The following is a 1,153,433-nucleotide window of genomic DNA, read 5'->3' as shown; positions in this document are numbered from 1 at the left end:
TGGTCAGAAATTCCCTCTCCCTGCACATGTCCTTGACTTCAGACATCAGTCAGCTGGGGCAACACAGCACAACAGGAGGCCTTGTCATTTTCTGGCTGTGTAACGACCAGAGGAATTCTCTTCTCCTTCTGCCTCAGCTTCCTCCAGTGGAAAAGGTAGATAAGATGACACAGTAACACTCTCCAGCTCCTTAGGTTATGGTGTTGTTCAGTTGCTAAGTTGTGTCCGACTCTCTGTGACCCCATGGACGGCAGCATGCCAGTCTTCCCTACCCTTCACAATCTCCTGGAGTTTCCTCAAACTCATGTCCATTGAGTCAGCGATGCCAGGTTATGATGAGTTTTGAGTTAAAATATATAGGGAACTTAGAACAGCCAGTAGCACATGATGAATATCAGATTTGGTAATTAAAAATATTCCTGTTACAGGACTTTGAATCCTGTGGAGTGATTCAGTGTTGTGAGATCCTTTGGATGACTCAGAATGGCACCTTCAGAGTAAAGACAATGTGGAAATTCTGAACGAAGGGCCTGTGGCAGGGTGGTGTCTGTGTCCATCCTCCTGCGGTTCCCGTCAGAGACAGGTTTCCTCCAGCTTTCCCTGCCATTCTCAGAACTACTAGGTATCTTCTGAAACTGATTCCTTTGCTGCTTAAGTTAAAATATTTCTGTTTTTGCAAATAAGTATCCTGACTTACCATAAGCACCGTGTTATGTGCTTCACAGTACATTTTACACACAATCTCAACTATAATCTCACATTTAAATTTTATTAGCTAGATTGTAAACTCTGTGAAATGAGAAGCTGCCATGAACTAGACTCCCTGTGGTCTTCCCAATATTTAACGGAGTGCCTGAGACATATTCCTTAGAAATACATATTGGAATACATGGGGGGAGGGTGGGAGAAAGAACAAATACAGACTTTGATGGACAAAATACTAAAGGGAAAATAATCTAGTGCTAGTTACTCCCAATATGAAATATTTAGTTAAAACGATTACCACCTACTATCATGGTAAGTGAGCGGAATTGTTGGGAGGCTTGTGCAAGATTTTCTGTTTTTAAAAGATTGTACAAGCATTTCAAAATGCTCACCAGCAAACGAAAAAGCCTGGAAGTACAAATGCAAATTAAATATCATTTAACCTTGTAGAAAGAATCTGAATATCTTATGTGAATTATGGGATCTACTTACAACTTCACTATTCTAAGAAGATAGCCTCTCATGTACATACATGAGGGGATACTAGCTGCAGCCAGAATGGACAGTTGAATATGGTGAACTGGGAGGTGAATGATTGGCACAAACACATAAAAAGTGAACATAATAATGCTACATGACCCATGGGATTTCTGTTGATTTCAGTTTGATTTCTTCAGAATTCAGAAACCCAATCTGAATACAATATCAGAAAGACAAGTCTGGCTGATAAGTTTGATCTCTGGAGATTCAGTTCTGCAGTCCTAAAGGATCTGTTTTGAAGAGGCCAATGCGCCTGAATTATTGGCTTCAACTCTGGTGGTAAAGAGAATGACTTTTTTTTTTCCTCCAGATCCTTTACCTTTCAAAGGAACCACTGCTGCTGCTACTGCTAAGTCGCTTCAGTCGTGTCCGACTCTGTGCGACCCCATAGACGGCAGCCCACCAGGCTCCGCCGTCCCTGGGATTCTCCAGGCAAGAACACTGGAGTGGGTTGCCATTTCCTTCTCCAATGCTTGAAAGTGAAAAGTGAAAGTGAAGTCGCTCAGTCATGTCCGACTCTTAGCGACCCCATGTACTGCAGCCTACCAGGCTCCTCCATCCACAGGATTTTCCAGGCAAGAGTATTGGAGTGGGTTGCCATTGCCTTCTCCAGAGGAACCACAAGATAAAGAAATTAATGGGTTTTTCCAAAAAGGCCAGGGTTTTAATACAGCTCCAAAATAACACATGCATTACAACTTCATTTTCAATCCATGGATAAAGTTGAATTTCCCATTCTTTTTTCTTATCCTTGTGGCCCAAGAAGGGGAAGGGGCTTATTTAGGAACTAATTACTGATTCCTCCTTTTTATCCCACTTGCCTAATTCTTTGTTTCTTCAAAGATGCCCTACTATTGATAAACCTTCAGTTTTCAGTCTCCTCCTCTTTATCCTTTTATATCCACAGATCTACTCTGATTTATTTCTTTTGCCACTTTGCCTTTATTTATTAGGCAGGATTTTTTTCATATTACCTTCACAAATATTTTGAATAAATGATCTTAGTCAAAAACATTTCTGCAAAACCTATAAAGTTATTACTATGATAATCAGAACCCTGAAACTATTATCTTTGACCATCTTTGATATCTTTGTTGTTCAGTCACAAAATCATGCCCAAGTCTTTGCAACCTCCATGGACTGAACCATGCCAGGCTCCTCTGTCCTTCACTATATGCTCAAATTTATATCCATTGAGTTGGTGATTCTATCTAACCATTTCATCTTCTGCTGCCCCCTTCTCCTATTGCCCTCAATCTTTCCCAGCATCACGGTCTTTTCCAATGAGTCAGCTCTTCATATCAGGTAGCCAAAGTAATGGAGCTTTAGTATCAGTCCTTCCAGTGAATATTCAGGGTTGATTTCTTTTAGGATTGACTAGTTTGATCTCCTTGCAGTCCAAGGACTCTCAAGAGTCTTCTCCAGTACCACAATGGCTTACTAAATGCTAAATCCAAAGATCATCATTCATGATTTCTCAGTAGCATTTACATTTTCATCCTAACCTTTCAAAGATATTCCCTCCAGTAGCAAACTGTAAACTATTTTTGAACTGGCTATCACTGAGGTTTTTTTTGTCTCATTATTACTTTTCTCCTTCTGCAGCATAAAATGTGATTCTCAATGAGTTAATCTTAAGAATCACATGAGAAACTTTTTCTGATTATATGTATTCTTAACTTAGATATCCTGAGATAACTGGCTTAAATTTCAAGGCTTCTGCATATACAGGTTAAAGTAATAATCACGGCTAGTGTCAGTTGATATTACTGATTAGAGTGTGCTATTCTCCTTATGTATATTAGGCAACTGAAAAAAAAAAAAGCCTGAGAATTATTGGAGAGTTAAAGAAACATGAGACAAGCATACTGAAAACCTCAGTTCACCAATGCATAAAGTCCTATCACTTTTCTTCATTTATTTCATCCAACTGTACTAAGTGAAATCTTCTATTTCCCCAGTTGCAGATATTTTATCATATCTTGGGAAGACTGTATAACTCTCATTTCAGTTATTAAATGTTCATCCACCTTAAAACCATAATGTTCTATCTAATTTAAAACATCTCTCTCCACTACTAATCATGCTGCTGCTGCTGCTGCTAAGTCGCTTCAGTCGTGTCTGACTCTGTGCGACCCCATAGACGGCAGCCCACCAGGCTCCGCTGTCCCCAGGATTCTCCAGGCAAGAATACTGGAGTGGGTTGCCATTTCCTTCTCCAGTGCATGAAAGGGAAAAGTGAAAGTGAAGTCGCTCAGTCGTGTCCGACTCCTAGCGACTCCATGGACTGTAGCCTACCAGGCTCCTCCGTCCATGGGATTTTCCGGGCAAGAGTACTGGAGTGGGGTGCCATTGCCTTCTCCGGCTAATCATGCTAGTGGGTCAAATATCCTCAAATACAAATAAACTAATTTCTTGCCTTATTAAAAAAAAAATCTGTTCTCTCACCTCTGGTATGTTGAAATGCTAAGAGTAAGAATGTGTGAATATGTGACACATTTTTAATTAACATTTGTATTTAGGTCTGAGTTGATTATCACTTTTCTCAGACTCACAATGTTGGTTGCTGGTTGCTCAGTCACTCAGTCGTGTCCGAATCTTTGCCACCCTATGGACTGTAGCCCTCCAGGCTCCTCTATGACATTTTCTAGGCAAGAATGCAGGAGTGGTTTGCCATTTCCTACTCCAGGGGATTTTCCCAACCCACGGATCAAACCTGTGTCTCCTTTGTCTTCCACATTGCAGATTTTTCACCCAGTGAACCATCAGGGAAGGTCTGACTCACAATAATAACCTCTTTGTAGCAGGTGTCCAAATGCTGGTGTTCTCACAAAGCACAGGTGTGAGCTCTCCCAAGTTCCCTGAGGGGCCAATTCACTACTGCAGAGTCCCTTAAATTATAATAACTAGCTTTGCTTCAAACTTTTTCAGTCACTTACATCTCATGTTCCATACGGGGTGCCCCAATCCAAAGTCATATATTAATCTATATTAAATATAAGTAGTAAGCCAAAAAGGTAGACAACATGGAATGATTTTTTAAACACTACTGAATAAATCAAAAGCATAGAGAAAGAGAAAAAACAAAAACAAACGAACAAAATTAAGTAGCAAAATGGTAAAATTTAACATCTTAATCTGGTTAAATACAGATGTTCTACAACACCCCAGTAGAAAGAAAATGCCATCTAGTGTATAATTATATAAACACAATAAGACATGAGTAGGTTAAGAAAAAAGAATGGAAAATATAGTGTCTAACTACTTAGTAGAAGAACAATGGAGTGACTAAAATACTAGACCAAATAGACTTCAGAACAAGGAATAGTACCAGAGATAAGAGGAACATTAACATTGTGAAAAGTTTGTCAATTTTTCACAAAGACATGCTAATCCAAATATGTGTATGTCTTACAACAGAATTTCAAAATACATAAAAAATGGTGATAAAACTAAAAGGATAGATAAACCCAAAATTATAGAGTTGTTCTTTAAACTTCTCTTATTAAGCAGTACAATGAGGTTAAAAATTCAGTAACAGTATGAAATATTTAGTAACACTATTAACCAACTTGAACTAATGGGTAATTATAGATTAAATAGAAAATTCTAGAATGTTCCACCCAAGATGAGCAGAATATATACTCTTTCCAAAGAGCATAAGGAATATTCACCAAAGTAGACTATGTCCTGGAAGTTTAAGCATATTTAAAAGAAGTTAAATTATATGAAGCATACAGTTGACCCTTGAACAAACAATATAGGAACTGGGATGCTGACTGTCTACAGAGTCAAAAATTCCCCTATAATATGTTGGTACTCTGTATACGTGGTTTCTCAGTATCTATTGTTACCCTCCTTATTTGTGGTTCTGTATCAGCAATTCGAGTAACTGTGAATGTATTACCACAGTCTTTACTACGGAAAAATACTCATGTATAAGTGGGCCTATGCAGTTCAAACACATGTTGTTCAAGGATCAACTGTATTTTATAATAATGATGGAATTAAAATAAAATTAACAAGAGAAAGATCCCACCAAAAACTTGCAAAAGAAATAATACATTAATAAATGAAGCCACTTGAAATATTACAAAAGGTTTTAAACTGAATTAATATGAAAATTCAACATATTAAAACTTGCAGGATGTACCTAAAGCATTGATTAATGCATAATTTATATATATTTAAAATAAGTACATAATGTCAGTGAAGAAGTGTCTCAAATGAAATATCTAGCTTCTAAAAACACTAAATAAAAGTAAATCAAAACAAAAAATAAGGAAGATAATAAAGATAAGAAAGGAAATCAGTAACATTAAAAGTATAAAAAGGAAGAGAATGGAGAAAATGAACAAAACCCTTTAGTTTTCTGAAAAGCTAAGAAAATTGATAAATTTCAGAGCAGACTGTTACAATTAAAAGCAGAGAACATACAAAGAAACATCAGAAATGAAATGGGGATATCACTATAGATGCTACTGACCTTACAATGATAATATGGACATATGAAAAAATTTATGCCAATATATTTCCCAACTAATAAATGGGGCAAATTTTTTGAAAGACACAAACTAAGAAAGGTATTCGAAGAAACAAATCGATAGTCTAAATAGTATTTATATAAAATACATTTCATTATGCAATATCTCAGTATATAGAAAACTCTGAGTGGGTAAACTGCTAAATTCTTCCAGACATTTAATGAAAAAATAATTTCAATTTTAGACAAACTCAGAAACTAGAAAAAGAAGGAATACTCTGAACTCATTATGAGGACAGTATTGACCTGACACCAAAATCAAAGTGTCACTGGATCTAAATATTAAAATATATTTTTATCATTCTGCCTTATAATTCTAGTATGAAGGATAAAAAGGAAATCAAATTTTAATAAATGAATACCTATCTCATGATAAAAGTAGTTCTTAGGCACCACCAGGGCAGAAGATACAATGATGTGCAAACAGAATCACTGTGATGATAATCACTACATATGGTACATCAGCCTCTGAAATGCCAAAATTTTGTCATCATTGTAACATTTTCAGGGACCCTAATATTTTTGTTGTTTACCACTATCACAATTTTTATATGACTTCCAATATACCAGTTCATGCAGATAACACATGTCCACTACTAGGACAAGAAAAACATTGTTTATAAACAAAAATCATTCTCAAAATGGCCCTTCTGGGAAAAGAATGACCATCCATCCCCTTTTAGAATCACTTCTAGATGTATTTAGAAAAAGAAAAGGAACATTTTGGCAGTTTTCATACATATTTCTAAGCAGTAATCTTTAAAAATAACTGTGTCAAAATTCAGTTTTATGCATGCATGCTTAGACGCTCAGTCGTGTCTGACTCTGAAGGATCTTCCCAGCCCAGGGATCGAGCCTACCTCTCCTGCATCTCCTGCACTGGCAGGTGGATTCTTTACCACTAGCACCACCTGGGAAGCCAAACTCAGGTTAAGAAATTCTTTGCAAACATAATTATTCTATCCTTAAATTTGTAGAATTGAAAAGTTTCATCCACTTGAAAGATTAATCATGGAAAATATTACTTTCTGATCAAAAGCAAAGAATTATTTCTTCAATGTATTTGATTTATATACCTGAGGAAGATGATTTATATAGACATAAACATCAGACATGACTGAGCAACTAAAAGACACACACACAAACATTTCCTAGATTTATGCTTTTCAATTAAAAGAGAATACATTGTGATTTCATATTTAATCAAAATAATTTTAATTGAAAAGAAAAAAAATTATATGCATATTCAAAATAGCTGTCCTTTTGTTCTCTGTACATTCCTTGTCCAACCAGCGCCTGCTTCAACTGCACCCTACTCAAATGATTGACCTTCCTATGTATTTGTCCTAGACCCCAACTAGTGATGGTTCTTGTCAAAAGGGTAGTGAGGGATGTGTCCCTCCACTGTTTCCCTGGTAACTAATGAGCCCACTTGACATCAATTCCCCCGTAATTGGTAACTGGTAATCTTCCATTCTCCTCAAATAAAGATTGCCACCATATTGTGGACTTAAAAAAAAAAAGCACAATGTGAGAGTTGCGACTTTAGTTTTCTTTGGGCCAAAATGAAGACTGCAGCCTGAGAGGCTGCACCTTGGATAGCTCTGAGAAACTGTTCTAAAGAATCAGAGGAGGAAGGTAAATATAAGTGACTTTGGTGAAGAGGGAGTTCAATGCAATCAAGCACTTATCCTACAAAAGGTTTTCTGCTACTCACAAGGAGCTAATGTCACCATGAATGGATTTAGTGCTTTTCTAGCTATAAGGAGATGCAAGGATTGGGCTCACAAAATCAGTTCCTAAAAATATTTAACTATCTAAAGACCTGTTCCACCAGTTTTCCTGGAATACAAGTGCCTCATTTCTGTTCTCTACCCTGAACTCCTTTCAGAGCATGACAAAAGTCAACAAATAGAGCAACACAGGATTTAGTCCAGCAGAGGCAGAATGTAAATGCCCTTGGCAAGCACCAATGTGTAGTTAACAATGCACTGCCTGTTGTGTGTTATACATTGTGGAGTGTCTATCCAGGAGCCTGCTTCAGACATGCAAACCCTGTCCCCCATCCATTAAACCACTGATGTCTCTGTCACTGACTTTGACTGTTTCTTTGACCTTGAAGCTGCAACCGCCATCTGCAATCAGCTTCACTGCAGATGGTGACTGCAGCCATGAAATTAAAAGACACTTACCCCTTGGAAGGAAAGTTATGATCAACCTAGACAGCATAGTAAAAAGCAGAGACATTACTTTGTCAACAAAGGCACATTTAATCGAGGCTATGGTGTTTCCAGTAGTCATGTATGGATGTGAGATTGGACTATAAAGAAAGCTGAGCATCGAAGAATTGATGCTTTTGAACTGTGGTGTTGGAGAAGACTCTTGAGAGTCCCTTGGACTACAAGGAGATCCAACCAGTCCATCCTAAAGGAAATCAGTCCTGGGTGTAGATTGGAAGGACTGATGTTAAAACTGAAACCTCAATACTTTGGCCACATGATGTGAAGAGCTGACTCATTGGAAAAGACCCTGATGCTGGGAAAGATTGAGGGCAGGAGGAGAAGCAGACGACAGAGAATGAGATGGCTGGATGGCATCACCAGCTCAATGGACATGAGTCTGGGTAAACTCTGGGAGTTGGTGATGGACAGGGAGGCCTGGTGTGCTGCAGTTCATGGAGTCACAAAGAGTTGGACACGACTGAGCAACTAAACTGAACTGAACTTGACCTTGAAGCTGGGCAAGTGCAGGTCTTACAGACCTGTGGGGTTCAGCCCAACAGTATATCGTGAGCTCCTATCTTCAAAATCTCTCTCCAAATGTAATAAGCTATTCTCTAAACAATGCAGTGTTCACAAAGGTTTAGGAGGTACATTTAGGGAAAGAAAAGACATAGAGAATATACTATACTTGTATTCTAATCACCCCTGGTTGAAGAGTTAGAAAATATCACAAAACACAAAATACTCAAACATTAGAATAGAGTTGTGAAGGGGCTACCTCAAGTTCTTATTAGGAGAACTTGAAATGTATAAATTCTAATTATGAACTGTAGGGGTTGAAAACCTATTATATAAATATTTCCCTCAGTTCAGTCGCTCAGTTATCACTGACTCTGAAATCCCATGGACTCCTGCATGCCAGACTTCCCTCTCCAGCATCAACTCCCAGAGCCTACTAAAACTCATGTCCATCGAGTTGGTGATGCCATCCAACCATCTCATCCTATGTCATCCCCTTCTCCTCCCACCTTCGATCTTTCCTACCATCAGGGTCTTTTCCAATGAGTCGGTTCTTTGTATCACATGGACAAAGTATGGGAGTTTCAGCTTCAGCATCAGTCCTCCCAATGAATATTCAGGACTGATCTCCTTTAGGATGGACTGGTTGAATCTCCTTGCAGTCCAGAGGACTCTCAAGAGCCTTCTCCAACACCACAGTTCAAAAGCATCAATTCTTCAGTGCTCAGCTTTCTTTATAGTCCAACACTCACATCCATACATGACCACTGGAAAAACCATAGCCTTGACTAGATGGACCTTTGTTGACAAAGTAATGTCTCTGCTTTTTAACATGCTATCTAGGTTGGTCATAACTTTCCTTCCAAGGAGTAAGCGTCTTTTAATTTCATGGCTGCAGTCACCATCTGTAGTGATTTTGAAGACCAAAAAATAAAGTCTCCTACTGTTTCCATTGTTTACCCATCTATTTGCCATAAAGTGATGGGACCGGATGCCTTGACCTTAATTATCTGAATGTTGAATTTTAAGCCAAGTTTTTCACTGTCCTCTTTCACTTTCATCTAGAGGCTCTTTAGTTCTTCACTTTCTACCATAAGGGTGGTGTCATCTGTGTATCTGAGGTTATTGATATTTCTCCTGGCTTTCTTGATTCCAGCTTGTGCTTCATCCAGCCTGGTATTTCGCATGCTGTACTCTGCAAATAAGTTAAATAAGCAGGGTGACAATATACTGCCTTGACATACTCCTTTCCCGATTTGGAACCAGTCTGTTGTTCCATGTTCATTTCTAACTGTTGACTCTTGACCTGCATACAGATTTCCCTGGTAAGTATTAAATATTATGTGCATACATGTATACACATACACATATTTTCATAGCATTCTATGAACAAAACAATTTAAAAGACATGCCATTCTTTAAAATTATATAAGCAAGTATTGTAAGTGCCTAAAAATAAGCTTTTTTGATTGTAATGTATGTGCCTGATGTTAAGCTTTAGATTGCTGAGAAATCCATTTCAAAGACATCCTTCTTTAACAAATATATTGCCAGCTGTATGGGTTTCCCTGGTGGTTCAGATGATAAAGAATCTGCCTGCAATGCAGGAGACCCAGGTTCAACCCCTTGGTTGGGAATGTTGGAGGAGTTTGTAATTTCCTCACTTTTGTCTTGCCACAGCAAAAATTTGAAGCAATGGATGGACCATTGTTACAGCTCCATGTTACAGCTCAGTTTTATTTGGCAAGCAAAGGGAAATACATCCTTGAGGCATGAGGGTGGCCTGACCCAAAAGACTGGAAGAGAAGAGAAGTCCCTGGCTCAATTTTGGCTCCTCTTTTTATATGCCATTTCTCCTCCCCCTGAGTCTGCCCTATGTAAATCTGGCTAGCCAGGAGGGCTGTTTGTTCTACCTGGGGTTCTCACTCCAGTCCTCCGACCTTCCTTTGTTCTGTTTTTGCAAGCTTTTCCCTTCTTTATCTTTTAGCCACTGCCATTTTGGACTCCTTTTTCCTATTCTAATTACCTAACAGGAAGATCCCCTGGAGAAGGGAATGGCAACTCACTCCGCTATTTTTGCCTGGAGAAGCCCATGGACAGAGGAGCCTGATGGGATACAGTCCATGGGGTTGCAAAGAGTCAAACACCATTGAGCAACTAACAACTTCAAGTCACAACTACTAACAAAACAACTAGATAAGGAACCAGGCTACCCCATGCATGAAGTTTCCTTTGTAGAAAACTCTCAGTGATGTAGATAACAAAAAGCTTTTCCCTTCCCTCATCTTAATTCCTACTCTTAAACTTTAAATTCAATAATAGTGAGCCCACAAAATCCTAGGCACCCCATCCTAGACCCCAGGAAGAGCAGAATTCCAGGTCCATATGCACACACACACTCTTGAAACCGAGCCGGGTCCTGTGGGCTTCTGGGTATGAAAGCCTTTCAGTTTCTTGTTTCTTGGCTCCAGCCTCCATGACCTTCCTTGAGCTCCAAAGGGCATACTCTAGGACAGTTGCTATCCTGGAAGGGATGGGATGCAGAGATAAGGGAAGTGTAGCCAGGAAACAAAGGTGCAGTCTTGGGGCAGGTCCTGGTTCCTCCTCAAGGGATACAGTATCTTTGAGCTCTTTAAGGTATTAGCATTCTCCAAACCAGAGAAAGACCACGTGAGGCTACATTAAAAGAACCAGAGGAACTCATCAAGATTGCTTGAGGGATTTCCCTGGCAGCCCAGTGGTTAAGAATTTGCCTTCCAATGTAGGGTGTGTGGGTTCAATTCCTAGCCAGGGAAATAAGATTCTTCATGCTGCCAGGCCAAAAAAACCAAAACCTAAAACAGAAGCAACGTTGTAACAAATTCAATAAAGACTTTAAAAATGGTACACATAAAAAAAATCTTTAAAAATTAGATGAAATTAAAGGAGTAATTCAAAAAACTAAGATCACAGCATCCAGTCCCATCACTTCATGGCAAATAGATGGGGAAAAGGTGGAAACATTCTCAGATTGTATTTTCTTGGGCTCCAAAATCACTGCTGACTGTAACTGCAGCCATGAAATTAAAAAACACTTGCTCCTTGGATTAAGGGCTATAAGAAACCTAGATAACATATTAAGAAGCATAGATATCACTTTGCCAACAAAGATTCATACAGTCAAATCTATGATTGTTTCCAGTAGCCTTGTACAGATGTGGGTGTTGAACGATAAAGAAGACTGAGCACTAAAGGCTGATGCTTTTGAAGTGTTGTGCTTGAGAAGACTCTTGAGAGTCTCTTGGACAACAAGGAGATCCAACCAGTCAATCATAAAGGAAATCAACCCTGAATACTCATTGGAAGGACTGATGCTGAAGCTGAAGCTCCAATACTTTGGCCACCTGATGCAAAGAGCTGACTTATTAGAGAAGACCTGATAGTGGGAAAGACTGAGAACAGGAGAAGGGAACGACAGATAATGGGATGGTTGGATGGCATCGATGACTCAATGGACATGAGTTTGAGCAAACTCCAGGAGATAGTGAAGGACAGAGAAGTCTGGCATGCTATAGTCCTTGGGATCGCAGAGTCAAACCCAACTTAGCAACTGAACAACAACAACAACAACAAAGGAATAATGGCCCTGAACACACCCTAATCTTATGAGTATCCCTGCTCTTGAAGAACCATTGTTATAAAATTCCTCATCAAATCCTCCTAGGTTGGGACACAGTTTGGGGGGCAAAAGCTTACTGTGTCCCCTTTGCCTAGCAAAGCAATAAATCTATTTTTTTTTTCTATTTCACTCAAAACTGTCTCCAAGATTTGATTTGGCACTGATAGGCAGAGGTGGCAGAGGTTAAAATGGTGAGATAGCATCACCAACTCAATGGACATGAGTTTGAGCAAACTCCAGGAGATAGATGTGGACTGGGCAGCCTGGTGTGCTGCTGTCCATGGGGTTGCAAAGAGTTGTAGACAACTTAACAACTGAACAACACAGAGGCCACAATTTTGGCATCTCTCTCTTTCTCTCCCACCCCTACAGGACCTCCCTATGTGTTCTCAGACCCACCATGTGGCCTCCAGGACCTGGGAGAATAAGCCTTGTTTTTTCAATTACCTTCTGGTTGTTACTGAGGTGCATCTTACAATATCTTGCACTAATACAAAGAACCACAAGCTTGGCTCCTACTGTCTGAATATCTGTGGGAGTTCTGTACAAGCAGTATGGCCCTGTGAGTGCCTCAGGCACTCCTAGCCAGTAGGATCACTACACATCGTCAGAGACCAACATGCAATGGAACATATCATTTGTAGTTAAATTTCTAAGTTGCATTCTGGGAAAAATTATCAATTGGAAATGGTAGAGAATGGATGTGACAGCAAAGGCTAATCACAACTATTCCCAGCCTGATGACATATTGCAGCACCAACACCATTCTGTTGTTTGAAGGGGAAAACATATTTACTTTCACAAACATATTTACTTTATCAACTGTATTTTAAATAGGGTTTCCTCTGTGGCTCAGTGGTAAAGAATCTGCCTGCAATGCAGGAGTCGCAGGAGACATAGGTTTGATCCCTGGGTCTGGAAGATCCCCTGGAGGAGGGCATGGCAACCCACCCCAGTATTCTTCCTTGGAGCTGGCAGTCTACAGTCTATAGGGTCGCAAAAAGTCAGACACAACTGAAGCAACTTAGTACACACGTATTTTAAATAACATCAGGATTAAGCCCCTGTATTTAACTTCCTCATATTCCTATCATCTATTTTCTGCATAGTTGACTCATCCTTATAAGTGGGTGTGTCAAGCAGTTATTGCCACAATACTATACACAAAGCATTAGAAAATAGCCTCATGTGTCTATGCATCATATGGTTGAAAGATTTTGAGTCAGACTGGGCTCAGCCTGGCTCTCTGCTTCAGTTTGGGTCTGGGTCTGTTCCATCTGTCTAACTCCTTGGAGGAATGGACTAGCTGGGGTAACTTCTCACTGCAGTGTCAGATGTGCAAGAGAGGCATCATGACCACACAAGTGTATCAACCCTCTGCTGCCATCATATCTACTCACTTCCTATTGGTTAAAGTAAGTCACATGGTTGGTAATATTAGGGCCCCATTCATCCTGCAGATTTGAACAAGTAAAAGCAGAATCCAAGTGTGTGACCAGCAAGTTAATCTACATTTTGATAGTATGAGCATTGTGTTTAGAGCTCAGTCGCTCAGTTTTGTCTGACCCTTTGTGACCCTATGGACTGTAGCCTGCCAGGCTCCTCTGTCCATTGGATTCTCCAGGCAAGAATACTGGAGTGGGTTGCCATTTCCTTCTCCTGTTACAGTGTAAAACCAGCAAAAATTTTTATGAAAATAATATAAAAGAATTATATATAAATATAATTTATTTATTTATGAGGTTTATTTTCTCTATTAGTAGAATATTACTAAAATTTTAAAATTTAATATTCTACTAATAGAAAGAAAAAATAAACCTTCATTTTGAGCCTGTTTGGCCTAAAGGGAAAGAAAATTTTCTAGAGTAGCATTTGGAAATATAAAATGCCAAGTTACGGACATAAATCTTAGAAGGAGAAATTGTAACATGGGTGGATTCTATCACTAGTATGGATTCAATACAGGTAGCTTGTGCTGTTTATAATTCTAATAGTATTGAAGACCTAATTGTGTAGGCTACTGTTCTAGGTACTAACATTTAGCATTATTAATAGTAAAAAAATATTATAACAAATTGTGCAAAAATGATGATATAATACCACATTCATTTGTTAGAAACTGTAACCATTAATATACAAGAGAAAATCCAGTGGCTTAAGAAAGATATAGAAAATTAAATTCAAGTAGCTTGTCCAGGATCTCACATACAGTAAATGGTAGAGTTAGATTTCAAACTCATATAGTCTGTCAACTAAACCCACATGCTGAACTACCTGATCATATTTCTCCTTCATATCTTCATATCTGGCATATCTTCATTACTGCTTCATATCTGGTATAGTCTTCATATCCCACCTAATTTATACGTCTCACCTTTGGATCCTCTTGGAAAAAACAGACAATAACTTTCAATATGTGTGTTAAGCCACTTCAGTAGTGTCTGACTCTTTGTGATTCTATGGACTGTAGCCCACCAGGCTCCTTTACCCATGGGATTCTCCAGGCAAGAATACTGGAGTGGGTTGCCATGCCCTCCTCCAAGGGATCTTCCCAATCCAGGGATCCAACCTGCGTCTCTTAGGTCTCATGCACTTGCAGGTGGGTTCTTTACCACTAGTGCCACCTGGGAAGCCCCACTTTCATATATCGTTTATGTCATTTTCAAGGCTGATTATCTTCTTTAGGTATTCAGAAGGCAAATTTAATATATACAAGATTCTTTTACAAAACTTAGATCCATTATTTTTAAAGTTAATATGATGCTGTTTCTATGTTTACAATTAAGTCCATCAGATAAGTAAATATTTAATATGATTAAAATTAATTAATTATAGTGAGCAATTCAATATTGTAGTTATTTTTAATTACAAAAATTAGTATTGCTCAAAAATCACTGTTTAACACAATCTACGTAGTTATATTTTTAGCTATCAAATAACAAGCAGTACCAAAATTGTCCCACAGTCCCTAAACATTCCACTAAAATGTAAAAATAACACAGAGGGAAAAGAAAGTATCTAAAACCAAACAGCAAGTGAATAAAGATATAGCTATGTCTCTTCACTCTGTTATGTTAAAACTAATTATTTATCCTTGATACAGTAAAGAGAAGCTGCTCTGACATTGTGATTCATTCTTAGTCTCTCCTTATAATGAAACTCAATCAAAAATAAGTGATGTACTTCTAATGAGTTAATCACATTTTAGAATGTTTTAATACATGTTAATTTTGATAATTTCTTTAAAATGATCATACTACAAATGTACATTTTAACATTTCAATAAAACATGTCTCAGACAGATACATTTTATTCATGGCAACACAGTAGCCAATATCCCTTTCTTTCATCTTTACATGGCATACATTAGAAACCATTACAACACGAAGCCTTGGAAAAAACATTATTACTGAATCAAAGACCCGGCACTGATTCACCTGCTGTGTGACTCTGAGAACATAGTATATAAAAGTGCTGAGTTGTGTTTTAATCTTAGAAAGTCAGAAAATATGATTAATGCATCTTTTAGCATTATTTAAGATTTAAACCTAGTAATACTTGTTAAAGTGTTTATAAACTCTTAATAACATGCAAACATAAAATTAAATTTCATTATGACCACAGCCTTAAAATCTAGGGTATTTGCAGATGCTTGAAGCGAAAAGTTTGGAATATTAGAAGAGGTAATTTATGGGTATGACTTAAATGTAATAACACAATCTAATAGAACCTATTCCCACAGTGAAAATAATTATATCAAAAGGAAAGCAAATATGTGCAAAAAATAATTAACCATGGCACATTACTTATCAATTGCTGCATGACAAACTGCCATGAAATTTAACAGCTTAAAATTGCAAACTATTTAATTTTTTTCAGGCTTCCCAGGTGGCACAGAGGTAAAGAATCTGTCTGCCAATCAAGGATATACAAGAGAAACAGGTTAAATCCCTAGGTTGAGAATATCCCCTGGAGGAGGAAATGGCAACCCACTCCAGTATTCCTGTCTGGAAAATCCCATGGACAGAGGAGCCTGGGGAGCTACAGACTATGTAGACACAAAGAGTTGAATTCAACTGAGTGTATATGCACACATTTTTATTTCTGGCCACACTGCATGGCTTGCAGCATCTTAGTTCCCTGACCAGGAAATGAATCCAGCCCTCAGCAATGAAAACGCAGAGTCTTCACCACAGGACCACCCAGGAATTCCCTAAAATTACAAACTTTCAATCTCAATTTTCTGTGGGTCAGAATTCTGGGAGTGGTTCTCCAGAAGCCTAAGCTGGGTGGTTCTCATCTGGAAGTCTCACCAGGATGCAGTTAGTGTACCGGCTGTGGCTGGGGCAGGCTGAAGACTTGAAGGTTTGAGGATCTTGTGCCAAGATGACTCATTCACATGGCTGTCGACTGGTGGCCTCAGATCCTCACCGTGGGAACCTTTCTAAAGTACTTCTTGAGTGTTCCTACAGTATGACAGCTGTCTTTCCCCAATGCCAGTGATTCAAGAAGATAGTAAGGAGGAGGCTGAGAGAATTTTAATGACTGAATCTGACAAGTTTAACACCATCAGTTTTATTGTATTCAACTTGTTAGAAGCAACTCACTAAATCCTTCAAGCTAGGCTTCAACAGTATGTGAACCGTGAACTTCCAGATGTATAAGCTGGATTTAGAAAAAGCAGAGGAACCAGAAATCAAATCGCCAACATCCGCTGGATCATAGAAAAAGCAAAGGAATTCCAGGAAATTATCTCCTTCTACTTCATTGATTATGCTTAAGACTTTAAATGTGTGGATCACAACAAACTGTGGAAAATTCTTAAATAGATGGGAATATGGATCACCTTACCTATCTCCTGATAAACCTACAAGCAGGTCAAGAAGCCACAATGAGAACCAGACATAGAACAACAGACTGGCTCAAAATTGGGAAAGGAGTACATCCAAGGCTGTATATTGTCACCCTGCTTATTAAATTTACATGCAGAGTACATCATGTGAAATTCCAGGATGAATGAAGCTCAAGCTGGAATCAAGATTGCCAGAGAAATATCAATAAACTCAGGTAGGCAGATGAGACCACCCAGATGGCAGAAAGTGAAAAGGAACTAAGGAACCTCTTGATGAAGGTGAAAAAAGAGAGTGATAAAGCTGACTTAAAACTCAACATTCAAAAAACAGAGAACATGCATCTAGTCCCATCACTTTATGGCAAATAGAAACAGAAAAATGGAAACAGTGACAGCCTCCAAAATCACTGCAGACAGTGACTGCGGCCATGAAATTAAAAGACGCTTGCTTCTTGGAAGAAAAGCTATGACAAACTTTCACAGAGAATTAAAAAGCAGAGACATCACTTTACCTACAAAGCTCTGTCTAGTCAAAGCTATGGTTTTTTCCAGTAGTCATGTATGGATGTGAGAAGGAGCCTGAATACAAAACAATTGATGCTTTTGAACTGTGGTTTTGGAAAGGATCCTTGAGAGTCTGTTGGACAGCAAGGAGATCCAACCAGTCAATCCTTTAGGAAATCAACTCTGAATATTCTTTGAAAGGACTGATGCTGAAGCTCCAATAGTTTAGCCACCTGATGTGAAGGGCTGACTCACTGGAAAAGACCTTGATAATGGGGACAATTGAAGGCAAAGGAGAATGGGGTGGCAGAGAATAAGACGATTAGGTAGCATCACCAACTCAGTGGACATGAGTTTGAGCAAACGCCAGGAGATAGTGAAGGACAGGGAAGCTTGGTGTGCTGCAGTCAATGGGGTTGCAAAGAGTTGGACATGACTGAGTGACTGACCACCACCACTACCACCAAATCCAGCCCACACTGAAAGGAAGGAGAATCAAGCTCTACTTCCTGAAAGGAGAGCTATCAAAAATTTTGTGCACATATCTTGTAAACACTTCAAATTTCAGTCTCACTATTATGATCCAATAATAAAGTGGGTCTCATTCAGTCTGCATCAAGTCATTTATTTTAATTATTGTGAAGTTCTTACTAATGCTACTATGCATGTATGTGCTTGCTCATGCTCAGTCATGTCCAACTCTCTGTGATCCCATAGACTGTAGCCCACCAGGCTTCCCCATCCATGGAATTTTCCAAGCAAGAATGCTGGAGTGGGTTGCCATTTCCTTCTCCAGGGGATCTTCCTGACCCAGAGATTAAACCTATATCTCCCAAGTCGTCTGCACTACAGGCAGTTTTTTTTTTTGTTTTACCGCTGCACCACCTGGGAAAGGATGCTGAAGCAGATGGTGGGGGTAGTGAAACTTATTTACCTTTTAATGTATAAATCATATATGCATAAAATATAGAAATACACAGTATACTGTGGTATAAAACTTCACATGAGAGTAATTAGAAAAATAATGTCTAAGAACTCCTGGTAGGGTTAATAATAGAATAAACAGGTTAAACAGAAATGATTTAATTTCTTTCTGCCTTAATAAGATAGTTAGAGATTTAATTTGTCTAATTATTGAAACATTTTTACATATGTCAGGTATAGTTCAGTTAAATACTTTAAGAAGCAATTATCTGATTATATGGTTAATTCAACCAAAATCTTTCACACAATCATAAAAAAAATATTGCATCAATTCACACAGACACAAACATACATTCGTGTAATTAAAATGGTATTTAGAGCACAAGTTTAATCAAGAGCATGAGTTTAATGCTTCTGTATGCATTATCACAATACATCATCAGAGTCAGTATGGGGAATTAGAAAAGACACAGAGTAAGTGTACTCCTGAGTTATTATCATTAACACTATAAATTTATAGCCAATAATTTTTTTAGTTATAAGCCTAGTAGTTGAGAAAAATTTTGAACTTAATGATATTGATAATGAATCATGCTCCTAACAAAATAGAGCCAAGGGAGAAATACAGGTTTCAAAGTTAACATTCATAGTTATATCTTTAAATGAGTTGATGACAACAACAGGAATAACTATATATAAATATAAATAATTTGCTTCATGTTGATCTGGCATTAAAGTTCCTGGTTTTCTTCTAGTAACAGAGGGTTCTGCCCCCAAAGCAATGCACTTTGCAAGCATCTTTTAAACTGTTATCTCTTTGGAATTCTATCTTAAGAACAGACTTTTCAACTTCTCTCCAAATTAAACACTGCAGAATAGTGGTGTAAGGTTTCGTTGTATAAACACGGAGTGTTAAAACCAGCACCATCCCTTTCCAGATGTGTGATTTTTATTCAAGACCATTATTAGTGAGTATCTACCATATGACAGGCACTGTTTTAGGAGAAGCAATACAACATCAAGTAAGATGCTGTTTATATACTCATGGAGTGTGAATGTTCTGAATTGCCTAATATTCATTTAGTTTTCCATCTCTCCATCTATAAAATGGGAAAAGTATTGTACTCTAGACATAATGCTGTCACTTAAATTAAATATGACAATTTCTATACTGAGCTTTGCATATGCTACAGCAGATAGTTTAGTCAATAAGTAATTGATATCCCTGTGATTTTAGGACCCATCTTAGTAATTCCCATAGAATTCTAGACAGAGTCTTTATTCTTTATTAAGACATTACTGTTTTCCTTTATTTCTGATTCTGAGACTGAATTTCACTCCTTTGACTCATAGACTACTAATGGTAATTTAATGGGAGAAGAAACATTCTTCTACAGAGTATTTGCTCAACATCAATGCCTATCCTTGAAACACAATGCTTAAAACAAATAACCACAAGTGTATGTTAAATCAGATAATTAGAGAATATGGAGAAACAAACATAGAGAATAGACTTACGGACATGGGGAGAGGCGAGGAGAGGGTGAGATGTATGGAGAGAGTAACATGGAAACTTACAATACCATATGTAAAATAGATAGCCAACGGGAATTTGCTGTATGGCTCAGGAAAGTCAAATAGGGGCTCTGTATCAATCTAGAGGGGTGGAATGGGGAGGGAGATGAGAGGGAGTTCCAAAAAGGAGGGGATATATGTATACCTATGGCTGATTCATGTTGAGGTTTGACAAAAAACAGCAAAATTCTGTAAAGCAATTATCCTTCAATTCAAAATAAATTAATTAAAAAAAAGAATAAGATGTTGAGTAAAACTGCAAACTATTGTGACTTTATTAACTGGATTTAGAGCTGTTTCCCTTTAATGGCAAAATATTCTTTCAGACTCCATTTAGGGCCCTATTTCAATACAGACCTACAGCTTTCTTGTTCAGCTGCTAAGTCCTATCTTACTCCTTGAGAACCCATGAACTGCAGCTCATCAGTCTTTCCTGTCCTTCCCTATCTCCTGGAGTTTGCTCAAACTCATATCCATTGAGTCAGTGATGACAGCTTTCTAGAGGGCATATAAAGTTATTAGTCAAGAATGTTCCTCTGGGGCAAGTTGAGTGGATTCAGTGGCCATCACAACCCAGAAGCCATGTGGCCTTGGTAAGCACTCTTACCCACCCCATATGTTTAAGTTCTCTCATCTAAACAAAGGAGATAATAGTTGTTCATTGTTGTTCAGTCACCAAATCATGTTTGACTCTTCATGAACTCATGGACTGCGGTATGCCAGGCATCCCTGTAACCCACCATCTCCCAGAGTTTCCCCAAGTTCATGTCCATTGCATCAGTGATACCATCCAGCCATCTCATCCTCTGTGGTCCTCTTCTCCTTCTGCCTTCAATCATTCCAGCATCAGCCTCTTTTTCAATGAGTCAGAAGCTTTCATCAGGTGGCCAGAGTATTAGAGTTAATAATACATACTTCATAGAGTTGTTGTGAAGGTCAAATGGAAGATTTAAATTAACTCATACAGGATTAATATAAATGAAATCTCAGAGAGAATTATTAATATTATCAGATGTTGAATATCAATGTGTGCAGACACCACAGTTGGCTTTATTATATAAGGCACATGAGTTAAGCAATACATTTGAAAGATACTAATAGAAGATCTAATGACTTAAGCAAAGTATAAAGGTTTATGTTGTTTCAGTTCAGTTTAGTCACTCAGTCATGTCCAACTCTTTGTGACCTCATGGACTGTAGTACGCCAGTCTTCCCTGTTCAGCACCAGCTCCTGGAGCTTGCTCAAACTCATGTCCATTGAGTCAGTGAGGCCATCCAACCATCTCATCCTCTGTGGTCCCCTTCTCCTCCTGCCTTTGCCAGCATCAGGGTCTTTTCCAGAGTCAGTTCTTCTCATCATGTGGCCAAAGTATGGGAACTTCAGCTTCAGCGTCAGTCCTTCCAGTGAATATTCAGGAATGATTTCCTTTAGGATTGATTGGTTTGATCTCCTTGCTGTTCAAGGGATTCTCAAGAGACTTCTCCAACAGCACATTTCAAAAGCATCAATTCTGCAGCGCTCAGCTTTCTTTGCATAACATGAAATCCAGAGGAAGATAGTACAGGGCTGTTATGGAGGGTCCAAAATGACAGAAGAAGCTTGGTCTTTTTTTTTTTTTTTAAACTTTCTCCCTGGCCATCCTTACCTCATGATGCCTATGCTCAAATTACTTCTTCATGGCCCAATATGGTCTCTGAAATGATTGGTCAACATCTACAGAAAGAATGTAAGAAGAAAAGAGAAACAAGCGTACATCACAGCTGAAACAGAACCTTTCATGGTTTCCCAGAAGACAGTTCAACTGACATCCTTTCATAGCACATAATAAAACCAAGGTGCAGTATTTTAAAGGGAGAATAGATATTGGATAGTCAAGTAGCAGATAGCTCCTATATGAGGTTTTCTCAAAAAAGGGGGGTTTAAAATTTTAAATGAGCTTAAATAGGCATTTGATTCAAATAAAACAAAATCTTGCATTAGGGTACCCACTTTCAAGTTAGACTTGCAGAGACAGCACACTGCAAAGCTCAAAGCTTAAATACACTGAGTATTCCAGCAGGAGTTTCACCTTTGTAAGTCAATTTTCACAGCACAAAACTATAATAGAAGGATGATTATTGTTTAAGTGGTAAAATCAGGTAGCCATTTAGCATGTACATTACAGCAACATGAAACAAAGAGAACTAAGACTTGCTATAAACCTTAGAGCAAGACGGCATTGCACAATCAGAATTTCAAAATAAGCATTACATTCTGTCATCATGATGATCAGGAAACTATACACCCTATCATTTCTGTCTAAAATGGCATGGCTTTTTCATTGAGGTGAAATTGTTAGATGAGAAACAGCTATTGTTACCATGGTAACAACATTAAAAATAAAAAGAAAATATGGGATGTTTTCAAATGGTAAGTTCAATTAAAATACTTACTAAAAAATCAAATAGATCTTGAAACTTAATACTACAAGATATGTTATGAGACCATAAATTATAAACATTCTAAAACATTAAGAAAAATTAATTTCATTAAAGGGTGTGTATTGAAAAGTATGGTTTTAATAACAGCAAAAAGAGTTCTAGTATACTAACTGTTGGACATCTTTTACTGAAAAGTTAAAGAATATCTCCAAGATATGAAAGCAATCATTATAAATAATAAGTTGTTTAAACAAACCAAAAATAATTAGCAAAGACTCATATGAACATATATAAAACTGCACTGCTTCTTTTCCATCGATGTGTATTTGTATGGGATGAGTGTAAATATAATTGCTATGGACAAGTCTGCATTGACAGTTTCAACAACAAACATAATGTGGATATCTCCAATTCCATTTTTCCCATCTTGTTATTGCCCTCCCCCAGACAAGTAGAGGCCAAACACTGAGTAACAGCCTGAATCATTCCTCAGCGAGTCTCTTCCACCAAAGTATGTCTTGATTTCCATCTGTCTGGTCTCTTTATTCTACCATTCTCATGTGAACTGGTAAGCATAGTTTTCTTCTTAGAGCAGCTAAATTAGTTCTGCATATGAATGTTTGCACTGTGGTCCACCTTGATCAGGAAGTTTTCCTCCCTTACAACTAGATCCTTCACTAGTTTACTTTTCAGTCCAAATTCCTTAGAAGGCTTCTCTGTCCTATTTTAAAAAAACACAACTTACTGTCATTTAGTTTATATCCCTTTCCTATTTTACTCTCATAATAATTCTTAATACTATCTGCTGCTGCTGCTGCTAAGTCGCAGCAGTCGTGTCCGACTCTGTGCGACCCCATAGATGGCAGCCTACCAGGCTCCCCTGTCCCTGGGATTCTCCAGGCAAGAACACTGGAGTGGGTTGCCATTTCCTTCTCCAATGCATGACAGTGAAAAGTGAAAGTGAAGTTGCTCAGTCATGTCCGACTCTCAGCGACCCCATGGACTGCAGCCTACCAGGCCCCTCCGTCCATGGGATTCTCCAGGCAAGAGTACTGGAGTGGGGTGCCATTGTCTTCTCCGAAATACTATCTACACTAGCCTTATTTAATTAATAATTAAATTAAATTACTTTGCCTGTGCTTACCTAAATATAAAGTTTTTGAAAATAGAGACCTTATTTGCCTTTTTACAACTATTTCACAATACCTGATCAGTGTCTGACATTCATTAAACAACTCAATATATATTTGGAATAGGTTTTAATGAAAATTTTACAAAAATAAATATAATAAATGAAAAAAGCACTTTGTATAAATGAAAGGATTTATGGTAAATATAATGTCTTCTAAAAATCATATTCATTGCAGAAATACACGTCTGTGGGCAGCATAAATCATTGTCATTGCTTTTCCTTACCAAATTATTAAAGGCAAGTTATGAATCCCCAAACTAAGTGAGAAGAATATAGAGAAGATGGAACAAAATATTAAAGTTATTAGGAAAAAGAATAATGATGAAAGGTGGAGTTAGAAGAAATTTGACATTTTTCAGACATCTTCTGAAAAGAGCTGTCAAAAAAAAAAAAAATTAAGGGCACTGTGTGCCAGTACTTAAAAGAAACAGAAATTAATGGGAGAGAAGAAATAATAGAAGAACAGTAAGGTAAAAGTTTCTTTACAATCTCTTGAAGTCATTACTAGCTACAAACAAATGGTTATTATATCTAACCCTAACTTCCCTCAATGAAGCTTTGAAGGCAAAAACATAAAAAAAGCATCATGTATTCTAAAGTCAACACTCAAAATTGAACAACAGTAAAATCTTCCAGATGTTCAAGCTGGTTTTAGAAAAGGCAGAGGAACCAGAGATCAAATTGCCAATATCCGCTGGATCATCGAAAAAGCAAGAGAGTTCCAGAAAAACATCTATTTCTGCTTTATTGACTATGCCAAAGCCTTTGACTGTGTGGATCACAATAAACTGGAAAATTCTGAAAGAGATGGGAATACCAGACCATCTGACCTGTCTCTTGAGAAACCTGTATGCAGGTCAGGAAGCAACAGTTAGAACTGGACATGGAACAACAGACTGGTTCCAAATAGGAAAAGGAGTACGTCAAGGCTGTATATTGTCACCCTGCTTATTTAACTTATATGCAGAGTACATCATGAGAAATGCTGGGCTGGAAGAAACACAAGCTGGAATCAAGATTGCCGGGAGAAATATCAATAACATCAGATATGCGGATGACACCACCCTTATGGCAGAAAGTGAAGAAGAACTGAAGAGCCTCTTGATGAAGGTGAAGGAGGAGAGTGAAAAAGTTGGCTTAAAGCTCAACGTTCAGAAAACTAAGATCATGGCATCTGGTCCCATCACTTCACGAGAAATAGATGGGGAAACAGTGGAAACAGTGTCAGACTTCATTTTTTGGGGCTCCAGAATTACTGCTGATGGTGACTGAAGCCATGAAATTAAAAGACGCTTACTCCTTGGAAGGAAGGTTATGGCCAACCTAGATAGCATATTTAAAAGCAGAGGCATTACTTTGCCAACAAAAGTCCGTCTGGTCAAGGCTATGGTTTTTCCAGTGGTCATGTATGGATGTGAGAGTTGGACAGTGAAGACAGCTGAGTGCCGCAGAATTGATGCTTTTGAACTGTAGTGTTGGAGAAGACTCTTGAGAGTCCCTTGGACTGCAAGGAGATCCAATCAATCCATCCTAAAAGAGATCAATCCTGGGTGTTCATTGGAAGGTCTGATGTTGAAGCTGAAACTCCAATACTTTGGCCACCTCATGCGAAGGGTTGACTCATTGGAAGAGACCCTAATGCTGGGTAGGATTGGGGGCGGGAGGAGAAGGGGACGACAGAGGATGAGATGGTTGGATGGCATCACCGATTCCATGGACATGGGTTGGGGTAGACTCTGGGAGTTGGTGATGGACAGAGAGGCCTGGAGTGCTGCAATTCATGGGGTCGCAAAGAGTCAGACACGACTGAGCGACTGAACTGAACTGAAAAATCTTCCAGAAATTTCAGCAGAATAAGTAGAGTATAAGAAAGTGCAGTTTCTGGAAGTACATTAGACTCCCAAAACAGGGTCTAATAGCATGAATTCATAATCCCCTCTTCTTTCTCATGATGCTGAAATCATGCAACTCAGGCTGGGACTTGAACCCATGGGTCAAGACTTGAACCCAGCCAAAATCTAGATTGGGACTTAAACTCGGTCTTTAACTGAGACACACCTGGTCTCAGGACTTAATGAAGCTCAGGTTCTTGATGTCTTGTCTCAGAAAGAATTCAGTTAGAGACAAAGTAATAGGTAAAAGTCTGTGAAAATGAAAGTGTTAGTCATTCAGTTGTGTCCAACTCTTTGTGACCCCATGGACTATAGCCCACAAGGCTCCTGTGTCCATGGAATTCCCCAGGCAAGAATACTGGAGTGGGTAGCCATTCCCTTCTCCAGAAGATCTTCCCAATCCAGGGACTGAACCCAGGTTTCCTGCATTGCAGGCAGATTCATTATCACCTGAGCCATCAGGGAAGCCCTGATGGCAAAGAGTGAATTTATTTAGAGAGAAACACTCCACAGAGTGTTGGCTGTTTCAGAAGGCAAGAGTGGTCTCAGGGTATGGTACTGTCAGTTTTTATAGGGGTGAGAAATTTCATAGGCTAATAAGTGGGAGGAATATTCTGGCTATTTTGGGGGAGGGGTCATGGCCCACACTTTAACCTTTCTGATGGGCCTTGGAACTGTCATGGCACCTGTGGGTGTCCTTTAGCTTGCCGATGTGTTCCAATGAGCATATACTGAGGCTCAGGTTCTAGTGGAAGTTGACTGTCTGCCATCTTCTTCCTATTTAATCTAATCAGTTTATGTCATGTCCTTGGGCTATATCCTTCTCTTAAAGGTTATGCCCTACCCACTTCTCTCCTGTTTCAATCATGTTTCAACGTTTCCTTTTTTAAATGTATTTTTTCCTTTTTCTTCATTCTTGATATTTTCCATCATTCTCCAAATTCATTTCCTAAATCAAAGCCTGGGTCAAAATCCAAGCTCTACATATTCTAACTGGATGGCACAGGACAGATTACTTGATTTACCTGAGAATTAATTATCTTGTGAATAGAAGAAAAGTGATAACTCTACCCATGTATGTTTTAGTTACATTGATTTCAGATGCACTTAGCAGTAAGTGGCAGCTTGCAGCAAATAGCAGCAAGCAGTAGCTGGAAACAAGGTCTTAGTTTCCCAGACCAGAAGTCCTAACCAATGGACCACAGAAGCCAGCTGTAATGGCTAAGGTCCCTAGTCTTGCCTGCCTAGTCACGAACAAATTCAGGCAAGAAGGCAAAAGGTAAAAAGTAAAGTAAAAAGTTTATTGAAAAAAACAGTACATGCGGAAAGGCACATGGGTGAGCTCAAAGAGCGAGTCGCGCCTTTGCGAAGTTTAAATCCTTCATACGGGGGCATTTCTCCAGGTTGAGTCTTTGTCTTCTCTCTGGCCAAGTACCTTGCTTTGTTCCCCCCACCCCGGTTGATTTGTCTTAGGACCCTCCTGGGGTGCATGTGCACACCTTAGCCAAGATGGATCTCAAAGTGAGCGTTTCTGGGAGGAGCAAGATTCATTATAGCCTGGATTATCCTCTGACTTCTGAGTCCAAGGAACCTTTCTGGGCATGTGGTGGTGTTGTTGTTCAGTCACTCAGTCATGTCCGACTCTTTGCAACACATGGACTGCAGCACTCCAGGCTTCTCTGTCCTTCACCATCTCCCAGATTGTGCTCAAACTCGTGTTCATTGAGTCGGTGATAACATCCAGCCATCTCATCCCCTGTCGTCTCCTTCTCCTCCTGCCTTCAATCCTTCCCAGCATCAGGGTCTTTTCTGAGTCAGCTCTTCGCATCAGGTGGTCAAAGTATTGGGGTTTCAACTTCAGTATCAGTGCTGGGCATGTGTAATATCTCCCTTACCTTTACTCAGGGTTTTTTCCTCCTCTGTCCTTGCCGTGATTATTCCCTTGAGATGTTCACAAGAGACTGGTGGTGGTGGTGGTTTAGTCACTAAGTTGTGTCTGACTCTTGCAATCCCATGGACTGTAGCAAGCCAGACTCCTCTGCCCATGGGATTCTCCAGGCAAGAATACTGGAGTGGGTTGCCTAAGACTGGCTATTTACCAGTCAACAGGGAGCTGATTGTAAATTCCTCAATTGAAGCCCACCAATCTTTTATCTCAGGAAAGGCAGAGAGGAGGCTGGCTGATTGTAATTGTCCAATCTGGAGCCTGTCTACCTCTACCTCAATATGTCTTAATTTGTATTTCTCAAATATTTTGGTTTTTAGATTTTTCACACAGTTAAAAATTATCAGGGCCCCCAAAATAGATTTTATGTCAGAAAAATTTTAATAGATGTACACTTGCCATCTTGGAAATTGGAACTGAGAAAAAAATTTAAAGGTGTATATATTAATTTACTTAAAATAATTGTGATAAACCTGCCACATATTAATATAAAGACATATTTTATAAAAATTAGTTGCATTTTTTAAACAACTATAAACCTAGTGAATTACATTTTTACAAGTTCCTTAATGTCTAGATTGATAGAAGAGAGCTGAATTCTTCTATCTGCTTCAGCTTTTAATATGTTGCTATACTTTGTTTTGTTTGAAGTTTATGAAGGAATTCATATCTTACAGTACTTTGATAGCATTATTTTAATAATCATTTCAGATGATCTTAGATCTTATTCTTAGATACTATACCAAAACTCATTAAGTGGTAGTTTCTTAAAGAAGAGAAGTGATAAACTGGACTCCATTAAAATTTTTAAAAATTCTGCTCTTTAAAAGATGCCATTGAGAAGATGAAAAGGCTAGACACAAAGACCAACAGAAAAGAATGAAAATCACAATCTGATAAAAGAACTGAATTTAGACTCTAGGAGCTCTTGAAACTCAGTAACAAACCAAACCACTGAATAAAAAATGACAGACAATTTGGGCAGATACTTCACTAAAGAAGATAAACAGATGACAAGATTGTAGACATATAGAAAATACAAACTAAACTACAGTGAAGCAAATCATTCACCATCAGGACATAGTCCTGCAGCTGGCCTGAAAGAGAGAAGAAGCGTTTGCTCTTGAGCATGGGAAACTTGAGCCTGATGGATTTGTTCATTATCTTGATTGAGGTGATGGTTTCACAGGTGTATACCTTAGTCAAAATATACCAAACTGCATGCCCTAAATATGTGAAATTTATGATATTCCAATTAAATCTCAGTAGACATATTAAAATTGACATATATTCAAGTGTGCAAATTTAATAACGTTCAAAGATATTCATTTTTATTAAGGAAATTTTATTAAGTGAAATTCGATTTTTTTTTCTTTTGTAGGGGGAGCAGTACATGCCAGTGAAGAACAGTGACTACTTCCATGTTTTGGTGTACTGCATTGACTTGCACTAAGGTACCATCAATTTTACAGTCTATGATTTCACACTATCAGAGTAAATGTTATCACATAGAGTTGTTCTAGGATAAATCAGGAAATTTGAAAGAATGTATTCCACACTGGATTATGTCAACACTCGTTGTTGTTGATGAGCATTATTTATACACACACAAACACACACACACATCTTCAGGAAAAATGTGGACTTAACTCTGGATGATACAAAAACATCAAGTCCAGGTATACTTCATTCATAAATTCATCCATAGATCAGCTATTAACCTACTGTTTGCAGTTAAACCTGAAATTTTAAAAGTTGCTCTCTTATTGGAAAGTGGCAGTGCCATCATTGGCTTTGCTGATTTGTCACCCAGCAAGCATTCAGTTGTGTCAACTGTGCAATGCATTGTTGGTCTCTCAGTCATTGTGTATTCTCTCCAGTCAATAAAATAAGATAACTTAATGGCAGACATTTCTCTGACTTCTGAATTTCTAACTTGAAACGAAATACAAACAATGGTTGGCTATTAAGAGATTATCACATCTACTTTTATACTCTCTGTTTCTCTCTTTTAAAAATAATTCTGAATCTTTGGACTTAGTATGGAATTGAAACTTAACTGGCAGCATATACTATTGAAATAAGTTCTACTGCATGAGATACAATTTGGTGAATTATTAATATACCCAAAGCCAAAAGAAATCTATAATTTCATAATTGTGCTTTTCACTGGCAATTTTTCATTCTTTCTCCCTTCCACTAACAAGAGAATATTTTGGTATGTCAGTTTATACATAATTTTTCTGTAGTTTTAGATGTAGGTAGTATAATCTTACAATAAGAAAGTGAGTTTTCTCATATGTTATTAAGTCAATGCTGCTGCTGCTAAGTCACTTCGGTCGTGTCTGACTCTGTGTGACCCCATAGACGGCAGCCCACCAGGCTCTGCTGTCCCTGGGATTCTCCAGGCAAGAACACTGGAGTGGGGTGCCATTTCCTTCTCCAATGCATGAAAGTGAAAAGTGAAAGTGAAGTCGCTCAGTCATGTCTGACCCTTTGCGACCCCATGGACTGCAGTCTACCAGACTCCTCCATCCATGGGATTTGCCAGGCAAGAGTACTGGAGTGGGTTGCCACCGCCTTCTCAGTTAAGTCAATGATCCACCTTTTAATATAAGTTACTCAGTTTAATGGAAGAAAATGAAAAAAATGTGGAAATGCTAAAAATAATAGTTAAAGGATGAGGGGAAACAGACCCATACAGGTTTAACATTCCATGGACCTATTTTAGTCAACTGACCTATTTTGAGGCCTACTTTTCCCCCAACCTTACTCCCACCCCTTCTTTCCTCCTGATTCTAAATTTGGAGACTGAGGTTTACTGTGTAGATTAGTTTTCTTTCCTCACTCCTGCTCCAGAGTGAGCAATTCTAGGCTTCGAGTTTCTTGGCTCTGTTTCATTCATCATCATCCTTTCCTCTCTTTCTTCTAGAAATGCGTTAAAATCTTTAACCATCCAAAGAATCCTTTTCAATGAATACAGTCATTTCCTTTTGTGTCTGTTTATTGTCATTACGTTGTCTCTTTAAAGAACAGAAAACAAAGATATATACTCAAGTCATCATCTTGATGGATAAGCTGCATCAATTTAGTTGTATTTCATTCGAACGCTTCTTTAATTCTTATAAATTACAAAAATTATAATTAAAAATTTTAGGGAGCAGTTCTCTCAGGGTCACTTGAGATGCTGCCTCTTGGGCTTGAGGTATTAAAAGTTTTCATCAACTAAAACATAACTTTCCATTTTGAGGTTGTCAAAATATTTTTTAGTCGACAATTATGACCAGCCAACAAAGGGACCAGAGCAGATTCCCTTACTTTTCTTGAACTCTACAAGGATCCGGAGCCTTGGTACCAGCAGAGGCCTCTTGTACCCATCCACTTCCATGGAGTTCAGATGAATTTCGGTGAATCTCTCCTGGCTCTAGGCTTTACTGTTATTGGTTGATGATACTGTTTTATTAAGTGAGGGAGTAGGTTATCCTTGAAACTTAGTTTCAAGAAGAGGTACCTGGGTTATCCTCAGTTGAAGGACCAGGTAAATTTTGCTCAATTTAGGCACTGAATGGGTTATCCTCAGTAAAAGGGAACTGGGAAATCTCAGTTTACATACTGAATGGTTGTGAGTTAGTCACTCAGTTGTGTCCTACTCTTTGCAACCCCTTGGACCAAGCTCCTCTGTGGGAATATGTAATGGGTTGTCATTTCCTTACCCAACTGAGTGTTTATCCTCAGTTTAAAGACTGGAAAGATTTTGCTCAGTTAAACACTGAGTAAGGTGGAACTGAATATCTAGGGGATAACACCAACCTGTGAGTTTCCCTTGAATTGGCTACCTTAATAGGGTTTGTTTTGAAACTAAAATCTTATGAGAGCGTTAAAGGAAAACATGGGGAGAACGCTCTGACAAATCACAGCAAGATTTTTTTGACCCACTTCCTAAAGTAATGAAAATAAAAATAAACAAATGGGACCTAATTAAACTCAAAAGCTTTTGCACAGCAAAGGAAATCATACACGAAATGAAAAGACAATCCTCAGAATGGGAAAAAAAATTTGTAAACGAAGTGTCTGACAAGGGATTAATCTCCAAAATACACACACACTTTATGCAGTTCAGTAATTTAAAAAAAAAAAAATCAACCAAAAAATGGGCAGAAGACCTAAATACGCATTTCTCTAAAGAAGATATACAGATGGCCATAAAGCACATGAAAAGATGCTCAATGTCACTAATTATTAGAAAAATGAAAATCAAAACTACAATGAGGTATCACCTCACACTGATGAGAGTGGCTATCAACAAAAAATCTCCAAATAATAAATGCTGGAGAGAGTGTGGAGAGAAGGGAACCCTAATACATTCTTGGTGGGAATGTAAATTGTTATAGCCTCTATGGAGAGCAGTATAGAAGTTTCTTAAAAAAACTAAAAACAGAGCTACCATATGATCCTGCAATTCCACTCCTGGGCATATATCTGGAGAAAACTATAATTCAAAAAGGTACCTGCACCCCAGTGTTCACTGTAGCACTATTTACAATAGCTAGGACTGGAAGCAGCATAAATGTCCATTGACAGAGGAATAGATAAAGAAGCTGTGGGACATACATACATACATACATACATATATATATATATATATAATGGAATATTAATCAGCCATAAAAAGAACAAAATAATGTGATTTGCAACAACATGGATGGACCTAGAGATTGCCATACTAAGTGAAGTTAAACAAAGACAAATATGATATTATATTATTTATATGTGGAATATTAAAAAGAATACAAATGAACTTGATCACAAAACAGAAACAGAGTGACAGATGTAGGAAACAAACATGACTATCAAGGGAGAAAGAGGGGATGGGAAAAATTGGGAGATCAGTGTTGATACATATACAGTACTATATATAAAATAGATTATCAACAAGGACCTACTGTATAGCAGAGGGAACCCTACTCAATACTCTGTAATGAGCTATGTGGAAAAAAAAAATCTATAGAAAAGTGAATACATGTTTATCTTAATCACTTTGCAATACAGCATAAAGTAACATAACAATGTAAGACAATTCTACTCCACTAAAGATTTTTTTAAAAAGAACTTTAAATGAACTCATCCCTAGGGAGATGATAGATGGATGTGCAGAAAATAGCACAAAACATAGACAGTGTCAATTATTCTCTGTGGAAAAATATGAAACTTCAAAAATGAGTATGGTCACAAATTAGGAAATAATATGCCTTTTCAAAAAGAATAGCTATTACAATTACAATATCATAGGCAATAATGTAATGGGCTTACCATAGCTGACAATAAAAATGGATAGGGCTTGAATATTTAAAGCATTTTTTCAATAATTATATATACTTAGCAGATTGGTACAAATATAAGCATTGGTTTCAAGAGATTTATTTTAAAGATGTATCATATGTAGGGCTTTGGATTTGAGCTGTGTTGGTTGAGGGGCAGGTAGAGCACAGACTGTTGACTATGGACTAAAATGTCTATGACCTCTGTAGAGTGGAGTATCAGGGCTCCAAGTAGAAGTATTTCTAGAAAAAGTGTTCTAGCTGGCACTGTGAAAGCTGCATAGTGAAGCTGTATCCTACACACTATTCAGTTTCCATATTGTTTATGGAACACCCCAGTCACCAATGGGAGCTGGATGACTTTCATGGTGTCATCCAGCTAAGTGGCTAAGACTCCCTACTCCCAATGCAGGGGGCCTAGGTTCAATCCCTGGTGGGGGAACTAGATTTCACATGTTGCAATTAAGAGTTCATGATACAGCTAAGTATTCTACCCGCCACAACTAAAAGATTCTACACACTACAACTAAGATCTGGCATAGACAAGTAAATAAATAAATACTTTAAAAAACAAAACAAACAAACAAAAACCAGTGGGAGCCAAGTCTGTCCTCAGCCTTCCGAGCAGAAACCAGATGTGTGACTTTAAAAAACCCTCCAGAAAGCAGGAATAGAAGGAACATATCTCAACATAATAAAAGCTATATATGACAAACCCACAGCAAACATTATCCTCAATGGTGAAAAATTGAAAGCATTTCCCCTAAAGTCAGGAACAAGGCAAGGATGCCCACTTTCACCACTACTATTCAACATAGTTTTGGAAGTTTTGGCCACAGCAATCAGAGCTGAAAAAGAAATAAAAGGAATACAGATAGGAAAAGAAGAAGTAAAACTCTCACTGTTTGCAGATGACATGATCCTCTACATAGAAAACCCTAAAGACTCTACTAGAAAATTACTAGAGTTGATCAATGAATATAGTAAAGTTGCAGGATATAAAATTAACACACAGAAATCCCTTGCATTCCTATACTCCAATATTGAGAAAACAGAAAGAGAAATTAAGGAAACAATACCATTCACCATTGCATCAAAAAGAATAAAATACTTAGGAATATATCTACCTAAAGAAACAAAAGACTTATATATAGAAAACTATAAAACACTGATGAAAGAAATCAAAGAGGACACAAACAGATGGAGAAATATACCGTGTTCATGGATTGGAAGAATTAATATAGTGAAAATGAGTATACTACCCAAAGCAATCTATAGATTCAATGCAATCCCTATCAAGCTACCAATGGTATTTTTCACAGAACTAGAACAAATCATCTCACAATTTGTATGGAAATATAAGAAACCTCGAATAGCCAAAGCAATCTTGAGGAAGAAGAATGGAACTGGAGGAATCAACCTGCCTGACTTCAGGCTCTACTACAAAGCCACAGTCATCAAGACAGTATGGTACTGGCACAAAGATAGAAATATAGATCAATGGAAAAAAATAGAAAGCCCAGAGATAAACCCACGCACATATGGACACCTTATCTTCGACGAAGGAGGCAAGAATATACAATGGAGAAAAGACAATCTCTTTAACAAGTGGTGCTGGGAAAACTGGTCAACCACTTGTAAAAGAATGAAACTAGAACACTTCCTAACACCGTACACAAAAATAAACTCAAAATGGATTAAAGATCTAAACGTAAGACCAGAAACAATAAAACTCCTAGAGGAAAACATAGGCAAAACACTCTCCGACATAAATCACAGCAGGATCCTCCATGACCCACCTCCCAGAATATTGGAAATAAAAGCAAAAATAAACAAATGGGACCTAATAAAAATTAAAAGCGTTTGCACAACAAAGGAAACTATAAACAAGGTGAAAAGACAGCCTTCAGAATGGGAGAAAATAATAGCAAATGAAGCAACAGACAAACAATTAATCTCAAAAATATACAAGCAACTTCTGCAGCTGAATTCCAGAAAAATAAACGACCCAATCAAAAAATGGGCCAAAGAACTAAACAGACATTTCTCCAAAGAAGACATACAGATGGCTAACAAACACATGAAAAGATGCTCAACATCACTCATTATTAGAGAAATGCAAATCAAAACCAGAATGAGGTATCATTTCACACCAGTCAGAATGGCTGCTATCCAAAAGTCTACAAGCAATAAATGCTGGAGAGGGTGTGGAGAAAAGCGAACCCTCTTACACTGTTGGTGGGAATGCAAACTAGTACAGCCACTATGGAGAACAGTGTGGAGATTCCTTAAAAAACTGGGAATAGAACTGCCATATGACCCAGCAATCCCACTGCTGGGCATATACACCGAGGAAACCAGAATTGAAAGAGACGCGTGTACCCCAATGTTCATCGCAGCACTGTTTACAATAGCCAGGACATGGAAGCAACCTAGATGTCCATCAGCAGACAAATGGATAAGGAAGCTGTGGTACATATACACAATGGAATATTTACTCAGCCATTAAAAAAAATACATTTGAATCGGTTCTACTGAGATGGATGGAACTGGAGCCCATTATACAGAGTGAAGTAAGCCAGAAAGAAAAACAACAATACAGTATACTAATGCATATATATAGAATTTGAAAGATGGTCGATAACCCTATATGCGAGACAGAATAAGAGACACAGATGCATGGAACAATTTTATGGACTCTGAGGGAGAAAGTGAGGGTGGGACGTTCTGGGAGAATAGCATTGAAATATGTATATTATCATATGTGAAACAGAACACCATTCCATGTTCGATGCATGTGACAAGGGCTCAGGGCCGGGGCAATGGGATGATCCAGAAGGATGGGATGGGGAGGGAGGTGGGTGGGGGGTCCAGGAAGGGGAACACATGTAAACCCATGGCTGATTCATGTCAATGTATGGCAAAAACTATTACAATATTGTAAAGTAATTAGCCCCCAACTAAAATAAATAAATTTATTAAAAAAAAAATAAATAAATAAATAAAATAAAAAGCCATCTTAGAATCAGATATTCCAGCTTCAAGTATTTTGGCCCCATCTATACAAGTCACCCTTAGCCATTCAGGCTATCCAGATGAGGTCCCAGATATTGTTGGCTAAGAAGGTTGGGCCCCACTGCCCCCTCTCTGGCTCACGGAGTTGATAGGAATAATAAAATCATTTAGGTCATTTGATTTGGGGGTGGCTTACAACACACAATATATACTGGGAACACCAGAAACCAGACAAATTGAGTGACACTGGCCAAATAATGTTGTATTATCCATCACAGAAAAATGTATACCACTTAAAATTGCATGTAGTCAAAATTTTTACCAATAAAACATTCTAACAAAATGGCAAAGGACATTGGAAGTACATTATTTGCCTATTTAGAGTAAAATAAAATCACCCCAAGCCTTCCCTTTCTTCTGTGTAATAGTATTGATTTTAAAATATTAAAATAATCCTTAAACCAACCACTTTTAGAAAGTGATAGGTCTATACAGCCACATAAAAAACTGTTCTATTTCACAGTTTACTTTTTAATCTTTTTTCTTTTTTTATTGATCTCCAAAAGCTTCCAGATGAGACACTTTGGATGTAAAATAAAGTATCTATTCTTTAGAAAATCTATTTTCTTTTCCCCACATAACAATTTGAAAGAGGATTACTGCTGTTATTTGATGTTACTTTGCACTTTTTCAGAAAAATATTTTAAGTAGATTATTTTGCTAAATTACATCATTATTAAAATGCGTACTTAAATAGATGATAGATTGATGGATACAAACAAATTTGATTTAGTAAATCAGTTACTTTATACATAAATTTTGTGAGTTCAACTTAAATTCAAGCTATTTCTCTATTGAATCAAATGCTTTCCTAATTAGAAGTTGAAAACAAAGGAATGGAAGTTGTGTGGCAATTATCTGATAATAGCTTACAAATAATATCATTCTGTTTAAATTTAATTTAGAGTATATAAAAAGGGACTTCCCTGGTGGTTCAGTGGTTAAAGTGCTGTGCTTCCAGTGCAGGGGGTGCAAGTTCAAACCCTGGTCAGGGAACTAAGATCCCACATGCAACAAACCAAAACACACACACACACACACACACACACAAGAATATTGAGAGCATATAGGTTTTTGGGAGTTTTAATTTCAGGATCATTGCTTATGAGAAAGAGAAATATTTTTCAAAGTCAATCCTTACAAATTCCAATCTATAAACTATTTCCAAAATCGCTTTCTATCTACGGTGAAAAGAAAATACAAACTCATTTTCTTTTTCCTCCTACTAAATCTTGACAACCTTGGGGATGTGGTTCCTTAAACCTAAAGCAAGGGTTTCTGTGGTGGCTCAAGAGTAAAGAACCCGCCTGCCAACACAGGAGATTCAAGAGACATGGATTCAATCCCTGGGTCTGGAAGATCCCCTGGAGGAGGAAATGGCAACCCACTCCAGTATTCTTGCCTGGGAAATTCCATGGACAGAGAAGCCTGGCAGACTGCAGTCCATGGGGTTGTAAAGGGTCAAAAAAGACTAAAGGATTAAATAACACAAGAAAAAACCTCAAGCAGGCACTGGCAAAAGGGGAAGGAAGACCTGGGCCTACCAATTTAATGCAGTCTTTCTTTAAAAAAAAAAAACAAAAAAAAAAACCTGTATATGTACATCTTATTAAACCAGTTAATCCTAAACGAAATCAACCCTGAATATTCATTGGAAGGACTGATGCTGAAGCTGAAGCTCCAGTACTTTGACTACCTAATGTGAAGAGCAGACTTGTTGGAAAAGACCCTGATGCTGGGAAAGATTGAAGGCAGGAGGAGAAGGGGATAACAGAGGATGAGATGGCTAGATGGCATCACTGACTCAACGGACATGAGTCTGAGCAAACTACAGGAGATGGTGAAGGACAGGGAAGCCTGGTGTGCTGCAGTCCATGGGGTTGCAAAGAGTCGGACATGACTTAGTGACTGAACAGCAACAAGGCCCATGTATGGCTTTTTTGAAGTACTAACAGGGTGAGAAATGAATATGTGTTCAAAGCACATAGCAGAGAACTATTACAAAGTACTTCATTTAAATAGTATTAAAGATATTAATGATACTTTAATGGCTAAAATTAAGATCTAGATCCTGGCACTTAAAATAATCTTGGCAAGGACATAGAAGTCGAAATCTTCATTTCATAAACTAACTGCAATATAAATATGTAAATATTGTTTACTTATTTTTTTATTGAAATCCCCATGAAAAAGACATGCAAGGTGGATAAATAAAGGAAGATGGTCCCCTAGAGCTGCACTGAAGTCATTTCTCTGCATATAAATTTCTTCTGGTGAGAGATTCTAGGTTCATATTAAAGAACATGGAACACGTACATTAAAGGTCTTTGCTTGGCTCACTCTTCTAGATGGTGGTCAAATTCACTGCTCCTCATCTGGAGTTATTTAGCTTTCCTCTGAGTAATATGTTTCATTTCTTAAATGAAAGATCAAGAGAAATTCAAGAAACTAATTATCAAACAGATCAAAACCAAAATACAGAAATGCTAAGTTGAAATCTAAACACAAATGAATTGTGTTTTTTTAAGCTGAATAGTTTTTATTTTTTGACACTTATTCCCTCAGTCTCTATTAACTGCTCACTCTTATCAATCTTTTCCTGAAATATTTTCCAAAACATTTCCCATTATTTTACTTTTATTTTTGCTTTCCTTTTTTACTATATTTCCCCCTTACAGTCAAGCATATTGTGTAATTTTCTGTGACACTCAGAAGGTTCATGACCACTAGAAGAGTATTTGATCAAATCCAAGTTAATAGCTAAAGTTTGTTGAAGGTCACAGGAAGAAATCTAAAGAGAAGAAAATATAGAAAGAAAAATATAATTGCAAGGCAAACTGGAATACTGTAGGATGGATATAAAGTGAAAATGGCCTTGGTTCAAAGCTGTGCAAACCCCAAAATACATGTTTTTTTATTATTTACTCCTATGACTGCCCCTCATCACAATAAATTTTGTTTTCAAATATAATTTATATCAAATAAAATACTTCAATTTTATTTTTAAATTTCCATGAGTTTGATAGATGTGTACACCTGCACTATACAATTAAGATTAATAAATTTTCATAATGCCAGAAAGTCCCCCTGTCAACTTTCACTATTTTGTACTTAAGTTGACTGTCTCTCTTCCTAAAGTGGATAAAAACTCTTTGACGGAAGGCAGTATATTTGTTAATGATTATTCCACATCACAAAGTGTAGTGTCTAAATCAAAGTAAGTGACAAATGCTCATATGCAAAATTAATGACTAATATGAAGGAGACTAAATAGATGATATGGAAGATGACAGGGTGGTGACTTTTATAGAAAGGATATCCATTGAGACTGAACATACTATATATATAAAAATACTACTTTTATTACATAGCACAAAGAAAGAATATCATTAATTTTTGGTTGTATGTGATTGTAATTGAATTTTTCTTTCAATAACCTAACTAAAAGAGTCAATGCCTTTATTAGGTTTTATATTAATCAGGGATTGCAAGTGACAGGAAAATATTCCTAAATAATTATCAAAATAAATAAATTATCAATAAATGTATCCAGGGAAAAAATGTAGTCACATTTTCACTTGACCAAAAAAATGATTCAAAAGTCACTAGGATTTTCTTTCTCTATTTTGTTTCCTCTCAAACGCTCATCCCCACCCAGTATTAAGGACATATAGCTTGTAGAATTCAGAGATCATGCTCTAATGCCAATAGCATCAAAAATAAAAGTGGTTTCTTTACTTTGAGTCAGTCTGAAATACACTGAGGCCATGAACTGATAGGATCGGTTTAAGTTAAAAGCATTCTTATTATTATGCCTCTAGCTCACAATAACTTTTTATTAAGAAATCATGACAGAAAGACAAAAGAATTCTTTCAAGACTTCTTCAAAATCATGTCTTCTTAAGTTAAATTAGAGTTAATATAAAATTAAGTTGTTTGGAAATCTTCTTTTTAAATTAGAATATGACTTATTTGAGAAAAAGAAATCATAGGCATTATTATAACTCAAAATATGCAGTATATCTCTTTTAGAGGAGAAGGTACTTTATACCTGAGGGTAATAGAACATATATTCTAGGTTTTAGATATATATATATATGATATCAAATATCAGGACATGGTGTGAGGAGAATGCTATGTGAAGAGAACAGAGTGCCTCTAGAAACTCAAGTGCAATCATTGAGACAACCACTTAACCTCATCAGTGCAGACTAATAGAACGGCAGGGAAAAAATCAGATCAGATCTAGTGGGACTAAGGAGAATAGTTTTGTAACAGAAGTGACCTCCATGAGAGCAACCAGATGGTCCAATGAACACTGAGAAATACATGTAGCAAACCCCACATGGTATCCAAAATTTTAAATAATAGTAACTTTGGGGGTGATAGAATTCTCAAGTCATGGGCATAACAGCACAGGATATTTCTATTTAAAGACTGAAAGTTATCTGAATAACGCCTCCCACTGGAGCTTCCTGAATCTGCTATATCTATGCCTTCTGTAGTCACCTCCATGTTGATTCTAGGTTTGGCTGTGTGACTTGCTGTGGCCAACAGGACAAAAAGAAATTTAACATAAGCATTGACATAAAAAACTCTTTTACATTGGAGCTTAAACTCTATTCACACTTCCTGCATGTGAAGAAGCCCAGGCTAATAAGCTACAGACATGAGTCTTAGAAGACAGGTAGCACTAACCACCTAGTGTGCAGAGAGGCCACATGGCCTCAAACGAGTGACTGAAGCCACATGATATCTCCCATTGAGAACAACCATGGCAACCTCCACTTGATTCCAGGCCAAATTTCTGAGCCACAGGATCATGAGAAAATGTTTATAATAATTTAAGAATAATTTTAAGCCAATAATTTTGGGGATGTGTGTGTGTATGCACTGTACTTGTTGTGCTTAGTCAGTCAGCCATGTCCAACTCTTTGTGACTCTGTCCATGGGGATTCTCCAGGCAAGAATAATGGAGTGGGTTGCCATGCCCACCTCCAGGGGATCTTCCCCAACCAGGGATCAAACCCAGGCAGATTCTTTACCTTCTGACCATCAGGGAAGCCCATGGATACTGGAGTGGCTAGCCTATCCGTTCGCCAGGGGATATTTCCGATCTAGGAATTGAACTGGGGTCTCCTGCATGGCAGGCAGATTCTTTACCAGCTGAGCTGTGCCTGTGTGCAATTACAGATAAATATTTGATTTGGGTTTCTCTGATGGCTTGGTGGTAAAGAATCTGCCTGCCAATTCAGGAGATGCAGTTTCAATCCCTGGGTCAGGAAGATCCCCTGGAGAAGGAAATGGCTACCCACTCCAGTATTCTTGCCTGGATAATTCCATGGACAGAGGAGGTTGGTGGGCTACTATCCATGAGCTCACAAAGAGTCGAACAAAACTGAGCAACTAAACAACAAGAACAACATAGAAACAGTACCTTGAAATGGAGCGCTGTCACAGCAAAAGCCTAAAATGATGTGGCATTGTCTTTGGGCAGCCAACAGGTAGAGAAGCTGGAAGGAAGATAAGGAGACTAACAATAGAGGAGAAAACCAGGAGGAGGCCTGAGTCAGGTTGGAGGAATTGCAAAGAAACTGCTACTATTTCTGTAAAAGTGGTGAAGAAAGGGCTGCTGGAGGGGTGTGGTGCGCTGAGGACCAATATATGCTGAGGTAGAATAATTAGCCGGCATGAAAGAGCCTTGAAAAGTCACTGTATCTAATGAATTGTTGGATCTGGCTAAGGACACATCCTGGCAGTTTTTGAAAGTATAATCTGGCCTCTTTCAGCTGAGTTTGCTAAGGTATGAGGACAAAGAGGAGAGACAAAAAGGAACCATTCATTTTGTAAGTGTTTTAGAGGAAAAATAGAAGTGACTTGCTGGTTTGGAAAATAAAGCATTTACAGTCTGTCTGGGAAAAATCCTTAAAGCAGTAAGTGGCCTCAAGGGAAAGATCAAAGCAAGGGTGTGGTAGAAGGCCTTTTCTTAAGATCTCAGAGTGGTTTAAGGCTATGCCTAAAGATTTGTTCAGCCTGACAAAGATGGGTTAAAATATCATATTAACATTGCTACACAGTAGCCTAACATCCAGAAGGAGACAGAGGTATATTATGAAATGAATGACTTCCGGCGGCACGAAGTAAGTTCTCCAAAACATCCCAGGAAAATCACAAAAGTCTTTAAATAAGTGTACTACTAAAAACCCTGACAGCTTGGATGGAGAAGCAGGAACTGAGAGGATTCAAAATTAAATGAGGCCTCTTGGCCCCACTTTTGTAACGCATTCTGAGAAGGAATGCTTTGCTAAAAACATGGACTATATCTTTTTTGTTTGTGTTTGTTTTTTAATGTTTTTTTAATTGCAGAATAGTTGATTTACAATATTAGTTTCAGATGTACAACATATTCATTCAATATTTTTGTACAGTCCTTTTATAGATATAAAATATTGGCTATATTCCCGTGCTGTAAAAATATATCCTTTTCACGTATTTCTTTTATGCACAGAAGTCTGTACCTGTTAATTCCCTACCCTAACTTTGCCCCTCCTCTCTTCCCTTTTCTAGGAGTACCTGCTGTTCTGCTCTCTTTTTTCTGTTTGTTTCTGTTTTGTTATATTTCTTCATTTGTTTTATTTTTGAAGGGAGGGTAATCTAAAGGGTGGAGCCAAGAACTACAGAGAAAATCAGCATAAGGAGCTGTGTCCAGGGAGGAAAACTGAAGTCTAGTCAGAGACCAGTCCTTGCCCCTAGAATAGGGTCTGGATTTCAAAAGTTCTCTGGACCAGTTATTATGCTATTTCTCTTACATTAAGTGGGCCTCTGTACTACTTTTCAATTGCTACACTGTACATTACCACTAACTCATTGCCTAAAATAATACAACTTATTGTCTCATTATATCTGTGGGTTAGGAATCTGGGTACCATTTGCTGAACCCTCTGCTGAGAGTCTCCTGAGGCTAAATTCAAGGTGTTAGCCAGGGCTGTGACCTCTTCTGTTACTTCTTCCAAAATCACTGTTGGCAGAATTCAGTTTTCCATGGCTGCAGGATGAAGGACCTCAGCTTCTAAAGAACACTCGTCATCCCGGGTTTCATGGTTCTCTTTACAAACTGGTAGTTTGTTTCCTCTGAGGTCAACAGGAGCAGAAATCTCTGATACTTCACCTCTTGTTAAAATGCTCACCTCGTTAGGTCAGATCCACTTAGTATAATTGCCTTTTTGAGTAACTAGAGATGAACGAATTGTTAATCTAATGGTAAGAAAAAGTGAAAAACCTGCTTAAAACTCACCATTAAAAAAACTTAGGTCATGGCATCCAGTCCCATCACTTTGTGGCAAATAGATGGGGAAAAAGTGGAAGCAGTGACAGATTTTCTCTTCTGCGGCTCCAAAATCACTGCAGATGGTGACTGCAGCCATGAAATTAGAAGACATTTACTTCCTGGAAGGAACGTTATGACAAATCTAGACAGCATATTAGAAAGCAAAAACATCACTTTGCCAACAAAGGTCTGTATAGGCAAAGCTATGGTCTTTCCAGTAGTCATTTACGGATGTGAGAGTTGAATCATAAAGAAGGCTGAGTGCCAAAGAATCGATGCTTTTGACCTGTGGTGTTGGAGAAGACTCTTGAGAGTCCCTTGGACTGCAAGGAGATCCAACCAGTCCATCCTAAAGGAAATCAAACCTTCATTGGATGAATATTCATTGGAAGGACTGATGCTGAAGCTGAAGTTCCAATACTTTAGCCACCTGATGTGAACAACTGACTCACTGGAAAAGATCCTGCTGCTGGGAAAGATTGAGGGCGGGAGGAGAAGGGGTAAACAGAGGTTAAGATGGTTGGATGGCATCACCAATTCAATGGACGTGAATTTGGGCCAACTCCAAGAGACAGTGAGGGACAGGGATGCCTGGCATGCTACAGTCCATGGGGGTTGCAAAGAGTCAGACATGACTTAGTGACTGAACAGAAATAACAGCAACAATTGTTAAGAAAGATATTCTATTAACTGTTCATCTACACTCAGGGAATATATTCGAGGAAGAGCGAATCTTGAGGGCATTTGAATTCTGCCTACCATATCAGCATTGTGGGCTGGATAACTTGTTTATTTTTAAAGTTTTTTTTTTTTTTGCCGACCATTTTTAAAGTTATTATTGAATTTGTTACAATAGTGCTTCTGTTTTATGGGTTTTTGGTTTTTTGTTTTGGTTTTTTTTTGTGGCGAGGCATATAGGATCTTAGCTCTCTGAGCTAAGATGGATTGAGCCTGCACTCTCCTGCAATGGAAGGTGAAGGCTTAACTGCTGGACCACCAGGGAAGTCCCCTGTTGCTGTTCAACTCAGAGGTCTCTGCATGAAGTTTGGGAACTCAGAAGAGCTTCATCTACTCACATCCAGGCGATGTGCTCACAAATTTTGGATTTTGAGCCTGATGCCATAATTAGATAAGATTCTGGAGATCTTGGCAGGAAGGTGTGCATGTTGGATGTGAAGGATTATGAATCACTGGGTCCAGTGGAACTCTGTGATGGACTGTTACAGTAACACTGCTCCACAGTACATCATACTTCTCTGTATACATGCAACTGTGAAATTTCTTTCTATTTGCATTGAATTTGCCTTGCTTTGGCCAACAAATCACCAGGAAATGTCACATACAGAGCTGGAAAGTTCTTGTTCTTCAAGCTAAAAATCAAACGACTGTAATCTCAATTTAGGCTAAATGCTTGCCAGCAGGTTCGCTTTCCACAGTGATATGGATTAGTGAATCTGAATTATGTACTTCATTTGTATTCTCAGATTAAGCACATAAGAAATTTTTATAAATAATGAGAAACAAATTTTTATAAATAATGTCTCACTGTTGGACAAGGGAATTTTATATATATATATATGTAGAGAGAGAGAGGGAGAGAGAGAGAGAGTACCTATATATATATATGAAATGCTAGAAGAAACTTGTGCTAATTGTATTGGAATTGGAGGATTTTAATATGTATCTAAGGTTTTGAATACATGCATACATATAGGTTGGTAGATAAATGGATGAATACATACATAGATAGAGACACAAATATAATAATAAACTGTCTACTGATGGTGTGTAGAAGTAATGAAACCCAGAAGCAATGAAAATACTAGTTCCCAGATCTTGGTTCTAATTACTATTCTCCCTTACAGGAAACAGAGAGTCTTATAGAGAATTTGTTACTCTCAGGAGTAGAACCAAGACAATGTAAAATTAGCCTGGAATATCTTGCTATTACAAAAAAAAAACTGCTCAAAGATTGATGGATACAGATCTAATGATAATAGTGTTGTAGCCACACATTCTGGGAAACAAACTCACTCAGAAGGACAATGCAGGTAGTGGAGTGCGGTTTATTACACCAGCGAGCCCAAGGCAGAGTCTTCTCTTAGCCAAGGACCCTGACCAGCATTTGTGAAAATCTTTTATACCCTATGTGTAGGTGTCTGAACTCACCACCCCAAATTCCTTGAGACTTCCATAAACAAAGGAAGGGTAAACACACTCACAATAATTCAATCATTCATGTGTTATGTGTTCAAACAGTTAAACAATTGGCCAATAATCAATAAGCCTGACAGAGAAGGCAATGGCACCCCACTCCAGTACTCTTGCCTGGGAAATCCCATGGATGGAGGAGCCTGGTAGGCTACAGTCCATGGGGTGGCTAAGAGTCGGACACCACTGAGCGACTTCACTTTCACTTTTCCCTTTCATGCACTGGAGAAGGAAATGGCAACCCACTCCAGTATTCTTGCCTGGAGAATCCCAGGGACAGGGGAGCCTGGTGGGCTGCTGTCTATGGGGTCGCACAGAGTCGGACACGACTGAAGCGACCTAGCAGTAGCAGCAATAAGCCTGATGTTACACTCCGATAGGTACAGAAAAATTTATGGCCTGTCCAGAGACAGGGGTGATCAGTGTATATTTTCTCTTAGGCGATGAGTAACCTGGATACTATCTTCAAGGTTCCCCGGTCTGGAGGGGGTCTTATCCTTCTATTGTCCTTTCCATAGGCACTAAGCTCAGAGTTTAGAGTCCATTGGAGAGGTGGCCGAGCATGATCAGCATGAACAGGCCTAAGATGGAGTCCAGGCCCTATGAATTCCCTCTTCAATAGGAGCCTGACTGAACTTCTCATTGTTAAAAAAAAAACAAAACTATTTATTTTCACTCTATGCTTAGGATGTCAATTCCAATAATAGAGAAAACACCTCATATAAAATACTAATTAGGAAAAGAAAAATAAAATCTCAACAATATGACTGATTCTTACTATTCAAAAAGGCAAATACTGAGATCCTGTGGTCAGGTGCAAAGGTTTGTTTCCAGCACCTTTTCAAAATGTTGAAATTTAATGTTAAAATAAATTGAAGAAAGTTTCTTCTAAATAAAATGAAATGAACATATTACCTATGCTCTTCAGAAACTATTCATTATTTGATCTAAATGATAATAACAGCTAAAACTTACATTGTACTGCTCAAAGCACCTCATGTACAGTAACTTCATTCCAACACTAATCCTTTTGTTTAATACCATTATTTTCTCAATTATTAAGATGAAGAAACTGAGACACTGTAAATTTTTCAAAAACCTGCAGCTAGTTAATCATAGAACTGGAATTTAAACCAAGGCAAACTCACCCATAATGTTAGACTCTTAACTACTACTCTGTTTAAATTTTAACTAACTGTAATTACCAAGTTAATAATTTAATTAGCATGATAACATCTTCCAAAATTACCCATTGTCAGTCATTTTTCTCCTGAAAGTTCTCAATACAGAAATCTCTGTACCTTTAAAAATGAAATGTGCCAGAATCCTTACTTATTATGATCCAAATTGCTTCTCTATTATGCATTTTGGGAATCCATTAAAGCTCCTCTTAAAAAAATGAATAAAGACCTCATAATAGGCAAAGGTTACTTCTGTTTTCATCCACTGAATAAATTATTATTTAACTGAACTTTTTAATGTCCCCAGTGTGATTCATCTGTTTTCATTAAATGGAGTCATTACTCTGGTAACAACATTTATAAACCAAAGTTTAAAATAAACTAAATTATATTTAGTTGCATGTTCTTCCATCAACTGTTGGAAACTTCTAAAGACATTTTAGTACAGAATACAGTTTAATTTTCTTCCAAATAAACAAAGGTAGTTTTAAAATAATAAAATTCTGCTGCTGCCTATTATATACATATTCCAAAGATATATTGCTTGATATTGATCTCTGCAACATTTGAACTGAGATAGTTATAATGTACATGTATATTGTGTATAAAATGCATACAATTTATATATACAAACATGTATGTATCAGTTCAGTTCAGTCACTCTGTCGTGTCCGACTCTTTGTGACCCCATGAACTGTGGCACGCCAGGCCTCCCTGTCCATCACCAACTCCCGGAGCTTACTCAAACTCATGTCCATTGAGTCAGTGATGTCATCCAATCATCTCATCCTCTGTCATCCCCTTCTCCTCCCACCTTCATTCTTTCCCAGCATCATGGTCCTTTCAAACAACTCAGTTCTTCGCATCAGGTGGCCAAAGTATTGGAGTTTCAGCTTCAGCATCAATCCTTCCAATGAATATTCAGGAATTATTTCCTTTAGGATGGACTGGTTGGATCTCCTTGCAGTCAAAGGGACTCTGAAGAGTCACCTCCAACACCACAGTTCAAAAGCATCAATTCTTCGGCACTCAACTTTCTTTTATAGTCCAACTCTCACAGCCATACATGACTACTGGAAAAACCATAGCTTTGACTAGATGGACCTTTTTTGGAAAGAAAATGGCGACTTTTCTAGAGACATTTGCATCATCCAGAGCCTATATAACTTTCAGTCACAATGTTTGTCTTTTAATTTAACAAATTGTCAAGCAAACTAAAGGAACCACACACACAAAGGTAACAACAAAAACTACCAAGGGAAATTCACCACATACTGATTCAATATGTGACCCACATATTCAAGTTGCCAAAGACTTTAAAAATGCTGTAATTAATAAGTTCAAAGAAATAAAATCTGTGATTGACAAACTAGGTACAAGTTTAGAGCCTTTCTCCAAAGAATTAGAATCCATAAAAAAGTCAAACAATATTTCTAAAACTAGAAAATACAAAAACAAAAATTAAGAATGAAGTAGATGGGTTTTAAGATTTCATCCTAAAATGTGAACATAACAGCCAATTCAGAAAGGCCTACTTATTCAAATATGTTTCAAAATGAAAGTGAAATAAAGACACTTTTGGATACAGAACAACTGAATGAGAATTTTCATTAAAGAAATACTATAGTAACAGGCTATAAAATATTAAAAAGCTTGAAATAAGATGTTTAATATTTCTATATCTAAAATTATTAAACTCAGTTGAAGTTAAAATGACATGAATGAAGGAATATGCCATCCAACAAATTAGAAGACTCAATACTATAAAGATGTCAATTTACCTCAAGCTCTTATGTGTCGGTTTATCATAATTCCTATCAAAAGTGCAGCAATTTTAAATCAAAATGCTGATTTCAAATTGCAATTGCAGTGTTAAGTAACCTAAAATGACAAGAACAATCTTAAAGAATCAAGTTGGAGGATTTATATATCAGATATCAAAACTAATTATAAAGTTACAGTGATTAAAATGTGATATTGGCATAAGAATAAAGAGAACACTGGGGAAAAAATAGACTGATAAAGACAGACTTGCAACTGAGTTATGAGAGATACCACTTCGTCATCACGGGGGGAAATGGTCTTTTTAATAAATGGTGCAATGTCACTTAGAGATATATATGGTGGGACTAGAAAAAAAGGGAAAAATCTTGATTATTAATATTTCCACACACCATACATAATATCAACTTTAGATGGATGATAAATCTACACGTAAACTTTAAGACAATAAAGCTTTTAAAAGAAAACAGAGATTATATGACCTTAAGAATAAATAAATATTTTAATTAAGATACTAATATTACCAACTTTTTGCTAAGGAAATGTCACCCCAACCCAGTATTCTAACCAGGAGAATTCCATGGACAGAGGAGCCTGGCAGGCTACAGTCCATGGGGTTAAAAAGAGTAAGAAATGACTGAGCAACTAACACACAAACACACATTACTAACTTTAAAAGAAATCAAATGATAAACTAGACCACATTAAAATAGATAATCACCATAAATCAGTTTAAAAGGTAAGTCACAGGGCTTAACATATTTTTTAAAAAGATATGTACAATATATATATCTAAAAAAGGAGACAGTATGTAAACATATATATCTTCCCCACATATTAACAAGAAAAAGACAACATAGTAGAAAAATAAGTAAAAGATTTGAACAAGCATTTCAAAGCAGAGGATATTCAAATAACAGATAAAAATATGGAAAGGTGTTCAACTTCATCAATCACTAAGTAAATATAAATAAAAACCATAGCAAAATATTGTTCAAATCACCAAAATGGATTAAAGGACAGAATATTTGTTGAAAATAAATAGCAACTAGAAATTGTGTGCACTGATGGTGAAATTTTAAACTAGTACAACATTCAGTTCAGTTCAGTTGCTCAGTCACGTTCAACCCTTTGCAACCCCATGGACTGCAGCATGACAGGCCTCCCTGTCCTTCACCAACTTGGAGTTTACTCAAACTCATGTCCATTGAGTTGGTGATGCCACGCAACCATCTCATCCTCTGTTGCCCCCTTTTCCTCCTGCCTTCGATCTTTCCCAGCATCAGGATCTTTTCCAAAGAGTCAGTTTGCATTAAAGCCAAAGCATTGGAGTTTCAGGTTCAACATCAGTCCTTCCAATGAATATTCAGGACTGATTTCCTTTAGGATGGACTGGTTGGATCTTCTTGCAATCCAAGAGCCTCTCAAGAATCTTCTCCAACACTACAGTTCAAAAGCATCAATTCTTTGGCACTCAGCTTTCTTTATAGTTCAACTCTCACATCCACACATGACCACTGGAAAAACCATAGCTTTGACTAGACAACATTACAATTATTTGGTGTGTTTACAATTATTTGGTGTGTTTACTGAAGCTAAGCAGATGACTCAGCTATTTCACTGTGGGCACACATGTAACAGAAATATATATATATGTCTTAACTTTTACTAACATCACAAAGAATTTGAATAACTATTGAATTTCAATAAATATGTGGATGTTTATTAATAGAAGATGAATACATAAATTATGACATTTAACACAGTAGATTACCACAGAATAAGCAATGAGAAAGAATGAACTGTAGGTCTACAATGACAGGGATTAATCTTACAAACACAGTACTGAGATAAGAAAAAAAAAAAAAAGGAAACCCTAGATATATGAATGTATAGTTTATTCCATTGTTTAAAAATTCAAAACTCTCTTGGTAGAGGTTAAGGATGGCAGTGTTACTTTGGGGAGAGAAAGGGACTGGAGTTTGTACAAGACCAGTTTCTTGGAGTAAGTATGTTTTACTAGATTAAATTTTAAAAATAATGTCTTATGCATATCTTGGAAGGAAGAAGTACTAAATAAAAAGTGATGGGGTTGTTTTTTGACAGGAAAAAAAGTTTATTTTTCTCTTTACATCACAACTACCTTCAGGGTATACTTGAGAAACATTAAAGAGATAGATGTAAAATAAATTTATTAAAAATGTATAGAGAAGAGAGATTAATTATAGACTGTCAGTATGTAACAGATTTTGTACAAATTTTTAAAATGGAACAACATAAATCACCAAGAAATGAAAGACTATGGAAAGTAGTGAATGTACACAAAATTATAAAATTTAAATAAATAAATAAAATTAGTATTTATATTAATAAATATATTTAACATTTAATGATAAAACCCTTAAAAGTATAAATGCTCAGAAAAACAATGAAAATGTGACCAAATATTTGGGCATAAATATACTTACAGTCATAGAAAGAAAATTCAATAGAAATCTCAAATATAAAGTGCAATACTTTTACCATTCAAATTAAGCATTTAAAGAATATTTTATGTATGGCACCACTACAATATTGTAAAGTAATTAGCCCCCAAATAAAACAAATAAATTTATTAAAAAAATAAATAAAAAAATAAAAAAAATATTTTATGGATAATGTTACAAAATAATTATTTTATTTCATCACAAAATAAATTTTTTAGCTTCTAAGTGTATTGGACACAGTAGTGGGAATTAGGTAGAAAGTGGTGAGCTAAAGAAACACATTTCTGTAACAATCTAGAAGCATGGGAAGGTGTGGAATGTGGAAGGAAGGTTCAAGAGGGACAGGACATATGTATACCTATAGCTCATTCATACTGATGTATGGCAGAAACCAACACAATATTGTAAAGCAATCATCCTTCAATTAAAAATAAATTTAAAAAACACACTCCCTACTGCCAAACTTTCTGCATTCTAATGCAGATGCTAATAATGTGAGCAGCTAAATAAATAAGTAATTAACATTGTGAAAAAAGGTGTGAAGGAAAAGGAAAAGTTATTTAGTGAAGAGTCAAGGATTTAATATTGGGAGCCTTGTGGCCTGCTCCTTTTCATCTTTCTGATGGTTTCTCCCTCCTTCCAGATCAACATTTTTACACATCACCGACTAGGGGATTTTTGCAGAATCTAATGCCTGTGGCTGTAGTATGTCTCTGGTCAATGACGTGTTAATATACAGTGTCTTCAGGCTTTGTCTTAGAAATTCTTTTCTTCACTGCTACACTGTGATTAGATTGGAATAAATAATAATTCTATTGCTAGGCTAATCCTATAATTTCCAAAGGCATAGATATAGTGATGATACCACAATTTTTTTCTAGTTCCAATATCCCCTCAAAATGTACATTTATATATTCTTCCATTAAATTTGTTCTTGTTATTTAGTCGCTAGTTTGTGTCTGACTCTTTTGTGGCCCTGTGGACTGTAGCCTGCCAGGCTCCTCTGTCCATGGGATTTACCAGGCAAGAATACTGGAATGGATTATCATTTCCTTCTCCAAGGTAATCTTCCTGACCAGGAATTAAACCGGAGTCTCCTGTGGGTCTCTTGCTTGGCAGGTGGATTCTTTACCACTGAGCCACCTGGGAAGCCTTCTTCCACTAAATATTCACATCTAAAATAGAAATTTTGATATCCCATACTCAACCCGTTCCACTCTCAAATTTTAATTTCATTATGTCAATCTTATTCATGTAGTTGTTCAAGCCAAAGACTTTGGAAGCATCATGACTCTTTCTTTTCATCCCAGATAAAAACAGAAGATGCTGCCAGATATTTTCAAATATATTTCCCAAATATAATCGTGTATCAACAATTCCAAGTTGTCTTAATCCAAGTCACCGTTGTCACTTATCTAACTAATCAATAGCCCCCATATTGGTATTCTTTATTATAATTTACAGTGGATTCCCCCTAAAATCTATTTTCCATACATCAATCTGAGTAATCACTGCAAAATACAGATCTGACTATTATCTCTTCACTGTTTACAATCATTCAGCCCTCACACATCACATAAAATCAGAAATCTTTACTATGCTTCAAAATACCCTACACAATCTGGCCACAGGATTCTTTTCAGCATGGCCATATTTCACCTACATGGGCACCTTGCTCTTGATACCAGGCAGATGCTACCTCCTAAGAAATCGACATTAATTCCTCTAGAGAAGGTCTGTATATCCATAGTTCCATAGCCAACAATACGTTCAAGAGGCATTTACCCCATGTCCAAGGCCAGGAGCTGTGGCCGAGATGAAGTAATCCATGTCAAAGGTCAGGAGTGGCGGCCGAGAGGAGATACCCAACATCTAAGGTAAGAGAAACCCAAGTAAGATGGTAGGCACTGAGAGAAGGCATCAGAGGGCAGATAGACCGAAACCACAATCACAGAAAACTAGGCAATCTGATCACATGGACCACAGCCTTGTCTAACTCAGTGAAACTAAGTCATGCCCTGTGGGGCCACCCAAGATGGAAGGGTAATGGTGGAGAGGTCTGACAGAATGTAGTCCACTGGAGAAGGGAACGGCAAACCACTACAGTATTCTTGCCTTGACAATCCCATAAACAGTATGAAATGGCAAAAAGATAGGACACTGAAAGATGAACTCCCAAGCTCGGTAGGTGCCCAATATGCTACTAGAGATCAGTGGAGAAATAACTCCAGAAGAATGAAGAGATGGAGCCAAAGCAAAAACAACACCCAGTTGTGGACGTGACTGGTGATGGAAGCAAGGTTCAATGCTGTAAAGAGCAATATTGCATAGGAACCTGGAATGTTAGGTCCATGAAACTAGACAAGTTGAAAGTGGTCAAACAGGAGATGGCAAGAGTGAAAGTCAACATTCTAGGAATCAGCAAACTAAAATAGACCGGAATGGGTGAATTTAACTCAGATGACCATTATATCTCTTACTGTGGGCAGGAACCCCTTAGAAGAAATGGAGTAGCCATCATACTCAACAAAAGAGTCTGAAATGTAGTACTTGGATACAATCTCAAAAACAACAAAATGATCTCTGTTCCCAAGGCAAGCCATTCAATATCAAGGTAATCCAAGTATATCCCCTGACTGGTAATGCTGAAGAAGCTGAAGTTGAATGTTTCTTTGAAGAACTACAAGACCTTTTAGAACTAACACCCAAAAAAGATGTCCTTTTCATTATAGGACACTGGAATGCAAAAGTAGGAAGTCAAGAAATACCTGGAGTAACAGGCAAATTTGGTCTTGGAGTACAGAATAAAGCAGGGCAAAGGCTAATAGAGTTCTGCCAAGAGAACACATTGGTCATAGCAAACACCCTTTTCCAACAACACAAGAAAGACTCTACACATGGACATCACCAGATGGCCAGCATCGAAATTAGATTGATTATATTCCTTGCAGCCAAAGATGGAGAAGCTCTATACAGTTAGCAAAAACAAGACTGGGAGCTGACGGTGGCTCAGATCATGAATTCCTTATTGCCAAATTAAGACTTAAATTGAAGAAAGTGGGGAAAACCACTAGACCATTCAGGTATGACCTAAATCAAATCCCTTATGATTATACTGTGGAAGTGAGAAACAGATTTACAGGAGTAGATCTGATAGACAGAGTGCCTGATGAACTACGGACAGAGGTTTGTGACATTGTACAGGAATCAGGGACCAAGACCATCCCCAAGAAAAAGAAATGCAAAAAAGCAAAATGGCTGTCTGAGGAGGCCTTACAAATAGCTGTGAAAACACAGGAAGCAAAAAGCAAAGGAGAAAAGGAAAGATATACTCATTTGAATGCAGAGTTCCAAAGAATAGCAAGGAGAGATAAGAAAGCCTTCCTCAGCGATCAATGCAAAGAAATAGAGGAAAACAATAGAATGGGAAAGACTAGAGATCTCTTCAAGAAAATTAGAGATACCAAGGGAACATTTCATGCAAAGATGGGCTGAATAAAGGACTGAAATGATATGGACCTAACAGAAGCAGAAGATACGGCAAGAATACACAGAAGAACTGTAGAAAAAAGATCTTTATGACCCAGATAATCATGATGGTGTGATCATTCACCTACAGCCAGACATCCTGGAATATGAAGTCAAATAGGCCTTAGGAAGCATCACTACAAACAAAGCTAGTGGAGGTGATGGAATTCCAGTTGAACTATATCAAATCCTAAAAGATGCTGCTGTGAAAGTGCTGCATTCAATATGTCAGCAAATTTGGAAAATTCCGCAGTGGCCACAGAACTGGAAAAGGCCAGTTTTCATTCCAATCCCAAAGAAAGGCAATGATAAAGAATGCTCAAACTACCTCACAATTGCACTCATCTCACACGTTAGTAAAGCAATGCTCAAAATTCTCCAAGCCAGGCTTCAGCAATACATGAACCATGAACTTCCAGATGTTCAAGCTGGTTTTAGAAAAGGCAGATGAATGAGAGATCAAATTGCCAACATCTGCTGGATCATTGAAAAAGCAAGAGATTTCCAGAAAAACATCTATTTCTGATTTATTGACTGTGCCAAAGCCTTTGACTGGGTAGATCACAGTAAACTGTGGAAAATTCTGAAAGATATGGGAATAAATACCAGACAACCTGACCTGCCTCTTGAGAAACCTGTATGCAGGTCAGGAAGCAATAGTTAGAACTGGACATGGAACAACAGACTGGTTCCAAATAGGAAAAGGAGTCCGTCAAGGCAGTATATTGTCACCCTGCTTATTTAATTTATACACAGAGTACATTATGAGAAATGCTGGGCTGGAAGAAGCACAAGCGGGAATCAAGATTGCCGGGAGAAATATCAATCACCTCAGATATGCAGATGACACCACCCTTATGGCAGAAAGTAAAGAAGATTAAAGAGCCTCTTGATGAAAGTGAAAGAGGAGACTGAAAAAGTTAGCTTAAAGCTCAATATTCAGAAAACTAAGATCATGGCATTCAGTCCCATCAGTTCATGGCAAATAGATGGGGAAACAGTGGAAGCAGTGACAGACTTTATTTTTGTAGGCTCCAAAATCACTGCAGATAGTGATTGCAACCATGAAATTAAAAGACACTTACTGCATGGAAGGAAAGCTATGACACACCTAGACAGTATATTAAAAAGCAGAGACATTACTTTGCCAACAAAGGTCCGTCTAGTCAAGGCTATGGTTTTTCCTGTGGTCATGTATGGATGTGAGAGTTGGACGGTGAAGAAAGGTAAGCACCGAAGAATTGATGCTTTTGAACTGTGATGTCGGAGAAGACTCTTGAGAGTCCCTTGGACTGCAAGGTGATCCAACCAATCCATCCTAAAGGAGATCAGTCCTGGGTGTTCATTGGAAGGACTGATGTTGAAGCTGAAACTCCAATACTTTGGCCACCTCATGTGAAGAGTTGACTCATTGGAAAAGACCCTGATGCTGGGAAAGTTGGGGGCAGGAGGAGAAGGGGACGATAGAGGATGAGACGGTTGGATGGCATCACGGACTCAATGGACATGAGTTTGAGTAAGCTCCAGGAGTTGGCAATGGACAGGGAGGCCTGGTGTGTGTGTGTGTGTGTGTGTGTGTGTGTGTGTGTGTGTGTGTGTGTGTGTGTGTGTGTGTGTGTAGGGCTTCCATGGTGGCACTAAAAAATCTGCATGTCAATGCAGGAGATATGGGTTTATTCCCTGGGTCAGGAAGATCCCCGGGAGAAGGAAATGACTACCCACACCAGTGTTCTTGTCTGGGAAATTCCATGGACAGAGGAGACTGACGGGCTACAGTCCTTGGGGTCACAAATAGTTGGACACGATTTAGAGACTAAACAACAGTAACAATGTATATGTACCTATCCTTTTCCATATTCTTTTCCAAGATTGTTTATCACAAGATACCGAACATAGTTCCCTGTGCTATATAGCAGGATCTTGCTGTTTTCTCACTCTATAATATAATATAATAGCTTGCATGTGCTAATCCCAAACCACCAACATCTATTATTGATGAAGCTGCATGACATATATCCTTTTAAGTCAGTGTCTCTGTTCATATAACATGAGATATAAAATTTTCTGTTTTTCCTTCTATAGTTAGAAATTATCATTTCTGAGAAAATAATTGACTCAGATCTCTTTATGACAGTTGATAATTTTCTCTAAAGTCCTATACATTCTTTCTTTAAACTATACCAGATACTAGAATCCTGTTATTAGGGAATGCTTCAGTTAAAAAAAAAATAGTTGAAAGAAATTGCTTTATGAGAATAATCATCTAAATTAATAATATGGGATGTTTATGTGTATTCAGAAAGGAAGAAAACAATCACATTTATGTCCATTTTATACTCTGTGCTTCGGAAAGGTAATCCAGTTGCTAAGAATTCAACAGCCCTTATAACATTAAAAGGAAATGTTCCTGCATTTACTGACTTTATAGCATTTAGTTTTTTCCTGAGGGGAAATCAATAAAGGGATAAAGGAAATATACTTTTAACTCTATTGGCTTTAATATGAACATTTTGTTTACGTTAATTGCTAATACTGTTTAAACATACATCTCTTTCATCTTAAAGCACTGTTATCCACATACTATTCTCGATCAAATAATAGATTGATTCCATGTAGTATTCTTCAGCAGGCTAATAAGTAAACAATAAATTATTACTATTTTTTTGATCTTCCTGTCTTCTCTCACATATGTCTTCTTCTGTGGCTATATATATATATATATATGTATGTATATATATATAATACTTTCTTTTACTGACAACATGTTTCAATATAAAGATTTATACCCATCATTCTCCTTGCTCCTAGGGTTGATTTCTCCCTGTTAATAGATGAAAGATTATTAGCTCTGCTCCATTTTTACCTCCATCACATGTGTTCCGAGGGGTGCATCTTCCACTTGCTGCCTAATCCATCCCTCTCTCTGAGCCAGTGAGATGTTATCTGATTCAAGCACATTGCACCTGCAAAAGAATGGGGATGAAAGTGGTTTGAAATCTCTTACCTGCCCATTTATCAGCCGTGTTTTCTTCCTAATATCCCTGGTAGTACCTTAGGATGCTGCTGTCTAAACATTCCATTTAAACAGAATGCTTTATCCTCAAAGAGCACCTTAAAAACAAAAAGCTGAGAGAAACAAAGGGTTTGCAGGCAATAAGGGAGGAGGAACAGAGCCAGGAAGAAAGTGTTGGCTTTGTTCTTATAGGTCCAATATTTTGTAACTTGCCCACACTCTGGTTTTATCTTACCCTTTCTTTTCATTTTGGAACAAAGTTACTAAAATATGTTGTTTAGTGTCTAACAAGTTGACTGGGTCACCTCAGGAACACTCAGGTTTGTCCTTCCTCTTTTAATCATTGGCTAGATCCAATTAACCTTGCCTCCTACCTCCCTAAATTTGACATCAACAGAATCTGAAGAGGAACCACATTTACTTGCTGTCACTCTGACCTTAGACTCTGATCACCAGGCTCTCCTCAGGAGTCTAAACTGAGACTCCATCTCCTCCACTTCCTGTCAGTATGTGGATACAGCTCCCATGCCCCATTTGGTTTGGATTTTCTATTTTCAGGCTAACATAGATTGGCACACTGTATCACAAATCCACTTTGTCAGCCATGGAGCTGAAGGTAAGACTCAGTTCTCAAGCCCAGCAAGTCCCCTATGCCAGCTTAAGAGCTCTGATTTGGGAGGACTAAGGCTCTGCAGTATGAGATTAATAAACTGCAGTAAAATGCACTTGAAAATATTGGAATCTCAGGTTTCCTTCACTCACAGGATTTTCAGAAGTGGCCCACTCCTCTGTCTTTCCAACAGCATGCTTCCATCCTGGCCATAAAATTCATAGCCAGGATTGCCACTACATAACCTGGTGAAGCAAAGGTTATATTCACTAAGGAAGAAACAACACTGTATTTTCAATGATCTGTGGGACTCGGTCCACATGTGCCTGCAGGGTGTGGGAGACAATGGATCTAACAAGAGCTGGAACAAAAAGGGCAGAACTTGAAGTTGGTAAATGTTATCAACATGGGAGCAATCTCCTATAATATGAATAAACACCCCAGTAAGGATGCAGAAGGCAATGCTATCATACTGATAGGAAAACTCTAGAAAGCTTGGTGAAAGTGATGGTCTACACTAAGTAAAGTAGAAATATCAGAATATTTGCTAAAAATTAGGTCAAGTTGAGGAAATGGTAAAAATACTGATAAAACTCAGCATGTATAATGGATATACATAAATATATAACATCAAGAAACTACCTGCCATGGAGAGGCTGAGCACTATGCCACAACAACTGAGCCTGTGTGAGCCTGGGAGCTGCAACGACTGAGCCCGTGTGCCACAACTACCGAAGCCTGTGTGCCCTAGAGGCTGTGCTCTGCAACAAAAGAAGCCACTGTAATGAGAAGCCTGTGCACTGCAACTAGAGAGTAGCCCCCACTTTCCACAACTAGAGAAAAGCCCACACATCAATGAAGATCCAGCAGTCAAAAATAAATAAATAAATAAAATTATATGTAAAAAAAGAACCTTATATATAAAAATCATATATAAAAAAATTGGCTATTATTCACAGAAGTGCCTTGAAGACACGTGGGTGATAGGAAAACTGGCATTCTTGAGATGATGCAATGTGGTGGGTGTTCTCTGTAGGTCAGAGGTGATGGTGGGAGACACGAGTACAGATCTGACTATCCAGATAGCAACATGCATGACATAAAAGAGGCAATAATGATGGTGCTTAACCATCAGAAGCAAAAATATGTCCTCAACTTTACTGTAAAGAATAGAATTATCTCAGTGGCAGACAGGTAAATACATTCTTAGAGCTCTCTGAGGATGGTTAAGACAACACAGATTCACTCGAGATAAGATAGATAACTAACTAGTAAAGCAATTGCTTAGTCCATACAAAATAAAAGAGGATTCACAATTAGTGTCCCATCCAGGTTCAAGTAACACAGCTTATGCCAATTCAGAGCTGAACCAGTTCTCATGCATTGAACTGACTGACTAAAGAAGTGGCCAGGTTCCAAGAGAGGAGGACCATTCAAAGTCATAGCAAAGATACACTCTAATGACTCCCTCAATTCTGTTCACAATGGCAATTTGCTAGAATGATTTTATGCTCAGAAAATGGTGATACCAAACATTTCAAGGATTTTTGGTTTTGCCAACATAAATTCTCTAGATCCCTGAGGAGTGATGCTTTCATAGAGTAACACAACAAATGTACAAATAATCATTAAAAACTAGAACTGTGTCCAAAGTCTGTTCTCTAGAGGGTGAGACGAATTGAGAGAGCAGCATTGAAATATATATATTATCATATGTAAAATAGATAGCTAATGGGAGTTTGTTGAATAACAGAGGGAGTTCAACCCAGGCTCTGTGACAACCTAGAAGGGTGGGATGGGGCGGGGGTGGAGGTGGGAGAAGGTTCAACAGGGAGGGAATCTATGCATACTTATGGCTGATTCACATTGTCTTATGGCAGAAACCAACAGAATATTGTTAAGCTATTATTCTCCAATTAAAAATAAATTAAAAACATAAAAATGGAATGGAAATTTTTAAAAAAAGAAAACAAAACAACAAACTAGGACTGCTGCCCAATTACTTTTGTCTGTTTATGCAAGGATTCACCAATCTGGTCCTCAGGAATCAATGCTTTAGTTACAGCAAGTGGGAAGGGTGTCAAGAACTGTGAAAGACCTGAGATTTTTCCATTGCGTACAAAATAAGTAACTATCCTAGTTTCATAGATGCTGGTGAGGGACATTAGAGACAAAAGGACTTCATCACTCATGTTGCAGTAGATACCATGAGCTTCACGTTCCTATCAGTTCCTTGTGGCTGACATGCCAACAAGGCAATAGGAGAAGGGCTAGATGCATGAGTGCTGTAGTTTTGCATTGCAGCTGAAAAACCTCAGGGTGCTTGCCTACCTGTTGCCGTTGAAGATACATCATCTAATAAAGGTGGCAGTGGGTGGTTTAGTCGTTAAGTCAGGTCCAACTCTTGCGACCCTATGGACTGTAGCCTGCCAGACCTATGTTCATGGGATTCTCCAGGCAAGAATACTGGAGTGGGTTGCCATTTCCTTCTCCAGGGGAGCTTCCCAACCCAGGGATCGAACCCAGGTCTCCTGCATTGCAGGCAGATTCTTTACCAACTGAGCTAGGTACTGCTCAGTAAATTCCTGTTCCCTCTGCCTGGAGAAAGATACTATATCTTCCAATGCTGCCTGTTGTACAAATATCCTTGAAAAGTTAGTCCAAGCAACACTACTTAACATACGTCATTCAGAAATGAATGAGACTCATGGAGAATTATCTCCCAACAATACTTAATCATAATTTTTAGACCACTTCACTACTGCTGAATTTTCTCATATGGGTATATGCCATCTGTCAGCCACTCTGATTCTGATTTGACTGATGGGCTGGAACTAAATGGGTTTGAAACATCTTATACAGCATTTAACTAAATGCTACTATCAACAAGACCCTAACAGCAAAATGACAACTTGTACTATTGACTTCAGCCTGGTATGTTGCATCCTCAGGTGAATAAACCCTACAAACTATCAGTGTCTGCCTCAGAAAGCCAGGTGGTATTTTCCCTAAGTGTCTGTACTGACTTTTCCACTTGGTCAATAGGACCAAGTTATAAATTCAAGTACAACAGGATGTATTCAAGATTGCCCAGATCCCACCTTGGACAATAGGTACAACAATTCAGCCTATTGTCCAGGCAATTGGTTGTCAATTCAGCTTACCCTGGATGCTTACCATGAGGTTGAACATTTGCTGGACTCATGATAAACCCTAAGGTACAAAGCACTATTTTTACAGGGACATGAAAGTTAACACCTGGTTTTCCATAGAAACACAATCCCAATGACATACAAGGTCTCCCAAAATGAAGAGGTTATTCACCATTGTCGGGAGCTCTCAGATGAGACTACCTCCAACCTCAGTAATTTCATAGGGTGGCAATGTCACCGAGCTGTTAGCATGGACAGAGGACAGACTAGAATGACTTCTCTCAGCCAGTTCCTCCAAAATCAGACAAGACTCAACAATCCCAACTGAACTAGAAACCATATGTCTACCAGCTAGTTAGATGAGGGATGCAAATTAGACAATGTCAACCAGTATTCCACAGGTCAAACTTGAGGAACCTCAATGAAAGCCTTTGGGTTTTGTTGTGGTTATCTTAATGTTCTCATTCCCATAGGAGAGTATAATATTTTTTATTTCTAGGATGAGAAAATGTTAATCTTTAGAAATTTGTGTTTCTTAAATATTACTGAAGTGCTAAACATACATTTTATGTCTCTGTCACATGTAGCAGAAATTGCAGACCACCAAAAATTCACATATGTATTGGTCTATTTATAAAGCAGTATTTTAAAATTGGCATAAATACTTATTTTTCTACATGTACTATGCAGTAATTAAAATGACAACTTGGGCAATATTAGAGCTCTGATTTAATTGAGGGATGTTTAGCTGATTACAAACAGTGTATTCATTTTTTAAAAAAAAATGAAATTCTAATTAGTGTTGGCTTCCTGTCAAAATCAGTAATTAAGAAAGTTGTCAAAGTCAATGCTATTATTCATCTTGATAATGAAATTATTTAAACATCAAACATGAATGCTCTATTAGCTTGAGGAGTATAATTGTTAACAGTGCTCACAGGGCTAAATAAACACATCACATCAGCTACATTATCTACCTAAATACCTGCACACAGATGCTGGTGATAAAGACGCTGAAGCTTTGTAAGTTTAAGTATGTGATTGAGATTACTTTACAAATAACATTTAACTTTGTTGAGGTAGTACACGTGATGCATATGGGAAACCACAGCTCCATATCCTTTTGAAGGTCAATTATTAATAAAATGCTTTTATAACCTGCAAAAATAAACTGCACTTAAAGTGTTCAACTTTATGACTTTTGGCATGTATATCCACGAAACAATGATGTTTCACTGTACATATCCATCACCCTTGAAAGTCTCCTCCTCTCTGAACAAACTTCAGCCCTTCCTCACCAATCCCCTGTGCCCAGGAAATCACTAATCTGTGGAGCTGTATTTTGCTATATATTTGCTTGAATTTTCTAGAATTCATATGAATATAATCATAGAGTATGATTTTGTATGGATTTTTCAGTCATGATAATTAAGATTCATTCATTTTGTATTACATATTAATAATTAATTTTTATTGCTAGGCAGTATTCCATTGTATTGCTATACCATAATTTCTTGATCTATTCATACTTTTACAACATTCCAGGTGTTTTCAGGTTTTAGCTATTACAAATAAAGATGCTATGAATATTCATACACACGTCTTTGAGTTGGGATATATGCTTTTATTTGCTTGGATAAATACATAGAAATACAAGGATAATGTTAGTTCTATATCTAACATTTAAAAACATATTTTTAAAAACTTCCAAAATTTTCTTCCAAGTGAAAAAACTTCTAAGATTTAATATTTGTACCCATATTATATGAGAGTTTCAATTCCTCCATATCATTGCAAAAACTTGGTATGATAAGGGTTTTTAGTTTAGTTTTTTTTTTTCAGTTGTTTGCTTGTTTTCACCATTTTAATGTATATGTAGTAATATAATACTGTAGTTTTAGTTTATATTTTCCTAATGACTCATGATTTTGGACACATTTCATGTACTTGTTTGCCTGCCATCTGTGTAGTTTTCTTTTCAGTGAAGAACCTGTTGAAATATATTTGCTTATTTTTATTGATATGTGTGCTTTTTTATTATCAGGTTTAAAAATTCTGTATATATTTTGATAGAAATCTTTTATTAGACATGTGATTTTTCAAATATTTTCCTTGCCTGATTTTTTAATGTTACTGATATTTTATGAAAAACAGATATTAAGTTCAATTTATTGTTTTTAAGAAATCATACTTTGACATGTGCAAAGGACAAATATTTTCTCAAATGTTTTTAGAATTTTAAAAATGTTAAGTTTATGTTCCAGTTGATAATACATTATGACTTTTTAAAAATATATCATTCACAATATGCATTTAAGTTTCTTCCATTCTTCCTTTCTATTTTTTGCATATTGATATACAAATGTTGTAGCACCTTTTATTTTTTTTTATAAATTTATTTATTTTAGTTGGGGGCTAATTACTTTACAATATTGTAATAGTTTTTGCCATACATTGACATGAATCAGCCATGGGTTTACATGTGTTCCCCTTCCTGGACCCCCCACCCACCTCCCTCCCCATCCCATCCTTCTGGATCATCCCATTGCCCCGGCCCTGAGCCCTTGTCACATGCATCGAACATGGAATGGTGTTCTGTTTCACATATGATAATATACATGTTTCAATGCTATTCTCCCAGAACGTCCCACCCTCATCTTCTCCCTCAGAGTCCATAAAATTGTTCCATGCATCTGTGTCTCTTATTCTGTCTCGCATATAGGGTTATCGTTACCATCTTTCAAATTCTATATATATGCATTAGTATACTGTATTGTTGTTTTTCTTTCTGGCTTACTTCACTCTGTATAATGGGCTCCAGTTTCATCCATCTCAGTAGAACCGATTCAAATGTATTTTTTTTAATGGCTGAGTAATATTCCATTGTGTATATGTACCACAGCTTCCTTATCCATTCGTCTGCTGATGGACATCTAGGTTGCTTCCATGTCCTGGCTATTGTAAACAGTGCTGCGATGAACATTGGGGTACACGCGTCTCTTTTAAAAGATTCTTCTACCATGTCTTCTTTCTCTAGACACTTTCCCTCCACTTTGTTGTTATTATCATATCACTAAGTCATGTCTGACTTTTTGTGACCCATGAACGGTAACCCACCAGGCTCCCCTGTTCTTCACAGTCTCCTGGAGTTTGCTCATATTTATGTCCACTGAGTTGGTGATGCTATTTAACCATCTCATCTTCTGCCTCCCCCTTCTCTGTTTTCCTTCAATCATTCCAGCCTTAGGGACTTTTCCAATGAGTCAATGCTTCACATCAGTTGGCCAAATTATTGGAGTTTCAGCATCAGTTCTCCCAAAAAATATTCAATGAATATTCAGGGTTGATTGCCTCATTTCCATATATTGCACACGCACACACATATATATAGCCACATAAATATCTCTGAATTGTTTAGTATATTCATTAATAAATCAATATATTTATCTATCTTTACCTAATATCACATTGACATGGAATACAGAACTTTATATTTACTGTGGGCAAGAATCCTTTAGAAATGGAGTAGCCTTCATATTCAACAAAAGAGACTGGAATCTAGTACTTGGGTGCAATCTCAAAAATGATAAAATGATCTTGATTCACTTCCAAGACAAACCATTCAACATGACAGTAATCTAAGTCTATGTCCCAACCACTAATGCTGAAGAAGCTGAAGCTGAATGGTTCTATGAAGACCTGCTGCTGCTAAATCGCTTCAGTTGGTCTGACTCTGTGCGACCCCAGAGACGGCAGCCCACCAGGCTCCCCTTTCCCTGGGATTCTCCAGGCAAGAACACTGGCTGCTGCTGCTGCTGCTGCTAAGTCGCTTCATCTGTGTCAGACTCTGTACGACCCCATAGACGGAAGCCCACCAGGCTCTGCCATCCCTGGGACTCTCCAGGTAAGAACCCTGGAGTGGGTTGCCATTTCCTTCTCCAATGCATGAAAGTGAAAAGTGAAAGTGAAGTCGCTCAGTCATGTCCGACTCTTCGCGACTGCCTGGACTGCAGCCTACCAGGCTCCTCCATCCATGGGGTTTTCCAGGCAAGAGTACTGGAGTGGGTTGCCATTGCCTTTTCCAAATATGAACACCTACAAGAACTTTTAGAACTAACACCAAAAAATATGTGCTTTTCAACATAAGGGACTGTAACACAAAAGGAGGAAGTAAAGAGATACCTGGAGTAACAGGCAAGTTTGGCCTTGAAGTACAAAATGAAGTAGGACAAAGGCTAACACAGTCTTGCCAAGAGAATACACTGGTCATAGCAAATACCCTTGTCCAACAACACAAGAGATGAGTCTACACATGCACATCACCAGATGGTCAATATCAAAATCAGGTTGTTTATATTCTTTGCAGTCAAAGATGGAGAAGCTCTATACAGTCAGCAAAAACAAGACCTGGCGCTGACAGTGACTCAAATCATTGACTCATTATTGCAAAATTCAGACTTAAATTGAAGAAAGTAGGGAATCACCACTAGGCAGTTCTATACACAGTAGAGGTGTTTTATCCCTTATATACAGTAGAGGTAATGAATATACTCAAGGAAATAGATCTGATAGACACAGTGCATGAAGAACTATGGACAGAGGGTCATAACACTGTACAAGAGGCAGTGACCAAAACCATCTCCCAAGAAAAAGAAATGTAAGAAGGCAAAGTGGTTGTCTGAGGCCTTACAAATAGCTGAGAAAAGAAGCAAAAAGCAAGGGATAAGTGGAAAAATATACCGAACTGAATGCAGAGTCCCAGAGAATAGCAAGGAGAGAAAAGAAAGCCTTCCTAAGTGAAAAATGCAAAGAAATAAAGGAAAACAATAGAGTGGGAAAGACAAGAAATCTCTTCAAGAAAACTGGAGACACCAAAGCAACACTTCATGCAAAGAGGGGCTCAATAAAGGACAGAAATGGCAAGGATCTAACAGAAGCAGAAGATATTAAGAAGAGGTGGCAAGAACACAGAACTATACAAAAAAAGTTTTAATGACCTAGTTAACCATGATGGTGTGGTCACTCACCTAGAGCCAAACATCCTAGAGTGTGAAGTCAAGTGGGCCTTAGGAAGCATTACTACAAATAAAGCTAGTGGAGGTGACGAATTTCCTGAGCTATTTAAAATCATAAAAGAAGATGCTGTGAAAGTGCTACACTCAATATGTCAGCACATTTGGAAAACTCAGCATTGGCCACAGGACTGGAAAAATGTCAGTTTTCATTCCAATCCCAATGAAAGACAATGCCAAAGAATATTAAAACTACTGTACAATTGTGTTCATTTCACATGCTAGCAGAGTAATGCTCAAAATCCTTCAAGTTAGGCTTCAGCAGTATCAGAACCAAGAAATTCCAGATGTTTAAGCTGGATTTAGAAAGACAGAGGAACCAGAGATCAAATTGCCAACACCTGTTGGATCATAGAGGAAGTAAAAGAATTCCAGAAAAACACCTACTTTTGCTTCAGGGACTATGCTAAAGCCTTTGACTGTGTGGATTACAACAAACTGGAAAATGCTTAATGAGATGGGAATACCAGACCAACTTACCTGTCTCCTGGGGCATCTTTATGCAGGGCTAGAAGCAACATTTAGAACCACAGAACAACAGACTGGTTCAAAACTGGGAAAGGAGTATTTCAAGCCTGAGTATTGTCACCCTGCTTATTTAACATATGCAGAGTACTTCATGTGAAATGCCAAGCTGGATGAATCACAAGTTAGAATCAAGACTGCCAGGAGAAATATCAACAACCTCAGATATGCAGATGATACCACTCTAATGGCAGAAAGCAAAGAGAAACTAAAGAGCCCCTTGATGATGGTGAAAGAAGAGAGTGAAAAAGCTGGCTTAAAACTCAAAATTCAAAAAACTAAGATCATGGTTTCTGGTCCCATCACTTAATGGCAAACAGATGGGGAAATAGTGGAAATGGTGACAGGTTTTATTTTCTTGGTCTCCAAAATCACTGTGGATGGTGACCTCAGCCATGAATTTAAAAGACACTTGTTACTTGGAAGGAAAGCTATGAGAAATCTGGATAGCATATTGAAAAGCAAAGACATCACTTTGCCAACAAAGGCTCATATAGTGAAATCTATGATTTTTCCCGTAGTCATGTATGGATGTGAGAGCTGGACCATAAAGAAGGCTGAGTGCCAAAGAATTGAGACTTTCAAACTGTGATGCTGCAGAAGACTCTTGAGAGTCCCTTGGACTGCAAGGAGATAAAACCAGTCAATCCTTAAGGAAGTTAACTCTGAATATTCATTGGAAAGACTGATGCTGAAGCTCCAATACTTTGACCACCTGATGCAAACAGCCAACTCATTGGGAAAGACCCCGATGCTGGGAAAGATTGAGGGCAGGGGGAACAGGGATTGACAGAGGATGAGATGACTGGAGGGCATCAGTGACTGAATGGACTTGAGTTTGAGCAAACTCTGGGAGATAGTGAAGGACAGGGAAGACTGGCGTACTGCCATGGGGCCGCAGAGTCGGACGCAACTTAGCAACTGTACAATAGAGTTTTATAAGTCATAAAGTCAGATACATATATATCTCAAGTTTTTTCTTTGTTTTCAAAGTTTTTTTTTTTTTGGCCTGTGTTATAATCTCTGACTTTTCAAGTAAAGTTTAAAATCAGCTTATTTTTTTGAATTAAGCTTTTTTAAATTAATTTATTTATTTTAATTGGAGGCTAATTATTTTACAATATTGTGATGGTTCTTGCTATACACCAACATGAATCAGCCATGTTTGTTCTATTGCATATTGCATATTTTACATTTTATTTTAAGGGTGATTACTGTTGTATTTAGGAATTGAATCTTTTAATTTTTTCCTATATCTAGAAACCTTACTTTTCCTTTCGTTCTACTAGCTTTTGCTGTAGATTTCTTAGGATTTTCTATTTGATAATGTATTCCATTAATAATGACTTTTACTTCTTTCTAGTTAGAGTGCTTTTGATTTTCATCTTTTCTCATTGCATTGGCTTGACTGATTCAATTTTGAATAGAAGTAATGAGGGTGCACATCCTTCCTTTATTCTAATCTTCAGGGTACTTAGTTGCTGTCATTACATATGATACTAGCAGTAAGTTATTCTCAGACCTTCTTTTCAAGTTGAGGAAGTTTACTGGTATTTATACATGCTGAGAGTTTTTCTTAGGAATGGCCTTTAGATTTGTCCGTTTTCTATATAGTCGTCCTTACTGTCATAAAATTTCTAATGATATATCAGCCTATATTAATATTGTCATCTCTGTAGAATCTGTAGTGATGCAGCCTTCTCAATTCCTGGTGTCTGTCATGTGTGTCTTCTTTCTTTTACTTCTAATCAGTTTGGCTAGAAATGTATCAATATTATTGATCTTTTAAAGGAACTAACTTTTACTTATTATGATTCTCCCTTTTCTTTTATTTTTACCCTTATTTTTATTGTTTTTTTTTCTCCTTTATTAGGCTTTCCTTTTCTCTTCATTTTCTGTTTTTTTAAAACAAAAGTTGTGCTTTAGTTTGAGACTTTTCTTCTTTTCTCATATAGGTGTTAGTGTGATAAGCCATCTCCTAAGTATTATTTTAGTATCATAGCACAACTTTGGGTATGTTGTGTTTTACTTTTACACAGTTACTCTATTTTTGATGTCTTTGAATTTAAAACTGCATTATTTGATATTAAAATATTTGGAAATTTTCAAAGTTAATTTCCAATTTGATATCATTATATTGAGTGCATACATTTTGTATGATATAATGCTCTTAAAAATGTATTAAATATGCTTTATTGTCCAGAATATGGGCAGAATATTCTGTCAAATGTTTGATGTGTCCTTAGAGATCTATCATTGTATGCTCCCTATTTTTGAAGCTCTGTTATTAAGAATATAATAATATTAGTGTTAGGACTGTTATGACCGCTTTACAAATTGTTGTTTGCAATTATAAAATAAACTTTAAAAAATCTGGCTTATTTATTGATCTGAAGTCTAATATATCTGATATTAAAATAGCCACATAAGCTTTCTTTTGATTAATATTAGTAAACTATATCTGATTCTATCTTTTTACTTTTAAATTGTGTGTGTGTTTGTATGTAAAATAATATCCTCAAGGAACATATTGTTGGTCCTTAGCTTTTTATGCAATCTGACCACCTTTACCTTTTAATTGCTATGCATTCTAGTACACTTTGTTAGCTACTTTCCATCTGTCTCTAAATGATATTATGCCACTTTACATATAGTAAAAGAAGCTTACCAGAGTTTCTGGGTATCTTTGGTTTGTTGTGGTGGTTTGTTTGCATTTTTGGTAGTGTGAACACTTGCCATGAGATTCACTCTCTTAACAAATTGTGAAGTGCACAATACCGTGTTAGTAACTCTAGGCCCTGTGCTGTAGGACAGATCTCTACAACAAATTCATCTGGCATAACTAAACAGTTATGTCCATTGAACAGTGAGGAACTGTTCAGTAGTTACCAGGTCTTGTTTTGAAGATTTCTTAGGCAGGTCTAGGGCAGCATCTAGTCTAGGTTTAAGTATCCTCCACTGCTGGACAAGCTCTTTTTGTGTGCTTTTCCCATTGCTCCATAATTTGGGCTAAAAACAGGCCCAGTTTTTGACTTTGTGGGAGTATAGAACACTGTTTCTTTTGATCCTTTCAAGTAGATCCTTCCCAGCTCTCAGGTAGTATGAGCTATATAAACTCATCATTGTTCTACTCAATACCCAGGGGTCCTCCTGCACTCTTCTGAAGCTCTCTCTCTGAATCCCTCTTCTTTCCACTTCTCTGCCCTGGGAATTTTATCTGCTGGGGCTTTTCTGACCTCAGTGACATCACTTCAACCCAGAGAGTCAGCCAAGCCCTGCCTGGGTGCTTGCTCCTCATACCACAGTCTGAAAAATCTCTCAAGGCAGTGAGCTGGGGAGTTGTTCACCTACCATGTTTGTTTATCCTGTGTTTAAGGATCACACTTCTATTGAGTTGGCCAAAAAGTTTGTTTGGGAACTGAAACAAACTTTATAACCAACCCGATAAAAACATTATGTCACATACTTACTTTTTAATTTTTTAAAAATGGTAAATCATTTTAAATATAAAGATTTATCAGAAGGAGAAACCTAGTCCCTATTTTTCTATCTTGGCTAGGAGTAGAATTCCTCAAAATGCTCTTTATTAGTGGTATTAAATGATTAGTTTTCAGCTCATAACCAGTCTTGCATATTTTCCATATGCAGGGAAGGAAAAACAGACCATGTTTTTATGCTGCTTTCTTCAAATGCTAAGAATCTTTCAGGAACTCAGTTCCTTCCAATAGATACTGTCTACAGTGTATAATGATGAATTGGTAGCCTGAAATAATTAGTGTACACAAGGTGATCTCTATGCTATTTTTACTGAACACCAGATGGCAGGAGTTCCTGAGTGTATATAGGTACATTTTATAACTGGCTTAAACTTGAACAGCAATTAACAAGAAAGACTCTTTAAAAGGAAGAAACATAAAAATACAGTCAAGAAAAATCATTCTCTGAGATAAGCAAATAACTTCCCCCTTTTACACCACAAGCTCACTAAGATACACAGATGTCCAGTGGTAGTTTGTATTGTTAAACACACACCAGAAAGTCCCTCTGGTAATTAAATTAGTCTTGCTACAGTCAAAAATGGGCATACTGCTGTCATAAGCAATAACACTAATACTATTAAAATTTACTACCCTAACAAAGTGTACGCTGGGCTTTATCTGCAGAATATGAATGAGTGTCATCCAATATTTTATTTTAAAATAAAGCACACAAGGAGACCTAATTACTTTATATATATTAAAGGAAGAAACACACAATTATGTGAGCTTTACTCATGAAAGAGGCTGTTTAAAGCCAAGAGAAGAGAGTGGTTATCAGGACTCAGTCCAATTAGAATTTCCGTCTTTGCTCTTCTTAAGCATAATTAAGTAAGTCACATACAATTTTTCTTCATTGTAAAATGAAGATATAATACATTGTGAGTGATAAGTGAGATGAGATTAACTAGACACCAAACACAGAATTCATATAAAGATATTGAGCAAATATTATATATTTTTAAATGATGGGCAGAGATCAACTGAAATTTCACAAGAATGAACTAGGAATAATAATCAAGTTTTTAATGATAATAATTAAAGGGGTCTGGTCTAGAAAGAATGATGTAGAATTTCTTTTTTTTTTTTCTCTACTCTATTCTGCTAATCACAATTATAAACTCAGGAAATTACAGAAGATTCTTAAAGGTTAAAGGAGAATTCTAAACAAGAAGAAAGCAAACTTCTTTAGAACCTCAGGGCTGAAGAACCACCAGTGACAGGGTAATGTGTTATCTCCTCAACAAACAAAGACCACTCAGACCTCCTAATCCCAACTCACCATCTAGTGACAAAACGTAGCTAGAAAACCTTATTTCTCTGTCAGCTTGAACAGAAATTTTTCTGAGCACCTCTGAAAAAGCCAGACCTACTGGGCAGAGAAAATCTGCTGGGAGCCCAACAGTAAGTGGCCGTTGGAATCATTCTCTTTAGCTGCTGGGCCTGGGACTTCCCGTTTAGAACAAGAGCACCTAAGGTGTGTAGGCAGCAGGCACAAGAGAGACCCAGATCCAGAAAACAACCCGATCAATAAGAGCGTCCTTACGGGCCAGGACTCTCCTTCCCACCAAGGGATACTGGAGAGGGTTCATGGGACAAGAAGCAGGGATCCAGTCACACACATGGCCTCACCCTAGAAGCCCATTTGTCCTACATGCTTAAGACATCCTGGCCTGTCCAGACATACCTGACGAGTGAGTCAAACAAACAGAAAGCTCCAAGTCGCAACAAACGGCATGATCCAGGTAGCCTCTCTGTTCTCAGAGACCTGAAGATCCCTTCATCTGCTCAGGGACATGGGGAAGCAGACAGGCACTGATAGGGTAACCTCTCCTTTACCTAGAGAGACCAAGCAACCTGGACAGGAGACGTGCTTTCTGCTCTGCATGAAAGTACCACCAAAGTCCCACGGAAGTAATAGCAGCACCAGAAAAACCAAGCAGAACAAAGGGCTGTGAAAATTAAACCGTCACTGGAAACACATCACCAAAGTAGGCCAGTGTGCTCAGTCGTTTAGTGGTGTCCAACTCTTTGTGACTCTGTGGACTGTAGCCTGCCAGACTCCTCTGTCCATGGAATTTTCCAAGCAAGGATAGTAGACTGGGTTGCCATTTCCTACTCCAAGGGATCTTCCCAACCCAGGGATCAAACCTGTGTCTCCTGCATTGGCAGATGGATTCTTTACCATTGTGCCACCTCGGAAGTAGGCCAATACCCACATGTTAACTCTAAACAGTGTGATCAACAGCTAAAATAATAGATTTTATTAGGACCCAGAGTCTCCTAACATAATAAAAAAAAAGTCCAGGAAACAGTAATGACCCAATCACACCAGTAATCAATAATATCACAACTAGAATGAGAAAAGAAAATCAACTAACACCAACCCCAAGTTGAATCAGAGGTTAAAATGATTTGACCACAATTTTGAAAGCAGCCCTCATAAAATCCTTTCAACATTCAATAGTACACTCTCCTATTCAAATGAAAAATTACAAATACTCAGCAAAGAAATAAACCTATAGAAAAGAACAAATGGAAATTACAGATATGAAAAATATAAAGCAAACATAAAAATCTCATGAAATTTTTATTAGAGTTATATTTATATTTATATTATATTTATAAAATAAGATAAAAATGAGTGAATTGGGGACAGAGGAATAGAGTTCACCTACTCTGAAAACAGAAAATAGACTGAAAAAGAGAAAACTGAACAGAGCCTCAGGGTCTAATGGAACAACAAAAGATCCATTTGTATAACAGAATTTCAAGAGGAGAAGAAAAAGAGAGGGACTGGAAGAATATTTAAGAAAGTAATAGCAGAAATCTTCCTAAGTTTGGCAAAAACAGAAACCTACAGGTGCAGGAAGACAAAAAACTGCAAATTTGATCAGCCCAAGAAATACACACCAAGATATGCTGTAATTATACTTTTAAAAATTAAAAAAAAAGAAAAAATCTTTACAATCAGACATACCACATTGCTGTTTAGTCGCTAAGTTGTCTTCTACTCTTTTGCGACCCCAAGGACTGAAGCCCACCAGGCTCCTCTGTCCATGGGATTTCCCAGGCAAGAATACTGGAGTGGGTTGCCATTTCCTTCTCTGGGGGATCTTTCTGACCAGGGATTGAACCCACATCTCCTGCTTTGGGAGGCAGATTCTTTACTACCGAGCCACAAGAGAAGGCCAAAGACCACATTACCCATAGAGAAATACCAATTGAAATGACAGAAAATTTCTCATCTGTAACCATGGAAGCCAGGAGAAAGTGGCACAGTATTTTTCAAGTGCTACACATTAGTAATGAATGGGGAATAAACATTCTCAAGTGAAGAAAAGCTAAAACAATTTATCACTAGCAGACCTATACTTGACAACTGGTTAAAGGGAGTTCTTTAAATTGAAAAGATATGATTTTAGAAAAAGAATTAACTTAGATCATCAAGAAAGAAAAACAATGAAAAAAATAAAATGACGAGTATATATAATAATCTATTCTTTTCTCATGAATTTTGTAATCATATTTGATAATTGAAATAAATATGTTTAACACTGATACTTAAGACAATGATATTTAAAAGTAGAAAAGTAAAAGGTACCTAAATGGACGTGAGGTTTCCACATTTCACTCCAAGTGGGTATTCTTGTTACCAACATTTGTTACAAGTATATGTAGAAAGAGAAACATCATATGATATTGCTTATATGTAGAATCTAAAAAAATGATACAAATGAATCCATAAATTTTGTGAATTCATGAATTCACAAAAAAGACCCAAAGACATAGAAAACTAACTCATGGTTACCAAAGCAGAAATGTGGGGTGATAAATCAGGAGCTTGGGATGAACATACACACACTACTGTATACAGGATATAGAACCAACAAAGATCTACCCTATAGCACAGGGAACTCTAATCAATACACTGTATGATTTATATGGGAAAAGAATCTTAAAAATAATGAAAATGTCTATATGTATAAACTGAACCACTTTGCTGTATACCTGAAACTGCTGCTGCTAAGTCACTTCAGTCATGTCTGACTCTTTGTAACCCTGTGAACGGTAGCCCACCAGGTTCCTCCTTCTGTGGGGATTCTCCAGGCAAAAATACTGGAATGGATTGCCATGCCCTGCTCCAGAGGATCTTCCCAAACTAAGGACAGAACCTGCATTATTGGCAGGCGGGTTCTTTACCACTAGTGCCACCTGGGAAGCCGACACCTGAAACTAGAATATTGTAAATCAACTATACTTCAATAAAAAGAAAGAAAGTAGTATATGTATTATGCTATACATGTATTGCAACACCCAAAGCAAATTTGATAACAAATATATAAAGAGACACATTTAATAATAACAAATAAATGTACAGGGACCCGTCCCCCCACTCAAATGTTCAAATAATCCCCTGGAAAGTGGAAAAGAGAAATGAAAATAAGAAGAACCAGATTCAACAATTCATGCTTAACCTTAGAAGGGATATCTCCACATGTCCTATACCACTGTATCTCTAGATGTTTTTCTAAAGAAAGAGAGCCTCTGCATTTTTGTCTTATATTCAGATGTCTCTACAGTATTTGCTAGTTATTGCTCACTAGGTCCCATCAGCATAATGTTACCAATGCAATGGGCAAGCAAGGTGCCAATGGAAGAGAAATGCAACCAAGTCTTCCATTTTCTAAATCATGATATATAGCTGGAAAGCTGATATACCCCAGAGGTGGGACAGTGAAGGCGTCTTACTGGCCTTACCAGCTAAAAGCAAACTGCTTCTGATTGTCATCTTATTTATTTGGTTTGGTTCTTCATTTATATTTTGTGCTTTCAGGTATATATAAGGTATTTTTCTACCCATGACACAATGATATCCTCCACATTGTCCATACTATTGGCAATTTCATAGATCACATTTAGATCTTATTTCACCTGGAGTTTACCTTTATATAAGGCATTCATTAGAAATCCAATCTTATTTTTCCCCTATGCCATACAACCCAAATGCATGTATATTCTAGTTGGTACCGCTAGTCTATACAAATCTTACTATACTCATACACTAACCTTGGGATTGGCAACAATGTCAGGCAAGATGGAGTCAAATCCCTGTAGCCTGTTTCTGCTGCTCATTAAAACTAGAAACTGAGGGCACAACACTAACAGCAACTGCTAGAAAACAAAGATCAGTTTATAATAGCAGGTCTCACAGAGGAGAGCACAGTCTAAACTTTAGGACCTGTACGTGGTTAAATTTCACAATTTTTTTTTTTTCACTTTTTTCTCCCCATGTCTGCAGAGGGTGGGGCTCAGTCATGGAACTGAACTGTGGGTCAACACAGAAAAAAAACTCTGAAAGATATCTTCCTCTTTCTAGTAAGAAGATTGTAAAGGGATCATGTGAAACAGAGGATGTGGGAGGAGTCACATTTTTTTTTCTTTTATTTCCTTTCCTTTTGCCCCCCGAGGTCACCCTCTTAGAACTTCACAGCAGTGCTCAGGCTTCTAATGCATTGTTCACAGGACCTTCTCTTTGTGTTTCCCATTTCATGGACTACCTACCTGCTTGATTCAAAATCACACCCAATGATCCTCAGAATCCAGATTATAGATCACTGGTTATGCCCTGATCACCATATCCCAAGCTCTGTCTCTAAGCATATTCTAATTAATGATATATACTAAGTTCTCATTGAGGGCAGGAGGAGAAGGGAGCAACAGAGGGTGAGATGGTTGGATGGCATCGTTGACTCAATGGACATGAGTTTGAGCAAACTCTGAGACATAGTGAAGAACAGGGAAGCCTGGTGTGTTGTAGTCCATGGGATCACAAAGAGTTGGACATGAATGGGCAACTGAACAATAACAAAAAAGTTCTCATGGTCTAACTTCATGTCTTAACCTATGTTCTATATCTTTAATCTACAATAGCCAATAAAACTGATCAAAACACAAAGATGACTCAGGTCCCTTTACACATACCATTAACTCTTCTTTATAAATCTATGTATCTCCATAAAGAAATTGGGAGTAGAATGAGTATAGGATTTAAAAAAATTAGTTCATAATTCTGAGGAAAACTCCCAAAAGAAGAATTGCTTTATAAAATATGATATTTTCAATGGAAATGGTCAGAGTCCTGCTTCAAAAGAGATGAAATGTTAAAGAGTTTTAATGGAAAATTAGTTCTAATTGGTGCCAGGCTATTTACAACTAATTTTCATGAATAAAAAATACCGTGTATGTCTCATGAAAGTGGTTCATACTAAACAACATTTGCTCTATGGATTTTTGGCATCTTCATTTCCACACCAGCTGTAATAACTACATAATAATAAAGCATTCCAAAATTAATGAACCTTCATATTTCTCTTGTAAAAATATCTCTAAGTGTATTTTTTCACTTTTAATACTACAGCACTTAAGACATCAATGAGATTTCCAATATGAGGACCTAGGACAATAGATAGGAGAAGTAGCTGTAAGAACAGTAAGCGAAGTGGCAGAGAAAAATTGAGTGTGAACTGATGAGGATGTTTATACATCTGTGAGGCTCTATATTAGCAATTCTCACTTTTTTATTCCATCCATATTGCATCACATGGTCACAACCAGGACTATTTTCTTCTTGGATTGAATGGATTTCCAAGGCTGATCATTACCATTCTCCTTACCCATCATTTAACAGAAAAATCACCTAGACCTGTTATGGAAGTAAACTATATCTCGAAACTGCAGCACAAGCAGTGGATAGTGAAAAACATAAAGATAAAACAAGACAGATACAAAAAAAAAAAAAAGAAGAAGAAAGCACCTATGTTAGATTTGGTGTTTGTAATTCATACAGAAAATATTCATGGAGTGTATTGTTATTGTTGTTCAGTTGCCCAGTTGTGTCTGACTCTTTGAGTCACCATGAACTGCAACACACCAGGCCTACCTGTCCCTTGCCATCTCCTGGAGCTTGCCCTGTTTATGTCCACTGCACCAGTGATGCCATCTCATTCTCCATTGCCCTCTTCTCCTTTTGCCTTCAATCTTTCCCAGCATCAGTGAAGTGTATTGGCATCAGTAAAAGGTAGTTAATAAAACAGCTATGAATAAGAGTTGTAAAATCTTAGGGTTTTTCACTTAGGCATGCTGTTTTGTCATATTACACAGAGATTGGTTTGTACCATTAGACATATTTTCTAGCTTTAAGACAGGTTTGGGGTTTAGGTTTGGTAGTCAATAGCCAGAGTCTCAATTTACAATGTCCAGAAGTTTACAGACCATCACCGTTCATTCAGTTCAAGAGCAAGAAAGAGTAGAATTATGAACAAATAGGTTAAATTGATCATAACAACAACACTAACACATATTTAGAGATCCAGAAATATAGGTAACCTCAAGCTTTATCCGTGCTAGAGACAGATTCAAAGCAAACACCAATTCCATGAACTCAGAGGGGGAAGTAGATCCCTAGGAAACAGTAGAGAAACCTACTGCTTAACACAGGGCCCAGGGGCTAAATTGTTACTTTTCTAGGAAGATGACTACATACCATGAAAATCCCAGGTGGTGCTAGTGGTAAAGAACCCGCCTGCCAGTGCAGGATACATAAGAGATGTAAGTTTGATCCCTGGGTAGGAAGATCCCCTGGAGGAGGAAATGGCAACCCATTCCAGTATTCTTGCCTGGAGAATCCCCATGAACAGAGGTGCCTGGAGGGCTACAGTCCACAGGGTCATAAAGAGTTGGACATGACTGGAGTGACTGATCATGCATGCACATGCCTACATACCAGAATTTCCCATTTTAAATTTCAAAAATTACTTGTTAAGTTATCAATAGATGTTATTAATAGATGCTATCCAAAATTTCCTAATTCTTTGCTGCTAATACATATTTAAAAAAATCCAACTGCAGCTATCTTATTTTCTGCTTCTTCAGCTCAGTAGGATCACCACACTCTGTGCAGATTCCACCTCTTTTTTGCAATTATTTCTGCTTAGGCAGAGAAGAGGAAATCGCCTCACCTTGTGAGCTTCTCCCCTCTGAGGGTTTGCAGTCCTGTGTTGCCTGAATATAAATTGCCTCATATATTTTTTCCAGTGTCTAATGCCAATAACTGTAGTATTATATGTCAATTCAATCATTTTCTCCCTTAATCCAAGACTACACAAGAACCTGTCTTGAATCATATGTCTAGAACGATGGCCAAAATTTCTACACAATGGTCACAATGAGGTATTTTTAAAGACATGAATAGTATTCATTATATACTATTTGTGTAGGTGACAGTAATGTATGTTTCAATAAACGTGTATGAAAAGATTCAGTAAATCAAGGATTATCTAAGGTTTTGTGTGTGTGTGTGCACATGCACTCAGTCATGTCCATCTCTTTGCGATCCCATGGACTATAGCCCATCAGTCTCCTCTGTCCATGGGATTTCCCAGGCAAGAATATTGGAGTCGGTTGCCTTTGCTACTCCAAGGGATCTTCCCAACTCAGAGATTGAACCCAAGTCTTTTGCATTTCCTGTATTGGCAGGCAGATTCTTTACTACTCATTCACCTAGGAAGCCCCATCTTTAAGTTGCCTGGTAACATTATCCATCTGAACATTTAACTATTTTTTTCAGCATTATTTTGTTCTTAAAGAAGTAGACCTCTCCTGCTTTGAATAATTAATCTGACAGATAAGCCATATAGCCATATTTCTATCAATTTTAAAATAACGCTAAGATTCTACAACTTAAAATGTGCACATATCTATAAAATGCCTTTAAAATTTTTTTTAAATCAGAATACAGTTGATTTACAACGTTGTGTTAGTTTCAGGAGTGCAGCAAATTAGTTATACATATACAAATATCTACTCATTTTTACATTCTTTTCCCTTATAGGTCATTACAGAGTATTTAGTAGAATTTGTCTTGTATTTAAAGTACTCTATGTTATGTTGTTGAATTGATGGACTGTTCAGATTTTCTTTCCCTAGTTTTTCAATTTTATAATTTTACTTCAAGTGGATATTTGCCATTGTATGAAATTGTTTGCGGACTCTAATTACATTCCTGAAATTATGAAGAATTTTTTCAGAAAACTAACACATGTCTCAGAAAAATCTTATTATATCAGAAGCATTTATTCTTACAGGAGTTGTGGAAATAATGCATGTACACAGAAAACACACTTAGCTTTTCATGTGCTACACTGTACTACAGTCATATCTGATTAGATGTAGCATTTGTCCACTTCAATATTGCCTCAGGAACTGCCAGTTATGAAATACAAGAATGACTAAAAATACACGAGCTACATATTAGCTGTTAGAAACTTTACGTTAAGCAGTTTTTCTAAGAGGAAACAGGAATTACATATAATATTTTGAAATTTTTGATAGGACATGTAATGACACTTCCTGTTTTTTTTCCCTGTTTTTGTCAACCACACATCTAAAATCAATTTTAAATCCTCTATCTCATTGCATTTTTGTGAAGGTGTGGGGCAGTAATTCCTTCTTTAAGTGACATTCAGATCTCACATATCAAGAAGAAAGAAAGTATACCTTCAAATTACCTAATATATAAATGCTCATGCTCAGTTGCTAAGTCGTGTCCAACTCTTTGAGACCTCATAGACCGTAGCCCACTAGCCTCTTCTGTCCATGGAATTCTCCAGGCAAGAATACTGGAGTAGATTGCCATTTTCTCTGCCAGGGGATCTTCCCAACCCAGGGATTGAACCTGTGTCTCCTGCATTTCTTGGATTGCACGTATCTCCTCCATTGGCTCAGGATTCCCACTGAGCCACCTGGGAAGTCCAATATATAAGTATCATTTTATATTTTAAAATTTGAATTATTTTCTAAATGATTCTTATTCACTGTATACTACTTTAATTCAAATCAGAAGGAGAAAAATATACAAAAATCTTGATATTTAAGAGTGACCAGTCCAGGTTTGATGCAAGATACAGGGTGCTCGGGGCTGGTACACTGGGATGACCCGGAGGGATGGGATGGGGAGGGAGGTGGGAGGGGGGTTCTGGAAGGGGAAAACATGTACACCCATGGTGGATTCATGTCAATGTATGGCAAAACAAATACAATATTGTAAAGTTAAAAAATAGACAAATAAACTAAGTTAAAATTAAAAAAAAGAGTGTACAGTTTCACAGTTTTCCGATGTTTTACAAAGGTGCTCTACTTTTGTAAAGATGTATGGATCATGAAAACCATTGCAACACTTACAGTTAAACCTTGTCTAAAAAGTCTCTCAGAATTGAAACTGCATGAAAAAAGTATGCTTTCTCTTGATACAAATTCTGTTTATTAATTGAAGACCTTTCTAATTAAAAGCATCAAACTCAATTATCCTCTTCCAAAACACAAAATTTCTGTCTTCAAGATGAGTAAGAATTACAGAAGTTGTTTTGATTGCTGAGTGTCCAAGGGCTTCATTCCTAAGTCATTTTTATTTAAGCATATAAAATAATAATCCACAGCTCTACCATGACAGAAATGCAAGCCTATGGGGAAAATGAAGATGGTCAATATGTACAAGTCCTAAGTCACTTCAGTTATGTCTGACTCTTTGTGACTCCATGGATTGCAGCCTGCCAGGCTCCTCTGTCCATAGGATTTTCCAGGCAAAAATACTGGAGTGGGTTGCCATGCACAATTCCAGGGGATCTTCCCAACCCAGGGATTTAACCCATATCTCTTATGTCTCCTGCATTGACAGGTGGGTTCTTTACCACTAGCTCTACCTGGGAAGCCAATATGTACAAGACTCCTCAGCAAAAAAGTGCTACCATCTGAGCTTGAGGGGCTGCCAATATACAGGGTTTGGCAAAGAGAGCCAATCACTCTTTCTGTTCCTCCTCCTCACCCCAGGTATCTAGACTTATGTCTCACAGTCCTACTCCATCATAAAAATCACACGTGGTGTCTGAAAAAGGAACACAAATTGTTGAGGTCATCCAGAATCAATAATGAGATTGTATACAGGGGAGCAGTCATGCCTTGGGATAAGGATGTTAGACAAGATCTATGGATTAATTCCTACATTCCTATAAATTTGAACAGAAATGATTTGTTCCATTGCTTCCAAGAGTGTGGTCCTTGGACCAGGAGCGTAAACATCACCCGAGAGGTTAGAACTGTGCAATTCTAGGGTCGAATCCTAAACCCACAGAATCAGAAACTCTAGGGGTAAGACACATAATTCTGTGTTTTAATTAGCCTTGTGAGCCATTCTAATGCACACTAAAACTTGAGAACCACTGATGCAGACCAATCTTAAAAATGAGGAACCACAGTGATGAACCCCTTGGTTTCCTGGTTACAGTACAAACTGTTTCTCTGGAAATATGTGTTGAATTAGTTGATAACTTTCATTGTTCTGCTCGTGACTTTCCTGTTCCTGACCTGTGTAGGGGCCATTCCCTCACTTTAGTCAGTCAACCTCACACAACTAACTTGATTTCTCTGTTTTACTTTTGTGGGTTCATGCTCAGTTGCTAAGTCATATCCAACTCTTTGCAGCACAATGGACCCTGCCAGGCTCCTCTGTCCATAGGATTTCCCAGGCAAGAATACTGGACTGGGTTGTCATTTTTATATAAATATTAATAGAGATACCAAGGGAATATTTTGTACAAAGATGGGCTCAATAAAGGACACATATGGTATGGACCTAAAAGAAGCAGAAGATATTAAGAAGAGGTGGCAAGAATACACAGAAGAACTATACAAAAAAGATCTTCATGACCCAGATAATCACGATGGTGTGATCACTCACCTATAGCCAGACATCCTGGAATGTGAAGTCAAGTGGGCCTTAGGAAGCATCATTACGAACAAAGCTAGTGGAGGTGATGGAATTCCAGTTGAGCTATTTCAAATCTTAAAAGATGATGCTGTGAAAGTGCTGAACTCAATATGCCAGCAAATTCGGAAAACTTAGCAGTGGCCACAGAACTGGAAAAGGCCAGTTTTCACTCCAGTCCCTAAGAAAGGCAATGCTAAAGAATGCTCAAACTACCACACAATTGCACTCGTCTCACACGCTAGTAAAGTAATGTTCAAAATTCTCCAAGCCAGGCTTCAACAATACATGAACTGTGAACTTCCAGATGTTCAAGCTGGATTTAGAAAAGGCAGAGGAATCGGAGGTCAAATTGCCAACATCCACTGGATCATTGAAAAAGCAAGACTTTCAGAAAAACACCTACTTCTGTTTTATTGACTATGCCAAAACCTTTGACTGTGTGGATCACGATAAACTGTGGAAAATTCTGAAAGAGATAGGAATACCAGACCACCTGAACTGCCTCTTGTGAAACCTGTATGCAGGTCAAGAAGCAACAGTTAGAACTGGACATGGAACAACAGACTGGTTCCAAATAGGAAAAGGAGTATGTCAAGGCTGTATGTTGTCGCCCAGCTTATTTAAATTCTATGCAGAGTACATCATGAGAAACCCTGGGCTGGATGAAGCACAAGCTGTAATCAAGATTGCCAGGAGAAATATCAATAACCTCAAATATGCAGATGACACCACCCTTATGGTAGAAAGTAAAGAAGAACTAAAGAGCCTCTTGATGAAAGTGAAAGAAGAGAATGAAAAAGTTGGCTTATAACTCAATATTTAGAAAACTAAGATCATGGCATCCCATCCCATCACTTCATGGCAAATAGATGGAGAAACAATGGAGACAGCATATTAAAAAGCAGAGATGTTACTTTGCCAACAAAGGTCCGTCTAGTCAAGGCTATGGTTTTTCCAGTAGTCATGTATGGATGTGAGAGTTGGACTATAAAGATAGCTGAGTGCTGAAGAATTGATGCTTTTGAACTGTGGTGTTGGAGAAGACTCTTGAGAGTCCCTTGGACTGCAAGGAGATCCAACAAGTCCATCCTAAAGGAGATCAGTCCTGAATGTTCATTGGAAGGACTGATGTTGAAGCTGAAACTCCAATACTTTGGCCACCTGATATGAAGAGCTGACTCATTGGAAAAGACCCTGATGTTGGGAAAGATGAAAGGCAGGAGGAGAAGGGGACGGCAGACTATGAGATGGTTGGATGGCATCACCGACTCAATGGACATGAGTCTGAGTAAACTCCGGGAGTAGGTGATGAACAGGGAGGCCTAGCATGCTGCAGTCCATGGTGTCATGAAGAGTCGGACACAACTGAGTGACTGAACTGACTGACTGACTGAATAGAGATAATAATCACTTTCCCTTTATGGAGCCAAGACATATCACAAAACAAATTCAGCTCAAGGATCTATGATATTTCTTCCAGCTCCCCAGGAGATTAACACTTATTAGTAGTACTTGTTAAATTTCTGCAACATGCATTCAATCATTTGTGGCACTGATGTCATCAGTAATAATTATTAGTTTTAAGTTAACTCATTGAAACATCACATGTGTATATGTGTGTGTGTATACACAATGCCACTAAACTGTTAATTTTATCATAATGAAAATACTGTTATCAATAGGCATATCCTATTAAAACAATCATTTTACAAATTCCCCTGACATATTTTCACTGCATATTCTGCAACTCTCTACTCAGAACCACCAAACATAAGGGATATCAAGCTCTGAAATCTTTATAACTTATACTTAGGGAGTGATATTGGAGGTTTGTGTAGGATGTGGTGCAAAGCTCTCTCTAGGGATTTGTTTATACAATTAGGGTTAAAGTCATGGTCAATATCAGGGATCCACGTGCAATGCAGAGTTCTTGCTTTTAGATTATCATCTTTTCTGATCTCACTTTTTCAAAGCAGCATTTTTTCAGTATGAGGAAATCTAATAGCACCAGGAGTGCTTGATCTCTAATTACAGGAATAGCTCATTTCTGAGAAGATCTAAGCACTGTTGAAACTGTGGCTGTTTACAGTCATGGAGATGCCAATACTTTTATTAAAGGACTGACCACAGTCTAACTTTTTATCAGGTCCAAAGGCCAAGAAGCACCTGTTAAGAGATAAACTGAGGAATGATAACTTTTAAGAGTTTATTTCAGCAAAATACAATTTGAATCAAGCAGTGCCAAACTGGAATTAGTGAAGAGCACACCACCAAACAGACCTGGGGACAGACATGGAGGAAGCAAATCCAGGGCACTGTTTGAAAGCTTAAGTGTTTTGGAAAAGGCTAGTTGTTTGTTTGTGATTGGTTGCCTGTAGGTTTTGAATTTTAACTTTGAGGCATTTACAGGTTTGGGGGTGCTTATGTACACAGCTAATGTATTAAGGTCACCTCAGTCTATCAGCGGAGAAGGCAATGGCACCCGACTCCAGTACTCTTGCCTGGAAAATCCCATGGACGGAGGAGCCTGGTAGGCTACAGTCCAGGGGGTCGCTGAGAGTCGGACACGACTGAGCGACTTCACTTTCACTTTTCCCATTCATGCACTGGAGAAGGAAATGGCAACCCACTCCAGTATTCTTGCCTGGAGAATACCAGGGATGGCGGAGGCTGGTGGGCTGCCGTCTATGGGGTCGCACAGAGTCGGACACGACTGAAGCGACTTAGCAGCAGCAGCAGCAGCAGTCTATCAGCCTTCTTGTTTAATCAAACCCACCTAAATGGCTCAGTGGTAAAGAATCCACCTGCCAATATAGGAAACACAAGAGATGTGGGTTCAACCCCTGGGTTGGCGAGATCCCCTGGAGTAGGAGATGGCAACCCATTCTAGTATTCTTGCCTGAGAAATCCCATGGACAGAGGAGTCTGGTGGGCTATAGTCCATGGGGTCACAAAGAGTCAGACATGAGTGAGCACACACACATGTAATGAAGGCTGTCTTGGCGCTTGTATGGCTGACTGCTGCTTCTGACAAACCAGGCCTTAGGAAGAGTGCCTCAAATTCTTCTACATGTGCAGCTTCAAGCAGCAGCAGTCTAAGTGTTTGTACCTTTTAGTTTCACTTTGAATCTCATTTAGTAGCTCACAATAAACAACGATGGGCATTAAGAATCCGACTGCCCACACAGGATACTCAGGTTTGATCCCTGACCCCGGGAGATCCCATATGCCACAGAGCAACTAAGCCCGTGGGTCACAACTCTGGAGCCTATATGCTGCAATTCCTGAAGCCTGCGCACCCTAGAGCCTGTGCTCTGCAACAAGAGAAGCCACAGCAATGAGAAGACCATGCGCCAAAACTGCAGAGTAGCCCTCTGCTTGCCACAAGTAGAGAAAAATCCACATAGTCAGAAATAAATAAATATGAAAAAGAAAAAGGTTTCAGAGAACTTGTGCTTTTTACATCTTTCTTAATTCTCAACCCGTTTCATTTTTTTTTCATTTTTTTAATATTTTTCTTCTTGCTAGCTAGGAAATAGGCATTAAGTTGATGATGAAGAATATCCTAGTTATATTACAAAATAAATTCAGGTGTTTAAATTTCTTCACCTAGCAAGAATGGTATTTGCTGATTCCTTGAACAATATGTAAGATATATGCTGCATAAAAAAGAAAAGCAATAATTTCCTTCTATCATAATAAAAGCAGGGTTGCTTTCTAGATAATGTTAATAAAGCATTGTATAATTATTTTCTCATGTTTTGCAATTTTAATATGTACTGTAATTATATCACAAGAAATTGAGTTGGTAAGTCATCCCTGTGATGATTCTTAACATTGAAGATACATATTAATTCAAATAAGGCATATTAATCACTTTCTGGTAAAAAAAAAAAAATCTATAGTTTGGTAGCTATGTCTAGGTACAATGTGGTTAGCTGTTCAGATAAAGTGCAAAATCATACATCCGACCTCTCTGATTCATCATGGATCAACTTAAATTTTTTACTTTATGATGACATGAAAGTTATATGCTTTGCATTTTGAATTTTCATCTTCCCCTGAGCTAGCATGATCCAGTAAGATACTCTCTCTAACGGTGGGTAGTGGCAGCCACAGCTCCCAGCCAGCCAGGTGACCACAAGAGTGACAAGCCAATATTTTTAAACTGCTCTCTACCCATACATGGACCCTGTTTTGCACATCAGTACAGTATTCTAGAAATGACATGAGATACTTAACATGCATGCGTGCTCAGTTGTTCCATCATGTCCGACTTTTTTGGGACCTCATGGACTGTAGCCCTCCAGGCTTCTCTGTCCATGGGATTATCCCAGCAACAATACTGAAGTGAGTTGCCATCTCCTGCTCCAAAGATACTCAACACTTCAGTATAAAATAGGCTTTGTGACAGATGATTTTACCCAACTGTAGGCTAACCTAAGTGTTCTGAGACTGTTTAAGATCAGCTAGGCTAAGTATGATGTTGCTAGTTTAAATGTATTAAATGCATTTCAGTCTTAATGATATTTTCACCTCCAGTGAGTTAATTGGGGTGTAACCCCATTATAAATGGAGGAAGAACTGTTGTGAAATAAACAAAGAAAACCTCAGGACTTCCCTGGTGGTCCAGTGGTTAAAACTCTGCCTTTCAATGCAGGGGGTGTGGGTTCGATACCTGATGCGGGGACTAAGGTCCCTCATGTTGCAGGGTGAGGCCAAAAACTTAAAAAAAAAAAAGAAAACCAAACCTCATTTAAGATGAAGTCAGGAGGCCCTGTGCATGGGAAAGGCTCTCACATGAACCACTCATGCAGCTGGCATAAAAAGGAAGAGGAGAAAGATGAGAACCATGTAGGCAAGGGAAACACTAATAACATGGGAATTTCACCTCCTGCTTTGAAGAAAAAGCAAGATCCTCCCTCTACCAGCAGCAATGTTCCTCTCTCCATGTACAACAAATGAGAAGCTGCCACAGCCTTGAATTCTTGTTCTTCTCCCATGAACTCTTGTTCATGGGACAAAAGTGAACAACATACTTTCCTCCCAATACCTAATAAAAGCAAGTCTTTCTCCTTTGTTCTCCAGATTTGCCTGTGAGTCACCATAGCTTGCCTGTCCTGAATTGCAATTCTCTGCTGTTCCTGGATAAACCTATAACCGGTAAAATAACCAGCTGTCTTATTTTTAATGTTGACATTACATAAATACATATTTTAACATTCTGTGTTGTTAGAATTATTCATGTAAATATTTCCTTAGCTATCCATCTTCTTTTACATGACATTATTCATCTTTCATCTCACAGCTGGGTTTCCTCCTACTGTCAGTTATCTTTCTGAGTAAAGATGCTAATTTTTACTTCCTCATGTCCTTCCTCTCTCTGTTCCATAAAATAACCTGGCATCCAGACCCCAATAAGATGGTTATTTTGAGACATCAGTCTACCATCTTCTCCATCTGTTAACTTTCAGAATATAGTTGCTCTTCCTTGCCTCAACACCTTATATCCAATTTATTGGCCTGTCGTGCGGCAAGCAGAGTGAACTTGGACTCAGTAAGAGAAGGTAGAGTTTTCAATTTCTTGTTTTGCTTTTGGGTCAGGTAATTTCAGTCTAGATTCCACATGTGGCTTTCCTGCATTCTGAACTGATATCTTAATCATAGAAATAGCTTATGGCCTGTAACTATATAGAAGACTTTTGTTCTTTTTTTTAATGTTGATAATTTTTCTTGCTATTTTTAAAGACTGATTCTTATATACCTAAAATTTATAAAGTGTCTTAGAAATGTACAGTTTTTCACCTTTATTAAGATGTATAGTATCTGTCAATTTAGAGGATGCATTTTATACTTATTGGCAAGTAAACTTGTACTCTTTTGAGTGACTTTACTGTCCTATTCTGATTTGTTGTTGTTCAGTCACTCAGTCATGTCCGATTCTTTGTGACCCCATGGACTGCAGCACTTCAGGCTTCGCTGTCCTTCACCATCTCCTGGAGCTTGCTCAAACTCATGTCCATTGAGTCGGTGATGTCATCCAACCATCTCGTCCTCTGTTGTTCCTTGGGTCTCTTTGTTTTTTTAAAACTCTTGCCTTCAATCACAAACCACTACACCTTAAAGGCTCTCATATCATTGTGACACTTTCCTTCTCTAACGTTAAATGTTAGCTTACAAATATTTGTTCAGCAGCTATTTTATTTCGTTTCTGCTGTATTAAAGGGTAGATTAGATTGACTGATGTCAGAGTCTGGTGTCGAATACAGTGTGATGACTGAATCTCTTTTGTTGCACTGACAGATAAAAGTGCCCTATGCTCAAAGATCATTTCACCCTGTATAAGATTTTTTTTTTCCATTGAAACATATGCTTGTGATATGAGAACTCATTTCTGTATGAGTCAAATCAATCTGGATCCACTGTCAATAGTATTCTGCATTATTAACAGACTTTACATGTTTGCTTCAACCAACAGATATCACAGAAGCATGGGCTACAGTACAAAAGACATATTTTCAAAATCTGAACTTTATTCATTTAGGAGTAAGGATACAGACCAAGGGTTCAAGATGATGGAGGAAGATTCTGAACTCAGCTCTTCCCATGGGCACAACAAATCTACAACTAGATATAGAATAATTTCTTCTGAAATTATGAAAAATAGAGGAAGAGTCTCCACAAAAAAAGGGATAAAACAACAGCATCAAGATGAGCAGGAGACACAGATATAATCTTATAAGGACAAACCCACACCCCAAAGCTGGTGACCCATAATTGGGAAGGATCACAAAGGTACAGTTATTTTTTCCTGAGGAGCAAGTGATTTGGGCTTCCTGTTCATGCACCATAGTTCTTAGACCCCAAAGAGGAGAGGCAACCCTCAAACACCTGGCTTACCTCAAGACACAAGAAAAAGCTCAATCACACAATCTAATCTTACATCTAAATAAACTAGAAAAAGAACAAAGTTCAAAATTAACAGAAGGAAATAAATACAATATTAGAGCAGAAACAAATGAAGTAGACAAAAAACAAAAAATCAATGAAATTATCCAACATGGGCAGACTTGCAAGGTAAGTGAAATGAGTCAAATGGAGAAAACTAAACACTGTACTAATTTAAACAAACAAATGAACAAAATGAACAAAGTAAAAACAAAGATAGACCAGAGGGGATGGTGTTCAGGTGAGACAAAATGCGAGGAAAGAGTCAACCTAATGGTTACAAGACACGTGGAGGTGATAACTGCAATGTTCAGAGATGTTGATCCATGATATTGTACATCTGAAATTTATATAATAATAATATACAAATGACAGAATTAGGAAATTGGAAGCAATAAGTGTAAAGAAGCAATTGAGAGGTACTGTTTTCCTTATCTAGAGTAGCTAAGATTTTTAAAAATTGATTTATCAAGAAATGTAGATTTGGGTATCATATTTAAAGTCTTAATGACAAGTAGTAAAAGGATTTGCATGAATTATTTGGTACTGAGATAAAGGGAGTTGAGATGTGAGAAAAATTTTCATTTTTCAGAGGAGACTCAGAAGAATCTGTCTAAAAATTGTAATATGGGAAGGATAAGCTTGATATTTCCTTTCATGGTAGTACAAGACCAACAAAAGAATGGATAAAAATAAATGTCTTGAGTTGAACTAGAGATTTAGGATAAGGAAATATATTTTTTAACTAAATATTTAAACTTTTATACAGTTTGTTTTTTTATACTTTGCATACATTAATTTCTTTTTAGTTTAGTCACTTAATAATGAAGTGTTAAATCAGGTTACTGGATCCAATTTCCAATGTGAAAGAATAGTTTCCCTGACACCAACAAAGGAGACTTGGAACCCTGACTCAATTCTGACTCTATCTATGTGGTAATAGTATCAGATTCCACAGGTTACAGATTCATTCCTTCAGAACTGCCCTACTCACATTTCAGATGCTGGTAATAAGCCTGAGCTGTTACCTGTACTTCTGACTGATCAGGCTGTTTATTAGAGGTTCCTACAGTCTCCTTTTTGGGTTTCATTAATTTGGATAGAGGAGAGTGAAAAAGTGAGCTTAAAATTCAACATTCAAAAAACTAAGATCATGGCATCCAGTCCCATCACTTTGTGGCAAATAGATGGGGATAAAAGGGAAACAGTGGCAGATTTTATATTATTGGGCTCCAAAATCACTGTGGATGGTTACTGCAGCCAGTAAATTAAAACACACTTGCTCCTTGGAAGAAAGGCTATGGAAATCCTGATGCTGAAACTGAAACTCCAATACTTTGGCCACCTGATGCAAAGAGCCTACTCACTGGAAAAGACCTTGATGTTGGGAAGATTGAAGGCAGGAAGAGAAGGGGGCGACAGAAGATGAGATGGTTGAATGACATCACTGACTCAATGGACATGAGTTTGAGCAAACTCTGGGAGTTGGTGATGGACAGGGAAGCCTGGCGTGCTGCAGTCCATAGGATCACAAAGAGTCAGACATGACTTAGCAACTGAACAACAACAATTTGCAACTGACAACTCAGAGATACATTTCACTTACTAAACACTCACTTATTACAAAAGGATATAACTCAGGAACAGTTGATGGAAAAAATGCACAGGGAATAAAGTATGGAAAGTGAAGAACATCCATGACATCCAGGTGGGCCACTCTTCCAACATCTCCACATGATCAACCAGGAAGCTCTCCAAACCCTGTCGTTTTGAGTTTTTAAGCAGATTTCATTACATAGGTATGATTGACGAACTCATTGGCCATTGGTAATTGATTCAACCTCCTGCCACCCTCCCCATCTCAGAATACAGGAGGTATGACTGAAAGCTAATTAATTAGTTAATTCATTAATTACTTAGTTGTTTCTGCTGGCAATCACCCTCCATCTTTAGGTGGGGTCCAAAAGTTACCTCATTAATATAACATCAGTTCAGTTCAGTCGCTCAGTAATGTCTGGCTCTTTGTGACCCCATGGACTGAAGCACACCAGGCTTCCCTGTCCATCACCAACTCCCAGAGCTAACTCAAACTCATGTCCATCGAGTTGGCGACGCCATCCAACCATCTCATCCTCTGTTGTCCCCTTCTCCTCCTGCCTTCAATTTTTCCCAGTATCAGAGTCTTTTCCAAGGAGTCAGTTCTTCATATCAGGTGGCCAAAGTATTGGAGTTTCAGCTTCAGCATCAGTCCTTCCAATGAATATTCAGGACTGATTTCCTTTAGGATGGACTGGTTGGATCTCCTTGCTGTCCAAGGGACTGTCAAGTATCTTCTCCAACACCACAGTTCAAAAGCATCAATTCTTCGGGACTCAGCTTTCTTTATAGTCCAACTCTCACATCCATACATGCCTATTGGAAAGACCATAGCTTTGACTAGATGGACCTTTGTTGGCAAAATAATGTCTCTGCTTTTTAATATGTTGTCTAGTTTGGTCATAGATTTTCTTCCAAGAAGCAAGCGTCTTTTAATTTCATGGCTGCAGTCACCATCTGCAGTGATTTTGGAGCCCCCAAAATTAAAGTCTGTCACTTTATTTAAAAATAAATTCTGTCACAATGGAAACAGTGACAGTAACATAACATAGAATTAACATAACAAAGGATACCTTTACTACTCTCAGCACTTAGGAAATTCCAAGGGTTAAGGAGCTCTGTGCCATAAACAGGGACAAGAAACAGGTATGCACTTCTTATTATAAATCACAATATTAAAAAGCCATGCTAAGAAAATAAATTAAAATATACTAGAAATTTTTTAAGCAAAAGTTCTTTAGCAACAATTGTATTACAAAATAGAATCTGGTGTCAGATATATTTCAGTTTTTACTGTGTTAATTTCAAACGAAATTTTTTCTGATGTTACCAAGTAAATGCAGGAAAGAAGGAATATACATATACATATATACATATACATACACACACATACACACACACACTTATACACATATGTGTGTATAAGTGTGTGTGTTAGTTTCTCAGTTGTGTCTGACTCTGCGACCCCATGGACTATAGCCCGCCATGCTCCTCTGTCCATAGAGCTCTCTAGGCAAGAATACTTGAGTAGGTAGCCATTCCCTTTTCCATGGGCTCATCCCAAACCAGGGAACGAATCCAGGTCTCCTGCATTGCAGGCAGATTTTTCACCAACTGAACAACGAGGAAAGCCCCATATATGTGTATATATATACACACATATATGTGTGTGTATACTTATATTTTTGCATATACCATACATTTCACTGAATGAAACTGAAATCTGTCATTTAGATTTCAGTTTAAATAATTATTATGTGTTTATAAAATAGGAGACATTGAAAAAATTATCTTATATTCTAAAATTAGTGACATAAGCTTAAAGACATACATGTGTAACTAAACAAATGTGCTTTTGAATAAGAATGTCTTCCTTTTCATATAAGAAATAGACTCTTAAACTACTCCAGATAGCAGATTATTTTTGCTTTCTTACACTTAATTTCTTTGTTGGTGTTCTCTGACACCTGTTCACTGAAATACAAAATAACTATCATTTATGAGGCTCCATAGTCAAGATGAAAGGTAGTTGTTTTGCTTTTCATTAGAAGTTTCCATAAAAGTGTCTCTTAAGACAATGAATTAATATGCTTTCTCAATGTGATTCTGTCAATTTAGGTTCAGAATTTATTTTTAATAGTTTTTTTTTAACTGTAATGTCTAATTTCTAAATAAACTATTTTATGAGCTTTCATTAAAACAGTAATAATCATCCTAAATAGAATAAAAATTTATAAAATTTGAGAGACATTAACTGTATAGAATGCCGAGCGTCCCTTCCCTTCTAGGTTTTTTGGCTGACCTAATAATTAAATTGACATAAAACAGATTAACAGGAAAAAAAAAACAAATTTAATTTTTCAGGAATAGGAGCTCATAAAATTTGAAACTCAAAGGAGTGACCAAAGCAGGCAGATTTTATTCCTCTTGCTAAGTCACTTCAGTCGTGTCTGACTTTTTGTGACCCCCATGGACTGTTGTCCACCAGGCTCCCCTGTCCCTGGGATTCTCCAGGCAAGAATACTGGAGTGGGCTGCCATTTCCTTCTCCATTTACACCTCTCAGACATGTAAAAAATACATTTGTAAAGAAATGACAAAATGGGATGCCCCCAGTGGTCCACCGGTTAAGAATCCACCTGCCAATGCTGGGGAGACAGGTTCAGTCCATAGTCCAGGAGATCCCAGATGCTGGGCAACTACACCCCGTGCCCCACAACGACCGGCCCTGCGCTCTAGAGCCTGTGCTGTGCACCAAGTGTAGCCACCCCGATAAGAAGCCCGCGCATCGCAACCAGAGGGCAGCCCCTGCTCGACCCAACTACAGAAAGCACATCCACAGCAACAAAGAACCCGTGCAGCTGAAAATATAAAAAAATAAAAAAGAGTTGACCAAAACAGGGGTTTGGATGTGGGATGACAGATTAGTGAAGAAGTAACAAGATGTGTCCATGCAGCTTCCTTGGCCCTGAGTTTCCTATTTCCATTCCTAGGAATGACAAGGAGGATGTCATTTATCCTCCTGGGGCAGGCAGGGTAGCTTCATGTGGGAGATTGATTTCCTGCTTTCAGGGAGACAAAGAAGGATCAGGGTGTCTTCATGTACTTGTTGTTACTTAAGTATCTTTAATTCAAAGTGATCAATACTTCAAGGTGGCATATTTTGGGGTGGTATATTTTGCTCTCCTTCAAAAAGGAAGACAGCATTTAGTGATTTTAGAAGCACAATAATTTACCCAAGCTGTCAGCCTTCACCTTTCACAAAGTGGTTCTAGACCGACAACCAGTAAACGAAACTGACAGCATAGACCTGAGTGACTCCTCTCCAAATGACACTCTGTGGTATCAAGAATTGCCATATTTCCACATTCTTTACTATTTATTTGGTAAAGGAACACTATCATCTTTGCAAGTTTTGTCTCATTGCTTCTGCACATTGAAGGTCACACTGAAATAGATAACTGCACATTATCTCAGTTCTTTAGGGAAAATACTAATGAATTCTAGTAATTCTTCAGGTTTTGCAGGCATACTGGGAAAAAGCTAAACTGTTATTTAATTAAAATAAAAAAAAATCTTGTTAAGGATTACATGGGCAATAAACAAAACTATTTATATAAAATAATAACTATTCTAACAACATTAAATAGTATCTTTATCTTTGACATCCTCCCATCCAACTTTTGCCCAATCTTTCTAACTCTTTCTAAACGCCATCTTTCTAGTTTGGTATTTTCTCTCCATCTACCTGTCCTGGTTTTTCCTTTCTTTATCCTCTGCTTTGTTCTCCCTATTTCAAATCACCTACCGTTCACCACAATCCAACTCTCTTTAATCCTGTGTAAAGAAGGAGAGTGCAAATCCTCTCTCCATGCTACAATTGGACTCATGTTTTAATTTATAAACTGAAAAACTTTTGCTGTGGAAAGTCACAGAATTATGAAAACTGATGCCAATAAAATACATTAACCCCTGCTTCAACTGTGCCTCAGTGTCACATGGCATTCCTTTTTTTTTTTAAAGCTATGATCATTTCATGACTTCAATATATTTTCCAATCCTTATCAGGTTAATGAAGTTTCCTACTCAATGACCATAACTCTTACTCCCAACAAATAACATTGCTCTTTATGTTTGTTACATTTAGAAAATTAAAAACATGTAATATACAATGTATCTATTTGTATTTCTATACCCAAGTTTGTCTTCTGAAGCATCCCTGGATTAGTTTTGCTTATACATTTATCCTTCATTCTACTGAGAGAAAACAAAATATGTCCTTGTGCCTCTGAAGGCAGGAAATAAATTGCCCATGTGAAGGGTATCTTCCTTGCACCTGGAGAGTAGAAGGCATCCTTATCACAAGAAACCAGGAATTTGGGACCATGAAAGCTGTATAAACAAACCAGGTTACTTCCTCACTAATTTACTACTCCCAGTCCAAATGTCTTTGTCTTGTCAATTCTTGACAACTTTATTATTTTGTTATCTAAAGGCATAAAAGCTGCCTTCTTTGGTCACTTCTTTGAGTCTCCTATTTTATGAGCTCCCACTTATACACAAGTAGATGTGTTTTTCTTCTCTTAATCTCTCCTATGTCAATTTACTTATTAGGGAAGGCAAAGAACCTAAAAAGGAAGGGAAAGTATTCTTCCCAAGAACTATCTTTTTTCTTCTCTTACAGATTCCTAGTCTATCAACTATCCTTTGTGTCTCATGGAATTTTAAACTTTGTGTTTGTTTCCCTGGTTTTTTCTTGCCCCTAGTGCCTGCAAGTATACAACCTTGTCTTTCTATATTAGAAATAAAGAAGCAGAAAAAACACAATGCAAACTTAAGATATGTTGATCTCATTTACTATGTTTCCTATAACACCCTCATTCAAACAGACATGGTATATAATTTCCCCTTCTTCTTGTCTAAAGTATCTTGCCACCATGATTCTGCTCCACTTGCCACTCTTGAACTCGGTGATGAATGCAATGAGTCTCCCTAAAATGCAAACTTTCTGCTGCATGTGACTGTGTTGTGAAATGTTTTGCTTGTTTTATCTTAACACTTATTATTCCTTTAGCTTTCCTGACCTAAGAGAGGAACACTGTCTGTACTTTTCTTTGGATTCTTTGGCTATTCTTGCCTCATTCCATGACCTCCATTCATCCCTTAAACATTTGCTGACCTCCAGGATTAATTTCTCTCTCCCCCTGATCTTACAGTGTTAAGCAATCTCTCTGCTTGATCTCAATCACGTTCATGCCTTAAGAAATGTTGGAGACATTTTCCACTGTAAATCTGATAAACTAGTTATAAATCAAATCAAAGGTTCTGTCAACTGTTTTACATTGAAGAAGAAGTTGCAGTGCTTTGGGGCCAAAACACCCATTTGAGAACAAAGAGGTTAATTGTGGCAGGCAGTACCTTTCTCCTAGAATAAACACCCTGTATAACCATGGTGAGTTTGGGTGGGACCTATAACTATGAGATATAATTCACATAATTATGTTTTATATGGGAAAAGGGAGATTATTCTGGGTGGGTCTGGCCTAATCAGGTGAGCCCTTGAAGGCTTCTCACAGAGAAAAAGTCAGATAAGCTACTCCTACTGCAAGGAGATCAAACCAGTCAATTCTAAAGGAAATCAGTCCTGAATAGTCATTGAAAGGAGTGATGCTGAAGCTGAAGCTCTAATACTTTGGCCACCTGATGTGAAGAGCCAACTTGTTAGAAAAGACCCTGGTGCTGGAAAAGATTGAAGGCAGGAGGATAAGGAGATGACAGGGGACAAGGTAGTTGGATGACATCACCAACTCGATGGACATGAGTTTGAGCAAGCTCCAGGAGATGGTGAAGGACAGGGAAGCCTCACGTGCTGATGTCCATGGGGTTGCAAAGAGTAGGACATGACTAAGCAACTGACCAACAATAAGAACTGCCTTGAAGAATGGAACAGCTATGCTGAAAACTGTCTATGAAAGCACAGGGCAAGTAACTACAGGTGCATTTGGAGGAGTCCTTGACTGGAAGCTGGGAAGAAACTGAGAGCCTCAGTCATATAACTGCAAGAAATTGAAGTTTTCCAACCACCTAAATTTGCCAGGTATAGGACCACAAACCCTAGATGAGAACACAGCTGGTTCAATGTCTTGATTGCAGTCTGAGACCTGAGGAGAGGTTCCAGCTAAGCCAGGCCCATATTCCTGGTTCCTGGAAACTGTAGGTTAATAAAATGTGTTTATCCAAGCTCCTACACTGCTAAAATGTTATTGTTGTTTAGTTGCTAAGTCACTCTGAACTCTTTGTTGACCCCATGAATTGTAGCCAACCAGGCTCCTGTGTCCATGGTTTTCCCAGGCAAGAATACAGAAGTGTGTAGCCATTTCCTTCTCCAGAGGATCTTCCTGAGCTAGGGATCGAACCCACACCTCTTGCATTGGCAGGTGGATTCTTTATCACTGAGCCACCAGGGAAACCATTACAAAGCAATAAAAAAAAAGAATACACCAATGAAATCGCTCTGGTCTCCTATTCCATTCAACCAGGACGTGTCTCCTTCTCTAGGCCAGTCTGTCCAGTAGAATTCTCTGTTGATGGAAATGTTCTACATGTGAGCCATCAGGTATAGCAGTAACCAAGCCACTCATGACTATTGAGCCTTTAACATGTAGCCAGTAAGATTAAGAAATTGAATTTTATCTGATTTTATTTTTTATCTAATTTTAATGAATTAAAATGTAAATAGCCACATATGGCTAATAGCTACTGGACAGAAGAGTTAAGGCATGGTGCTATTGTATTTATCCCTGTCCTTTCCCCACAGGGTGAAAATGTACAATTTTTCTGTCATCACTATTAATATCAAAGAAGGGAGATCCATCCTCAGAAATGTGGATGTCCAAAAACAGTTACCAGGGATGAGAGCAAGAAAGGAAGGTTGACATCCCATACCAACTTCTTACAGAACAGCTCAGCTCATCTTGTCAGCCCATTTGAGTGGAGAAAGTAAACAGGAGAAGAAACATGATGTTGTAACAGACACAGCGAGCACCAGTGAAGCACAGACGTTCCTACATTTTGGCCTACCAAGAAGTTGTCTCTGGCTCCACTGGAAGGCAACTGTAACTGAAGTGTATGTTTGAAACCTTACACAACAGGCTTTTTAGCAAAGATGCCAAAGAACACGAGGCTGCAGTGTGTACCACCAGCACACACATCATCTGACAGGAACACCATGGCTTTGCTCTAAATTGGATGATGGCATTCAGAGTGAACTGTTCTGGGATCGGTATCAGATGCTTTGAACCAGGAGGCAGAACCTATAGAGAGCACAGCAAGTGTTGGAATTGACAGCACAAAAGTGGGCATTCATGTTAGCCTGGAGAAGGCAACGTTTCCTCTTTTACGTGGTCTGGGTAGTGTTATTGCATTTATCTGTGCTCATGACCACATGAGGGGTCTTGTTTGGGCCTCACTCATCACAGTCACCGAATGGCCTTGTCTGATACTGCTGTTCAGCGAAATGATTTTGTTCTGTAGCACACTGTGTCCTAGCTGTTATCTCAAGGTCAACTCTCAGCTGACAACTGAGGGGCTATGTCTTTTCTTTGTCAAAGGCAATAATTAGAAAAAAATAAAGCCATTTTGCATTTGTACATCACTGATTTCAGATGGACCAATAAACAATGTTCTAATAGTACATATTTTAAATTTCTGGACAGGCCACTCACCCAAAATTCCTACTCATCCATACAGCTGTGTGCTTCAAACCTTCAGTCAGTCACCATACCGCCCTTTGAAATCAGCATGGCCAAAAATGTTCTCAAGATCCATGCCTCAAACCAGTTTCTTTTTCTGAATTAGTTATCTCTGCCACAGTTACCCGATTCACGTTAAGCAAGAATCTCAGGCTATCAATACATTCATAATAAAATATCCCTCAGCCAATCAAATCACTTACCAGGTTCAACCAACTCCATATCCTGTGGACTCTCTGGAATCTGTCATACCTCTTTAGGAGTACTCTTTATTCCATGTTTATGAATAAGAAGAACTAATATCATCAAGATATATCAGTTATTCCCAATTTGATCTACAGATTCAATGCAATTACAAACAAAATTCAAGCAAGTAACTCTGTGGATATCGAAAAACTGATTTTAAAGGCTATATGTAGAGGCAAAAGACCAAGAATAGCCAACATAATATTGAAAGAGAACAAAGAGGACTGATGCTACCCATCTTGAAGCTACCATCATCAAGGCAGTGTGGTGAAAGTATTGATGAAAGAACAGACATATAGTTCAATGGAATACAACTCAGTATGATACTCAAATGATGCAATTAAACTTACTTACAAAACAGAAAGAGACTTACAGACTTAGAGAATGAACTTACAGTTGCCAGTGGTGGGGAGGGAAAGTTAGGGAGTTTTGAGATGGACATATGCACACTGCCATATTTAAAACAGATAACAAGCAAGGACCTACTATATAGCCCATGGAACTCTGCTCAATGTTATATGGCAGCCTGGATGGGAGGAAAGTTTGAGGGAGAATAATTTCAGTTCACTTCAATCACTCAGTCATGTCTGACCCCTTGAGACCCCATGAACTCAGCACACCAGGCTTCCCTGTCTGTCACCAACTCCTGGAACTTGCTCAAACTCATGTCCATTGAGTCCATGATGCCATCCAACCATCTCATCCTCTGTCGTCCCCTTCTCCTCCTGCCTTCAATCTTCTCCAGCATCAGGGTCTTTTCCAATGACTCAGTTCTTCACATCAGGTGGCCAAATTATTGGAGTTTCAGCTTCAGCATCAATCCCTCCAATGAATATTCAGGGTTGATTTCCTTTAGGATGGACTGGTTTGATCTCCTTGCTTTCTAAGGGACTCTCAAGAGTCTTTTCCAACACTGCAGTTTTAAAGCATCAATTCTTTGGTGCTCAGCCTTCTTTATGGTCTAACTCTCACATCCGTACATGACTACTGGAAAAACCATAGCTTTGACTAGACAGACCTCTGTCGGCAAAGTGATGTCTGCTTTTTAATACACCATCTAGGTTGGTCATACTTTTTCTTCCAAGGAGCATGGGTCTTTTCATTTCATGGCTGCAGTCACTGTCTGCAGTGATTTTGGAGCCCCAGAAAATAAAGTCTGTCACTGTTTCCTTATTTGCCATGAAGTGATGGCATCAGATTCCATGATCTTAATTTTTTGAATGCTGAGTTTTAAGCCAGCTTTTTCACTCTCCTCTTTCACCTTCATCAAGAGGCTCTTTAGTTCCTCTTTGCTTTCTGCCATTAGGATGGTGTCATCTGCATATTTGATACCCCAATAAAAAAAAAATTCAAAAAATATAGTCAACTGATCATTGACAAAGGACCAAAGGCAATACTGTGGAGCAAAGGTAGTTTTGTCAATAAATTGTGATAAAACAACTGGACATCCACATGCAAAAAAAGAAAAGAATCTAGATCCTGATGTTACACTTTCAATTAACCAGAAACATATAGATGCTGCTGCTGCTGCTAAGTCGCGTCAGTCGTGTCCGACTCTGTGCGACCCCATAGATGGCATCCCACCAGGCTCTGCCGTCCCTGGGATTCTCCAGGCAAGAACACTGTGGAGTGGGTTGCCATTTCCTTCTCCACAAAGATATAGATACCTAACTGTAAAATTCAAACACTGGCTGACAGCCTTGGCATAACTATTTTAGAATCCAAAATGGCAACCCACTCCAGTGTTCTTGCCTGGAGAATCCCAGGGACAGGGGAGCCTGGTGGGCTGCCATCTGTGGGGTCTCACAGAGTCGGACACGACTGAAGCGACTTAGCAGCAGCAGCCATATAGATCACTCCCACCAACTCTTCAGATCCTTTGCTCTTCGCTCTAATAAGTTAGTCCTACATCAGTCTGAAGCCTTTCTCCTGTTTCTCTGGATGTCTTCCCATTTCTCTGCCATGGGCATTTTTCTTGGAAGGAAAAAACTTTGCACCTTTTTTCCCCTGTTGGTGTTGCTTTGCAAGAAAAGAAACGTGAAAGTGAAGTTGCTCATTTGTGTCCGACTCTTTGCAACCCCATAGACTGTAACCTACAGGCTTATCCATCCACGGGATTTTCCAGGCAAGAGTACCGGAGTGGGTTGACATTTCCTTCTCCAGGGGATCTTCCCGATCCAGGGATTGAACCCGAGCCTCCTGCATTTCAGGCAGACGCTTTACCCTCTGAGTCACCAGGGAAGCCCAATTAAAGTTATCCAGTCATGTCTGACCTTTGTGACCCCATGGATGGGAATTCTCTAGGTCCGAATACTTGAGTGGGTATCCAGCCCTTCCTTTCTCCAGGGGATCTTCCCAACCCAGGGATGGAACCCAGGTCTCCCACATCGCAGGCGGATTCTTACCAGCTGAGCCACAAAGGCACTTCCTTCTAGAATGTATAGACACACTAAAATGTAGGCATTAAGAATCACTGCAGTTGTAGTAACACTAACTTGCAGTTACTGTAGTAACAGTAACACTGTCTTGGCTGAAATCTATTTCTAGGACATTCCATCAAACTCCTTCTGTCTTTTAATAGCTTCCAGTGTGATCTTCTAAATGGCCAGTTTACCCATATAATGCAATGGTTTAGAATCCTTCCGCAATTTTCAGTTTCCATGTTGTATGAAATTGTGACACAGGATTTGGATTTTTGCCTGATATTTGGCATCAGAATAAAAAACAAGCTCTATCAGTGCATGGTATGTACAAGCCATGATTTTTAAGGTGCCATAAAATAAACCTTATTTTATAAGGTGGTCCCACATTCTGCAATTCTCTGATCAGCACCAAACTGCAGCTTTTCTCACCACATGCTTTTCCTAGACTCTGTAACGTTATGTAAGCGCTCTTCTTGTCAAATAAGTTCTACTCAGCCTCTTAAGCCACATTTTTTTCCAATTTTTCTCCATGAGGAAACTCTTCTTAATCATCAGTGCCCACCCCTGAGAAAAAACCATATCACATCTCATCTCCAGCATTGCATTCAGGGCTTTTTATTCTTTCCTTTTTGGTTATATATCTAGCTTTTTTTTTTTTTAACTAATTATCAAATCCTTTAGGTTAGATATTTATTGTAGTCATCATATATCTTTGCATCTTCCTTGCCGGCCAGGGAGTCTTGGCATAGAGTGTGGGAGCTTAATACATTCATGTTAAAGGAAAGAAGGAACTAATGAATAAATCTAAACTTAAGGCTTTTTCTGGTACGGTAAATAAAAGTTTCAGAATCCTTTGCCTTTTGCTTAAATGCCTATCTTAAGTAGAAAAGCACTTATTTTACATTTATACAATTTTATATAAATAGAAATTTTAAATGGTTTCAGTATATCAAAGCATAAATTATACAATTCTTATTTGAGATGAAACAAAATCAGAACACACCTCCTGCTTTTGAAAAAAACTTCCTACTTTCCCAATAAATAATGTTTCTTAGTAATCTAATATCATAGCATCTTTTGAGAATTTTGAAATTTTCATTTTATTCTTGATTGAACTCATCTTTTTCTACATGTCTTTCTACCTCTGAGTTTAATTTCTTTGCAAGAGTATGAATATATAACAAAGTACCACCAGAACAGGCCATATTTTTATAATGGCATTTTTCTTTTGGGTCTAGGGTTTTCATACCAAAGTTCACAGGATAGCATGTGTCTATTAAAACAAATAGCTCTCAGAATGAAGATATGTTGGCTCACACTGGGTTTACTTAGTCTTAATAGGAGTTACTGATAATCAAATATAACTATTTTTAATTCACATAAATATTTATTTCATTGTTAATATTTTCATAGGAACATTCTTAGAAGAGTTGCCAAATGAGATAAAAAATTAAGATGGATTCTGGTAAAATAAGACAATGTATCTGTACCATGTGACATCTAATTATATCCAGGAAATATGAAGATTATTAGGGGCTCTGATTAGTGTTCTTAATTAAAAGGCATCATTAGATCGCTAGAAGAAATAATATACCTCAATGTATGAATTTAAGAACATATATAATGCCAATAAAAATAGCTATATTATTTGTGAATATGCCTTATTTTCTAAGTATATAGTACTGCAGTGTTCTATCTTTGCTCTATCATTACTTTAGTTTCTATGAATGATATATTTGTACCAATACATTGGTATACATAGTCAGTTTATTTTCAGAGTAAAAGAACTTGGTTTGGAAGATATTATTGTTTAGAGGGAAAGAATGGCAGTCTGGACCACATATTAGAGAAAAAAATCATCCCTAAGGATCACAAGGGCTTCTCTGGTGGCTCAGACAGTAAAGAATCTGCCTGCAATGTGGGAGACCTGGGTTCAGTTCCTGGGTTGGGAAGATACCCTGGAGAAGAGAATAGCTACCCACTCCAGTATTCTGGCCTGGAGAATTCCACAGACAGAGGAAACTGGCAGGTAAGCTACATGGGATCACAAAGAATTTGACACGACTAAGACTTTCACTGAAGCATCAAAAATTTATCCTGTGTATGTTAGTTATTTCAAAAGCAAAAGGGAAAACTACCTGAGGCTACACAAACTACTTTTTGAGCTTTTTTAGATAGCCAATAATTATATATTTGTCTACAAAAGTACAGTAACCATGAGAATTCAAATATCAAAAATATTATTTGTATATTAATAAATTATAAAAAATGAATTTATTGCCTTTCTTTCCAATATGTTGTACCTAAAATTTAATTTTCATTGCAAAATTTCTAAATAGGAAAAAACTGTTTGCAGTTTACAGTGTTTTTGACAGTTTTACTAGGTTATTCTTTTTTCTCAAATTATAATTTTTGCACATAATAAACATTATTAACTATAAAACTTCTAATATAATGCATTACTTTTCTTTTAATGCCTTTTCAACTATCCAAAACTCTGATGTGTACAAAGAGTAGAGATTTCAAATAAGCTATTCTGTAAGAATATATTTTAAATGTTTGCATAACCTAACATTCAGGTAAATACTGAACAGTAAGCTTAGGGACTTTTCATTAAACCTACGATCAAAGTTATTTTGTAAGCATAAAATATGTATTTATAATTTGTTGTTATTTAGTTGCTAAGCTGTATTTGACTCATGCTATGCTAAACGCTAAGTGGCTTCAGTCGTGTCTGACTCTTTGCAACCCCATGGACTTTAGCCTGCCAAGCTCCTCTGTCCATGGGATTCTCCAGGCAAGAATACTAGAGTGGTTTGCCATGCCCTCTTTCAGGGGATCTTCCTGACCCAGGGATCCAACTCACATCTCTTAAGTCTCCTGCATTGACAGGAGGATTCTTTACCACTAGCACCACCTGGGAAGCCCTCATATATAATAGATAACATATATAAAGTATATATAATTACACACACACACACACACACACACACACACACACACACACATATATATATAACAATAAGATTTCAGTTCCTGGTGGCTCAGATGGTCAAGAATCTGCCTGCAATGCAGGAGACCCAGGTTCAATCCCTGGGTCGGGAAGATCCTCTGGAGAGGGAATGGCAACCCACTCCAGTATTCTTGCCTGGAGAATTCTATGGACAGAGGAGCCTGGCAGGCTATAGTCCATGGGGTCACAAAGAGTCAGACATGACTAAGCAAATAACACTTTTGTATAACAATATAGGTAGACCAATTTGGTTTTTTTGGGATTGACAGTCACATATAATTCAAATAAACTTCCTTTTGATAAAAAATTAGGATATAAACTAGCTGCCAGAAAGAGATAGCTGAAAAAGTAAGAATCAGACAAGAGATATGGAGAGGTTGATAGCCTTCTGAGACTAGGAGAGACAAAACTGTGGTTAACAGGCTGCCAGAAAATCTGTTGATGTCTTGGTAATCTTCCTACCTAGGCTTTGAATTTGGACTCCAACTAGCAGTACTATAACTATAGGTTAATCAAAATCAGACATATGCATAAAGGAAGTCAACCTAGCTTTGAATCATTTCAGTCTTTAGAGCTGGATTAATGTAATCCAACTTTATCAGAATGAAAATTAAATTCTCTTAGGGGAGATAACACCATCCCATGCCCCCATTTCTTTATAAAAGTTAAGAAGATAAGCATGTACATATGAAATGAGATAAATTATCAGACAAATACAAGAGGAAAAAACAGAAAAAAAATAGATCCATAGATAATCCAAATAATGAAGTGTTCAAATATTGATTTTAAATAGCTATACTCACCGTGAGTAAGTGTGTGTGTGCTAAGTTGCTTCAGTTATGTTCAACTTTGTGCAACCTTATGGACCATAGCCTGCCAGGCTCCTCTTTATGTGGGATTCTCCAGGCAAGAATACTTGAGTAGTTTGCCATGCCTCTTCCAGGGGACATTCCTCACCCAGGGATTGAACACATCTCCTGCATTGGGAGGAGGGTTCTTTACCACTAGTACAACCTGGGAAGTCCCATATTTACTATAAAAGGCAATGTTATAATTTTGGTCAAGAAATAAAAGCCAAACCAATGTGAAGCAAAAGATAAATGCAAATTATAGAAATGAAAAATACAACAAAATTAATGGCTCAGTAGGTGGGTTTAACAGCCAACTGGACTCATCTGAATAAAACTGTGAAACTGAAAATTAAGTGGAAGAGCATAATCATAGTAAAATACAGAGAGATAGACAAAGATATAAAAATATGAAAAAGAGAATAAGATATCTAAGGGATAGACTACAAACATCTTAGAAAGAGTTGTAGTGCCAGACAGAGAAGAATGAAGTGAACACAAGCAATATTTGAAAGATGTCTTGCAATTTTCCAAAACTGATATAAGTAATCAAGCAACAACATGAAACATTATTATTATTTTGTGAACCACTATCTTAACATTTACAGTCAATATCGACTAAACAACAACAACATATATTTGACTTCTGGGCCCTTCTTAATTAGACTCTGTTATGAAGCAAAAGTAATGCAAAACCCAGCCAGGGCTCATGGCATGACCTGTGGAGGGCTTTAGAATTGAACAACAAAACAGGCAAACATTGGTAGCCTATCAGGGTACCTATTTTACACATCTATTTTAATTTAATTTATTCCCTATTCTTATTTGTGAAAAGAACATGTAGCCCTTTCTCTTCCTTTTGAGCTTGCAAATTATCAGAACTAGCCTGTGGACTGAAGTGGCTCTGACTCTGACAGAACACCTCTTAATACAAAGGACATGTGAGCAGTCTGAGAGGACCTTCAACGAGAGAGACAGAGAAACACTCAGTACCTAGGTTCAATTTGACTGCTGGCTCAAGTTATAGCAGTTTTAAACAAAACACATTTATCTTCTAGGGTCAGCAGTCTACCCAGTTGAACTGTTCTGAGGGTCTCATGAGACTGACATCAAGGCGTCAGTCTGCTGCATCCTCACCTGAAACTGGGCAAAGATGTGTTTCTACGTCTAGTCAGGTTGTGAGCAGAATTCATTTCTGTGGTTGTAGGACTGAGGCTCTGCTGGCTTGGTCCAGAGATCCAAGTGCTGCTCTCAAGTCTGTGCCACGTGGCCCCCTTCCATCTCAGCAATGGAAAATGTCCTTGTGTCACAACCCTCTGACTCTTAAAATCTCTGACTTCCCTTCTTGGAACCAGCAGGAGAACCCCCTTTGCTTTTAAACAACTTGTTAAAACTAATTTAACCCAGCCCATAATATCTTCTGAAGTCAACTGTGGCATATAACATTATTAGATCACAGGAACAATATGCTGTCAACCTCCTTTTCAATCCCCAGGATGGTGTGGAACCTTGGGGAACATCTTAAAATTCCGCCTGCCACAGTGCAGAAATGATTTTACTAATACTATCCTTATAATTGAATTGAGAGATGTCTGTCCTAATATTCTTTTTTTATTTATTTATGTGTTTGGCTGTACCAGGTCTTAACTGCAGCATGTGAGCTGCAGCGTGTGGGTTCTACTTCTCTGCCCAGGGATCAAACCCAGGCCCTCTGTATTGAAGTACAGAGTCTTAGCCACTGGACCACCAAGTAAGTCCCTTGTCTGAACGTTCCTGATGGCACTGAAAAGAACATCTAAAACAGTGGTTTAATCTGTATTGTAGCACCACACAGGGGCCTCAATACTCACCATTTGGCCCAGAAAGCAAAGGCCTAAAGGCAAGACTATTTTTGAAATCCATCATATAGGAATTTTACCTTCTAGGTGATAGTCTAATTACTCTTTCTTAGATAACAAATGATAAATGGCAAAATCTAACCAAAGCAATGGCTTTTTTTCAACATATGCAAGTAGTCCTAGGTTCACTGAAAATACTGGGATAAAAGACATCTGAGAAAAGGATGGGTGCTCATGTCCTAATGATCTAAACAGAAATATAAAGCAATGCTGATTTAAATTCATAGGCTGTGGGGGAGGACACTAACATACCCGTGTGCGCACGTGCTAAGTCACTTCAGTAGTATCCAACTCTTTGCAACCCTGTGGACTGTAGCCTGCCAGGATCTTCTGTCCATGGAGTTTCCCAGGTAAGAATACTAGAGTGGTTGCCATGTCCTCCTCCAGGGGATCTTCCTGACCTGGGGTTGAACCCACATCTCTTATACCTCCTGCACTGGCAGGCAGGTTTTTCACTAGTGCCACCTGGGAAGTCCCCTCTAACCATGGCTACCACATGGAATTTTCATGGGATGGTGAACTAGTGTGACAGAGTACCTTTCTCTTTCCAAATACTGGTTGAGTTAAAGGGTAGAATTAAAAAAATATTATAATTAAAAAGACATTTTCTTCCGAAAACATTACATCAGAAGGCTTATAGCTGTGAGTCCCATGAAACTACATTTCAGACTTCTGTTTTTCTTTCTGACTTTAACCAATTTTATATTGTTGGGCATCTTTCTGAAGGGGAGGTATGGTATATACCTTGCAGACTAATGTTGCTTAAAGCCAATAATATTAAATTTTCTCTCTATATACAAATCATCACTGCTATTTATCTAAACTTATATCAAGTCCTATTATACTTTAAACACGTGCTTATAATTTTCACACTCAATCCTTATTGCACGAGTGCCTGGGTTGCTAAAAGTGTTGCCTTTGTACAATAATATTTATTTATTTGTTTATTTTTGACTTAGCACAGCAGTTTAATTATCATTATTATTATTTTTTAACTTTACAATATTGTATTTGTTTTGCCATACATTGACATGAATCCACCATGGGTGTACATGTTTTCCCCTTCCAGAACCCCCCTCCCACCTCCCTCCCCATCCCATCCAACTTCTCTTGAAAAATGAAAGCATGCTAGTCCATTTCCACCCACGAAGATATACAGTGGCTTGAGAATAAGATATACAAATTAATTCAAATGGTTAAGACAGATTAAAACAATTATTCTCCTACAATGGAAAAAGAAAAAAAACAACTTTTGTAACACCTCAAGCTCTCCAAGACTGGTTATCATTTTTCTGCAGTGTGGCATGTGGGCTAAGTTTTCATCTTATTTATTGTACATTGGGTCCAATAGACAATATACTGATAGTACTTGTCTCATCCTATCACACTAAACATTGCTCTGTACATAATCTACACATAAGAATATTTTATTATAATGACTAACTGAAATCTCAGTTTTAATAGAATCATAAGTGACACCTGGTATGTGTTGGTGGCATCAATTATAGTACTCTGAAGAAATGTGTTTTAGAAGTTTAGAGAAAAAAAGTTGTTAAATGACATGCAAGAAAATATTTCACCAATTTCCTAATTATTTAAACTGCAATCTTTGAAGCTAGATTTCAAACAGCATAATTGTCAGATGTTTTATGCATGGCTATTGAATGTTATGAGATACACTGGAATAGCTAATCATAAAAGTTTAAGATATTTTATCACAAATTCAGTACACATTAAGATATAGAAAATCACAAAATATTTTATGTATGTATTGTGAAAGCACCTCAGTAAATTATCACAAACATTTATGAGAAACCAAAAGACCTCTAAAGAGTGTCTCTTGTTGACAGGGAAGCAATAGCTGAATTTTGTTAAACAAATTCAAAAAAATAAAAAGTGAAACAATATATAAAAAGGATTTAATAACCAAAAAAGGGAAGAGTTCAATTGCTTGTTGATGCTTTTGTCTTTGGTATTCCTCAACAAAGCCAAGAGTTGCCTCAAGATAAAAAACATGATTAAAAAAAATGAACCCCAGGTCAAGGCTAACATTTTTTTAGAAAAGTTAAAAGATATGATAACACACAAAATTATATACTTGTGTCAGGAATATCTGAAAGATAAAACTGAAATGCCTATAAAATAATTATTTCTAAGCCTCCAGCTACCTTAAAAGTTTGTTCAACAGAATAAGATAGAATCCAACACTTACTGTAAAAGTATAAATATTTGCATAAACACAGTTTTCAATTTTTAAAGTTAATAGATTTAAGGTGTTAGGCATTCTTAAATCTTAACTGTTATATTTTTCTTTTTTTTAGTCTCTAAATTGGGTCTGACTCAGCCAGGCTTGTAAATCCGTGTGATTACCCATGCAAGAATACTGGAGTTGGCTGCCATTTCCTTCTCCAGGGGATTTTCTGGACCCAGGGATTGAATCCACATCTCCTGCTTGGCAGGCAGATTCTTTACAACAGAGTCACATGGGAAGCCCATGAGTTATATTCATATTAGTATACCTAGAAAATTTATTGGGCTAAATTTTTAAAGCAAAACAGACAATGCTGTCCATTTAGTTCTAAATTTCCATTAAAGTATTTTAAAAATGACCAGAACTTTTGAAATGGTACCTCCTAAATGGCCCCTTAGTCTAGTCAAAGTCAGACTCAATAGATATTACTGCTTTTTAACTGCCTAACTTGAGGATATCTATTCTACTGTGAACATAGGATAGCACAGGAATAACATGAAATTTGTAGCCAACCCAGTTCTCCAAGGAGGAGTGAAAAGTGAAAGTAGCTCAGTTGTGTCTAAGTCCTTGTGAGCCTATGAACTATATGTCCATGGAACTTTTCAGCCAGAATACTGAACTGGGTAGCCTTTCCCTTCTCCAGGGGATCTTCCCAACCCAGGGATCAAATTCAGGTCTCTCGCATTGCAGGAGGATTCTTAACCAACTGAGCCACAAGGGAAGCCCAATAATACTGGAGTAGGTAGGCTATCCCTTCTCCAGCAGATCTTCCCAATCCAGGAATCGAATCTGGATCTTCTGCATTGAAGGAGGCTAAGTCATATCAAAACTGTAAGTTCTAGGATAAAAAGTATTTTTAAAATTGTCATCCTCATGTATTTACAGTTTGAAAGACCATTCTGACATGCAGAATGACCTTAGCTGAAAGAAAGACATTTGTAGTCTAACATCATTATAGTTTAGAAGCTGCTCAGCATCCTGATTTGTGTGTGTGTGTGTGTGTATTTAAAATGATAACAGCCTAGAAATGCACTTTCCTGAAAGGGCCATAGATTTTTAAAGGACTCTAAACTTTCTGTCAGTCAATACTGACAACTCATGGTTAGCTAAGAGTATACACAAACCTAAAGTTGTTTAAAAAATGTTAAGAATTTAGTATGAAATCAATGACCTACATTGTACCCTTGATTATAAAGTCCTGACTTTTTTGATCATCCCCCTTCATAAAAGGGAAACTTTACTCACAATGTACTTCCACCTCAATCAGAGTGAAGAGAATAATTATCACCTAATAATCACACATTATTAATAAAGTCCTAAGAGTCTGGCAAATATTATATCACAATTCTGACACCTCCAGTTTCTTAGTTAAGCAGAGAGTCTATAAATATTTGTCAATATTTTCTTAAATCATTTAAAAACTGAAATAAATATATCCATATCATTCCAGGTTTACATTTTATGTAAAATTTTGATGAGTTAGAATGTATAGTGAGTACCTCTAATTGAAAAGAAGGCCATTTTACAAAATAATAATATGAATGACTCTCACTAGCAGATTTGAAGAGTAAGAAATTGTGGTATAAAACCAGAGCCCTCTTCACCCTTAGAATTAAATGGTGGTGTAATGTAATAATGTTCAGCTCTGGACTTGCTTTTATAAAGGTATTATCATAGAAAAGAAGTGCATCTTGTATTAGCAGTGACATTGGATATAGCAATTAGGTCCCGGTTGCAAACACATGGTGACAATACATCAGTATCTAATTGCATTGGAAGATCTCATCAGATCATGAGTTACGAGTTCTTTAAGGACTTCCCTGGTGGTCCAGTGGTTTAGAATCCACCTGCCAACTCAGGGGATACAAGTTTTATCCCTGGTCCAGGAAGATTCCCCATGCCATGGGGCAAGTGAGCCCAGAAGCTGCAACTACTGAAGCCCACACACCCTGGAGTCTGTAGAATGAGAAGCCACTGCAATAAGAAGCCCATGGACTTCAACTAGAGAGTAGCCCCTGCTCGCTACTACTAAAGAAAGCCTATGTGCAGCAGCAAAGACACAGTGTAACAAAAAATAAACAAATATTTTTTTTAAAAAAGAATTCTTTAAGCAAGGGACCTCAAGTCATTTTTCAGTAAACATTTGTTATGTTACCTTTGTTCCAGGCTCTTTTCTAAGCTCCTGATTCATTAGTTCATATTAGCAAACTTACACCAATTAAAATAAAGTGGAACACAAAAAGAAATGTTATACATGCACACACATTCGTATGTCGATACATCATCCAGAAGAAAAATGTCTAGAAAAATTACAAACTTACAAACAAGACAGACTATATATACATCATGAGAGACATCACTATTTTGCTTTAGGAAGGGATTAGAATTAATGTAAAATGAAAAGTACTGTATGTTAAAATGCTTTTATAAACCAATCATAAGATATCATAATACCAGTCTTAGTGTTATGATAGGTTTCCCCAGTGGCTCAGTGGTAAAGAATCCACCTTTAATGCTGGAGGCGCAAGAGATGTATTTCCAATCTGGGGTAGGAAGATCCTCTTGAGGAGGAAATGGCAACCCACTCTAGTATTCTTGTTAGGAAATCCCACGGACATGGAAGCCTGTCAGGCTACAGTCCACAGAGTCTCAGAGAGTCAGACACAGCTGAACTACTCAAAAATACAGTGTTATGATTATATCATTATTTGGAAGTGAGTGTTCAGTGATGGAAGAGTTCATCAGATTTTTCACTTTATGGATAAACATAATTTGGGGAGGAGAATGAGAAGAAACTGGGTCATTTTGGGGTGAGCAAAAGCAAAAATTACCAGGTTAGAGTATATTCAAGGAATAATGAGTAGGCCATTTAGGGAATACTTTCAATATATACAACGGTAGCTCAGACTGGAGAGGTGTGCTAGATTAGTGCATTATTTAATTGAATTTGAAAGCAAAGGAATATAGAACTAAAATTCAATAGATATAAATATAAGATCTTATTTACTGGAACTTATATAACCCATCTATTTATTCACTAAGCATTTATTGAGTGCCTACCATGTGTCAGAATCAGGCATGGATATGCAATATAAATATTCTATCAGATTTATGCGACATACGTAACTTAGATGTTGTAACCCTTATTTTAAAAAGAGAAAGGATGCTAATATGCACACTGGACTTAACACAAGAGAGTTCAAGACTATAGGTGGATAAGCATGGACTAGGATACCAGCAGGTGGGTGTCACAGTCCTTATCTGTAATCACTCTATGTATTATCTCCATGTGTGACTTCCCTATTGAAACTAATAACATCCCAGTATATTTAGATTAAAAGGAGTATTTCTTCATCTTAATTAAATTGTCCTTCCTCCTTGAACTTTATTCTATCATTTCTTGGGGCCCTCTGACTTGTGTATCATTTGCCTTTTTCCTGGCTGCAGAAGCATTTGCTAACTGCAGTGGGTAAAAAATTTATTTTCCTGATTTACTCAGTGTCTGTTTAGTATGATAAAAAAGACATATGAATCCTATTGTAATAAAAAGAGGTCCTCTTTCCTGATGCCTTATCTTTTGAATTATTTAATATGCTTAACTCTGCACTACCCATTTCAATCTGAACTGAATATTAAGCAGTTTTGTCATCCACTTTCTGTACGAAGTATACTGTTCACCTTCCAATATTCCTGCCTCAGTGCTATCTTCCAACATGACCCTGCAAGCTGATCCCTTGGCTGCTGAAATCAGAATTTATAATGTTCTGCTTCTGACTTCCTGCAGCTGTTTTCTCTCTTTCTGTGTTGGTTGTATAGGCCCAGATTTGGTAAGTAGAAAGATACTTTTATTCAGGTCAATTTTCCTGAAGAATGTTTTCATGTATTTACTCATCATTTGTAGCTTACTCAAGCACAGCTTATATAAAACATTGGCACTGATTTCAGCATTACAAGAAATCATCTGACATTGAGTAATAAAAAATATTTATAAACAGCATTAGGATGTTATATATATCCCTTTCTTTAAATGGTTAAAGAGTGGGCTGTGTGGGCCAAGCCGCTTCAGTTGTGTCTGACTTCATGACCCCACAGACAATAGTCTGCCAGGCTCCTCTGTCCATGGGATTCTCCAGGCAAGAATACTGGAGTGAGTTGACATTTCCTCCTCCAGGAGATCATCCTGACCCAGCTGTCAACCCCGTGGCTCTTACATCTTCTGGACCGAGGCATCGAACCCATGTCTTCTACATCTCTTGCATTGGCAGGCGGGTCTTTACCACTAGTGCCAATTGCGAATGGTCAGTAAAAGAGTGGCAGCTTCCAAAATTCAAATCAAGTGTTCAGAAAAGTCATCAAAGAAGTCATCATTAAATTGCAAGCCGTGTATTTTACCAGTTTAAATTGAAGGAGAGAAATCTAAAATTGAGAAAAATATTCTTTTTCTGTATCTCCTGTCTCCCTTGTTTCAAAGACTAAGAGCCGAAGAATTGATGCTTTCAAAATGTAGTACTGGAGAAGACTGTTGAGAGTCCCTTGGACAGCAAAGAGATCAAACAAGTCAATCCTAAAGAAAAGCAACTTTGAATATTCACTGGAAGGACTGATGCTGAAGCTGAAGCTCCAATACTTTGGCCACCTGATGTGAAGAACTGACTTATTAGAAAAGACCCTGATGCTGGGAAAGATTGAAGGCAGGAGGACAAGGGGACAACAGAAGATGAGATGGTTGGATGGCATCACTGACTTGATGGACATGAGTTTGAGTAAGCTCCAGAAGATGGTGAAGGACAGGGAAACCTGGTGTGCTTCAGTCCACGGGGTCTCAAAGAGTCAGACATGACAGAGGGACTGAACAACTCTCCCATTCAGCTCCCATATCAGAGTGGGTAGCTTTTCCCTTCTCCAGGAAATCTTCCCAACCCAGGGATTGAACCCAGGTCTCAGGTGGATTCTTTAACAGTTGAGCCACAAGGGAAGCCCTCCATTCAGCTAACAAGAGTCAATCTAGTATTTAGTCAAGCTTTATAAAACCTTTAAGTTAACACATAAAGTAACAAGACTTTATGTTAAAACAATCTCTTGAGTTTTCTGTTCATGCACTATATATTTAACTCTAGAAAGTAAAATAAGAAGTATAATAGGTGTGAAAAGTACAATAAGTATAAAAATCTTTAAAAACTTAGAAAAATTCCTAATTACTTTCAAAAATAGAAAAGAATGTTTACAACTTATTTACTCTGTGTTTTATGACTGGGTGAGCTGACTCTCTGGGGAAAACAAAAAACAAAAAAACCCTGATGCTGGGAAAGATGAAGGGCATGAGGAAAAGGGGAGTGGCAGAGGATAAGATGGTTGGATGGTATCACTGACTCAATGGACACAAGTTTGAGCAAACTCCCAGAGGTGCTGAAGGGCCGAAAAGCCTGGCATGCTACAGTCCATGGGGTCACAAAGAGTTGGACACAACTTAGCAACTGAACAACAACAACCTGTTTTTTTCATAGGCTTAGAACAAAAGTATCTTACTTTTCAAGGAATTATAAGGCATTTAATATTTTCAAAATCTGTTAAATTGAGGAAGCAGTTCTATCCATTTGGAACAAGAAGATTATACAATATTTATTCCACTTAAACTTCATCCTAGTACATGATGATTTATCTATGATTTGAAATCTTATGAAATGGAAATATTGCTTATAGAAACCAGCACTCTGCTAGATGTGAAACAAGGGTGAAGGGGGAGGAAAGACCTCTTGGAAAGCTGCTTTCAATCGGTGTTATCGAATGAAAGAATTTCCAGATGGAGGGAAAGAGTACAGCCGTAAAACTCCAATAATGTCATTCTCCATATCAGCAAATAATTTGTCTTTTCAAATCATAAAAGTATAATTAATCATGTTAGACACTAAGAAAGCAAATCTAAGACAGTTTTTGATGATTTATCCTTGTGTGTAAAAAAAGGTAATTGTTGTGTATTACCCAGTTGATTAATTTGTGTCCTAATTCATTGTGCATGTTGTGTTGCAGGCATGCAAAATTTCTTTGTCGGTTGACAGAATTCAAATAAAGGCCCTTAAATAAGAATGCTACCCTTGTTCAAAAATCATTGGTGACATTGACACAAACTTGCTTTAAATTTATGTTAAAAGCTAAAAGTAAATAATCTATTTCATTGTAATTTATATTAGGTCAGTTCATATCACTTTAATGTGGTCCATTTGACATATTTGTCCATCTGGTTGCAGGTAAGTGGTAACAAACTCCATCAAGTTCAGCCGCAGTATGGTACCTGAGTCCAGGGCCTAACATTTTTTGCAGTTAATGTACCATAAAGATACTATATACCTAAAGCTTAAGTACCATGATATTTCCTAAATGTAAGAAAATAAATCAGAAAAGCAAAGTACAATAGGAATAAAAATTTAATATTCACAAATTATTTTAAAAACATCAGATATCTTTGTTAGCTGCTTTATCATCAGTTCCTCTCATAAGACTCCTAACCAAACTGTGTTGGTTGTTCTTTCTTTGTAAGTGCATGATACTTGGAGTTCTGCTATCATAATCTTGAATCACACACCATTGTGTCTTTTCAATCAGATAATCAAAAACCCTGGCTGCTTTCTTTGCCCCAGTTAAGGCCTTGACTTCAATGGTCCTTCTTAGAGATTCCTTTCCCTGACTTCCTTAATAAGGATACACTGTTACTAAGAGAGGTCTCATCATTTTTAAAGTACATATTGCAATTAAATATTAATTTGTTTATTGTCTATCATTTTATGATTCAAGAGATCAGGATTGCATTTATGTGCCTCACTGCTTTATTCTCATTAGCAAGTATGGTCTCCAGAATAGTCAGTGCTCAAAACATTATCTGTGTCTTTAGTCATTATGTATTCAATAAATGCTAACTGAATGTATCATGACTTTCAAACTTTTTTTGCATGAAATCCTTTATTTCAATAAAATCATATGTAGGACCACAATTTATATTTAAAAAAACTAAATATATATATATATATATATATATATGAATAGCTACCCACTCCAGTATTCTTACCTGGAGAATCTGATAGACAGAGAAATCTGGCGGGTTATAGTCCATGGGGTCACAAAGAGTTAGACATGACTGAGAGATTAAGCATGCACATATGCATATTTACACATACACAGGTATGTACTGTGTACATATATTAAACTAATGAAAAGTCAGTAAAAAGACAAACAACTCAAAAATTACCTGAAGAGACATTTCACTAAGAATGTTTTTAAATGGTGAATAAGCACATAAACATAAAATATTCACTACCAGGGAAAAGCAGATGGAAAGTAAAATGAGGGAATGACTGGATAAAATAAAATAGGTTGGTCAAAAATAAACTGACTTACCATGTTAATAAATATTTGTGAAAACAGTCACTAGAATTGTCGTACAATGCTGGTAAAAGTTAAATTATACAGCAATTTTGGACAACTATTTAGAAGTTTCTAATTAAACATGTACATATTTTATGACTCAGTTATTTTGATTTTCTCTGTATATCCAAGATAATAAATGCATATAAAAATACATAAACTTCTTTCTTGTTTTGTCACTAAGTTGTGTCTGAATCTTTTGTGACCTCCATGGACTGTAGCCCTCCAGGCTCTTTTGTCCTTGGGATTTCCCAGCAAGAATACTGGAGTAGGTTGCCATTTCCTTCTCCAAAATAGACTTTTAAGAGATTGTTTTTAGGAGCATTTCTCAAAATATTGAAAAAGAAAAGAACCTTAATGTCTATTAACAAGAAAACTGATTAATAAACTGCAGTATAATCAGACAATGGAATACCACTCAGCAAAAAAAAAAAAAAAAATCAGATTCCTACTACACACAAAAATAGATGGATCTCAAAAACACTGTTTAATGAAAGAATGTAGACAAAAAACAATATATAAAAAAGTATAATAATACTTAAGTGAAGTTCAAAAACAGTCAAAACAAATCTGTGTTTTAGAAACCCAAATAGTGGTTAGCTCTATGGTTGGGAAGGGGTTTTACAGAGACTTGTACTGTGCATGAGAGACAATATGCATCATGCTAACATTCTACATCTTGGTCTGTTTGATAGTTAGCCTGAAGTACATGAATGTAGAAACTACTGATCCATATAGTTAACATTAATGCACTGTGAGAGTGCCCGCAGACATGAAATTAATAGACACTTGCTCATTGGAAGAAAAGCTATGACAAACCTAGACAACATATTAAAAAACAGAGACATTATTTTGCCGCCGAAGATCTGTGTAGTCAAAGCTATGGTCTTTCCAGTAGTCATGTATGGATGTGAGAGCTGGACCATAAAAAAGGCTGAGTGCAGAAGAACTGATGTTTTTGAATTGCGGTGCTTGAGAAGACTCTTAAGAGTCCCTGGGACAGCAAGGATATCAAACCAGTCAATTCTAAAGGAAATTAACCCTAAGCTTTCATTGGAAGGACTGACGCTGAAGCTGAAACTCCAATACTTTGGCCACCTGATGTGAAGAGCGGACTCATTGGAAAAGACCCTGATGCTGGGAAAGATTGAGGGCAAGAGGAGAAGGGGGCAACACAGGATGAGACAGTTGGATGGCATCACTAACTCAATGGACATGAGTTTGAGCAAACTCCAGGAGATAGTGAAGGACAGGGAAGCCTGGAGTGCTGCAGTCCATGGGGTCACAAAGTCAGAACATGACTGAGCGACTGAACAATAATAGTAATGCACTTTAATATGTATGTCTTATTCCTCCAAATAAAATAATGAAGAAAAACCTATGAAGAGTAAATTGATGAGATTTTCCCTGCTGGATATTAAGACTTATGTTAATAAGTGAGTTATTGGTACAAGAAAAGAAACAAACCAATGGAGCACTACAGAGAGTACAGAAATAAATGCATTCATGAATGGCTAACCTATAAAAGAGATGATTTCTCAGATCACTGAGCAAAGTATGTAATTTTCAAGTGATCCAATTATTTTCCATGGGAGGAAGGTAAGGCAGGAGGGAAGGAGGAAGGAAAAATGGATTCCTGCCTCTGAGCCTTCCTACCCCAAAATAAATATCAAGCCGATCATAAAGCTAAAATTAAAGAATAAAACTATAAAAGGATTTAGAATAAAATATGGAAGATAATATTCTTCATAGTATCTTTAAAATAATCATTTATACAGTGTTTACTTGTGCACTGCTAAGCACTTTCCGAGTGTATATTGATGTACTCATGCAGTCTTAATATTCAAGTCTATGAATGAGACACTCCTATTACCTAAATTTTAGAAACAAGGAAGCTTTCTGCTAATGAACCATCACAAAGCTTAAACTGAAAATAATACCAATTTCTTATTTCAAATTTTCTATGGGTCAGGAGCTGAGGTGGGTTGTCTGCTCCCAGGTTTCCAAGACAGAAATCAAGGTGGTGGTTGACTCCCTCTTCCTGTGGAGACAAAACTACGGAGAGATCCCCACACCAGGTTTCCTTGGTTGTAGGGAGAATTCATTTCCTTGGGTGTGTGCGACTGAGATCCCCACTGCCTTGCTAGCAAGTGACTTAGAACTGACTGCCTTCAGGTCCTTGGCACACAATCTTCTCTGAAGGCCCTCTAACACTTCATTCTGACTTCTCTCTACTAATGGAACCCTCCCCATAGGCATGAGCCCTGTCAGAATTCATTCCATCTAACCTCAGGGATGATCCAGTCCCTTTCAAAGCTGTGCCTGATTAGGTGGGCCCAATCCAAGTAATCCCCCTCATGATTAACCAAAAGGCAATTGATTAGTAAGCTATTATATCCAAACCTTTAGGAGAAGGGGATCATAGAGAGTATGCATGCTAAAGGGGCAGACATCTGGGGGCCCATTTTAGAATTCTGCTTACCACACAGGATTTAAACAACTTGCCTGAGGTTACTTAGCTAGCATAGAAGAGAGTGAGAATTCAAAGTTTGTTTGCCTGCCTTCGGGCCATGTTCTCAATCACTGCATTATTATATACATAGTGAAGGTTTTTTTTTTTTTTTTTAATGCAAAACACAAAACATGCAAAGTGTAATGGAAAAAAGTAACAAGTTCTACCATTTCAAAAAATTTAAAGTCTGCTTCACAAAAAGAAAAATATTACAGTGAAAAGACAATCTATAAGGTGGAAAGTCTGTCTGCAACCAATATAAATGAGAGGATTCAAGAGAGACAAAAACAGAGCATGCAAGGAAAAGGGAGGAGATAAACAGATATTAAAATAAAAGACACTTGCTCCTTGACCAACCTAGATGGCATATTAAAAAGCAGAGATATTACTTTACCAACAAAGGTCTGTCTAGCCAAAGCTTTGGTTTTTCCAGTAGTTATATATGGATGTGAGAGTGGGACTACAAAGAAAGCTGAGCACCAAAGAATTAATGCTTTTGAACTGTGGTGTTGGAAAAGACTCTTGAGAGTCCCTCAGACTGTAAGGAGATCCAACCAGTCCATCCTAAAGGAAATCAGTCCTGAATATTCATTGGAGGGACTGATGCTAAAGCTGAAATTCCAATACTTTGGCCACCTGATGTGAAGAACTGACTCATTTGAAAAGACCTTGATGCTGGGAATGATTGAAGGCAAGAGGAGAAGGGGACAACAGAAGATGACATGGTTGGATGGCATCACTAACTCAATGGACATGAGTTTGAGTAAGCTCTGGGAGTTGGTGATGGACAGGGAGGCCTGGCGTGCTACAGTCCATGGGGTCGCAAAGAGTTGGACATGACTGAACAACTGAACTTATAGAAAATTCATGAGAAAAACAAACATTGCAAAAACCACAAAAGTATGAACTAGCAAAATTCACAAAAGATAAATTACAATGGCAAATAAACATGTAAAAAGATGCTTAATTAATTTTTATTCAGAAAAATGCAAAATTAAAATTCCAATAAGAGACATTTATATCCTTATCAGACTTGGAAAAAACAAAACAAAATCCTAGATTGCTAAAGTTTGTGGGAACCCTCATTTACTGATGGTGGGGCTGTGGATGGGAAAGATTCTAATGATTTCCCAGCAAGCATGACAACTTCTTTCTCCAGTACTCTTGCCTGGAAAATCCCATGGACGGAGGAGCCTGGTAGGCTGCAGTCCATGGGGTCGCTAAGAGTCGGACATGACTGAGCGATTTCACTTTCACTTTTCACTTTCATGCATTGGAGAAGGAAACGGCAACCCACTCCATTGTTCTTGGCTGGAGAATCCCAGGGACGGGGGAGCCTGGTGGGCTGCAGTATATGGGGTCGCACAGAGTCACACACGACTGAAGCGATTTAGCAGCAGCATGACAACTTCTTTAGATACTAGATTCTATCAAGCTAAGAGCATTCCCTTCAATCTCTCTTGCTTTTGCTAAATTTTACAGATGCTTTCTTTCTGTCTATAAGATGCTTATGTTTCTTATCTGCCATGTTGGTGGGATGGTTTAGCCACCAGGTTGTATTCAATTCTGCAACCTCATTAACTATAGCCCGCCAGGCTCCTCTGTCCATGGGATTTCCCAGGCAAGAATACTGGAGTGTCTTGCCATTCCCTTCTCCTGGAGAGTCTTTCTGGCCCAGTGATCCAACACACATCTCTTTCATTACAGACAGATTCTTTACTGCTGAGCTACCAGGGAAGGCCCAATTAAATGCCATTAGTGAAAGTGAAAGTGTCAGTCACTCAGTTCTGTCTGATTCTTTGCAACCCTGTGGACTGTAGCCCACCAGGCTCCTCTGTCCATGGAATTCTCCAGGCAAGAATACTGGAGTGGGTTGCCATTTCCTTCTGCAGAGGATCTTCCCAACCCAGGGATTAAATCCAGGTCTCCTGAATTGTGGACAGATTCTTTAACCGTCTGAGCCACCAGGGAAGCCCATTAAATGCCATAAATTGTACTAATTAAATCTATTAATTTAGTGAGTCCAAATATGATCTAATCTTTTGCCATCCTTGTATCTACTTATTCCTAAAGCATTTTTACTAATTATTCTACTGAATCACCTTAAAAATTTTTGCATGATTTTGTCAAAGCAAAATTGGCCTATAGTTGCCTGTTCCACTATAATATTTGTGTTTTTATCAAAGTTATCTTACCCTTGTAAATGAGTTAGTTTTTTTCTCGTTTTGAGCCTGAATGTAACTGTTTCTTAAAATTTGTTTAATTTTACCCAGGTCCGAAAAAAGTTTTGTACTAGTCCTTTGCCAGGGTCCAAGGGACAGATATGAAGACATTTAACATATAATTTAAATTTTTCTGTATCTAATGGCTATTTCAAATGTTCTTCTTTAATTAATGTGTAATTTTTCCCCTAAAATATCTCCCTCTTATCTTCCTATTCACATTCATTTTGAAATACTTGGTCCTGAGAGTCACCTATAAATTTGTAAATCTCTATATCTAAAATTAGTTAATCACTTCAATGTGTATCTTTGTGGTTTATTAGCTGATTCTCTGTAATTTTCTTGATTCTATTTATCAAATGTTATCTATTTTCCTGAGTTGTAAAAGAACTAGCCTTCATTTTATTTATTAACTTTATCATGTACCTGCCTTATAATTTTGTGTTGTTGTTATCTTTAGCATATTCCCCTCCATTATTTTTATTTCTGTGTATTATTCTTTATTTTCTTTATATAACTTAATTCAAAATTGAACTATTTTTGTTGCTAAAAAATTCTGCTAACATTTAGTGCTAATTTGGTCTCATGTCCAAGGCTTTGAAGTCAGACACAACTTAGCGACAAAAACCACCACTACCACCACCACCGAGGTTTTGGTCCTCTTTTTTTACATTTTTCTTCTTACATCTAATATTTATAGTTCAAAAAAAATTCTATTATCAATAACAGGTTAAAGAAATTTACTTTCTTTATTGATTTTCAAATTTATTATGCTCTGGTCAGTGAGTTTATCCTGAATGACAACTTTTGGAATTTGCTAAAATTTCCAGTAGTCATGTATGGATGTGAGAGTTGGACGGTGAAGAAAGCTGAGCGCCAAAGAATTGATGCTTTTGAACTGTGGTGTTGGAGAAGACTCTTGAGAGTCCCTTGGACTGCAAGGAGATCCAAATAGTCCATCCTAAAGGAGATCAGTTCTGGGTGTTCATCGAAAGGACTGATGTTGAAGCTGAAACTCCAATACTTTGGCCACCTCATGCGAAGAGTTGACTTGTTGGAAAAGACCCTGATGCTGGGAAGGATTGGGGGCAGGAGGAGAAGGGGACGACAGAGGATGAGATGGCTGGATGGCATCATCAACTCGATGGACATGAGTTTGGATAAACTTCGGGAGTTGGTGATGGACAGGGAGGCCTGGCGTCCTGCAATTCATGGGGTCACAAAGAGTTGGACATGATTGAGCGACTGAACTGAATATTTATTTTCTTACTATGTGGCCATATATGAATATTTTATGGTTATACCTGGTGGCTCAGATGATAAAGAATCCACCTGCAATTCAGGAAACCTGGGTTTTATCCCTGGGTTGGTAAGATCCCCTGGAGGAGAGCATGGCAACCCATTCCAGTACTCTTGCCTTCAGAATCCCCATGGACAGAGGAGCCTGGCAGGTTACAATCCATGGCGTCGCAAAGAATCGGACACAGCTGACCGACTAAGCACAGCACATGTATTTCTAACAAAATCTTGTATTGTTTGACTCAACTTCCCTATATTCTTACTTTAATTGTTGATTTACTTATTCTTTTACCAATGTGAAGTTTATACTCTAATAAAGTGATACAGATAAGTATCACTTGTGAGTATCATTTGTGAGATTATTATATGTTGCAAAAAGTACAGCAAATCAGATTGAAGGAAAATATAGAGGAAATAGGCTTGGGGTACCCAATTTGCTGAGGATCCCTACACTGATTAGATTCAGGAAATGAGAAATGACCCTGGATTCTGGTTTGAATTATGGTAATTCATATAAATGGTGACAGTAGATGATGCAATTAGGCCTGAGGATTTTTTTAAGTTATATATTTGTGGTAAGGAAGATTTTAATATTATTACATTTACTTCTTAGACTACTTCTTACTAATAATGAAATATTTCCTCCATAATATTTCGGGGTTGATGATAGTATTTCTGTATTGATATCTATACATTCACTGTTCTTGGCTAGTATCTTCCTATTGTATTGTTTTCAATTACTATTTTACATAATATTTACTTTGTGAATATATATATTTCTCTTTAAAATAACATATTGCCTGAATTCAGTTTTTTTAAATCCACTTTGAGTTCTCTGTCTTTAGTAGGTAAGTACAGTGACAGATTTTGGGGGGTCCCTCCCCAAATCCATTACCTCCCTCATCTTATCCTATGGTACCCATATTTCATGTCTTTGATTTGGTTGGGGTTGACCTGTACGTCTGCCTCTAAAGATGAAATCAGACTGGACTATGTGATTGATTCAGGAATGACTCAGAATGAAAATGAAAACAATTAGGAAAAATAAGACATTGGTTTAAAAGAGCATAGTCTATGTAACAGAAATAAGTTCATAGACATACGAAATAAACTTACAGTCTATTGGGAAACAGGGTAGGGGAAAGAGATAAATTAGAGGTGTGGCATTAACATACGTTGTACTCAGTCATATCTGACACTTTGTGACCCCACAGACTGTAGCCTACAAGGCCCCTCTGTCAATGGGATTTTCCCAGCAAGAATACTGGAGTGGATTGCCATTCCCTCCTCCAGGGATCTTCCCAAACCAGGGGTCAAACCTGCGTCTCCTGAATCTCCTGGATTGCTGGTAGATTCTTTACAGCTGAGCTATTAACATATACATACTACTGTATATAAAATTGGATGTGAGAGTTGGACCATAATTAAGGCTGAGCACTGAAGAATTGATGCTTTTGAACTGTGGTGCTGGAGAAGACTCTTGAGAGTCCTTGGGACAGCAAGGAGATCAAACCAGTCAATCTTAAAGGAAATCAATCCTAAACATTCACTGGAAAGACTGACCCTGAAGCTCCAATACTTTGGCCACCTGATGTGAAGAGCCGACTCATTGGAAAAGACCCTGATGCTGGGAAAGATTGAAGGCAGGAGGAGAAAGTGGCAACATAGGATGAGATGGTTGGATGGCATCACTGACTGAATGGACATGAGTTTGCACAAACTCCGGGAGATAGTGAAGGACAGGTAAGCCTGGTGTGCTGCAGTGCATGGGGTTGCAAGGAGTCAAACAACTTAGCAACTGAACAACAACAACAAATATATGAAATAAATAACGAGGACATGCTGTATAGCATGGTACCATAGTCAATGTCTTATAGCAACATATAATGGAAAAGAATTGGAATCACTTTGCACCTGCAACTAGCACAACAATTTTAACTAACTATACTTCAATTCAAAAAGTGATTAATAAAAACACATCATGATTTTCCCTTTGTATGTGAAAAGAGACACAGAGATGATCTTAGGGTTATCCAAAGAAGGTTATAACTGAGACTGGAGCCAACAACAAAGAAAAAGAATGGGAAAATTAAAATAGCAAGGAGTGGGATCCTAAATAACATGTTGGCCTCACAGAAAGCCTATCTGAGTAGCAAGTGTACAGTTGGCATATTTACTACAAATATGTTATTTTAAAGAACACATTGTTTTAAAACAGCATTTTATTTGCATGACAGTTTGGAACAGCCTATTTGGAGAGAGATGTAGAAGACAAAAAATAAACAACAACAGCAAAAAACACTCCAACCAATATAGTTAGTGATCGTCATATAACATGAATTCAATTTGGAATTTGCAATTTTCCTGCTACTTTATTTTTTGTTTTGTTCTATTTATTTTAATTGCTTTATTTACCCTACTATCTTCTCCTGAATTCATTATATTCTTGCCGCAGTATACATGCTAACAATTATTTTTGTAGTTTCCATGGGTAGTGAAATTTGAGTCAGAGAATGACTGAAAATATCTTCAACTCACTTCAAATTTCTATGTCTTACATGGTGTGGACATACCACAGTTGAGAGTTGTTTTTCCTCAGCAAAGATATTCTATTGAATTATAGTATCTGAATTTGATAATTAGAGATATGACTCTTATTCTCACATCTCTTTTTTAGTTCTGGAAACCATCAACAGGGAGTTTGCTTGGTTGGCACTCAATGGACTCTAAATTTTTGGTATTCTGCTTTCTTAAGTTAAAATTTTCCTTTTTAGCATTTCTTAGAATTGTTTGTAACCATTCACTCTATTTCTTCTGCTAAAAATTCCATTATAAAGATGCTTAAATTTATCAGCTAATGATCTAAATTCTATAGCTTTTTATCCATATTTTCCACCTAACCACTTTTGTGCTGCATTATTATATCAGTAAACTAGTCATGTGGCTTTCCAACTTATTTGTTATCATTGTGCTTTATCTATTCAATCATTCAACCTTTACCAGTAAAGGTTTTTATTTTTTAGTAATATATATTTATAGTAATACACACATATATCTATAGTTATATAGTGGAGAAGGCAATGGGAACCCACTGCAGTATTCTTGCCTGGAGAATCCCATGGACAGAGGAGCCTGGCAAGCTACAGTCCATGGGGTTGAAAGACTCAGACATGACTTAGCAATTAAAGCACCACTAACCATAGTTATATACATATATATCTTATTCTTACATATTCTGTAAATTTCTATTTTATTTCCAAGCTTAAACATAAAACTTGCTGTTTTGCCTTTTTATCTTGAAAATACTTAAAGATTATATAAGAAACAAACTATATTAACTGATTGATAATATCTGTCAAAGAAAAATTATACTCACATTGAGAACATCTTATTTCATTTTGTAAAAATTGTGTACCGATGCCTAGTAGATGTAACCAGGAATTGTAGCTCATGCTAGCCAGGTGACTTCAGAAATATATTAGCCAAAACTTCACTGACTCAACCATCATCACCAATAGAGAAAACAGACTCTTCATAGACTAGGAATTAATTAAGTAATACATTATATTAGATTTTAGATATTTAATACCTTGACAAGAGAAGATTAATTTCTGAAATAAAATTTGTTTTATGCATTATTATTATTATTATTGCCTGAGTTACCCCAGGTCCAAGGAGCAGCGGCTGCATGGGCACAGGATGGCCGACAGGAGTTACTCCACATTCGAGGTCAGGAGGGGCTGGGGTGAGTAGATACCCCTTGTCCAAGGTAAGGAGCAACGGCTGCACTTTGCTGGAGCAGCCGGGAAGAGATACCCCACGTCCAAGGTAAGAGAAACACAAGTAAGACGGTAGGTGTTGCGAGAGGGCATCAGAGGGCAGACACACTGAAATTATAATTACAGAAAACCAGCCAATCTGATCACACGGACCAAAGCCTTGTCTATCTCGATGAAACTAAGCCATGCCATGTGGGTCCACCCAAAACGGATGGGTCAGGGTGGAGAGGTCGGACAGAATGTGGTCCACTGGAAAAGGGCATGGCAAACCACTTCAGTATTCTTGCCTTGAGAACCCCATGAACAGTATGAAAAGGCAAAAAGATAGGACACTGAAAGATGAACTCCCCAGGTCAGCAGGTGGCCAATATGCTACTGGAGATCAGTGGAGAAATAACTCCAGAGAGAAAGATGGGATGCAGCCAAAGCAAAAACAATACCCAGCTGTGGATGTGACTGGTGATAGAAGCAAAGTCCCATTCTGTAAAGAGCAATATTGCATAGCAACCTGGAATGTTAGGTCCATGAATCAAGGCAAATTGGAAGTGGTCAAACAGGTGATGGAAAGAGTGAACGTTGACATTCTAGGAATCAGCGAACTAAGATGGACTGGAATGGGTGAATTTAACTCAGATGACCATTATATCTACTACTGTCCCTTAGAAGAAATGGACTAGACATTATGGTCAACAAAAGAGTCCAAAATGCAGTACTTGGATGCAATCTCAAAAACGACAGAATGACTTCTGTTCATTTCCAAGGCAAATCATTCAATATCACGGTAATCCAAGTCTATGCCCCAACCAGTAACACTGAAGAAGCTGAACTTGAACGGTTCTATGAAGACCTACAAGATCTTTTAGAACTAACACCCAAAAAGATGTCCTTTTCATTATAGGGGACTGGAATGCAAAAGTAGGAAGTCAGGAAACACCTGGCATAACAGGCAAATTTGGCCTTGGAGTACAGAATGAAGCAGGGCAAAGGCTAATAGAGTTTTGCCAAGAGAATACACTGGTCATAGCAAACACCCACTTCCAACAACACAAGAGAAGACTCTACACATGGACATCACCAGATGGTCAACACCGAAATCAGATTGATTATATTCTTTGCAGCCAAAGATGGAGAAGCTCTATACAGTCAGCAAAAACAAGACCAGGAGCAGACTGTGGCTCAGATCATCAACTGCTTATTGCCAAATTCAGACTTAAATTGAAGAAAGTAGGGAAAACCACTAGACCATTCAGGTAGGACCTAAAGCAAATCCCTTATGATTATACAGTGGAAGTGACAAATAGATTTAAGGGACTAGATCTGATAGACAGAGTGTCTGATGAACTATGGACAGAGGTTCGTGACAATGTACAGGAGACAAGGATCAAGACCATCCCAGTGGAAAAGAAATGCAAAAAAGCAAAATGGCTGTCTGAGGAGGCCTTACAGATAGCTGGGAAAAAAAGAGAAGCGAAAAGCAAAGGAGAAAAGGAAAGATATTCCCATCTGAATGCAGAGTTCCAAAGAATAGCAAGGAGAGATAAGAAAGCCTTCCTCAGCGATCAATGCAAAGAAATAGAGGAAAACAACAGATTGGGAGAGACTAGAGATCTCTTCAAGAAAATTAGAGATACCAAGGGAACATTTCATGCAAAGATGGGCTTGATAAAGGACAGAAATCGTATGGACTTAACAGAAGCAGAAGATATTAAGAAGAGGTGGCAAGAATACACAGAACTGTATAAAAAAGATCTTCACGACGCAGATAATCACAATGGAGGGATCACTCACCTAGAGCCAAACATCCTGGAATGTGAAGTCAAGTGGGCCTTAGAAAGCATCACTACAAACAAAGCTAGTGGAGGTGATGGAATTCCAGTTGAGCTATTCAGGTATTGAAAGATGAGGCTGTGAAAGTGCTGCACTCAATATGCCAGCAAAACTGGAAAACTCAGCAGTGGCCACAGAACTGGAAAAGGTCAGTTTTCATTCCAATCCCAAAGAAAGGCAATGCCAAAGAATGCTCAACTACCGCACAATTGCACTCATCTCAAACACTAGTAAAGTAATGCTCAAAATTCTCTGGCCAGGCTTCAGCAATACGTGAACCGTGACATCCAGGTGTTCAAGCTGGTTTTAGAAAAGGCAGAGGAACGAGAGATCAAATTGCCAACATTCGCTGGATCATCGAAAGAGCAAGAGAGTTCCAGAAAAACATCTATTTCTGATTTATTGACTATGCCAAAGCCTTTGACTATGTGGATCACAATAAACTGTGGAAAATTCTGAAAGAGATGGGAATACCAGACCACCTGACCTGTCTCTTGAGAAACCTGTATGCAGGTCAGGAAGCAACAGGTAGAACTGGACATGGAACAACAGACTGGTTCCAAATAGGAAAAGGAGTACGTCAAGGCTGTACATTGTCACCCTGCTTGTTTAACTTATATGCAGAGTACATCATGAGAAACCCTGGGCTGGAAGAAACACAAGCTGGAATCAAGATTGCCGGGAGAAATATCAATAACCTCAGAAATGCAGATGACACCACCCTTATGGCAGAAAGCAAAGAAGAACTAAAGAACCTCTTGATGAAAGTGAAAGAGGAGAGTGAAAAAGTTAGCCTAAATCTCAACATTGAGAAAACTAAGATCATGGCATCTGGTCTCATCACTTCATGGGAAATAGATGGGGAAACAGTGGAAACCGTGTCAGATTTTATTTTTCTGGGCTCCAAAATCACTGCTGATGTTGATTGCAGCCATGAAATTAAAAGACGCTTACTCCTTGGAAGGTAGGTTATGACCAACCTAGATAGCATATTTAAAAGCAGAGACATTACTTTGCAAACAAAGGTCCCTCTAGTCAAGGCTATGGTTTTATCAGTGGTCATGTATGTATGTGAGTGTCGGACGGTGAAGAAAGCTGAGCGCCTAAGATTTGATGCTTTTGAACTGCGGTGTTGGAAGAAGACGCTTGAGAGTCCCTTGGACTGCAAGAAGATCCAACTAGTCCATCCTAAAGGAGATCATTCCTGGGTGTTCATTGGAAGGACTGATGTTGGAGCTGAAACTCCAATACTTGGGCCACCTCATCCGAAGGGTTGACTCATTTGAAAACACACTAATGCTGGGAAGGATTGGGGGCAGGAGGAAAAGGGGACGACAGAGAATGAGATGGTTGGATCGCATCACTGATTCGATGGACATTGGTTTGGGTAAACTCTGGGAGTTGGTGATGGACAGGGAGGCCTGGCGTTCTGCAGTTCATGGGGTTGCAAAGAGTCGGACACGACTGAGCAACTGAACTGAACTGAACTATGCATTATTATTTTAATAATTCATTCTCAGATGAGGAAAATATAATATTGCCTATCACAAAATTAAAGTGGTCTTGATAATTCTCTTTATTTCGTAAGTCTAGATCAAAATCTCCTCTTTTCAAATGATTACCCTGAGTCAGCATATGTTTTTGATGAAGATTTTACTCTTTCTCTTTCTCAGCTCTAATGTAATTGTTTTTGTTATAATGAAGCATTTACCACTAAATATGTATAAACTATGAATATCTTAGCAAAAATTTTAGCTCCCCTAGATCCCAACTTCCAAATGTTTTTCTGTCCTGATTGAATAAATATAGTTCATTGTTTCAGCAATGCCATTTGCAACATTTTCAATAATTATTTTTAACAGTCATAAACTATATATTTCTTTAAATTTCAAAATGATACTTTTCCACATTGTACATATGAGATACTGTAAGTAAAAAGGAAAAAGTATAAACTAAGGCAGCTAGTAGTGCTACATTTGGGGGGAAAATTACTTTATCAACCATCAAAGAAACATCTCCAGAAAATCTGGCAGGTACATTGAGTCAACATCAGTCAATTTAGTATTTAGTCAAGCTGTTGAAAACTTTTAACCTAACACAGAAAGTAATGAGACTTTATGTTAAAACAATCTCTTGAGTTTTCTGTTATTGAACTATATGCTTAACTCTAGAAAGTAAAATAAGAAATATATTAGGTGTAAGAAATATAATAAATGTAAGAATCTTTAAAAACTTAGAATAATTACTATTCACTTTCAAAAATAGAAAAAGAAAAGAATGTTTACAACTTATTTACTCTGTTTTATCACTGGGATGAGTTCTACTGCAAAACATAAGGAAATAAACTATCATAGGTGAGTGAGATTTGGGAAATAAATTGAAATAAAGTCACCTCATAGAACACATAGGACACATTCATTCAGAAGTTAAAGCTAAATATAAAGAAAAAGTAACAATAAAATGAAATAAACATAGAATTTTTACTCAAATAGCAAAGTCAATATACAGAAAGACATTCTCCTTGTGCACTTAACTCCCAACACCCACAGAAGAGTGAGTTTTTTAAATAATAGCATAAACTTATGACAGAATTCTCAGCTTTTTAGAACACAGAGAAAAGGAAAAGTTGGAAAATAAACTGAATAATAGAACAGAAAGAGAATATAACATACAGAACATGAAAAACAAACAAAAAGTGTTCAGTGACAAAATTTTTTCATGTGAAAAATAAAAAACAGAATACAAGGACTAGGGTATGAGTACAGCTATGAAGGTGATATGAGAAAAGACAAAATGTACTGTTTTTGAAACAGCAGTTAAACAAAATTCATACCAAGATAAGCACAGTTGTTCCAATTTAAAAGACTGTAAAACAAAATTGATTTAAACCAATTTAAATATAAAGAACAGATATGTATATAATCGTACATAAGAGAATATGCATACATTTTTATAAATATATTTGTCCAGTTGGTGTAATAGGCAATGAATGAGCACTAGTTACTACAATTTCCAGATGAGAATTCATGAAATAAAGTATGGTTTTGGAAATATATCTTTAATAACAAGTAGTTTTATTTGAAGAAAATATTTTGCTCTAATTGGGAAATTACTTATAACCTAGAACTAGATTCATATCTGAATTCTCAGGAATATTATCTATGTCTGAGTGTAGCTTCTGTGGCCAAATTCCCTGAGTAGAGTCCTGTCTCTCTTCCTAACTGGTTACCTAACTTAGTGTGTATACTTTAACATCTGTGTGCTCTAATTCCCTCACTTGTGAAATAAATATGACTAATAATACATTGTTGTGAACAGGGACATGGATTCTAAATTTTTAATTCCTTCAGTCTTTATATAATTCATTTAAATATAATAAAGATAAGAAATATAAAAAGATATACCTATTTTTGGAAGGAGTAGGTAACAGTCAAAGCTGCAGTTTTAACTTGTGTCACAGCTAGAAGAGATGGTAGAATCCATTTGAAAGAATGTAAAGAAAAGAAACATGTAAAGTAAGAGGATCAGATAATAGGATCTCAGAAAACACTAGAAAACAAACAAACAAAAAAACCCACACAAAAATAAACACACTTAGTAGGAGAAGCCCTGATGTACAAATTATTTACTTCTTATTTTCAATTAAATACATAGACATTGGAATTAATAGCTTAAGAATTAGTGAGGAGCTGGGGGGAATTAGGCTACAGCAAAAGCAAATAGGACAGGACAATTTTAATGACATAATCTCCATTGGATGCATTAGACAAGAAGAATCCTTCTGGGTTGCAAATGCCAGACAGCCTGGAAACATTTTCTGTCTAGAAGAAGCTTGGCCAATGATTGTTGATTCAGGAAAACACACACAGTCAAATATGAGTGATAAACATGACAATGATGCAGCATGCTCAGAAGGATAAGAAAAATGAAGACAAGATGAGAAAATTTAACATTGCTTTTTGAACACTTGCCAAAAGAACACTGCCAAAAAGAAAACGAATGTGGTTCATTAAAAATTTATAATAAACTTGAATATGATCTACAAATTAATTTTCTCTATAAAGATCACAAGGTAGTATGAGGAGAGCTCAGGGAAGAAATGGGTAAAAAGAAAAACAGAAGCAGATAAAATATGAGATGACAGAACTAATGTATGAAATACAGAAAAAAAAATAGTCACAGAAATAGGAAATTGAAAGGATAGGGAAGAATAATTATCACTGTTAAGTCACAGCAAGAGACAGAAAATGGAAAAGGAAGGAAAGAAAAGGAAGGAAGGCAGAGTGGGAAGGAGGGAGGGAGGAAGCTGAGGGGAAGATGATAGATAATATGGAATAGGTAGACAGAGAGAAGGGATGGTGGAGACAGAAAGAGTGAGACAGAGAGCAGGGGTAAAGATCGTAGGCAACACCAGAGAGATGAGTTTGTTTAGATTAGGTGGACAGATAGGTAATAGACAACTGATGGATGGATAGATAAATGGACAGACAGACAGTTATACAGAATGGACGGAGGGAGAGGAGGATGGAGGGAGAGAGACAGAGAAAGAGAAACACAGACAAAGGAGGAAAGGGAAGGAAAGGGACAGGAGAATGAGGACAGAAGAGAAAAAGAAAATGTTTAAAAGGAGTTAGAAGTGTTAGAGGCAAAATAGGTATAAAAAATACAGTAAGGAACGCCAACATATGACAGATTAGAGTCTCCAGTGGAAAAAAGTAAGCTAGAACTGAAAACATTTACCTAAAATAAAAGATAATTCAGTTCTAAATACTGAAAGAGAATACCATATAGTGTGGAACACTGAGGTATAACAGTTAACACAAGGATACCTTATCAAAGGTATTATTTTTCAAATGTAAAGTAAGAGTTCTTGAACATCCAACAAGGAAAACAAACCAAATTATAGAGAGAAAAATACTGGTCACAGGTTTCTCCATCTAACACTACAACATAGGCGAAGAACACTTGTAAAGCTCTTAGGGAAATAAACGAACCCAACTTCTAAGAACAAAGGCAACCAACACTAAAATATGAACATATTTAAGAAAATTTTCTTTTGCCTCCTTCCCTAGGAAATTACAAAATGAGGGTTTCACCCGATACAAGAAAATGAGGAAAATTATTCAAAAAGGATAATGAAATTAAATATATGTAACTAAAAGAAGCTTATATCAAGCATGGAACTTAGGATGGTCAATAGAGAATATAAATGTCATATGTCCTGTATGTGAGTGTGTGTTTGTGTAGTATGTAGAAACAACTAATAAAATTTAAGAGAAGGGTAAGATAGTAGTAAAAAATAGATTATTTATTATCTCTAAGAATTTACAGTAAAAATATAATTTAAAGCCAACAAAAGACACAATATTTTATGAAAATGTTAATAGTAAAAAGAATAAACTAAGACAAATTGAAAAGCAGAAATAAAATATTTTGAAAACATAAACTAATTTCACAACTACTTATGTAGGGAACAGCGAAGGAGAGAAAGAAAGAGGGAAAGACAGTTTGGAATGCAAAGTGAAGCCAGTGTCTGCTGTATATAAGATATTCATCTAAAACAAAATACTGGGAGTAAGTATGAAAATTTTAAAAATAGACAAAGGAGTAGTACACTGATATAAACGCACAGATCACAACACATTCTCATGTAAAATTAGCCACAATTCTTTATTCCTTCCTAGAGACACACCCTTGGCAGTGTAACTTTAAAGTTACTGCCATCGAACAGTGGAGTTTATTCCCCTCCTCTTGTATCTGAACTGGTCTTGAGACACGTCTGAGATGATAGGAAGTCACAGGAATGATGCAATGCTGGCTCCATCCTATGGAACACTTTCTACAGAGCTGCAAGAGTCTCACTGTTTGGGGAATAGGTTGACCTGGCCTATTGGAAGATGAGATACCTAGAAGCCAGTGACAAGACACCAGACATCCAGATGACCAGATGAGGCCCTCCAACCTGTGCCAGTCTCCAATCTGGTACCCTGGGATGGAAGCAAAGTGAAGCCATCTAAGACAGAAAATATCCCCTCCACAGCTAAAGCTAGCTCAAATTGCCATTGCACAGAACATTACAATAAATCAAGGGTAGGCATGGTTTAATGTGCAAGAATAGAAAACTAAGAAAATTATATCAAAATAGGTATAATTTGGGTAAAAACATAAAATAACACCAATAATAACATTATGTAATAATAAAAATATTAAAAATGAAGATACTAGCAAATGACATTCACGCAGGAGAAAGAAATAACTTGTTGGAAATGGCTAGCAAAGACTTTTAACCCATGAGTAATGAATACAACAAAAAATATATAGTAGTATTTAATATAATTAATTGGACATATATGATTGATATATATCATAATTTAGAACCTGAAAATAGAGCACATCTTTTCAGGTTTTCATTCAATATTTATAAAAATTGACTTAATGTTAACAAAGTTTATTCCAATAATTTCAAAAAAAAGAAATAGTACAAAAATTTCAGATCATTATAGTATAAAATTACAAATTAGAAAAGTCTCTTCAAACTATCATTTTTTAAAAAAGCAAAAGCAATCTTCATTTTGGGGGAAGTAAAGAAAAATAAATAAGCCACAACGAAAACACCACATATAAAGCTATGCTTTATAAATGTCATATGTAGAGATAAAAATCTAAACAGGCACATTTGCAAAGAACATTAAAAAATGTTCCCAAAAAACCATTACTCTCAAGTCCTAGGATCAGTAGCTACTATCAAAATGTTAAGGAAGATAGGAACTAGGTAGACAGAAGATGGAAATTAGAGGGGGAGATTTCTCCGTATACCTTTTTATATTTTTCACATTTTCTACCATAGCAGTGCATTGACCATATATATGTACACACACACACCACAATTTTTTGGTCGTTGGACCAACGACCAAAAAATTGTGGTGTGTGTGTGTACATATATATGGTCAATTCATTGGTCGTTGGACACAGGTTGTTTTCACATTTTGGCTATTATACATAATGTCGCAGTGACGTGGAGGTGCAAACACCTCTTCAGAATAGTGATTTAATCTTCCTTCAGATCTATATCTAAAGTAAAACTGCTGGATCTTATGGTAGCTCTATTGTTTTATTTTATTTTATTTTTTTTGAGGAACTCCCAAACCAATTACCAAATATGGCTGCATCAATTAACATTCACACCAACCCACCAACCGTGCATAACTTTTGTTTTCTCTGCACCCTCTGCAAACAGTGAATACACAGGAACAGAGAGTAGATTGGTGGCTGTTTGGAACAGGGATAGGTGGAGGAAATGCGTGAAGGTGATCAAAATGTGCAAGCTTCTAGAATATGCTAGAGAAGTTCTGGAAATGTAGGGTACAGTCGGGGACTGTAGTTAACACTACTTTTTTGTATATTTGCAAGCTACCAAAAGAGTAGATGCTAAAGCTTTTCAATAAAACTGTAAATATATGAAGCAAAGGATGTATTAACTAAATTTTTGTGATAATCATTTTTTAATTCAGACAGTAAAGAATCTGTCTTCAATGCAGGAGACCCAGGTTCAACCCCTGGGTTGGGAAGATTCCCTGGAGAAGGGAAAGACTATTTTGGGAAATCCCATGGACAGAGGAGCCTGGCAGGCTCAGTGCATGTGGTCACAAAAAGTTGGAGAAGTCTGAAATGCAGTACTTAGGTACAACTTCAAAAATGACTGAATGATCTCTGTTCATTTCCAAAGCAAATCATTCAATATTACAGTAATCCAAGTCTATGCCCCAACCACTAGTGCTGAATAAGCTGATGCTGAATGGTTTTATGAAGTCCTACAGGACTTTTAGATCTAACGGCAAAAATGATGTCCTCTTCATCACATGGGACAGCAATGCAAAAGTAGGAAGTCAAGAGATACCTGGAGTAACAGGCAACTTTGGCTGTGGAGTACAGAATGAAGCAGGGCAAAAGCTAACAGAGTTTTGCCAAGAGAATGCTCTGGTCATAACAAACACCCTCTTCCAGCATAAGAGGCAACTCTACACATGGACATCACCAGATGGTCAACACCGAAATCAGATTGATTATATTCTTTCCAGCTGAAGTTGGAGAAGATCTATAGAACCAGCAAAAACAAGACATGGGCTGACTCTGGCTTAGATCATAAGCTCCTTATTTCAAATTTCAGAATTAAATTGAGGAAAGTAGGGGAAACCGCTAGGCCATTCAGGTATGACCTAAGTCAAATCACTTATGATTATACAGTGGAAGTGACAAATAGATTCAAGGGATTAGATCCGATAGAGTGCCTGAAGAACTATGGATGGAGGTTCATAACACTGTACAGGAAGCAGTAATCAAAGTCATCCCCAAGAAACAGAAATGCAAAAAGGCAAAATGGCTATCTGAGGAAGCCTTACAAATAGCAGAGAAAAGAAGAGAAACAAGAGGCAAAGGAGAAAAGAAAAACATACACTTCTGAATGAAGAGTTCAAAGAATTGCAAGTAGAGATAAGAAAGCCTTCTTAAATGAACAATACAAAGAAATAGAGGAATAAAATAGAATGAGAAAGACAAGATTTCTTCAAGAGAATTAGAGATACCAAGGGAACATTTCATGAAAAGATGGGCACAATAAAGGACAGAAATGGTATGGACCTAACAGAAGCAGATGATATTAAGAAAAGTTGGGAAAAATACACAGAAAAACTGTACAAAAAAAAGGTCTTAATGACCCAGATAACCACGATGGTGTGACCACTCACCTAGAGCCAGACATCCTGGAGTGCAAAGTCAAGTGGGCCTTAGAAAACATAACTACAAAACTAGTGGAGTTGATGGAACTCCAGCTGACCCATTTCAAATCCTAAAAGATGTTGCTGTTAAAGTCAACTTGCCTGCAAATTTGGAAAACTCAGCAGTGGCCACAGGACTAGAAAAGGTCAGTTTTCATTCAAATCCCAAAGAAGGGTAATGCCAAAGAATGTTCAAACTACCACACAATTGCACTTGTTTCACATGCTAGCAAAGTAATGCTCAAAGTCCTTAAAACTAGGCTTCAACAGTATGTGAATCGAGAACTTCCAGATGTACAAATTGGATTTAGAAAAGGCAGAGGAAATAGAGATCAAATTGCCAACATCTGTTGCATCAAAGAAAATGCAAGGGAATTCAGGAAAAACATCTGCTTTATTGTCTGGGCTAAAGCCTTTGATTGTGTGGATCACAACAAATTGTGGAAAATTCTTCAAGAAATGGGGATACCAGACCAACTTACCTGCCACCTGAGAAACATGTATGCAGCGTATTAAAAAGCAGAGACATCATTTTGCCTACAAAGTTCCACCTAGTCAAAGCTATGGTTTTTCTAGTAGTCATGCTTGGATGTGAGAGTTGGACTCACAAAGAAGGCTGAGCACCAAAGAATTGATGCTTTCGAACTATGGTGCTGGAGAAGACTCTTGAGAATCCCTTGGACAGCAAGAAGATCAAACCTGTAAATCCTAAAGGAAAGCAACTCTGAATATTCATTGGAAGGACTGATGCTGAAGCTGAAGCTCCAATACTTTAGCTGCCTGATGCGAAGATTGACTCATTGGAAAAGACCCTGATGATAGGAAAGATTGAGGGCAAGAGAAGAAGGGGGCGACAGAGGATGAGATGGTTGGATGGCATCACTATCTCAGTGGACATGAGTTTGAGCAAACTCACGGAAATAGTGAAGGTCAGGGAAGCCTGTCATGCTTCAGTCCATAGGGTCACAAAGAGTTGGACATGACTGAGCAACTGGACAACAACAATACAATGATAAGGTATATACTAATAAGAGATTGATAAATAAGTTTTATATGCATCAATTATTAATGCCTTATATCGCTTGGAATTCATCCGAAAAACGAAAATTATTCAAAAGTATGGAATGTAAAATAGATTGATATAGTCAAAGAGTAGCCGACTTATCAGAGAATTTCCCCATGCAATCAAATCACAAAGAACATTCAGAAAATAGGGGAAAATACTTGGATATTAATTTAATTGATAAATGTTTTCCTAGCAAAGATTCACTGAAGGGTTTTATTTGCTTTTTGAAAAATCTACTTTAAAAAAACTGTCCTTCAGTTCAGTTGCTCAGACATATCCCACTCTTTGAGACCCCATGGACTGCAGCATGCCAGGCTTTCCGGTCCACCACCAACTCATGGAGTTTACTCAAATTCATTTCCATTGAGTCGGTGATGCCATCCAACCATCTCATTCTCTGTCGTCTCCTTTTCCTCTCACCTTCAACCTTTCCCAGCATCAGGATTTTTTTTTTTTCAATGAGTTTGTTCTTCGCATAAAGTAGCCAAAGAATTGGAGTTTCAACTTCAGCATCAGTCTTTCCAATGAATATTCAGGACTGATTTCCTTGAGGATGGACTGGATGGATCTCCTTGCAGTCCAAGGGATTCTCGAAAGTCTTCTCCAACACCACAGTTCAAAAGCATCAATTCTTTGGTGCTCAGCTTTCTTTATAGTCCAACTCTCACATCCATATATGACTACTGGAAAAACCAAAGCTTTGAATAGATGGACCTTTATTGGTAAAGTAATGTCTCTGCTTTTTAATGTTCTGTCTAGGCTGGTCACAGTTTTTCTTCCAAGGAGCAAGCATCTTTTAATTTCATGGCTGCAGTCACCATCTGCAGTGATTTTGGAGCCCCCCAAAATAAATTGTCTCAATGTTTTCATTGTTTCCCCATCTATTTGCCATGAAGTGCTGTTTCAAAAATGGATTTTGATGTCATCTTCAACTCTGATAATATTAGCTCTCTTACCACCATTACCCTCACAAAAGAAACTAACTTTCTATGTGAAAGCAATTTCAGATGCAGTCTAATCAAAGAGAAATTAATAATATATATATATGGGAGAAAATATGTACATTAGCAGATAATATTGGTATCTGTGTTCCTTGATCTATGACATGATCAAAGTTACTGCTCAGATTTAGCAGAGTACTTGTTATAAGTAGTCTCTCTGGGATAAGAACTGTCTTTGGGAAAAGACTGATTTTTCCTTGGAAGTCTTTGAATATGACAAATTTATGAAACATGTTGAATAATATTGGAATAATTAATAAAATTTAAAAAACTGTGTCTTCTAAATACTGGTTATTTTTAAAATACCTGTAGTCTAAGATCAATAGAAAATTCATCAACAGAAACAGTCTAAGATCAACAGAAAATCCATCAACAGACAATTGGGTTAAAGATCTACTGAGCATGGCCCGCCCATCAGAACAAGACCCAGTTTCCCCTCAGTCAGTCTCTCCCATTAGAAAGCTTCCATTAGCCTCCTATCCTTCTCCATTAGAGGGAAGACAGACTGAAAACCATAATCACAGAAAACTAACCAATCTGATCACATGGACCACTGTATTGTCTAACTCAATGAAACTATGAGCCATGCCTTGTAGGGCCACCCAAGACAGACGAGACATGGTGGAGAGTTCTGACAAAACATGGTCCACTGGAGAAGGGAATGGCAAACCACTTCACTATTGTTGCCTTGAGAACCCCATGAACAGTATGAAAAGGCAAAAAGATAGGACACTGAAAGATGAACTCCCCAGGTTGGTAGGTGCCCAATATGCTACCGGAGATCAGTGGAGAAATAACTTCAGAAAGAATGAAGAGACAGAGCCAAAGCAAAAAACAATGCCCAGTTGTGGATGTGACAGGTGATAGAAGCAAGGTCTGATGCTGTAAAGAGCAATAGTGCATAGGAACCAGAATGTTACGTCTATGAATCAAGGCAAATTGGAAGTGGCCAAACAGGATATGGCAAGAGTAAACATCGATATTTTAGGAATCAGCAAAGTAAAATGGACTGGAATGAGTGAACCAACTCAGATGACCATTATATCTACTACTGTGGGCAACGATCACTTAGAAGAAACGGAGTAACCATCATAGGCAACAAAAGAGTCTGAAATGCAGCACTTGAATGCAATCTCAAAAACTACTGAATGATCTCTGTTTGTTTCCAAGACAAACCATTCAATATCACAGCAATCCAAGTCTACACCCTGACCAGTAATGCTGAAGAAGTTGAAGTTGAACAGTTCTAGGAAAACCTACAAGAACTTCTGGAGCTAACACCCAAAAAACGATGTTATTTTCATTACAGGGGACTGGAATGCAAAAGCAGGATGTCAAGAAATACCTGGAGTAACAGGCAAATTGGGCCTTGGAGTACAGAATAGGGCAAAGGCTAATAGAGTTTTGCCAAGAGAATGCACTGGTCATAGCAAACACCATCTTCCAACAACACAAGAGAAGACTACACATGGACATCACCAGATGGTCAATAGCAAAATCAGATTGATTATATTCTTTGCAGCCAAAGATGGAGAAGCTCTAAACAGACAGCAGAAACAAGACCAGGAGCTGTCTGTGGCTCAGATCATGAACTCCTTATTGCCAAATTCAGACTTAAATTGCAGAAAGTAGGGAAAACCACTAGACCATTCGGGTATGACCTAAATCAAATCACTTATAATGATATAGTGGAAGTGACAAATAGATTCAGGGGATTATATCTGATAGACAGAGTGTCTGAAGAACTATGGACAGAGGTTTGTGACATTGTAGGGGAGGCAGTTATCAACATCATCCCAAAGAAAGAGAAATGCAAAAAGGCAAAATGGTTGTCTAAGGAGGCCTTACAAATAGCTGTGAAAAGCAGAGAGGTGAAAGGCAAAGGAGAAAAGGAAAGATATATCCAATTGAATGCAGAGTTTCAAAGAATAGCAAGGAGAGATAAGAAAGCCTTCCTCAGTGATCAATGCAAAGAAATAGAGGAAAACACAGAATGGAAAAGACTAGAAGGGAACATTTCATGCCAATATGGGCACAATAAAGGTCAAAAATGGTATGGACCTAATAGAAGCATAAGATATTTAGAAGAGGTGGCAAGAATATATAGAAGAATTATACAAAAAGGATCTTCACGACCCAGATAATCATGATGGTGTGATCACTCACCTAGAACCAGACATCCTGGAATGTGAAGTCAAGTGGACCTAAGGAAGTATCACTATGAACAAAACTAGTAGAGGCAATGGAATTCCAGTTGAGCTATTTCAAATCTTAAAAATGATGCTGTGAAAGTGCTGCACTCAATAGGCCAGCAAATTTGGAAACTCAACAGTGGCCACAGGACTAGAAAAGGTCAGTTTTCATTCCAATCCCAAAGAAAGGCAATGCCAAAGAATGCTCAAGCTATCACACAATTGCACTCATCTCATATGCTAACCCCACTCCAGTACTCTTGCCTGGAAAATCCCATGGATGGAGGAGCCTGGTAGGCTACAGTCCATGGGATCACTAAGAGTCGGACACGACTGAACGACTTCACTTTCACTTTTCACCTTCATGCATTGGAGAAGGAAATGGCAACCCACTCCAATGTTCTTGCCTGGAGAATCCCAGGGACGAGGGAGCCTGGTGGGCTGCTGTCTATGGGGTCGCACAGAGTCGGACACAACTGAAGCGACTTAGCCGCAGCAGCAGCAGCAACATATGCTAACAGAGTAATGCTCACAATTCTCCGAGCCAGACTTCAACAGTACGTGAATCATGAACTTCCAGATGTGCAAGCTGGATTTAGAAAAGGCAGAGTAACCGGAGATCAAATTGCCAACATCCAATGGCTCATCGAAAAAGTGAGAGAGTTCCAGAAAAACATCTATTTCTGCTTTATTGACTATGCCAAAGCCTTTGACTATGTGGATTACAACAAACTGTTAAAAATTCTGAAAGAGATGGGAATACCAGACCACCTGACCTGCCTCCTGAGAAATATATATGCAGATCATGAAGCAACTGTTAGAACTGGACATGGAACAACAGACTTGTTCCAAATCAGGAAAGGAGTATGTCAAGTCTGCATATTGTTACCCTTCTTATCTAACTTATTTGCAGAGTACATCATGAGAAATGCTGGACTGGATTAATCACAAGCTGGAATCAAGATTGTTGGGAGAAATATCAGTAACCTCAGATATTCAGATGGTACCACACTTATGGCAGAAAGTGAAGAGGAACTAAAGAACCTCTTGATGAAAGTGAAAAAGGAGAGTGAAAAAGTTGGCTTAAAACTCAACATTCAGAAAACTGAGATCATGGCATCTGGTCCCATCACTTCATGGCAAATAGATGGGGAAATGACGGAAACAGTGACAGACTTTAATTTTCTTTTCTTTTTTTTTTTGCTTAAAGTCACTGCTGATGTTGACTGCTGCCATGAAATTAAAAGATGCTTGCTCCTTGGAAGAAAAGCTATGAGCAACCTAGACAGCGTAGTAAAGCAGAGACATCATTTTGCCAACAAAGCTCTGTCTAGTCAAAGCTATGGGTTTTCTAGTAGTCATGTATGGATATGAGAGTTGGACTATAAAGAAAGCTGAGGGCTGAAGAATTGATGCTTTTGGACTGTGATGTTGAAGAAGACTCTTGAGTGTCCCTTGGACTGCAAGGAGATCCATCCAGTCCATCTTAGAGGAAATCAGTCTTGAATATCCACTGGGTGGACTGATGCTGAAGCTGAAACTCCAATACTTTGGCCACCTGATGCGAAGAACTGGCTCATTATTAAAGAGCCTGATGAAAGATTGAAGGTGGGAAGAAAAGGGGATGACAGAGGATGAGATGGTTGGATGGCATCACCAACTCAACGGACATGAGTTTGAGTATACTCCAGGAGATAGTGAAGGGAAGCCTGGCATACTGCAGTCCATGGGGTCACAAAGAGTCGGACATGACTGAACTGAACTGAACTGAACCGAACTGAACTGATAGTCTAAGACACTATTAAGTTTATTATCTCCTTTGTAAGTGTATAAATTGCAACCAATTTCAAGTGATAAAATATCTTTAGAAAAATAAGATATATTACATTTAAAGTCTATCCTAGTCTTCCATTCATAGCCATAGTTGCATTAAAGAGTTATATATTCATCTAAAAGACATTTATTTGGTTACAAATTCTAGTAGTTTTCTAAGAAAAAAATCCATGAAGCTGAATATCTGTCAGACATTTAAGTGAAGCAAAGTAGAGCCAAATTATTATGAATTATTGGTTAGACACTTTATTTCATATGCCTTAGCAGGGAGTTTCCAAATAAAATTATTATTTCTAAAGTACTGTGGATCTGAAGAAAATAGACTGCCAGATATTTCTCCAGCAAAAACAGGCTTATTTGGGATAAGCAGAGAATTGCAATTCAGGGTCTGCAACCATGGCAAGACACCTGCAAGTCCCCAGAAAGTGAAGGAAGAAGAAGGCCTTTATAGATGGAAAAGGATGTTGGGAGGGCTAAGGAAACAAGGAAGTCATAGCTTTTCATTGGCTGAGTCCCGAGTCTTTCCTCTTCTTACTGAGCTTTGAGGTGTCATTGGGTGTGAGAGTTCCCCTTTCTGATCTTTCAATTCTATTTGCTTGTTCATGAGTGCATGCTAAGTTGTCGCAATGTGTCTGACTCTTTGAGACCCTGTGGACCATACCTGCCAGGCTCTACTGTCCATGGGATTCTCTACACAAGACTACTGGAGTGGATTGCCGTTTCCTCCGCCAGGGTATCTTCCTGACTCAGGGATCAAATCCAAGTCTCTTGCATTGGCAGGCATGTTCTTTACCAATAGAAGCAAAGGAATCCCCTTTCCTTTATTAAAAATTTTACAGTTTTGCTACCTGATTTTCATTTTTCCACCTGGTGGCTCAGATGATAAAAAAAATCCATCAGCAATGCAGGAGACCTGGGTTTGATCCCTGGGTTGGGAAGATCCCGTGCAGAAGGGCCTGGCAACCCAGTATTCTTGCCCAGAGAATTTTCATGGACAGAGGAGCCTGGCGGTCTTCAGTCCATGGGGTCACAAAGAGTCAGACTGGACTATGCGACTAAGCACTTCTACCTCCCTCCATAATGGCAGATATACAGAATCTTCAAATTAAAGAACAAATAGTCCTAATAAATTTTAAGGAGAGGAAATGAAACATTTTAATGAATTTAAGACTAGTAAGTTTGTTTACTAAAATGTCTATATAGACTTCTCAGAACTACGTGCATACATTTCAGAACATGGGATAGTTTTACTCTGGTGATGAAGTTTAGCTCCCACTCAAATTCTTAGATCAAACTTTGGTTATAATCTGAATATTCAGTTTGGGCAGTGACAAGGAATTATGGCAGAAATCATTGTGAGGTAATGTGAACTGATGATTATTTGTCCTTATAATGTCAAATAGAGAAAAGTTTACTACATTATCACTATTATTTTCCTGAAGACGAATACTAAGATGACTAGATATGCATGGTTTATTTATGACCTGTAAACTACCATGATTGAGAAAAATAGTCAGGTAGCCATCATGATCAACAAGAGAGTCTGAAATGCAGTACTTGGATGCAATCTCAAAAATGACAGAATGATCTCTGTTCGTTTCCAAGGCAAACCATTTAATATCACGGTAATCCAAGTCTATGCCCCGACTAGTAATGCTGAAGAAGCTGAAGTTGAACAGTTCTATGAAGACCTACAAAACCTTTTAGAGCTAACACCCAAAAAAGATGTCCTTTTCATTATAGGGGACTGGAATGCAAAAGTAGGAAGTTAGGAAACACCTGGAGTAACAGGAAAATTTGGCCTTGGAGTAGAGAATGAAGCAGGGCAAAGGCTAATAGAGTTTTGCCAAAAGTGCACACTGGTCATAGCAAACACCGTCTTCCAACAACACAAGAGAAGACTCTACACGTGGACATCACCAGATGGTCAACACCAAAATCATATTGATTATATTCTTTGCGGCCAAAGATGGAGAGGCTCCATACAGTCAGCAAAAACAAGACTGGGAGCAGACCGTGGCTCAGATCATGAAATCCTTATTGCCAAATTTAGACTTAAATTGAAGCAAGTAGAGAAAACCACTAGACCATTCAGGTAGGACCTAAATCAAATCCCTTATGATTATACAGTGGAGTGACAAATAGATTTAAGGGACTAGATCTGATAGACAGAGTGCCTGAAGAACTATGGACGGAGGTTTGTGAGACAGAGACCAAGACCATCCCCAAGGAAAAGAAATGCAAAAAAGCAAAATGGCTGTCTGAGGATGTCTTACAAATAGCTGTGAAAAGAAGAGAAGCGAAAAGCAAAGGAGAAAAGGAAAGATATTCCCATTTGAATGCAGAGTTCCAGAGAATAGCAAGGAGAGATACGAAAGCCTTCCTCAGCGATCAATGCAAAGAAATAGAGGAAAACAACAGAATGGGAAAGACTAGAGACCTCTTCAAGAAAATCAGAGATACCAAGGGAACATTACATGCAAAGATGGGCTCGATAAAGAAAAGAAATCGTATGGACCTAACAGAAGCAGAAGATATTAAGAAGAGGTGGCAAGAATACACAGAAGAATTGTACAAAAGGATCTTCATGACCCAGATAATCACGATGGTGGGATCACTCACCTAGAGCCAGACATTCTGGAATGTGAAGTCAAGTGGGCCTTAGAAAGCATCACTATGAACAAAGCTAGTGAAGGTGATGGAATTCCAGTTGAGCTATTTCAAATCCTGAAAGATGATGCTGTGAAAGTGCTGCATTCAATATGCCAGCAAATCTGGAAAACTCAGCAGTGGCCTCAGAACTGGAAAAGGTCAGTTTTCATTCCAATCCCAAAGAAGGGCAATGCCAAAGAATGCTCAAACTACCACACAATTGCACTCATCTCACATGCTAGTAAAGTAACGCTTAAAATTCTCCAAGCCAGGCTTCAGCAATACATGAACCTTGAACTTCCAGACATTCAAGCTGGTTTTAGAAAAGGCAGAGGTACCAGAGATCAAACTGCCAACATCCGCTGGATCATCGAAAAAGCAAGAGAGTTTCAGAAAAACATCTATTTCTGCTTTATTGACTATGCCAAAGCCTTTGACTCTGTGGATCACAATAAACTGTGGAAAATTCTGAAAGAGATGGGAATACCAGACCACTGCACCTGCCTCTTGAGAAACCTGTATGCAGGTCAGGAAGCAACAGTTAGAACTGGACATAGAACAACAGACTGGTTCCAAATAGGAAAAAGAGCACATCAAGGCTGTATATGGTCACCCTGCTTATTTAACTTATATGCAGAGTTCATCATGAGAAATGCTGGGCTGGAAGAAGCGCAAGCTGGAATCAAGATTTCCAGGAGAAATATCAATAACCTCAGATATGCAGATGACACCACCCTTATGGCGGAAAAGTGAAGAGGAACTAAAAACTCCTGATGAAAGTAAAAGAGGAGAGTGAAAAAGTTGGCTTAAAGCTCAACATTCAGAAAACTAAGATCATGGCATCTGGTCCCATCACTTCATGGCAAATAGATGGGGAAACAGTAGAAACAGAGTCAGACTTTATTTTGGGGCTCCAAAATCACTGCAGATGGTGATAGCAGCCATGAAATTAAAAGACGCTTACTTCTTCACAGGAACCTTATGACCAACCCAGCAGCATATTAAAAAGCAGAGACATTACTTTGCCAACAAAGGTTCGTCTAGTCAAGGCTATGGTTTTTCCAGTAGTCATGTATGAATGAGAGAGTTGGACAGTGAAGAAAGCTGAGCACTGAAGAATTGATGCTTTTGAACTGTGCTGTTGGTTGAGACTCTTGAGAGTCCCTTGGACTGCAAGGAGATCCAACCAGTCCATCCTAAAGGAGATCAGTCCTGGTTGTTCATTGGAAGGACTGACACTGAAGTTGAAACTCCAATACTTTCGCCACCTCATGTGAAGAGCTGACTCATTGGAAAAGACCCTGATGCTGGGAAGGATTGGGGGCAGGAGGAGAAGGGGACGACAGAGGATGAGATGGCTGGATGGTACCATCAACTCGATGGACATGGGTTTGGGTGAACTCTGGGAGTTGTTGATGGACAGGGATGCCTGGCGTGCGGCGTTCATTGGATCGCAAAGATTCAGAGAAGATTAAGTGACTGAACTGACTGACACTCTAATGCATTCCAAGAGTCTGCTAAATATAACAGAAACAGAAAAGGTTACAGGGGCTGCTTTAAATTATTTTTGAGTCTCATTTAACAGAAACTCTTCTGAAAATTAGTTAGAATTATATGCTAATGAACAACTGTATGCTGGCTTCTCCTTGAAAACCATCTGGGGAGCCTTCTACTAGTACTGATTGGCAGGGCTCAGGCTTACTCTGTCTAAGGTAGAGCCAAGGCATGGGCTTAAACGGAAAAATTAAAGTGATTTCCTTGTGCAGTCATGGTCAAACCAAACCTCTTGTTTCTATTTCTGTTTTATGCCATATTTTCCATTTAAGCTACTTTTCTTAGCTTTGGTTTCCTTTCCTATTACAGCTAGAATTTAACCTACATTTCCATGAATCTGGGTATCATAATCACACAGGATTTTCCCTACTTTTTAAAAATTTATAATTTCTCACTGGAACTCAGAGAGTAAAATTCTTAATCTTACTAGTATCTAATATGGATACTAGACCTTCCCTGGTGGCTAAGCTGGTAAAGAATTCGCCTGCAATGCAGGAGACCTGGGTTTCATCCAAGGGTCAGGAAGATCCCCTGGAGAAGCGAATGGCAAACTGCTCCAGTATTCTTGCCTGGGGAATCCCATGGATGGAGGAGCCTGGTGAGCTATGGGGTCACAAAGATTTGGACACCACTGAGCGACCAACACTTTCACTTTCATGATTACTAGAAATTTGATTTTTAATAAGATTCAGTCCTGATGAAGAAAATACACGAACATATTAAGAAAACAGCAAAAAAAAAAATGCTGGTGTCATTAGGATTATAGGTTTTAAAATCACTCAGATGAGGATTAGCTCACTTGTTCTAAGGTTACTGTCATGAAAAACAAGTTAAATGTCTTAGAATCACTTCCAGGTCTTTTCTGGGGATTACATTTGTTGAACATAAACATTTAGCACAGTGACTGGCATGTATTTAAACATTCAATAAATATTAATATTTCCTTGCCATGTTATTACCTGGCAACATTATCGCCACATTCACCTGTTGGCCTCCGTTCAGTTATCATGATCTATCCATTCAGTTACCTCCTATATGTTGCTAAGAAAGTCAGAATCTGAGTTTTCTGTGAGGCCTCTGACCCCAGGGAGATTTTGGCTATTCCAAAGATAACCTTATTTTTTCAGTCATAACAATTTATACACATTTTGCAATTTTTAATGTAAATACACACAATTACTAAATCCAATCATGGTTACTATGAAAATACATTTATGTGGACAAGGAACAATTCTACACAAATTAGGGAGTTATTGTGGATGAACAGAAAATCCAAAGAGTTTCAAGTATAAGTCACCACGTCCTCTACCAAGAAAATACATAATAATACCTTCAGGAATCTTAGACCAAATACAGAATAAAGTACGAAAAGATGGCATAGATGTCATTTCATTACCCATCTGGACTTCTGAGTTTGAGATTTTCTGAGATTTATTATTTGTATCCCCAAAAACTTAAATACAAAGTTTACATACAAGGAAGGCAGCTTTCATGTCTGACTTTCTCCCCTCACTTACAAGTCACAGTTTCCCAAAGAGAAAGAGGCAGCATCCACACTGACTAATATATTGGGAAAGCATCATCTGTTCTGAGTTGCTGGATCCCACTCCCCCCACACTTGTTTTGTTTTTTTTTTTGCTGAGCCCATACATACTTATCATGATAGCTGTGTGAATCACTGACCTAATCATCTGTGGCCAGAGTAACATGCTTGGTTTTATTTTCAGAAAAGAATACAAGATGGGACAAATTGATCTACTCTGATCTTTGGGGTTAGGAGCAATTTGAGGTCTTAGCACTTCCATCTCTTGGGACACACTTTTCAAAGTGATCATGGAGGAGCCACAGACAGACAAAAAGAAAGCCACAATTTGTTGTACAGTGAAAAGATCACAGGCATAGTGAAATGTTTTACACTGTAACTGTAATTCAGTAAATGTTTGCTTTCAAAATTAAAAGACCTAGCTCCACTAACACTCTCTAAACAGGGGTCTTAAAACACATGCATTAATTAAAAAACAATTCTACTAATTTCTTATCTATTCTACCACAATTTTCCATTATTATTATTATTTTTTTTAATTTTCTTTAGGACTTGCCTTTTGCCTGAGGAAAACAGTAAATAAACATCCACCAGATTTAGTTCTGGGTAGTGTATTTCAGTTCCCCAGAGAGAAGAGACAAGGATTCTAAATAGTTTTCATCTCTAGGAAAACAAAGATATTAGGAAGTTGGATGCAGCCTAGCTTTTAATGGGTCTCATAAGCAATTAAGTCAGTGGACATTAATAGAGGGGAGATGAGGCATTACAAAAATTCATATCTTACTAATGTTGATAATATTTCTAAATAGGCATTAACATCTTAAAAGCAAAAGTAAAATGATATGACTCTATTAGTCATATTTTAAACTAACAAATCATTTAAATTGGACAGTTGAGCATTGTAAAATAATGTGCAAACTTGTAAATATATTGAATCAGTCTGTAGAGGAAAAAAAAAGCGATAAACTGTCCAAATGTCATAATAATTGAAGACTTTAAATGATATTATATTTTCTGTAATGAGCGATACTGCAAACTAAGTGCTCAAAAAATGCTTTTGAGTACATCATACCTAAAAGTGCTGGATAAAATAATAAGGAAAAAAATAAAGTGAACCAAGTCAGCAGCCCTCTCCCCATTCTTCCTAAACACCCTCCTCCCCAAAAAAAGAAGAATCCATAGATGCGGCTGCACACTAGAGCTACAGAGAAGGCAGGTACCCTGGCAGAGAAATGAGTCATCATAGAACTTGAGGTTAATAATTCCAAGAAGTACAACCCTTAGTGAGTCACTAGGGGGCGGGGGGCGGGGTAGCAAAAGAAAACAATCCCAAGCAAACAAACAAAAATCTGTCTCAGCAAGGGAGAAAATAAAGACATTGCCCTGTTTTGCCCTTGGCCGTAATTGCACAGGAAGAAAGAATAAACATTTGCCAGGAGAATTTGTAATCACAATTTGACACAAGCACAGATTTATAATATCCATTGGTCTTAGAAATCCCATACTGAAATATAGTCTAAACATAACAGAAAAGTGAAAAAGAGAAAATGAGGTCTCTCAGTCATGTCCGACTCTTTGGAACCCCATGGACTGTAGCCTACCAGGCTCCTCCTTCCATGGAACTTTCCAAGCAAGAGTAATGGAGTGAGTTGCCATTTCTTTCTCCAGAAGATCTTCCTGACCCAGTGATCAAACCCAGGTCTCCCGCATTGCAGGCAGACCCTTTAACCATCTGAGCCACCAGCCAACTCAACTGGAAGGACCAAATTCAAATATTCTCTAGAGAGACAATTTTTAAAACCAGGACTTAAAAAATCAGCAAAGATAAAATTTAATGGAATATGAACAAGCAATAACAAATCAGTAAATACACACACAAAAAACTATAGTTAAAAATATAAACTATAATATTAGTAATATTACTAACTAGCAAAATCAACAAATCATAGCCCCAGGTCTGTAAAAACTGTACATAGGTCATAAAAAGACTTTTAGGCATTTTGAAAGATATAAGAATATTTTGACTGTGTGAGTAAAAAATAGACTCTTTAAGTGGATAAGTGAGATCTGTGGAACAAAGAGAGTGTCTATAAATAAAATTTTAATAATTGAAATTAGAATGTCAGTGTCTAGGTGAAAGCGACATGTGCATGGCTAAATACTGAAAGGTAGATATGAAGACATATAAAATACTACATAAAATATAAGATGGAAAAGATGAAACATAAGTTAGAAAATATTGAAGAGTTCTAACAATTGCCTAATTAGCATTTCAAAAGGAAATAATGGTGAATATGACAGTATTTGAAAAAACTAGTGACTAAGGATTTAATTAGCTGGTGAAAAGATAATAATCCTAACGTTTAAGAATAGCTCCCCCAATTTTAAACAATATAAAAAAAAATCTATATTGAGACATATGAAGGAGAAAGGAATGTTAAAACATACAGAAAGAAAAGACATCTGATTTCCAATGGAAAAAATAATTACACTGATAGTTGACTCCTCTATAGCACTGATTCTCACACTGCGTCCAGCCCTGAAGGTCAAAACTCTTTTTGTAATGTTACTGCACTCATTCTCTCTGTTGAGATAACCTTGCTTTTGTATTTATGATATTATTGATTTTTGTTCTTTTCTTTTACTGTTTAGTCTGTCAGGTTATTTTAAGGATTTGTAAACTTTGTTGATCTCTTCAAAGAATTAGTTCTTGTCTTTTAACTTCTCTAACATGTATCTGCTTTTTTATTTCATTGATTTCTGCTCTTTATTATTTACTTCCTTCCAGTTACTTGGTTTCACTTTACTTTTCCTTCCTAGGCTTGGAAATGTAGATCCTTAGGTCCCTGAATTTAGAAGCACTAAAGATAGTAGACAGTCTTCCCCTCTATGAATTGCTTTGCCTATATCCCATGAGTACTGGTATTAGATGATGTCTGTCCATTCCCTTCAAAATACTTCTTATTATAACTTTTCATTTCATCTTTGGCCCATGAATTATTTAAAAACATGTTGGCTACTTTCCAGATATTAGGATGTTTCTAGATATATTATTGTTGATTTCTTTTTTTTTTTTTTTTTTTTTATAAATTTATTTATTTTAGTTGGGGGCTAATTACTTTACAATATTGTAATAGTTTTTGCCATACATTGACAAGAATCAGCCATGGGTTTACATGTGTTCCCCTTCCCGAACCCCCCACCCACCTCCCTCCCCCTCTCATCCTTCTGGATCATCCCATTGCCCCGGCCCTGAGCCCTTGTCACATGCATCGAACATGGAATGGTGCTCTGTTTCACATATGACAATACACATGTCTCAATGCCATACTAATTCAATTTTGTTATGATCAGAAGGCATTGCATATTTTCAGTTCTTTTAAGTTTATGGAGACCTATTTTATGGCAAAGCTTGTGCTCTATGGTCTACGTTGGTGAATACATAATGGGAACTCCAAAGAAAATGAGTATTCTCCAGTTAGTGAATATATTGTTCTAAAAATGTCAGCTAGATCAAGGATTTGCTGATCTTGTTCAAATCTTTCAGACTTATTTTTTGCAATTTTTATTAATCAGGTGCCAAAAATTCTATTCTATGTTTTGAGACTCATAGACATGTGTCTTGTATATAAGTTCCTTTTTTGATTGTGTAATACTGATTTTATCATTATTTTGATGTTTTATGTTATTAAAATAGGATTTCTTTACTTTGGTAGGCAAAATAGTGATGCCGTGTTCTCTTATCCTCTTTGAGGAACTGTGCTTATTAGCTGGAATATTTAGAATAATAAAATGTGAGTAACTGTTGATAAACTTGTTTTATGTGTCTGAGGTTTGTTTTCCTTTACCTCATGGTGCATACTTATAACAGCTGATCTAAAGCCTTTGTCTAATAGTTCCAACATTGAAACAGCTAAGTATTGGCATATGGTCACTGTTTATTCTCCCCTATTGCTTATATGTCAAATCATCTGCATTATATTCTGGATAATGTGAATTCTATACTAGATGCTGCTGCTGCTGCTAAGTCGCTTCAGTCGTGCCCGACTCTGTGTGACCCCATAGATGGCAGCCCGTCAGGCTAGTCATCTACTTTTGTTTCATCAGCACATATTCAAAGTCACATTCAGGCCGTAGTTCTGCTTCCCTTTGTGTGTGTGGTGGCTTAAGTCTTCATTTGGCTTTCAATGTATTTGCTCTGCTGGATTCTGTCTGCCATTTCCATGCATGCTTCCCAAAGCCTTTGCATATGTTCAATGTTATTAAATCTGCACTTTAATAAGTTTGGGCTTCTAGACATGAGGCTCTTAGACACCAAGGCTTGTAATGCAGGGAAATAGTATTGAACTCAAGAGCTTCAAGTCTTTCATTAATATATTATCATCTATAACAGTAAGAGTAATGACAGCTGTTGACTCAGATCACAGGAGTTTCATAGTTTCTGGCCCTGTGGTGTAGGATTTTCATCACAGTAATACAAGATGAAATTTTCTTGGAGAAGTGCAACCATTAGAAAATTCAAGCTTTGATTTTTTTTTTTTAATATTTAGACAGCTACTTCTTAATTTGTACAAGTCCAGTCCAGAGACACCCAACTCATGGCAGAACCTTTTGAATTCTTCTCAATGAAATGAAGTCTGTTTCCCCAGTGTACTCAAAGTATTTATTTGAATGAAAGAGAAAATAAATGAATGAGTTATTCTTATAGCAACATAAGCCCTTATAGAATGAAATAATTTGTTTTATTAAATTTTCATCAGTGTATTTGTTTTTCCTAAAGAGGTAGGAACTGAATAGAGAGAAACAAAACAAAAGTGGGTTGTTATATTCTTGGAAATTATCTAAATATTCAAAAGCAAGGGGATGATTAATAAATAAATCTCTAGTGCACATATTTCCTGATTTTGGATATTATGGTTGAATTGTTTCCACTGAGAAAAGATACTCTGGAGTCTAAACTCCTAGCACCACAGTATGTGATTTTATTGGAGATCATCAAGTTTAAATGAGATCAGTAGTGAGCATGCTAGTCCAATATGGCGGGTGTCCTTATAAGAAAAGGAAGTTTGGACAACACAGACACAGACACAGACACAGTGAGAATGCCATATAAAGATGAAGATTTTTCTTAGGCAGAACACTATCTACACCAAAGAATGACAATGATCATCAGGAAATCACCAGAAGCTAGGAGAGAGGCAAGTACAGATCACAAGAGGGACCAACCAAGCTGACACCTTGATCTCTGATGTCTAGTCTCCTCAAGTGTAAAGCAATGCACTTCTACTGTTTAAGAGATTCAACTGGTGGAACTTTGTTATAGCAGCCTGAGCAACCTCATACAGGAGCCCAGATATCTAGTTATTTTACCACATAAAAATAGTTTGCTCTTAATACTATTGTCCTTATGAAATAGTCAATACTGATACTTTTGAAAGCATAGAATTCATCAAAATGTCAAGTGTTAGAAACATCTCACTAATTCTCAATTTGCTTGTATATGTAATCATTAAACCTATTTGTGAAGTTTATTTTTCATTATCATAGAAAAAGATAATTTATTTCATCATTATATTCTAGGCAATTTATAAAATGGCAAATGCCATTTGATTCTAGCAAAACTTTTGTACATAATGTATTTGATTTATGACATCAACTTTAAGAAATTATAACAAAAAAAAGCTCTCAGAATGAGAAAAATAGAGAACCCAATTTGGTGTTATAATACTAAATTAAAATCAGTTACACTCCCATTTACCCAATACAAGGGATATAACACACAAATATAGAATTAATAAGAAAACTGTTACAGACTTGCAGGATATCTTCAGAGGACTAATAAAATAGAATTGTATCCTGTATTTATTGATTCCATGATTTTCTCCCCATCTCCATCTTGGGAATATACATGAATAATTCAATCAATAGTTAAGTTTTATTTCTGTGTGTTTTAAAACATTTTGCTGGTTCAAAATGTTTAACAACAGGGTCCAAATATAGGATACCAGACTGGTTACCCTCAGCAAGAAAACTAAAAAAAAAAATTTTAATCTAATCATTAATTTGGGTTTGACTATGGCAGTTATCACATAAAGATGAAGCACTCAACTAATAGATAACTATTATCTTTTGCCTCCACTTAGTAATAAATTACTAAAGCATAAAAGTGTGTACAATCTGGGTAAAATTATTATCCAGTTAAAACATAAGTTGCATATGAGTACCTGATAGTAGCAGCAATAGGATTTAATTTGTTTTTAAATGTTTAAGAGAAAACTTTATGTTGTTTAAATCTAGCAGCTTACTGAGACAGATGTGTTTGTTCAATTTTCAGAAGAGTTAACAGCTGCTTAAATTCAAAAATAATAGATATGGGTGATTTTAAATAGCAAAGGTGAAAGTTGATTTCCCAGTCTTACTTTCTTGCCAAGCAGCTGGGCAGCCATAAGGTACACTTACCTAATTGGTGCCAATTAACTACCAGGTTGGGTTCAGTTTAGTGCTGAATCCAGTACAGATTCAGAAGCCTATACCAGTCACTGACCCATCAGACACACCTTCAGAAATGCTACAAACATACTCCTTTTCAAAATGTGAGTGGCAACTCCTTCAATGTCTCACTGTCAAGGGAAATGCGTGCTTAATATCAATGTATACTCTGTGGGAGTTCCCATTCTGCCTATGAGATCTAGGCCCCTAACACCCATCTCTCTCACCAATCACAACAGTAAATATGGGTACATTAGAGAAGAAAACAAACAAATAACACGACTTGAGGACCCTGGAAGGTAAACAAGAGCAGAGGGGTGATGGGAATGAGTTAAGAGGTGGAGAAGCAACCTAGTTGCAGCTTGCATTTTTGTTTCTTCTTGCATGGTTATCACCAAGGGTAGACACCAATTGCACAAGGGTATGTAGCATGCACAGCTAAAACTTTGGCAGAAAATTCAGATATTTCTCGCAGGGAACAATGGAAGAAAGTCAGTTAGGTAGGCCAGAGCATGCAAGAAAATCCTAAAGGAGGGGAAGCTGGCATTTCTGTGGAGAAGTACATAAAACTCCCAGCCTAACGTGTGAGCCACATTTGCTCTGCACAAACCCATATCAGCATAGCAACAATTCTGAGCACTCAGCTGACATCTGAACCACCTGTAGAATCAGCCTAACCCCTGAACCTCACAGGTTCAAATGAGCATGCTTTACAGGCCAAAATATGCATGACCAACGTTTTGAGAAAACAACTGAGATTTGAACCATGGCAACAAAAGGTAAAACACAACAGGCATTCGAACAAAATAAACTCTATCACCTACAGAAACAAACCATCAACTTTCTCCACAGGATTAAAAGAAAACCCAAAGTCTACATAATTCACAACATCCAGGATGTGATAATAATAATGTTAATAATAATTCTTTACATGTATATGTATGGCTAAATCCCTTCGTTGTTCACCCAAAACTACCAAAACATTGTTAATCAGCTATATCCCAATATAAAATAAAATGTTAAAAAAAAAAATAATTCTTAACACACCAAAACTGAGGAAAATATGAATCATTCTCAGGGGAAAGGCAACCAAAAGCTACACGGACTCTGGGATGACTCAGATGATAAAATTATTTGATACAGATTTTAAAGCAGCTATTATGAAACTATGTTTTATGTGGTAAAGGAACACTAAGATACATTTAAAAAGGTAGAAATTTTAAGCAAAGAAATATAAAAGTTTATAAGAAAGGCAAAATGGAAATTTTACAAATAAAAAATCATTTAAATAAAAATCTTACTGGACACTCCATGAAAACATGCCATTTTGTCTTCAAACTGCAGCTTAAACAGCACTAGTTAACAGTTTCTGCTCAGAATAGGTTCATGAAAATATTTAATGAATAAAATCTTAAAAGGTCTGAAAAACCAAACATTATTTAAAATATTTTAAATATAGCATATAATTCACATAAACTGAAAAATTTATATGAAAGCACATATAAATTTCTAATGGAGAAACCTCAGTGCTTTATAAGGATAAACCACATGATCATCTTTATAATTTGAAATGTTAAATATCCCATACTACAGTAATCTATTAAATGTCTTAGATGTACAAAACAATTAAAATTTTCTCATGTATCTTCAATCTTCTTGTAAGGAAATTGGAAGTTGCAACTCTGTTCTAAACACGAGTAAAAGCCTGAACAAACTAAAAGATCAACAACTTTTTTAAAAGAAAAGGCCACAGAGCAAACAACTCGACCCAAAACTGGAGAGACAGAAAGGCACACAAAGAATCACAGCTTACCGGAGTAGAAAGTCATGAGCTGAAACTCCACCAGAACTCGTCCCAGAGTGAGAAGGCCCGACTGTAAGTAACTAAATGATGGAGGCTCAGAGTGGACAAGTCCAAGAATTAAAAAAACTCCAAGGGGCCCTTCATGAAACTGTTTCACCTCAGAAACTTGACCAAGTTTTCACAGTAAATACTGGAGAAAAAGATTCCAGAGCTTCAGGCAAGAGGAAAAGGCACTATTATGAAAAACACCTGAACTTAACTGTTCTTAAATAAGGCTGCCAGCAGGTGAAACTATTTAAGCATGGCCTTAACTGCTGGCTTTTGAACCTGACTTGCCCATCTGCAGATCATACTAGTTACACTGTCCCCCAAAAGGAAGAGAGAATGAGAAATATGGAAGCAATTCACAGTGCAGATATATAGTCTCATTAAAAGGCTGAGGCTGTGACTTCTCCACTGGTCCAGTGGCTAACATTCCAGGCTCCCAATGCGTAGACCTGGGTTAGATCCCTGGTGAGGAAACTGGATCCTGCTTGCTGCAACTAAAGATTCCAGGGGCCACAACTAAAACCCTGCACAGACAAACAAATAAGTATTTAAAAAAGTAATAAAGACTGAGACCTACTTACAGAACTATGAAAACTCCCCCTCCCCCACCCTCCACATCACTTTACTTAAGGCCCATTTACAGCCGCTGATTTTACCCAGGACATCAAGTCTACCATCAAGAGAAAAATTACAAGTCATATCAAAGACAGCAATTACAGCTTGAAGAGGCAGAAGAAATACCAAAATTAGACAAGGCAGGGATATTGGAATTAGTAGACTGAGAATTGGAAACAACTATGATTACTCTGCTAAGGGGTCTAACAGGTTAATAGACGACATTCAAGAACAGAAGGGCATTATAAGCAGAAAGTTGGGAATCTTAAGAAAGGGCCAAAAAAGAAAATCAAGAGATAAAACACACTACAACTGAAATGAAGAATGACTCTTATGGGTTCATTAGCAGACTGGACACAGCTGAAGTAAGAATCGCTGAGCTAGAGGATGTCAAAAGTTCATACATGTCTGAAATAAAATCAATAAATGATTGAAGCAGTAATAAGTAAAAGCTTATTGTACACACACCAAAAAGACAGTTCCTGAACCAAAGCACTCTAATCAATACATGGAATAAGGCTCAGGGTCCATTGTTATAAAGTGGTTTACATAGTGAGAAGTCAATGACTGTTTATAATATTAAAATTTCCTTAAATGATAGAGAATTACTCACTGGTTACCTCATACCAACTTTGGTAAAAATTTACATTTTGCTTATAATTTTGAGAGGCATACAAGAAATGGCCCTGGTCAACTTAGCCTAGTGGAATAAGCTGAATTAAACTTTGTTTGTATAAATAAACTGATTTTGTCTACACAGGGAATTTTCAAGGCTGGCCTCTTTTAATTTAACAAGAATACATCAATAGAATCCTTGAAAACTGAAAAGTGAAGAGAACAAAGTCTGGAAAAATCATAATATCTAGAGACAGTGAAAGTGAAAAGTGAAAACGAAAGTCACTCAGTCGTGTCCAACTCTTTGTGATCCCATGGACTATACAGCCCATGGAATTCTCTAGGCCAGGATACTGGAATGGGTAGCCCTTCTCTTCTCCAGGGGATCTTTGCAACCCAGGAATTGAACGCAGGTCTCCCGGATTGCAGGCGGATTTTTACTAGTTGAGCCACAAAGGAACAGGGGACAACTACAACAGGTATACCATACATGAATGAGCACACCAGAAGGTGAAAGTGAAAGGGGCTTCCCTTGTGGCTCAGCTGGTAAAGAATCTGCCTGCAATGCAGGAGACCTGGGTTCCATCCCTGGGTTGGAAAGATCCCCTGGAGAAGGGAAAGGATACCCACTCCAGTATTTCTGGCCAGAAAGAAAAAAAAAATAATAATAAGAAGAAGAAATATGTAACTAAAAATGACTTAGAATTTTCAATCAATGTTAGATATCAAACTATAGATCCAAGAAAACACTAGATCAAAATAAATGCCAAAAAACTACCCTTATGCATATCACGTTTAAGCTATAAAAATAATCAAAAATAAAGAAAAAATTCTGAAAGAGGCTTCTGGGAAAAAACACTTTACTTACAGAGGAATAAAAATAAGCATTACATCCAACTTCTCCAAAACCATTCAAGCAAGAACAGAAAGAAAGTGAAAGTGTTAGTCACTCAGTCAACTCCAATTCTTTGCTATCCTGTGGGCTGTAGCCCACAAGGCTCCTCTGTCCATAGAATTCTCTAGACAAGAATACTGGAGTGGGTAGCCATTCTCTTCTCCAGGGGATATTCCCAACCCAAGGATACAACCAGGGTCTCCTGCACTGCAGGCAGATACTTTACTGTCAGAGACACCTGGGAAGCTCATGAACAGAATGGAGTGAAATATTTAAAATGCTGAGAAAAAAACTACAATTAGGTAATCTGCTTCCCATGTGGCGCTAGTAGTAAAGGATCCTCCCGCCACTGCAGGAGACACAAAACGCCTCCCTCAGAAATGGACAGACCCAGCAAGCAGAAAATCAGAAATGACACAGTTGAACACAACAGCAAAATCAATCAACTGGATATAATTGACAGCTATAGGCTATTTCATTTCAACAACAGAACACATTCTTATCAAGTTCACATGGAACATTCACCAAAATAGGCCAAATATTGAGCAATAAAACACACCTTAACAATTTTAACATGTAGAAACCATATGATTTCTGCCCTCAGACAAAATGAAACTAAACTTGAAATAAATAAAACAAGAATAACTGGAAAATCCTAAAATATTGGGAGATTTAACAAGATGCATTTAAATAACACGTGAGTCAAAGAAGAAATCTCAAGAGAAAATTTTAAATATTCAAACCAAATTAAGAGACTCATGCTCTACTGACCAAGATAGCCAGGCAACTTGAACTGAATTAAAATGAAAGCACAACCTATTAAAATATGCAAGATGCATTGAAAACAGTGCTTAGAGGAAATTTTACAGTACTGAATGCATATTCTAGAAACATTGTAAAATCAATCATTTTAGCTTTCTTCTTAGAAAACTACAAAAAGAATGGCAAGTCAATTCTAAAGTAAGCAGAAAAAAAGAAATAATAACGATCAGAATTAAATCACTGAAATCGATGAAATCAGTGAAAATTGAACACAGGAAAATCATGTTTGGGTCAAGATAGTAGACTGAGATGACCATGAGCTAATTTCCTCCCACATACACACCAAAATTACAATTACATATAAAATAACTGTCACTGAGAATGACCTTAAGACTAATGGAATAGATTTTCTACAAGTAAGATTTGTATTTAAGGTTGGCTTAAAACTCAGCATTCAGAAAACTAAGGTCATGGCATCCAGTCCCATCACTTCATGGCAAATAGATGGGGAAACAGTGGCTGAATTTATTTTTGGGGGGCTCCAAAATCACTGCAGATAGTGACTGCAGCCATGAAATTAAAAGATGCTTGCTCCTTGGAAGAAAAGATATGACCAACCCAGACAGCATATTAAAAAACAGAGACATTACTTTGCTAACAAAGGTCTGTCTAGTTAAAGCTATGGTTTTTCCAGTAGTCGTGAATGGTTATGAGAGTTGGACTATAAAGAAATCTGATGGTCAAAGAATTGATGCTTTTGAACTGTGGTGTTGGAAAAGACTCTTGAGAATGCCTTGGACTGCAAGGAGATCAAACCAGTCAATCCTAAAGGAAATTAGTCCTGAATATTCATTGGAAGGACTGAAGCTGAAGTTGAAACTCCAATACTTTGGCTACTTGATGTGAAGAATTGACTCATCAGAAAAGACCCTGATGCCAGGCAAGCCTGAAGGCAGAAGAAGGGGATGACAGAGGATGAGATGGTTGGATGGCATCACCGATTTAATGGACATGTGTTTGAGCAAGCTCCGGGAGTTGGTGATGGACAGGGAAGCCTGGTGTGCTGCAGTCCATGGAGTCACAAAGAATCAGACATGACTGAGTGACTGAACTGAAGTTCTGTAAAGTCAAAGCCATGATTTTTCCAGTAGTCATGTACGGATGTGAGAGTTGGACCATAAAGAAGGCTGGATGCTTTTGAACTGTGGTGCTGGAGAAGACTCCTGAGAGTCCCTTGGACTGCAAGGAGATAAAACCAGTCAATCCTAATGGGACTCAACCCTGAATATTCATTGAATGCTGAAACTGAAGCTCTAGTACTTTGGCCACCTGATGCAAAGAGCTGACTCACTGGAGTAGTACCTGATGCTGGGAGAGATTGAAGGCAAAAGAAGAGGGCAGCAGAGGATGAAATGGTTAGAGAGCCTCACTCACTCAATGAACATGAGCAAACTCCAACAGACAGAGGAGGATAAAGGAGTCTGGAGTGCTGCAGTCTGTGGAGTCAGACACGACTTAATGACTGAACACAAATAAGTAAGGCTATAAAGAAAAGGACACACAGGGAGGGTAGGAGAGGAAGAGATGTGGTCTACTCTCAACCCATGGCCACAACATAGGGAATGGGAAGGATGTCACAACTATGAAGATTTCCCCTGCAGAGTAAGGTATACAAGCCCCACACCCTGCTCCTCAGCACAGAGGACCTGCACCATGAAGGCAAGCCCCGATAACATCTGACTTGAGAACCAGGTGGGCTTCCATTGGGAACAGCTGAAGAGCTAAGGGAAACCAACACCCTACTCCTGAAAGGCTCATGCACAAACTCACTTGTTTCAAGTCACCACGTGGAGAAGCAGTTGGAAAGTGCCTGGGTCATATAAAAGACGTGGATTCATTGATGCATTTTAGGGCATATGACAGAGGGGCAGAGATGTGGTGGAATTTTCTCCAGGGAAGGAAATACTGGTGGGTGCCAATTTTTTTTCTTCCTTGCATCTATTACTTCCTTCCATCCTGGCACTGGCAGGCCAGGTAAAACTGTATGGAGCTTGAAGGTCAATAAGAAGGGTGGCCTTTTGAAACAGACTCACAGCATGACCTCCATATAAAAGGACTTAGTATGAAGGAGGAGGTCCCTAGAATTATGGGGAGCCTACACGTCAGGATGTGAAAATTCAAGTGTAATTTATGAGAGTAACTAGAAAAATGGTACAGATGAAACTATTTGCAAGGCAGAAATAGAGACACAGATGTAGAAAACAAATGTATGGATACCAAGGAGAGTAAGGGGGGAGTGGGATGGATTAGGAGATTGGAATTGACATATATACACTACTATAATGTAGTGTATAATGTAGGTAAAATATAGGTAACTAACGAGAACCTACTGTATAGCACAGGGAACTTTACTCAGTGCTCTGTGGTGACCTACATGGGCAGGAAATCCAGAAAACATTACCATTGTTCAGTCACTCAGTCGTGTCCAACTCTTTGCAACCCCATGGACTGCAGCATGCCAGGCTTCCCTGTCCTTCGCTGACTCCTGGAGTTTGCTCAAACTCATGTCCATTGAGTCAGTGATGCCATCCAACCAGCCCATCCTCTGTTGCCCCCTTCTCCGCCTGCTTTCAATCTTTCGCATCATAAAAGTCTTTTCTAGTCAGTCAGCTCTTTGCATCAGGTTGGCCAAAGTATTGGAGCTTCAGCTTTTGCATCAGTCCTTTCAATGAATTTCTGGGTTGATTTCTTTTAGGATTGACTGGTTTGATTTCTGTATGTCTGAGTCACTTTGCTGTATAGCATAAACTAATATAACACCATAAATCCACTATAGAAATAAACAGATCAAAATACAGAATAATTTTTTAACAGTCCATACAAGTATGAGCTTGTTTGCTTTCCTGGGTGTGGGGGTCCCCTCTCAATTTTGCATTCATATTCTCAGCCATCAGCACTCCTGTGTGTCTGTCCCACAGGTTGCATTTCAGCTCTCCTGCCCCTCGCCCAGCCACCAACAGTCACCTCATCTTTCCGTGATGATCCCAAGTACACAGAGGATTTTTCTCATTTCCTCTGTCTGCCTGAAGAGTTAAGCAAAATCACGTGTGCCTCTAATTCAGAGTATTTTTGTCCACACTCCTGCCCTAGCCCGACAGTAGTGGCCTCTGCCATGCATTCCGTAACACACAAAGTTCAGAGGTTTTTCCCACAGAATTTTTTTTTTTTTCTCACTGCTGTCCTGCCCTCAGCTGGCAGGTGTGGACCTGAACCATAAGCAAGGTTGCTATGAGCTGTCCTGCTCTTATGCCAGTTCTCAGAAGCCACTGCCTGGAGAACCGGGGATCCCAGGACAGGGAGAGCTTCTTCCTGCCCTGTCCCCAGGATTCCTAGACCCCGTATGCCACTGAGCCTTGATGCAGTCCCATCAGAAACAGCTGGGGGTGGAGATTCTCTTGCGGCCTGTGCTCCCAGGGACTCTAAATCTTCTGCTAGCCCCCACTGAGCCATACAAATTCTCCAAAATTTCTTGTTTTTTTTCTTACCTCCTTTGGGGTTAAAAGAAGCTTTGTACCTCTCCCAGGGTGGCTTCTCAGTGGATTTTGTTCATATTTTTTTCTTTGTGTCCTCAACTTTCTGAAGAATTTTAAGAAATGTATTTTGGGGCGGCCAAGCTACATGGCTGGTGGGATCTTAGTTCCCCCAACAGAGAGCGAACCCAGGCCCTTGACTGTGAAAGTGCAGAGTCCTAACCAGTGGACAACCAGAGAATTCCCAAGAAACTGATCTTGTAAGTTACCTTGCTTTCCTGGTTGATATAAGGAGAGGAGAAGATACCTTCTTTTCTGGAAGCAGTGCAAGAGCATTCAGAGTGGGGGATAATTTTGTTTTTGGCCATGCTGCACAGTTTGTAGAATGTTAGTTTCCCAACCAGGGAATGAACCCCAGCCCCTGTGATGGAAGCACAGAGTTCTCACCACTGAACCACAGGGAATTCCCTGGAGGACAATTTTTAATACCAAGTTGATGATACATTCTAACTAAACATAGTAGGCCTGCTGAGGCTAAGAAAAGTATCACTGTACCCTCATAATGAGGAGGAGTTTTTCAAATAAGTTTGGTGATTTTAATTATTGAGGAAATCCAGGCCTGCATATGCCTAGATGAGCCTTTATAACTGTCAGTTTCCAGATTCTGCCCATTACTATGGAAGTTGGTAAAGTCTCTGAGCTGAAGATGTTTCATATTAGCTTTTGATAGCATTACATGCAACCCACTCCAGTATTCCTGCCGGGAGCATCCTCATGGACAGAAGAGCCTGGACGGCTACAGTCCACAGGGTCACAAAGAGTCAGACACAACTGAGCAACTAAGCACAGCACAGCTAGGCAGCATTACATGCATAGGAATATTTCACAAACTCCTCGAAGAACTCTGAGTAATGTATTCAAGAATAATTCTGGAGAACATGTATCACAGCTTACCAAAAATGCTTATGATTTTTCAATCTATTTTTGTATAAGCTGCTTCAAAAATAAGAGCTAAAATCACTTAGGAGCAGAATTTAAATTGGAACAATTATGCACTGACCTGGTGTTTCTACACAGGGAATTGGAATGTTAAATACTTCCAAGGTCAGAAATGAGAAAGAAAATGCTTAACTATATCTGATTTTGAAATTAGTATTACAGGAATTTACATTATCTGATATTTGTTATGGGTTCTTTCTGCTGGAGACTGGTTGAAGATAATAAAAGTCAAGCCTCATATAATGCCTCAATATGCAGGCACTACCTAATCACTCTACCTAATTTGGAATAATTTCTCATTTTACTGTGCCAAACAATCCTGTGAAGTGAGTACTGTTATTATTACCATTTTACAGATGAGGAAATTGAAGAACAAAATGCTAATTAATGGCCAACAACTACATGGAGGTCGAGTCAGTCAGCCTGGCTCTAGAGTCTATATTTCCCCATTATGTTTGATTATGAAATCAGACAGCAAAACTGTACACCAAACTACACTTATAAATTATGGATTGTGCATGCTCAGTTACTTCAGTCGTCTTCGACTCTTTGCAACCCTATGGACTGTAGCCAGCCAGGCTCCTCTGTCCATGGGATTCTCCAGGCAAGAATATTGGAGTGGGTTGCCATTTCCTACTCCAAAATTATGGATTAAACCAGTGTAATTTTATAAGATTTTTATTTTTATGTGTGAAATGCATGTTCTGTATCTATAAATTTAAGTGTATTTGAACCATAATCACTGATTTTCTTTAAAAGGAATTTATCTAATGTTCTATAGATATTCACTTTAGTTAGCATTTTTGTTCATAAAACATTTTCTATATATTTTTGTTGTATAGTTCCTAAATTTATTTGAAATAAAAATATTTTTATTTTCTTCTCAAAGCTGTGCTAAGGGTCCACTCAACACACAAACAGAAAAGTCAGTATAGAGCCACATATTTAATTAAAATAGTACATTTTTATCATCATTTTGGCAATAGCATTAGATTTGTTCTAAATAGCCCTACAAAAACATGTGACAGTTTCTTTATTTCTATATATGACTTAATCATCCCACTGTGGACATTTACCATTTAATGATATCTCAGCTCTTCTCAGCCTTAAAATACATTCTCATTTAAAGTCGCATAAAGATAAAGTGGAAGGGTAGGGATCAGGTCTGCCTGCCTCTACTCTTTCTTTCAACATGAGTCTCTGGTGGATTCTGACAGATTCTGCTGAGGCTCAGCTGGTCTGTTCTCAGTGAGAGTGCCCGCTGGTGTTCACTGAAGTGCTTAGTACTCTCTCATCTCTGGGAGCCCTACTGGTTTCTGCTCCTAACTATGAGCTGGGGAACCGACAGTCTGCTTTTGCTAATCCTGCTCTCAGTTCAGTTCAGTTCAGTCATTCAGTCATGTCTAATTCTTTGCAACCCCATGGACCCCAGCATGCCAGGCTTCCCTGTCCATCACCAACTTCCAGAGCTTACTCGAACTCATGTGCGTTGAGTCAGTGATGCCATCCAACCATCTCATCCTCTGTTGCCCCCTTCTCCTCCCACCTTCAATCTTTCCCAGAATCAGGGTCTTTTCAAATGAGTCAGTTCTTCACATCAAGTGGCCAAAGTATTGGAGTTTCAGCTTCAACATCAGTCCTTCCAATGAATATTCACGAATGATTTCCAGAACTCACACAGGACTGGGGAATAGACTCTTGGAACCTTGTGTGCACCAGGACCCAGCATTGGGTCTTTCTCAGCATTTCCTAATTCAGACCTACCTGGATTACCCCTGATCTAAAGATGATGCTCTGATATCTGGCTGTGACTTTGTAATCTAGGCAGCCTGCCCTGAAGTATCTGATCACAAGGCTACTGTGTGCCCCGTTGGCAGCACAGCTGGAAACCCTAGCCAGATTCTCAACAGTATTTGCTAAAACATCTCTGCTTCACAGTCAAATACTAGAAATGTCTCAGATCCTTCTATGTGATGAGGGGGTGATGAAAGTTAACCTGGATAATCATCTCCCTCACCTACAGATGTGTTTTTTCCAGGCTGTGTTTGTGCTGAATTAGCCTGGATGGTCAGAGAAGGCAATGGCAACCCACTCCAGTACTCTTGCTTGGAAAATCTCATGGACGGAGGACCTGGTAGGCTGCAGTCCATGGGGTTGCTAAGAGTCGGACATGACTGAAGCAACTTAGCAGCAGCAGCAGCAGCCTGGATGGTTATCTCCTCCTAAAGTTGAAATGAGGGAGTGTGGTAAAACACTTCCGCATTTAGCTTTCCCACCAACCTATCTGACAGATCCAATAATGAAGGATTCTAGTTCTAAAGGCAAAGAGAAGAATAACATGGATCATCTTGTAAGTCCGACTCATTTCTCTTTCCCATGACCTACAAACATTGAAGAGCTATTTAGTATTCTTTTGTAGCAGAGATATCCCATCCATTACGTCCACTTTTCTGAGCCATCATAAATAGTTTTCTAGATTATAATAAAATTAAATGTCCCTTGGGGAGTGGCTATGTATTTTTAAGAAAAAAATGTCATGTATAATTTTACCAAGGTCAAACTTTCAAGAGTTTGTCTATGCATATTTCAAGTTCTTAGTTAGTATTAGTCACTCAGTCATGCCTAACTCTTTACAACCCCTTGGACTGTAGCCCACCAGGCCCCCTGTCTATGGAATTCTCCAGGCAAGAGTACTGGAGTGGGTTGCCATGCCCTTCTCCAGAGAATTTTCCTGACCCAGGGATTGAAACCTGGTATACTACATTGTGGGCAGATTTTTTACTGTCTGAGCCACCAGGGAAGTCCAAGTTCTTAACTGGTTTTTACACCTCTCAAACTATTTAGTAACCATTCAGTAATTCCCTAGAGGAACATGGATGCCTCTAAAAGAAAAAACTATGGGTCTTTTATGCAAGAGGTAAAACAGCGAAATGATTTTAACTTCCAAATTATTATTTTGCTTCAGTTCAGCTCAGTTCAGTCACTCAGTTGTGTCCAACTCTTTGAGACCCCATGAATCAAAGCATGCAAGGCCTCCCTGTCCATCACCAACTCCCGGAGTTTACCCAAACCCATGTCCATCAAGTCAGTGATGCCATGCAACCATCTCATCCTCTGTCGTCCCCTTCTCCTCCTGCCCCCAATCCTTCCCAGCATTAGGGTTTTTTCCAATGAGTCAACTCTTCACATGAGGTGGCCAAAGTCTTGGAGTTTCAGCTTCAACATCAGTCCTTCCAATGAACACCCAGGACTGATCTCCTTTAGGATGGACTGGTTGGATCTTGCAATCCAAAGGACTCTCAAGAGTCTTCTCCAACACCACAGTTCAAAAGTATCAATTCTTCGGTGCTCAGCTTTCTTCACCATCCAACTCTTACATCCATACATGACCACTGGAAAAACCATAGCCTTGACTAGATGGACCTTTGTTGGCAAAGTAATGTCTCTGCTTTTAAATATGCTATCTAGGTTGGTCATAACCTTCCTTCCAAGGAGTAAGCGTCTTTTAATTTCATGGCTGCAATCACCATCAGCAGTGATTTTGGAGCCTCCAAAAAATAAAATATGACACTGTTTCCCCATCTATTTCCCATGAAGTGATGGGACTGGATGCCATGATCTTAGTTTTCTGAACATTGAGCTTTAAGCCAACTTTTTCACTCTCCTCTTTCACTTTCATCAACAGGCTCTTTAGTTCTTCACTTTCTGCCATAAGGGTGGTGTCATCTGCATATCTGAGGTTATTGATATTTCTCCCGGCAATCTTGATTCAAGCTTTGTTTCTTCCAGCCCAGGGTTTCTCATGATGTACTCTGCATATAAGTTAAATAAGCAGGGTGACAATATACAGCCTTGACGTACTCCTTTTCCGATTTGGAACCAGTCTGTTGTTCCATGTCCAGTTCTAACTGTTGCTTCCTGACCTGCATACAGGTTTCTCAAGAGACAGGTCAGATGGTCTGGTATGTCCATCTCTTTCAGAATTTTCCACAGTTTATTGTGATCCACACAGTCAAAGGTTTTGGCATAGTCAATAAAGCAGAAATAGATGTTTTTCTGGAACTCTCTTGCTTTTTCAGTGATCCAGCGGATATTGGCAATTTGATCTCTGGTTCCTCTGCCTTTTCTAAAACCAGCTTGAACATCTGGAAGTTCATGGTTCATGTATTGCTGAAGTCTGGCTTGGAGAATTTTGAGAATTACTTTACTAGCGTGTGAGATGAGTGCAATTGTGTGGTAGTTTGAGCATTCTTTGGCATTGCCTTTCTTATTTTGCTTACTCTCTTTTACAAAAATGCATTTTTGTTGAAAGATTGTTTTCTACTCCTATAGTCAATATTTTCTAAGACAAGACTGAAGAGTAACAGAAATGTTTAAGCAACTTCAATGACAAGCTTTCTAGAATGCCATGTTAAGGAAAAATATACCACAGCTGCCATCATCATGAAATCTCAACAGAAGTAACACTTTTTTTGATATTGTAGACTAAGAAGTCTTTTACCTAAAATAAATTAATATAAAAGTGTATATAAAAGATATTTATTATAAAATAAATTAATTGTACTTCAATTAGTAAGAAGATTCAAATTGATATCACATGGTGATTTAGTCACTAAGTTGTGTCTGACTCTTGTGACTCCATGGACCCTAGCCTGCTGGGCTCCTCTGTCCATGGAATTCTCCAGGCAAGAATACTGGAGTGGGTTGCCATTTCCTTCTCCAGGGGATCTTCCTGACCTAAGAATCAAACCCAAGTCTCCTGCATTGCAGGCAGATTCTTTACTAACTGAGCTATGAGAGAAGCCCTAATATCACATGAGACTAGCTATTTGTCAGCAGAAGCATTCTTGTTGATAGTCTTTAAATAGAGTAATATTAACATTATTACCCCTGGCAGTGATGGGTATATACTAAAGTCACTTCAAAGCTATCTAGAGCATCTGTGAAGTCTCTATGTTGATGGAATTAAAGTTACAGCTCTCTACAAGGATTCCCCTCTTCCTCCAACCACAGAAGGAGGCTTAGTCTCTTAACAGTTGGTATTGAACAATATGAGATGAGTATTGTCTCCAGAAACACTTTTGCTGAGAAAATATTTGGTAAAAGCCACCATCTGTTAGCTGTCTTTGTGGGACATATGAGATTGTCAGGTTTCAAGGCTTTAGAGAAGAAGCTAAACTATTTAACAGTAGCACAATGGATGACAAATAATGGCTTAGGAGATAAGAAGAGAGAGCTAGAATGATGGCAAAAGGTTGTGAATGATGTGGGATCTCTCATGACATTAAAATAGTTCAGTTACTAAGTATTGTATGAATATTCTATAAAAACTAAAAAAAAAAAAAATAGCGAAAAAACAAATCAGAGCTTTGAGCTCTTTTTCAAAAATACACTTCTCTGACCAGAATTACTCAAATTCTTCAAAACATTTACACACAGGCACACTTACACACTAGCTGTGGGGTTTTGTTGAATATGCTTTCTTTTAAATAAAAAGGCCACATTTTCCTACTGTTCTGAATTTACTAACAATGATATAATCTGTATATCAATATTGATACATATAACTTTTACATATTATTTTTAATACCACATAATAAATAGGCCATAGAATGATTATTCCATAATTTAACATTTCCTACATTAGGGAGTATTAAGGTTTTTGTAAAGTGGATCACTTACAGATTACAAAATCTATTCCAGGCCATTTAATGAGACGGATATTTAATTCTTTGAATTATACCCTTACAGTTTTTTAGAAGCTCTAAAATATTGTATTTATCTCAGTCTGTTTCTCTCTCATTAGTTTTGCTTTTCCTTGGTGGAATTTTCTGGTCAGAAAACACACATCTCTGGGAAATTTTCTCCTACTTCCCTCTTTTCTTTCTAGAATACAAGTTCATCATGATAAGGCTTCCCAGGTGGCGCTAGTGGTAAAGAATCTGAATACACCTGCCAGTACAGGAGATGGAGATACAGGTTCAAACCTTGGGTTGGGAAAATGCCCTAGCGTAGGAAATAGCAACCCATTCCAGTATTCTTGGCTGGAAAACCCCATGGACAGAGGAACCTAGCAGGCTACAATCCCTAGGGTAGGAAAGAGTTGGACAGGACTGAGTGACCAAGCATGTATGATAAGTATTAGAAATTCTGGTTTTAGTTTCTATTACTGTTTATGAATTTCTTTTATTGACATCTTTTTATGCTGCACTTAGCTGAATTTACATTCTCGTGAACCCAATGTAAACTTGTTTCTTTTCTAATGATCAAGAATCTATTAAATTATTTATTATTAATTTAGTGCTTATAATTTTAATTTTCTTGAATTCAGAATTTTTTCACAGTGCTCCATTCTTCTTTTATGGGTGTGATTTACTCATGACTCTCTTTAGGATATTTCACTGCACTTACTATGTTACTCTTTAGGACTGTGCCCAGGTAAACGTGGTAAGATCAGTTACACACTCCCTTTGAAGTGAAATGTGAGCAGGAGACTTGCTTTACCAATGAAATGAGAGCTGAATGGTATGTGTAGGATCTAAGTGGAAGCTTTAGGATACAGATGATAATTTGATACTTTCTTTTCCCATCAAAAATTGTGAGTAGCAATGTTCTAGATAGTAGCTGTTACATCAGCCTGGTTTCCAGAATGAGAAATATCAGAGGCTCAGGGATGAAACTGCACACCAGCACACATTGTTATTCTCATCACTGAAAATTCAGGGCTGCCCGGTAAGGAGGGATGGGTACATGTCACACTTTTTTCTTTACTGGGGTATAATTCCTTTACACGGTTGTGCTAGTTTCTGCTGTACAACAAAGCAAATCAGCTATATGTATACATATGTCCCCTGTCTCTTAGACCTCCCTCTCCCCAACCATTCCACCCCCCCAGCTCACCACGGAGCACCCAGATGAGCTCCATGAACTATAGAGCAGTTTCCCACTAGCTATCTGTTTCACATATGGCAGTGCACATACACCAATTCCAATTTCCCAATTCATCCCACCCCTTCTGTCCCTCCCTGTATCCACCCATCTGTTCTCTCCCTCTGTGTCTCTATCCCTGCCCAGAAAATAGGTTCACCTGAATCATTTTTCTAGATTCCACATTTATGTGTTAATATACGATACTTGTTCTTCTCTTTCTAACTTAACTTCACTCTGTAGGATGGACTCTAGGTCCCTCCAGTTCACTGCAAATGACCCAATATTGTTCCTTTTATGGTTGGGTGATATTCCATCATATATATTGTACCACATCTGTATCCATTCATCTGTTGATGGACATTTAGGCTGCTTCCACGTCCTGGCTGTTGTAAACGACTACAATGAACAGGTGTATGTGTCTTTTTGAATTATTGTTTTCTCAGAGTCTACAGCCAGTAGTGTGATTACTAGGTCATATAATACTCACCTCACAGAAGTCAGAATGGCCATCATCAAAAAAATCTACAAACAATAAATGCAGGAGAGGTTGTAGAGAAAAGGCGACTCTTTTGCACTGTTGGGAATGTAAATTGACACAACCCCCTAGAAGAACAATATGGAGGGGCCTTAAAAAACTAAAAATAGACTACCATATGTCATACTTTTTTTTTGAGTCTCATTTGCTAAATTTGGTGTCTTGATTTTTACAGTGTTGAATTTTTTCACATAAAATACTAGTGTTTTCTTTGCTGTCTTTTCTCAGTTTTATTGAGTATCTCTGATGAATGAGTGGTCCCCAAAGGATTGTAACAAAAGGGTTGCACTGTGATCTCAGCAGAACATGAGCTGGCCTGACTTCTGGATGCCATAACCCTACATCCTTCTTGGGGTTGTCATTTAGCCAGGAGCTCCATTCAAATGCTGAAGTCTTAGCCCTGAAAGCCACCACTCCACTGAGCAACAGCACACACTTTAGCTGGATGGCTAACCCCAGAATCAGAGGTCCCCTTTCCTCCTTCAGTCCTGTTATCTAGAGCTTCTTTAGGCTCTTTCCTGCTTCTTTCCAAATGCTGGTACTTACCTTCAGAGCCCTTCTCATAACAGCAGCTCACATTTTGAAAGCAGTTTCAAAATTTAACCTGTGTATCTAGAACAGCTGCTTACAGCTCCTGATAGGGTGGGTGCAGTACCCATTAGTCCTTAATGCAATCCTCATTAATTATTTTGACAATTGGCCCTGAACCTCCAGGTTCTTTTTTGTGTATGTTGTCTCTGAACTTGAATATTTTTGCAATTGCTTTTACCTCCATAGTAGTTGCTTGGTAACCTTGCTTTGACCTGTACTTTTCTCCGCTTTCTTCCCCCTCCAGCAATATGATTCCACTTGCTTTCTAGTCTCCAAGAATTTTTCAAAGTTTTCTTCTGCTGATGGCATAATTTTCTAAGTTTCCAGATCTACTACAAATTTATTCTGTTATTTTATGGCATTTCTGCAATTCTCAGAAATTCTTAGTGGAAAAGGTAGAAACATAGGACATTAATCTCTCTTGTTATTATTTCCAGTTTGCACTCCTATTTATAACTTATTCAAGTGATCATTCATGTTTTAAATGTTAGATTAAAACTGAGTAGCAAAGTATAATATTAACAAGGTCAGTTATAACTGCTGAGTACAGACTCACATCTGGTAGAAACCCTAAATTCTCTAGGCACCTAATAAGCAATTGTGGCTTCTTTCTCTTTAACTATTGAAATCTGATGATCAATTCATATCATTAAAATGTGGTAGAGAAACTAGTTCAAACTTCTTTTCACAAAAATAAACCATTAATCAGGAAGAAAAATTACTTGCATGAGTAATTTACTGAGATTTCCCAGGGTCAGGACCGCAATGTGGCATTCTTAGTCTTAGGCCACAGTTTACTTCTATTTTTAAACCACTATTACACTACGTTTTTGATTACTGGGTAGATAGGCTGCTATATGTGAGTACAGAAAATTAAGTTTGAAAGACAATGGATTTAAAAATTAAAAAAGAACTACAGATTTTACATGTATGTGCACAAAATATATATAGTTCTTATATAATATCAATAATAATGTATCGTACATTTTATATACTATATATTTTGTATCATGTACTTAAATGTATCCTTTTTTACAATAGTATATAATTAAATTCAGTGTTTTTTAACTGAGTGAACATAAAAATACAAACAATTGGCTAAAATTGGCTATTTTTCTATGCCTTTAGAATCTGTGTTTCAATTAATGGCTAATATTTAATTATTTATGATAAATGGCCTTGAAAATGAATAAATTCAATTAAAGGAACAAATGAATAAAGAATAAAGGGGGAAAAGTTCTTTCCCTACTTTTTTTTTTTCAAACATAAGAATCTTATTGTAGGTCAACATTGTTTTACATGATAAAGTAATAAAGCTTATGCAATATGTTAGTCAAGTGTGTATTGATTAGCCGTTTGTGCCCTACTTTTGCAATAGTTTTGGAAAGAGTGCTCTAAATATGTCATATTTCTCTAGTCTCTAGAGTAAAAATAAGTCCTTTGTGAATGTTGATTCTTCCACAGTCAGATCACTGCTTCAAGTCTGTATCTCTCAAATAGATCGCTTAAGTGATATTTCAAAATAACAAAAGAAGTTATCACAAAAACCAGCACACAAGTAAGTCATCATATATTAATTTTCAGAAATATCTCAGCTCAGGTGTTCATAGACAGAGGAGCCTAGCAGGCTACAGTCCATGGGGTCTCAACGAGTCAGACATGACTGAGCAACCAACACAAACACACACACACACACACACACACACACACACACATCAGATAAGAACACGTTATTCAAGGAAACAATTTTTAATTCATTGCTCTTAACAACACATTATGCACTCATTTATTTTACAGTCAGAAGTGTTTTAAATTTGTTTCATGTTATACCAGGCAAGAAAATAATCCTTGACCAAAGAAATAGGTGTATTTTCCCTAGTATCTATTGTATCCTTAGGGTCACATGTTAATGTTATTTTGGAGATTCTTTAGGTCACTCAGATATGAAATTATGCATTATTCATCTACTTACCCTTTACAGTGTACCTTTTCATCACTAATATTTTAACTAAATCCCATAAAGAATGTTAGCCAATGTTATAGTGAAAATTTAATCTTCCTTCAGGTCCCCTAAACTTAGAATAAAAAATATTTCTGATAGGAGAGAAACACTGTGATACTTTGGGATAATCAAATTTCAAAAGAGAAGAAGATTTTTATTAGAAGAGCAATTGATATTTATAGGAAAAAGAACTATTTGGGAGAAGAAATAAAGATAAATTTTCTCATAAATTTCTCCTAAGTTGTAAATAAACAATACAGAGAGCCTATAAATGTTGACAAAATCAAATTACAGACACTGAAATAGATATATTTCAATAAGAGTTAATATAAAAATGTTTCACAGGTGACATTAAATTTAAAGTTTACTTCCTCAAATGTAACTGAAACCAAGTCAGTGTATGTATAATGTTTGAACATATGAGGACATAATTATATTAGCACCTAAATTAGCCACTAATACAGAGATCTTAAGCCAATCACCTTGGGACTTTAAAACTTTTCAAGATTAGTAATCTGACTAGTGCAAAAATAAGATACTGCTCTATTTTATTAATCTGTTTGTTTTGTCTTGCATTTATAGTAGTTTAAACGAAAATTCTGCATTTTCTAAAAGAGTTTCAAATGCATCACACAAATTCTGAAAGAATGTTATACTTATCATGCTTCAATTAGAAGTAAATCTGAAAAGATTTATCTAATGCAAGTTAAATCATTATTTGAACTACTGTAAGTTCTTATTAATAATACAAAATTGTTCTTAATGCCCATCTGGAAGAATATAGTGTTACAGCGACCCACTTCTATTATTTCAAGGAAATGTAAATAAATTGGGTATCAACCCTTACTGTTACCATTGATTCATTTCTAATTAACACACTTGCCCCTTTAAAAAAAATCAAAGAAATGTTGTGGCTGAGTTCATCTTCTCATTAAGAGGATTATTGACTTCAAACTGAGTCAAGAGTTGTGTTCTTTAATCTCCAAAGGGGGAAAAATTTGCTATCAAAATGATTTAGTATGAAGGATTCAAATTGCAATTTGAAAATGAAAACTTTGAGCCTAGTGGACCTTCCATCAGTGAACCAAATAGAAAAGCATGATAATGAACTACAGGGACAGGAAGATTGATGAGGATTCTTGCCCATCTTTTAGGTTTAAAAATTGGTTGCAAAAAGGAATATAATATACCTTTTTTCTTTTGATATGAATTAAAGCTAAACCAGAAATAACCTTTGAAGAAAAATATCATTTATATTCAGTATATCAAAAATAAGGCACACAATGTATTCTGAAGGTGAATTATTTTAATTTAAATTTTAAAGATTAAAGGGATGAAAAATATTTGTGAAGTCATATGTCTATAGTCTCATTAATAATAGATTTTAGTAACTAAGTAAACTTTTTATTCCAATTTTAATATGATGTAGAAGCAGAGCACAGAGGATTTTTTAAACAGTGAAAGCACTCTGTGTGATACTGTAATGATACACACATGTCATTATATACTTTTCCAAAGACTATACAAGGGTGAAAGCTAAGGTAAACCATGGACTTTGAGTGAATATGATGTGTCAATGTAGGTTAATCAATCATGATAAATGTACCACTCTGGAGGGAGATTTTTAAAACAGTGAAAGCTATGTATGCATAGGGCAGGGAGTATATAGAAAATTTTGTATTTCCTTTTCAATTTTGCTATGAACCTAAACGACTCTTAAAAAAAAATAAAGTGTTAAGAAAATGGTGTGGAAAGTAGCCTGGATTACTCAGGTGAAAGTGTTAGTTGCTCAGTCATGTTTGACTCTTAGTGGCCCCAATGGACTGTAGCCTGCCAGTCTCCTCTGCCTATGGATTTTCCAAGCAAAAATACTGGAGTGGGTAGCTGTTCCCTTCTCCCAGGGACCTTCCCAACCCAGAGATTGAACCCAGATTTTGCATATTACAGGCAGATTCTTTACCATCTGACCACCAGGGAAGCCCACATGATGTGGACAGATATTTTATTTATAAGTGTAATAAAGGAAATCAAGTAGTTATACACATTTGAAGGCCCAATGTTAATATGTGTGTATGTATATGTTCATATGCACACACGCAATTCATATATCACAAGTTGCCAGTGGTAAATATGGCAAACATTTTCCCCTGGTGGCTCAGACACTAAAGAATCCACTTGCAATATGGGAGATCTGAATTCTATCCCTGGGTTGGGAAGATCCCCTGGAGGAGAGCATGGCAACCCACTCCAATATTCTGGCCTGGAGAATCCCCATAGACAGAGAAACCTGGTGGGCTACAGGCCATGGGGTTGCAGAGTCAGGCCATCTCTTTTAAAAGGATTTGAGAGCTAGGTGTGAGAGCTGGATAATAAAAAAGGCTGAGCACCAAAGAATTGATGCTTTGAACTTTGGTGCTGGAGAAGATTCTTGACAGTCCTTGGACAGCATGGAAATCAAACCAGTCAATCCTAAATGAAATCAACCCTGAATATTCATTAGAAGGGTTGATGCTGAAGCTGAAGCCCCAGTACTTTGGCCACCTGATATGAAGAGCCAACTCATTGGAAAAGGCTCTGCTGCTGGGAAGATTGAAGGCATGAGGACAAGGTGATGACAGAGGATGAGATGGTTGGATGGCATCACTGGCTCAATGGACATGAGTTTGAGTCAACTCTGGGAGATAGTGAAGGACAGGGAAGCCTGGCGTGCTGCAGTCCATAGGGTTGCAAAGAGTCAGACACGGCTGACTGAACAACAGCAAACAACAACAATGGTATTTTTCCTGGATTTTCATCTGTTCTGGCATTCTCAACCCCACCTAGGACACTCCAGCCCAATTAGATGGCTCAGCGGGTAATGAATCCTTCTGCAGTGCAGGAGACACAGGAGACATGGGTTCAATCCCTGGATCAGGAAGATCCCCTGGAGGAGGAAAATGGCAACCCTCTCCAGTATTTTTGCCTGAACAATTCCATGGACAGAGGAGCCATGTGGGCTACAGTCCAGAGGGTCGCAAAGAGTTGGATACGACTGATTGACTAAGCACACTGTGAGTCAAATCATTGGTTTTCTAAATATTTTTACTACCTGTAAAATATGATTTCAAAGACAAAAAAGCATAAAACATCTTTAAAATATTTTAATCTACTTTTAACATGGATAATAGTCTTTGACAATATGTTATTTCTTGATATAGTTTATTTCTTATGAGATTTAACTGTCTGCTAATACAGGTGAAAACAATTGAATTTTTATACATCTTGAAATAGGTTCTATATGGTTCACTGCAAAGAACTGAAAGGTTAATTGGAAAGACCTATATCAACAATCAAATATAGTCACTTCTTTATTGTAAGGAAGCTTTTGAGTTTTATAAATTTAGTGGAACCATTTTTTTCCTATGACAAGAGTCTCTGCTACACTGACTTGTCATTATTTTAAATGGAAGATTATCGGTAGAATTTTTTTAAGGTAAAGGAAGAAAGATATAATAATTACTAACATTAATCAAACACCTCCAGTACATTGAGAAAGTTTTATGGTTTCTCATTTTGCTAGTGGTTTAGAAAATAGATTTTGGAGGAAAAAAAAATATCAGATTCAGACATTATCTTTGCAGCTTCCTAACTCTTACTTTCAGCAAGTTACTTAATCTTACTAGTTCTCAGGTCTCTCATTGGTAAACTTAGGGCTAATGATAACTTCAGAGGATTGTTTTGATAGTTATTTAGAAGGCCCATGCTATACACATTGCTAAAACTCAATAGTTTTAGCTATTTTTATTGTGAACAGCCTTGAAAGTAGTGTGTTACTATTTATTCTCAATATAGATGAAAAGTTTTAAGGTCAGATACATTGTTACTTTAACAGTGGTACACAGCTACTAAATGATGGAGCTGAAATTTTAAATCCAAACACTTACACTCTGTGTAGCTGATAGCTGCCGTCACTTGCAAGAGTAGTTATTTTTTACCATATAACCTGAAAGGTGGAAACATATGTATAAGAATGGGAAGTGATTTTATTTATTTATTTTGAAATATGGTATGTGTGTATGTGTGTGTGTGTGTGTGTGTGTGTGTGTATATTTAACTGGAGTATAATTGCTTTACAATGTTGTGGAAGTTTCTGCAATATAATAAAGTGCATCAGCTATAAGTATATATATATATATCCCCTTGCTCTTGAGACCCTCTGCCTCTTGAGCTGCCCTCCACGTCATTCCCTCTCTACCCCATACCCTCAATCCACCAACCCCTCTGTCCCACTCAACCCTCCACCCCACCCCTCTAGGTCATCACAGAGCACTGAGCTGAGCTTCCTGTGCTATGCAGAAGCTTCCCACTAGCTAGCTACTTTACACATGGGAAGTGATTTTATATTTAACTACTCAGATTTCATATAGTAAATTCTTGGTGACCAATGAGTTCAAAACTGGTCTAACACTCATGTGCTGTGTGCTCTGTTTAGTCCTTCAGCCTCAGGCCAAACTACAAGGAGGGAACACAGCCCCACCCATCAGCAGAAAATTGGATTGAAAATTTACTGAGCATGGCCTAAGCCACCAGGAAAAGACCCAGATTTCCTCATAGCCAGTCCCTCCCATCAGGAAGCTTGCACAAGCCTCTTATCCTCATTCATCAGAAGGCAGACAGAATGAAAACCACAATCACAGAAAACTAACCAAACTGATCCCATAGACTACAACCTTGCCTAACTCAATGAAACTATGAGGCATGCCACGAAGTGCCACCCAAGACAGAAGGGTCATGGTGGAGAGTTTGGACAAAACATGGCCCACTATAGAAGGGAATGGCAAACCACTTCAGCATTATTGCCTTGAGAACCTCATGAACAGTATGAAAAGGCAAAAATATATGATACTGAAAGATGAACTCCCCAGGTTGGTAGGTGTCCAATATGCTAATGGAGAAGAACAGAGAAATAGCTCCAGAAGGAATGAAGAGGCTAAGTAAAAGTGCAATAAGCAACCAGTTGTGGATGTGTCTGGTGGTGAAAGAAAAGTTTGATGCTGTAAAGAACAACACTGCATAGTAACCTGGAATGTTAGGTCCATGAATCAAGGTAAATCGGAAGTGGCCAAACAGGAGATAGCAAGAGTGAACATTGACATTTTAGAAATCAATGAACTAAAATATACCAGAATGGGCAAATTTGATTCAAATGACCATTATATCTACTACTGTGGGCAGGAATCCCTTACAAGAAATGGAGCAGCCATCATAGTCAACAAAAGAGTCCTAAGTGTAATACTTGCATGTAATCTCAAAAAAAGACTGAATGATCTCAGTTTGTTTCCAAGGCAAACCATTCAATATCATAGTAATTCAAGTCTATGCTCCAACCAATAATACCGAAGACACTGACGCTGAATGGTTCTATGAAGACCTAAAAGACCTTCTAGAACTAACACCCAAAAAGATGTCCTTTTCATCATAGGGGATTGGAATGCAAAAGTAGAAAAAATACCATAAAGGAAAGACTTGCAGAAGATAGGTCTCAAAGCATATTAGCAAATTCCTCTCAAATTTCTGCCTGACTTCTGGTCTATATTGTGAAGGAGAGATTTCTAGTAAGCTAAGGTATGAACTAAAGCAAATGACCTAAAAAACTTGATTAGAGATTTCAGCAGTCGCCCAATAGTTAGAAAATAATATTTCAAGTTCAAGTTCTGCCAATATGGGACAGGCTCACTAATCATCTCAAATTTTCTACTGAAACTCCAGAAAGAGTATATCCAAGAAGTAAGGAAAAAAACTAAAACAGATCTGCCCCAATAAAGCCTAAAACCAAGTTTCCATTAAAGAAAGTAGACCACCATTAATATAACCACCTGCTACAATAAAGCCAGAGCAGGCACTTTTTAGAGATAGATAAAATAATTTGGCTTCTCTAAATTATAATAATGATCATATATTCAAATGTTAATAGACTTGAGAAGACAAGGGAAAATATAACCCATACTTAAAATAATCAATAAATAGAGTTGACACAAATGACCTCAAATAAAGGACTTTAAAATAATCCTATTAAATTATGTTAAAGAACCTGAAGAAAAATATAAGTTTAACTGTTAAAGTTGGGAAATGCAGGAGAGATATGAAAACTCTAAAAATTGTTATATGCAAATAAATGCTAGGGGTGAGAAATGTAATATGTGCAATCAAAAATATATTACATGGGATTAGTAATAGACTGGAAACTACAGAGGAATGGGTCACTGATCTTGTAGACAGGTCAATAGAATTTATCCATGTGGAAGTACCTAACAATAGAGATTTGAGTTTCTGGATGTGTGAAGCAAATGTCAGAAGTAAAGGGAAAAATACAAAAATTCTTAAACATATTTAATCACATGCAGAGAAATTTTTACACTCTATTCCTAGTAAGTAGTAAGCAAAAGGTTTTAGAAGGTTTGATTTTAGAAAATGTAAATAATATCAAGACTTAATCATCTTTTTTAGATTCTTAAATAAAACTGTTGCAGGATTCAACATTCAGTTCTCTGTAAATACACATGGAACATAAAACAGACTATAAGAAAGGCAATGGAATGTTATCAAAAACTGTCACAGAATGTAATCATACAGATCATGTTGCTTAAAAAATTAGATGTAATACAAAATGCATAACAATATAATTTTATATAATACATATTATAAAATATAAAATCTCCAAACATTCATGAATTAAACAGAATAATTTTAATAACTAATATACCTATATTTGGGCTTGCTATGTGGCGCTCATAGTAAAGAACCTGCTTACCAACGCAGGAGACTTAAGAGATGTGAGTTCGATCCCTGGGTCAGAAAGACACCCTGGAGAAGGGCATGGTAACATACTCCAGTATTCTTGCCTGGAGAATCCCATGGACAGAGGAGCCTTGTGGGCTACTGTCCTTGGGGTCGCAAAGAGGAGGACACGACTGAAGCAACTTGGCATGCATGCATAAACCTATATTTATGAATAAGACTCACTGTTAAGATACAAATGCTTTCCAGATTGTTACACAGATTCAATACAATTCCAATCAACAAATTTATGTTATAGAAATAGACAAGTTGATTATATAAATACTGTATATGAAAACGCAAAAGACTTAGAAGAGCCAAACATTTTTGAAAAGGAAAAAAAAAATTGAAAGTTTTACAACAGTTGATTTTAAAGGCTACCAAAAAGTTACAGCTATCATGACTGTGTTATTCACTTAAGGATAAACATTTAAATCAATGACTCAAAAGAAAAAGCATAGTAATCAATTCACACATATATATGGTCAATTGATTTTTGACAATGATATCAAAATAAGTCAGGGGAGAAATGATGATGTTTCCAATAAATCATGCTGAAAAACAGAAATCCATATGAAAAAAGATTTACTTCAGTTCCTACCTCACACTATCCACAGAAATCTGTTCAAAGTAGATTTATAGAGCTAAATGCAAATCCTAAAACTATACAGAATATAGGAAATGAGAAAGAAGAATATATTTACAAAACCTTGAGATAGATGAGGTTTCTTTAACAGACAAAAAGTTTAAGTTAAAAGGTAAAATAAATAACAATGGCAAAATGGGGACCACTGAAATTAAAATTGAGGAAGCAAAAATCAAGCCACAATGAAGAACATATATACATAAATAAATGAAATGTATGGGGCCCCCCTGGTGGCTCCGATGGTAGAGAATCTGTGCAATGCGGGAGACCCAGATTTGCTCACTGGGTCAGGAAGATAACCTACAGAAGGGATGGCAAACCACTCCAGTATTCTTGCCTGGAGAATTCCATGGACAGAGGAGCCTGATGTGTTACAGTCTATGGGTTTGCAAAGAGTCAGACACGACTGAATATATGGACAGGAAAGCCTGGCATACTGCAGTCCATGGGGTCGCAAAGAGTCGGACACAACTGAACGACTGAACTGATAATTATATAGACATATATAGATTTATAAATCAATAATAGAATAAATAAATCATTAAAAATGGTGGGGAGGATAAATTAGATTGGGATTGACATATACATAATACTACATACGAAATAGATAAAACTAATAAGGATTTGCTTATAGCACAGGGAATTCTGCTCAACACTCTGTAATGGCCTAAATGGAAAAAGAAGCTAAAAAAGAGTGGATATATGTCTATTATAACTGATTCAGTTCTACTGTACATCTGAAACTAACACAACACTGTAAATCAACTACACTTCACAATTTTTTTAAAAAGTAAAATAAAATTTTAAAATTTAAATGGTTAGAACACTTGAACAACACACTTAAAAATGAAGATATATGAATGGTGGACAAGCACAAGAAAAGCCACCCACTGTCATTTGTCATTAGAGTAATGAAAATTAAAACAAAAATGAGATGTCCCTAAATACTCAATTAAGAGACTAAGATGAAATAAACTATTGAAGAAAATATGCAATAACTTGCACTCCTTTGCTATTGCTTGTGAGGATGTAAAATGATACAACCATTTTGGAAGAATCTCAGAGAGTATAAATAAATTTTAAAAAAATAAATAAATTTCAATATAAAACCACTTTATACCCCAAGAATTCCTTATCTAGACAGTTACGCACTTGAATAAGAAAATATATGTACAGGCAAAAAGATCTGTATCAGAATATACATTGCACGTTTAATCATCATGGCTCAAAACAGGAAAACAAAGTTGCTATTCAATAGATGAATAAATAAATAAATTTTGGTATATTCATGCAATGGTATACTATACTTCAATAAAAAATAAAAAATGACTGAAATAGGGCATACCACAGATATACTTCAAAATATTAATTTGACCAAAGTAATCCAGATACAAATGTGTACACACTCTGTAATTCCGTTTAAATAAAGTTTAAACTTTATTAAGAAGAACAGATAGAATTGACCTATATAATAGAAATCATAGTAATGGTTACCTGTGAGAAGAGGATGACTGACTGAAAATAACCATCAGGAAAACTACTAGGGTGACAAAAATATTCTTGAATTTGACAAGGATGATAATTACATGGCGGTTACAAATGTTACTCAAGGATACTTAAAACTCATGCATTTTATTTTATGGAAATTGTAGTTCCCAGAATAATATGTAAAGCAAAGATGATGTAGGAAAAATACTGAAAGGAGATATTTTCATTTTGACACAAAATTCAGTGGTGAACTTTGCCTGAGTACTATATATAGTGTGGTCAGCATAAAAGGTAGAGTGTGGTAATTTAAGCAGTGAGTGGCAAGTTTTATTCATAAGCGAATTCACTCAACATTCATTTATCAAACACATATTTTTGCTGGACATTGTTCAGGCACTGAAGATGAAGTGATCAACAACAACAAAATTCTGCCATCATACGATTTATATTCTAGTAGAAAAACAATGAATGGATAAATCAACAATTGAGATAATATACTGTATTAGTTCCATAAAGTTAACTTTTATAAAAATGATATCACAGGAGAGAGAACAACATGGAAATAGCCAGCTGAAATTCAGGTAACCTTTCAGACAGCTCTCTATTTTTTTTTGTAAACCAACTAACTTCTGAAAACCACATTTCCTCATTTTTAAAATGAAAAGTCTAATCTAGAATACCTATAAATTCACTCTGTTGTACAATCCTGAGCTTCATTTCATAGTATTACATGATGCACCTTTCCCCATAAAGATTTTTGTCTCTTCTATTTTTCCCAGAGTATATTGTGAGTTGCTAAAAAGAAATCAATCAGATTTCTGTTATTATTTTAAAATAAATCTAATTATAAAGTATTTGTTTAAAAAGATCATGACATGAATATGTAGCAATATAGTCCTATTTCATTTTCCCATGCCAACACTTTAAAAAGCCCTAATTGTGTGTATATGTGTATATGTGTGTTTGTATACACAAATGCATGGTCATGTGAAGCATCATCGATTATTAGCAAGCAGCTCTCAGGAATGAAGGCTGAGTTCCAGGAGGACCTAATCATATTCTTGGCCCGTTTGAAGAAAATGATGAGTCCCTTTATTCACCAAAATTCTCACAATTAATGTTATCATTCCAAAAAATAATAGGAGATAAGATGGGTCACATTTATCAGGGATACATACATGGGAGGATTTTGTTTTTATTTTACTAAGTGACTAAAATATACACCCTTTCATGGGAATCTAAAAATCAACAAATTTGCTGTGATTTTCTTTGAAAATTGTGGTTGGGGGTTTTGAAAATAATAATCCATATAATTGTTGTTGAATTACAAACATAATTCTGCATATAGTGTTTCCCTATTCAAACAGAACGTTAATCACTGCAAGTTAGTTCATGATTACACAATAATGTAAAAGGAATTGGCCACAATAAAACAGTAATTTGATTTTTATTTAAATTCTTACGATCCTTTATTTTTCACAATGTGTTTTCTTTGTTTAACCGAGTTGTAGAGTCTCATTTGAGCTTGGAAATGAGTGAGCTCAGTAAAATCATTGCATATGTCTTAAGAAATAATGGATATTTTAATACAGATAGGCACACTGGATTTGTATGCCTCATCAGTTACACAAGATTGAACTGGACAGTCCCTATTGCTTACTAAGTAGTATTTAAACCAGAATTTTGTTATTGTCATGCTCTCAATGCCTGTATGGGCCCACTGTTAACAAAGTAACTTGCCAACAGCTTACAAAGAAGTGGCCAATTTGAACACTGTATTATGATACTGTGGTGCTGGAGAAGACTCATGAGAGTCCCTTGGACTGCAAGGAGATCCAACCAGTCCATCCTAAAGGAGATCAGTCCTGGGTGTTCACTGGAGAGTCTGATGTTGAAGCTGAAACTCCAATACTTTGGCCACCTGATGCAAAGAGCTGACTCATTTAAAGACCCTGATGCGGGAAAGATTGAGGGCAGGAGGAGAAGGGGACGACAGAGGATGAGATGGTTGGATGGCATCACTGACTCAATGGACATGAGTTTGGGTGGGCTCCAGGAGTTGGTGTTGGACAGGGAGGCCTGGGATGCTGCAGCTCATGGGGTCGCAAACAGACACGACTGAACAACTGAACTGAACTGAACTGAATTATGATACATTGAACAAGGTTACTTGAACTCATCTGAGCATTAATAAGTGATGACATTTTATCAAATAAAGATGATGTAAGAATTTATAAATAAGTTTGAATTTGCTGGTTATTTCATGACTGAAATAATTGCTATAGAACAAATATTAATAGCATCAATTCGCATTTCATGTATGAACACTGGTTCTGAGCATGGCATAATGTTTCACCTTTCTCTAATTAACTAGCAATAGTGCTTCTGAGAGCATATGGTAGCATAGTTAGTATGCCACTTTTTTGCTCACAAACTCGGGGCAATGGTAAGCAAAACATGTTTAATGGTTGAAGATAATTTTCTGACTGCAAAAATGGGCTAAAATACAATAAACATAATAGTAAAAATCAGGACTAGATGCATTAAAAATGGTTAGTATCAGTGGTATACCTTCTTTTTTTGATTGAAAGATAACCTTTATAGTCTCATTTTTTTTAAAAATAAGTTACCCTTACCCCATCTCATCTTCATTTTTCTCCTTCCCTCCCTACCTCTCCTCAGCAAAATGCAAATTGAAATAAAATATTTCCATTGAACTAGAAGTATATTTTCTACACAAGCTAAAATTTAAACCCAATCTTTACAAAGATCAAATCAGTGATTCCTAAAGGAAATCAACCCTGAATATTCATTGGAAGGACTGATGCTGAAACTCCAAACTTTGGCCACCTGATGAGAAGAGCCGACTCATTGAAAGAGACCCTGCTGCTGGGCAAGACTGAGGGCAGGAGGAGAAGAGGACAACAGAGGATGAGATGGTTGGATGACATCGCCGACTCAATGCACATGAGTTTGAGCACACTCTGGGAGATAGTGAAGGATAGGGAAGCCTGTTGTGCTGCAGTCTACAGGGTCGCAAAGTGTCAGACACGACTGAGACTGAGCAACGGAGCACAGAAAGTACGTAAATGCCCATCAGGAATAGAACAGACTTCTACACACACAATGAAATATCCTTTGACGGTGGACACGAACCACAACTGAGGTGCCAACAGGAAAGAATTTCGCAGAAGAATGAAAAGATGAAAGAACATAGACACAAAATACTCATTATTGACTAAAAATAGGCAAAACTAACCTTTGGTGTAGCCATTAGGAAAGGAATTCCCTCAGGAGAGACTTAGTCACGGCCAAGAGCACCAAGGGGGTTTCTTTGGTGCCAATAATGTCTCACTTCTTGATCTGGGTGCTATTAAGATACTAATGCAGCTTGTGAAAATTCAGCCTTCTCAGCACCTGTAATAGTTGCACTTTTCTACATGTATATAATGTTTCAATTAGAAATTTGTAATTTTTTAAAGTTGTCAGAATTAGATGTGCAAATACTTTAAAGAACGGCATTTTCAGACACAAAATGAAAAGAAATTGAAATGTGCTTAAAGAAATTAAGATAAAAGATTGAAAATATGGGCTAGGACAAAAATAGTAACAGGTAAACAAGCAGATTTTTAAAGTACCAAGTAAAATTGTTAGAATTTTTTTTAAATCTATAATATTATGAAGAAATATTAAACAAAAAAACTGAGATCATAAAATAAAACGAGGAAAAAAATTAACTGGATTCTTGACAGAAAGGAATTAAAAATACAGTGGAATAATAACTTTGGTAGCATTTAGAACAAGCAAAAATATGTTGTGGTTTCCACAAACACGTTTCATTAATGCTAATATTTAAGGTTACATTTGAGACAGAATAAATATGACTTCAGATAGAAAGTCTGAGATTTAAGAGGGAATGATAAAACTAAAACAGTGACTAAAATGAGTAAATTAAACATTCAAATTTAGAACTTGACAAGAAAAAAAAACTGTTTAATAAACCCCTCTCTTCCAAAATAAATAGTCATATGTTAAGGAAAACAATGATAAAGAAAAGAGTTTGAAAAGAATTATACAAAAAAGAGCACACAGATAGAAATTGGTCAAAAAAGTCAAAAGAAAGGAATATTACATAATATTCAGAATGAAATAGAGGCATTAATACAGAGGTGGAAGAGATTTTTAAGAAGATAAGAAGGTACTGCAAAAAAAAAACATGAAAATAAATTTGAAAACTTAGAACAAAATTTTGTCAAATGTAGCTCATGAAAGGAAGCAAAGTAAAATTAGAAAGCCTAGATATTCCTTTCACATTTAAAGAGTCAAATATCAGGCCAAAATGTTTTCTTTCTGGTGAGTATCTATCAAAATTTCAGGAAGACAGAATTTCAACCTTTCAAAAATACTTTGAGAATTGGAAAAGAGGGCACATTCCCAGAATTCACTTCATAGAGCCAATAAAACTTTAAAACAAGTATAAGTTAAGAAATTAAAATGATCAGTTTTTCACATTGACCATGGATAAAATGAAAAATAAAATAAAATCAGACTGAAGTCATTAATATTTATAATAACCAATTCATCAAAAGCAACTTAGGCTTATCCAAATTTATTAGGTAAGTACTTAGCGTAATCTACTCACAATAGTAGATTAACAAATTAAAGCAAAAAAATCACTTAGCATCCAATATTCATTCATAATTTAAATTTTTTTAACTAAAAGAAAAATTAGAAAAGAGAAATTCAGTAACTATATACATGTGTGTATGTATGCACATATGAATGTATATATGTATGCATGTACTGTATACATGATATATGCACACAAATAGACACATAGAATTTAATGATGAACATTGGAGATGCTTCTTTAAATTAAAACTTCTTCTAAATATTCTTAGTCAATGGTAGGGAAAATCATGACTAAAAGGATTGGAAAGAATGACTCAAACTGTCATTATTATGACATTATGTGATTGTGTATATAGAAAAGGAAAAGTATTCTATTAATAAAATAAATTACTAAAATTAATCAAGAAATTTAGTTAGTTTCAAAAATACATAATCAGCATACACAAATTCAATTGCATTTCTGTACATACTGCACCATAAAATAATATACACAAAAGACATCTTTGTAAATAATGACTATCAATATTTTAAAAATATCAACTCTTCCCAAAGGGACCTAGACATTCACTGCAATGGCAATTCATATATAATAGCTGTCTGTTTATTCATATATAATAGTTATCTGGTTTTTTATTTGATAGAACATGATATTCAATGGGAAAAACTGAAGGAGGGAGGAGAAGTGGACGACAGGATGAGATGGTTGGATGGCATCACATGAGTTTGAGTAAGCTCTGGGAGTTGGTGATGGACAGGGAAGCCTGGCGTGCTGCAGTCCACGGGGTTGCAAAGAGTTGGACACGACTGAGCCACTGAACTGAACTGAACTGATATTCAATAAAAATCTAAAAATAATATGATGTAATAAAGATTCAAGAACATCCAAGACCTAATAGGGAGAATATGCCTCATCAGAAATCAAGATTTATAATAAAGCTGGTATAAAAGTAGTACAATGATGATGTCAAAATATAAAATAAAAATTACTAGAAAAGAATTAAAAGGCTATATTCAAATTCACCCACTGATGGAAACTTGATATATGACTTAGCTTGCATTACTGTACTTTGATAACATGGATTTTTCAATAAATGATCTGAATGAAGCTACTGGTTATCCTTATGGGAAGAATGGAATTAGCCTCCTATCTCACATTCTTACAGAAATCACAGATAAATTAAGCCTTTAAAGGTGAAAGAAAAAACTTTACTTTTAGAATAAAATATAGGAACATATGGCATCAAGATAGAAACAGATTTATTAAAACAAGTAAAAAGAATTTCTTAGAACAAAGAAATGAATTAAAGAAAAGTTTGATAAATTTGGCTATTTTCAAAATTAAGGATTTATGTTGGCTGGATGATACCCTGGAGAAAATTAAAACAGAAGCTAAAGCTAGAATTATATATCTGGAGTATATATCAATTACATTGGATTGCTATCTTGAAAATATAAAGGATTACAGATCAGTATGAGAAGCCAAACAACCCCAGAAATATTAATAATGTGAACAAGTCACTGATAAGGAAAAATATATGTTAGCTAAAACACTAGGATTTTTTAATAACAACTTTGAGGAAAAAATAAGAGGTCATCAAATATCCATGAGGATATAGAACTGCAGGGATTTCTAAGAAATAGTGGTGCTGGCAACGACCCTCACCCCTCCATGAACAGAGAGATGAAGAAACAGAGATATAGATGTAGAGATATATAGATATATAGAGCTGCTACAGATAAAGAGTAAATGTTCCCAAGCACTGAAAACTGTTTATCATATCACAAAGCATATGACTTTTTAATATTTATATTTATTTAGCAAGAATCCCGTCACTACTTTGAAAATATCAACAGCCTTCAAGATTCCAACAGTGGATTTAATCTGAGCTGAGGGTTTCCCTGGTAACTCAGATTTAAACTAAAATATCTTTAAAATCATCAACATTCATCAAATTGTTGAAAAGTATATGACACAGGCTGTCACTATTTTCTAAATAAAGTTTGAAAGCAAATAATATATCTTCTATTTATTTCATAATTTCACTTCAGTTCTGTTGCTCAGTCATGTCTGACTCTTTGCAACTGCATGGATTGCAGCACACCAGGCTTCCCTGTCCTTCACCATCTCCTGGAGTTTGCTCAAACTTAAAGTCCATTGCGTCGGTGATGCCATCCAATTATCTCATTCTCTGTTGTCCCCTTCTCTTCCTGCCTTCAATCCTTCCCAACATCAGGGTCTTTTAAATGAGTTGGTTGCCATCAGGTGGCCAAAGTATTGGGAGCTTCAGCTTCAGCATCAGTCCTTCTAATGAATATTCAGGACTAATTTCCTTTAGGATAGATTGGTTTGATCTTCTTGCTGTCCAAGGGACTCTCAAGAGTCTTCTTCAGCACCAGTTCAAAAGCATCATTTCTTTGGTGCTCAGCCTTCTTTATGGCCCAACTCTCACATCCATATATGACTACTGGAAAAACCGCAGCAAAGTGATGCCTCTATTTTAATGTGTTTTCAAGGTTCGTGATAGCTTTTCTTCCAAGGAGCAAGTGTCTTTTAATTTCATGGTTGCAGTCACTGTCCACAGCAGTTTTGGAGCCCAAGAAAATAAAGTCTGTCACTGTTTCCATTTTTATCCCATATATTTGCCATGAAGTGATGGGACCAGATGCCATGATCTTCATTTTTTGAGTTTTAAGCTAGCTTTTTCACTATCCTCTTTCACCTTCATCAGGAGGTTCTTTAGTTCCTCTTCACTTTCTGCCATAAGGGTGCTCTCATCTGTATATCAGAGATTATTAATATTTCTCCTGGCAATCTTGATTCCAGCTTATGCTTCATCCAGCCCAGCATTTCACATGACATACTTTGCATACAAGTTAAATAAGCAAGGTGACAATAGACAGCCCTGACACACTCCTTTCCCAATCTTGAACCAGTCCATTGCTCCATGTCCAGTTCTAACTGCTGCTTCTTGACTTGCATGCAGGTTTCTCAGGAGGCAGGTAAGGTGGTCTGGTATTCCTATCTCTTTGGGAATTTAAGAATTCCATAACTTACTTCATAATAATAAAAATGAAAAGTTGTGATGTTGAAGTTTCTTTAATTCTACAGAAGCTGTGCTTCATTTTCTTCCTTTAATCTAGGCTCCAAGCAAGCTTGACCATTCCTAACACTGAGATTTTCCCAAAGTTCTGACTCTTAAGTGTTGCTTCCAACCACATCTGTATTGTGCTGAAATACATTCATGGTTTGATAAATTCCCTGTCTATCCAAATAGTTACATTCTCCAAAGTATTTAGTGTGGATTACTTCTTGTTTTGTTTTAATTTATCATTTTTTCACTCTTAATTTTATTTTTGCATTATGACTTCATTGGTAAGTATTTTTCCATACAAGATTTATGGTGGTTTCTATAACTCACCATGTTTAATGGTGAAAGTTAAATCTGATGATATAGACACATCACTGTTCTTCACAGACATTTTACAAACTGACCTTGGCCCAATATAACCACAATAAATATCACTAATAATATTTTACTTAATATTTACTCACATTTTACTTAATTCCTATCAATGTAAACATTTCTAGATATACTTTAGTTATATGACCATTTAATATAGTATATGAAGAAATAATGACTTAATATGTTTATACATATTTTTCAGATATTTTCTAAGTAGCAGAAATAAATGTAATCATCTTTTTGTGAATATGTTACATAAACTCACTGAATCCAATTTATTGATTGATTATTGTTTCCCTTGGATGCCAAGGACTTCATGGTCATAAATCCAAATCTATTCTGCCATGTGTGAATATGTCAAGTTAAAAAATTAAATATTAGAATAAAAATCTGGGTTCTACTTTTGAGGTTAATATTTTTTGAGCAGGATTACTTCCATGAATATAATACCATAACAACATAAAGCTAGTCTATTCTCACTGAATGCTTACTGTGTGTCAGACAGTTTTCCCAGCAATGTAAGAATTAACTCATTTAATCAAGAAAGCAATATATCCTCATTTTAGAGATTAAAAAACTAAAGCACAGAAAAAATTATGTGGTTCAGCTAAGTTATCACAATTTGTAAACAGCAGAACAGGGATGGGACTTTGAGAACCTTACCCCTGAGTGCAGACTCTTAAGTACTATTTGTACTTATCTCAAACTGAATTTAAAATTTTCAATAAATAAAGATTTTGACAAATACATTTTCATTAAAAAAAAATTTTCATTGCACAGCAAGGATCTAGATTTAGTTATCTTAAGTGCTGACATCTACTATTACACACATACACACAAATTAATGTACTTTGGTGATCAGGGTAAGCTGGGAAAACAGGAAAAATTTGCCTCGTGTGTGTGTGTTTGCACACTCACAGATGTGCGTGCATGTTCATGAGCATGATGGTAGACTGGCTGGAGTTAAACTCGCCCCTGATAATGTTGACCAGAAATCGGTTCACTCAGGCAAAAATGGCACATGTGGTTAGCCAGCAAAATAAGTACTCAGAATCAAAATCATCAGTTCAGAAAAACTGCCCTGCTCAGACAGTTTCAATCAAGCAACAGAAAATTGGGCAACCAAATTACCCAGTGGTTCAAGGTGGCAGGACCTCAGGTAGGGGATTTAGGATTCTGGGTAGGATGGCTCTCACTGAGCAACAGGGAAAGAAAAGTTGCAAGGTCAAGAGGAAAGACAGGAATGTGGAGCAAGTAATCAGGTGTCAAAAGTAAGGTACAACCCGGGGACAATCTCTCTGAACCTGATTACTAGGACAGCGATGAGAAGAATATGTCTGATTTAATATTCAGTCATCTGTGATTTAAACTAGAGCTTTTCCAAAGACATTTTCCTAAGTTCATAATTTTTCTAAGTCTGATGGTTTGGTTAACTGAATTTAAATGTGTAAGTAAATCATAATCATAATTATGAAACTGCCACATATTTATTATTTTCTGGCAAACGATGTAAGAAGTGCTTTACTTCTATCTCTGACTATATACCCAAAACAACTCTTTGTGGAAGTTATTATCATGCCAAAGATAACAGAGTATATAATTAAATTGTATTTCAGATCCAGAAACTTAGCTCTTCTTATCAAGAAGTTACAATGGGAAGATTTTTGGTGAAGAGCACCTTCTAACCAGAGAATCAGTGAATATTTCATTGAAATAGTGTTAAGTGTTTCCTGAATCATATTTAATGTAAATTTAATCCTAGCAATGATTCTATGGCATAAATATTGATATAACTTTTCCTACAATAAATCAGATAAACGTATTTTTCACATGAGGCATCAATATAATATTGACATGCTATTGTACGTGTGTGTGTGCTAAGTCACTTCACTTGTGTCCAACTCTTTGAAACCCTATGGACTATAGCCCACTGGGCTCCTCTGTCCATAGGATTCTCCAGGCAAGAATACTGTAGCGGGTTGCCATTTCCTACTCCAGGGGATCCTCGTGACCCAGGGATTGAACCCACGTGTCTTGTGTCTCATCCATTGGCAGGCAAGTTCTTTACCACTAGCACCGCCTAGGAAGCCCTGTGACATGTTATCTATCACCAACACACAAATATTACTGATTTAATACTGTTATCTACATGGAGATTGGAAAAACCAAAAGCTCTAGGTCTTCACAATGTCTTTACCAGAATATTAGACATTCAATTTAGTTCTCTCTGACACTAAAGTCTTTCTTTAAAAAAAATTGATTAAGTGTTTAAAAAAAGAAAACTCAGACATGAACTTTTTTGTTATCCCTTTCATAATAGGTAATTACTTCTGAGTCCCCATATAAGTATACTTTCATAAGCAATATTAATCCACTGTTACAACTAAAACAGTAAGTATCAGAACTTACTTTCCAAATAAAATGCAATTCTATTAAATTAAAAATGAGAATTTTTTAAAATTTCATAGTCATGTGCTTGGAGGACATACTTATTCTGGAATTTCATTTATAAATTACTCACCTTGGAATAGGAAATTACAAGATCTGGAAAGGTGGAAGTAAGAGAGAAATATCTGAACTTCCACATGATAAGAAGCTTTACTGGAAAGTTTTAATAAGGTAAAAAATGGTTGAGTCCACGCTTTCACCAGCGTACTTTGCTTGGATCGTCTCAAACATCCCAGAGTCTTTCTGCAGAGTCTTCAAGACTCCCAGACCCCTAATGTTTGTCTGCATCTGTGCTGTAACAAAATCAGCCCTGTATTACAGCAAGTGATGCACACCAAAGTGATCTGATTTGTGACTGCATTTTCTCTAAGACTGAAGAATACAGACAGATATAGGACTGCTTAGCATAATAGCTGGTACTTAACATGTGAAAATAAACTAAAATCTACCTGTCCACAAGACATCAAAGACTGTGTCATTTTTATGCAGAATTATGGTCATACAGTTAGCCTACCCATAGTTACCATTAAAATGGCATTTATATTTGAATTATCTTGTTTCAAATGCATCAACAATTAGTCAACTATTCTGAATTCAGTTCAAATTAATTTTAAAATATTTCACTCTTACTAAACAAAATATAATTGAAGTACTCTCTGATATTTAAGAAAACTCTCTGGAATTTTGCTTGGAAGAAGTAGCCTAAACTTTGCAGAGGGAATAAAGATCCAAATGTCAACAAATTTTCATCTCATCATCCAAAAATCATATGACATTTTCAACATAATACCACTGTAAACCTCACTAGCACATAGGAAATTGCCTTGAGTCTAAATGTAAGCCTAAGATTATATGAATAAATTAGTATTCAATAAACTAGTGTTATATACAGATATAAACAACTATTAATTTACTTTTACATATTATATAAGTTTGGGCTTCCCTCACGTGGTAAAGAATCCGCCTGCAATGCAGGAGACCTGGGTTGGATTCCTGGGTTGGGAAGATCCCCTGGAGGAGGGCATGGCAACCCACTCCAGTATTCTTTGCCTGGAGAACCCCATGGATAGAGGACTCCTGTAGCAGGCTATAGTCCATGGGTTGCAAAGAGTCAAACACAACTGAGCGATTAAGCACACATTATTTAAATTACACAGAGTAAACTAATAACAGCATTGGCTACCCAGGTGGTTCAGTTATATAGTATAGTTGTATAGTATCCACCTGCCAATGCAGGAGACGTATGACAAGTGGGTTCAATCTCTGAGACAGGAAGATCCTCTGGAGAAGGAAATGGCAATCTGCTCCAATATTCTTCCCTTGAAGATCTCATGGACAGTGGAGCCTGGCGGGCTACGGTCCATGAGATTGCACAGAGTCAGACATGACTGAGCACACACACACACACACACACACACACACACAATATCAGCACTAGTTTTGAATATATTTATATATACCAGTACTAAGTATCACATTTATATTTCTTTATTCTGTAGCCCTTTTAACTATCTCTTACATTTCAGGTAAGGAGCAGCGGCTGTGCTTTGCTGGAACAGCCGTGAAGAGATACCCCAGATCCAAAGTAAGACAAAACCAAGTAAGATGGCAGGCACTGAGAGAGGGCATCAGAGGGCAGACAGACTGGAACCACAATCACAGACAACTAGCTAATCTGATTACATGGACCACAGCCTTGTCTAACTCAATGAAACTAAGCCATGCCATGTGGGGCCACCCAAGATAGACAGGTCATGGTGGAGAGGTCTGACAGAATGTGGTCCACTGGAGAAGGGAATGGCAAACAACCTCACTATTCTTGCCTTGAGAATCGAATGAACAGTATGAAAGGCAAAATGATAGGACACTGATAGATGAACTCCCCAGGTTGGTAGGTGCCCAATATGCTACTGGAGATCAGTGGAGAAATAACTCCAGAAAAAATGAAGGGATGGACCCAAAAGAAAAACAACACCCAGTTGTGGATGACTGGTGATAGAAGCAAGGTTTGATGCTGTAAAGAGCAATACTGCAGAGGAACCTGGAATGTTAGGTCCATGAATCAAGGCAAATTGGAAGTGGTCAAACAGGAGATGACAAGAGTGAATGTCGCCATTCTAGGAATCAGCAAACTAAGATGAACTGGAATGGGTGAATTTAACTCAGATGACCGTTATATCTACTACTGTGGACAGGAATCCCTTAGAAGAAATGGAGTAGCCATCATGGTCAGCAAAAGAATCTGATATGCAGTACTTGGATGCAATCTCAAAAATGACAGAAAGATCTCTGTTCATTTCCAAGGCAAACCATTCAATATCTCAGCAATCCAAGTCTATCCCCCAACCAGTAATGTAGAAGAAGTTGAGGTTGAACGGTTCTATGAAGACCTACAAGACCTTCTAGTACTAACACCCAAAAAAGATGTCCTTTTCATTATAAGGAACTGGAATGCAAAAGTAGGAAGTCAAGAAATACCTGGAGTAACAAGCAAATTTGGCCTTGGAGTACAGAATAAAGCAGGGCAAAGGCTAATAGAGTTCTGCCAAGAGAACACACTGGTCATAGCAAACACCCTCTTCCAACAACATAAGAGAAGACTCTACACATGGACATCACCAGATGGTCAACACCGAAATCACATTGATTATATTCTTTGCAGCCAAAGATGGAGAAGCTCTATACAGTCAGCAAAAACAAGACTGGGAGCAGACTGTGGCTCAGATCATGAACTCCTTATTGCCAAATTCAGATTTAAATTGAAGAAAGTAGGGAAAACCACTAGACCATGCAGGTAGGACCTAAATCAAATCCCTTATGAGTATACAGTGGAAGTGAGAAATAGATTTAATGGACTAGATCTGACAGACAGAGTGCCTGATGAACCATGGACATTGTACAGGAGACAGGGATCAAGACCAACCCCATGGAAAAGAAATGCAAAAAAGCAAAATGGCGGTCTGAGGAGGCCTTTCAAATAGCTGTGAAAAGAAGAGAAGTGAAAAGCAAAGGAGAAAAGGAAGATATTCCCATTTGAACGCAGAGTTCCAAAGAAAAACAAGGAGAGATAAGAAAGCCTTCCTCAGCGATCAGTGAAAAGAAACAGAGGAAAACAACAGAATCAGAAAGACTAGAGGTCTCTTCAAGAAAATTAGAGATACCAAGGGAACATTTCATGCAAAGATAGGCTCGATAAAGGACAGAAATGGTATGGACCTAACAGAAGCAGAAGATATGAAGAAGAGGTGGCAAGAATACACAGAAGAACTGTACAAAAAAGATCTTCACAACCCAGATAACCACGATGGTGTGATCACTCACCTAGAGCCAGACATCCTGGAATGTGAAGTCAAGTGGGCCTTAGAAAGCATCACTACAAACAAAGCTAGTGAAGGTGATGGAATTCCAGTTGAGCTATTTCAAATCCTAAAAGATGATGCTGTGAAAGTGTTGCACTCGATATGCCAGCAAATTTGAAAAACTCAGCAGTGGCCACAGGACTGGAAAAGGTCAGTTTATATCCCAATCCCAAAGAAAGGAAATGCCAAAGAATGCTCAAACTACCGCACAATTGCACTCATCTCACAGGCTAGTAAAGTAATGCTTAAAATTCTCCAAGCCAGGCTTCAGCAATATGTGAACTGTGAACTTCCACATGTTCAAGCTAGTTTTAGAAGAGGCAGAGGAACCAGGGATCAAATTGATAACATCCGCTGGATCACTGTAAAAGCAAGAGAGTTCCAGAAAAACATCTATTTCTGCTTTATTGACTATGCCAAATCCTTTGATTGTGTGGATCACAATAAACTGTGGAAAATCGTGAAAGAGATGAGAATACCAGACCACCTGACCTACGTCTTGAGAAACCTGTATGCAGGTCAGGAAGCAACAGTTAGAACTGGACATGGAACAACAGACTGGTTCCAAATAGGAAAAGGAGTACATCAAGTCTGTATATTGTCACCCTGCTTATTTAACTTAGATGCAGAGTACATCATGAGAAAAGCTGGGCTGGAAGTAGCACAGGCTAGAATCAAGATTGTGGGGAAAAATATCAATAACCTCAGATATGCAGATGACACCACCTTTATGGCACAAAGTGAAGAGAAACTAAAAAGCCTCTTGTGAAAGTGAAAGAGGAGAGTGAAAAAGTTGGCTTAAAGTTCAACATTCAGAAAACTAAGATCATGGCACCTGGTCCCATCACTTCATGGGAAATAGCTGGGTAAACAGTGGATACAGTGTCAGACTTTATTTTTTTGGGCTCCAAAATCACTGCTGATGGTGATTGCAGCCATGAAATTAAAAGACGCTTACTCCTTGGAAGGAAAGTTATGACAAACCTAGATAACATATTAAAAAGCAGAGACATTAGTTTGCCAACAAAGGTCCGTCTAGTCAAGGCTATGGTTTTTCCAGTGGTCATGTATGGATGTGAGAGTTGGACTGTGAAGAAGGCTGAGCACCGAAGAATTGATGCTTTTGAACTGTGGTGTTGGAGAAGACTCTTGAGAGTCCCTTGGATTGCAAGGAGATCCAATCAATCCATCCTAAAAGAGATCAATCCTGGGTGTTCATTGGAAGGTCTGATGTTGAAGCTGAAACTCCAAGACTTTGGCCACCTCATGCGAAGGGTTGACTCATTGGAAAAGACCCTGATGCTGGGAAGGATTGGGGGCAGGAAGGGAAGGGGACGACAGAGGATGAGATGGCTGGATGACATCACCAACTCGATGGACATGATTTTGGGTAGACTCTGGGAGTTGGTGATGGACAGGGAGACCTGGCCTGCTGCGGTTCATGGGGTCGCAAAGAGTCAGACACGACTGAGTGATTGAACTGAACTGAATTGTACCTTAGAGTCTTCCCCATTAGTATTTCTCAATTTAGGAAGAAAGACAGTTTTGCTGCTGTGTGGCAGTGGCTATAGTTCAGCCATTCCTAGTATATTAACAGGACTACAGATCACAGACAGCTAAGTGCCCAGGGGATCAGGGAGTTTCACCCAAAAAGTAGTATTTGAGTTGTGTGAAGATTCTTCTAGCAGAATGGAAAGAAAATGGTATTGCTGGCAGAAGGAATGTAATGTGTATGCTCAGTGCCATCTTGAAAAAAGCTGTTAGATTTGACAATGTGGTTCCTTGATGAGTTAGACAATTCAGAGGACCTAGATGAAAAGAGCTGGGGGTGTCGGGATTCCACAAAGACATCCGTCAAGAAATGAAAAAAGAATAAAGAGATACATGAAAGTTTGTAAGTTAAAATAGGTTCAATCAAAGACTTAGTTAATGATTGGGAAGGAACATATTTGCAGGCAGAACTAGTGAAGTTTATGAGAGGCTATCTGAGTGTTTAATGTAAAATGATACTTCAGAAGCAGTACAAGGGTATATATAGTAAGTACTTTGGCTCAAAAGTGAAATGCACGAGAGCAGGTTCAGCCACATGGTAGCTGCATGAGTCTGCTTGTGTTCATGCTCAGTCACTCAGTCATATCAGACTCTTTGCAATCAATGGACTGTAGTCCACCAGGCTCCTCTGTCCATGGGATTTCCCATGCAAGAAATACTGGAGTGGGTCGCCATTTCCTCCTCCAGAGGATCTTTTCAAACTAGGGATCGAATCTGCATCTCCTGCGCCTCCTGCGTTGCAGGCAGATTATATACCACTGCATTGAGCCACCAGCGAAGCTCAGCCGCATGAGCTTGGGGAAGTATTTATTCTCTCCAAGTCTCACTTTCCTTGTTAATAAAACTGAAGTGCCGTATAATGTGATTGTGAAAATTTGATGACCTAATGCACATAAAGTTCTTAGCAAAGAACCTAGCCTGTGTGTGGGGTTCCTATACAATGCTTGGAGTCTTACTCAAAGATGAGAGAGACTGCCTCTGCCTTCAACGAACTTACATAAAGCAGGATTCATTAAGAGATACGTTTAATAAACAGGATAAATGCAAAATTAGACAGTGAAGGGAGATAGAGAAGGACAGGGAAGTCTGGCATGCTGCAATCCATGGGGTTGCGAAGAGTTAGACATGACTTAGCGACTGAACATAAAAGCAGGGCCTCAACTGAGCCTGTTCTACTCAGAGAAAAGGGTCAGGAGGAAAGGATTTGTGTTGAGTTTTAAAGTATAAGTAGTCAGTGGAGCAGAAAGGGAAGCATATCATGGAAAAAAGGTAGCATATGCAAACAAACAGCATTGGGAAAAAATGTCTAGATAACAGTCTCCTGGTACTAGGGTGGTAGGTGCATGATCCAGAGTAGGCACTAAAAATCCTGGAGAGAGAAAAGGTTACGAGATTTCAAACACATGTGCATATCCTGCTGAAAAGCCAGGGTTTTTTTGGCTAGGCAATGGGAAATTGCTGGATGCTATTAAAATCTGAAATGACTTGATTTCTTTTTTTTTTTTAATAAATTTATTTATTTTAGTTGGGGGCTAATTACTTTACAATATTGTAATAGTTTTTGCCATACATTGACATGAATCAGCCATGAGTTTACATGTGTTCCCCTTCCTGGACCCCCCACCCACCTCCCTCCCCATCCCATCCCTCTGGGTCATCCCATTGCCCCGGCCCTGAGCCTTTGTCTCATGCATCGAACATGGAATGGTGTTCTGTTTCACATATGATAATATACATGTTTCAATGCTATTCTCCCAGAATGTCCCACCCTCACCTTCTCCCTCAGAGTCCATAAAATTGTTCTATGCATCTGTGTCTCTTATTCTGTCTTGCATATAGGGTTATCGTTACCATCTTTCAAATTCCATATATATGCATTAGTATCGGTATTATGACTTGATTTCTATCTCTAAAAAGATTACAGTAGAGAAGATGTGGAGAATGCATTTGAGTGGAACAAGGCAGGAAGCAGGGAGAGAAGTTATAGATGTTTGATTGTTAATGGTTATGGTATGATTACATTTTCACTAATGTGGTATTTATATTGTACTTTAAAGACTTAGAACAGAATTATATTAATTCAATCTGAGATGCATTCTGAACAAGTTTGATTAATACAAAATTTCAGATAAAAAAATTGTGCATGACTTAAAAAGTACCTTCCATTAACTCAAGACCTTTGGAACAGTAATAGCAAGAGCATCTCTTAAGCATGAAGGGCATGTTCACATTCAGACACTGAGCTGAGAACTGGAGACAAATTAATCCATATAGAGAAGGCTACTCCTGCCTTCAAAAATAAGTCATTTTTTGTCCAAACCTCCAGCTTTCCAGGACGCTGTGCCACAGATCAACACTGCCCACGAGAAAGATCATCATTACTACTTTGGAGACGAGCAAACTGAGACACACACATAAGCCGGCATCATACATTCTTAAAGCTAGTTAGTGACAAGCCAAATCCAAATTGATATCTCTTGATTATGTCCAGTGCTGGTGCTTTCCCAAGTACATTCACACCAGTGGTGACTTGCAAGATCTAGTTTCTCAGACTGTGATCAATGGTATGAGGAGAGCAGGCTGCAGAGTTCCTCCAGATGAATGTTAATGATAGTTCTTGTGATATTCCTATGTAGAATGCAAAGCCTCACTATACTTTTTCTTTACTTGAATTACCTTGAATAAAAGTCTGCTTAGTGTGGCAGTTGTCATCCTATATGAGACACTAGTTGAGACTGAGTTTGACACAGTGACAAAGATATTAATGGACCCTTTCCTCATTTCTGTATTAAACAGAAAAGAAGAAATTAGGAGACTGCACTATAGGGCTTCCCTCATAGCTCAGTTGGTAAAGAATCTGCCTGCAATGCAGGAGACCCAGTTCGATTCCTGGGTCGGGAAGATCCGCTGGAGAAAGGATAGCCTACACACTCCAATATTCTGGCCTGGGGAATTCCAGGGACTATATAGCCCATGGGGTCGCAAAGAGTCGGACACGACTGAGCCACTTTCACTTTCACTATAGGTAGAGAAGGTATTTTTCATAGAGGTGACCGGCAGCAGTGAGTGATGAATTCAATGCTCCCTCCATTGAACTTTGGATGCTACATAATGACAAGGAGACCAAGGATAAAGGGCATGAGGGGGTCTTTTCCTGGGCTTATATAAAATACATGTGACCCCGCCCCCAGAGCCAGTTGCAGAAGCTGGAGGAAAGGACAAAGGTCCTGAAGCTATTCCAGTACCTACAAAATGTGTGTATTTTGTAAATGCAACTTCATTTGTATGCACATCATTTCATTCCTGCATCGTGAACAACAACAACAACAAACAGTTAATACTGTGGAGTTACACTAGACTGGCTTAAAAGTAGATCATGAATTCTCAGTTTCTGTCACTCTCAGTGATCCTTTTTTAAAATAACCAGAGTAAAAGATTCCGTCAGGAAAATGAAAAGACAGTGCACAGGCTGATGTGAATGACAGTGTAGAGTGTGAAAACATGATCACAGTGTTATTCCCTTCAAATGGTCCTTTGTTTGCCCTGCTGCTGCTGCTGCTGCTAAGTCACTTCAGTCGTGTCCGACTCTGTGTGACCCTATGGACAGCAGCCTACCAGGCTCCCGTCCATTGAATTCTCTAGGTAAGAATACTGGAACGGGTTGCCATTTCCTTCTCCATTTTTGCCCTAAAAGCACATAAAAAATCATGACTGGGATCTAGGAGGAGAAACCATGGTCTCTGTACAACATGGAGAGTAGGAAAGAGAAGATATAGAATAATGAAGTAATTGATGTTATTATATATTTTCAAATAAATTTCAAAGATCAAAAGGATGGGTGAGTGAAAGGATTCTATCAAGATAAGAAGCATGCAATGTTCTGGGTGTCCCAGAAACAGGTCAGAGGGATATAGGGTAGGGAGGGAGGTGGGAGGAGGGTTCAGGATGGAGGAGGACACATGTATACCTGTGGCCAATTCATGCTGATTTACAGCAAAACCTATCACAATATTGTACAGTAATTATCCTTCAATTAAAATAAATACATTTTTTAAAAGTATGCAATGGATACTATTATACATATTGATCAGAATAAGTGGTCTTATTTGGAATACTGCTGCTGCTAAGTCGCTTCAGTCGTGTCCAACTCTGTGCAACCCCATAGACGGCAGCCCACCAGGCTCCTCTGTCCCTGGGATTCTCCAGGCAAGAATACTGGAGTGGGTTGCCATTTCCTTCTCCAATGCATGCATGCATGCTAAGTCACTTCAGTCGTGTTTGACTCTATGTGACCCTATGGACAGCAGCCCACCAGGCTCCTCTAGCCACAGGATTCACTAGGCAAGAATACTGGAGTGGGTTGCCATTTCCTTCTCCAACTGGAATACTAAAGATACTAAATATGTATGTATACATGTACATGAATGAATGTCTCCATACACACAAATACGTATATACATCCAAACACATAAACTGAATGAAAGAAGGTGAGGAAAATAGCTAGTAAATTGGAAAGTTTGAATATTTAGGAGAATGCCTTAAAAACTGAATTTAAAAAGTAATAAATTCTTCTCACAGTATTTGACAAATTAATGGTCTGAAAATGCTGACTGAAAATGAAATTGCAATGAGATATCAGGAAGCAAACTCACATTACTTTGTGGAAGGGAGATTTTTTTTATAATTTGTACATATCAATTAGGTCTACTCATTACAAAATATGTGTGTTAGTTGCTCAGTTGTGTCCAACTCTCTGTCCATGGGATTCTCCAGGCAAGAATACTGCAGTGGGTTGCCATTTCCTTCTACACATTACAAAATAGTTGCATTCATCTGTAAGTCAGGTTTTTTAGAACTCAGAACATAACTTACTAATTATATTATATTACAATTCATAGCTGTAATTCCAGGTTGTTCCAAAAAACTCTGCATGACTTGAATATTTCAATTTCTTGCTCTCAGACCCTTTGTAGACCCTGCAATCTCAATCTGAGTGGTACTCATTCCTTAATATTTCCTTGGAGAGGGGAAAGCTCTGGCTTTGAATTGAAAGACCCATCCTACAATACATGAAAGACATGTGTAACTCAATAATAAAAAGAAAGGAATATCAATTTAAAAAATGGACAAATAATCTGAATAGATATACCTTCAAGGAAAATTTGCAAATAGCCAATGAGCACATGAAAATAGGCTTAACATCATTAGCCATCAGGTGAATGCAAAGCAAATCCACAATTATATGCTCACTAGGATGGCTTGATTTAAAAAAAAAAAAAAGAAAGTAACAAGTTTTGGTGAGAATGTGCAGAAATTTGAACTCTCATACATTGCTTTTGGAAATTAAAATGATGTAGCCACTTTGGAAAACAGCCCAGCAGTTGCTCAAATAGTTAAACAAAGAATTATCTTTGATTTATTATAGCAATTCCACTCCTGTGTATATATTCAAGGTAAATGAAAACATATATCCATACAAACTTCAACAAAAATGTTACAGCAGCATTATTAATAATAACTAAAAACTGGAAACAATACAAATACTTAAAGCGTCTGCCTGCAATGCGGGAGACCTGGGTTCCATCCCAGGGTCGGGAAGATCCCCTGCAGAAGGAAATGGCAACCCACTCCAGTATTCTTGTCTGGAGAATCCCATGGAGAGAGGAGCCTTGTAGGCTACAGTCCATGAGGTTGCAAAGAGTCGAATACGACTGAGCGACTTCACTCACTCACTCACACCCATACATTTAATACAAATAAACTTGTGAATAAGTACTGAATATGTAGTTACATGTTGTTCTTGCTTTTTCTGTTTTTGCAAAAGGTCCGTCTAGTCAAGACTATGGTTTTTCCAGTAGTCATGTATGGATGTGCGAGTTGGACTATAAAGAAAGCTGAGTGCCGAAGAATTGATGCTTTTGAACTGTGGTGCTGGGGAGAACTCTTGAGAGTCCCTGGAATGCAAGGAGATCCAACCAATCCATCCTAAAGGAAATAAGTCCTGAATATTCATTGGAAGGACTGATGTTGAAGCTGAAATTCCAATACTTTGGCCACGTGATGCAAAGAACTGACTCATTGGAAAAGACCCTGATGCTGGGAAAGATTGAAGGCAGGAGGAGAAGGAGACAACAGAAGATAAGGTGGTTGGATGGCATCACCAACTCAATGGACATGAGTTTGAGTAAATTCCGGAGTTGGTGACGGACAGGGACACCTGGGGTGCTGCAGTCCATGGCGTCACAAAGAGTCAGACACATCTGAGCAACTGAATGAAACTGAACTGAACATAGTTACATATTCATTCAATGTTGATATAACTGAATTCATTCAAAGGGATGTACTATAATAAGTGCTACAACATAGATAATCATCAAAAACATTCTACCAAGTGAAAGAAATTAAAAGATATTTGCTCCTTAAAAGAAAAGCTATGACAAACCTAGATAGGATATTAAAAAACAGAGACATCACTTTGCCAACAAAGGTCCATATAGTCAAAACTGTGGTTTTACCAGTAGTCATGTATAGATGTGAGAGTTGGACCATAAAGAAAGCTGAGTGCTGAAGAATTGATGCTTTCAAAATGTGGAGCTGGAGAAAACTTTTGAGAGTCCCTTGGATAGCAAGGAGATCAAACTAGTCAATCCTAAAGGAAATAAACCCTAAATATTCATTGGAAGGACTGATGTTGAAGCTGAAGCTGAAGCTGAAGCTCCAATACTTTGGCCACCTGTTGCAAACAGTCAGTTCATTGGAAAAGACCCTGATGCTGGGAAAGACTGAGGGCAGGAGGAGAAGGGGGTGACAGAGGATGAGATAGTTGGATGGTATGGACTCAATGGACATCAGTTTCAGCAAATTCTGGGAGACAGTAAAAGACAGGGAAGCCTGGAGTGCTGCAGTCCATGAGGTTGCAAAGAGGTCACAACTTAGCAACTGAACAACAACAATTAAAAAAAAGCAAGTCACATGAATTAAATATTCTGTGAATCTTTTTACATGAAGTGTATAGAAAAGGCAAATCCAAAGACTCTATATCTCAGTAAAGTTGCCTAAAAAAAACTTGTTCATAACTACTTTAGTTTCATATTTTTTTGTATCCTAGGTTAAGCAAAACCAATCTCCTCCCTAACCAGGGCAACTAAATGAAACAAAAGTATACAACCTAAGGAAGGAATTACAGAGGCTACACCTGCAAGGTGAAATGGGTCCTAGTCAGCAGTAATGGTAAATTCACCAAAAAATAGCATCATATATGTGGCTATTCCTCTATAATTATTTCTTTTATAATAACAATGTGATCACCATTTATTGAGCATTTACAATGTGTCAGGTATTTTGCTAAGCACACGAGGTATACTACTTATCTATTCAACAACCCCATAAGATGATATTATTTGAGGGAGACTCAAGAAGAATAGGTAACATTGTAAGATCATATTTAATTTAACATGTTAGGGCTTTCCAGATTGCGCTAGTGGTAAAGAATCTGCCTGCCAATACAGGATGCATAAGACATGGGTTCAATTCCTGGTCAGGAAGATCCCCTAGAGGAGGAAATGGCAACCTGCTCCAGTATTCTTGCCTGGAGAATCCCATGGACAGAGAATCTGAATTAAATCCAATGCACATGATGTAAATGCACTGTTTAAACCTATTTTGCATCCATCCTTCCTAACTGGGAATTCATGGCACCACTCCAGCACTATTCCCATGTAAATGGATAACCCAAAATTGTAACCAATAAAACTTTTATTTGTAGTATGAATTGGCTGTAGCTTGGAGACCTCATCAATGATTGGTGTTCTCCTTAGAGATATAAACTACTCAACCAAACTCTCAACTCTAAGAGAATTTTGTTACACATGAGTGTTTATATTGAAAAACCACACACATAGTATAAAGGAGATAAATGCTCTTACAAATTAAAATATACATCTTTAATTAACACCTTTAAGTTTCGTTTGTAAAGGCTAGAAGATATAAATTGAAACCTTGTTGTGTAATGATGGTGGTGGTGGTGTTTTTTTTTTAATCCTGAGTTTCTGCTATGCTAGGAACCCTATAGTGCCTTTAGAAAATGCTTTTAGAGTGGTCCATGATTGATTACAATACATACCTCTACTTAAAGAGAGTACATGGCCAGTGAGTCCTAAACACAAAATCAAAATCCTATTCATGTATGAGAAAGTCATGTAAACAATGCATACAGACTACCAATGAGGCTTTATTAATCTATATGAAAGATGTCACTATAGATGCTAAGGAAATTTCAAATTTAAAGAGTTCAAAAGATAGAGTAAGCCAATGTGAGATGCAGAATGTAATGCTGGGGTAGATGAAGTATGTTTGCTTTAATACATATAAGATCTGCCATGCCAAGTTAATAACAGCAACTGCAGCAATTTGATGAGAATTTAGGTTTCTTTCTACAGGGCCCTTTCTTTCTCAGCAGTTGGTCTCCAAGGTGCTGAGCAAAACTATGCTTGAAATAATGTATTCCCTGCAGATCCACAGAGAAAAGTTTCTCCAGTTTCTGTAGAACTTCTTGAAGGAAAGAAAATTGTGCTTTCACCCCATTTGATTCTCAGAGAGATGCTGAACATTTGGGGAGCTTAAATCTATATATATATATATATATACACACACATGGCAGGGAGATTGCCAGATTGATACATGGTTTAAACTACAGACATGTATGATTCTAATATTAATTAATTATTGTAACAAATCTGTTCATATCAAGTCATAAGAGGAGCTATTACGACTAGCACTTCATCATCAAGCATCCACAGTGCCTGTGCTCACCTAAGGACTCTCACTCATTCCTATATCAAACAGTTGTTCTTTCTACCAGGCTCTCTGCAGAGCCTCAAGGATGCAGATAGTTCTTTCCAATGAGGAGATAATAATCATAGTGGGAAAGAAATACATGGCAAATTTATGACCAAAGTCTTCACAGGGTGCTTTAAGAGCACACACACACACAAAACGAAACAGATAAAAATCAAAGTGTACCAGATAAAGAAAAAGAAATTATAGTTCCCAAGAGGGTAGGGAGGGAGATAAATTGGAAGACTGGGACTGACATATACACACTACTCTATATATTACTATACATACTATATAGAGCAGTCACGTACGGATGTGAGGGTTGGACCATAAAGAAGGCTGAGTGCCAAAGAATTGATGCTTTTGAATCGTGATGCTGGAGAAGACTCTTGAGAGTCCCTTGGACTGCAAGATCAAACCAGTCAAAGGAAACCATCCTGAGTATTTACTGGAAGGACTGATGCTGAGGCTGTTGCTCCAATACTTTGGACATGATGTGAAGAACCAGCTGATTGGAAAAGACCCTGATACTGGGAAAGGTTGAAGGCAAAAGAAGAAGGGGGAAACAGAGGATGAGATGGTTAGGTATCATCACCGATTCGATAGACATGAATTTGAGCAAACTCCAGGAGATAGTGGAGGACAGAGGAACTTTGCATGCTGTAGTCCATGGGGTCACAAAAAGTCAGACATGACTCAGGGGCTGAACAACAAATAAATAAAACAGATAACTAATAAGGACCTATTGTATAGTACAAGGAACTCTACTCAATACTCTGTAAAGATCTATATGGGAAAATAATCTAAAAAAGACTGGAGATATACATATGTACAACTGACTCACTTTTCTGTACAATATAGAGTAACACAACATTATAAATAAACTGTACTCCAATAAAAAGGTGTGGGGCTATTTCATAAAGGAGGTGGGGCTATTTTAACAAGTTCTGAAATATTAGTTACCCAGTAAAGGAAGGAGGAATAGAATAGCATGCTACAGTGAACAGAGGCCCCCTTTCCCTCTGTTCCCTCCTTTATGGACGTCCTATCTTTCCAGTTGCTCCAGACATATGTTCCTGTCTCAGGCTCTTCTCAGCACTCCTCCCCCTTTCTGAAACGATGCTTCCCCCCTCATATCTAGTTCACTGTTCCTCCTTATTTATGGTTTCCATCATAGACTCCATCAAGCATCCCTGTAATGGGCACTCTGTAATTCTTCTTTACACCAATGATCACACGTGTCATTGCTTGGATTCTTAATCTCTAATCTTTGTATTATATTCCAAAGAAACAGACTTTAACTGTTTTGTGCTCGGATGCATCCTCAGCTCCTAGTAAAACCCCTGGGTCATCATAGGTTCTCATTCAATGATTGCTGAGTGAGAAAAAAAATGAACATTTAACTTCTGAATAAAATAACAAATATATTATTGATAGGAACAAAAAAACTGTAGGCAGAGTAAAATCTGAGGATTTCAAGGAAGGTAGAGCACAGAAAGTGAAGATCTGAGACATACTTTAAAAGTTGATTTTATTAGTTAGATTTATTAATTAAAATTCAATTAGCTGTGTGATCATATTTATTTTTTAGAATGATCCCTTTGGCAGAAGCATAAAGGACAGAAGGGAAGCAAGGAAAACTAGAAACAAAGGGACATCATCGAGGTGGATGAGATAAGAAAGCACCAGCGGTGACAGAAACTATAATAAAGGAGTGATTGCCGGTGAGAAACCCTGGAATTTCCTGAGTGAATCTCAAACTGGCCTCAGAGATGGAAGACAAGGAGAGATGGAGGAACAACAGCTTTGGATAGCAGGTGGCAGGTATACTAAGCAAGGGAACTTACAAGGCTTGTCTTGGGCACCGCAAGTTAAGTAGATCTCCCCCGTGTGCCTGCCAGGAATGTAAAAGTTTAGACAGAGGCTTTAACTGGGTTCATCCAGATGGTCTGGAAAACACTGCTCTCTCCACATTGCATTCTGGAAAACAGCTTCCACTGCAGGGAGAGTGGGCAGTACTACATTCCAAGGGGAGGGTGAGGAGGCTTTGATTGCTGGAAGTCAGCTCTGGGATAAACTAGGGGTTGCATCTCTTCTAGGACCTCTTCTGCCAGTGATTTTGAATAATAGACTCTAAGGGAGAGGAAAGAAATGAAGGAAGTTTGTTTTGGGCTTGTGCACTAATAGAAATATTGGTTCTAAACACAAAAGGAAGATGTTTAGGACAAGAAGCATACTAGACAGGAAAGATGATAAATTCAACTTTATACACTAGAGTACAAAACATTAAGGATCAGCTTAGCAGGGGTGTCTGTGTTAAAGTTCGGGTTTAGAAGGTATGTATACATAGTGAGTGGTCAAGGCCAAGGGCTGGGATGACATCATCCAGGGAAAAGGCAGAGAAAGGAGTGACAAAGACAGGGCCTGGGGTAACCTCATGTTTTAAGAACTGAGCTCAGTGTTTGTAATTTACTAAAGTAAGCGGTTGTCCATAGAGATGGAATGAATGTTTTAAAAATTATGTCAAAGGAAACAAAGGACAGATATAAAGGTAATAAGGAAAAAGGTGTTAACTGCCAAAAGTAATCAAAATAAGGTGATACCAAAAGACCAGCATCCTTCAAATAATACTAGTGTCTTTTTCACATTCCCTAATTCGTTTTACTGTTGTTTATTCATTTATCCATTTATGTAATACAGATTTATTAGGCGCTTGCTATGAACAAGGCATTTCTGTGGGTAAAGAACATACATCAACTGAAAAAACAGAAGTTCCTGTCCTCACAGACTTTACATTCTCACACATGTCAGTATGATAAATGTTCCCACAGAACTTAATGTCTACCCTTCTCTCACCGTTTACCCATGATGTCTAATGAATAGAAATCTCTTTAAAACATCTACCATTATTACCCAAAATGATTCTTCAGGGTAGGACTGTACTCTAAACTGAGTCTGCTTTCCAACTTCCCTTCAAACCAATCACTCTCAAGATACCTCGCTGGGCGAACCATTCACTTACCTGCAGGATAAAAGTGCTGAGGCCAAGCTCTGAAACTTGATGGTCTTTACCATCAACCAGAGCCCTATGGGCATTGTTCCTCAACCTGCTTGACTTTAGCTAACCATGAAATTACTCAACCTGGAATATATATATATAAAATCACAAAGATAGCTTCTAATCCGTAATTTATTTCTAGTCTTTTTAAAAAATTGTCTATACTTGAGCCTTGTGAAAAAATTGGTCTATTTTTTTTTTAAAAGATTGTTTTCTACCTCAATATGTGACATTTAAATGACCACTAAATTTAATCTATTTTAGTGTCACTTTCCACAGTCATGTCCGAAATGGTATCTGATCTGTCCTAATCATATATAAGTAAAAGAAAAATAAAAGCCGCTCCACAAATTTGCTGGACAAACCAAACGGAAAGTGACTACCCAGAAGTCATGGTGCTGCAAAGAAAATATTTTCTTTTATATTTCTACATAGTTAGAGCTTTCTGAGAAAATTTTATTAAAACCTGGGACCTGGGCTAAAAGGACCGACACTATGAAGAGTGAATACTCCAGAGAGATATTCCTCCCAGGAGGTATGTGTTTGTATCTCAAGAGGGAGCAGACTTGGGAGCAAAAGGGCATCCCTTGCTTGGTTAAGTTGGAGACACCAGTCTTACTTTCTTCCGTGAGAAACTTGCTTACATTCCCAAGAGTGAAGAATCAATATCATCTCCATTATGTCTCCAAGGTGACAGGAGAGCACGGTGAGCCACCTCTCTTTCCTGTATAAACGCTGGGCTCATTTTGCAGCTCTTCACATACAGGCGCCCCCCCCCCCCCTCCAATGGAAGGGACTACATCTGCTACTCATATCACCACTCCAGGGGTAAGAATTTGGGCAAACGGAAGTTGAGGCACTTATTCATTTGCTTCAAGCAAATAGTAACATGGTCTGTTCCAGCAATTTAACATTGACATTCAGGATAATGCTAATACAGATAAATATTAAGCATAGAGCAGAAGAAAATAGCACACATTCATTTTAGAGAAAGTGACATTAAAATACATTAAATTTAGTGGTCATTTAAATGTCACATATTGAAGTAGAAAACAATCTTTTTTTAAAAGATAACAGATCATTTTTTTTTTCACAAGGCTCAAGCATAGACAATTTTTTAAAAGGACTAGAAATAAATTATAGATTAGAACCTGTCTATAAAGGTATGTATGTATGAAAAAAGTGAAAATGTTAGTCTCTCAGTTGCATCTGACTCTTTCATGGACTATAGTCATCCAGGCTCCTCTGTCCATGGGATTCTCCAGGCAAGAATACAGGAGTTGGTTGCAATTCCCTTCTCCAAGGGCTCTTCCCAACCCACAGTTCTAACTTGGGTCTCCTGCATTGGCAAGCGGATTCTTTACCACCTGACCCACCAAGGAAACCCCATATGTATGTATATATATGTGCGTGCATATGTTTCTGTTCCAGGTCCTGGCATGGAGCCTCTAAAACATTTGCAATTTCCTAACTGATAAGAGTATCTCTTATTCTAATATTTGGTCCTTCTCCGATTTCCTGATCCATGGCTCCCAAAACCTGTAAGTTCCTAACTGATAAGAGCATTAGGAGCTTTTTTATTCTAATGAGGCAATCCTGGTGGGCTCCTGCCAGGCTCCTGGATGAGGCTATTCAACAGAAAGAACAAGCCAGGATTAGAAGCTTGACATTTGCAGCTCCACCCTTCACCCCTCAGAGAGAGGAGAGGAGCTAGAAATAAGGTTCAGAGCTGATGACTGCAATGTGAGGAAGCATCCATAAAACATGAACTGTATAGGGTTTGGAGAGCATCCACACCAGGATGGTGACACAGCCCAACTTTACAGGGACAGCACTCCTGCAATGATGCTCCAGGACCCCCCAGATGAAGGATACTTACGAACAGCAAGATAGGTACTGGATCTCTTCACCTGGCTGTTCATCTGTACCCTTTATCGTATCCTTTAATAAACTGGCAAGGAAGAGAACATGTTTCCTGAGCTCTGTGAGCTGTTCTAGTGAAACAGTCAAACCCAAGGAAAGGATCTGAACCTCTGATTGCAGCCAAATTGGACCGAAGTTGTGGGTAACCTGGCAACAGAAGCAGGGTGGGAGCAGTCTCATGGGACAAAGCCCTGAATCTGTGGAATCTGACGCTATTTCTAGACAGACAGAGTCAGAACTGAGCTAAATTGTGAAACGCTCAGATGGTGTCACAGAGAATTGCTTTGGTGTGGCGGGGGACGGGGGCATGGATCCTCAAACTTGTGGTGACCAGAAGCATCCAAAATCAGGCATCCTGTGTGAGGAGTAAAGGACACACGTGACACAGTCTCAGGGGGAAACAACTGGGTTTCTTCCCACACAGGAAGAGAACTATAGATTTCCCTTTACCATATTTTGAAAATAGAACAAATCACATATCCTTATGTAGCTTTTAACAATGCTCCAACTCTTCCACCTGCTGTTTTATTTGAACAGAATTTTTTACTGAAGAGTTGACTTAAAGTTTCAAATGAGGCAGAAAAATTACTGTGGATTGACTTTGTACCACTGCACTTTCTTTCTGAAAGCAAGGATTTATTTTAAGAAAAAGTAAATTGTATTTAGCTCACCATGATTCTATTTCATTCTACTGACCGAAAGAGAAGTGAAGTGGCAAATGAAACAGTTTGATTTTATCATTTCATTTCAATAATGTGCTATGTGCTTGTAAAATACTATGGTCAAATTATTACTTATGAAGAAAAGACTAAGTTGACAAAACTTAAATGAGATGGTTGTGGCATTGTTCTGAAAAATCTGCAGTTTTGCACTTTGTGATAAAATCTAAGATATATCTTGGATCAAGATGCAGGTAGCTACATACAACCAAATTCTTTCCTTGCCTTGGCATATAGCTCCTTCAGAATTCTTACAGGAAATCTGAGCAGATGATGGTTGTGCTCTGTGCTGCATGAATTCTGAGCTACTCTATACAACTCTTACACTGCTAGAACTTAACCAGAGAAGAACTATGAAATGACTCTAAAATGAAACCGGAAAATAAAACTGCAGATTCCATTTAACTGGACATTCATTTCCATTACAGACTTGAGTATAAACAGAACAATGTTTGCAGCTTCTGTAGTATAGTGATTTCCCCCAAAACTAATCTTGAGGAAAGTGAAAGTTTTATCAGAAATAGAGTAGAACAAAGAACTATTTTTATATGGGATTCAGGGTATAACTCTCCTAATAAGTTAATCAGGAATATTTTATAAACTCTTAAATAATGCATACTTTGTGTAGTATGTGTGTGTGTGTAGAAGATGACAAATAAAATAAGAAAGCAATCACGTGGCTGACCATTGAAGAAACTGTGCCCATAGTTTCACTTTGCAGGATCAACTCTAAATTTATCTGAGAAGCTGGTCTATTTCTGCCAGAAGTACTCTCAAGATGATCAAATAAGTAATATCTATCCATCTATGACAAATAATGAAGGATACTCCTTGCATACATGCTAAGTCGCTTCAGTTGTGTCTGACTCTTTGTGACCCCACATAACCCTCTATGTTCCTCTGTGCATGAGATTCTCCAGGCAAGAATACTGGAGGGGTTTCCTCTGCCCTCCTCCAGGGGATCTTCCCAACCCAGGGATCAAACTTATGTCTCTTACATATCTCTCCTGCATTGACAAATGGATTCTTTACCACGAGTGGCATCTGGGAAGCCCTTACTACTAGGCAGTATATTCTGATGATGCATAATAAGTATTTTTCCTTGAACAAATGTAACCACTTAGTATCTTTGTGATAGTTCAAATAGAAAGGATAAATCATAGATGAACTTACCCTGAAAATTTATTCGCTGTTCACTGATATTCTACTATAACTAACTTTGTTCTGGCGGTAGGGCTATCACACTTTGGTCTATGTAGCTCATGGAATAAGAAAGCCTGTTAATAGATGTGGTTCAGGTACTATGTTACATTATTAACCTATATTAATAGAGCCTCTAAGAGAGAAATGTGTGGTTTTGACTTTGAAGTGTATCATCTCTGCCAAGAGCTCATTAAATATAAAATATATTGTGTAAATGAGAAAATAGGAAAAAGGAAACACTTCAGGAGGCAGTGAATGCAAATCCCTGATCCAGTCCCTGAGAGGCAAGCTGGCCTCTCTCTGAGTGTGATTTGCTAGATTGAGTCCTGAGATGCTCTGCCTTCACCTCCAGGCCGTGACTGACACTGATGTATTTCCAGGGCAGGAAGGAGGTCACATAACTGAAAGCCTCTGCTCTCCATGTAGTTTTTAGACCACGGTGCCAGGCAGGCTGGGCGTTTGGGCTGACAGCTCTCCCTAGATTCGCTGCCAAAGCTCCACGGATTAATTATCATGACGTTCTGGCCTTAGCATCCAGGGATCAAGTGGGATATTTTAAGATATGGTAGTTTCATTTTCAATATTTTGTTGAGTGGGTCTTAAATTTTAATATAAGGTCTACGTTAGAATTGAGATAAAAATATTAGAATTATAGCCATATTTTGTTAGCATAAACCAGGAAAAGATGAATTTTATCTAATCTTCAAGATGTGCTCATATGTCTGTTCTTGACTAATTAACTCAAAAGTGATGAGGGTCTAATGTAGTAACATCAGCATTATATCTTTTCTACAAATCTGTCATATAAAAGTACTTAGCCCAAGTAAGTACAGAAATATAGATAAGAAAGGGCACTGCAACATTTATTTCAAAATGAATACTTATACAGACAATTATATCTACAATGTATTGTTAAGTGAAAAGTAAAACTGAAAATTATCATCTGTTGTGTGATACCATTTTTTGTAAAATTAAATATTTAAACATATACTAATACACAGAGGCTTTCAGGATGTATATAAAATTGTTAACAGTGGATATAACATCTCTAGGGAAATGATTAATGCTTTAATTTATACTAAATTTTAATTAATATTATGAGGATAAATATAAAGGTTTATTTAACAGTATTGCTAAAATTCTAATTGTTAAATTGGTTGCTCATATGAGCATATAATGGACTTCCCTGGTGGTTCAGTGGTAAAGAATCCACCTGCAATGCAGTAGATGTGGGTTCGATCCCTGGGTTGGGAAGATCCCCTGGAGGAGAGCACGGTAACCCACTCCAGTATTCTTGCCTGGAGCATCCCAAGGACAGAGGAGCCTGGCAGGCTACAGTCCATAGGGTCCCAGAGTCGGACATAACTGAAGTGACTGAGCATGCATACATGTACATGAGCATATAATATTTATTTTATTGCGTGTATTATGCACTATGTATGGATATGAGAGTTGGACCATAAAGGAGGCTGAGTACCAAAGAACTGATGCTTTCAAACTGTGGTGCTGGAGAAGACTCTTGAAAGTCCCTTGGACAGCAATGAGGTCAAACCAGTCAATCCTAAAGGAAATCAACCCTGAATATTCATTGGAAAGATTGATGATGAAACTCCAATACTTTAGCTACCTGATATGAAGAGCTGACTCATTGGAAGAGACTCTGCTGCTGGGAAAGACTGAGGGCAGGAGGAGAAGAGGGCAACAGAGAATGAGATGGTTGGATGACATCACCGACTCAATGGACATGAGTTTGAGCAAGCTCTGGGAGACAGTGAAGGATGGAAGCCTGGCATGCCGCAGTCCATGGGGGTCACAAAAAGTCAGATACAGCTTAGCAACTGAATAACCATGCTCTAGGTAATAACTAATCTGAAAAAAAATAAAGTCCAAATTCATGTAGGATTCTGGGTAGCATTGTACTAGACTCAAAAAAAGGTTTGAGTTTTGATACAGTCAATTTTAACACTAGAATATCATTAACTACTTATTTGACTGAGTGACTCATATGCTGTAAAAGTCTCAATTTCTCAAATAATTGTGCTATAGTAGAAAAATACAAAGGTCTCTTTTCATTCTAGAATCAGCAACTCCAAATGTTCAACCAAACAATAGTAAATATCTTGCAATGTCAGTAACAAATAGAAACAATGAAAATAATCCTGGATAACTCTTGTTTCTCTTTCAGTTGCTAGCGTATTAACAGAAATTTAAAATACACACTGGAGAAGGAAATGGCAACCCACTCCAGTACTCTTGCCTGGAGAACTCCATTGACAGAGGAGCCAGGCAGGCTACAGTCCATGGGCTCACAAGAGTCAGACATGACTGTGTGACTTTCACTTTCACTTTCAAAATGCATACACTAGAATTTCTGAATATACTTTAAAAAAATGAAATACCTTTTTCAGTTTTCTCTATAGAAAAACCTGAGAACTTAGGCAGTGCAAAAAAAGCAAATCCTTTTGGTCATATTTATGGATTTTTGGAATTTTTCCTTTTCTTTTTAGTAAATAAGGAAATAAAAGCATGGGATGTGGAAAAAATGTTATATGGGATCTTCCTTGTGTGAGATTATCTTCCATTTAATAAATCAAATATATATTTTGATAAAACACTGCTGACTCTTTTTAAACACAGAAAAGAAAAATTTCCATTTCTAATGCCTGATTTGATGAGACTGTCACTTAATTTAGTAATTCTGTACATTTACTTGCCTCACAAAGAGGAATCAAATATTGAGATTTTCATCAATTTTGTTTTCTGCTTAATTTTATCCTCTCACACAGTGATCTGCAGTGTGCAACTTACTTTCATGACTCCTTTACTTTTCGTGCTAAACTCTACTAGGTATAAAGGATGGCACAAAGCCTACTGGACCAAATATGTCTGATATAGCTATAGATCGATGCAAAACTCAAAGACTATAGTCTATACAGCTTCACATATAATTAACCCCAACACTTATTCTATCCATGTTTTGTTTCACGGAGCAACATCATTCCTGCAATGAACAAAATGCATTACCCCCAGAGTAGGTCCTGAACTTCTTCTTTTAAGAGAGCTTTTAAAGGAGGCTTTGAAGACTTAGAACAAAAATTAGAAAGTTTACCTGACATGACGAGATCATTTCCCAGAGAGATTTCCAGGAGACAGCAAGGAGAGTCTACGGTATTGACGTCAGTAAGTACGTCTGGGGTTGTATTTTTATTTCAGACATCATGAAATAGTTTTTGTACATGCTCAGTCACTCACTCATGTCTGGCTATTTGTGGTGCCATGGACCGTAGCCCTCAGGCTCCTCTGCCCATGGGATTTCCCAGGCAAGAGTACTGGAGTGGGGTGCCATTTCCTACTGCAGAGGATTTTCACAACACAAGGATCAAACCCATATCTCTTACATCTCTTGCATTGGCAGGCAGGTTCTTTACCACTAGCACCACCTGGGAAGCCCTGTGATATAGTTTAATGAAAGACAAATACTTATCAGCTTTCATAATATAAAATTCTTTATTTTTACTATTAAGATCTGAGTTGTGTTTTTTTTTTTTTTCCTTCTTCTACCTACTATAACCTAGTATTAGAGACTGTACAAAGCAAGGCATAAAGTTCAAAAGCTAGGTCTTTTGAGTAAAAAAAAAAAAAAAAAAAGGTCTATTTCCTTGACATCACTAGTAAACTAAATAAAAACATTAGGCTATTTTCAAGTAAATGAATACAAGACACAAGCATGGAATGTAACATACTATTGTTGTGGATACATTTCAAACAGAAGACAAAAATGGAATTAACTGGAAATAGTTCAATTCATTTACACTTAGTCCTCTGAGACAAAAATGGACCCATTTGCAGCAACACAAGACAGCTTATGGGAAAATACAGGCAGATGCCAAATGAGAGCATTAACCCCCCTTGGCATAGTTAATGCAGACATGCCCTTAGGGATCCTTATAAGACCCATCTGTTCAGTCAAGCATTTGCTTAATTGTGTCAAATGCCTGGCAAATGCAGTGTCAGTTAATAGATAATAGATATGTAAATGATGTTTGCATTCTTGTACCTATGCCCAGGGGCTTTACAATAAACATATCACATTTTTAAAAATAATTTCCTGTTGGGGATAACATGATAGGCTGACTGGCGGCAGCAATTCTACCTATGACAGTCCAAACTATTGTAGCACTGAACAGCTTATAAAATAGTAATATTGTCATTTAGGACTTTTAATTGGGCTTTCCTGGTGTTTCAGCAGTAAAGAATCCACCTACAAAGCAGGAGACAGGGCAAGAGCTATGGATTCCATCACTGGGTCGGGAAGGTCCCTCGGAGAAGGAAATGGCAACTTACTCCAGTATTGCCTGGGAAATCCCATGGATAGAAGAGCCTGGCATGTTATATAGTCCATAGGGTTGTAAAAGAGTCGGACACAACTTAGTGACTAACACACACATACACACACATAGATTATATTACTAGGGATCTCCATTTTCTAATAACATTGATCACCATACTTGTTATTTACCTATTTTTATGAAGAGAGACAGAAAACTAACAGTCCCTCTTTTCACACGTTCCTGAACATGTGCTCAGCAACATGATTCAGTCAGAATGGCTTGACACTCTGGTATTTCCCAAGAGACACCCACAGCTATGGGACCTGCCTCATCCCTCTCTTATGAAACTGGAAGAGAATTAATTTGGCCCCATAGGGTTGTGCAGGATTTGAAATACAGAGACACTAAACAAGTCATAGATCTTCAATAAACACCTCTTCCTTTCTCCCCTTCTCACACTCCATCACTTTGCAAGATTTGGGATTACATGTTCAGAGGAATTAGACTACTTCTTGTTTTAAGCTGCTGATGACACTGCTGACAAGTGTCAAGAATTAAGTTCCTAATATCCCCTTTCCCTTCTGTGATGCAAAACTCTTATCAATGACACTTTTGACAGCTCTGAGGGAAGTGGCTGCCAACACGTTTTAGCAAAAGTTAGATTGACAGTTCAGAAACAGAATCATACTCTAGGTTTTATGACAGGAAATCCTTACATCATCTTTCGCACCTTTAAAAGATTCCCTAAGAACTTCTTTCTCTCACACTACAGACGCAGAAAATCTTGAGCCCACTTACAGCATAAAACGATTAAGTGGGCTCTGATTCTTTCTCTGGCATGGTGAAATAATGAATCAATTTTGATACTGACAGCCCAACTACCAGAAATAATTTTCTGCCACATTTTATTTTGTTATAGCTGACTATATTACTTCTCTTCTTTTAGAGGTAGAAGACATGTGTTGCTTGCTTTATTGTTGTTGTTCAATTGCTAAGTTGTGTCTGACTCTTTGCAACCCCATGAACTGAAGCACGCCAGGCTTCTCTGCCCTTCACTATCTCCCAGAGTTTGCTCAAACTAATGTCCACTGAGTCAGTGATGCCATAAAACCATCTCATCCTCTGTCACCCCCTTCTCCTCTTGCCCTCAGTCTTTCCCAGCATCAGGTTCTTTTCCAATCAGTCAGCTCATTGCATCAGATGGCCAAAGTAATGGAGCTTCAGCATCAGTCCTTCCAATGAATATTCAGTGTTGATTTCCTTTATGATTGACTGGTTTGATCCCCTTGCTGTCCAAGGGAGTCACAAGAGTCTTCCAGCATCACAGTTCCAAAGTGTCAATTCAAAAGCGTTGTTTTCTTAGGAAGAACAAATTTTCATATAAACCGGTGTACCACCGAGCAAAAAGGAAGACTGATTTTGTCCCTTTTGAGGTTCAATAATATTAGAATAATAATATTGGAAGGACTGATGTTGAAGCTGAAACTCCAATACTTTGGCCACCTCATGTGAAGAGTTGACTCATTGGAAAAGACCCTGATGCTGGGAAGGATTGGGGGTGGGAGAAGAAGGGGACGACAGAGGATGAGATGGCCGGATGGCGTCACTGATTTGATGGACATGGGTTGGGGTGGACTCCGGGAGTTGGTGATGGACAGGGAGGCCTGGCGTGCTGCGATTCATGGGGTCATAAAGAGTTGGACACGACTGAGCTACTGAACTGAACTGAACTGAACTGAATATTAGGTCACATGTGCCAGGCTGACATAGTGCAACCTATGTTAAGCAACAGAAGTAGATACTAAGAGCTTGTAAGCAGGGACTCATCACTTACAGAAATCCAGATGGGCTCAATGCTGGTTAGAGAGGACAGGTCTATGGAGCAGCTTCCTGCTGAGTCTAGATATTTCTGTAGCCTTAAGACACCTATAACTCCAGATCTGCCTCATAAACAGTAGTTGTGTTAGAGAGGGTAAACAAATAAGTCTGATATTCAGATTTTAAGAAGCGTGGCTCGGGGAAGGAACAATCCCTAAGTTAAACACCGGAGTGGGGGACCGCTGAGATTTCCCTTCTGGACCCCGAGAAACACTGCTAAACCGCAAATGTCATCATCACAGTCTGGTTAGGGCTGACGGGGAACAGCCTGCCTGTCTGTCTTCAGTAGAAATCATGGGTTTCGGTGCCTTGGCAGAGAGAGCAGAGAGACTGGCAGTGCTGAGCAGGGAGCGTTTCCAAGACAACCTGCCAGTTGTGTGTGGTTCCAAGTCTCACAAGGCTGTCATCCTGCAGCCGCCAAGCACAGGGCAAGGAGATCTTGATTCTGGGTGGGGATGAGAGATCCAGTGTGAGACAGGGGACCACATGTTTGGTTATCTCACAGCAGTGAGAATGATGGTGCTGGTAACTAAAGCTGGAAAATCTGAATGTACTGTTAAGAGCCAAAATATGCCTCTCCCGATATGAAGTAGTGTCTGTGTGTGCTTGGCTGCTTAGTCGTGTCTGACTCTTTGCAACACCATGGACTGTAGCCCACCAGGCTTCTCAGTCCATGGAATTTTTTAGGCAATAATGCTGGAGCAGATTGCCATTTCCTACTCCAGGAGATCTTCCTGACCCAGGGATCAAACCCAGGTCTCCTGCACTGCAGGTGGATTCTTTACCACGAGTGCCAACTAGCATGCTTCTATATCTCTAGCATCAGGTAGTGATTTTTCTTCTTCTTTCAGGAGGGCCGACGCCACCATGCTGAAAAAAAAATGATGATTATGAATCTCCCTCTCTCCAGAGGGGTTCATGCCACAGTGCTGAGGAAAAATGATGGGTGCTGACGTCATAAGTCCTTTGGAGAGTAAGACTGTCCCAGGAAGACTAGGCTTAAGAATAAAAGAAAAATGATTTGTTAGCTCTAAGATGGAGTTTCGGGGTCAGGTTAACTTTATTATGGGCTTCCCCAGTGGCTCAACTGAAAAAGAATCAGCCTGTAATGCCAGAAACACAAGAAACATGGGTTCAATCTCTGGGTTGGGAAAATCCCCTGGAGGAGGAAAATGGCAACCCACTCCAGTACTCTTCCCTGAAAAATCCCACACACAGAGAAGCCCAGTGGGTTACAGTTCAAAGGGTCACAAAGAGTCAGACGCGACTGAGTGACTAAGCTTACTTGTTCTATAAGATTATTGAACACACATACACAACTTTTTTTTTTTGTATTTAGAAAAAGGATAAACTGGCAAAATGAAGATAAACAATAATACCCCAAAGCAAAAGAAAGTTTAGCTAAATCCTTTCTATCTATATTCTATTCTACATGGAATACTACCATATCTTCTTATGTAATTCTAAACTCTTCCTAGTTGAATTTCTTCATCTGTCAATTTTAAGAGGAGAATACAAAATGCTTTGGTGTTGCATATTTTTGCTATGGTAGGCTGATCATGTGTGCAGCTGGTAAAGAATCCACCTGCAATGCAGGAGACCTGGGTTTGACCCCTGGGTTGGAAAAATCCCCTGGGAGAGTGCATAGCAACCCACTCCAGTATTCTTGCCTGGAGAATCCCCATGGACAAAGGAGCCTGGTGGGCTACAGTCCATGGGGTCCCACATAGTAGGACACGACTGAAGATACTAAGCAGCAGCAGCAGGAGCTGATCATGTAAGTTGTTCTTTAGCATTTTATAAACAAATAAACGAAGAGCCAACTCATTGAAAAAGACCCTGATGCTGGGAAAGATTGACTGCAAAAGGAGCAGGGGGCAGCAGAGGATGAGATGGTTAGACAGCTAGCTCATCACTAACTCAGTGGACATGAATTTGAGCAAACTTTGGGAGAAAGTGGAGGACAGAGGAGCTTGGCGTGCTGCAGCACATGGGGTCACAAAGCATTGGACATGACTTAGAGACTGAACAACAAAAAAACAAACAAAAAGGATAGTTGACTCACATTAAATCATACCCCTGGTTACAATTAATTGTGAAGAGTAGCTTGCATGAGTTCCCTGTAATTACATAACATATCACATAACAGAGAACTGCTGGAAATCTGAGTAGCTCTTCTGTTGGCATCACTTGGGATTACCCCTGTCACCTAGGATTGCATCTAACAGTTTAACTAGTGCTGGGGGGTTCAAAATGACCTCACAATTTTGGGGGAGCAGATGAGATTGTTTTGACAATAATCCTTATTTTTGTAATGCTTTGTAAAGCATTACAAAAGCTATGTCACTACATAGCTGACTGTGTATACTTGACACCATCTTACATCTTTTGTAAGTATTAGCAGGAGGTCTTCGAAATGCACCTTTGTTTCATGTGTAGCCCTAGATCTCATATTACTTTGATGATGGTTTACTGGCTGGAGAGACTAGGGGTGAGATGATTTTATTTCACAACATAAAAATATTGGTCCTTCTTATTTCATCAACTCTGTTTAAAATGCATAGTTCCATGTTTGTATCATCTTTCATCCTATATTTGACCGCATGATACTAAAAGAAGCCAATTAGCTTTTCAGCGTTCTCCCTGAAAGTGCCCGCAGGCAGATCCAACAGTTCACACTAGTTTCCAAATTACCACAGGCAACATTTAGGCCAATTTTCTACCACTAAATAACACAGGTTGCCTTTTCTCTGCCTCTGATTGTTTTCCCCAGGCCTTCGTCGTCTCTGGCAGCAGCCTCTTTGAAACTATTCTAGATTTTTTCCCATCCTCCAGTCCCAAAGTCAATGTCACATGTCTTAAGGTCTTTTATCAATTATTACTACAGCAATACAGCACTTATATATACTAATGCCTACAGCCTACATTTAAAAAAATCCCCAAAACTAATGGCTTAAAATAATAATGATGTACTTTTTGTCCCAAGGTTTGATAGTATGTTTCTTCTGTTGGTCTTGCCTGGGGTCACTCATGCGGTGCTAGTTACCTGGATGACTTGATGGGGGCTGGAGGGTACATAATGACCTCTCTCACAAGTCTGAGGCCAACCCTAGGATGGTTGGAATGGCTGTGATCTCTGGGCCTCTCTCTACTGATATGTCTTTTATCCCAGACATCTTCGCAGTGAGAAACAGAAGTTTTTGCTCCTGTGTAGCAGTTACCCTGTGAGTTTGCAGTGAAATCTCTGGTGGTTGGTCTGAGGGTCCTGTTTGTGGAAGGACTCAGCAGTCAGAAAAAGTACAGAAGAGTGTGAGGATAAGACATGAACCACTAGGCACCTGTGGTTTGTCCCTCATTCTATCTTAGGACCAGGAACCTCAGGGAGTGACCAACATTACCCTACTAATGCTTTCCAAGTCCCGGGCAAGTTTTCACTTGGCCAACTCTGATCTAGAAACATTCCAAGAAGGAGTCTCTTGAAAACAGAGATCTCAGTTTACCCAGGTTGAAACAATACAACAACCATACGTCTCTCTTTAAAAAAAAAAAAAAACAACTTCCTTTTTCTGGCTGAGTAATATTCCATTGTATATATGGATCACATCATCTTTATCATCCCTCTGCTGATGGACATCTAGGCTACTTTCATATCCTGGGCTATTGTAAATAGTGCTGCAGTGAACATGCAGGCACATGTGTCTTTTTGAGTTATGGTATACCACAGGGCGCTTAGCTTGGTGCTCTGTGATGGCCTAGAGGGTAGAATGGGAAGGGTTTGGGAGGGAGGCTTAAGAGGTATACATATACTATATATGTATACATGTAGCTGACTCACATTGTTGTACAGCAGAAACTAACACAATATTGTAAAGCAATTGTAGTCTAATAAAAGAAAAAAGCACTTTGTTTTTCTGTATCTCACTTCCCTCACCTACAAAATTGTAATATCATGCGGGGTCCCAGCAGAAAACAGGTGAAATTCTCAAAGGTAAGGGATTTAATGGAAGCACTAATTATTGAAGTGGGGTGGGATTCAGGGAGTCAAAAATGCCTCTGTAGCAGCTCATTGGTCCACAGGGGTGATTCACATTAGGGAACAAAAAGGACCATGAAGAACCCAGAGGTCAACAGATGTACACTACACCTATCCCAGGATCTGTAGGGAATGGTATTAGAGAAGGCCAGAGACGCACAAGCCATGGAACAAGGACTATCCTTCTTCTTTTCTTTTTAATTAATTTATTTTAATTGGAGGATAATTACATTATAATATTGTGGGTTTTGCCATACATTAACATGAATCAGCCACGGGTGTACATGTGTCCCTCATCCTGAACCCCCCTCCCACCTCCCTCCCCATCCCATCCCTCTGGGTTGTCCCAGTGCACCAGCTCTGAGCACCCTGTCTCATGCATCAAACTTGGACTGGTGATCTATTTCACATATGGTAATATACATGTTTCAATGCTGTTCTCTCAAATCATCCCACCCTCATCTTCTCCCACAGAGTCCAAAAGTCTGTTGTTTACATCTGTGTCTCTTTTGCTGTCTTGCATATAGGGTCATCATTACCATCTTTCTAAATTCCATATATATGCATTAATATACTGTATTGGTGTTTTTCTTTCTGACTTCACTCTGTATAATAGGCTCCAGTTTCATCCATCTCATTAGAACCGATTCAAAAGAGTTCTTTTTAATAGCTGAGTAATATACCACTGTGTATATGTACCAGAGCTTTCTTATCCATTTGTCTGCTGATAGACATCTAGGTTGCTTCTATGTCCTAGCTATCGTAAACAGTGCTTCAATGAACATTGGGGTACATGTGTCTCTTCCAATTTGTGTTTCCTCGGTGTGTATGCCCAGCAGTGGGATTGCTGAGTCGTATGCAAGTTCTATTTCCAGTTTTTTAAGGAATCTCCCCACTGTTCTCCATAGTGGCTCTACTAGTTTGCATTCTCTTTCTTTTTTAAGGCAGTTAAAATAAAAAATAATAATAATAAAAAAAAAACCTTTTAAAAGACACGTTTTAAATGAGAATGTAACACCACTCCCAGATCTACATCAGGCAAGGAAAAAAGAAGAGAAGGAATCCTTCTCTCCAACCTTCTGAATCATTTCTGGTCTATACACTGCCTGACTCTAAGAAGAAGCCAATGTGCAAAAAAGCTTGGATAATGTGGTCTCTGGAGGTCAGCTGCTTAGAGAAGACCGAAGGATGAATGTGGACAAGCAAATGGGGAAAAATGGGCACCATCCAAACTTTTCAGTAGATTTCAGTAGTAGAAAATTTAATAGAAATTTTCTATTAAATAGAAATGTAATAGAAATCTCTCCTGTGAAAGGAGAGCAGAATACCCTTTCTTTTTTCAGTCTAGGCTCTGCTGCTGCTGCTGCTAAGTCGCTTCAGTCGTGTCCGACTCTGTGCGACCACATAGACGACAGCCCACCAGGCTCCGCCATCCGTGGGATTCTCCAGGCAAGAATACTGGAGTGGGTTGCCATTTCCTTCTCCAGTGCATGAAAGGGAAAAGTGAAAGTGAAGTCGCTCAGTCGTGTCGACTCTTAGAGACCCCGTAGACTGTAGCCTACGAGGCTCCTCCGTCCATGGGATTTTCCAGGCAAGAGTACTGGAGTGAGGTGCCGTTGCCTTCTCCGCAGTCTAGGCTCTAGGTAGAGAGAAAAAATAGAAATAAAAGTCTCCCTGAGAATTTCTAAGAGGAACCCTCCATTCAAGGGGTTGTAACTAGAATTCATCTTACATATGTGACCTGTAAAATCTTGAGGCAAATATTTCATAAATTGGCTTTGGGTTGGTGTTGCTAATCAGGAGCCTGTGCTTAGTCACTTAGTTGTGTCCAACTGTTTGTGACCCCGTGGACTACATCCTGTAGTGTCAGGATCCTCTGTCCATGGGGATTCTCCAGGCAAGAATACTGGAGTGCGTTGCCATGACCTCCTCTAGGAGATCTTCCCAACCCAGGGATCAAACCCAAGTCTCTCGCATTACAGGCAGATTCTTGACCATCTGAGCCACCAGGCAAGAAAATAAGGAGCCTAGCAAAAGCAAATCCATATCCTTGCTGAATAAACTCACCCAAAATTGAAGACTCAAAGAATTCCACAAAACCAAGGTGCAATAAGCATGTGTTCACAATCCCACATTAATTGAGGAATGCAGATGTCATGAACAAGTTTCCATATGAAGGAGATCAGTGGATGGTTTATAGAGTCAAAACTGCAGTAACAAAATAAACTGAACAGGTTGCAAAAGAAAGCTTCTCTTTAAATTAATCAGGCTGATTTTTAAAATAATTACATGTGAAAAATTATAATTAAAAACATAAATTCAAATAAATGTTTAATCAGAAGATTAAGGCATAACTAAAGAGAGTGTTAGTGGGCTGGAAAATACAGGCAGTACTATAGAAAGATAGGGTACTAAGAGATAAGACACTGTCCTCTTGAGTTTGAGAGGTGGATATATTTCAAGGTTAGAGAGAAAAGATCTGTAATAAGCTTATCAGAATTCCAAAGGAGATGACAGAAATTATGAGAAAGAGGCAATAAAAGAAGATATAATAGCTTAAGTTTTTCTAAAAGATAATTTTAAATGTCATTCTCCTATTTAATAAACCCATTGAATCCCAAGAATTCCACAACTAAACATACAATGTGACACAACAAGAACAAAAAGAACATAAAAATTCAATCATACAGAGAAGAAAATCACTTGAAAAAGGGAATAATAAATAGACAGATGATTTCCTAAAATAAATGAAACATGAATGTTTAATGTCTAACTTGAAGGACAAAGCCAAGTTAAATAAAAAAAATTCTGAAAAATCATGTCATAAATGATGAAAAGGAGTGGGTGAATAAAATTATTCTTGAAGTGGTAAAATATGAATTAAATTTATATACTGATATATAAATACTGAACGCTTAAATCACTTGAGTAACCTTTAAAATACTTGAAATCGAATGTACATTTTCATACTGGTAGCAGAAGAAAAAAAAATGACATGTGAGAGAAATTAAATCAATCCAAAAGAAAGGAGAAGAAAGATTGGGGGGGGGGGTGGGGAAGCAAGGGAAAGAGAAAGAAAAAGAAAGTCCCAGGGACAGTATAAAATAACTTTACAGAAATAGGTCCAAATATGTGAGTAAACAGAGACAGGATAAACAGATGTAGTTCTTCAGTTAAAATACTGGGTAGCAAAACAAACGAAACTATATTCTGCTTACAGAGCCACATCTAAAATGTACAGTGGGTAGAGGGACAGATCAAGCAGAAAAAGAGGCAGTAATTACATAGTAAATTTAAACAGTGTAAGTTTACTGAATGGAATATTTAACGTGCTCAAAATAACTTTTTTAATATTTGAAAATAACGTGAAAGTAAAAAGAGTAGTATTAAACAGTCATTATTTTACCAAATATTTTGAAGTGGTCATATGGGTTTTGACCTTTTGGACTAAGTCAAAAGATCACACAAGTAAAAGCAATAAAAAGCAAACAGAAACATAAAATAGGTATAATCTATTGATCTAGTTCTATGTGCTGATAGCTTTATTCTATTGGTTTGGCAAAAAAAGTTTGTTTGGGTTTTTCTGTAACTGCTTAAGGAAAATATTATCATTATTCCTATATTACAGATGAGGAAACATCTGACACAAAGAAATGTAGTCAATTTCCCTTAAACTGGTAAGTGGTGGTGTATGAATGTGTAACCTAAGGAGAAAAGATGTACCTGAGAAGAGGCATACAGCAAATGTAACAGGTCTTCTTTCTTTTCACTGACAAGTTTAACACAAATTAGAAGAGATTACATGGTTCTCTGCAACCAAACATAGCAATGATGTAGACCTAGAAATACACTGGTAAGCTCCAATTTTTTTCTTTAAAATGTGGAAGTGTTTCTCCCCTTCTCAACCTAGGGTGATATGTTCTAATTGTAATCCTAGGTCTCTAAATGTCAGTTCCTTTTCTTTTTTCCTTTCTCATTAATAAATTAATAGTAAGTAATAACAGCCTAAGAGATTTGGGGAGATATCTGACAGAAACATAAGAAGTAGCCCTTTGACAAAGTTTAGTAAAGTATTTGCACACACAGAGGTCCACAGAACCTAATTAGTAAAGCTCGGGCTAAAATTATAGATTGCAATTACTCTATTTCTAAAGTTACACATCTAAAACTAGGCCCACACTTTGCACTCTGGGGAAATCATGAAATCATGATTTAAATTCCACTTCAATTTTCTCATTTGTTTGCTGAGAGTAATAGCATGTGAATATTATTTCTAAGCAGCATGTGACAAGCTGATCATGCAGAAAGAAAAAAATATTACATTAATAAGTTTAAGCTATTTCAAGTGATAGAAATATGAATAATTTAATCTGTAGTACCTTTCCATACATTCTTAAAGAATTTGGACTCAAAATGTTGGGAAGTTCCATAGTCACTTTCCTCCAAATTCTTATCCTTTTCATGGTGGCTGGAGGGACTATGTTCTGTTGATCAAAGAATATATAATACATGATTCTTATCAGAATTTCTGGTTTAGTGTTTATTAGGGATAAATCATAGGCCCAGAAGCAATATTAGCTCTGTGTTCCCTCATGTTCCTTCATTATCTATCACTTTCTGAATTCACACTGAGAAATTTAGCAGGGCTTGTCAGACATCAGATTCCTGAAGAGCAATCCTGATCCTTAAGTTATGGAGATGAGTAAGTTTTACAGTGGGGGAAATACCAACCTCCATCCTGTGATAAGAGTGCTGGGATCCAACAGCAGCATGACCTGAGAAATAACAACCCTCTGCCATGTTCCTCTATTTCACCATTTATTAGCCATGAGGACATAAGTCTTTCTGCCTTGGGTCAAGTTCTGTAGAAGCATACCTGAGACAAGGATTCTTGATCAAATGATTGATGGAAAAAGTGATCTCAGCTGAATGTAGTACAGGAGCTGGCACATGTGTGCTGTGCTCAGTCGCTAAGTCATGTCTGATCCCTTATTGCCCCATGGACTGTAGCCCACCAGGCTCCTCTGTCCATGGGATTTCCTAGGCAAGAATACTGGGATAGGTTGCCATTTCCTTCTCCAAGGGATCTTCCTGATCCAAGAATCGAACTCACATTTCCTGTATTGAAGGCAGATTATTTACCACTGAGCCACCTGGGAAGCCCCACAGGAGCAGGTAACTGGGTTTAACGGAAGAGAACGTTAGGGAAAGAGGTGGGTTCAGCAGAAGTCTAACCATAGCCAGTTCTAATGGGGGCAATGCTGGAGCATGAATAACACCACAGAGTTGCCCCAGGTTGAGGCAAATGAGATGACCTTTGCGGCCAGTGTCTATTAGTAACTGGCTATAGGCTGCCTCTGAGGGAGACAGTAACATCCCTGGCATTTCTGGATGCATTATCCCCACACACGTGTGCTTGCTAAGTCTCTTCAGTCGTATCCCATTCTTTGTGACCACATGGATTGCAGCCCGCCAGTCTCCTCTGTCCATGGGATTCTCCAGGCAAGAATACTGGAGTGGGTTGCCATGTCCTCCTCCAGGAGATCGTCCTGACCCAGGAATCAAACCCACATCTCTCATGTCTCCTGCATTGGCAGACAGATTCTTTACCACTAGCGCCACCTGGGAAGCCCATTATTCCCTTTAGTCAAGGACAATTCTCAAAGATAGAACTCTGAACTGTTCCGAGCCAACACTCAAGCAGCAGAGGCTGAAGATACCAACTTGGTAATAAAGATCTGGGTGGGGCAACAATGACATCCACCAAGGCTCCATGGCCTGATAACATGGTCCAGGGAGACAACTTCTCAGAGGCAACCCCGTTCTATTCTAATACAATTTGGACACAGTTTTGGAGTCTCCACATCTCCACCCTGCAGATTGTTTGTATCTTTTTCTAATATTCTTTACATCTTGTGTATTAAGTGGTTAATCTATTTAAGTAGGATGGCAAACTATCATTTTCATCACATTTTTTTCAGAAATAAATGTACCAAGCCCACGTGGTAGTTCTGTTGACTCATTTGGTCTGCATGGGGGTTGTTTCCTTTATTTATAGATGGGAATGGTGGAGGTCACATGGGTCATGGGATGTAGTGTCCCCTTGTCGTGATTCCCATTTTACTTACCTATGTAGCAAGTGGAAACAGTAGGCCACCTGAGGCATACCACACCAACCAATGGTCAGCTTTTCCCGCTCCTAACATAGATTTTGACTTTCAGTCACTTGAGTTGTTTCTAGCCTTCTAAATTGGAGGCCAAGATAAATCTTCTGGTCATAGTGCTGATTTCAACAACACAAAGACAATGGCCAGAGAGGATACATGTTGCCTGCTGGAAAGCCTTTATTGCAGAAAATCAATGAACCCACCCCTCAAAATAGTGGATCTGTCTCTCATTGTCCACTTCAATTCAATAAGACCAGATGTAGATTCTAAGAGAGCAGCCTGGCCCTTGAGTAGTGGGAATTTTTTAGCTGTGTGATTGTAGAAGAGCTGGCTCCTCCTCGAACTTGGTCAACAGGCTGAAATTCAAGCCTGGAGACTCAGCAGTCCAATGTAAGAGAAACTTACTCTCTGACCTGGTTCTACCATCTCAGCATTTACAGTGAGAGAGGCCCTAGCTTGAATGCAAAATGTAGGTTGCTGGTCATTTAACTACCATTTACAGCATTTCACTATAGCCAATGGAAAACAATAAAATGGGAAGACTAGAGATCTCTTCAAGAAAATTAGAGATACCAAGGGAACATTTCATGCAAAGATGGGCTCGATAAAGGACAGAAATGGTATGGACTTAACAGAAGCAGAAGATATTAAGCAGTGGTGGCAAGAATACACAGAAGAACTGTACAAAAAAGATCTTCAGGATGCAGATAATCACGATGGTGTGATCACTGACACATACCTAGAGCCAGACATCCTGGAATGCGAAGACAAGTTGGCCTTAGGAAGCATCACTATGAACAAAGATAGTGGAGGTGATGGAATTCCAGTGGAGCTATTTCAAATCCTAAAAGATGATGCTGTGAAAGTGATGCACTCAATATGCCAGCAAATCTGGAAAACTCAGCAGTGGACACAGGACTGGAAAATGTCAGATTTCATTCCAATCTCTAAGAAAGGCAATGCCAAAGGATGTTCAAACTACTGCACAATTGCACTCATCTCACACACTAGCAAAGTAATGCTTAAAATTCTCCAAGCCAGGCTTCAGCCATACGTGAACTGTGAACATCCAGATGTTCAAGCTGATTTTAGATAAGGCAGAGGAACCAGAGATCAAATTGCCAACATCCACTGGATCATCAAAAAAGCAAGAGAGTTCCAGAAAAACATCTATTTCTGCTTTATTGACTATGCCAAAGCCTTTGACTGTGTGGATCACAATAAACTGTGGAAAATTCTGAAAGAGATGGGAATACCAGGCCACCTGACCTGCCTCCAAGAAATCTGTATGCAGGTCAGGAAGCAACAGTTAGAACTGGACATGGAACAACAGACTCATTCCAAATAGGAAAAGGAGTACGTCAAGGCTGTATATTGTCACCCTGCTTATTTAACTTATATGCAGAGTTCATCATGAGAAACGCTGGGCTGAAAGAAGCACAAGCTGGAATCAAGATTGCCAGGAGAAATATCAATAACCTCAGCTATGCAGATGACACCACCCTTACGTCAGAAAGTGAAGAAGAACTAAAGAGCCTCTTGATGAAAGTGAAAGAGGAGAATGAAAAAGTTGGCTGAAACTCAACATTCAGAAAACTAAGATCATGGCATCTGGTCCCATCACTTCATGGGAAATAGATGGAGAAACAGTGGAAATATAGCTGACATTATTTTGGGGGGCTCCAAAATCACTGCTCATGGTAATTGCAGCCATGAAATTAATAGATGCTTACTCTTTGGAAGAAAAGTTATGACCAACCTAGACAGCATATTAAAAAGCAGAGACATTACTTTGTCAACAAAGTCCATCTATTGAAGGCTATGGTTTTTCCAGTAGTCATGTATGGATGTGAGAGTTGGATTATAAAGAAAGCTGAGCACTGACGAATTGATGCTTTTGAACTGTGTGTTGGAGAAGACTCTTGAGAGTCCCTTGGATTGCAAGGAGATCCAACCAGTCCATCCTAAAGGAGATCAGTCCTGGGTGTTCATTGGAAGGACTGATTTTGAAGCTAAAATTCCAATACTTTGGCCACCTGATGCGAAGAAGTGACTCATTGGAAAAGACTTTGATGCTGGGAAAGATTGAAGGCAGGAGGAGAAGGGAATGACAGAGGATAAGATGGTTGGATGGCATCACCAACTCAATGGACATGAGTTTGGGTAAACTCTCGGAGTTGGTGATGGACAGGGAGGCCTGGTGTGCTGTGGTTCATGGGGTCGCAAAGAGTCAGACATGACTGAGTGACTGAACTGGGCTGAACTGAACTGATCTGAATTTCCGTAAAATCTTAGAGAATGCTGAATCATAGAACTTTATAGAAGCTCCAATACTTTGGCCACCTGATGCAAGGAGCCACCTCACTGGAAAAGACCTTGATGCTGGGAAAGATTGAAGGCAGGAGGAGAAGAGGACGTCAGAGAATGAGATAGTTGGATAGCATCTTTGACTCAAAGGACCTGAGTTTGAGCAAACTCTGAGAGATATTGAAGGACAGGGTAGCCTGAGGTACTGTAGTCCAAGACGTCACTAAGAATCACACATGACTTAGCAACTGAATAACAACAAAAAGGAGGAAGAAATCTATCTACAACAAGTTAAAAGTCTTACTTTCATACAGTCTTACTTTTCATACAGTCACAGTGGAATTTTTTACAGTGTGATCTCTCTGTCTAGGAGGGAGAAACTCAGAATCAGGAGATAGTGCTGGAGGGCATCAGCAATCATTTGGTCCAATATCCACATGACAGAGCTATAGTGGAATTTTCAGTGCAGATAAATATACCAATTCCATCAAATTCCATGTGTCAGTTCAGGTCCTCTGAGAAGATGCCAAGATGTGATTAGACTTCCAAGAGCTTTTATGGAGAAATGCCTGTCAAGGATAAAAGGAAACATGCAGGAATAGGCAGGGCAAACATTCAAACTATGATGCGGATTTGGCACATGTGAAAAGGGAGAAATAAAGAAGAATAGGATATGAGTTTTATGCACTTATAAGGAATTTTCAGCCAGGGTCCTGGAATGTGCTCAAGGTGACCTCTTTTTCAATTTTTAAATTTTATTGGGGTATAGTTGCTTTACAATGTTGTGTTAGTTTCTGCTGTACAGCAAAGTGAATCAGCTACATGTATACATATATCTCCTCATTTTAGGATTTTCTTCCCATTAACGTCACCACAGAGCACTGAGTAGAGTTTCTTCTGCTATAAAAAATGGTGACCCACTCCTCTACTCTTGCCTGGAAAATCCCATGGACGAAAGAGCCTGGTGGGCTGCCATCTATGGGGTTGCACAGAGTTGGACACGACTGACATGACTTAGCAGCAGCAGCAGTAGTTATCTGTTTTATACATATTAGCATATATATGTCAATTCAAATCTCCCAATTCATCCCACCCTCCTTCCCCACCTTGGTGTCCATATGTTTATTCTGTATATGTGTCTCTATGTCTGCTTTGTAAGGAGATTCATCTGTATTATTTACAATAGCCAAGACATGGAAGCAACTTAAATGCCCATCATCAGACAAACTGATAAAGAAGATGTGGTATACATATACATAGACATATATATACACATATCTATTTATATATAATGGAATATTACTTAGCCACAAAAATAAGTGAAATTGTGCCATTTGCAGAGATGGAGATGATTTTTGAACAACAAAGCTTTTGAATTCCAGGGTCCACTTACATGAGGATTTTCTTCAGTGAATCTACAGTCAACCCTCCATATCCCCTGGTTCTTCATCCCAGGATTCAATGAACCGTGGAGAGCAAACTTAATACATAATCCAATATTGTTTGAATTTGCAGCTACAGAACCATGAGTATGACTCAGGAGGCAGTAGGCTGACCATGGAACTTGAGCATCCCCAGATTCTGGTACCTTTGGCAGGTCCTGGAACCAATCCCCCCTCCCCCATATGGAAAAACAACTGTATTGTAATTATAAGTAACTTTAGCAAATAAAAATACAAATGCACAACAGCAAATAGTATTTAGAATACATATTACCAAATGTTGCATGCATGCTGCTGCTGCTGCTTAGTCACTTCAGTCGTGTCCAACTCTATGTGACGCTATGGACTCGAGCCCGCCAGACTCCTCTGTCCATGGGATTCTTTAGGCAAGAATCTTCTCCAGGGGATCTTCCCAACCCAGGGATCAAACATGGGTCTCCTGCATTGCAGGCAGATTCTTTACTGATGAGTCACCAAGAAAGCCCGCCACGTGCATATCTATACTAAAAACTTACTAATTGTTGATTTGAAATTCAATTTTAATTGGATGTCCTGCATTTTATTTGGCAACCTTACTTACTGGAATTCCTTGCAGGCAGGAATAGAATGGTGCTAGTACCCCACTGTGCTTAGTCATTGTGGGAACAGCGAAAGGAAGTAGAGCCTTGATACAAACATTGTAACTGAATGAAAGAAGTAGCAGCTGTGACTGTCAGTCAACTTCACTCCTCACAGGAGATTATCCTGAAGGAGATATGAGCAGGGTGGTTACATCGGCTGCCCCAGACTTGCTAGACAAACTAGAAGCACTTAATATGCATTTCCTACAGTTAGGAGACACCTTGTGGGCTGATGTCTGACTCTCCTTTGAAGAACCTAGAAGGCAGGAGACAAGTTGGCTAGCTATTAAAATGGAGGAGTCAAAAGGGAACTGACTGCTCTGGATGGTCTTCATTTCCACAGTCTGTCCTGGCAAAGAATGTGCATGCATTTTCCATGGTAAGCACGGGCCAGAAAGGTATGATGTCAATGTGGGATGATGTTAAATATGTCAGTCAAAGATGACTGCTAGGAAAGACCTAAGATAAGAGACTAGCGACATCATCAATGAACAGGGGTTGAAGAAAGCGTTAACAACAACCCAGAAATGCATCACTGGAATCGAGGAGGCCTAAGTGAGAGGTCTCACTGAGGAGGTATCTTCAAATACAAATTAAAACTTTCGCTAAGCCACAGTCTGCTGTGGCAACAAGTAACACCCAAACCACAATGGCTTATCATCACAAAGCATATTTCTCATTCTTGTTACATGATGTCTATAATTTCACTACAGCTTAACTTCTGTGAGACCTCAGAAGTTCTTCTATCTGTTTCTTCTTCCTGAATGTGGAGGAATATGGAGTGCCTGCTGTTCTCATGGCAGACAACAGGATCTCAAAGAGAGGAGCTGAACACACATGCTCAGTACAACCTCCCCTCAGACATGGTGACACCATCACACCTGCCCATTGGCATGGACATAGAAAAGTGTACGCCAAGACCACAGCCACCAGAATGAAGTGCCGATAGGAAAAGAAGATGAAGTCACATGACAAAGGGCACCAGAAAATAATCCTGCTGAGACTGGCTGGACCTAGGACCCTTTGCTGCAGCACTAGCACCTGGACAAACATCTCCTTGAGAAACAAAATAAAACGTTATAAGGGACTAAAAATAACTGCATGCATGAACAGTTGGGGCAAATTATAGACAAGAAGATACAGAAAGGGCAAAGAAATCCAGTTGCCATTTCTGAAGAGCTGGGAGCACAAGCAGGGTACTGTGCACATCCCTGCACTCAACACCAGCAGAGAGGTGGGCAAACCACCTAAGCCACCCCTCTGGCCCAACCGCTGGACCCCCTCCCTAGCCTCACCCCATATAAGGAACTTTCACCCTCTTCAGGGATTGAGCAAGGAAAATTTTGCTTGTTCCCACTCCTTCATCCTGCTGCACGGGCCCTGATAAAGCCTTGTCTAAGATTCTTGTCTGGCCTCTGATCAATTTCTATTGACCAGGAGGCTCTAGCTTGCTGTGTCTTCCTCTTGGGCCTGGCAGAGGAATAAAGCCATCTTTCCATCTCCTCCAAACTTTCTCTGTATTTCTATTTGGCATCGGACACAGGGCCAAGATTCTGGCAACAAGATAGTTCATTTCTGTTGCTAAGCTACCAAGTTTGTGGTACTTTGTTACAGCAGCCTTAGCAAACTAATACAGAAATAATAATCTGATTTATCACAGATCACCAGGAGAAAATATTAATTTTAAACATCTGCCAATACAGAGTGTGCCCAAGTCATATCATCACTAGAGATCACGACAAAGAGAAAACTATCTGCTCCCTTCTCTTCCTACTCCTCTTGATATTCTAACCCTTGAGGGATCAAGATCACTCGCCCTCCTTGTTTATTTGAGGCTGAAAGAAATCTCTAACTGACATAAAATTCAGAGTTTGTTATTACATACGGATGGACAATTCGGTTACTGAATTGAGGTCATGTTTTGTGACAGAAAGTGACTGGAAATCTTTATAATACCTAATAATAGTTAGAGATGTCACAGGCCCTACTGAGTTGTGGTTTTTTTTTTTTTTTTAGGGCCAAGGAAACAGACCACAAAGCAAATTTAAAGAGACAATAAAAAACAATGTAAATTAGCTATAATTATATAATTATATTCAAAAGTTGTGCTTGTTTGAGAAAACAGAGTTATTCTACAAATGAAGAAACTCGGGTTTAGGGAATGTAAATGAGTTGCTTAAGGTCAAGCAGCTAATTAGTGGTAGAGCTGGGACTAGGTCCAAATTTTTCACATTCCCTACTTAATTTCTACTGAACTCTGCTGACTTCCCTTGTACACCAAAGAATTATTTTTAAACTATCAGACAGGCCTTCTTTTCATGCAGCCACACTGGGAGACAGTTTGGCAGTTGCTCAAAATGTTAAGCACAGAGTAACCATAAGACCCAGCATTTCCACTCTGGGTTATATACCCAAGAGAAATGAAAACATGTATTCAACAAAAACTTGTACACAACTAAACGCATTATTCATAATAGTCAAAAACGTTAAAGCCATTCACTGTCCTGATGAATAGATGTGGTATCCCATACAATAGAATATTTTTCAGCAATAAAAAGGGACAATGGATGTTAACTAGACTTATTGTGGTGATCCCTTCTCAGTATATACAAGTATAGAATCATTATGCTGTAGACATGAAACTAACATAAAGTTATATGTAAATTATACCTCAGTAAAAAAAAAAAAAAGATAAATAAAGGAATAAAATACTGATACTTGTTACACCATGAGTGATATTAAAAACATTTTGCTAAATGGAAAGCAGGTCACTAAAGACCACACATTTCATGGTTCTGTTTATATGAAATGTCGAGAATAGATAAATCTATAGAAAGGAAAGTAGGTTAATAACTGTTTATGTCTGGGGATATGTGGGTAATAAGGAGTGACTGCCACAGACACAGTTTCTTTGGGGGGTAATTAAAACATAACAAATTTAGGGGTGGTAGTGGCATAATTCTGAATATATTAAAACTACTGAGTTGTACAATTTAAATGAGTGGATTTTATGATATCTGAAATATATCTCAAAGTTTTTTTAAAGAAATATGTTTTCCCTAAAGTAAAAAATTCTCTATTTAACAATCAATTTTACAAAAATCAAAAGAAACACTCATTTATTTACCAATTTAAATTCTTCCATAATGTGTTCTCTTTTGGTCTGCAACTTTGGCAAAAAAACAGTGTATAGTGTGGTAGTTGGTTCAGGTAAAGATCTGCCTTATACTAACATAAAGAAGGCAGATTACCAGTTTATCTAGAAAAATCACAATGAACTTTTCACATGAAAGCCAGCGTTTTCACTGCTGTAACAAATTTTAGTGAACCTGAATGTATATCTTGCTCTCTTTACCAGCTCAGCAACTCATATATTCATGTCTCATCACTTTCTCCTGAACAGTTTTACTCCCAGAGGACATCTTTCATGAGTTAAGACTTAAAAAGTAGTACTTTTACATTGGAAGAAATAATGACCTCTGCATACCCAAAGAGTGTGTAGTAATAAGTCTCTCCATCCCTTATTCAAAACACAGAATCACAGGAGAATACTACATAAGCTTAGGATGTATGGTTTTTTAAGTATCATATGCATTTCTCCACCAAATTATGAAGAGTAACTCTTTAATAATTTGATACATCTGTAGATAAATTATTATGAACATAAATCATAGCTTAAATATTTTGGAATATTGTTGTTGTCATTTAGTTGCTAAGTTGTGTCCAACTCTTTTGCGATCTCATGGACTGTAGCCTGCCAGGCTCCTCTATCTATGGGATTTCCCAGGCAAGAATACTGGAGTAGGTTGCCATTTCCTTCTTCAGGGGACCTTCCTGACCCAGGGATTGAACCTGAATTCCCTGCATTGGCAGGTGGATTCTTTACCACTGAGCTACTTGGGAAGCCCATTTTGGAATATTAGCACCACTAAACTTAATCACTGGTGATAATTTAGTTTCATAATGAGACCTTAACCTTCTCTTTCCTCTAGTGTCTCTATCACAAACACAATTAAGGATAAGATCACCCTAGAGAAGCCCTTAAGTGCTCTTGAAAGAAATCTTAGTGACAAAAGTAGATACAATATTTGTAAAGTAGTTGGAAAAGTCAACTTGGAAAGCTGCTGAGATAATGCAAATAGAGTTGCTGACTAAAAGTAACTCACATTGTTCTTATGAAGATGTTTTTGCCTTCAATCTGTCTGACCTTAAGGCTCTTTTGGTCAGCATTGATTTCCTTTACCTTGGTTAAACTCTTGCTATTGTTGGCTCCATAAAACACTACTTTTTTCCTATACTTTCATTTACCTCTGCATTTTTAGGTTCCATTCATTTTTTACTCCATTTTATTTCCTGAAATAATTAAAATTAGAAGTTTTCTAATCTTGGAATCTTTGTTTACAAGGGCTGTTTCTCCCCCTCCTTCCCTCCCTCTCTTTTCTTCTTTTCTCTTTTTTCTCTCTCAGTCTCTTGCTGATGTATGATCTCTTGAGTTCTCTTTAAGCAAAATATTCTAGAAAATAATATTTCAAAAAAACAAAATAAATGCTAAAATAATTTCAATAATGTTTCATTTTGATACTGCTAGGAAAGAACATAGTAAATTGAGGCATTGTGGTTTGGAGGTTATAACATGAGCTTTTGCCTCTGATGGACTTGGAGCTAAATTCTAATCCCATCACTCATTAAACACTATACCTTAAAAAACTTAACATTGACCTAAACAGACATTTCTCCAAAGAAGACATATGGATGGCTAACAAACACATGAAAAGATGCTCAACACGGCTCATTATTAGAGAAATACAAATCAAAACTACAATGAGATATCACCTCACACCGGTTAGAATGGCCATCATCAAAAAGTCTACAAACAATAAATGCTGGAGAGGGTGTGGAGAAAAGGGAACGCTCTTGCACGGTTGGTGGGAATGTATATTGATATAGCCACTATGGAAGATGGCATGGAGATTCCTTAAAAAACTAGAAATAAAACCACCATATAACCCAGCAATCCCACTCCTAGGCATATACCCTGAGGAAACCAAAATTGAAAAAGACACATGTATCCCATTGCTCATTGCAGCACTATTTACAATAGCTAGAACATGGAAGCAACCTAGATGTCCATCAACAGATGAATGGATAAAGAAGTTGTGGTACATATACACAATAGAATATTAATATCACTCAGAAATACAAAGGAATGTCTTTGAGTTAGTTCTGATGAGGTGGATGAACCTAGAACCTATTATACAGAGTGAAGTAAGTCAGAAAGAGAAAGATAGATATCGTATTCTAACACATATATGCAGAATCCAGAAAAATGGTCCTGAAGAATTTATTTACAGGGCAGCAATAGAGAAACAGACATAAAGAACAGACTTATGGACATGGGGAGAGGAGAGAGGGTGAGATGTATGGAAAGAGTAACATGGAAACTTATATTACCATATGTAAAATAGATAGCCAAGGGGAATTTGCTGTATGTCTCAGGAAACTCAAATAGGGGCTCTGTATCAACCTGGAGGGATGGGATGGGGAGGGAGATGGGAGGGAGGTTCAAAAGCGAGGGGATATGTGTATACCTATGGCTGATTCATGTTGAGGTTTGACAGAAAACAACATAATTCTGCAAAGCAATTATGCTTCAATTAAAAAAAATTAACATCTTATCCAAGCTTCAGTTTCTACATATACAATTTGGATAAATTATTGTTAGGGCTGTGTGTGTGTGTGTGTGTGTGTGCTGTAATGATTTACAGCAACAAGTGATGTCATTTCTGTTCCCCAAACTCCTAACTAAAATTCACAGCTGAAAACAAAAGCCCTTAAATAATGCATTCTATGTCTAAGTAAATTATCAGCCTTGGGCACAGCCCCTAATCATGGGATCGGTTGAGACATATTGTTTTTGAACAGAGCTAACATAATAACACTCACCCCCTACACACCTCTCCACAGACTCTCTAGATCTTTGCTCTATGATAATTTCTGTTATTAAAATCCTTGAGCCAGTGGGTTCACCGTTCAGATTTGTGCTAGTAAGCCTGCTAAAACATGGTGAAACTGGCAGCAAAGGGATGATGAAGCAGAAAAAGAGTGCCCAGTTGACATTCTATATTCTATTGAAAAATGAAGCAAGAACATATACGTTTCTATGTGAGTCAAGTGGACACTGAAGAAAGTGCCTAATAATCAGGATAAAGTGGGATCTAAAAACCGAAAATGTGCACCCCTGATTCACAAAGGGATGTCTTCCAACATATGTATCTATTCAGGTCTACTTTGGGGATCTCCAGGAATATTTTAAAGATTTCCTCATGGAAGTTTTACACAGTTTTTTGTTTGTTTGTTTGTTTTTTAGCATTTTGCTGAAGTTTTGCACAGTTGTTTTTGTTTTGTTTTGTTTTTAGCATTTTGCTCCTGGTATGGCTCCCATTTTGCTTTAGTATGGCGTCCTTGGTGGCTCAGCTGGTAAAGAATCCACCTGCAATGCAGGAGACCTAGGTTCAATCCCTGGGTTGGGAAGATCCTCTGGAGAAGAGAACAGCTACCCACTCCAGTATTCTGGCCTGGAGAATTCCATCGACTATATAATCCATGGGGTTGCAAAGAGTCAGACAGGATAGAGCAACTTTCACTTTCACTTTCCTCTGTATGTTCTCTTCTGTGTGGTTATATAAAATGGTGCTTTTATTTTTAAAATGCCTTTTATCTGGATATAGTTTGCATATGTGATAACCACTTATTTAAGTTAGTTCTAAAATTATAAATCATATACAGAGAAACAATTTAAAACTTTTTATATAGGCTTTGATTTAGAGTGACATATACCTTCCCTGATGTAAATCCTATCTCTGTTCACATTTTCTCAACTCTACCGTGGTCCCCAAACCATTTATTTCATAACCCTTAGAGTAAATATCAGTTAATATTTTGTGTCCTTTCTTGGCATTTTATACACATTTTAAAAACACACACAGTATCTCTTTAATATTATAAAAATTTATGTTTTATACTATATAATATACTTTTCATAACATATAGCTCTGTATTTTACTCCATATTATAACTTGAATTCAATTCCATGGCAATACATATATTTATTTACTTCATTCTTTTTCAATATCTTTTCAAAAACCATACAAATAACTTTGAGAATAAAATTTCCTTAAGATAAATTTATAGGACTGGGACTATAAATATAGGTAGGGCCAAATATTGTACATTTTAATTTTTCTATGTATGTTTTCAGTTCAGTTCAGTCGCACAGTCATGTCTGATTCTTCGCGACCCCAGGATTTGCAGCACGCCACACCTCCCTGTCCATCACCAACTCCCGGAACTTACCCAAACTCATGTCCATCAAGTCGGTGATGCCATCCACCCATCTCATCCTCTGTTGTCCCCTTCTCTTCCTGCCCCCAATCCTTCCCAGCATCAGTGTCTTTTCCAATGAGTCAACTCTTCGCATCAGGTGGCCAAAGTATTGGAGTTTCAGCTTCAACATCAGTCCTTTCAATGAACACCCAAGACTGCTCTCCTTTGGGATGGACTGATTGGATTTCCTTGCAGTCCAAGGGACTCTCAAGAGTCTTCTCCAACACCACAGTTCAAAAGCATCAACTCTTTGGCACTCAGCTTTCTTCACAGTCCAACTCCATGTTTTATTCTAATGTAATAATTTCCACTACAAACATATTTTGATATATTTCCACAGTATGAGGTTATGAGACAGGTACTTTTTCTTTAATACAATATATATTGAATTGTTAAATACTCACAATTCAACATACATAAGTAATCTTAATAATCCGTTATTTTATCAGAGATTTGAAATACCATTTACTCAAATATTAAATTTCCACATTGGCACGATTCAATTTATGGTCTGTGTTTCATTATTCTATTCATGAGTCCTTGTGCCAGACAGTACAATATTTTAGTTAAGGAACCTTACAGTAAATTTTGATATGCTGATAGCATAAATCAAATGTTCTGGATTTTTAGGGTATATTTACCCTTCTGAATAAAAGAGTCATTTTGTCAACCTTTTTAAAAGAACTTTGGCATTTTAATGAGGATTAAGTTAGACTTATGTCTTCCCTGATAGCTCAGTTGGTAAAGAATCTGCCTGCAATGCTGGAGACCTGGGTTGGGAAGATCCCCTGGAGAAGGGAAAGGCTACCCACTCCAGTATTCTGGCCTAGAGAATTCCACAGAGTGTATAGTCTATGGGGTCACAAAAAGTTGGGCACCACTGAGCAACTTTCACTTTCACTTTCAAGTTAGATTTATGGATTAATGTGGAGAAGAACTGAATCTTCAAATATTGAAACTTTGCCTCCAATAATTTAATATTTTCTTGTGCTCAGCTGCTTCAATCATGTCCAACTTTTCTGTGGCCCCATGGACTGTATCCTGCCAGGCTCCTCTATCCATGGGATTTTCCAGGCAAGAATATTGGAGTGGATTGCCATGGCCTTCTCCAGTTATGTTTACTTCAGTTATATCACTACATTTTATACAAATTTGAGATTCTTTTTGTAGTTAATATTTTATATTTCTTTTTTCAACTTTTTCTGGCATACGTATGTATTTGTAAATAAATGTATACAAAAGCCTCTCTATGAACAAACATAGCCTAATGCTTGGCCAAAACTCAAGGAAACCCTGTGCAGATTTCTGGGCTCCTTCTTTTCAAGACCCTGAAAGTTCTAGTTTCTTTTTTTTTTTCCCCCTAGTGAAACCGCTGATCTCTGGGCTCCATCTCCCTGTGCCCCTAGGTAGAAATTCATGATGAATACACAGCACACACAGAGGGTGGAAGTTTTCCTTCTCACTCATCAAGCCCTGTGAGAAGTGTTACCCAATGTTGTAAGAAAAAAATTTCCTCATCTATTTTCATTCCGTGCCCGTTTACTAAGGAAGACTAAATCCAATATTTATTGATCTGTGTGGTGAGAACATGGAAGCTCTCCTACATTTAATATGTTTTTATTGTGTAATAAAAGAATCAAATACTATTATATGCACCATAGTATGAACACGTGAATTGCAATAATAAAATGAATAGCTGCTTACCTACTTCCTAATTTAAGAATGAAAACATACTAAGCCTTTTAAGTGCTAATACCTTTGTATTTCATCTCTCCACCTGTCTCCCCGCCAACCCCCAGAGTCTGCCTCTTGAAAACCTCCCTCCTCTGTTTTCCCCTCCTCTTTCTCTGCTTCTTCTGACTGTGGTTCTCTCCTGACCTCTTGAGCCACGCTCACCTTTGGTTCCTTCCACATCTTGCGCATCCTTCTTCTTTTGAGTTTCTATAGATTTCCTACTTGAAAAATAGCTTCTATAGCTATTCTGCTTCTTTTCCTTCTCTTGTTATAGTGATGTGTTATTTATATCATTAGTATAAGGCTATTTTCCCACTCTCAATTTGGATGAAAGGTTTTCTAAATTTTAACATTATTACTTTTTCTACAACCACTCCTTTCTGTATTATAAGAAATAGTCCTTGATTAAAAAAAAATAGTCCTTGATGAACTGCCTTCACTGGGATCCATCTCTGTTTGATAAGTGCTTTTACCCATTATTGTTGATAAATAATTGTTTCCACTTGAAAATTTCCTGTGTTTTCTCAGATCGGTTCAGTTCAGTCACTCAGTCATGTCTGACTCTTTGCGACCCCATGGACTACAGAATGCCAGGTTTCCCTGTCCATCAACAACTCCCGGAGTTTACTCAAACTCATGTCCATCGAGTCGGTGATGATATCCAACCATCTCATCCTCTGTCGTCCCCTTCTCCTCCCACCTTCAATCTTTCCCAGCATCAAGGCCTTTTCCAATGAAAAGGCCTTCACTGGAAGGTGAAGCTCTTCACATTCAGTTCTTCATATTCAGTAGCCAAAGTATTGGAGTTGCAGCTTCAACATCAGTCTTTCCAATGAATATTCATGACTGATTTCCTTTAGGATTGCCTGGTTGGATCTCCTTGCAGTCCAAGAGACTCTCAAGAGTCTTCTCCAACACCGCACTTCAAAAGCATCAATTCTTTGGCACTCAGCTTTCTTTATAGTCCAACTCTCACATTCATACATGACTACTGGAAAAACAATAGCTTTGACTAGATGGACCTTTGTCAGCAAAATAATGTCTCTGCTTTTTAATATACTGTCTAGGTTGGTCATACCTTTTCTTCCAAGGAATAAGTGTCTTTTAATTTCATGGCTGCAGTTACCATCTGCAGTGATTTGGGAGCCCCCAAAAATAAAGTCTGTCACTGTTTCCATTGTTTCCCCATCTATTTGCCATGATGTGATGGGACCAGATGCCAGGATCTTAGTTTTCTGAATGCTGAGTTTTAAGCCAACTTTTTCACTCTCCTCTTTCACTTTCATCAAGAGGCTCTTTAGTTCTTCTTTGCTTTCTGCCATAAGGGTGGTGTCATCTTGGTCTCTTTAGCCTAGCTCAATTTGAACATTACAACATTACTTCAAACAAATAATGTGTGTTCTGATACCCATATGGTTACCAATTTCTTTATCAAAAATGCTTCTAGAATTCCAGACTCATTTTCAGGGCTCATTGTTCCTTTTTCTTTCTTTTACTAAAGTATATCCTTTAGAAGTTCCTCTAGTAAAGCTCTGTGAGTGGTCTTAGTTTTTATCTGAAAATGTCCTCATTGCCCTTGTTCTTGAAAGATACTTTTGCTGAATACACAATTTGAGTTGATGGTTACTCTTTCAGAAGATTTTAAGGCTATTTTCCACTTTACCTAGTTTCATTCTTTGACACTGAAAAGTTTGCTCTTAGCACAACTGTCCTTTCTTTGTAGAGAATCTATCTTACTTCCCTTAGCTGTTTGCCTTTTATCAACACTATTGAGGTTTAGTTAACATACAATATAAAGAACACATTTTATGTTTACAGTCTGATGAGTTTTTGACAAATGGTTAAATCCCTCTAACCACTAGCTCAATAGATGTATAGAACATTTTTATTAAGTAAAAAAATTTTCTTGTCCATTTACAATCAATTCCACCAAACCTGTGCCCCAATTAACCACAGGTATGTTTGCTTTTAATAGATTAGCTTTACCTATTATAAAATTTCAAATGAAATATGCAAAATCCAATTCTAATTTCCATTACCCAGTTATTGCTGTCTTATCAAACGTTTACTTGTTTTACCGCCCATTTACATTCCATCGTGTGAATGTACCACAATTTGCTTATGCATACACCTGGTGCTGTACATTTGGCTTGTTTCCAGTACTTGGCTCTTATGAATTAAGATGCTGTAAATACCAAGTGCAATTCCTTTTGTGGACACACATTTGCATTTATTTTGGTTATTTACAAGAAGTATAATTGTTGAAATATGTGGTAAGTATAAGTTTAAATTTACAAAGGCATTGCCAATGCATTTTCAAAAGTAGTTGTATCATTTCACAATCTGGTCATTGATACAAGTGTTTCAGTAGCTCTACGTTTTGGTCAGCATTTTATATTGCCAATTCTTTTAATTGTATCAATTCTAGTGGATGAGAAGTGATATCTAATTGTAATATTAATTTGCATTTCCTAGGTAAATAGATAACATTGTATTTTTTCTTGACCATATTAAGTGTGGGTTAATTTCTGGACTTAATTCTGTTTCATCTACCTAACTGACTATCCTCATACAAATGCCATATATTATAGCTTTATGGCACAGCTTCAGATGGGTGTGCATGAGTGCTCAGTTGCATCAGACTCTTTGTGACCCCATGATATACCCAGCCAGGTTCCTTGAGATTGTCCAGGCAAGAATACTGGAGTGGCTTGCCCTTTCCTCATCCAGGTGATCTTCCAGGCCCAGGGATTGAACCCGTGTCTCCTACATTGACAGGCAGATTCTTTACTACTGAGCCACCTGAGAAATATAGCTGCAGATGAGGTTTTATATATTCTACAACCTTATTCCTTTTCAAAATTGTTCCTTCTCAAAATAAAGAAAGTCTTGAAGTTTCATATACATTTTAGAATACATTTAACAAATTCTAAAAGAAAAAAGTGTGTTGGCCTTTTTTTTTAAAGCAGAGAGACAGTTTTGAATCTATAGATCAATTTTGAGAATACTAAACTCAATACTATTGATTACAATAAAAAGTAAATAAGGTGTAGTTGTCCATTTATTTAGGCTTCTTTATTTTATTTATACCCAAGAAGGGTAGTACTAATGAATGTGCTAACCATTAGACAGTTGCACTCATCTCCTATGCTAGTAGGGTCATGCTTAAAATCTTGCATGCTAGGCTTCAACATTATGTGAACCCAGAACTTCCAGATGTCCAAGCTGAGTTTAGAAAAGGAAGAGGAATCTGAGATAAAATTGCTAACATCCACTGTATCATAGAGAAAGCTATGGATTTCCAGAAGAACTTCTACCTCTGTTTCATTGACTACACTAAAGTCATTGACTGTGTGGATCATAACAAACCATAGAAAGCTCTTAAAGAGATGGGCATACCAGACCCTCTTACCTGTCTCCTGAGAAACCTGAATACGGGTCAAGCAGTAACAGTTAGAACTCAAGTTTGGAAAGGAGTACAAGAGGGCTGTCTGCTGTCACCCTGTTTGTTTAACCTATACGCTGAGCATGTCATGAGAAATGCCAGGCTGGATGAATTACAAGCTGGAATCAAAATAGGAGAAACAACAGTCTTAGATATGTGGATGATACCACTCTAATGGCAGAAAGAGAAGACAGTGAAAGAGCCAGCTTAAAACTAAATTAAAAAAATAAAATAAAACTAAACTAAGATCATGGTATCCAACCCCATTACTTCATGGCAAATAGAAGGGAAAAATGTGGAAGAAGTGACAAATTTCCTCTTTTTAGACTCTAAAATCACTGCAGATAGGAACTGTAGCCATTAAATCAGAATAAAATTGCATTTTGGCAGGAAAACTGTGACAAATCTAGATAGTGTGTTGAAAAGCAGAGACATTACTCTGCCTATAAAGGAAAATATAATCAAAGCTATGATCTTACCAGTGGTCACGTTCGGTTGTGAGAACTGGACCCTAAAGAAGGCAGAATGCTAAAGCATTGATGCCTTTGAACTGTGGTGTTGGAGAATACTTCTGAAAGATTCTTTGACAACAAGATCAAACCAGTCAATCTTAAGAGAAATCAACCCTGAATACTGGAAGGACTGATGCTGAAGCTGAAACTCCAGTATTTTCCTTATCTGATGCAAACAGCCAACTCATTGGAAAAGTCCCTGATACTGGGAAAGATTGAGGGCAGAAGGAGAAGAGGGCGTCAGAGGATGAGATGGCTGGACAGCATCACCGATGCAATGGACATGAACTTGGGCAAACTTCAGGAGATGGTGAAGGACAGGGAGGCCTGGGGTGCTGCAGTCTACGGGGTCGCAAAGAGTCGGACATGACTGGGTGACTGAACAACATCTTTATTCTTCATTGTTTTATTCTGTCTTGGGTAAAGGGCTTGGACTTCTTTATTAATTATATTTCAAAGTAATTTATGGTATTAATGGTATTTTATTGGTACATCTCAATATTTTTCCTAATTGATTTTTGCTACTATCTAGAAATAACATTATTTTTTATTGTTGACCACTAGTCTGTGCCTTTACTAAATTTAGTAATGAATTCTATTTTTATCAGGGCTTGTTAATATTGCTGAATTTTACTTGCTTAAATTTTGTTGAATGTATTACTTCTATGTGAATAGTAATATTGCTCTGTAATTTTTCTTTTATTTTCATTATGTGTCGAACTTATTTATAGATGTTATGTTAGTTTAATAAAATAAGCTAGAAAATGTTCATTCTTCTTCTGTTTTCTAGAGATTTTCTGCAAAGCTGATGTTATTTCTTTCTTAAATGTCTGTGAAGATGCACCAATGATTTCACCAATGAAATCACCTTATTCTAAAGATTTCTCCCTGGGAATATTTTTATTTATTGCTACAAATTTAATGCCTTTAATAGGAATAATTCAGATTTTCTTATTTCTTCTTGATTCAATTTTGGTAAGAATTATATAGAAGTTGTTGAGTTTTTATGTACCTCTTTATCTGTTTTCCACATTTTACATATCCTTATTTCTTTTAGCTCTGCTCTGAGTATTTCCTCTGATTCATGTTCTGATGAAAATGTTTTCTTTTTAGCTAAATCTAACCTGCTTTCCATCATTTTATTCACATGTCCAATGCATCTCGATTTTGTATTTCTAAGAGTTTGACTTCTTTTATTTTCATATCTCGCCAATAAATGCAAATCTTTCATTTTAGCTGGGTTTTTTCCCCCTTATTTCTCTCTCTTCAAAAAAATTAATAGTTTATGTGTGGTTATACTGTAATCTTAGTTTGTGTGAATGCTAAGCATCTAAATGCAACATTCTTTTATGCACAGAAATTTGTGATTGTTTCATCCAGAAGCTAGGTATTCTGCCTTCCTACAAAATGTTTACAGCACTTGGAGCCTTCTCTTGACTAACGCAGGTCGCCTAGACTTGTGGCGCTCTGTCGGAAGGCTCCATCATCACTGAATACAAATACAATTGCTTAGTGCTCACTGTTCTGTTACCTTCATTCTTTGCTTTTATAGTGGGCTTCCCTGGTGGCTCAGCGGTAAAGAATCTGCCGGCCAATTCAGGAGATGTAGGACATGTAGGTTCTATCCCTGGGTTGGGACGATATCCTGGGGAAGGAAATGGCAACCGGCTCCAGTATTCTTGCCTGGGAAATCCCATGGACAGAGGGACTAGAAGGCTACCGTCCGTGAGGCCACACAGAATCAGACAGGACTTAGCGACTAAACAACAACACCTTATTTGTTTTTTTTTTTTTTCTCTTTAACTTATTTTCATAAGACTACCAATATACTATAAAGAATATTTTTTTATTTCCCCAAGAGGCTGTTATTGCTGCTTTTTAATAGGAAAACCCTTTAGGTCATCAAGTCCCTACACCACCTAAAGTAAATGTCAGGGCAAAACTTTGATACCTAAAATGTTTTAACAATGTCTGCTTTAATTTTATTTGCATTTACTTTAGTCTGTAATATCCTGTTTACAACAGACATTCACAGAGGTCTCTACTTTTATGGACAACATCAGAAACAAACCTAACATACAGACTGCATGTTTTTACTTCACCTATAATTTAAAAAAAAAAAATCAAATAAGTAAATCAATCAGGAAATGATTTAATCTTCCAAAATCTAGACGTAAGGTAGAAACTTCGACAGTGCAGTTTCTATGTGGTCATTTTTACTGTTATTCACAACTTTTAATCAGTTTTTGAAAATGTCATTTAGTCACCCAAATTGAGCCTTTAACTCAGTCAAACCCTAAATCTTCTCACTGCAGCAAAATAATAGAACACAGAAATTACTTTAAGAAATATTGTAAGAAATTTAAAACTTCTTCTTTTGAATAATACAAAAACTGAAAAGAGAGGACCATACATATCAGAAAGCTTTCTCTAGAAAAGTAACAAAGTTTAACAGTTCAATTTTTTCTTATTATGAATACACTCAGGTATTGTGAGGCTTTCTCCTAAATCTTTAAGCAATCTTAGGTTATTACATTCTCCTAGAACATTTGCACATGAATACACTGCATGTTGTGGTTCATGTTCAACAACTTTTCATAGTGTATTAGCCTATGTCAAGTTCATTTTCAACATTCTGACTTGGAAATCTGTTACCATGCCTAGGTCTGAAGGGGCAATGAGAAGAATCTGTAGTGGTTTATAAAGGCTCCCAAAACAAAATACCACAGACTGAGGGACATAAATAACACACAGTTATCTCTCCTATCCTTGGGGGGTTGGATCCAGAACTCCCACCGGGTACCAAAATCTAGGGATGCTCAAGCATCTTATATACAAAGGCACAATATTTGCATATAACCTATGCATAGCCTCCCACATACTTTAAATCTTGTCTAGATGACTTGTAATACTTGATACAATATAAAGACTATGTAAATAGTTGCTGGTGCATGACAAATACAAGCTTTACTTTTTGGAAATTTCTGGGATTTTTTTTTTTTCCTAAAAATTTTTGACCCACAGTCAGTTGAATCAGCTGATGTAGAACTTACAGATAGAGACACATTAACTTTCTCACAGTTCTGGAAGCCAGAAGTCAGAGGTCAAGTAGGGTTAGTTCCTTCTGAAGGCTGTGAGGGAAAGACCGGTTCCAGGAACTTCTCCCCATCCTGCGGATGGCTCTCCCCTCCCTGGGTCCTCACACTGTCCTCTGTGCAGACACCAGACCCAGAGATAGTTGGAGACATGGGACAGAAACCTATGGCAGAGAAATGGAGCCAGCCACTGGCAACTCTAGCCCAGCAGAAAGAAACAAGGGGATTAGGGGCCCACCTGAAGCCCACCTTGTCCTTGGTCCCCTCTCAGTGACTAACACTGGATAGTGACCCTGCTTGATTCTGTCCTTAGAAGTTGGTCTTAGAAGACACAAAACAAGCACTTCACAATTCTAGTTTCTCTGATGAATTATAATGCTTCAATAGCTCTTTCACACACACACAAATACGTCCCCTTGCCCCAGTTATATTTACATATTAAACTGTGATAGTAGGGTCTGTTCCTTATTAACTATATTTGGAAACATGGCCACAGGGTAATGAATGATAGAGTCTACCCAGACTATATAAAGATATAAAGAACCTTACAGAAAGTTCTTTAATAAAGGCTTTTACAACTTCTTAAGTGAACCAACTTAAACAAATGAAGGTTAAATTCAGTAGGTTAATTTACTTGGATATGTTAAATCTTGAAGAGAGGTCTAGGCTAGGACCTTGCTTTCAGTTTAACACTGAGCTTATAAATGTAATTTCCATAAAAACAAATTGCTACATGTTTCAGCCGTGTGAGAGATCCAATTTTCTAAAATGTTTCTGTTGTGGCAGTTGGGACCTGTACAGCCTACTTCATTTCGATTATTAGAATCATTTTGACTATTATTCCACCCACACAGGACCATGGCAAAAGCTTTCTGTGTACACACAAAGTTTGATTTCAGCTAGCAGCTGTTCATTATAAAGGAAATGTTTCCGATGGCCTTTATTCCATAACACTTAAAACTATTTGGCAACCAAGAATGCTGTCTTTCCTAGTTTTCAGTGTATTTTTTTTTTTCATTTTGAGTTGTTTCTCAGCTATTTTATATTGCCTATTTAATTGCCTCAATATGTTCCTTTCGTAGAAAGGAGGAAAATTCAGTTACCTATAATACGATTCCTTTACTTGACCCAAACTCTGGGTAATCATAAAACAGATAGAAGCTTTTAAAATAGATTAAATAAACCCAAGCAGGCTTCTTTTTATGAACACTTCACCTCTAAGTGGGCCTGCCCCTTCCTGAAAGCCACTGCTGCTGGAATATATATTTTTACTTGAAATTTTTAACTTTTAGCTTTCAGATACAGTAACATTTTTATAATCATAGTTTTTCACAAGAACATTTTAGAAACACTCATCAGACCTAAACACATGAGTATCAGAATGAGACACTTTGCCCTCCATTTCTTCTCCTCTGATACACACATGTTCCGTCTCTGCTCTCACAGATACTTATCCTGGAAGGGAGTTTGTTCCCTGAACAAAACTATGGAGATGGGAAGAGATGGGTTCCCAAACTTAGGGATGAGATAAAAAGGCATTTCCCCAGACATCACAATGGGAATATGAAGTTTTTGTTTTTTTCCGAAATGGCTATTAAGTTCTATGGTCCTATGAGCCTATTTGGCCAGCTACATTATCAGCTCTTGTGGACTAACCAGACATCTTAATTATGATTTGTCATGTTTTTCTTCTGAGAAAATTTGGTCCAAGTTTCTAAGACAACTAGAAACAACAACTTCCACAAAATATGTTTGGAATTTTAAAAGTTGAGAACATGTTCTATTTGGTCTCTAAAACTACTTATTTGGTGAAACATAAATACATACTTTAAATTGTTGTTCAGTCATTAAGTCATGTCCAGCTGTTTGTGATCCCATAAACTGCAACACGCCAGGCTTCCCTGTCCTTCACTCTCCCCCAGAGTTTGCTCAAACTCATATCCATTGGGTCGGTAATGCCATCCAACCATCTTATCTTCAGCTGCCCCTTCTCCTGCCCTCAATCTTTCCCGGCATCAGGGAATGATGAGTTGCCTCTTCACATCAGGTGGCCAAAGTATTGGAGCTTCAGCTTCAACATCTGTCCTTCAGTGAATATTCAGAGTTGATTTCCTTTAGGATTGACTAGTTTGATCTCCTCACTGTCCAAGGGACTCTCAAGTGTCTTATCTAAAAAACATACTTTATATGTCTTTATATTTGAGTAGAAAATTAAGAAAAAGATTATTGCATATGTATAGAGAATATCATGAAGTGTGGTGGAAACAAGGCTTTAATAGAAAATAAGCTTGAATTCCTGCTGCATCACCACAGTCTACAGGCCCTAAGGAGGCTTCCTTATCCTCTTTCTGTATCAATTTTCATTACAATGGTAATAGATATTATCTAAATGATTGTGAACATTAAGTGAAATGACTTGAAAAATATTTAGTATCATGTTAGTCTCAGAGTGGCCCTTATTAAATACTGATTTTCCTCCTTTCACTGTTGATCTCGCAAGTATTACAGAGAACAGGATTTACAGCATGGTCCAATGTCTGTAATCGCAGCTAATGACCACCTTATTTTAAGGAACAGGAGTTACAACTATATTCCAACAACAACAACAACAAAAAGAATATGGCCAGAGTCTTAGAGATTTTTTTAACCTTTTGGCCACACTGCACAGCATGTGAGAACTTACTACCCAGACCAGGGATGGCACCCACGCCTGCTGCACTGGAAGTCCGGAGTCTTAACCACTGAGCCACCAAGGAAGTCTGGAGATTTGTTGCGCCTTTAAAATATGTTTTGACTCTTGAATATCAACATAAACATTCTGTTTTGTATTCATTATAAAGTGGTTAAGGATACAATGTGGGCTTTGGAATCAAGTTCCTGGTAAGACTTCCCCAAAGGCCTTTGTGAGGAATGGTCTTGCTGCCTCCCAGGTCCCTCCCCTGTGTGCTTCTTGGATAAGACTCCCACACTGCTTATCAGAGCCCCACTCTTTTTGGTTTGAACTGATCAATCCAGCTTTAGCCCAGGAAGTCCAAAGTCTTCCACCCTTGGACCCTAATGAGGCATTCTCCCCAGGTCCTCTCTCTCTCTGCCTGCACCCTGCCTTGGTCTCCCAATGTGACCCTCCTCAAGGCTTAACTGGTACTTCCTCCAAGACTTCTGACTAATAAGGGGCTTCCTAAGTGGTGCAGTGGTAAAGAATCTGCCTGCCAATGCAGGAGATGCAAGATACACAGGTTCAATCTCTGAGTCGGGATGATTCCCTGGAGTAGGAAATGGCCACCCAGTCCAGTATTCTTGCCTGGAGAACTCTATGGACAGGAGGAGCCTGGTGGGCTGCAGTCCATGGGGTGTCAAAATCCAGGGGGTCACAGTCAGACGTGACTGAGCAAATAAGCATTCTTATTCCTTTGTGGCATTTTACTAAACCCAAGTTCACCATCCAACATCCCTGGGGTCTACTTAACAAACGCTGACTTAACAAAGTTACAGCAGGGACTAACCAAGTTATAGACATATCTCATTTTATAAACAAAAGTACATTGCCTCAGATGTACATCTTATCTTCATGAGTTGAATACTTGCATTTGGTTATGTATAAACATTACATGTGTCAGAAAGAGATAACTACTGAGAACCTACTGTGTATCATAGGGGGGAAAAGTGAAGAAGGTGCAATCTGTAGGACATATATTAAGCTTAAAAATGCATCCCAATATATATTGGGTGCAGACAAGGGCTGTCTGATTCCACTTATACAAGACACCTAGACTAGTCAAATTCATAGATTCAGAAAATACAATAGCAGATGCCAGGGGCTTCAGGAGGGGGACTGTGGAGGGGGAAGAGGGAGTTAGTGTTTAATTCAGACAGAGTTTTAGTTTGGGAGGGTGAAGAGTTCAGGAGATGGATGATGAGAGTTGCACAAAAATGGGAATATATTTAATGTCACTGAAGTGTACAGTTAAGTATGGTTTAAAAAGTATGTTTTATATTATGTGACTTTTACCACAATAAAAAAAAATTAAAAAAAGAAAATGTGCCAAAAAGAATCCCATTTTCGAACAATTAAAGTATTTAAATAATATGCAACACACTATGATGTTCAAACTATTCATTTTTTAAAAAGGAAAACTAAAAGATTTAAGTTGTATCCACATGATTTAAACAAAATATTTACTATCCAAGTGGCCATGTTGGTAAGGTATCTGGCTTCTAGCATGCTGCTTGAGAGGCCTCTTACTGATTTTCTACCTCTCTTTAATCTTCAAACTCTATATAGAAAGAAAGAAGAAAGAAAAGAAAGCGAAGTTGCTCAGTCATGTCCGACTCTTTGCAACCCCGTAGACTGTAGCCCACCAGGCTCCTCCGTCCATGGGATTCTCCAGGCAAGCATACCGGAGTGGGTTGCCATGCCCTTCTCCAGGGGATCTTCCCAATCCAGGGATCAAACCCAGGTCTCCCGCATTGCGGACAGACGCTTTACCCTCTGAGTCACCAGGGAAGCTCCAAATTCTATACACCTATAATCAAATACCTTATATATTATAATGGCAAACTGAAAACTTTCTCCCATCCTTATCTCCCACACATTTTTTATGTATTTCACTCCCATTCATTTCTTGTGGCTCTCCCCAAAATTCTTTTCTGTATTAACAAGAAAATTTAAATGAGTTATTTTTTTTTTCTCCTAAACAACACACTCATGGGCTTCCCTGGTGGCTCAGCTGGTAAAGAATCAAACTGTGGTATATTCCACTCATACTGTGATATATTTCACTGTTACCATTTGGAGTCAGATAGATAGATGGCTGGGGCTTCTCTGGTGGCTCAGACAGTAAGGAATCTGCCTGCAATGCAAGAGACACGTGTTTGATCCCTGAGTCAGGAAGATACCTTGGAGAAGGAGATGGCAACCCACATCAGTAATCTTGCCTGGAGAATTCCATGGACAGAGGAGCCTGAGGGCTACAGTAGATAGATTGCTCAGTCACTAAGTCATGTCCGACTCTTTGTGACCCCATGGACTGCAACACGCTAGGATTCCCTGTCCTTTACCATTTCCCAGAGCTTGCTCAAACTCATGTCCATTGATTTGGTGATGCCATCCAACCATCTCATTCTCTGTTGCCCTCTTCTCCTCCTGCTCTCAATCTTTCCCAGCATTAGGGTCTTTTCCAATAAGTTGGCTTTTTGCATCAAGTGTCCAAAGTATTAGAGCTTTAGCTTCAGCATCAGTCCTTCCAATAAATATAGGTAGATAGAGACAGAGAGATATCTATATACATATGTAGATATTTTTCTTTTTACATATGTATATATTTTACACAGATAAATATTGTGATTGCTAACCATCAACTTAACTAGCTGCAGGGTTCCCAGATTAAACATTTCTGGGTGAGTTTGCATAAGGTTGTTACTAGCTGAAATTGGCATTTCACACAGGGGACTCAGTAGAATAGATCATCTCTCCCAATATGGAGGCCCCAAATAGAACAGAAGGCAGAAGAAGAAAGAATTGATCCCTTTTGTCCTACCTCGCTGCGTGAGCAGGGACACCTCACCTCATTTTATCTAGTCCTTAGTCTGGAACTGACACCACTTACTTCCCTAATTCTCCAGCCCTTGAATGCAAACTGAATTATATCACTGGCTTTCCTGGGTCTGCAGCTTACAGATGGCAGATCATGGGACTTCTCAGCCTCCATAATCATGTAAGCCAATTTCCATATATCTATATATAGAGATATAGCTATTACTGAGTCCAAGAATGCATGTATTTCTAAGTTTTTTTCAGAAAGTGTCAAATTGCCCTCCACAGGGGTTTGACACTTTACATACGCCAACGCTCTATGATCTGGGCTTTTTCCTGACAACCTACCAACAGAGGTGGTGTCAAATACCTTTTGGATTTGTACCAATCTAATAGGTGAGATATGAAGGTTGATTATATCTTGTGTGTTGATAATACCGATCATAAGTAGAGGCATAAAGATCCCTACCAAGAAAACTAGAAACACTGACATTACCTTATTCAGCCTGGATTTTCCTGTATATATGCAAGAGAAATACTTTTAATAGCTTTACAGAAGACAGATGAGAATGAACACTTTTTGAATGCTAGATATCAGGCAAAGGGCTAGTTGCCTTACAAATATTATCTAGCTTGAATCTTATAACAACAATATATGGAAGTTACTGTTGCTCACATTTTACAGATAAGAAAAAGGAGGGGAACCAGGAGAGGTCAGGTAACTCACCCCAGACCACATGGATTATGAATGGTGCAGTCAGATATGAACTTGAATTGGCCCAACTGCAAAATGCATCAGGAAGTTATTATAAGAAGGTGTGGAAGGGCATTTTATCCATGCTATATATTTTGCCATATTACTAGCATTTGGAAATGCATATTTTATTTGACAGTATTTATAAATCATGTGCCTCCCTCTCAGAATAACTTGTAGTGCAGAAATGCTTCCATATGCTAGAAGTTTGTCAGGTTCTTTTGATGAGGAAGAAAGTCTCATTCTGTAGCTTGCTTGCTTATAATCACTCAGCTACAGCATGTATAAATTTAGAAATGGTATTCCCACAGAATTGACTCAGAACAAATTTCCCTTCCTGCAAACCTCACATGACTGATAAAGTTATGTGTGCAACACAGTATTGTCATAAAATAATGAAATTTTCAGGACTTATTATTTATACATGTAATAGAAATTTGCAAATTAAATATGTAGTATTTAATTTCCAAATTCAGATACACTTAAATTTTAAATTTTTAATAAATAAGCTATTTACTTTTCTTATGACTGTATCTCAACCTTCCCACTTTACAGCTATGTGGCTTTGGAAAACTTTAACTACAATTTCTTGGAATACATTTTTTTTTTCATCTGTATATAGTATATCAGTATGCAAGGTAACACTTGTTCTGAAAATTCGATGAAATAATCTATGTAACTACTTACAGAGATTTTTTTCAGAAAATGGTAATTATGATTAACAGTGGAAGCAATACTCCATGAACTTCATTTAACACAGAGTGTTCTGTATTGGCAATCAGGGGAGTTGAGGTCTATATCAATAATGGTATGTTGCCCGTTATCAATATTAAACTTAGATAAGCCATTTTAATTGGAACTCAGATTTCTCATGTATAAAATGAGTCAAAATAAAGTTTGTCAGGAAGAACTCTAAGGTCATAAGGGCCAGTTAGAGGCAGTTTATATATATATATATATATATATACACATACATATATATATATGTATATATATATATTTTTTTTTCTAGTTCAAAAAATGACACAAGCTTTACACTTCTTTCTGCCCTGAGTCTCTTGAACAAGGAAGAGCAATATAATTTATGTCTTTCATTTCCTTAGTCTTAAGTGGCTGCTCCTTCTGATACCCATTCACTCTCAGACGCATTAGCAGGAGGTCAGTTTCAGAGCCTAAAATCTCTGACAAAATGAAGTCACCCTTGAGCAGAAAGACCTGATTCTCTAAACTTTCTCTGCCAGAAACATAAATGCCTCTGGACAAAGAAATATATCTTTTTCCTGCAAGATACCTCTTGTATTTATTGTTCAGATCATAATTAATACAGTGTACAGTTTTACTTAAAATATTTGCCTGGTATTTTAAAAATAGCTTGGAAGAAATGTTAGTTAAGAGCACTTTATTTTAAATATATTGTGCAAAACTGAAAAATCTATAACCTACTCTCATTTCAACTCACATTAAAAAGTAGGATTTTATAAAAAATAATTGTCCCCTAAAATATTTTCTACTCTTTTTATATTTTTCATGATTCTGGTTTTGCAGAACTTGCCAGAACCATTTAGACTCACAGAAGATTAACTGGGCAACACATTTGGATAGAAAGACACTGCTGCTGACAACAATAATACGACTCTTTCTGAATTTTGCAAAATAAACAACACAGTATTCTCCATCATAAACACATATTGAATACCTGCTATGTACAAGGCACTAAAGTTAGATTATGTGATGAACACAAATCACAGAACTATTGTTTATAGTTTATAATAGTTTATATAGTTTATAATAGTTTATACACTATTGTTTATAGTTCTGAACACTTTACAATCCAGTGATGGCACATAAATATTTAGAAATAACTAAAATACTAAGTATGCAATAACTGCTAATACAGACATAAAAGAATAAACAGTTGTATAAAATAAGGGGAATCTATTTCCTGTGATTATGTAAGACCTTTTGATAAGGAGAGATTGATTCTGGAGTATACAGTGGATTTTTTAAAGCAGATAGAATGTGGAAGCTTTTATATCATATACAATTATAACAATTTCCTCAGATTTAGTTGTACAATTTTCACACTCTGAATTCCACCTTTATAAATGTATTGCTACAAAATTTTATTTCTGTATTGTTCAAAATAATATTATTAAATAAAATTTATAACTAAAGTTAAATAAAGATTTATGAATTAAATTTTAAAATAAAATATAATACATTAAATTCATGAACAAAATAAGGATGTTGATTGCAATTTGCTGTTGGAAATACTGGTCGATGCCATAAGAGAATTCTTGGAAATAAAACAAGAAATTGCAATTATTTGCACCTAATAGGCTTGCCTCACAAGAAAATCAAGAGAAACAGAAACAGACTCACAGACTTACAGAATGAATTTAAGGTTATGGAAGCAGGCAGGAAAAGGAGGGATAGGGAGTTTGGGATTGATAGGTGCACACTGCTATATTTAAAATGGATAATCAACCTACTTATAGCACAGGGGACTTCATTACATAGTAATATGAAACAACCAAAATGGGAAAAGAATTTGAAAAAGAATAGATACATGTATTGCATAACTGAATCACTTTTGCTGTATACTGAAACTAAAACTACATTGTTAATCACCTATATTTCAATTAAAGTAAAAAGCTAAAAAAGAAGAGAAACTGGAAAAAAATATTTTAATCAATTAATAGAAGAGAACTCACCAAATTAGAAGAGAAATTTGAATATATTGAAATATTTTCTTATGCAAACAAACAATAACTAATCAAAAAATTGTGATAGGAAATTCTACTCATAAAATAAAACAAAATGTTTGAAATATTTAGGAATAATCTTGATAAGGAATATGCATACACACATTCCAACTACACTAGACTCTATTCCATAACACTGTATCTTAGTGACTGTGCTGAAGACATCAAAATGTAACTGAGTCAGTAGATAAACTGTTTTGAGAGGGATGGGGAGAAACCACAGGGAAACCAAGAGTCATCAAAGGCTGTGCCAGCCTTGTGAAAAGATCACAATACTGTTATTGGGAAATTAAGGTGCAATTGCTTTAATGGCCTAAATCCAGTTCTCCCTTGATCCCAAACTGTTTATTTCCTTGAAGTGAAAATAAATAGCAATCTTAAATGACCAGAGTGAAAATTTTCAGACTACTCTTGTGAATTCTAGCATTAGAGGCTTTCTAGGGAATTTTGAAACAAGGAATGAGCAGCTGAGAAATCTGGGTTTAAGGGAAAAAAAGCCTGATATTATGGGGTGGAGACATCACCCACAGTAATGTGTGTCGTGAAAGCATGCCTTCAACACCAGCTAGATTGGTAGCTGACAACTTTTTAGACAAATATTGAATAACTGCCAAGTTTATAGATGTGCAAAGGGGTGAGACTGAAGCAGAGAAAAGTTCATATGAACAGTCCATTCTCTAGCTTGCTCTGTAAAGAAAATGTGTTGTGTGTGCAGGAATTAGGCAAAAGCAGGTAGATCCCATAGGAAAGAAAAAACATTAATAACATATTGATTGAATTCTCACCAGCTTCATTTTAATGTGTGCAGGGCCAGCTGCTATTTATTTGCTTGCCTTTTAAAAAGCACATTAATTTTATTGGAGTATAGTTGATTTACAATGTTGTCTAGTATCAGGTGTACAGCAAAGTGATTCAGTTATACATATACATATATCCATTCTAAGATTCTTTTTGTCATACAGATTATCACAGAATATTGAGTAGAGTTCCCTGTGCTGTACAGTATATCCTTGTTCACATACTGTGAGCATCACACCAATATTCTAAGCAAAAAGATGATATATGGGAATAAAAGAAAAACAGTAACAATACTGAAGTGAGCCAGTCCATTTAAGAATGCTCTAAATCACCACTTACATAACTTCCATTGATCTTTCCTAGCTGCAAGAAAGACTGAAAGATTTAGGATGATATCTGTTTTAAGTAATAAAAAGGAGATAAGATATTGGATCAGCAAGTAGCGGTCCATGTTAACAACTTATCTTACAAAAAGGAACATAGACTTAGAATTCTATAATTTGCAAACAAATTTGGTTTTGAAAACCTGCATTTGGGAATCTGGTCTCAGAAATAAGTTTTTTTCTTGAAATAGACTCTCCAGTAGAAATATTGGAACTACATTTAATCAATGAAACCTCCATACTTTAATAGACTAGAGGAAGCACTTTTAAAAGTTCTTTTGGTGATTCGTTTCACATATGATAACGAATCGCCAGTCCAGGTTCGATGCATGATACAGGGTGCTCGGGGCTGGTGCACCTGGATGACGCAGAGGGATGGGATGGGGAGGGAAGTGGGAGGGGGTTCTGGAAGGGGAACACATGTACACCCACGGCGGATTCCTGTCAATGTATAGCAAAACCAATACAATATTGTAAAGTTAAAAAAAAGATAAATAAACTAATTAAAAAGCAAAAAAAAAAGTTATTTTGGGAAAGAGATGAATGTTAAATTGTTACCGCATTGATTTACTATGTTTCATATGATTTTAAGAACCACAATTAACTGAATTTTAATGGTTTTAAGACAATGTATGTAGTTAAGAGAACTACTGATTTTATTCATGTGAACGATGACCTTCTAGGGTAGGTGAAAGAAAATAAATGGAGTCAGTCAGTTCAGTTCAGTCGCTCAGTCGTGTCTGACTTTTTGCGACCCCATGAATTGCAGCATGCCAGGCCTCTCTGTCCATCATCAACTCCCGGAGTCTACCCAAATTCATGTCCATCGAGTCAGTTATGCCATCCAATCATCTCATCCTTTGTCGTCCCCTTCTCCTCCCGCCCCCAATCCTACCCAGCATTAGGGTCTTTTCCAATGAGTCAACCCTTCGCATGAGGTGGCCAAAGTATTGGAGCTTCAGCTTCAACATCAGACCTTCCAATGAACACCCAGGATTGATCTCTTTTAGGATGGATTGATTGGATCTCCTTGCAGTCCAAGGAACTCTCAAGAGTCTTCTCTAACACCACAGTTCAAAAGTATCAATTCTGCGGCGCTCAGCTTTCTTCACCGTCCAACTCTCACAGCCATACATGACCACTGGAAAAACCATAGCCTTGACTAGACGGACTTTTGTTGGCAAAGTAATGTCTCTGCTTTTAAATATGCTATCTAGGTTGGCCATAACCTTCCTTCCAAGGAGTAAACATCTTTGAATTTCATGGCTGCAATCACCATCAGCAGTGATTTTGGAGCCCAAAAAAATAAAGTCTGACACTGTTTCCACTGTTTCCCAATCTATTTGCCATGAAGTGATGGGACCAGATGCCATGATCTTAGTTTTCTGAACGTTGAGCTTTAAGCCAACTTTTTCACTCTCCTCTTTCACCTTCATCAAGAGGCTCTTTAGTTCTTCTTCACTTTCTGCCATAAGGGTGGTGTCATCCACATACCTGAGGTTATTGATATTTCTCCCAGCAATCTTGATTCCAGCTTGTGTTTCTTCCAGCCCAGCATTTCTCATGATGTACTCTGCATAGAAGTTAAATAAGCAGGGTGACAATATACAGCCTTGACGTACTCCTTTTCCTAAGTGGAACCAGTCTGTTGTTCCATGTCCACTTCTAACTGTTGCTTCCTGACCTGCATACAGGTTTCTCAAGAGACAGGTCAGATGGAGTCATCACCTGATAATTGAAATTTTGAGAGAATTCATCCATAAAAGAGTAGGGCAAGTTTGCGTATTTTAAGGTTATATCTCTGCATGATTCTTCAATATATTATATGATTAGCAGCAAAATGCATAGCTATAGGTCTATGTTTCAAGTATTTTTAAACAATTATATTTCTCCAAGAAAATAAAGAATTTAACAGTAATATTCTCAGTTCAGTTCAGTTCAGTAGCTCAGTCGTGTCCGACTCTTTGCGACCCCATGAATCGCAGCACGCCAGGCCTCCCTGTCCATCACCAATTCCCGAAGTTTACCCAAACCCATGTTCATCAAGTCAGTGAGGCCATCCAACCATCTCATCCTCTGTCGTCCCCTTCTCCTCCTGCCCCCAATCCTTCCCAGCATTAGGGTCTTTTCCAATGAGTCAACTCTTCACATGAGGTGGCCAAAGTATTGGAGTTTCAGCTTCAACATCAGACCTTCCAATGAACACCCAGGACTGATCTCCTTTAGGATGGATTGATTAGATCTTCTTGCAGTCCAAGGGACTCTCAAGAGTCTTCTCTAACACCACAGTTCAAAAGCATCAATTCTGCAGTGCTCAGCTTTCTTCACGGTCCAACTCTCACAGCCATACATGACCACTGGAAAAACCATAACCTTGACTAGATGGACTTTTGTTGGCAAAGTAATGTCTCTGCTTTTAAATATGCTATCTAGGTTGGCCATAACCTTCCTTCCAAGGAGTAAGCGTCTTTGAATTTCATGGCTTCAATCACCATCAGCAGTGATTTTGGAGCCCAAAAAAACAGTCTGACACTGTTTCCACTGTTTCCCCATCTATTTGCCATGAAGTGATGGGACCAGATGCCATGATCTTAGTTTTCTGAACGTTGAGCTTTAAGCCAACTTTTTCACTCTCCTCTTTCACCTTCATCAAGAGGCTTTTTAGTTCTTCACTTTCTGCCATAAGGGTGGTGTCATCTTCATATGTGAGGTTATTGATATTTCTCCTGGCAATCTTGATTCCAGCTTGAGTTTCTTCCAGCCCAGCGTTTCTCATGATGTACTCTGCATATAAGTTAAATGAGCAGGGTGACAATATACAGCCTTGATGTACCTCCTTTTCCTATTTGGAACCAGTCTGTTGTTCCATGTCCACTTCTAACTGTTGCTTCCTGACCTGCATACAGGTTTCACAAGAGACAGGTCAGATGGTCTGGTATTCCCATCTCTTTCAGAATTTTCCACAGTTTATTGTGATCCACACAGTCAAAGGCTTTGGTGTAGTCAATAAAAGAGAAATAGGTGTTTTTCTGGAACTCTCTTGCTTTTTTGATGATCCAGCAGATATTGGCAATTTGATCTCTGGTTCCTCTGCGTTTTCTAAAACCAGCTTGAACATCTGGAAGTTCATGGTTCACGTATTGCTGAAGCCTGGCTTGGAGAATTTTGAGCATTACTTTACTAGAGTAATCTCAAAATCTTATCTTTTTATTTTTGTTTCCATTTATATTATTCATAATTATATGCAAATATAACTCTGACAGAGGAAATTTTCTGGCTCTAAATTATTTGGTGTTCTCATAGAGGCAGAATGGAATTTTTTTTGACCATTTGCTTGCTAATGGCAAGGAAGTTCATCTAGATCTGTGTATTTCGATGTAAAATAGAAGATTCTTCATAAATGCTTCTTAAAGGAGGAAACAAAATTAATTTGAATTTTGGCTAAAATTGAACATATTTGCTCAATTATTTATATGACTGTGACAGTATGTTGTTGAACTAGAGGGAAAATGGAAATAGTACTCTACGAGAAGGAAAGACAATGAGCTCAGAAAAGATTAGAAAATCATCCTGAGCTCAGAGCATTTTGAAAAACACATGTAATTTTATGCTATATTACCGAAGCACTTTTCATGTATACCTGCATTATTACAGGTGTGTACTTAGCTACTCAGTCCTGTCCAACTCTTTGTGACGTCATGGACTGTAGCCCACCAGATTCCTCTGTTCATGGGATTTTACCAGCAAGAATACTGGAGTGGGTTGCCAGATACTCCTCCAGGGGATCTTCCTGACCCAGGGATCTAATGTGAGTCTCCTGTGTCTCCTACACTGAAGGTGGATTCTTTACCACTGTGCCTCGGAAAGCCCCATTATTCCAGGTATCCACATACAAAGACTGGTATGTGCCCCCTCTCACTATTTATCTCTGAATGGGTGGTCATTAACTTGTTCAATGTTTGTGGCAGTCAAATTTAAGATAAACGTGGCTAAATTCTTCAGTTGGCAACAGACGGGAAAAGTGTTTAAATAATATCTAGGTATGAAGCAATTCATGATAAATTCAAGGACAGATTTTTCAGATTTGAGAGAAGTCCACTAATGGCTAATAACTAAAAATCTGAACAACAAAAATTGAGAAGTTACAGAAGAGTTATCATAGGATCCAGCAATCCCACTTCTGGGCATGTATCTGGAGAAAAGCATAGTTCAAAAAGATACTTGCTCCTCTATCTTCATAGCAGCACTATAGCCACGACATAAAGGTGACCTAAATGTCTATCAACAGAAGAATGAGTAAAGATGTGGTACATGCATAAAATGGATTATTAGTCAGTCATAAAAGGAAATAAAATAATGCCATTGCAGCTACATGGATGGACCTAGAGATTATCATACTAAGTGAAGTAGGTCAGACAAAGATAAATATCACATGACATTACTTACAGGTGGAATCTTAAAAAAAAAGATACAAGTGAACTTATTTTCAAAACAAAAACAGATTTACAGACATAGAAAACAAATACAGTTACCAAAGGGGAAACTGTGAGGAAGAGAGAATAAGTTAGTATATTGGGATTAAAATATACACACTTTTGTTGCTTAACTGATAAGTCATGTCTGACTCTTTGAAACCCCAAGGACTGTAGCCCACAAGGCTACTCTGCCCATGGGATTCCCCAGGAAGAATACTAGTATGGGCTGTAACTTCCTTTTTCAGGGGATCTTTCCAACTCAGGGATCAAACCCATGTCCTCCTGCTTGGCAAACAGATTCTTTGCCACTAAGCCACTTAGGAAGTAAAAATATACACACTACTATATAAATATATAAGAGATAATCAACAGAGATTTACTGTATAGCACAAGGGAACTATACTCCATACCTTGTAACAACCTATAAGAAAAAGGAATCTAAAAAGAATCTATATCTCTTTCTATCTATTTATATATACATATGTAAACGTATATAACTGAATCACTTGGCTGTACACTGAAATTAACACAACACTGTAAACCAACTATATTTCAATAAAAAAATTAAAAAGAAAGCATTTAGGCCTGAAAATGCCATGAGTTCAAGATTATAATTAAAGAGAAAATAAAATTATGATACAGAAAATTCAGTTTGATGGATTCTTACCTAAGTTGGCAGACAAAAAATAAAAAAAGAGAGAGAGAGATGTTGTGTAAGGCACACCATTCCACTGACAAAGTAATTGGAAAATATGTATGTTTTCACAGCATTGTTGTCAAGTGTAAAAAAGTCTGAGAAAATGACACAAATCACTATTTTACTGGCCAATAAATTTTTACAGACTGAATACACAAATTTAACATAAGGTATTGAATATCTGTAGCATCCTTCTTTCCAGTCATTACTGAATACTTGGCATTATCTTTTTCACAGTGATGGTTTTAAATCCATCACCCATTTCTCTATTGGGTTGTCTTCCTTTTATCTATTGGATTTTTATTGGCTTATTGGTCAGAATAAATTACAAATTCTTAATATAAAAACTTTTCCAGATATTTAATCTCAAACTGCAGTTGGCTTTTTTTGCACTCTTAATAGAGATTTTGATATTTTAAAATTTTAATTATTTTCAATTTACAAACTGCCTCCTTTATGATAGGTTCTTCCAATTCTCGCTTCCCTGATAGTCATAAACTCTATTTTAAATTCTCCAATCTAGTAAGTCTACCACAAGGTTTAGGTCACTATTATCTATGCAGTCTCTGTGTGCCATTGAAAAATTGGTGCATTCCCTACATGGGAAAGGTAGCATGAACTGTAGTGTTCACACTGATGAACTGTGCTCCTTTCTGGAAAAAAGCATCATTTATTCTCTAATGTTGTCAAATAAGTACTTTTAAAATTTTAAATAGATTTCATATTTTTCTCATCTTGAAAATTGAAATGATATCAATTTCATTATCATCAAATGAAAAAAGCCCTACTGTGATTTTATAAGTAAATTACATAGTTTATTCTGACACACTTTCAAGTTATGACTGTAGTAACAGTGGGAGGTATCTGTTTTCTTTATTAATTTGTGGTAGTCTAGCTTATCGGGCTACAATCTACATGATCGCACAGAGTTGGACACAACTGAGTGACTAACTTTTATACTAAGTTAAGGATTTAAATTGCAATTCCTACCACAGTCAATAGAATAATAAAACAGAAAGTTGTGACTTCAAAGTCCATAGCAAATAAATTGAACATTAAAATAAAAATACAAATTTCCTTAATAAAAAAGAAGACAGAAAAAAATAAAATAAGAAAATAAAAATAATGAGAAATATAGGAAACAAATAGCAATGGTAGATGTAAGTCCCAAATTGCCTAGAATTTTCTGAAATATAAATAAACTAAACACTATAATTAAAAGACAGAGAGGGTCAGATTGAAGGAAAAAGCAAGATACAACTACAAACTGTTCACAATAGATGTGTTTTACGTATATAAATATTAAATAAGTTAAAAGAAAAAGTACAAAAAATATATATCATGCAAACACTAGGCATAAGAAAGTAATATGGGCTTTTTAATTCTTATTAAAGATGTCTAGAGAAGATGTTTAACCACACATAGAGAGAGATTTCATGCCGAAGAGTTAATCACTTCAGAAAGATGACATAAAAACCTTAATTTTACATGTATCTAATAACAGAGCTCCAAGACTGATGAACTAAAAGCTGACAGAAATAAAGGGTAAAATTGCCAAATTCATGTCTACATTTGAAAAATTAAATACTTCCCCTAAGTGACTGAGACAACCTATTGTAAAAAATCATTATTAACAAGGAAAATTTGAACATCACTATCAATCAACTTAATCAAATTGACATGTATAAGACTTTACACATGGACATCACCAGATGGTCAATACCAAACTCAGATTGATTATATTCTTTGCAGCCAAAGATGGACAAGCTCTATACAGTCAGCAAAAAAAGACTGGGAGCTGACTGTGGCTCAGATCATGAACTCTTTATTGTCAAATTCAGACTCAAATTGAAGAAAGTAGGAAAACCACTAGACCATTCAGATATGACCTAAATCAAATCCCTTACAATTATACAGTGGAAGTGAGAAATCATTTTAAGGGACTAGATCTGATAGAATGTGTGAAGAACTATGGATGGACATTGTACAGGAGGCAGTGATCAAGACCATCCCCAAGAAAAAGAAATGCAAAAGGGCAAAATGGTTGTCTGAGGAGGCCTTACAAATAGCTGCGAAAAGAAGAGAAATGAAAGGCAAAGGAGAAAAGGAAAGGTATACCCATTTGAATGCAGAGTTAAGCCTTCCTCAGTGATCAGTACAAAGAAATAAAGGGAAACAATAGAATAAGAAAGACTATAGATCTCTCCAAGAAAATTAGAGATACCAAGGGAACATTTCCAGCAAAGATGTGCACAATAAAGTACAAAAATGGTATGGACCTAACAGAAGCAGAAGGTATTAAGAAGAGGTGGCAAGAATACACAGAAGAACTTTACAAAAAAGATCTTCATGATCCAGATAATCACGATGGTGTGATCACTCACCCAGAGCCAGATATCCTGGAATGCGAAGTCACTTGGGCCTTAGGAAGCATCACTATGAACAAAACTAGTGGAGGTGAAGAAATTCCAGTTGAGCTATTTCAAATCCTAAAAGATGATGCTGTGAAAGTGCTGCACTCAATATGCCAGCAAATTTGGAAAACTCTACAGTGGCCCCAGAACTGGGAAACATCAATTTTCATTCCAATCCCAAAGACAGGTAATCCCAAAGAATGTTCAAATTACCACAGAATTGCACTCAATCACAAGCTAGCTGTATTATGTCACCCTGCTTACTTAACATATATGCAGAGTACATCATGTGAAATGCTAGGCTGGATGAAGCACAAGCTGCAATCATGATTGTCAGGAGAAATATCAATAACCTCAGATATGCAGATGACCACCACCCTTATGGCAGAAAGCAAAGAAGAACTAAAGAGCCTCTTGATGAAAGGGAAAAAGGAAAGTGAAAAAGTTGGCTTAAAACTCAACATTCAGAAAACTAAGATCATGGCAGCTGGTTCCATCACTTCATGGCAAATAAAAGGGGAAACAATGGAAACAGTGAGAGACTGTCTTAGTTTGGGTTCCAAAATCACTGCAATGGTGACTGCAGCCATGAAATTAAAAGACGCTTGCTCCTTGAAAGAAAAACTATGACCAACCTAGACAGCATATTAAAAAGCAGAGATATTACTTTGCCAACAAAGGTCCGTTTAGTCAAGGCTATGGTTTTTCCAGTAGTCATGTAGGAATGTGAGAGTTGGACTATAAAGAAAGCTGAGCATCAAACATTTGATGCTTTTAAGCTGTGGTGTAAGAGAAGACTCTTGAGAGTCCCTTGGACTGCAAGGAGATCCAACCACTTAATCCTAAAGGAAATCTGTCCTGAAAATTTTTTGGAAGGACCGATGCTGAAGCTGAAACTCCAATACTTTGGCCACCAAATGCGAAGAACTGACTCATTGGAAAAGACCCTGATGCTGGCAAAGATTGAAGGTGGGAGGAGAAGGGGACGATAGAGGATGAGATGGTTGGATGGCATTACTGACTCAAAGGACATGAGCTTGAGTAAGCTCCAGGAGTTGGTGATGGTCAGGGAAGCCTGGCATGCTGTAGTCCATGGGTCACAAAGATTTGGACATGACTGAGTAACTGAACTGAACTGAAACTGGAAAATATTTTAATTAAAATTCCCATTAATTCTTGGGAAAAAAAATGAAAATCTCAAGCTCGCATAAACTGCTTGAAATGTCTACATGTCTGACAAAGAAATTAAATCCAAATTGTATAAATTTCTACTACAACTCAATAATTTAAAACGACAACCTGACTAAAAATGGAGCAAAATACTGAAATGGACACTTCATATAGGTAGATGCACAAAAAAACTAGGTATGAAATGCTCAAGATTATTTATCATTAGTAATTGCCAATTAAAACTACCATGAAATATTACTTCAGTCACTCTAATGCCTAAACTTTGAAACTCTGAAGAGATAAAATATTGGTGAAGAGATGAAGCAATCAGATGTTTAAGGATTGCTGATGGAAGTATAAAGTGTTGTGGTCATTTTATAAGAGCATTTGGAAGATTATTTAAAGTTAAACATATACGTATCCTACAATTCAGCAATCACTTTTAAGTGTGAGCCCCAAAGAAATGAAAACATACATCCATAAAAAGACTGGTATTAGCATGTTTAGAAGAACTTTAGCCCTAATAGACAAAACCTGGTAACAGCATGTCCTTTATCAGCAAGAGAATGAATAGACAAATTTTGGTATATTCATAAAATGAAATACTACTTATCAACAGAAGGAACAAAGAAAGGGATGATATACAAAAACATGAATGAATCTCAAAAATACTGCATTGAGCAAAGTAAGGTAGATGCAAATGAGCATACACTGTAAGATGTCATTTAGATGATTTTCTAGAAAAGGCAAAAGTGATCTATTGTGATAGAAAACAGGGTTAAATGTCACTGATTAGAAACATAGTGATAAAACAAGTACATCAGTGACTATGTTCTATGATTTAATTGGACTGTGAATTAGATGACTATATATATATATATATATATATATATATATATACACATATATATACATATTTAGACACACAAACATTCATTTGAGAAATCAAATAAACCCACAAATTTTTAAATGTGAATTATATCTCAAAAAAAAGAAACAATGTGTTATAGATGATATGGCAAAAATGTTACAATATCATCAAATAAAATCAAAAGGTAAAAAAAAAATATCATGTGAAAGAAATTTTTTTAAAAAAATACTATGTGGACAAATTAGATGAAACATTATGTTTTGTCTAGGGAAGATATATTTAGGATTAGAATCTTTTTAGATAGTATATACTCTCTTTTCACCTTTTAAATACAGACAGTTTAGTTCTCTCTGAAGGTACACCCTCCACCCTAGAGTACAGGTTATTTTATTTTAAGTATGATTTCTCTCTTACATGAACTATCCAAACAGGTAAGATAAAATTCTGTGTCATGTTTCTTTGGGTAATATTAAGCTCTCACTTGATAATTATTACTTCAAATTTATATTCTGGTCTGATATTATCTTTCTAACCTGGTTTTCTATACTTCCTAACATCTGCTGTATTTACAGTTTCTTTCCCTTCTCCACAAACACTCCAAGTTGTATCTCACCTTATTGAATTTAATCACACCCTTCCTTCTATAGAAAATTTTCTTTATCTTAACCTCTACACTTTAAAGTTAACAGCATTACATTTAGCCCTTAACAATAGAAACTTCATTTTTTGCATTTCATATTTTATTTCATTAATTAGATTTTAAGCTTTTTTAGCACTTTGTTTTATATATGTGTGTGTGTGTGTTTCTGTGTAAATTATATTGTCTACATATTTAATAGCATAAATAATCAACATGTTTCTATTTTTACTCTTCAAAGACCAAACCATAATAGAATGGTGGGTAGAATATTGTATAGAATACATAATACATTGGCTAGAAAACTGTAATAGGAGCAGATGTCTGTATTATAGACTTTTCTCTCTCACAACAAATGGAGGCTTAGTAAAGTAATTAACAACTCTATTTCCACTTTGTTATACTAAGAAGGCAGTAATAATATCAAATATACCTATCTCACTAAAAATATTTTTGAGAATCACATAAGATATGTGTATAAGGAGTACAAAAATAAAGCAAGAAAAATAAGTTAAAATAATAATTGATCAGAGAAGGAGGAAAAAGAAATAAGAGAATGAGGATTGAAGAAAAGGAAGATGAGGAGAAAAAAGACATAAAGGATGAAGAATAGTGGAAAAGGAAGAGGAACAGGAAGAAAAGAGAGGGAAAAGAAGGACAAGGAGAAGGAGAAAATTATTTTCTCAAGAAGTTACTGCATAACATTACAAAAATATAATTTCAATGGAATTCAGTAGACAGCATTGGTTAGTCATTCAGGATGTCAAATCATCTGAAAGCAAGTCATGGGATGAATATGTCTGCCTCTGAATTTTCAAAGTTAGCATATTGTGCAATACATTGGCTCGCTGTAATAGCTTCAAAAGCTAACAAACCAAAAATGTGGACTTCAGTTTTAAAATATAAACTCAGTGTAGTAGGTAGAATTCTCTCCAAACTTCCACCGCCTGATTATTCAAACACCAATCTGTGAAGAGATGAAACAGAGGTGAAATAGAGGTGATGAACTTTACAATAGAGAGACTATCTTGGATTATTCAGGTAAAGCCAACCTAATCCCAGTGATCCCTTTAAGCAGAGAGGATCCCTTTAAGCAGAGAGTTTCCCTCAGATGGACTCAGAGATATGGTGGAAGAAAGAGAAACTGGACAAAAGGAGAAATCAGATATTCAAAGTATGGGAGGAGCTGGATGCATGGCTCTGAGATGTAGGGGCCCAGTGCAAGGCCCAGAAAGAGGATTTCTGGAAAGCATGAGAAGAAATATGGGTAACCTCGAGGGGTAAAGAACCGTCCCTGTCTGACAACCAGCAAGGAAAATTGAAACCTCAGTCTTAGAACCACAAGGAATTGAATTCTGCCAACAGCCTGAATGAGCTGGGAAGAAAATTCTTCCATAGAACCTCTAGTAAAGAAAACAGCCCTGAGAACACTTTGATTTTACCCTTGAGAGGTCGGTGTTGGGCTTTCTCATATACAGAACTATGAAGTGCATTGTTTTAAGCAACTAAATTCAAGATAATCTGTTAAGGCAGCAAATAAAACTAATACATTTATTAAACTAGATCTCTGGACTGCAAGTAGAAAAACCCAATCCTATCAGGATATCTAACATAAGTATGTCTTTCTAAAGTTTCCAAGACACATGTTCTATATTTTATGATTTTAATCTAAAACATCCATTATCTCCCAGTAGGTAACTTGATTTTGTTCTCAAATAATAGTCACATTATTTTTGTTTCATTTATTATGGGTGTAAATATCATTTTCTTCATTAGAGGGAGAAGTAATTGCTTGATATTCCAATAAATGCCCTGAATCAAACATAAATACTTTACAAGATTTCATTATGTCATAAAATGTAGACACAAAATATGAGGAAGCTCATTGCATTTGCATCTTAGAAAGCTACACGAGCCAAAAGGTTAGACATTTTAAAATAGCTTGCTTGATGGGTCAAAAAGGCATATGGTTATTCTTGCACCACATAGCAAGGCCATTATATAAGTAGAGATAAATTATGTCAATGTGGAAAACATGCCATCTACCATGTGGCTGTTGGATTCATAGTCCAATTATAAAATCTATTGTGTGCAATGATGTGAATATTTCTTTCTAGTTATCTATGTAAGAGATATTTCAATATTCCATTCTCTAGTCTGTATCTGGCAGTCTAATTTGCACAAAGCATCTTGGTTTTGCATGTTTCATTGAAATAAAACAAAAAGAAATAAGATAATGTCTAGTGTCCAAAGCTTCTGGCACAGCCTTGTAAGTATAAAAGCATATGAGAACAGTGGTACACTCATTTTGGCTTCAGCAGAGTAACAGAGATGTTCACCCTATACATGTGACAAAATGATTTGATAAAATAATAATACAGTATAGAGTAGTCACATAGAGTTACTTTTAAATGTTTTATTTTCTAAAAGTACAGTCATTTAAAAATTAAAATGAATATTTTACTCATCTAATGATTCCTAGTTATTGATACTGAACAGATTTGTTACAGATGATTTATTTCAAGTCCCCCCTACTTGTCAAATATGTACTATGCTTCAGAAAGAAAAAAACCACTTACTCTATAGATAATTCACTATATGATTCCTAGGAGAAAAACTTTTGTCGTATGAAAAATATGCAATTTTTATTCACTTATTATTTTAACAAGTATTGAGATCCTTTATGTGAGGTCCTGTTCTTGGTATAAGGCTTATAGCAAAGAATAAATCAAATGAAGTCCAAGGAGAGTGATTATAAAACTAAAAGTGAGTGAGCTAAGCACAGTGATAGAGGTTACTATTTTAGTTTGAGTGTTCAGAGAAGATGGGTACAGACATGAGAATGAGCTGAGGGAATGAGTCACGGCGATATCTGTGAATAAAACTGCCAGCCTCTGGAGCCCTTGATATGAGAGTGTGGTTGACTTGTTGGAGATACTACAAAAAGGTAAACAACATAAGCTCGGAAAGAAGTTGAAGGTCTTGATAGAAGAAACAGCCAGACTTAGATTCCATGTGACCCTCTAATCATGACAAGGATTTAGAACTCTATTACAAAAAATTATGACCATTATGTGGAATCTGAAAATAAATTATACAAACTTATCTGTAAAATGAAACAGACTGACAGACACAGAAAATAAATTTATGATTCCCAAAAGGGAAAGGGGGAGGAGGGATAAATTACGTGTTTGGGATTAAAATATACATACTACCATATACAAATACATAACTAACAAGGACCTAATGTATAGCACAGGGAACTCTACTCAGTATTTTGTAATAACCTATAATGGAAGAGAATGTAAGAAAGAAAACATATCTTTATATATATATGTATAACTGAATCATTTAGCTGTGCACCTGAAACTACACAACATTGTAAATCAGCTATATTTCAAAACAATAATGAACTGTCTACCATAAAAACAACAACAAAATTATGGCAAGTGGTAAACCACTCATATTTTTAACTTGTTAGTCTGACTACTCAATGGTAAATCCATTGTTGAGAATGGAAACACGGAGCCTAGTCAAGTGGCCTTTGTAATAGTCCAAACAATTAATAGCGATGATATGAAACACTACACAAGCTGTGGAAGTGATGGGAAATAGGTTTAGAAAATATCTTGAAGAAAGAGTAGAAGTGGTTGGTGGATTAGAAGTAAGGGATGAGAAAGAAGGGATACAAGAAAATCTCTAAGTTTCTCTCCCTGTGCAGCTGGGAGAGTGGTGACATCCTTGATTAACTAACATGGGGAGAAGCAGGGCTCAGGGTTCAGTAAATGAGGGTTGGATCTGTTGAGTGTAAGACACTTGTTAGACAACCAATGAAGATATCAACTTCAATAATGGATATAGGAATGTGGACTTCAGGGAAAAAGCTGTGATTTGAGATATAAATTTGGGAGCTACTAATTTTTAAATTGAATTTCAAAGCATGGGACTCCAAGACATGACTTAGAGAACGGACATGAGGTCCATTGTCTAAGTAATGGGACATCACAATACTTATAATGCAAAACGATGAAGATGTTAAAGCTCAGGGAAGAAACCACCAGTGAAGTTGGGAAAAATGGGAGCATGTAGTCTCCATGACAAAGTAATGAAAGAATTTCAAGAACAAGAGAATGATCAACTGAATCGTATATCTTTGAGAGTGGAGTAGGTTGTAGACTGAATAGGACTTTGGATATGGCAATATCTGAAGTTCTATTTTAAATGGATGCAAGAAATGAAGTGGAGAAGGGAATACAGATGTAGAACCAAAGGAAGTCCCAGTTTAAATGGGCGCAATAAAAGAAGTGGAGAAGGGAATACAGATACAGAGCCCAGGGACTACAGATGACTAATTAATTAAACTGTAGCTGAGACAGACTTAGTGGTGTGAGTATCAAGGAATTCACTAGGACATAAGTGGTCACAATAGCCTGGGGTGGAGTGATAAGCAAAGGTTGCTTATTACTTAAAACTTAGGCTAAGTAATCCATGGGAAGTGAAGGGAATTTCCTAAGAAGACGTAAGGTTACAAGTAAATTCGAGTTTCTAGAGAGCACCTTGGAAGTACTGAGAGTCCAGGAAAGGATGCAGAATCTAGCCAACTTGAATATGAGGCTAAAAGTCCTGGTAATGAGAAATGACTGTGGAAACTTGGACTTTTCCTGATGATTAAGGAAAACAGGATTAGTTGGCATTATAGTCCTGAGTATTGTTTCAGTGGATTTCAATTCTTACTTGGGACTAGTTTCTCAGGCAGTTTGTAGTGTTATGGATGGAACTGCTCTGATAAGTGAGGAAAGGCAGGATAGCCTCTCTCTAGGAGTATGACTAGCTCTGCTGAAAGTATTGTGGAAGCCAGCTTAGGGTCTCTGGGACAACTCTGTAGAGAAATAATGATTTTATGAAGTGTATGCATGTGTGAGTGTATGAGTGACTCTGTGTGTGTGTGTGTGTGTGTGTGTGTGCATGCCTTTCTCTTCATTTAACAAATATATTTTGTCTATTTTCCATGTGTCAGATTCTGTGTTAGGTGCTGGAGAGATAATGATGAGCATAATTGACATACTTCCTTTCATGTTACAGTTATTCCTTTTATCTTCAGTGTGGCCTGGATCAATTTCTAAATCTACCTGTAAGTTAAAATCCTTAGCCTCTTAAAAATGCTACATTCTGAACTTTAATCTCATTTTAAACTAATCTTGGAAAATATAATCCCCAAATAACATCTGAGAATTTACAAACTGTGTACACTAAATTTCTATTTTAAAAATGTCTGGTAGTCATTTAGTTTCCTACTAAACTTTAACATAAAGTCAACTGGGGCTTCCCTGGTGGCTCAGATGGTAAAGAATCTGCCTGCAATACAGAGACCCAGGTTTGATTCTTGGGTCAGGAAAATTCCCTGGAGAAGGGAATGGAAACCCACTCCAGCATTCTTGCCTGGAGAATCCCATGGACAGGGGAACTCGGTAGGTTACAGTCCATGGGGTTGCAAAGAGTCTGACATGACTAAGTGACTTTCACTTTCACTTTAGTGAGATGTTAGGATTCATACATATGATTTCTCTTAGCATTATGTTTCTTATTGTCTGTAAAATCTTTGCACATAAAAGGTTCTGTTGGTTAATAAAAAAAATGAAATCATGTTTAGAGATTGTGATTTATAAATAAAAAGACATTTATCTTACTTTCCTTTAGCTCCTGTGGAAAAGCTAATTCAACAGCTTAAAATATTCCCTCCCAGTATTTAATCTTTAATAAATTGACTTAAGAAATTGTTTGCTTGACATAATAACCTTCCAAGAGACAGAATTGCTTAATATAGGCAGTTTTAATTGCCATTAAAAACACAATTTCAAAAATAAACATTCTAAAATATTAAACTTATTATACTTTGGCTCTTTAAAAAAAATAACAAAATGCTTCTGACTATTAATTCTGAGATTTTATACAAAGCTTATAAGGGTATTCATAATTGAATGAGGGCTGATAGTTTTAATCCTTAATTATAAGAACTGTTTCATGTCCACAATACATAGAAGGGAATATAAATTTTTTCAACAATGTTTTTCTCTACAGACCCTGAAACATATTCTATTATAGATTTATGACATCATTAGTATTGAAGAGTAAACATGCAAAAATAAGCAAAGAGTAAACTGGATCATTCATAATCTTAAATTTGTCATCAAAGTTTGCAAACCAAGAAGGAAAATTGAAGACATTTTAAGATCTCTTTCTTTCTAACATGGCAAAGAACGGGTGCATTAGGCATGTCAGACTTACATGGAAAGGATGCCAGAGACATTTGTAGCAAATTGGATGTGATCCAGACCACAATGACCTCAATTGAAATTGAAAAATTCACAGGAGACTGATTACAGAAGTGCGAAGTTAAAGATATGGAAATTACACTTGATAGACATGACACAATTTTAGCTAAAAATGAGAGCACTAAAAGCTATAGAAATGGAAAGTAATGGCCTGGAAAACAAGTGAGGAGCATGCAGCATCCAGGGCTTTTTTCTCAAAATAGGGATTTTTTAATTGTACAGGAAAATAATTATTATTGCTGATTTAATTCCTCACTAAAAAACCAATGTTGTATACCATCAAAAAATGTGGAACTTTAGAAACATCTGAAAATGCTTTACCAATTAAAATGCATGAGAATAAGTTTTAATAACTTTCTTTACTTGGAAAACTATATGGTTGAATGCTAATAAGGGAGGAACATGAAAGAATTTAGTTCACAAGTTAGCACTATTTGCAAATGTTAGATGCTCTATATTCTCAAAATATTTGTGATTTGGAGGCGAGCTCCATTTTAGATTATTAACTCCTTGAAAGTGATAGTAAATCCTTACATAAGTTTTTAACACTCACTCTCTAAACATCTCCGGTGATTGTTTTTTAGTCTGGAAGCAATAACCTTTCCACCCTTTCCATTAGGCTTTTAAATGTCTAAATGCTCAGAAATTCACCCAGAGCTTATCTGTATTTACTCTATTTCATGATGATCTCATTGTATCACATGGACTTTTGAGCTCAAGAGTTTATGTGCAACAGTATACACAAGATTTCAATATTATTACATGGAAATTAAATATTCAATACATAACTCAGAGTTGATGTTGCCAAAACAGAATAGTATTTTTCCTCATGCCTCAAACCCCCTAGCCCCAAGACTTCCTCTTTTTGATATAAAGCATCACCCTCCAAATACCAGGGAGAAGACTCTGTGTCACCTTTGATATTTCTCTCTCACACCTCATATTCTGTTTCTTAGCATGTCAGTCATATCAGCTCTACCTTCAAAAACAGTATATTAAACTCAGATTCTCACTCTCTCTTCCTAGTACAACACTTCTACAGAATGCTATGGATCACTAACTTTCAAATGGAAACAATAAATTTATCACAAGGAAAGTCAAAGTTTCTGCCTAAAGACCTAAAAACTTAGTTCAATTTATTTTAAATGTATTTATTCAGCAGTTACATTCTGGGATTGTGGAAATAAAATGAATATGACATAATTTAATTTTGTATTTACTCAAACTTATATAAATTTACTTCATGAAAGCCCTGTTGAAACCATTCGGCACATATTAACTCTTTTAATCTTCACAGTGAACTTTAAGGAACATGCTTTCGCTGCCCGAACTAAATTTCACAGATGGGAAAACTGAGCTCAAAGGGATTCTGGGAATTTCCCAAGGGCACGTAGCTGATACGCAGCAAAGCCAAGACTTAAATCTGAGCATCCTGGCTTAAGCTCTTGAGCAGTTCACCATCGCACTGGGTTCTCATTGTCCCCGAACACACAGCCAGTGGGGGAACTACAAGAAAAATTTTAGTGTATATAACAATGCATTGAGGTTCAAGAAGGAGCAGATATATGCATACACATAGTTGCTTCACTTTATTGCACAAAGTAGCTCAGATGTTAAAGAATTTACCTGCAATGCAGGAGACCCAGGTTTGATCCCTGGGTCAGAAAGATCCCCTGGAGAAAGAAATGACTACCCACTCCAGTATTCTTGCCTGGAGAATTCCATGTACAGAGGAGCCTGGCAGGCTACAGTCCTTGGGGTTGCAAAGAGTTGGACATTACTGAGTGACTAACATACACACACACATATTTTGTAATTTAAGATATACTGAAAGACATTCAGTGAAAAGGAAATACTATGAGAAAAGCTGAGAGGAAACAGTAATTTTCTTAGCACCAAATTTCACTTGACAACGGGAATTAGATTCATTTTCCCATTTAAAGTTTGTTTGTTTAGTACCTCCTGCAGGGCAAGTCTCATCTGGGCAGAAGGGATACAGGATGCGTTAAGCCCCTGCTTCCAGATTCGAGAAGGAGAAAGAACATAATCAGTTTAGACAAAGATATTCTGAGAGTAAAGAATGATGTGAACAAAACAAAATGGGATGAACTAACAGAGAGAGACACACATGAGGGAAGAGCACTACTGTGAGAAGACAGCACCTATCCCAGAGGCCACGAGGCAGGGGAAAGATTGTTGGTTCTGGGATTGTGATGAGTTTCATTGCATTTGAACATAGAACTGTGAGAACCGTGCAAGATGAAATCTCGGTGGTAGTCAGCTCCTTATAATAGACAGCCTTCAAGGTCGTGGTGAGGAGTTTTCAGGTAACCCTGAATGTCATAAGAAACCTTTGCAGAGTTGAAACAGGAAAGCAACGCTATTTGTTTTATATTTTGAAACATGAGGCTGCCCCATGCAAGCACAGAATCTATGTTACAATACGTCATGGGTCCACACCACTTACCTTCTTTGCGCTGAGATTCAGAGTAAAGCTTCCCAGGTGGCAGTAGCCGTAAAGAACTACCCTGCAATCCAGGAGGCTTAAGAGAGGCAGCTTTAGTCCTTAGGTTTGGGAAGATCCCCTGGCGAAGGGCATGGAAACCAGCTCCAGTATTCTTACCTGGAAAATCCCAAAAGAGAGAGGAGTCAGACACAACTGAAGTGACTGAGCATGCACCCACACCAGACTGAAGGAACAAGCTCTGTCAAGGGCATCACTGCTCTAACAGGAAAAGAAAAAGAGTGATGGTACCACCACATGATGCCCTTAAAAGACCCCTCTCAGGCATGGCACACATCACTTTTATTTGCATTTTAATAAGCAAAGTGACTCACTTGGCAAAGTCTAAAGCGTGGGGCAAGGAAGTGTACATAATCCTTTACAGGGAGGGGCAATGAATAATTGGGGAAGTTAACACAACCTACTACAATCATAGTTGCTGTAAAGAATTTTAGGGCCTAAAAATGGAAAATAAGACTTTGGGTGGAAGCAGTGAGCCAGGTTACAAGAACTCTAGGCAAAAGCTGACTTTGACTTGACTGAGAGTGACAGTATAGGAAATAGAGGGAAGCAGACAGAATTGGGATACGTTGTGATGGCCATGTTGATAGGAGTTAATGATGGAGTGAATAAGGATAGGGAGGTGAGGGGAAGGGAAGAATGAAGGATGACTTGTATTTATAACAGAGGCTGAAGACCTGTGGTCATTGGCACCATCTAAGTAGTATCAAAAACTTTTCATCTAAATATGGTGACTCCTGATATTGTGTCACCAGTGTCATAACTTGACTCCTTCCTCTGTTTTCAGTAATAACATATTACACAAATATCAAAATTATACAGATCTTTCATAATAACTAGAAAAGATAAATGTTTTAAGAGAAAAGAAAGAGCAGAGGTTACCATGATTTATTTCTGTTTAATTAATGAATAAGGAAATAAGGGACCGTAATAATGCCTGCCTAAAAGAATAATAATGTCTGCCATAAAGAATCATGAACAAAGCATTTTTATTTTTATTTTCAGATCCCCTTCTTGTGATATAGATGTGCAGAACCATCCACCCCAAAATGAGATGGAGCTTCTAACCTACCAGACATACATATATATTTTAAAAGATTAAAAAACAATAATAAAAATCATGTTGTCAAGAGTAAAAAGACACTTTCACATAAGCCTGAAGGAAGCATAAATTAATCTAATATTCTAGAATACCATCTGACATTACAAATTAAGAGTTATGAAATTTATCAATTTTTTGCTCCAAAGATTTATATTCTAGGAATCTATCCTAGACAAATAGATACTAATAGAATCTCCCTCATAGCATTATGAGTATTCATTAAATTCACACATGTAGAACTCTTAAAAGAGTGTGCCACATAGTAAACAGTTATCAAATGTTAGCTATTATCTCTTTTGCATTTATATAAATAATAGTGGGTAAAGTTTTTAAAAACCAGGAATTAAATATTTAAACTTTTACTTAAAAATCATAAAAATCTTTATTTTTGTTTATTTTCCACATTTTCTAAAATAAGTATATATTAGTTTCTTAAATCTAGGTACAAGTTAAAGCTAAGACCACATGACAGAACAGGGTCATTTTTTAACTTGAATATATGACTCTATTGCAAGGATTCAGTTGAACATGCAGATATAGTGATCTACTGCAAAAAAATGTCATAGAATATCATCTGGGGGGTTAGGGCTTTAATATATATATTTGCAGAGGACTAGGGGTAGGCATAAATATTCAATTCATAACAACTAAGAAATGCAAGAAACATTTTCTACAAGCTTTACTTTCAATGCCGAACTCATAATTTAATGAGATTGGCAGAACTCTTCAATCTCATTTTCTTCAGTTCTGAAAACTATGTCTTAGTTTCCAAGATTTAGTGTTATAGCACTAAGGTTGACACCACCTGTGATGGATCTTCTGTTTATACATTGTATATCTGAGACACTTGCCTAACCTTTCACATACCCATGATGAGTTCTCTGTTATATTTGGGTCATGTTCAGAATATGCAAATATAGTGCAAGGCTACTGATGGATAAATAATCCAGACAATCCAAATAATTATGTCTGTTCAGGGTGATCCCAATTGTCCCAAAGTATTGCTGAAAATAGTGACATATATTCCCTTCTTTTTAGGGGCTCTTGGGATCCACGGATCTTTCTTTTCCCTTGTACAAAACTGAGGCAAAATTTTTTGCAAGAACCTCTTCAAAGCTTGGCGTCTACCCACCCCATGAATCCATTTTATTATGTTATTCACATATCTAAGACAAGGTTTTGGAGGCAAAGTCTGCATTTTTCTTTTCTGCTATGTTACAGACTCTTCCCTAAGGGTATTAGCCCAGGATACACTGCCAGCTTAAAGATATGGAATGAAAAATTTTAAACATAGTGAGAAAATCTATCAATGTAAATGAGCACCTCAAAATTGGAGAAGGAAATGTTTTTCACTGGATTTGGCAATAAGGAAACTGTTGGTACTTCAGAGAGAAATGTTTTAGTGGAATGATTATGCTGGAAGGCAGAGTTCAATCGGTAGAAATTTGGATGAGATATAAAAAAATGGAAATAACAAAGAAACTAAAAAAATATGGCTGTGAAGAGAAATAGAAATACAGTGTTAAATAGAGGGAAATAAGGGGTTCATAGAAAAAATTACTCGTAATGTGCAATAAAACTGTAATTTATTAACATCAGATATAGACAACGTATTTTCTATATAAAAAAATGACACCATCTCATAAACATTGTACAACTATTTAAACAATTGTCTCTTTCATCACAAAGGGAAAATATTCTAAAATCAGCACCATCCAGAATAAACGTCTTGGACAACCTCACTGTGTAAAGCAACATGAAACTGATTTTTTTGTCATGAAAGCCTGTCTTCCAAGTAAAAACCCAGTGGATAAAAGATGAATCAACTACCTACTTGTCTCATCTAAGAAACTGTTTAATTTAAGAAGGAAGCAATGACTCTGAGTGGTAATTCACAAAGATTTGTATGCTAAAATATGCTGAGATACTACTCCTATGTCCTTCTCCTGCCCAGCTTACATGAATCAGTTAAGAATATGTCACAATTATATCTCTCACCTTCTTTAAATTTATTCCTCTCTTATAGAACCTCAGACAACTGAAAAATATATATATTATTTTGTCTGTGGAGCACATAATGCTTATTAAGTGTATTACAAACTGAAGTGAATTCCACCAATCCAGCAATTTTGTAATTGTAAGAAATTTTAAGAGTTGTGGTGCATTTCATGATTTAACATTTTTCCCTTAAGGAACTCAACAATTCTTTCATGAATTAATTTTGTGTAATAAACAGAGATAAGGAAAATATAGTTTAAAAGAGTTCCTTTTAATTTGTCATAAAAGCTATTCTTAAAACTGACATATTTTAATAAAAACTTAACACTAAGACTAGTAGGACTTTATTTGATATATTCAGAATCAATACGTATGAGTAACAGAGTACAAAACTTACAGCCAGTAATGCTGAATGATACACTAATACAATTGATTCAATAATAAATACAACTGAATTTTGTGACCAGTTGAAAATATGATAAATAAGATAAACAGAATACTATCCTTCTGGGTTCTAGTGAGACTTCTAATTTTAGGATGAGAGCAAAGAGGTTTTATAATAAAAAGAAATTATGTCACAAGCATAATAAAAAGCAATAAGATAAATTTATTAATATTACCTCTATTGTATGACAAATAGTGAGCTAACAAAATCAGTGCAAATCCAAATGTGGATCACAACAAACTGTGGAAAATTCTCAAAAGATAGGAATACCAGACCACCTTACCTGCCTCCTGAGAAATTTCCCTGTAGATCAAGAAGCAACAGTTAAAACCAGACATGGAACAACCGACTGGTTCCAAATTGGGAAAGAAATATGTCAAGGATGTATATTGTCACTCTGCTTATTTAATTTTTATGCAGAGTACATCATGTGAAATGCTGGGCTGGATGAAGCACAAGCTGGAATCAAGACTGCCGGGAGAAATATCAATAACCTCAGATACACATATGATACCACCCTTATGGCAGAAAGCAAAGAAGAACTAGAAAGAGGAGAGTGAAAAGGTTGGCTTAGAACACAACATTCAAAAAACTAAGATCATGGCATCCAGTCCCATCGCTTCATGGCAAACAGATGGGGAAACAATGCAAACAGTGAGAGACTTTACTTTTTGGGGCTCCAAAATCACTGCAGATGGTGACTGCAACCATGAAATTAAAAGACGTTTGCTCCTTGGGAGAAAAGCTATGACCATCCTAGACAGCATATTAAAAATCAGAGTCATTATTTTGCTGACAAATGTCCGTCTAGTCAAAGCTATGATTTTTCCAGTAATCATGTATGGATGTGAGAGCGGGATAATTAAGAAAGCTGAGCACTTTTGAACTGTGGTGATGGAGAAGACTCTTGAGAGTCCCTTGGACTGCAAGGAGATCAGACCAGTCAAACGTAAAGGAAATCAGTCCTGTATATTCATTGGAAGAACTGATGCTGAAGCTGAAACTCCAATACTTTGGCCACGTGATGCAAAGAACTGACTCATTGGAAAAGACCCTGATGCTGGGAAAGATTCAAGACAGGAGAGGAAGGGGATGACAGAGGATAAGATGGTTGGATGGCATCACCGAATCGATGGACATGAATTTGAGCATGCTCCAGGATTTGGTGATGGACAGGGAAGCCTGGAGCACTGGGGTCACAAAGAGTCGGACACGGCTGAGTGACTGAACTAACAAGCAGAGTGATGTGGTAAGTGGAAGTGCATACATGCACATGCTTTTATCCACCCAGCCAGAGTATGTCTTTTGGTTGGTATATTTAATCCATTTACATTTAAGGTAATGATTGATATGTATGATCCTATTACAGTTTTCTTAATTGCTTTGGGTTTATTTTCTGTAGGTCTTTCCCTTCTCTTGTGTTTCATGCCTAGAGAAGTTCCTTTAGCATTTGTTGTAAAGCTGTTTTGGTGGTGTTGAATTCTCTTAACTTTTGCTTGTCTGGAAAACTTTTGATTTCTTCATCAAATCTGAAGGAGACAATGTATGGTGAAGCCAAAAAATATTGTAAAGTAATTAGCCTCCAATTAAAATAAATAAAGTATATATATTTTTTAAAGCTGAAGAAGAGTCTTGATGGATAGAGTGTTATTGGTTATAGGTTCTTCCCTTTCATTACTTTAAATATATCATGCCACTCCCTTCTGTCTTATAGAGTTTCTGTTGAGAAATCAGCTGGCAGCCTGATGGGAGTTCTATTGTATGTTGTCATTTTTCCTTTGTTGCTTTTAATGTTTTATATCTGTCTTTTTGTCAGCTTGGTTACTATGTTTTGTCAGTTTGATTCCTGCTTGGGTTTGTCCTGCCTGGGATTCTCTGTGCTTCCTGGACTTGGTTGACTATTTCCTTTCCCATGTTTTGGAAGCTTTCAGCTACTACCTCTTCAAATATTTCCTAAGGTCCTTTCTCTCTCTTCTCCCTCTGGGACCCCTATAATGTGAATGTTGGTGTTTTTAATGCTGTCCCAGAGGTCCCTTAGGCTGTCTTCATTTCTTTTCATTCTTTTTTCTGTATTCTGTTCTGTGGCAGTGATTTCCACCATTCTGTCCTCCAGGTCATTTATTCATTCTTCTGTCTCAGTTATTCTGATGTTGATTCCTTCTAGTGTATTATTCATCTCTGTTTTTTTCTTTAGTTCTTCTAGGTTTTTGGTAAACATTTCTTGCATCTTCTCAATCTTTGCCTTCAATCCCTTCATGAGATCCTGGACCATCTTCACTATCATGATTCTGAATTCTTTTCCTGGTAGGTTGCCTATCTCCACTTCATTTAGTTGTTTTTCTGGGGTTTTATCTAGTCCCTTCATCTGGGACATAACTTTCTGCTTTTTACATCATGATTAACTTTCTGTAATACAGTTTTTGTTTTAGCTGTTGTAAGACTGTGCTTCTTATTGATTCATCTGTCTTCCCTCTGATGGCTGAGGCTAAGAGGCTTGTGTAAGCTTCTTGATGGGAGAGACTCAGCTCAGTTCAGTTCAGTTGCTCAGTCGTGTCCGACTCTTTGTGACCCCATGAATTGCAGTACGCCAGGCCTCTCTGCCCATCACCAACTCCTGGAGTCTACCCAAACCCATGTCCATCGAGTCGGTGATGCCATCTTACCATCTCATCCTCTATCGTCCCCTTCTCCTCCTGTCCCCAATCCTACCCAGCATTAGGGTCTTTTCCAATGAGTCAACTCTTCTCATGAGGTGGCCAAAGTATTGGAGTTTCAGCTTCAACATCAGTCCTTCCAATGAACACCCAGGATTGATCTCCTTTAGGATGGATTGATTGAATCTCCTTTCAGTCCAAGGAACTCTCAAGAGTCTTCTCCAACACCACAGTTCAAAAGCATCAATTCTTCAGCGCTCAGCTTTCTTCACCGTCCAACTCTCACATCCATACATGACCACTGGAAAAACCATAGCCTTGACTAGACGGACTTTTGTTGGCAAAGTACTGTCTCTGCTTTTAAATATGCTATCTATGTTGGCCATAACCTTCCTTCCAAGGAGTAAGCGTCTTTTAATTTCATGGCTGCAATCACCATCAGACTAGTGATGGGAAAAACTGGTGGGCAGGGCCTTGTTCAGTAAAGCTTTAATCCAACTATCTGCTGATGGGTGGGGCTACACCCCATCCCTGGTATTTGTCTGGCCTGAGGTGACCCAGCCCTGGGGTAGGGTTGTGTAATCCAAGAGGGATTATGCCAAGGGAGACCTTCCAGTGTCTCTGTCCCTGTGGTGACTCCCTGCTGACCCATGCCTCCACAGGATGTCCTCCAACACTAGCAGGTAGTTTTGGTTCGGTCTCTTATAGGGTCACTGTTCCTCTCCTCTGGGTCTTGGTGCATGCAAAATTTTGTTTGTGCCCTCCAAGACTGGAGTTTCTGCTTCCTCTCAGTCTTCTGGAAGTCCTATAATCAAATCCCACTGGCCCTCCCGGCCATATTCCCTGAATTCCAAGTCCCTTGGTTAGATCCCCAGGCTGGAAAGCCTGACGTGGGGTTTTGAATGTTCACAACAATGTAAGAACTTCTTTGGTATTATTATTCTCCAGTCTGTGGGTCACTCACCCAGCTGGTACAGGATTTGATTTTATTGTGATTGAACCCTTCTACCATCTTGCTGTGGCTTCTTGTCTTTAGACATGGGGTATCTTTTAATTTCACCAATTCCACCCAACTCTAACCAGGGTTTAAAACAATATAAACAGGCATGCACTATGTGGATCAGTCAGCCTAATTCAAAAGAAAAGTTTTAAAACAGAGGTGCATGATGTGATAAAATTTTGCATTACCTGTTTTATTTTATATTTATGTAGCATTGGTGATCCAAGATTAACCTGAATGACTATCTTAATCCAACAGAATCTAATTGACTCTTTTTCTCTAGACAATGTCAATATTTTTTAGATATATTTTGTCAAAGAAAATAACGTAAGTTAATAAAGTGAAAGTTGTTTTAATTCCTAAAATATGATGCATATCTCGTCCCTTATTGCTTTCTCTATGAGCTAAATCATTTACATTCCATTTAGGTCATAAAGTAGTAATTATTTCACATCATGGGTTCTTTCCTTCTGGCCTATACTTTATCCATTTCCACCTTTTTTTTTTTTACTTTTGGACTAATTTCTGAAATTTTAGACCCTATCTGACAAATCTTTTTGTTGTCAATGCAATACATTTTAATGTTCGATTTAATCTATGGAATTAACCTTCATAAATACTCTGCAATAAAGTAGGGTGTATTTAACATTTAGCACATTGGAACCCTGAGTCTTGAGATGGCTGTAAACATAATACAGACACACACTGGCAACAAAATGCATTATAGCCCGTGTGACACAATTACTGAACCTGTGTTCTAGAGCCTGGGACCTGCAACTACTTAGCCCATGCACTGCAACTACTGAAGCCCGAATGTTTTAGAGCTTCTGCTCTGAAACAAGAAAAATCACCACAATTAAAAACCCATACACTGAAACTAAAGAGTGGCCCCTGTTCACTGTAACTAGCAAAAAGCCCACACAGAAACAAAGACACAGCCCAGCCAAATAAATAATTTTTTTTTTTTAATGCATTACAGAGTCAGGTGAGACTACAGCACCTGACTTTTGTGAATATAGTTCAATCACTTTTTGAAGTTCTCAGATTAGTGGATACTCTGAAAGGTTTATGATATTGCCACTGTAACATAAATTGTAAGATATTATTAAAAAATTAAGGACAAAATTAAAATGCAATTTTTTACTCACTTCTTCCACTGGAAAACTTTTAAAATTGAGTAATCCATAACAGTTCAGCTCAGTCACTCAGTCGTGTCTCACTCTTTATGACCCCACAGACTGCAGCATGCCAGGCTTTCTTGTCCATAACCAACTCCCAGAGCTTGCTCAAACTCATGTCCATAAAGTCGGTAATGCCATCCAACCATCTTATCTTCTGTCATCCCCTTCTCCTCCTGCCTTCAATTTTTCCCAGCATCAGGGTCTTTTCCAATGAGTCACTTCTTCAGATCACGTGGCCAAAGTATTGGAGTTTCAGCTTCGGCACCAGTCCTTCCAATGAATATACAGGACTGATTTCCTTTACGTTTGACTGGTCTGATCTCCTTGCAGTCCAAGGGACTCTCAAGAGTCTTCTCCAACACCACAGTTCAAAAGCATCAATTCTTTGGCCTCAGCTTTCTTTATAGTCCAACTCTCATATTCACACATGACTATTGGAACAACCATAGCTTTGCCTAGACAGACATTTGTTGGCAAAGTAATGTCTTTGCTTTTTGTTTGTTTGTTTGTTTGTTTTGTTTTTTTGTTTGTTTGGTTTTTAAAATAAACTTATTTATTTTAGTTGGGGGCTAATTACTTTACAATATTGTAGTAGTTTTTGCCATACATTGACATGAATCAGCCATGGGTTTACATGTGTTCCCCATCCTGAACCCCCCTCCCACCTCCCTCCCCATCCCATCCCTCTGGGTCATCCCATTGCCCCAGCCCTGAGCATTTGTCTCATGCATCGAACCTGGAATGGTGTTCTGTTTCACATATGATAATATACATGTTTCAATGCTATTGTCCCAGAACGTTCCACCCTCACCTTCTCCCTCAGAGTCCATACAGAGTGAAGTAATCCAGAAAGAAAAACACCAATACAATATGCTGCTGCTGCTAAGTAGCTTCAGTCGTGTCCGACTCTGTGCGACCCTATAGATGGCAACCAACCAGGCTCCGCCGTCCCTAGGATTCTCCAGGCAAGAATACTGGAGTGGGTTGCCGTTTCCTTCTCCAGTGCATGAAAGGGAAACGTGAAAGTGAAGTCACTCAGTCGTCCGACTCTTAGTGACCCCATGGACTGCAGCTTACCAGGCTCCTCCGTCCATGGGATTTTCCAGGCAAGAGTACTGGAGTGGGGTGCCATTGCCTTCTCCGCCAATACAATATACTAATGCATATATATGGAATTTGAAAGATGGTAACGATAACCTTATATGCGAGACAGAATAAGAGACACAGATACATAGAACAGTCTTATGTCTTTGCTTTTTAATATGCTGTCTAGGTTGGTGATATCTTTTCTTTCAAGGAGTAAGTGTCTTTTAATTTCATGGTTGCAGTCACCATCTGCAGTGATTTTGGAACCCCCAAAAATAAAGTCGCTCACTGTTTCCATTGTTTCCCCATCTATTTGCCATGAAGTGATGGGACTGGATGCCATGATCTTAGCTTTTTTAATGTTGAGTTTTAAGCAAGCTTTCTCACGCTCCTCTTTCACTTTCATCAAGAGGCTCTTTACTTCTTCATCACTTTCTGCCATAAGGATGGTGTCTTCTACATAGCTGAGGTTGCTGATATTGCTCCCAGCAATCTTGGTTCCAGCTTGTGCTTCACCCAGCCTGGCATTTCACATGACGTACTCTGCATATAAGTTAAATAAACAGGGTGACAATATACAGCCTTGATGCACTCCTTTCCTGATTTGGAACCACTATGTCATCCCATGTCCAGTTCTAACTGTGGCTTCTTGACCTGCATACAGATTTCTCAGGAGGCAGGTCAGGTGGTCTGGTATTCCCATCTCTTTAAGAAATTTCCACAGTTGTTGTGATCCACACAAAGGCTTTGGCATAGTCAATAAAGCAGAAATAGATGTTTTTCTGGAACTCTCTTGCTTTTCAATGATCCAATGGATGTTAGCAATTTGATCACTGGTTCCTCTGCCTTTTCTAAATCCATCTTGAACATCTGGAAGTTCACAGACCATGTATTGTTGAAGCCTGGCTTGGAGAATTCTGAGCATTACTTTCCAAAATGGAGCTTTCCATTACTTTCCATATGGAGCTGGCTGTTCCATATGGAGCCGGCTGTTAATCGGTAACAGCCAGCTCCATATCTTACGTCTTGTTCCTTCATGCTCTGTAATTTGACTCTCAGTAGTCTAACAGTAGTGATGGAGGCTTCATTTTACTGTTACTGGAACATGTTTGCTACATCACTTCAGTCATGTCTGACTTTTTGTGACCGCATGGGCTGTATCCTGCCAGGCTCCTCTGTCCATGGGATTTTCTGGGCAAGAATACTGGAGTGGGTTGCCATGCCCTCCTCCAGGGGATCTTCCCAATCACAGGATCAAACCCATGCCTCTTATGTGTCCTACATTGGCAGGCGGGTTCTTTATCACTGGCTCCACCTGGGAAGTCCAGAATATGTTGAGCCTTTTTGAAAATTTCTCATCCTTTGGCCTCCATCTGACTGGACTGCTACAGTACATTAGCTGTATCATCAGTCACTTCCTCTCTAATTCCAGTTGTCCATCACATTCCTTACATATGAATATTCTTCAAAGCAGTCTTCAGCACTCTATGTCTATGTCTGTATTACTTTTCAGATTACAACAAAGTTTGCATTTTCACTTTTATTTCTATTCATGTGACATACTAATACCTGCAAGCATACACATATCCATCGACTTCTTCATGCACATGCTTGGATGCTCATATATGTTTGTACATATATAATTCTCACATATACATGGATATGTCACTTACATTATTTGTGTGTACGTGAGGATATGTGTGAAAACGGATATAAATCATTGAATATTTAGATATAAAACTCATGTCTCCCCTGAGTCCAATTAGAAAACAAATCTGATAGTCTGATATCTATCTATATATCTATATGGGATATACATATACACACACATATATATGTACATATATCTATATGCATATATACATACACACATATATATATATATATGGGATATATATATATATATATATAGGCTTCCCTGGTAGCTCAGATGGTAAAGAAGCTGCATGCAGTGCAAGAGACCTGAATCTGATCCCTTGGTGGGAATATCCCCTGGAAAAGGTTATGGCAACCCACTCCAGTTTTCTTGTCTGGAGAATTCCATGGACAGAGGATCCCGGATGGTTTCAGTCTGTGGGGTTACAAAGAGTCGGACACAAATAGGCTGCTACTGCTGCTGCTAAGTCGCTTCAGTCGTGTCTGACTCTGTGCGACCCCATAGACGGCAGCCCACCAGGCTCCGCCGTCCCTGGGATTCTCCAGGCAAGAATACTGGAGTGGGTTGCCATTTCCTTCTCCAGTGCATGAAAGGGAAAAGTGAAAGTGAAGCCGCTCAGTCGTGTCCGACTCTTAGCGAACCCACGGACTGTGGCCTACCAGGCTCCTCCGTCCATGGGATTTTCCAGGCAAGAATACTGGAGTGGGGTGCCATTGCCTTCGCCGACACAAATAGGCAACTAACAGCAACTATGTATGTGTATATATATATCTATGTATGTGTACACACACACACACACACACACACACACACACACACACACATATATATACACACAGATATGTCTATACACAAATCTCAATGCTTCATGACATCAAATACTATATTTTATAATGAAACTTGTTGGAATTGTTTTCTGGAGTTACCTTAGCTCTCTTATCTTTTAGTTGTAACTAGTCCATCTTGTTTTGTTTTTTTTTTCTTTCCATAATACAACCAATGATTTCATATCACTTCCCTTTTAGCTCAGTCAGTAAAGAATTTGCCTGCAATGCAGGAGACCTGAGTTCAAATCCTGGGTTGGGAAGATCCCCTGAGGAAGAAAATGGCAATCCTCTCCAGTATTCTTGCCTGGAAAATCCCATGGACAGAGGAGCCCGGCAGGTTACAGTCCATAGGGTCACAAGAGTTGGACACGACTTAGTGACTAAACCACCAATCATCACTGCTTTTTACTGCTTTTTTTCCTTAGTCGTGGTTTTAATAAATCTATGACAGATATATTTACAATTTCTAATGATACTTGTCTATAATCTTCTAAGTGGACATTTTAATTTATAACAATTTCTAGTTAAATATGATTCTAAAGAATAATTATACAAATAAAACAAATATTAATTAGGCAGTGGATTTTACAGGCATCAGTTTTTTGGCTACTCAATTTCAAACTTGTATAATGTCTTCATTTTTTGCATGGGAGCTGAATTCAGTTCAGTCGCTCAGTTTAGTTCAGTTGAGTTCAGTCGCTCAGTCGTGTGCGACTCTTTGCGACCCCATGAATCGCAGCACGCCAGGCCTCCCTGTCCATGACCAACTCCCAGAGTCTACCCAAACCCATGTCCATCGAGTCGGTGATGCCATCCAGCCATCTCATCTTCTGTCGTCCCCTTTTTCCCCTGCCCCCAATCCTTCCCAGCATTAGGGTCTTTTCCAATGAGTCAACTGTTCGCAACAGGTGGCCAAAGTATTGGAGTTTCAGCTTCAACATCAGTCCTTCCAATGAACACCCAGGACTGATCTCCTTTAGGATGGACTGGTTGGATCTTCTTGCAGTCCAAGGGACTCTCAAGAGTCTTCTTCAACACCACAGTTCAAAAGCATCAATTCTTTGGCGCTCAGCTTTCTTCATCGTCCAACTCTCACATCCATACATGACTACTGGAAAAACCATAAACTTGACTAGATGGACCTTTGTTGGCAAAGTAATGTCTCTGGTTTTAAATATGCTATCTAGGTTGGTCATAACTTTCCTTCCAAGGAGTAAGCGTCTTTCAATTTCATGGCTGCAATCACTGCCTACAATGATTTTGGAGCCCCCAAAAATAAAGTCTGACACTGTTTCCACTGTTTTCCCATCTATTGCCCATGAAATGATGGGACTAGATGCCGTGATCTTAGTTTTCTGAATGTTGAGCTTTAAGCCAACTTTTTCATTCTCCTCTTTCACTTTCATCAACAGGCTCTTTAGTTCTTCTTCACTTTTTGCCATAAGGGTGGTGTCACCTGCATATGTGAGGTTATTGATATTTCTCCCAGCAATCTTGATTCCATTTGTGTTTCTTCCAGCCCAGCGTTTCTCTTGATGTACTCTGCATATAAGTTAAATAAGCAGGTGACAATATACAGCCTTTACGTACTCCTTTTCCTATTTGGAACCAGTCTGTTGTTCCATGTCCACTTCTAACTGTTGCTTCCTGACCTGCATACAGGTTTCTCAAGAGACAGGTCAGATGGTCTGGTATTCCCATCTCTTTCAGAATTTTCCAGTTTATTGTGATGCACACAGTCAAAGGCTTTGGCATAGTCAATAAAGCAGAAATAGATGTTTTTCTGGAACTCTCTTGCTTTTTCGATGATCCAGCGGATGTTCACAATTTGATCTCTGGTTCCTCTGCCTTTTATAAAACCAGCTTGAGCATCTGGAAGTTCACGGTTCATGTATTGCTTGGAGAATTTTGAGTATTATTTTACTAGTGTGTAAGATGAGTGCAATTGTGTGGTAGTTCGAGCATTCTTTGAGATTGCCTTTCTTTGAGATTGAAATGAAACCTGAGCTTTTCCAGTCCTGTGGCCACTGCTCAGTTTTCCATATTTGCTGGCATATTAAGTGCAGCACTTTCACAGCATCATCTTTGAGGATTTGAAATAGCTCCACTGGAATTCCATCACCTCCACTAGCTTTGTTCGTAGTGATGCTTTCTAAGGCCCACTTGACTTCACATTCCAGGATGTCTGGCTCTAGGTGAGTGATCACACGATCGTGATTATCTGGGTCATGAAGTTCTTTTTTGTATAGTTCTTCCGTGTATTCTTACCACCTCTTCTTAATATCTTCTGCTTTTGTTAGTCATGTCCAACTCTTTGTGACCCCATGGACTGCAGCACACCAGGCTTCCCTGACCATCACCAACTCCCGGGGCTTGCTCAAACTCATGTCCAGTGAGGCGGTGATACCATCCAATCATCTCATCCTCTGCCATCCCCTTCTCCTACAGGAAATTAGAGCTTTGAGAATGAAGAGTATCAAGGAAAATGGGAAAACCACTTGTGGTATATTTGTAGATAAGCCATTTTCAAATAAGGCCAAAATATTAGTACAGGTAATGGAATTATGACCCAGAAATTAATGTATATCATCTTGCTAAGACAATTTTTGTTTGTTTACCTTCCTTCACTAAGTTCTATAGTTTCCTGATGTGCTGCTCTGCCTGAGTTGTGGACCTAAAATATAGGCCTAAGAAATCCTACAAGCATTTCTGAAAAATCTAAAATATATATGAGCACATATCCTTGATATTATGAAATTGTCTACTCAGACATTATGGACTCAATGGGAAAAAATAAGACATCTTATTTGTATGGCAAACTTTTTTCTAAAGACCTGATTTTTTTTTTCCTCCTTCATTTCTCTAACTTATGAAGAGGCACTCACCCTACTTGGAAGATGATATACATTAATTTCTGGGTCATAATTACATTATCTGTGAGTAATACATTGACATCATTAATTTGGGGATGGCTTTTCTACAAATATACCACAAATGGTTTTCCTATTTTGATTGATACTCAAAATCATGTAAAACTGAAAAAAAAAATACTCTTCATCGTCAAAGCTCTAATTTCCCACATTAGATAAAATTAAACTCTTGAGACTTGACTTAAACTACCATCATTCAGTAGACTATGCAGTATAAAAGGATAATAACAGAGTAATAATAACAATTATACTAATATGATAGCTAAGAAAATATGGTAAATATTATTACTTTGTCTCACATTTCATTTAGACTGCATCAAAATTAAGAATGTTGTAATGATTGATAATAACTACATTGAAAAAACTAATAAAATGTAGAGATCTCCTTCAAAGATGGAAGTTATATCTAGTTAAAAAATCAGAATAGGATGGGAAAATTCAATCAGTATGAATTGACCAGCTTGGGCCAGTTCAGGAAAGGTAAATCTCTACTCTGTTGTTTTAGTTTTTGCAATCGTGTTTCCTCTGTATTAAGTTGATTTTAGTTTTTTACTTGAATTATCCATTTTATTCATTAGGTTTTATTTGAAAATTAGGATTCTTAAAAAAATAATAAAACCATGGGCAGAAAACTGCAAGTCTATTCCAAGCCATCAAGAATGCATTCCACTTGTATTTTGCAGGCATTTATATCCTCTTTTGACGTACTGAAGAATGTACATCATTGTGTAAAAATCCCTACAGGAGATAATTTTCATTACTATAATCACTGCATGTTCTACCCTTTGTAAATCTCTTTTTCTCCCACCTTTTCTTTCCTTTCTTCACATATCTTAGAATGAAGAGTGTACACTATACAATAAGGATATCAGCATGGGGAAAATTCTGAAAGAAGTTGAAAAATTCAATTTCTTCCTATATACAGGTTTAAAAAATTGAGCCAAATTCATTTTTAAAGATGAATCATGCTTGCTCATGACCATCACTCAGCCTCAACTCCATTAAAAAAAGAAACTACTTTGGCAATTATTGAATGGATTTGCCAAGTACTATCTCCATATATGTATACATATAGCTGATTCATTTTGTTGTATAGCAGAAACTAACACAACATTACATAGCAATTATACTACAATAAAAAAAGAATTATCTGTATAATTATAAAATATATTGACTGAATTTGGCAAAAGATATGTAAACCTTTATCTAAAACAGCAGGCTATTATTCCAAGGATTATTAATTTAAATGTTTTAAAGAAGACATAGTACTTACTAAATAGAAACTAAGTTAGGATGACTATATAGAGCTTATTTTATATGTATAATAAATATTTCACATCTTTAAGAAGCTCTTTATATAATTTTGCAGTACACACATCATTATTACAACATGGGTAAGCATTAAATGAGAAAAGATCATTATAATTGAATGTAGATTATAAGAAATGAAGAGTAAAAGGCAATGATATTCAGAATATAAACAGATACCAACAGGAGATGTTTACCTAATTTTATCTAGGCAATATTGCTTGAAATTAAAACTTTAATGAATGTAATTACTAGTGCATAAGCAAAAGGATATTAAACCCAGATATAATTTTTCATTAAAGATTTTAAATCACTTCCTTTTTTATTCTGCTGTATAGTCAGGAAGAATATCACCTCATGCATTATTGTTATTAAAATAATTATTATCTCTTCTCATGTATTTAAGAGCTTAATCTATATGCATAAAATATTACAGAATAATTAAAGAGCAAGTTACAAAAGTTTAAATGTGCTCAATATCAGCTATACTGAAGAAATTTAATAATAATTCATTGCCTACTTACTATTGTATTATAAATGGAAAAATAAGTTGCTTATAAAATATTAAGATCCCATTTTCATCTACTACAAAACCATGAATTTCCATATTTAAAATAGTCTATTTATAAAATCAAACATCAGCAGTTATTCAGCATCAAAAGCAGAAGATATTTCAAGTTATTTGAAGTTGTCATTCTTGATTCACTTAGGAAATAATCCATAGGACTCAGAAAAAGATTGCTCTCAAATGGAAGAATATAACCTGACATGTGTGAGAACAAATATTTTCATATGATATGAGACTAGTGCAATAAAACAAAAATTAAATATTTATTGGTATTCAAAGGCACACAGTCATAGAATACATCATAATTTCTTATAGAATTGAAACTATTTATAGGGTTGAATGCCTTGGTCTGCTGGACATTTAAAAATAACTTTATAATTTGTATATATTATACAATTATTTTCTGGTTATATGTTAATGTCTATAGAAAGCAGTATTACTGGCTCAAGATCTTTTTTTTAATTAATTAATTTTTTTATTGAAGGATAATTGCTTTACAGAATTTTGCTGTTTTCTGTCAAACCTCAACATGAATCAGCAGATCTTTTGAAATTTTTCTATAAACACTTCTCACGTAGGTTTATTTTAAAAGTACTTTATGTTTCAACCTACTGAGACTGATATTCACTCTTTGGGAATTTTTTAAATGTGGATTCCCAGGTCTTATCTGTAAAGCCAAAATATCTGAGAAACAGTATGACAAAACTCCTCCGTTCCCTTTTACTGGCATCAGAATGTCCTTGAACTCCACGTTCTAGGAAGCAAACTAAAAATCAGGAAGAATCCAATTAAAAATGTAGTCATTTATTTAGGTTTATACCATCCACCTTGCTATAACATGTAATCAATTTATCACAAACACATTATTAATACTGAAAGCAATGTTATAAATACCAACCTATTAAAGCAAGTATGTTATTAAGTATTACTTAATTGTAATGATATTGATCATTATCTAATAATATTAATACTAGTATTACTATTAAGATATTTACATTTCCTTTTCAAGCTATGCTCAAATAATATCTTAAAGATTATGAGACATGAAGCAATGCTTTATGATATTAAATCTTTATCCTTTTAAATAGCAGTAGCAAACCTTCATTTAGCAGTTGGATGTTTAGCATTGTTCTAAAAACCATATAAATATTGACCCTAAAAACCTTTAAAACCTCATCAGTATTATTATTTTATAAGTAAGGAAACAGGCACATAAAAATAAGTATTTGGCCAACATTGTATAACTAGTATGTGACAAAGCAGGGAATCAAGTTCAAGTAGTCTAACTCTAGGACTATACCTTGAGATTGTAATGCATCTTGCTTTATACATGGTATTATTTCCGTGGTACTTTAGAGCCGGGGTCCCCAAACTCTGGGATGTAATATCTGATGATACGAGGTGGAGCTGATGTAATAATAGAAATAAAGTGTAATAAATGTAATGTGCTTTTATCACCCTGAAATCATCTCCCAAACCCCCAGTCCATGGACAAATTGTCTTCCATGAAACTGGTCCTTGGTGCCAAAAATGTTGGGAACTGCTGCTTTAGAGCATTTGACTTTGTACTGAGTGTGTTAATGTGTACAGAAGTAACTATCAACTGGCTGGCATTAAGTGCTCTTCTAGTCTCTATCCTGCGGTAGGATGCAAGTTTCCATTTTTATCTACAGCATGCTCTTCCATCATGAACCATGCATGGTTCCTTTTTCACATGTGGCTTCACTCCAAGACTTATCTCTAAATAAGTGTAACTGTAAAAGACATTTATTTCTTGCTGGTAACTTGGCTCCAAGTCAGGTTCCTTTTATATGAAGAAGAATCACACACAAAGATTTATTGTGAACCATTTTTAGTGCTAATTAATCAAACCTAGATAGGATTCCCCTCTCTACTCTGGGGATAGCAGATGAAAATTGAAAAGAAAACCACATTTATTTTTTTTAATTTATTTTTTAAAACTCAAAAACACTAATAGAATGTCACTTCATTAGAAAATTTGATCACAATCCCAGGATTAAAACTGATGTCTCATTTTCAAAAGAACAAGATATCTAGCTCCTTGTGATACTTTAAACTTCACACAAGAGATGGAGAATGAGTGATGAAATGAGTAATAGAGGGTATTGAGGAGTTATACACCAAGGTGACTTATTCTAGAAAATGTAGAGGGGAACCAGAGATTGATACTTTGGCAGGACAAAATATGGTATTTCATGGGGAACTGTCCCCAGTACTTGATAAGCAAATCTTCAACAATGCTGACAGTTTTCATTTTAAGTACTTACTGATAATTTATTTGCACAAAGGCAACTGTCCTTATTGGGCTTCCTGGGTAGCTCAGCTGGTAAAGAATCCACCTGCAATGCAGGAGACCCCAGTTCGATTCCTGGGTCAGGAAGTTCCCATGGAGAAGTGATAAACTACCCACTCCAGTATTCTTGGGCTTCCCTGGTTGCTCAGATGGTAAAGAATCGACCTGCAATGTGTGAGACCTGGGTTAGATCCCTGGGTCGGGAAGATCCCCTGGAGGAGGGCATGGCAACCGACTCCCATATTCTGCCTGGAGAATCCCCATGGACAGTGGAGCCTGCTGGGCTACAGCCCACAGGGTCACAAAGAGTCAGACACGTCTGAAGCAACTGGGCACACGTGCGACTGTCATTATTAAATATAAAAGAAAATTTAAGATAGACTGTAAAGATTTAGTGATATTAGGAATGATTAGGTATTAAGAAAGTGGCTTTCCTAATATTTAAAACATCAATGATTTGCCAATTTCTTTATTGTTCTCTGTACTGGCCACCAGATTTTCAGGCAGAATCAATTACCATTTCAATATTTCAATTGACCCTGAGCTTTCATGCTTGGAGAGCCTCTCCAACAGCAAACGATCTTTCTGGATCCTTCAGCATCTAATCCCTGGATAGTCACAATTTTTTATTTTTAAATCTTCCTTTCAGCAATTCTACGCACTAAAGTTAATGGCTTGCTAAGCCCTGAAATACCATTACAAGCAGGAGTCTGCACATTTGTTTTGTAACTTCGTGTCTGTTCTACTTTCCATTCTTTATGCAGTTGTTCTTCTGTAAAGGCTCAGCGGGGAGTTGTTCCCTATAGACTCAATCAAGTGTTCTCTTTCACTGGGTTTTCCAGCAGCAGATATAAAACATTTATTTGGACAAAATTAGGCTCTGGCAGTATGGGGTAAGCTCTCAATTTGCCTAACAGCAAAACAAAAAACAAACCAAAAAGACAAAATAGATCCTGCATTATCAGTTTTAAAAGCATAACATCTGTCAAATATTTCTTAATAAGTTATTTTTAAAGAATCAATACTTTACAACTTCAATAAACAAGCAAGTTACTCTAATATATCTCCTTCAGATAAAAATAAAAATTTAAAAATGTTCTCTAGAGTTTTTGCATCTCTGTTTTTTTTTTGAAATGTGAATTACAGGAAAAAAACAACAAATGTCTTGTATTAAAATATTTTAAAGCGATAATTTTATCTAAATATCTGATGATATCATGTGTCAAACCTAAAAGTCATTCAAACTCAAAAAAGAAAGGTATTTCCTTCCTTAGGTAAATGAAAGCTAATATTAAGTTAAGGCTTTTTTCCTGAAATAGCACAACTTAGAACCAACCAATAATGGATTTAGTATTATATAGAAATTTTTTGAGCCTTCAGTTTGAAGGGGTGTATATAAATAGTGCTGAATCCAAACACACATAAAAGACTGAACTGCTATTTCTCATATTGCAGGAAGAAATACTGAACACACATACACATATTTAATTAAGTATGAGAAATGAGTACAGAAGTATAGAATCTCAATTTCAATTAGAATTAGCAGATGAGAGAAGACAATACAGTGTAGTTTGTCATTAGCACAAAGAGGATCTGATTAGTGTCAATGAACCTCTTGGCAACACAGTACTACTAGACTTTAAGACAGGTTTCAATTGGACCCAATATTAAGTTAATAAGAGTTTTTAAAGCAAATATTATGTTATTTTCCTGGATATCTCATCTTCTCTTGAATGCTGGATGCATAATTAATGAAACCAATTCAAGTACATGATATGCAGTACTAAGAATAAATGTAGGAAAACATTCATCTCATTAGTCTTGATATAAAATTACTTGACACAGAAAAAAGTGAAATCAAATCTGTTCTATTTGCTCTGTGAAGGATCTAATCACTTTTAAAAATGGCAAATGGTAGGAGAGGGGTACATGCAGATCAAGGGGAGAGAGAACATACAATAAATCTTAAAAGTCATTCATTAAAGGATTTGATTTTAAAGGCACTATTTTATTAAACTTTGTCTATCCTCTCCACACTTCTAAATAAAAAACAAATATGAGCTAATACCTGAGCCTGAGATGCCATCACAGTAACCCTTACTGAAAATATCACCTTTCAATTGGGAATTTTATATAATTGTATTAATTACAACTGACTTGGATTCTTTGCTAAAAATTTAGTTTAACAGTATGTCTTTATTGCAATATGTCTCACCATCTAATAACTCCCTAATGATGATACATATACTTTTTTAAATCATAAAAAGTAGGAATGAAAATTAAAACTAATTCCCAGTATTTATAAAGAACAGGGAAGTTTTAAGTTCATTATCACCAAATAGTGCATGAGAGAGGAATGTACCAATAGCACAGTTGTAAGTAATGAGATGTTCAGCTGTCAATCAGTCTGACCTAGCAAAATGCTTCCGTTTATAACAATAAAAAATCATCATGGTAAAGATGGAACTTTGGTATATGTTCGTAGTCACCCACAGGCACACATTGTGAGACAACCAAGCAGTTGATATCATGTTAAAAAAATCTATATACTTCTCAGTATGCTAAATCTGTTTAGCTATTGCACCACAATTTAACTTACACTGAAATGGATGATCCTCAACATACAGAATATGTAAATTAAAAAAGGATAAAATCAAGTTAAACATGTCTTACTAAACTGTATTTAAATGCTGCAGTTAGTTGCAGAGGAAACCTCGGCTTCAAAACAAACAAAAATACAGGTTTTTGTTTGCTTGTTTTTTATTACTAGGAAAAGCTGATTCTTTTTTAGAGTTAATGAAACACTGTTAATTAAGCAACAGTAAGCAGGGGATGAGTTGGGCTCTCCTTTTATTACAATCTATATGGCATTATGAATAAGATTGCATTTAGAGGAGGAGAAAGAGGTTTCATTGCTTGAACAAACATTGGAAATTTTCTATATTACGCCACAATGTCTATCATTGCCTTTGCAAGAACTGAGAAAAGATAGGATAAATAAAAACTAGCCAACTAGAACAACAACTGAACCAAAAAAATGGGGATATCTAAAAAGCTGAGGAGCACACGATGACTCAGAATTTAATGGAAAATTTCACTCATTTTCTCACTGTGCAATCTCACACTCAATTCTACCATAATTTATCTTCTCCCATTAGAATATGAGGTATAAACATCTAATATTATATCTACTTATTGGGAGGTAGTTCTTTCCTCTGTCAATGAGAGGGCATTGGTACTCCTCACCTTCTAAATACATCCTCAGCAGTATCTGTTAAAACTGAATCAAGTATAGACCATTCATGATATGATGTCACAAATAGGATCTGTTAATATTTTCTAGCTATCATTGTGACAAGAATCTACTTAATTCTCCAACATTGTTTTTTATCCAATTTGGCAAATATTTTTTCTTTGAAAATAAAATAACTTGCATATCTAAAATCTATCATGAGCTATGTAGGAAGAAAGTATCTTTGTACTCAATGTTCTCCTGAATCACATTATTTGTACACTAAGAACCATCAACATTATTTTAACTGTCCTCACTAAAAAGTATTTGAAAGTGTTATCGTTGCTGACTAAGTTGTGACCAACTCTTTGCAACTCCATGGACTGCAGCACGCCAGGCTCCTCTGTCCTCCACTATCTCCCAGAGTTGGCTCAAATTTATGTCCATTGAGTTGGCAATGCTATGTAACCATCTCATTCTCTGTCACTCCCTCCTTCTTTTGCCTTCAATTTTTCCCATCATCAGGGTCTTTTCCAATGAGTCATCCCTTTGCATCAGGTGGCCAAAGTATTGGAGCTTCAGCTTCAGCATCAGTCCTTCCAATGAATACTCAGGGTTGATTTCACTTAGGATTGACTGGTTTGCTCTCCTTGCTCTCCAAGGGACACTCAAGGGTTGGTCTTCTACAGCACCACAACTGAAAAGCATCAGTTCTTCAGTGCTTTAAAGGTCCAACTCTCACATCCATACACTATGGGAAAAACCATAGCTTTGACTATATGGACTTTGTCAGCAAAGTGATGTCTCTGCTTTTCAATATGCTGCATAGGTTTGTCATAGCTTTCCTTCCAAGGAGCAAGCATCTTTTGGGCTGCAATCATTGTCTGCAGTTATTTTGGAGTCCAAGAAAACAAAACCTATCACTTTTTATACTTTTTCCCCATCTACCTGCCATGACGTGATGGGATCAGATGCCATGATCTTAACTTTTTGAATATTGAGTTTTAAGCCAGCTTTTTCACTCTTCTCTTTCACCTTCATCAGGAGGCTCTTTGGTTCCTCTTCCATACTCTTTAAAATACAGTTGTGTGTATATTTTCAACTATCCCACTAGTTTGTTTTTAATATGATTCTCAAGCCACAAAGTTCTATTTCACCTGAAGAACTGCTTTGGTAACTGAAAAATGATACCACAAATTGATATCATGTACCTCCAATATTTTCACTGGCTTTCTGTAGCAAATGCTTTGTGAGAATGAAAAATAGTTTCACCACAAATGATTCTGACTTTCATATTATGACACATGAAATTGAACAAGCAAGTTTAAAGAAAGCAAACTAAACACCTAACCAGTTTACTCCAGATCACAGGGACTTCTCAGGATGACAGGCATCAGTGTCATCAGGATGGAGGTAGTACAAAATGGGTAATAGTGTTCAGCCTATCTAAACTTCGTATGCGGTTTCATTTAACTGTAGTAGACTTCCTTTCATGTTCTAAACTATTATGCTGTGATTATAAACAGTTGCTGAATTTACTGATGGAACAAGTAAAAACTGGGTAAACAACCTGTATCAGTATGTCAAACATGGAATAATTTCCAAGAAAGGAAAAGACTCTTAATGCACATTGATATTCAAAATCATTAGTTACATCTCAAAGGAGATTTTAAGATACAATTTTCAGTTGACAAAAATCATAGAAAATAAATAGAGCAATAGTTTTTTTTCTTTTAATTTACATCATTCACACTCTTTTCTCATATGTCACAAAGAGTCATAATTAAAGCTAAACTTTAAAAATATAATTAAGGAAACAGTATAATAAGCAAAATTAGAAATAAAAGTAAAATTTAACAAGTGGATAAGAAAGAATATATAAAGTGATGACCCAGAGGGATGGGATTGGAAGGGAGGTGGGAGGGGGGTTCTGGAAGGGGAACACATGTACACCCATGGCGGATTCATGTCAATATATGGCAAAACTAATACAATATTGTAAAGTAAAAAATAAATAAATAAATTTAAATAATTTTTTAAAGTGATGAAAAATCCTGCACAACTATTGTATTTATACATCAAGAAACTGAATTAACTTTAAAAATTTAAATTTAAACTAACCAAAATCCAACATAATAGCTTAATAAGTAAAAAGTGCAGAAGACTGAGTTTAGGAAAGCTAATAGAGTCATTAAGGAACATTCTCTCTTCCCAGTATCCAAATTTTATCCTACACACACACACACACACACATTACATCTATTCAAAAATAACCAGGATTGGATGTATTTAATACTATGTTAGGTCATATTTGGAAAATAATTACAGCAATTCCATCATAACATACAAATGTACAAAATTTTAGAAAGGAGTTAGAAGTTACAAATGAATTATTTTAACACCAAAACTAATAAAGCTGATATAAATATTTAAAAAAAAAACACTTTTTGACTAAATGAAAGAAAGTGAAGTTGCTTGCTCAGTCATTCCTGACTCTTTGTGACCCCATGGGCTGTAGCCCACCAGGCTCCTCCATCCATGAGATTTTCCAGGCAAGAATACTGGAGTGGGTTGCCATTTCCTTCTCCAGGTTTTGACTAAATATTCATCAATATAAAATAATATTTTAACCCACTGAGTACAAAGAAACATTAAAATATAGAAGCCATGCCTATACTTCTTACAAAAAAAAATACACAGGAAATAACTATTTCTCTATGCCTTCCACATATTTTCTCTTTGTTTTAATCTAGGTCTTTCTGGTTAAAAGCTTTTCTCAGATGTTTAGGGACCCATGTGTGTCTTTCCACATTTAAGGCAGCAGTTAAATACTATAAGGAAACTCTGTTGCAGAACCATGATGTTTTGATGTGTTGGCTTTACAATAGAGTGATCCTGCTGGGTCACTTGCATGAGAACACTAAATAATAGTACATTTACATTTTTTCTTTGCAACTAGTCAATTTCTCAGAAGAAAAGCCTATCAATTTCCTACCTGGAAACCACCATCACTGTGGAAGCCTAGAAAAACAAGTGACTTACTCTACAGTATTTGGAATTTATCTTTTTTTTTTTTTTTTTTTAGTGTATGGTACAGACTAGTTCATAGTTTGGTAGTTCAAGTTCAATTAAGATCAGCTCCTCTAGAAAACAGGGCTTCCCTGATAGCTCAGTTAGTAAAGAATCCACCTGCAATGCAGGAGACCTAGGTTTGATCCCTGGGTTGGGAAGATCCCCTGGAGAATGGAAATGCTACCCACTCTAGTATTCTGGCCTGGAGAATTCCATGGACTACATAGTCTACGGGGTTGCAAAGAGTTGGACACGACAGAGCGACTTTCACTCACTCACTCATTCTCTAGAAAATAAACCTCTAGACTCTTGCTAGCATTTGACTGTGTGTGTGTGTGTGTTTGAGAAGGATAATCCCAATTTCTAGCAACTTACTAAACAATGTTTCAACTGATATTTACTGTTTAAGTATCCATATCCAGTCACTTTATTTTCAGAGGGACCTCATGGCATCACTCCTGAGTATTTAATGTATTATTTTAGATCAAATGTGTCAGGCAACTTGCACTGCTAGTTTTAAAATTCTCTAGTCATCTTAGTCAGTTACCATGTACGAAAATACATTGAGAATCTGAGGGTACTGGTCAAATTCTATACATTTAAGTTTTTTAAAACTGTTTGACTATTAGATAATTGCAAGTAAATAAGCAACATTCACATAAACAATAATTTACTTATTAGGGGGCTGCCACTGACAATGGAAGTGTAGAGAGAACTTAAGTTCCAATCCTCTACTGAAACAGTGATTGATCTGGCAAAATATATCAGAATCAACTTTTACAAAACATAGGAATATAATGAAAATCTTACAACAATCAAGTAACTGTTTTATGAAGAAAGAAGCTGCTAAACTTTTATAAGAGAATATCATGGAATTTTGCTAACCTGCCTACCACCCTCCCCACTACCTAGACTACAGGTGGCCATAGGGATGTAAGACAATGTTTCTTGTGAAACTTCCTGGTATCATTGAGGTAAAAAACAAAGTACAGACCCTGCTCTCAAAAAAATATTATACATTAAGTCCTAACTTGTAGTTCCCTATGGAATCTGCTCGAGGATTTGTTTCACCTCCTTGAGATCACTGTCAGGGATGGAAAGATCCTTCTGTGAGATTTATTGAAAACCTTTAAAGGTATATGCCACCTGCTGCCACCTGGGGATAAGATCCAACTGATGAAGCAAGTAGAAGATATACCAAAACATCTAGAAAGTAAGAATTTTGGGTAGGGGGATATACATTGGAAATAAAGATGTTAAAGACCTCCCATATGGGGATTCCAGAAGACAGGTACACATGACCAAAGCTAGATGAATTCTCAGAAGAGAACTGAGAAGACCATAACATTCTACCTCTGGCTATCATTAAGCAGTCAGTATAGGATAAGGCAGAAATGCAAATAGTCTGACTAAGCATTGAAGGCATAGTCAATAAAGCAGAAATAGATGTTTTTCTGGAACTCTCTTGCTTTTTCGATGATCCAGCGGATATTGGCAATTTGATCTCTGGTTCCCCTGCCTTTTCTAAAACCAGCTTGAACATCTGGAAGTTCACGGTTCACGTATTGCTGAAGCCCGGCTTGGAGAATTTTGAGCATTACTTTACTAGCATGTGAGATGAGTGCAATTGTGCAGTAGTTTGAGCATTCTTTGGCATTGCCTTTCCTTGGGATTGGAACAAAGACTGACCTCTTCCAGTCCTGTGGCCACTGCTGAGTTTTCCAAATTTGCTGGCATATCGAGTGCAGCACTTTCACAGCATCACCTTTGAGGATTTGAAATAGCTCCACTGGAATTCCATCACCTCCACTAGCTTTGCTCGTAGTGATGATTTCTAAGGCTCACTTGACTTCACATTCCAGGATGTCTGGCTCTAGGTGAGTGATCACACCATCATGATTATCTGGGTCATGAAGATCTTTTTTGTACAGTTCTTCTGTGTATTCTTGCCACCTCTTCTTAATATCTTCTGCTTCTGTTAGGTCCATATCATTTCTGTCCTTTATTGAGCCTATATTTGCATGAAATTTTCCTTTGGTATTTCTAATTTTCTTGAAGAGATCTCTAGTCTTTCCCAATCTGTTGTTTTCCTCTATTTCTTTGCACAGATCGCTGAGGAAGGCTTTCTTATCTCTCCTTGCTATTCTTTGGAACTCTGCATTCAGATGGGAATATCTTTCCTTTTCTCCTTTGCTTTTCGCTTCTCTTCTCTTCCCAGCTATATGTAAGGCCTCCTCAGACAGCCATTTTCCTTTTTTGCATTTCTTTTCCATGGGGATTTTCTTGATCCCTGTCTCCTGTACAATGTCATGAACCTCTGACCATAGTTCATCAGGCACTCTGTCTATCAGGTCTAGTATCTTAAATCTATTTGTCACTTCCACTGTATACTCATAAGGGATTTGATCTAGGTCATACCTGAATGGTCTAGTGGTTTTCCCTACTTTCCTCAATTTAAGTCTGAATTTGGCAATAAGCAGTTCATGATCCGAGCCACAGTCTGCTGCCGGTCTTGTTTTTGCTGACTGTATAGAGCTTCTCCATCTTTGGCTGCAAAGAATATAATCAATCTGATTTCGGTGCTGACCATCTGGTGATGTCCACGTGTAGAGTCTTCTCTTGTGTTGTTGGAATAGGGTGTTTTCTATTACCAGTGCGTTCTCGTGGCAAAACTCTATTAGCCTTTGCCCTGCTTCATTCTGTACTCCAAGGCCAAACTTGCCTGTTACGCCAGGTGTTTCTTGACTTCCTACTTTTGCATTCCAGTCCCCTATAATGAAAAGGACAACTTTTTTGGGTGTTAGTTCTAGAAGGTCTTGTAGGTCTTCATAGAATCGTTCAACTTCAGCTTCTTCAGTGTTACTGGTTGGGGAAAAGACTTGGATTACCATGATATTGAATGGTTTGCCTTGGAAACGAACAGAGATCATTCTGTCATTTTTGAGATTGCATCCAAGTACTGCATTTTGGACTCTTTTGTTGACCATGGTGGCTACTCCATTTCTTCTAAGGGATTCTTGCCCACGGTGATGGTGTGGATCACAATAAACTGTGGAAAATTCTGAAAGAGATGGAATACCAGACCATCTGACCTGTCTCTTGAGAAACCTGTATGCAGGTCAGGAAGCAACAGTTAGAACTGGACATGGAACAACAGACTGGTTCCAAATAGGAAAAGGAGTACGTCAAGGCTGTATATTGTCACCCTGCTCATTTAACTTCTATGCACAGTACATCATGAGAAACGCTGGGCTGGAAGAAACTCAAGCTGGAATCAAGATTGCCAGGAGAAATATCAATAACCTCAGATATGCGGATGACACCACCCTTATGGCAGAAAGTGAAGAAGAACTAAAGAGCCTCTTGATGAAAGTGAAAGAGGAGAGTGAAAAAGTTGGCTTAAAGCTCAACGTTCAGAAAACTAAGATCATGGCATCTGGTCCCATCACTTCATGGGAAATAGATGGGGAAACAGTTTCAGACTTTATTTTTTGGGGCTCCAAAGTCACTGCTGATGGTGATTGCAGCCATGAAATTAAAAGACGCTTACTCCTTGGAAGGAAGGTTATGGCCAACCTAGATAGCATATTTAAAAGCAGAGACATTACTTTGCCAACAAAAGTCCGTCTAGTCAAGGCTATGGTTTTTCCAGTGGTCATGTATGGATGTGAAAGTTGGACGGTGAAGAAAGCTGAGTGCCGAAGAATTGATGCTTTTTAACTGTGGTGTTGGAGAAGACTCTTGAGAGTCTCTTGGACTGCAAGAAGATCCAATCAATCCATCCTAAAAGAGATCAATCCTGGGTGTTCATTGGAAGGTCTGATGTTGAAGCTGAAACTGCAATACTTTGGCCACCTCATGCGAAGTGTTGACTCATTGGAAAAGACCCTAATGCTGGGTAGGATTGGGGGCGGGAGGAGAAGGGGACGACAGAGGATGAGATGGTTGGATGGCATAACCGACTTGATGGACATGGGTTTGGGTAGACTCCGGGAGTTGGTGACGGACAGAGGGGCCTGGCATGCTGCGATTCATGGGTCGCAAAGAGTCGGACACAACTGAGCGACTGAACTGAACTGAAGCATTGAAGGAGAAATAATATTTAAAATAATAATGTCTGAAAACCATCCAAAACTGATGAAAGACATGAATCTACACATCCAAAAGCTCACCGAACCCCAAATAAAATGAATGTTTAAATATTCATAGCAGGACACATAAGGGAATGCCCTTATTTAAAGTAATGGGAAAAAAATGTCAACCAAAAATTCCATATCCAGCAAAACTAACCCTCAAAAAATAAAGGAAAAATAAGGACATTCTCAGAAAAAATAAAAGCAGAAGGAAATACTAGCACTGGATCCAACCTCAAAAAAGCATCAAACAGATCCACAAACTCAAGCTATATGAAAATATAAAGAACACCAGTCAAAGAAACCAATAGGTATATGTAAAAAAGTACTACTATTGTATATTTGATTTGCAATCATTTTTTTCTCCATAATATTTAAAAGACAAATGAATACATAAAAATTATAAATCAAGTTAATGAGCACATAGCATATAAAAGATATAGCTTGCAACAATAACACACATAGGGTGAGATGAAGTAGTATAAGAGCAAAGACTTATGTACCATCTAAATAGGTATTAATGCAAAGCATTTTTAAATAAATTTATGTTGGTTTATGTATGGTTCTCATCATAATCATTTAGAAAATATATTTAAAAATATACAAAAAAGAAATAAGAAGGAAATGAAATGACTCCTTACAAAAGTTAAACACAAAAGAAGGCAGCAATGAAGGAAGAAAAAGAATAAAAATTGTATAAGATATATATAAAAAGGCAAAATGGCAGAAGTCCTTCGTTATCAGTTATCACTTCATATGTAAAACTTTTTAAGCTCTCCAATAAAAAGGCAGATGAGCAAATCAGATTTTTTTTTCCTTTAAATGGCCCAACTATCTGCTGTCTACAAGAAATTCAATTTAGATGCAAAGATACAAACAGGTTCAAAATGAAAGGCTATAAAATCAGATACTATGTAAATAGTAACCAAAAGAGAGCTTGAGTAGTTATACTAACATCAGATGAAACAGACTTTAAGTCAAAAATTGGCACAAGAGACAAAAAAAATATCACATACACATGAAGGCTTCAATTCATTGAGAAAATGTACCCATTATAAACATTCTGACAGAGCCCAGAATATATGAAGGAAAAATGGACAGAAATGAAGCAAGAAATAATTCTACAATAATGAAGTATTTAATGTCCCACTTTCAGTAATGGATAGAATAACTAGACAGAAGATCAGTGAGAAAAAAGAGAAACTGAACAACACTGTAAACCAACTAGACCTACAGACAAATTTAGAATATTCCTCCCAAAAACATCAAAATGCACACTCTCCTCAATGCAAACAAAATATTTCCCAAAGACAGATCACAAATATTAGGTCACAAGGAAAATGTAAATAATATTTAGCAGATTAAAATCATATAAAATATATTTTCCAAACACAGTGGAATGAAACCAGAAATCAATAACAAAAGGGAAACTAAAAATTTGCACCTATATGGAAATTAAACAGCACACTCTTCAATAACAAATGATTCAAAGAAAAAAAATCACAAAGAAAATGAGAATAAATTAAATATCTCAGTAAATAAATGAGATAAATTAAAATAAAAGCATGGCATAACAAAATTTACAGGATGAGGCAAAAGCGGTGTTCAAAGGGAAAGGTTTAGCTTTAAATGTCCATTGATGTTGTGGTCCTTTAATGGACGGGAACTTGGGGGTACAGAGTCAACCGATAAGAAAGTAAAAGAAGGAAGAGGCTGTACAGCCTGAAGGGGACAGGGAGAGAGAGAGAGAGAGAGAGAGAGAGAGATGAAGAAAGACACGGGGACCAGAGTTCTGGTGGAACAAAGGCGTTTATTCAACATATTGTGGGCATATATATACTGTCTTCCAAGGTAGCTCTTTTTAGCAGAGACAGGGATAAAAAATCTTACAAGTTATTCAGAAAGCTGGAGGCTAGAAGCATTTTCAAGGGAGGGGATTGTAAAAGTTACTTTCCATATCAGAAGGGAAGAGAGTTATAAACGGCTGTATAGAGAAGGTACTATCCATACGAACGAGATGCATAAATTCCTATTATTCCGGGAACTTCTGCAGTTCCTCCAGCGCCTGTATTCAGGTGCTATGAGGAACAAAGGATTTATGCAAGACCACAAGCAGCATATGGGAAGCCTTCTGATAAATGCTACCTTACACATTGAAAAGGAGAGCAGTTCTCAAGTCCATAATAGGGCTTTTCATCATAAGAAACTAGAAAAAGAAGGGAAATTTGAACTCAAAGGAGCAAAAGGAAGAATATAATAAAGATTAATGCATAAACAAAATTAAGAATATAAAAATAAGAGGGAATCTGTAAAAACAAAAGTTGATTCTTAGAAAATATTTTTTTTAAAAAATTGGTAAATTTACAAGCAGATTAACTAAGAAGAATGAAAGAAAATCACTAAAATCAAAAGTGACAGTGAAGCCATTACTATTAAACTTATAGAAATAGAAGCAATCATAGGACAACACTCTAAACAATTGTGTACCAAAAAAATATATAATTTTAAGTAAATTGACAAATTTATAGAATTACACAAACTTTCAAAATTGACTCAAAGAGAAATTTAAAATCTAAACAAATCTGTAACACATAAGGAGACTGACTCATTAATTAAAAACTCTCCAAACAGAAAGACACAGTACCAGATGTCTTTGCTGCTGAATTCTACCAAACATTATAAGCAGAATTAGCACCAATCCTTTTCAAGCTTTCCAAAAAATGGAAGAGAGGGTGCCTTCTAATTTATTCTATGAGATCAGCATTACCCTGATTTCAAAGCCAAAAAACAAAACAAAATATCAAATGAAAAAAAGTTACAGTCCAATAAGACTTTTGAATATAAAAGCTAAAAAATTCTCAACAAAATACTAGTAACTGAATTCAACAGTATATAAAAAGGAGTATACACCATGCCTGAGTGATATTTATCCCAGGAATGCAAATACATTTCAACATAAGAAAATAAGTGTAATACATTGCATTAAGAGAATTAAGGGAAAAATACATTATTATCTCAACTGATGGAGAGAATACATTTGACATATTTGAACATTTGACGATTTAAAACAATTCAGCAAAATAGGAGAATATGGAAGACATTAATAAGAAAATCCCCAACTACTATCATATTCAATGGTGAAAGACTTTTTTCACCCTAACATCAGATATAAAACAAGAATGACCACTTTTGGCCCAGCTATTTAACATTTTACTGTAAGTTGTAGATGGGTAATTCAGCAAGTAAAATGAATAAAAGACCTTCAAGTTAGAAAGGTATAAGTAAAACTAATCTAACCACAGATAGCAAGGTCCTATACACAGACAATTCTTAAGTTTACACACACTCACTATTAAAGCTAATGAACAAATTTATTATAGTTGTAAATTACAGTACCAAAACACAAAAATTGGCAATTGTATTTCATTGCACAAACAATGAATACAAAATAAGAAAATAATATGGTTTATAACAGCAACAAGGAATAAAATATTTAGGAATAAGTTTAACCAAAGATGTAGAGGATCTGTACAGAAAAGAATAAGATCTCGCTTAATGGAATTAAAGACCTAAATAAATGAAAATATATCCATGTATATCAATTAGAAAGTTTAGCATTTTTAAGGTGGAAATAATACCCAAAACAATCTACAGATATAATGCAATCATCATCAAATCTTGAAAGTTTTTCTTGCAGACATTTAATGCTGAGTTGAGAATTCACACGAAATTGCAAGGGATTCCACATAACTAAAACAATCTTGAAAAAGAAAAACAAAGATGGAGGATTCACACATCTTGATTTCAACATTTAGCACAAAGCAGTACAAAAAAGATCTTCACGACACAGATAATCACGATGGTGTGATCACTCACCTAGAGCCAGACATCTTGGAATGTGAAGTCAAGTGGGCCTTAGAAAGCATCACTACGAACAAAGCTAGTGGAGGTGATGGAATTCCAGTTGAGCTATTTCAAATCCTCAAAGGTGATGCTGTGAAAGTGCTGCACTCGATATGCCAGCAAATTTGGAAAACTCAGCAGTGGCCACAGGACTGGAAGAGGTCAGTCTTCGTTCCAATCCCAAAGAAAGGCAATGCCAAAGAATGCTCAAACTACCGCACAATTGCACTCATCTCACATGCTAGTAAAGTAATGCTCAAAATTCTCCAAGCCAGGCTTCAGCAATAAGTGAACCGTGAAATTCCAGATGTTCAAGCTGGTTTTAGAAAAGGCAGAGGAACCAGAGATCACATTGCCAATATCCGCTGGATCATCGAAAAAGCAAGAGAGTTTCAGAAAAACATCTATTTCTGCTTTATTGACTATGCCAAAGCCTTTGAATGTGTGGATCACAATAAACTGTGGAAAATTCTGAAAGAGATGGAATACCAGACCATCTGACCTGTCTCTTGAGAAACCTGTATGCAGGTCAGGAAGCAACAGTTAGAACTGGACATGGAACAACAGACTGGTTCCAAATAGGAAAAGGAGTACGTCAAGGCTGTATATTGTCACCCTGCTTATTTAACTTCTATGCAGAGTACATCATGAGAAACGCTAGGCTGGAAGAAACACAAGCTGGAATCAAGATTGCCGGGAGAAATATCAATAACCTCAGATATGCGGATGACACCACCCTTATGGCAGAAAGTGAAGAAGAACTAAAGAGCCTCTTGATGAAGGTGAAGGAGGAAAGTGAAAAAGTTGGCTTAAAGCTCAACGTTCAGAAAACTAAGATCATGGCATCTGGTCCCATCACTCCATGGGAAATAGATGGGGAAACAGTGTCAGACTTTACTTTTTTGGGCTCCAGAATCACTGCTGATGGTGACTGCAGCCATGAAATTAAAAGACGCTTACTCCTTGGAAGGAAGGTTATGGCCAAGCTAGATAGCATGTTTAAAAGCAGAGACGTTACTTTGCCAACAAAAGTCGGTCTAGTCAAAACTATGGTTTTTCCAGTGGTCATGTATGGATGTGAAAGTTGGACGGTGAAGAAAGCTGAGCGCCGCAGAATTGATGTTTTTGAACTGTGGTGTTGGAGAAGACTCTTGAGAGTCCCTTGGACTGCAAGGAGATCCAGTCAATCCATCCTAAAAGAGATCAATCCTGGGTGTTCATTGGAAGGTCTGATGTTGAAGCTGAAGCTCCAATACTTTGGCCACCTCATGCGAAGGGTTGACTCATTGGAAAAGACCCTAATGCTGGGTAGGATTGGGGGTGGGAGGAGAAGGGGACGACAGAGGATGAGATGATTGGATGGCATCACCGACTCGATGAACATGGGTTTGGGTAGACTCCGGGAGTTGGTGATGGACAGAGAGGCCTGGCATGTTGCAATTCATGGGGTCGCAGAGAGTCGGACACGACTGAGCGACTGAACTGAACTGAGTAGTAACAGAAGCACCGTGGTACCAATGTAAGAATAGACTTACAGATAAATGGAATAAAACTGAAAATCCAGAAATAAACCCACACACCTATAGTCAGTTAATCCTTGACAAAGGGGGCAAGGATACACAATGGAAAAAAGACAGTCTGTTTGGCAAGTGGTGTTGGGAAACCTGGACAGCAGCCATGTAACTCAATGACGTTATAACACACAATAGGTATTTCAAAATAAATAGATTCAAACCAGAATTCAGAATTACCCACAACCCACTTCTATGTATTCCTCCCAACTCTTTCCTACTTGAGAAAATAACAGCACCGTTCAGTTGTGACCAAAAACTCGGGAGTCATCACTGAGGACTCTGCTTCAGTCCCTACATGCAGTTATGATGTCTTATTGAGTCTACTTTCACACCGTACAATACTGTTTACTCTCTTCATCTCCAGTGTTACTCCTCTATTCAAACCACTTCTATCCGTTATCTAATCCACTGCAACAGCTTGCCATGTGAACTCCTTTCTTCCATTTTTGCCTTCCTAAAATATCTCCATGCAATAAAAGAAGTGATCTTTTTAAGATGAAATCAGATTACACCATTTCTCTACTAAAAATCTACTCTAATTGTTTCCTATTTCATATAGATTAAAATCCATTTTCTTACAAAAACTCATGAGGTCCTTCATTATATAGTCTTATCAATTTCTAAAACAAGGATAAACAAGCAAAAGAGATATATGATAGTGAATATACTGAGATTATAGAAGAAATAAAACTAGAGAGTAATGGTGAAAGCATGCTAAGTCATCTTTCATGGAAATGATAGTAGATAATATTTAAATAAGAAAAGAGCTGAAAATTATATTATTTAGAAATAGAGGCATTTACTAAGAAAAAATTATTTGAATGTTTCAGTAAGAGTCAAACTTTTTATTATAAATTACTTAATGAATAGTGAAGGAGAGGGAAGCCTGGCATGTTGCAATCCACGGGGTCACAAAGAGTTGGACACCACTTAGCAACTGGACAACAATAATGTTTATTTAATGGCGTCTCCCCAGGTGGAACTAGTGGTGAAGTATCCACTTGCCAATGTAGGAGACATAAGGATGTGGGACTCTGGATCAGGATGATCCTCTGGAGTAGGAAATGGTACCCCACTTTAGTATTATTGTCTGAAAAATTCCAGGGACAGAGCAGCCTGGTGGGTTACAGTTGATGGGGCCACAAAGAGTTGGACACGACTGATAGACTGAGCACACATTTATTTAGTGAATGCAAAATGACTGCAACTTAATTTTCAAGAGGTAGATAATTTCTTGGATATGAAAAATATATCAGAGTACATAGCCTACTGTTTCCCAACTTATTTTGCAATGCTAACATACTCCTCTTAGCACAAATTGATAAATAAAATCTCAATTGTATTCACAAAATCTAATGATAAATTATAAATACATGATTAATAAAAAATAAGAAAAAAGCCCAGCAACATTTTAAAAGAATAATACAACATGGAAAGTTAGGAATTATTCCATGAATGAAAAGATGATTCTATCATTAGAACATCTATCAAGATTCCTTTCACTAAAATATGTAAGGATAAATTTTATGAAGAACCTGGTAAGAAAGAACTTAGAAAGAACTTGGTAAATTTTGCAGCCACATCTAATCAATCTTTAAGCATGATACTGTAGAAAGTTTCTAAGATCAGTTAGTATTGAGGTAGGAAACAAAAGTAAAAATCTACTTTTAATATAAAGTTACTAAGAGCAGTTTCATTAAAATCAGAAAGAGGACAGACCTGCCCCTATTGCTTCTGATATTGAAGAGTGATGGGAAGTTTCTAAGCATGCCATGAGAGAAGGCACTGAAAATGAATTACAAAATCCTGTATCAAAGGTGGGAGGCAACATTATCATTTTTGATAAATGATGAGATCATATATCATTAGAAACCTAAAAGGCTCTACTAAAAATATCAAAACAATAAGAATCCAACTATAAATCATTTTTTTCACTACCATTAACAAAAGAGATATACAATTAACAAAAAACAGCAAAATGATAAAACATGGCAGAGTAAATAAAAAGGAATGCCAAAAGATTCTCTTGCAGAATCACTATTTAATTGCATCAAGTGGCAAAACAGGACAAAAATAAATAAAAAATCATTTTCCATTAGGTAAAACCTAACATAATTCAAATAGTGAAAGTCCCTCAGTCGTATCCGACTCTGCGATCCCACGGACTGTAGTCCACAAAATTCTCCAGGCCAGAAAACTGGAGTGGGTAGCCTTTCCCTTCTCCAGGGGATCTTCCCAAACAAGGAATCGAACCCAGGTCTTCCACATTGTAGGCGGATTCTTTACTAGCTGAGCCACATGAGAAGCCCAAGAATACTGGAGTGGGTAGCCTATCCCTTCTCCAGCAGATCTTCCTGACCCAGGAATCAAACCAGGGTCTCCTGTATTGCAGGTGGATTCTTTACCAACTGAGCTATCAGTGAAGTCCCAACATTATTCAATAGCTTTTCCCTAATAATAATTAATATGGTGGTGGTGTAGTGGCTAAGTCATGTCCAACTCTTTGTGACCCCAATGGACTGTGGTCCACCAGGCTCCTCTGTCCATGGAATCTTCCAGGCAAGTATACTGGAGTGGGTTGTCATTTCCTTCTCAGGGGATCTTCCCCACCAAGGGATTGAATCTGAGTCTCCTGCATTGAGGGTGAATTCTTTACCAACTGAGCCACCAGGGAAGCCCATATGAATTAAATATATATTAATTATTAGTTGATATAACTAATTTAATATAATTAATAATGTATGAATTAAATCGTAATTGTCCTCAATGTTTTGGGATGTTTAAATACTCTTGTAGGTGGTGAAAGAAATTGACAAACCAATTTCTCTAATTATGAGTCTCAATCATAGGACTCTCATTTCCCTGGCTGGTGATTGGTTTAATAATGGGCCTATGGCCATTTTTAAGTCTGTAGGTAAGACTTCTGGGAAAGTTTCCACTGCTCCTATGATACAGATATAGGAAGAGTCCCAGCCTCATCTTCCCCGAATACCCAAATACAAAACCTGGACCTGGAGTCATTGTTACCAAGACAACAGAGGATGGGAAAACACAGATCACACTACAACTACTTCTGATGAGAAACAATACATTTCTTTATCATTTAAATCAATTTGGTCGAGATTACTCACTGTTTAAAGCAGCCCAAAAGATATAATTGAATTGCATATTTGAAAAAGCAAGCAAATCTAAACAAGATTTGTTCAGTAGGAATCTACTAGTAGTAGATTCCTGCTACTAGTCAGAAAGCTATGTACTAGATAAATAATCAAAGAGGCAGAAAATGTTGAGGTATACCTTTGAAAGAATATACTGACAATGTAGTATAATTGAATTCAATTTATGCATAAGAATACCTGGCATAAGAAGGAGAATTTTGTGTTAACATTTTTCTAATATCTCACATTTTCTTTTTTCTCCCAGATAAAGTCACTCATATGCACATTTGAATGTCATGAATAGCCTTCGAAAAGAAGTATGATAGCCTGAAATATGGATCTTCAGACAGGCTTCCTGTTCCCATCTCTGCTGATAAACCATCCTGAGATTGCTTTAATGGGATGCATTTGAGATAAGGAAGGGGCTGAACTGTCAGGGGGTTTACAATGTAAACTGGTGAATGTGAATATGTGGAAATTACATATACCTTCATGAAAATTCACACACGGTATATGGATTAAGAGTTTGCGTGGCCTGTTCTCAAAATACTTATCAGCGCAGCATGTAAAGTTATTTTCTGAAGAAACCATGAATCAGAATGGTTTCTGTTTTCATAATATTAACATAAAATCACTGGGATGCTATTTCTACTTCTGAATTGTAAAATTCAGGAGTTAGTTTGTAGAAAAATTATTTTTCCAAAACAACTAAGCCATCATTGCATTCAGTCACTGGCACTGATGAATCTTTGTGAATGCATAACTCTGTTTCAGTGGAAATAAAACCCCTGTCATAAATTATCTCCTAATGATGACAGATTCTAGAGAATTAATTATCAATTGATTCTATTTTAAATGAAAATTTATTAGACATCCTTGGGAAAAGATATTATATATTTAGCCAAAATTAATTGGACTTCTAATAAAGTATCCCTCCAGGTTGAAATAGCATTATAAATTGGTAAATATCTAAAAATAGTAAGAATAAAATGTATACAAATATATGGTCAAAGAACTGGAAAAGGACTTCTGTATTATATTTTATCTCTATTTTTTAACAAATGATAAGCAATCACTTGTGGTTTTTAATTGAAGTATAGCTTTAATTCTAAAAGAAAAAGCAAAATCTTAACATGATACATGTGCATTTTTATATACATAAGTATGCCAGGTTTTATAATGACTTTGAAGTTTTATTGCTTTGTTTGTATAGTGACTGGAACAAAATTAAATTTCAGCTGTGAGGTCAATTGCATTGTCTTTACTTAAGTATAGATTACCATGACGGCATGATTAGGTCAAATATGTTAAATGAGTATTAAAAGAATAGTTTTATAACAAACAAAAATGTGGAAATCTAAAGCTGAAGCTAATGCAATATGGGAACAGAAAATTACGCATCATAAGCGCAAAAATTCTTTTCACTGGTCTGTTCCAGTGAAGCCTAAAATGCCAAGAAAAAAGAACTCAATGATTTAAATGTAAAGTTCCACTGATATCCCAAACTGCTCTAGTTTGTTCATTAAATTATAATTTATTCTTAGAAAGTGTGCTAACAAAGAAGTTATTAAAATTTTTACAAGTATTCCATCCTCCTGATTCACACAGAATTAATAATAGTCTATGCTGGAAGAGTTTTTAACATATTAGCTAGTATGGGCAGGTTATTCCTCTCAGCTCTTATGAAAAATGAAGACTCTGGCTTTGGTGTTAATGTGCCCTATCCAGTCACCAAGTCTGTGATTTTGGGAGCTTTAACAAATTAAATATTTGGAATATTGTTATTAGTCTATTGACAGATTTTGAAGTGCCATTGAAAATTACTAAAATTTCTAATGAATGGTAAGACTGTTTGCAAGAGAAATTAACTATTGTTTTCAATGAAACAAATATTGCATGCACCTCAAATTATGAAGAATGAAAAACATCAAAAGTAATATTTTACTTTAGGGTAGCTATTATTTGTTCCTAATTTTTAGCATTCCACAAAGTAAGCATATAACATAAACAGCCCTTGTCATCTCACTTCAATTCAATTCAATCTCTTTGACTGTTCCTTTAATGTTACAAAATAAACACTGTAAATCACATCACACACTTTTACTACCTTAGTTAAGATGCCATGTCAGTGCTGGATAAATTATTTCAAGAAATCAAACCAAACAAAACTATTTGGTCATTTTCCCTTTATCTGTGTAGAAGCAACATCCAGTAGTAAAATAAACAAATACAGATATATGACAGAGATTCAGTGAATGAATGAAACACCAATGCACTAGGGTGTTTTCAGATCACATTAGGGCAATCTATCTGAGAAGTGTATAAGTTAGCAAGAAAAGCCACTGTAAATATGTTGTGTATCCCAGTAAGACTTGACTGAGCGTGTGTGAACACACCATCACAAATGGAGTTCCTTCATTAGGAAAGAAAGCTCAAAGTCTTTGCATTAATATGAAGGTCAATAGCAGCACTTTTTAATAATAACAATTTTGGTTAAAATTATGATCCATCACCCATTGCGCTAAGCACTTGACATGTATTGCATCATTTAATGCTTATAGCATCTTTCTGAACCTGTTCTATTACCATCTTCACTTTACATATGAAGAAAATGAGACTGAGAGAAATTAAATAATTGCCCAAGGTCATGCAGCTATGAGAATACAGAGTAGAAATGTAAAATTGATATGAAATGTCATTAAAAAATAATATGTCAAAAATATGATGCTATTAACTTTCAATAAGGCATAAAGAGATTGACTGAATCCAATCAAGCCTTGCAAATTTCAACAGTAACCAGGAAACACTGCACAACTCATCTCAAGTGAAGGAAATAGATCAGGGTTCACCTGTTTACACAGCAGTTATTAAGAAAATAAGAATTATCATAAACATCACTAGCTAGGTAGGATCATCCTGAAACCGTCTGATCTTCGTATCCTGTGTCCTCATGTAAAATCTATGCACAAGACACAACCATTACCAGCTCAGATCTTTAATCCCATCCTTCATCCTAAATGATAAAACTGGTCCAACTAGTTGAACTTGTAACATAAGATTAAAATTATATCAGTTCAATTTAAATCAGAGATCAAGAAAAAATGTTAAAAAAAGAAACAGATGATTGTTGTACTGTTTATATAAAGATAATTTAGACTTGTAAACAACATTAAAAAATGATTGAATAACTACTGAAAAACAGAAAAGGTAAAGTGGTATAGCTAGTATGGAACTCTACAAATATTTAAATCAGTCAAAATAAGAAGGGAAGGAGGGACAGGGGAATGCAGATAACAGGTACAACAGAGAAAAGAGTAAAATTATAGATGACAATTGAAACATTATGAATAATTAAACTATTAACGTCATAAACATCCCAATTGAAAGCTAAGATTGTCAAAAGAGATAAGTATGGATTTCTACTTCTGGACAAGATGGAGTAAAAGGCACAGGGTTTACCCTCCCACCTCAAAATATCATAACACCAGGCAAAGTGGATAAGAAATAGATTTCAAACATTAAACAGTAGCACATTACAGTGATCCTTGGGAGAAGTGAACAAATGAAGGGACTACAATTGCCCCAGAAAATGCCTGAAGGGAGTTTCCAGAGCCATAGGAGGGGAAGCTCAGATGTTGCCCATCAGTCTTGCTCAGTCCCGAAGCAAGTGATACAGCATACAGGGAAGCGTTGTGTTTTCAGATAGATAGTCAAATAGATCAAGAAACTAACACACAAATGGATAACTGATTTTTGTCAAAGTTGCAAAGATAATTCAGAGAACAAAGGATAGTCTTTCCAAGAAATGGTGCTAGAAAAACTGGATTTCTCTGTTGAAAAGGAAAAAAAAGGGATTCTGCGCCATTGTTGCTATTTAGTCACTCAGTCATGTCCAACTCTTTGTGACCCCATGGACTATAGCCTACCAGGCTCCTCTGTTCATGGGATTTCCAGGAAAGAATACTGGAGTGGGTAACAATTGCCTTCTCCAGAGGATCTTCTCAACCCAGGGATCGAAACTGTCTCCTGCATTGGCAGGTGAATTCTTTACCACTGAGACACCAGGGAAGGAGCCTGAGCCATACTTCATACCAAACGTAAAAATTATATGAAAATAAGTTTTATATCTAAATATAAACCTAAAATTCTAATACTTCTAGGAGAAAAAAATTGAAGAAATATTTACTTCAATGAGGAAAATTTTCTTACATATGACACAAAAACACAATCCATAAAGGAATAAATTTACAAATTTGACTTCATTAAAACTGAAAACTTCTGCTTCTCAATATACATTGTTAAGAATATGAAAAGAAAAGCAAACATAGTGATAAAATATTTGAAGGTTACATATTTGATAAAGGGCTAGAATATATGAAGAACCATTGAAACTCAAAAATCAGAAAACAAGCAAGCCAATGGTGGAGAAATTGGACAAAAGATTTGAACAGACACTTCATGAAAGAAAGTATACAGAAGATACATAACAACACAGGAAAGATCAACATCAAGAGACAGAGAAATGTGAATTAAAACCTCAATGAGCTACCACTGTACATCTATTAGAATTTTTAAGATTAAAACCATTGACTATTTCAAGTATTGGTGAGGTTATGGAGGAACTGGAACTCATACACTGATGGAAGGAATGCAAGATTTTATAACCATTTTGTAAAAGAGTTTGGCAATGCCCTTTAAGGTTAAACCACCTACCTAACATACAATCCACCCATTCTCCTCTTAGATAATTACCTAAGAAAGTTGTAATACCTCCAAACTAGAAGCAACTAAGTGTTCACCAAGTAATATTTGGAAAAACAAATTTTAGTATATCTATACAATGGAATACCGATTAGCAACAGAAAGGAATAAACTCTTCATACATGCTACATGGATCAATCTTAAAATATGTATTTTGAATGAAAGAAGACAGATATCCAAAAAAGGACACATCATATAATCCCACTTATCTAAAATTCTAGAGAAATTAATGAATCCATTATGAAAGAGAAGAGATTGTGGTTGCCTAGCGGTAGAGAAGCAATTTATGTATCTTTGTATGTCTCCAAGCATTTAGCACCGTAATTAACCATATCGTAAAACCAAAGGCTATTTCTCCAAATGAAAAACACACAAAAACTTTTGTGACTTTTTTGTTTGAGAGAGTATGGGATGGGCGGGAGGGATTACAAAATAGTTTAAGGAAGCTTTGAGATGATGAATACATTCACCATTTTGAGGATGGCAATCACTGCATGGGTGTATACACAGGTGCAAACACATCAAATTGTACATTTAAAAATGTACAGTCTATTTATTGCTGTGTATTTGAGTAAGAAAAGGAGACTCAAGATAGAGATAAAATTCTCTCTTATGGCAAGAGGTATTTGATTCAATTTTCTTCTTCTTTCATTGTTAAAAACAAAGAATGAAATCTAAAATTTGAATATAAAGTTAAGAGGAAATAATTTGAATTGAATAAACAAAAAGTTTATTATAAGCTATAGGTGCATGTATTTTCTTTTTTTATAAAATATATTTTGGCACTATGAGTATCAATTCATTTTCTACAAATGAGTGTTGCATCTATTTTCCCAATTGTTCTCTTTCAATTTTATGGTTTCATTTAAAATTTTTATCTTACTATTCACAAGGAAGAAATAACATCTTAAAAATTATAAAAAGGTAAAAATGTTTTTAAAAACATTAAATTATAAAAACATAATAATACATCATTATTTGGAATAAAGAAAGCCTTTTACATCTTATACAAAGATTCCAATATTTTAAAAGGAAAATTTAACCACATATTTAAAAGCTTAAGGAGAACACTTAGGAATTTATTCTTACATAGTATGAAATAGAAATCTTTTTCTACAATTCTAATTGTTATGTAATGTCATACATGCTTGGCTCTACTTCCCTACTCTTCATCGTGTCCTATCAGACTTCTTTATATCTACAACTGTGTCAGAATGATTTTATTAATATATGTATACATAAAATTTCATATTAGTTGAATTAGCTCCCAATCATTGTTTCCTTTTTCAGAAATCCCTTGGCAATTGATTCACCCAGATAAAATGTGATGCATAATTTTTAAGCTTAAAGCAAGCACTGTATTAAATTTCATTAACTTAATATTAATTAATTAATTGATTAAGAAGGACTGACACATTTAACATGCTTTATTGCCTAGCCTGGGGCATCAGTCATTGAGGTTGTCCCTTATGAAGTAGTCGGTTTCTTCACATTGTTGTCACTTCACATGTAACTATAAATAGAATTAGCAAATGTTCTTGCATATATTAAATGTGCTTGCATATATTACATATAGTGAACTTGAAAAGAATGCTTTTGGCAATTTACCAATATTAAATCCACTGCCAACAACAGAAAAAAAAGGATGAGTTATCTTTGGAAAATAGGAATGCGGTTCTAATGCAAAACCAGATCCTCAGAAGTTCTAAAATGTTATTTGTTAAATTACACTACTATTGAAACTACCTGTACTAAATTCTCCATTGGAAATTACTCCATAGATTGAATTTTGTTTGCATAATATGTCTGCAGAATGGTGACATGTCTCTTTGTCACCATTCAAATACCAGCATGATTGTGAAGAAAACCAAAACTAATCCCTTTACTTTGTTGCTGCAATTTATCTATCTTTGTATGTCCCGAAGCATTTAGCACAGTAATATAACCATATCGTAAAACCAAAGACTATTTCTCTAAATGAAAAACATACAAACATTTTTGTGACTTTTTTTGTTTCAAAATATGTAGCCCCCTGTCATGTATACTGATAAGAAAAACACAGCCTCCTCTCTATAAACCCCCTCCTGGGAAAATAAATTACTAACCATAACTTCAACAGTTGCATACATAAAATGTGCAACTCCGAAAGGCCTCATGCAGTAAATGTACTCTTAACCCTGAGAAAATAATCACTGAGTGACTGCCAGTGTGTGGTGTGAGAAAAGACTTCCCATTCTGAACACTAAGTTATGAGGTTTTGATCCTGTTCTCATTTTTCCTCAATGATTCCAATAACATGCTTTCATCTCTAGAGGAAAGGAGGTTAAAGTTCTTCCTTGCATCCAATATCTTTAGCCACTTTGTATAGTGTCATTTTCCTGTCATTTAATACACAAAAGCAGGTGTTCCTCTGCTTCTCACCTTCCATCGTGTCTGCTGTAAATTTTTCAGTGATTCTTTGAATGGGCTGAAGGCAACTCATTCTCTCAGAACTTCTTTTTATGAACACTCAGGGACTACAGTTAAGACAGAGCCTGGCATAAGAGAACACAAAGCAAGGCATTCTAGTCTGAGATGTGATGTCAGCAATAAGTCTAGAAAGAGATAGGTGGAGTTTAAGGAAGCATTTACTTACTCCAGGGCTTCCAAGAAAAGTAAGTTGGTAGTTGATACATACTATCTAGGAAAACTTTTTTCTTATAGAAAAAAAAAAACAGAATTGTAAACAGAATCATTAAAGGTTGGGGCAATTTTCCATCCAATTCCATTTCTCCTGTTGCCATAGTAAAAGGGTTTTAACTGAGCACATAGTTACTTAGTTAAAGCTTACATTATCCAGCTTCTTTTCCAGCTAATGGTGGTAAGGTATATAAAGTTCTCAATCAGGATGTGTGAGTGGAAATGATGCTTATGACTCCTAAGTAACTAGCTTGAAAAAAAATTATCCATTGGCAGACGAATGGATAAGAAAGCTGTGGTATATATACACAATGGAATATTACTCTATTAAAAAGAATGCATTTGAATCAGTTCTGATGAGCTGGATGACACTGGAGCCTATTATACAGAGTGAAGTAAGTCATAAAGAAAAACACCAATACAGTATATTAATATGGAATTTAGAAAGATGGTAACGACGACCCTATATGTGAGACAGCAAATGAGACATAGATATAAAGAACAGACTTTTGGGCTCTGTGGGAGAAGGTGAGGGTGGTGGGATGATTTGAGAGAATAGCATTGAAACACATATATTACCATATGTGAAATAGATGACCAGTCCAAGCTTGATGCATGAAGCAGGGCACTCAAAGCCGGTGCTCTGCGACAACCCAGGGGGATAGGATGGGGAGGGGGGTTCAGGATGGGGGATACATGTACTCCTGTGGCTGATTCATGTCAACGAATGGCAAAAACCACCACAATATTGAAAAGTAATTAGCCTCCAATTAAAATAAATAAATAAAAACAAAAAGATAAAATTATCTGACCTTCACTTGCTGTCTTTCCCCTTCTCTGAGACTGAAACATGGTGCAGTAGTGCCCCAGCTTTGACTTGACAGATAAAGAAAACATTCTTTGAAATGAAATGATGGAACGAACTTGGGCTTCTTGTCAGTTTGAGACCCTGTCGGCCTGAATAACTAACCTGCAGACTTTTACATGAAAGCCAAATTTCTGTCTTATTTAAGCAACTGTATTTTGTGGTCTCTGTTTCTGTGTGTGTGTGTGTGTGTGTGTGTGTGTGTGTGTGTGTGTGTGTACAGACTCTTAGCCATGTCTAACTCTTTTGTGACCCCATGGACTGTAGCCTGTCAGGGTCCTCTGTCCACGGGATTTTCCAGGCAAGACTACTGGAGTGGGTTGCCGTCTCCTTCTCCAGGGGATCTTCCTGAAAGAAGAATTGAACCCACATCTCTAGCATCTCCTGTGTTGGCAGGCGGATTCTATATCGCTGCACCACCACCTGGGAAGCCTGTTTCAGTAAATGAGTCTAATTCAAACTAAAACAGGGGTTTACATATAAATGACACTCAGCTTAAAATCTGAAAAAAATATTGTGCTAACATTCAAATAAACGATGAGGAATCCAAAGGCCACTAAAGGAAAAAGGAAAGTGAGACATGAAAAACAATTCTGCAATCTGATATCTGTCTATATATATAATAAAATAATATTTTACAAAGTTTAATACCCAAAACAAAATGAAAAGTTAAATCTATTATCAAAAATATAAGATAAAATTTGGACTATAAGAAACAGAAAAAAAATGAAATGGAAAGCAATAGACTGGTATATAAACTGAAATGAAAAGGAAGCTGACTGAAATAAGCTGTGAAGTTTCTTTAGTAAAGAAATTAAAGTTTTAAATTAGATTTCAATCTCTCTATTGGAAGTCTCAAAGAACTAGAATCTTACCACAGAAAATATAGTTAGTTATGAAGAGTAAAACGGACAATAAGATTAAATGATGGGACAATAGGCATTTTATCAGAAAGAAATTAGAAAAGTGGACAAAACTAATCATAAATATTTAAGATAAAACTAAGCTGAAATGAAAGAAAAACACATGATGCTTTTTGTAAATGCTTAAAGAATAAATTTCTACAAAGATAAAAGGAAAGAAATAATTAGGCTATTTATAAGGAAAGAAAAACTAGGCTTTAAGCGCCTAATACTACATCTAAGAAAATTTTAAAACACCAAGTGATGTTTAACAGAGAGAGAGAGAAGTATGGCAAAAATATACACAGTGAAGTTAATATTTTTCTGTGAAGTTACTGGAATTATATTCACTGATATGTAAAGACTCCATGAAAATTACTTGAAGACATATTTCATCAATCTGCAAATGAATTAAATAATAGATTTTAAAATAATGGAGTAATCATTTATACCACATAAGTATTTTTTAGTTATGAAAAGAAAAGGAAAGAAGTAAAAATCATGAGATAAGGATGTGTACTTTTAGACCAAAGCCCAAAGCACTAGTAAAAACTGGAAGACAAGCAGAACCTGAGAAAATAACTGAACCCCAAAGTTCTAAACTCACAGACATATTTCTATGCATGATGTTTTCTCACAAAAGAAAGCTATGATTATTGTACATGTCTACAGAAGGAAGTGCACATAGTTATAATGTTGGGAATGTTCCATGTACGTGGATGGGACCTGGGGACAGGACGCTGTGCTCAGAGTCTACGGACAGACTGAGTAGTTGGGTAGCTCATGTGACTCTGCACACTTAAGTGATGAATAATGACTCAAAATCAAGTAAACAAAAATGTATTGTTTTCTACATTTTTGCCAAATTTACTGGGAGCTGACCACAAGCTAAAAAGGATATTCTGTTAACTCTGAAGTTAGATTACTGAGTTATCTCTGAATAGATACTAGGAATGTGTTTTTATAAATGCGAGAGATAAAAATGATTTCTAAATGTATCTAATAATCTATATAAATTAACAAGTCTTACAAAATGGAAGTTTAGGAATAATTAAGCTTCCAATTTTGCATAAGGGACAGTCAAAAGTGCAGGAATTGAGAGAGTAGCATTGAAACATATACATTATCTTACGTAAAATAGATAACTGGTGGGAAGCTGCTGTGTAACACAGAGCTCAACTCAGTGCTGGGGGGGGGGGAGTTTCAAGAGAGAGGGGACATATGTATACTTAAGGCTGATGCTCGCTGTTGTATGGCAGATACCAACACAACATTGTAAAGCAATTATACTCCACCTTAAAAAAAGCTGTCAATTTCTTCTTGGATATAGCATAATCAGTTTAAGGTCCACTATTGGGTAGAGAATGTCAGACTGATCTGGAAGTCTTCAACCTTCAGTCATCACATTTAAAATTCAGACTCCTCCACAGCCTGGAGGACTCTTCCCCATTGGGTTCTGACACCACACTCTCTCAAGTTTCATCTCTTTCTTCTTTTCTAGCTCTCCTGTTTCTTTTCCATCTTCTTCACCAAGCACTCTCTAACTATGACCCTTGGACTAAATCTGGCCTGCTTTTTGGATTGTTTGGTAAATAAAGTGTTATTTCAAAAAATGAACAGCTCTGCCTGTGTGTTAGCATATTGTCCATGGCTGTGTTCATGCTACAGTGACAGGATTGAGTAGTTACAACAGAGATCATACAGACTTCAAAAATTTTAAATACTTATTGCTCGGCCCTACACAGAAAAATTGCACCTAGTCCTGCTCTTGGGTACTATCATTTTGAGTCTTTTCCTGAGCCTTTCTCTCTTCTTGTTCTATGTAGTTTCCCTGATGACTGAATATGCTCAGATAACCTCATGGTGTTGACAAGTCTCAAGCCCACAGCTGCAGGCCAGACCTCACGCCTGACCTTTAGATTCCCATGTCCAACACCCTTCAGGGTGTATAAACCTGCGTGATTTCCTCATTCTCAGTGCATCCAACAAAAATAAACTCATCATCCACTTTTCACAAAATTCTGATATTCTTATTTCTCAGCAAATGTAATCCAATTCACCATTTTTCTATAAATGAGTATTAGAACATTTGCCTACTCCTACTTCTCCCCTAGATGATACACTCCTGTGTGCTGCTGTACCATTTCTAATCCTTCTCATCTTCCTTCACCCACCGCTCTTACCCAAGATTCCGCCTCTGAATTACAGAAACATTCTTTAGTTAGTGTATCTGCAGAAGGTCTTTCTTCTCTCCAATTCCATCTTCACACTCAGTTAGTTCAGTCGCTCAGTCATGTCCGACTCTTTGCGACCCCATGAATCGCAGCACACCAGGCCTCCCTGTCCATCACCAACTCTCAGAGTTTACCCAAACCCATGTCCATCGAGTCAGTGATGCCATCCAACCATCTCATCCTCTGTCGTATCCTTCTCCTCCTGCCCCCAATCCTTCCCAGCATTAGGGTCTTTTCCAATGAGTCAACTCTTGCATCAGGTGGCCAAAGTATTGGAGTTTCAGCTTCAACATCAGTCCTTCCAATGAACATCCAGGACTGATCTTCTTTAGGATGGACTGGCTGGATCTTCTTGCAGTCCAAGGGACTCTCAAGAGTCTTCTCCAACACCACAGTTCAAAGGCATCAATTCTTCGGTGCTCAGCTTTCTTCATCATCCAACTCTCATACATGACCACTGGAAAAACCATAGCCTTGACTAGATGGACCTTTGCTGGCAAAGTAATGTCTCTGCTTTTAAATATGCTATCTAGGTTGGTCATAACCTTTCTTCCAAGGAGTAAGTGTCTTTTAATTTCATGGCTGCAATCACCATCAGCAGTGATTTTGGAGCCCAAAAAAATAAAGTATGACACTGTTTCCACTGTTTCCCCATCTTCACACTAAACCAACATTATTTTCTAAATATTAAAGCAATACATGTGTTTTATTAGAGTCCCTGATATCTAGTAAGTGATGGGTATTTTTGAGTGAATAAATGAATGAATAAATTACAACTAAATAACACCCACAAGATGTTAAGGAATAGAAGAAAAACACTCAATGAATAGATTTAAGCCCGTGTGCCCATTATTAGGAAGGAGGAAGGTATAAATTCAAAACTCTCATTTCATATCATTAAAAAACACTATTACTTAGAATAATACAGCAGAGATTCTAAACAGATGATCAACCTTGCTTATTTTTCTTTCTAGTCACACAGGTAAATTATGTTTCCCATTGTCGTTTTTGCAGTTATATTTGGACAAATGAAAAGTTTCTCATCATTATATGAGAAGTTTCACACCTAACCACTTTCCATTTGTGATCTTTTCTGCTCTTTCCCCTTCCAATTTGATGCAAGAAAAGATGGCAAGTTTGGGATATTTGTGTTTCAGATGGCAGAGATCAAAGAAAGAAAGGAAGAAGGGGAGAAGGAGAAAAAGAGAGAAAGAGTGAAAAAGACCCAGAATGAGAGGGAGAAGGAGATGGAGGGAGAGAGAAAGGAATGTAGGAAAGAAGGAAGGAAGGAAAAAAGACAATTAAAATAAAAGGGCAATGAAAAAATTCTGAATCATCACTTAAAGGAAAAGTATCCTCCTATTAAGAATATTGTGTTATGATCCCCCAATATATCAGGTAATAAACCCATGAACCTATGAATGTTACCTTATGAAGCAAAAGAGGCTTTGCAGACATAATTAAATTAAGGGTGTTGACTGTGGCATTAGCCAGGTGGGCCTGGGGAAAGCACTATGGTTCTCACAAGAGGAACACAAGAGGAGCAGAGTCAGATGATGGAGCAGAGGGAGGAAAGAGAAGGTGATGTAGGACCAGGATGAAGAAACAAGACAGATCCTAGAAGATGGAAAAGACAAGGAATAGATTCTCCCAGAATCTCCTGTAGGAGTCAGAACTGCTGGAATTTTTGTTTTAGTCCCATAAGGATCACTTTGGCATTCTGACCTCCAGAACTGTAAGAGAATGAATTTATGTTATTTCAACCACTACGTTTGTGGTAACTTGTTGGTATTAGCAACAATGGGGTTTTCGTTGATCCTTTCAGTGGATGATCAGGAAAGCTGACAAAGCCAGATGGAGAGAGGATGTAAAAGAATTTGAAGAAGTGAGATGAATATAAAAACGCTTTCATAAAAAGTGGGGAATATATGAAGAAAGAGTATGTAGTTAAAATAAATTTTATATTAGTGCTTACTGGAGCATATATGGATGCTAAGGACAACCATTCATCCATGAGGTAGTAACAGATGACACAGGGAAGAGTGGAGATAATTGCAGGAGAAAAATCCTGATAAGGAGAAAGGGATTTGGTGAGAATAAAGTGAGGATACACTGACCTTTGATAAGGAGTGTCTTCTTTAAGATTATGAGGGAAGATGGGCTGACAGATAGAAAGACTTGGTGATGGCAAGGTGAGAGACTTTACACATGAGATTCCCCTTCCCCCAAGAAGGAAAGGGCAACCATTGAAATCAGAGAAACATACAGAGTAAGAAGTTTGAAAGGTTATGAAAGGATATGATTTGGTAGGAAAGTGATTTTATAAAGCTTATAGTTCACAGAGTTTATAGTCTTGTTTTAAAATTGATGATTATACATGTATAGTGACATCACCATGGACGTGTGTGTGTGTTTTCTCCAACAATATTCAGCAGCATGAGTGCAAAATAGAAAGATATTTGAGCATATTTGCAAAGGAGTAATAGGTAGTAGTAATAAGTAGTAATGATCTTCACAAATCCTGGGCTCTAAACTGGAAGAGTAGGCAGAAGAAGGTGGAAACAGAGTGAAAATGACATCAGTGAGTTCAAGACATTCACAGAATCGCTGAAATAAATGATTCTCATTGTCAAGTGTCCCCAAAGCAGGTCTGGGCTGGAGTTAAAGACACAGAAAGAAAAATATAGGCAAAATATGCTAGCTGATAGGATGTGCTTGAAGCTTAAGTATACCCAGTGGGAACTTAGAAATTATGTGGGGTGTAGCACTTTGTGAGAAGATTTTGCATTTCCAATCTTAGAACTGACAAAGAGCAAGTAAGAGCAAAAATCACAGAAATAACAGCATAATACTATTATTTGACTTCATTTTCAATTTCTCTAAAGTTTGTAAAGCCTTATACATTAACCCATATGCCTGTGTTGGGACGGCTACACATGTAATAAATAGCCATGTGATCTTTCACATTAGCTCTCAAGACCTTGGTAAATCTGCCATGTTACCATGTCAGTTCCTAAACTTTTAATACGAGAAAACTTACTCATTAACATAACCAGGAAAGATTCATTAACCAGGTTCACATGATATAAATATAAAATCAGAATAAGATATAAAATTGAAAATATTATACAAGTATTAGAATACTAATGATAAAAACATGCCATCATTAAAGGAAAACTAGACACTAGACAACAAATTTTTTAAAAAAGTTTTTTGTGATCATACAATTAGGATAATTGTAAATAATTAAAAGAAATATTTAAGAGTACCTTATGGTTTTTATTTTGTGATGGATACAACAGATGTTTAACAGCACTCATTTCATTTATCTTACAGTAGGAGTGTTCTTGCCAAAAAGATTTTAAAGTCGAGTCATTCACTAACTTCAACTCCCTAATCCTAGCTACCTACCTGATCTTCAGGTAGCTGCTTGTAGAGGATTAAAAGGTGCTTGCTCCTGAGATATGTTTTGCACATCAGTTTAGCAACAAAGTACTGGCAATAATTTTTACTTACTACACTTGTGAGAAAGTAAACACACATCATGGAGCATTATAATAACTGTAAATTCTTCCTATGACTCTTCTTTAAAAAGTGGCCAAGAGATAGTTACAGAATAAGGAATGAATGAGGAGACAGAGGAGGTTAAAATACAATGACTCATGGAGGTGTCCTACCTCAGAAAACATAGGTGCTATCAATGAAAATGGAAAAAAGACCTATAGTTCTGGGACATTCAAAAAATAGAAATATGTGAATGCATTATGCTTCTATGAAATTGATGGAGCTTTGTTTATTGCTATTCTCTTCACTTAATTCTAAGCTTTACTTACCTTTTTACTTAATTTTACCACCAGAAATAATCAAATCAAAAATAGTTTACTAAGTCAATATTACTTAACTAATATTGAAAATCTAAAATAAGGAATACAGGGAAGAAAACGCAAAAATGATTAGCAGGGGTAAAGATAATCACCTAAGCACTCTATTATCATGGTAAAGGTGAAGTAAGTACAAACAGATGATATCATTCATTTATATTATATATGTATAAATTGTATATTTATAAATTTACATATATATCAATATTATATATAATAAATTCCTCCTTCCCCTCCACTTGCATTTAAAAACTATGTGTGTGTGTATATATATATATATATATATATATATATATATACACATACATATTACTCATCAGAAATTTCCATTCAATTCAATATTTAGGAAAATACTGAAGTAGTTTAAATGTATTCATAACCTAAACTAAATAAATGAAACTTTGTGGTCATACGTCCCTATGGCGATACACCTGATCAGGGTGAAGATTTCAAGTTCTCTGCTACAGACCTCATGCTAACCCTGTCCATCATCACGGCACTGGTAATCGCACCAAGGTACTCTACAGTGATAGCTTCCCAGGTCAGACATCATCCTTGTTGGTTCAAATTCAGGTTTGCCTCAGGTATCTCCCTGAACTGTGCCTTAAAAATCCACCAAAGGTTAGTTAAACATACAGACTCTGAAAAATCACATTTAGGCGAAAGACAGAGGATATTGATGACTTAATAGGATTCTCTAAGAATTTTAAAAGTGGGTCAAGACTGAACAGTGTATTTCAATGTTAACAATATATACAAAGCATAATGGAGAAATGGATTAAAAGAAAAAGAAATCTTGAAGAATGATATGTGGGTAAATATGGAAACAAAGAAAATGCACTGTACAAGGAAAAATATGCATTATGTATGAAATCAGACTCTAGAAGGAAGCAGTATGGAAAAATAAGTCAAATAAAACAACTGGACTCTACCTTTATTCAAGGCTAACTATCAGAGGCTGGAATTAATAAAAGAGTAGTAATGTGCTAAATGAAAGTCTCTTACAAATGGAAGTTTTATACTATAATTTGAAAGAGAGCCTAAGGTTATCTTTAAAGATGTGATCAGAAACAGAAGTTCTGATAGATCAAAGTAACATCTTTTATTTCATGTCTCTCTGCAGAACAATTAAGGATTTTGTTATTAGCCATCTGCTAGGTTGGGGTTTTATTTTAAATGAGCTAAAAAGAATGGGATACACCACCTCAGGACTGTATTTGAGTCATATGCAGGAATGTTTGTTTATATTAGCATGACATTTTTGCAGTAGAGTCTTAATAAAGGACACTTCAAATGAGCTGATAAATTATATGACATGCTCAGACAAGGTAATGGAATCAATCAGAAAATCTCTCATTAGATAAGGTTATGAAAGCTGTGAGGTTATAATAGTTGTGAATAAGATGGGTACAGATTAAAGTATCCAAAAGGCTAAAATTAAGAGTTTTTCTTTCACAGCAGTGCATTATACAAGAGTTTTTTCCTCTTAGTTTTCAACAAAATTGGAAAAAAATTAAGGGTAAAGTGTTTAAGCTTTAAAACTAGTCTCATTCTGTCATAGTTGGACAATGCACTAGTTAGGAGAAGGTCATTCAGAAAGTTTTGGAAATGCAAGTTACTTTTCTTCAGTGACAATTTTCCAAAAATTTCTGTGAAAAATTTATTTTTGATTTAATCAAAATATTTTTAACTAGTAATACATGAATTGCCTCAAGGGATAGAGAAAAAAGAAATCTGTCATTTTCATTTTATTCATAGAGTATTGAGAGAAACATTTAAAGATCCAGAAAAGAAAAAAAATCCTTTAAACAAAAACATATGATCATATTTGGTCAAATATGACAATGTTTTTTGAACATTAAATATTCTCTTGTCCCCAGAACTTTGAAATCAGGGGCAGCTGATAAGTTCCCTCTAGTCTCTGGGTCATGATGGGTCTTTTGAAACTAGAATGGAGGAAGTTCTATAAAGCAAGATGCCTTATCTTCAAAATTACTTCTTTGAAGATGCGTCTCTATTGCAAATCTAAAAACTGAATCTTAAATTCTAGTCTAATTGGTAACTGGTAGTTGAAGAAAATTATAGAACTGTTTAATTTATGCTTAAATTCAGTTGTTTTTTATGCATAATGTTTTTGTACGCTCATTCTCTATTCGGAAACCTCAGAACTATAAAATGTAAGACCTGGAAGGTGTCATGGAGAGTATCAAAAACAAAGTCTTCATCAGGAAGATTGAATGTAGCACAGAGTGTAAGGAGAGACACCCTGATTCCTACTCTCATAACCAGACAGCCAGCAACCCTGAAACACCAAGAACCACAGGCCTTCTCTCTGGGAGATGATGACTCATCAGAGCACAAGCTCATAACCTCTCCAGGGGGACTTTATGGTTGGTCATCTTCCCTCTGAGAAGTAAAAGCAAGAAAGACTGAAGACCCCATGCAGCTTGTGGATTTCCATTTATTTCTTCTATTTTCACCATCTGTTCACGCCTGCCTTCTACTAGCCAGACTATGCTCAGTGCCCATAAAATGAGAACACCCCTGCTCAATTTCTCCAAAGAATGAAGTTTTTCACCTCCTGGCAAGCTGGCAGTCACCTCTGTTCAGGGCTGCTCTTCCCCTGTGCCTTCTGCACTACCTGGTACTTCCAACCGCAAGGTATGTTAGGAATTCTGCAGGAACATTTTCCCCCACCTGCAGGGTTCATAACCCCTAATACAGAAGACACAAGTTTATAATTCATTCAAGTATCACTCTTCCACCCTTTCAGAAAATGTTGCTGAGACTTAACTCATTTGCTGTATTTCCTGTTGTTTTTCTCCCTGTTGGGTAACACCATTTTTGCTTTCTTATTATTTTCATAATGAGGAAATAATGAGGCTTTATTAAGGTACAAAATATACCCATATATGATAAATTACCACATTTAATACTATTTATCATGAAGAGGAACTAAAGAGCCTCTTTGTGAAGGTCAAACAGTAGAGTGAAAAAGCTGACTGAAAACTCAACATTCAAAAAGCTAGGATCATGGCATCTGTTCCCATTACTTCATAGCAAATAGATAAGGAAAAAATGGAAACAATGAGAGGCTTTATTTTCTTGGGTTCCAAAATCACTGCAGATGCTGACTGTAGACATGAAAGTAAAAGACACTTGCTCCTTGGAAGAAAAGCTATGACCAACCTAGAAAGCATATTAAAAAGCAGAGACATCACTTTGCTGACAAAGTCCATATGGTCAAAGCTATGGTTTCTCCAGTAGTTGTGTATGGATGTGAGATTTGGACCATAAAGAAGACTGAACACTGAAGAATTGATGCTTTCAAACTGTGATACTGGAGAAGACTCTTGAGAGTTTCTTGGACAGCAAGGGGATCAATCCTGAATATTCATTGGAAGGATTAATGCTGAAGCTGAAGCTCCAATACTTTGGCCACCTGATGTGAAGAGCTGATTCATCGGAAAAGACCCTGATACTGGGAAAGATTGAGGGCAGGAGGAGAAGGGGGTGACAGAGGATGGGATGGTTGAATGGCATCACTGACTCAATGGATGTGAATTTCAGCAAACTCCAGGAGACAGTGAAGGACAGGGGAGCCTGACATGCTGCAGGCCATGGGGTTCAAAAATGTCAGATACGACTTAGCAATTGAGTAACAACAATATTAAACTGATGTGCATATTTTAAAACCTAGGCAGGTAATTATATGAGGACTAGGATTAGATCTTCATGAAGATTTTGTCTGCTCTGGCCTCCACTGTTTTTTCATCCTCTAGAACAGGGCTTGATCAATAACTACTTTTGCATGAATTGACACACACATATCTATAATATTAGAGTCTCCCTGTGTAAAATATTTTCATACTGCAATTCTAAATCATGTTCTTTTTTAACTCCAGGACTGACTCCATTGCTATTTCAGGTTGCCACTGAAATACATGAAAGAGTTAAAAGCTTCGGCAGGCAGTCCAAGGCCCTTTAAGGAGGAGGGAACATTCTCCCTCAAGCTTTCCTTAAGCCCTGTGCAACAATGGATCTTGCCCGAGAACTGGCCTTTCTTTAGGTCCTGGAACTAATACAGCACAATGTCTTTTCTCAGACTCTATGTTGATGATTATAATTGTAACAAGTCTTGCCTAGGAACCTGTTTCTCAAGATGTGTACCCCTGATTACACAGCAACAGTATCCCTTGCCCAGAGACCTGTTACCCATAACCCGTTCTCCCTGGCTAATCTTGTACTGAGGTTATCTCAGGATGTATGCCTTGGGAAAGGGTCTAGTGGAACTCTTACAACCTTGAGGTATTCTTTTTATCTATTATTGGCAGTTAGTTGAGCAGTATATAAGGTCCCACTTAAATTAGTGAAGCAGGTTCTCTTTCTACCCCCTTTTGATGTCCATGTCAGAAGCTTTCTCTGTCCTGTTACTTTAAATAAAATTTTGCACACAGAGCTCTGAGTGACTGAGACCTGTCTTTGGTCCTGGAGTTAAATCTTCTCCTTTGAAGACCACGAATCCAGCAGCACTGTTCACCATAAGCTATCACACACATTCATATTATGCCACTGCATGGGATATCTGTAAATGTAGACTCATATTATTGTTAAGAGAAAATCTACATTATATAGAAGAAATTAAGCATAAGTGAGAAAGTGTGTGTGTAGCTTCTGATTTAAATGAACATTATATGTTCATCGTTAGCAGTTAAGCTCAAGGATCTTTGACCATATATAAAATCAGTCCCAAAGATAGAAAACTTGAGCAACGCTTGCACTTTGATAAAAGGTAGGCTTTACCTTGAGTTGTATAGTGCACCTTCATTCTGTGGCAGGTAACCACTGCATGTAATTTGGAAAAGACCTTCATACACTTTGATTACATGGAACCCAGTCTGTTACATAAAATACACCCAACATAAAATTCAACAGGGAAAATTTAGAAAGTATGTCTCCACAATTGAGAAACATCTTTCATTTCACTCAACATCTTTCATTCATTTTTGGTTAAAAGGTTAAAAAAAATCCTGGAATCTTTATATTCATTTTCTTTTTTAAAACTTTAATTTACTAGAGTGATGCAGTACAGTTAACTGTAGACCAGTTCTTTCATTTTGTATTTTCTTTATCTAATTCCTGACTTTCCTTATCTTTTACTTCTCTTCTGTCTTCTTCTTCCCTGTATGTTTTATCCCCTTCTTATCCCCCTGTAGGTTTTAATATGTCTCATTTTTTTTCTTTTCTTCTGTTTTTCAATGTCATCTTTCATAATCATTTTCTTATGAAAAATCAGATTAAATAGGCAAGCCTGAGATTCATGCTACAAAATATTATACTCTTCTTGTCTTTTGTATGCGTGCATGCATGATCAGTTGCTTCAGTCATGTCCAACTCTTTGTGACCCCCATGGACATTAGCCTGCCAGGCTCCTGTCTCCTTGGGATTTCCTGGCAAGAATACTGGAGTGGGTTACCATTTCCTCCTCCCGGGGATCTTACCGACCCAAACCAGGATCAAAGCTGTCTCTTGAAGCTCCTACATTGACAGATGTATTCTTTACCACTGAGCCATCTGGGAAGCCCCTGTCTTTTTTATATAATGCATAATTTGTTGAAGGTATACTAACTGAGTTGAAAAAGGTACTATTCCAATAAAGTTGAGGTAATCTGAGGTTAAACACCATGAGAAAATGAAGAGAATGGAAGTGGGGAGAGAGAAAGGCAAGGATAGAGACAGAATAGGAGGGAGGCATTTAGGAAATTAGAAATGTATTGAAGAAGAATCAAGGGGAAACTATAATAAAATGTATGTGATTAATTATAATGCCATTGATACTGCACCATATGGTCATCTGTTAGGAGGAACAAACAATGGAAAATTGCATTTTTCTCTCTCTCACTCTCCACACACAATTGCACATATACATTCTCTGTTTCTCCCTGCTTCCCCTCTGAGTACTTATGCGTGTGTGTTTATATCATAAATGTAAAAATTGTGGGCTATTTACCCCTAAAGATTTAATTTGAAATTTTATTCAAAGTTTATTCAAATTTTATTTTACTCACGAGTGAGTCTTGAGCAAAGTACTAATCTCTCTATGTCTCAGCTCTTCTTTCCACAATGAGGACACTAATACTTGCTTCTCAGGTTATTTTCACAGTATTTAAATAATATCATATCTATTTACTGATTTGGCATAGATCCTAGTAAACATTCGGTTGTGGTAAAAACAGCTAGGAAAATCCGTGTTCTCTCTTCTTTAAGGTCAGAGCAAGATCACAATCACTAGCCACCTTTGGAGATAATAGAGCCATGGGGGGACTACTGTGAATAGATGTGAACAAAAGTGATGTGCACCATTCTGGCCAATAAATACTTTCCAAATTTCATTCTCAATGCTCTTCCTCCCTCAGCTGGTGATGAAGCTCGACCTTAGAAGCCTGTGTCCATTTTTCTCTACCCTTCCAAATGCATGTAAATCTCCCAGCATCCTTCCAACTTTATGACTCAGAACATATCTTTCTCAAGGGCCTAAGAACTTTATCTTTGAAATATAAAGATAGAAAGAGATAATACTCTTGTCTCTCAGTCCCGGTGGGAGGGAGGAAGTCTTACTTCAATGGATGGTCAATGAGCAAACACAGATGGCCTAATCTCAGGGGAAAACATTTGTAAACACAGGAATAACTGACCACCACACCCCCCAAAAAAATCCTCCAGCACTTTCTCATCACTCCAGAGCCTAAAATCTCTCCAACCATTTGTTCCAGTCAAGTTCAACCTCTCTCCCTTACTGAAATAGTCTTGAATAAAATCTTCCTCACTGGTTAACTTTGGTGTGATTTTACTTTGCCAACCCCACTCAACCACTTTTGATTCTTAGGTGAGTAATAACACATATTGCATTAGAATGATTAAAAATGTGATTTTTTAAATTTATAAATGCTTAAAATTCTTTTGTTATTAAAACAATGGAAGTCTATGTGTGATACAGAAACTGGAAACTTGAATTAGGGTGCTATACATAATAAGAGAAGCCTGGAAAACATAGACACAGCCACTGAATGGATTGAGAGGCAACAGTTGAGAGGTCAGGGCTTGTAAGAAAATACATTCCAAAGCTGAAAGGCTGGAGAACCCTGATAAGATGTGTCAAAACATTAGGTAAACTCTGGCAACTCTGAATACAAACCAATTGCTTCAGGAGGCAATAAGAGCTACAACATTATGTGTTTGGTTTCTCACTCCTTATATTTGAGTATTACAGTAAAGAATGAGTTCAGGAAAGAGCTTCTGGTTTGAGAGCATAAATGCAACTGAATAAAGTCCAAGATTTGGGATCTTTAAGGATTGAAAAGTAAATTGCTTCTGTGGCTCAAGAATAGGAAATAAGACTGAAACAGCATTTGGTTGAGAAAAATTCCTGTGATTTTATGGTTTATCAGAGGAATGCACTCCTCAGGCAGAGTCTATTATTCAAATGGCCTCAACCACCAGTTAGTGGAGAAAAAAGAAATCAAATGAGACAAGAAAAAATAAATGAAATAAGAAAAGGAAGGAAGGCAGAAAGAAGGAAAGGAGGGAAGGAGAGAGGGACAAAGGGACGCAGGGAAAACTCCATTATGCCTAAACTACTGTATATTACTGGAGCATTGTTGTTGTTTGTTTAGTCACTAAGTCATGTCCAACTCTTTGCAACCCCATGGATCACAGCCCACCAGACTCCTCTGTCTATGGGATTTCTCAGTCAAGAATACTGAAGTGGGTTGCCATTTCTTTCTCCAGGGAACCTTCCTGACCCAGGGATCAAACCTAAAGCTGTTGCAATGGCAGGCAGATCCTTTACCGCTAAGCCACCAGGGATTTTTGGGGTTTGAGTACCGGAAATTGGGCAAATTTGGACAAAATTAGCAACACTGGGCAAATCGTGTGGGCATGTTGATAAGAGTTTCAGGAAAGGTTTTTATGTTCTTGCATGCAGTGTGGTCTAGGGAAGGGCCCTGGGCTTTTGATCTAAATTCACGTCCTTGCTGTGCTTTCTGTCCTTCAGTAATTCACTTAATTGTCTTTTACTCGATTTTGCATTTGTAATAAATGTTAGAGTTGATCACTTATGGTCCTTTTACCTGATTTTTGTACTTTCAAATATAGTTTGATAATGATCACAAGAAATATAACTAGACTCTTAGATAGGAACTCAGATATTATAGTCAATTATTTTAATTCAGTTCACTTGAAAATTAAAGGCTCTCTGCTCCTCAGCAGGGCACATGGCCATCTGAGAAAGTGCATCAACCCACACAGTATGTCTAGCTCCTTGTAGAGCTAAGGGGAGTAAGACATGCCCAGATATGTAGGCATCTAAACAAGCATAGTCTATGCTATTAAAAAATCTTTATCTATTTTTAGAACAGAATACTATAGTAAAATATTGTCCCTTTTTTGAAGAAACCAGTAAGAACAAATAGTATTTCTTTGTTCATTATAGCTTGATATTTGTGTGTAGACCTTAGCAATTGATTGGAGTAGTGCAGAGTTTCAAAGAGCATCAATCTAGTTTTCTCCTATAGTTGAGTGGCCTAGATATTAATAAGGATATACATACTAATGATGATGAACCAGCTGTCCATGGAAAAGCTGATTTAGAGAGTATTCAGTTTTATCATTCTGACAGCTCGCAAGGGAAAACATATCGTATTCATTCCTTTTCCTTGTGCTAGAGTCAAATTAGAATTTCATTTAAAGATAAGAAGCCAATATCATAGCATTTTACATTCTCATCTTTACGACCTACTTATTTTTAATACTGGCTGTTAAGAGATGGGCATTCTTCAATGTCAGATGGGAGTGGTTTTATTTCTGTTTATATTTTCTGTTTTAGTGATTTTCTGAAATAAAGATTTCTTCTCTTTATCTCAAACACAATTCCTTTAATATATGAGATCATCTTGATTATTTTTTTTAATTTCAATATATTTGGGGAAGGAGAATCTCTTTTGACATTTTCTCATTTCTTATTTAGTATGACTATTATATTTAAAGCTTCACTTAATAGTGTGTCATTCATTTCTAATTAGTGGTAGATAATTAATTTCTAATTAGAAACAGATAATAGCAATATACATGCCTCTGTATATAATATTTCAAATGACCATAATAACATTTTGATCAAAAGCACTAATTATTAATCCAACTTTTTAATGGCCTCTTTGATTGGCAACTGAACTAAAAGGCGTTAGAGATTAGCAGACTGTATCAGGGAACAGAGATCAGGGAAAAAGAGAAACAAACCAAGTTAAAATTTCATGCATCAATTTTCTTTGGAAAATGTTACAGCATTAGCACTAGTGTTGCTTGTAACAAAGACCACATACCACTGTGAATTTTATGCAGAGCTAATAACTTCTGAGTCTTTTGCGCTGTTCACTCTTAACAAGGTATAATGCTCTGGAGTTACCAAAGAGCCTGTGTTCCTTTCTTAATGAGGCGTCTTCCCACCCCAACCTGTTCTGCAAAGCATCCATGGAGCTACACTATTAATGTCATATGGTACAGACACAGGGTTTACTGGGCAAAACTCACAGGCAGAGAAGGAGTGGAACACACGTGGTCCCCTAAGCGCTCTCATTACAGCCCAGGCTGCGCACACAGCATTGTAGCTGGCCATCCTGTACAGAGAGGTCCTGAACCTGTAATGGTCTATACATTTACAGGAATAGATGTGGCTGGAGGAAGCAGCAGTGCAGGGGTGGTGTTGAATATTTATACTCCACAGTAACTATGGAAAATGGCCTTGTTCAAAAGGTGGCGTCATTCCGCGCATGCGTGCTCAGTGGCTTCAGTCGTGTCTGACTATGTGCGACAGTATGGACTATAGCCTGCCAGGCTTCTGTGTCCATGGGATTCTCCAAGGCACGAATACTGAAGTGGGTTGTCATGCCCTCCTCCAAGGGATCTTCCCAAGCCAGGGATCGACCCCATGGCGTCTTCTGCCTCACAGGCGAATTCTTGACCACCGAGCCACCCGGGAAGCCCAGAGTCAGAGCACCAACAGCTATCCCAGTAACTGGAACTGGCCTAGGAATTTTGCTGAACTAAATTCACCTGCTGAGCCACCTCTAGGCTCACCCGGCAAAATGGAGAGGAGACCAGCCTCTAGCACCATTCAAATTGGTCTTCCCACACCCTCCTGAATAATTTCCTACCTTGTCCACTATTTCTCAGGGCCCTGGTGTCTGCTAAAGAAGTCACAAGTCAAGGATTGCCATTATATTAAAATGCTGTGAGGTTATTTCTTATACAGTTAAATGCAATAATCATAATTGTAATGATAGCACTCATAATGATAATAAAATAATGTTTATTAAATCTTTATGCTAAGTTCTATGCTAAGCACTTAAAAGGCATTAAGTCAATTATACAATCCTTTCAAGAATACCATGGAATAAATATTATTATTATTAAGTAGCAACAACAAATTTGGATTTTAAAAGGGTACTTAGGAAATTATACCTTCACCTAAAGAATCGAATTTAAAAAGGAGAATTTAAACACTGTCACATTCTCGATGGGAAAGACATTTGAGAGGGATCTATATCTTTAAGCTTTACTGAAATCATAACCAATTCTGATTGCTTTATATTCCTATGAAAAGGCACAGATCAGCTTGCTTTCCAGAAATATCCTAAAATATCTAGAAATAAAGGTGCGAAGAACAGATTTCTGTGCACTGGAGATTAAACGGAGATGGCAGCCCTCATAAATTAACCACAGCCAATTTAAGCATATTTCCCTCTGTAGGGAAGGCACAAAACAATATAAAATTAAGTATTCTCTTCAATTTCTAGAAGCTCTGTCTTCTGAAAATACATAATTCATGCATCCATCAGGTCACTGTCTTGTCAGCATCACAAAGGGAAATGGGAAGGAAGGGCCATTTTCATACTAATCAGTCAAAGAATATTTACACTGTGGTCAACCCCTGTTCCTTAAATGTGCACAATTGCTGCAAAAGCCTAAATGTCTTGTGAGTTATTAAAGCAACCAGAGTTGGAGCATTGGTATTTTTTTAAAGCAGACTATAAAAAATTACCATTCAATTTCCTTTACCCTTTTCTTCCTACTATTAGTTCCCCATTTAACAATCTGAAGTCTCTCTAACTGATTCCTGTATTCTTTTGCCACTTTTGCAGTAATCGCTTTGGAATCTTGGAGCTGAGAGCAGTCACCCTCATTTGCCCTTTTCTTATCCAGCAACAGATCACTACTTAATCCTCATCTATTTTAAAAAGGAGTGCACCAAGATGTATTAGGAGGAAGAAAAGAATGCTAAATACTCTAATTGCTCTAAAAGTGCTGTTTCCATTGTCAGGTTCACCTTAGAAGTACAGGAGAGACCTTAAAGGCTTGGGCGGAGATGGATACCGCCTTGCGAACAAAGGGCTATTCAGCAACTGCCCCAGGTTTTCATGCGAACACAAAACAGTGAGGTCACGCACAGTAAATAGCAAGTTAAGAACAGAAACCCTGGTACTTCTCTCCTCTCTAAGCTGCCAATTCAAAGATAAACATAAAATCCATGATACAGACCTATTCAGGCTGCTAAGCATCTCTTTTTGTTTTGTTCTGTTAGCACTAGGAGGTGTTCTTTTTGCTGCCTAGTTTCATTTATCCTCTGTGGTTCAGAGAACAGGACTCCTCCCAGTTGCTTTGGAAAATGATACCATAGCTTAATAGATGTCACGAGCACAGAGGAACTCTCATCATGTTGTGACTAAATTTTTCTTTTCTTAATTGCATACCATTATCCCTAATTATGTTTACGGGTATGGTGCTAAGTAATTACGCTCCCTTCTTCCTGTTAACACCCTTCAGATATTCGTAGCAGTTGTGTCCCTCATTAATTTTAACTGAGAAGGCTATGTATATTTAATTTTGCATTATTTTCCAGATTTGGGTCAAATTTTCCTCTTTTTCAAAGTATTTTGCTCTTCTGTACACAAAGTGCTCCTGTATCTCTTACAGAATGTGGTTTTCACAACTTCTGATCCCTCTGGCCCCTAATCTTAAAAGTGATTGACATTTTTCATTTTTCACTTTTTTACCTGGTCTCTAGTAAAACCCTACCTTCATCTTCACAGCTATGCTATAATCCATCCTAGATTGACACATTACATTGTTTTATAATACAAGGCAATAAAACTAGGTCGTCTTAACAACCTGCCTTAGTCTGTTTGGCCTGCTCTAACAAAATACCATATGCTGGGTGGCTTATAAACAACAGAAATTTTCTTCTCATGGTTTCAGAGGCTGAAAATCTAAGGTAAAGGCATCTGGCAGACTGGGGTCCAGTGAGAAGTTGCTTCTGGATTCATAGATGGCTCTTCTCACTGTCCCCACACAGCAGATGAGCTCGGGAGCCAGCAGGGGTCTCTTGGATTTGGGGACTAATCCCATTCATGACTTCATCATCTCCCAAAGGCTCCACCTCCTAATAACATCACATAGGAAATTAGGCTTCGACATATGAATCTAGGGGTAGGAGGACACAAAGTCAGTCTACAGCACCACCTTTTCAGAAAATTGCCTCTGAAACTCTCGACCCCTCTCCAGATGCATGTTGTGATGCTCCGGGTCCTCTCAGCTCTCCTACCTTTGGTTCCACCCCAAGGTGGAGATATGGCATCCCTTCTGGCGTGACTTCCGATCACCTGGATGCAGCTGTGGTCTTAGAGTGCTGATATCATGCCCAAGCTTCTTGCTTCTCACCTCCAGCCCAAGATTTCTTTGTTAGTGCTCAAGCTAATACATCACAGGAGACCCACTATTTGTACATGATGTACAGGGTGGAGGATACATGAGTTAGTGCTTCACACCTAAACCTGGGGGGCAGGAGCTGGCAAATAACTCGTCTCCTCTGCATACCTCACACAAGTTCCCTGCCTCTCAGGCTGAGTAGCAGGTTGTTTCATTCAGTGCAGCCCAGTTCCGTAACACAGCTTTGCTTGGCTCGCTGTCACTCACCCCTGCTTCCCTGATGAAATCTCTTAAAAAATATCAGCATATAACCCTTGGCTTCAGGCTCCACTTTCAGGTGGCTAAGACAAATAATCTGCCACCCATCATAAAACTAATTCAGTAAAAATGAATCAATTTTACCCCCTCTACCTGCATTTCATATCTTCCTTTAATCAATTCATTGAACAATATGGAATGTAAAAGAGAAACATATATTGAAAATGGCAAAGAGAACACTATGAAGAAAGAGGAGAAAGGGAGGGAGATGAAATTCATGGCACAATTCTGTACTAGGAAAAATTCATTTGTTATTTTGTTTAATTCTCACAGCAATCCTATGAAATAGATATAGAATCTGCTCTTTGACCCACATGCTTAGTGTTAGTTGCTCAGTCATGTCCGACTCTTTGCAATCCCATGGACAGTAGCCTGCCAGGCTCCTCTCTCTATGGAATTCTCCAGGCAAGAATACTGGAGTGGGCAGCCATTCTCTTCTGCAGGGCATTTTCCTGATCCAGGGATCGAACCCAGGTGTTCTGCAATGCCAGGCAGATTTTTTACCACTGAGCCACCTGGGAAGCCCTCAGAGTCAAGGATACACCAAAATGAGAATGCTTAGGAGGTTTAAATATTGAGGTGTATGGCAGACTCACTCCCTTCTGTTCATGAAAATAAATTTCTAATAGAAAATACTTACAATTTGTGTTAATTATCTTTGCTACATAACAAATAATCCCAAAACGTAATGGGTTATACCACATATGTATAATCTCACAGCATTTATAGGGCAGGACCTCAGCACAACTGCGCTGGGTCTTCTGTTGCAGAATCTCTCAATCAAAGTGTCAACAAGGCTGTAGTCATCTTAAGGTCCAACTAGGGAAGGATCTGCTTCTAAGTTCACATCATCATTGTCACAGTTCTGTTCCCAATGGGCTATTGAACTGAGGGTTTCGGCTCCTTACTGACTGTTGGATAGAAGCTGCCCTCAGGTCCTTGTCCCCTGAGCCTCTCCAACATATCAGCAGTTTTATTGATGTGTGCAAGCTGAGGAGGCAATGGGAGACCACGCTTGCAAGATGGAAGTCACAATCTTGAGTAACGTAATCATGGAAGTGAAGTCCATCTATGCCACTGTATTCTTGCTCTTTTGTTGCATCCAACTCCTTGCGACACCATGGAATGCAACACATCAGGCTTCCCTGTCCTTCACTACCTCTCAGAGTTTGCTCAAACTCATGTCCATTGAGACGATGATACCATCCAACCATCTCATCCTCTGTCACCCCCTTCTCCTCCTGCCTTCCTTCTTTCCCAGCATCAGGGTCTTTTCTAGTACTCTGGCTAGAAGCAAGTTATTCAAGAGAAGGTTATTGCACAAGGCCATGAAAACTTAGGAAGGCAGGAACCACTGGAGCCATCTTAGAAGCATTCTCACCAAACAACTGAATTTAGTAAACAAGACATACAGTAAAAGCAAAACAAAACAAAAAATGAGATAGGTCTAAGGTGCAAATTAAAGATTATAGGCTTTAATGCCTCACATGCCTAATAAGTTATAGTCAATTTTTCTGAGGCCATAACTTCTCTTCCCACCAAACCATGTCACTATTTTACAGGCAGAGCAGGCCCATTGCTGCAAGCTGTTAGAGAAATCCTTCCTATGTAGGAAGGGTTAGGTCCTTGATTACAGGTTGGAAAGTTTGGACTTGATTCAATTAAGACATTTGGCAGTCCCTGTGAATTCTTTGGCTTAAAGTTGGTATAATCTCAATGAATCTATTGAAGACTGCTTGCAAAAATTGCTCTAAGTCTCCACATCCTTGCTGTAACTACATGCTTTGCAGTGTGGCTTTGCTGCTCTACCTGTCCTGAAGTGGAGCCTTGGAATATGGGCTAGTTTTTGTCTTGTTATAGCCAATGAAATGCAAAAGAAGTGACAGCAAGCTTGTTCTGAACTAAACCTCAAGCCTCAGATTTCCACACTTCTACTGTCTTTCTTGAAACCCTGATTCCTCCGTGAGAATAAAGACAAGTGAGCCTACTGAATGGAAGGCCACATTGAACAGAGCCAAGTCAGTCAGACAGCCCAGGTGAGATGTGTTGTTATGTGTGACCAAGCCTAGCAATGATGGACAACGTACCTTGCTGACCCTCCACTGATCAAAGACCTAAGGGTGAGTGTTTCTCAGAGCAGCCCAGACCACTAGAAAAATCTGGTCAACTGGTAGAGTCATGAGAAACAGGAGGTAGTTTTTATTTTAAGCCACTGAACTTGGGGAGACTTATTCTGTAGTAATATTGAAATGACAATCAGTAGTTAGTTATAGAGAAGGTCAATTTAGGAAAGAAAAACTGAATTCATGCCACTGTTAGAAAACTAACATGGAAAGGTGAGGCCCTGAGCTACATTAGTAGCAGTTAGGGAGACATTCCAATGTTCAAGAGGCCATATTTAAATAATACTCCTTGAAATGATGATCAGATGCCACTGAGTGTTTGAAGGGACCAGAAACTTACAATCTAACAGAAAATCTTCCTGAAGACAATTCAGAGAGATTATCTTACTCTTAGTCTCACTTTATATTTTTTAAAAGATAATTATAAACGCTAAAAACGATAGCATTTTAGAAAATATATAGAAAGTGAAGTCGCTTAGTTGTGTCTGACTCTGTGACCCCAAGGACTGTAGCCTACCACGCTCCTCCATCCATGGGATTTTCCAGGCAAGCATACTGGAGTGGATTGCCATTTCCTTCTCCAGAGGATCCTCCCCACCCAAGGATCGAACCCAGGTCTCCCGCATTGTAGGCAGAAGCTTTATCATCTGAGCCACAGGGAAGTCATACAGAAGCCATTTTAAAGCAAAACCACAAAATTAGACATGTTTTGCTTATAGTCTGTAAGGAGACTCTGATTCATAGGAAGGGTACCCATGCTAGGTATGTGATTGCTCTGTTTTCATACAGTAAGACTCTTAAATGAAAAAACAGATACATGTGTATGTATAAATGAACCACTCTGCTGTACATGTGAAACATACAACATTGTTAATCAACTATACCCCAATATATTAAAAATTTTAAAAAGGAAGATGATACTGTCCAACATGCATTTGAAAACCAAAGTGGTCCTAGGATTAGTGTCAAATGTATAAGGATCATTTAATCCAATAGGTTTTGGTTAAATAGATCCCCTGGAAGATACTCCTCAGTGAATGTGAGGACTTCCATTGGTTAATTTTTCTGACCTTCACTCTAAAGGGTAGTTCTTCCTTAAATGTAACCAAAATCCATCTCCTCATGGCTTCCATTGCTTGGTTATTGCTCTACCCCTCAGAGCCACAGCACAATGATTAGAATTCCTCTTCTCTGTGCAAAGGTGTAGACCTCCAAAGTATTCTCTTTGTTAAACACACAAACAAACGTTTTATTTTGTATTGGGGTATAGCTGATTAACGATGTGATAGTTTCAGGTGAACAGCAAAGGGACTCAGCCATCCACATACATGTATCCATTCTCCCTCAAACTCCCCTCCCATCCAGGCTGCCATATAACAATGAGCAGAGTTCCACATGCTACACAGTAGGTCCTTATTGGTTATTCATTTTATTTATTTTTTCTCTTTTTATTTTTAAATTATGAAAGCATGATTACACATTTACAGGAGACTTAGAAAATATATAACAAAGTCACTTGTTGCTCCACTATATATTACAATTATTTTTTAAAGTGTAAAAATTAAGATTTTATTTAGAGTTTCAATATCAAACTCTCAAAATTAATAGAACAAATATACAGAAAACTATAAGGCTACAGAAGACCTGAAAAGCGCTACGAACCAATTCAACATAATTAAGATTTATACAATTTTCACACAACAGTGAGATAAAAATTCTAAAGATTAAACACCCACAACCTCACCTCCTTCCTTATCTTCCAAGTGACCAGTTTCCATCCCCAAAATATACACATGGATTTTCCACAAACAAACTCAAATTAAAACTAAGCCAAATAATAAATTCAAATCAACACAAAATTAAATCAAAAATATTTTAATGCAGTATATATAACTCATGGCAATCGTCCAGTTCACACTGAACTTAGGTTATCAAACCTCCATGTTATTTTAATATGTGCCCTTCATTCTCTGTCTTCCACCTATCTCTGTTCAACTTGTATAGTATGTAAACATTATGTTTACATTATATATAATATACATATATATATATTATTTGTACTTGGGAACTAGGTTAGATGCAGAGTTGGCTTTATACAAATTCACTGTGTCTTTGCAACTATGCACACACACACACACATACACATAACACATACATATAGTTTATTTCTATAAAATTAGGTCCCAAGTGCCAATTGGTCCATGTTATCAATCTCTCCTTGCTTCTGAGTAATCACAAATTTTCAGAATGCCCAAGTCACTGAATAGATGTGAACAAGTACAAAGAGTATGAAGGAGATTTTATATGAAGTCTCCAGGCTGGCACTGATTCATGGGTGAGCACTTGTGGAACAGTTTATCACCGATTATGAAACCACCTGAGTGTGCTGTCGTTCTTCCCATTTATCTCAATCTCCTCCTCGACCATGTTAGGCTAGAGCTGATACAAACAGTGGATAACACTTCTGTGACCGATCAGCTCTGGTACAATATGAAAAAGCATTGTAATGACAGGTCTTGGTTTTACTCTTTATCTGTAATGTAAAAGCCAAAATTCTATAAGCTGTTACAGCAATTGTGTAACTTTGAATATCAAAATCTCTTTTAATCAACAATACATAAAATTTTTGTTAATGCTTGTCACATATATATTTTTTCATGTGAATTTATATTAAATTACTAATCCTATGAACACATAATGATCTTACCTCTCTTTACCTTGTTACATGATTTCTACTACGCTGAGAAACTTTCCTATTGTTAATATTCTACCCCTGTGTTCATTGATGTCACTTTTGTTTCAGAATCACATCATCTGTAGATGGGATAGATGTGAGCAGAAGGAGCTCTTTGAGGGACCAGATTAATCACTCACAATCCTTAGATAAAATAAAAAGCAAAATGCTGGGAATTTCTTTGTATGAGTTTTAATATAATAAAAGTCAACTCAAATCAGCAGATATTTACTAAATGTCTATATCTCAATATGGTGAGTCAGGGGCTATGGAGAATATAAAATATATAAGTGCTATTTTGTGAGAAAAGAAATCTATGATCATGTGAAGAGAGAAAAAAAAAAGACCAAAATATTTAAATAACAGCACCAGACAATTATAAAAGAGATATCACAAGGCAGAACATGATTCATTGCCGGATGAATTATTCAGACAATAAATTCTGTAAGAGTTCAGGAGAGGGTGGGACCACTGCAGACTGGGGTGATCAGGTATGTGAAGATAGATGTGAGCAGGGATGGAAGCTGGATAAATGGATAAACTTCAGACAGAGGACAAAGGAGAGAGAGCTTTGAGAATTTGGCAGAGCCTCAGCAAAAGTATTTGCTGGAATGAATGGAGTGTTTAGTTAAACTTTTTTGGAAAGTCTTTTTGAAACTGTCACAAAGAAAGAGGAGTAGTCAGTAAGCTCTTGGAGGAGATAGTGACATATTTTTGGAAAGAAGATTGAGAAAGCTGTTTGGAGAGAGGTGATGATTTGTGAAATGGCTTGGAATGGGAGCAGGCAAGAAACACGAACTGTGGTAAGTAGGTAGTCTTGTCAGCAGTACAATTTGCCACAATGGTATATTTAGAGGAACCTGAATAGGAGGACAGTTTTGCCAATGTGTGATCAAACTTGCTGATATTTGAATTCAGATGATGCTCTACTGGACATGGCATATCCAGAGCTCACCTCTACAATGTATGTGACCTCAAATTCTTGCCATATACCTTCTCTCCTGTCGCCCAGGTCATCCCAGCATTCCAACTCCAGCACTTCCTTTGGGGCTACGGTGTTGCTTTTCCCTTTTTCTGGTTTTCCATGTGCTGCGAATTCGTTGAGACTTAATCCAGCCTTTCTTCTGTTTTCTTAGCATTTGTGTCCATATCACAAATGCAGCACGTATCCCAGGGAAATTTATACTTTGATAAATCATTTGGTTATGTGTGTGTATATACACACAAAGATATGTAACATACACATACATGTAAGTATATATGTACCTATGTATGCAACAAACATATATATAACCAGTTACTTAGATTTTATACCTGCTATAAGTATTATGTTTTATCTCTTTACATATTTGTATATCACCTAACAAACTGTCTTTACTAACACATATACACAAGGTACTCTACATGTAATTATGCATTATATACATATATATGTGTACAGGCACACACACACACAAACGCTTCACTTTTCATATGTAGTCATTGCAAAACTCTCTGTTAAAATGTCCTGTGCAGCAGAATATGTTTTAAAACTAATGTGTATATTTAAGATTTTTCCTTCCCCTCATTTCTGTGGTTCAATCGTAGACAATTATTTATATAGTGAAGCAGGTTATCCACAATTAAGTGTTCATGAAAGCACTTCATTTACCAAGTGTTTTTTAAATTGGCACTCCTGTTGGTCTTCTTTAAGATACTCCACAAACACAGTTGCTACTTTCCAGCTAAGAAAATAGGCTTTCAATCAAAATTCGTAAAAGAATGTCTCCCACTGATGAATAAATTACTGGAGAAGACAATAACAATTAAATTCCCCAAAGTGTACTGAACTTACTAGTAGAAGAATGACTTCAAATTACTGGTAAAAGATTTTGTGTGCAAAATTTCATAGACCTAGAGATGATATAGGGGCTTCCCTCATAGCTCAGTCAGTAAAGAATCTGCCTACACTGCAGGAGACCTGGGTTCAATTCCTGGGTCGGGAAGATCCCCTGGAGAAGGAAATGGCAACCCACTCCAGTGTTCTTGCCTGGAGAATCCCATGGACAGAGGAGCAGGGCAGGCTACAGTCTATGGAGTCACAAGAGTTGAACATGACTGAGCAAATAAGCATGCACACATAGATGATACAGATTGTCCATTTCTAATAATGAATTTTGTAGTATATATTTTTCATAATACATGCATTCACACATTTTTCCCAATAGGCTTATTTTCTAAACCAGTAGAAAACAAGCATGAAAATTAAAACAAAAGAAAGCCCTCATGTTAAAAACGATATAACTAAAAGAAGCATAGTAATGTTCTGACATACACTAGGCTTGAGATTTTTATATCTTCTTTGTCGTAAAATAGATTAAATATCTTTGACCACAATGTCAGAAAAACTACCATCTTCATTATCATTTAAATGAGTATATTTCTACATCTATAAAACACTAATGGAGCTGATTACTTAAATGGTAGAACTAATGTAATTGTTATGGAAATGTTATATATAAGTATCTAAATTATAACAAGTAAAATTAGAATTTCTTTATATTTGGGGAACACTGAAGCAATACACTACCTGGATAAATTCAAAACAGGATGATAAAAATAAATGTCTATTGTTGAAAGCTTTTTTTATAATCAAACACTCTATGATAATGGATAATATAATTTTCAAAAATATGTAATAACTGCATTTGCAGGTATTGACGATAATATTTAATCAAAAATTAGGCTACTTTTCACTATATAGAGCATGTTAAACATAAGATAACTACCGTAATTGTTCAAAATACAATAACATAGACAGGTATTAAAGAGATTTAAATTGACAATCATAAATTCTGATCAAAAAATGACTATCCCATAGTAGGCATTTATCGTCCTATTTGTAAAATTATGATAATATGTTGGATTTTGCTTCTTGTTGGGATTTTTTATAAGAATCAGATGAAATAATTTAAAAAGAACATTTTTATATATGTAATACATTTACTTTTATTAATAATTCAAATATATTTCAGTAGGTTCGTTGATATAATGGTAAAGTAAAAATCTTTCCCATTCCCGTCCCTCTCTACCTTTTTCTCTTTTCCCTGGAAATAGTATTTTTTTTTCTTTCAGTGATCAGTATCCTGGAGCCTGGCAAGATGGTAAGTAACTCACAGGTTACAGAAATATTATGGACCTAACAGAAGCAGAAGATATTAAGAAAAGGTGGCAACGATACACAGAAGAACTATACAAAAAAGATCTTCATGACCCAGATAACCATGATGCTGTGATCACTCATCTAGAGCCAGACATGCAATGAAAAGTCAAGTGGGCCATAGGAAGCATCACTACAAACAAAGCTAGTGGAAGTGATGGAATTCCAATTGAGCTATTTCAAATCCTAATGCTATGAAAGTGCTGCACTCTATATGCCAGCAGATTTGGAAAACTCAACAGTGGCCACAGGACTGGAAAAGGTCAGTTTTCATTTCAATTCCAAAGAAAGGCAATGTCAGAGAACGTTCAAACTACTGCATAATTGCACTCATCTCACACGCCAGCAAAGTAATGCTCAAAATTCTCGAAGTCAGGCTTCAAAAGTATGTGAACTGTGAAATTCCAGATGTTCAAGCAGGATTTAGAAAAGTCAGAGGAAGCAGAGATCAAATTGTCAACATCCGTTGGATCATCGAGAAAGCAACAGAGTTCCTGAAAAACATCTACTTTTAAAGCTTTATTGACTCTGCCAAAGCCTTTGACTGTGTGGATCACAACGAACTGTGGAAAATTCTGAAAGAGATGGGAATACCAGACCTTACCTGCCTCCTGAGAAATCTGTATGCAGGTCAAGAAAAAACAGTTAGAACTAGACATGGAACAACAGACTGGCCCCAAATAGGGAAAGGAGTATATCAAGGCTGTATATTTTCACCCTGCTTATTTAACTTACAAGCAGAGTACATCATGAGAAACGCTGGGCTGGATGAAGCACAAGCTGGAATCAAGATTGCCATTAGAAATATCAGTAACTTCAGATATGCAGATGACACCATTCTTACGGCAGAAATTGAAGAAGAACTAAAGAGCCTCTTGAAGAAAGTGAAAGAGGAGAATGAAGAAGTTGGATTAAAACTCAACTTTCAGAAAACTAAGATTATGGCATCCAGTCCCATCACTTCATGGCAAATAGTTGGGGAAACAATGGAAACAGTGGCTGACTTTATTTTGGGGGGCTCCAAAATCACTGCTGGCATGCTGGCATATCGAGTGCAGCACTTTCACAGCATAATCTTTCAGGATTTGAAATAGCTCAACTGGAATTCCATCACCTTCACTAGCTTTGTTCGTAGTGATGCTTTCTAAGGCCCACTTGACTTCACATTCCAGGATGTCTGCCTCTAGGTGAGTGATCACACCACCATGATTATCTGGGTCATGAAGATCTTTTTTGTACAGTTCTTCTGTGTATTCTTGCCACCTCTTCTTAATATCCTCTGCTTCTGTTAGGTCCATACCATTTCTGTCCTTTATTGAGCTCATCTTTGCATGAAATGTTCCTTTGGTATCTCTAATTTTCTTGAAGAGATCTCTAGTCTTTCCCATTCTGTTGTTTTCCTCTATTTCTTTGCATTGATTGCTGAGGAAGGCTTTCTTATCTCTCCTTGCTGTTCTTTGGAACTCTGCATTCAGATGGGAATATCTTTCCTTTTCTCCTTTGCTTTTCGCTTCTCTTCTCTTCCCAGCTATCTGTAAGGCCTCCTCAGACAGCCATTTTGCTTTTTTGCATTTCTTTTCCATGGGGATTGTCTTGATCCCTGTCTCCTGTACAATGTCATGAACCTCTGTCCATGATGGTGATTGCAGCCATGAAATTAAAAGACACTTACTCCTTGGAAGGAAGGTTATGGCCAACCTAGATAGCATATTTAAAAGCGGAGACATTAATTTGCCAACAAAAGTCCGTCTAGTCAAGGCTATGGTTTTTCCAGTGGTCATGTATGGATGTGAGAGTTGGACGGTGAAGAAAGCTGGGCGCCGAAGAATTGATGCTTTTGAACTCTGGTGTTGGAGAAGACTCTTGAGAGTCCCTTGGACTGCAAGGAGATCCAATCAATCCATCCTAAAGGAGATCAATCCTGGGTGTTCATTGGAAGGACTGATGTTGAAGCTGAAACTCCAATACTTTGGCCACCTGATGCGAAGAGTTGACTCACTGGAAAATATCCTAATGCTGGGTAGGATTGGGGGCAGGAGAAGAAGGAGACGACAGAGGATGAGATGGTTGGATGGCATCACTGACTCGATGGACGTGGGTTTGGGTAGACTCCGGGAGTTGGTGATGGACAGGAAGGCCTGGCGTGCTGCAATTCATGGGGTCGCAGAGAGTCAGACACGACTGAGCGACTGAACTGAACTGAACTGAAAATCACTGCAGATGGTGACTGCAACCATGAAATTAAAAGACGCTTACTCCTTGGAAGAAAAGATATGACTAATCTACACAGCATATTAAAAAGGAGAGACATTACTTTGCTGACAAAGGTCTGTCTAGCAAAAGCTATGGTTTTTCCAGTAGTCATATATGGATGTGAAACCTGGACCATAAAGAAAGCTGAGCACTGAAGAATTGATGCTTTTGAACTGTGGTGTTGGAGAAGACTCTTGAGAGTCCTGCAAGGAGATCAAACCAGTCAAATATAAAGGAATCAGTCCTGAATTTTGACTGGAAGGACTGATCCTGAAGCTGAAACTCCAATACTTTGGCCACCAAATGCAAAGAACTGACTCATTGGAAAAGACCCTGATGCTGGGGATGATTGAAGGCAGAAGGAGAAGGGGAAGACAGAGGATGAGATGGTTGGATGGCATTACCGACTCGATGGAGATGAGTTTGAGCAAGCTCCAGGAGTTGGTGATAGACAGGGAAGCCTGGCGTTTTGGGTCACAAAGAGACACAACTGAGCAACTGAACTGAACTGAACTCACAGATCCTATTTTAAAGACATATCAAACTATTACGAATACAAGCAAGTCATCAAAATGTATGTCCTCCTTTCACAGAAGGCTCTGTCATTGGGAGAGAGCTGCCTGGTTGAAAACTCCATTGCCCAACCCCTCTTACTTTCAGGCTTGGCCCACTGCAGTACAAGAACTAGCCCGTGGGAAAATTTAAGGATGCCCTTATTCTTGGGGTCTTAAAGTGCTGATCCTTGCTGTTGTTGTTCAGTCACTAAGTCCTCTCTGACTCTTTGCAATCCTGTGGACTGCAGCATGCCAGGCTCGTATGTCCTCCCACTGTCTCCCAGAGTTTGCTCAAATTCATGTTCACAGAGTCAGTAATCTCATCCCCTACTGCCTCTTTCTTCTTTTTCCTTCCATCTTTCCCAGCGTCAGGGTCTTTTTCAATGAGTCAACTCTTTACATCAGGTGGCCAAAGTATTGGAGCTTCAGCTTCAGCACCAGTCCTTCCAATGAATATTCAGGGTTGATTTCATTTAAGATTGATTGGTTTGATCTCCTTGCCTTCAAAGGGACTCTCAAGAGTCTTCTCCAGCACCACAATATAAAAGCATCAATTTTTTGGTGCTCAGCATTTTTTATGATCTAACTCTCACATCTGTACATGACTACTGGAAAAACTATAGCTTTGACTATATAGACCACTTAAGCAAAGTGACGTCTTAAGAATAGTATTTACCAAAATTAATCTTAACAAAAGAAAAATCAGCTCTAGGAGTTCTTTCATTTTTTTTGTACTTTCCCATTTCCTTTTAGTTTTATTTTGTGCCTCTTCAGGAGAAATGAAAATTTTTAAAACAGCATTTTAATGCTCTTTTATTTTTAATTAAGTAATTTCCTTCTAATAAAATATTATTAAATAAGCACTTGGGCAAATGTTACATTTTGGGGAAAAATTAATGTCCATTTACAAATTAACACTTATTTGTAGTAGGATAGATTTCACTAAACATGGGGTATCAGCATAGCACTTAACTTCCCAGCTTCTTTACTTGTGTAATGTAGGTTAAAAATAATACTTGAGTACTTAAGCATTAGATGAAATGAATAATGAAAAATAAACTTTATACTGCCTCCCTTCTCAAATTTTTAAATCCTCACTTTTCTCATTTCAGACAAATGACCTCACATTCTACAAAGACTAGATGCCATCAATCACTAACACATTCATCGTGTTACTTGCAATTGCTGAGACGTGGATGCAATCAAAATGACCATCGGTGCAGGAATGAGTAAAGAAAAGGTGATATGTATAATACACATACAGTAATATTGTTCAGCCATAAAAAGAAGAGAAACCCTGTCATTTGGAACAACATGGATGGATCTTGAGATCATAATGTTAACTGAAAAATGTCAGACGGGAAAAGAGAAGTACCATGTAAATCTCACATATGTGTGGAACCTAAAAAGTCAAACACACAAATTTGCAGATACAGAGAAGAGATTTGTGGTTGCTAGAGGCAGAGATGCATAGGGTGGGTGACGTTGATGAAGAGAATCAAAATATACTCAATTTCAGTTGTGTCCTAGGGATGTAATGCACAGCATAGTGACAATAGTTAATAATGCTATATTGTGAATTTGAAATTTATTTGGATTGCAAAGAGATCAAACCAGTCAATTCTAAAGAAAATAAACCCTCAATATTCTATTCATTGGAAGGACTGATGTTGAAGCTGAAGTTGCAATACTTTGGCCCCCTGTTGTGAAGAATCAACTCACTGAAAAGATTCTGATGCTAGGAAAGATTGAGAACAGGAGGAGAAGGGGGCGACAGAGGATGAAGTGGTTGGACGGCATCACCAACTCAATGGACACAAGTTTGAGCAAATTCCAGGAGACAGTGAAGGACAGTGAAGCCTAGCGTGATGTAGTCCATGGGGTCACGGAGTCAGATGTGACTTAGTGACTGAACAACAAAATGTTTCTCTCATGAGTTGAGCATTCATTTTTATGAGGACACTTATCTTTATCTCATATACCAGAAATAGTGTCTTATTTTCTCTTTTCTTAGATCTATTTATGGCTTTCAATATAATTTTATTTTAGAGACACATTATGACATGGGAACAATACCTTAATTACTTACCATCCTTCAGCGTATATAATGACACTGTTGTTGTTTATTCGCTAAGTCATGCCACTCTGCCACCCACCCAACAGCTCCTCAGGCTCTTCTATCCATGGGATTTACCAGTCAAGAATATTGGAGTTGGTTACCATTTCCTCCCCAGAGGATCTTCCCAACCCAGGGATTGAACACATATCTCTTGCATTGGCAGGCAGATTCCTTACCACTGAGCCACCAGGGAAGCCCATAATGACATTGTGAAACTACAAATACACATTCTATTTTATATATAAACACATGCAACTTTATATATTATAAATACACACAGTAATATAGATAAAATTAACTAGAGATTTTGAAATACATGTCTCAAGAATTAAGTCTAAAATCTTAATTTCAAAACCAAATTACAAATATCTTAGAATATATTGTATTAGTATGCTGTGATTCACAGAAACAGTGCCTGTGTTTAGCGTATTTTTTAGGCTTTAATTCATTATACTAGGAAACTACTTTCAAATAAACAAAATTAACAACTATCTGAATAAAAACCTATCGAAGGAGGCGGGGCTAAGATGGCGGAGGAATAGGACGTGGAGACCACTCTCTCCTCCAAAAATTTATCGAAAGAACATCTGAACGCTGAGCAAACTTCACAAAACTACTTCTGAATGCTGGCAGAGGACATCAGGCATCCACAAAGACAGCGCATTATCTTCAGAAGAGGTAGGAGAAATTATAAAAGATAAAAAGAGAGACAAAAGAGTTAGGGAAGGAGACCCGTCCCGGGGAGGGAGTCGTAAAAGAGGAGAAATTTCCAAGCACCAGGAAACCCTCTCACTGGCGGGTTTGGGGGAAGATTTCTTATCTCGGAGGACAACATAACTGGGAGAAAAAATAAATAAAACCCACAGATTACGTGCCTAAAGCAACTCCCAGCAAAGAACCCCAGACGCTCGCATCCGCCACCAGCAAGTGGGGGCTGAACGGAGAGGAGCGGGCGGCACTGCTTAGGGTAAGGACTGGGCCCGAACGCCCTGAGGGCAATCTGAGGGAGCTAACGTGAGATAGCAACCTAAACTGTGGGACAGCCAGAGAGAGAGAACTATCCCGCGAAAAGCCCAACTCTAAGGCACTGCCAGCCCGGTCACAGAACAAAGGACTGAGGGATACCAGAGGAGAGCTAGCCGGCTGCGGACCACCCCATCCCCCACCGGACACAGCAGGCAGGCGGGGCCAGCCAGAGCTGGAAAGGGGCAAACTCGGCCTCAGAGAGGGCACCCCCTACCAAACTGCAAACAGGCTCCCAGTTTCTAAGCAAAGACTGCCTGAGATCCCGGAGGGTCGACAGCTGCCGGGAGGGTCGCAGCCAGAGACCAGCTCCCCAGAACCGACACAAAGCACACCGGAGCCGGGCGTGCCCGTAAACCGAGGCGGGGACCAGGAAGGTGATAAGCCGCACGACCCCAACAGGGGAGAGTGCGCTCGCCAAACTCCTGGCCGCCTGAACAGCTCCGACCGGGAACGGCATAAGCCGCAGGCGAAACCGAGTCTGCGCCTTTGTGGAGTAACCGGGAGCCTGAACCTGAGCGGCTTAGACCTGGGAAGTGCACGCATCTCAGGGCCCACTCCCTGGCCCACTCCCTGGCCGAGTAACCTGAAGCCTGAGCAGGGTAGACGGGGAAAGCACACACGCTGTGAGCGGGGGCGAACCCAGTGCGGCCGAGACACTGTGAGCTCACCACACACGCCAGGTTTGCAGTGTTCCTCCCTCCCCACAGCACGACTGAACAAGCGAACCTAAAGAGACCACCTCCACCCGTTTGTTGCAGGGCGGAAATTAGATACTGAAGAGACCTCCAAACAGAAGCCAAATAAACAGAGGGAAGTGCCTTGGAAGTGACAGGCCAACAGATTAAAATCCCTGTAGTTAATACCGACTGCACTGAAAGGGGCCTATAGATCTTGAAAAGTATAAGCTGGAACAAGGATCTATCTGAAACTGAGCAGACCCCACACTGCTCACAACAGCTCCAGAGAAAGTCCAGGATATATATTTTTTTACTATTATCTTTTTTTTTTTAATTTAAAAAAAATTTTTTTTCTCTTCTTTCCTTTTTCTTTAAGTCCTCTATTACACCTTTAACTTTCATTTTCATAACCCACTATTAACTTGCAAAAAAAAAACAAACCTATTTTTAAATCAAACTGCATACATATATCTTATACGTTTTGTGTTTTCTTTTTTTACTGATTTTTTCCTGTTTTACTTTTTTTACTGTTTCTTTTTTTTACTGTTTTACTGTTTTTTTTTCTTTTTACACCGTTTCCTTTTTTTTCTTTTTTTTATATTGTAAGTTTTATAAGAGTCTAACCTCTACTCTAGATTTTTAATCTTTGTTTTACATATTTGATATCAATTTTGTACATTTAAGAACCCAATCTTTAGGACCCATTGTTACTCAGGAGTGTGATCACTGGCCTGATTACTCTCTCCCCCTATTGATGCTCTTTCTTCTCCCCCAGGGAACCTCTATCTCCCACCCTCCTCCTTCTCTGCTCAACCCAATTCTGTGAATCTCTGAGGGTGTTCTCGGTACCGGAGAACACTTCAGGAACAGAATACTGCCCAGATCTCTCTCTCCCCTCGATTCCTCCCTTTCTACTCATGCTCACCTCTATTACCTTCCTCCCCCCTCTCTATGTATCTCTGTGAACCACTCTGAGGGTTCCAGACTGTGGAAAGCACAGAGGGAAGTGATTACTGGCTAGATTGCTCTCTCCACATTTGAATTCCCCTCTTCCCCTCCTGGTCACCTCAACCCCCCCACCCCCACCTCATCTCTCCATGTAACTCAGTGAACCTTTCTGGGTATCCCTCACTGTGGAGAATCTTTTCACCATTAACATAAAAGTTTTATTATTGATACTGTATGGATGGAGAAGTCTTGAGGCTACTGCAAGAATAAGCCTGAAAGCCAGGGGAAACATTAATTAATAAGAGACCATCCAATAGCCTCCACATATACACTGAAACCAAGCTCCACCCAAGAGACAATAAGTTCCAGAGCAAGACATACCACACAAATTCTCCAGCAACGCAGGAACATAGCCCTGAGCATCAATATACAGGCTGCCCAGAGGCACAACAAATCCATAGACATCTCAAAACTCGATACTGGTCACTCCATTGCACTCTAGAGAGCAGAAATCCAGCTCCACCCACCAGAACACCGACACAAGCTCCCCCAACCAGGAAGCCTTGACAAGCCACCTGTCCAACCCCACCCACAGTGAGGAAACTCCACAATAAAGAGGAACTTCAAACTACCAGAATACAGAAAGGCCACGCCTAAAGCAGCAATCTAAACAAGATGAAAAGGCAGAGAAATACTCAGCAAGTAAAGGAAAATGAGAAATTCCCACCAAACCAAACAAAAGAGGAGGAGATAGGGAATCTATCTGAAAAAGAATTTAGAATAATGATAATAAAAATGATCCAAAATCTTGAAAGCAAAAGGGAGTTACAGATAAATAGCTTGGAGACAAGGATTGAGAAGATGCAAGAAATGTTTATCAAGGACCTAGAAGAAATAAAAAGGAGTCAATATATAATGAATAATGAAATAAAGGAGATAAAAGACACTCTGGAGGGAACCAACAGTAGAATAACGGAGGCAGAAGATAGGATAAGTGAGGTAGAAGATAGAATGATGGAAATAAACGAAGCAGAGAGGAAAAAAGAAAAAAGAATCAAAAGAAATGAGGAAAACCTCAGGAACCTCTGGGACAATATGAAACACCCCAACATTCGAATCATAGGAGTCCCAGAAGAAGAAGATAAAAGGAAAAGCCATGAAAAAATACTCGAGGAAATAATAGTTGAAAATTTCCCTAAAATGGAGGAAGGAAATAGTCACAGAAGTCCAAGAAACCCAGAGAGTTCCAAACAGGATAAACCCAAGGCGAAACACCCCAAGACACATATTAATCAAATTAACAAAGACCAAACACAAAGAACAAATATTAAAAGCAGGAAGGGAAAAACAACAAATAACACACAAGGGGATCCCCATAAGGATAACAGCTGATCTTTCAATAGAAACCCTTCAGGCTAGAAGGGAATGGCAGGACATATTTAAAGTAATGAAAGAGAATAATCTACAACCCAGATTACTGTACCCAGCAAGGATCTCATTCAGATATGAAGGAGAATTCAAAAGCTTTACAGACAAGCAAGAGCTGAGGGAATTCAGCCTCACCAAACCAGCTCTCCAACAAATGCTAAAGGATCTTCTCTAAACAGGAAACACAGAAAGGATGTTTAAACATGAACTCAAAACAACAAAGTAAATGGCAACGGGACCATACTTATCAATAATTACCTTAAATGTAAATGGGTTGAATGCCCCAACCAAAAGACAAAGACTGGCTGAATGGATACAAAAACAAGACCCCTATATATGCTGTCTACAAGAGACCCACCTCAAAACTAGGGACACACACAGGCTGAAAGTGAAGGGATGGAAAAACATATTTCATGCAAACAGAGACCAAAAGAAAGCAGGAGTTGCAATACTCATTTCAGATAAAATAGACTTTAAAATAAAGGCTGTGAAAAGGGACAAAGAAGGACACTACATAAAGATCAAAGGATCAATCCAAGAAGAAGACGTAACAATCATAAATATATATGCACCCAACATAGGAACACCACAATATATAAGGCAAATACTAACAAGTATGAAAGGGGAAATTAACAATAACACAATAATAGTGGGAGACTTTAATACTCCACTCACACATATGGATAGATCAACTAAACAGAAAATTAACAAGGAAACACAAACTTTAAATGATACAATAGACAAATTAGATTTAATTGATATTTACAGGACTTTCCACCCCAAAACAATCAATTTTACCTTTTTCTCAAGTGCACACGGAACTTTCTCCAGGATAGATCACATCCTGGGCCATAAATCTAGCCTTGGTAAATTCCAAAAAAATGAAATCATCCCAGCCATCTTCTCTGACCACAATGCAGTAAGATTAGACCTCAATTACAGGAAAAAAACTATTAAAAATTCCAACATATGGAGGCTAAACAACACGCTTCTGAATAACCAACAAATCACAGAAGAAATCAAAAAAGAAATCAAATTATGCATAGAAACGAATGAAAAGGAAAGCACGACAACCCAAAACCTATGGGACACTGTAAAAGCAATGCTAAGGGGAAGGTTCATAGCAATACAGGCTCACCTCAAGAAACAAGAAAAAAATCAAATAAATCAACTAACTCTACACCTAAAGCAACTAGAGAAGGAAGAAATGAAGAACCCCAGGGTCAGTAGAAGGAAAGAAATCTTAAAAATTAGGGCAGAAATAAATGCAAAAGAAACAAAAGAGACCATAGCAAAAATCAACAAAACTAAAAGCTGGTTTTTCGAGAAGATAAACAAAATTGACAAGCCATTAGCCAGACTCATCAAGAAACAAAGGGAGAAGAATCAGATCAACAAAATTAGAAATGAAAATGGAGAGACCACAACAGACTACACAGAAATACAAAGGATCATAAGAGACTACTACCAACAGCTATATGCCAATAAAATGGACAACTTGGAAGAAATGGACAAATTCTTAGAAACGTATAACTTGCCAAAACTGAACCAGGAAGAAATAGAAGATCTTAACGGATCCATCACAAGCACGGAAATCGAAACCGTAATCAGAAATCTTCCAGCAAACAAAAGCTCAGGACCAGAGGGCTTCACAGTGGAATTCTACCAAAAATTTAGAGAAGAGCTAACACCTATCCTACTCAAACTCTTCCAGAAAATTGCAGAAGATGGTAAACTTCCAAACTCATTCTATGAGGCCACCATCACCCTAATTCCAAAATCAGACAAAGATGTCACAAAAAAAGAAAACTACAGGCCAATATCACTGATGAACATAGATGCAAAAATACTTAATAAAATTCTAGCAAACAGAATCCAACATCATATTAAAAAGATCATACATCATGACCAAGTGGGCTTTATCCCAGGAATGCAAGTTTTTTTTAACATCCGCAAATCAATGTAATATACCACATTAACAAATTGAAAGATAAAAACCATATGGTTATCTTAATAGATGCAGAAAAAGCCTTTGACAAAATTCAGCATCCATTTATGATAAAAACCCTCCAGAAAGCAGGAATAGAAGGAACATATCTCAACATAATAAAAGCTATATATGACAAACCCACAGCAAACATTATCCTCAATGGTGAAAAATTGAAAGCATTTCCCCTAAAGTCAGGAACAAGGCAAGGATGCCCACTTTCACCACTACTATTCAACATAGTTTTGGAAGTTTTGGCCACAGCCATCAGAGCAGAAAAAGAAATAAAAGGAATACAGATAGGAAAAGAAGAAGTAAAACTCTCACTATTTGCAGATGACATGATCCTCTACATAGAAAACCCTAAAGACTCTACTAGAAAATTACTAGAGCTAATCAATGAATATAGTAAAGTTGCAGGATATAAAATTAACACACAGAAATCCCTTGCATTCCTATACTCCAATAATGAGAAAACAGAAAGAGAAATTAAGGAAACAATACCATTCACCGTTGCAACAAAAAGAATAAAATACTTAGGAATATATCTACCTAAAGAAACAAAAGACTTATATATAGAAAACTATAAAACACTGATGAAAGAAATCAAAGAGGACACAAACAGATGGAAAAATATACCGTGTTCATGGATTAGAAGAATTAATATGGTGAAAATGAGTATACTACCCAAAGCAATCTATAGATTCAATGCAATCCCTATCAATCTACCAATGGTATTTTTCACAGAACTAGAACAAATCATCTCACAATTTGTATGGAAATATAAGAAACCTCGAATAGCCAAAGCAATCTTGAGGAAGAAGAATGGAACTGGAGGAATCAACCTGCCTGACTTCAGGCTCTACTCCAAAGCCACAGTCATCAAGACAGTATGGTACTGGCACAAAGATAGAAATATAGATCAATGGAACAAAATAGAAAGCCCAGAGATAAACCCACACACCTATGGATACCTTATCTTCGACAAAGGAGGCAAGAATATACAATGCAGAAAAGACAATCTCTTTAACAAGTGGTGCTGGGAAAACTGGTCAACCACTTGTAAAAGAATGAAACTAGAACACTTCCTAACACCATACACAAAAATAAACTCAAAATGGATTAAAGATCTAAACGTAAGACCAGAAACTATAAAACTCCTAGAGGAAAACATAGGCAAAACACTCTCCGACATAAATCACAGCAGGATCCTCCATGACCCACCTCCCAGAATATTGGAAATAAAAGCAAAAATAAACAAATGGGACCTAATTAAAATTAAAAGCTTTTGCACAACAAAGGAAACTATAAGCAAGGTGAAAAGACAGCCTTCAGAATGGGAGAAAATAATAGCAAACGAAGCAACAGACAAGCAATTAATCTCAAAAATACACAAGCAACTTCTGCAGCTGAATTCCAGAAAAATAAATGACCCAATCAAAAAATGGGCCAAAGAACTAAACAGACATTTCTCCAAAGAAGAAATACAGATGGCTAACAAACACATGAAAAGATGCTCAACATCACTCATTATTAGAGAAATGCAAATCAAAACCACAATGAGTTATCATTTCACACCAGTCAGAATGGCTGCTATCCAAAAGTCTACAAGCAATAAATGCTGGAGAGGGTGTGGAGAAAAGGGAACCCTCTTACACTGTTGGTGGGAATGCAAACTAGTACAGCCACTATGGAGAGCAGTGTGGAGATTTCTTAAAAAACTGGGAATAGAACTACCATATGACCCAGCAATCCCACTGCTGGGCATACACACCGAGGAAACCAGAATTGAAAGAGTTGCGTGTACCCCAATGTTCATCGCAGCACTGTTTACAATAGCCAGGACATGGAAGCAACCTAGATGTCCATCAGCAGACGAATGGATAAGGAAGCTGTGGTACATATACACAATGGAATATTACTCAGCCATTAAAAAAAAATACATTTGAATCGGTTCTATTGAGATGGATGAAACTGGAGCCCATTATACAGAGTGAAGTAAGCCAGAAAGAAAAACACCAATACAGTATACTAATGCATATATATGGAATTTGAAAGATGGTAACGATAACCCTATATGCGAGACAGAATAAGAGACACAGATGCATAGAACAGTCTTATGGACTCTGAGGGAGAAGGTGAGGGTGGGACGTTCTGGGAGAATAGCTTTGAAACATGTATATTATCATATGTGAAACAGAACACCATTCCATGTTCGATGCATGAGACAAATGCTCAGGGCTGGGGCAATGGGATGACCCAGAGGGATGGGATGGGGAGGGAGGTGGGTGGGGGGTCCTGGAAGGGGAACACATGTAAATCCATAGCTGATTCATGTCAATGTATGGCAAAAACTATTACAATATTGTAAAGTAATTAGCCCCCAACTAAAATAAATAAATTTACAAAAAAAAAAAAAACCTATCTAAATCATTGGTTTTACACGTACACACTTTAAAATCTTTGAATTTATTGTATATTTTTATATATAAAATGGTCATTTACAGATAGAGTCATATATCACCATGTGGACTGATTGAAATTTTAAAAAATCATTTATGAACATTAAGATTACTAGTTCAGCCTGGAGTCAAATGATATATTTGTCTCAGGGTTTAAAACAATAGTTTTTCTCTGCCTTTCACTTAGTTTTTTATTTTTAGTAGTTTTCTATATATCTTTAGTTTTCCTTCTCCTAACTGATCATAAATCAAAGAAAAGACATATGTGTGCATCTCACATCTCTCTTCCAAAATATGTTTGGAAGGGCACTAGACAACTTCCAGTATATACATAGGGTTGTCCAGGAAGTGTTAATGATGAGGGTTCTACAAGCCATAAAACAGAAATGAAAAAACTTATGTAGAACTTGTGGCCTGATGGAATGTATTTAACCTCACTGATCCTCATTTTATCTGTTTATAATGCTAATCATACCAAAATATCATTCAGATTAAAATTTTTAAAGCTAAGTAATGGAAAGCCACGAAATACTAGCTAATATAAATTTGCAATAGATGTTACCTACTATTTTTATTAATTATTTTTATTTTACATGAAAGGGATTACTTGGCAGAGTATGGATAGCACATGCATCACAAAATGAATGCTCTCTGTAAAGCACTGCAGCCAACTTATGAATTATTTATGACCATGTCCATTCTTCTCATTGTTTCCCTAGAAAACAGTTTCTATGTGCATTATCAAAGGACAGTCACACCAGATGGAGAAGACATCACTCAAGACTATTACAGTAGGGGGTCTAGTCTGAGATGGTTCCCGAGGAAGACTCTGAATTCACCTTCTGTCAAGAACATACCAAATCCACATCTACATACAGAGTAAAGACATTGTGAAACTACAAATACACATTCTATTTTATATATAAACACATGCAACTTTATATATTATATATACACACATTAATATAGATAAAATTAACTAGAGATTTTGAAATACATGTCTCAAGAATTAAGTCTAAAAGCTTAATTTCAAAACCAAATTACTAATATCTTAGAATATATTGTATTAGTATGCTGTGATTCACAGAAACAGTGCCTGTGTTCAGCGTATTTTTTAGGCTTTAATTCATTATACTAGGAAACTACTTTCAAATAAACAAAATTAACAACTATCTGAATAAAAATCTATCTAAATCATGACCTGAAGATGTCATAACTATGGGCTGACACAACTGATACCTCTCAACAAGCAAAAAAGGGACCACGCTGAGACTGGTAGGAAACATGAAGCCATGGTATTGATGGGAATCCCATGCAGGACACAGAGGCTTGCAGTAGGGAAAAATGTCACTAAAGAGCCTGTACTAAGGCTCACCCACTATGTGGCACAGCAAAGAAACAGCAGTGCAAAGGGAATATTGACTATATGTAAAAGAAATCCATGCACCAACCCTAGAGTAAATGCCAAATGGGAAGGGAACTGCTGAAACTCTCTTAGGGGTCAGAGGCACCAGAGAGCATTTTTTTGTGCCCCATCTCTTGACAGCACAGACAGGAACATGGTACAAGCACTCTTGCCTGCCTTGCAAGACCACACCAGCACACTCCAGGTCCCTGGCCCACATCAGCTTCAGCTGGCACCCAAGACAGCCACAGAGCAATATCCCTCAGACTGCTGCCCACCTGCCCCAACTCCAGCTCTCCCACCAAGAAGCTATGGAATGGTACAACAAGGATTCCTCCAGTCCACACCCACTGCAGTGCTAGCCTTCTTGCCAAGACAGCCTCAGGGTGACATGCTCTAGCACCCTCCAGGCAATTTTCTCTCCAGATCCATGTGGTCTGCCAATGCCACCAGCACACAGAGTCTACACAGATGTGCGAACAGAAAGTCATAACTTCAAGACCAGGAGAAGTAACACTTTCACCTAATTCATTAACAAAATACAAAAACAAAACAAGAAACGTGAAGTAAAAAAAAAAAAAAAAAATGAGGGCAAAGAGGAATATATTTCAAATAAAGGAACAAAATAAAAGCCCAGAAAAAAAAAAAAAAAGCCCAGAAAAACAAAATGAAACAGAGATCAGTGATTACCTGAAGAACAGTTCAACTAATGTTCATAAATATGCTCCTCAAACTCGAGTAGAATGGAGGATCACAATGAAAATACCAACAAACAGTTACAAAATGTAAGTAAGAACCAAGTAGATCTGAAGAAGACCACAACTTAAATGAAAAATACACTAGAGGAAATCAACATCAGATAATCCAAAAGAATGGATGAGGGATCTGGAAGACAAAATAGTAGAAATCAGTCAATCTGAACAGCAAAAAGGAAACAAAAAGAATTTTTAAAAATGCAGACAGTTTAAGAGACTTAACTTTTACACTGTAAGAGTTCAAGAAAGAGAAGCGAGAAAGAATAGGGCAGAAAACTTATTTGAAAAAATAATGGATGAAAATCTATCTATATACATGAATCTCATGGAAAGCACAAAACAAAACCCTGTAATAGATAAACAGATAACAGTAATAAATTGAAAGAAGGTGAAACATAAAATTAAAGAAAACGCTCAAGCCACAACAGAAGAGACCAAAAGAAGAAAGACCACAGAAGAACTACAAAAACAACCAAAAAACAATTAACAAAATGGCAGTAAACACACACCTATCCCTTGGACTGCAAGGAGGTCCAACCAGTCCATCCTAAAGGAGATCAGTCCTGAGTGTTCATTGGAAGGACTGATGTTGAAGCTGAAACTACAATACTTTGGCCACCTCATGCAAAGAGCTGACTCATTGGAAAAGACCCTGATGCTGGGAAAGATTGAAGGCAGAAGGAGAAGGGGATGACAGAGGATGAGATTGTTGGATGGCATCACCGACTCAATGGACATGGGTTTGGGTGGACTCCAGGAGTCGGTGATGGACAGCGAGGCCTGGCGTGCTATGGTCCATGGGGTTGCAAAGAGTCAGACATGACTGAGCGACTGAACTGAACTGAACTGATCAATAATTACCTTAAATGTCAGTGGAATAAATGCTCCAATCAGAAGACATAGCATGGCTGAATGGATAATAAAACAGCACCCACCTATGCTGCCTACAAGAGACTCACTTCAGATCTAAAATATATACATATTGAAAGAGAAATGATGAAAAAAGATATTCCAAGAAAATGGAAACAAAAAGAAAGCTGGTATGGCAATACTTATTTCAGACAAATAGAATTTAGAAAAAGACTAACAAGAGACAAAGAAGGGAATTACATAATGATAATGGGAAAAATCCAACAAGAAGATAAAATAATTGCAAATATCTATGCACCCAACATCAGAAAAACTAGGTATATAAAACAATTGTTAATAAACATAAAGGGAGAAATTGACAATATTGCAATAACAGTAGGGGATTTAAATGTTGCACTTACATCAATATATAGATCATCCATACAGAAAATCAATAAGAAAACATTGGCCTTAAATGATACATTGGATTGGATCGATTACATATATGTATGTATATGTATATATATACATATTTTTTCAGAACATTTAGCCCCAAAGCAACCAAAGATAATTTCTTTTCAAATTCATATAGAACATTTTCCTGGATAGATCACATCTTAGGCCATAAAACAAGTTTACAATAAATTTAAGAAGACTGAATTGATATCAAGCATCCTTACTGAGCATAATGGTATGAAATGAGAAATAAATTACAAGAACACTGAAAAAAACACAAATATGAGGAAACTAAACAAAATGTTACTAAAAAAATCAACAGGTCAATGAATAAACAAAGAAATTTAAAACTTGAAACAGTGCTGCGATGAACATTGGGGTACACGCGTCTCTTTCAATTCTGGTTTCCTCGGTGTATATGCCCAGCAGTGGGATTGCTGGGTCATATGGCAGTTCTATTCCCAGTTTTTTAAGGAATCTCCACACTGTTCTCCATAGTGGCTGTACTAGTTTGCATTCCCACCAACAGTGTAAGAGGGTTCCCTTTTCTCCACACCCTCTCCAGCATTTGAAAGATGGTAACGATAACCCTATATGCGGGACAGAATAAGAGACACAGATGCATGGAACAATTTTATGGACTCTGAGGGAGAAGGTGAGGGTGGGACGTTCTGGGAGAATAGCATTGAAACATGTATATTTTCATATGTGAAACAGAACACCATTCCATGTTCGATGCATGTGACAAGGGCTCAGGGCCGGGGCAATGGGATGATCCAGAAGGATGGGATGGGGAGGGAGGTGGGTGGGGGGTCCAGGAAGGGGAACACATGTAAACCCATGGCTGATTCATGTCAATGTATGGCAAAAACTATTACAATATTGTAAAGTAATTAGCCCCCAACTAAAATAAATAAATTTATAAAAAAAAAAACTTGAAACAAATGAAAAAAGGAACACATTTTTCAAAATCTATGTGATACTGCAAAAGCAGTCTAAGAGGAAAGTTCATAGCAAAAAGGCCTATTTCACTTATATGTGAAATCTAAAGCAAACAAAACAAAACAGAAACATTCAGATAAGGAGAAAAAAAATGGTGGTTGTCTGAGAGGATGATTGGGCAAAATAAGTGAAGGGTGTTAAGAGGTACAAACTTCAGATTATAAATAAGGGAATGTAATGTACATGATGGGCTTCCCGGGTAGCTCAGCTGGTAACGAATCTGCCTGCAATGCAGGAAACCCCAGTTCAATTCCTGGGTCAGGAAGTTCCCCTAGAGAAGGGATAGGCTACCCACTCCAGTATTCTTGGGCTTCCCTGGTGGCTCAGATGGTAAAGAGTCTGCCTGTAAGGCGGGAGACCCGGGTTCAATCACTGGGATGAGACGATTCCCCTGGAGGAGAGCATGACAACTCACTCCAGTATTCTGGCCTGGAGAATCCCATGGACAAGAGGAGCCTGGCAGGCTGTAGTCCTTGGGGTCACAAAGAGTCAGACACAACTGAGTGACTAAGAACAGCACAGCACAATGTACATGATACAGAGACAACAATACCATAATAACTTGTATGGGGTAACATGTTAATTAGACTTATCATGGTGATCATTTCATAATATATATGAATACTGAAGAATAATGCTGTACATCTAAAATTAACATAACATTGTAAGTCAGCTATATTTCAATTTAAAACTAGAGTATTGCCATAAGAGTCAATAAGGGAAAGAATGAATTCAAATCTGTTGAAATGCATAAAAGGCAGGAAAGTGTTTAATTGTTGGGGTTAGCTGGTGGAAAAGTACTATTGTTATATATTAGTTATATATTGTTATATATTAGTGGAGAATCTGTTTAATGTGATCAGGCCACTCGTGTTTGCTAACTGGTGTTTATGAAAGTTAGTCTCCTACCTTCCACAGAGACTGGGACTTAGAGTTCTACCTTTTTTGATTACATTTCTAGTGTCCTAGGATGCAATACTGCAAGAGGTTATGAGAAAGTTTACATCTCAAAGGGTCAGGGAAAGTATTTATAAGTGAAATTTTTCTAAAGTAGATGCTCTAAAAAAAGTCAGGGACCTATAGTCGGGATGAAACCTGTCTAAAGTTTAGCCAAGATGAGGGAAACATTAAGGTCATCTTGGTAAGCATAAGTCCAGTGATCTATCCCAAATACTTCACTATTCAAAACAGCATCTTTTTTGCTTTTTAAGTTGTATTTAGGACCCTGTCATGGGAGCTATAATACTTAACTATTGTTAATTATTTGGAAAATCCCTAAACCTGGTACCTTAGAACAATAATTTGCTATTGTTCATGAGTCAGCTGATCTGGATGGGGTTGAAGCTGTGAGTTTTACCAGAGACTCAGCTGAGGCTAAAGGTGCAACAGCTACCGAAGGAAAAGTCTTCCACATGATATTGATGGAGGTGCAAACATTAGCTCATATGCATAATTCAAGCTTCTGTTTATATCACGTCTCCTAAATTCCCTTTAAACAGTGCAAGTAATATGACTGATCTCAAAGTCAAGAATCCCAGAAGTATATCCTGACCACAGTGGAAGGGGGAGGAGAGTAAATATGTGCTATAAAGTAATCCAAAATATTATCAGAAGTTGTTTTCTAAGTTTCCTCCTTATATCTCCAGCCAGAACCTTTCAGAATACATAGTTAACTCTTTCCCATATTTCCATATGAATAGCTTGATTCACTTTTATTTCCTAAATATTTACTCATTTCTTAACATGTGATAGGTACTGTTGAGTTGCTGAGCATACAACAGTAAGCAAAAGCAGACATGGTCTCTTTCCTTACAAAGACATTGGATAGATTAAACATAGTACGTGTGGAGTAAGGAGATGGTTGTAGCATTATTATATTTGTATTTTGAACAGATCACTGCTATGAGGATAGAGAGAACTAAAGAGATGTGAAAGATATATAAATGGTGAACTTAACTGTGATGGATTAAACATGGGGGATAGTATCAGCTCAGTTCAGTGGCTCAGTTGTGTCCAACTCTTTGCGATCCCATGAACTGCAGCATGCCAGGCTTCCCTGTCCATTACCAACTCCCAGAACTTGCTCAAACTCATGTCCATCGAGTTGGCGATGCCATCCAACTATCTCATCCTCTGTTGTCCCCTTCTCCTCCTGCCTTCAATCTTTCCCAGCATCAGGGGAATAGTATAGGTATCCCTTGATTTCCTGAACTGGGAAGAGGTTGGTAATAAATTCAATTTCAGACACATTGAGTTTTGGATCACTTTTAACAGTTTTAATAAGAGAGATAAAATTAGTTGTTGGCCTGTTTACAATAGATAAGACATGGAAGCAACCTAAGTGTCTATTAACAAAGGAGTGGATAAAGAAGATTTGGTATATACATACATAATGGAATATTAGTCAGTCATTAAAAAGAATGAAATAATGCCATTTGCAACAACATGGATGGACTTAGAGAGTGTCATACTGAGTGAAGTAAGTCAGAAATATGGTAGGACATCCCTTATATGTGGAATCTAAAAAGAAATGATACAAATGAACTTACAAACAGAAACAGACTCACAATCTTAGATAACGAACTTATGGTTGTCAGGGGAAGGGTGGGGAGGGATGGGATAGTTAGGGAGTTTGGGATTGCTATGTACACACTCTCATATTTTGAATGGATAATCAACAAGGACCTAGTGTATAGCACAGGGAACTGTGTTCAATGTTATGTGACAGCCTGGATGGGAGGGGAGTTTGGGGAATAATTGATACATGAACGTGGATGGCTGAGTCCCTTCACCATTTACCTGAAACTGTCACAAAACATTGTTAATCAGCTATACTCCAATACAAAATAAAAAGGTTTTAAAAATAAATTAAATCAAATATAAAAACAATTAGCTTCTGGCTATACTAGTTTGGAACTTAGAGGAGAACACTGGGCTAGAGAAATAATTTTATAAGTCATTTTCTCAATAACTAGTGAAGTCATGGACTTTCCTAAAGTAGCCTTGGGGAAAAAGTACAGAATAAGAAATGAAGGAATGAAAGTTGAAGAGTTTAAGTGTTTTGTATTGTTTTCTTGTCTTCAGTTGCTTAATTAGAAGCATCCTTTTGAATTAGCATTTTCATTAAATCTCCTAGGATGGAGGCACATAATGCTGAGATGGAGGAAAGAATGAAGGACTTTGAAAAGCCATTCTGTTCCCTTCCTTAATGGGGAAATACTGAACATTTAGCATATGGTTGCACCCTCCACTTCTTTCAAGAGTGATGCTTATAACTAGTCTCAAAATGATCTCCAACAAATACAGAATAAATCTCTTAGCTAAGTGCTTTTTGCAGGCCAGGTTTAGGAAGAATAAGAAATGTCAAAGTACTGAAAATAAGGGGATTAAGGAGGAGAACAATAACTTTTATGAAAAGTAAAAAAGAAATTAATATGGTTAATATTAAAACATGAATGGGCATGCTTATGCTTTTATTTGTTGACAAAGTACGACTGAGTGAAACTCAGCCTGCTTAATTTCTATAAATTTCATCAAATGTGATTCATTTACTCTTTCATAATTAACAATTTCAATTTTCTTTAAATGTGTATAAATCTAAATGAGATGATAAGGAGCATGGCTAATGCACAAACCCCCTGGGCTTCCTTCCTGAGAGAATGTCATAAAAGATTTCATCTTGCCATGAGGATGCTTCAGGGAAGTATCAGTTTTAAGGCTCTGCCCTCTAAGCTCAATTTGGACATCTTTCCAAACACTATGTGGACCATTTACTCTGTCCATGGCTCTTGTTTTCTGTTATTAGTCAGATTTTTTCAGATAAAAATGATGGAATATCTGACCAAACCACCTTCAATATATTAAAGGAATATATTATTTAACAAAACTTAAACTTAAACTCAGCTTAATCAGTGGCTCAGAAAACACCAGCCGGGTATGCTTGTCCTCAGTGACTCATCAGAGACATGCCATGTTCAGATTTCAGATTTGCTCCCTCTACTCGGGTAAGAGTATGATGGAGACTTCAGATCCTCCCAGTCTCATTTCCCCAGGAAGGAGAGAAACTTTTCCCAAGAGAAAAAAAAAAAGAAAGAAACATGATGAGATTGCTTGTCACTGTGAAAGGTCCATTGACATTAGAAATCTACAGAGGAACCATTAAGACTCATTTTATTATCAGTTTCCAATTTATAAAATCTTAACTTTAACACTTAAAAATACTATAAGTAGGACATATAAGAGGTGTGACTTTATGAATTATAGTGTGAACATGTTAAATTCTTATTAGAATATCTTCATTTGTTTCTTTAAGCATGGTATAGGGTAAAGGAAATTAACATTTTATTGTTAGAAACCTAGCACTGTGATATATGTCAGGTATAGTCAAAATTTAATCACACTATCATTCAGATTTGCAAAGAAAATGTAGCATCTGTATTTTTTCCATAACTTATCTGATCATCTTTTTCTCACAACTCTCTACCTTTAGAAATGAAGAAACTTAAGCTTGCCGATTAATACTATATCAGTATCATCACGCTTAAGTCATCTATGTTGTGAGTCAGCCAACTTAAAGTTCAACTTTTCCTCAGTCCTATTTTAAAGACTTTGTTTAACAAAAATAAGAGTCTTTGATTTTTGCTTCTACTCAGTGTTTCTGACTCACCTCCCTCCTTTACCTTCTTAGACATAGCATCTGGGTGTATGGGAGGAGGGCCATTTACATAACCTCAAGTGAAGGGAAAGAGTGAGTTTTGAATTCTTGAGTGTTTTCCAGAATCTCAATGGCCACTCAAAGGTTATCTTTGTCTCATTCCAGAAATAGTGACAGTTAAAGCATTATGGTCACACTAGGTACTCTTAGAGATGTGACTTAAGACCACAGTAGAGTTCATAATGCATAGCATTGGCCTCTAGTCATCAAGTCAAGCAAGAAAGGCAGCCTCTTTATCTAGACTCCAGTTCTCTGTAGCTGCTTAATGCTGCACAGGGAAACCCTGCATATCCTGTCAACATATTCTGGTCACAGGAAAGCAGGAAATCCATCTCAGTCTGATCCACCTGAACACTGCTGCCGTATTACCAAACTCAAGGTGATAAAGGACACACCTGTACTTTCCTCCCAGTGTCCCACATAGTGAGTGGTCATCATCCTTTCTGACTCCACCCCACCACCACCAAGTTACTGGACACCCTCACTTCCCCTAGCACATTCAGAGATTTGGCTGAGAGATATGTCATAGGCATCCCTTTGCCTGCTTTCCCTCAGCATTGCTACTTCACCTCCAAATCCACCTGGCTAGAAAGCAATGAATTTTCCATGTATGATTTCTCTGGCAAGGATTTCTATCATATTTTTCATTTCCCTAGGTCATCTTCAACTTTAAAAGTGGCAAGGTCAACTTTTCCACACTGAGAAACACTTAAGGATTACTCCATTTGACTCTCTTCTTAACAAAAGAGGAAATTACTTCTTTCTGTGAGCTGCATTTTAAGACCATTTTCATAAAATGATCACAGCAGATCAACAACCTCTTTGTTCTTCATGTTAACAAAGTCAAGATGCCATATATATGTATATCTTACACATATACACACATATATATTCTCATTTAATGTTCTTAACTTACTGTGGAATTACTATTCTAATTTTAGACAGAAGCAGTGCAGAAAAGCACAGAAAGTTTTAGAATCTTGCCCAAGTTTCCTCACAGTTGATATAAAACTAAATTTTGAATTTCAAACCCACAGCTATTTAGTTTCAAAGATGACTCTTCCTACTCTAAAATGGAAACTTTTCCACATAAAATGAACAATGTATCCAATGAATTTTTATCCAAACACTGCTGGAAAGAATAGTTTGAAAACATCATACTAAGAACGATATTGACACAGATATCAAGAAGCAATTATATTGTAACTTTGCAGACTTGTGTAGACCTCAGTGGGTGGACACCTCTGAAATGAGAAGCCTGGAAGCGTAGTAGTGGCCTGGTCTCCAGGACCCGTTAATGTGCTCTTTCAACTGTGCTTAGAATTCTACTCAGACTGTTTTGCAGTCTTTAAACCTTTAAAGTCTTTTAAGTCATTAAACCTTTCTACCCCTAAAGCCATTGCTTTTCAAGTTGGTATCATTTTCAAACAAACTGTATGCTTTTTGGTCACATCTTGACTTGCCTGTATTATTATTTAGTATTTTTACTTAAATAAAAATTTTATATTTGAACAAATTTATTTTTAAGACAAATTACATATGACTACAATAAGGGAAATTGGTAGAACTTACAAGAAATAGATGACAATAAATATAAATAGAAAAAATTTATGCCATTTTAAAAGCTTAAATTAAAAAAAGAATGAAGTTAAAGTAATAATGCAATTTCTTAAATGCAAACATTTTTAAATGAGAAGAATGTAGCTGATTAATCAGTTGTACATTTATATTTGCTTGGACATAATTTTATTAAAGATATGGCAGTCTTATACTCCTAAGAATATTTTACTTTAAAATTTTGGTCTTAACCAGAAACTTACCCTGAGGAATTACTGGATTTGAGACACAAATCTGATCTATTTATAATCTCTTCTTCCACTTGTATTACCCCTATTTTACATACCACTGAATCTACAAATCTGCACCAGAGCCTGTTGAGTGCCTGAGTTCATGGCTAAGATGAGAATCTTTCTCCTACAAAAGGGTACACTCTTGGTGCCCAGACCGCATAAACACACCATAAGATGCCTGAGCAAGGCTTCTACCTGGCTGCTTCACTGTGTTTCATGACTACTGGAGCATGAGAGTGGAGAAGAGATTCTTGCTTAGACGAGAAACATGGCAGTAATTTGGGTGGAGGATGATGCATGTAAGTTGAAGACCCCGAGTGCCTTATTGTGGTAATAATTTTACAGTATATATGTATAGCAAAGCATCCGATTGTACATGTTAAAATTGCCCAATGTTACATGTCAATTATACAGTAATAAAGCTATTACAATAAAGAATATTGTATATTGGACATATAACTAGTAAAATTTAAATGTCTGTCATACTACGTAAGATTATTTTGCCCACCATCTGTGCTGTGCTTATCCCAAGTAAAACCTACTGATCAAGATTGTAAACTGATGGACAATTAGTTTCAAGATGTGTGTATTTGTGTGAGACTGGTGGTGGGGAGGAGCAGCTGTGTTCATGGACCTGTGGGTTTGCATAGTTAAACTGGTTCCATTTGAATCAGGAAGAATGTTTACTCTCTGCCTCACAGTCATTGTATCACAGATGTTGAAGGGAATTGAACTTGGTATAACAAAGCCCACCCTGGAATATTCTTTTGGTCATGGAGTGCTACACCTCACTGTGGACAGTCCAGCTGCAGCCAATCCTCACTCACACTACCTCCCACATCCCAGAGTAGGGTAAACTGAGCCATTCTGACCTTAGGATACACGGTGCTAGTTGCTGGGAAGAGGAAATAAAATGGATACTAGCACAAAGCCTCAAGCCAAAGAGAGGGTTTTTTTGCCCATATCAAGTGAGATAAAAATCTGGGGAGAAATGAGCCTTAAGGGTTATGAGAATACCTATGGAATACCTATGAGGGGTGCAACCTATGGAATGTTTAACACGCTTTTTACCTCAGTTAGTCTTATACATAATATAGAGTCTAAACAAATCATCTCCTTCTAAGTCATAATTTTTAAATTATCCCCCAAGTTTTCAGTAAAGCTGAATAGTTGTGTGCTATTGTAGAAAATTAAACTCTACATCTGGCCTGGCTTGGATAAATATGATCATTATTTGATCACCCACTGACACTTTCTTGAAGAAACAAAGGGGGTTATATTCCAGGCGTCCAACCAAAGGCAAGATGGGGAAGACTGGGATGAGTGGAGAATGCTTTGTGACATAAAAGTAGAGCTGCCCAGTGCTCATATGCCGCCCACACATTTCATCCATAAAGGAGGAAAGAGAAGAAGAGAGATGTTGGAATTAGAGGAGATTTCCACAATAGTCCTCACAACTAACCTTTTAAGTTTACAGTACCATAGAGATGCTTTGGCTTTTATCTTTTTTAATAAGAATCAAATTATTAACATGCTATATGTTCTCTTCCAGGTCAAATATGTTGACTCTTACATGCAATCAGGCTTTCCTACCTGTTTTTAATACATTCTCTTTGGTTTTTACGTCTTTGTAAACAAGGAACAGATCTGTGTGGACAGAAGCTAAATTTACTTGAGACTGACTTCTAATAGGAGGCTAATAATTTGGAAAAGAAATCCCTCAAACCCATTCAAAATTATGAGACATTTTAATGATTGGCTGAACTCTTGAAAGTCACAGAGATTCAAGACTGTGCATCATGAGAAAAGAGAGGAGGTGAACTGTCAATGAATTTTTAAATAATTTTGATTCAGCATTTAGAATATACATATTCCTAGTAGACTTTAGTGAAAAATTAACCCAATATATCATTTAATGAATTTATATCTATAATTGTATATATATATATGTTGTTTACTAATTATAAACTTTATATATGACACAATATAGATGTAATATATAAAGTCAACTTTTAGTATAAGTTCATTCAGTTAGTGCAATAACAACTAAATTTCTGAGTTATCAAGAGAACAAAGAGTTGCACTAGGCATTTTATTTTCCTTAGCTTTCAGGTGTTAGAGTTCAAATGTGAACTTCAAGTAAACTGTGAATAAATTTTTAATAAACTTTTGATTTATAATTTAAATACTGAATTTACCAGGCAAAATAAGGGATTCAGAATTATACAAAGACCTCTCTAGTAGTTCTACTCTTCTACTGGAATTATACTAAGAATACACATCAAGATATCTATACAGACAGAAACAATCCACACGTCCCCTTATCATCTCTTCCTACACACCTACAACCATAGAATTTTCTGAGCAACACAATCTACTCTGCTCACTTTTCTTCTATCCACAAGTCGTTGGTCATCAAGAAAGAAGCAGCCACCATGGTATCACGGTAGAAGAAAAAAAATTAACTGTTAACAAATTTATAGACGCCGAGTTTAAGCTGGAGCAAAGGTTGAGAATTCTTAGGAGGCCAGATATATGAGGTGTTTGAACTCCTTCTCCAGCTTTCTCCAGGTGCTCCACTGATGATTCTGAGAAAGACAGGAGAAACGGCAATACAAAAGAGTGCCTGCCTCCCTCTAAATCATAAAAAACACAAACTTCCCAACATTTCATAGGTCCTTCCTACATACCATGTAAAAACAATAAGCCACAAAGAGAAAGTCAGGAATACCCATAATCTGTGGTCCCAGAGAAAAAGCCACTGCCTCCTGTGGAGGAATAAAATTAAAAGCTTTCTAATGCTGGGGTGGGCCAGCAGATCCAGTCAAAGGACCACTGAAGCCAGACGAACAGGACAAACGAAAGATGTCAGACTCAGATATATCTGAGCCAAAGGATCTTTCTAGGAACATAAAGTACTCTGACTATTCAACTCAATAATAAGATCATCAACCCAATTAAAATAATGGTCAAAATATATGAACAGATACATCAACAAATAAGATATATTAATGGCAAATAAGCATACAAAAAGATATGCATCATCATTAGTTATTTTAAAAATGCAATAAGATATACTATCTGCCTCCTAGAATAGATATTTTTAACAACTAAAAATATCAATATAAGGATTTGAGCTAGTGAACACTTCATACATAGCAGGTAAGAATTTAACATATATAACCATTTTGAAAAGTTCTGCAATTTCTTATAAAATTAAACTTATTCTCACCATAAAATGTGCAATCCTGTTCCTACATACTTATCTTAAAAAAATGAAAATTTATATCCACACACAAAGGTCTATTTGAAAATATTTACAGAAAATGTATTTAATAATTGCCTTAAACTGGAAACAACACATATGTCTATGGTCAATGTATAAACACATTGTAGTACATCTACACCATAATATTTATTCAACAATAAAAAGGAACAAACTATTGAATACATTCAAATATGTGGAAGATAACTATTGAGTATATTTTAAAACATTAAGCTAAGTGGAAATGTTTTAAAGAAAGCATTATCAAACTTATAATTCCACTAATAAGACATTACGGAAAAGGCAAAACTGCAAGGACAGTCAGATTGGTATGGACTGGGAATAGTGATGGGGTGCATTTTGACTACAAACTGGCATAAAAGGACAACTTGTTGTGGGTGAAATTTCCTATATTTTGATTATAGTAACTATATCACTCTACATATTTGTCATGTTTCACTGAGCTATACACTTAAAAAGGGTGATATTTCTTTCCTTTATCTGCCTGAGTAATATTCCTTTATATGTATGTGTGTATATATATATATATACATACCACAACTTTTATGACTCTGGGAGTTCACCTCAGTGCCCTGTGATGACATAGAGGGCTGGGACTGGGGTTGGGGGAGGGAGGCTCCAGAGGGAGGGGATCTATGTATACATATGACAATGCTCTACAGCAGAAACTAAAACAACACTGTAAAGCAATTATACTCCAATTTTAAAAATAAATTTAAAAAATTTTAAAGGGTGAAATTTTTATGTAAATTATACCTCAATAAATTCAGTTCAGCTCAGTTCAGTCGCTCAGTCGTGTCCGACTCTGCGACCCCATGAATCGCAGCATTCCGGGCCTCCCTGTCCATCACCAATTCCTGGAGTTTACCCAAACCCATGTCCATCGAGTCAGTGATTCCATACAACCATCTCACCTTCTGTCGTCCACTTCTCCTCCTGCCCCCAATCCTTCTCAGCATTAGAGTCTTTTCCAATGAGTCAACTCTTTGCATGAGGTGGCCAAAGTATTGGAGTTTCAGCTTCAACATCAGACCTTCCAATGAACACCCAGGACTGATCTCCTTTAGGACGGACTGGTTGGATCTTCTTGCAGTCCAAGGGACTCTCAAGAGTCTTTTCCAACACCACAGTTGAAAAGCATCAATTCTTTGGTGCTCAGCTTTCTTCACCATCCAAGTTTCACATCCATACATGACCACTGGAAAAACCATAGCCTTGACTAGATGGACCTTTGTTGGCAAAGTAATGTTTCTGCTTTTAAATATGCTATCTAGGTTGGCCATAACCTTCCTTCCAAGGAGTAAGCGTCTTTTAATGTCATGGCTGCAGTCACCATCAGTAGTGATTTTGGAGCCCAAAAAATAAAGTCTGACACTGTTTCCACTGTTTCCCCATCTATTTCCCATGAAGTGATGGGACCAGATGCCATGATCTTAGTTTTCTGAATGTTGAGCTTCAAGCCAACTTTTTCACTCTCCTCTTTCACTTTCATCAAGAGGCTCTTTAGTTCTTCTTCACTTTCTGCCATAAGGGTGGTGTCATCTGCATATCTGAGGTTATTGATATTTCTCATTGCAATCTTGATTCCAGCTTGTGTTTCTTCCAGCCCAGCGTTTCTCATGATGTACTCTGCATATAAGTTAAATGAGCAGGGTGACAATATACAGCCTTGACGTACTCCTTTTCCTATTTGGAACCAGCCTGTTGTTCTATGTCCAGTTCTAACTGTTGCTTCCTGACCTGCATACAGGTTTCTCAAGAGACAGGTCAGATGGTCTGGTATTCCCTCTTTCAGAATCTTCCACAGTTTATTGTGATCCACACAGTCAAAGGCTTTGGCATAGTCAATAAAGCAGAAATAGATGTTTTTCTGGAACTCTCTTGCTTTTCTGATGATCCAGCAGATATTGACAATTTGATCTCTGGTTCCTCTGCCTTTTCTAAAACCAGCTTGAACATCTGGAAGTTCACGGTTCACATATTGCTGAAGCCTGGCTTGGAGAATTTTGAGCATTACTTTACTAGCGTGTGAGATGAGTGCAATTGTGCAGTAGTTTGAGCATTCTTTGGCATTGCCTTTCTTTGTGATTGGAATGAAAACTGACCTTTTCCAGTCCTGTGGCTACTGCTGAGTTTTCCATATTTGCTGGTATGTCGAGTGCAACACTTTCACGGCATCATCTTTGAGGATTTGAAATAGCTCCACTGGAATTCCATCACCTCCACTAGCTTTGTTCGTAGTGATGCTTTCTAAGGCCCACTTGACTTCACATTCCAGGATGTCTGCCTCTAGGTGAGTGATTACACCATTGTGATTATCTGGGTCATGAAGATCTTTTTTGTACAGTTCTTCTGTGTATTCTTGCCACCTCTTCTTAATATCCTCTGCTTTGGTTAGGTCCATACCATTTCTGTCCTTTACCGAGCTCATCTTTGCATGAAATGTTCCCTTGGTATCTCTAATTTTCTTGAAGAGATCTCTAGTCTTTCCCAGTCTGTTGTTTTCCTCTATTTCTTTGCATTGATCGCTGAGGAAGGATTTCTTATCTCTCCTTGCTATTCTTTGAAACTCTGCATTCAGATGGGAATATCTTTTCCTTTTCTCCTTTGCTTTTCCCTTCTCTTCTTTTCCCAGCTATTTGTAAGGCCTCCTCAGACAGCCATTTTGCTTTTTTGCATTTTTTTTCCATGGGGATGGTCTTTATCCCTGTCTCCTGTACAATGTCACAAACCTTTGTCCATAGTTCATCAGGCACTCTGTCTCTCAGATCTAGTCCCTTAAATCTATTTCTCACTTCCACTGTATAATCATAAGGGATTTGATTGAGGTCATACCTGAATGGTCTAGTGGTTTTCCCTACTTTCTTCAATTTAAGTCTGAATTTGGCAATAAAATTTTACCTCAATAAACCTGAAACTAAAAATTGAAAAAGTAGTTTATGGGACTGGAACAGAGAATAGTCCTTTAGACATTGGTAAGAATACCCACAGAAATCCAGAAGTTTGAAAATAAGACACATTATGATGCTTCAGTGAATCCAGTGTGGCTGTAAAATGGAGCCTGAAGGTAGAAATAGTGAGAGAAAATTTGAAAGTGTGAGCAGAACACCGGAATGACAGACCTTATACACCACTTTAAGAAAGTTGGACTTTCATATATAACAATGGAGTTATGAGTTCAGTTCAACTCAGTCATGTCTGACTCTGCAACCCCATGGAATGCAGCATGCCAGGCTTCCCTTTCCATCACCATCTTCTGGAGCTTACTCAAACTCATGCCCATTGAGTCAGTGATGCTATCCAACCATCTCATCCTCTGTTGTCCCCTTCTCCTTCTGCCTTCAGTCTTTCCCAGCATCACACAATAGAGTTATATTGATGTGTCTTATCAGGATTGGAGTTGTACTCAACTGAAAAAAAAATGAAATAATCTAAATTTGAGAAGAGTCCCTTAGATTGAAACACAGGAATAAATTTAGGAGCTCAATACTGAGTCATGAGGACCTGTGTGATAAAAAGTTTGACTCCATTCTGATGTTCAACCACCAGCAACCTTAAGATCCCTGTTCATCTCACAAGCGGGAAAGTTGAGGAGAAAGTTCTTGCTGCTTTGGTATCAGCAAGAAGTACAAACCAGCAAAGCAAACTGAACCCTTGTATGGAACCATTCCCCCAGCCCCACCCCTCAAGGACAACAAACTCCACATCAATCTCCTCCCCCTGCTCCCTGAAGTCATTTTTGTACCCATCTTGGAACCTGGGTTTCTCTCCTTAGAAGTCTCAATAAGTGGGTACAACCCTTTTAGTGTCCTATTGGCATGCCCGTGGTATCATCAGTCTGTATATTTAAACCAAATTTTGACTAGGGGTTTGATTGTGTCCTCCACAAAGTAACCAAAAAATAGTTAAGAGATTGTTGCATTCCAAGTGCCTGGGATAAAAGTTTGGGGGGGGGGGAGGTTTGCAAGGGGGGTGGTAGGGTGGGGAGTAGAGAACTTAGTCCAGAGATGCTGAAGAAACAGAATGGAGTAAACCTCACGGCCTATGACAGAGAGAACCTGCAGTAACGCTTTGGGCTTAAACATCAGGGTATAGCATGGTTGTATATACAGATATAAAGAATAAAGGATGAGAAGCATGGCAATATTTAGTTTTGTATTTATATTGTGATTTTAAGGAGCCCATGGAAGATCTAACAGGAGATATTTAACATAGAAGGTAATTGTATATTAGGGTTTGTAACTAACAGTGTAATAGCCAAGACTTTAAAACTCCATCTCTGGCCATTCCTCAGTCATATCTGTTCATCACCCTTACTTGGTTTCAGATCCTCAAGGCTATTAACACATATTCTGTCTTTGGGAATGTTCATTCCTATGGTTTTATTTCTAATCTTAATATCACAGCTTAAGTAAAATCTCATAAGGAAACTTTTTCTTATAAACTTGTGTATCTTTCATCATCCTTTTTATTTACTTTAAAATATTTATCCTAATTTCTAGTTGGGTCAGCAGTAGCTTGCCATGGGGTTGGAGACACTGACATCAGCAGTCCTGGGAGGTGAACCATGCTGGCATAAGTTCTTTTGCAGTAAGTCGCTATTAGCCCTACCATAGTTTGGCCTTAGGTCAAATTACAAGGAGGTGACAAAGCCCCACCCATCAGCAGAAAATTGAATTAATGATTTACTGAGCATGGTCTTGCCCACCACAGCAAGACCCAGTTTCCCCACAGCCAGTAGCTCCCATAAGGAAGCTTGTGCAAGGCTCTTACCCTCATTCACCAGAGAATAGAGAGAATGAAAACCACAGTCACAGAAAACGAACCAAAATAATCAAATGGATCACAACTTGGTGTAACTTAATGACATAAGACATGCCATGTAGAGCCACCTATGACACATGGGTCATGGTGGAGAGTTCTGTCAAAACATGGTCCACTGAAGTAGGGAAGAGCAAACTACTTCAGCATTCCTGCCTTGAGAACCCCATGAAGAGTATGAAAAGGCAAAAAATATGACACTGAAAGATGACCTCCACAGGTCGGTAGATGTCCAATATGCTACTACAGAAATAGTTCCAGAAGGAATGAAGAGGCTGAGCCAAAGTGGAAACGATGCCCAGCTGTGGATGTGTGTGGTGGTGAAAATAAAGTCCAACGTTGTAAAGAACAAGATTGCATAAGAACCTGGAATGTTAGGTCCATGAATCAAGGCAAATTGGAAGTGGTCAAACAGGAAATGGCAAGAGTGAACTTCAACAATTTAGGAATTGGTAAGTTAAAATGGATAGGAATGGGAAAATTTAATTTAGATGACCATTATATCAACAACTGTTGGCAAGAATCCCTTAGAAAACATAGTCAATCAAAGAGTCCAAAATGCAGTTCTTGGGTGCAGTCTCAAAAATGACAGAATGATCTCTGCTTGTTTCCAAGGCAAACCATTCAAAATTACAGTAATCCAAGTCTATGCCCTAACCACTAAAGCTGAGGAAGTGAAGTTGAACAATTCTATGAAAATCTAGAAGGCTTTCTAGAATTAACACCAAAAGAGAAGTTCTTTTCCTCACAAGGGATGGGAATACAAAAGTAGGAAGTCAAGAGATACCTGGAGTAACAGGGAAGTTTGGCCTTGGAGTACAAGATGAAGCAGAGTAAAAGCTAACAGAGTTTTGCCAAGAGAACACACTGCTCATAGCAAACCCTCTATTTCAACAACACAAAAGACGAATCTGCACATGAACATCACAAGATGATCAATACAAAATTGGATTGATTACATTATTTGTAGCCGAATATGGAGAAGCTCTATACAGTCAGCAAAAACAAGACCAGGAGCTGACTGTAGCTCAGATTATTAACTCCTTTTGGCAGAATTCAGACACAAATTAAAGAAAGTGGGGAAAACCACTAGACCGTTCAGTTCAGTCGCTCACTCGTGTCCGACTCTTTGTGATCCCATGGATTGCAGCACGCCAGGCCTCTCTGTCTATTACCAACTTCTGGAGTTTACACAAATTCATGTCCATTGAGTCGGTGATGCCATCCAACCATCTCATCCTCTGTTGTCCCCTTCTCTTCCAGCTTCAATCTTTCCCAGGATCAGGGTCTTTTCAAACAAGTCAATTCTTCACATCATGTGGCCAAAGAATTGGAGTTTCGGCTCCAGCATCAGTCCTTCCAGTGAATATTCAGGACTGATTTCCTTTAGGATGGACTGGTTGGATTTCTTTGCAGTCCAAAGGACTCTCAAGAGTCTTCTCCAGCACCACAGTTCAATAGCATTAATTCTTCGGCACTCAGATTTCTTTATACTCCCAACACTCACATCCCTATGTGAATACTGGAAAAATCATAGTTTTGACTAAACAGACCTTGGTTGACAAAGTAATGTCTCTGCTTTTTAATATGCTGTCTAGGTTGCTCATAAATTTTTTTCCAAGGAGCAGGCATCTTTTAATTTCATGGCTCCAGTCACCATGTGCAGTGATTTTGGAGCCCCCAAAGATAAAGTCTCTCACTGTTTCCAATGTTTCCCCATCTATTTGCCATGAAGTGATGGGACCGATGACATGATTTAAGTTTTCTGAATGTTGAGCTTTAAGCCAACTTTTCCACTCTCCTCTTTCACTTTCATCAAGAGGTTCTTTAGTTCTTCAGTTTCTGCCATAACGGTGGTGTCATCTGCATATGTGAGGTTATTGGTATTTCTCCCAACAATCTTGATTCTAGCTTGTGCTTCCTCCAGCCCAGTGTTTCTCATGATGTACTCTGCATATAAGTTAAATAAGCAGGGTGACAATATACAGCCTTGACGTACTCCTTTTCCTATTTGGAACCAGTCTGTTGTTCCATGTCCAGTTCTAACTGTTGCTTCCTGACTTGCATAGCAATTTCTCAGGAGGCAGGTCTGGTGATCTGGTATTCCCATCTCTTAAAGAATTTTCCACAGTTTATTGTGATCCACACAGTCAAAGGCTTTGGCATAGTCAATAAAGCAGAAGCAGATGTTTTTTCTGGAACGCTCTTGCTTTTTTGATGATCCAACAGACATTGGCAATTTGATCTTTGGTTCCTCTGCCTTTTCTAAATCCAGCTTGAACCTCTGGAATTTCATGGTTCATGTACTGCTGAAGCTGGGATTAAGAGAATTTTGAGCATTACTTTACTAGCCTGTGAGATGAGTACAACTGTGTAGCAGTTTAAACATTCTTTGGCATTGCCTTTCTTTGGAATTGGAAGAAAACTGGCCTCTTCCAGTCCTGTGGCCACTGCTGAGTTTTTCAAATTTGCTGGGATATTGAGTGCAGGCATACTGCGCGTTTCACAGCATCATATTTTAGGATTTGAAATAGCTCAACTGCAATTCCACCACCTCCACTAGCTTTGTTCGTAGTGATGCTTCCTAAGTCCCACTTGACTTCACGTTCCAGGATGTCTAGCTCTAGGTGAGTGATCACACCATCGAGATTATCTGGGTCATGAAGTTCTTTTCTCTATAGTTCTTCTGTGTATTCTTACCAACTCTTCTTAATGTCTTATGTTTCTGTTATGTCCATACCATTTCTGGACTTTATTATGCCATGTTTGCATGAAATGTTCCCTTGGTATCTCTAATTTTCTTGAAGAGATCTCTAGTCTTTCCTATTCTATTGTTTTCCTCTATTTCTTTGCATGGATCACGGAGGAAGGCAATACATGAATGGTCTAGTGGTTTTCCCTACTTTCTTCAATTTAAGTCTGAATTTGGCAATAAGGAGTTCATGATCTGAGCCACAGTCAGCTCCCGGTCTTGTTTTTGCTGGCTGTATAGAGCTTCTCCATCTTCGGCTGCAAAGAATATAATCAATCTGATTTTGGTGTTGACCATCTGGTGATGTCCATGTGCAGAGTCTTTTCTTGTGTTGTTGGAAGAGGGTGTTTGATGTGACCAGTGCATTGTCTTGGCAAAACTCTATTAGCCTTTTCCTTCCTTCATTCTGTACTCCAAAGCCAAATTTGCCTGTTACTACAGGTATTTCTTGACTTCCTACTTTTGCATTCCAGTCCCCTATAATGAAAAGGACATCTTTTTTGGGTGTTAGTTCTAGAAGGTCTTGTAGGTCTTCATAGAACCATTCAACATCAGCTTCCTCAGCATTACTGGTTGGGGCATAGACTGGAATTACTGTGATATTGAATGGTTTGCCTTGGAAATGAACACAGATAATTCTGTCATTTTTGAGTTTGCATCCAGTATTGCATTTTGGGCTCTTTTGTTGACTATGATGGCTACTTTTATTTCTTTTAATGGATTCTTTCCCATAATAGTAGATTTAATGGTCATCTGTGTTCAATTCACCTATTCCAGTTCATTTTAGTTCGCTGATTCCTAAAATGTTGATGTTCACTCTTACCATCTCCTGTTTGACCACTTCCAATTTGCCTTGATTCATAGACCTAACATTTCAGGTTCCTATGCAATATTGCTCTTTACAACTTTGGACTTTACTTATATCACCAGTCACATCCACAACTGGGTGTTGTTTTTGCTTTGGCTCCATCCCTTCATTCTTTCTGGAGTTATTTCTCCACTGATCTCCAGTAGCATTTTGGGCACCTACCGACCTGGGGAGTTCATCTTTCATTGTTCTACCTTTTTGCCTTTTAATACTGTTCATGGGGTTCTCAAGGCAATAATACTGAAGTGGTTTGCCATTCCCTTCTCCAGTGGACCATTCAGGTATGACCTAAATCAAATCCCCATTGGAAGTGACAAATAGATTCAAGGGATTAGATCTGATAGAAAGAGTTCCTGGAGAACAATGGATAGAAGTTCATGACATTATACAGGAGGCAGTGATCAAAACCTTCCCCAAGAAAAAGAAATGCAAGAAGGCAAACGGTTGTCTGAGGAGGCCTTACAAATAGCTGAGAAAAGAAGTGAAGTTAAAGGCAAAGGAGAAAAGGAAAGATATATCTATCTGAATGCAGAGTTCCAAAGAATACCAAGGAGAGATAAGAAAGCTTTCCTCGGTGATCAATGTGAAAAAATACAGGAGAACAATGGAATAGGAAAGCCTAGAGATCTCTTCAAGAGAATTAGGGATACCAAGGGAATATTTCATGCAGAGATGGGAACAATAAAAGAGAGAAGCAGAAGATATTAAGAAGAGGTGGTAAGAATACACAGAGAGATATACAAAAAAGACTTTAATGACACAGATAATCACCATGGTGTTATAAGTCTCTTAGAGCCATTTATCTTAAGAATGCAAAGTCAAGTGGGCTTAGGAAGCATCACTATGAACATAGCCAGTGAAGGTGATGGAATTCTAGCTGAGCTATTTCAAATCCTAAAAGATGATGATGTTAAATTGCTGCACTTAGTATGCCAGCAAATTGAGAAAACTCAGCCGTGGCCACTGGACTGGAAAAAGTCTGTTTTCCTTCCAACCTAAAAAAGGGAAATGCCAAAAAATGTTCAGATTACCACACAATTGCACTCATTTCACATGCTAGTAAGGTCATGCTCAACATCCCTAGGCTTCAACAGTACGTGAACCAAGAATTTCCAAGTGTTCAAGACGGATTTAGAAAAGGCAGAGGTTCCAGAGTTCAAATTGCCAACATCTGTTAGACCATAAAAAAAACTTCTGCTTCATTGACTATCCTAAAGCCTTTGACTGTGTGGATCACAACAAACTGGGGAAAATTCTTAAAGAGAGTGGAATATCACACCACCTTACCTGGCGCCTGGGAAACCTGTATGCAGGTAAGAAGCCACAGTTAGAACTTCACATGGAACGATGAGCTGGCTCAAAATTGGGAAAGGAGTACAACACGACTGTATACTGTCACCCAACTTATTAATTTATATGCATAGCACATCATGTGAAATGCCAGACTAGATGAAGCACAAACTGGAATCAAGATTGCTGGGATAAACATCAGTAACCTCAGATATGCAGATGATACCAACCTAAGAGCAGAAAGCAAAGAGGAACTAAAGAGCCTCTTGATGAAGGTGGAAGAGGAGAGTGAAAAAGTTGCATAAAACCCAACCTTCATAAAACTAAGATCATGGCATCTGGTCCCATCACTTCATGCAAATAGATGGAGAAAAAAATGGAAATACTGAGAGACTATTTCCTTGGGCTCCAAAATTACTGTAGATGGTGACTGCCGCCATGAAATTAAAAGACACTTCCTCCTTGGAAGCAAAGCAAAGACATACCTAGACAGTGTATTAAAAAGCAGAGACATCACTTTGCTGACAAAGGTCCACCTAGTAAAAGCTATGGTTTTTCCAGTAGTCCTGTACAGATGTGAGAGTTGGACCAGAAAGAAAGCTGAGCACCAAAGAATTGATGTTTTCCAAATGTGGTGCTGTAGAAGAGTCTTGAGAGTCCCTTGGACTGCTAGAGGATCAAACTAGTCAATCCTAAAGGAAATCAGTCCCAAATATTCACTGGAAGAACTGATGCTGAAAATGAAGCTCCAATATTTGGCTACCTGATGCGAACAGCCGATTCATTGGAAAAGACCCTGATGCTGTGAAAGATTGAAGGCAGCAGGAGAAGTGGACAAAAGAGGATGAGATGTTTGGATGGCATCATCAATTCAAAGAACATGAGTTTGAGTAAACTCTGGGAGTTAGTGAAGGACAGGGAAGCCTCGTGTGCTGCAGTGCATGGGGGACACAAAGTGTCAGGTACGACTGAGCGACTGAACAACTTCCAGTTGAAATTACGTGCTTAAACTTAGTAAGTTTGAAAACATTGTTTAATCTGGTTACTATTCTATTCTCAGTATTGACAAAATGCCAACTAAATGGTAGTATTTTGATAAATATTGATTAAATTAATAATAAGATTCAACACACTGCCCAGCCTGTACATATTATGAAACAAATATTTAAAAAATCTAACTGGTTTTCTAAAATCATTATATAAAATAAGGATTACTTTATTTCCTTTAGAATAAGGTCCCCATTTTGATTTTCAAAAGGATTTTTACATAAGTTACGTTCAAAAAGTCAATTTGATAATCCTTTAATTTAGTAATTTTTGTTCTCATGGATATTAGTATGTGAGTCTCTTAAAAAGTAAGTGTCAGTTCTCTTTAAATTTTAAGTCACAATCCTTGAGGTTTAACTTTCAGCCCAGGGCTATATATAAACTTGAAATCAGCCACTTGCAACATTCTGAGACAAAAACTGACTTGGGAAGAATAATTCACATTTCTAACCTAACAACAAGATGAATCTGCTCTTCTAAAAGCAATAAGTTTGGCCATAAAATGGTCATTTTTGAGGGTGTCTTTATTTTCTCGTGGCAATAGATCATTTTCTAATATTTCAAATTGTGTTCCTTTTCAAGGAATAAACACACTATTTTGTGATGCCTTGTAACATTTTCTGCTACCGTTTTCCCAAACACAAATCTAATTAGTACATATTCCTGAGAGATCTAAAGAAAGAAACTTTATTAAACATTTTCAAACTTATTCCTGAGCTAGTAGAATAGTGAGCCAAGTGAATTTCAAGTGACATTAAAAATAATCACAGCAAAAAGGTTTGAGGAAAGAAGATGACACAGTCAGCTTTAAACACATGTATTCTTGCCACATGTTAATAATACTTGCAAAAGTTGTAGAATTGTTTATTTGGTATCATTACTTGCTTGCACTCCTTACTACATTCTTACAGGTAATTAGACCTTGAAAACTACAGCTTCCACATATTCTTCTATTTTAAGAACAGGTATAATGTAACCTTATATCAATAATTAAAATTGAAAGAGAAATCTGCATAACATCCAAAAACAGAGATGTAGCATTATTACTATATTTTGCAAGTATGTTCATGTTTCATGTTTTCATTTTAAATAGAGCAACCTAACAAGAAAGAGCGTATAACAAATAATCACTAAAAAATGATGTTAGACTTGAATGGCTCAAAAGAGATTAAAGAAAATCTAAGTAACTGATCTTATTGCCTTTAAGGACATTTGGCTTCTCTGAGGAGAAGGCAATGGCACCCCACTCCAGTACTCTTGCCTGGAAAATCCCATGGACGGAGGAGCCTGGTAGTCTGCAGTCCATGGGGTCGCACAAAGTCGGACATGACTGAAGCAACTTAGCAGCACCAGCAGGCTTCTCTGAGGATTCACAATACCTGTCCGTTCACCTGTCCACCAGTTTGGTGGGTTTTATTTAAGTCTCTACTAAAGTAACTAATTTCAATGATCAAGAGACATTAATTTAAACAAAAAAAAGTTTCTCCATTGACCTAGTCCTGCTTTTCTCCACTAACATAATATTTTTAATTATCTTAATTCTAAAATAATTCATCACATGTGATAAATTTTAAGTTACACACTGAACATTCATCTTTGAACACGTTTCCTGCACTCAGAGAACTATCACAGGGAAGCAACTAAAGAACCGCCTAAAAATAATAGGAAAGTTAAAAGTTAATGAAATCAGAAAGAATATCTTCAAAGGTTAGACAGGATTTAGGAATTGAAAAAGAGAAAGTATAGGTGAATAGCAATGAATTATTTAGCTAACACTTTCCTTTAACAAATATAATTGAGTCTCAGCATCCTTATGGATTTACAATGAATTCATTGAAAGTCAGCATAAAAACAGAAGCCAAGGCTGTGGTTTAGATTCTCTTTAGAATATATCACTGAGTCAGAAGTTTTTCTTAAAATGCCTGAATGACTCAAAAGTTCTTAGCTACATTGGATATTATTTCTTTTTTCATTGGGTCAAGTTTTGAAAGGATGTACAAGTATTATAAGGAACAAAAAGGACTGAATAAAATACTTGACCGCTTATTTGGAAAACGTTTCTTGTTAGTACTGTCATATTTTCCACCTTAATTCTGTTTTTAGATGCTTTTACAACTTCCTCTGATGGCCAGTGTGTAAGATAATGAGATTTGCTAATGATATTTTTAAAATACAATGTACCTAATTTGCTTATTTTTCTACATGGTCTCCTTTTTGTTTATTTATTTATTTTCTCTTACTATTTTTTTATAGTTCTCATAGCACTGTTATATTAAGCAATGTGAGTCTAAATACTGTTTGAAATACATGTTCAGTTGGATGTTCTCATTCACTCTACAGTAAAAAAAAATACAACACAGACATTCTCCTTCCCACCCCAGACAGTCCTAGACAGACTCATGAATCATTTCTTTATCACCTACTATTTTTCCTCTTCACTTTTTTATTCCTCAGCCCCAAATCCTTCAAACTGATACTTCCAGGAACATTTGTCTCCTCCTCAGAAATAATCCTCCTGCATCACATCATCTCACGAGTTTCTAATACCCTCATGAAAGCATAGGAAAAAAGCCTGATAGAAAAAAAATGTGCTACTTTTTACCAATAATACCCATTTAGTAAGAAAAAACAAAGCTTCTACCCAAAGAGACTAAACACGTATTTAATGATTAATTTTTAGACATCAGTGAACCATGTAAAAGATGTAGACATGTTTTAGGTATGTAATAGGGTGAGGAAGGGGCTTTCCAGGTGGCACTAAAAGTTAAAAAAAAAACAACAAAAAACACCAGCCTGCCAATGTAGGAGACATAAGAGATGTGGGTTCAATCCCTGGGTCGGGAAGATCTCCTGGAGGAGGGCATGGCAATCCACTCCAATATTCTTGCCTGGAGAATCCCATGGACAGAGGAGCCTGGAGGGCTACTGTCCACAGGGTCGCACAGTCTTAGCACAACTTAAGCGACTTAGCATGCACACACACATGCAGGGTGAGGAAGAGGGGAACAGGGAAGTACAGAGTTTATGATGATCCTGAGAACATGACCAGTGTTCTACTCAGATTCATCTACCTGAAAGATACCACCTCATCAAATGGATCTCTTTATTTGTTTCTGTATAGAGTAAGCAATTACCCACATTATCACCCTTGTGCCAGAGTACCAGACTGTGAGCCAGTGAACACTGTTTGTTTGTTTGGGTATTGCTTTGCTCTAAAGAATTAATCTAATTAGAGTATGATATTTTAATAATACAGAGTGATAAAAGACTACTCTACACTAAAATGGCCAATACAGTTGCACCAATATCTTTGCAATGCTTCTCTCCCTCTGCATTTAGAGCTTTAATTTCTGTCATATGATAAGCCCTTATATTCAGTTCTTTTAAAGCAATACAGAATAAAACATTTCAAAAATTAAATTTGCAATGTACCATCAACCTCCTCCTCACTTCTCCGAATTATCCAAATGACAACAAAATCTAAGCAGAATTCATGAGTAAATCAAGCCTTCTATATCATCTATGTCCTATAATACCATGTGTTAATATAAAAATTCTTATCTTATCTGTAAAAGGTTCAACTAGTCTCTGGAAAGGATTAAAGTCATGGTAAAAATTCAATGCTACTGTTGGCAGATTTCTTCAAAGTTGTTTAACATGAGGTCAATTCAAGATGTCTGATTCTAGGTTTTGTTAATAAATGGTATATGTTTCCATATGGTTTCCCAGAAGTAAATATATTTTTAAATGTACTTTCTATACATCTGTGTCTCTTTTGCTGTCTCACATACATGGTTATCTTTACCGATTTACTAAATGCCATATATATGTGTCGGAGAAGGCAATGGCACCCCACTCCAGCACTCTTGCCTGGAAAATCCCATGGACAGAGGAGCCTGGTAGGCTACAGTCCATGGGGTCGCTAAGAGTCGGACACGACTGAGCGACTTCACTTTCACTTTTCACTTTCATGCACTGGAGAAGGAAATGGCAACCCACTCCAGTATTCTTGCCTGGAGAATCCCAGGGACGGCGGAGCCTGGTGGGCTGCCGTCTATGGGGTCGCACAGAGTCGGACATGACTGAAGCGACTTAGCAATAGCAATATATATGTGTTAGTATACTGTATTGGTGTTTTTCTTTCTGGCTTACTTCACTCTGTATAATAAGCTCCAGTTTCATCCACCTCATTAAAACTGACTCGAATGTATTCTTTTTAATGGCTGAGTAATATTCCATTGTGTATATGTACCACAGCTTCCTTATCCATTCGTCTGCTGATGAGCATCTAGGCTGCTTCCATGTCCTGGCTATTAACAGTGCTGCAATGAACATTGGGGTACACGTGTCTCTTTCAATTCCAATTCTGGTTTCCTCAGTGTGTATGCCCAGCAGTGGGATTGCTGGGTCATATGGTAGTTCTATTTCCAGTTTTTTTGAGGAATCTCCACACTGTTCTCCATAGTGGCTGTACTAGTTTGCATTCCCACCAACAGTGTAAGAGGGTTCCCTTTTCTCCACACCCTCTCCAGCATTTATTGCTTGTAGACTTTTGGATAGCAGCCATTCTGACGGGCATGAAATGGTACCTCACTGTGGTTTTGATTTGCATTTCTCTGATAATGAGTGTTGTTGAGCATATTTTCATGTGTTTGTTAGCCATCTATATGTCTTCTTTGGAGAAATGTCTGTTTAGTTCTTTGGCCCACTTTTTCATTGGGTCATTTGGACTCTATGGGAGAGGGTGAGGGCAGGATGATATGGGAGAATGGCATTGAAGCATAGAAATTATCATATGTGAAACGAATCGCCAGTCCAGGTTCAATGCATGATACAGGGTGCTCGGGGCTGGTGCACCAGGATGACCTGGAGGGATGGGATGGGGAGGGAGGGGGAGGGGGGTTCTGGAAGGGGAACACATGTACACCCATGATGGATTCATGTCAATGTATGGCAAAACAAATACAATATTGTAAAGTTAAAAAATAGATAAATAAACTAATTTAAATATAAAAAAATAAAAAATAAATGTACTTTCTAATCAAGTTAAATATTTCACAACCTTTTGGATATAATTAATTAGTGTCTGGATGGCATTAACTTTTGAACACTCCGGGGCATCATTTGTGAAATTACCATGATAATGCATCATTCACATCTTAGTGACACAAGAATATTAATGTTATTCTGAATGTCCCTCACTAAAATGAGAAACCAGTTACTCAGAAGCATGATCCAGAAGTTGATATGCATGATTTCAGTATCACCAGATTTTCTGAAAATAGCATCACTCAGATCAAACCTGAAAATTTGTATGTGGAACCTTGAGAAATAAAGAGTGACCACGGGTAGATTTTCCAAATAGAACCTGAACCAGTCAAAAAAATCCGTTTTTCCCTTTATGAATAGATACAAGATCACTAAGTATTACTAGAATCTGATATTTTCTCACATATTTTCTTTCTATATTTTCATTTCTTTCTGCAGTGTATTCATAAGTTACAGAAACAATTTCTGTAAAATCAGAACTTAGAATATTTGAAAAGCTCTTGGTAAACTATCAGGAAATGGCACATTGTGCAGGTAAGCACAGAATTCTATTACCATAGTTGTAACTTATTATTATGATTCTGTAACAATAAGTACAGATCTTTTTAGTGAAGTTTTTATGTCATATTATCATCTCTTAAAGACACTGTTAGTGGAAAATAAATTCAAGGGGTTTTTTTTTTGAGACTTTATGAACAAATAAGATTTATAAATCTTTTTTCTTATGCTGTTAAGAGTGGTCTGAATTAAAAAATAGATATTTTTAATTTTTAAGGCATATACTGAAAACTAAATATGTGAATAATGTCTAAGTGCTATTGCAGTCTTCACACAGTAGAGATGACTTGACACATCTAGTTAATAATTCAATTTATAGATGCTTCCTGTCAGTCAAGCGAAAAATACCCAGAGACTCAATGCTTCTGACCCTTAAATAAAAGGAGAAATAAGTGTAGATACCAAAGCCATATGATGTCCACATACTTAAGACCAACCATAGCTAAAGTAAGAACACAGAGAATAATCTTTATACAGAGCATGAACCAAAAATGAGGCACCTATGTCTTGGTTTGTATTTTCTTCTGATTAGCATGAAAGTCATAAGTTATACCTATTCTTTTTAGGATTTTTGAAATTATCAGATGAAATAACACATGAAGGCACTTAAATGTTGAAAATGAAGTGCAATATGAGATATTACTATTTATAGTCTACAATTAAAATATATTGAATCAACATCAAAATAACTTCATTTACGTACTTTGGAACTAAAACCCATTTGACACAAAATTTGTGAAAATATAAATCACACACACTCATTCATACATTCTTCCATACTCTTCCACATCTTTCAATTAAAGGTACAGAAATTCATAGCCTTATGGTGGCCTAGAGATGTGCTGTAATCACATCACTGCATTTTGAGATCTTATCGATTAGTGCTCATGTTTTCAAACAACAGAATCCAATGCTGCTAATTAGGCAATAATGTGTCTACGGAAATATCCCAGGTAGCTTAAGGAATCTCCAAGAGGGCCAGAGGACTTGATGTGCTTGTGAACAGATAAAAGTAGTGGCTGGCCTACTGGGCAAGTACACATGAAGCGCCACTGCTCCACCCCTGCTGCTCAGAACTGATGTCATGTGAGATGGGGAGCAGATGTTCACCAAAGCTGCTTCAGAAAAATGGGCTGCCACAGCCACCATGTGCCCAGAGATTATATTTTCCCTTGTGTGACTCTCTCATATTTTGCTCACTTACCCCTCAAGCACACTAAGCAAGCCTCCTTACAGGATCTATTACATTCAGTCTACATAGGAGTGTAAATCCACGTGGCATTTACTTATCTCCTAATATGTGCCTGATATGCTGCTAGGCATTGATGGTAAAGTTTGAATACACAACATCCTTGCCCTTAATTAGCTCATAGCCTAATGATGGGTAATATGAAGTGACTGAAAGTTAAAGGAAAACTTCACATGTGGGTAAAGAATAAGGAAGAGAGAAGATATCAGCAAAACCAAAGACGTGTGTGTGTGTGTCTGTGTGTAAACACATCTGCAACACATACTAACTTATTTACTAAAAGTATTGAGTATTAAAAAAACACACAGCTGCCATATTTTCAATACTAAGAGTACCCTATTTTAACAATATACATTTTATATTTGTTTGCCATATGGTAGCAAACAAATATACCTAAGAATACATTGAGATTTAGTTATAAATTTAATTAAGCAAGGTATTAGAATTTCATGTTTTATATGGCATATTAAAAAGATATCAAAGGTTTTTTTAAAGTACAAATCACCAGAATTCTTCCAACATTTTTTTTAATGCAAAGTTATGACTCTAAATTGAAAATGTTTTGAGCAAGATTACCTGTGACCAAACAAAAAAATGATCTGTAAAAGAGAAAATAACCTACAATTACATTATACTAAACTAAGATCTTACTAATAGACAATTCATATCTGAGGAGCTTCTCTGGTGGCTCAGATAGCAAAGAACTTGTCTGAAATACAAGACCTGGGTTCAGTCCCTGGGTCAGGAAGATACCCTAGAGAAGGGAATGACAACCCACTCCAATACTATTGCCTAGAGAATTCCATGTACAGAGGAGGCTGGCAGCCTACACTCCATGGGATTGCAAAGAGTCCACACAACTGAGCAATTAACACTCCACTCCAAAATGAGATCTTACTATAGTATTGTTCAGTCGGTCACTTGTGTTCAACTCCTTGTGACCCCATGGAATGCAGCACACCAAGCTTCCCTGTCTTTCACTATCCCCAGGAGCATGCTCAAACTCATGTCCATTGAGTTGGTGATGCCGTCCAACCATCTCACCCTCTATCACACACTTCTCCTGCCTCGGATCATTCCCAGCATCAAGGTATTTTCCAATGAGTCTGTTCTTTGCATCAGGTGGCCAAAGCACAGGTGCTTTAGCTTCAACATCAGTCCTTCCAATGAATATTCAGGACTAATTTCCTTTAGAATTGACTTGTTTGATCCCATTGCTGTCCAAGGAATTCAAGAGTCTTCTCCACAACCACAGTTCAAAAGCATCAATTCTTCAGCACTCAGCCTTTTATGGTCCAAATTCAACATCCATACATGACTACTGGGAAAACCGTAGCTTTGACTAGACAGACCTTTGTCGGCAAAGTAACATCTCTATTTTTCAATACACTGTCTACGTTTGCCTTAGCTTTTCTTCCAAGGAGCAAGTGTCTTAATTTCATGGGTGCAGTTACCATCTTCAATGATTTTGAAGCCCATGAAGATAAAGTCTGTCACTGTTTTCCACTGTATCCCCATCTATTTGCCATGATATGTAGGGACCAGATGACATGATCTTAATTTTCTGAATGTTAAGTTTTTAGCCAGCTTTTTCACTCTCCTCTTTTACTTTCATCAAGAGGCTCTTCAGTTCCTCTTCACTTTCTGCCATAAGGGTGGTGTCATCTGCATATCTGAGGTTACTGATGTTTCTCCCAGCAATCTTGATTCCAGCATGTGCTTCATCCAGCCTGGGATTTCACACGATGTACTCTGCATATAAATCAAATAAGCACAGTGACAGTATACAGCCTTGTTCTCCTTTCCTAATTTGGAACCAGTCCGTTGTTCAGTTCTAACTGTTGCTTCTTGACTGCATACAGGTTTCACAGGAAGCAGGTAAGGTTATCTGGTATTCATTCTCTTTAAGAATTTTCCACAGTTTTTTGTGATCAACACAGTCAAAGGCTTTCACATTGTGAATGAAACAGAAGTCGATGATTTTTTTTCTGGAATTCCCTTGCTTTTTCTATGATCCAGCAAATGTTGGCAATTTGATCTTTGGTTCCTCTGCCTTTTCTAAATCCTTCTTGAACATCTGGGAGTTCTCAGTTCACATACTGTTGAACCCTAGCTTAGAGAATTTTGAGCATTATTTTGCTAGCATATGAAATGTATGCAATTGTGTGGTAGTTTGAACATTCTTTGGCATTGTCCTTCTTTGGGTTGGAATGAAAACTGACCTTTTCCAGTCCTGTGGCCACTGCTGAGTTTTCTCAATTTGCTTGCATAATAAGTACAGCAATTTAACAGCATTAGCTTTCAGGATTTGAAATAGCTCAGCTTGAAGTCCATCACCTCCACTGGCTTTGCTCATACTGATGCTTCCTAAGTCGACTTGAATCTGCACTCCAAGATATCTGGCTCTAGGTAAGTTATCACACCATTGTGGTTATCTGGATCATTAAAATCTTTTTTGTATAGTTCTTCTGTGTATTTTTGCCACCTATTCTTAATATCTTCTGCTTCTGACTTTTATTGTGCCCATCTCTGCATGAAATGTTCCCTTGATATCTCTAATTTTCTTGAAAAGATCTCTAGTCTTTCACATTCTACTGTTTTCCTCTATTTCTTTGCACTGATCACTGAGGAAGGCTTTCTTATCTTTCCTTGCTATTCTTTGAAACTCTGCACTCAGTTGGGTATATCTTTCCTTTTCTCCTTTGCCTTTAGCGTCTCTTCTTTTCTCAGCTATTTGTAAGGCCTCCTCAGACAACCATTTTGCCTTTTGCATTTCTTTTTCTTGGGGATGGTACTGAATACACCCTGTTGTACAATGTTACGAACCTCCATCAATGGTCCTTCAGGCACTCTCTATCAGATATAATCCCTTGAATCTATTTGTAAAGGGGAAGCCCCAATAAGGGATTTGATTTAGGTCATACCCCAATGAGTTAGTGATTTTCCCTACTTTCTTCAATTTAAGCCTAAATTTGGCAATAAGGAGTTCATGATCTGAGCCACAGTCAGCCCCTGGTTTTGATTTTGCTGTCTGTATAGAGCTTCTCCATCTTCATCTGTAAATAACATAATCAATCTGATTTTGGTATTAACCATCTGGTGATGTCCATGTGTAGAGTCATCTTTTGTTGCTGGAAGAGGGTATTTGCTATGACCAATGTGTTCTCCTGGCAAAATGCTGCTACATTGTGTACTCCAAGGCCAAACTTGCCTGTTACTATAGGTATCTCTTGATTTCCTACTTTTGCTTTTCAGTTCCCTTTAATGAAAAGGATATCTTTTTTTCTGTTGTTTCTAGAAGATCTTGTAGGTCTTCATAGAACCGTTCATCTTCAGCTTCTTAGGCATTAGTGGTTGGAGCATAGACTTGGATTACTGTGATATTGAATAGGTTACCTTGGACATGAACAGAGATCATTCTATTGTTTTTGAGACTGCACCCAAGAACTGCATGTCTGACTCTTTTGTTGACTATGAGGGTTACTTCATTTCTTCTAAGGGATTTATGTCCATAGTAGAAGATACAATGGTCACCTGAGTTAAATTCACCATTCTAGTCCATCTTAGTCACCAATTCCTAAAATGTCGATGTTCACTCTTGCATCTCCTGTTTGACCACTTCCAATTTATCTTGATTCATTGACCTAATATTCCAGGTTGCTATACAATATTGTTCTCTAGAGAATCGGACTTTACTTTTTCTTAAGTTTTTCTTAAGATGCCAGAGGAGAAGGACATGTGCTCATCTTCTCTTGTGAGAACACCAAAATCACAACTAGTTACTGAATAACCATTGACAGGAGAATGTTGGATCCCACCAAAAAAAGATATCCTGCATCCAGGTGCAAAGGGGAAGCCCCAACGAGACTGTAAGAGAGGTGCAATGCATTTAAAGTTATAAATGCAGAACCACTAGAGGAGCTTAGAGGGCACAAACAAAATTTGTATGCACTGGGACCCAGGGAAAGGAGCAGTGCCCTCCACAGGAGACTGAGCCAGACCTGCCTTTGAGTGTTTGAGTGTCTCCTGTGGAGGCACTGGTCAGCAGTGACCTGCCGTGGGGACAGGGGCTTTGGCTGCAGCAGACCTGGGAGGCACAGAATGTGGCTTAAGTCCTCTTGGAGGAGGTTGCCATTAGGTTCACAGCAGAGCCACCAAGAAGACAACCCACAAACTGCAGAACAATTATGCCAAAGAATTTCTCACACTGTTGCAAAAGTTCTAGGGCCCACAACAGATTTCCCAACTTGGAGATTCGGCAAAGAGACTGAGAACCCCCAGGAAATTTGACTTTGGAGGCCAGTGTGATTTGGTTACAGAACTCCCACAGGGCTGGAGAAACAGACTCTTGGAAGGCACAACAAAACCTCATGCACACCACACCTAGGAGAAAGGAGCAGTAATCCCACAAGTGACTGAACAGACTTCTCTGTGAGTTTCCAAGAATCTCTAGCAGAGGCCTGCCACAGGGTCAGGGGCACTGACTACAACAGTCCTGGGAGCCTAGGCGAGCTGGCATAAACCCCTTGGAAGGAGGCCACCTCTGGCCAAACTACAAGGAGGGAACACAGCCTCACCCATTGGTAAAACTGGATTCAAGATTTACTGGGCATAGCCCAGCCACCAGAGCAAGACCCAGTTTTCCCCACAGCTAGTCCCTCCCATCAGAAAGTTTCCACAAGCCTCTTATTCTTCTCCATCAGAAGGCAGACAGAATGAAAACCACAATCACAGAAAACTAACCAAACTGATCACATGGATCACAGCCTTGTCTAACTCAATGAAACTATGAGGCATGCTGTGTAGGGCCACCAAAGACAGACGGGTCATAGTAGAGAGTTCTGACAAAATGTGGTCCATTGAAGAAGGGAATGGCAAACCACTTCAGCATTCTTGCCTTGAGTACCACATGAACAGTATGAAAAGGCAAAAAGATATGACACTGAAAGATGAACTCCCCAGGTTAGTAAGTGCCCAATATGCTACTGGAGAAAATTGGAGAAACAGCTCCAGAAGAAATGAAGAGCCTGAGCCAAAGTGGAGATCTTACTATAAACAATACTTTTCCATAGGGTAGACACAATTTGCTGACCTAATGAACTACCAGTTTTGCAAAGAGACCAAAGGAACTTCTTTTAAGGTAGTCAGTATAATTTTAACAGGCTATCAGTCTAAAGTACTTGTAATGAATGGAATGAACTCAATAAAAGTTAAAGAGAATTAAAAGAGGAGGAGGGGAGTGTAGGGGAGGAAAAGGGGAAGAGGAAGAGGGGAAGGAAGTTGAGGAGGAAAAATAGAACAGAAAAAAGGCCAGCCTACCAAAACCCAAAATCATAAGAAATGAATTTTTGTTACCACCTCTGCTTCCTCTTTTGCTTTCTATTCATATACATTTGAATGGATTCCCTTGTAAATGGAAAAGTCTCTTAGGACACCAATATGTTGGAGCAAGTTGAATAAAACTCTTCTTTTTAACTCATTATTTGCCCTAATACCCAATGCAGTTTGATAACATATCTTTTACATCTTCTGGAAAAACCTGATATTCACTTATTTGTAAAGTGAGACAAACTTTTTTTTTAAGTAGATTGTTTTCCCCTCTGTTTTTCAAGGGCGCATGAATCTAAAGTTTTTGTCTTTTCTAATAAAACCAGAAATATAGGTTCATTTGACTTATTTATAAAACAGAAACTTACTCACAGTAAGAAAACAAACTTACATTTAACAAGGGAAAGTGGAGAGTAGGAAGTGATAAATTAGGAATTTGGCATTAGCAGATACAAACTACTATATGTAAAGTAGATAAACAAAAAGTTCCTACTGTATAGCTCAGGGAACTATAATCAATACCCTGTAAAAAACTATAATGGAAAAGAATAAGAAAAAGAATATGTATATACATATAACTAAATCACTTTACTGTACCAGAAATTAACACAACATTGGACATCAACTATACTTTCATAGAATAAAATTAAAATACAATAAAAAACCACAGAGGAATATTTCAATTTTTCTTTAACATAATCATTTTTCATTTTTGGCAAAACTACCCCTGTTTCACTCTCCAGAGCTGACTATGAATATAGCACTTTGGACTTCCCTGGTGGCTCAGACAGTAAATAATCTGCCCGCAACGCAGGAGACCCGAGTTCAATCCCTGGATGGGAAGATCCTCTGGAGAAGGCAAATGGCAATCCACTCTAGCATTCTTGCCTAGAAAATTCCATAGGTAGAGGAGCATGGTGAGCTACTGTCCATGGGGTCTAAAAGAGTCAGAGATGACTGAGCAACAAACACTTTCACTTTCACATAGAGTTAAAATAGTATAATGTTCTCAGAGTTCATGAAAGGTCTTGGCTACTTAAGTCCCCAGGTCAAAAAGTATAGGAAAATATACCAATATATTTGTGAGAACAACACAGGTGTTGAGATCTTAAATTGTTAGGAAGGTGTGTCACTAATCAAATACATTAGCTATGAATGCAGTTTCTACTCAGTCCTAGTCTTATATAAATAACATACAAATATTGTTATATGTTACATAAATAACAAATATCTTCAATATTGAGTCTCAAGAAGCATGTTAGAAAATATCAATCACATCTTTCAATTATAATTAATCTTTTAAGCCTTTAATTTCAGGTAAGTGGGGCAAATAAATACAATTTGATAATTTTTTTTTGAAAAATTAGGATCCAGTTTTATTAAGGAATTTAAACAGACTAGTATCCTGTCCATTATCCTCACCATTCAATTTGTTAACATTTAAAAGTGGCCTGCATGGCTACTTTTTGGTTAATTTTCTCCACCACACACATCATGATATGCTTTTCTTTATAAATGTGTAAAGAAATAGAGGACTGATAAAACTACATAGTGTAATAGAAGAAGCAAAGATTTCAAAAAATCTTTTTTATTACTACAATAGAGTTTCAAAAACAGATCTTAGTTTCAAGTCTCCAGAACTTAACTCTGTCTTTAGCTGCGATTTTTTAAAATGAATAAGAAATATCATGTTGCTAATTCCACTAGGCCATTCCGTATGACATAAATCAAATCCCTTATGGTTATACAGTGGAAGTGACGAATAGATGCAAGGGATTAGATCTGATAGAGTGCCTGAAGAACTATGGACGGAGGTTTATAACATCATACAGGAGGCCATGGTGAAAACCATCCCCAAGAAAAAGAAATGCAAGAAGGTGAAATGGTTGTCTGAGGAGGCCTTACAAATAGCTGAGAAAAGAAGACAAGCAAAAGGCAAAGGAGAGAGGCAAAGATCAACCCATCTGAATGCAGAGTTCCACATAACAGCAAGGAGAGATAAGAAAGCCTTCCTAAGTGAACAATGCAAAGAAATAGAGGACAACAATCGATGGGAAAGACTAGAGATCTCTTCAAGAAAATTAGAGATACCCAGTAAACATTTCATGCACAGATGGGCACAGTAAACAACAGAAATGGCAAGGACCTAACAGAGGCAGAAGATATTAAGAAGAGGCAGCAAGAATATACAGAACTGTATAAAAAAAGGCTTTATGGTTCAGATAACAATGATGGTGTGGTCACTCACCTAGAGCCAGACATCACAGAGTGCAGAGTCAAGCGGGCCTTAGGAAGCATTACTAAGAACAAGGCTAGTGGAGGTGATGGAATTCCAGCTGAGCTATTTCAAATCCTAAAAGATGATGCTGTTAAAATGCTACACCCAGTAGGCTAGCAAATTGGGAAAACTCAGCAGTGGCCACAGGACTAGAAAAGGTCAGATTTCCTTCCAATCCCAAAGAAGAGCAATGTGCAAGAATGCTCAAACTACCACACAATTGCACTCATTTCATATGCTAGCCATGTAATGCTTAAAATTCTCCAAGCTAGGCTTCAACAGTACATGAACTGAGAACTTCCAGATGTTCAAGCTGGATTTAGAAAAGGCAGAGGAACCAGAGATCAAATTGCCAGCATCCATTGGATCACACAGAAAGCAAGAGAATTCCAGAAAAACATCTACTTCTGTTTCACTGACTACGCTAAAGCCTTTGACTGTGTGGATCACAAACTGTGGAAAATTATTAAAGAAATAGGAATACCAGGCCACCTTATCTGCCTCCTGATAAACCAGTATGCAGGTCAAGAAGCAACAGATGGAAGCTCACATGGAATAATGGACTGGTTCAAAATTGGTAAAAGGGTATGACAAGGCTGTACATTGTCACCCTGTTTATTTAACTTACATGCGAGTAAGTTATGCGAGTACATCATGCGAAATGCCAGGCTTGATGAAGTGCAAACTGGAATCAAGATTGCCAGGAGAAATATCAATAACCTTAAAAATACAGATGACACTACCCTAATGGCAGAAAGCAAGGAGGAATTAAAGGGCATCTTGATAAAGGTGAAAAAGGAGAGTGAAAAAGCTAGCTTAAGACACAACATTCACAAAGTATGATCATAGCATCCAGTCCCATCACTTCATGGCAAATAGATGGGGAAAAGTGGAACCAGTGACAAACTTTATTTTCTGGGACTCCAAAATCACTGGGTATGGTGACTGCAGCCATGAGATTAAAAGACGCTTGCCCCTGGAAGAAGAGCTATGACAAACCTAGACAGCATGTTAAAAAGCAGATACATCACTTTGCTGACAAAAGTCCATATAGTCAAAGCTATGCTATGGTTTTTCCGGTAGTCCTGTAGAGATGTGATAGTTGGACCACAAAGAAGGCTGAACACCAAAGAACTGATGCTTTTGAACTGTGGTGTTGGAGAAGATTCTTGAGAGTCCCTTGAGCTGCAAGGAGATCAAACCAGTCAGTCCATCCTAAAGGAAATCAACCCTGAATATTCATGGACTGATGCTGAAGCTGAAACTCCAATACTTTGGCCACCTGATGCGAACAGCCAACTCATTGGAAAAGACTTTGATGCTGGGAAAGATTGAAGGCAGGAGGAGAAGGCGGCAACAGAGGATGAGATGGCTGGATGGGGTCATCGACTCAATCGGCATAAGTTTGAGCAAACTCCAGGAGATAGTGAAAGACAGGGAAGCCTGATGTGCTGCAGCCCATGGGGTCTCAAAGAATCAGACACAACTGAGTGACTGAACAATAACAAAGCTGGAAGTTATTTAATACAGGGTTTAGCTAAAACTGTAGGAGGAAGAGAGAAAACAGGTTTGAGGCAAATCTCTAATTTCTTTCTCAGATTTGAACTTACCTAAATATGGGAATTGAGACTCCTGTTCCCCCAGATCCCCTCATCCTAGTACACACATAGCATAACTGATGATATATAAACCAAGAACATTTGAGACTTACTGACGTCAGTCAAGTCTACAGATAGAAATCCAAGGAACAGCTCTGAAGAGTCCAGAGTAAAAGAATTATTCCAGCAGAGAAGGTTTTTTAAAGTCTTAATTCCTCTGTAACCCCTGAACATGCATGTACTTACTTCACTGGTGGTTCAGACAGTAAAGGATCTGCCTGCAATGCAGGAGACCTGCATTCAATCCCTGGGTCAGGAAAATCCTCTGGAGAAGGGAATGGCAACCTACTTCAGCATTCTTGCCTAGAGAATTCTATGGACAGAGTAGCCTGGCAGGTTACAAGTCCATGGGATTGCAAAGAGTTGGACACAATTGAGTGACTAACACACATATATACATACATACATTGTGAGATAAGCACTAGGAATATAAAGACCAAAGGCCCAGTCCATGAACTCAAGGACTCCATTATCTGTTTCAAAGAAACAAATCATCTAGTAGTATAGTGTTACTACAAAGGATGCAGTCATAGGATATCAAAATGGTACAGAAAATGCTTCTCTATTCCTATGAAAGTTCCTGTTTATGTATCTCTTGCTTTTCAACAGTCTGACACTGAATTATCTGAACATCACTATCGCTCTTACAGGCACACTTGTCATTTCCATGATAACTACTTCTTACCAGTCACAAAATCTCACCCAGCCCTGCTCTCCTGCTTTGATCTGCATAGATCTGATTGCATGACATCATGACAGACTCTGTCTGCTGGACAAATCTTTAATCACTTTGGAATATGGCAGCAACAAGACCATGAACTTGAGAGAAGTTGGGTGGCTGAGGGCAAAAGAAGGTTGACATGGGGCAGCCCAGAATAACCAGGTTTGACCAGGGAACAGTACTGAGGGTGTAGACTGTGGACGAGGATTGAGTACCTAAACAGGGTGTGGTCAGGAGCAGTTACACAAAAGAAGGAGAAAATCTGTCAAAGTATGACTTTGTTTATTTTGAAATTTGTCCTCAAAATATGCTAGTATTTATGCTTATTAATATGTTAGTATTTTAACGTGCAAGTCTGCTGATATAAAATCCTCATTTTCCCCGCAGTGTGTTCGAAAGGAAATCTATAGTCTGAATTTCTCACTAACAACTTATTGTTGCTAAAACTTCACACTATAAATTACCATAAAGTTGGCAATATAGTATCTGATATAACAATGCCTTCTCATGTAATTCTCTTTATTAGACTAGTCACCTCCAATGATTATAAGGGAAAGGGAAAAGATCCAACACATGGAGATGGTCCTTAACAGAGATTTGAGATAGAGAAGGAGGAAATGTGCCATGGCAGGGTGGGGCTCAAGTATCTGAAGTTTAAGAGCTTTGGAAGGTTACATAAATAGTGATAAATGGAGTATTTTTGGTCACAAAATAATCTGAGATTCAGTTTCCACATGCCACAGTACTATCACTGCATTAAGAGATTTGGGATGAAAGCCAGATCAAGAAGTGCTTATCACTATGATTTTTGCCTAGTGAGCACTTCTCTAAAAAGTCTCACTAATTAACATGCAGTCGATTTTTCTCCATTGCTTCTTTCTTCCCTTGGCCCTTCCACTGTTAGAAAGATATTCCAAGAAAATGGCCTTCTGGCTACCAGTTTTGAAGATGCAGATCAGAGCCCGAAATTCTTTCCATTTTTATTTAAACTAGCTTTCAGGCTTTACCTGTATACGCTTATAGTTCTTCGATCACTCTTTCAATTAGCTTAGATTTCAAGTTCAGAATATTTACAAGATACTTTTAACATATGAAAAAACTCATATAAGAATGATCAATTTGTTTACAGCTTCAAATTTAATTTTAGCTTCTATGGTAATGTTAGCAATTAGCTATGTGAAATGCTATTAAGTGCAATGAGTTTGCTAAAATTATCTCCTAAAGAATAGAAGCAGAAGTACTAAAATAAATTCTGCAAGTTAAGAATTACAGGACTTTCCTGGTGGTACAGTGCATAAGAATTTGTCTGCCAATTCAAGGGACACAAGTTCAATTCCTGGTCTGGGAAGATCTACATGCCATGGAGCAACTAAGCCTGTGTACCACAACTAATGAGCCCAAGTGCTGCAACTTCTAAAGTCCACCTGCTGCAGCTGCTGAAACCCATGTGCCTAAAGCCCATGCTCTGCAGCAAGGAAGCCACTGCACTGAGAAGCCAGCTCACTGCAACTGGAAAGTAGCCCCAGCTCTCTGCAACTAGAGAAAATCCACACACAGCAATGAAGGCCCAGAGCAACCAAATATTATATAAATAAATAAATAATTTTTTAAACTGGTTCTTTAAACAAAAAGAATTGCAGGAACAGGGCCTCTTCTTACTGATTAGCACTGTGTATCCATGTGTATGTATGTATGTGTATATATTACCAGTATGTATGTTTGTATGTGTGCATGCATGCACGCTAAGTCATGAGTGCTAAGTCATTTGTGTCTGACTGTTTGTGACCTTAGGGACTGTAGCCTGCCAGGCTTCTCTGTTCATGGGATTCTTTAGGCATAAATACTGGAGTGGGTTGCCATGCCCTCCTCCAGGGTTTGTACGTGTATGTATGCATATATACATATCTATACACATATATGCATACATATATACGCATATACATTCCATTGTATTGGCTTCAGAACTGTGCTAAATGTTAAAGAAATAAAATTAAGAAAATAAATAACTAGATGAAAATACAGCCTTAAAACCTCTGTAGGAAACTGAACTCAAAATCAAGATGTGAAATCATTTAGGGGATATTTTTGGAAAAAATAAATCCTTCAGGACCAGAATTCTCTGACAGAAGGAAGCACCAACTTCAATTTGCAAAAATCTGCTCAGGTGTGAAATGTGTCTTTCTCCCAGAAGCCTCTATTCCACCGGTGCAGAGTTCAGCCAGTACTGTGCACCCTACATCACCTTAGGTACAACAATAAGATCTGTGCATGCTCTCAACTTTAAGTGTATCCAGCCATGACTATAGCAATTGTGAAGCTCCAGTGACTTTCTTTTTGCTTTGAATATTTCCTTAAATTATCAGCTCGGGTGTTTTTATTTGGCAGTTTCTTATTAGTGATATGCTTAACCATAAATCAATGAGAAATGCTACTTTTACAGAGAAAATGGCATGAATATCTCACACATTTACAGAGCAGCCAGTTGACAGGTCTATTAATTCTGTCAGTATTTACTGTATATTCTTCTGCAAGAGACAAAATAAATTTGTTTGCCTCATTCAGTATAATTTAGTTGTATAAGAATGCAGTCTTAGGAAATATCACAGAACAGCTTATGGTAAAAAGTGCAAAGAAAAGTAAGCCTTACTTTACTTGGCATAGGCACTCTCAGACAAGAGGAAGAAAATAGTAAGAGCTTATATTTAAGAAGGGAGAGAAAGAGGAAAAGATTCAGATTCACAAATAGTCCCAACTTATTGGGTGAGTAACAGAAAAAATAAAAAAAAATCAACCTATTATGTCTCACCATCATATGATAAAATATGTAACAAAATGAAAAGTCTTGTAAATCAGAAACCTTAGATTTGGTTAACAGTCCCAACACCACCTAAGGGGCCTTGGGAAGGTCATATAACATAAACGGAATTCAGTTTCATTATTTGCAAAATATTAGAATATGTGTGTTTTTTTTAAGATGGCATAAAGCTTAAATAATAATCTAGCTCTACAGCCTACAACACATCAGTCTCTAAATTAAATATACATGAATGAATATTTTACCTCCAACTTTTTCTGATTTTTTTTCACATTTCTCCCTTTCTATATAAGTAATATATTTCTGTACCCATGCCTTTAAGTTTAATAGCTCTATGTATGGGAAGCAACTACAAACAAATGGAATCCTATGCGTCATCTCTAAACATTTCTTTTTTCCTAAGTGCAACACAGTCATTCACTTCTGTCAATTAGCTTAGGTCCGAAAAGTCCTATAGAGTGTTTACACTTTTGTAAACAGTGGCAACTGTCTAGACTGTAGAAAGTATAGATCTTTATTTAATCAAACAAGTAGAAAGTCAATAAATATTCTATCAGTTGCCTCCTGTTAAAAGTTGTGACATTACCCAGCCAAGCTATTTAGTTACATTTAGATAATATATCTGATGAAGGAGAAGGGGAAGGGAATCAAACATAAAGTTAAGAATCATGCATATGATTATCCTACAAGACTATTTACAGGATAAGAACACTGCATTAATAGACAGTCGACAACTAACAGTTACTTTTTAATTACTATAATTATCTTGTTATCATGGAGAGCACTGGACTTACAGCGAGATGATTAGAGTCCAGTATCTACTGTCAACATATAAACTTGGTCAATTCTCTTAATATTCTGCAATCTAATTCTCATCATATATAAAATGGTAATTATCACCCTTTGCTAACTTCACTGACTTGTTACATAATTTAAAGTATATGAAATGACATGAAAATAATTTCTAAATAGTAAGCAGCATTATTTTATCAGTGTCAGGGATGTTGAAGACCTTTCCCAAGAGAGATAAAACAATGTTTCCTGTCACTTAGCGAGTGAACACAAGTGGCAGTACCCCATAGTGGAAGAAAGAATACAATCTGAAAGCCTCTACAACCTCTACTACTTACAAGTTTCATGGTCTCATTTTCTCACTTGTAAATTAGGGATTGTCGTTATTACTTAACCAAGTTGTTGGTTGTAATTGAAACACCACACAGTAATAGTCTAGCGGAGTTCACACTCTAATTTCACTATTCATTTCTAAAGCCAGGGCTGACCTCAAGCAAAATAACATGTATTTTGCCTTCAGAAACCCAAATCTCTCTCTACTCTGGGTAAACAAGCTTTCATGACACTTCTAGATCCAGACCCTTTGGTAATGACTCTGCTTCTCTATTCTCAAGAGTCTGTTGAGTCATCCCTCAACATTTATGGGACATGTCTGATGAGCCAAACACATGAATTAATAAAATACACCCTGCCCTTGAAAGCAGAGAGGTACCTAAATGTTCTGGACAGGGGAGAGTGAAGTCAGAAGCAAAGATTTCTCCAGCGGGATATGAGAGGATGATACCATTCATACAAAATCAAGGCTTTTCTGGTCTACTTTAGAATCCCTTCAAAACAAACAGCTCTCCAGCCTGTGCATCTTTAAATTTTTGGTGAATTTTCAGTATATAGTAGGTCATATTTTTGGAGAAGGCAATGGTAACCCACTCCAGTACTCTTGCCTGGAAAATCCCATGGACGGAGGAGCCTGGTTGGCTGCAGTCCATGGGGTCGCTAAGAGTCGGACACGACTGAGCGACTTCACTTTCACTTTTCACTTTCATGCATTGAAGAAGGAAATGGCAACCCACTCCAGTGTTCTTGCCTGGAGAATCCCAGGGACGGGGGAGCCTGGTGGGCTGCCGTCTATGGGGTCGCACAGAGTCGGACACGACTGAAGCGACTTAGCAGCAGCAGCAGCAGTAGGTCATATTTTAACTATGTGCATGCTAAGTCGCTTTAGTCATACCCAACTCTTTGCAAGCCCATGGACTTTAGGCTACCAGGCTCCTCTGTCCATGGGATTTCCCAGGCAAGAATACTGGAGTAGGTTGCCATTTCCTCCTCCAGGAGATCTTCCTGACCCAGGGATCAAACTCGCTTCCCTTACTTCTCTTGCATTGGCAGGCAGCTTCTTTACCAGTACCGCCACCTGGGAAGCCCAGTTTTTAACTACAGGAATACATATTTCTGCTTTTAGAAAACTCTGTCTGGAAATCACTGAGCAAAAGATTAACACAGGTAAAGAATTTTAGAAATCATAATTAATAAAATGACTGAGGATGACAATCGACATAGATTATCTCTAAGTCACCAGAAAGAAGAAAAAAATATGGGTGAAAAAGCATTAACATTAATAATGTGCTTTAGTAACAGATTTTGATTATTTAAACCTTGCAAATTTAAATTTTGTAAATGAACTTGCTGAAGACAGAAAGATACACTTATTTCACTTATTTTCTATAATAAGGCTTAGACAAGAAGAATTTTGGATAAATATATCTTTTTTTTAAGTCATCATCAGCATGTGAACAGATCTTGACTTCTATTTACCTACTTACTTAAATGGTAAACTTCAGAAAACTTTTATATTAAGAGAGAGATACAGAAAAGGAGACATTTGCATATGAATTCCCCAAGGACTTATATTGGAAAGACTGTGCATTAATGGATAAATGTGAGAAATTAGGGGTGGATCCCAGGTGACAGAATGATTTAAGAGACTCCCTAAGCTGGTTTAGAGCTTCACAACCTGAATAATTGCAAAACATAGGAGCTGTGAATTTTAAGGGAACTAAGCAAGGGTCATGTAAAGACAGTTTTTGCAGAAAAGGACACATAAACAGCGAATTACTCATCTTTGATTAAAAAAAGATTACCAAAGAATTCGAACTCTTGTATAGATCTATTAAATGATTGATGTTAATTTAATCATATTAGTGTGAAAGTGAAAATCGTTCAGTTGTGTCCAACCCTTTGTGACCCTATACAGTCCCTATACAGTCCATGGAATTCTCTAGGCTCGAATACTGGAGTGCATAGCCTTGCCCTTCTCCAGGGGATCTTCCCAACCCAGGGACTGAATGAACCCAGGTCTCCAACCCAGGTCTCCCACATTGCAAACAGATTCTTTACCAGCTGAGCCACAAGGGAAGCCCAAGAATACTGGAGTGGGTATCCCATCCCTTCTCTAGCAGATCTTGCCGACCCAGAAAACTGGGGTCTCCTGCACTGCAGGCAGATTCTTTACCAACTGAGCTATCAGGAAGCCATATTAGTGTACGTTAGATTTTTATTTTGTTGATATAAAAGAAGTCCACAAAAGAATGATGGCAATTATTGAGTCATTTATTAAGGCAAAACTTAAATGTACTGTATCATAACATAAACTTAAAAAATAATTAATCTTCATATATATACATATATATATATACACTTACAGAAAGCTATACATATATGAATCTATCTAGCTTTACATATACATATAGTATAAAAATCAAAACAAGATTTATTATCAAAATATTATTTTCAAAGTATTTAGCATAATTTCAATGGAATTCTCAGATATGAATAATTTATTTCTCAAATAGATGTTTTCACTACATTTGCTTCTTTCCTTCCTACTTTTATTAGTGGTAGATTTTTGTGAAAAAAAAACATATCATTCTCTCATTTCACTTTCTCATTACAAGCAAATTAATTTATAAGATTTTTGGTTTCAAATCTGATTTCATATAACCGAAACTATAAACATAGCAAGAATACTGCTATAAATTATTACAGGGTTAAGATATATAGGTTAATATAGATGCAGGTAAAAAAAAATTACTCTTTTAGTACCCATACAAATAGAGAAATTTTTGTGCTTGTTTATTTTGTTTTGCTTTTTTGTGTGTTTATTTTTTCTTTCTACCCTCCAATTCTTTCCCAGATCAAAATATTGGTCACAGGACTGAATTTTTCATATTTAAAAATTGTCCACAGAATTCAGCAATGATTCTGTCTTCATTTCTTTATATAGACTTCAGATTAGTAGAGAAAACTGAAGGTATTTTTAATTTTTTATAGAGAGCCATTTAGGATTATTCTCAAAAATTCAAATTTTAACATGACTCCATTTAAGCAATTTTTCCTTCCCCTTAAAATTGAAAAGTGAGGTATATATACTGTCACACATGATAGGCGTAGGGATGATGGTGAGGTTCATATGATCTACAGGTGTTCTCTACTGTCATCCTCAGCTGATAACACTTGAACTCCATTCTCTTGGTATGCTTGCTGGCTCTAATGGGTGGCAATCATTTCCCTAGTTACACCTCCAGACTTCTCACAGATCCTCAAAATAGCTTTCACTTTTAGGTTTAGCTGTGCATGCATGCTCAGTCTCTCAGTCATATCTGACTCTGTGGTTTGGCCCTATGTATGCAGATTAAACTCACTCAGTTGTGTACGACTCTTCGCTACCCCATGGACTCTACAGTCCATGGAATTCTCCAGGCCAGAATACTGGAGTGGGTAGCCGTTCCCTTCTCCAGGGAATCTTCCCAACCCAGGGATGGAACCCAGGTCTCCCGCATTGCAGGTGGATTCTTTACTAGCTGAGCCACCAGGGAGGCCTGTAGTTTAGTCCTGCTTCCATGTAAATGGTACTCATCTGATTTGCCCATTCTCTTGCTTCTGTCCTACTCTTCACTACTTGGGCGTGCAGAAATGTCCATGTCTAATCAGAACCATCCTCAGACACAGGTGACACTTCTTAGAAACATATACTTCCATCCCACCACAGAGATGATGAGAGGCAGAGGAAGCAGTTAGCTTACTTGCTTTTTAAAAAACTCTTTTCTAATTCCTTCTCCTCCTCTTCCAAGCAGAGACTGTTATTTCTTATCCTGTGTTGTGGCAGGGAGTACACCATTTGTCTTTATCCATATGGTCCCCCAAATTTTTTACCTCACACTTGATGGTGATTTTATTTTTAACTTTACTGAAGCATAATTGAAGTACACTAAACTGTACACATTCAAGGTAGATTATCTGATTTTAACAAATTTACACTCATGGAACAATCAAGTGGTGGTGCTTTAATGTATGGCAAAAAAAATACAATATTGTAAAGAAAAAAATAGATAAATAAACTAATTTAAAAAAAAAATCCATGCATAGTCTAGCCCCTTCATTTCATTGGTCAACACAAGAGTCATTCTGAGAACAGATTTCATCATGGAATGTCTCAGATATTGCCTGCATCATTGCATCTATGTTATATGACAACATTTTCAGAAAATTATTAGAGTTCTCAACTTTCAACGGCTTATATCTTACCCATTGGGCAAATAATCTTCAATTAAAACATTATCTTAAATAAACTGGACAAGAGAATTCATGTATTCTCAGTGTAATCACAGTACATCTGTGCATTATCTCCCATATCAAAGAAATTAGTTTAAAGGAGAAAATCTACTTAATATTTTTATGATCAAAGATAATAACAGCCAAATGATTCAGCATGATATTTCTGTATAGAATTAATTCAAAATGAAAGTACGAGCTCTTCATGTCTATGAATGGGATCATTAACGTTTGCTTTGGTCCCCTTTCTGGATCCATTGTTATCAAGTTTTCAGAAAATTCATTCTGTTTAACAAAATAAGGTTATTAATTATGACTATCAAATCCCTTCTGATTATACAGTGGAAGTGAGAAATAGATTCAAGGGTTTAGATCTGATAGACAGAGTGCCTAAAGAACTATGGATAGAGGTTCATGACACTGTACAGGAGGCAGTGATCAAGATCATCCCCCAGACAAAGAAATGCAAAAAGGCAAAATGGTTGTCTAAGGAGACCTTACAAATAGCTGAGAAAAGAAGAGAAGCTAAAGGCAAAGGAGAAAATGACAGCTATATCCATTTGAATGCAAAGTTGCAAAGAATGGCAAGGAGAGATAAGAAAGACAGCCTCAAAGATCAATGCAAATAAATAGAGGAAAACAACAGAATGGGAAAGACTAGAGATCTCTTCAAGAAAATTAGAGATACCAAGGGAACATTTCATGCAAAGATGGGCTCAATAAAGGACAGAAATGGTAGGGACCTAACAGAAGCAGAAGACATTTAGAAGAAGTGACAAGAATACATAGAAGAATTATAAAAAAAAGATCTTCATGGCCCAGATAACCATGATGGTGTGATCACCCAACTAGAGCCAGACAACCTGGAATGCAAAGTCAAGGGGGCCTTAGAAAGCATCACTATGAACAAAGCTAGTGGAGGTGATGGAATTCCAGTTGAGCTATTTCAAATTCTGAAAGATGATGCTGTGAAGGTGCTATACTCAAGATGCCAGCAAATCTGGAAAACTCAGCAGTGGCCAAAGAACTGGAAAAGGTCAGTTTTCATTCCAATCGCAAAGAAAGGCAATGCCAGAGAATGTCCTAACTACTACACAATTGCATTCATCTCACAACGCTAGCAAAGTAATGCTCAAAATCCTCCAAGCCAGGCTTCAACAGGACGTGAACTGTCTGTGAACTTCCAGATGTTCAAGCTGGATTTAACAAAGACAGAAAACCAAAGATCAAATTGCCAACATCTATTGGATCACCAAGAAAGCAAGAGACTTCCAGAAAAACATCTACTTCTGCTTTACTGAATACCAAAGTGTTTTACCGTGTGGATCCCAACAAACTGTGGAAAATTCTTAAAGAGATGGGAATACCAGGCTACCTGACCTGCCTCCTGAGAAATCTGTATACAGGTCAAGAAGCAACAGTTAGAACTGGACATGGAACAACAGACTGGTTCCAAATTGGGAAAGGAGTACATCAAGGCTGTATATTGTCACCCTGCTTATTTAGCTTATATGCAGAGTACATCATGTGAAATGCCAGGCTGGATGAAGTACAAGCTGTAATCAAGATTGTCGGGAGAAATATCAATAACCTCAGATATGCATTTGACACCACCCTAAGGGCAGAAAGTAAAGAAGAACTAAAGAGCCTCTCGGTGAAAGTGAAAGAAGAGAGTGAAGAAGTGGGCTTAAAATGTAATTTTCAGAAAACTAAGATCATGGCATCTGGTCCCATCACTTCATGGCATATAGATGAGGAAACAATAGAAACAGTGAGAGACTTTATTTTTTGGACTCCAAAATCACTGCAGATGGTGACTGCAGCCATGAAATTAAAAGACGCTTGTTCCTTGGAAGAAAAGATATGACCAACCTAGACAGCATATTAAAAGGCAGAGACATTACTTTGCCAACAAAGGTCCGTCTAGTCAAAGCTATGGTTTTTTTAGTAGTCATGTATGGATGTGAGACTTGGGACCATAAAAAAAGCTGAGCGTCAAAGAATTGATGCTTTTGAACTATGGTGTTGGAGAAGACTCTTGAGAGTCCCTTGGACTGCAAGGAGATCCAACCAGTCCATCCTAAAGGAAATCAGTCCTGAATATTCATTGGAAGGACTGATGCTGAAGTTGAAACTCCAATACTTTGGCCATGTGATGCAAAGAACTGACTCATTGGAAAAGACCCGGACGCTAGGAAAAACTGAAGGTGGGAGGAGAAGGGGACAACAGAGGATGAGATGGTTGAATGGCATCACCGACTTGATGGACTTGAGTTTGAGCAAGCTCCAGGAATTGGTGATGGACAGGGAAGCCTGGCGAGCTGCAGTCCATGGGGTCACAACGAGTCGGATGTTACTGAGTGACTGAACTGAACTGTATTGAATTATGAATATAAACCATGTTAATGCTTGTTTAAAGAGGCCAATATCCACAAGGATACTCATAAACAGACCGTGATCATTTGGTTTTGTTTTTAATGTCTGACACTACAAACTATAACTATTATTTTTAAAGTATATTAGCATATTTTTCTTAAATATATATCTCTTGAGCTTAAAGATCTTCACACAATAGAAATAAATGTATATGAAGTCTAATCAGAATTAGCCAAAAAATAAGGTTGATTTTTCAGTAAAATCTTAGATTTGTCTTCAGTCCATGGAGCAGGACTGTGGCTAATGACCAGATATTTCTGATAACTGAAACATTCAAAGCATAAGGAAAAGCAGAGTAAAGTCTCAAGACATAAAAGCTGACACTAGTACTTGAGGGAATTTTATTTTAAATTTTTATGTCAATTTGTTTTCTAAATATACAGTTTTCAAGGCTTTGCAGCTCTTAATATAACTGTTCTTTTTGTTATTTTTCTCCCCCCAAAATCATAACTATTTAAACTATTTTTCAATGTTCTTTAAGCATTTCTTAGCCCTGCTGTCTGAGATTATACAAATGCACTTCCACAGACAACCACTGTCTGATCTCTAATTTATACCTTTGGAGCTAAATATTAATTATTTTTAATATTGGAAATAGATGATATAGATAGATACATACATAGGTAGATACACAGACAGACACATAGATTGATAGAACAGATATTAATTCAGAATCTTATTCTTGGTGAACCTTTAAAATAATGATGGTGATGGTGACAGCTACCATCTATTAAATACACTACTATGTGTAAAACAGCTGCTGTGTAGTACAAGGAGCTCAGCTCAGTGCTCTGTGGTAACTTAGATGGGTGGGATGGGGAAGATGGGAGGGGGTCCAAGAGGGCGGGTATATATGTACACATATAATGGATTCATTCTGTTGTACAGCAGAAACTAAAACAACATTGTAAAGCAATTATATTCTGATAAAAATAAATATCGATAAAATGTGCCCTCCCCCAAAATGCTTACAATATCCCAAGAATATTTCATTTGTTCTAATCCATTTTCATCACAACCTAATGAATCAATCTTATCCCACTTGTCTTATAGCAAATAGCTTAAGTGTCTCACTTGGTTTGCAAGTGGTTGTGCCAGAATTCAGACCCAGACCTACCAGGTGGTCCTAGCCCTGTTACTGGTCACGCTACACATCCTCCTTCAGACCTCTTATTATCTACTATATCAACGTCCTCTGGGGAGAAAAACATCAAGATCCATCAACTTATTATTAATCTTTTAACAAAAAATCAAAGAACTCACCAAATTTTGCTGAAGAGAATATTTCCAGATAGCAAAATACAAAAATATTCCCATTTTCAGTGTTTACTTAAATGGTACCTGTTGAATATTCTTTTCCTGCCCTGCACACCATCCCATCTATCCAGATTCAGCCTAATTGCAACCCTGGTGGATATGCCTTAAAGCACAACATGCTTCACATTTGGAGCTCACAGGCACCAGGTCTCATTGACAGAATGACCTTTTCCTCCTGTGAGCAGCGACATGAACAATGCAGACAATGCTACTGGGAACACTCAATGAAAGACAGTTGACACGTCTTACCTTTTGGGACTGAAGGTCTGTAACATGAGGGATTATATAATTGTGAAGGGAACCATAACATTCCCATTTCCCCTTCAGTAGTGAACATTTCACTTTTCAGAGAAACTTAATAATGAAAAGTTTCATACTAGGAAGCACGTCTATTTTCCTCCCTAATATACAAAGCATTAGTTCCTTCAAATATATGCATGAGAAATGAACTTTTCTTCTGTTCATTTTACACTGCTAAGATAAAAAAAAAAAAAGGAAACACCTGGTAAGAGAGACTTTGCAAAAGAGATGATTGCCACAAGCCAGCTTCTTTCGCAGCTGAGTAATGAAAAGGAAAGTTTTTATTCCTCCTGAATTTATAGGAGCAAAAACTACATGATTTTGCATAAGCCATGAAAAAGTAAGGGGCAAAAAGAGAGAGAATGTGCTAGTCTGGCCTCACCTTCCATCATACTCAAGAGAGCTGGCTTGTGGGGACAACACAGCTCAGAAGAGAAAAACTAGAGAAGTCCTAGCAGATGTCCCAAGACTGAGGGCCATATCTTAAGAGACCAGAAAAAGGAACCCATCTCAAGTAACTGTCCCAAAGAAATCGCAGATATGAGATCTCCAGCAAATTTTTTTTTTTTGAAGGGGGAGAAGGAAAAGAAAAAGAGTCCATACTTGCTATAACCAGGGTTTTCCCATAAATGGAAGATCAATTCAAGTTCAAGGAGCCCATGCCCTGCCTCTCCTCATTTGGGGTCCTGGAGGAGTCTTGGGCAGTCTAAGGCCCTGGGAGGGAGCAGTGGAATCGTTGATGGGAACATGCTAGGAAACGCGCTGTGCTGCCTTTTCCCATGGCAGTCTTCCAGCCCAGGGCAGCAGCAGAGAGAGGGAGGGAGATTTAACTTCAATGAAGTAAGCAGTTTATCCTCACACTGGGCCATATATGATAATTACTAAACCAGGAAATTCTTATAGAACCACTCGTAATCAGAGAATCGTTGATTATCGGTGAGCAAATTCTTACACACACACACTCACACACACACACACATACACACAAGCATTGAGTCTGCCCAAGGGCAGAAACACAACCACAGAATGGGTTGAAATGGGACAAAAAGAAAATGAATGAATGTATTTTCTATTTGTACACCATAGATATTACTTACTTAGAATTACTGAAATCCCTTTAGTACACGCATAAAGCACTTTATAATCTACGTTTTCATGAATCCTCTGCCATGTGCCAGGCATCATTATATTTGAGGACATTTCTGCCTAGAGTACGATGTCTATTTTAAACTGTGACATTGCCCTGTTCTGTCCATATCTTTGCCATTTTCTATTTTATATGCCCCAGGTGCTATATCTGCTGCCAAGAAGAGTAGCCAGCAAAACAGGTAACTAATTAACTTACTGTATTACTGGTCGTGTTCTAATTAGTGATCCGCTGAACTTCTATTGATATGTTACACTGAAGGAAGTGGCAAAGAATGGAAGTAAACCTCTGCTCTGCAATCAACCAAGAGATTAAAAAGAATCTGTTCTGTGGACTTTATATTAATCTTGTAGTTTCATATGACATTAGCACCAAATAATCGCCTATGTGATGTAAAGGTGTATTCTCCCTAAGAATTTCAGAAAAAAGTACTAAGATCCAGTTTGTCACTGAAAATTATTTCCATATTGGGAAGAACAGAGTTCCTTTAACTGAATACATTAAAAATTTCCAGGAAAAAAATGTTATAGATAAGCTAGGAGTATGATCTTGACCAATGTATAGCAAATCAAGAAAGCCTTATGTTTTATCCCCTTCAACTAAAATACAATCATTAATATTCAATTAAGGACACTTGGTACAAAAATATTTTTCAAGTACTTATTGGGATCAAAGAATGAAAATGAGAATTTTTTATCTTTTTTTTCTTTTTTTTGGCGGTGGTGTGTGGTTTTCAGGATCTTAGTTCCCTGACAAGGGATTGAACCTGGGCCCCTGGCAATGGAGTATGGAGTCCTAAGCACTGGATCACCAGGGAATTCTCCAAAATAAGAATTTTTATCACAATTTTTTATAAAAATTCAATTTTGGTTATATAATTTTTCTTATGGTTTTAGGATAAAACACAGTTACATCCATTGAAACTCATCCATCTAGAAGGAATCAAGATGGAATAAAAAATTAGACTGAAACTCAAGAGACCTAAGGCCTGGCCCTAGGTGTCTTACTAATTAATATGTAACCTTGAAATTATGTTATGTTGCTTTGAGTCTTGGTTTATTTAATTTATTTTTATAAGATTACTCATATTCCCTAGAAATAAATTAAAAAGTTCTTATACTATCAGATCAGGATATGAAAAGTGAAAGTGAAAGTTGCTCAGTTGTGTCCGACTCTTTGCAACCCCATGGATTATACAGTCCATGGAATTCTCCAGGCCAGAATAGTGGAGTGGGCAGCCATTCCCTTCTCCAGGCGATCTTCCCAACCCAGGGATCAAACCTAGTCTCCCACATTGCAGGCGGATTCTTTACCAGCTAAGTCACAAGAGAAGCCCCAGGATAGGTATGTTAAATCTTAATAACTTCATAAAGCTATTAAGAAGATCAAAAATATACATAAGCCAATTTATAAACATATAAAGTGCAACACAAATGCTATGTGTGTGTTCAGTCATTAGATCGTGTCCGACTCTTTGCGACTCCATGGACCGTAGCCCGCCAGGCCTTCTCTGTCCATGGGATTTTCCAGGGAAGAATACTGGAGTGGGTTGCCATTTCCTCCTCTAGGGGATCTTCCTGACCCAGGGATCGAACCCACATCTCCTGTGGCTCCTGCATTGGCAGGTGAATTCTTTACCACTGAGCCACCTGGGAAGCCCTAATACAAATGCTAGTAAAGGCCAAACTCCTGATAACATGCTGAATACATTTTGCAGATGCATTTTGCATAAATTATTTGACTAATCCTCACAATAACTTGGGTCAAATAAATGTTTTTACAATCCCAGTCTCACAGAAGTATATTAAAATTATACCAAGGCTACATCAAACCAAGTAAATAGTTGTCAAGTAATCAATCACAGAAAGTTCTCTTACCTAGTCTCAGAAAAATATTTATGGGAAAAAAGTACAGTATATTTAAAATTTGATATTAGAACAATAATGGTGAATTTAAAATACAGAAAAATTTGTTATTCTTGAAATTTAACTTTGTGCTATTTTAGAGTCAGCTACATTTCCTTGGAAGCACCATTCAAATTTTTCAAATGATAATAATTATTTAGTCCATGAAGAGGACAAGGCAGTAACATACTATACTTAAATCTGTAGTTTAAAATATAAAATTCCAACATATGTGCAAAAGGAGAACTAATGATTAACACAAAATAGAGGTGATGTTGAGAAATGCAAAGAGGGGTACATCTACCACTTTTATAATTTTGAAACTGGTATGAGAAGAGATTGTGACTTGGATGCTTCCAAAATAAACCACACGGATATAGGAACCGAAAATAAATTCAAGAAGACACATTTTGCTGTTGTTGCCCATAAGTAATACCTTGATATAAATAGATTTGCTTGAAACTTTTTTTTTTTAATGCCAAAATCAAAACGGTTTTCCAGAATGGAAACACAAATGAGATTAAAAAAAAAAAAAAAGTCTTCTCTTGCGACACAAAAGTTTTTTAGAATTGTGTGATTTGCTCAATGGGTTATTGCTTACTTCCTCTCAAGCTAACTTCAGCTATTTTTCTAAAATCTTCTAATAGTTCTCCTAAAGTCCCAAGAACTAGTAAATCGGTCTTGCCAGTAATTCTTTACATAGCTTTCTGCAAACAGTTTGACTAAATTCTCTTTCTTGCCATTTGCACTAACTACAAGCAAACTCAGCTTCAAAAGATTCTCACATTTTCAGAAAGAGCATGAAGACTGTACCTCCCATCTTGGTGGAGAGTTCGAAGGTCTGGAAAAACTGAAGAGCTGAGAACTACATCCCACTGTTTCGAAAATTGCTTATGGATCCCAAACAAAGAGAGCCATCTGATCGTGTCTGCTGCAGAGAGTGCTGTATGCATAGTTCTGGTACAATCCTGGCATTTCTCTTGTAACCCTTTCCTCAGTTTTATCACCACCCATTCCCACTTAATCCATCTAGGCACCATTGGAGGAAACCCTTGTTGAGTTGAACACAAGTTATCACAAAATTTCGGTAGAAATTCCAAGAAGTTTTGGTAAGTACCAATGACACAAATAGTAAAAGCATCCCCATGAGGATAATGAAATTATCTATTTTTAGGTCAATATCTCAGATCTGATTTAGATGAACATGGTGATCCTATTGATCTTGACTCACTTAGAAGACAAACAAAATGAACAGAGAGCAGAGAAATTGGATTGACTTTTTCTAAGTCAACTAAGCATTTTCTCCCTAAAATGTCAAATACACTGTCTGAAAGTTCTAAGACTCCTGTTACTATTTTTTGTCTGTGTGGAATTCATGTCAATCGTGTTACTAGTTTTAGGCTCATAATAATACCATAACAGTGAGAGATGGGATATTAATCACTCAATATATATTTCACAAAAACCTCTACAAAATACATTAATTACTGGAGGCTCATTACCTGGTTCTTACTGATTTTATGTCACTCTGAAAAGTACTATGCTTTATAAGTATATCAAAATTTCAATTTCAGAGAGTTTTCAGAATATACAGACCTAAATTAAAAAAAACTTTTCAAATCAGCACTTTTAAAGTTTTTGACCTTCTCTGTTCTGATATTAAAAATATGTGTATAGCAAGGAATGTGAATCCAGAATACTAGGAAAGACTCAAAGTAACTCTGCTGTTCATTTACAGTCCTGAGCCATAGAATCACATAAATATTATGAAAGTTACTATAAGACTCTTTGGATGAGTATATTAGCATAATCTCTCTGTGCATGTGTGCCCAGTAGGAAGGGTGAACACACATGCTCTGCACACTTTATTCAGAAGATACATGGCTTCCTTGGTAACTCAGTGGTAAAGAGTCCATCTGCCAATGCAGGAGACACAGGTTCGATCCCTGGGTCAGGAAGATCCTACATGCCAAAGAGCAACTAAGCCCATGCACCACAACACCGAGTCTGTGTTCTAGAGCCCAGGGAGCCGCCACTACTGAGCCCACAGCTGCAGCTACTGAAGCCCATGCACCCTAGAGCCTGTGGTCCACGACACGGGAAGCCACCACAATGAGAGCCTGCGCACTGCAGCTGGGGAGTAGACCCTTCTGGCCGCAACTAGAGAAAGCGAGTTCACAGCAACAGAGACCCAGTGCAGCCACAAATGAATAAATTATATTTTTTAAAAAAAGACACAAACTCCTCCTTCACTTCCTCCTGCGAGAGGGGACTCCGTCTTCTGACAGCCGTGAGTGGATGGGTAAGATGTGAATTTACCTCATGGGCTGGAGGTTATCTATTCCGATCTCGGCCGCTTATCCTGGTTTACAGTCGTCACAAAACAGATAACAAGGCATTGATAAAGTCTACGTGAAATTCATGAAAAATGTAGGAAAACATACCAGAAAGATTCTTTCCTCCTTCCTTTTATAATGAACCAATGTTCAGCGACAACTTCCCTGAGAGAAATAAAACATATCCTAGTTGGAGCCATAAGAAACTGCTTTCGCAAAATCACTTGTGAACAAATGTGTTGTTTTAAGCCAATGTATACTGATTTTTTTAAGGCAGGATTATCATGCAATGGAGGTGGAAAGTGAAAGTAAACTGTTAGTTGCTCAGCCACGTCTGATTCTTTGAGCCCATGGATGGTAGCCTGCCAGGCTCCTCTGTCCGTGGAATTCTCCAGGCAAGAATACTGCAGTGGGTTGCCATCTCCTACTCCAGGAGATCTTCCCACCACAAGGACTGAACCCAAGTCTCCTGCACTGTAGACAGATTCTTTACTGTCTGAGTCACCAGGGAAGCCCAGAATGGAGGTGAAGTGTGAGGAACAAAAAGGGTATAAAGGAGTCAGGATGATGGCTAGGTTTGGGGAAGCTAAATAGGCCCAACTTCTGGAGATTCATTTCAGTTCAGTTCAGTTCAGTTCAGTCACTCAGTTGTGTCCAACTCTTTGCGACCCCATAGACTGCAGCATGCCAGGCCTCCCTGTCCACACCAACTCCCGGAGTTTACTCAGACTTATGCCCCTTGAGTCGGTGATGCCATCCAACCATCTCATCCTCTGTTGTCCCCTTCTCCTGCCTTCAATCTTTCCCAGCATCAGGGTCTTTTCAAATGAGTCAGTTCTTTGTATCAGGTGCCAAAATATTGGAGTTTCAGCTTCAGCATCAGTCCTTCCAATGAATTCTGGAGATTATCCATGTGTTTTTGTCTTTATCACATTGGAGTAATGAAATCTCTTCTTCCTTCCTTCCTTCCTTCCTTCCCCCATCTCTCCATTCCCTTCCTTCTTACTTTCTTCCTCCCTTTCTTTTTTTTTAAAACATCAGTTTTTGTTATCAAAATAAATATATACTACTACTTCTGGAAACTATACAGAATCATTGATCACCTAAACAGGATCAATGAATATATGTGATCTGGCACGTACAGACAGAACTACAACAAGGCTCTCTGTTATTACAACTGGCCATGCTGTTGCATTAAGGGCATTTCATATACCCAGAAATACTGAGAAATATTTTCTTCTAAAGCTTAGAGTTAATCATGCTTTCAGTGTGCACTTTTATATATTATATGAAATCATATCACATATGTCATTCATATAATATTGTACTTATTCTTCATAATAACCTTATAAAATTGCTATCATTTAGAGTTTTTATTAATGAATACATGGAAATTACAGATTTTGTATTCATTCCATAAAAACAGTTGGTTTGCTAAAATGAAATTCCCCTAGGTCCAATCAAAAAAAAAAGAATTTTCTATTTTTTAAATAAATAACATAGTCAGATACACTCATCCGTTTTCTCTCTCCTACATCATTATTATGCAAACTGCCTTTTTCATCTTTGCTAATAATATTCAACTCCCATTACTTAGGCATAAGTCCCTCTGTTTAGAATATCATATTCCGTGTTATATTAGTTCAGTTGTGAAGGATATAACGGACATTTTTATTGTAGTCGTTTTGTTTCTTTGCAGGGATATTTTTCCACTTCATATATAAAATAATCTTAGTGTATACATAAAACCAAAAGAAAACCAATGAGAAGACATTCTGGGTGTGTTTGTAAGAATGCTTTGTATGCCTGTGGCAATAAAAATTTGAACATGTTTCAATTTTTCGCACAGCTTAGCAGAAATAGCAACATTTCTCTATAAGAACCTCTCTTTTCTCAACACTGTCTCCCCACAACCATACCAAACTTCCTCTTAAACATCTTTTTGTTGTTACTGTACTATTTCATATTTCACCACATAAAAAGCAATCTTTGTGTTAAGATTTATGTCTCCTATATTAAAGATGAAACCACATCTATAGTTCTATTACAAAAATTTGCTCGTGTTTCTAATGCCATGTTTCTAACAGAAACTTATCAGCATAGCAACTCATTTCACAAAATAGAAAAGAGGCAATATTTACATCAATGGTGCTTTGAAACTAACATTTCCTTCAGGGATACATTGCTACATCCTCTTCAGTCCTTTCTCATGACAGGTTACAAATATTCTCAGAAGTAGCTGTTTTGATGTTGCCTTAAAAAACAGAGGGAAAAGAAGTAGAGAATACTAGGGATACATGCATTTTCACATAAATTTCTCTATCACATTTGACAGCTTAATTACATTGTGGTTATTTGCATTTCTCATGCTACTTCATACTTTAGAGTCCTAGCTAATGGCTTTCCATAAAGTGACACTTCATAGTATTGTTTTCTGAATCAACTCTCATCTTAGTTTCTTGGTCTGCAAGATAAATTCAATCAACAACAACCATATGTTAAGAACTTTGAAGTTTGTGAGAATGAACAATTTCTGAAAGCCTCCATTCTTGGCTTTGCATAATACATGTCTGAAAATCAAAGAGCATTCCATGACAGAAAGGGAATTTAGAGAAATGACCATGGAAATACTGAGTGAAAAAAGAAACTGTGTTCAAATTTCAACACAATTTGGAATGTTTGTATATACTTCCCCTCTAGCAACATTTACCTGAGGTTTAGAAAAATTTCTGTCATCTATCATCTTTCCTCAAACTTTACCACTAGAATCCAGAGATAAATTATAGAAGCACACATTATTTTATTGTTTTGTGCTCTTTAATAAATGTTTACTGCTGTCAGACTCTAATTAATATGATACCTTATTTTAGTCTTGATAAGGAATGAATAGAGTCATCTGTAAGTATCTAATGTGACAGAATATAATAGAATCTGATCTGAGTTGCCAAAATTGCATTATTTAGATTTCCTCTCTGGTCAGCCATGCCTATCACCTTTTCACCATACTTTGCTTTTTTTTTTTTTTTTTTTTGATATTGAGAAAAATGCTAGAAAACTTAGAATACGGTCTTCCAGTTTCTCTATTTTGCCAAAAGAAATAACTAGGTTCTAAAAACTGGAAATATGTTTAGCCCCATTTGAGTTCAGTTTCAGTCACTCAGTTGTGTCCAACTCTTTGAGACCCCATGGACTACAGTATGCCAGGCATCCCTGTCCTTCACCAACTCCCAGGGCTTGCTCAAATTCATGTTCATGGAGTCAGTTATGCTATCCAACCATCTCATTCTCTGTTGTCCCCTTCTCCTCACACCTTCAATCATTCCCAGCATCAGGGTCTTTTCCAGTGAGTTAGCTCTTCCAATCAGGTGGCCAATGTATTGCAGTTTCAGCTTCAGCATCAGTCCTTCCAATGAATATTCAGGACTGATTTCCTTTAGGATGGACTTGTTGGATCTCCTTGCAGTCCAAGGGACTCTCAAGAGTCTTCTCCAACACCACAGTTCAAAAGCATCAATTATTCAGTATTCAGCTTTCTTTATAGTCCAGCTTTCACATCCATACATGACTACTGGAAAAACCATAGCTTTGACTAGACATACCTTTGCTGGCAAAGTAATGTCTCTGCTTTTTAGTATACTCTCTAGGTTGGTCATATCTTTCCTTCCAAGTAGCAAGCGTCTTTTAAGTTCATGGCTGCAGTCACCATCTGTAGTGATTCTGGAGCCCCCATAAAATGAGTTTTAAGCCAACTTTTTCACTCTCCTCTTTCACTTTCACCAAGAGGCTTTTTCGTTCTTCTTCACTTTCTGCCATAAGGGTGGTGTCATCTGCTTATTTAAGGTTATTGATATTTCTCACGGCAATCTTGATTCCACCTTGTGCTTCATCCAACCTGGCATTTTGCATGATGTACTCTGCATATCAGTTAAATAAACAGGGTGACAATATACAGGCTTGATGTTCTCCTTTCCTGATTTGGAACCAGTCTGTTGCTCAATGTCCAGTTCTAACTGTTGCTTCTTGATCTGCATACAGATTTCTCAGGAGGCAGGTCAGATGGTCTGGTATTTCCATCTCTTTCAGAATTTTCCACAGTTCGTTGTGATCCACACAAAGGCTTTGGCAGAGTCATTAAAGCAGAAGTAGATGTTTTCTGGAACTCTCTTGCTTTCTCGATCATCTAACAGATGTTGGCTATTTGATCTCTGGTGCCTCTGTCTTTTTGAAATCCAGCTTGACCATCTGGAATTTCTTGGTTCATGTACTGCTGAAGCCTGACTTGGAGAATTTTGAGCATTGAGATGAGTGTAATTGTGCAGTAGTTTGAACATTCTTTGGCACAGCCTTTATTTGGGATTGGAATGAAAACTGACATTTTCCAGTCCTGTTGCCACTGCTGAGTTTTCCAAATTTGCTGGCATACTGAGTGCAGCACTTTCATAGCATCATCTTTTAGGATTTGAAACAGCTCAACTGGAATTCCATCACCTCCACTATCTTTGTGTGTAGTGATGCTTCCTAAGGCTCACTTGATTTCGTATTCCAGGATGTCTGGCTCTAGGTGAGTAATCACACCATTGTGATTATCGGGGTCATGAAGATCTTTTGTATAGTTCTTCTATGTATTCCTGCCACCTCTTATTAATATCTTCTGCTTCTGGTAGGTCCATACCACTTCTGTCTATTATTGTGCCCATCTTTGCATGAAACATTCCTTGGTATCTCTAATTTTCTTGAAGAGACCTCTAGTCTTTCCCTTTCTATTGTTTTCCTCTATTTCTTTGCATTGATCACTGAGGAAGGCTTTCTTATCTCTCCTAGCTATTCTTGGGAACTCCACATTCAAATGGGTATGTCTTTCCTTTTCTCCTTTGCCTTTAGCTTCTCTTCTTTTCTCAGCTATATGTAAGGTCTCCTCAAACAATCATTTTGCCTTTTTGCATTTCTTTTTCTTAGGGATGGTATTGATCACTGCCTCCTGTACAATGTCACAAATCTCTGTCTATAGTTCTTCAGGCACTCTGTGTATCAGATCTAATCCCTTGAATCTACTTGTCACTTTCACTGTATAATCATAAGGAATTTGATTTAGTTGACCTGAATGGTCTAGTGGTTTTCCCTATTTTTTTCAATTTAAGTCTGATTTTTGCAATAAGGAGTTCATGATCTGAGCCACAGTCAGTTCCTGGTCTTGTTTTTGCTGACTGTATGGAGCCTCTCCATCTTTGGCTGCAAAGAATATAATCAATCTGATTTTGGTATTGACCATCTGGTGATTTCCATGTGTAGAGTCTTCTCTCATGTTGTTGGAAGAGGGTATTTGCTATGACCAGTGTGTTCTCTTGGCAAAACTCTGTTAGCCTTTGCTCTGCTTCATGTTGTACTCCAAGCCCAAGTTTACTTGTTATTCCAGGTATCTCTTGAATTTCTACTTTTGCATTCCAGTCTCCTATAATGAAAAGTACATCTTTTTGAGTGTTAGTTCTAGAAGGCCCTACTTGAAAGACTTGTGAAAACACAGACTCCTGAGTTCCTTTCCCAGACTTTGTGAATCAGGAGTTCTAGATTAGGGCCCCCACATTTTTCTATTTCCAGCAAATTCCTAGATGGTTATGCTGCTGTTGGTTTAGAGACCACACTTTCTTTTAGGGACCACACTTTGAGATGACTGGAGGAAAGGAATCCTGTAAGGAGAACTGGACTCTTCCCAGAAACACTTGGCTAATTCCCTGATTCCAGACTGCTAAGTACATAATTGTGAGCAACACCTGTGTTGTCCCTCCCCTTAAAATGTCTTCAAACAAAGCTTACAAATAACAGAGTTGGTCCTACTAAAGTAAGAGCCAAGGATGAATAAAGAAATAGTTCTCTTTTCCTGGACAGAGGATCAATTTGAGGAAGGAAAGGTGGGAGAGAGAAATGGATCGGCCAATTACCCATTGGCCCTGGTGAGCCAGAGAAACTTTTCCACAACAGTTAGGACCATTCTTTTCTTTTCTCATTCTAGCACCTCATTAACATGTGGAATATTATTCACTTCAGTTCAGTTCAGTCACCAGTTGTGTCCGACTCTTTGCAACCCCATGGACTGCAGCACGCCAGGCCTCCCTGTCCATCACCAACTCCCGGAGTCTACCCAAACCCATGTCCATCGAGTCATTGACGCTGTCCAACCATCTCATCCTCTATCGTCTGGTGCCTAAGAAGTTGATAATCTGATGGGGAGATGACGAAACGACCACAAGGAGTCAGGGATAAATGAGTCTACATGTCACAGAAACCAAGACAGTAAGAAAATACCTGGTATTAACTTGAAAGCCGCATGGACACAGGTGGTGGTGGGGGTAGGGAAGGGGTCTTAGGTGGGACAGTATCCTGCAGGCTCCCGGGCTCAGGGCAGATGGCTGGACTAGGAGCTAGTCTACTTCATCATTACAACCGTTAGGGCAATGCTTCCCCCACCCCACCCCCCTCACTGTAGATAGAATACTATTCTAAATTTTCTAGTGTTCAAGCTACCAGGTATTCATGGTCAGAAAGAATTATTTAACCTCCAGACAAAACTGATCTTAAATCTGAGGCATAGGTAAGTCTTAAAATCCAACTGTTCCTTTTTGGTTGAGAATATTAACAAGAACTCAACATTAAAAATGACCCGCACCTCATTCAAATATAATACATCCGCATTTCTATCCTGTTAAAGCTTTCTGCTACCTTCTTCACAAATGTCTTTGCTTACAGTGTTTCAGGCCTTTGGTTGGGGTCTTCATCACACACTTTCTAGCCAAGTGTGCTATTGTTTCGACATTGCTATTTTTGTTTGGGGCAAAGTAACATCTATTCATTTATGTTGTAAATATTAAAACAGACTTTGTGTAACATGCACAGCTAGCTTAAACTTCATTTCTAGAAATATTTCCTGTGGGTCCTCAAAATTTAAATACCTTTCTAGATTCATAATTGTGTGTGTGTGTGTGATTTACTTGTGAAGCAGTTAAAGAAGCAGCTGTCAGTCTGGCTGAGTTCCTGGTAGTTTCTAAACAGATGAAATCTGAACAGCTATTGGATATTTCTCACTGAAGTGTTCTGCAGATGTTGGCAAAGAGATAGAGTCCCCTGAAAGGGACAAATGTGCATTTTAAAGAGTATGCAGAAAGATGAAGCCTCAGGCAGGCATAGCGATGAAACAGTCTTTTAAAGGAATAACTATTTGTTCTGCCAGATCCAAAGAAAAGCGGAAAGCGCCAAGTAAAAACTTAGATCCTGAACTGATGGTCTTTAAACATCTCTTCTATATGAAATGCATGCTTTGAATGTTTAGAAGAAAATATAGTTGCAGAGAGAACAATCTGTACCTACCCATGGGTGTTTCAAAAACACTCTGTATGTTTTAAATAAATTAGGCAACCTTTATACTTCCTATCAATTTATCACAAATGAGGTATTTAGAAGTTGGAAATCTTCCAAATAAACATATTTCCTGGGAATGTTATGGGAAGATTTAGAAAAATTTAGTTTATTCTAATAGTACAGAATCTGAAATTAAGACCAAAAGATTTATTTTAAATATTGATGCAAATTTCGTCATGTAAATAGTTCTAATACTACATTACTCCATTCAGTTAGAATGTAGTTAATACAAAGTTGTTGTATGTTATAAAAATAAAAAAGAGAAGTGCCTAAAAATATGAAGTCATTTCATTTTGGCTGATTAGAACAACTTGGAAAACTAGAAAAACATAGACTTGAAAATTAGGTATCTTGATTAATTTCTATTCTTTCTTTATTTCCTGTTATATGGACATGCAGAAGTCACTTCAATTAATCTGAGCTTAAATTTCTCCATGATTACACAATAATATCCCCCATCAGCCCTGTTCTTTTAAGCATCATTTGAGATATCATAGATCAAAAGTAGTTTACAAAGTTTAACACACTAGTCTCAATTAAAAAACCAAAAAAGAAAAAACAGTGGACTTAAAATTAGAATGCCAATTTCAAGATTGAGCTTGTCTAGCTGTGTGAACTTTGAAAGTTCCTTATTTCCCTTCAAGTCTCTGAGCTTCTTTGATTCTAGCACTTTAAGTCTGGTCTCCAATTCATAGCCTCAGCAAGCACCTGGGAACTTGTTAAACTAGCAAGTTCCCAGGCCCTTCCACAGATCTGAATCAGAAACTCAGGGGTGGGCCCATCAATCTTTGTTTTAAATAGCACACTAAAGTTTGAGATCCTCTGAAAGAGAAAACAACAATATACAACTCAAAAGCTGTTGTGAAGACCATCATCAGACTCACCTTGAACATATATGTATATGTGCGTGTGTGCTAAGTCACTTCAGTGATGCCCAACTCTTTGCAACCCTATGGACTGTAGCCCCCAGGACTCCTCTGTCCAGGGGATTCTCCAAGCAAGAATACTGGAGTGAGTTGCCCCTCCAGGGGATCTACCCAACCCAGGAATCAAACCCATGGCTGTTATGTCTCCTGTATTAGTAAGTGAATTCTTCACCACTGCAGCCACCTGGGAAGCCTTATGTATATGTAAGTGAAAAGTGAAAGTGAAAGTCACTTGGTGGTGTCTGACTCTGAGACCCCATGGACTATGCAGTCCATGGAATTCTCCAGGCCAGAATACTGGAGTGGGTAGTCTTTCCCTTCTCCAGGGGATCTTCCCAACCTAGGGATCAAACCCAGGTCTCCTGCATTGCAGTTGGATTCTTTACCACGTGAGCTATCAGGGAAGTCCTAAGTATATGTATGTGTACAGCAATTAAACTTACATATACACACATCTGCCTGCATACATATAATCTGTCCACCCAGGCTGATTACATCGATATCACTGAGGTGCAAGTCAAGCATCAAGGTAATATTTCCAGAGATGTTCCAGGTGACTGAACACCTGGGAGGCCCTCTGGTCACTGTCAACCCATTACTGCAATTGTGTCTGCTGTCTGGGATCACAGGTTCCCTGGAATTTCTGTGACTTTCAGTATTTCTCTGCCAAACTGGCCAGAGAAGTGCCTCCAGGTATGGGGGTGGGAGGAGTGGAAGGTTCCTGGAACCCAGAGTCTAGTGCACTGCACAGCCTTCTCCTCCCCATAACCCCCGCCCATCAAATTAAACCTTGACCCAGAACCAGAAGAAGAAAGAAACCGTAGGCTCTCCTCTTTCCTCTCCATAGTGGCTTCAGCTCTTTGCCTTAGGATATCAGGCTTTGGGAACTCAAAACCCAGACAACAGTGGTTGTTTTCAAGTAGTGTCTACTTTCTGATATGGATAAGACTCCCCTTAGACAAAGCGTCAAGCAGCCTGGGAAGAGCAAACACTCTTTATCTTCACAACAGATGATCTTGGAACACTAGGTGCAGAGCAACTAGTTGAAGACAAATATCAAAGAAAGTCAGTTATTTTGTTTTGTTCTTCATTGAAATATGCAAAGTTTGGCCCAAACAGGGTAAATATTATATTAGGTTTCAAGTGCACAGGCATATCTCATTTTATCATGTTCCACTTTATTGTGTTTCACAGATGACTGTGATTTATTCTTAAAAAAACAAAATGAAAGTTTGGGGCAGCCCTAGGTCAAGCAAGTCTATTGGTACCACTCCCAACAGCATTTGCTCACTTTGTGTCTTTGTGTCACATTTTTTGTAATTCTCACAATATTTCAAACTTTTTCATTGTTATCAATATTATAATTGCTATAATGATCGATCTGTGATAAATGATTTTTGATGCCACCATTATGAGCATTTGGGGGCACCACAAATCCCAACCATCAAAGACAGTGAACTTAATTACTAGAATAACACAAAGGATTTAGAATATTTCATAAAACTGATGATAAAGCAGCTTCAGGGTTTGAGAGGGTTGACTCCAATTTTGGAAACAGTTCTACTATGGATAAAATGCTATCAAATGGCATCGTATGTTAAGAGAAATCATTTCATGAAATGATTTCATGAAATCATTCTTGAGAGGAAGAGTCAATCACTGTGGCAACCTGCACCTCTGTCTTATTTTTTTTTAATTGCCACAACCACCCCAACCTTCAGCAACTACCACCCTGAGCAGTAAAGCCAGAAGTCATCAACATCAAGCAAGATCCTCCATAAGCAAAAGGATTAGAACTCAATGAAGGCTCAGATGATGGTTAGCATTTTTTAGCAAAACAACATTTTTAAACTCAGGTATGTGCATTGTTTTTTTAGATATAACAGTGTTGTACAGTTAAAAGATGACTGCATGGTGTAAACATAACTTTGATATGTACTGAGAAACAAAACAATTCGAGTGAAACTTGCCTTATTGTGATATTTGCTTTATTGAGGTGGTCTGAAACCAAACCCACAGTAACTCCAAGGCATACTTGTATTTTAAATAAAATCAATTGTGTTTGATTCAATTATTTAGTAGGAAAAATGTTAGCTCTATACCCTTTTGGGTAAAGTCTTTCAACTTTGATTAAATCAGTTCAATTATCCAGTGAATTGCTCATTTAACACAACACATGCCAGTCCTTCTCAAACTGTGCACAGGGCTTATGTTGGCAAGGGTAGGCAAAGTCACCCAACAAATGTGGTACATAATACTGACGCAACAGATTTATGCAATGATGTGAGTGGAAGCACATTTAAAGCCAGGAGATAATATGGAATAAATTACAAGTTGTAAGCGAATTAGAAAAATATCATATCTGTGTTGGCCACTGTGAGCTTTACCACCAATTCCCTCCATGTATACCATCCCCACCTCTGAATGCTCATATTAGGCTTCTTTTGTCAAGAGAGATACAGACACAGAAAAATTTGAGCTATTTCATTTTTAAAAAATAAAAGGAAAATGAAATAGGGGAATAATTTAATTATAAAAATAATCCTGGCTATGAAGAATACTATTTTTGTACATCAGCATAAACAAGGTCAAAGAATTATAGGAATAGTTGCTTAAAACTTTCATCTCTTATAAAAGTAAAATAAATTTCAATTTCATGAATGTCAACTCCAATCTGTTAGTAGAATAACTCTGTTAAATTAGAATGCTCTCTCATGAAAACATAGGTGACATTAGTGAACTCTTTTCTACTATTTCATTTAGGAAGCCAAAAATACAATAATATAAACAGTACTCACTACACACATTTAACATACACACACACACACACATATGCTGTGCTCTAAGTGCATTGTAAGATTTTTTTAAAAAAATGCTCTTCAACAAATAGACAACCACAAATGAAAATACAAAATGATGAGAACCAAACTTTCATTCCTACAAAATTTCAACAGATAAAGTATTCAAAAATTTTGCACCGAATTTCTCAAATATGTATCCTGACAATATATTCAGTCATGTCCAACTCTGAGTGACCCTGTGGATTGCAGCCTGCCAGGCTCCTCGGTCTATGAGATTCTCTAGGCAAGAATGCTGGAGTGGGTTGCCATGCCCTCCTGCAGGGGATCTTCCCAACCCAGGGATCAAATCCACTTTTCTTACCTCTATCTGCACTGCCAGGTGGGTTCTTTACCACTAGCACCACCTGGGAACCCGATAATATATTTTAAGCTAGTGTTTAAGAAATGGTAATTTAAACACAATTTGATATTATAAAAACACTACTTAAAACTTCAGAAAAAAAAATCACTTAAAAATTGATGTTATTTTTAGAATGACTCTTGAGAATTATTTTTTCCTATACAATACAAACCAATATGGCCCAAATACATGCAATATAATACTGGGCATGTGCTATATTTAAACTGAAAGTGAAAGAAAGTGAAAGTTGCTCAGTTGTGTCTGACTGTTTGTGACCCCATGGACTATACACTCCATGGAATTCTCCAGGCCAGAATACTGGAGTGGGTAGCCTTTCCCTTCTCCAGGGGATCTTTCCAACCCAGGGATCAAACCCAGGTTTCCCGCATTGCAGGCAGATTCTTTACCAGCTGAACCACAAGGGAAGCCTGGTGTATTTAAATTACTGAAGATTATATACAAAATATCAGTCAAAATTTAGCATCAACAGAAGTTATTCTTTGTTGTTGGTTATGTTATTTACATGTCTTTTAATTTTAATATTTTATATGCATTTTAATTAATGAAACATTTATGCCTATAATATTGACAAAGTTTAAAAAAAAGTGATAGTGTTTACTATTGGCATGGCAAGGAAATACAGATGGAACTGTAATATTTATAATACAAGCAAGTAATATCTATTAAAATTAAAAATACATACAATTGTACACAATAATTGTGCTACAGGTATTTATTCTACCCTTATATACAAAAATGGGCTTCCCTTGTGGCTCAGCTGGTAAAGAATTCACCTTTAAAGAATTCAAAAGGCTTCCCTGATAACACAGGTGGTAAAGACTCTGCCTGCAATACAGGAGACCAGGTTCGATCCCTGGGTCGGAAAGATCTCCTGGAGAAGGGAATGGCTACCCACTCCAGTATTCTTGCCTGGAGAATTTCATGGACAGAGGAGCCTGGTGGGGGCTACAGTCCATGGTATCACAAAGAGTCAGACACAACTGAGCAACTAACACACTTTTAATGAATTAAAAATAAATAATATGCAGCTCAAAAAACAATAGCTGTAAGTATACTAACATGAAATGATTTCTAATATATTAAGAGGTAATTTTAGGACAATATGTATGAGACATAATTTTAGTTGCATGAGCAAATGCACAAATAAAATGTCAATACATTCACATTTAAATTTGGAAACCCACTTACGAAATTTTGAGGTTCCTTTTGTAGATTATCTAGATGGCTTGGAAACAAGCAAAAGAGGTAGATACTTTTCAATTTTATATTCTTTGTAAATTTTAAATGTTATATGATTTTTGTGGGCTACATAGTTTTAAACATTAAATTTACAGAGGCAAAAATCTCCAGTTGATTTTTCCAGATATACCACTCAGAGAAATGGAATACATTTATGAGAAGAACCTGGCATTCTTCTTCATATGTAGTCTATGTATGTGATTAGGAACGTTTTAGCAGAGTCAGATCCTGTATATTTACAGATGAAGAAACAGAAGATCAGATGGACTTAGTAATTTCTGCAAGTCTCATAGCAATTATACGGCAGAACTGAAGGTTAAATTCAATTCTATTCAACTCTGAAGCCTTTGTCTTAACCAACATACAGTACATGCTCTTTAGTTACAACTAGGTATCTCTAAATGTTACTTTTAAATCAATATTCAATGCCAAATTGCCAAATTTAACCTTTACCTCTTCCAACAACACACTGTTTTCAAGTAGTTAGTGTCTTTTACAGTAAACACCTTCATTTTTAAATTTCAACTATTTTTGCTAGCAAGGTTATGCTCAAAATCCTTCAAGCTAGGCTTAAGCAGTGAACTGGTTCAATACATGAACCGAGAAATTAAGCTGGATTTAGAAAAGGCAGAGGAACCAGAGATCAAATTGCCAACATTCATCCGATCATGGAGAAAGCAAACGAATTCCAGAAAAAAATATCTACTTCATTGACTATGCTAAAACCTTTGACTGTGTGGCTCACAACAAACAGTGGAAAATTCTTCAAGAGATGACAGTACCAGATCACCTTTTCTGTCTCCTGAAAACCTATGTATGAGTTGAGAAGCAACAGTTAGAATCAGACATGGAACTACTGACTGCTTCAAAATTGGGAAAGGAGTATGACAAGGCTGTATATTGTCATCCTGTTTATTTAATTTCTATGCAGAGTACATCACAAGAAATGCCAGGCTGGATGAATCACAAGCCTGAATCAAGATTCCTGAGAGAAATATCAACAACCTCAGATATGCAGATGATACCACTTTAATGGCAGAAAGTGAAGAGGCTCTTGATGAGGGCGAAAGAGGAGAGTGAAAAAGCTGGCTTGAAACTCAACATTAAAAAAGAAAAAAAAAAAACCCTAATATCATGGCATCCAGTCCCATTGCTTCATGGCAAACAGAAGGGGAAAAACAGTGACAGATTTAATCTTCTTGGGCTCCAAATCACTGTAGACAGTAACAGCAGCCATGGAATTAAAGATGCTTGCTCCTTGGAAAGAAAGCTATGACAAACCTAGACAGTGTATTAAAAAGCAGAGTCCGTATAGTCCATACAGTCCACTATGCCAACAAAGTCCAAAAAGTCAAAGCTATGGCTTTTCCAGTAGTCATGTATGGATGTGAGAGTTGGACCATAAAGAAGGCTGACAGCCAAAGAACTGATGCCTTCAAATTGTGGTGCGGAAGAAGACTCTTGAGAATCCGCTGGACAGCAAGGAGATCAAACCAGTCAATCCTAAAGAAAATCAACCCTGAATATTCATGGGAAGGACTGATGCTGAAGTTGAAGATACAATACTTTGACCACTTCATATGAAGAGGTGACTCACTGGAAAAGATTCTGATGCTGGGAAATACTGTAGGCAAAAGGAGAAGGGGTGACAGAGGATGAAATGGTTTGATGGCATTACCACCTCAGTGAACATGAAATTGAGCAAACTCTGGGAGACAGTGGAGGACAGAGGAGCCTGGTGTGCTGCAGTCCATGGGGTCACAAAGAGTTGGACATGATTTTGCAACTGAACAACAATAGCAACAAGAAATTCATAGCCATTTTCAGACTTATTTCACAAGTGTTTCTGAAGCACTGACCTTTTTTTACCTTCTGAACTGTGCTGCTTTTGCTTTAAAAACTTGAAAAACAACATGCCAATTAGTTTGGCTATTAACACAGTAAGAGGAAGTGAGTCCTGTTTGATAGTGCTAGAAACTGATAGTTTCATATTCTTAACTCAGTTCATAGCTTCACAACTGCTTTTGAAGTGTGACTTTTATGAAGCCTCTTAACCCCTGGAAATTTCCTCTCTAAAAGGATAGCTGCAAAATGCACCATCCTCCATGGGATATTATAAGCTGTTATTAATTAATGTTTTGTAAAGCACTTTGAGATATGGTTTGAATGGTGCTACATCAATGCAAAGTATCAGTAAGCCACTTAAAAATCAAATTGTCACCTGCTCCTGGGACTCATGCAAAGCCTGCAGTTTGCTGATAATGAAGCTGACTCTTATGATGTTTTCCTTTTTTTTTTTTTTTGAGGTCTGTCAGGGTGGAGTCTATTAAAGCAACACTTTAATAAGGTTATTTGTGAGCTTAATGGAATAATAAAGGTCCATAAATACTGTAAAATCTCAATTATTTGAGCAGATTCCTTGATTTTTGTTAATTAACTGTGGTCAAACATACCTGAGCCTGTGTACCGTTCCTGTGTTGCTCAGTGATCATCAGGTTGCTCACTGATGATGCTTAAAGAACCTGGTCAGGAAACAGAAAAGGGCGGAGCCCTGTAAGCAGACTTCTGGTTGAAACTGGAAGGTCTAGAACCTAAATTCCCTAAACTCTTGTGTGTCCCCTCTCTCCTGGAGAAGGTCAAATCCTGAGGCATGGCTTTAACACTCATTAACTGTCCAAAAGGAAAGAAAAATAAGCCATGAGCTTGAGCTCCGTTTTAGTCCATTTAGACTTTTAGACTAATTCGAAAATTCTCCAAAACAGAAAAACTTCCATTTCTCTGCTGTGCTTCATCTAAAATAAATCCACAGGTCTGTTCATCCACTCAACCACACCCTCTGAAAATAAAGTATTGACTTTATTTTAGCCATTTTTCCAAGGCATATGATCGTCCCTTGTCCACCCACTAAATAAGACTTCACAGCTGCTAAGACTAATATCTATACAAAAGAAAATGTTCAGCTATATTTTGAGAAAAAATTCAAGGTAATGTTTTTCAGTAATATGCAAGAGAAAATACTGAATTATAATATCCAGTCTTTTCTCTTGCCCTGGAACTTAAAAATGTAATTTGTGGCTCAACAAATTACAAAGAAATTACAAATTAAAGAATCCTCCTGCAACGCGAGAGACTACAGTTCGATTTCTGAGTCAGGAAGATTCCCATGGAGAAAGGAATGGCAACCCACTCCAGTATTCATGCCTGGAGAATTCCATGGACAGAGGAGCCTGGCAGGGTACAGTCCATGGGGTCATAAAGAGTCAGACACGACTGAGTGACTAACACACACACGGAACAATTGCTATACATTTAATTTCCCTGCTAAATGAGATGACTTTGTCATAGTTTATATGCTCACAGATTCAGATTTGTTACTATAATTGTTTACTTTAGCATAGTCATTGCTTATAAATTTAAACAGATGGGTTTCATTGAAGAAAATTAAGACAAAAACATTCAAGAATAGCTCTGATTGTAAAAATAACATGCGGTCTTACAAATAATCAAGAAAACAGTTTGCTTAAAAATCTTGGCAAAATTTAAAATGTAGCAGAAAATAAGGGCAAAAGTATGTTCAACCTCCAAAGTGAGACTGTAAGTTAGTCAAATAAATATTAAAGAGGCATTTCTAGTAAAAATTACTTTAAAGAAATCAAAGAGAAATTCATTTTTAAATAAGGATATTTTATAGTATTGAAAGCTTTATTATAAGAAATTTTATACTAGTAATAAAATTAAATTAAACTTTTAAAAATTCAGAAATTTCTATTGAGGATAGTATTTCCTATTGAAGATAGCATTGAGAAAAGTATTAATAGCTATGAGTCTTTCTGGAAATAAATAACTGCAAATCATCATCAAACAAAAAATTTTAGTTGTACTATTTTCTAGATAAAACAGAAATTCTGTAATTCTCCCTGAAAATACATTTATCTACATTTTCCTGTACTTTCTACTAGTTAGGGTGTAGTCTGAATTCCAAAACAAAATTGACACTTACTCTGCAATTCTGTCTAATCCTGTGACAGATGAGATGTACCAGTGAAACTATGCAACAGAGATTATAATACATCAAATAACATGAGGATAACATTAATGTTCCAACATTCACACTAGTTCACAGGAAAAAAATAATTTTTTTAAAAAAATGTAACAAAGGTTAGAAAATATATATACTTTTAGATGGAATCTACACTATTGCCTCTGAAATCCAGGCAGGTGTCATGCCTTCCTTTGACCAAAAGCAGAAGTGAGAATGACAGAGCCTAGAATTTGAGACCTTGTATCTCTTCCTCCAAACTTCTTAGAACCCTGAGACTATATTGCTTTGCAAAAACCCAATCCAGCCAACTGTAAGAACACAAGCCATATGGAGGACAACAGATCTATCTTCGCCAATACCAGCATCAACTGCAGACTATGTGAAGCCACTGTGGACCCAGCAGACCCAATCAAGCCATCAAATGCCTGCAACCACAGAAGCTTTCCCTAGCTGAGCCAGGAGAAGAATCCCCTGAAGAAAACTCTGTATACAACCACCAGAGAACAGACAGGAGAATATTCATAGCTATATTGTTCATAAAAGCTAAATAAATATAAAGGGAAAGGGAAAAAAAGTGAAGTTGCTCAGTCGTGTCCAACTTTCACGACCCCATGGACTGTAGCCCACCAGACTCCTCAGTCCATGGAATTCTTCAGGCAAGAATACTGGAGTGGGTTGCCATTTCCTTCTCCAGGGTATCTTCCCGACCCAGGGATTGAACCTGAGTCTCCCACATTGCAGGCAGATGCTTTACTGTCTGAACCACCAGAGAAGCCCAAAATATAAAGGAACACGTCATCATAGTGGAACAGATAAATAATTGTAGTTATGATAAAATGTAGGCACACCCATAGAACTGAAAATAAATGAACCAAAAAGGTTCTATCAGGCGATGTCAGTGAGATGGCAGAGTAGAAAACCTCACCCTCATCTCTCCACAAGAGAATAATAGCCAGACAACTATCTGCAAACAGAAACAGCCCTAGGAGAACTCTGGACTCCAGTCATGAAGCTACAGCAGTGCAGTAAAGAAAAATAAATAAATAAATAAAAGAAGAACTACAAAGAACAGGTAGGAAGAAAGGTTTCCTCTCACCTGCATCATCCTGCCCCCTAGGATGGCACAGCTCGGTGCCCAAAGGCTCCCCTTCACTGTAGGGGTCCACAAGGCAGGCAGGCAGGAAAGTAAAGCAGGGTGAGCTTCCTCCTTCCCCAGCTTCTCCAGGTGCTGCCTGAAGGAGCTGTTTCATCCCAGCCAGACCACAGGGGTGATGGGCACAGCAGAGGCAACTGGAGACACCTAGAAGAAAAGAAGGGACATGATAAGGGCAGGGCAATACCACGGCCCCTGTGGAGTGCTCTCAGCAGACCACAACATCTGAGGAGACCATCTGCTGTGGGCCTGAGCAGCCCTCGCAGCCACCACAGACCCCCTACAACTCTCACAGTCTGGACGTGGGAGTGGACACCAGAAGCCTGTATCAGAGCATCCCCCCAGCTTCCACCACTGAGGAGGCTGCTGGTTAACAGCCACTGCATCTGCTGCAGATCCCCTGAAGCTTTCATCGCCAAAGGAGCCACAGTTTTTGTCTTCAGAGATGCCAGCTGCCTGAGCCAGTAGAACCCCCCTCCCTGGGCCAGAAAAGCCCCAGCGAGGAGCCCACAGGCACTGCAGCACCAAGATCCAGCACAGGTGAGACTGGCCCTACAGGACTCACCATTGGCTCTAGTTCTATAAACATAGTCTTATCCTATGATCCAGCAACCATTCTCCCTGGTATCTACCCCAAAGAGCTGAAAACAGGTCCAGAAAACTTGCACACAGGTGTTTAAAAAATTTTTATTTATAATTCTCCAAATTTAGAAGCAACCAAGACATCCTTCAGTAGAAGAATGAATGAATAAACCATGGTACATCCAGACAATGGAATATCATTCAGCATGAAAAAAAAAAATGAGCTATCAAGCCATGAGAAGACATGGGTGGGGGTGGTTTAGTCGCTAAGTCGTGTCCGACTCTTGCAACCCCATGGACTGTAGCCTGCCAGGCTCCTCTGTCCATGGGATTCTCCAGGCAAGAACGTTGGAGAGGGCTGCCATTTTCTTCTCCAGGGGATCTTCCTAACCCAGGAATTGAACCCGGGTGTCCTGCACTGCAGGCAGAGTCTTTAGCAACTGAGCTAAGAGAAAATATGAGGGAAACATAAGTGCACGTTACTAAGTGAAGAAGCCAATTTCTAAAGACAACTATATGACACTCCAACTATATGACACTCTGGAAAAGACAAAACTGTGGAGACAGTAAAAAGATGAGTTGCTAGGCCTTGGGTTAGGGCAGGAAGCATGAATAGGCAGAGCCCAGAAAATTCTTAAGGCAGTGAAAATACTCTATAATGACACCATAATGATGGATACGTTTGTCCAAACCCATAGAAGGTATAACACCATGAGTGAACCATAATGTGTACTATGGACTTTCAATGATTATTATGTGTGAATGTAGTTCATCAGTTGTGATAAATGTACCACTCTGATGGGGGATGTTGAGAACGGGGGAGGCTACACAGTGTGGAGGCAAGGGTATATGAGAAACTTCTATACCTTCCCCTTAATTATGCTGTAAACCAAAAGCTGTTTTAAAAAATAAACTCTTAAAAAAATAAATAGCCAAAGGACCTAAATAGACATTTCTCAAAAGAAGAAATTCAAATGGCTAATAAGTATATGCAAAGATACTCACAATCTCTATTCATCAGGGCAATACAAGTCAAAACCAAAAGTTATCACCTCATCTGATTATCACTAGTCAGCATGGCTAGTATAAAAATTACAAAAGATAAATATTGGTGAGGATGTGGAAAGGAGGGAACACTTGTACACTGTTGCTGAGGATGTAAATTGGTACACCCATTATGGAGAATAGCGTGGAGGTTATTTACAAACTTAAAACTGGAACTAACATGATCCGGCAACTCCACTTCTGTGTACATAGCAAAACTGTTTGAAATTAGCATTTTGAAGAGATATTTGTACCCCTATGCTAATTGCAGCATTATGTACAATAACCAAGTTACAGACACAACCAATATGTCTATGAAAGGATTTAAAGTGTGAGATACACGCCAGTCAGAATGGCTGCTATCCAAAAGATAAATGCAATAAATGCTGGAGAGGGTGTGGAGAAAAGGGAACCCTTTTAACTGTTGGTGGGAATGCAAACTAGTACAGCCACTATGGAGAACAGTGTGGAAATTCCTTAAAAAACTGGGAATAGAACTACCATATGACCCAGCAATCTCACTGCTGGGCATACACACTGAGGAAACCAGAATTGAAAGAGACACATGTACCCCAATGTTCATCGCAGCACTGTTTATAATAGCCAGGACATGGAAGCAACCTAGATGTCCATCAGCAGACGAATGGATAAGGAAGCTGTGGTACATATACACAATGGAATATTACTCAGCCATTAAAAAGAATACATTTGAATCAGCTCTATTGAGATGGATGAAACTGGAGCCCATTATACAGAGTGAAGTAAGCCAGAAAGAAAAACACCAATATAGTATACAATGCATATGTATGGAATTTGAAAGATGGTAATGATAACCTTATATGCGAGACAGAATAAGAGACACAGATGCATAGAACAGTCTTATGGACTCTGAGGGAGAAGGTGAGGGTGGGACATTCTGAGAGAATAGCATTGAAACATGTATATTATCATATGTGAAACAGAACACCATTCCATGTTCGATGCATGAGACAAATGCTCAGGGCTGGGGCAATGGGATGACCCAGAGGGATGGGATGGGGAGGGAGGTGGGAGGGGGGTTCAGGATGGGGAACACATGTAAACCCATGGCTGATTCATGTCAATGGATGGCAAAAACCACTACAATATTGTAAAGTAACTAGCCCCCAACTAAAATAAATAAATTTATTTAAAAAAATAAAAATGTGAGATACAGATGTATATAGGTATGTGTCTCTATATTTTCTCTATACACACACACACACACACACACACACACACACACACACACACACACACACACATACATATTCCCAACGGAATATTATTCAGCCTTACAGAGGAGCAACCTTGCCATTTGCAATAACATGGGTAGAGCCATGTGAAATTATAGCTCTGTGAACATTATGTTCACAGAACATTATGCTAAGTGAAATAAGCAAGACATAAGAAGCAAAATACTGCATGATCTTACTCTGTGTAATGTAAATAGTCAAATTCATGAAAGTCAAGTAGAACAGTGGTGGCCGAGGGATGGCAGAGGAAGAAATAGGATGATTTTGATCAAAAGGTTATAAATTTCCAGTTACACAAGATGAATAAATTATAGAGATGCAATGTACAGCTTGATGAGTATAGATAATGATACAAAATTGCATATTTGAAATTTTTCAAGATGATATGTCTTAAATTTTCTGGACACATGCACAAAAATGGTAACTATGCAGAGGTAACAGATACATTACTTAACTGTGATCTTTTCTCAACGTACAAGACAATATATCAAAATATTAAGTTGTATACCTTAAATATTTACAATTTGTGTATATCAAAGATATCTCAGTAAAGTTGTTTATTAAAAAAAGTTTCCAAGTAGATGACTTCAGTCATTAAAAGCAATCTTCAACAACCAAACAATATGTAAAAATTACATGTGTTAATGTCACCTACTTTTTGAGATACTCACATTCCCAAAGGAGAAGAGCAAAATAAATTACATTTTAGAAGATATATAGAAAAAAATTATTAAACTACCCTATCATTTCTTAGAAACAATGGTTATTTCTATTTAGAATTTTGTTTCTTTATATATGTTCACTATGAAGATGTTAAAGCTAGAATAAAATAAAGAAAATAAGCAGTCACCGAAACCATAACCCAGAGATAACACTCAATCAGTTCAGTTGAATAGCTCAGTCATGTCTGACACTTTGCGACCCCATGGACTGCAGCACACCAGGCTTCTCTGTCCATCACCACCTCCCAGAGTTTGCTCAAACTCATGTCCATCGAATCGATGATGCCATCCAACCATCTCATCCTCTGCCGTCCCCTTCTCCTCCTGCCTTTAACCTTTCCCAGCATCAAGGTCTTCTCCAATGAGTCAGTTCTTCACATCAGGTGGCCAAAGTATTGGAGTTTCAGCTTCAGCATAAGTACGTCCAATGAATATTCAGGACTGATTTCCTTTAGGAAGGACTGGTTGGATTTCCTTGCAGTCCAAGGGACTCTGAAGAGTCTTCTCCAACACCACAGTTCAAAGGCATCAACTCTTCGATGCTCAACTTTCTTTATAGTCCCAACTCTCATATCTATACATGACTACTGGGGAAAAAAAACATAATTTTGATTAGACAGAACTTTGTTGGCAAAGTAATGTCTTTTCTTTTTAATATTCTTTCTACGTTGGTCATAGCTTGTCTTCTAAGGAGCAAGCGTCTTTTAACTTCATGGCTGTGGTGACTTTGGAGCCCCCAAAATTAAAGTCTCTCACTGTTTCCATTGTTTCACCATCTATTTGCCATGAAGTAATGGGACCAGATGCTATGATCTTAGTTTTCTCAATGTTGGGTTTTAAGCTAACTTGTTCACTCTCCTCTTTCACTTTCATCAAGAGTCCCTTTAGTTCTTTGCTTTCTGCCATAAGGATGGTGTCCTCTGTGTATCTGAGGGTTATTGATATTTCTCCCGGCAAGCTTGATTCCAGCTTGTGCTTCATTTTGCCTGGCATTTCACATGATGTACTCTGCATATAAGTTAAATAAGCTGGGTTACAATATACAACCATGATGTACCCCTTTCCTGATTTGGAACCAGTCTGTTGTTCCATGTCCAGTTCTAACTGTTGCTTCTTGACCTGCATACAGATTTCTCAGGAGGCAGGTCAGGTGATCTGGTGTTCCTATCTCTTGAAGAATTTTCCAGTTTGTTGTGATCCATATAGTCAAAGGCTTTGGCATAGTCAATAAAGCAGAAGTAGATGATTTTGTTTGGAACTCTCTTGCTTTCTCATTGATACGATGGATGTTGGCAATTTGATCCCTGGTTCCTCTGCCTTTTCTAAATCCAGCTTGAACATCGGGAAGTTCACAGTTCACATACTGTTAAAGCCTGGTTTGGAGAATTTTGAGCATTACTTTGCTAGTGTGTGAGATGAGTGCAATTGTGCAGTGTCAGGGGACATTCAACTTTAAGGGCTCCAATATATTGCATTTTCCTTTGTGTGCCATTGTGCCCAATTACTTCTTTTACCTTACATTTCCATTAACTCCTCTTATGATATACAGACAAATAAATTAGGAAATACAGATCAAAAACAATCCTTATGGATGTCATTGGTATCTGAATACACCTGGCCAAATATAAATATCAAAATTAATGATAAAAGATTTTCTGGTCTCCTCGATACTGGATCCGATATCACTATTATTTCCAAACATTTATGGCCCAAATCTTGCCCTATGAAATGGCAATCCACTCCAGTGTTCTTGCCTGGAGAATCCCAGGGATGGGGGAGCCTAGTGGGCTGCCATCTATGGGGTCGCACAGAGTCAGACATGACTGAAGCGACTTAGCAGTAGCAGCATGGCCCAAATCTTGCCCTATACAGAAATTTCTTGCCAAATTACAGGAATTTCTCAAATCAAAATATAAGAAGTCTATGAAAATATTCAAATTTATCCTTGTGAGAGACCAAAAGGCCAGCCTACAACATTATAACCTTATGTGATAGATGCACCCCTCAATCTAATAGGAAGAGATTTACTTATACAATGGCACACAAAGGAAAATACAACATATTGGATCCCTTAAAGTTGAATGTCCCCTGACAGTGCAGCAGTTTAAACATTCTTTGGCATTGCCTTTCTTTGGGATTGAAATGAAAACTGATCTTTTCCAGTCCTGTGGCCACTTCTGAGTTTTCCAGATTACCTGGCATATTGAGTGCAGCACCTTCACAGCATCATCTTTTAGGATTTGAAATAGCTCAAATGGAATTCCATCACCTCCACTAGCTTTGTTTGTAGTGATGCTTCCTAAAGCCCACTTGACTTCACATTCCAGGATGTCTGGCTCTAGGTGGGTGATCACATCATCATGGTTATCTGGGTCATGAACATCTTTTTTTGTATAGTTCTTCTGTGTATTCTTGCCACCCCTTCTTAATATCTTCTGCTTCTTTTAGGTCCATACCATTTCTGTCCTTTATTGAGCCTATCTTTGCATGAAATATTCCCTTGGTATCTCTAATTTTCTTGAAGAGATCTCTAGTCTTTCCCATTCTATTGTTTTCCTCTATTTCTTTGCATTGATCACTGAGGAAGGCTTTCTTATCTCTCCTTGCTATTCTTTGGAACTCTACATTCAAATGGGTACATCTTTCCTTTTCTCCTTTACCTTTTAGCCTCTCTTCTTTTCACAGCTATTTGTAAGGCCTTCTCAGACAATCATTTTTCTTTTTTGAATTTCTTTTTCTTTAATATAACTCTCAATATTTGGTATTTAAATGTGTTCTATTATTTACAAAACAGAAACAGACTGACAGACTTAGAGAAGAACTTATAGTTACCAGGGGGAAGATTGGGTAGGGGAGGGATAGAATGAATGTTTGATATGGACATGTGAACATTGCTATATATAAAATGGATAACTTACAATGACATATAGTATAGCACAGGGAACTCTGTTCAGTACTTTGTAATAACCTAAATGGGGGAAGAAGAATAGATACATATGTATATATAAATGAGGGGAGACATTAGCTACACAGATCATGAGAAGCCCTGTGAGTTGTTGTATGGAACTTTAAAGAAATGGAGAATCATTGAGGGATTTGAGCAGAGAAGACAGGTAAATTAACATATATGAAAAGTGAAAGTGAAAGTCCCTCAGTTAGGTCTGATTCTTTGCGACCCTGTGGACTATACAGTCCATGGAATTCTCCAGGCCAGAATACTGGAGTGGGTAGCCTTTCCCTTCTCCAGGGAATCTTCCCCAACCCAGGGATCAAATCTAGGTCTCCTGCATTACATGCAGATTCTTTATCAGCTGAGCCACCAGGAAGCCCCAAACATATATGAAAAGGACTTCTCTAGATCCTGTGCTGACATTAGCTCATGTGGGAAAATGTAGAAACTGGATGAGCAGTCAAGTGATGCCCCAGCGATGTAACCAAGACACCAGGGGCCTGGACCAAAATCTAACAGGTGGAAGTGGCAGAAGGTAACTGTATTTCTCACTACATATAAAATTAAAACCAAAAAGAACCCATTACTGACTGGATGTGGTATGTATCAATAAAAGAAAGAGAGGAGACAAAGACAACACCAAGGTTTATGACTAGACAATCAGAAGAGTAAAATTGCCAATAATGAGAAATTCTAAGGTAGGAAATGCTAAGAAAGAGCAAATGTAGCTTCAGAATATCTAAAATTTTCTATGGCATACCCTTAAAAATAGCTTTGAAATAGCTGTGACATCAAAATCTAAACATATTTTATAAAGCATGATAAGGAAAATAAAAAAAGAAACCATAAAATATATCAATTATTCAGTCTTATAAAAGAATTAATGCTAAAAGATTTCATTTTCTCTAGGTTTATTGAGATCTATTTGACATATAATATTGTGTATGTTTACGCATTATAATGTGATGATTTAATGTACACCATATTTCTCTCATGAAATGATTACACAAAACAGCTAGCCCAAAATGGAGCTACTTATGTTAAGTACAACATCACCAGAGATTTAATTAGTTTCAGCTCTCCTAGAATTGGAATCTTACAGCAGTCAGTCAGGGTTGCCTGATCAGCACTAGCGAGGTCATCTGCCCAACAGACACCTGCCATCCCCTATAGAGAAGATAACCTTTCAACAACCAACCTGCTTTTTTGCCTTGTATAATATAACATCATTGTTCTCATTCCTTTCTATTTATAACTCTTTCATTTTGTACAGATCCTTGGAGTTTCTTTCTATCTGCTAGATTGGATTCTGTCCAGTTCATAAATTATTGAATAAAATCAAAAAGATCTTTAAAATTTATTCAGTTGAATTTTGTTTTTTAACCTCTCACATGGTTCCACTTTTATGCCTGTGATGATAAGATGTAAGCTCTACTCTTTGGCAACTCTAAGGTACACAATGTAGTATTGGTTAACTATATTAACTATACTTTAAATTAGATCCCCAGAACTTAATCATCTTATAACTACACATTAGTACCTTTTGACCAATGTCTTTCTATTTCTCCTGTGTCCCAGAACCTGGTGACCACCAATCTACTCTGTGTATGAGTTCAACGTTTTGAGGTTCCATATATAAGTGAGAGCATACAATACTTGTCTTTCTCTGACTTACCACACATAGCATAATGCCCTCCACATCCATCTATGTGGCCTCAAATGGCAGCAGTTCTTTCTCATGGATGAGAAATATTCCATTGCATATATACACCAGATTTTCTTCATACAATCACACATCAGTGGACATTTTAGTTGTTTCCATGTCTTGATTACACCAACTAATGCTTGAATGAACATGGTAATATAGATATCTCTTTAAAATAAGTATTTCACATCATTCAAATAAATAGCAAGAAGTGGTATTGACAGATGATAAGGTAATTCCACAGTTTGTTGTGATCCACATAGTCAAAGCTTTGGCGTAGGCAATAAAGCAGAAGTAGATGTTTTCTGGAACTCTCTTGCTTTCTCAATGATCCAACGGATGGTGACAATTTGATCTCTGTTTCCTCTGCCTTTTCTAAATCCAGCTTGAACATCTGAAGTACATAGTTCATGTACTGTTGAAGCCTGGCTTGAAGAATTTTGAGCATTACTTTGCTAGTATGTGAGATGAGTGCAATTGTGTGGTAGTTAGAACATTTTTGGCATTGCCTTTCTTTGGGATTGAAATGAAAACTGATCTTTTCCAGCCCTGTGGCCACTACTGGGTTTCCAGATTTGCTGCCATATTGAGTGCAGCACCTTCACAGCATCATCTTTTAGGATTTGAAATAGCTCAACTGGAATTCCATCACCTTCACTAGCTTTGTTCATAGTAATGCTTCCTAAGGCTCACTTGATTTCGCATTCCAGGATGTCTGGCTCTAGGTGAGTGATCACACCATTGTGGTTATCTGGATCATGAAGATCTTTTTTGTATAGTTCTTCTGTGTATTCTTGCCACCCCTTCTTAATATCTTCTGCTTCTGTTAGGTCAATACCATTTCTGTCCTTTATTGTGCCCATCTTTGCATGAAATGCTCCCTTGGCATCTCTAATTTTCTTGAAGAGATCTCTAGTCTTCCCCATCCTATTTTTCCTCTATTTCTTTGCACTGATCACTGAGGAAGGCTTTCTTATCTCTCCTTGCTTTTCTTTGGAGCTCTGCATTCAAATGGGTACATCTTTCCTTTTCTCCTTTCCCTTTATCTTCTCTTCTTTTCTCAGCTATTTGTAAGGCCTCCTCAGATAACCATCTTACCTTTTCGCATTTCTTTTTCTTGGGGGTCGTCTTGATCACTGCCTCCTGTGCAATGTCACAAACCTCCATCCATAGTTCTTCAGGCACTCTGTCTATCTGATCTGATCCCCTGAGTCTATTTGTCACTTCCACTGTATAATTGTAAGGAATTTGATTTAGGTCATAACTGAATGGTCTAGTGGTTTTCCCTACTTTCTTCAAGTATGAATTTGCCAATAAGGAGTTCATGATCTGAGCCACAGTCAGCACCCAGTTTTGTTTTTCCTGACTGCATAAAGCTTCTCCATCTTTGGCTGCAAAAAAATCAGAAAAATCTGATTTCGGTATTGACCAACTGGTGATGTCCTCGTGGAGAGTCTTATCTTGTGTTGTTGGAATAGGGTATTTGCTATGACCAGTGCATTCTCTTGGCAAAACTCTGTTAGCCTTGGTCCTGGTTCATAGTGTACTCCAAGGCCAAATTTTCCTATTACTCCAGGTATCTCTTGACCGCCTAATTTTGCATTCCAGTCCCCTATATTCTTAAAGAGATGGGAATACCAGACGACCTTACCTGCCTCCTGAGAAATCCATATGCAGGTCAAGAAGAAACAGTTAGAACTGGACATGGAACAACAGACTGTCCAAATTGAGAAAGGAGTATATTAAGGCTGTATATTTTCACCTTGTTTATTTAACATCTATACAGAGTAGCTTGTTTAACTTATATGCAGAGTACATCATGAGAAACGTTGGGCTGGAAGAAACACAAGCTGGAATCAAGATTGCCGGGAGAAATATCAATAACCTCAGATATGCGGATGACACCACCCTTATGGAAGAGAGTGAAGAAGAACTAAAGAGCCTCTTGATGAAGGTGAAGGAGGAGAGTGAAAAAGTTGGCTTAAAGCTCAACGTTCAGAAAACTAAGATCATGGCATCTGGTCCCATCACTCCATGGGAAATAGATGGGGAAACAGTGGAAACAGTGTCAGACTTTATTTTTTGGGCTCCAGAATCACTGCTGATGGTGACTGTAGCCATGAAATTAAAAGACGCTTACTCCTTGGAAGGAAGGTTATGGCCAACCTAGATAGCATATTTAAAAGCAGAGACATTACTTTGCCAACAAAAGTCCGTCTAGTCAAGGCTATGGTTTTTCCAGTGGTCATGTATGGATGTGAGAGTTGGATGGTGAAGGAAGCTGAGCGCCTCAGAATTGATGCTTTTGAACTGTGGTGTTGGAGAAGACTCTTGAGAGTCCCTTGGACTGCAAGGAGATCCAATCAATCCATCCTAAAAGAGATCAGTCCGGGGTGTTCATTGGAAGGACTGAGGTTGAAGCTGAAACTCCAATACTTTGGGCACCTCATGCGAAGGGTTGACTCATTGGAAAAGCCCCTAATGCTTAGGATTAGGGGTAGGATTGGGGGCAGGAGGAGAAGGGGACGACAGAGGATGAGATGGTTGGATGGCATCACTGACTAGATGAACATGGGTTTGGGTAGACTCCGGGAGTTGGTGATGGACAGGGAGGCCTGGCGTGCTGCGATTCATGGGGTCGCAAAGAGTCGGACACGACTGAGCGACTGAACTGATCTGAACTGACAGAGTACATTATGTGAAATGCCACGCTGAATGAAGCACAAGCTGGAATCAAGATTGCAGGGAGGAATATCAATAACCTCAGACATGTAGATGACACCACCCTTATGGCAGAAGTTGAAGAATTAAAGAGTCTCTTGATGAAATTGAAAGAGGAGAGTGAAAATGGTGGCTTAAAACTCAACATTCAAAAAACTAAGATCATGGCATCTGGTCCCATCACTTCATGGCAAATAGATGGGGAAACAATGAAAACATTTACAGACACTATTTTGGGGGACTCCAAAATCACTGAAGATGGTGATTGCAGCCATGAAATTAAAAGACACTTGCCCCTTGGAAGAGAAGTTATGATCAACTTAGCATATTAAAAAGCAGAGACATTACTTTGCCAAAAAAGGTCCATCTAGTCAAAGCTATGGTTTTTCCAGTAGAAATGGCAACCCACTCCAGTATTCTTGTCTGGAGAATCCCAGGGACAGGGAAGCCTGGTGGGCTGCCGTCTATGGGGCCTCACAGAGCCAGACACGACTGAAGCGACTTAGCAGTTAGTATGTATGGATGTGAGAGTTGGGCAATAAAGAAAGCTAAGTGCTGAAGAATTGATGCTTTTGAACTGTGGTGTTGGAGAAGACTCTTCAGAGTCCCTTGGACTGCAAGGAGATCCAACCAGTCTATCCTAAAGGAAATCAGTCCTGAATATTCATTGGAAGGACTGATGCTGAAGCTGAAACTCCAATACTTTGGCCAGCTGATGCAAAGAACTGACACATTGGAAAAGATCTTGATGCTTGGAAAGATTGAAGACAGGATGAGAAGGGGACGACAGAGGATGAGATGATTTGATGGCATCACCGACTGTATGGACATGAGTTTGAGCAAGCTCCGAGAGCTGGTGAAGGACGGGAAAGCTTGGCATGCTACAGTCCACAGAGTCGGAAATTGTTGGACACGACTGAGTGACTGAAGGTACTTTCATGTTTATTTTCTTGAGGAATATGCATATTTCCTATACTAGCTGTGAGACTTTACATTTCCACCAACAGTGCACAAGGTTTCAGTTTTACCATATGCAACAGTTGTTCTCGCTTGTCTTTTTTGAGTCTACCCACTCTAACAACTGCAAGTGGTTTTGATTTTCATTTTCCTAACAAGTTGAGCAACTTCTTATGTTCTGGTTGGCCATCTATATATCATCTTCAAAAAAATTAACGTCCCTTTGGGTACTCTGCCCATTTTTAAAAATTAGATTATTGCAGCATTTTTCCTATTGTGTAGTATAAATTTCTTTTATATTTTTGATAGTATACCCTCATAGGCTTCCCAAGTGGCTCAGTGGTAAAGAATCCACCTGCCAATGCAAGAGATGCAGGTTCAGTCCCTGGGTCAGAAACATCCCCTACAGGAGGAAATGGCAACCCATTCCGGGATTCCTGCCTGGAAAATCCCATGGACAAAGGAGCTTGGTGGGCTACAGTCCATGGAGTCACAAAGAATTGGACACAACTAAGAACAATCAATCAAGCAACCATGCCATTTGTTGTTTGTGTCTCACTCTTTGCAAACCCATGGACTGTAGCTCACCAGACTCCTCTGTCCATGGGATTTCTCAGGCAAGAAGACTGAAGTGGGTAGTCATTTCCCCCTCCAGGGGATCTTCCTGACCCAGGTACCAAACCTGTGTATCCTGCATTGGCAGTTGCATTCTTTACTACTGAGTCCCAGGGAAGACAAGTGACATGGACTCTCATATAATTGGATACTTCCCTTAAATTTGTAATGGCCTATGCTTGAGATAGTTACTCAGGCAGAATGTCTCATGGGAGGTTAGACAGGACCATCTCCATGCCAGAGGAGCTTAGTCATGTTAGTTCCTGACCAACGTGGTCTCATATGGAGTGGCAAAGCTGTCTAAGATAGGGGATCTCCTCTTTTCCTCCTTTCAGCTGAAAAGGAGGAGTTTGGGGACTTCCTGCCAGGTAAAAAATAAAAGCACAAGGGACTCCTGCAGGGTACTCAGCAGATTGTTGGGGTGCCTGGAATTCTGTGCTGGTAATGGGAGGAGAGCTCAGGGAACCCTGGATGACAAAGCATTGTCTAAAGTGCACCTCATAAGCAAAGGGCAAGGAGAGGTAGGTCAGTGGGTGTTTCCTACTCTCACCAGCAGCTCACAGAACTTCCAAATGATGGGGTTCCTAATCCTCTGAGTAGCTCACAAAGTTCCTCTACCCACTTCAGAGAAATTACTGCCAACCACATGAGGCCAAGTTACTGTCGTGCACCTACCCTGGTAACTATTATCACTCAGGCAACCCCAGTGCCTTTTCCTGAACTTGGACAGGGCATCCTTGTTCCATTTTATTAGGTGGTCCCCATGCCATCCGGATGCCTGCTATTTTGGTCTTTGAGGAGTCCATTAATAGTTTGGGGCTGGTTCCAAATTCCCTGAACTAGAAATCTTATTTGGGTCAAATCGTGTGGCATTTCTGGGCCAATGAGTCATTCCAACCAATCCCCTCAGTACTTGGAAACAAATCCAAAAGATCTAGGAGAAACAAATGTCCACCATACTAAAGAATGCATTATACAGAACTGAAAGCTTTTCAGGTATCACCCTGTGACCCCTAAAACATCCTATGTAGTATAGCCTAGTCCCAATATATGCTGAGAGATGGGGAAAGCTGGCCCATCAGTGGATCTCTAAATTACAGTACCACTTTACAATTGATTCTGCTATGTAAGAAAAGGGGATGAATTTCCCTGTGTCCTTGTATGGCCTTATATCAGAACAAAGTCTTTGAAAAAGAACATGCACTCTTCTTCACTGAGGAAATACCAGTCCTTGACCCTTCTCCCGAGGACCTTCTTGATCTCCTCTCTTATCCTCCTCTTGCTGCTCTGTCCCTTGTGCCTTCCTTCCTATATTCCAATTTGGGCCCCTCCATACCAGCCCCATTCTTCAGAACCCAGTTCAGCAAGGACAAACTACAGGGCTAATTACCAGTAAGGTTCCCCCAACCCAACAGGAAAAGTATTTCCTTGGAGTCAAGTTCCCAGTGGAGAAGGAGGGCCCATCCAGGGACACATCCCATTTACCACTTCTGACCTGTGGAACAGGAAAATCTATAGTAAGGGGTTGAGAGAAGATCCAGAGGGGTTCTTGAATCTGCTTAGGGGACTCTTTCAGACCCATGTCTCCACAAAGGCTGACACACAGAGCCTCCAAAAGGTACTCCAAATTTGGGAATAAAAACCAAGAGGTATTTTCAAAAGCCCAAGAGGAAGCAGACAAGGAGAAAGAAAGAATGCAGACCATGCTCTTTTCAGAATGAAGAATCAAGGGGTTTCAGGGTAATGAGCTCCACTGGGGCCACCAAGGCATTGGAGAAGGGACTGGAACACAGAGGCTGACCCACTATGAAAATATGAACCTAAACAGAATCCAGGCAGTAGCAGGAAAGTAACCTGGCAATTGGAATAAGACAAAGAAAATCAATCAGGAGTCAACAGAAAACCCCTTGACATTCCTATAGCACTTCAGGGAACACTTCAGAATCTATATGACCACTGACTCTGAGTCACCAGGAAGGAATGTAATCCTGAGTCCCTCCTATTTCATTTTCCAAAGTTCTCCTGACATTAGGTGTGAACATCAGAAACTGGAAATAGAATCAGATATCCCCACTTTTTGCCAAGCAGAGGTTGCCTAGCTGGTGTTTCTTAACTGACAAATAGAAGTTGGAGAATAAACAGCCCAGAGCAAACCCACCTACTGGCTGTTGCCCTCCAGTGTCAACTGGTCAACAGAGGAATCTAGACTAACCACCCATGGAGACTCTCAAATATGGTAGTGACCCTCAGCCCTCACTGAGGAACAGTGAGCCAAAGAAACAGGACCCAGTCAGAGTGCCGTATATAAACAAGAGAGATACAGGAAGAGAGAAGGCTCACACCACCCCCAAAGTGGGGTGGAAGTAGCAGTTCCCTACCTTGAAGGCAGATGGTCCAAAGAGAGATTAAAAATGATGGAGCTGAGGGCTGGCATGCCAACCAATCTCTAAGGAGGCCCAACTGACATTAGGCATAAAGGGAAAGCCTGTCAAATTCTTAGTCAACACCAGTGCCACTTACTTGGCTCTGAACACTACATCAGACAAATTTTGTCACAAGAGTATGGGGGTATTAGGGAAAGCTCAAGAAGAGGGGTTCACAGAGTCAGCAGAGTGTAAGCTAGATAACCACATGCTCACCTATTCCATCCTAATGTCCCTGGATGACCTGTACCCTGCTAGGAAGAGATATCTTGCATAAACTGGAGACTACCTCCACTCAGTGGGAAACAACTGGAGACTGGCATACCCTTATATAGAGGGCACATGATGATAAGGTTAATGGCTGAGGATAGACCTCCCTGGACAGAGCAAGTTGACCTCTATGGAGGTCTGGGTCCAGGGATGGGTGAAATGAGCTTCAGGATTCAGTCCCATGATAGTCCATCTAAAACCCAGATATACATGGCCCAAGAGGAAACAGTACCCTTTCCATTGGGAGGTCTGGTTGGTCATCACCCTATTATCCAGGGCCCAACTGACAACGGCCCTATTAGACTATCCAATCAGTCTGTAGTACTCCAATTCTCCTTAAAGCCAATGAAGTCCTAAACCTGATGCTATAGGACTTCAGGGCAGACAATGAGGCCACCAAGGATATAAATCCAGTGGTCCCTATTCCCTACATCCTGCTGGCCACTCCATGAGTGCCCTGGGCATAAAAAAATGGAATGTGCCTTCAACATGGAGACCCAATTGCAATTGGGGAAAGTAGGAAGATCTATTCAGAGTTTGCCTTGGCCAAGCTATGTCAGGAAACTCAAGAAAATTGGATTAGGTTGCTTCTCATGGCCCTGCTTCCCATGTAGTTAGCCACAAAGGATAAGTTAAAGCTAAGTGCATTGAACTAATGTAGGGTAGACCCATTCCCCAAGTTCTAGAGACAGGACACCTTGGCCCCCTTAAAATGCAGTAAGTCAGGTGTGTCCACCAGGTAGTAGAAGACATGAAAGCTCTCATGAGATATGGTCACCAGGTGCTGCTTGCATCCACTGACCTGGCCCTCCACCCCTTCTGTCCAGGAGTCTGAGTATACCCCAAAACCTAGAAAACAAGCAGCCCTCCCAAGATCAGCTCATTCTTAAATGGACAGACCCCACTCAATGACACTAAACACTCACACTACCCCAGAGTTGCAGGGTTCACTCTCTGGGATCCTCACACTAAAGAGGCCCCCAACCTCTGGAGGGATAGCCTGGGGCAATGGGTCCCCTTGACTACACATGCAAAACACTTTCTGACTTAAAGCTTCTCTTCTGAAAAACACAAGTGTGAGTAGGGAGATTCAGGCCACAGCAGTGAGCCTGGACATCAGGAGACACTTGCCTACAGGCCCAAGAGCAAGACAGCTACATTCGTAGGAGAAAAGTGGACAAGTGAACACTCTCCTCTTGCTAGTATTTAGGCATATATCTTAAATTGTCTGATGTCCTTTGTTTCCAAAAGGTTAGCGGGATGATGGTCACTCAGGGAGACAAAGAGTCAGGCCTGAGGCCTGGTGACATACAAACACACCTAAAGGTCATCAGGGGACATTCTGCTCTTTCACCCGAGTTGTGACAATGCCCACACTTAGCAGGAAACAGTTACAGAAGACAGACCTGCATTCTATGGGCGCCCTTCAAGAATGAAAGTGAAAGTGAAGTTGCTCAGTTGTGTCTGACTCTTTGCGACTTCATGGACTATAGTCCACCAGGCTCCTCCATCCATGGGATTTCCCAGGCAAGAATACTTGAGTGGGTTGCCATTTCCTTCTCCAGGGGATCTTCCCGACCCAGGGATTGAATCCAGGTCTCCCGCATTGTAGGCAGATGCTTTACCATCTGAGCCACCAGGTAAGAATGAGGAGCAGGACAAAAGGCAGAGGAAGGATTTGTCACCAACAAAACCCATTAATAATTTCAGGGAAATAAAAATAGAATCTGGATAATAAAATCTCAACTTTTTTTTTTCCTCTTCGTTTGTGCTTAGTCTAGTTTCACTGGCTCACTGGATACTATGTTCAGAGGTCTTAGACTCAGCCCTTTAGACTCAAGTTCCCAGTGCAAAATGCCTGCCTCAGCACCTCACCTCAGGGCCACATGCAGATGTTGCACAGGACACGCCATCCAAGATGGCAGCAGTGGGCCATGTGCAGAGATGCTGCACCCGACACTGCGGTCTGGAGCGTGAGTGGAAGCACTGCACCCCTCCCAATTGAGGGGACCCCACAAAGCAGCCCCACTGCAGCCTGTCATTGGGAGAGCCTGTGCTGTGCTCTAGAGCCTGATCTCACACCTCTGATCACAGTAAAGCTTTCCTTTGCTTCTGAACCCAACTCAGTCTTCTTCTGGCTTGAGCAACACTAGGCAGAAGGACACTTGCTGGGGTCCAACTCAGGAGGACTGGTAACAGTTTCACAATTTCCCAAAGCTCACACAAAGGGACTTTTTCCCATGCCCATTTAATTGTCAAATTATTTTTGTTGAAGACAGCCCTAAGCAGGGGACTCCTTCCTGACATCACTCTCCACTTATTTAAATGAGTATAAACTGCTTCACCTTCCTTTCTAAAAGACCAAAGTTCTCAAATAAGGTTAAAAATATATACTATTGATAAAAAAAAAAATTAATGATAAAAACTTACAGGAAGATCAAAAATGAGTAAAATATATCCAAAAAATAAACACAAAGAAAGCAGGATATGAATTAAAAAAAAAAAGTAGGATTCCAGGCTAAAGTTATTAAATTTTTAAAATATTAAATTTGTTAAAGACTCATTTTACCTTGATACAAAGTCTAATCTATAGTGACTATATACAATTAACACAGAAAAAAAATGTATAAAAATACATTAACATTATCTTTGATTTTTCAGATGTTGGGCTTTAATAAAACTCAAACTGTTTCCACACTGACAACCTAAGTCTCTTTCATATTTTCATCTTTCATAAGCAGTTCTCTAATGATAATTTCAAGCTCCCCCAACGTGGCATTTCCCGCCAGCCAGTACTGGAGGAATTGCAGGCTTTGCCAAGATGGTGTGAGTGTTGATAGGCAAGCATTTTTAATGGCACCAGTTTCTGGTAGAGATGAGACAGCCCCCTCTAGCACCGGTCACATTTTCTAATTGCCCATCAGCATCCCCTGTAAACTATAACACAGCCAGAGAATGAAGCGTTGCAGCACAAAAGTTATTTGTGAACAAAACTATATTTTAGTCCATAGATTGTTGGAAGGCTGCTTTGTGTTTTGTTTTGTTTTTTTAATTTAGTATCTGAAAATTTTGCTAAGTGCTGAATAAGTTTAGGACTTGGGGAAAACAGCATTATGGGCTTCCCTGGTGGCTCAAACAGTAAAGAATCTGCCTGCAATGTGAGAGACCTGGTTCAATCCATGGGTCAGGAAGATGCCCTGGAGAAGGGAACGACTACCCACTCCAGTATTCTTGCCTGGAGAATTCTATGGACAGAGGATTCTGGCAGGTTACAGTCCATGGAGTCATAAAGAGTTGGACCGACTGAGCAACTAATAGTTTCTTTCTAAAAAAATATTCTATTTGCTGAAGTAGTCATTTGGAATGTGCGTGATAAATCTCCGCTGTAAGCAGCCAAATGTGTTGAATGTGTTATGTTCCGCTGGCTCCCCTGCCTGCAGGAGGCTTCACCTTCTTGTGACGCATGTTTCAGTTATGGCTGTGTTCATTGCCATGGGCAGAGAGAAGGGCAGAAAGATGGCGCAGTGCCTGCTTTGACAATTGTGTACTACACTCTTCTCCCTCAGCTATAGTTACCACCACTGTTCACTGTACTTGATAAATTATTCCAGATCCCAGAGTGAGAGCTTTAATGAGAAGAACCCCCAGGTCTGCTCATCTACGCATATGGCATGGGCAGGAAGTAAATTGTGGTGGTTGTTTTAAATTTGTCAAGACAGCATAGGTTGTATTTTGAATTATAAACCGCACTTGAAAAATTGGCCTTCAGTTCAGACTATTGAAGATGACTGACCCTTTCAGGCATTCAACATTATTTGGAGTAACTGAACAAAAGCCAAAATGCACTTCAATTTGTGGAGAGTTTTAATTGACATGGCACTGCTTAGAGTGGTTTTGATCTTTGACAGAGCTCCAGAAAGCATTCATGAGGCACAAGGGGAAATGCATACATTCACATCTCAAATTTCACTTAGTCTGTATTTTTAAAAAACTACAATTTGCTATGCCTAGCATGTAAATTCACTTTAAATGAAAACATTTCCTATTGAGCTTTCCTTAGATCTTTATCTTTGAAACAGAATCTGCTGTTTTTAAATTTTTACTTTTATTCTTAATTACTTGATTTGTCACAATTAAAATTTAATATCATCTGGAAAGACAATGGTCTCATTCTTTCAACCTTAGGTGTTACAAACCATTCCATCTGAAAGCTGTATTTTTAGAAAAAGACATTTTTTTTTTTGTTTAAATGTTCAGTGTTTAAATGAACATGTAATGCTCAGGTGCACATAATCCTACAGGATCAAAACAAAGTGGATATCCTAAATAGATTCTGGCAGTTAGGTGACGGTTGAGGCTGCATCACCAATAGGAGATAGCTACGGACCTCTGATTTCCTGTGGGCTCAAGTTTTACTTTACACAACTCTGTAACATATGCAAAGTATGTTCCCTTCCATTATATTCTCAAAATGAAATTCTTAAATGGTTAGCTGATACACTATCACTGCAGTTTTGCCTTTAAAAAGCAGTGTGACACAGAAAGGTAAGATTTCTTGGCTAAGAATATAGAACTATATATTGGAGCATAAAGGCAACACTAAAGATTTCTAGTCTGATTCTTATATCTTACAACATCCATATATTTTACATCTCTTATTTTATTACCTAATTTCATAACTTGCATTTGAAAAGTTTCAGACTCACTGAATAACAGCCAAGCTTGCACCCATTTTATTACATGCCTCAACTAAACAACTGCTATAGAATTTCTTGAACAGTAAAAAGGAAGGTTTTCAAGGATTAGTAAGAAATATTTGGGAGTCCAAGCATCACTTGAAATCTGAGTCACAGACTCTTAGTTCTTTTCGGAAGTATTAGGTTGGCCAAAGAATTCGCTTGGGTTTTTTTCCATAAAATGATATGAACAATCCAAACAAACTTTTTGGCCAACCCAATATACGTCTTTCAAAAATTTAATAGGCTTCATAACTACCTTATACCAACCTTTTCATATTCCTGTAACAATACTCAGAATTCTACTTCCTTGACAGAAATATCAAAACCAATACAAATACCAATATTGCTTTGCCTTCCTGCCATCATGTCTCTCACAAATCAACAGTAGGCACTTTGAACATCTGGACTTCAATAGAAGAACCACAACTTTGTGCTTTTGCCCTAAAGTCATTTTATCTGAATTTGAACTTTTACTTGGCCCCATTGTCTTAACCTGAACTTTGCCTTATGCACAATAATCCATTGAGGATAATTTACAATAAGTGCAGAGACCATATTCTTAATTCTGTCTCTGACAAAAGGTTTGACAAAAGGTCACTCATAATTTTCTCAAGTGTTTCTCATACTCTCTTGCTGTTTGGATTTAGAAAGCAGTTGCCTTTTTCAAGTCCCATTTCTGAATATTTTCTTTTTTATTTTCATTCTTGCTTGCAAATTGGCCAGTTCTTTCAAACTTCACCTCTTAACGATGCTGTGTGAGACAGAGCCAGAAGGAAACAAGCTATGTTCTTTGACTGTAGCCATCACTCCAATCTCTGCTTCCATTTTCACGCGGTCTTCTCTTTGTGTGTTTTAAGCTCCTGCTGTCCTTCTTTTTTCCAGTTTTGTTGAAATTTTCATAGAGATTGCATTCAATCTGTAGATGGCTTTGGGTAGTAAGGACATTTACCATATTAATCCTTCTGGTCCATGAACATGAGATATCTCCCCCATTTATTTGTGTCTTTTAATTTTTTAAATCAATGTCTCATAGCTTTCCTTGTATAGATCACATCTTGATAAAATTTATTCCTAAATATAGTATTCTTTTGAATGCTATTATAAAAAGAATTGTTCTCTTAATTACTTTATTGGACATTTTGTTGTTAACGTACAGAAACACAACAGATCTTGTATGTTGATTTACATCTTGCAATTTTATTTAATTCATCTATTCTAATAGTGTTTTATGGAGTCTAGGGTTTTCTTTCTGTAAGATCAATGTCATATGCAAACAGAGACAATTTTATCTCTCCCTTTCTGATTTGGATGACTTTTCTTTCTTTTCCTTGCCAAACTGCTCTGAGCTAGGACTTCTCAGACTAAGTTCACTGTAAGTGGCAAGAGTGGGCACCCTTGTGTTGTTCCTGATTTTAGAGAAATAATCTTTTTTTTTCTTTAACCATTGAATATGATGTAAGCTATAGGTTTGTCATGTACAGCTTTTATTACATTGAGGTACATTTCTTCTATACCTAGTTTTTCTGAGTTTTCATCATAAAAGGATACCATATTCTCAAATTCTTCTTCAGGATCTCATAAGATGATGAAATCACTTTTATTTCATTCTATTAAGGTAGTGCTCACATTTATTGATTTGCATAAGTTAAATTATCCTTGCACATCAGGGATAAATCCCACTTGATCATGGTGTATGATCCTTTTAAAATGCTATTAAATTTGGTTTGCAAGTATTCTGTTGAGAATTTTTGTTTCTATGTTGAAAGGGATATTGTCCTATAGTTTTCTTTTATTGTAATGTCCTTATCTGGCTTTAACATCAGGGTAATGCTGGTCTTGTAAAATGAGCTTGTAAGTGATCCCACCACTTCAGAGATTTGAAAGCATCTGAGAAGAAATGGTGTGAATTCTTCTTTAAATGTTTAGAAGTTCTTACCAGTGAAACAATCTAGTCTTAAATTTTTCTTTTTGGAATATGTTTAACTGATGATTCAATCTTCTTACTCAATGTTGGTCTGTTCAGTTTTCTATTTCTTCATGATTCAGTCTTGATAGATTATGTGCTTCTAATAATTTATCCATTTCTTCTAGGTTTTTGAATTTGTTGGCATATAATTGGCCCCAGGAGTCTCACGATGGCCTTTCCAGGTGGCACAGTGGTAAAGAATCTGCCTACCAATGCAAGAGCCTCAAGAGATGAGGGTTTAGTCCCTGGGTCGGGAAGATCACCTGGAGGAGGAAATGACAACCCCCTCCACTATTCTTGCCTTGAAAATTCCATGGACATGGGAGACTGGAGGGCTACAGTCCATGGGGTCACAAAGAGTCGGACATGACTGAGCACATGTGTAGTCTTATAATACATTGTATTTCCACGCTATCCTTGTAACGTCTCCTCTTTCATTTATAACTGTATTTATTGAGTACTCTCTTTTTTTCTTGGCTAGTCAAGATAGAGATTTGCCTTTTTTCTTATCTTTTTAAAAAACCAATTCTTTGTTTCATTATTCTTTCATATTATTTTTTCAATCTCTATTTCATTTACTTCTGTTCTGAGCTTTTTTCTTTCTTTGAGCTAACTTGGGGTTAGATTTGTTCTTTTTCTAATTCCTTGAGGTATAAAGTTAGGTTGTTTGAGATCTTTCTCTTTGCTTAATGGAGGCATTAATTGCTATAAACTCCCCTCTTAGAACTGGTTTTCTGCACCCCATGAGTTTTGATATGATGTGTTTTTATTTTCATTTGTGTAGGATGCTTTTAGAGTTCCTGTTTGATTTCTTCTTTGACCTATTGGTTATTCAGGCATGTATTGTTTAATTTCCACATATATGTAAATTTTCTAGGATTCTTGTTTTTTACTTATAGTTTTATGCCATTATGGTCAGAAAAAATAGTTTATTTCTCCCTTAGTATTAGGTAAAATTGATTTCATGTAATAAAGTGCTCTGATGCCGAGTACATAATATACTTAAAATTATTGTATCCTTTTGATGTGTTGACACTTTTCTCATTATATAATGATTTTCTTTATCTTTTGATATAGACTTTGTTAAAATTTATTTGTCCAATATAGATATACCTAATTCTGCTCTTTTGTTTGTTTCTTGCATGGAATGATCTTTTTCCTTCATTTACTTTCACCTTATGTGTGTTTTTAACCAAAGTGAGTCTTTAAGCAGAATATAGTTGGGTTTTGTTTGTTTGTTTATATATTTAGTGACCCTATAGATATTGATTAAGAGTTTGATTTATTTACATACAATTATTGATAGGTAGGGCTTCCCCAGTGGCTCAGTGGTAAAAAATCTGCCTACAATGCAGGAGACACAGGGTTGATCCCAGGTTGGGACAATCCCTTGGAGGAGGAAATGGCAACTCACTCCAGCATTCTTGCCTGGGAAATCCCATGGACAGAGGATCGTGGCAGGCCATGGGGTCACAAAGAGTCAGGCATGACTGAAGCAACTGAGTGTGCACTCACACGTTGGTAAGTAGGGACTATATCGCCATCTTGTTCATTTTCTGACTGTTTTATAGTTCATTCTCCCTTTTTTCTACTCTTTGTCTTGCTTTGTGATTTGATGGTTTTCTTTAGTGGTATGCTCTTTTCTTTCTCTTTCTCTTGTGTATCCACTATAAGTTTTTGTTTTGTGATTTACCATTAGGCTTACAAAATTCATCACATATTTATAAGTTCAAGTTGGTAATGACTTTGGTCACATACAAAACCTCTACCCTTTTACCTCCCTTATTTTATATTTTGATATAAAATAGGTAATATTTTTGAATTGTATATTCATCAACAAGTTATTATAGTTATTTGTAATATTTTACTCTTTTAACCTTTATTCTACAGTTAAGAGTGATTTACATGCCAAAACTACAGTAATAGAGTTCTGAGTTTGACTGTATACATACTTTTACTAGTTAGCTTTACACTTTCTTACGTTTTTATGTTATCACATGTATTCATTGTATCCTTTAGTTCCATAATTTGTCTTTTATTTTATAATTTCTATTTTTTGTGGAACTTTTCATTTTGTTCATGTACTGTTTTCACCCTGTTGAGGTGTCTATGTTCTCTTATAGCTCTCTAGCTTCTTTAAAACAATTATTTTGACATCTTTGTCAGGCAATTCATAGATCTCCATTTCTTTGGAGGTGGTTACTGAAAACTATTGTATTTTCCTGGCAGTGTCACATTTCCTTGATTTTTAGTGTTCCTTGGACACTGCACTGCTGTCTTCACATTTGAAGAAGCAGTCACTTCCTCTAGTCCTTACTGACTGGCTTTAGGGAAAAACTACCTTTACATGTCAGCTCAGCTGAAGATTCTGAAACTCTCTCAGACCTTTTCTATGATGTGCCTGTTTTCACATCTCTTGTTCCCTCTTGCATGGGAAGTTCTTAAAAGTGTATGCCTCCTCTCGACACGGCAAAACCAGGTCAATTGTCAAGAGTCTTCCACTTGGGTTCCCTAGGGCAAGTTCCCTGAGATGCTCCAGCTTCTGTGTTTTCTTCCAGTCCTGCAGGGTTGGGTAGGCTTTCTGCATGTGTTCATAACTCAGCTACAAGTGCTTCCTCTGGGAGTCAGCCACAAGGCAGGAAGGGATGAGGCACATGGAGCAATGGGTTTGCCCATAGACTAGCTGGGGCCTCCACAGGAGAGGTGTCCCAAACAGCTCATAGGTTGTCTTCTTGATGGAGTCTGCAACACTTCTACAGGCCCCCAGTGAGTTCTGAATACTGTTGCTGTTTGCCCAGTCTCTCCCAACCTCTCAGGTGAGCCCATCTATTTAGCACTCTTGGTGGGATGGGGAAGAAGTAGGTGCCTTGGGCATGTCCTCACATCTGGAGAGGCCAGGTGCTCACTCACTGCATACTCATTTTTCTCTCTGGGAGAACCTGAGGGTGGAGAGGGTTTCCCTTATCACTGAACTAACTGTGCTGTCTTAGGAGAGGGGTGATGTAGATGAAGTGAAACTATTCTTACTCTCTTCAATTGCCTTTTATGTTTTTTGCTCCAACAGTATGCTATAACTTCGCCACTGGACTTCTGGACTCCTATAAAAGTACGTTTGTCCATGAGTGGTAGTCAAAAAATCAATGTTCTACGATGGGATAACAGTAGAAATCTCCTATGCTGCCAGCGCTGAATTCACTAAAAAATATCCCATTAAAAAATACAGAACGCTCAAATCCACATATAGTATGGGTTTAAGAGCAATGGTTTTACAATTTAACACTATTATTAATATGACTATAATTTTCTTCAGTTCTTATTTTTAATATTACATAAATATGCTGAATTATGTTTCAAAATTAAATGAACTCTCTTCATCTGCCAGTCTCTTACTCTTTATTTCTTTAAACTGAATTAAATAGAAGTACTTCGAAAGCTGTGACAGACATCACAATCAATATTTAGACATTATCCAGTTTCTATCAGGCACTGTTGTCGCAGTAACAGGCAACTTCTTTAGAGGCTTTGGAAATAAAATATCTGAGTTCAAACTTGCCAAGGAACCTGCTCCACAACTCAGAAATAGTAATTTAAGGGAAGGTATCATACAAATAATGGTTGCTGAATAATAAAAGCATATGACATTTACCTGTATAAAATCTGACATCAGGTTAAGTAACAGGGCAGAATTAAATAGTTAAGTTCATAGTAAATAATTGAAAGTCATATAATCTTTCCAAAGTAACATCTTAGTTTCTCTGCCATAATATTCACCTTCTCCAACCTTGAGATTTTTTTTTCCAAATGTCCCATTAAATTTTCACTCAATACTTGAGACAGTCTTTAAACCTATTTGATTTAATTCTAACAGAAATTACTCTAACATTTCTCTTTAACATTTTACTGAAATAACTTATTCAAAAAAAAAAATACAGATACCTGTGGAAACTTTGTACAGTACAGAAGTATAATTCAAGTTCATTTCTTGATATTTTGTAAAATAATTAAACACTAGTACATTTAAAAGTTTAAATCTTAAAGAACCATCAGAAAGGAAAATATTTAGCACCAAAATAAGCATTCATTAGGAAAGTGTCTTAAAAAATAAAAAAAGCAGCATCTATTCTATTTCTATTAGGAATTTTTTATTAAGTAATTTGCATAAAGTTGGGGGGAATAACTCTTCTTCTAATAATATTGCATTCTTATTTACATATTTTAAATGATTAGTTTAGATGAATTACTTTTTTTCTATTCTCTTTTGGTTATTGGAATTTGTATCTTAAAATGGATATATAACTAGCTTTTATTTTAAACTTTATAGATTGAAAAATACTTGAAACTGTCAAATAAATTAAAAAGCAATATTATGGCATAGTGTTAAATGTCTAAAATATTTTAAAATATCAGATTGTATAGGAAAAAAACAAAGTAATACAAATTAATCTATTGAGGCAGGAGGAAATTAGGAGGAAGGGGAGGAGAAAAGAGATAAAGTATAGAAGGGAGTATGGAAAGACAGTAAGTGAGAAAGAACAGAGGAGGAAAAGAAGAGCAAGTAAATAGGACGGAAGGCAGGGTGGATAGAAGGCAAGAGAGAAAAGACTAGTAGTTCACTGGGCTGAGCTACACACTTACTCAAGATATTATTATAGGGACTTCAGTGGTGGTTCACTGGCTAAGATTCCATGCTCCCAATGCAGGGGTCCTGAGTTCAATTCTTTGTCAGGGAACTAGATTCCACATACCCCAACTAAGAGTTCACATGCTCCAGCTAACAGTTCACATGCCACAATTAAGACCTGCTGCTGCTGCTGCTGCTGCTGCTAAGTCGCTTCAGTCGTGTCCGACTCTGTGCGACCCCATAGACAGCAGCCCACCAGGCTCCGCCATCCCTGGGATTCTCCAGGCAAGAACACTGGAGTGGGTTGCCATTTCCTTCTCCAATGCATGAAAGTGAAAAGTGAAAGTGAAGTCGCTCAGTCGTCTCTGACTCCTAGCGACCACATGGACTGCAGCCCACCAGGCTCCTCCATCCATGGGATTCTCCAGGCAAGAGTACTGGAGTGGGATGCCATTGCCTTCTCCGACAATTAAGACCAAGCACAAATAAATAAATAAGTAAGTATTTTTAAAAAGAGATCATTATACTTTAAAAATGTGTCACTCTGATGTCTATCAAAGAAATATTGTAAACCTCTTAGCATAAAATTAAAAGTAACATTTCTTTCTTGCCCATTTTCTAGACTCAACTCTGAGCACTGGCCAATATAAACCATCAACACTAATCTAAGCAAATTAGTTATAACTGATGACTACACCAACCTTTCTCATACCACTGGGCACACACTCTGTGGTCTTGCCTTTTTCTCCCTCCCTCTTCCTTTTCCAGGCTCCCTTTTCTAGTCTTCATTAGTCCTACAAGCATTCCTCAGTGACAGTTCCAATCTTGATTTTTCTCTTAGGTGTTCCCTGATCTATCCTGCTCTTCAGAAAAGGCTATGTCCCAGGACTTCCAGTGGTTAAGACTCCACACTTCCACTGCAGAGGGCTCAGGTTCGATCCCTGGTTAGGGAACTAAGATCCTACAGGCCAAGCAGCCAAAAAACTTAAAAATAAAATAAAAATACTTTATTTAAAAAAATGTCATGTACCCTCTATTCCAGCACCTAACATGTGTGTACTGTGCTGTACACAAATATGAACTTCATGAGTACTGGAACTAACCATCACTATATCCTCAGTGATGAGTTCACTACTAAATTCTTAGAAAGTAACAAATGTTTACTATCATGAGAATTAGTAGATGTTAATTACTATGAGATTGAGTGACTGAGGAAACCTCATTGTGAATTAAATTACCTTTAAAGAAAGTCATATAAATTAATTATGTAATTCATTTATATTGGCCAAATTTCCTTGATAATTTCCAACACTTTCTTATAGTTTGTCGATTATAGTCCTAGACTAACATTTAATTATTGCAAAGTGAACTTTTCATGAATTATCCAGAATGTCATGCATAAGAAGTCTACAGAGGGTTCACAAAGTTCAAAAACATGCCAATTCTGTACAAAATAAGGTCTGTTGAGCTCAGGGTACTCTTGCTGCTGAGTATGCAGGAGCATTTGGTAATTAATCTGAGCTTTGGGGAATTTTAAATGTTGGCAAACATGTTTTAAATTTTAAATCTGTTGTTTGAAGGAATGTTCCTGAGTAGAGGTTATACTGTAGGAAATAAAAGACTTTTGAGTTTAACTTGTGCATTTTTTTGGATAAATGAGCAAAACAAAATTTGTGGAGATACAGTGTGATTTCAAATAAAGCTTATTGATAGTTCCAGTGAATATAATATAAAACATTTCTATACATGGATCTGATTATGCATGAGTTAGCTAATAGCTATGAATTAGTTTTTAAATTTCTTATATATTATTTAGTTTTATCATATTAACTTGGGATTCAATGTAAGTAAAATAGCTATTTGCCATCATCTGTCTTAGAAATGTCTGTTTATCTGTGGATATTGATTGGGAAGCTAGGACCAAATAGAACCAAACTAAACAACTACAAGACAGGAGGCAATATGCAAAATACACAGTAAATATAAGTGAGATGTAATATATTCAACCAGGTATTTCAAACCCAGGAAGCTGGAAAAGACCTGTAGGAATTTCAGAGAACACAGCACAACTGACTTTGGAAGAATGAGTAATGTATAGATCAGACTAAGTCCTTAAATATGTATGGCTTGGGTGAAAGACATCTAAAATTGTGATCACTGATAATAAATATTTGAGAAGCATAAACATCAATAAGAAAAGAAAAAACTGGCCATAAAATTAAGCTGAAAACATTTAGAATTAAAACAACTTTAACAAAAGCTAGGCCAAATACAACTGTTCAATATAACTAACAAAAATCTTGGAGAATATTACAAATCAAATACTAAAAATATTAATACGTAATCGAAAAATTATACGACTTCCCTGATGGCTCAGCAGTAAAGAATCCGCCTGCCAATGCAGGAGACACAGGTTCAAGCCCTGTTTTGAGACGATTCCACATTCCTCAGAGCAACTAAGCTCATGCACCACAACTACAGAGCCTGCATTCTCGAGTTCTAGAGCAGCAACCACCAAGCCTGTGTGCTGCAACTGCAGGGGCTGGATCCCCCCAGAGCCCACGTTCTGCAACAAGAGAAGCCACTGCAATGAGAAGCCCACACACTGCACTGAAGAGTAGAAGCCCTGGCTCACAACAACTAGAGAAAGCCCACGAAAGCAAGGAAAACCCAGCACAGTCATAAATAAATACGTAAGAAAAAGTATAGGTGCTTATTTTTGGATGGGACTCTGAAGGTAGCTAATGCTTATTATGTTTGCACACATAGCTTGAAGGCCTCCAAAGATAAAAAAAAAATCTACAAACTGAACTCATATGGGTGGGGGGACAGTTTCTGATTCCTACTGCCACTAATTTACTGCTAGCAATAATGCATTACAATAGACATATAAATAAATGGCTACAATATAATGAGAACTCCTCCAGCATTTCAGGACACAAGACTTCTTCCCTGGCACCAGGGCACTAGATCACTCCGTATCTGCCAGAAACACATGCCAGGAAAATTGACTGTCCTTTGTCACTTCACAAAAATAGCCCTGTTTTTATTTCTGTCATAGCATTTTCACACTATTTTGTAATTTTTGATTGCCTTCTTAGTCCCTTCTGAACTTAAGCTGTTTGAATATTTCATTTTCATCATTTTATTTGTAGTATCTACTACAAAGCTTAGCAAACCATTAATTATTCAACAGATGCTTTTAAATACAAATATGGGAGTTTGGGAAGCTGAGCTCATTGGAAATTATAATATTTAGGAAAAGTATTAAGGAAATATTAGGGCTTGCACAGATTCACAGGCATAGTAAGACTTGGAACAGTTAGAAGTAGATGAGGAGGACATTCCACATGGAGAAATCATAATAAAAAAGGATCAAATGTCTCTGGATTTTGTATGGCATTCTCTATCTTTAGCTACCATTAGCATGGATAACCATCTAAACTTTAGATGTTCCATTAATCTTTTCTTAAAAACTACTTATGTATTTATATTGAAGTATGGTTGATTTATGGGCTTCCTCAGTGGCTCAGTGGTAAAGAATCCACCTGCAAAGCAGGAGCCTCAGAAGATGTGGGTTCAGTCCCTGGGGTGGGAAGATCCCCTGGAGAATGGCATGGCAACCCACTCCAGTATTCTTGCCTGGAAAATCCCATGGACAGAGGAGCCTGGTGGGCTACAGTCCACAGGGTCGCAAAGAGTCAGATAAACAGAAATGACTTAGCATGCATGCACATATGATTTATAATGTTGTGTTAGTTTCAGTTGTACAGCAATGATTCAGTTATCTGTGTGTGTATATATATATTTTAGATCAGATCTTTTTGCCTTATAGGTTATAACAAAACATTGTGTATAGTTCTTTGTGCTATACAATAGGTCCTCATTGACTATTTTATATTTGTTTTGCTGTTAAGTCACTAAGTCATGTTCAACTCTTATGCAACACCATGGACTGTACCCTGCCAGGCTCGTCTATCCATGGGATTTCCCAGGCAAGAATACTGGAGTGGGTTGACATTTTCTTCTCCAATTTTATATATAATAGTGTATATATATATATATTAATCCCAAACTCCAAACTTATCCCTCCCTATCCCTTCCCCTTCAGCAACCATAAGTTTTCCACATCTGTGGGTCTCTTTCTGTTTTGCATATAAAAGTTAATTTGTATCATCTTTTGAAGATTTATATCATATATGTGATATCATATGGTAGTTGTCTTTCTCCAGCTAACTTCACTTAGGATGATAATCTCTAAGTCTAATCATGCTGCTGCAAATGGCATTATTTCATTTTCTATATTTGACTAATATCCTACTATATAAATACACCACTTCTTCTTTATTTATTCATCTGTTGGACATTTAGGTTGCTTCCATATCTTGGCTATTGTAAACAGTGCTGCAGTGAATATTGGGGTACATGTATCCTTTTGGAATATTTTCCTTTGGGTATATGCCCAGGAGTTGGATTGCAGGATCATACGGAATCTCTGTTTTTAGTCTTTTAAAGAACCGCCATACTGTTCTCCATAGTGGCTGTACTAATTTGCATTCTCACACTGCAGGAGGATTCCCTTTTTTTCCACGTGCTCTCCAATATTTCTTGTTAGTAGATTTTTTGATGATAGCCACTCTGACTAGTGTAAAGTAATATCTCACTGTAGTTTTGATTTGCATCTCTCTAATAATTTACAAAGTTGAGCATCTTTTCATGTGTCTTTTGGCTATCTATATGTCTTCACTAATCATTAAATTATAACATAAGCAAAGTTTTATTCTGAGGATTTAGAAAGCTTTGCTATTTTAAAACTGTATACAACAGAGTAAGCACAATTATAAATGAAAGTTTGACAAGATATTCTTCATGTTCTTCCCTATATTCCCCTCTATTAAAATATGACTAGAAAAGATTAACATCTGTAGCTAATAATTTATGCTAATACTATTTAGCTAATAACTTACTATTTAACTACTGTATATAATAGCCTCCTCACCCTTATATACATATAAGGGAGAAGGAGAGGAGGAGAGGGAGGGAGGCGAAAAGAAAAGTCATAAGGTTAGTCTGAAAGGAAGTCCACTCAGAGGACCTCAGATAGGAACATTTCACGGGTCCTGGGTATCAGACTGTCTGGTTCCTGAGCTTCCAAGCAACATTCTTATGGGATGGCTTTCTGAATAGTCTACCTGCACACTGCTCCCTCATGTACATTTGTTGAAGTCAATGCATTCTTCACAATTTCCCACTAAGAATAAAGACATAAATGTTATGACAGTAGAATGCACATTGAAGAATGTAAGTATATTAAGAAGACACATAAATCAGAACAGGTGAAGAGGAGATGAAAGAAATCAGGTCAATAGTTTTTAATAACTACTGGCAATCACCCTGATGCTCGTTTGGGATCAGTAAAGAAAGAAATTTCTAATATTAAGACCTAGTCAAGATGAAATAGTTTCAGAAAGTAATGAACTCTGATGGCAGGAAATGATCAAGCAGAAGCTAAGTGACCATCTGTCAGGGATGTTGTAGAAGGGAGACTTCCATTGAGTGGGAGGTTATACTAAATTATGTAGGGCTATTTCCAACCCTTGAGATTCTGTCATTCAATGAAGTAGAGCTTGAAGAAAACCCTAAAGAACTATTAAATAACTCTGTGTACTCAAACATATATATCAGCAGTTAATTTCAAACCAACCATTAACTTCATTTAAGTTTTTAATTTGTCTCAGAAATTTGAAGAAAATGGTCATAAAAAAGGAAACAGAAAAACCTCTTACCTGCATGGATGACCTATTTAATGGGTTTCAAATTATGCTCTTTAGATGTCTTGGGAACAGAGAGAAACCTTGGAGCTTTTTCAGAGATAACCTCAAGGTAGGAAGTACTGGAGGGCAGAAAAGGGAAGCTAAGTAGGTGAGGTTTCAGATCCACTATAACCAGGGCAGTTCAACCTTCAGCTCTATTTTATATACTGAAATTCTGAGTAATATATTATTTGAATAAGACAATTCATGACTTAGGAATTTTGATCAGAACTAACCTAGTTCATGCAAGAATAATACAATCTCTGGTTAAATCAGCATTAAAAACAATATCAGGTAACAGAATACTGCAGATCCATTATGAAAGTTTTAAGACAATAGTTTTTCCTTGGGGGAAAAATGTAAATATGCTATTATTAATAACTGACTATTTCAAATAATCACACTTTTGTCCACTAGAATGTATGGTTCATGGGTATTGGAGGATATCAACAATTATGTACTTTGATATATTCCATGAATCTAGAAAAATACTTGGTAGAGAGTCAGTGATCATTAAAGTTTATTGAACTAATTAATAGAAATATCAAAGTTTTCCAGTTTAAGCTAATTTAAAAAATACTACATTGACAGTTCTGCTTTTAGCTGGGATGAATAAGTTTACACACACACACACACACAAATCACTTCTGTCTTAATTTTGAGAAAACCTTAGATAAAATAAAATACTATATATTTCTTTAAACCACAGAAGAACAGAGGGTACAAAAAATTCCAGAGATGGATAAATTCTTCCTTAAAAGTAGTCACTTTTTTTGATGTTGTTCAGTTGCTATGTCGTGTCTGACTCTTTGAGACCCCATGGATTGCAGTACGTCAGGCTTTCCTGTCCTTCACTATCTCCTGGAGTTTGCTCAAACTCATGTCCGTTGAGGCATTGATGCCATCCAACCACTTCATCCTCTATCGTCCCCTTCTCTTCTTGCCTTCAATCTTTCTCAGCAGCACTGTCTTTTCCAATGAGTTGACTCTTTGCATCCAGTGGCCAAAGTATTGGAGCTTCAGGTTCACCATCAGTCCTTCCAATGAATATTCAGAGATGATTTCCTTTAGGATTGACTGATTTGATCTCCCTGCTGTCCAAGGGAATCTTAAGACTCTTCTCCAACACCACAGTTCAAAAGCATCAATTCTTCAGCGTTCAGCCTTTTTTATGGTACAACTCTCACATCCATACATGACTATTGGAAAAAATCATAGCTTTGATTATACAGGCTTTTGTTGGCAAACTGATGTCTCTGCTTCCTAATATGCTGTCTCTGCTTGTCATAGCTTCCCCCACCCTGCCAAGGAGCAAGTGTCATTTAATGTCATAAATGTAGTCACTATCCGCAGTGATTTTGGAGCCCAAGAAAATAAAGTCTGTCACTGTTTCCATGTTTTCCCCATTTATTTGCCATGAAGCGATGGGACTAGATGTCATGATCTTCGCTTTTTGAGTGTTGAGTTTTAAGCCAGCTTTTTCACTCTCCTCTTTCACTTTCATCTCTTGAGTTCCTCTTCATTTTCAGGCATTAAATTGGTATCATCTGTATATCTGAGGTTGCTGATATTTCTCCTGGAAAATTTGAATCCAGCTTGTGAGTCATCCAGCCTGGCATTTTGCATGATGTAAGGAGCCTGGCAGTCTACCATTCATGGGGTTTCAAAGAGTCAGACATGACTGAGCAACTAAGCATAAACACACACTCTGCATATAAGTTAAATAAACAGGGTGACAACATACAGTCTTAACCTACTCTTTTCCCAATCTGGAACCAGTCCATTGTTGTATGTCTGGTTCTAACTGTTTCTTCTTGACCTGCATACAGATTTCTTAGGAGTCAGGTAAGGTGGTCTGGTATTACCATCTCTAAGAATTTTCCACAGTTTGTTGTGATACACACAGTCAAAGCTTCAGCATAGGCAATGAAGCAGCAGATTTTTGTTTGGAATTCTCTTGCTTTCTCAATGATCCAACGGATGTTGACAATTTGATCTCTAATTCCTCTGGCTTTTCTAAATCCAGCTTGAACATCTGGAAGTTCTTGGTTCACATACTGCCAAAGCCTAGCTTGAAGGATTTTAAGCACAATCTCACTGTCATGTGAAATGAATGAAACTGTACAGGTTTGAACATTTTTTGGCATTTTCTTCCTTTGGGGTTGGAATGAAAACTGACCTTTTCAAGTCCTGTGGCCACTGCTGAGTTTTCCAAATTTGCTGGCATATTGAGTGTAGCATTTTAACAGCCTCATCTTTTAGGAACTGAAATAGCTCAGCTGGAATTCCATCATCTACACTCGCTTTGTTTGTAGTAATCCTTCCTAAGGCCCACTTAACTTCACATTCCAGGATGTCTGGCTCTAGGTGAGTGACCATACCACTATGGTTATCTGGGTCATGAAGACCTTTATTGTACAGTTCTTCTGTGTATTTTTGCCACCTCTTCTAGCAATTCTAGTAAAAAGTATGCTTTTACTAGAATATATTTATGTATAATAGCAAACTTTTTACATTGTTTCATCTAAAATATTTTTCATTTTCAATTTCTCATGAGCGTAGGTTAGTCAAAGGAGAATCTGTTTTCCAGCTATGTCCTAGTAGACAAGATTTTGCTAAGGTATCATTTTATCACCATTCCTTGACATGTAGAAGAAGCTCTGGTTTTCTCATCAATTTAATTTCATCTCACAAACTTATAATGAGAACCTCTCTATGCAGTTAATTTACTAGGACTGAAAGAAAACCAAATTAAATACATCACCTCCAGCCGCAAGGAAACTCTGAACATAATAGCAAACACAGCGTGTAAACATAATTAGGCTACAATGCCATCCATTAAATACTGAAAACATTGTTACTGAGTAAAATAATGACACAAAAATGGAGTTATCAATGGCACATTGACGAAATAGGAATGAAATCACAAAGGAAAAGCTCAAATTGAGACATTAAAAATGAGTAAAATTTTGCCAAGTGAGAGAAGAGGAAAATTACATTCCAGGAAAAGCTAGAGGATGAGAGAAAGGATGAATGTCAAGTAACTTGAAGACATAATACATTTTACAGAGTAGTGAACAATGATATGAGAAAAAAAACAGTAAGGTTGGCAAGGGTCATACCTCACAAGGTATTAACCATACAAAACAATTTAGAAAGAAGTTTTTCCAGTAGTGGTTCCCAAACCTGGCTGCTCATCAAAACTGTTACATATATATAGATTGCTGAGTCTAATCTCCAAACTTACTGAATCAGAATCACATTGGGGTAAACAGTTTGAACAAGTTTCCAGGTAACTATGATATAAATTATATCAGGCTTCAGATAAGAAGAACCTTAAACAGATGTAGCATCTTGAGAGAGGCGGTCCTAAGATGGCGGAGGAATAGAATGGGGAGACCACTTTCTCCCCCACAAATTCATTGAAAGAATATTTAAACGCCGAGTAAGTTCCACAAAACAACTTCTGAATGCTGACAGAGGACGTCAGGCACCCAGTAAGGCAGCTCATGGTCTGTGAAAGGAGGTAGGACAAAATATAAAAGATAAAAAGAGAGACAAAAGAGGTAGGGATGGAGATCCATCCCGGGAAGGGAGTCTTAAAAAAGAGAGAAGTTTCCAAACACCAGGAAACACTCTCTCTGGTGGGTCTGTGGTAAGCCTTGGAATCTCAGAGGGCAAAATAACCGGAAGGAAAAATAAATAAATAAATAAAACCCACAGATTATGTGCCTAACAACAACTCCCAGTGGAGCAGCAGCCCAGACACGCTCATCCCCCACTAGCAAGCGGGGGCTCCACAGGGAGAGGTGGGCTGCATTGCTTTGGGTAAGGACTGGGCCTGAATGTCCCGAGGACAACCTGAGGGAACTAGCTTGAGACAGCAAACCAGACTGTGGGATAGCTACTCTGTGAAAAGCCTTAACCTAAGACACTGCCAGGCCTGCTCACAGAACAAAGGACTGAACAGAGCTAGCCAGCTGCGGACCAGCCCATCCCAACTGGAGAGGAGCAGGCAAGGACAGCCATAGCCAGAAGGGCACAATCACGGCCCCAGAGAGACATCCTATACCAAACTGCAAGCAAACCTCGTTGCTAACCAAGACTTCTTGGGATTCTGGACAATCAACACCTGCCTGGAGGGTTGCAGCCAGAGATCAGCTCCCCAGGGGAGACAAATGGCACACTTGGGAGGCTGCGCCCATTGTACACCCAGAAAAACGAGTGGCTGGGACGGGGGAGGGGAAAAGTTGCAGCCCCCGACCACGCTAGCCAAAAACATGATCACCTGAGCTGCTAGGACCTGGGAAGGGCACAAAACCCAGGCTCAACTAAGTCTGCGCCTTTGTGGAGTATCCAAGAACATGAACCTGAGTGGCTTAGACCTGGGAAGTACAGGCAACCCAAGGGGCCCACCTTAGCCAGTTCCCAGCAGAGCAACCTAGAGCCTGAGCAGTGTAGACTGGGAAAGCACACACGCTGTGAGCAGGGGCAAACCTAGTGTGGCTGAATCACTGTGAGCACATGCCAGTGATGATTGTTTGCAGTGTTCCTCCCTCCCCACAGCACAACTGAACAAGTGAGACTAAAAAAAGTGACCACCACCACCCACCTTGTGTCAAGGTGGAAATTAGACACTGAAGAGACCAGCAAACAGAAAAAGCTAAAATAAACAGAGGGAACTGCTTTGGAAGTGGACAGGTGCAATAGATTAAAACCGACTGCATAGGAAGAGACCTATAGACCTTGAGAAGTACAAGCCAGACCAAGGAACTATCTGAAAATGAACTGACCCAACACTATCCGCAACAGCTCCAGAGAAATTCCTAGATATATTTTTACTATTACCATTTTTTTAATTTTTAAAACTTTTTTATTATTATTTTTATTATTTTTAAGTCTCCTATTACTCCTTCAATTTTCATTTTTATACCCAACTATTACCTTGCAAAAAAAGAGACCCTATTTTAAAAGCAAACTTCATATATACATATTTTATAATTTTTGTGACTCTGTTATTTTTTCTTTTATTTTTTCTCTTTTTTTTTTTAATATTGTATTTTTGAGAATCTAACCTATATTCTAGACTTTTAATCTTTGCTTTTTTGTATTTGTTATCAAATTTGTATCTTTAAGAACCCAGTCTTCAGTACCCATTTTTACTTGGGAGCGAGATCACTGGCTTCATTGCTCTCTCCCCCTTTTAACTCTCCTTTTTCTCCACCAAGTCACCTCCATCTCCCCACTCCCCTTTTCTTCTCTACTCAACTCTGTGAATCTCTTTGTGTCTTCCGGGCTGTAGAGAACACTTAGGGAACAGATTACTGGCTGGATCAGTCTCTTCCCTTTTGATTCCCCCTTTTTTCCTCCTGGCCAACTCTGTCCCCTTCCTCCCTCTTCTCTGTGTAACTCTGTGAACATCTCTGAGGGATCCAGACTGTGGAGAGAACATAGGGAAGTGATTACTGGCTAGCTTGCTCTCTCTCCTTTTGATTCCCCTCTTCTCCTCCTGATCACCTCTATCTCCCTCCTCCCTCTCCTCTTCTCCATGTAACTCTCTGTACCTCTCCGGGTGTCCCTCACTGTGGAGAAACTTTTCATCATTAACCTACATGTTTTATCATCAGTGCCATATAGATGGAGAAGTCTTGAAGATACAGTAAGAATAAGACTGAAAACCAGAGACAGGAGACTTAAGTCCAAATCCTGAGAACACCAGAGAACTCCTGAATCCAGGAAGCAATAATCGATAGGAGCTCATCAAAAGCCTCCATACCTACACTGAAACCAAGCACCACTCAAGGGCCAACAAGTTCCAGAATAAGACATACCACGCAAATTCTCCAGCAACACAGGAACATAGCCCAGAGCTTCAATATACAGGCTTCCCCAAGGCACATCAAACCCACTGACATCTCAAAACTCATTGCTGGACACTTCATTGCACTCCAGAGAGAAGAAATCCAGCTCAAGACACCAGAACACCGACACAAGCTTCCCCAACCAGGAAACCTTGATAAGCCACTTGTCCAACCCTACCCACAGCGAGGAACCTCCACAATAAAGAGGAAACACAAACTGCCAGAAAACAGAAGGGCCACACCAAACACAGCAATACAAACAAGATTAAAAGGCAGGGAAATACCCAGCAGGTAAAGGAACGGGATAAGTGCCTCCAAACTGAACAAAAGAGGAAGAGAGGGAATCTACCCAATAAAGAATTCCAAATAATGATAATGAAAATGATCGAAAATCTTGAAAACAAATTGGACTTACAGATAAATAACCTGGAGACAAGGATCGAGAAGATGCAAGAAAGGTTTAACAAGGACTTAGAAGAAATAAAAAAGAGTCAAAATATAATTAATAATGCAATAAATTAGATCAAAAACACTCTAGAGGGAACCAACAGTAGAATAATGGAGGCAGAAGATACGATAAGTGAGGTAGAAGTTAGAATGGTAGAAATAAATGAAACAGAGAGGAAAAAAGAAAAAAGAATTAAAAGAAATGAGGACAACCTCAGAGACCTCTGGGACAATGTTAAATGCACCAACATTCACATCATAGGAGTCCCAGAAGAAGAAGACAAAAAGAAAGACCATGAGAAAATACTTGAGGAGATAATAGTTGAAAACTTCCCTAAAATGGGGAAGGAAATAATCACCCAAGTCCAAGAAACCCAGAGAGTCCCAAACAGGATAAACCCAAGGCAAAAACTCCAAGACACGTAGTAATCAAATTAACAAAGAACAAATATTAAAAGCAGAAAGGGAAAAACAACAAATAACACACAAGGGGATTCCCATAAGGATAACAGCTGATCTTTCAATAGAAACTCTTCAGGCCAGAAGGGAATGGCAGGACATACTTAAAGTGATGAAAGAAAATAATCTACAGTCCAGACTACTGTATACTGCAAGGATCTCTTTCAAATATGAAGAAGAAATCAAAAGCTTTACAGACAAGCAAAAGCTGAGAGAATTCAGCACCACCAAAATAGCTCTCCAACAAATGCTAAAGGATCTTCTCTAGACAGGAAACATAGACAGGGTGTACAATCTTGAACCCAAAACAATAAAGTAAATGGCAACGGGATCACACTTATCAACAATTACCTTAAATGTAAATGGGTTGAATGCCCCAACCAAAAGACAAAGACTGGCTGATTGGATACAAAAACAAGACCCCTATATATGTTGTCTGCAAGAGACCCACCTCAAAACAAGGGACACATACAGACTGAAAGTGAAGGGCTGGAAAAAGATATTTCATGCAAATAGAGACCAAAAGAAAGCAGGAGTAGCAATACTCGTATCAGATAAAATGGACTTTAAAACAAAGGTGGTGAAAAGAAACAAAGATGGACACTACATAATGATCAAAGGATCAATCCAAGAAGATATAACAATTATAAATATATATGAACCCAACTTAGGAGCACCGCAATATGTAAGGCAAATGCTAAGAAGTATGAAAGGGGAAATTAACAATAACATAATAATATCAGAGACTTTAATACCCCACTCACACCTGTGGATAGATCAACTAAACAGACAATTAACAAGGAAACACAAACTTTAAATGATACAATAGACCAGTTAGACCTAATTGATATCTATAGGCCATTTCACCCCAAAACAATGAATTTCACCTTTTTCTCAAGTGCACACAGAACCTTCTCAAGAATAGATCATATCCTGGGCCATAAATCTAGTCGTAGTTAAGTCAAAAAAATTGAAATCATTCCAAGCATCTTTTCTGACCACAATGCAGTAAGATTAGATGTCACTTACAGGAGAAAAACTATTCACAATTCCAACATAAGGAGGCTGAACAACACGCTGCTGATTAACCAACAAATCACAGAATAAATCAAAAAAGAAACAAAAATATGCATAGAAATGAATGAAAATGAAAACACAACAACCCAAAACCTATGGGACACTGTAAAATCAGTGCTAAGGGGAAGGTTCATAGCAATACAGGCTCACCTCAAGAAACAAGAAAAAAGTCAAATAAATAACCTAACTCTACACCTAAATCAACTAGAAAAGGAAGAAATGAAGAACCTCAGAGTTAGTAGAAGGAAAGAAATCTTAAAAATTAGGGCAGAAATAAATGCAAAAGAAACAAAAGAAACCATAGCAAAAATCAACAAAGCCAAAAGCTGGTACTTTGAGAAGATAAATAAAATTGACAAGCCATTAGCCAGACTCATCAAGAAACAAAGGGAGAAGAATCAAATCAACAAAATTAGAAACGAAAACAGAGAGATCACAACAGACAACACAGAAATACAAAGGATCATAAGAGACTACTATCAGCAACGACATGCAAATAAAATGGACAACTTGGAAGAAATGGACAAATTCTTAGAAAAGTATAACTTTCCAAAACTGAACCAGGAAGAAATAGAAAATCTTAACAGACACATCATAAGCATGGAAATTGAAACTGTAATCAGAAATCTTCCAGCAAACAAAAGCCCAGGACCAGATGGCTTCACAGCTGAATTCTACCAAAAATTTAGAGAAGACCTAACACCTATCCTACTCAAACTCTTCCAGAAAATTTCAGAGGAAGGAAAACTTCCAAACGCATTCTATGAGGCCACCATCACCCTAAACTCCAAAGCAGACAAAGATGCCACAAAAAAGACAACTACAGGCCAATATCACTGATGAACATAGATGCAAAAATCCTTAACAAAATTCTAGCAAACAAAATCCAACAACATATTTAAAAGATCATACAACATGACCAAGTGGGCTTTATCCCAGGGATGCAAGGATTCTTCAATATCTGCAAAGCAATCAATGTAATACACCACATTAACAAATTGAAAAATAAAAACCATATGATTATTTCAATAGATGAAGAGAAAGCCTTTGAAAAAATTCAACATCTGTTTATGATAAAAACCCTCCAGAAAGCAGGAATAGAAAGAACATACCTCAACATAATAAAAGCTATATATGACAAATCCATAGCAAACATTATCCTAAATGGTGAAAAACTGAAAGCATTTCTGCTAAAATCAGGAACAAGACAAGGGTGCCCACTCTCACCACTACTATTCAACATAGTTTTGGAAGTTTTGCCCACAGCAATCAGAGCAGAAAAAGAAATAAAAGGAATCCAGATTGGAAAAGAAGAAGTAAAACTCTCACTGTTTGCAGATGACATGATCCTCTACATAGAAAACCCTAAAGACTCCACCAGAAAATTACTACAGCTAATCAAAGAATATAGTGAAGTTGCAGAATATAAAATCAACACACAGAAATCCCTTGCATTCCTATACATTAACAATGAGAAAACAGAAAGAGAAATTAAGGAAACAATTCCATTCACCATCACAATGAAAAGAATAAAATACTTAGGAATATATCTACCTAAAGAAGCAAAAGACCTATATATAGAAAACTATAAAACACTGGTGAAAGAAATCAAAGAGGACACAAATAGATGGAGAAATACACCATATTCATGGATCAGAAGAATCAATATAGTGAAAATGAATATACTACCCAAAGCAATCTATAGAATCAATGCAATCCCTATCAAGCTACCAACGGTATTTTTCACAGAACTAGAACAAATAATTTCACAATTTGTATGGAAATACAAAAAACCTCAAATAACCAAAGCAATCTTGAGAAAGAAGAATGGAACTGGAGGAATCAACCTGCCTGACTTCAGGCTCTACTACAAAGCCACAGTCATCAAGACAGTATGGTACTGGCACAAAGACAGAAATATAGATCAATGGAGCAAAATAGAAAGCTCAGAGATAAATCCACACATCTATGGACACCTTATCTTTGACATAGGAGGCAAGAATATACAATGGAGAAAACACAATCTCTTTAACAAGTGGTGCTGGGAAAACTGGTCAACCGCTTGAAAAAGAATGAAACTAGAACAATTTCTAACACCATACACAAAAGTAAACTCAAAATGGATTGAAGATCTAAACGTAAGACCAGAAACTATGAAACTCCTAGAGGAAAACATAGGCAAAACACTCTCCGACATAAACCACAGCAGGATCCTCTATGACCCCCCTCCCAGAATACTGGAAATAAAAGCAAAAAAAAAAACAAATGGGACCTAATTAAACTTAAAAGCTTTTGCACAACAAAGGAAACTATAAGAAAGGTGAAAAGACAGCCTTCAGAATGGGAGAAAATAATAGCAAACGAAGCAACGGACAAAGAATTAATCTCAAAAATATACAAGCAACACCTGCAGCTCAGTTCCATAAAAATAAATGACTCAGTCAAAAAGTTGCCCAAAGAACTAAACAGACATTTCTCCAAAGAAGACATATAGATGACTAACAAACACATGAAAAGATGCTCAACATCACTCAGTATCAGAGAAATACAAATCAAAACCACAATGAGGTACCATTTCATGCCAGTCAGAATGGCTGCTATCTAAAAGACTACAAGCAATAAATGCTGGAGAGGGTGTGGAGAAAAGGGAACCCTCTTACACTGTTGGTGGGAATGCAAACTAGTACAGCCACTATGGAGAACAGTGTGGAGTTTCCTCAAAAAACTGGAAATAGAACTGCCATATGACCCAGCAATTCCACTGCTGGGCATACACACTGAGGAAACCAGAATTGAAAGAGACACGTGTACCCCAATGTTCATAGCAGCATTGTTTATAATAGCCAGGACATGGAAGCAACCTAGATGTCCATCAGCAGACAAATGGATAAGGAAGCTGTGGTACATATACACAATGGAATATTACTCAGCCATTAAAAAGAATGCATTCGAATCAGTTCTAATGAGGTGGATGAAACTGGAGCCTATTATACAGAGTGAAGCAAGCCAGAAAGAAAAACACCAATACAGCATACTAACGCATATATATGGAATTTAGAAAGTTGGTAAAGATAACCCTGTATGTGAGAGCAAAAGAGACTTAGATGTATAGAGCAGTCTTTTGGAGTCTATGGGAGAGGGCGAGGGCGGGATGATATGGGAGAATGGCCTTGAAGCATGTAAATTATCATATGTGAAATGCATAACCAGTCCAGGTTTGATGCATGATACAGGGTGCTCGGGGCTGGTGCACCAGGATGACCCAGAGGGATGGGATGGGGAGGGAGGTTGGAGGGGGTTTCAGTAAGGGGAACACATGTATACTCATGGTGGATTCATGTCAATGTATGGCAAAACCAATACAATATTGTAAAGTAAAAAAATAAATTAAAAAAAAAAAAGATGTAGCATCTTATATAGTAAGTAGTCTCAAGATGGGACAGCTCTATTGTTGAGTAATTTAGTAGCCCGATGATGGCAACAAAGATTCAGATTCAGTTTTTCTGCATTACACGCTGAAGTGTGTCAGCTACTCCACCTCTTGGTTCTGAGATGGGTTCAGTAGCCTTGGGGTTTATATCCTTATACAACAATACCCAGTGAAAGAAATCCTCTTCTTTTCTATCTCTCTTTATGTGGGCAAAGAAAATTTTCACAGAGATGCCCCTGCCAACAGATCAGTTCAGTCACTCAGTTGTTTCTGACTCTTTCCGACCACATGGAATACAGCACACCAGGCTTCCCTGCCCATCACCAACTCCCGGAGCTTGCTCAAACTCATGTCCATAGAGTTGGTGATGCCACCCAACCATCTCATCCTCTGTCATCCTCTGCACCTCTCGCCTTCAATCTTTCCCAGCATCAGGGTCTTTTCAAATGAGTCAGTTCTTCCCATCAGGTGACCAAAGTATTGGAGTTTCAGCTTCAACATCAGTCCTTCCAATGAATATCCAGGGTTGATTTCCTTTAGGATGGACTGATTGGATCTCCTTGCAGTCCAAAGTACTCTCAAGAGTCTTCAACACCACAGTTCAAAAGCATCGATTCTTCAGCACTCAGCTTTCTTTATAGTCCAACTCTCACATCCATACGTGACTACTGGAAAAACCATAGCTTTGACTAGATGGACCTTTGTTGGCAAAGTAATGTCTCTGCTTTTTAATATGCTGTCTAGATTGGACACAGCTTTTCTTTCAAGGAGCAAGTGTCTTTTAATTTCACGGCTGCAGTCACCATCTGCAGTGATTTTGGAGCCCCAAAATTAAAGTCTGTCAGTGTTTTCATTGTTTCCCCATCTATTTGCCATGAAGTGATGGGACTGGATGCCATGATCTTAGTTTTTTGAATATTGAGTTTTAAGCCAATTTTTTCATTCTCCTCTTACAATTTCATCAGGAGGCTCTTCAGTTCTTCTTCACTTTCTGCCATAAGGGTGGTGTCATTTGCGTATCTGAGGTTAATGATATTTCTCACGGCAATCTTGATTCTAGCTTGTGCTTCATCCAGCCCAGCATTTTGCATGATATATTCTGCACTTAAGTTAAATAAGTAGGGTGACAATATACAGCTTTGATGTAATACTTTGCCAATTTGGAAGCAGTCTGTTGTTCCATGTCCAGTTCTAACTATTTCTTCTTGACCTGCATACAGATTTCTCAGGAGGCAGGTAAGGTGGTCTGGTATTCCTGTCTCTAAGAATTTTCCACAGTTTCTTATGATCCACACAGTCAAAGCTTTGGCATAGTCAGTAAAGCAGAAATAGATGTTTTTCTGGAACTCACTTGATTTATCAAAGATCCAATGGATGTTGGCAATTTGATCTCTGGATCCTCTGCCTTTTCTAAATCCAGCTTGAACATCTGGAAGTTCTTGGTCCACGTACTGTTGAAGACTGGCTTGGAAACCTTTGATCATTACTTTGCTAGAGTATGAGATGAGTACAATTTTCCGGTAGTTTGAACATTCTTTGGCATTGCCTTTCTTTGGGATTGGAATGAAACTGACCTTTACTAGTCCTGTGGCCACTGCTGACTTTTCCAGATTTGCTGACATACTGAGTGCAGCACTTTCACAGCATCATCTTTCAGGATTTGAAATAGCTCAACTGGAATTCCATCACCTCCATTAGCTTTGTTCGTCGTGATGCTTCCTAAGACCCACTTGACTTCGCATTCCAGGATGTCTGGCTCTAGGTGAGTGATCATACCATCATGGTTATCTGGGTCATGAAAATCTTTTTTGCATAGGTCTTCTGTGTATTCTTGCCACCTCTCTTTAATATCTTCTGCTTCTGCTAGGTCCATACCATTTCTGTCCTTTATTGTGCCTATCATTACATGAAATGTTCCTTTCGTATCTCTAATTTACTTCCTCATGTTTCATTATCCAAAACGTCCTTATATAGCCCCTCGAAACCAGCCACTGTCAAGGGCAGTGGATTTACCATGACAGCTAACCAATATTCATCTCTTGTTTCTGAGAACAGGCATGGACTTCCATGAAATACCTAAACACATAATATCTGATAAAATAAATGAATAAAATTAGGGTTCTGATATAATAAAAATAGGCCATATTCCTTGTGGGGAATCAACAGTATACACCACAAAGAAGGTCACTGAACTAATACTTTGGAACCATGGCTTAAGCAACATTATTGGTGTAAATTAGATAAACATGACTACATTGGCATTTTGAAAAAAAAAAAAAATCAGTGGGAATTTGGAGAATGATTCAAAGAGAAGTCAGATCCTTTCTAAATTTTTAAATAGAAGATTACTTACAAGAACATTTTAGTAGGCTAATAAAAAAGTTGGTAATATTTTTACCTACAAAAGTAATATTGGTGATGAACAGGCGCTGCATAGGAAAACTATTATTTCAAAGTACAACCAGCAGTACTTATGATCACTGTGAACTTTTGTGGTATTAGGGGGGAAAGAATTGAGCATTTTTACCAGGTTCCTCACTGGCTATATAGTACAAGTATTAACCAAACGATTACAAATATCTTGTAAAGTGAAATTCATTTTAATAAGGGTATAATCGTAAGGTCAAATGCTGTGAGGAGGTCAAGTAACATAAAGATCAAGAAGTGGCTATGAGCAAGTCACTACTGACACTGCAAGAGCCATTTTAATGTAGTAATAAAAGCAGAAATTATAGTCATTGAAATGGACACTGAAAAGTGCAGATGATGAGAGAGATACTGTTTTCAAGTACTTGATCGTGGCGATAAAGGGAGCAATAGGTTGATCATTTGAGCTGGTCAACGCTAAGGAGGGCTGAGTGTGGATGGTAGCTACTTGAAAAGTCAACAAGTAGAGAAAGCTTTAAAATGGAGAGATTAAATAATTCATGGAATAAAAATCTGAGAATATAGATGGGCATATGAATTAAAATGCAAGCAAAGAGATTTTTCTTTTACAACAAAAGTGTTCTTTTTCACAAAAGTTTAATAGAGGAGTTACAGATGGCACACTTATATTGATAGATATATTTGTAGGCTGAAGGACATTAGGGTGATTGGAGATGGTCTTTATGGGGTACAAGAACACATACTGCTAAAGAGAACAGTTTGAATAGGGACCATGAGAAAAAAGATTAAAGTTGGAAAAATAAAGTTCTCCATGGACAATAGGAGAGCAACGTGGCCACAAAATCATGAAGGCTGCTGAGTGGGCCTGTGTTCAGATGAGACTGGAAACCACAGTTTATTAATATTAGAGATAAGTGGATAGATAGGCAGACAGAAAGGAAGGTAGATCTCCATCCTTTTTATGGATGTTCTCAAAAATTTTAGGGAAATCTAAATAATGTAGCAGAGGGTAGTTACTAGATTGAAAATATCCAATTTGGATAAAATGGGAAAGCCAAGAATTGAGAGTATTTTTGAGGGTTAGGGGGGAAATTCATAGCAGAATAAGGAAGAAAATGGTATCTAGAAGGAATTAGAGGCCTAGTTTCTAAAGGTGGTGAGTGTGGGAACAACCTGGAAAACTAGAAGTGGCTGAAGAATAAGTTCAGATGAGCAGGAAAGGGAACAATCAAGAGTGACACAAAGCCTACCTTTATAAGTTACCCTTCTCCCTTTAAAACATGCTTCTCCTCATTCATGTACCAAGTGCTTTGCTAGTCACTGGGACTGATCTGAAAAAATTTCATTGGTTCAGAGAAGCTTTATTTAAAAAAAAAAATTTCTATTGAAGTATAGTAGATTGGCAATATTGTGTTAGTTTTAGGTGTACAGCAAAGTGAATCTGTTATACATACACATATAGTCACTCTTTCTAAGATTCTTTTCCCATATAGGTCACTATGGAGCACTGAGTAGACATCCCTGTGCTATACACTGGGCCCTTATTAGTTATCTCTTTTATATAGAGTAATATATGTATCAAATGCTACTCTTAGACTGTAATGCTCTTTACAGTTGAACATGGCCTTTCAAAGCTATAATTCCAGGCAGTAACTGATGTGGAGATTTCAAGCCTAGTGTAGCAGACACAATCTGGGAAGGAGGCCAGAATACTAGCCCACATTTAGGACCATCTGCTAAGGCATAACTCCCCTCTGTATCCCCTTCCTCCTTAGGAAGGAGAGGAATGGACAGTCTTTGTTCAACAGGCTACTTAATTGAAAGAAATAGTGCTACATGGGAAGAAAATCAAGATTAAGGTTTGACTTTTTGACGAAAGTTAGGAATGTTTAAAAATAACCAAGAAGTCCATATGGTACCATACAGCAGAAAATCTTACCTATAGGTTTGGGAAAATCATGAGGTTAAATTTTGTCGCCGTCAGCAGAGTTATTCCATTTCCAATCTGGGGTCCAGATGCCATACATGGGATGTTATCTGCACATTGTCCAATCTTCTAATGGATTTTACTTGCCTTGGGAGATAATGGTTCTCAAGGAGTCACCCAAGTGGATGCTGTTCTGATTAGAGCTTATTCCTGCACATCCAGATCCATTCATATTTCCCAGGTACACATATTTGTTTGGAATCAATGTGTTTTCATAGTCATCATGCTCTGGTACCTGAAGAAAGATTAATATATTTATAAATGGTCTAAGTGAGCTCTGAACAAGTTGAAATATAAAACATAAAAAGCGAACAACAAAAATGCCACCTAATCTCTACTTTGAAATAATAAATCTGGGCCTAGTGACATGAGCAGTTAGTGCCCTTCTGATCATCAGGGGATGATTTTCCTGCACCTTTAAAAAAAATTTACTTAATGGTATATTGGACATTTGTTACAAAATTGTAGGCATATCTGAATATAATTTAAAATGTGACATTTCATGTTCAAAATTCTGTTGTCAGAGTAGTAACAATTTTTAAATATCCTTTCTTCCTTTCATGCCGAAATTTACCCTGGCTTCATAGATTATAAAAATCATCCAGTTACATAAGAAAGGATATACAAAATCAGAATATCTTCTGTGATGGTGGGTTAAAATGAAAGTGGTTAAATTGTGACATTACAAATCTTTGAGTCAGAAATCCAATGGCAAACTTGAATATTTTGAGCATTACTTTGATTTACAAAATCTCCAGGGAGCTTTTGGTCCATAAATCAAAAGAGATTACCTTGGAGCATTTTCAACTGTGACAAATATAACTTTGTTCCATTCTCTTGAACCTTATTTAAAATACAATGGCACTCATTTTGCTGTATTCAGCAGTCTTAAAGGTCAAAAGATGTTTTTAATTTCTCACTAGGAATATACTGCAAAATTAATGTAAAAATTAATATAAAATATCAAATATATTTGAAAAAATTCATTGACAAATGTATTCAGGATACACTTACAGTGAAAACATCTCTACATATTTCAGGGGAAGGTACATGCAACTCAAACACAAATATTTAGAGTAAGTTATAAGCAATTGCAGGACAAAACTCTCATGTACATGGGACAAATATGATTTTGGCATACGTTCATATGTAAAAACTTTTTCAGGTATTTTAAAGCTGATCAAACCTCAAGAAATCTCTTAAACTAGAGTCCTTTTTATGAGTAGATTTCTTTGACTTTGATTGATTTGCCTAAAGGAAATGTTTTCTCATAACCAGATGTGATTATTATTTATTTTTTTCCATTTAATCAATAAGGTCAGTTAAAATAATCAGTGTAATTTAGTCAAGTAAACCCGGCTGTAATTTCAGTTCATTTTCTGATTAAAAAATTAATAATAATAATTCATTCCTACTTAGAGTGGAGAAATGCTTTTATAAATGCTTGATATAAAAATAAAACATGTACTGCAGTTGAAAGCAAGAAAAGAAATAAGTAAAAATGCATTTCATGAATTCTGAAAAAGATTTTGAAGTCAGAGTTTGGTTTGAGTTCTCACTCTGATACTTACAGATGTGTAATCCTAGGCACAATACTGAATTGTCTAGCCTCAGTTCCCCCACTTATAAAATGAGGACAATGGTAACCACTGTGTAGGATGTTCACAAGGAATCTGGATATGTATCATATGTATAAATTCATCATACCATATCTTACAGTCAATAAGCAAATGAAAGTTATCATTTGAGTATAAACAAGGTAATCACAGATGACACTGAAAATCCACACCTAACAAGTTTTTGCACCCAAATGTTACCACAGTCTGATGATTTAGCCTTTGGATTATGATAATGTTTGCCCTTGAAAGGAAACTTATCTATTGACTATCAATCACCCTGTGTAGTAATTAATCTTGATAATACAAGGAAAGGTAGAGGACTGAAGGGAGGAAGGGATCTATGGTGTGGAGGGTCAGGGCAAGAATCCAGATATTGGGAAAGACAGATGTGCTTCTTCTGGTGGAAATGGGAAGGAGTCCAGAGACTAGCCTGGTGAAGACGGGTGAGGCCGAGGACAAGGAAGAAGAAACAAGGGCAGGTCTGGACTCCGGCAGTCCTTGGAAGACACTGTGCTTATGCCCGCTTGGGGAAAGCAACATCATCCCAACAAGATGGGTGGGGGCCAGAGAGGACCCAGGTGAGAAAAAGACAAGCATGAACCCTCATGTGGCACAGACAAAGCCAGTTTTTCACGCTTCCTTCCTTACCCGGGGTACGTGCTTAGTCATGTCCCACCCTTTGCAACCCCATGGACTATAGCCCGCCAGGCTCCTCTCTCCATGGAATTCTCCAGGCAAGAATACTGGAGAGGGGTGCCATGCCCTCCTCCAGGGGATCTTCCCAACCCAGGGAGTGAACCCACATCTATGTCTCCTGCATTGGTAGGCAGATTCTTTACCATTAGCGCCACCTGGAGGCTTCCCTGGTCACCGACTCCATGGACATGAATTTGAACAAGGTCTGGGACTCGGTGATGGACAGGGAAGCCCTGCGTGCTGCAGTCCATGGGGTCACAAAGAGTCAGACACGACTGAGCAACTGAAGTGAACTAATGTGGGAGACCTGGGTTCCACCACTGGATTGGGAAGATTCCCCTGGAGAGGGGAATGGCTACCCGCTGCAGTATTCTGGCCTGGAGAATTCCATGGGCAGGGAAGTCTGGCGGGCTAGAGTCCATGCGGTTGCAAAGAGTCGGACAGGACTGAGCGACTTTGACTTTCAGCGCGACCTGGGAAGCCCCTCAGAGTCCTCCATCCTCCATAAAAACACACCGGAATTATGTTTCCCTCAGAGAACAGCAAAAGAAAAGAGGAAAACACTGAATTTTTGAATTGATTTTTATTTGCAACAGGAGAATGGCAGAACGTTTACTAAACAGGGATCCAAATTTTCAGGTACTGTCAAAACTTTAGGAAACACATGGCTGGTAAGAGAAGGGGGAGCTAGACTTTAATTCAAAGCTCATCTCCAAACCCTTTGTTCTTAGTCATTACGCAATCTCTCAAGTCAAATTAAAATAAAATCACGTTTCCTACAATGCCCAAACTGGTTAGATATCCAGAAATTTTGCTGGAATTCTTAACAAGAACCCATGAAAACCTCCCCTCCTAAGTAGCCCACTGACTCTGCCAGAACTTCTCACACTCAGATGGAGAGCTTTCAGCAAACAAGTTCAGTCAGGCCCAAGAAACGGTGTGATCACATTAAGCTGTGTCACTGTTTTACCTCTAGCGTCACAACACTGGCCGTTCCCTGCCATTCCAGACCCTTGTGATAAAAGAGAAGAATGGAGTCTAAGGGGTGCATCCGAGCTGGCCCGGGGCTGGATTGCAGCTGCTGGTCCTGGGAAGACGGCCTCTGACGCTTCATCCGGGTCCTTCCCTTACCACCTCCCTACCTAAGAGAGATGGCTGGACCTCCAGGTGTTTCAGCTCTGGGCACTACCATCTTCTCAGCTCACATTTGTGTGATGCTTTCTCCAGGAAGCTTAGAGCATCGGAGTCTGAATCAGGAATCACGTGCTATATGAAACTGAATTAGGAATAAGATAACATAACCTGTGTCCTTTGGTTGAATCCTAGGAACCAGTTCAACCTTTTTTTTTTTTTTTAATACATTAAACTCTATGATACCATTTGGAAAACTTTGTTTAGATGTAAGACATACTTCTGTGTGTAGAATTAGATAGAAATCCGACCTCTATAATTGTAATTCAATCAAATTTCCCTGTACCAGTTATTGAATAACTTCTCCTTTCCTTGTTAGTATAAAATATACTAAATTCTTTTACATGCCTTTTATCATTATAAATATGAATAAAAAGATACGTATGTATATATATAATGAGCTGTTCATAAATATGAACATATATATATATATATACATATACATATATATAAAATATATAATGGACTTCCCTGGTGGCTCAATCGTAAGGAACTCACCTGCAATGCAGGAGAGAGGCGTTCAATACCAAAGTTGAGAAGATCCCCTAGAGAAGGAAATGGCAACCCACTCCAGTATTCTTGCCTGGGAAATCTTATGGACAGTGGACCTGGGGGGCTACAGTCCATGGGGTAGCAAAGAGCTGGACATGACTGACTAAAAACAACAAAACAGAACAATATATATAATACTAAACGTAATTGTTTAGACTGAATTCCACTATTCCACATGCCTTTAATCATTAAATCTGTATATATGTATATATATACACACACATATATGACATATATATATATATGACTAGATGTAATTGATTAAAGTCCACTATTTAGAATTCTTTATAAAGAATCTGGGAAAAATATTAATTCCAGATGGGATTTTCCTAAGCCTTTTGGGATATTATAAGGTCACAGACTCCACCACTTGGTACATAATCTAGAAATATACCATATTAAAATACAATGAGGAAAGCAATTAGAACACAGTCATTAAAATATGCTGCTTAAGTTTATTAAAATTTTAATATATCTTTAATTTCTTATAAAAAAAATCCAATGTATACATGTTTGTCTTCGCCACAACTAATGAAAGCTCCACACTACAGTTGGAGTTTGAGATTTGATTGGATATAATTGAGTTTCTCTGCTGTGCGTAATCACCACAGGAGAGGATACTGACAGTTTTATCACTCTCAATTCTCTTCTAAATTATGCAAATGCTATTGGTTCTTTTAAATAGTCCTCTGCATCATCCCTTACAAATTGCTTAGAAACCCAAGACTGATTAACCACCAGGATGAGTGAATATGCTGGGAATGGCATTAGTTAACCATTATGCTCAGCTGCTTCTCAATTAGCCCAAGATAGACTCCGGCCCACTCAGCTGTGCAGCCCTGGATACGTCCCTTAATTGCTCTATGCTTCATTTTCCTCATCTGTAACGTGGGAATGGTAATAATAGTATCCACTATATGGGACTGTTATGAGGATTAAATATGTTAATATTTGTAGAACACTTAGTAAAAAGCCTTGCACACACTAGGTATAGACTCTTTGTTATCTAGTTCATGTATCTTTAATATTCTGCCTTCCATTTTATGTACCCATATGACTCCTACCCTACCCCCATGTTCCTCAGAATCCTCAATAGTCATATTCTACCTCAAAGTAAGATTTAATGAAGTCATTAAAATGTGAATGTCCAGTTAGGCTACACCTATGGGTCTTTTTATGGTGAATGTAGATTTAAAGAAAGAATTAAAAAATTACTCTCTAATGTATAATTAACTGTTTCAAGAGAGGTAACAGAGGAGCTGGGTTCACAGGTGCAACTTTTCAGCATTTCTTAAACTATATCATAAAACAACTATTTAATACCAATTATAAGGTCCCTAAATGTGCAAAGGTTGGAGGCAGGAAGGTCAATATCTACCACTCATATGAATCAATAGTAGTTTTTAGTAGGATCAAAATATACAGGAAAAACTTCCTGTGACGTAAATCTGCCATTTCCAATGCACAGTGAAATCCAAAAGACCCAACACAAACACAGCCTTTCTTGGGACCAGTGCCCTAACAGACAGAACAAGATGATTCTGCCCAAAAGACATATCTATATTACAAAAGCCAGGCTGTTTCTAACACACACAGAAAAAAAAAAAAAAAAAGGACAAGCAAATAATCCCATGGCTTACCTGCTCACCTGAGCTGGAATTCCTCAAAACCTCAATCTCATTGGATAACAGCTGATCCAAAAGAAAGCAAAATCTTTCCTCCTTTCCTCACACTTACTCTGTCCTGCATTCTCTTAAGGAACAGAGGGGCAGTGAAGATTAGCTGGGAACCCCCACATCAAATGTTCCTCCTGCATACAGATGGCTAAGAGGCACATTAAAAGATGCTCATCATTGCTAATTATTAGAGAAATGCAAATCAAAACTACAGAGGTATCACATCAAACTTGTCAGAATGCCCATCATTAAAAAGTCTACAAATAACAGATGGTGGAGAAAGCTGTGGAGAAAGAGGAACTTTTCTACTCTGTTGGTGGGAAGGTAAATGGGTACAGCCACTGTGGAAAACAGTATGGATATGTAGGAAAAGAGCAAATTAACCAAGATGACAGTGGTCAGGCTCTCTCACCCCATGGCCTGTTGCTTTTGCCCCACATTTTGTAAATACATGGTTATGTAACAGCTAAGGTCACTTATAGCCCTGCACATGCATGTCTCAATGTACCCACTTGGCCACAGACTACCTTTGTTCTGTAAATATATATAAGCTCCACCTGAAAAGCCCTTGAGGCTGCATTATGGCTGCATTATGGCGGTGTCCACTGAGTCAGCTACAAGAGAATACAGCATATCTGCTGCTGCTACAGCTGTTGTGCCAGCCTGGAGACAATAAACATGTCTGCAGTTCCTACGGTTCCTCAAGTTTTCTTCCAGCTTCCCCACATGTGCCTTATCTACCCTGGGTACAGTGAACAGTGTAAACAGAAAGACAGGCAGTTTCTCAAAAAAACTAAAAATAAAATTGCCATATGATCCAGCAATCCCATTTCTGGGCATATGTCTGGGAAAAACCATAATCCAAAAAGATGCATGCACCCCTATATTTATAGCAGCACTACTCACAATAGCCAAGACGTGGAAACAACCTAAATGAATGAACTGATAAAAAATGAACTGATAAAGATGTAGTATCCATATACAGTGGAATACTACTTAGTCATCAAAAAGAGCAAATAATGCCATTACAGCAACATGGATGAACCTAGAGATTATCATACTATGTCAAGTAAGTCAGAAAGAGAAAGACAAATAGCATATGATATCACTTACATGTGGAATCTAAAATATGACACAAATGAGCACATCTACAAAACAAAAACAGACTCACAGACATAGAGAACAGACTTGTGGCTGCCAGTGGGGTGGGGGGTGAAAGAGGGATGGACTGGGAGTTTATGATTAGCAGATACAAGCTATTATATTTAGGGTGGCTAAACAACTAAGGTGCTACTGTATAGCACAGGGAACTATATTCAATATTTTGTGATAAACCATATAGGAAAAGAAAATTTTTTAAATGTGTGTGTATATATATATATATGTATAACAATCATTTTGTGGTACAGTAGAAATTAACATCATTATAAATCAACTATTCTTCAAAAACTTAAATGTTACAAAAAGAAAAAAATGCTATTCTTGGTCATTTAAATTTGTTCATGTCTCAGTTAAAATAAATAAGCTAACCCTGAAAATTATACTTCCCTTAAAATATCTGCCCTATCTCTCTTTAGCCATCATGGCTATATTTCAAAAAATTACTTTCCTCATGGTTTCTACTTTTTATTTATTTTTATTTTTTTTAATAGATTTATTTATTTCAGTTGGGGGCTAATTCCTTTACAATATTGTAGTGGTTTCTACTTTTTAAAATCTAGTTCATTGAACTCTGGATTTCTTTCCCAGTGCTGTAGTCACACTGTGTCCACCAAGAGCCTAAGCTTATTACTCAAACTACAGGAATCTGTTTCCGGTCTTATCTCACAGACCTCTGCAGTACTCCTACACTGTGGCCATTCATTTGATTGCTGAAAACCCTTCACTTCTTTACCTTCTGTAAGTTCACATTTTCCTCCTTTTTCCTTCTTTGGTAGCTTTTCCTAAGACTGCCTTATATATTTCTTGTTCTCAAACCATTCTGTAAAAGTCTGTGTTCCCCAGGTACCTTCCTGTGCTCTTTTTCCCTCATGTTACACTTTCCTGGGTTTCACCCCTGCCCATGGCTTCCATCACCCTCTCTGTGTGAATGAGGTCCACATGCCAGTCTTCACTGCAAGGACCAGACAAGGAAGGATCACCCCTACAGTTTAGAGCTCATCAAATGACTCAGACTAGCATATCTGAACTGTCCTTGCCCCACCTTGACCTTTTCATGACCTTGCCCCTCCTGACCAACACTGTGCCTGAGTCACTTCATGACAAGCAGGGACCCTCCCTCTATGGGACCTGTGAGTGTCTTACACTTATTATTTCAAAGCTTCATTCCCGTTTCCTCCTCTGGCCACCTTTATCATAATAAATGAACATTTATGTTCTTACAACACTGAGCAAGGGAAAAACATGGCATGGCACATTTTTTTTTTAAATTTCATTGGAATATAGTGGCTTTATGATGTTATTAGTTTCTGCTGTACAGCAAAGTGAATAAACTATATATATACATATATCCCCTCTATTTTGGATTTATGTCCCATTTAGGTCACCACAGAGCACAGACTAGACTTCCCTATGCTATACAGTAGGTCCTTGTTGGTTATCTCAAGCTCCCAGTTTATCCCTCCTCACCATCTTTCCCCTTTGGTAGCATAAGCTTGTCCTCACTTGTTATTATATTTTACACATAGTGTCAATAGTGTATATATGTTATAGAAAACAAACACACTATTAAAGGGGAAAGGTGGTGAGGAGGGATAAATTGGGAACTTGAGATTAACATACACACACTACTATGTATAAAATAGACAACCAACAAGGACCTACTGTATAGCACAGGGAACTCTACTCAGTATTCTGTAATAACCTAAACGGGAAAATGATTTGAAAAAGACATAGGTATGTGTCTATGTACAACTGAATCACTTTGCCATACACCTGAAACTATTACAACATTGTAAATCAACTATAGTCCAAAATAAAATAAAAATTAAAAAAAAAAGAAGTGAGAGCAGACCTCTGATTATAGTAGTTTCAATAAATATTGCAAGTAAGAAAACTATAGGCAGTGGGTAAGCTAACTCTTAAATTTTGCTCTGTGAGAGAGAGAGAGAGAAGTTAGCTCTAGGGAGTTTTGGTGAAGGAGTATTATTTTCCAGTGGAAGATTTCAACATGTGTGTATGCTGATGAGAATGATCCTGTGAAGAGGAAAGCAATAGTGATGCATGGCTGTGGAGGGAACACTGCGGGAGCAAAGTAGCCGAGAAGACAAGGCTGGATGGAAACTAGAGCATGAACGGAGGGCTTAGCTTTGGCCACAAGGAAGGATAGGTCCACCCTGGCAACAAGAGGGACGCTGGGGGTGGGGGTAGGTGCAGGGGAGGTAGTATAAAGGAGGATGTGGACACTCTCTTCAAATTGCTTCTAATATTTCAGTGAAGAAAGAAGACAGGTCATCACCTGAATGTGAAGAAAGGGGAGACTGTTCCAGGCTTGAAGAGAAAGGACAACAGAACCAGGTATACTCGGAGTGTGGAGGTGCTGGCTCCTTGGAGTCCCAGAGAGCTGAGTGTTCCCAACACCACTTTCAGTGATGTCCAGCTGGGAAGTTGAAACCTGCCTATGTGCACGATGTTACAAGTCAGGGTGGCTCCCCCTCCAACTCACTGGCAAGCTAGCGTTTAATGATGTTTCAGTGCATCACTGGAATGAATCATCCGGACAGTAACACGAAGTCATTAGGGGAATATGGTCTAACAGGATTGCAAGGAGGCACTGAGGGCTCACTTGAGTGAGGGCAATTCATGAGGGCTCACATGAATTCAAGATGACAAAGTCAGCATGGAGTGTGTGTGTGTGTATGTGTGGTGTGTGGTGGTGGTGGTGGTGGTGGTGGTGGTGGTGGTGGTGGTGGTGGTGGTGGTGGTGGTGGTGGTGGTGGTGGTGGTGGTGGTGGTGTGTGTGTGTGTGTGTGTGTGTGTGTGTGTGTGTGTGTGTGTGTGTGTGCGCACATGTCCACACTGTTGTCCAATCAGGTGACTGGAGAACTCTAGAAGGACTAATAATTGAGCCAGAGCTGGGTCTCTGTTAGTACAAGAGAGGAAAAGGGAGCTGGGGAACTGAGGGGTGGTTATCATGGCGGATCACAGGGTAGACGTGGGAAGGAAGAAAAGAGATGAGAGAGACACGAGGCAGGATGCAGAGACAACAGTCTGGATCGGGCGGCAGTCCTGGTGTGGTCAGGGAGCTGGTAGGGGAGGAGGGCTCGGGTGCTAGAGCTGCCAGAATCCTAAGTCCTGGGATCCCATCCACTTTCTGTGTCAAGAAATCTTTCTGTAAAGTTAAAAAATAGATAAATAAACTAATTTAAAATTAAAAAAAAAGAACGAAATCTTAGCCTGGCATATACAGAGCTCTAAATATATGTTTATTAAATGAAGGAGTAAATAAGTATCATGAAGACCAGGGGGCCACAGTCTTTGTTTTAAATTATATAAACGTTCCCTGTGGCAAACACAGTGTACATGACCCAGAACCTCTAAAGGATGGCTTGTTCCAACTACTGAGGACTGGGAGAAACTTCCGGGATGTCCTCAGCGACAGGGAGCCACCTTGCCCAGGGCCACACCCCTTCTGGGGCAGCGCACATCCAGTAAGTATTTGACGCAGCATATAAAGGTCTGGGGCTTCCCTGATGGCTCAGTGGTAAAGAATCCACCTGCCAAGCAGGAGATGTGGATTTGATTTCTGGGTCAGGAAGATCCCCTGGAGAAGGAAACGGCAACCCACTCCAGTATTCTTGTCTGGGAAATCTCATGGCCAGAAGAGCCTGGTGGGCTGACAGTTCATGGTCACAAAAGAACCAGACATATCTAGCAAACAACAACATAAAGGTCTGACCACTTCACCCTTGGACAGAGTTCCTTGGACAGCAAGGAGATGAAATCAGTCCATCCTAAAGGAAATCAACCCTGAATATTTATTGGAAGCACTGATGCTGAAGCTGAAGCTCCAATACTTTGGCCACCTGATGCGAAGAACTGACTCACTGGAAAAGACCCTGATGCTCGGAAAGATTGAAGGCATGAGGAGAAGGGCACGACAGAAGATGAAATGGTTGTATGGCATCATCGGCTCAATGGACATGAGTTTGAGCAAGCTGTGGGAGATAGTGAAGGACAGGGAAGCCTGGTGTGCTGCAGTCCATGGGGTCACAAAGAGTGAGTGACTGAAAAACAACTTCAGCCTTGATTCCAAGCAGTCACTTGAGAATCTTGTCTGGGCTGTATGGCACCTCAGGTCCTGCTCTCTCACACAGGGCATCCTTCTCCTCTCTTCCCCAGTGATGTGTCCCCAGGGAAGTCTCTAATGCATACCTGAACACTGAACTCTGTCTCAGAGGCTGCTTCCTCTTAGAGTCTCTAATCTAATACCTTGCAATGTAATAGAGAAAGTTATTTTCCTAAAATGAGCGCATGCATACACTGTAGCAATTTTAAGCCCCAAATTATACCATGGTTAATCCATATGATTCTTGTTTACATGTGCTGACATCCTGGATGATCAATTGATGCCTGTGGGATTACATTCATTCATTTTTTACTAAAACGTGAAAGAATAGGTAATAAGTTAAAAAAGTAGGGTTAGAAGGGATCTTAATGACAACATTTTTCTTCCAAATACTTTAGTTCATCTAATTGTTTCAATTTATCTTCTTGACTTTTTTCCTTCGAATAATGACACTGAGTAAGCAGTGGAATTCACATTATGCAGTCATGTACTGAGCCCATGCAATATTCTTTTTATTATTATCCACTTAAGAAATCTACTAGCTGTCTTTTAAATTCATAGCCAAAGGGCAATATAATCTGCTGATGGGTTTTCCCCCCATTGCACAATCACTAAACATTCAGTGAATTTCTTAACCCCAGATCTTTATAAACTAAAACCTTGCTGTTGCTCAGTCACACAGTCGTGTCCAGTTCTTTGCGACCCCATGGATTGCTGCATGCCAGATTTCCCTGTCCTTTACTATCTCCCAGAGTTTGCTCAAATTCCCGTCCATTGAATCAGTGATACCATCCACCCATTTCATCCTGTCATCCCCTTCTCCTCCTGCCCTCAATCTTTCCCAGCATCAGGGTCTTTTCCAATGAGTCAGCTCTTTGCATCAGGTGGCCAAAGTATTGGAACTTTGGCATCAGATCAGTCCTTCCGATGAATATTCAGGATTGATCTCCTTTTTAGGAATTAAAAGAAGACTTCATATGACAATTACACCACAGGATAATTTTACTATGGCCTTCAAAGAAACTAATCTTATTAATGAGTCAAATATCAAATACAGAGCCAGGTTTAATAAAATCGTTTTTGGTAATATTTGACTGTCATTACAAGTGGTACCTGAAATTAATCCTGTGTTGTGATTAAGTTAGAGATTTTACCTTTGGCATGGTACAACAATTCCAAAGTGCAGAAATAATACTAATAGCTTTTTAATAAACTATACAAGCAGTTATACACACAAAAAAGATATTCTGTTAAAATGCATCAGTTTGGAAAATATTTTTACCAAAATGTTCTCCATATGGGCAAGCTACTGCAGAACAAGAACACAGAGAAGTTGAGCAAAACATGGGTTACATAAGGACCAGACTTCTCTAAGTTGGAAGTGTGCGAAGCCAGACTCACAACTGAACCATGGAACATTCAGGAAGCAAAAGGACCTTGGAAATCAACTAGACCTGCACCCTTAGGATGCTGAGGCCATGGGAAAGAGCTTGTTAGTGGCAAATACAATGACTAGATTCTAAACCAGCACTGTCCAAAAGAAAGATCATGCCAGCCACAGATATGATTTAAAATGTCCTAGTATCTACAATAAAAATTAAAAAAATCAGTGATTTTCATTTTAATAATACTTTATTTCAATATATTTGGATTGTTATTTCACCATATAATCATAAAACATTATAAATTAGATATTTTGCATTATTTTTATAAAGCTAATTCTTCAAAATCCAGTGTTTTTCACAGTCATAGCACATCTCACTGTTTATTAGCATATTCCAAGTTTTTAATAGTCACATGTGGCTAGTGGCCATCAATACAAGTGACCTAATACAGATAGTCCAGCCCAAGATGACTGGACTGGCCTCTCGGGGCATCTTAAATCATCAAATACCCACAGCCCATTGTGATGGGTTTTATTTGCAACTTTATTTGCAAATAAATTTCTCCCATCTATCAACAGGCACATATACTCTGTTCTTTTCCCAAGAAAAGAAAAGTTCATCTATCTTGTAAGTGCTATTTCAAGTGTATTTTTTTAAACCTGATTTATGGATTCAGATCTAGTGGCATAGCCTTAATAAACAGTGTTCATGAATATAACTATTTTACTTTTCTACCTTTTGAAAATGTTTGTGAATCTTGTATCTTTGCAATTTATTTGGAGTCCAATCGAAGACGTGCATGACATAGTGGCACTAGGTGCTTTGCTTCATTTTATAAGCTGGTTTCACAGTTTTTCCTTTCATTTTCAAAGACCACTGTCAGAGTGCTGGAGTCCGAATCTCTTACACTGATTTCAGATGGCTTCAAATGGACTGGTTCTGCAAAGATATGGTCTAGGAGTGAGATGATATGGTACAGGTGAGCATGTTAAAACATCTGGGTACTTTGGTTAAAAGAATGCTCTTCATCATTATCATTCCGAAACTTCACATAGCCCTTTGCCCTTGATTGTGGCAACAGAGCTGCTGCTGCTGCTGCTGCTAAGTCATTTCAGTCGTGTCCGACTCTGTGTGACCCCGCAGATGGTAGCCCACCAGGCTCTGCCGTCCCTGGGATTCTCCAGGCAAGAATACTGGAGTGGGTTGCCATTTCCTTCTCCAACAAATGAAAGTGAAAAGTGAAGGTGAAATCGCTCAGTCGTGTCTGACTCTTAGCCACCCCATGGACGGCAGCCTACGAAGCTCCTCCGTCCATGGGATTTTCCAGGCAAGAGTACCGGAGTGGGTTGCCATTGCCTTCTCCGTGGCAACAGAGAGGAACAGGCAAATCCCAAAGCCATTTCTAACGGTATGCAGAGAGACTGAATAAGTGGAAAGAGTTTATGATACTATCACAAGACATGGCATTCAACATTATCAGTGTCATCACCAGAAAATGGAAATTACATTTTGTTGGTTGTTGTAATCATTGTTCTACATATATTATTTTACTTATTCTTCATGATCAGCATCGTAATAATTGTGCTGTATACATTATTTTGTGTATTTTTGCATAAGAAACTTTAATAAAGCTTATTATAGAGATGAACATCCATATTTTAAAGATGAGAATATCTACTTGAAAAGTTAGAAAATGTGTCCAAATCACATTAAGAAGGAGGAATTCAGAAGCATGTCTTCAGAAGCAAAATAAGAAATTAAGAGAATTCAAAGAGTTCTGCTTCTCTTTTAAATCCTTGTATTCAAAAAGGATGATACATAATACAAGCCTGGGGAGATTAGCAGAAACTAGTGGCTTAGCAAAATAAGTACAACGTCTGAATGTTTACCTCCTTTACACATTTGTTCTAGGGATTAAATGATATAACAGATTATATGTTAACTTGAAACACTGTACAAAGGTACCTTGAACACAGCAGGCATTCACTATGCATACGTTAAAATAAAAGGAACTAACTAACTATGTGCTCAAAAACTATTAGATACTCTACTTCCCTAATAATTCTCAAATTTTTAAATAGCCCTTAAAGGAGATATCAATGCAATAAACATCACTCTGATTATGGTGATATAAACAGTTAAATCTGCCCAGTGGTATTATCATTATACAGGCTTAATTTCACCAGCTTGGAGAGAAGTTCTATCATAAAATTTATCATTGAGAAATACTGAGCAGATATGTTCTCAACAACCCCATCAGAACTACCATAATCTTTCTCTCATTTTTCAAAATAACTCTATTGTGACACAGGGACTGAGTAACAAACATAGCAGAAACTAGAAATCATGATATATAATGCTGGCCCAATGCTATATTCAGACGTGCGTGATATGAAAAAAATGAATGATTATGAGAAAATCTATTTCCAATGAATATTCTTCTCGAAATTCAAGCTTTAACCTTCTTTGTACTGTCATTCCATTTAAATAAAGCGTTTTTCTGGATATATTTTTTAAAACCCTGCCTTTTCCCCCATTGAGAATGTGCTTCTTTATGCAGTCATGCTGTAACAAGCTGAAACTCAATAAAAGTACACTTTAGAATGGCTTAGTGAGATTATAGGCAGTTGAACTTTACAAGCTTCATTTTATTTTAATGCAAATTACTCTTCATCTTAAAATGCATATTTTTCACCTTATTAAGCATATGATTCATTTGTAAAAAAAAAAGTATATTCATACCAAGGAAAGCTAAATATATAATGAAATGTAATTTCTATTTCTGAATAAAAACATAAATACATTTTTGCATGGGCATTTCCCGATCTAACATAATAAACCATAACATGTGAAGCAGAGGGAGCTCTCTCTTAGCCTTCAGGTCTTGGCTTACTGCTAAATGACCATCTTATCAGATTAAGTTCCTCATTAAACTCATCCTACTTATTTTACTGAAAGCATTTATGTAGTCTGTAATTACACCATCTCCTGACACTAGAATGCAGGCTTGCAAGAAGTAGGGGATTTCTAGGGCCCTTCATCATTCAATTCTTGAGACCAAGACCCTTCCTGGCCCTGGAGATGTTTGTGAATGAAGAAATTGTGAGCTAGAAACTATATTTTATTATTATTATATTATTTTCAAGGAAATATTACCAAAACTATTAAATATTATTTGATCTTACTGGTTTTGTTTTCCACAACAACTGAAGTCTCAAAACAATGCTTTTAATACAATTTTATATTCTTATTTGTTAGCCATTAGACATTAATGTCTAAAGGTATCTACTTCCCAAACAAAAGAGTCTGTTTTTAAAGCTTTCAAATTCATTTTATGGGATAAATTTTAGATTTTTAAATAGCTTTAAAATTGAGTTTAAAGTCTCAGATTGATTTGGCCTGCAATAAGAGTGATTGTTCTTAGTGTCTTTCTTAGTTCCCTACAAGTTTTTTTAATTGAGCATTTTCTTTTTTTTGGTAAATTCCAAGTGAAATTTTTTTTTACTTTTATACAAATACAAAATGTCTTTATTAGTATACTTAGTTTTCTAGGAAACTAAAACAATCTGGAGATAGCATATATAGTAACATCAGTGCAAGCAGAAAACATACCTGCCTTTTAAGAATAATAACATGTAGGGCACATCTTAATGAATTAAGATGATAAAATATCTTTGCATATAATATTCATCCTGAAAAATGTCCTTATATATTTGACACATACATAAACTCACTGGTCTCATTCCTGGTCACCCTCTGTATTTAAGACTATGAACTTTGGGCAGATCCCATTGACTGCATTCACTCCTAGATTCCCCTCAGTGTAGAACAAAGCAGTGGATACCCAGTGGACATTCAGTAAATGATTTAAAGTGCATGGATACAGCCTTAAATTAAAAAAATGCAGCTTTTCACTAAGATATTATTTAGAAAGCTTTATGTAATTAGGGCTTCCCAGGTGATGCCAGTGATAAAGAACTTGCCTGCCAATGCAGGAGACATAAGAGATGAGGCTTGATCCCTGGGTCAGGAAGATTTCTTGAAGTATGGCACAGCAACCTGCTCCAGTATTCTTGCCTGGAGAATCCCATGGACAGAGGAGCCTGGCGAGCTATAGTCCACGGGGACATAAGGAATCGAATACGACTGAGCATGCAAGCACAGCATAGCTCATTGTTTAGAAAAATGTACAATAAACAATGTATTGATAATAATAAACAATGCCAATCCTTGGAGACCATATGCTAGCAACAAGCTAAATTTCTTGGTAAGATTATTACAACACTAAGTCACAAATTAAATTCTTGTATAAGTTAATTTGTTTCACTCTGTTTACAGGCTCTTGGTTTCCACTATTAAACACGGCCAGCCATAAGACCAAGAAATTCTTGGCAAAAGGGAAGATTGATTTGCTTTTAATCTATCTTCTTTACTAGAAAAACAAGCAAGCACAACAATTTTTCTTTTCAGTAGGTTTATCTTCCCATATGAACTGTAAAACATAAATATAACAGCAAGCTGTCACCAACCCAAGCCTAAAAACATTTCTCAAGTGTTTACTCTATGCAAGATACTAGATTCAAGAGAGATCCAAAACTTTATGTGGGACCAATCCCTTCACTGACAAGATCTTACAGTCTGGCTGGCATGACAGACAGGGAGACTACACCTAACTCTTAACAGAAGTAAAGATGAAATCAGCTGAATATAAAGGAACCTTGTAGAAATACAAAAATGGAGCAGCTAATTTTAAAACTGCCTTTCTGAGATAAGGACACATGAAGAGATCTTCTTGGACAGACTGTCAATAAAGAAAGGAAGGCAAGAAAATTCCAAATTGAAAAAATTAGGAGCAAGGGAACAGACGTATGAATTTTGATAGGAAATTCTATGCAACAGCAATAACCATACGGCTGCATTATAGGCTAACGTTCAAACAGAAAATCTGAAGATATAACTCACACTGGGATCACCTGAAGGCCATACCATGGAATCGGAAGCTAGAGGTCATAGTAGCAGACAGAGACCTCAGCATATTCATCACAAACCTCAATTCTAATAGATGTTGTCAGCCTACTCATACACTCGATTCTAGCCCTTTCAAGGCATATGTTAACTATGTTGAAATTACTGATACATGATTCTCAGACTTAGCTGATGAACCTACTTCACATGTGGACATACACACACACACAGTGTATTTGGAAATCACAACAAAATGCCCCACCAACACACCTATTCCCATGGGCATTCATTTTTCCTCCTTTTCCATCTACATAATGGAAGTTGTAGTGAGTTGAATACTGTCCCCCAAAATTCAGATACACATGAAACCTCTGGGAACCTAATGAAATATGATTTTTACTTTCCACCAAAAATATAAATACATTTCCTTAGTGGGCAACGGAATTTTTCCATGTATAATTAATTAGGCATCTCGAGATAAACCTCCTTTTGGATGTAAGGTGAGCCTAACCCCAATGGCTGGTGTCCTTATGAAAAGAAAAGATACAGAGAAACACACAGAGAAACAGAGAAGAAGCTGATTGAAGAGGGAAGGAGCGATTAGAATGATTCATCCACAAGCCAAGGAACACCAAGGACTGCCAGCAACCCCATAAACTGAGAGGCTCAGGACAGTTTCTCTCTCTGAGCTTCCAAAAGAACCCAACCCTGCCAACTCCTTAGTTTCAGACTACTTGCCTTCTGATTACTTCTCTCCTGGGAGACAATAGATTTCTGTTGTTTTAAGCCATCTAGTTTGCAATAATTTGTAATGACAGCCTCGGGTCCTAACATAGATTGTGATACCAGGAGGTAGAATACTCCTGTAACAAATACTGAGAAATGTGGAAATGGACGTAGAATCGAATAATAGAGACTAGATCAATTTTGAGAAGCATGTGATGCAGCTACATGATAAGGAATGCCAAGGATTTCCAGGAGTCAAGAGAAGCTAAGTGGAGTCTCCCACAGAGCCTACAGAAGAACCAACTTGGCTGTCACCTTCATTTCAAACTTTACATTCTGACCAACAGTACAAGGATTTCCTTTTCTCCGCATCCTCCAACATTTTTTTGTGTGTGTGTCTTTTTGATAACAGTCATTTCAACAGGTGTCAGGTGATATCTCCCTGTGGTTTTTATTTGCATTATCCTGATAATCAGTGATGTTGAGTATCATTTCCTGTGTTTGCTGGACATCTGTATGTCTTTCTTAAGAGTTCCCGGGTGGCGCAGTGGTAAAGAATCTGCCTGACAATGCAGGAGACACAGGAAATGCAGGTTCAGTCCCTAGGTTGGGAAGATCCCTTGGAGTAGGAAATGGCAACCCACTCCAATATTCTTGCCTGGAGAATCCAATGGATACGGGAGGCTGGCAAGCTACAGTCCACGGGGTTGCAAAGAGTCAGACATGACTGAGCACACATGCAAATGTCTTCCTTGGAAAAATGTCTGTTTTGGCACCCTGTCCATTTTTAAATTGGATAATTTGGTTTTTAGATACTCAGTTGTATGAGGTCTTTATATATTTCAGATATTAACCCTTATCAGGTACATCACTGGCAAATATCTTCTCCCATTCAGTAGGTTGCCTTTCCATTTTATTGATGGTTTTCTGTGCTGTGCAAAAGCTTTTTAGTTTGATGTAGTCCCATTTGTTTATTTTGGTTCTGTTGCCCTTGCATGAGGGGATAGATACAGAAAACACTGCTAAAACTTATGGCAAAGAGTATACTTCCTATGTTTTCTTTAAGGAGTTTTATGGCTTTAGGTCTGACATTTAAGCCTTTAAGTGATCCACTAGAAGTTTATTTTTGTGTATGGTGTAAGAAAGTGGTCCAGTTTCACTTTTTTGCATACAGTTGTCCAGTTTCAGTTCAATTCAGTCGCTCAGTCATGTCTGACTCTTTGAGACCCCATGGACTGTAGCAGGTCAGGCTTCTGTGTCAATCAACGGCTCCCAGAGCCTGCTCAAACTCATGTCCATCAAGTCGGTGATGCCATCCAATCACTAACAGCAGTTTTCACAGAACTGGAACAAATAATCCTAAAACTTGTATGGAACTGTGAATGATCCAGATAGCCAAAGAAATCTGAAGAAAGGAAGACAAAGTTGAAGGTATCACACTTCCTGATTTCAAACTATATTACAAAGCTATTATGATGAGAATTGTAGTGGCACAAAAACAAACACACAGATTAACAGAACAGAATAGAGAGCCCAGAAATAAACCCACACTTATATACCAATGAATTTAGGACAAAGGAGTCAATGATATATGGCGGGGAAAAGTCCCTTCAATAAATGGTATTGGGTCCATCTGTTAATCCATGTGTCTGTTTTTGTGCCACTGCAAATAGTTCCCATCGTAATAGCTTTGTAATACAGTTTGAAATCAGGAAGTGTGATACTTCAACTTTGTCCTCCCTTCTTAAGATTTCTTTGGTTATCTGGGTCTTTTACGGTTCCATACAAATCACGGGATTATTTGTTTCAGTTCTGTGAAAAATGCTGTTGGTATTCTGATAGGGATTTCATTGAATTTGTGTACAGCTTTGCTTAGTATAAGCATTTTAAAGTCCATTTAATATTTCTTATAAGGCCATTTTAGTGGTGATTAACTCTTTTAGTATTTTCTTGTCTAAGAAACTCTTTATCTGTCTATCAATTGTGAATTATAACCTTACCACATAGAATATTCTTGGTTAAAAGTTTTTCCTTTCAGTGCTTTGAATATGCATGCCACATTCTACTGGCCTGTAAAGCTTCTGCTAAAAAACTAGCTGATACATAACTAGTTGTTTTTCTCCTGCAGCCTTTAAGATTCTGTTTAACTTTTGGTATTTTCATTATAATGTGTCTTGGTGTGGGTCTCTTTGGTTCATCTTGTTTGAGACTCTCTGTGCTTCCTGGATTTGGGTGTCTATTTCCTTCCTCAGATTAGGGAAGTCTTCTACTTTTTTCTCTTGCTTTTCTCATGCTGGGATCTTTATATTACAAATGACAGTACAGCTGACTGTTGTCCCAGAGGTTCCTTAAACTATCCTCATTTTCAAAAATTCTTTTTGCTGTTGTGATTGGGTGCTTTCCACTACCCTGTCTTCCAGACTGCAGGTGCGTTTTTCTACATCACCTAAGCTGCTGTTGATTCCACCTAGTGTGCTTTTATTTCAGTTATTGTGCCCTTCAGCGTTGCTTGGCTCTTTAATGTTTTCTCTCTCTTTAAAGATCTCACTATGTTCATCTATTTTCTATCTCAGTGAGCATCTTTAGGACCTTTACTTTGAACTCTAGATGACTTATCTTTGTTTTGTTTAAGAATTTTACTGAGGTTTTGTTTTTGTCTTTTCTTTGGAACTTATTCTTTTGTTTCCTCAGTTTCACTCTGTGTGTGTGTGTTTCTGTGTGTTGAGTAGTTCAGCTACATCTTCTGGTCTTGAGAAAGTGGACTTCTGTAGAAGACTTCCTGTGGCACTCCGAAGGGCAATCCCCCTTGTTACCAGAGCCAGGAGCGCCAGAAGTGTCCCCTGTGTGGGCTGTGTGTGCCCTCCTGTGTGGCACTGCTGTGGTTGCTGTGAGCCTACTGGTGGGTGGGGCTGGCTCCAGGTCTAGTTGTCTGTGAGGTCCAGCCATGACTGTTGCTCGCAACCTGGTGGGCACACGGAGCCCTGGTGCAGAAGCCACTTTGTGGAGGCCCCAGTCCAAGCTGAGACCACTCACTGGGTGCAGTGGGACAGGGACTACTTTGGAGGATGGCCAGTCAAGGCAAGTGTCCTGCATTGGGCAAGTCTGCAGGGAACACCAGGACAGGATGAACAGTGCTAGCAAGGAGATGCAAAATGTTAAAAATGGCCTCTGCCAGTTCCTGGACAACTCGGTAGAGGAAATTTTTTTAAATGATGCCTTCTAGTGCTCTAGTCCCTGAAGAAAGTTTTGACAGACGCCTGTCCCTTTGGTATCCGCCCTAAACTTATCAATGAATCCCTTTCACATATAGCTTTTCAAGCTGCTGCCTGTACACTCTGGGATACTAGGCAAGTGAGCTTATGCAAGGGCTCTTTAAGAGCAGGGTTTCAATCTCCTATTGCCCTCCATCTCTCCCAGACATAAGTCCCCCTTGTTGACAAAGCCAGATGTTATGTGGGATCATCTTCCCAGAGCAAGTTCCCAGGGCTGGGGTGCTGGATCTGGGACTGGAATCCCCCTCATTCTTAGGGAAGACCTTCTATACTTGAGACAGCCCCTCCTGCTTGACTGTCTCTGTGCCAAGAGTGTGGGTCCTGAAGAGACTGTCTCTGCCCCTCCTACCTATTTCGGTGTGTTTTTTTTTATATATCTTTAGTTGCAGAAGAGCCACTCTGTTAGTCTTCAGGTCATTCTCAAAGGTAAGTATTCTCTGTGTAGCTGTAGTTTTGGTGTGTTCATGAGAGTAGGTGAGCTGGTATCTTCCTACTTGGCCATCTTGATCCCACCCCCAACACTCATTTGATCTCGAACTTTCCCTTGATTAATCATAGCCTACAGTAACATTTTTGCCTTTCTTTTTTTTTAATTTGATTTATTTACTTTTGGCTGCACTGGGTCCTCGTTGCCGCACCAGATTTTCTCTATTGCAATGCTCAGGCTTCTCACTCTGGTGGCTTCTCTAGCTGCAGAGCACAGGCTCTGGGGTACAAGAGCTTTGGTAGTTGCAGCGTGTGGGCTCAGTGGTTCTGGCTCCCAGCCTCCAGAGCACAGGCTCAGTAGTGGTGGTGCAAGGGCTTAGCTGCTCTACTGCATGTGGGATCTTCCCAGACGAGGAATCAAACTCACTCTCCTGCACTGGCAGCTGGATTCTTCACTACTGAGCCACCACCAGGAAAGACTCTTTTGTCTTTCTTTACCTTCATGCTTGGTATTGGTATAGGTGTGAGTAGACAGGGAAATAGTGAAATATCCTCCAAGAACACTGACACAGAGCCAAAAACTTTTATCATCTGAAATGAAATCAAAATATCAACAAATATCTTTTTTTTCCCCAAAATAAACTGAAATAAAACCAGTGTCTGAAAGAACAAAATCACTTAACTGTGGCCACTTTAGTAATAATAATAACTAATATTAGTTCTTCATATGTGCCAGGCATGATTCAAAGCTCATTTAGACGTATTCACTCACTAAATCATTGTATCAATACTGAGAGATAGCACTATTATTATGTTTTTTTATGGATGTGGCAACAGCTACGGAGATGTTAAGCAAATTGCCCAAGAAACCTCAGTGGTGTTAGAACTAAATTAGAACTCACACAGCCTGTATTCTTAACCACTAAAGAAAGTTAACGGCTCATTCCAGGAAGCCTAGGAAAAAATATAACTGAAAGTGAAGCACAGACACTTCCAGTAAATGCAAACCAAAGGAGAGGGTAATAATCCAAGAAGACCTGCTATTCCAGGTGGCAGGGTACACCCCCACCACAGAGAAGATGCATCAGGCTCTGGTGGCTTCATATCATTCAACATTAAATTCCTAGAGTTGTTCCAGGTTGTTCTGATCCCATGCTCATCAAACAACAGTCTGATTTTAATTTGGCTTTCAATAGAGCGTGCCTACAAGATGTGTTAGCCAGAGGAACTGAATATATACTCCATTAGCAGATTTATTTCTCAATGTAAATTAATAAATCAGCTTCATATATCAGCCTCGTGCGAACTTCTTTAGAGTTGCAAGCGTTCCTGAGTCTGCTCCACACTGGCAGAATGATAAAATAATGTTTGTGCTGTGCAGAGCTGAGGCGCAGACTGGAGTGGATGCCAAAGATCATATCAGACTGTGAGGCCTCTGTCTGGGATATTTCAGGTAACTTCGGTTAGCAATGCCCTCTCTCTTTTATGTGTTATGCCATCTTTCCACTGTGCTCTAGACTGTATCACATTATCTAAATCACAAAATAAAAAGATTAAAAAGTCAAGGATGGAAGAAATTTTAGAAATATCATAGTTGCTATCTGGTACTTGAATGTCCTCTAAAATATCACTTACAAACATTTTCTCAATCACTGCTTAAAAGCCTCTGGAGGTTTTTCACCATCTCCCAAGGATACCCTTCTCATTTGATGGAAAACGATAAACTGGAGAAGATCTGCTTCCTTGAAACTTGCAAACCTAGTCAAGAGCTGCTCACACAAGGCCCATTTTTCTTCTGTGTGATGAATGTGCAGGAGCAGAAGAAAATTTTCAAATCCCCGATTCTGTCCTTTTCAAAGCCAAGCATCTCGAACTTTAAATATGTTTCAATGGCCAAAGATTTTATCTTGTCATTATCCAAGTCATTTTCTTTTAAACCAGTTTCAGTTTAACTAACCACCTCTTGAGTTTATCACTAAAGAGTTTAACAAAATAGCTCTGTGAACTGCCTGGCACAAAACCATTTTCTAGATAATCTACATACTTTTGGGCTACAACTACATCAGCATGGCTCAGAGAACATGACTGAGACAAACGGAAACATCTACATATTTTTTCTCAACTCCATGTTTCTCACAGGGTGCCCTTGTTTACTTTCACATTAAAGAGTTACCAGGTGGGCCCTGACAAAGCATCTAGATATCTGGGTTTCAAGGATTCAATAAATGACACCTTTTCTCTTGTCAAGAGTTTGGAACCAATTAGGAAACACATACAGAAAAAGAAGTTAGAGATTATAACATCAGCTTTATTACCAATGAAAGCTGAAGGGAAAGATGCAGCCAACTCATGTATCAGCAACAGGCTTCAGAACCTAGAATTACCATTCTCAACCAGAGAAACAAACTCAATCCTCCTCACTTAAGGCACAGAGAAGCAAACAAAATTGTGTGCATTCTATACGTAGCTGTTACACAAAATGAAGAGAGGTACAAGGGGTGAGCTGTGCAAATCTAGCCCTCCTCCCTCCCCCAACACTTCCAGTTCCAGTGTGAGGCTAAGAAAACATAAGTGGTTTTGAGGAAAATCTTGCCTCAGAAGAATGAGAACAGAAATACCATAATCTCCCTGCAGTTTATGTTCTGGACACGTAAGTTGAACCATTATGCTTGTGCTCCAACAGAGCCATGGCTATGGTACAGTCCAAGTGAGAAATCTTGTAGAGCCTTCATCTTAGTCAGTTCAGGCTGTGGCACTGAAATACTGTAGACAAGAAGGCTCAAACAAAAGTGCATTTTCCATAGTTCTGGAGGCAGTGAAGACCACACTCAAGGTGCCAGCAGATTTGGTGTATGATAAGGGCCCTCCTCCTGGTGTGCAGACAACTGCCTTCTTACTGTATCCTCACATGGTGAAAAGAAACATCTTCTCTGCCATGTGGTTTTTTTTGTTCAGTCACTCCGTTGTGTCCAACTGATTGCGACCCCACGGACTACAGCACACCAGGCCTCCCTGTTCATCACCAACTCCCAGAGTTTGCTCAAACTCATGTCCATTGAGTCGGTGATGCCATCCAATCGTCTCATCCTGTCATCCTCTTCTCCACCACCTTCAATCTTTCCCAGCATCAGAGTCTTTTCAGATGAGTCAGTTCTTTGCATCACATGGCCAAAGTATTAAGAGTTTCAGCTTCAGCCTCAGTCCTTTCAATGAATATTCAGGACTGATCCCCTTTAGGATGGACTGGTTGGATGTCCTTACAGTCCAAGGGACTCTCAAGAGTCTTCTCCAAAACCACAGTTCAAAAGCATCAATTCTGTGGCACCCAACTTTCTTTATGGTCCAACTCTCACATTCATACATGACTACTGGAAAAACCATAGCTTTGACTAGATGGACCTTTGTCAGCAAAGTAATGTCTCTGCTTTTTGATATGCTGTCTAGGTTTGTTAAAGCTTTCCTTCCTCATGGCCTAATTACCTCTCAAAGGCCTCACTTCCTGATATCATCACACTGGAGATTACAGCTTCAGTGCATAAGGCTGGGGAGGATGCAGGTGTTGGGTCCATGGCAGCCTCGCCCCACAGCCCTCTTCGTGCGCTTCCTCCCACGGCTGCAGCACAGGTTGGGCAAAGACAGGGGGAGGCAGCACTCAGCTCAGCTCCTCCTCTGCATGGTCTCTCCAGCAGGACAGTGAGCTTTATTACATGGCTGCTCAGGGCCCCAAGAGGACGAAACAGAAAACTCTAGGCTTTTCAAAGCCTGGCCTGGAATTGACAGCCCACCATAGATTACTGTGAGCATCAGCCCAGCCTGGATCAGAGGGAAGGGACAGAGACATCATATTGTAGTGAGAGGCACACCAGACAAGGTCCACTTATCTTTCAGCTGCCACAGTCTGTCCTTTGGCCATTAACTGCATTTTCCCACTTGTGCAACCGAGCAGGACCCTTCAAGGCCTTCCCAGAACATACTGCCACCCACAATCTCTGTCTGCCTTTTGTATGCAGAAAAACTTCAATCAAAGAATAAATTTAATCAGAGGAGTGAGAAAATGCAGAAAGCAAATGGTCAAGCAAGACAAAATAATAATTCAGCCATGAAACATGGAGAAGGAAATGGCAACCCACTCCCGTATTCTTGCCTAGAGAATCCCACAAACAGAGGAGCCTAGCAGGCTCTAGTTCATGGGGGTCGCAAGCGACTAAACTGCTTGGTGGACTCAGCGACTAAACCGCTACCACCAGCCATGAAACAAAGTCAAAGACCTTTCGTTCCTCCTCAGGGGGTATAAACAATATTCTGAGCCATGTCCTTTGAACTGTTTTGCAGTGACTAAAACTCCCATCAGGTGGAAGAAGTTAACTATATGTGGCTCACAAGCACGTAGACCCCAGACCAGTTGGAACCAGAGGTTGATGATGTTGACTTCTGACTACTTCACCACCAGCCAATTGGACGCATGTCCACCAGGTGATCACACACCCCACACCCCCCTCCCTCACCCTGCTTTTACAAACCTTTCCCTGAAGACCTTCAAGGAGTTTCAGTCTTTTAAGCACTAGTCACCCCGACTCCTTGTTCAGCACCTGCAACAGATGCTACACTTTCATTCAGCACAACCCTGATTCCCCAAATCAGGACCAGGCAGAGATGAGGTTTATTCTGCCTTGTATCCTGGAATTTGGTTCCTCCCAAATCAAAGAGCTGTGAATTCAACAGCAAGCTCCCTGCTGCCCATATACCTGACAGACAATGACGATACAAGAATGGGATAAATGAAATTTAAATGAAGTCCCAAACTTATGCTCCCCAACAGTTTCTTTCTTCCTGCTCTTGGTGGGGGCTCCAGATGCCAGGCAGGTAGAAATGGGAATTTTCATTGCTTCATCCTACACTGCCTCTCACCAGGCTGGGTGTGGTTCTTTAAGGTCTCTGTAACTGGATAGTTCAGTGTGACCTTAAGGGTCACAGTGCTGGCCCAGAAAACCAGAAGTTTTCTGGTTTAAGAAAACAGCCACCTTGATAGTTATCTCTGTAAAACTGTGTTTCCAGTATAAGAACTTAGTTTCACCAAAGACCATACCAGACACTAGCTGGCACCAAGTAAGGAACAAAACCAGCTTGAGTTTTGACCATTCCTGCTTTCCAGTCCACTTGGGAGTTCTCCAGAATTTAAATTTGTTTACCACAGTTGAAAGAGGAAAAATATACTGCCCACAGTCTACGATTAAATCTGTTACTGCTTCCTGTTCACTCTCATAAGGAGCAAATTTATTTCTTAAAATTTCCCCAAATGTTGAGCTGGTCAATATTTTTGTACACTCAGTATTTTAATTTTATTTATTTATTTATCTTGGCTGTGCTGGGTCTTTGCTGTTGCTCACAGGCTCTCTCTAGTTTGTGGTGTTGGGGCTGCCCAGTGCGGTGGCTTCTCTCCTTGCAGAGCATGGGCTCTGGAGTGTGCAGGCTTCAGTGGCTGTGGCATGTGGTCTTCGCTGCCCCACCGGCATGTCCAATCTCCCCAGACCAGGGATAGAACCCGTGTCCTCTGCACTGGCAGGCGGATTCTTTACTACTGGACCGCCAGGTAAGCCCCAGCACTTTTTTCTCATTGCTATCTTACAAACTAAGGGTTTTGAGTTGGTTTCTCATTTTTTTTTGTCTCATACTAAAAAAAGTATATATATATGTGTGTGCATATATATATATGTGTGTGTGTGTGTGTGTGTGTGTGTGTATATATATATATATATATATATAATGAGTATTGTGTGGTCTCTGATCAAATACTGCAGGCCCAGATGAAAGGATAAGGGAAAATATAAAATATAGATGACTGCAGTCTAAACTAACCTATGTGAAGATGCACTGGTCTGAGGAAATAGCTAAAGCTGGATGTATCTATAATGCAGAAGTTTACCTTCTGAGACAATTTGCTCTGGCACCTGTGGGCTCCATCAATGGGCAAGAATCCAAAGACCTTAGTAGGAGGGGGAATTGCCCAGTTATCTGCTCCCTGACCTTCGCTCACATCTGTTCTCTCACCCAGGGAAAACTGTTAGGTTTATTCTGGAGTGCTTTTACAGGAGAACCTTTCTTTCACACCTCATATATTATTTATGTTTGATCTTCCCCCCAATCTGAACTCTCTCAAACCACTGAGAATTTTCTCACACGTGGAAAACATGCTACATTAAGATCCAAGAATGGTATCAGGTCTCCTCTTTTAATATTCCTCTAGTTATTCATTTTTACTAAGAATTTTAAAGCAAGGGAAATGCATGATTTGGACTACTTAAAATCATCATTTTAAGTAGGAAATCTAGACTTCTTTTTTGAAAATTCACAAATGATCTTTAATAATTCTCTATTTCACCCAATCTCTATGGAAAGTTTACACATATATTGGATCCAGTAAAATTTCTAGTCCATCTCTAATCTGGAACTCTTTTGGTTTACCGTTATTCCTTCAAAGTAACTGATAGCAGTTCACCAACTTCATGCATTGTCTCTGTGTGCTTGGTGATAAAACCAGCCCCTGTTAGATGAAATGAACCTACATAAAGCACTAATGAGTCCTCTGCCTCTTTTCAACTATTTTGGGCTTTATTATCCTCCTACCAACAGTACTCCTGCCCGGAATGATTTGACAAGCAGTCTCCACAACAGAGAGAACCAGGCAACACAAGAGCTGAATAGCGATTCATTTGATCCTCAACTGTTCATATTATGTCACTGATCTCAAAATACAGGCCTCTTTATTCTTCCCTTTGCTGCGTGGAAATTTTTAAATATTTGTTTTATTGTTTTAACATTTTGCAAGCCTCTTTCTACTGAGTCCTTATCTAAATGGCATAATTCTCATCATATATATTACAGCACAATGCCATCCATCTATACACTCCCCCTCGATTTAAACTGCGCCATTGTCAAAGAAATTATTTATTCAGTTAAATCGCTTTCATCAAATGCCTCCTCCTTTTCTTTCTTATCTAATAAGCTTGTGATTTATTTACTGAAATTTCATTTTTTGAGAACTTGTATTTAGCCCTTGGAGAAGGAAATGGCAACCCACTCCAGTATTCTTGACTGGGAAATCCCATGGACAGACGACCCTAGTGAACCATAGTCCATATGGTCTCAAAGAGTCGAACACAACTTAGCGGCTAAACCACTGTCACCATACTTAGTCCTTATTAACATTTTTCTATAACTATCAAAATCTGCCTTCTTTCTTATGGAAAAACATTTGACATATAACATTCTGTAAATTTAAGATATAGAGCATGCTGATTTAATTATGTGTATGTTATAATATGATTATCACTGTAGCCACAGTTAGCACCTCTGTTACATGACATGATTACCATTTTTTCTTGTGGTTAGAATAATTAAGAACTAGTCTCTTAGCAAGTTTGATGATTATAATACAATGGTGATGGTGGTTTAGACACTAAGTCATTTCCTACTCTTTGCAATCCCATGGACTGTAGCCCACCAGGCTCCTCGGTCCATGGGATCCGCAGACAAGAATACTGTAGTGGATTGCCTTTTCCTTCTTCAGGGGACCTTCTCAACCCAGAGATTGAACCTGTGTCTCCTCCATCAGCAGGCAGATTCTTTACCACTGAACCCAATACAATAGTTGTTGTCTATACTAACTGTACTGCACATTAGACCTCTAGGACTTATTTACAACTCACTGCAAGTTTGGACCCTTAAACAACCTCTATCCCATCCGTCCACCCCCCAGCCCTTTGTAACTACCACCTTACTTGCTGTTTTTATAAGCTCAGTTTTTTTTTTAACTTCCACATATAAGTGATATTATGCAGTATTTGTCTTTCTCTGTCTGATTTATCTCACAAAGCATATGTTCTCAAGCTCTATCCATGTTGTTGCAAGATTTCCTACTTTCTCACGGCTGAGTAAAATTCCATTGTCTGCATATAGCACACATTAGAATGGCTTACCAAGAAGACAAGAAATAAGCACCAGTGGGAATGTTGAGAAAAGGAACACTTGTGCCTTGTTAGTGGGAATGTAAATTGGAACAATCATGAAAGTGTCTCGAAAAATTAAAAATAGATATAGCATATGATCCAACAATTCTGCCTCTGGGTATACAACCAAAGCAAATGAAGACAGGGTATCAATGAGATATACACCTACCATGTGCACTGAAGCATTATTCATAACAGTCAAGATATGGGAACACTAAGTGTCAGTCAGTGGATGAGCAGATAAAATCTACCTTCTAAAATTTGCAGCCACAACTCTAGCTTGTACTTCTCCATCTAGCAACAGAAATTTTAAGATAATACATCACTTTTGCCCCTCTGCTCATTCTCTTATTGATCATCATACTTGAGTCGAAGACGCTTTCTGAGAGATGAATATGTTTGAAAACATATTTCCTTGTATTCAAGAATAATGTAATTTATCACCTGGATGGAAGCTTTCAGAACAAGGCCTATACACAAGGAAACTGAGTTTCAGAGAATTTGGAAATTGTTCTTTCTAACTTGGGGGCTTCCCTAATGGCTGAGACGGGGAATCTGCCTGAAACGTGGGAGGTTCAGTCCCTGGGTTGAGAAGATCCACTGGAGAGGGGAACAGCAACCACTCCAGTAGACTTGCTTGGAGAATTCCATGGACAGAGGAGCCTGGCGGGCCACAGTCCATGAGGTCGCAAAGAGTTGGACGTGGCTGAGTGACTAACACTTTCATTTTTCACTTTCTAACTTAACAGGTTAGTGCAGATCTGTTAAATGAATATTATCTCCCTTCCTAAACTGTAACTTTTCACAGAACAGTAGCCATCAGCTCTTCATTTATTTCACCAAGTTCGTGACAAATTATCAGGCCTAGGACAGGCATTTAATTATTGTAAATAAAGTGAGATAATATTTCCTTAATAGGAAAATCTAATTTATAGTTCTATGTTATACATTTCTACATATTTAATGCTTCTTACTGAATATTCTATTAGAGAATATTACTGTTACTTAATTTTGTAACTTTCCATCCCTTGATAAAGAGATCAATAAAATTACATCTTTGTCAAAGATCCTATGGGAAAGTATTTTCTCAGTTAGTCTTCTTAAAATAAGAAAAATGATGCTACAGAATTTTACTTATCTCTCCAGTTTGTTTCTTTTTCTTAAGCCACAGAAGAATTAGGAAGCAGAAGCAAAGAGCTGGGAAGAAAATGAAGCCCCATCCTCTGTTTTTCTTTAATGACATGATTTCTTTTATTTTTGAGTGATCTAAGATTTCATCTCAGTTTATACTTGTAGAACAAAAATCTTTCCATTACAACCTGCAAAATTTGGGTATCTACTCAGAGAGATAAGTGGCAGTTCTCAACTTCCGCACCCACCCACAGTCTTTGCACCAGAATTATACTGATGTTCTGAAAAACTGGTGACATCACTCGATTTCCTGATCTGCCCATATATTTTGGCTGCTGTTTTGCCTTCTGTTATATAACTGTCTCTTAGATCCTAAAATGATGTCTCGAATTTGTGTTTACATGCCTATTCTAACTTTGTCTTGCCTGTCCAAATTTTTATTTGCTTTCCACCATGTCCTACATGACTGTCCAGGTTTCCTGTCCTGGTACCCACTGGAAATCATCTGCCATTACAGCCACCTACAAATTTCACTGAGCTAATTTAAGGCTAGAACACGATGTTAAAGGGTCATTGACCTACTGCTAAATAAATATAATGGCAGCATTATTATTTTTCCAGGGCTCAGCAAGAAGGGTTCTTACTAGACATTTTCAGAAATCATTTCTTCCTTTACACCTAGCTTTATTAGCACACCTCTTTTTCACTTCCTGTCAACAACATCCCAAAATAAGAACATAAAGTCAAATAAAAAGAAAGAAATTTAACCTATATTTGAAAATCACAGCAAAAAAGGTCACATTTTAAACGGTAAAGCTAAAATGCAACTTTTCACTTAAATTTTTAAAGACCATTAGGTCTTAGCATCAGTCTTCATTATTAACCTAGTTTTATGTCATTAGATTATATCATAAGCTCATTGAAACCATATGATCTGGCTTGATTCAGTGGCATAATATAGAAAATATAGACTAAATCAAGTTTAGCCTGTAACAGTATCACCATTCTACAGATATTCTACTTTATTCAAAACAATGAAAACACAGAATACAAGAACTAAAGAAACATTAGTTAAAATTTAGAATCCAAATTTTCCATCATAGTCTCATTTTCCCAAAGTCTGTGAAAAGGAAAGTAAGAGTTAAACCTCAGTAATAAGACACAGGACATGCAGACTAATGGAGCCTATTATACTGGAGGGGTGGTCTTTCCCAAAACGGGAAAGTGCAGAGCACTAACATGAATCCATCCTACAGAGACGAAGGGAAAGCTGCTGAAAACATTTGGGAAATATTCTGCTCCCTGATTAAAACAGAAAAGAGAGCGATTTAGCTTTTTTGACCTCATATCTGCAGGACTTTAAACCTGATAAGAAGAAGATACGGCGCTAAAGCCATAGCAGCCAACTTAAAATCATGGAGTGAAAATGAAAGGCTGATATTTTGATGATGGGGGTACAGAAGGATTCTTAAGATATTGACCCAAAACGGGAAACAGTGACTCCAGCCTTTGGTTCTATGGAATAATTATCATTATTTTCTTAAACATTTAAACCATTGTTTATTTTGATATATTGTTATTACAGCCCAATTTCCTTAGTGAATAAAATTGTGAAATGCTAACATCTAGACATGACCGCAATAAGCTGTGGAAAATTCTGAAAGAGATGGGCATACCAGACCACCTGACCTGCCTCTTGAGAAACGTGTATGCAGGTCAGGAAGCAACAGTTAGAACTGGACATGGAACAACAGACTAGTTCCAAATAGGAAAAGGAGTACGTCAAGGTTGTATATTGTCACCCTGCTTATTTAACTTATATGCAGAGTACATCATGAGAAACACTGGGCCAGAGGAAGCACAAGCTGAATCAAGACTGATTGGAGAAATATCAATAACCTCAGATATGCAGATAACACCACCCTTATGGCAGAAAGTGAAAAAGAACTAAACAGCCTCTTGATGAAAACTATTACAATATTGTAAAGTAATTAGCCCCCAACTAAAATAAATAAATTTATTAAAAAAAAAAAAGAGTTGGACACGAGTTAGCAACTGAAAAACAAATTGGGACATTAAATTCAACTTGATGTTCAAAAAAAAAAAGAAAGTGAAAGAGGAGACTGAAAAAGTTGGCTTAAAGCTCAACATTCAGAAAACTAAGATCATGGCATCCAGTCCCATCACTTCATGGCAAATAGATGCGGAAACAGTGGAAACAGTGGCTGACTTTATTTTTTAGGGCTACAAAATCAATGCAGATGGTGACTGCAGCCATGAAATTAAAAGATGTTTACTCCTTGGAAGGAAAGTTATGACCAACCTAGACAGCATATTAAAAAGCAGAGACATTACTTTGCCAACAAAGGTCCGTCTAGTCACGGCTATGGTTTTTCCAGTAGTCATGTATGGATGTGAGAGTTGGACTATAAAGAAAGCTGAGTGCTGAAGAATTGATGCTTTTGAACTGTGGTGTTGGAGAAGACTCTTGAGGGTCCCTTGGACTGCAAGGAGTTCCAATCAGTCCATCCTGAAGGAGATCAGTCCTGGGTGTTGATTGGAAGGACTGATGTTGAAGCTGAAACTCCAATACTTTAGCCATCTGATGCAAAGAGCTGATTCATTTGAAAAGACCCTCATGCTGGGAAAGATTGGGGGCAGGAGGAGAAGGGGACGACAGAGGATGAAATGTTTGGATGGCATCACCGACTCAATGGACATGGGTTTGGGTGGAGTCTGGGAGTTGGTGATGGACAGGGAGGCCTGGTGTGCTATGGCTCGTGGGGTCACAAAGAGTCGGACACGACTGAGCAACTGAACTGAACGGAACTGAAGACAGGACCCTGAACCACAGTATTAAAACAGTTTTCAAAATAAATAATAAAATTTTAAAGATTAAGCACACACGAGCTACTTTATGTCATTACATGTAAAAAGTCTGAAATTAAAGACCACATTTTAAAAACGACCACATGACACATATACTTTATTTACATATACCTTCGTGTGCATGTTAAAGAAAATAACTACTTTTAGATTATGTCAAAACACAAAAGGCTGAATAATAAGCAATGGTCTGAATTAGACATTATGCTATGCTATGCTATGCTATGCTAAGTCGCTTCAGTAGTGTCCGACTCTTAGCGACCCCATTGGCTGTAGCCTACCAGGCTCCTCCGTCCATGGGATTTTCCAGGCAAGAGTACTGGAGTGGGGTGCCATTGCCTTCTCTCTTAGGTATTAAAAAAATTAGGTTTTTTTATTTAGTTCATCGTTAACACAATACATATTCAGAGTGAATTCAAGATCCGAAATTCTAAAAATAGAAATAAAGATCTATAAGCCATGTATTCTGTAGTGTAAAGATTCCTAAACCAATTCACCCCACAAGAAGAAACTAGAGAAAAAATAAAACCTACAATAAATACATATTTCTAAGTGCTAGTCAGAAAACCCTGTTACACTCTAGTCCAGGAAAATGTGGTCCTACCAGTGTCAGACACTTTCAAGATAAATGATAAAAGTAATGAGAGTAGGTACTTATATTTGAAAGGAGATGAATAAATACCTAAATAAAGGAATGGCAGCTGTGGTTATAAATCCCTTTGCTTTGTCAGCTTAAGTAGGATAATATAAGTTATGATTCATGTTATTTAGATGTTGCTAGTTGTACTCAGGGAACTCACAGTCTGATTCCATAAGAATTACAATAAGATCAATTTACATTGTCCTCAGAAGTATAGATTTTATCATCTTCTATGGGTATAGCCCTCAAGCTATTACTATACTTTATATTATTACAGAAAGATAAAATTGCAATGGAATTTCTGTTGACAAAAATCAAACTTATAGTTGCAGCTATACCATTAATCATTTTTAATTGAGAAATGTTTAGAGAAAAGAAACAGTAAATTCAGTCACATAGGCACAGGGGCAAGGTGGCATTGAGAAGTTTGATATCACTACATTTGCTAGATAAAATAAACAGGCAATATCTGAGAAACATCTATACTGAAAAACTATTTGAAGTTTAGTTCCAATCCCAGTTTATATATCCTATTATTTTTGTTTAATTTTGCTTTCACTAGATATGACCTTGCTAGATAACAATGAATTTTACTAAAATTCTCCTTTCTCCTCCATTTCTTTGGCATCACTGTTGCCACTTGACTGAAGTAGATATGTTACAATAGTCAAATCACCATTCCCTTTAAGTACCAAGAATTAGAAATATATACATGCTAGGCATGGTTTCCAACTGCAAGGAGCCTCCCTATTAGTAAACACTGGACTCTTCACTTCCTTGGCATGTGTCTCACTGAGAACAAATTTGTAAGAATAATTTTGGCACCTGAAGGACCCCTGTGCCCTCTATTATAACTCATGTGTATTCTCATTTGCAGTTATTCTTTCTTCCTGTTACACCCTCCTCTCCACCATCCAAGCCCCCAGGAATGTGAGGACCCCATATGGATATATTTATCATCTTTTTATCTATAGACCCAAAATACTGTTCCTCATCCTTGTGGCCCTCAAACCTTAACTTTAATTTTGCCTTTAATGCGTAAAGAGGTTCCCTTTAAAGGAATTTCCTGGTTATACTGATTTTTTCTCCATAGTCCCTTTTCAAGATCTGCCACACAACCAATCACCTGGACCACTTCCATCACCAGACGCGTCACAGCTGCCAGCTCTCTGTTTCTTCATTTTCACAGGAGAAAAATGTCAACAGATTTTGCAAAGAAATGTGATTCCAGAAAAATCAGGATCATATTATATACGGCGGGAGGGGAAGGGGGCGGGTGGAGGGGGGCGGTGCACAAAAAGACTCAAAAACACAACTGATAAACATTTATGCTCTTCAGACTTCATATCAGATGCTGGGTTAAAAGCAAATTCTAGAATGTGAAATTAGGAGAAGAGAGATCGAGAGTAGGAAATTATCTAAAAAAACAGAGTATGTGTTATTTCCATTTTAAAACCCTGCCTGCCTAAGTACCTCAATTATAAACACCTACTATACCAGTACAAACATGACAAGATATTCTGTGGCCTTTTCCCCATGATGACAATCTCACTGTGTTGTAATGCTAGAGTGAATTTACTATAGGCAGCACATAATTTTTTCAGAGGAAACTTTATTATTAATTTAATTTATTATTATAAGTGTTTTTAAATGTGCACTTCTATCCCCAGTTTTCTCATTTCTTAAAAAACAGAGACTTCAAATGTCAGTTGATTAACTGAAATAATGTACATGAAAAGTGTTTTGTAAATTTAAAAGCTCTGTATAAACTTGAAGAATAAAACAGGCATTTTTAAAGCTTTACTTATTTAGTAGAATATCATATAATTATAGAATTACAGTAAAAAGTTTTACCTATAAGTCAACAGACCTGCAAATTATAATAAAATGGATTTTAGCCTTATTTATTATAAACACACTAGAATTTTTTAAAGTTGTATCAGCTTTCTAAAAATGCTTGCGTGCATAGACCATGATCAGTCATGTCTGACTCTGAGACCCCATGGACCTGCCGGGCTCTTCTGTCCGTGGAATTTTTCAGGCAAGAACACTGGAGTGGATTTCCATTTCCTACTCCAGGGGATCTTCCCGACCCAGGAATTGAACCAGCGTCTCTTGCATCTCCTGCATTGGCAGGCGGATTCTTTACCACTGTGCCAAAACGTTGGCCTATGGTTTATTCTATATATCTGTGCATACTCCATATGTCGGAGAGTCCATAAACATGATTTTATAAATTTAGAGCACCTAAAAACCTTGACCTAGAAATGTCTATTTCATTATTAAATCGTGTTTAATTAATTCCTTTGATATCTTTACTAGTAAAATATTTTTTGTATTTAATTTACAAGAGTACATTCTCTGCTGTAATGTATTCTACTGCTGCTGCTGCTGCTACTAAGTCGCTTCAGTCGTGTCCGACTCTGTGCGACCCCATAGACGGCAGCCCACCAGGCTCCGCCGTCCCTGGGATTCACCAGGTAAGAATACTGGAGTGGGTTGCCATTTCCTTCTCCAGTGCATGAAAGGGAAAAGGGAAAGTGAAGTCGCTCAGTCGTGTCCGACTCTTAGCGACCCCATGGACTGTAGCCTACGAGGCTCCTCCGTCCATGGGATTTTCCAGGCAAGAGTACTGGAGTGGGGTGCCATTGCCTTTTCCGATGTATTCTACCACACCGACTTATTACGACAATGAGAATTCAAACAAATGAAAAGCCCATGGAAGCAAAAATGTAACTGACCCACTGATGCATCATGATGAGCTGGACCATAGTGACTTAACACACACACTTCACATCACATGTTCCACACAGGGCGGGGCCTCTCAGTGCCTTAGCTAACAGCAGCTCCTGGCTTGCCAAGGAAGAGAAAGGGAACCAGGAAATGTGCATAGATGCTTATACGCAGAAGTGACGGAAATCATTTCAACTTATATTCTTCCAAGAAACTCATATGGCTTCACCTATCTTCAAAGATAACAGAGATACACAACTCAACCAAATGCCCAGAAGGAGAAAAAACTTAGTATTTGTAATAGGCTGATACCTCACCCACAATAATAAAAGTACATTTATCTGGAGATTCACTGTTTTCTGCATATTTGCAGAATTATTTATCATTATAAAAAGTCTGTGAGCAATACAGGCAGAGACCATAGAATTAAATGCTAATTTTAACAGACACTTTCAGCGTCAACCTACTTGCTCTCCTCCAGTAACTGGTCCCACTGACCACTCCCTCTGTCTCTTTCATCTGTTTCTCTAAACCAATTTATCGTTCTTCCCCTTTGCTTATTCCCTGTTCCTTTTCAGGCTCCTTTGTGTCTTCTTCTATCTCCATCAACTCACACACACTGGTGTTCCTTCAGAGATCTAACACCCAGATGCTTCTCTTTTGTTCTGCTTCTCCTGACAATGTAGCATAATGATCAAGAGGATGGAAAACAGGGTGAGCAGAATATCAATTCTTCCACACATACCTGTAATTTGGACAAGTTAATTAACCTCTCTGTGTCTAAGTTTCCCCATCTACAAAACAGGGATGATAAAATAGAACCTGTCTCATAGAGCTGTGATAATTTCATGACTTAACATGCATAAAGCAGTTAGAACAGTGCCTGGACACGGGATCGAACCTGGGTCTCCTGCATTCCAGAAGGACTCTTTACCATCTAAGCCACAGGGAAACCCACAGTATTTGTTACATGTTAGTTACTATGAACTGAGCAATATTTATGGCAGTCTTCACTATTACCTCTTGACTGATAACACTCCAAACCATATTACAAGTCTAGAACTGACTCCATGATTTCCAGAGCCATATATTCAGTTTCATTCTTTTTAAAAAACTTAACTGGAATATAGTTGCTTTACAATGTTGTGTTAATTTCTACTGTACAGCAAAGTGAATCAGCTCTACATATACATATATTCCCTCTTTTTTGAATTTCCTTCCCATTTAGGCCCCCACAGAGCACTGTGTAGTTCCCTGCTCTATACAAAAGGTCCTCAATGTTTATCTATTTCAGACACAGTATCAAGAGTTTATAGATGTCAATCCCAATCTTCCAATTCCTCCCACTCCTCTTTTCCCTCTTGGTAACCATACATTTGCTCTCTATGTTTGTATCTCTGTTTCTGCTTTGTAAATAAGATTGTCTATACCAATAAGTTTCATTCTGTTGAAAGATATCTCCAGCAATTCAAACTCAAATTGTCAGCAAAAAGGAAGGCACCATCTGTCTCCCTATACTTGCTTTTCTATGCTTGTTTTCTAGCTAAGGTAATCATACCAGCATCCACTCAGACACTCAAGCTAGAAAACTGAACAAATTTAATTTGTGATCAATTTTATTAGCTGTACTTAAAAATCCACCCTTTCTTCGCTTTCCCCACTGTTATCATTCTTATTTCTTGATTCAATTTCTGTTCTGGACTCCTAATTCGTTTGCTCAATTACTTGACTCTACCAAACACTATGACCAGGGTAAACCTTCTGAAATTAAAATCTCAGAAATTAAAATTTCACATTCTTCAGGAAACATAAACATGGTATATCCAGCCTCTCAGGCTTCCTTCTACTTTCTACCCTCTCTCTCACAGCAAGCATCCAAGCTGAATTTTCAGATATGAGAAAATATAAAAGTGAGTAGTGTCTACAGTTGGAGAAGGCAATGGCAACCCACTCCAGTACTCTTGCCTGGACAATCCCATGGACGGAGGAGCCTGGAAGGCTGCAGTCCATGGGGTCATGAAGAGTCGGACACGACTGAGCGACTTCACTTTCACTTTTCACTTTCATGCACTGGAGAAGGAAACGGCAACCCACTCCAGTGTTCTTGCCTGGAGAATCCCAGGGACGGGGGAGCCTGGTGGGATGCCATCTATGGGGTCACACAGAGTCGGACACAACTGAAGCGACTTAGTAGCAGCAGCAGCAGCAGCAGTGCCTACATTGCACACTGGAGAATGAAACAAACCAGAAATAACAATCCAAGACTCAAGCCAAGAAAAAAGTAGTTTTCAAAAATATACCCCAAGGGGAAGCCATATGCAAGAATAGAATCTGAACTAAACTGTCTTCCATACAAAAAGATAAGGAAGAAAACACAAATAAAATTAGAAGATGAGAAAGAAACCTGGAGGTAATAATGGGCATCGAGGGGCTTCCCAGGGTGTTAGTGGTAAAGAACCCACCTGCCAATGCAGGTGACATAACAGACACAAGTTCAGTCCCTGGTTTCAGAAAGATCCCCTGGAGGAGGGCATGGCAACCCACTCTAGCATTCTTGCCTGGGGAACCCCATGAACAGAGGAGCCTGACAGGCTACAGTCCGTGAGGTCAGAAAGAGTCAGACACGACTGAAATGACTTAGCACGCATACACAATCAATGGGCATTGAGAGAGATTTTCTTGAGGCAAGTATGTAAAGGCAGGAGCTGTGTATGGCCCTGAGTGTGTGGAGTGTGTGCCTTCATTCGTATCTCTTACCACCAACTTAAGTTTCCCAGGCAACACAAAGAGTCTTTGTGGTGTTGCAGAGAGTTGGATATGACTAAGCACATATGCATGCATGCACAGGCACCTTAGAAGCACCCTGACATGAACAATGGCAATGCCAAACCACTTCTCCAAATGCATTGAGACTTTTCTAACCTTTCATACTCCATTCCCACTGTGTGGACAACTCATCCTTCCCCTCTCTTCCCTGGTCACTCACTCCCACCGACTTCTATGCAGAGGCAACACCCATTCCAAGAAGGTTTTCCTAACCCACCTACCAGTCCAGATATTAGCATTCTTCTTTGTGTTTCCACCCACCCATAATTAATGCTACCGCAGTTCTTCCTATAACACATTGTCACACTTCATTTACTCACCTGTCCAAGTCTCACTTGGTTGTGAAATAGTTAGAGGTAAGGGCTGTAACTACTTTTCTCTGTGCCTAGTGTGCATGTCCTGAACACATACATTCTCAAAGAAACTGCATTAGAAATGCAAATACTGAATCAGCAAATAAATGTATGTGTTGACTGATATATAATATAGTAGGACAGATATGAATTAACTTGTCCACTGTACCATTCTCCTTATTCATCTTGTGATATAGAATATGTAAGTGCCATGTCCCATTTAAATTGTGGCCAGTTAATTAAAAATTACAGGTATGTCAAAATGCTACTTGGAAAATTACCATTATGTTTTATAACAAACTGAGCTAAAAGTCCACAAAAGGACTGATCATAACCAAAACTGCTAGTATTCCTGGAATTTGTTTCCTCCTTGTAAAGAAAAGCTAGTCTTATTAATCCCCATCATTAAATTCAAATTTATCAGGCAATATGAGCCATTAATGATTAGTTAATTCAACTCAGACTACCAGCGTAATAAGGACACTCCACAGAATGCATCAGAATACATGAAATCTAAGCAGAGCAGATAACAAAGTAAGATATTACAAGCTCACACAAAGAAAGGTATGAAGACAACATTTTTTTTTAAGACAACATGTTTTACAGCCTTCTCTTCAGATTTAACAGATAATTCAATTTTTAAGTTTCTAAGGAAATCTAAAAAGTTTCAACTCTGTTGGTCTGTAAGTTACCATCAGACTTACTTATCACGGACTTGACTCATATCAAAGACTGTTGTGAACAGCACAATGTTCTACGTACCCTGTAAGTTCTCAGATGGAGTCAGAGCTTGAAATTGAACAAAACAGCATTGTGGGGTGGGTTCCACGCTATTCTGTGCATGCAGCAGGCACACAGGCTAAATGCCTGGCAGGCAGGGTCTCATACCCTCTTTGTCCATCTACATTTCTGAAAAATAAAAGCCTTCAAAGAACTTGCTGAGGCTTTTCAGTCTAATAAACATAGACAAAACTCTATAATATATTTCAGAACAAAGATTGAGACTACTGCTTTCTCCCTCTAACTGGCATCATCCATTATTTAAGATGATTTCTCAATATTTTATCAACGTATATGTCTGGGAAACATCTTTCCTCCAGCACAGATATTATGTATAATATTTCTAAATGATTTAAGCTGCTGTTTGAAGTTTGAGGGGAACTTCATCTCATCATAGTAGTTTTGTTTCTTTAAAAATTAAAGACTTTCAAAAGTGACAAAACAATGAAAAAACTTTATGAATAATCCCTTAAGTCATTGTTCATATATATACATTTTTCATCAGATAGTGAAACTAAACAATCAAAATTAAGTTCCTTTAGATTCCCAAGAAGATGTTAAAAAAGAACGAGATGTTTGTGTCCGCATCCTAAGTAAGTAAGTGTTGGTCATTCAGTCCTGTCCGACTCTTTGTGACTTCATGGACTGTAGCCACCAAGCTCCTCTGTCCATGGGACTTCCCAGGCACAAATACTGGAGTGGGTAGCCATTTCTTTCTCCAGGGGATCTTCCTACCCAGGGATGAAACTATGGTCACCTGCATTGCAGGCAGATTCTTTACTATCTGAGCAACCTAGGGAAGTCCTATCAGTTCAGGTCAGTTGCTCAGTCGTGTCTGACTATTTGCGACCCCATAGACTACAGCACGCCAGACTTCCCTGTCCATCATCAACTCCCGGGGCTTACACAAACTCATGTCCATCGAGTCAGTGATGCCATCCAACCATCTCCTCTGTTGTCCTCTTCTCCTCCTGCCTTCAATCTTTCCCAGCATCAGGATCTTTTCCAATGAGTCAGTTCTTCACATCAGGTGGCCAAAGTATTAGTTTCAGCTTCAGCATCAGTGCTTCCAATGAATATTCAGGACTGATTTCCTTTAAGAAGGACTGGTTGGATTTCCTTGCAATCCAAGGGACTCTCAAGAATCCTCCAGCACCACAATTTGAAAGCATTAATTTTTCGGCACTCAGCTTTCTTTATACTCCAACGCTCACATCCACATGTGACTACTGGAAAAACCATAGCTTTGAATAGATGGACTTTTGTTGGCAAAGTAATGTCTCTACTCTTTAAAATGCTGTCTAGTTTGGTCATGGCTTTTCTTCCAAGGAGCGAGAGTCTTTTAATTTCACGGCTGCAGTCACCATCTGCAGTGATTTTGGAGCCCCCCCAAATAAAGTCCCTCACCGTTTCCATTGTTTCCCCATCTATTTGCCATGAAGTGATGGGACCAGATGCCATGATCTTAGTTTTCTGAATGTTGAGCTTTAAGCCAACTTTTTCACTCTCCTCTTTCACTTTCATCAAGAGGCTCTTTAGTTCTTCTTCACTTTCTGCCATAAGGATGGTGTCATCTGTGTATATGAGGTTATTGATATTGCTCCCTGCAAACTTGATTCTAGCTTGTGTTTCATCCAGTCTGGCATTTCACATGATGTACTCTGCATATAAGTTAAATAAGAAGGGTGACAATATACAGCCTTGATGTTCTCCCTTCCCAATTTGGAACTAGTCGGTTTTACCATGTCCAGTTCTAACTGTTGCTTCTTGACCTGCATACAGATTTCTCAGGAAGCAGGTCAGGTGGTCTGGTATTCTCATCTCTTTCAGAATTTTCCACAGTTTATTGTGATCCACACAGTCAAAGGCTTTGGTGTAGTCAATTAAGCAGAAGTAGATGATTTTCTGGAATTCTCTTGCTTTCTCAATGATCCAATGGATGTTGGCAATTTGATCTCTGGTTCCTCTGCCATTTCTAAATCCAGCTTGAACATCTGGAAGTTCACAGTTCACATACTGTTGAAGCCTGGCTTGGAAAATTTTGAGCATTACTTTGCTAGTGTGTGAGGTGAGTGCAATTGGGAGGTAGTTTGAACATTCTTTGGGATTGTCTTTCTTTGGGATTAGAATGAAAACTGACATTTTCGATTCCTGTGGCCACTGCTGAATATTCCCAATTTGCTGGCATATTGAGTGAAGCACCTTCACAACATCATCTTTTAGGATTTGAAATAGCTTAGCTGGAATACCATCACCTCCACTAGCTTTGTTCATAGTGATGCTTCCTAAGGCCCACTTGACTTCAGATTCCAGGATGTCTGGCTCTAGGTGAGTGATCACACCCTCATGGTTATCTGGGTCATGAAAGGTTTTTGTATAGTTCTTCTGTGTAATCTTGCCACCTCTTCTTAATATCTTCTGTTTCTGTTAGGTACATACCATTTCCGTCCTTTATTGTGCCCATCTTTGCATGAAATGTTCCCTTGGTATCTCTAATTTTATTGACGAGATCTCTAGTCTCTCCCATTCTATTGTTTTCCTCTATTTCTTTACATTGATCAGTGAAGAAAGCTTTCTTATCTCTCCTTGCTATTCTTTGGAACTCTGCATTCAGATGGGTGTAGCTTTCCTTTTCTCCTTGTCTTTAGCTTCTGTTCTTTCTCAGCTACATGTAAGGCCTCTTCAGACAACTATTTTGCCTTTTTACATTTCTTTTTCTTGGAAATGGTCTTGATAACTGCCTCCTGTACCATATTATGCACCTGCGTCCATAGTTCTTCAGCACTCTATCAGATTGAATCCCTTGAATCTGTTTGTCACTTCCACTGTATAATCATAAGGGATTTGATTTAGGTCATACCTGAATGGTCTACTGGTTTTCCCTACTTTCTTCAATTTAAATCTGAATTTGGCAATAAGGAGTTCATGATATGAGCCACAGTCAGCTCCCAGTCTTGTTTTTGGTGACTGTATAGAGCTTCTCCACCTTTGGCTGCAAAGAATATGATCAATCTGATTTCGGTATTGACCATCTGGTGATGTCCATGTTAGAGTCTTCTCTTGTGTTGTTGGAAGAGGGTGTTTGCTATGACCAGTGTGTTCTCTTGGCAAAACTCTGTTAGTCTTATAGGGAAGCCCAATAACTGCTGTAATATAATGCCACAAATGCCAGGGCTTAAAACAACACAAATGTATACCTTAAAATTGTGAAGAACAGAACTCTGAAGCAGATCTTACTGGCTAGAATCAAAAAGGCTGTGTTCCTCCTGGAGTCTCTATGAGAGAATCCAATTCTTGCCTTTTCAGTTTCTAGAAGCTCCCTGAACTTCTAGACTCCTGGCTGCCTCATCTCAGCCTCTGTTTCCACTGTTACTTCTCCTTCTTCTGGTTGTGCTATCACACTGCCTTTTATTTCTCTCTGACCTTTGTGCCTTCCTCTTATAAAGATCTTCATGACTATGTTGGGTCCACCCTGACAATCTAGGATAATCTTCCATACTCAAATTCTTAATGTAATCATATCTGCAAAGTCCCTTTTGTCATGTAAAGTCACAGATTTGGGGCATTAGGGCATAGACATCTTTTGGAGGATATTATTTATCCTATAATAATACACAACAAATTTATTGGGGGACATGCCAATGGTTGGCAAAGGGGAGAAAAAAAGTAGAGGTGGATAAGCCATTGAAGGAAAAGGGAAAAGGAGGGGTAACTGTTGGGAAGAATCCGACCGCTCTGCAGGGCTAAGAAAGATCTGCCAGGTCCATGTGGAGTCTTTCAGCCAAAGCTGCCTGTTGACAGAGTAAATGAATAAATATGAAAAACTATCTTGCTGGAATGAGCCTGTATTAGCATCCCCACTGTGCTCGACCACTGGCTGGGAGCAGCATGAGAAGCCTGGTACAAAGGTCAAGGTGAATGGGGCATTTTCATAAGCACGATAACTGCTAAATTATGGTATAATTGAAAAGAGGCTTGGGTCTTCCTTGGTGGCTCAGATGGTAAAGAATCTCCTTACCATGCAGGAGACCAGGATTCAATCCCTGGGACAGGAAGATCCCCTGGAGAAGGGAATAGCTACCCACTCCAGTATTCTTTCCTGGAGAATTCCATGGACAGAGGAGCCTAGCCTAGCAGGCTCAGATCTTACCTATTCCAGTCCCTTCTTTACATATTTATACATTCACTGATTTCATTTTTTTTATTTCATTTCAATAAAGATTTATGAAATACCAGGTACTGGGGTCCGGAATTAGAGGGCATAATCACTACCCACAGAAAGCTACCAGTATTGTGGAAAACATAATAATAATTATAATGTAACCCAGAATAAATGCACTATCCTCTGACCATGCTTCTCTGGTAACCTAGGAAAATTCATTTATGTCAGTTCCCTAGAGCCCCATCTGGTTAGCACCCTACTTGACTCTCAGTGTCCTGGTAGGAAATGACAATTATACGATCACTATAATTATGGGAACACACATTTAATCCAGACCAGGAGGAAGGAGTACACAGTTAGAATGTCCTGGATAAGATGCTGACTCAGAGAACAGAATATGAGAAGTCAGCTGGACAGAATACTTGGGAAGGATGAGAGCAGTGATGTAACAGCTGCTACAAAGAACAAGTTTCAAATGAACAATAGATGTTTAAAAAGCCAATGACCCCTACCAATAATAGGGATTGCATTGAATCTATAGATTGCTTTGGGTAGTATACTCATTTTCACTATATTAATTCTTCCAATCCATGAACACGGTATATTTCTCCATCTGTTTGTGTCCTCTTTGATTTCTTTCATCAGTGTTTTATAGTTTTCTATATATAAGTCTTTTGTTTCTTTAGGTAGATATATTCCTAAGTATTTTATTCTTTTTGATGCAATGGTGAATGGTATTGTTTCCTTAATTTCTCTTTCTGTTTTCTCATTATTGGAGTATAGGAATGCAAGGGATTTCTGTGTGTTAATTTTATATCCTGCAACTTTACTATATTCATTGATCAACTCTAGTAATTTTCTAGTAGAATCTTTAGGGTTTTCTATGTAGAGGATCATGTCATCTGCAAACAGTGAGAGTTTTACTTCTTCTTTTCCTATCTGTATTCCTTTTATTTCTTTTTCAGCTCTGATTGCTGTGGCCAAAACTTCCAAAACTATGTTGAATAGTAGTGGTGAAAGTGGGCATCCTTGCCTTGTTCCTGACTTTAGGGGAAATGCTTTCAATTTTTCACCATTGAGGATAATGTTTGCTGTGGGTTTGTCATATATAGCTTTTATTATGTTGAGATATGTTCCTTCTATTCCTGCTTTCTGGAGGGTTTTAATCATAAATGGATGCTGAATTTTGTCAAAGGCTTTTTCTGCATCTATTGAGATAACCATATGGTTTTTTTCTTTCAATTTGTTAATGTGGTGTATTACATTGATTGATTTGCGGATGTTAAAAAAACCTTGCATTCCTGGGATAAAGCCCACTTGGTCATGATGTATGATCTTTTTAATATGATGTTGGATTCTGTTTGCTAGAATTTTATTAAGGATTTTTGCATCTATGTTCATCAGTGATATTGGCCTGTAGTTTTCCTTTTTTGTGACATCTTTGTCTGGTTTTGGAATTAGGGTGATGGTGGCCTCATAGAATGAGTTTGGAAGTTTACCATCTTCTGCAATTTTCTGGAAGAGTTTGAGTAGGATAGATGTTAGCTCTTCTCTAAATTTTTGGTAGAATTCCGCTGTGAAGCCGTCTGGTCCTGGGCTTTTGTTTGCTGGAAGATTTCTGATTACAGTTTCGATTTCTGTGCTTGTGATGGGTCTGTTAAGATCTTCTATTTCTTCCTGGTTCAGTTTTGGAAAGTTATACTTTTCTAAGAATTTGTCCATTTCTTCCAAGTTGTCCATTTTATTGGCATATAGCTGTTGGTAGTAGTCTCTTATGATCCTTTGTATTTCTGTGGAGTCTGTTGTGATCTCTCCATTTTCATTTCTAATTTTGTTGATCTGATTCTTCTCCCTTTGTTTCTTGATGAGTCTGGCTAATGGCTTGTCAATTTTGTTTATCTTCTCGAAAAACCAGCTTTTAGTTTTGTTGATTTTTGCTATGGTCTCTTTTGTTTCTTTTGCATTTATTTCTGCCCTAATTTTTAAGATTTCTTTCCTTCTACTGACCCTGGGGTTTTTCATTTCTTCCTTCTCTAGTTGCTTTAGGTGTAGAGTTAGTTGATTTATTTGATTTTTTTCTTGTTTCTTGAGGTACGCCTGTATTGCTATGAACCTTCCCCTTAGTATTGCTTTTACAGTGTCCCATAGGTTTTGGGTTGTTGTGTTTTCATTTTCATTCGTTTCTATGCATAATTTGATTTCTTTTTTATGGAGAACAGTGTGGAGATTCCTTAAAAAACTGGGAATAGAACTGCCATATGACCCAGCAATCCCACTGCTGGGCATATACACCGAGGAAACCAGAATTGAAAAAGACGCGTGTACCCCAATGTTCATCGCAGCACTGTTTATAATAGCCAGGACATGGAAGCAACCTAGATGTCCATCAGCAGACGAATGGATAAGGAAGCTGTGGTACATATACACAATGGAATATTACTCAGCCATTAAAAAAAATACATTTGAATCGGTTCTACTGAGATGGATGAAACTGGAGCCCATTATACAGAGTGAAGTAAGCCAGAAAGAAAAACAACAATACAGTATACTAATGCATATATATGGAATTTGAAAGATGGTAACGATAACCCTATATGCGAGACAGAATAAGAGACACAGATGCATGGAACAATTTTATGGACTCTGAGGGAGAAGGTGAGGGTGGGACGTTCTGGGAGAATAGCATTGAAACATGTATATTATCATATGTGAAACAGAACACCATTCCATGTTCGATGCATGTGACAAGGGCTCAGGGCCGGGGCAATGGGATGATCCAGAAGGATGGGATGGGGAGGGAGGTGGGTGGGGGGTCCAGGAAGGGGAACACATGTAAACCCATGGCTGATTCATGTCAATGTATGGCAAAAACTATTACAATATTGTAAAGTAATTAGCCCCCAACTAAAATAAATAAATTTATAAGAAAAAAAAATAAATAAAAAAAAAAATAAAAGAGGGACCAAATGTCTAACTCTGTCATAAAAATAAATCTCTACAAGGCATTCATGGTCTACCCAGCTTTATACAGTACTACTTCCTAGTAAACTTTCCAAGAAAGTCTCTTTGAGGGGGAAAAAAAGGCATCTGAATAAAGTGATCTGATGTAACTTTGTTTTCCATAAATTAGTTTAAGATGTAATTATGTTCCCTAGAATAGTGAACTATCTTCTTCAATATTTATTTTTAACCTTTATATCAAATAATAAATGAATATTGTGTATAGCTATCTGTTAAAGCAATTCCTAGATTGAGATAATACAGCCAGATTATTATGTGATAAAAGTAACTCAGGACCTCCAAAACTCTGACCTAGATCAGATTGGCAATAACTATATTAAAACATTATTCTATTGAAACTAATATTATACAGCAAATTGAAAATCTTAGCTATTTACCACCAGAATAATAGCATTTTTCTGAAGCTGTCTTTAAGAAAAAGATTGTATTTAGTTGAGAAAAAGAATTAGCTTTGAACTGTAATTATTCATAATTCCTCATATTCAAATTAATTTTGCTCCTAAAGCTTGAATCTTATTAAAAAACTGATGATTTTACTTTTGCTCTCTTTCCTTCGAATTTGAGCCCTCTGTGTCTAGAAAATTGTAACTAACAATAATGATAACAAAATAGAACTGATAATATAACTACAAATCATCTATAAAATGATATTTAAATTTTAGCTGATTAAATGAACCAAAATGTTTAAGTTTATGCCATTACAAGGAATTAATTTGTCTTGCGTCTCCATTCAGTTCTTTGACATATTCTTACCTATCCCCTCTGCAGTGTATTGCATTTGTTATTGTTGTTGTCTAGTCATTAAGTTATGTCTGACTCTTTGCGACCCCATAGACTGTAGCCCACCAGGCTCCTCTGTCCATGGGATCTCCCAGGCAAAAATACTGGAGTAGCTGTTAGTTCCTCTTCCTTGACCCAGGGATCGAACCCACATCTCCTGTGGGTGCTGCACTGACTAGTAGGTTCTATAACACTGAGTTGCCAAGTGTATTGAATTACATTCCTTCAAAAGTTAGATACAAATCTTTACCCCTATCCTTGTGAATGTACACTTAAATAGAAATAAGATCTTAGCAGATGTAATCAAGTTAAACCAAGGTCATACTGGATCAGGGTGAGCCCAAATGTAAAGACTGGGGTCTTTATAAGTGGAAGGAGTGGGAAGTTTGGACACAGAGACACAGATGACATACTCACAGATGGAGGCCACACAGAGATAAAGGAAGAGATTGCAGGGATGCAGCCACAAGTCAAGGGATGCCAAGGATTGCAGGAGCCCCCAGAAGCTAAGCAAGAGGCAAAGAACGCTTCTTCAGATCCTGCAGAAGGACCCAACCATGCCAATATCTTGAGATCAGATGCCTAGCTTCCTGAACCACAAGACAATAAGTGTCTATTGTTTTAAGACAACAGTTGGCAGTAATTTTTCTGGTATCCCAGGGAAAGCAATACATTCTCATTTTAACCACAGTCTCAGTCATCAGGCACACAGTGAGTCTGTACTTTAGTGAAGTCAGTTACAAATGACTCATATTCCAGAGGAAACTTTGCTTTTTTTTTTTTTAAAGAGGAATTTCTGTGCAGACAGAGCAGTTCTTATGCAGTCTTGGCAGAATCTGATGCTATAGAGAGATGCTTGGGAACTCACGTTAGTTGGCAGTGTAGTGTGTACTGTTAGTCGCTCAGTCGTGTCTGACTCTGACCATAGCCTGCCAGGCTCCTCTGTCCATGGGATTCTCCAGGCAAGAATACTGGAGTGGACTGCCATTCCTTTCTCCAGTTAGTTGGCAGCATCATTGTTATTATTATGATAGTATTACTATTATTTTCCTGTGGAACATTCTTAGTAAGAATGGTTATAGTGATGAAAATAGAACTGGTCTCTCTTGAATGAAGGACTTTCATATCCCTAGAAAGCATGTACTTTTATTCCAAATGGAATCTTAGGAAGTTGAATTAAACTTTAGCAAAAGTCTTGAAAGAGGACACCAGTGGGAATTCAGACCTTATTGCCAACATTCTTTCCAGAGTTGTCTTCAGGAAGGCAGACATACACACGAGGTACTAACTCTGTAATAGAATTATTTCAGACAGATTAATAACTATCAAAGGTCCACATAGTCAATGCTATGGTTTTTCCAGTAGTCATGTATGGATGTGAGAGTTGGACTATAAAAAGCTGAGTGTCGAAGAATTTTTTTGAAAATTCTTTTGAACTTTTTTTTTAATTAGTTTATTTATCTATTTTTTAATTTTACAATATTGTATTGGTTTTGCCATACATTGACATGAATCCACCATGGGCATACATGTGTTGAACTTTTGAACTGTGGTGCTGGAGAAGACTCTTAAGTCCCTTCGACTACAAGGAGATCAAATCGGTCAATCCAAAAGGAAATCAGTCCTGAATATGCATTGGAAGGATTGATGCTGAAGCTGAAACTCTAATATTTTGACCACCTGATGTGAAGAACTGACTCATTAGAAAAGATCCTGATACTGGGGAAGATTGAAGGCAGGAGGAGAAAGAAATGACAGAGGATGAGATAGTTGCATGCCATCACCTACTTGATGGACATGAGTTTGAGTAAGCTCCAGGAGTTGGTGATGGACAGAGAGGCCTGGCATGCTGCAGTCCATGGGGTTGCAAAGAGTCAGACACAACTGAGCGACTGAACTGAATGACTATCAACTTCAACTAAACCAATAACAGTTTAATAGTTTTACTTTTTATGCCAACCAGATATTTTATATTATTTTATTGAATAGATTTTACAGGTTTTACTGATCATGTTTCATGTTACTTCTTTGACTAGCGAGTAAGGTGGAGTAAGTGAAGTTTGTAGATTAAACAAGAGGCTATGACAGAAAGGCTACAAAAATAAATAAGTACACTGTGAACTTGGGCACACAATTTGTTCACCTTATTTTCCAGGGACTTGACCTAATTACACAGTCTCCTCTCAAAGGTCTGGCTCTTGAAAGCATACAGGAGCCTCAGAACAGCCAAGAGCAGAGAAAAGTGCCACAGGCTGAGTTATGTAAATAGTTAAAACACAAGCCATTTTTTAGAAACAATAACCATAAATTCTATTAATCTATATTCAAAAATAACACATAATTTATATTCAAAAAAGGCTACAAGGATATATTGTACAACACAAGGAATATAACTAATATTTTATAATAACTATAAATGGAGTATAACCTTGAAAAATTGTCAATCACAGTTACATCTGTAACTTATAAAAACATCATATATCAGCTATACTTTAATAAAAAATAAAAAGTAGAAAACAGTGCTAATAATGTTGCAATATAAAGCCACTTCTTGAAAAATTCAGTTTTAAGTTTCAATCTAAGAAAGTTTGGTACATATTAATTACTGGGCCTGAACATTTAAGCCTCACGAGGTGAGTATACTACACAACAAGACAGTCAGGAGCAACACAAGTTTTTGACTATTTCAAGTGTATAACACTTTTTGTTTTTTGAATTTTTCACCAACTTAGATACCTAAGGGTCATATTTTAAAAGTTGTAACTGAGCCTCTTGACATTGCCCATTTTTCTCAATGTTGCGTCCATTTCTCACTTCAAAAGAATTAAGAGAAGTCTTCCCTTGCAACCACTGTTATCCCAACTCAGCTGTGAGGCTTTTTCTGGACTCAGGTTGCCTAATCCTTTCTTTCAAACAAAAAGGGCCATCGATATGGAGAAAATCAAAGATACACAATATAACATAGAGTGAGCATGTACTGACTCTGAGGGGAGGTAATCACTCAGGTCTGAAGCAGAATTTTTTAGAAAGACCTACATTTCTTTTCAGGAACATAAGAGAAAGTTGGTTCTGGCTGTAACATTCCAAATTTCAGCCCAAAGGAGAGTTCTAAAAGAGGAAACGAGTTCACGTGGAGAATTAGAAGATAAGAAAGTGCTTTATTGTTATAACACTGAAAGCAGTGTGTTCCCTTTTAATGAAAGAGTCACTCTGAGGTGAGCTAATAAGACACAATTTCTCTAAGGCAATTACAAGATTGATTATGTCACTGTAATCTTAAAGAATGACTGGATGCCTTCTCTGTTTTATATTATCTATTCTCTATTTTATATTGTCTTCTTTGAGTAAAGGAAGATATCAAAACTGTTAGAATGATCACATGTTTTGGAGGTGAACTTTCACAAGAAACTTATTCATTAACCATTGTAAAATAGATTTTTAGGGGAGTCCTTTGAGCTAGAAGTGAGAATTTTTTATTCTGTGGTCTACAAGAAGAAGCCTAGAGCAATGAATAAAGCTGGAGCATTATTTGGAGTATTAATAGAGTATTCTCCATAATTTTCTTCATCTGCATCTCAGCTGTAATTTCATATCTCTTTCTCAGCATTGTCAGGTATAAGAAAATTCATCTCCTTCCATTCACTAAAACAATGTCTACTTAATTAAAAAATAGTATTGACTTGGGCTTCCCAGATGTATAGCAGTAAAGAATTCGCCTACCAATGCAGGAGACACAAGATACATGGGTTCAATCCCTGGGTCAGAAAGACCCCCTGGAGTAGGAAATGGCAACCCACTCCAATATTCTTGCCTGGGAAATCCCATGGACAGAGGAGCCTGGTTGGGTCACAAAGAGTCACACATGACTAAGCACCACTGATTTATTAAGGAAAATGTTTTTAAGGGAAAGAGAAAAAATACCCCTCTTTTGTGTCACTGGAAATCACTAACGATTAAGAGACAGAGGCATAGCCTGACTCTCAGGTAACTACTACAATACTACAATTCAGCTTCTACAAGGAAATCAATTCTCAAGAGTTTATGTTCAGCCAATTAAAGTCAGCCCATAACTATTCCTATCTCCAGAATCAAAGACTGAGCAAAAGTTAATAAAAGTAAAATCTATTATTCCTGGCAGTTTGCCCCTAGGCATTATAAAGGAAATAACAATGCTTTCCAGTGTATAACCTTACCCAAAACTTACCAACATTTTATCGAAAATAGACTGAAAATAGGTTTACACGTTATCATATCCGAAACTGCTGGTTTTGTGTATGTATAGCATATTCAGTAAATTAATCAGTCTCTAGTTTAACATACATGAAAGACTGGTCTTTTAAAGGGTATAAACTAATTCCATATCCATTCAGAAAGAACTTCATCAGCAGAGTTCTAAAAGCAAACAAATTTGCACTGACTGAGGCTACTCTTTACCAATCTGCTGGCCAGCTGATGAAGAGAAGCCCCAAGCAACTGTGCACAGTGCTGGGGAAGCAAATTTAAGCAGCGTGTTACTGGCTTGAAATGTACATTTGCAAGAATGTAAGAGAACAAAAATAATACCTGATAGTAGGCATTGTTCTAATTTCTCTGTTGACTCATTCCAATCATCAAAGCAACAATCTGATGTAGAGAACAATTTTATGTCTTTTTCAAGCTTGAAAAAAATTGAGGGAAAGAGATGTTGAAAAGTGAAAGTCCTCAGTAGTGTTTAACTCTTTGTGACCCCATGTCTATGGAATTGTCCTGGCCAGAATACTGGAGTGGGTAGCCTTTCCCTTCTCCAGGGGATCTTCCCAACCCAGGGATTGAACCCAGGTCTCCCTCATTGCAGGCAGATTATTTACCAGCTGAGCCACAGGGGAAACCCAGGAACACCGGAGTGGGTAGCCTATTCCTTCTCCAGCACATCTTCCTGACTCAGGAATGAACTGGGGGTCTCCTGCATTGCAGGCAGATTCTTTACCAACTGAGCTACCAGGGAATCCATTCATCAAAGCAACAATATCATGTAGAGAACAATTTTTTGTCTTTTTTTAGGCTTGAAAAAAAATTGAGGGAAAGAGATGTTAATCAAATTAAAAAGGGTAAGTAATGAGTAAATAGCAGAACTGGGATTTGACCTGAAGGAGCCTGCCTTGGGAGACCATGTTCTCAACTGCTGTGTTTTCCACTCATTTAACCAAAAGTCCATAACTCCTGGCCTTTGGAAAGAGAAATGTAACATGTCATTCTGTTGTAAACACTGCACATTTTCTTATATTGAATTCTCATGAATCTTAAAGTTACTGTTTTTTCCTTCTTCTAAATCTGATGTCATCCCAATGAATCTATGAACAATTTTAAAAATGAATGTCCCTTAAAATGTTAAACAGGTAACTTAAAAAAATTCTGTTCAGTAATTACAGAATGGATAAACAATGGTTTGTTGTTGTGCTCAGTCGTGTCCTACTCTTTGCGGGCCCATGAACTGTAGCCCATGAGGCTTCTCTGCCCATGGAATTTTCCAGGCAAGAATACTGGAATGAGTTATCATTAAAGGCTTCCCTGGTGGTTCAGATGGTAAAGAACATGTCTGCAATGCAGGAGACCCGGATTCAATCCTTGGGTTGGGAAGAGCCCCTTCAGAAGGAAATGGCAACCCATTCTGGTATTCTTGCATGTAGAATTCCATGGACAGAGGAGCCTGGTGGGCTACAGTCCATGGGCCCGCAAAGAGTCAGACATGACTGAGTAGCACTTTCACTTTCTTTAAACAGTGATAGTTATATGACACTGAGAATTTAATTGATTTATGTGACTTTTCTTCAGCTGAATATTAAGAAGGAATTAGTTGAAATGAAGATAGTCTCTGGCTGACGTGGCAGTTTGCTCTCACAACATTTTTGTCTATCTCAATGAATATAAGAATTAGAGGCTGTAGTATAAAAATAGAAAGAAACCAACAGGCATACCTAAGAATAGAAATCATGGACAAAGCTATATAAATAGACTGCATTTCCTTAGGAAATTATGGGCTCATACACACAGTAAGACTATAATTAAGCCAGGCACATTTATATAAGGAAAAATTTTTGTGTCAGTCCAGGTGGGTTATTTTTAACCTACAAAAGCAAAAACAACCCAAAATTAGAATAAAAACAAAATCTTAGTAGTTTAAAACCACCAAGCTGCATCTATCCTGCATCAACAGGCAGCCTCTCCTTACCCCAGGTCACTCAGAAATCTGTGCTAATGAAGAAACCACCATCCCAAATATCGTCAGAGGGAAAGAGAGCGTGGGGAACCATTTTTTGTGTTTTAATTTTCCAGTGAGAAGTGACACATGACCTATTCTCGTATTGCCTTAAACAAATTACATATTGACTGACTCTAAATTCAAATGAGTGAAAAGTTCAATTCTACTCATAAATAGTTTTGAATAGTTCAAGATAAGCCAACTGTTTTAACCCCAGATTTCTTCTTTCATTCTTTTTATAGTTTTTTAAGACAGAGGACAAGATGGTTGGATGGCATCACTGACTCAATGGATATGAGTTTGAGCAAGCTCCGGGAGATGGTGAAGGACAGGGAAGCCTGGCATGCTGCAGTCCATGGGGTCACAAAGAGTCATACACAACTGAGTGACTGAACAACAAAATATAGAGATAAAATTTATATATAATTAAAAGGCATCCTTTCTAAGTATACAAGTAGTGTCTTTAAAAGTATATATGTACACTTGAAGTCCCGCATGTACATGGGACTTCCCAGGCAGCCCTAGTGGTAAAGAAACTGTCTGCCAGTGCTGGAGACTTAAGAGACATTGTTTCGATCCCTGGATCAAGATCTTCCTGCAGGAGGACATGGAAACCCAATCCAGTATTCTTGTCTGGAGAAAGCCATGGACAGAGGAGCCTAAGAGGCTCACAGCATCGGACACAACTGAAGCGATTTAGCACACAGAATGCACACATGCACACATACACACATATTCATATATCCATATAACTACCATCACAACAAAGAACAATTCCATCACCCCAAAAGTCTTGAGGGCTCTATTCTATTTGGCAAGAGAGATAGATATCACTATTTGAAAATTAGTACATCTTAAAATCATGCATATAAATCTTCCAACTTTCTTCAAAATTATTTTAGCAACCACACAAAGATGTTTTTAATTTTCATATGAATTTTAGAATTTACTTATTAATTTCAATAAAATTAAACTCTGTAAAGATTGCACTGATTCTATATATCAACTTTGGTGGAATTTATATTTCAACAATATTGATTCTTACAATTCATAAACACTGTATGTTTCTTCAGTTATTCTTAGGTCTTTGTTAATTTCTCTTGGCAACATGTTATACTTTTCAGTGTAAAAAGTCATCTGTATCTTATGTTATATTGATTTTTACATATTTCATGTGTTTGACTCATAGATTTTTTTAATCTCAAAAAATGAATCTTTTTTTTAGTTGCTAGTAAATAGAAATAGAATTAATTATTTATATTGTCCTTATATCCTTCACCCTTGTTAAGGTCACTAATGTTATAACAAACAGGCATTTTACAGATCACATAGATTTTTCTATAGACACAATCAGTGAAAGTGAAAGTCACTCAGTTGTGTCCGACTCTTTGCGACCCAATGGACTATATAGTCCATGCAATTCTCCAGGCCAGAATGCCAGAGCGGGTACTCTTCCCCTTCTCCAAGGGACCTTCCCAACCCAGGGATCAAACCCAAGTTTCCCATACTGCAGGTGGATTCTATACCAGCTGAGCCACAAGGGAAGCACAGACATGATCACGTTGTCTGCAAATATACTTATACCTCTTCATTTAAAACATGTGTGCCTTCATATATATTCATTGCTTTATTACACTGGCCAGAACTCCTGTGTAATGTTGAGAAGAAGTGGTGAGTGTGGACATACTTTGATTCTGAACTTGAAGTAAAAGGGTTTAAATTTTGACCATTAAGTATGACATTAACTTAAGATACTTAAAGATTAACTCTACAAGTATGAAGAAGTTTCCTCCTATTCTGAGTTTGTAAGAATTTTTTTTTTTAATCACGAATGCCTGTTTATTCATTTTTAATTTTTCTGGAAAGACAGATATAATTGTATGTCTTTTTCTCTTTATTCTGTTAATAGGTGAACTATGTTGATTTTTAAAGGCATAACCAACCTTGTGTTACTCAAATAAACTCAAATCAGTCATAATATATTATCATGCTTATTTATTCCTGATTCAACTTGTCAGTTTGGAGGATATTTGTATCCATTCTTTTCTCATAATGTCTTGTGTTTTGTATCAGAGTTATGACAGCCTTATAGAACAAAATGGGATGCATTATCCTTTCTACTTTTATCCAAATGTTTTTGTAGGACTGACACTATTTCTTTTTTAAAGTATAATAAAAATCATGAGTGAAGGCACCTGGACCTAGACATTTTTGTGGAGAAATTGTGTTACAAATTTGATTTCTTTAATATGTAAAATGTTATAAGCTAAATTGTGTCCCCTCAAAACTCACATGTTAAAGCTTTACTAGTTCCTCAGAATGTGATGGAATTTGAAGATGGAATCTTTAGGTTCAGTTCACACGCTTAGTCGTGTCCGACTCTCTGCAATCCCATGAACTGCAGCACGCCAGGCCTCCCTGTCCATAACCAACTCCCAGAGTATACTCAAACTCATATGAACTGAGTAAGTGATGCCATCCAACAATCTCATCCTCTCTTGTCCCCTTCTCCTCCCCCCTTCAATCTTTCCCAGCATCAGGATCTTTTCAAATGAGTTAGCTCTTCCCATCAGGTGGCCAAAGTATTGGAGTTTCAGCTTCAGCATCAATCCTTCCAATGAATATTCAGAACTGATTTCCTTTAGGATTGACTGGTTGGATCTCCTTGCAGTCCAAAGGACTCTCAAGAGTCTTGCCCAACACCACAGTTCAAAATTATCAATTCTTCGGTGCTTAGCTTTCTTTATAGTCCAACTCTCACATCCATACATGACTACTGGAAAAACCATAGCTTTGACTAGATGGACAAATGTTGGCAAAGTAATGTCTCTGCTTTTTAATATGCTGTCTAGGTTGGTCATAACTTTTCTTCCAAGGAGCAAGTGTCTTTTAATTTCATAGCTGCAGTCACCATCTGCAGTGATTCTGGAGCCCAAAAAAGTAAGGTCTGTCACTGTTTCCCCATCTATTTGTCATGAAGTGATGGGACCAGATGCCACGATCTTAGTTTTCTGAATGTTGAGCTTTAAGCCAAATTTTTCACTCTCCTCTTTTGCTTTCATCAAGAGCCTCTTTAGTTCTTCTTTGCTTTCTGCCATAAGGGTGGTATTATCTGAATATCTGAGGCTACTGATATTTCTCCTGGTAATCTTGATTTGAGCTTGTGCTTCATCCAGACTAGCATTTCACATGACGTACTCTGCATATAAGTTAAATAAGAAGGGTGACAATATACAGCCTTGAGGTACTCTTTTCCCTATTTGGAACCAATCTGTTGTTCCATGTCCTGTTTTAACTGTTGCTTCCTGACCTGCACACAGATTTTTCAGGAGGCAGGTCAGGTGGTCTGGTGTTCCCATCTCTTTAAAAATTTTCCACAGTTTGTTGTGATCCACACAGTCAAAGGCTTTGGTGTAGTCAATAAAGCAGAATTAGATGTTTTTCTGGAACTCTCTTGCTTTTTTGATGATCCAACGAATGTTGGCAATTTGATCCTCTGCCTTTTCTTAAACCAGCTTGAACATATGGAAGGTCATGGTTCACGTACTGTTGAAGCCTGGCTTGGAAAATTTTGAGCATTACTTTACTAGCACGTGAGATGAGTGCAATTGTGCGGTAGTTTGAACATTCTTTGGCATTGCCTTTCTTTGGGATTGGAATGAAAACTGACATTTTCCAGTCCTGTGTCCACTGCTGAGTTTTCCAAATTTGCTGGCATATTGAGTACAGCATTTTCACAGCATCATCTTTTAAGATTTGAAATAGCTCAACTGGAATTCCATCACCTCTATTAGCTTTGTTTGTAGTGATGCTTTCTAAGGCCCCCTTGAGTTCACATTCCAGGATGTCTGGTTTTAGGTGAGTGATCATAACACCATTGTGATTATCTGGGTCGTGAAGATCTTTTTTGTACAGTTCTTCTGTGTGTTCTTGCCACATCTTCTTAATATCTTCTGCTTCTGTTATGTCCATACCATTTATGTCCTTCATTGGGCCCATCTTTGCATAAAATTAAATTAAATTAAAGTGGGATCATAGACCTCATCTAATATCACTGATCAGTTTTCATTCCAATCCCAAAGAAGGGCAAAATACCAAATATCTTTCTTTGCCAAAGAATGCTCAAACTACCATACATTTAACCTCATTTCACATGCTAGCAAGTGTCTGCTCAAAATCCTTCAGGCTAGGCTTCCACAGTAGGTGAACCAAGAACTTCTAAATGTACAAGTTAAGCTTCAAAGAGGTAAAGGAACAAGAGGTCAAATTGCCACCATTTCCTGGATCATGGAGAAAGCGAGAGAGTCTCAGAAAAATGTCTATTTCTGCTTCATTGACTATGCTAAGGCCTTTGACTGTGTGGGTCACAACAAACTGTTGTGACTGTCTAGGTTGGTCAAACTGTGGAGAATATTTAAAGACAGAGGAATACCAGACCATCTAACCTATCTCCTGAGAAACCTGTATGCGGTTAGAAACCAACAGAATAACTGAACTGGTTCAAAATGGGGAAAGGAGTACAACAAGGCTGTATACTGTCACCACGCTTACTTAACTTATATGCAGAGTACATCATGCAAAATGCTGGGCTGGAGGAATCACGAGCTGGAATCAAGATTGCTGGAAGAATTATCAACAACTGCAGATATGCAGAGGTGCATATCTTTCTACTCTAATGGCAGAAAGTGAAGACAAACTAAAGAGCATCTTGATGAGGATGAAAGAGGTGAGCGAAAAAGCTGGATTAAAACTCGACATTCAAAAAATGAAGATCATGGCATCCAGTCCCAAAACTTCACGGCAAATAGAAGGGAAAAAAGTGGAAATAATGACAGATTTTATTTTGGGGGCTCCAAAATCACTGCATACAATGACTGCAGCCATGAAATTAAAAGATGCTTGCTCCTTGGAAGGAAAGCTATGACAAACCTAAACAGCATAATAAAAAGCAAAGACATCACTTTGCCAACAAAGGTCTGCATATTCAAAGCTATAGCTTTTTCAGTAGTCAGGTATGGATGTGAGAGTTGGACCATAAAGAAAGCTGAGCACTGAAGAACCAATAATTTTGAATTGTGGTGCTGGAGAAGACTCTTGAGAGTCCCTTGAACAGCAAGGAGTCAAGTCAACCCTAAAGAAATCAACCCTGAATATTCATTGGAAGGATTGATGCTGAAGCTCAAGCTACAATACTTTGGCCACCCGATGCAAAGAGGCAACTCATAGGAAAAGACGCTGATGCTGGGAAAAATTGAAGGCAAAAGGATAAGGGAGTGGTAGAGGATGAGATGGTTAGATAGCATTACCAACTCAATGAACATGTATTTGAGCAAACTCTGTAACAGTGGAGGACAGGGGAACCTGGCCTGCTGCAATCCACGGGGTCACAAACAATCAGACATAACTTAGTGAGTGAACAACAACAGTATTACTGATGTCCTTATGTAAAAGGAGATGAGGACAGATACACATCAAGAGGCAAGATGGAAAGATCACATAAAGATAGAGTGGGACAAGCAGAGAACAAAGTCTTCAGTAGAAATCAATACTGCCTACACTTTGATCTCAGACTTTCAATTTCCTAAACTATGAGAAAATAAATTTCTGTTGCTTAAGTCACCCAACCCATGGTACTTTGCTATGGCAGCCTTATAAAACTAATACATAGGCCTATTAAGATTTTGGGTTTCTTCCTGTGCCACCTTGGTTATTTGCTTCAAGAGTTTGTCTATTTCTTCTGAGTTGTCTATTTTATTGCATATATTTGCTTATAAAGTTCTCTTATCTTCTACTTAATTTCTCTTTAATCTATGTGAATATCACTTCTTTCATTCCTGATGTTCAAAATTTGTGTCATTTCTCTCTTTTTTTTCTTTGCCAGTTTGGCTGTATAGGGTTATCAATTTTAATTATCTTTCGCTTTTAAGAACAGGTTTTTAATTTTGTTGCTTCTCTATTGTTTGTGTTCTATTTTGTTGATTTCTCTTTTTATTTTTTTTCCTGTCTTCTATATATTTTGGGTTTAATTTGTTATTTTTTGAACTTTTTATGGTAGATGGTTAAAGCATTGGTTTTAGATCTTAATTATCTTCCAACATAAGCATTTAAAACTATAAATCTCTGTCTGGACACTGCTTTCACTGTATTCCATGGATTTATGTTTTGTTTCTTTATCATTCAATTCCAAATATTTTCTAATGTATCCCATGGTATTTTCTTTGAGCTAGGTTGTTTCAAGCTTCTTCCTAATGTTGACTTTAATGGATTATGGGTATTAGTTTAGCTAGTATGGGGCATGGTTGAGGTCAAAACTACAGACTGGCCTTATCCTGCTACTTGAAATCCTATTAATATTGGCCTTAATTAAATGCCCCATGACATAAATAGGATATGTCTGGTCCCAGACACTGCCAGTTACATTCATCAGAGTGGCCAAGACAGTGGCTTACTCATGGGAAAATTTACCAGACGACAAAAATGGCATAGAAACAATGGCAAATACTGTTGGGACACAATTCTCCACGGGATTCTGCAGATCTTATGGGCAAGTCACAAATTTCTCCTGGTTTTGTACTATTTTTTCAAAGATATTTTAATAGCAGTCAACCTTGGGAAGATAGAGATGTTGCCTTCCTTCAGAGCAAATGTCAAGTATCTTCACTGTCTACTATAATACAGTTAATGTCTCCCTCAGAAGGATAAGCAAGCTTACTTTTCTATTAAGATTCAGATTCCTTGAGATCTGGATCCCTCTCCTATAACAAACCCCACTATTACACACTATTCTTTGCATTGCCAATGGGAACAGAGATTCAGAAAACCAACACAAAAATACATGACCACTGCTTACTATTAACATCATTGCTGCAGATAATAAACTGTATTTTGTCTCACATCCAATATACTTATGTCTCTTGCCAGTTTCCATGAAACTATGGCAGGCTAACATGTGAACATATAGGTAGCATGAAATTTCACACAGACCCTTCAGAGTGCTTGCAAATCAGCTTCATCTTTTGAAGCTTTGTTTTATAAGCTCTGTTAATATGGTTCTAGAGTAACCTTTACTGTATAGTAAGTTTGCCCCCGCCCCCCAATAAAGGTGTGAGATCTTGATAGATTCTCTATCAAATGTTAACTGTGACTAGTAGGAACAAAGACATCTCTCAGGTACTTTTGAGTTATGGCTTTTTCACAGTTGTTCTTTGTTTGATCTTGTGGGAATTTCTCCTGCATAAAGAACTGACAGAGTCACTTCACTGAGTCTCTCTCTCTCTCTTTCTCTCTTAATCCCAATTCTCTAACACTTTGTCCCCCAAATCCCACTCACCTTGACCTCCCTGAGTTATGGTCTCTGTCTCTGAGTGCCAGTCTCTGTGGGTACTCGTCCCTATACTGCAGCCTAGATATTTCCTTTGGTAAGAAAGCCATGGTGCGTAGGGTTCACTATGTTTATTTCTCTTCTCTCAGGGATCAAAATTATGTACTGTTTGTTTTTCTATATATTAAATCAATGTTTCATATATTTCCTTCAGTTTCCCAGATGTTTATGGCATTTAAGGCCAGCCCCAAACAGTTAAATCCCTCAACTTCATCTTCTCCTTTATTATTTAAGAGTTAATCCCTCAACTGCATCTTCTCCTTTATTATTTAAGAGTTTTTTGTGAGGTTCACTAGTTACCCCCTTAAATTTCTTCTCCAAACATTAATCTATGTTTTCCATATAGAATCTCTGTTCTCTAATTCTAGTTGTGGTCTTTTTTTGGTTGACTTTTCCTCCTCCAAGTAAGTGATACACACAAAATGATATTTCTAACCTTTCATTTTTAACACAAATATCTTCTTTCTCTTGCTATAAATTTAAGCTCACAAATTATGCCTTATGTTAACTATCCACACATTCTTTTAAGTCAGAGTGTCATCTATCTAAAACTAATAATTTCTGCCAGTCCTTTGAATAATCCACATTCTGTGCTCTATCAGTAATTCTTTATTTTCTTAAACCAAAATGAAGGTATACAAATTTAATTTACTGCTCTGTTTAGTTTAGGCACACTCTATTGAATTCCACATTAAATACATTAAATTTTCACAGAAATAGTGCTAAAGCTTATGCTTCTACTAATTATCAAACACTTTCTCACAATCTATCACATGGCCCTATCTATACATTATTAAGGGAATAGTAGAATGTCTGATTTCATCTGTAGCGAGCAAACAGAAAGAGGTTCACATTCTTCTTTTCTGAAATGAGTAAAGAAGAGCATACCTCGTTTGATTACAAATGTGAAACTTCTAACACTGTCCAAGGGGAAACACTCACCAGACCCTTAAATCTTGCTTAGTGGGAGAATGATAGTGAGATTCTATACAATATTACTTCACAAAATAAGTGTTTAGATAGAAATACTTTGTCAGACTCTATCATTATCAAAAGTCACTGGAGATTATCCCAGTGAAAATGATGATATCATTTTTCATAGCTATGTCTTTCTTGTTCCAAAATCTAAGCTTAAAACATATCCATTTGAGCCATGTGGTGACAAAAGATGATCACCAATGTCAGTCTAATATTTTTTCCACACATCAAATGACACCCTTGAGGAAAAAAATCATCTGGGCTTCTATTTTAACCATATAAGTATGTTTTTTCCTACAAGAAACTGCATTTTTAAGTAAAACATATAAATGTTACCTGAGGTTTAAAAAAAACTCTATACAACTCTCTATTCAACTTAGTTCCTGAAAGACAGTTACTGCACAAATAGAAATAATGAAAACAATATATCTCATACTTCTGTGCACTGCACATTCTTATTGAGGATGAAAGGACACTCACTCTTTTGCTTTGCTACTTGGCAAATCCACACCTGATGATTTAGGGCCATTGCAGAGCTCTGGGCTACTCTCTTGGCTCCTTCTCATATTCACAACTAATTCATGGCTTTTCTGTAGCTGAGTTTAATTTTGCTACAGAGATGAACAAAATATGTTCTTTTCTTTCTAATGTATTTCCTCATAAGCTTCCATATTGAAAATCATAGAGCCATGTAAATGAATTACAACACAGGTAAGAAAAATTTAAAGCTGAATTTCAAATATTCCTGATCCCAGAGTCCCTCCACAGATGAAAACCCTCATTGGCTAACTCAATAACATCTGACATGTTGCCATTATTTATCCCCCACAAGGAAGAGTTTCTTTCTACCATGTCTCCTCTGCAGATTTACAGATGTTCATCTCCTCAGGTGCTTGTAAAATTCATGGATACAGAGTCTGTACCTAAATATGCTAGAGGCTGAGATACAAAATCAAAATGGTACTTTATCCAGTAACTTTCAGAATATTAAACTAATAGAACCAGAAACTAACTTCTTCTTGGCAGTATACTGTCAACATGAGTGTGCTTCTGGGACATCAAAATATACATTGCAGATGACCTGATGACCACAGATTAGAGCATGGGAAGTGGGACATAAAATTCAAATGTTAAATGATATGAGGTAACCTAAACTATTCCTACTTAAAGTAGGATTATTTTGGATACCCAAATAAGACATGCCACATCTTCATGTCAGAGCATTCTTCTGTGAGTTTTGGCATGCTGGATTTTCACTTTCATTTATCTCAAGATATTTTTAAGATTTTTGTCTTGATTTGTTTATTGACTCATTGGTTGTTCAGGAGCATTCTGATTAATGCCCACATATTTGTGGATTTTCTAGTTGTCTTCCTGTAGTTGATTTCTACTTTCATACACTTGTGTTAAGAAAGGATGCTTGATTTGATTTCAATCTTCTTAAAATTACTGACTTGCTTTGTGGCCTAACACGTGACCTATTCCAAAGAATACTCCATGTGAAATTGAGAAAAATGTGTATTCTGCTATTGGACGGAATGTTTTATATAATCCTGTTAGCTCTATCTATTTGAATGTGTAGTTTAAGTTCAATGTTTCCATGTTGATTTTCTATCTGGATATTCTATCTACTGGTGAAAGTAGAGGACTGAAATCCCAGGCTATTATTGTATCACTATTTATGTCTCCCCTCAGAACTGTCAGTATTTGCCATATTTATTTAGAGGCTCATATATTTGGTTCATAAGTATTTACAATTGTTATAGCCTTTGTATATTGTATACACAATTGTTACCTACTCCTTTATCATTATATAATTACCTTTTGGTCTTTTGTTACAGTATTTGGCTTAAAAGTCTATTTTCTCTGACATAATATATAGCAAATGATAGAGTAAAAGTGGTTCTAAGAGGGAAGTTTATAGCTACATAAACTTTACAGTTAACATTTACATCAAGAAATAAGAAAATCTCATATAGAAAAAAATCTAACTGTAAACATCAAGAAAGTTGAAACAAAGAACAAACCAAGTCAGTCCAAAGAAAAAATAAATAACAAAGATTAGAGTGGATCTTTGAAATGAAATAGAGAACAGAAAAACAACAGAAAAGATCAACAAAACTAAGAGCTGGGTTTCTGAAAATATAAATAAAATTGACAAAACTCTAGCTAGACTAACTAAGAAAAAGAGAGTGAGGAATCAAATAAGTCCAAGATGAAAGAGGCAATATTACAAGTGATACTACAGAAACACATAAAATCTTAAGAAACTACTACAAACAATTACTTTCCAACAAACTGGATAACCTAGAAAAGTGGGTAAATTTATAGAAACATGAAACCAATCAATACAAATCAGGAAGAAGTAGAAACTATGAACAGACCAATATCAAGTAAGGAAACTACATCACTAAAGTCAAACCTCTCAAGAAAAAAGTCCAGGGCCAGAGGGCAGGAGAAGGGGACAACAGAGGATGAGATGTGTGGATGGCATCACCGACTCAATGGACATGAGTTTTGAGCAAACTCTGGGAGATAGTGAAGAACAGGGAAGGCTAATGTGCTATAGTCCATGGGGTTGCAAAAAGTCAGACACAACTTGGTGACTGAACAACAAAAACAAGGACCAGATGGCTCTACAGTTTGATTCTACCAAATATTTAATGAAGAATTAGTACCAATCCTTCTCAAACTCTTCTAACAATAAACATGAAAAATTGTTGGTGAACCATGAAAGATGCTGGGATTCTTGGCCTCCAGAGGAGAAGAATTCAATCTCGGCCCCAAGACGAGTCTTGATTGCTCAGAGCTTTTGTGTGACAAAGTTTTATTAAAGTATAAAAGAGATAGAGAAACCTTCTGACATAGACATCAGAAGGGAGCAGAAACAGTGCCACGCTGCTAGTCTTTAGCTGGATATTATATAGCTAATAGCAGTCTGCTAATTAGAGAAAGGAAATGTCTCAAAACTCAGAGAATGGCACCAGGCCCCTCACCCACAACATGCATTGAGATAACATTGGCGCCAGGTGAGTCACCCCCAGCCATAAAACAACTGACATGAATCTTGAAGAAAGGCAAATTTCCATACAAATATATAGTTTCATTAACATAGGTTAGGAGAACAATGTATAAACACACCGGTTTGTCAAGTAGGTCATGAGCCTTTAGGTGAAACTGACTTGAAGACAGAGTCTAGGGTAAATACATAGTACATTAACATAGCTTAAGACAAACATTTCCATAAGAAAAATGCATTGGTTCGCTCAAGGTTTGAGAAAAGTTAAGTTCAGGTGGAACCAGGTGTCATTATGGCAACACAGAATTTTAAGAGAAACCTCTTTTTAAATTTGTATAGAGAAGGGGAAAAAAATGTTTAACTCTAGTTTGTTTCCTCCTGCTGCTTAAGAGAGAGATAAGAAACGGGACACTTGCTGCCTATTTCCTCCATTTGGAGACCCTTGGCTTTCCAGCCTGTTACCCTCTCAAAGGAAGAGGCAACACTTTCAAACTCATTTTAAGAGGCCAGAATTACCCTAATACCAATGACAGACATAGCCATTACAAAAAAATAAAAATTACAGATCAATATCTCTGAGGAACATAGAGGCAAAAATAGTTAACACAATAAATCAGCAAACAAAATATATTAACAATACATAAAAAATACAATATACACATGATCAAGGGAAATGTATTCCAGGAACACAAGGATGGCTCAATACCCACAAAACAATTAACGTAACACACAACATAAAAAAGGAAGGGTAAGAATCATCTGATCATCTCAATAGATGCAGAAAATGTATGTGACAAAATTCAATATCCTCTAATGATTAAAAACTCTCATCAACACTGGGTACAGAAGGAATGTACCTCAACAGAATAAAGGCCATACATGACAAGCCCACAACTAACATCAAACTCAATGGCTAAACAGTGAAAATTTTCTTCTAAGACAAGGATTCCCACTCTCACTACTTTTATTTAACATACTTCTGAAAGTGCTAGACAGAGAAATTAGGCTAGAGAAATAAATAAAAGGCCTCCAAATTGGGAAAGAAGTAAACTGTCTCTCTTTGCAGATAATATAATATTATATACAGAAAATAAATAAGGTCTGAGGATCTAATGTATAATAACATGTTAACTGTGGTTGATAGCGCTGTATTGTATAACTGAAATTCTCTAAGAAAGTGGAATTTACATATTCTTAATAAAAAAAGAGACTGTTTTAAAAATTAGAACATTCTTTTCTCTAAGTACCACTGTGACTTCTTTGCATGCATCCGCATCCCTAACTTTTTTTCCCTGTCTTTCCTCTACCAACTAATCTTTCTCCTGAACGACAAACATTCATTCTTTAAACAGATTATGGACCTCAAAACAGTTTAGTGTCATGTCTGGTTTTGACTGTGAAAGTCACTGTTTCTTAAAGCTAACTTTGAATATCTTTATTCTGACTCATTATGTATTAATTATGTCACTTAGCTTTCAGAAGGCAGCCTTAATTCCACATTCTTGAGAGAAATTTTTTTTCAGTAAATATAACAGATTTCGATACCTGCAAGAGTAGCCCTGTTTAAAAAAAATACAGAAGGGACTGTGCATGGATCTCTTGCTTGATCTGAACACTAGATAATTAGGCATTTTATCCCAACGCTGCACTACAAAGTCTTGAAACATTCAGTTCAGTTCAGTCGCTCAGTTGTGTCTGACTCTCTGTGACCCCATGAATCGCAGCACGCCAGGCCTCCCTGTCCATCGCCAACTCCCAGAGTCTACCCAAACCCATGTCCATCGAGTCGGTGATGCCATCCAGCCATCTCATCCTCTGTTGTCCCCTTCTCCTCCTGCCCCCAAACCTTGCCAGCATTAGGGTCTTTTCCAATGAGTCAACTCTTGGCATCAGGTGGCCAAAGTATTGGAGTTTCAGCTTCAACATCAGTCCTCCCAGTGAACAACCAGGACTGATCTCCTTTAGGATGGACTGGTTGGATCTTCTTGCAGTCCAAGGGACTCTCAAGAGTCTTCTCCAACATCACAGTTCAAAAGCATCAATTCTTCGGTGCTCAACTTTCTTCACCATCCAACTCTCACATCCATACATGACCACTGGAAAAAACATAGCCTTGACTAGACGGACCTTTGTTGGCAGAGTAATGTCTCTGCTTTTAAATATGCTATCTAGGTTGGCCATAACCTTCCTTCCAAGGAGTAAGCATCTTTTAATTTCATGGCTGCAATCACCATCAGCAGTGATTTTGGAGCCCAGAAAAATAAAGTCTGGCACTGTTTCCACTGTTTCCCCATCTATTTCCCATGAGGTGATGGGACCAGATGCCATGATCTTAGCTTTCTGAATGGTGAGCTTTAAGCCAACTTTTTCACTCTCCTCTTTCACTTTCATCAAGAGGCTCTTTAGTTCTTCTTCACTTTCTGCCATAAGGGTGGTGTCATCTGCATATCTGAGGCTATTGATATTTCTCCCGGCAATCTTGATTCCATTTGTGTTTCTTCCAGCCCAGCATTTCTCATGATGTACCCTGCATATAAATTTAATAAGCAGGGTGACAATATACAGCCTTGATGTACTCCTTTTCCTATTTGGAACCAGTCTGTTGTTCCTTGTCCACTTCTAACTGCTGCTTCCTGACCTGCATACAGGTTTCTCAAGAGACAGGTCAGATGGTCTGGTATTCCCATCTCTTTCAGAATTTTCCACAGTTTATTGTGATCCACACAGTCAAAGGCTTTGGCATAGTCAATAAAGCAGACATAGATGTTCTTCTGGAACTCTCTTGCTTTTTCGATGATCCAGCAGATGTTGGCAATTTGATCTCTGGTTCCTCTGCCTTTTCTACAACCAGCTTGAATATCTGGAAGTTCACAGTTCACATATTGTTGAAGCCTGGCTTGGAGAATTTTGAGCATTACTTTACTAGCGTGTGAGATGAGTGCAACTGTGTGGTAGTTTGAGCATTCTTTGGCATTGCCTTTCTTTGGGATTGGAATGAAAACTGATCTTTTCCAGTCCTGTGGCCACTTCTGAGTTTTCCAGATTTGCTGGCATATTGAGTACAGCACTTTCACAGCATCATCTTTCAGGATTTGAAATAGCTCAACTGGAATTCTATCACCTCCACTAGCTTTGTTCACAGTGATGCTTTCTAAGGCCGACTTGACTTCACATTCCAGGATGTCTGGCTCTAGATGAGTGATCACACCACCGTGATTATCTGGGTCATGAAGATCTTTTTGGTACAGGTCTTCTGTGTATTCTAGACCCAAACTGATCTTGGATGGAAGAAAGCATTAGATTTAACAATCAGTAAAACATTTACTCCCTGGATACTTTTTTTTCTAAAAGGTTTCCTTTATAGATTTTTAAGTATTTTTGGGGGCCTACCAGAGTTAATTCCATTATTCATTTAAAAGCATAATTTTCAGTGTTTGAAACAAAACATTTAGTACAATCAAAAGAACCCAACCCCTGCACAAAAAGTCCAAAGATCTGAATCAAGATTCTGCTTTGACCATTTACTGTATGCCTTGAATGCTATCTCTCTCCCTATTGAGTGGAATGTTTTCTTAACATGTAAAATGAGAAACTTTTACCAGATGGCATCTAAATTTATTCTAGTTATTGACACACTATACCAGATAGGTCTTAGAATGAAACCCCATTGAAAACCTTAAGAAAAAGGTAGGAATAAATAGTAGTAATTTATAAGAACAGAAAACTTAATTTGCTACTCCACTTCCCAATTTATTCATCTATCAATCCATTCATTATTTCATTAAAATTTGTTGAGAACTTTCTCAGGGAATATCCTTCTCCCGCTGGCCGGTGTTCAAGGCATGAGTGTTGTTCTGTGCCTTCATTCCTGGCTGCAGTTGCCCCACCACCATCTCTCAGTCTTTACAATACCTCCTTTCCAGTTCTCATTCCCCTAGCTAGTCAGTCCTGCAGTCTGACTAAACTACAGTTATATGTTAGAGGTAATCAGTATAAAAGTGAACTACAGATGATAATTATTTTTAAAAAATGACCTGTGCTCATAGCGAATGCAGAAATACACTCTACATACATATTCACTTGCAACAAAGTAGAAAGGTAATTCAATGCAGAGAGCTTTCAGATAAATGATGTTTGAGCAACACCGTGACCACATGGAAAAAATAAACACTTCTTGACCTTTACCACACACAACACACAATAATTATCTTACAATGGATCACAGATCTAAATGAAAAGTTGAGATTACTTAAAAAAAAATAGAACATAAGAGAAAAATTCTGCAACCTTGGGGGAACCAAAGATGTTTTAGATGTGACTTTACAAAAAGTACAAATCATAAAAGAAATATACTAATGTTGGACTTTATCAAAATACCATATTCTAACACATATATACAGAATCTGGAAAAATGGTACTGAAGAATTTATTTACAGGGCAACAATGGAGAAACAGACATAGAGAATAGACTTATGGACATGGGGAGAGGGGAGAGGGTGAGATGTATGGAGAGAGTAACATGGAAACTTACATTACTGTATGTAAAATAGATAGCCCACGGGAATTTGCTGTATAGTTCAGGAAACTCAACAGGGGCTCTGTATCAACCTGGCAGGGTGGGATGGGGAGGGAGATGGGAGGGAGGTTCAAAAGGGAGGGGATATATGTATACCTATGGCTGATTCATGTGGAGGTTTGACAGAAAACAGCATAATTCTGTAAAGCAATTATCCTTCAATAAAAAATAAATTAATTTTAAAAAGTGATATGCTATGTATTCCAACTGGTAAATATATATATATATTCCATAATTTTAGAATACTTTTAGTAACTTCTAAAATTTATTAGGTACGTTATTAAATTTTGACACATTTACAAGTACTACCACAGAGTTCCAACCACAGGACTGGATTGAGAGCAATAATTGAGAGCACTGAATCTTTAAGATAAAGCAATTCTTAATATATTAATCAGTTCAGTTCAGTCGCTCAGTCGTGTCCAACTCTGCAACCCCATGAGCCGCAGCACACCAGGCCTCCCTGTCTATCATCATCTCCTGGAGTTTACCCAAACTCACATCCATCGAGTCGGTGATGCCATCCAGCCATCTCATCCTCTATCGTCCCCTTCTTCTCCTGCCCTCAATCTTTCCCAGCATCAGGGTCTTCACGTAGTATCAAAGAGCTTATTTTCTGCACATCACTAAACCTTACTCTATAATGTGGTATACTCTATTATTTAAAAATGGTAATAATGCATGAGCACTATTTTATTATGATTTTCATTCCATGTCTAATGACAGCATAGATATAGTGAAATATTTATTAAATATACTGAACTATCACATCAATATTCTATTGCACTATAGCAAAATCCCCAAATACATAGACTGAAAATCACAGCCATTTTATTTGTTCACAATTCAGTGGGTCAGCAATTTGGGCTAGGCTCAACTGGGCAGACATTTTGCTGTCTCACTTGGAGTCATCTGTTCAATACAACTGCAGCTGGACAGTCTAAACAGTGTCAATCACTTTTCTAGGAGTTAATGCTCTAGTTAAATTAGGCCTCTCTGTCACCTTCAAAGACGTCAGCCTGGTGTCTGCACATGGTGCTGACAGAGCTCCACAAGAATGTGGGCAGAAGCCAGGAATTCTTTTGCTCCAATCTACTGGCCAAAGCTAGTTACAAGGTTAGCCAGGATGGATGAAGGTGGAGAAACAGACTCCATTTCTTGATAGGAAGAGTGTCAGAGGACTTGGCAAAAGGTGTGTATAGAGAGACAGGAGGCAAAGCATCATAAGTGATATTTTATGTAATCTATAGAAATATTAATAGTGTAAAACATAAAAAATTTTAAAAGTAATTTGTAACCAAGCTACAAATAATATCTCCTAACCCATCCTAAGCTGACAGTATCTTTTAAGTAAGGAGTACCCAGTTTTCTAATTCTTTCTTTCTTAGGATTATTTAAAGGCCATTCAGATTTCTGACCTAAACATTATACCATCTTAATTCAAAGTTTTTCCTTCTTCTGAAAAGTGTATAAAGCCACAAATTGTTAAAGTATCACAAATATCAATTTTAGGTATTTAAATCTGAGCCTTCAAAAGTTAGGAAGGAGTGCATAATGTATCTCAGAATGGACAGAACACACTAGGAGAGTTTCAGGGGAGTGTTAAGGGAATCACACATGGAAGATTTCAAACTGTGACAACAAAAATACACTTTTTGAAGAGTCTACCTTGGGAAAGAAGGGCTATAGTCTTTAAAGAAGGAAGAAAAAAAGTTACAGAAGTCAGTATAAGTTTTTCTATAAGTGGTCTACTCACAGAGGACAGAAGAGGTAGAGGTTCACCTACACACACACACAAACACACACACACATGCACGCGCGAACCCTACATGCAGGAGTCACTCTGTCCCTGTGTCATAGGATTGGAGGAAGAAGGGAGGATTGGGTTGTAGAGACTAGAAAGCTATCCACCCCATCCCCAAAGGAACCTCTTTCAAAAGCTATGAAAGGGAAATCCATAATAATACCATGGTATAGATTCGATGCAAAGATACTATAAGAAAGCTACAAAAAACAGTAGTTAAATCATCCACAGTGGAAAAACATTTAAGAGAAAAAAGTATATTAGAGAACAGATAAAATTTGTGAATATACATGTCATCTCAAAAAAAAATATGGAAGGTGCCAATAAAAGGAGACCACAAAACTAGCACACAGGGACTAGGCATGGAGGTAATGAATAAAACAGAGGGAGACATGAACTGATAGGAAAGGACTCGAACAAAGAACACAGAAATTCATAGGAATAAACGTAATAATTGGAGAGTGCATAAAGAGGAATAAATACTGGAGGAAGCACGAAACGGTCATAATTCTGAAAAAAATTAAGCAAATGAAGAAAAATAAGTAATTGAAAGAAGCAGAAAAAGACATAGATATGTAAAATATATGCAAAGCAGATTCAATATATAAATGTATTCTCAAAGAAAATGAAAAGTGCAGAGAAGGAAAAAATATATAATTTATAATTCAAAAATGTCCCCATCAAAGAAAGGAAAACTTGAATCCAGCAATACTAAAAAGGACACATGGCAGAGGAAATTTGGACCTAATACTTTCTACCGAAGACATAACCTAGTAAAGTCACTAGGCATTGAAACAGAAATAGAAATATTCTTTATATGATAAAACGCTGATACTCTGCTTAAAAGTACTATTATGCTTGATGAGGAGAATCCAGAAGCATTCCCACAGAAGTCAAGAACAAGGAAGTGTCCACCATTACCTCTGTTATTTATCATTGTATTCAAGGTTCTAGTCAATTCAATTAGCTAAAAAAAGGTATATGTATTGAAAAGACGTAAAACTAAAAGAAGATGTAAAATTTGCTAATGAAATCACTGTCCATTTTGAAAATCAACTGCATAAACTTAAAAATTACATAAGCAATGAGAGAATTTAGTAACATAATAGGGTAAATAACTGACAAAACATAATAGCTTTAAATAATAAAATCAATCATAAATTTGAATATGAACAGCTAGAGGAAGAGCTCTCATTTATAATGTCAACTAGAAAAGACAGACAATCAAAAATAAAAATTCAGAAAAAAGAAGCAGGTACTGTATAAAGATATCAAAACACTGTAGTGTACTCACAGTCTGGATGAGTTTACCTTGTGAAAAATTAGCCAATTTTTTCTAAAGCAATTTCTAATCTAACTCAATTTTTATTTCCCACAGAATACAAACACTTTATTAGAAACTATTCCGATTCTATTCTAAAATGTTTTAGAAAATATCAGTTTCAGGGAAAAAAGCTGATTCTAAAGTTCCTATGGAAAAAAATAAGCAAAAAGGAATAATCAGAAATATCTCTGAAAAGAAAGTAATACTTTGTTTTTTTTAAGGGAGAATAACCACTAAAAAACTTCAAAACATGCCCAGACTCTGGAATTCATACTGCATGATGGTTATATGAAGGTAGACACTTGGATGAATCAGAAGGTAAAATGCAGAAAGAGAATCAAAAATGCATGAAAATTTATATATAATAAAATCTCAAATCGCTGTAGGAACATTAAATTGTTTAATAAATAGTACTGAGATAACCAAGTAGACTCTGTGTGAAAACAAAGCTAAATCCACAGTCCATCAGGATAAAGTCTATAAATAACAAAGAATTAAGTATACAATTAAGTCATATATACAGGATTTCCCTGGTGGCTGAAACCGTAAAGCATCTGCCTACAATGTGGGAGACCAGGTTCAATCCCTGGGTTGGGAAGGTTCTCTGGAGAAGGAAACGGCAACCCACTCCAGTATTCTTGCCTGGAAAATCCCGTGGACGGAGGATCCTGGTAGGCTACAGTCCATGGGGTTGCAAAGAGACGGACATGACTGAGCAAATAAACTTTCACTTTCAAGCAAAGAAAGGTAAAATGAGAGAAAAGGGTAACATTTCCTTATAACTGAGAAGTGAATCTAACATTTTGCCCTATTCTTATGTTGAATGTGGGGGCGCAGGAGGGCCGAGAGGAGCTACCCCATGTTCAAGGTCAGGAAGGGCGGCCGTGAGGCGATACCCCTCGTCCAACGTAAGGAGCAGCGGCTGTGCTTCGCTGGAGCAGCTGTGAAGAGATACCCCACGTCCAAGGTAAGAGAAACCCAAGTAAGACGGTAGGTGTTGCAAGGGGGCATCAGAGGGCAGACACACTGAAACCATAATCACAGAAAACTAGCCAATCTGATTACACAGACCACAGCCTTGTCTAACTCAATGAAACTAAGCCATGCCGTGTGGGGCCACCCAAGACAGACGGGTCATGGTGGAGAAGTCTGACAGAATGTGTTCTACTAGAGAAGGGAATGGTAAACCACTTCAGTATTCTTCCCTTGAGAACCCCATGAACAGTATGAAAAGGCAAAATGATAGGATACTGAAAGATGAACTCCCCAGGTCGGTAGGTGCCCAATATGCTACTGGAGATCAGTGGAGAAATAATTCCAGAAAGAATGAAGGGATGGAGACAAAGCAAAAAAAAACAACACCCAGTTGTGGATGTGACTGGTGATACAAGCAACGTCCGATACTGTAAAGAGCAATATTGCATAGGAACCTGGAATGTTAGGTCCATGAATCAAGGCAAATTGAAAGTGGTCAAACAGGAGATAACAAGAGTGAATGTCGACATTCTAGGAATCAGCAAATTCAGATGAACTGGAATGGGTGAGTTTAATGCAGATGACCATTATATTTACTACTGTGGATAGGAATCCCTTAGAAGAAATGGAGTAGCCATCATGGTTAACAAAACAGTCGGAAATGCAGTACTTGGATGCAACCTCAAAAATGACAGAATGATCTCTGTCCGTTTCCAAGGCAAACCATTCAGTATCATGGTAATCCAAGCCTATGGCCCAACCAGTAACATTGAAGAAGCTGAACTTGAACTCTTCTATGAAGACCTACAAGACCTTCTAGAACTAACACCTAAAAAAAATGTCCTTTTCATTATAGGGGACTGGAATGCAAAAGTAGGAAGTCAGGAAACACCTGGAGTAATAGGCAAATTTGGCCTTGGTGTATGAAATGTAGCAGGGCAAATGTTAATAGAGTTTTGCCAAGAGAACGCACAGGTCATAGCAAACACCCTCTTCCAACAACACAAGAGAAGACTCTACACATGGACATCACCAGATGGTCAACACCAAAATCAGATTGATTATATTCTTTGCACCCAAAGATGGAGAAGCTCTATACAGTCAGCAAAAACAAGACTGGGAATTGACTATGGCTCAGATCATGAAATCCTTATTGCTAAATTCAGACTGAAATTGAAGAAAGTAGGGAAAACAACTAGACCATTCAGGTATGACCTAAATCAAATCCCTTATGATTATATAGCAGAAGTGAGAAATAGATTTAAGGGACTAGATCTGATAGACAGAGTGCCTGATGAACTATGGATGGCGGTTCATGACATTGTACAGGAGACAGTGATCAAGACCATCCCCATGGAAGAGAAATGCAAAAAAGCAAAATGGCTGTCTGAGGAGGCCTTACAAATAGCTGGGAAAAGAAGAAAAGTGAAAAGCAAAGACATTCCCATCTGAATGCAGAGTTCCAAAGAAAAGCAAAGAGAGATAAGAAAGCCTTCCTCAGTGATCAATGCAAAGAAATAGAGGGAAACAACAGAATGGGAAAGACTAGAGATCTCTTCAAGAAAATTAGAGATACCAAGGGAATATTTCATGCAAAGATGGACACAATAAAGGACAGAAATGGTATGGACCCAACAGAAGCAGAAGATATTAAGAAGAGGTGGCAAGAATACACAGAAGAACTGTACAAAAAAGATCTTCACAACCCAGATAATCACATTGGTGTGATCACTCACCTAGAGCCAGACATCCTGGAATGTGAAGTCAAGTGGGCCTTAGAAAACATTACCATGAACAAAGCTAGTGGAGGTGATGGAATTCCAGTTGAGCTATTTCAAATTCTGAAAGATGATGCTGTGAAAGTGCTGCACTCAATATGCCAGCAAATCTGGAAAACTTAGCAGTGGACACAGGACTGGAAAAGGTCAGTTTTCATCCCAATCCCAAAGAAAGGCAATGCCAAAGAATGATCAAACTACCACACAATTGCACTCATCTCACATGCTAGTTAAGTAATCCTCAAAATTCTCCAAGTCAGGCTTCAGCAATATGTGAACCATGAACTTCCAGATGTTCAAGCTGGTTTTAGAAAAGGCAGAGGAACCAGAGATCAAATTGCGAACATCCGTTGGATCATCAAAAAAGCAAGAGAGTTCCAGAAACACATCTATTTCTGCTTTATTGATTATGCCAAAGCCTTTGACTGTGTGGATCACAATAAACTGTGGAAAATTCTGAAAGAGATGGGAATACCAGACCATCTGACCTGCCTCTTGAGAAACCTGTATGCAGGTCAGGAAGAAACAGTTAGAACTGGACATGTAGCAACAGACTGGTTCCAAATAGGAAAAGGAGTACAAGGTTGTATATTGTCACCCTGCTTATTTAACTTCTATGAAGAGTACATCATGAGAAACACTGGGCTGGAAGAAGCACAAGCTTGAATCAAGATTGCCAGGAGAAATATCAATAACCTCAGGTATGCAGACAACATCACCCTTATGGCAAAAAGTTGGGAGGAACTAAAAAGCCTCTTGATGAAAGTGAAACAGGAGAGCGAAAACGTTGGCTTAAAACTCAACATTCAAAAAACTAAGATTATGGCATCTGGTCCTATCACTTCACGAGAGATAGATGGGGAAATAGTGGAAACAGTGACAGACTTTACTTTTTTGGGCTCCAAAATCACTGCTGATGGTGACTGCAGCCATGAAGTCAAAAGATGCTTGCACCTTGGAGGAAAAGCTATGACTAACTTAGATAGCATATTAAAAAGCAGAGACATTACTTTGCCAGTAAAGGTCCATCTAGTCAAAGCCATGGTTTTTCCAGTAGTCACGTATGGATGTGAGAGCTGGACGATAATGAAAGCCCAGCACCAAATAATTGATGCTTTTGAACTGTGGTGTTGGAGAAGACTCTTGACAGCCCCTTGGACTGCAAGATCAAACCAGTCAATCCTAAAGGAAATCCGTCATGAATATTCATTGGAAGGACGGATGCTGAAGCTGAAACTCCAACACTTTGGCCACCTTATGCAGAGATCTGACTCATTGGAAAAGACCCTGATGCTGGGAAAGATTGAAGGAGAAAGGGGACAACAATGAATGAGATGGTTGGATGTCATCACCTACTTGATGGACATTAGTTTTAGCAAGCTCTGGGATTCGGTGATGGACAGGGAAGCCCGGCGTGCTGCTGTCCGTGCGGTAGCAAAGAGTCAGACACGACTGAGCGACTGAACTGAACTGAAGATACAAAAACTTGATATGACAAAGATAGACTGTAGTCGGAGTCATGATAGCCTGTGTTAAATAGAAATAAGAAAGAGAAAATCCAGTCTTTCGCCTCTACATTTCTCTTGTGATTTCTAGGAATTGTGGGTACACTGCACATTTATAAAGAGTAAGGTACATCTTAACTAATGGTTTTATTTTTTTAAGTATTATGTTACATTTGCAACAACATGAGAGGAAGATATTGGTGTCAGATCTTCTGGTTTCCTTCTATGCATGATTTTTTTCCATCACCAAAAACAGTAACTAACTGCAAACATTTCAGCTTATTAACTTTAGAAATAATGTCTTTTTCGTACTTCCAATTTTCTTCCTCAATCCATATGGCATCTTCATCATTTTTTTTATTTTTGATATGTTCTCATCCCAAACTGTACATACTTGCATGTCAGTATGTATATCACAGGGGAAATTATATCTGTTCTTGACAATCTCCACTGCATTCCCGGAAGAAATTTCTAGGCAAAAGTGTTTTGTTAGCAAAGCAAGGCCAAGAAGATAGGGCTAATATTAGAGAAATAATAAAGAGCTATATTGCTCTGATTTTAAAAAGGAGGAGTTAGAGACTTGAAGAGAATACCAAGTGGCAGTGAATTGAGGAGATAAACCAGACTGAGGAAAATTTAGATGCCTGAGTGGGAAAGGAATGAAGGCAGAGAGCCTGTCAAGTAAAGCCTGAGGAACTGGGTAGCCTATCCCTTCTTCAGGAGGTCTTCCCGACCCAGGAATCCAACTGGGGTCTCCTGCATTGCAGGCAGATTCTTTACCAGCTGAGCTACCAAGAACGTCCTTTTGGAAGAACAAGATGTCAAATAAAGATTTCATAACACTCTTTGCTATATGGCCAGTGACACGGTTTCTCCTCTCTCCCCCCAAGAAATTGTCACACAAATATCCATTACTAATTTGAATTTTGGAAATAAATTTACATTAAGATGTCAAGGGCATCAGAGATATGAGTCATGCTTCAAGAGTTACAAACTGAGGCTGCAAGCTAATATTGTCAATATCTATTGGGTTCTATCTAATGCTACAAACTCTCCATTATCTCTCTGCAAAGAAGACATCTACTTTCTATTTGTATTCTACAATGACTTTAAAACTCTCTACCTCCAAAACAATTCAAGTTTTTGGAGAAAAATCTCTAAAGTAAAAAATAATAATAATAAGTCTTCCTTATATTCAGGCAAAATCTGAACCTTTGTAGTTATTTCTGAGACACAGAGAAACAAATATCCTCATCTTTTAAAACCTAAATGAACTAGATTTTTATTGTCTTCAAATCTTCAGAATTCACAAAAGTGGTTTTGAGTTTTTCATAATTTTGATCAGTCTTTTCAGAGCATGGGAGCTTGACAAAGATTATTTTTAAAGTGTACAAAGGCTTCATTAATAAGTAGATTGCACTCTATTCAACAATAGAAATATTTTGGATGAGTTTGTTTTCCATGCTGTTGAGGCTTAGTGATTTAAGTGAGAGTACCTAAAACTACTGTAAGTATTTAAATCTATTTATCATTAAGTTTTAAATTCATGCCGGTTTTAAAGTAAGCACATGCATCATGCTAAGTCCCTTCCATCATGATTCCCACAGAGTAAAGCACACTGAACATAAATAGATCCACTTTGAAGCAGACAAATGGTGAAATAGTCTTGAATTTCTGCTGCTGGGGAAGTTGAAGAAAGATGTGCAGGAAGTGATGCATCTCCAATGGGACAAACATTCAGCTTTGACCTGGAAGTAGAAGTCACTTATGCTACCAAATGTGAGAGAAAACAGCCCTTGACACTGCTGATAACCCAGATGCAGGACACAGAGTAGACAATACCTTCAGGATCACATAGACTGAAAGTAAGACCTTTTCAGAGGGAAAAACAAAGGTGCTGACAGTATAGTGTTATAAAAGAGTTTAGGCTCTAGAGCAGATGACCTGGTTTGACTTGCACACTAACCACTTATGACCTTGGGCATGTCACTAACCACTCTAAGCTTGTCATTTTGAAAAAAAAAAATGACCTCCACCTGATAGCACTGCTGCATTAAATGAGAAAATCTGCATAAAGTACAATTCACATTTTTAAAAATAATATAAAATACAGTAATAAACCTATGTGCTCATGCTCAGACACTCGGTGGTACCTGACTCTTTGTGATCCCATGGACTGTAGTCCACCAGGCTTCTCTGTCCATGGGATTTCCCAAGCAAGAATACTGGAGAGGGTTCCAGTTCCTTCTCTAAATAAAACTATATTTCCATTTTACTATCCTCAAAATATTTGGCATAATTATCTCTATTCTCAACTAAATGCTGAGGTTTTGGTGGTAGGAATTTTATCATATTCATGAATACATCAGAGTGCTTATTAAGCATTTGATGAATAAAATAAAATTTTGAGTAGCCACGGTTATAATAGGGTATGAGAGTTTTCTGCAATAATAAGAAAAAATGGTTTTAAAAATTCACTAAGGACAAGCTATTTATAGTAAAAGCATGGGATTTACAAACTGAAATCACTCTTTGCACCATATTTAACCATACCTAGCCCAAGGGTTTCTATCAGCTCCTTAATGAGGATAAACTAGAAATTTAAACCTACATGAGAGTGTATTATTGTCCCGTATATTTATGGCTCCTCTCTTGAATTTCCACCTTACCATGGACTCCCTCTTTAGGGAAGTGTACTCACCTCCATACTGTTGAACCCAGATGTGAAATGTGAAACATACCAAGGAGACATGTATGTTACCTCTGAGCCAAACCTTAAAGCTCAGTTTGCCGTTTTTCCCCTCTGCTTTGAGCTCAGCAATATTCCAACAAAAATCATTCAGTCAGCCTGATGTTGGGGTGAAGATGACATGGAGCAGAGAAAAGACCAAACTCGGTTACACAGAAGACAAGAACCAAATAATCTCTGGTGAATTGAGCAACTGAGAATTGACAGTTGCCTGTTTCCAAAGCATGACTTCGCCTCAATTGGCTGTGAAAGTGAAAGTCGCTCAGTCATGTCTGACTCTTTGTGACCCCATGGACTATAGCCCACCAACTCCTCTGTCCATGGAATTCTCCAGGCAAGAATAGTGGAGTGGGGTGCTATTCCCTTCTCCAGGGATACTCCTGACCCAAAGGTGAAACCCAGGTCTCCTACATTGCAGGCAGATTCTTTGCTGTCTGAGCCACAAGGGAAGCCCCAAGAGAATAGCAAAGCCTCAATGAATGTGATTGGTGTGTACTTGCATATAACTATGTTTACTTTAACTGTAGGAGAAACTGCCTGTATTCATCATCCTACATTGTGAATTCATGTATTCTGCACAAGTCCTTCAGTTATTTGTATGATGCATTTTTATGAAGCATTTTTTAATCATCCACATGATACAAATAAACCATACCTGATTATTGCTAATCAGATTTCAGTATGTGGAGTAGGGACTGGGTGAGGGGTCTATTAATAGTCCTCTTACAAATATGCTTAAACAAGATTTACTTTTTCTAGGTTTGTTGCTATTCTTCAATGTCAATGGTATATGATTAAACAGTATCTGTTCCTGAAAGGGTAAAGGAGGTCTATATAGAGATACCCAATAGGTATCCCGTGAACTTCCAGATACTCAAGATGGCTTTAGAAAAGGCAGAGGAACCAGAGATCAAATTGCCAACATCCACTGGATCATTGAAAAAGCAAGAGAGTTCCAGAAAAACATCTATTTCTGCTTTATTGACTATGCCAAAGCCTTTGACTGTGTGGATAACAATAAACTGTGGAAAATTCTGAAGGAGATGGGAATACCAGACCACCTGACCTGCCTCCTGAGGAACCTGTATGCAGGTCAGGAAGCAACAGTTAGAAGTGGGCATGGTACAACAGACTGGTTCCAAATAGGAAAAGGAGTACGTCAAGGCTGTATATTGTCACCTGCTTATTTAACTTATATGCAGAGTCATTATGAGAAGTGCTGGGCTGGAGGAAGCACAAGCTGGAATCAAGATTGCTGGGAGAAATATCAATAACCTCAGATATGCAGATGACAACACACTTATGGCAGAAAGCGAAGAAGAACTAAAGCACCTCTTGATGAAGGTGAAAGAGGAGAGTGAAAAAGTTGGCTTAAAGCTCAACATTCAGAAAACTAAGATCACGGCATCCGGTTCCATCACTTCATGGCAAATAGATGGGGAAACAGTGGCTGACTTTATTTTTGGGGGGCTCCAAAATCACTGCAGATGGTGATTGCAGCCATGAAATTAAAAGACGCTTTCTCCTTGGAAGGAAAGTTATGACCAACCTAGACAGCATGTTAAAAAGCAGAGACATAACTTTGTCCACAAAGGTCCATCTAGTCAAGGCTATGGTTTTTGCAGTAGTCATGTACGGATGTGAGAGTTGGACTATAAAGAAAGCTGAGCGCCGAAGAATTGATGCTTTTGAACTGTGGTGTTGGAGAAGACTCTTGAGAGTCCCTTGGACTGCAAGAAGATCCAACCAGTCCATCTTAAAGGAGATCAGTCCTGAGTGTTCATTGGAAGGACTGATGTTGAAGCTGAAACTCCAACACTGTGGCCACCTGATGCGAAGAGCTGACTCATTGGAAAAGACCCTGATGCTGGGAAACATTGAGGGCAGGAGGAGAAGGCGACGACAGAGGATGAGATGATTGGATGGTATCACCGACTCAATGGACATGGGTTTGAGTAGACTCCGGCAGTTGGTGTTGGACAGGGAGGCCTGGTGTGCTGTGGTTCATGGGGTCACAAAGAGTCGGACACGACTGAGCGGCTGAACTGAACTGAATAGGTACCCAATACAAAAAGATCACCATAGAATATGATATATTTAAATACCTTTTAGTTACATGTATAAACACTTTTAAAATTATGCAATATAACTCTTTCAGTGGTCCGTATTTTTTTTCCTTTTTATTATAAGATCTATGGCTTCCCTGGGGACTCTGGTAAAGAATCTGCCTGCAATGCAGAAGACCTGGGTTCGATCTCTGGCTCAGGAAGATCCCTGGGAGAAGGGAATGACAACTCACTCCAGCAGTCTTGCCTGGAGAATTCCATGCACAGAGAAGCCTGGTGGACTACATTCCATGGGGTCTCAAAGAGACGTACACAACTCACCCTAACACTTTCCCTTTTGTTTCACATGCTGGCCTTACTAGTCTCTTTTTTCTTACCTCAAAGTGGAAAGCCTTGTTTTGATAGTAATATACAAGAGAAAATCAGTGTTGGACTAAGTATAACTTATAAAAATATATAAATATGGTAAATCAAGTCAGCACAGTAAATTGTATCATGTGATATCATTGAGAAGTAGAGAACTCCTGTTAAGTCCCTTATAACAATTACAATTTTCAAAGTAAAAAATCAACATAATAAGTATATTTCACACAATTATTTTGAATACAGTATTATGCTTCTTATATGACATAAAGAACTTAATTTTTCAGCAACTTTGGGATACTTTGTAAACATTATTCACCATTATACTTGAAGGATATAAAACTGCTGAATACAAGAGTGTGCTCTGAATTGATGAAGAAGCAAAATAAAAACTACATGAATGAAAGTTTTCTATATTGTAAATACTAATCAGTTACAATGTAGAGTTTACATGAGTTAGGCTTGAAGAGTAATCTCCAAAGTAAGTTGCGTTAGTTGGTAAATACTAGCACTTTTCTACATGTAAAGCTCTAGGTTTTAAGATCATCCCGTTTTGCCCAGAGATCTGTCCTTTCTGGTCCATAAACACACAAAAGGGAATCTGCTTCATTTCCCTTCTCAAAAGTCACTGAAATAATATCAGCCAAGAATTGGGTGGAATGCTCTGGTGAGGAATCTTACAGTAAGAGGAAATCATTCCGCAAATTGTCTGATATTTCACAATGATTCAATTTCATACCACTGGGTAAATCCAGAGGAGCACAGGAAATCTTCCAGTATTACTAACTTTTCCCTGGGGCAGTCCTACAATATCTGCATATTACCACTTTATTGCAGAATAAGAACTTGTATAAACCACTGAATTATAACCGCAGATGTGTGTGTGTGATTTTTACTAGCACTTTCCTAATTTTAAAAGGTGAAACTGTCTTTGTAAAATATTTTGATGATCAAAACAGGAAAATATTGAAAACAAATTTATGGTTACCAAAGAGAAGGGGTAAATTAGGAGTTTGGGATTAACATATACACACTACTATATATAAAATAGATAAAAACAAGGACCATCTATATAGAACAGGGAACTATATTCAATATCTTGTAGTAACCTAAGATGGAAAAGAATGTGGAAAATAATATGTATATGAATGCATGTGTGTGTGCTCAGTCATGTTCGATTCTTTGTGACCTCATGAACTATAGCCCACCAGGCTCCTCTGTCCATGGTATTTTCCAGGGAAGCATGCTGGAGTGGGGTGCCATTTCCTCCTCCAGGGGATCTTCCTGACCCAGGGATCAAACCCGAGTATTATGCATTGGCAGGTGGATTCTTTATCACTTGAGCCACCTGGGAAGCCAATATGGATGTCTATGTATATACATATATACATATTACTAAATCACTTTCCCGTACACCTGAAACTAACACAATATTATAATTAATTACACTTAATTTTAAAAATGAATAAAACAAAAAAAACTAGTTTATAGGTAAAAATAATAATTTAAATTTTAAAAATGAGAATATTTTAAATATTTCAATGGTACCACAGCATGAATCTAAAAGTCTTTATCCAGACTTCACAGAATCATCAAATTTCTTGCAGAGCCTGCTTGATGGATATGTTGCACTCAAGAGAAATCATACTTGTTCAGTGATCCATCCACTGATCACTGACAAATGCCAACACACCTTCCACAGTTCACTACTGTTAGCAAGACTACTGCATTTTTTAGACCGTAGATAATCAAGGATATTTGTCTTTGCATTTTAGTTACATTTTACCTCCATCTCATTTCTCTTGGGCTCCAAAATCACTGCAGACAGTGATTGCAGCCATAAAATTAAAGGTGCTTGCTCCTTGGAAGAAAAGCTATGCCAATCTAGATAGCATATTAAAAAGCAGAGATGTCACTGTGCCAACAAAGGTCTGCCTAATCAAAGCTATTATTTTTCCAATAAGCATGTACAGATGTGGGAGTTGGACCATAAAGAAGGCTGAGTACCAAAGAACTGATGTTTTCAAACTGTCGTGCTGGAGAAGACTCTTGAGAGTCCCTAGGACTGCAAGGAGATCAAACCAGTCAATCCTAAAGGGAATCAGGCCTGAATACTCATTGGAAGGACTGACGCTGAATCTGAAGGTCTAATGCTTTGGCCACCTGACGCAAAGATCCGACTCACTGGAAAAGACCCTGATGCTGGGAAAGATTGAGGGCAGGAGGAGACGGGGACAACAGAGGATGAGATGGTTGGACAGCATCAATGGACAGGAGTTTGAGCAAACTCTGGAAGATGGTGAAGGACAGGGAAGCCTGGCATGCTGCAGTCCCTGAGGCCACAAAGAGTTGGACATGACTTAGTGACTGAACAACATGACATGTCATCACTTATTTTTTTCATATATTCCTCTTCATTTCAGTGTCTTACATATGCCAGAATGTACCTATAGAGATTATACTTTATTTCTTTCATGTTGACCCCCCCTCCCTACACTACATTTTCCTGTGAATGAAATCTTAAGGCAAGATTCCTATTGAATCAGAAGGGAGCACAGTGCACCAGAACCCCTGGACAGGGAGGGGTTTCTTCCAACAACATAACCGTCCCTCCCTCCTAGACGAATCACTTCCAAGACAGAGGGTGATTTATATCCTTCCCTGCCACTGAGGTCCATTGTTTATTGGTGGTCTAGTATAATAATGCTCTTGTGTGTTGGGATAGAAAAAAATAAAAAATGAATGAGGACCACAGTTCAAAGAAAAGCTCATGGTGCTTCTCCTTCCACTCTCTGTCCACCATGCAACCCTCTATCCCCAGGGAGAAAAAGTACTGCTGTGATTCAACAGGTTTTACAACATCCTTTGAGTCACCATGTGGAATTATTAGTCACATCACTCTCAGCTGGAACTTTTTCTCTTCAGATGCTTGCTTTTTCTCCCCCACATAAAGATGTGCCCTGAATCCTGGATGCAACTGGCTTGAGAACCACCCCCTTCCCATCATCCCTGTTAATGGCTGAATGTTTTATTCCCTCAAATTCATATGTAGGTATCTAAACCCCACTGTGATTATATTTGGAGGTGAGGACTTTGAGAAGTGACTAGATCATGAGGGTGGAGCCCTAGTAAATGAGGTTGGTGCTTTTATAAGAGGAGAGCTAGTTCACTCTTTCTACCAGGTGAGGATACATGGAGAAGTCAGCAGCCTGCAATCTGGAAGAGGGCTCTTAGCTCAGTTCAATTCAGTTCAGTCGCTCAGTCATGTCTGGCTCTTTGCGACCCCATGGACTGCAGCACACCAGGCCTCCCTGTCCGTCACCAACTCCCGGAGCTTACTCAAACTCATGTGCATTGAGTTGGTGATGCCATCCAACCACCTCATCCTCTGCCGTCCCCTTCTCCTCCCGCCTTCAATCTTTCCCAACATCAAGGTCTTTTCCAGTGAGTCAGTTCTTTGCATCAGGGGGCCAAAGTATTGGAGTTTCAGCATCAGTCCTTCCAATGAACACCCAGGACTGATCTCCTTTAGGATGCACTGGTTGGATCTCCTTGCAGTCCAAGGGACTCTCAAGAGTCTTCTCCAACACCACAGTTCAAAAGCATCGATTCTTCAGCACTCACCAAAATCTTGTCATGCCGGCACCCTGATCTCAGACTCCTCACCTACAGAACAGCAATAAATAAGTTTCTGTTACTTATATGCCACCCTGTCTATGGTACTTTGTTAAACAACCAAGCCGATCCAAGAAACACATCTGGCACCGGTGCTGCCATCAGCTCATGGATACGTTTCTTGATTTTTATCTACTTACCATATGATTAATTGATGTTTTCTCACATTGAAATAGTCACATCAAGGTTTGAAATTTAGGTCAAAAGAGAAGAAAGGAAAATCAAATCCTTCAGTCTGCTTTGCTTCTAGGCTACCAAGGTTTGAATTCCTTCTCTTCAAGCTAGAAGTTGAATATTCTTCATCTAAGACTTGGTTGGTCTAACTCATCTATTAATAACTCATTTTCTCCATATCAGACATATAGCTGATACAGATAAAATTTTTGTGGTCTGGCTAGAAGATGAAACCAGCCACAACATTGCTCTAAGACAAAGCTCAATCCAGAGCAAGGCGCTAACTCTCTCCAATTCTATGAAGGCTGAGAGAGGTGAGAAAGCTGCAGAAATCTGGAGTTAACTGAGACTTGTTCATGAGGTTTAAGGAAAGAAGCCATCTCTATAACATACGAGTGCAAGGTGAGACAGCAAGTACTTGTGTAGAAGCTACAGCAAGTCATCCAGAAGATTTGGTTAAGATACTTAATGAAGGTGGATACTCTAGACAATGGGCTTCTCAAGTGGCTCAGTGGTAGAGAATCTGCCTCCCAAGCAGGAGATGCAGGTTTAATCCCTGGGTCAGGAAGATCCCCTGGAGAAGGAAAGGGCACCCTACTCCAGTATTCTTGCCTGGAAAATTCCATGGACAGAGGAGCCTGGTGGGCTATAGTCCATGAGGTCACAGAATCAGACACAACTAAGCTACTTGAGCATGGCACACTGAAAACAGATTTTCAGTTTTAGATGAGACAGCTTTATATTGGAAGAAGATGCCATTGAGGACTTTCATATATAGAAAGGAGAAGTCAATGTCTACCTTCAAAGATTCAAAGGACAGGCTGACTCTGTTGTTAGAGGCTAATGCAGCTGGTGACTTTAAGATGAAGTCAGATCTAGTTTACCATTCTGAAAATCCTAGGGTCCTTAAGAATTATCTTCAATCTAATCTGCCTACGTTCTAGAAATGGAACAAGAAAACCTAGATGACAACACATCTATTTACAACATGGTTTACTGACTATTTTAAGCCCACTGTTGAGGCCTACTGTTCAGAAAAAATAAAAAGATTACTTTCAAAACTTACTGTTCATTGACAATATATCTGGTCACCCAAGAGCTCTGATGGAGATGTATAATGAGATTTATGTTTTCATCCCTACTAACACAATATCCATTCTCCAGCCATGGATCTGGATCAGTTGTGACTTGCGAGTCTTATTATTTAAGAAAGACATTTGGTAAAACTTTAGCTGCCAGAGATAGTGATTCCTCTCATATATCCAGGCAAAGTAAGTTGAAAACCTTTGGGAAAGGTTTCACCATTCTAGCTTCCATCAAGAACATCATAATTCATGGGAAGAGACCAAAATATCAACATTAATAGGAGTTTGGAAATGGTTGATTTCAAACCTCCTGGAGGACTTTGAGAGGATCAAAATTTCAGTGGAGGAAAGAACTGCAGATGTGGTGGAAATAGCAACAGAAGCAGAAGTGGAGCCTGAAGTTGTGCTGCAATCTCATGATAACACTTTAAGGAATGAGGAGTTACTTCTTATGGATGAGCAAAGTGGTGTCTATAGGTTGGCTTTGCTGTGCATTGGATAAGCAGACCCAGGTTTGGTTAGGTTTCACGGCAGGTTTGAGAGCATTTACTCCAATTTTGAAAGGAGGTCTACTGTGAGTATAACACTATCAAACAAACTGTATGCTTCAAAGAAGCTGTTTGTGAAAGAAAAAGTAAATCAGTACAGGAAGTTTTACTGTTGTCTTATATTAAGATTGGCACAGCCATCCCAACCTTCAGCAAATGCCACCCTGATCAGTCAGCAGAAATAACCATTCAGTGAAAAGATTATGACTTGCTGAAGGTTCAGATGCTAGCTAGCATTTATTAGCAAGAAAGAATTTTTAATTAATATACATAATTTTTTGTAGACACAACGATATTGTACACTTCATAGACTATGGTATAATGTAAATGTAACTTTTATTGCATTGGGAAATCAAAAAAATCATGGGACTCATTTATTGCAATATTTGCTATCTTGCAGTGGTCTGGAACCAAACTCATACTATCTCCAAGGTATGCCTGTATTATTCAGCACTAAAAAGAAACAAGCTATCAAGCCATGAAAAGACACAGAGGAAATTTAAATGCATAATACTAGGTGAAGGAGACAATATGAAAAGATTACATATTATATTTCAACTACGTGACATTCTGGAAAAGGCAAAACTATGGAGACAGAAAAAAGATCAGTGGTTGTCATATGCTGGAGTAGTAGGCGAATGAATAGACAAAGCACAGAGGATTTTTATGGTAGTGACAATAAATGATACAATAAGAGAAGATGCTATTGTTTAGACGCTAAGTCGTGTTCAACTCTTTTCTGCGACCTCATGGACTGCAGCCAGCCAGGCTTCTTGTCCATGGAATTTTCCGAGCAAGTATACTGTACTGGGTTGCCATTTCCTTCTCCAAGGGATATTCCTGATCCAAGGATCAAACCCACATCTCCGGTATTGGTTGGTGGATTCTTTTACCACTGAGTCACCTGGGAAGCCCCAAAGGTAGATACTTATTATTATACATTTGTCAAAATCCACAGAATGTAGAACAAAATTGAACCCTAAGATAAACTATGGACTATGGATGATTATGTTGTGTCCATGTAGATTCATCAGTTGTAACAAATGTACACTTCAGGGAATGTTGACAATGAGGGAAGCTATGCATGAGGGGCCAGGGGGAGTCTTTGTAGCTTTACAAAATTTTCTTGTGAACCTTAAACTGACCTTTAAAATGTTTTAATTTTATACACACACACACACACATATATATATATACACATACACACACACTATATATATGTAAAATATGTATGTGATATGGATTTGGAAAGTAGATTTTCTCTTCTCTGGTAGGTAAGTCCATGTGGAGCTGACATCTGTTTGAAGCAGTAGACTTGATCTTATTCTCAATCCATTCTGAAATGTTTGCCTTTTATTAACTATTCTCTATCAAAAGTTCACACTATCCAGAGGTCTTACGAAAGCAGGTTAAGATTTCAGCATGTTCCTCTTCTTGTTTCTCTTTCATGTAACTGAAAAGGTACACTGAGGTTGCCGGTTAGGTGATAGAAGAAAAAATTATCAGGAAGGAGTAAGTATGAGAGTTAAAGACTTAAATAAAACAATGTAAGTCCCCAGCTTATGGAAAATTGGGTGCTTGTCTGAATCCTACTATCAGCTACCAGTCTACTTTGTATTTCAAATATTCTTATAATGAATATTTATTAACCATCCTTCATAATGTGAAACACTCTTTTAGGCAATAAACACACAGAAACATATACACATATATATTTATGTATCCAACCCCACAGAAAACTTTATCTATTTATCTATAGGCTAAATTAGAGGTATTATAAAGCAACCCTTTACCTATATCACCAGAACAGAGAATATTTCATTTCTAGGAACTGCTGCCCTCCACTTAGGATTCTTGTGTTCTGAAATAGTATAACAATCTCAAGGATGCAAGTTCATTTCGAATTACTATTAAATGAAGACATTGTGTTTCTAATATGCTACTATTGGCATCTAGAGTTTACTGAAGTCAAAGTATTAGGTAGGAAGTTAGGCATGAGCAAAAGGGCTGGCCTAGCCAATAGTAGCCAAAAAGGACAGAAGCTTACCTTTAAACCCCACCTGGAGAGCTCATGTATATGCTACAAAATAACCACAGAGATTTTTCCAGCTCCAAGAATGCACCCTAGCCACACAGTAGCTACAAACTAACCACAGGGGCTTCTCTAGCTCCTAGACACCTGCCCTTGAGGCAGAGCTTTGTCCTCAAGTGACCTTAAGCAGCCAGGAGCCAATTAACAGTTCATAAACATTCTATACATACATATATCTGATTATAAGAGACAGAATTGTGGGAAAGACCTGTGCAATAGAGCCTGTTGTTATGTAACTTGCAACTGTCAATCAAAACTGCCTGTCCATGCCCACTTAGATGAATATGCAAAAGCCCTGTCTTGAAAAACCCATACCTCATGATTCCAGCACCAGTGCCTCTCTTGGCCTGGCCCACCTCTCCCTTGAGGTGTTCTCTCTGTTCTTTGTTTCTACCATGGGTGAGACCTCAGATTCTTCTTTGTGTCCTCACCAAGAACTGAGGCCCATGAGGGAGGGTCCTCTTTGACCCTTCCTTCCCGGTAACAGAAGCTGTGCCATGCTGACAACTGAGTCACGGCTATACAAAGTTCAGCTCAGAAAGGAACCCACAGACTAAACGGTGAACAGAAATATCACTGCCTGCAAGGAAGGTCACAGGCACTGCAGCATTAGAGAAAGTTGAGTTTTATAAAATCAGAGACGTAAAGCAGAATCAAAAGCCATCAACAAGAAACATCATAAGAAAATTACGGAACTAAAACTTCTTGTTAAACTACTTGCATAACAGTTCATTTTCTAAGCAAGGCATTCTGTTATCAACTTAAAAGTCCACCTTTTAAAATGTATATTCAATGTTAACATAGAGCAAAATATGAAACATTAGAATAACAAATCACTCATTCTATGGTAACAACAGCATAAACTGGTATTCACACAAGAGAGTCAAATTATGAGGTCATTAATTTTTAAATAAGTTTTTATAAAAATAAAACATGAACAGAGTACAAATGTGAACTAGGATAAGATAGTACAAGTGAAAAGCAAAAGTCCCACTTGCTGCAAGGATTGAGATTCATCTTCATTTTTCCACATGAACCCCTGTTCTCCTAATACTAGTTACTGAGTGAACCATCTCTCTACTGAATTGAAATGACACTTACATACTCATGAATATTCATAGGGGCCTTTTCTGGACCCTATCTTGTTCCGCTGTCTCTGCTAGTATCAATGTCCTATAGTTTTAAAGCCATTCTTTTCCTGTATTACTCTACTTTTTCAAAGAGTTCCTGCTGTTTTTACAAATAAATTTCAGTTTAAATTTACTTTCATGTTTATAAGTTTCAAAAAAAAATCTACCTGGAAATGTTATTGACATTACAGATTTTATTACTTTATGGAAAATATATACCTTCAAAATGTTAAAGATTAATAAAACTGAATAAACTCCTAAGAATGAAACAGAGATGAAACAGAGGTTATGTGTGAGGGATGGGTTATAAAAATGTTCCATATACATATTATATGTTATTTAAAAATAATGTAGACTTCCTCACAGCCATCTTGAATATCAGGGTGTGTATGTATATTTACATATATGTGTGTCTGTACATCTGTATTTCAGTAAACAAACATTGACTATAATAATAATATCACCCAGAAATACCAATAATGTGCATATACATGGAGAAAACCATAATTTCAAAAGATATCTGCACCTCAGGGCTCACTGTAGCACAACTTACAATAACCAGGACATGGAAGCAACCAAGACATCCATCAACAGAGGGATGGATAAAGAAGATGTGGTACATATACACAATGGAATGTTATTTAGCCATAAAAAGGAACAAAATCATGCCATTTGCAGAGATATGGATGGACCCAGAGACTGTTATACAGAGTGAAATTAAGTCAGAAAAAGAAAAGCAAGTGTTGTATATTAATGCATATATATGGAATCTAGAAAAATGGTATGCTGCTGCTGCTGCTAAGTCGCTTCAGTCGTGTCCGACTCTGTGCGATCCCATAGGTGGCAGCCCACCAGGCTCTGCCATCCCTGGGATTCTCCAGGCAAGAATACTGGAGTGGGTTGCCATTTCCTTCTCCAGTGCATGAAAGGGAAAAGTGAAAGTGAAGTCGCTCAGTCGTGTCCGACTCTTAGCAACCCCATGGACTGTAGCCTACTAGGCTCCTCCATCCATGGGATTTTCCAGGCAAGAGTACTGGAGTGGGGTGCCATTGCCTTCTCCGAGAAAAATGGTATAGACTACCCTATTTGCAAAGCAGAAATAGAGACACAGACATACAGAACAACCATACGGACACCAAGGAGGAAAGGGGGATTGAGATGAATTGGGAGTTTGGGACTGACATATATATACGTGTGTGTGTGTGTGTGTGTGTGTGTATAAATTATTGCTACTATGTATAAAATGGATAAATAATAACCTACTGCATAGCACAGGGAAATCTACTCAATGCTCTGTGGTGACCCTTTAAATGGGGAGGAAATTCAAAAAAGAAGAGATATATGTATGCATATAGCTCATTCATTTTGCTGTGCAGCAGAAACTAACACAACATTGTAAAGTAACTATACTCCAAGGAAATTTTTTTAAAAAATCAGCCCCATTTTCTGATCCACAGAATTATTAGCAAATAAAAGCATGTTTAAATTCCAAAAAAATAATAATCCAATGAAAAAATATTTTGTTTTCTTCAGATAAAAATATATGACCATTAAGAGCCTTTCTTTAGCAGGGCCTTCAACATCCCAAGGGTTTCCCAGGTGGCTCAGTGATAAAAACAATCCGCTTGCCATACAGGAGACACAGGAGATGCAGATTCGATCCCTGGGTCGGGAAGATCTCCTAGAGGAGGAAATGGCCACCCACTCCAGTATTATTGCCTGGAGAATCCCACAGTCAGAGGAGCCTGGCAGGCTACAGTCCATGGGGTTGCAAAGAGTCGGACACAACTGAGCACACACAGCACACACAACATTCCAAAATTCTGTAACCAGAAACCAACATATTCATAATCAGAATACTCCAAAGGACATGAATTACTGAATCACACATACACAAATCCTAATATGAAATTAGACAGTAGAATTAGAGAAGATATCAGTATATCATATTAAAATACATTAGGGAGAACCAAAGTCATATTATATCTTTATATTAAATTCTACAATGCAAAGTTTGAAATGCCAGGTGCAGAAAGAGAAAAAGCCACACTCTGTAGTTCCAAGAACCAGTAACAGATATAATAGTAGATATTAATGCCTAGTCACCACAAGATGCTCTCTGTCAAGATGATTTTCACTAAGGCCTTCAGGTAAGAAATCCAGACAGCAAAATGGTAGAATAGCTCTGGATCTGAAATCCGAACATCCAGTTTCATCTTCTAGTTATTCAACTTAATCTCTGTGAACCTCATCAGTAAAGGATGAGAGTGTCTCCCAAAGTCCCTGTGAACATGCATGAGATTACATGCTGAACTTGCTCTATAAAACATAAACCATCATACTAACTATAAAATCATCTTGGTTTATTACTAGTCAGGCAGAATATCCTTTTGATTAAAATCATGTAGGTCATTTCTCAAAGTCTTGCTGTTCCTAGTAGATGCCTTCAGAAGGTAGGAAGCTAGCTTGTTAACAGGTACCCTACAGTATATCAACAAGCCTCAAGATGATCCTCTCCTATTCAGACCTTCAGTGGGAACAGTGATGCAAGGAGAGCCTGGGGATCATCTTTACCTTTTTGTCTTGCTATCCTTCATCTGTCTTCTGTAGCACAAGAAACTTAATTCAGAAATGTTTTTGCATTGCCTCTGTTTTTCCCCTAAGATATTGTTTTTCTTTCTTGAAACATTAGTCACCATTGTGACTTTTATTAACCCAACTACAAGAAATGTCAAAAAATAATGGAACTATTTGAGGAGGATTTGACTTTAATCAGGGCATCCCTGGTGGCTAGAAGGTAAAGAATCTGCCTACAGTGCAGCAGACCCAGGTTGGATCCCTGAATCAGCAAGATCCCCTGGAGAAGGGAATGGCAACCCACTCTAATATTCTTGCCTGGAGAATTCCATGGAGAGAGGAGTCTGGTGGGCTACCATCATGAGGTCGCAAAGAGTTGGACATGACTGAGCGACTAACATTTAAATCACACGCTTTGAGAGACTCTTTAGCCAGGTCATCACATCAAATCCTGTCATCTTTGTCATTTGGGTCATTTTAAAATGATGAATTCTCTATCCAGCCATGACCTCTGAAATACATTCCTCGATTTAACTGTCTCATGTACCCGTCTAGCCTCACGTTAACAGTGAACGTATAAAATTCAGACGATGAGCAGTCTGACATTTTATGAAATACAAGTGCAATTTCTTTATCAAGAAAGGTTAAAATAGCTCCTTTGCCTTTTTCTAATCAGAATCAAGTAGGTATGACAAGCTGAGGTAAATCATCGCTGTGCAGGGGGCTGATGAAATATATTTCATCCCACCTCAAACTGTTTGTTTTTCAGTTCATTAGAAAGCTTTCAGGAACACTGAGTACACTTGGTGCACTTTATTTGAGGCAGGGAACGAACACTTAACCTGCCTTCAAGGTTGAGCGAAACAAGCTTAGAGGACACTCTCCCCACACTCCTTCTGCTCACGTCAAAATGCCCAGCTTGCATTTCAGTTTGTCAATCCAGGTCACATTGCCGAGAATATTTAACTGTTTGATAAGATCAATTTAATTTAATTCCATAGTTTCAGCAAGGAAAGGAGACGCCCCACCTCCAGGAAAGTGACACTTAACTCTATTGTGTGACAAAGCATATAAAATGATATTTTAATTAAAAAAACAGATTATTGGAGAGAGGAGAGTTAAATGATCACTGCCTTTAAAACACAGTTAATGAAAAGAGGTAGTGTTACCCCTAAAAATGGCCAAAACTGAGAGGTCAATATAACTCTTTAGTTTACTGCACGCTAATTTTCTCAACTATAAGCTAGGAGGAAAAAAGTCAACCTTCCTATGGTTTTACTGAGAAAACTGGCCGTTATGAACTCTAAAAATAAGAATAATTCCAACTCTCATTGTAAAAAATATTCTAAACATTTGAGATAACATAATATGATGTACCCACCTTTCAATAAACAGAATTACAGGTTGGTGTTATTTTTTTTAACTTACCCGTGTGAATTTTAAGTTAGTTTGTGTTGGGTTTGCTTTGGTTTTTTTCCACTTTACAAATGAATTGTATTTATTTTTCTTTAATTTATTTATTTTTTATTTAAAGGATAATTGCTTTACAGAATTTTGTTGTTTTCTGTCAAACCTCAACATGAATCAGCCATTGGTATACATATATCCCCTCTCTTTTGAAACTCCCTCCCATCTCCCTCCCCATCCCACCCCTCTAGGTTGATACAGAGCCTGTTTGAGTTTCCTGAGCCATACAGCAAATTCCCAGTGACTATCTGTCTTACATATGGTAATATAAGTTTCCATGTTACTCTTTCCATACCTCCCCTCTCCCCATATCCATAAGTCTATTCTCTATGTTTCTTTCTCCACTGCTTCCCTGTCAATAAATTCTTCTGTGACATTTTTCTAGATTCCGTATATATGTATTAGAATACGATATTTATCTATTTCTGACTTACTTCACTCTGTATAATAGGCTCTAGGTTCATCCACCTCATTAGAACTGACTCAAATGCATTCCTTTTTATGGCTGAGTAATATTCTGTTGTGTATATGAACCACAACTTCTTTATCTGCTTTGTTTTTAACATTGTAATAGACCTGGTTAAACTTGTTTTTGTAAGCTCATGTTTAGAGCACATGACAGCAATTTGCATGTCCTAGAAAAGTAATAGACGCTATTATTGAATAATATAAAAGCAATGGTTGATTAGATTGAAATAATCAAGAATTCAACTAACCAAGAATATCTAACCAACAGTACTATAAAATTAGTCATAGCATTTAATTAAGCAGCTCTTGAATAGAATTAATTAATGCACTTAGAAGCAAATAGTTCTAAGCCACAAATAGAATATTCTCACATTCTTTCTTGAGAAAAAAACAAAATACATACGAAAATTACCAAATTAAAAAAAAAAAATGTAGCTACCACAGACAGATACACTGGAGGATCAAGCAGTGGCCAATCAGAGAAGGGGGCTTCCTTGATTGCTCAGTTGGTAAAGAATCCTCCTGCAATGCAGGAGACCCTGGTTCAATTCCTGGGTCAGGAAGATTCCCTGGAGAAGGGATAGGGTATCCACTCCAGTATTCTTGGGCTTCCCTTGTGGCTTAGCTGGTAAAGAATCCACCTGCATGCGGGAGACCTAGGTTCAACCTGAGTTGGGAAGATCCCCTGGAAAAGGGAAAGGCTACCCACTCCAGTATTCTGGCCTGGAGAATTCCACGGACTGTATAGTCCATGGGGTCACAAAGAGTTGGACATGACTAAGCGACTTTCACTTTCACTTTCTTTCAATCAGAGAAAGAACGTACAGAATGACTATACCGTGAAAACTCAATAGTTGAAAAAAACACAGCATTTGATATAATATAACCTTATGTTCTTCAGTAAATTCCAATAATTACAATGTTACTTATTCATTCAAAAACCAGCACTATTTATTGATCGATTCTTACGTGTAAGAATATCACTATAGATGCTGAAACGACAAGTGGTCTATACCCAAAATACTTACCATCTTAAATGTTGACAAACACATAGTTTATTATTACAATACAGAATCACAGGAGATGTGATAGAGGTCATCAGAGTCTGTGGTATCCTGAAGGAAGAGGGAAGAGGAGGAGGGCTACCTGTTTAAATCTTTCATATTTAAAAGATGATTAAGCTTTAACCAAGGCCAGGAGTAGAAGAAAGTATTCAAAGCAATCTCCACACTGTGTGTGACACAAAAAGTGAGTAAAGAAGACCGGGTCTGGGTAACAAGAACCCAGGGCTGAGGAGATGGAGGGGTCTCCACAAATAGATGGAGGGGTCCACAAAGACAGGGCATAAGGCATCATCTGTCACAGAGTGGAGCTGGAACTTTATCCTGAAGCCTGGAGAAAATCACTGAAGGAGTGATATCAAAATTTTTCTATTTAGTAAAATGTCTCTGGAAGTCTTATAGAAAATGAAATTGAGAAGTTTAAGACTGGAGACAGTATAACATTCAGGATGCAAAGTCATCAGGAAAGTGTTTGATAATAATTTCCAAAAGGAATATAACATTCAAAATTATTACAGTAATAGTTCAAATGTTTACACTTGAGTATAAATCCATCTAGAACCCTAAGCTACTAAGAATTCAACTATAAGTGTTCTAGTTGGTTCCAATGTCACAATACGACAATTGTTGGAATCAGGGAATTCAATTAGTAATTTTTATCCTTTTCATAAATGAAATGACTTATAATAACTGATTTTTTTGCATTCTATAATTTTATTTTTGAAAAAGTATAAGGTGGCCATTAAACAGACACCCCTATTGAGAAGAAAACGTTTAGTAAATAGTGTTACCCCTGAAATAGGCAAAAGAACCATTTTTGTTCCATTAAAATGTCAAACAGAAGCCTTTAAACTATTCCTCCCTCCAGATTTTATTTCTTAAATTTTAAATTGGGGGACTTCCCTGATAGTGTTTAAGACTTTACCTTCCAATCCAAGGGCTCTGACTTCAATCCCCGGTCAGAAAGCTAAGATCCGACATGCCTCAGGGCCACAAAACTAAAACAAAACAAAAGCAATATCATAAAAAATTCAACAAAGACTTGAAATATTTTTCTGTTGGGGTAGGCTGAAGAAAGCATAGGTGAATACATATTTCCTATCTTAATGATATTTCAGTAATAGAGTGAAATTAATAAAATTCAAGATTTTCACATATTTTCTCTTTTGAAATAGCTTTAAATTGAAAGAAAAACATAAAATAGTGTATGGTTAAGAGAGTCCATTCCAGTTGAGCTATTTCAAATCCTCAAAGATGATGCTGTGAAAGTGCTGTACTCAATATGCCAGCAAATTTGGAAAACTCAGCAGTGGCCACAGGACTGGAAGAGGTCAGTCTTCTTTCCAATCCCAAAGAAAGGCAATGCCAAAGAATGCTCAAATTACCACACAACTGCACTCATCTCACATGCTAGTAAAGTAATGCTCAAAATTCTCCAAGCCAGGCTTCAGCAATACGTGAACTGTGAACTTCCAGATGCTCAAGCTGGTTTTAGAAAAGGCAGAGGAACCAGAGATCAAATTGCCAATATCCGCTGGATCATCGAAAAAGCAAGAGAGTTCCAGAAAAACATCTATTTCTGCTTTATTGACTATGCCAAAGCCTTTGACTGTGTGGATCACAATAAACTGTGGAAAGTTCTGAAACAGATGGGAATACCAGACCATCTGACCTGTCTCTTGAGAAACCTGTATGCAGGTCAGGAAGCAACAGTTAGAACTGGACAAGGAACAACAGACTGGTTCCAAATAGGAAAAGGAGTACGTCAAGGCTGTATATTGTCACCCTGCTTATTTAACTTATATGCAGAGTACATCATGAGAAACGCTGGGCTGGAAGAAACACAAGCTGGAATCAAGATTGCTGGGAGAAATATCAATAACCTCAGATATGCGGATGACACCACCCTTATGGCAGAAAGTGAAGAAGAACTAAAGAGCCTCTTGATGAAGGTGAAAGAGGAGAGTGAAAAAGTTGGCTTAAAGCTCAACGTTCAGAAAACTAAGATCATGGCATCTGGTCCCATCACTTCATGGGAAATAGATGGGGAAACAGTGGAAACAGTGCCAGACTTTATTTTTGGGGGCTCCAGAATCACTGCTGATGGTGATTGCAGCCATGAAATTAAAAGACGCTTACTCCTTGGAAGGAAAGTTATGGCCAACCTAGATAGCATATTTAAAAGCAGAGACATTACTTTGCCAACAAAAGTCCGTCTAGTCAAGGCTATGGTTTTTCCAGTGGTCATGTATGGATGTGAGAGTTGGATGATGAAGAAAGCTGAGCACCGAAGAACTGATGCTTTTGAACTGTGATGTTGGAGAAGACTCTTGAGAGTACCTTGGACTGCAAGGAGATCCAATCAATCCATCCTAAAAGAGATCAATCCTGGGTGTTCATTGGAAGGTCTGATGTTGGAGCTGAAACTCCAATACTTTGGCCACCTCATGCGAAGGGTTGACTCATTGGAAAAGACCCTAATGCTGGGTAGGATTGGGGGCGGAAGGAGAAGAGGACGACAGAGGATGAGATGGTTGGATGGCATCACCGACTCAATGGACATGGGTTTGAGTGGACTCCGGGAGTTGGTGATGGACAGAGAGGCCTGGCGTGCTGCAATTCATGGGGTCGCAAAGAGTCGGACACGACTGAGAGACTGAACTGAACTGAACTGAACTAAGAGAGTCCTAAGCTACCCTTCAGTCAGCCTTCCTAATCCTAAGTGTTTTGAGCACAAAGAATCACATGTGGGTTCCTCCACAGCTCTCTGGCAGCTGTGTAAGATGCCAGAGCTTTCACAACTGCAGAAATTAAAGTCAGCAACAGAGCAAAGAGAACAGAAACCTCTAATGAGGGAGGTAACTTTTATGCTTTTATGCTTTCAAACTGGAGTGCTGGCGAAGACTCTTGAGAGTCCCTCGGACTTCAAGGAGATCATACCAGTCAATCCTAAAGGAAATCAACCCTGAATACTCATTGGAAGAACTGATGCTAACACTGATGCTCCAATACTTTGACCATCTGATACAAAGAGCTGATTTATTGAAAAAGACCCTGATGCTGGGAAAGATTAAGGGTAAGAGGAGAAGGGGGCAACAGAGGATGAGATGGTTGGATGGCATCACTGATTCAATGCTCAAGAGTTTCAGCAAACTCCAGGAGATAGTGAAGGACAGGGAATCCTGGTGTACTGCAGTCCATGGGATTGCAAAGAGTCAGACACAACTTAATGACTGAATAACAACAACTTTGTTTTTAAAGAAATTTTCAATGGACCACCAACTAACTGTTCAGATATTATTACAATTTAGATGGATTAGCTAATTTTATGTACGATAAAAAGTTCATATTCCACACTCTTGTAGCTCATATTTTAATCCTTTTGTTTTTATGCAATAAGGTGAAAATTCATGAGTTGACTTCAATTTACCATTACGTATCTCTAAGAATATCCTCAGAAGCCTATGGAGAATAAACCAGAAAGGGCAATAATGGTACTTCTGTACCCCGAAACATCACTGACTAGCATTACTGAGAGTTTTATTACATAAATCCTTAGAAGACAGGATTTTCATGTCCATTTGCTTCCTATTCTAAATGATTAATAAAAACTGAGTAATTATAAAAATTAATATAACTCTTTGGATTTGCCCTAATCAGTAAAGAAACACTTAAGCATTATGAAAGTTCCTGTCACAGTTCTGATTTGTATTTTTTCTGCATTAATTAAAAGTTGGTTTTAATCCAAATACCAAAGAGGAAAGAGAAACAAACACTTCAGAAAATTAATAATATCACTGACAGAATCCTGTGGTAAAACTTTCTTGTGATATCATTTTTGAATTTCAAATAGAAGCAAATATGATAGCACAACTTTTCAAACTTTAAAAGAGCATACATTATGAAAATATTTTTCAGTATACATTTATCTTCCACCCCAAGTTGTTTTTTTTTTAACTAGGTCTAAATAGCAAATTTTATGTTAGAAAATTGTATTTTAGGCAACCAGCAAATTCCATATTTGGAAAAACAGGACAAATGACTTAATTTCATGAATAACAACTGAAAAAACAAAGGGAGATTAGAGGTCAGGGAGGCAGAGAGGAAGAATTTTAGATTAAAAGATACTTAAGAGATAAAACTAATCATAACATATGAACCATATTTGAATTCCAATATAAACAAATGAAATGTAAGAAATGTATAAGACAAACAAGGAAATGTGAACACTGACTGGATATTAAATGATAATAACATCAGAAGAGAAAGACAAATATATGATATTGCTTATGTGTGGAATCTAAAAAGATGGATACAAATGAATTTATTTACAAAACAGAAACAGACTCATAGACTTAGGAAATAAATTTATGGTTACTGAAGGGGAAAGGTGGGGTAGAGTAAACTGGGAGCTTGAGATTGACATATACACTGCTTTATATAAAATAAATAACCAACAAGGATCCACTGTATAGCATAAGGGACTTTGTGCATATTCTGTAATAACTTACATGGGAAAAAAAATGAAAAGAATATATACATGTGTATGTATAAGTGAATCATTTTGTTGTACATCTGAAACTAACATATTTATAATCAACTGTAATCCAATATATTGTCACCCTGCTTATTTAATTTATATGCAGAGTACATCATGAGAAATGTTGGGCTGCAGGAAGCACAAGCTGGAATCAAGATTGCCAGGAGAAATATCAATAACCTCAGATATGCAGATGATACCACCCTACGGCAGAAAGTGAAGAAGAACTAAAGAGCCTCTTGATGAAAGTGAAAAAGGAGAGTGAAAATGTTGGCTTAAAGCTCAACATTCAGAAAACTAAGATCATGGCATCTGGTCCCATCACTTCGTGGCAGATAGATGGGGAAACAGTGGAAACAGTGGCTGACTTTATTTTTCTGGGCTCCAAAATCACTGCAGGTGGTGACTACAGCCATGAAATTAAAAGATGCTTACTCCTTGGAAGGAAAGTTATGACCAACCTAGACAGCATATTAAAAAGCAGAGACATTACTTTGCCAACAAAGGTCTGTCTAGTCACGGCTATGGTTTTTCCAGTGGTCATGTATGGATGTGAGAGTTGGATGATGAAGAAAGCTGAGCGCCGAAGTATTGATGCCTTTGAACAGCGGTGTTGGAGAAGACTCTTGAGAGTCCCCTTGAGAGACTGCAAGAAGATCCAACCACTCCATCCTAAAGGAGATCAGTCCTGGGTGTTCATTAGAAGGACTGATGTTGAAGCTGAAACTCTAATACTTTGGCCACCTCATAAGAAGAGCTGACTCATTAAAAAGACCCTGATGCTGGGAAAGATTGAGGGCGGGAGGAGAAGGGGACGACAGAGGATAAGATGGTTGGATGGCATCACTGACCCAATGGACATGGGTTTGGGTGGACTCCGGGAGTTGGTGATGGACAGGGAGGCCTGGTGTGCTGTGGTTCATGAGGTTGCAAAGAGTCGGACACGACTGAGTGAACTGAACTGAATCCAATATAAAATAAAACAATAACTGACAATAATGAATTATCAATTAATGGTACTGTGAATATGTTGTCTCTAACATTTCAAGCTAAATACTAAAATGTTTACAAATGATATGATTCCTAGGATTTGCCTAAAAATAACCTGGGAACAGCAGAGGGTAGAAACAGGCACTGATAAACCAGTATTGAGTTAATGAATAGAATATGCTTGAAGATACTGATGGAAACAAGACATTATACTATCTCCTCTACTTTCATAAATGTCTGCAACTTTCTTTAACAAAAATATTCCAAAAAATTTATTCCAGTATGTTTTGAGACTGACTAGATTAGAACCATTGGAAAATCAGTTAACCCCTTTTAACAAATAGAATGCAGTTTAATTTACATTGCTTAAACAAATATCCACAGTACCATTAATTAATAATTCATTATTACCAGTTTTTGTTTTACTCATTTCAATTCCAAATAATGTGATTTTTCAATTTCTCAAAATTCACCCCAATTGCTCCTTAAAAACAGATATGATCCATCCTCCGCTGACACTACAATGTCATTTTAAGGAACACTAGTGCTGCAGAAACTAACACAACATGTAAAGCAACTTTACTCCAACAAAAATAAGATATTAAGAAACACTAAATACTTATTCATTGATTTATTTATTCAATCCACTAAAATTGAATGCCAGTCAATATACTGGTAATAGATATAAAGGTGAAAATGAAGATACCAAATTCTGATCTCATTGTATGAGGTATATATATGAGATATGCTCTCATTGTATGAGAGCATATAGAATTAACATAAATCAAAATTAACAAATAACATATATTAACATAAACATCTCACTGATACAGTGAGATGAAACTCATAAACTCATACAGTATATTAGTAAAACTGGACTTGTTTCTACAGTATAAAAACAACAAGATTTTAGACACCCTGGACCAAAAAGATGCCTCATTCATGACAAGTATCTCTTCTCCAATTAAAAGAGGAACATTCTTGTTCATGTTGGTCAAAGGAGAAAGGACTCTCTTTCATGAAACTGGAAAAATACCCCTCACTCATCCTTAGGGCAAGGTTCAAGCAAGTGTTTAGAGATAGAGAGATTTCACAATTAAGCCTCTGCTCCTTCATCCTTTCTTGTTCTGTTTAGAAAAATGGAACCATATCACCAAGGAAACACATCACTAAGGATAATGACAGGAACATACTACAGGGAAAATGCTGCTGAGTCACGACACACAATCCTGGCTTGATTCTATGATCAACTGCATTGTCACTCAGGGCTTTTTTCTTAATTCATTTTACTGTATTTTTATTTATTTGACTCTGTTGGGTCTCAGTTGCAGCATGTGGGTTCTTCATGGTGGGCATGGGCTTAGTTGCCCTGCAGTGTGTGGGATCTTAGATTCCTAAGCAGGGACTGAACCACATACCCTGCATTGGAAAGCAGATTCCTAACCACCGGACCACTAGCGAAGTCCCTAGGCTTCTTTCTTAGAAACAGGCCAGCAGTGCTGAGTTGCCCCCACAGGTTTGCAGAGAAGAGGTTTGAGCTGCATCTCCAAGGCTTTGACAGGTCACTCATCTTGCCTGCTCACACAGGGCCACAAACAGAGCTCTTTTTTTTTTATAGTGCTCACTGAACTAAGACACACACAGTATTATTTTCTAACTCACTGAATGAATATAAAACAGAGAGACATAGTGCTCTCTCTCTTTCTCCCTCTTCCTCATCTCTCCCTCCCTCTCTCTTCCTCTCCTCTCCCCTAACCTGATACAAACTAAATACAAGAACTTTTAAAATGTTTAGTTACAGAGCTTATCTCAAATTACAGCCTGTATACAGTGATAGTCTGATTTCTTAGACCTTGTTGAAATGTAAAACATCTTGTTCAGAAACCAGGAGATGTTACATCATCTTCCATAAAGCTGATTTTCTTTTTCTAAGAAATGTTCAATGTCATGCCTTGTGGGTGGAGATAGACAGATATAAGTAGATGCTTTAGTGAAAACTGTGTGTGATAAATTCAGATTTCAAGAACCTGGGAGAGATTTTAAAATGCAGACATCACAGACTCGAATTTACAGGTGCATCTGTAGTTGAACCTTCTAGTGACTACTTATCTACAAAATTTGAAGTATTATTTTTTTTCTCCTGGTTCACAGAAGGCTCCTGAATTTATGGATATTTTAGGTGGCATCATTTTCTACAATATAATATAGGTTGAAAATTGTGGTGATTTCTTTGAAGCTTCCTTTGCCAGGCTTACAATTTCTAGCTCATTACTGTAAGACAGAGACATCCAAAGGCATAGGGTATATTGTGCTGTTTTTTTGATGTCAAACATTGTGGTTGCTTGTCAGTGATCTGACTCTATTCAGATCAGTTTCTCTTGACACCCAGTCTCCACCAATTCTTTTATTTTTATTTTTTCCTTTTACTCTCTACTCCTGTATCTGGGATTCTCAGGTGGCTCAGTGGTAAAGAATCCACCTGCCAATGCAGGAGACACAGGTTCTATCTCTGGGTTGGGAAGATCCCCTGGAAGAGGAAATGGCAACCCATCCCAGTCTTCTTGCCTGAAAAATCCCATGGACAGAGGAGCCTGGTGGGCTACAGCCCATGGGTGGGATACAGTTCATGGATTGCAAAGAGTCGGACATGACTGAGCACACACACCCCCCCTTGTATCCAACCTCAACTGTATCTCTTGCCTGGACTCCTGATTGTTTAACATCCTGCTGTTTCATAAGTAACATATATTTAATACTTTCTGAGCTGAACCATTTATTCATGTGAAGACCTAGACTCAGAAAACAGAATAGGGTCACTTCGCAGAGCACAGCCACAAATGGCTTCTTAAACCCACAATCCCAAATAAAGGGCTTCCTGCTTTTCTCAATGGGTCTCACTCTTTCAAATACATCAGAATCATCTAGAGGGCTTGTTGGATCCCAGGAGGCTGGGCCACCCCTGATTCAGGAAGTCTGGGATGACATCTGAGAATCTGCATTTCTTAAGAGTTTCCAGGTGAGGTACATGCCACCAGGCAGGACCGGGCTCCCAGAACAACTCTAGATGAACCTCTATGATTACTGGGACTCTGTTTCCATCCAGCTTACTCAGTACTTACTTATTTCTATTTCTTCCTGGATCTGCAACAATTCAAAACTTATCATCAAAAGATAGTTACATCCTATCAAAAAACAGTAAATGATTATAATAATGCTCTATGAGATTTGATTATATTTCAAATCATCTATGTTTACAGTTACTGACACGGCATATAGTGGGAATACAAAAAGCATGCTTTACTAACATTGTGTATTTACAATGTTCCTATTGAATAGGTTCGATTGGACAGGTAAGCAAGCTGGAGCTCAGAGAGGTTAAGATCAGCTAGTAAACAGACCTAGGATTTAACCCTTGCATTTGCATAGGTGGTTTCCTCTGTGAAAGCATTAGTTGCTCAGTCGTGTCCAACCCCACAGACGGTAGCCCACCAGGCTCCTCTGTCCACAGGATTCTCCAGGAAAGAATACTGGAGTGGATAGCCATTCCCTTCTCCAAGGGATCTTCCCAACCCAGAGATCGAACCCAGGTCTCCTGCATTGCAGGCACATTCTTCACCATCTGAGCCACCAGGGAAGAAAAGTTTCCTCTGCAGCTCCTTTTTTACTCAGATATGATCCTCAGACCAGCTGCCCTGGCCTCACCTGGGAGCTTATCAGAAACACTCCAGTCTCATTTCAGATCCACTGAATTAAAACCTGCATTTGAGCAAGATCCCCTGTGAATCACGTATTTCCCAGGTAAAGACATTACAATTTGAAACAGACTATTCCACACTACCCTGACTCCCTAAAAAACAAATAACTTCAGCTAACTTCCTTTCCTCCCACCAATTTGAGTGCTAGATTTCACTTTTCAGAACAATTTTGAAGCTTTCTCAAGCTGAGGTATAAATTTTCTTAGTGAGCATATGTGCATGGTTTAATTCCTTCCAAGTCCCCAATATCCAAAGTCTGTATTTTATTTGTAATGTTAAGATTTTATGTACATGCAGCTATTTGGAAATTAGAGATGGATACTAATGGCTTCCAAGGTGGCTCACAGATAAAGAATCCACCTATCAATGCAGGAGACAAAGGTCGGGAATATCCCCTGGAGAATAAATGTCAACCCACTCTAGTATTCTTGCCTGAGAAATCCCATGGACAGAGGAGCCTGGCAGGCTGCAGACCATGAGGTTGCAAAAGAGTCGGACATAACTGAGCAACTAAACAGCAACAACAACTAATGTCTCAGATAATTTTAATTGCAAAAAAACAAATATATAGGAGCCAAAGGTTATGGGCTTTTAACAGAAGATTAAATGATTCTGTTTTTGTTTTTGTATTGGAGGTATTTCATCCTTGGAAGCACTTCCCAAGGGGTCTCACATAAAGTTGCAATCCAATCTGTGTACTTATATTAAATGAAACAATAGATACAACATACAACTCTAGTTTATTTTGGAGCACTTTATTTTGGAGCACTTTACAAATTAGGTATGATTGGATTAATCCTTATTTTCAAATAAAATCCTTCACCCAAGATCAGCCCAGCGAACTTATTTTAACACGTTATTTTTCAAGCTAAATAACGACTCGGGCTCAGCAAAATTCTATCACAACTATGCCAGAAGACTTCAAACAGGCACGGAGATCTGCAAAGTAAATTAAATTTTCTGTTACTATCTCAGACTCATAACCCTCTCCCTCAACCCTTCATCTAAAATTGCCACAAATATTCTGTAACTGGGTCAGGGCACTTGCTTTGGGGAAGAAAGGCATATTAAGGAGCATTCAATTATGTCTCAGACATAAGGAGCAAGCGAAGCAAATGTAATATCCTGTCAGAAGATTCGAGCATAATTTTCCGCTCTGTCCCAGCTTTCATCCCCAATTGTCAACATGTGACTATCTTCCCTGCCACTTACCAGGAAGCCTTTGAACAAGTCAATGGAACTTATTTTTATTCAGTATTTCTTTTGTTCCATGTGTATTATTTGTCTTCTCTATAAAATCAGTCTTCCTGTGAGATTAGACTAGCACAGTTTCTGTGTATTACAGTCTGAAATCTGTTCCCTTAATGGGAACAGAAATGGCCTTAATATCTTTGCCATTCCTCAGCATTATAGCTAGATTTTCCTCAAGTGCCAAACTAATGCAAAGAACTTGCCACATTTGCCTTAGCCCCGGATGTCATAGCAAGATGGGCACTGGACTGAGAGGGTGGGTGCTATACTACCTGTTCAGGACTCTGAACTTCCTCAAGGTCAGCAGACAAAGTGAAGCACAGCAACTGGCAGACCTTGCTTCCTCACTCATGGCCCTTCAGCCGGATTACCAGCTCCTTACCGACACATTCTGCAGCTTCGTATGTCTAATGTGCCAAAACTGCAGTCTCTTGATGTACATGCTCACCCTAGGCATTCAGCGAGCCAGAGTAAGTAGAAGGAATAATGCAGAAAAATCAGATCAGGATATAAGCCTTTAGGGTAAAGTAGAAAACTTGCTTGATAAACCAAAGAAATAGGTCTCATGCTGCTACTGCTGCTAAGTCGCTTTAGTCGTGTCCGACTCTGTGCGACCCCATGGACTGCAGCCTGCCAGGCTCCTCGGTCTCATAGTAATATAATTAATGTTACAAACATAGATATAGCTACAGAATTGGGTATAGACAGACATAGATTAAATACGCTCAGTTCAGTTGCTCAGTCGTGTCTCACTCCTTGTGACTCCATGAATCACAGCACGCCAGGTCTCCCTGTCCATCACCAACTCCCGGAGACTCCCCAAACCCATGTCTAGTGAGTCGGTGATGCCATCCAGCCATCTCATCCTCTGTCATCCCCTTCTCCTCCTGCCCTCAATCTTTCCCAGCATTAGGGTCTTTTCCAATGAGTCAGCTTTTTGCATGAGGTGGCCAAAGTATTGGAGTTTCACCTTCAACATCAGTCCTTCCAATGAACACCCAGGACAAATCTCCTTTAGGATGGACTGGTTTGGATCTTCTTGAAGTCCAGGGGACTCTCAAGAGTTTTCTCCAACACCACAGTTCAAAGGCATCAATTCTTCAGTGCTCAGCTGTCTTTACTCTCCAACTCTCACATCCATACATGACTACTGGAAAACCCACAGCCTTGACTAGACGGACCTTTGTGGGCAAAGTAATGTCTCTGTTTTTAAATATGCTATCTACGTTGGTCAAAACTTTCCTTTCCAGGAGTAAGCATCTCTTAATTTTATGGATGTAATCACCATCTGCAGCGATTTTGGAGCCCCAAAAAATAAAGTCAGCCACTGTTTCCACTGTTTCTCCATCTTTTTGCCATGAAATGATGGGACCAGAGCCATGAACTTAGTTTTCTGAACGTTGAGCTTTAAGCCAACTTTTTCACTCTCCTCTTTCACTTTCATCAAGAGGCTTTTTAGTTCTTCTTCACTTTCTGCCATAAGGGAAGTGTCATCTGCATATCTGAGGTTATTGATATTTCTCCTGGCAATCTTGATTCCAGCTTGTGCTTCTTACACCCAGTGTTTCTCATGATAAATAAGCAGGGTGACAATATAAAGCCTTGATGTATTCCTTTTCCTGTTTGGAACCAGTCTGTTATTCCATGTCCATGTCTAACTGTTGCTTCCTAACCTGCATACAGGTTTCTCAAGAGGCAGGTCAGATGGCCTGATATTCCCATCTCTTTCAGAATTTTCCACAGTTTATTGTGATCCACACAGTCAAATGCTTTGGCATAGTCAATAAAGCAGAAATAGATGTGTTTCTGGAACTCTCTTGCTTTTTCAATGATCCAGCAGATATTGGCAACTTGATCTCTGGTTCCTCTGTCTTTTCTAAAACCAGTTTGAACATCTGGAAGTCCACGGTTCAAGTATTGCTGAAGCCTGGCTTGGAGAATTTTGAGCATTACTTTACTAGCATGTGAGATGAGTGCAATTGTGCGATAGTTTGAGCATTCTTTGGCATTGCCTTTCTTTGGGATTGGAACAAAAACTGACCTTTTCCAGTCCTGTGTCCACTGCTGAGTTTTCCAGATTTGCTGGCATATTGAGTGCAGCACTTTCACAGCATCATCTTTCAGGATTTGAAATAGCTCAACTGGAATTCCATCACCTCCACTAGCTTTGTTCGTAGTGATGTTTTCTAAGGACCACTTGACTTCACATTCCAGGATGTCTGGCTCTAGGTGAGTGATCACACCATCGTGATTATCCGGGTCATGAACATCTTTTTTGTACCGTTCTTCTGTGTATTCTTGCCACCTCTTCTTAATATCTTCTGCTTCTGTTAGGTCCATACCGTTTCTGTCCTTTATCGAGCCCATCTTTGCATGAAATGTTCCCTTGGTATCTCTAATTTTCTTGAAGAGATCTCTAGTCTTTCCCAGTCTGTTGTTTTCCTCTTTTTCTTTGCATTGATCACTGAGGAAGGCTTTCTTATCTCTCCTTGCTATTCTTTGGAACTCTGCATTCAAATGGGAATATCTTTCCTTTTCTCCTTTGCTTTTCGCTTCTATTCTTTTCACAGCTATCTGTAAGGCCTCCTCAGACAGCCATTTTGCTTTTTTGCATTTCTTTTCGATTGGATGGTCTTAATCCCTGTCTCCTGTACAATGTCATGAACCTCCACCCATAGTTCATCAGGCATCTATCAGATCTAGTCCCTTAAATCTATTTCTCACTTCCACTGTATAATCATAAGGGATTTGATTTAGGTCATACCTGAATGGTCTAGTTGTTTTCCCTACTTTCTTCAATTTAAGTCTGAATTTGGCAATAAGCAGTTCATGATCTGAGCCACAGTCTGCTCCTGGTCTTGTTTTTGCTGACTGTATAGAGCTTCTCCATCTTTGGGTGCAAAGAATATAATCAATCTGATTTCAGTGTTGACCATCTGGTGATGTCTATGTGTAATCTTCTCTTGTGTTGTTGGCAGAGGGTGTTTGCTATGACCAGTGCGTTCTCTTGGCAAAACTCTATTAGCCTTTGCCCTGCTTCATTCTGTACTCCAAGGCCAAATTTGCCTGTTACGCCAGGTGTTTCCTGACTTCCTATTTTTGCATTCCAGTCCCCTATGATGAAAAGGACATCTGTTTGGGGTGTTAGTTCTAAAAGGTCTTGTAGGTCTTCATAGAACCATTCAACTTCAGCTTCTTCAGTGTTATTAGTTGGGGCATAGGCTTGGATTATGGTGATAATGAATGGTTTGCCTTGGAAACGAACAGAGATCATGCTGTCGTTTTTGAGATTGCATCCAAGTACTGCATTTCAGACTCTTTCGTTGACCATAACGGCTAATCCATTTCTTCTAAGGGATTCCTACCCACAGTAGTAGATATAATGGTCATCTGAGTTAAATTCATCCATTCCAGTTCATTTTAGTTCGTTGATTCCTAGAATCTCGACGTTCACTCTTGCCATCTCCTGTTTGACCACTTCCAATTTGCCTTGATTCATGGACCTAACATTGCAGGTTCCTATGCAATATTGCTCTTTACAGCATCGGACCTTGCTTCTATCACCAGTCACATCCACAACTGGGTATTGTTTTTGCTTTGGCTCTATCCATTATTTCTTCTGGAGTTATTTCCCCACTGATCTCCAGTAGCATATTGGGCACCTACCAACCTGAGGAGTTCATCTTTCAGTATCCTATCTTTTTGCCTTTTCATACTGTTCATGGGGTTCTCAAGGCAAGAATACTGAAGTGGTTTTCCATTCCCTTCTCCAGTGGACCACATTCTGTCAGACCTCTCCACCATGACTCATCTGTCTTAGGTGGCCCCACATGTCATGGCTTAGTTTCATTGAGTTAGACAAGGCTGTGGTCTGTGTGATCAGACTGGCTAAGTTTTCTGTGATTATGGTTTCTGTGTGTCTGCCCTCTGATGCCCTCTCACAACACCTACCATCTTACTTGGGTTTCTCTTACCTTGGACGTGGGGTATCTCTTCACTGCTGCTCCAGCAAAGCGCAGCCCCTGCTCCTTACCTTGGATGAGGTGTAAATGTGCTAGATTGATCTAAATTTATTAATAGAGCTCCCCTATAATTAATTTTTGAATTTAAAAAAATTAATACTGATCTTTGTGCCAATAATAAAATGTCATGGATTTTTCTATCAGAACTGCTAAGAGAAAGGAATCAAAGGTAATAAATAACTACAGATAACCTATGAATATTTCCACATAGAAAATAAAGGAGAAGACAAGGCAGGTGAGTACAATAAGCAATGTCATGCAGGACAACTGGCCCAGATATCCACCCCCTGTCACCAAGAGATGATTTGCAGGAAAACACAATGGTTACCTACCATGATGTCAACCTCCAGAAGTTAGAAATATGCCCTGAAAGCAACTGGCTTTTGCTTAACAACTTCTTATGAAACTTTTTTTTTGGGTGTGGGGGGTGGCTTTGGGGGGCTTCCCTGGTGCCTCAGTGGTAAAGAATCCACTTGCCAATGCAAAAGAAACAGGTTCGATCCCTGATCTGGGAAGATTCCACGTGCCATGGAGCAACAATGTCCACGCACCATAACTACTGAGCCTGTGCTCCAGAGCTCAGGAGCTGCAACTACTGAAGCCTGCACCTAGACCCTGTGATCTGCAACAGAAGAAACCACCACAGTGAGAGGCCCACGCATCACAACTAGAGAGTAGTTGCTCTTGGCAAAAAGAGAAAAAGCCTGTGCAGCAACAAAGACCTAGGACAGCCAAAAATAAAAGTAAATAAATAAAATTTTTAAAATATCCTTTATTTAATATTCTTAACCTTAATTGTAAAATGTTCACCAATTATACTTTCAGTTTGTATCTGTGTTAACTACCTGATATAGAAACCTCACATGGATTCGATTTACCTGTTCACTTCTAGACTTCAGCTGTATCACTTGGTCCATCATATTTTTAATATTTTTATTTTCAAACTTAGTTCTGATCCTCTTAGTATGTCCTTATGCCAAAACCTCATGCACCATTCCAGGGAGCAGTATAAGATAATTATCTTGAGCTAAAAACTCCAAAAATGTTAAAATCATAGTATCATCTGCAAGGAATGAGTGCTGGGCTGTCTGGCTAATCCATGAAGTTAATCTAAATGTTAATAGCCAAAATGTTCTGAAAAGAATTCCCTACCACATTCTCTGGTGGCTCAGATGGTAAAGAATCTGCCTGCAGTGCGGGAGACCTGGCTCAGATCGCCGGTTTGGGAAGATCGCCTGGAGAAGGGAATGGCAACTCACTCCAGTACTCTAGCCTAGAGAATCCCATGGACAGAGGAGCCTGGTGGGCTACAGTCCATGGGGTCACAAAGAGTCAGACATGACTGAGCAACTCTCTCTCTCTCTCTCACACACACACACACACACACACACACACACACACACACACACACACACACACACCATCAATTAAATCGTGGATGGTCCAAGGAAAGACCTCTATGGTTTAGACCACTGGACACAAATTTTAGAATCAATAAATAATACCCATAGGAGAAGAAAGGGGTTCTAGTCCACTAAAACTATATATGGAGGAAGCTCTTCATCGGACTATGTAGAAGAAGAGAAAATCCAACTCCATCGGACATTTCAGGGGACCTGTTCTACAGACAACTTCCTTACCCTGAATATCACTTACATAATTGAGTCTATATTTATTCTCAGAAACTTTAAAGAAGGAATGGTTCCATTCATCCTGATATTAATGTTCATGGCTCACCAGATGCTGCACTAATGTGTAAGAGGTTAGCACTCAGATTAACCTAAAGCATTAGCTACATGTATGTCAGTCTTCGATGAGCACAAATTTTATAAGACTGAAAAGCCATCATTAAAGGAAACAATTAGTCCTATCATTCCTTCCACATAATTATTACCCACACATTAAGAGAGAGAGAGAGTGTGTATACTTGCGTTATAGCAAAAAGCACTAACAGGCAAGAAGTGAAGTACTTATAGGCATGATTCCTTGTACTGAAATCAAAGTGACAAAATATGTCCTATTTTAGCTCTGAAGCCACTCCTCATCTATAAAAGGTGGAGAATGATAACCTACAGATCTTTGGGAGTAACCAAAGAAATGGCATTTGCCACACATTTGCTAAACTACAGTGACTTCACAGACATGTTTCTGAGCACTGTACCTTTACCAACATCATACCACCTTTGCTGCTTCAGGCAGGATGGGTCAGGGTGGACGCTATCAAAGGGTCACCTTGGGAGTAGTTGGAGTTTAGATACTTAAAGGATGAATGAGATTGTTATATTTCACATATGATAGAAATAGGATAAAATAGAGCTTAAGAATGCTGCTCTGACCAGCTGTGTGACCTTAGACAAAAAATAAAAAACACTTGTAAGCTTCTCCATCTGTCAAAAGGAAGTGATAATATCTTCCACACACAGTTATTAAATGTATTCAAAATGATAAACTATGAACATGGCACATAGAAAGCACTCAAATACAAGTTATTATTAATAATCAATAACCCATAAATATATAGATAGATCCACAGACATCATCTAATTAGCTTCTATATTAAACATAATATTGCTCCCCACGGTGAGATAGCTTAATAGAAACACAGCAAGCTGTCAAACTCTAAATGTAGTCAGGCCTGCTTCAAGTTTCAAGCATTAAATTATATTTGACATTTCATTTACAAATATCAGAGAAACTCAGTGTAAGCCAAACCCCCACACTCACTTTAGAAAGATGTGGTTTTGAAAGGAAATAAAATCTTCCCCATTATTATTTGGAAAATAGCACATTTAAAATGGCTTTATACAAATTTTTTCTTGTATAATCCAACACTTTTGTAAATGCATTTCCTTTTGAATTATTTACTGATATCTAAAATGCAATGAATACAGTTCTACATTGTGACAGAATTCTTATTTACACTGAGGAATGGATTTGAGAATAATTATCAAAATGATCAGAACTGAAGTTAGAAAACCTTGGTTCTAATCCTTACTCAGTTTCTGAATACCTCTGTGACTCTGTAAGATTGTATTTTGGGGCCACAGAAATATTTCCTATCCCCCATGCTCTTCATGCAATATACCTTGACATCCATCCACTTAGCAGTAAGGATCTCTTCCCCTTGAACATGGACAGACCTTTAGGACAGCCTCAACCAACAGAGTACTGTGGAAGTGACATCTGCAGGTTTCAAGACATGACCTTAAAAACAGTGCTCACTTCTGCTTTGTTTTCTGGGAGTGCTTGTTCTGAGAACCCAGCCACCAAGCTGTGAGGAAGCCTGAACTAGGGTATGTAAAGCCCTTGGAGAGGCCAGGGTCAGTGTTCCAGCCAAAATACCAGCTGAGAGCCCAAACAGTAACATCAGTGGCCTACCTACCACTCATGTGAATGAAGGTATCTCCAAAAGTTTATAGCCCAGATTCATCAACCTCAGTACTCACACCTTCCCAGCTGAGGCCCCAGCCACCAGGGCCCTGCTGAGCCCTGCCCAGATTCCTGCCCCACGGAGACGGTATGACTATTACAGTGGTTACTGTGTACCACTGAGCTCTGGGCTCATATACAGAGCAATACTGAATGGAACAGTGACCTTGGGCTAGTTCTGTATTTTCTCTAACCTTTACTTGCCTGAGTCCCTAACATGAGGAAGGAGAACCTCTAACACATAAATGATAAAGAATGTATAACACAGGCAAAAACATTAAAGTAGAAGTATACCCCACCTCCTCTCTCCCCAGACTGCTCAACAGAATTCTTTTGTGTTGATCTACTCCAGGAAATCTGCAGTCCTGATTAAAATAATGCATAAAAACAGAGTATTGGAAAAAGATGAGAGAGAAAAAAACACTGAAAAAACTCCTGGAGAGTGAGAATATCCAGATAGTTAGAGAAATTTTAGAAAGCTTTTCTAAGAAACATATTTTAGGATATAATTTACAAAGGTTTGTGTGTTATTGCTGTGTACATGAAGATACTTCTCAGTATCTTCAAGACAGCTTTGAGAATCACATATACTATTTTTCAAATCTTTGTATAAATGTTTGTGCTTATATTGGATATGACACTGGGCTTAAAGCAAAAACCAGAGGACCCAGATTTAGTTGTATTTCACCAAGCTAAAGATAGTGCTCTTATATAGTAAATAAGAATTTGATGGAAAGCATTTCAAATAATAAGAACACAATGATGGAATAGTATTATTATTGATCTTAGGATCTAATACATAAATCCTATTAGCACACATAATTTTTCTTAGCCACATAATTCTACTTCCCAGTATCTTGCTGGAAAAAATAAAATTTTTGTTGTTTCATTCTACTTTATCTTTGCATCAGAAAAATGTGCTTTAATTCTATGGAAACAAAAGTATTCTAAACTATAGGTTCTTTTGATAAGTATTTACTGAGGGCCTTTTTTACTAATACACACTACGTACCAAGCACAATACAAAGACATATATGCATTCTTTCCTCAAAATGCCTACATCCTAGTTGGAAATAAGAGAAATAAACATATGAACAAGTACACAATCCATATAAGTGTCAGTTTAGAATTTAATAGAGTCTTCATACAAGAGAACAGCACAAATCAATAGTATAACATACTCAGGAAGTACAGGATTCATTCTGGAAAGATCTGGAAAATTTTCTTGTAGGTCAAAATGCCAAGTGAGGCCTTAAAGGAGAAATAAGATTAGTTATATGGGAAGAAAAAAAAGTCATTCTGATCCAAGGTATAAAGCAAAAGTGCTATTTCTGTGTTGTTTTGTTGGCCAGTTGGTTGGTTGGTTAGGGGTTTGTTTGCTTTGGATTGGTTTCCTTTTAGTAAATGGACTGAAGCAGAAAAAAATATGCATTAGAGAACTCAGCAAGAAAAGTTTAAAAAGGCAGATAAGAATGAGTCTGTGGTGAGTTTTTTCTACAGTCATCAAGGAATCACTAACAACTTCAGAAGGAAATAGAAAAATAAAATCTTCAGCAATGCTTGTTCTGAAGGCAGCATACAGGATGCAGTAGAGGAAAAACTGGAGGCAGGGCAACTGGTTATTAATTACTGCCAAGTATCAGCAGCAGCATGTGATAATACAGACCAGAATCATCCAAAAATTATAAACACACTTAAGGCTGGGAGAATATTTTGATATCACTAAGAACAATCCCTTGACTTAGAAATGATGTATCTTCAGACAAGTCCCAAGACAAACAGGAGCTAATTTGTGGCTTAACTAAACTACAAACAAAATCCTTAAATTCTAATTCCACTCCTTCTTTGATACTATGAAATGCCTCCTATAAATACATTATTAATTAACTATCCTGGCAATTGATTAACTAATCCCAGTTTTCATCTGAATGTCTCATTGGAAGCCTGGGCTCATTACACTTCAGTAGAAAAGAGTATTTTAGCATCTCTTGAAAGTCTCATGTTCCAGAATTTGTCCATAAAATAACATCACTGTCATGAGATGACATTAAAATAATAGTAATGCATTTATATGAACTTTGCCACAGGGAAACTTACATGAATCATGACTGGAAGTTTGTCATAATAAATCCAGTATTTAAGATAGCGGATAAATTTGCCACCATTCTTGACAGTTAAGGACAGATCCCAGGCAGACATCCAAAGAGTGTCTACACTAGGCCATGTATTCACATTTTTTACATGTCTTAGTTACTTTTATAATTCATTTCTGCTTTGTTTCTGCAATGTGGTCAGAAGACTAGAGAAAATGAGAGCAGGACCGCAGACATGGAGGCTCAACCTGTACTGTGATTGACATGGCAGAAACTTAATCCCAGCTAACACAGCAGAGTTACTCCATCTCCCAGAGAATCCACAGTTCCATGATAAGCGTTTGGAGTGCTTTATAGAAAGATCTTTCTGATATAGTCTGGAGAAATGAATGGGTTTAGATGAAGAATAATGTAGATTTTTAGGGTTGAATTTTGCTAAATGTTATTGATTTAAATCTTCCTCTATGTGTACCACCTGTTAAATCCTTAATGCTAATCTTTACCCAATTTATAAAGAATTGTGAGTTTTTAATGCTGAAAAATACGATTATCTCCCAACAGCCAACATGAGGCTGTTCAGTGATCATGACTGAAGTTAAAGCATTACTACCAATTGGTTAAAACATATTTAATTGTCAATTATTTCGAATAGTACGGACTTAGCTTACATAGCTTAAGTTAAACACAGAAAAATCCTAAATTAGCCTCATCAATATCACAATTGCCTACATTACAAAAAAAGAAAACCTTTAAATCAAAATTTGAGTCATAAACACCATGTCATTCAACACCACTTCACAGTCCTGCTAGTCTGACCTCTAAAAGGAAGCTATATTAAAATGCAAGCATTTTACAATCACTGCATTTATTTACATACAACACAATGTTGTGTATATATTAGCTAATAATACCTTCCATACATGAAGCACTTTATAAATTAGAAAACGAATTCACATTAACTGTCTGCATAATCTTTCACGTAGACACTACTTTAAAACATTATCCAAAGTACTTTTTTTAAGTCCACTAAGTGCTGAGTGTATCTTTGACTACATTTCCTTATGCTAGTTTCTAGTGAGTTATTTCACATTTTTACAACTTCATCAAAAAGCAACAATCCTCAAGTCAGTCCACTGAAACATATGCCCGGATAGTAACATGTAAATATACAGGAAGAGTCAGAGGCAAGGTCTTCCTGAGGCTGCCTGAAATACGAAGGATAAAGGGAATGATTTCAGCAGTCAAAGAATCAGCAGGGACAGGAAAGTGCCAGCTCTGATTAGAAGCCTTGAAAGCACTGACAGCAGCATCTCAAGGTAAAATAGGATATTCAATAACTCACTCTGCTTCATAGAGCTTGTGAGTGGTGTGAGGTGATTAGAGGGGGAAACAGGATTTGACCTTTTCTTAGTGAAGTAAAAGAAGTTCATCCATTGAACTGGAAGCTTTTAGCGGAGTAACTGGAAGACAAAGCTATAAACTTGAAAGAAAGAGAAAGAGCTAGACTTCACAGTTTCATCACAGAAGGTGCTTCAATCAGTTTACATTTGATTTTAACTCAAAGAATTCCTACATAACCCCTGAACAATCCCCTCTACAATTCAAAATTTCTCACAAATTCCTCCTTATTAAATTCAACACATAGAACACTGCTAAATGCATTAAGCCCTTCAAAAAACACTACTGCATTGTACAACATATCAAAGCATATTAAAAATTATCTCTGTGAGAGGGAAACAGAAAACTAGAGCTTGTGAGATGTTAAAATAATGATCTTGTGTTTGGCTAAAGCAGACCCCCCTTCCTCTTTCCATGCAGCACTGCTACTTTTTGTTCCCATTTCACTGGGAGTCTTTGGTGTTAGAAAGTCTCATGTTTACCTCCTACTGGATTATCTTTTTTGAACTGGCCATGATAAACTCAGTTTTTAAAAAATGAATTTTGAATTAATGATGGTGGTGAAAAAGTAATATACTACAGATGTTTAATTAGGTTTGTTTTAAGTTTGTAATAAGCTGTTACTTTCTTTAAAAAATTAAGTTTTAACATCTACTTAAGTTATCTCTCCTTTATCACATTAACTAGTAACCCCACAAATCAAAGTACCTGGGGAAGAGATATGCCTAGTCAACCTATATTTTGTATCTTAGAACTAATTTTTAATAATTTACAAGTAAGAAGGCAGGACCAGTCTGCATCTAAAGAATCTGATGTGAGTCATCACTGATTCATTTCCTTTTACCAGCTTCTTGCACCAAAAACACAGTAAATGAATAGTTTGACAAATGAATAATGAAAATTAAGAGGCAGATAACTAACTGAATCATAATATTGTTGATCCACTGGAAATGATACATTAACCAGAAAACAACTAAAAACCCACAAAAGATAAATGTCACATTCTGACAAAAGCACTTTAAAAAAGAAAATAATAGTGTAAATAAAGGGAACAACTAAGTAAATAAATCAATGACTGGGTATAGTAATCAGAATAGTAGCTTCCCACAGATGTCCATGCCTGGCTTCCCAGGTGGCTCAGTGGTAAAGAATCTGCATACAATGCAGGAGAGGCAGGTTCAATCCCTGAGTCAAGATCCCCTGGAGAAGGGCAATCTACTCCAGTATTCCTGCCTGGGAAAAATCCCATGGGCAGAGAAGCCTGGTGGGCTACAGTCCAAAAGTCACAAAGAGTCAGACACAACTGAGTGAGCATGCATGCAGTCGCAAAGATGTTCATGTCCTAATCCCAGAGATGTATGAATATGTTGTCGTACATGGGACACAACGATTTATTAAGGTAAAGGTCTTAAGAAGGGAAGATTACCTGAATTATCTAGGTGGATCCAAGGTAATCATCAGGATCCCTACCAAAACTGGACTGCCAGAGTCAGGGAAGAAAATATGACCACAAAGCAGAAGTCTGAATGATGGAATTGCTAGCACTGAAGATGGAGGCAAGGCCCACAAGCCAAGGAATGTGGGCAGTCTTAAGACATTAAGGAAAGAAAGGAATACATTCTCCCCTAGAATCTCCAGAAGGAACACAAGCCTGCCGATACCTGATTATAGCCCAGTGATTTCCAAGTCCCACTTCCCCCTTTCAGAAACACAAGATAAATCTGCGGTAGTTTGTTAGAACAGCAATAGGAAAAATAATGCCCTGGGCTAAATATTACTCTTGAATTTCCAAATCTGCCTTCAATTAAAAGAAGTCATTTTCATTAAAAAAAAAAAAAATGAGAAGATTGTGAGCAAAAACCACAGAGGAAGATACGATTTTGTCCATCTTAAAGGATACTACTTAATCCAATCAGGTGAGTATGCATGAGGGAGGCATGTCTCCCATTAAGGGGGAAATCTGTTCATCTGCGACTCTTAAGTCAAAGTCAATTAGGCTGAAAACACCATCTCACCATATGAATGTTTCCTAACTTGTTGTTCAGAATGTGGTGAGCAAACACTTCAGCTTTTCAATTTAGAAATGACGACTTTCTCTCCTCCTTTGTCGGATCCTAGTCAACAAGAGATTTCATAATTAAAAGTAACTCCAAACCTTGAGAGATAGAAAGCCAACGGTCCCAGGTTTCATATAAATATGTAGATTTTCTTTATGATTCTTTTAAATGAACCTGCTTTTCTCCTTTCCATGAGGATGATAAGTATCCTTTTGCACTAATAACCTTTCAGTATTATTAACTATGTTTTCCTTTCAGGTCTAAAATAACTACCTGGTTCCTGGTTAAGAAAAATCTCTGGAGAGGCATGGCTGCTAAATGGTGTTTGTTTCTATAAACACAAAATATGTCATTAATCCACCTTTATCCCAGAGAGGTAAGTTGTTTACATGCATTATGGTGATTTTATTGTATCTTATTAAGGAATAATAGCAAACAAAAGCAACTGCATTAACACAGGCTTGTAATAAAATGTAACATTTTTGCTGTGCTAATTAGTTACACTCATTTTAGGAGAGAATGAAGCCAGATATGCTTGGTTATGTTTGAGCCCTGTAGGCTGGAAAGAGGCCCGCCTTCCACAGGCTTTCAGCACAGGAGTGCCTTGAACGACTGTTCCAAAAGCAAAACCAAACATCAGCTGAAAAGAACTGGCCTTTAATGCATGTGTACAGAATCTAGAAAAATGGTACTGATGAACCTATTTGTAGGGCAACAGTGAAGACACAGACATAGAGAACAGACTCATGGACACAGCGGGGGAAGCAGAGGGTGAGACGATTGAGAGAAGAGCACTGAAGCATTCACGTTACCATACATAAACCTGGACAGCCAGTGGGAATTTGCCTTTAAGCAGGGAGCTCAACCGGGGGCTCTGTGACAGCCTAGAGGGGTGGGACGGGGTGGGAGGTGAGGAAAAAAAAAGGACTGGTCATCCCTCAAGAGGCTTCCCAAAAACTATGTTCCAAAAAGAGAGCTTCCAGAAAAAAAAAAAAAAAATGTATATTGAAATAACTGCTACCTTGAGTAATTGGCAAGGTGCGTAGCTGGCCACCTGTCTTGAGGAAAGACCTAATATAGGCACAATTAGCTGTACTTGAGCAATTGTGTACTTGTGGGTTTGGAGGCACATGTGTAAAATGAGTAGATGCTTTGAAAAGCCATCTCTCAGCAGTGAGTGTCTCACTTCCAGCACAGCTCCATATATTTTAATAACTTCAGTTTCTTTAATAAATGCAGCAGGTATGCAAAGGAGTTGCTTCCTCCGCCCCAATACCCATTTCTTTCCATAAGGATCTTTTGGTGAACAAAGTAGGAAAGGTATTTGCCTGGAAACAGCTACTCTGATTATAATAAATGTCAGCTTTATTTTCTATGTTACTCTATGAAATCAGATTCTTCTTTTCAATAAAGGATTGATTTTTTTTTTTTTTTGCTTTATTCTAACAGCAACAAAACTATGCCACTGGTTTAATGGGATTTTTTATTATCTTAAGTATATTCACAGAAATTAAGTACCAGTGAATTGTGACGTGTTACAGCCAAAGTGGCATTTGCTTAAATCTAACGTTTGTAGTTTACATCTTGTATGTGCATGTATTCAGTTGCTCAGTCATATCCGACTCTTTGTGACCCCATGACTGTAGCCCACCAGGCTCCTCTGTCCATGGGATTCTCCAGGCAATAAAACTGGAGTTGGTAGCCATTGCTTTCTCCAGAGGATGTTCCCGACCCAGGGATTTAATCCACGTCTCTTGCATCTCCTGCACTGATAGGTGGATTTTTTACCACTGAGCCACCTGGGGAACCCAGTTTATATCTTACTTACAGCCCAAACAAAAGCCAGGGAGTCTCCTCAGAATCATAAGTCACCAGGTCTGTGTGTGAGTGAAGTGAATCCCCATTCCCTTTCTTAAGTGTTTGGTAAGATGGGTGGGAGGGTCAGGGGGGAGGGGGGGTAACAGGAATCTCAAGAATGGGTTAGGAAGAATGGTCTAACAGAACTGAACTCAGAAATGGTTTTAGTACATTCTTGACATGTGACAAGCAGGTGCTATTTTATGTGAGCACACCCTATTTACTGACAAGTTCCTATAGAAAAATGTTTAAGAAAAACTGTCAACTACCAGTAGAAACAAAGTTAGGGCTGGGTGAGATACAGATTTGGGTTTATGCCACTGAAATCTTTATAATGGAGGGAATGTCACAGGATCTAAATTGTTACAACATGAACATGAGGCCTGAATTTCTCTTATTAATCAGAACTCTCCCAGCCACTGAGTAGAAGTCCTGCCTTATGATAAATACTTGTTGAATGATGAAGGTGTAACTACTTCAAATTCATGTTCAGTAAACTGCAACTGTCAACTTATTAGGGCCTTCAATAAAACCAGCTTTGAGCAAAGCTATGATTATTAGATCTACAACACAAAAGAAGAATATCACCATGATGGACTTACAGTAGTATCCGTAAGGGGACAGTTAGAAGACCATGTTTCTAGTATTTAGAGTGGTATTACCTGGGCTGGGTGATATTAAGGTGAGTCTTGCAAAGAATGGAACTGGCTACAGTTGGGTAGAGTATATGACACAGTAATTTTGGATAGGCACAATGTGGCAATCTTCTTGAAAAAAATCTTGATGAGGAAACTGTTCATCTTAGGGTCTTCAGAGAAAACAGAATATACATGGGAAGAGGTTTATTATAAGTAATTACTTCATACAATTTCAGAAGCTGACAAGTTACAAGATCTTCAGGGTGACTCTCAGCAAATTGTTGCAGACCCAAGAAAGCTGATGGTTTAGTTCCAGCCTGAGTCAAAAGGCCTGAGAGGCAGAAGAACCAATGGTGTAGTTGTAGTCTGCAGGCCAGTAGGCTGGAAAGCCAGGAAGAGTCAACGTTTCAGTTAAATCCAAAGGCAGGAAAAAAGTCAGTGTCCCAGTTTGAAGGCCATCAGGCAGGAACAATTCTTCCTTACTCAGGAGAGGTTAATTAACCTTTTGTTCTACTCAAGTCTTCAACTGATTTGATGAGGCCCACCCACATTAATGGGCTTCCCTGGTGGCTGATGGTAAACAGTCTGCCTGCAATGCAGGAGACCCATGTTCAATCCCTGGGTCAGGAAGATCCCCTGGAGATGAGAATGGCTACCCACTCCAGTATTCTTGCCTGGAAAATCCCATGGACAGAGCAGCCTGCTGGGTTATACCCCCATGGGGTTGCAAAGAGTCAGACACAACCAAGCAACTAATCCACCCAGTAACATACACACCCACATTATGGAGGGCAATCTGCTCTTCTCAGTTTATCAACTGAAAAGTTACTCTCATCCCAAGGCACCATTTACAGAAACACCCAGAATAATGGACCAAATGTTAGAGCATCCCCAGGTCCAGTCAAGGTGACACATAACATTAACCACAACACTCAGTAAGTATGCTATTTTAATTGGTTCACATGGTTACAGTCCAGGTACCAGCAGCTAAATTACGTTTGCTTATTTTTAATGCCAAGTATGTTCTGTTCCTGTATTGTTTAATTATGTTGGTTTCAGTTTCCAAACTTTGATCTCACTTACTCTTAGAATCTCATGTTTACAAACAAAGGTCCTTAAATCAGTGCAGTCATCTTTCCTATGCATGAGATTTCATGGTTGTCTTCCGGGTAGCAGGTTTGACACTGTGGCTGTAAATGTGAAAAGAACCTTCAAAGGCTGGGATTATCCAGACAGTACATGATATTCTCACAGAGTGCCTGCAGATAGTTGGGGACGTATTTTTCAGTGAAAGACATCTAGATAAAGGTCTCAGTCTGTGTCTGTGCCTGACAGTGAGAGTACAATCTTATTTCCCTGCCACATCAGTCTTCATAACACAAATGCAGGGACATTTGGGAGTTCCCCAGTCACTGTGATCAGAATAGAATTTCTGATCAAATGACTCAGGTCCTAGAGGAGAACTATCAGCTGATTAGAGTGATTACCAAACCCCTGTTGCTATAGATCAAAGCCTAACAAACTACAGTCAAACGGACCAAATCTTGTCGCCATAAGAGTTTATGGGAGGGCTTCCCTGGTGGCTCAGTGATAAATAATCCACCTGCCAATGCAAGGGATTGAACCTATGTTCAATCCCCAGTCCAGGTTGATCCCACAGGCCACAGAGGAATTAAACCTGTTTGCCACAACGACTGAGCCTGTGCTCTAGAGCCCGGGAGCCACAAATACTGAACCCACAAGGCCCAACTACTGAGGCCCGTGCACCCTAGACCCCTTGCTCCGCAACAAGAGAGGTCGCTGCAGTGAGAAGCCTATGCACCACAACTAAAAAGCAGCCCCCGTTCACTGCAACTAGAGAAAGAGGCAATAAAGACCTGGTGTAGCCAAAAATAAATAAAATTATCTTTTAGAAAAGAGTTACAGGAAAGACCACTCCCGTTCATTTACACCTTGTCTCTAGTTGTCTCAGTACTGCCACAGCAGCAAAGCTGAACCACTGTAACAGAAACTCTAGACTCTACAAATTCTAACATATTTACTATCCTTCCTTTTACAGAAAAACTTGGTTAACCTCTGATCTGTAGAATAAACAGACACAGAAGTTTTACAGACTGTCTTTCTATGTAGAACAAAATACGAACTTTAAGATATTTTTCTCAGCCAATCATAATATCACAAAACTGCTTTTCTTCTAAAATGTCATTTTATTCCTTTTTCATATTTTACTTGAAGTTTCCTGTCAAGATTGTAAGCTCACTTAGGCTTCTCTTCTTGGTTTCCTCAATAAGAAAACCATCTGGACTCCCTAAGTGTGAAGTAATAATTACAAAGAGTTTTCATGTGTGTCCTAAGTCACTTCAGACATGTCCAACTCTTTGTGACCCTATGGACTGTAGCCCGCCAGGCTCCTCTGTCCAAGGGATTTCCCAGGCAAGAATACTGGAGTGGGTTGCCATTTCCTCCTCCGGGGATCTTTCCAACCCAGGGATCGGACCCACATCTCTTATGTCTCCTGCATTGGCAGGCGAGTTCTTTTAGGATGTGTCAAATGAAGGATAATATATGACACTTAGCTGTAATGTATCTAAAACTATCTTACAATATGTATGACATACTCACCATTTTGTTTTCATCTACTGTATTGTAGACACACAGTACTGTATATTCAACTAACTGTTAGAAATAGATAATTGCCCTCAAATGCACACTTACTGATTTCTTATATTCACAGTGACAAAGCCCCAGGGGCAATCACTGAATGAGTGTTTATCTGGGATGAATATTCATTTAATCCACATCTTTACAAGGAACTTCACAATTGACAGGACAATAAATAAGCTTTTCATGCCCATTTTCATTGTAGATTTGTGTTTGCTTTCTCCACACCCTTGACTTGAGACCAGGTAAATTCCACATATTTGTGGCCTGACTTGGAAAGTGGTAGTTTCATCTATGTCCCACATTCACTCTCTTAAACTCAAAATACAACTGCGAGAACAGGAATTAATTAGTTCTCAGATTTACCATCTGCTTCATTCAAGTCTTACAAGGTGAGAAATGACAAATTTCCACTAAGAGGTAATGAATGTTAATGAGGTTGTGATTCTACCCTTTGAAACAGAAAGAAAGGATTGTTGAGCCTTGCCTGGGAGTCATCCATGTGCCGGCGAATGTTTTGTGCCGGCAAATGTTTAACAACAACCTCAGGATTCCCTGGTGGCTCAGTGGTAAAGAATTTGCCTGCAAATGCAGGGGACACAGGTTTGATCCCTGGGCCAGGAAGATCCCACATACTGCGGAGGAACTAAACCCATGGGCCACAACTATTAAGGCTGCGCTCTAGAGCCTGACAGCCACAAATACTAAACCTACATGGCCCAACTACTGAATCCTGTGCACCCTAGACCCCTTGTTCCACAACAAAAGAGGTTACCACAGTGAGAACCCCATGCACCACACCTAGAGAGTAACCACTACCAGCCACAACTAGAGAAAAAGCCTGCACAGCAACAAAGACCCAGCACAGCCAAAAGTAAATAAATAAGTAAATAAAATTATAGGGGGAAAAAACCTGCCTTGAAGCTGGAGGGAGAAATCTGATTTGTAGATTTTGCCTATTTGTGAAGTATAAAATCCCCACAGCTAATGTTAAGCTATCAATCTGAGCAGAGGTCAGAAAATATGCACAATAGAATACTATTTTATAGTTTCTCCTCTGTAAGATGCAACATTACAGGTAAATGAACTTAACAGCATCAAGAACAATAAAATATAGTAAAATAACTAGGAGGTGATAGATTGTTAACATTGATTACTTTTGCTTTTAATACAATTTATTTAATTCTAAATGTATCATTTAGAACAAGGTCCTACTGTATAGTACAGGAAACTATATTCAAATCCTGTAATAAACAATAATAAAAAATTAAAAGAAGAATGTATATATGTATAATTGAGTCAATTTGCTGAACAGCAGAAATTGACACATTCTACATCAACTATATTTCAATACAATTTTTAAATGTATAATTAACTTTTAATAATAGCTATGGTTAACCACCAGCTCAAAGAATTTCTGAAAATTTCACAATCATCTCCTACCAGCTGGTACAAACCAGCTGCAGCACATCACTGCTGTCAGTCTATATTATTTTGCATAAAATATAACTGTGCTGTGTTCATTTTTATGAAAGAGAATCATTATTAATAAAGTTTAAAGCAACTCTCTCACCTCTCTCTGACTCCCTGTCACACACAGACACACATACACATATACACCCTTTTACTGAATTCAACATCTCTGGAACAATGTCTGTCTGTATGAAGGTGAAAATCATATGGCAATTTTCCATTGTTTTTATGGGCTGAATGCAAGACAGCAAGATAGCATGCACCATGCACACTGCACCAGAACAGACTTCAAACAACTACAGACACAGATGAGATTTAAGAATTTTTAAGGATTCAACACACTTCAAAAGTTCAAAGACTGAATTTCTTAGATGAATCAACAAAGCCTACCATTGCCTAATACTGAAGATTTTACATAGTTATACAGAACTTAGAGAAGTACCTTTCATGTGTGTGTGCTCAGTCATGTCCAATTCTTTGTGACCCCATCATGGACTGCAGTCCACCAGGCTCCTCTGTCCATGGAATTTTCCAGGCAAGAATACTGGAGTGGGCTGCCATTTCCTAATCCAGAGCATATTCCCAGAGCAGGGATTGAACCCATGTCTTTTGTACCTCTTCCATTGGCAGGCAAATTCTTTACAACTACACCACCTGGGAAACATTTAGAGAAGTACCTACTAGCATCTAGTAATTTTAATAAAACTTTACTAAAAGAAAAGCCCTCAATTTGGCTAGCAAAGCATATCATCATTTCCACTCATCATTAAATAAGAGCTCTAAAGTTTAAAAATAAATACCAGAGGAGAGAAAAAAAAAAAAGATGTAACCTGACCAGGTTCCATACTTTGTCTAAAAGCTGATGCTCAATGGGCTTGATGAGGCTATCATTGAGAGTTTTAGAATTCTAAATCATATTTTTTTTTCCTTTCTGTGAAGGAAGGTTGTTTCAAAACATTTTGGAAATTCTATGAAATAAATTAGTCCCTAGGTACAAGGCGGGTTTCCCAGGTGGCGCTAGTGGTAAAGAACCTGCCTGCTAATGCAGGAGACATGAGAGATGTAGGTTTGATCCCTGGGTCAGGAAGATCCCCTGGAGGAGAGCATGGCAATCCACTCCAGTATTCTTGCCTGGAGAATCTCATAGACAGAGGAGCCTGGCAGGCTACGGTCCATAGGGTCACAAAGAATCAGACATGACTGAAGCGACTTAGCAGCAGTAGCAGCAGCAGGTACAGTGTAGGGCTTCCCTGGTAGCTCAGTGGTCAAGAATCTGCCTGCCAGTGCAGGAGACATGGGTCTGATCTCTGGGTCAAGAAGATCCGCTGAAGCAGGAAATGACAACCCACTCCAGTATTCTTGCCTGGGAAATCCAATGGACAGAGGAGCCTGATGGGCTACAGTCCGTGGGGTCACAAATAGTCAGACACAACTTAGCAACTAAACAAACAACAAGGTAGAGGCAAGGTGATAGGGAAAGGATATTTTGTTATTCAGTAAACATTGCACATGAGGTCTTGTCACCCAGAAGTAGAGGTTGCAAACAAACAAACAAACAAACAAAACACAATAAAAGTGTCTTTGGTCTTCATAACCACCTAGTGAGACTTACTAAGACATTCATCCCCTTATGATACCTGGAGAGAACCTTGGAGTGGGAGGTCACAAATACTTGGTGGATCTCCCAATACCATAGTGATGTTTCATTCTTTGTTTAGGGAGGGTTTTATTTCTGTATCTCCTTCCTTCAGGAAAACTTTCAGAAAATCATATTATTCTTCTTGCCTGATTTTGCCTCTCTTCCTTCTTTGAGCTTTGCCCCCAATTTCCATAATATTAGCAACTACTAATTGTTTTCCTTACCAACGACCAGCTCCATCTCTAACTTGCCATACCCCCAGTTCAGACCTCCAAGTACATTCTCAGTATGTGACTGCTTAAAGTTCTGACAACTTCTAGGCATGGTGTCTGTACTACTTACAATTCTGCAGGAACTTAAGACAGGTACAGTACCATAACTCTTAAAGATCATTAAAATTAATTAAACCGTCTCATATATAGGGTTATCTTTACCGTATTTCTAAATTCCATATATATGCGCAATGGCACCCCACTCCAGTACTCTTGCCTGGAAAATCCCATGGACAGAGGAGCCTGGTAGGCTACAGTCCATGGGGTCGCTATGAGTCAGACACAACTGAGCGACTTCACTTTCACTTTTCACTTTTGTGCATTGGAGAAGGAAATGGCAACCCACTCCAGTGCTCTTGCCTGGAGAATCCCAGGGACGGCGGAGCCTGGTGGGCTGCCATCTATGGGGTTGCACAGAGTCGGACATGACTGAAGCGACTTAGCAGCAGCAGCAGCAGCATACTGTATTGGTGTTTTTCTTTCTGGCTTACTTCACTCTGTATAATAGGCTCCAGTTTCATCCACCTCATTAGAACTGATTCAAATGTATTCTTTTTAATGGCTGAGTAATATTCCATTGTGTATATGTACCACAGCTTTCTTATCCATTCAGTCTTTTGGACTTTGTGGGAGAGGGCGAGGGTGGGATGATTGGGGAGAATGGCATTGAAACACATATATTATCATATGCGAAACGAATCACCAGTCCAGATTTGATGCATGATACAGGGTGATCGGGGCTGGTGGACTGGAATGACCCAGAGGGATGGGATAGGGAGGGAGGTGGGAGCGGGGTTCAGGATGGGGAACACATGTACACCCCTGGTGGATTCATGTCAATGTATGGCAAAACCATTACAATACTGTAAAGTAATTAGCCTCCAATTAAAATAAATAAATTTATATTTAAAAAAAAATTAAACTGGCGGACTGGGAACACATTCCAACATTGAAAGATAATGCCTTATTGTTTCTACTTTCAAAATATTATATGTCTGTGAACCAGAAACAAATCATATCAGATGAACTCCTTCTTTTAAAAGTCACATGACTGACACATTAAAGAATAGATGATGCTATTGTTAATCTGGATTTTAACATGTCATTTGATTAGGAATCTTTTAGAATATGGCTAAATTGTTCTTTCTAATCATTTGTCCAGTCTTCATGGAAATACAAATGGAAATTTCTATGTCAAATATCAATAGTGTTAATTTAAAGCATTATTTTTTATTAGTGTTTCAAAGTGTTTCTTTATACACTGTCATGTTTTATATGGATAAAATTAGTTATTATTCAGCCAATGTACATGGTGGAGAAGGAAACAGCAACCCACTCCAATATTCTTGCCTGGAGAATCCCATGGATGGAGGAGCCTGGCAGGCTACAGTCCATGGGGTCGCAAGAGTCAGACACAACTTACAACTAAACCACCACCACAAGATAAACTAAATTAAAGATTACAGTCATAGCAACTAATAAGATAAGACTCAAATCATTTAACTGAAAATCACTAGTTGCTTCATGATTCTGCATCATCTATTTCTCAGTCCTTTATAGTTTTTCTTTCAGTATCTTTATTATAATAATCAGCTCAGTTCAGTCACTTAGTCATGTCTCACTCTTTGCAACCCCATGGACTGCAGCACACCAGGCTTCCCTACTCATCACAAACTCCCAGAACTTACTCAAACTCACGTCCATCACATCAGTGATGCTATCCAACCATCTCATCCTCTGTCGTCCCCTTCTCCTCCTGCTTTCAATCTTTCCCAGCATCAGGGTCTTTTCCAATGAGTCGGTTCTTCGCATTAGGTGACCAAAGTATTGAAGTTTCAGCTTCAGCATCAGTCCTTCCAATGAATATTCAGGACTGATTTTCCTTTAGGATTGACCGGTTGGATTTCCCTGCAGTCCAAGGGACTCTCAAGAGTCTTCTCCAACACCACAGTTCAAAAGCATCAATTCTTCAGCACTCAGCTTTCTTTATAGTCCAACTCTCACATCCATACATGACTACTGGAAAAACCATAGCCTTGACTAGACGGACCTTTGTTGGCAAAGTAATGTCCCTGCTTTTTAATATGCTATCTAGGCTGGTCATAGTTTTTCTTCCAAGGAGCAAGCGTCTTTTAATTTCATGGCTGCAGTTAGCATCTGCAGTGATTTTGGAGTCCAAGAAAATAAAGTCTCTCACTATTTCCATTGTTTCCCCGTCTATTTGCCATGAAGTGATGGGACTGGATGCCATGATCTTAGTTTTCTGAATGTTGAGCTTTAAGCCAACTTTTTCACTCTCCTCTTTCATTTTCATGAAGAAGCTCTTTAGTTCTTCTTCACCTTCTGCCATAAAGGTGATGTCATCTGCATATCTGAGGTTATTGATATTTCTCCCGGCAATCTTGATTCCAGCCTGTGCTTCATCCAGCCTGGCATTTCACATGATGTACTCTGCATATAAATTAAATAAGCAGGGTGACAATATACAGCTTTGACATACTTCTTTCCCAATTTGGAACCAGTTTGTTGTTCCATGTCCAGTTCTAACTGTTGATTCTTGACCTGCATACAGATTTCTCAGGTATACAGATTATAATAATAAATAACAGGAAATGGGTGAAGGAAGTTGAAAGGTACAAACTTCTAATTATAAAATAAATAAGCCATGTGGATATAATCTACAGCATGGTGACCAGATTTAAAAAAAAAAAAAGATGGAAATCTACTTATAAGGGATACGCTGCATGACTTGTTAAAAATACTATTTTTCTGCAAATTACAGTGATAGCTTCCAAGGATCTCTTTTTTAAAAAAATCTAATTCTAAAAACTCTTTATTGAAACATAAGGTGTATATACAAAGTCTAAAATCACTGCAAAATTATCACAAAGGGAATATATCTATGTAACAATCTCCCAGATCCAGAAAGAATGTCCCCAAGGATCCTTTTCTGTACTCCCTTCCAATTATATTACCTGCTTCCTCCTCTTTGAAGGGACCAATTGTGACTTCTAACATTCACTGTAATTGGAACTTTATAAGCATGCAGCCTGTATAATGTTGTGAGACTTCTTTTGCTCAAAAGTATATGGGAGAGATTATCCATGTTATTGCTGTAGCTTTAACTCACTCATCTTCACTGTGTCCAGTATTCCACTATATGAACATGTCACAATTTATTGATCCATTTTATTTTGGAGGGAATTCAGGTCATGGTCAACTTAGGGTTAACATGAAAAATAAAGTTCTATTCCTTCTTATGTGAATATTTTTGATGCACATGTGCATGCATTTTGTAGGGTATACATCAAAGACTAAACATGCTGGATCATTAAAGTAATGTAATTTTAAGTAAATTTACTACACGTGAGAGCCTTTATTCCTTTTAATTTACATTCTAAATGTATTCTTGAATTCATGAATTGTGAATTTTTCAGAACTTCCTCTGTAATGTTTGTAATTCAAGTGAACTTTACTTTGTATCTATTTTTGGTATAAACTTCTTGAACTTTTGGTTTCTGTATATGATAAGAAGGAAAATTACATTTTTTTCTCTAGTTCTTTTGTTTTTACCTACAGTAAGTGAAATCATTCTTAAGTTTACCTCTATAAGGTCTCTTTTAAAGTGTATCAATAGTACAATTGGTGACTGGAATAGCAAATCGAAGACTGATTATGGCAGACAAAATACCTGTATGCTTTAATCATCCTAAATGCCAACCCATGAAGAATTTCTGAAAGGAATTTCTGCTATAAACATACTTTGCAAGAAATCCTTACTTCAGGATTATACAAACTAAATTTCAGTTAATCTCAAAGTTCATTCACTATCCAACATTTTTCTTCACCTATGTCCAATGTTTGAGTTCCCACTGCTAAAACAAGTGTGCAAGTGTGTACTTAGGGAAATTAAAAGGCTGAGGCTTCTTTTTTTTTAAGTATCTATAGTTACTCTATCCATTATCAGTAGACCAATGGCTATTTTTAGAGACTCTGTAGCTTGCAAATCACATTATTATGTGATTCTTATTGTATCACACACAGTCTAATTGGAGCAATTTTACCTATTTTGTTTGTTTTTTGTTTTTTAAACTTTTTTATTGTTAATTGGAGGATAACTGCTTTACAATGTTGTGTTGGTTTTTGCCATACATCAACATGAATCAGCCATAGGTATACATGTCTCCTCCCTCTTGAACCTCCCTCCCACCCTATCTCACCCCTCTAGGTTGCCACAGAACACTGGATTTGAGCTCCCTGCATCATGCAGCAAATACCTACTGGCGATCTATGTTACCTATGGTCATGCAAATGTTTCAGTGTTAGTCTTTCAATTTGTCCCTCCCTCTCCTTTCATCACTGTGTCTACAAATCTGTTCTCTATGTCTACATCTCTACTGCTGTCCTGCAAATAGGTTCATCAGTACCATCTTTCTAGATTCCATATATATGCATTAATATAAGATATTTGTTTTTTCTCTCTGACTTACTTCACTCTGTATAATAGGCTCTAATTGTCTATTTTTGAAAAATTTAACACTTTCTCAAGAATGTAACACAAGAATAAAATAGAAGAGTCAAATTGGTGCAGGTGACAAAACATCTGATATTTTCAAAGTCATAATAAAAGTCAGCAATGGAAATGCTGAAATGACAAGACAAGGTTTTTCAAGTTCTGCTTGAAAGAAGTACCACACTTAACTGCAGATACTCTGATTAAATTAAATGATTCATTTTTAAGGCACTGTTTAAATCTGAGTCCCCCTATTCACTTGATGAGAAAAGACCTCATGTATCACCAATTACAGTGACCTTGTTCACCAGTGATGGAGAATTGAATAGGAGGCAGTTTTAGCAATAGCCTGCATTATAACATGGACAGGATTAGACATGACAGAAAATTGATCATCTCCAGATAGTTTAGGCCAGTCACAGAGTAATCAATCAGACTGTTATACAATTGATGACACAGAGGTCAGTTCATACAACTAGGTTCTTTTTCATCACACTAGCATTCACCCAGGTAATTCAGTCATTATGAAGCCAAAAATTCATGATTGATGAGGTGATTTTCAGTTCAGTTCCAAGATAGTCTACATCAACCCCACTGTTTACCATTAAGTACATTATTTTTCCATTTGAAACGAAACTGTCTCACAGTAAGTAATAATTTTTGAGGCCAAATTGCTTTAATAGCTACTCAGTGGAAACACTGGCTGAAGAGTCATCAATCCAACTTAATCCTAGGACTGCTTTAATCCACCTTTACATGCTCTTTGGTTTCAAAATAACTAAGCAATAATAGTGGGACAGAAAAACTCCATTAGTGCAACTAATTTTTCCAATTAATTGTGCAAAGGTCAGAGAGAGACCTCTTATCTTTATATTAACTGATAAAAATCAAAATTAAGCTGAATTTTAAAAATCCAGATCTCCAAAATAGTGTTCAATTGTTACTTAGGGTCTCTTTAATTTATGAAGATTTTCTTAAGAAGCTGTATTTTAAACAAATTTTAAATGATTCAGAGGTTAGAAGGGTGAGATATAGTGGGAGTTTATTTTTATCAGAGAAAATTTCAGGAGCATAAGCTAAGAGCATGAAACAGTATCATGCATCCAAGGAACAGCACCCAGCTCAGCAGGGTCGGAGCAATGCAGGAAACATGGCCAGAGAGACAGAAAGGGCTCCAAAATGGAATTAAGAGGTTAACAACGTAAAGTATGCTGGTGATAGATTTTAAGCAAGAAAGTGATGTGTTCAAAAATGCTGTTTTAAAATCAACCTAGATATCATGCAGAGAATTAATTAAAGTAGGATATATGGGCAAACAGAAGAACCTAAAGAAAGGAACAGCAATAGCCCAGGAATAAAACACTGAGGACTTGAACTTAGGCGGTAGCTGAGGGTGGTTAGGAAGGTTCAAACAAGGATGTTTAAAAAACTGAATAGATAAGACTTAATTATCAACTGAATATGGATAGCATAAAAATAAGCAGGATTCTGGAATGATGATACCCAAATTTATGCCTCTAAAGGGAAATACATGCTCAGTTTGAGATCTGAAAAGTGTAAGGTACCTGGTGCAGTTCCACCTGGACATTTTCAGTAGGCAGTTGAGAGGTAAGATCTTAGACTGACATACAAATGAGGCAATTATCAGCATACAAGTAGCAGCTGAGGAATACAGGTGAATATTGCCACCTCAGGAAAGACAACTAGAAAAGAAAAATAAAAGTGAGGACCTTGGAGAACACAGAGAAGACCACAGATTACCAAAATGTGGAAGTAAAAAGTGATATCCGATTGACATAACTATAGCGGGAGAAGGTAATTAGTCATTTTGGCAACAAAACTTTCTGATCATTCAGATAACTGGGTTCAGATAACAGTTCTACACAGCAAGAATGTTGCTGAAACCAAGTTCCCCTAAAACCAGTTTCATCTACTGAGTTATGACTGATCTCTCTACCCAAAGCTTTACTCCCTTTCTTTTCCTGAACCTGTTCCCCTTGAGATTGAGAAGTATCAAAGAAAAGAGGGGGAATTGAAACTATATACAAGCCCCTGTCCTTTGCGGAAAAAGTCTTCTGCTTCAGTCTCTCAGGTATTCCTTGAGTCTCTGTGACAACCTAGAGGGGTGGGATGGAATGGGAGTGGGAGGGAGGCTCCAGAGGGAGGGGGCATATGTATACTTATGGCTGACTCACACTGTTGTATAGCAGAAAACAATGCAACTTTGTAAATCAATTATCCTCCAATTAAATTTTTTTTAATTTACATGTACACTGAATCACCATGATGCACACTTTACATATCTCATAATTTTATATATCAAATATACCTCAGTAAAGTTGAAATGGAAAAATAAGTAAAACAAAAAACAAAGAATAGCTGTTGGACCAGGAAATTGGCAACAATTTATACTATAAATCTGCCGCATAGAATCACAGAACTCCCAGTTCCCCGAAAGATACAGACAAAGGCCTGACACACATTCAGGTCATTTCTATAGGAAGCAGACCTCCACTAGATGAAAACTGCTGACAGTGAGCACACAGACCCTAGACTGCCTGAAACCAGAAGGCTTATGATGCTTAAAACTTCCCCTGGTGCCAACCAATATAACAATCGTGCATGAGCTGATCACACAGCCTGTAGCCCCCTCCCTCACACAGCCCTTAAAACCTCTTCCCTGAAAGGAACGTTGGGAAGTTCAGGTCTTTGGAACATGAGGTGCCCCTGCCCAGACTCCTTGTATGGCACCTACAATAAATGTTGCACTTTTCTTCATCACTACTGGTGTCAGTAAACTGCCTTTACTCTACCGAGTTCTTGTTCTTCAGTCACTAAGTCGTTTCCAACTCTGCGACTCCATGGACTGTGACATGCCAGGCTTCCCTGTCTTTCAGTATCTCCCTTTCTTCTCCTGCCATCAATCTTTCCCAGCATCAAGGTCTTTTCTAGTGGGCTGACATCTCTATTGTTCAGCTGTCTTCACTGGCATGTGGAGAGAGAGAGGCTATGGTGATGGCTCCACCCCATACGCACAATTGAAATTGAGCTGGCTCTTCATATCAGGTGGTCGAAGTATTTGGACTTCAGCATCAGTCCCTCCAATGAATATTCAGAGTTGATTTCCTTTAGAATTGATTGGTTTGATCTCCTTGCTGTCCAAGGGACTCTCAAGAGTATTCTGCAGCATCACAAATCAAGATTATCAGTTCTTCAGCACTCAGTGTTCTTTATGGTCCAGCTCTCATATCCATATATGACTACTGGAAAAACCAAAGCTTTGACTATATGGAACTTTGTCGGCAAAGCGACATATTTGCTTTTTAATAAGTTGTTCAGGTTTGTCATAGATTTCTTCCAAGGAGTAAGCATCTTTTGAGTTCGTGGCTACAATCAACATCTGCAGTTTTTGAAAAAGATGGTGGAGGAGTAGGTGGACGTGGAGTAAATCGCTCTCCACAGATACATCAGGAATACACCTTCAGACACAGAAGTGCATGCAGAATATCAGCTGAGAGCAGATAGGAGGACCTGACCAGTGGGAAAGAATATATAGACCCATGCAAAACTCAGTAGGATGAAGGAACTAGGGGGGAAAACAGGAGTGTTAGTAGGACTGGACCTACCCTTGGTGGGTGGGAGAACTGAAGCAGGAGTCCAATCCCCACATTGGGGCTATTGTCTGAGTCAGAAGAGAAACATTTAAGTCTGAGAGTGAAACAGCTGATCTGTAGCAGCCTAAATGGAATGAGAATCAGACAGTCATTGCCGCAGCCATACATAACCTGGTTAGGGACGCAGGTCCCCTGGAAGGTGCAGTAGCTGGGAGCTGGAGTTTAGGGACTGTCAAGCAAACCCAGGGTGAGGGCTGCTGTTGACTGCAGAGAGACAGATCGAGGGGATGTGAGGGAGGAGATTGTGGTGGGAAATGCCTGTGGAAGAAAGCCAGGCAGCCATGGAAGCAAAGTGATGCTGCTGAGTCACGCGTATGGGGTGGAGCCATCACCATAGCCTCTCTCTCTCCACATGCCAGTGAAGACAGCTGAACAATAGAGATGTCAGCCCATCAAACACCTGACACATTGAACTACAGAGTAGGACCCCACCCAGGGTGCCCCTCTAAGTGCCTGATTGCCGATCTACAGAGTAGGACCTCAGCTAGGGGGGCCCCTCTAAGTGCCTGACTTGTCGAACAACAGAGAAAGACTCCAGGCAAGGGAGCCTTCTAAGTTCCTGAACGGGCAGAGCTACAGAGAAAGACTGGCCAAAGAGTCCTTCTGATCGCCAGCTACAAGATGCTCGAAAAAAGACTCTGATAGGGCCATAACTCCTGCGGCAGAGGCAGTCCGTGTCCCTGCACACTTGGTATCAACAGGGTCCCTGCAAGCCAAGCAGCTGCACCACCTTCACGCTCAACTCTCACTGGGGCAGAGCGGCCACAGGCAAAAAAAATGTCTTGCATCTATGTGTGCAGGGTGCTTCGGTAGTGTCTGACCCTTTGCGACCCTGTGGACTGTGGCCTGCCAGGCTTCTCTGTCAGGGAGGGGGGTGGTTCTCCAGGCAAGAATACTGGAGCATATTGGCCAATACTGGTTCCCATACCCTTCTAGAGCCCTATATTTCCTGCTGCCCTAGCCGCCAACTCACCTGAGTACCTGGTGCTGCCAAAACCCCTGCGACTCAAGCAGCTGCACCACCTCCACACCTGCCCTCACAAGGGACCCAAGTACTCCAGGGCAGCCTCAGGAGCAAACCCCAGTGGACGACCCACCTGCAGAGCTAGAAATAAAACCACAATTGAAACCCAGGGGCAGTGTGGTTAAGGAAGAAGACCCAAAACCTTCCCACCAGCTGTACAAGTTGCAGATTAAATCCACACAATCAACTCTGCAGACTCTGTCTAAAGAATATATAAAAGGTCATTGAGGAGCTCCCACAAAAGAAAACACACTAGTTCTGATAGCCATGGACATTGGAGGCAAGAACACACAGGAGTAGGACCAGATTAGAATCTGAGCTGCCCCCACAGCAGGTCCAGAGATCAGCACAGTGTTGGAGGGCATCCTAGGGAGGTGAGGTGGACTGTGACTCCCAGCAAGGGAAAGGAATCTGACAGCAGTGACTCAAGAAAAACATTTATTATTCTTATGTTTTCACTTGTTCTGCAGATTCCTTTAGATTTTTTTCCCCATCTGTTGTAGTTGTCAATTTTATTGGCACTATGAAATCCAATTAAGCTTTTGAGCTTTTTTTTTCCTCAGTCACATTTTTTATTGTTGTTATAAAACTCTGCCTCTACATTTGGCTTTTGCAGTTCTGTGGAGTTTTCTATTTTTTTTTTCTTTTCTTTTTTAATTTTAATTTTTTAAACCTATTATTTTTTTCTCCATTTATTCCTTTGTTTGCTTTCCTTACTGTTCTTTTCCCCTTGCAGTTAATCTTTAACGTATATAATTCTTTATCTACCTCTGTTTAACTCTGCATATCTATTCTTTCTTTTCTTTCTCTCCTTTCCTCTCAACATATTTGTTAGTTTTATTTTCATTGTTTCATTCCCCAGTTGGCCCCTTGTTAGTTTTGTTTTCCAGTTTGTGCATTAGCTTTGCTCTGGCAGATGTAATTTTTGGTTTCATTTGTTCACTGGGTCCATCTCTTGTACTTTATTTTTGTTGGACTGTTTTGATTTTGCTTATGGGTGTATATGTATATGTGTATATTCAGTCAAAATCTTTATTGCTATTATAAACCTCTGCCTCGACATTGGGCTTTTGCAGTTCTGAGGAGTTTTCCTTTTTTTCCCCTTTTTTCTCTTTTCTTCCATTTTTTTCTTTTATCTTTTTATAATTTGAATTTATAATTTTTTAAAACTATTATGTTTTTCCTACATTTAATCCTTTGTTTGCCTTTCCTACTGTTCTTTTCCCCTTGCAGTTAATCTTTAATGTATATAAATCTTCTTCATCTACCTCTATTTAACTTTGCATATCTATACTTTCTTTCTTTTCTTTCTTTCCTTTCCTCTCAACATATTTGTTAGTTTTGTTTTCATTGCTTTATTCCCCACTTGGCACCTTGCTTTAGTTTTGTTTTCCAATTTGTGCTTTAGTTAGTCTTGTTCTTAACTGGTAAATATAATTTTTTATTTCCTTTGTTAGGCAGGTCAATCTACTCTACTTTATTTTTGTTGGACTGTTTTGACTTTGCTCATGGATGTATATGTATATGTGTATATTCCATTATTTTAATTATTATTTGCCTGATTTTGTAACTACCATTCGTCTGGGGTTCATCTTTGGTTTCTTGTTTATGAATATTTGTTTTAATCTCACATAATGCCATAACAAATCACTTGTGGTATCTTTCTTCCTGACCAGAGATCAAGCCCTGAGCCTCTGGAGTGGGAGTAATGACTTCAAGACCCTAGACTACCAGAGAACTAACCGTAGGGAGTATCAAACAGTGAGAACTCACACAAACAAAATCACTTGAATGCAAGACCCGGCATCACCCAACCACCAGTAGCACCCTGTGCAGGATGCCTCATCTAAACAACAAACAAGACAAAAATACAAACCCAAACATCAGTAGACAGGATTACCACCTCACTCAGCCTTGCCCATCAGAGGAAAAACAAATGAACAAACAAACAAACAGAAACTCAGCACAAATCTCACCCTATCTGAAGCTTACACAAACCACTGGACCAACCTTAGGAGGGCAGAAATCAAAAGGAAGAAAGAATGCAAAAAAAACAAAACAAAACAAACAAAAACAAAAACAAACAAACAAAAAAGAATGCAACCTTCTTCAAGGACAGAATTCAACTTTCCTTGAAGCCTGGGAAAAGAAGACCTTGAACACAGTAAGTTAAAAAAATAATAATAATGAAAAGGCAGATAAATACTACACACATGAAGGAACAAACTGGAAACACAGAAGTCCAAATAAATGAAGAGGAACTAGGCAAACTACCTGAAAAAGAATTCATAATAATGATGGTAAAGATGATCAAAAACCTTGAAAACAAAATGGAGAAAATTCAAGATTCATTTAACAAAGACCTAGAAGAATTAAAGAATAAACATACAGAGACAAACAACACAATTACTGAAATTAAAAATACTCTAGAAGAAATCAATAGCAGAATATCTGAAGCAGAAGAACAAATCAGTGAGCTAGAAGATAAAATGGAAACAACTTCTGAAGAGCAGAATAAAGTGATAAGAACTGAGGATAGTCACAGAGACCTCTGGGACAATATCAAGCACACCAACATTCGAATTATTGGGGTCCCAGAAGAAGAAGAGAAAAAGAAAAGGTATCAGAAAATTTTTGAAGAGATTATAGTTGAAAATTTTCCTAACATGGAAAAAGAAATAGTCAATCAAGTCCAAGAGGCACAAAGAGTCCAATACAGGGTAAACCCAAGGAGAAACACGCCAAGACACATACTAATCAAACTAACAAAGACTAAACACAAAGAAAGACTACTAAAAGCACCAAGGGAGAAGCAACAAGTAACATACAGGTGAAACCCCATACACTTAACAGCTGATCTTTCAGCAGAAACTCTGTAGGCCAGAAGGGAATGGCAAGATATATTTAACATAATGAAAGGGAAAAATCTACAACCAAGATTACTGTACCTGGCAAGGATCTCACTCAAAATTGATGGAGAAATAAAAAGCTTTTCAGACAAGCAAAAACGTTAAGAGAATTCAGTACCACCAAACCAGCTTTACAGCAACTGTTAAAGGCACTTATATAGTCAAAAAATACAAGAGAAGAAAAAAGATCTACAAAATCAATCCCAAACAATTAAGAAAATCGCAATAGGAACATATATTTCAATAATTACTTTACATGTAAATGGATTAAATGCTCCAACTAAAATACACATACTGGCTAAATGGATACAAAAACAAGACCCATATATATGCTGTCTACAAGAAACCCACTTCAGACCTAAATACACATATAGACTGAAAGTGAGAGGATGGAAAAATATATTCCATGCAAGTGGGAAGCAAAAGAAAGCTGGAGGAGCAATCCTCATATCAGAAAAAATAGACCTTAAAATAAAGATTACAAGAGATAAGGAAGGGCATTACATAATGATCAAGGGATCAATCCAAGAGGAAGATATAACAACTGTAAATATTATACACCCAACAATGGACTTCCCTGGTAGCTCAGATGGTAAAGCATCTGCCTACAATGCTGAAGACCCGGGTTCAATCCCTGGGTCAGGAAGATCCCCTGGCTAAGGAAATGGCAACCATTCCAGTACTCTTACCTGTTAAATCCCATGGATGGAGGAGCATGGTAGGCTACAGCCCATAGGAGCACCTCAATACATAAGACAAACACTAATAGACATAAAAGGAGAAATTGACAGTAACACAATAATAGTAGGAGACTTTAACACCCCACTCACACCAATGGACAGATCATCAAAACAGAAAATTAATCAAGAAACACAAGTCTTAAATGATACATTAGATGAAATGGATCTCATTGATATCTTCAGGACATTCTATCCAAATGCAGAAGACTACACTTTCTTCTCAAGTTCATGTGGAACATTCTCCAGGATAGACCACATCTTGGGTCACAAATCAAACCTCAATAAATTTAAGAAAACTGAAATCATATCAAGCATCTTCTCCAACCACAACGCTATGAGACTAGATATCAATTACAAGGAAAAAACTGTAAGATACACAAACACATGGAGACTAAACACCACCTTTCTAAATAACCAACAGGTTACTGAAGAAATCAAAAGGGAAATCAAAAAATTTCTAGAAACAAATGACAATGAAAACCTATACAATCGTACCTCAAGAAACAAGAAAAACATCAAATATACAACCTAACTTTACACCTGAAACAATTGAAAAAAGAAGAACAAAAAAAAATTAGTAGAAGGAAAGAAATCATAAAGATTCTGAAATAAATGAAAAAAGAAATGAAAGAAACAAGAGTAAAGATTAATAAAACTAAAAGCTGGTTCTTTGAGAAGATAAACAAAATTGACAAATCCTTAGCCAGATTCATCAAGAAAAAAAGAGAAGAATCAAATAAACAAAATCAGAAATCAAAAAGGAGAGGTTACAATAGACAATGCAGAAATACAAAGGATTATAGGAGACTATTATGAACAACTATACAGTAATAAAATAGATAACGTGGAAGAAATGAACAGATTCTTAGAAAAGTTCAATCTTCCAAGACTGAACCAGGAAGAAATAGAAATTATGAACAATCCAATTACAAGTGCTGAAATTGAAGCTGTGATCAAAAATCTCCCAAAAAAACAAAAGCCCGGGACCAGATGGCTTCACAGGAGAATTCTATCAAACATATAGAGAAGAGCTAATGTCTATCCTTCTAAAACTCTTTCAAAAAATTGCAAAGGAAGGAATACTTCCAAACTCATTCTATGAGGCCACCATCACCCTGATATCGAAACCAGACAAAGACAACAAAAAAAGAAAAACTACAGGCCAATACCACTGATGAACATAGATGCAAAAATCCTCAACAAAATTTTAGCAAACAGAATTCAGCAACACATCAAAAAGCTTATACACCATGATCAAGTTGGGTTTATTCCAAGGATTCAAGGATTCTTCAATATATGCAAATTGATCAATGTGATACACCACATTAACAAACTGAATGATAAAAACCAGCACCCACTTATGATTAAAACTCATCAAAAAATGGGCATAGAAGGAACCTAAAAGGCCATATATGATAATCCTACAGAAAACATTATTCTCAAAACTGAAAGCTCAGTTCAGTCGCTCAGTCACGTGCGACTCATTGCGACCCCATGAATTGCAGCACGCGAGGCCTCTCTGCCCATCATCAACTCCCGGAGTCTACCCAAACCCATGTCCATCGCGTCAGTGACGCCATCCAATCATCTCATCCTCTGTCATTGCCTTCTCCTCCTGCCCCCAATCCTACCCAGCATTAGGGTCTTTTCCAATGAGCCAACTATTCACATGAGGTGGCCAAAGTATTGGAGTTTTAGCTTCAACATCAGACCTTCCAATGAACACCCAGGATTGATCTCCTTTAGGATGGACTGATTGGATCTCCCTGCAGTCCAAGGGACTCTCAAGAGTCTTCTCCAACACCACAGTTCAAAAGCATCAATTCTGCAGCGCTCAGCTTTCTTCACCGTCCAACTCTCACATCCATACATGACCACTGGAAAAACCATAGCCTTGACTAGACAGACCTTTGTTGGCAAAGTAATGTCTCTGCTTTTAAATATGCTATGTAGGTTGGCCATTGCCTTCCTTCCAAGGAGTAAGTGTCTTTTAATTTCATGGCTGCAGTCACCATCAGCAGTGATTTTGGAGCCCCCCAAAAAATAAAGTCTGACACTGTTTCCACTGTTTCCCCATCTATTTCCCACGAAGTGATGGGACCAGATGCCATGACCTTAGTGTTCTGAATGTTGAGCTTTAAGCCAACTTTTTCACTCTCCTCTTTCACCTTCATCAAGAGGCTCTTTAGTTCTTCTTCACTTTCTGCCATAAGGGTGGTGTCATCTGCATATCTGAAGTTATTGATATTTCTCCCAGCAATCTTGATTCCAGCTTGTGTTTCTTCCAGCCCAGCGCTTCTCATGATGTACTCTGCATATAGGTTAAATAAGCAGGGTGACAATATACAGCCTTGACGTACTCCTTTTCCTATTTGGAACCAGTCTGTTGTTCCATGTCCACTTCTAACTGTTGCTTCCTGACCTGCATACAGGTTTCTCAAGAGACAGGTCAGATGGTCTGGTATTCCCATCTCTTTCAGAACTTTCCACAGTTTATTGTGATGCACACAGTTAAAGGCTTTGGCATAGTCAATAAAGCAGAAATAGATGTTTTTCTGGAACTCTCTTGCTTTTTCGATGATCCAGCAGATGTTGGCAATTTGATCTCTGGTTCCTCTGCCTTTTCTAAAACAAGCTTGAACATCTGGAAGTTCATGGTTCAAGTATTGCTGAAGCCTGGCTTGGAGAATTTTGAGCATTACTTTACTAGCATGTGAGATGAATGCAATTGTGCGGTAGTTTGAGCATTCTTTGTCATTGCCTTTCTTTGGGATTGGAACGAAAACTGACCTTTTCCAGTCCTGTGGCCACTGCTGAGTTTTCCAAATTTGCTGGCATATTGAGTGCAGCACTTTCACAGCATCATCTTTCAGGATTTGAAATAGCTCAACTGGAATTCCATCACCTCCACTAGCTTTGTTCGTAGTGATGTTTTCTAAGGCCCACTTGACTTCACATTCCAGGATATCTGGCTCTAGGTGAGTGATTACACCATTGTGATTATCTGGGTTGTGAAGATCTTTTTTGTACAGTACTTCTGTGTATTTTTGCCACCTCTTCTTAATATCTTCTGTTTCTGTTAGTTCCATACCATTTCTGTCCTTTATTGAGCCTATCTTTGCATGAAATTTTCCTTTGGTATCTCTAATTTTCTTGAAGAGATCTCTAGTCTTTCCCATTCTGTTGTTTTCCTCTATTTCTTTGCATTGATCACTGAGGAAGGCTTTCTTATCTCTCCTTGCTATTCTTTGGAACTCTGCATTCAGATGGGAATATCTTTCCTTTTCTCCTTTGCTTTTCGCTTCTCTTCTTTTCCCAGCTATTTGTAAGGCCTCCTCAGACAGCCATTTTGCTTTTTTGCATTTCTTTTCCATGGGTATTTGCTTGATCCCTGTCTCCTGTACAATGTCACGAACCTCTGTCCATAGTTCATCAGGCACTCTGTCTATCAGATCTAGTCCCTTAAATCTATTTGTCACTTCTACTGTATACTCATAAGGGATTTGATCTAGGTCATACCTGAATGGACTAGTGGTTTTCCCTACTTTCTTCAATTTTAGTCTGAATTTGGCAATAAGCAGCCACCTCGCTTCTGTGCGGAGCCATCGCAGCTGCCTCGCTTCTGCGCGGAGCCGTCGCAGCCCCAAAACTGAAAGAATTTCTCCTAAAATCAGGAACAAGACAAGGGTGTCCACTTTCACAACTATTATTCAACATAGTTCTGGAAGTCCTAGCTACAGCAATCGGAGAGAAAAAGAAATAAAAGGAATCCAGATCAGAAAAGAAATAGAGCTCTCACTGTTTGCAGATGACATGATACTATACATAAAAAACCCTAAAGATAGTACCAGAAAGTTACTCGAGCTAATCAGTGAATTTAGCAAAGTTGCAGGATACAAAATCAATCCACGGAAATCACTTGCATTTCTATATACTAACAATGAAAAATCAGAAATATTAAAAATTTTAATTTAAAAAATTAAATTTTAAAAAATCTGCAGTGATTTTGGAATCCAATGAACAAAATCTGTTACTGTTTCCACTTTTTCTCCATCTATTTGCTATGAACTGATGGGATCAGATGCCACATCTTTAATTTTTTCAATGCTGAGTTTTAAGCCAGCTTTTTCACTCTCTTCTTTCACCTTTATCAAGAAGCTCTTGAGTTCCTCTTCCCTTTTTGGCATTCAGTTCAGTCATTCAGTCGTATCTCTTTGTGACCCCATGGACTGCAGCATGCCAGGCCTCCCTGTCCATCACCAACTCCCGGAGTTTACTCAAACTTATGTCCATTGAGTCAGTGATGCCATCCAACCATCTCATCCTCTGTCGTCCCCTTCTCCTCCCACCTTCAATCTTTCCCAGCATGAGGGTCTTTTCCAATGAGTCAGTTCTTCACATCAGGTGGCCAAAGTACTGGAGAGTGATATCATCTGTGTATGTGAGGTTGTTGATATTTCTCCTGGCAATCTTAATTCCAGCTTGTGCTTCATCCAGCCCAGCATTTTGCATGATGTACTCTGCATAAAAGTCAAATAATCAAGGTAACAATATACAGCCGTGATGCACTCCTTTCCCAATTTGAACCAGTCCATTGTTTCACATCCGGTTCTGATTGTTGCTTCTTGTCTTGCATACAGGTTTCTTAAGAGACAAGTAAGGTAGTCTGTCATTCCCACTATCTCTTGAAGAATTTTCCACAGTTTGTTGTGATCCACATAGTCAAAGGCTTTAGCATAGTCAATGAAGCAGATATTTTTCTGTAACTCCCTTGCTTTTTCTATAATCCAATAGATGTTGGCAATTTGATCTCTGGTTCCTCTGCCTTTTCCAAAATCAGTTTGTACATCTGGAAGTTCTCAGTTCATGTACTGATGAAGCCTAGTTTGAAGGATATTGAGCATTACAATGCTAACATGTGAAATGAGTGCAATTTGAGTGTTCTTTGGCATTGCCTTTCTTTGGGATGGGAAACTGTGATCAGACCCAAGTTTGGTTCAGTAATGTTGCCAAGTAGATGACAGAGGGGAGAATTCAGGTTGCCAAGTGTAATCAAGAGTGGCCACACCATCCAGAGGTTATTATTGAGACATAAAAGTGCTCATTAGGCAGGACAGTGTGGAGGACTTTGTGAAGTTTGTTCAGCAAAGGTGGGTAGACCAGCATCTTGGTAATATGACAGATGTATATTATGGGTTGAATTGTGTCTCCTAAGCCCCAGCACCTCAGAATGTGATCTTATTCGGAAATAAAGTTATTGGTGTAATCATACTTTGTTGTTCAGTCACTCAGTTGTGTCTGACTCTGCAACCCCATATAGTGCAGCACACCAGGCTTCCCTGTCCTTTACTATGCCCCAGGGTTTGCTCAAACTCAAATCTATTGAGTCGGTGATGCCGTCCAACCATCTCACTCTCTGTTGCCCTCTTCTCATCCTGCCCTCAGTCATTCCCAGCATCAGGGTTTTTTCCAATGAGTCAGTTCTTCGCATCAGGTGACAAATGTATGGGAGCTTCAGCTACAGCATCAGTTCTCCCCATGAATATTCACGGTTGATTTCCTTTGAAATCCCTTAATCCAAGTATCCTTATAAGAACACATTCACACTGCAGTCCCACTCCTGGGCACATACTGGAGAAAACTGTGATTTGAAATGATACGTGCACCCCAATATTCACTGCAGCACTCTTTACAGTAGCCAAGACATTAAAGAAACATAAATGTCCATCAAAAGAGGAGCAGATAAAGAAAATGTGGTACATATATACAATGGAACATTGCTTAGCTATAATAAAGGGTGTAATGTCTTTTACAGCAGCATAGATGGACCTAGAGATTCATATTGACTGAAGTAAGCCAGACAAAAAAAAGCATCATATGATGTCACTTTTATGTGGACTCTAAAAAAATGATACCAATTAAACTATTTACAAAACAGAAATAGACCCATAGACAAAGAGAACAAACTTACAGCTACCAAGGAGAAAAGGCAGGGGCAGGCTTGAATCAGGAGTTTGGGATTAACAGACACACCCTATTATGTATAAAATAGATTAAGTAACAAAGATCTACTGTATAGATAGCACAGGGAACGATACTCAATATTTTTTAATAACCTATAAGGGAAAAGAATCTGTAAAAAATAAGTATATATATGTATATATACATACATGTGTATATCTGAAACACTTTGCTGTACATTTGAAACTAACACAACACTGTAAATCCATTATACTCCAATTTTAAAAGGAGACGATGATAGTCACATGGAGACGCACATAAGGAGAACACAGTAAAGATGGCAGAGGCAGAGACTGGAACGGCACAGCTGCAAGGCAGAACACCAAGGACTGGTGGCTAGGAGGCTAGGAGGACCCAGGAAAGGATTTGCCCACAGTCGCCAAGAAAGCACAGCCTTGCTAATACCTCAATTTTGAAATCTAAGCTCCAGAACGGTGAGAGAAGTGACTTCTGTTGTTGTCTGAAGCCGCACTGTGCGTAGCATGTTACCACAGCGGCCCGAGGAGAGTGAGCACTGCTCGGGACTCAGAGCTCAGCCCAGGGCAGGAGGGCAGCGCTAAACCAGGACACACTGGATCAGACCTCCATCACCTCCTGGTCACTGGATGATGCTGTGGCTGGTCTCCAATTTCAGCAAAGGGCCTGAATTTGTTCCAGTTAAATTGAACAATCATTTTTCTTTGTATTTTTAATCACATGACATCAACAAACAGGTTAACTGAGTTTACAATTTAAAAAAATACATGCTTCTGGGCCTGGGCCTTACTTAAACTTTGTGCACATACAAGGTTAACTGGATAATTAAAGTCATTTCCCAGAAGATTTGGGTCATAAAAATAATTAACCTGAATTACGTAGGTGATAAATTAAAAAAAATAAATAAGTGGGGAAAACACAGTGATATTTTCTCCTGACCTATATGTGAAAATACCTCAGTTTTCATATGACTTTGATGCACAGACTGATCTCCATTTGAAAAAAATAAAAGAGTTCAAATAGGAATATGCAAAAGTCTTATTTTTGAATATATCCATTAAGCTCTCACATGTCTTACTGGTCACATATTTTTTCATTATCATCACAGCTCTGCAAGCAATGAAGAATATTATAATAACTTTTTTAGGTAGTATTTAAAAGTTCCTGGAATAACCTATATGTTTTTTGTTTGCATTCTTTCAGGAGAGGAAAAAATATATATTTCAAGAAAGAAAAATACTATCCAGCACCAGAGGCAAAATGTAAAGAGAGAACACTCCAGTAAAATCTAACTTGCACAATAAATCTGTTCTGTCAGATCCTTGACAGGCATGTGTATGTTGACCTCTTTCTGTTTGGAGAGAGAGGAGAGAGACTGGTGTTGATGGAAGGTTATATAGCAGAATAAAAAATAAACTGGGACACAGAATAGTGACAAGGATTTCCTCCACCAGTCACGGCTCTGTGTTCACTCTTTTTATTTCATTATGCTTACAAAAGCAAACTGCAGTGAATTTCCCTTTATATTTAAGAATGAGAAGAGAAACACTCCTTTCCTTGCAAATTGCACAGAAGCTTGGGAATGCTAATTCAATAACTATTTCGATGCTTGCTCATGGTTCTTCCTGTCTTCAATATGCAATATGTTTTATTTTGGTCAATAAAAACCCCAAGAAACGAGGGATCCTCTGTTTATCGTCACACACAAACAGGTCTGTGTTACATCTATTTGTCCACTCCATCAAAGTCTTTCAGTGCTCATTTGAAGGATAATGTTACAGGAGTGTGTGTGTGTGTGTGTGTGTGTGTGTGTGTGTGTATGTATTTATGTTTCTAAGTTTTTATGTTTGTCTGCTATCACATATATATGCATCCTTCGTTGTGTGTTTAAGATGCTATCTGGACTTAACAATACAAGGCATTATCTTATTGCCTTTTTTAAATGAAACACAAGCCCCAGACCTCTTTTAATCATCTTAAAGGTGATAAATATGTAAGCTTTATATAAACAGATCTGTGTTTCACAAAGCACTCTTATCGAAGTATAAAAATATCTAGCGCAATAGCAAGAAAAGAGACTGAAAAGAGAAGGAAAAGGAACGGCAGATCTGAGCAAGGATTATTGTGTTATTGTGACATTTCCTATATTCGTTCAGAAGATGTCTCATTACTGTCATAATTGTTTACATGATAAGGTTATGACACAAAATATGACATAAAGCCAGAAATAGAGATAGGTATCCTAAGCCTAAAATGGGGTTCCATTACTCAGTGAATGCTGCTCCTTGGTGGTCTGGATGCATGTGGAAATCAACCTGCACTGCAGTTTCTCCAGCCTCAAAGTCAGGCAGTCATTAACAATATGGTTACTTGGATGCCCCTCTATTAACAGGGGCTCAGTGTTATAGTGACCCAGAGACTTCCAAGCACATAATTCAATGCAAATTATATATTCCCTATGAAAGACAGAGACAAAGGCATTTAGGAGAGAAGAGTACTTCTTTGAGTGGGTTGGGGAGATCAGGAAACGCCCTGGGATTACTAAACTTACTGTGGTGATCCTTTTGCAATATATACCTCTATAAAATTATTGCCTTGCATACTTTAAACTAATACAGTGTTATGTAGCAACCATGTCTCAATAAAACAGACAGAGGAAAAGATATGCTCTGCAAAAGTGTAACCTTTTAGTTGACTTTGAAGGAACTATTCATATGTGATTTAAAGATACATTTGTGAGTATAAAAGAGCAACTTGGTATTGATGTATGGCAGAAACCAACACAACACTGCAATTATCATCCATTTGAAAATAATATTTTTTTTTTAAAAAAGAGCAATGTGGGCAAAAGGAATGTATAAAAGTGGGGATTATAGGAATCACATTATATTATTTACAATAACTGAGAGACTCAAACAAGATAGTTCCTTTGAAATTACTTTCCAAAATCTAATTTTGTTATTGTGATTAACATTCCATGAGGTGGAAAGGTGGACCCTCTGAGTTAACAGACTTCATAATTCCAGTAATTTTCTAATTTGTTGCCAGTAGTTTCAAAATCCTGAAGCCTGATTTGAAGAAAACTATGAAACTATGCAGACAGAGACAAATGACTCCAGGAATCTGAGCAATAAATACTGTGAAGATGCAGTGATCTTCTAATTAATTTATAAATTTAATGAAATTCTAGTAAACATAAGTAATTTTAATCGACCAAATATTACAAAATTAACCTGAAAAAATAAAAGGGAAAGGGTTTCTAAAAAAAGATTTTTTAAATATGATTAATAAGAAACAAATTGCTATTCTAAATATTAAAACATGCTATAATTTCACAGTAGTAAAACCTCTGAGGCTAAGTCAAGAACAGCAAGGCTAAATAACAAGATCATCAATAAATAATTATTTAATCGAAGAGAAGAGAAAGAAAAAAAATAGACACACATAGAGCTAAGTCACTTAGTTCACTTCAGTTCAGTTCAGTTGCTCAGTAGTGTCTGACTCATTGTGACCCCATGAACCACAGCACGTCAGGCCTTCCTCTCCAACACCAACTCCCGGAGTCCACCCAAACCCATGTCCATTGAGTCGATGATGCCATCCAGCCATCTCATTCTCTGTCGTCCCCTTCTCCTCCTGCCCTCAATCCTTTCCAGCATCAAGGTCTTTTCCAATGAGTCAGCTCTTCGCATCAGGTGGCCAAAGTACTGGAGTTTCAGCTTCAACATCAGTCCTTGAAATGAAAACCCAGGACTGATCTCCTTTAGGATGGACTGGATGGATCTCCTTGCAGTCCAAGGCACTCTCAAGAGTCTCCTCCAACACCACAGTTCAAAAGCATCAATTCTTTGGCGCTCAGCTTTCTTTACAGTCCAACTCTCACATCCATACATGACTACTGGAAAAACCACAGCCTCGCCTATACAGACCTTTGCAGACAAAGTAATGTCTCTGCTTTTTAACATGCTGTCCTGTTTGGTCATAACTTTCCTTCGAAGGAGTAAGCATCTTTTAATTTCATGGCTGCAGTCACCATCTGCAGTGATTTTGGAGACCAAAAAAATTAAGTCAGCCACTGTTTCCACTGTTTCCCCATCTATTTTTGCCATGAAATGATGGGACTGGATGCCATGATCTTAGTTTTCTGAATGTTGAGCTTTAAGCCAACTTTTTCACTCTCCTCTTTCACTTTCATCAAGAGGCTCTTTAGTTCTTCTTCACTTTCTGCCATAAGGGTGGTGTCATCTGCATATCTGAGGTTATTGATATTTGTCCTGGCAATCTTGATTCCAGCTTGTACTTCCTCCAGCCCAGCATTTCTCATGATGTACTCTGCATATAAGTTAAATAAGCAGGGTGACAATATACAGCCTTGACGTACTCCTTTTCCTATTTGGAACCAGTCTGTTGTTCCATGTCCACTTCTAACTGTTGCTTCCTGACCTGCATACAGGTTTCTCAAGAGACAGGTCAGATGGTCTGGTATTCCCATCTCTTTCAGAACTTTCCACAGTTTATTGTGATCCACACAGTCAAAGGCTTTGGCATAGTCAATAAAGCAGAAATAGATGTTTTTCTGGTACTCTCTTGCTTTTTCGATGATCCAGCAGATGTTGGCAATTTGATCTCTGGTTTCTCTGCCTTTTCTAAAACCAGTTTGAACCTCTGGAACTTCACGGTTCACGTATTGCTGAAGTCTTTCTTGGAGAATTTTGAGCATTACTTTACTAGCATGTGAGATGAGTGCAATTGTGCGGTAGTTTGAGCATTCTTTGGCATTGACTTTCTTTGGGATTGGAATGAAAACTGATCTTTTCCAGTCCCGTGGCCACTGCTGAGTTTTCCAAATTTGCTGGCATATTGAGTGCAGCACTTTCACAGCATCATCTTTCAGGATTTGAAATAGCTCAACTGGAATTCCGTCACCTCCACTAGCAATTCAAACAGTTTGGGAAGAAAGAGGTATTTGAAAATTTTGCTCCATCAATACAGTTCCCACCCATATCTCAACTTCAGCACAGACATTCACTATTTGCAGCTTCAATTCAGTCGTTCAGTCGTGTCTGACTCTTTGCGACCCCAAGAACCGCAGCACGCCAGGCCTCCCTGTCCATCACCAACTCCCGGAGTCCACCCAAACCCATGTCCGTTGAGTGATAATGCCATCCAGCCATCTCATCCTCTGTCGTCCCCTTCTCCTCCTGCCCTCAATCTTTCCCAGCATTAGGGTCTTTTCCAATGAGTCAGCTCTTTGCATCAGGTGGCCAAAGTATTGTAGTTTCAGTTTCAACATCAGTCCTTCCAATGAACACCAGTATCTAAAGCAAAATCCGTTAAAGGTTTAGCTGATACCACAAAGTTTTGGCTGGAAATAGGAGAAGATCCCAACCAGCTTTCTGAGAATAGGTCACCTGGGAGCATCTTAGACCAGAATATTCTGCAAACATAAACCCAATAATAATTCATGATGCCAGAGACCAAGCCTCAAAAGAAAACAATGATATATACATGTGTGTGTGTGTGTGTGTGTGTGTGCGTGTGTGTATGTGTGTGTATACCGAGAGAGAGAGAGAGAGAGAGAGAGAGATGCAGGTATAGATATATAATTTTATGGCAAAATTCAGACCTGAGATATTGTTAGATACAGCTTTGGCAGACAAGATACCAAAAGCATTTATTTGCATAGGGAATCTCGTGGCCAGCTCTTACATAAACTTAACTACACACAGCGACTATGAGAATGAGAATTACTTAAGACTATTCCATTGTACTTCTGTTTCCCAATTTTTCTCTCTGCCCTCCATCCACAAACTGTGATTTCCCTTAGAGGTAGGCACTTTTTAACTTATCCTTGGATCTCTAACCCAGGAAAGAGTCCAGTCCATGGTTGGACATTAATAAATACTTAATGACATTTAAATGAAATTTGAAGGTTATAAGACCCCTTCTCTATATTCATCCCCCCCAAAATCTTGAATCATTTTGTTATTCATTTTTTAGACGTGAAAACTTTCTTCTTTGGCCTAACGGCTTCACTTGTCTCAGGGAGTACACTGATGATGGCTTCAGGACTAGCTGATGCAGAGACATTGCCACGTTTTGTGATTAAAGCAAATAACTCAATAATGCCGTGAAAAAAAGTCTAGATCTTCATGCAACAGGGTTACCTGGTCAAATATCAGAGTACTTTATCAATTGCAACAAATATTAAAAGCAAGCCATGTTTTCCCTCTCTTATTTCAATGACATCTATATACATATACTGGAGAAGGAAATGGCAACCCACTCCAGTGTTCTTGCCTGGAGAATCCCAGGGACGGCGGAGCCTGGTGGACTGCCGTCTATGGGGTCGCACAGAGTCGGACACGACTGAAGCGACTTAGCAGCAGCAGCAGCAGCATATACATATACACACACATACACACACAACACATGGATATACATACACATTTCCTCACCTAAGTTTGACAATGTTTAACAAACCTGAACCATTTCAAATTCCTTATATAAAAATAATACTTCTAATTTAATACTTTGAAATAAAACAATAAGCCCTATCTCCATCCGTGGGTGGAGGAGCCTGGTAGGCTACAGTCCATGGGGTCGCTAAGAGCCGGACACGACTGAGCGACTTCACTTTCACTTTTCCCTTTCATGCACTGGAGAAGGAAATGGCAACCCACTCCAGTATTCTTGCCTGGAGAATCCCGGGGATGAAGGAGCCTGGTGGGCGGCCGTCTATGGGGTCGCACAGAGTCGGACACGACTGAAGTGACTTAGCAGCAGCAGCAGCCAATAAAAATAGAAGTCTAAGAATTAAGAGACATAAATAGTTTTCTCATTTCTCTTCATATGAAAGTCCCAAAAGACAAGGTTTTTTTAGTGTCTTTGGTGAAAACTTTTTCAAAAACGTTTTCCTCTTAGAAAGAAGCATAGGAAATTAGCAACATTTAATAATCCCCAAGGAAAGCTATAGGCTCCCAGGGCAACTTCAGTAACCCTTGCTCCCTTCTGCTCTGAGTCTCTTTTCATTTGATTTATTCTCCACTGTATCAAAGTCATAGGATAATTCCTACTCCTCCAGAATTCTGAAATAACAGTAGGAACATTTTGCTTCAAAGAACCACAGCAGCAGAACCACAGAGCCACCGAAGAAGCAGTTAGATCTCTTTGCCCTTTTCAGGTGACACGCAAGAGAGGAAGACTACAATAATAGCTCATCACTGTGAAGTGCTTCCCACATGTCAGATAATGCTTTTAGTATAGATGTATATGTACTCACTTAATGCTTACTTAACCTTCAAAACAACCCTACAAGATTGCCATCATCACTGTCTTCATTTTACAGATGAGGAAACTGTGGCTTACAGAACTAAGATCAGAGAGTTACTGACTGACCATGACTGAGACCTGGTTATTTTAATTCCAGAGCTGCCATCAACACCAAGGTTGACTGCCTCCCTGGGACAGGCAGTTAACCCACCAGCCTTCCAAAGCAAAAGATTTTTTTCCTCTGTCCTTCTTTAATGTATGCACATTTTGATCCAGGAATTGAGGTGTTTCTATCTTTAGCTGGTTAAATTGCTGGGGATTATCTCTCCCATCAAAATGATATTCCCCATGTGGTGGTACTGAATAAACTTATTAACAGTAAAGTTTCCTCAGGTAAACCTTAGCTTTCACAAAAATAGCTGATGTCCATGAAAGACCACTTTTAATTGGTTTAAGTCACAGCAGGTACAACTGGATATTGAAGGTGTCTCATTACAACCTTTATCTCATCATCTCCTCCCATTCAGTGCCATTAGTAATTAAGACGATTTCCATACTAATCCCAGGGCCTGGTCAAAACAGGGTCATTCCCGTGTTATTTCCTTTTACAAACTGCAATCTTGGCTCCTGCATTAACAGCTAAGTGTACTGTGTCTTCATCACGGTTCACTCAGCCAATACTCTGCACATGTCTTTTTTACAAAGAGAAAACTGGCAGCCACAAAGCCTATAGGAGAAAAGCTGCTCTAACAATACACATGTCTAGATAAAACAGGAGTACCTTTTAATACAAAATCAAAGAGCCAACTTCCACATGCTTTATGCTTTTCACCTTTTTCATGCCCATTTTCTGTCTCTATACATTTGCTGGAAGCTACGTATGTATATGTCAGACATTGTCTTAGCTACTGTCCTAGGAAATATATGCTCACTCAGTCGTGTTCGACTCTTTGCAACCCCATGGACTGTAGCTCACCAGGCTCCTCCATCCATGGGATTTTCCAGGCAAGAAGACTGGAGTGGGTTGCCATTTCTCCTCCAGGGGATCTTTCCGACCTAGGATCGAACCCTGGTCTCCTGCATCTCCTGCATTGACAGCTGGATTCTTTAACATGTACCACCTGGGAAGCTTGTCCTAGGGAATATAGATGAAAACAAAGTTTCTTAACCTTATGAATTTATATTTTACAGGCGCAAACAGAAAATAAACAAGCAGACAAATATATAAGCAAGCTAATTTCTGATAGTAATAAGTGCTATGAAAAAGTAGTAAGTCTGAGAGCCCGTGATGGGAAGATCCGGGGAGACGAGGGGCAGTGGAGAACAGGAGGGGCAAGCCTTTCTTACCAGGTGCCTTTTGGTTGAGACCTGACTGGTGAAAAGGAAGCAACATGGGGAAAGCTGGGGAACAGCATTCCAGGCATCACCTTATTCACCCCTCCATGTGGCCCGACAAAGCGAGCATTTCAGAGAAAGGAACACATTTCACAGCTAAGAACACTGATCTCTAAGACATTAAATAATTCACCCAAGGCACCCACCAATGTACCTATCAGAGAAGAGGCAGGCACGATGACTCAGGACAACCACGCCAAAGCCCTTTCTCTTATCCATTCTCAAAAAGAAAACACCTACCTACCATAAAATTAATGTTCCTTTTCCATGTGCGATTTTCCAGAAGATTAAGAAGTTGAGTGACTCAGATCTGTTTATATCAACCCCTTGGATAACTGTTTTCAAAGACTGACTCTTTCTATAAGTAAATTGTGGAACAACCAATAATACATAAACAAGTAGCATGGTAACTTATAATTCTTGGTTCTAGGATATCCTATTTCTGCCATCTCCTTAATTCTGTTGCTTTTATTAATATTGACCCTGTGAGTGGACTTCCCAGGTGGCACTAGTGGTAAAGAATCTGCCTGCAATGCAGGAGACAAAAGTTCGATCCCTGGGTCAGGAAGATACCCTGGAGGAGGGCATGGAAATCCACTCCAGTATTCCTGCCTGGAGAATCCCATGGACAGCGGAGCCTGGCAGGCTACAGTCCATAGGGTCACACAAGATTAGGACACAACTGAAGTGACTCGGCACACAAGCATGCAATTACTATTAAACATGCAATGGTATAACAAGAAATAATACACATTTTAAATTAAAAAAACAACTTTGTTCATCAATTGCATATAATGTTTGTCGGGAAGATCCCCTGGAGGAGGAAATGGCAACCCAGTCCCACTCCAGTATTCTTGCCTGGAGAATTCCACGGACGGAGGGGCCTGGCAGGCTACATACAGTCCACGGGGTCACAAAGAGTTGGACACAACAGAGCGAATGTTTCCATTTCATACACTATAAAGCAACTACTAAATGTATAAATGTTGTATTTAGAAAGAAATTATTTATCTTTCATAAATGATTTATTGTATGTGATTTGCAAAAAGAAAGTCAAATAACAAATTCCTAGGATGCTAAATAGGACCAGGTCTAACCAATTGGTAAAATAAGTACCTGTTTTTAAGAAACCTAAAATTATATTTTCAGATACTTTAACACAAATTTTCAAAATCTGTAAACTGCTCTATTTCCTCCACCTACAATCCCCCTACATACAGTGCTACACAAAGACACACACACTTACCATCTTCCTTCTAAATGATTTTGCTACCCTCACAAAAAGGGAGAGAAAGGAAAGGCTCACGCTTTCTGGGAAGAAGAAGCCATAGAAATAGCAGAAGCATTCAACACGTAATACAAAGCCAATAAAAGGTTTTTTGTGTGTGCACTTGGGCAAGAGAAAAAAAGAAAAATAAGCACAGAGGCATTCTTGAAAACGAGGAGGCCCTTAACACCCACTCAAGGAGGGTACTTGGGCTCTATGAGAGTCTCATTCAACCTTCATCTGCAACCGGATTCAGTTTTGGAGCAGAATCCACTAGTGGGGTTCTATTATTCTCCAAGCACTCTCCCGAGTCTTTCTCATCTCTGTCCTTAATCATAAGGATCATACAGTTCCCTATTTTGATAACTGCCATTTTAGTTAGTTCAAGTGAGTAAAAGGGTATGTGAAGTAAGGCGTATAGACAGAATTTTAAAGTATTTCCTTAATAGTAGATTCACTGTCAGTATATTCCAGGGTCAACCAAAGAAAGGTCTCTGTGGTGGGTTTCAGAGGTTTTGCACCTGCTCCCCCAAACACGTTGAAGGTTTCTGCTAGGACAGTCACTGCACTGGGGGGAATCAAACTGCCCCAAGACAGACCATAGAAGGTCAACTTTCCAATCCAGGGATAACACATCCTTGAGGCAAAGTAACGGTGGTTTGAGAAGAATCATTGTGATACATGGAATGTGCTTAGACTGTGTGTTAAGAGAGATCTGATTTCAACTACTGATTGTGACAGTAACAACTATGTGAGCTTGGAGAAGAAATTTACGTCTTTTAAGTTCAGTTTCCTCATTTGTAAACACTGAATAGTACCTCCAACATAGCCAGGTTATTTTCAGGATGAAATGAAATACAGAAAATGTTCAGCAAAGTTTCAACAATGACATCAGGATGAGTTCTCAATATAATGGTTAAGCTGCTCAGAAATGACTTTCTCATTTTTCTCTTTCAGTATTTAGAGAGAAAAGAGTTAACACATCTGGTGAGAGCTGCTTCGATGTGTGTACTGTCAAGAGTCCCTGGGGGAGAAAACAAAGGATTGGATCTAATCTCTTTGTCAAGAGGGTAACTGGACCTTGGAGCAGATGCAGGAATATTATTTGCTATGAGGAGGGATCTTATCTATTGACAGGATGTCCATGGTTAGGAACTGCTTACAGAAAGTAAACCCAGCATCAATGGATTCACGAGAATGAGATCGTGGAGAAAGTCACATCAACTAGAGTCCCAGGTAGACTTTTGCTCCTGGAAGGACCCACGGTCCTATCTCCCATCACCCATTTCTGAACCTGGAAAAAAGGCAGCACAGCATGACAGAGGTAAGGCTAGTTGAGACTGAACTCCATGAAGGGGTGTTACTTAATTCGGTTTCATTCTACTTTTGACACTAGATCATGGACTGTAATATATAGCCATCCAGTCCAGTTTGCCGTTTCCAATATCTACACGTATTATAAATTTAGCACCTTGTGAAGATGTCAAAACTGATATAACCGTAGATGAAAGTATCTAGCAGTATTTGTTTTTGTTGTTTTTAGAAAAAAATTTTTTTTTGTAATTTTATTTTATTTATTTATTTTTTTAATAAATTTATTTATTTTAGTTGGGGGCTAATTACTTTACAATATTGTAATAGTTTTTGCCATACATTGACATGAATCTTAACTGCTACAATTCAATGATCTAATGTATGAAAAGGAGATTTTGGAAATAATGTTCCATGGATAGAGGCATCTGTGGATTTCCATGCATTAATTGTATCTGTTTCCTAAGGTATCTTGAGTCTTAAAACCTGTGAAACGATGTAAAAGTTAAACATTTCTTTGTCTTTATTTTCCAATGAAACAAAAAGACAAAAAATTCTGCCCCAATTTTATCCCTTCACAAGGATGCTTTAGAGTCTCCTGGTGACAGATTATTTTAATTATTTTTAACTCATCAATGATCACTAGCACATTACAACAGAAAACTGAATGTGAGTGACAGAATGAGTCACTGAAATGACGAAGAGCAGTACAATGCTTTCCATAACATTTTCTTACATATTTTATTTCATTTAATTCTCCAAATAGGCCATAAGATAGGTATAAATGTCTTCATTCTGCAGATGAATAACTGAGGCTCAGTGGAGACTGCCAGCTAATCTCAAACCCTAATAATAACATGAACTGAAATTATCTTAGAAGAGCCGAGCAGAGGGTTTGGAATGGTCAGGATCTAGGAAGGGTCTGAGATTTTATTTCACTTCTAAGCTAATGAGCCGGCCTGCCATAGCACCAGGGCTACTGGCAGGATACGAGACTCCTGGAACAGAGACAAGGGACAGCTGATCACTGCAAGGGCAGGAGCCAGTACACCAGTATTTGCTCTGTTTTCCCAAGTTCAGGTTTCCACACAGCAGTGCAAAGGGGCTCAGCTGACATCTGCACAGGAGGTGTGCCGTTTCCAGAACACTGAAGTAAGTGAACCACTCATAAACAGCGATGAGAATGGCTGTCCTTTGCTGCATTTTCTTATTCTACTGGACAGTCATCATGCCTGCCTCTTATTCCAAAGGAAAACACTCTATCTTGTATATTTCAAGGCAGTTAACTATCCGAGTATTAAAAAAGATCATCCAGAACAAAGGCATCCAGTGCCTCTCAAAGCATGAAGAAATGTGAGAGGCACATAGAGATGATATATTACCTGTTTCACAATCCCCTTATATTCACTGACAGTAATGAAATGAGACGATACACTGACACAGGTGGTAGTGGAAAAATGGCATGGGTCTTGAACCATTCTGCAGCCCTTCAAGCCTCCATATGCAACTGATAAACAGGCAAACTTTTTCTGCACTAGGATTTATGATGTGTTTAAAATGTGATTAATAATCTTATGATAAAATGAAGAGTAATCTGAAGACTCTATTCTTGGGAGAATGTTCATGGAAATTGACTGTAAGATACCAATGAAACAAGCTAAATTAAAATATCAGCTGTTAGATGGCAGGGCATCAGCATTTTTTTAATGCCCCCATTTGACATTCCTTTTTTTAAACCATAGAATTATTAATAAAAAAAAGTTTTAAATGAGGGAATTCTCCAGCTGAAAACAATTGTGATTTCTCTTTACTAGGTTGACTGTTTCTAAAGTGTCTCATTGAGAGACTGTCTTAACTTGCTGTATCACTTTTAGATCAGAAGAAATTCTCATTGAATTTGAATGAAACAACCTTGGGTTAGCCATAATTAATCTTATATTGATATGTTCCTTTTACTTTCTAGGACCAAGTAACAAAAGAATCTCTAATTGACTAAAATTCTAAATGCAATGCTGATATAAAATATCCATTAGCACAGAGGTGGCCTATTTATAATCCTGTGAAAGCCGCCAGCATGACTCTTATTCTCAGTATCAATGACAAGATTAGTGGATGACTCTTTACACATAAAATGGTTATGATAAAAGCAGTAAAAGAAAAAACCTAGTCTCCTAGTAGAATTGTTTTACAGAAGCCATCCCCTCTGCCACATTGTACCTCTTCTATTTAAGTTTAATTTCTAGCAATATATTATATATAATAACATTTTTATAATATATATATTTTAACAATATACTTTGCAATTTTAATAGTATATTTTATAATTTCATATATTTTATAATTTATATATTATAAACTATTGTATATACTTATAATATATTTCATAATATAGTTTATAATTTTATATTTTGCAAAATTATATTTTACTAATTTCAAAAAACATAATTTTTAAGTTTTGCTCATTACCTTAGATGTTCTAAAATATGAGCAAAACCTTAAAGCAAAATAGTCTTCTTGCCTGAATTAGCAGAGCTTTAGCAGAAGTGACCAGGAGAGCTGGAGCATGCTACCTTACATTTCTCAGCCAAAAATGACTTCATCCATCTGCTGTAGTACCCAGAGTTCTATCAGAGGTTCATCTCACTGAACTGTGATTTGGAAGCATCTGCAGGTCTCCTATCAAGGCACCTTCTCTTTGGATACTTAGTCACCAGATTGTCCATAGAAGAATGAGGCATGTACACTTTGAAAAGGGGTATATTTTTAGGGAAAAGCAAGAGAAAGCAGATATACAGCAAGTATCTTTCTCTTTCTATCAATGATCTATGTAGATCAATCTAAACACACAATTAAGACCTCAGGACTTGGAGATCATTAAGAATGGAAAGAACAGGTTCCTCAGGTGAAATGAAGACACATACCCTACACTCTTTCCTTTTCTCCTTTGCTTTTCACTACTCTTCTTTTCACAGATATCTGTAAGGCCTCCTCAGACAGCCATTTTGCCGTTCTGCATTTCTTTTTCTTGGGGATGGTCTTGATCCCCGTCTCCTGTACAATGTCCCAAACCTCTGTCCATAGTCATCAGGCACTCTATCAGATCTAGTCCCTTATATCTATTTGTCACTTCCACTGTATAATCATAACGGACTTAATTTAGGTCATACCTGACTGGTCTAGTGGTTTTCCTCACATTCCTCAATTTAAGTCTGAATTTGGCAATAAAGAGTTCATGATCTGAGCCACAGTCAGCTCCTGGGCTTATTTTTGCTGACTGTACAGAGCTTCTCCATCTTTGGGTGCAAAGAATATAATCAATCTGATTTCGGTGTTGGCCATTTGGTGATGTCCATGTGTAGAGTCTTCTCTTGTGTTGTTGGAAGAGGGTGTTTGCTATGACCAGTGCGTTCTCTTGGCAAAACTCTATTAGCCTTTGTCTTGCTACATTTTGTACTCCAAGGCCAAATTTCCCTGTTATGCCAGGTGTTTCTTGACTTCCTACTTTTGCATTCCAGTCCCCTATAATGAAAAGGACATCTTTTTTGGGTGTTAGTTCTAAAAGGTCTTGTAGGTCTTCATAGAACTGTTAACTTCAGCTTCTTCAGCGTTACTGGGTGGGGCATAGACTTGGATTACCGTGATACTGAATGGTTTGCCTTGGAAACGAACAGAGATCATTCAGTTGTTTTTGAGATTGCATCCAAGAACTGCATTTCGGACTCTTTTGTTGACTATGATAGCTACTCAATTTCTTCTAAGGGATTCTTGTCCGCAGTAGTAGATATAATGGTCATCTGAGTTAAATTCACCCATTTCAGTTCATTTTAGTTCGCTGATTCCTAGAATGTCGACTTTCACTCTTGCCATCTCCTGTTTGACCACTACCAATTTGCCTTGATTCATGGACCTAACATTGCAGGTCCCTATGCAATATTGCTCTTTACAGCATCAGACCTTGCTTCTATCACCAGTCACATCCACAACTGGGTGTTATTTTTGCTTTGGCTCCATCCCTTCATTCTTTCTGGAGTTATTTCTCCTCTCATCTTCAGTAGCATACTGGGTACATACCGACCTGGGGAGTTCACCTTTCAGTGCCCTATCATTTTGCCTTTTCATACTGTTCATGGGGTTCTCAAGGCAAGAATACTGAAGTGGTTTGCCATTCCCTTCTCCAGTGGACCATTCTGTAAGACCTCTCCACCATGACAAGGAAAGATATAAGCATCTGAATGCAGAGTTCCAAAGAATAGCAAGGAGAGATAAGAAAGCCTTCCTCAGTGACCAATGCAAAGAAATAGAGGGAAACAGAATGGGAAAGACTGGAGATCTCATCAAGAAAATTAGATACCAAGGGAACATTTCATCCAAAGATGGGCTCAATAAAGGACAGAAATGGTATAGACCTAACAAAAGCGGAAGATATTAAGAAGAGGTGGCAAGAATACATAGAATTATGCAAAAAAAGATCTTCATGACCCAGATAATCACAATGGTGTGATCACTCACCTAGAGCCAGATATCCTGGAATGTGAAGTCAAGTGGGCCTTAGGAAGCAATATTATGAACAAAGCTAGTGGAGGTGATGGAATTCCAGCGGAGCTATTTCAAATCCTAAACGATGATACTGTGAAAGTGTTGCACTCAATATGCCAGCAAATCTGGAAAACTCAGCAGTGGCCACAGGACTGGAAAAGGTCAGTTTTCATTCCAATCCCAAAGAAAGGCAGTGCCAAAGAATGCACAAACTACTGCACAACTGCACTCATCTCATATGCTAGTAAAGAATTGCTCAAAATTCTCCAAGCCAGACTTCAGCAATAGATGAACCTTGAACTTCCAGCTGTTCAAGCTGGTTTCAGAAAAGGCAGAGGAATCAGAGATCAAATTGCCAACATCCGCTGGATCATCGAAAAAGCAAGAGAGTTCCAGAAAAACATCTATTTCTGCTTTATTGACTATGCCAAAGCCTTTGACTGTGTGGATCACAATAAACTGTGGAAAATTCTGAAAGAGATGGGAATACCAGACCATCTGACCTGTCTCTTGAGAAACCTGTATGCGGGTCAGGAAGCAACAGGTAGAAGTGGACATGGAACAACAGACTGGTTCCAAAGGGGAAAAGGAGTACGTCAAGGCTATATATTGTCACCCTGCTTATTTAACTTATATGCAGAGTACATCATGAGAAACGCTGGGCTGGAAGAAACACAAGCTGGAATCAAGATTGCCGGGAGAAATATCAATAACTTCAGATATGCAGATGACACCACCCTTATGGCAGAAAGTGAAGAAGAACTAAAAAGTCTCTTGATGAAAGTGAAAGAGGAGAGTGAAAAAGTTGGCTTAAAGCTCAACATTCAGAAAACTAAGATCACGGCATCTGGTCCCATCACTTCATGACAAATAGATGGGGAAACAGTGGAAACAGTGGTGACTTTATTGTTTTGGGCTCCAAAATCACTGCTGATGGTGATTGCAGCCATGAAATTAAAAGATGCTTACTCCTTGGAAAGAAAGTTATGACCAACCTAGATAGCATATTAAAAAGCAGAGACATTACTTTGGTCTGTCTAGCCAAGGCTATGTTTTTTCCAGTAGTCATGTATGGATGTGAGAGTTGGACTGTAAAGAAAGCTGAGCTCCAAAGAATTGATGCTTTTGAACTGTGGTGTTGGAGAAGACTCTTGAGAGTGCCTTGGACTGCAAGGAGATCCAACCAGTCCATCCTAAAGGAGATCAGTCCTGGGTGTTCACTGGAAGGACTGATGTTGAAGTTGAAACTCCAATACTTTGGCCACCTCATGTGAATAGTTAGCTCATTGGAAAAGACCCTGATGCTGGGAAGGATTGAAGGCAGGAGGAAAAGGGGACAACAGAGGATGAGATGGCTGGATGGTATCACCGACTCAATGGACATGGGTTTGGGTGAACTCGAGGAATTGGTGAAAAGGGGACAACAGAGGATGAGATGGTTGGATGGTATCACCGACTCAATGGACATGGGTTTGGGTGAACTCGAGGAGTTGGTGATGGAAGGGGAGGCCTGGCGTGCTGTGGTTCATGGGGTCACAAAAAATCGGACATGGCTGAGTGACTGAACTGAACTGAATGGAACCCTATACTCCTCCTGCATCACTGACTCAATGGACATGAACCTGAGCAAACTCTGGGAGATGGTGAAGGACAGGGAAGCCTCGTGAGCTGCAGTCCATGGGGTCACAAAGAGTCAGACACTTACTTAAGTGACTAAACAAAACAACCACTCTCCTGGATCATGGGTGGGGGGAACAGACAGGTAACTCCAGTAAGGAATAATCAGATAACACAACTAGTGTCAACAGGCAATTCTATTAATTCTCAGCTGGAAACACCCATCATGCACAACGGAAGGAGTTGAGAACCTGACACAGCACAAGAGGAGCAGGTCCACAGAGCACACAACAGGGAAGATTCTGTGAGGTTTCTGACAGCATGAAAAACATGAGGCAAAAATCGTATAGCTGTGTGAAGCTCCACGATCAACATGTGCATAAAGCAAATGCATTCTGAGGACAAAGGTTATTGATGCATTCTCTCTGTCTTATGTGGTCTCCTTACTTAATGACTTTTAGCTGAAAGCTGTTTATGTACATTATGGACATGATGTCTTATCCTGTATTGTAGATGGTTTAAGAACAATAGCAAAAAAAAAAAAGCAAAAAAATAAAAATAAAAAAAAAGAACAATAGCAAATATTTTTTAGCATTCTCTGTGTGCCAGGCTCTCTTCTAAATACTTTAAATATATCACTTCATTTATGCCTCACAATAATCCTGTGAAATAAGTACCATGATGGTCATCCTCAATTTTGTGGATGATGAAACTGAGAAATAAGGATATTTAGTAATCTTCCCAAATCATCCAACTAGTGAGTGATATTGCTAGGATTCAAACCTAACCTGTGTAGCAGCTAAGTCCATGGTTTAATCACTGAAAATACTCCTTGTTTAGGGATTGTTTAGACGTAAGAACTTATCACAGCAAGTAGTTTACAAAATTGATTACTGCAGAAAAATTATTAGCATATGCACAGCCTGGTATACTAGTGTACATATATAAATATGCATTCATATGTATATCTGTATTATGTCACCCATACCTTCTCAAATATAAAAAAGGAAGTCAGTTTTCCTTTAAGAGTAACAGAGGGAATTCACTTGTGCCTACAAATTCAGGCTACATAAGAGCTTCATCTTTTTTCATAAAGATGCAAAATCTTTTCAAAAATTCTTCTTCCAGTATGTAAATACCAAGTATTTTTCTTTACAAACTTTTTAATACACCAAGGACATATTGTTGTTCCCAAGATACAGACATTTGTGCATACATATATCCTGCACCTGGCACACAAGAATAATGTCAACAGTGTTTACTTCAATAATTACCTTCAAACAAACACATGTAGTGATTTTATCTGAATGTCAGCTCCCACATGGTACATTTCTTGTCTAGCTAAGGCCTTAAGGAAGTCAACTAATGGATCAAAACCTGGCAAAATGCTAATCCAGCCCCTGAAACATTAAGGGGAACTAAGATTTCCCTGGAGGTATCACACTCTTCTTTTTAAATAGCATTCATAATAAAAACACAACTAAATCATACAAGACAAGTCATTTGAAATGACGTGTTATATACCCCATAAACCAGTAGGAAGTCATTACTAAGGTGGAAATAAGTAATTTTTTATGTAGACCAAAGATACAGATTTTTGTATCTGTACCTTTACAAGTGTCTAGGTTCTCACTCAGAGATTCTGATTTAATTAGTCCTGGGTATGGCTGGGATATCCTCGATATTTTATACATGTCTGGCACTTCTCATGTCCAGTCCAGGTTGAGAACTATTGCTTTTAAAGGAACAGTTACGTGCATGTATACCTTACGAACTAAGTAAGGGGTCATTAGCTATTGGACTTAGGGGTCAGAATTCATGTAGAAAGTTGACTGAATAGTACTCACAGATCATGATCATGACTTAAGAGTGATTAATATTTTGAGATTCTACTCACCTAATTCCTTTTAAGTAAGAGTTTGGGTGATGTAAGTTATTTTGACTTTGTTACAAATATAAGTATATGTAATCCAATCAAGTAACCATTAATCCATGTTAATACTTCTCAGTAACCTCCCAAGTATTACACAATAGGATCAAAAGCTCTGGGATCCACCCTGTGACTTGTCTACCCCAGCAATCACCCCACTTGAGAACTCCATGCCTTTGCATAAAACTAATCCCTATGAACTGGTGATCTAAATTATCAAAGTAATTTTGAATATGTGTGCTTTTACAAGTTGACATTTATCAGTATTTACTTTTCATAATTATTCTAAAATGTGAGCATTAGCCAGGGTAGACCCTAATACACAAGCACAGGTGGACAGGGTCAGATGAGATAGGACTCAGGCTCACAGATTCTAGCAAACCTTAGCTACACCACCTGTATCAGACATCTCCTCTGACCTGTGCCAAGAGAGAGACATGTGATGGTTTGGTACTTTTCTTCTCAGCAGCTAAAAAAGAGACATCGCTTCCAACTACAGTCTAATGGCCAAAATGAGTCACGTAGCCCCTCTCCTCCCCTGGGCTGGGAAGTGTGAGAGACTGGGCACTTTAAACAACCAAGCAGCACTGCACTGATTAGTGAGTGATGCCTGTACAAGAGTGGAGGAGGGATTCTGCATGTGCTTCATGACTCATAATTAGATAGCTGGAGATGCACTGATTTCACTTAGAGCAATTAGCACCATAATTTCATCTCTACCTCTCTAACTGGTTACCAGAATTCTAGACAGAGAAACAGGTACATTATCTGGAAAACAATATGTAATAAAATATACATTTAGATGATTATGAAATTATCTATGATTAGAATATTATGTGAAGAAGACAAAGGTTCCAATTTTGTCACTATATGAGCCAACAGTTTCAGGTGCTGCACCTCTAAGCCCAGCCAATCTAGCTCATATCCAGCATCTGATAACAATGGCAGAGCCTGGCTGTATCACTATAAATCTCTCAATGTCATTACTAATAACTTAAAGTATATGCTCTACTGTGAGCGATTTGTGATACCAGGACACTTACACCCACTGATCTAATTATTCTATCATCAATCTCTGCCTTAAAGGCCCCTCAAAATTCATTCCAGAGCCTTTCATTACTCATCCATTTCTTTGCTCACTGCTTGAGCTATTTTCATAGCAGAAAAAGCACACTAAAAGACTTTCCTTTCTGAAATACATCCATAACACTGGAAATGTGTTTATAAATGCCCATTCTTTAAATATAGCATATTAAGATACAGAGACATCACTTTGCTGACAAAGATCCATAGAGTCAAACTTATGGTTTCTCCAGTAGTCATGTATGGATGTGAGAGTTGGACCATAAAGAAGGCTGAGCACCGAAAAATTAATGCTTTCGAATTATGTCACCTCTAGAGAATTTTAATCCCCCAGCTGCATGATCTATGCTCAACATACCAGAAAAAACTCTGAATCCTTCCATGATGAAATTCAAACCAAGTTAAACTTTTTCATTTGAACAGAAGCAGCAGCACCTTCTTTCGGGGGTGACATTGACTCACATCGACACGAGTTGCTACTCCACAACAGGAAATGTATCCAGTTTCTTTCAAGTTCTCACCCCAGCTGAAGCCTGGCTCTCGCCTAAGTCCCTCTCTCTTTTTAATAATCACTGTTTCCTTTCTCATATCCCATATTTCTCAGGAGCTGATACCAAGGAAAGCACGGTTCTTTTCTTTTCTTGCTATCCCCTAAGCTTCCAAGTCCTAAAAGATCTCATAGTTCATTGCAAAGCTATTTTGAGTGAATCAAGGAGGCATTGGGGACACAGGAAAGACATGATCTGACTTGTCTTAAAAGGATTACTCAAAAAAAAAAAAAAAAAGGATCACTCAAACTACAATGTTGAGAATAGAGTGAAAGGATGAAAGAGTGACAGAAGGAAACATCATGAGATGTTGCAGCAGTTCCAATGAGAGATGAGGCCACCACGGTGGTAACAGTGGATGCTGTGAGGAAGGCTCAGTTCCCGAGATTAAGCCACAAAGATCTTTCAACTAATCACATGAAGTATATGAAGCCTGAGAGAAATACAGTAATCAAGGATGACCAAGCTTTTTGATCTGAAACTTTATTTTCTTGGGCTCCAAAATCACTGTGGACAATGGCTGCAGCTATGAAATTAAAAGCCTGCTTACTCCTTGGAAGAAAAGGAATGACAAACCTAGACAGTATATGAAAAAGCAGAGAAAATACTTTGCCAACAAAGGTCCATATAGTAAAGCTATGGTTTTTCCAGTAGTCGTGAATGGATGCGAGAGTTGGACCATAAAAAAGGCTGAGCACTGAAGAACTGATGCCTTTGAACTGTGATGCTGGAGAACACTCTTGAGAGTCCCTTGCACTGCAAGGAGATCAATTCAGTCCATTCTAAAGGAAATCAGTCCTGAATATTCACTGGAAGGACTGATGCTAAAGCTGAAACTGCAATAGTTTGGCCACCTGATGTGAAGAGTCAACTCACTAAAAAAGACCCTGATGCTGGGAAAGATTGAAGGCAGGAGGAGAAGGGGACAACAGAGGATGAGATGGTTGGATGGCATCACCGACTCGATGGACATGAGTTTGAAGCAAACTCCGGGAGATGGTGAAGGACAGGGAAGGCTGGCATGTTGCAGTCCTTGGTGTCACAAAGAGTCAGACACGACTGAGTGACTGAACAACAACAAACTGAAAAAAGGAAGTGGAATTGCCATTATTAACTTTGGGAAGGCTCAGGTAGAGCCAATTTGGGGAAAAGGGGAGTGAGGGGTTAGTTTGGGACATATTTAAGGTTAATTCATCTATTATAAGTGGCAATGGCGATATGAAACCAGAACATAGGAAATATGTGTAGACAGATAGAAATTTGAAATATAAAGGATTTCCAAAGACAATTTTTCTTATATCAAACTTTCAGCTTTAACTGATATTAGTATATAATCTCACAGAAGTTCCTATGTCTTATACCTTGTATTACTTATGAAATCAATGTTAAACAATGTAGTAATTACTAAGTTCAATAAGAGGAATGTTAGAGTATTAGTATTAGTCTATCTAATTGCTTTAACCAAACACTTTTAAACAGAAAACAAACATTTTCTACCAAATATAATGACAAAATTTAGAAGTTAAAAAAAAATCCTGTAAGTGTATCTCAGTTGATGTAGACTATGGATCTCTTTCACCAGGGGCCAAAACCAGACAAAACTTAGCAGTATAAGTAATTAGATCTCACTGCAGTGGGTCTCCTCAGTTGTCTACATGAAATAAAAATCTGGATCAATCTGTAAGAGCCAGCATGCACAATCTAAAAGTGCATTTGAACAATAACTGTTTGGAAATTATCCAGTTAACTTGATCGATTAAGACTCTCAGGGCAAATAATACAGGCTCAAAGATGGCATTATTTAAAGAATATTTACTGGGCTTTATTATTTGTTAATGATGTATTATGTTGCCTCATTGCTGACTGGAGTTGAGGGAACCTACCCTATCTGTACTAAAATAAAAACAAATATTCTAGGGTTCATTAAAACTACTTTATACAATCCCTCTCTCCTTGGAAAGCAGAACAGAAGAAATATTACTACTACTACTATGATAATATTAATAATAATACTAAGTCACTGTTGTTGTTCAGTGGCTCAGTCACGTCCAACTCTTTTTAACCCCATAGACTGCAGCACACCAGTCTTCCCTGTCCATCACCAACTCCCGGAGTTTACCCAAACTCATGTCCATCGAGTCAGCGATGCCATCCAGCCATCTCATCCTCTGTCATTTCCTTCTCCTCCTGCCCCCAATCCTTCCCAGCATCAGGGTCTTTTCCAATGAGTCAACTCTTTGCATCAGGTGGCCAAAGTATTGGAGTTTCAGCTTCAGCATCAGTCCTCCCAATGAATATTCAGGACTGATGTCCTTTAGGATGGATTGGTTGGATCTCCTTGCAGTCCAAGGGATTCTCAAGAGTCTTCTCCAACACCACAGTTCAAAAGCATCAATTCTTTTGTGCTCAGCCTTTATTATGGTTCAACTCTCACATCCACACATCACTACTGGAAAAACCATACATGACCACTGGAGAACACCAAAATTGCAACTAGCTGCTGAACAATCATCGACAGAAGAATGTTGGATCCCACCAAAAAGAGATGCCCCACATCCAAGGGCAAAGAAGAAGCCCCAACAAGACAGTAGGAGAGGCACAATCATGTTTAAAATTAAATCTCAGACCTGCCAGAGATGTTCGGAGGGCACAAACAAACCTTGTGTGCACCAGAACTTAGGGAAAGTAGCAGTGGCCCCCACAAAAGACTGAACCAGACCGGTCTTTGAGTGTTTGAGTGTCTCCTGTGGAGGCATGGGTCAGCAGTGACCTGCCGCGGGGACAGGGGCTCTGGCTGCAGCAGACCTGGGAAGCATGGCATGTGGCATAAGTCCTCTTGGAGGAGGTCGCCATTAGCTCCACTATAGAACCACTGAGCAGTCAACTCATGAACTGGAGAACAATTATACCAAAGAAGTTCTCACACTGTTGCAAAAGTTCTAGAGTCCACAACAGATTTCCCAACTTGGGGATTTAGCAAAGGGACTGAGAATTCCCAGAGAATTTGACTTTGAAGGCCAGTGTGGTTTGATTACAAACTTCCACAGGACTGAGTAAACAGACTTTTGGAGGGCACAACAAAATCTTGAGCACACAGGACCCAGGACAAAGGAGCAGTGACCCCACAAGAGACTGAGCCAGACTTGCCTGTGAGTGTCCAGGAGTCTCTGTGGAGGCATGGGTTGACAGTGGGCTGCTGTGGGGTCAAGGGCACTGACTATAACAGTCCTGGGAGCTGCAGCATGCTGGCATAAGTCCTTTTGAAGGAGGTCACCATTACTGCCATTTACCCCTACCACAGTCTGTCCTCAGGCCAAACTACAGGGAGGGAACACAGCCCCACCCATCAGCAGAAAATTGGATTGAAGATTTACTGAGCTGGCCCTGCCCAACAGAGTAAGACCCAGTTTTCCCCACAGCCAGTCCCTCCCATCAGGAAGCTTGCACAAGCCTCTTATCCTCATCCATCAGTGGGGCGACAGAATGAAAACCACAATCACAGAAAGTTAACCAAACTGATCACATGGATCACAATCTTGTCTAACTCAATGAAACTATGAGCCATGCCGTGTAGGGCCACCCAAGATGGACAGGTTATGGTGGAGAGTTCTGACAAAACATGGTCCACTGGAGAAGGGAATGGCAACAACTTCAGCATTTTTGCCTTGAGAACTCCATTAACAATAAGAAAAGAGAAAAAGATATCACTCTAAGTCGCTAGTAAATGAAAAATGAAGTTGACTCTTGATGAGGAAGGAGGGGGAGAAAAAGGACAGAATTATTTTAATACTATGTGCTTATGATACAAAGTTAGTAAGTAAGTAAATTCAACAAAATCAAGCAATTATTAACTGACATGAAAAATAATGTGCCTCCTTTCCCAAACAGCCTCAGAAAACATCTTAAAGAAGTACAGATATGGTCAAACAACATTTAACAAAATGTCAGAAATCCAGCGTATGCTCTTAAAAGGTCATTTACGTTTTGAGGAAACTTAAAAACAAAACAAACAAAGAAAACGGCTGATAAACAACAAAATGGACAACATTCCAAATAGTAAAACTGGATCTAGAGGTCTCGTATTTTTTTCCAGTTTGGAATGGAATGTGAAATGAAAACATTACTATACTGGAAAATTTTTGTATTTCCCAGTGATTCAAAGTAATGAAAAGGCTAAATCTGGCCACCTGACAGAGCTTGCTTTTATTAGCGCATTCTGGTTTGGTAAATTGAAATTTGAGGCAGTTTATCTTCAGTGCAATAATACCAGGTTATATGGAAAAAATAATAAAAAGCAGTGTTTCTCCTTCTCTTTGGGCAATTTACTTTTGGTGGCTGAATAACCTGCTTCACATGAATTATGCAGTTCCCATTGTCTTATTGGTATAATGGAGGCGGGCAGTCACCAGCAGCGGATTTACTGATTCTGGGAATCGGAGGCAAAGGATATTTCCCTTGGGATGTGGAGGAGGCATGGTATGCATCAGCCACATTGACTTCACACAACCTAGAATGCATAGCCGTTTAATTATTATAAAATATATTTGAAAAAGAAGAGTACAGCAAAGCTTCAGGAGGTACAGTTCCTCACGAACCACAAACTCAGGTGAACAAAATTATATAGATTTTCTTTTCTTACAATTGAACTTAAATGTCTACCTCAGCCTTCACTTCCCCAGAGAAAAGAAAACTTCCTCTAGTCTCATCCAGATAAAACTGGCTGCTTTATTGTTGCTGTTTAGTCACTCAGTTGTGCCCAACTCTTTGCAACTCTGTGGAGTATAGCCCGCCAGGCTCCTCTGTCCATGAGATTTCCCAGGCAAGAATACTGGAGCAGGTTGCCATTTCCTCCTTCCCAGGATCTTCCCGACCTAGAGATCAAACTTGGCGTCTCCTGCATTGGCAGGCGGATTCTTTACCACTGAACTACCAGGGAGCTTTGTTACCCAAGGTTTAGGCTCAGCCAAGCTTGAGATCTTCCTTTTCCCATCCTTCCTGGAGCAGTGCTGGGTCAGGAGGGTGGATCCACATCTCAGTTTCGCTGTGTCCCCGCTTGTCAGCCCTGAGGCATGTGATCACACCATCACCCATTGGGCTGGGCTCACCTCCACGCCAGCCGTTTGGCTGTGTGCCCTCTCCCCTGCCAGCATCCACCGAGGCTGGTCTGTCCACTCTCAGACTCCAACTTGCACCAGTCCTGCTTCCATCTGGGCCTGCATCTCTGTGCCACATGTGGGAGCCCTATTCAGACCATCACACCCCTGCCTCACTTAGAAACGTGGACAAATATTTAAGTCCTCTATTCCCCCATGGGGGTATGCTCTCTCAAGCTGCAGTCAGGCCCATCTGCTTAGTATCCCACACAATCATCTGTACCTGCTTTCTGCTCTCTCCACCTGTAATGACACAAGTGGTTTTCTGCCACGCTCACAGTTTCCTAGGCAACCATGCATAATGCAAGCTAATGTTCTTCTCTTGTGAATCCCCCGTGACCTGCAAAGGGTAATCATTTCTCCTACGGGTTTGGAGGTGAATGCAGAGCAACTCACACTAGCACCCAACACATTTACTTAGTGGTCAAGCCTTCTTCACTTTACCATTAATTTAGAGGCTCTCCTCTAATCTCACTCAGCCAACATCTCCTTCTTTCCACATATTTCCTTTCTCACACCTGGTTGTAGGCTAAGCAAGTAACTTCAAGTTCTATGATTTCTCCAAAGAACCTTCCCCTCCACTCCACTGAGACATGTATCGTCTTAATCTTTGTTCTGAAAATGGAGGAGAATCACTGGATTTAGGAAGATGAAAAGTATCTATTTAATACTATGTATATCATTCTGCTACCTAGATGTTTTTTATCAATACGTCTTAAAGATAAAAGAGCTGTGAAGTCAGACAAAAATTATTTTCAGACCTAGTCATCCATCATTCACTCAACAAACAGTGTTACATGCTTACTAAGTGCCAAAGATGCACTTCGCCCTTGGGATGATAATAAAACAAGTATAGCACCTGGTCTTTGTGGATCTTACGATAACTCAAAAAAATTGCAAAAATAAAGATACTGTTATGTGATGTGAATAATGCTAGGAAATAAAGGTATTATAGATGTCCTAACCCACTGCTGGATCTAGAAGATTTATGTAACAGTGTTAAGGGACCTGAAGGAGCCAATCAGGTGAGGAGGGTGATGGGGAGAAGTCCAGTGTGGCTGCAGAAAGCAGTGGGGATTAGGAAGGACGGGGTTGTTGAGTCAGTGGGGAACCAGACCACCACAATGGCAATGTGAACAGGAAGCCCCTGAAAGATTTTATCCCAGACATTGACATGATCAGACTTTCATTTTGGTTTTAAATAGATCTCTGGTTACATGTGGAGAAACCATGAAGAGAAAATGTGATTCTTGACAGCTTTGTTTCTTCACCTCCAAAATAAAGATAATATGGAGGGTCTGTTATGAGAATTAAATACAATAATACATGTAAAGTATAATGCCTGACACAGAATAAATATCCAATAAGTGCTATTTGAATGACCAACACAGGTCTTTATAAGATAAATATCCAGATTATCAAAGTGCATTAAGAAGAAAATCAGCTTTGTAGCCAAATATGTGTATTGATAATTAGGAGTTTTGATTTATTTGGCCATAAATTTCATAATCCCATCTAAAACTTCATTTCTTCAGAAAGAACCTGGGATAATTTCACCTTGTTTGTAATATTAAGAAATACATTAATGTACATGAAAATACCTTGCACAGGGCCTGAAGTAGTCATTTGGAGTAAATGTTTTCTTCCCCTCTCCATTTCCAAAAGAATTAACCCTTCAAGGATGGTCATTTAGGAAGTTGTATCATATATAATCCTTGATCAATTATTGCTTGATTATACTTATTGAGAGATCATTGGCTTGAAAGTATTAATTTCCTTTCCCAAACTCCCTAATTTACTCTAAGTTTACATGGTTGGAAAATAGGGCTTATTATAGAAAGAAAAAGAAATAAGGGAAGGAAGAAGGGAGAGAGGGAAAAGAGAAATAAAGTGAGTTATCATGTTCAGCAGAAAGCAAACCATTCATCTTAAGCAGAGATAAGATGAGGAAAGGATTAGGAAAAAAATGAAAATGTTTTCCCTCAAACCACTTCACTCTGGGAAAGGCAGATTCCTTAGAGCAGCCTCTGACACACAGATTTTTAAACTTATATTTTGCCAAAAAAATTGTTTAGAGGGTAATTTATGGATGTTTTCAAAACATTAACTACTTTCATTCTGCTAGCTTTATGGCCAACATATGTCTCTTCCAGGAAAGAGGGTGAATACTCAGAATCTTCAACAACAAATCTACTTTTCTGAAAGAGACACTGTAATTGAACAAATGGGAATAAATTTACTTATTTCCATGGCCTTTCCGGTCAGCCTTATCCTCTAAAGTATCAATTAGAGTGGCAGAGGCACTGGAAGGTTTCCATGCTGGTTTGTTAAAAGGTGAGTCGCTCAATGCCAGCAATATTGCAAATCAGACAGAGGTGATTTGGCTTTCACAGATCTGTGGGCCAACAGTGAGCATAATTTAGAAGGAAAAGACCATTCACCCAGTCACTCAGCCATTTGCCCCCTAAATCTCAGAGGCCGCTTAAATTTCATGTTACTTCTAGGGACGTGGGTCCATGCCAGCATCCACAGCTATGAAATTGGGGCAAGAGACATCAGAGATCAAATAACTTGGATTGCTCATTTTCTAAATGAAAACAGAAGTATTTGCCCAAGACTCATGTCTAGTATGAGAAAATATTAAGACTAAAACCAAGATGATAATAACTCTTCACAAAACAACTAACCAAGCCCAAGATAGATAATAAGGTAGTACTTTCTTGCCTATGTGTGCATGCATGCTAAGTCATGTCCGATTCTTTGTTATCCCATGGACTGTAGGCTCCCCTACCAGGTTCCTCTGTCCATGGGAATTCTTCAGGCAAGAATACTGGAGTGGATTGCCATTTCCTCCTTCAGGGGATCTTCCCGACCAGGGATCAAATCCGCATATCCTGTGTCTCCTGCTTTGGCAGGCAGATTCTTTACCACTACATCACATGGGAAGCCCTATTTTCTTGCCTAACATATCCCAAATTCTCTAATCTTTAGAATAAACTTCAATGTCAACCATTACCATACCCTCAGATCTGTTCAAGAAAAAAATACTTTGCATTTTTTTTGAAATTGGGATGCATCTTACAGTTGTTGAGTACATTTAATCAGTGTCTATTTTTCTGTACTACTCATTAGTCAATGGTACATCTAGAAAACACTGAAGTCCAGGAGTCAAGGGAATTCTGACTATTTCTTTTAAGAAAACTGAGATTTATAGGAGCCATAAAGTTCACATGCTGCTGTGTGACAAAGATGAGGACAGAAAGCACATCCACTTAACACTGAAGCCTTGAGTCATTCTACTTTGCTCAACCAGCGTAGAAGTTTTAGTGGGTAACAGAGTCCATGTCACCATACAAGATGTTCATCTATTTGCCCAGAACCTATCCTCGTCTGCCCTCTTCCCAAGAATGGTTCTTTGAGAAAGTATTCTTTCTTTATCTTGTTGCAGTCATATAGTATGGATGACATAACCCAAGGAATATAATTTCATTCATTTTATCAGTGTTTGCTTCAGAAATGAGCAAAAGCCAATTCAAAAAGATGGATTTCTCCTGGACACAGTGATAGTTTCAGATTAGAACAATCAGAGTAAAGATCAAGAATTTTGTTAGGTAAGTATGGGGAGCAATCGCCTTTCTCCTTCCAAGAATAAATGAAGAAGCACACGGCCCTGGTTATTGCTGGCTGACATACCTCCAGCAGAGAGACACAAAGCTGCCAGGAAAGCAGACATGTGACAAGAGGCAGAGACAGTCACAGGGAAACTGAGCCAAAGCCTGTATTAAACCATGCCTGAAGCCTGACCTGGCTTCAGTATTAACAGCAGTATGATCAACAAATTTCCTCTATCATTTAAGGCAGATGGGGTTGAATTTTCCACTATTTACAACCATTAAAATAATCATACCTCGTACATTACCCGGTGCACAACAAAAGCCCGGCCAACATCAGACTAGCATCCCATTCCTACCAAATGTAATGTCTTTAAGATGTCTGCTGCTCAACGAAGTCTTATGCCCCATCTAAGTCCAAGCCCAAATATATAACTACATTATCTAAAGGCATCTCAATAAGCAGATGTGCCAGGAAAATATTGACTGACATTCTAGTATGGAGCCTATAATTTGAAACAAATGTAATAATCATGACAAATCTCATGCATATCTTAGGTCAAGATTCAATTTACACAACCAATAGCCAAAGAATGCATTGCAGTTTCATGCCTTTTATTACTGTTTTAAGTTCAAACTATAGTAAGTTCAACAACAGTAAACAGGATTGCTGTTGTTCAGTTGCTAAGTTGTGTCTGACTCTTTGCAGTCTCGTGTATTGCAGCACACCAGGCTTCTCTGTGCTCCATTATCTCCCAGGGATTGCTCAAATTCATGCCCATTGAGTCGGTGATGCTATCTAACCATCTCATCCTTTGCTGCCCCTTCTTTCGCTTTCAATCTTTCCCAGCATCAGGGTCTTTTTCAGTAATTTGGCTCTTCGCATCAGGTAGCCAAAGTATTGGAGCTTAAACTTCAGCAAGAGGATTAGCTATGGATAAAGTACTTTTTGATTCTCCCAAAAGTCTTTTGATTTAGTGTCCCTCACCCACTGCCCCCTCCCTTGTTACACCATGGTAGTCCTCAGCTCTACTGAGATCCACCAGTCATACACACCACCAATATGTCTGACTCTTCATCCTCTATTAAAACAATGACTTTATGTTTCATTTATTTAAAAGTGAAAGTGAAAGTTACTCAGCCAAGTCCAACCCTTTGCAACCCCATGGACCATACAGTCCATGGAATTCTCCAGGCCAGAACACTGGAGTGCGTAGCCTATCGCTTCTCCAGGCAATCTTTCCAACCCAGGAATTGAACCGGGTCTCCTGCATTGCAGGCAGATTCTTTACCAACTGAGCTAACCCTGCCTATAAAATCACAAGGCGTTAAAACCTTTACATCAATATTTACTGTGTGTTGTGAAGTTAACGGAAAATTGTCTCACAAGCCTTCTAAATCCCTCCTACCTTAAAATAAATCTTGTCTTTACTTTTTTTGATTTTTAGTTTATATTTGAGTATAGTTTATTACAGTCTATGCTAGTTTCAGTCATATAGAAACATGATTCAGTAAATACATATACTATTCTTTTTCAGATTCTTTTCCCATATAGGCCATTGCAGAGTATTGAGTAAAGTTCCCTGTGCTATACGGCAGGTCCTTGTTGATTATCTATTTTATATATAGTGGTGTGTGTATGTTAATCCCAAACTCCTACCCTAAAATCTTGTCTATTAAAGAACTAAGCTACATTCCCAGGCCAGGGTCTATTCCAGACACTGATTTCTGACCTCATAAGGAGGAAGAATCAGGCCAGGACACCATCACAAACTGTCTCAGGAAGCAACCGTTCACACTTCTGGTCAGCCTTCTCATACCAACCACGCACACTTTTGATTAAGCAATAAATGAAGGGTGAGTGATATGATAAGATTTTAATCTATCCTCATAACCCCCCCTTGAGATGGTATCATTAACATCAGAACAGCTAAAACAGTATCCATCTCATAGTTCACTACAAGAATCAAATGAGTTGATATTTGTAAAGCACTTAGAATACAAGAATATAGTAAGTGCTATAACAAGCAGTAATTTACTTTTAAAAATAATCTCCATTTTCACATGAAGAGATCTGAAGCTCAGCTAAACAAAACATCATATGACTATGATGCAAATAAGTGAAAGTGAAAGTTTCTCAGTCGTGTCCGACTCTTTGCAACCCCATGGACCATGCAGTCCATGGAATTCTCCAGGCCAGAATACTGGAGTGGGTAGCCTTTCCCTTCTCCAGGGGATCTTCCCAACCCAGGGATCCAACGCAGGTCTCCCACATTGCAGGTGGATTCTTTACAAGCTGAGCCACAAGGGAAGCCCAGGTATACTGGAGTGGGTGGCCTATCCCTTCTCCAGGGATCTTCCTGACCCAGGAATCGAACCAGGGCCTCCTGCATTGCAGGCAGATTCTTAACTAATTGAGCTATCAGGGAAGCCTAAACAACCAGAACTCAAACTGGGGTCTCTAAACTCTTTGAACTCAATATTCCATATATGTATCAAGTAGGTACACAAGAACCTATGAGCACACTTATAAACCAAGGTGCTATTGGTTCAAAAAAAATACTTTAATCTTCCCAGTTACTAAAGTTCATCTGGCATGTTACTGTTGTTGTTGTTGTTCAGTCACTAAGCTGTGTTCGACTCTTTGCGACCCCATGGACTGCAGCATGCCAGGCTTCCCTATCTTACACCATCTCCTGGAGTTTGCTCAAACTCATGTCCATTGAGTAAGTGATGCCATCCAACCATGTCATCCTCTGTCATCCCCTTCTCTTCCTGACATGAGGTACACCCAAAACTCAGATCACTATCACAGGACTAAAACTTTTGTCAACACTTAGAGCCCAGCAGATTTACTTGTATTTGTATAAAAAAGTCGAGACAAAAACTGCCTCATTCTGACTCCATCAAATATACTGTCCTTAAGGATGTCTCTGGGTGAAGTAAGGTTCAGGAACTCTAAATGAACCATATAATGAAATGAAACCTATTGGAAGAAAAGTATTTAAACAAAATGTCAGCCTTGACTCTATCCCACAGATAGCATGTTAAGGAGGTAACCAGCAGAGACAACAAGACTAGCCTTCATTTCTTCTGGTTCTCGAGTTTTCTTTTGGGGAATTTCCGCTTTGCCTCTTGAGGCTCATAAGTATATTTCAAAATGAGCAAGTATATCCATTCTCTTTAATATAATCTCCTCCCTTAGGGTTTACCTTGGAGAATAATAACTTTCCTATCGGAAACTTAGACTTGGTGTGAGGCTTCACAGTCTGCTGGGAAGGGAAATATTCTGTGGAAGTAGGTACCAAAGCAGAGCAAAAACTCCATCTCTTGAGCCCAGGGATCAACAGAAATCCAGATTTGCCTAAAGGCAATCAGGTAATTACTCTAATGAGAAAATCAAAAAGAAATTCACTGGCGCTTTTTTTTTTTTTCAGGCTCCTCTTGTCAAACAGCATTTGTTGTTGTTATTCAGTCACTAAGTCCTGCCCGCCTCTTTGTGAACCCAATGGACTACAGCATGCCAGGCTTCCCTGTCCTTCACCATCTTCTAGAGTTTGCTCAAACTCAAATCCATTGAGTTGGTAATGCCATCCAACCATCTCTGTTGCCCCCTTCTCCTCCTGCCTTCAATCTTTCCCAGAATCAGGGTCTTTTCCAATGAGCTGGCTCTTCATATCAGGTGGCCAAAGTATTGGAGCTTCAGCTTCAGTCCTTCCAGTGAATATTCAGGATTGATTTCCTTTAGGATCACTGGTTTGATCTACTTGCAGTCCAAGAGTCTTTCAAGAGTCTTCTCCAGCACCACAGTCCAAAAGCATCAGTTCTTTGATGCTCTGTCTTTTTTATGGTCCAACTCTCACATCCATTCATGCTACTGGAAAAACCAAGCTTTGACTGTATGGACCTTTGTCAGTAAAAAGTGTTAGGAATCTGTATTGATGGCAGATCTGTTTACCACCTCTCTACTAAATAAAAGAACAGCAATTCTTACTTATACAGCCTCGTGTCGGCCCATTTATCTCACTTACAAGCTTCTTCCCAAATTAGGTTTAAAGGTTTTGGAAAGTCTATGCTTTCTCTGGTCTCTTACACATATAGTTTTATCTGTCCAGGGATTCTTTCCCTTCTTGTCACTGGAAAACTCCTACTCATTCTTTCGGTTTTGGCTTAAATATCACCCCCATCACCCACACCCAAATGATATCTTGGTAGCTTGGTCAACAATCTCTCCTCCCTGTAAATTCCAAAAGGCCAGGGCAGTATCTATCTTACTTTTAATCTGCAAAAGACTCAATAAATATTTACAAAATGGATTAAAATTTAGTGGTCAATGGGATAGTATATTCAAAAAAAATGCTTAAAATGTGACTGTTATGCCATGTCATTTAACCTAAGAGTTAATGAATCACAAAAGAGAGTTCCAAAATGCTAAAGTCATTTGGAAATGGTTACTAAGTTCAACTGCATCTTGACAATTTGAAGAGTTCGCTCTAAAAATCTGTGGATCAAAAAAGCTTATAAAAGACATAAAAAGGAAGAAAGAAGAAAAAAAGGATATGACTGGTTTTCTATTAGTATGTGATTTTTGAAAATTCTGCATAATTCTTTAAACTCTGGTTATAATGGCATGTGTGTAGCGAGAACTCTGATGATTTTACAAATCTTTACTTTCTGGTGAACAGTGTTAAAAATGCTAGAGTCAGAGCTAAATTATATTTAAATACACGGGAAGTAATTTGGCCTGGTTTCCTATTGTTGTTTTGTACATCCAAGACAATCAATCAAAAACTACAATAAAAAAATCTGATGAGAGGGCAGGAAATAACCTTTCATGACAACGTCTAGGCCACATACGATTTGTTTCCCGAAATTAAGGTCCTAAGTGACAATTCTGTCTTTGACCTTGTATTCATTTGAGGTTTTATGTCTGTACTTATAATGAGTTGTCCAGCCTTGGTCTTGGTCTCTCCTGTGGCATGTCATTACTCCTTATTCCTTTTTCTGTTGTTTCTGTCTGCGATTTGCTAGGGTTTGTTCTTTAAAACATTCTGTCGTTACCTGACATGCATAGCTTTTTTTCCTAGGTATTTTCTCTCCAAAATACTCCTTCCCAGCAACCAGGGAATACGTCACCTGAAATACATGGGTGTGTTTTCTCCTCTGATATGGAAAAGAACAATATTTACAGCCCAATGCACTAAATAAATCCAGAAAAAATCTTTACTTAAAAAAAGAAAAGTATGAAATGTTCTGATTTTCTGAAGTAGTAAATACAGAGACTATTTCTCAATATGGTGAAATTACTCCCTATTTGTCAACAATGGCAGGGAATGGGGCATTCCTGTTTCAATGATCTGCTTTTTATTTATATTCTATATATATATATATATATATGCATAAAATTGTTATAAATAGTAAATGCATTAAAAATTTTATATTAATAGGACTGGCTTTTAAAACATAATTTCAAAACAGGACTGAACATCAGTTGTTCTGTCTCTATGATCAAGAAGTCATTCCCTGGTCCAATGGCTAAGGCTCCACTTTCCCAATACAGGGAGCCTGGGTTCAATCTCTGCTCAGGGAACTAGATCCCACATGCTGGCACTAGGACATTTGAGCAGCCAAATAGATAAATAAAATTAAAAAAAATAAGTTATTCAAGTATCCTGAATTCTCTCACGTAATTATTATAAACACCAATAGTCCTTACACTGAAATACACGATGCGTTGTTTTAGTTGGGGCTTTCTGCCTTTTGAGACCTGAACAAACAGAAGTTGACTGAAATATAATCTAGATCTTATCACTTTTCCATACAGATGATACTGTGATAGCTTCCTAATCAAGTTCAGTCTTTCTCTTCACTCTGACTTTCCTTCCTCATATACTTGTATCATGTTATCTCCTGACTCCAAAATTTCAAATATTCCCCCAGTTTATATATTATAAGGTCCCAGTTACTTTGCTTAGTTTAAGACCTTTCAAGATTGATTCCCTTACTTTCCAACCTTAATTCTCCATCCACCTCAAATCACAGCTTAGTCCGTTATCCTATCATAGTTCTATGTTTGTTTTTTTTTAATTTTTATTGGACTTTCCTGGTAGCTCAGATGGTAAACCGTCTGCCTACAATGTGGGAGAAATCCCTGGGTCAGGAAGATCTCCCAGAGAAGGAAATGGCAACCCACTCCAGTATTCTTGCCTGGAAAATTCCATGGATGGAGTAGCCTGGTAGGCTACAGTCCATGGGGTCACAGAGTCAGACACAACTGAGCCACTTCACTTTCCTTTTTCTTTCTTTATTGGAGTATAGCTGCTTTATAACACTGTGTTATTTTCTGCCATACAGCAAAGTGAATCAGCCACATGTATATTATTCACTGTTTATTGCCATAAGCCCCAAAGCACCCAACCCTCTCAGGGGTGGGGTCTAAGCAGAATTCCTCTAAGTGTAGAGAAGGCGAAACACGAAAACAAAATCAGTGCTCTGAGAGGAAGGAGGCAGGCAAGAAGAGTGAATATGTGATGGGGAGAAGAATCACCAGGGCTTGCCGTGGCTTTGTTGCCTCAAAGTTGCAAATATTAAGTTAATATTCATTGACCAATTGAGCACATAAATATCTATTCATGTCAATGTATGGCAAAACAAATACAATATTGTAAAGTTAAAAAAATAGATAAATAAACTAACTTAAAAAATCTATGGTTATTACAAAGAAAGAGAGAGGTAAAAGAGGGGAGAGAGAAGGAAAGAGGAGAGAAGGGAAGGGGGAAAGGAGAGACAGGAGAGAGGGAGGAGAGGGAGAAGGAGGAGGGAGGAGGGAACAGAGCAAAACATGAAAAACAAAAGAGACAAGGAAGAAGCAGCCCAGCTAAAGGCCAGTTTGGGTCATGCTGTTGTGTACATCACTTTCATAGGCTATGAAAGTAGTTTCTGAAAAATCAGAGCCTTGCAGGAGGGTCTATGTATACAAGTCAGGCTTTTAAGGCTAAAAGTGATTTGAATCCCAATAGGGAGCTGATAGTAACCACATTCAAGAGTGCAGACTATCAGCAGCTAATGAGGCTGTCAGGTCTGGGAGCAAACCACAGCACAGGCACATGGAAATGCTTCAGCAGGAGATGTAACTAACAAAACAATGATTCCTTAATAGCAAAGCCATAAATGAGGAGGAAATGGAGCTAGTTTCTTTAAAAAAAAAAAAGTTATCTTTTGCATCTAGAGAAAAAGATGACTTCCTCAAAGAAGGACAGTGAACAGGGAATGTGAGCCATGTAATGTAATTAATCAATTAATTAGTTTTCTGCAATGTGCTAGAAATCCAAGTCATAACATAAACAAAACGGTTAAACAGTAATTCTCACTGAATTCAGAACAATTTTAACAATTAGAGCTTACAGATTTGTATAGGCTTGTGATTCAAGGGTTATACAAAGACAGATATGAAATCCAAGAACAGTCTGAGCCTTTCTTACCTGTGGAGCTGGGTCTTCCTCTTTCGAAACATTATTCTGGATTTTTACATGTATAACCTGACTTATATCATAAAAGTAGAAATGTGTCTGTGATGCCATCTCCTGTGTTTTGGGGCAAATGTGGGGACCCAGGAATCTGAGGGCCACTGCTCCATCCAAAGGCACCAACATGGACTACATGGGCAGGGGCGCTTGGGGGAGGACAGGTCTTCTGGGCAGAAATTCCAGTTACTAGCTGCAACACGGTGCTTGCTTCCTAATCATTCTGTTTTACTCCTTTCGCCTGTAAAACTGAGATAATAATACTAACTAACCTTTAGGGCTCAGAGGAGAATTACATGAGATTCACGTGTCTGAAGTGCACAGTGCACAATCAATGTTAGATATTAAAATCAGTCAAAAACTTCCAACACCATCAGGTTTTCCTCAGAGAATGTTGATTCCTCTCTTCAGTGAGAGGCCTAATGAAGGAATAATACATTCTTCCCAGTCCCTGGATGTTAAATAGGTCAAGATGGCTAATTCCCAATCCTCCTAATAAAATGGCAGGAGAGCTGAGAGAGCTGGAGGTCAGCAGACAAAAACAGGTCTGCAGACGAACATTACATAATTCACTCCCTGAAGGACCTGCGGGCATCACAGCATCCTGGACTGTGTTCGATGGAAGCAGAGATGATCAGATTTATCTGGTGTCTTCATGCTCCCTTGTAGCTGCAAACAGCTTCAAACCCAACAGGCAATTGAACACCCTAGGCAATGTGCATCTCTAGAGAGCAATTTATGGTTAAGTTTCTGCTGAATATTTTAAAGACAATACCTAATGCATCCATCAGGGAAAGCTCTTTTAAAGAACTTGCTCACCACTTCTAGCATTTCGTTAAAGAAGTAAACTATAATGTTTTCATTAACTGCCAAGCCATCTTTTGTCTGATTTGAAGAAGGAACCTAGTATACTAAGTTTCCTATGGTTCTTGAAAACCGATTTCCTCAGGAGACCCAATGACATAGATGGAATGTGGCAATCCTTCCTGAGGTGATCTGAATTCGGCCACCAGGGCATATGATACCCTCAGATGCATTCCCACAGGTACTGCCCCTGTCAGAGTAGTGAAAACTCAAGACCTAAGCAAACTGAGCTTCTAGGTATAAACCTTGGAACCACACAGGTCCTGCAGAGGAAAAATTATCCTTCAAGAATATCACATGATTGCTATAAGTAATATTCGCAGTAATGGATTTTGGAAACTTGGCCACATCTAATGATCGGCTGTTGTCTACACAGGGACAGTGAATTGAGTCAGTGGTGCCACTTAAAGTTTATAAATCTGAGGCAAACTTTTCAATTAACTCCATTCACTGCTGATAGAAAATTTTAATAAAGGGGCACTTAGTCCCCCACCTCTAATCATTATCTAATCATTAACTAGCCCACAAAGTAGTGTTTTCATTAAAGCCTTTAGTAAACTGTGTCCTAGTTAGCTCAGGCTGCCATAACAAAATCCCATGTGTTGGGGGTTGTCTGCTTCTCATGGTTCTGGAGGCTGAAGTTGAGATCAGGGTGGCTGCTCTGGTGAGAGCTCTCATCCCAACTTGTGCATGGCCACCTTCTTGCTGTGTCTTCACATGAGAGAAAGAAAGAGCCCTCTTTCTACCTTCTTATAAAGCTGCTCAGCCCCTCACGAGGGCCTCACTGCCATGACCTAATCTACCCATAATCATCACCCCAAAGCCTATCTCCTAATACCATCAAATTGAGGGTTAGGACTACAACATATGAATTTGTGGAAGACACAAAACAATCAGTCCATAATGAATATACTGGGTTGGCTAAAAAGTTTGTTTGGGTTTTCCCATAAGATGTTACAGAAAAACGCAAACAACCTTTTGGAGCAACTCAAATATATGTTAACTTTGGTCTAAAAAAAACATAAAAATTTTTGAATGCTCCCACCCTTGCTTCTGTGTCTAGATATTTAGATATAAATGTCACTAAACATACTACACATGTCTCGGAGTTGGAAGAAAAAAACTTGTAATCGCATTTATTTGATGTATTTGTTTTTATTATGAAATAAATGCATGGATATTAATACATGTTTTCTATCATCATTTTAAAAGGTAATCAGAATTTTCTTTCTATGTGCAGTTTCCTACTTCTGCTACATTTATCTTACTGGGAATCACATAACTTTCTGTTGAAGTAAAACACACAGAGAAAAAATTATACACATAAGTATAGAGATTAATGGATTTTCACAAACTAAACCTACTCATAGAACCAGAACACAGATTCACAGGTCAATGAAATAAAATAGCAGCACAACAGAACCAACTCCACACCCAACACGTCCAGCTCCCATATGCCTTCCCACTCTTTCTCTCAGGGGTAACTCAGATCCCCAGACCCAACACCATTAATTTTGCCAATTTTGCATTTAATTAAAAGGTATCCTGTAATATTTACCTTTTGGCACCTTCAAAGTTACAGTTCCCAGACACAGTAATGTGGTCGTGAGTTGCAATAATTGTTCACTGTCAGTGCTGAAGATTTCATTGTATGAACATATCAAACTTTATTGATCCACTTTACTGTTTTTAGGTCTCTGGTAATTTCCAGATTAAACAGTGCTGCTAGAAACATCATAATACCTGTCTTTCAGCAAATAAACACACATTTCTCTTAAGTACACACTTACAAGGAAAACCATTGGGCTTAGGGTGTATACGTGTTCAGCTTAGGAGAGGTGCCAAACAGATTTCCAATATGATTATAGCAATTTATAACAGTGTATGAATATTCCTCCACATTCTTGCTAACACTTGGTATATTCTGTCTCCCCCAGCCCCATTCTATTGAATGTGTAATATAACCTCGGTGCACTTTTAATCTGCACTTTCCTGATGACTAATGAAGCTGTGTGCCAGTCTATATTTTTCTTGGCCATTTGGTTATCTTCTTTGGTAAACTGTTTGAAGCATTTTGCCCATTTTTTATTGAACTTACAGCATTTTTCTTACTGATTTCTAGGAGTATTTTATATATTCTGGATAAGAACCCTTGGTCAGGTATATGTGTTACAAATATCTCCTGGTGGCTTTTCCCCCTACTCTCTTAAAGGTGTTCTTTGTTGAGACAAATCCTTAAATTGTAACACAGTCCACTTTTTTTTTTTTTGCCTTCACAGGACTTTTTATTTGCATAATATTTAGACTCTGTGTTAATGACAAGATCATGAAGATATCTACTAATGTCTTCTTTTTATGGTTTTACCTTTCATATTTAGATCCACAATCTATTTGGAGTTGACTTCCATCTCTGGTTAGAATTTTGTTTCATATGGATATTTTGATGACAAGTACCATTTGTTGAAAAAATCATCCTCCGCTCACCACACACCAATGCCACCTTGTTGTAAATCAAATCCACCTTCTAGGGTGTCTGTTTTTAAACTTTCTACTCTATTTCACTCATTAATGAATCTTTACAAAACTATACTATATTATCTTAGTTACCATAGTTTTATAATGTCATCAATTCAGTTCGGCTCAGTCACTCAGTCATGTCCGACTCTTTGCAACCTCACAAACCGCAGCACGCCAGGCCTCCCTGTCCATCACCAACTCCGGAGTCTACCAAAACCCATGTCCATTGAGTCGGTGATGCCATCTAACCATCTCATCCTCTGCCGTCCCCTTCTCCTCCTGCCCTCAATCTTTCCTAGCATCAGGGTCTTTTCCAGAGTCAGCTCTTCACATCAGGTGGCCAAAGTATTGGAGTTTCAGCTACAACATCAGTCCTTCCAATGAACACCCAGGGCTGATCTCCTTTAGGATGGACTGGTTGGATCTCCTTGCAGTCCAAGGGACTCTCAAGAGTCTTCCCCAACACCACAGTTCAAAAGCATCAATTATTCGGCATTCAGCTTTCTTTGTCGTCCAACTCTCACATTCATACATGACCACTGGAAAAGCCACAGCCTTGACTAGACGGACATTTGTTGACAAAGTAATAACTGCTTTTTAATATGCTGTCTAGGTTGGTCATAACCTTCCTTCCAAGGAGCAAGCGTCTTTTAATTTCATGGCTGCAGTCACCATCTGCAGTGATTTTGGAGCCCAGAAAAATAAAGTCTGACACTGTTTCCACTGTTTCCCCATCTATCTGCCATGAAGTGATGGGACCGGATGCCATGATTTTACCAAGACTAGATTTATGGCCCAGGATGTGATCTATTCTGGAGAAGGTTCCATGTGCACTTGAGAAAAAGGTGAAATTCATTATTTTGGGGTGAAATGACCTATAGATATCAATTAGGTCTAACTGGTCTATTGTATCATTTAAAGTTTGTGTTTCCTTGTTAATTGTCTGTTTAGTTGATCTGTCCATAGGTGTGAGTGGGGTATTAAAGTCTCCCACTATTATTGTGCTATTGTTAATTTCCCCTTTCATACTTGTTAGCATTTGTCTTACATATTGCAGTGCTCCTATGTTGGGTGCATATATATTTATAATTGTTATATCTTCTTGGATTGATCCTTTGATCATTAGGTATTGTCCATCTTTGTCTCTTTTCACCGCCTTTGTTTTAAAGTCTATTTTATCTGATATGAGTATTGTGACTCCTGCTTTCTTTTGGTCTCTATTTGCATGAAATATCTTTTTCTAGCCCTTCACTTTCAGTCTGTATGTGTCCCTTGTTTCGAGGTGGGTCTCTTGTAGACAACATATATAGGGGTCTTGTTTTTGTATCTAATCAGCCAGTCTTTGTCTTTTGGTTGGGGCATTCAACCCATTTACATTTAAAGTAATTATTGATAAGTATGATCCCATTGCCCTGGAGAAGGAAATGGCAACCCACTCCAGTATTCTTGCCTGGAAAATCCCATGGACAGAGGAGCCTGGTGGGCTGCAGTCCACGGGGTCGCAAAGAGTCGGACACGACTGAGCGACTTCACTTTCACTTTCATGATCCCACTGTCATTTACTTTATTGTTTTGGGTTCGAGATTATATACCCTTTCTGTGTTTCCTGTCTAGAGAAGAGCCTTTAGCATTTGTTCGCGAGCTAGTTTGGTGGTGCTGAATTCTCTGAGCTTTTTCTTGTCTGTAAAGCTTTTGATTTCTCCTTCGTATTTGAATGAGATTCTTGCAGGATACAGTAATCTGGGCTGTAGATTATTTTCTTTCATCACTTTAAGTATGTCCTGCCATTCCCTTCTGGCCTGAAGAGTTTCTATTGAAAGATCAGCTGTTATCCTTATGGGAATCCCCTTGTGTGTTATTTGTTGTTTTTCCCTTGCTGCTTTTAATATTTGTTCTTTGTGTTTGATCTTTGTTAATTTGATTAGTATGTGTTTGGCGTATTTCCTCTTGAGTTTATCCTGTTTGGGACTCTCTGGGTTTCTTGGACTTGGGTGATTATTTCCTTCCCCACTTTAGAGAAGTTTTCAACTATTATCTCCTCCAGTATTTTCTCATGGCCTTTCTTTTTGTCTTCTTCTTCCGGGACTCCTATGATTCATATGTTGGTGCATTTAACATTGTCCCAGAGGTCCCTGAGGTTGTCCTCATTTCATTCTTTTTTCTTTTTTCCTCTCTGTTTCATTTATTTCTATCATTCTATCTTCTACCTCACTTATCCTACCTTCTGCCTCCGTTATTCTACTGTTGGTTCCCTCCAGAGTGTTTTTGATCTCATTTATTGCATTACTCATTATATAATGACTCTTTTTTATTTCTTACATCTTCTTGCTCCTTGTCTCCAGGTTATTTATCTGTAACTCCAATTTGTTTTCCAGATTTTGGATCATTTTCACTACCATTATTTGGAATTCTTTATCATGTGGATTCCCTACCTCTTCCTCTTTTGTTTGATTTGGAGGGCATTTATCCTGTTCCTTTACCTGCTTGGTATTTCTCTGCTTTTTCATCTTGTTTATATTGCTGTGTTTGGGGTGGCCTTTCTGTTTTCTGGCAGTTTGTAGTACCTCTTTATTGTGGAGGTTCCTCACTGTGGGTGGGGACAGGTGGCTTGTCAAGGTTTCCTGGTTGGGGAAGCTTGTGTCACTGTTCTGGTATGTGGAGCTGGATTTTTTCTCTCTGGAGTGCAATGAAGTGTCCAGTGATGAGTTTTGAGATGTCAGTGGGTTTGGTGTGACTTTGGGAAGCCTGTATATTGAAGCTCTGGGATATGTTCCTGTGCTGCTGGAGAATTTGCATGGTCTCTCTTACTCTGGGACTTGTTGGCCCTTGGGTGGTGCTTGGTTTCAGTGTAGGTATGGAGGCGTTTGATGAGCTCCTATTGTTTAATGCTTCCTGGATTCAGGAGTTCTCTGGTGTTCTCAAGATTTGGACTTAAGCCTTCTGTCTCTGGTTTTCACTCTTATTCTTACAGTAGCCTCAAGACTTCTCCATCTATACAGCACTGATGATAAAACATCTAGGTTAATGATGACAGGTTTCCCCACAGTGAGGGACACCTGGATAGGTTCACAGAGTTACATGGAGAAGAGAAGAGGGAGGAGGCAGATAGAGGTGGCCAGGAGGAGAAGAGGGGAATCAAAAGGGGAGAGAGCAAGCCAGCCAGTAATCACTTCCCTATGTGCTCTCCACAGTTTGGATCTCTCAGAGATGTTCACAGAGTTACCCAGGGAAGTGAAGAGGGAGGAAGGAGACAGAGGTGGCCAGGAGGAGAAAAGGGGGAATCAAAAGGGGAAAGACAGATCCAGCCAGTAATCAGTTCTCTAAGTGTTCTCCACAGCCTGGAACACACAAATAGATTCACAGAGTTGGGTAGAGAAGAAAACGGGGAGTGGGGAGATGGAGGTGACCTGGTGGTGAAAAAGGAGAGTTAAAAGGGGGAGAGAACAATCAAGCCAGTGCTCTCGCTCCCAAGTAAAAATGGGTGCTGAAGATTCGGTTCTTGAAAATACAAAGTTGATAACAAATACTAAAAAGCGAAGATTAAAAATCTACAGTAGAGGTTAGGTTCTCAAAAATACCATATTAAAAAAAGAAAAGAAAAAAGAACAAAACACCAAAGTCACAAAAATTATAATATATATATATATATATATATATATATATATATATGAAGTTTACTTTAAAAATAAGGTCTTAAAAAAATAATAATAAAAATAGGGTCTTTTTTTTTGCAAAGTAATAGTAGGTTATAAAAATGAAAATTGAATGAGTAATATGGGACTTAAAAATAAACATAAAATAAGAAAATAAAATAAAATTTTAAAAAATGTAAAAATAATAATAAAAAATGTTTTAAAAAGTTTAAAAATGATCCTAGTAAAAATGTATCTAGGACTTTCTCTGGAGCTGTTATGGACAGTGTGGGGTCAGTTCCTTTTCAGATAGTTCCTTGGTCCAGCTTGTACTTCTCAAGGTCTCTAGGCCCCTTCCTATGTAGTCGGTGCTAATTACAGGGTTTTAATCTGTTACATTCATCACTTCCAAAGCGATTCCTTCTGTTTCTTTTAGCTTATTCTGTTTGCTGGTCTCTTCAGCATCTAATTTCTGCCCTGAAACAAGGAGGGCGGTGGTGGTCACTTTTTTTTTTCAGTCTCACTTGTTCAGTCGTGCTGTGGGGAGGGAGGAACACTGCAAGCAAATCTCACTGGCTCTTGCTCACAATGTTTCAGCCACAGTGGGTTTGCCCCACTCACGGCTTGTGTGCTTTCCCAGTCTACCCTGCTCAGGCTCTAGGTTGCACTGCCGGGAACTGTCTGAAGCGGCCCCTGGGGTTGCCTGTACTTCCCAGGTCTAAGCCACTCAGGTTCTGGTTCCTGGGTACTTCACAAAGGCGCAGACTTGGTTGAGCCTGGGTTTTGTGCCCTTCCCAGGTCCGAGCAGCTCCGGTGACCAGGATTTTGGCTAGCACAGTTGGGGGCTGCACCTTTTTCCCTTCCCCCATCCCAGCCACTCGGTTTTCTGGGTGTACAACGGGTGCAGCTTCCCAGGTGTGCCGTGCTTTCCCCTGGGAAGCTGATCTCTGGCTGCGACCCTCTCGGCGGGTGTCAACCCTCCAGAGTCCCAAGAAGTCCTGGTTAGCAGGAGGTCTCTTTGCAGTTTGGTATAGAATGCCTCTCTGGGGCCGTGATTCCACCCTTCCGGCTCTGGCTGCCCTCGCCTGCCTGTCTCCTGCAAGGGATGGGCCGGCCTGGGGCCGGTTTACTATGCTCAGTCCTTTGTTCTGTGAGCGGGCCTGGCGGTGTCCTAGGTTAAGGCTTTTTGCAGGAAAGCTATCCTATGGTCTAGGTTGCTCTCAATCTACTTCCCTCAGATTGCCCGTGCGGCATTCAGGCTCAGTCCTAACCCAAAGCAATGCAGCCCAGCCCTCCCTGCCCAGCCCCCACTTGCTAGTTGGGGATGTGTGTGTCTGCGCTGCGCGCCCACTGGGAATTGCTGTTAGGTATGTAAACCGCGGGTTTTAATTATTTATTTATTTTTCCTCCTGGTTATTTTGCCCTGTGCGATTCCAAGGCTCTCCACAGACCCACCAGAGAGAGTGTTTCCTGGTGTTTGGAAACTTCTCTCTTTCTTAAGACTCCCTTCCTGGGACGGATCTCCACCCCTACCTCTTTTGTCTCTCTTTTTATCTTTTATATTTTGTCCTACCTCCTTTCAAAGACCATGAGCTGTCTTTCTGTGTGTCTGATGTCCTCTGCCAGCATTCACAAGTTGTTTTGTGGAATTTGATCAGCGTCTAAATGTTCTTTCAGTGAATTTGTGGGAGAGAAAGTCGTCTCCCCGTCCTATTCCTCCACAATCTTAGGACTGCCCCCTGCCTTGTGTTTTCCATGTGCCATATTCCAACCTTGACCAAAAGCACCTCCACCCTTTGCTTCCAGACCACAAACTGACTGAAAGCGGAGCCAACAGCTAAAGCTTCCACGTTATCAAGTAGATCATTTGATCTACAAAAGGAATCCTACAGGATTTTTTAATAAAATGTAATTTGTTGACCATAAACTATTATAAAAGCACTTTAATGTATGCAAAACATAGCATAAACTTGGAATTCAGTGCATTAAATAAGTACGATAGTATTTCATGTGTCTGAAAATATTTACAGCCAGAGAAGCTGTGCACTGGATTATTTTCTTTTAATTGTTTACTCGGTTTTATTCCCCATAAGTGGGTATTATGATACAGTTACTGTGACTACTCACAGGGCTGGTAGGAGGCACAGTTAATTAACATTTGCTGAAAGGTTTAAAATTGTCACTAAAGATATTTTATGGTTCCAGATCACTTTATTTTATTCAATAATAACAAAGTGGTCCAGTTTGTCTGTTTGCCCTGAAAAATAAAAGGACATAAATAGAAGCACATAAAAGACACTATGAATGCTATAAACCTTGGATGCATTTAGTCCTCAGATTTTAGAGATAGTTATTTCAATATGTGTTTTGGAACTGTGTTTAAAGCAGAAATGGCTTCTGAGTTACGAAACAATTTCCTTGAATTATAGCTCAGATACAGGGCCCAAAAGTCAAATGCTTTCTTTCATGAAGATTTTTGATATCTTACTAAATAAAGGAGCAGTTTCTCACTGGGATCATTTAATGGTTAATTTAATTTTAAACATCAGTTCAGTTCAGTCGCTCAGTTGTCTCCGACTCTTTGTGACCCCATGAATTGCAGCATGCCAGGCCTCTCTGTCATTACCAACTTCCGGAGTCCACCCAAACCCAGGTCCATCGAGTCAGTGATGCCATTCAAACATCTCATTCTCTGTCGTCCCCTTCTCCTCCTGCCCCCAATCCTTCTCAGCATTAGGGTCTTTTCCAATGAGTCAACTCTTCACATGAGGTGGCCAAAGTATTGGAGTTTCAGCTTCAGCATCAGTCCTTCCAATGAACACACAGGATTGATCTCCTTTAGGATGGACTGATTGGATATCCTTGAAGTCCAAGGGACTCTCAAGAGTCTTCTCCAACACCACAGTTCAAAAGCATCAGTTCTGCAGTGCTCAGCTTTCTTCACCGTCCAACTCTCACATCCATACATGACTACTGGAAAAACCATAGCTTTGACTAGACGGACTTTTGTTGGCAAAGTAATGTCTCTGCTTTTAAATATGCTATTTAGGTTGGCCATAACCTTCCTTCCAAGGAGTAAGAGTCTTTTAATTTCATGGCTGCAATCACCATTGGCAGTGATTTTGGAGCCCCCAAAAATAAAGTCTGGCACTGTTTCCACTGTTTCCCCAACTATTTCCCATAAAGTGATGGGACCAGATGCCATGATCTTAGTTTTCTGAATGTTGAGCTTTAAGCCAACTTTTTCACTCTCCTCTTTCACTTTCATCAAGAGGCTCTTTAGTTCTTCTTCACTTTCTGCCATAAAGGTGGTGTCATCTGCATATCTGAGGTTACTGATATTTCTCCCAGCAATCTTGATTCCAGCTTGTGTTTCTTCCAGCCCAGCATTTCTCATGATGTACTCTGCATAGAAGTTAAATATGCAGGGGGACAATATACAGCCTTGACATATTCCTTTTCCTATTTGGAACCAGTCTGTTGTTCCATGTCCACTTCTAACTGTTGCTTCCTGACCTGCATACAGGTTTCTCAAGAGACAGGTCAGATGGTCTGGTATTCCCATCTCTTTCAGAATTTTCCACAGTTTATTGTGATCCACACAGTCAAAGGCTTTGGCATAGTCAATAAAGCAGAAATAGATGTTTTTCTGGAACTCTCTTGCTTTTTTGATGATCCAGTGGATATTGGCAATTTGATCTATGGTTCCTCTGCCTTTTCTAAAACCAGCTTGAACATCTGGAAGTTCACGGTTCACGTATTGCTGAAGCCTGGCTTGGAGAATTTTGAGCATTACTTTACTAGCATGTGAGATGAGTGCAATTGTGCGGTAGTTTGAGCATTTTTTGGCATTGCCTTTCTTTGGGATTGGAACGAAAACTGACCTTTTCCAGTCCTGTGACCACTGCTGAGATTTCCAAATTTGCTGGCATATCGAGTGCAGCACTTTCACAGCATCATCTTTCAGGATTTGAAATAGCTCAACTGGAATTCCATCACCTCCACTAGCTTTGTTCGTAGTGATGCTTCCTAAGGCCCACTTGACTTCACATTCCAGGATGTCTGGCTCTAGGTAAGTGATCACACCATCGTGATTATCTGGGGCGTGAAGATCTTTTTTGTACAGGTCTTCTGTGTATTCTTGCCACCTCTTCTTAATATCTTCTGCTTCTGTTAGGTCCATACCGTTTCTGTCCTTTATCGAGCCTATCTTTGCATGAAATTTTCCCTTGGTATCTCTAATTTTCTTGAAGAGATCTCTAGTCTTTCCCAATCTGTTGTTTTCCTCTATTTCTTTGCACTGATTGCTGAGAAAGGCTTTCTTATCTCTCTTTGTTATTCTTTGGAACTCTGCATTCAGATGGGAATATCTTTCCTTTTCTCCTTTGCTTTTCACTTCTCTTCTCTTCCCAGCTATCTGTAAGGCCTCCTCAGACAGCCATTTTGCTTTTTTGATTTTTTTTTCCATGCGGATTGTCTTGATCCCTGTCTCCTGTACAATGTCATGAACCTCTGTCCATGGTTCATCAGGCACTCTGTCTATCAGATCTAGTCCCTTAAATCTATTTGTCACTTCTACTGTATACTCATAAGGGATTTGATCTAGGTCATACCTGAATGGACTAGTGGTTTTCCCTACTTTCTTGTATTTAAGTCTGAATTTGGCAATAAGGAGTTCACAATCTGAGCCACCGTCTGCTCCCAGTTGTTTTTATTGACTGTATAGAGCTTCTCCATCTTTGGCTGCAAAGAATATAATCAGTCTGATTTCGGTGTTGACCATCTGGTGATATCCACATGTAGAGTCTTCTCTTGTGTTGTTGGAAGAGGGTGTTTGCTATGACCAGTGCATTCTCTTGGCAGAACTCTATTAGCCTTTGCCCTGCTTCATTCTGTACTCCAAGGCCAAATTTGCCTGTTATGCCAGGTGTTTCTTGACTTCCTACTTTTGCATTCCAGTCCCTTATAATGAAAAGGACATCTGTTTTGGGTGTTAGTTCTAGAAGGTCTTGTAGGTCTTCATAGAACCATTCAGCTTCAGCTTCTTTGGCGTTACTGGTCGGGGCATAGACTTGGATTACTGTGATATTGAATGGTTTGCCTTGGAAACGAACAGAGATCATTCTATCGTTTTTGTGATTGCATCCAAGTACTGCCTTTCGGACTTTTTTGTAAATATGCTATTTATCAAAACAAATTATGTGAATCAGATGCTTCTTTTCTAAGATTAAAAAATCTGCAAATTGCCTGAAAGAATTTAAATACATATACACATCTTAACCTGTATCTGGTATGCTTAAGATCCATATATGCATAATTATAAATGACTTTATTAAAATCAGGCTAAGAAATAATACAACAGAGCATTTAAAATAGAGATACCTACATAAATAAAGAGCAAAATCATTTTTATCATATAAAAATACAAAATAAAAAGTGATTTCCTCTAGTCAAAATAAATTGCAACATAACCTCTCATTTTGTATATCAGTGTAGAGAGCTAAAGAGATTGCTGTAAACATAAATTTCTAGTTAAAATAGAGATATACACACAAATTCATGATATGTACTTCTATGGCAGCTTCCTGATCAAATATGAAATTTTGAAGATGCATATTTTTACATTTCTTTTTGAAAGTCAGATAAATTGACATAGAATAAATCTTCAAAATAATACAACTTACATTAAGATAAAAAAGAAACAAAATCAGTAGGAACAAAAACAATTTCTATCTCACACGGTACACCAATCATCCCATGAATCAGAAACAATGCTTTTAGCTGTATGTCTCTAGGAAACATAGATTTAAAAAATGTTCTTATAGCAGCAGCAGCATACATTCAACCAGAGAAGGCAATGGCATCCCACTCCAGTACTCTTGCCTGGAAAATCCCATGGATGGAGGAGCCTGGTAGGCTGCAGTCCACGGGGTCGCAAAGAGTCGGACACGACTGAGCGACTTCACTTTCACTTTTCACTTTCAGGCATTGGAGAAGGAAATGGCAACCCGCTCCAGTGTTCTTGCCTGGAGAATCCCAGGGACGGCGGAGCCTGGTGGGCTGCTGTCTATGGGGTCACACAGAGTCGGACAAGACTGAAGTGACTTAGCAGCAGCAGCATACATTCAACATTAGGTTCCAACTAGAAAATATTAGTTGAATATATGATATCCAATTGCAAAGGCTTTAGTTTAGTCGTGAAGTGGAGTCCAATTCTTTTTCAACCCTATGGACTGTAGTACACCAGTCTCCTCTGCCCATGGGATTTTCCAGGTAAGAATACAGGATTGGGTTGCCATTTCCTTCTCTAGGGGATCTTCCTGACCCAGGGATTGAACCAGTGTCTCCTGGACTACAGCCAGATTCTTTACCACTGTACCACCTGGGAAGCCCTTGCCAAAGCTTGACCTGTGTTTTATAAATGCCACTAACAGAGAATGCTCTCTGATCCGGGCCTCTAACTGCCCCAGTTCCCACCCCCAACACAGGTTCCATTCTGGTTACTGTCTCCTTCAGGTGTTCAGTCCCACCGATCTTAGGACTCGTTCTCTCTCAGGATAGAGAGGAAATGCTGAAACAGGAGCACCAGAAGCATCTGCCTTCTTCCACTCCTGCTCATCTCCTAGTTAGAGCCACATCAGCACAATTAAGCTGGTGTATTCTCTTTACTGATTGCTGTTCACAAGTGAATAAAGCAAGCGTGTCCTTCACCTCTTGACAGCCTTTATCTTAATAACACACTCAGATGCTACTTTGAATCAATTTCTGTTTTCCTCTCTCAAAAGACTATTTCTTCAAGATGCAATCGAAAGAATATTTCTAGCCTTTACCCATTTTTTAAGTCTTCACAAAACTTTACAAAGCTACTCTCTGCCTTTGTTGACTGCTTCCACAAAGAGGGTCCTCTATCCAGCCAGCCACCCCCAATGTGCATCACACCAATGTTTGGTTCCCTAGGATGGTAACAGGAGATAGATAGAAAAATTTTTATTATGGGAATTCTCAGAGTATTTAACATGTTAAAGTGCAGCCTGGTTCTTCAAGAAAGAGAAGAGCTAAGTAAAATAGCATTTTCCAGTCTGATTATAGGAAAGAAGTTCTCATTTCAGAGACAAACTCATAGGAATAGTGATTCATGAGATATCCTTGGGAAACACTGTTTCAAGCAATGATTCTAAAGCCAAATATACTGATGTCTCTGCCTCCCTGCTGTTATATTTCTCTTTCACACTCAGTGGGAACATTTAATCCACAAAGGCAGGCTTAACTCTACCCTCAGCTCTCAGTACCAAGAGGTCTAAAATGAGTCAACATCTGCTCAGCTCTGTGCTCTTCCTGACATCTCTGAGGGCTTCCATCCTGGTCAGTGGGTATCTGTCTAACTCCTGAGCTGACATCAGCTTTAGGGATGGTTTTGCATCATGCTGTCTCATATCCAACTCCAAAGAACAGCTTCCTGCAAACATGGATTTATGAGTTGCTCTTACTTTCTTCCCAATTCTATGCCTCAGCCAAGAGACCACCTCTGAATGCCAGTTCTGAGGCTGGAATCCTACCTACTATCAAACACAAATCCAGACCTCCACATGTTACATATTCCATCTCTACTGCATATATCTGGTACTGACTTTTGTCTGCTCAGTTACATATTCTATATTACACCCTCCCCCCAGAGTCCTTAGTGATCAGGCTGCACTCTCAGGTGTGGATGTTCCAAAACTGAAACTTCTGCTTTCAGTTCTAAAAGCAAAGTTTGCTTCTGATTCATGCTCTCACTGTGCAGGGTCCCCGACCCCAGTCTCCCTAACCAGATCTGTCCTCCAACCTTCTAAGCCCCACACCACTATCCCGACACTAAAGAAACAAGCCTGAAAATCAGCAAACATTAAACAGACACTACAATTTCAAACTTTACTTATTCCACTAAGTGTAAATACTTTAATAAAATTATACAGGAAAAAAAAGTCTCAAAATTTACAATATTAATTACACGACACTGGAGATGGCCATCTAAAGAATTTTGCTCAAATACTTTTTCTATAGTAAAGACAAGGTTCAAATTATTTTCTTTTGTTTTTACAGCCTTATTGAAGTGAATTGATACCCCCCAAAAAACTGCACATATGTAATGTAGACAGTTTTCTGAGTTGGACAAATGTACACACATATGATCGCTACTGTAGTCTCAGTAATAAACAAATTATCAGTTTAGAAATATACTGAATAAAAAACCAGCTTTTCAACCACTCACCTCCATATTCCCCCTAAGTGTGGGAATTTTGAGATCTTTATCATATTTTCTTCCAATACAATTCCTAGCCACTTGTTGTTGTTCAGTCACTCAGTCATGTCCAACTCTTTGAGACTCCATGGACTGCAGCACACCAGGCTTCCCTATCCTTCACCATCTCCCAGAGCTTGCTCAGACTCATGTCCATTGAGTCAGTGATATCATCCAACCATCTCATCTTCTGTCACCCGCTTCTCCTGCCTTCAATCTTTCCCAGCATCAGTCTTTTCTAATGAGTCAGCTCTTCACATCAGGTGGCCAAAGTATTGGAACTTCAGCTTCAGCATCAGTCCTTCTAATGAATATTCAGGATTGATTTCTTTTAGGATAGACTGGTTTGATCTCCTTGCAGTCCAAGGGAGTCTCAAGAATCTTCTCCAACACCACAGCTCAAAGTCATCAATTCTCTAAAATGATAGCACTTTTTAAAACTAAAGAATCACCTGTGAAAACTGCCTTATATTCAGTTACAGAGTGAGATTTGAATTTAAAACTTCTTGGAAATATTTTTAAGTGTTTACAGTTTATTTTAAACTTTCCTCAAGCTGGGACCAATTTCTGGGCTAAGACTAACAAGCACCATGCAGCACAAATCATTTCCTGGCAGGTATGTGTAAATGATCAAAAACAATTAGGGAAGATCATTAACCTAGATTATCTTATCTTTCCCAGACAAAAATAGTCTTCATTGTCACTCAGTTACAGACCAGGACCACAGAAATACTAGCTGACTGACATGTGGACCTTGATGATAACCCTCCCACAGACCTCAAGCTGCCAGGAGCTACAGCCCTATGCCTGCAAGCTTCTCTTCTCAGATCCTCAGAAAGCTGCCAACAGACACCAAAGTATGCACTTGCAAGAGCAACCCTCAACGACTCTCAAGAAGTGGTAGCTAAATACCCCCACTCCCTCACTTTGCAGGGAGGTAATTCTGGTGCATGTGCCATGCTCCATTTTGCAAACTTTTCTCTAGTTACACACTTTGCTGGCTTAATAAAGCTCTCTGCTTATAACTGACTGTCTTTTCTTCCCAGTTTCTCTTCCCCATTTCACTGTTTTACTTCACCAATTTACACTGAAAAATTCCCCATGAACTTTGGCTTGAGGTCAAATCGATTCTTACTATTGTCTAGCTCTTCCACTTTCTACCTAATTTAGGTAGAAATTAGGTCTTCCACTTTCTACCATACACACATCTGGATTGGTTTGCCTCAAAATGTCCTATTTGATGCCTATAATCCTGGTGTATGTATTAATAGCGGTCCTTTTCATTCTGAAGTTCCTGGTTTGGTTGATAAATTATACAATCACTCTTCATGGTACAACTATCCTGCCAGGCTTCTCAGTTGTCAACCTTATGGACAGATATTAAAGTTTACACCATGTTCTGCCCATCACTATAGTCTTCTTTATTACGACTTCTTGCCCAGATCTCTCTACTTCCTCAGTCCTGGTTCCTACCTTGGTACATGACAACCCATATCCTGGTATATCAGACTGCAATTATTAACTGCCTTAATTTAGAATCACTATTTTCCAGTTTCTAACGGGTAGAATTGGTTCTTATTAATATTTCAAGGGTAAAATAAAGCCTTTCTATTGACTTGCATACTTTCACTGTAACCCACATGATGTGAGCATTAAGGCAACCTAGGATGCTAATGGCGGACCAGGAGGGAAAAGAGACTAACCCAGCAGTGTGTAGGCTCAGGTCAGATAATGAGGGATGAATACTATAGAGTCACAAGATCTAAAGTAAGGTGATGAATGGAGGTTCTACTTGAGCAGGAAAAAAAATAACAGTATCTATTTTGAAATTTTATAAGATGCTATCATTAGTCAAACCCTCTTGTGTTTTTTTTTCTTTTTAATTTTTGAAAACAATCAGGATGATGGAATAGCAATGACTTCACAGAAGAAATAACAGTTGACCTGGCCATTGGCTAATGAGTAGCTTTTTCTGTTTTTCTGGTGCAAAAATATGGGAAAAAACATTCACATTCAGAGCCATGAACATGAGAGGGCATGTGGCAGCACGGAATTGGGTAAAAATCTGATTAACTGGAACATAGGTATTATTGAAGAGAACAGCGAGAAATACTTTACAGCAGTGCACCTAACTATGTTTCACTAAGGACGCTTCAGATCTACTCTTCCTGACTGCGTTCTTTAATATAATTGGGAAGATGCAATTTTTTAAACCTGTCTTGTTGCAATTTTAGCTTTTGATTCAAATAAATACAGACAAAAACCTAATGTATGACCACTGTGTCTCTTATTAAGAGGATTCTTAGGAGACAGATATCAAAATATGTTTTAATAACAATGATCCAAAAATTCAATTACAGAAATAAATGAAATTTAAATGCATCTTTTCCACACGTATTACTTATTGAGAACCATTAGGAGCTGGAAATGTACGAGTAGTTTTTATTCCATGAAAGATGTTGGCCTAAAATATTAATACATATTCTTAAATTATTTGTGATTTTCTCCTCCTTATTTCTTCTAACACAAATGAGAGTAATACCTTACTGTGCCTTTTTTATTTAAAAAAAGAAAGCTTTCATATTACAGAAATAGTTGAAGCATATTTCTGAGACTCAGGACATCTTTTAAAAGTTTCCCAGTGATGTAAAAGAAATTCGGAAAGAAGGCCTGACAGGGCTTGTTGAAAGGAATTAAAAAAAAAAAAAAAACACTTTGTATAATGTCCTAACTATAAATCCAATTCCCAAATGTGCTTTACTTGATCATTTTCAGTTAATCTTCCTATAATACACCAAACTGGCATCTCACCAGCATAATTTAGGCACCGTAGCGCATATGCTTGGACACACACACACAAACTTATACGCCACTTCCAGGTCTAGCCACAAACTGAAAGCCTTGAAATCCTACAGTGTTACAAAGACTCTTCATGGGGGAATGACTGTGTGCACAAAATCTCCAACCCACATGAGTAAAAATTAAACCTCTATGTAGTGCAACCACTATTATTCACCTAACACAAAAGGTCTCTTTTAAATTTTAATAGGTAAAATTAAATTGCCCTCTAAAAGGCTGAGCTGACTTACACACTGAAGGAAAATATACTGGAGAAGTACTTCACAATTTTAATCATTTGAATAATCTTTTTATCTTCATCAATTTTGTGGGTAAAATGATATTGTTTTGCAACACTGATTTGTATTTCTTGTGTTATAAGAATGGACAGGTTTGTGTAAGTTATGTTGATTTATCTTTTTTCATTTTTGTGCTCTGCCCCTTTTCTACAGTGTTGCTAGTTTTTCTTATTGATTTGTAAATGGTCATGACATAGTAAAACAAACACTATATGAAGCAAACACTTTTCCCAGCTTTTTCTTTGATACTTTCTTTACTGTATATAATTTTTTATATTAATATATGTATCAATGTTTTCTTTCAGGGCTTAAGTATATAGTGCCATACATAAAAAGCTTCTCCCATTCATTAGCTATTTATTTTAATGTCCTATGTTTTCTTTCAGATCTTTAGTTCCAGTTATCTGATGCTGCACAATAAATTACCCCAAAGTGTAATGACTTCAAACTACTGTTATCAATTTATTATCATCTCTCAAGGTTCTAGAGATTGACTTTATCTGTTGGGTCTCACTCAGGACCACTCATCTGACTGTAGCCCGACAGTGCCAGGAACTGGGCTCATCTCCAAAGCTTCTGCACTCATATGCCTGACAGTTGATTCTACCTGCTGGATGAGACCTTTCCACATCAGCTTGGAGGCAGAGTTCTAAAAAAGCAAGGGTCTCAAAAGAGATAAATTATGAGCTGCCAGTCTCTTAAGGTCCTATTCTATGGGTCAAACAATCACAGAGCCCAGATGCAAGAAGAAGAATATTGACTTCATCTTTTGATGGGAGGAATACAAATGAATATTGGGGGTATATTTTTAAATGGCCATACCTTCTATGGCTTAATTTTAATATCAGTTTGATGGCAAAGTAATTTGTATACAGTTCACTCATTTTAAGTATACAATTGGATGAAGTCTGACAAATGTATACAGTTGAATAACCACCACAGTCAAGATATGAAATATTTCTATTATCCCTCAAAGTTCTTTTTTTTAATTCTCTCTTCCTCCCATCCTCAGCTCCAAACAATCACTGACCTACTTTCAATGTCTTTACTTTTCCTTTTCTAGATTTTCATATAAATGGAATCACACAGCATGTAGTCACTCTAACTAGCTTATCTCACTTAGATCACATAGTGATAGTGTTTTTCAGATTCATCCACGCTGCTGTGTGGTCAGTAGATGTTCTTTTTAGTGTGGGAAGTTTTGCATTCTGTGAACAGACCATAAACTAGTCCATCCATCCACCTGTTGGTGGATATTTGTGTGATTTTCTGTTTGTGCCTTCAGGAACAAGCTTCAGTAAGTATCTGTATACAAGTCCTGGTGTGGACATAGGTTTTCATACGTCTTTGGTAAACATATAGGATTTGAGTTGCTTAGTTCATGTAACTTTATGTTTAACTTTGTAAGAAGACATCTTAATTTTTTAATTATTTAAATAACTGACCCAGCAGGAATTGTTTCTCAGTGTAAGGAGAGAGTTTCTATAATTTGTTCCCAGACAGCTAGTCAGGGTTCTGAACACTATTTATTGAATAATACTTTCCTTGACTTTCAACAGACCTGTCACACAGACTGATTCCATCGGTATCTGGTCTACCTCCGGGCCTGCCCTTCTGCCCCACCAGCAGGGTCTACTGGAGGCACTGGGGCTGCTGCTAACCTGCACTGCTTTAAGCATTTTGCACATGTCAACTCCTTTAATCTCTATGCCAATGCTTTGAGATAAACACTATTCTAAGGCTCAGATGAAAAAGTAGGACAAAACCCAGAAATACTAAATAATCTCCCCGAGATCCCACAGCCAGTGGAAGTGAGGAAGACAGGCGGGGAACCTGGCTTCCCTCCCAAGCCCACGTGTCCGAGCCCCGGACTGAATGCCCACATCAGCACTCACGCAAAAACTTACGGCGCACCATACGGATACCGCATCAAACCCTGTGTGAAGAACTGTCCTGTTGCACACTTATTTTCCCATATGAGTAATGCAATTAGCTTGACTGTGTGTGCAGGCTAAGTCATGTCAGTTGGAACCAACTCTCTGTGACTCTATGGACTGTAGTCCGCTAGGCTCCTCTGTCCATGGGATTCTCCAGGCAAGAATACTAGAGTAGGTCACCATTTCCTTCTCCAGGGGATCAAATCCATGTCTCTAATGTCTCCTAAATTGGCAGGCAGGATCTTTACCACTAGCGCCACCTAGGAAACCCCAATAAGCTTGACTTGCTTTGAAAAGGGCTTCCCTGATGGCTCAGTTGGTAAATAACCTGCCTGCAATGCAGGAGACCCCGCTTCGATTCCTGGGTCAGGAAGATTCACTGGAGAAGGGATAGGCTATCCACTCCAGTATTCCTGGGCTTCCCTGGTGGCTCAGCTGGTAAAGAATCTGCCTGCAATGTGGGAGACTTGGGTTTGGGAGGGGAGAAGGAAGGGAAATCCCTTTGGTATTTTGATTTGTAAAAAAAAAAAAAAAAAAGATAAATTAGTTAGGGAGAACTGGCCCCTTGTTAGTATGACGAGACAGCCAGATAGCATAATTTATTCAATGGACATGGCTTTCAGCAAACTCCGGGAGATACTGAAGGACAGGGAAACCTGGTTGTGCTGCAGTCCATGGGGTCACAAAGAGTCAGACACGACTCAGGGACTGAACAACAACAATATGTATCTTACATATGTTTATATTTCTATCCATTTCTAAATTCCTTTTAAAATTAGAATTTTTTCTCAGTGTCACTGATATGCTTGATATACTTTCTTCATGTCAGACAAATCTGGATGTGAAAAGTGTGGTACCTTTATTCTCCTCAAACAGAATGAATGAACAATGCTCTTAGGGGTACTGAAAAGACCCTTATCAGGAATGCAGGAGGCACAGGAGGTAAAGTTCTCAATATGCATACATAAACAAACACACTGTTCTCAGTCTGTCTCCACTCTGTAGCACACCTTTTCTGAGAATCCCACCATTGGATCCTCACCACCCCAGATACTACACTCAGTATTGTACTCTTCTTTACTACCCCTGCTAGTCTCCTTCCATTGACATGTCTCCAAATCTCATCCCTTTTTCCACAAAGTAAATGAGGTGAGAGCTACTTTCCTAAATACATCCATGTTTTTGTGGAAAGAAGTCCAGAACAGAAGCCAACCTAGCCTTTCAACTCTCCAGAAACCAAGCATGTTTACACAGTCTTTCTCATGGCAACCCTCTTGCTTTTGCAATCTCATCAAGCTATGAGAATTTCAAATCATTCAACTGGGGAGGCAGGGAGTAAGTATTTGCAGGTGGACAGGGTCATGCCATACTCTCATATTCATCCACAATGGCTTTAACTATAGATAGGTTCAGCCCCAAACTCTTCCTACTAAATTTGTATTCTCATTTCTAAATGTAGGCACAAAATATACCCTTTCTAGAAGTGTGTGTGTGTGTGTGTGTGTTCAGTCACTCTATCTTGTCCAACTCTTTGTGACTCTATGAACTGTAGCCCATCAGACTCCTTTGTCCATGGGATTTTCCAGGCAAGAATACTGGAGTGGGTTGCCATTCCTTTCTCCAGGGGATCTTCCTGACTCAGGGATCCAAACTACATGTCTCCTGAGTCTTCTGCACTGGCAGATATATTCATCACCACTGAGCCACCTGGGAAGCCCTTCTTGCAGTAAACCAGACAATTATTAAGTACCCCAGAATATCTATTTGTTACCTTTTTCATACAGAAACATTACACACTTCAGAGTGAAACATATATTGAGTCATAAGACAGAGAAAGGAAATTCTCAATAATCTTTCAATTAAATAGCAAGAAAGTAAACAAGTTTTCCTGGGAAGTCACTATCTATACATGCTGCCCTGTGCACACGTATGTGACTCTCTGATCCACCATCAATGAAAAATGGAGACTCCATCTTGTAACTTGGCTTGTCCCTCTGATGGAAAACCATTTCTCCAGGGGACTCCTCTGAGATAAAGGACCTGTACTGGGACCTAGGAATGCCTGCAATCTGTCAGAACAGTTTTCTCCTAAGTCAAAGCCTCAAGGTGAAGTAATAGCCCTTTAGAAGTGAAGGCCAGTGTATTAGAGGCCATATAATTTACTACTTATTAAAATCCAATTATTTTCTGAGGCAGTAATGAGGAAACTGAGGTTCAGAGAGGGGAAGTGACTTGCCAAACACGACGCAGCAGGTTAATAGCAGAGCTCATACTGACCTAGTAGCCTTGACTGCCCGCCCCTCCCTGCCCCCCCGGCCACTGCTTCTGTCTGCTGCTCAGAAAGCCTTCAACTGACACTGCATGTTCTCTTGTTCAAAGGCAGTACACGATACAACAAGATGGCGTGTCTCTCCTAAAAACAATTCTTTACGTTCCAAAACAAATATACGACAGTTTCATTAAAACAAGATTGAGAAGGGTGTTTTTCTATCAAAGCACTTAGTCTTATTACACTTTACTTATAGCAAGATGTGTTCAGGGACTTCAAGATCCAAAAGGTAACCATCAATAAGGCTTCAATTATGATAAATGAATACATTCTAGAGCTCTGTTGTACAATATAGAGCATAAAGTTAACAATACAGCATTGTACACTTCAAAATTTGTCAATAGGGTAAAGCTCATGTTAAGTATTCTTGTAACAAAAGGGGGCGGGGCACAAGGAAACTTTGAGTGATGTTGTATGTGTCTATTACCGTGATTGTGGTGATCGCATAGTGGGTGTTTGCATATATCCAAACTCGTTAAATTTTATACATTAAATATGTGCAATTCTTTGTATGTAAATTGTACCTCAATAAAGCTATTAAAATTATACTAATACACTGTGCATTACCAGTACTGATTCAGCCTATTAAAAAAATAATATCTGGGGATTGGGTACACTTAACAGCAACTTCATGCTCTTTATTTGGATCCTGTAAAAATGAGAGGGGATAAGAGGAGATGACTCCTATTTTGACTGAAGGAAGAAGAGGAAGTCACCCACAGCTAAGCATCCACATTTACTAATTCCTTCCTGATTGCAGATTGCAGGGGCGGAGACTGAAATGGATGTGGACACACCATCATGCCAATTATCACTGTTTAAAAGGAGCTAAATGAATTCACTAAAAACACAATTAAATATATAATTAAGAGTAATAGTAAAGTCATTTAAAAATTAAAAAGGAGCAACTACAGTCTGGGCATCCAAAATGGAGCCCGGTGATCACTGTGGATGCGGTTTCAGACCAGTTCCTGCATGATCAAGGTCCTGAACTTCCTCAACTGCATCAAGGACACCAGCAGCGTTTTCGAAACAATATCCCAGAGCAGTTGCTAGCTGCAACTTTGTAGTTTCAAAGTCCCCCAACACAGGCTTCATAACTGTGTAATCATTTTGAACCTCAATCAATCCTTGCTTAACAAGCACCCTTTCTTCTTGTCAGTCCCAATCCTAGTTGTTGCCAATTTACATAACCTTGCAGGTTTTGCCTTTCCCTATTTTGCACTCTAGCAGAGCACAATTTCAGTGCTTCTTGGTTCTGTGTCTCCTGGGCTGAAGTCCCAACAAACTCCCAACAAACGCTTCTTCATTTAAACCAGGTCTCTGCTTTTTCTGAACAACTGGAATAAAACAGCGCATGCCCATTGTCATTCCTCTCTCAGCCTACCATGATTTATACCTCTTCATAACATGCAGGTTCAGTCCCTGGATCAGGAAGATCACCTGGAGAAGGAAATGGCAACCTACTCCAGTATTCTTGCTTGGAAAATTCCATGGACAGAGGAGCCTGTCGGGCTATGATCCATGGGGTCACAGAGGGTCGGAGGCGACTGAGCACACACCACATGCATAACATGTACTACCTCTCAATAGATTATTCATATGTTTGTATGGCCCATCTCCGTTCTCCTGTAATGTAGAAGTTCTGCGAAAGTAACTACTTTATCCTTAGACAGAAAAACAATACCTAGAGCCTAACAAACACTTACTATTTGTCAAATGACTCAATGTACAAGGGTTTCTCTATTCTTCCTACATATACACTGGATATCAAACCATACCTATATACTCCATTTCTTATGTATGACATGTAACCTTATATGCATCACTTCATCTGATGGGAAGGACACTCTGTTTTGACTGTTTTATGAATTGGACCTCTCAGGTTCATTCCAGAATTAGACAATGTTAGTAAATTTTAATCCATTTGCTTGTCGCATATGCCAGGGTTCAGCAGAGATGAATGACCTCGTAAATATGACTCAGTGAAAGCATGCACCCCCCAGAAACCGATCGTGTGTCCCAGATCCACTTTTATTGTTCACAACTTCCTCTTGCTGGCAACAATTTATAATGAGTATTAATATTACTATTAACCTCAAACACTTTTTTTTTTCCTATAAGGAGCCAGATAATAAACATTTCAGACTTTGAGAGCCAGGGGAGTCTGGCACAACTATTCAATTCTACTATCACAGGGAGAAAGCAGCCACAGACAATTTACACATGAATGACTGTGGTCTGTGGCTGTAATCTGCCAAACCCTGACCCAGATTGTTTATTTAAAAATTGGAAAGTGTGACTGCTGGGGGTTGGTGTGGGTGTAGAGAGGGGCAGAGCACAGAGGATTTTTAGGGATTCTCTTGTGCATTCACAATAACTTTTCTGTAACTAATCACCTTGGAGGTTTCATATGAACCATCTTAGTTATCCTACAGAGTCATTTGCAATAAACACAACACTAAAATGATATCCTTGAGTGTCACTTCCTATCAATACTCAGAAAAAACAGTATAGTGTAAGTCATTCTAGGCAGATGTGATAGCTTAACTTTTTTTTAAATTTGAATATGGATTACAAAATGGATGTCATGGGTGTTAGATTTCAACAAAACATTTGATACAGTGCCTTCTGAAATCTCAACTTAAAATTTCATTTAAATTGACTTTGATAGGATGACTCCTGCAAGGATTGCAAACCATCAAGAGGAACACAAACAATGGGCCATGAATGATAAACAACAGCCTGCCCTGTAACGAGGAAGGTATCTAGTGTTGTGCTCAGGGACTGGTGCTCAGCGAGTTCTTAACATTTCATTAATGAACTGGAAAAGAGAGTAAACATATGAAGACTTGAGGAAGAATAGTGCAAACCAATGACTAGCAGAATAAATATGGAAAGATTACATTGAGATAGTTTTGGAGATGCCACTGTGAAATAATACAAGTTAAACTTTCCTGAGGTTATGTTATTCAATAAGATGAGCATTAGAATAGGTAAAATAAATTTAAAGAGAGTTCATTAAAAGATAATTCCTATTTCAAGACAGAACTAATTGTGCCCTGAATAGAAAAACATCTATAAAAAAGACCTCTCATGACAGCAACTGCGTCACAAGGAAGATACAGGGACATCTAATGCACAGAACCTCACGATTCCCTCATCGGGGACAAAATAATTTGCTACAACTATATAGCAGACAGGTAAAATTTTTATCATTGTATTTCTAATTTATAGCAAAGTGCTCACTTGGTTTAACTCTCACATGGCAAATATACTGTGTAAAACATGCAGTCCCTTATCTTGTTTCTTTAGGTTTTCTCATTGTTCATTTTTGTCTGCTACTAAGAACATCCATGCTTCCCTGGTAGCTCAGCTGGTAAAGAATCCGCCTGCAATGCAGGAGACCCCAATTCGATTCCTGAGTCAGGAAGATCCCCTGAAGAAGGGATAGGCTACCAACTCGAGTATTCACGGGCTTCCCAGGTGGCTCAGCTGGTAAAGAATCTGCCTGCAATGTGGGAGACCTTGTTTCAATCCCTGGGTGGGGAAGATCCCCTGGAGGAAGGCATGGCAACTCACTCCAGTATGCTTGCCTAGAGAATCCCCATGGACGGAGGAGCCTGGTGGGCTACAGTCCACGTTGTCACAGAGTCTGACACGACTGAGTGACTAAGCACAGCACAGCACAGCACAGCACAAGAACATCCATAGGTTACTCTCCATGTTGTCTTCCAGTCCTAATCAGCCAAATGCAAATAGATGGATGGGAATCACCTGCATTGCCAGATGTAAATGAAACCACTCCTATGAAGTCACTGCTCAAATTATCTGATAACTATCATTGTATTAACTTTGTGGCTGAATACATCAAACAACTGCAACCTCGCATCCTTGAAAACATGATAATTATTTTGGACGTTGTTCAGGTATCGCCATTACACACACACAGGGATTCACTGAATAGTTTAAGCCTATTAAAAAGCCAAAAATTTATTGGTAAATGGTTTTCCTTCCTAAAGGAGGAGCGATTTCACTGCACACTGAAATTATAGCTACCTTCATTAAAAACAGAACATCCATTCAATTGACATGGGAAACTTTATTTTTCATGCAAAACCACACACCCCAAAACACCCTAAATGTAGAAAACAAATAAGACTTCCATTCTCTGATCAAGGGATGTTGAGAACTTGGAAGTTGTCATTTCTATCTTCACACACACACAAAAAAAACCTGGTGGTGGGGGAACCTCTGAAAATCAACAGCTCTTCTTAGGTCTATCAGAGAACTGAGGTCACAAGGCAAACTGCTGCCCCCAAAACTGGAACAACAGACAGAGACAGACAACCTCAGTGCACTGGGAACAGGAGCCCAGGAGCAGAAGTCCACAGCTGGATCCACTATCTGTGGGAACATTTTATGATGGACAGATGCATGCATGCATGCTGGAGGCTCAGTGTGGACTAGCTAGAGAGGTAAATATTCTGAGGAGGCCCAGAAGGAGGTCACCACACTTTCCTGAGGTTCTCACTCTGAAGATTAGAGGAAAATCTCCTCTTGTTCTCCAAAGAGGAAGGAGGAAAATTACCATTCTGAAATACACTCAGTGCAATCGAGGGCTTCCCTGATGGCTCTGCAGTAAAGAATCCACCTGCCAATTCAGGAGACGCAGGTTCAATACCTGGGTCGGGAAGATCCCCTGGAGAAAGAAACAGCACCCGACTCCAGAGTTCTTGCCTGGGAAATCCTACGGACAGAGGAGCCTGGAGGGCTACAGTCTACAGGGTCACAAAGAGTCAGACAGGACTCAGCAACTAAACAACAACAAAAGAGCAATCTGCTCCCCTTAACAAGCCTGTCCCTGTGGGAAACTTGTTTTATTTACCACTAACTAACCTTGAGGAAGGAAAACATCCAACTCCGGCCCCTTCAGCCTCTCATATGGGAGAAAGGAAATCTGCATCTCAAGTTCATCATGGTCTTAAGTGGGGGGAAAAGGAAATATCCAATTGAAGCTCACAAAAAAAGCTAATTCAGTAAAATGATGAGACATCATCATAAAAATGGCCCCTACCCCTCACCAATCCACATCAATAATGCTTTGATATAAGGAGAGCAAACCAGTCAATCGTAAAGGAAATCAGTCCTGAATGGTCACTGGAAGGACTGATTGATGCTGAAGCTGAAGCTCCAATACTTTGGCCAACTAATGTGAAGAACTGACTCATTGGAAAAGACCCTGATGCTGGGAAAGATTGAAGGCGGGAGGAGAAGGGGATGACAGAGGATGAGATGGTTGGATGGCATCACCAACTCGATGGACATGAATTTGAGTCTGCTCCAGGAGTTGGTGATGGACAGGGAGGCCTGGCATGCCGCAGTCCATGGGGTCGCAAAGAGTCATACACAACTGAGCAACTGAACTGAATTGAACTGATAATCAAAGAGTGATTAAAGCTAAAAAGAATGAGCCTCAGGCCTGCTTGCTACTGCTAAGTCACTTCAGTCGTGTCCGACTCTGTGCGACCCCATGGACGGCAGCTCACCAGGCTCCGCCGTCCCTAGGATTCTCCAGGCAAGAATACTGGAGTGGGTTGCCATTTCCTTCTCCAGTGCATGAAAGGGAAAAGTGAAAGTGAAGTTGCTCAGTCGTGTCCGACTCATAGCGACCCCATGGACTGTAGCCTACCAGGCTCCTCCATCCATGGGATTTTCTAGGCAAGAGTACTGGAGTGGGGTGCCATTGCCTTCTCCGTCAGACCTGCTTAAACAGTCTCTAAAAAAAACCTAAAGACAACACAGAAGACAAAAATAAGGATGCTAAGTGAAATTTTAGCCTCTGACACCACAGCTATAACAATCAACAAACACAGCCTAAATCCTAGCCAGATAGACATTAAACCCCACACTAAAGTCCTGTTGACAGGAGTTCCTTTCACCCAATACTTCATGTCTGGTTTTCGACCAAAAAATTAAAAGGAGACATCACAGTCTGGGAAGACAAACCAAACATCTGAACCAGTCTCAGATGTGACAGACTTTGGAATTATCAGACTGGGAATTCAAATAACTATGATTAATACATTAAGGGCTCTAAAGGAAAAAGTCGGCAACATCCAAGGATTGATGGGTCATGTAAGCAGAGAGAAGAAAGCTCTGAAAATCAAAAGAAGATGGTAGATAGAATTCAAAAATACTAACAGAAATGATGAATGCCCTTGACAGTCTCATGAATAGACTGGTCCTGGCCAAGATATATCAATAGAAACTTACAAAACTGAAACACAAAAAAGAATGAAAAACAATATCCAAGAACTGAAATTCTTCTCTTTCCAGTATTTTCATTACACATATGTTACACCTTTTGTGATGATGTGAAGACATATTTGAAGTAACAAAACAAACGAAAGAGAATCCGTATTGGGTAAAAAGGAGAAGAGGGCAGCCGAGGATGAAATGGTTAGATAGCATCACCGATTCAATAGATACGAATCTGAACAAACTCCAGGAGATAGTGGAGGACAGAGGACCCTGGCGTGCTGCAGTCCATGGGGTAGCAAAGAGTCGGACATGGCTGAGCAACTGAACAAGAACTGGGTGAAAGGCAAAAAGCTTTCCCTTCACCTTTTCCTTTAAGTCTCCTTGGGGAAGCTTGGTCAGAATCTTTGATAGAGGGAATCTAGTTAGAAGAGGCATTCAAAGTCATTTCCTTAAATATTTAATCCCCTTTGCTTCTCCTTGCCTGTTACACTCTACAGCTCCTGCAAGATTAACTGTGACAAACAGACAATAGGTACCCATGTACTCTATTGTATGCATCTATCATCTCTTTTATCCTTAAGGAGATTAACTACACATTTATTTGTGTATTTTTGTGTATTACATTGTATTAATGTGCCCATAATGAATTTATATGCTCCCTCTACACGGATTAGAAACCAAAACACCATGTTTTAATAAAGCAGCAAAGAAAACACCATGTTTTTAATAAAGTAGAAACCTTCCTTTATGTAACTCACTTGAGGATATTTGATTGCCTTCATAATTATAATAATTAAGAAGGCTGATGACTTTTTTGGTTCTTAATACAAATAAAGCTTGTATTTCCACAAAGCAAAAAAACTGCAGGTGATTTTTTTTAATTAGCTTTCTATTTAAGAATAACTTTTTACAGTATATTTTTGTGGACCACTTTTAAAGTCTTTATTGAATTTGTAAAATTATTCTGTTCTATATTTTGGTTTTTTTGGCTACGGGGCATGTGGGATCTCAGCTCCCCAACCAGAGGTCCAGCCAGAACCCCCTGCGCTGGACGATGTCGCCTGAACCACTGGACCATCAGGGAAGTCCCAAGGATATTTCAGATTTTACAAATTGTTACAAAGACAGTACAGTCTCATACAACCCTCCCCATCATATTCCTATTATTAACAACATCTAACCCTAAGATGACACATTTGTCAAAAGTAATAAACTAATATTGATACATCATAATTGACTAAAGTCCATACTTGATTCAGATTTCTTCAGTTTTATTCTGATAGCCTCTTCTGTTTCAGGATCCCATCTAGGATACTACATTTAGCTGTCAAGACTTCTTTTGTTTCTCACAGCTGTAACAGTGTCTCAGATCTTCCTTATCTTTGATGACTTTCAACGTGTAAAGTAGAAGTGGTCAGATATCTTGTAAAATGTCCATCTACTAGGGCTTGTCTGATATTTTTCTCTTAATCGTACTGAAGTTATAGATTTTGGGTAGGAAGACCACAGAGGTAAAGTGCTACTCTCATCACATCTTATCGAGGGTAAATGTTTGATATGACTTATCACTGTTGTTAACCTTGGTCATCTGGATGAGGAAGTGGCATTAGGTTTTTTCCCTGTAAAGTTAAGTCTTTATTTTCCTCCTCTTCTATACACTGTATTCTTCAGCAGTAAGTTATTTCATCCAGCCCACACTTAATACATAGAGAGTTATAGTCCACATCGAGGGTAGAGTTATCTACATAAATTATTTGGAATTCTTCTGCATTGTCCCTCATCCTCCATGTACTGGGTTGGCCAAAAAGTTGGTCCATAAGATGTTACAGAAAAATCTGAACAAAATTTTTGGCCAACCCAGTATTTCCTCAGTCACTTGTGTATATCAGTATGGACTCGTGGATATTTTACATTTTGGATTATGATTCAATAGTGCTTTGCTTTGTTGCTGCAATTTTTCCAGCTTTGGCCACCGGGAGCTCTTTCAGTTGTCACCTGTGTACATTTGACATATCCCCATTGTTGTGGGATTTTCTCGAGAATATCCTTACTCTCTGGCACTAGAAGATGTTTCAGGATTATCTTTTACATTTTTTGCCCCAGTCTTTGAATTAGACATCCATCCCTGGAGCCTTGGTTTCATCGAGTAAGAATTGATACTGGAAAACAAGATCTGAACACCAGGTGTGCTGGTTGCCACTGGGACATCACTGCTTCCAGACCCTCTCAGTTGACAAAACTAGAAAATATATATATGCTATCCCTTATAATATATACATATCTATAAATGCATTTGTATGTAACTATCTGTATATATTTTAAACTAAACACAGATACACACTGTCTCCAGCTCCCATCCATCAAGAGATAGATTGTATCATCCACCTTCCCTTATCTGTAACCTCCCACTGCAGCCATGAGAAACCCAGATCCCACCACCCCATATATTTAGTCACTCAACTCCCATCTACATGTACAGTAGTATCTGAAGAGTTTACTCACACACCCATTAGAAACAACTTTACCAATTATAGTGCTCATGTAAGTTCCTTCTGCCTTTATCTTACAAACTAGAGTTACTTAAGTCATTGCAAAGTTACTTAGGGTCAATGCTTTCCCCCCCATACACTTCAGTGAATTGTTTCACACACATGTAATATAATTTGATTTCCCTTATACTCTACATTCGAACCTACATTCCACTTTGTAAACGATTTTTTAAATTTGTATATATTTAAGATTCACTCTTGATGTTTTTAAGTTCTATTTGCTGTTGTGTCCAACTATTTTATGACACCATGGAGTGCAGCTCTCCAGATTTCTCTGTCCATGGGATTTCCCAGGCAAGAATACTGGAGTGGGTTGCCATTTCATTCTCCAGGGGATTTTCCTGACCCAGGGACTGAACCCATGTCTCCTGCACTGGCAGGCAGATTCTTTACCACTGAGCCACCAGAGAAGCCCTTTAAGTTCTATGAGTTTTAACAAACGTATAATGTCATGTGTTCTCCACTTCCGTATAATACAGAATTTCACCATCAAAAAAAAAAAAAAATCCACTGAGCTTTACCTATTCAACTCTCCCCCAACTGTCACCAAACACCTGACAACCACTTACCTGTTTATCATCTCTGTAGTTTTACTTTTCTCAGAATGTCACATAAATAGAACCTGAATGTATAGTGTTACAATGCTGGCTTTTACTAAACAATATGCACTTATTCATGTTCTTGCTTCCCTTAATGGCTCATTCCTTTTTATTGTTGAATGGTATTCCATTGTAGGATATATCACAGTATATTCATCCAGTTACCTATCGAAAGACAGATTAGTTGCTTCCATATTTTGGCAATTAGGAATAATGCTGCTATCGATAATTGTGTACATAAAATTTCAAATGAGGTGGATAAACATAAAGGAGTGCAATTGCTCAGTCATACAGTAATGCTACATTCAGTTTTGTCAGAAATTATATAAAACTCTCTTCCAAAATAGGTAGAGCATTTCCCATTCCCACCAGCATTGGATGAGACTTCCTGTTGCTCTGCATTCTCACCAGCAACTGCTGTTCTTAGTTCTTTCAGATTTTAGCCATTCTAATGGCTAAATGGGTATACAGTGATATCTCATTATTTTCCTTTTAATTTTTATTGGAGTACAATTTATTTACAGTGTTGTGTTAAATATACAGCAAAGAGAATCAGTTATACATATACATATATGCACTTTTTTTAGATCTTTTCTCATATAGGTCATTACAGAGTATTGAGTAGAGTTCTCTGTGCTATAGAGTAGGTTATTATTGGTTATTTTATATATGGTAGTGTATATATGTCATTCCCAATCTCCCAGTTTATCCCTCTCCTCATTGTTTTTATCTGCATTTCCCGAAGACAAAAAATATTAAATAGTTCTTGATATATTTATTTATCAGTTTCCTAGAGAGATCTTTGTTGAGATATTTGATCTATTATTTAGTTGCATTGTTTTATTATTTTGAGTTTTAAAGATTCCTTGTATATTTTAGATTCAAATCTTTTATCAAATGTGTGTTTTTCAATATTTCCCCCAGTCTGTGGCTTGTCTTCTGATCCTTTAAGGAGTGTTTATCAAGGAGCACAAATTTTCAATTTAAAGTCCAAACTGTCCATTTTATTCCATGCATTGAGTTGTATTTTATCCAAAATCTGAACAAATGCAAGAACATTTAGGTTTTATCCTATCCCTTCTTCCATAAGTGTTTTATTTTTGCATTTTACATTGAGGTCTATGCTGCATTTTGAGTTAATTATTGGCCTATGAAGCTAGTCTATTGGTTAATTAAGGTCTATGACTTGGTTCAGTTTTTTTCACATATAGACATTTAATTGTTCCAGCATCATTTGTTATAAAACTTCTCCTTTTCCTTCACTGATTTATCTTTGCCACTTTTTCAAAACTCAGTTGACTATATTTATGAGGGTTTATTTTGGGCTCTCCAATCTCATTTTGATCTATACGTCTTTCACATTAGCATATTGTCTTGATTAGTATACTTTAAAAAAAAATTTCTTAGGTTAGTTTCTTAGATAGTTTACAATGTTGTGTTAGCTTAAGGTGTACTGCACAGTGAATCTGTTATACATATACATATATTCACTCATTTTTAGATTCTTTTCCCATATGGGCCATCACAGAGTATTGATTGGAGTTCCCTGTACTATAACAGTAGGTTTTTATTAGTTATCTATTTTATACAGTAGTGTGTATATGCCAATCCCAATCTTCTGATTTATCCCTCTCTCCCTTTTGGTAACTATAAGTTACTCTGGTAACTATAAGCTTATTTTCTACATCTGTGACTCTATTTCTATTTTGTAGATAAATTCATCTGTACCTTTTTTTTTTAGATTCCGATTTTCCTTTTTTTCCCATACTATGTTGGCTTTTCTCCATCTTTTGCCCTGCCATATAAATTTTAAAATCAGTTTATCAATATCTACAAAATAACTTGATTGAATTTTGATTAGCACTGTGTTGAAGCAATACATCAAGTTAGGAAGAAATGAAATATTAACAATACTGAATGTTTTAAACAATGAACATGCAAGATTTCATTTCAGTTCAGTTCAGTCACTCAATCGTGTCTGACTCTTTGCGACCCTAGGGACTGCAGCATGCCAGGCCTCCCTGTCCATCACCAACTCCCGGAGTTTACTCAAACTCATGTCCATCGAGTTGGTGATGCCATCCAACCATCTCATCCTCTGTCATCCCCTTTTCCTCCCACCTTCAATCTTTCCCAGCATCAGTGTCTTTTCCAAGTTTTTCGCATCAGGGGGCCAAAGTATTGGAGTTTCAGCTTCAGCATCAGTCCTTTCAATGAATATTCAGGACTGATTTCCTTTAGGATGGACTGGTTGGATCTCCTTGCAGTCCAAGGGATTCTCAAGAGTCTTCTTCAACACACAGTTCAAAAGCATCAATTCTTTGGTGCTCAGCTTTCTTTATACTCCAACTCTCACATCCATATATGACTACTTGAAAAATCATAGCTTTGACTAGATGGACCTTTGTTGGCAAAGTAATGTCTCTGCTTTTCAATATGCTGTCTAGGTTGGTCATAACTTTTCTTCCAAGGAGCAACTGTCTTCTGATTTCAAGGCTGCAGTCACCATCTGCAGTGATTTTGGATCCCAAAAAAATAAATAAGTATCTAATTTATCCAGATCTATTTGACTTCCTTTATTAATGTTTTGTATGTTTCCACATGTAGATCCTAAACACATGCTTTTAGATTTATATCTAATAATTTCAAAATTTTTGTTCCATTGAAAAATGTTAATTTTTCAAAAAATTATAAGTTTCAATTGTTATTTGCTTGTAAACATGGATACCACTGACTTTTGTATATTGACCTTGTATCCTGTGGGCTTCCCAGGTGGCTCTATGGTAAGGAATCCACCTGACAATGCAAGAGACATAGTAGAAACAGATTCAATCCTTGGACCATGAAGATCCCCTGCAGAAGGAAACAGCAACCCAATCCAGTGTTCATGACTGAAAAATTTCATAGACAGAGGGTCCTGAAGGGCTACAGTCCATGGGGTTGCAAACAGTCGGACACAGTTGAGCAGCTGAGCATGCACTTGTTTCCTGCAACCTTACTGTATGCAATAGTTTCAAGTTTTTATTTTCCAGATACTTTGGGGTTTTCTGTATCAGCAATCATGCCATCAGAAAATAAACTCAGTTTTACTGCTTCCTTTCCAATATGTCTACATATTGTTTTTTTATCTTGTTTCACTGTATGAACTACAGTCATGAATAGAAGAAGCAAGCGAGGACACACTTGCCTTGAGAGTTTTTATCATAATTGGGTTTGGATTTTTCCAAATTCCTTTTCTGCATTAACTGGCATAATCATGAATTTGTTTCACAAATTATTTTTGAATTCTGAACTAGCCTCACACATCTGAATAAATCCCCTTGGTCAGAGTACATAATTATATATACTGCTAGGTTCAATACGTGATGTTTAAGGACTCTGTGTCTATATTCAACAAAGATATTGGTCTATAGCTTTCTTTTCTTATGATATCTTTATGTAATTTTGGTACGAGGGTAATGTTTCCCTCACAGAATGAGTTAAGAAGTACTCTTCTCTTCTGCTTATATTTTCTGAAAAAGACTGTGAAAAACTAGTATTATTTCTAAACTGTTTAGTAGAATTTATCGGTGAAACTAAGCATGGTAGTTTATTTCTTGGAAAGTTACTGAATGAATCTCAATAATATAAGGCCCCTCAAGTTATCCCTTTCAACTTGGATGAATTTTGGCAGTGCATACCTTTCAAGGAATTGTTCCATTTCATCTAGATTATCAAATTTGTCAGTAAAGAGGCTGTTCATATCATTTTTTAATTATCCTTTAATGTCCATGGGATCAGTAGTAATCAACTCTCTTTTATTTGAGACACTGGTAATTTGTGTCTTCTCTATTTTTTCATTGGCTAGTCTGGCTATAGATTATTGAAATTTCATATAGCCAGTTTTTTATTTAAATGTTTTTCTCTGTTGTTTAATCTGATTTCAATTTTATTGATTTTTGCTCTAATTATTATTTCTCCTCTTTTGCTTGCCTTAGGCCTAATTTACTCTCCTTTCATTTATTAATGTGTAAGCTAGGATTATTGATTTTTAGAACTTTCTTAATATATACATTTAATGATATATATTTTCCTTTAAGAGGCACTTTCAATGCATCCCACAAATTTTGATAAATTTTAATTTCTTTTAGTTCAAAATATTTTTAATTTCTCTTAAAACTTTTCCTTTATTCATAGTTTATTCACAAACATATTTTAATTTCCTAATACTTTTTGGATTTTCCAGTTCAGTAGTTCAGTTCAGTCACTCAATCATGTCTGACTTGTGCAACTCCATGGATTCCAGCACACCAATCCTCCCTGTTCATCACAAACTCCCAGAGCTTACTCAAACTCCTGTTCATTGAGTAAGTGATGCTAATTAATCATCTCACCCTCTGTCGTCCCCCTCTTCTTCTGCCTTCAGTCTTTCCCAGTATCAGGGTCTTTTCCAATGAGTCAGTTCTTCCATCAGGTGGCCAAAATATTGGAGCTTCAGCTTCAGCATCAGTCTTTCCAATGAATACTCAGGACTGATTTCCTTGAGGATTGACTGGTTTGATCTCCTTGCAGTCCAAGGGTCTCTCAAGAGTTTTCTCCAACACAACAGTTCTAAAGCATCAATTCTTCAGTGCTCAGCTTTCTTTATGGGCCAACTCTCACATCTATACATGACTACTTGAAAAACCATAGCTTTGACTAGACAGACCTTTGTCAGCCAAGTAATGTCTCTGTTTTTTAATACGCTGTCTAGGTTTGTCATTGCTTTTCTTCCAAGGAGCAAGTGTCTTTTAATTTTATAGCAGCAGTCACCATCTGCATTGATTTTGGAGCCCAACAAAATAAAAGTCTCTCACTGTTTCCATTTTCCATTGTTTCCCCATCTATTTGCCATGAAGTGATGGGACTGCATGCCATGATCCTAGTTTTTTGAATGTTGAATTTTAAGCCAGCTTTTTCATTCTCCTCTTTCACTTTCATCAAGAGGCTCTTTAGTTCTTCTTCACTTTCTGCCATAAGGGTGGTGCCATCTGCATATCTGAGGTTATTGATATTTCTTCTGGCAATCTTGATTCCAGCTTGTGCTTCATCCAGTCCGGCATTTCACATGACGTACTCTGCATATAAGTTAAATAAGCAGAATGATAATATACAGCCTTGACACACTCTTTTCCCAATTTGGAACCAGTACTTTGCTCCATGTCCGGTTCTAACTGTTGCTTCTTGACCTACATACAGATTTCTCAGGAGACAGGTAAGGTGGTCTGGTATTCCTATCTCTTTAAGAATTTTCCACAGTTTGTTGTGAGAGGAGCCAGAGATCAAATTCCCAATGTTCATTTGATCATAGAAAAAGCAAGAGAATTCCAGAAAAACATCTACTTCTGCTTTATCGACTACACCAAAGCCTTTGACTGTGTGGATCGTAACAAACTGTGGATTTTCCAGCTATCTTCCTATAACTGATCTCTAGTTCAATTCATTGTAATCTGAAAACACATATGCATAGTTTTTCTTTTAATTTACTAAGACGTGTTTTATTAAAAAGCCTAGAATGGGATCTATCTTGCTGAAGACAAGTGATGCATAGGTTGGAAAGAAATTACCTGCTGTTTTAGAATGTTCTAAAATAGCTGACTACATCAACTTGATTTTTTCCTTTGTCAATCACCTAACACTCAAGAGTTTTCCATTCTTATTGAGATATAATTGACAAACAAAAATTGTATATGTTTAAGGGAATGTTTTCATACATACATATACACTGTGAAATAGTTGACACAATAAGCTAATTGATATAGTGATTACCTCACAGAAACTTTTTCTTCTTTGTGTATGTGTTGAGAACACTTAGATTTACCCTCTTAGCAAACTTCAAGTACACAATACAGTATTGTTGACTATATTTGCCTTGTTATACATTAGGTTTCCAAAAGTTATTCATCTTGTATATTAAGCTTTGTACCCCTTGATCAAGGGGGTACATTTACCCCCAGCCACTGGCAACCACTATTTTATGCTCTGCTTCTAAGATTCTGACTATTTTAGATTCCACATAAGGGTGATTTCATGTAGTATCTATTGTCTTTCTGTGTCTTGTTAATTTTACTTACCTTAATGTTCTCCAGATTCATCCATGTTTTTATAAATAGTAGGAGTTTCTTCTCTTTTCCATTGTATATATGTCCCACATTTTCTTTATCCATGGAATTAGGTTGTTTACATATCTTGACTACTATAAATAACACTGTAATGAATATGGGTGCATATCTCTTCAATATCTTTTTTTTCCTTTCCTTTAAATATATATTCAGAAGTGGGACTGCTGGATCATATGGCTCTGTGTGTGTGCGTGTGTGTTGAGATCACTTGCCACTTTGGGTGTTAGGTAAATAAACTCTCATCTCACAGAGCAGATTTGCTGTTCAAGAATTGCCTCAGTTTTTGTTTAAGAAAGTCTTTCTCCTTCACTTTTGACAAATAATTTTATTGCATACAGGCCTTCAAGTTGGTGGGATCTTTTTCTGAACATTTTCAATATTTCACCAAACTCACAACTTGTTTGTATGTATCTAATGAGACGTCAATGGAAACAGTGAGAAACTTTATTTGCTCGGGCTCCGAAAATCACTGCAGATGGTGACTGCAGTGAAATTAAAAGATGCTTGCTCCTTGGAAGAAAAGCTATGACCAACCTATACAGCATATTAAAAAGCAAAGACACTACTTTGCTGACAAAGGTCCATCTAATCAAAGCTACGTTTTTTCCAGTAATCACGTATGGATGTGAGAGTTGGACCATAAAGAAAGCTGAGTGCCGCAGAATTGATGCTTTTGAATGGTGGTATTGGAGAAGACTCTTGAGAATTCCTTGGACTGCAAGGAGATCAAACCAGTCCGTCCTAAAGGAAATCAGTCCTGAATATTCATTGGAAGGACTGATGCTGAGGCTGAAGTTCTAATACTTTGGCCACCTGATGTGAAGAACTGACTCACTGTAAAAGACTCTGATGCTGGGAAAGATTGAAGGCGGGAGGAGAAGGAGACGACAAAGGATAAGATGGTTGGATGGCATCACTGACTCAATGGACATGAGTTTAAGCAAGCTCCAGGAGTTGGTTATGAATAGGGAAGCCTGGCATGCTGTGGTCCATGTCCATGGGGTCACAAAGAGTCAGACACGACTGAGTGACTGAACTTAGCTGAATGAAGTATGCACTGTAACTCTTATTCTTATTGCTCCCAGATAATATGTTTTCACTCCATGTAGCTTTTTTTTTTAAGATTGTTTCTTTATCTTTGGTTTTCTGCAGTTTGAACATGGTATGCCTATTCATATTTTAGGTATTTTCTTCTATGAACTTCCTAGATTTGTGATTTTGTACCTGTTGTTAATTTTGGAATGTTTGGCTATTATTTCAAATAACTCTTCTCTATTCTTTTTCTGGTAGTTTAATTATACAGATAGTACACTTTTTTTATATTGCACCACAGATCTTCAACACTGTTTTTTTTTTTTTTTTCTTCTGTCTTAAAATTCACTGATTTTTTTCCTTGGCCACGTTAAGTCTACCAATCGCTCATCAAAAGCACTCTTTATTTCTGTTTATTTTTTTCTCACATTTCCTTTTGATTCTTTGATTTGTTCCAACAATTCTATGATATCTGAGTTCCTCACGCTTTTTCTTTTTGTCATGTATGATCTTTTGTTGAAAGCCATACATGCTATATTAGGCAATAGGAACTGAGGCAAACATGCCTTGAGTGTGAGGATTATGTTAACCTGCTAAGAGTTGGCTTCTGATTTTTCTCTTTTTTTTGCTATAGATAGATACACCAGTCTCCTTACTTTTCCCTTAACTTTGAACTTCCCTGAGGACTTTTCCTCTGAGAGACTCTGTGACTTTCAGTTCTTTTAGCTATGACCCACTGTTAGGTGGCACTAGTGGTAAAGAATCCACCTGCCAATGCAGGAGGCGCAAGAGACACAGGTTCGATCCCTGGGTTGGGAAGATTCTCTGGAGGAGGAAATGGCAACCCATTCCAGTATTTTTGCCTAGAAAATTCCATGGACAGAGGAGCCCAGTGGGCTCCTGGTGGGCTATAGCCCATGAGGTGACAAACAGTCAGACACAACAGAGTGTCTGAGAAGCACACACTGTTATTGCACTGGAGCCTTGTTGGTGTGATGGTAAGGGGCAGGGGAAAGGGAGGATTCTGGAATCAACTGATAAGTAATCGTCTTTTAGTGGGCCTGTCTCTGGGCTGTGATATTGTATACTTCTATTTTTAACAGTTCTAGTGATACAAGGGTCCCTTCCTGTACCTCTTCCCACCCTTCAACCTCTATTCCTTTTTCTCACTGCAGCTCTTTCAATCTACTTCCTTGAAACCCTAGCTCCTATGACCTCATTTTCTCCCTTTTAGAGTCTGGAAGTGAAACAGAAAGGAAGGGGACAGGGCACAACCATTAACATATTACTGAATGGAGATGTATTAATACATCTTTTGTTACCCGAACGTTATTGACTGGAGATGTATCAATACATTTTTAGAAAGTGATACAATTAACACTGCTATTGAAGTTGTTAGAGTTTAAAATTGATGAAGGGTTCATTATACCACTTATGATCATCATTATTATTCACATTTTGCTCCATTAGGTTTTTGTTCCAACCTTGTGTGTATTATATACTCAATTTTATTACCATAAAATTTTCAAAAATGACTCACCATGAAATTTTGAGTAAAGAAGAACTGTTCAGTGAATTTTACGCAAGCACTTTCTCTGACTGTCCAAGTGACATGTATACTAGTGTCTCAGAAGATGACAGTTTTTCAGAATTTAGTTCTGATTCAGATGATGTGAATATTAGACTGGCACAAAGACAAAAAACCTTAGTAATTGATTCTATATGGAAAGTGAAAATGAAATTCATGGTGCTGGAGAACATGCCTTTGCTTCTACAGAACAGAGGGCTGAAGAGAGCATTTCATGAAAATCAGAAGATGTGTCAGGTATAACTACTGAATATAATCACCCACAAAGTGTGAGTGAAATTTTTGGCTGGCCAAAATAAAAACCGATAGCCACAGGCATCAGTTTCTGCAAAAATCGCCTGGTCAATAATGAGTTAAAAGAATGACACAACCATTAAGAACAAGACATGACAAAAACTGGTTAGAAAGAGTTAAGCCTAAAATGGCAGAAGATTCGATTTTCAATAGACCTTGAGCCTCATTATATGCTCATTGTGATACAGCAGCTAAATGACACACCCACACCATGTCAGTTCTGAGACCAACCATAAAAGGCCAGGTCCAGGGCCACTCTCACATTCTTAGATGCCCACACTCTGCCTATGGAATGTCTCTCTCTCTAAATAAAGCTAGTTTCACTTTACTATAGCTTGTTCTTGAATTCTTTCCCAAGGACCCGTACTTGGCAGCCCATCCCAAAGACTCACCCAAGACCTGGGACATGACCATCTTCCCAATGCCCTGTTTTTCCTACAACACAAGGTCTGGAGGAGACTGGAGTGCAGGAAATTTCCTTGGGAGTAGGTCTTTGTTATGGAGAAGGCTTTTGGCCTATTTCATTAAAGATTACTCCTTCACTCCCCATGCAAGGGCCAAGAGGGCATCTCTCACCATGCGAACCTGGTGGAGTTTAGGGGAATAAAGCCCTTAACACTCAAGGAGACTCCTCTAAGCCTGTGGCCCCAGGATTTTCTCACTCTCATGCTAGTCCAGACTCAGGCTCTAGCAATTCACCAACATTACCATTTAAGAGTTTCTACCACTTATGAAGCTAGAACTACTCCAGATAAGCAGATCTCTGTTATGCCTCTCCAGACTCACCTGTCTCTCCAAATTTCAGGGCAGCAGTTTGCTTTGCAACCTCACTGCTCTGATGTGTCTAAGAATGCTCACTGACTTCCTGGTGTCCAGGTTTTTCACTTCTTCTTGTTTTAAGGACAGAAATGATGACTTCCAAGTTCTTTATATGTCTTAGCTGAAACCAGCAAGGTTTTCCATTTTCACCTTCCCTAAGCTGAGCTTCCAAAATAGGACAGCTAAAATAAAATGTATAATTAACTTTCCTTTTCTAGCTGGAAAGCAAAGTAAGCAGTATAGTACAGTGTGAACTAAAAAGGGTGGGCTTTGGTGACAGCTTGCCTAGTTCCAAAACCTAACTGCTCTAAGGTTCAAGTACCTAATCAGTAAAATGAGAAAAATGAAGTGCCAAACTCAAAGCTTTGCAGCAATGAAGGACAGTATCTGGCACACAACAAATACTCAATAAACTGCATCAGTATGTTACTAAAAACATTCCATATATTGGCTGAATCATTGATTCAACTCCATAGCAGGAAATGTCAGTTTAAGAGTCAATAAACCCAAATTCAAACCAGAATGGATTAATCAAAGGTGTTAACAGAGATTTAAAAAAAAAAAAAATCTAAATGATAACTTAAAGCAAATAAAGTAAACAGAAGGTAAAGGGAATGGAATTTTCCCCCAAAATATTCCACTTTAGCTTTAATCCACTAATAGAGTAAATATCAAACGGATTTGACAATTTCTCCAAGACCCCAAAAATTTTAGGGCCTATTGCAAATGAGGATAAAGTTAAATGAACAGAAAAGGTTGGTTTTCACTGGTAAAACTTCACTAGTTAGACTCCTGAGTTCAGATAAAATACATTAACACTTCCTAGAAAATCAAATGCTAGGAACACAGAACTCTATTTTCAAATAGCATTAAGGAAAATAGAAGCTTAGTGAGACTGTGAGAATATATTTCAGATAGGTTTGACACTTCCACCTGGTAAGAAATACCACATCAGGAAAGTGACATCCAAGCCCCTCAAGAGGCACTCAGGAAAGAACCTGGACCATGACAAATTCTTTGTAGCTGGTAGGCGATAAGATACACAGCCAAAGTCTCCAGAACAATCTGAAGGGGCCAAGAGGGTTTGATGTCCCGAAGAAAAGGGCACAAAGGGCTCCTCTATGTCACTGACAGGATTCATACCCTGATCAAGAGGCATCACTGATCACTCTGGGAGGATTTAAAGCTGATAAAACCCACCTATCAGCTGAAACCGGTACCACCTCTGTGAATTAAGCTGTATCCTTCGCCTACATTAAGAGGACTTGTAACCTTTGGCTGTGTCTTTACAGCTTTCTGTCAATCACTATACAACCATACCCCGAGTAACTATTTTATAGCAGTCTAGGTCATACCAAAGCAAGGATAATCACTTAAGTCAGAAAAACACCAATAAAAACAGCAACTCTCTGACTTGACAAACAGTTTGTGGAACAAACAGTCCCTTCAAATGTCTCCTCACAAATCTCCAGAGTATCCATAGTGTATGCCAGGTGTGTCTGTGAGGGTGTCAGGATAATCTCAGGTAGCCGTCCCTTCTTTTCTTACACACCACAAAGGCTGATACTGAGGCCATGTCAAAGGGAATCATTCTCACTCTAAGAGCACCTTGAATGAGCCAATTCTACCATAATGATGATCAGTCATTGAGAAGCTCATGTTGCTGCCTAAACTGTAGACATCTTCTTCTGTCAGTGCTGCTTTCCCAACAAACTGAAGGAAGGTGTCTCAAATCAAACAGCCCATTTAGATTTTACTCACTAAGACCCTCTCCAGGGGACTTTGTTTTGATTCCACAGAAGTATGGCAGCAGAAGATCCATGTATGCCTGTCTATTCCCTCAGAATGAGAAAGTGCTTCAAAACCTTAAGATAAGATCCCCTTAAGATAATGTCCCATTGAGACATGCACAGACTTTGAACAGAGAGATCTGGACATACAAGAAATACTCTTTCTTCGGGGACACTCGCACACACACTGCCATCTGTACTAAATTCAAGTATCCTCTCCCACTCCTTATCAAATTCTGACATTATGGGTGTTTTGTCTTTTCCTTTAAGAGAAACTAATTATAAAACTTTTGATCTGAAACTTATAAACTAAACCAAACTCTAAACAAATTAGAAGCTAGCTGTCATCAAATATTTAAAAAAGCCAAGAGAACAGAGCTTTGGTCTCAGCTGGGTTTTTCCTAAAGTGACCTATAGTGAGGAGCTTGAGTTCCGAATGGCATTAAAATCCAGAGAGATTAGAAAAGAGTCAGCAGGGCAGGAATATAGACACAGACATAGAGAATGGATTTGTGGACACAGCGGGGAAGGAGAGGGTGGGATGAATGGACATATATACACTACCACATGTAAAGCAGATAGCTAATAGGAACCTGTTGTATAGCCCAGGGAGCTCAGTTCGGTGCTCTATGATGACCGAGAGGGGTGAGACGGAGACTCAAGAGGTAAGGGAGATAAGTATACATATGGCTGATTCACATTATTGTACAGCAGAAACTAACACAACATTGTAAACCAATTATCTTCCAATTAAAAATTAAAATTTTTAATTAAAAAAATAAAATCAGCCACAACTTTTGATTCATTTGGAGTACAATGTTTCACAATATCATAGATTGATAGTATAGTTCAAGCTACTAAGGAAGTTAAAAACCATCTAACTGTCTCATTCGACATATGAGAAAACTGGGATGCTAAGAGAAAAAGCAAACATATGTATAATCCAAGATTATTACTAAGAACTGTGTCAAGGCAAAATACAAATTACTGAGGATGAAATTAATTACTGATCCTCTTTTTTATAGGAAACAAGAATACTAGACCATTATTACAAATACTGGTATAGATTAACTGCATTTAATCCCTCTTTATCCCTTCAATATGAAAAGATTTCAACATCTAAAAGATATTTCCTTTTCTCTGTAAGATGCTGTAATATCCATGAGACCTCTGAAATGGTAAACACATATTCCATTTTATTTCGGCTTTCATATCAGAACTCATAGAATCTTAGAATGCTTTTCCTATAGGAAATACAGTTTTACAGTGGCCTTCATCTCCCTAACGGAGCTGTTTAATTTAGGGCCAGAGGATGATCCCAGTGTGTTCACAGCACATTTACTGAATTTATAACTATAATGCCTTTGGATATGTATTACACTTATCATGCATTCTATTGATCCATTGAAAATATTTTTCTTCTTATAAGAGGCACAAGGGGACAGTCATAAAGAAATTGAACTGTGCCTTATACCTCAAGTTCTAACATTACATATAATGGATTGGTGAGACAAATAAAAGACTAAGCCATTATCTGATACTTTATTACTGGGTGTCTATAACAGAATTCAGCGGTCCCTTTTCTTGATACTTTAATGCAGCTACCTTTAAACTAGGGTATGAATGCCCTTGGGGCACATGAGGACATTCCAAGTAGTGTGTGGAAATGGTCAGTTTTAAGGAAATCAGTTTCTAACTCTGACTAACCATGTGTACTCTTTCTAAAACTGACTGCCTGCACATTCCATGAAGTAACAGGCATCATTCAAAATCAACTTTCTTTATTTTCTCTTTTATAATCTTAGTTCTCCTATTTTACAAAAGAAAATAGTATCATCCTGATGTGTAAAAACTTCTAGACACCAAACGAGGCAATAATGAAATTTGAGCATCGAATTTTGGGCAAACTGAGTAGCTTTAATGACTGGCAACATCCTCTTATAAATCAGGTGTGTCCAGTTATTTTCTTTTTAAGAAAACTGGAGGAGCACTCCATCAGTGCTGGCAGCTGATCTTGCTCATAAATGACCATGTGATTGTTGGCATATAGCTTGAAAAGACTCAAAGCAGTGAGTGACACTGCTATGAGATATTTTCCATTTCCATAATTTCTGTATAGTACTTATATCCTTAAAAATGAAAATCAGGATTCTGAGCCCTCCCTCAACATAGCAATGACTAGTGTTCATCTGAAGATTTATCAACTGAGAATTTTGGATCTGTTTCATTAAAACATACGTTTAAGTAATATTTTTATTTTCATATTCAGTAGTTCATCCAAACTTATGTTCTTTTGATCAATTGTATACTAATGACAATTTCAGTCAAGCCTTAAAAAGCAATAGAAAAGATCAATGGAATTAAGAGCTGATTCTTTGGAAAGGTAAACAATATTGATAAACCTTTAGCCCGATGCATGAAGAAATGAGAAGAGAGCACTCAAGTCAATAAAGTTAGAAATGAAAAAATAAAAAGTTACAAACAAAACCAAAGAAATACATAGGATCATAAGAGATTACTACAAATAGCTATATGTCAATAAAATAGACAACTTAGAAGAAATGAACAAATTCCTAGAAATATACAGTCTCCCAAGACTGAACTGAGAAGCAATAGAAAATATGAAAACACCAATTACTAGTAATGAAATTAAATCAGTAATTAAAAAAAAAATTTCAACAAACAAAAAATTCAGGACCAGATGGCATCACACATGAATTCTATCAAACATTTAGAGAAGAGTTAACATCTGCCCTTCTCAAGCTATTTCAGAAAAAAAATTGCAGAGGAAGAAATACTTTCAAATTCATTCTATGTGATCACCTTGGAGCCAAAATCAAAGATACCACAAAAAAGAAAATTACAGACAGATATCACTGAAAATAGATGCAAAGTGCTCAAAAAATATTAGCAAATTGAATCCAACAATAAATTTAAAAAGATCATACAACACAATCAAGAGGGATTTATCCCAAAGATTGATTAATTTGTGGATTCTGAATCAATGTCATACATCACATTAACAAACTGAAGAGTAAAAACCATATGATCATCTCAATAGATGCAGATAAAACTTTTGACAAGAATTCAACAGCCATTTATGATAAAACTCTCCAGAAAGTGGTTACACAGAGAGCATACCTCAACAAAATAAAGACCACATGTGACAAGTCCATAGCTAACACCATACTCAATGGTGAAAGTCTGAAAGCATTTCCTCTAAGATGAGGAACAAAACAAGGATGCCCACGGTCACCATTTCTATTCAACACAGTATTGGAAGTCCTAGCCACAGAAGTTAGACAAGAAAAACAAATAAAAGGTATCAAAGCTAGAAAGGAAGAAGTAAAATTGTTACTGTTTGCAGATGGCATGATACCATACACAGAAAAATTCTCAAGATGCCACCAGAAAACTACTAGAGCTCATCAATAAATTCAGTAAAGTTTCAAGATAAAAAACTAATGTACATAAATCTGTTGTGCTTTATACACTAACAATGAACTATCCGAAAAAGAAATTAAGAAACAATCCCATTTATAATCACATCAAAAAGAATGAAAAACCTAGGAGTAAATCTAAGGGTTTCCCTGGTAGCTCAGCTGGTAAAGAATCCACCTGCAATGTAGGAGACCCTGGGTTGGGAAGATCCCCTGGAGAAGGATTAGGCTACCCACTCCAGTATTCTTGGGCTTCCCTGGTGGTTCAGATGGTAAAGAATCCGCCTGCAAGGTGAGAAACGTTGGTTCAATCCCTGGGTTGGACTGAACCTGGGTTGGATATCCCCTGGAGGAGGGCATGGCAACCCAATCCAGTATTCTTGTCTGGAGAATCCCCATGGACAGAGGAGCCTGGCAGGCTACAGTCCATGGGGTCACAAAGAGTCGGACACAACTGAGCAACTAAGCACAGCACACAAATCTAAGGAGGTAAAAGATCTACATTCAGAAAACCTGTATTCATTGGTATAACATACCAATGAAAGAAAACGAAAACCACACAAACAGATGAAAAGATACACTGTGTTCACAGATTGAAAGAATATTGTTAAAATGACCACTACCCAAGACAGTTAACAGATTTAATGCAATCTCTATCAAAATACCAATCATATTTTTTACAAAATTATAGTATTTATGAAATATGTACGAGAACACAAAAGACTCCAAATAGACAAAACAATCTTGAGAAAGAAGAACAAAGCTGGAAGCATCATGTTCCCTGATTTTAAACCATACTACAAAGCTACAGTAATCAAAAATATTATTGTACTGGCACAAAAACAGTCACATAGATCAGTGAAACAAAATAGAGTCCAAAAATGAACCCACACTTTTATGGTCAATTAATCTATGCCAAAGGAGGCAAGAATATACAATGAGGAAGATAGCTTCTTCAATAAATTGTGTTGGAAAATCTTTACAACTACACATAAATCAAACTGGACCACTGTCTCATATCACACACATAGGCAAATTCAAAATGCATGAGAGACTTAAATGTAAGGCCGAAAACCGTAAAACTCCTAGAAGAAAACATAAGCACAACACTCTTTGGCATAAAGTATGCCAATATTGCTTTGGATCTGTCTCCAAAGGCAAAAAAAAAAAAAAAACAAGAGCAAAAACAAACAAATGGGACCTAATTACAATTAACATTGTTTGCTCAGCAAAGGAAACCATCAACAAAATGAAAAGACAGCCTACAGAAAGGAAGATAATATTTGCAAATGATATGACTGATAAATGGTTTAATGTCCAAAATAAACAGCTCAGAAACTCAATATCCAGAAACAAACAAACTGATTGAAGAAGGGGCAGAAGACTTGAATAGACATTTTTTCCAAAGAATACATACAGATGCCCAATAGGCACATGAAATGATGCTCAACATCACTAATGATCAGAGAATTGCAGTTCAAAACTACGAGATATCACATGACACTTTTCAGAACGGCTAGCATCAAAGAGACCACAAACAACAAGTGATGGAGAAGATGTAGGGAAAAGAGGTTTTGCATACAGTGTTGGTGGGAATGTAGATCGGTGCAGCCACTGTAGAACACTGTATGTTCTACAGTGTTCTTCAAAACACTAAAAACAGAATGACCACATGACCCAGCAATTTCACTCCTGGGTATATACATCTGAAGAAAACAAAGACATTAATTTAGCAAGATACTTGCACCCCAATGTTTACAGCAGCATTATTTACAATTGTCAAGCTATGGAAGCAACCTAAGTGTCCATGAACAGGTGAATAGATTAAAAAAAAAGATGTGAGATATATATATATATATACACACACATAACAAGGGGCTTCCCTGGTGGTTTGGACTATGAAGAATCCACCTGCAATGCAACAGACCTGGGTTCAATCCCTGGGTTGGGAAGATCCCCTGGATAAAGGAATGGCTACCCACTCCAGTATTCTTGCTTGGAGAATTCCATGGACAAAGGAGCCTGGCAGGAAACACTCCATGGGGTCGCAAAGAGTCGGACACAACTGAGCGACAAAGATGCACACACACTCGCAATGGTATCTTACGGATACTATTCATAAGAAAGAATAAAATTTTGCCATGGACCTGGAGGGTATTATACTCAGTGAAATAAGTCAGAGAAAGACAAATACTATATGATATTACTCACATGTGGAATCTAAAAAATAAAAGAAACTAGTAAATATAACAAAAAATAAACAAAATCATAGACATAGAAAACAATCTAGTGGTTACCACTGGGGAGAGGGGTTAATACAGCATAGAGGATTAAGAGGTACAAACAAATATGTATAAATAAGCTACAGGATACATTTTGCAGCATGGGGAATATAACCCATAAGTTTATAATAACTATAAATGAAGTACAAAATATTGAATCACTATGTTGTACACCTACATATAATATTGAAAATCAACTATACTTCAATTTTTTAAAAAGAAACATTTAGAAACATAACAATTAAGAGTTGAATTGGGCAGAACACAAATGAACAAATAAAACTTAAATATTCTTTCTCTTTGCCATTCTGGACATTTCATTGACTGGGGGGGAACATTAGTGCCAAAGCATGGCCAATGTGAAAAATAGAACTAGAGATGGAAAATAAGGTAACTCAGGACTAGGAAACTTGCTAGTAAAGTCATAATTTTCTACAAAGTTTTAAACTGGGTATGACTAAAAGCATTGTCCATATTTTTAATATGAAATATTAGAATTAAAAATACATGTACAAAGTCAGCATATTTTTAAAACTGGAGCTTCAGTAACTAACTAAAAGGGAGGTTGGGCTTTTCCTTCACTGTTCAGTCTTTTGGCTTTTAGATAACAACTTCAGATTAGGATTGTTACACACAGTGCAGCAGTGACTCATGTATACCCCTCCCTCTGTGTATTCTCCCACCCATTCTGTGCATATAAAACTTGCAAAAAAAGAGTAAATTCATCTGCTCTAGTACCTGTGTTCATTATATTAAAATTATCGAAACTTCCTTTTGTGGGAGTGACTATTAATCTTACTTATTGCTTTATATTTTTCTAGGGAAAATTTTCCCTAGTGTGTCTCTCCCTGTCTCCCCTCACCAACTTCTCTTGGTTCCTGATTCCCCCATGATTTAGGTCACTTCCTAAGGTGAGTCTTCTCTGAAGGTCATCTTTTAAAAAAATAAAGAAATTCGGGATATTTAACACTTTGGGTTATAATTGCATATTTATTATTGTGGTTATTCTAATGACCTGACTGCTTCCTCTTACCCCACTCTTGCCATGCCCAGATACCTGTCTTGCCCCCTAGAGAATACTGTCTTTTCGAATAAAAACACGTTCAAGACAGGCAACAGAAGTCATTCATATTGCAAAGTGCTGACTGGTTTTAAGGAAATATCATATGCAGAAAAATCTAAGGATTCCAAACAAAACGGTGCTGTATCTTACATATTTGAGAATGAAAGGGAGAAAGTGGGACTTGGGACTTCTCATCACCAAACTGCACTTCTTGCTTAATGAAGTCGAAGCCTTAGGAATTAGCGCAAGAAGAAAAGAGGAGGAAATGAAAACCACCAAAGAAAGAGAATCGCATCAGACAAAAAAAGCCAACAGTATGGACATGCTTGTTCTAAGGGCATTTCTGATAACATGCAAGACAATTTTTTTTTAATTGTGAATTGTCAGTTTTTGGCCTTGAGGTTTCCATAACGCTATGCCTGGCTTGTCACAGGCACTCAGTAAATACTGGTTCATTATTACACTTTGGGTAAGGAGAAAACCACATTTAACTACCAAAGTTCAAATGGAATTACATGTAGATTAACAGAAACCCCCCACCCCTCCTCACCAAAATATGTTTCTCCAATGTCATCTATTTTGGAAATAGATATACAGTCCTTTGCAGAAGAAAGTACCAGGAGTGTAAAACTAGTGTTGTTTTTTTTTTTTTAACTACAGAATAATATTGTTTTAAGATGAAAGAGATTCTATAAATCATCTATTTGGCCATTCTTCATTTATAGAAGCTCCTAAAGCCCAAACAGGTTATTTGTCCAAGAATACAGCTAGTTAGTTGCAAAACTAGAACAACAACATTGGTCCTTCCCCCCCATTACCAAACCAGAGATTTAGGAATAGAAGACAAGTTTCTGGGTAAATGAAGATACTGAATATTCATAAGTCTTTTGAGTATTTATGAGTTTGTGTCTAATAAGGAAATGTTACTGCACTGACCCCATTTAAACAGGCTGTCTATAGTCTGTATTCTGAAGGTAACACTGTTTACCTTCTCACAGTGTTTTTCATACATACATGATTTTTGGGGAAGGATAAAATTGGTAATTATCTTCACTAATGAAATGTGCAATCATTCCAGTTAGATTTTAAATGGAGCACGACTCGCATTCATAAGGCCCATTGAATAAATGCCTATTAGGTACAGTTTAATGGCTTAATGCTTGATTCATGTTTTTCTTCTCTATGGTTGATTCTTACTGCATATTCAGGGTAATTAGGAAATTTGATTTTTCTTCCTGATGTATGTATAATCCCTGTATTCAGAAAGCTCATCTCAGCAAAATAACAAGATAAAAGTCAAATTTTTCCATGAAAAAAAATTAGAGGACTGTATCTGTGATGATGATAGGATTGGGGACTTTGGCTAAATGTTCTGTTAGCAAAGGCAATTCTTTTTTTGCTTTAGTAAAGAGCTAACAAATCTTAATTGTCACATGCCTCAGAAAATGATTCCTACAACACCTGGAAAAACCAGAGTGTTTCTTTCCCATATTTAAGTCCAAACTCAAATTGGCAAACTGCATTGATAAATTAATAGAGAAAAGCTTCCAATGAGAATAAATTATATTGAAAATATTCCTGTTATATGTTCTTCTGTAACAAACAATAGCATATATCAATTTATTAGAATATGACTTTTGTTAATTTTTTCAAATTTATACACATTGTGTTAGGCTGTCAGTGCTGATAACAATGAAGCAAGTCTCTGCTTTTACAGCATTCAAGCTTTTTCTCAATATTGGTTAATAACTTCCAACAGAATAAACTCATATAATGAGCATATATGAAAAATATGTTTTTATATTTACAAAGTTAGGTTAACACTCTTTGCACGTATTCAAAGTTTGACTGCTTTTATGATTCAGAAGTTATTAAGCTGATGAATAGTAAGGCTTGAGTTATCTGGCAGGTGTAGGTTCCACATGCTACTACATTCACTTACATCATTTTCCCCTTTCTTCTCTGCTATTCTCTCCCTAAAAGAGAAGGAATTAAGTGGATCATGAGTATCTAAGTTTGGTTCACACGAAATCCTCACTTCCACTTTCAAAAGGAGAGCAACTCACATCACTTGCAATGTTAATCAAATGTAAGTTTCCTCATGTTTTTCTCTTCCTTCAACATTTTCCATATTCCTAAAAAGTACCTCCAAGAGTGAAATAACACTTTAAATGAGCATGCCTGTTTATGTGTTAAAGACAGATGGAGAAGGAGAAAGAAGAGGGATAATTAAAAGGAGATGAGATGGAAAATATATTGACATTTAAATATTCTTTCAAAATGTTCAGTCTACGTCCCTTTCATTTGAGCTAAGATGAAAGAGGTAGTGGAGACATTCCTCGTTCTAGTTTCTATCTGGTACCTCCAGTGGGCTTACTATGAGTTAAATGATCTGCCTCTCTAACATGGGAATAAAAAAATAGTAAAATGATGACCAGGGAAGGAAGGGGAAAATTGATCAGACATGGCAAGAGGAAAAGTGCTGGTTTTTGTCTCCTACAGTTAAGACCAGAGAGTACTTTTTTAATTTAGTCATTTATCATCCTATGTAGATCAAGAACATTCTATTACCAGAGTTGGCCTCTATCAGCCCTATGGATATACTATAGGAAAGAGAGATGCAAGGGAAGATTCTGATGATAGAGACCTATAGATGAGATATGGAAAGAGATACAGGTAGAAAAATAAGAGAGACTTATGGGAGAAAAATCAAAGTATGTGAACAAGAGAAAAACTGTAAAGAAGTAGATCCTGTGATAGGATTTAAAAATAAAGACAACTGTCCAAATGTAACAGCAAGACAAAGTTTTTAATCTTGTACTACTTTTGTGTACATGTTTAAAGTCTGTAGCCAAATGCAGGAAGAATAGTGTGCAGAGATGCATTGGGAGTACTATGGGTCAGAAGAGTGTGTGTCTGTGTGTGTGATTTGAGAGTGTGTTTATATGAAAAATTCATAGTTCAGGCCCAAGTCATGGCCTGTTTTTCAAAGTAAGTTGTGGTCCTAGCCTGTACTGAACTGACACATTAGCCAGTTCTATTATGCAAATTGCTTTCTGGAATTCTAGAAACTGAAAGTCATGCAAGAATTGTCGCTTAAGGCCTACTCCATCCATTTCTTCCCGTGCCCTAATTCTCAGGAACTACAACCCATTAACTTTTTGCCAACTGTCTCTTTCAGGTTATGTAGGCAAGAAACCCCACAGCTGGGGTGCCAGTGGCTCAGAAAGCAAAAGTTTAACAAGATCCAATCATCACATTATATCAGCACAGGAACATTTTGTCAGAGGGTAGTAAGTTATTTTTCCACTCATGTCTGTCATACATAAGGATGGTATATACTGTCCCATGATATTGGTGGAAACAAAAGGCAGTCAGCAAAGAAAAATTCTCCACATCCTTCAAAATCACTCCCCGCAAATCTCTAACCACGCTAGGGTGGCCAGGTCAGGGTCATGCACTTTAATCCTTTCACGTACATCTCTGCTGTGACTGCTCATGGCAGAGTCCAGTCACAGACCAGTTCAACTGTCCAGTCTGTCTTGTAATGTCAAGGATCTCCATCAATATCTCACTTCACTGGCTATGAAGTGTCTCACTTCACTGGACATGATTATATTCACAGCCATAAAGTTGAAACAAAGCAGGGTATGAAAAGTATCCATCGAAAATCTCTGTTCCTTATTCCTCTTACCATAATTCAGCACCTATTTTGAAAGACTTGACGCAAAGAGCGACTGAACTGAACTGATTTTGAAAGACTGGACACCAAGGTGCCAGTTGGTGAACCACTCTCATAGTGGATTAAGAAGGGTAATGCACCTCAGGAGGTTATTTACTGGAACTGTTGGAAGTCTCTTCACCAGAACCATAGGCTAAAGCGATCATTCCATAAAAATCAAAAAGGTGGTAAGGTGGAAAGAAAAGTAGGTGAATAAATGCGAGGGAGTGTTCAAGTTGCTCAGTCATGTCCGACTCTTTGTGACCCAATGGACTACAGCACGCCAGGCTTCCCTGTCCTTCACCATCTCCCAGAGTTTGCAAAAACTCATGTCCATTGAGTCCATGAAGCCATCCAACCATCTTGTCCCCTGTCGTCCCCGTTTCCTCCTGCCTTCAATCTTTCCCAGCATCAGGGTCTTTTCCAATGAGTCAGCTCTTCGCATCAGGTGGCCAAAGTATTAGAGATTCAGCTTCAGAATGTGCGAGAGACTGGAGGATGAACAGCAACTCTTCCACCTCAGCTCATTTCCCCTCACCTTCCTTACTTCTGGAAGCCAGACTTCCAGAAAGGAAGTGGTACGAGGGTAAGTGGAGTCTGAGTCTCACCAGAGTCCCTGAGGAGTGTGGGGGGCGGGCCTTGGAGAATTACATCCACCACTCTTCCTGCAGCTGTGACACCAGCAACCCCCTCTCAGACGACGGTGGGCTCACTGACTCAAGCAAGCTGGGCTCATAGTACAAATTCATGCTTTTCCCAGGAAGTGTTCTATTACCACTTAAGTTTGTTCAAGTTTCCTTTTCTTCAAGTATCTCTGTCTCAGTTTTATCAGTAGATTCCTTCTCAGTTCAGTTCAATCGCTCAGTCGTGTGACTCTTTGCGACCCCATGGACTGCAGCACACCAGGCCTCCCTGTCCATCACCAACTCCCAGAACTTGCTCAAACCCATGTCCATCGAGTCGGTGATGCCATCCAACCATCTCATCCTCTGTCGTACGCTTCTCCTCCTGCCTTCGATCTTTCCCAGCATCAGGGTCTTTTCCAATGACTCAGTTCTTCACATCAGGTGGCCAAAGCATTAGAGTTTCAGCTTCAGCATCAGTCCTTCCAATGAATACTTAGGACTGATTTCCTTTAAGATGGACTGGTTGGATCTCCTTGTAGTCCAAGGGACTCTCAAGAGCCTTCTCCAACACCACAGTTCAAAAGCATCAATTCTTTGGCGCTCAGCTTTCTTTATAGTCCAACTTTCACATCCATACAAGACTACTGGAAAAACCATAGCCTTGACTAGACGGACATTTGCTGGCAAAGTAATGTCTCTGCTTTTTAATATGCTGTCTAGGTTGGTCATAGCTTTTCTTTCAAGGAACAAGCATCTTTTAATTTCATGGCTGGAGTCACCATCTGCAGTGATTTGGAGCTCAAAAAAGTAAATGTCTGTCACTGTTTCCATTGTTTCCCCCTCTATCTGCCATGAAGTGATGGGACTGGATGACATGATTTCAGTTTTTTGAATGTTGACATATGGATGGCATTTAATGTGAGTGAGTGCTTACTAGAAACACACACACACAATGAGAGACACACAGAAACTGAGAGAGATACACACACACTGAGAGAGATTCTAAACACTCACATTAAATTTCACCCATATGCAGGGGTTATCAAGAGATTTCCCTGATCAAGCATGAAATGAAGAAAAGATTGCCCCCTGAGAATGAAACTTTCTCATTTCACTCCCATATCTCTAGAACAAGCACTCTTATATAAGCACACGCGCACACACACACAGCTTTTCACATCACCTCTAGACACAAACATATCCATATCGTCTTCCCCGTGTGCACTGTGCTGGATATGGAGATTGAAATGAGCAGGACAACATCACAGCTCTAATGGACTACAAGACGTGACTTGCCATTATGAGACATCTTACTGTTGGTAGTTCAAGTCCCTGCTGAAAGACTGAGTTCTGGAGCCCAGCAACACCACCTCCAGGGTCTCCTTACACTACAGAAACCTGGGCAAGAATTTTACACTCCTTGAGCCAGGTTTGCCTCATCTATAAATTGGGGAACATGGAGATACCTATCTAATGGAGTGATAGTGAGGGTCAAATGAAATTATGAATACAAATACTGGTCAGGGATTCTATCAATGTTGTTGTTGTTTAGTCGCCAGTTCATGTCTGACTCTTTTGGGTCCTTAAAAAGTGAATGGGCTTTTTGTGGTGGGAGGAGTAAAATCTTTACCATCAAGTAACCTTGATTTCAGGGGCTTCCCTGGTGGTTCAGTGGTAAAGACCCTGTCAGCCAATACAGGAGAAGTAGGTTCAATCCCTGGGTCAAGAAGATTCCCTGGAGAAGGCAATGACAACCCATTTCAGTATTCCTGTCTGGGGAATCCCATGGACAGAGGAGCATGGTGGCCAACAGTCCTTGGGGTTGCATATGAGTTGGACATGACTTACTGACTAAAAATAACAACAGCTCTGACTTTAACCCTAGCACTAGTACCAATCTTAAATGACCTTAAGCAAGTTACTTAAGACTTCCCTGGGGAATTCCTTGGTGATCCAGTGGCTGGGACTCAAAGTTTTCAGTGCTAAGGGCACCGGTTCAAACCCTGGTCAGGGAACTAAGATCTCACAAACCACGTGGTGCGGCCAAAAAAAAGACAAGACTGCTTCCTGTCTACAACTGTCCCATTAACAGGGATGATGCAAAGAAGAGACGTGAAGATATGCAAAGTGCCAGAGAGCACTGGGCTATTACATCATTCACCATTCATTAAACTTCCCGATGAAAACACAGAAATGTGTAAGATGATCTAAAGTTCCCTGGCAGAGGCAACACACACAAAAACAGATTGGAAGCCCCTTTATTTGCTCTCTGCAGGCATGAGGCCAGCCAGCCAAACTGGAAGAAATCTCCCTCTTCCTCACCTCCTATTGTACCAAATCTTGAGCATTCTGCTTTTATAAATCTCTGTCTGCCTTCTCATTGCTATCACAGCCACCAAGCACAGACCCCTTCCCATCCTGGGCTTTCTCAGCCACTCGAATAGCCTCTCAGGCTCACTCCAGGCCATTCTCTACCCAGCAGCAAGAATGATGTTCTAAGTTAAAATTCAGGCATGTCACACCCCTGATTAAATCCCTTCAGAAGCTCCCCAGTAGTTCAGGGGATAAAATTCAAACCTCTCAATGGGAGCCCAGCCAGCTTTTGTCTCCTGTCCCACTATTTCCTGAGTGGGATGAAGGCATCATCCTCTGCTCCCAAATGTCACCCATGCTCCCTCAAACAGGAGCCCTCTCCTCTTCACCTAAGAAGATGCCCCTCTACCCTTGAGTGAAACATGGCTTCCCCAGGGAGTCTTTCTCTGACTCTGTACCAGCTTACAGAGCACCCACTACATGCTGTGGCGGCATCATCTCCTTCTCCAACACAGACTCCATTCAACCCACTTCACTTACATTATTCAGCTAATTCTGACTTACTCATAGATAAGTTCCTTTACTGCATGTTCCTTCTTTATCAAAGTGTCTTACAAGCTCGCAACTTGAAACCGAGAGCAATAAGAGACTCATTTAATACATTCCAGTCTTTAACGGGTTGGTAATGTTTTTTCAGTACTCCTGAGCAAAGTAAAAAACCTGAAAATCCCTTCTAATTTGCTCCCCCCACTTTGTGGAAAATGCCAAGAGGAGAAAGATTAAAAATTATGGGCATCGTCCCCCCCTTAACTCTCCAGTTCCAGTTTCACTCTTTCTTCACGGAGGTATCAATTCTGGGCTGCAAGTAACGATGTTTTATACAAAGTACCGATAACTCCTTAGAAGTTGGTAATGAGAAATAAATATGAAAGGAGTGTCTCTTGGGCTCAAATTCACACCCACTGCTTCAGCAGCTGCTGGGTATGGAACACTCCATCTCCCCCAGGTTTAGTATCCCCCCACCACCCATCCAAATGAAGAGGATCCGCACAGGCACCTGGAGCAGAGGATCCCTGGATGGCGGCAGAGGAGCACGCCCAGGGCTCCAGGCAGCCATCTGTCACCCAGGCGAAAATCCACCTCTGGAAGAAGACACAATTGTCCCCTCAGAGAAATGTTAGATCTGCTCCACCGCTCTTTCTGGCATAGTGTATCCTAATTTCTTCTCCTCTCTCTTGAAATGCCATGCTCAGAAATCTTCCCTCTCAGAGGGAATCAATGCAAGTCAAACATTGACAGCATCACTCTGTGTTCCCTGCAAAGGAAGGGGAGCCAGGGTTCCCTCGAGGGGCTTCCCTGATGGTTCAGGGGTAAAGAGTCTGCCTGCGATGCAGGAGATATGGGTTCAATCCCTGGGTCAGGAAGATCTCCTGCAGAAGGAAATGGCAATCCCTTCTAGTATTCTGGCCTGGAGAATCCCATGGACAGAGGAGGCTGGTGGGCTACAGTCCAGTGGGTCGCAGAGTCTCACCAGGCCCTAATGGGAGGGAGAGATTTTGAAAGAGCAGGGAAGCACGCAGGTGGAGGCAAGAATACCCCAAGTGAGATTGTGGGAGAGAAGGCCTGTGCTGTGCTGCCTCTGGGTCACGTTCACTGTCCTGACACTTAAGGGGAACCCTCGTGCTGCTCACTGCAGTCCTGGCCCCATACCCACATGGAGAGCCGCCTCAGAGGGCTCCCTTCTCCAGAAGCGACATGTTTCCAACAGTGCAGGGGTTTTTCTTTATTTTAAAAGCCCAAAGATTGAAGACATTTAGTCTGAACTAAAGCACTGTTGAGACTAATACAGACAGACCATGAAAGAAACCTGCATGTGGATATATTTGTCTCTCATTTCCAGCATCTCCTGTGGCCAAATTTCTTGAGTGTGTTCTTCTGAGAGGCACCTCAAGAGCTCTTAGAAGAAGAAAAGGATATTTTCACAATATCAGTGATGAAAACCCAAGTGAGAAAATGTAGACAACGTTGACAGTTTTTCACATTTACTTCCACAAAGAAATAAATCCCAACTACATCTCGATCAGCAAGAAAGAACTATTATTTCAAAAATTTATGTGTTAGTACCAGGAACATGCAATTTCTGTTTTTTGAACTAATAACATTTATTAAATATGCTTCCCACTACTCTGTATTATTAATTTATACTTTATTAGTTCTTAGGTTACTAGGCTTATTATGCTTTACTTTATAGATTTTTAAAGAGCTGATTATATAGTTTTTCAGTTAATTAGGTCGCTTAGTAATACTGGGGTATGAAAGGCTTTTTTTTAAACAATAAAGGAAAACATTCCCTATGTGTGATGACAATCTAGTAAATCATTTAACAATTTGATTTGCTGGAAAGAATGCCAAGTGTTATCATCAGTCACTTTTCATAGTTGGATAGTTTACTAAATATAGAAAGAAAAAAATGTAACACATTAATCCATTAATGTGTTCTGAAAAGAAATCAGGATTTCAGCTTTTCTAATAAGAGGGCATATCATTTATCTAACATTTATGGTAAACACATTTCGGGGTGTCTGCCTAAACCATGGCCCCTACTCTAGAAACTGCTCCCTACCTACAGTGTGTATTAGTCACTCAGTCATGTCCAACTCTTTGTGACCCCATGGACTGTAACTGCAGGCTCCTCTGTCCATGGGATTCTCCAGGCAAGAATACTGGATTGGGTTGCCGTCTCCAGAGGATCTTCCCAATCCAGGATCGAACCCAGGTCTTCTGCATTGCAGGCATATTTGTTACCATCTAAGCCACCACTGCAGCCATGAAATTAAAAGACGCTTACTCCTTGGAAGGAAGGTTATGACCAACCTAGATAGCATATTTAAAAGCAAAGACATTACTTTGCCAACAAAGGTCCATCTAGTCAAGGCTATGGTTTTTCCAGTGGTCATGTATGGATGTGAGAGTTGGATGGTGAAGAAAGCTGAGTGCCGAAGAATTGATGCTTTTGAACTGTGGTGTTGGAGAAGACTCGTGAGAGTCCCTGCAACTGCAAGGAGATCCAACCGGTCCATCCTAAAGGAGATTCGTCCTGGGTGTTCATTGGAAGGACTGATGTTGAAGCTGAAACTCTAATACTTTGGCCACCTCATGCGAAGGGTTGACTCATTGGAAAAGACCCTAATGCTGGGAAGGATTGGGGGCAGGAGGAGAAGGGGACGACAGAGGATGAGATAGTTGGATGGCATCACTGACATGATGGACATGGGTTTGGGTAAGCTCTGGGAGTTGGTGACGGACAGGCAGGCCTGGCGTGCTGCAATTCATGGGGTCGCAAAGAGTCGGACACAACTGAGCGACTGAACTGAACTGAAGCCACCAGGCCTCACTGAAATGTGAGCTTGGATCTCCATATTACAGGACCACTATTCTTGTGGCCACAACAGATTAAATTAGATGTGGGCGTCTGACTCAAGGAAGTCTTAGCCACAAGCTAAACCAAGACAATCAGTTCTCTCCCAAGAATTTAAACACATTCAAATCTTACCCAGAGATAGAGGATACTTATGGTGGATACATGAATAGTTAAAGACTGCAGTGATCTATTTGGGGTCAGGTGGCTTTGATGAATAAGCAGAGAACATGACAGAGAGATATGGAAGAACAGTACAGATATCAACAGAAAAGCTGAGACTGTGGAGACTTCTCTGGTGGTCCAGTAGTTAAGACTCTAGATAAGACTCACAGATATGATCCCTGGTTGGGGAATTAAAATCCAGCATGCCATGTGCATGTGGCAAACTACTAAACAAAAGAAATAAATATTACTAATAGTTTAAAAAAAAAAACAGGAAAGAAAAGCAGAGACTGAAAAAAATCATTATTTAGTGGAAAGAGTAAGATGGGAAATAGCTTCATAGTCTCCAGATCTAAGGATGTGGGGTCTGAGTTATACCCACTTTACACCCACAAGTATAATCTATACCCACATCCCCATTAGCTCACATCTCTGCACATTTTGTGACACAGATATGGTTGATTTTAAGTTTCCCTTTTTCCCCAATAAATTTTTTTTCGTTTAATCTAGAGAGTGAATTTCTCTTGCATGCAAATAAAAACAATCCCTGGTCAAAAACAGCACACAAATCCTTGTGTTTTAGAAAAGTAAACATTTTCCTTTAATGAAATTATTTTTGGAAAAATCAGTGACACATAAAAGAAAAATCTGTTTATCCAAATTGGCCCTTGTAAGCTATAGCAATACCATGAATAGAGTGAAATATTTTAGAGTCAATTTTCTTTTGCTTTGTTTCTTTTATCACTTACAAGAGTTAAACATTGATTAGTGGATCAGAAAATGCAAAGATGGACCCAATCATGTGAACACAAACCAGCTTGCTGTGTAGGGAGCAAAAGCTCCAATTTGTAGCCTTTGACATTTTCTGTCATGTAAATATTCCCACTATGCCCAATTTCAAGTTCACATCAGGAAACACAGCAGCCCATACAAGCCAGCTCCATCACACTCCCCTGGATGCATTCAGTGAAGAACACTGTAAGGCAAAATATTTAACATGATTGGTTGAGTTGATCCACCTCTCACAGGTGTTGAGTAACTAGCTTACGGTCATAAAATAACTGGCAAAGCATGGACTCCCATCCTAGTGGCCTGATTTATCCAACCAAGTGAAAGTACCGAACATACCTTACTAATTAATGTCTTTACACCAATATCTTCTACTAAGTAAATCCTACCCCCAAAATTGCAAACTAAGAACTATCAAAATAAAGCTAGTTATCCCTAGTGTTCAGTGTGTGTGTGTGTGTCAGTCGCTCAGTCATGCCCAACTCTTTGCTACCCCATAGACTGTAGCCAACCAGGCTCCTCTGTCTATGGGATTTTCCAGGCAAGAGTACCGGATTGAGTTGCCATTTCCTTCTCCAGGGGATATTCCCGACCCAGGGATCGAACCCAGGTCTTCTGCACTGCAGGCAGATTTTTACTTTTGTAAGGCCCTAGATCAAAGCAAAAACAATGAATTCTACTGGTTTCAAGGGAGTCAAGATTCTCAACCTAAATATATGGTAGCTTATCAATTGCAAGTTAATTTAATTTTCATGAAGTAGAATTTATACCCAACATCCCTTGGAAAGAATGTTCAAACTAGTGCACAATTGCACTCATTTCACATACTAGGAAGGTGATTCTCAAAATCCTACAAGTCATGTTTCAACAGTATGTGAACTGAGAACTTCCAGATATTCAAGATGGATTTAGAAATGGCAAAGGATCAGGGAGGTGGGAATGGAGGATCCCAAGATAGCAGAGGAATAGGATGGGGAGACCACTTTCTCCCCCACAAGTTCATCAAAAGATCATTTGAATGTTGAATAACTTCCACAAAACAACTTCTGAACACTGGTAGAGGACACCAGGCACCCAGAAAGGCGGCCCATTCTCTTTGAAAGGAGGTAGGATAAAATATAAAAGACAAAAAGAGAGACAAAGGAGTTTGGGATGGAGACCTGTCCTGCGGATGGAGTCATGAGGGAGGAGAAGTTTCCACCCAGTAGGAAACCCTCTTACAGGTGGGTCTGTGGGAGTTTTGGAATCTCCGAGGGCAACAAAACTGGGAGTGGGAAAAAAAAAAACCCACAGAATACGCACCTAACCACAACTCCCAGTGAAGAAGTAGCCCAGATGCTCGCATGCACCACCAGCAAGTGGGGCTGAACAGGCAGGCGTGCACTGCATCATCAGTGCTTAGGGTAAGGACCAGGCCTGAATGCCCTGAGGACAATCTGAGGGAGCTAACGTGAGATAGCAACCCAAACTGTGAGATCACCGGAGAGAAAAAAAAAGGGAGAGAACTTTCCCATGAAAGATTCTAATGTGCAGCCTGGCCTGCTCACAGAACAAAGGATTGAGTGAATACCAAAGGAGAGCTAGCTGGCTGCAGACTGGCCCCTCCAACTGCTGGAGGCAGAGAAGCAGGCAGGCAACAGCCAGAGCTGGAGGACGAGGGGCAATCTCAGCCCCAGAGACGGCATTCTCCACCAAAATGTGAGCAGGCTCCCAGTTGCTAACCACGTCTTCCTGGGATCCTGGATGGTTGACATCCACCAGGAGGGTCATAGCCCGAGATCAGTTCCCCAGAGAAGACACACAGCACACATGAACCTGTGTTCTCGCAGCGCACCCAGGAAACTGAGCGGCCAGGACCAGGGAGGTGATTAAGATGCACCGCACACCTGAGACAGTGTGCTCGCCAAGCACCTGGTCGCCTGAACTGCTCGGACCTGGGAAGGGCACAAAATGCATGCCCAACCAAGTCTGTGCCCTTGCGGAGTACCTGAGAACCTGAACCTGAGCAGCTTAGACCTGCAAAGTGCACACAACCCAAGGCCCACTTTGGATGGTTCCCCTGCAGAGCACGCTGGAGCCTGAGCAGTGTAGACTGGGAAAGCACACGCTGCCTTGAGCTGGGGCAAACCCAGTGTGGTCCATACACTGCAAGCACTCCCCACAAACACCAGTGATATTTGTTTGCAGTGTTCCTCCCTCCCCACAACACAACTGAGCAAGTGAGCCTATATAAGTGACCATCTTCGCCCCCTTGTGTCAGGGTGGAAATAAGACACTGAAGAGACCTGCAAACAGAGGAAGCCAAAATAAAGAAGAGGGAACCACTCTGGAAGTGTCAAGTGCAACAGATTAAAACACTGTAGTTAACATTGACTGAGCATTGGAAGGGGCCTATAGACCTTGAGAAGAAGTATAAGATGGAACAAGGACTATCTGAAACTGAACTGACACCACACTGCACACAACAGCTCCAGAAAAATTCCTTGATATATTTTTACTATTATCACTTTTTAATTGTTTTAATTTAAGCTTTTTATTACTCCCTTAATTTTCATTTTTATAACCTACTATTACCTTTCAAAAAAGGACCCTATTTTCAAAGCAAATTTCATATATATATATTTTTAATAATGTTTGTGATTGATTTTGTTTTGTATTTTTAATATCGTATTTTTGAGAGTCTAACCTCTTCTCTAGATTTTTAATCTTTGCCTTTTGGTATTTGTTATCAATTTTGCATCTTTAAGAATCTAATCTTCAGTATCCATTTTCACTTAGGTACGTGACTACCTCCTTGATTACTCTCTCCCCTTTTGACTCTCCCTTTTCTCCCTCAGGTCACCTCTATCTCCTCCCTCCCCCATCTCTTCTCTATTTAGCTCTGTGAATCTCTCTGGGTGTTTCAGGCTGTGGAGAACACTTAGGGAACTGATTACTGGCTAGATTTGTCTCTCCCCTTTTGACTCCCCCTCTTCCCCTTCTGGTCACCTCTATGTCCCTCCTCCCTCTGCTCTTCTCCAGGTAACTCTGTGAACCTCTCTGCGTGTCCCTCAATGTGGAGAATTGTTTCACCATTAACCTAGATGTTTTATCATCTGTGCTGTATGGATGGAGAAGTTTTGAGGCTACTGTAAGAATAAGACTGAAAGCCAGAGGCAGGAGGCTTAACTCCAAAACTTGAAAACATCAGAGAACTCCTGATTCCAGGGAACATTAATAGACAAGAGCTCCACCCAAGAGCCAACGAATTCCAGAGAAAGAAATACCAGGCTAATTCTCCAGCAATACAGGAACACAGCCCTGAGCATTAAAAGACAGGCCACCCAAAGCCATGCCAAACCCATAGACACCCAAAACTCACTACCGGACACTTCACTGCACTTCAGAGAGAAGAGATACAGCTTCACCCACCAGAACACAGACTCAAGCTCCCCTAACCAGGGAATCTTGACAAGCCACAAGTCCAACCCTACACAAAGGGAGCAGGATCCACAATAAAGAGGAACCACGAACTTCCAGCCTATAGAAAGGGCACCCCAAACACAGCAACTTAAACAAAATGAAAAGGCAGAGAAATATTCAGCAGGTAAAGGAACATGATAAATGACTACCAAACTAAATAAAAGAGGGGGAGATAGGGAGTCTACCTGAAAAATAATTCAGAATAATGATAGTAAAGATGATCCAAAATCTTGAAAACAAAATGGAGTTACAGATAAATAGACTAGAAACAAGGATTGAGAAAATGCAAGGAATGTTTAACAAGGACCTAGAAGAAATAAAGAAGAGTCAATCAATAATGAATAATGCAATAACTGAGATCAAAAGCACTCTGGAGGGAACTAACAGTAGAATAACTGAGGCAGAAGATAGAATAAGTGAGGTGGATACAGAATGGTGGAAATAAATGAAGCAGAGAGAAAAAAAAAGAATTAAAAGAAATGAGGACAACTTCAGAGACCTCTGGGACAATGTTAAACGCCTCAACATTTGAATCATAGGAGTCCCAGAAGAAGAAGACAAAAAGGGCGTGAGAAAATACTTGAGGAGATAATAGTTGAAAACTTCCCTAAAATGGGGAAAGAAATAGCCACCCAAGTCCAAGAAACCCAGAGAGTCCCAAACAGGATAAACCCAAGGTGAAACACCCCAAGACATATATTAATCAAATTAACAAAGATGAAACACAAAGAGCAAATATTAAAAGCAGCATGAGAAAAGCAACAAATAACACACAAGGAGATCCCCATAAGGATAACAGCTATCTTTCAATAGAAACTCTTCAGGCCAGAAGGGAATGGCAGGACATACTTAAAGTGATGGAAGAGAAAAACCTACAACCCAGACTACTGTACCCAGCAAGGATCTCATTCAAATATGAAGGAGAAATCAAAAGCTTTACAGACAAGGAAAAGCTCAGAGAATTCAGCACCACCAAACCAGCTCTTCAACAAATGCTAAAGGATCTTCTCTAGACAGGGAACACAGAAAAGGTGTATAAACTGGAACTCAAAACAACAAAGTAAATGGCAACGGGATCATACTTATCAATAATTACCTTAAATGTAAATGGGTTGATTGCCCTAACCAAAAGACAATGACTGGCTGAATGGATACAAAAATAAGACCCCTATATATGCTGTCTAGAAGAGACCCACTTCAAAGCAAGGGACACATACAGACTGAAAGTGAAGGGCTGGAAAAAGATATTTCATGCAAATGGAGACCAAAAGAATGCAGGAGTAGCAATACTCATATCAGATAACAGAGACTTTGAAATAAAGGCTGTGAAAAGAGACAAAGAAGGACATTACATAATGATCAAAGGATCAATTCAAGAAGAAGATATAACAATTATAAATATATATGCACCCAACATAGGAGCACCTCAATACATAAGGCAAATGCTAACAAGTATCAAAGGAGAAATTAACAGTAACACAATAATAGTGGGAGACTTTAATACCCCATTCACACCTATGGATAGATCAACTAAACAGAAAATTAGCAAGGAAACACAAATTTTAAATGATACAATATACCAGTTAGACCTAATTGATATCTATAGGACATTTCACCCCAAAACAATGAATTTCACCTTTTTCTCAAGTGCACACAGAACATTTTCTCCAGGATAGATCACATCCTGGGTCATAAATCTAGCCTTGGTAAATTCAAAAAAATTGAAATCATTTCAAGCATCTTTTCTGATCACAATGCAGTAAGATTAGATGTCAACTACAAGAAAAAAAAAACTATTAAAAATACAAACACATGGAGGCTAAACAACATGCTTCTGAATAACCAGCAAATCACAGAAGAAATCAAAAAGGAAATCAAAATATGACAGAAACAAATGAAAATGAAAACACAACAACCCAAAACCTATGGGATTCAATAAAAGCAGTGCTAAGGGGAAGATTCTTAGCAATACAAGCTTACCTCAAGAAAAAAGAGAAAAATCAAATAAATAACCTAACTTTACACCTAAAGCAACTAGAAAAAGAAGAAATGAAGAACCCTAGCATTAGGAGAAGGAAAGAAATCATAAAAATTAGGGCAGAAATAAATGAAAAAGAAACAAAGGAGACAATATCAAAAATCAACAAAACTAAAAGCTGGTTCTTTGAGAAGATAAAAAAATATAGATAAGCCAACAGCCAGATTCATCAATAAAAAAAGGGAGAAGAATCAAATCAACAAAATTAGAAATGAAAATGGAGAGATCACAACAGACAACACAGAAATACAAAGGATCATAAGAGACTATTATCAGCAACTATATGCCAATGAAATGGACAACTTGGAAGAAATAGACAAATTCTTACAAAAGTATAACCTTCCAAAACTGAACCAGGAAGAAATAGAAAATCTTAACAGACCCATCACAAGCATGGAAATCGAAACTGTAATCAAAAATCTTCCAACAAACAAAAGTCCAGGACCAGACAGCTTCACAGGTGAATTCTACCAAAAGAAAAGCTAATACCTATCCTACTCAAACTCTTCCAGAAAACTGCTGAAGAAGATAAAATCCCAAACTCATTCTATGAGACCACCATCACCCTAATACCAAAACCAGACAAAGATGCCACAAAAAAAGAAAACTACAGGCTAATATCACTGATGAACATAGATGCAAAAATCCTCAACAAGATCCTAGCAAACAGAATCCAACAATATATTAAAAAGATTGTACATCATGACCAAGCGGGCTTTATCCCAGGGATGCAAGGATTCTTCAATATTCGCAAATCAATCAATGTGATACACAACATTTACAAACTGAAAGATAAAAATCATATGATTATCTCAATAGATGCAGAGAAAGCCTTTGACAAAATTCAACACCCATTTATTATAAAAACTCTCCAGAAAGCAGGCATATAAGGAACATACCTTAACATAATAAAAGCCATATATGATAAACCCAAGGCAAACACTATCCTCAATAGCGAAAAATTGAAAGCATTTCCCCTAAAGTCAGGAACAAGACAAGGGTACCCACTCTTACCACTACTATTCAACAAGGTTTTAGAAGTTTTAGCCACAGCAATCAGAGAAGAAAAAGAAATAAAAGGAATCCAGGTTGGAAAAGAAGAAGTAAAACTCTGTTTTCATATGACATGGTCCTCTACATAGAAAACCCTAAAGACGCCACCAGAAAATTACTAGAGCTAATCAATGAATATAGTAAGGTTGCAGGATATAAAATTAATACACAGAAATCCTTGCATTCCTATACACTATAATGAGAAAACAGAGAAATTAAGGAAACAATCCCATTCACCATTGTGATGAAAAGAATAAAATATTGAGGAATAAATCTACCTAAAGAAACAAAAGACCTATATATAGAAAACTATAAAACACTGATGAAAGAAATCAAAGATGACACAAATAGATGGAGAAATATACCATGTTCATGGATCGGAAGAATCAATATAGTGAAAATGAGTATACTACCAAAAGCCATCTATAGATTCAATGCAATCCCTATCAAGCTGCCAATGGTATTTTTCACAGAACTAGGGCAAATAATTTCACAATTTGTATGGAAACACAAAAAACCTCGAACAGCCAAAGCAATCTTGAAAAAGAAGAATAGAACTGGAGGAATCAACCTGCCTGACTTCAGACTCTGCTACAAAGCTATAGTCATCAAGACAGTATGGTACTGGCACAAAGACAGAAATATAGATCAGTGGAACAAAATAGAAAGAGACAGCTCAGGGATAAATCCACGCACCTATGGACACCTTATCTTTGACAAAGGAGGTGAAAATATACAATGGAGAAAAGACAATCTCTTTAACAAGTGGTGCTGGGAAAACTGGTCAACTACTTGTAAAAGAATGAAACTAGAACACTTTCTAACACAATACACAAAAATAAACTCTAAATGGATTAAAGATCTAAATGTAAGACCAGAAACTATAACACTCCTAGAGGAAAACATAGGAAAAACACTCTCTGACATAAATCACAGCAAGATCCTCTATGACACACCTCCCAGAGTAATGGAAATAAAAGCAAAAATAAACAAATGTGACCTAATTAAACTTAAAAGCTTTGGCACAATGAAGGAAACTATAAGCAAGGTGAAAAGACAGCCTTCAGAATGGGAGAAAATAATAGCAAATGAAGCAACTTAAAAAGAATTAATCTCAAAAATATACAAGCAGCTCACGCAGCTCAATACCAGAAAAATAAACAACCCAATCCAAAAATGGGCTAAAGAACTAAACAGACATTTCTCCAAAGAAGACATACAGATGGCTAACAAACACATGAAAAGATGCTCAACATCACTCATTATCAGAGAAATGCAAATCAAAACCACAATGAGGTTCCATCTCACACCAGTCAGAATGGCTGCTATCAAAAAGTCTACAAACAATAAATGCTGGAGAGGGTGTGGAGAAAAGGGAACCCTTTACACTGTTGCTGGGACTGCAAACTAGTAGAGCCACTTTGGAGAACAGTGTGGAGATTCCTTAAAAAACTGGAAACAGAACTGCTATATGACCCAGCAATCCCACTGCTGAGCATACACACCAAGGAAACCAAAATTGAAAGAGATACATGTATCCCAATGTTTATTGCAGTACCGTTTACAGCAGCTAGGACATGGAAGCAACCTAGATGTCCACTGGCAGATGAATAGATAAGAAATCTGTGGTACATATACACGGTGGAATATTGCTCAGCTATTACAAAGAACGCACTTGAATCAGTTCTAATAAGGTGAATGAAACTGAAGCCTATTATATAGAGTGAAGTAAGTCAGAAAGAAAAACACTAATACAGTATATTAATGCATATATATGGAATTCAGAAAGATGGTAATGATGAACCTATCTGCAAGACAGCAAAAGAGACACAGAGATGAACGGAATTTTGGGCTCTGTGGGAGAACGCAAGGGTGGGATGATTTGAGAGAATAGCATTGAAACATGTATATTACTATATGTGAAACAGATCAACAGTCTAAATTTGATGCATGAAGCAGGGCACTCAAAGCTGGTGCACTGGGATGACCCTGAGGGACGGGAATGGGGAGGAAGGTGGGAGAGGGGTTCGGGATGGGGGACACATGTACACTCGTGGCTGATTCATGTCAATGTATTGCAAAAACCGCCATAATACAGTAAAGTAATTAGCCTCCAATTAAAATAAATAAATAATTTTTTTAAAGGCAAGGGATCAAATTACCAATATTCCTTGGATCACAGAAAAATCAAGGGAATTCCAAAAAAAACATCTACTTCTGTTTCATTGATTATATGAAAGCCTTTGACTGTATAGATCACAACAAACTATAGAAAATTCTTAAAGAGATGGGAATACCAGACCACCTTACCTGCTCCTGAGGAATCTGTACACAGGTCAAGAACCAATCACTAGAACCAGACATGGAACGACAGACTGGTTCATAATTGGGAAAGGAGTTACATCAGGGCTGTATATTGTCACACTGCTTATTTAACTTATATGTAGAGTACATCATACAAAATGCCTGGCTGGATAAATCCCAAGCTGGAATCAAGATTGCCAGGAGAAATATCAACAATCTCATATATGTTGATGATACCACTCTAATGGCAAAAAGTAAAGAGGAACTAAAGAGTCTTGATGAGGGTGAAAGGGGAGAGTGAAAAAGTTGGCTTAAAACTCAACATTCCAAAAATTAAGATTGTGATATCTAGTCTCATCACTTCATGGCAAGTAAATAGGGGAAAACTTGAAATAGCAACAAATTTTATTTTCTTGGGCACCAAAATCACTGTGGATGGTGACTGGAGCCAGGAAATTAAACGACACTCCTTGGAAGAAAGTTATGACAACCTAGACAGTGTATGAAAATGCACAGACATCACTTTGCCAACAAAGGTCCATATAGTCAAAGCTATGGTTTTTCCAGTAGTCAGGTACAGATGTGAGAGTTGGACTACAAAGAAAGCTGAGTGCTGAAGAATTTATGTTCTTGAACTGTGGGACTGGAGAAGACTCTTGAGAGTCCCTTGGACAGCAAGGAGATTAAACCAATCAATGTTAAAGAAAATCAGTCCTGAATATTCATTGGAAGGACTGATGCTGAAGCTGAAGTTCTAATACTTTGGCCACCTGATTCGAAGAGCCAATTCACTGGAAAAGGACCATGATTCTGGGAATGATTGAAGGCAAGAGAAGGAGATGACAGAGGATGAGATAGTTGGATGTCATCACTGACTCAATGGACAGGAGTTTGAGCAAACTCCTGGAGATGGTGAAGAATCATGAAGCCTGGCGTGCTGCAGTTCATGGAGTTACAAAGACTTGGACATGACTTAGTGACTAACAACAATCTATCACAAAGAAGTTTTTGGCATTTCTGAACATATCACACTCTTTTTAAAAACCATAGTGTTTCAGACACTCTTCCCACACTTCTTCTGACTAAATTTTTACTCATTCTCTAATACCAGCCAAATCTCAACTCTCCCATGAGTCCTGTTCCAGCTCCTCAGACAGAATCATTCACTAAAGCTACACTCCTCAGTTTAAACAGTCCTTTTCCAGGCATATTTTGGCTATCATCATAGGCATAGTCATTTTAAGTTTATATATCTGACCTGCCACTTTAAACTTAAATCTCCATGTCCAACACAGCACCCATTGAAGAATGGGTGCTCTACTGATGTTTACAGAATGAATGAGCTATTCATTTAAAATACTTGATACTCTTTTTATAAGGAAAAAAAGCAAATTTTTTAAAGCACTAATGAATAGGGCTGGGATGGATCACTGTAAATGAAAAAGATTGAGTTGTTCTCCTGCTCCAACTAAGTAACCTTAGAAATTAAGTTGGAAGAACTTTTGGCACAAGAACTGTATTTTCAGAATTATCAGTTCCGCTTACAACTCCCCCCACCACCACAGAGCTCACAGCTACAATTCTACTGGGTAAGCCACAGTCACCACCCAAGATACTTTTCTAATGAGGAAAACAAAAGTTTTCTGTTGGTCCTGATGTTGACAAAGGATTAAATTCACTCAGTGATTTAACATGACCCTCAACCAAAGACATTCCCATCCTATTATAGCTGTTCTGCAATTATACAAGCTAATTTGCCTAATAACAACTTCCTATAAAGATTTGTATATATTTGCATACATCTATATGAGAGGAAGGAAGGGTTGAGGAGAAGGACAAAGAAATAACAAAAATCTTAAAAGAAAGTTGTTCTTGTCCATTACCCTATTTTACAGACAGAAAACAACTGACCCTGAGAGAAACTGAATAACTTGCTCAAGCAGACTCTGAACCTGGACTCTCTCACAACCCACAGACTTTTAACATTTTTCCATGTGGCAACACCTACTGCCTCCTGTTCCTTTTTTTTTTTTTCATCGTTATCCTAAGACAACCTAAGTCCTATGAAATGCAGAGCTTGCAAGAAACATCCGAGGGAGAGGGCGGGACAAATCGAGAGAGTAGCACTGACATACATACACTACCATGGGTAAAACAGAGAGCTAGTGGGAAGCTGCTGTATAGCACAGGGAGCTCAGCTCAGTGCTCTGTGATGACGTGGAGGGGTGAGGTGGAGGGGTGGGAGGGAGACGCAAGAGGGAAAAGATATATGCATACACAGAGCTGATTCAGGGGCTTCCCTGGTGGTTCAGACAGTAAAGAATCTGCCTGCAATGTGAGAGATCCAGGTTCCATCTGTGGGTCAGGAAGATCCCCTGGAGAAGGGAATGGTACCCACTGCAGTATTCTTGCCTACAGAATTCCATGGACAAAGGAAACTAGTGAGTCAGACACGACTGAGTGACTAACACTTTCACTTTTTACAGGGGCTTACCATGTGGTGACAGTGGTAAAGAACCCACCTGCCAAGACAGGAGACGAAAGAGATGAAGGTTCAATCCTTGGTTGGGAAGAGCCCCTGGAGGGAGGCACGGCAATCCACTCCAGTATTCTTGCCTGGAGAATCCAATGGACAGAGGAGCCTGACGGGTTACAGTTCATGGGATCGCACAGAGTTGGACATGATTTAGCGACTTAGCACACATAGCTGATTGACATTGTACAGCGAAAGCTAACACAACATTGTAAAGCAATTACACTCCAACTAAAATTTAAATTTTTTTAAAAAAAGGAATATCAGAAGATGCAATGAGAATCATGCTGTCACTCCCAAAAGGTCTACTTCTTCTCGTCACTCAATTTATTCTTGACCTTGAGAAAATCAACTTACTCTGGGCATCAACCAACCCAAATTAAAACAGGAATTGTTATTACAGCATCTTTACTAATGAGTCTGACTAAAACAAAGGAACACATGTGTACAAATTTGTCTTTTACACCAAAATGGTTGCTAAGGACTAAATCAGAATTGCTTCTGATTTAAAGTGGTCAGTTTTGATTAGCATACAATCTCAGTAATCAATGACTCACAGATATAAATAAATTCATTTTTAATTTCCTGTTTGTAGCTAAACGTATACATCAGAACAAACTAAACAGACACATTTTAATGTCTTTAATCTATCGGATGCGGGGCTCCACTAGTTCATATTTCCCTGATCTGAGCAAAAAAAAACAGCCATGTCTCAGAAGTAGAAATGTGTTCTGGGAAAAAGCAGATATGAAATGTTTTCACTTTTATAAATGACTTGCCTGTTTGGTTCTTATTATATATTAAATGGCTCCTCTGATTTGAAGAACTTTCAAGCTGAATCTACAAGCCGGCAGTATTGCCCAATATAAACAGTCACTCGACAGGATGAAAAAAGTCATTCCATCTTCTCTTTAATCTTCATGCTTCCTTCTCTGCCCCTTTCCATTTACAACACAGAATGGACTCTGGACTATCAAGTCTGGGCCCTTCTATAACTCAGTACTTCTTCCAAGGCAATTCTGTGCATTTTAAATGGAAAGGAAATGAAAAAGCATACCACCAGCTGATTAACCGCCTATCAGTATATTTAGATCAGCTTAATTTTTCCCACAGAATTCAGAAATATTGAAAGTGCCCTCAGGGGATGCTCATAACCAGAATCCCTTAAGGGAAGCATCAGAAACACTTTGTAATCAATTCTCCCAAATTCCTAAGGAAAAGCCACCCCTAATTCAAGCTAATAACATGTGGGAAGCCAGAAGACTGGAAAACTCCGTCTAGTTAGTTTGGTTTTTGAATGCTGCAGAGACTCCCAAGAACTCAGTGGCCTAATAAAATATCTGCCATCAGGGCTGATGGGTGTATGTCCTTGAAAATGCATTTTGTGATGACACAGATAGTTTCTCTACTTGAGTAATGGTATCTGGGCCTTCACCTAGCTTTGTCAAGGAATTATTTTGTTCCCAAACACCCTTTGGATCGATAGCACCTCAATATCATTCATGATGAGTGCAGAAGTATTCTTTCACTTTTCTGGACTTGAAAGCTAATGTACATGAAAAGGTTGACTTCAACCATATTAGTACATAAAGGAATTAAAACAGAATTTCATGTGGCTGATTCAGGCTGTCCAACTGCACCTGGCCTCCTGGCCCTATTCATATATCCCCTCCCTACCTGTCTACTGCATTTCTCTATTTCAAAATGTCTCCACTGCTTTCAAATCACATGCTAGTAAAGTAATGCTCAAAATTCTCCAAGCCAGGCTTCAGCAATACGTGAACCGTGAACTTCCAGATGTTCAAGCTGGTTTTAGAAAAGGCAGAGGAATCAGAGATCAAATTGCCAATATCCGCTGGATCATCAAAAAAGCAAGAGAGTTCCAGAAAAACATCTATTTCTGCTTTATTGACTATGCCAAAGCCTTTGACTGTGTGGATCACAATAAACTGTGGAAAATTCTGAAGGAGATGGGAATACCAGACTACCTGACCTGCCTCTTGAGAAACCTGTCTGCAGGTCAGGAAGCAACAGTTAGAACTGGACATGGAACAGCAGACTGGTTCCAAATAGGAAAAGGAATATGTCAAGGCTGTATATTGTCACCCTGCTTATTTAACTTATATGCAGAGTACATCATGAGAAACGCTGGGCTGGAAGAAACACAAGCTGGAATCAAGATTGCCGGGAGAAATATCAATAACCTCAGATATGTGGATGACACCACCCTTATGGCAGAAAGTGAAGAAGAACTAAAGAGCCTCTTGATGAAGGTGAAAGAGGAGAGTGAAAAAGATGGCTTAAAGCTCAATGTTCAGAAAACTAAGATCATGGCATCTGGTCCCAACAGATGGGAAATATTTCATGGGAAATAGATGGGGAAACAGTGGAAACAGTGGCTGACTTTACTTTTTTGGGGGGCTCCAAAATCACTGCTGATGGTGATTGCAGCCATGAAATTAAAAGACTCTTACTCCTTGGAAGGAAGGTTATGGCCAACCTAGATAGCATATTAAAAGCAGAGACATTACTTTGCCAACAAAAGTCCGTCTAGTCAAGGCTATGGTTTTTCCAGTGGTCATGTATGGATGTGAGAGTTGGACGGTGAAGAAAGCTGAGTGCCGAAGAATTGATGCTTTTGAACTGTGGTGTTGGAGAAGACTCTTGAGAGTCCCTTGGACTGCAAGGAGATCCATTCAATCCATACTAAAAGAGATCAATCCTGGGTGTTCATTGGAAGGTCTGATGTTGAAGCTGAAACTCCAATACTTTGGCCACCTCATGCGAAGGGTTGACTCATTGGAAAAGACCCTAATGCTGGGTAGGATTGGGGGCGGAAGGAGAAGGTGACGACAGAGGATGAGATGGTTGGATGGCATAACCGGCTCAATGGACATGGGCTTGGGTGGACTCCGGGAGTTGGTGATGGACAGGGAGGCCTGGCGTGCTGCAATTCATGGGGTCGCAATGAGTCAGACACCACTGAGTGACTGAACTGAACTGAACTGAACCTGTCTACTGCATTTCTCTATTTCAAAATGTCTCCACTGCTTTCAAATCTTCACATAAGTATATCCTCCTACCTTTAGCTCATCATTTCATCTTGAACATTTTTTTAAAGTAAATAGTCCATCTGACTGAAACTATCTCAATTTTTCATCTGTCTATGTAATAAATTTTCTTCATATGTAGGCATTCTATTTTTTCTCTTCTACCTCAGAATTTTCTTTCTTTTCTGGAACTAAACCCATTCTGGTATCTGCCCTTTGCACATTTCTCAGAATCTTCCTTCTTCAAGTCATTCTTCTCACCTGATTTTCAAATTTCTTCCTCTTCTTTTTCTTCTTAACAAGATCCATGTCCAATTCCTCAGATCCAAAGCCTTCCCTTGACCTTGAACTTACTTAAAGTGACTATTTTCTCTCTCTTCAGATTCTTTTCTCACATTTATTTCCATTTTTTTATGACAAAAATAGGCCATTTTTTACTTTAAAATTACAAAATATAAAAACTCAAAGAAAAAATCAAATTGTTACCCAGTTATGAAAAGTGAAAGTCGTTCAGTTGTGTCCGATTCTTTGCAACCCCATGGACTGCAGTCCATGGAATTCTCCAGGCCAGAATACTGGAGTGGGTAGTCTTTCTCTTCTTCGGGGGATCTTCCCAACCCAGGGATCGAACCCAGGTCTCCTGCATTGCAGACGGATTCTTTACCAGCTGAGCCCCAAGGGTAGCCCAAGAATACTGGAGAGGGTAGCCTATCACTTCTCCAGCAGATCTTCCCAACCCAGGAATCACACCAGTCTCCTGCATTGCAGGCAGATTCTCTACCAACTGAGGTGTCAAGGAAGGCCTATTCAGTTATAAACAGTACTATTTAAAGGTATTCACAAACACATGAAAGTGTAGTCACTCAGTAGTGTCTCTTTGCAACCTCATGGGCTGTTGCCCACCAGGCTCCTTTGTCCATGGGATTCTCCAGGCAAGAATACTGGAGTGGGTAGCCATTCCCTTATTCAGGGGATCTTCCTGATGCAGGGATCAAACCCTTGTCTCCAGCACTGCAAGGAGATTGTTTACCATCTGAGCCAATACATAAGCATATTTAATAAAACTAACTATATACTATGTTTCACTGACCAGCATTTATGACAAGTGACTTTCCATGCCAATAAAAGTAAATCTCTATCATCATTAAAATGATTGTAATTTATTTGACAGTATAGAGGATTAAACCAAACCTCTGGTATTGGTCATTTGTCAGGTAACTAATTTTCCTATTATAAACAACAACTGCAGTAAAGATTTTTGCCTGCATCTTTGCACACTTATGTGATGATAACCTTTGAGGATGCCCTTGAAGAAGAATCCTAGGAAACATTTTGAAAGAATAATACCTGTGGGTGGACTATTTGTCTTGCTATCAACATCTTTTCAACTGTATGTGACAGGGGTTTAGTCATCACTGCTTTAAGGGAATTACTCTCTCAAAATAAATTATGACATTTTAATTATCAAATACAGTGTTCAACCTAGTTATAATCATTCTTAATGTCTATACATGAACTGACAATGATCATTCCTTTCCTCTTAATACTCTCTCTTTCCCTAATAATTTCCATGGCATTATTATCTCAAATCCACCTCTATCATTCTTTCCCTTTTCTGCCTATGTGTCTTCTTCCTTCTTCCAAGTAAATGTAAGTCTTATTTCTCTCCTGAGACTTTATTTTCTCACTTTATTCTTTCTAAACTGATAGTCTCACCCACTCTCAGTTATAGCTGTCACCTTCATTTTCCCCAAATCTTCATCTTCAGCCCAGTTTCATCGACAATGACCTGCTCCCTCCTAGACTGATTTACCCTTACATTCCATTGATAAAAAAAAATAACAGGTTTAAACTCACTTATACCCTCTTGACTTGCTCGTCTTTCTGGATTCCCTGGTGCTGTTGATATCTCTGTCAACCTCACAAGTTTACCACCCCTTTGCAAAAAATGATCACCAAGAATCGCTGCTTTTGCCTGAGTATATTTTCCTCGACGTGCTGCTAGACAAAATGATGCTCTCTGCCTTCTGTGGTTCTTTTCCTGCATCCTCATGGATGGGAGAAATATCAAAGACCCTGTTTTCCTCATTAGTCCACTTGTAACTCCAGCTCACTTAGGATGCACTGAATTCAGATGATGATAAGGCTGTTCCTCTGAATCTCTCCTCTCTGTACTCACCCTCCTCAAGTTTCCCCAGAATGGTGAGAAAGCCTACTAAGAGGATTATGGAAAATCTGAGATCCTGAGATCCTCTGAATTCTCAGCTCCCAGATCAGGAACAAGAGAGTGTTAAGAGGACTACGTGAACCTCTGGGGAGAAAATTTTGTTCTGGTTTGGTTTTCATTTTGATTTTGATTTGTGTCTTTCTGCCAAAGTCAAAAAAAGAAGAGAGGCCACTCTGAGGAGAGAACAGCAGCAGCGGCGCTGATCTGATGACAGCATTGGCAACAGCCCTCGTGCAGCCAGTTGGCAGGGGGTGGGAAAGGTGCAAGTGCTGGAAGACGCTGCCACGGCAACCCTGGTGCAAGCAGCAGTGCTGGCACGGGTGGCCTCGCTTTGGCAAAGCAGCAGCGTGAAATGCGCAGGAGGCTAGGAAGACAGGCAGTGGCCTTGGCAGAGGCAGAGGCGGTGGTGAGGAGAGCTGTATGATGGAAGGAACTTGGTGCAATAACAAAGCCCAGGAGAGAACACGTCATCCCCTCAGGTCCAGAATCACAGATTCTTACACGCAGCAATTCACCCACCTCGGTATCCCTTACACACATTCCAAGCCCGAAATGCACACAGGAACAGCAAACATGATGCCAGAAGCCAGGCTGAGAGTCAATACCATCCGAACTGGCACAGGATTTCCAGGGCACAGAGAGAAATCACTTCAAAAGTAGGAGTCAATTAAGATGTTGAGATGAAAAGCAACATTTCACGTGAGATCGATATGCAGCCACTGGGTTTTATTGTTTGACTCTCCAGTAACAAAGAGCTGAAATGAACCAATACACACCTCTCCTCCCACTCAACTGACCAAAGGCAAGAAGATTCGGCAAGCTCCAATTTTCTTGAAAATAGCTTACTCTTTCCAAATCCTTTAATAAATATTCAGGAGACAGAGTTCATTGACAATCCCCACCCTCAGATGTGAAGCTAATTAGCTGCTGATACCTAAGCTTAGCATTTAGCTTTCTAGTACCAAAGAAGATTCTTTTAAAAGAAGTGTTTATTCTGAATGTAAATGATAAACTGGAAAGAACTATGGATTAAGACCTCAAAATTGTCCTCTCAAAGGGCTCTCCTTTTTTTAAATCAAAAGACAAAGGAGATAAATAGGAAAATGAAACTATGTGGGGGGATGAAAGATGGAGTCCTTGAGGAATTAAGTATTTCTTGCTATGTTTTAATGCTGTTGGTGATTTAAGCTGCTCATTTCCCACTCAAAGATTTTAAATAAGTTTATCTAAAACCGAGGAGCCAAAAAACTTTTAATAATTTAAAGATTACTTTCCCAAAAGAAGGACTTCATCCCACTCACTCAGCTTTCTTTTTCTATGTGTATTATTTCAAGACAAAATTTGATCTCTTTGGACATTCAACTATGGTTGCAGATTTGCACTGCTGTTTGCACTTAATCTCCAAAATGAACTGAATAAACTGCTATAGATCAAGATTGTTCTGCAGGGGAAAAGTCGTCTACGTAGGGTACAATTTGTTTCATTACCATCCTGCAGTTAGAACAACAGATGATTTTGTTCATCAGTTTTGCCACTGTGACTTCCGTCAGGCAACATCAACTGGAACCAAGAGAAGGCAGACTCTGCCTTCATATACATCTTTTATTTCAGGGTGAAACTTGGAAAACTAATTGGTTTGTTTTCCTATTAGTCTTTCTCACTTGAGAGGAGTTCTTATTAAGGCCCTGAATTGAACACTATTCAGTTTAAGAAGGAGAAGGCAATGGCACCCCACTCCAGTACTCTTGCCTGGAAAATCCCATGGATGGAGGAGCCTGGTAGGCTGCAGTTCACGGGGTCGCTAAGAGTCTGACATGACTGAGTGACTTCACTTTCACTTTTCATTGGAGAAGGAAATGGCATCCCACTCCAGTATTCTTGCCTGGAGAATCCCAGGGACGGGGGAGCCTGGTGGGCTCCCGTCTATCGGGTTGCACAGAGTCGGACCCGACTGAAGCGACTTAGCAGCAGCAGTAGCAGCAATTTAAGAATCCTTTGAAAATTCAAGCTATGAGGTTTGCATTTAAGGAATCTGCAGCACCAGTATTTCTCCAAATTCATCAAAAGTCATGAGTCCTACCAAAGCCCACCCAGTGCTTTGTCTTTTTTTTAAGATTTATTTTTTGGTGTGGACCATTTTTAAAAGTCTGCATTGAATTTGTTACAATATTGCTTCTGTTGTTTACATTTTGGTTTTTTGGCCACAAGTGATGTGGGATCTTACCTCCCCAACCACAGATCAAACCCACACCCTCTGCATTGGAAGGCAAAGTCTTCACCACTGAACTGCCAGGGAAGTCCCATGCTTTGTCTTTATACCAAGGAGACGAATTGGTTGCCACTCTTATGATTCTATACACACCAAGATCTTATGGAACAACCCGAATGAATTTTTTGGTCAATCCAATACAATGGCTGTCTTTTACAAGAACTTCAGTGATCAGCTCTAATTACTGCAACTAGATAAAAGTTTGAAAGGTCAGAAACATCAGAACTGTTTGGTCTATAGAAAGTAACCAGTTAACTTGTTTTTTTCCCATTACCAATCATTTACTATCATATAGCAACAGCCTCAGAAAGCTCATGAGTCCCTTAAAATGAATGGAAATGTATGCATACAGCCCAAACACTCCTATGTCTTTGCAACTCAACATCAACGTGTGTATCATATCATCTCAAGGGGCATATCATATCATGCTTTAATGGGGCACGTCTCCCACTGAATGCTCAGCTGTGGAATGTCACTGGAAGTCTACACGTCTTCTGGCAGTGACCAGAATCTTCTCCTATTCCTGAGGTTTTCTAGAAGTCAAGGAAAATAAGTTTACAAGAACTTTATGTGTACCAAGTATATTACCCTTTCCATTTTCTTTCCTTAGATAATTGAGAACTATGTCTCCTACCAGCAAATTCATGTACTACAGTAAAATGTAGAAGAAAACTATGCCTACCTCAATCATTAAGTCCATCCTCCGTAATGCTTCTGATTAATTTATAAGAGTGTTGGGTCCTGCGTGATTTACTGCAACATAGATCTATCAAAATAAAACTGGGAAGTCTTACAGTGCACTTGGTAGGAGGTAAAGATTTTTATTCTCCTACCGCAAACTGGCATCAAGAATTAATGATGCATAATTTGGTGGATGATTTACAATCTTACTAGTTTTTAGCATTCATTTAATAACATGCTGCAGCTTTGTCTGTCATCTTAAACACAACCCTGCCTTCCTAGATGTTGCAGGAGATGTCATATCTGGTTCAAATTAGGGAAACACAATAGCTCTAGGAGGAGAAGATAATTACATATATCTTCTGTCTATATAATACATATATACAGCAGAAGAAACAGAAGAGGATTTAAAATGGATATAAGACTCTGATGACAACCTTAGGGAAACTCACAGTTTTTAGTATTATCATAATTCATAAATTTTTTTTAATTTACTCTTTTTCTTCCTGTTTAGTCTCATTCCACTGGAGCCCTGTATTGTCACAAACTCCAATCACACTTCTTTAGACTTGAATGTTGGTACAGTTATTTTTTACAAAAATGAACATTTACACAAAATTATGTTTTTTAACAAATATATATTGAAATGGTTGTTTATTTCTTCAAATTGATCATTTGGAGATGTTGTTGTTGATGATGTTGCTGTTGTTCAGCTGCCAAGTCCTGTCTGACTCTTTGTGACCCAACGGACTGCAGCACTCCAGGCTTCTCTGTCCCTCACCATCTCCAGGAGTTTGCCCTAGTTCATGTCCATTGAATCAGTGATTCCATCCAACCGTCTCATCCTCTGTCACTCTCTTCTCCTTCTGCCTTCAATCCTTCCCAGTATCAGGGTCTCTTCCAATGAGTCAGCTGTTTGCATCAGGTGGCCAAAGTACTGGAGTTTCAGCATCAATCTTTCCAGAGAGTATTCAGGGTTGATTTCCTTTAAGATTGACTGGTTTGATCTCCTTACTTTCCAAGGGACTCTCAAGAGTCTTCCCAGCAACACAGTTCAAAAGCATCAATTCTTCAGTGCTCTGCCTTCTTTATTGTCCAGTTCTCACATCCATACATGACTACTGGAAAGACCATAGCCTTGACTATACAGACCTTTGTCAGCAAAGTGATGTCTTAGCTTTTCAACACACTGGCTAGGTTTGTCATAGATTTCCTGCCAAGCAGCAATCATCTTCTAATTTCATGGCTACAGTCACCATCTGCAGTGATTTTAGAGACCAAGAAGAGGAAATCTGTTACTGCTTCTACCTTTTCCCTTTATTTGCTATGAAGTGATGGGTCTGGATGCCATGGTTGTGCGTGTGTTAGTTGCTCAGTCGTGTCCAACTCTTTGCAACCCCATGGAATGTAGCCCACCAGGTTCCTCTGTCTATGGAATTCTCCAGGCAAGAATATTGGAGTGAGTTGGCATTCCCTTCTCCAGGAGATCTCCCCAACCCAGGGATCGAACCCAGGATTCATGCATTGCAGACAGATTCTTTATCATCTGAGCAACCAGGGAAGCCCATGATCTTAGTTTTTACAATACTGAGTTTTAAGCCGGGTTTTTCACTTTCCTCTTTCACCCTCACCAAGAGGCTCTTTAGTTCCTCTTCGCTTTCTGCTATTAGAGTGGCATCATCGGCATATTTGAGGTTGCTGATACACAGTTTATTTTAACAATGCAGGCATTATTCAAAATTCTTTAAAATCTCCCTCTGACATGGGCCTCAAAGTATACAACATATTCTATTTATTAATATCTTGCTGGGTGGGAGCAAATATTCATCTTTTGAAGCTATTCTATGAATAAATTTGCAGATCCTTTTGGATGATAATATTTGAACTCATTTATAAAATCCAATTTAGATCTATATACGAAACTACACATTTAGCTATTTTGGAGCATATACTATGTGAAAGGCTGGATAAACAAAAATGAATAATAGAGAGTCCTTGTGCCAGAATAGCTTGTTGTCTGGAGGGAGCAAAAGACATTCAAATAGATCATCTCAGCATTATATGTCTGGTGCTGAGCACTCTGGGAACGCCCAGGGCCACTTAGCTCCACAGGAAGTCTGGAGCCTCCAGGTAAAAGTTTCCTGGGAATAGAGATACTTAAACTGAGACTTAGGGGATGAATAGGAATTAGATGAAAAAGGACAGAAAGCACATTCAAAGCAGAAAATAAATTGCGTGATTAAAGGTGGCTTGATAGGTGGTGAAAACCATTTTAGAAGCGTGACAGCATGGAATGCAAAAGAAGGATGAGAGAAATCATCAGCGGCCAAGTCATGGTGGGTATGTTGTGGTGTTTTATGTGTTTTATGTATCTCTGTCTAAAGAGGTGGTTCTAAGGGCAAGCCCAGGAATGATAAGGTCAAAACTGCATTTTGAATAGCTCACGCTGAAATGATTCTTCACTTGGATCTAGGTTCTGAGATGAATAGCATTGACAAACAATGAGAACAACAGTAGTGAGATCAAACCAGAGAGGATCAATTAAAAGGCACTGAGATGCTGCCAATCAACTATATCTCAATAAATATAAAAATAGTATTTAACATATAAAATTAACAGGTGATCACCACTGATTTCATGGTGAGAAGGAAAAATAACTTCCCGGGTTCTGTCATGAGGACTCACTGGGAGGCAGTTAAGGGAGATGGAGAAGAGAGTTCTGCAGGCAGATTTGAGCACCCAAAGCAGAAAGAAACCATCACCACCTAGAGAGAGAAAAACAGAGTTGTCCTTCAGAGCATTCCTTAGAAACAAAGGTCATATTAGTCTTAGATTTGGTTTCAGCAAATGCAGTGGAGAACAGAGAACTATCTGCCAGTATTAGACAGCCACACTCAGAAATGGAGCAGAAGCTGATAGAAAATGAGGTTGAAAAAGAGTATGAACTGGACCATAATAAAAACATCACCCCAAGAAGTATCTGCCACAAGTGTCACCAATTCCCTGATGAAGAAATACTGGATATGAATACAAGAAACAGGTTGCCCTACATCATTTCAAGTTTGCTGATTTCATATGCGTGCATGCACGTGTGTGTGCAGCCACACTGAAGTGTCAAGTGTATGATTTCATAACCTCAAGTTATGTTTTGCTGTCCTTGTGGCTCTTGAAATATTATAAAAATAACTTATATTCATATGGATATATCTGATACAGGAATACAATGAACTCTGAAACAAATTGGCAAGATGTCTGATGACCAAAGAGGCAAACCCAGTTGAGTATGCTTGCTGTCATCCTATCTGCCCGGGTTACAACACACTGCAGAACCCTGGCTAAACAAGCATCACACCTGCCCACATGTCTTACAGACTACCACAATCCTCTGCCAATGTCTGAAGAGTAAAGAACAATACAAAAGTGAAGATTTACTTATAATCTCTCAATTACAAGCACTTATTCTTGTTCATTACTTGTTGTTGTTAGCTTTTAGCTATTGATTTGAATTTGAAAGTGTGTATACAGTCCATGGAATTCTCATGCCAGAATACTGGAGTGGAAGTCGTTCCCTTCTCCAGGGGATCTTCCCAACCCAGGGATTGAACCCAGGTCTCCTGCACTGCAGGCAGATTCTTTACTAGCTGAGCCACCAAGGAAGCCTTTTAGTCGCTCTGGCGTATCCAACTCTTTGTGACCCCATGGACTGTAGCCCATCAGGCTTCTCTGCCCATGGAATTCTCCAGGCAATAATACTGGAGTGAGTTGTCATTTCCTTCTCCAAGGAATCTTCCCAACCCAGGGATCAAAACTTGGTCTCCTACATTACAAGCAGATTTGAGTTTAGCCATTGTTTAATTATTTTTAAATTTATTTATTCTAAGTTGGAGGATAACTGCTTTACAATAGTGCCTTGCTTTACAACACAGCAAATTCCCACTGGATAGCTAATTTACTTATGGTAATGTGTATGTTTTCATGCTACGCTCTCAATTTGTCCCACCCTCTCCTTCCCTCATGGTGTCCACAAGTCTGTTCTCTATGTCTGCATCTCCATCGTTGTTGTTTAGTCGTTAAGTCATGTCCAACTCCTTTTGCGACCCCATGGACTGTAGCCCACTAGGCTTCTCTGTCCATGGGATTTCCCAAGCAAGAATACTGGAGTGTGTTGCCATTTACTTCTCCAGGGGATCTTCCCAACCCAGGAATCAAATCTACAAGTCCTGCATTGGCAGGTGGACTCCACTGCTGCCCTGCAAATAAGTTCATCAATATCATCTTTCTAGATTTCATATATATGTATTACTATACGATATTTGTTTTTTTCTTTCTGACTTACTTCTCTCTGTATAATAGGCTCTAGGTTCATCTGTCTCATTAGAACTGACTTAAGTGCACTTCTTTTCATGGCTGAGTAATATTCCATTGTATATATATGTACCATAGCTTCTTTATCTATTCAGTGTCAATGAACATTATTTAATCATTTTTAACAGTGCACGAAAACACATTCAAAGCATTTTATTTTGAAAGCTTCTCTCTCATAGGCATCAAAGAGCCAAAATAACTTCTACCTAACTATACATTTTTAAAAATCTACTTATTTTGAAGTTATTTAGCATTTTCATACAAGCTATGATAGCTAATCAAACCACTTCAGATATTACCTAGGTGCAGATTTTGTAATTATATCATAATCAAAATACTTTCAGGAAATTAAGCAAAAAAGGACAATGGTGATAAACTTTAAATTGAGAAATATTTAATGTAAAGGGATTTTTTGGTATGTTGATGTCAACTCATCACTATTGTTCATTTAGGGGAACTGCATTATTAAAATTTTGAGGAGCTGTTTGACAAAAAGAAAATATATATGAGCACACAAACACATGAAAAGCTTAGAATGAAAATTTCAGTTTAACTAACCAAGAAAACAAAATCTTATCAGATGCAAGGAGGATCTAAGTAGAAGCAGTGGCCTTCAGCTCACAGCCCTGAAAGGTTGATTACCAGTAGACTGTACCTAGAAGACATCTCACAGGCAGAATAAAGACATGGAACATAAAGCTTATATATGGGATCTGAGAAGTAACATGAGTGAAGAGACAAGGAATTGGTAAGTATGTGGATAAATCTACACAACAAATTGTCTGGATAATACAACAGTGGCAATCCCTGATAAGTAGGATTAAAAACAAAAACTAGAAAAAAATTAAATAGACCAAAATAGAATATACATCAGAGCAGAAAGATCTGAATTAAAGTGTTTTTTATATATACATATATGTGTGTGTGTGTGTGTGTGTGTGTGTGTGTGTGTGTGTAGGCCTTTATTTGAGGGCATGGTCGTGTGCTGATTTTAGGGTAAATATTATAGGAATAGGAAAACAGTAGATAAATTAATATTCTGATTGTGGAGAAATAGAATGAGAAAAAGTTATCTTAAGATGGCAAAAAAAAGGAGAGAAAAAAATTGGAAGGACAAATAAACTATTCTATCTCAGAATGGAAAAAGACTTGAAATGTTAACCAAAAAAGTTGATTTATATACAAATATACTTAAAATAAATAACCATAATCAGATATAAAATATATATGTATACTGATAGCTGCTGAAATAACCAATAAAATACAATCTGAAATATAAATAAGCTTAATAATACATTCAGTTCAGTTCAGCGCAGTCGCTCAGTCATGTCCGACTCTTTGAGACCCCATGAATCACAGCATGTTAGGCCTCCCTGTTCATCACTAACTCCCTAAGTCCACCCAAACCCATGTCCATCGAGTCAGTGATGCCATCCAGCCATCTCATCCTCTGTCGTCCCCTTCTCCTCCTGCCCCCAATCTTTCCCAGCATCAGGGTCTTTTCCAGTGAGTCAGCTCTTCACATAAGGTGGTCTAAGTATTGGAGTTTCAGCTTCAACAACAGTCCTCCCAATGAACACCCAGGACTTATCTCCTTTAGGATGGACTGGTTGGATCTCCTTGCAGTCCAAGGGACTCTCAAGAGTCTACTCCAACACCACAGTTCAAAAGCATCAATTCTTCAGCACTCAGCTTTCTTTATAGTCCAACTCTCACATCCATACATGACCACCGGAAAAACCATAGCCATGACTAGACAGACCTTTGTTGGCAAAGTAATGTCTCTTCTTTTTAATATGCTATCTAGGTTGGTCATAACTTTCCTTCCAAGGAGTAAGCATCTTTTAATTTCATGGCTGCAGTCACCATCTGCAGTGATTTTGAAGCCCAGAAAAATAAAGTCAGCCACTGTTTCCACTGTTTCCTCATCTATCTGCTATGAAGTGATGGGACCGGATGCCATGATCTTAGTTTTCTGAATGTTGAGCTTTAAGCCAACTTTTTCACTCTCCTCTCTCACTTTCATTAAGAGGCTCTTTAGTTCTTCTTCACTTTCTGCCATAAGGGTGGTGTCATCTGCATATCTGAGGCTATTAATATTTCTCCTAGCAATCTTGATTCCAGCTTGTGCTTCCTCTAGCCCAGCGTTTATCATGATGTACTCTGCATATAAGTTAAATAAGCAGGGTGACAATATACAGCCTTGACGTACTCCTTTTCCTATTTGGAACCAGTCTGCTGTTCCATGTCCAGTTCTAACTGTTGCTTCCTGACCTGCAGACAGGTTTCTCAAGAGGCAGGTCAGGTAGTCTGGTATTCCCATCTCTTTCAGAATTTTCCACAGTTTATTATGATCCACACAGTCAAAGGCTTTGGCATAGTCAATGAAGCAGAAATAGATGTTTTTCTGGTACTCTCTTGCTTTTTCTATGATCCAGCAGATGTTGGCAATTGATCTCTGGTTCCTCTGCCTTTTCTAAAACCAGCTTGAACATCTGGAAGTTCACAGTTCACATATTGCTAAAGCCTGGCTTGGAGAATTTTAAGCATTACTTTACTAGCGTGTGAGATGAGTGCAATTGTGCAGTAGTTTGAGCATTATTTGGCATTGCCTTTCTTTGGGATTGGAATGAAAACTGACCTTCTCCAGTCCTGTGGCCACTGCTGAGTTTTCCATATTTGCTGGCATATTGAGCACAGCATTTTCACAGCATCATCTTTTAGGATTTGAAATAGCTCAACTGGAACTCCATCACCTCCACTTCTTTGTTCATAGTGATGCTTTCTAGGGCCCACTTGACTTGACATTCCAGGATGTCTGGCTCTAGGTGAGTGATCACACCATCATGATCGTCTGGGTCGTGAAGATCTTTTTTGTACAATTCTTCTGTGTCTTCTTTCCACCTCTTCTTAATATCTTCTGCTTCTGTTAGGTCCCTACAATTTCTATCTTTTATTGAGCCTATCTTTGCATGAAATGTTCCCTTGGTATCTCTAATTTTCTTGAAAATATCTCTAGTCTTTCACATTCTATTGTTTTCCTCTATTTCTTTGCATTGATCGCTGAGCACGGTGGCTGCGGCAGCGCACTGGCCAAGAGGAGCTACCCTGGGCCAGAGGTCAGGGGCGGCTGCTGAGAGTAACACATTATGAAATATAGAAGGCAAAAGTTGACAGAACCACAACAAAAAAACACAGACACATTATCCTTATAATGAGAGACAAACATATACTGCTCAGCAATGATGAATTAAACAAACCAAAAAAGGAAAGATATAAAACAAAAGATCAACTTAATTTATAAGTTTTATAAAATGTATAAGCATATAAATATACAGCTATATATTTATGTATCAGTGCAATGTAAAATAGACTGTGTTCTAATAAAATATATTTCAAGTGCATACACATAAAATAGGTCTTCCCTGGTGGATCAGCAGTAAAGAATTCACCTGCCAGTGAAGGAGAAGTGGGGTTAGGAAGATTCCTAGGTTGGGAAGATCTCATGGAGAAAGAAATGGCAACCCACTCCAGTATTCTTGCCTGGAAAATTCCATGGACAGAGGAGCCTGGTGAGCTACAGATAATGGGGTCACAAAAGAGTCGGACACAACTGAGCAAGTAAACAACACCACCACACAAAAAATATTGCCAAAAATAGTTGAAATATTCAATTTTTTAAAGTCAACAATTTTTAAAGTAATATCAAGCATTCTCTGACATCAAGGCAATTTTGGGATGTCACTAACAAAAAATTAATGAAGTATATATGTTTACAAAGTGAGACATTCACTTCTAACTCATGGTTCAAAGGAAAACTTGTAAGGATAATGATATGGACTGAACTATATCCCCCAGAATTCATATGTTGAAGTCCTAACCCACAATGTGGCACAATTGGGAGACCAGGGCCTCTGGAGAAGAATGAAGTTTAGAAGAGGTCATGAAGGAATGGCTCTCATGACAGAATTAGGGCCCTTCTAGTCAAGGCTATGGTTTTTCCAGTGGTCATGTATGGATGTGAGAGTTGGACTATAAAGAAAGCTGAGTGCCGAAGAATTGATGCTTTTGAACTGTGGTGTTGGAGAAGACTCTTGAGAGTCCCTTGGACTGCAAGGAGATCCAACCAGTCCATCCTAAAGGAGATCAGTCCTGGGTGTTCATTGGAAGGCCTGATGTTGAAGCTGAAACTCCAATACTTTGGCCACCTGATGCAAAGAGCTGACTTATTGGAAAAGAACCTGATGCTTGGAAAGATTGAGGGTAGGAGTAGAAAGGAACGACAGAGGATGAGATGGCTGGATGGCATCACTGACTCAATGGACATGGGTTTGGGTGGACTCGGGAGTTGGTGATGGACAGCGAGGCCTGGCGTGCTGTGGTTCATGGGGTCACAAAGAGTCAGACTCAACTGAGCGACTGAACTGAACTGAACTGAAGAAGGGAACTTGTCCTTCTTTCTCTGCCTGGTGAGAACACAGCTCTGAGGTGGTAGACAGGAAAGAAGTCCTCACCAGAAAGTGACCATGCTGACAAGCTTAACTCAGACTTTCAGTCTCCACACTATGACAAAGTAAATTTCTGTCAGTAAAGTTAAGTTTAACCCTCTCAGTCTATGATATTTGGCAGGCCAAGCAAATGAAGATATTTAGAAAACATTCAGAACTGAATGATAAAATTCTACATACTGAAACATTTGAGATGCATGTAAGGAAATTGTCAGGGAAATTAACCATCCTAAATATTTAGATCCTATTTGAAAGGTTGAATTAGCGAGTTATGCATTCATATTGAGAATTGAGAACAGGACTCCTTCAGAAAAAAAAAGAAAAGATACAAATAATATTAGAAGTCAAAGCAGGACATTAGAAAGATGCTAGAAGGTAAAACGAAAAAATTTTATTGTAAATGATAGTGTGCCAATAATTTAAACAGATAGATAGATAAAATACACAAATTCCTAGAAACAGTAACTCACCATCCGGAGATGAGAAGGGAGGAGAGAGGTCAGGATAATTGTTACTTCCTCCACAACTACTGTCTTCTGTCCTGCCTGCCAGGCACTGGTCACTGTGGGCACCCTTCTCTTCTCTGACCCCAGCTGCTGTCGGGCCATCACCTCCTGTGGCTGGAGCTATGGGTACAGCTTTCTCCAGGATTCCACATTTTCTCCAAGCCTAGGGCTAGAACTACTCTCTGCTCTGCTAACCCTAGAGTGCTCTACTGTGACTATGATTTTCCTGTCTCCAACTTTTCAATTAGTACCTTCATCAAATTTCCTTCATTTTTCCACTTAAGTGAACCATCTGTTGCCTGTAAAACTGTGAATGACAAAGTGTTTTAACACTAACTTTTCTTTCACATGAGCTTTTCTCTGCCCTAGGACTAAAGGGGTACTTGGGGCTCAGAATATCCAAGAATTGTCCTGTTGTGAATTAAATTCCATCATCAAAAGAATTAAATCTATGAGTATAGGTTTTAAGGAAATATTTTAGCACAGATATTATGGCATGTAATTAATATGAGATATAATGTATGATCAGGAAAAAGGTGAATTTAAACGTGTATTTCCCTGGAGAAGGAAATGGCAATGCACTCCAGTATTCTTGCCTGGAAAATTCCAAGAACAGAGGAGCCTAGTGGGCTACGTCGGGTCGCAAAAATGCCTGTTTAAATTTCCTTACCCAGATAAATTATAATTCAAAAATGAGACAAAAAGAGACTCAGTATCACTAATAATTAGAGGAATGTAAATTAAAACTACAAGGAAGTATCACCTCACACTGGTCAGAATGGCCAGTATCAAAAAATCTGCAAACAATAAATGCTAGAGAGGATGTGGAGAAAAGGAAACCAACCAACACTCATGGTGGAAACGTAAATTGGTACAGCCACTATGGAGAACAGTATGGAGGGTCCTCAAAGAACAAAACATAGAACTACCACATAATCCAGCAATCCCACTTCTGGGCATATATCCAGAGAAAATCACAATTCAAAAAGATAAATGCACCTGATGTTCACTGCAGCACTATTTACTACAGCCAGGACACGGAAGGAACCTAAATGTCCGCCAATACAGGAATGGATACAGAAGATGTGGTGCACACATACAATGGAATATTACTGAGCTACAGACAAGAACTAAATAATGCCATCTGCAGCAACATGAATCAACCTAGAGACTGCTGTACTGAGTAAGTTAGAGAAAGACAAATATCATACGATATTGCTTATACGTAGAATCTAAAAAAAATGGTATAAATAGACTTACTTACAAAACAGAAATAAGGCAGACATAGAAGAGAAACTTTCCATAAGGAAAGGGAAGGGATAAGTTGGGAGATTGGGACTGACATACACACACTACTACATACAAAACAGATAACTAATAAAGGACCTACAGTATAGCACGGGGAACTCTACTCAATGCTCTCTAATAACCTACATGGGAAAAGAACCTAAAACGAGTGGATATACGTATATGTAAAACTGACTCACTTTACTATACATGTGAAACTAACACAGCATTGTATATCAACTATACTTCAATAGATCCCTGGTGGCTCAGGTGGCAAAGCATCTGCCTGCAATGCTGGAGACCCAGGTTAGATCCCTGTGTAGGGAAGATCCCCTGGAGAAGGGAATGTCTACCCACTCCAGTAATCTTGCCTGGAGAATTCCCTGGACAGAAGAGCTTGGTGAGCTATAGAGTCCACGGGGTTGCAAAGAGGCAGACATGACTGAGCGACTAACACACACACATACTCCAATTAAAATATTTTTTTAAATGAATGAGATTATAATAATGAATGATTAGGAAAAATTTGAGAGTTTACCAGCCACCAATACCTTCTTAAGAAAACAGTAAAGGCTGAACTTTGATAGGAAGGAAATTGAACCTGGAAGAAGCAAGTGGGATGCAGAAGACAATGAAGCACTAGGAAATGGTAAGCCTGTTGACAGAAGTATGTAACTGTTAACTGTATAAGAAGTGAGAAACGATTTCATATTTGAAAATAAGGTAGAATTAAAATACCCAATAAAAACAGCATGAAAGATGGGGAGGAAGTTTGGAATGTCAGTATTCTAAACGCACTTGAACTATTGAGATGAGGATGAAGATGGTGATGTACAGTATATTTTGTTAAGTTGAGGATGCAGGCTTAAGTTTTAAGGAGAAACACCAAAATCAATCACTCTCAAACCCCTAGAACAGTACAAAAGGGAAAAGATGTATGTGGAAAACATAATTACTCCACTAAAATGCAGGAAAGAATTTTCCTGAAAGAATAAAAAGCACAGCTAAGGAAAAAGAGCATGGTTGAGATTATACAATAAGACAGAGAAATAAATCTGCAAACACACTAAATTTAAATAGATTAAATTTCCACTGGAATGACACAGATGTTCCAGATACATCATAAGTAATCTATTCACATACTATATACAAAAAAATAAGTCAAAAAAATTGAAAGTGAAATAATGGGAAAAAAAAGATACATATATCTGTTATCACATAGTCCCTCTGTGCCTATATACGTGTCTCAAGACATACAAAACAAGAATGTATAAAACTAAGAAAATCAGGCAACCTTGGCTTCTTAATGCTAGGCAGGGTCCCCAAACTAAGGTCAGGCAAAGGCTACAGCAGACAAGATAAGACACAGGGAACTATACATCCCTGCTCTAGGGACTGTCAACACAGAGTCACTGTCCAGGGCAGTCCACTGATCTGCCAGAGACTAGCATGCTGAAGTCATTCAATTAACACTAGTTTTCATTTCCCTTCCCTTTTAAGGTAGACAGTATGGTATAGAAGCTAATTTTTCCACACATGGAAACAGCTTGAATATATAATCCTATCATGATTTCAAGACAAGTCTAAACTGAATTCATCTTTTGCCCTTAATTCTAGAGGAAAGGAGATAACTGTCCTCTTATTAAGATGAAGCTAAACTCATGACACATCTGTTTTAACAATCTACAAACTCCTGACCACCACCCCAGAAATGCTGGTCCAGTCCACCTCAGGGTTGGCCCAGAACAGATGCAACCAACACCCCCCAGATGATTCTAATGGGAGTTGTCTACTCACACTAAGAAACACTAACTCAAAGGACTGACTCTGGAGGCAGACAGGCTTGTGGCCCAGATTTCTGACCTCACATCTCTATATAAAGAGAAGGGCCAATAACTGCTAGAATAAAGAAGGATTGTGGACATCAGATGAGTAAAATTTCACCTCCTGACCTCATATTATTAGGGAATATTGATGAACAAAGTAAAAGAGACAGTGCGGAAACAAGGTCAAAGGAGTTTCTGAAAGACCTGTCTTGCTTATCTCAATAGGTTACAGTCAAGAGTGAGAAAAATAATTTTACTTGACACAATATACAGGCTCAATGTAGTTTTACCCTTTTACATTTTCATAAAACTCTCTCCAGCCAGAAGTAGTTATAAAAAGAATGTCCTGACTCCTTTTCTTTCATCATCTTATCTTAAAAATGCCATATGGCATGAACTAAGATAACATGTAGGAAGCACTTAAAACTTACCTGCCACAGCAAATGTTACCATTCTCCCTCAATCTTTACTTCCCTTCAGAGGAAATGAATTCATTGAAGAGAAGGCTAATTAGAAAATCTAACTTATCAAGCCTTATACTAAAGTCATGCACAATGAAATTGAGTCCTCCACCAATAACAATAAGGAAAATGATTATTATTAACGTTGTTTACTCCCATAGATTTACTATTTGGCGATATCAGTTTAAATTTTGATCAAACACACATGCCAACACCCAAATCTTAACAGGAAAGGAGGTTCTAAAACCCACAGAAGGGTTGGAATAGTACCAAGGGGAAAACAGCAGTATTTACACATCAAAGCTTTTGCTCTATCATTTTTTAAATCAGAAAATTGGAATTGGGAACTTTTAAGATGCTGTGAAAATAGTCTTTGGCTGGACCTAAAAAGAAAAATGGGAAGTAATCTGGACATTACAGGAAAGTAAAAAGCGTGCAGAAGTTTCCAAACAGGAAAAAATTGTGAATAAATGGTCCCCTCAGAGACTGCATGAAGGGAGTATAAAGGAGAAAACGAAATTATTCAATTGCTGTGGAGGTGACTTTACCAGGAGCTACAGGGATTGAAGGAGGCCCCCCATGAGCAACAGGACATCTTCCTTCATTTGGAGATAACCTTGTGTAGATCTCCATTCCAGGGCCTCCACTTACATCAAATTAGGGAAAGATTATTCCTAATGCTATTACTTAGGCAAATACTTTGACTTTTCACATAAAAGTCAAGTTTCAAACTAAATGACTAGACTATTCAATTCTTCCATGTTTATAATAAGATCATAAAGGACCCATAAGCTTTACTAGACCAAAATTTACAAGATTTACAAGTTCTGATGTTGCAATGATGCTACTAATTCAAAAGAGGGTGGGGAGTGAAACAATAAGAAAGAGATGAATTCCAGAAAATCTACTCTAAGAAGTAGAAAAGTTACCAGACAGGCTAATAAAGTGAAAAGTAGAGATACATTTAACATTTTAATGGAAGTTGACCAGAAAGCAGAAATCATGCCCTTGAGCAGTAAGACTGAGCTCTGTCTTCACTCTCACCTTCCATGCATCATACAGACACACAGAGGTGCTAAATGACCACTAAAACCATGTGGCAACAAATGATCACATCTGGTCAAACGTCTCAAGGGTCCCAGTTTCAACTCAACAAGTTACTTTTTTGTAAAACAGTCCTAGGACCTAATGGGAATAAGAGACAGTGAGTGAGAACAGATGACTGAATGGGATGATAATACACACACAGAAAAGCAAGAACCATCCAAGAACAGAGGAGTGGAAAACAGCGAAGGTGAGAACGCTCCTGCCCAACAGAGATGCCGGGACCTTCCCCAGGGAGACGTTCTGTTAAAACTGGCCTCTAAGAGCAGAAAGGCATTTTCACAGCTACGAGTAGAAGAGAAAGGGAAGAACAGCTCTCCAGTAGAAAGAGGACCATGAGTGAAGACACAGAGGCAAAAGAACCGGAAGACTTAGACTACAGAAAGTACGACAGATACAGCAGCAGAGTGGAGTATGAAGAAGGTTGAAACTAAATGGTGGCAGCTTCCTGTGCCAACAGGTGGATACACTGAATAAAAACCATAAGAAACATTAAGAAAATTAAGTCAGCAGCCATGTGTAAGGCAGACTAGACTGGAGAAGGAAAGAACGGAAAGATGTCTCTTCCTGTCATGCAGGTATAGTGATGAAGTAAGAAGGGCCAAGTCCCAGTTTACAATGAAATTTGGGTAGGAATTATTCAGCAAAATGTCTCTAAAGATTCAGAAAAAGGCTTTTTTTAATGCATTAAATAGTTTTTTAAAGACTGCTGCTGGAATCTTCAGTTTATTTACTAATCCTAAGACCTTGGAATGGGCTTCCCTTGTGGCTTCCCAATGGGATTCCCTTGTGGCTCAGCTGATAAAGAATTCACCTGAAATGAGAGAGACCTGGGTTCGATCCCTGGGTTGGGAAGATCCTGTGGAGAAGGGAAAGGCTACCCACTCCAGTATTCTGGCCTGGAGAATTCCATGAAATGTATATGGAGTCATATAGAGTCGGACACAACTGAGTGACTTTCACTTCACTTTACTTCAAGACCTTGGAAGCTGTAGTGAGACTCACAGTTAGTAACCGATTCTAATGCATATTTTGCAGTAAGAAAGCTGTTATTCAATACATACACAGACACACACACACATACACAGAATCCAACCTCACACCTGCGTTTGCCACTAGCTCTGTGTACCCACTTATACTCACATTTCAGACAACCAAAGAAAGGGGCTGTAAACCTGTTCTTTTCATGTCACTTAAAATTCGTAGGTATACCTTCAAGAAACCAGTTAAGTCAGGAAGTATAAGACACTAAAAATGGTCTGAGACATCCTGGGATGAAGTGTTTCTAATGTAGCAAGACCCCCAAAGAGGAAGAAGACAGGTCATAATACACATTATAAATGGTAGCTTAAGTGTGTGATGAATTGGTAAATATCAGGAAAAGACATAGTAGAAGTGGGTCTACTGTCCCTTAGGGTAGAGATAATAAAAAAAGGACTTGCATCAACACCTAGATGTTGGGTTGTCAAAATCCAGCCTTTTAATTAATGAGCTCATAAATGAGGTTTTTGCCCAGAACACACTATGGCCTAACTTAGTAGTGTTCATGTTTATTTGTTAGGTTGTATAATATGCCACTGTGTTGACTTATGGTCTTACTAACTGGTAACACAGTACAAACTACTTTTAAAAAGACCAAAAAAAGGTGCTAGAAATTAGTTTTAGAACAAAGTAGAAAAGACAGATATTACTTTAGAATATATACACAAAAATTAGACTCTCTTATTTAAGACAAATATGGTGATTGTATAAAAAATAAACAATGCTACTCACAAGTAGCAATTTAAGACAAAAATACACTGCAAATGAAAAGTGAGAGGAAAGTAAAAGATACCTCAAGTAGCGCCATAAAGAGTATGACAATATATCAAAAAAAGTCAGATTCAAGGAAGAGGTATCATATGTCATAAAGAAGATTGTTCTGTATTAATAAAAATGATATGTCCTGAATGGCTATATATCAGATACCATAACATTAAAGTATACAAAGAAAATGCTTTTAAAAAGATGTCAAAAGCATACATCCTCTAGCAATGACCAAGTGGTCAGAAAAAAATCAAGATGTAAAGAATTAGAAAACTACAACTAATAAGAATAACTTAATAGACACTAACCTTTAAGAGGGTCTAACTTTGAGCCCTACCAGCACCAACTATACTTCTTTTTAAAAGTCTATAAACATTTTTATTTTTGTAAAGGAATATAACATATATCGTATTCAAATATAATAAAACTAAAAGCATACATTATTATACATTTACATAATTTTAAAATTAGACATTATTATTATACATTAAGTAATTTTCTTTTTTTAATTTATTTTATTTTAATTGAAGGCTAATTACTTTACAATATTGTAGTGGTTTCTGCCATATATTGACATGAATCAGCCATGGGTGTACATGTGTTCCCCATCCTGAACCCCCCTCCCACCTCCCTTCCCATCCCATCCCTCAGGGTCATCCCAGTGCACCAGCCCTGAGCACCCTGTCTCATGCATTGAACCTGGACTGGCGATCTGTTTCACATATGATAATACACATGTTTTAATGTTATTCTCTCAAATCATCCCACCCTCGCCTTCTCCCACAGAGTCTAAAAAACTGTTCTATACATCTGTGTCTCTTTTGCTGTCTTGCATATAGGGTTATCATTACCATCTTTCTAAATTCCATATCTATGTGTTAGTATACTGTATTGGTGTTTTTCTTTCTGGCTTACTTCACTCTGTATAATAGGCTCCAGTTTCATCCACCTCATTAGAACTGATTCAAATGCATTCTTTTTAATGCCTGAGTGATATTCCATTGTGTATATGTACCACAGCTTCCTTATCCACTCGTCTGCTGATGGACATCTAGGTTGTTTCCATGTCCTGGCTATCATAAACAATGCAGTGATGAACATTGGGGTACACATGTCTCTTTCAATTCTGGTTTCCTTAGTGTGTATGCCCAGCAGTGGGATTGCTGGGTCATATGGCAGTTCTATTTCCAGTTTTTTAAGGAATCTCCACACTGTTATCCATAGTGGCTGTACTAGTTTGCATTCCCACCAACAGTGTAAGAGGGTTCCCTTTTCTCCACACCCTCTCCAGCATTTATTGTTTGCAGTAAAAGTCTATAAACATTTTTAAAATAATATGTGAGTACAATAAGAAAAGGCTTCCCAGGTGGCTCAGTGGTAAAGAATCCACCTGCCAATGCAGGAGACACAGGAGACGTGGGTTCAATCCCTTGGTAGGGAACTTCCCCTGGAGTAGGAAGTGGCAACTCACTCCAGTATTCTTGCCTGGAAAACTCCACGAAACAATGAGCCTGGCGGACTACAGTCCATGGGGTCACAAAGAGTTAGACATGACTTAGCTGAGCACACACACCATAAGAAAACTATCTCAAGAAAAGATACACCAATGAAACAGAATAAAAAGCTTAATAAGAATAAGATCCTAGTGCTTATATAAAGGAAATTATTATATGACATAGTATAAAAGTGGCATTGCAAATCTGAACAGATAAATTCATGAATGTACAATTATTATTTTGGAAAAATAAACTAGATCCTCAGTTAATTTCAGATACAAAAAAATTTGATTAATGAGTTATGAATAAAAATTAAACATAAAACATCAGTAATAAAAATTGGTGAATATTGGCATTATATAAGATAGAAATATCTTTCTGCCTAAAATTACCAAGGAATGATCCTTAAAATCTAGATTGATATATTTGGTTACATAAGATTCGGAAGTTTTGTTCAGAAAAAAACAAAAACAATTATACTTTAATAAAAAAATCAAAATTGAAAGGCAAATCACAGATCCATAATAAATAAGAAAAATATTAATATATATAGTATGTAAAGATCTCTAATGAATAAGTTGCCAGCTATCAGGATATAAAATGAATATTTTTTATTAATATAACTAATATTATTTAATAATAGTGACAGTAAAGCAAATTAAAACAATTACATTGAAACTAGTGAAGTAGATAAAAATGAATTTGTGTGTTCATTCCTAAGCAAACAGAGTGCAAATCAGTGCAAGTTTCTAGGAAGAATTTTCCAAGTATATATCCAAGGGCATGAAATGCAGATATCCCTTTTAGATATAAGTCTCACTTTTCTAAATTTATAATAAAACAATTAAGATGTGAATAAGACTTGTTTGTATAATATGCTATTTCAAAAAATTAAGTCAACAAACTGAATCATTAACAATAGTATTCTGATAATTAAATTATAGTTCATTAATAGGAAGTACATTAAAGAGCCATCAAAATTATGCTACAAAAAAATATGTGATACTAGAAAACATATACTGAGACTGTATTGTGCTTAGTCGCTCAGTCATATCTGACTCTTTGCAACCCCGTGGACTATATAGCCCACCAAGCTCCTCCGTCCATGGAGATTCTCCAAGCAAAAATTCTGGAGTGGGTTGCCATCCCCTTCTCCAGGGGATCTTCCCAACCCAGGGATTGAACCAGGGTCTCCTGCATTTCAGGCGGATTCTTTACCAGCTGAGCTATCAGGGAAGCCCTATACTGAGATTAAGTAGATATAAATAATATAGGCATACATACATACACATAAACATATGTTGTATATGTATATTAACCCACTTTAGAATATTTGGTGAATATAAAATAGCATATTTTATATTCTAGTTTAACAGAATTTGTGCATAGCAAGCATGTAAGACAAGAAATTTTCACCAAAAAAACTAAGTATTTTAAAATAAGGTTATGCTATTTCTATGTAAAGAAATACTATGCAGGCATTAAAAGTACATCACAGAACCTCTGGTTGATTCATGTTGATGTATGGCAGAAACCAACACAATACTGTAATTATCCTCCAATTGAAAATATATAATTTTTGTTAAAAGTACATCACAGAGAAACGTTTAATATTATGGAAAAAATAACTTACGAAGTGTTGAAGAAAAACATCAGGTAAAATCACACATGTGAGTGATTTTACAACAAAACACTGTTGTAAACATTTCAAAATAGCTAGATGGATAAATACAAAAATATTAACAGTGCCTGTATGTGGACAGGAGAGATTTTGTAGCTGCAGAAAGTTTTATTTTTGATTGACAAGATATTCAACAATGAACATTATTCTGGTAGCTAGTTTTCTAATGAGAAAAGGATTTTATAAAAGCTATTTTTAGAATATCCAAGTTGTTTATAAGGCTAAATAAAACAATGTCTTCAAAAGCTAGTTCTATTGAGCCTATTTTGTATAAAAATGACAGACTTAGAGAATGAACTTATGGTTCCCAGAGGAAGAATGAGGGGAGGGATATTTAGGGAGTTTGGGATGGACATGTGCACACTGCTATACTCAAAATGGATAAGCAACAATGACCTACCCTCCAGTGCAGGGAACTCTGCTCTGTGTTATGTAGCAGCCTGGATGCGAGGGGAGTTTGGGAGAGAATGGACACATGTATATGTATGGCTAAGTCCCTTTGCTGTCCACCTAAAACTATTACAATATTGTTAATTAGCTATACTCAAATACAAAATAAAAATTTTAGTGAAAAAGAGAAAAAAAAAATAATAGCAGTGAATTACAAATGAAGTGACAGGTGAGCCTGACGTGCTGCAGTCCATGTGGTCACAAACAGTTGGATATAACTTGGCGATTGAACAACAATATTGAATGAAATCATACTTCTAACCTAAAAAAAATAATTCTTTATTAAACAAAATCTAATCAAGGCACAAAATAATGTTATTTTACTAGCGTAAGTGCTTTTATCAGTTCTATCTTACAATGTTTATCATAATGACAATGAGAACAATGATATAGTTACTCCTTTGATATATTACTTTCCCACTGTTGCTGTAACAAATTACCACAAACTCAGTGGCCGAAAGCAACACAAGTTCATTATACTACAGTTGTGAAGGTCAGAAATCCAAAATAGGCCCGCCTGGGCTGAAGGCAAGGTGTCAGCAGGGCTGCAGTCCTTCTAGAGGCTCCAGGGGAGAATACATTTTCTTGCCTTATTCAGCTTTTAGAGACTGGCTGTCTTCACAGGCTTTTCCATCTTACAAATCAGCAAAAGCTTTCTTCTTTCTTTCTCACACATCACTCATTTCTCTTTCACATTTAAGGACACTCCTGATTACACTGGATCCATCTGGATAATCCAGAAGCATCTCCCTATTTTAAGGTCGGATGATTAGTGAGCAACCTTAATTCCATCCACCACTTTAATTCCCTTGGTCACGAAAGGTAACATTCTCAGCTCCAGGATTTACAAGGTGAACATCTTTGGAGGACCACTATCTTCTCTACCAGAGATGACTATTAATATTTACAATGAATGGACATTTGTTTAACTAACTCAACAATATATATTGAAACCCAGCTAAGGGATGGAAACTATTCTATGTACTGAGGATAAAAAAGCGAACAAAATAGAAATGTTTTTTCAAAGAGCCATTGCAGACTTGTTCCAGTGTTAGTATCAGGCTTATTTTTCCATTTATTTCTGTTTTGCTTTGTATGCATGGTACCGAAAAAAAAAAAATCCTGATTCTTACAGGTGAGTGCTACTAATAACCTCAGAATTTAGTCACTCATTCAAAAAGTATTTATTGACTATCACGCATGGACTGAGACCCATAAAAATGCACTTGGGATTAAAAAAATAAACCAGAAACAGTCTTTGTTCACATGCAGTGATGTAAAATGTGAAGGTTTATGAATGAGATGACAGATGTTGCAAGTTCTAGCCAGAAAAGTTAATATGCATAAAATATCTATGAAGAAATGTATTATTCTGGAAAGCCTATTATGTGCCCTTCGGGCTTCCCTGGTGGCTCAGACAATTCGATCCCTGAGTCAGGAAGATCCCCTGGAGAAGGGAATGGCAACCTACTCTAGTATTCTTGCCTGGAAAATTCCATGGACATAAGAGCCTGGTGAGCTACAGTCCATGGGGTCACAAAGTCAGATGTGACTGAGCAACTAGCACTTTTCTTTTTCACTTTTTAAGGAATATTTTGAGAATGTGTGCTTACTTTTAATAAAGTTTTTTGTTTACTTGTAGGTATAAATACATGCATGTATCTGCTGCTGCTAAGTCGCGTCAGTCGTGTCTGACTCTGTGCAACCCCACAGACGGCAGCCCACCAGGCTCCGCCGTCCCTGGGATTCTCGAGGCAAGAATACTGGAGTGGATTGCCATTTCCTTCTCCAATGCATGAAAGTGAAAAGTGAAAGTTAAGTCACTCAGTCGTGTCCGACTCTTAGCGACCCCATGGACTGCAGCCTACCAGGCTCCTCCATCCATGGGATTTTCCAGGCAAAAGTACTGGAGTGGGGTGTCATTGCATAAATATCTATACATGTATACTAAAAATGTATACACATATTGCCTAGTGAAAGCTGAACCAACCCCTTGAGAAAGTGCCACTAAAATTTTTATCATATAAATTTGCTTTGAAAGCCACTACTTCAATTAAATGAGATAGGTTTATTCTAATCTTAAAAGAAGAGTTGTCATATAATACTGGTAGTGGTTTTCATGCTTTTCTCTTTAATTTTTCTAAAAGTGTGATCTTTACTAGAGTTGGCTCCAGATATCCTTCTGGGATGAGGACCGAGAATTCTTCAAGAGTGAGATTCTGTACCAAGCATTGAACCTTTATAAATAGAATTCTAAATGAAGTCTTGAAAAAGGAATTTGCTATATTCCTTTATCTCCCTCATCACAGTATCAATAACAAGGGATAAAGAGTTTGGATTACAGAGTTTTATGTGCAGAGAAAATACCCCTATTTACTATTAAGAATCACTCAATAGATTGGAATTGAAAAGAAGGGTGACCATAAGTAAAACCAAACACATCTCACCCATGGGCTCCAATTCCTCTGCCTCCCTGTTTGCTGGGAACTTTCCAGCTTTGAACCTTAAAAATCCTACATCTAGGGAAACCCCTCAATCCCAAGCAAACTGGGACGGTTTATCACTCTAATTCTGTTCCTGAACATTATGAGGAAGGAAGGAGAAACAAAAGAGAAAAGTAAAATAGTCATGGCCCCCAGTAAAAAAAAAAGAGGATAATGTGGTGGGCGGAGCTGCCACTTCCTAACCTTGAGCAAGACCCATCGGAATAATCATGGAGGGGCTCTGTGATCAGACAGCTTGAAGATCACTTTCTCCAGATGCCTCTCTCTCTGTACAGGATTCAGAGAAGAAAGAGTAGCGCAGCAAAGGGCCTCCTGGAGACTCTGGAATGAATAAGAGAAGGGAGGACCAGTGGGTTGTAGAACATACCAGATAATCAGACCTACAGCCAGTGGAAGCCAACTTGAAAGAGACCAAATAAGTGGTTATATCAGCCTCAGATTTTATCTGCAAATGCCTACAGGGAAAAGAACCCAAGTAAATAGAGACACTGCCCCAGACACCAAAGGAGACCAAAACATCTCACCCATGGGCTCCAATTCCTCTGCCTACTCATACTGCATACCCATATCCCTTCCCTCACAGATGCATACTGAAATTCTCCAGTAGAGTAAACATTCATATCCAAGAAAGACTGCATGCCTGCTCAGTTGCTCAGTTGTGTCCAACTCTTTGAGACCCCAGGATCTGCCAGGCTCCTCTGTCCATGGAGTTTTCCAGGCAAGAATACTGGGGTGGGTTGCCATTTCCTACTCCAGGGAATCTTCCTGATCTGGGGATAGAACTCACACCTCCTTCATCTCTGCATTGGCATGTGGATTATTTTACCACTGCACCAAGAAAAGACTGGACATTATCCAGAAGGACTGCTTCAATTATCAGATTACATTAAACTTTAAATCATATTGTTTATAGACAAAACAAAGGACTACACTGTTTCTGCATATCTGAGTTACAGCAGAAGTTTTGCAATGGGTGATCCTGCTAAAGTTACACAGCTACACAGGGAGACCTGCTGATGCTGCTGAGTGAGTTTCTCCCATCAAAAGATGCCAGTCTCCTAAAGTGAGTGCCTATAGTCTGGCTCTACTTTCCAGTGGTAGCAAAGTTCTCTGCTATTTTTAGTCAATCATCAAACACTGAAGTGCCTTAAGGGTACTTACCTAACACTGTACTTGGTTCTTGCCTTACATGGTAAGGAAACAAGCTAACAGCTCTTGTCCTTAATTAGTTTTCTTTACTAAAATCGGGTTCATCTCCAATTTCTGACTCCCTTTGGATTCATGTAAGCAAAGCTTTTACCACAGCACTGAAACTAGAAGGAAAAAATAACATCGTTCTGATTCACATACCCACTCAGAGCCTTCAGCATTCTAGCTGCCCAAGAGACCTTTAAGAGCTCAGACCCTCTTTGAAACAGCAGTGAATCCTTTAAATCTAGAGGATTATGTTTCTGAAAGATTGGAAAGGGAAAAATCCTCTTTTATAAGAAATCCTCCTAAAATATCATAAATCCAATAGTAATTTTTCTTGATATACTAGAGTCAAGCTGGTTTATGTTACTTAGGATGTATGTTTGCTTATGTTTATAAAACATGTTCTCCTAGAGACCAAGGTGTCAAGTACATTTTCTTCTGATCAAAATTATAATTAATTTTTAAAGACTATTTGAAAGTACACTGATGGCAGAATCTGAGCTACTCCCCTAACACAACTATGCTTCTGCATCCTTTCAACCATCTGCACAGTTTGAGTAAACTGACAATTGCAGGCAGTCAGATCACTTTTGTCACAAGGAGGAATGGTTATTTTGTAAGAGAAAGGAAAAAATAAAAATGAATCAGCATCCAGCTACCCCATCCAGAGAAATCAAGCTTTCCCTTGCACTCACCATAAAAGTCAGTAATTGCTGACACAATCAGAAGGCCGGGAAAAATCAAGCAGTTAATGAAGGAGAGATTTCTGCAGAGCAGACTCACAAAAAGCAAGGAACTCAAAGCTTTGACTGTGATCATGAACTGACATTAAGAGAGGAGACGTCTGCTGATCATAGTACCAAGGTCAAGATAAGACTGCTAAACAAAGATTGTGTGATGGAGACAAATCTATGCAAATTTCAGCTATGCCATCTGACCACCAGCTGGTCCAGGTATCCCGTGATACTTACTGACAGACATCAGGGCAGGAGGAGATTTAAGGTTGGGACCTGGGGGAACTAAAATATAGTGAATGGCTCTAGTGGTTGAAAAAGATTACACAGACTGCAACTAAACAATTTCTGTAAGATCATGAAAAAGTCATCTCCTTATGCTCTTTGCTTTCTTGGACCGTTTGTTTTACTGCAACCAACAGGAAATATGAACATAAGCTGAGGTTACTCAGTTGTTCACTCCAATAGTGAGAAATCTCAAGAACAAATATTCTTTAAGATGAAGAAGTATTTGTGCTTGCCTACAAAGTGTACCTTATTTAAGAAGCATTTGAGAAAAATCCCCACTTAATTTTTAATATATATGTATGTGTATACACAGGAAATTCAATGTAATTTAACAAAATCAGATTCTTGTAGGAATGAATTCTTGTGTTTTTTAAAATATTATGCTAAGCTCTTTTATGAAAATGAAGATCCTACATTAAAGAAAGCACCATTCATCTTCTATATTTATCAATCTGTACTGTCAAATATTAGGCTATCCTGCATCAGGATACACAATGATCAAGCAGGTAGAAGAAGAAAGTAACCAAAAAGTATCTGCTTTCAAACAGGGTAATACTTAAAACATCTAAGAAATCCAATTTTTCTTTTCTACTTTGAGGAAGCATTTTGCCTAATTGTTTAGACATACAAACATAAATATATATGTATATATGGGCTTCCACGGTAGCTCAGCTGGTAAAGAATCTACCTGCAATGCAGGAGACTCTGGTTTGATTCCTGGGTCGGGAAGATTCCCTGAAGACAGGATAGGTACCTACTCCAGTATTCTTGGGCTTCCCTGGTGGCTCAGATGGTGAAGAATCTGCTTGCAATGCAGGAGACCTGAGTTCGATCCCTGGGTTGGGAATATACCCTGAAGGAGGGCATGGTAACCCATTCCAGTATTCTTGCCTGGAGAAAACCCAAGGACAGAGGAGCCTGGTGGGCTACAGCCCATGGAGTCACAAAGAGTCGAACATGACTGAGTGACTAAGCACAGCACAGCACATGTGTGTGTGTACCTATCTATATAGGGCTTCCCAGGTGGGGACAGTGGTAAAGGATCCACCTGCCAGTGCAAGAGATGGGAGAGACAAGCGTTCAATCCCAGGATCGGGAAGATGCCCTGGAGTAGGAAATGGCAACCACTCCAGTATTCGTACCTGGGAAATTCCGTGGATAGAGGAGCCTGGCAGGGTCGGGCTACAGTCCACGGGGTCGCAAAGAGTCAGACAGGACTGAGCAACTAAGCATGTGCACGCGTGCGCACACACACACACACACACACACAGAAACAACAGATAGAAAGTATGTGGAATGACAAGGATGAGACTATTTTTACTTCAAACAACACTGAATTTTACATACACACAAATTTCAACTTTTTACTTAGAAAAGTTTGCATATTGTAACGATTTAAATTTTAAAGTAAACTTCTAAGTATCTTACATCTTGTATCCTTTATTCATTCATGTGTCTTATATAAAACATGAATACATGGCCACTCATGGACTGATACAGCAGGGGAGAAGCTGGGGACATCTCTTTGCAGCTTGAATTATTAAAAAAAAATTTTTATTTTTGTTTATAAAACCCAAAATCAACCCTCTTGTGAGTCTAGTCTGAGACTGACTGTTGGAGTGGGACTGCCTGAGGCTGATCTGCAGCTGTGGAATCAAGTGAGCAGGAACTAAACACGGTATTCCGGGTGAAGGCAAATGTCACGTGCAAAGGTGACACAGGCAAAGTGCCAAAATCAGGTCCTCAAACGAAGGCCCTTGAACTTGGATTAGCGAAAAGGAGCCAGTTGTGTAAGAGCAGGGTTTGCACCCCAGAACCAGAAGCTGAGCCAGGAAAAGTTTCCAAAGGCATCAGTTCACACAAGGAAGATCCTGGAAAAGAAATGACTCCTCTTCCACATTTCACATCCTTTTTCTCTCCATTACAGAGTTTAATATTCTACAGAGTTCATGGCACCCTGTCATCATGGGTCTAAAACCAGACCTCTCTCATATGTTCTGTTTCCTTTGATCCTTACTTCCCACTTTCCTTTTCCATAGGAACCGTTCTGATGCATTTAAACACATACTTTTGTTTGTACGTGCTCTGAAATTCTGTATTGTGTTTTTGTGCCATGTACACCAATTTTCATTTACATAAATGGAGCTTCGCTTTGTATTTCCTTCCATTTTTACCTTTTCAACTCAGAACCGTACTTAAGCTCTATGTCTATAACTGTCTGCTCATCCAGCCCGTGGTACAGAGCTTCTGCTCAGCTCCCCATGTAGTAGATGCATCACATTATAGCCGCCCACTGTGCCTGTAATTGACAGCCTCCCATTCTCACCACCACAAACAGCGCTGCAATAAACAGGCTCAGCTATGTCTCCTGTGAATCTGTGAAACAATGTGAAATATTTGTCCAGAAGAAGACTGGACTGTAGACTACTTGATGAAACATAGTACTTTTTATATCAAGGTTAACACCTGGTTGCCATATTAATATATCTTCCTACCTGTACCATAGAAAGGTTTCAATAATTCTCCATCCATGAAAAACTGGGAATTGTCTCCATCCATGAAAAAACTTGGAAAAACTTGGAATTGTTGGCAGTGAAATGGTTGGCAAACTATGACCTGTGGACTAGCTGCCTGCTTTTATAAATGAAGTTTTATTGGAATACAGCCATGCCCATTCATTTATGCATTGTCTATGGTTGCTTTCATGCTATAATGACAGAGTTGAGTAATTGTCACAGAGGTGGTGGTATGGTCTGCCAAGCCTAAAATGTTTACTATATCACCCTTTAAGAAAAAGTTTGATGATACCTAAGAAGTGACATTTCACTACTATTTTAATATTCATTTCTCTGATTACTTGAATTTGAGCATCCCTACATACCCCACTGGCCTTTCAGTTTTCCTTTTTGGGGAACTGGGTATTTGTACACTTTGGAATTTCTTTCTTTTTCTTTTTATATGCAAGAGTTCATTACAGTCTAGATAGTACCTGCATGTTAGTATTAGGCATTGCAAAAGTCTTCCCCATTCTGTCAGCTTCCTGGCAATTCTGTATACGGTAAATTTTGAAGTATCAAATTTATCACAGTGTGGCTTAGACTTTGAGGTTCAAGAAGTCTTTCAACCACACTGTATTGAATTTTATCAAATGTTTTCTTTTTATTTTTTATTTTGCATTTATCAAAATTATCACATTTCTCTTTCAGTCGATCAATGCAGTGAATCACATAAATTTCTTGAACTTCTGAATTCCTATAGTTCTTTATTATCTGCATTTATAATTTGTGTATGCCTTCTATTATACATACACACACACACACATATATGCATGTGTGTGTGTCTGTGTGTGTTCTCACTCCTGATTATAAAATTGATAGAAAAAAAGCCATCCTTTTCATACTGCAAGGGCCCAATGATATTTATTAAAATTATAAAATTAGATGAAAGACTGTCGTGGCCAGTGTGAAATAGAACACCATGTATTCCATTAGACTAACTCTGTAAGTCTATCATTAGTATTCTGAGGACCAACTTTATACCAAATTCAGATTTATATGGAAAAGGATATGTAAACATGGCTTAATAATATTAGCTCTTTAATAATAATATAGTACTAGTTCTGCTAGTCATCTAAAATTTTAAATGATCAAAAATGAAATTTTATTTTTGATACCTACTCAGGATTTCAAAATTCAAGCATACTTTAATTATGTTTTCCTCACTAGTTTTACCATTTCTATTCAAACAATATGAAAAATAATAATAAATGTTTATGTCCAAAATAACTCTTGGCTGGTCATAACACTTAAGCACAGATTACCAAATAGTTCTATCTTAATTTTATGTTATTCAGAGTTGTTTTCTTCCTTTTATAAAAAAAAGAGAATGTAGAAAGTTTTCATTGTCCTTTTTCATATGTTTTTATACTCATAATGTCTGGAAAGAACCAAAAGCACAAGAAGCTTGCCCTAATTTTTCAACTAGTAAACCAAGCTGAGTTTCAGATGAAGCAATGGCAGTGGATATATGATAGGATTAGTAATACTAGAAAATCCAGTTTACTAGCTCCATAACAATTTCCACACACCTTAGGTTTAAAAACTCTATAATAATTACCAGTGTTGTAGGCTCCTCCTTTTACTTTCATGAGAAAGTCTGATGGGAGCTTCATATTGATGACATTTCAACAAAATGAAAGAAGCGGGTTTTTTTTTTGTATTTTTTAGTAAGCAAGATTTGGAATTCAAGGATTAAATAGCCGTGAAACTAAGAAGGGTAGAGAACTTAACTATGAAAGTTCAAATGTTCACTTGCTAGATAATTTTTTATTTAATCAGAAATCATCTCTTTAATTAGGTAACAGTGGTTTAAACTGGTGTTAATAGAAGAAACGGGCCAATATTCATCCCCTGAGGGGGATCATCTCCAGGAAATAAGCATTTAGACTGCAGTGAGCCCCTAAGATTTTGCACAGCTTAACAGACCTGCCTCTCTTCATCTTCATTTCTACTCTAGGAACTAATCAGAGTCAGTCTATGCTGATCCAAATCAGTCTCATGTCATTTCTTGCTTCCAATGATTCTCTGTAATGTTAGGAAAGACAGGGCTGTTGTTCTCCTAAATGTCATGCTGGGTTTAGCAGAATGCAAGGTCCTGATGATTCTTTGCCCAGTCCACTTCTCAGGATTGTGTCTGCAATGAGCAACCTTGACAAATGAGGCAACCTCCACCCTTGGACAAAGGGCAGCTGCATTTACTGCTTGCTATAAAAGCTGTAGGTTTGCCAAACTTAGTGTTCCTCAGCCATGATGCAAACCCACTATGTGCTTAGCCATATCAGCTGTATTGTGTCACTTCCATAAGACTGGGGGTCAAGGTACATAGTATTAAGTTGCTTCAGTCATGTCCAACTCTTTGTGACCCCGTGGACTGTAGCCCGCCACGCTCTTCTGTTCATGGGATTCTCCAGGCAGGAATACCGGATTCGGTTGCCATGCCCTTCTCTGGGGGATCCTCCCAACCCAGGATCAAACCCAAGTCTCTTATGTCTCCTGCATTGGCAGGCATGTTCTTTACCACTAGTGCCACCTGGGAAAGTGACCCAACACAAATACATTGAAGCTCCTGCGGCTTGCTGCACCAGGACCAAAAGCAATGAAATCCTGGCTCTGACCTGGTAGTATTCTGTTTTCTGCCAGCATCCATGAAACAGTAACAGACTAGCTTATTAATTTGTAACTAGGGGAATATCAAATCACAGACTCAATGTCTATGAGAATTTTTAAGTTTCTGACCAAGTAAAATCTATTTTAAAAATTGAAAATCTGGAATGAAAAGCAATATGGAAAATCCTTAGATTTCATTTTCCACTCAGTTTTTTTAGTTAAAAAAACATTTAAAGATACTAAAGGACTTCCATCAAATTTTAAACCACACCCTTTCTTTATTTCCTCAACAGAAAAGTAAAACTTTAACAAGCCTTTTAAAAGCAAAATAAAGCCTAAATCATAACCCTGAAAAACTTCTCTCTGAATTATCTCAATCACAGAAGTATATACAACAGTTCCAAAGTTCAAGATTCTATGCTCAAGAAATCATTTAAGCTAGGAACATGATTCTTGGGGCAACAGTACAAGCTTAGAAGGTGGAAATGTCAGAGGAAAAAAAGATCAATAAAAGAGTGTTCATAAAAAGACAGGCTTTAAGATAGGACATGAAAACAAGAGAAAGGACACTTACTGAAGGCAAATAAGAAGCTGATCTGACCTTACCAGGTGTCTACAAGGCCAAACGCTACATAAATAAAGTTTTGCAGAAAAGAATATTCTGAAGAAAAATGTCTTCCAAGGCAGGAGCTTTAGCCCAGAGGGTGATAAAGATACATGAAGAAGCATTAGAACTCTTAACATTTTTTTAATTTTAATATGAATTTTTACTCTTTTAGCTCAATGATTTCATGAATAAATTGCTATTGTGCTTCATTCAACAAGGGCTTCTCTGGTGATTCAGAGGTTAAGAATCAGCCTGCAAGGCAGGAATTGCAGGTGACGCAGGTTCAGTCCCTGGGTCGAGAAGATCCCCTGGAGAAGGAAATGGCAACCCACTCCAGTATTCTTGCCTGGAGGCTCCCATGGATTGAGGAACCTGGCAGGCTACAGTCCATAGGGTCACAAAGAGTCAGACACGACTGAAGCGACCTAGCATGCCCGCACGAGCTTCAACCATAGGGCAAGAGCTGCTTTAGATCAGAGGTTAGCCAACTATGACCTACTGGTCACCATCTATGTTTGTAAATAGAGTCTTATCAAAGCACAGCCACACCTAAGTCCTTAGGTATTTTCTGTGTCTGTTTTCATACTGCCAAATCAGAGCTGAGTAGTGGCAGCAAAGGCTATGGTATTTATTATCTGATCCTCTACAGAAAAAAAGTTTGCTGATCTGTGTTTCTGATGACAGCCAGTCCATATGTGCAAAGCAAGTCACCACCCTCATGGAACTCATTTCAGTGGGGAGCAATGAACAAGTATACATCAAAATACATAACACATTTTTAGGTACTGGAAAATGCTGTAAAGAAAGAACAAAAACAGGATAAGGGGAAAGAAATTTTTTACATTAATGTATAGGTGCTTGCTATACTGAACAAATGCTTTAAGCTAATTTATGTTAAAATCTCACTTTTAAAAGAATAAGTTTCAAAAATAAATTAATGATTTCTTCTTCTATTTAGGATTTCTAGTGTGCCTTTGTGATGAAAGTGAAAGAAGAGAGTGAAAAAGTTGGCTTAAAGCTCAACATTCAGAAAACTAAGATCATGGCATCCAGTCCCATCACCTCATGGGAAATAGATGGGAAAACAGTGGAAACAGTGTCAGACTTTGTTTTGGGGGGCTCCAAAATCACTGCAGATGTTGATTGCAGCCATGAAATTAAAAGACGCCTACTCCTTGGAAGGAAGGTTATGACCAACCTATATAGCATATTTAAAAGCAGAGACATTACTTTGCCAAAAAGGTCCATCTAGTCAAGGCTATGGTTTTTCCAGTAGTCGTGGATGGATGTGAGAGTTGGACGGTGAAGAAAGCTGAGCGCCGAAGAATTGATGCTTTTGAACTGTGGTGTTGGAGAAGACTCTTGAGAGTCCCTTGCACTGCAAGGAGATCCAATCAATCCATACTAAAAGAGATCAATCCTGGGTGTTCATTGGAAGGTCTGATGTTGAAGCTGAAACTCCAGAACTTTGGCCACCTCATGCGAAGAATTGACTTATTGGGAAAGACCCTAATGCTGGGAAGGATTGGGGGCAGGAGGAGAAGGGGATGACAGAGGATGAGATGGCTGGATGGCATCACCGACTCGATGGACATGGGTTTGGGTAGACTCTGGGAGTTGGTGATGGACAGGGAAGCCTGGCGTGCTGTGATTCATGGGGTCGCAAAGAGTCGGACATAACTGAGCGACTGAACTGAGTGTGCCTTTATTAAACCCAATTTTGGTGCTGTGCATTAACTGAGGAAAAATCTTTACCCAACACTGAATGACGATGTCTCAGATGAAATTACTCACCAGTAGAACACTTTTAAGATCCTCTTTTATATAAATGGCCACCTCACGACAGGTGAGAACTTAAGGGAAGGGATCCTATTATAAAGAGAAGAAAAACTAAATTTGTGTCATAGAACTTTAAAAGTGAAAAATCTGAGAGGCTGGTGTAGGACCAGAGGGTGTATGGAAAATTTCTGCACCATCCCCACAGTTTTGCTGTGATCTTAAAGCTGCTCTAAAATATTATTAAGTCTTTTTTAATACATTTATTTATTTTTAATTGGAGGATAATTGTTTTACAATATTGTATTGGTTTCTGCCATACATCAGCATGAATCAGCCACAGGTGTACATGTGCTCCCTCGCTCCTGAACCCCACCCCATCTCCCAGTCCCTCCCATCCCTCTAGGCTGTCACAGAGCACCAGCTCCCTGAGCCATACAGCAACTTCACACTGGTTATCTATTTCACAAGTGCTAAGTCGCTTCAGTCGTTTCCGATTCTTTGTGACCCCATGGATGTAGCCCTCCAGGCTCCTCTGCCGTGGGATTCTCCAGGCAAGGATACTGGAGAGGGATGCCATTACCTCCTCCAGGGGATCTTCCCAACCCAGGCACTGAACCCATGTCTCTTATGTCTCCCGCACTGGCAGGTGGATTCTTTACCACTAGTGCCACCTGGGAAGCCCTTCTATTTCACATACGATAACGTATATATTCCAATGCTACTCTCTCAATTTGTCCTACGCTCTTCTGCCTTCATGTCCACAAATCTGTTCTCTATGTTTGAGTCTCTATTCCTGCCCTGCAAATAGGTTCACCAGTACCATTTTTCTATGCTATCATGTCTTTTTTAAAGGAGAATATAAGAGATTATTTTGACTCTTTTTGTGTCTGAGTCTCAGGGAGACTAAGTGCACCTAGCTTGCCAAACCAGACAATGGCAGAGGCAGACATTGTACTGAGTCTCTCACCCCCGACAGGCATCACATCAACGCAGCCCACAAGAGAGCCACGGCACAGGAGAGCCATGCTCCCAGCTCTGCCTTCACCCACGCACTGCCTGAAGTGTCTGAACATCTGAATTCTGGTCTCTATCTTGCCACAAACTAGCTAGTCACATAATCTTGTCACACTGCAAGCTCACGCATCAGTGTCTTTATCTGTACAGTAGTGCCCCCTTATCCTAGGGGGTATGTTTCAAGACCCCTGGTGAATACCTGAAGCCATGGAGGGACCAACCTTATCTATGATTTTTCCTGTATGTGAGATAAAGTTTAATGTACAGACGAGATACTGTAAGAGATCAACACCAAATAAAATAGAACAATTATAACAACATACTTTAAGTTATAATGTATAGACTAGATACTGTGAGAGATCAATACCAAATAAAATAGAACAATTATAACAATATACTTTAAGTTGTTGGAATGTAGCCTCTCTCTAAATAGCTTACCCTTCTTCCTGTGATGATGTGAGATGATAAAATGCCTATGCAATGAAGTGAGGTGAATGGCATAGATTTTGTGACATGGCGTTAGACTACTGACCTTCTAATGATAAGTCAAAAGGAGGGTTATCTGCCTCAGGTGATCCTGATAGTGTGATATCAGGAAGTGCACATTTATAAAACTCATTCACGAACAAGGGGACCCACACGATTCAAACCCATATTGTTCCAAGGTCCCCGGAGGAACTGAAATCTAACTGTAGACATGATTAAAATCCTTCCCCATGGTGCCCCACTTCCTTCTTCACGTAAAGCAATGTGTCTAAAAACAAAATAGAACAACCCGCTTCTTTAAAAGAGGGCAATCAGAGTACATACCCTCACAGAGCTGTTGTAAGAATTAGTTAATAAAGTGATTGACAGAGCCTGGCCTATGTACTAAAAATAGTTAGTCACTTAACATTTTACTTTTAAAATAGTGTGAGAAACAAAACATTTAAGACTCTGAGTCATGGAAAAGCTTTAGTGTTCCACAAATGGCTACTACACCACCAGCTTCTTATTTCTCCATGCTTCTGGCTTTCTAATTGCAGCTCCTGACATGGCATAGAAACTCAATACATCTTTCCATGAGATTCCTGCAAGCAAACATTCCATTCGCTACAACCCCTGCTAATTATAAGTGAGGTCCAGAATGACTCAGAGGGAACTGAGTAATTAATAAACAAAAGTTTTGAGTATCTGCTTTGTGGTCACATCTCCTAGGTCAACTAATTGATAATCATTTTCAGCCTAGGTGTGTTTGGGGCTTCCCAGGTGGTGCTAGTGGTAAAGAACCCGCCTGCCAATGCAGGAGACATAAGAGATGCAGGCTCGATCCCTGAGTTGAGATGATCCAGGAGCAGGGCATGGCAACCCACTCCAGCATTTTTGCCTGGAGAATCCCATGGACAGAAGAATGTAGCAGGCTACAGTCTATAGGGTCACACAGAGCTGGACGTGACTGAAGCAACTTGGCACGCACGCAAAAGCTATTTAAACTGTAACTATCAGCGCAAAATACAGCTACGCAATTGGATAAAGCCCCTCACCATCACAGCAGAATGCTGCATGAATATATATAAATAAATGCTTAAAATCACGAACAATGAAAATATGTAATATTGAAACAGAGCTTTGAAAAGATCAGGTCAAATATGTAAAAGCCAGTGACAAGACAAGTAGTAGTGCCTGTGTGTGTTGGAAAATACGACGATATTTGAAATAGTTTGTTCTTTTTTATAGCTATGTTGCTTTTTCTTACCAGATTGCTCATAAAATCAGCAGACTTCAAACTCAGCAACTGAAGGGCTCTATTTATCCACTGACCTCTAGACCTAGTGCTCTTCAATAAAGACAAGAGAACAGCTCATCTAAATGAAAAGACTTTAACACTACCAAGTTCTTTGTGGGAAACAAATTCAATGTTATAATATTTTTTCTGGAGATGTCATCACTGTGGTCCAAGGCATATGTGGTTCCAGGTAACGGGCAAAGAAGCCATCAGTCAAAGTCCATATCTACCACACCTAGTTACATATTCCTTGCCGTTTTCTCAAAACTGCTTGAAGCTTTAGATCCATGGCTTTTCACTATGGTTATTTTACAGGAAAACCTTAGCAACATTTGTTATCAATAACAATTCTAAACCCTATGTGTCTGAAAAACTCTTTAATAATGCATTGCTTCCTAATGATTTTACCAACAAGACAGGCATTGATGAATTTCAATTCAGGTCTGGAACAGCATGGTCCACAAGTCAGTATTGAATATTGCACTGGAGAATGGCCGGATTCATTAAGAGTCCAGGAAAGCCTCTTATTAGGTGAAGAATAATGGTTTTGGCAATAATTTTTAAGGCAGGTGGAAAATATCACTTCTAAAAGGCAAACTTTTCCACCAAAATAGTGCCCGGTCTGCTGTATTATTGATTTCACCAGAAATTAACTATCCAATGCACTGGTTTGTGATTAAAGAAACTGCCAACTGTTATTGTAACTGTAAACAGTAGCTCTAGAGTATCATAATCATTTATGGAAACAAGATATTCAAATGTTGTAACGGGACACCAATTGTGAAATCCATCAGCTGCAAAGGATCTTATGAAATAGATCAATACTTTCATTACTAAAGGGAAAGTTAAAAGACCTTCATGTGTATCAGTTCCTATTTTTAAAATCAGGCTGAAAAATTTATGGATCCTGATATTTTTCAGAGCAAGTTATGAATTTTCTCCTTTTTTCTTTATGAAGGCAGCTTTACAAGGAAGTGTTAGTTGTTCACTCGTGTCTGATTCTTTATGACCCTATGGACGGTAGCCCCTCAGGCTCCTCTGTCCATGGGATTCTCCAGGCAAGAATACTGGAGTGGGTTTCCATTTCCAGGAATCTTCCTGACCCAGGGATGGAATCCAGGTATCCTGCGTTGCAGGCAGATTCTCTACCATCTGAGCCACCAGGGAAGCCCTTTCCATGGTCAGTCAGATGGAAAGGTTCACCAAAGGACTAATCACTAAACCTGCTTTCTTTTTAACAGCTCAAAGTAACAACAAAGAAAATTGTTATAGTTTCAGAGTCATATTCTTGGCCTCCACATAATAATCATTTTGAATCCTATTGTTCTTCCATAAGTGCTAGTGTGGTTTTCTGAAAGAAAAGGAATTTCCTGCATTTTTAGATATGGTATATGCATATGGCTACACTTCTGAATAAAAATAATTGCATCACACAAAATCTATTATCACATACTATTTATTTATGCACCACTTAAGGAGGACTGTGGAACTAAACTTGCATTTTACTCACATTATATATTCTGCCTAGATGCTGGGAGCTTAGCAAGCATCTCTTCCTTCCTCCCAGCTCTCTCCCAGTCCTAAGGGATGGTGAAAGATAGAACACAATAGAATATAACAGGAATACAAATGTATCTTCTTTTTGGCCCAAAGGAAGGGCTGGCAACTGAATAGATTGTAAATAATTTCTGCTGTTCCATATTCCATGGAGTTCAATTTGAACTCACTAAGAGTGAACCTGAGCAGCTGCCTTTTCTGCAACTATAATATACTTTGTAATTTAGGTCACAGTATCTTCAGGCACAGATTAAATCCAAAAGTGAGGATATATATCATTAAAGTTTGTTTTTAATCTTCCTAACTCTTCACACTTGGCGTTATTGCAGATAAGGAATGCAAAGTGTGTCTCTTGGCACCTGAAGACCTTGAGGAAGCCTCAATAATGTCAGGCATCAGGATACCAATAAAATGCTAAACAGAGAGAGAGGAGAGGCAGAGGGAGGGAGGGGTGGGAGTAGGGAGTGCAACAGAAAAAAAAACCCACAAAAGCCTGAGTCAAAATAAGGAACCCAAATGAGAAGGACTCAAGCTTTAATCTGTTTTCATAATTAACACAGCTGTGCTATAATTTGATTTTTATTCTAATGATGCCATTTAGCTCTGCTTTGAATATTAAAAATGAGCCAAGTATAAAATTATTGATCACTTACAAATCATGTCTATCTGGGATTTGTTGATGTTTTAAAAATAGAATGATATATTAATTAATGAAAATCTGAGTGTAGAAGACAGCAGAAGACATGGAAAGAGGAAAATGAAATTATTTTACACCCTAATCCAGTAGCCATTCAATATATTCATATTCCCTGCTGTTCGTAAAAATTTCTGATGTGAGGGGTCTTCCCTACACCAATAAAATCAGAAAGTCTGTGGATAGGTCCAGGTAATAGCATTATTATTTGCTTAATTCTTCAGGTGACTAAAATATATAGCCAGAGCTGTGAAACACTGTCGACAACCAGTGGCATCATCCTAATGCCTTTCTTGGGCAAGAATGTGAAATCAAAGAAGAGCTTCTACAAAGTCTTTAAAAATCATCTACAAGTATTTCCTGAAAAACAGCTGCCTGAAGCAAAAACGTTTAACACTGGAATAAACTTGAGTGCACTTGACCCTTGAGCTCATGGATATCTGATCTGATTATAGCAACTGTAATAATTACTTGTTTCATAAACATCTGAAAGATACTGATTTCAGAAGATTTACTGAGAGTTCGAAACTAGGTATTTTAGACATTTACATGGACACAACTGAACACTAAGCTTTTAATCTGGCACGTGTGCCCCTAATAATACTTTTTATAAAACACAGAAAAACACATGATAAAGGAAGGCTTTTATGAAGTCCTTTTGGGGCACAAAGCACCCCAAAGGAAGGTTCCTTACTTTTACTTTTAAGGTGTCAGTTGGAGATGTATCTAATCCTTTCCCAACTTCTGGCCTCCCTACCCTCAAAATGACTTTGCAATAGTGTGTCAAGTGTAAGACAGGGACTCATAAAAGTGACTTTAATTCTCCCTTCAGAGCACAGGGCATCCTCAGTAACCATCACACTGCCTGATACGAGAAGAAAGAAGTACGGAGAGGTGGAGGCCTTGGAGTCAGACCACCTGAGGGCCTTGGGAAAGTTGGGTTATATCTGTTCTATTTACTCAGCTAGAATATGAGGATGCTAGTTCCTGTCTCCAGGAGTACTGAAAGTGAAATGAGCTTACAACACATGTCAAGTGTCTAGACAGGTTCCTGGAATGTGCTCAGCGCTCAGAACAAATGAACCCATTATTATTACTGCCTCGTCATTATACAATAATTTACTGGATGGATGGAAGAATGAATGGTGTTTCTTGGTGTTCAGTGGGATACTGCCTGCAGTATCAGTAAACAAAGGATGTCACAGTCATCAGGGACTGCAGTCACTGCTGCTCTTGAGCCCTGAGGGAGCTCAGGCAGGAAAGAACACCCGCCATTTAGCGCCACTGGACAGCAGCCACGCCCTACAGTGAGGCTGAGGAAACTCAGGATGAGAAAACACAGGACACTGGCCCCAGAGAGTTGAGGTACACACCAAAGGAATGACTTCAGTGAGCCCAGACTCTTGCATCTTCCCATACATAGGAAAGTACTAAATTCCTTAACACGACACATCCAGTTTTCTTTTAATTAACACTCTTTTGACATTTGGACTACCTGCCCTTTGTTGCAAAAATTCTATATAACCTGGCTCCCCCCGATCCTTCGCCTCCTTGGAGCAGTTCTCTCAGGGCTACTTGAGATCCCAGGCTTGAAGTTCTAAAGATTCCCACCAAATAAAACATAACTCTCAACTTTTAGGCTCTGAATATTTTTTAAGTTGACATTGGTAAAGGCTGTTTAGTCCTATCAGGTCTCCAATTCAAAAAACTTATTCCTACAGGATCACATTCATTCACCCCTAATGGGCACACGGGACGACTTTTAGAAGGGCAGGACTTGGTGGCTGAGGCACAGCAAGAAACCAAGAATGCCAAACAGGGTCATGCCAGAGATAAATCTGTATTTCTCTGTTTCGTAAGAGCCAGCCCTGCAGGTGCCTGGACTGACGCCCAGACATTCCCAAAGAATTGCTCAAGTAGCATAATTTTCAGTGCCTCAGAAATATAGAGCCCCGAGGTCTCAAGAAACCATAAAAACACTTCATCAGAATCATAATAGTCATATTCCTTACTTTACACCTTTCATGCTTAACAAATATCCAAACCGGCTATGTAACGCAATTCATTACAGACGTGTACCAGTGAGATACTAAAAAACACACAAAAATCATCATCTCCTATTCTCTACTCATTGTCCCAAGTGTAATTACAGAAGTCAATTCATTTAACCTCATTTAACTATGTTTATCATGGGGTCGCAAAGAGTCGGACACAACTGAGCGACTGAACAGCAATGATGTTTATGGACAGGAGGAGCATGAGAAAAACTCATCTTCGAATTATTGAACATTCAGAGTATTTAAGTCATTCAGTGATGAATTTTTACAGAAGTGATGACATTGTTCTCCAAGATCCTCAGGACTAAAGGTTCTAATCACTGGGATCATTACTGACTCTAACTCATATGGAGGAGGGGTTCCATGTGGCACTGTTGCAGTGAGAAGGGAAAAAGAGGAATGAGTTTTGTCCTTCCCTTTCCTGAGAACAAAGAAGATAAAGAGAATGGTGAACAGGCCTGAACATTCCTAGGTTTTCTTTTTTTTTTTTAAACTCTTAACTACTCCTAACTAGACATGCCTGTAACTAGGTTTGCTTTTCTGCCCCTTAACTCTGCAGGAGCTACATTTCGCATCTAGTATCCTCTGACTCCATGCTCAATACTCACAACATTCTCTCCCCCTTTGTAGTTCTTCCCTTTTACAAATCAGAAAGAAGGCCACACAGTCACCTAACTGCCAGACTCAATTACCGGGTTACTGATGCTAGCCTATGACTGTTTTTGAGACAGCTGGAGAGGAAGAAAATAAGATTTTAACACCTTTGTTCCCGGCACTGACTTCCAGCCCTCACTGGGCACAGTTCTTGCAGCAAGAGCCTCGTCTGTTTCCATCTCTACCAGCTGAGAATTAAAGCCACCTTTCTATTTCCGCCAAACTCTTTGTCCATAGTTTACATTCAGCTTCAGGGGGCAGAGAAAGCCTAGATTTTAGCCAGCAGCAGCACCATGGCCACTCCACTGCATTCAGGGGATTCCCCCAAAGTACATGAAAATAGATTCAATACTCACACACTACAAAGCACTTCAAAAAGAAAAAAATCTAACTTTAAACCCACAGTCACATCCTGAAATTCTTTCTTCTCCACTCTTCACACATCATAAGATTATCGTGTCTGTTCAAACCTCGCCCTCCTGCTCTGACCCTGGAGGGTTCTGGGCCCCCGTCCCATACTACTGACGTAGGTAGATTCAGCCTCCCCTGCTCCCTTCAATTTTCTCTTTATTTCACTTGTCATCATCCCAATTCTTTAGAATGAAACCAAGCCTATGAGCTGACCAGCCAGCAGGAAGTCTTCCCCCTAAGTCATTTGGATCACTGGAGAAGAGGTGAAATTTTTAAATAAAAGATTTTGATAAATGATTGGTATCAGGGCAGTAAACTCCCAAACATTGACAGTTTCAAAAGATTTCACTTCATATTTATCAGTTGAACTATTAAATGTGTTTGGAAGACTATAAATCAAGTTTAACACTGATTGTTATGAGATAATTTTTCTTTTTTGGCTCAGTATTTTAGGATTTTCTTCTATACTAACAACAGCTTTTTCTTTATAACCTTTAAAATGGCACCAGATGGTCCAGTGGCTAAGACTCCAAGCGTCCAATGCAAAAGGCACAGTTTCGATCCCTGGTCAGGGAACTAAGACCCTGCATGCCACGTGATATGGCCAAAAATAAATAAATGAAAATTTAAGAATAAAAAGGCAACCCTCCACCAAAAAAAAAAAAAGTTTTAAGTTTTAGGTGATTAGGACATTTATATAAAGCTCATTCTCTCACTTGTCTTCTTAAAACTCTTCTATATTTTAATCAACAGCCTCTCTTCACCAGAATATTTTATCCAGCTTTAACCTCTTCTTCATTTTTCAAGTAATCCCTCACTTTTCTCTCAACATTTTGGAAATGAAGAATATGGGAAAGTGTGAATCTTTTACTTCTCTTCTCCTCCCCCAGAGTTTATTTTAGATGTTTTCCTTCATCACATTTGCAAGAATAGATGGTCTATTTGTGCTCATTAGCTCACTTCTGATTGCTTGGCAATTCCTTTCAGCTGAGTAAAGATTAACTTTTTTTTTCCCTGCTAACTTAGTTACGCCTCTTACATATCTGCCATCTTTGCAGTATTATGGGTGGAAGAAGAGAGGGCAGAGATGACAAGAAAGAAGTGGATCCAAAAATAAAGGTAAGCAATCACCGAGATGGGCTCTTTTCCTTCTGATATTTCCCTGGAATACAAAACCTCAAAGTGGCATTCCTGGTATCATAAAATTCTCAGCATGCTTCTGACCTTACAAAAGCCTGAGAGGCTGAAGTTTATATACTGTTCCAGGAGAATCTTAAACAAAGAGTGCAGGGAACAGAACAAGACACAGTCTTTGAATCCCAAGTGATCTGGTTTTTATTTTCCTAAGTTAAGGTTTGGTTCCATCTGAGGCCCAAATTTTTCATCTTATCCAAAATAGTTCTGCTTTGACTTCAAAGTCATGCTCCCAGGCAAATGATCACAGCTGCCAGTCTGTCTGCTCCACATGCTGTAGGCCGATGTTGGGTACATTCTGGAAAGACGATACGTCTAAGCAGAGAGAATTAACTGATCATTTAAGGGAGGTTTCTTCCCCCAAAACACCATTCTCATTTTCCTTCTTTCTCAGTGCTACATAAATATGCATTTGGGACATTTTGGATTAACAGCAATGCTTCTAGTAAATACTTCATATTACCACCACAAACATAGCAAAATACTTAAGTACTAGGTTATCCTGTTTTGAGTAAGAACCAAGACTCAAGTGTTCTGGCAAGTGGAACTAGGTAATACCTCCCAAAAGGAGCTGAGTGTTTGGTTTGGTTTGGTTCTGTTTTGTTTTTATGTACACTACTTCATACTGACAGGAAGGGGGGCACCATATAAAGGCAAGATTTAACGATGTCTCTGATTAGGTTTCAGATATATTTGAAGTATTGGGAAGGGGTTGGGCCCTCTGAGAGATAAGCCACATTGGAGAGAGAACTGATAAATAAATGAGGACTCTAGAATCACAAACCAGAGTGGCAGCATGACCAGAGGCAGAGAATGAGATTTCCACACACAAAGCGGCAGCTGCAATTGGAGGCAAGCACCAAGGCAAAGAAAAAAGACCTGAACCAGAGCGAGTTGTCCCACCAAATGCACACAGTTCAGGGATGCAAGCCATCCAGCTGAGGGACCCCATGACACAGAGGAAATCAATGTTTATCTCACTTCAAAGAAACTGCAGAGTATTCCTGGCACCAGAAGAGTTGAGGGCGAAAATGGCTGAGGTAAAACAGTGGGGATTTTTTTCTTTTTTGGAAAGTGAATGTACAAGAGTTACAAAAATTTATCAGAAACAGGTGGCATCTGAGAAGGCAAGGTTATGACTGGCAGACTCATTCATGAGGTGCATGTAAATCCTCTCGCCATCTAAGAAAGTCCCAGAAACACTAACATTTTACTGCAGAGACTGCCAGACCACAACCCTGCATAGACCTGATGAAGCCTGAACATCACAGAGGGACACTACACTTTGAGCTGGAAGCATAATGGATTTTGGGTTTTCTCCTTTGGGGAAGAAGTGTGTTATGGTATGGAAAGAAGGATACAGAGGGATACCTGGTGGCCAGCGAAGAAGACTATCCACTGAAGTCTCAGGCTCCCATTCCTAGGTTCACACCTAGCCAAGGACTACATTTCCAGCCCCTCAGGGATGGGCCCTGTAACGAGTCCAAAGGCAGCAACATACGGGCAGGAATAATCACACAGCTTCCGCACCTGGCCCCAAAACTTCTAAAGCATTCCTCCCACTCTGCCTTGTCAAAGTCCTGCATTAAAGCCGGCAGTGGTTCCATCAGCCTGAGTCCCTGAATACCCCATAAAAGAGAATTACCACCCTCTTTCCATTGCCAGTAAGGGGATTTGTGTGAGCAAGAAATAAATTTCATCTGTGTTAAGACACTCAAGAGTTTAGAGTTCATTTATGATAGCAGCTAACATGAATATAACAAAACATTCGATGAAACCACATTTTTTAAAATTACCTATGTAATCCAAAATGTGAACAGGTAGATACAGTCTATTCTATTTGAATAAATATATTATTAAATTATAAATTATTCTAATTATAATGTCCAGAAACTAAAATGTGCATATGCTTCAAACATGAGCCAAGTAGTAATTCTATAACTAGCATTAGAGTGGGCTAGATATTCTCCAACTAAACACCCTAAGTATGTCAGATATTAAATTTTTTTTTAATTTATCTGATCTGGTAAGAGAGTGGGAAAATCTTCAAAAGTCAAAAATGACAAAAAATAAATTCAGAGGAAGAGCCAAGTGCTGAAACCAATGGCTCTCCAAACAGCACCTCAGATCACTTGTTTTTAATTTGTGGAATATGAAATTGAAAAACAAAGCTGAGGCATTCAAAAGATGAGAAGTCAGATCACAGCCTTCCAAAGGTTGGTGCCCCAAAAGATAATTCCTTAGTACAGCAATGAGCTAGACAATTAAAAACACCCAACAAAGACAGAAAATAAGGAAAACTGCCTGACTAGACTTCCTTGGTGGCTCAGACGATAAAGAATCTGCCTGCAATGCAGGAGACCCAAGTTCGATCCCTGGATTGGGAAGATTCCCCAGAGAAAGGAATGGCTACCCACTCCTATGTTCTTGTTACCTGGAAAATTCCATGGACAGAGGAGCCTCGTGGGCTATAGTCCATGGGGTTGCAGTCAGACACAACTGAGCAACTAAGCACACAAGGCACCATCCTGGCTGGAGAGAGATAAAATCTCCCTTGAGAATTCTTAACAAGAAGACTGACTTCACAACACATGAAGAATCAGAATTTATAGCACTTTCATAGCCAGATAAAAAGCTCAAGTGGAGAATTAAGTTAAATTAGTTCAAATTGGGTCGCCCCTAGATGTCTGGCAGTGTGTATGTGTGTTCAGTCGCTCAGTTGTGTCTGATTCTTTGTGACCCTATGGACTGTGCCTGCCAGGCTCCTCTGTCCGTGGAATTTTCCAGACAAGAATAGTAGAGTGGGTTGCCATTTAATACTTCAGGGGATCTTCCTGACCCAGGGATTGAACCCACATCTCTTGCATCTTTTGCACTGGTGGGCAGATCCTTTACCAACTGTGCCATCTGGCAGAGATATACACAGATCCTCTCTGGAGAAACTACCTCAACCCAAAGCTCAAAGAACCCCCACAGATAAAAAGTCTCAGTCATCACAAGTTCATGAAAATGCAAAAGCACAACAGGAAACAATCTTGCACGAATGAAACTCTACAACAAACAACACATCAGACCCACAAAAGATAGAGGTGTTTAAATTCTCAGACACAGAATGTCTATCTGTGAATAATCAATCACTTTCAAGAAAAAAGACAGTCAAAGAATATGACAAAGGAATAAGAAACTATCAAAAATATGAACCAGATTTATAAAGCTGTAGGTAGAAAAGAAAAGCATAATATTAGAAATGCAATAGGTGGGTTAAATAACTTAGGTGACACATCAGGAAAGAAAATTAATGAACTGGAAGACAGAGCTGAAAACTGAATAAAGAAGGTAACACAGAAACAAAGGGATGAAAAATATGGAGTTATGGCAGGAAATGAAGATCAGACTGAGAAGATGTAATTTAGATTTGTTCAGATCTCCATAAAAAGATTCTAAAATGAATGGGGCAGAAGCACTAACTGAAAAAATATTGATGGAGACCTAAAGAAAGAAGCCCATTCTCAGATTTAGGTATCCCCCAAAATCTCAAACCAAGTGAACAGAAAGAAACCCATATCTCAACTTGTTATGGTGAACCTGAGGGAGTAAAAAGATCTGAAAAGCTACCAGAAAAAAAAGTACAACAATGAGACTGAAAGCTGACCCCTCAAAAACTGAAATAGAAACCCAAAAGCAACTGAATAAAATCTTCAGTGTACTGACAAAATATGATTTTGAACCTTAAAATGATTTTCGACCAAGGTGCCATGACCATTCATCAAGGAAATGACAGTCACTTCAATAAATCATGCTGGGGAAAACTGGATAGCCATGTGCAAAATAATGAAGTTGAACCCTTGCTTTATACCGTATACAAAAATTTACTCGAAATGGATCAAAGGCCTAAAAGTAAGGCCTAAAACTTTAAAACTCCTAGAAGAAACATAGGGGAAAAGCTTTACGACAATGAATTTGGCAAGAAGCTCCTGGGTGTGATATCAAAAAAGTAAAAACAAAACTGAAAACTTTGTGCAAATGACAAAGCATAAAAAGCCAACTTATAAAATGGGAGAAAATACTTGCAAATTATGTATCTGATAAGTGGTTCAGTTCCGTTCAGTCACTCAGTCAAGTCCAACTCTTTATGACCCCGTGAACTGCAACATGCCAGGCCTCCCTGTCCATCACCAACTCCCGGAGTTTACTCAAACTCATGTCCATCAAGTTGGTGATACCATCCAACCATCTCATCTTCTGTCATCCCCTCCTCCTCCTGCCTTCAATCTTTCCCAGCAGCAGGGTCTTTTCCAATGAGTCAGTTCTTTGCATCAGGTGGCCAAAGTAATGGAGCTTCAGCTTCAGCATCAGTCCTTCCAGTGAATATTCAGCACTGATTTCCTTTAGGATGGACTGATTTGATCTCCTTGCAGTCCAAGCGACTCTCAAGAGTCTTCTCCAACACCACAGCTCAAAAGCATCTATTCTTTGGTGCTCAGCTTTCTTTATAGTCCAACTCTCACATCCATACATGACTACTGGAAAAACCATAGCCTTGACTAGATGCACCTTTGTTGGCAAAGTAATATCTCTGCTTTTTAAATGCTGTCTAGGTTGGTCATAGTTTTTCTTCCAAGGAGCAAGTGTCTTTTAATTTCATGGCTGCAGTCACCATCTGCAGTGATTTTGGAACCCAACATAAGTGGTTAATATCCAGAATTTATGAAAAATGCCTACAACTCAACAACCAAAAAGCACATATAACAACTTTAAAACAGGCAAAGGGCTTGAATAGAGATTTCTCAAAAGATAACATACAAACAGCCAACAAGCATATGAAAAGACACTTGACACCACTAATCATTAGGGAAATGCAAATCAAGACCACAATGAGATGTCACTTCATACTCCTTAGGATGACCACTATTAAAAAGTAAAGAAATGTCAAGGAAGTCGAAGAAATCAGATCCCTGTGCACTGTTGAAGGGGAGTGCAAAATGGTGCAGTGCTATGGAAAACAGTGTGGTAGTCCCTAAATATAAAAACGGAATTTCTATATGACACAGGAATTCCATTTCTAGGTACAGAGTTGGCCTTCTGTATCTATGGGTTCAAAGACTGAACCAACCCCGAATTGGTTAAATCTGATGACAGAAAACCCATGAATATGGAGGGCCAACTGTGTTCACTGTGCTACACCATTTCATAGAAGGGACTCAACCATCTGCAGATTTTGGTATCCACAGGGGCTCCTGGACACAATCTTCAATGGACACTAAGAGATAACTATGTATCCAAAAGAATCGAAGCAGGATCTCAAATAGGTATTTGCACATCCATGTTCATAGCAGCATTATTCACTATAGCCAGGCAGTAGGAGCAACCCAAGCACCCACTGACAGATGAATGGTCAATCAAAAACACAGCATGAATATACGAGAGTATGATTCAGCTTTAAAAAAAGAAGCAAATTCTGACAAATTCTACAACATGGATAAACCTTGAGGTTACTATGCTAAGTGAAATAAATCAGTCATAAAAAGAAATACTACATGATTGTATTTATGTGAGGTACCCAGAGTAGTCAGATTCAGAGACAGTAGAAGAGTGGTTGCCAGGGGCCTGTGGAAGGGGAAATTGGGAGTTGCCATTTCACAGATATTGGTTGAACAATGTGAATATACTCGACGCTACTTGAGTGTACACTTAGAAATGGTTAAGTTGGTAAAACATTATTATACTTTTACAATTAAAAAACTTTAATAAAGTTAAATATATATATACATATACATGCATGTAAAATAAAGGTGACCCCTAAACAACTCAGGGGTTAAATCTGAGTATAATTTGTAGCTGGTGCTCTGTTTCAGAGGTTCCTACACATTCTCAGATTCAATCACAGACTGTGCAGTACTGTAGTATTTACTATTGAAAAAATATAAGTGGACCCTTATAAAGTTCAAACCTGCACTGTTCAAGTGTATACATACATAATTTTTAATGTTGGATTAAATACCTAGCTATCATTCAAGAATGAGGGCCAAAAAAACAAAATCAGACAATTATTCAAATATTCCAACCAATTATGGTTTTAGTTTTTATAGTTAGTTTTTTTCCTAAAATTTACACTAAAAATGAGTATATTTTTTAAAGACTAAGAACACTGATGAATCCACTGCTGTCTTAAGAAACAGAACACCATCAGTAATTTTGAGGCCCCCATATTCCTTTACACCCTCCCTCCCTTGAGAGGTAGCCACAATCCTTATTTTATAGTAATTACTAGCCCCAATTTTCTTTATAGTTTAAACTCATATGCATTTTTTAAATCAACGGCATGGCGTTCAGTTTTAACTTCTCTGAATTTCAAAATAGTTCATCTATATTATATTTTCACATTATGTATTTTTTCAAGATTTTTTTTGATGTGGACCAATTTTAAAGTCTTTAATTAATTTGTTACAATAGTGTTTCTGTTTTATGTTTTGGTTTTTGGCCCCGAGTTATATAGGATCTTAGCTTCCCAATCAGGGATTGAACTCACACCGCTTGCACTGGAAAGCAGGGGGTCTTACTGGCCCACTAGGGAAGTGCATTCACACTATGTATCATTCCATTGTATGAATACAACCCAATTTATGCATTGTAAATGCAGATGTGCATCTGGCTCATTTCAACTTCTTTTGTTCTTAAGGATACGCTGCTACAAACACTTATGTGTTTCTTGATATGCATGCATAACTTTCACCAAGCTGTAGAGCTGCACATTAGGGTGTGCATTTGCTTAATAATTTTAGGAAATGCAAAACTATTTTCCAAAATGGTTTTACCAAGCAACACATCGAACAGCGATATGAGAGTTCTTATTTTTAAAAGGAACACTGTATTATCCAAAAACTGTTCATATTTTCCTTGCAACATGTAGGTCTATGATTTATGGCTTCAAATGATTCATTTTGATTTATTTCTTTACTGTTTGACATTGAGTTTCATTTATAAATATCCCTGATGCATGCGCAAATTTTCCCAATTCCCACACACTGTACAATTTTACAAACTGGGAAGCTACCATGAATATATTCTCTCATGACATTATTTAAAATGCAAATTTTTAGTTCAAAAAGTTTTGCGGTCAAGGCAAAACAAGTGTTGCAACGAATGATCATTATCTTCTGAGAAGAAGAACATATACGTTAGCACCACACCGTTTCACCAGAGTTCAAGCCTGCTTAGGCTCCTTGGTCTTTAGTTTCATCAGCTCACATGCCTGACCCAACTTAACACAGAAGACACACATCTTCTCAGTTCTATTCCCAACTCTGCCTCTAAGAATTTGTGTGATTTTAGGAAAGGTCAAGAAACTCGACCTCAATTTTTTTTTTTCTAAGTGAAATGAAGAATTAACAAAATAATCTCAAAGGTCCCTTCCATCTAGAAAATTCTATTGTTCTATGATACTATGTCACTAGCTGGCAGTGAGCAGGCTCTTAAGTCTATGCCCTGACCAGTAACGCCGAAGAAGCTGAACAGTTCTATGAAGACCTACAAGACCTTCTAGAACTAACACCCAAAAAAGATGTCCTTTTCATTATAGGTGACTGGAATGCAAAAGTAGGAAGTCAAGAAACACCTGGAATAACAGGCAAATTTGGCCTTGGAGTACAGAATGAAGCAGGACAAAGGCTAATAGAGTTCTGCCAAGAGAACACACTGGTCATAGCAAACATCCTCTTCCAACAACTCAAGAGAAGACTCTACACATGGACATCACCAGATGGTCAACACCAAAATCAGACTGATTATATTCTTTGCAGCCAAAACTGGAGAAGCTCTATATAGTCAGCAAAAATAAGACTGGGAGCTGACTATGGATCAGATCATGAACTCCTTATTGCCAAATTCAGACTGAAATTGAAGAAAGTGGAGAAAACCACTAGACCATTCAGTTACGACCTAAATCAAATCCCTTATGATTATACAGTAGAAGTGAGAAATAGATTGAAAGGACTAGATCTGATAGACAGAGTGCCTGATGAACTATGGATGGAGGTTCATGACATTGTACTGGAGACAGGAATCAAGACCATCCCCAAGAAAAAGAAATGCAAAAAAGCAAAATGGCTTTCTGAGGAGGCCTTACAAATAGCTGTGAAAAGAACGGGAAGCGAAAAGCAGAGGAGAAAAGGACAGATACACACATTTGAATGCAGGGTTCCAACGAATTGCAAGGAGAGATAAGAAAGCCTTCCTCAGCAATCAGTGCAAAGAAATAGAGGAAAACAATAGAATGGGAAAGACTAGAGATCTTTTCAAGAAAATTAGAGATACCAAGGGAACATTTCATGCAAAGATGGGCTCAATAAAGGACAGAAATGGTAGGGACCTAACAGAAGCAGAAGATATTAAGAAGAAGTGGAAAGAACACACAGAAGAATTCTACAAAAAAGTTCTTCATGACCCAGACAATCACGATGGAGTGATCACTCACCTAGAACCAGACATCTTGGAATGTGAAGTCAAGTGGGCCTTAGGAAGCATCACTACGAACAAAGCTAGTGGAGGTGATGGAGTTCCAGTTGGGCTATTTCAAATTCTAAAAGATGATGCTGTGAAAGTGCTGCACTCAATATGCCAGCAAATATGGAAAACTCAGCAGTGGCCACAGGACTGGAAAAGTCAGTTTTCATTCCAATCCCAAAGAAAGGCAATGCCAAAGAATGCTCAAACTACTGCACAATTGCACTCATCTCACATGCAGTAAAGTAATGCTCAAAATTCTCCAAGCCAGGCTTCAGCAATATGTGAACTGTGAAATTCCAGATGTTCAAGCTGGTTTTAGAAAAGGCAGAGGAACCAGAGATCAAATTGCCAACATCCGCTGATCATCGAAAAAGCAAGAGAGTTCCAGAAAAGCATCTATTTCTGCTTCATTGACTATGCCAAAGCCTTTGACTGTGTGGATCACAATAAACTGTGGAAAATTCTGAAAGAGATCTGAATACCAGACCATCTGACCTGCCTCCTGAGAAACCTGTATGCAGGTCAGGAAGCAACAGTTAGAACTGGACATGGAACAACAGACTGGTTCCAAATAGGAAAAGGAGTACGTCAAGGCTGTATATTGTCACCCTGCTTATTTAACCGGAGAAGGCAATGGCACCCCACTCCAGTACTCTTGCCTGGAAAATCCCATTGATGGAGGAGCCTGGTAGGCTACAGTCCATGGGGTCGCTAAGAGTCGGACACGACTGAGTGACTTCCCTTTCACTTTTCCCTTTCATGCACTGGAGAAGGAAATGGCAACCCACTCCAGTATTCTTGCCTGGAGAATCACAGGGACGGCGGAGCCTGGTGGGCTGCCGTCTATGGGGTCGCACAGAGTCGGACATGACTGAAGCGACTTAGCAGCAGCAGGAGCTTATTTAACTTATATGCAGAGTACATCATGAGAAATGCTGGGCTGGAAGAAGCACAAGCTGGAATCAACATTGCCATGAGAAATATCAGTAACCTCATATATGCAGATGACACCACCCTTATGGCAGAAAGTGAAGAAGAACTAAAGAGCCTCTTGATTAAAGTGAAAGTGGAGAGTGAAAAAGTTGGCTTAAAACTCAGCATTCAGAAAACTAAGATCATGGCATCTGGTCCCATCACTTCATGGCAGATAGATGGGGAAACAGTGGAAACAGTGGCTGACTTTATTGTTTTGGGCTCCAAAATCACTGCAGATGGTGATTGCAGCCATGAAATTAAAAGACGCTTACTCCTTGGAAGGAAAGTTATGACCAACCTAGATAGCATATTAAAAAGCAGAGACATTACTTTGCCAACAAAAGTCCGTCTATTCAAGCCTATGGTTTTTCCAGTGGTCATGTATGGATGTGAGAGTTAGATTATAAAGAAAGCTGAGAACCGAAGAATTGATGCTTTTGAACTGTGGTGTTGGAGAAGACTCTTGAGAGTCACTTGGACTGCAAGGAGATCCAACCAGTCCATCCTAAAGGAGATCAGTCCTGGCTGTTCATTGGAAGGACTGATATTGAACCTGAAACTCCAATACTTTGGCCACCTGATGCGAAGAGCTGACTCACTGGAAAAGACCCTAATGCTGGGAAAGAATGAGGGCAGGAGGAGAAGGGGACGACAGAGGATGAGATGGCTGGATGGCATCACCGACTTGATGGACATGGGTTTGGGTGGACTCAGGGAGTTAGTGATGGACAGGGAGGCCTGGCGTGCTGGGTTACATGGGGTCGCAAAGAGTCGGACACTACTGAGCGACTGAACTGAACTGAACTGCAGGGGGAGAGTACTTTCTCATACTTTTCTTCCACCCTAACTGAATGTCTATAGATGGGTGTGCATTCCTAGTTTTCTGAGGACCCGCTCCTCTTAACAGTTAGATCCTGATCCTATGACATTCATGTTCTCTTCCTCGACTTGAAACATTTGAGTTTTTAATCCCTTTCTACAGTAATATTCTTATCTACTGAGATCTTAATATTTATCACAATAAATAGAATGAGTTAATTCTACAGGGTGTGACTTACAGTTGACTGACTGTTTTCATGTCTACTATGTCACCTGTGACAGTCATCCTGCTGATTGGTGTGATTACAGAACATCTAAGGCCTCTCTCCAAGCTCAGTTAATAGCAAAGCAGGTCAAGGTATCTTCTGTAATGATCCACCAGCACGGTCACAGACACGCAGTAACTGCCTCTCTCTAAGGAAAGGGCCACAACACCAGCTGCCAGCTTCCTGCTGGTGACTGGCGCAGCCCCCCAGGCTCCTGGGCACACAATGGCATCAGGTGCTCTCCGGCAAGTGGCTTGCTCTGCTCAGAACCACTCTGGAAGCCGGCTCCAGACAACGCGGAGGAGCCAAGCTGAGCATATGCTCTCGGAGGGGGAGTCAGGAAACAACCAGGACGTCAGCATCCACATCTTGGCATGAGCTCCGAACCCTGAAACAACACTTTCAACTTCTCTCCATGGAGAAGTGCAAGGAAAGCTCCCCGTTTCAGTGAATTCAGTCACATTCCCCAAAACATACCATCCCCCCCTTCACAATCCCCAGGAGGAATTGACACAGGACATTTGCAACTTGGCACCGTCTCAGTGCTCTGCTTGTGTGGTGTTAATGTGTTTATTTGCTTTTCAAGGATCATCGTGCTCACCCACAGGCAGTCAAAAGAACATACAACAGCGGCAGCCAAACTGGCTGTCACCATTAGCGTAACCTTTCCTATCTGCTGACACGTTGTTTTTGTTCCCAGCCCAGATGTCATACACAACGAAGTATATTCTCTCTTATGTGCAAGTGCGTCCAGGAATGCCAACATAATTCAACCAACTGCTTGGTATTTGAAGAAAGAACTTTATTTTTGAAAACTGTTCAAATTTTCAATCAACCACCTACCACCCAGGGCACTCACTGCCAACTTCATTTCTCCCAAGCTTGCCCCAGATACAGTCTTCAAGTATGCTAAAAATAGTACAGTTTACAGTTAATCATGTCAGCTGAAATATACCATAAGGTGGCCATTTGAGCCTGTTACACTAGAAACTCTCATCCTCAATCTCTAATTCTAAATACAGGCAGGTTATGTAGGTGTGTGCGTGCTTAGTCATGTCCAACACTTTGTGACTCCATGCACTACAGATCACCAGGCTCCTCTGTCCATGGGGTTTTCTAGGCAAGAATACTGGAGTGGGTTGCCATTTCCTCCTCCAGGGGATCTTTCCAACCCAAGGATCAAACCCATGTCTCCTGTGTCTCCTGCATTGGTAGGTGAATTATTTAACACTGAGCCACCTGAGAAGTCCCAGACTATGTAGGAGTAGCCTCAAACCATGCACACAGAGTCTTGGAGACAAAATTTTCTGACCTTGAAGTCAAAACCTTGGTGTCATCCTTAATTTTTCCTTTTTTCCCTTCACTTTACCAAACCAAACCACCAGGACACTGTCAGTTATACCAAAAATAACTCCAGAACCTCGGCATTTTTCACTATCTCCACTGTGACAAATTTAACTCAAGACAACATTATTTCTCACTTACACTAGGAGCCTTCTGGTGAGCTCTGTTTCCATTCTCACCTTCCAAGGGTCCGTTTCCAACACCACAGCCATATGATCTTTGTAAAACAAAAACAAGTTTCTATCATTCCCCTACTAACCACAATCTAACACAGCTTCCCAAGAAACTGAAGTCAAAAGCTAGTGTACCACCTTGCTGACAACATCCCATGTGATGTGAGTCTGGTTCTCTCACTTATCGCCCCGACCTCGCTCACCACCTTGACACACTGAGCTTCTTTCCCTCCTTCAAAGACACCACAGCCATCCCCATCTCTGCCTCTGTGTTTTCATCTTCCTCTGCTTATACTGGTTTTCACCTGTCCTTCTCTCATCACTCAGATGTCAGTTTGAATGTCACTTCCCAGAGAAGCTTCCAGCACCAGCCTTGCTGACATAACTCCTTAGTTTTGATCCTAATTTCACCCTGTTTTCCTCTTAGTAGTTTTCAAACCCTCCGAGTATGCTGTTTGATCACTGTTTACGTGTGCTGACTGTCCTCCTCAATTGTTGTCATTCAGTCGCTCGGTCGTGCCCAACTCTTTTGCAACCCCATGGACTGTAGCCCACCAGGCTCCTCTGTCCATGGGGTTCTCCTGGCAAGAACACTGGAGTGCGCTGCCATTTCCTACTCCAGTCCTCCTCATAGAATGGGACTATCATTAACAGGAATTTACTTTTTTTTTTCATTAAATGTCATACCAGCTCATAGAACAGTACTCAACAAAAATAGTCAGTGCTTAACAAATGAAGAAGCAAATTAATGAAGAAATATCTGAAAACATTTCTAAGAACCCATGTTCAACTGATTCATGAGTAGATTGCTACCAAATTACATGTCTTCTGGAATTCTAACAAGCAAGATTATGTCAAAACATTGGGAAAATCCAACATAAGGATCTGTTTCACATGGGCAAAAGTATAAAGTGCCCAGTAACGAGTGATCATTTTTAGTTGTTACCAGTCACATTTTCAAATAATCAGCCTTTGTTCATTTAGGGCAAGATCAAAAGGATTTAATTGACCATGGGCACTAGATATGAAGGTTAATTATTAAAGCATTATTTATTCAACAAGTAGTGTGGGGGGAAATGGTCAAGAGATTTTTAGGAAAAAAGAATAAAGCTAGATATCTAACTCTCCACATTACCCTAAGATTAATTCCTGATTAATTCTGAATGAAAAAGAAACCATGAATGTTCTACAGCATCTATAATTAGGGGATGAGAAGCCTACACTTTAGATACAAATATCAACATAATTATGAAAAAAAACAATAAGTTTTGAGATATATATTCATAGACATGATGTAAACACTTTGTCACATTTGTTAAGAACATTAATTTCAAGTTGAAGGTTATTTATGTCCTTTTTGATGCTGTTTTCCATACCCCTGCACCTAAACAGTACCATCTTATAACGTTGGTAAGTAATCAAGTTGGTAATAACCCTGAAGGGTTTGTGATCAACTTGTTTGAGTAAAATCCTCAAGAACTTCAGGGATTCCCTGGTTGTGCAGTGGTTAAGACTTCATGCTCTCACTGTCAAGGGCCCTGGGTTCAATCCCTGGTTGGGGAATTAAGATCCCTCCCACAAGCTGTATGGCATGGCTGAAGAAAAATTCTCAAAAACTTCAACATCTTCACTAGAAACACTTCTAGTTTTCAAGTCATCTGGTATAATATGTAAAGCTGGACTTGGGACTTTCCTGGTGATCCAGAGGTAAAGACGTCATGCTTCCACTGTAGGAGACATGGGCTCAATCTCTGGTCACAGAACTAAGATCTCCTGTGCAAAGCAAACAAACAAAAAAACATGTGACTAAATGGGGCTTACTCCTTTAAGTCCTTGGAGGGCGCAAAGGCACAACTCTAAAACATACAACACAGTAGACAAGCTCAGAATCCAGAGTCAGACAGCCTAGGTTCTACCATGCCAGGCTTCCCTGTCCATCACCAACTCCCAGAGCTTGCTCAAACTCATGTCTATTGAGTCAGTGATGCCATCCAACCATCTCATCCTCTGTCATCCCCTTCTCCTCCCACCCTCAATCATTCTCAGTATCAGGGTCTTTTCAAATGAGTCAGTTCTTCACATCAGGTGGCCAAAGTATTGGAATTTCAGCTTCAGCATCATTCCTTCCAATGAATATTCAGGACTGATTTCCTTTAGGATGGACTGGTTGGATCTCCTTGCAGTCCAAGGGACTCAAGAGTCTTCCCCAACACCACAGTTCAAAAGCATCAATTCTTCTGCACTCAGCTTTCTTCACCGTCCAACTCTCACATCCATACATGACCACTGGAAAAACCATAGCCTTGACTAGACGGACCTTTGCTGGCAAAGTAATATCTCTGCTTTTTAATATACTGTCTAGGTTGGACACAGTTTTTCTTGTAAAGAGCATCTTTTAATTTCATGGCTGCAGTCACCATCTGCAGTGATTTTGGAACCCAAAAAAAATGAAGTCTGTCACTGTTTCCATTGTTTCCCCATCTATTTGCCATGAAGTGATGGGACTGGATCATAATCTTAGTTTTCTGAATGTTGAGTTTTAAGCCAACTTTTTCACTCTCCTCTTTCACTTTCATCAAGAGGCTCTTTAGTTCTTTGTTTTCTGCCACAAGGCTGGTATCTGGTATCATCTGCGTATCTGAGGTTATTGATATTTCTCCTAGCAATCTTGATTCCAGCTTGTGCTTCATCCAGCCCAGCATTTCACATGATGTACTCTACATATAAGTTAAATAAGCAGGATGGCAGTATATAGCCTTGACATACTCCTTTCCCAATTTACAACCAGTTTGTTGTTCCATGTACAGTTCTAGCTGTTGCTTCTTGACCTGCATGCGGGTTTTTCAGGAGGCAGGTTAGGTGGTCTGGAAAAGTGTTAAGCTTCAAAAGTCAGCAAGACTGAAACATCTTTTGAGCCCTTTTTTTAATACAATAAAGGGAAAGAGGGACTAGCTACAGAACAGAAATGAAAAGCTTTAATGATTATTTCAAAATTCAGTGTTTAAAAGTGTTTCAAATTGCATAAAGAAAGTTTGACCTAGAGCTATTACCATGTAACATAACTTTCATAATTAGATCATATCCACTTCAATTTTCTGCCATTCCATATGGTAAAAGTTATGTGAAGTCTCAAAGGGTTAATGAAGTGTTGTATTTTTAAAGAGATGCAGTGCACGGTCTTCAACAAGTGTGGTATGCATTTTTATCTCTCTAATAATTAGCAAGATGTGAAAAATGTGAACACCCATGGGTAAAAGTTCTACTGGGCATTCATGTCCCCAGACTTTTCTGGTTTCAATGATAATTAGAAAGCAAAAGCAGATTAACATTTTCATCTTAATAACCTCAGAATTTTTTAAAGGAAAAATTAAATCAAGCCCATAGATTTTTCCATACTATAATAAAATATTATCATTGCTGTATTATAGAAATGACCTTGAAGCAATCTGGTACCTGAAAACCCTTAAAACTAGGAACTGACTTCGGGTGGATGTTTTTCGTGAGGTTTTTTTGCTGTTGTTGTTTTTCTGCAATTTATTTGCACAAATTTAATCTTTCGGATTGGAATTTCAAATCCATGATAATTAAAAAGAGAATTTGCAAGGAGATAACAGTTTCTCTCTCTGCCAGATTGCCCAAGTAGCAACCCGGCTGGGCAACAGCAATCATGGAAAATGATGCACACAAGTCCCTGAATAGAAATAAAAATGCCAGCATGTGTTTACTCCTCAGCAGTAAATAAAACCCCTATTATTCACATTGTCTCAAGTGCATCTCCCTAGAGAAACTGATCCTCCCCCTGCAGGTTCAACGTGAGTTCACAAAGCAAGACTACAGGTGACATTGGGAGGGGCAGCTTCCTAAAATGCCTCAAACAAGGCTGGCTTCCCACACTCCAGCAAGTCTACAAAATACAGACAATCTGGCAACTTAGTTCTGTACATCAAGCTGCTTGGTTTATTGTAAAATAAATGGACTAGGAGTGAATTCAGAAAAATCATTTATTTACAATAGACTGGAAACTATGACATTAGTAATGGAACTCTGGTATGGTTTTGAACTTTTCCATTAAGTATATTTTTGCTAACTCATTATAAATCTCATGTTTTAAAATACTTCCTTATAAATTTATTTACTAAGTAAACACCCATTTATTTATATTTTAACAAACTGAGTTAACCACCGGAGCTTTGATTAAAAAGGGATTAACACTAATACCCCAGACAAAAGTAAAAAAATCAAAAAACAAAACAATAGTGACAATAAAAACAGTGTTGTTTTACTGAGATGTGCACCATCATCAGGAGAAATGTCTCTTTTCCACCAGGTTGATGGATACTGAAAAGACTTGACGATGCCCTGGTCTGCCCTTGAATTCTCTAAGTACCTAGATTTTTGGAACAATTGGTGCTTCTTTTCTACAGCAACAATTAAGGAAGAAAATACTCAAATCATTCTCAGACACTAAATCAAAGCAAAACAACTCTCAACTTGAAGAATCTTACAGTTCTTGCCTTTTATTGCCATTGCCTCAAAAATAAGAGGTGCTCTTGAGCTGGCAACAACCATATTTCTGAGCTGTAAAAAATCAGCACAGGATGAAATTCTATTTGAGAAAAGTCTTTCATCTCTCACTGGATAAACAGTAGATAATGCCACCACTCATCAGTCTAACGAGGCTTTTAGACCCTACTAGCTCTGACTCTGTGCAGTCTTTTCTTTACAAATGACAATTTTAGCCATTAGAGAGAGTGTGTTCAAAAGGTGTTTTTATTCAGTCACTAAGGCAGGTCTGACTTTTTGCAACCCCACTGGCTGCAGCCCACCAGCTTCCTCTGTTCATGAGATTTCCCAGGCCAGAATACTGGGAGTGAGTTGCCATTTCCTCCTCCAGACAAGCTTCCTGACCCAGGGATCGAACTTGGTTGGTCAAATGATGTGTTTAGCTATTAGAAATAGCATGTCCTAATGGTGAGTTTACATCAATCTTTCCACAGGTGTAATTGCTCTTTCCAAAATTTTATTCAGTATTGAAGAAGGAATGGCTACCCACTCCAGTATTTTTGCCTGGAGAATTCCATGGAAAGAAGCCTGGCAGGCTGCAGTCCATGGGGTCACAAAGAGTGGGACAAAACTGAGCGGCTAACACTTTTGCTTTTCAAAAGTCTTATTCAGTGTTGTAGAAGGATTCGAATGTACAATCCCAGTTCTTATATTTAGCAACTTGTTCTCTTTATTGTTTACTCATGAAAGATCCAGGGAGTAACCACCCTATACTATAAAACAAGTAGCAATTTCTAAGAAATTAGTCATCAGCAATAGTTAGTGCCTTGCTGAACAGTTGCATCCGAAAGCAAAGGCCAATGAGCCCCACTTCCCTCTAACAGGCTACTCATTAACTATATTAACAACCACTTTCACCACTGAAAACTATAATTAACTGTGTTGGCAAGTAACAAGCTGCCAGCAAACATAGTTAAGTAATTGCAGGAAGTTAAAATGCTTGGTTTAGCTCTTCCAAAACTTAAGAGTAAACGATCATTAAGTTCAAATTGACTACACACTAAAAAAAAAGAAAAAACTTCATTTGAGTCTTTTACCTTTTTCAGCTATTGGTCTATTTCACTCCTCTTTTCTCCCTCAAATTCTTTTCAGCATTAGGTCTACCTTTGTTACATCCACTTCCTCACTGCTTTTAACCCCTGAGTCTAAAGGCTTCATTATCAACTTCCGCAAAATGCTCTCTTTCTAACTTCAAAGTCACTCTTTTTAAACTGAACCCAATTGCCATCTCTGTTACATACACAGTAAGTCCCCTACATACGAAACTTCAAGTTGTGAACTTTCAAAGATGTGAAAATGTTCCTGTATGCCAGCTGTGGTACTGCACTACTGTACTTATCAAGGTACAGTTCGATAAGAGTAAAAATGCTTTCTTGATTCTTTGTTTTCTATGTACATATTTCTGTGAAAAGTATTATAAACCTATTATGGTACACCACTATATAGCTGATAGTGTTAGTTGGGTGAAAAGTGTTAGTCACTCAGTCGTGTCTGATTCTTTGTGATCCCATGGACTGTAGCCCACCAGGTTCCTCTGTCCATCGAATTTTCCAGGCAAGAATACTGGAGTGGGTAGTCATTCCCTTCTCCAGGGGATCTCCCTGTGTTAGACTTAGAAACAAACTGGACTTTTGAATGTGATCTTGGAATAAACTCATTCGTATGTAGGGGACTCACTCTACTATCTTCATCACACTCTTCTGCAAACATTTGCCTTTAACTTACATGACACTGTATTTCTCCAATCATTCTCCTGTTTCTCTGAGTCTTTGCTGGTAAAACTCTTCTTTATCCCACATATCTACTAAGGAAATCTCCTAAAACTCAAGCCCTGTGTCCCTTCCTTTACCAAGTTATCTTCAAGGATCATGGTCCATGTGAACCACGTGATTCTCTTCATCTCTGCATCATCCCTGGACCTTCAAATAGATGTGTTCATATGCCTCTGCCCTTACACCATAAACTGATGAAGGATAGAGTTTTGTCAGCCTGGCAAGTATGAACTTTAAAAATATTTAGTCAACTCACTTGCAAATCAGATGAACTCTGAAAACCTGAAGCCATCCTCTAATGTATGGGTATCTTTCACTAGCTGATCTCAACATGTATTTGCACAAAATGACTTACCTTAAACCTTTTTTTACCTAGTTCTTAAATTCAGTGGTCAATGAATGTGGAACTATGGATTATACCACCAAGGTTAAGAAGCTGCTAATGGTACGCAATGGTATTCAGGAAAGAGTCCATGTTCTACTCTGATTCAGACGGCAAAGCTCCTATAGTCTAGAACTTCATTTCTCAATCCACTCTTTTTTTCTGGAAGTGAGAAATGTGAATAGCAATTGGAACTTAAGGACATAAAAGTTTCTGAATAATGACTGACAGATGGCATTAAAAATGAACAAGAATTAAATAAATGTACTCAGAATTCTAGGTTTATATGTGTGTGCACGCTCAGTCTTTCAGTCATGTCCAACTCATTGCGACCCCATGGACTGTAGCCTGCCAAGCTCCTCTATCTATGGGATTTCCCAGGTAAGATTACTGGAGTGGGTTGCCATCTCCTCCTTCAGGGGATTTTCCCGACCCAGGGATCGAATCTCCTGCCTGCATTGCAGGCAGATTCATTATGGCTGAGCCACCAGGGAAGCCCCAGATTTACATGACACCAGGCCATTATTTCCTGACTTTCTTTCCTGCCAGAAAACAGTGAATGGTTCAGATAAGATCCATCCTCTTGCCATTCTAGCTCTTCTAACCTACTAGAGAGTTTACATTTACTTTGCCATTAAAAAATACTGGAGGAGATCCTCCTAAGGACACATGCTTGCCATACTACGGAAGCCCAAGGCTAGGCGAAATTTTTGAACTGAGTATAACTGTTTATACCCACTCAGTGCTGGCTGGGAACTTCCAAAGAAAAGCTTTGGCCCATGTTGAAACCAAGTCTTATTCAGAAGAAGTACTGAGTCTTATCTGAGCTATGAAAAAGAAGGCTACAGACAGTGACACTGAGTCCTCTAAGCATCAGAATGGATGCACTGAAGCACTAAAGCTTCAGGAAGCTTAAAATCAGAGGCTGGGGGAAGGGAAGGGAATGTCACATACACACAAGAAAACCGTAAGGCAGGATGTGACCATGCTAAAGGGGTACAAAGTGCTCTCTAATGCTAAAGTGAAAATGCTTCCGTACATTGTTGTGTGTGTGTGTGTATGTGTGTGTGTGTGTGTGTGTGTGTGTGTGTGTGTGTGTGTGTTAGTCACTCAGTCATGTCCAATTCTTTTGCAGCCCCACGGACTGTAGTCCTCCAGGCTCCTTGGCCCATGGGATTCTCCAGACAAGAATACTGGAGTGGGTTGCCATTTCCTTCTCCTTGGGGCCTTTTTAAGATGGCAAGAATTCCTGTCTACATTACCGTTATTCTACATTTATATTGTACAGTGGTCATAATATGTCAACAATTCCCATATACTGACTATTTTGCCAAGTATCTATCACTGAGTAAACTTTTAAAATGCATTTTTGTTTAATCTTAGCAACAAGCTTCTAAGAAAGTAGCTTCTATTCATTAATGAATGCATGTGTGTGTATCTGTGTGTGTATGCTTAGTCGCTTGGTCATATGCCACTCTTTGTGACCCCATGTACTGTAGCCTACCAGGCTCCTCTGTCCATGGGGTTTCCCAGGCAAGAATACTGGAGCAGGTTACCATTTCCTTCTCCAAGGGATCTTCCCAACCCAGGGATCGAACTCGTGTCTCCTGTGTTTCCTGCATCAGCAGGTGGATTCTTTACTGTCTGAGCCACTAAGAAAGCCCCATTAATGAGTAAATACGTTACTAAAAACAAATCTTTATTGTTTACCTGATCCAGCCCAGGTCTGTATAGTATCAGCAATCTAGATTGTGGACATAATACAATGAGGTCTCTAACTCTAGTGGTGTAGAGCTCACAGTATGAATCAATATATGTATCTTTTGTCTTTACAACGAGGCAGATAAGATAGGTGTGTTAATCCATTTTACTAATAAAAAACTGATACACACACAAAAAGATTAAGTGACCTTGGTGAGATTCAAACTGTGGCTTTCTCTGTTGCACAGGAAGGGAAACCATAAACAAAACAAAAAAGACAATCTTCTTATTGGGAGAAAATATTTGCAAATGAAGCCATGGGCAAAGGATTAATCTCCAAGATATACAAGCAGTTTATAAAGCTCAATATTAAAAAAAAAAAGCCCAATCAAAAAATGGGCAAAAGACCTAAACAGACATTTCTCCAAAGAAGACATACAGAGGCCAACAAACACATGAAAAGATGTTCGACATCGTTCACTATTAGAGAAATTCATATCAAATCTACAATAGAGGTATGACCTCGCACTGGTCAGAATGGCCATCATCAAAACATCTACAAACAATAAAGGCTGGAGAGGATGTGAAGGAAAGGGAACACTCCGATACTATTAGTAGGAATGTAAATTCATACAGCCACTATGGAGAACACTATGGAGAAGTTTCCTTAAAAGAATAAAAACAGAACTGCCACATGACCCAGAAAGCCCACTACTGGGCATATATCCTGAGAAAACCATACTTCCAAAAGACCATGCACCCCAATGTTCACTGCAGTACTATTTACAATAGCCAGGATATGGAAACAACCTAGATATCTATCAGATCAGCAGATGAATGGATCAAGAAGATATAGTACATATATATGTGTGTGTGTGTGTGTGTGTATACACACAATGGAATAATACTCAATCATAAAAAGAAACTAAACTGCTGATGTGGATGAACCTAGAATCTGTCATATAGAGTGAAGTCAGAAAGAGAAAAGCAAATATTGCATATTACCCAGTATATAAGGAATCCAGAAAAATGGTACTGATAAACTGATTTACGGGGGAGGATTAGAGATGCCAACATAGAGAACGGACTTGTGAACACACAGCAGGGAAGGAGAGGGTGGCGTGAGTTGAGAGAATAGCACTGACATATACACAACCATGTGTAAAAGAGATAGCTAGTGGGAAGCTTCTGTACAGCACAGGGAGCTCAGCTCGGTGCTCTGTGATGACCTAGAGGGGTTGGGATGGGGGAAGGGTGAGAGGGAGGCTCAAGAGGGAGAGGATATATATGTATATACTTACAGCTGATTTATGTTGTTGTACAGCAGAAACTAATACAATATTGTGAAGCAATCACGCTCCAATTAAGAAATAAATTTAAAAAGAAGATAGTAAGAACCTACTGTATAGCAAAAAAAAAAACAAAACAACTCTGGCTTTCTCAACACAAGTCAGTATTCTCATTTTTACAACCATATAAGGCAGGGACTACTCTTCTCCTCATTTTAGATGAAGAAAAAGCAGTTTAGGTATATTAATACCACTTACTGGGTCAATTCAGTTCAGTCGCTCAGTCGTGTCTGACTCTTTGCGATCCCACGAACTGCAGCACGCCAGCCTCCCTGTCCATCACCAACGCCCCGAGTCCACCCAAACCCATGTCCATTGAGTTAGTGATGCCATCCAACCATCTCATCCTCTGTCGCCCCCTTCTCCTCCTGCCCTCAATCTTTCCCAGCATCAGGGTCCTCTCAAATGAGTCAGCTCTTCGCATCAGGTGGCCAAAGTACTGGAGCTTCAGCTTCAACATCAGTCCTTCCAATGAACACCCAGAACTGTTCTCCTTTAGGATGGACTGGTTGGAATCTCCTTGCAGTCCAAGGGACTCTCAAGAGTATTCTCCAACACCACGGTTCAAAAGCATTACTGGGTCAGGCAGATGTTAAATAGTAGAGTTAAAACTGTAAAAGCTTACCAATCTGCCTCCAAGCCCATCCCCTTAATTATTGCCATTGGTAATGAGTTACATGAAGCCTCTATGTTCAATATTGAAAGAATTCATGAGTGGATAAATAAATACCTACAACACCTACCTTCATTCCCAGTGATATAACAAATATAAGTTAATGTTCTCCAGTAGTAAGGAAAACATCCAGAGACAAAAGAGCCAAATACTAAATACATCTGACAAGTTGTAAATCTGCCATTTTCTTTGTGGGAAGGATCCAGTGTATTTTAAAGGTCTCTAATAAAATTAGAAATGTCAAATGTTAAAGTTTATATAAGCAAAACTGTTTTTATGATGCAATATTTCTAGAACATCTACAAATACTTGACATTTATTCTTGGGATTGTATAAAAAAGATACATATTTATTCGCTACCAAACTTTGGATTGTGTAAATCATTCTAGATTTTCCTAAATTCTTATAGGCAGTACACTCTGTTTTTATCCTTGTTCACTGAAAGCCAGATTGTGAAGATCTCTAGTTCTGAAGTGTGACACCTGAGCTCTACTTGTGAAAATCTGATTTCAAAAATCAAAAGGAAAAAGTAAACCTACAGTTGAGTTATAGGTTTATTGCCCACATTCACCTTAAATTTTAGTCTTTATAATCCCTCGTCTATGTTGATTTTTTTAGTTTTATCAATTCAGACAAATGTGATCAAACAGAAACAAAAACTTACATGGTATGCTAGCAAACAGGCAACCATTTCTAAGTCTTCTAGAAACCAAATAAGATGACATGCCAAAGAAAGCAGTCTTTTAACTGTTTCAAGCTAGTTTTAAAACACAGACTAAATTCCTCTTTTAAATTAATAGGTTAATATTCATTCTTCTGGGCTTCCCAGGTGGCTCATCAGTAAAGAATCCACCTGCCAATGCAGGAGATGCAAAAGACATGGATTTGATCCCTGGGTTGGGAAGATCCCCTGGAGTACTAAATGGCAACCCACTCCAGTATTCTTGCCTGGAAAATTTCATGGACAGAGGAACCTTGGGGGCTGTAGTCCACAGGGTCAGAGAGTCAAACATGACTGAGCACATACACACTCCTTCTCTTCTACAAGAGATATTAGCTGACATTTTCTTAGACGCCCTGTGTTGTCAAGCACTGCTACTGGCTTTGTCATCACAGGTTTATTCCAATTTTCAAAGTTAATATCAATCATGACTGCTTCTGGTTTTCCAATGTTAAAATATGCAAACAACAGAATTAATTTTATGCAGTTTGAAATTATCCAGAACCCATTTTAAAAACATTTAGAAGATAGCTTTCCTCATATCAGCTATGAGAACAGAAATCGAAAATTGTTTTCCTTTTTATCTATATTGGAAGCTATTTAAAACTTCGCAAATAACTAGAAAAGTTCATTTAAGGGGCAGGATAATTAGGAAAATTTAAGATTCCAAAGGAGGTCTTTTCTTTGTAAATAAAAGTGGGACAGGTAACAAAGCACAAAGATCTACAGGACAAGTTAGATTACTGATCTTTATTTAGTGAATATTTCATTAAATAATAATAACACAACCTTTTATTTGTGTGGTTTCTGAAGAGTTTTCAAATGTTACTTTCTTTAAGTCTCATCACCATTGCACCATTTCAGGTCAAATAGGCACCACTGTAATCTCATTATGCCAAAATAGTAATTTTTACTTTGATTGTCTTTGCAAAAACAAAAACAGACAAACAAAGACAAAATACCTCTACTTTGACCCTGTGCCTTTATGAAAGTTTCCCATTCCTGAAAAACCTTTTCTCTGCTGGACTGTTTAACTTCCTATTCATTCTTAAAGGATGCTTAAAGGCTGTCTCCTCTGAAGTACTCCCATAGAAGAGAAGTCAGTCACCACCTCTTTTGTGCCACCATCATTCCTTGAGGACATTTCTATGGTAGTCCTTATCACACCATATCACAACCATTGCCCATGCATATGTCTCTTACATCGTGCTATCTGATGGGGAGTTTCCCTGAGAGCAAGAGTTAATTCTAACTTCTTTAGCACTTAGCAGGCACAAACTATACTATGTCGTAGGAAGCTGGGAAAGTTTCTGCCATTAAGAAGCAGAAGCAAATTTCAGCCCACAATCTCAGGTGACCAATGGCTCACTTTTCTTTCTACACTGAGCCCATTATCTAATCTCAGTCAATTCATTGCTTTCCCACAACCACAAAATTTTCCCTGAAGTTCCATCTAATTCCACATCCTTGGTGAGAAGCATGGGAATTTTGTCCTTGAGGTTCATCTGTCCTTGCTAGCATCCCCAGAGACAATCGTGTTCTGACTGTGTCTTTGCTCTCCACCCATAGCAGCCCTCTGAGTCTGGGTGGTGACTCTCACTGTTCTTTCCACGCCAAGCAAGGAAGTGTTCCTTCCTCTGCCCCCAGCTCATGCTGGGAAAATGGAACTTGGTTCTCCATATCTTCTGGAGCTCTCTCTGGGGGACAAGACCTATGTCCCATTGCTCTGGGATCTCTGAAATCTCCAGATTGCCATCGTCCCTCCTTTGCAAGCCACAGAGTATCATCACTGAGACCCTGTTCAGAGAACAGCCAGAGCTGACGGTCACCTCCTATTCTCTTGTCCAGCATCCCAACAGGAAGATACTTACTTAGTCTCAGAGGCGTGAAGTCCTTGTTCATGGTCTGTCCTTAGGCTGTGGACCTCCCTAGAATCTAGACTTGAGGCCATGGAGCCTTCTCTCTGCCTTCTAGAGTAGAGCTCCATCTCTGATGCAATGAAGAGCTTGCGTCATGCTGTCCTAGTGGAGCGGGTATCACGGGAGAGCTAGGGGAACCGAGGGACAAGGAATACCAAGCCACACCTCTGGTGCAAAAGGAAAGGTGTGCACTGGCTGACCTGAGACCAGAGTCAACTGGCTCCTAGAGCGCTTGAGTCGGTACTCTGACAGGAAGAATGCAATTCCTACTTGGACTTTCTGTCATTTCCGTTGTCTCCCCTCAAGACTCAACTACTGAGAAACAGTTTCCCACCTCCCGTATGGTTCTTCCTCCACCGATTATACCAGGTGGTTCAGGAAGCTTCACTTAGAGTCGGTGCTTTATCATGCTCCCAAAACTGACCTCCAAACTGGGATTGGTTGCGCCACTGAATGTGGGTATTTGGTTACTATGTCAACAAATCCCTGCTATATCCAATTGCTATTGTTCACTCGCCCAGTTGTGTCCAACTCTTTGAAACCCCATGGACTGCAGCATGACAGGTCTCTCTGTCCCTCACCATCTCCCAGAGTTTGCCCAAGTTCATGTCCATTGCATCAGTGATGCCATCCAGCCATCTTGTCCTCTGATGCCCTCCTTTCCTTCTGCTGCATCCAATAGACACTTCTTAATCAAGACCTTTCAACTGTGGACATCTCCTGCTCTCAACTCATTTACTCGCAGCTTTCAACCTGGTGTTTAAGTAATTCTCAAGTACCACTCATTTATTTTAAGAGATTAAGAATACCAAATACAAATCAAATCCTTTAGTATAAAATTATTTCACCTTTATCCTACCAGTGATAAAAATGGCTGACTTGACAGAAAAACACAAAACTCAAGCTAATTTCAGGAGTGACATGAATTGGAACTGCCCCCTCCACACATTTAGACAGATGCTACTCTTGTGATGAGTGGCACCTGACTGTCTAGGTAGCAGTCACAGATGAACTACGCAACACTGGTCTTTGCTTCACTAGCATCGTATAGTTAACTAACTCATGGTGATGAACTATGACATCAGACTAACTTCTAGGGAAAAGAGAATTTTAACAAACAGGGGTTTTGATTTTTCAAGAAATAAATGCAGCTGGAAGTGGCACTAAGGTGGATCATTTTATAAATTTACACTGTATATTAAATAATGGCAAAGTACATTTCCATCAGATTTTACTGGAAGGAAACAGATATACATTTTAGTCAAATCTTCATTGACAAAAAATAAATGATTTATTTTCATCAACTTTTATCAAGAGTATCTTCAGTTAAGTTTATTTTTCAATTTTACTGAATCATATGTTACTTGCTGGGTTTGCTATCACTGTGTAATTGCTATAAAAGGTATAATTAAATCTTCTAAAGAACAAAAAAGTCATGTTAAGAAAATCAACATATTATTTGGAAAAACAGCGAGCTCTGAAAAAAAGAAAATCTTTGATATTTTGAAATATACACTTAAAAGATCAGAAAGGTTAGCCCTACACACTTTTTAGCACATCTAAAATACTCTCTCTGCCTATTACTATTTCCATGACAGTGTCCTCAAGTCCTTGCCTTAATCGCATCCAAGAGGTAGGAACAAATTTTAAAATTAAAAAAATACATCACTTCCCCCAGGTTACCAGGCAATTCAAGGTAGGCTAAGTTTTCCTATAATTGTGCCTTTGTAATATCTTGGTTTCTTCCTGGCAACATAACTTTACACTTACCATTACCTATTTTTAATCCGAGACCCCTGAGTTTTTGAGCCAAGGCCTTACCTATTGACCACGAATGCCCAGATTAATATTCACTAAGTTATTTCTTACACGAAGGAACAAAAAGAATGCATTCTGAAAGTAAAAACGGAATAGGTAATCAGTAAGTCAATAGCCTTTTAAATGTCCCAAATGTAATTGAACTTTTAATTTCTACTACCAGTGAAGCCCAGGAATTTACAGTTTTAATAAGCACACTAGGTGATTTTCATACAAACTAGGATGTGAGAACCACTAGCTCAAGAAAAGATCTTTTGCAATTCTCTAGGGACTAAGTGTGCACTGTTCTCCAGAAGAGAGCTGTTTTCTTTAGCCCTCTTCAAGCCAAATACATTCTGAGGGAGGAACAAATTACTTCAGGGAAATTTTCTTAGGTAAGTGAATTCAGGGAAAATTAAATACCACAGGAGATAGCAAGCAGAAGGGAAGCCTAGAGTACACTTTTATAAAATAAGTGGCCCAGAGGCTCAAAATTCCAAAAATCTTTACTACATGACATTATATTAAGGATGATCATACGTCCCAGTCTTCCAGATAGCCACAATGCACACCTGTTGTCCTGTGCACTGGACATATCTTTAGGATTTTTACATGAAATAGTATTAACAGTTTGGCCAATTCTACTTTGTACACACAGCTTCTGCCACAGTCTCACCTGACAGCATGTAAGATGCACATACTGTGAACAGTGTTCACACTGTAACAAAGTTTGATAAAATCTGAAAGTTGAACAGAGGTAACCTATCTTTCCTCTTGGCCCTTTTCAAAGGCATCATAACTAACCTCTCTAATTCCAGGACTGCATGTAGGATGCTCGCTAATTGAACAAAATGCGATCAGACACAAGAGGCTAGGAATCTAGCCACCTTCCTCTGGCGGTGGTGGGTAGAGGTAGGGGATGTGGGGCTGCTGCCCCTGCCAGCTGCCTGCACCATCTTGGTGAGAGGCACCTCACACCTCAGCCCTTGTGTATGGGATGCAGACTGCCACCAAGTAAGGGCTGTGGGAAAGATATCACAGGCTAGAAACACAAAGGGCTTCCCTGGTGGCTCAGTAGTAAAGAATCCACCTGGCAAAGCAGGGGACACAGGTTCGATTCCTCATCTAGGAAGATCCCACATCCAGCTGAACAGCTAAGCCTGGGAGCCACAGCTACTGAGTCTGTGCACCCTAGAGCCCGGGAGCCACAGGAGAAGCCACCGCAATGGGAAGGCCACACAACCCAACAAAGAGTAGCCGTTGCTCACCGCAACGAGAGAAAGCCTGCGTGCAGCAACGAAGACTGGTGCAGTCAAAAGTAAATAATAAATCTTTTAAAAGGGGGGGGGGGGGCATAGAAAGCATGTCCGAAATAGAGGCTCAGCAGTCCTACTACGAACAGTAGAAATGCAGTCTGAATGCTCTTGCTATGTGGCTTTATCACTATCTGGGTTAAACCTCTGACTTAAACTTTTCGGTTTGGTAGTTTTTTCAATAAATCTTTTCAGCATCAATCACTGTTTTTATTTATTTTTTTTTTCTTTTCAATCACTGTTTTAAAAGTACATCATAAATGAAAATTTACTCATAAATCTCCATTCAGCAAGGAGATTAATGATAAAGTATAACTTTCACAAAACAGTATTTGCCACCCACCATGAGGGTCTACATTGGTATAACCAACCACAGGAGAATCGGAAGACATAATTCTGCAGAAGAACCAGCATCAGCTTCAAAAGTTAGTACTATTTCATAAAGCCGTGGCCAGGGGTAATGATTTAACACTTTCAGTGGCATAAGATGAGTTTATGGATCAGTCTGGGAAGCATAACTTTTTATTCAGATCAAATGCTTTCTTCTAAGTCTGCTTCTTTTTTAAAAAATTTTTATTTTATTTTAAATTGGAGGATAATTACTTTACAATATTGTGATTTCTGCCATACGTCAACATGAATCAGCCATAGGTATACATACGGCCCCTCCCTTTTAAACCTCGCTCACCTCCCTCCCCATCCCACCCCTCTCTCTATGTTGCCACATAACACCAGCTTTGAGTTCTCTGTGTCACATAGCAAATCTCCACTAGTTACCTACTTCACATATGATAATATGTATGTTTCAGTGCTACTCTCTCAAAATATCCCACCTTCTCTTCCCCTCACTGTGTCCAAAAGTCTGTTGTCTATGTCTGCATCTCCACTGCTACCCTGCAGATAGGTTCATCAGTACCATCTATCTAGATTCCATGTATATGTGTTAATATATAATATTTGTCTTTCTCTTTCTGACTTACTTCACTTTGTATAATAGGCTATAACTTCATCCACCTCATTAGAACTGACTCACGTGTGTTCCTTTTTATGGCTGAGTAATATTCCATTGTGTATATGACCACAGCTTCTTACCCATTCATCTGTTGATGGGCATCTAGGTTGCTTCCATGTCACAGCTATTGCAAACAGTGCTAGTTTCTTCTTTTCAATTCCAAGTTCTCTTGTTCAAAAAGAAAACTGAAGCAATAGCTATTAATGTGTCAGTTTCATTACTCAAATAACTGTAAATAATGCAACAATGCCCATCTTGTATTTATATCATTAGATGGCTTTTAAATTCAGTTAACAAGGGGAATAAGGGAAAAATTAGTAAGTGAAGAACAGGACTTTTTTTTTTTAGTAAGGTGAAACTATTCTATATGAAACTATAGTGGTGGATATAAGTCATTATACATCTCTCAAAACCTACAGAACAGTAAATTTCAGAGGGAACCTTAATGCCAAGTATACACTTTAGTTAACAATGTGTTAATACTAGTATATCAGTTGTAACAAATGTACCACAGTAATACAAACTATTAATTAAAAAATCAGTTAATTCTAAACATGGTTCATGTTCTTAATCCAATTTAAGAAACCAGGGTAAAAGTTATGGAGATTCAGTCTATAAAACATAAAATAGCTTTTGAAATTATCATGAATGCTATTTAAATTCAATTAGTTAATCAATACATAAAAGTATTTGCCATAATCATTTGAATACAAATGTTAGTGGACATAGCATTATGGTAAAACAACAATTGTACTAAATTTAAAAACTTACGAACAGAAGTATATTTGGAATTGGTTGTACTACTTATGTAATTTATAACTGCACCTAATAAGCTGAAATATACTACCAATCAAGATAAAGTATATAGTGGTGAAATTCTACAAGTATTTTAATATATTTAAAGCTCAATTAGAGCAGGGCAAAGGAGCCTGGTAGGCTGCGGTCCCTGGGGTCGCAAAGTGTTGGGACACGACTGAGTGACTTCACTTTCACTTTTCACTTTCATGCATTGGAGAAGGAACTGGCAACCCACTCCAGTGTTCTTGCCTGGAGAATCCCAGGGACGGCAGAGCCTGGTGGGCTGCCATCTATGGGGTCTCACAGAGTCGGACATGACTGAAGCGACGCAGCAGCAGCAGCAGCAGCAAACTACAGCTCATAGGCCAAAATGGCCCTTGACACTAATTGTTAATTAAATTTTTATTGGAACACGGTGTCATGGATAGAATTACATCCCCCCCAAAATACATGATCAAGTCTTAACCCCAAGTATCCATGAATGTGACCTTATTTGGAACTGAGATGGTCGCAAATATAATCAAGCTTAGATGAGGTCATACTGGATTGCTGCTGCTGCTGCTAAATCACTTCAGTCGTGTCCGACTCTGTGCGACCCCATAGGCGGCAGCCCACCAGGCTCCCCCGTCCCTGGGATTCTCCAGGCAAGAACACTGGAGTGGGTTGCCATTTCCTTCTCCAATGCACAAAAGTGAAAAGTGAAAGTGAAGTAGCTCAGTCGTGTCCGACTCTTAGCGACCCCATGGACTGAAGCCTGCCAGGCTCCTCTGTCCATGGGATTTTCCAGGCAAGAGTACTGGAGTGGGGTGCCATTGCCTTCTCCGTACTGGATTAGGGGGGGCTCTAAGCTAATGACTGGTGTTCTTCTACCCTGACACAGATCCACAGATGTAGAGACACACACACAGGAAGAACACCATATGACGGCAGAAGCAGACATTGGTGTAGCTGCGCTGCCACAAAGCAAGACATATCTAATATTTCCCATCACCACCCGAAGCTAGGAGAGACAAATGGAACAGAATCTGCCTCAGAATCCTTGGAAGGAACCAATCATGTCAACATCTAGATTTAGGATGACAGCCTCCCAAAAAGTGAGAGAAGAAACTTCTAGTGTTGTGAGAGAGCCAGTTTATGTTACTATGGACTTTATTACAGCAGCCCTGGGGAATTAATACCTGCAACCTCTCCTGTCGGGTCACTGTTGACCATGGCTGCTTTCATGCTACACTGACAATGAAGAGTAGCTGCAACAGAGACTTTACGGCCCATTATGTCTAAAATACTTACATTTGGCTCTTTACCAAAAAAAGTTTGCTGACTCCTAAGGGAGAAAAATGGAAATCACAAAATATTTTCAATGAAGCTTATGTTGAACCTAAAAGTACTTTTCAGCAGGGCAGTTCATGCTTTCTTTTTTTGCTGATGATCAACCATATTTTAATAATAGCTGTGCCTTTGGAAAACTGATTTGTATATCAAATTAGATGTCCAACAGTGACATTTTTAAAACTATAAATGAGTCATTTAGTGCATGGGGGCCCAACAGGGTGTGAAGTGGCAGTTCAGGGTCTCCGGGTCATCAGAAGCATGAAGCTGTGGTTTGCACAGGGCTCTGGGGGTGGCAGGAGCAGGGCCCATAATAAAATTTTTTTAAATTAGTCATCTAAATGCTAGTTACATTTCCTTTAAAATCAGTTGGAAATCTTTAATCAAAATACCTAATAAGTGAAGCCTCAAGAAATTTCAGCTTTTGAAGCACCTACTTCATTGTAATTATTGAAAACAAATCTTACAAACAGTAAGGATTTAATTGGCCCCATGCAATCAAGGAAGGACTGAAAAAAATTGAAGCGAACTCGAAGAGTGGGCAAGATTTAATTTAGAAATTTAAAAATCATGCTTTTAGTTTATCTCACATTGCAAGAGGATCTTTTCAATAGACATCCTGCTTTTAATTTTTATTTCCAAATCTACAGAAAGCTATTAGACTTAAACTTTCAAACATTTATCTAAATTTCAAAAAGTGTTTAATCATAGAAATAACTTTTAAAATGAGATCTGTCTTCTAAAAAATATTTGCAAAGGGGATTAAAGACCTAAATATAAGACCAGAAGCCATAAAACTCCTAGAGGAAATCATAGGCAGAACACTCTGACATAAATCTTAACAATTTTTTTTGGTTCTGTCTCCTAAAGCAAAGGAAATAAAAACAAAAATAGACAAATGGAATCTAATTAAACTTAAATGCTTTTGCACAGCAAAGGAAACCATTAACAAAATGAAAAGACAACCTACTTAATGGAAGAAAAATGATATGACTGGTAAGGTGTTAATATCCAACATTTATAAACAACTCACACAACGTCAAAAAAAAAAAAAACTAATTAAAACAATGTGAAGAACTTGATAGACATTTTTCCAAAGAGGAAATGCAGATGGCCAACAGGCATATGAAAAGACGCTCAACACTGCTAAGCATCAGGGAAATACAAATCAAAATCACCATGAGATATCATCACCTGACACCTGTCAGAATGGCTATCAACAAAAAGATCACAAATAACAATGCTGGCGACAATGTAGAGAAAAGGAAACTCTCATACACTGGTAGTGAGAATGTAAATTGGTGCAGTAACTGTGGAAAACAGTATGCAGTTTCCTCAAAAAACTAAAAACATAACTACCATATGACCTGTAATTCCACTCCTGGGTATATATCCAAAATACTAATTCAAAAATATATATGCACTCCAATGTTCATGGCAGCATGATTTATGATTATTAAAATATGAAAACAACCTAGGTGTCCATCAACAAATAGTGGATAAGATGTGATATATATGGATAGATATACACACATAAATACATATATAAAATGGAATACTACTCAGTCATTAAAAACAATAAAATTTTGCCACTTTCCAACAACATGGATGGACTTGAGATGTGTTGTGATAAGTGAAATAAGTCAGACAGACAAAGACAAATATTGTATATTTATACTAATATGTGGAATCTAGAAAATATAACAAACTAGTGAATATAACAAAAAACAAGTACACTCACAGATATAGAGAACTAGTGGTTACTAGTGAGGAGAGGAAGGAGAGGCAATATACCAGTGAGGGATTATTTAAAGAGGTACAAACTATTATGCAAAAAATAAGCTACAAGTATACATCATGGAGCATAGGGAATATAGCCAATATGTCATAATACTATAAATGAAGTATAGCCTTTAAATTGTGAATCACTATACTGTACATTCTAGGAATCAGCGAACTAAGATGGACTGCAATGGTTGAATTTAACTCAGATGACCATTATATCTACTACTGTGGGCAAGAATCCCTTAGAAGAAATGGAGTAGCAATCATGGTCAACAAAAGAGTCCAAAATGCAGTACTTGGATGCAATCTCAAAAACGATAGAATGATCTCTGTTCGTTTCCAAGGAAAACCATTCAATATCACGGTAATCCAAGTTTATGCCCCGACCAGTAACGCCGAAGAAGCTGAAGTCGAACGGTTCTATGAAGATCTACAAGACCTTCTAGAACTAGCACCCAAAAAAGATGTTCTTTTCATTATAGGGGACTGGAATGCAAAAGTAGGAAGTCAAGAAACACCTGGTGTAACAGGCAAGTTTGGCCTTGGAGTACAGAACGAAGCAGGGCAAAGGCTAATAGAGTTTTGCCACGAGAACGCACTGGTAATAGCAAACACCCTCTTCCAACAACACAAGAGAAGACTCTACACATGGACATCACCAGATGGTCAACACCAAAATCAGACTGATTATATTCTTTGCAGCCAAAACTGGAGAAGCTCTATACAGTCAGCAAAAACAAGACCAGGAGCAGACTGTGGTTCAGATCATGAACTCCTTATTGCCAAATTCAGACTTAAATTGAAGAAAGTAGGGAAAACCACTAGACCATTCAGGTATGACCTAGATCAAATCCCTTATGAGTATACAGTGGAAGTGACAAATAGATTTAAGGGACTAGACCTGATAGACAGAGTGCCTGATGAACTATGGACAGAGGTTCGTGACATTGTACAGGAGACAGGGATAAAGCAAATCCCTATGGAAAAGAAATGCAAAAAAGCAAAATGGCTGTCTGAGGAGGCCTTACAGATAGCTGGGAAGAGAAGAGAAGTGAAAAGCAAAGGAGAAAAGGAAAGATATTCCCATCTGAATGCAGAGTTCCAAAGAATAGCAGGAGAGGTAAGAAAGCCATCCTCAGCGATCAGTGCAAAGAAATAGAGGAAAACAACAGATTGTGAAAGACTAGAGATCTCTTCAAGAAAATTACAGATACCAAAGGAACATTTCATGCAAAGATAGGCTTGATAAAGGACAGAAATGGTAGGGACCTAACAGAAGCATAAGATATTAAGAAGAGGTGGCAAGAATACAGAGAAGAACTGGACAAAAAAGATCTTCATGACCCAGATAATCACGATGGTGTGATCACTCACCTAGAGCCAGACATCCTGGAATGTGAAGTCAAGTGGGCCTTAGAAAGCATCACTACGAACAAAGCTACTGGAGGTGATGGAATTCCAGTTGAGCTATTTCAAATCCTCAAAGGTGATGCTGTGAAAGTGCTGCACTCGATATGCCAGCAAATTTGGAAAACTCAGCAGTGGCCACAGGACTGGAAAAGGTCAGTTTTCATTCCAATCCCAAAGAAAGGTAATGCCAAAGAATGCTCAAACTACCGCACAATTGCACTCATCTCACATGCTAGTAAAGCAATGCTCAAAATTCTCCAAGCCAGGCTTCAGCAACACGTGAACCGTGAACTTCCTGATGTTCAAGCTGGTTTTAGAAAAGGCAGAGGAATCAGAGATCAAATTGCCAATATCCGCTGGATCATCGAAAAAGCAAGAGAGTTCCAGAAAAACATCTATTTCTGCTTTATTGACTATACCAAAGCCTTTGACTGTGTGGATCACAATAAACTGTGGAAAATTCTGAAAGAGATCTGAATACCAGACCATCTGACCTGTCTCTTGAGAAACCTGTATGCAGATCAGGAAGCAACAGTTAGAACTGGACATGGAACAACAGACTGGTTCCAAACAGGAAAAGGAGTACGTCAAGGCTGTATATTGTCACCCTGCTTATTTAACTTATATGCAGAGTACATCATGAGAAACGCTGGGCTGGAAGAAACACAAGCTGGAATCAAGATTGCCGGGAGAAATATCAATAACCTCAGATATGCAGATGACACCACCCTTATGGCAGAAAGCGAAGAAGAACTAAAGAGCCTCTTGATGAAAGTGAAGGAGGAGAGTGAAAAAGTTGGCTTAAAGCTCAACGTTCAGAAAACTAAGATCATGGCATCTGGTCCCATCACTTCATGGGAAATAGATAGGGGAACAGTGGAAACAGTGTCAGACTTTATTTTTTGGGGCTCCAGAATCACTGCTGATGCTGATTGCAGCCATGAAATTAAAAGACGCTTACTCCTTGGAAGGAAGGTTATGGCCAACCTAGACAGCATATTGAAAAGCAGAGACATTACTTTGCCAACAAAAGTCCATCTAGTCAAGGCTATGGTTTTTCCAGTGGTCATGTATGGATGTGAGTGTTGGACGGTGAAGAAAGCTGAGCGCCGAAGAATTGATGCTTTTGAACTGAGGTGTTGGAGAAGACTCTTGAGAGTCCCTTGGACTGCAAGGAGATCCAATCAATCCATACTAAAAGAGATCAATCCTGGGTGTTCATTGGAAGGTCTGATGTTGAAGCTGAAACTCCAATACTTTGGCCACCTCATGCGAAGGGTTGACTCATTGGAAAAGACCCTAATGCTGGGTAGGATTGGGGGCGGGAGGAGAAGGGGACGACAGAGGATGAGATGGTTGGATGGCATCACCAACTCGATGGACATGGGTTTGGGTAGACTCCGGGAGTTGGTGATGCACAGGGAGGCCTGGCGTGCTGCAATTCATGGGGTCGCAAAGAGTCGAACATGACTGAGCGACTGAACTGAACTGATACTGTACATCTATACCTTTATTATAATGCACATCAACTGTACTCTAATAAAAATAAAGTTTAAATATTTGCAAAGAAATATAAAAATATTTCAATGTCAAAAAGACATTACCAGTAAAAATACTTTGCATAAAATAATTATACACATTTAATATAAAAGTCTAGTTGAGAATGTCGTCATTTACCACAATTTATTCTAAGGTTACCCAACAACTACAGAGAAAGAATTTATGCAATTGAAAATAAGATTGACAGAGAAGGGACAACTGAATGTGTCAATAATCCAAAACTTATTACCCTTAAAATTCAACTTGATTTAATGAGAAAACTAAGATGATTTGAAGAAAAAATACATCTTTTAGAAATTAATCATTGATACATTAGAGACAGATTCAAAGAAAACTGATTAAACAAATATACACCAAGGACAATTATCCTGCTTATATTAGTTTAAAACTTAGATTATGACTTTGAAGCATCTTTTATTGTTTGGATGTACACAGATATACTTATTAGAAAGAATCTTACTTTAAAAAATGGTTTCTGAGAGGGCAGTGAGGAGAGGGGAAGGGGAGTTGATGTTTCATGGGGACAGAGTTTCAGTTTAGGAAAGCGAAAAATTTGGGACACGGATGATGTTAAAAGTTGTACAACAATGTGAATGTACTTAGTGCCACTTAACTGTACAGTTTAAAATGGTTAAAATAATATGTTTTCTACTAGGTAACTTTTACCACAATAAAAAAAAACTATTTAAAAATGGTTTCTGAACAGAACTATATTTTAGCTCCACCAATATAATTTTTAATCAATAATTTAAAATGGTTGAGTTATATGATTCTAATTACTTTGAGGCTCCACTTTACTCTCAAAGTATCTCAGTTTCATAATTATATATTCACCTATGTATACAGTGTTCCAGAGAATAGCAAGGAGTGTTAACAAGGTCTTCTTCAATGAACAATCCAAAGAAGTTGAGGAAAACAATAGAATGGGAAAGACTAGAGATCTCTTCAAGAAAACTGGAGATACCAAGGGAACATTCCATGCAAGGATGATCATGATAAAGGAAAGAAATGGTAAGGACCTAACAGAAGCAGAAGAGATTAAGAAAAGGTGGCAAGAATATACAGAAGAGGCCTTAATGACCCCAGGTAGCCACGATGATATGGTCACTGACCTAGAGCCAGACATCCTGGAGTGTGAAGTCAAGTGGGTCTTAGGAATTATGACTACAAACAAAGCTAGTGGAGGTGATGGAATTCCAGCTGAACTATTTCAAATCCTAAAATGATGATGCTGTTAAAGTGCTGCACTCAAAGTGCCAGCAAATTCGGAAAACTCAGCAGTGGCCACAGGACTGGAAAAGGTCAGTTTCCATTCCAATCCCAAAGAAAGGCAGTGCCAAAGAATGCTCAAACTATCAGATAATTGGGCTCATTTCACATGCTAGTAAGATTATGCTCAAAATCCTTCAAGCTAGGCTTTAGAAGTACATGAACCAAGAACTGCCAGATGTACAAGCTAGGTTTAGAAAAGGCAGCGGAACCAAAGCTCAAATTGTCAACATTCACTGGATAATAGAGGAAGCAAGGGAATTCCAAAAAAAAATCTACTTCTGTTTCATTGACTACATGAAAGCCTTTGTGTGCATCACAAAAAACTGTAGAAAATTCTTAAAGAGATGGGAATACCAGACCACCTTATCTGTCTCCTGAGAAACCTGTATGCAGATCAAGAAACAACAGTTAGAGCCTTATGTGGAACAATTTACTGGTTCAAAATTGGGAAAGGAGTATGACAAGGCTGCATATTTCACCCTACTTACTTAACTTACATGCAGAGTACATCAAGCGAAACACCAGGTTGGATGAATCACGAGCTGAAATCAAGGCTGCCAGGAGAAACATCAACAACTTCAGATATGCAGATGATACCACTCTAATGACAGAAAGGGAAGAGGTAAAGAGCCTCTTGATGAGGGTGAAAAAGGAGAATTAAACGTCTGGCTTAAAACTCAACATTCAAAAAACTAAGATTATGGCATCTGGTTCCATCACTTCATGACAAATAGAAAGGGAAAAAGTAGAAGCAGTGACCGATTTTATTTTCTTGGGCTCCAAAATCACTGAGGACAGAGACTGCAGCCATGAAATTAAAAGACATTTACTTTGAAGAAAAGCTGTGACAAACACAGACAGCATATTAAAAAGCAGAGACATTATTTTGCTGACAAAGGTTCATATAGTCAAAGCTGTGGTTTTTCCGTAGTCATGTATAGATGTGAGAGTTGAACCATAAAGGCGGCTGAGCACTGAAGAACTGATGCTTTTGAGCTGTGGTCCTGGAGAAGACTCATCAGAGTCCCCTGGAGAGCAAGGAGATCAGACCAGTCAGTCCTAAAGGAAACCAATCCTAAATATTCGCTGGAAGGACTGATGCTGAAATTGAGGCTCCAATACTTTGGCCACCTGATGCGAAGAGCTGATACATTGGAAAACACTCTGATGCTGGAAAAGATTGAAAGCAAAAGAAGAGGGGTGGCAGAGGACGAGAGGTTTGGATGGCACCACCAACTCAATGGACATGAATTTGAGCAAACTCCAGGAGATGGTGAAGGAAAGGGAAGTCTAACGTCCATGGGGTCACAAAGAGTCGGACATGACTTAGCACCTGAACAACAACAATACATATACAGTGAGTGAATGGGTCTTTTCTCATCTGCACAATGAAAAGTTAAAGTAGATGGCTTCTAAGCTTCTTTTTCAGGTCCTCTGACCACCCCACCCCACCCTAATGCTTACCCAACCTCTTCATTTGATTAGGAAACTGAAGACCAGATAGGAAAGGATCTTGCTGAAGTCAAGTAATATGTGAATAGACAAAAGTGCAAGGAGCACCTGGACTTTCCAATTCAGACAATTTTTGCTCTGTCCTATTGCGTACAAAAACCTTTAAGGAGCTTTCTACCCAAAGCCTGGAGAAGGCACTGGCAACCCACTCCAGTGTTCTTGCCTGGAGAATCCCAGGGACAGGGGAGCCTGGTGGCTGCCGTCTATGGGGTCGCACAGAGTTGGACACGACTGTAGCGACTTAGCAGCAGCAGCAGCAGCTACCCAAAGCCACCTATAGCTGTAACAGTTAAACAAGACTTATTTCCAGGAACAACTTACTATTTCCATCTGCTTATAAGGCCCAGCATTGTCATAGGAAGTTGTTGTTTTTTAATGTTTCAGTTATTCTATTTTAGCTGAAGATTTTAAAGAATTAACTAAATTTTGTTTATTACCCCCAAGCTTCAAAATCCTCCATGCACTACTTCTTGACTTGGACACTCCATAATTCAAAGGAAATATTTGAATAATGTACTCAGCTAAATCATCTGACAGAGAGGTCAACACGCCCTAAGAGTCTAAACACATAATTAGAAATACATGTATCTCAACACGCCCAGCCTTATTGGCTCCTACAGTTGAACTAATTTAACTCATTTCTAACATGAGAAATCATTATCAGGATTATGTCTTCTTTCAGCTCAGGCTAATCTTGCATTTCAGGAAATGAACAGTGGTGAGTTTAATCAAGGAACACTTATTACAACTCTAGGTTGAAACCTTTTTCCGGGGAGAATATCTGAATAGAAACACATACTCTGTCATTCTGGAGGAATTATTTTAAGCCTGCCACAGTGATACAATAAAGTTTATTCCAGCTGAGTAAACTTGAATTTATAAAAAATACTACAGGAATCCACAAAAAGGTAACTAAGAGAGAAGAGGCATAATAAAGTTTAAAGAGGAAGTATCCATTATCTCTTTATTTAGAAGATACATTTTTGCACTTACTATTGGTTGCCCCTATATTCTGGCTCTCTTCTGTTATGAAATAAATTATTACAAAACTTAGTGACTTAATCTTTTAATTATATCTCATTGTCCTGTGAGTCAAGAATTCCTACAGAGCTCAGTCCAGTGGTTCTGCTCCATGTGGAACTGGCAGAGACCATCAGTGGGATTCAACTAGATGATGAAACTGATCAGGTGGGTGGCCTCGCTCAGGGGTCTGCACCTTGACACAAAGGCAAGACTGGGCTCAGCTTGGAATGTTAATCTGAGCACCTACACGTGTCCTCTCCAGCACTGAAAGTTCTAGGGACCTTCTTATGTTGTGGTTCAGGACTCCTAGAGACAGCATTTAAGAGACCCAAGAAAAACTAGAAGCGTTTTGTTTTGTTTTGTTTTGTTTACCATCAATCTCAGAAGTACCAACCCATCACCTCTGCAATATTCAGGTCAAGCATGTCACTAAGTCCAGAACAGATTCAAAGAGAGAGGAATTTGATTCAGAGTAAAATCAAAGAATCTGTAGCAATCTCTAATTTCCCACACCTACTTTGTTCCTCTAAATTAGAATGGAAGATAACTTACAGTTTAGAAAAAAAAAAAAAAAGCTGACAGAAATATTTAAACATTTTCAAACACTAGGTCACTAGAAATTAGTTCTGGCCTCTATTCGACTTTTTTTGTGCACATTACCAATTAGGACCTTTCATAGAGTAATGCATTCAAGTGTTGACAGCAAGTATTCTGGTCTCAGTCTTGATTTCAGAGAAAACATATTCAACATCGTACTTCCAACTCTTATGACTTCTGCAGGATTTTTGTAGGTACTCTTTCATCAAATTAAGTTCACTTCTATTTCTAAGTTTGCAAACTTTTTACTCTAAATGGATACTGAACTATGACAAATGCTAGTGCTGTATCTATTGAGATTAGATGATTTTTCTCATTTGTTCTTTGAACATGATTCATCATATTGATTCCATTTCTAATACAAAGTTAATATTGAATTCCTGAAATAAATCCAACTTGGTCATGCTCTACTTACATGTTCTATTAAAAAAGCATTTTGAACACAACTTTGTAAAGCAACTATACTTCAAATAAAAGTGTAAAAAAACCATTTTGATTCAAGTTCTAATATTGAATTCATATTGATTCAAATTCTGATCTAATATTCAAGTTCTAATAAATCACCTAGGAATTTTGCATCTATGTTTATGGGGGATTGGTCTGTAGTTTTTCTGTTTACTAAGATGTTTGTCAGATTTTTCTAAGACCTTATTTAGCAAGGGGGCAGGTGGGGGGAGGTGGATTTACTCCTATCCCTTTTCCCATTCCTTCTTTTGTCCTTCCCTCACAGGTCTCAACAATTCAGTTTAGGTGGGGCCATTAGATGGGGCGGGCTTCCCAGGTGGTGCAGTGGTAAAGAACCCACCTGCCAATGCGGGAGACACAAGAGGTGCGGGTTCAATCCCTGCGTTGGGAAGACCTCCTGGAGAAGGAAATGGCAACCCACTCCGGTATTCTTGCCTGGAAAATTCCATGGACAGGGGAGCCTGGGGTCGCAAAAAGTCAGACATGACTAAGCACAGACGCACACACGTCAGATGGGGCCAAGCAAGGAAAGCATCCCACGGCAGCTCAGGGCAGAGTGTTGGGATCTCAGAAGGGTGAGAAAGGCATCCATGAAGTAGAGATTGCAGCGAAAGGTGTCAGACCCTGGGCAGAGTGAAGGGACAATCTGAGTAGGACAGTTTCCTATTAAATTTCAGCCTTTCTTCTTTTTAGATAAGCACCCGAGACTATAAATTCCCATCTAAACATAGCCTCACTGGCATCACACAACATATGTATACACACACATGCACACAAAGGTATGTATTTTTCCCTTACTTTTTGGTTCTATCTGTAGCCTAGTTTACATTATGATTCTTGTGAATTATTTATAGAAATGTGTGCTTTCAATTTTTCTCTATGTGGAAACCTGAATTAACTATGGCAGAAGCTAAGCTGCTATAACATAACAACCCGAAAGTAAAGTGGCTCAAGTAAAAGGAAGACGTTTATCTCCCTCTTGGAGGCTGGTGGGAAAGCTGGCTGTGGGGACTGCTCTCATCCACCAGACAGTTCATTCTGTCTGCACTATATTGTGCTTAGTCACTTGGTCATGTCCAACCCTTTGCAACTCCATGGACTGTAGCCCACAAGGCTCCTACATCCATGAGGATTCTCCAGGCAAGAACACTGGAGTGGGTTGCCATGCCCTCCTCCAGGGGATCTTCCCAACCCAGGGATCGAACCCAGGTCTCCTGCACTGCAGGCAGATTTTTTACCATCTGAGCCACCTGGGAAGCCCGTCCATTCTGCTGCCCCCAACAACCAGGAGGTGGCCCTCCTGCAGGGAAGGTGCCTCAGCAACACTTCATCTGCCTCCCAGCCCATGCACAGGGCAGAGAGGACAATGAATTAAAAGCCATGTCTTTTTTTAAACCAAGTCACCAGAGAGTTTTACCAAGTACTCCCATCCCCAAACCATCTCCAGACCCAAGTATAAGAGCAGCAGACCCGCCATGTTCCTGAAATGCAGGAGATTGCCTACAATGCAAGAGACCCAAGTTCTATTCCTAGGTCGTGAAGATCCCCTGGAGAAGGAAATGACGATTCACTCCAGTATTCTTACCTGGAGAATCCCATGGACAGAGGAGCCCAGCAGGCTACAGTCCATGGGGTCACAAGAGTCATACACGACTGAGTGACTAAATCATCCACCCCAAAACCATCTCCAGACCCAAATGCAAGAGCAGGAGAATCCCCATGTTCCTGGCTAAACCTTGGAGAGTACTCATCCTCAAGCAACAAGGAGTGGGGGGGAAGGGATATACCAGGGGCTAATTAGTAGCCTCTGCGGAGAAGGCAATGGCAACCCACTCCAGTCCTCTTGCCTGGAAAATCCCATGGATGGAGGAGCCTGGTAGGCTGCAGTCCATGGGGTCGCTAGGAGTCGGACACGACTGAGTGACTTCACTTTCACTTTTCACTTTCATGTCTTGGAGAAGGAAATGGCAACCCACTCCAGTACTCTTGCCTGGAGAATCCCAGGGAAGGGGGAGCCTGGTGGGCGGCCGTCTCTGGGGTCGCACGGAGTCAGACACGACTGAAGCAGCTTAGCAGCAGCAGCAGCAGCTGGGGGAGCTTTGTTATCTTTATGTTGGCCATTTTAATTTAATTACATTGCGGTAAGAGCGTGGTCTGGAGAATCTCAATCATTTGAAATACATTCCTGGCACACAGCCCCTAAATGGCCAATTTGTATAAACGTTTCCTGTGTATTGAGAAGTTTGCGTGTTCAATTGTTTTGCACAGTGCTCCATGTCTGTCTACTAGATCGATGCTGCTAACTTCATTGTTCAAATCTGATATATTGTCTGCTTGATTTATCAATGACAGAGACAGTTGTATAGAGTCTCCCACATCATAGTGAAAGTCATTGTTTTCTTCGTGCTCCTATTTTTGCTTTCCAGATTTTGAAGTTATCATGTGGTGTGTCTACATGTAGCCTTGTACGATCTTCTAGGGATCTGAATCCTTCATCACTACAGAATGCGATTAGCTTAACATTTTTCTTTTAAAGATTGCATTTTGTTATGTTTGAATAGCTGTATCCCCATGTTTTAATTGTGTCTTTTGTAAACAAGAGCTATTTGGGTGTTTTTTTTTTAATATAGTCTAATAATTTTTGACTCTTGAAGGGCAAGTATTTATATTTAAGGTTATTGTGCTGTGCTGTGTTGTGCTTAGTCATGTCCGACTCTGCGACCCTCTGGACTGTAGCCCGCCAGGCTCCTCTGTCCATGGGGATTCTCCAGGCAAGAATACTGCAGTGGGTTTCCTTGCCCTCCATCAAGGGATCTTCCCAACCCAGCAATCCAGGCCAGATCTCCTGCATTGCAGGTTAATTCTTTACCATCTGAGCCATCAGGGAAGCCCAAGAATACTGGAGTGGGAAGCCTGTCCCATTTAAGGTTATTACTAATATAGAAATAGCTTCCCAGGTGGCACTAGTGGCAAAGAACCAGCCTGCCAATGCAGATGTTGAGAGATGTGGGTTTGATCCTTGGGTCAGGAAGATCCCTGAAGTAGGAAATGGCAACCCACTCCACTATTCTCGCCTGGGAAATCCCATGGAGAGAGGAGCCTGGTGAGATATAGTCCACAGGGTCACAAAGAATCGGACACAACTGAACTGACTTAGCACACACACACTAATGTACAAATTCATTTCTAATCTTATGCTTTTTTTTGCTCTGCTTCTATGCTGTTTTTTTCTCATTTGTCATCTTTTAGTTTGAGTTCTACCCTTTATTTTCTTCAATTAATTTTATTCTATTTCTATTCTCTCAAAGCTGCCCTAACTCAATAAGCATATGCAATTCTTACAAATTTAGAATCAATATTTTTATCCCTTCATCTAGATGGTATGACAACCTCTAAATGTTTTAACCTTTAGCTCTAGTATACCTCTTTCCCAATATATTTCTGTCCATCTTCTAGTTCTATCTTGTTTTTAACACTCACAGACCAGGCACTATTTTTACTTCATGTAATCAGTGTTTGTTTATAATCACCATTTGATTACCAATTTCTTTCCTAGCCCTTCCTGACTTGCATTTCTGATGCTTGTTTCTATATTTCTTACTGAAGGACAAGTTTTAGATATGCTTAAAGTTGATATACACATCCAATTTTATGTCTCTAAAATATATATTTTGCCCTTCTCTTGAAAAATAATTTTGCTTACTGGTATATCCCTTTTTCCCTTTTCTCTTAACCCTTTGACAAAATTTTGTACTCTGCTGTGATTTTTATTGCTTTTACAATGTCTGTAACAAGTGTATCATCTTTTCTTTTTCCCTTCAGTTGCTTTGTAGTTTTTCTACATAATGTCTAGGTTTACATGCCTACTTGGGCTTTCCTGGTAGCTCACCTGGTAAAGAATCCACCTGCAATGCAGGAGACCCTGGTTCGATTCCTGGGTTGGGAAAAGCCCCAGAAGTGACAGGCTACCCACTCCAGCATTCTTGCGCTTCCCTGGTGGCTCAGACAGTAAAAGAATCCACCTGCAATGCAGGAGACCTGGCCTGGATCCCTGGGTTGGGAAGATCCCTGGAGAAGGGCAGGGCAACTCATTCCAGTATTCTTGCCTGGAAAATCCCATGGACAGAGATGCCTAGCAGGCTACGGTCCATGGGGTCGCAAAGAGTCAGATGCGATTAAGCACAGCACAGCACATGCCTACTTATTTATTCTTCTCAAGGTAGAGTCCTTGAATCTGAGAAAAGACATCCACCAGAAATTCTAGAAAATTCCCAGCCTTTACCTCATCTTTTGTTTCTCCCATTCTCCTTATTCTTTTATTCTGTAATTCTATGAATAAACTTATCTCAACCTTTTTAAAAGGTTCTATTTCTCATTGCTATCAATTCTATTTGTGATTAATTTTTTCTTCAGCTATGTCTAAACTTCTGCTTAAACTATCCAGTAAATTTTTCATTTCGACTATTGGAGTTTTTCTCTATCAACTTTATATGGCTATATTATGGTCTGATTGGTCGTTTTTTAATAACTTCTATTCTGTAATCTTAGGCATACCTATTTTGTTTAAGCATATTAGACATTCATCATTTATATTGTGTGAATGTGAATTCTATTATTGGCAAACTTTGTGATTCTCATTTGTAGTTTGCTGTTTTCACCCATTTACAACAATGTGTCTCTTCCATAGTTTCATGATGGATTATGAGCTCATATTATTTGGACATAACTTAGTGACTGAACAACGTTTTAGAAATTTATCACTGTGTGTTCTTGAGGCCTGGGTTTCAAGTGTATTCCTCAAGAAGTGTCTTGTTGTAGTTTTCTCTAGGTGTTTGGGAGACAATTCTCTATGAGTGTTCTCACATTTCTGCACCATCAGTGTTTCTGAAATAAGAACACTGGTAAACTTTATTAAAGGATAACAGAGGGAACCGTCCTACACTGTCGGTGGGAATGTAAACTGGTACAGGCACTATGGAGAACAGTACGGAAGTTGCTTAAAAACTAAAAACAGAGCTATCATGTGACCCTGCAATCCCACTCCTGGGAATATATCCAGAAAAACACATAATTCAAAAAGATACACACAACCCAAGGTTTATTGCAGCACTATTTACAATAGCCAGGACAAGAAAGTAACCTAAACATCCATCAAAAGAGGAATGTATAGAGAAGATGTGGTACACTTATATAATGGAATATTATTCAGCCATTAAAAGGAAGGAAATTATGCCATTTCCAGAGATATAGATAGAACTGGAGACTGTCACCCAGAATGAAGTAAGTCAGAAAGAGAAAAATAGATATTGTATATTAACGGATATACATGGAATCCAGAAAAATGGTACAGACAAACCTATCTGCAAAGCAGAAATAGAGACACAGACGTAGAGAACAAACAAATCAATACTAAGGGGGAAAAGGGGATGGATGGACTGGGAGATTGGGATTGGCATACACACAGTCAGTTCAGTCTCTCAGTCATGTCTGACTCTTTGCGACCCCATGGACTGCAGCACGCCAGGCTTCCCTGTCCATCACCAACTCCTGGAGCTTGCTCAAACTCATGTCCATCGAGTCACTGATGTCATCCAACCATCTCATCCTTTGACATCCCCTTCTCCTCATTCCTTCAATCTTTCCCAGCATCAGGGTCTTTTCCAAGGAGTCAGTTCTTCGCATCAGGTGGCCAAAGTATTGGAGTTTCAGCTTCAGCATCAGTCCTTCCAGTGAATACTCGGGACTGATCTCCTTTAGGATTGACTGGTTTGATCTCCTTGCAGTCCAAGGACTCCCAAGAGTCTTCTCCAACACCACAGTTCAAAAGCATCAATTCTTTGGCACTCAGCTTTTTTTATTGTTTAACTCTCACATCCATACATGACTACTGGAAAAACCATAGCTTTGACTAGATGGACCTTTGTTGGCAAAGTAATGTGTCTGCTTTTTAATATGCTGTCTAGGTTGGTCATAGCTTTTCTTCCAAGGAGCAAACATCTTTTAATTTCATGGCTGCAGTCACCATCTGCAGTGATTTTGGAGCCCAAGAAAATAGTCTCTCACTGTTTCCATTGTTTCCTCATCTATCTGCCATGAAGTGATGGGACCAGATGCCATGATCTTAGTTTTCTGAATGCTGAGTTTTAAGCAAATTTTTTCACTCTCCTCTTTCAAGAGGTTCTTCAGTTCTTCACTTTCTGCCATAATGGAGGTGTCATCTGCATATCTGAGGTTATTGATATTTCTCCTGGAAATCTTGACTCTAGCTTGTGCTTCATCCAGCCAAGCACCTCACATGATGTACTCTGTATATAAGTTAAATAAGCAGGGTGACAATATACAGCCTTGACGTACTCCTTTCCCAATTTGGGACGAGTCCATTGTTTCATGTCCAATTCTAACTGTTGCTTCTTGACCTGCATACAGATTTCTCAGGAGGCAGGTCAGGTGGTCTGGTATTCCCATCTCTTTAAGTATGCATATGAGATGAATGTGTCAATTGCACTCATCTCACACACATACACACAGTACTATGTATAAAACAGATATCAATGGGAACCTGCTGTATAGCACAGGGAACTCTACTCAATGCTCTCTGGTGACCTAAATGGGTAGGAAATCCAAGGAGGAGGTGATACATTGTATACATGTGGCTGATTCACTTTGCTGTACAGCAGAAAACAATACAACATTGTAAAGCAATTATATTCCAATAATTTTTTAAAAAAAAATAAAGGACAATAATGAATTCATGGGAAGCTACAGATATCATACTGCTCCAGCGAAATCTGAAGACTTGTTTCCTCCACAGCTGTCTGTTAACATTTCAGAGTATAGGTCTCCCCTGACCCCCAGGGAAGGCTGGGCCCATATTACAGCCACCCTGCATAATCTTCAAGTCTCATTATTTTGAGACCCTTCTCCAGGGGATGCAACCATACTCTATGTGTCACCCTTTGGGGAGCTCAGCTTAGCAAACCAGTGTTGAGGTGCTTTGTCAATCATCATCTATTCTCTGGTCCAGAACCCTCACGTCTTCTATCAGAGTATCTATAAAATTCTATGGCCGTCTAGCTTGCTTGCTTGCAAGCAGGGTAGAATCTCAGACCCTCCACAATTTCAAACTTAATATAGCCCAGGACCACTTTAAGCTGTCAAAGTTTATAGTTTCTTTGAACAACAGAAACAGGTGAATTCTGACTCGAAATTCTTAAAAGAGTTAGTTTATGATTGCGCTGTGCTTAGTCACTTAGTCGTGTCCAACTCTTTGCAACCTCATGGACTGTAGCCTGCCAGACTCTTCTGTCCATGGGGATTCTCCAGGCAAGAATACTGGAGTGAGTTGCCATGCCCTCCTCCAGAAGATCTTCCCAACCCAGGGATTGAACCCAGGTCTCCCACTTTGCAGACGAATTCTTTACCATCTGAGCCACCAGGGAAGCCCAGTTTATGATTAGGAATCTGCAGAAGAGGGTTTTTTCCACCCAGAACCAGAGCTGAGGAAAAAATTCCTTTACTGTCTCCCTCTGCGGGTCAGTTATTTTTATTCTTGGCTAACAGAAAGTGTCACCTTTCTCTGATTCCACCTTTATCTTAATGGACTTCAAACTTGTGCAAATCCCAAGTTTGCTTGCTCTGTCCTGTACTTAACATATTAAAATGTAATTTCTCAACTATCAAGAATGAGCAGATACCCTTGAAACAATCATCTTCTGGTTACTGCTTTCTCACAATTTATGGCCTTTAAGAATTTTCCTTACTTTTTTACCAGAGTTGCATGTATAAATACATAAAATTTCTTTCTATATTTTTGCCTTTTATATTCTACGTCATTGTGTTCAATGCTTTTCATCATAAATTTTATACTTACTATTATTAATGTTATGAATGCTGATTTCTTTTGGTTTGAGAATGCCTGGCATTCTTTTCCTTTATTGTTAAACTCTGGTAATTTTGTGTTTTTTGTAAATAGCATAGATTTATAATATGTCCTGCCATTTAAACATCACACTGGAAATTTAATTCATTCACAATTATTGCCACATGTGACGTATTTATTCTTTCTATTTTATATTCATTTATAGTCATATTGGATTGGCCAAAAAGTTCATTCAGGGTTGTCTGTAATATTTTACTAACAAACTTTCTGGCCAACACAGTAATTTCATCTTTTTCCTTTCCTTCATTTTTTTTCTGGTTTGATCAAACTATTCATGATTCAATCTTTTGCTCTTTCTCTGGAAATCCCGACACATTTGATTTTGCTAACTACTGACTGCCTGCATACATAATCAGATGTTTAATTCCAAAATTACTTGAGATATCAGTTATTTTCTCCATCATGATGCCACATGTCCTCAACTGTGTCCCACAAATGCCCATTTTTCCTCTCCTTCCTTCCCCACTTTAGTAAAATAAAGCTCGTCTCTCCTTTATCTTTCCCTTCTCCTAATTTTGAAATTCTTTTACTTCACTCACACAGTAGGTTTTACAGGGAGAGTTTATACTTATTAAAATTTCCCTTAGAGTATCTCTCTAGTTTCAGTATTATTCCCTAGCACTTACTTTTCCGCCTCCATTTATATCTAACTGATGAACACACTGGACACACATGTAGAGTCACACACACAAGAGAATGCACTGCTCCCTCTTCCATCCTCATCTTTCCTCAGTCTGAGGTCAATGGGTACATCTATTGTTTGATTAACGTCTTAAGTCAATTCTTTTCCTTAGACCCGACATATGTGTGATATTTTATGGTAGCCATTAAGGCTCTTTCATAAACATTCAAGTTCTCCTCCTCCCAGACATATCTTAGAAATAATAGCACCCCACTCCCCTTGAACTGAGTCGTGGCCACATGACTTGCTTTGGACAATAAAATGCAAATGTCGGTGATATGCTACTTCTAGGCTCATTTCCCTCCCAATAATAGTGACTATGAAAGCATTAAAATAGATCTTCCATTAACCTAAGTTCTTGAGCAGAGTCTCGCACAAACCCATGTAAAATGTACAGCAGGAATATGAAATCAGCTTTTCTTGTGCTAAGCCAGGAAGATCTGGAGATTGTTACTACAGCATAGCCCAGACTGTCCTGATTGACAGACACACTCTGAAATCTTTCACAATTATAATAGCTCTCTATTTCCTTAACAGGAGAACAAGTTTAAGTTTATTGATACAGTCCCTTACTTTGTCATTTGCAAATATTATTCCCCTTTTTTTATTTTTGTTATGAAACATGAGAAGTTTGGTCTCAGTCTGGTTCTTAGTAAGACATCTGTTTTATTTGTCTGAGAGTGTTTTATTTTCAGTTGTTTTAATTATTGTCTCTTCTCTATTTGTTCTGTTTTTATCTTCTAGAACTTCTAATCCATGTTAAGACACCTACATCCCTTTCCTGTGTCATTTATCCCTTCCCTCATGTCTCATTCTATATTTTTGCACAGTGCTTTGATGTGTTCCTTAAAATTTATCTTCCAGACTATTAATTGGAACCTCTACAGTGACCATCTTCTAATTATGCAAATGGAAAAACTGTGGCATTAGATACCAAAAGTTTTTCTCCAATGTATTTAAATCTCCTTAAGTGTTATTAATTCAACTTTTAATTACCTCCTCCAATAACTCTACTACACTGGCCAGGGGCTTGTCCTGCTTTTTTTTCTCTGGTTTGTGAATCTCCCTTAGATGCATTAATATGTTTCCTCAGGGGCACACTGACAATTTTTTTTTCAAGTATTCTAAAAAGCAGGAAAGCTGCAAGCAGAAGAAGGTGAAAGAATCTCTACCCCCCGGGACCCATAGTATATAAAAACAGGCTCAGTGCTCTGCCGATACATCACTCATGCTTTCTGGTCCCCTACACTCCAGTCTCAAAGGCAGCAGAGACCCAGCCCACCCACAGTCCTTCTGGGCACAAGTCCTCTCTTAGAGTCCCACTTGCACATAAACCCAGCTGCCCACAGGCCACAGCTGCCATAGCTTAAGGCAGGGTGACATTTATGGGGGGCAGATAAGACAGGCATGAAGTTTATGGGTGGGCAGATTAGGGCATCTGATCAAGTGAGAATCATCTTTTTCTCACTGTCTTTAACTTTCCTTGCCATTCAAGTCTCAGATGAGAAGTCACTGCATTCCAAGAGGCATTCCCTGATCACCCATTCTAAGGAGGCTACTCCCATTCCTCAAAAGCTTTATAATTATTCCCAATTATCTGTGTTTATCTTGTTTACCTGTGAATGTATCTATGATTTGATTTTTCTTGAAAAGACTTTATCTTAGAATTCAGAAGTTTTAAACTTTTTCTTAGAATTCATAAATTTTACTTAGAATAAACAGACTCAGTAACTACGAACACACGAGTGAGAGCAGAAGCACATATACTGGTATGCACTGCATTGGCCACTGGGGTTTATTATCCGAAGTCACCAAACCATGTCTGACTAAATGATGAAGACTCTGGGAAGGCCAGAGGACCAGGTAAGCAAAGTTTGGTTAAGGTACTCCTATTGTAACACAATTATTCACACTCAATGAGATGATGAGGATGGAAATCAGCACTATGCTCAGAAAGTTCTATCTGGAATTTCCAACTAGAAGTACATAGCGATGCATGGTGGAAGGAAAAATTTAACTGTAATTCAACTTATGTGCCTGAATTCGCCGTACCAGCTCAAGGCAAAGACATTTGCACAGGGTGCAAAAGCAGTTCAAGGATAAATAAAATTCCAATTGTATTAAGAAAGGAACAATAGTAAAAAAATAAAATAAAATTATGCTGAATTATCTAAAGTAATTTTCCCGACTAGTGCCTTCAGTTTAGATAATCTTGAATCATAAAGCACTTAACAAAACATTTTTCCAAACAGGCAGTAAAACTTACTTCAGTATTCTGTGTTCAGCATTATAAAATACTAGAAATAATAGGGCTACTTAGTTGATAAATAAGAAAACCATCTAAAAAGACAAGGTAGATCCATAGAAAATAGTGACTGGTGTAAGAAAAAAATATAGAAAACTAATTTCTCCCAGTTAATAAGGGTCCTCTCTCAGTGAACCTATATTGTAAAATGTCTTTAGAAACAAATATTTTATCTAAATCATCTTTTATATTCATTGTATAACAAGATTAAAAGCCAGCAATTATACCAAACATTGTTTTTAAAGAGCTATAGTTGCTACAGCAACAATTTTTTTTTCAAAATTCTTCACCAATATATAATAAATTGAGAATGGAGACACTTTTCTGATGATCATGAAGCATAAATTATAACTCCAATTTGGTGTCCCCCGATTTTCATTGACATATACACATTTTAACTGCAGTATATCTTCTAATTACCTTGATCTGCAAATTCCTTTAGAGTTCACCAAAGTAACATAAGTGTATTTATTTACATTGTCTCCATGTTCCCAGTTTATGTCACTCACCTCTTTCTGCAAACCTAGTAACTCCACACATTATTTATTTGACTTTTGCCACTTGTATTAAAAATGGGAACATTCTGACTCCATTCAAGTATTAATAGATTTTAGCCTCTTTCTATTTCTCAAGCATTTTAGTGGCTTGTCCTGACATTCTTACAGAAAATGCACTTTGAAAAAAATGTATTCTCTGTGACTCAACCACAGTGACTTCCTTATTAAAGCCATTACCAAACCAATACTATTAAGGGCAAAAAGAAAGTGTTTAAAATGCAACTCTTAGCAGCACTGTGTTTGGCTTTAAAGTATGCTTAAAGAAACCAAGTTACCCTTATTAATGGGATAACCTAAGCTAGCAACAGGAAAACAACCAGTTTGCTAATTTATCTGCTGCCCCTCAACATTTCTCTCAATGACGTCCAGGTTTTTTTCTGACAGATTTAGATACCAAGAAGTCATAAATAAATTAGCTAAGAACCCACACACCAAAAAAGAACAGAAAATCTGAGAGAGGTACTACAGTGGCAGGCGCAACACAGGTCTCTACTCCAGACTTCCCAGCATTTAGAAGACAAAAAGAAAACTGCTAAATGCTTTAAGACCTATCCACCAGATAATCATGGTACAGGTGTATACACAGGGTCCATTTCAATAATCATTCACTCAAGTGCAACATGGCTGCCAAATTCTTCCCTCCCAGACAATACTTTATGAATAGCAGATAATGAATTATTTGGAAAACCTGTCTCTAATGAGCCCACGATGTCACTCCTATCTAGGGTTTCACTCTTTCTAGAGAAGAGGCTGCCTGAGAAATTCTGATGTTTAGAACCTGCCTGCTCCACTGGGCCAGTGGAGAAGACCTCAGGAGATGGGTCCTGTACCCAACTTCAAGGGTGGGGAGGGGAAGGAGTACTCTTTCCAAGTCACTGTTAAAGGCTCCCTGGATTTCCATTTCCTGCATTACGACAGACTGCACACCCTGGAAAACCTGCCTGATTGAAATAGCTAAAACGTTGGATAAATATTTAAAACATGCTTTTTAAAAAGTGTTGCTAAACTGGAAGAAATGGAGAAGAATCTTGAGGTGCCCCCAAATAAAGTGTAACTCAGTAGTGTGTGTGTGTGTTAGTTGCTCAGTCATGTCCAACTCTTTGCGACCCCATGGACTGTAGCCCACCAGGCTCCTCTGTCCATGGAATTCTCCAGGCAAGAATATTAGAGTGGGTTGCCATTCCCTTCTCCAGGGCATCTTTCCCACCCAGGGATCAAACCTGGGTCTCCTGCATTACAGGTGGATTCTTTACCCTAATGAGTGAACATCAAAGCAACTCTCCACCACCAAGTCTCCAACCAGCTGTGAACTAGCGCTTCTGATGGCTGCACAGGGCTTCACGAGGGACTGGGGCTCACTCAAAGCAGGTGATTTCACAGAAGGCTACCTCATTTCCCTAGAAAATGGGGAATCTCAAAGCTCACTCATCCCTCATTGTAAGGTCACAAAAAAAAAATTTTAAGAGATGTGGTACTAGTTTCCTAGGGCTCCCCAGGTGGCACTAGTGGTAAAGAATCTGCCTGTCAATGCGGGAGATGCGAGAGACGAGATGGGGTTAGATCGCTGGATGGGGAAGATCCCCTGGAGAAGGAAATGGCAACCCACTCCAGGATTCTTGCCTGGAAAATGCCACGGACAGAGGAGCCTGGCAGGCAACAGTCCATGGGGACGCAAAGAGTCAGACACAACTGAGCACATTCAGCACACACACTAGTTTCCAACTGCTGCCCCGACAAGTTACCATAAACGTAGCTGCTTATAATACAAAATTATTATTTCATAAGTCTGGAGGTCATAAATCTAAAATCAAAGTATTGCCACGGCTGAATTCCAAATGAATTTTTCAAGAGAGAAATTCTTTCCTCGCCATTCCCAACTTCTAGAGACTGACTGTATTTCTTGGCTCCTACACTTCTACCTGCTTCCATCTCTACATCTCCAACCTTCTGGCTCCAACTCCACCTGGGTTCCTCTCATAAAGATTCTGGTATTTACATCATATCACCATAATGATCCAGAATAATCTCCCATCTGGGTACCTTTAACAAGACCACATCTGCAAAGCTCCTTCTGCCATGTAAGGAGACATTCATAGCTCCCGGGGATGAAGACATGGACATTTAAAGTCCCTTGGACTGTAAGGAGATCAAACTAGTCAATCCTAAAGGAAATCAACCCTGACTATTCATTGGAAGGACTGAGGCTGTATCTCCTATATTTGGCCACCTGAAACAAAGAGGCAACTCATTGCAAAAGACCCTGATCCTGGGAAAGATTGAGGGCAGGAGAAGAAGAGGGCGACAGAGGATGAGACAGTTGCATGACATCACTGACTCAATGGACATGAGTTTGAGCAAGCTCCAGGAGATAGTGAAGGACAGGGAAGCCTGGCATGCTGCAGTCCGTGGGGTCACAGAGTCAGACACAACAACATAGTTCCCAGGGATGAAAACATAGACAGTTCAGGGGTATTATCCTCTCCACCACAAGGTACCCAAGGGGAAGTCTGTCATTCTATTGAGTTAAGGAAAAATAAGTTTCCTTTGAGGTTTATTCTTCTCAATGGTTTGCAGCTTGCATTCACTCTATTCATGTAGTCCAAAATATCTCAGAGAGGTCAGCTGAAAGTGGTCATGGATAGGTAGTGGCTACAACTGACTGGAAGGAGCGAATGTACATCCTCTCTGGAGCATGGAACCTCACCCCACGCCTCAAAATCATTAGTCTACGAAACATCTGAGAAAAATAAGCAGCTCACAGACAAGTCCCAATATAAAGAAATGAAGAATCAGGAAAAGAAACAAAGTCCAGCAAAAATCAGAAAAATCTCAAAATATAAAATCACATTTAATATGTTAAATATTTACTTTGTTAAAAATAAAAATCATAGAGATATGAAAAAGGAATAAAGGACCATAAAGAATACCCAAGCAGACCCTTGAAGAACTTTAGAAATAAAAAAGACAATTAAAGTTTAAAACACAAGATGGATTAAACAGTAAATAAGAATTGGGGAAAAACAGTAAAGTAGAAAACAAATCCGAAAATATTACAGAGAAAGCAGCTGAAAGAGAAGATACAAAAAATACAAAAGTAATTCAGAGACAAGATGAATAGACTAGTAAGTTCTAAAAGTCATTTAACTGGAGTTTCAGAAAGAGTAAACAGAATGGAAAAGAATATACAAAGATGTTGGCTAAGAACTTTCTAGGTCTCGTGACAAAAATAAATCCTCATGTTAATAATAAATGTTAAAAGAATGAATTAAAAATAAATCTATACCTAGATGCACAACAGTGAAACTGAAGAGCATTACAGAAAAAGAAAATATCTTAAAAATAGTAACAGTGGGAAAAAAAAGACTATCTTCCAAATAATGGCCATTTGACTGATGGCCGACTTCTCCGAAATAAGACGTAGAGCTGTAAAATTTAACTTTAATGTGCTAAGATCAGTACCAATCTAGAGTTGCATAAGCAATGAAATTAATCTTCAAAAATAAGAGCCAAAATAGACATTTTTAGATAAATAAGAACAATTTACCACCAACAGATCCTTACTGAAGAACGTAAAGGATACACTTCACGAAGGAATATGAGCCCAGATAGAACACTTAAAGTTTAGGGAGGAATGCTGCCATGGACACTGGGGTGCATTTATCTTTTCAAATTAGTGTTTTTCTCTCTGATAGATATTCAAGAGTAGAATTGCTGGGTCATATTCTATGACCCATATATTTAACATACTAAATGTGATTTTATATTTTGAGATTTACCATAGCTGGTAACTCAATTTTCAGTTCTTTGAGAAACCTCAATACTGTTTTCCACAGTGACTGCACCAATTTACAGTTCCACCAACACTACAAGGGTTCTCTTTTCCCCACATTCTTGCCAACATTTGTTCTTTGTGTTCTTTTTAATGATATCTCATTTACAGGTGTGAGGTGATATCGCACTGTGGTTTTGATTTGCATTTCCCTGATGATTAGCGATGTTGAACATCTTTTCATATGCCTGTTGGCCACCTGCATCTGCTCTTTGACAAAATGTCTATTCTGTTCTTCTGCCCATTTTTAAATCAGGTTGTTTGTTTTCTTGATGCTGAGTTATATGAGCTGTTTATATCTATTGGTTATTAATCTCTTTTTGGTCCTATAATTTATAGTATTTCTTCACATTCAGAAGGTTTTCTTTACATTTTAAGGTTTCCTTTGTTGTGCAAAAGCTTTTAAGTGTAATTAGTTTCCATTTGTTTATTTTTGCTTTTATTTGCTTTGCTTTAGGAGAAGGATCCAAAAAAAAAAAAAAATCACACGTGTCTCTTTCAATTCTGGTTTCCTCAGTGTGTATGCCCAGCAGTGGATGACCCGGAGGGATGGGATGGGGAGAGAGGTAAGAGGGGGGTTCTGGAAGGGGAACACATGTACACCCATGGTGGATTCATGTCAATGTATGGCAAAACAAATACAATATTGTAAAGTTAAAAAATAGATAAATAAACTAATTTAAAATAAAAAAATTACACTATTTTATAAATAAAATTTGTTTTAAATTACAGATTTAAAATAAATAATAAAATCTGTTTTCCTCTAGGAGTTTTATTATAGTATCTGATCTTACATTTAGGTCTTTAATCCATTTTGAGCTTATTTTTGTATATGGTGTTAGGAAATGCTCTAATTTCATTCTTTCACATATTGCTGTCCAGTTTTTCCACACCACTTATTTAAGAGACTCTTTTCCCCATTGTATATTCTTGTCTCAAGATGAAGATGCACTCGATAAACACCAAACAAAAGAAACTTGTTACATGATATTCAGTTCAGTTCAGTCGCTCAGTCGTATCCGACTCTTCGTGACCCCGTGGACTGCAGCACGCCAGGCCTCCCTGTCCATCACGTGCTCCCGGAGCCCACTCAAATTCATGTCCACCGAATCGGTGATAAGTAGGTGATATTAGTATCAGACAAAATAGACTTCAGGACCAAAAACACTGTCAGAGCTAAAGAGGCAACACATGACTACGAAAAATTCGGGGCCGCATTGCCCCCTCTGCCTTTTCATGGCTTGATCTTCATAACAAAGCTATTCACCGTGTCCCACTGCTGTCAGCAGTTCGGTCACACACATGCTCTAGGGTTTGGGAGGATTCCCTATCGATTTGTTGATAGAACCATAGGTTTTTCATTTCTTCTCTTTATTAGTCACTTCGGTTCATAAGAGGACTTGGGGAAAGTTTTAAAATTAAGTTGGCATTGTATTCTCGTTGAAGTTGTATTTATTTAGAAATTACTGGTTTCCTACCTCACTGTCAGATCAGCTTTCCCGGTAGTTTGTAGCATTTTATTTGCCCCTCACCACGTGTCTGTTCTGTAGCATGAGGGTGGCACACCCATCTCCATGAGCTGCACCCATGATTAGAATGTACTCCCTGGGCTGAGGCTAGAGGAGTCCCTGAAAGTCAAGGATCCTCTTCAATCAGGGGTCTTTACTCCACAGTTCATGGGCTTGCCAAACACGGATACATTATGCTCTGCTCTTCATAAGGTAATCAGGTAAAAGTGAATTCAAATCCAACAACCAGAAACTCTGTTTATAGTTTCAATAAAGAGGAAAAATGTTTTGTGAAGATGCCAGTAATTATCTTGTCTATTTTACTTTAATGCAAGTAGCTGAGCCTGGGCAGTTAAAGCAATAAAGGGAAATGAATAAACCCCTGTCCTGTTATCTTTCAGATCCTACAGATCTGGGAAAGCTGTCTGGGAGCAGAGGAGATGTCCGTAAAAAATAACCCTAGGAGGATATGTTAATGCCACAGAAGTGTCGGGTGGCTCTGGAGTCATTTGATTCCTCTGGTGCTTGCTGTGTCGGTCACATCACCCAGTTAACAGAAGCCTCAATGTGCTTTCCATATGTGACTAAGTAGAAAATTTTAATTTAACTTTTAGAATTATACTGATTGACAAACAACTTTTCTAGGATTCAGTTCAGTTCAGTCACTCAGTCGTGTCCAACTCTTTGTGACCCCATGGACTGCAGCACGCCAGTCAAGGATTATACCTATATAAACAACTATTCTTTCACCTCATGAGGATGAGTATTATAGATAACCAGTACAGGTATTGATATAAATTAATCTGTTCTAACAAAAAGTAGATCGGTAGCTGTCTGGGAACAGGGGCAGGACAGAGAGGTGTGGGAAGGATTACAGTGAGGCACTAGGAAACTCAAGGATGATGAGTATATTCATTTTCTTGGTTGTGGTAATGGTTTCAAAGATGTACCTACATTAAAACTTTCCAAACTGTGTACTTTAAATGTGTGCAATGTATGCATGTCAATTATACCTCAATAAAGCAATTTAAAAGAAAAGGAATGGTGGTTTGAAATGCACCACTTTGTAACCCCAAATGAAATGACATCGGACAGTCAGCATCAATGGAGGCTGTCAGCACTTGAAATGACTCCATCTCAGTATCACTCAAGGTAGGACACCCAGAAGTTGTAGCCTCTTTGTAAAATACCCAGAAACCCCTTTGAATATTCCTGGCCAAAAATTTGAACCTAAATATAATCAAGCCTTGGGTCTGGAGCTAACTTTCACTTCCAGAAGTGGCAGAACAAGTTAAACGAAACAGGGAAGCAAACAGACAAATCCAGGCTGTGGAACCTTCTACAAGACAAGTGACCCAGTTTCTGTACAAATCAATGATAGAGGAAGAAGGGGATTGAAGATGAGAAGAGTCTGCTCTAGAGTAAAAAAACAAAAAGGCTTAAGGGATTTAACTAAATGCGACTGGTAGAATTTATATTGAGATAATATTTCTGCAGTCTTCAGGACCACTAGAATCATTTGATTATGGACTAGATATTAGATAATACCAAGTTACTGCCAGTTTTGTTAGGCATACCACATACTATATAATAATGACATGTAAGGAGATCTCCTGGGAGTTCCTTGGTGGCCCAGCAGTTAGGATTCTGCACTAGCACTGCCATGGCTGGGGTACAATCCCTAGTCAGGAAACTGAGATCTGAGCCACATGGCACAGGCAGAAAAAAAAAAAAGAAAGAAAAGAAAATGTGTTTAGATTTATTTTTAAAGACATAGGTATAAATAGCATGATGTGAGATTTTCTTTAGTATACTTCAAAGATTAAAAGAAAACCAACACAAAAAAGTAGATAAAATAAATGTGGCAAAATCCTGACGATCAGATCTGATCACCTGTCACAGCTGGCTGTTGGGCATGTGTTGTTCTTTATACTAAAGTTATTTTTGTGTGTGTTTGAAATGTTCAAAAAATTTTAATGAAGTCAATTTCATGAAACTGAGAATTCACCAATATTATGAAATTATCTGTGTTCTTAAAGAATATATAACCACCTAGATTGCTATATGGAAATTTTGACGGATACAACTTACAAGTAAATTGCCGTTACCATAGGCTAGTTGATGCGCTGATATGAGAATACTTCCCAGTGTGATCACAGGAGTAGATACAGAGCTTTAAAAGCTCAACAATCATTGTCTATAATGATCATAGAAGCCTATTGTTCAACAAAGGTATTCTCATGCATGTCAATAACAATACCAGTTCCCAACTTTTAACTCCTACTGCATGCCAGGCACTGTAGTAGGTATTTATATATATTATTTCTAATTCTTCCTGCTATCTTAAAAGATTGCTATTCTTATCATCATTTTACAGGGGAGGGAAAAGGTTTGGAAAGTAACACCCAAAGTCACATTTCACCTGGGTGTGTTTCTGAATATTAAAACCAGGGTCTTTCCACTATCCACAGTATAAGAACTCTGCCAAACTTTACTACCTACAAATGCACATGTTCTGATTATGTAGATTCTAATATGATTCTTGCCAAATAAATAAACCAAGATGACTCATAAGTAGAAGGCTGTAAAAAGTTCAGTAGACTTTGGTCCATTTTCAAATTTGTCCTAATGGCCAGGGCAGTATTGTGTGGTGTCCTGTCCCCAGTACTTTCTGGATTCAAACTCCAGTTCTGCCACTTACAACCTGAGTGACCTCTGGCAACTGAACTCCTCTGGGTCTCAGTTTTGACATGACCAAAATGTGACAGTAATACCCACAAGGACAATTGATGAAAAACTCCTAATTTAGTGCCTGGGACATAGTTGGATTCTAAATGTAAGCGGTCTTCTCTTGCCCACTTTTTATGCTTTGTGCATAGAGAAAAATTCCAAATATAACTTTCTTTGAATGCTAACCCTCATTGCCGCTAGCAAAAAGAACCATCTATCACCCAATATATTGCTTTTCTCAGCCCAAGGCAAGGTTGCCTTGAATCTTTCCATATAAAATTCTGTGTTTTAACTTAAACATGATACATAAGTCAGGATTGTATTGCCATTCTCAAGAGTAGCTGGCAGTGGGCAGCAGAATTTATCTTCAATGCAATGTCACTTAAAAAGCTGCTTTAGGAGAAACTGCTCCATGTGCAGCGTTTGCTAATGGGGAAGGGTACAGGGCAACATGCAAACTCTTGGGCTCAATAAGATAAACTCTGCTGCTACTGGCCTTATTTACTAAGAGTTAAAACAGCCTTGACAGGTGAAAAAAAAAAAGCTGACAACCATTTGGAGGAAGACTAAATTAAAGGCTTTTTATTATGCTATAGCTTATATATCATTGACTTTTGGTATCTAAAATTTTAACCTACACACACCTTTCCAAAGACTTCTAGATGTTTTGTGAGTTAACATTTAGATCAATATTTGTCCATGGGAAAAACACCCTGAGAATAAAGACTGCTTTGAGTGACAGGTCCAAAAATAAAATTAATATATATCCTTATATAAACATCTGTGAGCTTTATTTACTAGTAACTCATATGATATGATACTCAATTTGGCCAAAAAGTTAAAAGTAAATTACTTTTAATCTAGGACATCTACCTCTCTCATCTCTGAAGAAGTACTCATGTTCAAATGACACCAAATTTTCTACTTTTAATTAGTTGGCATTTTGATGTCAACCTCCAGACAGCATGAAAGAGATCAGCTCCCAGGAAACTGAGCATGACAAAAATCAAAGCATCTGAAACACAAAAACGCCACCTTGTTGACTTTTGAAACCCCCGTCCTTACTGTCATATATAGAATGGTAGGCAGAAGGAGATGAAAGACTATTACTAACACCCTTTCCACTCTCAAGAAAGGCTCTCCCTTTTCACAGCTCCAGTAAGGTGGCCACCTGAGGTCTAGCTCAGGAGAATTAAGACCTGCTATATGCACTGAGTAAATCTTACAAGTTCTTTAAGGAGGACTCGAGAGACCCAGATATGTTATATACCTCCAACAGCTGCCAATATTTATTTATATTTGAAGTCATTACTCACGAGGGATCGAGACAAACCAAGAAGACAGGAAAACTTTTTGAATTGTAGACACTGGGTAGGATAAAACATTTGCATGTTATATGGACTGATACCCAGAGTAAACTGAAATCCCTGTGGATTTTTGTAGACTTGGAAAATAAGAAAATAATCCCATGGATTTTAGTTATACAGAATAGACAGCAATATAAAAACAAGACAATGGCATAGAAATCACATGAGGAAATGTGTTAGGGGAAATTTTTATAAACCTTATTAGACAGAGAAAGGGAGCACTTTAAAACTACCATCATTTGTTCATCACTGAAATAGTGGTTGTCAACTTCTACCTATGTAAAAAATCATAATGGGCAATGTGTGTGTGTATGTGTGTGTGTGTGTGTGTGTGCGTGTGTGTGTCCACACACGCACACACACACACTCAGTTGTGTCTGACTCTTTGTGACTGCATGGACTATAGCCCACCAGGCTCCTCCGTCCACGAGATTCCCCAGGCAAGAATACTGGAGCAGTTTCTATTTTCTTCTCCAGGGGATCTTCCTGACCCAGGGATCAAACCCGCGTCTCTTGGGTCTCCTGCATCGGCAGGTGGATTCCTTACCACTGCACCACCTTGGGAAGCCAAATGGGCGATGGGTGGCTATTAAAGATTTTGACTCTAAGAAGCCAGCCTCTGCAGCTCTGACTTAGCAAGGCTTGGAAAGTCAAAGCAAGATTAAGAGAATCTTAAGGAGAATGGACACAACTGAAAATACAGAAAGAGATACAAAGAGTAGAAATGAGAAACTAAGTAAAATGAAATGCAATTAAATGTGTTTTTAAAATTAGAAGTAAAATGACAGTTACTAAGGGATGCTGCTGCTGCTAAGTCGCTTCAGTCATGTCCGACTCTGTGCGACCCCATGGCCTGCAGCCTACCAGGCTCCTCTGTCCATGGGAGTTTCCAGGCAAGATTACTGGAGTGGGTTGCCATTGCCTTCTCCGACTAAGGGATGACATAGGAGTAACTTTCTACCCAAAGGAGTAGGGGGGCAGAATACTAGGCAGGGCAGACATTTAGAGCCATAACTTAAGAAAGAATGTTCATTGACAGAGGAGTGGATAAAGAAGATGTGGCGCATATATACAATGTGGCTACTCAGCCATAGACAAGAATGAAATAATGTCATTTGCAGCAACATGAATTATCATAATAAGTGAAGTGAGTCAGACATGGAAAAACAAATATCATTGGTATCACTTATATGTAGAATCTAAAAAAATGATACAAATGAACTTATTTACGAAATAGAAAGACTCACAAACTTAAGAAGTAACCAGAGGGGCCAGTGGGAGTCAGATTGGGAGTTTGGAATTGTTATGTACACACTGCTATATTTAAAATGAATAACAAACAAGGAACTACTGTCAAGAGAATGCTGCTCAATATTTTGCAATAATCTAAATGGGAAAAGAATTTGAAAAAGGAAAGAAACATGTATGTATAACTGAATCACTATGCTATACACCTGAAACTAACCACACTGTTAATCAACTATGCTCCAATATAAAATAAAAAATTTTTAAAAGAATTCCTGAATGAAAAACATGAAAGTATAATAAAAGAGTACATCATGTCCCCCCCAAAAAAACTAACAGAAACAGTCTCAAGTTAGTGTACCTTAAAGATAATAAATCATTGGTATAGCCAAGGAAACAAGGTCAAGTTCTAAAAGAATAAAAAAAAATCAAGCTGGCCTCTGTCATATGCAGATATATTCAACCTTGGAAGACTATTTACACAAATTTCTGCAGCATGGTAGCATGAATCAAGAATTTTATACCTAGCCATATTTGTTGTGATTTTTCGTTTGCCTATTCTAAACAAGCAACCCATTTTACAAGTAGTTTTTAAAAAATACATTTGCATTTTTAAAGAGGATTCCCAAAATTAAGTAAGCTTGCCAAAACCTGGATCCCACATAAGAAAGGCAGCTTACTGTGAGAAATTCTATTTTTTGTTAAAATATAGTTGATTTACAATGTTGTGTTATTTCCTGGCATATAGCAAAGTGATTCAGTTATATACACATTTGTTCTTTTTCATATTCCTCTCCATGATAGTTTATTACAGGATACTGGATATAGTTCCTTGTGCTATACAGTAGGACCTTGTTGTTTAGCTGTTCATCTATTTTTATACAGTAGTTTGTGTCTGCTGATTTCAAACTTCTAATTTGTCCCTCCCCCATCCTCTTTCCTCTTTGGTAAATGCAAATTTGTTTTCTGTGTCTGTGAGTTTGAAGAAACACTGCACAAACATCTGCCAAAGTACATACCAGCTGCCACTGCCAACATGAGGAATCTTCATTCCGTCCACCAGAACTCCTGAGAACGCTTCTCACTGGCAGAAACAAAACAGAACCCTGCTGGCAAGAGTACCTGGGCACACAGTTTTCTAAAATACACGGGCTAGCATAGAAAGGGGCAAAAATGGTACAGAGCTGCTTAAGGAGAGCCCATAAGAATGAGGTCAACTACTCAGAAAAACATCACATGCCTAAAGACGTTTTCTTCTTCTTACTGTCCTATAATCAAATAAACTAATGTAATTAAGTGATTATAAATTAGTGTAATTACATCTTCTAAATTATAGGTCACCGAATTCTCCAACTCATAAATTTATGTTTAAGATTCATTGCAAATAACCTGAAAAAAGCAATAAAAATATCAGTGACACCTTAATCATTAAGAACTAGGGGCATGTAATGATAACAATGAACAAGTGAACAGGGAAGGGTGTTATCACATAGCAACTCTATCCTTTCCCACAGCTATTCCTTTCTCCCTGACACCAAGTGAAATCTCAAGTAAAACCCCAAACTGTCTGGGTTACTCTTGAGTAATAAGAAGTCACATCTAATGCCAAGGACATTCTCAGGTCAGTATTTACTGGGCTGGCCAAAAAGTTCATTTGATTTTAGGTAAAAATGAGACTATTTTTTTTTTTCATTTTCACGAAGAACTTTATTGAACATATTCTTTAACCGAACAAACTTTTTGGCCAACTCAATACACTTTCCAGTCTCATGTAAGAGCCGAAACAGTCAACTTCATTTAAAAATACCTTTCTTCCCAAACCTGCCTGACTCCCTTCACTTGGAGCCAGAAGCCAACAACGGCCAAGGGAAGGAAAAGGTCATGTCTTCCACTCCAGCAGCTGGGCTTCTTCATCACAACTGAGAGTCACTGGTGGCTCCTGACGCTCTGAGGTCAGTACAGGGGCAGGAGAGGGCCAAGTCGGGCGCAGGACGGTTCTTGCCTGCTATCATTGTGACCTGGAAGCGGCTTCTGGGCTTAGGTGGTTTCTAGATCTGACATCCTCTCTTGGAGCACACTGGGAATTCTTTGGCAACCTTCTCATCACATGGATTCACACACCTGCTTATCCATTAATACAAGTTACATCCCTCTGGCCAGGTGCTTATGATGACATCTTGCTCTACGACTTACCCCTCAGAGACAGTCCTCTCAGATGGCATCCTTTTTAAAACGCCCCTAGGCCAACATCTTCACCATGCAAGAGTGGGCTTTGTAGAAGAGCGGATCTGAGGGTTTCTTATTAAAGTGGTCTTCATAGTCTGACACAGAAGTCTCAGACTTTTGTGGAGACAGATTTTCTGAAGACTGTATTTGTAAGATTCCAAACACTAAGACTTTTAGTTGGTGGGAAAGAGGCAGGAAAGGTGCCTAAGAAGGAAGATCATTAACCATAAGTAGCATAAGGATGCAGGGCATTGGGGGCCCAGTCTGGGAGATGGAAGAGGTCTCCCATGTGAGAGCAGCATGCAGTTGGGAGGACGATAAGACCTTCAAAAGAATTCAGACATCTGCCCCACAGCCAGAGAGCAGCTTCCCAGAGGTCCTCCATGACCAGCAAGTTACCCAGAAAAGCAGGACCAGAACCAGTTACACAAGATCAGCTCTGTCTCCCAATTTTCCCTCTCCTCATCCACCCTACACCCTCCGCCACACACACAGGATATTACAACTCGAAGCGAGATGTGCAAAACATATTCCTAAGCAGGCAATACTCACCTCCCAACCTCTAGATGCCAAAATGGGGGACAAATGAAATGATAATGTTATCAGTCCTGGGTATTCATTGGAAGGACTGATGTTGAAGCTGAAACTCCAATACTTTGGTCATCTGATGCAAAGAGCTGACTCATTTGAAAAGACCCTGATGTTGTGAGAGATTGAAGGCAGGAGGAGAAGGGGACGACAGAGGATGAGATGGTTGGATGGCATCACCGACTCAATGCACAAGGGTTTGGGTGAACTCCGGGAGTTGGTGATGGACAGGGAGGCCTGGCGTGCTGCAGTTCATGGGGTCGCAAAGAGTGAGACACGACTGAGTGACTGAACTGAACTGAACCTCCCAACTTGAGGTCCCCCACCCAGTGAGGAAATGAGACACAGAGCAGTTACATTCCAGGCTCTGTTCTCAGTGCCTGACATGTCTTACTTTCATCCTCAGTGACTATGGGGTAGATCCAAGCGTCCTTATGTAAAGGACAGGAAATTGAGGGCAGAGAGTTTAGTCTACACACAGCTACTGCCAAAGAAAAATTTTCTAGTTCTGCCTCAGGAGTTCATGTTCCTAAGCCCCACTGTCTACTAACGGAAAAGGCAAGTTCTAAACAGGTAGGACTGGACTTTTATAACTAAAAGTAGTTGGGGAAGCAAGTAGACCTGCCCAATATGTCCATATAAGATGAGAGAGGGAGATTTGATGTAGCCAATTAGGCACTGTGAACGAACAAGAATAAAAACTCATCCTGAACAGACTCTTCAGAAAAAGTCACATCTCAGCCTAGACTTTCCCACCTTCTATCTTGCTCTTGTCATTGCCACAGCCGCAGTCTGATTTTGGAGCCTGACTGTCAGTTGTGGTCATAAACCTGCTGGGTCACACCCCACCTCCGTGGTGCCACGTGTCTGCTTGATCTATACCTGCAACCTCTTCTCAGGTCCCTTTTCACTCTGACACTCCCATCCCAGTTCCATCTCTTAAATCCTGCCACCTTGCCTAGATGCCACCTTCCTGCCTGTCCCCTTTCTCTGCATTCTCTCTCTTCCTGCTCTTATTTTTAGACCTCTCCTCCCTCCTAAACTATCCTATCACCTCACCTTCTTGATCCTATCATCTTCTATCTCCAACTTCCTCTCCTTTTCAATGCTAAGAATGCTGGATTTACTGAACTTCAGTGTATACCATAAAAACACTAGAGAAGGAAAAGGGAAGACAATTTGGAGGTCGGAAGGGAGGACTCAACCTAAATCCCAGCTCTGAAATTCAGCAGGATATGTGAGCAGTACACAAGAGTCCGCAGACCTCTCCTAAGACCCAGTACATCAGGCAGACATGGCAATTTCCTGAGCTTTGCTTTCACAGTTATACCAGAAGCTGATTCCCCTGCATGCTGGATGTGCATTAGAACACATCTCTAACACACAAAGACCCAGCCCCTCAGAATTCTCAAGCTGTATTTATACAGAAAACGTAAAATCTCCCCCAACTCACTCACATGCATGCATATTAGGGTGTTTACTTCTCTTGATTAAAATATGTACATTTCTGGGAAAATTATAGGAACTGCAGTTTGTTTATTAATTCTTGAAACAGAAAAGCTTATGTCTTCTTAGAAGGAGACCCCCTTCTCCACCCCGAAGTACTATGGAAATTGCCTTCTGGTTCAAAAGTAGTACTGAACATACACACTACCATATGTAAAATAGACAGCCAGTGGGAATTTGCTGTAGGATACAGGGAACCCAAAGCTGGGGCTCTGTGATAACCTAGAGGGGTGGGATGGAGAGGGAGGTGGGAAGGAAGTTTGAGAGGGAGGGGACATATCTATGCCTATGGCTGATTCATGCTGATGCAAGGCAGAAGCCAACGCAGTATTGTAAAGCAATTATCTTCCAATTAAGAACAAAATAAAATTTTAAAAAATAAAAACATTCTTCTGAGATGCTCAGTACCCCAACTCCTTCCCCCAGTATCCTTTGTTACAGCTCAGGCCTGAAATCTGTAGCTATCCTAACTCAGAACATGCTTGGGATGTTTGGATTTGCATAAGTACATTAGATCTTTCCTGAAGGCCGTGTACTGGCCTTGTGGCTCATTTCCACTAATGCAACACTGAAGACGTTTTCCCGCAGTGCATATCCAGCTCTGTCCATTAGAAAGCAGGTCACCTGGGTGCCCTACTGAGCTCCCCCACAACTAGTGAGGGAGACGGCAGAAATGACTCAGCATTCGGCCAGGTCTAGAACAGTCCAGAAATGTGTTTTCTAAGGTAAATGCCAGCACCCTCATAACTACACCTAGACTTCACAATACCTACAGATAAATGCTTTCGAACCTCATTATGGAGCTATCAACAGGCTTCAAGTGCTTAAAATGTGTTATACATCAGAAACACGGTATTTCACTTTCCAAATAGTAAGTTACATATGCTTTATTATAAATAAAGCAGATGTTAAAATAAATTGGCAACATCGCCTTAATTGTACCATAGAGTAAATATTGGGCACTGCATCCCACCTCTAACAAATCAGCATCACTAATTCAGCAGAGAATTTTAGCTTTGCAGTCTTGCTATGCAACTACCATTTCCTGGGCTCTAAGGAGAAAAAAGTAGACCCTACTATGCCTGTCAGAATAGGAGTCGGTGATAAAGATCTTTTGCCTTCATATGTGCACAGCATGTCCTGAACTGCTGAAACTCTAAGGAAATTTCTGGAATACATCAGTCGTCTCTGTGATTTTTAAGGCATGCAACGCACTGTTCCCTTTATCATAAGCTATCCAAGCCACGGCTCTTATCTCAAAAGATTCTTGCCAGTATGATAGAACTCAGTTTATGACCTGAGAGCGTGCAAATAATTCAAACGTCCATATAAAGGGAGCCATTACAAACATCTTTAGATTTTAACCGATTTTCATAAACACTGATCCAAATCCTAGAACATCCCTGAAAATTGCCCTTTTTTAATGAAAATAAAGAATATATGCCAATAAAGAAGAAAGAAAGATATCGTTAAAGGAAAAGAAAAGTACTAGCAAAATATCTTATAATATTTAGAGCTATTTTATTGGTGTCAGGTAATTACACAATGGGCTTCCCTGGTGGCTCAGCAGTAAGGAATCCACCTGCCAATGCTGGAGACGCAAGCTCTATCCCTGAGTCGGGAACCTTGGAGAAGGAAATGGCAACCCACTCCAGTATTCTTGCCTGGGAAATCCCATGGACGGAAAAGCCTGGTGGGCTATAGTCCATGGGGTCGCAAAGACAACTTCGTGACTAAACAACATTTACACAATATGGATGAAGGAAGACTAACTTACTAGACGGTCACTACAGTTTTGTTAACATTACAAAGAAAGCAATGGAATAACTTACCATTCAAAGTTATCTGTTTAGGTAAAGTGAATGTAGCCATGCCTTAATAAAAAGAATTAAATACATTCTGAGGATCTCTTCCAGGCAACAATGTGCCTCCCACATTGCAAGCAGATTCCTTACAGTCTGAGCCACCAGAGAAGCCCGTACACATATATCCACTTTATTTTTGATTCTTTTCCCATATCAGTCATTACAGAGTATTGAGTCGAGTTCCCTGTGCTATCCAGCAATCCCACTTCTGGGAATATAACTGTATAAAACCATAATTTGAAAAGACACGTGCAGCTCAGTGTTCACTGTAGCACTGTTTATAATAGCCAGGACATGGAAGAGCCTAAATGACCACTGACATATGAATGCATAAAGACATGAGACATATATACAATGGAATATTACTCGGCCATAAAAAGGATGAATGAATGCTATTTGCAGCAACATGGATGGACCTAGAGATTGTCATACTGAGTGAAATAAGTCAGACAGAGAAAGACAAATATCATATATTAATAATACCAATTATACATGGAACCTATAAAAAATGGTACAAATGAAGGTATTCACTGTTTTGTAATTTAATGATGCATCCAGTCCAGGAGACTCTGGACCACACAGAGACCGTCAGCTTACAAGCAGAAGAAATGGGCTTGGACAGCAGCCCTGCATGGACAACCTCCCATCAGAAGACCAGGATGGGGAAGCTGCTCTGGTAGCTCTTAGAGGCCACCTCGTGAGAATGATGATCCACAGACTCCTGAGCCTTCCATTTGTTCTGCAAACGGGGCTTCTCTGTCAGCGTGCACTTGAAGCTAATTTCCAAAACTGAAATGAGTTCAGAAGCACTCCGGGTGCTGAACTCAACAGCTTGGTAAGTATCACTGCTTCCACCATCTCCTTCACCTTTGTCTCCTCCCCTGCTCTCTTCTTTACCACCACAGGCTAGATCAAGGTAATTATACTTAGAGATAAATCAAACACCTGACCCTTAAAAACCCTCAACCCTGAGTTATCAGGATAGCTTACTATAACCATCTGATAGTTTACCAGGATGGCTCGATTCACATTTCTGAAGTTAGGGTTTTCATTTACTGAGAAAATTGAAAGATAAAACAATGGTATAGTCAGGCATAAAACATTTAATCAAATCTATATTAAATGTTCAAAAGACAAAGATGTTTTAAATTTTTCCTATTTTCCTTTGTATTACTCAAGAAAATGTAACATTGCTGATATCTATTGTTAAATAAGATACCTGATTCCTATTTCACCTTAAAACATTTCCTAAAAATGTTCTCCTTCAAGCAAACTTTTAATAGTGCACTTAATTAGCATTTCAAAGGATTAGTGTGCCTGTGTTACTACCAGTACATGACTATGTAGGAATACTAGGTATACACAGCAAGAACTTAAAAAACATTCTCACAACAGTTTGTACATATTAATGTGAGTGAAATAAATGATTTAAAATGTGACTAGAAATTGTAAGTTTATTAGAATAAACTTCACATGTCTTTTACCAACAGAACTCACTGCTTAGATTGAATTCTAGTGTGTGATGAGTTTTAAACAAAATTGCCACTTCTAAGTACAAAACACAGATTCACAATTACAATTGTGAAAAGCTGAACATTATATTAGAAATAGTATCTAAAACTTCAGACATGGTATCTAGGATTTAAGATCATGACTATCACCTACAAGTTATAGAAGAGAAATTAAAATTTATAGAAGAGAACTTAATTTCCACCATTAACTTTTAAACAAAGAGCTCTAAAAAGGAGATATAAAATGCAAGTGACAGAAAACCTATCCCTAAACCTTCTTTTAAAAAAGGAACGTGTTAATTCTGTACTTTGCAAGCCCAGGAATGGGTGGGTCTAGGGGTCCTGATGCTGAGAGACGTCTCTCTCTCTCTCATCTGTGCTAACTCTACTTCCAAGCAGGCTTCCCCAACAAGGGGAGAAGGATGTTAATGACAAGTTCAAGCTCAGAGATGACCAGTTCAGCAAGCTCAGCAGAAAGAGGGCAGCTTTATCTGACAGTGCCAGCAAAGATCCAGGGTGCCTGTGTGCACAGTCATGCCAGACTCTTTGCGACCCCATGAACTGCCAGGCTCCTCTGTCCAAGGGATTTCCCAGACAAGAATACTGGAGTGGGTTGCCGTTCTCTTCTCCAGGGGATCTTCCCAACCCAGGGATTAAACAGGCATGTGTGGCAACTCCTGCATTGTCAGGTGGGTTCTTCACCACTCATGCCACCTGGAATCCCTATCTGATTTAGCCAGGTCAGGAGTTGGAGGTGGTGTCAGTCCCCTCCAGGACACATGGACCACAAGCGAGCAAGATACATTCTTCCAAAGAGAAATCTGGTCCCGCTACCGAATAAGCACACACAGCTGCTTTCCCCTACATGAACCTTAACAGTATATGTGGAATCTTCCACCGGCAACAACCAATTCTCAAATCTCAGCAGGCTGGGTTATGGGGAGGGGAGTGAGGCCCAAGAGGAAAGAGAGATATATATACTTAAAGCTGATTTATTTTGCTGTACAGTAGAAACGAACAGAACACTGTAAAGCAATTATACTCTAATAACAAAAAATAATGGTAAAAATATATATATCCCAGCAAGAGGACAACTCACTTCTGACACTACCTACGCAGAGACAGAGTCAGATTCCACAGGTAAAGGGCTCAGCCCCACAAGATCACCCTCCACTTCAGGGGCCAGTCACAAGCCCTTCTTGTTACCTGCACTTCTGACCAACTGGCTACAAGCTCAAGGTTGCAATGATTCCCTCACCATATTCAATACTAGGAGAGCTCACGGAACTCAAGAAAATCTGTTTGCTCACTGGATCACTGATTTTTATCGCAAAGGATATTTAAAGGATTTGAATCAACAGCCATATGAAGAGACAAACAGGGCAAGGTCCCCAACACAGGCACTCCTGTCTTCATGGCCTCTCATGGTGCCATGCCCAACGATTCCGATTCCCCAAGTGCAGAAGCCCTTCAAAGGCCAAAAAGTGTCCTTTCAGGTTTTATGGAGCTTCATTTGTTACACAGTCATGACTGATGAAGTCACTAGGCAACAGTAGATGATTTAACCTCAAGCCTCTCCCAGAAACATGGGACGGGTGGGACTGAAAGGTCCAACCTGCTCATCACGTGGTTAGTTCTCCTGGCAAAGGGTCTCATCCTCAGGTGCTTCTGAAAGTCACCTTATTCACTTAACAAGACACCTTTCTCACTCGCACTTAGTATATCCCAACGGTCTGGGGAACCGTGAGCCAGGAACTCTGAATGAAGACCAAGTATCTATTAGAAATCTATTTTGGTCATCTCAATGACGACTATGTGCTCAGCTATGAGGCCCCAACAGCTGGAGCCTATGCCGTTCCCAAAGCCCAACCCTCCTCCTCCAGCCTCACTGTCCACGGCCAGAGTGCCCAGCCCCCACCCCCTGTACTGGGGAGGGGACCTGGCTGCCCAGAGCCCTCCACTCAGCCCCAGAGACCTTCTGCCCAAATTGAGAGCTGCCTCCTGCCGCACACAGATGGCAAAGCAGACACAAGATAGCACCAGCAGGAGGTGTCAGTGCCCTGAGAACCTCTGCTGATCCTGCCCAAGGGCCAAGGATGTCAAGAAAGTGCTGTCCATCTGACTGGAAAAACCCCCAGGAATTCCTATAATTCCTGGATTTAAAAAAAAAAAATCATGAAAAGTCTAAACAACTGAAAACTTTAAACAATTGAAACCTATCTCCTACATCTATCAAGACAAAGAACAGAAGCTTCATTCAGCCACACAGAACAGAATACTGTTTCATAGGAAAATATAAGCCTCGCCTTCTAGGACCCCACACAAGGCAGGGACTGAAGAAGGTTCTCACATCTAGAAACGCCCATCTAAATGGCCCACCCACGAGAATTAAGTCTGATAAGTTATCTGTGGAATTCAACTGGCTATTAATTATAAACTGCAATTGCCCAAAGACATTATCTCTCTGGTACCTTTAGCCACAAGGTATATCATCTAACTTGTATTATTTACTTTTATACCTGTTTTAGGGCAAGTGCCATGCATGGCCTATCATTTTTTTATCTCATGTAATGCTGTCTGGTTCAGATGGCATTGTTTAGCCATTTATTATTTGATAAATATTCAAGGAGATCAGTCCTGGGTGTTCATTGGAAGGACTGATATTGAAGCTGAAACTCCAATACTTTGGCCACCTCATGCGAAGAGTTGACTCTTTGGGAAAGACCCTAATGCTGGGAAGGATTGGGGGTTGGAGGAGAAGGGGACAACAGAGGATGAGATGGCTGGATGGCATCACCGACTCGACGGACATGGGTTTGGGTAGACCACAGAAGTTGGTGATGGACAAGGAGGCCTGGCGTGCTGCGATTCATGGGGTCACAAAGAGTCGGACACGACTGAGCGACTGAACTGAACTGATCTGCCCTGATAGTTAATATTCTAAGGAAAAAGATACGGTTCTCCATTTCAGGTTCTCATCACTAGGCCCCATGAAACTACACAGAGAAAGAAGCAAGGTTTGTACGAGCAGTCATGTCATAACTTTTAAAAATTATTTAGAAGATTCTTCAGAGGAGATCAAACCAGTCAATCCTAAAGGAAATCAACCCTGATTATTCATTGGAAGGACTGATGCTAAGGCTGAAGTTTTGATACTTTGGCCACTTAATGCGAAGAGCCAATTCACTGGAAAAAGACTCTGATGCTGGGAAGGATTGAAGGCAGGAGGAGAAGGGGGCGGCAGAGGATGAGATGGTTGGACATGAGTCTGAGTAAACTCCAGGAGATGGTGAAGGACAGAGAAGAAGGACTTCAGAGACTTGCTGAAGTCCAGGGATCAAAAAGAGTAGGACACAGCTTAGTGACTGAACAACAACAAAGTCTTGATTTTTAAGTATTACTTAAGAGTTTCACCAGAAAAAAATGTTTTTTCTTGCATTTGTTGCTTGAAAGTTTGGGGGCTGCTTCCAAAAAAAATTGAATTTAAGAAAAAACAATGCATTCTTACTTTTTGAAATGTCATTGTATAGTGTTGGGATTAAAATGCAAATTGTAGTTATTTCCTCTAAGTGGTTTCCATTAAGATAACACCACTGTGAAACATTTCCATTCCTTGGTTCTATCTTTTTACAATATATACCCAGCACTGTGAGACTCAGTGTTGCTACTTAGCAAATTATCTCTACTCCTGTTTTGCATATGCTTTGTCATACTTTTCTCAAACACATTATCACCATTTTCTCATTCTGAGTCATTGGGACCCAGCTTTCTCTATGCAGGAGACTGAGTTTAGATCCACAGGGCTGTGTATACCTAGTCTAATTCCTCTCGAGTAATTGAGGCTATGTTAAACAGTAAAGAAATGGCAACCCACTCCAGTGTTCCTTCCTGGAGGGTTCCATGGATGGAGGAGCCTGGTGGGCTGCAGTCTATGGAATTGCAAAGAGATGGACATGACGAGCCACTGAGCATGCACGCACACAAACAATAAAACATATCACAAATTCTTTTTTCTCAAAAGTCAGACAACTGTCTTACACGGAAATCAGAAAGCCTGTGAATCTATATGCCCTCCTCTTTGTACAGGTTGGACTTTTCACACTGGTCTACATATGAGACCACACCCCAGCCTCATATGTTGATAAGCAACATTAACATAGAACTCTGCATTCAGATGGGTATAGCTTTCCTTTTCTCCTTTGCCTTTAGCTTCCCTTCTTTCCTCAGTTATTTGTAAGGCCTCCTCAGACAACCATTTTGCCTTTTTGCACTTCTTTTTCTTGGGGATGGTCTTGATCACTGCCTCCTGTACAACGGCACGATCCTCCACCCATAGTTCTTCAGGCACTAGTCTATCAGATCTAGTCCCCTGAATTTGTTTGTCACTTCCACTGTATAATGTAAGGGATTTGATTTAGGTCATATGTGAATGATCTAGTGGTTTTCCCTACTTTCTTCAATTTAAGTCTGAATTTGGTAATAAAGAGTTCATGATCTGAGTCAGAGTCAGCTCTTGGTCTTGTTTTTGCTGACTGTATAGAGCTTCTCCAGTTTTGGCTGCAAAGAATATAATCAATCTGATTTCAGTATTGACCATCTGGTGATGTCCATGTGTAGAGTCTTCTCTTGTGTTGTTGGAAGAGGGTGTTTGCCATGACCAGTGCATTCTCTTGGCAGAACTCTATTAGCCTTTGCCCTGCTTCATTCTGTACTCCAAGGCCAAATTTGCCTGTTACTCCAGGTATTTCTTGACTTCCAACTTTTGCATTCCAGTCCCCTATAATGAAAAGGACATCTTTTTTGGGTGTCAGTTCTAGAAGGTCTTGTAGGTCTTCATAGAACCATCCAACTTCAGCTTCTTAAGCATTACTAGTTGGGGCATAGACTTGGATTACTGTGATATTGAATGGTTTGCCTTGGAAATGAACAGAGATCACTCTATCGTTTCTGAGATTGCATCCAAGTACTGCATTTCAGACTCTTTTGTTGACTATGAGGGCTACTTCATTTCTTCTAAAGGATTCTTGCCCACAGTAGTAGATATAATGATCATCTGAGTCAAGTTCATCCATTCCAGTCCTTCATTTTGGGGGGGCTCCAAAATCACTGCAGATGGTGACTGCAGCCATTAAATTAAAAGACACTTGCTCCTTAGAAGAAAAGTTATGACAACCCTAGACAGCATATTAAAAAGCAGAGACATTACTTCGCCAACAAAGGTCCATCTAGTCAAAGCTATGGTTTTTCCAGTAGTCATGTATGGATGTGAGAGTTGGACTATAAAGAAAGCTGAGCGCCGAAGAATTGATGCTTTTGAACTGTGGTGTTGGAGAAGACTCTTGAGAGTCCCTTGGACTGCAAGGAGATCCAACCAGTCCATCCTAAAGGAGATCGGTCCTGAACATTCATTGGAAAGACTGATACTGAAGCTGAAACTCCTTTGGCCACCTCATGCAAAGAACTGACTCACTGGAAAAGACCCTCACGCTGGGAAAGGTTGAAGGCAGGAGGACAAGGGGATGACAGAGGATGAGATGGTTGGATGGCATCACCAACTCAATGGACATGAGTTTGAGTAAACTCCAGGAGTTAGTGATGGACAGGGAGGCCTGGCGTGCTGCGGTTCATGGGGTTGCATAGAGTCGGACATGACTGAGCAATGGAACTGAACTGAACATTAACATGGACTCAAATGACCACTTTGATTTTCAGCCTGAGAAAGGCCACCCTCCCAGAACTGACTCCTACACACCAGCTTGAAATCTTACTATTGGAGATTCAGTCCACCATGGAGGGAAAATAAAAAATATATATAATAAAAAGAATCCCTGGGCCAGTGGAAGGAAGAAGGAACTAAAAGGAAAGTTGAAGCTACCCCAAGTACTTCATGTGTGCGGTCATGCTCAGTCACTTCAGTCATGTCCAACTCTTTGCGACTCTACGGACTGCAGCCCATCAGGATCCTCTGTCCGTGGGGTTCTCCAAGTAAGAATACTGAGGTGGGTTGCCATGCCATCCTTTAGGGGACTTTCCGCATCCAGGGATCAAACCCACATCTCCTGCATCTCCTGCACTGCAGGCAGGTACTTTATCACTGAGCCACTGGAGAAGCCCCAAGTACTTTATACCTTCCCTTAGGTCAGCCCTGACTGTCCCTTCATTTATATCCTTGATAAGGAAGCACAGCCAGTGCATAAGAACTAGGGGGCAATCAGTAGAACAGAATGTCTGTCCAGCACTGACCAGCCCCAGGCCTCAGTCCAGAATGGAAGAGGCGGCAGTGGGCAACTTGGCATGGAGGTAGGTGGTAGGAGGTGCTTGTACTGTACCAATGTTTGATGCTTTTGAAGATTCACAATGAAGTGGTGGATTTTCTACCAAAAAAGCACAAAATCATCAATAGCACAGGAAAAAAATGGAAGCCCCTTCATATTAAGCTTTAATACCTATTTAAAATTTCCAGGAAAATATTACATAGCATAGTAGAAATTTACACAGAGAGGGAGACACATGATATTTAAGAACAATACCTTGGGCTTCTCTGGTGACTCAGTGGTAAAGAGTCTGCCTGCCAATGCAGAGGACATGGGTTCAATCTCTGATCTGGGAGAATCCCACATGCCGCCGAGTTGCTCAGACAGTGCTCCACAGCTACTCAGCCTGTGCTCCAGAGCCAGAGAACCACAACGACTGAGCCCACGTGCCCTATAGCCTGTGCTCCGTGTCAAGAGGAGCCACTGCAAGGAGAAGCCTACACACTACAACTAGAGAAAAGCCTGCGCAGCCACGAAGACCCAGCACAGTCAAAATAAACAAATTAAATCAAAGAACAATACCTTGAGGATATGTCCTAGGAAACTTTCCTTTGAGCTTGTGATTTCTTCCTCTGACCAAATAGTGCCACTTATTACAGTCCTGTGCATTGTTCTGCACCAGTAAGCTGAGTAGGTAGCAAATGTAATTGGATTATTAAAAATCTTATTTTCTCCTGATTACATATTCTAGTCTCCAACTAATGACGACATGAGGCATTTAAACAAGTTTGATTAAAATTCTAAGGGTCATGACCTGTGAATCACATGATGTTACTTCCAAAGTTCTGGGAATACAATTGAGGGCTCAACAATGAAGTCTACTGTCTCAACATCACCAGCAAATGTCTTGCACACCACAAAAAACCATGATCAATCCCACCATCTGATACTGTTCTGTATAAAAATGGAACACTACAAGTCCTCCTGATTTGACCTTTGATAGTAATGTTACATAGCATGATGGAGGAGCATTCTGAGAGGTAAGAGAAAGAGGAATCAAGTCATTTATTCAAAGCTGTTTGAAGCACATTCTATTCCATGTGGGCTTTCCAAGGAAATCCTAAATTTGAGGAAAGCAACTGATTCATTTTGATGGCTTCTAACACACTTAAGAAGTTGATGTGTCAAGAAATGCCCTAAGGAAGCTTCTAAAGTTTTTAAACCAAATATTTTGCCTTTATCTTTATTCACTGCCACCAGAATACTAATGATAAAATCTGAAACTATGTTCCAAGAACTGTACTAATGCTCATTTTATGTAAGTTGCAACAGAGACCATGTGGCCTGCAAAGCCATAAATAGTCACTATCTGGCCTTTCCTGGTCTGAAAACTCTGTGTCAAACCCTGTCCCAATCTAAGCTCAAGATGTTTTAAGATGCTCCCTGCTTCATTGCTTTGGTTAAATGTTGACTTATCCTGTTTTGGATAGTCAGAGTCTCTGCATTTAAATTCTGCAGCTCAACTCTGCTTACTAAGAATCAACAGACTCTCGACAGCTCTCATAAATTTACACGTTGCTGAGAAAAAAAAAAAGGATCTTTATACACATCCATTTCGCTTCTGTACTGTAAATTTTACCTTCCAGGTATTCCATATGACTTATATCATATGTAAGTCTCATCTGACTTTTATAAGGAAGGTATGTGCTGGTGGTGGTTTAGTCACTAAGTCGTGTCCAACTCTTGTGACCCCTGGCAGTCTTGGCAGGACTGTAGCATGCCAGGCTCCTCTGTCCATGGGATTCTCCAGGCAAGAATACTGGAGTGGGTTGCCATTTCCTTCTCCAGGGGATCTTCCCAACCCAGGGATTGAACCCTGGTCTCCTGCATTGCAGGCAGATTCTTTACTGACTGAGCAACAAGGGAAGCTCTAAGGAAGGTATACGATCACATTAAAGGAATCCCAACTGTTTCCAACTATCTAACTGAGCAAATGATTAGTCAATCAGAGATTTTAGTCTATTTTTCATCTCGTAGCTAGTAAATAAAGCTCTAAATTTTAGTCACTAATCTCATTTAAAAGGGAGAGACCAATTCATGCTTGTTTCATGACAACAGTAGTTCTCTGTGAAACAGCAAGCCCTTAGAAGACCCTACCTGCCTCCTGAGAAACCTGTGTGCAGGTCAAGAAGCAACAGTTAGAACGGGACATGGAACAATGGACTGGTTCCAAATTGGGAAAGGAGTACGTCAAGGCTATATATTGTCACCCTGCTTATTACTTCTATGCAGAGGACATCATGAGAAATGTCAGGTTGGATGAAGCACAAGCTAGAATCGAGATTGCCGGGAAAAATATCAATAATGCCAATACGCAGATGACACCACTCTCATGGCAGAAACCAAAGAAGAACTGAAGAGCCTCTTGATGAAAGTGAAAAAGGAGAGTGAAAAAGCTGGCTTAAAATTCAACATTCAAAAAATTAAGATGATGGCATCCGGTCCCATCACTTCATGGTAAATAGACAGGGAAACAATGGAAACAGGGACAGACTTTATTTCCTTGGGCTCCAAAATCACTGCAGATGGTGACTGCATCTTTTTTGATGAAATCAAAAGACACTTGCTCCTTGGAAGAAAAGCTGTGACAAACCTAGACAGCAATTCAAATGCAGAGACATCACTTTATCAACAAAGGTCAGTCTAGTCAAGGCTATGGTTTTTCCAGTAGTCATATATAGATGTGAGAGTTGGACTATAAAGAAAGCTGAGCACCAAAGAATTGATGTTTTTGAACTGTGGTATTGGAGAATACTCTTAAGAGTTCCTTGGACTGCAAGGAGATCAAACAAGTCAATCCTAAAGGAAATCAGTCCTGAATATTCATTTGAAGGACTGATGCTGAAGTTGAAGCTCCCAATACTTTGGCCACCTGATATGAAGAACTGACTCCTTGGAAAAGACCCTGATGCTGGGAAAGATTGAAGGCAGGAGGAGAAGGGGACAACAGAGGATGAGATGGTTGGATGGCATCACCGACTCAATGGACATGAGTTTTGAGTAAGCTCTGGGAGTTGGTGATGGACAGGGAGGCCTGGTGTGCTGCAGTCCATGGGGTCACAAAGAGTCGGACGTGACTGAGCAATTGAACTGAATTGAGCCAGCACGAGAACAAAGAGTAAGAAAGTTCGAAGGGACAGAGGTGGCACATTCAGAAGGAAAGATGTTGAACAACTGCTGGTAATCTTTCTGTTCATCTCCTTCATCTGAGCAGCTCAGTTCCTATAGCTGCCTGCCCTTCCATCTTTCCATCCCACCCCCCCTCTCCCCACCCTTATTTTTCTTTTTCTTGTTTTCTCTTTCCTTGCCTCCTGGAAGATAAGAGCAGAACCCCCTATCAGACAGGAAAGAAAAAGAAAGCAAGAGAGAAAGAATTAATTTTGTCACTTCTCTGCTCAAACCCTGGTCCCAAACCCACCCTGTCCCAGAGGCTGACATTGCCATGTATTTTGCTGTGAGTGACATTACACATTCAAAATGAAATACTCCCAAAAGCAGTAAACTGTCCTAGAGAGAGACTTCAGCCATGTGCATTATGTAGGCTCACTAATTAACACAAAGCCTCAAAATGAACACATAGAAGCAATTAGGTCCAAACCAAAAGGAAATCACAGTCTTCACAGAGGATGGTTAATAAATATGGAAATCCTGACCTATTCCCCAGGGATGCTCTCAATATTCAGGTTACAGTTCAGGTCAGGGCAGGAAGAAACAGGGTAAAAAGAGGTAGCATATATGGACTAAGAGGATTCTAGAAGAACTACTGAATGATTTTCAGGAGAAATGACCTTTACTGCTAGCAATGAAAAAGTCTTTGGGGACCTTTGATAAGATCCTCCACAGAGCAAAGGGGGAAGCTCCAGAGTCACACCCATGGGAAATAGAAGTAGAAACAGAATCTTCATATCCAAAGGACAAAGATAAAAGAATAAGGCTTTGAAGCCTAAAAACCCGAGGCTCCTTCTCATCCATATCTCATTATACTTCTCTATCATTCTGCAACACAGCAGTCCTAATTAAAAGCAGTAATTGAAAGAGAACCAGAAGGGCAGAGCAGGAAGGGAGGATGAAAGAAAGAAGAGGGAAGGAGGGCCGGGAGAAGGTAAGAAACATGAGCAAGAATGAGCTGGAAACTCGAAAAGACTCAAAGACAATTGTTGGCTGGAAAACAGAAATCTGGTATAAAAAAATCAAAGTAGCACAAGGGAAGAACAATGTAAGGGAAGGTGGATCAAGGACAAGAACCAGGGAACAAAGGGAGGGACTGAGCTCACTGAAAAAGAGAACTAAGGAAAGAATTAATAGAGAATTAATCCCCAGAAGCGGAGAATGAAATGGCAACTCACTCCAGTACTCTTGCCTGGAAAATCCTATGGACGGAGGAGCCTGGTAGGCTGCAGTCCATGGGTTCGCTAAGGGTCGGACACGACTGAGTGACTTCACTTTCACTTTTCACTTTCATGCATTGGAGAAGGAAATGGCAACCCACTCCAATGTTCTTGCCTGGAGAATCCCAGGGACGGGGGAGCCTGGTGGGCTGCCGTCTGTGGGGTCACACAGAGTCGGACACGACTGAAGTGACTTAGCAGCAATCCCCAGAAGGAGGAGGAGGAGGAAGTAGAAACAACAATGAAAGCTGCTGCTGCTTAATCTCAGTTGTGTCCGAATCTTCACAACTCCAGTGACTGTGCCAGGCTCCTCTGTCTATGGGGTTGGGCAAGAATACCGGAGTGGGTTGTCATTTCCTTCTCCAGGGGATCTTCCCAACCCAGGGGTCAAATCCACTTCTCCTGCATGGGCAGGCAGATTCTTTACCACTGAACCATCAGGGAAGTCCTGATGAAAGACACAATTAATCCAAAAACAGGGAGCTACAAAATACTAGTTTTTAAGTTACCACCAGAAATCTGAAACCACAGTGGTACTACTGGTATGTTGTTTTCAAAAAATTATTTACATCAAAAGAGAGAAGAGATACTCATTTTCAGCATCTCGGTTCAGGATGGAAGGAGAGTAAGATTAGGGATAAGTAGGGGACTTTGAGATGCAGACTGAAAATTCTGGTGAGTTCAGGAAGAGACCTCAACACAACTGGCTATTCAAGGACAGTGAGAGGGAAAGGCATCATGGCATGTTGAGAAGGGTGTTCTTTGAACATGCTCTGGGGAATAAAGCATCTTTACTAGTCATTCTATACGGAAAGAGAGGGAGAATGAAAAATTGCATTGTCCAGGTCACTGTGTGCCTAGTACAAAGTACAGGCTCATTAAACTCATCTCTTTTATTCATGTTGCAAAATAAATACCATGGGTTAAAGGACACTGGAAATCTCAATCTGAGAACTGTGAGAGGCAGCCACATATTTCTGAAGCTGTAACCAAAAATGACCCAACATCTCTCTAAAAAAACAACTTCCACTTGAACTCCTAAGCCTAACACAAGATCCCACCCACTTAACACAAGATCCCACCCACTTTGTACATAATCTCACTTTATTGTCACAGCATGCCTGAAAGAGATATTAACCTCTCCAATAAACTTTACAAGACTAACGCTCAAAGAATTTCAGTGTCTTACCCATTGGTCAATGAAGACCTCTGAGAAATGGACCACATCTACCAAGATATAAACGCCACAAGGCCATGGGTTTGGGATCTGGGTCTATTTTGGTCTCAGCCATTCCCTCTTAGAAAAACACCTGACACAAAGAAACTAAACAAGAATTTATTGACTGAATAAATAAATGAGTGAATGTCTGTTTATGATTAGACAATGAACATGGCTAGGAAAAAAAAAAACAACACATCACCTTGCCCATCGGTCTTATTTTAAATTCATGATGGTTAACCTCCAAAGTGGGCTCATAGCCTTCACAAAGCAGTCCAAGGTCTTTCAGTCCATTTTATTTATATATTCTATTTAAAGCCATGAGTCAGGATCAGCTCACCTCAAAGTGAGTGGAGGAAAAAGATCTCAAGTTTACAAGCCAGGGAGGTAAGGAAAAACCAGAAAACTCTGAGGAAGAGGAGCTAGTGTGGCAGGGGAATAACCTAAGAGAATACGGTGCCCTGGAAGCAAAGAGAAAAGAGAATTTCAAAACGGAAGGGACAACCGGTCAGTTTCCCTAAGAAATAGACTTCAAGAAGCTTTACTACGTAAGTAGGAAACATGGAATTGTACAGAGGCCTTGACCAGTTTTACAGGGGGCTCAGAGGCTGGGAGAACCCTGTGTATCAGGGGTCCCCAACCTCTGGGATCTAATGCCTGATGAACTGAGGTGGAGCTGATGCAACAGTAATAGAAATAAAGTGCACAGTAAATATAATGCATTTGAATCATCCCCAAACCATCTCCTCTACTTCACAGCCTGGTCTGTGGAAAAATCCTCTTCCATGAAACTGGTCCCTGGTGCCCAAAAGGTTGGGGACTGCTGCTGGAGATATTCCGCCTCAAAGCAAGAGGCCAGCATCCACCTGTCACCGGACGCAGCTGGTCTCTGCACCTGACACTCATCCTCATTCACCTGCCTCTTTCACCAGACGCACTCTACCCTGGGGGTTGACACCAAACTCCCCTCCTATCACCAAACCAATAATTAAAGCCAAGTCACAATATAATGTGGCAGCCAAGTGCTGGGCCTGCTGAAAGAGGAAAGGTGCTTAAGGCCAGAAGAGCTGCGGGATTTAGCAACATATTTGTGCTTCCTCACACCTTGTGCCCCGGGGTCCAATAGGTTTAGCTCTCATGCTCACTTGTGTGGCGTGAACACTGAGCACGTCTCACCACCTCCCTCGCCCCCGCCTTGAGAGCTTCTGTCATCAGATGGTGCCCCTGAGACCACCTCCCGTGGTGCTTATACATGGAGTCTCTCTGAGGTCCCCTGGGCTCTCGAAGATTTTGACTTCAGAGCTCAATACTATTCTCTCCAACAGTATGTTGGTCCTAATTCCCCGTGACTTCAATATACACAGAACATTCCTGCAACACCCTGCCATTTCGGCTCCTTCCCATCTTCTCCTCCAAGGAGCCTGTGGTCTCCCCCTCCGCTCCCTCGCGAGGTGACCCACAGCCCACACGACGCCGCACTCCGTCTGCCGCCGCCACGAGGCAAAACCACTACGGACTGGAGAGGACAGGCCGAACCCAGCCCGGTTGGTTACTCACTCGCTGGAGGGCTGTCTCTTCACATCTGATGCTGGACCTTGAAGGCCTCGGGGCAGGCGGTCGTAAATTAGATGGAGAAAAGCAAAGAGAGGTGACAACCCAGAGAACGGTCTGGAAACGGAGTCCGTCTCTGGCCGCCTCCGATCTTGAGGAAGCGGGCATCTCTCGAGACACAGAGCTGGCCCAGGGGCTGGAGAAGCTGTGGGAGAATCCAGGGTGGTGCGAAGGCAGGACCAGGGCCGGCTCACATTGGGGGTGACCACCAGCAAATAGGCGACGTCCGTGAGCGAAAGCGCCAGCTCTGAGCAGGAAAGAAGATGGCGGCAGCCCCACGCCTGCGCCCAACCCCACCCCCACCCCACTCAACCCACACCCCCCACCACCTCCACCCGACTCCCTCCCCCCATAGAAAAGGGCAAGAAGAAAATCTGGGGAGTGTGGCCCACCTGGGCCCACCTGGATCTTTACAGAACTAGCCCACCATCATTTTAACTCAATATTGACCAGGAGATTTTTGGAGAAACTTAACACCTGTGGTCATCAATTTTTCCTCTGGCTGGACAAAAATTCATTCTGTTATTTCGCCATCACTTTGCCCATTATTACATTCAATATTCACACCCGACACACCTGGAATATCTTCTGAATTTTGCGAAATGTTGTCTTCCATCCACTCTTCTGTAGAAGCAAAGGCTCATTCTCCAGCACCATGAGTTTCATTTTCACGTTCCGTTCCATATCAGAGTCAATCAAGAAGTTTCACATCGTCTGAATCAGAACTATATTCTGAACTATGATCATTGTCTGAGACACTAGTACACATGTCGCTAGGAAATCAGAGAAAATAGCTGCATAAAATTCACCGAAAAATTCTTCAAGCAAAATTTCACCATGCATCATTTTTGAAAATTTTATGCTTATAATATACACAGGTTGGAACATAAATGCAATGGCACAAAATGTGAATAATAAGGACAATCATATGCTGTGTAATGAAGCCTTGATCAGTTTTAAGTTCTAACAACTTTGCATGGTGATGTTACTTGCATCAGTCTCTAAAAACATATTGATACATCTCAGGTCAATAACGTGCTGATTTCAAGATAGCAACCTCTGGCAGCCAGCTCCTCTCTCCAGCTCATTACCTCTAGTTGTTCAGTCCCTCAGTCATGTCTGACTCTTTGCAACCCCGTGGACTGCAGCCCTCCAGGCTTCCCTGTCCTTCACCATCTCCCAGAGCTTGCTCAAATTCATGTCCATTGAGTTGGGGAGCCATCCAACTATCTCATCCTCTGTTGTCCCCTTCTCCTCCTGCCTTCAATCTTTCCCAGCATCAGGATCTTTCCGAATGAGTCAGCTCTTCGCATCAGGTGGCCAAAGTATTGGAGCTTCAACTTCAGCATCAGTTCTTCAAATGAATATTCTGGATTGATTTCCTTTAGGATGGACTGGTTTGATCTCCTTGCAGTCCAAGGGACTCTCAAAAGTCTTCTCCAGCACCACAGTTCAAAAGCATCAATTCTTCAGCGCTCAGCTTTCTTTCTAGTCCAGCTCTCACATCCATACATGACTACTGGAAAAACCATAGCTTTGACCATATAGGCCAATGTCGACAAAGTAATGTCTCTGTTTTTTAATATGCCTATTAGGTTTTTTATGGTTTGTTTAGAATAGCTTTTTGTTTAGGCCTAGGGCTTCCGTGGTAGCTCAACTGGTAAAGAACCCGCCTGCAATGCAGGAGACCCTGGTTCGATTCCTGGGTTAGAGAGATCCCCTGGAGAAGGGATAGGCTACCCACTCCAGTATTCTTGGGCTTTCCTGGCGGCTCAGGCAGTAAAGAATCTGCCTGCGATGTGGGATACCTGGGTCCAATCCCTGGGTTTGGGAAGATCCCCTGGAGGAGAGCATGGCAACCCACTCCAATAGTCTTGCTGGGAGAATCACCATGGACAGAGGAGCCTGCCTGGTGGGCTACAGTCCATGGGGTAGCAAAGAGTCGGACACAACTGACTGATTAAGCACACAGGTTTGTCACAGCTTTTCTTCCAAGGAGCAAGGTCTTATAATTTCATGGCTGCAGTCACTGTCCACATTGATTTTGGAGCCCAAGAAAATAAAATCTTTCACTGTTTCCCCATCTATTTGCCATGAAATGATGATGCCGTGATTACCTGTAGAACTCTGCTCTAGTAGTTCTATGAGCTCACTGGAAGGGTCCAGCAATCCACAGATCTTGTCAAGGTCTCTCACAGTCACCATACCCTCAGTTTCCTCTGAACCCAGGTCATTATCTCAGGAATAACTCCCTTCCATAAACCTTCATTTCACTTTCTTATCTTCTTGCTCAGCTGCTGAAATGCCATCCCTCGTGGTTGATGTCAACTCCCCATTTCCTCACAACCTGCATCTGTACAGTCAGACCATCACTGCAAAAAAAAAAAAAACACCATTCTGACCACCTTTTCTTTAAACCTGGGATCCCAACCTCTGAGATCTAATGCCTGATGATCTGAGGTGGTGCTGATGTAATAATAATAGAAATAAAATGCACAATAAATGTAATGTGCTTGAATAATCCTCAAACCACCTCCACTACAGGTCCATGGAAATATTGTCTCCCAAGAAACCAGTCCCTGGTGCCAAAAATGTTGGGAACCACTGCTGCTTTAAATGACTTTAAGTTTGAAGTGAATTACTAGCTACCTCCAGCAGCCCACCTGGACTCCCCTGGGACACTGAGAGAGAACCCATCTCAGCCCTTCTCCATTTCATTCTTGGCTTCACATTTCAAACATGTCCTCTTCCTGTTCACGCTCAGCTCAGGACCTTGCTCCTCCTAGCAGAGCCAAACACACTAAAAGATAGTGGCTTAAAACCAAACTCACTGTTTAACTCACTGTTCTGTGACCTGGTCATTTGGGCTGGGCCTACCTGTCTTCATGTGGCTCACTCACAGGTGTGGATCTCAAACGAGATGGCTAGAAAGGCAGAGGCAGCCAGCCTCTCTCCACATGGATTTTCATTCTCCATCAGTATTCCCAGCATGAGAATGGAAGCATCCAGGCTTCTCAAGCCCTAGGGCCTGCCTTCTACTGGACACAGTAAATCACAGGGCGGGCTTAAGCACTGTGGGAATAAATGTCACCTCTTCATAAAAGGACAATCTGTGGTGATATTTATAATCTCCCACAATTCCCAGGTGGCTTGATGGTAAAGAACCCAGCTACCACTGCAAGAGTTGCAAGAGACACAGATTTGCTCCCTGGATTGGGAAGATACCCTGGAGGAGGAAATGGCTACCCACTCCAGTAGTATTCTTGCCTGGGAAATTCCATGGACATAGGAGCCTGTGGGGCACAGGTGTGGGATCGCAAAGAGTCAGGACATGACTGAATACACACACACACATGCACAATTTATTACTCTTTGTAGGTTTTCCAGATTCTGCCATACATAATCAAATATTTATTTTATAAGACAATGTTACTAAAAGTTACCTGCAAAGAACACTTAGAACAGCCACCTCTTCAAATGCCACTAACCCAAACTAAACCCCATCTACAATATCAAACCACTAATTAAACATAGAAGAGTAATGCTTAAATATAGTTCTTAAGCATGACTGTGTTTCAGAATTATCTGAGAAAGTTACCAAAGGGCTGATTCTTAGGCCTTACCCCTCAGAGGGGTGGCTTACCCCTTCCCAGGTGGCTCAGTGATAAAGAACCCAACTGCCAATGCAGAAGTACTCAAGTTCTATCCCTGGGTCAGGAAGATACCCTGGAGAAGGAAATGGAAACCCACTGCAGTCTTCTTGCTTGAGAAATCCCATGGACAGAGGAACTTGGAGGGCTACAGTCCATGGGATCGCAAAGAGTCAGACACAACTTAGCAACTGAGCATGAGCACCCCTCAGAGACTGTGATTTGGTCATTTTTGAAGACTGGCCCAGAAACCTGCATTTTTCACAAGTGCTACATGTATTTTGATGTCTGTGGTCTACCGATCTTATTTTGAGAAACTCTGAAATAAATGGGTTGAGGAATTAAAAATAAATGGGGCTTGGGCTTCCCTGGTGGCTCAGACAGTAAAGAATCTGCCTGCCAATGCAGGAATCCCAGGTTCAATCCCTGGGTCAGGAAGATCTCCTGGAGAAGGGAATGGCTACCCACTCTAGTGTTCTTGCCTGGCAAATTCATTGACAGAGGAGCCCGGTAGGCTACAGGCCGTGAGGTTGCTCAGACACAACTGAGCTATTAACACATTTAGTTAACCATTACTTTTACTTCTTTATTTTATAGAGGGGGTGGGGTGGGGAGTAAGATCCCCAGAGGTCACCACATTCTATCTTTAGAATTGTCACAAGGATTCAACAGAAAGCCACCACAGGGGCCTATTCAAAAAATTACTTTGCCAAGTTCCCTTGTGCTCTTTCTGACAGTATTAATTATATCTTTATTTTACTAACATTTTAAAATTATCAAAACTATTGGGCTTTATTTGGCATTCTGGAAAATACTCTATTTCTCCTCTCCCAACCTTAGAACCCTATTCAAATAACACTTTCTGAGATTTTCCTTAAGAAAATCAGTGTAATGAAATGGAAAGAGAATTGAAATTAAAAGACCAAGATATGACAAATCTGTGTATGCAATCACAAAGCAAACTTGTCACTAGTAACATGAGGGAATTGTACTAACCACTCTTTGTTATATACCTCAAAAATTTGACAATCTGTGATTTTCTGTTCTGTACATTAATGGCAAGGCTTTAAAGATCAATTTTAAAGTGTTAACATGTAATACTTACTTTGGGAATAAAAGTGGATTTAAAAAATCCAACATCACCACAATTGTTGTATCTATCTTCAGTAGGTGCCTATATGAAAAAATAGAAAACTATATTTTAAATTGACACCCATAGGAGGAAATGGTATTCTTTCTTTCCTTTTAAACCCATGAGTATACATAAAGTTACATTTCATTACAATTGCCATTTTATATGACTCTATCATTGGGATTTGCTAGTGAAATTTGATGATAGTTTAAGCCATCATTTCACCTATGAGTAAGTGAGATATCTTACCTAGATGAATTCTCATTTCACCTTGACTCTTTTGCTACCACCATAAATAATGCCCAGGTAGAGCTATATGAAGGAAAATGAAGAATTTTGTGCAGTCAGTTTGATAGCACAGAGCTGAAAATGCCCAAAATTGTTCTCCTTTTTTTATTATTATTTTGCATTTATATAGCACCTTAAATGCAACTTAAATCCCATAAAAACTGGAGGCACCCTGAGAGAACCCTAATACAACAGGTCTCAGAATGGGATCTAAGTGCTTCCATGATTATGACTTTATAAACAAAGTCAATTGCTTTTAGTTGTTTTTTGCTATCTGTGTGCCCATATGCACATATGCAACTATATACTCAGTGATTTGCAACAAAAGCATCAAATGTATGTCAAAGACACAAAGCAATGATAGACTCTTAGGCATGAATGAATGTCACCAACCCAGAGACCATAGCTTCCAGGTCAGACATCCCTGAACAAATATGACAGCCACAGTAGGAGAGTTTTTGTTTTTCAGTCACTCAGTCATGTCCAACTCTTTGCAACCCTAAGGACTACAGCATGCCAGGCTTCCCTGTTCTTCACCATCTCCCAGAGCTTGTTCAAACTCATGTCCATTGAGTCGGTGATGCCATCCAATCATCTCATCCTCTGTCGTCCCCTTCTCCTCCTGCCTCCTATCTTTCCCAGCATTAGGGTATTTTCCAATGAGTTGGCTCTCCACATCATGTGGCCAAAGTATTGAAGCTTCAGCTTCAGCATCAGTCCTTCCAATGACTATTCATTGGAAATTGGATTAAAGATTTACTGAGCATAGCCATGCTCACTAGAGCAAGACCCAGTTCTCCCCACAGCCTGTCCCTCCCATCAGGAAGCTTCCAGAAGCCTCTTATCCTCACCCATCAGAAGGGTGACAGAATGAAAACCACAACCACACAAAACTAACCAAACTGATCACATGGATCATGGCCTTGTCTAATTCAGTGAAACAGTAGGAGTAGCCACTTCAATTTATATACTGCTTTTTTGGTATTAGGCACTAGCCTAGGTATGGTCCATGTATTATTTCATTTAATTTTTACAAACCACAAAATCCCTGTGAAGAAAGTAGAAAACCCCAGTTTAATCAATTTGGAAACAGTGTTGGAGATTAAGGTGTTTGGTCATGCCCAAATACGTGATCAGTTGCTTCAGTCGTGTCCAACTCTTTGTGACCCTATGGACTATAGCCCACCAGGCTCCTCTGTCCATGGGATTTCCCAAGCAAGAATACTGAAGTGGGTTGCCATTTCTTCCTCCAAGGGATCTTCTTGACCCAAAGATGAAACCCGAGTCTCCTGTGTCACCTGTGTTGGCAGGTGGACTCTTTACCATCAGCACTACCTGGGAAGCCCTTAGTCATGCTTACATCATTAGAAAGATGCAGGGGTTTCCCCGGTGGCTCAGTGGTAAAGAATCTCCTGCCAATGCAGGAGATGCAGGAGACTCAGGTTCGATCCCTGGTCCAGGAATATCCCACATGCCTAGGAACAACTAAGACCATGCATCACAATTATTGAGCCTTTGCTCTAAAGCCCGGAAGCTGCAACTACTGAGCCCACGCACCATAGAGCCCAGGCTCCACAACAAAAGAAGCAACCGCTATGAGAAATCTATGCACCACAACTAGAGAAAAGCCCACACATCATTGAAGACCCAGCATAGTTGCAATAAATAAATTAATAAAATGGAAAAAAAGAAAGAAAGATGCAGAACCCAAGGGCAGAACCAGCTGTGACCTCAGGCCTGTCCCCTCTACTCAGGTGAATAATGATTTTCTTATTCTCTTAGAGGATTCCCTCCTCATCTCTCCCAATATTACATCTTCTCCAGAAGGCCAGGGCCTTATGTGGAACCATTTCTAAAAATGAATGAAATCGGGTCATTTGCTGAGATGTGGATGGACCTAGAGACTGTCATACACAGTAACTCTGAAAGAGAAAAACAAATATTGTATGTTAATGCATATATGTGGAACCTGAAAAAATTGATATAGACAATCTTATTTACAAAGCAGAAATAGAGACATTGATGTAGAGAACAAACATATGGACACCAAAGGGGAAGGGTGGGGGTGGAATGAATTAGGAGACTAGGATTGAATATGCACACTACTGATAACATGGGAAAGAAATACAAAAAAGAGGGGATATAGGAAACCTAAGTTTGATCCCCGGGTAGGGAAGATTCCCTGGAGCAGGAAATCTCAACCCACTCCAATATTTTTGCCAGGAAAATCCCATGGACAGAGAAGCCTGGCAAGCTACAGTCCAGTTAGTTCAGTTCAGTTCAGTCGCTCAGTCGTGTCCGACTCTTTGCGACCCCATGAATCCCAGCACGCCAGGCCTCCCTGTCCATCACCAACTCCCGGAGTTTACTCAAACTCATGTCCATCGAATTGGTGATGCCATCCAGCCATCTCATCCTCTGTCATCCCGTTCTCCTCCTGCCCTCAATCCTACCCAGCATTAGGGTCTTTTCCAATGAGTCAACTCTTCACATGAGGTGGCCAAAGTCTTGGAGTTTCAGCTTCAACATCAGTCCTTCCAATGAACACCCAGGACTGATCTCCTTTAGGATGGACTGGTTGGATCTCCTTGCAGACCAAGGGACTCTCAAGAGTCTTCTCCAACACCACAGTTCAAAAGCATCAGTTCTTCAGTGCTCAGCTTTCTTCACCGTCAGGCTCTCACATCCGTATATGACTACTGGAAAAACCATAGCCTTGATTAGACGGACATTTGTTGGCAAGGTAATGTCTCTGCTTTTTAATACACTGTCTAGGTTGGTCATCGGAGAAGGCAATGGCAACACACTCCAGTACTCTTGCCTGGAAAATCCCATGGACAGAGGAGCCTGGTAGGGGGTCCATGGGGTCGCTAAGGGTCGGACACGACTGAGCGACTTCACTTTCACTTTTCACTTTCACGCACTGGAGAAGGAAACGGCAACCCACTCCAGTGTTCTTGCCTGGAGAATCCCAGGGACAGGGGAGCCTGGTGAGCTGCCGTTTATGGGGTCGCACGGAGTTGGACACGACTGAAGTGACTTAGCAGTAGCAGCAGGTTGGTCATAACTTTCCTTCCAAGGAGTAAGTGTCTTTTAATTTCATGGATGCAGTCACCATCTGCAGTGCTTTTGGAGCCCAAAAAAATAAAATCTGACACTGTTTCCATTGTTTCCCCATCTATTCCCCATGAAGTGATGGGACCAGATACCATGATCTTAGTTTTCTGAATCTTGAGCTTTAAGCCAACTTTTTCACTCTCCTCTTTCACTTTCATCAAGAGGCTTTTTGGTTCCTCTTCACTTTCTGCCATAAGGGTGTTGTCATCCGCATATCTGAGGTTATTGATATTTCTCCTGGCAATCTTGATTCCAGCTTCTGTTTCTTCCAGCCCAGCGTTTCTCATGATGTACTCTGCATATAAGTTAAATAAGCAGGGTGACAATATACAGCCTTGACATACTCCTTTTCCTATTTGGAACCAGTCTGCTACAGTCCACAGGGTCACAAAAGAGTCAGACACGATGTAATGACTGAACACACACAGCTGATTTACTCTGCTTTACATTACAAACTAACACAGCATTGTAAAGCAACTATAGTCCAATTAAAAAAAAAATTTTTTAAGTACATCAGACTCCTTAGCACATAGTAGGTGCTTAACAAATGACTGTTCTTTCCCTTCCCTCCCCATCATGAAAAATTGCTCTTCCAGGATGGTCCAGCTCTCTACTGTCTGAAGTGGGAGCCACCTGACTGATAAACACACTCCCGGTAAACAACAAATGATGAAAACCGATATGAAGGTGTTAGCTTGGTATGTTCACATTTTAACATGGGAATCCCCAAAACACAGCATTCAGTCTAAAGGATTCATTTCCGATTCTGTGAAGGGCCAGTGTTGGAACTGTTTCAAGGTCAGAAGATCTTAAAATGACCAACCCTGCCAACTCGCCCAGACCAAGAGACACCCCAGGACATGGAACACTAGGTGCTAAAACTGGACCATCCCAGGGAAACCAGGTTGCCTTCTCCTACTTCCTCTGAAGCAGCTCCAGCCATATCCCCTTAGGGTTGACCCACTAGTGCAGAAAGGCCATGTTTTCTCCACCGTAACAAACACACTCAAACACTAGCTAAGGAGAAACTTTTAGAAGAATGGGTGATGATATAAGCATGTGAAACAAAATCAGAAACATATATAACTCAAAAGCAGGCTTTTAATATCACTAATCAAATCTCATTTTGAACTATTCAAGGGGACCCTGGCTATAATCATGGGACTTGCACATAATTACAATATACAGTGAGTTCACATTTTCTTTTCTTTTTTTTCCTCCTTGGGTGGATTTCTATGGAACTTGACTTATTCAAATATTTTAAATGTTTTTCATATATACAAACTTATTCAAAACTGACTTTCCTAGTATCACATATGTCCATAGGCATACCTGCTTTCTCATGAGGGACTAATGAGACCAAGGTGGTTATCTATTTACTTTGACTACAATTTTCAGTGAATTGTATTTCAAGATTAAACTATCACACTGAGGCACTGTTTGTAATTTAGATGTGCGAAGCTAGTCAAGAGTTTCTCCAAGAAGAGAGTTACACTTAAGACTTATAACATAGGTGTCCTTATGTCTTCTAGAATTCTTTCTTCACACATTTTATTCCAATGAAAATGGGAAATTTTTTAGACAAAGAAACAGGCAAAGACAGTGCAATTTTTATTTGAACTTTCTTGAAACATTTTCTCAGAAAAACACAGCCCCTGATGGCTTTATGAACACTCTTTTTTTTAACAGACCTAAATTTCTAGGAATAACAAAACATAGCAATATACTGAGAAAATTAAACATCCAATTTAAATAACAAAACATCTATAAACATTCTAAACTTTTTCTTATAAAAAGAGTTACAATTTCCATAAGCACTGAGATTCTGAGATTCTCTTATCAAGAAAGGGAAAGGAGAAGGAGAAATAGATAACTTAGCATCTATTCATGTATTCTTTTTGTAGCTAAATAATACTATACCATTGTTCCCAACTTATCCTTGACCCAGACCCAAGGAAGCGGGAGGTGTGGTGGGGCGGAAGGGGCGGGGCCGGTGTGGGGAGGTGAGGAAAGAAGTGTGAGGGTGGGAAATCGTTCAGTCATTCGTGACAATTCAGGCTTTGTTCCATCTTCTCCTCACCACCAACACCTCCATAAAATACATCAAACCATAAACCCAGCAAAGGCTATCAACAGGAACAGTAACTAATTAGACAGGAAAGATTACAGCATAAAAAAATGGAGTTTCTTACAGCTACCACCTCTTTGTATCATTTTATGAATTTTAAATTTTGTAGCAAATTAACTTTTTATCACTATATACTAAATGTATCGATGAGATTTCCAGTGATCAACTAAGGTGTTCCACAAACAGTAAATCACTGAAAATTTGTAAGTACTTAAGTCTAGGGCTTCCCTGGTGGCTCAGCGGTAAAGAATCCGCCTACAATGCAGAAGCTGCAGGAGACGCAGGTTCCATCACTGGGTTGGGAAGATACTGGAAAAGGGCAAGGCAACCCACTCCAGTATTCTTGCCTGGAGAATTCCATAGACAGAGGAGCCTGGTGGGTTACAGTCCATGGGGTCTCAAAGAGTTGGACAAGACTGAACAACTAAGCACAGCACAAGGACATACCCCATAAGGAAAATATTGTTATTATCACCATTTTACAGATAAGGATATTATGTCAATGAAACCTTGAGGAACTTGCCCAGGGTGAAACACCTAATAGAGAAATTGGGTTTTCAACATGACACCCTAGTTCCTGCTTCTGTGCTCTTAACAACTCCCACAAGTAAAATATCAAATTCAGAGAGTTAAGACGCAGTGGACTGATGAGTGATCTAAAACTATATGCAGCAACATGGATGAATCTCTCAGACACAGTGTGGTGTAAAGGAAGACAGGCAATGGAGGGCACAATGTTTTGTTCTACTTCTATTAAGCAACAAAAAGCAGGCAGGGCAGATCTGAGCTGTTAGAGGTTAGGAGGGTGGTCCCCCTTGGGAGTGATGAGCAGTAACTGGGGAGAAATTCAAGGAGGCCTCCAGATGCTGTTGGGGGTGGTTTTGTCTTGGTGTTGATTGCATGGTGTGATAACTTGTGAAAATGCCTCCAGCTATGTACTTAGGGTACATGCCCCTTTCTGGATGCATATTATGTTTCAAAGAAAGGATTGAAAGAGAGGGGTATAGAAACTGTTAGGTCATCTCACACAAAGCAGGGAACAGACCTCTTCTCACTCCTATGAATGCTCTCCTGCTGCCCCATTCTTTATATATATATATATATTTATTTATTTATTTGGCTGCATGGGGTCTTAGTTGTGGCACATAGAATCTTTGTTGCCATACGTGAGTTTATCTGCCCTGGGGCATATGTGGGATCTTAGTTCCCTGACCAGGTATCTAACCTGAGTCCCCAGCATTGGAAGGTGGGTTTTTAACCACTGGACACCACAGACTTCTCTGGTGTCCCACTCTAAAGCAGGGGATCCTAAAGTGTCCTAATGCTTACCACACCTTTCCCACCCTTCTTTCTCTTTTCTTTTTCCTTTCCCTTTCATTCTCTCGTGTCAAGAAACTAAGAGAAGGGAAAGCTATTTCCAGTTTCCTCCACTAAGTAGCAATTTTAACATCTATCCTCAATCATTTGAGAGAAAGTGTTGCAAATGAAAGTTAAGAATGATAAAGTTTCTGAACCATCAATAATAAAGAAGTTGTCAGCGACTGAACAGATTTTCCCAGACATCAAGACTGAGGTGTAAATCTGCCTCAGCCTCCCTGCAGGACTCACTTTCCTTACCTGAACACCTTCATCCAGCATCAGAAGAGAAGCACAGGGGAGGTGGTGTTGGAGATGGGGCTTTTTTCAGAATCAAGAAGAAACAGAGAAACCCAGAATCCACATTCTGAAATTGTCTTTAAAAAAACAATATAAAAATTATGGTGTCTGATTTTCAAGGCCTGAAAACTCTCAGATTATTGGTTTCAAACAGGATATACATTGTTCCAAACAGCCATATGGGCCTTTCGAGCCTGAGACACCTAATAATGAGAAAACTAAGGAAGAAAACACATCACATTCTCAGCGAGTGTTTCTAATGGAAACCCAGTTTTGACAACCATACCACCTGCTTTATATCATTAAACTGAAGGAGACTATGAATAGGAAGGGGGTGGAGGAGAGACACTGCTAATAAAATATTTAAGAACATCAGGAAGAGCCATGTCAGGCTTTTAGTTTACCCAGAAAAAGCATCTTCCTAAAGTATCAGTCGACCAAGATTTACTGTATTAGTAAAATCACCTTCAGATTATAAAGGTAGAAAAAAATGCACAAATGAAAACAGATAACCTATTTTTAAAATCTGGAAATGAAAGAACAAAATGTTCTAGAAGAAAGACAAAGCCAAGCATTGGCTTTGTGGCTGCAGAACTTACTTTGACCTCATCATTCTCAGGTGATTGGTACTGAACATCAATATTTGAAAATCATCTAGGAGCTATATTCTAATTGGCAAGAATGGCCACATGCTATGTAAGATTTAGTAGCCCTTCAAACAAACAAACAAACAAGGATGACTACATCATTAAAGTCTGAACTACCACCTCCTCCACAATTATTGTTGCTATACGAGACAAATGATTGATTGCATAGGATGGAATTTACCATCTTTCAAATGTACATTTTCCTCTTGAACACTGAAATAATTACGGTCCCAGAGAGCCGTGCAGATGGCCCGATCTATCAGCATTTTTCTCTATGTTTGACTTTCATTCCGCAGCATTTGATTGCTTCTGAAGTAATGGTAGCAGAATGGAAAATACTCTTTATATTCCCCAAGTGATTTTCATTTGTGATAGATAAGCAAATGTAATTTTCCCTAGTACCCTAGCCAGGGAAAGACACCTCCCTGCATTAGCAAGCTCAGTCAATACAGGGATGGGATTCCATTGGGTTCACTCGCCCACTCAAATGAGAAGGAAACAGGGATTAAGGACAACTGAGCAAGCAAAGTCTGCTTTCATCCACACATTCTTAGAAAGTGCCTGGACATCCTATCTAAGCATTGAAAGTATATCTCTTTCTAATTCTGGGGCTTATTTTCTACATAGTAAAAATGAGATTAGGCACAAATTCTGTGATTTTGTACTAACTTTCTTGCCTGGAAAATCCCATGGATGGAGGAGCCTGGTAGGCTACAGTCTATGGGGTCGCTAAGAGTCGGACACGACTGAGCGATTTCACTTTCACTTTTCCCTTTCATGCACTGGAGAAGGAAATGGCAACCCACTCCAGTATTCTTGCCTGGAGAATCCCGGGGACGGCGCAGCCTTGTGGGCTGCTGTCTATGGGGTCGCGCAGAGTCGGACACGACTGAAGCGACTTAGCAGCAGCAGCAAAGTGACAGAAGCCTGAATTATCATTTCAGTACATGCGAGTTGTTATCTGTCTGTTTTTATCTTCACTATGGTAGAAGTTGTCCTCCCCTTCCCCATCCCCCCACCCCACACACCACCCCCCTGCTCACCCACACACCAACACAGATAGTTATGAATAATGGGAACTTGTTTTCTTTCTGGCATTTTCTATTTATCACTGAGTGCGGAGGGGGTCTGCGGAGGAAAATTCTTAAGAGTTTTGCGAGAAAATGTGAGCTGTCGGTCTCACTGATATGCATAAAATTCCTCCTTAATCTCAACTATTTGGCTTCTGTTTGGGGTTATTTTAGATGGGGAAATAGCATGAAGGGGAAAATTTTTAAAAGTCTAACCTAAAGCTTCTTTTACTTCATATTTTGTGACTTCTTCTTTTGGCAAAAAAAAAAAAAAAAATGTAAAGTAGCAACAGCTCACCCAGATTTTTTACCTATCCATGGCACAGATAAGCAATTTTGAGAACATTAAATATTCAGTGAAAATATGGCTAATCACTACTAGCCCAGGAATAGCCCAACAAAAAGATTGCTGTCCTCATCATGGGTGTGCCTATCGTTTTCAGAGCTTTGTAAATACTCTAAAAGGCAGACTTGGAGAAAAATACACTCAAAGGTGAAAATGGATAGTTTCAGGTTCAGTCACTCAGTCGTGTCCAACTCTTTTCAATCCCATGGACTGCAGCACTCCAGGCTTCATCACCAACTCCTGCAGCTTGCTCAAACTCACATCCATTGAGTCAGTGATGCCACCAACCATCTCATCCTCTGTCATCCCCTTGTCCTCCTGCCTTCAATCTTTCCCAGCATCAGGGTCTTTTCCAATGACTCAGTTCTTTGCATAGGTGGCCAAGTATTGGAGCTTCAGCTTCAGCATTAGTCCTTCCAATGAATATTCAGGACTGATTTCCATTAGGATGGACTGGTTTGATCTCCTTGCAGTTCAAGGGACTCTCAAGAATCTTCTCCAACACCACAGTTCAAAAGCATCAATTCTTTACAGTTTCTACTCTTAGCTAAATTACACCATGAAAATAAAGGTGTTCAAATATTCTCAGAAATTAAGGGAGAGAGGATTCTTATAATTTCAGAAGAAAATGCATAGGAAACAGAATCTTACATGAGATGGAATCTATACAAGGGAAACCAATTTCCTGAAGAAATACCTGAGTATATGTAAGAAGACATTCTCCAGAAGTAATAATTAATGCATTCTAAGAGCACTTCTGGGCCTCCCACGTAGATCGGTGGTAAAGAACTTGCCTGCCAACGCAGGAGACATGATTTCGACCCCTGGGTTGGAAAGACCACCTGGAAGAGGAAATGGCACACCAATCCAGTATTCTTGCCTAGGAAATCCCATGGACAGAGGAACCCGGCAGGCTACAGTCCATGGAGTCACAAAGAGTCAAACATGACTGAGAGTCTGGGCAGTAGCAAGAGAATTTCTGACTGAGGCTAGAAATATGTTTCCCCATTTTTGATCCAGTTTTTGGCAAAAATAGTCTCAGACTAGTACCTATATGCACAATCCCGTACTTCATCACATTATACCTAGACTATAAGTTATTATTAGAAAAACTTCCTAACCTTGAAATTCAATCTGTTCTGTTTGGGTAATTTGGTCGTTTTTAGAAAATGCATCCACTCCTAAACTTAAAATAATAAAAATGTAAAAGCCCAATGAAAGTATAAAGCAGAGCATTGTCATGTAAATGATATACCAGTGAATAAGAAGCTATCCCCAAATGTAATTTTAGCAATACCACTATAAGCGTCATTGTTTCGGATGCCCTTTGGTTTGTCTAAGCATCATGAGTCAAGATATTTGCAGCATTCTTGTAGGGCTCTTCCTACAAAAATTTCTGACTCTGTTAATGTCGTGAAATCGACAGATTGAGCTTCTGCCACGTTTTCAGAGGCTTTGGCTTCCAGGAACATTTCTGGCTCTGAGCACCTGCTTCCTTCCTTGAGTTCTTTCTTCACTTTCACTTCTTGCCCCAGGCATCCCTCTTGTCTCTGCTTTGAATTGAACCAGACATATAACTCATTTTCATATAACTCATTTTCCTCTCACTGAATTCCACCAACAAAAAAGTACACTTTTACTGAAAGTTCAGGGAGACAAAGAAGCTTTACATCCAGAAATGCAAACAACTGACAACCAAATAGTGGATAACTATGAGCTAAAAAGTGCTTTGGCAAACTGCAGCTTTTTGTGGGCATTTTCTTCCAAATTCTCAGTCATTTCTCTTTCAGAGAAGTTTTACTTCCTTTTGTCTTCTTTCAGCACTCGCACTGCAAGTCTCATCCTCCATCCTCAAGTAAATTGTCCAGATATTTTCCTTAAAGAAGAAAGAGTAAGTCCTTGCCCAAAGGGGAATTCAGATGTCTCTTTGAAGATAATTGTTTCATCTCATATTTATCTCAGTTGTTCTCAACAATCCCTTGTTTTAAGCAGAAATGGTATTGTCATCATTCCCCATTTCACAAACAGGAATCCTAGGTTCAGAGAAGTGAAGTTACTTGCCGGGGTCACACAGCTTCATCAAGTCCAGACTTTGTGTCCGGGAGTCCTAAATTCCTCTCAAGCCAAGTTTCCAGCTCCTCAGTCAGCTACCCTTTTCTCCTCTGCCTCAGATACAGACTGAAGTCCTCAAAAAGAATAATTCACATGTTATGTGGTTAACAGTATAGCAAAGACAGTGTGGTTTCAACGTTTTGTCCCTGAATCACCAGCATCAGTGTCTCCTGGGGAGATCAGAAATGGACATTTTGAAATACTGCCATTTGCAGCAACATGGGTGGACCTAGAGATGATCACACCGAGTGAAGTAAGTCAGGCACAGGAGATATATCACATGACATCCCTTACATGTGGAATCTAAAAAGAAATGTTGCAAATGAACTTATTTACAAAACACAAATAGACTCACAGACCTAGAGAAAGAACTTATGGTTGTCAACAGGAAGGATGTGGGGAAGGGATAGTTAGGCATTTGAGGGTGAACATGTACACACTGCTATATTTAGAATGGATAACCAACACGGACCTACTGTATAGCTCATGGAACTCTGCTGAGAGTTATGTGGCAGCCTGGATGGAAGGGGGCTTGGGGGCTTGGGGGAGAATGGATACATGCATACATATGGCTTGAGTCCCCTCACTGTCCACCTGAAACTATCACAACACTGTCAATCGGCTACATTCCAATACAAAATAAAATTTTTTAAAAAAGAGATGAATATTCTGGAGCTTGATCCACAGGTTCTACTGAATCAGAACCTCTCGGACTGGGGCCCAGCAACCTGGGTTTTCAAAGTCCTTCCGGTGATTCTGATGTCCTCTAAAATTCGAGAACTATTGGACTAACTGTTCATCAAATCAGTTTCCTCTTCTTCCTAAGCAGAGAGCTAGACCACATTTTCCAGACACACTGTATGTAGCCAACAGAATTTGAACAAAAGCAGTGTACACTATCTCCAGGCCAGGTCAGTAAAATTTCAACTCATGAGACTCCATGCTCTTTCCCCTGCTATTGTCTAGACAACGGCAAGTGTGTATAGAAGATGCTGAAAAGTGAAAGTCACTCAGTCGTGTCCAACTCTTTGCGACCCCATAGACTGTAGCCCACCAGGCTCCTATGTCCATGGAATTCTCCAGGCAAGAATACTGGTGTGGGTTGCCATTCTCTTCTCCAGGGAACCTTCCTGACCCAGGGATCAAATCAGTGTCTCAGGCATTGCTGGTGGATTCTTTACCACTGAGCCACCAGGAAAGCCCCTGAGCCACTAGGGAAGCATTTTTCACCAGGGAATGCACCAAGCCCAGACAGGACTGAGAAATGCAGAGTTCCCACGCCTAATGGGACCCTCACTGAGAGCTGTTGACTCAGAGGCAGCATGGGATTGGCTCTCCAGCTCCACACTCTGTAATGTTTAGCCAAAAGGGAAAGGATGGCAGCAGACAAAAGATGTCAGCAAAGTTACCAGCTGTGATCATAGGTTTCCAAAAGGGAGGGTGACAGTTAGCAAAGCATCACTTTAACATGCATTCCCAAGAATATACTGTCAAGTATTCATCTCAGTAAGATCCAGGAGAGCAGCACAGATACTTCCACTTCAGAGTCACACACAGTTTTAATATCTAGGCATGCCTATTGGTTTTTGTTGTGTTTTTTCTTTTAACGTATTCACTCACTTGATATTGTCTTCCCAGGTGGCACAGTTGGTAAAGAATCCATGTGCCAATGCAGGAGACACAAGAGAGGAGAGTTCAATCCCTGGGTTGGGAAGATCCTCTGGAGTAAGAAATGGCAACCCACTCCAGTATTCTTGCCTGGAGAATCTCATGGACAGAGAAGCCTGGTGAGCTACAGGCGATGTGGTCGCAGAGACAGACATGACTGATCACACATGCACTATAAATTTACTTGATATTATGTATTGCAAACCGAAGAAAGCTTAAAGAAATAGAGACATTTAGGAAGTTTTTTACTATGATAAGGCTTTACTCCATCAGTCATCTCAGTTTCCAACTCTATAAGGGTTTAGATGAATGAAATTAAGAGGTCATATGCTAGAATGCATAAGGATGGTGGCTCAAATGGTAAAGAGGTCTCTGCAATTCTGGATACCTGGGTCACAAAGAGTTGGACATGACTGAGCGACTAAATACACATGTGGCATGGGACACGGGCTTTTGTTAGACTGTCTGGGTTCAAATCCATGTGTTAGCACTTAATGACTGTGTCTCTGGGAAAATTATATAATTTCTTTGTGCCTCAATTTCTTCAATTAAAGGACGGAGATAATTAATAGTACCTATTTCATAGTACAGATGAACCTATTTGCAGGGCAGGAAGAGAGCCACAGACATAGAGAATGGATATGTGGATATGAGGGACTGGGAATGACATATATACACTACCATGTGTAAAACAGATAGCCAGTGGGAAGCTGCCATATAGCACGCGGAGCTCAGTGCTCTATGATGACCTAGAGCAGTGGGATGAGGGGTGGGGGTGGGAAGGAGGTCCAAGAGGGAGGGATATATGTATACATATAGCTGATTCACTTCGTTGTACAGCAGAAACAAACACAATGTTGTAAAGCAACTATACCCAAATAAAAAGAAAAGCAGCACCTATTTCATAGATTAAATGAGTCTGTACTCTTAAAGTGGTCAAAACAGTGACTGACACTTAATAAGTGATATAAAAAGTTTTTTTAGAAAAAAAAGCAAAATAAAATACATGGGCAGCTGGGTCACCCTGGGTACACATCAGACTTCATAATTATTAAGTGCTTCCAGGCAGATGGCATCACAAAGTGACTTGGAATGCCACTAGGTAAAAAGATAAGAGTAGGCCATTTGGTTTGTTGAAACCAAAAAAGGTGTCTGAATATGATTAGAAAAGCCTTTACACCCTATTAACCTCCTCAGGTAAACCTGTGCAAACCACATGCAAAAAATCCTTTTGCATATATATATCTAAGAACACACAAGGACAATCAATCTCCTTTTTTAGCAGAGATATTTAACCTCAGGCTAGCCAGCCTGTGCCACTTAGAAGGCTCCCCCAACCACCACTTATTGTGTATTCAAGGAGTGCAAACCAATTAACCAGGGCAAACATGAATAAAAAGGTAAATTTCCAGAAGGTGAATACTAAAGTGATTACTGCCTGTATGAATTGCAGTCTTCATTGATCCTCTCATTCCCTTCTCCCTTAGTCAGGGTAGCTCATCAAAAGTCGACCACATACAATTTTTATATAATGCTAAATAGTCCTAAAGGATGTAAGAAATAAACAGAGCTAAATATGGCTATATTTAAATAGCAGTCAAAAAGACATAACACAGGAAGTCAATAAGTGAAAAAATATGATGAAGAATGACAAAGAAAAAGAGAAACTAAAAGAGAAACCACTTACCCAGCTAGAAGGGAACAAAAGAGCTACAATCAGGAGTAGCTGTATAATCTGTGAAGCCCAGGGCAAAAAGAACAGACAGAGATCCTTGTTCCAAGTTTATTAAAAACTTCAAGATGGCAACAGCAGAGCATTAAACCAAACATGAGGCCATGTGAACATGGGGCCCTTGTAAATGCACAGATTGCATGCTCTTGAAGCCTGCCATGGGCATAAAGGCATGAGTTTATAAGTAAAATAAGAATCAACAAAGATAAGTATGTGAATTTATATGAGAGTCTAGGACTATTTAAGGGAATACAAAGGGAAATGTCAGAAGTCTGATGAATTGTATTAGGTTAAGGGAATGACAGAAAATAGAAAGAAGAAAAATGATAAAGATGAAAGAGTGAACAAAGAAGACTATAGGGCTTCCCTGGTGGCTCGGTGGTAAAGAATTCACCTGCCAATGCAGAAGACACGCATTCGATCCCTGGGCCAGGACGATCCCACATGTCTCCAAGCAACTAATCCCATTGCTCAATAGCACCACAACCACTGAGCCTGTGCTCAAGAGCCTGGGTGTGCAACTACTGAACACACGTGTTGCAACAACTGAAGGCTGCACACCTAGAGCCCATGATCTGCAACAAGAGAAGCCACCACAATGAAAAGACCTCACACCTCAACTGGAGCTTAGCCCCCATTGGCCACAAACTAGAGAAAAGCCTGCACAGAAAACAAAGACCCAGCACAGCTTAAAAAAAAAAAAAAAAGACCATAGAAGTATGGATCAAAAGAAGCAAGACCATACATATTTGGGTCTCCGTGTCAATAAACAAACAGGTTGGTACTGTGTACCTTTCCTCCAAGGAAATGAAAACTCTAGTTACGCATGGGGCCAAATTAGAAGCTGGAGAATGAGGGACTGTAAAAGGGCAATGACTAAAGTGTTACCCCAATTGTTATGCTCAAAGGACTCTCTCAAAGTCCTTTGAGCAGGAAATCGTCTAAATGTGGGTCCATCCAGTTTTTAGAATAAAGAGACCACCTGACAATGGCAACCGTACTGTCATAGCCACCTTTCAACTGATGGAAGAGATAAGACACTTGAACATGAACAGACAAAACTATTCATTATGAAATGTTGCTTTATATTACACAGAAATCAGGAGTTAGATAGCTATTATATAAATGATAGCTAAAATGGATTGCCAGCCACTACTCATAGCCAGGTGGGACAAAGAACCAATTCACAGAGTCAGTTCATATTTCTATTGTGATAAATAATCAAAATTATCCACTGCGAAGTACAGGCTTTGATGTTTAAAAAATTCCAGTGCACATATTTGTATCAAATGAGTTGAACCATTCAAGTCAATTACCTTGATAAATTATATGTGCTTGCAGCCTGATAAAGCTGCAATTTCTCAAAAAAAATTTAGAATGCATTATTTTTAACCCCCAAGAGTTTTGAGTTGTTCTTTTTTAATCTGAAGAGTATGCTGTCCATTCTGAAGTTAAGACAAAAAGAGAATTCACAAAATGTTTGAAAGTGATGACATTATTATGGAGTGATTACCTTGTTCCATAAGCTTATGATATATAAGTCTATTAGAATTAGAGAAATTGAAACTGTGAACAACCTTACAGTCTATATAATCTAGCCTGTGGCTTCCTACTAAGTGGAAGAAGAAACTGAAGCCTCAATAAAGCCTTAGGTTCCCCCATTTGGCTCATGAAGAGGCATGATGAGTACAACTTAATTCATGTTTCTCCCTTTCCACACCACTAGCAACCATTTACCAAAACTGTATGACCTTCTAGAAAGTCACTGACAACCACAGGTATCATCTGCAAACATGCTGAATCATTACCATTTTTGAAAAGCAAGTCAGTCAGTCCTAGTTGTCATGGCAATAACTCTTCATACTCACAGCTGGGTGATTGCATATGTAAAATGCAGTCAACCCAGATAGGAATAAGCCTTATTAAAACAACATTCTAAAAATGGCATGGCTTACCTGGTTTGCCCATTCTGAGCTTCAGAATCTTGACTGAAATTGTCATCTAAGTTCAATTTAGTCCAGATATCTATATTTTTGTATTGGGACCTATTTTTTGTCTTGGGAATTTAGGGGGAAAAAATTGAAGTGGTTGAGAATAATTGAACCCAATATTATGGAACTGAAATTAAAGAGGTAACTATTTATGCATTGGTATAATTACAAAAAAAAAAACTGTAAATAAATAATGAGGTTCAAATATTGTATCCTGTTCAGTCAGTCAGACAGTTCAGTCACTCAGTTGTGTCCGACTCTTTGTGACCCCATGGACTGCAGCACACCAGGCTTCCCTGTCCATCACCAACTCCCGGAGCTTGCTCAAACTCATGTCCATTGAGTCGGTGATGCCATCCAACCATCTCATCCTCTGTCGTCCCCTTCTCCTCCTGCCTTCAATTCTTCCCAGTATCAGGGTCCTTTCCAATCCCCTTCCTAATGAATCCCCTTATTAATAATTAATGAAGCCCATAGCCTCTTACATTTTTTTCTTTTACTGCCCATTTTTTCCTGACCCCATGCAGTTCTTTTCTTATGCACATGTGTGTTGGGGCCAATTTTTCATGTGACAGCATTAACACAGGCTGGACATCTACTATCGCTCAGAATTCAGATTCAAAATAAGTTCTCTCACACTGTTTCCTAAGGACATGTTTCTGTCCTCTGCAATGCAATCCCCCCCTCAAAAAGCCTATAACCAGCTACTAGATATGTTTTCTATTCTAACCTGAAAACTTTTTTCTCTAAGTCTCTACCCAACCTGTCTCTGCAAAGAGAGAAATTTCCCCGTCAAGCCCAACCTCAAGGCTGATTCTCCATGGAAGAGAAGCAGGAAACCGATGTGACTCCTTAAGGAAATGCTGCAGCCTAAGATTTCATCACTCAAAGACAATCCACAGTACGTACAAGGGTGGTTCAAACATTTCAAACATGTATGCAATGGTTCTTTCATAAACTGGTCCCCAGTTAGACAGTTCAGAGAGGCATTTTAAAGGCTCCTCAGAAGATTCCAGCAACATCAAGTACCAGTCAACCTACAGCAGTTGCCAGCTTGGCAATTCATCCTTATTGAGCATTCCCTCCTTCATTTCACACCCCTTGTCTTGCCTTCTGGCTGCTGCAATTAGTCTCCAAATAAACTACTGCCTTTTCATAGTGTTCATGGGATTTTCACAGCAAGAATACTGGAGTGGTTTGCCATTCCCTCTTCCAGTGGACTACGTTTTGTCAGAACTCTTCACTATCACTGTCCGTCTTCGGTGGCCCTGCACCATGTGGCTCAGAGCTTCACTGAGTTACACAATCCCCTTCACCACGACAAAGCTGTGATCCATGAAGGGGAAAAGGCCTTGATGCTGGGAAAGATTGAAGCCAAAAGGAGAAGGTGGCAGAGGATGAGATAGTTAAAGGGCATCACCAACACTAAAAAGAATTTGAGCAAACTCTGGGAGATAGTGAACGACAGGGAAGCCTGGTGTGCTGTAGTTCACAGGGTCAAAGAGAGTCAAAGACGACTTAGTGACTGAACAACAACAAAACTACTTGTATGCAATACTTGTCTTAGCCTCTGCCTTCAGAGGAAACCAGGTTAAGACATTCTCTTTCATTTAAAGATTTTTGTTAGAGGGAAAGGTTAAGTTATTCAACTGTTAAGTTATTTTAAACATAATTTGAAACATATAACTAACTCCAAATACATTATGGGGAAAATGCACATTTTACACTTATTTGTACTTTAAAACATAAAAATTTTTAAAAGACTCACACTTTTAAGTAATATAGGAAGGCCATCTCAGAAACCAGTTACTACAGTAGATGAATAATAGGTCCCCAGCTGCAAAAAACTTATGCTGGTGCCCTCAGTGTCTATTAGCCAGCTTTCAAAGACCTGTCTGAATTTCACTGCCTGAGGGATTTTCCCTGAAGCTACTGAGAGTCTGCTCTAAGCACACAGTAGGCCAGAAGTTCTTGGAACCAACCCCCTAAAAAAGCCCTCAACCCATGACTGATGGGAGTGAGCATCTAATACTCAGCTCCCTAGAGAAAGGTAGAAAGAGGGACAGAGAAAGGTGGGAGGCATGCGGAAAGAAATAAGTACATAGAGATGATAGACATAAAAAGTTAGAGATATTACTATGGACTGTAGAGTACCCCGCCCCATTCATATGTTGAAGCCTTAAGCACTAATGTGACAATATTTAGAGATGGGGCCTTTGGGAGGTAAGTAGGTTTAGATAATGTCATGAGGATGGGGCCCTCATGATTGGATTAGTGACCTTATAAGGACAGACATCAGACAGTTTGCTTCCCCAGTATGCTCTCTGTATGTAAGGACTCAGGGAGAAAGCAGCCACCTGCAAGCCAGGAATAAGGCCCTCACTGGAGAAATGAGCTGTCCAGCACCTTGACCTTGGACTTCCCAGTCTCCAAAAATATAAGAAATGTGTCTTATGTTAATATTAATGCATATATGTGGAATCTAGGAAAATGATACAGATGATCTTTTTGCACAGCAGGAATAGAGATGCAGATGTAGAGAACAGACATGTGGACATGGGGTGGTGGGAAGGATGGATTGGGAGAATAGGACTGATACATATACACTACTATGTGTAAAACAGCTAGCTAGTGGGAAGATGCTGTATAGCACAGGTAGTTCAGCTCCATGCTCTGTGATGGCCTAGATGAGTAGGAAGGGGACAGGGAGTGAGGGAGGTCCAAGAGGGAGGTGACATATGTATATATATAGCTGATTCACTTCGTTGTTCAGCAGAAACTAACACAATGTTGTAAAGCAACTATATCCTAATTAAAAAGAAAGAAAAAATACTCATGTTTAAAACTCCCAATCTAAGGTATTTTTTGTCATGGTGAATTTCATTTACCTGAGCTGACTAATACAGATGTGCTACAGATATATACTCCTCATCCCTGAAGTGGGCAATCTCTGAGGTGTATATTTCACATCATTTCCCAGGTCTCCCCTGGGATGACGTGTCAGTGGACATTGGTAGTAATTGATTTGATAATGAACTTCCTATTGGTTGTCTTTCTTTCTCCATCTCTCTTCCCATTTCCTTCCTTGTGTTTCCTACATTTCTCAAATAAATTATTTTACTCTAGAAAGCTGTCTCAAAATCTGTTTCTATCGGCACCCAAATGAAAACAGTCTTATAAAAATCTACAAAGCTCTGCCCTGGGTCATATCCAGTGAGAACAATACTACAAAGCCAGTTCAGTGCTTTTACACACTAGTGTTCAACCGGCTTAAATGGGATCCAAAAATGAGAAATCAGAGCTTAATTCCCAAGAGGATCTGTGAGAAAAAAGTCAGTATGCATGTCTATTCTGAAAATAGTTGTGCCTCAGTGCCTGCATGGCTTAGGGCTAAATTGGGATAGGGTTTTTTGGTTTTTCTTTTTTAGATTTTTTTTTTTTTAAAGACTTTGGTGGTAAATTTCATTCACACTCCTCACAAACTGCTTGTTTCAAAATAGTTTTACCAAAGGAAAGTGAACTGTGTTTTCTTCACTGCAGAGCAAATGGAGAAGAGTTAGATTGATTTCAACTACCTTCTCAAGTTTTTCATCATAGTCTCTTCAAATGTCAAACCACTGCCTGAAGTACATATTTTTAACATTCCAATATCACAGTGTGTTGCTTAGGACCTCAGCCCTCACCTTTCCCCACGGACATCCTATTTTTATGAAAGATAAAATTGAATCAAGGAATTTGCCTGAGGTAATGAGGTGGGGGAAGGGCACCCGGCATAGGTTTGTTGCTATTGTTCAGTCACTAAGTCATGTCTGACTCTTCGACCTCGTAAACTGCAGCACACCAGGCTTCCTTGTCCTCAGTATCTTCTGCAGTTTGCTCAAATTCATGTCCACTGAGTCCATGATGCAATCCAACCATCTTATCCTCTGTCACACCCTTCTCCTCCTGCCCTCAATCTTCTCCAGCATCAGGGTCTTTTCTAATGAGTCAGCTCTTTGCATCAGGTGGCCAAAGTATTGGAGCTTCAGCTTCAGCATCGGTCCTTCCAATGAATATTCAGGGTTAATTTGAAATATAAAGTCTCCTCTTTGGTATTTGTCACATTAAACTTGGTGTTGAGGAGTTCCTTCTCATTGCCAGTGTGCAGATAAGATTATTGTCTGATAGCTTTTTCATTCTTTATCCTAGCTTTCCTCAGATTCTAAGTGTGAAGAACCCAGAGGCAGCCAGAATGAGAGAAAGATGCAACAGTGTAGGCCTCCAGAAAGATCTAATCTAAATCCAGTGTTTTAAGATGAACTTAGATGATGGGATGAGATAGGAAAATAGGAAGTTACCATTATTCATTGGAGAGAAGGGACTATACTCTATGGCTGCTCTGGGTAAATCACTAAGAAAAATATTTCCTGGGCACTTTCACTGTGCTTCTTTGAGAAGGGAAAGGCTACCCACTCCAATATTCTGGCTTGGAGAATTCCATGGACTGTATAGTCCATAGGGTCGCAAAGAGTCAGACATAACTGAGCAACTTTCACTGCACTTCACTTCATTGTGCTAATTACTGTACTAGTTCTCAAGAAATTAATATTTAAAAATTTACACTTCCTCAAAAAGCTGACAAGCTATTGTGGAAGCAAACAAAGTAAATCCCAGATTTCACTGTAGTTTATAAATATGATCACCAAGCTCTTCACTGGGGCTCCAAGAGCTCAAGAAGCAACCTCTCAATGAGCTAGGGGATTCAAGCATATGACACATATTTTTCCCCACTGCAACTTAACAGAAAAAGCTACTTCCCCACCCTCAATCCCTCCCAAATTCATAGCAATCTAAGGAGATATCTTTTTCAATCTCTATCAATGTAGCTGATAATTAGAATGTATACAGTGGGATTGAAATAGAACATTTGATGAAAGAAAACAATATCAAATCAAATAACTCCCTTGCCCCCTTCAAGATACCTTGAAGTGTAAAATGTGATTCACCTATCCTTGTTGTTGTTGATCAGTCACTAAGTCATGTACCACTCTCCAACCTCATGGACCACAGCACAGCAGGCTTCCCTGTCTTTCACTATCTCCTGGGGCTTGCTCAAACCCAAGGCCACTAAGTCAATGATGCCATCCAAACATCTCATCCTCTATCACCACCTTCTCTTCCTGCCTTCAATCTTCACCATCATCAAGGTCTTGTCTGATGAGTCGGCTCTTCTCATCAGGTGGCCCAAGTATGGGAGATTCCCTGTAGAATTGACTGGTTTGATTCAAAATGGCAGCCTGGCGCAGTCGGAGGTGATCGCAGCTGTTACTGTAGAAGTTGTGGCAGGGCGGGGGATGGGAGGACGAGCAGGTTCCGTGCGCTGCGGTGAGGAGCTGGAGCGCGAATGGCGGCTGAGGTCCCGGGAGGCCTTCTGGAAGATGCTGGAGGATTTGGCCAAGAAGGGCTTACGCTGGGACGAGATGTGGCTTTCGTCGTCGTTCTGTGCCCAGTCTTCCTCATCATGTGCTCTCGTTTTTAATGGGAGAGTGGAGGGCAAGGGAGTAGCCCTCAGCCAACAACCCTCCCCCCAAGAAAATTGCCTTGCCTGTCGTCTTGAACCCCTTACCTCCCCTTGTCTACCTCTGTTGGGGGTCCGAAGGAACTGCCCTCTCCCCCTCCTCTTCCCCACCTGCCCAGTTTAGCCATTGACCTGCACATCCCAGCCCCCACACCCGTCCAGAAAAGGCTTTTCCACGCTCAAGAAAACAGGCCCCTAATGAAGAGTCCTGAAAGCCCGAGAGTGAGGGGTTTCCTGGAGGCCCTGGGGTGCCCTCTTCTGGATTTTGTCAGCTTCTGGAATACTTGCTCTGACTTTTCTTGTAAAGCTCCAAGCAAGATTCATCTGCTCCTGCCCCATGTGTGTAGCGTGGGGCTCCCTTGTAACCTTGAAATGTGCAATGGGACCAGTTGTGGCTGCCGAAAGAAAAAATCTGGGGTTGTTCGAAACTTGTCTTTCTGTGAGTTTCCCAAGCCACAGGTGAGACCAAGGTAGGGTAAGGATGTGATCCATGGGAACCTGGACATTCTGGAGTGGTTAGATCCCACGTTGCCTTCTTTTGGTGGCCTGTGGGAGAGGGAAAGAAAGCAAGGTTATGAGACTTCCTGTTCCCATGCTTATCGAATGTATGACCTGGGAAAATTTCCTCTGTGGGCCTGATGGCAGAGGAGCAAATCATTTGCTCTTTCGAGGTCTGTCATGTTTGATTATCTATTTTCTGGTAGGTTCAGTGATTAAAATATTGATGTCAGTAGAGCCGGGTTTATCCTTGGGACAGTGTGCCTGGCACCTGCTCATCCCTTGAGCAGCCAGCCTCTTTGCTAACTGTGCAGCTCCTCCCTTCCCAGAAATAGAGCAACAAATGAGGAGTTAAGAGTCACCTGAGAGAGGCTCACCCTGCCTTCCGCAGGCCGTACAAGCCAAGTCCTTGAAACATGGCTATTTGAGGCTGTGGGAACTGGGGGAATTTGAGTAGACAGGACTGTTGAAGGACAGGAGGGATGTGATAGAAATGCAATTCTTTATTCAGAACTCACTGAGGCTTTTTTTTTTTTTTTTTGGCTACACAGTTTGGCATGGGAAATCTTAGTTCCCCAACCAGGGATCGAACCTGTGCCCCTGCAGTGGAAGTGCAGAGTCTCAACCACTGGATCCCCAGAGAAGTACCCCCACAGACACTTATTTTTTTCCTTTATTCCTAACTGATGCTAAGCAGTGGGTGATCACTTGCTAGAGCTTTTGCAATCAAACTCTCTTAACCATGGATCACTGCACGTGGGGTATTAGCTGTGAGATGGTAGGAACTCAAGTGTGTATGCAGTGTTGAGCGTAGAGCCGTGGGATAGGAAAACCTTTGCAGGAGACATACTATAAGAGTAAAGACTTAAGTCTAGGTTGTAAACAAAGCCAGAGGTGCTTTGCTATATTAACACCAATTCCTGCAGTCAGTCTTTTGTGTGCAGTTCCTGTATAAATTTAGGTAAACCCATAGCTGGTTCAACTTGGTCTCTTGGAGTTTTGTAAGTTCTTCAGCATAGCTTTGTAGTGACCATTTGATCCAGTGGTAAGAATTTAAGCTCACTGTGGTTTAGACATGCTGGGCTCAGTGAGCCTTGGTTAGGGGGTGGGGAGGCATATGTACTTTTTAATAGAACATTTACTGTTACTATGTTTCATATTTGGAAAACAAGGAGGAAAGTCTGTTCTTTTCAAAAAACACAAACAACAGGAAGTGAAGCTTAGTAAAAGGTACAGAGACTGGTAATTCTCAACCAAAGAGTTGGGGCATAACAGATTGTCCTTGAAGCAAGATATCTTCCAAGTTTCTATCAAATGGGGTTGGGGTTCTTTGGGGTTTTGTTTGTAAAGGCACTAATGGTCTGTGATATCCAGGACCTTTCTCATGGACTCTGACATATACCTCTCAATTTGGTTTTTTCTCAGTAAAGATCACAGCCAAGAATATTCCCATGGAGGTGGATAGAAAATTCCAGAAGGTTTTGGGTGGTGGGGTCCAGACTCTGTGAAACTTCTGAAACAGTCCATGCAATTCCCAGCAGGGCAGTCAATAAAATGTATTAACCATCCAAAAAAAAAAAAAAGAATTGACTGGTTACTCCTTGTAACCAACATTTTTTCCCCACAGTCTTTGCTACATAAGTATTAAAGCAATATTAGTGAAGACAGTGTTCTCTAGGTTCTGCTACTCTTTTACCCTCATTTCATTAAAAATTCTGGTCAGTTTCCTTCTTTCCTTTTCCCTCCAGCTCATGCATAGCTCTTCTTTTTAATTCACTGAACTCTCTGAAGGTACAAAGGCTAAGCCATGACTTTTAATAGACCCCTCACCTGGTACAATGGGACCAGTTTAGCACCAGTCAATCACACCACTGTCTATACAAGACCAAACACCACACCAGACACCAGAGATAAAGAAATAAACAGAAATTCTATCTCAAGATCTAGAGAGACTGACAGTTAAGACATGTATCTCTAAAGGGTAAGGACCATGCTATGATGCAGGCATGTGAAAGATACCATAGGAGGAACACAGCTCAACAGAAGAGAGAGATGATGATGGACATCTTCCTAGAGGAAGTAGGATGTGAGCTGAGCCTCTCAGAAGCTGAAGTTAGCTGGGCATAGAACAAATGAGCAAATTCCCAACACGCTGCATTGCTTGCCATCTTTAAAGACTCCTCAAGAACCTTAGATGAGAGATGACCTTAAGGAAGTAGAAAGTAGTTAAGTCATGAAGGCAAGGACTCATCTGACACCATCAGCTGAACAGCTCTTGTTAACATTATAAAGGGCAGAGATGTAAAAGAAGGCCTGAACCAACTGGAATCAATATTCTTGGTTCAAATCTCTCTACTCAGTTCTATCTGAGAGTCCTGAGAGGTTTATAAAATGTCTGAAAATGTGATGTTCCAGCTATTAACATAATAAAACAATTCCACGAATGCCAGCATGAGACATTTCCTAAACATATTCAGAATTTTACCAAAAATTGAAGAAAATAGCCAATTTTGTGTATTCTTCCTTGACCCACAGGTAAGGGAGGAACTTGATTCACAGATGTGTACACATGTTTCAGAGGACATGAAAGCACTTGTTATTTTTTTAATGGTAAACAACTATATATATGTGTGTATATATGTACATATATATAAATATATTAGTCACTCAATCATGTCTGATCCCATGCACTGTAGCCTTCCAGGCTCCTCTGTTCATGGAATTCTCCAGGAGAGATTACTGGAATGGGTAGGATTCCCTGCTATATCTTGTATTTTATGCACTTTTGCAAGTTAGTTAAAAACTAGTCATTTTTTTGTCACTGTCAACCATTGAGAATATATAAAAATGACAGATCCCTGCCTCTTGAGTAAAAATAAGACATATAAGAACCAACCAAGTTGTAGATATGGTCGCATGCTTTTACCTCATCAAGCAATAATTATGTTTTAATCAACACATAAAAGATCATATTGAAAGCTATTTATATCCTTCACTGCTTTGGCAATTGGAGAAAGAAAAAGATTTCAATACGAAATCTTGTAGTGGGCCTCAACTAATGTGTGGGCTTCAGTCCTGATCTACACTACACTTAATCATGAGATAGATAAATAAATATACAGATATAATTTAAATTAAAAACTCGCAAAATCAAGATGATCTGGCCCATTATAGGAGAACATTAGTCCTTGATTGCCTTTATGATGTTAATGAGTCTAGAGGAGTTTATTTTGTGAGAGAGAAACTATGGCTGGAAAATATCACCTATGCTAAATGACTTGATGGAAAGTGATCAGAGATGGGCAAAGGCACATTGTTAAGATGTTGCCAAAATAAAGTTAGAACTCAATAGTCTTGATCTGAAACATTGGGAAACTATCAACAGCAATAAAGTTAACTAGGTGGTTAATGGCCAAAAATGAAAAGCTATTTATATTTAACGCCAAATGAATATATTGGTATCTAAGAAATAGTATATATCAGCCTTGTAATGCTATGAAGACAATTTCAACTTCACAGTGTGATCCAATAATCATAAAAATCACAAATTTGCCTAAATTATCTGTAGTTTTATCATCACCTCTCATCAGTTTGCTTTAGAAACTTGCTAGCCATTTTCAAGTAAGTTCATGTCTATTCCAAGTTTCAGTTCAGTTCAGTCACTCAGTCGTGTCCAACTCTTTGCGACCCCATGAATCGCAGCACACCAGGCCTCCCTGTCCATCACCAACTCCCGGAGTCCACCCAAACTCATGTCCATCGAGTCAGTGATGCCATCCAGCCATCTCATCCTCTGTCATCCCCTTCTCCTCTGCTCCTAATCCTTCCCAGGATCAGGGTCTTTCCAATGAGTCAACTCTTCGCATGAGGTGGCCAAAGTATTGGAGTTTCAGCTTCAACATCAGTCCTTCCAGTGAACACCCAGGACTTATCTCCTTTAGGATGGACTGGTTCAATCTCCTTGCAGTCCAAGGGACTCTCAAGAGTCTTCTCCAACACCACAGTTCAAAAGCATCAATTCTTCGGCACTCAACTTTCTTCACAGTCCAACTCTCATATCCATACATGACTACTGGAAAAACCACAGCCTTGACTAGATGGACCTTTGTTGACAAAGTAATGTCTCTGCTTTTTAATATGCTATCTAGGTCAGTCATAACTTTCCTTCCAAGGAGTAAGCATCTTTTAATTTCATGGCTGCAGTCACCATTTGCAGTGGTTTTAGAGCCCAGAAAACTAAAATCTGACACTGTTTCCACTGTTTCCCGATCTATTCGCCATGAAGTGATGGGACCAGATGCCATGATCTTAGTTTTCTGAATGTTGAGCTTTAAGCCAACTTTTTCACTCTCCTCTTTCACTTTCATCAAGAGGCTTTTAAGTTCCTCTTCACTTTCTGCCATAAGGGTGGTATCATCTGCACATCTGAGGTTATTGATATTTCTCCCAGCAATCTTGATTCCACCCTATGCTTCTCCCAGCCCAACGTTTCTCATGATGTACTCTGCATGGAAGTTAAATAAGCAAGATGACAATATACAGCCTTGACGTACTCCTTTTCCTATTTGGAACCAGTCTGTTGTTCCATGTCCAGTTCTAACTGTTGCTTCCTGACCTGCATACAGGTTTCTCAAGAGGCGGGTCAGGGGGTCCGGTATTCCCATCTCTTTCAGAATTTTCCACAGTTTATTGTGATCCACACAGTCAAAGGCTTAGAAATAGTCAATAAAGCAGAAATAGATGTTTTTCTGGAACTCTCTTGCTTTTTCGATGATCCAGCAGATGTTGGCAATTTGATCTCTGGTTCCTCTGCCTTTTCTAAAACCAGCTTGAGCATCTGAAAGTTCACGGTTCACGTATTGCTAAAGCCTGGCTTCGAGAATTTTGAGCATTCCAAGTTTCATAATGTACTTACTTTTATTATAATATTATAAAGACAGTGGTGAGAATGAAGCCTTGGTCCAGCTTCTTGCCCAGGTAAAAGATTTGTTTCAAACGCATAATAGGCCAACGAATTTTAATGTAAAAAAAAAGGGCAGAAGTTCAGTGAAGAGGTTTCAGATTCTACACTGCAACTAACCTTAAAGAAACCTCCACTTTCGGAAGCTTATGTATTATTAAAGAAGAAAAGCCAAAATTTACCTGAAAATGATAATCCAATACTGTAAGTCCCCTACACATGAACAAGTTCCATTCCAAGAGTGTGATCATAAGTCCAATTTGTTCGTTAAGGCCAACAAAGTTAGCCTAGGTACCCAACTCACACAAGTGATAGTGTAGTACTATACTGTAATAGGTTTATAATACTTTTCACACAAATAATACATTTAAAAAGCACACAAAAATAAAAGAAAGCATTTTTAATATCATATTACTTACCTGGAAAAGTACTGTAGTACACTACATTAGGCTTCCCTGGTGGCTCAATGGTAAAGAATCTGCCTATCAATGCAGGAGAGGCACGTTTTATCCCTGGATCAGGAAGATCCCCTGGAGAAGGAAATGCTAACCCACTCCAGTATTCTTTCCTGGGAAATCTCATGTACAGAGGAGTCTGGTGGGCTCAGTCCATGGGGGTTACAAAAGAGTCATATACAACTCAGTGATTAAACAACAACAACAGTACAACAACTGGCGTAAAGGGACTGGCAAGTGGATAAACAAGAAGAGTTACTGAGTGGAGGAGGGAAAAGGCATGGAAGATGGTAGAGCTGAAGGATAGTCAGCAATAGAAGATAAAGGGCAAACTGCAGTTTCACTCAAGCCTTACGATGATGGAACGCAGGTTTGCATCTTTGAAAGCTCACAGCTTAAAGGTTCCTATGTAGGGGATTTACTGTACTCCCCTATCCTAACTACATATCTTTGTGAGGCCAGATTTTTTTCATACACTTCAGCCAAATCAGTCATATCTGACTCTTTGCGACCCCATGGACTATACAGTCCATGGAATTCTCCAGGCCAGAATACTAGAGTTGGTAGCCATTCTCTTCTCCAGGGGATCTTCCCAACCCAGGGATTGAACCCAGGTCTCTCGCCTTGCAGAAGGATTCTTTACCAGCTGGGCCACAAGGGAAGCCCCAAATAATCATACAGCAACAGACTATATGCAGAAGTAGGTGTGAGAATCCAGCTATCTTCAATTAAACCCAACACTAAGAAGACTTGTAAGAACATGAAACCATGCTACTTTTCTCACTACACTTTTTGTTTAGGAATTGTTATTTCTCATAACAATATGTCAATGCATACTGGGTTTATTATATTTAAATGAACTAATCGATAGTCTAAAGTTTTCTTTTTAAATCTTTGTTATGATATAACTAACAAGAACAAAAACACACTGGGTTTGTTAATAGTTTTTTAAAGTAAAACAGGTCCGGAGACCCTGAGGTAGTCATGAAGAGCCTATGTTTGAACCCTACCTCTAACACACACTTGCCTGACCATGGGTAGGAACTGAACCTCTCTAAATATTAATTCCCTCATAAGGAAAGTGAAGATAATATTAGCAATTTCAATGGATTGTTGTAAGTTTTAAATAATATACAATAACAAATCATAATGTATGTTAAAATATAAATAAAATTATGTTTACTCTGTATTATAGTTTATATTTATAAAATAAGTATATATATATATGTAAATATTATTACATTTGTAAAGATAAGATCCCTGGCATGTACCTAGTGCTCAGTAGATGAAAACTGTTATTGCTCCATCACTAAAGCATGGAGTGAGTATGTGAGAGACGTGAAAAAAAAAAATGAACAGCATAGTATTGTAAAATCTGAGAAAAATAAGTTTTCAACAAGAAAGACTTCCCTGGTGGTCCAGTGATTACGACTTCTGCTTTCAACGCAGGGGGTGAGGGTTTGATCCCTGGTGGGGCAGTTAAGATCCCACATGCCTCACAGCCAAAAAACCAAAATGTAAAACAGAAGCAATATTGTAACAAATTCTATAAAGACTTTAAGAATGGTCCACATCAAAAAAAAGTCTATATTAAAAAAAGAGTTTCAAGAAGAGAGATTTATCCATAATGTAAAAGTCTGGAAGGAGGGTGAATTGTGACTCCTTGGGGAAGTCCAGGGAGGTCAGTTTGAGAACAACGGTTGTGTTGAATGCCAGCCTGTGAAGAGCTCAGAAGAGGGGCCGTGAGGAAGCAAAGGCTGAGAGTTTAAGACCCCTTTCAGGGCTGTCCAGGCAGCCTGATCCTGGGACACACTTATCAACAGCCTTGACTGTGACGCCTATGCTGATCAATATGTGAGTCTCTGCAGACAGATGTCCCTTTGCACCGTAGATCTGAAAGGAATCCACCCCACTGTAGGGGTGTGTGCCTTTCTTACTATAACGATTATATTCTGCCTTATATTACCATTATACGTGGGCCAATATCTTACCTCCACCGTCTCCCCCTTGAGGGAACTTATCTCACTAGTAACACTTATGAAAATGCCTTATCCAGAGCAGATACAAAGTAAAAAGCAAATTGAATAAGTAATTTTTACAGTGTAAACATACACCGTGGCCCACACAAGTAAATCACGTATACTTCCCTACTGTGATGCTAGAAAATTTCATCACCAATCCTTGAACCAACTTTGCTTGATATCCCAGTCTCTATGATGAGTTTCTTTCTGGACCCATAATCTCTTAATAACAAGGACGAAGATTCTGTTTTTCTGGGTGTATTTATACAACAAGTTTATTAAAGCCCTACCACTCTTTGCCTTTCTGGCACACTAATGGCCTTAGTAACATGCTGCATTTATAATTTTTGGTTAGGTTTGAACCCACATGACCTCTATATGACATATAATTAAACTTTATTAATTTGCATAGTAGTAACTCAGATTTTGCCCTTATTCAGGTGTACAATTAAACGTTTTGTTTTTTTGTTTTTTGGGGTTTTTTTTTTTTTTTGCTTTTTAGGAGAAAAAACTTTATAAATAACTCAAACTCTGACCTATGTCACAATGGTGGTTTTTTGTAAATTAATTAAAAGAATAGACAACTTTTCAAGTTGTCAGTCTCCTTTAAAATAAGCAAAGTGGTTGGCTTTCAGACATTGAGATCATTATAGTCATACCTATGAATATTATAATATGGATAATAATGGTGATTTTCTATTTCCATCTCCAAGTAGATGCCTTTTGACTGAAAGAGTTGCCATTCTTTGTGAAAATTTAAGAGTTTAACTTGACTATTTGCTGGTTTTGCATTTTTGCATGCAAGTATCAACAAGGATGCCAACAAGTATCATGTATATCCCTCCCCCTACCCAAAAAGATATATAGCTGTGGATCTGCTTAAGTATTTGTGTAAGTCCTTGGTTAAACTGCATTGCAGAAGTAGAATTAGAATTAGCCTAACATTAAAAGATGCTCAATGTGCTAGTTATGAGAAATTCAAATCAAAACTTCAATGAGGTGCCACCTCATACCAGTCAGAATGACCATCATTAAAAAGTCTATGAATAGGTGGAGGCAGTCCTAAGATGGCAGAGGACTAGGACGGGGAGACGACTTTCTCCCCCACAAATTCACCAAAAGAACATTTAGACGCAGAGCAAATTCTACAAAACAACTTCTGAATGCTGGCAGAGGACATCAGGCACTCAGAAATGCAGCCCATAGTCTTCAAAAGAAGGTAGGACAAAAGATAAAAGATAAAAAGAGAGACAAAAGTGGTAGGGATGGAGATCCGTCCCAGGAAGGGAGTCTTAAAAAAGAGAGAAGTTTCCAATCACCAGGAAACACTCTCTCTGGTGGGTCTGTGGCAAGCCTTGGAATCTCAGAGGGCAAAATAACCGGGAGGAAAAAATAAATAAATAATTAAGACCGCAGTTTACGTACCTAACAGCAACTCCCAGCGGAGTTGCAGCCCAGATGCGCGCATCCCCAACTAGCAAGTGGGGCTGGGCAGGGAGTGGTGGGCTCCATTGCTTTGGGTAAGGACTGGGCCTGAATGCCCCACGGGCAATCTGAGGGAACTAGCTTGAGACAGCAACCTAGACCGGTGGGATAGCCTTCCCGCGAAAAGGCTAAACCTAAGGCACCACCAGGCCCACTCACAGAACAAAGGACTGAGCAGAGCAAGCTGGCTGCAGACCAGCCCATCCCCTGCCAGAGACGAGCAGGTGAGGGCAGCCAGAGCAGGAAGGGCGCAATCGTGGCCCCAGAGAGGCATCCTATACCAAACTGCAAGCAGACCTCGTTGCTAACCAGGACTTCTTGGGATTCGGGAAGGTCAACACCCCCCAAGAGGATCGCAGCCAGAGATCAGCTCCCCAGGGGAGACACACAGCACACCTGGGAAGCTACGCTGTTTTACACCCAGAAAACTGAGCGCCTGGGATGGGGGAAGGGAAAAAGGCACAGTCCTAAACCGTGCTAGCCAAAAACCTGGTCACCGGAGCTGCTCGGACCTGGGAAGGGCACAAAACCCAGGCTCAACCAAGTCTGCGCCTTTGTGAAGTACCCAGGAACCTGAACCTGAGCGGCTTAGACCTGGGAAGTACAGGCAACCCCAGGGACCCGCTTCAGACAGTTCCCTGCAGTGCAACCTAGAGCCTGAGCAGGTTAGACTGGGAAAGCACACACGCTGTGAGCGGGGCAAACCCAGTGTGGCTGAATCATTGTGAGCACATGCCAGTGAGATTTGTTTGCAGTGTTCCTCCCTCCCCACAGCACGACTGAACAAGTGAGACTACAAAAAAAGTGACCATCACCGCCCCCCATGTATCAGGACGGAAATTAGACACTGAAGACCCCAGCAAACAGAAGAAGCTAAAAGAAACAGAAGAAACCACTTTGGAAGTGACAAGTGCAATAGATTAAAACCCTGTAGTTAGCACTGACTACATAGGAAGGGGCCTATAGACCTTGAGAAGTACAAGCTGGACCAACAAACTATCTGAAAATGAACTGACCCCACACTGTCCATAACAACTCCAGAGAAAGTCCTAGATATATTTTTACTATTATCATTTAAAAAAATTTTTTAACTGTTATTATTTATTTTTTCTTTTTTTATTTTTAAGTCTGCTATTACTCCTTCACCTTGCAAAAAAAAAAAAAAAAAGACCCTATTTTTAAACCAAACTTCATATATATATATATTTTATCATTTTTGTGACTCTGGTGTTTGTTTTTTCATTTTTTTCTTTTTCTTTTCTGGTTTTTTTTTTTTTTTTGCTTCTCTATTCTTTCCTTTTTTTTCACCTTTTTTAAATATTGTATTTTTGAGAATCTAACCTCTACTCTAGATTTTTAATCTTTGCTTTTTTGTATTTGTTATCAACTTTGTATTTTCAAGAACCCAATCTTCAGCACCCATTTTTACTTGGGAGCGAGAACACTGGCTTGATTGCTCTCTCCCCCTTTTAACTCTCGTTTTTCTTCGCAGGTCGCCTCCATCTCCCCACTCCCCTCTTTCTTCTTAGCCCAACTCTGTGAATCTCTCTGTGTGTTCTGGGCAGTGGAGAACACTTAGAGAACTGATTACTGGCTGGTTCTGTTTCTCCCCTTTTGATTCTCCCTTTTCTCCTCCTGGCCACCTCTGTCTCCTTCCTCCCTCTTCTCTTCCCTGTGTGACTCCGTGAACACCTCTGAGAGATCCAGACAGTGGAGAGCACATAGGGAAGTGATTACTGGCTAGCTTGCTCGCTCCCCTTTTGAGTCCCCTCTTCTCCTCCTGGTCACCTCTATCTCCCTCCTCCCTCTTCTCTTCTCCATGTAACTCTGTGTACCTCTCCGGGTGTCCCTCACTGTGGAGAAACTTCTCATCATTAACCTAGAAGTTTTATCATCAGTGCCATATAGATGGAGAAGTCTTGAGGCTACTGTAAGAATAAGACTGAAAACCAGAGACAGGAGACTTAAGTCCAAAACCTGAGAACACCAGAGAACTCCTGAATCCAGGAAGTATTAACCGATAGGAGCTCATCAAACGCCTCCATACCTACACTGAAACCAAGCACCACCCAAGGGCCAACAAGTTCCAGAGTAAGATATACCATGCAAATTCTCCAGCAACACAGGAACATAGCCCTAAGCTTCAATATACAGGATTCCCAAAGTCACACCAAACCTATTGACATCTCAAAACTCATTACTGGACACTTCATTGCACTCCAGAGAGGAGAAATCCAGCTCCACATACCAGAACACCGACACAAGCTTCCCCAACCAGGAAACCTTGACAAGCACCCATCTAACCCAACCCACAGCGAGGAACCTCCACAATAAAGAGGAACCACAAACTGCCAGAAAACAGAAGGGCCACCCCAAACACAGAAATATAAACAAGATGAAAAGGCAGAGAAATGCCCAGCAGGTAAAGGAACAGGATAAATTCCCTCCAAATCAAACAAAAGAGGAAGAGATAGGGAACCTACCTGATAAGGAATTCCGAATAATGATAGTGAAAATGATCCAAAATCTGGAAAACAAATTGGAGTTACAGATAAATAACCTGGAGACAAGGATCGAGAAGATGCAACAAAGGTTTAACAAGGACTTAGAAGAAATAAAAGAGTCAATATGTAATGAATAATGCAATAAATGAGATCAAAAACCCTCTGGAGGGAACAAACAGTAGAATAACAGAGGCAGAAGATAGGATAAGTGAGGTAGAAGATAGAATGAGAGAAATAAATGAAACAGAGAGGAAAAAGGTAAAAAGAATTAAAAGAAATGAGGACAACCTCAGAGACCTCTGGGACAATGTTAAACGCACTGACATTCGAATCACAGGAGTCCCAGAAGAAGAAGACAAAAAGAAAGACCATGAGAAAATACTCGAGGAGATAATGGTTGAAAACTTCCCTAAAGTGGGGAAGGAAATAATCACCCAAGTCCAAGAAACCCAGAGAGTCCCAAACAGGATAAACCCAAGGCGAAACACCCCAAGACACATAGTAATCAAATTAACAAAGATCAAACACAAAGAACAAATATTAAAAGCAGCAAGGGAAAAACAATAAATAACACACAAGGGGATTCCCATAAGGATAACAGCTGATCTTTCAATAGAAACTCTTCAGGCCAGAAGGAAATGGCAGGACATACTTAAAGTGATGAAAGAAAATAATCTACAGCCCAGATTACTGTATCCAGCAAGGATCTCATTCAGATATGAAGGAGAATTCAAAAGCTTTATAGACAAGCAAAAGCTGAGAGAATTCAGCACCACCAAACCAGCTCTCCAACAAATGCTAAAGGATCTTCTCTAGACAAGAAACACAGAAAGGGTGTATTATCTCAAACCCAAAACAATAAAGTAAATGACAATGGGATCATACTTACCAATAATTACCTTAAATGTAAATGGGTTGAATGCCCCAACCAAAAGACAAAGACTGGCTGAATGGATACAAAAACAAGACCCCTATATATGCTGTCTACAAGAGACCCACATCGACACAAGGGACACATACAGACTGAAAGTGAAGGGCTGGAAAAAGATATTTCATGCAAATAGAGACCAAAAGAAAGCAGGAGTAGCTATACTCATATCAGATAAAATAGACTTTAAAACAAAGGCTGTGAAAAGAGACAAAGATGGACACTACATAATGGTCAAAGGATCAATCCATGAAGAAGATATAACAATTTTAAATATATATGCACTCAACATTAGGAGCACCACAATATGTAAGGCAAATGCTAACAAGTATGAAAGGGGAAATTAACAGTAACACAATAATAGTGGGAGACTTTAATACCCCACTCACACCTATGCACAGATCAACTAAACAGAAAATTAACAAGGAAACACAAACTTTAAATGATACAATAGACAAGTTAAACCTAATTGATATCTATAGGACATTTCACCCCAAAACAATGAATTTCACCTTTCTCTCAAGCACACATGGAACCTTCTCCAGAATAGATCACATCCTGGGCCATAAATCTAGTCTTGGTAAATTCAAAAAAATTGAAATCATTCCAAGCATCTTTTGTGACTACAATGCGGTAAGATTAGATGTCAATTACAGGAGAAAAACTATTAAAAATTCCAATATACGGAGGCTGGACAACACACTGCTGAATAACAAACAATCACAGAAGAAATCAAAATATGCATAGAAATGAATGAAAATGAAAACACAGCAACCCAAAACCTATGGGACACTGTAAAAGCAGTGCTAAGGGGCAGATTCATAGCAGTACAGGCTCACCTCAAGAAACAAGAAAAAAGTCAAATGAATAACCTAACTCTACACCTAAAGCAACTAGAAAAGGAAGAAATGAAGAACCCCAGGGTTAGCAGAAGGAAAGAAATCTTAAAAATTAGGGCAGAAATAAGTGCAAAAGAAACAAAAGAGACCATAGCAAAAATCAACAAAGCCAAAGGCTGGTTCTTTGAGAAGATAAATAAAATTGACAAGCCATTAGCCAGACTCATCCAGAAACAAAGGGAGAAAAATCAAATCAACAAAATTAGAAATGAAAATGGAGAGATCACAACAGACAACACAGAAATACAAAGGATCATAAGAGACTATTATCAGCAACTATATGCAAATAAAATGGACAACTTGGAAGAAATGAATAAATTCTTAGAAAAGTACAACTTTCCAAAACTGAACCAGGAAGAAAAAGAAAATCTCAACAGACCCATCACAAGCATGGAAATTGAAACTATAATCAGAAATCTTCCAACAAACAAAAGCCCAGGACCAGATGGCTTCACAGCTGAATTCTACCAAAAATTTAGAGAAGAGCTAACACCTATTCTACTCAAACTCTTCCAGAAAATTGCAGAGGAATGTAAACTTCCAAACTCATTCTATGAGGCCACCATCACCCTAATACCAAAACCTGACAAAGATGCCACAAAAAAAGAAAACCACAAGCCAATATCACTGATGAACATAGATGCAAAAATCCTTAACAAAATTCTAGCAAACAGAATCCAACAACATATTAAGAAGATCATACATCATGACCAAATGGGCTTTATCCCAGGGATGCAAGGATTCTTCAATATCTGCAAATCAATCAATGTAATACACCACATAAACAAATTGAAAAATAAAAACCATATGATTATTTCAATAGATGCAGAGAAAGCCTTTGACAAAATTCAACATCCATTTTTGATAAAAAAAGAAAAAAACCCTCCAAAAAGCAGGAATAGAAGGAACATACCTCAACATAATGAAAGCTATATATGACAAACCCACAGCAAACATTATCCTCAATGGTGAAAAACTGAAAGCATTTCCCCTAAAGTCAGGAACAAGGCAAGGGTGCCCACTGTCATCACTACTATTCAACATAGTTTTGGAATTTTGGCCACAGCAATCAGAGCAGAAAAAGAAATAAAAGGAATCCAGATTGGAAAAGAAGAAGTAAAACTCTCACTGTTTGCAGATGACATGATCCTCTAAATAGAAAACCCTAAAGACTCCACCAGAAAATTACTAGAGCTAATCAATGAATATAGTAAAGTTGCAGGATATAAAATTAACACACAGAAATCCTTTGCATTCCTATACAATAACAACTAGAAAACAGAAAGAGAAATTAAGGAAACAATTCCATTCACCATCACAGTGAAAAGAATAAAATACTTGGGAATATATCTACCGAAAGAAACAAAAGACCTATATATAGAAAACTATAAAATACTGATGAAAGAAATCAAAGCAGACACAAATAGATGGAGAAATATACCGTGTTCATGGATCGGAAGAATCAATATAGTGAAAATGAGTATATTACCCAAACCAATCTATAGATTCAATGTAATCCCTATCAAGCTACCAATGGTATTTTTCAGAGAACTAGAACAAATAATTTCACAATTTGTATGGAAATACAAAAAACCTCGAATAGCCAAAGCAATCTTGAGAAAGAAGAATGAAACTGGAGGAATCAACCTGCCTGACTTCAGGCTCTACTCCAAAGCCACAGTCATCAAGACAGTGTGGTACTGGCACAAGGACAGAAATATAGATCAATGGAACAAAATAGAAAGCCCAGAGATAAATCCACGCACCTATGGACACCTTATCTTTGACAAAGGAGGCAAGAATATACAATGGAGAAAAGACCATCTCTTTAACAAGTGGTGCTGGGAAAACTGGTCAACCACTTTTAAAAGAATGAAACTAGAACACTTTCTAACACCATACACAAAATTAAACTCAAAATGGATTAAAGATCTAAACGTAAGACCAGAAACTATAAAACTCCTGTCAGAAAACACTCTCCAACATAAATCACAGCAGGATCCTCTATGACCCACCTCCCAGAGTAATGGAAATAAAAGCAAAAATAAACAAATGGGACCTAATCAAAATTAAAAGCTTTTGCACAACGAAGGAAACTGTAAGCAAGGTGAAAAGACAGCCTTCAGAATGGGAGAAAATAATAGCAAATGAAGCAACGGACAAAGAGTTAATCTCAAAAATATACAAGCAACTCCTGCAGCTGAATTCCAGAAAAATAAATAATCGAATCAAAATGTGGGCCAAAGAACTAAACAGATATTTCTCCAAAGAAGACATATAGATGGCTAGCAAACACATGAAAAGATGCTCAACATCACTCATTATCAGAGAAATGCAAATCAAAACCACAATGAGGTACCATTTCACGCCTGTCAGAATGGCTGCTATCCAAAAGTCTACAAGCAATAAATGCTGGAGAGGGTGTGGAGAAAAGGGAACCCTCTTACACTGTTGGTGGGAATGCAAACTATTACAGCCACTGTGGAGAACAGAGTGGAGATTCCTTAAAAAACTGGGAATAGAACTGCCATGTGAGCCAGCAATCCCACTGCTGGGCATACACACTGAGGAAACCAGACTTTAAAGAAACACGTGTACCCCAATGTTCATCGCAGCACTGTTTATAATAGCCTGGACATAGAAGCAGCCCAGATGCCCATCAGCTGATGAATGGATAAGGAAGCTGTGGTACATATACACAATGGAATATTACCCAGCCATTAAAAAAAAATACATTTGAATCGGTTCTACTGAGATGGATGAAACTGGAGCCCATTATACAGAGTGAAGTAAGCCAGAAAGAAAAACAACAATACAGTATACTAACACATGTATGTGGTATTTAGTTAATCAGTAAAGATAATCCTGTATGCAAGACATCAAAAGAGACACAGATATATAGAACAGTATTATGGACTCTATGGGAGAGGGCAAGGGTGGGATTATATGGGAGAATGGCACAGAAGCATGTAAATTATCATATCTGAAATGAATCGCCAGTCCAGGTTTGATACATGATACAGGGTGCTCGGGGCTGGTGCACCGGGATGACCTGGAGGGATGGGCTTGGGAGGGAGGAGGGAGGGGTGTTCTGGAAGGGGAACACATGTACACTCATGGTGGATTAATTTCAATGTATGGCAAAACCAATACAATATTGTAAAGTTAAAAAATAAATAAATAATCTAATTAAATTTTAAAAAATAAAAATAAAAATCATGATGTACCAGAAAAAAAAGTCTATGAATAAATGCTGGAGAGAGTGTGGAGAAAAAACAACACTTCTACATTGTTGGTGGAAATGTAAATTGGTTCAGGGACTATGGAAAACAATAGGGAGTTTCCTCAAAAACTAGAATTAGAGCCACCATATGATTCTACAATCCCACTCCTGGGCATATATCCAAACAAAACTATAAATCAAAAAGATATATACATCCCTGTCTTCAGAGCATCCCTATTTACAACAACCATGACATGGAAGCAATCTAAATGTCCACAGTAGTTAGTGGATAAAGAAGATGTGGTATATATTAGTATATCTATAAATGGAGTATTAGTCACAAAAAAAAAGAATGAAATAATTCCATTTGCAGCTACAGGGATGGACCTAGAGATTATCATACTAAGTGAAGTAAGTCAGAAAGAGAAAGACAAACACCATATGATACCGCTTATGTGTGGAACCTAAAATATAACACAAATGAACCTATGAAACAGAAACAGGCTCACAGATATAGACGACAGACTTCAGGTTGCCAAGGGGGAAGAAGGGTAGAAGAGTGATGGATTGGGAGCTTGGTATTAGCAGATGCACAGTACTGCATATAAAATAGACAAACAAGGTCCTACTGCACAGTACAAGGAACTATATTTAATATTCTATAATAAACCATAATGAAAAAAGTGAATTAGCTTAAAATATTTTAAGGTAGGTTTTTAAAAATGACTTTATAACCTCTATGAGAACTTCAATATCTATAGTACGCAATTAGTGAAATTTCTGGTAGAATTTCCTGAATAATTCAATGGAAAAAAGCATTCCTAACTTAATGAGTTAACTGGCCTGGTAAATGAGTTTATTAAAGACAGTCCATTAAATGTTGGCTAATGCCTATAAAACAATGATTTTAGTTTCAGTGAGCTGTATCTTTTAACAATAGCTATATAACATGTCCAACTGCATTTTTTAAAAACCCTTTCTCCACATAGACAAGTCACAGTGTTTTTTGCAATGGTTGAACTTGCTTCCAATCCATGAACTGTTTTGAGCCATTTGCCAAGGCACTAGAAACAAGGAGAAAATAGACTGTGAATTTAAAATACAATCCTGATTTTGACGAAAGCTCCAGAAAGCCTTAAATATTGTTACAGCTGTGATGAATACTAGAACCATTGCATTCAGCCACTAAATTCCTCTTCTCTCCCTGTCTGTGTAGTGTTGTATTAGTTTCCTAAGGCTTAAGAACAAGTTTATTTTCACAGTTTTGCAGGCTAGAAGTTAAAGATCAAGGTGTCAGCAAGATTGGTTTCTTCTGTGTCCTTTCTCCTTGGCTTGTATATGGCTGTATTTTCCCTGTGTCTTCATGTGGTTTTCCCTCTGTGTATGCTGTCTATGGCCTAATATCCTCTTTTTGTTAAGACACCAGTCACATTGGATTAAGACCCATTCAAATGACCTCATTTTAACTTAATGGCTTTTTAAAATCTCTGTCTCCAATTCCACTTGATTCTTAGGAATCAGAGTAAAGGACTTCATATGAATTTGGGGGGACCCAAGTCAATCCTAAAGGAAATCAGTCCTGAGTATTCATGGGAAGGACTGATGCTGAAGCTGAAATTCCAATACTTTGGCCACCTGATGCAAAGAACTGACTCATTGGAAAAGACCTTGATGCTGGGAAAGATTGAAGGCGGGAGAAGGGGATGACAGAGGATAAGAAGGTTGGATGGACATGAGTTTGAGTAAGCTCCGGGAGTTGGTAATGGGCTGGGAGACCTGGCGTGCTGCAGTCCATGGGGTTGCAAAGAGTCAGACACGACTGAGCGACTGAACTGAAAGCCCATAATACGTGTTGAATAGGGAGAAAGATTGTAGTTACCTTCGGTCTGTTGGAAGCTCCTCACATCTAAATTTCTACAAAATATATTTATAACAGCACTTATAAACCAAACATTATTAGCATAACCAATACATTCAGCAGGTTGAACTTGTGATGTTGTCAAATTGCAGTTTTTCTTGTGTACTTTTTTCATTTTCTCCAGATAAAATTTTCAGCAAGCCCTTCTCTTTTCTGCTCCCTCTTACATTATGAGACTATAGTGATTTAAGTTATAAACCATCTTAATTCAGATATTAAAATGCACAGTGCATCAAAACTCAACTTGCCTTCGTGTCACATTCCCAACCCCTTTCCTGCTGGTTGGGAGCACCCAGTTGGGGGAAGGGGGTGCAGTGGTTTGCAGCTACCCTGTTTTTTCGTTTCCTCCCCTTAGTCCTCTCCTCTTCCAATGCTGATTCCTCCTCCAAGGCTGGAGCTCAGAGAAGAATGGTAAGGACCCAGGCAATTCTTCCAAGAACAAGTAACTTGGGGAACTTACCCTGGGACCTGGCATGGGTGTGAAGCAGACTTCAGTTGTTATGGCTGTGTCATGCAGGCCCTCGGAGCTTGGTGCTAAATGACTCCTCTGTGGTTCACCTAGTGGCCTGGGGCATTGCCTGCCTTGGTTCCTGGGAGCCTTTTGAAATATCTTCCTCTGCTCCTAGGAACACCTAGGAGTTCACCTCCAGTTTATTGTTTCCTGAGGTCACACCAGCTCCCTCTTCCTCGAGGCTACATCTTGTCCAGAGGGACTGCCTACATGGCTGTGGCTCAGGCACCATCTGTGTTGGCTCCCAGGGTGGGAGGCAGTGTGAGTTCTCTAACACCTGTGAGAAATGGAATATTTCCTGTCATACCAGTAAACAAAGGATGTCACAGTCATCAATGATCATGGCCCTCCAACATGAGCTGGTAAGCACTGAGGAAACTCAGGGCTGAAAAGAATATCTGCCATCTAGCAGCCCTCCCTACAGTGATCCCTGAGGAAACTCAAGATGTGAAAATACAAGATACTGGGCCCAGAAAGCTGAGGTGCATTTCAAAAGAATCATTTCAATGAGTCCATATGCATCTTCTCATATGTAGAAAAGTACTAAAATTATTAAGCTGAGATGTCTGGTTTTCTTTAATTAGCAGTCATCTTTTGACATTCAGACTACCTGCCCTTTGTTGCAAAACTTCTATATATCCTAGCTCCTCCCCTCGCCTCCTGGAACAGTTTCTCAGAGCTATCTGAAATGCTGTCTCCCAAGCTATAGACTCCCTTTCTCCCCAAATGAAGCTTAACTCACTGCTCTCACTTTGTTTGTTTCTTTTAAGTCAACATCCAAGACAGCAAGGAACATTCTAATCCTCCCCGGAGTCCAGAGAAACCCCTTCTCTGTACTTGAGGTAGGGGTAATAGCACCTTCCCTATACCCTCCATCTCTGTTACCCCTCATCCTCACCCCCAGTCCCACATGGCAACGGACTTTCTCTACACGTGATCATTCCCAACATAGATATTCCCTCTGCAGGGCACTTAATGTTCTTTTATTGGATGAGGCAGTTCAGGGCTCCAGGAAAAACTTCTTACTACAGCTTTTACACATTTTGCAGGTGGTGATTGAGTTTTGGGATTTCACAGCTGTTGTATCATCTCTCTCAGTCAAAACTTGAACATCCTGGTGCATTTCTTTATTGCCTTTCTCAGAGGAAAGTCATCAGAATTTCTAAAGTTATCAATTGGAAAATAGGAGCTTATCTGAGGTCTTCTAAGCTACAATAAGAGAGCATATGATAAAATCGCTTCTGAGCTACAAATGGGAGAAAGATGTTCTCTGACTGAAAAGTCCAGAAAGTATTATTAGTGGATTGTATCAGCTTACATTTTACATGGTCACACTAATATTCTATACTGAAACATTGGAAAATTACTTTAAATTTATCTTTTGGTGTGCCAAATAGGGCAGAAAAATAGAAAAAAATAGTCCTTTGCCTAATAATGCCACTCTTTTAGAACTATTTCCAAGAGAAGAATCTGATTTCTTGGTTATTTGAGAAAACAAATCCAGCCTGTTGTCACTAAACAGTATCAGTTTAAAACAGATGCCAGTGATCAGCTTAGCAAATTTATCAATAATATCAGTCTTTCTGTGCAATATTTATTTTAACAAAAAATGTGATTAACCATTTTTAAAAAAGGATACTTTGATTAGTTCCTTAAAGAAACTGAAGCCTTAGAATTTAAAACTAAAAGAGTCATCTTATAAACTCCACTTTATTTCTGTAGGTTTCCACTTATTTTATTTATAATTTCAAGTTTTAAGATTTTTCACTGTCTTAGTACTGGTGATATTTTTAGCCCTCTTATTGTTAAGAACTACTATTTCAGAGGAATAGTAGCTTTAGTGTCTAACAAACCACAGCAAAATATAATGGTTAAAACGTTAAACATTTATTATTTCTCATGATTCTGTGAGTTGTTTGGATAGTTCTCTTCGTCTGGGCTGGCTTGGTCAAGGCTAAATGGTTTACAAAGGTATCACTCACATGACTGGCCATTGTTGGATTGGGTAAAATCCTATTTAAAGCTTCTCTAGAAACTCCCTTGGTGAGGGTGGGGCTCAGCTAATTCAACCTATCTCTCTGCTCCCTGCAATCTGCAATATGTTATTGTCCAGGAGGCTGTCACAGCCATGGTGGTCTTCAGGTTCTAACAAAGCAAGACAGGAAAAATCCTGATCCACTCACATTTCTTTTGGATCTACTTACGTCAAGTATGTTGATATCTCATGGTGGGGTGTATGCATGCTCAGTCATGTCGAACTCTTTGCGACCCCATGGACTGTAGCCCACTAGGCTCCTCAGGCTAAAACAAATTACACAATCAAACCCAGGTTCAAAATATGCAAATGTAGGCTATCTTTCTTTTTTTTTTTAATAAACTTATTTATTTTAGTTGGGGGCTAATTACTTTACAATATTGTAGTAGTTTTTGCCATACATTGACATGAATCAGCCATGGGTTTACATGTGTTCCCCATCCTGAACCCCCCTCCCATCTCCTTCCCCATCCCATCCCTCTGGGTCATCCCATTGCCCCAGCCCTGAGCATTTGTCTCATGCATCGAACATGGAATGGTGTTCTGTTTCACATATGTTAATATACATGTTTCAATGCTATTGTCCCAGAACGTCCCACCCTCACCTTCTCCCTCAGAGTCCAAAATATGCAAATGTAGGCTATCTTTCTTAGTAGGAACAGCTACAAAGTCATAGTGCTTAGGGATTTGCACATAGGTAAGAAAGAATTTGTAGCCATTTTGTAATTTATCACAGATGTCTTAGCCTCATTTTGTCTTCTAGTTTTATCACAAGGCTGTCATTGGAAAAACGAAAACCAACATCTTGGTAAAGGAAATATACTCAACTTTAGAGTTTTCATTTCTGCATTTTTTTTCCCCTCTGAATAAAGTTGTATAACCTCATTACCTATTTAGTGCTTCTCTTCATATCCATTCTTAATCAGCTTATCTCCTTAACCTTTGTGGGGTTTAAAGCCCACAGTCCATTAGTAATTATGATAAGTACAATGAAGATGTTTCTTTCCCCCCCCGAACACTATGTGGTAGCAAGAATAAAGTTTTCTAACTCTTCCAGTTGAGTGAGAAAATGAAAATTTTTAAATTGTATCAATAATAGTTGGTAAATTTGCTTAAAAGCCACAGTTTTAAAAATTGTATGTTGGAAATTCTCTGGTGGTTCAGTGGTTAGGATTCTGTACTTCCACTGCATATGGTCCGGGTTTGATCCCTGATCGGGGAGCTAAGATCCTGTAAGCCTCACAGCCAAAAATAAATAAATAAAATTACTGCAACCAGTGTACAGAATAAGTAAATAAATAATAAAAACTGTATGCTGAATCTACCAAGTGAGTTTAGACAACTGAACGAATAATTTACTAAGACTCTCGTGTGCTGACACTGTCCTAGATGCGGAGAATATGATGAACGAAAGAGACAATGCCTCTCCTATCACCAGGATCACATCTTATGGAAAAGCCAGATCACAAGCAACTAAACAAATGAGGATGATAACTTTATACTTTTATTAGTTTTAAAGGTAAATGATGAAAATGATGGTGGGAAAATAAGAGTGTTAGGTACCGTTATCATGAATATGTCAGATGCTCATTAAATTTACTGTTGAACTGATTCTATATAAAGCTGAAGTGTGTGAAAATCAATTTTAGATTTATAAGTTAAAAAACACCCAACACACAGAGGCACTCAGTTCTGAAAATAATCATTTTTCACTCTTATTTTTGGAAATCTAAGGCAATAAAAGAATACAACAGCATATGTAGTAAGCATAATTATATTGAAATTCAAGAAAGTTTTCACTAGCATTCTTTGATAGTAAGCAACCCAAATCAATTTTAATTAACTGAAGACAGAGGAGAAGCTTGGAGGGTATGGAGAGCTCACAGAATTGAAGGGAATGGTAAAGAATCAGAATGAGAAAAGAGGAGAAGCAGAGGAGGAGTGATTTTGTGTTGGTACATGCACCAGACAGGCTTCCCTAGTGGTTCAAATGGTAAAGAATCTGCTTGCAATGCAGGAGACCTGAGTTCAATCCCTGGGTCAGGAAGATCCCCTGGAGAAGGGAGTGGCTACCCACTCCAATATTCTTGCCTGGAGCATCCCATGGACAGAGGAGCCTGGCAGGCTACAGTCCATGGGGTCACAAAGAATCAGACACTACGGAGAAACTAACACTTTCACCTTCACTTTTTCATGTACCAGACAGACAGCCTTACTGGCTGGTATTCCTGGGCTCCCATTATATCTACATCCTTTGCCGTGTAACTTTGCTGTTTTCTCCCACTACAGATGGGGCTCTCTGTCTCAGTCTTTGACTCTGGGCTCCATTTCAGGATGTCAGTAAGAGTTACAGAAGCTGATGCTTGGAGAGTTTGCAAGAGAGTGTTGTTTGTTTCTACCACTTGCAAATACCTCAATGTTCAGACCTAATTTATGTGTTGGATAAAATATAGTCAGGAGAACAGAGAGGGCTAGTTGTGGCCACACTCTTTTTGTGAGCTTGCAAAGAGTTCTTAGAAAAGAAATGTCAAGTAAGGTGCCTGCACTGTACGGAGAAAGTTCTAGATAGCCTGTCATTAGGTACTATTATTAAGGATCAAAAGCTGCATGTAATACCAAAATACTCAAATTTATGTCCATCTTTGAAACTTGTGAACCTCAAATTTGTGTACAGTATTGAAATCATCCTAGAGAGTGTAAAACAAAGAGGATGCACATACCAAAATTATTTTCGCTGAAATCATACATGAATGCTGGTGTGGTCCAGGACTTAGGTTGTATTAATACCAGTTGTACATGGTGCTTAGAGAAGCTAACATACTAAAAGTGTGCGTTTTTAAATGTTTAACTTTTTCCTACATTAATCTTCTTTTGATATATTTCAGTTTTTTATTAACATCATTTTATTTTAAAAGTTTTCAAATTATTTCAAGCAAACTTGAAATAATTTTACAATGCATGCATGCTAAGTTGCTTCAGTTATGTCGGACTCTTTGCGACCCTATGGACTGTAGCCCATCAGTCTGCTCTATCCATGGGATTCTCCAGGCAAGAATACTGGAATGGGTTGTCATTTCCTTCCTCCAGGGGATCTTCCCCACCCAGGAATCAAACCCCAGTCTCTTACGTCTCCTGAATTGGCAAGTGGATTCTTGACCTCCTGGGAAGCCCAGTTTTGGACTGCAGCATGAGGCATGTGGGTTCTTAGTTCCCTGACCAGGGATCGAACCCACATGCCCTGCATTGGAAGCACGGAGTCTTAACCACTGGACCACCAGGAAAATTCCAGCTTTACAGTAAACACCTTTCATGTCCATCAGCTAGATTTTATCATTGACATTTAATAATAGCCTCCTTAAGATACAATTCACCTACCATACACTTCACCTATTGAAAGTTACAGAATTTGACTTTAAATAAAGATTTGTTCTTTTAAAATTTTTATCTGGAAGTCATTTCAAATTTATAGAAAATGTTTGTTGCTCCACTGTGTCAGACTCTTTGTGACCCCATGGGCTTTAACCCGCCAGGCTCTTTTGTCCATTGAATTCTCCAGGCAAGAATACTAGAGTGGGTAGCCGTTCCCTTCTCCAGGGGATCTTCCCAACCCAGGGATCAAACCCAGGTCTCCTGCATTGCAGGCAGATTCTTTACCATTTGAGCCACCAGGGAAGCCCAGGTAGAAACTATCTTAAAGGTTTTATCTGGAAGTCATTTCAAGTTTAATAGAAAAGGTGTAAGAAAAGTACTAGGAAAACCCAAAGATCCTCTACCCAAATTTACATAATCTTGATATAATTTAATATTGTTAACACTTAAATGCTTTAACATTTGCTCTTTTACCCCCTCCCCCACACAGCGTTTTCCTGCCATTTGAGAGTAAGTTGTATGCTTCATTGTTCCAGTATTTACTGTGTATTGATTAAGAAGGTGAATCTTTTCTTATGTAATCACAATATAGGTGTCAATGTAAATACATTTAATATTGATGGAATACATTACCAGATATAAGTTTACTTGTCATGACTCTTTCATCTTCTTCAATCTGAAAGAGTTCTCCAGCCCTTCGTGACAATGACCTATTTGAAGGATACAAGTCCTTCTTTTGAATAGAATGCGCCTCATTTGGGGTTTGTCAAGTATTTCCTCATGACCGTGCTCAAGTAGTCATTCTCGCAGGAGTCCTGCTAAGTGATGCTGAGGCCCTTTCAAGGTACCACATTCTGAGGCACATCATGTCCACTTGACCCTTTTGGCAGTGATACTTTTGATGACCTGGTCAGTTCAGTCCAATTCAGTCGTTCAGTCATGTCCAACTCTTTGCAACCCCATGGACTGCAGCACACCAGGTCTCCCTGTCCATCACCAACTCCTGGAACTTGCTCAAATTCATGTCCATTGAGTCGGTGATGCCATCCAACAATCTCATCCTCTGTCATGCACTTCTCCTCCCATCTTCAATCTTTCCCAGCATCAGGGTCTTTTCCAATGAGTCAGTTCTTCGCATCAGGTAGCCAAAGTATTGGAGTTTCAGCTTCAGCATTAGTCCTTCCAATGAATATTCAGGACTGATTTCCTTTAGTATGGACTGGTTGGATCTCCTTGCAGTTCAAGGGACTCTCAAGTGTCTTCTCCAACACCGTAGTTCAAAAGCATCCATTCTTCAGTGCTCAACTTTATTTATGGTTCAACTCTCATATCCATACATGACTACTGGAAAAACCATAGTTTTGACTAGATGGACCTTTGTCGGCCAAGTAATGTCTCAGCTTTTCAATATGCTGTCTAGATTTGTCATAACTTTTCTTCCAAGAAGCAAGCGTCTTTTAATTTCATGGCTGCAGTCACCATCTGCAGTGATTTTAGAGCACCAAAAAAGAAGTCTCTCACTGTTTCCAATGTTTCCCCATCTATTCATCATGAAGTGATGGGACCAGATGCCATGATCTTACTTTTCTGAATGTTGAGTTTTAAGCCAACTTTTTCACTCTCCTCTTTCACTTTAATCAAGAGGCTTTTTAGTTCTTCTTTGCTTTCTGCCATAAGGGTGACGTCATCTGCATATCTGAGGTTGTTGATTATTTCTCCCAGCAACCTTTATTCCAGTGTGTGCATCATCCAGCCTGGCATTTTGCATGATGTACTCTGCATAGAAGTTAAATAAGCAGGGTGACAATATACAGCCTTGACGTACTCCTTTTCCTATTTGGAACCAGTCTGTTGTTCCATGTCCAGTTCTAACTGTTGCTTCCTGACCTGCATAAAGACTTCCCAGGAGGCAGGAAAGGTGATATGATATTCCCATCTCTAAGAATTTTCCACAGTTTGCTGTGATCCACACAGTCAAATGTTTTGGAGTAGTCAATAAAGCAGAAGTAGATGTTTTTCTGGAACTTTCTTGCTTTTTTGATGATTCAACGGATGTTGGCAGTTTGATCTCTGGTTCCTCTGCCTTTTCTAAATCCAGCTTGAACATCTGGAAGCTCACAGTTCAAGTACTGTTGAAGCCTGGCTTGGAGAATTTTGAGCATTACTTTACTAGCGTGTGAGATGAGTGCAATTGTGCAGTCGTTTGAGCATTCTTTGGCATTGCCTTTCTTTGGGATTGGAATGAAACTGACCTTTTCCATTCCTGTGGCCACTGCTGAGTTATCCAGATTTGCTGGCATATTGAGTGTAGCACTTTCACAGCATCATCTTTTAGGATTTGAAATAGCTCAGCTGGAATTCCATCACCTCCACTAGCTTTGCTCATAGCGATGCTTCCTAAGGCCCACTTGACTTCCCATTCTAGGATGTCTGACTCTAGATGAGTGATTACACCATCATGGTTGTCTGGGTCATGAAGATCTTTTTTGTATAGTTCTTATGTGTATTCTTGCCACATCTTCTTAATATTTTCTGCTTCTGTTAGGTCCATACCATTTCTGTCCTTTGTTGTGCCCATCTTTGCACGAAAGTATCTATAATTTTCTTGAAGACATCTCTGCTGCTGCTGCTGCTAAGTCAGTCATGTCCGACTCTGTGTGACCCCATAGACCGCCGGCCACCAGGCTCCACCATCCCTGGGATTCTCCAGGCAAGAACACTGGAGTGGGTTGCCATTTCCTTCTCCAATGCATGAAAGTGAAAAGTGAAAGTGAATTCGCTCAGCCATGTCCAACTCTTCGCAACCCCATGGACTGCAGCTACCAGGCTCCTCCGTCCATGGAAGTTTCCAGTACTGGAGTGGGTTGCCATTGCCCTCTCCAGAAGACATCTCTAGTCTTTCCCATCCTATTGTTTTCCTCTATTTCTTTGCATTGATCACTGAGGAAGGCTTTCTTCCTTTTCAAGATCATCCCCAAGAAAAAGAAATGCAAAAAAGCAAAATGGTTGTCTGAGGAGTCCTTACAAATAGCTGAAAAAAGAAACAAAGTGAAAGGCAAAGGAGAAAAGCAAAGATATACTTATTTGAATGTAGAGTTCCAAAGAATAGCAAGGAGAGATAAGAAAGCCTTCCTCAGTGATTACCTGATCAAGGCAAATTCTAATTTCTCTACCATATTTTTACTATATTTTCCTTGCATGTTTTTTATTGTAGTATAATTGCTTTACAATGTTGTGTTAGTTTCTGCTGTAAAACATTAATCAGTTGTATGTGATTCATACAGTTGAATCATGTTTGTGATTGTATGGATCACAGTTGTATGGATCAGCTGTATGTGTACATATACCCCCTTCCTCTTGAATCTCCTCCCTCCCTTCCATTCCACCCCTCCAGAATTCCATGCATGTTTAATAAGCAATGTGTGAAAGGATACTTTGACCATACATATAGTGCTTCTCATCCTAAGTTTCCTCCTAAACTTAGCATTCATTGACATTTCTTGCCTAAACTCACCTTTCCCAAAATTGTGAAATGGTTACTCTACAACCATGGCACCCTCTCCTTGTTTGCCAGTTGGTGCTCATTGCTTCACTCATGTATCTACTTATCTATTTATTTATTATCAGCTCTCACTCCTGGATTTTAATTTTTTCTGTAACTTACAATTCATTATGGTCTACATCTGGTCTGTGGGATTCCCTTCAAGTTATTTCCTGTATCCTTGCAAAATCCTCCTATCAGGTTTTCCGAGCATCTGCTTTCTTTCTGGCATAATAAGACTCAGAAGATTGAGATCTGATCATCTGAAGCATGCAATGTCATAAATAGAATGTAAAATATAATCATTGTGTTCATTTGTGGAAACATCACCTAGGGATTAAAATTATTAAAGAGATGCCCACACTTAGCCACCCCAAGGCAGAATTCATCTATGAAATCTACTGTTGATACATCAAACCTACAGTGACTGACAGAAAAATCAGCTATTTATTATAGAAAAATGAAGTATTTTAATAAATCATTGTTTTGTAAATGTTAAGAATTTTTACTTAGTGGCCCAGTTTTAATGGCATATTGCTTATTTTTAAGCAATTTTCATAGAAGTAAATAAACATAGCTTTGATTACAGTCTCTCTGGAAATGTGCTTAACTAGTGGGTCTCAGCACAGAAAAATGTTCATTTTGTTTACTATTCTTTTAGCCTTATTAGGATACTTTAAGCGAGATATTTGAGATTCTCCAGATCTTTTGCTCTAGATACTTCTTTTACATTTCTATAATTCAGCATAATATTAATATTTCACATAAATTGTCAAATTCTTCCATCCATGTCTTTTTATTTCATGCTCATGGTTCTCCTCTCCTTATATGTTTCCCTACCAACTTTGACTACATGTGAAAGAAATCAAAGTTACAGAGATCCTTGTCAGAGGTCTTACTGAATGAAAATGTCCCTTGTGCCAAATTATTTGAATGTTGTTTAGAATCAGTTCTTCAGAGAGAAGTATTTTCTTTGTGTGTGTGTTATTCTTTTTACTCCATTCATAGCACCTCGAGTAATTTTCTAACTGCATCAAGGTGAACACGTGCAATAGTGCTCTATTAAAAAGTGGTTAAGTGGAGTTAAAAAAATGAATTCAGCAGGTATTTATAAAGTGCTTGCTGTGCTCTTGGCACCATATTAATTTAAAAGCATCAAAAAAGTTCTGCAATATCCATTCCTGTGAAAAGCTTAAGCCTTTGGGGAAATAAGACTATCAGAAGAAATATTTACTAATAGGACCACAGAGAACCACTGGATTGGATGTTAAGTTAGGACTACCACTATGAAAAGGCTGTGCTTGAAAATCAGTTTCCACTGTTTTTGTATTGGTGTGTGGCAAAACATCCTGAAATTAAGCTGTTTAAAATAACAAACAATTATTATTTTGCACAGTTTAGGAGGATCTGAAAGCCAGCAGTGGCTTAACTGGGTGGTTCTGGCTCAGAATCTGTCCTGAGATTGTCATCAAGTTGGATCAGGGTCGCATTCATCTCAAGGTTTCACTGGGGCTAAAGAATCTGCTTCCAAGCTGATTCTTCTGAAGGTGGGCAGGTCTCAGGATTCATGCTTTCAAACTGTGGTGCTGAAGAAGACTCTTGAGAGTCCCTTGGACTGCAAGGAGATCAAACCAGCCAATCCTAAGGGAAATCAATTCTTAATATTCATTGGAAGGACTGATGCTGAAGTTGAAGCTCCAGTACTTTGACCACTTGATGTGAAGAGCTGGCCCATTGGAAAAGACTCTGATGCTGGGAAAGATTGAAGGCAGGAGGAGAAGGGGACAACAGAGGATGAGATGGTTGGATGGCATGACTGACTCAATAGACGTCAGTTTGAGCAAACTCCAGAAGATAGTGAGGGCTTCCCAGGTATTTCAGTGGGTGAAGAATCTGCCTGCAATGCAGGAAAGACAGGTTCAATCCCTGGGTCAGGAAGAGCTCCTGGAGGAGGAAATGGCAAGCCACTCCAGTATTCTTGCCTGAAGAATCCCATGGAAAGAGGAGCCTGGCCACAGTCCATGAGGTTGCAAAGAGTCAGACGTGACTGGAGCGACTGAGCATGCACCAGAAGATAGTGAAGGACAGGGAAGCCTAGAGTGCTGCAGTTCATGCGGTTGCAAACAGTTGGACATGACTGGGCAACTGAACAGCAACAACTAGGTGTCAGTTCTTCCATGACTGTGGACTGGAGCATTCAGTTTCTCACAAGTAAACCTCTCCCAAAAGATGCTCGCAACACAGCAGCCTGCTTCCCCCAGGATGAGCGATCTAAGAGGGAGAGAGAAACTGAGTGCCCTGGTGGGAGTCAGAGTCTTTTTTGGGGGGGAGGGGGAACCGTTGTTTTACAAAGTTGTGTTAGTTTCTGCTGTACAACAAAGTGAATCAGCTATATGTAGACATATATCCCCTCTGTCTTGAGCCTCTCTCCCACCCTCTTATTCCACCTCTCTAGGTCACCATAGAGCACCAAGCTGAGCCCGCTGTGCAGAAAAGCAGTTTCCCACTAATTATCTACTTAACATGTAGTAAAGAAGAAACTTGCTAAAAGAGTAGATCTTTAGCATTCTTACCCACCCCCCCCAACACACACACGGTAACTCTGGGAGGTGAGGTGATAGATTTGTAAACTGACCTGATTGTGATAATCATTTCACAATATGTACATATATCAATCATTGTATCATACACTTCATATATAATTTATTTGCCAATTATACCTCAATAAAGTTGGAGAAAAACACTGTGCCTTTGTCTGTTCTTGAACTTTATAAATAGGTACTTTGTTGTGTCTGACTTATTTCACTCTGCATTATATTTCTGAGATCCATCCATGCCAAGGCACCTAGTTGTAGCTCATTCTACTTTCCTTGCAGTACAGAAATTCAGTGTCATCTTTTCTTTCAAAAAGTTATTTACTTGGCCATGCTGAGTCTTAGTTGCAGTACATGGGATCTTCCATCTGCATTGCAGCATGCGGATTCTTTACTTGTATTGTGCAGTGTCGAGTTTCCTGACCAAGGATCAAACCGGCGCCCCCTGCATTGGGAGCCTGGAGTCATGGCTATTGGACCACCAGCGGAGTCCCAGTGTTACCGTTCCTACTGTTATAGACCTTTGGGTTGTGCATTGTTTGATATTATTATAAATAATGCTACAAGGAATATTCTTGTACATGTCTTTTGGTAAACATAGTATATGTGTGGATTTCTGTTGATTATAGCTAATGTTTTAAAAACACTATCATAATCATATTCTAACACATACATACAGAATCTTAAAAAATGGTACTGAAGAATTTATTTACAGGGCAGCAATGGAGAAACAGAGAATAGACTTATGGACACAGGGAGAGTGCAGGAGAGGGTGAGATGTATGGAAAGAGTAACTTGGAACTTACATTACCATATGTAAGATAGATAACCAATGGGAATTTGCTGTATGGCTCAGGAAACTCAAATGGGCTCTGTGTCAACCTAGAGGGGTGGGATGGGGAGAGAGATGGAAGGGAGGTTTAAAAGGGAGGGGATATATGTATACCTATGGCTGATTCATGTTGAGGTTTGATAGAAAACAACAAAATTCTGTAAAGTAATTATCCTTCAATAAAAAAAAAAAAATTGAAAACAAAAACACCATCATAGCTTCTGTGGTAGAATAAAGCAGAGGGAAGGAAAAAAGAAGATGTGGAGAGAAGTAGAGAGTCTATTGTAGTGGCCCAGGTACTGAAGTGGTGGTGGCTTGGACTATGGTGTTAACAGTGAAAATGGCAGACTGATGGATCCTAGAGCTTTTGAAATATTAGTCACTCAGTGATATCTGACTGACTCTTTGTGACCCCGTGGACTAGCCTGCCAGGCTCCTTTGTCTTGACAAGTATACTGAAGTGGGTAGCCATTCCCTTCTCCAGGGGATCTTCCCAACCTAGGGATTGAACCTGGGTCTCCCACATTGCAGGCAGATTCTTTACCATCTGACCCACTCAGGGAAGAAGGACTGCCATAACTTAGTTACTGACTGGATATAGAGGATGTGAAACAAAGTGCAAATGTCAGCAGTACCTCCAAGATTTCTGACTCATTGAATGTGGAAATTGGGTGTTTAATTCATCATGAAACCGTTCTCCTTTTACTAACTTGAAACCCATTTGTGAAAGTGTATGAGTTCTCATTGCTTGAGTTCATAACTTCGAATTTTAAAAAAAGTAGGATTTTAGAAAGTCAATTAAAACAAGGTAGAATTATTTGCATACATTTTTTACAAGAACCTGACTATTGTAACCTTAAGCTTACAAAATTGATACTTAGATTCTCCCTAAAGTGGTTTTCAATGTACTTGTCAGCAATATTCCAATTCAAGAAGTGTTCACGTTTAAAAATGTGTAGATGAGTAAGGAGTAGATTTCAATTCCTGAGGGAATTCAAACATTTTTTTTCACTTTTGTCATGACTTGATAAAGATTGAATTATACCACTTGATGGATAAATATTGTGTAAAATGAATTGTTCTCAATTCAATTTCTTATAAACCAATGCCTTCATCCCCTAAATTGCTCTTGCAACAGCTACCTTATTGGCAGTCTTAGCAACTTGTATTGAGGTTGAAGGAGCAGAAACCCAATCATTAATTTATCCCTGAGCATGGATTTGGATATAGGTTGAGAAGTTTAAGTGGAAATGGTATGGGAACTTTTACTTCTGCAGTTATTGAAACAAGAATTTTGTTTGCAGAGCATCAGACTACACCTGATACCTCACAGAAATTCAAGTAAATAAGAAATGATATGTGTTGCAAAGATTAAGTCCCATTTAATGGTAGTTAATTTTTATCTCTTCTTTCTCTTTTTAAATTATAGTAGGTTGTATACAGGGCTTCCCTGGTGGCTCAGTGATAAAGAACTCGCCTGTCAATGCAGCAGGCACGGGTTTGACCTTTGGTCAGGAAGATCCCCCAGAGTAGGAAATGGCAACCCACTCCAGTATTCTTGCCTGGAAAATCCTAGGCAAGACAGAGGAGTCTGACAGGCTACAGTCCATGGGGCCACAAGAGTTGGACACAACTTAGTGACTGAACAACAACATATTGTATACAGAAACAGGAAATGACTAAATTCACAGACAGCTGTAAACTTTCCATTCAATTCCTTTAGTATAATATTACCATTGAAAAGAATTCTAATATCTTTAAGTCCTGCAGCTGGTTGTGGTTTAATTTCATGGCACATGTTTTTATTCTATTCATTCGTAGTCTACCTTATCTGTGACACATCACTTCTGGTGCTCATTTCATCCCTGAGATGCTTCTGTATTTTCCTGTGTTTCTTTTCACTGACGTGATTCACAGGGCAGAGGACTAGGTGCCAAGGGACACGTGAGCTGTGGCAAACACGACCTTTGCCCTCATGTTCTCCAGTTTTAAATATCCTTTTTATTGAAAGTCAGAATGGTTTTTTGAGAACATTTGTTGTCTCCATTTTTAAAATGCTTGATCCAATGTGCAAAATGCAGCTGTCATGGGTGTAATCAGAGTTTATTCCACTGAAGGGCGGTGCAGTAGAAAGAGTGTTAGCACACAACTCAGAAAACCTAAGCGGCAAGTCCAGGTCTGTAGTTTTCTAACCATCCTCTTTTGATAGGTCTAAAGATGCTTTGAGCCTTGTTTTTACTCATCTATAACATCAGGATAGTAACATCTGCTCCAGTGACCTTATGGACTTTTTGGAGAAGATCAAATGATACCCTGAAAAATGTCTAAAAAACTGAAACATGCTACAGGAACGTCCCATGAAATTGACATTTTAAGATGATCAGTTGTATTGCTAAGTTGTTGCTTTGACTGCTTGAAACAGAAACCCAAGTTGACAGTGCCTTGACAAAGATTGAAATCTAAGTCTCTCTCATAGAACAGTACAAACTGCACAGAAACTGGGCCACCAGTATCCTTGTATCTTGTTGCTCTGCCATCTGTAAGCTTTCGTCCTCATCTACAAGGTCCAAGGCCCACAAAATTTCAATATAAGTAGTAAGGACAGAATAGTACTGCTGCTGCTGCTGCTAAGTCACTTCAGTCGTATCTGATTCTGTGCAACCCCATAGACGGCAGCCCACCAGGCTCCCCCGTCCCTGGGATTCTCCAGGCAAGAACACTGGAGTGGATTGCCATTTCCTTCTCCAATGCATGAAAGTGAAAAGTGAAAGTGAAGACGCTCAGTTGTGTCCAACTCTTAGCTACCCCATGGACTGCAGCCCACCAGGCTCCTCCATCCATGGGATTTTCCAGGCAAGAGTACTGGAGTGGGGTATTAGAGCACAAATAGCACTAATGTATTGGTAAAATGTAAAGAGCCACTGTCTTAACAGGTTCTCCTATCCCAAAGTGCCAAAAAAGATCAAAGCTCTTTAAGATGTAATGCACGGTTAGTGGAAGGCCTAGGCTCTTGTTAAGGGTAAGACTGAGTTAAACAGACCTAAAAGACATAAAGCATCATCTTGGGCAGTGGTTCTCAACTCTAGTGTGATGCATTAAAATCACTTGAGGAGTTTTCAAACTCCTGATGACCAGCCTCACTACAGATTTATTAAAATCACAGTCTCTTGGAAAAAGCAGCATTGGTTTTTCAGCTCCTAGGTGTTTCTAATGTAGAGCTAACATTGCAAACCACTTTTCTTACGAGAATTTAGCAATCAAGACAAGGAGTACTGGACGCAATGGCCAAATAGATTTAGATCTAAAATTGAGTGATGGGGGACTTCCCTGGTGACCCAGTGTTTAAGACTCCGAGCTTCTACTGCAGGGGGCATGGGTTTGATCCCTGGTCAGGGAATTAGATCTCATATGCTGCATGGCATAGCCAAGTAAATAAAATGGGGGGATAGAGTGATAGATGATCAAGAATTCGTTATATCAGTAAAAGTGTATAGTTCAGATTATGGTAAGGGGATATTGTATCATTAGAGAGCTAATTTTTAGCTTAAAGAAGATAGGTGTCATGCTTCCTTATGATCTGGTTTCTTGGAATTTCTGAATGAAATTTCCAAATGTCTTCTATGTACCCTTTGTTTGTTGTAATATTTGTCACTATGACCCACTCTATTTGCTGAGGCACTGAGAAAGTATATTTTCCTAATTTATTTTGTTGTATGAAGTACTCTTTTTTGTGAAAAGAAAGAAAGAGATAAGTGAGAAAGTTTGGTCTAATTCATTGCTGATCAGGCATAATTACTTGAATTCTAAATACTCTCAGTTATTTCAAAGTATTTTTAAATTAGGTACACAATGTATGTAAAATGAGACCAACATGGTAAGAAATTGTTACTATTTTGCTTTGACAAATGTTGGTTTGCTTCATTCATTCAGTCCTTTACTTCTTTGACTTACTCATCCTGTGTCCTTTATCTCATTTTATGGGGAAATGGCAATCCACTCCAGTATTCTTGCCTGGAAAACTCCATGGACAGAGGAGCCTGATGGGCTACAGTCCATGACCCATGAAGTCACAAAGAGTCGGACACGACTAAGCCTGAACTTTCCTACTTACAGTGCTGTGTCGAGCATTGTAAGAATCGCTAGGAAGACAAAGACTCTCCTGCCCTTAAGAAGCTGATGGAAGAGACAGAAATACAGAAAATTATTAAACAATGGAGAGGAATAGTCACTGAGATATATGAAGGGAATTAAAGGTGAGATATAGAATCTATGAAGGCTTCATGGAGGAAATGTCAGTTTTTCTTTAAAAGGATAACTAAAGATTAATTTTGAAACTACAAGAGGGAAGGCCATTTCAGGGAGAGAGGGAGCATCACCTTCTGAATCATCCTGATTTAGATGCAGGAGAAAAGAAATTGCTGAGCACCAGGTATATGCACAGACACAGAAGTAATTTATGACTCTCCATCAGTACTGGAATCACATATAAATTTATAATACCATAGGAAAAATGAAGTTAGAGAGTTACTTCAGAGGTTATACAACCTGAGATGCATATTTTATTACTTTTCCTTTTTATGCCTTATGTATCGAAGAGAGCTTTCTAGGCAGTTTCAGGTACATATTGCTAATAACAGTAAACATTTATTGAATGCTTACTATATGCAGGGTCTGTTCTGAGAACTTTGTAAGCATTAACCAATTTCATTCTCACACCAGCCTATGACATGCTCATATACTACATGAGACACTAAGACAGCAATATGGCTTGTTCAAGGTCACCTGTTAAGTAGAAAATCCAGAACCAAGGCCAAATTTTACTGCTGACTCTCACTGACAGTCTTTATTAAAGTTTCAATGAAGAATAGAACATGAATCTAAAAGCATGAAAACATTGAGTTTTAAGATCCTCCTGTGTGATGATTTTGCCATTCATCTTTTCTGAAAAAGATAAATGCATGGATAAATATTGATTGGGAAGGAAGTCTTATACTGGAGAAAAAAATGAAAGAGGAAGTCCATTCAAACTAAATTTAGGTAGCATCTGAAGGATGAAGAGAGCCGTCTCTTAGCACAGTGCTCTTCAAACTGGCTGTCACGGCAAAGCTCCGAGAGCAACATGTTGGGAGGGGCAGAGGGGACACAAAGAGCCTGTGGTCATTCCAAATCCTTTACCAAATAAGAACTGGATTTTTGAGAGCTACAGCATATCAGATACTTGTCAAAATACCAGCCCAGGAGAGAGCTTGCCAAGAAGGCACTTGACAGACTGCATGCTTAGGGGAGCACAGGAACCAGACATTGTCACGCACCAGCATGCAGACAATTACAACAGAGATGGAAACAAAGTGTTTCACTTGAAGAAATCTTATCCAAGAAAAAAAAACCAGCGTGTGTGTACACACTGTGTAGCTCCCAAAGGAAATCATGCCATCAAGTATCAGACACACTCGCCAATAAAAATGAATTTCAAAGGGAAAAGATTTACTAAGTCTGTCTTGTTACAAGTTATTATGCACAACGTTTAGCCTAAATTCTCTTTCTCATTGCAAGTTTCATGCTGGTTTTCATCTATTTTGAAAGACTTCAGTTTAGGAAGGAAAAAGTATACGGCAATAAAGATTCACGACCACTCATCTGCAATTTTGAAATCTAAAATTCTCCACAAAATGAAAGTTTTTCATTGTTTGGCACCAAAATGCATTTGGGTGTAAAACCTGAGCTGAGCTTGATGTGAGGTTGTGTGTGTTTTTATTTATCCCACTTAGTGTGAATATTCATATATTTTGTTGCAAAAATCTTAATGAGTTTTATTCTGCAGTACTTTTTACACACCACTGTGGGTGTTACATAATAAATAGCAAATGTACTGAAATTTTTGCTCCTTGTTTTATGTCCCTGGGTATGATCAAGCGTCTCTTAGTTTACAGTCTATGGGAACTTGAATAGAATTTTTATCCTACAGTTTTGTGAAAACTGTATAAATCTTAATTATGTTGAATTGGTTCACAGTGATTTTCAAGTCTACTATATCCTTCTGCATGTATGCATGTTAAGTCGCTTCAGTCATGCCTGACTCTGCCCGACCCCATAGACAGAGGAGCCTAGGGGCTATAGTCCATGGGGATTCTCCAGGCGAGAATACTGGAATGGGTTGCCATGCCCTCCACCAGGGGATCTTTCCAACCCAGGACTATATCCTTCTATTTCTCTGTTTATTCATTTTAATAATTTTTGAGAGTTTGATATTGAAACTTCAACTAAACATCTTAATTTATCTACTTTGAAAAGTAATTGCTATACATAGTGAAACTATATGCAAACTTGTTCTGTATTTTCCAAGTCTCCTGTAAATGTGTTGTCATACTTTCACAATTTTAAAAAAACACAAAGCAAAATAAACAGTGTATGTACCACATTGGGGCTTCCCAGGCAGTGCTAGTGGTAAAGAACCCACCTGCCAACGCAGGAGACATAAGAGACACAGGTTCAATCCCTGGATCAGAAAGATACCTTGGAGAAGAAAATGGCAACCCACTCTGGTATTCTTGCTTGGAAAACTCCATGGCCAGAGGAGCCTGATGGGCTATAGTCCATAGCGTCACAAAGAGTCAGACTTAAACACTTAAACACTCTAACAGACTAAAGTGACTTAGCACGGATGCATGCAGAAGGATATGGTAGACCTGAAAATCACGAATTTATATTATTTTCATATTATTCATACTCCTAGTTGTTTTGGGAAGAATCATTATCAAGAATTAAAACTAAAATTGTAAAATCACTGCGCACTTAGTTTTATCATTTTCTTTCTTTCTTTCTTTGTTTTTGGCAGTGCTGGGTCTTCGTTGCTGTGCTCAGGCCTCTCATGGTGGTGGCTCCTCTTGTTGTGGAGCACGGGCTCCAGGGCATGTGGAGTTCAGTAGTTGTGGCTCAGTTATTATGGCTCCCAGGCTCTAGAGCACAGGCTCAGTAGCTGTGGCACACAGGCTTAGCTGCTCCGCAGCACAGGGGATCCTCCTGGATCAGGAATAGAACCTGTGTCTCCTGCATTGGCAGGTGGATTCTTCACCACTGAGCCACCAGGGAAGCCTGCACACTTAGTTTTAGATTTTTGGCCAATTTGTATAACCAAGCATATCTCAGACATATTGTGAGTTTGGTTCCAGACCATGGTTATAAAAAGAATACCACAATAAAGTGAGTCATAGAAATTTTTTGGTTTCCCAGTGCATATAAAAGTTATGTTTCCTCTCTAATGTAGTCTGTTAAGTGTTAATAACATTATGTCTAAAACAATGTGCATACCTTAATTAAAAACTACTTAATTGCTCAAAGTTGCTAACTATCATCTGTGCCTTCAGCGAGTCATACTAGTAATATCAAAGATCACTGGTCACAGATTACCATAATAAATACCATCGTAATAGTGAAAAAGCCTGAAATATTGCAAGAATTACCAAAACATGACCCAGAGATAGGAAATGAGCAATTGCTGTTGGAAAAATGACACCCATAAACTTGCTCCATGCGGGGTTGCCACAAAGCTTCAGTTTGTAAAAATGCAGTATTTGGGAAGTACCGTAAAGTAAGATAAGCCTGTAAGGGAAAGGACAACTTGTATGACCTGCTAACTCCCACATGGCACAAAAGGAAAAAGGACTTGCCCCAACCAACATAGTGCTAAGAGACTGGACCAGACTTTAGCTTGGCTTCCATCTGTACCAGTCACATTCCTCACTGTGATCCCAGCTCCCCTGCAGAGTGCTTGCTCAAGAAGACACAATGCTGCCAAACCACAAAGCGTAGGTCCCAATCCATCCTGCCAAACCATTTTCAGTAATTCTCCACTTACTTCCCTCTTATAATTTTCCATTTCCTCCTACTCCCTGCAGTCCCTTTGTTCTTCTTCACTTCCCTGTAGTCTCTTTTTTGTTTTCTCTCTGTGCTCCCTTTAAACACCTCAGTTATCTTCACCTCAGTTAGAGTTGAATTTGTGCCATGCCAGAGTCACTCTTGGGCTTCCCTCGTAGCTCAGTCGGTAAAGAATTTGCCTGCAATGCAGGAGACCCGGGTTCGATTCCTGGGTCAGGAAGATCCCCTGGAGAAGGAGACGGCAACCCACTTCAGTATTCTTGCCTGGAGAATCCCATCGACAGAGGAACCTGTCAGGCTGCAGTCCATGGGGTCGCAAGAGTCAGACACCACTTAATGACTAAACCACCACCACCTCCAGAGTCATTCTCCACTCCCGCAGGAGTCTGAAAGAATCTGACTTGCTACCTCTCACAAGCACCCAGTACTGTTTTTCTTTGACACTAGTTTCTAGTCCAGTGTAAAAGGAGCTTGGAAGTTGTCACTCTACCATAACAAGGAAACGACTGAGCACACTGAAGATTGACCCATTGCCCCACAAATCGGAGAAATAGGTAGCTACAGAGAGTCACTGAGGCAGAAACACCCACAGGAACGAGTGCTGGAGTAGGAAAATCTGAGCTATAATTGATGAATTGCTGAAGGCTACATGCAGACGAATGTGAAGTTAAAAACTGCAGACCTAGGAAGTCCCCACCCTTCTTTGAATTTTATCTCCAAGAGCTCTACCATGTTCTCCCAGTGAAGATTGGAGAAAAATCTCATCCTGTTTCAGCTGGAGGGGAAAAGTAGTTATTTTGAAATATGCATTCTTTTCTTCTTCGGAAGTCCTGTCTTCAGGAGAAATCATTTTTTTCTGGAGCTTAACCTACTGGTGGGAATGTCAAGGTACAGGATCTTTAGAAGACAGTTTGGTGGTTTCTTATAAAACTAAGTGTCCTCTTACCAATGATCTAGCAACTGTGCTCCTTTGTATTTACCCCATAAAATAAAAAAATGTATCTCCACATGGAAATCTGCACATGGATGTTTAGAGCAGCTCTATTCATAATTGCCCAAACTTGAAAGCAATCTTTGTTTATTCCTTCTCTAACACCCTTCCTTTCTTTCGTAGACCTGAGTTTTCTGACGTATATCCTTTGCTTTTCCTCTGAGGAACTTCTTTTAATATTCCTTGCAAGGCAGATCTTGTGGCAGCAATTCAGCTATTTTCTGAGCTAGTCTGATGATCATTCCTTTGTTTTCTAATGAATATCCATCACCATACATAGTTACAGAATTTTTATTCATGAGAGGTTTCAAAGATTTACTCTCTTAGAAACTTTGTTACTCTCAACACTTAGGAAATTCCAAGAGTTTAGGGAACTGTGAGCCAAGAACTAGGAAAGAAGGCCAAATACTTCTGGGAAATCTATTTTGGTATCTGAATGACCAAGTATGCATTTCTTCACCCTATCACACTATCACACAGTTATTAAACTAGAGCTCTGTTGATATGATGATGAAACATGGAGGAGGAAGTTGTACTTATTATCTTATAATTAAATCTCAGTCTTTTAGTGGGACTGAGTTCCTGGGCAGTGAACTTCATAAGTGTTTCTTAGCCTTTTTATTTTTCCCTTTAGGTGAAATGGAAAGATAGGGCTCCTAGGTAGGTAAAGCCCTGCTAAAGTAGTTTCTCTTCAATAGCAAGGCTTTGCTACAGAGCATGCTCTGGTTTTATTAAAAATGTAATATGTTCAGTTGTATCATTTTTTTAGATTCCACATACAAGTGATATTGTATGATATTTGTCTTTCTCTGTCCAGCTTACTTCACTTAGTATGATAATCTCTAGGTCTATCCATGTTCCTGAAAATGGCATTATTTCATTCTTTTTTACGGCTGAGTACCATTCCATTATACATCTATATCACATGTTAAATATTTTGAATAGAACCATGTTCATATTTCTTTTGACTTGTGTAGAAGATGCCAATACATTCACATACCAAAAAAAATGAAATGGTGTTTATCATTTCAATGCTGAAGAAACTCAATCAGATGGTTGAAAATTTCTAGTGACATAGAAGGGGCAGTCTTAAACTGAGCCATGGTGATTGCTAACTGCTGCCGGGCAAGACTAGTCACAAGAAAATTGCTCGGTGTCAAGATGTTAGAATGATCAGGGACGCAGTGATAAAAAAAAGATAAAGAAAAAGTAAAATCATCTGTCTTAAATGATGGATAAGTAAAGCTTGTTTATCATTAGAAAGTCGTACAATGTTGAAATGGATACAATTTGTTTCAAACTGAAGGAAAAAATCCTACTGGATTTTATTTTTCTCGTACTATATAAATCAGAAGTCAGCAAACTATAGCCTGTAGACATTTTTGTAAATAAAGTTTTATGACAACACAGCCAGGAGAGTGTGTTTTCATGTTGCTGTTTTTGAGCCTTGAAGGTGAAGTTGAGTGAGTGCAGCAGGAACTAAATGACCTGTAAAGCAACAATTTTTCACTATCTGGTCCTTTCCAGAAAATGTTTGGAGATTCCTGGTTTAAATGATAAACACATACTTTTAAAAGTATAAGACCAAGCACACAATCTCTTCCAAGCCACCTTTTACTAAACGTCTTTTCAAACATTTTAAGACATTATTTTTATCAAAATAATGATAAAATTTAACTGTTTTGCATTTTTGTCCCATCAAGAAAAGATGCTATGCATTGCTTTAAAAAATTTTTATTTTTCTACCCTTTTTAGTTGAAAATCCTCTCCTAGACTAGTTAAATAAAATATTGAAATTCAATGTCATGGCCACAGTTCCTCTTAAATTTCCACTGACAATAAAACGCATTTTGTGTTATGACGTTTCTCATAAGAGTTAAATGTTGGAAGAGCAGATAAAATATCAGAAGACATCTAATAACCAGTTTTATCTAGCAGAGCCTGAGGTATTCCCCTGAGTTCAAGAGGTAAATGGATATTCTTGATAATGGAACATTTCAGATTGTTTTACTTTTTTTCTTCTTCCTTCTAAAGTAAGTATTCACTTCATGAGTTTAAATAACCCTATAAGATTATCTTGAAATATTTTATTTTAAAAGCTAGAAGACTTCACCCAATTATACATTAATTTTATTGTTGTCATTTAATACAATCCCTGGCAATTTAAAATTAAAAACATTAATACAGCTATATCCTAAGAAATAATTGAGTTGCAATATAGCAGCCTTTTCAAAAAATTAAATTTCCTTTTAAATGAGAGTCAGTTGGAACAACCAAATGCTCAAGTGCTCTTGATTAATATTTAAGAATCTCTATGAATACATTTGCATGTATGTATATTATGAAAACAGTATATGAAATCAGCTCTGATTTGAAATAAATTTAGGGAAGAACATTTACATGCTTCCACTTTCACCTGAGAACAAAAAGGTTGCTTTTCAATCAAATGAGAAAGTTAGATTATTAGAATCATGTGATAAAATGTAAATCCACTGATTACTTTGCCTATCCACCAAATCTAATTTAATTATAATTTCCATGTATTTTAATAAATTGTTAAAACACACATCAGATATCTGTTCCCTTATTTTAGTGCAAGGAATTTTAGGTATTATAGAAATTATAGAACATGATTTCTTTTAGGAAAGAGATATTGTATATATAAAGCCATTTAGTCATTCAACAAATCTTCAGTCTGTACTTGCTGTATGGTTGGCATTGTCTGTGAGCTAGGCCTGAGGGATGAAACAGTGCATAGTACAATCTGTCTTTCATAGGATGTAATATACAAAAAGCTGAGTGAAAAAGATCCTAAGGAGTAGTAACAAAAAGTGCTTAGAAAGGCTAGAGCAGATTTTTTAAAAATGCATTTTGGCTGTTTAAGACAGGAGCTAGGGTAGAAAATCCTCATGGAAGATTAAGCTAATGAATCACACCCAAAAGGATGGCTGAATTCAACCCACAAGCACTGGAAAGACATTCCAGGAAGTGACAGAGTACATTTAAGGAAGCACAGCTGAGGAAGTCAGGATGTGTGTAAAGCAGAGCCACCATGACATAATCACTGGCGATCTGTGTGCCGGTTTCTAATAAAATTAAACGAACACCTTCCCATCACATAGCAATTTCACATGCATATGTTCACAAAAGGACTCACAAGAATATTCCTATTAGCTTTATGAATGATAGCACAATTTCTCATCATGAGGAGAATGGATAAACGATTTATGCAATATTTATTCAATAAAAATAAATGAGCTGCATAACAGGCAGTATAAACATCTGTAATGTTTATGGATACATTGCATAGACATGTTGAGCTAAGTAAGTCAGATACTGAAGAATACACACTGCATGATTTCATTTACATGAAGTTTTAGAATATACAAAATTAATCTATGATGGTAGAAATCAGAATAGTTGTTGCCTCAAGGTGTGGGGATAAATTATTTGGAAAGGAGGCAGGAGAAAAATTTCTAGGATGATGGAATTGTTCTATATCAAAATCCATGGAGCATTTATGCATTTTACCACATGTAAGTTGCATCTCAATGAAGCACTCCTAGTGAAAAAGAACATCAGCAAGTGGTCCATTTGACTAGAGTACTGGAAACACGACAATGCAGTGATTGTCATATAATACTAAAAGTTGTAATAAAGGGCATGAAAGCAGTGGTTTATTCCTATTGGCTCTTGTTTTACATGAAGCAAAGTAGGAGGCAAGATCATCTGCTGAATTGCAGTGTAAAAGTTAATTCTGAAAACCTATAGTGTTATTTGCAATATCTTGACTTGTAGAAGAAATATTTTGATGGAGTTTATTTTTAATTGGATAGATTTGTATTCTTTGTTAAAACGGAACGCAATTGATGAAGTCTATGATTTTTGTATTATTTAAATTTAGGGAAACAAAAGTTATTTTAAGTAGAGACAACTTATTCTATGCACATTTTCTTGTAAAAATACTTATCAAAGAAAATACTTTAAATGGAGGCAAGTAATTAGTGTCTTGAAAAATCTTTGGAATAAAACATTTACACATTTAAATATTAAAAATAAAAAGAATTGAGAACATAAAAAAAAAATTGCTAAAACTAGCCCAAGCTGAGGATTTAAGGAGAGAAAAGTTGGGAAGAGCTGAACATGGAAGGGAATTATGAAAATTTGATGAGACAAACTAGCTTATTTCTTATCGGGTTTAATAAGGCATTTGTGATAATTTAAGCAAGCCCTGTAGACTGATATTCTCAGTTGATTAGATCATGGGGAGATGAGCCCCATCTTTGCAAAGATCTGAAGAAAACAAATTAACAGAGAAATAAATCATGGACTTTTTGACAGCATCTTCTTAATGTTCTACCTAGATATAAATCAAGTTTCATTGCAGTGGGCATCTTTGTCTCATGAATTATGATGTGGAGTTGTGCTTATTTTATTTATTGTGTATCATTTGGCATCTCATTTTTCAGCTGGTTTCACAAGGGAGGGTGACAGGAATACTATACTCCTGCTTTTTAACTAGAACTCTCCAGAAGTACTTTTTTATACTAGTTTCTATATTAGCATTTTCTCAATACAGGGTGGAGAGATTTGTGATGTTGACTCTGTCCCCGATAAGCTTTCTTTAATGCTAAGGAATGACTGAAATGCAAGGTTTGGAGTTAGATCTGCATGGCCTTCAGTAAGTTATTTTGATTTCAACATCCTCGTCTGTGAAATAGACATGTCCAATACCTCCGTGAAGGGTTATTTTCAAAACTAGAAATGATGTATGTAAAGTGGCTACCAGACTACCTGGAACATGCAAGGAACACAACAAGTATCAACTAAAATTATTAATTAGTGAGATTACTAGAGCCTTTGTGTAGCTATAAAGCTCAACTATCACACCTACACTTCCTAGTCCTTCAATCTGATTTGGCTTTGGTGATTTTAGTAACAGCTTTTTTGTTCCATTTTGTTACTTTAATTTTTTTTTTTCTGAAGCACACTAAAGAAATTGTACTCTTTTTTGGCCAAAGCATTAGTATTTTTTCCTAGAGCAGGAGTTAGCAAGTTCTTCTGTCATGGGCCAGACTGTAAATATTTTGGGGTTTGAGTATCATACAGTTTCTGTTGCATCCACTGAGTTGTGCCATTGTAGCAGGAAGGCAGTATTAGGGCATGGCTGAGTCCTGATCATACCTCATTTATTATAAAACCATGGGACTGGCCAGATTGGAGCCTCATGTGGTATTTTGCTGCTCTAAAAACTACCAGTATCAATAGTACATGATAGTTGGTACCTTTTGGACTAACCTCATAACGATTACCTTTAACGATTTTATTTTACAGGAATTGTTTATATTTTGGGTGGTATTTCAAACATAGAATTTTTTTAAAGTTCCATATCTACCCCCCAGCTTTACTGAGATATAACTGACAAATAAGACAGTTAAGATTTTTCAAGTGTACAAAGTTATAATCAAACATGGAATTTTTGTTGTTTCAGGACTATTTACCAAAAATCTCCTTTCCAAATAATTCACCCAAATAACTCAAAGAAATCATATATAGAAAAAAAAAGTCAGTTATAACCTAATAGAGATCAGGTCCTAATATCTCCATCTAAGAAGTGATAGTGTGTGAATCATATTTACAGCAAACAGTTGTGTATCTGTAAAATATTGTTTAAAATTTTTTAGGACTTTTATCTCCTTAAGGATCATTTTAAAGGAGATTAATTTTTAGTGGAGTTGGATTTCTAATTGTGTTTGGGTTAATCATGCACACAGCTGCCTGGTACCTCTGTCTTTTAACTTGAGAAATTCCAGCAGGCTTTCAGTAGGGAATCCATGTTCACCGTGTTGTATAGCAAGATAGGCAGTCACCAAGTGATCTTGCCATTGATGTGATGAGGGGGAAAGATGACACATAAGTACTTCAGTGGCCTAGATAGGGCTGGGTAGATGCTACTACCCTATTCCCTACTACTGGTTCTATTATCAATTTATCCCTCACTTAGAGATGGTAACAATACTGCTTCTAAAGAAGTGTCCCTGGGACTTCCCTGGTGGTACAGTGGATAGGATTCCACCTGCCAGGGCAGGAGACATGGGGTCGATCTCTAGTCTGGAAAGATCCCACATGCCACGGAGCAGCTAAGCCTGTGCACCACAAATACTGAGCATGTACTCTAGAGCCTGGGAGCCACAACTACTGAGGCTGTGAGCTCCACTACTGATCCAAATGCTTAGAGCCTGCTCTAGAGCCTGGGAGCTGCAACTCTTGAAGCTCACGTGTCTACAGCCCATGCTCCACAACAAGAGAAGCTACCACAATGAAAAGCCCGTGTACCACAATGAAGGGTAGGCCCTGCTCACTGCAACTAGAGAAAGCCCATGTGCAGCAACAAAGACCCAGAGCAACCAAAATTAATTAAATAATTTTAAATTTTTCTTATTTTTTCTAATGTATTATTTGTGTGAAAAGTATTATAAACCCACAGTACTATATGGCCGGTTGTGTCAGTTGGGTACCTAGGCTAACTTTGTCAGACTTATAAGCCAATTAGACTTCGGAACACGTTCTCAGAGTGGAACTTGTTGGTATGTAGGGGACTAAAAGTACGAGGAAATGCACTTTGCTCTGGTGTGAAACCTATGTTTCCATTTTGTTAAATGAAAAATGCAGTGCTTCTTACTGATGGGCAGGAATAATTTAGACCTGTTCTCTCTGATGTTTCATTACAGCCAGAGCAGAGAGAGCCTGGCTTCGTGCACAAGTGTCAAGATGGCTTGTAGAAAGTGAGGGTGGATAATGACTGGGAAAACAAACTGTGCTGTGAAGTAGTGAAATTTCTGCATTGCAAGTTAGCTTGAGGACTATGGTATAAGAACATATAATTAAAGAATAATAAAGATGTAAAGATGTAAAAAGTAGTGAAGATAATTGTCGTTTAGTCAATCAGTCATATCCGACTCTAACTCCATGGACTATAGCCCACAAGGCTCCTCTGTCCATGGGATTTTCCAGGCAAGAGTACTGGAGTGGGTCGTCATTTCCTTCTCCAGGGGTCTTCCCCATTCAGGAACCAAACCCACATCTCCTGCATCCTCTGCATTGGCGGGCAGATTCTTTACCACTGAGCCACCAGTGAATCCCCATAGGGATTCTAAGGTGAAAGAATCAAAGAGAAGATAGCATGGGCAACATGGAAGGTAGACAGGGCCAGAAGATTAAAATACACGAGCCAAGTGTAAGCAGCCAATCCAGAGGTCAAACAGCTATAGAACCCTGTTAGAATTCATGCAGGAAAACCAAGAGCAAATCCCAGAGCTACTGGAGGGCAGTGAGGATGTAGCTTCAAGTCTCGTCAACAGACTGGAGTCAAGGAAGCATTAGGTCTAAGCAGGCTCCACAGTGGAGGAGTACAGCGGGGACTGAGGACTAGAGAAGCCAGGTGTGTGGCCAACTTCTGATTTCTTGCCTCTGAACTTGTTTTGTTCTTGGTAACAAGACTAGCAAGAGAAGTAAAACACTTCAATGCTTCTATTTGAAAAAAATCACACAGAAGATTAGCTATTTGGAAATAGGTTGCCCCATGCACAGGCAATTGAGCTAGAGCTTAGAATGCACCTTGAATATTCTGTTTTGTTCTTTCCCCTCTGCCTTTAGCAAGGCCTTCTGCATTTTGCTGGATGGTGTATTGTGAGGCTGCAAAGTGTAGCGGAGAACAGACTGACTTTTGATTTGATTGCTCTGGTTTTTGTTAATTAAAGTACAAAGGCATAGTTCATCAAGTTGATAGAGGGACTGAATGTTCTAAAAATTGGGAGAGGGAGCAAGAGGGGGAAATGGTTCATGCTTTGCAGCTAATTGCTCTCGAACAGTTATTTCTTTCTTCAAGGTGTTTTGTCTTTTTGTTTTTCATCTGTGGTAATTACCACAAAACATGCCATCTGTTGGTATCTCATACCATTACACTGCAGATTTTAAGTGCGCCCATAGTCTCATATATAAATCACTTATGCTTTCATGTGACATTTACTGTCTTCAAATTCAACATAAGTTGCCGCACAACATCATCGACAAGCCGACGCTTCTCTGGCAAATCTGCAATAGATTCTGGCATCCTCTGCTCCTTCTGCCTTCCACCAATCAATCAGCATCTCTGGCAGGGAGGTTCCAGAAACAACGGGAGTCATCCCCATTGTTCACATCTCAGGAACAATCTCGGGGAGATCCTCGTGCTTGTTCTTACATTGGCCAAATGCTAGTGTGATGAACGTAATTTGGCAACTTATGTAATAAGGAGGAAATGGTTGTATGGTACAGCTGGGGTTTTATTTCATCAAGAATGGGTTTCACTCTGTTTTGTTTAACTTTGGAATCATGTGTTTTGTTGCGTCCAGGTGTGCTTTCCCTCTCATTTTTCCATGCTTGCTTGCTCCTGGCATCACACACATGTAGGCCTTCCCCACCTTCCACATCCAGAGCTGGATTCTCCACTGCTGTGATAGATGAATGGCTATCGTCCAGGAGGGCCAGCATGAGAGGGTATAAAAAGACTTATTTTTCTTCCAAAGAATGCAACTTTACGTTTTGTAGAGTTCCCCAACAAGCTCTTCTTTACCAGCCATATCAGGATAACAGCAGTGTTACTTCAATAACCAGATCTGGAGTTGCTCTCAAGGAGACCGCAGGGAAGCTTAAGGACAGCACCAAGGTAGGCTGCTGCGCATGGGAGAGAAGATGGGTAACCATGAGACCATGCACGGCTCTGCCAAAGAGGTCAGAGGAATGTGAGGGAGGGTGAGAAAAGATGAGGTCAAAACCTGATGTGGGAGGGAGAGAGTGGGAGGGAAGTTCAAGAGAGAGAGGACATACATACACTTATGGCCAATTCAAGTTGTTGTTCAGCAAAAACCAACACAATACTGTAGGGCAATTGTGTGTGTGTGCTCAGTTGCTCAGTTGTGCCCAACTTTTTGTGTCCCACGGACTGTAGCCCACCAGGATCCTCTGCCATGGAATTCTCCAGGCAAGAATACTCGAGCGGATTGCCATTTCCTACTTCAAGGGATCTTCCTGATCCAGGGATCAAACCTGAGTCACTGGGTCTCCTCCATTGGCAGGTGGCTATTTACCACTAGCACCATCTGGGAAGCAATTATCCTCCAAATTAAAAAAAAACATAAAACAAAAAACAACACCTGATGGGGTCCTCTCAGGAAGGAGGCCTGGGAAAAAACTAGGTGGAAATGTGGTCAAGTACTTCTAAAATTTCCTCTTTGATTTTAAATTATTGGCAATGTTGTGGGGTAAGCTCTTTCCAGTATTTGACATTTTTAGTCACAGTCTGCTCTATATGGAACCTTGTGTTGATGGCATTTTGGGGAGTGAAGAGATTGGGGGTGGTGTTGTTGCAGAGAACCAACTCTGACTCCTTGCTGGAGCTGTTTCTTTGACTTGCTTCTCATTGCTGTTATCAGAATCATACATAATGGCTTTCCTCAAAAGACCCTGCCCGTCTGCCTGACTGTTAAACTAAAGAGCCTTTTTTCAACTCATAGAGAGATATCTGACCCTGCGCACCTGTGAATGGCTGCAAAGAAAAGAAGATATTAACACACCCCTTTAAAAGCCCTTTCAGGGGATATTTTGCAAGACTGATGGCCCTTTTTACTTTCTTTCCTCACTGCCTCTCCCTCTTTATTCTGCTTTTTGACTTCAGTTCCTCATTGCTTCTCTTTCTGGTTCTGTAAAAGAACCTGGCATCCAAACCCCGACAAGACGGTTACTTTGAGATATTAGTCTGCCATACTCTTGGTCAGCCAGTTTTCTGAATAAAGTCATATTACTTGCCTCAACACCTCATCTCAGATTCACTGACCTGTTGTATGGCGAGCACAGTGAGCTTGGACTCAGTGACAGAATGACACTGCGTACAAAAAGGACACCATGTGCCTTGTGGCAAAGATGCTTCCCCACCAGAATGAATCCAGAGGGTACTTAAAGTTGGATCCAGATGTGACCAGGAGAAAAGTAAGTATTTCCAGGGAGAGACGGCAGGGCCACTGCTTCTCCAAAGAAAAGAAATGGATGTTCTGATTGGTTTGTTGGCACTCAAGGCAAGGTGATCTTGGCAGAGATCTCAGCTTTTCAGTTGTACTCCTTGACCCCCTCTTTTTATTGTAGTTCAGTTCACATAATAACCCAAGTGCTCCTAAATCTTTATTATGATTCAAAGTCATGTGAGGATAGAGGACTGTGAACGCAGGGAGGGATGTGTGCAGGGAGGTGGAGAAATGGAGGCTCTCAGTATTGACTCGGAGAAGGCAATGGCACCCCACTCCAGTACTCTTGCCTGGAAAATCCCATGGATGGAGGAGCCTGGTAGGCTACAGTCCATGGGGTCGCTAAGAGTCGGACACGACTGAGCGACTTCACTTTCACTTTTCCCTTTCATGCACTGGAGAAGGAAATGGCAACCCACTCCAGTATTCTTGCCTGGAGAATCCCAGGGATGGCAGAGCCTGGTGGGCTGCCGTCTATTGGGTCGCACAGAGTCGGACACGACTGGAGCGACTTAGCAGCAGCAGCAGTATTGACTGTTTTAAAAAGTTTAAATTCAAAGGGGAACATGAAGGCAGAATGTTCACATAGCAGTTGTGGAGGAAGGGCAATTAGAAGGGTGGGGACAGGGTATAGCACAGAAAGATAAATCAGCATAGATATGTTGCTTAGTGTTCTGGTTATTGGTAGCCACTGAGAATATTCATTGATTGCGGAAGGAGCCACCAGTAGAGGAGAGATTGAAGACACTGGAGGAAGAGGATGAAGGAATAGGAAATTTCTTAATTTCACTCATTCAATATCTTTTAGTATGTTGTATTTTCATTTCCATTAATTTAAAAGTGTATTTTAATTTCTCTTCTAATTTTTTGGCTCACTTTTTTTTTTTTTTTAGAGTGTGTTGTTTAATTTCCATGTGTGTGTGAAAGTTGCTCAATCCTGTCCTACTCTTGGCGACCCCATGGACTATACAGTCCATGGGATACTCCAGGCCAGAATACTGGAGTGGGTAGCCTTTCCCTTCTCCAGGGGATCTTCCCAACCCAGGCATTGAACCCAGGTCTCCTGCATTGCAGACAGATTCTTTATCAACTGAGCCACAAGGGAACCCCAACTGAGCATTTTCCAACTGTTCATTCCTCATTGATTCCTAATTTCACTCACTGTGGTCAGAGAAGAGACCTTGTATGATTTCAGTTCCTATAAATTTATTGAGACTTGTTTATGGTCTAACATATGATCTAGTTTTTAAAATGTCTTACGTGCCCTTGAGAAGAATGTGTAGTGTTTTATAGATGTCTGCTGGATTGTGTTAGTTTATAGTGCTGCTCAAATCTTTTAATTCCTTGTCAATCTTATAGCTGTTGTGTATTATATTGTCTTTTTTATTGAAGTGTCATTGACATACAACACTATATGAGTTTCAGTTGTACAATATAATGATTCTGTATTTACCTATATTGCAAATGACCCCCACAATAAGCATAGTCGATATCATTTCAGTTCAGTTCAGTCGCTCAACCCTGTCCGACTCTTTGTGACCCCATGGACTGTAGCACACCAGGCCTCTCTGTCTATCACCAGCTCCTGGAGCTTACTCAAACTCATGTCCATCGAGCTGTTGATGACATCCAACCATCTCAGCCTCTGTTGACCCCTTCTCCTCCCACCTTCAATCCTGCCCAGCATCAGGATCTTTTCCAATGAGTTAGTTCTTTGCATTAGGGGGCCAAAGTATTGGGGATTCAGCTTCAGCATCAGTCTTTCCAATGAAAATTCAGGACTGATTTATTTAGGATTGACTGATTGGATCTCCTTGCAGTCCAAGGGACTCTCAAGAGTCTTCTTCAACTCCACAGTTCAAAAGCATCAATTCTGGGGCATTCAGCTTTCTTCACCGTCCAACTCTCACATCCATACATGACTACTGGAAAAACCATAGCTGACTAGATGGATCTTTGTTGGCGTAATGTCCCTGCTTTTTAATATGTTATCTAAGTTGGCCATAGCTTTTCTTCCAAGGAGCAAGCATCTTTTAATTTCATGGCTGCAGCAACCATCTGTGGTGATTTTGGAGCCCAAGAAAATAAAGTCTTTCACTGTTTCCATTGTTTCCCCATCTATTTGCCATGAAGTGATGGGACCAGATGCCATGAGCTTAGCTTTCTCAATGTTGAGTTTTAAACAAACATTTTCACTCTCCTCTTTCACTCTCATAAAGAGGTTCTTTAGTTCTTCTTCACTTTCTGCCATAAGGGTGGTGTCATCTGCATATCTGAGGTTATTGATATTTCTCCTGGCAATCTTGATCGCAGATTGTGCTTCATCCATCCCAGCATGTCATATGATGTACTCTGCATGGAAGTTAAATAATCAGGGTGACAATATACAGCTTTGACATGCTCCTTTCCTGAATTGGAACCAGTCTCTTTTTCCATGTCCAGTTCTAACTGCTGCTTCTTGATCTGCATACAGATTTCTCAGGAGGAAGGTCAGGTGGTCTGGTATTCCCATCTCTTTAAGAATTTTCCACAGTTTGTTGTGATCCACACAGTCAAAGGCTTTGGCGTAGTTAATAAAGCAGAAGTAGAAGTTTTTCTGGAACTCTCTTGCTTTTTCTATGATCCAATGGATGTTGGCAATTTGATTTCTGGTTCCTCTGCTTTTTCTAAATCCAGCTTGAACATCTGGAAGTTCACAGTTCATGTACTGTTGAAGCCTGGCTTGAAGAATTTTGGGCATTACTTTGCTAGTGTGTGAGATGAGTGCAATTGTGCAGTACGTTGAACATCCCTTGGCATTGCCTTTCTTTGGGATTCAAATGAAAACTGACATTTTCCAGCCCTGTGGCCACTGCTGAGTTTTCCAAATTTGCTGGTATATTGAGTGCAGCACTTCCACAGCATCATCTTTTAGAATTCAAAATAGCTCAACTGGAATTCCACCACCTCCACTAGCTTTTTTCATAGTGATGCTTCCTAAGGTCCTCTTGACTTCACATTCCAGGATGTCTGGATCTAGGTGAGTGATCACACCATCGTGGTTATCTGGGTCATGAAGATGTTTTTTTGTATATTTCTTCTGTGTATTCTTGTCACTACTTTGTAATATCTTCTGCTTCTGTTAGGTCCATGCCATTTCTGGCATTTATTGTGCCCATCTTTGCATGAAATATTCCCTTGGTATCTCTAATTTTCTTGAAGAGATCTCTAGTCTTTCCCATTCTATTGTTTTCCTCTATTTCTTTGCGTTGATCACTGAGGAAGGCTTTCTTATCTCTCCTTGCTATTCTTCGGAACTCTGCATTCAAATGAGTGTATCTTTCCTTCTCTCCTTTGCTTTTAGCTTCTCTTCTTTTCTCAGCTATTTGTAAGGCCTCCTCAGACAACCATTTTGCCTTTTTGCCCTTCTTTTTCTTAAGAATAGTCTTGATCACTGTCTCTTATACAATGTCACGAACCTCCATCCATAGTTATTCAGGCACTAGTCTATCAGATCTAGTCCCTTGAATATGTTTGTCACTTCCACTGTATAAAAGTAAGGGATTTGATTTAGGTCATACTTGAATGGTTTAGTGGTTTTCCCTACTTTCTTCAATTTAAGTCTGAATTTTGCAATAAGGAGTGCATGATCTGAGCCACAGTCAGCTCCCAGTCTTGTTTTTGCTGACTGTATAGAGCTTCTCCATCTTTGGCGCAAAAAATATAATCAATCTGATTTGGGTATTGACCATCTGGAGATGTCCATGTGTAGAGTCTTCTCTTGTGTTGTTGGAAGAGGGTGTTTGCAATATCCAGTGCGTTCTCTTGGCAAAACTCTTTTAGCCTTTGACCTGCTTCATTTTGTACTCCAAGGCCAAATTTGCCTGTTACTCCAGGTATCTCTTAACTTCCTACTTTTGCATTCCAATTCCTTATAATGAAAAGGACATCTTTTTTGGGTATTAGTTCTAGAATGTCTCGTAGGTCATAGAACAATTCACCTTCAGCTTCTTCAGCATTACTGGTTGGGGCACAGACTTGGATTACTCTGATACTGTATGGTTTGCCTTGGAAATGAACAGAGATCATTCTGTAGTTTTTGAGATTGCATCCAAGTACTGCATTTTGGACTCTTTTGTTGACTGTGATGGCCACTCCATTTCTTCTAAGGGGTTGTTGCCCACAGAAGTAAATATAATGGTCATCTGAGTTAAATTCACCCATTCCAGTACGTTTTAGTTCACTGATTCCTAAAATGTTGATGTTGACTCTTGCCATCTCCTGTTTGACCACTTCCAATTTACCTTGATTCCAGGACCTAACACTCCAGGTTCCTATGCAATATTGTTCTTAACAGGCAATGACACAGTTGACTGTAATGATGTAAGGTGGTTCAGCAGTGAAAGAATCTGCCTGCAGTGCAGGAGACACAAGTCCAATTCTTGGGTCAGTAAGATTGCCTGGAGAAGGAAATGGCAATCCACTCCAGTATTCTTGCCTGGTAAATCCCATGGATAGAGGAGCCTGATAAGCTACAGTCCATGGGGTCACAAATAGTCGGACACGACTTAATGACTGAAATCACCACCACAATAATTCATTTGTGGTCAGGAGGAGCCTGAAAATAAAGAGACAGTATATATTAACAAGTTTATATATTAACAAGTTTATATATTAACAGTATATATTAACAAGTTAATACAAGTTAACTTGTATTAGTATTTAGCTGTATATTAACTTATGGGTTTAGTTTGATAAACTTTGGTTAGAATTTTGTACTTGTTTTGGTCTGAAAATATGGGTGCTGTGTATTTAAGTTGGAGGCTGTAAAGCTCTGCTTCAGAAGGAAATCACTCATTCTTCAAGTTGGAAGACAGGAGATGCCACTGGCCTGGAACTATTTCATTCTCTTCTGTAGGTCTTTCTCAGTGTTGGAAGTCTTAAAATTTACCCTTTTCTCCCTGACCCAAGACTCAGTTTTCCAGTGGTGAACTAGGCATCAGCTTCAGACAACCTTGCAGCTTGGTGTGGGACACAAGCTACAGCTACTTCTTCTTCTGGACTGCAGTGCAAGTTTTTGTTCTTATAAAATTGCATAATTTGAGAATCTCCCATTGATGTCTCAAAACAGTGGGGTTTTTTGTTCTTCAAGATTTAGTTATCATTTTGTGAAAAGTTTTTCTGAGTACCTCATCAGTCATCAGCTAAAAGTAGATCTCACTTGGAGCTTCCATGATGGTTCAGCAGTAAAGAATCCATTTGCCAATGCAGGAGATGCTGCTTTGATCCCTGTTTCAGGAAGATCCCCTGAAGTAGGAAATGGCAACTCGTTCCAGTATTCTTGCCTGGGAAATCCCACGGATGGAGGAGCCTGGCTGTTACAGTCCATGGGGTCTCAAAAGTGTCAGACACGACTTAGCAACCAAACAACAAAGATCTCATTTACTCTTCACCTGACTGAAATATGGGTGCTGCTCTTCCCTTTGAGAGGGAGGCCCTCTCTTGTATCCATGCTTAGTTCTTCCTCTTGAAGACTGACTGCATTACTTATGTTCTTGATCCCATAACCTTGAGTCTCTTCTCTATTCTTTTCTATTTGTTATCCTTTTCCTCCAATGGCTTCAATCTCTCTCCTACTGGTGGCTCCTCCCCTGCCAATCTGTGAACATTCTCAGTAGCTACCAGTAACCAGAAAACCAAGCACCATATCTATGTTGGTTTGTCTTTCTGTGCCACACTCTCTCCTCATTCTTCTAACTGCATGCCCCCCAATTCCAGCCACAACCACTATGCTAACATCCTGCCTTCATGTTCCCCTTTGAATTTAAACTTCTTCAACAGTCAACATTGACAGCCTGTATTTCTTTATCTCCCTTTCTCAACTCATGGCAATTTGGCTTCTGCTCCCAACAATGCACTGAAATTGCTGTTTCTAATGTTCCCAAAGCCTTTCTACACAGTCAGAACTGTCCGGTTCTTATCTCACTAGACCTTTCTGCAGCATTTACCATTTCTGACCACGCCTTCCTGGAAGCTTGGTCGTCTCTTGGATTTTGAGATACCACTTTCCACTGGCTTCTCAGGATTCTCTCTGACCTCTTCTACTTGACAGCTTCCCTTCTTTTGTCCAGCTCTAGAAATACTGTTCTTCCCCAAGTTTCTGACCTTGGTGCTCTCATATCCACAAACATACATTCACTGATGGTCTTAAATCTATTTTGCCATATCCTAAACTCTAAGACTGTCATATCCAACTCTCCACCAGCCATATCTACTTGGCTGTGCCATGAGCATCTCATTCCAAACTTGCCCCAAATTAAGCATATTTGTTCAACAAATAGGGAGTATCTACTATATGCACAAGATAAACATAATCCTACATTCATGGAACTTTTGGTCATCATCTTAATACACAAAGAAATGTTCTCTGTGTCTGTATTTCTTCTCTTAAAGAGATAGATCACTGTCATCTGTCCACTCAACCAAGCCAAAAGCATAGACTTTTTCTTAGACCACACATTCTCTCTAAACTCCTACTTTTAGTTTGTTCTCAAGTCTGTCATTTCTAATTCCTCTTGGTACTTTCCCTCCTATGGACAGAGGAACCTGGTGGGCTACAGACTCAGATGCAACTGAAGCAACTTAGCATTCATTCATTCATTATTGCTATGGTTCAGATCTTTATCATTTTGGCTAGGATAAAAATAGCACCTCCCGATAGGTTTTCCTTTTCTCTCACCTCTCCTTTACAATGCTCTACATTACTGTCATTCCAGCACCCTTACTTACATCACACCCTTCAGAGGTTTTCTGTTGCATTGAATTGGAACACAATCTTTATTTGTTTCCTGGTCACTACTGTTTTCCAGCAGTCTTTTCTTCTCAGCCAGCACACCTCCACCCCCTTGTGCAGGTACTAGGTTTACTGAGAAATTTTACCTTGTTGGAGCATAAATGTGAATTCTTGAAGTATTCCTAATAACAAGTTTCCTTTCTCCCATTGGACAATCATTCTTTAAAATTTTATCAAGATCCCACAACTTTCTGGCCATCTTTGTTAGAACAAGCCAATTTCAGTTCAATTTAAGAATCAGCCTGGGAACTTCCCTGGTGGTCCACTGGCTAAGACTCTGCACTCCCATGCAAGTGGCCTGGGTTCAATCCCTGGTCAAAGAACTAGATCCCACATGGCACACCAAATATGAAAGGTCCTGCATAACACAACTAGGACCCAGTAAAACCAAATAAAAAATAAATATTAGGGGAGCGCATGTGGACCCATGGCTGGTTCGTGTCGGTGTATGGCAGAAACTACTACAATATTGTTAAGTAATTGGCCCCCAACTAAAATAAATAAATTTATTTAAAAAAAAAATAAAATAAATAAATATTAGAAAAGGAATCAGTTTTGATCTCTTTTTAAATGCTTTTTAAAAGCATTTTCTTTTTGCCTCAAAATCAGATCACTGTTTGTTTCAAAATTTCATTGCTTTTTTCTTTTGTCAGCTTCTTTAATAAACATAAAATTACATATATTAGTAATTATAGCCATGTGTCATTATGTCTGCAACATATATAGATGAACTACATATAACAATAATAGCACAAAGGGGAATACTATTTTTTTTAAAAAAACTGTATGCCAACAAATTAGATAACTTTAATATTATGTACAAATTCCTAGAAAGACATGTTATTAAACTGATTCAGGAAGAAAGACAAACTCTGAGTGATATATAAGAAAGATATTAAATTGGGAAGAACAAAACAGCTCAAAACAAAACAAGAAAATCCCAGGACTTCCCTGGTGGTCCAGTGGTTAAGAATCTGCCAGCCAATGCAGGGGACGAGAGTTCGATCCCTGCTCTGGGAAGGTTCCACATGCCTCAGGCAAATAAGTCTATACATTAGAACTACTGAAACCACTCACCACAACTATTGAAGCCTGAGCTCTACAGTCTATGCTCCATAATAAGAGAAGCCACCGCAATGAGAAGCCCTTGCACCACAGCTAGAAGGTAGCCCCACTCGCCACAGCTAGAGGAAGCCCTTGCACAGCAATGAAGACCCAGCACAGCCAAAAATAAATAAATAAAATAAAATTTTAAAAAATAAATAAAAGGCCTTGTGTACTCAAAAATGCTTATAGCTTCTATTGGACATATTTTCGTTCAAAAGAAGGAAAATTCTCCCTTTTTTTTTTTGAGCTATTCTTTTATGTCAAGTCTACAAAACTGCATGTAACTTCATAAATATTTCTAAGAGATACAGTTTTGTAAATATTTAATATTCTGCTAATTTGATTTTGAATTGTAAATGTCAAGTCTTCCATTTTGGGGTTTTTATATTTTATTATATTTTGTTAAAAAGGAAAAAACTTTACATTTTTAGAATGCTTTTATGAGTAAATTTAATGAACTGAAAATATAAATTTTATACATAGATAAAAGAAAAGCCCAGACCCATTTTACCGTCTTAGCACCCTTGTCAAAATCAGTTGACCATAGACATCAGCGTCTGATTCTGAATTCCCAGCTGTATCCACTGGTCCCCATGATTCAAACCTTCATTTCAAGTCAGTCCAAGAAAGATGTTGTTGTCTGGCTTGGGAGCATCTCCTCTTTGTATCTCTTTTCAGGCCTAGTAGCTTTAGTGCTAAGAGTAGGGAGAAGATTGAAGAAACAGTGGCCAATCTCATTTAGTCTGATGCTAGTGGCCTTTACTGATGTGGTTTCCATGCAGGTTTCACCTGGTGCCTCTGCCTCTGACGAGATCCCCTTAAGGAGAAGTCATGTCTCATAATTTGAGTGAACCTTCCATGGGTTGGGATCACCATTTGCTTACCCTGCTGGCTGCCTGAGAGGCTTTGTGGTTCTGCTCTTCCACTCATCCCTGTCCTTCCACATTCCTTCGAGTGGAGCTACCCAACAGCTCCCAAGGTTCGCTTTATTACTCTCCCAATTTTCTGGCATTTTGCCCCTCAGATCTTCTGTCTCACAGTTTTCAGGCCCTCCCAAGGCAGACAACAAGCCTCCTACCTCCGAAAGACCAGAATTCTGCATCAGTCTTTTTTTGTTCTTGTTCAAGTTCTCTGCCAAATCTGAGTGTGCTTATGACAGGCACCACTTTTTTCCTTCCAGTGGAGTGGAGGGGCTGTCAAGGACATTCAGTTCCTAGATTCCCAGTACCCTCTCCCCAAATCTCTCTTGCAGTATAAGTGACATTACCTGGGTGATCTAGAAATCAGTACTTACATGTCAATATGCCTGAGGACTGCTGCTGGTAATGGTTTACAGAGCTGTCCAAATGTTATTTTATGGCACAGAACTGTACTTTAAAATGGTGAAGGTGGTAAGTGCTATGTTATGTATATTTTATTATGCATGTTTTCTATAAAAGAAAAACCATTAAAATATGAAATACCAAAAGGAATGAGGATGGCAGTGCTGCAGCTCAGTAGGCTCCTGGTTGAGGAGAGAGATGTCAGTTTTCCTTTGTTTCAGGTTTCCTGATTAAGTTCTCTTGGAGCTCTTTTAGTTTGGGGTTTCTGTTGTTCAGTTATGAAGTCATTTCTGACTCTTTGTGACCCCAAGGACTGTAGCATGCTATGCTCCTCTCTCCTTCACTGTCTCCCAGAGTTAGCTCAAACTCATGTCCATTGAGTCAGTGATGCCATCCAACCATCTCATCCTCTGCTGCCCCCTTCTCTGTGAGATAAATGCATTTCTTTTCCCTCTTCAGCAGGGAAGGGATGGAAAATCTGCTTTCTCAACAGGCACTGCACACCCTATGGAGTGGATGACCCTCTTCTCCCTGGGCTTCCCTTTACATTGCTGGAAGTGAGAGTGCTTCTTGGTATGGGCTATTCGGACTTTTGCCTTCTCAGTAATCCCCCTGGGTCTGTGAGTAGCCTATTCTATAGGGGCTGGAGTCTATTTAGAATGTGAAGTGCTTAGTGCGTTTTTGTTTTTTCTCTGCTTGGAGCATTAGTCTTGATTCCAGAATAAGATAATCTCACTTGACAGTCTCTCACATGAATTTGTGCTGATACAGGAAAGTATAAAATGGGAAATGCTGTAATAGAAGTTATGAGAGGATAGAAAGCTGCAAAAGTATAAGGATTTGTCACATCACTTTGCCCTTCCAGGTAAACGCTTCATATTTTTATTTAGAAATGAGAAGAAGAAGGAAGACCTCCCCCAAAAGTATGATTGTGGTTCTGATTTGTATGTTTTTCGCCCTTCCATATCTGCCTGCAATCAATATATAATTGGCCCGAGATCCCAGGCTGAATTTGGAGGCAAAATAGGGATGTAATCCAGTAAGTGAAGCTCAGTTTCAGACCCTCAGAGTGGGGAGGGGGGTCTACCTTGACAGTGTACATGGATGAGCCCTCTTTCCTTATGCCTTGAAGCCCTTGCTCTTGGAAGCACAGGGTTCCAAGAGACCACTTGGGTTGAAATAGAGGTAAATCCGTAGTAACTAGATGAACCAGGTAAGATCCAAGTGTACGTAACTTGGGTGTTCATCCTCATGGGTGTTCATCTGACTCTTGATCTTCATCTATCTATCAATTAAGGGAGGTGGCCAGGGTCCCATCTGGATCTCAGTAGATTCTAATAACACAGTGATGTTCTAATTCTTCAACTTCAGACTGCATTGTCCTTGATTGTGGAAAATGAAGAGACAAGCAGAAGACGTGAAGAAGTCCATGGGTCATGATGAGAAGCTGTCGGTGCAGCCGCCATCTTAAAGCACCAGGAACTTCTTAAGCTTGATTGTTCTGCCTCAGCTCTGGCAGGACTCAACTTTGACCTTTTGGAAGAAGCAGTTATTAAAAATTCTGCGTGTGCTAAGCCAGATGTATGTCACTTTTAGAATATGGCCTTAGTTGTCTATTTTGAGGTGGCATTTTATTCAGTTTCCAGTTGGTCAGCATTACTGAGAGACACACAGCAGAGGTTACTTACAGAGCAGGCTCGCTTGGGAAAGGAAGAGGCTATGATCTTAACGCATATGAATGCAGTCCTTTCAAAGGGAAGCAGCTTAGTTTCAACTCAAGTCGCCACTGTGTTCAGCTGGACCGCAGCTGCCATTTCCCATTTCATTTTGCTGGTTGTTTTTTTTTTTTTCACCATACCACACAACTTGCAGGATCTCATTTCCCTGACTAGGGATTGACCCTGCACCCTTGGCTGTGAAAGCACAGAGTCCTAACCTCTGGAGAGCCAGGGAATTCCCCATAGCTCAGTTGTTTTATATATATACTACTAAGAAATTCTCAAGTTGTTGTCCAGTCCCTCAATTGTTTCCCACTCTGCAACCCTATGGACTGCAGCATACCAGGCTTCTCTGTCCTTTACTACCTCCCAGAGCTTGCTCAAACTCATGACCATTGAGTCAGTGATGCCATCCAACCATCTCATTATCTGTCCTCCCCTTCTCCTCCTGCTCTCAATCTTTCCCAGCATCAGGTCTTTCCTAATGAGTCTTCTCTTCACATCAGGTGGACAAAATATTGGAGCTTTAGCTACAGCATCAGTCCTTCCAATGAATATTCAGGGCTGATTTCCTTTAGGAAAATCAGAGATACTTGGAATAATACTCTTCAATATTTTGGGGACTTTTTGGCAGAAGGAAACTGTTGTATATCTTGGTATAAGATACTAGGTTCCACGTGGAACCTTTCATCAAGGAGTAAGTTACAGCACAAGCAACATTTCCTCTCTGTCACCACCGATGCTGGTTTTAACACTCAGAATGGGCTGTATTCACACATTTAGCACAGAACTGAATTTGAGAAAAATGAGTTCCCTTTCTGTTGAGGTGAAATTCTCATAGAGTGAAATGTAAAGGCTGTAAGCATATGTAAAATTTGAGGAGTAATGATAAATGTATTCTCCTGTGTAACCATTACCACAATCAAGATATGGAACATTTTCATTAACGCAGAAAGTTCCCTCATTTTTACTGTTATTCTCCCAACCCCCACAGGCAAACATTGCTCTCTCTGTCATCCTAGGTTACTTCAGCCTGTTCTAGAACTTCATACAAATAAACTCATACAGTGTTTATCCCTCTTGGTCTGGATTTTTCTCCTAACATTGTGTTTTTGAGGTTCATTCTTATTGTTTCTTGTATCAGTAGTTTTTTGAGCTTGTAGATCTGTGAGCTAATTTTTTTCACCAAATGTGGGAAATTTCGGTCATTATTTCTTCAAGGTTTTTTTCATCCCATTCTTGCTCCCCTTGCCTATTGGGACTCCAATTAGGTGATACTAGACTACTAGATCCTGCCCTGCATGTCTCTGAAGCTCTGCTCACATTACAATTCTTTCTCTCTCTTCCCCTCAGGGTGGATTTCTACTGACATGTCTTCAAGTTCATTAACTTTTGTTTTTAAGGAAAATTAGCTTTTATTAAGGTACTGTGCTAAGCACTTTACAATTTTATTTCAACTTATTCTCAATTGATAACTCAATTAGTCCTCAAGCTGTATCACCATTTTATAACAGAGGAAACAGGTACAGAGGAGTTAAGTTACTTTCCCAAGTTCACACAGCTTTTAAAAGACAGGCAGAATTTGAGCAAGATAGTCTTGTTCCAGAGCTTAGGCTCTTACCTAATGAAATGTTATGATTCTGTGCAAGTTCATTAACTTTTTATTCTTAAGTATCTTCTTACATTCATCCACTGAAAATAATATTTCAGATATGATCACCCTAAGTTCCAGAATTTTCATTTGACTGTTTTTTCATAGTTTTTATTTCTCTGTTGAGATTATTATGACATTATTTTTTTACTTTAAGTCCTTACATATATTTATCAGAGCTTCTTCAAAGTTTTAGCTTTCTAATTCTAACATCTCATAGATTGTTTCTGTTGATTGCGCTCTTCCCTTGAATATGGGTTACCTCTACCCATTTTTATTAATGTGCAGTAGTTTTTGGTTATATACACAGCAGTCTACATAACACATTACAGAAACTTGACTCCATTGTCTTTCTCTTATGAATGTTGATGATTTGGTTTCATAGACAGTTCAGTTTGCTGGCTTGTCACCTTGATCTTAGGGATGTTTGGTATGATCATTTTTTACAACATATCCCCAGAAAGCCTTTACTTAATGTCTAAGCCCTCTAATTTTGTAGGACTCAAACTCAAACTCTGTTCCCCCCACAGTAGTGTGCAGGAAATACATTTTTTGCTCAGCTCTTTTAGACTTGCAGTTGTTTTCTTCTTAGCATCTGGAGTTGCTCTTGATTATACACAACTATTTTGGCCACCTGATGCAAAGAGCCAACTCATTGGAAAAGACCCTGAGGCTGGCAAAGGTTGAAGGCAAGAGGAGAAGGAAGTGACAGAGGATGAGATGGTTGGATGGCATCACTGACTCAATGGACATGAGTTTGAGCAAACTCAGGGAGATAGTGAAGGACAGTGAAGCCTAGAGTGCTGCAGTTCATGGGGTCACAGAGTCAGACATGACTTAGTGACTGAAAAACAACAACATACACAATTCAGGGGTTAGCCAATAATTTTAAGAGAATTTACAAGTAGATATTGGGGGTGTCTCCCTTATTTTGTGGATTCCTCCCCTCAAATCCTTGCTACTTTTGGGAGCCCCAAACTCAACCCACGGAATTCTCTACCCAGTAACCCTGTGCTTTCTGCTTAAGTTATCTCCGCCCAGCATCAGATGTGGACTGCAAAGTGCCCCAGGAGAAAAGCCATGGAAATCTGGACGTCACACAATATATGTTGTTTTGTTGCTTAAGTATCTAAAAATCTAAAGTTTCTGTATGCTTATAGTTACTCCCTGGTGCCTTCAATGGGTTTTTGTTTCTGTTTTTTAAAAATTTATTCTGCTGATAGAAATAATTGCTATCTTTCAGGGGTGTAGTGAAAATAAACTACTTCACCATTGCTAAAACTTGACTTCAAATTGAGTTTCAAAATAAATATGTTATTCAGTTCAGTTCACTTCAGTCACTCAGTTGTGTCCGACTCTTTGTGACCCCATGGACTGCAGCACACCAGGCCTCCCTGTCCATCACCAACACCTGGAGTTTACTCAAACTCAGGTCCATTGAGTCAGTGATGCCATCCAGCCATCTCATCCTCTGTTGTCCCCTTCTCCTCTGCCTTCAATATTTCCCAGCATCAGGGTCTTTTCTAATGAGTCAGTTCTTCACATCAGGTGGCCAAAGTATAGGGGTTTCAGCTTCAGCATCAGTCCTTCCAATGAATATTCAGGACTGATTTCCTTTAGGATGGACTGGTTGGATCTCCTTGCAGTTCAAGGGACTCTCAAGAGTCTTCCCCAACACCACAGTTCAAAAGCATCAATTCTTCAGTGCTCAACTTTCTTTATGGTCCAACTCTCACATCCATACACGACTTCTGGAAAAACCATAATTTTGACTAGATGGACCTTTGTTGGCAAAGTAATGTCTCTGCTTTTTAATATACTGTCTATGTTGGTCATAACTTTTCTTCCAAGGAGCAAGCGCCTTTTAATTTCATATGTTGTATTGTACACATAATGAAGAACAAAATTTGGGAAATGATCAGATAAACATTTACAAATATGTTTTCCTTTCTCTTTGGCCTCTTCTTGTTTCCCCTTTTTCAGGAGATTCATGTTTAATTCTCATTTTTCTGCATGTCTCAGCCTTTTGAGAAACTTTTTCCCTCCTGTATTCCTAACCTTTGATTGGCACATTTTCTAATTTTCGAACTCTGTACACTAAATATGATAATGAATTTACTTGTTTATATACCCTGTGGACTAAATAAAGAGGTAAATTGAGGCAAGTTTTAATTCCCAGAAACATTTTAGAATAGTAGAAGAATGGTAACTGGGGAAACACAAGCTGTGCAAGTTACAGGCGAGTCTTTTGAGGGTTTGAAGTGGTCTGTGTTGATGGACAGGGGGACATCCAGCCAGAGTCCAAGCAGTACGTTCAGGGATCTGAGAATGGGAAGGGACTATTAGGAGGTGTTCACTGGTCAGGAGGTGAGTCTTGTCGTCTGTAAATCAAGCATTTACAAGAAATCAAGAGTCTCTCAGTTCTTGAGTTCTCTTCTTTTGAGGGCGCCTGTGTGAAGCTGTGCATTTCTTGTCCTCTGGCTCCATTTAGATTGAAATACTTTCACAACCCCCCCCTTTTTAAAAACTTTGTATTTTATTTTGGGGTATAGTTGATTAACAATGTTGTGATAGTTTCAGGTGGAGAGCGAAGAGACTCAGCCATATATATACATGTATGTTTTCCCCCAAACTCCCCTCTCATTCTGGCTGCCACATGACATCGAGGAGAGCTTCCTGTGCTGTACAGAAGGACCTTGTTGATAATCCATTTTATTTTTTATTTAGTTAATTTTTAACCTTTTATTTTATATTAGAGTATAGCCAATAACAATGTTGTGATAGTTTCAGGTGGATGGCAAAGGGACTCAGCCACACATGTACCTGTATCTGTTCTTCCGCAAACTCCCCTCCCATCCAGGCTGCCACATGACATTGAGTAGGGTTCCCTGTGCGGTACAGTAGGCTGCTGCTGCTGCTAAGTCGCTTCAGTCGTGTCCGACTCTGTGCAACCCCATAGACGGCAGCCCACTAGGCTCCGCTGTCCCTGGGATTCTCCAGGCAAGAATACTGGAGTGGGTTGCCATTTCCTTCTGCAGTGCATGAAAGGGAAAAGTGGAAGTGAAGTTGCCCAGTCGTGTCTGACTTTTAGCGACCCCATGGACTGTAGCCTACCAGGCTCCTCCGTCCATGGAATTTTCCAGGCAAGAGTACTGGAGTGGGGTGCCATTGCCTTCTCCGGGTACAGTAGGACCTTTCCACAAACCCTTTTGACTTGATAGGGCCATTAGGGCTTTACCTTGGATTTTGTCTAGGTCATTATTTTGCACATAGTCGGCATTTAAGACATACATATATTGACTGATTGGAGAAGGAAATGGCAACCCACTCCAGTATTCTTACCTGGAGAATCCCAGGGACAGAGGAGCCTGGTGGACTGCTGTCTATGGGGTCGCACAGAGTCAGACACGACTGAAGTGACTTAGCAGCAGCAGCAGTACTGACTGATGGATAAGTGAATGGAAGAATTAAGTAGAAGAGAAATATTTTAAATAAAAATTTGAAACAGGTGTATGTGAAACTTCCACTTTAGGGAGGTCTTTATTTTTATTTTTTAAAATTAAAATGTAGTTTGTGTACAATGTTGTGTTAATTTCTGCTGTATAGAAAAAGTGTTCCATTTATACATATATATATACTTTTTCAGATTCTTTTCCAATATAGGTTATTACAGGGTATGTGAATATGGTTCACTGTGTTATACAGTAGGACCTTGTTGGTTATCTATTTTCTATATGATAGTATGTATATTTTAATCCCCAAACTCCTAATTTATTCCTTCCCTTCCTTTCCCCTTTGGTTACTATTAGTTTGTCTTCTATGTCTGTGAGTCTGTTTCTTCTGTGTAAATAAACTCATCTGTATCTTTTTTTTATAGATTCCACATATAAGTGATATCATGTGATATTTTTCTCTGACTTACTTCACTTAGTATGATAAACTGTTTAAGTTTCTCTTAACCTATAACTCAGGACAGGACTCTAGGAAAATATTAATGCATTCCATTCAAGTAGGTGACAGTGGTTTTATGTCACAAGGGTCACATTTTAATGTATTAGTGAAAGCTCACTTTACCACGTAAGATAATCTGAACCGGCTTATACAGGAAATTCTACTAAGTAGTTGTGTGAATACAAATGTGATATTTATAAGGACCTGAAACACCTCTGATGATTTGTTTCTCAATCAGAAGTTTCTAACTTTAAACTCTTTCATAAAGATGTGAGCAAAACCTCCTCTCTCTCCAAGATGCTTCACTGTAGCTACTTCCATAAAACATTTTGTGAAAGGAGTGACAATGTCCTTCTGGCTCATTTTTGTTTCCCCTACACCTAATACTCTACATGGCAAGTAGTGGTGTGTTCAATAAATATTTGTTGAGTTAACAACATGTAAACACAGAGATTTTTTTTCTCCAGTAAACATTGGCCCCATCATTGGTGAAAGCAGTGTTCATGAGGTAACTTTTAGAAAATTATAACTCCTAAATGACATTTAACTGAAGTTATACTATTAAATACATATTATTTTTGCTTACATTAATACTTTTTAAAAGATAATAAAAGTTGTTTCATGATGGTACCTAAGATTATTTAGATTTTGGTGTGGTCCCTGGAGACAATACAGGATAGATATTTACAGAGTGATGATGATTTTCATGGATACTTCTGCTCCTGTACTGAGCGAGCAAAAAGTTCTTTTGAAGTCAGTAAGACTTTGGTCATTCTTACCCCACAGCTCTGGTCGCTTCACATGGTCGGGAATTCTCTTCTTGCACGTATCTGCATAGCCATAGTGTTTATTGTCTCTGAGTCTTAGCTACAAACCATGTGATTCTAAACGACGTGCTTCTAATCATCTCATTGAACTCATGAGTCTTTTCAGGAAAATTTAGATTCCATTTTGAAGGAATATAATTTGAAACAAAGCTAGAGTAAAAAAACCCACATCAACTTGGAAATGATAGGCAGCTGATTCTGTCTGAAGACCTTGTAGGTAAATTTGAAAGCCTATGTTCACTTTGCAGGATTTCACACATTTTCAATGAAAGGAATGTAGATGCAGCAACATGATGATTTTCTAATCTACTTAACATCCATTGATTACTGAACATCTTGGTTTTTAAGTATCCTATATAGCAGAGTGACAGATTAGTGTCACTTCAAAATTATTGTCACTTATCCTTTCTTTGTTATAAATTAGAAATGGATTCTATTTCATATTCCCACAATCACATATTCTTAGTAAAGTATCTTCTAAGAGCAAGGCTTCAATGTTATTTTAAGGCAGGTATATGAAAGTAAACAAAAGAACATCATTTCAGTAGGTAAAGCTGAAAATGGGAAATACAGAGATATTTGCCAAAGGACAAATATTTAGTAGAAAAAATTTTTTTCTTATTTTCTGCTTGTGCTAGGGATATTAGGAAAATGGAAGAAATTTGCAAAAGAGCTTGTGGAGAATATACCTTGTTGACTTGTTAAGTAAATATAAATTTTAAAATGAAAACACATACATCCCAAAGTATAAATTTTACTTTGCAAAGATATATGATCTTAATTAAGCAGAACATTATAGTTTTGTTTAATTTCTCCATATATTCCTTTGTTATCACTCTATTTGCAATCAAGTTATGAGAACAGTTTTTTCTATAATAATCAAACTCTGATTGTGATTTTATTTTTGTTGTTCAGGGGTCTAACCCAGGTTATCTATGGTAAACCTGTTCCCAAGCAGACATGTGGCACATGATAGTTTTAGAAGGGAAGATTTAATGCTAGGAATTGGAAGAGGAGCTGTTTCAATATAATCTAATTTAATTTTGACCAGAAAGATCATTTTCAGCACCTTTGGTTTGAGAAATGCAGTTTGTATTTTAGTTAGGCCAATGATTTGTTGCTGGTATTTTACCCGGAGGGAGATTTGCAGAGGATTAGTGAGGTCATGGGCTTCCTAGGTGGCACAATGGTAAAGAATCCGCCCACCAGTGTAGGAGACACAAGAGATGTGGGTTCAATCCCTGGGTGGGGAAGATCTCTTGGAGTAGGAAATGGTAACCCACTCCAGTATTCTTCCCTGGGAAATCCCACGGACAGAGAAGCCTGGCAGACTATAGCCCATGTGGCTACAGAGAGTCAGACTCAACAGAGCGCACATGCACAGTAAGGTTGTAGGAGTTTTATTTTTTACTTTATTGCATAGACTACATAGGCCTGAGATAAAAGGAAGGCTTGCCACTGGACTTTGCAGGAGGATGGTCATTTATTAGCTTTTTTTCTGAAGTGAAATTTTATTCATCATAACAGTATTATTGTCACAAATCAAGTAGGAATCTCCCAGGAGCCCTTTCTTCATTTCAGAATATTACTCTATTTTAAGCTTATAGGAAAAATGTGACTTCAGTGCCCCAGTGTTCCAATATCTGACCATATAGTTCTTCCTGAGGCAGATAAATGTTAGGATCAGATTTGTATCAGGTTCCATATTATTGGGCTTTTTGTCGTTGTTTTTTTTTTCACTTTCTTCTCTGACTTTGGAAGGACAGCTGCCAAGGTTGGTTTGAGACCTTTTATGACTTTTCTCACTCACTGATTCAACTATTTTAGCATTGACTTTTGTCCTTCTCCAGGGAATAGAAATGCTACTAGTGACAGAGAAGGAAATTGAACATCAAGGAGCAAGAGAAGGAAACTAGAGAGAAGCAATATCAGTGAATTTTAAGGCAAAAGAGAATGGGAATTTCCACTGGGTATTTTCACACAGAATCAGGTTATAAAAGCAGATTAAAACGTTTTATTGTTTTTTCTTTTTTTTTGGTCTGGAAGTACAAAAAGAAACAAAGAGATGGAGGGTCACAAAATCTTACTTGAAAGAGTTCTAATAATCTTATTAGGCTGAGTTTAGATTGTTGTAGAATGTCCCTTTCTTTTTACTTCTTCTACTTGTAGATACATTTTTAAGTTCTTTTCTGAGCATCTGTGTTTCACCTGAAAGCCCAAACCAGATAACTAAACAGATGGCCAATTCTTTTATTGCTAAAACACTAGTCCTTCTCCCATACTTCTCCAAATATATATGCCCAAATTTAGGTCTATTCACATGAAAGAACCATGCTTATAAAGTGATCATCGTGAGTCTTGTGAGCATGATTCATTTTTATCATGACAGTTTTCACTATTTGATATAGTCTTATTTGTTTATCATTTGTGTCCTCCCATTAGATGGTAAAGCTTTTAAAAATATATATTGATTTATTTGGCTGCACTGGGTTTTAGCTGTGGCATGTAGGTTGCCTGAACATTCTAGTTCCCTGAACATGGGTCAGCCCCAGGCCTCCTGCATTGGGAGTGCAAAGTCTTAGCCACTGGGCCACCAGGGAAATCCTGATGTGTAGGGAAGGATACCATAAAGTAGAGAGGTGCACAGAGAGAGAGCTCTGAAGATTGCAAAAGGTCCCCCTCAAGTCTTCAGTTGCATACTCACCAGTACTGATGTTATAATCTACATAGGAAATACAATGGATTCTACAAAAATTATTAGAACTAATATGTCAGTTTAACAAATTTACAGATTAACATACAAGATCAACACACAAGCATCAAGTGTATTCCTATATACTAGCAACAACTAGAAACTGATACTTATAATGAAAAAAATATCATACCCCATGACCAAGTAAGATTTATGCTAGGCATGCAAAGCCAATTCGATATTCAAAAATCAGTTAATATATATGACACCAAAAGTACACATGAAAAAGCAAAAATCAAGAAGTAGAACTACATAAAACTAAAGAATTTCTGCATGGCAAAGGAAACAATTATCAGAAGAAAAAAAAAAAAGCAACCTACATAATCGAACAGTAAAGAATCTGCCTGCAATGCATGCGACCTGGGTTCGATCCTAGGTTGGGAAGATCCGCTAGAAAAGGGAATGATTACCCACTCCAGTATTCTTGCCTGGAGAATACCATGGACAAAGGACAGTCTGCCTGGCAGACCACAGTCCATGGTTGCAACATGACTGAGCAACTAACACACACACATAATGGGGGAAGATATTTGAAAACCATGTATCTGTTAAGGGTTTTATACCTAAAATATATAAGGAACTCATACAACTCAATAGCAATCCATGAATTGATAACCTGATTATAAAATGAGTAAATGACCTCAATAGATATTTTTGCAAAGAATACATACAAATAGCCAAATGGATACATGAAAAGGTGCTCAACATTACTGGTTATCAGGGAAATGCAAATCAAAACCATGGTGAGATATCTCTTTATACCTGTTAGGATGGGTATTATCCAAAAGATAAGGTAACAAGGATTGGCAAGCATTTGAAGGAAACAGAATGCTTGCATAATTCCCAGGTAGCTCAGCTGGTAAATAATCCACCTGCAATTCAAGAGACCCCGGTTCGATTCCTGGGTCAGGAAGTTCCCCTGCAGAAGGGATAGGCTACCCACTCCAGTATTCTTAGGCTTCTCTGGTGGTTCAAATGATAAAGAATCCTGCAATGTGGGAGACCTGGGTTTGATTCCCTGATTGGGAAGATCCTTTGGAGGAGGGCATGGCTACCCACCCCAGCATTCTTGCCTGGAGAATCCCCATGGACAGAAGAGCCTGGCAGACTACAATCTGAGGGGTCACAAAGAGTCAGACATGACTGAGCTACTAAGCACATAATAAGAACATAAATTTTAATAAGAACATAAATAATGTTATGTTAATAACATAAATTTGTAACAGCATTATGGAAAACAGTATGGACATGCCTCAAAAAATTAAAAATAGAACTACATGATATAGTAATCCCATGTAAAGATAAATGGATTTTTAAAACTTGATACATCCATACAAATAGAATATTATTATTCAGCCATAAAAAGAAGGAAATTTCACCATTCGCAACAACATAGAATGAATCTAGAGGACATTTACACTAAGTAAACTAAGCTAGATACAGAAAGACAATCACTACATCATCTCATTTATGTGTGGAAGAAAAAAGGAGAAAAAAGTGAAACCTCTAGCACCAGAGAGAATAATGCAGATTGCAAGGGATAGAGGATGAGGAAAATAGAGAAGTGTTGACCAAAAGGTTCACTATCAAGGGAACAAAAAGACGAGCCACAGATTGGGAGAAAATATTTGTGAAACACATATCTGATAAAGGACTGCTATACAAAATATACAAAGAATACTTGAAAGTCAACAATAAGAAAACTAACAATTCATTTTAAAAAATGGGCAAAAGATCTTCTTACCAAAGAAGATATACAGATGTAAAATTAGCATAGGAAAAGACACTCCACATCTTATGTTACTAGGGAATTTCAAATTAAAGCAACAGTGAGATAACATGGCACACATATCAGAACAGAGAAAATCCAGAACACTGACAACAGCAAATGCTGGTGAGGATAGGGAAAAACAGGAACTCTTGGGAATCCACAAAGCAGTTCAGTGGTTAAGACTGCGCTTCCAATGCAGGGGGCATGGGCTTGATCCCTGGTCTGAGCATTAATATCCCACATGCCACAGCATGCAGTCAAGAAATTTAAAAAAAAATTTTTTTTTAAAAGAGAGACATTCTCTTTCATTGCTAGTAGGAATGCAAAATGGTACAACCACTTTGGAAGAAGTTTGGTAGTTTCTTACAAAAGTAAACATTCTTACAGTCAGTCAGTTCAGTCACTCAGTCATGTCCGAATCTTTGCAACCCCATGGACTGCAGCATGCCAGGCTTCCCTGTCCATCACCAACTCCTGGAGTTTACTCAAACTCATGTCCATCAAGTCGGTGATGCCATCCAACCATCTCATCCTCTGTCATCCCCTTATCCTCCTGCCTTCAATCTTTCCCAGCATCAGGGTTTTTTCCAATGAGTCAGTTCTTTGCATCAGGTGCAAAGTATTGGAGATTCAGCTTCAGCATCAGTCCTTCCAATGAATATTCAGGACTGATTTCCTTTACAATGGACTGGTTGGATCTCCTTGCAGTCCAAGGGACTCTCAAGAGTCTTCTCCAACACCACAGTTCAAAACCATCAATTCTTCAGTGCTCAGCTTTCTTTATAGTCCAACTCTCACATCCATACATGACTACTGGAAAAACCACAGCTTTGACTAGACGGACCTTTGTTGGCAAAGTAATGTCTCTGCTTTTCAATATGCTGTCTAGATTGGTCAGAGCTTTTCTTCCAAGGAGCAAGAGTCTTTTAATTTCATGGCTGAAATCACCGTCCGCAGTGATTTTGGAGCCCCCCAAAAGAAAGTCTCTCACAGTTGCCATTGTTTCCCCATCTATTTACCTTGAAGTGATAGGACCGGACGCCATGATCTTAGTTTTCTGAATGTTGAGTTTTAAGCCAAGGTTTTCACTCTTCTCTTTCACTTTCATCAAGAGGCTCTTTAGTTCTTCTTTGCTTTCTGCCAAAGGGTGGTGTCATCTGCATATCTGAGGTTATCAATGTTTCTCCAGGCAATCTTGATTCCAGCTTGTGCTTCATCCAGCCTGGCGTTTTGCATGATGTACTCTGCATAGAAGTTAAATGAGCAGGGTGACAATATACAGACTTGATGTACTCCTTTCCCTATTTGGAACCTGTCTGTTGTTCCATGTCCAGTTCTGTTGCTTCTTGACCTGCATACAGATTTCTCAGGAGGCAGGTCAGGTGGTCTGATATTCCCATCTCTTTATGAATTTTCCACATTTTGCTGTGATCTACACAGTCAAGGGCTTTGGTGTAGTCAATAAAGCAGAAGTAGATGTTTTTCTGGAGCGCTCTCATTTTTTTGATGATTCAACGGATGTTGACAATTTGATCTCTGGTGCCTCTGCCTTTTCTAAAGCCAGCTTGAACATCTGGAAGTTCACGGTTCACATACTGTTGAAGCCCGGCTTGGAGAATTTTGAGCATTACTTTGCTAGCATGTGAGATGAGTGCAGTTGTGTGACAGTTTGAGCATTCTTTGGCATTGCCTTTCTTTGGCATTGCCTTTCTTTGGGATTGGACTGAAAACTGACCTTTTCCAGTCTTGTGGCTACTGCTGATTTTTCCAGATTTGCTGGCATATTGAGTGCAGCACTTTCACAGCATCATCTTTTAGGATTTGAAATAGCTCAACTAGAATTTCATCACCTTCACTAGCTTGAAGATGGCAGAGTAGAAGGATGTGCACTCATCTTCTCCTGTGATAACTCCAAAATTACAACTCACTGCTGAACAACTGTCAATAGGAGAATGTTGGATCCCACCAAAAAAAGATACCCCACGTCCAAAGGCAAAGGAGAAGCCCCAGCAAGAAGGTAGAAGGGGCAAAATCACATTTAGAATCAAACCCCATACCCACCAGAGAGGCTTGGAGGGCTCAAACAAACCTTGTGTGCACCAGGACCCAGAGACCCCACAGAGACTGAGCCAGAACTGTGTTTGAGTGTCTCCTGTAGAGGTATGGGTCAGCAGTGGACTGTTCCAGGGACAGGGGCTCTGGGTGCAGCAGACCTGGGTATGACATAAGCCCTCTTGGAGGAGATGATCATTAACCCCATCACAGAGCTACAAGAACTTACACAGGACCGGGGAAACAGACTCTTGGAGGGCACAAACAAAACCTTGTGTGCACCAGGACCCAGAAGAAAGGAGCAGTGACCCCACAAGAGACTGACCCAGACTTACCAATGAATGTCCAGGAGTCTCTGGCAGAGGCATGGGTCAGTGGTGGCCTGCTGCAGGATTAGGGGCACTGAGTGTAGCAGTGCCTGCATGGGACCTTTTGAAGGAAGTTGCCATTATCTTCATTACCTCCACCATAGTTTGGCCTCAGGTCAAACAACAGGGAGGGAACACAGCTCCGCCCTTCAACAGAAAACTGGATTAAAAATTTACTGAGTATGGCCCTGCCCATCAGAACAAGACTCAGTTTCCCCCTCAGTCAGTCTCTCCCATTAGGAAGCTTCCCTAAGCCTCTTATCCTTCTCCATCAGAGGGCAGACAGACTGAAAACCACAATCACAGAAAACTAACCAATCTGGTCACATGGACCACAGCCTTGTCTAACTCAGTGAAACTATGAGCCATGCCATGTAGGGCCACCCAAGATGAACAGGTCACGGTGGAGAGCTTTGACAAAATGTGGTCCACTGGAGAAGCGAATGGCAAACCACTTCAGTATTCTTGCCTTGAGAAGCCCATGAACAGTATTCTTACAGTACAATCAAGCAATCATGCTCTCTGATATTTACCCTGTCAATGACAAATTGGCACTTGCCAAGAGCATTTGCCATCTCTGTCTGTGGAGATTGAATCGTGTGCTGCTGCAGCTGTTGACTTTGATAAGGCCTGAAGGAAGTTCAGGGTGGAGAATGAGGCACTCTGTGCTCCAGGGAAACTGATGAATCAGGTCTTTGGGTAGTTAGATATTTTCAGAAACTGATTTCATGATACCAATCCTTACATCTCCTCATATCTACAAAAGCACTGAATCCCTTCATGGTGACATCAGCTCCTAGCAGACTAGCAGAAATGTTTTGAAAATAAGTGCTTGATTGCATGAACTCCCCCTTCACCAAAATCACATGTATTGACCTTCCCACACTACCTCTTCAGAGCAGTTTCTCAGAGCTATCTGAGGTGCTGTTTCCCAGGCTGCGGTCCTCATTTTACCTCAAATAAAACTTAACTCATAACTTTCATGCTGTGCAACTTTTTTAGTAAACAACCAACAAAATCTGAAAACATGTCTACTCAAAAACCTACAGGGATGTTTACGGCAACTTTATTCATAATGTCAAATTTGGAAGCAACTTAGTAAGTGAGTGGATAAATAAACTGTAGTACAACCAGAAAATGGAATATGATTCAGGACTAAAAAGAAATGAGCTGTCAAGCCATGAAAAGATATGGGGGAAGTTTAAATGAATATTACTAAGAGAAAAGCCAATCTGAAAAGGCTACATACTGTATGATTCCAACTATATAAAGTTCTGGAAAAGGCAAAACTATAGACAGTAAAAAGATCAGTGTTTTCCAGGGGTTAGTGGGAAAGGAGGGATAAATAGGACAAACACAGGAGAATTTTAGGGTAGTGAAATTTTCTGTATGACACTACAATGGTGTCACTACATATTTGCTGAAACCCATAGAACATACATCACCAAGAGTGAACTCTGAACTAAACTATGGACTATGGATGATAATGTAGGTTCATCAGTTGTAACAAATGTACCCCTTTGGTGCCAGATGTTGAAAGTGGGAGAGGGTATGGGGACAAAGGGTATACAGGGACTCCTTGTACTTCCTGCTCACTTTTACTGTGAACCTAAAATTACTCTTTTAAATAGTCTATTAAAAAAAAAGATAGAATCAAAAATCATGAAATACTGAGCAAATTCCAAAAAACAGAATGACTTGTACACTTAAAACACAAAACATTGCTGAGGGGAACTAAAGACCTAATGAATGGAAAGACACACCACATGATAATGTGTAATATTCAATATTGTTAAGATTTCAGTTCTCCCAACTTAATTAATACTTCATCACAGTCAACCAAAATCTTAGCACACTTTTTGTAGATATTGATAAACTAGCTCCAGAATTCATATAAGAACCCATATTAGCCAAAATAAATTTAGAAAGAACAAACATGGAGGATTAACATTTTCTGATCTCAAGATTTCTTATAAAGCTACAATAAATCAAGATAGTACAGTATTGGAGTAAACACAAATAAATTAACGAAACAGCATTTAAAATCCAGAAATAGATTCACACATATATAGACAACTGAATCTTGACAAAGTGTAAAGGAAATTAAGTGGACAAAAACAGTTTTTTTAATAGTGCTGGAACAATTGGATATCTAACAAAAAAAATACAATCCATACCTCACCAAATACAAAAATTAATTCAAAGTGGATCACAAACCTAAGTTTAAAATTTAAAGCTATAAAACTTCTAGCAGAAAATAGGAGAAAGCTCCTGTGGTCCTGGCTTAGGCAAATCTTTCTTAAATACACAAAAACACAATTCCTTAAAGAATAATCTTGCAGCAGCTATGGAAAACAGTATGGAGAGTCCTCAAAAAATTAAAATAAAACTTCTATATGATGCAGCAATATTACCTCTGGGTATATGTCCAAAGGAATCAAAATCAAGATCTCAAAAAAAAATCTGCATTCCCACGTTTTGGCAACATTATTCACAATAAACAAGATATGGAAATAATCTAAATGTCTGTCAACAGATGAATAAATGAGGAATTTGTAGTATATATAGTTAGTTAGCTAGTGTTAGTCACTTAGTTGTATCCAACTCTTTGCGACCCCACGGACTGTAGCCCTCCAGGATCTTCTGTCCATAGGATTTCCCAGGCAAGAATACTGGAATGGGTAGCCATTCTCTTCTTCAGGGGATCTTCCTGACCCAGGAATCAAACCCCGGTCTTTCACATTGCAGGCAGATTCTTTACCATCTGAGTTACCAGGGAAGCCCTTACTATTCAGACTTTAAAAAGTCACCTGCCATTAGTGACAATATGGATGAACCTAAAGGACATTATGCCAGGTGAAATAAGCCAGGCACAAAAGGACAAATACTGAATGATTCCATTTATATGAGATATCTAAAATAGTCAAATAGTCCAGAAACAGAGAATACAATAGCGGTTTCCAGGGACTCAGAGGAGGGGGAAACAAGAAGTTGTTCTTCAATGAGTATAACATTTCAGTTATGCTAGATGAACAACTTGTAGGATCTGCTATATAACACATGCCTGTACTTAACAATACTACATTGTACACATCAAAATTTGTAAAAAAGGTGGATCACACGTTAAGTGTTCTTACCACAAGCAAAACAAAACGAAGGAACACAAGGAAATTCCTGGAGATATAGGATATGACTATTACCTTGATTGTGGTGATGGTATCACAAATGTTTGCATATGTTCAAACTTATCAAATTGTACAAATTTAATATGTGCAACTCTCTATACACCGCAGTAAATATTTAAAAAAAAAAAACAAGCTGATAAATTCAATTTGGTCAAAGTTACAAACTTTGAAAGACACCATTTAGACAATGAAAACCAGGAAAAACTATTTGCAGATCATGTCTAACAAAATATTTATACCCAGAGTACCTAAAAGACCTCTTAAAACTCAGTAACAAGAAAACAACCTAATTTTCTTTAACAGGCAAAAGATTTGAACAGACACTTCAACAGCAAATATATGTGAATGGCTATTAGTACACAAAACTATATTCAATATTACTAGTCATTAAGGAAATGCCAGATAGAATTGGTGGCCCAGATGGTAAAGAATCTGCCTGCAGTGCAGGAGACCTGGGTTTGATCCCTGTGTTGGGAAGATCCCCTGGAGGAGGGCATGGCAACCCATTCCAGTATTCTTGCCTGGAGAATCCCCAGGGACAGAGGAGCCTGGCGGGCTGCAGTCCATGGGGTCGCAAAGAGTCGGACATGACTGAACAGCTAAGAACAGCACAGATAGAACCACAATGAGATATCACTGCACACCAATTACAATGACTAGATTTTTTTTACAAGACTAACAGTAACGAGTATTGGCAACGATACGGAGGAAATGAAGCTCTCTTACAGTGCTAGTAGGAATGTAAAATGATGCAACCACTTTGGAAAACAACTTCACAGTTTCTTTAAAAATTACGTGTATCCATACTACATGATCTTGTCTATTCACTTCTAGGTGTTTACCCAAGAAAAATGAAAGCATATGCCCTTATAAAAGCAGGTACAAGGATAGGTTCACAACCACTTTAGTTTCAATAGGCATACACTGGAAACAACACACATGCCCATCAACATGTAAATGGATAAATAAAGTGTGGCATATCCATACAATAAAGCAAAAAGAAAGAAAGATAGAAAAAGAAAGAGAGTAGGTGGTGGGGGAGGAAGGAAGGAAAGAAAGAGGGAGAAAGAAAGAAATGAACTGAAACATTGATACACACAAGAACATGGATGACTATCAAAATAATTACTGGGAGCAAAAGAAGCCAGCTGAAAAGTACATGATATATATGATTCCATGTATGTGAAATCCTAGAAAACACACACTAATTTGAGGTGACAGAAAGCAGATCTGGGGTTACTTGGGAAGGGGAGAAAAAAGGGACAAAAAGGACACTGGGAACATTTCAGGTGGCGAGTGTGTTCATTACCTGAATTGTGGTGGTGATTTGACAGGTACATAAGTATGTCAAAATGTCTGCAGATATGTGCCATTTATTATATATCAATTTTATCCCAAACTAGTTGCAGGAAAATTAAAGATTAAAGCGCCCTAAAAGTCATCTTGGTCACGCTGCCCTTCTGGGCCCCCCACTTATATTAGTTGCACAGACTGCCAACGGGCTAAAAGCCTCCAGCCTGTCAGGTAGCATGTGAGATGCTGCTATTTAAGCCTGTCACTGGCCATCTCTGCTCCCGACGAGGTTTCCCTGACACTCCTTTCTGCCACCACTAGCTTTTATTCACAGCTCTACCACATGGCTCATCACTGAATTGCAATTATCTTCCTATATGCCAAAGTTCATTGACAACAATATAATGCCTTGTTCATCTTTATCTCTGCAGGAACAAGCATGGTGCCTGGTTGAGGAATGAGTCTCTAAATCAGAGAACAAACTGGTAGAATCTTTGTGGAGTTTCCCTTCTTCAAGTGATTACATTCTGGTTGGAGAATTTATGATTCTTGGAAAATGTCTTTTTTTGTCTTGGCCTCATATAAAACAAACTGTGCCAAAAATAAACTTGAAAGCTGAAGGAGAAGCTAAATCAGAATGTAAGGGGTTATATTTAAAGCTGACTCCAGTGATCTTTCATAGTCCCTCTACTCAAAATTTAAAAAAAATAATTTAACTTTTGGCTCTGTTGATACCATAGTGTTCAAAACACAACAAGGTTTGAAAAGCCATATTTGACACCAGGTTACTAAACAGTCTTTCTTCTTCTTGTGTAAATGGGCCTTAAGTGGGTACCATTTTACCTCGGTGAAAACAAAGAGCAGGCAATTTTTTCAGTCAGAAAATTGCTAAGAGATATGGTTGAGCTGTGTGAGCTGAAGGGCACAGAACTGACAGGCCTCACAGCAGTTGGTGAGTAATGAAAACAAGAACCAAAGTAGAATGTCCAAAGAGAGCAGGGAAAGGCTCTTAGCTTATAAATGGGGAGGAGTGATTTGTCTTGTAATCTGAAAGTGCATTTGCCATGTTAGTGCCGTATCAATTCAGTTCAGTTCAATAAACGCTTCTCCAAGAGTCAGGTTCACCCTCCATAAATGGGCAAAGAACGTTTTCATAGCACCAGCCATAAAGGTAAGCAGTTTGAACACTGAAAAACCATCTTCCAAAAAGATTGTTGTATTCTTACTTTGTATGATACATACTCTATCATTTTCAAGGTGATCTTACAGGCTTTACTTGAAGTGATCTTCACCTCAAAGTCACGGAGAAAACAAGGCTAGTGTGAGCACCTCCATGTTACAAGGAGAGGCTGAGGTTCATGCCCAAGGTTATACTGTAAATGAATGATTAAGCCTGAACTTGAGACAGATCTGATTGTTACATCTATACCCCTTCCGCTGTCTACTTTATTCTTACTGACCTTCAAGAAAGGTAAGGATGTCATCATCTCTCATTCTGAAAAAAGTTCCCCACCTAATATCCTTCAGCCTTCTGCTATATCTCCCTTTATTCTTTTCCACCAGATTCACTTTTTTTTTTTTTTGACTGCTTACATGGCATATGGGATCTTAGTTCCCAGACCAGATATCAAATCTGTGCACCTGGCATCCTCCATTGGGAGCATGGAGTTTTAACCACTGAATCTCCAGGGAAGTCCTCTCCACTCAGATTCTTAAAGGAATTCCTAGTGTTATTCACGTATGTAGCATCTAGCCTCCATGTTCACCATTCATGAAAATGCTCTTTTAAATCCAGTTTACTTTTCTCAGACTTCATCCTACCACCATCTTTAAGCATCTGGTCCTGTTAACCAAAAACTCAAAACCGACTGGATCATCAGCAGATAAAGTCCTAGGAAAGTAAAGTGATTCGGGGACTTCTTAGACTTCTAGTAACAGTAGTGAGTAGTTTTTAAAGAACATTTATTATAGCCTTCTGTTTTCTGAGTGCTGGATGACTTCGTGTGTTTGATCTCATTTGCACAATAATCCCGTGAAACAGACCTTGTCATCTCTATCTCACACCTGAGAAAAAGGAGATTCTGAGACACGGATGAGCTGTATCCAATGTAACAAAGTTGATAAGAGGCCCCAGTTTCCTGATCACAGTGTTCTTTGCTCTACATCACACTTCTGTCTCCCTTCCATAACCTGGCACTGTCAGGGAATGAGATGCTTGGTATTTATTAATTTTCCAGGTAACTGCAGTTCACCAGCAAGACAGATTTTAAAGGATTTTTAAGTCATTTTTTTACAGATACCTTTCCAAAATGTTTTTAAGATTAATTTTTATTGGAGTATAATTGTTTTACAATGCCATGTTAGTGTGTGTGTGTGTGTGTGTGTGTGTTTGTGTGTGTGTTGGTTGCTTAGTCGTCTCCGACTCTTTGCAACCCCATAGACTGTAGCCCACCAGGCTCCTCTGTCCATGGGATTCTCCAGGCAAGAGTATTGGAATGGGTTGCCATTTCCTTCTCTAAAAGGAACTATGCTGTGCTAAGTTATTTCAGTCGTGTTCAACTCTGTGCAATCTCATGGACTGTAACCCCCCTAGGCTCCTCTGTCCATGGGGATTCTCTAGCCAACAATACTGGAGTAGGTTGCCATTTCCTTCTCCAGGATGTTAGTATCTACTGTACAGCAAAGTGAATCAGCCATGTGTATACATATATCCTCTCTTTTTCAGACTTCCTTCCCATTTGGGTCATCACAGAGCACTGATCGGAGTTCCCTGTGCTATACAGTAGGTTCTCATTAGCCATCTAGTTTACACAGTTGTGTAAATATGTCGATACTAATTTCCCAATTCATCCCACTCCACATTTCCTCTTTGATATCCGTTAAGTTTTTTTCTCTGCATCTGTGTCTCTATTTCTGCTCTGCGAATAATTTCACCTTATACAAAGGCCTTGACATAATTTAACTTCTCGTTAATACACACTCATACTGTGAACATCTATTGGTATATTTTGTGCAAAAATAAAGCTCTGTGTCTATTTTTTAAATTTCTTCTTCCTCATTCACATTAGACACTTATGATAAAAATATCCTACTGATATTTTTTGGCTTTTTAAAAATTTTTTCATACTATATCTATTGTACATGAGTCTTTCAAAAGCTGTTAACTAGGAAATAAATTAGACAAGAGTATCAAGAACAACTTGGAAAACCCAAGTCAAATTCTTTCTGTGTCAGAATGTCAAGGGTACTTTGTCTTTGATTAGGAGCTACTTGGACACAGGATTTGGGGTTTGGAAAGATTTTTAAATTTCTTTGTTTTGGGAGTTTTTTGGGGGTTTTTTGCCCTTTTTGGTATTCTTTGGGGACATTAATGGGCATTCCATTGAGGAAGAATTGCATGGGCAAATACATCTGGGAAATGGTGCATGCTGTTTATTCCTTAGTCTTGAATATTTATAAGACATTTTAACTTTTTAAAACATTGTTAAAAATACCCCAGTATTTCCCAAGAGCACTTGACCACAAGACCCTTTGCCATCTCACAAGAACCATGTCCAGGAGAGGGTTCCTGTCCAGGACGGGATCTGTGTCCCTGTGGACAGGACGAGAGGGAGCTTTGTATTTGGGCTCCTCCCAGACCTCGCTATGCACCTCCACCTCTTCAGATGGTTCTAACGGGTATCCTTTCGCTGTGATATTATAAAACTGCAGTCGTAAGGATAGCACTCTCCTGAATTCTGTGAGTCATTCCAGTGAATTATCAAACTTGAGAGTGAAAAACTCTCCATTTTTAGTCAGCTGCTCAGAAGTGAGGCTGCCCTGGGGACCCCAAGGTTGTGGCTGGTGTCTGAAGTGAGAGGACTCTGCCATTAACCTGTGAGGTCTGGCCTCACTCTGGGCAGTCAGTGTCATCGCAGCCACATAACAACCGAAGGAGACTGGGGCTCCTTTTCATCCCTGCTTTACTGATGAGGAAGCAGGCCCGAAGCCACCCAGCTTCCTAGTCGGAGAAACCAGTTTCACCTCAGGCAGGCTTGGCTCCAGAGTCCACGGTTTTATCCTCACCAGGATACTGCACAAGGCAAAACAGAACAACAAAATCCAAAGTGCAGAAACTTTCAATTTTTTTTTTTTTCAATTCTCTGTGCTTCTCTCAACCGCATCTACTTGGAGAGCAATCTCTTTAATCAATTAAGTGTTCTTGCATCTCTGCATATCATTCAACTCAAATTTTCATAGAAACAATATGCTTTTGTTTTTGCATTTACATTCATCCACTTCTGCAATATTTAAATAAATTACGTAATTTCAGGTGCAACAGGCATGAACAGATTTAGGGAAACACATAATGCTCTTTGTAAGCAGACAGTTCAAATAAAGTAAGCAGACACGTCACAGTTCCACCGTGACTGTGTGGCATGTCCAGGCACTGGATTTATGTACAGTAAGAATTATAGAGAGAACGAGAACCATTAGTGAAACAGGAGGAGTTGGGTCAAAAATGTAGAGACTGGCTCTACAAGCAGGGTTCCCGAAAGTGCGATATGGCGAGAGAATGAGAAACAAGACACGAGAATTCAGAGAAAAGCGAGGATCAGGGGACCAACACCGCTCCAAGGTGAAGGTGAGAAACTGAATCCAAGCCAGCTTTATTATACTTTCAGCCTTGAATGAAAGAATATGCGGGGAGTTAAACCATAACTCAGGTGGCCTTCAGGGCCAAAGAACAAAATTATCATTAACCATTGAGTAATTAGGAAACAGTAATCAATAACAAATCAGTAACTAAGACTAATATTCTTATCTATAGATTTTCCACCAGATACGTAAGACATGTGACTCTGAGACGCCAGGTGAGAAACAGTCTGGGGTCGGTTTTCCAACCCCAGGATCATATCTTGTTTTCAAGATTATGAACTGTTCCCTCTGGACTTGTTCCAAGAGTTTCATGCCTTATGGCATCCAGTTTATCAATAATTATAGATTTCTTTTGCGGCCCTTGCCGGGGCCTGCTTTTCTTTTATTCTTCCTATCTCCTATATCTCCTCCTTTTTGGTTTTGCATGTGATGAGAAATGGTGAGAAATGCTAGTTGCTGTTGTTGACTTCATTGTCTCTTGATTGTTCTTCTCCAGACTATACAGAAACACAAACATATAATTAATAGCACTCCCATAACCAGAGCAATTCCATATCCAAATGTCTTGATGTGTTTTAAGGGATTAAGAGAAGAAAGATTATCAACAACGGTATCAAGAAAATCTGATCCAGAAATTACATCGAGATGTTTATTAAAAGCTTTTAATATATCTTGTTGTAGATCTTGAATATATAAAGAAGTATTACCTTGATTCAATAGGTGTTGTTTAACTTTATCCCATTTGAATTGTGTCTTATTATATTTGAAAGCTGTTACACAAAAGGAAGTATAGTTCCAATCACATCTCACCTGTTTTTGTAAACTGACTAGTTGATCTCCTAACAAAATAACAGATCGTTGAAGGTCGGCCACTTGGGAGGCCAACTTTCCATCAATTTTTTGTTGAGTGGTCCAAAGGACATCGGCATCTTTATGCCATTCTTGTACAAAATGAACTGTTTGTATAGATTTATGAAGAGCCATTCTGGCTACGGCTGCTGTAGTGGTAATAGCAATAATGCCTAAGATGGCAACAATTAGCAATCCCAGAAAATGTTTAACACGTTTAAGATTTTTCAATATTTCTTCAATAACATATAATGTAGGGCTTTCTTGCCAAGGTCGTTGTAAATCAACTGGAACCCATATACCAGTTCTGGTTTTAAGAATGTAAATACTCTGCCAACTTTCATCAAAGGAAATGGTATTATTTATACAAGTATAAAATGAACAGTTAAGACATGTTACTAATCCCAAATTGGGATCATTTTTGCTAGTCTAATCATAAAAACAAAAGGAATTCTTACACAAGTATGAATAGTGTGGGTATAGTTTTTTGTAAAATTAAAGGTAACTTTTGGGTCATTTAAAATATATTCAGTATATCGTCCCTTCCAAGCGATTAGTTCTTTTAATGCCATGGGCATTTTCTATATTTCATCATGAATAGGATAATGATCTAAACGAGGCACAGGGGGAGCTAATCTTACCCCATGCCATATGAGGGGTTGACTACCGTAAGTACTAATTGTCTTATCATTATATACCCTGGGGAAGACACTTTAGATTCTATAAGTTTAGGGGTTCTTCGGGGTCCCCAATCGATAATGGAGCTTTCTGCAACATTTAATAATAAGTGACCTTCTGATTCTTTACATAATTTCCATCTTAACCAATTTTCAATACCATGGCTAATTTCAGCAACACAATCAGGAAGGTCAGGTGGATTCATCACGCTGGAAGTTTCCTCTTTTTCTAAAAAAGTAAGAGCAGTTAACAGAAAAAGGGAAGTCTTATCCTCATTTGATTCTTTGACAACTGACAGCCACTTTTGATATCCTGTTTTAAGACATATACTTCCAAAACCAATACAAATAGGAGTGGCATCAGAGCCATAGTATAATTCATCAACTGACTACCTTCTTCTCCCTTTACAGTCTATTTTAATGTGTCCTAATTTTCCACATTGGTGACATTTCATATCTGTCTTTTTATTAGCTTTAGACAATACTTGAGCCAGAAGTTGCATTTTATATGGTTCTGACCCAATATCCTGACAAACTTTAAGATATTCTTCTAAAGGGGCACCCTGTGCTTTGAGAGGCTGAAACACCTTTTTACATTCTGAGTTAGCATTGTCATAAGCAAGAACTTGCATCAGCATATCTCTCAAACCAGGTTGTGAGACTGTTTTATTTAAATTTTGACGTAGCCTGGCAATAAAATCTACATAAGCTTCCCCATTTGATTGTTTAATTTGAGTAAATGAAACCAAGGCTTGTCTGGGTGGCTTTATTCTCTCCCATGCTTTTAAACATATCATTCTCACTTGAGCAGTTGATCATCAAATTGTAACTGAGCTTGAATGCCAAAATGTGCCCCACTACCCATTAATTGATCAAGTGTTATATCAACTGGCGGGTTGGCTGTCACATTTCTGCAAGCTTGTTGGTTTGCCTAATCTTGCCACCAGGTCCTAAATTGTAAAAATTCTGAGGTGGATAGGCAAGTTCTGGCTATCATTTCCCAGTCATAAGGAATTAACCGTTCATCTTGTGAAAGTCCCTGAATTAGTCCCATGGTATAAGGAGAATTAGTTCCATATTGGGTACATGCTTGTTTTATCTCCTTTTTAGTTTTATTTATTTATTTTTTTGTATTTTAAATTTTTTTTTATTTAATATTTTTTTATGTAAGTGTTGTTGTTTTACAATGTTGTGCCAATTTTTGCTGTACAACAAAGTGACTCAGTTTTACACATATATAGATGCGTATGTATACATTTGTATATCTTTTAAGAAGTGCCTATTTGTATATCTTTTAAGAAATGCCTATTTAAATTCTTTGCTTATTTTTCAATCAAGTTTTTTTTTTTAATTGTTGAATTGTAAGAGTTCGCTTATTATTATTGCTGGAGTAGAATTGCTTTACAACATTGCCTTGGTTTCTACTGTACAACAAAGTGATTTTAAATGGTATGGCATTATAATCATAATGCGTTCCTCCTTGTGGGGATTGAGGACCTGGTGGGATTTGAGTTACAGCCACAGGGAGAACTAAAGCGTCTTCAACCCCCTGCAATTGTGCCATATGAACTCCCTTTTGTAAAGGCATCATTTTATTAGGCACAGTTATCTGTGGTTTAAAAGCAAATCCATCATCCCAAGGGGTTTCAGGATTGAAAAGAGGGGGCTCAACCAAAGGTGCAGTTGGTCAAGCGAGAAAGATCTGTTACTGACTTCTATCATTCTTTTGGCTCTTATTTTTTATTTTTATTGTTTCTCTTCCTCATCACCTATGTTATCATATAAATTCATTTCCTCCATTTGTTCTTGCATTTGTTCTATAGAATCTCCTGAATCCGAGGTTTCGGATTGCAGCGGTCCTAAAGCTGTGCTAAGATTCCCTACTGACCATACAGACAAAGCAATCTTTTCACCACGTTGGTAGGCACCACACAGGCAACGCATAACTTCTTGCCATTCCTCATGCCTCAAAGTCCCTTTATCTGGATCTAGCCAGTCGCAATATTTTTCAATGGCAGAAAACAATTCTTTAAAAGAGGAGTGAGATATTTCAACCCCGAATTTTTTAACAAAGTTTTTAACACTTGCATATAATCACTATGCTTAGAAGAATTTTGCCCCATCCTTACCCTGATTGACAAATCCGCAGGGGTGTACTTACCAAGTACTTTCCTCGTCCACAGAGCTTGCTGGATTTCAATGCGTTCTCCGCCGCTAGGTGCTAGCCTCATAGGCTGGATTCACTTTCAGGTTCCTGTTCCGGCACCACTTGTCGAGACCTGCTCGACAAGCAGGGTTCCCGAAAGTGCGATATGGCGAGAGAATGAGAAACAAGACACGAGAATTCAGAGAAAAGCGAGGATCAGGGGACCAACACCGCTCCAAGGTGAAGGTGAGAAACTGAATCCAAGCCAGCTTTATTATACTTTCAGCCTTGAATGAAAGAATATGCGGGGAGTTAAACCATAACTCAGGTGGCCTTCAGGGCCAAAGAACAAAATTATCATTAACCATTGAGTAATTAGGAAACAGTAATCAATAACAAATCAGTAACTAAGACTAATATTCTTATCTATAGATTTTCCACCAGATACGTAAGACATGTGACTCTGAGACGCCAGGTGAGAAACAGTCTGGGGTCAGTTTTCCAACCCCAGGATCATATCTTGTTTTCAAGATTATGAACTGTTCCCTCTGGACTTGTTCCAAGAGTCTCTTGCTTTATAGCATCCAGTTTATCAATAATTATAGATTTCTTTTGCGGCCCTTGCCGGGGCCTGCTTTTCTTTTATTCTTCCTATCTCCTACAAAAAGAAGTCCTAACGTGTGAGTGAACAAAGTCTGAAATGACCACAATCTTCAGGTTGACCCCTCCATTTAGCTCCCATCTACGAGCCCAGCAGAATGGTATTTGTTCCTTTGGTCCTTCTTTATTATTCCACTCTATTACCCCCTTCCAGTTTCACATTCACGCAGTATTGATTGAGAGCCTGTTATTGATTTAGGTACACACTCCTCCATCATTAAGCAACAACGTCATGCCAGGCGCTTTCACATAGATTGCCTTCATCAGACCCCTTTGACAGATGAGGAGCTGCAGAGAGACTGAGGAGCTTGTGAATTTGTGTCCTTTGGTTTCCCACCGCCACACTCCTCTAAGATCACTTGCCTGCCGACAACTGTGGATTTCAACCATTTCAGTGATGTTGTCACCGGCTCTCTGGAATCTGCAGATCTCTTTCACCTAACTGGCCTTCTTCAGTCCTGGAAAATACGCTGGGTTGAAGGGCAAGGATGTATCAGCCTCACTAAACAACAGGCAATGACAAGTCTATAGCCAGTTGATTGAGCATCCTGGAGAAAGTGTCAGCCTGCCCAAGCTATCGGAATCATCCCCAGATTTCTCTAACTGAAAAAAAAAATTATTTCTTATGCGGAATTAGCAAATTAGCAGAAGGTTTTATAATTCTCTTTTAGCACTTCAACATATTTTTGTACATATCTGCATTTTTAGACAACAGTCTTCTTAAAGCGACAATCTTATCCATTCATTCAACAAACATTCAACTAATATTCATTCAACTCATACAGTTTCCTGCCCGTTGTATGTGTGTGACCTTGATCAAATTACCTGTAGGCACAGATGGGAGAGCTCCCACTTGCCACTTTTCCACTTTATTAATATGTTCTAAGAATCACCAAGGTAACATTTTTCTGGGAATTATACAAATATCCTTCCCACAAAATGGGAAATAAATTCATCAAAGAAGGAGTTGGGTTCCCATAAGAATCTAGGAGGCACATTTGCTTATTTTATCAATAAAGGGATAAAAACAAGCATGAATTTCTATGTCACCATTCGAAGTTAAAGTGAATTTAGTTGCATCCCTACTTTCAGGAATAAATTCCACCAGCGTCACTGGAGTGGCAATGATTTAGTTACGCTTGCTAAATCCTGCCCCACACACTAGGCAGCCCATTTTAAAATTCCCCCTCTTCTTGATTAATTTCTCAGGTAGTAAAATCAAACAGTTCTAAAATATACCTAGCACTTACATATTTGACAGAACAAAAAAGCTGCAATAAGACCATAACTAAGATTTCTTTCTAGGTTTCTAAAGAGCACTTTTTAATCTCCAGTATCACAGAGGAGAGTAATGCTCACCAGAAAATATCTTCTCTCCTCACACACTTCCTTCTCTGGATCCAGAAGCATGGAACCCACCACATGGAGAGATCTCCACACATACCCACAGTTCCTGGCAGAACTCACAATGACAGAATGGAATGACTCCCTTTCATGTGACTCAACCAAGCTGCAGAAAGTAGCTGCTTGAGAGACATTATAGGATGAGGTCTCACCTTGACCTGTATCACACCCTAACTTGAGTTTCCCTTATGTACTTCCTATCTTCATTAACTGCTAATGGAACACTTAAAAGGCATCTTGTTAAGTTCACAACCTACATTAATTCCAAGTTCACAATTTGGCACAAACTGACTTAGAATTTAATCACATTTGAATAAGAAACTGCATTTTTCCTTTCCTAAAAAAGGAAGGAAAACAGAGAAGTCTTTTTAAAGGGTTATGAAACTCCTGGTACTTTTCATAGACTAGCCTTTTATAGATTGTATGGATTAGGAAGAGATGGAGTAATTGCTCTCCTTGAAACAAAGGCTTAATTCTCCAGGGGGGAGAAATTCTTGACTAAAAGCTGCTAATCCCTTGCCAAGTTCAATCTACTGAAAATATATCCATTAACTATTCTGCTGAACCCCAACTTTACCTGGCCCTACCATCCGTTAAATCTGACTTACAATGAAACCTAGGGTTCCCAATTTAGAGGTCACTAGCTATGTTAAAAATGGAAATGAAAACTCATAGGTGCTGTTTCTCTTCATAGCTGAAGTGATGTTATTGACAAGAGCTTTATTCTGAGACCCAACGGCATCTTGATCTCAATTAGTGGTTGTGCAGACCTTTGACATACCTCTAAAGAGGCATGCTTGGGTGATAGATGTTAACTAAACTTAAGTGTGGCGATCATGTCACCATACATACATATATCAAATCATTATGCTGTACACCTTAAAATTATACAATGTTATATGAGGGTGAGATGGTTGGATGGCATCACTAACTCAATGGACACAAGTTTGAGCAAACTCCAGGAGATAGTGAAGGATAGGGAAGCCTGGCATGTTGCAGTCCAGAGGGTGGCAAAGAGTCAGGACTTAGAGACTGAAAAACAATATGTCAACTGGATCTCAATATATCGAAATTATTTCTCAAAACTGGGGGAAAAAAATAGCGTGGTTGGTGGTAGTAGAGGTGGTGACAGTGGTTGTAATGGAGTTTATAACCTCAGTACTCGAGCAGAACACTTATTTTTTAAAAATTAGTTTTCACTTCTGTGCTAGCCAGCCTCCACGTGGGCCCCTGCTGTCTCTGCCTCTGGTATTTGCACCTTTGTGTAGCCTTGAATCATCTCCCACATTGCATAGAACAGACAGTTGTAACCAACAGGATGTTGCTGAAATGGCAGGGCATGACTTCCAAGCTAGGTGATAAAAGACATCAAGTTTTCCTGGATCACTCAGTCTGGAGGAAGCCAGGTGCCACGCTGTGAGGATGCTCCCAACATGAGCTTGAGTAACCTGGGAGAGAAGCTGACATGAAGAACTGAGGCCCCCTGCCAACAGCCATCTTGGAGCCAGGTCCTCAGACCAGAGAAGCTTCCAGATGACCAAGCCCCTTGCAAAAATCCTGACCCACAGAAACCATGAGGTAACTGCTTGCTTTAAACCACTTGGCTTAGAAATAATTTGTTACAGCAGCCTGGAAAACTAATACAGTTACCAACAGAAGGACAGTTGAGCAAGATATTTGGCCAATGAGTAAATACTCTAGTCAGAAAACGATAGAGACACCTATACTTCTTTTTCCTAATTAGCGGTATCATCTATTTTTTAGCATTCTAACAAAATCCCTGAGTTTCTGCCCTAAAGTTATAAAGATGAGTAGCAAATTGAGTTGTGAGGACAAAGTTAAAATACAGGTGGTGTTAAGTGTTGAAAGCAGAAAAAAGATACAGGATCAAGCTCGAATTGTTTTTGTGAAAACTTTCCAAAACACAATGTATTTGCAAAGAACATGAATACACGTTCTTTGCGAATATTCTATTTGTAGTTCAAAAGACATTTGATTCTTTATCTTAATTCTGCCGGGTGACGCCAATGCTGGACTCTGCTTTCATCTTATTCCATATAGCCTAATGAATAAAAAGCAATTACATGTTCTATGGATAAGAATTCTTTATATTAAGGGATTATATTTATTTAATTTTGCTTACTGGAGATGTAGTCAGAAATTTTTAGGTTTCAGAAAAACTTAAGCATAGTCTTTCCAAAAATCCCCAGGCCTGACTCTCAATTTAATGCTCACTCATCTTCTCCTAATTTGTTATTTCTACCCCCAAACCTCATCAGTGTCTGTGGCCCCATCTTCCAGACACAAGGCTTTTCTCTCCCCAGAATCTTCTTCCCTAGGAAGAATGAGGCAGAATATAAAAGACGGGTGAAGTTCCAGGGCCTGGCAACACCTGATGAGGCTTCCCTGACGTTGCCAGTTCCCAAGGATCTATTTTGAAATTCTGATTGTCTTTTTTATTGTGTTGACCAAAAAAGTTTGTTTGGGTTTTTTGTAAGATGAAATTTTGTGGCCAACCCAATATTTACCTTCTTGTCAGTGTCCTGGCCTCTTTTCACACTCTACCCTGTGTGGGTGCTAAGTGGCTTCAGTTGTGTCTGACTCTTTGTGACCCCATGAACTGTAGCCCTCCAGGCTCCTCTATCCATGGGATTTTCCAGGCAAGAATACAGGAATGGGATGCCATGCCATCCAGCAAGGAATCTTCCCCACCCAGGGATCAAACCCACGTCTCCTGTGTCTCCTGCATTGGCAGGCAGGTTCTTTACCACTAGCACCAACGGGGAAGCCCCATACCCTACTCTCAGTTCAGTTCAGCCACTCAGTCATGTCCAACTCTTTGCGACCTCATGGACTGCAGCACACCAGGCCTCCCTGTCCATCACCAACTCCCGGAGCTTGCTCAATCTCACATCCATCAAGTCAGTGATGCTATCCAACAAGCTCATCCTCTGTCATCCCCTTCTCCTGCCTTCAATCCTTCCCAGCATCAGGGTTTTTTCCAATGAGTCAGTTCTTTGCATCAGGTGGCCAAAGTATTGGAGTTTCAGCTCAAGCAAGAGTCCTTCCAATGAAAATTCAAGACTGATTTCCTTTAGGATTGACTGGTTGGATCTCCTTGCAGTCCGAGGTACTCTCAAGAGTCTTCTCCAACACCACAGTTCAAAACCATCAATTCTGTGGCACGCAGCTTTCTTTATAGTCCAACTCTCACATCCATACATGACTACTGGAAAAACCATAGCCTTGACTAGACAGACCTTTGTTGGCAAAGTAACGTCTCTGCTTTTTAATATGCTGTCTAGATTGGTCAGAGCTTTTCTTCCAAGGAGCAAGAGTCTTTTAATTTCATGGCTGAAATCACTGTCCGCAGTGATTTTGGAGCCCCCCCAAATAAAGTCTCTCACAGTTTCCATTGTTTCCACATCTGTTTACCTTGAAGTGATAGGACCGGATGCCATGATCTTAGTTTTCTGAATGTTGAGTTTTAAGCCAACGTTTTCACTCTTCTCTTTCACTTTCATCAAGAGGCTCTTTAGTTCTTCTTTGCTTTCTGCCATAAGGGTGGTGTCATCTGCATATCTGAGGTTATCAATATTTCTCCAGGCAATCTTGATTCCAGCTTGTGCTTCATCTAGCCTGGCGTTTTGCATGATGTACTCTGCATAGAAGTTAAATGAGCAGGGTGACAATATACAGACTTGATGTAGTCCTTTCCCTATTTGGAACCAGTCTGTTGTTCCACGTCCAGTTTTGTTGCTTCTTGACCTGCATACAGATTTCTCAGGAGGCAGGTCAGGTGGTCTGTTATTCCCATCTCTTGAAGAATTTTCCACAGTTTGTTGTGATCCACACAGTCAACGCTTTGGTGTAGTCAATGAAGCAGAAGTAGATGTTTTTCTGGAACTCTCTTGCTTTTTTGATGATCCAGCGGATGTTGGCAATTTGATCTCTGGTTTCTCTGCCTTTTCTAAATCCATCTTGAACATCTGAACATTCATGGTTCAGGTACTGTTGAAGCATAGTTTGAAGAATTTTGAGCATTACTTTGCTAGCATGTGAGATGAGTGCAACTGTGCAGTAGTTTGAACCTTCCTTGACATTGTCTTTCTTTGGGATTGGAATGAAAACTGACCTTTTCCAGTCCTGTGGCCGCTGCTGAGTTTTCCAAATTTGCTGGCATATTGAGAGCAGCACTTCCACAGCATCATCTTTTAGGATTTTAAATGGCTTAACTGGAATTCCATCACCTCCACTAGTTTTGTTCGTAGTGATGCTTCTTAAGGCCCACTTGACTTTACATTCCAGGATGTCTGGCTCTAGGTGAGTGATCACACCATCGTGGTTATCTGGGTCATGAAGATCTTTTTTGTATATTTCTTTTGTATATTCTTGCCACCTCTTTGTAATATCTTCTCCTTCTGTTAGGTCCATACCATTTCTGGCTTTTATTGTGACTATCTTTGCATGAAATGTTCCCTTGGTATCTCTAATTTTCTTGAATAGATCTCTAGTCTTTCCCATTCTATTGTTTTCCTCTATTTCTTTGCACTGATCACTGATCTATCATTGATCCAAACACCCTACTCTAGTGGTCCTTAAACTTTTCAGGGTAAAAGGTCCCCTTGAGAATTTCCTGAAATCTCAAAATCATTGTCCCCAGAAAAAAATGCACATAAAGGTTAGCTTTTCATATACATGAAAAGCTTTGTTGTTCAGTCACTAAGTCATACCTGACTCATTGCAACCCCAGGAACTGCAGCACACCAAGATTCCCTGTCCTTCACTATTTCCTGGAGTTTGTTCAAACTCATGTCCTCTGATTCAGTGATGCTATCTAACCATCTCATTCACTGCTGCCCCTTCTCATCCTGCCCTCAGTATTTTCCAGAATCAGAGTCTTTTCCTGTGTCGGTTCTTCATATCAGGTGGCCAACGTGATTGAATCAAGTCTCCTGCATTGCATGTGGACTCTTCACCTTCTGAGCCACCAGAAAAGCCCATATTTTGCCTAGATAAGCTTAACTAGTGTCATGGCTTCAGTCTCCATCCAGGTGTATATTTCCAGCCCAGGCACTTCTCAGAAGTCCTACAACCTAACCTCTAAAGACTCAGTGAACCTCATTGCTTAGAGACACCATTGTCAAGTCAAACTCCAAGATCTCCTCCGCTGCATTCTCTAGTCAGCAAACAGGATGCAAATCCACTCAACTGCCCGCTGGGGAAAGCTCAGCTTTTCTGTTTCCTTTATTCTCCACATACAACCTATTACTAGCCTAACTGCTCTTCTCAAACCCATCCCCTTCTTTCAATCTCAACTTTCCCAGTTTATAGCAACAGCCTTCTAACTGCTCTTCCTGCCTCCAGGCTTATCACCTGCATTTCCGTCTGAATCCCAAACTAGAGTTTTAAAACTAAATGTAATCGTGTTTCCCCACAACCCCCCAAATAACCTTTAACCATTTGTTTTAGAACAAAGTTAAAAGTCCCACAGTGAGATTTCCCCCACCCATGCTCTCATACTAACACTTACTATTGCCTTAACCTGTTACATGTTCTTTGTTTCCCTTCCCCACAGTGTAAACTCTTCTTTGAAATAATGTTTTATACAAACTTACAAAAGAATCATTGTGCACATTTCAATGTGTAACACGATGCGAACAAGAATAAAAAGAATCATGTTGCCTTCTCTTTCCCCATCACACCCACATGCAGGAGTGCACATCTAGGATACACAGAGATTGTACTTTTTGGTGAATTTGTCTTCTGTATTGTGCAGTATCTGTACATGGCAGGCACTCAATAATTATTTTCTAGCAAGCTGGTTGAGTCAGACGGCATGATGGCATCAAGGCAGATTCTAAATCAGAAGGATGGTCTGTGCATTCCTGTGTCACCTGGGAGCATCTAGGTTGAGACAAGCAGAATGTTGGCCCTAGCCGAGAACTAGAGCTTCACAAGATCCCCGGAGGTTGGAAAGGACATCAAAGCTAGAGAAGCACTGGGCTTCCCTGGTGGCTTAGATGGTAAAGAATCTGCCTGCAATGCAGGAGATCCAGGTTTGATCCCTGGGTTGGGAAGATCCCCTGGAGAAGAGAAAGACTGCCCACTCTAGTATCTTTACCTGGAAAATCCCATGGACAGTGAAACCTGGTGGGCTACAGTCCATGGGGTTGCAAAGAGTCAGGCACAACTAACTGACTAACATAGTATCTACAGACTGCTCTAAAGTTGCTCATTTCAGAGCAGCAGCCCTGACCCACCCACTCATTCTACCTAAAAGATGCTGATAAGAATTGGGAGATTGGAATTGATGCATTGCGCTTGCATGTTTAGTTGTGTCTGACTCTTTGCGACACTTTGGACTGTAGCCCGCCAGGCTCCTCTGTCCTTGGGGTTTTCCAGGCAAGAATACTGGAGCGGGTTGACATTTTCTTCTCAAGGGGATAGTCCCGACCCAGGGATCAAACCCACATCTCCTATGTCTCCTGCATTGCAGGCGGATTCTTTACCCTCTGAGCCATCCAGGAAGCCCTTACATTATTGATATTACGTATAAAGGAGATAACTAATGAGAGTGTTCACTATAGCACAGGGCACCACTCAATACTCTGTGGTGACCTAATTGGGAAGGAAATATTTTAAGAAGGGGGGATGTATGTTAAAAAAAAAAAAGAAAGATGCTGATAAGAACCATCTCTTAATAACAGAAGGCAGATATAAAAAATTATGCTGATCAGATTAGTTTATCCTAGTGAGTACTAACTTTACTGTTTTTGGTTTGTGTGCTGAGGCAAAACACTGCATTCTCTGATAATTATATTTCAATTTGGGAATTTTCAGTGAAAGCTGGCCTTGAATATCAAGTAGATTCTGAAGCTCCAGCATTGAGCAGAACCTAAAATCAGAGACTTCAACTCTTGCTTTTATCAAGGAATTGGGTTTCTCTCAATCAAAACAACAGAAATTTAATTATTAAATCAACACTTTTAAATAGGACACACTTCAGAACAGCACTTCAGTTAATGTGTGTATTTTCTAAAACACAGGCAGCAACACAAAATGGAAAACGTAGCCAACCAGAGTTTGTGTTTTGGTTCAGTCATTGCTCTAACATAGATAAATCTTCAAACCCTCACCCATAAAATGGGGATAAGAATCTGGACATCATCAGGTCACTGTGAGGATTAAAACTGTAATTTTTTAAAAAACATGTTTTTCTCCTCTCTCTTTGTAGTCCACTCTCTATAGTGAGGGATTAAGACATTTTCTTTGGAGAAGCCCCATATCTGGCATAGTTCCTGACACATACCAAACAGTCAATAAATGACTGAGAAATGTGTTAATGAATAAATATCAAACCCTCCAGGAACTTCCTTTGGCAATGACCCATGACCCCTAATTGCTCTCCTTTGGTAGAAAAATCATTCCCAAACTAGGTTCCTCTCCTGCGGCAACCTCTTTGGAAAGTCCCTGCTTCCTTCACCTGCATTCCCAATCCCCACCCACTCTCCCGATGTGCACCCCAACACACACACACACACACACACACACACAGGATTTTCTCTCTATTTCTCTCCTCTCTTGCTCTTTGCTTCCTATAGAGTTGAAATCCTTCCACTGCAAGGCATTCAGTACACTCAAGTCAGAAATAAAGGTAGGAGAAGCAAGTCTCTGCCTAAAGAGATCACAGGGCTTCCCTAGTAGCTCAACTGGTAAAGAATTCACCTGAAATTCAGGAGACCTCGGTTTGATTCCTGGGTCAGGAAGATCCCCTGGAGAAGGGATAGGCTAACCACTCCTTGGGCTTCCCTGGTGGCTCAGATGGTAAAGAATCTACCTGCAATGCAGGAGACCTGGGTTTGATCCCTGGGTTGGGGAGATCCCCTGGAGGAGGGCATGGCAACACACTCTAGTATTCTTGCCTGGAGAATCTCCATGGACAGAGGAGCCTGGCGGGCTGCAGTCCAAAGGGTCACAAAAAGTCGGACGCGACTGAGCAGCTAAGCACAGCATAGCACAAGGAGATCAAACTAGTCAATCCTAAAGGAAATCAACCCTGAAGACTCATTGGAATGACTGAAGCTGAAGCTGAAGCTCCAATATTTTGGCCAACTGATGTAAAGGGCCAACTCACTGGAAAAGACCCTGATGCTAGGAGATTGAGGGCAGGAGGAGAAGGGAGGAATGGATGTGAATTCGAGCAAACTCCAAGAAATAGTGAAGGACAGGGAAGCCTCATATGCTACAGTCCATGGGGTCACAAAAAGTCAGACGTGACTTAGCAACTGAACAAACAACAACAAGGTTCTATCTGCCTGCTTTGTGCATCACTTAGCCTTCCATTAAAGTTCAGGTGTTGGGGATTTGTTGCTCTGTTTTTCTTCTCTATGCCCCCCACCTACACCCCCCACCCCATTTGCTTCTTCAACTGATCCTGGAATAAGTCTAATTAGTTATTTAATAGCCTGCATGATATTTCTGCTTAAAAACTCACAAGGGGAAAAAAAAAGAAGGTGGTTATAAATGTTAACACAAAATGTAAGTGGAAGAAATCAGAGTTTTGCCTCTTGGGTGGTATTAGTTGCTCCTGGGGTGTTACAAGGAAAAATGGGCGGGTAGAGATTTCCGGCTCATTGCTAGAAACACCTGCAGGCCCTCAGGGAAGACGTCCTTTAATATGTTTTATCGAAAGCTGTTTTCAGTCTAATTTTTTTTTAATTCTTATGTTTTAATTTACCTATTTTCAAGCTGAATCTAATAAACCGTTGGTAGTAGAAATAAGAAGCAGTCCCCAATTCAATCGTAATTCACCAGAGATCCTAAAAAATTAAGTCAGGATCAGATGGAATTTAATTCTTACTTTTAGACTCACAAAAAAACAAATTAGCCACATCTAAGATAGTTTTAGATCACATTTAAAATGTGAAAAAAAATCTTTTATATTCCCCAGCATTTTGTTGAGTTTCATTTCTGGGAAAAAATTCAGAATTTTGGAGCATATGTAAAACTCTCATGACACCATTTTCCTTTTCTTTTACTTACTTTGTTGACTTAAAAAAAAAATTGATGCCAGTTCTTACTTGGCAGAATCTATATATCATTCCTAGCCAATTTGTCACTTTCAAATATTCTTGGAATTAGAGTAAGATTACTAGAGTCAGTAAATAAAAATTCAGAATGCCAGGTTACACTAGAATTTCAGATAAACAATAAGTAACTTTCTTTTATTATAAGCATATCCTATTCAATATTAGGGACATACTTATACTAACCTATTATTGGGGTAATTTGAAACAACAGAAATGTATTCTCTCACTGTTCTGGAGAGCAGAGTCTGAATCCAGGTGACAGCAGAACCACTCTCTCCAGAGGCTCTAGGAGAGGACCCATCCTCACCTCTTCCAGCTTCTTGAGGATCAAGTGTCCTTTTGACTTGTGGCTCCATCCCTCCAATGTCTGCCTCTGTCTTCACACAGCTTCTCCTCTTCAATTTCCCTCTGCCTCTACAAGAATATAAGTCATTGGATTAAACCTCCTGGTTGGTTGAATTTTACATGATCTCATCTCAAGAGCCTTAACCTCATCACATCCACAAAGACTCCTTTTCAAATAAGCTGACATTGACAGGATCCAGGTATCCGGACATGAATATAACTTTGAGGGGGTGCTGGGTCACCATTAAATCTGCTATTGATACAAAGGAGAAGAGCTAAAACTTCCAACACCAGCTGAGGTGGATGAATTCCTGGCTCGAGTGAACAACCAGTTCACCGTCAGAAATGAGGCCAAAGAAAGCAAATCTGCAAGTGTTTTCACCCGATTTTCCCATCAAGGGCACCAGGTTCTTATTTGAAAGAGGCATATGAAATCCACTCCATTCACTGAGTCACTCACTGAATAGATGATGATGAAGTTCTGTAGTTGCCAGAGTCTGCGAGTCTGGGCTTCTCTGGTGGCTGAGTGGTAAAGATTCTGCCTGCCAATGCAGGAGGCGGGGGAGACACAGGTTCAGTCCCTGGTTCAGGAAGATCCCCTGGAGGAGGGCATGGCAACCCCCTCCAGTATTCTTGCCTGGAGAATCAATCCCGCGGACGGAGAAGCCTGGCAGGCTACAGTTGCAGATGCTGAGCCTCGCAATGGCCCCGCCCACAGGGGCCCCGCCCCCTTCCCACTGACAAGACCCCTTAAGGCAGCCCTGCCTGTGCCTGTCCTAGACAACATGTCCTCTAGAGCCTAGGGTCACACCTCGCCACTCTGTGTGTGTGTATGTGTGTTAGTCACTCAGCTCTGTCCATGGAATTCTCCAGGCCGGAATACTGGAGTGGGTTGCCATGCCCTTCTCCAGGGGATCTTCCCAGCCCAGAGATCAAACCGGGTCTCCCTCACTGCAGGTGGATTCTTTACCACTGAGCCGCCTCCTAAGCCCAATCTGATTAAAGATTAAAACTTTCCTTTTCTCCTGAAACATACTTGGTCTTGTGTCATTGGCTCGAGCAACAGTGGGCAAGAGAACCCTTGTTGGATTCCAGGCTAGACAGGATCACTAACACTTTCTAATGAGAGGAGACAGTTGACTGATCAATCAATAAAGGAACAGTAGAATTATTATATAATGTAATAAGTGCATGTGTGCTCAGTTGTGTCCAACTCTGTGACCCTCTGAACTGTAGCCGGCCAGGCTCCTCTGTGCATGGGATTCTCCAAACAAGAATATTGAAGTGAGTTGCCATTTCCTTTTCCAGGGGACCATACCACCCCAGGGATCAAACCCATGTGTCTCCTACATTGACAGACAAATTCTTTACCACTGTGCCACCTTGGTGTTATACAGGAAATAAGGTGAGGTGATAAAGAGTAACTGGGAGCAACACAGGGTGCTTTAGAAAAGGCAGTCAAGAAAGGTTCTTTTAAGAAACAGAGTCCTGTGCATGCCAAGTCAAGGTCAAGCTAGGCATGCAGAGATCCCAGTGAAAACCTTCCAGAACATAGAATAATGAGGTTTAAAGGCCTGAAGTTTAGAAGGAATCACTGTACTCTAGAAAGTGGTGGAGACCACAGTGGCCAGAACATAGTAAAAGTGTGGTTCAAGCATGAGTAACACCGACATATACACTACCACGTGTAAAATAGACAGCTAGTGGGAAGCTTCTGTATAGCCCAGGGAGCTCAGTTCAGTGCTCTGTGGTGACCTAGATGCCTGGGATGGGGGGCAGGGGCAGGGAGATGGTGAGAGGGAAGTCCAAGAGGGAGCAGATATGTGTATTCTTATACCTGAGTCACTAGTTCTGCAACAAAAACTAACACAACATTGTAAAGCAATTATACTCCAATCAAAAAAGAAGAAGAAGAATGTGGCTGACCATTGCCAGGTCTCCTGGTTCATGGTGGGGAGTTTGTACTTTGTTCTGTGGAAAAGAAAAGACATCAAAGGAATTTAAAAAAAGAGTGATGAGATTCAGTTTGTATGTTTAAAATTCAATTGTCTGTGAGGAATGACTTAGCTGGGCAAGAATGGAAGCCATCAGACTCATTAGAAAGTCATTGTAACCATCCTCAGTGAGAATCTCCCTCATAACTGCCCCTGCCCTGCTAGTGAGAGTTTGTGTCATCTTCTGCCCATATAATTCTGAAATATATACATTACATACAATAAGGGAAAATTTTTGAAACACGTTTTTGGTTTCTACCAATAAATCACCAAATTATATCATCTTAGGGTGCAAGTGGACTCACTGATGATGGTTGCAAGGGCCAGAGCTAAGAGCAAGAGAAAGGCTGTTGCTCTCATGCTGCTGAAGTGGCCAAGGGCAGTTCAGTGGAGGAAAAAGAAGTGACTTTCTGGTGTCTGCTCAGCCCAGCTGACTAATACTCCTGGGAATGGCTGCAAAAATCTCAGTCCCCTTTTCTCTAATCTGAACATTCTGTTCATCTGATCTCTTTCTTGCCTCCTACCAGGACATGGATTCTGCGCAGTGATATGAGGGTTGATGGGAAAAGTTCCTTCCTTCATTCAGTCCAAAGTAAAAAGCATTCCACTTCACAGTGACAAGGCTTGTCTCATACAATGGACTAAATATCACGTCAGGTGCAGGAAAGGAGGAGTGTTTGCTGTTCAAATATTTTATACTTAAAATTCAAATATTTTTTATACTTAAATATTGTGTTGATTACACAGGGGCCAATGTTCAAATCAAGATTTGTAAATTAGGGGTTGATACTTAACATCTGCCTAGGAATTCTATTAAAAGCTTGGATCTCAGAACTTAAAACATTAACTGTAAAAAATAAACATTTAGTAAAAGACAGTGTGTAAATTATGTAACTGCATACTTATTTTTCTCTATTCTTGGCTTAACCTCTAACATGAAATGAATCCTTTTGGTTAACTTTAGCTGTATTCAGAGTATATACAAGTTATAGTTACCCTTCTATCTTTTTGAAAACAAGGAAAATCACACTTGAGACACACTAATATTCTCAGTCGCTCAATCGTGTCTGACTCTTTGCAGCCTCATGGACTATAGCCCAAAAGATTCTTCTGTCCATGGAATATCCCAGGCAAGAATACTGCAGTAGGCTCCCATGCCCTTCTCCAGGGGATCTTCCAGACTCAGGGATTGAACCCATGTCTCTTGCATCTCCTGTATTCGTTACCACTAGCACCACCTGGGAAGCCCAAAACACATTAAGATACATTTTAAATCTGTATTTTGGTTTACATTTGATTAATAGTAGATAAGGTTCAGTCAAATATTTGTAATTATTAATGTAATAAAACTAATAAATATAATTAAGATATTTTCATTTAATTATACCAATGTCTAACTAAATATGAAGCAAATCTCTTTTTCAAGTAGAATGTTCCTGAAGGGATAGTATCATATTTACTCAATATTTGTGAAATACTCCCTAACATTTAAATTTGTAGTTGAAAAGAACCCTTGCATTTTTTATCTAATCCTAAAAGATATTATCATTCACCTGTGTAAGATAAAGTGAAGAAGAACTAAAGAGCCTCTTGATGAAAGTTAACGAGGAGAGTGAAAAAGTTGGGTTAAAGCTCAACATTCAAAAAACTAAGATCATGGCATCCGGTCCCATCACTTCATGGCAAATAGATGGGGAAACAGTGGAAACAGTGGCTGACTTTATTTTTGGGGGCTCCAAAATCACTGCAGATGGTGATTGGAGCCATGAACTTAAAAGACACTTGCTGCTTGGAAGGAAAGTTATGACCAACCTAGATAGCATATTAAAAAGAAGAGACATTACTTTGCCAACAAAGGTCTGTCTAGTCAAGGCTATGGTTTTTCCAGTAGTCGTGTATGGATGTGAGAGTTGGATTATAAAGAAAGCTGAACACCAAAGAATGTATGCTTTTGAACTGTGGTGTTGGAGAAGACTTGAGAGTCCCTTGGACTGCAAGGAGATCCAACCAGTCAAACCTAAAGGAAATCAGTCCTGAATATTCATTGGAAGAACTGATGCTGAAGCTATAGCTCCAATACTTTGGCCACCTGATGTGAAGAACTGACTCATTGGAAAAGACCCTGATGCTGGGAAAGATTGAAGGCAGGAGGAGAAGGGGACGACAGAGGATGAAATGGTTGGATGGTATCACTGATTCAATGGACATGAGTTTGGGTAAACTGTGGGAGATGGTGATGGACAGGGAGGTTTGGCATGCTGCAGTCCATGGTATTGCAAAGAGTCGGACACGACTGAGCGACTGAACTGAACTGTGTAAGATAAAAGCTCAGTGAGGTTATGCGAATTGCCCACGTTTACCCATTTAGCAAGTACAGAGCCTGGGCTTATAACGAAGATCTCCCAATTCCAACTTCAGGGGTCCAAATGCTCAACACCCTGCTGGGCATCTGGAAAGACACAACATCTACTGTCCCTAGATAATATTTTGTAATTAAAGTAGGGAAATACCATGCAGTCACCAATTGTATTTTCCATTTGTTAAAATCTTATTAAATTATGTAATAAGGAATTTTAAACTATTCACATAACAAAAGAAAGTGTTTGGGATTAGCAGATATAAACTATTATATATAGGGTGGATAGACAAGGTCCTACTGTATAGCAGAGGGAACTATATTCAATACCTTGTGATAAACCATCATGGAAAAGGCTATCAAAAAAAAAAAAAGGATGTCTCTATGTGTATTCCTGAGTTACTTTGCTGTACAGCAGAGGTTGGCACAATATTGTAGATTGACTACACTTCAATAAAAAATAAAATTAAAAGAAAGTATATTCTTTAATCCCAATCTTTATTTCTTCCCACTTTGGCACTCAAGGCTATTCTGCCACCATAAGAAATCCTAAGAAACATGAAATGTAGACAACTCCCTTCCTTCTTCCCATCTCTCTACTTTGCTCCTCCCACTGAACATCCACACTGTCTTCAGTCTTTAAACCCTCAGCTCTTCCCGTTCTGCCCAACCCATAACCCCAGCCTGGCTCCTAGTCCTTTTCTACCCGAGAACTGCAGTTTTCATGGTGTGTAGTTCATTCACTATCATACTAGTTGTTCCACCCTCAGTATTTCTCACTGTGCTGAGTCCCATGGTTCACGTTCTACTGGGCTACTCTTAACCCGTTCTTAAGGAAATGCTATTTCATCATCTAATCTTTCACCCCGCCTGTCTCCAATTCTCACTTACCACAAAGTCAATCTATGACAGAGCCTACCATCAAAGGATTTTGCATGGAAGGGGGAAAAGAGGAAAAGGATAAATAACCCAGAACTTGAAACCAGCAAAGTTTAATCATACTGCACTAAATTACACCATTTGCACAAAATATCTTGGCTTTCAGGAAGAGAAACAATCTTGCAGTCACTGAGTTAACCTTTCAAGCAGATTACAGAATACATATTTTGCAGAATTACTTGCAAATTGCAGCTCTGACTACAAATTGAGCATCGCTGCATGAGAGGTTTTTCCAAAGCATAATGACAGATGATTGATTACCAGCTGAGCACCTGTGTCCAACAACAGAGAGGGTTGGTCCACTCTAAGGAAAACCCACCCAGAAAATATCATGCTTATAAATATTCTTAATTAATGTGTAGTCAGACTACCTGTAGCAAAAACACATGAAAAGAGTATCTCAGGGAATAAGCCTGTTACTATAGAAATCTATGTAAGCAGAAAGATGCAAAAAAGGAAAACAGGTATTGCCACTCCTGAAAAACTTAAGATCCCAAATGTCAAGGTAAAGGCTGACTTAGAATTAGCAGTTGTTGAAATTTCCAGAGATGCAGTTCCTTTTTCCTCTGTTTTGAAGTTAGTATGATCATCTGAATGAGAAAATGTTCATGCCCAAATTGTTCTAGAAAGGGAACTATTAGACAGGATAACCTGCTAGCAAGAAATGTGTCCTGTAAGCCAACAGACACCCAAATTAGTTGCAGAAGTAAGACAAAGGGATATTTATGAGTGCTTAGGCAAAACGAAACAATTTTACTCAACTCATTCTGTTTCAGGGAATGTGGCTTGAAATAGCAAGATCTTTGCAAATGAATAACTTGTAAAATCTCTAGTACCCTTTGAATAACATAATTTAAATTGAAGTCATTCCTGAATAAAAGGAAGAGGAAGAACTCACTTCAAATTCTTCTAATTTCAGCATGAATTATCACATAGTTTTGACTTAAGGTAATCTAATAACTATTTTAGTTCTTTGTACCAGCTTCAAATAAATCCCTGCTAACGCAGTCAAAGCACTGCAGAGAAGTTAAAGTTCAAAGGAGCTTAGCTTGAAAAAATGAGTCTAAGCCAAGTCTTGGTTTAAGTCCACTTATAAAATGAGTTTTATCATGCATTTGTGCATTTCTTTTCTAAAATACATTCTTATTCTAGATCAAAAGAGAAGACTTCAGTGCCAAAAAGAATTAAAGCTGACAAACCATGCAAAAAAAACCCCAAAAACCGGAATATCATGTTTATTTATTGTGTCAAAAAGAATCTCTTTTATGTCACTGACATTCTCATTTAAAAGCTTGTACTCTAATTAACAAAGTGGAGCTACATAATTACAACATCATCACTGATCTTAAATTTTGTCCAAAAGGCCTGTGTCTAAGAAATGAATAGAACAGAAGTAGACATTAGACTTTCTACCCTCTGATAAAGAAAGCAAATCAAGCCAAAAATAATATAGCAATCAATCAGCTAATGGTCTTCTTTCTAAATGCATTGAAATACCTCACATACCTCACATAAGTTTGTTTTTTTAAATCAAGGTTAGCTCAACCCCTTGAACATTCTTATATTATTAATATTATACTTCAGATATTGCATAAAGTTGAATTTGTTTACATGTACATTTACCTACCTAGATAATATAAATACCTTGAGGGTATTTATTCATCTCTACTCTCAGTACATAGCAAATTGTACACTGAAGGTCATTTGTGAATGGACAAGCAACTCCTGTATTTTTAGGAAGATGAGGAAGTGGTGGTGAAAGAAATGAGCCCTGGAATAGAATTCCCAAAAATGGTTGAGACAGTCAAGATGTATTTAAGTTGTGAACAACAAAAATCATTTCTAGACCATCTACTAGTTACTCATTAGCAGGCTGTTGTGTTTCATTTGTGCCATTTTAATTTTTTTATTAGGTGTTCCACCCACGTTAAGGTTGTTAGTATTAGGTTTCTTTTCTTCTTAATTGTTTTTAAGCTGCATTGAGGTATGTGCGTGCATGTGAAGTCGCATCTGTCATGTCTGACTCTTTGTGATCCCACGGACTGTAGCCCTCCAGGCTCCTCTGTCCATGAGATTCTCCAGACAAGAATACCATGAATGGCAGAGTGAGTTGCCATTTCCTTCTCCAGGGGATCTTCCTCACTCAGGGTCAAACCCTGTTCTCTTCCATCTCCTGCATTGGCAGGTGGGTTCTTTACCACTAGCACCATCTGGGAAGCCAAGTATTGAAGTATAACTGACAAACAAAAGTTATATATATTTAAGGTGTGCAACTGATATCTTGATATGTGTATATATCAGGCTTCCCTGATGGCTCAGCAGGTAAAGAAGCCACCTGCGACACAAGAAACAAAGGTTCAATCCCTGGATTGGGAAGATCCCCTGGAGGAGGAAATGGCAACCCACTCTAGTATTCTTCCCTGAAAAATCCCATGGGCAAAGGGGACTGGGGATCTATAGTCCATGGGGTCCCAAAGAGTCAGACAGGACTGATCGACTAAGCACACACACACTCATGTATATTGTGAAATGATCACTATAATCAAGCTATTTAACAGATCTATCACATCAGGTAGTTAGCACTTTTTTTGGTGAAAATCCTTAAGACCTATCCTCTCAGCAAATTTTAAGTATATAATGCAATATTGTTAACTATTGTCACCATGGTGTCAATCAGCTGTCCAGAATTTATTTATCTCGCATAATTAAAACTTTGTACCCTTTGACCAGCATCTCCTTATTTCTCCCAACCCCCACCCTCTGGCAACCATTATATTCTCTGTTTCATGTGTATGACTACTTTAGATTCTACATAGAAGTGAGATCATGCAGTATGTGTCTTTCTGTGCCTGGGTTATTTCTCTTAGCATAATGGCCTCCAGGTTCATCCTTTTTGACAGAAATGTGAGAGTTTTCTTTTTTAAGGCTGGGTAATATGCCACTACATATACTATTTTTTCTTTATCCATCCATATCTGTTGACAGACATTTAGGTTGCTTCCACACATTGTCTACTGTGAATAATGCTGCAATGAATGTGACAGTGCAGATATCTCTTTGAGATTCTGATTTAATTCCCTTTAATATATACTCAGAAGGGGGATAAGATAAAATAGACAAAACACTGGAACAGAAAAGCAAGTGCAGAAATAACTTCACCCATTTATGGACAACCGATCTTTGATAAGTGTGTCAAGAAACAGCAATGGGGAAAGGACGGTCTCTTTAATAAGTGGTGTTGGGAAAATGGGATAGCCAAGTGCAGAAGGATGAAATTAAACCCTTACCTCACACCATAAACCAAAGTCAAATCTATATAGATTTAAATGTAAGACCCCCAAACCATAAAAATCTAGGATATAGAGGGAAAACTTCTTGACTTTGGTCTTAGTGATAACTTTTGGGATATGATATCAAAAGTGTGGGCAAAAAAAGCAAAAAATAGACAAATCGGGCTGCATCAAACTGAAGGATTTCTGCTCATCAAAGAGTACAATCAACAGACTGAAAAAGCAATCTATTGAATGGGAGAAAATATTTGTAAATCATATGTCTGATAAGGAGTTGATATCCAAAATATGTAAGGAACTCAACTCAATAGCAAAATAACAATATTAATAGCCATGATAATCTGATTTAGCAATGGGCAAAGGATTTTGGACTGCAAGGAGATCAAACCAGTCAATCCTAAAGGAAATCAACCCTGAATATTCATTGGAAGGACTGATGCTGAAGCTGAAGCTGAAGCTCCAATACTTCAGCCACCTGATTCGAAGAGCTGACTCATTGGAAAAGACCTTGATGCTGAGAAAGATTGAGGGCAAGAGGAGAAGGGGTGACAGAGAATTAGATGATTGGATGGTATCACTGACTCAATGGACATGAGTTTGAGCAAACTCAGAGAGATAGTGAAGGACAGGGAAGCCTGACCTGCTGTAGTTCATGGGGTCACAAAGAGTTGGACACGACTTAGTGACTGAACAACAACAACAAAAGGATTTGCATGGACATTTCTCATAATAAGACATACAAATGACCCACAGGTACATGAAAAGATGTTCAATATCACTAATTATCAGAAAAATGCAAATCAAAACCACAATGAGATAGATATCACCTCACACCACCTGCTCAAGTAGCTTTTATCAAAAAGAGAAAAGATAACAAGCATTGGCAAGAACAGGGAGAAAAGAGAATCCTTATTCACTGTTGGTGAGAATGTGAATTGGTAAGGCTATTATGGAAAACAGTATGGAGGTTCCTCAAAAAATTAAAAATAGAACTACCATATGTTAGAGCTAGGTTTTTTAAGACTAGAGACCAATTTATCCCTCAGAACTTCTAAACTCACTTTCAATTTCTCCATCACTACTGGGAACACAGCCAATCTCTGCCCTAGTCCCATCCCATCTGATTGGACCACCGCCCTGTACAAAGCTACGTGTCAATGCTAATTTGCAATGAACAATTTATAACTCGTAACCAAATTATTTTAGCAGATGTTCCCCCAGGAGATCCCCCAAAATAACTGCAAACAGTCCCTCCTATGACCTTCCATGAGATTATCTTCTCTGTGTTATTCTGCTTTTTTTAGTAGAAAGCCAACCCAAGAAAAAAGAAAGTAAATCGTGGAAAAGGAGAAAGAAGCCTGTTTTCAAGCTGGGCTCCTTGTCCAGGCCTTTGCTACAAACCTCTGTGCAGATCTCTTGCAAACTTGGGGCTCTCCCCTTCTTCAGCTGTAGATAAAGAACTATTGATACAAAGATGAGGCCCTTATAATGGAGGAGAGAGAAGATGGAGACAGGCTTCTGTTCCACTAGAATTCAGACATAGAGCTCTTAAGTGAAAGAATCTGGAAATTAAAACCTTGGCTGATCATACATCCTAAGAATGTAATCTCACCAACCCACACTGCCTCTCTTAAGGGCTCGAATTAGTTGGCTTTCCACTTCCACACCTTCTAATTGTGGAATTTCCTTTCATTTTAATTCTCCTCAGGGCCAAACTCTGATTAAACCAATACATATGGTTTCTAGGATTTTGAAACTGAGCTCTTCTGGCAAGAAGCTACTCAGAGTAAACCAGTCAGCCCTCTCCAGTTTTCCCTGCCCGAAATAGATAGGGACCGACCAGGAAGGCAATTAATTGACCCAGACTCCCCTGCATTTTCTCTTCTGCAGAAAGACAAGACAAAAACCCTCCTCTGGCAACCGCAGGCTTGGGTATCAATTTTCCAGGAGCTCAGCACATTCCAAGTCACTGTACTCAGCTTTGGAGAGTCACACGATGTTAACATATTATTTACATCTCAGAGATAACCTTACTTTCTAAAACTTAATTGAAACGTCACTTTTAAAAAAAAAAGAAAAAGCACTGATGGCTGCTTAAATAGGATTTACAGAGAGTAGCTTTTTCAAGTTGACATTTTCATGTCTCGGAGAAGCAGCAGCTGGCATGAAGGCACAATGATACAGAGACACTCACGTTCATACTGATAACAAAACCACTTGCACGGGCGCTCAACTTCTTTTCAGTCACTTAAGCACATAGACTTTTCTTTGCCCCTGTCTTTCTCCCAATAAGCCTAGAGCTCAAAAAAATGATCTGTGTTTTGCTTCTCACGTGTCAATTGGTCCTTTCAGCAAGTCAGAAACTCTTCTACATCCAGGAAATGAGAGGTAAGGATATTTTGTTGTTGTTTAGTCACTAAGTCCTGTCCGACTCTTTACGACTCCCTGAACTGTAGTCCTTCAGGCTCCTCTGTCCATGGGATTTCCCAGGCAAGAATACTAGAGTGGGTTGCTATCTCCTTTTCCAGGGGATCTTCTCAACTCAGGGACTGAACCTATGTCTCTTGCACTGGCAGGCAGATTCTTTACCACTGAACCACCAGGGAAGCCCCTAAGAATATTTTAGCTATTTTCCAACTTAAAAATAGACTTTTTCTTCCAGTTTAACTGAGATATAACTGATATACAACATTGTTTTATTTTAAAGTATATAAAATAATAATTCGATATATATTTTAAGCACATTATGTATATTGAAAAATGATAACTATAGGAAGTTTAGTTAATACCCATCACCTCATATAGTTACATGTTTTTTTTTTTCCTTGTGATGATAATTTTTTAAGATTCACTCTTTTGACAACTTTCAAATATACAACACAGTATTGTTCTCTCCAGTCATTAGCTATCTTTTCAACTTTCATGAACGTGTGTCTCTACACGTTCATCTGCATATCCATGCTTATCATCGTATTTTATCAAGCACCTGTTTATGCCAGGCAGTGTTGTAGGGCCCTGGGGATACAATAAGGAATAAGAGAAACAAAGCTCATTTTCTCAGCTCTCGTGCATTTTTGTTACAGAAAAATTTCATATAATCATTTTATATTGTTTAAGTTTTATAAAGAAAATAAATTAGGGAATGTGATGGAGCATGACTCCATGGGGCCATTTTTGTGGGTCAGAGTCTTTAGATGAATGACCAGATGAACTAGCAACGAGACCGAGCAGAATCTTCTAGAGAGAGAGTATGCAAGGTTCAACAGGTCCTGAGTTCAGGAGTGTCTGTGACCTGGTTGATGAACAGGAGGAAGGTCATTGTGGCTGGAGATTAGTGAGAAAAGCAGAAGGAGATGAGGTGAAAGGGGAGGCAGAAATCAAAACATCGAAGCCCTTAAAGCCATGGAAAAGAGTTTCGGTTTTATTCTAATGGCAGAGGGGAGGCATTCTGAAGTGGTTTATGATTTAAATCCCACTTTTGCTTCTGTGTGGAAAATCAATGATGAAGGGCAAGAAAGGAAACAGAGAAACCACTGAGAAGTTGTTGCAGATTCCACAGGAAAGACCATGAGGGGCTTGTCCAAGTGGGGAATGGAAAGGTGAAGACAGGTAGGTGTATTTGAGAATTTTTTTGGAGGTAGGGCAGCCTGAAGTTGCTGGTGAATAGCATAAAAAGAAGGAAGGAAAATAAGGAATCAGCAAGCATTGACTTGAGATGACAAGATATGGATTTGACAAAGAATTAATTTAGTTTAGGGGCTTCCCAGGTGGCTCTGTAGTAAAGAATCCACCCATCAATACAGAAAATGAAAGAGACGCAGATTCAATCCTTGGGTTGGGTTTAGTTTGAGAAATTGTTGTTGTTTGGTTGCTTGGTTGTTTCCAACTCTTTTGTGACCCCAGCAGACTGTAGCCCACCAGGGTTCTCTGTCCATGGGATTTCCCAAGCAAGAATACTGGAATGGGTTGCCATTTCCTCCTCCAGGGGATCTTCCTAACCCAGGAATGGAACTCGCATCTCTTTTGTCTCCTGCATTGGCAGGCAGGTTCTTTACCACTGGTGCCACCTGGGAATCCACCGTTACATGTGTATGTGTGTGTGTGTGTTAGTCACTTAGTCGTGTCCAACTCTTTGCGATCCCATTAACCAGCCTTCCAGGATCCTCTGTCCATGGGATTCTCCAGGCAAGAATACTGGAGAATTCCAGTAAGATTCCCTTCTCCAGGGGATCTTACTGACCCAGGGATTGAACCCTGGTCTCCTGCATTGCAGCAGATTCTTTACCATTTGAGCCACCAGGGAAGCCCCTAAGTATATAGTAATGTGTCTCAGTTTTTGTTAAAGGAAGCACTATATTTTGTATTTGCCATTAATTTATTTGATTAGTCTATTGAAAGGTATTTAGATTATTTCACTTTTTTCTTTAGAAGTCAATTGTAATGGATGCATTTTTTTGTTAATATTATCTGACTAAACTTTGCACAATGAATACTCATTGAGATAGTCAAAATTGTATGCAGATCAGCAAAACTGAATGCCTATTATATGGCTAGAACTATATTAGGCAATATGTATAATCCTTTTGAGAGTTCTTAAAGATTTAATGTTTAAAAGCATTAAAGCATACAGTGAAAAAATAGGAACACACAGTCACATTCAGCTATTCCAGGGTCTTGGAGAATTAGGTATTCTGGATAAATGATATTTCTGGACATCTGAAAGGTAAAAGTTGAGCTAAAAAATTATTTGCTCTCTACTGAATTATGCTGAAATCCTAAAAACTATATTATATACTTTCTAGATTTAGCCTAAAGAATAAATGATTCAAAATCATCCTTATAAATAAGAATATTTATATTCTGATGTAGAAGATGTGGGACATTGATGTGAATCAGTGCAAGTTCCAAGTCCTCAGCTTATAGAGGTAGAATGGCCATGCATTTTAGCGGACACCTTGGTAGAAGGACTCTTCTTTGAGATACTTGGGCTTTCCAGGTGGCACTAGTGGTAAAGAACCCATTTGCCAATGCAGAAGACATAAGAGACTTGAGTTTGATCACTGGGTCAGGAAAATCCCCTGGAGGAGAGCATGGCAACCCACTCCAGTATTCTTGCCTGGAGAATCTCATGGACAGAGGAGCCTGGTGGGCTACAGTCCATAGAGTCGTAAGGAGTCAAACGCAACAGAAGCAACTTAGCACACACCCATAGACCTATTATATCGGTTATCAGTCTGTCTCTACAGAGTGATTTAGGTTCATATACATCAATTTTGGGACTTCCCTGGGGGCTCAGTCAGTAAAGAATCTGCCTGCAATACGGGTCACCTGTGTTCAGTTCCCTGGTTGGGCAGATCCCCTGGAGGAGGGCATGGCAACCCACTCCAGTATTCTGGCCTGGAGAATCCCAATGGACAGAGGAGCCTGGTGGGCTACGGTCCATGGGGTCGCAAAGAGTCAGACATGATTGACCGACTAAGCACACAGCGTATCAATTTTATTGGACTTTTACTTCCTGGAGGGCAGAGACACATGGTTATTCACGTTTTTAGATCCCCTCCACCCCCACCCTCAGCAATGCCCGGGTCAGTATTGAGTATAGTTAATTAAACCATAGACAGAGGATTTAGGAGAGTAAGAAATTTCAAACTCTCTTTGGATGAAGTGAGTTATAAGTAAATACAGAACTTTAAGCAATGATATTGAAAAGGCTAACAGACCAATATTACAAGACAAATAGCCTAATCTTTGTCTAAAATTTATCTCTGTACATATGGAGAGTTTAGTAATGTGTGTGGACCAGCAAGAACACTAACGATGAGTGAAATGGAAGAGGAATCTCACCAGTAAGTCTAAGGGTGAAGAAGTTTTACCCTTTGCTTCTCAGAAGGAAAAGAAATAGTTTAGGGTGCAGTGTCTCATGTCCTCTTTCCCATCCAATGTATGGTCATGAAGACAATGAGAGGTTACCCCTTGGGAATCTAAAGTACTAATCAGTAAATTGAACAAATGTGTACACTGAGCAGTAATTATCCAAATAGCACTTTGCTAGTGAAATTCAAGATCCCCTTTTCAGTGTTTACTAACTAGTCATAGTCTTATTTCCTCTGAAATGGAATTTTTCTTTGGGGTCACGAAGATAAATCCCAAAAAAGGATGAATGAAAATTTAAGTATAAGTCTCTTCTCAAACATTTTCCATTCCATCACACTATCAATAATTTTTGCTTTTCCCATACAAAAAGTGAATGTGGAAAAAGGATAGTAAGCCCCTATTTTGAGAGAGAGAACCTTTAGGAAGATTTAGATAGTCCTTGACAGAATTACTATCTGCATTTTTAACTTTATTCATAATTTATGACTGCTACCCCAGCTCATTTTCCAAGCAAGGTTTAAACTAAAGGGGAAATATTTTTCTTCCTATTTTTCTCATTGTATGTGAATAGAAACAGTTGTATTATTAAATTAAAAAGTACAGAGTGTAGCTAGGTCTTTATTTTCTATGGGGACTGCTTATACATCCCAGGGAGTGTCATAAAGTGGGTTATAAGAAAGATGTACTACAGAAGAAAAACCATATTGATATTGTTTCCAAAGTTTTGACCATATAGTTTGGAGAAAAATGATCTTAGAAAAATAATGACACATACTGAAATCAATACTGCTTTTCTAATATGGCAACTTCTAAATGCAAGATTTTATTTTAGAATAAATCCTTCTCTGACAAATTTTCTTTCCTGATACATTTTGGTATGTGGTTAATCTTATAAATTGCTTAAAATATAACATCTTTCTATTTTGGAAATTCATTGAATCAATTTCATAACAATTGAATCAAGGCCTTGAATAAAAGGATAATAAAGATAGGGTAAATTAAGAATAAGTACCTCAATCAATGGAAATGGGTTGTGTCTACATGTTCTTTTCCTGCCACAACACACTCACATAGGCATATCCGGATACTGACCCTCTAAAAGAGTTATGGAGAAATAAAGGAGCAAGTATTGTACACAATTATACCACAGTAGCTTTGGCCACCATCTCCCCATTTCCTCCTCCAGTCTCCGCCGCTGCAATCACCCTCTACTCTCTGCTTTTATGAGTTCGATTTTTTTTAGATTCTTCATGAGAATTTGTCTTCCTTTGTCTGGCTTATTTTACTAAGCATAACGTCTTCAGGGTTCATCCATGTTGTTGCATATGGCAAGATTTCCTGCTTTTTAAAGGCTTTTTTCATTGTATATAAATATATCACATTATACATATCACATTGTATATATTACAGTGTGTGTGTATATATATATATATATATCTTGCATTGCATGTGTATATATATATATATATATGTCACATTGTGTATCTGTATCTATATACATCACGTTTTCTTTATTCATTCCTCTGTTGATGAGCATAAAAATGCTTTCAGTATTAGGCTACTTTGAGTAATGCTGCCATAAACACAGAAGTACAGATTTCTCTTTAAAAGGCATTATTATTTTTATTATTTGGCTGTGCCATGCAGCATGGGGTATCTTAATTCCCTGACCAGGGATCAAACCCATGCCCCCTACAACAGAAGGGTAGAGTCTTAATCACTGGACTGGACCACCAGGAAAGTCTCAAGAAGATGCTATTGTTATACAGATCTTCTGCCAATTAAAAATATTTATAGATTTTTAACCCATCACACAAAGAGCATCATGGCTAATATCAGCAGATTTTTATTGGTCTTCATTTGATTGGGCAATTTGGACTGTCAGTCAATGTCAGTGGTATCCCTGTGGCTCATGTATCAGGTCACTGGTGATCAGTGGTTTTCAGATGATGGACAGTGGAATCTCAGGGTTCTGTGGATGTGCCTCAGATGTCACTAAAGGCATGCAGGTAGAGGCTGAGTGGGCAGCCTGGTCTCCTGCCTACATTTGAATCAAAACAATTCCACATTTATTTGTTTTATATATTGGTGCTCTACAAATGTCTCCCTTTGAAAAAGCTTTTATTTTTTCCTTTACAAAGAAGATATTTGAATTCCTTGATCTAGATGCACTGCTATGCTCTTTATCTCTCCTTTCTTAATAAAAATTCATCCATGGGTAAAACTAAAATGAAAATGGAAGCAAATACAAAATCAGCACCAAAAACGCTATAATGATTCATAATTGTTCTAGTTATTAATGGCATATCACTAATGATGCCTCACTAAGAGATGTGGAAGAGCAGAAATAAATTGCAGGATATGTCTAATTCTTTCTGCCTGTAGCTTCAATTATTTCTTCCAGTTTTAGATAGCAGGTAGGAAAACTAGTGAGTGAGAGTGGTAAGGCTTCCCAGAAGGTGCTAGCAGTAAAGAACCTGCCTGCCAATGAAGGAGACATAAGAGGTGCTGGTTTGATCCCTGAGTTGGGAAGATTCCCCTGAAGGAGGGCATGGCTACTCACTTCAGGATTCTTGCCTGCAGAATCCCATGGACAGAGGAGCCTAGCAGGCTACAGTCCATGGGATTGCAAGAGTCGGACATGACTGAAGGGATTTAGCATGCATGCAAACAGAGTGATACTGTTCAGGTGATATTCTTGAATTTCTTCTAATTTGTAAAGAGAAAGTAAATCATTTGTATGCTTGACATTCTAATTACTACTATTAAAATTATTCCAACACCCCTCATTAATTATGACATCACACCGCCTGAGGATTTTCCAGGGTATGGAGCTGAGAGTTGGAAGGCACTGATTTGATTTGATTTTTTTCAATGATTTTAAAAGATGAAATTTTGGGATTGCAAGGGATACAGTCTGTTGAAGACATCTATATTTTTGAGGTGTAATGGAATGGCTCAGAGGGTAAAGAATCCACGTGCAATGCTGGAGACACAGAAGACGAACGTTCTATCTCTGGGTTGGGAAGGTCCCCTAGTGAAGGAAACTGCAACCCGATATTCTTGCCTGGGAAATCCCATGGACCAAGGAGCCTGGTGAGCTACAGTCCATGGGGTCGCAAAGAGTTGGACACAACTAAGCACGCAAGCAGAGCAGAGCTCTCATTTTTTTTTTTTTAATTCTACTCCCAACGGAAGACAGTTTAAATAGCAAGAGAAAATATCCTTAGCGGATGTCTACTGATTCTGACTCACAGGCTTGGAGTGGGAATCCCATGAGATCCCCCAAGACTGCTGCCCATGAGGAACCGCAGTGAAAGGGAGGAGGTTTAGCTCAGAAAACAAGTCTGGCCAGAAAGAGCGAGGGAGCAAGGCCTGTGAAACTCACTGAGATGAAACCAAACAGCCTGATTGTAGTAACCTAATCCTCTAAGTAGGGTGTCCCTGGTAGTCCAGTGGATAAGAATCTTCCTGCCAATGCAGGGGACGTAGGTTTGATCCCTGTTCTGGGAAAATTCCACATCCCACTGGGCAACTAAGCCCATGTGCTACAACTACGGAGCCTGTGTGCTGCAGGTACTGAAGCCATGCACCCTAGAGCTGGTGCTCTGCAACAAGAAGCCACTGCAATGAGAAGCCCACACACCGCAACTCAAGAGTGACCCTTGCTCACCACAAGTAGAGAAAGCCTGCATGCATCAATGAAGACCCAGAATAGCCAAAAGTAATTAGTTAATTAAAATCTAACCCATAAAAAAAATCCTCCAAGTAGAGCGCTGTGGGAGATTTAGGTCTGCAGAAAAGCAGGATGTAAGATGGACATATAACCAAGAAGACAAGAGCCTGTACTATTGCTGGAACTCGGTAGCCAAGGTTGCACATCTTCTCTTCAGGAATAATCCATGGAGTCACAGGTGACTTCACGAAACCTGTCACAGACTCACTATCCCAGTGAGCTGGGCCAGCCCTGAGTGTGGGCCAGGCCCGAGGTATAACACACAGTAATGACAGCAAGTGCAGGGCTCCTTCAGTAACCGGACCCACCTACCTCCCTTTATCTTCATAGGATTGGGGTGGAGGGACCCCTAGAATCACCAGTTGAAAAGTGAAAGTGAAGTCACTTACTCATGTCAGACTCTTTGCGACCCCATGAACTGTAGCCTTCCAGGCTCCTCCACCCATGGAATTTTCCAGGCAAGAGTACTGGAATGGGTTGCCTTCTCCAGGGGATCTTCCCAACCCAGGGATCGAACCTGGGTCTCCCGCGTCTCAGGCGGACGCTTTACCATCTGAGCCACCAGGGAAGCCCAGTTAAGAGGTGAAAATGTTCAAGAGAGAAAATCCTTTCTTCACAACCAGGATTTCTGAAAACTTCCTGGGTCACTACTTTTTGATGACACATGCAGAAATCCAGATAACTGCTCTAGTAAAATTAGACACGGTAACACTCTGATCTGTATTTTTATACATCAATACTTGTTCTAGAGGAACCATTAAGGGTTGAGAAACTGCCTGTCATAACATTACTAACAGGGGCCATGAGATGCTTGCAGGAATTTTACTTCAAAGTCTGAGGAGAATTGCCTTTACACAGTTTACCAAGTGCAAGGAGTGCCTTGAAGGGCAGAAAATAGCTGACAACAGAATTTTGAAGCCTTCACACACCACGCCAAAGGGGTGAGGGGAGAAGGGATCTACTACTTTTGAATCAAGGGGAAAAAAACCCTCCAGCTAGAAACAGCAGTGCTTCCTCCTTTAGGAAACCCATGTCATGGTTACTGACCGGTCTCGGCAGCCACACAGCCCGCCCTGGGGCTGAATTTCTGACGGGTCACTTGCCTGATGACCTTGGAGAAATGATTTAACCTCGCTGAGTCTCACTTTTCTTATTTTCAAAATGGCATCATGGTGATACTTTTCTGATAAGATGGAATTAAATAAATACAGGCTTGTGAAGTTGCTGGTGACTCTTCTTCTTCCCATCATTATGAATAATCGCCAAAATGATATGCAGAATCATACAGAGCTATTGAAATGGAAGAAGTCACAAAACATGAGTGTGACCCCTAATATTGTTGCGTGGAGAGAGGAAATGTAAGAGACCAGAGACGAGAGGTGGGCCTTCTCTTTTTCTTTTTATTCTTAAGATTTGTTTACTTACGGCTGTGCTTGGTCTCAGTTGCTGCATGAGGCCTTTCTCTGGCTGTGGTGAGCGGGGCTACTCTCTGGTTGTGATGTGCAGCCTTTTCATTGCAGTGGCTTCTCTTGTTGCAGAGCACAGGCTCAATAGTTGTGATGCACAGGCTTAGTTGCTCTGCAGCATGGAAGATCTTCCTGGACCAGGGATTGAACCTGTGTCCCATGCATTGCAAGGCGAATTCTTAACCACTGGACCACCAAGGAAGCCCCCAAAGAGGGCTTTCTTTAAAGATAATCTTTTGTCCACTTCACTAAAAGTACATGTCAAAGTTGGGAGAAGTGTTAACAGCAGCTTGAATCTCATATAATTTCAGATCATCTGGAGAGCTACTACAACCGACTGCTGGAGGTCTGTTTGCAGGGAGTGCAAGGGACTTTAGAGAGAAGGAGAAAAGGAGTAATGTTGACCTCATAGCAATGTTGATTTCGTTTTTGCTTGCTGGGTTTTATATTTTACTCTTGAGAGGCTGAATATAGAACCAATGACCCAAGCAAATATAACAATAGAACTCCCACCCACCTACAAGGCCTGGATGCCAAACCTGTTTCTTGAGCAGTCAGGCTCAGAAACCAAACCACAAACCATGCAACAAACAGCCTGGAACAGTGAGGACTTGTTCCTCCTTTGGCCCTAACTTTGACCTCAGGACCAACCAGAAAAAGTCAAATATGCTCTCCACACCAATCACGCAAGATGCCCCATTTCTAGGTGATCCGCCTCCAGCTTTACCATGGCAACAGCCACCAATAAGAGATAACTGATGCCTTCCCCTTTTCTGTGTGACAAAGCTTTCCCACATCCGTTCCTGTCTGCCTCTGAGTCTCTGCCAAACCCAAGTGATCAGGGCTGACTCCCTTGTCATACACAGCTCTGAATAGATGGCCTTTGTTCCTATCTGGGGTGTTTTCATTTTTCACTACCTTCTCTAGCACATACGTTTGTTTTCATGAAACAATAATGTTTCACATTAATGTATTAAATTACCAGTGAATAAAATGAATGTTTCAGGGTGGCACTGGGTTTAATCCTGTTCCCTTGGGTGTTCTCATACCCTGGATTGTAAGCACTGACTTCAGGATCACAGAATTCTTTTTTTTCAATCAGTTTATTGAATGATAATTTACATACCCTATAACTCACCCATTGGATGTATTCTCCTAGTTTTCTTCAGAAGTTTTATAGGTTTAGCTCTTACACTAAATTTTATGATTCATTGTGGGTTGATTTTCATGTGGGTGATGCGAGGTCAAGGTCTGGGTTTTTGTTTGGTTTTTTTGCATGTATCAGAGTATCCAGAGTATCCAGCCATCCCAGCATCATTTGTTGAAAAGACTATCTTCTCTTCCACTGAATGCCTTGATACCTTTGTTGTCAGAAATCAATTGACCATCAACATGAGGGTTTATTTCTTTTCTATTCTGTTTCATTGATCTATATCACACTGTCTTGATGACTGTGGCTTTATGGTAACTATTGAAATCAAGTAGTACAAGTCATCCAATATTCTTCTTTTTCAAAATGTTTTTACTATTGTAGGTCCTTTGAGTTTCCACATGCATTTTAGAGGCAGTTTGGCTGCTTTGTCTTTGACCTCCATTCAGCTGAGGCACTGAGATCACAGTATGTGTTCAGTCGCTCAGTCGTGTCAGACTCTTTTACAACCTCATGGACTGTGGCCCACCAGGCTCCTCTGTCTATGGAATTCTCCAGGCAAGAATACTGGAGTGGGTTCCCATTTCCTCCTCCAGGGGATCTTCCTGACCCAGGGATCGAACCTGTGTCCCCTGCATCTCCTGTGTTGGCAGGCAAATTCTTTACCAGGGCACCACCTGGGAATCTCCAACTCACTTCAGCAGATACTATATTTAAGTGAAATACTTCTGCAATAAAATTCACCCACAGGATCTTGGAAAGCTATTTATTTTCTCTTCTTAATTCTACATTCTCTACTAGCAGCTTTAGCTTCTCTAGAGAATCATTTCTCTTCTTTCTCTGAAATGTTCTTCTCTGGTTTTGTCCTTTAAAGTGAAGTCTTTCTTCAAAGTCATAAAAGTAGTCACATCTATTACAGTGTATCTTCAAGTGCTTCATTGAGAGGAGCAGGAAAACACTACTACTATTCCCTTACCTAAGAAGAATTAATCATTTCTGTAATCTGAAAACTACTATAAATGTTGAGTGCAGTAATATATACACATATATATTACTTTTGCAAAAGAAAGTAATGGTAGAAATTATCTTCTGTATAAACATAAATGATGTTCAGAGTAAAATGGTTCCTTTTATAAAGAAAAAATATATGCACAATACAATTATGAATAGCAGGAGAAAAAGTGACGCTATGATTGGATAACAATTCACTAGCCAGCTAATCTCTAAAGCAAGTGGAAAAATAATGCCTTTTTGAATTTCCTTATTAGAAGACTCAGTAATCTACAAGTGGCTAGCTTTTGTTTTTCTTATAGTGCTGCTATTTAAAAAAATCAACACATGAACTTATTAGTATTACAGTTTTCAGTGAAGTTTAGAACTTTTAAAAATAGAAAAATTTAAACCACATTTTTAGCATTAGTAGAGCACCCTAAGTATAGTAAGCATTCAATTAACATTTAGAGCTAATGATTAAGCATTTATCTTATTTCTTTAAGTTTTAAAAACTATTACAGTACACATTAGTGTATATGTTATATTGTATTGATATACATTTTGTACCTGAAAAAGTAAATGAAAAACATTCATACATTCTACCAGGATGCATCTATGAATTGATAGGAGGACAAAAACAACTTCAGGGTTAAAAAAAAAAAAAACAGTTCTGGGAATTTAAAAATAATTTCCTTTAGCAGAAATAAAGTAACCAACTCTCTAGGAATGCTGTTTTTCTTTTTAAAGAAGCAAATTCACAATATGTATAAACCAGTCTGGTTGAGTACAAAGTATTCAGGTCACTTTATTGTTGTTGTTGTTCAGTTGCTGATCATGTCTGACTCTTTGCAACCCCATGGATGCAGCATGCCAGGCTTCCCTGTCCTTCACTATGTTCTGGAGTTAGCTCAAACTCATGCCCACTGAGTCAGTGATGTCATCTAACCATCTCATCCTCGGCTGCACTTTATACTTAACTGTAATTTTTTAGACACTTTTTTACTGAGTGGGTCTCCATGCTGATTGAGGAGGAATGACAGAAACTACAGGCTTTGAAAATGTTGGGTGATTTTCATCTAATTGCACTATAAATACATAAATAATGTTAATAACCATCAAATAATAGGGGTTTCCTGAGTTTACGTGTAGGTATCTATACATCAGTTTGTATGTAATACACTCAGTTGCTCAGTCATGGCCAGCTCTCTACAATATCATGGACTATAGCCCTCCAGGCTCCTCTGTCCATTGAGTTTTCTAGGTAAGAATACTGGAGTGGGTTGCCATTTCCTTCTCCAGGGGATCTTCCCCACCCAGGGGTTGAACTCAAGTCTCTTCCATTGGCATGCAGATTCTTTACCACTCTGCCACCTAGGAAGCCCAATATATATATATATATATATATAAAGTAGTTAAGTGATTCAGAACACAGTTTGACTCATTGTAAGGACTTAATATTAATTTGTTATTATTATATGGACATATTGGTGTTTTATTTATATATTATTTACGTATACTTATTAAATAAATAGAGAAATTCCAGCTCTATTAGTTATACACGGAAGTAGTTGGTTGTCAGTCTGAACTTTTAACTCTGTGATACTGCATATTTCAGCAGGGTGTGTGTGTAGGACAACCATCAAACATTGAAAAGTCACCCATTCTTTCAGCACTGAATGTTAATTTTGACATCATCTTGCCAGGGAAAGGAAGAAACGTGACATAAATGATTCAGGTAAAAGAACCACACAAAAAAAAAACGTTATGTGGAAGCCTGGATGGAAGCAGAGTTTGGGGGAAAATGGATACACGTATACGTCTCTTTGGTGTTCACCTGAAACTATCACAACATTGTTTGTTAGTCAGCAATATCCCAATACAAAATGAAAAGCTAAAAAAAAACTATACTTCAATAAACTTTAAAAAAGTTAATTAAAAAAATACTGGAAAGCAAAGGACAATTCTCTAAGAGTGATATCTATTTCATGTTACCACAATGTTAACTTGCTCAGTGTTCAGTCATGTTCAAGTCTTTGCGACCCCATGGACTGTACGTAGCCAACAAGGCTCCTCCATCCGTGGGATTTTCCTGGTAAGAATACTGGAGTGAGTGGCCTTTTTATCCTCCAGGGGATCTTCCCGACCCAGAGATTGAATCCGCATGTCCTGCATCTCCTGCGTTGCAGGCAGATTCTTTACTGCTCAGCCACAGGGGAAGCCCAGCTGCTATCTTTCTCCTTTAACATGAGTTTGGACTGTTTGATGATTACATCCGTTGGACTCACTATAAAACAAATTATTTTCCTTTTAAGTGGGACTGTCTAGCAAGGGGCCATGATTTAGTATGTGTTAATTTCAGGGATAGAAAATCTTAGCTGGACTATTCATTTTTGTAGCAAAGTTGCGGGTGAATGTGGTGGGCAGCTTCTGAGGTGACCCCAGTGAGCCCTACCTCCCAGAAGTCACACGATTGTGCAAGCCCCGCCCCTCGAGTCCGAGTCACTTCTGTTTGTGTTGCTAGCACTCTCTTCTTAGCACTCTATCCTTAGCACTCTCTCCTGCTGACTGCCGCACGGTGAGATGCTCTGTGGAGAGGTCCTTGTGTCAAGGAACTGAGGCCCGGGTCCAGCAGCCTGCTAAGATCTGAGTCTTGCTAACGAACACAGAAGTGTAGCTGGAAGTGAATCCTTTCCAGGGGACCATGAGCTGACCAAAGCCTCAAAAGATGCTCAGAGCTAGGTACTCCGTTCAGCTGTGCCCGGGTTCCTGATTCAGAGAAACCGTGAGATAATAAATGTTGTAAATCAACATTTTGGAGTAATTTGTTACACAGAAATAAGTAACTAAAACAATGGATAAATTGAAGAGCCAAATATTTGCTTGATAAACTTGGGTTGCAGGGACATACAATTAGTTTAATTTGACGCTAGTTATCTGAGATATTATGTAGAATGTTTCTGAGTTGAAAAATTATACAATATTTTGAACAGACACATTTTTTTCTATTAATAATAATTCTCCCTCCCCCAACCCCATGCCCAGCCGGAGTTTCAGGATCTACTTATTTTGCACACAGTGATAGAACTATGGTATTAGAATCTTTTATATTTTCATTTATTTATTTATTTTATTTTTGGTTGTGCAGGGTCTTCGCTGCTGCTCACAGGCTTTTTCTAGTTGAAGAAAGCAGGGGCTACTCTCTATAGCTGCGGCGCCCCGGCTTCTCATTGCAGCGGCTTCTCTGGTCTCAGAGCACAGGCTCTAGGGTACACGGGCTCGGTAGTTGTGATTTATGGGTTCAGTTGCTCCGCAGCACGTGGGATCTTCCAGGACCATGTCCTCTGCACTGGCAGGCAGACTCCTATCCACTGAATCACCAGGGAACTCCAGAATTTTTCTTTATACGTATTTCTCACCAGCCAAAAGACAAAAATAAAATAACATGACAAAAATGATTTGCATGTCACAGCTCTGGGCTACTTCATGTCATGGAACATGAAGTTAGTATTTATTTATAATACTTTCACTACCCATGGAAGAAAGGTACTTCCCATGGGGCGTTCTCCTTTGAGATGATTTGCCTGGATTGCACTAGTCATAGTGTATTACATCACACAAGAGAATGCTGATTGCCACTGTCAAATGCAATGTGCCAGATGGAAACTGCCAAAGAAAATTGTCTTTGAGCTTGCATGATATAATTGTCTCACTGCTTCCCCTCATGGTAAGTAATTTGTAATTCAAAAAGCATATCATGGGCAAGTAGAATTCTGGAGAATGTGATTAAAGATGTAGTGTTGGTTACACGTGTGTGACGAAGACTTTGCCATATTTTCCTTCTACAACTTTGAGCTCATGTAGCCAAGTGAGAAACTGTGTAAGGAAAGTAAGGCTGAAGTTTATTGAGTTAACTCACTTTGCCAGAGAAAGGAAATGAAATTTAGTGGGATTTCTGGCCTCACTTTATTCCAGGTCTAACAACGGTCTTGTGCAAGTTGGATAGTTCTGGTTTGAAGTTATCCTGTTAAAGTGCTGTGCTTTTCATCTTCTGATGAATATAGCAGATTCTAAATAATTTAGATGTTAGCTTAAGGGCAGGTTTTGTATGGTACAGCCTCTCTTCTGTTTCTGCATTTAGGGCACACTAATTAAGCATTTCAACCAGCTGTCGGAGGCAAGAGCAAGTTATTGGGTTTGGCTTATTGGCTGCTCTGATCAAGACAGTGATCCATATTGGTTTGGGTCCTATTAACAAAGGAATCAAAAGGCAATTAGTTTTAAATTTCAGCTCCTGCTGGATCAATACAATGGATCAAGATACAATAGTGAAAGATACTAATTTATGAGGGCCAGAATTGGCCCTAATGATATCTGGTTTATATTTCTATAGTTGAATGTTATAAATACTTTTAACCTTATTGTTATGGAAAATTGGATAAATACAGCCTACTAAACCATGAGTCAAATTTACTTACTTTCTGGTCTGTTTAGAGAAAAATTGATCCTGATTATCTGTTTTTTGCTCAGATTCCTTATAATCAGTCAGGTGTAGCAAGTTTTTCTCTGTCCAGACACATGTAATCCTGACAAAGTCTGCTTTCTTCACTAATACTACTCCTGGTTGTCGCTTTCAGGTGCCTTCAAGAAATCATTCTTTCCCACATCACATAAAAGATGAAATGCATGTTCTAAATAATTAATGGTGGTGGAAGAAAATGGTCAATTATTTTGTATTGTATTTAAATTAGACTTATTACTCTATTATAAAATCACCTAGGTAAAAACATTTATTTAAGAATAAAAAATACAACTTTAACATGCTTTCTTGTTTGGTAAATAAATGTGCACTTGAAAAATAAAGCCGTAAGAAAAAAGTGTGAACTGAATACTGCTTTGTCTTTCAATTTACCAAAGAGAAAGATAAAACATGTGAGTCAGAAAGACTGTCTTGAGATAACTGCATAATCTGTTACAGATACACTTCCTAGGTGGTTCAGCGGTAAAGAATCTGCCTTTGATGCAGAAGACTCAGGTTCGATCCCTGGATCAGGAAGATACCCTGGAGAAGGAAATGGCAACCCATTCCAGTAATCCCATGGACAGAGGAGCCTGGCAGGCTACAGTCCATGGGGTCACAAAAGAGTCAAACTCTACTTAGCAACTAAACAACCCAGAATGTTATAGATAAAACTAGTTGGATAAGGAAAAAAATGTTAATAACTTCTGTGTGAAATTATAATCTCATGGATCAATATCCTTCTATGTAAATTTGTATAAAAATATATTCATTATTACAAAGCAAGGCTTATTTATTCTAGAATAAAGTAGAAAATTAATTCATTTAAGAAATCTATAATTTCACCACCCAAAGCTTAATCTCTAATCCTTTGATTACTTATTATACATTTTCCACATAACCTTTTAGCCTGGATAGTATCAAGAGTTATGCTATTTTACCCTGATTTTAACTTGCTTTCTAATTCAACAGTCTTTTGCTCACACATTTCTTTTCATTAATGTGGCATCAATATTATTCTTGATGGCTGCATTAGAATTTCACTGTACGGATGTACAATACTTTGTTTAAACATTAGGCATTTCTGGCCATTATAATCTGTTGTTAAGCAGTCCTAAAATAACCTTTCCTATTCGTAACATTTTTTGAGTCCTTGTCAAGTTCTTCCTTTAGGATACATTCCTAAAATTAAAATTTCAGGATTAATGATATACATTTAAATGTTTGTATACACTCAACTTATTTTATCAAGTGGGAATTTCTTTCACTTCTTAAAGGATATTTTCAGGATCCTTCTTGTTATTTGATCATTTTATACTTTGTAATATAAACAACTCTGTTTCTCATGCCAATATGTGTCTTCGATGACCATTGGAGGTCATCTAGGAACTTAAATATCCCACCTGCGACTCAAATTTTTCAGTCAGAGGTTGACCTTTATATAAATCAAAGAGAAAAATAGTCTTGAGTTAATGTTTGCTAACTCCAATAACATTAAATATTAAAGTCAAATCTCTTTCCTTCCGCCACACCACCACCTGCTTTTAAAAAATGACTTTGTGTTTGTGGAAGACTCAGCAGCATTGGATTGTGTTTTCTTTGAGGTTGAGAGGTAAGTTATGCCCTTATGCTGAGCACATGTTTCTCTTTTTCAATGTTCCCTGTTCCTTTCATGTATTTTGCTCTGTTATACTCATTTGAATTATTTTATGTCAAATAGTGAATCTAAGAAATCTTGGACTCAAAATGCCTGGTGGAGGTATTTTTCTCCTGCTTTATTAAGGTGGCAGATGTGTTTGCTACTGTATTCTTCCTACCCCTCTGCCATGACATAGATTATGTATGGATGTGCCAGGGTTTGGTTAGCAGTTGATATTGATTTATTAATATACTTTCATCTTGATGGGTATATCATCATAATTTTCATTCTTGAAGGCTGTGGTATTTATATTTTTTAAACCATTTAGCATACATAATAATAAAAAATTTTAATTCATTCTAATAATCTTCTATGATTACTTTGAAGGCATACTAGAGATGAACAACTCCACTTAAATATATGTATTACATATAGAGGTATTAGTTTATATTATGAACATTTAGGTAGGTACTTATGTATCAAGAAAGTTGTCACACTGATCAAGTGAATGCCTTAATTTTTCTTCTTTTTCAGACTTAACTTTTGATTTATTTATATACTATCTATCTGTCTCAGAGTATGTAACATATCCTGATATAATATAAATTATATAAAGATTTCATTGTGGTTAATTTTATATTATACACATACACGTACAATTTTTTTAAAGTTAAGGGCTGTCACAATTTGTGGTGAGCTAGGTGCTTCATCCTCTTTCACTGTAGTCTACTGAAGCTATTTTGACAATCTTTTACAATATGGACTCATTAAAACACATGCAATAAAATGTGATAAAAGCATTCAGCTTCTCACATTCTAATTCATACTTCACTCTATTCCAACACAACAACAAAAAAAAATCATACCCCATCACCTGACAATAATCCCTTGAAGGTCTTTTCTCATAGACAAGTAGCCTCGGTGGGCATAGATACAGGGAGGAAAATGGCACTGAATTTCAAGCACCCAAAGAATTGCCAGGCTAAATACATGCCCGCTGAAAACCACTTGCAGCAACATGGATGGACCTGGTGATTATCATGCTGAGTGAAGTGGGTCAGACACAGAAAAACAGGTGTCATGTGATGTTGCTTACATGTGGAATCTTAAAAAAAAAAAGATATGGATGATCTCATTTGCAAAACGGAGGTAGAGTCAGGGATGTAGAGAACAGACTTGTGGTTGCCAGGAGGTGAGGAGGAGAGGAGTGGGGTGAGAGAATGGGGCTGAGATATACACACTACTGTATAAAATAGATAACTAATAAAGACCCACTGTGGGCTTCCTAGGTGGTGCTAGTGATAAAGAACCCTCCTGCCAATGGAGGAGACATGGGTTCGATCCTTGGGTCAGGAAGATCCCCTGGAGAAGGGCATGGCAATCCACTCCAGTATTCTTATCTGGAGAATCCCATGAACAGAGGAACCTGGTGGGCTACAGTCCAGAGGGTAGCAAAGAGTCGTACATGACTGAAGGAACTTAGCACACACGCATGCAAGGACCGTGCAGCACAGGGAACTCTACTTGATACTCTGCAGTGGCCTATATGGGAAAGGAATCTTAAAACAAAAAAGGGTGGATATGGGTATGTTGTAGCTGATTCACTTTGCTGTACACTTGAGGCTAACACAGTATTGTAAATTGACTATATTCCCATAAAAATTAAAAAGAAACAAACAAGAACACTCCTTTATATGATCTTGTTTTCTCTCTATGCTCTGGTGATGACAGTGGCATAATACTATGAATGTTCTTCAGAGTTCTCAAAATTTTTATTCTTAGGGTCTCTCTAGACTCTCAAAAATTATTGTAAATGGAAGTGTAATTATTTTTTTGGACAATTTTTGGACTACAATAAAATTATTGAGGCTCTGAAAAAGCTTTTCTCTATGAGTATATATGGAGACGGCAATGGCAACCCACTCCAGTACTCTTGCCTGGAAAATCCCATGGACAGAGGAGCCTGGTAGGCTGCAGTCCATGGGGTCGCTAGGAGTCGGACACAACTGAGCGACTTCACTTTCCCTTTTCACTTTCATGCATTGGAGAAGGAAATGGCAACCCACTCCAGTATTCTTGCCTGGAGAATCCCAGGGACGGGGGAGCCTGGTGGGCTGCCATCTGTGGGGTCGCACAGAGTCGGACACGACTGAAGCGACTTAGCAGCAGCAGCAGCATGAGTATATATATCTAGAGATACTTAGTGTATTCCAACTTAAAATTGAAAAAAAATTTTAATGTATGGATAATTTGTTTAAAAATAGCAAACCCTATTACATGTTAACATAAATAACGTTTTAATGAAAAATAATCTTGGGAATTCCCTGGTGGTCCCACGGTTAAGACTCGTGCTTATTGCTGAGGCCCTGCTTTCCGTTCCTGGTCAGGGAGCTAAAATCTCACAATGGCACAGCCAAAAAAAATAAGTCTTATTTTCTAAAACTTAAAAATTAACTTTAGCAAGAAGAGTAGCATTGCTTCGGTTTTTTTAGCAAGTGTCTTTAGTTTCTGGCTTAATAGAAGACAGGTGTATTCTTATACCTGCTTCTGCATTCAAGACATCACAGGTCAGGCAGCCTTGATAAACTTCACTGTGGGCTCACAGCTGAGTAAGAATAAAAGGACAAATAATGTCTTCTTGTTATTATGAACTTAGTTTTGATCTCATGGTCTCCCTGAAAAGGTCTTGAGCACCCCCAGGGGTTCCCAGATTGCACTTGGTGAACCGCTGGGCTAGATTATAAAAATATGGATATCTTTATACATACATCTTTCTTGTGGAAGAAGGGCGTTTATGGGGACCGTTCCTGCATGGCAGTCCTGGGGAGTCCAGGCTAGAGCTCGAAGAGCTGCTCTACCATTCAGATGCTTTGTTGCCATAGGAGAGTCAGACATCCCAATCTTAGTTCCCTCATGTGAAAAATGAACAGAGTAATGTTTACTTCATGGGGTTGGTTTTAAGGACTGGCACTCTAAGTAACCTATGATCTCTCTGTTTTGCACTGTTCCTGAGAAACTGCTGGGCTCCTTGATCAAGACCCCTTTCTGGTTCTGCAATGTGGAGAATCTGGCTCTGTATTGTGGTCCATTCAGAGAACAACTGAATGACTGGACGTGTGACCCTGGGGCATCTGCGTACCATCTCGGGGCCCGCAGGAGGACGTGCAGATGTCCTATCCCGTGGGCAGGGCCAGCGGCCGCACAGGTGAGGCGAGAATCAGAGCTCATCTCCCTAGGCTGTTCCTACACAGCTTCTCCAGGTAGCATGTTGATGTGATACTTCACATCATGGAACTTGAACCTAGAGTTTGGTTCTTGTCATTTTCTGAATGCATTTTACATTATGGAAAAGTTATTAAGATTTACATCAGTCCCACCTTTGTGTACTCACGGTTACTGCTGTATGAACTTTCACTATAATTGCCATTCTTTGCATCTGCTTTGATTTTGTCAGAATTTTATGTTACTCATGGTGTAGTTGTCTTCTCTAGTTGTTTTTTCTATACAGTGTCTCACCTTGATTATGTAAGGAATAATTTTCAGCATGGTTATTACCCAACCAAAATGTGCTTTTTAAATTTTTTTAAATTTATTTTATTTTTTCTTCCATTTTTATTAAGAGATAATTGACATACAGCACTGTATAAGTTTAAATGCAAAGATTTCATGTGTATATATATCAGGGAACAATGACCATTTTTAAAATTTTTAAACAAAGAGAACTATACGACTCACTTTAAAGAGAATTTTTTTTAATGTTTGATTTAAATGAATTTTTATCTATATTGGACTACCCTATGTAATCAGTGATTATTTTCCAAAGCAATTGAAATTAGGGTATAGGTTTAATTTGGTTGCCTCCAACATATATTTGGTACAAAAATTGTATTTTTACATTTATGTAGCAGTTACACAGCTACGTCAGATCTCAGTGTTAAGAGAGGGTCAGATTAATCTTTTCTGATAAGTTTCATTTTATCAGGGAATACACTTCTGTGTAAATCTGGACTGCTAATAGTCATGTTTTGCTTGGATAAAACTACGTGGAACAATTTAGGTGATACATACAGTTCAGTTCAGTCGCTCAGTGTCCGACCCTTTGTGACCCCATGGGCTGCAGCACGCCAGGCTTCCCTGTCCATCACCAACTCCCGGAGTTTACCCAAACTCATGTCCATTGAATCGGTGATAACATCCAACCATCTCATCCTCTGTCGTCGCCTCCTCCTTCTGCCTTGTATCTTTCCCAGCATCAGGATCTTTTCCAATGAGTCAGTTCTTTGCATCAGGTGGCCAAAGTATTGGAGTTTCAGCTTCAACATCAGTCCTTCCAATGAATATTCAGGACTGATTTCCTTTACGATGGACTGGTTGGATCTCCTTGCAATCCAAGGGACTCTCAAGAGTCTTCTCCAACACCACAGTTCAAAACCATCAATTCTTCAGCATTCAGCTTTCTTTATAGTCCAACTCTCATATCCATATATGACTACTGGAAAAACCATAGCTTCGACTAGATGGACCTTTGTGGGTAAAGTAACGTCTCTACTTTTTAATATGCTGTCTAGGTCGGTCATAGCTTTTCTTCCAAGGAGCAAGAGTCTTTTAATTTCATGGCTGCAATCACCATCAGCAGTGATTTTGGAGCCCCAAAAAATAAAGTCTGTCACGGTTTCCATTGTTTCCCCATCTATTTGCCATGAAGTGATGGGACCAGATGCCGTGATCTTAGTTTTCTGAACGTTGAGCTTTAAGCAACTTTTTCACTCTCCTCTTTCATTTTCATCAAGAGGCTCTTTAGTTCTTCACTTTCTGCCATAAGGGTGGTGTCATCTGAGTAGCAGGTTATTGATATTTCTCCCGGTAGTCTTGATTCCAGCTTGTGCTTCATCCAATCTGGCATTTCACATGATGTACTCTGCATATAAGTTAAATAAGCAGGATGACAATATACAGACTTGACGTACTCCTTTCCAGATTTGGAACCAGTCTGTTGTTCCATGTCCAGTTCTAACTGTTTCTTCTTGACCTGCAGACAGATTTCTCAGAGGCAGGTCAGATGGTCTGGTATTCCCATCTCTTTTTGAATTTTCCACAGTGTGTTGTGATCCACACAGTCAAAGGCTTTGGTGTAGTCAATAAAGCAAAAGTAGTTGTTTTTCTGGAACTCTCTGGCTTTTTTGATGATCCAACGGATGTTGGCAATTTTATTTCTGGTTCCTCTGCCTTTTCTAAATCCAGCTCAAACATTTGGAAGTCCACGGTTCACATACTGTTGAAGCCTGGCTTGGAGAATTTTGAGCATTACTTTACTAGCATTGAGATGAGTGCAGTTGTGCAGTAGTTTGAGCATTTTTTGGCATTGCTTTTCTTTGGGATTGGAACGAAAACTGACCTTTTCCAGTCCTATGGCCACTGCTGAGTTTTCCAGGTTTGCTGACATATTGAGTGCAGCACTTTCACAGCACCATTTTTTAGGATTTGAAACAGCTCAACTGGAATTCTATCACCTCCACTAGCTTTGTTTGTAGTGATGCTTCCTACAGCCCAGTTGACTTCACATTCCAGAATGTCTAGCTCTAGGTGAGTGATCACACCATCATGGTTATCTGGGTGGTGAAGATCTTTTTTGTACAGTTCTTTGTATTCTTGCCACCTCTTCTTAATATCTTCTGCTTCTGTTAGGTCCATATCATTTCTGTCCTTTATCGAGCCCATCTTTGCATGAAATGTTCCCTTGGTATCTCTCATTTTCTTGAAGAGATCTCTGCTGCTGCTGTTAAGTCGCTTCAGTCATGTTCAACTCTGTGCGACCCCATAGACGGCAGCCCACCAGGCCCCACCGTCCCTGGGATTCTCCAGGCAAGAACACTGGAGTGGGTTGTCATTTCCTTCTCCAATGCATGAAAGTGAAAAGGGAAAGTGAAGTCGCTCAGTCGTGTCCGACCCTTAGCAACCCCATAGACTGCAGCCTACCAGGCTCCTCCGTCCATGGGATTTTCCAGGCAAGAGTACTGGAGTGGGTTGCCATTGCCCAAATAACTGAAACATAATTCAGAAATCCAAAATTTTCCTGGGAAACTATTTTAAACAGTCAAAAACTAAAAAATTACAAATAATTAAAACTATAATGGAAAGTAATATTTACTTATATAACTTATTATCTGTATACCCATAATAAAAGTTACCATCTTAGTTTTGCTAACAAGAGTAACTTCCAGTAAAAATAGTCTGTTTTAAATAGATACATTTTCCTCATTTTTCCAGTATTATTTCAAATATCACTCAACATTTATTTTCAAAGTAAAGAAACATAGAGCTAAACTAGTGAAATACACTTCATGATAAAATCAAATAAGAAAATCCGAAATAGCTATCATCTCAAAATTCTTTTATAGAGGGACAGCAGTCTAGATATATTTAAAAATATGTATGTACTTGATCTACAGAAGCTTAAACATAACACGTCTTTCCCATTCTATTGTTTTCCTCTGTTTCTTTGCATTGATCACTGAGGAAGGCTTTCTTACCTCTACTTGCTCTTCTTTGGAACTCTGCATTCAAATAGGTATATCTTTCCTTTTCTCCTTTGCCTTTAGCTTCTCTTCTTTTCTCAGCTATTTGTAAGGCCTCGTCAGACAATCATTTAGCCTTTCTTTCTCTTGGGGATGGTCTTAATCACTGCCTCCTGTACAATTTGTGTTAATAAGGGTCAGCATTGTCATCTGCACCATAAAAGAAGGCCACCTCTTGAGGAAAGAAACGATCTTGTTTCTAAGCTTGTTATAAGAGTTTCCTTTTAACTACATTTATTTAATTATGACATTGAAGGGAAACTGCATCCTTTCAGAGACAGTTTTTAAAATATTTCATAATTAAAGCTGGCACAGATGCTATAAAATAATATGGTTTCAGCAGTTTGAAGAAAGATCTGAACAAAATGTGAGAAATTAGAGGTGATTGAGGTCCTGTGCTCACTGGCTCCTCTTACATAGAGAATTTCTGGCTCTCTCTGCCACCCCATCTCCTCTAAGCATTTTGCTTTTAACCTCTTTTTAACCCTGAACTTTCTAAGTCTTGCCTCTCCAGGGTTTCTCATTGATCAAAGGCATCAACATCTTTCTTGCTCTTCCACTTACTCTCTCTAAAACAGACAGACCCCTACCAGGCGGAGTCTATAAGGTTTCCAGATCATTTTGTTGCATGTTTTCATTTCTCAGGTCTGCACCATTTCCTTCCCTACTCCCAGTCCATCTCCATCTACATTTGCTATAAGGAAGCATCTTCTTTGTGTGTTAAAAATAAAACTCCACTTTATAATGTAGTTTTTTTCTTAAAAGAAATACAGTTTGAAGTATAATTATTTGTTGTTATAAATAGTAATCTGTCTGGTGGCCCCCTAATTAGGTGACATAAAATCTTATACATCAGCCTCTGTAACTTGGTAGAATAATTATATATCATTTATATACTTCTGAGGATTAATAAATCAAATGAGATTTTAAACAATTTCAAATATAAGTGAGTTTGAATAAGGCAGATCTAAACATTTGGCTTAGAGAAACACTGAAAAATCTCCCTCTGGTTTGGTTTACATTATTGGTGACTGATTTTCATTTTAATGAATTATTTCAACCCCAGACTAGACAATAAGAAAGAGAACACAGATTGTGGGAGACAGGAGACCATGCAGATGAACAGTATTTTTGATGTCCTGAAAGGATTGTTCACTTTATACCTGGGAAAATTATTAAGGATTTTACAGATCTGTTTTCCCAGGAACAGCAACAAGGATTGCTTTTAAAAGAGCTGTGCTGAAGGCAAGGATTCTAAGATTTCTCCATTGAAATTCCATGGGGAAAAAGGACTCTAAGCATATGTCCTAAAAAGTTTAATGCAGGTTCAAAAATCACGTCTTAGATTAACACAGTCTCCCATGTGTGGGAGTCAATGTCTTTTGTTGTTTGTCAAGTTGCGGCTGACTCTTTGTGACCCCATGGACTGCAACACGCCAGGGTCCTCTGTCCTCCACTATCTCCCAGAGTTTGCTCAAATTCATGTTCGTTGAATCAGTCATGCTATCTAACCATCTCATCCTCTGTCGTCCTCTTCTCCTCCTGCCTTCAATCTTTCCCAGCATCGGGGTCTTTCCCAATGAGTCAACTCTTTGCATCAGGTGGCCAAAGTATTGGAGATTCAGCTTCAGCATCAGTTCTTCCTATGAATACTCAGGGTTGGTTTGATCTCCTTGCAGTCCAACAGACTCTCAAGAATCCTCTCCATCCAGCACCACAGTTTGAAAGCAACAGTTCTTTGGCGCTCAGCCTTCTTTACGGTCCAACTCTGAAATCAGTGGATGATCACTGGAAAAACCATAGCTTTAACTATGCAGACCTTTGTCGGCAAAGTGACGGCTCTGCTTTTTAATATGCTGTCTAAGTTTGTGGATGTCTTTAGTGATCACAATTTCAAACAACTTATTCTGTCAAACGAGTACATTTGCCAGGGTGAGGTGGTACACTGCATTTTTCTTTTGGGTGGCTCCTTAACTTGTCCCGATAGGGCTAAAATAGGAAGGAAATGAGCACTGGCATGTAAAGACTGAATGGTTAAGGAAGCAAATGTGGTCAGTACATTTCTTCCTAAAATACTTTCAGATTCATAAACTCTTCTGAAGCACAAGAATATTCCAAAAGGTTCTTTCTTCATCTCCAATCCAGATTGGATTGAGAACATCCAAGAAGGGAATACTGATTCTTTTTCTGGGGCAAAAAAGACATCTGTTGTTGATTCATCAGTTAATCTATTCTTTCAGTCAACAGCTATATAGTGGATACTTACTATCTACTATCTACCAGGAGTTCTTCTAGTGCTAGAAGGTATTATAGTGAATAATAGACAATACCTCTGCCTGCTTTGGGCTAGTTGAGGTGAGTGGGGGGAGAAAGAAAATTGGGTTGTTGCCAGCTTCTGATTTTTATAAATTTTGTTGCTATAAATATTCTTGTATGTAGCTTTTGGTGAACATTATACACATATACATATACATCTCTTTGGGGATTATAATTAGGAGGAAATATTTAGGATTGTGGGGAAGATACATGTTTGGCTCCAGTCAAAGGTAAGATGTTCAGAAAGTTCCTCTTCAGTGATGTCATATTAGTAGCTTGAAATTGGCTCTCAGGGGAGCACTTACATCACAGGCAATACTAAAAACCAGCACCCCCCTTTCCCAGTCCTGTCCAGTGCTCTCCCGAGAATCAGGTGTTCAACATTTACTGGCATTCCACTATCTTTAGTAGTTATTTTCTTATAGCTTTCCAAATTTGTATTTACCAGTTTACCAGTTTATACTCCCTTCAACAACATAAAAGAATTCATGTTGCTCTATATTTTCACCACCGTTTATTACCTTGATTTTAATTTTAGCCATCCTGGTGGGTATGTAATAGAATGTCACTTTGAGTTTAATGGCACTTGGGAAAGTTTTGGGTTATTTAAGTTAGCCTGCTATGTGGATTTGTGAACATAGACATAACTTTAGCAGGCAGATGTTTCTCAATGAAAACTGGAACAGTTGAACAAAGCATTGCACGAATAAAGTTGCCTAAAACTCACGCTACAGGAGAAATGCTTTTCTTCTACAGAAGACTAGAAATGCCCCCTATGTGAGATAATTTGCATTCTTTTAGAGAAATTTACCAATGCTCTTTAAAAAAAAAAAACAAAGACATTGCATGATGTCAATATAAAGATGAATTTCTTCTTGACTCCTACTTGTGTGGTCCAGTGGGATGACAGATGGTCTGAACAACAGTGAAGTATTGGCTCTAACACCACATCAACTCCTTTGTGGGTGTTTTGGGGTGGCGGGGGAGGGGGTGCTTTTCCGTCTGTGTCACAACTGCGAGCAGCCTTCTCACTGGTGATTTGTGATGATTGCTCCAGCCTCTTTAGCTTTATCTAAGTTATATGTTCTTCCACACGAAGAGACTGACTGATGGTAGCAGAGTTTAAAATATCTCAGTGCATTTGGATTTGAAAAGTTTAAAACTCTTTTAAACTAAAGCAGCGTTTGCTACTATATTTGAAAATGATCTATCTATCCAGTCGGACAATCACAGCATATGCTTTTGGTACATCTATTATTTCTTTCTTAATTTGGTAACGAGAAGTAAATGAGGGGATATAGGAATATATAAATACACACATTTTCAAAGAAGGGACACATTCTACAAAACACTGCAGATATTATATCTGAGAAAGAATTTGAAAGCCATGCAGATATGAAAAGTGGAAGTGACGTGGATGGAAATGAGTCCCAAGATACTGGTGATATAATAAAAAAGATACTGAGGAAGAACGTATGGAAAACTCTACACAGTGGTTCTGGATCTTGCCACTTTGGGGCGCCACCTTTAATTTATCCTTTGTCCTAAAATGTTTTGCTTATCACATTATGTTGTATAAACAAAACTGTAGGACAACTGTGTTAACAAAACAAACAAACCACAAAATCTTGTATTGACTTGGCTGCACCATCTTTGCAAACACTTCTGCATTTAGGAAAGTAAACAATTATTTACACGGAATTCTTAGGGATTTTAAAACAGATGGGATGTGTCAATGGTTTGAATCCAGAAAGAGATTTGAGAGGCAAAGTGTAAAAGATGGTATAGCTCGGAAATTCTGAGGTTGAGAGGAGGTGAAGGTGACAGGGGACAGTGTTCTCGAAGCTTCTACCAGTAATTCCACACCTTGACTTGTGTCCAATTTTTTCCTATCTTTGTCTCTCTTCACATTCTGTCTTTCACTTGTCTCTTGGGCTCCATCCTTGCTTCTCAACCATAACTCTCTCTTCCTGGACCATTCACAATGCTATCAGAACACAAAGATGCTGATATTTCCTGTCTTTGGGACAGAAATGTCAAACCTTCTAAGTTTCCCCCACCAATATCCCCTTCTTAGCTGAATGTGGGAGAGAGAGACAGAGATGTGAGTGTCTGTTTCCCTGCTGGCTTTCTCTCCTACTCATCCTAGCTGGAGTCTTAATGCTGGCTCTTCTGTACTATTCCCTGAACTTAGCTACAGTGAGCGACACTGGTCATATCGAGGTTGCCGTCACCAGACATCTTCTGCCCTCGTTTTCCTCTCTTCCCCAATTCATCCTTCCTTCTCTCCTCTTTGTTTCCCAGGCTCCAGTCACAGTTGTCTTCTCTTAGATCTTTGAACAAGTCTAGCTCTTCTCCTCCTCAGAGCCTATGCACTGCTTCCATCTTGGCAGGAGAGGGCTTCTCTCCACTCTCTGCATGATAATTTCTCACTCTTAGGTCTGAGCTTTAATGTCATCTTCTCAGAATTGCCTCTCCTAATAATTTTATTTAAACTCATCCCCTCAGGGCTGCTCTCTCTTAGCTACTTGTTTCTAGTTTGCATTTACAATATACTTTACATATTTGTGTATTTATGGTCAGGTGCTTGTTTCTCATTTCCTCCATCTTCCTTATTAGAATATAAACTCCATAAAGACAGGAGTTTATATTCTAGGGACCAGGAACCATATCTATGCATTGTTCACAGAAGTATCTTTGTTACCTGTAACTGTGCTAGGTATTATCTATGAATGAGTAAAAATGGAACCAAATTGATTACAGTTCATGTTATTACTATGCTTTCATTCCAAAAAGTATGTCATTTTGAATTCAAATAATTAAATGAAAGGGTATAGTCTCAAGTATTTTGTGTATGTGTTCAGTCGCTAAGTCGTGTCTGACTCTTTGTGACCCCATGAACTATATGCTTCCCTATCCTTCCCTATCTCCCGGAGTTTGCTCAAGTTCATGTCCATTGAGTCAGTGCATTTTTTAAGAGTTTCATTTTTCATATATATGATACTGCTATAAATAAACTTTTCAAAGAATTTTCATCCAAAAAATTTAGGTTACATTTTAAAAGCTTTGGATTTCATCGTTAACACCCCACTTAAGTTAAAGTGTGTGCCTTTGTGCACTGTGAAAGCTGCTAATGTTCCTCATCCTCAAATCCACTTCTCTCCACTGGGTGACTTTGAGTTCTGCCTTTCTTCCGAGCTTTAATATCATATGATATGGGTCACTCCCCTTCCTCTTGTTAGCTTCCACTTCCCAGTGTAATTGCAGCCAGAAGTGCAGGGTAATTTGAATGCTTTTGACAGGAATAGCTTTGGATAATCTTTTATTAATGTAATTAGCTTGGCTTAATTAAGGGTCAAACCTGAGGGGCTTCTCCAACCATTGCTATTCTATACCCTGCTTTAAATGCTTTTAGTCTTACCCAGGGAACTTCCATTCCAGGACAGATAAATCCCAGCAGGACGTTCTGACCTGGTTCTGTCCCCAGAACACACAAACAGATCAACTCAACTTCAGCTCCACAGTCCTGGTGTTTTTTTCTGTCCTGTTTTCACTTTATTCTCTCTTCTTAACTCTCAGTTCTCTTTTTCAACACTAGAATCGAAGGATTATCTTTAAAAAGCTATTGATAACTACATATATGTCTGAGAAGAGTGGCAGACCCTGATAGGGACACAAGGGTTTTCCATTATTCCTTTCCTTCAGAAGACAAATTCTTACAAAATAGCTTTTTGTAAGGAAAAAAAAAATAGGTATTATTGCTTCATACTGCTGTGTCAGTTTCTGCTGTACAGCAAAATGCATCATCCCCACATATACATATATCCCCTCTTTTTTGGATTTCCTTCCCAATTAGGTCACCACAGAGTTCCCTGAGCTATACAGTAGGTCATTAGTTACCTGTTTTAAACATAGTAGTGTATACATGTCAATCCCAATCTCCCAGTTCATCCCCCTTTTCCCCCTTGGTGTCCATATGAATATTCTCTACATCTGTGTCTCTATTTCTGTTTTGCAGATGGGCTCATCTGTACCATTTTTCTAGATTCCACATATATGCATTAATATATTTTTTTCTCTTTTTGACTTCCATCTATATGACAGTCTCTAGGTCATCCACATCTCTGCAAAGGACACAATTTGTCCTTTTTTATGGCTGAGTAATATTCCATGGTGCCACATCTTCTTTATCTACTCATGTTGATGGACATATGGATTGCTTCCATGTCCTGGCTATTGCAAATAGTGCTGCAATGAACATTAGGGAGCACATATCTTTTAGAATTATAGTTTTCTCTGGGAGTGGGGTTCCTGGGTCATATGGTAACACTATTTTCAATTTTTTTAAGGAACCTCCATACTGTTCTCCATAGTGGCTTTATCAATTTACATTCCCACCAACAGTGTAAGAGGGTTCCCTTTTCTCCACATCCTCTCCAGCATTTATTGTTTGTAGATTTTTTGATGATGGCCATTTTAACTGGTGTGAGGTGATACCAGATTGTAGTTTTGATTTGCATTTCTCAAATTACCAATGGCATTTTTCACAGAATTAGAACAAAAAATTTTTAGTTATGAAAACACAAAAGACTCCCCCCACCCAAGCAACCTTGAAAATGTTGATTTCATTCTTTCACATGTAGCTGTCCAGTTTTCCCAGTACTATTTGTTGAAGAGTCTGTGTTTTCTCCATTGCATGTTCTTGCCTTCTTCATCATAGATTAATTGACCATAGGCGTCTGGGTCTATTTATGGGTCTTCTACCCTGTTCCATTGATCTATGTCTTTTGTTTTTGTGAAAGTAGCATACTGTGTTAATTACGGTAGCCCTGTATAGTCTGAAGTCAGGGAGCCTGATCCCTCCTGCTCTATTTTTTCTTCTCAAGATTGCTTTGGCTATTTGGAGTCTTTTGTGCTTCCATACAAATTTTAAGCTTTCTTGTTCAAGATCTGTTTTTAAAAACTGCCACTAGTATTTTGATAAGGATTACATTGCATAATACATGCACATGAATCAAAAAACTAAAATTATATTTCAAGAATCTTGTCCTAATTTTTATTAATCCTGATTGCCTTTTCTCAAAGGAAATTTTTTTTCCCCTTTTTTCCATGGAAATCAAATTCCATTCTTTAAGTTGCTTTAAAAAAAAATTACCCTTTTTATCAAACACCCCTAAGTGCAACTTCAGAGCCAAACCACCTCACTTGCCTCCAGAGTTTGACTACTAGTTTCTGTTCTCTCTGCAGGAACCAGCTCTGCCTGGGGCTCTAAGTCACTTCCCTGAGTCATGTACAAACAGGCTTTCACGTCCAGTCAACCTCCTATGCCTCTTACCTCACATGAAGACTTCCCTATTGGCACTGAGATATTAGCTGGCACACTTGGTGACTATGTTTGCTTAACTTAATGTGAAGTGAACCTTTGACCAGTGAGATATGGAAGCTGGTGATTGTCTTCTTCCCTCTGTTATTGTTTAGTTGCTAAGTTGTGTCTGACTCTTCTGCAACCCCACAGACTGTAGCCCGCTAGGCTCCTCTGTCCATGGGATTCTCCAGGCAAGAATATTGGAGTAAGTTGCCATTTCTTCCTCCAGTGGATCTTCCTGATCCAGGGATTGAACCCGAGTCTCCTGCATTGGCAGGTAGATTCTTTACCACTGACCCTCCAGGGAAACCTCCTTCTTCCCTGGATTCCCACCAGAATGGGCTGTCTCCAGTCATGGGCATGTATATGGCCTCTCACTGATGTTCTTGTGAGAGCGCACCGCTGGTTGTGCTTGATGAGGGAGGCTCATCTGGTTTACACCTTGGCAACCACCTTTCATGAGTGCCCTCCTTTCTCCGTTTATCCTTCTCTGTCCCTAATAAAGGAGCAGCTTGTCTGCCTTTGCCTCAGGGTCTGCATTCTGAGGAACCCAGGTCAAAACTCTGTATTTCTAAACAACTTGTTCAAAGTCGTATCTCTTGATTTTTCAATTTAAGACATTACCAACTGACTTTCTTCATGAAAGATGAGGACTTAGTGGTTTTACATTTTCATTCACCACCCAGTACTTTTTTCTCTCCCTATTCCCTCTACCCCTGGAGAAGGAAATGGCAACCCATTCCAATATTCGTGCCTGGGAAATCACACGGACAGAGGAGCCTGGCGGGCTACAGTCCTTGGGGTCACAGAGTTGGACACGACTGAGCAACTAAACCTATCCCCTCTGTTGGCTTCCTCGGTGGCTCAGGGGTAAAAAAAAAACTTGCCTGCTAATAGAGCCAAACACTAAATCTATAAATATCCTGTTTACATACATAATTTTCATAACCACTTTCTGTTGCTATTACCATCACCATGTAGCAAAGAAGACACAGATGTGTTGAGAGGTTCAGTGGCTTGGCAAAGGTTACACAGTTGGGTGATTTCTAATTGGTTGTCTTTCATATTCATGTGAGATTCTCTCACAGTGAATCCAGGGAAGTTTACATAATCTAAATGTCCTTGGTGAGAGCTGAAACACATTTATAATCACACTCTACCAAATACCTAAGTCTTTTAGAAAGTTGCTTTTGGCTAAATGTTGACGGGATCATAAACCTTACAGTCTTATGGAAAGCACTCAGGGGCTACACATTTTTTAAAAATTTTATTTCTTGTGGAAAAAAGAAAATGTTCTTAGTTGTACTCTGCTGTTGAATTTTAACCTGGGAGTAAGAGACGCCTTTCTCTGTGAAACGGAGCAGGACACTTTGATTTGTTTTTCCTTGAGGGGTTGGCTTTTGGGGCTAATTTTTGTGGTAAGCTGACTCAGGGTCAGGGAATGTCAGGAGTGCAAAAGCCAAAAAAACCTTGGACAGGAAGAAGAAAGGCTGGGATCAGGTAGGGACCATAAATACCTGTCCGGGAAGAGTCAGACCCTGGTGACACAGAATTAACTATCAGTTAGAGCTGGATTCAGGTTCTATACACCAGGTTAGGTCAAAATTTGGTTAATGAAGCTTAAGTCCTAATTGGAGATAAAAAGTTTAAGCTGGGGAAGCCACAAAAGTCACCTTTTATAAAAGTGAACACATGGCGGGCTTCCCTGGTGGCTCGGTGGTAAATAACCCGCCTGCCAATGCAGGAGACATGGGAGATGCAGGTTCGATTCCTGGGTCAGGAAGATCCCCTGGAGAAGGAAATGGCTCTCCACTCCGGTATTCTTGCCTGGAGAATTCCATGGACAGAGGAGCCTGGGGGGCTACAGTCCATGGGGTTGCAAAGAGTCAGACACAACTGAGTGACTGACCACCACCTGCAGCTAAATGCTGGTGGAGGGGGGCAGAAAGTATCACACCACAGTTCTGCCTAGTCACTATATGACCGAAACCCCAAAAAGGATACGTCGCTGCCCAAATCCTACTCTATTTCTCCATGGGGTGGAGCTCCCTTATAATTTTTCTCCTCAAGTTCCTACATCAACTTGCTTTAAACTACATTAATGCTCAATTTATTTCATCATCAGTAACTCTTTTACACTTCCTTTTTGTGCTCAGTGGTGCATTATGGAATAAAAATGTATAACTAAGAAAGCAAACTCTTTAAAATCAAAACCACCATAAACATTAGTGATGCCCAGCTAGGCTAAACTAATTAATGAGCCATGAACAAGTTCCTCTGATCTCCCCCAACCATTACACATACACTGACCTGATAAACCTTCACATTACTCCATTTTAAAGAGAAACATGTTCAAGTTATTTAACAAGTTTAAAAAAGAAAAATCAATGCTATTACCACACTGTATTACTTTAACACTGTAAACTGCATGATGGCAGTTCTGTGAATATACATTACCATATTTTTTCACAGTGAGTGTTGTATGATCCAATGTACTTCCACTTGGATATTTTTGGCAAATGAAGCCCAATAAAATATCCAAATGTGATGAATAGAATCTCTCAGATGTCTTCTGTTTCTTATGGTCTCAGCCCTATTCATATCAGTTTCATGATATAAATCAACATTCTCTAGATGAGGGTGAATTATAAACTATAAGTAATTCTATGCCAAAGGATCTACAAATAATAATGAGACAAAAGACTCAACAGCACAGCCTTCTCCAGGGATAATTTTACTGTTTTTCTGTGGTCATTTAAGAAAACTGACAGGGAAAGTCTTCTAACCAACCATAAATGCTGATCATTATACAATTAAATATAAAAGTAAAGTGTTTTAGAAAATGAGAGAAAAAAAGCTTATTTGGCAATGTGCTGTTACTTATATACTAGCACGTCTGAGCCCTAAAACAAATTCAACATTTACAACTCATGCTACATCTATTTTAGTTAGATGAAAGCTCACCCAAGAGCAGAGGTTCAAAGGAACAGAGAGCAGAATAAAATACATATTTAGTGGGCACTTATGAATTGGATGGAAATTAAGTTTGAATATGGCCCATTAAACTCTTCATTAAAGACATTCTGCTGCAGAAGATTCACACATTATTACTGGCCCCACCGATATGATGCTGCTGCTAATGATTTGATTACGTGGGAGTAGAGTTTTTTTGAAACTTTAAAAGTCGGGATGCTCAAACTGTAAAGATAATGTAATTTATCAAGATACATTCTTAATTCTATTACAACAAGGATATAGGAAACGTGACCATAACCAGGCTGTAAGTTCAGCCAGGCACATAGTTTATTACTTTTATGAAGAACTATGAGTCACTAAGTTATTTAACTTATTAACAGAAAAGGTGACTATAAATGTACTTAGTTTTCAAAGTGGAAACTTACATTGCATTATTTCCCAAGCAGAGGAATACTATGCCTGAAAAAAACCTCATGAATCATTTTATGTAAAGACTTTCATCATCTATATCCTACGCCATACCACAGTTTTTGTCTTCTTGATTGTGATTTTTCTGTCTTCTTGGTTGGAGGAGAGAGAGTGTGCGTGTGTGTGTGTGTGTGTGCATGAGAGCATGCATGCATGTTGGGGTGGAGTAGTATTAAAGTACTACAAAACGTTTTATTCACAATTAAACCTGAGACTTAAAATCCACTGAAATTAAATCAGAATGAGTAGAACACTTCATCAGATTTCAACTTAAACTCTATTCAAGAACCACTTTGCTTAAGAAATAAAAAAATTGATAAATAATTACTTATAGTGCCTACATCATGTACATCAACTGCATTACATATGAAGCACTATAATCAAACATGGAGGTTAAATAGCTTTTAGTAAATTTGAAGTGGACAAAAATGGGATTCAATGGCAAAATTCTGAGAGGTAGGTCATTTACTAAAACTGGACACAGTATCACCCCACTTTTTGAACTTTGGCAATAAACCTAGTTTTATTTCATTAACTTGACTCATTTAAATGGCACACATTTATAACTCCCAAGATATTCTTATAAACACTACCTAAAATAATACATAAAAAAACAAACAGACCAATAACCTGGAAGTGTTATTACCTATTATCCATTTACTGAATATAATTCTTTATACATCTATTATACATTAAAAATTTTTTTTCTTACTTATTATTCCAACATGTTAATGTAGAAACTGTGCTGGGGTCTTGAGTTGGCAATGAGTTGGCAATGTGGCAAAGAGTTGGCCAAACACATAGCATGTGGCATTTCAAAATTTCTAATCCAATTCTTAAGTCAAATTCAGTCCTTTCTCCCCTTTTTATTTCTAAAGTTAATATACCATGGTTAGAGGAGTCCGTTCCATATCAAATCCAACTGAATAATAAAAGCTCAGTCATATAATATTAAGGTTAATGTGATTATTTTTCATGGTTCTTTTAATTTTGACCAGCTTTTGTAAAGAATGCATTTGTAATATTATAAAATATACCACTGGTCTTAAAAAATTTTATAAACTAATTTGTAAACTAGTAAGACTCATAGAACAGTTATCTGCAAGAGTGGCAATTTATTCTTGGCCACATATGTATACCCTATCATCACTGCTTCTATTATTAATACCGATAAAATAGAATTGCTATGTAGTAAGAAATATGGCAACTAAATACCCCCCTCCCCACCTTCCAAAAAAAGAACAATGTCATCACTTTAATTTTATTAGGAGTCACAATATTTTTTATTTAGGAAAAATATTTCCTTCAATGTTCATCAGATAATGAATCTTATTTAAATGAATGATTTACTTTTACTTTTCTGTGTAGACCAATTAAAAAGTATGCCTCTTTCCTTTCATAAGCAAACTCTGTTTGTCTAATTCTGCATGGCAGATAAGAAATTAATACTTTACTTCCTTCTACTTGAAAAATTATGAAATTTTCCTCATTATGAATCAGTTATTTCTTTTGGACTGTTATCATGCTGCTGTTGAAAGAAAAAGTTAGTAAAGGATATGGATACATGGGAAACAGATCATAAACTATAAGACTAGTTTATAAGGAAATATATTAAACATTCTTTAAATATTAAACAAAATATTCCTACATTAAATAAATAAGACTTGAATTTGTCATGTGGAACCATAGGCCAATACCACCAATAATGGGGATGGTCTAGTGCAAAAGGTGGCCACAAAAAAAAAAAACAAAAACAAAAAATGGAGGCGATGACACAATATTTAATTGTTTTCACATTTAACCAGTTTCAATCCTTTTTGAACATAAAATTACCTGAAGGACTTTTTAAAAATACCGATGAATGGGTCTCATCCCAGACAAATAAAATCAGAAACAGGATTCAGGTAATGGAATTTTTTTAAAGGCCCCCCAAGTGATTCTAGTATACAGTCAGGGTTGAAAGCTGCTGATGGAAACCCACAAGCTGCTGCCTGTTGCCTGACTCGGAAAGGTATCCTATGAATGAAGAAAAGGAGCTTTCTTTTACTGGTGGGACAAGACACAGGTGTCTCCAGTTACTTTTGGATAAATAAGCTTACTAATGTGTATTTCATTTTCATCAAAATATGTGCATAGGACTCTTCATTCACTGTAACTCTATATTTTTAAGCTCCAAGATCAAGTAGAGTCAATGCTTTGTAATAAACCAGTTATACTAAAACTCTACCACTCATTCATGCACATGAACATTACTGAATGCCTACTATGTGCAAGGCACTGTGACAGGCACTGCTACAGGACCTGGAGTCATGAGAGAGGAAGAGTGACTGGCCAGAAGCTTGTTTTTTTTCCCTTAGAATTAATGGCTATAAAATGAATTCCATGGACCTAGATAAGGGAATGAATTTTTAAAAAATGAAAAGAAATTAAGTATGCATTAAGGGTATGATTTTAAGATACATGAAATAGCATATCTGTACTTTTCCTAATGTTATTTCCGGAGCCTTTGAATATACGTAAGGCAAATTCAAGATAGAAAAATAAACCCTATTGAAAGTAGATGTTCTTAGTCATAACCACACTCTGTCAAAGCAAATTTCATATATAAGTATAAATACTAAAAATCTTTATAGAAAGGTAGTTCATGTCCACTTGTAGTAGTCTTAACAAGTAATCTTACATTAAAATATTACAGATTCTAGTCCTTGACTATTTCATCATGGAGAAAGTTCATACAATACATAATTTATTTTGAAAACAGATTTATATACTGAGAAATTCTTACGTGAACAAATTTGAGTTTTCTTTTCAAGAAGGATGCAGAGAAGGTAAGAAGGGGGGCGGGGCACAATCTGTTCAAATCTTATACATATCCTAAAACCTAATAATTTAAAATGCTGACTGCTTTTTTCCTGAAGAACCTAGTAAATTCCATATGAATAAATACTATTCCTATTCATTACTGACATGGACTTTTGTGGTTACTTAAAAAATAAATAATAAGTGCTTCTCATTTTTATGACAGCATTAAATTTCAAAATGAGGCTAGGTAAGGTCAGCTTAATCCAGAAAGGAGCTAAATGTCGGGGGAGGGGGAGGACGGGAATGGCATAAGATGAATGATCAGCAACAATTCTAGTGGTAAAAACTCTTTAGGGGAGTAAAGGGTCTAAGTTGCTTTTTAAGGAATAAAAGATGTATCAAGACTCAAGAAAAATGCTCATTCATTGTACTTTGGAGGCAATACTCTGTCTAAAGTACAGAAGTAGTAAAATATTTTACTAAGTTAAAATATAGGTTTTATATTTTATACGATATTGAATACGCACATAAAAATACCAGTGTTTTCATCTTGTTTCTGTTCAGACACTTAATTAAGCAAATATGTTCTTTGGTGTCTGGGAGAGTTATCAATATTAAAGATAATGGAAGATAAGAACATGCCTAGAAATAGAAGACTCAAAATCCTATACCATATAAAGGAAGAATTGAAGGTGGACTTATGAGAAAAAATAAAGTTATATTGCAGAAGGACTTACACACTTCTTTCCCCCGAATCATATTCTGGCTCCCAAAATAAAAAGTATTACAGCCTATTAGGTTTTTAATCTGTGTTTTGAGATTTTTCAAGTGGAAAGATACCACAGATAGAAATATATCACTATAAGTTTTAAAATTACCAAAGTCAGTGAGAAGAATGTACATTCATTAAATGTATTCATTGTAAGTAAAGAAGTCTTGAAAAACTGAACAGCTCAACCAAAGCTGAAGAATTGTTCTTGATTTTTCATTATTCCTTTTTAAATAAAGAGCAAGTATAGTACACATACAGGCTGACATTTTGATTCATTCAAAATAGTCACATCCCTTTGCTTGGTTTTTGAAGTTTCAGAGACTAAAATTTAATACCATTCATAACATAGTATTTTCAATAAAAGGAATTAAAGAGCAATGAAAAATCAGAAGCAAGATGGCTTAGAGAGCCTTATAACCTTTACATATACACACATTTGTAACCTGTATTTATTTTCTAGAGAAACAAATTTTAACTGATGCTAATTTAACCAATGGAGAAAAAACTTCTATCAAAATATACAATTTCCATTACAGACTAGAAGACTAATATTAAAAAAATAGTTGTAAGCCAAAAAGTTTGCTTATATGGATGACAGGCATCATCCCTTTGAAGCATAAATCATCAAGTAAGGTTATATAAAAGATCGATCCGTGATCTTCTTCATTTTTAAGTTCTTGATAAATTCATAAAGCTTCAGTCCCAGTCTTTAGAGCACGGTGTATCCGCGGTGTTATCGTCTTAATTCAGATTTCCAGAAAAGCAAGAAAACAAGTAACTCAGAATCTCAAGTGGGATTTGTGCTTTACCATGTACCTGAAAAATAATATTATAATAGGTCATAATGATTATAGGAATTTTAGAATCTTTAGACTACTACATGTAAAAGTAAGTTGGTATTTTTAAAGATTAAAATCAACAGTGGAACAGGATGTTTTGCTTTCTAAAAAGTAGATACTTTAACCTTGGGAATACAAAGATTCCTGAAGTAAGCCAGAAAAACCATTCATCTTATTAATTTCTACAATGTAAGAGCTTCTGGCTAGGATAATAAATGATTCTCTTTAATATATTATCAATTACAACCACTGGGTTATCTCAATCATCTCTGACTCTGAGGAAACACATAATATTTTGTGAGAGACAAAGAAAGTTACAGGCTTTAAAAAGTACCTCAAACGAGAAAAGGTTCAATGGTACTGTGATCATACGCTGTCCTTACTTTCCAATCATAAAACTGATATTACTGTAAAGGGCTTTAGCAAAAAACAATTTATACTAATAATTAAGGTAAATTCAAAAACCGAATTCCTTTCACGAGCTACCAGCTACCCATACCTCAAGTCGAGTCAGAAACCTTTCTCAAGGTGCTGTCAAAAAATGAAGGGACTGCTTAAAGCCAGTTCCTTGGATAGACAGAAAACAAGGTTCAGAAAAGTCACAGGGTTCATTAGAGCCAAATCGCAAAACCAAGACCAAATCTGAGTCTTTGAACTCAAGTTTAGTGTTCTCTCTACTAAGCTTTAAGCCCTTTCTCCCTTTGTTTCCAAAGTCAATACAACAAAGATATTTAGGCAATGTTTGAAAGGGGAGCTGGGTGATATGGTTTACAACTTTAAGGAACCTAAAATGCAACTGAGAAGACCGGAAAACTACTGCAATAAAGCAGAAGTAAGTGCATTTTAGGATCATGATTACCTATCCAATGTTTCCCAGAATCGTAAGAAAACTGGTCTGTCCAGATGACGTTTGTGATAGCTGAGTTCTAATACTGTTACGTCCCATTTTTGAACGTTTGGGTCCAGACGAACTTCATCATATTTGAGATGGAAGGCTTTAACTAGAAGTAGGAGAAATAATGTTCTTTATTCAAACTGCAATCAACATTATAAAAATATTTTATAAAGGAATAAAATACCAAAAAAAGACGTTAACCAAAAAACTTAAAAAAAAAAAAATTCAATCTTTCTTCTACCAACAAAGCTGCATTACAACCTAAGTGATCTCTGAAATAGAGGCTAAGCACTGTAGTTATCTCCCAAAACATTTAATTCAACAAAAATTTATTGAGGCTTATACACACCAGCCACTGGGGACTGCAATGAAGAATGAGGTAAAATAAAATGTATATGGATCCAGTGAAGGATAATAAGAAAAAGTCTACTCACATACAGCATGCTAAAGGTAGTAGAATATCACAGAAACACTGGAGAGTAGTTTACCCAGATTACGGGATTCAGAAAAGGCTTGGATAGGTAGGGTGGCATAAGAATTAGGCAAACACAGAACAAAAGCGACCCAGTTAACAAAAGTGTATGTTCAAAGAGAAACTGGTTTCATTTAGAAACTAAAGAAATTTAACAAAATTGCATCATGCAAAGTAACACAGGAAATGGATGAAGTATAAGACCACAGAGGTTCAGAGCAACGTTGGTCCTAAAGGTCACATTAAGGAGCTTGGATGGCTGCCTAAGAGACATGACAACTCACTCAGCTAAGTGTTTAGCAGAGACCAATGATACAGTATAAAATCTAGAGGAAAGAGAGACAGATCTGCTCTACTGGGGAGAAGATATACATGACAGAAAAGATTCAAGAGGTAATTAGCAAGTGATAGAACTAATGGGACATGGCAAGAAATGATGAAAAAGGAAGAAGAAAGAACTGGAAGGTCTCTAGAGAAGGTGACCTAGAAATAGATATTTACTTGATATAAAAAGAGTCTAGCAAAGATCCTGAAAAACAGGATTTCAGGCAGAAGGAACAGTTGATACAAAGGCCCTGCGACAGAAGCAAGCTCAGAATGCCCTACCCAAGAACAACTCTCTGTAGGCAATGTCGTGTAGATCCTACTCAGCCATGGTAAAAAAAAAAAAAAAATCTGAAATTTATTTCAAATGTGATAATAAACCGCTGGGCAGTTTGAGACAAGAAGGTGAAATTATCTGATTTTCACTTTCAAAAGATATCTCTGGGTGTTGGGGAGATCAGAGACTCTCGGACAAAACTTCCCAACAAGTGTCTGCTGCCAAGCTTTACAGGCGACCACAAAACACTGACTCAGTCTTCCTCCTCGATCGTCTATCCAGCTGGGCCATCCTCGGCAGTTTACCACTGTATCTGCAATCACTTTATCATCAGTCGAGTGTTAGTTTTACCTGTGCACATGGAAGACGTTTTGCTTCTCTTTCATTTTTCACTTTTTTTTCCCCCAACATTCAAGATATAAACATTACTATCACCACTATGATCTAGTATTAGGAGTTTCTAGAGAAAATGATTGACTGTCAATTGTTTTTAGTAGCTACTTGATAGACTGCTTGTTTCATATCACTTTCAAGCTTACTGGCTTTTGATGTTAACAATTAATCAAGGTCTAATTCTTGATTAAAATACAAAATAAACCATTTGTGACCCTCTAATGGCTATTTCAAATCCTCAAAGGCCATGCTGTGAAAGCGCTGCACTCGATATGCCAGCAAATTTGGAAAACTCAGCAGTGGCCACAGGACTGGAAAAGGTCAGTTATCGTTCCAATCCCAAAGAAAGGCAATGCCAAAGAATGCTCAAACTACCGCACAATTGCACTCATCTCACATGCCAGTAAAGTAATGCTCAAAATTCTCCAAGCCAGGCTTCAGCAATACGTGAACCGTGAACTTCCAGATGTTCAAGCTGGTTTTAGAAAAGGCAGAGGAACCAGAGATCAAATTGCCAATATCCGCTGGATCATCGAAAAAGCAAGAGAGCTCCAGAAAAACAGCTATTTCTGCTTTATTGACTATGCCAAAGCCTTTGACTGTGTAGATCACAATAAACTGCGGAAAATTCTGAAAGAGATGGGAATACCAGACCATCTGACCTGTCTCTTGAGAAACCTGTATGCAGGTCAGGAAGCAACAGTTACAACTGGACATGGAACAACAGACTGGTTCCAAATAGGAAAAGGAGTACGTCAAGGCTGTATATTGTCACCCTGCTTATTTAACTTATATGCAGAGTACATCATGAGAAACGCTGGGCTGGAAGAAACACAAGCTGGAATCAAGATTGCCGGGAGAAATATCAATAACCTCAGATATGCGGATGACACTACCCTTATGGCAGAAAGTGAAGAAGAACTAAAGAGCCTATTGATGAAGGTGAAAGAGGAGTGAAAAAGTTGGCTTAAAGCTCAACGTTCAGAAAACTAAGGTCATGACATCTGGTCCCATCACTTCTTGGGAAATAGATGGGGAAACAGTGGAAACAGTGTCAGACTTTATTTTTTTGGGCTCCAGAATCACTGCTGATGGTGACTGCAGCCATGAAATTAAAAGACGCTTACTCCTTGGAAGAAAGGTTATGGCCAACCTAGATAGCGTATTTAAAAGCAGAGACATTACTTTGCCAACAAAAGTCTGTCTAGTCAAGGCTATGGTTTTTCCAGTGGTCATGTATGGATGTGAGAGTTGGACGGTGAAGAAAGCTGAGCGCCGAAGAATTGATGCTTTTGAACTGTGGTGTTGGAGAAGACTCTTGAGAGTGCCTTGGACTGCAAGGAGATCCAATCAATCCATCCTAAAAGAGATCAATCCTGGGTGTTCATTGGAAGGTGTGATGTTGAAGCTGAAACTCCAATACTTTGGCCACCTCATGCGAAGGGTTGACTCATTGGAAAAGACCCTGATGCTGGGTGGGGTTGGGGGCGGGAGGAGAAGGGGACGACAGAGGATGAGATGGTTGGATGGCATCACCAACTCGATGGACATGGGTTTGGGTAGACTCTGGGAGTTGGTGATGGACAGGGAGGCCTGGCGTGCTGCAGTTCATGGGGTCGCAAAGAGTCGGACACGACTGAGCGACTGAACTGAACTGAACGGCCCAAAAAATACATAAACATTATTGCTAAAGTATTTGCTTTTACAAATAAAGGTCTCCTCACTGAGTATATGGCACCCCACTCCAGTACTCTTGCCTGGAAAATCCCATGGACAGAGGAGCCTGGTAGGCTACAGTCCATGGGGTCGCTGAGAGTCGGACACGACTGAGAAACTTCACTTTCACTTTTGCCATTCATGCACTGGAGAAGGAAATGGCAACCCACTCCAGTATTCTTGCCTAGAGAATCCCAGGGATGGCGGAGCCTGGTGGGCTGCCATCTATGGGGTCGCACAGAGTCGGACACGACTGAAGCGACTTAGCAGCAGCAGCAGCAGCACTGAGTATATTGTTTATTTTGAATTTAATTCAAATTAATCAATTTAAACCAGTTGATTAAAGGGACTGTACGTTATGGATTCAGAAAAGCCATTTTCAAAATACTTATTATATATGTAAAAAATATTTGTTTCTTTAAATTTTTAAATCAAATGAAGTCACTATTGAGTACTCTCTACTCTGCTCATTACATGTTTCTCTTTTCTGATCTTCTCATTATTTGTTTTAAATCATTCTTAGAAATACATGAGTTATAATTTTTAAAATGAATTATCTAAAGTCACAAGGGCCAATAATCTCCTTTACTGATTTCAATAGATTTAGTTTACATAACATTCATTTTTCAACAGAATACACAATTTTTAAATTAAAATTGAATATCAGAGTTCAAAAAGTTTAAGTCACAAAATGAGAAAACAGTTTCTTTCATCACACAAAGTATCTTATTAGCATGAAGCAAGTGTGGCAAGCAAACTTAAACCAAGACATCACCATAAAATATCTTTCTTACTTAGAAAAAGACATAGTTTTTAAGCCTCACCAAAAATAGGAGAAATGTTTCTTTTATAATTAGACAGTTATCTGGGAGTACTAAAGCAAAACTTTACACAATTTGTTGTTGCTCATTTTCTGCATACTGCATGACTGTTGTCAATACATTTTTTGCAGAAACAAAAGAACAGAAAAGGTGCTCTTATATAGCATTTTGGTAGATAGATGGTGGTATGTAAAATGACAAAGGGGCAGCATAATAGAGAATATTATTAAATCAGAAAATTTTCTCAATTATAACTAAAAAATTTGAAGAAATTGTCATTTAAAAATCTTGGTCAACAAATGCATGTAACCACTTGAAGCATAAAAAATAGTTTTTTAAAAAATCAGTATCAAGCTCAAATTTATCATAATTTTGAAAAGATTTTATTTGGCAATTTTATACAGTTTAATATTTAAGATCTTCTCTAAACCTCTGTATTTTATTATGCAGCATGAAGAAAATACATTTTTTTACCAAGTATCCTCAGTCTACCCCTATGCTATATAGATATTATCATTTTCCATGTAGGTTATGGAAGAAAGGTGAGAAGCTAGAATAGTCAAGAGTTAATTTACGGCAAGGAGGCAGCTAAAAGCTAAGGGATAACGTATTTCTAAATTTCTGGCTTATGCAAATTACTAAAAACACTGAGGAAAAGAACAGTCTGGGGATGATGGAGAATGTAAAACAGATTCCTCTTGGAACAGGCAGAGTCTGATGCACCAAACGGACTTCACAGGGAGCCACCTGGTCATCGGTGAGACAGGGAGGCCCAAAACATCAGCCAGAAACATAGCTTAGAACTAAGGACAGAGCTGGTAACTGAAAGCCACCAGATCTCCTCCAGTGAGTGTCTATTATAATTAAAGTAGAAGATAAGTGAGAACACAAAAATGTCACTGATGTCACTGAAAGCCAGAGGAAAATAGCTAGAGTCTGAGTAAATGTAACAAGCCCTCAGAAAAGAACATTTCAAGAGGAGGAAATGGATCAAGAATAATCTGATAAGGAGACCAAAAGTAGCCAATATTTGGATCCCTGTGGGAGCAGTTCAGTGGGTGAGCAGGAGAGTACCACCACAGTTGCCTGAGATTCAAACAGACAGCAAGACAACTGTTTCAAAGGCTTGGCTGTGGAGGGAAAGGAGAGGAAGCTAGAAGAAAAGGTGAGGGAAGAGGAAAGGGTTTTTTCCCATGTGTTTTAGATGGAAGGGCAAGAGTACTTTCATTTTAAATGCTGTTTAAGTAAAGAAGGAAGGCTTAAGAGAAAGAGTAATTCATGGAAGAAAATCATAATTGTTAACTGAAAAAAAAAAATCTCTAAGTCCGTATCTAAATTTCTGAAGACTACAGATCTGAACAAAACCACAATTAAAACAGTTATATTCTTAATGAAATTTGGAGAATATTTTTATCTCCAAGACATTCTAATCATTTTTTATTACGGTACTATTCAACAAGGCAAGCAAGTAGGTAAAACACAACAAAATTACTGTTCAGTGACATTTTGCTTTCATTAAAATTCCCACTCTCTCTGTATCTTTGACTTCTATTTATCAAATCTGTGCATTACTCAGGTTTTGGAAATAACACAAAAAACTATCATCCTATTAGCATTCCTTTTTAAAACTGAATGAAGGTAGGAGAACGATGATTAAAAGCTTTCAAGCTTGGGCAATTTTCGGCCTAAGTGGTACCACTGACAAAAACTAAACTTCTTTATTTAAAACAACAAACAGCTGGATTTCACAGTAGCACAATCTACATTCAAAATAACTAAAGTTGTTATTTCTAACAAACATACTTGTTTCATGAGGCTGCTTTTTAAAACATGGTTTTATTATTGATACTAACTTCACTGGGTACTCAAATAATAATTAGAATATCCCTACGAATAAAAGGGCTTCCTTGGTGGCTCAAATGGTAAAGAATCTGCCTGCAACACAGGAGACCCAGGTTCAATCCCTGCATCAGGAAGATCCCCTGGAGAAGAAATTGGCAACCCACTCCAGTACTCTTGCCTGAAGAATTCCATGGACAGAGAAGCCTGACAGGCTACAGTTCATGGAGTTGCTATTCAGTCAGACTTTAATTCTTCTACTTTTGGTGTATCAATAATGCCAAAATATGACCAATAAAAGATATGATACATGAAATCTACACATTTAACAGGTATCTAGAAAATGCTTCCCGATGCCAGGCTCTTTTCTGTGCTGACGACACGAGAGTCAATGAGTCAGGCCACGCTGCTCGCATCCTGGAACTGGCATTACAGCCAGGGAGGACTTACAATACAGATATAAAAATGAGGTCAAGTCAAGCAACAAACGTTACCATGAGATCACCAGGAGGAAGTAATAGCTACTTCCAGGATGGTCAGAGGAGGGGGCTCCCTAAAGGAGAGAGTAATTGGCTGAGACCTGAACAAACAGAAAAGGGCCAATTCTGCTGCAACCATTTCAAACAGTGGGAACAGCAGGCAACAGTCAAGTGGCACTGTTAGTTCAGCAAAAGTCAGCCTATTTAAAGACTGGCGATCAATTTTACATGTATGTACATGCAATAAGATTAGTGATTTCTAAGCAACCTACAAAGTAATTATTAATGTTGAAACATAAGCAATAATTCACTTTTAGATATAAATACACAGAAGAAAATATTAATATGCCAAAAAAGACTTTAAAATATTTCACAGGTGTTTAAAAATAAAAATATTTGGTACTTAATAAGAATCCTTTGATATACATATCACATGTGCAGAGCCATAGATGGCTCTTTCTCTTAAATAATAAAGCAAAAACATTTCTACATTAGATACGCAGTAAAAATAAAGAGAATCTTACTTTTAGCAAATATGTCAACTGGTGATCCATCAGGCAAAAGCCACGGCCAACCTTTGAACTGCCACGCAGGACCTTGCACGAAAACTGCTACGACCCGGTCCCTGTTAGCGGAGAAGAGGAAAGGGAAGAGCAGAAACTGAATAGCTCAGGTATTCTCAGTCACTACAACCCTTAGGCAGAGTCTCACCATCATTCCTGCAGTAGAGTCCCCTGTCCACATTTCTGTGAGGGAAAACACCATGCTGCATGACCATCACTTCTCCGTATGTTACACCAGTAGAGTACGTTAACGACTGCTACACTTCCCATGCACTGTTTTTAACACCTAAGTCATTCAAACATAATTAGGTGCACAGTCCTTACATGAGATTCTTTTAGCCTTTTATCTCTGCCCCATCTATTAAATTGGTGGGCCTATTTTTCTAATGTAATAGGGAACAATAGTGTACCTGTTAAATGAAAAAGTTGGTTTTAAAATAAAATCATTTAAAATTCAAACACATCTTAAACATTTCACTTTAATTAAAAATATTATAAATTATAATAATTCACTATTTTGAATTCACTATTCACTAAAGCTCCAACAGTTTATTTTGAGTTCTTCTGATTATTCAGAAAATAATCTTTGAGTATAGAAACCACCTAAACGTTTAAATTTTTTCAATTGTTTTACAACTATTTCATTCACTCTAAATTCTCTACTTTGTGTGTGTGTTTGTGTGTGTGTTTGTGTGTGTGCGTGCGTGCACACGCTAAAGCAACTTGTTTTTAACAGACATTTAACTTTCTTTTCCTAAAAAAGCACAAATCTCTTTCTAGGCCCTTACATTTCATTAGTTTACAAAATATTAATTAACTTGAGAAATTATAATGAAAACAACTACCATAAACAGTTTAAGCCTACAACTAAAGAAATGGAAACAAAATCATAACATTAACAATAATAACTAACATTAGTAAGATTTACTACAAGCATTCACTACGTACCAGTGCTGGTCTACACAGCTTACTCATGTCTATACATTTAACCTTCAAAATAATCCTGTGAAGTAATCTATTATTACCCCTATTTTACAGAACAGCAGAGTATGCTGGAGACCAGGAGGCAGGAAGTGGGGAGGGAGGAGGAGTGTGGAGAAGAGGAGGGTATGAAGAGAGAGGGGGGGGGAACCAATGACTGACCTTGTGCACCAGTCACACTACCGTCCTATATGGGGACTGATAAGTCATGACAACAGCCAACTCACTGTTATACTGGAAACAGTTTTGACCTCATGACTCCCTTAAAGGGCCCTGGGAATGCCCAAAGGACCACAGACCATACTGTGATAATCACTGCATTAGATGGAGACTCGACGCATCCAAGAGAATATTAAGCCAAGGTTACTTTCAAGTTAAAGACCTACAACAACAAAGTTACTATGAAAAACCACAGCTTAAAATTCTTAACAGCTCAAAATCTCTTAAGGTTAAAATTAAATCTTAAATTAAAAATTTCACTGGATATATGCTCCACACTGCATAAACCATCTTTGGGAATGGAGCACACTATTAAACGGCCTCTTAATTTTATGATGTAACTTGCAGCACACACTAGTTGAAGGACAAAGGCGCCGCCCAACAAAAGGGAATTTGTCAGACAGAGGTCACCCAGATCCTTCTGTGTCTCACAGGGTCAGCAGGGAGCAGGATAATAAAAATACTACTCCCAGTGAATTCCCGAAAGGACAATTAACAGAGAAGAGAAGAAGAAAGGTAAGGAAAACACTTTCCCTAGGTTATGACACCGATGGCCAGGGCCCAAGCTAATATACAACAGCAGTACAGTGCACAGTGATGGCCCTTGCACACTGTATGACTGCTTTCTGCAAACATGCGCAGAGATGCAAATGACATAACTTTCTACTTATTACAAGTTTTAAACATATCTGAATTCTCATCTTACACTTCACATATAACTCAAAGTATCTCTGTTAGGTACTAGGACAGAATTCTAATACGAGAGCCCTTGATTCTTCACTAAAATTTTTAACATACTAGTATTCTCACTGGCTTGATTTTCTAATATCTGAAGACTAAGGAGTATGTCAAAGGTAAATTTCAGCTAATGAGTCAATGTGTTACACTCTCTGTATCAGAGAGAAGCACACTCGGATTGTGTATTTTTATTCTGGCTTAGATTAATGAAATAATTTAAGGTAATTCATGTATCTGAATATATAGGCACTTTATATTATAAATAGCTCAATATTTTATCAAAGGATATTTTAATTCAATAAAAGAGCTGAACTGGGATGATGATGTTATTATTTTCACTAAATTATTCCCTGACAATAAAAGTAACAATGCTTCCACTTACCATTTCTTTACCAAGGAAAATTTGAATTCTCCAAATCAAAAATCTAAAATATAAGCCCTCTAAAACAACATTAGTCTACTTGAAAGTTTTGTTCCAAAAGCTGATCCAGGATAAGTGGACAAGTGGAAAGACTTCTTACTATTGTCCACAAGTTCACGTTTCTTCTTACAGAAGTCCAAATTATATTTACTTAATACTAGAATGTTAACATTATTGATGACTAAATTAGACACTAACACAGGATTCAAGGATAGAATTCAATATCTAGAATTCATGATAAAATTTTCTATTTGTTAATTACACAAAAAATGAAGGACTATGTAAATGCATCCATTAACTTACCAGTCCTGAGGCATTAATTTAAGGGGCTGGTCGACGACTCTGTAAGGAACTGTGACACTAATGGCAGTGCCCCCTGGTTGCATCTGGTCTTTTCTTCTCTGAATTAGAGTTTCATTTTCTCGTTGGCAGCCTTGTTTCTTCTTTTCATCTGATGGAACAAATCTTTTAAAAAAACAGAGATGAGACAAAATGATCCCACAACAATCACTTAATGAGAAAAGAAACTGTACTTTGAAATTACTTTTAAAATGATAGTTTTAAACCAAAAACATTATTTTAAAAATAAACTCACTCTGCATGTACAGAATATGGGTCTTTCCTTTGCATGCCAAACAGAACTCAAGCTCACTTACGTGAGAAGTCGGTGTGTGTGAATCTCACACTCAGACATAATTTGTGTGGGTGTGTGACACTTAGCATTCCCGATGGTTCCATACACAACCACACTAATCCTTGATTTTCTCAAATGCTAATAAAAGGGAAATTTTACTATAAATCAAAGATCACTTGAAATGGAGCTGATGTGGCTAGATATAGACAGGTGATTCAATCCATCAAGGAGTGTCACCAAATACCCCTTTCCACACGGTAACCACCACGCCCACCAAGATACAGAACATGTGCCAACAAACTGAGAGAAATTTCCTCCTGCACCCTTCAGTAATCCCTACACTTCCCCCCCGACAGGCAACCACACAACTCGGCTTTCCATCATTACAGGTGAATTCTAGGAATTTATATATGTGGAATCACACAGCAATGTACTCTTCCGTGCCCGGCTTCTTTCACTCAATTTAATGTTTCTGACATTTATCCATGCTGAGGGGCATACTGGTAGTTCATTCTTTTACTGCTGAGCAAAATTCTACTGTATGAATCTGACACAATCTGTTTATACATTCTCCTGGGGTACATTTGGGTGGTTCCAAAATTGGGGTTATTACAAATAAAGCTACTATAAACACTCTGGTATAAGCCTTTTTATAGACATATGTTTTCATTTCATTCTCTTATATAAATACCTATCAGTGCAACTGCTGGATCACAGGGTATGTTTAACTTTAAAAGAAACTGTTGAAAGTTTTCCAATGTGGAATAAATTATAAAGAACATTCTAAAGGCATCTCTGAGCTAGCTAGCAAGAAGTAAAGAATTCTTGGGCCAGAGAACTGAGTAAAGAATGGAACTCAAAAAGGTCATAACACTGCAGATTTTAACCCATGGAAGGCAGTGGAAAATTAATTAAACTTAAGTTTTGTCTTTTACTTTCACTAGACTCTTGGAAGAGGAAACAAAGCCCATATTTTGTTCAAGGTAGAGAATCTAACAGAAATTCCTTTCTTTCATAAAGTTAGGACTCTGGGGGTTAAGTTCAGTATAATGTAAACCAGAAATAAACCTACTGCCCACCCGTTTTCCTAACCTCATCTCAGCCCTAACCAACACCCTGACAATTGCAAGAAAAATAAAATCTCAGAATTGCAAATTGGACCTCATTTGGATTTAAAGCGAAAATTAACAACCCTGACCACAGTGGTTGGTTCAGAAATACACCTGTTACACTGTACAAGCCTGGTAAATAGGATTTAATCCCAGGATTTTTGCTGGAATTATTGGGAAATAAGCACTGTCTCTTTGTGGTGACTAGTAACTTGGGAGTTTTTAATATGTCATCTTTGCCCCTGAAGAAGAAGAACCTGCCTAAGAGATGGGGACACCAACTCCTGCTTATTTCATGTAGCACTGAATTCAACTGTGTCAGAAGCCAGGACTTTTCAGTTATGTTGAGCCAATTATTTTTACAATAAAGCTACTTTGAGTTGGTTTTTAATACTTAACACAAAAAGTTATCTAACAAAAACAACCAGACCTGCACAATTGACTGGATGGATATTTGCAATCTGGAGAAATATTCTGACATCCACTGACTCTAACATTATTTGATTTATTTACTCCACTTAACATTCTATGACTGTGAAGGAGTATGGGTAATATGATTTAAAGTCACCACTGTTTAAACAAGTACAAATCTCTAAAATAATTTCCTTAGTATAATATAAAATGCAAATGAGATGATATAGTTAGACAAGTTCCAGATTTTAAGTCTATATTATTTTGAAAAATGAACAATTTTATCAATATTTCCCAGATTAAAAATACAGTTTTCCTTTCTCCTAAATAAAAGGAGTTGAAATTTGTGGGGAAAAAGAGAATTAGCAATAGTATCTGGTGTTAAAAAAAAAACCTCAAACTGAGAATTTAATGTGAAGCGATGTTGGATTGGCTATGCCGCCAGGTACTTATCAGACATAAAAGCAAATCTTCACCTGCCAGCCATGAACTCCACGCAGTTCAACAAGGGGCCTTGACACAGGCTCTTGGCCGAGGTCAAGAACTGGCTCCAGTCCAAAAACGACCCTCAGAAGGAGGTGGAGCTCCGAAGCTGGATTGAGGACTGACCGGCCTCTCCATGGGCCCAGACTTTCAGAAGGGTTTAAAGGATAGGATCATCCTGTGCACACTCATGAATAAACTGCAGCCGGGCTCAATCCCTAAGACCAAGTACTCTATGCAGAAGTGGCACCTGCAGAAGTTGGAGAAAACCTCTCCAACTTCATTAAGGCCATGGTCAGGATGGCATGAACCCCATCGACCTGTTTGAGGCTAACGACCTGCTTGAAAGTGGGAACTTGATAAAGGTGCAGGTGTCTCTTTCTTGCCCTGGCCAGGAAGGCCAAGACAAAGGGGAGCCCTCTGAGTGCCCCCTCTACTACCAGGAGGAGGCGGGCTACTGAGACACCCGTGTGGGCTGTCTTCCCACATCATTGCCCTATCTGGGTTTTCGGGTTTTTCTGTTTTTTGTCTTGTTTTTCTACATGTCACAGTGCTACCAGTTAAGAGTCTGGGGGAAAGGGGTGAAGGCCATACCCAGATGCATGTGGGGTGGGAGTCCCCACCAGGGCAGCTCCAGGCATCAGGTTTCCCAGCAGACTTTGGGCCAAGCTGTTAGGTTAGGTGGGAGAAGAAACCCAGGCAGGGAAGGGAACTGGCCCTCAGTAGTTTCCGGTTACATCTACCCCACTTCTCTTTTTTCTGCCAAACAGTCTGTGGTTTCTGTACCCACATAAGTTTCAGTGAAATGAAAATACTTTTGTTCAGGGGAGGGGGGGGGGGCAGAGGTGATGGGAAAGGGTGGATGCTGAGAGAAGGTCAGGCCACAGTCCCAAAATATTTTAGGTCTGATGGATTTCCCTAGGACCCTTAGACCACCAATCCTGGCCCCTCCCAGAAGCCCAGTGGGGACACTGAGGCCCAAGCAGGACAGTGGAGTTCTGAGTGCTTGAGACAAAGCTGGCCCCTGCTCCCCCCACCAAGTACTGTACAGGGACCCCCACCCAGAGGCCCCCACAGGGATCAGCTCCTGCCCAGGAACCCTGGGACCAAGAAATAATGTGAAAATACCAACTGTGGACCAAAGGAAATAAAACCTCTTTGGGGGCCAGGGGGGGAGCAAATCTTCATTCTGGAACTCAAAGAATTTCTACAAGAAAATTCCAAGGAGAATGAACAGAAATTACTAAATGAAAACCACTAAATGAACAGTTAAAAAAAAAAAAAAGAAAATCCCCTAAAACACAAGGAAATGAGGTATCATGAATGAAACAAGCCAAAAGAAAGCGATTGGTAAGGACTTCCAATGATGCAGCTATCAAAGACCAAACTTGTAAAACAAGCCTGCAAGTATGTAGAGGGAAAAAGAAATTATTGAAAAAAGGCGAGGGGAAGGGAAGGAGCACCAAAGATTTGAAAAAGAACTAAATAGAACCTCTAAAATAGAAATAATAAGATACCTGAATTTTAAAATGAAATGAACAGACAACATTAGACTAGGAGATGGCCAAAGGAACAGACAACTAGAAGTCTTCAGAAATGATCATGAATGCAAGTGACAGAGAAACAGAAGGAAAGTAGAACTGTGTAACAGACATACATGATGAAATGAGAAAGTCTATAGTATGCCGCATTTAAATCCCAGAAAGAAGAGAGAAAAAAAGGGGGAGAAGAAGGTGGGACACAGAGATAATGTCTAAAGAGCCAAGACTTTGTGACCTGATGAAAAAAACACAAATCCACAGATTCAATTCTGATGAATCCCAAGATGGGATATGTAAGAAATCTACACCTAGGTATAGCAGATAAACAAATTTACAATGACCATTAAAATAATAAGATAAAGCAGATATCCTTCCAAGTACTCATTATCACAGCTGACTTCTGATCATCAAAAAAGCTACTATAGAAGATGGTGCAATAACATCTTCAATGTAATAAATCAATTCCTATACAGTTTTCCAAAGTGGTTGAACCATTCTGCGCTGCTGTTGCAGCTGGGTACATGAAACATTCATGGTCCAGTGTGAGCTTCTGTCTGCTCTCCTGCATGCTCTTCCCCAGGCCTTAAGTAGTTCCCCATATGCATGTGCTGAACAGTGTTTGACTGATGCAAGGGGAACTCTCAGTCTAACTCTGGAGCACTCCCTCTGTGTAATCTCTCCTCGCTGGAACTCTGCCCTGTGCGAGGACTGTCATGGCTAGAATCACAAGCACCATCCAACCAGTTTATTTTGAATAAGTTCATGGTCCCAGTGAAACGTCTCTCAAGATCATGTTTATAAAATGTCAAAGCACTTAATACTTCCATAATAGAACCTTGATTTTGTTACTTAGAATGTTAAAGGTGAGGGCAGGATTTATTTTGTCTCATTTCATTTACTTATTGAAGGGCTAGAAAACTGAAGAATCCTTGGTTTCACATGAAACCAAACAGAATCTATGCCAACATGAGCTATGGGATACAGCCAGTACTATAACTGTGTGGAGGAGGTTTCAATTATGCATTAATTACATAGCAAAGCCTCAAGCTGACTCAAGCTGTAGGGGAGATGTCAGTTGCAATGAGGTGTTAAACAATGAAGGGAGTGTTTTAAACTTAGAAGAAAAATTAGGCATGATCAATCCAAAGAAGGTAGTCTGTTAAAACTGTTTGCTTTCTTGGTAGGAAGGCTAAGGAGAAAGATGCTAAAATTTAGTTTGTGACTTCTATGCACTACTTACTACTTTTATTATAATATTTTAATTATTATCAAAACTATTTCAAGAGGTGGGCAAAAACAATTATATTTCATATTTGCCCAACTGTGGATGACTTGAGTTGGACACGACTGAGCGACTTCACTTTCACTTTCACGCACTGGAGAAGGAGATGCCAACCCACTGCAGTGTTCTTGCCTGGAAAATCCCAGGGACGGGGGAGCCTGGTGGGCTGCCATCTATGGGATCACACAGAGTCGGACACGACTGGCAGGACTTAGCAGCAGCAGCAGATTACTTGAGGAACTGTAATTACTGAGTAATCCACAGCACTGTCTCAATATTAAACTCCACGAAAAAAAAGCCTAACACAATATAAAGATATAAAACCTAAAAATTCCTTCTTTCCATATTGTTATTGGAAAAAGGGTCATTGAAAATTTCACTCATAAGTATTAAAGAAAAAATACTATACACGTACACTTGTATGTGCCAGTTACATAGGATTTTATACAGCTATTTAAGTCACAGGCACTTAAAATTCCATTCTGCATCTATTAAAATCTGAGTCAGTAAGTATTACAACTTATTTTGCTACTCATTTTTAATTAGTTGTAAGTTATCTAGAAGCAGCATGATTTTCTTTTTGAGGTTGTTTTTGTTTAAGAACTGTCATCGTTATTTTACTGAGAAAGTTAAGCATCTGGAAATTTTAACACAGGATATAGGTTTCCTCTTTGCTTCTTCAACCAACTTTTACCAATTAATGTCTAGGTTAAAAAACTATGGTCCCTTTTTTAGCACCATCTGCTCGCAGCACCGCCTCTTGCTCCTCCCCACCACCCTGAGTTACTGCCAGCGCAGCTCGGGCCGCCTGGCTCCCCGTGCTAGCCACCGATATTTGGCATTTGTACAACACAGCATACATCGACAACAAAGAGCAGTCTGAACTTGATCAAGATTTGGATGATGTTGAAGAAGTAGAAGAAGAAACTGGTGAAGAAACAAAAATCAAAGCGTGTCAGTTGACTGTTCAGATGATGCAAAATCCTCAGATTGTTGCAGCCCTTCAAGAAAAGCTTGATGGTCTGGTAGAAACACCAACAGGATACATTGAAAGATTGCCGAGGGCAGTTAAAAGACGAGTGAATGTTCTCAAAAACCTTCAAGTTAAATGTGCACAGAGAGAAGCCAAATTCTATGACGAAGTTCATGATCTTGAAAGAAAGTATGCTGTTCTTTATCAGCCTCTGTTTGATAAGCAATTTGAGATCATTTATGAACCTACAGAAGAAGAATGTGAATGGAAACCAGATGAGGAAGATGAAAGTTGAGCGGAGCTAAAAGAAAAGGCCAAGATTGAAGATGAGAAAAAAGATGAAGAAAAAGAAGATCCCAAGGGAATTCCTGAGTTTTGGTTGACCATTTTTAAGAACGTTGACTTGCTCAGTGATATGGTTCAGGAACATGAAGAACCTATTCTGAAGCACTTGAAAGACATTAAAGTCAAGTTCTCAGATGCTGCTCAACCTATGAGTTTTGTCTTAGAATTTCACTTTGAACCCAATGAATATTTCACAAATGAAGTGTTGACAAAGACATATAGGATGAGGTCAGAACCAGATGATTCTGATTGCTTTTCTTTTGATGGGCCAGAAATTATGGGTTGTACAGGGTGCCAGATAGATTGGAAATAAGGGAAGAATGTCACTTTGAAAACGATTAAGAAGAAGCAGAAACACAAGGGACGTGAGACAGTCTGTACTAATGACTTGATTTTTCTGCCCCTCCTAAAGTTCCTGAGTGGAGATCTGTATGATGATTCTGAAACTATCCTCACTGCAGACTTTGAAACCGGTCACTTTTTACATGAGTGTATAATCCCAAGATCAGTGTTATACTTTACTGGAGAAGCTACTGAAGATGACGATGATGATTATGAAGAAGATAAAGAAGTGAATGAGGAAGGGGAAGAAGAAGGAGATGAGGAAAATGATCCAGACTATAAGCCAAAGAAGGATCAAAATCCAGCAGAGTGTAGCAGCAGTGAAGCAAGATGTATGTGGCCTTGAGGATAGATCCTGCACTGATCTACCTTCCACTTCCCTGGAAAGGATGAATTTATATCATTTGACAAGCCTATTTCAAGTTTTTTGCTGTTTGTTTGCTCATTTTTGTTTTTGCAGCCTAAAATAAAAATGTCATAGAATTAAAAAAAAAAAAAACTATGGTTCCTCCCCCTCCCTCTAGGGTATATACACCTATTAATCTAAAATACGTTTTACTTTTCTGGTTCTTGATTGGAACTTGGAAATGGGGAGAAGACAACTTGAATTTGTTTTAGAACCCCATCAAGCTCTCTAGCCAAAGCAAAACAATTCATATTAAAAATTACATGCAAAAATAAACTCAAAATGGATTAAAGATCTAAACGTAAGACCAGAAACTATAAAACTCCTAGAGGAAAACATAGGCAAAACACTCTCCGACATGAACCACAGCAGGATCCTCTATGACCCACCTCCCAGAATATTGGAAATAAAAGCAAAAATAAACAAATGGGACCTAATTAAACTTAAAAGCTTTTGCACAACAAAGGAAACTATAAGCAAGGTGAAAAGACAGCCCTCGGAATGGGAGAAAATAATAGCAAATGAAGCAATGGACAAACAATTAATCTCAAAAATATACAAGCAACTCCTGCAGCTCAATTCCAGAAAAATAAAAGACCCAATCAAAAAGTGGGCCAAAGAACTAAACAGACACTTCTCCAAAGAAGACATACAGATGGCTAACAAACACATGAAGAGATGCTCAACATCACTCATTATCAGAGAAATGCAAATTGAAACCACACTGGGGTACCATTTCACGTCCTTCAGAATGGCTGCTATCCAAAAGACTACAAGCAATAAATGCTGGAGAGGGTGTGGAGAAAAGGGAACCCTCTTACACTGTTGGTGGGAATGCAAGAGGGTGTGGAGAAAAGGGAACCCTCTTACACTGTTGGTGGGAATGCAAACTAGTACAGCCACTATGGAGAACAGTGTGGAAATTCCTCAAAAAACTGGAAATAGAACTGCCATATGACCCAGCAATCCCGCTGCTGGGCATATACACTGAGGAAACCAGACTTGAAAGAGACACGTGTACCCCAATGTTCATCGCAGCACTGTTTATAACAGCCAGGACATGGAAGCAGCCTAGATGCTCATCAGCTGATGAATGGATAAGGAAGCTGTGGTACATATACACAATGGACTATCACTCAGCCATTAAAAAGAATACATTCGAATCAGTTCTAATGAGGTGGATCAAACTGGAGCCTATTATACAGAGTGAAGTAAGCCAGAAAGAAAAACACCAATACAGTATACTAACACATATATGTGATATTTAGTCAATCGGTAAAGATAACCCTGTATGCGAGACATCAAAAGAGACACAGATAAATAGAACAGTATTATGGACTCTATGGGAGAATGGCATGGAAGCATGTAAATTATCATATGCGAAATGAATCGCCAGTCCAGGTTCAATGCATGATACAGGGTGCTCAGGGCTGGTGCACTGAGATGACCCAGAGGGATGGGATGGGGAGGGAGGTGGAAGGGGGGTTCTGGAAGGGGAAAACATGTACACCCATGGTGGATTCATGTGAATGTATGGCGAAACAAATACAATATTGTAAAGTTAAAAAATAGAAAATAAACTAATTTAAAAAAATTAAATAACCTTTTTCATTAAGACTTTAGTCAGAGTCTCTATAGTTTTCCCTAAAGGATTCAGATATAAAAGAATATATTCTGTTTTTGAAAATTATATTTGAGACTATCTGCCAAGCCAATAGCACTGAAATTGAACATTTGTTTTCTCAAAATAAGAACTACTGAATCAGTAACTAGTAATTCTCAACAAAAGCTCCATGTCCTACCAAAAGAATAGTTAAGCCAATTACTTACTTCAGGTCCTGGAGAAGGTCCTTTGCATTAAGCATGGTTATTAAAGAGGTGGTAGCTGCAGGAATTATGATAATGGGTGTTCGAGATCCTATAAAGACAGAATTTTCAAGGCATCAAATAAGTTATTAAAAGGAATTATAATAACTTTCCTAATTAAAAAGTAAAAGCATGAAAATTTGTAATTTTCATTCTTTTGAGCTAAAAGATATTTTAAGCAGCAGTGATATTCAGACTAGTTAATGATCAGGATAGCTTGAGAATTAATCACTCAGAATGGACACCAAACACAAACATCTGCTACAACTGCATGAGAAGGCCATCAGCCCTGGTTTTGTAAGCAAGAGCTTACTTTTTAAAGCAAGTTTAGAGTCACATGCACAACCTTACCTTTCTTCTGATTTGGGGGAGGTCTGGCTTGAGAAACTGTAACAAAGAAAAAAAAAATCCAAATATTTGAGTGTTATAAAAATCACATTCTTATTTTCAAACTTACAAAGCAAGTAAGGCCAAAAATATTTGTATTTACATGACTCATTATAAAATTTGTATTTGTATATACAACTTTCATTTGTATTTATGACTCATTATAAAATTTTTTAATGTACTGCAAGTTTCTTAAATAATATGAAGCTATTTCTCTGCTTCAGAAAATCATTATAGTGCCTCAGCACTTCAACAATCAGTAGTTATAAGTAAAGTGGATATACAGCATTGCTAGGCACTGAGAATCTCCATTCATAGACGTTAGGGTACAGAAAAGGAGGCAAATAAATGATTTCTAAATTAACTGATTACTCTGTGATAAATATAAAAACACAGAGTACTAAGAAGATATAACATTGGGAGAAGGGCTGGGAGAGGGAAATGTAATTAATCTCTGTGGAGGAAAAACAAAGATGTTACCCCAGTAACTAAGACCTAAAATATTTACCTTTATCTCTCTTTTCAAAATTTTTGGGTTTTTTTAGTTAGTAATGAGTCATGTGAGGGTCTTTATTCTGGAACTGCCCATGTTATCAATAATTTTGTACGTTATAAAAACATGAATATTCATTTCTTTTCATTATTTATATATACAATTGACTTTATAATAAATAAAAACATTTGTTGGCATAACAATGGTAACATCAGTCTAGTTCAAGATGAATGTATTTTAGGATAGAAAGTGCTGCATGTTCAATTTTCAGTATTTATTCATACAATAAATTTTTACTGACTGCCTTCTATGTGCCATGTGCTGTGCTAGAATTAATTTTTTAAATCACAAAAAATAAAAAGTCAACAATTTAAAATTCTAATTCAACATCAGTTCTTAGACATACCACTTTCAAAGGAAAGTACACAGATCTTTGGAATATGTTCTATTTCAAAAGCAGTAAAATGCTACATTTTAACTAGTACTTTGTTCTCCTTTGAATAGCTATTTCATTGTGATAAAACATTATGGAGGCAGTAAAATGCTACATTTTAACTAGTATTTTATACTCCTTTGTATAGCTATTCATTGTGATAAAACATTATGGAGGCAGTAAAATGCTACATTTTAACTAGTTCTTTGTACTCCTTTGTATAGCTATTTGATTATGATAAAACATTATGGAGTCCAGAAGTATGATCTTGTAGCCACAGAAAGCAAAGAAAGATAAATACAAACACAAGTTCACGTGTATATTTATCAAAGTTTTGTCATCTTTCTTTTTGCTGAGAAAAAGATACTAAAACTTTCTTAAATTATTTTTAGAAACAAGATTCATGGATACATCAACTCATGGTATTGTACAATATATCATCTGCAATATAATACAATCTCAATAAACACTTGGAATTTGACAGAGGGATAAAGGAAAGGTGGGATGGACAGACAGATGTACAAACTGGAGACAGGAGTGGCTAGGAGAATGAGTGGGGAGAACAAAGCAATCTTTGACTGAAATATCAGATATACTAAGGAAGCCCATAATGGACTCAGGAATATAAGGAAAATTTCATTAAAATCAAGGCTGAGAAGACAAAGTTAGAAAAAAACAAAATATAAAAGCTCACATGCTAAAAATAAACTTTAGATGTTTAGTAAAAAAAAAAAAAAAAACTACAATTAAGGAGCAAGGCAGAGACACAATGATGAAGACGCTGAGGATGAGCTTGATCTAAAGGCAGGAGGAGGGAAGAGTGGAATAACGCTGAGTCCAGGAGAAGCGTGAAGGAAGGCAAGAGCCTGGAGTCAGAGCTCAACTCTGTCTCCATTCTGCCCCTTTCCAGACAATGACCCGAATGCCGCTCAGCCTCAGCTGTCCTCAGGCATAAAACAGAGACAATAATTTCTACATCTTGATTCTGTTGTAAGACTCATCAGAACAACAAAACAAGTTAAGCTCTTCTCCAGATCCTGGGCATATTTACTATTTACTGAACCTCACGGCCATGGTTGATGCTAAATGTACTGCAGAACTGCCACGACCACTGCCTTCAGCAAACGCCATAACTGACCACTGACAAGCTGAGAATAGGCAATTACTGTTACTGTACTTGCTTCCAAATAGAATTATATTCTCTCCTTAAGTATTTATTCAGAGCCTATGTACAGGCTATGTACTCTGCTAGGTTTTTATTTTTATAATGATAAAACAAAAATAATCCCTGCCCTCAAAGACTGTCCAGTAAAGGAGGGGAACCAGACCATAACAAAACAGGGAAACAAACACATAAAAACAAATCTGAATACACAATATTAAGGAACAAAATGAATGTACACTGATAGTAAAGTGTCCTTTAGACAGAACGCCTCTCAAAGGAAATGGCATTTCAGCTGAGATTTGAAGGATAAAAAGGAGCAAACTTGCAAAGAACAAGTGAAAGAACAGTCTAGATAAGAGGTAGGAATGTGGGCCAATGCCAAAGGCAGGAAGAAACTGTCCTGCTTATAGAACTGCAAATGTGCAGACAGGCAAAAGGAAGAGTGCAGTACAGGAGGTTAAAAATATATGTAGGAGCCAATTCATGAAGGGCTTCCTAGGTGACGTTAAGCTTGTATTTAAATTCTGTTAGAAAACCCTGTAACTTTTAAGCCAGAAAGTGACATAATTTGATTTTCACATTACACTTTCTGTAAGGGAAAAATAATAATTTTAGTTAAGAGATCAAAGGAGGTCAACCCCCCCCCAAAAAAGGGAGGGGGACAACTATGTAAGCAGCAAGCTCAGGACAATCACCAATATTCTACAGTGGTGCCACCCAAGTAAGTGTAGTTAAGGCAAAGGTTTTCAGTAAACTTTCCAAGGCCGGCTGAATAACATGCAATAAAAGTGAACAGCTAGAACACTGGCCATGCACCCGGATGCTGTTAACAGTACTATACTCTCAACTCCTACCTGTATCTTGTTAGGGACCAGAAATAAACAGGTCAGGGCCTAATACTTCAAGATGCACTAGTCTAGAGAAATGATGGTAGCTTAGACTTGAGTTGTGGCAGTGGAGATAAAGAGAAAATAGATAAATACGGAATACAGAAAAGGTAAATTTGACAAAACTCACTGGTATATTAGATGAGAAGAATAAGGAAATATGAAGAATAAAGAATAACTCAAGTTTTGGCCTTAAAAAACAGAGTTGATAGTGGTGTCATTTACTTGTGAAGAAGCAGAAGAATGTGAAGACCTCGTGGGGAAAATACCAAAGAAAAAAGGTTTTAAGCCAGTTTTAAGATACCTATGGCACATCCAAATGTTAAACAATTAATATAAGACACCAGAGGTAAGAAGAACTGGAGACACAAATTTAAAAGCCATCAGCACATTGATTTAAAACTATGGAATGAGGCAATCCACCTACATTCTGAAGTGGATGACTGACAGGGCATAAGAAATCTGTTTAAAGTATACAAAGGGCTAACTCTCTCTCAATCTCACGTGCAGATCTTAAGATAGCAGATAAACTAGAGTTATAGGGTGATGGGTATCACCTACCCACATCAGAGTATCTGTAAGACAGAAGTAATGAATGAAAGCCGGAGAAGGGACTTATGCATTGTGTACACATTAGAAAGAGGCAGCAAGAGCAAGGATGTGTGCAGGAGATTTAATCTGGCTAAAAATGGAAATGACATTAAATTCCACTATGGAGCTTATCAAATGCTTGTGCTTCTTAATTCACTGGAAAACATGTGTCTCTTGTTAGTTACATTTCCTAAATGAATGTTTAGAAATTAGGAATGATTGTAAACATTTTAAAATACTACATTTACCCAGGGACTTGCCTGGTAAAAGTAGTGCAAAATATTTGTTGAAAAAATAAAGAAGAAAGAAAAAGTGAACAAAAATGGAACACCATCCCTGAATCTCTTCACTGAAGGCAAAAAGGATAGATGGTTCAGTCCCTATTTCCTAATAATTCAAACTCTACCTAACAAACAACAGTATATAGATCTATGCTGTCTCATGTATAATATGTTACACTGCCAGAAATATTTTGTGTTCGTTTTTTTTCCATTTTACAAAGATAATCCAGATGAACCTACTCTATATTACAAAATATCCCTTCAAAACTGGGTAGCACCCAAAAAGCAAATACATTTAACAATCTGCAAAACAAAAACACACGAATTAAGACAAAGATGAAAAACTGCTAACACCCACTCAAGTCAGTCTTATTGACTAGTGAGTATTAAAAACTTATAATCTTTGCTTCTGGAATGATAGGTAGGGATTGTGGATCTTCGGAGGTCAATTAGCGAGTGAAATGAGACCTCACATTGATGGGCATCAGAATATCTGTTACATTATGAGATATTCTCGAAGATTCATTTCAGTCATTTTAATCACCAGTGCACCTTGGCAGAACTGAAAAAGAATGATAGATTAGGAGGTGAAAAGACCCACAGCTCCCTGCTTCACACATGACCTTCTCCAAGGTTACAAACTAGCTGGGAGAACCCAGCCCCCTTCCCTGTCCCTCCATCCCATGGCACATGTACACAGCTGGCTTACTCGGGTTTTAGTGCCACCCCTATCCCTTTCTTTTGTTTGCCATGTGATTTTGAGAAAATGTGAAATGGAGACAATTATTCATACACAGCACAGAACAGAACTAGAATCCTCAGGTGATGACTTTTTCCTTTTCATACCATTTCTGAATTTCTCATGTGATCTTCTTTAGACTAACCATCCTTCCCGTCCAAGGGAAAACAAAGAATTCTGCATCAATCATTCCACTGCCTCTACAATATTCCTCTCTTCTTTCCAGGCTGCATTCCTGGGGTCCATGTCAGCCTGCCCATTCCTATTTCCCTGACTTTTTCTTCCTTCCTGTAAGGAGCTCCTTTAGCTCCTTCTTGTTTCTGGCACTGAGCACATGGAAGGCATTCAAATAATATTTAACTGGATTTAATTGCTCTTCCTTGTACTCACATAACAGCTTTTGGCATGGTCTTGTCTACTGAAAAATAGTCCCATAGTTCTGTCATCTGATATAAATTATATCCAGTGTGCTCCAAATTTAACAAAGATTTCAAACCAACCCAGTGTCATTAAAAGAAAGAAAGAGAAAGAGAGAAAGAGAGAAAGAAAGAAAATACTAGTCATGTCAAGATCGAGGTGGATCCAAGACACAGTCAAAGAGCCTACAACACCATCCCAATATAACCCCATTTATAAAGATCAATCTTTTTAGGTACCAGGAAAAGGAAAGAAAATATTTTTAAAATAACTTCAGGGAATTCCCTGGTGGTCCAGTGGTTAGGACTCTGTGCTCTTACTGCTGAGGGTCTGGGTTCAATCCCTGGTCAGGGAGCTAACATCCCACAGGCTGTGCAGGGCAGCCAAAAAAAATTAAAAGATTAAATTAAAAAAATAATTTCAATATTAGCCTTGTTTATTAAAATATATATTTTAAAAATTATAGAACCTAATATGCTCAATAATATAGATATCTGAAATCCTAAACATCAAAGCTGCTTATCAACCTATTAAAATTATGGTTCTATGTTTCCATAGGAAAAGGCAAAAATCACATCCTCCATACTATCACGGAACTCAAACAAGAAACTGATGAGAGAATGGGTATGTAATAAAGAGCTTTTTAAAACATTTTCCTAAAATCTTAAAAATATTTTCTTAAAAATTTTCTTTAACTCTTCAACTATACCTATTTACTCAAGTAAATATTCTTATGATACTAGTTTTGAAGTATTTTAAGTAAAATTTAATTCCTTCAAAGCATTACATAGTATCAAAAATTTCAGTCGTGATAATAGAAAAAAACTAAAATTTTTCTATTTTTACCTGGCCTTGGTACAGGTTGTGCTGCAGGAGTTTGCGTCTTCCGGGCTGATGCACCTTCCTTTAAAAGAATAAAAATGGATGTGTTAAAATTCCTTTGCACAATAAACACTTTTGTTTAATTACTGCAAAAAAAAATTCCATGTCTGTCTTTCCCTCAGTCATGGAACATGTTATGAGTTAAAACAAACACCTTACCTTTTATGCTACTGGTTGTGAGTTAGTAAGAGAAATCTTTGGTCAAAAATATACTTAAATTGTTACTATTCATTAGTTATTGTAAGTATGTAAGATTTTTCAAATATTCAATGATTTACTTAATTGCTGACAATTTTAATATTCTCAAAAATGTCATTACCAGTTTTAAAATCAAGTCAATCTTTTTCCCTTAAAGAATCTCAAAATGAATAAGTGATACATAATCTCACATTAGAAAGATGTAAACAGTGTTACTTTGAGTATATCTTTAAAAAACACAAATATTTCAAATTAAACATCTTTAAAATATTCAGGGAAAATAATCCATTTACAAACATGAAATCTGTTACATTTAAGAGTGGTTGAAAATTTCTTAAAAGCTGAATAACAAATCTCAAGTAATTACTAAGCATGTAATATATATATACGGAAATATGCTAAGGATTGAAGTACATCAATTATATACTCAAGAGCAGACACCTCTGAAGTGCTTAACAGACTTCAAAAGTTGTCTCTCTTTACTGCAATAGTTTTAATCATATTCAAACTAAATTTTCATTGAAACATTTTTCTTTATAGAAAGCTACCAAGTGTAAATTTCAAAACAGCTAGTAACTCATGAAGGTTTTATTCTAGCTGTACTTAAGTGAAGAAAATTTGATAAGTATCAGGAAAATTACACAAATCCATAATAAGAAAAATCACTACTACAACCACAGAAACATTTCTAAAGAAGTCCTGCTAAACAATGTTCACTTTAATCATATTACATTTTCTTCAGAATCTGAGATTTTACCATAGTAAAATGCACAGAGAATGCATTTCACTTGGAATACAATAGGATTCCAGGCATTCTGTTTAAAGGCTTTTTTAAAAAAGGTTAAAAAAGAGGACTCCTCTGGCAGTCCTGTGGTTAAGACTCTGCTTCCAATGCAAGGAGCACAGGTTCCATCCCTGGGCGGGGAACTAAGATTCCAAACGCCTCATGCATACCTCCTCCCACAAAAAAAGCTAAATTAAAAAAAAGAAAGAAAGAAAGAAAAAATAGCAGCAGAGGCAACTAGGAAAAACTCTTTGGGGGGAAAAAGCACTTGAGGACAGCAGAACATCCTTTTTCCAATATTTTCACTATTATGCATTTAGTTATATACACTAGTGTGGTTGAAACGGAGTCACTTTGGATGCTGGTTCCATGAATGTGCTAACTTTGTAAAAATTTGTCAGGCTTACTAATGATATGGTCATTATACTACAAGCAAATTATATTCAAGTAAAATTTTAAATGTAAAGAAAGTGGGTCACTATTAAGGTGGAGACCATATTCAGCACTTAACTTCATTTAATGCACTGAAATTGTCTGATCTATATTTTTTTCCAAGTTCATGTTAGGGGACACAATTGCTTTTACTCATCTTTGTAAATCTAGTACCTAGAACACAACAGATGCTCAACAAATGTTGGTCATATTGAACTTAGTTCTAGACTTCTAAACATCAGAAGCCAAGGGATAATCACTAAATAGAAATTAACCAAAGAGATTTTAGCTTTCTCTCCCATGTTCCTTTATAAGGAGGAATCAACTAGATATTATATAATAACAAGATTAAGTTTTTAACTGTATTCCTTTTGAATTCTTACATGTAAATGCTGGGACTTCCCTGGTGCTCAGACGGTAAAGAATCCGCCTGCAGAGTAGGAGACCTGCGTTTGATCCCTGGGTTGGGAAGATCCCCTGGAGAAGGGCATGACAACCCACTCCAGTATTCTTGCCTGGAGAACCCCCATGGACAGAAGAGGCTGGCAGGCTACAGTCCATGGGGTCACAAAGAGTTTGGACACAACTGAGCGACAAAGCACAACACACACTTGTAAACTGGGTCAGTTTAAGTACACAGAGAAGGAAGAAAAATGAAGAAAATGAAACAGGTAAGAACAATGAGCAGGCACATATGCAGACCTCCTTCTGTCTACATTTGACTAGAAGGCTGGCTAGTCCTGGGCTCAGTCTATAGAGAGTTCTCTGTGTTTTATAAATGGGAGTCAGCTAGTCATAAGTCTATAAGGGGTTAAGTCTAAAATTACAGATAATTGTGTCTCGTGACTCATGGAGAAAACCCATCTGCAGAAAGATATAAAGAAGTTATCAGCATGCAAGAAGAGACATGGAATACAATATCCCTTGTAACACCTATCTAGTTCCAGTGGCCTGTAAGACCTCTTCTCCCACTAATCCTTGGAATCTTCTTGATTACAAGAGCCACTAAAATCCCTCATCTCATTCTATGCAACCCACACACTTTTTTGTCTTACTTACTGGAACACAATCTATTAACTGCAACCAGGAGAATTTTATCTAATTTTGTCTTCCCAAATTCACTAAAAATTTTGAGTTGTCAGTCACTATAGTACAACTTTGCTGAATTTTGGATAAGTAAACACAAATAAGTTCAAAGGCACACACATATATAGCCATGCCACTTTAGTAGGCTGTGAGCTCCTTGAAATGAAAACAGGGAAGACCTCTGCTAATCATATGATTAGTTCACAGCCAATTCTAGGACTCCCTAACCAATAAAGACCAGCTAAAAGCTCATATTACTCTGATCTGCATTACTGTGTATAAGTCACTACATAAACGACCTCAGAAACCATATAACCTAATTCCAGCACCCTTTAAAGATGAAGAAAGAGAGGTAAAATAGCTTTTCAAAGGCTACACAGTGGTCTATCTGGCATATGCTAAGAAACTGAAATAGAAGGAAAACAAAGAATAAAAGAAACAAAATGAAGAACTAATAATTGGCAGTAATATGAAGCAGACTGACAACTCTTTATTTTTAAAGATATTTGGACTGGGGGGGAAATGGTACTCAGCTGGGAGAAGAAAACTATCAGCACAAAACAACTGAAAGAGCTGATGAGTTGTGCTAACTGGAGAGGAAAACCTGCTTTCTTTCAAAAAGTCAGAATCATTATAATTTCACGAAGACTTGATGCATTCTGAGAAGAAGTAACTGGAAAAAAGGGATGGGGGAGACAGTGACAGAATCGTTATCTGCAAAACATAACACAACCAAACAAGATAACTGTATACAATCCCTCCTTGCTTTCTTTTAGCAAGTGAAGAGAATCTAGAATCTTCTGGTATTGGGAGAAGGAATACTGGTATCTGCCACTTAAGCAAGTAGAAAATAACACCATAATATAAAATATTGTAAGAAAAAAATATTTGTAACAAGTATCAGTATGAAAAATATACTATATTTAATTGTGAAAAGTGCTGTTTATATAAAAATTAATAAGATACTGAAATTTAATGAAGAAAACATATGGGCTATATATATATATATATGCACAGATTCTAGGAGTTGATAATCTACCTCTTTGACTACTGTATCTATGAGACAAAAAGTAACATTTTAAAAAAGTAAATCAATATTAATTGTACACTCGCATGTTTTGTCTTTTTAAAAAGTAACTTATTCCCATGAAATCTGTATTTGATATTCAGAACTCACAAATAGGACTTTTTTTAAGTAGCTGAATTTTTTAAGTTCCAGAATGAGTCTTTGAGAGAATCATTTTGGAAAAACTAGGTACAAAAAGGAAACTGCAACTCTGAGCAAATCACAAAGAGGCTGAAAAGCACTAAAGGTTTCAGGAGCAAAAAACTTGACACAAATTTTAAGTACAATTTATTTTTTGTTTTTTAGACTAGTCATAACCTGGAGTATATGTATAAAATGTTTGCTAACACAGAAAACAGTTGACACATTTCTAAAATCCAGTACAGTGTATCTATACAGGCACATCACAGAGATATTGCTGGTTTGGTTCCATACTACTGCAATAAAGCTAGTATCTCAACAAAGTGTGCCACACAAATTTTTTTGGTTTCCCGGCGCATATAAAAGTTACCTTCACACTATACTGTAGTCTACACAACTAATCAACTATCTCTGCAAAACTGCAGGATACAAAATCAATACACAAACATATCCACAGCGTCTCTATACACTACCAATCAGTAATTTAAAAAAGAAATTAAGAAAACAATTCCATTTGTAACAGCATTTAAAAATCAAATACTCAAGAAGAAATTTAATCAAGAAGTAAAAATAAAAACAAAAAAACTGTACACTGAAAACTTTAGACTGTTGCTGAAAGAAATTAAAGCCATAAACAAATGGAAAGACATCTATATGGATGTCTTCATGGACTGCTAAGATTAATAACATTAAGATTTCAAAATTACCCAATGCAATCTATAGATGCAATGCAATCCCTTTCAAAATACCAAAGGTGTTTTTGCAGGAAGAAAAACTTATCATAGAACTGATGTGGAATTTCAAGCAGCCCCAAAGAGCCAAACTAATTTTGAAAAAGAATGAAGTTGGAGGACTAAAACTTCCAGATTTTAAAACTTGTAGGTACAGTAATCAAAATACTATAGCTGGGAATGAAGGCAGATCCATAGACCAATGGAATAAGATAGTCCAGAAATAAACTTTCACGTACATGGCAAAGTGATTTTTGACACAGGACCTAAGACCATGCAATGAGAAAGGACAGTCTTCAACAAATGGAAAACTGGATATGCACATGCAAAAGAATGAAGCTGGACCACTATCTTACATTATCTACAAAAATTATTAATAACTCAAAATGGATCAGAAACCTAAATTTAGGAGATAAAACTTTTAAAAAATTTAAAAACCTACAGGTAAAAAATCAAAGAGTAAAAGCTTCATGACATTAGATTTGACATCAGTTTCACGGATATGTGAAAGTGAAAGTAGTACTAAAAGGTACAGGAAACTGGACCTGGACTTGATCAAAATTAAAAGCTTTTATTCATCAAAGGATACTAACAACAGAAAAGTTAATTCAAAGAATGGGAGAAAAGATTTGATAAGGAATTAATATCCCTGGCATTTGGCTAAAACATTATTCTGGACGTGTCTATGAGGATGCGTCTTGGTGAGACAAACGTTTGAATCTGTAGACTGAGTAAAGCAGATTGCCCTCCCACTGCAGATGGGCCTCATCCAATCCACTGAAGAACTGAAGATAACACAGAGGCAGAACAGAGAATTCCTCTCTGCCTGGCTGTGCTGAGGCAGGACACTGGTGTTCTCCTGCGTTGGACACAGACTGGAGAGCTTACACCATCAGTCCTCCAGTTCTCAGTTCTTCAGGCCCAGACAAGAGCTGCACTATCCCATCAGCTTCCCTGGGTCACCAGCTTGCCGACAGCAAATCCTGGAACTTTTCAGTCTTCCTAACCACATGTACCAATTCCTCACAATCAATCTATCTACCCTATTGATTCTTTCTCTGGAGAACCCAGACACATACAGCAATAAAAATTTTAGATCAAAAGAGAGTGAGATATAACACAAAACTCTTTAAAGAGGCATTCTATCATATTGGGAAAACATCAGGTTTTTAAAAATTATTTATCTGGAGATTAAAAAATTATATCCACATGAATGTAGTTCTTTAACCTACAGATAAATAATTTAGATAAAATGTTAATCAGAGCACCACAACTGGGAACAAACGAAAGTATGTGTACCCATCTACTTTAACATAGAAGTCCATAATGAACAATTCTTTCTCACTTAGGTTTAATAAAAGCTTTATCTTTCTCACTTAAAGTCAGCAGAACTGTTTTTATAGTGGAAGAGAGACACAGGTAATGTAGAAGGTCCACAGGATGATTTGTGAATCTCATGGGTCCATGGACTAAAAACAAATACACTAATGTAACTAGAGACAGAGTAAATCAGTGCAAAAAAAACTTGACTTACAAGTCTCGAGCTCTAGGTTCTAGCTTAATGTGGCTACATTAAGAGCAAACTTTTGAGAAAAATCACAACCTCTCAGGGTCTTAGTTACCTTGCCTGTAAAATGAGGAAACTAGATTTTGAGATGACCTCAGAGGTCCAGTTCTACTCTGAAATTCCATTATTCTCATGTAAATAATACTTTTTCACTAGGAACAATGCCATCACAGTACAACCTGAAGGGTCCAATTAAATGATTAAGTTTGAAGACATAATTCAACATGGGTTTCTTCAAACCTATACAGCTTATAATTTTGCTCTATAGCTTATAAATTTGCTCTTCTTTTGTTTCATGTGAATAAACAATATTCTGTTGCCCAGCTCTATCAAAGGTTACATGTTTGGAATTATATTAATTTGGTTGTTTTGAGAATCAAAGAATTACAGCTACTGGCCAGTAAGATGCTTGAAACAATTTAAAGGTGTGGACCTAGCAGGCTTCACAACTCTATCGAACTCAACACATCCCCTTTATGTAAGAATATTTTACATTGACCCCTCTAACCATCTAAAATGAAATGCACAGGTAACATAACTAACCTATATAGGCAAAACTTTTAATGGAAACCAATGTCCTAGCAATAGACTTTGTATTCCAATTATGTTTTAGGTTCATTTAATAATAAAAATGGTCTAACACAGTGGCCCCAACCTTTTGGCACCAGCGACTGGTTTCACAGAAGACAATTTTCCCACAGACCTGAGAAGGAGGGGTGTTCAAGATGATTCAAGCGCATTACCTTGTTGTGCACTTTCTGTTATTATCACACCAGTTCCACCCCTGACCATCAAGCATGAGATCCCAGAGACTGGGGATCCCTGATCTCTGCCTCTCTCTCACACACACACACGGACATTCAGAAGTCCTGCAGAATACAGGACTAGTCTTTGTTGTTTTCAAAAACTGTCCCCACACACTACAACACACTACATTCCCTGGCCACATTCACTAAATGCCCTTCATCTATTTTGTCAGCCCAAAACACCTTCTCTTGTAAACTTCTAGAACACGTCCTAGGAAAGCAGTATCAAGCTCAATACCACCCTCACTGATAACCCCAGCTCTAACTTCTAAGATTATTCTGTGTGTGCCAAAAAAACAATTGAAAGATTCTAATTGATCTGTGCTAAAAAGAAAGAGCTGTGCTACTGAGAAACCAAAGAAAAAAGCAAAAAGGCATACTTTGTTTAACTGCACTGTATATACTACACTTTTTTTTTTAAACAGATTGAAGGTTTATGGCAACCCTGTGTTGTCAGATCATGGTTAGCATTTTTTAACTAAGATACGTACATTGTTTTTTAAACATAATACTATTATTGCATAAAATATACTAGGAACATAACTTTTCTATGCACTGGAAAACAAAAAATTCCTGTGACTCACTTCAATTCAATATTCACTACAGTAGCCTGGAATTGAACCCCAAATCTCTCTGAGGTATGCCTTTATTATTACAGTCCTTTCCAAATTACTGCTGGTTTTAGGTGCTTCCTTTTTCTCTTAGGATCAGTAATAGTTTTTGTGAATTAAAATAGACAAATGTCAAAGAGACATTTAAATTTAGCTTTGCTTTCAAGTCAAAAGAAATTCTTAAACATTATGAGTAACTGCAGCACAAGCTTATGAAAACTGAAGGCAAAATAGTAAGGCAGGCAAACACTGACACTTGTGGTCATTCTGAGATTGCTAATTTGCAATCAGCTAATTCCTGCTCTGTGAGTTCAAAGAAAAGTAAAACTGGTTTGTAAAACATCAATAAAGGTCAAAGGAAAATACCAAATTCTTAATAAATACAACCATTTTTTTTTCAAAAAGGAAAACTACTAATATTAGTCAAAAATATGCCATCTGTCCAAATCTTTTTATATAATGAAAAAGATGTCAATTGATTTTAAGTCAAAGCAGTCTCTAGATAAACTCCAAGTAAACACTGCCATGCAAAGCTGTTGATTATCTCAATAAAACTGAAGGTGTTACCTAACTAATTGGTTCAAATGGAATTTTTCAGTGTATTACGTTGGAAATTACATCTGCTCCAAAACATTAAGATTTTTCTCCAACAGTGGGAAAAGATAGCTAGTTTTTCAAGTGAAATAAATAGCTTGCATTCAGGGGCCTACTAGTCAGACCAAAGCATAAACAGGAATGGAGATCGATGAATGGAAAACTGATTCATGTCTCCCTTCTCATATGACCCAAGGCTGTTTGCTCATCACCCACCCTGGCTGAAGTGGTATCCCCACATTCCTTTCTCCAGCATTGTTTTCACCAAGGACATTTAGTTGAATTTATATAGACACATTTCATGAAATCACTTACCTTTTCTATTACATACTGAACAGATCTATTCCTGACTGGTCATGTAACAATCACTCAAAAACTATTAACAACATGAATAAAAAAATTATTATTATTTCTGTACCCATTTAAGACTTAAAGAGTTAGGAGGCACAGCAATTCTGTCTTTAAATTCTGGCTCCTTAAGGGATATTCTAGACATACATGGGAAAACCCTAATATGAACCTGGACTATTCTGGCCATGATGCATATAGTAATATTCACCTATTTTCCCACCAGGGATGTGCTATAAAATTAAAAAGCAGACCTATGCAAGTAAAAATTACAAGACATTTATAACTATAAAACTTAACAGAATAAGCTGCCAGTTTGCTGAGTCTGATAAAGAAATCTGTCACATTCAGTGAGAAAGTTTAACCATAGAATTCAGATGTTAAAAGAAACTAGACTGAAGGAAGAGCTTCTGTAAGCTTGCCTGTCATAAGATTTTTACAGCTTCTCTTGGCTGGAAACATGCAGGTTGCTAGAAAAAGTCACTTAAGGAACTTTTATCTCATGTCTGCTGTTTTTCTGTAAAGTTCCTAAGCTAGCTTAACTTAAACATAAGAAACAGAATGCAGCTGTACCTGAAAGTTGAAAGTAAATTCTGATTCGGCACACAGGTATCCTTTCATGAGCTTTCAGGAGTCTCCTTTGCAGTATAAACACTTGTTCCTCTGCAAGCACAGTTGAGACAATAGTCTACTGGGAATTCAGGGGCTCCACCTAACATTGCAGGGACCACTAAACAGCAGGTTATCTATGGAGTTCTCTTAATAGTCAAGATCCGTAAGAAATTCAGTGGGGCAATCAAAAAAACAGCCAAAAATAACTGCTTTATCCTTCCTGGAGGAAGGGCAGGGGATGCATCTAAACCATCTGTGTATCTTTAACATTTATTAAGGTGTGCCTAATAGCAAATGCTGGCACACTGTAGTTGATCAGATATGTTATCTATTGATCAAGTAAATAAAACAACAATACAAACATCCACTTAAAATCCTATGAATGATCTCTGGCTATGCTGTGCTCGTGTGCTCAGTCATGTCTGACTCATTGAGAACTCATGGACTGTAGTCCATCAGTCTCCTCTGTCCATGGGATTTCCCAGGCAAGAATACTGGAGTGAGTTACCATTTCCTTCTCCAGGGGATCTTGCCAACCCAGGGACTGAACCCACATCTCCTGAATTAGCAGGCAGATTATTTACCACTGAGCCACCAGGGAAGCCCCATGCTGTACTAGTAACAGGAAAAAATTCCCACAGTTCTCCAGCAGGGCCATGCAGCATAATGGTTGAGAACAACTTATTTTTGCTTTAATTCCCAGCTGGACTCTTTCTTATCACTAATCATCTGATATTTGGGATAACTGTTTTATAACTCTAAACACTGGTTCTTCATCTTTAAAATGGGTATTATAATAATAAAAACTTATCAGAAAAAAAGTCATTTATATAACAGCTTGAGGAGGCTTGGCACACAACATGAATTGAGTCACTGCTGTTACTAGCACAGTCAAATCCTACGTCAGGAATTACTGATAAATAGTGATCTAGTAAGATCTACTTATACTTTTATAAAATAAGTCATTTTAAGCAGGCACTTAACCATCACTCTGCCACCTCAGTTTAATTAAAAACAAAGAGTAGTGAACATGTAATATATGTGGACTTAGGGACTAAATGCCAAGAAACCTGGGTTTTAGTTCCATCCTTCACACTTTACCAGAAAAAGCCAAAGCTCCAGGTCTTAGGTTTCCCATGTATAAAACTCTTAATGTTCCAACTAACATTTCCAGGAAAATCACAGACATCCCTTAAAAACAAAAGTCTTAGGATTCCTAAAACTACAAAACACAATTCATCATTTATACTAAAAAATATAACAAAAACAAAAAATTAAAAATATTAGAGAAAACATAAATCTATATTTGAAACAACACACATTAGTAGGGAAAATAGGTGGGACAAAAAATGTATGACCACAAATATACAGCTTAGGTTTCAAAATGGTAAATTTCTATGAGTTAATGTCCCTAAAATCTGAGGAAAAACTGATAACTCAAGTTATTTTAATAAAGGACAATGCCCCCAGTACTTGCAGAAAAAAAGCAGCAAGGTGCCCAACAGACTAATCATACAAAGAAAGACTAATCATACAAAGAAGTATTTCAGAGTGAGTATCTAGTGTTTATGGAAAACTTTGCTTGATGGCAAGTTACTAAACCATCCTGAAATAGTAGGACAAATAAATATGATTAGTAAGATCTCACCACCCACCAAGAAGATCTTGTGCAACTATGTTTTATCTATTACATTATTTTGTTGAATTCCACCGTACAAGTAATTTTAAAGAAAAATTAAAAAATAAAATAAATGATGACATTAAAAAGTGATTAAAAATAAAGTTTTGCTTCCTTCAAGAACACTAGAAACTGCACGTAAAAAAAAGAAGTGGCTGTATCAAATCATGTGTCAGTAAAACAATCCATGGCAGCTGATTTATATAAACTCTAGAAAATAATGGGGGGATGTCTAAGTTACTCATTAAAAATGGCCTATGAGTTGTAACTAGATATTAGTAAAACTAAAGTTAGAACAATTTGAGGGAAAAAAACAACTTAAAGGGAAGGAGTGCACTGAAAGGGTTAAATTATACCAAGTTACATACTAACGCTTATATGGCTTACACCCAGTAAAATCATGCAGGTAACATGAAAACCAACATCTAACACTGAAAATATTTAGAAAATCTGTGCTTGAACGTAAAGTTAAAAAAAAGGGGGGGGGATAAGCTGAAAAATATAAAATAACCATTCATTTCATAATCCTTCCATTTTTGTATTATTCACTTATCACTACACTTACATTGACTATATATAATTTAACACATAGAAGCAAAATCTCTAAGCTTCTCCCTACCTTGGGTTTTTTATCAAAATGAATGCAAACAATCACGTGGGATTCAGCCAAGCAGTGACGTTAAATTCTGCTCTGTCAGAGACAGCATCTGTCAAGCCCACATTTAAACTGCTGCCTGCCTGTGCAGCAGCTGAGGAACCGTGGATTTCATATTACAGACGAAAACCCCAGTGAAACTGCTCAAAATCCTTCCTGCAGCTGCCAGGCAACAATGAGAGAGAGTTAAATCCTGCTCTTTTCCAATACAATCGAAGCACTCCATTCTAGCTCTGGCTGCTTTACATTGCAGCTCGGGGTTCTTACTAGAAATATGGATACTGAGAAGAGAATAGAGCACTGCATTGTCCGGCCAGGAAGACAGCAGATGTAAAAAGCTTCAATGCATCAACTCTCGGGAAGAGTCGACAGTGCTCCAAACAGAACGAACCACCACAGCTCTTTTGTTTAAAGAAACAGAAAGAAAATGAAAGAAAGGAAAAACCTCAGAAGATTAGGACCCATATGAACAAGGAGGGGAACTTGAAGACAAGCAGACAGACGGACACTTTGGACACTGTGAAAAGCAATCGCAGGAGGCAGACTGTTGGGGGAGGTGTACGTGTTCGACAGCATCTTTTTGCTGGAGCGATGGCGTGCCAAAAGTATCTTCAGTGGGCATAATCCTCACCACATAGATGGCCTGACCAAGGAAGGTATGTCGGTATCTTGTGTGTGATACTCGTTTAAATGTCTGTTACCTTTTTATAGCCCAGGAGGCACTAATCTCTAATAAACAAGTTCATACATTTCACTGTCCTTGAAACTATGAGAGGGTTTCTAAATATATGATTTTAAAATTTGTCACTGTTTAGAAGACAAGCTGTCACTGCTTTATTCAAGTAAATATGTACCTCGCAGTAATTGTGGATTACAGAAAAGGCAAATAGTAACAAGATGTGCTTAAAGGCTTCTCTGAGAAATGAAACTTTGAAAAAAAAAAAAATCTGAAACCCGCTAAAGAAAACACAGCAATCCTCTATCAAATTAGGTCAAGTTGAATCCTCATCCAGTAAATTAAAGGGCTCTCCTTAAAATGGCTATCAAAGGAGTCAATGCAGTAAAATTACACTAAATGGTATACAAAAATGATCCTAATATTAAGAGCTTTTTCAGTCCTTTTAAAGCAAAATCTTAATATAGAGCAGGTTTTAGGAACAAAACCTTCCCTCCTATGTCCATCTCCCTAAATAAAAATAATGAGCACCACCTCTGAAGACTATCAACAAATTTTAAGTACCACTGAACTGTAAGATACTAAAAGGAAAGCATTTGTACAGGATCACAGAAGGCAGTGTGTGTTTATGCACAGCACACTACCACAGGAGATTTGCATGTCCACGAATACAACTTCAAACAAAGGAATATAAATACTTGCTAATATTACCCCTATTGCTAAAAGTAAGCCTTTATTTTAGGCAACAGAATGATTCTAAATGATCAAAATGTAAGATTGGTTTTGGTGATCATTTTAAAAGTGAAACTCAAAAACATAATATGAAAATACTCTGATACGAAAATATACATGTAACAGCAATACAAGATCAAAAAATTAAACTTAAATGTAGCCACTGTGCCAGGCTATATAAATATGTAATAGTATTGGCACAGTATGTGTGTGCAGGGCAAAAATGAATCTAATAAACTATTTTAGTAACAATCCCAGAATAGCAGCTCATTGCTCAGGAACTCATGTATTTCTAAAATTTTTTACAGGTCCTCAAAGATTCTGATTTTTGCTCAACTTCACAGCACAACTCATTATTTAATAATCACAAAAGGCAAACATTTTAAAGACAAATGTAAGCATTCTATCCTAAAATTAAGATTATACAAGTCTATCAGGCCTATTATTATTACAGTTCAACATCAACTCTCATTCACAGCATTTAGTTGATTAAAGAGTGAAATCAGACGGTATTAAACAAAAACACCTCAAGTCTCTTTTAGAGCCTTTATCTCTCAATGTTAAAGTCACCAATTAAACATTTTTATTAGCTAGCTATTCAAAATAGGAGTGCAGAGTTTTTTATTCAAGCACCCCTAAACTCTAGAACTGTTCCAACGGACTAAAAATATCAACACTTTTAAAAGCCAGATAATAAAAACAGTGCATGCATGTGTGTGTGAGAGAGAAAGGGAACAACGTTTTACACTAACATCCTCTCCACGAGCGTCAACCCATAAGATGTAAATACACATGAATAACTTGACAATATTATCATAAAAACCTATAAAAGATAAATCAAAGCTACTGCTACTCTGAAAATGTAAAAGTGCAAAGACTATTTAGAATATCAAAATATTTCAACTTTCTAGTTTTATTCCCACTTCTTAAGAATTAATGTACAACAGGCAGTAACTGGAAAAGAATTTTAATAGGAGGAGGAATCGTTACTTTAACTGTACTTTCTTTTTAACAAAACAATTATGATAAATACCTGAAAAACTTTTAATAAAGAATTTTTAAAGGCTAGACATATGCACCACATTTATCAATGGGAGATTTGTCAAATGGGTATATATAGATTTCAAGTTTGAGCAGCTTAATATTTACAAACATACACATATCATGACTGTAAATTAAGATGCATCTCCATCACGTATTGCTACAAAATCACACAGGACCATAAACTATGGGTACTATGCCAGATTACAATATATAATAATTGGCTCTTTTCTGTAACACTGAAATACTTTAGAAACATCACTTCAGGCATATTTTCATAAAAATAAAATTTACTAATATATTTACCTGCATTCATTTTTCAGTCCTTTATTCATTCAAATATCTGACCTTCTATTTATGACTTCTTAAACCATCAAATTTACACTCTTGAAAGATCTAAATGATTAGACTTCAACCAGGTTTCAAGCATTCTATATCAACAGAAAGCTGATACATTTAATTTAGTCTTGGAATGTTTAAAATAGATTATCAAATAAATATTAAAAGCAAGTTTTGTTTCTTTTAAATTTACACATGTAACCCTCGTAGCTATTGGCCTCTTTATGGAGTGGAGGAAGAATTATTACTATTTATCTAATATTTCATTTGAAAATAAAAGCTTAAAAAGCTTAGTTTCTTTATCTCAACAGAATGGCCAACTGAGTTTCTAAACTAGAACACTCAGCTCTATTATTTTCAGCTGAGTTCACAATAGAACTGTTTTACTGGTACAGTGAACAGTCTTGGTCTTCATCAGAGTAATGTGAAATTAAAATTCAAGTGAATAAATTCTAATAAATAACTAGATTCCATGTTTTTAAAACCTGAAAAATTAAAAAGAAATAAAAAACACTGCCCCTATCTCACAAGATGATTAAATAATTTCTTACACCCAAGAAAAGCGATAACTTCTAAAAGTACATTTCATACACTAGAAATTATCAAAAGCTGGTGCCTATACTATTATACTTCAGAAGTCGTCTCAAATTCCCACCTACTTGCTCCTCCTAGTGGCTGTTACTAGAATAGCAGTTCTTTCATTCATACATGTGTCCAATACTCTTAACCAATATTTTCTAAATACTTCATATTATATAAGTGAATGTTATTCTAGTTATTCAATTTTATGAGGACTTCCATGTAAATGCCATTATTTCCCCCAAATAATTAAGTTTCATATCGAAGTTAAGTATATTTGGTATTAACCATAAACTTCTCAGTATCACAAGCTAAATAAACACATTCACACATATATACATATAATTTCAAATAAACATATGCTCTTACAATAAATTTTTAATTGACCAGTTTTCTTTTCCTTAATTTTCACAATAAAAAGTTGAAAAAGTTAAAATTAAGGATTAGTCCCCTTTTCAAAAAGTTTTTATTCTCTTTTAATAGAATTCAAGCTATAGTTCCTCACCTATCCTCTACCCCCACACCTTGATCCAGAAAAACTAAGAACTGAAAAAACATGAACAAATCTGTGCTATGCACTGAAAAACTTCTTCAAAGACCAGTTCTTAATACGTGGGATCATGAACCTCCCATATTGACAGCTCATAATTTTTGTCTTCTACATGTAGGGCTCAAAGTGTCAAGCAAGTCCTACAAATGTAATAAATTCTCCACAGGCAAATTTAGAACACAGCATAACTCAAAAATCTTTTAAAATGCATTCTGTGAAATTTAAAATTTTAAACAACTGAGGATATAATAGTGCCTGATGTCTATATTTTGAAAAACTCGGAAGACTGTTCAAAGCAGTTCTTTGCTAATTCTACTATGGAGATTCAACTGAAGTATGTGATAGTACTCTGTGAAGGCCACAGATAATTAGAGATAATTAGTTGCTATATTTTAAAAATCCATCTTAAGTCAAGACAATGATCTGAATGCCTCACATTTGAAGTGGAAGGTTAAAATGAGAAAAGGGTATTTGCAAATGTTCATCATTTATTACTGTCTTAAAATCTTGCACTGCAGTTACTGAACCCTGAAAATTAATTTTGACAGGTGCATCTTCTCATTGACTTTCTTCACACAGTAGGGGCCAATGGAAACATGCCAAGCAGTGTACTGTGACTAACAGAACTCTGCCATAATCAACCTTGTACCGTCTGTCCCACAACTGATACATGACCATTTTACACAAAAGGCCGCTGACTGTGCACCATACCACCAATGGTATGTCAAATCAATTTTAATTAATGCCAATACATTTTCCATCTGCTCTCAGGCCTTTTTACACGGCCTCTCCCAGGAATCCAGCAGCGTTTCTCTCTCCTCCATGCACACAACTTTCAGTCTTTAACTTTAGTCAAAAGAACAAATGACCAGAGCTACTGAGATGATGAAATAAGTGGAAGAAAAATCCATCACCTCTCTTAAAAGTGTTCAGTGCACTCCAAAGGTATATTTTTAAAGAAATTAATCCTGTTCTCAGGACATTAGGTTGCCAAGGGAAGACAAATTATAAACTTTGTTCCTGGGCAATCATATTTTCACAGCTTGAAAATTCCCATCTGCCCTAATTTTATTAGTCTCTTTAAAGCAGTTCTGTGGTATTTAGGATTTTGTAAACTTTTATGATTCATCTTTATAGAATGACTGCGAGGGAGACGACGTGACCAAATTAGAGAATGACTACCAAAGAACAGTACTGATTCAGAAGGACACGTCTCTCAACCATCACTGGACACTTACAACATGCTTCAGTGGAGGAGGAGGCACTGCTGCTTTGCAAAGATGAGCTGGAATGCCAAGAGGTCTCTGTTTCGGACCCATCTTATTGGTGTACTTTCTCTCGTGTTTCTTTTTGCTATGTTTTTGTTTTTCAATCATCATGACTGGCTGCCGGGCAGAGCTGGATTCAAAGAAAACCCTGTGACATACACTTTCCGTGGATTTCGTTCTACAAAAAGTGAGACGAACCACAGCTCTCTTCGGAACATTTGGAAAGAAACTGTCCCTCAGACCCTGAGACCGCAAACAGCAACTGACCCCAACAACACGGATCTGTCACTGCAAGGAGTTACAGGGCTGGAGAACACACTCAGTGCCAACGGAAGCATTTACAATGAGAAAGGTACTGGACACCCAAATGCTTACCATTTCAAATACATTATCAATGAACCTGAAAAATGCCAGGAGAAAAGCCCCTTTTTAATACTACTAATCGCTGCAGAACCTGGACAAATAGAAGCTAGACGAGCTATTCGGCAAACTTGGGGCAATGAGAGTCTAGCACCTGGTATTCAAATCACACGGATTTTTCTTTTAGGCGTAAGTATTAAGTCAAGTGGCTACCTTCAACGTGCAATACTGGAAGAAAGCAGACAGTACCATGATATCATCCAACAGGAATACTTAGATACATACTATAATCTGACCATTAAAACACTCATGGGCATGAACTGGGTTGCAACATACTGTCCGCATATTCCTTATGTAATGAAAACGGACAGTGACATGTTTGTCAATACTGAGTATTTAATACATAAGTTATTGAAGCCAGACCTGCCTCCTAGACATAACTATTTTACTGGTTACCTAATGAGGGGCTATGCACCCAATCGAAACAAAGACAGCAAGTGGTACATGCCACCAGACCTCTACCCTAGTGAACGCTATCCTGTCTTCTGTTCCGGGACTGGTTATGTTTTTTCTGGAGATCTGGCAAAGAAGATATTTAGAGTTTCTTTAAGTATCCGTCGTTTGCACTTGGAAGATGTATATGTGGGAATCTGTCTTGCCAAGTTGAGAATTGATCCTGTGCCCCCTCCCAATGAGTTTGTGTTCAATCACTGGCGAGTTTCTTACTCAAGCTGTAAATACAGCCACCTAATTACCTCTCATCAGTTCCAGCCTAGTGAACTGATAAAATACTGGAACCATTTACAACAAAATAAGCACAATGCTTGTGCCAACGCAGCAAAAGAAAAGGCAGGCAGGTATCGCCATCGTAAACTACATTAGAAAAGACAACTTTTTTTTTTCCCCAAAACATGCAATCTGTAAAATATTGCTAAAAGCATGTGTAGTTAAAATGATTATGATTACATTCATAGGAACAAGTTTTAGTTAAAATTCATCACATAAAGGAATCCAAAAATATTTTTTTTAATTTCTGAAGAAGGTAATTCTTAAAAATACATTATATAATAAAAAAGTATCCCAAAACAACCTATTAAAAAATCTACTTAAAAAATCCACGTAGGGGATTCTGTGTATTAACATGCAATAACAGGCATGCATACATCAATGGTTCGAATCTTATGTTAGGGGCCAAGAGGATGTACCTGCATGTTTTCCACATAAATTTTAATTTAAGAAATGGAGATGGTCAAAAGACTCTTCATTTTAGATTCAGTTTTCCATTTCAATATATGTAAATAAAACATTACTGTCAATTTTAAGGAAACTTTATAATTGTGCAAAGGACAAATCTTCTGACCTATTCTAGGGTTCTAAAAACCATATTCCATGCAATAAGATTTAGTTGAGGTATTCCATAAACATAATTATAAAGTTCAGAGGTTTCAGCAATGAAGTTCTCATCTAAGTATTCACTTTTTAAAAACAACTGAGATGTTCATTTTCTTTTACCAGTACTCACATTTATTGGGGGAAATTATTTTGACATGACGTGATAAAATGTGAAAAACCAATGTGTCTCAGGCTCAAGTTTTTATAAAAAAAAAATTAAATGTTCAAAACAGAAAGTTTGTTTCCTCGTTGGTGTTCAGGGGCAAGCTAGCACTTCACTGATTTCCTCAATCAGCCAGTCACCGCACTCTCAAGGAGCATCACCACTTAACTTCAAGCATATCTAAAAAGATCTATCATTCTCCTCTAACTGAAGCAGCCGTGATTACTTACAGGCACAAACAGGATGCACTGTTGAAAACAGATAAAGGATAAAGAGTGCAGCAGTAGTTTCATTCAATACATTTTAAGATGCATGTCTGCCAAACCACAACATATGGGAAGTTTATTTCCTGACAGCAGGTGTACACATGGCGATACTTCATCATTTTATGGCACGTACTTCGTTCTCTGAGTGCCAAGTTTATAAACCTGCAGTTTTTAATTTGGTGGGTGACAAATATCCTGTACCACCAATTAAAAACTTTCAGGGTGGGATGGGGGAAAAACTACAAATGTTTGATGAAACACTTGATTCTAGGATGAACAATGTATACAATGCACTTTTACCAAGTTTTTAATAAAAAGGGTAAACAAAAAACCTTCACTGAGTGTTATGGTCCAAATATCTCAGAGAAATTTTGTTGGCTCCGTTACAAATTTTAAAATCAAGACATACTAACCCATTAATTTTAAAACAGTGCTTTTATTTCATACCAGTATATAAATCTATCAATCTTGATTCAGTAAGGATGTTACTTACGCTAATTCTAATATCAATCATTTTTATCCTTGATTCTATTCTGAAGAGTTATCCACTGAAACATCTATTAAAGTTCAGAATCACAGAGAATGTTTCAGTACTTATAATTTAATGTGTTGAATTCTACTGATACTCAGCTTATCTCCCATTTTTAATTCAGTCATCCAAATATTCTGTTCTACACAGAATAATTCTGAATGCTGAGCTATACTACCCTAGCTCTTGGTAAGGTCTGTTTTTCACTTACTTTATTCTGTATAGTCATCAACAGACTAAAATTACTAAGTACCAAAATTACTAGACAAAGGTCTCACATAGGAGGATAATACCAAATTAGTGTGAGGAAAAGTAGAAGGAACCCTTCCGTCAGTATAGAGAATTCTATTAGTACTTCAGAAGTTTTCTGTTTTAAAAGTGTATATGCACATGTGTGCATGCACAGGTATACACACTCAGAAACAGAATCCAAACACTATCTGTACAAATTATTACTACAGTGCAGTATCTTTAAAAGATAGTATTTTCCTTTAAGAAAAATTCAAGTTTAAAAAGATAACAAATGAAAAACAGAATTCTTAACAGACAAATTCCTATCTCAGGTGTCAATTTAAAATCATTTCTATATCCCTGATAAAACCATTTTGAAAACTTATGTGAATCTGATGACACTCCAAGTTCTCAAAGAACACTGAATCAAAATAACAAAAGTGCTTTAGTACTGCTGAAAATCTTTATTTTGAAATAAATATTCTACTATTTTTTGACCTTCCATTCTGAATATGCAAGCTGATTTCTTCAGCAAGATGATTTTCATGTTCATATTATGATTTTAAAAATACAACACTTATTCAAACATCTCACGAAATATTAATTATGCCAAGTACCATGTAATTTTTATTATCACGAAAATATAATTTTAATGACTGTACTTACATCTGGTCAAAGAAAAAATTATAGGAAGAACTATGTAATCTTTATGCTCAAAGTGTCAAGAGATATTATGGAAGATAAAAATACCAAAACTTTCACTATCCACACTAGTTTATTTTGATTAAAATTACAGATGATGAAATTCTAATTCAAGTAAGTAATGTAAAGTTCTTACCTCTGAATATACAGTATAATCACATAAAATCAATTGGAATCTTATTAAAATCGATTCCCAAACCCCTATAAAAAGTGTCAGCAAAGCAGCAGGAACTATTTGCTGAACATACACTGTGTGCCTGGTAGTGTGTTAAAGTACTGTACACATATGATCGTACATAATCCTTAAAAGTAACACTAGAGGACAGGAAAGACTGCAAGAGGTTAAATATCTGAGATCACACACACAGTAAAGCAGCAGGGTTCCATCTCAGATTCTTCACCATTATGCTCTTCTGCTACACACTGCACGTATGATTTCTGCTAGAGTCTAAAAAGCTAATAAGCAAAATGGGCTGTCCTCTCTCCTAGTCTACACTCCTTCACCTTTTGTGAGGATCTTCAGGCTTCACAATCATTCTCCCACACTGGCGGGAGACCTGATGTCAAGTAAAGTGCAAATACAGAGAAGGGGAAAGTGAAAGTGAAGTCGCTCAGTCGTGTCCGACTCTTTGCGACCCCATGGACGGTAGCCTACCAGGCTCCTCCATCCATGGGATTCTCCAGGCAAGAATACTGGAGTGGGTTGCCATTTCCTTCTCCAGGGGATCTTCCTGACCCAGGGATCGAACCTGGGTCTCCGGCATTGGAGGCAGACGCTTTAACCTCTGAGCCACCAGGGAAGTTCAGAGAAGGGGAAGGAGAGGAAATCTGGTCCCTCAGTTATTTTTTCTCCTTTTCAGTTATTGATGTCTGGGGTCAGAAACTTAAAAAGCTACAAATTACTGCTTATCTCTTATTCCTTTGGGCACTGAGACACATCTGTAAACAAACAGGTAGGTAGCACTCAGAAACTATATGAAAGGTGCTTCTTCTGAAGCACAGTTTGATTACTGTTAGCAGACAAAAGCAGTAACGCATTTTCTCACTCTACTGGTCAGTCGCCTACTGTTTCGTGATGAGGTGGTAAGACTCATTTTATCCAGCTGATTCAGGTTAGTTTCAGTTTTTAGTGGTTTGACAACATTTGACTATTAACACAGATTTAAGAAGCCAAAAAGTCTCTACCATACATACAACCTAACATACTTCACAAAGTATCAGTGTTATCACTTAACATGATGCTCAGAAGACGGTAATGTATTAATATACCAAATACTAACAAGGACATTACGAGTTTTGGCAAGAAACTTGTTGCTGCCCACTCCATCAGCACACACACACACACACATACACTCTCCCCCCAAGTACAAGGTAACCACAAGCCTTATTACTTTCAAGATCTGATCTGCCAGAGGAGGAAGAAAACCATTTCCGTATTTGCAGGAAGTGCTTCTCCTCCCTCTACTAGCGAATATCCAAACTGAACGATGACCAGAGAGAAAGCAGCTGCCTCCATCCAGTTACTAACCTAAAATTCAACTTTCAACTGAATCCTCCATACTCTCAACCTGAATTTCACCCAAGACAGTGTCCTGAACACTGAAAAAGGAAAACAAACCAGCAGCACCACAAAAAATAAATGTTAGATAACAGAAAGCTATAACATTATATGCCAAATCTTAAATTCAGGTCTGTGTAAGTCTCTAATTAAATGTTTAAAAGGCACTAATTTACACAATATATTAAAATTAATAAGGGTTATCTGCATCACTGTCATACCTAAAAGGCTACTAAAAACATGTATTTGAATATAACAAGAACCAGAATCAGTGTTAGGCTCTACTGGCAATGAGGACTTTTCTAACATACCTGCAGATGTCCTTTGGGAAGCTACTCCATCCTCCAATAAGAAAGTTTCAGGAAAACTTTTCAATCCAGACATCCTGCCTTGCACTGGCTAAGACAACCAAAGACCCTCTCTCATAGCAATGTGAATTCTGAAGGAAATACACACATACATGCATACTGAGGTGCACCCACATAACACAAAATGGCTGGGGCTGATTCATTTGGGCTCAGTACCTGCAGAGATTACCCACTAATTCTTGCTCTCTACATCCCCAGAGCTGCTATGGTTCCTGTCCCTTCTACCACTTGGTTCTCTCATTTTATGAACTCACTCATAGTACTGTGATACTTTTGTTTTTTCTGGCTTCAGTTAGCCAAAGTCGATTTTTTCTCATAACCAAAGCATCCTATGAGAGAGAAAACCTACGGCTAGCAAACGCTGCAGTAATCAAGTTGTTCCTTGGTCGTATGATGACCCCAGAATGCTCCATAAGACCATACATACCCTCTGTGCACTTCACCATCTGAACAAGTCAGGAGTGTAAAGGGGTCCAAGAACGACTTCTCTGTTAAAGAAAACAGGCTGAAAATTTTAAGAGTTCTTCACAGTCCACATTCATGGCCAAGCCTCACAAGAACAACAAAGTAGTTTTTGTGCATATGACATAATACTCCCAAGAGCAGGGTGCTGTCGATATCTTATTACTGAAGAGTGATCAGGGAAACACCCTTGGCAGCTGTGTTTCTACAGTCCCACCAGCGTGGGGGAGAGCCCACTGTCTCCCATGTAACCACCAGCAGGGAAGTGACCACCAGCATGGATGCCTGAGCCCCAGCTCTGTAAAATGCTGTGAGCTTAGAAATGAATGTGGGGAGAAGCCTGCAATGCACGTTCGCATCTACTGTTTAAAACTATTCCTTTACCAGAGACTGTCTCATCTCCTGATAAGGTTTAAAAGAAAAAAGTTACAACGTTCTTCCTGACAGATTTAGAAAAGAAAAAGCTACTAACTGGGCCAAAAAAGACAAGTAAAGTTAATTCTTACAAAAATAAAATGAAATTTCTTAACCAAAGTTCATAACTCCAAATTATCTGTATGTCTTGAGCCTCTTTAAGTACATTTAACAGTGTATTTAAACCCAGTTATCTTCTCTCATCTCCAAATTTAAGAACTTTTAAAATAAAAGATCCTATCACAATGAATGGCTATATCCAGTCAGTGGCCAAATCAAAATATCAAGAGTCATCCTCGCCACTGCCTCCTCTTATTATCACCCATATCAATCTATCCCCAAGACCTGGATTCCTGGTGAAATCCACCCACTTCTCTTCACCTCACACCTCCAGTAGTTCAAGTGAGCGATACCTTAACAACTGGTTTCTTCACAGTCACCCAAACCGCTTCTCATACTGCAGTCAAAACAATACTTTCAAAACCACAAAGCTATTCAAATCATCCCATTGCTTTAATGGGGATGCTATTCATTGCCGCAATGAAAAAGTGAAAGTGAAAGTCACTCAGTAGTATCTGACTCTTTGCCACCCCATGGACTACACAGTCCATGGAATTCTCCAGGCCAGAATACTGGAGTGGGTTGCCATGCCCTTCTCCAGGGGATCTTCCCAACCCAGAGATCGAACCCAGGGTTCCCGCACTGCAGGCGGATTCTTTACCAAATGAGCCACCAGGGAAGCCCACTGCTGCAATAAACAAACCAAAAAATCCTAGATTATAAACACTGAACTGAAACCTGACTCCATAAAACATTCTCACCTTTTTGGTTTGCAGCATTCTCATCTTACTTGAAAGGAAACTTATTTTTAAGATGTCAAAATCAATTTTTCTCTACAGTGATGAGTCAACCACTGGTTTGGATACGGGCTCATCCACATTGCAAGTAAAGCAACATAAAGGTAAATATATGTTGACAAAAAGAAAGCACAACTATTCTGAAAATAATTACTATAATCAGTTCCACAAATGTGAAGGTCCCTCATATCAGTGCATTTCTAAGCAGGGACCATGATGCTGAAGAAGATCAAGAAGTGTCAACTTTCCTCAACAGAAACTCAATGCAGATGAAACATCATTTCCCAAACAGACCAGGTCACCATGCTAAATTCCAGAACTCTAACACTAGCTCAATAGAAATTTCTTGAGTCAAGCCCTCCTTAGTGTTGAAGAAACTTCCAAAGGTCCACTCACTGGATAAATATTTACTGAGAGCCTAGGCATTAACATGTGAGCTGTCGATACAATGATAAACAAAAACAATCATTAAGTTGTTGCTAAATACTCCTTTGATAGAGAAAGTCATGAATCTGATCTTCATACACGTAAGTGGAAAAGACAACTATGTTACCTGTCACAAAGGACAGACACACAGTGCTTTGCAAGCATAACAGGAGAAGGACCTCATCTGTGTTGCCTAGAGTCAGAACAGCCTTCTCTGAGGAAATGTTTATGTTAACATCTAAGAGATAACTAATCAGGCAAAGGGGGAACAATTCCAATAAGAGGGATCAGCAGGTACAGCGGCCCTCAGGTTGGAGTAAACCACGGCACAAAAATAAAGGAAGATTGGTATGAGCTGTTGACAAAAAGGTAAAAACAGGTAAAATCACATGAAGACTTGTAGCACAGAGTAAGGATTACTTACGGCTTTTACCCCTAAGAGCAATGGAAAGCCACTGGAGATATAGCAGTATTTGGAAAACAAAAAACTGAGGCTAGCACATGCCCAACAGCTCCTCTCGTAGTGTGAGGCATCCTGAAGAGGTGTATGAGCGATACGAGAAGACCAATTCATAGACCACTGCACAATCCAGGAAAGATACCAAAAGAGCTGGACCAGGAAGGATAGCAGTAGTGGTATGGAAATAAGAACTGCAGAGATGTTAGCAAGCGAAGTCCACAGGCCTTCAAGACATGTGGATATTGGAGGAGAGGGAAAGGGAAAGAGCGGCAAGGCCTAAGATGCTGGCCAGGGCACTGAGGGGGTGAGGAGAGAGAAGACGCTGTATGAGAACCTGATTCATCAAGGATAACACAATGAAGAGCCACTGGAAAATGTACAGAGGACTGTCAAGTGGCCTGATGGCCTATATATCACAAAGTACCAACATTAATAATAATAAATTTTAACTACTAGTCTACACGCATATGAAAGGATGGAAAGTAACTAAAAATATATGGATAATAAGAGTTTAACATTCATTCGTTCAATAAATACTTTTCAAGCAACACCTATGTGACCAATACCCTGTCCTAAGCACTGGGGATGTGGTGGAGGGCAAGAAAGATGTGTTTCCTAACTTCAGACCCTCATATGCAAAGAAAATCATCCATGTACACAAATATGTAAAATTACTTGCACAAAAAATCTGGGAGGGTTTCCTGGTTAAAGTGGCCATTACACTGAAATCTGAATTCTGAGGAGGCAGTCTTAAGAAGAGTTAACAGGAAAAATGAGCCAGGCAAACAGAACTAACAAGACAAAGGCCAGGAGGTTGAGGTAAGTCTGTAGAAAAAACAGAAACGAGCCAGTGAGGCAGAACTACAGCCAGGCTCTTTCTTAATATGTTCACTCTAGAGTAGAGCGTTGTGGATAGAATTCAGAGACCCTAATTTGGATGGGAAAAAAATCCACAATTTAATTTTCACTAATATCTAACAGAAATTGACACTGCCTTCTTTCATGAATGTAGGCAACAAACCACAGTACTATTAACAATGGTTGTGGCTTTGTCACCAACAGAATTGAATATTTTCATATCACAACTGTTACAGATATATTGAAACACTGTATATGGTAGTACTTTAAAATTCTGGCATTTATTAGTTTTGTCCCTAGATCTTGTTATATAATGCATTAGTAAAAGCAGCACAAAGTACCATGTCCATAAATTCGTATTTTTTTAATTTTGATAATTTATTTTAATACAATTGGTTTTCCGTGTTATCTTATGTATTTTATGCATTAAAAACATGATACAGAGAAAAGATTCAAAGGATTCATCAGTCTACTAAATGGGTCCACGGCACCAAAAAAAAATAAAAATAAAAATCATGAATTTCTAACCTAGAATAAAAGAAGTGTAAGATTCCTATCAACTAAATGCAACTCCTGTAACTACTAGTGATTCTTCGGATCCTACTTCCAATAAACAAACTACAAAAAGATTTTTCAGAAAAATCAAATAAGCTGGAAAATGAACTGAGAATTTATTAGATGATACCAACCATTACTATTTATTTTGTTATATGTAATAATGCGAGCTTAAAAAAGACCATTTTTCTAAGAAGTGCAAAGTACCTAGGAACAAAATGTCAGTGTCTGGGTTTTGCTTCACAATAGTCCAGGAGAAGGGGGAGAGGTGGAACAGTTGAAGTAAAAGTGATTAAAAAATAATTATAGAATCTGTGTGGACAGATTAAAAAATCATCTACTACTTTCTCTAATTATATTTACATCTGAAATTGTTCATAATTAAGGAAAAAGGAGGTTGGGAGAGTCGGTGGGGCAGGATTCAGTCACTACTAAAGGTCTCCCGGCATTTGCACTTGGTCTGACTTTACTGAAGAAACACAAATACTATCTCTGATTTCCAAGAAGTTTCTCTGATTTCCAAGAAATTTCTCTGAAGGAGAACCTGTCTGTGCTAGAGAGAGGAACTGAGTGCCCACTGTCCTTGGCAATTACCTTCCTCACTGGAAATTAATAAATCAGTATTTAGCATTTCAAATGTTACTGTTCACAAGCTTGAACAATGAAACACTAATATCACCCAGTTTCTCAGCCTTGCTCTGGGCCACAGCAAACTGCTAAGGAAAGGCCACCTTATAAGGCAACCTGGGATCCACACAACTGATCTCTGCCAGGGAGAATAACCTTCTGCACTCTGCTCATCTCCAGCAGTTATTTATGCTTTGATCTGTTACTACAAAAACAGTGGTGAAAATTCTTCTGGTACTCAGAACCAGATTGTATGACCAGGGACTGGTCTTCAGTAACCTACAAAGGGGGTTCCAACGTAAATTATAAGTGTGACACTACCACGTGCCATGGGGAAGCACGTTTTTGTAAACCTTTGTGCTGATGTTTAGTGCTTCTAAAAAAATTATATAAACTTTTCAAAACTACTAATAAGGACTCAGAAAGTTTAGAAATAAGTCAAATGTGTGCCATAAAGTCGCTCAATCGTGTCCAACTATTTGCGACCCTATGGAATGTGGCCCATCAGGCTACACTGTACATGGAATTCTCTAGGCAACAATACTGGAGTGGGTAGCCATTCCCTTCTCCAAAGGATCTTCCTAATCCAGGGATCAAACCTGGGTCTCCCACACTGCAGGCAGACTCTTTACCATCTGAGCCACCAGGGAAGCCCCCAAATGTGTGTCATAGGTCTCTGCAAAACTGGTATCTATCAATTTATTATATGGTATTAAATCAATTACATCTATTACATTTAATCCAGATAAACAAAAAATGTTCCCTAAATCAATGTATTTAAATAGTTAAGCTTTTAACATTTACTTTTCCTGTTAAAGTAACTTGGGGAAGGGGGTAGATGTGATAACATACACTGAAGTTATTGATATATTATAATGCATCCACAAATTTACCATCAGAATGACTGGTTATTAGAATGTAGCTATGCTAAAAGTCAACAATTCCTAAGGATACAACAAAGCATTCTGTATAGCCTTTTAGGATAAATTATAATTATCTAATCATATCAGAAGCTGAATTTGGGGGTGAGGGGGTTTATAAAGAAAACTAAAATCTTGCTGCATAGTTGAAGTTAAAATTCTTCTGAAAGTCAAAGAGTTGCATAATTTTAATTTCCAAGCTTGGTATATTAAAATAAATACAGAAATGAATTCCAGGATATTAATGGCAACACACATAAAAGAGAGAAATGACAAAAAGACACTGCAAGAAGACCAAACCATCTAAAATATCAAAATCAGGGAAGGTAAATGATTAGTGTGATAGTGTCCAGAATTCACTGTGATAAATGATGATAATACACTGAAATCAACTTTTTCTGGCTTAACTAGTAATTTGTAAAAATGTTACATTTGACTTGATTTCAAAATAATTTTGTGTTTGGTCTTATATACTTCTGCAAAAACCTAAATGTTAAGGAACAAATGCTTTTTCAATGACAACATAAAATATGACTTCAACAGCAAGACAACTACTTACTTGAGTTCTACGGTATGACTTCTGTCTCCAATTAAAACAAAAGTAAAAATGTTAAAATATTTAATTCCTTAGCATTTCATATGTGTATGTCTTCAACTTATGCACAGTAAAGCACCATTCTGAAATTTCAAATAAAAACCTTAGGTCTAAACAGTAAGGTTTATCCAGACTAAGAGTTTTTTAAAAACAGGTATTTAAAATAAACATGGGAACAGTCACTCACAGAGGAACATGAAAAGCAGGAAAGACAAGAAGAACAACACTAAAAGAAACATCCATCAAGAAAATGACCTGGAAAAGAAACCAAAACTTAGAATTAAAGACCAAATGAGGTTGTCAGAGTGTGGGACAGAGGGGACAGTGAGGGATGAAATTAACAATCCAATGAGTTTTAAGAGAAAAATACTAAGACACTAGGAAAGTAAAACTTGAATGTAGGATTTATATAAAAGATTGGAAATTCACTGAAGATTTAAATCAATTTATGAAGACCTATAAATTGATACAGCAAACAAAAACTCAGCCAACAACAGCCTAACAGAAAAGTACCCATCAAGAGATTATCTAAATGCCTGATTACTAGTTATTAGTAATTACTAGTTATTAATATACCATGTGTTTTTCATATGAATTAACTGATTCAAATCATGTCATGAAATTGAAGGACTTATTAAATATAATCTTTTTTCCTCAAATTAATGAAGAAAAATATATAAAATAAAATCATGTCTAGAGTTAAAGAACAGCAGCAGTCAGTCTAAAACTACACTGAGAAGTTAGAATTTAAAAGTGGTGAAATATGTTCAATATTGATACTAATTCTGTTAAAACTGAATATATTAAAGTTGCTGTGATGAAGGTAAATAGAAATTGGAATAAAAGACTACACTGTAGTATGTTCAAGAGCGAATACTGAATTTAAGGAAAAATAAAGCTTTCTTTTGTGCATATCTGTGTCATAAGTAACTGTAGCATTACATATAAAACTATAATAAAAAGAATTTATATAATCAAACTGAATTTTCACAGTATAAATTTTTCTATTAACAAAACAACATATTTCCAAACTGATTCTGTTTTCTTCTGTTCTCACAATGAACAATATTAAAACACCCTGAAACAGAATGCTCTTAACACTATTATTAAAAATTATACAATGATTATCTAAATTAATTCTAGCATATATGTCATGAATAGCTTTGTCTATACTTCTTTTAAAATAGGTCTCAGGAACTGTGTGATCATAGTGTTAACTATATGGTCATTGGTAGAATAAATTTAAAAGGTTATGTTATAGACAATGTTAAAATTTTAAGATACTGTGGATAAACTGATAACTACTCTTTAATGAAATGAAAAGCTACATTAATGGCATTTAACCATCTAGGCTTACACCAAAAGTACTATCCACTGTGTAATGGATTTTCAATAATCTTAATAAGATACATAAACTGAAAGTAATAGTATAAAAGAGCAGTATCATGAAAATACCTTTTACTTTATAAGCATTAAAATTCCCTGACACTTATTAACATGATCTGTGCTATTATTTATTTTTTCTAAGTATATCAGCATCAAAATGCTGATTCTGTTAACAAACCATTAAGGTAAAAATGAGATTTTAATACCTTTAAGAAGTTATCAGTGTTAGGAGATGAATACCCACCCGAAGAAGTGTTCCCTCTACATACCGCCCAACTAATTTAAAAAAGGGGGCTGGGGGCGTGGCATTATTCAGTGTAGAAAGTTTATAAAATACCTATAATATAAATATTCCTGCAATAACTACAATTAATTCAGTGCTACAAACAGCACTGAAAGAACAATGCTAAACTAGGTACATCTGTGCACATTTAAAACCCTGAAGACCTCAAAGGAGGTTATCATAATCCCATTTTTCAGATGAAAAAATCAATACCTAATCTGTTGCAACAGAGAGGCAAAGAAATCAAAATAGAAAGTGCTCTCCTCAGTCTCCCTTGTATCAATGTATCCCCAAAATCTACAATAAGCATATTATAAAAGAATTTTTAAAAACCAAAATATCTGGAAAACTCACTTGGGGAAAACAACTATAAGAGGGATACAAGTGAAGTTAAGAGTACAAAGAAAATGTTCAATTTAGTGGTGAAATTCTATGCACAAAATATTAATGTTAAAAGTTAAGTATTTACTTCATGTAACAGGTAAAGATACACAATTGACTTTCAAAAGCTTAAGACATATAACGAGTGACTGGCAGAAAACATACAATGCTCTGTTTTGTTTAGGGGGTACACCTTTATGTTGCTCAGGCTGACAAAGGATAGATTGCTCCCCCCCATTTCCCAAAATATCAAGAAAGTCAACAAGTTTTGAAAATTATTTCAAGTGTAATGTTCTCAAGCAAAACCATGCCAATCTAAATACATAATGCAGAAAATTATAAAAGTAATACTCTTACTTACAATTCTATGACCATATATTAAAATCTCAACACTTTATATACTTTTTGGATCAAAATAAATAGTTTAAATCTAAGTAAATTAAGACTCTTTCTATATATGAGCCCTAGCAGGTAAATGGAAAAGCCTAACTAGCTAAGCTGTCACACACTCAGTATGATAACATCTGTGTAGCGATTTTACCTCAAAGAATTAAGAGCTTGTAAAAACACATGGCTACAGTAAAAAATATTCTAGTTACTGGAGAAGAAAAGGGTTCTCATAATATTTAAATAAACTAGTCTTCATAGCTTTGAATGAAAATTGTATCATTAAACATGCAATATTAAGTTCATCAATGAAAGTAGAGCTGCCTACATTTACACATACAACAAACTGAGATTATACATAAAATTATAAATTCATAAATAAAAGTAGCCATCATTTATCTATTGAGTCCTTTTTGTGATAGGCACTTTACCCACTCATCAATAATACTATGATGTAAATTCTACTATCCTTATTATAAAAACAAGACCTCTGGCAGAAAGGTTACATAACCTTCTCAACTTAACTAGTGGCGGAATGAGTGGAAGAGCTGAGATTCAAAGCCAGGACTGACTTCAAAGCTTTAAATTTGTGTTTCCAACTGACTGACTTCTCTTTAGCAAGCCAGTACTGCCTTTATTTAGAGCAGGAATTTCAAACTCAAAGGCCAATAGAACCTAAGAGGTGTACAGAAGTGAAGACGGTGACATAAAAGACCAGAGTAGTGAGGTCTGGGGCAACCCGGAGAACACGTAGCAGGTAGAGAAACTGCTCAGGTGGACATGGGGTTGTCACGCCGGACTGTGGGCCCAGCGGCTTCTCAAGAGGATGGAAATCCAAACTGTTTATGTGACAGACTCCAATTTTTTAAGTGTTGGTGAGTAAAATAAAATTCATGTGGGGCCACAGTGAAGGACCCCAAGAGGCCCTGGCATGCACAGACACGCAAGCTGTACCTAGCTCTGGGAAGATCCTTTCCCAGAGGCACCCTTCAAACCCACACAGTAACCCGTCTTCTTTCCAGCCTTTCAAATTGATGCGTTCTTCCCACCTGGGCATTGCTCCTTCCTGCCTTCTGGTCACTTGCTGTAAAAATGTGCTCTTCTGCAATCTTTATGTCTGCTCCTACTCAAACTGTGGATCTTACTTCAAGAGCTACCCCGTCAGTGAAGTGTTCTGACTTCCACAGAAATCCTTTGATTTTAGGTTTTAATGGCACAATGGGTTTGCACACACCTGGCAGAGTCATAATTGCACGAGGGCCATGTGCCTGTCTAAGAGCCCATTTAAAAATAGTCCACGTGCATATGTCTGGTTGTGCTCACCAGTGACGTGCCAGCCCCTAGCCTAGCACACAAGCACCCAGCAAATATCTGCTGAAGGGAGAGTAGAGGGAGAAGAGTTCCACATAACATGTCTTGATCAGCTATCTCCATCTCCTGCTGGCCCAGGCTCAGACCCACCTCCACAGCAGCCCCGTTACTAGCGCTCCGATGACAATTCAAGCCCAGATGAGCAAGCTGACAACCACTGAGAACGAAGGAAGCCTCATACAACATGGAATGAGGCAGCTGCTGCTATGTGCATTCCTGCTTAAGAATGTAACTTTGTGGAAACTGAGATTCTGGATCCTTCTGAAAACTGAAAATTGATGATGATATTATTAGACCTCTCGCACAGATACTGGAAATCCACCCAAGTTTACTATCAGGAAAATGGTTTCCCAAAAAAGAGATCATAAGAACTATGATGAGTGTTGGAGTGGCTTCAAATAACAACCTGAAATGAAAGCTTTTGATCTGTGTGATTTCAGAGTGCAAAAGATTTCCTCAAAAATAAAAATAGCAAAAGGAGTCAATGATATTCATTAAGAACAGGAGCTAGAATATGTGGCCCTTTCACATAAACAAGCTAGACTGGGAGGTTAAAATAAAGTGGTTCTCGATAAAGGATTTCCACATCTTCTTATTCCCTCTCCAGTGGAACCACAGGTTTGCTACCACCCAACAAAAACAGGTCTTCATCATCTCCTCTTACTTACTATACAATGAAAAGCATTTTCTAGTGGCATTTTTTTAGTCTAAAAAGGCCCCTTTCATCAAAGGAATACATGAAAACATACTCTGATGTCCTCCAGAGCGAATGGTTCCTAATCCCAAACCACGACTCCTAAGATCCATCAATTAAACTGATTCCATGCAACTCTGGTTCTCTGTAGCGTTCTCAACAGGAGGCAGGAAAGGGGCCAATCTGGGGGGTAGACAAGCCCGGGAGAGAGCCCACATTCTGTCTTTCAGTTAAGATATTTGTAAATTAAAAATGACGACATTCCCATACCACAAAATATGTTTAATCCAGTATTTCTTAAACATTAGAGAACCCAAGTGACCCATGTGGAGGAAGTCTCCCAACCAGGAAAACCCCCCAGCTACTCTTCAACATAAAGGTCCGGTGCCCCTGCATTTCTTGGCACGATTCAAAAGCTACCAGAGGCCCAACTACACAAACTTGTGGCTTTAAAGATGGCTGAGCTTCTGTTTCTATAATAAACTTTGATAAATTATCATCTTCATGAAACGTTACAAAATACACTGCCTAGGCCTTTATTTCTATAGATTTCAATAAGTTATGATTCTTACGAAATATTATCAAAACACATATCCTTGGAAATTCCCCAGTGGTCCAGTGATTAGGGCTCCATGCTTCCGCTGCTGGGGGCATGAGTTCAATCCCTAGTTAGGGAATTAAGATCCTTCAAGCTTCATAGTCTTTTTTGTAGCCAACAAAAGATGCAAGAAAAAAAGAAAAGAAAACCCTACATATTCTTTCTGTATAATACATGTAGAGAAAAACTCATTCGTACAAAAATTTTCTAGTCTGCACAAGTCGACTTATTAGTTTAGTCTAAAATCTAAGAGAACTCTAGTGTCTTGAACTTAAAAGATATGCAGATCAATCCTAATGTAGACTGAAACTAACCTTAATAACTATGTATATCAACAAGGCATTTCAAAACCCTGAAGAACAAGGGTAGCAAAAATAAGCTGCACATAAATTAGTAAGGAAGTCACATCTGTACAACAAAGCCTTTAACATACTCTTAATTGCTTTGTACCTCTGTGTGGATCTCATAAGAGAAACTTTATTAATTGGAGAATAAGGTAGAAAGTTGGTGAAACTCACAAGCTCACAAACAGGTAATAATTTTTTTAAAAAAAAAGGAGAAAAAAATTACATTGAAAGCATAAGTTAAGAGGTTCAACTAAAAAGAAACAATTATCAGAGTAATTTCAAAGCTTTTAGATTCAAAGTTCTCAGTGTATTAGTCTCTAACAATGCTAAAAATGAATCAGGTCATAAGCAGGACAGAAATTCAAACCAGGCATTAAAACATTAAAAGTACTAGCAATTTAACCATGTTTAGTCTTTCTGCTGTTTTCCTACACAATGTGTTTCTGTGATTAGTTCTGTAAAATCACACACCATAGAACTGTTTAAAATTTCCCTCTTACAAGTATATTTAGGGACAAAGACTCTTATAAGGAAGTAGAGCCTCATCATTCTCACCCTGTTTAATTAAGAAGCTGTCCTTGGATTTTAGAAAAAACGGTTCTGTAAAAAGCATCTATTAAAAACTATCACAGATTTTACTACTCGCATAGAAGCTCAATTATGAAATCTATTTCACGGCATTTCAGATGAGACAAAAGTAAAACCAACAGTGACAACAATAACCACAAAAAACTTACTTTGATGGCTACATAACAGCATCAGTTCTATAATTCACTTGGGGAATGGCCAATAGGCATGCTCTGCCCCCAAATAAATGTCAATAAATAAATCTTTAAGAATTTAAGTTAAATCTTACAGCTATGAGTTACCTTTTGAAGTCAGGAAGAACTAAGTAGATCTCATAAAATGGTTTACATAGTCTTTTATCACCTTCCCCTCACCCACTCAACTCTGGTGACCTGGCCTGCACACCACGACTGCACACCGTATGGGGCCTCAGTCTCGACCCCTCATGTCTTTCACGCAAGGCTCTTCACCAAGTCTCTCCTCAGTTGTCACCTTCTCAGAGAGGCCTCTGACTCCTCTGTCTAAAGAGTCCTATCTGGTTTATTCACAGCAACAACCCTAGCCACCAGAACAATGTCTGACACAAGTACTCAATAAGCACTTGTTGAATGAATTAAGGAGTCCTCATACAGTTTCAATAATATAAAAACAAATTTGATGACAATTTAAAAATAAGTGTACTAGTAAAACAGAGATAAAGACAAATATCATGTGATTTCACTCATACACAGAAACTAAAAATAAACCAAAACAAATGAAAACACTCAAGAAAAACTCACAGATATACAGATTACTGCATTAACCATAAGTGGTTACCAGAAATATAGGTAGTTGGGAGGTGAGAGACATGGGTGAGGGGGGCAGGTGTATTGTAATTAGACTTGTGGTGATCACTCAGTAGTGTACAGATGTTAAATTACAATGCTGTACAACTGAAACCTATTTTTTTTAAAAAAAAAAAAAACAGGGCTTGGTCAGATCACCTAGAAATAATAATCTTTAGGTTCAAAAATAAATAAGACAAGTTTGCTAAAAGTGAGCCAAAGGCTTACAATCACAGACATGAAGTATTCGGTTGTCTTACGTACGCAATTTGTAGCATGACATGAACTACTACAATCTGTCTTTTCATAGCGTAAAACATTACATTTTAAGGACATGAGATATTATGGCAAAGAACTCTCCCAAACAGAACCTAATATCTCATGACTAACTTTAAAATCTCCAACCAGGTAGCATCCAATCTACTTGCAAGTTAATCAAAACAGCTTTCATTTAAACATACTCAGCTAAAAAAAAAAAAAAAGACACCCATGAATCAAATCATACCCCACAGTCAGCACAACTGGTCATTAAAGATAAATGTCTAAAATAGAAAATACTAGAGAACACAGATTTCCTTCAACATCTGCTACTCACATAAATTGACTGGAACAAAAAAGCCTCTGCAGTCAGAGTGACTTACCGTCACAGACTTGAGAGTCATCCCATGGTAGGTGCCCATGGTGTCAATTTTGAAACCTTCCGTTTCTATAAAGAAAGGGAGGCTACCATTAGATTTTATATATTTTATGATAAATAGCAAATCTAAAGTAATAATCTACATTATATCTGATAGCTAAACAGAATAACAAAGCCTTGAATCTACTAGTTCAGTTCAGTTCACTTCAGTCGCTCAGTCATGTCTGACTCTTGGCGACCCTATGAACCGCAGCACGCCAGGCCTCCCTGTCCATCACCAACACCCAGAGTCTACCCAAACCCATGTCCATCGAGTCGGTGATGCCTTCCAGCCATCTCATCCTCTGTCGTCCCCTCCTCCTCCTGCCTCCAACCCTTCCCAGCATTAGGGTCTTTTCTAAAGAGTCAACTCTTCGCATGAGGTGGCCAAAGTATTGGAGTTTCAGCTTCAACATCAGTCCTTCCAATGAACACCCAGGACTGATCTCCTTTAGGATAGACTGGCTGGATCTCCTTGCAGTCCAAGGAACTCTCAAGAGTATTCTCCAATATCACAGTTCAAAACCATCAATTCTTTGGCGCTCAGCTTTCTTCACCGTCCAATTCTCACATTCCATACATGACCACTGGAAAAACCATAGCCTTGACTAGACGGATCTTTGTTGGCAGATTAATGTCTCTGCTTTTCAATATGCTATCTAGGTTGGTCATAACCTTCCTTCCAAGGAGTAAGCGTCTTTTAATTTCATGGCTGCAATCACCATCAGCAGTGATTTTGGAGCCCCAAAAAATAAAGTCTAACACTGTTCCCACTGTTTCCCCATCTATTTCCCATGAAGTGATGGGACCAGATACCATGATCTTAGTTTTCTGAATGTTGAGCTTTAAGCCAACTTTTTCACTCTCCTCGTTCACTTTCATCAAGAGGCTCTTTAGCTCTTCTTCGCTTTCTGTCATAAGGGTGGTGTCATCTGCATATCTGACGTTAGTGATATTTCTCCCGGCAATCTTGATTCCAGTTTGTGTGTCTTCCAGCCCAGCGTTTCTCATGATGTACTCTGCATATAAGTTAAATAAGCAGGGTGACAATATACAGCCTTGACATACTCCTTTTCCTACTTGGAACCAGTCTGTTGTTCCATGTCCAGTTCTAACTGTTGCTTCCTGACCTGCATACAGGTTTCTCAAGAGACAGGTCAGATGGTCAGGTATTCCCATCTCTTTTAAGAATTTTCCACAGTGTATTGTGATCCAGTCAAAGGCTTTGGCATAGACAATAAAGCAGAAACAGATGTTCTTATGGAACTCTCTTGCTTTTTCGATGATCCACCAGATGTTGGCAATTTGATCTCTGGTTCCTCTGCCTTTTCTAAAACCAGCTTGAACATCTGGAAGTTCACAGTTCACGTACTGTTAAAGCCTGGCTTGGAGAATTTTGAGCATTACTTTACTAGCATGTGAGATGAGTGCAATTGTGCGGTAGTTTGAGCATTCTTTGGCATTGCCTTTCTTTGGTATTGGAATGAAAACTGACCTTTTCCAGTCCTGTGGCCACTGCTGAGTTTTCCAGATTTGCTGGCATACTGAGTGCAGCACTTTCACAGCATCATATTTCAGGATTTGAAATAGCTCAACTCACCACCTCAGCTAGCTTTGTTTGTAGTGATGCTTCCTAAGGCCCACTTGACTTCACATTCCAGGATGTCTGGCTCTAGGTAAGTGATCACACCATCGTGATTATCTGGGTCGTGAAGATCTTTTTTGTACAGGTCTTCTGTGTATTTTTGCCACCTCTTCTTAGTATCTTCTGCTTCTGTTAGGTCCATACCATTTCTGTCCTTTATCGAGCCTATCTTTGCATGAAATGTTCCTTTGGTATCTCTAATTTTCTTGAAGAGATCTCTAGTCTTTCCCATTCTGTTGTTTTCCTCTATTTCTTTGCACTGATCGCTGAGGAAGGCTTTCTTATCTCTCCTTGCTATTCTTTGGAACTCTGCATTCAGATGGGAATGTCTTTCCTTTTCTCCTTTGCTTTTCACTTCTCTTCTTTTCACAGCTATTTGTAAGGCCTCCTCAGACAGCCATTTTGCTTTTTTGCCTTTCTTTTCCATGGGGATGGTCTTGATCCCTATCTCCTGTACAATGTCACAAACCTCTGTCCATAGTTCATCAGACACGCTATCAGATCTAGTCCCTTAGATCTATTTGTCACTTCCACTGTATAATCATAAGGGATTTGATTTAGGTCATACCTGAATGGTCTAGTGGTTTTCCCTATTTTCTTCAGTTTAAGTCTGAATGTGGCAATAAGTAGTTCATGATCTGAGCCACAATCCACTCCTGGTCTTGTTTTTGCTGACTGTATAGAGCTTCTCCATCTTTGGGTGCAAAGAATATAATCAATCTGATTTCGGTGTTGACCATCTGGTGATGTCCATGTGTAGAGTCTTCTCTTGTGTTGTTAGAAGAGGGTGTTTGTTATGACCAGTGAGTTCTCTTGGCAAAACTCTATTAGCCTTTGCCCTGCTTCATTCTGTACTCCAAGGCCAAATTTGCTTGTTACACCAGGTGTTTCCTGACTTCCTACTATTGCATTCAGTTAAATGACATACTTGTGAAGATGAAAACTTTCAAAGGAATACCAGTCTCAAAGACGCAAACAATACACCCCCACAGGCCCAAAGTACAGAAGCTGGTTAGGACTGTCTCTACAACTGTGTTCAAGTCATATAGCTCGTTGGAAATATAAAAAGCTAGATTGAATAAAATATTTTGTAATCCCCAAGTTATTTAGTCCTAATATGAACTCTTTAACATAAAGAGCTGTGTTCCAAAGCAATAATCATCAGTACATGTTATGTAATTCGTAGAAAAGCAACACTATAAATATCGACAGGCATTCCAGGACAGAGTCTCAGTATACTTTTCTGTGACAGGTCAGAGAGGTAAATATTTTACACACTGCAAACCATACAGTCTCTGTCACAACTCCTGAATTCTGCAGTTGGGAGTGCAAAGGCAGGATGAACAACATAAGTAATCAAATGAGGACAGCCTGACTCTACCCCAGGAGGTTCAGATTTGGACTATGGGCTGTAACTTGCCAACTCCTACTTGACGAAAGTCATTTCAAGAGAAAAACTGGATAAAAGGCCGAACCACCGTCTTTCTACGCCATGTGTTCAGTACACATCTTTATCCAGCCAATGAAACAAGCAGACAAAATTCACTGCATCAAGGCAACAAGCTCTTTAATAAACTTATGGGGATTTCAGATTATGCAGGAAAGAAATCATAAATGCTACCCTTACAGTTGCTTCTATCTCATTTTTTCATGAATGAGATAAATGAAGAGCCCAAGAAAAGTTACACTGACATTCATCCCACCCTCACTAAGCACCTCGCTGATGTGGAAACAGCTCACTGATGAATGAGCCATGGAGCCATCACAAAGTCAGTCCTCACGTGGCTACTCCAGTCTATGTGCCCAAGTCCTCGATGCACACCTTTATAACTGGGGAAATATGACTTGATATGGAGAGTTTCTATCCTAAAATAAACTTCTGAGAAACAGAATTAAGGCTAACAATAGGCAGCTTATTATATACACCAGTCACTATTCTGGAGACTTTATTAACTAGTTTAATCCCCACAATAACCTGAAGAGATAAGGACTACTACTACTACTATTAGTATAGTAATGACACACAGAAGGAAACTGAGACAGACTACTGTTAAAGTAACATCAAAACTTTTCTGTAAAATGCCAGACAGTATTTTTAGGCTTTGCAGACCATACGATCTCTGTCACAATTCAACACTGCTGTCACAGGAGACATGAGTAATACAAAAATGAATGAGCGTGACTGTTTTCCAACAAAACTTAATTCAGAAAAACGTGTGGTGGCACAGACTTGGCCTGCAGAAGTTAGCCAACTCCTGCTCCCGCACATGAGGTCGTGCTGCCTCTCACGTTCAGCACAACCACAGCAAGGGGAAGAGAAAGATCAAGTAACTCACCTTCTTTCCCTTTGAATCTTTCCTGGTCATATCTGTTGTAAGCAGCTGGGATAGGCTGTTTGGTACGCAATGTGGGATCCTGCAGAAAAACATCGTAAGTTACATGTCAATATTGTCTAAACTGTTACTTAACACTTTTAATAAAAATCACAATAAAGCTATTGTTTTCTAAGCTTTCCTCTTAATACTTTGGCCAATAAGACCAAAACAAGGAGTAAACAAAACTGGGGAATCGTCTGAAGCTGATTTTCAAAATACTGTTTACTGCTACAAACCCACCTCAACTAGGGATGAGGTAAAGAACACCAAGTAAATGAGCACCAAGGCAAAAAACAAAATTCTCAGAAAACTGTAGAAATAAAATGTGTCCACTTAACAATTTCATTATAATTACTTAAATTTCTTTAAAAATTAATAAACTCACTCCAATCATGAATTATTTTTCTTTAACCCAAAAAATAAACTTTTAATTCAAACCTTATATTCAAATGACATGTTGGAGTCTTTTAACTGAATTAATCTCCAAATTATTAATCCTTATATTAATAAAATGACAATAAACCCATTTATCAATGTACAGTGTAAAGCTGAAGTTAACAAAGCTTTTTAAAAACACTCAGAAAAACTTGCCAATCTAACGTATAATTAATTCACAAATACTTTCTATAAAAGTATGCGATAAACTAAAAAAGTATATTTAAAGAATATTCCCAAAACTGCTTGGGAAATTCATGGTATTTGTAAAGACTGATATATTCTTCATTTTGTTACAACAGGATGCTACCCCAATTATTATTCCAAATAAAAGATATTCATTCAAGACTGTCACTAGGTATACACTTCCACAGTCAAATGCCAAACATTAAAATTTTCAAGTAGCTTAATGATTATGAGAATACAGAGAATATTCAAAGATAACAGTTGAACTGTTTTAGGAGTTGATGTAAGTTTCCTACCAGCTGCTATTCAACAAGTCCACCAATTCATAATTATAAGCATTCTGTCTTGCCATAACAGCACCTATCACTGCCTTTTTTATCTGTATGTCCCACTAGACTGTAAGTGCAAAGGAAGCTTTACATTCTTATACATCTTGTATCTCTGTTGATACACTGCCTGACAAATAAGAGGCACTTAAAAATGTGCACCTGTGGCTGATTCATGTCGATGTATGGCAAAAACTACAATACTATAAAACAATTATCCTCCAATTAAAAAAAAAACAAAACCAAAACTGGCCAGCAAGTCACCTGAAGTGTTTATCTAAATACTAGCAAAAATTCACTACCTCTAAAAGGTTAAACACCAAGAATTTCATGAACAAATAAACCTACTTACTCTTGCAAAGACTGTATTAGTACTCTACCAAATTTTGATATACTTTTAGAAATTATAAAATGAAAAAGGTTTTATTTGCATGTTATTTTTCCTTTGCCGAATCTTATGAAACTGGCTTCATAGATTTCATTATATGTGGAATCTAAAAAAAGAAAACAAATCAACAAACCAAACAAAACAGAAACAGACTCACAGAAAGATGTAGAACAAACTTGTGGTCATTAGAGGGGTTGGGAGGAGTTGGAACAAAACAAGTAAAAGAGATTAAGAGGTACGAGCTTCCAATTATAAAATAATTAAGTCACAAGGATGCAATATACAGCATGGGGAATACAGTCAATAATACTGCAATAACTCTGTATGGTAACAGATGGTCACTAGACTTCTGGTTCTGATCAATTTGCAATATATATAAATGTCAAATCACTGTGCGGTATACCTGAAAAAATATCATTTTGTATGTCTCAATTCTACAATAAATAAGCAAATAAATACATAAAGATGTTTTCAATATTACAACATTGAATAATCCCTTTTAATAAAACTATTATAGAAGCAACAAAAAGTTCTTACAACAGGCGCTGCATTTGGGGCCGGTCGCTGTTCGGGTGCACGCCCTTCTTCTCTGGCCTTTACCGATTGAAGAATTGCAAAAATATTCTTGGAAAAATTCTGAAACAGAAATGGATTTCGATTATTGAGTCAACCTAAAATTAAATATTCAAAGATAATAAGCTTACTTAATAAACAATTTCAGATTCAGTTTTCTCTGTTAATTCTTCCCTTACTACATCATAATAAGGCACAATTACTACACACGAAAGTAAAAATCAACTACTACTAGGAAATTCATCCAAAGACCAATTATTATAAACCCAATGTTATTCACTTATTTTCATTTTACTTAAAGTACATAACTGGCTATAAATTCATTCATATTCTCCATTTATTCAAAAAGGTAAGCAGGAAACAAGGTAACATTTAAAAACAATAAAAGTATAGCAGATTTGTTGTCAAGGGGGCTTTTTAGTTCTAGAAGAAATTAATTCTTCTGAAAGAAATCAACTATTAAAGTCTCTTCTTGATCAACTCCAGTGCTAATTTCAAACTGCTACAATTTATATGAGATGTTGAAAGTTCCGAGATACTGTCAGGAGTCAATATGCACTTTTCAAAACTGTGTAAGTTGGAAAGATTTTTAAAAACATAACAACTTTTACATGAACAACCTTAGCAACATTGAACAAAGCCGACAAATCTGACCACTCCTTCATGAAATATTCTTTCACCTGAGACTCTCCCTCAGTTCCCTTGGGGCTCTTCTAACTCTGCCTGTTAATCACTTCTCACTTTAAGCGACATTCTGTCTCCTATTGAAGAATATAAACTTTGTGAAGGCCAGGACCAAGGCACCCCCAGTCAGTGCCCCCATGTGCCTGCTGGAGGATGTCACATAAATGCTACACAAATAAACACGGATACAAGAGGAGAGACAGCCTGAAATATAACTTTAACCACTGCCACAGTAACAGTACTTACTAGTTCCTATAATTCTTTAGGACAACAAACATACATCTCACAACCACTTACTCTTAAAAATTATGGTACACCCCAAAGAGACTTTGTTTATATAGGCTATAATATTTATCAAATTAGAGATTTGAACTGAAATATTTTTAAAATATTAATTCCTTCAAAAATGGGGGGAAAAGGTATTCCAAGTAAAAATAACTTGTTTTTATGAAAAACTATTTTCAAAAATGCACAAAATGTTAATGACAAGCAAGTGTGACACTATGTTAAATTTAGGAAACTGTTATGGTCTCAGTAGCAAAAAGGAACTTCCCAAATTCTAACTTTCTTTTAATTGACAAAAAAATACTGTCAATTCCATTTCTTGAAGCAACAGCCTTTCCTCCCTCATTTTCCAAAAAATGCCAAATGCACATGTGCTCTTCACGGAGACAATCACCATATTTTGGTATGCATAAGTGCTTTGTATGTTCTGATTTCATCACAGAAAAAACTGGTAAGAATATACTTAAAGGTTAAGATTTAATAAAATTAGTGAATTGTTGAATTTCATCAAGGACATCATTTGTGGTGAAGAACAAAATGGCCACTAGCAAAGATGGGTGCCAATGCTTTAATTCACGCCAAGTTACCAGCAGTTAACTAACCACTGCTTTTGCACCAGCAGTGCAAAGGTCAACACAGTGACAAATGCAAATAAAGTCTTAATCCTATTAAGAAAATAGCTGAAAACATGAAAAGCAAATTTCACTATCTTAAAAATAAAGCATTTCATGAGAGACTCAAACTCTAGAAAAAAATTAATTAAAATGTTACTAGCTATTTTTATGTGGTAGAATTAGAAGTGATTATTATACCTTCCTTTTAGTGATCTCTTTTATCAATTTTTCAACAAGGACTATATATTAGTGTGTGTAAATTTAAAAGTATATCTTAAACAGTATCATAAAATTAGATTGCTTTTTTTGTGAGGTGCTTGCAATGGAATTTTGAAAAGATAGCTTTTGCTCGAGAAACTCGGCAAATAAGGAAACCCTGATATATGGTAATAATGAAGATCTGTTTAAAATCATAGGGCGATTCAGGGCAATAAGCACCTAAAGTTTTTTGTTTTAAAGAATTTGTCAGATGAAAACAGTATACAGAGAGACTACCAGTCAAAATCGTCATTGTGATTTTTAAAAATGTTAATACTCACAGAAGCAAATCTAGCTACAAAACAGTTCTTCTAATGCTAAGTTAGTTTTAAATTACACATTGGTGCCAATAACACTAAATTCTACTATAACACTTAGTTTTGAAATGGTGGTACAATCCTGCCACCTAGAGCTCAAAGAAAGTTATTCATTTCAAAAATTACAATGAACACTGGTAGAACAATATAAGTAATAATACTTAACTATTAGGCACCCTAGGCATTAAAAATGAGTATCAACAGATCTATGAGGGCTTCCCTCAGAGCTCAGTCAGTAAAGAATCCACCTGCAATGCAGGAGACCCTGGGTTTGATTCCTGGGTCAGGAAGATCCGCTGGAGAAGGGAAAGACTACCCACTCCAGTATTCTGGCCTGGAGAATTCCACGGACTATACAGTCCATGGGGTCGCAAAGAGTCAGACACGACTGAGCAACTTTCACTTTCTTTCAACAGATCACTTAAATACAAACTTTCGGTTTACTCATGTTCTCAGATTTCTTTATAATTTTAAGCTCTGGGGAATAATTCTTAATCATGACATCAACTGCTCTACAAAACAAGTCAAAGTACAAGAGAAAAAAATTCTTCCCTTCATATATTCTTTTTAGTAGCTCTTCTACTAAAATGGTACAGTGAACTTAGGGCCAGAATCCAAAAAAATGTGTAAACAAAATGAGTCTGCCTAGACCAATGATAAAGTTCACTTTCATCAATAATCTCATAACTTCTAAAAAATCTTCTCATCAAATCATCACTGTGAACTGTGTCTCAGTGAAGAATTAACATTTAAGAGAAAATTCAGATGTGTGAGAGGAAAAGAGAGGTGAAAATAGGTAAGTGAAACAGAAATGATTCAACCTTTTTGGAGATCTATTAAGACACTGAATATCCAGTATCTTTCAACTTCTTATCTTTCAAAATTTAAAGTATATGTCTCCTTTAACCAGCAACTGGCTTCTAGGCATTAATCCCTCTGCTATGTAGTCATAAATGCACGAAGGCGTATGTACAAGGATGTTTTTTAATGCAGCTGCTTATAGGAAACGCGAGAAGAAGACAGGAGAGAGAAGGAGGGAGGAAAAAAAGGGAAAGGAAATGAAGAAAACCCACCATCTTGCAGCCAAAAACAAAACAACTCCATTAATGAGGAACAAGCAAACACTGCCACAACCACCCAACAGAAGAGAATGTATCAAATATACCCAATAAATGTTTGTTGGGCCATTTTCATTAAGTTCTCTACTTTGTGAGGAAAAAAATTAATAATGGTATTAATGACCAGAGAGCTTATCATCAATATTCCCTGTTCATTAGGTTTAAGCAAAAAATCTCACCAGTAAGAAAACTGTAAATCTCTTTGGATTTACAAACAAGGTGGAAAGAAAGGGACTCGCACTTTGACTCAGATTTTTTCATCAGCTTCTCTGGTGACCAACCACCAATCATACACTATCATGGAATGGTACACAGGTCAGTTAGAAAGCTAAATGATTACTGCTCTCTTAGATACAAACCTGAAACTTCCTCCTCACAGGAAATTTTAACCAACTTTAAAATCAACCGTAGTTGAAATACACAAAGACACTAACAAACAAGAAGTGAAATATTTTAATTACCTTTCCTGTGCTCTGTAAAATAGTTGTTCGTGTCCGCCACACTCTTTCTCTGCTGACAATATCTCGGGTCACATCTACTTCAGCATCCACAAAACTCCTCTGTTTTAGGGCAGTTATATCATCATCTAAGTCAGTCTTAATGGTAGATCTTTTCTTAGCCATAATTTTGGCTTTGATTGCAGCAATTTTTTCCACTGACATAGCTTCGGACAAAGACCTGAAAGCAACGTTTTTTTTAATATTCACAGAAAGGATCTCTTGAGCACACTATAAAATATTTTGCTACATTTATAACTTCCTGGTAATAATACTTCAAGTGGCAATTAAGATTTCCTCCATGTATATAAAACTGACACACTTGATAACTTATAACCATATAAGAGTCCACATAAAAATACTACACTGTAAGCAAATTAATAAATTTTTAGGAGGAACAATGCAAAATATTTTTCATATTTTTAAAAATCTCTTCCCCTACCCAAATAATTCATTAATATAGCCTTTTAGATTGATCACCATCAACCAATCAGAGAATTCTGCACAAGCTGATCACATACCCTGGGACACCCCTCCCTCACTCTATCTTTAAAAATACTTTGCTGAAACCCATCAGTTTGGGTTTTCTGAGCACAAGCCACCTGTCCTTCTTGGGTGGCCCTGTAATAAACCTTTCTCTGCTCTCCCTCCACAAAAAAGCCTTTTATACGAGACTTTTATTTGCTAACCCTCCCCATCCTACATGCAAATTACACACACACACACACACACACACACAAACACCCCCACACCCATAGCATGTACACACAACACCTTGAAAGGTGGGGGAAAACATTTCATTCTGTAAAGAATCCAAAGTTTAGGCTTTCCTTGAAATTTATTTCAAGGTTTCAAATCTATGTCATAATGTACAACATATCAATTTTACAGCTGACAGAGACATTTATGTGCCACATAACCATATAGCCCTTTTAAAGTCTAGAAGACAAAACAATACTTTGAAGTTCTCATTTTCTTTCTTTTACTTAATTTTCAAAAAGCATTGAAACAGAAAACAGAAGCTATGCTTTCAGAAGTAATAAAAAAAAAACAGACTTAACAATGAAAGTATAGATTTCATTAAAATGATAAGCTTAGTGTCATTTCTCAAAACATAAAAACAAGAAAAAGAGTTTGGATACCTTAACAGCAGTTGATAAAATTATTACTCTAATCACAAGATGACAATCTTGAAATATGTTTAAACAACATGTGGGGAAAAGACAGGAATTCCTGCAGGTTTAAACATGGTAGTATTATGTAGTATGCTATTTTATTTCCATTAGGTATGAAAGTATTTTATAGCAGATGCTCAATATGTATCAGCATTTGACTCATTTTATATAATACTATGCAACTTTCCCTTAAAATCTAAAGCATACCAGCATACCTTGAGCCAAACTGAAGCATCTGTCTAAACTATAATCAAAATGTGCACTGGACAAACACTGGAGTTTTACTTCCAGCCAAGATGAAATAATGGGGACTGGTTAACCCTCCTACCTTGAAACAATCAGTCAAAATACACGAAACAATAATTTACTCAATATCTGCTATCACGTAATGAAAGACAGTGATCTCGCACACAAGAAAACTAAGTAAGTAAGCCCTATGAAGGCTGCAATTTACAGCCTTGAAAGCTCCCAACACGGCACAGGGAGGAGAACTCAGGCAAAACTTACCGTATATCCTGATTTGGGAAAACAGAGCTGGGATTCCAGCAAGATCAGAGTACAGGAACTCACAGGCCAGAGTGCCTGAGAAGAGAGAGCTGTACAGGACCCCTCGAGTACTCTGGCAGATTACTGATTAGCCCATAAGTAGTTGGAAACTAAAGCAAGGAACAGAACCACCTAGAGGGAACGGAGTCCAACACCCAAAGAGGATGAAGAGCAGAACCTATTCCCACCAGCCAGATTGAAAACCTCATATTCATGGGGCGTTAGATGGAGTAACAGTCAAAGTGGTCCTGTCTCAACAATGGTGGGCAGTAATTACCGTAACTACATACTGTTCAAACAACAATTCTTTAAATTAAAAAATCAAGACTCAAAAGGAACAAACTGTTTCAAAGGATTAACTATGTCCCAAAACAAAACAAAAGAAAATTTAGAAAAATACAAAAACATCCAGCACTCAACAACATAAAATGCACAGTGTCTGGTATCCAAACAGTACAAGGAATATAAAGGAGCAGGAAAATGTGAGCCAGAATGAGGAGAAATCTAAACTGAAAACAACTGCAGGACTGGCAAAGGCATCAAAATAATACAACTAATCCATACATTCAACAAATAGAGACATGGACCGTATATTTAACTTGTAAAGATAAAAAATACAATGTTCAAAACTAGCAATATAATATGAATATAATTACATAAGAAAATAATAAGAGAACTACATACAGAACTACAGAAACTATCCAAAATGAACAGAAAAAAGAATCAATCCAAAAAAAGAAAAGAACATAAGTGAGCTGTTGAACAATCATGAGTACGAGTAATTAGGTCAGAAAGAGGGAAGAAAAGTAAAAAAAAAATTGAGGAAGCAGTATCAAAGCTTTTCTAAATTCACTGAAAATTATGAACCCCAAAATCCCCTCAAAAACTCAAGTACAAGAAACATGAAGAACACTCTCCCAAGTTATGTGATAATTAAATAGTTCCAAACCTACAATACAGAAAACTTTTTAAGTAGTCAAAGGAAAAAAAGCCACATTTAAAGACACAAAAGAGAATTCCCTGGTGGTTCAGTGGTCAGGACTCCATGCTTTCACTGCCAAGGACCCCAGGTTCAATCTCTGATCAGGCAACAAAGATCCCACAAGCCACAAGGTGCCGCCAAAAAAAGAAAAAGGGGTTAACAGCAGATTTTCAACCAGAAACAATGCAATCAAGGAGACAGTGGTATATCACACTTTAAAAAGAGGCAGTCTGGAATTCCACATCCAGTGAAAATTTTTAAAAAAGGGGGGCGGATTTTTTTCTGAAATAAAAAAGTTGAAAGAAACACCAGCAGTTCTAAACAGAAAGAAATATTAAAAGAAGAATGTTAAATTAAAAACAAAAACAAAAAACAGTAAGTCAGTCAGGCCAAAGAGAAAAAAAATGGGTACATGAGTCTACAACAGGGAAGAAGAGGCACGGAAATAGTACACAGAATTTTCCCCAGACGTTTAAACAAGAGTTAAGAACAATGTACTGTGGTGTTTGGAACACGCGTATGAGTAAAACGTATGACAACAGCAGCACAAACGTCAAGAGAGAACAGGAAAACCCTCGTGCTGAGGTTCCTGACCGCACACAAGGTGGCAGACACTGCAGGCAGACTGTGACGCCACACACCACACACAATGAACCCCACAACCACTCGAATAGAACAGCAGCACACACTACTCAGCCAACAAAAGGATATAACAGAATCACAGCATGTATTCATTTAATCCAAAATTAATTTCCGTTTTAGGGAACAAAATTTTGAAAGAACAAAAAGACAAACAGAAAACAACAGCAAATTATTGAACTAGAATTAAGCATGTTAATAATCACACTAAATGTAAATATTTAACATATGGTACTTTACAGGAAAAGTCTGCTATCACTGCTATAAACCAATAAGAGATTTCATGATAAATGAGTGGCTTGGATTATGGAATAATTTTTAAAAAGATCAATATGGTAACTGAATCAAGAAACTTCCAGAGAGCATAAGCAGCACAATGGCTTCCACTCCTCCATCAGAAAAAATGCTCAAGCATCTTCTTTCGAACTGAGTCATTTTTGCTTTGACTGTTTCAAACTGAAGAATGCAATATATGTAGACAGCATGTTAATACCCCTTGTTTCCACATACACTTATATATACTGCCTAAATTGCCTATTTGCTACCAAAGAAATTCTTACCTGATCTGTTCGGTCTGCACAATCCCTTCTTTGTGACCCTCCAAACGAGCAGCCAATCTCTCTTTATCAAGGCGTACACACTCTTCATCCTGAAAATAATCAGTCAGTAAATATTTTAAAATTTTACTTAAGTTTTAGAACAACAAAAAAACCCATAAACACTGCACATAACTTTTACCAAAGTTCCCACCTATAAAGTCCCAGGCATCACTGGCCTTGGGTCAATTTTAAAATATTTTTAGTTACATAAAGAACTGACTCATTGGAAAAGACCCTGATGCTGGGAAAGACTGAAGGCAGAAGGAGAAAGGGATGATAGAGGATGAGATGGTTGGATGGCATCACCGACTCGATGGACATGAGTTTGAACAAGCTCCAGGAGTTGGTGATGAACAGAGAAGCATGGCGTGCTGCAGTCCATGGGGTCACAAAGAGTCAGACACGACTTGAGCAACTGAACTGAACATAAAAACAACAATAACAAATGTATGTTGGAGTACCTAAGATTAGAACTAACTGAAAGCTTACAAATAAACTTTAGTTAAGTTTTTCCTGCGATTAAGGCTTCTTTTCATAATATGTCATGGCTACTCTTAACTCAGAAAGATAATATACAACAAAAAATTCCTTCTCCTCAGAAAAATTTATAACTAAATTTTATCAGTCCTGGATGTTCACTGGAAGGACTGATGCTGAAGCTGAAACTCCAATACTTTGGCCACCTGATGCGAAGAACTGACTCACTGGAAAAGACCCTGATGCCGGGAAAGACTGAAGGCAGGAGGAGAAGGGGACAACAGAGGACAAGATGACTAGATGGCATCACCAACTCAATGAACATGAGTTTGAGCAAGCTCTGGGAGTTGGTGATGGACAGGGAATGCGTGCTGCAGTCCATGGGGTCACAAAGAGTTGGACGTGACTGAGTGACTGAACTGAACTGAAGAGGAGCCTTCACCACAGTCAAAACTTTCGTGTTGGATCCAGATGGTTTTTGTATGTTGCCCCAGGTCCTGAATCTTTCAGCACAGAACAACGCCAGAAGTGAAAGCTGAGTGTTTTTCAAAGGATGTTCTTCAGAATACCAAGCACTTCCTACAAAGTGCCCATGAGCCACTTCATATCCGACTTCAACCTTTGCAATTCAGCTTCTACCTTATTTAGATATTAGAATCTCAGGTAAAAGTTAAGTCTGCAAAGTGTGTGGTTACTTAAGAAACAAACCTTATTAACTTTGATCTAGTTCAATGCCTACATTCAACAAATGAGAAAACTGAGAACCAGAGTCAGTGTCTATGGCTAACGAATATGAAATTGTATAAAATCCGTCAGTAGATTCTACCAATCCAGAGAAATGTCGTGCTCTAACCATGTTAAACTCAAAACAGCCATCTTGCTGGGGTGAATACAAAGATTATTATCTCAACAAATGTGTTAAAGTACATCTCAAATAAAGGTTTAACACGTATTACTCGAGTTCCTTAAGAGACTAATTTTAAAAACAACTGTAGCCTAGGTTTCAACCAGATCCCAAGGTTTCTCTCTGCGAGCACACTGCTGAGCAGGCCCTCAACAGGTATTTATTGAACTGAAAATTCTCAGTGTGTAACATGGCTATTTATGTAATTCATTTTAACTCTACAAATACTCTGGAAAGAATTTTATTATGCTATTTCTTGTTGGTTTTTAAAGTTATCAGAATCCTAGCAAATCTGCAATTCTGATATATCCAACTTCTTTCAAATAATTAAACCATGAATTTCAGTTTTTCCTCAATAAATCATATCTTTAAATTCACTTATTTTGTACACAATGTGTTACAACCTCCTTTCACACACAAAAAGTTGTAGAAATTTTCAGTTTTGCTGCCACAAAATCTGTACCCAGCAGAGGGGAACAGCCAGGAGCCAGACTGCCTGGGGTCTCATCCCAGTTATGTGCACCCCAGCAAGTCACTGCTCTCTGAGCCTGTGAGCTCACAGATAACATGTGTGGTACTGCCGGCTTCAGGAAGTGATGGTGAAGATTACAGGAGTTAATAATGCACATAGAGTATCACCTAGCACAGAATAATAACAATGAGCTAATTACCTCTATCATTATCTGAAAAAACAAGTCTCAGAGTACACTGAAGTAAAATTACATAATCTTGGCATCAAATTTTTTCAGTGATTCTACTGCATATATTTACCAACCAACCCTGCCCCTAAGAGTTACTTTCCTTATCCTTCTCTAACTGTGGATGCTTTGCTATTTATGAAGCAGGCAAAAGGTACAACTATTTGATTGTTACACAAGTGTCAAATGAAAAGACTTACAGTTTCTAGTGATGTTAACCCTACCAGTGATTACAAGTGTTATTCCTATACTGGTCATTTATTTACAGCCAGTTTAGTCATTTCTCAGATTTTAAGCAAGCCTCTAATGCATGATCTTCCATTTTCAGAGTGTTTATATGTAACTAATCTGAGGCTTGTTACAAACTTAAATAAACAGTACTGTAATTATACAATTTAAATTCCTAACATTTTAAAACTTCGTAAAGTTTTAAGACCACTGAGCTAGTCAATAAATTATCTTTTCAACATTAACTGTATTTCTTACAGGGTTCTATTCAACATGAACTGTTCTTGTTTATCAACAGTAATATTCCACTTGCTGGCTATAAAATACTACCAAATCATCTAACCTGGTAAGTCAACATTGGAAAAAGTAACTGTTCACAGCTCTTCAGAGGGGAACAAACTCCCACACCACCTTATTCCAGGGAAAGGTGAACCACAACACAAAGGCCAAATCTGGCCTATCACCCGTTTTGTGAAGTTTTATTGGAGTACAGCCTCGCCTCGTCATTCATGCACTGCTCTGGCTACAGTACAGAGGGGAGGAGCTGGATGAAGACATGGCCCCAAAAGCCTGAAGGAGGACCTGTCTGGCCCTTTACAGAAAAAGGCTCTGACTCCTCATCTAGTCCAATACTTTCATCAATAAGGATATAAAGGCAAAGAAAATAAAGTAATTTGTCCATCATGCAGCCTGTATGTGAGAGATCTTATAGAATATAAGAGCTCAAGCTACTTATTAATCAACTGTAAATATAACCACTTTTCAAGAAAAAAAGCTCTTAGGACTACGATGAGCAAAGAATTCTTACTACTACACAATTTCAATCTCCATTAAAAAAAGAAAAATGAAATCACTTTAAAAATGAAGTTCCATTACCTCAATTCGTGGTTTTTTTGCTTCTGCCAAAACTTCATCTGCAGCTCGTTTGACTGTAAGAAAAAAAGAAATAAATGTACAGTTTGGGGATATGTGTTTGAAAGTTCAGTATAAACATGAAACAAGACATACCTTGAGTAGATCTCTGCAGACCTATTTCTAGAGGGGCACTTCTGTCTATACTGGCCGATGTTGCTGAAGATTTAAAAAGATATGTGAGAAGATAAATATTTGAATATGGAAATTAGAAATTAATGCAAGGGAAATACTCAAGATCTGTTACATTTCTTACTTAATATAGGATTATGTCTCTTTAAAAACTAAGTTTTAAAGCAAGTTTGTAAACACATTTTATTATAAAAGATTGATCTGTAATAGAAAGTATGTAAGAGGACAAACTATTTTTGACCATTTAACTTACAATCTGACCGACATCAACTACACAGAACATACTCCCACATATTACAACGTAGGTATGTAGAAGCGTATGAAAACATAAATAAAAAAAATATAAACGTATGTATTAATTCATGAGGGAACAACATTAGAGCACAGCTCTGAATCGGGTGGCGAGTAGTGAGTCATGTGACAATGTAAAATAAAACGTAATATACAGGGAATAGCAAGTGCATAGGATCTAAAGTCAGAAAAGCTACAAGAATCAGGAAGACTGAGAGCCGATGAGGTCACAGAGATGAGCAGAAGCATGACTGTGTGGGTCAGGGAAGGAGGATGAGCTGTATTCCAAGTGTGATGGGAAGGCACAGGACGGCCTTGAGCAGGTGAATGACACGATGAATTCAGATGCTCTTCAAAAACTGGTCCCTCTAAGCAGTGAGCAGAGACTACACAGTAGGAAACTAACAGCAACGACCTTCAAGAGGGCTGTGCAATGGCCTAAGGAAGAAGGTGGATCAGGGTGGTCATATGATGCTAACAACCTGTCATATTTTCAAAGATAAACGACTTGCTGGTGGAAAGGATGTGAGCTGTGAGAGAAGAGAAATCAAAGATTTCTCCAGGGTTTGCAGCCTAAGCCACTACATGAACGGGGGACAATTTGCTGAGATGGGAACACTGGGAGACCAGACCTGCTCTTTCACTGTCTGTAGTGAGAAGGGAAAGAGGGAGTCAGCACTCTATTTAGGATATGTTACATTTCAGACGCCTGTTCAATACCCAAGAGAAGATGCTGACAGTGAATTTATAAATGTGAAGCTCAGTAATAGGTCAATGTTGGAGATAAGGAATCAAGAAAAAAAAAAGTGAGGTGGACAATGAGTAGAAAGAGAACCTCAAGAGTCTGTTGCCCCAAATGCCAAGTCAAGACAAGCTTTCCAAAGAGGAGTAAGCAGTCAACAGTATCAAATGCTACTGAGGTCAGGTTAGCTGTGAAAAGGAGAGACCAAAGGATCTGCCAATCATGAGTCAGCATTGACCTTGTAAGAGTGATTTGAGTGAGACGGTGAGGAAGAAGGTTAGACTGAAGTAGACTCAAGAGAGAATCAGAGGTAAAGAGGAAGCAGTGACACCATGCAACTCTTGCAAAGAATTTTGTAATAAAAAGGAGAAGAAAAATGGAGCAGTAGAGAATAGGAAGCATGTGTGTGCTAAGTCTGTTCAGTTGTGTCCAACTTTTTGCGACCCCATGGACTGCAGTCCACCAGGCTCCTCTGTCCATGGGATTCTCCAGGCAAGAATACTGGAGTGGGTTGCCATTTCCTCCTCAGGGGATCTTTCCTACCCAGAGAGAGAACCTGCATTTTATGTCTCCTGAATTGGCAGGCAGGTTCTTTACCACTAGTGCTGCCTGGGAAGCCCAGCGAATAGGAAGGCGGGAGTTTGAAAAAAGTTTTTAATGAGAGATATTACTGTGTACATCCTAAAGGAAATGATTCAGAAGAGAACTGATGATGCAAGAGAGAAGCAACAATTTACAAAGGAAAAGTCTCTGAGAGTGCAAAAGGCGATGGACTCCATATGCAGGGAAGGGCTAGCTGGTCCTAGGAGTAAAGTGCATACACGGTAACAGGAAAAAGAAAACAGCATGTGGACAGAGTTGCAGGTAGGGGAAGTTTATAATGAGAATTCACAATCTCTTCCCATTGATTCTTATTTCACAGGGAGTGGAAACCAACACCTATTTAAGAGTGAGGGCAACTTAAAAATTACTCACATGCTTCACCATTGAGATATCCAAGTAGATCTTTTCGGTCAGGTCTTCTAACCACTGGAATATTTTCGGTCTAAAGCCAAAATTTTAAAATAGATATCAAATCAATAACAATTATAAGAAACTTTAGTAAAGGTAAACAACATTTAACATCTGAATTTTATTCCAACTTATCTTGGCAACATATATTAGAATCATATTCCTAGAAAATAACCAGGCTGAACAAACCTAATAAAATCTTGAAAATTTTTAAGCATATTAATTTTTGGTAACTTTATTCTCAAAATTCCAGTAACATATACAAAAGATAACCATGAGAAATGAAACAATAACCCTAACCCTCTTCAAAATACCAATTATAGTCTTATTTTTTCCCTTGGATTATTCTAAGATTTTATTTTTTAATTCTACTCATGATGTTTTGGATTTAGTCCCATAGACTGCTCATTTAAGGTTTCCAAAGTGCTTTTGTTTCTCACACCCTAACCACACCTCCTCAAAATATGGTACTTGAACTCTTCAAATAAACTAAATTAGCCACTAAAACTAAATTTTTGTAATTAACAATAAGTACATGTCCCAAGAATATACACTAGGGAAAAGACAGGCTTTTCAATAAATGGTGCTTGGAAAACTGGACTGTTACAGGAACAAGAATCAAACTGGGCCACTTTCTTATAACATATACAAAAATAAACTCAAAATGCATAAAATACAACAATCAAACTTTGGGAGAAAACACAGGCAGTGTGTTCTTTGACATGAATCTTAGCAGCATTTTTCTGGATCTGCCTCCTCAGGCAAGGGCAACAAAATAAAGAAATAAAAAAATGGACTATATCAAACTAAAAAGCTTTTGCACCAAGAAGGAAACCATCAACAAAATGAAAAGGCAACCTACTGAATGGGAGAAGATATTTGCAAACAATATATTCAATAAGGGATTAGCCTCCAAAATAAAATAACTCACACAACTCAACATCAAAAAACAATCAATCCAATTATGAGGTAAGTCATGGAAACGTAATGCATAGCATAAGGAATATAGTCAATAATACTAATGACTAAAAAACAGGTATGTGTTGTTTAGGCATGAGAAAAAATTTAGGAGACCATACAGTAAAATGTTGCTGCTGCTGCTAAGTTGCTTCAGTCGTGTCCGACTCTGTGTGACCCCATAGACGGCAGCCCACTAGGCTCCGCTGTCCCTGGGATTCTCCAGGCAAGAACACTGAAGTGGGTTGCCATTTCCTTCTCCAATACATGAAAGTGAAAGGTGAAAGTGAAGTCGCTCAGTCGTGTTCGACCCTTAGCGACCCCATGGACTGCAGCCTACCAGGCTTCTCCGTCCACTGGGACTTCCCAGGCAAGAGTACTGGAGTGGGGTGCCGTGACAGCTATTTACTTTCTACATTACATATCTCTTTTCTTACCCTTGAGTGTGTATAAATTCTGTAAGCAGGAGAAAAAGAGTAAAAAATTGAATCTGGAAAATGGGTCTATTGTGCGAAATGAGTAGTTTTCGTTTATTCTCTTACATTAGCAATTTGTAAAGAGGTGAGCAAAACAAACAAAACTGTATACTTTAGGCACCACGTTGTCCTTGGACAATAACTTCAATGAATTCTGTCATTTCCACAATTTTCCCGTTTTCATAATGTAAACAAACAATAGCAGAGTACAGGGAAAAGCTGGTTATAGGACTATGCAGTTATAAACCCTGTTACTTTATATAGGCAACAATGAATCAGTTCAGTTCAGTCACTTAGTCGTGCCTGACTCTTTGCGACCCCATGAATCGCAGCACGCAGGGTCCCCCTGTCTGTCACCAACTCCAGGAGTTTACTCAAATCCATGTCGGTGATGTCATCCAACCATCTCATCCTCTGTCGTCCCCTTCTCCTCCTGCCCCCAATCCTTCCCAGCATTAGGGTCTTTTCCAATGAGTCAACTCTTTGCATGAGGTGGCCAAAGTATTGGAGTTTCAGCTTCAACATCAGTCCTTCCAATGAACATCCAGGACTTTTGGCTAATTATCTTATACTGAATATTGACCATATTTTACTGCACCAAATATTCTGCACATACATCTTGATGATACGAGACAAACAATATTTAATCACTTGAAATTAATTTTTTCTACAAGTTAGGATAAATTTTAATTTCTGCTTATGAGTATAAACAAGTAAGAGTGCACAGGTTTTTTTGGGCTTGTTTTTAAAAACTAGTCTACATGGACTACCATTAACACCTAAAAGATTTGAATTAATTTTCTTTGAATTACTGTATCTAAGTTTGATAATACACTTGATCATTTAGTCACTAATGAATCATGTATTATGTTATCACAAACAGAAAATAGGGGCTATAAGTCAGGAAGACTTGTTTCAGAAGGTCTGCTCAAAAGAAAGAGCAACAAAGGAGTTAAAAATTTTGTAGAACCCTAGACTTTCCGAATTCTACCCTTTCAATCTAGCAAATATTCAAGAGGAATGATAGTTAAACCTTATGTGACCAAAGGTCCTAAGGACCACAGTAACAATTATGGCATCAGTTATGTGCTACAGTCATTCCCCAGAGAAATAATGTAAACCTAAACAAAGAGTCTGGACTATCTTTATTACCTCAAAATGAATGGACTTGTTCAACAAAACATTCTAATCAGTGCCTGATTTCATTTTCAAATATCTGAGTTAACACAGCTTTATAGAGCAAGATGCTGCTATTTTATACCACAATTTCTCAAGTTGCAAATAGATTCACCCCACATATTGCATTTTTCAATACACACTTGACACTAAATATATATTTCTTGTTCAGAGAAGCAGTGTTCAAGCACTCTGACACAGAAAGCAGGCACCTTTCAAGCATCTGAAAACAAATAAATTTATCAATAATGAAAAAAGTTCACTGATTAAAAATTCATTTTAAAAACCTGTCTACTGGGACTTCCCAGCAGTCCAGTGGTGGGGACTCTATACTTCCACTACAGGGGGGGCGTGGGTCTGATCCCTGGTCAGGGAACTAGAATCCCTGGAAAAAGAAAAAAAAAAAAGGGAAGGGAAAAAAGCTGTCTACTAAACTTGACTCTTTTTGATACCAAAAAAATCCTTTTTCTGAGATTAAACTAGAGCTCCAAAATCACTGCAGATGGTGACTACAGTCATGAAATTAAAAGACGCTTGCTCCTTGGAAGAAAAGCTATGACCACCTAGACAGCATATTAAAAAGCAGAGACATTACTTTGCCAACAAAGGTCCGTCTAGTCAAAGCTATGGTTTTTCCAGTAGTCATGTATGGATGTGAGAGTTGGACTATAAAGAAAGCTGAGTGCCAAAGAATTGATGCCTTTGAACTGTGGTGCTGGAGAAGACTCTTCAGAGTTCTTTGGACTGCAAGGAAATGCAACCAGTCCATCCTAAAAGAGATCAGTCCTAAATAGTCATTGAAGGACTGACGCTGAAGCTGAAACTCCAATACTTTGGCCACCTGATATGAAGAACCAACTCATTGGAAAAGACCCTGATGCTAGGCAAGATTGAAGGCGGAGGAGAAGGGGATGACAGAGGATGAGATGGTTGGATGGCATCACTGACGCGATGGACATGAGTTTGAGTAGGCTCTAGGAGTTGGTGATGGACAGGGAAGCCTGGTGTGCTGCAGTCCAAGGGGTCGCAAAGAGTCGGACACAACTGAGCAACTGAACTGAGCTGAACTGAAACTAGAGTTCTGAATATCAGGGTCTTCCCACAGGCTTACACAATTTTTAAAACATCCCTAAAAAATAGCTCTGAAACTCCTACTATTATAAACATTACCCACAACTCACAAGTTTAAAAAAAAAAAAAAATCACAAATTTAAAAAATCCACATAAAGTGATCTAATTTTGACCCTCCAGGAGACTTTCTTACAGATAAACCTTTCTTTTGATCTGAAACTCATGAGGGAAGTTATCGCCAAACAGGATCAACTATCAAATTCAAAACAAGTCTCTAAATGAATTCTACTTACAGCTGCACGTCGGACATAAACAGGATGAGATAGGTGCACATTATTAAGTAGAAATAAGATCGAATCCAATGTGTAGTACTCTCTAGGTTGGCCTTCCTTCCCAGTCCTGAAATTATTAAGACAAGATTTTTAGTCACAATTCTAATACAACTCCTTGGGCTTAATCATATAGTATTATCTACACACACTGTGCTATCCAACGAAAGATATTCTTAGAGTATGAAACCTAATAAGTGAAAATGTCATTTGGGCAAAAGGAACACAAATGGAAACAATGACAAAAAGCAAGACGTAAGGAAAGTACTATTCAAACTTTATTACTACAGACTTTTGAGAATTTGGTCCAAATTAGCTTCTGGGTTTTGTCAATAGAGACACCTAATCAGTTAGGAAGGATCCATAAGAGAAACAAAGTAATTGAAAGAAGCACACTAGTCACTTAAGCTAAACTTGCAAGAAACGTACCATGTCTTCTAAGTAAGATTCTGCTGAGAAAACACCCTTACCAACATTCTTTAACACTACAATTAACTTCAGAGATATGATTCTTATGCCTTCTCTCAAATTAAACCAGTGATGTAAAACCAAAACTAATTCTACCTGTGATAAAACAAAGTCATCCAGGAGTGCAAGCTCTTTCATGCAAATATATACTACTACTTGCTCAACAAATGTTAGTGTCCAATCCCACTGTCCTATTACATTCTCCCCATCTAGAAATATCAATGTATTATTTAAATTCATCTGAATATGGCCCAATATAATCAGTCCCAAACTTATTTTTCTAGCCTCTATTTCCACTTTTTCTCTAAATCAATATACTTCAAACCACATATCACTTATCAATCACTGTACTATGAAGTATATAATACATGAGTAACAAGTTGTATCTCTTCATGATATATTAAAAAAAAACAATACACTGCATTCAGCAAGGGTAAATATTAATGTCATGCATATGTGTGCATGTCTATATACACAGAGAATAACACTCAATGAAAATACATGTACTGGTGTGATTCACTGCTGCGAAAGTTTGAAATCTACTGTTCTAAGGGCTCTTTTCTTACTACTGGCTTCACTCAGCTATCAAATCATTTCCTTTCCAGCTCTCAGGTCTTTAAGCATGCAGTTCCCTCAGCTGGAAAGATCTCATCCACTACTTCGCCCTCAGAATTCCTATGCATTCCTTAACATTTGTTCATTCATTTATTCAAGAAAAACCTAGCATGTCCACAGGCCAAACACACTTCTATGAAAACTTTCCCAGTTAGAAGTGATTGCTCTCTTTAGGAACTGGAATTCGATTCTTATTAAGTTATGTGTCATTTCTTCCACTCTGACCGAAGTAACCTCCTTTGAGGCACCGACCTAGGTCCTCAAAATTTTTTCCAGTTCTCAGATTGAATAGCCTTACACTGTGAATACTAAACCATTTTTTAAAGAAAAACCAATCAGTTAAAAATCCAATCAGCCCTAAGCTCCTACAGAATGGGTGGGGCAGAGGACTCCTAACCTCTTCTAGCCTGGTACTCCCCAAATCAAATAGACTTTTCTTCACATAAACTCTTAATTTGTTTTTAAAATGTAAATCTGCATGTGTAAGTTCCTTTTGAAAGGGAAAAAAACACAGAAAACTCAGAATGATTTTATCCATCTGCACAAAGCTAATTAAACCGTAAGCCCAAGATGTCAAAAAAAAATAATAAAAATAAAAACCAAGGAACTAAACTTCCCCTAGCTTTTCATCAACTCTTCCTAATGCCCGCTGCTCCCATTCAATCAAGCAAAATAAGTATGGACGTTTTCGTCTAGGTTTCTAGCTATCCAAATGAAACGCCACTGAGAAAGGGTTCATTCAAAAAGCCCCTCAAGATGATCAGACTTTTTTTTCTTTTGCAATACATATGCATATATCTGTTCTTTTTCAGATATTTTTCCCATGTAGGTTACCCACAGATCTCCCTTCGGGTGTCTTCCTTAAGACTTAAACTCGGGCAACCCCCACCGGGATCAACATTCCCAGACACACTCTCTTCACACACGTCCCCCAATCGCACACTCTAACCGTTCCCCACTTAGAACGGCAAAGTTGACTTCATTTCAGCAGGAACTTTCTCCCTGAGAGAGAGACCCCTGCCTTCACCTCCAACAGATTCCGACGACTCTTCCGAAGTCGCCGAAATCTCTTTCCCGTCCTAACCTCAAGGAGTAGGCTCCCTTCTCTCTCTGCTTGAGGGAATCGCGAAAGGAGACGGAACCGACCAGGAGCTGCAAAGGGCCAGCAGAGACCATCGCAGGACAGCCTCCGAGAAAGGTTTAAAAAAACAAAAACTAAAGGACAAAAAGAGCCGCCCGAGGACCCGGCGGGGCGCTCCTTTATATGCAACTATGCACCCGGCCGGCTCTCCACACACAGGGGCAGAGACCTCCACACGGAGCTGTGGAGGAGAGACCCCTCCGGACGCCGCTCCTCCCCCGCCCTCCTCACAGAAGAGGTGCAACTTCTGCTCCCGGGAAAACTTTTCCCCGGAGCACCCGTTTTCTTCCATCCCCAAGGGGAGCGGGGGGGAGGGGTTCGGGGGGAGAGAGAGGGCCCGGGGGCGCCCAACCCTGCCCCCGGCCGCACCAGACTCACCCCCAAACCACATAGTTGGTCTTCACGTTCTTGGGCCAGGAGAACTCGCCGAAGATCACTTCGTCCCCTTTCACCACAATCTCCTTCTTCTGGATGTTGTACTGTCGCAGGACGCTGAGCACGTCCGCCATCTTCGCCCCCCTCGCCGCCGCCGCCGGCCCCGGGCCCCGCCGCTGCCGCCGCGCCCGCCGCCCCCTTCGCCTGTCGCCTCACGCCCCCCCCCCCGCCCCTCTGCCTCGGCCGCCGCCGCCGCCGCCGCCGCCGCGAGCCAACTGCAGCCGCACTGGCAGTCGTCCGCGCCTACGACAGCAGCGGGGGAAGGAGCCACCCAGGCCGCCGAGGACCCCGCGCTAGGAGGCAAGGTCCCGCCGCGGGCTGCCCGCGGAGAACGCCTGACCGCGCGCGCCGCCGCCGCCGCCCGCCGCCAGGGGGAGCCGCGCCCGCCCGGGAAACTCCCCCACCAAGACTCCCACTTGGCGCGCGGGGCCGACTCCCGACCCGCAACTCATAGAGCGCGGGGACGCCGCGCCCACGTACGGCGCACGTACGGGGGAGCATTGCCTGGCGCACGCGCGGGAGCACGTACCTCATCCACCTCCCCGCCCCCCACGCGCAGCGCGCACGCGGCAGGCGACAGGTGCGCGCGCACCTGCGCGGAGGGTCTGGGACCTCCGACCCCAGAGCGCGCACTGGGTGCTCCTCGACGGCCTGGGAGTGTTGGCCCCTGGCCAGTGGAGTGTGGTCTCTCCTTTAACCAGGATGGAGCCTGGTGAGAGGTTTGCAGAGCCAAGATTGCCGTCCCGACGAGATCGGACCCACCTAGCACATGGCCTCTTGATAAACCCCTAAAGAAGGGAAAGGTCTTTGGGGGAAGGTGTTGCTTTGGGGGTTATTTTTTACTTTGTGTTTTTAGTGGACTCACCTAGTGAAAAAGACCAAAGATCAATGGCGGGCACTGGTGTTTGTTAGCTGCCTTATGAATTCAATATACTGTGGCATGTCTACCTTAAACATATACCGTGGGCCATTTAAAAATTTTTTTTCTCTTACTATAGCAGAAAAGGGAAAAAGTCAACTTTGTAGTTGACATAACCAAATTCTTTTACCTGATTTGAAAGAAAGCAATTTTCGTTATGTGCACTGCAGAGAGATCTATAGAAGAACGTGGTTCACTTTTCTATATTCACCCTTCAGCCATTTTGCAGCTGAATTTGAGAATTTTTGACTATTCTGTACACGTTCCTGTTACAATAGTATTTTCCTAAACGTCACCCCAAACACCTTAAAAAGAACCTTTTTATTTATCTACCCAGTACTATCTACTCTGTTTATATTTGTATCAGAGCACCCAGTACTACTTGACTATCTTACTGCAGAGGAATTCAAGGAAGTCAGGGTTTTATGATACATTAGGAGAGTCTCCTCAGAAGATACTGAACTTTATTTCCCACACAAACGATGACTATCTTAGTCCATTAAGGCTGCTACAAGAGAATGACATATACTAGGTGACCTATAGACAGATTTATTCCTAATAGTTCTGAAGGCTAGAAAGTCCAAGATCAAGGCACCAGTAGACTCAGTGTCTGGTGAGAGCCTGCTTCCTGCTTCAAACACCTGAGTCTTCACATTGCTTCCTCATCTGGTGGGAAGAAGAGTGGTCTCTGAGGTCTTTTTTGAGTAAGGTTCTAGTCACCCCCAGAAAGGTCTCACTCTTAGTACTATCACTCTGGAATTAGAATTTGAACTTATGAATTTGAGGAGAACATGAACATTCAGTTTTATAGCAATAACCAAAAACAGTCTCTCTTTGGGGGTAAATTATGTTTGTTTGTTTTTTTTGGAGAGTAATGATTCTTTTTTTTTCTATTCCATTATAGTTTATTACAAGATATTGAATATTGTTTACCAGGCTATACAGTAAGCCCTTGTTGTTTATCTGTTTTACGTATG

At 38.5% G+C, this 1,153,433-nt stretch overlaps 2 protein-coding genes, 2 long non-coding RNA genes, 2 other non-coding genes and 1 pseudogene across 7 annotated transcripts; 3 read left to right on the top strand and 4 right to left on the bottom strand.

The window, feature by feature from the left end:
* Nucleotides 1–280,276: 280,276 nt before the first annotated feature.
* LOC145504872 (uncharacterized) lies at nt 280,277–888,074 on the bottom strand. The gene is made up of 8 exons (XR_014052561.1): nt 887,726–888,074; nt 867,571–867,635; nt 784,425–784,562; nt 593,789–593,861; nt 494,670–494,952; nt 446,610–446,813; nt 443,925–443,993; nt 280,277–281,131 (listed from the first exon to the last, which is right to left on the bottom strand). It is a non-coding gene; the product is annotated as an uncharacterized LOC145504872 (long non-coding RNA).
* A 110,901-nt stretch (nt 888,075–998,975) lies between these two features.
* LOC145506228 (uncharacterized) lies at nt 998,976–1,014,914 on the bottom strand. The gene is made up of 5 exons (XR_014053641.1): nt 1,014,671–1,014,914; nt 1,014,173–1,014,279; nt 1,003,733–1,003,827; nt 1,002,725–1,002,842; nt 998,976–999,534 (listed from the first exon to the last, which is right to left on the bottom strand). It is a non-coding gene; the product is annotated as an uncharacterized LOC145506228 (long non-coding RNA).
* A 17,981-nt stretch (nt 1,014,915–1,032,895) lies between these two features.
* TRNAL-GAG (transfer RNA leucine (anticodon GAG)) lies at nt 1,032,896–1,032,967 on the bottom strand. Its single transcript has one exon. It is a non-coding gene; the product is annotated as a tRNA-Leu (tRNA).
* Nucleotides 1,032,968–1,061,122: 28,155 nt separating this feature from the next.
* On the bottom strand, nt 1,061,123–1,151,683 carry CDC73 (cell division cycle 73). Its single transcript, XM_081490299.1, has 17 exons — nt 1,151,481–1,151,683; nt 1,148,843–1,148,948; nt 1,144,834–1,144,903; nt 1,142,790–1,142,852; nt 1,142,658–1,142,710; nt 1,139,436–1,139,524; nt 1,135,498–1,135,714; nt 1,131,725–1,131,823; nt 1,129,814–1,129,892; nt 1,125,798–1,125,862; nt 1,090,046–1,090,103; nt 1,084,158–1,084,193; nt 1,083,771–1,083,858; nt 1,074,718–1,074,879; nt 1,072,017–1,072,117; nt 1,065,136–1,065,277; nt 1,061,123–1,064,253 (listed from the first exon to the last, which is right to left on the bottom strand). The coding sequence occupies exons 1-17, from the start codon at nt 1,151,609–1,151,611 to the stop codon at nt 1,064,217–1,064,219; spliced, it is 1,596 nt and encodes a 531-aa protein (XP_081346425.1). The 5' UTR covers nt 1,151,612–1,151,683; the 3' UTR covers nt 1,061,123–1,064,216.
* On the top strand, nt 1,080,741–1,081,880 carry LOC145507474 (nucleosome assembly protein 1-like 1 pseudogene; annotated as a pseudogene).
* Nucleotides 1,089,482–1,089,554, top strand: TRNAK-CUU (transfer RNA lysine (anticodon CUU)). The gene has a single exon. It is a non-coding gene; the product is annotated as a tRNA-Lys (tRNA).
* B3GALT2 (beta-1,3-galactosyltransferase 2) lies at nt 1,101,454–1,108,563 on the top strand. 2 transcript variants are annotated; one of them, XM_081490301.1, is made up of 2 exons: nt 1,101,454–1,102,046; nt 1,106,445–1,108,563. In XM_081490301.1, the coding sequence occupies exon 2, from the start codon at nt 1,106,549–1,106,551 to the stop codon at nt 1,107,815–1,107,817; it is 1,269 nt and encodes a 422-aa protein (XP_081346427.1). In that variant the 5' UTR covers nt 1,101,454–1,102,046; nt 1,106,445–1,106,548; the 3' UTR covers nt 1,107,818–1,108,563. The 2 variants fall into 2 exon arrangements, with proteins under 2 accessions (XP_081346427.1, XP_081346428.1); XM_081490302.1 differs by lacking the exon at nt 1,101,454–1,102,046 and adding an exon at nt 1,105,856–1,106,026.
* Nucleotides 1,151,684–1,153,433: the final 1,750 nt, after the last annotated feature.

This window comes from Giraffa tippelskirchi, chromosome 5, assembly GCF_054371585.1.
Source record: "Giraffa tippelskirchi isolate mGirTip1 chromosome 5, T2T-mGirTip1v1.2.pri, whole genome shotgun sequence".
Taxonomy (NCBI): Eukaryota; Metazoa; Chordata; class Mammalia; order Artiodactyla; family Giraffidae; genus Giraffa; species Giraffa tippelskirchi.
Note: the sequence above shows the minus strand (reverse complement) of the source record. Positions and strands in the feature narration are given on the sequence as shown.

Excerpts from the sequence above, each read along its gene's own strand:
- B3GALT2 (XM_081490301.1), top strand. The coding sequence starts at position 1,106,549 with ATGCTTCAGTGGAGGAGGAGGCACTGCTGCTTTGCAAAGATGAGCTGG.
- CDC73 (XM_081490299.1), bottom strand. The coding sequence starts at position 1,151,611 with ATGGCGGACGTGCTCAGCGTCCTGCGACAGTACAACATCCAGAAGAAG. Across the intron at positions 1,090,104-1,125,797 it reads TGACTCTCAAGTCTGTGACG|GAAGGTGCATCAGCCCGGAA; the intron begins GTAAGTCACTCT and ends ATTCTTTTAAAG. Across the intron at positions 1,083,859-1,084,157 it reads TCCCCCAAATCAGAAGAAAG|GATCTCGAACACCCATTATC; the intron begins GTAAGGTTGTGC and ends CTGTCTTTATAG.